The following is a 1,153,433-nucleotide window of genomic DNA, read 5'->3' as shown; positions in this document are numbered from 1 at the left end:
ATTCCTTTAATCTTTAACCTCACAGTCAATAATAAAAGGGTCTTGATATTTTAAATTTAAACCTTACTAGTAATTTAAAAGTGAGGAATCCTATGCCAACATTCAGCTATCCTAGGACAGAGAGAATTTACAACTTTTGGGAAACCCTTTTCCCATTAATTGTGTAAACTAAGTGTGGCAGTAATAAAAAGTATGGCAAGCTGAAACGTAGCATGTGTCCTTGCTGAGGAGTTGTACCCAGTACCCTGGACCTGGGTTCAGATCCTGATAGCAAATCATTGCCTAGGTGATCTTGAGCCCATCATTTATGGTTTTACTCTGTAAAATGAGGATTAAAATGATCCCATAGTGTGGTCATGAAAAGTAAAAGATCATGAATAAAGCAGAGCTTTTCCCCCCTAATACAAACATATCTTGTATCTTTCTTCTCTTTTGTTGGTATTTGAGCCTCTGTTCTGGCTTCTTATTCTGCTGCAAAATACGTATGTATAGGTGGGGGGTGGGGGGTGATGAAGCTGATCTTGACAACAGGCCAGAAGAGCTTTTATACACCTGGTCTTTTGGTTTATGGAGCTCTCTCTGTTATCTAAGCTGTAACTATCTGAACCAAAATAGTTGTGTCCTGATTCTTCCATTCCTGAATATGCCTAAGACCTGCTTTCCATAACACTGTACAACTGCTGCTTATACAAGTAGTGTTTGACAGAGAGACAGGACTGCTGAAAATAGGTTTTCCCCTCACTGGAACCTTCTCTCAGGCAGTTTAATTCTTAGTCATCACCTTACTTCATGTTGTAGTTTTCTTTTGTTATTATTTGTCTCTAATACCAGCTCTAAGTAAGGAGTTTCAATTTTCCTTGCCTTTTCCACAGCTAGAACTTGTTAGAACTTGTCAGTCAATAGGAAGATCCACTTTCCCTCATTGTCTTTTGTCAGTTGCCCCCCCCCCACTTCCATTATTAGTAGATTATATTCAAATGTGTTTCTCTTTGATGCTTTGGATCCAATAGCTGCCCCCCCCACATATTTTAAACACTGAATAAAAGGTAACTACAATTATCATTGTAATGGTGATGCTCATCACATTTACAAGTGTTAAGTTGCTAGAACAACTGACAAATAGCACCTCATTGGGCACCAGATTCTATTCTTTCTATTAACCTGATTTTGGGTAGGTATTTTTCTTCTTCAAACCATTTGTGTCTTACTTGAAATTTTTCATTCAAAGAAGGATTCACTAAAGAATTATCTATTTCTTCATAAAGGAGGACTTTCTTTGGACAAGAGTATATGAGTTAAGTCTTTTTTCTACTAAAACAGCCGAACAAGATTTTGCAGTCCCACAGTTGATCTATAACAATTAAACTTAAATTTTCTTGTTAGGCCACTAAACCTGAATGTAGTCTGTAACACTGATATGTTAGTAATAAGCATATAAATAAATTCTTATGTGTTTTATGTTCTTGATAAGAAAGATTAATAGTCAGCTATGGTATTTCTCCTTGAAAACATTTCTCATGTTCAAGAATGGTTTTATTATTGCCTTTTGAAACAAGTTGAATATTTGGATGAACAGGCAACTGGTAAAATGTCCTTGTCCTAGTGCTAATAAACTTTGAAGAAGAGTTTTCAGCTGCTTTGAAGGATATTTTTTCCTGCTGATAGCTTGTAAGTAATCCAAGTTGTAATTCCACTGTTGCTTTGCCCAAGTTATCACTTTAGCATGAAGGAGAAAAAAAAATGAAACAATTGATGAGTCATCAATCAGAATAACTAGATGCAACTGTTTAAAGGGGAAGCAGAAGAGAAGAAGTGAATTTGCTGTCAGTTATATTGTGTTTGATATGAAGTGAGTATATAGAGAAGAACTATGTTGGATGTTAGGATCTCCACTCTCTCAGACGTACATTGCCCCTGCCTTTCTAAGACTTTATTTGAACTTAACCCTACTGGTGAAAATTAGATATGATTTACCTTAGTAGTCACCATCTTTATTGAGTTGAGGAATGTGTTAGCTATGGTAGGAATTTAGGAAAGATGCTTCATGGTAGGCTTCACCTTGAACAATAGTATGTCAGAGTAAAAATAATAAAGAGAAGGATGTGATATTGCAGTCAGTCCTGAAGACAACCAGAATACCTTTGGTGGGGAGATATTTTGGTGTCACAAATTAGTTTCTGGACCAATTTATCAGTCTTTCTTAGCACACCATTACTTTGAAGTTAAATTGAACAAGCTCTGTATCAGGCACTTTAAAGAAGATTAAGCCTACTTGTTTTGTAAAAATCAGTGAATGAGGTGATACCGATTTGTTGATTCCCCTTCAGCCAACTGTGGGTCCAGGGAAAATGCCTTTCAGTGTAGGTTTTATGTCCTCTGATGGATCTAGTTTTCAGTGAATATGATTTTCAAGACTCTGTGGATTATCATTTCTATCCTGATGATAGGAATAGGACTGAATTTCAAGTTATCATCAGTACGAGATAAATGTAATGCAATACCAGCAGCATCATTCTGTGAAGAGTGGTCAGGCTCCTCATTACGTAGGTGCGATTTACCTCAGTTAGGGCTAGTGTCTCACAGGTCTATTGTTTTCCGATTCACTTCCATTCAGATGTAGGCAGGGGCTTATCTTTAATTGGCTTATTTCTTCTTACTACCTGTTTATGAAATCTTTGTGGAAGACTTAAAGTAATTTTGTATCCTTTGTAATGATGTTTCTCTGGTGCTCTGATGAGCATCTGTATTACAGTCAACTATTAGACAATTTGAGTAATAGTGTATAAGTACTTTCTTGAACTATAGTTTGAACTCTCAAATGATTGTGATGTCTAATGAAACTTAACATGAAAGAATGATCAAATGTACAAAGATTCCTTGCCTGTCCTGACTTAGGTTTCTGAGGAGGCTGCCTCATTAACTAAAAGAGAAGACAGTTTTCTTTCTATAGAAGTTAGCAAAATGGTGGCCTAAGTGCAACTTCTTGAGTCTTACTTCATGGGAAATTATAACATAACTTCAATAAGTTATAATAGCTTCCTGCAGCTGCTATAAAAAATACCACAAATTTGTGGTTTAAAACAACAGAAATATATTCCATCATTTTACTGGAGGCCAAAGTCTGAAATTAGTTTCATATGGTCAAATCAAGGCTGCACTTCCTCATGAAGCTCCAGGGGAAAGTCTATATCTTGTCTTTTCCAATATCTGGTAGCTGCTGGCATTCCTTGGTTTGTGGCTGCATCATTCCAGTGTCTGCTCTGTGGTACTACTGCCTTCTCTTCTGTCTGTGGTAAAATCTTCCTCTGCTTCTCCTTCATAAGAGGTCATGTAATTGCATTTATGATCCACCCTCATAATCCAAGATAATTTCCTCATCTCAGGCTCTTTAACTTGTTCACAGGTGCAGATCCCTTTTTGGTCATATAAGATAATACTCACAGATTATAGAGATTAAAGTGTAGATATCTTTTGGAAATCCATTATTCAGCCTGTCACTCAAGTGTTACCAGGATGTGTAATATTTAATAGATAAATAGCATGATCTAAATTACTAATAATATGCCTTTAAGGAATTAGCAATATTTTTCTCTAAGAATTTAGAGAATCTAAAGTGACAAAATTTGGAGACAGTTGGCTTTTGAACCAGAGAATTACAAAACACAATTTAGAATGAAATTGCAGAGTTTGTGTAGATTCAGGGTTTTGTAGGATTGCCTATTAGAGTTTTTGTAAGTTTTAGACTCAGTGTTTGTTACCATTGCTTGTCCATACCTTTGGATGTTTTCTAAAATCTAAAAGTCTTGTCTGTTAGTATTTTCTGGTCTCCAGGTATTACCGTAATGAGAATTTTAAAATGGAGTTTCTTTCTTATTCATACATAGAATTGATAAATATTTGCATATTTTGGAAGCTATGAAAGAACCGCACCAAGGGTTTTTTGCCCCCTCCGTATTAAGGGTCTTATCTTTCATCATCATATAAGACTTTAATAACATGGAACTGATCCCTTAGATCTTATATTGATCCCAAGCTCTCCTTTTCAGATCATCATACCCAGGATCTGAATCACAGTGGTAGTCACTGGCTCTCATCTAAAATCAAAACTTCTTCCCTGGCCCCAGCTGTTCTTTATTACATCTCTTCTCCATTACATATTCCCCAATTCTGACACCTCGTCTTATGATTTGATTATGAATTGCTGTCACCATTGCTTTGATGCTGACCAGAAGCCTAGAGACAGACTTCTTTAGTGTTCCTACAGATATTCCTGGGCAGTGATTCCTTTCTACCCTCTAACCACGCTGCTTGCCCCGGTTGTCTTGCAATATGGTCGTGTTTCCTCTTGACACCAAAGCACAATTATGGCATAGTAAAATATAATAATGTGAAGAAATCCAAGTACTATGGTCAGTACCTTGAAAAGGCTTATTTTCCTTAGCTGAATTATGAGAATGAATTGTTCAGGCTGCAGTGTTCTAGGTTATTGGCACACTAAAGATCGAATACAAGAAACTATGATCTTACTGACCTGTGTTTTGGAAAAGACTGGCCCACAAACATTGATTGGTTCATTTAATCAACAAGAATATTTTTATTTGCCAAGACCTTTGCTAGGTAACAGGGATAAAATGATAAAAACAGATTTGCTTTGTGTCTTCTTGGGGCTTTCATGATAGTGAGGGGAGTTACTAAATCAAATGGTCAGAATTGCAGTTACAATTATGAATGATAAAAGTCTTATTCTAGGAAAAGTCAGAGCATGTAACCTAGTTGAAGGGAGATGTTCAAAGAAGGTTTCTATGAATAAGCAATATCTTTATGGATATTTGAGGAATGAATGGGAAATTAGCAGGATGGGGTGGTGGGCATGAGGAGAGAACATTCTATGCAAAAGCACATGTGCAAATGTCCTGTGGTAAAAGGGAGTGTGGCATCTTGAAGAGATTTAAGTAAGGCCAATGAGGTTGAAACAGGAAGTCATTTTCAGTACTGTAATATTGGTAGAGTGGATAAGAATCAGATTATCTGCTTTTAGGCATTTTAGAGATTTAGCCTTGCTAGAAAAATTATAGGGAACTATTGGATACTCTAAGCAGAAGTACATGTGATCAGGTTTTGTTTTTAAAAAGATAATTTACTGTGTGGAGATGATTTTATAGGAAGAATGAATGTAAGTCTAGTTAGAAGACTTCTGTAAAGATGAAAATGGGTCATTCTGTTTTTCCATATTCTTTGATTTTTTTCCTTTTCTGGCTTTCAGCATTATGCTTGGATCACTATAATTTGTTTAAAGAACCATAAAAATTTATTAATGAATAGATCCAGCTATGGTTTGGTGTAGGAGAAGAACTTGAACCAACTATCGTATGTTTGTTGTTTGCTGTTTGTTGTTTGTCACCAATGTTTATACTCAATTTGAAAAACTTGAAAGTTCTATAGCATCATGAAAATACAGAGACCAAAATGTTCTAAATAGGGGCTCCTGGGTGGCTCAGTCAGTTAAATGTTCATGATCCTAGGGTCCTGGAATCAAGCCCCACTTCAGACTCTCTGCTGGGCAGGGAGCCTGCTTTTCCCTCCCCATCTGCCTGCCACTCCCCCTGGTTGTGCGCACTTGCACGCTCATTCTCTCTCTCTCTCTCTCTCCCTCTGTTAAATAAATAAATAAATAAATAAATAAATAAATAAAACCTTTACAAATTTTAAAAAAATGTTCTAAATATAGCAATTCACTCATTTGTGCATTAGGAAAAGAAGTTAGAGGAGTTCCAGGGATATAGGGCACACATCCCACATTTCAATCCTTGTGGGCCAGAAAGTTATTAAGCAAAATTAAAGGTCTGATTAAGACTGTAAAGAGTATAGAGATTCCTGAGGTTCTTGGTAATTATGCAATAGAAATTTAATCCAAATTGACAGGAAATTAGTCTTTGAAGGATAAGAAGATGATAACTAGGTCACTTAACAATATGGTGTGAATATTTTGTCTGAGCTTAAGAAGAGGTCATTCTAACTGCTTCATTAAGACTCAAATATTCTATTAAAATGAAGATATTCTGAATATGTCAGGCTTTAGAAAAAGAAATCCAGGAATTACAAAGAGATATTCTAAATTGCAAGTGCTTGATGTACATGTAAGAGTTGAATTAATTGCCGCAAAAATATGAAGTAAATATTTCTGTAGTAAATTCTCTCAAATGTACACCAAAAGTATTTAAAATATTATGAGATAAAATAAAGTTGAGGCTTTGAAAATGTTCTCAGTTGATTTTCTGAGTTAGGCTCATTGAGGTCTGGGTGCCTCAGTCAAAAGCCCTAGTGGGTCCTACTCAGTGAAGGGTACAGTTGCTGCAGCAGCACAGCAAGGACCTGCCCTAGTTGGCTTCTACAGGGAGATTAGTATTTTCCTTTTTTTTTTTTTTTTAATTTTCAGAGATTAGGTTCAGAGCCTGACAGGTTTATTTACCTGGAGAAATAGATTTTAGTTTCTAGAAGAAAAGATTAAAAACACAACCTGAAGTGAAAGGGTAATCCTTTGATGGTGGATAATGATGACATAAATTATCATTGATTAAAGAGCCCCCTTACCTTAGACCTGGGACAAATTCTGTGCTTCATGGTAGAATTCTTCTAGCCTTGTTGAGAAAGGAGGAAGCCTGAAAAATAATACCGAGGGCATTATTTCTAGGGTCTGGTTAACCAAGGATAGTCATTTATCTTACTAAAACCCATTTGTAGGACCCACAAAACAATAATGCAGTAGATCAATACAAGGGTTTAGAAGCCTACACATGTGGGTCAGATTCTGGCTTTACCAATTATTTGCCATGAGACCTTAGTCATAGTACTTAACTTTTCTAGGCCTTATTTTCTTATATCTACAAAGGGGATAATAATACTATTTACTTCATACAATTATTGAGAGGATTAAATTACTTCATAAATACAAAGAACTTAGTATAGTGAGTGGCAAAAAATAAACTAGGAAATTATAGTAACTACTCTTAGTTGGGAGGCTTTTCAGATCATTTATTATCTTTATTTAGTTTTCATCACAGAAAGAATAAAAAATTTTTGTAGTGAATTATGCAAGTTATGCAAATATATAATGAATATTCTACAAAACACAGATTCTCAGGCAATTTTAGGGAAAACATCTTGAAATTTACCACTGAGGCACAATTATAAACTTCAATAAAAAATCATTTACCCTGTTGAAAAATTTATAGTATTCTCCCACTATGAGAGCCATAGATGGAGAAGTGTTAATGGCAAATTGTATGAGTTTTTCTTGTATTCAGATATAGTTTATCCCTTAGAAAATATTAACTGTTTAGGCAAATTCAGCAAAAGTTAGTGACTAGAGGGAATTAAACTAATGCATACATTGAATAAAATATCCTAGTATTTTCTTGATTTGTTCAAATGGGAGAAATCATGTAATTTTTTTTGAGAAGTGCAGTTTATATGAAAATGTAATTTCTAGACATTCAGCAGCCCATTTACAAGGTAAAAAACTATTGTCATAAATCCAAAAATATGCAGTTTTACATTTTCATGACTATTTATCAAAATGAAATATTTTTCTGCAGCCACGATAGACTGCTTATTATTATACATTTGGAGTTTTTAAAGATTCATATTTTGTTTTAGAAACAGACTATTATTTCTGACTAACTGCTTTGGGTTTTAAAACCAATATTGTTGTTAGCAAAGAAGCATACCAAGTTACATAATCAAAAACAAAATCAAGCTATATTTGAACAGTACCTCAGAGGAAGTTTCTTAAGAAGTTATTTAGGTAACTCTACCCTTATGATCATCTGGTTTACTGCTTCTTTGCTAATTAATCCTAGAGGAATTCCTCTAAGAATTCAAACTTACTCTGTATTTAAGTATGCAGTATCTGCTGTTGATGGTATTTTGAAAGAACCATATTATAGATTATGGGGGGCATCTGCCTCACTCACAGTCTTTTTTTTTTTTTTTAAATCTTTCTCCTCTATGTGATTGAACATTTACAGCCATTTTTTAATCACATGATCCCCATCCTCTGAATCAAGGCTCAGCTATTAGGATTCTCTTTCCTATTGCTTGAATTCCTGAGACAGTAGCCAGTTGCAGTTTTCACTGGCTGAGTTTTTCATTTTGGGGAAGCACTGATCTATAATATCCTTAAAAAGAGGGAAACCTAGTTTTCAGAGAGAGAGAAAGAGTAGACAGATAATGCAGAGAGAAGCATCTTCAAGTTCATGAAATTCCCTATAAGTCAAAGAGAGTAATTTCTGTTTTCTAGCATTTTCCATTTGCTGGTTCCAGACACTCACAAGAACCACTTATCCATGATCTTCATAAGCTATTCCTGTGTCCTTACAACAAATTTCACTTTGTTGAAGTAGCTTGTGTAAGTTTCTGCTATTTTCAACCAAATAACCTCTGCTAAGGAGATGATTCAAATCTATGGCCTTGTGTAGAGAAAAAATGTGATAGTCATAGGATTGGAATCTTTTCCTATGAAATTATGCATATCTGAATTTATACACCTTGTAAAAGCATTGCAAGTCATTAGTAACAAAAGATAATGAAAAGCATGTATAATTTTAGGAAGTCCTATCCATTGACAAAAAAGAAAAACATGATTACTTCATAGGCCAGGAAAGCTTTTTCATCATCTTTGAGGAAGAACTTAAGGAAATAATTTATAAAGCACAATTAGAAAACTACACAAGGATTTCCAAGAGTAATTTTTACGATCAGGAATTTTTGCCTCTGATTTAGACTCTTTAGACTCCTTCCACTGTACATATTATCAGAAAGAATGTAATTCTCCTAAAGTCATGGTAGATATATGCCAGAACTGAGATAAATTCTAAGACACATATTCTCAGCTACTCTGCTGTTCTGCCTCCTGAAGTGATCCTAAAATTTGGAGGTTGCCAAGCTTAACCCCTCTAGGAAATACATTTTGCAACTAGTGATATATACAAAGGAAGGATATGAGGAAAGGAAGCTTCTGATATTTCTTATCTACATCCTTTACTCCTAAGTATTCATCTCTACCTAATTCTGCCTATTCCCAGGCCCAGGCCTACTAGAGAGTATAAAATGCTTGAATATTACCATTATTTAGTAACGTGCAGCTACAAATTACCCATGTTTACTGCTTCTTGCCTGGACTTTTCTTGTGATTTTGTGGGATTAGGAGTCATATTTGAGATCTTAGAAAGCAGCATATTGGCACTGAGAATTTTCCAAAGAAAAGAGGCTTCTACTATAAGATATTTGCTTCTTTATATACTATTTAGGTAATGGCTTTAAGTACTGCTGTGGGTGAATGACCAACTTTGTCAGCTATCACAATTTAAAGTTGGGCCCTAAAGACCTAATATTTCTTATTACTTTAAATAATGCTGATAGCGTCAAACAACTCCAGTATAATTTTATTTTAAGTGTATTTAGGTGGCTACCTATAGTTGACAGTGACAAATGAGTATAGCTTAAGGCTCTTTTCATATGCATTGATCCATGCTAAAAAGACCAATACTGTTCTTATTGCAATATGTTGTGAGTCTGAGAAACAATGGACAAATTTATGATGAGGTAGTTATCTAACTATAGTAAAATATGTTAGCCTTTTTTTTTGATGAATGTAAAAATAAACACGAAGGCTACTATAAAAAAATGACTAAAAACATCTCTGATAGAATTACTGTAATTTTCTTCACTTAGAGAAATTCCATGCCAGGTGATTGGGGGGGAGGGGTCATACTTATAATGCCAGAGATTGGTTTAGATGAAGAGATAACAAGCAAGTTGCTTAAGTTATTATTGCTTCCACAAGTCTAGCAGGAAAAAGAAACAACATTAGGACTAATTGATAGTGAGGGGATGAGGGAGATAAAAAGAGATGGACTGGGAAGAATTTAATGACTCTTTGTGGCTTTACATCTGTCACAGTTTTTGTGCTACATTAAAGTTTCATTATTTTCACATTTCATGTTTTCGTATTTTCCCATCCCCTTCTTTCTGCTAAATTTACCAAGTAATACAATGTAGATAATGGAGAACTATTTCTATAGATGTCATTGAATGTGTTACTGAAAATGGATAGAGTGTTTCACTGATGCATTTCCTTCAAAATACATTTTCAATTAGCAGAGGATTTGTGTACAAAACATAGTCCTTTAAAAATTACATAAAAAATAGACTATCGTATGACAAAAACGAAAGCCTAAGATCATGAGTATTTGTATCTATGTTCAATTTTAGTGGATCAAATGGTTGTATCATCCTGCTTTTACAAACTTTATTCTCATGATATTTGGTGTTTACGTAGAAATGTATACCTCTCAGTTCCTTGACTTTTTGTTTACCACAGAATACATTTTAATAGTAATTTCTGTTAATTTTACCAATGAGTTAAATATATCTTATGTGTAAACATCTGAGAGCAATGATTGAAATGATTTTCACAATCTTGTATTAGCATAATAATTGTTGAAAGTAATTCTTCATTCAGAGTGAAAACAGAAACCATGATTGTATTCTGTCTCCATGACTGAATCATCATACAACTTCTTGCAAGAACTTGTATTTTTGGTGCTTTAGCTGAGTAGAAGCAAAAAGATTTTAATACTTGCCCTAAGCATATGCCTTCCATGGATGTGTGGAGGAGGGCTGTAACTCCAGATGCCACTATTTCAATCAAACACTGAATTTCTGGATCAGTGCTGCAGAAAGACACAGTGAGGGCAAGGATAACATCTTCATTCACCATGTACGTCTTTCATCCCTGTTTTTCCCTGTATACAATCATGCTTAGCTTTGGAAATCATATAGGATTGAGTGTCGTCAGGTGAATATAGTCTGTCTTCATGCATCTTAATTCTCCCCTCCTGTCTGGCCTAGAGAATATGCCTGTCAATGCTTGTTAAATGTGTTTTTAAATACTACATTTTGGGGTGGGGATGCCTGAGTGGCTCAGTCAGTTAAGTGGCTGCCTTCAGCTCAGATCATGATCCCAGGGTTGTGGGATGCAGTCCCATATCGGGCTCCTTTGCTCAGGGCGGGGAGCCTGCTTCTCTTTCTCCTTCTCCCCTCCCCCCACCCATGCTTGCTCTCTTGCTCTCACTCTCTATCTCAAATAAAATCTTAAAAAAAAATTAAAAAAAGATTCTCTTTATTTGAGAGTGTGCATGTGTAAGCATGAGTTGGGGGAGGGGCAGAGGAGAGGGAGAAACACACTTTGTTTTGGAGCCCCTGGCATGGGGCTCCACATGGGGAGGGGCAGGTCCATGCAGGGGAGGGGGAAGGGAAGGGGATAGGTGGGTGGGTGTCCATGTGGGGCTCAATCCCAGGACCCTGAGAGCATGACCTGAGCCCAAGTCAGACGCCTAACTGACTGAGCCACTCAGACACCCCTGAGTACCATGTTTTAAATTCAACTCTGTTTGCTTGTCTTCATGAAGAAATAGTTAAACAGTGCCAACCATACAGTGTGAGTATTGTTGGTGCTAGTAAGTATAAGAATTCCCCGATTCCACCGCCATTCGTTTTACTGAACTAAATCAACATCTCTTCCTTACTTACCCATGTGTTGTAGAATGACAGATGGAGATACAGTCTTATGGAATTAAATGTTGGATAAAGCAGGGGAAGCGGCAGGCAGAGGGAGAAGCAGACACCCCGATAAGCAAGGAGCCAGTTGTGGGCTTGATCCCAGGACCCCAGGATCATGATGTGAACCCAAGGCAGACATGCTTAACTGATTGAGCCACTGAGGCATCCTAAAAGCTATGATATTCTGATTGGGAATTAAATTTGTCCTCATCAGAAAATATTGTTGAATTAACATCATTACTTATAGTATATTATACTCTTTTGGGGTAGCTTTTCATTTAGAGATAATTCATTTTTTGGACTGCCATTTGTTTTGTAATAAGCAATATTAATTGTTAGGACCCAGTCTGCCTCCTTTAGAAAATCTAAGTTGTATGTGATGCATTCATGGTTTATAGGTGGGCAAGTTAAAGAACAGTTCAGAATAGAAATACTTTCATTGACATCTGTTTCATTGACATCTATTCATTGACATCTATATGATGTGAGAAAGAGTATTATGTAATATGAAGACAGTTGCTGTGTTCATAAACTTTAGCTAATTCAGTTAAAATTTATTAGGGCATTTCTTTGTGCCACTTAAGTTATGCGTAAAATGATAAAACCATGGCTAGAGCTGACAAGGTTGAAGTGTACCCTGTGGCTTCCATCTTCACGTACAATGGTCACAGTCATCTGTACCTGTGCTTGAACTTCTAGGCAGCTCTTGTGAATGAGGAAGAGATGGAGGTTTGGAGCTGGAAAACCTGAGTTCAAATCCAGGCTTTGACTCTTTGTGGATTTCTGGTTTTGATTAATCCCATTTTCTCTTTTGAGCCTCAACTCTTATGTCAGAACAGACAAATTGTGTGAGATAATGCATTGAAAGCATTTGTAAACTCTAGAGAGTTTCCTAAATTTAAAATGTTGGAATTATTATAAAATGTGTAGGCAGGTATTATTATCGAACAAATGAAAAGCACTTTCAATGAAAATGTCATGCCAGCAGGGACTTTGCCAGAATATCTTACCATACCAGGGCTCCTTTGAAAGCTGGACTCAGATCCTTGATTGGCAGTAACATGCTTGGAGCACTACATGGCCCTGCTTCAGGGCTCCCACTGTGTTTTCACAAAGCTTGCTCATTGTTAATTAAACTGAGCCAAGAGTGTCAGTATTTATTAGGCTAGACTCTGGACAAGCATGGAACTGTGAAAGCAAAAAAGAATTTAAAAATTGAGAAAGGTTATTGAAAATATAGAGGCTTTGAGCTTTATATACCTTGTCTTCTTGTATAATTTAAAAATAGTCATCTGTATCCAAACAAGGAAAATGCAAAAGAAATGTCCAGCTTTGCTAATGCTGATGGACATGTGCATCTTTTGGTGCCATTGAAGCATTTAGATTTTTATCCCCAAGAGATCTGCAGTCTTCAATCAGCTGGAACAAGTGGAAAAGGATCTCAGAGATAACAATGTTATAGCTAGAATGTCTAGAGTCATTTTCATCTGGATGATGCATTTTACTTTCTACATCTTTAAAGTAGAAAGGAAAAAAAGAGCCTTCTTTTTTTTTTTTTTTTCCTGTATAGTGTAGCTCGCATCTTGGAAAGCTATTGACAGACTCCAATTTCTCTGATATATTTAACCAGAAGGAGCTCTTGATGATGAGTGATCATTTATAGGTACTTTTAAAGGCATGATTTAATGGAAGTGAGAATAAAGGGAGAAATTATTTCTATTCTTTACTGTGTCTTCCAGTTAAAAGATTTTTAGCCTTGTCTGAAGGAAACCTGCCTCATTCACCTGCCTGGTGATTATCGATGAATACTGACTTTTTACCATGCCAGCATTGAAGTCTCCTGTTTTTTCTTTATCTTTGAGAATACTTCCTTCTTTGAGTCATTAAAGTCAGATCTAAAAGGATTTTCCCTCACTTTACTTTAAATAAGAGCATAGTCAATTTTAAGGAGTGTGTGTAGAAATAAAATGCACTTTGGTGCTTCTCTAATAACCAAAAGAAAAAAAATGGGACAATGTTCTTGAAATTAAATAGGGATGTGCTCACATTTACCAGTATTTATATGGAACCAAATAATTTTCTTTTTTAAAGATTTTATTTATTTATTTGATAGGCAGAGATTACAAGTAGGCAGAGAGGCAGGCAGAGGTGGGGGGAGGGCAGGCTCCCCCACTCAGCAGAGAGCCCCAGGGCTCAATCCCAGGACTCTGAGATCATGACCTGAGCCAAAGGCAGAGGCTTAACCCACTGAGCCACCCAGGTGCCCCCCAAATGATTCTTAAACAGATTAATATTAGTCAGAGACACATAAACATATCCCAGTGTATCTGAAATTACAGCCAGGTACTCCTGTCTGTGTTACTGTGTGAAGGTATTAATATCAGCTACACATTTTTGCCTGTCAGCAGCTACAAATTTCCATTGTACAAATTTCCATGCTTATTTTTCAGAAGTTTGTTGAGTATATAAAGGGTATTTTTAAAAAATATTAGATTGCAGTTTGCTGTAAGTTAAAATTATAATGAATGAATTGGTACACATTAAATGACATTAAAAATAATCTCCTTTAAAAATAGAAACAAGGGCGCCTGGGTGGCTCAGTGGGTTGGGCCGCTGCCTTCGGCTCAGGTCATGGTCTCAGGGTCCTGGGATCGAGGCCCGAGTCAGGCTCTCTGCTCAGCGGGGAGCCTGCTTCCCTCTCTCTCTCTCTCTGCCTGCCTCTCCGTCTACTTGTGATCTCTCTCTGTCAAATAAATAAATAAAAAATCTTAAAAAAAATAAAAATAAAAATAAAAATAGAAACAAACACTACATAACTGTTTTACAATTTTTGCTTAGTTTTATCATTATAATTCTCTTACATTTGATTTCCTGCCTTACGTGGATCAGACAAGAGATCAGTTCTTTTCAATGTTTCTAATTTTCAAAGTGGTAAAAATTTCATATTTCATTGTAATAACTTTTAACTACTCAATCTATTTATAATAGTCAATGAGAGAAATGAAATGGATCTATGAAGAAGCATCTATTAATGAGAACGTATATGGGGATTAGAAAGGTCTGTCTGAATCACAAGGCAGAGATGGCATTTAGTATCCAAGTCTACTTCCAGACAAAATTAGCCAAGGCTGCAGTGAAGTTAAAGCCTGCTGGTTACAAAATTGGAAATTGGTTTCCTGGGGCTCTCTGTAAACTCTTCATTACTTTACTCAATCATGGTTCATTAGCAAGTTAACAGACAGAGGACCAGTGCACGTTAGGATATATGTCAAGCCAATCCTTCCATCTCCTTGAGCATCACTTAAAACCTGAATGTCACAGCAGATTAGACATTGCATCAAACTGCATTTTCATATAATGCTGTACATGGTCAGCCCACAGATCATATCCACTTAAACTCTAAACATTTTTAAGTGTTTTTGGTTTATCACGCATTTCATATGGCAGCAAAGGTTTTAATTCAAAGTGACTCTGATGGAACAAAAAAAAAATCTCAAAAGGCATTTGAAAAAGAAACAACTTGAAGAAACTCAGTTAAGAGATTGAACTAAAGTAGATTTAATGGTTCCTATTAACTTGGATCTAATTCACTGGAGGAGAAAAAAATCCATAGGGACATTAGGGCATTTAAATGTGCCTCTGAAAGTGGTTGGACAAACTGTCTCTTGGCTCATGAAGTAGTTTTGTTCAACCTAAGCAAATGGCTTTGACTCTTAGACCAAAACAATTCATTTATGCAGTTCATATTGGAAAAATATATTTTTGTGGTGTTGTGACTCTAGAAAAACACTTACTGGGGAATGTACATAACTCCCTAGGACCCACTAGAAGTTATGGTATATTTCTATTTTGGACTCTTAGGTATTTGTATTACTTAGAGGGTCTGTTATTAGTTGCTGTCTAGAGAATCCATTACTAAAATATTATGTGTATTTCATATTTGAGAGTATTTCATATTCAGGGAGAAGGCCTAATTATCAGATGAAATAAAGTGGGATGATTGTTCAGTTTTAGAAGTGCTGGGTTTATAAGACAAGAATGCCCACTCTCACCGCTTGCTATTCAACACAGTACTGGAAGTTCTAGGTAGAGCAGTTAGGCAAGAAGAAGAAATAAAAGACATCCAAATTGGAAAGGAAGAAGTAAAAATTTCTCTATTTGCAGATGACATGATTTATATCCAAAAAACCCGAAGGACTCTGCCAATACACTGTTTGAACTAATAAATTCAGTAAGGTTCACAAAACAAACTGAGGGTTGCTGGGGAGAGGGGAGGAATGGAGAGGGTGGTTAGGTTATGGACATTGGGGAGGGTATAGACAATGGTGAGTGGTATGAATTATTTAAGCCTGATGATTCACAGACCTGTACTCCTGGGGCAAATAATATATTATATGTTAATAAAAATAATTTTAAAAATTCAGTAAGGTTGCAGGATAAAAAATTAATATAGCAAAGGCAGTTACATTTCTATACACTAATAATGGAACAGCAAAAAGCAGAATTAAGAAAAAAATCCCATTTTTAAATACATCAAAAAAAAAAAAAAGTAAGGAATACATTTAACCAAGGAGATAAATGACCTATACACTGAAAATTGTAAGACATTGCCAAAAGAAATTGGAGGAGACTCAAAGAAATAGAAACATATCTCATACTCATGGATTGGAAGAATTAATGTTAAAATGTCCAAAGCAGTTTGCAGATTCAGTGCAGTCTCTTTCAAAATTCCAATGGCGTTTTTCACAGAAATAGAACAAATAATTCTAAAATTTGTATGGAACCACTAAAGACCCCAAGTAACAAAGCAATTTTGAGAAAAAACAAAGCTGGAGGCATCATGCTTCCTGATTTCAAACTATATTACAAAGCTATAGTAATCAAAACAGTATGGTATTGGCATAAAACCAGACATACAGATCACTAGAACAGAACAGAATAGAATGCCCATAAATAAACGTAAGCATATATGGTCAATTAATTTCAAAGAGCCATGCATATACAATGGGGAAGGGATAGTCTCTTTAATAAAGAATGTTGGAAAAACTGGACAACCACATGCAGAAGAATGAAACTGTACCACTATCTAACACAATATATAACACATAACTCTGAATAGATTAGATTTGAGCACAAGACCTGAAACCTTAAAACTCCTAGAAGAAAACATAAGTAGGAAGCTACTTGACATTGATCTTGATGATGATTTTTTAGAATGAATTTAAAAGCAAAAGCAATAAAAGCAAAAATAAAGAAATGGGACTATATCAAACTGAAATCCTGTGCAGCAAAGGAAACCATTGACAAAATGAAAAGGTAACCTAACTGAATAGGAGAAGATATTTCCAAATCATACATCTGATAAGGAGTTAATATCCAAAATATATAAAGAATTCCTGCAACTCAGTAGGGAAAAAAAAATCCAATTAAAATATGACAGAGGATCTGAATAGACATTTTTTCAAAGAAGTAATACAAATGGCCAACTAGTACATGAAATGGTATGCAATCTTACTGATCATCAGAGGGTAAAATAGAGGTTGGTAAAGGTGTACAAATATGCAGCTATAAAATGGAAGAGGCCTGAAGGTTTGATATAAAACATGGTTACTGTAGTATTTAATAACACTGTATTGTAGAATTGAAATTTGCTAAAAGAATACAACTTAAACTCTGTTTTCACACAAAAAAAGATAAATATGTAAGGTGTAGAGTATTAGTCAACTAGATGGTGGGAATTCTTTTCCATGTATCTATGTATCAGATCACCACAATGTACACTTTAAGTACAATTTTATTTGTAAAAAGAAAAAAAAAGATTGGATTTGATAGAAAAGAAATAGAAAACCTAAGGGTAACTTGTACACTTTTTAAAAAAGATCAGCCATAACTAACAAAGCAAAAATGGTATTTTATTTAACACTTACTTTATATAGGAGGTAAAAGAGGACACTGATTTATTCTGGTTTAAATTTTATCTTTTTTGATAGAAGAGTTTCCATTTTTTCCACTTTTTTTTCCAGTTCTAGGTTTCTTGCATTTATTTAACAATTTCTAGGTCAGCCTTCCCTCCATTATTTTCTTATTTGTTTTCATAGAAAAGTAGACTTTTTTGCAATGCAACCTGTATACTGATGGGTGAGGAGCCAGTTATCTGAGTGTCATACCTTAGTGCTGCCCGATAAATCCAAATGTATTGATTGGGATGAGAGGTTCACCATGATTTAAAAAATCTTAGTAAAGTTTAATTTAATAATAGGCAATTGAACTATATGTTTATTTATATTCAGGCCACAGAATTTCATTGCCCTTTATTCTTTTTTGACATTAAACCTTGTCATAAGGTAAAAATTGCTCTATCCCTGGCCTACAGAAAGTTAGGCTGATTTGGTTTAAATTACAGAGAAGAGATCTGGCCCAGAAGGAGTCCATATTTATGCGATAATTGGGAGTCTGAGAGTCTGTAAACCAGTTTAGGCTGTCAGGTCTCTTCTGGTTTATGCCTAGTGGGACACATGGGTATTTTATACTCGCCTCATATTAGCCTCAGTTCTGAGATAATGATACAGGTTCAGCAGGGACAGAGATTTGAACTGGCCTCCAACTAGCATTATTGGATGAATCTGCTTTATTTTGTTAGGCCTTAACTCTAAGAAAGATGCAACATCATGCGTTGGTTTCCTGTCCTATTCTTTTTTTTTGCAATCTTATCAGTGTATAACTTGTTATTCCCAAGTGTCCTCTACTTTCCTTTACTCTTTTTCCCTAAGGGAATTCAATAGCACTGTGTTATGATTTGAAAATGTTTCCAAATAGTAAAATAAACAAAACTATTACAAAAAATCTCTCCTATATAAATCAGACTGACTTTTTAAAGTTTATGCCTTTGGCACTATTGTTTTAGATCATAAACTCTTAGCAAGCAAGGGCTATATAAGGCTTGGTTAACTTTTGTCCAGTGCCATGTGATTAAACCTTAATATACATTGACTATTTTGGGGCGCCTGGGTGGCTCAGTGGGTTAAGCCGCTGCCTTCGGCTCAGGTCATGATCTCAGGGTCCTGGGATCGAGTCCCGCATCGGGCTCTCGCTCAGCGGGAAGCCTGCTTCCCTCTCTCTCTCTCTCTCTGCCTGCCTCTCTGTCTACTTGTGATCTCTCTCTGTAAGAAAAAAAAAAAGAAAAAAAATATACATTGACTATTTTTACCCATTAACATAATTTTGTTTACTCAAAGCATTATTTTCTTTTTTATTTACTTAATATATACAATAGGAAACTAGTAGGGATCAATAGGAAAGGAGGAGGAGTTAAAAGGAAAACATTTTTTCTTGCACTTATTTTTTGGAGAATTCTGATTGTATCAGCATTTGCCCTCTCTTTTTTCATTGTTAGGCAGAGACAAATATTTTTTCCAGTAGCAACAGTATTACTTCATTATTTTCAGTAGGATTCTCTCTCAGGTTACCGTTTAGTTATTAACTGCTTTATTTACAATCATCTCAAGAAATACCATTCCTCTCATTCAGAAATGTACAGTCCTTACCTTACAACTCAGTGCCTGAGAGAATTGAAGAATGTGAATGCCATTGCCCTGAAGTTTCTTAACATAATAATTTATCAGTGTATACATCTCCTGTTTGTGGGGCTGTGCGACACTTTGATGGAGTCTGACCTGATTTCTTCAGTGACAGCCAGTTTGCAGAGAAATATTTTTGTCTTCCCTTTCCCGACCCAGAACAGTTACCTAATGAAACAATTAATCACCTCTAAATCAAATGCAAAACTTTCAATTAACATGGCTGAAGAAATGGAAATTATAGGTGCTATATCCTGAGTAAGAAAGTGAGTGAGATAATAGAACTAGTCAAACTCCTTGTGTAGGCATTAGTGATGATAATCTCTTTCAAAGAGAAGAATCAAGTTGGCATTCAGAGTAAAGGCTGGACTTGAATCATCAGGGTGGAATGCAGAATAGGGGGAGAAATTCATCATATACTGCCTTCTTAGGGTGGGATGCAGAACGGAATGAGAAATTCTATATATATATAGCATCCTTTCTTTGTTTTAAAAAGATGCATATGGCCTCAAGATGCATATGGTCTAAAACACTAAGTTTTATTAAAATTCCTGAACGTTCTGAGTCCTATTAGTGATTTTTTTTCTCATTATTAGTAGAGGGCATCTGTTTATTGTTTCGGCTCCCAAATGACAGGAGAACACTCTCCAGTGTGTCTGTAGAGTTGTCTTAGAGGGTAGGGGGACGGAAGGCTAAGAGACAGAACCAGAATAGAGGGAGAGCAAGAACTGGCAAAGAAAGTGGCTTGAGGATGTAGTGAATTGAAGGTGGGAGTGGGTCACAAACAAAAGATCGGTTTCAGACACAAGAGTAGAACCAAGAATCATGGACTATGGACTTGGACTTGGACTAGGGTGAGCACTGAGGATTGCAGAAAGTGCACTGGACTGGAACTTACAGACAGTTCTGGGCTTGGTCTTGTGACAGATTATTTATATGACTTTAGATATATGCTTCAACATTACTGGTTCTCAGTTTCATCATTTGTAAAATGGATGGAAAGACCATATAGTTTCTAAGTTCCATCACAATTTTAAAATCTGTGATTCTATGGTATGTCTTATTTGGAGCCATCAGACTGTCAGAAGGAATGAGGCTACTTAGAGAACATTAGAATGAAGTTGAAAATGAGCACTCTAGATCAATTCTTTTGACACTGATGGTTAGTTAGCCAATTTAACAACCACAGTTAGCAAATGAATTCATGAAAAAGATAAAGAGAACATTCACCAAATATACTCTACTAAGAAACACTTTCTGTTTTATGTGATGATGGTAACAGTAGATTAGAAAAGTTACTTAAGGAAGTAACTTCTGTATTTATAAAATTTACTTAACAGGAGGAATGCACTGATTTTAGATTTCATTGACTTGTTATGAATAAAAAGCTATACTTGCACATAAATGAAAAAAAATACTTAGAACAAAAACACTAAAAACTTAAAATTTTTACTTTTATTACCTGCAAAAAAAATATGTTGAAATCACATTGAAATTCTATTGAATGTTAATACGGTACATGCATACTGTCTCTGAAGGCATGCATTGCATTGCAGACTTTATCTAGACACAAATCTCTTAGGTATTTTAACAAAATATGAATAGAGAGAAAACAGGAATTACTCAGAGGAAAAATTGAAAGCCAACTTGTACTATACAGCACCAAGATAGCAGAAACAGCTGCACAGCAGCTTAATCCTTGTGACAAGCCCAGAACTCTGCAATAACGGCTGGCACTGTCTGATGAAATTGCCAAGGAGTCAGGTGCCACAGCTGGGAACATTATCCTTGTGTTTCTGATGAAATGAAATTCTGATGAAATACAGCAAATGGTACTCCATTATTAACTCCTTGCTATCCATATAAGCTTTCTCAAAGAACTGAGATCTCTTATAAAGAGTCAGTTCCAAAGCTTAATGACAAGGACAATAATTCTATTAGAGAAAGAAGCTGAAGAAATACTGTAAATATTTTTGAAGAAGAATAAATAGAAAATAAAGAGTGATTTTTAAATGACAAGCTCTAGAAGATTAGAGGAGTTGTGACAGTGTCAGGTTGACAAATGTTCTAAAAATTACAGTCTTATTTACATTTTCTTTAACATAGGTAGTAGTATTTTTTGCAAAAGACAATGAGAAAAACAATAGGGGGAATATTTGACCTAAAAAGATGATGAAGAGTTTTTATGGTAACATGCCAAATAATATATAAATGTTAACATTTATAATGTGTTTGACCCTGTGTTAACAACTGCATGGACCTCAAGGAGTCCATTGTATAGCATAGTATAGTCTATGGTATAGTTTGTATATAATGTGTCATATTTTATAGTTTATGTACAAAGAACCAGACCCTGTGAATTACTGGATAGTTTGAGTCTATGGTGTATTCTTATCTATAAATCTTGTATATTTTACGTGACTGGCTAACAATTCCTATGTCCTCACCATATTTGAATTCTGAATCCTGGAACCTATGATGAATATATAACCTTACATTGCAAAAGAGGCTTTGCAGATGTGTGTGGAATTTGAGTGAGAAGTTATCCAGAACTGTTTGGGCAGGCCCAATATAATTACATTGTACTTAAAAGCAGACAACTTCTGTGATTAGATCAGAGAGGTAATATAAAAGGAGGGTTTGAAGCTTGAGAGAGATTCAACTCAGCATGGTTAGTTTGAAGTTGGAGTAAGGAGTCCATGAGTCAAAGAATGTAGGTGACTTCTAGAAGCAGAGAGAATGGGCTTCAGCTGAAAGATTGCAAGGATCTCAGTGTCACAACCATAAGGAATTGAATTCTGTCAACCAACTGAATGAACAAGAAAATGTGTTCTTTATACCTTCCATAAGGGAATGCAGCCCTGGTAACACTTTAATTTTTGCCTTATAAGACCTGTGTAATGAGGACTATAAAATAATAAATTTGTGTTGTTTTAAACTGCACAGTTTTGGCGATTCATAGACCTGTACCCCTGGGGCTAATAATACATTATATGTTTATAGAAAATAAAAAAATTAATAAAAAAATTAACTGTAGAGTTTAAAATAATTTGTTATTGGAACAATAAAAAAACAAATGTAATCCATAAGTTATTAAATGTATAAGTTAAAAATACAAGGGGAAAGTAGCTATATAAATAGCGATACATTGAAATGATCCAAGTCTGATTATCCCCTGAGTTAGTAATTAAAAAGAGCGCAACTTTTTTTGAGATCACCTAAGACTCAGTTGGACTGTGAAGTTTTTGTAAGAAACAGATTAAAACAGACTTGGAAGGATATGTAGACTTTGTTGAAAAGAAAATGAAGTCTCTGAACATTATATGTGGGAGACTGACAAGAGAAAACTTATTTGTAGGAAAAATAATGATTTTTTTTTTCTTTTTCGAAGAAATGGGTGAGAGCATTGGTTATTTATATATAAGAATCAGAACAGTAGGGAAAACAGGCTTTGGGAAAGATTGTAGAAATTGCTTGGACTTTCTTGTAGTGCCAAGAAACAGCTTGCTTATGGATGTATATATATGTATATGTATGTATTTATTTTCCAGTATCATCAATATACAGTGTTATATTAATTTCAGATATACAGTATAATAGTTCAACAGTTCTGTATACTGTTATTCAGTGCTCATCATAAGTGTACTCTTAATCCTCTGACCTATTTCACCCAGCCCTCTACGCACCTCTTCTCTGGCAACCACCAATTTGTTCTCCATAGTTAAGAGCCTGTTTTTTTGTCCCTTTTCTTCTCTGTTCATTGCTTTTGTTTCTTAAATTCCACGCATGGGTGAAGTCCTGTGGTATTTTTCTTTTTCCAACTGATTTATTTCACTTAGCATTATACCTTCTGGGTCCTTTCATGTCATTGCAAATGGCAAGATTTCATTCTTTTTTATGGCTGAGTAATATTCCATTATACGTATATACCACATCTTCTTTTCCACTCATCTGTTGATGGATGCTTGGATGGCTTTCATATTTTGGCTATTGTAAATAATGCTTCAATAAACACTTTTTCAATTCATGTTTTCATATTCTTTGTGTAAATACCCAGTAGTGGAATTGCTGGATCATGTGGTAGTTCTAGTCTTAATTTTTTTAAGAACTTCCATACTGTCTTCCATAGTGTCTGCACCAATTTACATTCCCACCAACAGTGCCAAAGGGTTCCTTTTTCTCCACATCGTCACCAACACCTCTTGTTTCTTGTGTTGTTGCTTATAGTCATTCTGACAGATGTAAGGTGAGATCTCATTGTAGTTTCGATTTGCAATTCCTGATGATGACTGAGGTTGAGCATCTCTTCATGTCTGTTGGCCATCTGTATGCCTTCTTAGGAGAAATTTCTGTTTATGTCTTCTGCCAATTTTTAGTTGGATTATTAGGGCTTTTTGGGTGTTGAGTTGTGTAAGTTTTTTGTATATTTTGAATACTAATCCCTTATTGGATATGTCATTTGCAAATATTTTCTCTCATTCATTAGGTTGTCTTTTTATTTTTTTGATTATTTCCTTTGCTGTGCAGAAGATTTTTATTTTGATGTAGTCCCAATGGCTTATTTTTGCTTTTGTTTCCTTTGCCTCTGAGGACCTACCTAGAAAAAAGTTGCTATAGCCAATGTCAGAGAAATTACTGTCTGTGCTCTCTTCTAGGATTTTATGGTTTCAGGTCTCACATTTATGTCTTTAGTCCATTTTGAATTTATTTTTGTGTATGGTATAAGAAAGTGGCCTGGTTTCATTCTTTTGCATGTAGCTCTCCAGTTTTCTCTCGTTAAAGAGACTCTTTTTCTTTTTTCCATTGCATATTCTTGCCTAATTTTTGAATATTAATCGACCATATGATCATGGGTTTATTTCTGGGCTCTTTATTATGGTCTCTTGGTCTGTGTGTCTCTTTTTATGCCAGTACCATACTCTTTTGATTACTATAGCTTTGTTGTATATCTTGAAACCTGGGACAGTGATAGCTCCAGTTTTATTCTTCTCTTTCAAGAATTGCTTTGGCTCTTCAGGGTCTTATGTGGTTCCATATGAATTTTAGGATCATTTACTCTAGAGGAAGATACAAAGATTTTCTGTATATAATCTGTACCCTCACATGTATAGTCTCTCTGTTAATCAACATCTTCCACCAGAGTGGTACATTTGTTACAATTGGTGAATCTATTTTGACACATTATAATCTCCCAAAGTCCATAGTTTACATTCGGGTTCATTATTGGTTTTTTGGTGTTGTATGTTCTATGGATTTAGGCAAATGTATAAGGACATGTAACCATCATTATAGTAGCATACAGAGTTTTTCCACAGGCCCTAAAAATTCACTGTATTGAGTGGAATCATAGAGTATTTAGCTTTTCTTTAAAAATTTTTATTTATTTTTTAAATTTCTTTTCAGTGTTCCAGAATTCATTGTTTATGCACCACACCCAGTTCTCCATGCAATACGTGCCCTCCATAAAACCCACCAACAGGCTCACCCAACCTCCCACCTCCTTCCCCTCCAAAATCCTCAGATTGTTTTTCAGAGTCCAGAGTCTCTCATGGTTTGTCTCCACCGCCACCCCGCCAGTTTCCCCCAACTCCCTTCTCCTCTCCATCTCCCCATGTCCTCCATGTTATTCCTTATGCTCCACAATTAGCAAAACCATATGATAATTGACTCTCTCTGCTTGACTTATTTCACTCAGCATAATCTCTTCCAGTCTCATCCATGTTGCTACAAAAGTTGGGTATTCATCCTTTCTGATGGAGGCTTAATACTCCATAGTATATAGGGACCACATCTTCCTTATCCATTCATCTGTTGAAGGGCATCTTGGTTCTTTCCACAATTTGGTGACCATGGCCATTGCTGCTATGAACATTGGGGTACAGATGGCCCTTCTTTTCACTACATCAGTATCTTTGGGATAAATACCCAGTAGTGCAATTGCAGGGTCATAGGGAAGCTCTGTTTTTAATTTCTTAAGGAATCTCCACACTGTTCTCCAAAGTGGCTGCACCAACTTGTATTCCCACCAACAGTGTAAGAGGGTTCCCCTTTCTCCACATCCTCTCCAACACTTGTTGTTCACTGTCTTGTTAATTTTGGCCATTCTAACTGGTGTAAGATGGTAGCTCAATGTGATTTTAATTTGAATCTCCCTGATGGCTAGTGATGATGAACATTTTTTCATGTGTCTGTTAGCCATTTGTATGTCTTCATTAGAGAAGTGTCTCTTCATGTCTTCTGGCCATTTTTTGACATGATTATCTGTTTTGTGTGTGTTGAGTTTGAGGAGTTCTTTATAGATCCTGGATATCAGCCCTTTGTGTTGTCATTTATGAATGACACGGAATCTTTTGTGAACCCACAGAATCTTCTCCCATTCCGTGGGTTGCCTCTTTGTTTCGTTGACTGTTTCCTTTGCTGTGCAGAAGCTTTTGATCTTGATGAAGTCCCAAAAGCTCATTTTCACTTTTGTTTCCTTTGCCTTTGGAGACATATCTTGAGAGAAGTTGCTATGGCCCATGTCGAGGAGGTTACTGCCTATGCTCTCCTCTAGGATTCTGATGGATTCCTTCTTCATGTTGAGGTCTTTTATCCTTTTCAAATTTATCTTTGTGTATGGTGTAAAAGAATGGTCAAGTTTCATTCTTCTATACATAGCTGTCCAATTTTCCCAGCACTGTTTATTGAAGAGACTGTCTCTTTTCCACTGTATATTTTTTCCTGCTTTGTCGAAGATTATTTGACCATGGAGTTGTGGGTCAATATCTGGGCTCTCTACTCTGTTCCACTGATCTATGTATCTGTTTTTATGCCAGTACCATGTTGTCTTATTTACCATTGTTAGATCTTCTTGGTGGATAGACCCTTTAAGAATGATGTAGTGTTCTTCTGTATCTCTGACTTCAGTCTTTAGTTTAAAATCTAATTTATCTGATATGAGAATCACTACCCCAGCCTTCTTTTGAGGCCCATTGGCATGAAAGGTGCTTCTTCATCCCTTCACTTTTAGTCTGGATGTATCCTTAGGTTCCAAATGGGTCTCTTGTAGACAACATATGGATGGGTCCTGTCATTTTATGCAGTCTGCAACCCTGTGCCATTTTTACGGGCACATTTAGGCCATTCATATTGAAAGTGATTATTGATAGATACATTTTTATTGATATCGTGTTACCTGTGAAGTTTTTGTTTCCATAGATTGTCTCCATAAATTTCTGTTCAATGATATTCTTGGCTTTTTTCCTCTTTTATAGAACCCTTCTTAGTATTTCTTGTAGTGCCGGCTTGGTGGACACATACTCTTTAAAACGTTACCTGTCTTGGAAGCTCTTTATCTCTCCATCTATTTTGAATGTCAGTCTTGCTGGATAAAGTATTCTTGGCTGCATGTTCTTTTCATCTAGTGCCCTGAATACATCTTGCCAGCCCTTTCTGGCTTGCCAGGTTTCTGTGGACCGGTCTGACGTTATTCTGATGGGCCTTCCTCTGTATGTAAGGAATCAATCTCTTCCCCCTAGCTTCTTTCAAGAGCTTTTGTCTAAAACTATGATTCATCATTTTCACAATTCGGTGTCTTGAAGTCTTTCTAGATTCTATGATCTTGGGGTGAGACCTTTCTGCCTCTAGGACACAAATGCTGGTTCCATTCCCCAGACTGGGAAAATTTTCACGGAGAATTTGTTCAACAATATCCTCTAGTCTTCTTCCTTTCTCCTCCCCCTCAGGGATTCCAATAATTCTGATGTTGGAACGTTTCATGGCATCATTTATTTCCCTAATTCTGTTTTCATGGCTTCTAAGCTGTTTGTTCTAGGCCTCCTCCTGATCCTTTTTCTCTATCAGTTTGTCGGGTAGATTACTAATTCTATCTTCTGCCTCAGTTACCCTAGCTGTTAGAGAATTTAGATTAGATTGGAACTCATTGATAGCATTATTAACATCTTCCTTGGTGGCTTTCACTTCTGCCCTAATCAATTCCATTTTGTCATTAATGGCTTTCTCCAACCTAGCCATTGCCTAGATAATTGTTAGCCTGAATTCCCTTTCTGACATATTATTTATGTCCATATCCAATAGCTCTGATGGAGAGGGCACAGTCTCTGAATTTTTCCTCTGTTGGGCATTCCTTCTCCCAGTCATTTTGGTGAGAAATGGCTGAGGGGATGTGTAGCTGAATGTATAAACTGTGGTCCAGGAAAGTTGCACTCTGGAATGCTTCTGAGCAACTGCGAGTCCCCAGCAAAAAGAAAGAAAAAAGAAAAAAAGAGCAAGAGAGAGAGACAGGAAACAAACAAACAAACAAACAAACAAACAAAAAAAAAGAAAGAAAGAAAGAAAAGAAAAGAAAAGAGAAGACCCAGCCTGAATAGGCCCCAAAGGTAAGTTTTATAAAGTATACAAACAAAAACAGACAAACAAAAAGACTGACAAAAGTAAATGACAAGAAAAAAAAAAAAAGAACCCAGCCAAAATGAACCCCGAATATAAGATTTATATACTACCAGAACAAAAACAAATATATGAAACGCTGACAGAAGAAAAAGATGGGAAGGTGGTTATAAATTCTCAGTGTGGGCAAGAAAGGTTATTTTGATTCTTCCTGGGTGTATCTTGATATCTTTGTTAAAGGACTCAACTTTCCCGAGATAAAGTGGGATTGAAACTGATTTATATATAGGGGTAGTATTGACTGGGGAAAGAGGGTTACCTTGAAGCTTATCTCTATATGAATATTAAAAAAATAGAAAAGCAAAAGAAAAACTTAGGTATATGTATCAAAAAAGTTCAAGTTAAAAGGTTATTATGGAATTTGTTGTACTGAATATCTCATTGTGATGGTAAATAGGTTAAAAAATTATTAAAAAAATTAAAAGAACGTGAATAGTGGGAACGAATTAAAAATAAAAATTGTATCTATGAAATAGTGGTGGCTGTCCTCTTTTTTTTTTTTTTTTTTTTTTTGGCTGGCTTTCTGGGGGAGAGGTCTGCCACGTGATTTTTCAGGCTGTCTTGATAGAATTGAGTCTTCCTGCCTCCTCTCAGGGGGCTGGACTCTGAGGAAACCGGTTTTTAAGGCTTTTGTTCTTTGGAGGGTTTTTTTGTTGCTGTTATTTGTTTGTTTGTTTGTTTTTCCTCCCCTTGGCGGCTTTTGGCAGTTCTTTGGAGATTTAGAGGAAAGCAAACTGCACCCAGACCTCCATCTCAGAGAGAAGCCTTAGTCTATTCCTCTCTGGGTTCTTCAGAGCACATAAACTCGCCCTCTGCCACGCATGTCCCCAGTCACAGTCTCAGGGGTCTCAGGAGCTCCTGCTTGTACCCTGGTGCAAAACCCACGAGAAGTATTAGTCCAGAGAACTGGCTTCCAGCGGCTGCCTCTGCAGTGGCTCTCTGGGCAGGTCCAGACTACTGGAGAGGTCCCAACCAGGGAGAGCACACTGAAATTTTCACACTGGCCCGGGCTGGGCGTGTTCAGACTCTCAACGGTCCTTGAGAGCACTGGCTGGCGCCTGCACAGACCTCTCTCAGGGGAGGGTGTGGAGTGCGATTCACACCTCTGTCGTGCAGTGTGCCCGCAGAGTGCAAAAGGCTGCGGTTCTAGGGAGTGCCGGCTGGTATCCACACCAGACTCACGCGTGCCGCCGCCCAAATGGTCTCCCGGGAGCTGGCGGCTCAGGGACCAACGCTTGACTTCTTCGCTGCACTCTCTCTGGCACAGCACCAGTGGTGGCCATCTTGGGTCCATAGGCTCAAGCCCGTGTCTCTAACCACCAGATTCCACCAATTTCCCCTTAAGATCTTTTGCTCTTTTTGAGTGCTTTCTGGCAGACTCCAAGTTAATGCTGGTCCCCAATCACAGGGTACTTTCATATTGGGGTATTACTTTCCAATGGGTCACTTCTGGTGGCTCCCTCCCCCCTTTTGTTTATCTTCACATATCAGCCCAATGTTCCCACTCAGCTTTACTGGTTCACTGGGGTCTTCTGCCCCTGTAGAAGATCCAGAAGTGTATAATTCTAATCTCAGGTTGATTTCAGGTTGATCAGAGTGCTTTGGTAGATTATTAGCTCACTTTAGGGGGCCAGTTGAAACAGAGCCTTCTACTTCTCTGCCATCTTGCCTCCCCCCAGTATTTAGCCTTTTCAGCAATTGCACTCCCTTATGTTTATCCAAAGGTGTTGAAAACTTATGTCCACATAAAAACCTGCACATGGACAGACATTTGTAGCAGTTTTACTCATGATTACTAAAACATGGAGGCAACCAAGATGTTCTTTGGTAGGTGAATGGATAAACTGTGGAACTTCAAGGTAATGGAATAGTATTTAGTGCTAAAAAGAAATGAGCTATCAAGCCATGAGAATACAAGGATGAATCTTAAATTCATATTAGTAAGTGAAAGAATCAAGTAGAGTTTTCAATTTTTCATTTTTTCTTATATCAAAGTAAAAATGGATACTATAAAAATAATTTTGAATCCAATGTAAGTTGTACTGAAATGTGACAGTCCTCCAACCTGCATAACTGCCTTGCAATTCTGTGCTCAGAAGGCACCTTTAAAACTATTTCTGCTTTTAGGTCCTTAGATTGTTGCCTTCGTATAGCTTAATAATGCACCTTTGAGTCCATGTATCAATCTTAGAATGTATTTACTGGTCATATACTATGAAAGATGCAAATTGTTAACTTCCCAATATGAAATCATTTGCTTACACTTCTATTTTCAGTTCCAATATACGTAGCCAAAAGTTCCATATCCTTTTAGAACTAAAGAAGAGTTCCCTCTACCTTCTCTCTTCACTTTCACCTTCCAGCGTGTTAGCTACACTTTTACTTTGTCAGTGAGCTCTCCTCTTTCTTTTAGAAATTGAAAAAATGTAATTGAGAGAAAACAATTCAGTTGAAGGGCTAGAAAATGAAGTTGAAAGAATTCTCCCAGGAGGTAGCACAAAAAGAAAGAGACAGGTAAAAGTGAAACAAAACAGATCACACAATGGCTAATCCAGGCAGTCTTTTATCTATCCAATTGGATTATAGAAAGTGATAATGTTGAAAATAAGTCAACTGTACTTTATTCATAGATTTACTTCTGAAAGCTGATAACCAATAAATAGTACTATTTTATGTAGACAGTAAATATTATTTACTGGAGAACATTTTCCCCCACCCTTTAAAGTGACTCAGTGTCCTAACTCTTTAATTTTATTGCTAGCATGGAGGTGAAATGAATCTTCATCATAGTCTCAAGGACTTTTATTGTATTTATTTGGATTTTACTGAGTAATAATTGATAATATAATTTTATGTATTTAAAGTATACAGTGTGAGGATTTGATACACATGTTTATTATAGAATGATTACTAACATCAAGATAATACATCTATCACCTCACATACTTAACATAGTTAACTCTGTGTGTGTGTATGTGTGTGTGTGTGTGTGTGTGTGCACGGTGAGAATGCTTAATATCTACTCAGCAAACTTTCAAGTACATGGTAATATGTTATTAACCCTAGTTCTTTTATTTTTTAACCATTTCAGTCATACTGGTCATTTAAAGTGTTCCCCTTTTGATTTCTGCTGACACACACCAAGACCTTTTATTTTCTTGCTCCAGTCTGTGTAGTTACTCAGCTCCTCTTGGCTTCTGTCATTCAGCACTTCCCCTTGTTGAGTTCACTCTTTCCTGAATTATCTTCCTGAATTAGCTCTCTTTCCTGAATTATCTACTGTTTTGTTTGTTTCTGTTTTTTTTTTTTTTTTTTAATTTACTCCTTCCCTGGATTCTAATGACTTCCCAAGTAATTTCCTAAGGAAGGATGAGAATGGGAGATTAGAACAAAAGGTTAATACTGTGGAATTTATGCACACTTGAAATGTTTTTATTTTTCATCTAATTTCATGGATATGCCTGTATATTGAATTTTAGTTTCCGTAAATTTTCTCTCAGAACTTGAAAATGATTGCTCCATTGTTTTCTGAGATGCAGCTTATTAAGATACAGTATGCTAAAATGATGCCCATTTCTTTGTAATACCTTCTCCCCACCTTCCTGAAAGCATTTAGGACTTTATCTTTGAAGTTCTAATTATTATAAGGACTAGATGTGTGTCTTTGGTCATTCATTGCTCTGGAGATTTTTGTCTAAAACTTGTATATAGCATTTCTTTAACTCTTTTTATCATCTCTTCCTTTAGTTGTTGCCTTTTTTCCTTTTATTCTGTTTACTATTTCTGGATATCTATTGATGAAAAGTTGAATGATCCCTAGAGAAAAACTCAAAACAGTAAAAAAAAAAAAAATTGTAAGATTAAAAGTAAAGACAGGCAAAGATTTTTTTTTAGGAAATCAAACAAAAATAAAGCAATTTTGACACTAACTTCAAATGAAATAGAGTTAGAATATAATATTTAGGAAGAGCATAATATATAATAAAGTTATGGAGCATGTATTTATATGTAAAGGAAAAAGATACATATGTCTAAAAATTCAAATTATTACATATAAAAAGAGAAATAACAATCATTGTGGAAAACAATACATAATTTTCTGAGCATATAACTATAGTCCAGGCTAAGAGTTTTATATATATTAATATTTAATCCTGTAACAATGCCGAGGTAAATACTATTTTTCTCATCTTATATGGAAGGAAACAGTGTTAGATATTTTAAGTAATGTACCAAGGGTTAAATAACTAGGGAGTATGTAGTAGAATTGGATTTCAAACATGGGTTTATCTGATTCTGGAGTCTGGATTTAATACTCTGCATTTTGCCTTCTTTCACTCCCTTCCATAGAGGAAGCAAACAAACCTCAATAACATAAGGGCTGTGAATGATGTTTGTTTGATTTGGAAGATAGATGTGTCAAACTTCGAGCTAATAGAGCTAGATTCTTTTGCCACAGTTATTCTTTGTTCTAGATTTGACATATGCACAATGTCATGTATCTGCCATTAGAGTACCATACAGAAGTTTACAGGCCCTAAAAAGTCCCCTGTGCTTCACGGTTAACTTCCCACCAACTCAAGCCCATGACAATCACTGATCTATTTTCTGTCTTCATATTTTTGTCTTTGTCAGAATTTCACAGGAATTCTGATATCATATACTAGAGTATATATCATTTTGAAACTTCCTGCTTTCTTTTAGACAATACTCATTTAAACGATTGCATATAGCAATTATCCATGTTGTTGCTTAGATTAACAACTTACTCGTTTTTCACTGAATAATATTTAATAATAAAATGTGCCATAGTATGTTTATTCATTTGCCCACTGAAGACCATCACGGTTGCTTCCAGTTTTGGGTGAATCCTGATTTTTAAAGGTTAATAGTGAATATTCACATTTATAGGTGTTAAGGGGAAGATATGGCAGGACTTGTCATAATACACTATCTATCACTGGTGTATTTAATTTTTTAAATTATAAATGAAAAATGACTCAGATAATTCAGTATGCATTTTAAGGATGCAATAAATCATGCTTTGTTACTAAACAAGGAAGTATGAAAATAAATGAGCTGAGCATTCAGGTAGAGAAATTAGAAATAGAGAAACACATAAGCCAATAGAAAGATGAAAGAAACAGATGATAAAAATAAACACAGACATTAATAAATTGGGAAATATAAAATAGAAATAATAAGTAACTTAAAGAGATTTTTTTGCTTGGAGCAAACCCTATAACATACGTAAAACTTTAGTATATTTGATCAAGAAAAAGGACAAAATTTTCAATGACATTATAGGAAAGTTTATATAATATTAGGATGAAAAAGATATATGCCATGTAAATGGTTTCAGAGTAAAAAAGTCTATAATTTAACCCAGATTCGTTTTATAAAGACAAAAGAATACTATTACCAATATCTGTTTTAGACCTTCCCCTAACTATAGAATAATCTATTTTTACAGGAAAACAAAAGCTTACTAACAAGTTAACATCAACTAGTTATTAAAAGAAATGGACACTACTCAGTATGTTCTGTTCCAGGAATGCAAGGGCAGTACTAAAGAAATACATTTCAATATGTTAAAGTAGAGAAAAATTATAATTTTAAAAGTTTCCCTGATGGTATTAATAATAATTACTAGCCTTATTAAGTTATAATAATTTCTAATTTTCATGAAAGGCTTAAATTGCGGGGCGCCTCGGTGGCTCAGTGGGTTAAGCCTCTGCCTTTGGCTTAGGTCATGATCTCAGGGTCCTGGGATGGAGTCCTGCATTGGGCTCTCTGCTCAGCGGGGGACCTGCTTCCTCCTCTCTCTCTCTCTCATTCTCTCTCTCTCTCTCTGCCTGACTCTCTGCCTACTTGTGATCTCTGTCAAATAAATAAAATCTTTTAAAAAAATAAAAAAATAAATAACTTAGTGCTGCACAACAAAGAAATAGCAAAGCAAGAACATGAACCCAGGAGATACGACTCTAGCACTATGCTCTTATCCACAGATTCGTAGAACTTATTTCTGATTTAAAACAACTATGAAAGCCATAAAACAACCACCATTAACAATAAATGTACCACCACTCACTACATACCACAACATAAAATTTGGAATAGAAATATAATAAAGAGGACCCATTTCAACCTAAAAGGGAACGTTATAGTAAACAATGAAACAGCACAAGGAGGGGGACAAGTATGCCCTCTACTCATATTATTTTGCACATTTCCAGAAATTCTAGGTAGTTGAATAAGAAATGAGGCAATTATAAAGAAGTGTATCTTTTGGAAAAGAAAACAATTATCATAATTTTCATATGATTTAATAATCTATCTAGGAAACCCAAGAAAATTATTGGGAAACCTACTTGAACTAATAAGACAGATCAGTACATTATCCATACCGGGAGGAATTGCAAAAAGGTCATTTTTTTTTTGTTATTTGATAATTTTAATGGAAAAAAAGCCATTCTGATAGCTAATAAATTATAAACTAAGAATAATATATAAGGCTGAAATAAATCCAGCTACATAACTCTGCTGAAATCCCAGAAAAAGAAGATATGAAATACATAATATTGGATGGAATGACTAAATGTAAATTCTTCCAGCGGTACACTGGTAAACTGGCTTTCTGTGAGGGCAGAGTAAGGGAACCATGATTTATAGCTTTTGCTGAATTCCATGGTGTAAAAACTCCCACCATGGCCGATTTCAAGATATTAAGAGTTTAAAATCACGTGGCAAAATTCCTGAATTATTTAATAATTAGCTTTTCCCAAGTTGATAAGAACTGGTTCTAGAACACAACTGAATTACTACTAATTTAATTTGTATGTTTTACATAATTACATTCTAAGCCTCATTATTATGTTTTTTGAAGCTAGACAAAAGTAATGAGCAGGCATGCAGTATTATATAGAAAAGTGTGTTATAAACTACAATATATAATGTGTTGTAGGCATAAAAATCAATAGATTCATGGCTCGCAATTGGCCAGGAATAGATTGTAGCATAGGCAAATAATCATTGTATGATAATACCTAGCTACTTTTAGTTGTAGAACTGTAAACTCATACAATGAGATGGCACTTTCATAACTCAAAAGAACAGTCTTAAGTGCTGATATTCAGTGTTAATAGATGATGTGATAAAATGAGCCCTTGTACATTCTGTACGATTATAAACTTTTTGCAACTTTCCTGAAAATCAATTTATTAATAAATGTCAGGAACTTTAAAGAATATATACCATTTAATATATAGTCCATCATCTTTTAAATATATATTTACATATATTTTCAGGTTAACAAAAAATTAGAAACAACTTAAATATCTCTTCTCATTTTGGGTCATTTTGCTTCATGCATCTGAAACCCTACTGTAGCTAGCTGAAGAAATGGGGGAAAGTGATTGTTACAGTCATTCACAGATATTTCATGGAACCTAAGAGTACAAGTACAGCTGGTTCCTTGAGAGCCCAAACAGAAAACTAAAAAAAAAAAAGCCACCAGTATCCAGGACAGCTGTGTTCTTTATATTGTTGTTTGATGTGTGACCATCTCTTGTCTATGCTTGGCTTTTGTGGGGCTGTAGAGGAAGTATTTTTTGTGTTTTTGTAGTTAGGGAATTTTTGAGCAAATTTTACTGAAACCTGGGATCTGGCTGAAAAAGTGGAAGGTAATTTAAAACTGAGAACTTCAGAGAGATTTACCTAATTCCAGAGATATGTATTTGGATTTCAGGATACAAGGTGAGATTTGGTATGTGGAGACATCCCCAGGTTGTAAAGCTGAAAACAATGGTTTTATCTTCCCTCTGAATAAATTCATTTGTATTCCAGAATGTTTAAATGGGAACTCAGGATCCTTCCCAAGAAGCAGCCTTTTTTCCTATTTGGAGGGAAAGTGGACAATGTGTATTTTAGCACTTGGATTCACTGTTCTGGCTTTCTTGCCTATGATATATACCTTATGTGTGTGTTGGATAATGTATAGCGTTCATCACATTGCCCTAAGAAATGAAGCACGGAGGAATCATGAGGTTTTCATAAAGTAAATAATAATTAAACCGCTTTACTCTAGAAACCTGTGTGTACATTTAGGATGGTATTAATAAAAATAAATATTAAAAACTTAAAAAACACCTTTTTTGATCCATTCTCCAGGTTCTCTCTGTACTTTTGCTCACCAGTATATAGAACTCTAAAACAGCTGCTCCATAGGCCCCTAAAGGGCATAGCTTCCAAGGTAAGTAATCTACTTTTCTTAATCTCTCAATTACGAATACCCTGCAGAGAGAACCAAATCAGGCTCTGTCTTACTACATAAGAATTAGTACATCAACTTCGGAGTGGAAAAGAAAAAATGAATACTTTAGGACAACCTCTAATAATAAGAAAAAGGATTAAGGTATATCTAATATCATGGATTATTTTGCAGTTACTAAAACTGAATTTTTAAAGAATATTTAATGATTTTGGAATGTGTTCATGATATATGTTTATGCTCTTGAGGGAGAGTTGTCTATTTTTTTCTTTTCTTATAATGTGTCTGGTTTTGGTATTGACAGTAATACTAGCCTCAGGAAAATGAGTGTTCCCTCCACTTCTAGTATTCTAGAAGAGAATGTATAGAATTGAAACCATTTCTTCCTTAAATATTTGATATAATTCACCAGTGAAACCATCTGGGCCCAGAGTTTTACTTGATAGAAGTTGTTTTTGTTTTTTATGAGAGTGTATAGGAGTGGTGGCAGGGGGAGGGAGAGAGGGAATTCTTAAGCAGGCTCTATGCTCAGTGTGGGGCCAGCGTGGGTTTTAATCTCACAACCCTGAGATCATGACCTGAGCTGAAATCAAGAGTCAGATGCTTATTGACTGAGCCACTCCAGCACCTGTTGTTAGAAGATTTTTGAACATATTTAATTTTTTAATAGATATATGACATTCATGTTATCTATTCTTAAGTGAGTTTTAATAGTTTTGTCTTTCAAGGACTTGATACTTTATGGATGTTTTTAAAGGGAAGCACTTTGGAATACAATTACGTGTCATTCTTACAAATCTTAACTTTTTCTTTAGAAGTTTAATACTTTAGTCAACAAAACATTTTTAGTAGAATTTTCTTTTGTAAATTCCTTCTAGACTTCCAAGATTCATTGTCAAGGTAGCTGATATTTTCTTCTCTCAACTATGGCAGTGGGATTTTCAGCTAAGGAATTGTTCTTGCAGTCACCTCGTCCTTAGTTTGTGAAAGTATTGTTTATTTCAGTTCTGTTCAACCAGTTGGGTCTCTAATGTCTTCTACATGAAAAAGAAAGAAAAGTGAATGGGAGAATGCACATTGGTTCTTTGAGCGTAAAAAAATTAATGCCACCACTACCACCAATGAAACTCTTTCTCTTGATTGTGACACAATTTTTTCACTTTATTCTTGGATGAAAAATCTCTTCTCTTGCTTTTCAGTTTAGGAGCTTGTTTAAATCAGTTATTATGCAGTTAGTTAACTGATAGGCCACGGAGACCAAGTTTGCCTTAGTAACAATTGACATTTATAACCTAGTTAAACTTTAGCTTGACAGGGATGATACCTCATAATCCAAAATAGAGCATTTAAGTTAAAACTTTTGAATTTAAAAAATCAAGTTTTAAAATATTTCATCACACTTACTATGAATTGAACTTTAATCTTAGTCATTTAAACAATTGGAACTTTAAGGAATTTGACGAATTCTTAATCAAATTTTTCTTGGACAATTTGCTTCTTTTATTTTGTAAGCCAGGTTTATTGAAGTATAATTTATATACTATAAAATTTATCCTTTTAGTAAACAATTCTATGGGGCACCTGGGTGGCTCAGTGGGTTAAAGCCTCTGCTTTCGGCTTGGGTCATGGGATCAAGCCCCGCATCTGGCTCTCTGCTCAACAGGGAGCCTGCTTCCTTTCTTCCCCTCTCTCTGCCTGCCTCTCTGTGATCTCTGTCTGTCAAATAGATAAATAAAATCTTTAAAAAAATAAAACAAAATAAAATAAACAATTCTATGGATTTTGACAGACATAATTGGCCTGTGGAGTTGTATTATTCCCATCCTTCCATCCTCCTATTTCCTCTCCTCTTACCATTCTCCTATTACCCTTCCCTACCCCACCCAACATTCTTGAGAATATTTGAAATAAATGGGTAGGTGCTTTTACAAATTTCATAACATTATACTCAATATGAAAAGAAAATGTTCTCTGGTAGCTATACAAAATGCTAGCTGCTTCCTTAAAACTTGATTATTAGTTGTGACTATGTGGGAGCCTTTTCTTTTGGATTTGTTGCAAACAGTAACATTTCTTCTGAATGTTTATACTGTAATCCCTGAAGCTATTGTATTTTCTGTAATAAGTGACTTATGAGCTTCAGTGTAGACATAGCTACCGCAGATGCATGTGATTCTTATATACTGTGAATCCTGTAATTTGTCAGTGGAGGATATGGGAAAGAATTTTTTTCTATTTTCTTATGATAGTGATATTTTCCTCTTTTCTTTGTGATCTTTTACTTTTCTTTACAAGACTTTCAGAATTTTCCCCCAGTAATTCTCTGAAGGCCTCTCTTAAATAGTCCTCTAAACTACTCTGTCCCTTGGTAAATTTGTTTTACAGTGATGTCATGTACATGACCCCCAAATGGAGAGAGCAGCAAAAGGAAAAAATATTTTGACATGTGCATTTAAAGGGGAAATTAAAAATGTGTCATATAGTGAATATTTTGTACATGCATTCCCCTTCTTATTAAGCTAAGCTTAAGCTTTATCAGCTAAACTCATGGACTTGCTGGATCGAAGAGTATTAAGGTTTTAATATGTAACCTCAAATTTGTACTCCTGAGAGACTTTGCTGTAGAATTCCCATCAGTATGTATGAGAAAAATATTTCTCAACTTTCTTGCATTTCTTTGCTTCATGTTTGAAACTTTCATGTTTATATAGCTCTGCTTTGCAATAGTTAAGGCTAAATGTTTGCTTAACCAAATTGAACTAAAAATATCTTTGCCAAAGACAAAGGTATGTAATTTAAGGTAGGGATGCTTCTGTTATTAAGTTAAAAGAATAGACAACTTTCAAGTGAAATGGAGATTATCTTCCAACTGGTTATTATGCCATACTATACAATAAAGAAATTTATTTAAAATGAAAATTTAGAATCTTGTACTATGCTGATAAAGAGAATATAATTTTAAATGAAATGATATCTATAAAATATTGAAATGATGATTCCTACAAAAGAATAAGAATCTGGCACCATTTTGCAGAAATAGTTCCTCAGACTCTAGCAGTCTACCTTTCTATATATTATCTCAAGTGTCAATTCTCATTCATTTCTCTATTATATGTGTTTTGGGAGATTTTTCTAACAATTGATACTATTGTATCATTCATTGCATTAGTATTACTCATAAATATGTAGTCTGTGAAAAAGATCTATCCTAGAAAGAAAATAAAAATCATAAGGACTGTTGAACATACTGAGAGTTTGCAGATTTTATGAGCAGTTGACTAAGGACAAATATGTTTGGTAATCTTTTGACAAGTTACTCATCTTTGGTGTAGGTAGAAGGAAGTAGCCTCTCCAGCTTAACCTTACCTGCTGATTATACCAACTGCATGGCTAGAACCTTATTTAATGAGATTTCTATTAAGAAAGAGTGGGAAGCAAATCCATAACCATAGAGATGGCTAAATTATCTCTGATAAAATGAGATAATTTTGTGCAATGAGGAAAATATTATAGATTTTAAAATTCAGCTATGATTCTGACTTCAGTTGCATAATTGCATACACCATTAATGTGAAAAGTTGATTTAAATATCCTGAAAATTGGGACCCCCCCAAATGCTTTGTTTAAATTACTGAGGTAAATTCATGTGAATACTGGTGTTTAGTGCCATTTTATTGAAAACTTGCTTCAGTGCCTACACTGTGTATGTATATACAGAAGACTGGAGTATTATAAAGTATAATGGCTTTATCTAAAGAATGGTTTACTAGGGAAAGAAATGACAAGGGGCTTTTATGGAAAGTCCAGTGTTTCAAAGAAAATCTGTGTGAAGTAACTAAGGTGAAACAGATTTTAAGCTTCTAAGGTCTATTTGCTTCAGTAGCTTTGGCCAAAAAAAAATAAAAACCTGAAGCATAAAGCAATGACTCCATCTTTAATGGTCAACCAATCTAAGTATGAGTCTCTGTTGAGCTTGATAATGGAAATCATCTTTGTTTTTGCCTGTGCCAGACACCTAGCAGGAATTTCCCTTTGGAATCCCCTAATCTTACTTCTGTGCATTCTCTTTTGTACATTACTTGTTTGGAACAGTTATCTTTCTTCTTTGCAACCAGGTAACTTCCCCTAGGTACTTTTATAAGCATAGCTATTATGTGAGTCTACCACAGTGACGACCTATCAGAAAAAAAGACTGATGTTAAACCAACACTGAACAGTTAAAAAAAAAAATCAAGAAGTCATGGGCCCCTTGAGACACAACCTCTTTACCTCAACTATGACTATTAAATCCATTTTATATTTTATTCAGATTCAAATGTCTAGGGGAGAAATAGCCACACTTGAAGAATGCTTTAAAAAATAAATTAATACACAAAAATTGGCTTGTGTGTTTGTTGCTCTTTTCAACAATGTAACAATTCTATAAATCACTTTTGTTACTAAGAAACATTGGCTCCACATAGCACATTTTACTGTCTTCATTATTTATATTAATTCTTTTATCTAAATTAAGAAGCACATGAACAAAAAAAATAGAACAAAAGGGTTGCTTATGAATATAGGTAATTTCTGAATGTACACACCCATTCCCACCCATTCCCATCTAGGCCTGCTCTCAGGGGTCAAAGACTCTAGTTTCCTCCATTCCCCATGTAGCTTATTTGTGCCACTCCTTTTCTTATCAGCTGTAGGCATTATTGTCAACTTCCTATAATAATACATCAGATTTAGCTCCAATCCCGCCAACTTTATCTACCTTGCTTAATATTGTTATATTAGGTCCTCAGTTGTTTAACCCTTGCAAACAATAATACACATAATATATACTTAACTTCAGTCTCTTGTTCCATTAACTGTTGGCTCCTCAGTTTGTTGGATGAATAAATTAGGGCCCCTACCTGTGCTTCTGCTTCTGCTTTCAGCCTCCTACTTCCTATTCCTCTTAATCTAGTTTTACTTTTAAATTGGGAAGTTTGAAAACATTTGCTGTTTTATAACTACAATTAATATTGTAGTTGGTTGATCATCAAAGTTGAAAGCTGGTAGTTGACATTTATATTATTACGACTATGGGAATATTCTTCATTTTAAAGCAAGTGGTGTGCTAGGATTCCTTTTCTTTCTTCATGGTTTCAGTATTGTGACTTCTATTTCACTCACAGATGATTGTTCAGATGGGTTCTTTTCCACATTTCATCCATCATTCCACATTAGAGTTTGCCCCATATTTGGACTGTGCCTGCCTTTATAGTCCCTTTTGCCCTGGAATTCCATGCTGGTTTATCCTGCTATTTTCTTATAAGGAAAAAAAAATCACAAGTCCTTTTCACCAATGCCTTCAATTTCTTGCTCATTCTGGCTCTTGCTTAAAATCCATTGTATTTTTATTCTTGACACTCATTGATCTTCTCTTAGAATTTGGATTAACTGCTGTTTCATATTTCAGATATAATTTTATTTTAGTATTTGGTTTTCTCATAATTGAGTTTTTCTCCCTTGCATTTTGTGGTTTTAAAAATACTCTTTGGTTTCCAGGTTATCATTCATACCTTCTAATGTAGGTTGTCCCCTTTTTGCACATCTTCCTCCAGAGTCTGTTGTCTTTATGCTCTTGTCTGGACCCGGTGCTGCCAGTTGTCATCTTGGTTCTGTCCTTTGCTATTCTAGTCTGCCTCCTCTTTTTTCTGAATCCCATAAATTTTCCTCTTATGCTTCACTTCCTTGTTTTGCTGGAGGATATTTTCAAGTAACTTCTTCAAGAGGAATTCTGAAGTCTTGTATATTTGAAAGTGTCATTAGGTTAAGCCTGAACTAAATTGATTCAGTAACTAATGGGATTCGAAAGTCAGCAGCATCTTCCCTCAAAATGTGGATAACATTTCTCCATTGTTCACCTGGTCCCACTTCTACCCCACCACTTACCTTCCACCATTTCTTTTCTCTGAATCTGGATCTTCCTTAAAGATATGCAGGTTAAGCTGGCTATACCCATCCCACAACCCACAATCTTATTTATCCTTTTCTCTCTGTGTTATAAATAGCCCGTGGTTTCCATCCCGCAGCTCCTTCTGTCAGTCTTCTTCTACTTACTTTCTATATTTAGGAACTTCAAATCTGCTGATGAATCCTTTCTCATTTTATTTGCTCTTGGGGGTTTTAGCCTTAAAAAATAATTTATGATTATTTTGGGGAGAAAAAGAGGAAATAAACATATATACTCAGTCATCTATCTTGAACCCAAAATCTGTACCAAGATTTTTTAAACAATTAAATTTGGGATTTTAATATTAATATTTAATGATCGATATATTGGTTTATATATTTGCCTTTAAGCCTCACAACAACTCTGAGATATTTTCCTCAGATATCAGATGTGGAAACTGGGGAATGGATAGGTTATTTAATTGCTCAGGCTTTTCTCTCTGGTAGCTGGGGGTGATATTTACAGATCTAGACATATCTGATTCTAAATACCATGCTCATTCATTCTGCCTAGCAGGTTCTTATGCTGTTTTTATTTTGGTAACTAAATTTGCCTCTGGGAACCCTTTAAGAAATGTATGTTGCATCAGCATAGATTTCAAAAAAATAGAAAAGAGAAAGAAAAGCAAAGAACAAAACAAAACCTCCAAACCAAAAAAAGTCCTCCATTCCTCAGGTAGATTAAAGGATAGTTAGAATCTAGTTGGATGCAGTGTTGCATCACTATCATTTAGGATTATTTTAGATTTGGTGATAACTGCTCAGATACCCTCAAAATGTAAATATTAGTGGAGATACTCTAATTAATCAGTATGTATTGATACCTCATATGGGTAAAACACTATACCAACTGCCGTACTAAGTACAAAGATGAGCAAGATATAATCTTTGTCATCTTTTAAAAGAAAGATAAATACAAAAATAGTTATAATGGAAAGCAAGATATAAGCAGTGTAAGAAAAACATAATATGCTGTGGAAATTAAGGAAGGAGAGGTAAGCAAAGAGGTAAGCTAAAGTAAAGGAGGAAGAATGCAAGAATATTTAAGTAAGGCTTCATGGAGAAGATTAAAATGAGCTTTGTTAGATGGATAAGTTTTTAACAGAATGGAGTGTGTTCCAATGTGAGGGAAAAATAAAAACTGTAACTATTAACATTAAACTATTAACATATTCAGGAAAGAGAAGACTATCCATGTTACTTGATCATTTGGATAACAAGTAACAGAAAAACCAGTGCCTTGCACAGAGTACACAATCATTCAGTAAGAAATTATTGAACCCCTACTGTGTGCAAGAACTGATAGATGTAACAGTGAACCAAGGTAACAAGATCACTGCTCTTATTGAATGCACCATCCCATGAAGTAGACCAAATAAAGGAGTAAACACACCAAATGAGTATACTTTGTACCGGATGCCATGAAGGAACAATGCTAATCCCGGAGGGTTGTGTGGATTACATGTGCTAATATATGTAAATTACCAACTGCCCTACCACTATTATTTTCATGATCATTTAAAAAATATTATAGAGAAGTAAGTAAACAAAGTTTATTATAAAAAAAAATCACAAGGACTATCAACTTTAAATACAGGAGGTAAGAAAAGTTTTTCTGCTAAAATGGTATTTATGAACTTGATGTAAGATAAGAAGCCAAGCCATGCAAATAGTGGGGGAAAAGAGTGATTCAACAGAAAGAATGGAGGAGTAAATGCCACAAGGCAGAACATTTTAAGGGAGGTTATAGGAAATGAATATTGGGCTGTTCGGCTGAAGCAGTTAAGTAAGGGAGAGATTCATGAGATACAGTTGGAGAAGCAGGCAGAAGTGTACTCTGCAAATCTATGTAGGGCGTCATAATATTTTATAAAGATTTGTTGAATGGATGAGGAAATGAAAGAATAAAGATCTATTGAACTGTGCCGTGGTTGTCATGTCTGGAAAAGCACATGGGAGCCACGTTGTGAAAGACCTTGAATGCTGGTCTAGAATGGGTATCATTGGATTAAATAGACAATGAAAATGTACTGGTCATTTTCCAAACAAGGGAGCACATGGTCCGGACTGTCTACATAATCCCCGTGGAGTCTGGTGAAAAATAAACATGTGTAACTCTTTGTTTATAAATTAAGAATTTCAAGAGAGTGATAGCAAAACATTAAAGCTTGGTCCTTCTTAGCATAGGGTCCTGTGTATAGGTCATATGCCCTTCCAGCCTTCTTTGGTTGTGGCTGATAATCTTTTAGAAGTTTTGTCTTTCAGGATATATTGTGGATACAGAGAGACTATCTAATGAACAGTTCAGATACTCTCCATACAGTGTATAGAGAGAAGCTGAATGGTGACAGTGAGAATAAAAAAAATTAAAAAAAAAAAATATAGTCTATTCCTGCCAGGAAAAACTGGCAGAAATAGACTATATAAATGGTGGTATTATTAGATAGAGGGAATGGAATTATAAAAGGAAAATTCTAAGATGATTCTAAAATTCTAAGGTGTTAAGCCATAGTGACCATGGGGAAAACAAACTACTGTTTGTTTAACTGTTTATTATATATCAGAATCTCCTAGATACATTACCAAAATTTAATGCTCAAACAACACATTTGTGACAGTTGTAATTATTATGATTTTAAAAATAAAGCAGTTTAAAGAGTCTCAATAAATTTTCTCCGGTATTTGTATCTGTATTTCACATTTAAGTCTACTTCTACAACTTGTGCTTTTTTTTTTTTTTTTTTTTTTTTTTTTTTTACATGGCCTCCTTTCAGAAAGAACATAAGCTATGGCGTTCTTAGTTTGAGATATAGCAATTTAAAAAGTGGGTATTCTCTGGATTTGAGTTCATTATATTTTATTTATTCAGCATATATTTAAAGAGTACTAACTATATGCCCAAGATCCATGCTCAGTGTTGGCGTTAAAAAGATGAAAGATATTATTTTCACAATTCTTATGTAATGAGAACTCAATAGTGGTGTCCCGCAAAAATGTAATTCATTCTAAAATATCTTCTCTTTAGTATGAGTCACCTCTGGACCATATTGCTGGTAGATATATATACTAATCCTAATATATTTTATTATTTAAATACATATATGTTTGTATACATACATATATATATGTATGGTGGCAGCATAATATAATAGTTACTATTATATAATCAAACTCTTTATACTTACTAGATACACAACTGTGGGAAAATTGGCTGGACTTTCCATACTTAAGTTTCCTCCCAAAATGGGGATAATAAAGATGCCTACCTTGAAGGACTGTTAAGAGGACTAGTGATAAAAAACACGCATTACCTTGAACAGTGCCTAACAAACAGTTAGTACTCAATAAAGTTAACTCTTACCATTACCTGTGGTATGGTCTTATTTAAGATACATCCTAGATTTCAAGTCAGTAAATTTTATGGCCAATATAAAAAAGAGTGTAGGTGGAAAGTCACAAGAGAAAACAAGTTTGTGATTTTTTAAAAATCCATTACTAGAGCTAATACAATGCAAGAAATTTTTAATGGAGATATGGTAAGAAAAGGCAAATTGTTATTTTTAGACTAGTAAATCCTAAATGACCAATGTCTAATTTGTTGGTAATTATTTTAGTAGACATTAGCATGCACTTATCAGTTAGTCAAATAATATTATACATATATTTTATATGTACTCATGCTTGTACATGTATCTATAAGTGTAGGCATATACTGGTTACTAAGTCAGCAGTGTAGTAAGTGATGATGATGATTATCTGCATAATATTCTTAAGAGTTTTTCACATAAAATAAAATTTGAGAAATAATAGTAATTAAGCCATAAACCTGTGCTTGTAACCTTTATTGGAGTCATATAATATGAACCTGGTAGTTTTATATTTCTTTTGTGTTATTTTTTTTCTTATCTGTCTAGTCAAAATGAGACTCATCGTACTGAGAGCGTTATATGGCGCCTAAAAGTAGTACAATAGTGTTTTCCATTTTAGGTCCCTTAAGTTGAAAAGGAATAGTTCCTTTGCATTATGAACTTCTTTCATTGATATTATCACAAAGAATAAAAATAATTGATTGCATCTTTTAAGAATATTGCTAGTGAGTCATTTAAAAAAAAGAATATTCATGGGCGCCTGGGTGGCTCAGTGGGTTAAGCCGCTGCCTTCGGCTCAGGTCATGATCCCAGGTCCTGGGTTCGAGCCCCACATCGGGCTTTCTGCTCAGCAGGGAGCCTGCTTCCTCCTCTCTCTCTGCCTGCCTCTCTGCTTACTTGTGATTTCTCTCTGTCAAATAAATAAATAAAATCTTTAAAAAAAAAAAAGAATATTCAGGCTCTGTGGAATATTTCTTGGCTAATTTTATTTTAGCTCTAATATTTTGTTTTTATCTCCAGTATTAATACATGAATAAAGCTACCATACTGAGCTTCCTCCCCCACTTTTCCTCTTACAGAGTTCCCTTTTCCTGGCAAATCTTGTCCTTCCATCTCTGTAACCTTTAACATTTCCTTAATTACTTTATCCTGAAATGATTTCTTCTTTTTCTGTGTTTCTCAGACACTTTCTTAGTATTTCTCTTGTAGCACTTATCACTTTATATCCTGTATACATTTTTGGTGGTAAAGGCCAAATTCTGTATTTATGTACTAGATGCTATCAATTTTGCCCAATTGAGGGTCTACTTTGAGGCTCATGGAAATTCTTTGCAGCCTGTAAAGCAAATCTAAGGCATGAATTGTTAGTATAAATGAGTCAGGGGACCTTTTTCTAACTTCTGTACCTTGGGGGATGAATAAAGGATAACAAAACATCAAATTTGTTTTCATATGACAAGTACTGAAACAAAGAAACCCCCAAAACAACCTAGTTTCAGTATAACAACTATGGATCCCCAAAATGCTTTCTTCCTATTATTAAAAAATTATCTCTCTTGGTAAGATGCTGATTGATCTAGTAAAAATTAGTGACCCACTTGAAATGAGAAATTAAATAAGCTGGTGGGAAGTAAGGATCTATTTCTGATGTCATAATCTTGTTGAGCCTTCAGCAATGAGGAGTAGGTGAAGTGTGCTTGAGATTGCCGTGGAGATTGCATGCAAGAGGAATGGGCCCTGACTGTGGGATTCTGAATGTGTCATACCCAGCTCCACCTCCTTGGTTCTGCCTTTTAAGCAAGCTCCTACAAGTTACGGCCCAAGAGGAGACAATTCTGTGTCAAGGGTCGTCTGAGCATACACATCATCAGCTCAAGTGAGAGAACACCCAGCAGTGGAGTTTAAGCCTGAAGTTTAGGGGAGGAACAATTAAGATTATTATTTTCCCTTTTGTTTATTACTCTCAGTTAGATAGAGGTTGCTTTATTCTCTGTTGAGAGCATGATGTACTAAGAGAGTTTATTAAGAGTAACTTTAATCCTCATGGATTAAATAACCTGTTTTACCCATTCTTTAAATCTTCTAACTCAGAGGACAAATTGAACAAGTAGGAGAAGAAGGGACAGAAGGTTATCGGGTAGGAAACATCTCTAGAAACTGAGGCAGAAAAGATATGCTGAAGAAACTGGTGTTTAATCTGGGTTTAGTGGGTGTTCTGATAACTTTTCAAATTATAAGCCCTTCATATAAAACATCTGTATATTTGTGTGTGTGTGTTAACCAAGTAAGCAGACCTAAGCCTAATGAAAATCCTTAAAGAGGAGGCAGATTTTAGCCCAGTGGAAGGGAATACCATCAATCAGCAGCCAACCAACAAACAAACATGAAGTTTTCCCATGAGAAAAATGTTGTTTCATGAAGTAATGAGTTCTGGGTCATTGGAGGTGTTCAAGCAGAGATTGAACGACGACTTTTAGGGAATAGTGCAGAAAAGAGCCCAACATCTGATAATGGTTGGGTTTAATGACCTGTAAGGCTCCCCTGAAATTTTAACTTTTTATGTTTCTAAGAACGTACAAGATTTTATGCCTTAGATATAAGGTTCAGGAAGTCATATTATTTCTAGGCAATTTCTCATGTTCCATTTAGTAAAAAATAAAGAAATAAACTAGTTTCTGAATGAGAAAGGAGTAGAACTGGGGTTTTATGTTTTTCTGGTTACAAGAGGACTTCAATATCTTTTGTTCTATGGAATCTAAGAAAACAATGCCCTAAATTTTAACACTTTCTCTTTTTAAAATTTACTTTTGTGGAAGCTAGTTTCATTTCTCACCTTGCAAAGAAGGAGTCAGCTCTGAGGTTTATCATCTTTTACAATTCCCTTTACCTCAGTGGAGCAAAATACCACTTAATTCAGACTAACCTGTGATACTTGTTTAAAGTTTGGGTTCTTAGTCCCACTCTGGCATGATGAATCAGAATCTTTAGGAACGTATCCTGTGAATCCTTATATTTAACAAGTACCTTTATGTGATGCCTATGCACATTAAAGTTCAAGAATGTATGCAGTAGATCTTCATGATTGATTTTAGTATATAAGTATGGTTTATTTTCATGCTATCAAATATCAAAGAACCTCTCCATCTTGTGCAATACCTGGAGCAAAAACCTTGACAAGAATAAATAGTTGTCTTCAAAATATCTTTTTATTTTTGAAAAAAAAATTTTTAGGTACAGTTGACACACAATGTTACATTAGTTTCAGGTGTAAACATAGTGATTCAAATTTCTATGCCTTATGCTATGCTTACAAGTGTAAGCTACCATCTGTCACCAGAGAATGCTATTGCAATACCAATGCTTCTATTCCCAGTGCTTTGCCTTTTATTCCTGTGACTTCTGCATTCCATAGCTGAAAGCCTGTGTCTCCCCTGACCCTTTGCCCATTTTGCCCATCCCCCCTTCCTCCTCTCCTCTGGCAACTATCAGTTTATTCTCTGTATTTATAGGTCTAATTCTGCTTATTGCTTATTCATTTGTTTTGTTTTTGTTTTTTTTTAGATTTATGTGTGACTGAAATATTATGGTATTTATCTTTTCCTGTCTGACATATTTCACTTACCATAATACCCTCTACATCTATCCATGTTGTTGCAAATAGCACAATCTCATCCTCTTTATGGCTGCATAATATTCCATCATAGAGAGAAAATATATATCTCTATATATACCTGTGATATATGTGTGTGTGTATGTGTGTATACCACATCTTCCTTATCCATCCATCTGTTGATGAACAGTTATGTGGTTTTCATATCTTGACTACTGTAAATAATGCTGCAATAAACATAGGGGTACATATATCCTTTTAAATTAGTGGTTTTGTTTTCTTTGGGTAAATACCCAATAATAAAATTACTGGATCATATATGGATTTTATTTTTGAGTTACCTCCATACTGTCTTCCACAGTGGCTATACCAATTGACATTCCTACCAACAACACATAAGGATTTCTTTTTCTCCACATCCTTATGGATAATTGCCAGTGACAGAAATGACAGTCAACTAGCTTAAGAAAACGAAGCTTCATGTACCTGGAAAGCACAGGAATGAACTCTAGTCATGTCTGGAACTGAGACTCAAATGACATCAGCAGAAGTTTGTCTTGAGCCATCATTTAGCTCTGATTTTATTTTATTTTTGGATTATCTTCATTCTGGTGTTTCCTATATAGTGGCAAAGGTGGCCATCATCAACTCTAAGTTTATATCATTCTTACATCTGGGGGTTTAAGGCAAAAGAAAGTGTATTTTTCTAAATCCCCCATGCAAAATTCTGAGGGATGACCCTCCTTGTTCCAGACTGAGTCACACATCTATTCCTGACTTAATCACAGTGGCCAATGGGATAAAGTACTTGAGTTCTCTGATTACCTGTTCCTGGGCCATATCACCCCTTGGTTTTCTTAAGAGTCTTGGCATGGTTTCCCCCAAAGGAGGAGATGCTGAGCAGAAGAAATTAGCTCATGTTCTCCATTGGAACTAGTTATTAAGTCCTTTCAGCAGATATTTATTGATCATAAAATATTGGAGATATAGAGTGAACCCCCATGCTGACTTCTACTCCTTAGGTGCAGTCCAATGGAGGGAATTAATGTTTAACATTTGCTATGTATGGTGGTAAGGACCATGGTGAGGTAACAATGAAGTTCTGAGGGAGCCAAGAGGAGTGTGCAACTAATTGGAATTTAGTAATTTAGAGTAGCAGCTGGATCTGGAGAATGAGTGGGGGCCATAAGGTAGATGCAGTGGGAAGAGCAGCCGAGGAAGAGGGAACTGCGGTTGCAAGAGACACATACTTTAAAATGGAAAGTAAAAGTATCATGTTACTTATATAATAGCTAGCATTTATATTATAATCAAAATAGACTTTCCAAGCAAGAGGGTTGAAAAAAAAAGTCCTGACTCAGGATAAAATTTGAGTTGTTTGTCCATTTTGGCTGGGAGCCAGTGCAACTTACCCTGGATAACTCCATTTCTGTTAAACTGAACGGTGTTTTCACTTGTAAGAAAACCCTATAGTGGAAGTAAAGATTTTTGTTAGGTCAAGTGGTTAAGATTAAATGTTAGAAAGCTCTTAATGGCAATTGCAGTGAAGTTTAACAATTTTACTTCTTACTGAAAGAAAAGAATAATATGGTAGCAATTTAGAAAAGGCATGCTTAAAATTCAGTGAAATGTAGAAGCAGTAGAAGTTAAAATTGAACTTTATTTTTATGGATTTCAGTTGTTTTTAAGGATGAAAAGGATATCTATTGATTCTGTTTGCCATTGATGATGATTCAAGTGTGGAATATTCTATATATAATATTGGTCCAAAAAATAAGGATAAAAGTGATTTTAAATATTTTGAGATGGGCTGGAGAGAAGAGGAACTAGGGAAGAGAATGTATGATAAGGTGGTACAATAAAAAAAATAGTGTTTATATCCAGCTTTTCACAGTGTCTCTGTAGACATTAGGTTCAATTATATAGTCTGCTTTAGAGAAACAAATTATATAATGATGATGCAGGTGATGAAAATAAAAGTGTTGTTTTAAACCCTGTATCTATATTCTTGAATTTAGTCCTTAAATGATCCTTTAATATAGGCTCAGTATTATCTCCATTTTAGAGATGAGAGAACAAGGCACAGAGAGGTTGAATAGCACGGCCAAGATTCAGGAGCTGGTTTTAGGCCCAGACTTATATAGAGGGATACTGTAGTCCAACTGTGGACAATAACAGGTAATGTTTATTTAGCATCTATGATGAGCCCCAAATAATATTTGCTTAATCTCTTCGTCACAGGTGTCCTATGAATAGATATTATTTTAAACCCATTTTACAGGTGAAGGAGAGCTTGAGACACTGAGAAAATTGGCCAAGTTAATAAATGTCCAAATCTGGACTTCAAAATAGGTCTTCTGGACTTCGTAGACTACATTCCATTCACTGCTCTGTATGATCTCTTTCTTAGGCTGGATGCAGTGATCATCATGAAAAAGGGAAATCCAGTTTTTCATTTTTTTTCATGAATCTATAGCAAGTGCCCATTTAATGACAAGGTGCTATTCTATGGCAACCTTAGTAATAAAGAATCACTAAAGAAATTAAATGTGGTCACAAAAATAAATAATTTTAAACTAACTTGAATCTGTGCTATAAAAACTATGTTCTGTAGTTTAGGATTTAAAATTTATTTCTGAAAAATTGTATAAAAATATGTTCCATACACCGATTCTTAATACTTTGAATTTTTTTCTTACTTTTAAAATACCTCTTTGAATTTTGATACTGATTTTAGTTACAAACTGTTACATTTCTAGTTAAGTATACTGGTATATTAAGAGGTTAGAAATTTTAGCCCAGGATTATGTTTCAATATGATAGGTTGAGCATATGATATCTTCTACTTTGCTCCAAAACTCATTGTAATAAGAATAAAAATGTAGAAATAGGAAGTGGAAGGAGAGTCAATGGTGTGTGAAAGTTTTATTAAATCTAATAAGACATAAAGAATGGATAAAAGAGTAGATACTGGTTCAGAAGGGTGGAAGAAACCATAACTTAGAAAATGCCCAGGGGTGCCTGGGTGGCTCAGTCATTAAGCATCTGCCTTTGGCTCGAGTCATAGTCCCAGGGTCCTGGAATCAAGCCCTGCATCAGGCTCACTACTCGGCGGGAAACCTGCTTCTCTCCCACTCCCCCTGCTTGTGTTCCCTCTCTCACTGTATCTCTCTCTGTCAAATAAATAAAATCTTAAAAAAGAAAAGAAAAGAAAATGCCAAGAGGGGTACCTTACAAACCCAAGGAGTTGTATACAACTTGTGATCTACAGATAGAATAGTCAAAAAATGAGTGTAATCTTAAAAACAAGGGGTTAATGGTGAAAGTAACTTAAAAAAAAAGTAAAAAACCTATAACTGGATAATACTTCTCACACATCTTCTTTTCCTTTGGACACAAACCTCAAAACCAAAAATTCCTCCAAAAAAAAGTAAAAAATAAAAATGGACACAGAAAATAGAAGAGTAGTTAACAGGGGCTTGAGAGATGGGGGAATGGAAACTTATTCTTAATGGGTACAGAGTTTTAGTTTTAGTATGGGATGGTGAAAAAGATTTGTAGATGGATAGTGGTGATGATTGCACAATAGGGTGAATGTACTTAATACACTGAACTATACAGTTAGAAATGGTTAAAATGGTAAGTTTTATTGGAGTGTGTATATTTACTACAATAGGTAAAAAGAAAAGCGACTTCTTATCTACAGGAGTGAAAAAGACTGGTAAAATTAGGATAGTTTCTGTAGAAATTAGCCTCTTAGAGTGAAGTCTTCAATGTTTCAGCCATTCATAGTGGCTGACTTGCTACAGGCTCCACATAAGATGAAACCTGCAAGTTGGCAGACTTGCTCATCAATACAAAGAACTCAGCTCGGTTTTCGATTGTCTTAACCTTATATTCAAACAGACAATGAAGGATGACCAGACAAATGAGGAATGTCAAAGAAAGAGCCAGGTTAATATTTGCCACAATGACCAGAGAGGGAATAGTTAATCCAGGGAATGGAAGAGGACTTTAAAATTGCCTCTGTTCCTAGTATCTTTAAGATACTTTAGAGAGATATTACATTTGTTAAGTGATAATAGTATGCTGTAAATGAAGGAACACATAATGTAACTGATGGAAAAATAAGAAGAATAAAGAAAAAAAATCATACATATCTCCTGGAAATAGAATAAAAAGAACAGAAAACAGGAAATGGAAGTAATGAAAATAAAAATTAAAGGTATAAGGATCAATGCAGGGTTTGTTGCCTAAATAGTAGAAGTTCCTAGAAGAGAAAACAGGGGACAGTGTATGATCAAAGAAATAATATAATCCTGTGCTAAAGGGTAAGTTTTCATGTTGGAAGGTTTTCCATGTACTCAGCAAAATGAAGAAAAGACATTTCTAGACATGTTCTTGTGAAAATTCAGAGTACCAGAGATAAAGAGAAGATGCTAAAGTTTTCAGAAAGAAGACAACAAAGTTAAAAAGCAGGTCACCTTACAATTCAATAATAAAAAGACAACCCAAATAAAAAATGGACAAAGGATTTTAACAAACCTCTCAAAAAGATAAACAAATGACCAAAAAGCACGTGAAAAGATGTTCAGCATCATTAGCCATCAGGGAATTCTAAATCAAAACCACAATGAAATACCAGTTAACACCCATTAGTGTGTCTTTGATTAAAAAGACAGATAATAACAAGTGTTGCTGAGACTATGGATGAATTGAAACCCTCATATATTCCTGATGGGAATGTAGAATGGTATACCATTTTGGAAAACAGTGTGATAGTTTCTCAAAAGGTTAAACAGAGTTACCAATATATGACCTAACATTTCCACTCCTTTTAAATTATATAACCAGGTCTGACCAGAATAGGCAAATCTATAGAGATAGAAAGTAGATTAGTGATTGCCTAAGGGTGTGAGTTTGGGGGAAAACAAAGAGTGTTTAGTAGGTACAGGAAGGATATGAAAATACAATTTTGTGGGGATGGTTGCATGGTTCTATGACTATGATTAAAGCCACTGAATTGTATACTTTAAGTGGGTGACTTGTATGTTGTGTGTACATTACATCCCAAAAAAGCTATTATTTTTTTAAAAAGTCACACTGTCATCAGGCCTCTTATCAGCCTTGGATTCTAGAAATCTGTGCAATGTAGAAGTAAACAAAGACCACTCAGATGAGAATAAGCAAAGGGTATTTATACAGAGATTTTTATAATAAGGGAATTAGCCACTATCACCTGGCAGAAACTCAAAGGCAGGCAAAGTAGTGGGAAAGCTCTATAGTGGAAAAAAAGAAAGGCTTCAGGTATGCCCTGATTGGAGGCTGTTGGCTTGGGGAAGGTGTAGGCAGGCTAAGTAGAAGCCAGGCATCTTATGCGAATGGTTGGGGGGTGGATATTTGGGTTTTTCTGTTTGGTACTAAACAAAGTGGGAATAAAAATTTAGAGAAGCTGTCAATTACTAATAAAGTTCTGGCTGTTCTGGGCCATTTTTTCCTGGGTTTATTGTTTGCTGGAGATCATGATCTGACTTCTTCCAAGTAGATTGGCTTCTTGGACCAATTACTGTAGACAGTGAGTTGATTTCCTACTCTGGTTGCTGCAGATTGTTGACCAGAGTTCTCTTTTTGTATATGGTGTGGCCATTGTCCATTTGTATATTCAGTCTCTCAGTAAAAATGCTTTCAAAATTATGAAGGAATGTAAAAATGCATACCCAAAGAATAAATAAAATCTGAGAGCTAATTGACTATATATATCATACATTCAAGGATTCATTAGCTTTACTTCCTAAGCCCCTTTTCTTAGGAAGTTAATTGAAGACATATTCCAAAAAATAAAGAAGAAAGGGAAACCAGAAAGAGGTGCTATAATCCAGAAGAGCATGGACCTGAAGTTCCAGGAAGAGCATGGTTTTGCACATCTAGAGAAGAGCCACTCAGGGTGGCATGCAAGGATTGAAGATGCCAACAGGGAATTGAATTCTGTGTTGGGAGGGGTGGGAGGGATTTCCTATAAAGGACAGTTTCACAGGAAACTAAGGATATGAAAGGGCATAGGGGGAAAAAAGGCAATTTAAAAAGGCATTAGTTACTCCAGGAAAAACAGTAATATAGTGTTTGCAGTTTTATCATTTTGAATTATTGTTCACAGCACAGCCTGTAATTACAAAGCACATAATAATACAAGAACTATTGTTTTTCAGTAAACACAAAATGTGAAATCATTGATTGTAGTTAAAAAACAGGACATAAATACTGTCATCCTTGATAAAGTAAAAGTATAGGTGACAGAAGTGGTGAGGTGGAAAGAGGGGGGAGAGGTGAAAGAAAGGTGGCACATACCATCATTGTAAGATAGAAAGCCAAGAGATATTGTCTATAGTTGATGGAACAAGAAATAAATGTGTTAGTTTATTACTGAGAGAAATAATGGTATTCATGTGCATTCACACACTAGCATAGGAATACAAATTATAATCTAAATTCTTCCTTATTCTTCCTTAATGATACAGACAATTCTCTATGGTGATAAATAAATGATTTATGTTATCATTTGTAACTGTTCTGTGGTATAAAAGTTATTATGCTGTACCTATATTGGTAGATTTTTGCATTGTTTCTAATTATTCACTGTGAGTAGTATTCCAAAAATGTCCTTGTTTATGCCTTTTATGCAATTTACCTATTTTTTCTTTTTCTTTTAAAAGTTTTACTTATTTATTTGACAGACAGAGATCACAAGTAGGCAGAGAGGGAGGCAGAAAGAGAGGGGGAAGCGGGCTCCCTGCTTGAGCAGAGAGCCCGACGCAGGGCTCGATCCCAGGACTCTGGGATCATGACCTGAGCCAAAGGCAGAGGCTTAACCCACTGAGCCATCCAGGCACCCCCTATTTTTTCTTCATAATAATTTTCTAAAAATGCAACTCTACATCTAAAGTTATCTATATTTGAAATTTTTGATTTGTGTCCAGAAATGTTTATTGATTTATACTTTCAACTCAATAGTATATGATAGTTCCTGTGTTCATATATCCTTACCAACAGCTACGACTATCACACTTTTTGATATTTGTCATCTGACTTCATTGGTACTTAAATTAACACTGTCAGATTACCAGTGGAGTTGTACATATGTTTATGTTTACTGCTATTTGTATTTCAGTCTTTTCTTGCCCTTGCACACATGGTGATATTTCTCATATTCATAATTAGGATTTATATATAAGAATTTTTGAACAAATTTTAAAGAATTGGTTATAAATTTTCTTGAATTATTTGGTTTGGATTTTAACCTTATTATTCATGCTAGTAAAAATTTTGAAATGGACAACTCATAAACATTTTTACTTAGGGTGTTTTAATTTAGGTTCATACATCTCAAGTCATTTTGACTTCAGAATTATAAAAATATGCACCTAAACATTATTATACTATTGCTTTTCTTTTTTCACATTTAATTATTTTGTTCATTTCATATTTTTTTTTATGTCAAATGAGACAATGTTTTCCAACCAACTTTTCTCCTGAATGGCTTGTCGGACCTTCAAGCCCTGCTTATATTTTTTTCACTGGTTGACCATCACTGAATTCAACCACATAAATGTGTTTTCCTAGTATTTGTTTTATCTTTTTGATCTATATGCATTAGTACAATGGTGTTTTGATTCTACATATTTTGTTTTTCCTTCCTGTATAGGGAAGACATCCTTTTTGGTTCTCTTTTTCATATTGTTTGTACCTGTTACTTCATAATTATCTTTCTAGATAAAATTGAAAATTCTTCAGTCAAAATTTTAAAATGACTTTATTAGGTTTTGATTAAAATTGCAAAAAAAAAAATTAACCCATGGGGTGGATCTGCTGCCATCGGAGGAACATTGCTTCAGAAAATTCATACACACAAACCTTAAATGGAAACTCTACAACATCCAGTAACCCTACCAGGTTGACTTTCTAACTATGAATTTCTGAAGAGCTAGTCATTTTCTTAAGATATGTGTTGATAAATTTTCAGAAATTCTGCTCATTATGAATTCCATTCTCTACATGTAACTTCTACCATGTACTGCTTATAATGTTATTAAGGATTATTTCTGTCACACTGTACACTTCTCAGTATGTTGTCTTCCCAGTGCATCTTGTGTGTTTTCTTAATTTAATTGAGACTATAAAAGAATTGTTGTCTAACATGTTCTTTTATAATAGAGGTAAATTTTAAAATGTGTATTCTTCGTTTTTCTTTTGCGTTATTTTTTTATGTTGGTGTTTTTGTATTGTTTTGTTTTCCTTTGATTTTTAAAAATTTATCAGTCTCTCTGGAGTTGTTTTCCTTTAATTACGGGAAGAATTTGCTCCAAAATGAAACAGAAGGGTTTTCCCTGTGTTGTTTATCTTCTTAGCACTATTCAGGGTGTTTCTTGGATCTAAAGAATGGGGCTTTATATTTTCAGTTAGGCAGGACCATTGCATATGGTTGAACAGCTTGTGCATTGCACGAGGATACCCACCTGAGGGTGTGAGTGGAGATGGACATTCCGCTCAATAGGTTGTATGCCTGAGTTCCAGGTTGTGTCTTGCTAAAGGACAAGGCTCCCTCATGTTCTTACAAAGACATAGTTCACCCACCCAGCCATGTGTCCACAGAGCAGTCTGCCTCCTGGGAGATACAAATAACCAGGAGAGGCCTTCTTAATCTCACAAACACCAACCCTCTATATTGTGTACATCTCTGTGTGTATATCTGCCTTCCCGCTGAGCCACCAGTATGCTGATCTCCTCAGTCCAGTTCTTCCAGTGGGTGCTGGAGCGTACTGCCAGATGGGGAAGAAATGAAGAAAAAAGGACTAAGAGATCATTATTGTCTTGTACTGCCCTCCAGGAGTATACTGCACTTTAAAAGGTCTTGTTCTTTTTTTTAGGATTCCAGTGTGCTCATTGTTGCTGACAGGGTACAGTTAAGGGGCTGGGGTTGGTAGGAGGGATTTACTTAAATTGTACTTGATCCTGCTGAAATTAATCTGCAGCTGACAATGAGAGAAGACAGAAACTCATGTGATGTTTCTCCTCAAACTCAGTATGGGTTTTGGATTTGTTTTGAGTACTTTTCTTTTCCTTTTTTTCCCCTTTATGATCTTTGGGACTTTAGGAATGTCCAATGAATTTGATGGGGTTTTGGAATATTGGTGAGATTTGGTGGGGTGAGGTCCAGAGCCGATGACCAAGAAAGAATTTTTGAGACATTTTTGGTGCAAAATGGTGGTTTTATTAAAGCACAAGGACAGGACTCATGAGCAGAAAGAGGTGCCGCACTGTAGTCCCCAGGAGTGGCTGATAATATATTCATGAGTTAGGGAGGTGAGGACAAAGGGCGTGTACAGAAAGACTGTGAAGACTCTCAAGATACTGGAGGCCTGGTTATTGTCAAGCCAAGACTGTTTTTCCCTCTAACGAGGCACTAACATGAAGGCAATTGGGAGTTTCCTGGAGGAATGTTACATTCCTCCTACACAGTCCTTGTCAATGGGCTGCAGGCTCAAAAGAAATTCAGTTTTGTTCACATTTCCTTTTGCCTCAGCCTCCCTCAATTTCATGTAGGGGAGGGTGATGTTAGGGCTCTAGGAAACTAAATGATAGGTCTCTGGAAGTTGAGCTATTAATGTTTCTTCCTTGTACATCATTAAGGCATTTGCAAACTGAGGGAGACTTCTGTCCTGCAAGACTGTGATCTCTATGACTTAATCATTTGTTCTTCCTTTAGGGCAGCCAGGAGTGCCTGAGAAATGTCACACATATCACATGGGGGGAGGGGTGTAGGGTGCCAGCTTTTGCTTTATCCTCAGCTAACTTGTTCCCTCATCAAACTCTCCACCATCAATATGACTCCACAAATTTGCTGGTAGTGGTGTGGTTATTTAATTTTTTGAATAGGGAAATATATTCTTTTGAATAAAACTAAATAACAAAAAAATAATAAATTTTACTGAATCAAAAAACTATGATGATTTTTGGACTTTCAAACATCTTTGAAACAGTGGCAGTGAGATTGAGCAATCCCCCCCCCCCCCATCTTCTGTATCATAATGTACCCTCACCTATAAGAACAGTCCCATGAGGGGCACCTGGGTGGCTCAGTGGGTTAAAGCCTCTGCCTTCAGCTCAGGTCATGATCCCAGGGTCCTGGGATCAAGCCCCACATCGTGCTCTCTGCTCAGCAGGGAGCCTGCTTCCTTCTCTCTCTGACTGCCTCTCTGCCTACTTGTAATCTCTGTCTGTCAAATAAATAAAATCTTTAAAAAAAAAAAAAAAACAGTCCCATGAGCATAATTTCTTATACCTAAATAAAGGCTCTCTTATCCCTACATGCTGCTCAATCTATTGTCCCATTTAGAGCAACAGTCCTCACTTGGCAGGACAAAATATTGGTCTTTCCTATCTCAGCTTGGAGGGCACCCTCATGTTCTCAGATTTCTGTTCCAGTTCACTTTCTCAGTAAGGCATTCCCTGACCACCTTCTTTTAAATTTCTGGTCTCCTTATTGGCACTCTATCTCCCTTCCCTAAATTAATTTTCTTCATAGCACTACAACCATCTATTGTAAATATTGCTTAGTTCCAACTCTTTTAAGTTGTAAACCTAGATCAAACTCTATATGTTGGCATTTTCTAGAACATGCCCCCCAAACCATTCTTTTAACCAGATTTAAAAGGGTGATTGTGAGATTATGATTTATAATAAATACATATTTGGTCTTCCACCTGTTCCTGGAAGAGAACTCCTAAAACCCTTATAATTTCCTGTGATAAGAGCAACAAAAGTGTCTTTCGTTGTGCTAGTGAGGTGACCTTTGAAAAGCCCTTAGGTAAGGGGGCTAGTTGCCAGAGGAGCCAACCTTGTGATTAGAGGGTTGGAACTTTATTTTTATTGTATTGTAGTGTATTGTATTTTTCAGTGTTCCAAAATTCATTGTTTATGCATTGCACCCAGTGCTCCATGCAATACGTGCCCTCCTTAATACCTACCACCAGGCTTGCCCATCCCCACACTCCCCTCCCCTCCAAAACCCTCAGTTTGTTTCTCATAGTCCACAGTCTCTCATGCTTTGTCTCCCCCGCTGATTTACCCCACTTCGCTTTTCCTTTCATCCTCCCAAAGTCTTCCATGTTACTCCTTATGCTCCACAAGTAAGTGAAACTATATGATAATTGACTTTCTCTCTTTGACTTATTTCACTCAGTATAATCTCCACCCCCATTTATGTTGATACAAAAGTTGGGTATTCGTCCTTTCTGATGGCTGTGAAATATTCCATTGTATAAATGGAACTTTATTTTTAAGTTTTTAAAGTAGGCTTGATGCCCAGTGTAGAGCCCAATGTGAGGCTTGAACTCAGACTCTAAGATCAAGACCTGAGCTGGGATCAAGAGTCAGGCACTCCGTCAACTGAGCCATCCAGGTGCCCAGAGGGTTGGAACTTTAAGTAACCTGCCACCTCCCCACCGAGGAAGAGGGGCTGAATTGATGCCAGTGGCCAGTGATTTAGTTAACCATTACTGTGTAACGAAGCCTCCTTAAAACCCCAAAAGGACAGGGTTCAGAGAACTCCAGGTTTGTGAACACAGGGATATTCTGGGAGATTGGCACAACTAGAGAGAGCATGGATGCTCTGGGCCTCTTTCTCATGTCTTTCCCTATGCATCTCTTCCTGAGTTGTCTTTTTATAGTAAACCAGCAATCTGTTAAGTAGACAGATTGCCTGAGTTCTGTGAGCTGCTCTAGCAAATGAATGGAACCCAGGGAAGGACTGTGGGAAGCTCCGATTTATAGCCTGTTGAACTTTGACTTAGGACTGGCATCCTGAATTGGAGGAGGTCTTTGGAACCTCTAGCCTGTATTCAGTTGGTAAAAGAAACAGCCTGGGCTTGTAACTGGCATCTGAAGTTGGGGTTGGAGGAAGACAGTCTTGTAGGACTAAGTTCTTAATCTGTGGAATCTGATGCTATCTCTTGATAGATAGTGTCAGAATTGAGCTGAATCCTTAGACATCCTGCTGGTATCTGAGAAATGCGTGGTGTCACATGGGAAGCACCCCACCCCCACTTCCCTCCCAACATACACATTAGAGTTAGGTCCAGGAACTTCATTTTGTTACCTTGTCATAGAGTTAAATTTGCTATTAAGGTAATGAAGTTTAAGCTTCAGGCCCTTTACTTGTACAGACCCATGAGAATACAGGAAGTTGCTGAGAGTTCTAAGTGTTCCAGTTGGGAGGAGAAAAAAGGTTACCACCGGGAACAAAGCATTTCTGGTATATTGCCTGCAGAGATATCAGAAGAAAAGAGCTATAAATCGCCACAAACTTTAAAGAGATTTCTGAATATATATGTATTCTATGTCATTAATTTTATATTTTATTTTGTATTATTTTCATAAAGATGGCTCCTAAATTATAAAAATTTCAGGCTCCACAGAACCTGTTATCAGCATTGCTTAATTAAATTAAGTTTGCTAAACATAGAACTAAAGAAAATGAAGCAGATTTCCTTGATGCAGAATTTTGGAGGTACTTGCCATGCAAATCTGCAATGTAAATCTCTTAGAGAAAGTTGAGATATGTGGTATTTCTAGAATGTGCACATCTACTTTTTCATAAAGCATCTTAAGCAATCAGTATCCTGTGGAAAATACTTTGGAAAGCTCTGCCTGGAAACTTGCCTTCTGTCTCTGCTTCCTATTTCATTTCCTTCAGAAAGGGCGAGCCCTTCTTTAACAACTTCACTAACCCACTTTAAGTGGCTGGAATGTCACTTAATGAATTTTATATGAAGGAAATATAAAGTAGATTCTTCCTGAGATTGATTGAGCCCTCTATGTTTAACATGACTCTGGATGAAATAAAAAGAAAAATGAAAACCTTGAATACAATCTAATCTGCCCATAATAGTCACCATTTTAACCCTTACCAATCTCCTGTTGATGAAGGAGATTGTAGTTCCTTTCCTGAAAAGAAGATTATTGGTGCCATGATCATATTTTCAGATTTAATCTGCATTTTCACATTTCACTGCCCCTCTGGAGGCTGGCAGAACCTAAAATGGTAATCTGAATGATACCTAAAAGGCATTTCAATGCACTTGCCAACTGAAAGCTATTGCAACCCTCCAAGAATAGTTTTTAAATAGTTTCAAAATGTTTTAAGTTGCTAAATATAAAATAGAACCATGACTTCTCATAATTGAATTAAACTAGATGAAACTGACTCTGAACTTTAGATAATAGATTAAACAGTTCAAAAATCTGTATTAGAAGAGAAAGTGTCTCAGGCAGTGGAAGTGAAATTGTACTGTATCCAAACCAGATGGCATTTTAAATAATATTTTCCATGGGAAACAGTGATAAATGTGTGTGTGTTTTGAGTGTGTGTGTCAATTTATTAGAATCATATCTGTGTTTGTATTTGGCTTTCTTAAGATGTACCACCTATTTTTGTAACTTTTGAATTTGATCACATTTATAGCATCTGCACTCACAAGATTACTCACTTCCCTAGCTCAAATTTCATGGCATTTAACAACTATAATTATACTTTTCAAGTGCTGTACCAATCTTCAGTATTACATTCACTGGCAGAGATATTAGCTTTCAAAAATGCTGAAAAGATCATAGACATTTCATTTGTAAAGATGGGCTGTACTTAATTTTGATGACGGTTACCTTGCTCATAACCACACTAAAAAGATCAGTCTCATTAAAAGTATATTACAGTTGGCAAATCTAAACGTGATGGGCTAAATTCTATCATCAAATTTGTAGAAATGGTCTTAGATGTGAGTTACCTGGCGTTTTAAGATGAGAGGTGATAAAAATAAAATTTTCTTACTTTCTGGGTAAATGTTGTTCCAGTTTCAAAGATAGGGTGAAAATATATCTTGGCATAACCCCAGTTTATTCTAGCTTACAACAACCCCAGTTGTTCTAGCTTAATTATTACTATCATCCTCTTTCACTCTCAAATGTCTTGGTATAGATGATAAATTGTATAGTCACCCTATTTATAGATGGTTTACTAAATCTTGGACAATTTGATTTAATTCATTCAGTTCTTTCCCCCCACCTTTCTCTGGTACCTACTGTGTTATAAAGTTTGGATGGATTTATAATGATAGTTTTTTTTAATATGTATACAGTAAGATATAAAAAGCCAATTTTCAGTTGTACTTAAGTGTGTATGTCCTTAAAATGGAGTAAAGTATATTGAGTCACGAGGCAGATAACTGCATTTTTTTTTACACACTGACTTACCTTCATATATCAGATAGAAGGTATATATATTATATCTTGCTTATTATACTACTGTGGATTTTAGGGTGTCAGTAAAGACAAAATTTCCTGTTGTCTAAGTTAAGAAGAACGTGTATAAAAAAGAAAACATAAAACTTGCTATAACTTTGGTTGCTGAAAATAGTAAGGACAGTTGATATTTAAATCATACAGCTGTATATATTTTTTTTTGTTTAGTTTTGTTGCAAATTCAATGTAATGATAAGGTATAGGTACTAAAGGAAATAGTATGATTAAAGACTAGTAAGTTGTTTATAATTTTTTTCCTTGCAAAATAACTTCCTTGATTATTGGTGATAGAATTTTTGAGACTGGGTGTCATAGTTTATTTTTCCTTTTTTTTTTTTAAAGATTTTTAATTTATTTATCAGAGAGAGAGGGAGAGAGAGCAAGCACAGGCAGACAGAATGGCAGGCAGAGGCAGAGGGAGAAGCAGGCTCCCCGCCGAGCAAGGAGCCCGATGTGGGACTCGATCCCAGGACGCTGGGATCATGACCTGAGCCGAAGGCAGCTGCTTAACCAACTGAGCCACCCAGGCGCCCCTATTTTTCCATTTTTAACACATAGAAATGTGAAACATAATATTTAAATTGTTCATATTCCCCCCAACCAGATAACTAATACTAATACACGTTAATATTTAAATACCCTCCCCCACATTAGAATTACATTTTTATACATGGTGTGTTTGTTATTATTGTAATATAACAAATTATTACATAACGTGGTAGCAGCTTAAAACACATGCCATTTTTGATTTCCTAGTTCTGGGGGTCAGGAATTCAGAAGTCACTTAGCTGGGTGCTTCTGGGCTCAGAGTATCTCATAAGGTTGCAGACAAGTTGTAGGCCAGCTATCATTATCTAAAGGCTTGGCAAGGGCTGTATGCTCCATTTCCAACATGGCTTACTTATATGGCTGTTGGCCAGAGGTCTGAATACCTTGTTTGCTGGCAATAGGCCTTTGTTCCTTGCCATAGACCTCTTCATAGGACTGCTAGAATGTCTTTAAGATATATAAGGGGGCTTCCCCAGAACAAGTGATACAAGAGATCCAAAAAGAAAACTACAAAGTGCCTTGTGTTACATAGTCTTAGGAGTTACATACCATCACTTCTGTCATATTCTGTTTATTAGAAAGAACTCACCAAATCTAGCCCACACTCAATGGAAGAGGACTTAATCTCAACCTCTTGAAGTGAGGAGTATCAAAGGGTTTGTGGACATATTTTAAAACCATCACATATGGTAAAAATGTAGGAAGCTACTACAAAGTGAAAACACTGGAAACCATGAAACATTGCTAAGAGAAATTAAAGAAGATCTAACCAAGTGGAAAATATATTCAGAGATTGGAGACTCAATACTATTACGATATTTATTTCAAATTGATTTATATATTCAATGTTATCACAATAAAAACCCAGTAGTCTTTCTTGTAGGAACTGACATGATGACTCCTAAATTATGAAGGAAATGTAAAGGGCCTGGCACATCAAAGTAATCCTGAAGAAAATTGGAAGACCTCTACTAATAATATATTTCAAGATTTAATATGAAGTTATAGTAACTAGGGCAAAAGTGTTTTCAGCATAAAGAGACAGAAATAATTCAATAAAACAATAAAAAGTCTAAAAAGAGACACATATAATGTCACTTGATTTTTAGCAAAAGTGCCAAGTAATTTAAATTTTGTTTCCTGAATCCTTAATATTATACATATTTTCCATGCTATTACTAATTATTTGAACATATTTTTATTTTGATGGTATAATATAATTCATGTGGTTGTTCTAAAATTTGTCAAATTCTTTTCTACCTGAAAATGTACGTGGTTTCGTCATCTGCTATTATGGATAATACTGTGCAAGCCACTTGGTTTATTAAGGTATGTGTGTATACATGTGCATATGTATATATTCTTTCCCCTATTTATTATATTGCCTTATGATAATTTCCATAAGTAACTGTTGGGTTAAAGAGACTTAGTTTTGTGATACTTAAAACATGGTGACAAATTGGTTTATAGGTTTTTCTGATTTTCACTGCCACGGACAGTGTAAGAGAATGAGTTTCTCTCATAACTCTCAGTTTTCATCATTCGTATTTGCATGGCTTAATAATGTTGCTTAAACATTTCTCCATATGTCAGTTATCAGGCTAATTTTAAGATTATGTATTCATGACTTTAAAAAACATGCAATACAATATTATTGATTACAGTCACCATGCTGAACATTGCATTATCCATGACCCATTCATTTTACGATTGGAAGTTTATACCTCTTGATCCCCCTCCTCCAGCCAATTTTGCCTACCCCTCATCACCCTCCCCTTTGGCAATCTCCAGTCTGCTCTTTATGTCAACAGATTGGGTTTTGTTTGCTTATTTTCTTTTTTAGATTCCACATATAAGTGAAATCATACAGTATTTATTTTTGTCTGATTTATTTCACTTATCATAATACCTTCAAGATCCATTCGTGTTGTCTCAAATGGCAAGATTTCATTCTTTTAATGGCTGAATGTAGATCACCTCTTTATCCATTCATCCATTTGTGGATTTAGACTGCTTCCATATCTTGATTATTGTAAATAGTGCTCCAGTGAGCATAAGCTTACATAATTCTTTTTGAATTAGTGTTTTTGTTTTCCTTGGATAGATACTTGAAAGTGGAATTGCTGGATTATATGGTATTTTTACATTTAATTTTTTAAAAATATTTTAATTTATTTGATAGAAAATGAGCACAAATGGGGTCGGCGGTGAGGGGCAGAGGGAGTGGGAGAAGCAGACTCTGCTGAGCAGCGAGCCCCATGCAGGGCTTGATCCCAGGGCCCTGGGATCATGACCTGAGCCAAAGACAAACACTTAACCAACTGAACCACCCAAGGGCCCCCTACCTTTAATTTTTTAGGAACCTCCATACTGTTATCCAGAGTGGCTGTAACAGTTTACATTTAGGCCAACAATGCATGAAGGTTCATTTTTTTCCACATGCTTGTCACTACTTGTTATTTCTTGTCTTACTGATAATAGCCATTCTGATAGGTGTGGGGGTAATATCTCATTATGGTGTTGATTTGCATTTCCTTGATTATTAGTGATGTTGAGCATCTTTTCATGTGCTTTTCTGCCATCTGTATGTCTTCTTTGGAAAACTGTCTATTCCAATCTTTTGTCATTTTTCTATTGGATTGTTTGGTTTTTTGCTCTAGAGTTGTATGAGTTTTTTATATAGTTTGACTATTAACCCCTTATTGGATATATGATTGGTAAATATCTTCTGTTATTTAGTAGATTGCCTTTTTATTTTGTCGGTTGTTTCCTTTGATGTGCAGAACTTTTTAGTTTTATGTAGTCCCATTTGTTTACTTTTGTTTTTATGGCCCTTGACTTTGGAATCATATCCATAAAATCATTGCAAAGACCAATCTCAAGGAGCTTACCACCAGTGTTTTCTTCTAAGAGTTTTATGGCAAATTCAAGTATTTAATCCCCTTTAAGTAAGTTTTGTGTATAGCGTCAGATAGTGTTCCAGTTTCATTCTTTTGCATGTGGCTGTTCAGTTTTTCTGTTAGTAGTTATTGAAGAGAGTGTACTTATGCCATTTTGTAGTCTTGATTCCTTTGTCACAAGTTAATACCATACATGTGTGGGTGTATTTCTGGGTTTTCTCTTCTGTTCCATTGATCTGTGTTTATTTTTATGCAATATGATAGTTTTGATTACTACAACTTTATAATAGAGCTTAAAATCAGGAAGCATAATGCCTCCTGCTTTGCTCTTTTTCAAGATTGCTTTGGCTATTCAGGATCTCATGGGTTTTCTGCAAATTTTAGGATTGTTTGGTCTCTTTCTGTGAAAAATGCCTTTGGGATTTTGTTTGGTGTTGTATTGAATCTGTAGATTGGTTTGGGTAACATGGACATTTTAACAATATTAATTCTTCCAATCAATTAACATGGAATATCTTTCCTTTTATTTTTTCCTTGTTCAGTTTCTTTCATCAGTGTCCTATAGTTTTCCATGTATAGGTCTTTCAACTCCTTTGTTAAATTTATTCCCAAGTATTTTATTCTTTTTGATGCAATTATAAATGGGATTATTTTCTTAATTTCTCTCTCTGATATGTAATTGTTGCTGTATAGAAAGGTAGCTGATTTTTGTATATTAATTTTGTACACTGCAACATTACTGAATTTGTTTATTAGTTCTAACAGATTTTTGGTCTAGTCTAGGATTTTCTTTATATAAAATGTCCACACAAGGTTGACAATTTTACATCTTCTTTTCAAATTTGGATATATTTTATCTCCTTTTTTTGTATAATTGCTGTGGCTAGGACTTCCAATATTGTGTTTAATAAAAATTGCAGGAGTGGGCATCCTTATTTTGTTTCTGATCTTTTTTTTTTTTTAAAGATTTTATTTATTTATTTGACAGAGAGAGATCACAAGTAGACGGAGAGGCAGGCAGAGAGAGAGAGGGAAGCAGGCTCCCTGCTGAGCAGAGAGCCCGACGCGGGACTCGATCCCAGGACCCTGAGATCATGACCTGAGCCGAAGGCAGCGGCTTAACCCACTGAGCCACCCAGGCGCCCCTCTGATCTTTTTTTAAAAAAGGTTTTATTTATTTATTTGAGAGAGAGAAAGAATATGAGCATGGGGAGGGGGCAGAAGGAGAGGGAGAAGCAGACTTCCCCACTAAGCAGGATGCCCAACTCGTGGCTTGATCCCAGAAGTCTGGGATCATGACCTGAGCTGAAGGCAGATGCTTAACCAACTGAGCAACCCAGGGGCACTCTTGTTTCTGATCATAGGGGACAATCTTACAGCTTTTTCACTGTTGAGTATGATGTTAGCTGTGGGTTTTCATATATGGCCTTTAATATGCTGAGGTATGTTTTGTCCATACCCACTTTTTTAAGAGTTTTATCATTAACAGAGGTTGATTTTATCAAATGCTTTTTCTGCATCTTTTGAAATGATCATATGGTATTTAACCTTCATTTTGTTTATGTGGAGTATTATGTTAATTGATTTGTGGATATTGAACCATCTTTGCATCCATAGAATAAATCCCACTTGATCATGGTGAATGATCCTTTTAAAGTATGGTTGAATTCAGTTTGATAATATTTTGTTGAGGATTCTCACATTTATGTTTATCAAGGATATTGGCCTGTAATTTAATTTAATTTACTTTAATCTTCTCTTCTCTTCTTTTTCCTTCCTTCCTTCCTTCCTTCCTTCCTTCCTTCCTTCCTTCCATCCTTCTTTCCTTTTTCTTTCCTTCCTTCCATAGTATCCTTGTCTGGTTTTGGTATCAGGGTAATGATGGCCTTATAAAATGAGTTTGGAAGTGTACCCTCCTCTTCAGTGTTTTGTGAGATTTTGAGGAGGATAGGAATTAAATCTCTTTTGAATGTTTGGTTGACTTCACCAGTGAAGTTGTCTGATCTCAGACTTTCCTTTGTTGGGCAGTGCCAATTCAGTCTTCTTACTAGGAATCAGTCTATTCAGATTTTCTGTTTTTCATGATTAAATCCTGGAAGATTATATGTTTCTAGGATTTTATCCATAACTTCATGGTTGTCCAGTTTGCATATAATTGTTCATAGTAGTCTCATGCTCTTTTGTATTTCTTTGGTGTAAGTTTTAACATCTCTTTAGGTTGATTTTATTTATTAGAGCCTTCTTTTTTTTATTTAATGAAGCTAAAGGTTTGTCAATGTTGTTTATGTTTTCAAAGAAATAGCTCTTAGTTTCATTGGTCTTTTAAATTGTCTTTTTAGTCTTTATTTCATTTATTTCTTCTTGGATCTTTATTATTTCTTTACTTTTATTAACATTGGGCTTCAAATGTTTTCTTTTTCTAGTGCCTTGAGGTGTAAAACTAAATTATTTATTTGAGATTTTTCTTGTTTCGTGTGGTAGGCCTGCATCTCTATGATCTTTCCTCTTAGAACTGCTTTTACTCTGCACTTTATGGATCTGGATGTCTGTTTCCTTCTGGAAAAACTTCATGGAAGTTTTTAACCATTATTATTATTATTATTTTTAAAAAGATTGTTTATTTATTTGACAGAGATCACAAGTAGGCAGAGAGGCAGGTGGGGCGGGGGGGGGCAGGCTCCCTGCTAAGCAGAGAGCCCCATGTGGGGCTTGATCCCAGAACTCTGGGATTATGACCTGAGCCAAAGGCAGAGGCTTAACCCACTGAGCCACCTAGGTGCCCCAACCATTATTTCTTGAAATAAGTTTGCTAACCCTTTTCTCTCTGTTCCTTCTGGAATTCCTATAATGTAAATGTTATTTTGTTGGATGTTACCTATTGGTCTCTTAAGTTATCTTTACTTTTTAAAAGTTCTTTTTTTCTTTTTGTTACTATTTTAGTGAGTTCCAGTATCCCATCTTCCAGTTCACTGATTCTTTCTTCTGCTTCATCCAGTCTGCTATTAACCCCTTTAAGTATATTTTTCAGTTTAGTTATTGTATTCTTCAGCTCTGTGACTTCTATTTGGTACTTTTAAAATTTTCTATATCTTTGTTGAAGTTCTCACTGTGTTCATCCATTCTTCCTCTGAGTTCAGTGAGCATCCATATGAACATTACTTTGAACTGTTTATCTGGTAAATTACTCATATCTGTTTCAGTCAGGTATATTTTTGTTGCTGTTATTTTACTTGGAAATATTTCTCTGCTTTCTCATTTTGATTTACTCTCTCTGTTTCTATTTATTAGGCAAAATAGCTATCTCCCCCTAGACCTGTGAGTGTTGCAGAGGTAGGGATCCCAGTTAGCACCTAGTTTCAGGCTGATTGGAAGATAGGCCCTCAGGCAGGTAGTTTTAAGGTATGCAAATATATATAGGCTTGTGCAGTTGCTGTTGTAAACACCATTGGTTTCCAGACCAGGTGAATTGGAGGTGTACCCTTGGTGACATTTGCAAAAGTTGCGTCTCCAGATGAGTATGTGAGGTTTTTTTCTGGGAGATATTGGAGAAAGTACAAAGTTAGGATTCCTAGCCTGTATTCACTGAGTGCACCTTCATTGCCCTTAGATGTGTGGTAAGCTTGTGACCTACCCTTCAGGCTGAAGCTCTGGAACAAGTATATCAGCTTTTTTTCACAGCATGAGTGGGAATGTGTTTGGTCTGCTATGTGTGTAGTGCCCTGTGATTGGTAGTTTGCCAAGAACTGTTTCTTATTGTTTCAGACCTGTGATACCCAGAAACAATCCTACCTGACTATCAGAGCCAGGTGCTCAAGTACCATCTCCTGTGTAGAATGCATGTATGGCTTTGGAGGGGGTTGGGGGAGCAGTGTGGGGGTTGGGAACTCAGCCCCAGGCTTTGGTAGGGCTACAAGAGTGGTTGTGGGGGTGGGCCATTTCTCCTGGCACTAGTAGGTTAGAGGTAGAGTACAAAAATGATACCCACACATACTTCAGTCCCTGGAGAGAGTTTTTTTCTGATGCCCCTTTAGCAGAACCTTCAAGAGAAGCAAATGAATCTCCTCACATGGTCTAGGTACTTTTCAAACTGCTTTTGCACTGGGTCCCAGGGCAAGTAAGTCTACATGTGAGCACTTTAAGAGTGGAATCTCTATTGCCTATAGCCCTATGGTTCTTTTAGATATGAGCCCCTTTGGTTTTCAGAGCTAGTTGTTTTATGGACTCATCTCTCTGCTACAGGTTTCATGGGTTGGTGTGCCAGATGTGGGGTACAGACCTTTTGTTGCTCAGGGAAGAGCTCTTGCTTTGTGAGATTTCCTCCTGATTGTGGGTTGTCATGTAGGGGATAGGGCTTTTTTGTGAGATTGTGTCTCTCCCTCTCCTACCCATCTAAATGCAGCTTTATATTCTTTGTTGTGGATTAGCTGTTGAGCTCGTTTTCAGGTCTCTTTCACAGGGAATTATTGCAAATTTAGCTGTAGCTTTGTTGTGTCCTTGGGAAGAAGTGAGTTTAGGATCTTCCTATGCTGCCATCTTGAACTTCTTCCTGAATTCATGACTTGAGCATTTATTTGAGGCTCTAGGGTTTCAAAAACATTTCTCATTATGTTCTATAAAGACCAGGTTCTAATGGATGCAGTCCATGGACCTTTAGCAGATTCACAGTCATGATACGGTGTGCCATTTTTTTATATAAGCATTTTGCTTTGTTTCTTTTTTGTTTGTTTGTTTTTAGTTGAGTTGTAGTAGCTTTCAATCAACTCTCAAAGTAGTTCATGAAAAAGGTTAAGAACCACTAATAAAAAAATATAGTACCCATTTGTATTATTTTCTGTAAATGTATTCTAAAAATATTTCACCTAATTTTTTTCTTTTCTTTTTAATTTCAACTTTGCTTATTTGGTTAGATTGTTTAAATGTAGTCATATCTTTCCATTTTTAAATGAATTTTCATTTCTTTTAAAATAAGAATGCCCTTGCTTGTCCAGATAGTTAATAAGTATTTATTTTTATGTTTTTCTAACTTAAAAATTCACTCTTACATGTAAGTTATTTGAACACCCATGGAAATTACAACAATAAGTTATGATGATTTGTTTTCCATTTCATTTTTGTGGAATAATTCATTAAATTATTTACCTTTTTAAAGTACTTACTTTATATTTAGGATCTAATGGGAGGATCTTGCATACTTTTTTTTCCAACTAAAATACTAGTGACTTTATTACCTAATAATCCTGTTGCATCAGTTGATACTTATGTTATCAATGTCATGTTCCTTTTACTCAATTTTTTTGCCAGGCAACATGAATAATACAATTTGATAGTCTCAGTTTAAGTAATGATATTTGTAAAATTATTATTGTGAACCTAAAGAAAATATTCCTTTCCTTGAATTTAAAAAAAAAATAATTCCTGTTAAAAGCATATGGTGGTTAAGGAAATACAGTATACTTAAGTAAGTAATGTGTAATTATTGTTTTTGGAGAATTCCTAATATTATGTTTTAGTATATAATACCCCTTTAGAATATAATATCCCTTCTCAATATCCCTGAGAAGGAGGTTTATTGGATTTATATGAAAACATTGTTTTTAGAATGTGCACTGTGGGTGAATGTGTATCATACTGTTAGGTCCCCCAATAATGGGTCCATGATTAAAGAAGTGAGACTGATATAAAGTGAAGGTCAAGCTAAGCTTTATTCCGCACCAAGCATCAAGAATCAAACTGACCGGCCAGGGCCGCGCCTCTTACAGAGAGTCTCTGTTTCACAGACTAGCATTTAAGGGCAAAGGCCATGTGGTTGGGCCACGCACAGGTGGCCAGTGAAATTGTAACACACAGAGAAAGCTCCACAGTCATGCTGGGTCACACATAAGTGACCAATTGAATTACAATTTACCCTATAGTAGACATTTGACCTAGCCTTACCTTGGTCAGAATTGGCACCCAAAAGGCTCCCAAAGGGTGGGCCCATACTCCTTAGTAACTAGGGAGACTATGTGACCCCCACTGACTGGATGTCTCCACCTGGCCTGACCCACCCTTGTATTTGGGCTTTGTTACCTGGGGAAAGGGGGGCAGGGACAGGTTAAGGGTTAAACAACAAGGTTATTGTTTAATGGATGGAAGCGTTCTGGCTGAATAGGTCCTTACAATACAAATATAGTAATATGTTTAGCATCACTTATAGATTATGAGGCCATGATTGGAAGTGAACTGCAGTGTAGCTCAGAATGGCAAAAACAAACATTTTGAAACAAATGGTAGACAGAATAAGTGATACCAATTTTGTACTTCAACTTTCAGCCACATTTTCATATCTGCTCAAATATTTTATTCAAATTACTGATACGTAATTTCTTGTTCTGACCTAGAGCAGAATCATAATTTCTTTTGTTAGTTTCCGAACTCCTGGAAAGCAGGGAATGGGCTTTTTGATCTTACTTGCCTCTTACCTACACCACCATTCAGTGGCATTCAAATGTTGATTTCCTAAGTAAGGTGATAGCCCAGATGGAGGCAGCAGACCTATAAGAAAAACTGCAGATCTCTGTATATAACTGAACACAGAGACTCTGAAATTAGCAATGAAAAGAGAATATCCACAATGCAATGGATAGCTAGGCTACTTCCCCTGACTCTTAGCATGGAGTTTCTTGCTAAATCTTCCACCATCCTGGCCTCTGGGGACAAGAGTCAGGGATTTGTTGGCCAGCTGTGCTTTTCCAGAGGGATAGTCTTATTTATCCAGGGTTGTTTTACTGAGTCAGCGGGTTTTCTTTTCATGAGTCTATTGTTTCTTTCCCATTACTGGATTCAACCTTGTTAAGGTTTTCCAACTTTGACCTTTAGAGTCTCTGCCTTCAAATTACAATTTTGTATCTTAACCTCACTTAACAGAGAAGAAAAAACTGAAACTTAGAGATTAAATGATTTGGCTAAGGTTAAAAAATGGGTCATCCTGAATGTGAGATAGAAACCAATACTTCTGATCATATTTCATGGGTTTCTGTCCATGTGACTATGCCATCTGTTCTCAGCTAATTCAATCTTGCTTTTCTTTTTGATATTGTCTGGCAGAATTGTTCAGTCAATCAGTTTTCAGTGAAAAGAAGGTCACTTGTTCTTACCTGTAATGCTGTATTTTACCTTAATAGATCTTTAGATATTTGCTATTTTTTTTGGCCACTGACTCCCATTTTGATTTTTACACTGCATTCTTATGTGAGTAGTTTCCTCCTAGTAGTATATCTCTTTTTAAACATTTATTTGGCCATATAATTGATTTTTCTTTAGCTTTTATTTACTTTTATTATAAAATTTGAACTTCCTTCAAAATGTCTTATTTGTCTTGTCCTTTTAAAAAAATCTCCATTAGTGCTTGTGTCACCATAGATGTCACAAAGTTCAGTCCATCCTGCACACCACCAGGTTAGTTTTTTGACACAAACATTTTATTATTTTACTCTTTTGTTCAAAAACCTGTAATTCAGCAAGATATATGATAAAATGTAAAATATTTTCAAACCTAGTTCTGCCTAGTTTCTGGAAGAAACAGTGAATAATAGAAAAGCTAAGGAGAGCCCCCCCCCACACAGAGAATTTAAAACCTCTGGCATGGAATATGATTCATGTAGATTAGAGAGGAGAGGGCAGACTAGAGTACAGATAGTTCTTATATTAACTAAATTAACTATATATCTGAAAAAGCAAATAGGAAAAAATACGGTGTTTCAGGAGAGATAATTAAATCTTGGCAAATTTTCTGAGATTCCAGAAATGTTCTTTTTAATTATCTGAAAAGGGATAAGTATCAGATTTCTCCTCTGTGATATTGTCAAAAGATAATGAAATAACTCCTACAGAACTTACCAAAGATATTATTGAGTACTTACAAGTGATAGATACTTTTCAGCATATTATTTTATTTCCTCCTTATGACTATGAGTATCCTCTAAGAGAGGATGATACCTTACCAAGTCACACAGTTCAAAGTGGCACAGTTGTTCACATGTGAAGTTATGTGTTGAATGTTCTTGGCATTGTCCTTGACTCCCTTCTTCTCTGGAACCACATATCCAGTATCTCAGGAAATCCTTTGCTTCTGCCTTCAAAAATATGTCTAGAATCCATCTCCTTGTCATCACCTCAACTGCTTCTTGTCTGGCCCAAATTATCATTACTTTTGCCGAAGTTACTTTGACTAAGATGACCTTAATGTTCCTCTCAGCTTGACTAAACTTTAGGTGAGATACTTTTTTATTTTAGGATTAATGAAATTCCCAACCTCTTGTTTCTTAGAACACTTACATTAGAAAACTTGTAGTTGGGGTGCCTGGGTGTCTCAGTGGGTTAAAGCCTCTGCCTTCAGCTCAGGTCATGATCGTCATGATCCCAGGATCCTGGGCTCGAGCCCCGCCTCAGGCTCTCTGCTCGGCAGGGAGTCTGCCTCCCCCTCTCTCTGTGCCTGCCTCTCTGCCTACTTGTGATTTCTGCCTGTCAAATAAATAAATAAAATCTTTAAAAAAAAATTAAACTATAGTTATTCCCACCAACAGTGTAGGAGGGTTCCCCTTTCTCTGCATCCTTGCCAATGTCTGTCATTTCCTGGCTTATTAATTTTAGCCATTCTGACTGATGTGAGTTGGTATCTGAGTGTGGTTTTGATTTGTATTTTCCTGATGCCTGATATTGAACACTTTTTCATGTTCCTGAGTTTTTTTCATTTTTTTTTCATGTGTTTCCTGGCCATTTGGATGTCTTCCTTGCAGAAATGTCTGCTCATGTCTTCTGCCCATTTCTTGATGAGTTTATTTGTTCTTTGGGTGTTGAGTTTGATAAGTTCTTTATAGATTTTGGATACTAGCCCATTATCTGATAAGTCATTTTCAAGTATCTTCTCCCATTCTGTTGTTTGTCTTTTGGTTTTGTTGACTGTTTCCTTTGCTGTACAAAAGCTTTATATCTTGATGAAGTCACAATAGTTCATTTTTGCCTTTTTTCCCTTGCCTTTGGTGATATGTCTAGCAAGAAGTTGCTGCAGCCAAGGTTGAAGAAGATGCTACCTGTGTTTTCCTCAAGGATTTTGATGGATTCCTGACTCACATTTAGGTCTTTCATTAATTTTGAGTCAATTTTTGTGTGTGGTGTAAGGAAATATTTCATTCTTCTGAATATGGCTATCCAATTTTCCCAACACCATTTGTTGAAGAGACTGTCTTTTTTCCACTGGACATTATTTCCTACTTTGTCGAAGATTAGTTGACCATAGAGTTGAGGGTCCACTTCTGGGTTCTCTATTCTGTTCCATTGATCTATGTGTCTGTTTTTATGCCAGTACCATACTGTCTGATGATTAATAGAGCTTGAAGTTCAGAATTGTGATGCCACCAGCTTTGGTTTTCTTTTTCAACATTCCTCTGGCTATTCAGGGTCTTTCCTGATGCCATACAAATGTTAGAATTACTTGTTCCAGTTCTGTGAAAAATGTAAATGGTATTTTGATAGGGATTGCATTGAATGTGTAGATGCTCTAGGTAGCGTAGATAGTTGGTGGGAATGCAAACTGGTGCAGCCACTCTGGAAAACAGTATGAAGTTTCCTCAAAAAGTTGAAAATAGAGCTACCCTATGACCCAGCAATTGTACTACTGGGTATTTACCCTAAAGATACGAATATAGTGGGAGAAGTAGCAGGCTGAGACTACTTCAGGTAGCAGGAGATCAGCTAGATAGCTTATCTAAGATTGCAAACACCTACAAATCCAACGGGAGATCGAAGAGAAGAAGAACAGCAATTCTAGAAACAGAAAATCAACCACTTTCTGAAAGGTAGGACTGGCGGAGAAGTGAATCCAAAGCGACAGGAAGATAGACCAGGGGGGAGGGGCCGGCTCCCGGCAAGCAGCAGAGCAACGGAGCACAAAATCAGGATTTTTAAAAGTCTGTTCTGGGGGCACCTGGGTGGCTCAGTGGGTTAAAGCCTCTGCCTTCGGCTCGGGTCATGATCCCAGGGTCCTGGGATTGAGTCCCACATTGGGATCTCTGCTCAGCAGGGAGCCTGCTTCCTCCTCTCTCTCTGCCAGCCTCTCTGCCTACTTGTGATCTCTGTCTGTCAAATAAATAAAATCTTTAGAAAAAAAAAAAAGTCTGTTCTGCTGAGGGACATCGCTCCAGAGGCTTAACCGGGGTGAAGCCCATGTGGGGTCAGTGTGGCCTCAGGTCCCGCAGGGTCACAGAAGGATCAGGGGTGTCTGAGTGTCGCAAAGCTTACAGGTATTAGAATGGGGAAGCCAGCTACAGAGACAGAGCCAAGGAGTGAGCTCTAAACTCGGTGTTACCTTGAACTGGTCACAGGCTCGGTCAGCATAGAGCGCGGCCAGAGGCCAGGGAGACGGGAGTAATTGGGCGCTATTCTCTGAGGGCGCACTGAGGAGTGGGGCCCCGGGATCTTGGCTCCTCCGGGGCTGAAGACTGGGAGGCCGCCATCTTCATTCCCGTCCTCCATAATTCTACGGAAAGCGCTCAGGGAACAAAAGCTCCCGAAAGCAAACCCGAGCAGATTACTCAACCCGGCCCCTGGTAAGGGCGGTGCAACTCCGCCTGGGGCAAAGACACTTGAGAATCACTACAACAGGCCCCTCCCCCAGAAGATCAACAAGAAATCCAGCCAGGACCAAGTTCACCTACAAAGGAGTGCAGTTTCAATACCAAGGAGAGCAACAGAATTCCAGAGGAGGAGAAAGCCAAGCACGGAACTCATGGCTTTCTCCCCATGATTCTTTAGCCTTGCAGTTAATTAAATTTTTTTTCTTTATCAATTTTTTTCTCTTCTTCTGCTAAAATTTTTTTAACTTTAACCCTTTTCTTTTTTAACGTTTTTTAACTAGTTTATCTAATATATATATATATTTTTTCCTTTTTATATTTTTTCTTTATTCGTTTTCTTCTTTTAATTGTTTCATTTTTTTTTTCTTTCTGAACCTCTTTTTATCCCCTTTCTCCCCCCTCACAATTTGGGATCTCTTCTGATTTGGTTAAAGCATATTTTCCTGGGGTTGTTGCCACCCTTTTAGTATTTTACTTGCTCCTTCATATACTCTTATCTGGACAAAATGACAAGGCGGAAAAATTCACCACAAAAAAAAAAAAAAAAGAACAAGAGGCAGTACCAAAGGCTAGGGACCTAATCAATACAGACATTGGTAATATGTCAGATCTAGAGTTCAGAATGATGATTCTCAAGGTTCTAGCTGGGCTCAAAAAAGGCATGGAAGATATTAGAGAAACCCTCTCCAGAGATATAAAAGCCCTTTCCAGAGGAATAAAAGAACTAAAATCTAACCAAGTTGAAATCAAAAAAGCTATTAATGAGGTGCAAACAAAAATGGAGGCTCTCACTGCTAGGATAAACGAGGCAGAAGAAAGAATTAGTGATATAGAAGACCAAATGACAGAGAATAAAGAAGCTGAGCAAAAGAGGGACAAACAGCTACTGGACCACGAGGGGAGAATTCGAGAGATAAGTGACACCATAAGACGAAACAACATTAGAATAATTGGGATTCCAGAAGAAGAAGAAAGAGAGAGGGGAGCAGAAGGTATATTGGAGAGAATTATTGGAGAGAATTTCCCTAAATTGGCAAAGGGAACAAGCATCAAAATCCAGGAGGTGCAGAGAACCCCCCTCAAAAACAATAAGAATAGGTCCATACCCGTCACCTAATAGTAAAATTTACAAGTCTAGTGACAAAGAGAAAATCCTGAAAGCAGCCCGGGAAAAGAAGTCTGTAACATACAATGGTAAAAATATTAGATTGGCAGCAGACTTATCCACAGAGACCTGGCAGGCCAGAAAGAGCTGGCATGATATATTCAGAGCACTAAACGAGAAAAACATGCAGCCAAGAATACTATATGCAGCTAGGCTATCATTGAAAATAGAAGGAGAGATTAAAAGCTTCCAGGACAAACAAAAATTGAAAGAATTTGCAAACACCAAACCACCTGCACAGGAAATTTTGAAAGGGGTCCTCTAAGCAAAGAGAGACCCTAAAAGTAGTAGATCAGAAAGGAACAGAGACAATATACAATAACAGTCACCTTACAGGCAATATAATGGCACTAAATTCATGTCTCTCAATAGTTACCCTGAATGTTAATGGGCTAAATGCCCCAATCAAAAGACACAGGATATCAGAATGGATAAAAAAATAAAACCCATCTATATGTTGCCTACAAGAAACTCATTTTAAACCCGAAGACACCTCCAGATTTAAAGTGAGGGGGTGGAAAAGAATTTACCATGCTAATGGACATCAGAAGAAAGCAGGAGTGGCAATCCTTATATCAGATCAATTAGATTTTAGGCCAAAGACTATAATAAGAGATGAGGAAGGACACTATATCATACTCAAAGGATCTGTCCAAAAAGAAGATCTAACAATTTTAAATATCTATGTCCCTAACGTGGGAGCAGCCAACTATATAAACCAATTAATAACAAAATCAAAGAAACACATCGACAAGAATACAATAATAGTAGGGGATTTTAACACTTCCCTCACTGAAATGGACAGATCATCCAAGCAAAAGATCAACAAAGGAAATAAAGGCCTTAAATGACACACTGGACCAGATGGACATCACAGATATATTCAGAACATTTCATCCCAAAGCAACAGAATACACATTCTGCTCTAGTGCACATGGAACATTCTCCAGAATAGATCACATCATCAGTCCTAAATCAGGTCTCAACCGGTATCAAAAGATTGGGATCATTCCCTGCATATCTTCAGACGACAATGCTCTGAAGCTAGAACTCAATCACAAGAGGAAATTTGGAAAGAACCCAAATACATGGAGACTAAACAGCATCCTTCTAAAGAATGAATGGGTCAACCAGGAAATTAAAGAAGAATTGAAAAAAATTCATGCAAACGAATGATAATCAAAATACAACAGTTCAAAATCTGTGGGACCCAACAAAGGCAGTCCTGAGAGGAAAATATATAGCGGTACAAGCCTTTCTCAAGTAATGAGAAAGGTCTCAGGTCCACAACCTAACCCTACACCTAAAGGAGCTGGAGAAAGAACAAGAAAGAAACCCTAAACCCAGAAGGAGAAGAGAAATCATAAAGATCAGAGCAGAAATCAATGAAATAGAAACCAAAAAAAAACAATAGAGCAAATCAACGAAACTAGGAGCTGGTTCTTTGAAAGAATTAATAAGATTGATAAACCCCTGGCAGACTTATAAAAAGAAAAGAGAGAGGACCCAAATAAATAAAATCATGAATGAAAGAGGAGAGATCACAACTAAACACCAAAGAAATAAAGACAATTATAAGAACATATTATGAGCAACTCTACGCCAACAAATTTGACAATCTGGAGGAAATGGATGCATTCCTAGAGACATATAAACTACCACAACTGAACCAGGAAGAAATAGAAAACCTGAACAGACCCATAACCAGTAAGGAGATTGAAACAGTCATCAAAATCTCCAAACAAACAAAAGCCCAGGGCCAGACGGCTTCCCGGGGGAATTCTACCAAACATTTAAAGAAGAACTAATTCCTATTCTCCTGAAACTGTTCCAAAAAATAGAAATGGAAGGAAACTTCCAAACTCATTTTATGAGGCCAGCATCCACCTTGATCCCCAAACCAGACAAGGATCCCATCAAAAAAGAGAACTACAGACCAATATCCTTGATGAACACAGATGCAAAAATTCTCACCAAAATACTAGCCAATAGGATTCAACAGTACATTAAAAGGATTATTCACCACGACCAAGTGGGATTTATTCCAGGGCTGCAAGATTGGTTCAACATTCGCAAATCAATCAATGTGATACAACACATTAATAAAAGAAAGAACAAGAACCATATGATACTCTCAATAGATGCTGAAAAAGCATTTGACAAAGTACAGCATCTCTTCCTGATCAAAACTCTTCAAAGTGTAGGGATAGACGGCACATACCTCAATATTATCAAAGCCATCTATCAAAAACCCACCGCAAATATCATTCTCAATGGAGAAAAACTGAAAGCTTTTCCGCTAAGGTCAGGAACACGGCAGGGATGTCCATTATCACCACTGCTATTCAACATAGTAGTAGAAGTCCTAGCCTCAGCAATCAGACAACAAAAGGAAATTAAAGGCATCCATATCGGCAAAGAAGAAGTCAAACTATCACTCTTCGCAGATGATATGATACTTTATGTGGAAAAACCCAAAAGACTCCACTCCAAAACTGCTTGAACTTGTACAGGAATTCAGTAAAGTGTCAGGATATAAAATCAATGCACAGAAATCAGTTGCATTTCTCTACGCCAACAACAAGACAGAAGAAAGAGAAATTAAGGAGTCAATCCCATTTACAGTTGCACCCAAAACTATAAGATACCTAGGAATAAACCTAACCAAAGAGGCTAAGAATCTATACTCAGAAAACTATAAAGTACTCATGAAAGAAATTGAGGAAGACACAAAGAAATGGAAAAATGTTCCATGCTCCTGGATTGGAAGAATAAATATTGTGAAAATGTCTATGCTACCTAAAGCAATCTACACATTTAATGCAATTCCTATAAAAACACCATCCATTTTTTTCAAAGAAATGGAACAAATAATCCTAAAATTTATATGGAACCAGAAAAGACCTCGAATAGCCAAAGGAATATTGAAAAAGTAAGCCAAAGTTGGTGGCATCACTATTCCGGACTTCAAGCTCTAGTACAAAGCTGTCATCATCAAGACAGCATGGTACTGGCACAAAAACAGACACATAGATCAATGGAACAGAATAGAGAGCCCAGAAATAGACCCTCAACTCTATGGTCAACTAATCTTCGACAGAGCAGGGAAGAATGTCCAATGGAAAAAAGACAGCCTCTTCAATAAATGGTGTTGGGAAAATTGGACAGCCACATGCAGAAAAATGAAATTGGACCATTTCCTTACACCACACACGAAAATAGACTCAAAATGGATGAAGGACCTCAATGTGAGAAAGGAATCCATCAAAATCCTTGAGGAGAACACAGGTAGCAACCTCTTCGACCAGAGCCGCAGCAACTTCTTCCTAGGAACATCACCAAAGGCAAGGGAAGCAAGGGCAAAAATGAACTATTGGGATTTTATCAAGATCAAAAGCTTTTGCACAGCAAAGGAAACAGTTAACCAAACCAAAAGACAACTGACAGAATGGGAGAAGATATTTGCAAATGACATATCAGATAAAGGGCTAGTGTCTAAAATCTATAAAGAACTTAGCAAACTCAACACCCAAAGAACAAAATAATCCAATCAAGAAATGGGCAGAGGACATGAACAGACGTTTCTGCAAAGAAGACATCCAGATGGCCAACAGACACATGAGAAAATGCTCCACATCACTCGGCATCAGGGAAATACAAATCAAAACCACAATGAGATATCACCTCACACCAGTCAGAATGGCTAAAATTAACCAGTCAGGAAATGACAGATGCTGGCCAGGATGCGGAGAAAGGGGAACCCTCCTACACTGTTGGTGGGAATGCAAGCTGGTGCAACCACTCTGGAAAACAGCATGGAGGTTCCTCAAAATGTTGAAAATAGAACTACCCTATGACCCAGCAATTGCACTACTGGGTATTTACCCTAAAGATACAAACGTAGTGATCCGAAGGGGCATGTGCACCGGAATGTTTATAGCAGCAATGTCTACAATAGCCAAACTATTGAAAGAACCTAGATTTCCATCAACAGATGAATGGATAAAGAAGATGTGGTATATATACACAATGGAATACCATGCAGCCATCCAAAGAAATGAAATCTTGCCATTTGCGATGACGTGGATGGAACTAGAGGGTATCATGCTTAGCGAAATAAGTCAAATGTAGAAAGACAATTATCATATGATCTCCCTGATATGAGGGAGAGGAGATGCAACATGGGGGGTTAAGGGGGTAGGAGAAGAATAAATGAAACAAGATGGGATCGGGAGGGAGACAAAGCATAAGTGACTCTTAATCTCACAAAACAAACTGAGGGTTGCTGGGCGGATGGGGTGGGGGAGGTGGGGTTATGGACATTGGGGAGGGTATGTGCTTTGGTGAGTGCTGTGAAATGTGTAAACTTGGCGATTCACAGACATGTACCCCTGGGGATAAAATATAGTATATGTTTAAAAAAATAAAATTAAAAAAAAAATAAGATACGAATATAGTGATTTGAAGGGACACCAGTACCCCAGTGTTTATAGCAGCAATGTGCGCAATAGCACAACTGTGGGAGGAGCCCAGATGTCTGTCAGCAGATGAATGGATAAAGAAGAAGTGGTACATATATGCAGCCATCAAAAATTGAAATCTTGTCATTTGCAATGATGTGCATGGAGCTAGAGTATTACGCTAACTGAAATAAGTCAATCAGAGAAAGACAATTACATGATCCCACTGATATGTGGAATTTAAGAAACAAGGTATAGGATCAGAGGGGAAGAGAGGAAAAAAATTGAAACAAAATGAAACCAGAGAGTGAGACAAATCGTTAGAGATTTTAATCTCAGGAAACAGACATAGAGGGGAGGGGTGTGGGGCATAGCCTGGGTACCCACCCATAGACATTAGGAGGTTATGGTTGTGAGTGCTGTGTATTATATAAGACTGTGTATCACAGACTTGTACCCCTGAAACAATAATACATTTTATGTTAATAATAAAAGAAAACTTGTAGTTATAAATCCTCTCTGCCTCTTTGAAATGTAAATCTTTTTAAAAGCCTGTTGCTAGTTTTGCCACCCAGCAATGTCTTTCTCAAGGACTTAGGAGCTGTCTCTGAGATGTAACCATCAAGCAGATAGCACCTCTAACTTCTACTCTTTGTGGTCAGGTAGGAACCTACCTTCTTAGTAGGGGTCTTGCTCCAAGTTATACAATTACCTCTTATCATGAAGATAAGGGAAAATATACTCTTCCTTTCAATGCAGTTAATCGGCAAACACAGATGGCCTTAAAGAGCTCTTAACAACTTTACTATTTTTTGTTTCAGTGGCATTGAACTGAGACTGATTTCTTATCTGTCTCATGTATTGCAGTAGTCTTGAACTCCATGTATTGCAGTAGTCTTGAACTCTTAAATCTGCGTGTTGGAATTTGGTACTGTTTTTGTTTTGACATTTCCTTTCAGGTCTCCCTGCTTCTATCACCTTTGCCTCATTGCATTCTATTCTCAGTTCAGCAGCCGGCGTGATAAGATCTGCCACTCCTCTAATCAAAACTTTCCAGTGGCTTCATTTCAAAGACAGAAAAACTAAAGTCTTATGAAAGTTACAAGACATGGATCAAAATAATTCTTTATTACCTTTCTAATGTCATGTCCTGCATCTCTCAAACTCACTTCGCTTCAACCACATGGGCCTTTCTCTGAGCATTTCTTGAATGTGTAGATGTGCTTCTACTACAGGACCTTTACTATAGCTGCCCCTCTGCCTAAAGATGCACTTGACCAACCCCATCTCCTCCTTTAAATTGTGGTGTGATTATTACTTCCTCAATGGTGCTTATCGTGACCTCTTTATTTAATGGATGTGGTAGGCTGAATAATGGCCCAAAGATAATCCATACTATGATTCTTGGAACCTGTGAGTATGTTACCTTACATGACAAAAGAGACTTTGCAGCTGTGATTAAATTATAGATTTTGAGATAGAGTGATATTCCTAGATTAATTGGGGGGTCCAATATCATTTCAAAGGTCCTTAAAAGAGGGGAATATAAGGGTCAGAGTGAGACATGTGACAGCAGAGATAGAGGTGAGTGAGACCCATGAGTCAAAGAATGTAGGCAGCTTCTAAAAGCTAACAGAGGAAACAGATTTTCCCCCTAGAGCCTCTAGAAGGAACATAGCCCTGCTCACACCTAGATTTTAGACTGGTGAAAATCATTTGAACTTCTAATCTCTGAACTGTAAAATAATAAATTTGTGTTGTTTTAAGATACTGAGTTTGTGGTAATTTTGTCATAACAACAGTAGGAAACTAAACAGCCTGTAACCTGCAGTCATAACATTCTCTGACTTTATTCTATGTTTTTCTCCTATGCAGTAATTGCCACCTTTAACATTTTGAATTATTGAATCATTTATACTATCTACGAGATATCTATCTATCATCTCTCTGTCATCTACCTATCATTTATTTTGCTTCTTCCTCAAGCATGTCTCTTGAAATTTGAGATCTTTTTGTATTACCCACTTTCACTTAGCACTTAGAACGTGGCATGACCTAATGTAAGCACTTAAAAGTATTTGTTGAATTAATTAAGAGAAAAAATCAATCTCATATATTTGAGGACCCATACAGTGAATTACCTTAGTTCCATATTGCATAGTTTTATTCAGGCACATTGAAACTGGCAAAAGAATACTGTCAAAGACCTTTTGACTCAACCCTTACTTGGTTTAATTCTGTGGTAGAGATAGTAAATGTGCAGTGAGTCATCCATGAGCTCCTCTGCTTCATTTCCCTTCCTTTCTTGTAGTTAAGTTTTCATCAGTGGGTTGTGAGTTGCAGTGACATGTGTCTCTTGAGCCAGGGTGCTCCCTCTTTTTCTTCTGCTCTGTTATGATCATGAGGCCACATGTTCCAGATGGCAGAGCTAAAGATGGAAAAGAACTGTCTGAACTGCACCAAGCTTTACAGTAATGAGATGTAAACCTTAATTGTGTTAAGCAACTAACATTCTGACGGCTTTCTAAAGTTACAGCAGTTAGCCTTAATTAGGGAAGCAAATTCTGGAATGCAGTTGGATCATAAGGTTTTTAGCTTCTACAAAATGGAAATAAATCTGTGCTTCGCATACCTCTTTTAGCTACTGTGCATTTGTTTCTCAGCACCAGAAAAGGTGTCTCTTGAGACATGTCTTTCAGTGCACAGTTCAGATAAATCTTGTATATCCATTGTTGGCCATTTAAAACAAAAGGACTGTCATTCTTTTACTGGTTTACTTAACTATGGCTAATTCACGTAACTTTGGCTAAGCAGTTGACACACCTGGGAAATTCTAGGAGTCTTTTTATTCTGCTTTATCTTTCTGCAAAATTTGAACTACATAGAGCAACATGATGACTATTTCCATTGCTAAAGAACTTAAGTAATGATTTTTTGTATCTTTGAAAATAATAAAAATAATACTGGATCAACTATTTTTATAATTGAAAGATTAATAAATCATCTGATGACAAATATATTTACTATCAAGTTCAGTACATACTCACATTTATCAGCCTTTTTATGTACTCTAATATAGTGCAGAGGTCAATACTTTTTTTTTTCTATAAAGAGCAAAGTAGTAAACATTTTCAGATTTTGGTGTCACATAGTTAATTTCACAACTGCTCAATTCTGCCATTGTAGCATGAAAGCAACCTTAGATAATACATAAAAGAACAGTTGTGTCTATGTTCCAATAAAACTTTATTTATAAAAATAAATGGCAGCTGCAGTTTGTCAAATCCTGTTCTAGAGGAATACAGGATACTCTTTGTTGTTATAGTACTTTATTCTTGCCAGTAATTTTCAACCAAGGGCCCCAGAATCTCCCAGGAGGATGGTGAGTGTGTTAGGGTTCTCTATGAGTAATAGAACTAATAGTATTTTATACACACACACACACACACACACACACACACACATACACACACAGTTGATTCTTATTATACACTGTAGTTATGTTCCGTAGAGTCTCTACAGACACTGAATCAGTGAATAACAAACCATTACTCCTAGGGGGAAATATAGGGTAATTCCAGCAAGCTTCTGGTCACAACATTTTTGTTAACCAATCAGTCCTTGTTTTATGCATATTTCTGTTAAAGACATATTTTTAAATATATTTTATGCATTAACACGAATTCAGGGCCAACAGCCTCATGCATGGCACTTCATGCCTGAACAAAGCTTATCTAAAACATACTTTCTTTGTAAGGCACACCAGAGCCTGCTTGTGCTTAGGAATACTAGTAAGCACTTCGGCACTACTTGGAGCCATTTTAAAAAGCAAAATCACCAACCACTTACACCAAAATGGAAAACAAAACAAACCTAAAACAGAAATATGGCACTAAATAGATTTTGAAAAGGATGTTTGTTTATGGTATGAGAGCTAAAACAAGAAGGGGAGATATTGCCTTATTTGATGTCAACTGATAACCTCTGTGTCTGCTGTCGCAAATTTTTTGCCATTCTCTGCATATCCAGGAATAACATGAAAGTGCCATGAGTGTTAATTTTGGGGTTACAAATGAAGTTTAACAGGTAAGAAAATTCACAAATACAGGATTAGTGAACAGCGAGGACCTACTCTACACACACACACACAAAAACACACAGCATTTATTTCAGGAATTTCGCTTACATGTTTGTGGGGTCTGGCAAGTCTCTAATTTGTAGGGCAGACTGAAAACTAGGGCAGAAGCTGCTGTTGCAATCTTGAGGCAGAATTTCTTCCTCAAAGAAACTTCAGTTTTGCTTTTAAGGCCTTTCAACTGATTGGATGAAATCCACCCATTTTATCAAAGTTTATCTCTTTTATTTGAATTTAATTGATTATAGCTATTAACCACATCTACAAAATACTTTCATAGTAACACCTAGATCAAAGTTTGAATAACTGGGAAATATAGCCTAGCCAAGTTGGTGGTATAAAACTAATCATTGCAGTAAATATAGTTTGGAAAAGCACAGAGACTACGGTGGGATAATGGTATTATGGTTATTATTTTTTTTTAAAGATGATGCCTTTTGAAGATACATAGTAAAGTATTTATCAATAAAAAGATAAAGACTAATCAACTAAACAAAATACTGTGTGATTATCTGGGTCCAATTTCCTCAGTGTTTTCTATACTTTTCTATATTTGCAAATTTACTACATTTCTTTTTTGTTTATTACATAATTGATTATAGTACTTTTTTATAGTACTAAATTTTCTCTTGCTACATAACAAATTACCATAAATTTAGCAACTTAAAACAAATTTATTATTCCAGAGTTTCCACAAGAGTCCTGGGACATATTATTAGTCCTCTACTCATAGTCTCACCAGACTAATATCAAGTTGTTGGCTAGGATTTGGGGTGTCTTCCAAGCTTACCGATTGGTGGCTGAATTCAATTTTTTGTATTCTAGTTTATATATCTATTTGTTGTAGGCTGTTGACTGTGAGTTGCTCTAAATCCCAAGGGGGAACCTTCAGATCCTAGCCTCTTATAACATGGTGCTTACTTTTTCAAAGCTAATAGAATTTCTCCCTAGTCAGTTAAGATGGAGTCTTACATAGCATTACCTTATCAATGGAGCAGCTATCCAGTCATATTCATAGTTCTGCCCAAACTCAAGAGTAGGGAGTTATAAAGTATGTGAACATTGGAGGAGCAAGAATTTTAGAAAGCATCCTAGGATTCTTCTGCTTCCTATATCATGTGATTGTAACTATAAAAACATGCATGGCCAAAACCTGGAATGAAGCAAAAAATGTTTACTGCTATTATTCTTTTGAGTTGACATTATAAAGAAAGGTGTATTTTTTGCTACAAATGTGTAGTTTAAAAATTGTTTTGTAGGGGCACCTGGGTGGCTCAGTGGGTTAAGCCTCTGCCTTCGGCTCAGGTCATGATCTCAGGGTCCTGGGATCGAGCCCCGCATCGGGCTCTCTGCTTAGCAGTGAGCCTGCTTCCTCCTCTCTCTGCCTGCCTCTCTGCCTACTTGTGATCTCAATCTCTCTCTGTCAAATAAATAAATAAAATTAAAAAAAATTGTTTTGTAATAAGCATGTTTTGTAATAAGCATGTTTTGTAATAAGCATTTATGTATATATTAAATTTTAATAAGATTTTTATAGAAATAATACTAGTTTATTGTTGAGGGGATCAAGTAGTAGGGAAGAAGCTTAACGATAAAAGTATAATTAAGCTCTATTCCTCCCTCTGAACTTCTCCCTGGATCCCTTCTATAGGGAAATAATTCTTAAAATTTTGGAGGTATCCTTTTATAAGTGTTCTTCAGCTTTCCCTTTCTACTAAACACTGTATTGGACATCTTGTATATGTCTTAACTTTGATAATTATATTTTCAGTTCTAGGAATTCCAGAATTTGTCTTCTCATGATTTTGATTCCTTGGCAAATATTTTCATCTCATTGTACATTTAAAGAAATCATATTCTGTGAGTTGATCACATTTAACAACAAAGTCCATGTTTGATAACTTCAATATGTAGATTAGCTATAAGGTTTTTACTTTTTTTCTCTTGGATTTGACTGTTTGATCTTGTCTCCTGGCATGCCTCATAATTTTTAACTAAATGCTATACATTTTGTGTGAAAAATGGCAGAGGCTCTGATGATCTCATACTCCAGAGAAAACTGACTTTTTCTAGCAGTCAGCATATGGGTAAAGCATTTGACTTCAAACAGAGATTAGAGGATTTGAGTTGACGATGAGTTTTAATCTTTGAAAGATTTCTAATTCTGGCTTCTAAAGTGTAGCCCATCAGGGATTAGAGTTGAAGGCTCCGTGTAAACCAGGGCTTTTTCTCCTTGGTGAGCCCTATAGTCTAATTTTTTGTCTCTCCAGTATGATGAGTCTGACAAACCTTCTGCTTGATGATTAGCTGCTTGGCTGTCACTTTCTGCTTGGCTCCCCCATCCTCTTGTCCTGTGCAAATTAGGAGTCAAAAAAATGTCTCTAGGAAAAGTTAGTTGGAAGGTTAGGTTTATTATTCTCATTTGGCTTTTCTCTGGGACCATAACCCCTCGTGTTCTAGATGCCTTGGTATCATTGATCTTCAGTTTTTTTGTCTCCCCAACCTGCTGAGATTGCTGACACTTGAGTCACCACTTTTACTTGGTCTGCTAGCCCCAAGCCATTTAGGAATTGGCAAATGTCTCCAGGGGAAAAGTAGTAGGGATATCAAGTTTACTTCAAGGTAGCCAGCCCCTCAACTCCATTACTCTCCAAGCAACTGTTTTGTGTTTTTTCCTCCAGATTTTCTTGTTACTCTTTCTTTTTTTTTAATTGAAATATATTTAATCAGAGACCTTTATAAGCCACTCTTTAATTTCCAGAAGCAGAAATCCTCTGCCTCTATTTTTATCTGCTAATTTAAGCAATATTACAGTAGTTCTCCCTTATCTATGGTCAGCTTTCCATGGTTTTAGTTACCGGCAGTTGAATGCTGTGCAGAAACAGATGATCCCTGATAAGGCAGAAGATCAGTGGTAGCCTAACGCTATGTCACAGTGCCTATACCATTCACCTCACTTTTTCTCATCACACAGGCATTTTATTCACATCATCACAAAGAAGGATGAGTTTGTACCATAAAATATTTTGAGAGAGAGAAATAGAACATTCACATGACTTGTATCACAGTATATTGTTCTGTTTTATTATTAATTATTATTGATCTCTTATAGTGTCTAATTTAGAAATTAAAATTTATCAGAAGTGTGTATGCATAAGAAACATATCTGGGATTTGGTTCTATCCACAGTTTTAGGCATCTCTGGGGGTCTCGGAACATGTCATCTGCAGGTAAGGGGAAGTTACTGTACTTATTTTTTTAATTGGTCACTGCTTAATTTTTATCCACATGCTTTCTTTGCTCGCCTTTCTTCTGAGATTGTTTTATTTCTTACTATAAGTACGTTGTTCAACATTGTTTAAATTTCGTTAGTGAGAGTCTGTTGGTTTTACGTTTTCCATTTTGTCGTGTCTGAAAATGTCATTATAAAAAACATAGCACCGTAATAAAAATTTAGTTAGTTGCAAAGTTCTTGGCTGACCATTAATTTGTCCCAACAGTTTGAAGATATTGTTAGAACACTGGCTTTCATTGTTCAAAGCCATGTTTCATAAACATTGGCTTTCAGTATTGCTGTGGAGAAATTAATGAACAGCCTAATTGTTCATTTTAAGTATTAGTCCTTTTCCTCTTGGTGCTTTTAGGAGCCTTTTTGTGACTTAAGTAATATGTTTCCAAATGTTTACTCTTTGTTTCATTAATGAGACAATTCAAATGCAAAATACAATAAAAGGGAAGCCAAGAATAAGGCTATCCTTATTCCCAGTCCCCTCTATAGCACAAAAATTAGCCTTTTGTCATTCTCCTTGTTTCTTTCTTTATTTGTATATAAGCAATATGAGATTTTTGGTTCTTTCTGAGTTTGTAGATTTATTTGTTTTTATTTGTTCTACACAATTCTCAGCTGTTATCTCTTTAAATAGTGTTTTTCTTCCACTTTATTCTCTCCATCTGAGATAGCTACTAGACAGTGAAATTTATTTCTTCCATGTTTCTTAAACTTTGGTTTACATTTTTAAATCTTTCTCTAATACAATCTGATTATGATTTAGCTTTATCTTGCAGATCTAATTCTCTCTTTGGCTGTGTCTAATCTGCAATTTAACTCACCATTGAGTTTTAACCTTTGATTATTATATTTTCAGCTTACTAGTCCTTTTTTTTTTTTTATTTAAAAAGTAGGCCAGTCAGTTGTTGATTATGTTTAATCCTTGCTTACAACATAATCGTTAGCACAGATTCTGCAGCCAAATTCCTTGGATTTGGATTCTAGCACCACAACTTATGCTATGTAAATTAGGGCAAGTTTCTTAACTTCTCTAAGCTCTGATTTCCTCGGCCATAAAATTAGTAGCACCAACTTTGGAATTGTTGAGGATTAAATGAGTAAATACATAGAGATAAAGCATTTACAACAATGCCTGTCACAAAATAAAGATTATAAAAGTACTTTTAAAATATTTGGCTTCCTCTTAATTACCTTCAATATTTTTAAAAGTTATTTTTGCAGTTTGATTTGATCATTTCAATAGCTGAAATCTTTGTGGTGATAATTCTGTTGATTTTATCTCTGCTAACTTTCACTGATGTCATTTTGTTCTTCTGTATATTTTGGAAACTACCTTTTTATACTCATTTCTGACTAATCTTTAAGAATTTTTTTTAGGGGCGCCTGGGTGGCTCAGTGGTTAAAGAAAGCCTCTGCCTTCGGCTCAGGTCATGATCCCAGGGTCCTGGGATCAAGCCTCACATCGGGCTCTCTGCTCAGCAGGGAGCCTGCCTCCTCCTCCTCTCTCTCTCTGCCTGCCTCTCTGCCTACTTGTGATCTGTCAAATAAATAAAAATCTTTAAGAAAAAAAAAAAGAATTTTTTTTAAAGATTTTATTTATTTGAGAGAGAGAGGATAAGAGATAGCGAGCACGCACAAGAGTGGGATGAGTCAGAGGTGCAGCAGACTCCCTCCTGAGCAGGGAGCCCAATGCAGAACTCCGTCCTGGGACTCAGGATCATGACCTCAGTCGAAGGCAGCTACTTACTTAACCAACTAAGCCACCCAAGCGCCCTGTTTCTGACTACTCTTAATGTCTGAGAGTACTAAAATCTGATTTTAAGGTCTGTTCCTACATTTGTTTTATATCTGTGTGATTCCCACAGTACTGTAGTCCCTGTGTCACTTTAAGTTATGGTTTTTGTTGGGGATCACATCCTGTCCAATTTGAAGGGAGAGATATGGTTATGAATTCTCTTTGGCTGTTATTACCTAAATGTATGAGACTAAAGCAGATACATTTACTCTTATATTCCCTTTGCTAGCTGGTTAAATCCTAGCTTATCCTTTTACTGAAAGAGCAGGCTTTGAGGGCCCTAGCTCTCTATAAAAGGGTCTAGGAGCCTAGTATCCTGCCTTGCATGGGCCCAAGGCTCCATCTTCTGTCCCTGACATGAACATTAGAACTCAGGTCCTAGGTTTCCTGGATTTAGAAATATCTAGGGTAGTCATGGCTCTGGAGCACTTTTAACTAGGTGGTTTTGGCTTCTTTTTGGGTTGGAAAGGGGGACACTGAGATGGTCTTTTACTTTTGTATGAACTTCGTTATGATTTAGAGTAAAACTTGTCAATTATTTTTGGCATCTATGAACATTTTATTGATTTTTTTTTTTCCAGAATGTCTATGCCACCATATTTTTGTAAGGGGAAGTCTCTCTTTGTTTTTGTTAAATATCTTTTGCCGTGTCATCAGTATTTTCTTTGGTGTTCTGTGTGTACATGTATCTGTATTTTCTCTTAATATATTTGGAATGTTTATAGGCTATTCTTATTCTTTAATAATGTAATTGAACTTTAACATTATCACTGGATTCCTCTTATGAAATTTAATAAAATCGTAAGTCTGTACATTTTTATCTCTTGCTTGTCTTTGTCTACTTATGAATTTTTGTCACTATTTTTTCATTATTAGGGTTATAACATTTTTATTATATTTAGCTGCTGTAATTCTCATAGTTTATCTTTCTTAGTTATGTACTTAAATATATTTAGTGTTCATTGTCAGTTCCTTATAACTCTCCAGTATCTGAATTCTTTGATTCTTTATTTGATCTTTTGATTAATTATATTTTTCTCATTGAGTGGACTTCTTTTTCTAAAAAAAGAATTCATGACTATTGTAATTTCTAAACTTTTGCTTATTTGAAAACAACTGCTACCTTTTAAGTGAATGACAAATTAAGTGTTAAAGGTAGATATTACAGTTATTGCTTTTTCTCAGACTCTGTAAATACTGATTTACTCTTTCCCATCTGTAAAATAAAATTCTTCGCAGAAATTTTAAGGCAGGCTAATTTTTGCTTATTATTGGTGATTAGTTTTTATTTCCTAGATATTCATAAGATCCATTTTTCCCCTAAAGTTTAGCAATGTCATCAGGTTATCTAGACATTGCTCATTCTTAGAGATTCTTTTATTGAAATATAATTGACATATAACATTATATTAGTATCAGGTGTACAATATAATGATTAAATATTTCTATACATTGTGAAATGATTATCATAAATCTAGTTACCTCCCATCAGTACTCACACAAAGTTACGAAAAAACCCTTTTTCTTGTGATGGGAAATTTCAAAGATCCACCCTCTTAGCTGCTTTGAAATATGCAATACAATATTATTGACTATAGTCTCATCGTGTACATTACACCTCCATGACTTATTTATTTTATAACTGGTAGTTTGTACTTCTTAATCTCCTTTGCCCATTTCATTCACTCCTACAACCCCTCCCTCCCCTGGCAACTACAATTCTATTCTCTGTATCTGTGGATTTTGTTTGTTTTGTTTTTTAGGTTTAATACATAGGTGAAATAATACAGTATTTTTCTTTGTATGACTTATTTACTTAGCATAATACACGCTAGGTCCATCCATGTTGTCACAAATGACAATATTTCATTCTATTTTATGGCTGAGTGTCTTTACATTATATATATATATACATATATGCACATACATACACCATATCTTCCTTGTTTGTTCATCCGTTAATAAGCATTTAGGTTGTTCCAATATCTTACCTATTGTAAATAATGCCACAGTGAATATAGGGATGCATAATTCACTTAGATTTAATGTTTTTGTTTTCGTTGGCTAAATATCCAGATGTGAATTTGCTGTATCATATAGCATTTCTATTTCTAAAGTTTTGAGGAATCTCCATAATGTTTTCCACAGAAGATGCACCAAGTTACATTTTAAACAACAGTGTAGGAGGTTTCCCTTTTCTTCACATCTTTATCAATACTTATTCCTTGTACTAATAGTCATTGTGACTGGTATGCGATGCTGTTATCTCATTATGGCTCTGATTTGCATTTCCCTGATAATGAGTGGTGTTGAGCATCTTTTCATGTACTGATTGCAATCTGTACGTCTTTTTTTTTTTTAAACATCTATTCAGGGTCTCTGCCCATTTTTTAATCAGATCATTTGTTTTAATAGTAATCATCATCTCCCATTCCATGAGCTGTCTTTATTTTGTTGGTTTACTACGCTGTGTAGAAGCTTTTTAGTTTAATGTTGTCCTATTGTTTATTTTTGCTATTATTACCCTTATCTGTGGAGTCAGATCCAAAAATATGCTACTGAGAATGATGTTAAGGAGCTTACCACTTTTTTTTTTTTCTTTAGTTTTATGGTTTCCGGACTTGCATTCAGGTCTTTAATCCATTTTGAATTAATTTATGGGTATAGTGTAAGATAGTGGTCCAGTTTCATTTTGCTGCCTGTGGCTGTTGAGTGTTCCCAGCACCATTTATTAAAGAGACTCTCTTTTCTGTATTGTGTATTCTTGCCTCCTTAGTAATAGATAATTGACCATATAAGCGTGGGTTTATTTCTGGGCTCTCTGTTCAATTCCATTGATTTGTATGTCGGTTATTATGCCCAAACCATACTGTTTTGATTACTATACCTATGTAGTATAGTCTGAGATCCAGAAGCATGATTCCTCCAGCTTTGTTCTTCTTTCTCAAATTTGCTTTGGCTATTTGGGATCTTGTATGGGCCCATATAGATTTTAGGATTGTTTTTGTTCTATTTCTGTGAAAAATGTCATCTGAATTTTGATAGGAATACCTTGAGTGTGTAGATTGCTTTGAGTATTGGACATTTTAACGATATTGATTCTTCAAATCCATGAGCACAGAATATTTTTCTATTTTTTTTGTATTTTCTCCAACTTCATTCATCACTCTTAAAGTGTTTAGTGTACAGGTCTTTCACTTCCTGGCTAAATTTATTCTTAGGAATTTTTTTTCTTTTAGATATACTTATAAATGTGATTATTTTCATAATTTCTGATAGCTTGTTGTTAATGTATAAAATGGAATGGATTTTTATTTTTTCTTTCTTTATATTTTTTAATTTTTTATTTTTTATAAACGTATTATATATATATATATATATATATATATATATTTTTTTTTTTTTAACGTATAATTTATTTTTATCCCCAGGGGTACAGGTCTGTGAATCGCCAGGTTTACACACTTCACAGCACTCACCATAGCACATACCCTCCCCAATGTCCATAACCCCACCCCGCTTCTCCCAACTCCCGTCCCCCCAGCAACCCTCAGTTTTTTGTGAGATTAAGAGTCACTTATGGTTTGTCTCCCTCCCAATCCCATCTTGTTCATTTATTCTTCTCCTACCCCCTTAACCCCCCATGTTGCATCTCCTCTCCCTCATATCAGGGAGATCATATGATAGTTGTCTTTCTCCGATTGACTTATTTCGTTAAGCATGATACCCTCTAGTTCCATTCATGTTGTTGCAAATGGCAAGATTTCATTTCTTTTGATGGCTGCATGGTATTCCATTGTGTATATATACCACCTCTTCTTTATCCATTCGTCTGTTGATGGACATCTAGGTTCTTTCTATAGTTTGGCTATTGTAGACATTGCTGCTATAAACATTCGGGTGCACGTGCCCCTTCAGATCACAATGTCTATATCTTTAGGGTAAATACTCAGTAGTGCAATTGCTGGGTCATAGGGTAGTTCTATTTTCAACATTTTGAGGAACCTCCATGCTGTTTCCAGAGTGGTTGCACCAGCTTGCATTCCCACCAACAGTGTAGGAGGGTTCCCCTTTCTCCGAATCCTGGCCGGCATCTGTCATTTCCTGACTTGTTAATTTTAGCCATTCTGACTGGTGTGAGGTGATATCTCATTGTGGTTTTGATTTGTATTTCCCTGATGCCGAGTGATGTGGAGCATTTTCTCATGTGTCTGTTGGCCATCTGGATGTCTTCTTTGCAGAAACGTCTGTTCATGTCCTCTGCCCATTTCTTGATTGGATTATTTGTTCTTTGGGTGTTGAGTTTGCTAAGTTCTTTATAGATTTTAGACACTAGCCCTTTATCTGATATGTCATTTGCAAATATCTTCTCCCATTCTGTCAGTTGTCTTTTGGTTTGGTTAACTGTTTCCTTTGCTGTGCAAAAGCTTTTGATCTTGATAAAATCCCAATAGTTCATTTTTGCCCTTGCTTCCCTTGCCTTTGGTGATGTTCCTAGGAAGAAGTTGCTGCGGCTGAGGTCGAAGAGGTTGCTACCTGTGTTCTCCTCAAGGATTTTGATGGATTCCTTTCTCACATTGAGGTCCTTCATCCATTTTGAGTCTATTTTCGTGTGTGGTGTAAGGAAATGGTCCAATTTCATTTTTCTGCATGTGGCTGTCCAATTTTCCCAACACCATTTATTGAAGAGGCTGTCTTTTTTCCATTGGACATTCTTCCCTGCTCTGTCGAAGATTAGTTGACCATAGAGTTGAGAGTCTATTTCTGGGCTCTCTATTCTGTTCCATTGATCTATGTGTCTGTTTTTGTGCCAGTACCATGCTGTCTTGATGATGACAGCTTTGTACTAGAGCTTGAAGTCCGGGATAGTGATGCCACCAACTTTGGCTTACTTTTTCAATATTCCTTTGGCTATTCGAGGTCTTTTCTGGTTCCATATAAATTTTAGGATTATTTGTTCCATTTCTTTGAAAAAAATGGATGGTGTTTTTATAGGAATTGCATTAAATGTGTAGATTGCTTTAGGTAGCATAGACATTTTCACAATATTTATTCTTCCAATCCAGGAGCATGGAACATTTTTCCATTTCTTTGTGTCTTCCTCAATTTCTTTCATGAGTACTTTATAGTTTTCTGTGTATAGACTCTTAGCCTCTTTGGTTAGGTTTATTCCTAGGTATCTTATAGTTTTGGGTGCAACTGTAAATGGGATTGACTCCTTAATTTCTCTTTCTTCTGTCTTGTTGTTGGCGTAGAGAAATGCAACTGATTTCTGTGCATTGATTTTATATCCTGACACTTTACTGAATTCCTGTACAAGTTCAAGCAGTATTGGAGTGGAGTCTTTTGGGTTTTCCACATAAAGTATCATATCATCTGCGAAGAGTGATAGTTTGACTTCTTCTTTGCCGATATGGATGCCTTTAATTTCCTTTTGTTGTCTGATTGCTGAGGCTAGGACTTCTAGTACTATGTTGAATAGCAGTGGTGATAATGGACATCCCTGCCGTGTTCCTGACCTTAGCGGAAAAGCTTTCAGTTTTTCTCCATTGAGAATGATATTTGCGGTGGGTTTTTGATAGATGGCTTTGATAATATTGAGGTATGTGCCGTCTATCCCTACACTTTGAAGAGTTTTGATCAGGAAGAGATGCTGTACTTTGTCAAATGCTTTTTCAGCATCTATTGAGAGTATCATATGGTTCTTGTTCTTTCTTTTATTAATGTGTTGTATCACATTGATTGATTTGCAGAAGTTGAACCAATCTTGCAGCCCTGGAATAAATCCCACTTGGTCGTGGTGAATAATCCTTTTAATGTACTGTTGAATCCTATTGGCTAGTATTTTGGTGAGAATTTTTGCATCTGTGTTCATCAAGGATATTGGTCTGTAGTTCTCTTTTTTGATGGGATCCTTGTCTGGTTTGGGGATCAAGGTGATGCTGGCCTCATAAAATGAGTTTGGAAGTTTTCCTTCCATTTCTATTTTTTTGGAACAGTTTCAGGAGAATAGGAATTAGTTCTTCTTTAAATGTTTGGTAGAATTCCCCCGGGAAGCCGTCTGGCCCTGGGCTTTTGTTTGTTTGGAGATTTTGATGACTGTTTCAATCTCCTTACTGGTTATGGGTCTGTTCAGGTTTTCTATTTTTTCCTGGTTCAGTTGGGGTAGTTTATATGTCTCTAGGAATACATCCATTTCTTCCAGATTGTCAAATTTGTTGGCGTAGAGTTGCTCATAGTATGTTCTTATAATTGTCTGTATTTCTTTGGTGTTCGTTGTGATCTCTCCTCTTTCATTCATGATTTATTTGGGTCCTTTCTCTCTTCTTTTTGATAAGTCTGCCAGGGGTTTATCAATCTTATTAATTCTTTCAAAGAACCAGCTCCTAGTTTCGTTGATTTGCTCTATTGTTTTTTTGGTTTCTATTTCATTGATTTCTGCTCTGATCTTTATGATTTCTCTTCTGCTGCTGGTTTAGGGTTTCTTTCTTGTTCTTTCTCCAGCTCCTTTAGGTGTAGGGTTAGGTTGTGTACCTGAGACCTTTCTTGTTTCTTGAGAAAGGCTTGTACTGCTATATATTTTCCTCTCAGGACTGCCTTTGTTGTGTCCCACAGATTTTGAACCATTGTGTTTTCATTATCATTTGTTTCCATGAATTTTTTCAATTCTTCTTTAATTTCCTGGTTGACCTATTCATTCTTTAGAAGGATGCTGTTTAGTCTCCATGTATTTGGGTTCTTTCCGAATTTCCTCTTGTGATTGAGTTCTAGCTTCAGAGCATTGTCGTCTGAAGATATGCAGGGAATGATCCCAATCTTTTGATACCGGTTGAGACCTGATTTAGGACCGAGGATGTGATCTATTCTGGAGAATGTTCCATGTGCACTAGAGCAGAATGTGTATTCTGTTGCTTTGGGATGAAATGTTCTGAGTATATCTGTGATGTCCATCTGGTCCAGTGTGTCATTTAAGGCCTTGATTTCCTTGTTGATCTTTTGCTTGGATGATCTGTCCATTTCAGTGAGGGGAGTGTTAAAATCCCCTACTATTATTGTATTCTTGTCGATGTGTTTCTTTGATTTTGTTATTAATTGGTTTATATAGTTGGCTGCTCCCACGTTAGGGGCATAGATATTTAAAATTGTTAGATCTTCTTGTTGGACAGTTCCTTTGAGTATGATATAGTGTCCTTCCTCATCTCTTATTATAGTCTTTGGCTTAAAATCTAATTGATCTGATATAAGGATTGCCACTCCTGCTTTCTTCTGATGTACATTAGCATGGTAAATTTTTTCCACCCCCCCCACTTTAAATCTGGAGGTGTCTTCGGGTTTAAAATGAGTTTCTTGTAGGCAACATATAGATGGGTTTTGTTTTTTTATCCATTCTGATATCCTGTGTCTTTTGATTGGGGCATTTAGCCCATTAACATTCAGGGTAACTATTGAGAGATATGAATTTAGTGCCATTGTATTGCCTGTAAGGTGACTGTTATTGTATATTGTTTCTGTTCCTTTCTGATCTACTACTTTTAGGGTCTCTCTTTGCTTAGAGGACCCCTTTCAATATTTCCTGTGCAGCTGGTTTGGTGTTTGCAAATTCTTTCAATTTTTGTTTGTCCTGGAAGCTTTTAATCTCTCCTTCTATTTTCAATGATAGCCTAGCTGCATATAGTATTCTTAGCTGCATGTTATTCTCATTTAGTGCTCTGAATATATCATGCCAGCTCTTTCTGGCCTGCCAGGTCTCTGTGGATAAGTCTGCTGCCAATCTAATATTTTTACCATTGTATGTTACAGACTTCTTTTCCCGGGCTGCTTTCAGGATTTTCTCTTTGTCACTAAGACTTGTAAATTTTACTATTAGGTGACGGGGTATGGACCTATTCTTATTGATTTTGAGGGGGGTTCTCTGCACCTCCTGGATTTTGATGCTTGTTCCCTTTGCCAATTTAGGGAAATTCTCTCCAATAATTCTCTCCAATATACCTTCTGCTCCCCTCTCTCTTTCTTCTTCTTCTGGAATCCCAATTATTCTAATGTTGTTTCGTCTTATGGTGTCACTTATCTCTTGAATTCTCCCCTCGTGGTCCAGTAGCTGTTTGTCCCTCTTTTGCTCAGCTTCTTTATTCTCTGTCATTTGGTCTTCTATATCACTAATTCTTTCTTCTGCCTCGTTTATCCTAGCAGTGAGAGCCTCCATTTTTGTTTGCACCTCATTAATAGCTTTTTTGATTTCAACTTGGTTAGATTTTAGTTCTTTTATTCCTCCGGAAAGGGCTTTTATATCTCTGGAGAGGGTTTCTCTAATATCTTCCATGCCTTTTTCGAGCCCAGCTAGAACCTTGAGAATTGTCATTCTGAACTCTAGATCTGACATATTACCAATGTCCTTATTGATTAGGTCCCTAGCCTTTGGTACTGCCTTTTGTTCTTTTTTTGTGGTGAATTTTTCCATCTTGTCATTTTGTCCAGATAAGAGTATATGAAGGAGCAAGTAAAATAGTAAAAGGGTGGCAAAGACCCCCAGGAAAATATGCTTTCAGAAAGTGGTTGATTTTCTGTTTCTAGAATTGCTGTTCTTCTTCTCTTCCATCTCCTGTTGGATTTGTAGGTGTTTGCAATCTTTAGATAAGCTATCTAGCTGATCTCCTGCTACCTGAAGTAGTCTCAGCCTGCTAATTCTCTGCCATCTTGACCTAAATCCGGTCAATATATAAAAATCCTAAATTTTTATATATTGACTTTCTATCATGCAGCTTTATTGAATTTATTGAATTTATTGAATTACAAATTCAATAAACATTCTTTTTTTTTAATTTTGTAGGAGTTTACTTATTTATCTGACAGACAGAGATCACAAGCAGGCAGAGAGGCAGGCAGAAAGAGAGGGGAAGCAGGCTCCCCGTTGAGCAGAGAGTCTGGTGCGGGGTCCATCCCAGGACCCTGAGATCATGACCTGAGCCGTAGGCAGAGGCTTAACCCAGTGAGCCACCTAGGTGCCCCAATAAACATTCTTTTATGTATGTTTTCATAAAACATAACAGTTATATGGTTGAGTCTTTTGGTTTTTTCAAATGCAAAATCATGTCATTTGCAAATAGTTACTTCTTCCCTTATAATTTGGATGCCTTTTATTTATTTTTTAAATTGCTCTGGCTCAGACTTATAATACTGTGCTAAATGAAAGTGGTGAGAGTTGTCATCCTTTTCTTCTTGATCCTAAAGGAAAACTTTTTAGCTTTTCACCATGGAGATGCTGATAACTGTGGGTTTGTCATCTTTTGCCTTTATTTTGTGGAGGTACATTTTGTTTACCTCACTTTGTTTACCCTTTTTAGAGTTTTCATTGTAAGTGGATGTTGGATTTTGTCAAATGGTTTTTGGCATCTATTGAGATGCCAAAACCATAGGATTTTTATCTTTTATTTTGCCAGTGTGGTATATGATGTTGATTGGTTTGCAGACTTTGAAAACATTCTTGTATCCCTGGAGTAGATCTCACTTGATCATGGTTGAGGATTCTTTTAATATATTGTTGAATTCATTTGCTAATATTTTGTTGAAGATTTTTACATCCCTGTTCCTCAAGGATATTAGCTTATAATTTTTTAAACATTTTTATTTTTTGTAATGTCCTTATCTGAATTTGGTATCAGGGTAAGTCCAGCTATGTAAAAAGAGTCTGAAAGCATTCCCATCTTTTAAATATTTTGGAAGCATTTGAGTATAGGTACTAAATGTTCTTTGAATGTTTGGTAGATAGAATTCACCAGTATCAAGCCATCTCATCCTGGACTCTTATTGGGAGGTTTTTGATTACTGATTCAATCTCTTTAATAGTCAGGCTATGAAGACTTTCTATTTCTTTATGATTAAGTTTTGGAAGATTGTATGTTTATAGGAGTTTATCCATTTTTCTGGGATGTCTACTTTGTTGCCATTTAATTCTTCATAGTAATCTCTCAAAAGCCTTTATATTTCTTTGCTATCCATTGTAATTCCTCTATAGATCTGATTTTATGTGAGCCTTTTCTGTTTTTTCCTTTCTGAGTCAAGCCAGGGATTTATCAATTTTGTTTTTATTTTCAAAGAACCATCTCTTCGTTTCATTGATCTTTACTTTTGTCTTTTGAAATGTCTTTTTCATTTATTTTTGCTTTGATCTTTAGTGTTTCCTTCCTTCTAACTTATTTGTTCTTTTTCTTAGTGCCTTTTAGATGTAAAGTTAGAGTGTTCTTTGAGATTTTTCTTGATTCTTGAGGTCAGCTTGTGATGGTATAATCTTCCTTTTTAGAACTGTTTTTGTTACATCTCTGATGTTGGTATGTTGTATTTCTATTTTCATGTGTCTCAAAGTATTTTATGACTTCTCATTTGATTTTGTTATTGACTTTGCTTGCTTAGTAGCATGTTGCTAATTTCCCTATATTTGTAATTTTTCCACTTTTTTTCTTGTAATTGATTTCTGTTTTCTTACCATTATGTTCAGAATAGAAACCGGACATGATTTCAGTCTTCCTGAATTATTACTTTTTAAATTTTATTTTTTTAAAAGGATTTTATTTATTTATTTGACAGAGAGAGAGATCAGAAGGAGGCAGAAAGGCAGTCAGAGAGAGAGCTGAAAGCAGGCTCCCTGCTAGCAGAAAGCCTGATGCGGGTCTCGTTCCCAAGACCATGAGACCATGACCCGAGCCGAAGGCAGAGGCTTTAACCACTGAGCCACCCAGGTGCCCCTTCTTGAATTATTTTAAGACTTGTTTGTGTCTTAACATATAATTTATCCTGGAGAATATTCCATGTGTACTTGAGAAGAACATGTATGCTGCTGTTTTTGAATGGATTGTTTCCTATCTCTTTGGTCTAGTGTGTGATTTAAGGATAGTGTTTTCAACTAGAAATCTATTTTCATATAGGTAAGCTATCCAGTGGGTACATAGGATATTAAAGTCCCTGTTATTCTCCCTTTAGGTCTATTAATATTTCCTTTGCATATTTATATATTTCTCTGTTGGGTGCACATGGATTTACAAATGTTATATCTTCATGGTAGATTGGCCCCTTTATCATTATGCAGTGCCTATCTTTGTCTTTTATTAGTCTTTGTTTTAAGATTTATGTTGTTTGATATAAGTGTAGCTTCCCCAGCTTTCTTTGGGTTTCCATTTGCATGAAATATCTTTTTCTATCCCCTCACTTTCAATCTGTGTGTCTCCTTACATCTGAAGTGGGTTTTTTGTAGGCAGCATACAGATGGATCTTTTTTCCCCTATTCATTTAGCTACTATGTTTTCTGATTATTTAGTCTACTGACATTTAAAATAATTATTGATAGGTATGTACTATTGCCATTTTGTTAATTGCTTTCTGTGTGTTTTATAGTTTGTCTTAATTGTTTTCTGCGTGTTTTATAGTATGTCTCTGTCCTTTTCACATCTTTTGCTTTCTTCTTTGATGACTTTCTACAGTGTAATACTTAAATTCCTTATTCATTATCTTTTGTGTATTTACTATAGGTTTTGTTTATGGCTACCATGAAGCTCAAATATAGAAGCATATACATGCAAATAGTCTATTTTAAATTGATAACAAGTTAAGTTTGAATTTATTCTTAAACTGAATTTTTAGCAAACCCCAAGTTCTGTGTTTTTGATGTCATATTATATATCTTTTTATTTTGTATAACCTTTAACTAATTACTACAGTTATATTTATTGTTACTACTGTTATTTTATTTTTTTAAAAGATTTTATTTATTTATTTATTTGACAGACAGAGATCACAAGTAGGCAGAGCAACAGGCAGAGAGAGAGGGGGAAGCAGGCTCCCTGCTGAGCAGAGAGCCCGATGTGGGGCTCGATCCCAGGACCCTGGGATCATGACCTGAGCTGAAGGCAGAGGCTTAACCCACTGAGCCACCCAGGCACCCCATGTTGCTACTTTTATTTTTAACCTCCCTAATAGCTTTATTAGTAATTAATGCACTACTTTTATTGTATGTTTACCAATAAGATTTTTGCTTTTGTATGTTTACTTTACTGATTAGTACCTTTTCTTTTCATCATGAAGAGGTCTCTTTAATATTTCTTGTAAGATTGCTTTAGTGGTGAAGAACTTATTTAGCTTTTTGCTTGTCTCAAAAGCTCTTCATTTCTCCTTCAGTTCTGAATGATAACTTTATCAGGTAGAGTATGCTTGACTGGAAATTTTTTCCATGTAGTACCTCAAATACATCATGCCACTTTCTTCTTGCCTGCAAAATTACTGCTGAGAAATCTACTGATGGTCTTATGTGTGTTCTCTTTTTGTAATAAGCTGTTTTACTCTTGCTTAAGATTTTCCCTTTAACTTTTGACATGTAATTATACAGCTGACCCTTGAACAACATGGTTTTGTACCGTGTATGTCCACATACATGCAGACTTTTTTGATAAGTACAGTACTATAAATGTATTTTTCTATAGTTATGATTTCCTTAATAACATTTCTTTCTTCTAGTTTACCTTATTATAAGACTATAATATGTAATATATATAACATATGAGATGTGTGTTAATTGACTTTTTATGTTATCTGTAAGGCTTCTGGTCAACAGTAAACTATTAGGAATTAAGTTACATGTGGATTTTTGACTACATGGGGTTTTGGAGTTACTAACCCTTGTGCTGTTCAGGAGTCCAATGTAATTTGTTTTGGTGCTGGTCTCTTTGAATTCATCTTGTTTGGATCTCTGGGTTTCCTGGATCTGAATGTCTGTTTCCTTCCCCCAGGTTAGAAAGTTTTCAGCCATTATTTCTTCATCTAATTTTTCTGAAACTTTCTCTATCCCTTCTCCTTCTGGAACCCCTATAATGCACATATTAGCATGCTTGATAGTGTTCTGCAGGTTTCTTATCTTCATCCATCTTTCTTTCTTTCTTTCTTTCTTTCTTTCTTTCTTTCTTTCTTTCTTTCTTTCTTGTCTTTCTGTCTTTCTTTCTTTCTTTTCTGCTCTGGGTGAGTTCCACTTCTTTATTTTCCAACCCACTTACTGGGTTTCTTTTTCATCTAGTCTTCTGTTGAGCACTACTTGTGTACTTTTTGGTTCAGTTTTTGTATTCTTCAACTCTGTGACTTCTGTTTGGTCCTTTATTATATTTTCCGTCTCTATGTTGAGGTTCTTACTGTGTTCATCCATGTCTTTTTCATAGTTCAGTGAGTAACTATATAAACACTACTTAGAACTCATTATCAAATGAATTACTTATCTTTGTTTCATAAAGATTTTCTTTTTCCCTGTGGTTTTATTTGTTCTTTCATTTGTACCATATTCCTCTGTTTCCTCACATTGCTTGACTCTGAATGTATGCCTAGGTATGAGGTGAAGTAGCTGTCTCTCCCAATCTTGAAGGAGTGGGCTTATGTAGGAAAGGAACCTTATTTAATTAAAATTTTTTTTTTCTTGGTTGTCTCTCACACTGTCTCTTTGATTGTTTCAGACCCATGAATCCCAGAAACATAATGCCCTCTGATCACCAGATTTAGGCACTCAAAGGGCATTCCCTGTAAGAACTCTACATACTCACTGATCTGGCACTCGTTGTGGAAGAAACTCAGTGGGGTGAGGTGCTAACAGGTCTGGCGGTGGTCATGGGAGCACACAGATTGTTGTGGCATTTACCCACCTGGTTAGATGGCAGCCATCTGAGCTGCATGGAGGGGCAGTATATTTTCTCACTGTTGCTAGCAGGTTAGAATGCAAAAATTGCATCAATCTGTGCTGGCACCAACCATGTGGAGGAAGGGAGCACTTTGGCCAGTACTAGCAAGGTAGAAGAAAAATGCCAAAGATGGCACATACCAGCTCCTCTGTCCTTGGAGAGAGTCACTTTAGGCTTTTGCCATCCCACAGAGGCCTTAATGTTAGCAAATGAATCTCCTTCATGTGTGATCTAGTGGCTTTTCAATTTAGTGCTTTTATATCAGGTTCCAGAGAAAATGATTCTGTACATGTAGGTATGGACTCTTCATTCCCTAGAAATTTATGTTTCTCCTTCATAAGGCCCATTGGTTTTCTTTGTTGTGTTTTTTTTTTGATTGATTGATTGATTTAATTTATTTTTTTATTTTCCCATCCCTTATTCTTTTTTAAAATTTATTTAAATTCAGTTAGCCAACATATAGCACATCATTAGTTTCAGATATAGAATTCAATAATTCAGCAATTGCCTGTAACACCCTGTGCTCATCACATTGTGTGCCCTCCTTAATGCCCATCACCCAATTACCCTATCCCCCTACTGACCTCCCCTCCAGCAACCCTCAGTTTCATTCCTATAGTTGAGAGTCTCTCATGGTTTTTCTCCTCCTCTGATGACGTCCCATTCAGTTTTCCCCTCTTCCTCTATGGTCCTCTGTACTGTTTCTTATATTCCACATATGAATGAAACCATATAATTGTCTTTCTCTGGTTGACTTATTTCATTCAGCATACTACCCTCCATTTCCAACCATGTCAATGTAAATGTTTAAGTATTAATTCTTTTTGATGGCTGAGTAATGTTCCACTGTATGTATATACTGCATTTTCCTTATCCATTCATCTGTTGATGGATATCTGGGCTCTTTCCATAGTTTGGCTCTTGTGGACATTGCTGTTATAAACATTGGGGTGCAGGTGCCCCTTCAGATGATTACATTTGTATCTTTGGGGTAAATACCTAGCAGTGTAGTTTCTGGGTCCTAGGGTAGCTCTATTTTTAAGTTCTTGAGGAACGTTCATACTGTTTTCCAGAGAGGCTATACAAACTTATATTCACACCAACAGTATAAGAGGGTTCCCCTTTCTCCACATCCTCACCAACATCTGTCATTTCCCGAGCGATTATATTTAGCCATTCTGACTGGTGTGAGGTGGTATTTCCATGATGCCAAGTGATATGGGACATTCTTCTGCCCATTTCTTGACTGGATTATTTGTTTTCTGAGTGTTGAGCTTGATACGTTCTTTTTTTTTTTTAAGATTTTATCTATTTATTTATTTATTTGACAGACAGAGATCACAAGTAGGCAGAGAGGCAAGCAGAGAGGGACAGAGAAGCAGGCTCCCTGCTGAGTAGAGAGCCTGGTGTGGGATTTGATCCCAGGACCCTGGGATCATGACCTGAGCCAAAGGCAGAGGCTTTAACCCACTGAGCCACCCAGGTGCCCCAAGCTTGATATGTTCTTTATAGATCTTGGGTACTAGCCCTTTAACTGCTATGTTATTTGGAAATATCTTCCCCTTTTTCATAGGCTGCCTTTTAGTTTTGTTGACTGTTTCTTTTGCTGTACAAAAGCTTTTGATCTTGATGAAGTCCCAATAGTTCATTTTTGTGTTTGTTTCCCTTGCCTTGGTGATGTGTTTAGAAAGAAGGTGCTGTGGCTTAGGTCAAAGAGGTTGTTGCCTATGTTCCCCTATAGAATTCTGATGAAGTCTTGTTTCACATTTAGGTCTTTCATCCATTTTGAGTCTATTTTTATGTGTGGTGTAAGGAATGGTCCATTTTCATTCTTCTACATGTGGCTGTCCAATTTCCCAACAGCATTTGTTGAAGAGACTGTCCTTTTTCCATTGGATGTTCTGCTTTGTTGAAGATTAGTTGACCATAGAGTTGAGGGTCCACTTCTGGGTTCTCTATTCTGTTCCATTGATTCATGTGTCTGTTTTTGTGCCAGTACCATACTGTCTTGGTGATTACAATGTTGTAATAGAGCTTGAAGTCCAGAATTGTGATGCCATCAGCTTTGGTTTTCTTTTTCAACATCCCTCTGGTTATTTGGGGTCTTTCCTGATGCCATACAAATTTTAGAATTATTTGTTCCAGTTCTGTGAAAAATGTAAATGGTATTTTCATAGGGATTGCATTGAATGTGTAGATTGCTCTAGGTAACATAGACATTTTAACAATATTTTTCCAATCCATGAACATGGGATATTTTTTCATTTCTTTGTGTCTTCCTCAGTTTCTTTTGTAACTGTTTGGTAGTTTTTGGAGTACAGATCCTTTATCTCTTTGATTAGGTTTATTCCTAGGTGTCTTATAGTTTTGGGTGCAATTGTAAATGGGATTGAATCTTTAATTTCTCTTTCTTCTGTCTCATTGTTGGTGTAGAGAAATACAACTGATTTCTATGCACTGATTTTATATCCTGCCACTTTACTGAATTCCTGTAAGAGTTCTAGCAATTTTTGGATAGAGTCTTCTGGTTTTCCCACATACAGTATCATGTCATCTGTAAAGAGTGAGAGTTTGACTTCTTCTTTGCCAAATCGGATGCCTTTTATTTCTTTTTGTTGTCAGATTGCTGAGGCTAAGACTTCTAGTACTATGTTGAACAGCAGTGGTCATAGTGGACATCCCTGTCATGTTCCTGACCTTAGGGGAAAAAGCTCTCAGTTTTTCCCCATTGAAAATGATATATGCTGTAGGTTTTTCACAGATGACTTTTATGATATTGAGGTGTGCGCCCTCTATCCATATGCGGTGGAGAGTTTTGATCAAGAAAAGATGCTGTACTTTGTCAAATGCTTTTTCTGCATCAATTAAGAGGATCATATGTTTCTTGTCTTTCTTTTATTAATGTGATATGTCACATTTTTTGATTTGTGAATGGTGAATCACCCTTGCAGCCCAGGAATAAATCCCACTTGGTTGTGGTGAATAATCCTTTTAATGTACTATTGGATCCTATTGGCTCGTATTTTGGTGAGAATTTTTGCATCCATGTTCATCAGGGATATTGGTCTGTCATTCTCCTTTTTGATGTGGTCTTTGTTTGGTTTTGGGATCAAGGTAATGCTGTCCTCATAGAACGATTTTGGAAGTTTTCCTTCCATTTCTATTTCTTTTTTTTTTAATTTTTTTAAAGATTTTATTTATTTATTTGTCAGAGAGAGAGGAGCGAGAGTGAGCACAGGCAGACAGAGTGGCAGGCAGAGGCAGAGGGAGAAGCAGGCTCCCTGCCAAGCAAGGAGCCCAATGTGGGACTCGATCCCAGGATACTGGGATCATGACCCGAGATGAAGGCAGCTGCTTAACCAACTGAGCCACCCAGGCGTCCCCCATTTCTATTTCTTGAAATAGACTCAGAAGGATAGGTATTAGTTCCTTTTTTTTAAAAAATACACATTCATTTATTTACTTTGACTAAATGGTAATATATATATAAAATCTTAAACTTTTTTAATGAACAAAATCACATGTACTTTCCATCATATGACTGAACCAGAAAAATGAAACTTGAATAATTTTTTCTAAGATATTAATGTTAAACCAAATCAAAATTATTTTATTAGTGAAAAAAGAGGCTTACCCATCCAAAGTATTTTACCAAAAATCATGTAAAATTATAATAACTTTTGCTCTAACTATGCTATCTCACTGCTACTTCTACCACTGGTACAACTTCCACTATTGTTGGTACTTTTTTCACTATTAAAATGAATACAGTTTATTCAATATTATCCTCTCTCCATTAAGTCCTTTCCCTATTCATTTTATACTTAAAATAACCCTATGGTGCTAATACTCACTCATTTTATTTTTATTTTATTTTGTTTTATTTTAAATATTTTACTCATTTACTTGAGAGAGAGAGAGAGAACAAGCAGGGGGAACAGCAGACATAGAGGGAGAAGAAGACTCCCTGCTGAGCAGGAAGCCCAGTGTGGGGCTTGATCCCAGGACCCCAGGATCATGACCTGAGTTGAAGGTAGACACTTAACTGACTGAGCCACTCATGCGCCCTGACTCCTCCTTTTAATAGATGATGAAATTAAGGATTTTCTTAGAATCTTTAAGTCTTACCCAGTCAGTAAATAGAGAACCAGGATTAAAAACCAGATTTGTCTTTTTCTAAAGAATAGAATATGATAGAAAGTACACAATAAATATGCACAGTGTATTAGTTTTTTAAATGGTTGGTAGAATTACCCTGGGAAGCCGTCTGGCCCTGGACTCTTTGTTGGGAGATTTTTTGATTACTGCTTCAGTTTCCTTGCTGGTTATGGGTCTGTTCAGGTTTTCTGTTTCTTCTTGTTTCAGTTTTGATAGTTTATATGTCTCTAGGAATGCATCCATTTCATCAAGATTGCTTAATTTGTTGGCATATAGTTGCTCATAATATGTTCTTAAAATTTTATTTCCTGGGAATTGTGATCACTTCTCTTTCATTCAAAATTTTATTGATTTGGGTCCTTTCTCTCTCTCTCTCTCTCTCTCTCTCCCCCTTTTTTTTTTTTTTTGAAAAGTCTTGCTAGGGGTTTATCAATCTTTTTAATCCTTTCAAAGAACCAGCTTCTAGTTTCATTTATCTGTTCTACCATTCTTTTGGTTTTTATTTCATTGATTTCTGCTTTAATCTTTATTAATAATTTCTCATCTCCTGCTTGGTTTAGGCTTTATTTGCTGTTCTTTCCCCAGCTCTTTTAGGTATAAGTTTAGCCTGTGTATTTGAGACTTTTCTAGTTTCTTTACAAAGGCTTCTATTGCTATGTACTTCCCTCTTAGGACCACCTTTGCTGCATCCCAAAGGTTTTGAACACCTTTTGATTTTCATTGTTTCTGTGAATTTTTAAAATTCCTCTTTAATTACTTTGTTGACCCATTCATTCCTTAGTAGGATGCTTTTTAACCTGTAAGTATTTGAGTTCCTTCCAAATGTCCTCTTTCGATTGAGTTCTAGTTTCAAAGCATTGTGGTCTGAAAATATGTAGAGAATAATCCCAATCTTTTCATACCAGTTGAGACCTATTTGTGACTCAATGTGGGATCTGCTCTGGAGAATGTTCCATGTGCACTGGAGAAGAATGTGTATTTTGTTGCTTTAAGATGGAATGCTCTATTTATCTGTGACATCCATTTTGCCCATTGTGTCATTTGCAGCCCTTATTTCCTTGTTGATCTTCTGCTTACATGATCTATTGCTGTGAGTAGGGTGTTAAAGTCCCCTACTATTATTGTATTATTATCAATGTGTTTCTTTGATTTTGTTGTTAATTGATTTATATAATTGGCTGTTTCAATGTTAGAAGCATAAATAATTATAATTGTTATGTTTTCTTGTTGAATAGACCCTTTAAGAATGACATAATGTAACTCTTCATCCCTTACTACAGTCTTTAGTTTAAAATCTAATTTTTCTGATATCAGGATTGCTAGTCCAGCTTTCTTTTGATGTCCATTAGCATGATAAATGGTTCTCCACCTTCACTTTTTGTGTGGAGGTTTCTTTGGGTCTAAAATGAGTTTCTTGTAGAAAGCATATCAGTGGGTCTTGCTTTTTTATCCAGTCTGATATCCTGTGTCTTTTGATTGGACCATTTAGCCTATTTACATTCAGAGTAACTATTGAAAGATATGAATTTAGTGCCATTGTATTACCTGTAAAATCACTGTTTCTGTCTATTGTCTCTGTTCCTTTCTGGTCTATGTTACTTTTGGGCACTCTCTTCACTTACAGGCTCCCCTTTAAAATTTCTTGCAAGACTGGTTTACTGAGCACAAATTCTTCTAATTAGTTTCTGTTTTTCCTAAAAGTTCTTTATCTCTCCTTTTCTGAGTGACAGCCTTACTGGATAAAGTATTTTTGTTGCATGTTTTTCTCATTTAGTACCCTGAATATATCATGCCAACCTTTTCTGGCCTGCCAGGTCTCTATGGACAGGTCTGCTGCCAGTCTAAATTCACTTGTAGATTAAGGATCTCTTATCTCAAGCTGCTTTTAGAATTTTCTCTTTATCTCTGAAATTTGCAAGTTTCACTATTATATATCAGGGTGTTGATCTATTTTTATTGATTTTAAGCGGGGGGGGGGGCATTCTCTGTGCCTCCTGCACTTGAATTCCTGTTTCCTTCCCCAGATTAGGGAAATTCTCAACTATAATTTGCTCAAATATATATTCTGCCCGTCTCTCTCTTTCCTCTCCCTTTGGGAGCCCAATAATTCTAATATTATTTTGCTCTTGGCATCACTGATCTTCAAATCCTCCCCTCATAGTCTGGTTATTGTTTCTCTTTTGTTCATTTTCTTTATTCTCTGTAATTTTATCTTCTATATCACTTATTCTCCCTTCTGCCTCATTTATCCCAGCAGTAAGAGCCTCCACTGTATTTCAGCAATACCCTTTTTTATTTCAACCTGTTTAGATCATAGTTCTTTTATTCAGAAAGGGATTCTCTAGTGTTCTGTGCTTTTTTTCAGGCCCAGCTAGTATCTTTATAATTATTGTTACAATTCTAGCTCTGACATTTTATGAATATCCATATTTATTTGAGAGAAAGAGAGAATGAGAGAGAGAGTAGGCAAATGAGTAGGAAAGAGGCAGTGGGAAGCAGAGAGAGAATCCTTAAGCAGACTTCCCACTGAGTAAGGATCCTGATGCAGGGCTCAATCCCAGGACCCTGAGATCATGATCTGGGCAGAAATCAAGAGTTGGCTGCCACTGAACTGAATGAGCCACCCAGGTGCCCCACCCCATTGTTTTTCAAAACTGCATATTTTGGAGGCTCATCTCTCCAGTGCTATTCCCAAGGGTTGAAGTGTGTAATGTGGTAATGTGGTGCACAGACCCTTCACTCCTCTGGAAAAAGTTTTGTGTTTATGAGATTTTTCCTGATGGCTGACTATGGGTCACCACTCCCAGGGTTAGATTGTTGATGAGAGTGCTTCTTTGCCTCTACTGCTTGCTTCAGTGTGGCCATTTAATTTGTGTGTGTGTGTGTGTGTGTGTGTGTGTGTGTGTGTGTGTAGGTTTCTGTTGGTTTTCAGGGTTTTTTTTTCTGGAGGGAATTGTTGTATATATAGCTATAGATCTGTTGTGTCTGTGGGAGGAGATAAGTTCAGGATACTCCTACACTGCCATCTTGAACCATCTCCCCTTACATAATTTTAAGTGAAATTTAGAATTTCTTTCTAATTAGCATATATGGGTTTTTTAAGAAAATTTTTTCTTTTAAAATATTTGAAATTCTGATTCCATTTGCTGAGATTTCTTCTTTCAAAACACCAATTATGGCTCTTTTTTTATTGCCCTTATTTGTCATGTTCTTTTATTTTCTTTTATATCTGTGTTCTTTTCTATTTCATTTTGTGTGCTTGTCTAACTTTATGGCTTATCCTATTTTTAGCAGCATTCAATTTATTTATTTCAACTTCTAATAAGTCCTTTATTTCTGTATGGTTTTATTGTCATCATCAATTTCTTTTCTGAGTTTTGCCAGGTAACTTTGTATCTAATTTGGTTGTTTTCCTTATATATTCTTTAATCACTTGTCTCCCTTAATTTGTTATATTTTTAAACATTCTAAATTATTTTTTCGAAGATTTCTTATTCTCTCATTGTTTATGCTTCATACGTCTTTATATATTATACTTTTCTCAACCCATTATGCTAGTGTAGGACTTGAGCAGAGGTGCAATGATGGATCCTCTGGAGTTTGCATGGGATTAGATGGTCACCTAGTAGAATAGAAAGAGGATTTGAATATTGACTTGTTTTCTGAGTGCCCTTCATTGCATTTCCACTCTAACATTCAGACACTCCATTAAAGAATTTTTAATAGGACCTCTCTGGACAACTAACTTAACTTTTAAAGGAACCTGTAGCTTCTCCAAGATTTAGCAGTTTTCGTGGTCTTTCCTAAATTTGGTTCTGATTTCATTATGTATTCTTTATGCTTTGTGATTTGGAGTTAAAGATGTTTCTTGGTTTTATTAAATACAGAGGTTATTTTTCTATTTCATTTTATTTAAGACACTATGACTCAGGGATATGAGTAAAGTCACTTTGCCATCTTTAGGTTTATAATAAAATTATTAAGTTTTATTTTTTAACTCCTCTCTACCTATGAAATCATATTCATTAGCTTTCAATTGGTGCTGTAAAAAAATTACTGCAAACATGACAACTTAAAACAACACAAATTTATTTTCTCATAGTTCTTTAGGCCAGGTGCATGGGTAGGTTTGCCTGGCTTATCTTTTTGGGTTTTACAGGACCAACCTCAAGATGTCAGCTAGTTTGGCTCTTAACTAGAGCTCTGGGGGAGAATCTGTTTCCAAGCTCATTCAAGCTATTGGCAGAAGTCAGTTCCTTGTGGTTTTAGGAGAGAAGCCTCTGTTTCTTTGTGGGCTGTCGGTTGGGAGCCTTTCTCAGCTCCTTAGGCTTAAGGTTGTCTACAATGTTTTTCATCACATTACCTCTTTATCTTCAAACCAGCAGTGGTGTATTGAGTCTTTTGCACTTTAAATGTCTTTGAGTTCCTTTTCTGCTGCATTTTTTCTGCTTCCAGCCAAGAAAGTTCCCTGCTTTAATGGGTCATGTGACTACATTGGGGCCATATAGGTAATCCGAGATAATCTATATTAAGGTTGTTAGCCTGAATTAAATCTATGATGTCTCTTCTTCCATGTAACAACATATTTACAGGTTCCAGAGATTAGAATACAGACCTCTTTTGGGGATGTTATTCAGACTACCGTATACATTAAAATTGTCTAATATATTCCAGTGCTAAGCCTTTTTTAATTACCAGATCCAGGTTTTAGTTTTCTTGACACATTACATTTATAATGGCCTCTTTGCCTTTTGGATTCTGTTTAAAATAGATTATTTCATTTTCTTGCTTAAAATACTGTAATAGGTTACTGTTGCACTTAGAATAATATTTAAATTCTTCCCCATGGCTCATGAACTGGGTCTTAATTACCCCTTTCTAATCTCAACCCATTATGCTCTCCCCATCACCATTTATGTTCAGCAACATTGCTCACCCTTTGGTTTTTCAAACAGTCTAAACTTAGTCCTGCTTCAGATCCTTTGGACTTGCTCTTACATCTGCATCAAATCTTCTTGCCATGATTTTGCTATTCCTCTGTCTTGTCCTGTAGGCTCAAATCAAATACTATCTCCTCAAAGATGCTTTCTCTTGCTATCGTATGAGTTGTTGTCTGTCTATCATTCTATTTGGTAATTATCAATTTAAGTGTTCTATGGTGCTTATCTTTGTATCTTTTTATAGGTAGATGATAGAAAATGATTGAAAGATTACTTCATTGCCGTGGCTGGCCTCACCAGTAAATGGAAATTCAAAAGTGAATTTGGTAGGTTTATTGTCACATGCCACCAAATGGCTTTAGAAAGGATTAGGTTCTTGACTAATTTACTTTGTGATGTTGGAGAGTTGTCCTCACTGAACTACAAGAGTAAGAACATCACTCAGTACAGTCAGTGATGCATTTCAGATTCTAGTACTGGCTGGTGATGAGAAAGTTTGTGTTCAACTCTCTTGACATTCCATTTCTTCTCATGTAAAAGAAGGAGTCTGGATGACTTAATCTCTATTCATTTTCTACTTGAAAGGTTAAGGATTCTGAATTCTGATGTCAGTTTGATATTAAGAAGTCCTAAAACTTCTTGTATTGTCTAAACCAGTGGTTTTCAAAATGTGGCGAACAGATCTCTGGAGGTCTTCAAGTCCTTTCAGAGGGTTTGCAAAGTCAAAAATACTTTTAAAAATATTAATATTTATTTGCCTTTTTCTTTATAGTGACATTTATACTGATGGTACAAAAGTAAAAACTACAAGTACATAGCACAAATCAAGGCAGTGGCACCAAAGTGTGCAAATAGTTATTGCATTCTTCAAGACATTAAGAAAAATGTACCCACATTTAAAAAGTCTTTTCATCTAAGAATGATCATGAAGCAGTAAACATTGTTAAATTTGTAAAATCTTGAGCATTGAGTGTCCTCTCTTTAATATTCTATGTGATAAAATGGGGAACAGGTATAAAACACTTCTGCAGCATGCCAAAGTACCAAAGTATGGTGGTTGTTTAGAGGAAAAGAACTTGAGTGATTGAGTTGCAAGCTGAACCAGCCACTCTTTCATAGAATACTGTTTTCTACATGAAAGAATGACAAAAAAACTAGGGTTATTCAGACTTGATTATTTGGAAAACATTGTCTCAAATTTGAGAAAAGTGAACCTGTCATTTCAGGGAGCACCCCTGACAGTATTTGTTGCTAATGATAAAATGAGCTTTCAAATGAAAATTAGAATTTTGTAAAATTTTTATCAACTTTCCAAATACTTTAAGACTTTTTTTTGATGAAGTTAGTGATGATATTAATAAATGTGGTTTTTTAAAAAGATTTTTTAAATTTATCTGACAGAGAGAGAGAGAACACAAGTAGGCAGAGAGACAGGCAGAGGGAGGGGGGGAAGCAGGCTCCCTGCTGAGCAGAGAGCCTGATATAGGGCTCCATCCCAGGACCCTGAGACCATGACCTGAGCCAAAGGGAGAGGCTTAACCCACTGAGCCACCCAGGCACCCCAATAATGTGGTTTTTAAATTTTGAAAAATGAAATGTGTCAACATTAGAAAGAGCTGAGTGATAACTCAGTGAACAACATTTTTTAAATGAAAAATGCATATTATGCAGGGATGGAAGATCTACTCAAAGCACAAAATAGGCCAATGGACTTAATGTAACAGCATAAAAAGTTTATTGGTATGGTTTCAGATTCTGCATTGCAACTAACATTTAGGTACTACTTCTTATTGAATTCGAGTATAATATCAAACAATATCCATACTTATCCTAAGTACTTTTAAATTCTCCTTTCCAAGTAGACATTTGTATGAGGTTGGATTTTCTTAATTCTTCAAGCATAGTAAAATATTCCAACTTGAATGTAGAAGATAGGGAGGTTCAACTGTCTCATTTTAGCTGGGTATTTAAAAAGATTTATAAAAATATAAAATGTTACCTAGTAAAGTACTTATATATTGAGAAATTTACTTAATTATCATAAAATGTGTTATATTTATATATAATGGGTTCATTATTATTTTAAATGAATTAATAAATATTTTAAATTTTCTCATTTTTTATGTTTAAGACCTGAACATCAACAGATAAAATCCATATCAACAAAAGTCCTGTGGGGTCCTTATTAATTTTTAGGAGTTTAAAAGAGTCCTTAGACCAAATAGTTTGATAACTATTGGTTTAAGCAGAACCAAAAGATGTTTCATTCAGTAGGATTGACTAAAGATTTATATAATTGTGGTAAAATACACATTACATGAAATTTATTATTTTAGTCATTCTAAAGTATACAGTTAAGGGATATTGAGTACTTTCACATTGTTGTACAACTGCTGTCATCATCTATTTCCAAAACTCTTTTCATCTTATAAATCAGAATTCTGTACCCATTCAACAGTAACTCCCCACTACGTTCTATCTTCGGCCTATGGCAATCACCATTTATATTTGTCAGGGTTCTTCAAACAAAGAGGACCAATAGAAAAAGAGATAGATTTTAAGGAGTTGATTCCCATGATTGTGGAGGCTGAGAAGTCCCAAGATCTGCAGTCAGCAAGCTGGAGACCAAGGAGAGACAATGGTATAATTCCAATGTGATCCAAAGGCCTGAGAAAAAGGAGAGCCAATGGTGTAAATTCCAGTCTGAGTTTGAGTCCAAAGGCAGGAAAAAACCAGTGTCCCAGCTTGAAGACAGTCCGGCACAGAGAAAATGAATTCTCCTTCATGCAGCCTTTTTATTCTATTCAGGCTTTCAATGGATTAAGCCCATCACATTGGAGAGGAGAATCTGCTTTACTTAGTCTATCAATTCAGAAGTTAATTTCATTCAAAATCACTCTCACAGACAAACCATGAATAATGTTTAACCAAATATCTGGGCACCTTGGGACCAGGTAAGTTTACACATAAAATTAACCATGATACCATATGTTTTCTGTGTCTATAAATTTGACTACTCTAGATTCCTCATTTAAGTGGAATCGTACAGTATTTATCTTTTTGTGACTGGCTTATTTCACTTAGCAAAATGTCCTCAAGATTCATCCATGTTGTAGCATGTTCAATTTTTTTTTTCTTTTTTAAAGCTGAGTAATATTGTATTATATATACACCACATTTAGTTTATTCACTCATCCATTGATTGACTCCTGAGTTGCTTCTACTTTTGGTTATTGTGAATATTGCTGCTCTGAATATGGATGTATAAATATCTGTTTTAGATCTTGCTTTCAGTTTTTTTCTGCATGTACTTAGATGTGAAATTGCAGGATCATATAACAATTCTATTTTTAATTTTTTTAAGAACTACCATTTTGTTTTCCATAATGGCTGAATCATTTTACATTCCTACCAACATTACACAAGGATTCCAGTTTCTTCACATCCTTGTCAATACTTGTTATTTTCTGGGTTCTTTTTTTTTTTTTTTTTTGATAGTAGCTATCCTAATAATGTAATATCTCACTGCTATTTTGATTTGCATTTCCTAAATGATGAGTGATGTTGAGCATCTTTTTATATGTTTTTTGCCTTCTATATATCTTCTTTGGAGAAATCTATGCAAGCCCTTTTCTCATTTTTAAATTGAGCTGCTTGCTTTTTTTGGTTTTTGAGTTGTAGAATTTCTTTATATATCATGGATATTAATCCCTAATCAGATATATGATTTTCATGTATTTTCTCCCATTCCATGGGTTGCATTTTCACTGTGTTGATTTATCCTTTGATGCATAGAAGTTTTAAATTTTGATGTAGCCCAATTTGTCTGTTTTTTTCTTTGGTTGCCTATACTTTTGGTTTCATATCAAAGAGATCATTGACAAACTCATGTCGTGAGCTTCCCTTATGTTTCCTGCTAAGAGTGTTATAGTTTTAACTTATGCTTAGGTCTTTCAACCATTTTGAGTTAGTTTTTGTCTTTGGGCAAGATAAGGATCCAGTTTCATACTTTTGAATGTAGGTATCCAATTTTCCCGACGCCATTTGTTCTGTCCTGCATTGAATGGTCTTGGCATCCTTGTCAAAAATCCTTTGACCAAAAACAAAAACAAAAACAAAAACAAAAACAAAAAAAACAACCCTTTGACCATACATGCGAGGGTTTATTTCTGGGATCACTATTCTTTTCCATTGGTATATGTCATTATTTATGCCAGTACCATACTATTCCAATTAATGTGCTTTTAAAATAAGTTTTATAATCAAGAAGTGTGAGATGGCCAACTTTGTCCCTTTTTTTCTTTTTCTTTCTTTTTTTTAAAAGATTTTATTTATTTATTTGACAGAGAGATCACAAGTAGGCAGAGAGGCAGGCAGAGAGGGAGCAGGGAGCAGGCTCCCTGCTGAGCAGAGAGCCCAATGCGGGGTTCGATCCCAGGACTCGAGATCATGACCTGAGCAGAAGGCAGAGGTTTTAACCCACTGAGCCACCCAGGTGCCCCACGCCCCTCTTCTTCAAGATTGTTTTGGCTATTCAGGATCCCTTGAGATTCCATATTAATTTTATGATAGGTTTTTCTATTTATGCAAAAAACATCATTGGGATTTTGATAGAAATTGCATTTGGTCAGTTGCTTTGGGTAGTATTGAATTAATAATAGTAATAATTGTAAGTCTTCTAATCCATGAACATGAGATGTCTTTCTATTTATTTGTGTCCTTAATTTATTTCAGCCATGTTTTATAGTTTTCACTATTCAAGTGTTTGGTCTACATGGGTGAGTTTATTCCTAAGTATTTTTTTTTTCCTTTTTGGTGTTTTACCATTATGCATTAAAAAACAGATTTATTGTATATAAGAACTATGTGAAATAGAATATCACATGGATCATATCCTCTATTAATTTATGTTACAGATGGGTCCAATATATTGTCATATGTACCATAAAGGTGTCTTTCACAGGGTGTTACTGGAGAATACAAGACTGTTGTTTTTATTCCAACTTGAGATATCAGACAGTATCATCTTGGCAGTTATATCTCAGTGAAATTTTGAAGGAAAAGTAAGCTTGAGGAAACATAAAGGAGGGAGGACTGGGAGGAAAGTTAAAAAGTAGAGATAAAAGCTCCTGAATGAGGAACTGGAAATGTGAAAGAGCAAGGTGTTTACAAAGAACTGATCTAATGGTTTGATATTGTCTGAGCATATAGTTCACTGAGAGGTGGTATAGGAGACTAGACTGGAAAAGCAGATAGGATCAAATCTTGACAGTTTTGGCCCCAACTGTTACTATTCTTAAAATTCATGTGTTACCAAGTCTAGGAATCATTTTCTTATACCTCTTCCTTTCTCCAAGTTGGATTAGGTCCCCATTGATGTTATGTTTATATTTGGAAGAAACAGCTCTTATTTAATGCACTTAAAAGTTGTATTATGGGGGTGCCTGGGTGGCTCAGTGGGTTAAAGCCCAGGGTCCTGGGATTGAGCCCTGCATCGGGCTCTCTGCTCAGCAGGGAGCCTGCTTCCTCCTCTTTCTGCCTGCCTCTTTCTACTTGTGATCTCTGTCTATCGAATAAATAAATAAAATCTTTAAAAAGAAGTTGTATTATGGTTTATTTATATGCTTGGTATAGTGCCTAGAATAAACCATTTTTTATTGAACATTTCTGAATTGGGTACATATTTTTGAATAGTTAAATTATAAAGTAACACTAATGCTTAAAGGAATTATTTTTTGTTGCTGTTTATCTGATGATAGGGGCTAATTTATATTGAAGGTAGGGAGAGCAACTGGAAAACTTTCAGAGAGAAACAGTGTTACTAGGATTTGTGTTAGCTTAGCAGCTTTGGAAATGGATGAAAACAGTCTAGAATGTGCTTCATTTTACTATTGTGAAAATGGGTGCTCCCAGTGAAGCATGGCAATAGGGTGGGACACTGAATAGTGGCATATGCAAGCTGAACTCTGAAGAAAGAGTAATACACACAAAGATTTTGGGTTGAACATAAAACAAATTTATTATTCCTTAGGTAAAATGCCATCAGAATTGAGGTAGGCAAGATAAAGTAAAAATAGCTGTATAAATTGTTGAGAGGTTTCAGAAGAATTGGAGGTTCTTAAAACCAAAAGTGGCCTCTCATGGAAAGATCCCTGCTTACCTCAAGGCAGCACTTGTTTCTTAGACATGAAGCCAAACTAACCATCTGTGTTTTCAGCCTCCCCTTGGAAATGCCTATCCTTTGCTGCTGAGGTCAAGCGCTCCTTTCTTATGTTTATCCATCTGCACCTACCATGCAGTGTGAAGATTTTAGTTTTTTCTTTGTTGCAACAAGGCAAGATCATTTTAGAAAATGGGTTTTCTCAGGGTGCCTGGGTGGCTCAGTGGTTAAGCCTCTGCCTTCAGCTCAGGTCATGATCTCAGGGTCCTGGGATCGAGCCCCACCTCGGGCTCTCTGCTCAGCGGGGAGCCTGCTTCCCCCTTTCTCTCTGCCTGCCTCTCTGCCTACTTGTGATCTCTCTCTGTGTCAAATAAATAAATAAAATATTAAAAAAAAAGAATTTCAGATTATAGTATTAATCTTCAGTAGCATAGTACAAAATAAAGTCACTGCCACTTTACATTTTTATTTTTTTTGAAGAAAGAGAAATGTGCAGAATTATTCAAGGTGACAGCAATTACCTTCAACTTTTTGTATGCCAGCAATGCAAATTTTTTATGGAGTGACCTTGAATCACAACAGTAAAAAGAATCAGGTATAATATATTAGGACTACTCTAAGACTGCCAGGAAAAAGGAAAGGTAAAAAGAACCTTTATAATGTAAAATTCTTGTAATCTACCATTTTAAAAATCAGATAGTACATGAGAGCATATTGTTCTGTCTTCTAGGGAGCATCCAACAATGAGATAGCAAATGTTCCTGTTTCAGCTAGGAATTCTAATCTTAGTTACTATGTGGAATATAGTGAAAGTAATATATACATTCAGTACATGGGTATATTTACTTTTGTGTTTTGTAATCATCAATTTTTTGCTGCTTCATCTTCTGAAAACCATGCCATTTATTACTCAGAGACCTAAGTTGAATAAAGAAGCAACATGTTAAGATTAAATTGGTGATTTAGTAGGATTTAAGTTTGTTATTTTAACTTGAGATATTCCTTTACTTTATTCAAGCTTTTTAAATAAAACACAATCTTTTGGATATATACTTAAAGTAATTAACTTTAATTTATTTTTGTTCCAAGTAGTAGAGCATGTCAAAAACTCAACTATTCAGCATATGGCCCAAGAACTAGAAAGGAGACAATTCAAAAATAGCCAAAATTAATTATAAATAACACTAAAGACAGATGCCTCTCCTCCAACACACACACACACAGAGAAACAGAGAGAGCAAAAGAGGGAGAGAAAGTACACTGACTGTTTGGGTCCTTTCATATAAGACAAAAGGAGCTTATAATTTTATATTTCCCAAGAGAACTAGTGCTTATAGCACAATATGGTCATTAATGCTTGCCATCATACCCTGAATCATCTGGAAAAGGTTAGGTAATATATAGTGATAAATGCATTTTGGGAAGATACAAAAATATTTTAACTCTGTCTTAAAGGAGGCCAGACTCTGTTCTATAACATGCTTTCCTGGGGCTCCTGGGTGGCTCAGTGGGTTAAGCCTCTGCCTTTGGCTCAGGTCATGATCTCAGGGTCCTGGGATTGAGCCCGTCATTGGGCTCTCGGCTCACCAGGGAGCCTGCTTTTTCCTCTCTCTCTGCCTCCCTCTCTGCCTACTTGTGATCTCTCTCTGTATCAAATAAATAAATAAAATCTTAAAAAAAAAATGCTTTCCTATGCAGACTTGATTCTTAATGATTCTGAATAACTGTGCCTTTACAGTAATTTGAGTTAAACCAGAGTTACTGTGGTGAACCAAGTTTTGCTGACACAACACATTCTTTTTTGTGCACCTGTAGTAGAAAATAAAAATATTATGCTTTCTCATTGGTCATCATATATTTTTATTGAGGAAGATGGCTAAGTAGGATCTCCTGGTTTGTAGACAAAAGTCAATTCACAAACTGAGTTCTATGTCAATATCATATGATTCACAATAATGTTATAAGAACTAGATTTCCATATGCCACACAGTCAATAGCAGAAATAAATCTCTGCCCTTAGCTCTTTATTAGCACTTTAACATTGTTTTATTATGTATCATTTCTTTTCACTGTGTTTAGTAAAGATGAAAAATGATTGTTTACATTTGTTTATATATTATCATTGTAAAAGTAGCATGTCTTGAAAAGCACAGTTGAATGGAATAAGGATACTTACACAGGGCAAATTATTGCTCCATTGAAGAGTTTAAAATAAAGTTAGAAAGACTTAAAATAAAGCAAAAAAGAAGAAAAAAACTAGTTTATTGAGTACCTCCTATGTATTAGGTTTTGTGCTCTATGTAAAAAATTTGATTCTCAAGTATTATAGATGAAGAACATGAAGTTTAGTCTTTAGTTAAACAACTGGTAATCAGCAAAACCAGAATTCTCCCTGAGAATTCTGTCTGGCTTTAGAATTAACACACATATCTAGGAGCAGGCATGGCTAGACTTAACACCTGGAGAAAATGCATGACGCAGGACGCCTGGGTGGCTCAGTGGGTTAAGCCTCTGCCTTCAGCTCGGGTCATGATCTCAGGGTCCTGGGATTGAGCCCCACATTGGGCTCTCTGCTCAGCGGGGAGCCTGCTTCCCCTCTTTCTCTGCCTGCCTCTCTGCCTGCTTGTGATCTCTGTCTGTCAAATAAATAAATAAAAATTAAAAAAAAAAAACGCATGACGCAAAACTAAGACCTTGAGAAAAAGGTGACATTGGGCTGCAGGGATGAGAAAAGGTATGGTTTAGGAAAGAAAAGTTTTTATGGACTTCACATAAAGAGCATCTTGGTAAAAGTAGTAAGAAAGGAAGTTTATCCAAATTTCAGTCACTGATTCCCATAAAAAACTTTATGATATCTTTATGAAATATTGATATCCTTAGTGTTAAGAAGATAGTTATATTGATAGAAAACTTTATTTTTATGGCATGTATATTCACTAGTCATACATTCATGGATTCTTCAAAATTTTGTAAATAAAAAATTTTCCCCAAAACTACTAAACACATTTGGTATTTTTCTAAAATGATGGAAATTGAATAACTTATCCATTGCAACTACATATGAATATATGTCTCTGCATATTGACCTTAAGTTAGTGTTAATGTCAATAGTAGTAGCTGATTTTTAGTGAACACTTTTTCTTTGTCAGCCACTGGCCTCAGCAAATTGCCGGTACCGTCTCATTTAATCCTCAAAATAGCAATGTGGAGTACTGTTGTAGTCACTGTGTAGACAAGTAAACTGGTTTAGAATATTTAAATAACCTAACCAAAGCAACGCATGTGTGTTGGATAGCTTCATTTGCTCTTCAGATTCCTCTGTATCTTTATGCATTCTTCCGGGTGTCCTGGGAACAGACTGGCTTCATGAACACATGACTTAGGCAGTTGTGCAGGGTCCCACACTCAGAAGGGCCCTTGACTTAATGCTCTGTTGTCACTGTCTTGAAATTCTTAACAGTGTTTTCAAAAAAGGGGCTCTGCATTTTCATTTTGTTTTAGACCCACAGATTATGTAGCCAGACTTGTCGGGGCAGTTAACCCATTTGCTCTGCATCCATGGTCTCCCTTCTCCATGGTTTCAGAGGTAAAGGGTGGGGAGAAAGTGAGGCTGGTGTATTAATTAGTCCAAAAAACTACAGCCCATGTGGTTTCTAAATAGTTGCTTTATTAAACTCTCCTCAAATTATCCAGTTTGAATGCGCCATCTGTTTCCTGCAGGGACCTCGACTGGTATAAGTTACTTAAAAAAAGAAACCTGCACAATAATTAGAAAAAATATATAGCTTGGAGTAGAAAAATCATGGCTTGCTGGAAAGACAAATTGTACTCCGTTGACTTGTATTCTACTCCTTATCTAATCCAGAGACACCACAGAAATCAGCTCAGGACAGTTGGACAGGAGCTTCCTGAGGGAAAACAGCACAAAAGGGACCCGAGGCAAGTAGCTGTAGGACCTCTCTGCCAATTTTCTCTCCACAAAGCTTGAATCCACTTATATGCCTACTAGCTATAAACTTGCATGACTATGTTATCACATCTTTACTTTTACTGAGTTTTATAATTTTCCCTAGTCCTGTCTCTGAACCTTAAAGGAAAAAGGGCCCAGAATTTGTTTGGAGTGATGCCTGACCCTGAGAGGGTGGGGTTGGGGAGCAGGGTGTTGGTAGAATCTATGCAACTGTTCTCTATAGCTGAATTTAAATTCCTAAGGCTATTAGTTCAGTTTCTGACAAATACCTACATAATTACTTTCTCAGGCAAGCTCTAGAGGTTTAGAATAAAGATCTTAGTTCTGTGAATTCTCTGACATTAAAAATGAATATGGGGAAAAATGCTTGTCAGGGAAAAAAGTAAGGTATTAGCATTTAGTCTACATTTCATTTTCAATTTGCATGTTTAAAGGCTCTGTGTTTTTTATATGAAGATGTTTAAATCACCATTATTTTTTCTCCTTTACTGGAAAATAAAAGGATATTCTTTAAAGTTCAATTTTATTATGTTTCAATTTCTTATTATGAGATTTTTCTTTACAGGCAGAGAGGGTCAACAGTTAAAAATACTTCCATTATTAAGAGCATCTATGAAATAGAAATCCAACTTTTGAAAACAGGCTTTTGGCATTTTCACTATTAGCACTATCAGAGTAGTACTAATAGATAAGCTTATTGATGTTGACTTAAAGTGTATATGAGAGCTTGAGTTTTCAATTGGGAGGTTATATGTTATTGAACTGTGAAGATTTTTATTCCAAAGGAAAATTAGAAATAATTACAGATAGAGCCCAGTCACTAAAACTCTTGTCTCATTCCATAAAACAAACCAAAGTAAAACACTGTCTTGCTTTAAATCTCTACCAGAAGAATGTAAGATGCTTACTGTAAATATAATGACAAAGTTCATTTTTTTTCTCTGTTCTCACTCCCTTCATGGCTTCACTTAGACTCATGGTTTTAAATGCCATCTATATGGTAACTCACAGATTTCTATCTTTAGCCCAGATCTTTCTTCAGAAAGATGTAGCCCAATTAAATGCCTCCTCTTGGATGTTAAATTTCACTCCTGAAACTGGGCTCCTGATCTACCCTCCAGAGCTGGTCTGCATGCATCCTTACCTATCTCAGTTACTGGCACTCCATCATTCCCACCTGATCAAACCAAACCCTAGAGCCATCCTCCCTCTTATGTTTTTCTCACATTCCATATCCAATTCACCAGGAAGTTCTATTGACATTACATCAAAATCCAAGTACCTATTACCACCTCTACCATTACCCTCTGATTTAAGCCACCATCACCTGTCTCCTGGACTCTTATCATTTATATCTTTTCTGCCTGCATTGCCTTTGCTTCCCCTCCATTGATTCAGCAACATGGGTGATTATTAGAAATGTAAGTAAGATTATCTCACTTTTTTGGTCAGAGCCCTGAATTGACTTCTTACTTCATGAAGAGTAAAAGCCAAAGGCTATGATGTCCTTATGCCATCTGACTGTCTCTGCGTCTTCTCTGACCTCCTTTTATACTGTCCCTCCTCCCACCACACCTTTACTGACTTGACCCAAGCACAGTGAATCATGCTTTCTTTCCTACCTCCCCTTCAAGTCCCAGCCCTCCTTACTTTGCTCTATTTTTATTTTCAGAGCATCTGTAATCTTTTAACACCTTATATAATTTATTTATTTATTGCATTATGTATTGTCTTTCACTGTTAGAATGTAAACCTCATGAAGATGGAGATCTTCCTCTTTGGTTTACTGATCTATCCCCTGTGCCTAAAATAGTACTTGACATTTAATAGCCAATCAGTATCTGTTAAATGACTGAAAGTTTTCTTTATATTATCTGTACCCCCATTTTATAAACTGCCTATTTGAAGGGCTGTGTAGGGAGGTTAATTTTATGTCCAGTCTATTTGCAAAGTGATAGAACAAGTTTAAGATTGGTACCAGATCTTTTTTTCATTATAGAAAGGTCTTGAGAATTATTATAAACCTTATCCAGAGTTAATATTTACTAGTAGAAACATAAAAGTGATTATTTCTCATTTTCATGATGAGCTATATTCATGTAAGAGGAAAGAAAATGAGCTTTAGGGTTAGACTTAAGGTTCACATACACCTCTGACATGAAGTGAGTGATCTTGCAGAAGACTTTGACCTCTGTGTTGTCCTCTGTGATATGGGTATGATAATGTTAGCTATCTCTTAGGGTTAAGGTCAGTGAGTTATTAGGTGTAAAATAGCTTGTTCATGCATGCCATGAAACCCAATGGAATTCCAGTGCATTTAATTCAGAGTGTGGTTGAATGAGCTTCTTTTCTACAAGGACAAAGATAAGCTTGATCTTTACTTCTGCTGCTCCTTGAGACATTTTCAAACACATTCTCTCCTCATGAGTAGCTAAAACAGAGATGAGACTGTCACAAAATAGGGGAGATTCATCATCAGACAGTGAAACTACTGGTGCACTGGGTGACTAGAGCTTAGGGAGTGTGGAGATCTGCAGGTACTGGATAGATCATTGAGTCAGCAATGTAGTGGTAAACTGAGAATACCAAGGTCATTGCTAAATTCTCAGTAATCCAAATCCAAGAATAGTTTTGTCTTTAAAAGCAATTTTATCCATGGAATGAGTTACTAAAGTAAAAAAAAAAAAAAAAAAGAATTAAAATGATGCCAGCAACAAGCACAGGGTTGTTTTTTTTTTTTTTTAAAGATTTTATTTACTTATTTGACAGAGATCACAAGTAGGCAGAGAGGCAGTCAGAGAGAGAGAGGAAGGGAAGCAGGCTCCCTGTGGAGCAGAGAGCCCAATGTGGGGCTCGATCCCAGGACTCTCGGATCATGACATGAGCCAAAGGCAGAGGCTTTAACCTGCTGAGCCACCCAGGCGCCCCACAGGGGTTTTTTATTTTCAGAATAGTTTTTGATTTATGTGTAAGTACTGGCTACTGATAATTTGGAAATTAGTATTATTCTGTTACTAATATATTCAAGTAAATTTATATGTACTATATATTTGAATAATACACTATTTTCAATTACTATCTTAAGATCATTTCCAGAATCAAGTATCTATTCGATCTCTTTGCTTACTACATAGAAATGATTTTTTTCCCACTTTACAAGTTAGAAATTTTACAAGAAAAAAGGTTAAGTGACTAATCTGTGATAGTCACTAAAGCAGTAATAAGACTGGAATTAAAACACAGGTATTTTGATTTTCGTAGCAGATCTGTGATAAACTCACCAAATGCTGTTGAAATGTTACATCTTTTAGGAAAATGCTTACATAGGGTAGATTAAGTGGAAGAAAAGTAGCAACATCTTTCAGCTGTGATAAACTGAATACGAATGGTCCTAATCTTCTACTAAACAACTAGGGGTAGCAGAAACAAGTGCCTTAACTCTCTGCTGAACTCACTGGGGAAAATTTTACCTTATTTCAGGATTTTAGAAGAAATGTTCACATTGGTTGAGTGTAGGAGAACTGCGAATAACAATATAACTCATCTGGGAAAATGCACAGATCTGTAAATTCTGCATTTCTCTGGACTGACTTACTTGGGTGATTTCATCTGAAGTTCAGCAAAGAGAAACAGTTGGCACCATAATGTGATGCGGTTGTCCTTTAGTTCTGTAACTGTGCAAACTTATTTTGTCTTGGTGCTGGACTCCAACATCAAAGCACAGTGCTTGGAATTTTCTTCACAAAGATGAGATTGAAGCAAAAGAACTGTAATCAATACATATTTACCACTACTTTCTGCCATATAAGTCATTGATTGGTAAAACAGTGGGTCAAATCACTGTCAACTTTATTGCCATAGGAGGCTTTTTCCCTTAACATATCAATTATTGCAGTATATCCTTTCATTAAATCTACTTTTGTATTTCTGCATTATGGAAAAGTCCATGCTTGAATTCCCTATAAAGTTGTATTAGGCTGCCTATTAACCACAGGGGCTTTCAGTTTGATGTTTGAGTACTTTAATTCTCACTGTAATTGATTTTACCTTTGACTTGACACGGTGATTTCTTTCTAATTTGTTGATGATTAATGACCATCCTCTGGTTATTGCTGCTCAGCTGGCCAGAAACAAAGCAATTGGTTTGTCTTGGCTCTTAACTTTTTAAAAAGACTTTAAAAATCAAGGGTGGCCTTGTAAAAATGTTCTATATCCTCTGTGGTTTAACCATCTTACGAAGAAAGGCTGGAGGTCAAAATTAAGTAAATGTGGGTTAATTTTATCTTTATGTTCTTAAGATACATTAATATTCAAAACTTTCTACTTCATAGCATTTTGGTCAATATATCAGTTTTAGAAAAGTAGATACTTTTGAGGATCAACAAAAAGTTTGGGTATTTGAATTACTACAAAAATTTCCAAATAAAAGTTCCTAAAGAAATGATACCATTATTACTAATGATATTATTATGATCTAAGAAATAAAAAATGTTCATTAGAAGCCCAGGGGGGGGAAAAAACGGGAAATGGCAGTAGGTGATTTACAGGGATCTCACCAAAGAAAGATTCTTCTGAAATGATCTGTAACTCAGAATTGTTTTTTAAAGATTTTATTTATTTATTTGACAGAGATCAGAAGTAAGCAGAGAGGCAGGCAGAGAGAGAGGAGAAAGCAGGCTCCCCACAGAGCAGAGAGCCCAATGTGGGGCTTGATCCCAGGACCCTGGGATCATGACCTGAGCTGAAGGCAGAGGCTTTAACCCACTGAGCCACCCAGGTGCCCTTGTAACTCAGAATTTTAAACACAATTACACAGGATGAAAATAGATTTGGTGATTATTGATTCATTAATGTAGTTAAGAAATGTGAGTGGTACCATGAAAAGGTATTTTGCCAAGTACTGAAGAGAAAAAGTTCATAGATATGACTTTTTGTTCATCTCCAACATACAATCACATAGATGATTTAATCTAGGAATAATTAAGAAGAGTTATAAAAGAAGTAGGGAAAATGTATAGCTCATACAAGATGATTAATATAAGAATTTGAATTATACAACTTTTAAAAAATGCATACACAAACTAAGATACATAAATATTTTAAATCTCTTAGGAAATGTTTTAGAAACTTCATTGACAAGATTATATAAATAGAATCTTTTGGTGTGAAATGTCATTAATGATGACAGAAAATAATCACTGAGAAATATGTCTAATAAAAAATTTGGTCTAATATATTTTTATTTTGAACATAATCACGGACTACTGAAATTTTGAAATATATCAAGCTAATGCACATATTCTAATATAATTGGTTTTAGAACAAAATTCTTCAGAAGAACAATTCTTTTTCATGACTATTTACATTTGTTTTATTATGTTGAATGTTATTACAACTTTGTAAATTTTTAAAAAATTGAATTGATAGACTATCTATGTTCATGCAAATAGATACATTTTTTGAATTGATGAAAGAAGCTAAAAATTTCTGAGTCTTTTTCTAATAAGAGGAAGAAATTTTTTTTATGTTGTTAGCTACTGTATAGTACATGATTAGTTTTTGATGTAGTGTTCAGTGATTCATTAGTTATGTATAACACCCAGTGCATATGACAACATGTGCCCTCCTTAATACCTACCGCCCTGTTACCCCCTCCCCCAACCTCCCTCCCTTCTGAACCCCTCAGTTCATTTTCTAGGGTCCGTAGTCTCTCATGGTTCATCTCTCCCTTCAGATTTCCCTCCTTTCCCATGTAGTCCTCCATGCTATTGCTTATGTTTCACATATGAGTGAAACCATATGATAATTGTTTTTCTGTGCTTGACTTACTTCACTTAGCATAATCCCCTCCAGTTCCATCCAGGTCGATGCAAATGGTGGGTATTCATCCTTTCTGATGGCTGAATAATATTCCATTGTATGTATGGACTATATCTTCTTTATCCATTGTGGCTCCTTCCACAGTTTGGCAATTGTGGACATTGCTGCTGAGAACATAAGAAAATTTTTTTTAAGTAAGTGGGAGAGCTGCTGCCTTAACCAGGGATTCTGATGCTGATATTCAAATATTTTCCAAGCTTCAGTCCAAGTTGAAGTTTGTTAATGGATTATATTTGAAAATATTTTTAAATTAAATAAAATGTTTAAAATGTTGGGTGTTTTTCAACTGATAAAATATTCTACATAATAGTTACATTTTTTAGGGCAAGACAATAAAATCTTTTAAACTCAATATCCCATACCTGATGATCTTCCCAATAGTATAAGACTTTAATCACTGTGTATAACAATGTTTCCCAAAAAATGCATTTAGATCTCCCTTGAGATAACAGGTACTTATCTTTTCTAATCTATACCTGCTAGAATCCAAGCTACTGAGGGTAACTTATGTGATTTGAGTCCCTGAGAAGGATGATATAGGGAAATGAAAGGTGGGAATTGGCTCTGTGTAACCTCTGGTTATATAAATCTTCCCGAATTTCTTTGCCATTACCTATCTCTCCATTGGAGAATTTTATTTATTCTTTTCCTCTCCATTGTACAGAACAGTTTTTGTAGCTTTGCTCTACCATTGCTTATGCTAGGCAATCAGAGAGTTCTTCTACAGTTTTGGGGGGATTCAGAGGTTGTTAACAGTTCAGAGTAGAGATTTTGGACTTAAGAGATTCATCTACTCTAAAACAACAGAATACTCATTCTTCTCGAGAACACATGGAACTTTCTCCAGAATAGACCACATACTGGGTCACAAATTAGGACTCAACCAACACCAAAAGATTAAGATTATTTTCTGCATGTTTTCAGACCACAATGATTTGAAACTGGAACTCAACCATAAGAAAGACTTCGGAAGGAATTCAAACACCTGGAAGCTAAAGACAACCCCTAAGAATGTTTGGATCAACCAGAAAAGCATAGAAGAACTTGAAAAATTCATGGAAACCAATGAGAATAAAGACACTTCGGACCAAAACCTATGGGATATAACAAAGGCGGTCCTAAGGGGGAAATACATAGCCATCCGAGCCTCCCTCAAAAAAATGGAAAAATCCAGAATATACCAGCTGTCTTTAAACCTTAAAGAACTGGAGAATCAACAACAAATTAAGCCAACTCCACACAGAAGAAGGGAAATAATCAAGATGAGAGCAGAGATCAATGAGATAGAAACCAGAGATACAGCAGATCACATCAACGAAACTAGAAGCTGTTTTTTTGAAAGAATCAATAACATCAATAAATCATTGGCCAAACTAATCCAAAAGAAAAGAGAGAGGACACAAATTAATAAAATTATGAATGAAAAGGGAGAGATCACAACTAACACCAAGGAAATAGAAACAATCATCAGAAATTATTATCAACAATTATATGCCAATAAGTTAAGCAACCTAGATGAAATGGATGCATTCCTAGAAACCTATAAACTTCTGAAACTGAATCAGGAAGAAATTAACAACCTGAATAGACCAATATCTAGTAATGAATTGAAGCAGTGATCAAAAACCTCAGAAAAAACTAGAGCCCAGGACCTGACGGATTCCCTGGGGAATTCCACCAAACTATCAGAGAAGAAATAATACCTATTCTCCTGAAGCTGTTTCAAAAAATTGAAGAAGAAGGAAAACTTCCAGACTCTTTTTTGAAGCCAGCATTACCCTGATCCCCAAACCAGGCAAAGACCCCACCAAAAAAGGAGAATTTCAGACCAATATCCCTGATGAATATGGATGCCAAGATTCTCAACAAGATCCTAGCTAATAAGATCCAACAGTACATTAAGAAGATTATCCACCATGACCAGGTGGGATTTATCCATGGGATTCAAGTGTGGTTCAACATTGCAAATTAATCAACATAATAGAACAAATCAATAAGAGAAGAGAGAAGAAACACATGCTCCTCTCAATTGATGCAGGAAAGACATTTGACAAGATACAGCATCTGTTCCTGATTAAAATGATTCAAAGTATAGGGATAGAGGGAACAATCCTCAACTTCATAAAATCTGTTTGTGAAAACCCCACAGCAAATATCATCCTCAATAGGGAAAAGCTGACACCCTTCCCTTTGAGGTCAGGAATACAACAAGGATGTCCACTCTTGCCACTGTTGTTCAACATAGTACTAGAAGTCTTAGCAACAGCAATCAGACAACAAAAAGAAATAAAAGGTATTCAAATTGACAATGAAGAAGTTAAACTCTCTCTCTTCACAGATGACATGATATTTTATATGGAAAACCCAAATGACTCCATCCTCAAACTACTAGAATTCATACAGCAATTCACTAATGTGGCAGGATACAAAATCAATGTACAGAAATAAGTTGCTTTCTTATACACTAACAATGAAAAAAGAAAAAGGGAAATTAGAGAATCGATTCCACTTACTATAGCACCAAGAACCATAAGATGCCTGGGAATAAACCTAACCAAAGAGGTAAAGGATCTGTCCTCGAGGAACTACAGAACACTCTTGAAAGAAATTGAAGAAGACACAAAAAGATGGAAGAGCATTCCATGTTCATCGATCAGAAGAATAAACGTTGTTGAAATGTCTATACTGCCTAGAGCAATCTACGCTTCAGTGCCATCCCAATCAAAATTCCACCGGCATTCTTCAAAGAGCTGGAACAAACAATCCTAAAATTTGTTTGGAACCAGAAAAGATTCCAAGTCACTAAGGAAATGTTGGAAAAGAAAAACAAAACTGGGGGCACCAAGTGATTTCAAGCATTACCACAAAGCTTGATCACCAAGACTGCATGGTACTGGCACAAAAACAGACACATAGAACAATGGAACAGAGTAGAGAGTCCGGATATGGACCCTCAACTCTATGGTCAACGAATCCTCGACAAAGCAGGAAAAAATGCCCAATGGAAAAAAGAGAGCCTCTTCAATAAATGGTGCTGGGGAAATTGGACAGCTATGTATAGAAGAATGAAACTCAACCATTCTCTCACACCATACACAAAGATAAACTCGAAATGGATAAAAGACCTCAACATGAGGCAGGAATCTATCAAAATCCTAGAGGAGAACATAGGCAGTAACCTCTTCGACATCGGCCACAGCAACTTCTTTCAAGACATGTCTCCAAAGGCAAAGGAAACAAAAGTGAAAATGAGCTTTTGGGACTTCATCAAGATCAAAAGCTTCTGCACAGCAAAGGAAATAGTCAGCAAAACAAAGAGGCAACCCACGGAATGGGAGAAGATATTTGCAAATAACACTACAAAGGGCTGATATCCAAGATCTATAAAGGATTCCTCAAACTCAACACCCAAAAATCAGATGCTCATGTCAAAAAAATGGCCAGAAGACATGAACAGACACTTCTCCAAGGAAGACATACAAATGGTTAACAGACACGTGAAAAAAATGTTCATCATCATTAGCCATCAGGGAGATTCAAATCAAAACTACATTGAGATACCACCTTACACCAGTTAGAATGGCCGAAATTAACAAGACAGTAAACAATGTGTGTTGGAGAGGATGTGGAGAAATGGGAACCCTTGTACACTGTTGGTGGGAATGCAAGTTGGTGCAGCCACTTTGGAAAACAGTGTGGAGATTCCTCAAAAAATTAAAAACAGAGCTACCCTATGACCCTGCAATTGCACTACTGGGTATTTACCCCAAAGATACAGATGTAGTGAAAAGAAGGGCCATCTGTACCCCAATGTTCATAGTAGCAATGGCCACAGTTGCCAAACTATGGAAAGAGCCAAGATGCCCTTCAACAGATGAATGGATAAAGAAGATACGGTCCATATCTACGATAGTCCTTCTGATGGAGTATTATGCCACCATCAAAAGGATGAATACCCAACTTTTGTATCAACATGGATGGGACTGGAAGAGATTATGCTGAGTGAAATAAGTCTAGCAGAGAGGGTCAATTATCGTATGGTTTCACTTACTTGTGGATCATAAGGAATAACATGGAGGACATTGGGAGATGGAGAGGAGAAGTGAGTTGAGGGAAAACAGAGGGGGAGATGAAGCATGAGAGACTGTGGACTCTCAGAAACAAACTGAGGGTTTTGGAGGGGTGGGGCTTGGGTGAGCCTGGTGATGGGTGTTATGGAAGGCACGTATTGCATGGAGCACTGGGTGTGGTACATAAACAATGAATCCTGGAACACTGAAAGAAAAATAAAATTAAGATTCTAAAAGATTTTTACCTATATTTATACCATAAAATTTATGGTTGAAAAGATAGATTCACATAACCAAGTCATTCCAACCCTACTTAAGGTTTTTCAATGATTGAATCAAGGGTCTTTCTTGATTTAATAAAAAATGTTTTATGTTTAATACTTTTTAAAAAAAGATTTACTTATTTATTTGACAGAGAAATCACAAGTAAGGAGAAGTAGGCAGAGAGGCAGGCAGATAGAGAGGGAGAAGCAGGCTCCCTGCTGGGCAGAGAGCCTGATGTGGGGCTCGATCCCAGGACCCTGGGATCATGACCTGAACTGAAGGCAGAGGCTTAACCCATTGAGCCACCCAGGTGCCCCTATGTTTAAGACTTTTATATCTCAATCAAATTAAGACGTTAGCTGAAGGCCACATTCTACACAGTGTATATTCAAACAGCTAAGCACAGGGCTCTTCTTACACCATTTCACACATAAGTTCCATACAGTTACATGTTAATGAAAGGAAGATATTAGTTGAAGGACCCATTCTACACAGTGATGTTTCAAGCAGTTAACCAACACAGCTACACCTGTATAATTACATAAGTACAAACCAGTTGCATCTTAATTAAAGCAAGAATTTTTTGGAACGATATATTCTACATAGGGTAGATTCAAGCAGTTAAGCACATGACTATACCCATATTGATTACACACATAGTAATTTTGCACATAGGTGCAAAACATTTACATCTTCAGGAATATTTATAAACATTAGTTGTAAGATGCATTCTACACAAAGAACGTTAAAGCAGTTGAGCACAGGACTATACTCATGTACTTCTACACTTATGGTTAAAAACACTTATCTTCATGAAACAAGATGCTACCTGAAGGACAGTTCATATATGGTTTCTGGAGATTTTCCGGGTTCCTTTCTGTCAGTTTTGGTCTTTCCTTACCACTCAAAGAGTCCCCTTCAATATTTCTTTCAGGGCTGGTTTAGTGGTCACAATCTCTTTTAGTTTTTTGTTTGGGAAACTCCTGATCTCTCCTTCTTGTCTGAATGATAGTCTTACTGGATAGAGTATTCTTGGCCACAGATTTTTCCCATTCAGCATGTTGAATATATCATGCCACTTGGCTTGCCAAGATTCTGTGGAGATATCTGCAGCTAGCCTTACGGGTTTCCCTTGTAAGTTAAGGACTTCTTTTGTCTTGCTGCTTTTCAGATTTTTTTCTTTATTGTCTGTGCCTCCTGGATTTGGATGTTTCCTTCTCCAGATTAGGAAAAGTTTTCAGCCATGATGTCCTCAAATAAACCTTCTGCCTCCTTTATTCTTTCTTCATCTTCTGGGACTCCTATAATACAAATGTTATTATATCTGATGGAGTCACTAAGTTCCCTAAGTCTATTCTTGTGTTCCATAATTCTTCGCTCTTTTGTTCAGTTTCATCATTTTCCATTATTTTATCATCCATATGACTTATTTGTTCCTCTGATTCTTTGATCCTTGTGTTTATTACATCCAGTCTGTTTTGAATCTCAGTTTTTGTAGTCTTCATTTCTGACTTATTCTTAACTCTTCTCTCTCTTCAGGAAGGGCCTCCCTGAATTCTTCCACTCTTTTCTCAAGGCCAGCAAGTATCCTTATGATTGCTGCTTTAAATTCTCCATCTGGCAAATTACTTCTATCTGTTTCAATTAGCTCTCTGGCTGTGACATGTTCTGGTGGTTTCATTTGGGATAAATTCCTCCATCTTGGTATTTTTTGTCTAAATCTTGGTCTTCTTCTGTGTGTTTAGAAAAGACTATCAGGTTTCCTCCTTCCTGGTTTGATGAAGAAGAGGCCATACAGTCTCCAGGGCCTGGTATATCAGGAAGGTGTATGCTGTGTACACTCTGCTGCTGTGTTTTGGCTTCTCTATCCCTTGGATCAGTCATTTGCAGAGGTTTTCCTTGCCTATAGTAGGCAATGTTTGGATGTTGGCCAGAGTGTGTTTAGTTTTAATAGATGTGCTTTTGTCTGTTTATTAAATGAGACCTGATTCTATTTCCAGTAGAACTGAAGATTTGTAGAACTCTCTGGTCAGGAGATTTGGTGAGAGTACGGGTTTTTGCTGGTCTGGGGAAGGGGCCCACAGCACTGGAACTGAGGCACTCTTGACTGAGAAGGTAAGTACCAGAAGACCACAAAGGGGTGGGACTTGTTTTGAGCAGGTTAGGTAGCCAATGCGGAGCACCTGCTGTGCTGTTTACTGTAGGTGGTTCTCTGTTTATGCTGAAAGGCAAGGGAGGAAAATGATACCCACCAGCTCTTTCATCCCCAGAGAAGTGTATCTATGAACCTCACCTCTCACAGATGTGCTGCAAGAAAAGAGAACAAGTTCACCCTTGTGAACCTTAAGCATTCCTCAGATCACACCAACTGCACCCAGGTTGCTTGCCTGCCTTATCTCCAGAGCAGGGCAGTGTCCTGAGAGCTCTATCCCAGCCGAGTCCACCAATGTTTAAAACTCCAGTTTGCAAGCACCAGAGGTTGCAAAAACTCACAAAAATCAGCCCCCCTTATTTTCCCAGCCAATGGCTATGGGAAAGTATTCTCTTTGTGCATTCCTGTGTGCTCCTCTCTCTTGCCTTTCTCCACAATCAAGGATCCCTTTCCTCCACAACACCTGCAGTCCATTTCTTCCCCAAATCATGTCTTTGATGGGGCCTCTTCTCTCCCTCTAACTATGGAGTTTGTTCTGTCAGTCATCAGGTCAACTTCTTGGGTATTCAGAATGCTTTGATATTTATGTAGTTGTGTCCGAGAGATGAGACAAGCCTAGGATCCTCCTATTGTGCCACTATCTTGGCTCCTCCTCAAATTAATCAAAATTTTAAAAACCTGAAAATTCAGTTCCTCAGTAGCACTAGGCACATTTCAGGTGCTCAACAGATATCTGCAGTGAATTGGACAGCAAAGTCTATACACTTATTTTCCATTATTGCCCTATTCTATCGAGGTATCAATGTTTACTATTCTCACAAAACTACGTAGTTTTACCACTTTTCTTGTCATTGAAATAATGTGCACAAGATTATTACCTATATCTTGAAAAATGTTACAAATTTCTCTAGATAGTCAGGGTTAGCGTCTTTGGTGAGGAGAGAAGTGTGAGAGAAAGAAGTTTTTAAATTTTACAAGCTAATTATTTATCCAAATTTTCTACTTTTTCATGAAACAATTGTCATTAACAATTGTGAATTTGCTTTGTTTTTTTTTTTTTAAACTTTTTTTTTAAATTCATTTATTTGACAGAGAGAGATCACAAGCAGGCAGAGAGGCAGGCAGAGAGAGAGGAGGAAGCAGGCTCCCTACTGAGCAGAGAGCCCGATGCGGGGCTCGATCCCAGGATTCTGAGATCATGACCCGAGCCGAAGGCAGCGGCTTAACCCACTGAGCCACCCAGGCGCCCCTGCTTTGTTTTGTTTCTTAAATTCCACATATGAATGAAATCATATGGTATTTGTCTTTCTGACTTATTTCTCCTAGCATTATACCTTTCAGGTCCATCCATGTGGTTCCAAATGACAAGATTTCATTCTTTTTTAATGCAGAATAATATGTGTCACATACACATACACACACACACACACAAACATACTACAGCTTCTTTTTTTCTTTTTTTTTTTTAAAGATTTTATTTATTTATTTGACAGGGAGAAATCACAAGTAGGCAGAGAGGAGGAAGCAGGCTCCCTGCTGAGCAGAAAGCCCGATGTGGGGCTCGAACCCAGGACCTGGGATCATGACCTGAGCCGAAGGCAGCGGCTTAACCCACTGAGCCACCCAGGCGCCCCCATACTACAGCTTCTTTATCCTTTCATCTACCAATGAACACTTAGGTTACTTCCACATATTGACTATTGTAAATAATGCTGCAACATTAACATAAACATATATACTTCTGGAATTAGTGTTTTCATTTTCTTTGGGTAAATACCCAGTAATGGAATTACTAAATCATATGGTATTTCTACTTTTAATTTTTTGAGGAAACTCCATAATGTTTTCCACAGTGGCTGTTCAATTTACATTCCCATCAACAGTGCACAAGAGTTCCTTTTTCTCCACATCTTTGCCAACACTTGTTGTTTATTGTCTTTTTTATTTCAGCCATTCTAATTGGTGTAAGTGATATCTCATTGTGGTTTTGATTTGCATTTTCTTGATGATTAGTGATGTTGAGCATTTTTAATGTGTTTGTTTGTCATTTGTATTTCTTTTTTGGAGAAATGTCTATTCAGGTTCTCTGCCCATTTTAATTGATTATTTGGGGGTATCAGTTGCATAAAATCTTTATATTTTAGATAGTAACCCCTTATCAGTTAGATCATCCAGTGGATTGCCTTTTGGTTTTGTTGATGATTTCCTTCACTGTGCAAAGATTTTCTATTTTGATATAGTCCTAATAGTTTAATTTTACTTTCATTTCCTTTATCTAAGGGGACAGATCTAGAAAAATGTTTCTATGGCCAATGTCTAATGCCTCTTCTGTCACAAATTACTTCACAATGTATGTGTGAATTTATTTCTCAGCTCTCTACTGATCTATGTGTCTATTTTTGTGCCAGTACCATACTCTTTTGACTACTATAGCTTTGTAAATCTTGAAATCAAAATTGTGATACTTCCAACTTGTTCATTCTCAAGATTCCTTTGCTTATGCAAAGTCTTCTGCAGTTTCTTTCAAATTTTGGTAGTATTTATTCTAGTTCTATGAAAAATGTTGGTATTTGGATAAGTACTGCATGAAATATGCAGATTACTTTGGCAAGTATGGACATTTTAACAATATTTTTTCTTCCAATCCATGAACATGGAATATCTTTCCATTTGTTTGTGTCATTGCCAATTGTGTTTTTTTTCATCAGTGTTCATTCATTTCACATACTGGTGAAAAACTAAAAGGTTTTCCTATAGGATCAGGGACAAAGATGCCCACTCTCATCACTTCTGTTCAACATAGAACTGGAACTCCAAGCCATAGCAATCAGCCAACAAAAAGAAATGAAAGGCATCCAGATTGGTAAGGAAGAAGTAGCCTTCACTATTTGCAGATGACATCATACTACATGGAGAAAACCTAAAAGACTACACCAAAAAAATTTACTAGAACTGATAAATTTAGTAAGGTCACAGGACACAAAATTAATATACAGAAATCTGCTGCATTACCTTACACTAATATTGAAGTAGCAGAAAGACAAATTTAGAAAATAATCCCACTTATGATTTCACCAAAAACAATAAAATACCTAGGAATAAGCTTAACCAAGGAGGTGAAAGAGCTGTACTCAAACTATAAAATATATTGATGAAAGGAATTGAAGATGAGCATCCTTCTTAAAATTTATATTTGCTTATAATACTTTTCTTACCAGTAGAATTTAAACATAGTTCTACATTTAACTTTTTACAATTTTTATTTTTTAACCAAAGCACTTAGTATTGTAATAAATAACATATTCATTTCATTTAATGTAACAACTGAACTTTTATTTTTCCATCTTAATGCTAATCATGTGATTAGCATTATTATATTCTTTATTTTTTCTTTTTTTAAAATATTTTATTTATTTATTTGACAGAGAGAGACCACAAATAGAGTAGCAGGCAGGGGCTGGGGGGGAAGTAAGCTCCCTGCTGAACAGAGGGCCCAATGTGGGGCTCGATCCCAGGACCCTGGGATCATGACCTGAGCTGAAGGCAGAGGCTTAACCCACTGAGCCGCCCAGGTTCCCCTTCTTTATTTCTTTTCCTTTTCCTTATTTTTGCTGGTGAGATCAGGGTACTTATTTTTTTCCATGTTAACTTAGAAGTTGTATTGCCCTTTTTGTTAGCCATTACCTTTCTTTTTCCAAATTGTGTGTGCGTGTGTTACTAAAAGATATTATTTCTGTCTCATTTCTAACTCAGATACTAAAATTAATACTCTATTAGTTTAACCTTTAATATTCAAGTCTTTAGCATTTCAGCATTTAATAGAATCTTTTACTTTGGCTCTCCATAAAAGCTCTGGACACATAATGCAGTATTTAATTTATTCCTCTTTACTTATCCCTTAAAACACTATTGTCTTATATTTCAAATTATCTTACTATTTACTGTTAACATTTCATGGTCTCTCATCACTCATTTACTACTAAAAAAAAAAAGAAGTTAAGAGTTTGCCTATAAGGATGAACAACCCTTAAATTGCTGAAATAGAATATATATTTTTATAGTATATTATTTAAACACATGGCAATATTTTATTTCTTTCAAAACAGAAATATATTTATCTCATATATGATCTATGATATTCTCCTATAAATAGAGAAAACTGATGTTTGTCGGAGGGGAGTGAGATCAGGGGATGGGCAAAGTGGGTGAAGGGAATGAGGAGATACATTTTCCTGTTATAGAATGAATACATTATGGGAAAAAAGGTACAACATAAAGTTTGAATACCAGAGGGGTCCAATTTCATGAATTCATTCAACCAGTGGCACTTAAAATTTAAAAAAAAGAAAAATCAGCAGGCATGCTTCTGGGAGTGTCAGTGGGCAAGAGGAAACTGAGTACAAGCTCTTAAAGGACGTCACAACAAATACTCCACACAGATATAACATAGAAGCACTTTGAAATGTGTCTGGGGTATACAGGAGAGAGTTATTTACTAATCTTAGAGCCTGCCCCAAAGGGACAGAATCCCTAGGGAATTCCCCTATGATCAAAGGAACAGGTAGGTTCCATTTACCTCCCTGTCCCCCAGAGTGAACACAAGAGAACCTGTAGGACCCACTCACTATCTAACTCACTAGCACTGTGGCCCCACACACCACACTGTGCTTCTGTGGTCTGCCTTCTCCAATAAACTCTTGACCAAAGCCCATATGGTGTGGTGCCACAGGCCTAGCAGTATGCAAGAAGCCCATGCAGTGGCCAGTGCCACTCCACAGTAACTCCTGTCTCAGAAAGAGGGAAAGATAACCACAAAGACAAGAGAGAGAGACCACAGCAGTGGGTAGGAAGTAGAAACTGGTCTGACTGCAGGCCCAGCCTACTAATGACAGCTTCTCAGGGGACAACACAGGAAAGGAACTTTGCAGTTTGGTGCTACTGCACCTCTGCAAAATGTTTGATGTGACTCAACTCAAGATCAAGGCATCCTCAGACTGGCCCACTAAACACAGGGACCAAACACTGCCCATAATATGCAAAGAGAACCTAATATCTAAAAAGAACTTAAAGTAATGATCATGAAGATACTCACAGGGCTTGAGAAAAGAGTGGAGAACATCAGTAAGCCCTTAACCATGAGACAAAAAAGAACTAGAGATGAAGAACACAATAAATGAAATTTAAAATAAATAAGATGAGGGGTGCCTGGGTGGCTCAGTCAGTTGAGCATCCAACTCTTGATTTTGGCTCAGGTGATCTCAGGGTTGTGATCAAGCCCTGCATTAGGCTCCATGCTCAGCAGGGAGTCTGCTTGAGACTGTCTCTTTCCCTTTGCCCCTCCCCTGTTGCTCATGTTTGCACACACTCTCTCTCTCAAATAAATAAATAAATACTTAAAAATAAATAAAATACACTAAATAGAATAAATAGTAGATTAAATGAAGCAAAAGAATGAACCAACGACCTGGATGAGAGAGTAATGGAATGTAATCAAAATGAGCAGGTGAAAGGAAAAAAAAAATTATGCAAGATGTGACTAGGCTTAGGAAACATAGTGACACCATCAGCACAGTAACATTCACATTATAGGGAGAATCCAAAAGGAGAAAAGAAAAGGGGGTAGCAAATTTATCTGAAATTTAATAGCTGAAAGATTCCTGAATCTGGGGAAGGAAACAGAAATGCAGATCCAGGAGGCAAAGACATGCCACACAACAAAATCTACCCACAGAGGTGCACAGCATGACATATAGTGATAAAGAGATAATTTTAGAAAGCAACAAGAGAAAAGGACACAGTTACATGCAAAGGGAACCACATAGGGCTATCAGCTGATTTTTTAGCAGAAACTTTGCAGCCCAGAGAGGGTGGCATAATATATTCAACTGCTGAAAGGACAAAATACAGCCAAGAATATTCTATCCACGAAGACTATCATTCAAAATAAACATAGAGATTAAGAGTTTCCCAGACAAACAAAAGTTAAAGGAATTCATGACTCCTAAGCCAGCCCTACAAGAAATGATAAAAGGCATACCTTGATTGGAAAGGAAAGACCATAAGGAAGGTAAGAAGCACAAAAGCAGTGAAAATAATATATCTGTAAAAATCAGTCAAGGAGGGTGCCTGGGTGGCTCAGTGGGTTAAGCCTCTGCTTTCAGCTCAGGTCATGATCTCAGGGTCCTGGGATCAAGTCCTGCATCAGGATCTCTGCTCAGCAGGGACCCTGCTTCCTCCTCTCTCTCTCTCTGCCTGCCTCTCTGTCTACTTCTGATCTCTCTCTGTCAAATAAATAAAACCTTTAAAAAAAATCAGTCAAGGGACTCAAAAAACAAAAGTTGGTAAAATATGATACCACACACTTAAAACATGAGGAGAAGCAAAGAATAAGTTCAAATTTAAGCAACCATCAACTTAATATAGACTGCTATATAGAGAAGATACATACAAACTGAATGATAACCACAAATCAAAAACCACTAATAGATATGCAAAAAATAACAGAAAGGAATCCAAGTATATCATTAAAGAAGCAAACTAATTGTGAGAGAAGAGAGCAAGAGAAGAAAGGAATGGAGAAAAAATACAAAAACAATAATAAAACAAGTAACAAAATGACAATAAATACATACCTATCAATAATTACTTTGACGTAATTTGACAAAATGCTCCAACCAAAAGATACAAGATGACAGACTAGATTAAAAAAAACAAAAAACAAACAAACAAACAAAAACCCCAAGATTAATCTATATGCTGACTAAAAGAGACTGATTTCAGATCTAAAGACACTTGCAGATTGAATGTGAAGCGATGGAAAAGCATTCACCATGCAAATGGAAGTGAAAAGAAAGTTGGGGTAGCAAATACTTATATAGGACAAAGTATACTTTAAAATAAAGGCTGTAACAAGAAACAAAGACAAACATTAGATAATAAATGGGGGGACAATCCAACAAGAAGATCTAACAATTGTCAGTAGTTATGCATGCAACATGGGAGCACCCAAATAGTTAAAGCAGTTAATAATGAACATAAAAAGTAATCAATAGTGATACAATACCAGTAGGGTATTGGGTTTGGCCAGCAAACTCTGAGATGGCTAATGAAAAGATTACTCTGGACACTTTAGTAGGAGAAAGGAGAAGACCTGGGAACCAGATGATCTACTGACGAAAGGCCCTGAGCTAAGCTCTGTCTCCACTTTCATTATGAGTTTTATCCATATACCAAGCACAAGAGCAAAACAAGAAGGAATGTGTAGCTTTAATGATCAAGACAATAGTACATGGGGCAGTGTGTGATAAGTGCTCATGACACGCATGTAAAGCAAGGAGTTTGTGAAGTATGTGACCACCACAGGTGCTGTTTTTTCTTCAAAATTTAAACATTTATTCCCTGGACAAGAACCTTGAGCTGCAATAAGAATCTGGCTGCTTTCAGCCAAGAGACTTCAAAGGAGGCCCAGAGTTCCCGGCACTCTTCCTCTGCTTTTCAATTAGTCTCATCCAGGGAGGCATATGCCAGTCAGATTTTATCTATCCAGGCACTGGGAATCCCCACAGTAGGGGACTTCAGCACCCTACTTACATCAATTGACACATCACCCAAACAGAAAATCAACAAGGAAACAAAAGATTTATATTCAACGTTCTACCCTAAAACAGCAGAGTTCACATTCTTTTCAAGTGCACATAGAACATTCTCCAGAATAGACCACAAATTAAGTCTCAACACATTCAAAAAGACCTAAGTCATTCTATGCATCTTCTCTGACTACAACACTATGAAACTAAATATCAACCACAAGAAAGAACACAAATAATGGAGGTTAAATAACACGTTACTGAACAATGAATGGGTCAACCAAGAAATCAATAAACTAAAATATAAAGAAAAAATTTAAAAATATATGCAGACAAATGAAAATGAAAACATAATGGTCTGAAATCCATGAAATGAGGAAAAGCTATTCTAAGGGGAAAGTTTATTTCAATTCAGGCCTAACTCAAGAAGCAAGAAAAACAACGAATTATACCATTTAATCATATACCTAAAGGAAATAGAAGAAAAAAAAAAAACAGAACAAAACCAAATACAAAGGATCATAAGAGAAAAATTCTATGCCAACAAACTAGATGATGTAGAAGAAATGGATAAATTCCTAGAAACATACAAACTCCCAAAATTCAATCAGGAAGAAATAGATCATTTTAACAGACCAATTATCAGTAATGAAATTAAATCAGTAATCAAAAAACCCCCCAAAACAAAAGTATAGTAGCAGATGGATTGATAGGTAAGTTCTACCAATCATCTAATGAAGAGTTAATGCCTATTCTGCTCAAACTATTCCAAAAAATAGAAGAGGAAGAAATGCTTCTGAGTTCATTCTATGAGACCAGGATTCCCCCAATAGCAAAACCAGAAAAAGATATTACAAAAAGAGAACTATAGACCATTATTTCTGATGAACATAGATGCAAAAATCCCCAACAGAATATTAGCTGACAAAATCCAACAATAAATTTTAAAAATCATTCATCACGCTCAAACAGGATTTATTCCCAGGATTCAAGGATAGTTTAGTATTTGGAAATCAATCACTGTGATACACCACATCAATAAGAGAAAGGATAAAACCATATGGTCATTTTAGTAGGTGCAGAAAAAGCATCTGACAAAGTACAACATCCATTCACAATAAAAACAGCCAATAAAGAATGTTTAGAGGGAACATACCTCAATATAATAAAGGCAACATATGAAAAACCCACAGAGAATACTCAATGGTGAAAAACTAAGAGCTTTCCCCTAAGATCAGGAATACGACAAAGATGTCCACTCTCACCACTTTTGTTCAACACAGTACTGGAAATCCTGGCCACAGCAGTCAAACAAGGAAATGGGATAGAAGGCATCCAAATTGGTAAAGAAGAACTCAAACAGTCACTATTTTCAGATGACATGATACTATACACAGGAAAGCTGAAAGATTCCACCAAAAACCACCAGAACTGATGAATGAATTCAGTAAGATTACAGGATATAAAATCACTGTACAGAAATCTATTACATTTCTATTCATTAATAATGATGCAATGGAAATAGAAAGAAAACAATCCTGTATACAGTTTCACCAAAAAAACAAAACAAAACAAAACAAAACAAAAACCAACAACCCTAAGAATAAACTTAATCAAGGAACTGAAAGACCCATACTCTGTAAACTATAAGACAGTGATGAAAGAAACTAGAGATGAAACAAACAAATAGAAAGATATTCCATGCTCATGGATTGGAAGAACAAATATTGTTAAAATGTCCATACTACCCAAAGCTATCTACAGATATAATGCAGTCCCTATCAAAATACCAAAAGCATTTTTCACAGACCTAGAACAAATAATCCTAAAATTTGTATAGGACCACAAAAGATCCCAAACAGGCAAAACAATCTTGAAGAACAAAGCTGGAGATACACAATTTTGGATTTCAATTTATATTACAAAGCTACAGTAATCAAAACAGTATGGTACTGTGGCACAAAAATAGACAGAGAAATGGAACAGGAAAGGAATTCCAGAGGCGAACCCATGATATGGTCAATACATCTTCAACAGAAGAAGCAAGAATATGCAATCAGAAAGAGACAGTCTCTTTTACAAACCATGTTGGGAAAACCAGACATCTACATTCAGAAGAATAAAACTAGACCACCTTATTTTACCATACAGAAAAATAAACTCAAAATGGACTAAAGACCTAAATGTGACACCTAAAAGCATAAAACTAGAAAAGAGCACAGGTATTAATTTCTCTGACATTGGCAATAGCAATGTCTTTCTAGGTATGTCGCCTGAGGTAGGGGAAACAAAAGCTAAAATTAACTACTGGAATTACAAAAAAGTAAAAAGCTTCCGCACAGTGAAGGAAACAATCATAAAACTAAAGGGCAACCCACTAATGACAGAAGATATTTATAAATCACATATCTGACAAAGGGTTAGTAACCCAAAGTATATAAAGAATTTATGCACCTTATCACCCTAAAAAAAAATAAATAAAAATGGGTAGAAGACATGTACAGACATTCTCCAAAGAAGACATACAGGTGGCCAACAGACACATGGAAAGATACTTAACATCATTCATTATTGGGGAAATACAAATCAAAAGTACAATGAGATATCACCTCACACTTGTCAGAATGTCTAAAATAAAAAACACAAGAAACAACAGGTATTGACAAGGATGTGGAGAAAGGGGAATCCTTTTGTACCATTGGTGGGAAAGCAAACAGGTGCAGCCACTCTGGAAAACAGTATGGAGCTTCCTACAAAAGTTAAAAATAGAACTAACCTATGATACAGGAATCCCACTACTGGGTATTTACCCAAAGAATACAAAAACACTAGTCCAAAAGAATATGTGCACCCATGTGTTCACTGAAGCAAATTTTTGAAGCAGCCCAGTGTCCATTGATAGATGAGTGGATAAAGAAGATGTAGCATATGTATGCAATGGAAGATTATTCAGCCATAAAGAAGAATGAAATCTTGCCATTTGCAACAACATGAACGGAGCTACAGAACACAATGCTATCTGAAATAGAGAATGACAAATACCATATGATTTTACCTGTATGTGGAATTTAAGAAAGAAAACAAATGAACCCAGGGGACAAAAACCAGACAAACCAAGAAACAGATTCTTAATTATAGGAAACAAACTGATGGTTAGCACGTAGGGGGATGGGTGAAATAGGTGATGGGGATAGAAGAGTACACATATCATGATGAGTACTGAATAATATATAGAATCATCGAATCACTATGTTGTACACCTGGAACTAATATAACATATAATGTTATAGTGTATGAAAACTATATTGGAATTAAAATATATAAAAAAGTTTTTTAATCATAAGAGAAAATTTAAATTTTTTAAGAATTTTAATAGACGGTACTATATAATTCATACTTTTAGAAAGCATACAATGTAAATGAATTTGAGAAATACTTATGAATATGAATCATTCAGGCTTGACTAAGATTGCTAAAAAAGACATAAGAAAAATATTTGATTCTTTACAGTAATTACCTCCAAATGGGGGGTGGGGGAAGGTAGTCCTCTTAATTTTTTTTAAGTGAAGGTTGAGAAGAAAGAAGAAATGAAGAATCAGCATTTTATAAAATAAGTTTGCAGCCAATGTCAAATACAGCTATTTTATACTTCTATCAAAAAACAGGTGTCTGGAAGATTTCTACATCTCACCACATTCTCATCCCGTACCACCACTCTGTTAGTCATGAGAACTCTTTTTTTTCCCTTTTTGCTATATTGAACTAAAGTTTTTTTGTTTGTTTGTTTGTTTGTTTTCCATTCTCAACAGGTATCACAGATTTCCTATCACCCTTTTCTAAATTATGGCATTTCTTATCTATCTATCTTCTAAGTAATTCTTAATCTGTCCATTTCTCTCAGGTACATCAACTACAGCCTTATTCAAGGTACCATTTCTCAGATGGACTGCCTCGATGGCCCCTAATGGGTCTGCCTAGAGCCACTAAATTCCCTTCCAATCTATTATCTTATGTTTCAGACAAAATGGTCTTTTCAAACTGGATATCTGATTATCAGACCGTATTACCCTAACTTTCCCAAATGATGTCTTGTCCCTTTCTAAGCTTCTCATTGCCCTTTAGATAAAGATAAAAATTCTTCAAATGGTTCATCAAACTTTGCAGGGACAAGTCTGTTTGTTTGTTGTTTTTTTAAACAGTTCCTTCCTCACTTAGAATGGCTTCTATTCCCTTTTCACCCAGGTGTTAACTCCTTCAGATATTAACTTAATCACCACTTTCTCAAAGAAACCTTTCCTGACCCATGACTAGTTCAAACTCCCCCATGGTGAGTCAATGCACAGTATGGGCCTTTACCTCACTGCACAGGTCACAGTAGTCAATTTACATGTGCTTGGAGATTACTTTACCTGTATCTGTAAACCTGTTACACTGTAAGCTTTATGAATAAATAGACTCTCTTTTTTTTTTTTTTTGGTAGGGGTAGGAGAGCTCATATTTTTGTGACTGGTGTCTAGTCCTTGAGGACTACACATAAATAGTGGTTGAATCAATGAGTGAACCTTAATTCTTGATTCTGAAATTATGCAGGAATTATCCATAAACCCAGATGTAGTCTATGGTGACAAGAGACTGCAACTGCAAAAAGAAAAGAGAAAAGAAATCCATCTTGATCAAAGTAGAGCTCAGTCTGGGTCTCATAATTAGAATTCCAAACCTTCTTTTCATTCCACCACCTATCATCATCAAAGAGATTCAATTCTTTTAGCTTCTGATCCAAAACCCAGTTACAGTTCTTATTTAAGAGCCCTTGGTAATTCAACAACCAATTATACTTATTTAACAACCCTTGATACATTTAAATTCCTTTTAAATGTATGTGAATAGTGCTTGAATTCTTAGTCTACACAATGAACAATCACCTACACCATTTAGTCTTTTACTTCATGCTTTAAGAGAATAAAATATAATTCTAGGTCTTACCTTACAATATTTTCTTCTCAAATCTGCATATTAAAGTTGCCATTTTAATGAGGAAACAAAAACCAGATGCTTTAAATAAACGACATAAACCCATTCAGCTGAGAGATGAGCCTTTTTTTTTCATTTTATTTTATTTTCAGTGTTTCAAGATTCATTGTTTATGCACCACACCCAGTGCTCCATGCAATACGTGCCTTCCATAACACCCATCACCAGGCTCACCCAAGCCCCACCCCTCCAAAACCCTCAGTTTGTTCCTGAGAGTCCACAGTCTCTCATGCTTCATCTCCCCCTTTGATTTCCCCTAACTCACTTCTCCTCTCCATCTGCCAATATCCTCCATGTTATTCCTTATGATCCACAAGTAAGTGAAACCATACGATAATTGACCCTCTCTGCTAGACTTATTTCACTCAACATAATCTCTTCCAGTCCCGTCCATGTTGATACAAAAGTTGGGTATTCATCCTTTCTGATGGTGGCATAATACTCCATCAGAAGGACTATCGTAGATATGGACCGTATCTTCTTTATCCATTCATCTGTTGAAGGGCATCTTGGCTCTTTCCATAGTTTGGCAACTGTGGCCATTGCTACTATGAACATTGGGGTACAGATGGCCCTTCTTTTCACTACATCTGTATCTTTGGGGTAAATACCCAGTAGTGCAATTGCAGGGTCATAGGGTAGCTCTGTTTTTAATTTTTTGAGGAATCTCCACACTGTTTTCCAAAGTGGCTGCACCAACTTGCATTCCCACCAACAGTGTACAAGGGTTCCCATTTCTCCACATCCTCTCCAACACACATTGTTTACTGTCTTGTTAATTTCGGCCATTCTAACTGGTGTAAGGTGGTATCTCAATGTAGTTTTGATTTGAATCTCCCTGATGGCTAATGATGATGAACATTTTTTTCACGTGTCTGTTAACCATTTGTATGTCTTCCTTGGAGAAGTGTCTGTTCATGTCTTCTGGCCATTTTTTTGACATGAGTATCTGATTTTTGGGTGTTGAGTTTGAGGAATCCTTTATAGATCTTGGATATCAGCCCTTTGTAGTGTTATTTGCAAATATCTTCTCCCATTCCGTGGGTTGCCTCTTTGTTTTGTTGACTATTTCCTTTGCTGTGCAGAAGCTTTTGATCTTGATGAAGTCCCAAAAGCTCATTTTCACTTTTGTTTCCTTTGCCTTTGGAGACATGTCTTGAAAGAAGTTGCTGTGGCCGATGTCGAAGAGGTTACTGCCTATGTTCTCCTCTAGGATTTTGATAGATTCCTGCCTCATGTTGAGGTCTTTTATCCATTTCGAGTTTATCTTTGTGTATGGTGTGAGAGAATGGTTGAGTTTCATTCTTCTATACATAGCTGTCCAATTTCCCCAGCACCATTTATTGAAGAGGCTCTCTTTTTTCCATTGGGCATTTTTTCCTGCTTTGTCGAGGATTCGTTGACCATAGAGTTGAGGGTCCATATCCGGACTCTCTACTCTGTTCCATTGTTCTATGTGTCTGTTTTTGTGCCAGTACCATGCAGTCTTGGTGATCAAGCTTTGTGGTAATGCTTGAAATCACTTGGTGCCCCCAGTTTTGTTTTTCTTTTCCAACATTTCCTTAGTGACTTGGAATCTTTTCTGGTTCCAAACAAATTTTAGGATTGTTTGTTCCAGCTCTTTGAAGAATGCCGGTGGAATTTTGATTGGGATGGCACTGAAGCGTAGATTGCTCTAGGCAGTATAGACATTTCAACAACGTTTATTCTTCTGATCGATGAACATGGAATGCTCTTCCATCTTTTTGTGTCTTCTTCAATTTCTTTCAAGAGTGTTCTGTAGTTCCTCGAGGACAGATCCTTTACCTCTTTGGTTAGGTTTATTCCCAGGCATCTTATGGTTCTTGGTGCTATAGTAAGTGGAATCGATTCTCTAATTTCCCTTTCTGTATTTTCATTGTTAGTAGATAAATATTTTTGATGAAATATTAACATCTGAATTGAGATAAACTCCAGTATAAAATACATATAGGTTTAGAAGACTTAGAAAAAGTAATGAAATATCTCATTAATTTTTAATTACTTATATGTTGAAAAATACTACATTTATATAACATTTTAGTTTATTGGGTTAAATATATTAATAATATGAATTTCACTTTTTTATTTATCTTAATCTAGTTACTAAAATATATGTGGCCCACATTATATCTTGTTGGGCAGCAGTGTTATAAACTGATCTCACTTATGGAAAAAGATGTGCAATACAATGTATGGATTCAGTGCTGTGTAATAAAGACAACATATTATTATTAATCATAGGAACTCAATAATGTTTTGATTATGCACAATTTGTCCATGCAATCTACTATACCCATAGATTAAAGTTTGGCCTAAGTATAGTCTTTATTTTTATTTTTCTGTCTGACTTTCCTTTTCCCCATATCACTTTTCTTCTTTCTTAGGTATCACATGTTAACAACCAGCTCTGTGGTGTTCAGTAATTTTCTCTATACCAATATGTACACTTGATTGACATTGTTATATTTTTGTTGTTGCTTTACAAAATTGAGATTATATTATATTCCTTTCTCTGCTTCTCACTTTTTTCATTTGTCATATCCTCATGGAAATCTTTCCAGGCAGCTATGGCAACTATTATTCTAATCATTACATAATATTCCATGGTGGAAATATATAAAATTTACATGAAAATTTATTCAACCTTTATTCTATTGGAAATTTAACTTCTTTCTACTTTTTGCCACTAGAATGATGTTTAACATGCTTGAACATAGAAAGTATATATGAGGTTGGGGAAATTTACAAATCAAAATGGCATTATGCATCAAAATTTATAATTCTAATAGGTGTTGCCAATTGGTTTCCAAAAGGACAGACAAATTTGCATTCTCACTATGAATAACCATGTACTATTCTATGCACCATCAATAATAGCATTAAGTAATAGAATTATATGTGGAATTCACTGGGGTGAATAATGAAGGCGTAGCTGATTCTGCACAGTGAAAGGGAAATATCAGAATTTTGTAAAAGAGGAAACCATAAGGCAACTTTGGAAAGAGAATTTTATATATTTATAAATCTCAACATATAAAGTGAAGGCACACATTTAGGACATAAAAAATGGCTTCTTCTATACAGAAGTTTTATACTTCTATACATTCCAGAAGATAAGTAACAATGATTTTTTTTCCAGAAAAGTCACCATCCTTATAACTAGTTTTCTAGAGCTCGTTCTTTCCTATTAATTTATAGGGCAAAGTTTCAAATATAAGACATAGCTTTTTTTCTAAGAATTATCTTTTCTGAGATTTTTATTATAAGTGAATTCATGTTTACTTTAAAAACATACCGTTATAAAAACATACCACACAAAATTCATAGAATTGTGTAAAGTAGAAACTGGAATGTATTACTCTTACTTTGTGAAACTATTTGTTGAACTAGCAATGTGACTTTTTTCCCTTTCCTCATAATTGCAATTTTTAAAAATTTCCCTGATACCTCTAGAAAAAGAGTTGTGGAGTTAATTCACTAAAGTTCACCAAAAAACTCTAATGGAATTTTAAATGGAATTACATTTAATTTATAGATTAAATTCTCGAGAATTGAGAGCTCCATAAAAATACTAAGTCTTTCCAGGAACATGGTATATCTTTCACTTATTAAATCATTCTTGGGCTTTTAAAACTCGTTTGAGTTTCTTTGGGAAGATGAGATGGGGAGTAGTAGAAGGTTTGGCTTAAGTGGAGTCAGATTCTCTTTTAAGTTGTGGAACTTCCTTTATAGTTCATGTCACATAGAGATAAGCTTATAAAATGATATAGTTTCTGTGTATGATAAGATCAGAGGGAACACTTACCATTTGAGAACATCCCTAAGTCAAGAAACACATTTGTTAAATTTAGTTACTGGTATTTTTAGGTTGACATTTCCTCTTCCTTGGATAAGTTTGAGAAAATGTTGAAAAAATGCATAAATTACTTGATTGCTGGTACTTTTAGTAAAAAATACACTGAGTATTGGTTAGGCTCCTCAATAATTTTAAGATGTCAATTCAATATTTATTTTGTTTATTGTTATTATTTTGTTTATTCAAGACTATCCTGGGTGCTTTTTTATTAAAATTTTATTAAACAAATAATGTCAGAAATTAAATGCTTGTTAATGTTCTTCCTCATGAAATTCCTTAAAGAGATTTTCCTCTATTTCAGACTGTTTATTTAACAATGATTTACTTTATGCCTAATATAAGAGTTTTGCTTTTATTTTTGTTTTGCTTTATTTAGAAATTTATAGAATTTTATATTGCCTAGGTGTCCAGAGAGTTATGGTTCAAATTTAGGCCTGAAGTTTATTTGGTTCTAACTGCTTCCCCCAAATTCTTGCTTTATTTTTCCCATTTTAAAAGTTCTCTCTGAATTGAGGTTAGATTACATCTTTCAGAGCTACTAAATGTTGAATTATTTTTTCACCCAGGCAATATATTAATTTTTAAATGAATTTTCTTTCTCTGCCCACACATTTGTGTTCTTTAAAAATCAGTTGGTTGAAAGGCCCAACTAAAGTCGTAAACTTTATTCTCACATGAGCCAATTTACTTTTCCCTACTCAGTGCCCTGAAACTATTTTTCATATTGGAAATATCACAAAGTGTGTGACCTGCATAAATTTGAATAACTGTAAGATAAAATTAGTTTTGGTTTAAGGGAAGATTTTTTACTCCTTTTTTCTTAATTTTATTTTTTTCAAGATCAATTTCCTTTAGCTCCTTTTATTTTAGTCATATGCTTGATTCTTTAAACAAATTTTAATCATTTTTGCTACTTTTCATCTTTTACGCTTTTTTACTTTGGCAAAAACTGCTTAGGGTACCCTATGCATGTAATTCTTCATGAATATTGGGGAAGATTTGTTTGCAAGTTTGTATTTTAGTATCCTTTTTCTATCCAATATCTAACATCCCATTAGGAAACAATAATGTCTATACAGCGAAGGATTAACTTTACCTAAACAGGCTACTGGGAGGTGATCTCCAGGTCTTTGGGACAACATATCTGATAAGTATCTTTGTTTCCTTGGGGGCTTTTGCTGTGGACATTGTAACAGTGTGATTTATAATGGGGTCTTTGGAACATTCCATACAGTTCTGACTTCTTAAGGGACTGGCAACTAAAGATATTATTAGCCAGAGTGTCCAGGTGGGGTTAGTGATAAACAGTCAGCCATTTTGGCGGTATGTGATCAATCCCCAAGAAAAACTCTGGACTCCAAAGGCTAAGGTGAGCTTCCTGGTTGGCACTACTCTGCACTTTATACACTAGTACCAGAGGATTTGACATCATCCAGGACTCCATAGGAGATGCTGACCAGATGCTTTATGTATGGATCCCTCCCAGATTCTGCCCTCATCTCTTTCCTTTCACTGATTCTAATTTGTATTCTTTCAGGATAATAAAACTGTAATTGTAAGTTTAGTGCTTTCTTGAGTTCTGTAAATTTGTAGCTTGCTAGTCTGAAATGAGCGTGGCCTTGGGGCTCCCCGAACTTGTAACTAGTGTCTGAAGTGAGGGTACTCTTGTGGAAACTGTTACCTCAAGTGTATAGTTTGTCTAACTCTTAATAATGTCCTAAAATTAATTAATGCTATATGTAACTACAGGGTAACATTTTATATATTATTACTTAGATACATCCATATTAAAAAGGTCTACTTTAAGAAACCCCATTAAGTGGCTAGTATGTGTCAAACACTGGAGAAGGGAAATATTTCAGCAATTCCTTTTTCTGCAAGCAGTATTACTTTTTAATTTATGTGTTGTTTCATCTTAAAACATACACTTACTCTAGGGATAATTAGAATATTATAGTATTTTAGGAAAAAGAAAGTCTGAAAGGAAACTTATATTTGTGAGCAATTTGAATGACTTGACCTTGGGATACCAATTAAATATAAAACTTGTTTAGATTAGCTATCATCTAAAATCTCTTCTGTTGTCATCAGATACTTTTTAGTTTGATAGTAATGGAATACTCATTTTATAATGATATCTTAAGGAAAGATGGGAAAGATCAATGAAACCACAAAATTTGGCAATTTAAATCTATTTTATTTGGGGGGAGTTAAATTCTGTAAATTTAATTTTGATTAAAAATGTTCTCATTGCTTTTTGTGACATTTAATGTGTCATTTGTTTATTTTTTATTGTTATGTAGTCATCATACAGCACTTCATTAGTTTTTGATGTAGTGTTCCATGATTCATTATTTGCACGTAACACCCAGTGCTCATTGCAATACATGCCCTCCTTAATACCCATCACTGGACTAATCCCTCCCTCTACCCCTCTCTCCTCTGAAACCCTCAGTTTGTTTCCTGGAGTCCATACTCTTCCGTGGTTCATCTCCCTTCTGATCCCCCTCCTTCATTTTTCCCTTCCTTCTCCTGATGTTCTCTATGCTATTCCTCATGTTCCACATATAAATGAAACTAAATGATAATTGTCTTTCTCTGCCTGACTTATTTCACTTAGCATAATCCCCTCCAGTTCCATCCATGTTGATGCAAATGGTTGGTATTCATCCTTTCTGATGGTTGAGTAGTATTTCATTGTATATATGACCACATCTTCTTTATCCATTCATCAATTGAAGGGCATCTTGGCTCCTTCCATAGTTTGGCTATTGCGGACATTGCTGCTATGAACGTTGGGGAACATGTGCCCCTTCTTTTCACAACATCTGTACCTTTGGGGTAAATATCCAGTAGTGCAATTGCTGGTAGCTCTATTTTCAACTTTTTGAGGAACCTCCATACTGTTTTCCAAAGTGGCTACACTAGCTTGCTTTCTCACCTACAACAGTGAAGAGGTTCCCTCTTTTCCACATCATCTCCAACATTTGTTGTTTCCTACCTTGTTAATTTTTGCCATTCTAATTGCAAAGTGGTATCTCAATGTGGTTTTGATTTGAATTTCCCTGGTGGCTAATGATGTTGAATATTTTTTCATGTGTGTGTTAGCCATGAAACTTCTCTATTTGAAGTTTTTCTTTTTTTTTTTTTAAGGATTTTCTTTTTTTTTTTTTTTAAGATTCTATTTATTTATCTGACAGAGAGATCACAAGCAGATGGAGAGGCAGGCAGAGAGAGAGAGAGAGGGAAGCAGGCTCCCCGCTGAGCAGAGAGCCCGATGCGGGACTCGATCCCAGGACCCTGAGATCATGATCCAAGCCGAAGGCAGAGGCTCAACCCACTGAGCCACCCAGGCGCCCCTTCTTTTCTTTTTTAAAAAAGATTTTATTTATTTATTTGACAGAGAGAGCTCATAAGTAGGCAGAGAGGCAGGTGGCGGGGCGGAGGGGGGCTGGGAGGGTGAGGAAGCAGGCTCCCCACTGAGCAGAGAGCCAGATGTGGGGCTCTATTCCAGGACCCTGAGATCATGACCTGAGCCGAAGGCAGAGGTTTTAATCCACTGAGCCACCCAGGCGCCCCTCTATTTGAAGTTTTTCTAAGTTTCATTGTGCTCAGATATTATTGGGATTAAGAACTATAAAAAAGGATTGAAAGACCACAGAGAATGCTAATAAGTAACCCTCTATCTAGTATGGAGGAAGTGGTTATTGTGAGTCAGACGACTGGCTTCCTAGAATGCTTTTATTAATGATCTGGGAGAGACTGAAAAAGCATTATAATGAAATTTCAGAGATGCTAAATGAAGGTCTTTCAAATACCACAAAATTGGTCAAATTATGGAGCTGGGAATTAGGAACCTGGGATGTAATTATTTCCGAGGATTGGAGAGTAACATTCAGGAAGAGGTAACAACAAGCATGAGAACATTTTCTGATTTCCCCTAAGAATGTTTGTCTGCTCTTATCTTACTAATTTATTATGTAGCTTATGTGTTGAGTGTTTGACTCTATTCTGATAATTTCCACAACTGCCAATGAGTCATCTCTGTCACATAGAATCAAATGTTATGGTTAATACTTTATTTGTATTTAAAAGTGACAGAATAGAAATTGACAGTTTTGGTTTAGAGCAAAATGTCGTTTGAAGGAATTAATTATCCAACTAGAACTATTTAATTATTCCACCCATAAAAATTTTTCATGTAGTTATTTTTACAATAGGATACATACATGTTTTGTTACACAGCTTACATAAAATCAGTATCTGCTCTTACAGTTAACAGAAACCCCAAGTGTTATAAATTTTTCATATTCTTTCTCCTTGATTTTGCAACCTTTGAAGGTTTATCATCCTTTAAGGCTTACCATCATGTTCCAAGAATAGTGTTGAGAATAATTCTAATCCATTTAGTAAATTGCTGCTTTTATATCTTCTGTTCAGTGGCTGCAGTTGAAGATATAGCTGAAAGAGTTAATATAGCTTTGACTGGTATCTATTTACAGAATGGCAAGCCCAGGGAGAATACGGCTAAGTGCATGTTTGTGGAGTCAGCTAGTAGCAGCAGGGGTTCAGAAAATGACTTAATGCCTTGGTCATGCGCTTTAAGTTCCAGGGGTTGGGGCTCTATTAGAGTGAAGACAATATTCACAGTGTCTTACACCTTCTGAGTGTTTGACATTATGTTATCCTTCCAACTGTGAAATGAATTCTGGGCTGTCCTTAAATCCCAGTAAGTAACTAAAACTGCTCTAATGTAAAGTAGGTAGCAGAGCAGTAATTACTGCATGCACTTAGAAACGCCACGCTCCTTTATCCTGTGTTTTTAAAGTGAAACATAGGGTGGCTAAACTGACATTAATTAGACTCATGGGTGATGCCATAGGACAGTACGGACAAGGACATGATTATTCCCATCACTGCTTGCTCCAAGTCAGTCTCCATAGTAGCTTAAAGACTGAGGGTAATGGGTGTGGCACTCTAGCCCCAATGTTTAGACGGGGATTCCAGGGATTTGTGTCTAGACAATCTAGAGTGCTTTGGAGCAGCCCTGTGGGTATACCATGCTGAGGAGATGTTGGCTGAGAGGTGAACCAGGGATTCTCAGACAGCATCTTCCCTTGAATGGGCTCAGGCATGTATTCTGCGTATGCTTAGGAAATCTCCAGACTTTCTTTAGACAAGCACACTTAAGACAGAAAAATAATTTTGTGCTGGCATTTGAAGAGGAAAGATACCTTGTGTTAATGACTTCAAGATATCCCAGAAAAGTCATCAGATTAAATAATATATTTTCTAGGGTCATAGCTGTTAGAGATAGAGGGGTCTTTGTAGACATCTGATGCAGAAGTCCTATTTCCTTGCAAGGATAGCTTTAAAAAGGCCCTTGAAGCTGAAATAATAGGCAAGATATTTTTGTGGGTACCTGTTTCTGGTTTGTATATTTATTGTTTTCATCAGATTCTCAAAGGGTTCTGTGACTTACAAATATTAAGAATCTAATCTAAATATCTTCACATACCCTTCTTTCCTTCCTTCTCCTCAGGGCCACAATTTTCTCCTTCTTAAGGTCAACCATTTTCATCTTCATCTCCTTCTTCTAATTCTACCCCTAGTCCATCACCACTCCCACCTCTCCTTTGCCCACAGCCAAGAGAGCTGATAGTAAAGGCAGTGCAGTCATCTTTGCCATGAACTCACCATTCTCTTAGTTTATAAAACAAACAAACAAACAAACAAACAAACAAAAAACCCCCAAACTTCAAATACAGTAATGGCTTGAAGGAGATTGGTTGTGTCAAGCCTCTTTCCCCCCAATTATTCTTCACTCTGCTAATTCTCTTTGGCATGTCATGGCTGCTCTGTCTTCCAGAGCCTGAAACTCAGAACCCTTTTCAGAGGTTACACAGCCAAACCTGGTTATAAAGTCTCATGAATTTAATTTATAAGCAGCTTGTCCTTTTTGCCATCTATACAACCCTTTCAGGAGTATTCTTCTTCCTTCCCTTTCAAGACAGATACAAAAAACCAAAAAGGTACTGGGTAAGGAAAACCTAAACTAGAGAACATGTATTCCTAGTTTCCCAGATTCTTACTTAAAACTCTAACTGAATGTGCATGTGCTTATCAAGTTTCTATAGGTCAGAAACCTCCATTTTCTATTGATTAATTAATTAATTTCTTCCTTTTAAAATTTCATTTAACAACCTTACATTATGCTAGGTCCTAATGACACAGTAGTAGATAAGGCAGACCATGCTTTTTTTCTCATACAGCTTTAGTTCAAAACCAAACTTCTGTTTAGCTTCTTTGAACCCCCATTTCAAAATCAGGTGATTAATGTATTCTGTGTTTCTAAAATGAGCAAAATAGTTTAGCTCTCCTCTGAACAGGGCCTTCATATCTGTGCACTATCTTGCTAAGTAGCTTCCAGCAAATTATTTCATATTTCAGATTTTTATTAACTGATAAGCATGTGTAATAGAGATAATAGTAATGCTATGTGATTTTAATGACCAGAAAGTGTCCTAAAAATACATAGTACTAAGCCAGTTTCAAGTAGTAGGGGGACCGCTTGAAATCTCATTTCCATCTGGCTGTTTATGCAAACGTTTAACTTGTGTTTTGTCCTCTTTATGTATATTTCCTTTGTTGGTTGCAGGCCTCCCTGATGCCATTATCTGCTGTTTTGCTTGAAAATTGAACTTGTCTCTTTGAAATATGTTACATACTGTAAAAAGTGTAAGCAAACTCTGACATTAAAATCAACTTAAGTAGAGACAAACAAATGAATATAGATGGGGTACTTTGCTGTTTTTTCCCCTGGCTCCCTCCCCCGGCTGCCCTTTGGCTGGGATGTGCATCTCTGACAGAGTCATAATTCAGTATGTGTTCAAAAGCTACAGATTCAGCAGTAAGCACTTAAATGGTACTGTAAGTGATATCTTAACAACTTCTGTTAGGCTTAAAAATGAATCCTTGTAGAGACTAATATATTGTACAATTTTTTAAAAAGATGAATGGAGAAAATAGCCTGACTTTAATAGAGTGCTCTTCCCATAATAGCTGAAATTTGTGATTCACCAGCATACCCACATAATGGTTTTTGCAGTAGTAGTACTGCAGTTTAAGGAAATCTCTTTTGTCTAGTCCTCAATTAATTAAAATATATGTTTAACTAACATAAAAATAGGATTCCAGTAGGAAAAATAATTCTTTAGTATTTCTTTAGTATTTAGTATTTCTTTAGTATTTCTTTAGTATTTCTTGAAGAGTCTTAAAATCTGTGGCAGATATGTTTCTGGGCATTGGTGATCTTATGATTTTTTTTTCCACTATGCCGAATATAGCCCTAAATACTGATTGCCACAGAGATAATGCCTGGGACAAATGCTTGCTCAAATGCTCATGAAGGTTGGCAAAGGAGGGCAAGTGTCCCAGGACAAATGGCTGGCTTTCCTTATCAAGTTAGGAAACCACCTGACAGACTACAATGGTTCTTGTCTACTCCAATAACCTTAATTGCATTTGGGAAACTTGAAATGAGGCCATGAAGAATACACAAGAACTTGGTGACTGTGGGCTCCTGAGAATAAGGTGTACCATTTCTCAGTGTTCCCAAGGATAATCTATAAAACCTGATCATATAGGCCTTTGTTCTCTAATGGAGGGTTGGAATCAGCTTTAGCTAAGTACACGTGCATGGGGAACAGCTAATAAAAGACCTCTTTTGATTGCCTTCATCTATCTCTTCAAGTTTTTCTTTTTCTTTTTTCTTTTTTTTTCTCTCCAAGAAACAAAAGCAATAGCTGTATTCTGTAGCCATGTTAGTGTCCACTTGCAGACTTGAGATCCAAACAGGTCTATGGAATTTTGTTCAAAGCATATCAGACCTATAAGCTTGGATAAAGGAAAAAGTCAGTTCTGAGACTTGTGTGCATTCCTGAGACAAAAGAGAAAATGTAGAAGTAGTGACACAGAGTAGATATGTGCAGAGGAGGCCACACCTGATGAACAATACCTAATCTCCCCACTTCAGGTGTGGAAAGGGACACAAAGTAAGTGACTAGAGCAAGGGGTGGATGAATAGATGAAAGTAAGAATTTTCTGAGCTCTCTCCTCCCTGAATGATATGAAAACTAGAAAGACTAAAACTAGGATTAGAAAATCTAGAGCACACAAAGAAAAGAAGGTCTCAGAAATATTACAAAAATAATTGATTGCTGTAAGCACTTTAATTCAGTGACTTCAAATTGGTGTCCTACTAATTGGTGCTAATTAGAGTTTAAATTCTGGGATTTTCTACAATAGGAAAATATATTTTACCTTCATATTTTAGACTTATGTTGGACTCACAGGGAATAATTTTTTTGTTCAGCTGACAAGTCAATAGCACTTATTGAGCATTCATTGTACACAGAACAACATATCGTTCATATAATTTTGTCTGGGAAACTGAATGTGAAGTTTTCTGAGAGGAGACACAGATTCAAGTTTAATAACATCAGGGACCTCATTAAGAAGCAACTTCACTGATTCTGTGGTTCAGCTACAAGGTTCCAAAGCTTGTGTCAGAATGAGGCTTCCTTATATTGCTTTGTTACTTGGGCTTCCTCTTCTTGAAGCTAAGTGGTAAATCCTATTCTACTGAAGCAGCTTCATTTTAGTATTGGTTTTTTCTTTTCAACAGAAGTTCAAATTCCACAGGAAATTTTCTTTAATATGGAGAAACTGTATCAAATTCGGATCATGCTTATAATCAGATTTTGGGATTCAGAGCAGAACTGTTTCTGCAAATAATCTTTGTTTGTCAGGATACGCGTGTGACCTTTTCTCAAAAGATTTAGTTGGCCAATTCAAATTTTCCCTCTTTCCCTGACCTGCCAGTGCTCCTTCTACCTCTCTGTTCCCATATTTATGTCCCAACTACTCCTTTGCTATAGGATAGAACACATAATCTCTGGGGATAGAGTGTTTATCACTTCTGATGGGTATCTGGCATCACCAGGAGAGTGGAGGGAAACAGTCACAAGAATGATAATATACAGTTTTCTAGCATGAAGGGGGAAAAAAGATCCATGCAATTTACTTGAGTCTTATACAACTCTGGCCATTTGATGTTCAAAAGCCCACAGCAGACCTGGCTTTAATCTCTACACATGTAGGTTTAGCTGCAGTTCTTAGCATAGCATGAGTTCAAAGGGGAGAAATACAATACCCAACAACAATAACAACAAAATCCAATACATGCTTAGCAGGTCTTAGCAGCCCAGAAGTTCTAAACAGATTGTTTTACATGGAGATACAGGCTGGGAGCTCCCCATTAAAGAGAGATCCAAGATAAGAACCATAGCATAGGCAGAAACATGCTGCTTCTGTATAGCAGGTTTACGGCTTGAAACATCATGGAATGAAACATTACCAAACATTACAGTCACCTTCACTGATTAACATGGCAAACCCACTGTGATTTGGCAAGAATAGACCCCATGTATATCTTCAGGTCTCAGCCGTTCTGAATTCCAGATGTAAACATTGTTGGTCATCATGAAGTGTGTGTGGTTTGTGTTTGCTTATATAATGGTGTAAGGTGCTTTCCCCCCTAATATCCTGGATTTTTAAATTGAGCTTTATCTCTATAATACTTTCCACATGTATTCCCAGCTTCCTATATCTCTCCTCTATTACAAATTGCCAGACCAGCAAGTTAGAAGTATTGGTTAATTGCAACAGCTGGTGCATTAATGGCCTTTGGGTTCATTTGTTTGGAAACAATTTATGGGGGAATGAGTTATTGTTCTCCATAATACATTTTCAAATATTCAAATAGCATTGTCAGAATAGCTGCATTAGTTACCTCCAGGAATTAAGAAATGATTTCTTTTTAGGTACCAGATTTCAGAGTGGGTTTGTTCTAGAGTAGCTTTAGATCATGAGGTTTACCACGCAATAAAAATTATGCCTTTGAAGACTGACTTATTCTCGGTATATGTTTAACTATAATGCTGTTTTAGAAGTAACACTAATGCAAAATTAGAATCTGAGGTGAGTTTTTTTTTATTTTAATTTTTAAATTTTTTTCAGATAATTTATAAACAGTTGGAGACCAGTTTTCAATAATTTTTTCCATTATTAAGTAACCACCATATAGGTTGGAAAATAAGTAGTCGTGTGTAGCTGCTGACTTGCCCTGGGCACAGCAAGTTATACCTAGGCACAGCGCATGTGGCCAAGGAGCCTCTGTATCTCTTTTCTTTCAGAGTTAGCCAAGAAAAGCACAGGGCATCCATTTCCTAGACCCATGGAAGGATAGAAGAAAAAAGCTGCCATTCAAACAATTATAAATAGGAGTATCTTACCTGGACAACTTAAGTGAATAAACAAAAAAAAAAAAAAAACAAAACAAAACCTCCTTCCTCCCCTCCCCCCCAGTTATTTAGCTTTTCAGCCTAATGAGTTTATTTTGGTGGTGACTTTCAGAAATTTTCCAAGTAATATATCAAGATAGCTCTAGTTTATGCAGAAATCCAGACTTCATATTCGGGAATTGGACTTGGGGACCAATTGCATCACTTGCCAGCCCTGGGGCCTTCAGCAAATCACTTCATCTTCTTTCTAAGCCTTAGTTTACTTACAGGCCAGAGGGAAACAGGAAACAAGACTTTGTTTCCCACAGCATCACTGTGAAAATTAAAAGCATGGTATAAATGAAAGGATTTTTGTTGTATCCTCCAGAGTTTGCTATTTCACATATAATGATCTAAAATAAAAGTTGATACAGTTATATAAATAATATTTTCTACTGATTGATCTCTTTCCAGTTTATATTTTAACCCATGGGTTAGGATTTTAGATTAGAGCTTTTATAATTTATTGCTATTGAACAAATGTAAGAGAAAAGACACAATCAGGAAATCAAAATAACATTCATTCACATATCAACTCATCCATTCACTGATATGTATTATGTTCCTACAATGTGGGAGGTACTTCAGTGTAGAGATGAATATGATGAATGTCTTGCCTTTAGGCAAAGACTGGCATCAATGTGAGTAGCTGTGATGTGATGAAACATGTATGTTTAAAGCAAAGTAGGGTCTTAAAGGAGAAAGACATCTCTGTCTGGATAGAGGAATGAGGCAGTGAGGATGGGGTTGTAACAGGCTTGAATAAGGTTTCTTATTTTCTAGTAGCCCATGCTCTCTCTGAAGGAGAAGCGAGTATACACTTAATTTTAACAAGAAAGGTGATCAGTAAAGATCTGTACAGAAAGATAAAGATATGAACATATGTACCAATATTCACTTGGAGAACATAGAACAGTGAATGACTGGGGAAGGTGGAAAAGGCTTCACTGTGGGTAAAATAGCTCCAAGAATGCTTTAGGGAGGTTCCAGTCTTTCCCAGCTTTGTACCAAATACTTTACATACACGAGCTTATTCCGTTATTATAGGCAGTATTGTCTGCTGGTTGAGAGTACACTTTTTGAAAACACTACAAATCCTGGTTTTTATCCTAGCTTTTCAGAACTTACCATTTGCATTACTTAAGATGCTTAGCCTCTAAACCTTTTCATCTGTACAATTAGGATCAACATACCACCTCTTTGAAAAATTGGCATTTGGATTAGTCAGAGTGTAGACATGTAGATAAAGCAATTAGTCCAGTGCCCAGCACATAGTAAACCCTTGATATATAGTGCATTATACAGTTGTTCTTGTTGGAGCAATAGTGTCAGTAATAGAACTAGTAGCAGTAGAAGGAGTGGTATTAGTGCAAATATATGAGGTCAGTATCATTAGTCCCTTTCTAAATACAGGGAAATCAAGTCTTGGCTCAGTTATGAAGCTTGCTCAATGCTAGTAGTGACCAAGCCATGATTAGAATCTTGGTTACCCCACTCCAAAGTTTAAGCTCTTAAATATTGGAGGAAGTTAATATCTGACTAGCTCCTGAAAGAATAGGAATATGTCAAAAGGAATGAAGATGACCACTGTTTGTAGGCTTGGAGTGCCATACTGTGTCAATTGGAGAAGAAAAATCCACATTTTAAGGATATTTATTCATAATATTGCAAACCAGATCCAAAATACGAACTTAAAAATTAGCAGTTTTATGTACACAAGGAACCTTTGTGTTAACTGAGCGAGTTTGTTAATTTCTTCCTTATTGTTGGGCACAAACCATATATGAATCAGCTCTGGCTGCTCTAACAAAATACCAGAGACTGGGTAGCTTAAGCAACAGAAATCTATTTCTCATCATTCTGGAGGCTGGCAAGTTTAAGATAAAGGAGCTGGCAAGGTAATTTCATTCTGGGGTCTCTTCTCTTGGCTTATAGGTAGCTGTCATCTTGCTTTGTGCTCTTATAACCTTTTCTTTGTTCACACATAGGAAGAGTGAACTCTCTGGTGTCTCTCCTTTAAGTGCATTGATCCTTCAAATCAGGGCCCCCACCCTTATGACTTTTTTTAAGTTTGATAGTTTCCTTAGGGTCCCTGTTTTCAAATACAGCCACATAGGGAGTTAGGGCTTCAAAATAGGAATTTGGTGGGGACACAATCATTGAATCTATACAGAGAATTTTGTCACACATTACTAGTCATAAACCCAGAAGTAGTCCTAAGCAGATGTAAAAAGTGGCTTCTTTGTATGTATATAAGCCTATCATTTTAGGCATGGTATGTGTCAGTCTGTTCCAGTGTAAATATTTGATATTAATGTTGGTGTCAGTCCCTACTTCCAGTTCAGTAAAACTCTGTTAAGAATAGTCGTCCTCCTCTTGCAGGCTTCCTTGCTCCACTACCTTGAGGCCTGGTCTTGCAGAGTAACGAAGTTCTCAGAGGATAGAAATACTGTGGGATGAGCTCAAGCTTGGTATCGATAGATGTTTGTTTAAATCCTGGATGACAAAGTGTCTTTTTCATGACCTCAGTTTTTTCATCTACAAAAAGAGAGATTATTTCCCTATTGGATTGATATAGTAACCAAAAATAAGTGGTGATTATTACCATCACCAATTGCGATAGTCAAAAATAGTATTCCCTTCTTTCATGGAGGAAGGGGTGAGGGATCTGGAGTTTACAAAATCTTGTTATTTGGGGGGTTTAAAAAAATGCTAGCTTGCTGAAATTTTGACCTCCTATCCCCTTCCCAAAAAAGACAGCTATCTGTCAAGTATGCCCTCACCCGGTGGCCAGTTTTAACCTGCCTTTACTTAGGAGGATCCTACAGCCTTTTGCCAGGGTTCAGCTTCTGCTTTTCACATCTTTTCCCCTGCTTGTAACTGATATACCCAATTAACAACGTACGGTACCTGGCACTGAATATCTTCTCTGACCGCATTCCCTTAGCTATGCCCCGGCTCTTTTTCTCTGACTCATCACTACTGACAGATGCTCATAGTCAGCCAGGAGTTGGGCTATCGTCCCTGAAACTTTGTGCTGTATTTTTCCTTCTTGCCCATGTTTGCTCCATATTTTGCTTGCTTCCTTCCACTGTATAGTCTCCATTTTATTCCCTTCATGCCACAAGGCCTGTTCCATGCTGTGAGGTACACTAAACCTCTCCTGGGAGCCAACGTGAGCTGCTGCTGTCATTGTTGTGAATGCATATGTTGGGAGAAAAAAACATCTATTTCACAGTGAAATACTTGAAAATCCATAGGAAAATGATAATGCATGTGTAAAAAAGTGGAAAATGGACTTCAGGACAGCAATTTTACTTTAAAATATATCTGCAGGAAGGTAAACTAAAAATAAATGTATTCTAATGGTTGATTTTATCTCAACAGCTCAAGTTGTTATGCAGCAAATATTGATACTGTTAGGAATACCTCAACGTCACCTTGGGCTGAGTTGGTTGATACAGCATACTCCAAGGTGCCAAAAAGGACATTGATCGCTTTGGGTGAGGAGGACCTTTCCCTATCTAACTGTATAGAGTTTGCATGTGTGATTGGCATATATGACCACCCAACCAGTCACTCAGGGACAGATGTGTTTGTTGAGTCCTATACAAGAAAATATCATACTGGCTGGGAAATGCAAAGATAAATAAGACATAGTAAATCCCTCTCAAGGATATTACATAGAATTTAGTCTGAGAGATATTTTGTTCTACACAGTATAGAAAGTGATGCTACAGGATTTTGCAGAAGAGTAGTTTGGATCATTTCCTTTTGAGAGTATTATTTCTAAACCTTGGGCAGTTAACAACAACAAAGTTTTAATCTGCAATTGGGGTAGGCCTCAAGAGGAGTGGCTTGTTTTCTGCTTCATGTAGTGCTGGCCCAGATTGCTTGACTGGGACTGGAGGATCCAAGACATCTTCATGTACATGGCTGGTACCTTAGCTGGGGTAGTCTGGATTGGCTTGCTTTTCTCCCTTATCCTTTGTAGTCTCTCCTCCTCCACAGCCTCTCCTCTCTTCTTGACCTCTTTCTTTACATGAAGATGTCTTTACAGGCATACGTGGACCTTTCAAGTATTTAATTTTGCTGGAAACACTGGCTTCCCATAATTACAGATAAAGTTTTTTTTTTTTTTAAGATTTATTTATTTATTTTAGAGAAAGAGTGTGTGTGCGTTTGCGGTAGCACATGAGCAGGGGGATAGGCAAAGGGATAGAGAGAATCCTCAAGCAGACTCCCTGCTGAGCACGGAGCCCATTTTGGGGCTCCATCCCAGAGTCCTGTGATCATGACCTGAGCTAAAACCAGAGTCGGCTGCTTAACTGACTAAACCACCCAGGTGCCCCCAGATAGTTTGCTTTTAAGCTCAAAATTTTTTCATAGTCCTTGGTTATGTAATATTACGATACTGGCCAAATGTTTACAAAATTTTCCAAACTTGAGACATTACCAAATTATGAATCCTGCGAGGATTTTTTTGTTTTAATTTATTTATTTTACAGACTGGTTTTGCCCACTGGAAACTTAAAACTAGTAAGAGAAATAAGATGTGTTCATGAATAACAGCTGTGGGGATCATAATTAAGGGCTTATCGAAAGGAATCACTGTCTTTCAGAAGCATATAAGGAGAAGCCTTCATGGAAGAGACTGTATTGGAAAGGGGTCTTAAGAAAGTGGTAGGATTTCCACAGGTGAAGGTAATTAGAGAGAAAAACACTACTTTTACTACACAGATGTAAAGACATAAGCAGAAGTGTGAAAACAGGAATCAGATAAAGCAATAATAATATTAATGCTAATATTTATTATTTGTTGAGTATTTGTGATGTGGTGCTAAATTAAGCCAAGGTGTTCTAACACTCTTTAATACTTATTACACCCTACAGGAGGAGAGGTATTATTATCCCTGTTTTACAGAAATACAAACACTGATGGGGTGCCCGGGTGGCTTGTTGTTAAACAGAAATACAAATACTAGCTCAGAGAGCTTTAATAATTTGGCTGAAGTCTAACAGGTACAGGGTGGAAATCCAGAAATTGTGTTCATATTTGCCTGACTCTAAAGCTTGTGATATTTATAGGATGTTTATGCTGCACAAGTCAAGCAAAGAAAGTTCCAAGAACAGGCAGTGGTCAGCCATGTTCACTGCTACTGAGAAGTTACATAAGAAAACTGAGAACTGACCTTTGGAAATGATAGCAGGGAGGTCACTGTTTGCTTTCAGAGGGTCAGTTTCAAAGTTTTGTTGAGGCTGAATTCTTGATACAATAGATTCCAGAGAAAATGGTCAGTGAGAAAGTGGAAACATGGATTACAGATAATTCCTTAGAAGAATTTAACTGCAGAGGGAAGCCGGGAAACAACACAGTACCCCTAGGCAGTGATTTGGGATGAAAGGAAGGATATTTGGCTTTACATTTTGTTTGTTGATGAGAATGAGCCAATAGAGAGGGAAGAAATGATGATATGGAAAAGGAGATGTTGGAGGATCAAAGACCTTGAGTTGATGGTGCTGGCTGGGATCCAGTACACCTGTGGAAGGGTCATCTGTAGACAGGAGCAGTGATAGCTTCTTATAACAGAAGAGAGGCAGAGGACCTGGGTACAGATGCAGGCTGATGTTTCGGTGCTGGGAAGATAAGGCCTTTTCCGACTTTTTATTTTTGGCGAAATAAGAAACAAGGTTATCATTTCAGAGGAGGGGCAAGGGGTCTAATTAGGAGTGTAGGATGGAATTGCACAGAATAAGTTGTATTCCCTGTCTTATTCTGAAGATCACAGTATGAAGTCTGGGCTGCTTGCCTTACGGAGGAAGCACAGCTGCAGTAGCAGAAAAAAAAAGGCTCAAATCAGCAATGCTGAAAGAAGAAAATCCTACCAAAGCCTGGAGATCATCTCTACAGACACAGGTCTGAGTAGCCCAAAGTGAAATGAAAAACAGATCTCAAACTATATAAATCATCATAGATCCTGACAGTTAAACATCCATAAGGCAGCAGGCAGGAGGAACCGAACCTGCTGTCTATGAGAGAGTAATAGCCGTGTGATTCTCAAACTTGTGTTTCCATACGTGAACCGTAGCTAATATAGTATTGGTTGAGTTAGGTGACAAGTTCTGTAGTAGCCTTGGAGAAGGGGTTGGAGAGGTGAAGCAGAGCAGCTAGGGGACTTCTAGCGATAAGAGAGATAATGTACATTTATCCTAAATGAAGAAATAAAACAAGGAAATTCAGAGCAAGTGTACCTATGAAATAGAGGTGAGATTTGATCAACTAGAAGATTAAACAAATTTTTAACACAAGTATGCATTTACAATCTGTTTTAGATAGTATTCTGAAAGTCTATACTCATCAGAAATTTATTTCTTTATTTTGACATTTAAAAATCACATTTAAAAATCATATAAATGGGTTACATAAAATTAGCTTACATGTAACAGTTGCTTACATAGTGCTTACAATGTGTCTGGTGCAAAGAGATTTACATACTATTGTATTCATTTACCAGGAACAACTCTGAATTACATATATTGTTACTATACCCATTTTACACTTGAGGAAACTTGAACATAGAAACCTGCCAGAATCACACAGTATGCAATGAGTAGAGAGCTAGGCTATAAACCCAGACTAGTTCTGCCATACTGCATGATCTACTAGTTAAGGATATTATGTGATAGGCATACTAAAATTAAAATCCTGGATGAAAAGATATAGAAAGTGGGGAAATAATTGTACCAAGAAACTAGTGCAAGGGCCACTAACCAGATCTTTGAGTTGCTTAATACTCAGGATGCAAACAGGACTAGGAGTTGCAAATCTGCAGATTGAGCATGACTGTTGCCTATGGGATCCATTATAATAGGAACCAGTTTGTAATGTCACATGATGCATGTTATGCTGTCTCGTGTCCTCTCAAAATTCATATGTTGAGGTTTTAATCCCTAGTACCTTTGAATTTGACAGTTTGGGGACCTAGGGCCTTTAAAGAGGTGATTAGGTTAAATGAGGCCCTTAGGGTAGGCGTAATCCAATCAGACTGGTGTCCTTGTAAGAAGAAGAAATTCGAGATACAGAGAGACACCATATATGTGCACACACAGAGGAGAGACCATGTGAGGAGACAGCAAGAAAAATGGCCTTCTGCAAGCCAAGGACTGAGGCCTCAGGAGAAACCAAACCTGCTGACATCTTGATCTTGGACTTTCTGTCTCCAGAAGTATGAGAAACAAATTTCTGTTTTTTAAGCCACCAGCCGGTGGTGTTTTGTTATGGCCTCTTGAGCAAACTGATACAATGGAGTTGTAATTTTGGAACAAAACTGTTTAGATGGACCGCAGGGCAAAAATATGGATTTTGACCAAGTTTGTTCATCAGTGGGCTGTGTAGGAAGAAAGCTTTAGGCCACATTATCACCTCTGTAGAACCAGACAACCCCAGCAGCTATCCAAGTATGACAGCTGAAATCCAATGGTGATTTCATGTTAACTAAAATTTATGTACTGGCAATTTTCCCCTGCACATTTCAAGGAAATGTGGGAAAAAAGCAGAAGACACTTTCACATTAACCGGGTGACCCTGCATTATATGATTTTCTTTGCCAAAAAAAAAAAAAAAAAAAAAAAAAAAATCAATGACTTTTTAAAATCTCTGCTTTTATTGTAGCTACACACTTTTGTAAAAGCAACTTGCAGAAATATGTTCTAAGAACTGACATTTTCAGGTAGCTCCAGCCACTGCATGGGGCACTGAAGCAACCCTCTAGGCACGTTGACCTCAGCCTTTCCCTGCACCAAGTTCCGATCGCAGCAGGAGATTTGAATTCATTATGAAAGGGAATTCAGCTTTCAGAACTGGGTACCATATGTCTTCCTTGGTGATAAGGTTGACATTTGCATCCATTGAAAATACATAAGTCAAGTCATTCTTGTGCTAATTCTCCCGGGGAAGAACCTGCAGCTGACTTAAATCCAAGCACTGACAGGTTGCAGCCCTGGGATCCTACAGGTTTTCACATCAGCACATCTTCCAGAAGGTGTAAGGCAGTCATCCCTTGGAATTTTGAAACAGACAATAGACAAAGAGGTAAAGGGAAGTTAAGGTTTTTGCTTTTTCTTCTTTGGCTCTCTTGGAGCACACTGCCCACATAGAGACTTTCCTTTCTATATAATTTTCATTTGTTTCTGTTTATTATTAAATTTCTCTATCACAAATTTTAAAAATCTGCTTGTGCTTTGTGTTATTTGAAAATGTGTATATTGCCTTATATCAGCACAGAATTGGCAAAAATGCATTTGCTGAGGTTTCTCATTGTTCACTACATTCTATCAGTGATCTATTATGACTTTGGAGTAATAATTTATGGAGGGACCTGAATAAAAAGTAAGTAAGTGACAGAAATAATTATTATTTTCTGACTAATATGACCTTGATAAATTTAAAGCATTCATATTCAATTACTGGGTATGAATAAGGACTATTAACATATACTTATTTTTAATTGATATTTTGTATCTTAAATGTACTCAAGTTCTTTCTTTGTTATTTATTTGACTTTGATCAAACCACCATACATCACCAATCACAGTTATTTAATACATACATAGTCCTGCAAACAGTAGAAATAATATTTTTAATTATTTAGTGATCAGTTATACATCTTGGATCTTTGGACAAGAATGTAATCACTTAACATTCTCCCTAGAGGACAGGTAGGGAGGTAGGCTTAATACAACTTCAGTTCATTACTTTAATGTTTATTGGATATTTGAATGTCTAAGACTTCTTTTTTTTTTTTTTTAAAGAAGATTATTTTATTTATTTGACAGAGAGAGAGAGAGAGATATCACAAGTAGGCAGAGAAGCAGGCAGAGAGACGGTGGGGGGGGGAGCAGGCTCCCTGCTGAGCAGAGAGGCCAATGCGGGACTTGATCTCAGGATCTTGAGATCATGACCTGAGCTGAAGGCAGAGGCCTAACCCCCTGAGCCACCCAGGTACCCCTGTCTAAGACTTCTTTAAACACTGAAGTTATAAGGAAAAAATTAGCCTTTATTTTGTCATTTTATTACAGTCTTTTCATGCAACTGTGCAGAAGATTTTGCATGTATAAAAATATATAAAAGTGTAGGGTAGTGGGAAAACCAAATGGGAAAAACAATGGGAAAAACTCAAGAGAGCCTGACTTTTCATCTTGTTTCTGCCGTTGATTTTCTGTGTGACCTTAAACAATAAACAAGACTTGTCTCATTTTCCTCATTTATAAACAGCAGTGATAAGACCTTTGCTATCTTCTGTTTCTTGTGATTTAAATTAGATAATACACAAGAAAGCATTTAGAAATGTTATGTAAGTATTTTTACTATTAGTGGAGGCTTGTGCATTGTTCAACCTGAATGGTGAGTTAGCCAAAGCATGAAAAGATTTTTTCATAAGTATTTTTATCTCAGTACAGAAACTGGACTCTGCCTGATTACTTTCTCTGTATTTTAATAACACTCTTATAAATTAAAAAACTATATTCAATGAGTCTCGTTTAATTTTGTGTACATCTTTTACTTAGCAGAATGCCTTGGTATGGTAGCTACTTGATAGAAGACTGGATGCATTTTAATTGAACGAATCATCCAATAAATGCAGATATTTCCAAGGTATTTGATTCTTTAAAAAGGGAAAGAAAATTAGATAATATTGTGAAATAGGTTTATGCCATATCATTTAAAATGAGCATTGAGGGGTGCCTGGGTGGCTCAGTGGGTTAAAGCCTCTGCCTTTGGCTCAGGTCATGATCCCAGGGTCCTGGGATCGAGCCCCGCATCAGGCTCTCTGCTCAGTGGGGAGCCTGCTCCCCCCTCTCTCTGCCTGCCTCTCTGCCTACTTGTGGTCTCTGTCTGTCAAATAAATAAATAAAATCTTTTTAAGAAATAAATAAATAAAACGAGCATTGAGGGGTGCATGGGTGGCTGTCAGTTGGGCACATGATTGATTTTGGCTCATGTCAAAATGTTAGGGTTGTGAAATTAAGCTCCTCTTTAGGCTGTGTGCTCAGCGTGGAGTCTGCTTATGATTCTCTCCCTCTCTCTCTGCTCCTGCTCACACTCTCTCATGCATGCTCTCTAAATAAATGAGTAATCTTTAAAAAATAATTAAATAAGCATTGATTCCCAGTAATAATATAAACTGTGAAGGAAAAAAACAACCTCTCCCCCCAAATTATTTTTCTTTATTATTTTAATTATATATTATTTTAATTTACATGTCATTTGACAAATTACCCATCATTGCTATTTCTCCTTGTCATACTCTTAAAAGAAAATGTGTTTAGGCTCCATCGTGAGACTCCTTGGATGTGCAGTTGGAGGACAATGGGCTGGAGGCAATAGTTAAGCGTGAAAGACTTTCTAAAAGTTGTAGTGGCATTTAGACAGCCAGGAAGGACATGGGATTGAATATGTAAGACAACAAACATCAACCTAAAACTGAATGGACCTGTCCTGATCAGGTTTAAAATCTGAAAATAGAGCTTTTCTTGATGTAATGGAAGATTCAGGAGATACTCCTTCCGTCTGTCTTCCTTTTCTCCCTCCTCCTTTAACTTTCCTTTCTTCTTTCCATACCTCTTTCCCTCCTTTCCTTATTCCTTACCTCTTTTTTCCTTTCCTTCCCTTCTTCCTCCTTTTTCCTCTCCCTCCTTTCCTTTCTCCCTCCACCCTTCACCCCCCTCCATTCTCTTCTTGTCCTCTTTCCTTCAGCTCTTTGACTTCTTTTTACCCCCTTTCTGGGTTTATAAATGATTATCCTTTTCTGATATTCCATAGCTATTACCTTTTGCTTTCAGAGAAGTAATTAATCTGCTTTAGTAGAAGAAACAATGGGGAATGGCCTTATCCATAATTTCCTTTGACCATTTTCTTGCCATTGATATTAAGGTATATCAACATTTCATAAGATATTACTTTTCACTCTTTTTTTCCCCTTATACTTAGGTCATTGACTAAGTATAATAGGTATCATCACCCAGAAAATATTGAATCGTGCCAGTAAAACATGAATTTAAATGGCTATTTATTGGGCACCTGGGTGGCTCATTGGGTTGAAGCCTCTGCCTTTGGCTTGGGTCGTGATCCCAGGATCCTGGGATCGAGCCCTGCATTGGGCTCTCTGCTCAGTGGGGAGCCTGCTTCCTCCTCTCTCTCTCTCTGCCTGCCTCTCTGACTACTTGTGAACTCTGTCTGTCAAATAAATAAATAAAATAAAATAAAATAGCTATTTATGTCACAAAAATTACTTATCTTTTTTTTCCCATGATAAGTTAGCCTGGAAGGTATATGTACCTAAGAGTACATTCTGCCTATGGCCTATATTTTATTTCAATGGAAACGATAACTGGAATTTTGAAAAGTTAAATACTTATTAGCTAAAAAGTATTACAGATAATACTGTGAAGCCCTAACATTTTGTGAGGAAACACATCAGAACTGATGTGGGAAACAAAGGCAAGAGAAAAATCAAATTTCCTTAGTACCTACAGCTCATTGGCAAGTCCTTGAAATAGGCAGAGCAGCGTTCCTCTAGGAACTCAGCTGCCTTGATGTTAATACTTTGCTAAGGGCACGAGACAATCTTAGCCGGACCCCACAGGATCCTATAAGTCTACTTTAACATATAAAAATTCCTTTGGAAACATCCTTTATCTCTCCCCCACTGGATACATGTTGGCAATCATCCTCCAAGCATATGGCCCACTGACAGACATCTGAAGAATCTCATGACTGAGTTTTAACTAAACAGTAGTAAATGACCTTTTTCCAATAATAGCTAGCCTCCTCAGGATCCTGGGAACCTTGTTTCCAAAATACCTTGGAAGCTTGAGCTGTGCCTAACCCCATCTCAACTTGAAAGTATGTAACAATCACTTATCACAACCCCAATGCATCTCTTTTTGCCCATGGGTCCTGTCCCATGCTTTTTTTTTTTTTTTTAAAGATTTTATTTATTTATTTGACAGAGAGAGAGAAATCACAAGTAGAGAGGTAGGCAGAAAGAAAGGGGGAAGCAGGCTCCCTGCTGAGAAGATAGCCCAATGTGGGCTTGACCCCAGGACCCTGAGACCATGACCTGAGCGGAAGGCAGAGGTTTAACCTACTGAGCCACCCATGTGCCCTGTCCCGTGCTTTAATAAAACCACTTTTTTGTACCAGAGATGTCTCAAGAATTGTTTCTTGGCCATTGGTTCCAAATCCCAACATTTTCCTACATCAAGAACCACATATGGGGCGTCTGAGTGGCTTAGTCATTAAGTGTCTGCCTTCAGCTCAGGTCATAATCCCAGGATTCTGGGATTAAGCCCCACATCGGGCTTCCTGCTCAGCGGGAAGCCTGCTGCTCCCTCTCCCACTCCCCCTGCTTGTGTTTCCTCTCTCTCTTTCTCTCTGCCAAATAAATAAATAAATAATCTTAAAAAAAATACATATGTTGGATGTTTCAGCCCTATTTTTTCACGATTCTATTCTATTTTCATAGTTTGGATGATACCTGTTCACACTGGGGAGAGCTATTTGCTTTACTCAGTCCACCAGTTCAAATGCTAATCTTTTCTAGAAACACCCTCACAACACATGGGTTACAATAATATGTAACAAGACATCTGGGCATCCTTTGGCCCAATATAATTGACACATAAAATTAACCATCATGGTTATGTAATCTGCATTTGAACTATCAGTGGTACAATGTTACCTTTACAAAAAATTTAATTATAAAACTTTATATAATATCTCTATAATGATATTTCATAATAATTGCATTTAAATTGAGTTTGTAACATTAATTTTTCTGTAGCTGAAAAATGTAATAAATATCTCATCCAAGACTGGCATTAGAATATTTTATACACATCAGATTTTATTATTTCAATGGTTTTTATTCTGGTTGCTCTATGCTACACTTGCTTATCTGAGTTTATTATCCATTTCTCTCTCAGTGTATGTATGAAACCGTTTCCTTGTCCATCAATATAACCTCAATGTAATGAAATTTTTAATTAGTCTCTCCTATCTGAAACCATGGTTTAATTTTCTACCGTAAGATGATTTCTTTCCCGCAAATATAGATGTTTCTGGGACTCAACTGTTTGAAATATGTGTGTCTTTTAAACCTAAAATACAGATTGTTTCCCAGCTATTGTGCGTGCACTTGTGCCATTGCATACAAATCAAGGACATAAATTTCTCAAATCATATGTAAACAGCTCATTAATATAAAGTATATAACTATATGCAAATTGACTTATTATAAGGGCTAATAGTTTGTACAGGTATTAAAATTAAAAAGTTTGAGCTAAATGTGTTTTTGGACCATCAAATACTGTGCATTACAAATTATCTTTTCTGTGAGACAGATTTACCTGACTTATTTTTACTTTCTCATCATGACTTTTTATTAATCAATAGTGAAATTTAGTTAATAAAAATAATAATTCACTGTATATTCTCACAGTCCAGTTTTTGACCATAGCATACACTGCATTTTTCCTCCTTGTATTTTAATTTTGGTTTGTTTTCTTTACTGAATTATAAATTCAGTCTAAAAGGACCAGGTCTTTTCCTTTGGTGCCCCTCATAACATTTCAATTAAATGCTTAATGACAAATTATTAAGTATGAAATTTTGAGGGGTCTTGTAAGCGAACAAGTTAAAACACAGCAGAAACATGAGACCTCTGGGTCAAAGAACAGAACTTCTACTCATAAAACATCTTGTCCTGTTCTGACGTCCTGGTCTATGCAGGCCGTGTGGTAAGAGCCAGATTTGCACCACAGAAGAATTCTGAAATATGAAACTTGGAGTTTATTTGGGGTGGCTGGCATGTCTGCCAATCCTCCCTTTTGGAAGGAGAAAGAAGACCTTTGCTCTAGAATGTAAACAAATCCTCTTTGAGAAGAGGGAAGAGAGGGTACCACTCTTCTACCCTGCAATGTAAGCAAATGGATCTGGGAAGATACATCTTCTTTCTGTCTTTAGGGTTGCTGTTCAATCATCTTTTAATCCAGGTGCTGGTGCCCTTTGCTCAGAAAGCAATAATCAAACAGAAACATGGCAATATTCATGCAATATTTTCTCTCAGAACTTATAAGGTGACATACAATGTATTGTCCAAGTTGGGACACTTTTGAGAGTGAAAAGAGTATCATTAATTAATTTATTTTTTTTTTTGCCAGAAAAATATCGTGAAAGACAAAGAAAGGCTGAGAAACAACTTCAGATACAAGAAGACAAGAGACCTGTCACCTAAATTTAGTGTGTGATCTGGATTAGATTCTTAATCTGAAAAATAAATAAAAAATATTTCATTATGGGGACATTATGGGGACAATAGGAAAAATTTTATTATGTACTAGATGAGATTATGTCAATGTTAAATTTTTTCAATTTGATAACCTTACTGAAGTCATATAAGAAAATGTTCTTGCTCTTAAGATATACATTCTGAAGAATTTGAAGTTGGATTGTCATGATGTCTATAACTTACCTTCAAATGGTTCATGAAAAGAAGGATGTATTTGTGAGTGTATGTGTGTGTATAGAATGTATATTTGTATATATATAGATAATAAGAGAAAGATGAGAGAAAATGAATGTGACTTAAGTTGTAGAACATTGGTGAAGGGTATATGGGTATTGAATGTAGTACTTATGCAACTTTTCTGACGACTTAAACTTCGTGTAAGGTTTTGCAGGTGAGATACACTGGACACCAGGCGAGATAGGCACAAGGTAAGGTTTATTAAAGGCGCCCTAGGGCGAGGTTCTGAGGCTCAGGAGAGGAGAGTCGGGGAAGCCGTGCCCAGGAAGGGGTTGAGTGAGCTTTTATTGGGCCAAGGCAGGGCGGGGGCTCATAACCGTATTTGGTAAGGTTAGAGCTTGGGGGGTTGGAAAGTCCCAAAGTGGCTGGTTTCTGTTTCTTGCATAGGTTTCGGTTCCTTCAAGGTGATGTGACAGATATCCTTCTGGTGGGAAAGTCCTGGGTAGGGGGAAGATAGCGGCCTGGCGGCCATTTTATTGTTCCTCCTGCATTCCCAGGGCCGCCGACCTAACACTTCGAAGTAAAAAAAATTGTCAGATGTTTGCATTGGGAAAATAAAAGTAAGCTGGGGCTATGCCAGGTGAGCCAGGAAATAAGATTATCTTGTTTATAAAGCATAATAATATGGGCCAACTACTATTCTAGGCTGTAGAGACACAAAGCTAAGGCATTTTCTTTTTCCTTTCCAGGATCTCATACACAGAGAGAAAAAAAATTAAGTCAATTAATGTGAAATTTCTTGTGGAGAAAATTTTGTGTAGAGAAAATATTTTGTGTGTCCCTATGCAATTGGAGGCATTCTAAACAAATTTTGCTTAAATTTAAGACCTGTGCTAAAAGATCAAGCTAAGAAAAGAAATTTACAACTGTAAAGATAGTGAGACTTCCAGAGAGATTAACCTAATTCCAGAGGTTTGCATTTGTATATCATTCAGGGAGGGGTGAGGACTGAAACCTTGGAGACATCTTTGTGTTGTAAAGCTGGAGACTCTGGGTTTATCTGAGTAGTGGAGAGATTGATTTACATACCAAAGGTTAGAGTTAGAATCCAGCATTCCTCTTCTTACTCCATTCTCCAGATTGTCTAAAGGAGAAAGGGCAGTATATCCATATAAACTAGAGGAAATTTATTTTTAACCATTTTTTATCTATAATACAGACTCCATTTGTACATATAAGATATTCGTTCTGGTTTTCATGGCATTGCCTCAGGGATAAGATTTGCACCAGTGCTATTTGCTGTGAGTGAAAAGAAATCTGTCTCTGATCCAGAAGATGTATTCAGGACAAATTAATGAAAATAAAATTTAAAAATCCAACAGAAATATATTAGAAGTTCTATAAAATAAAAGGTATGAGTATTCTATAAACACAGAAGAGAGCTACTACCATTCTTCAGAATTTGGTTGAATCTGGAAGACATACTTGTTTGACAGAGAAGGAGGATCCATAACGGTTCTCAGTTTTGTGTATGTTTCAGTTGGCACACATGGCAAGTTTCACTCTGTAAATTTATGAAGTGGTACCTGTTCATTTCTCCCCTCATTCTGAAGGATTATTTGAGAAGAACAACATAATAACGATGAACATTTTTTCATGTGTCTGTTAGCCATTTGTATGTCTTCTTTGGAGAAGTGTCTGTTCATGTCTTCTGGCCATTTTTTGATGTGATTATCTGTTTTGTGTGTGTTGAGTTTGAGGAGTTCTTTATAGATCTTGGATATCAGCTCTTTGTCTGTAGTGTTATTTGTGAATATCTTCTCCCATTCTGTGGGTTGACTCTTTGTTTTGTTGACTGTTTCCTTTGCTGTGCAGAAGCTTTTGATCTTGATGAAGTCCCAAAAGTTGATTTTCGCTTTTGGTTCCTTTGCCTTTGGGGACATGTCTTGAAAGAAGTTGCCCTGGCCAGTGTTGAAGAGGTCACTACCTATGTTCTCCTCTAGGATTTTGATAGATTCCTGCCTTATGTTGAGGTCTTTTATCCATTTCGAGTTTATCTTTGTGTATGGTGTGAGAGAATGGTTGAGTTTCATTCTTCTATACTTAACTGTCCAATTTTCCCAGCACCATTTATTGAAGAGACTATCTTTTTTCCATTGGGCATTTTTTCCTGCTTTGTCGAAGATTCGTTGACCATAGAGTTGAGGATCCATATCTAGGCTCTCTACTCTGTTCCACTGGTCTATGTGATGTGGGAGCAGGAGGCTGGCTGAGGACAAGTTGGCACCCTGCACCCCCTCTCCATCCACTCTCCTTGGTAATACCATAAATGAGAAACAAATAGTTAACTTGCAGAGATCACAATCCTGCAAGACAGGAATCTCCCAACTATCTTGATGTTAATGGCTTGCTAAAAGACAACATTGGTCTCCTGGCACCTTGTAGACCCTCTTTAGCATATGAAAACTCCGTTGAAACTTCCCTTTCCCTCACCTTCCCCCAACCGCAGGGTACATAACCTGCCATCCCTCACAATCCGGGGCAACAGCTCTTCCTGCCCACGGGTCCTGTCCCGGTGCTTTAATAAACCACCATTTTGCACCAAAGATGTCTCAAGAATTCTTTCTTGGTCATCGGCTCCGGACCTCAGCCCACCGAACCTCACCTAGGTTCTAGAACTTCATCATATGTGTCTGCTTTTGTGCTAGTACCTTGCTGTCTTGGTGATCACAGCTTTGTATTAAAGCTTGAAATTAGGCAACATGATGCTGCCAGCTTTGTTTTTTCTTTTTCAACATTTCCTTAGCAATTCCATACAAATTTTAGGATTGTTTGTTCCAGCTCTTTGAAAAATGCCAGTGGACTTTTGATTGGGATGGCACTGAAAGTATAGATTGCTCTGGGCAGTATAGACATTTTAACAATGGTTATTCTTCTGATCCATGAGCATGGAATGCTCTTCCATCTTTTTGTGCAGAGCCAATCAGACCAGAGTCTGAATCTCACCTGTGGGAGATGGGACTTGTTAATTAAAATCTGTCAGTTTCAGTGTCTTAAAAAGGGAATGTTCACGTTTAACTCAAAGAGTTGTTGGGAGAGGTAAATGAAATAATCCACGTTAAGTGCTTAATGTAGTGTTTAGAAATACCTGGCCTTAAATGGGTGTGTCTTCTCTTTCTTCTTTTTAGTGCTTTCTTCTACCACTTTGTAAAAGGCCATCACAATTATAAAATTGAATAATTGAAGTACATATTTACCTTCTTTGCAAATATTGCATTCTTGAATTGGGGCTTGGCACATGTTGATCTTATGTTGGGAATTGACATATAGTGACCATGTACAGAGTAAACTTGCTTAAGCAGGTGGCAGTAGACGAGGAATCTTAAGAGAACCACTGGACTTGGAAGCCTACTTTATCAGTTACCTATATTCAGGATTATAAATAATCTGAGTGTATCAGCCACATTCTAAACTCTTTAGCTCAAAACAAATTAATAGGAGAGACCATGCCGTTTTACTTCATTCACAAATGTGTACACTTTATTGAAATTATTTAAATATTGTAGTGAAAACTTTTCCCTTTGAAATTTCTATACATACACAATCTAAAAACATAAGATATACAGATTTCTCCAACTATTTGCTTTGTAAAGTATCTGTTTTCACTTCCAGAATGATCACTTTTTAGTGGTATAGTATTGTTTGAAACTGAGGCTAGCTACCGCAGAGCTGTGAAACCCAGACTTCAGGCACTCTTTATTTCTGAAGCTAAGAACTACTAGGCTTTCAGGGTGAATTTGAGTCATGTTTGGTTTATAATAATAGGAGCTGAAAGTCTTTCATTCATGATCTTCTGATTACATCGGCTGATCTTTGTTTCTTCTCCCACCATTGTTTATAGTGTAACACCCATGGACATAAGTATTCCCATGAATATAGAAGATAATCATGTACATATATTGATGGAGAATAGAAGGAAGACCACTAAGGGCAGTGTTCTCACTCTTCTAACTTTATGTAAGAGCAGGCAAAACAAAAATACATACTATTGGAAGTGGGCAAGAGTAGGCTTTATATCAACTTTATGCTTTTAATTCAGAGTTTTCTGTTGTAGTAAAGCAGTCTAGTTTTCCATAAATATATTGCATTAACTGAACAGCACTAATTCTATTTGAGATCATGGGCCAACCAAATGGAGTTTTATATGTGACATTTGTATTGCCTTGAATGTGGAAAATGTTTGAAGGAAGGCTCAGTCCATCTGCTGGAGCAGGAAAACAACAGGTTAATTTAACATTATGAATATAAGTAGTCAGTCATCATCAATCTAGTCACCTAAGTTATTTTGCTTCTCCTCTCTATTTCCTTGCTGTCTCTTTGTCAGAGACCTATCACTCAGTGTCAGGTTGGAGAAATTACATGAAGGGAGGAAAGCTAAGGCATTTCGATGATTAGTCTTTTCAGCAACTCTGGATCTTTTTACTATGACAGAGCCCAGAGATTTGTCTCTCCTTCTGTTATATCACTAAAATTAACAGGTGGTAAAATTATTCCATCATGTAAATTATTAAGCAGAAAGATTTTTAAATATCTGAAGACAGTAGTTTTCTAAAGTTAGGACTGGGATATATTCCATCTGCCTGATCTCTCCCCTAAAATATATATGCCTGAATTCTCTTCCTTGAATTAACTCCTAAATTTATCTTCCTTGATAATTACTTTGAAAGTTTTCCCATCGAAAGATTTTTTTTTTCTGTTTCAGTATATCAGGAAATTTTTATCTTTGTGGTGGTGGCCAGCACAGGTCTAGTTAATTAATTTGTTTTCATGTTTTGTTTTGTTTAATTTACTTGTTCTTCCAATAAATATTCATTGGAGACCTACTGTGTGGTTAGCGCAGTCTTTGCCCTCAAGAAACTTAACAGACTAGTGAAAGAGACAAAGAGGGGCACCTGGTGGCTCAGTAGGTTAAAGCCTCTGCCTTCAGCTCAGGTCATGATCCCAGGGTCCTGGGATCAAGCCCTGCATCCGGCTCTCCCCTCAGCAGGGAGCCTACTTCCTCCTCTCTCTCTCTCTGCCTGCCTCTCTGCCTACTTGTGATCTCTGTCTGTCAAATTAATAAATAAAATCTTAAAAAAAGAAAGAGACAAAGAAAGAAAGTCATGCTGTGCAATAAGAGGTATGATAGAGGTTAAGAGAGAATGTGGAATGGACATCTAATTCAATCTTTATGGGATCAGGGAAGACCTTCCGGAGGAGGTGATGTTTCAGTTGATATCTGAGGGATGAGGAAAGTTTATCTAGGAAGAAGAGGGAAGAGTATTTCAAGCAAAGGGAACAGAATATGATAGAGAACAAATCAAAACATGAGAAGGAAGGCACAGTAATCAGGGTGAGAAGAGTTTGGATGGTAGAGGAAGAAAAAGTTAAAAAAAAAAAAAGAAAAAAGGAATCTGGAGAAATCTGCTGGGTAGATGTGCCATGGATTTTTTACCTCATTTAATTTAGAAACTCTCTTTCTGGTACTGAGTTGTTACACATATCTTGATGAACTCCTTGAATGTCATAAAAAGTAGTTAAAACATCATAATATGGGCTAACTTGAGATAGTTAACTAAATGTTCTAGTTCTGGTTCTTAATTCTAGTTAATAAGAACTAAGATGAGCTAGTTACAGTTTTCATAAGGATTATCTTAGTAAGTTGTCTCATATTTGTATTACTAATTTATTACTCATCTCTGAGGATATAAATTTCAACTAATCATTTTACATTGTTAGACCTTTTTCATAATTTAAGTTTCAAAATGGTACAAAGGATGAACCAGCTTGGCTGTAATAGAATTCATTTTTTTAAAAAAATTGTTCTGGTATAAATTAACATAGTAGGCACTATATACCAGAACATACACAAAGTACATATGATAAGTAGGTTTCATCGTATGGATTTTCTTCCTAGAAAAACTACTTAGCTTTATTTTATAAACTGAAACCATTTGCTAAGGCTTTTGAATAGCTGGACAAGATTTTTCTACACTTAGTCTTGCTTGTGTGCACACTTAATCAGATTGTTCTCTAGTAGTTTACATGAATTTGCATAGGTAATCAGTGTATCATTGCTTGTACACCTTATATGTCTATAATTATAATGACTGCTCTGCCTATTACAACCATATTAAGAGTCCATATAATGAATTAAGTAAGGTCTCCTATTGTGCAATTCATTAGCAGTACTCCTGCTCCAGCCAAGTACAAGAAAAAACAGTTTAGAGAAAGGAACTGACTGATACATATGGATGTGGTCATTAGTTTTATAACAGGCCTAATCTTTAAAATGTTTTGTCAAAACAAATGTTTCCAGTCGGTAAATCCTGCTATTTCAAGGGCATTTTCTCGTACAGAAATGGCACATTTTGCCTCCACCAGTGGTACCACATTGAGAGGCCTGTCCTGTCTGCTCTTAAACCTGTTTATATGAACAAACAACTAAATGTATTTGAATAGTAGAAAAAGTAGAACATTCAAAGGTAAGCAACACTATAATCCCTGAGTTTGTTTTCCAAGGTCATATTTGTCTATCATAATTTTGCCTGGTGGATCAATATAATCTGAGTCATTTCTATGCAGTACTTGGTAGAAATTTTGTTTTTGTTACTTCAACCCCTTGATGTTCCCATCCAGCAGACCCTTGACTCTTAGACAATTCCCCTGAAGCTTTTTCCTTGCTCATATCTCTTCTCTGGTGGTCCCAAACTCTGGGGTATTTTCCTCCCAAGTTTGTACAGTGAAATTGGCATGTCCAAATTATAGTTAAAGGACTAATTTCTATGATGATCTCAGAATTCGTATATATTAGTAAGAACACAGACATTGTGGTAGAAAATCAGCAAAATAAAAAATGAGCAACTCAGAAAAATTATAATTTTATTAAAAGAGGCTCAATGTTATTTATAATTAAACAAATGCAAATTAGAACAACAGTGTACTTTTTTTTTTTAACCTATCAGAATGGCAAACACTCGAAAAAAGTATAATAATACCTGATACTGGTGAATATGTAAAAACAATGATTCTCATAAACTGTTGGTGAACATATACACTAATGTAACATTGTCTTTTATTTCTTGGGTTTTCCATCTTGTAAAACCCAAACTCCATAATAACAACTCTTTATGCCCCTTCCCCTAGTCCCTGGCAACCACCATTCTTCCTGTTTTTATGAATTTGACCAGTCCAGATTCTTCATATGAGTGGAATCATACCATAATTGCCCTTTTGTGACTGACTTTTTTCACTTAGAATAATGTCTTTAAGGTCCATCCATGTTGTAGCATGTGTCATTCCTTTTAAAAAGGCTAAATAAGGGGTGCCTTTGTGGCTCAGTGGGTTAAAGCCTCTGCCTTCAGCTCAGGTCATGATCCCAGAGTCCTGGGATCGAGCCCCACTTCGGGCTCTCTGCTCAGCGGGGAGCCTGCTTCCTCCTCTCTCTCTGCCTGCCTCTCTGCCAACTTGTGATCTCTGTCAAATAAATAAAATCTTTAAAAAAAAATTAAAAAGGCTAACTAATATTCCATTGCATATATGTACACTATATTTTGTTTATCCATTCATCTGTTAATGGACATTGAGTTGGTTCTTCTGTTTGGTTATTGTGAATAGTGCCTCTATGAACTTGGATGTACAAATACCTCTGTAAGACTCTGCTTTCAATTCTTTTGGATATATACCTGGAAATGGAATTATCGGATCATATGGTAATTTTATTTTTAATTTTATGAGTAACTGCCATATTGTTTTTCTTTCTTTTTTTTTTTTTTTGTAAAAATTTTATTTATTTATTTGACAGAGAGAGAGAGAGAGCATGCACAAGTAGGCAGAGCAGCAGGCAGAGAGAGAGGGAGAAGCAGGATCCCCGCTGAGCAAGGAGCCTGAAACGGGGCTCAATCCCAGGACCCTGGGATCATTACCTGAGCTAAAGACGGATGCTTAACTGATAGAGCCACCCAGGTGCCCCACCATATGTTTTTCACAGTGGCTACACCATCTCATGTTCCCATCAATAGTACACAATGGTTCCAATTTCTCTGCATCTTCACCAACACTTATTATTTTCGTGGGTTTTTTTTTTTTTATCTTAATGGGAGTATGGGGAATATTTCCCCATTTTTAAAAACTTTAAAACAATTGAAATATATTTCACATACAATGTTACATTAGTTCATGTGTGCAGCATATTCATTTGACAATTCTACACATTGCTTAGATCTCACCATGATAAATGTAGTCACTGTCTCTCACCAGACAACATTATTACAATATTATTGACTATATTCCCTATGCTGTACTTTTCATACTTGTGACTTATTTTGTAATTGAAAATTTGTACCTCTTAATCCCTTTTATCAATTTTGCCCATGCCCCTCCCCACCCTTTCCTCTGGCAACAACCAGATCTCTGTACTTAAGACTGTTTTTTGTTTGTTCATTTGCTTTCTTTTTTAGCTTGCACATGTAAGTGAAACCATGTGGTATTTGTCTTTCTCTGACTTATTTCATTTAGCATAATGCCATCTAGGGTTATTCATGTTATTGCAAATGACAAGATACCATTCTTTCTTTTTTGTTGTTTGGGAGTTGTAGGGATGGGGCAGAGGGAGAGGGAGAGAAAAAATCTTAAGCAGGCTCTACACCCAGCATGGAGCCCAATGTGGGGCTTAGTCTGAACACTGAGGTCACAATCTGACCCGAAATCAAGAGTTGGACATGACTCTGCCATGTCTAAGTCCTGACTAAGGACTTAGCCACCCAGGTGTCCCATACCCCCTTTTTTAATGGCTGAGTAATATTCTGACAGTATTACTGGTGTTGGAGAATTTCTTGGTGGTGTGAGAACTCTCATGCCCTACACACACATATTAGAATTGGGTACGGAATCGGGACGCCTGGGTGGCTCAGTTGGTTAAGCAGCTGCCTTCGGCTCAGGTCAGGATCCCAGTGTCCTGGGATCGAGTCCCACATCAGGCTCCTTGCTCAGCAGGGAGCCTGCTTCTCCCTCTGCCTCTGCCTGTGCTCATTCTCTCTGACAAATAAATAAATAAATAAATAAAATCTTAAAAAAAAAAAAAAGAATTGGGTATGGAATCTTACTTAGACTTAGAGAAGTGGGTTGGACCTTCCCTAAGAGTAGATGTAGACCAAATTCAGGCTCAGGAGATATCAAAGGATATGTATGGAGGAATCTGGAAGAGTTTCCACTCCTTGATAATGGATGAGATGAGGCTGAGAAGAAGGCCTCTCTTAGCTCCATAATGTATCCTGTTTCCTGCTTTAACTATCAGAGCAAGGATTTGATAGTTGGAGTTAGAGCTCCCTTCTTGTGACCACTAAGCCACTGAGCTGAGTACAAAAAACCAAGATGTGGAGGATGGCAAAACAGAAAGAATGTGGTCTCTGGAACCATGTTGAGCTGCTAAATTGGTCCTGGAGCACCTGTCTCCATACTGGTTCAGTAAACAATAAATATCCTTATGACTTATGCCACTATTAGTCATGTTTTTGGTTATTTACAATCAAAATCATTTTTCCTTGATAAAATATGGATAGTGTGATCACATTTATGTAAATGTGTGTATTTATAGTAGTACTTGTTAATTTATTAATTTACTGAGCGTTTTTTGAGTTCATCTGTCTAAGAGGCTATGTGATAGATACTATTGAAAAGCAGACATTGCTGTCCTCATGTAGATTGTAGTAGGAAAGAGTGACAATCACCAGACAAAATATTATAGAGATGCTGTAATGGAGTAGAGAAAGTATTATTCTTTAGGTTGTACTTGACCATGTACCTCGTTTCGGCCAATGGAATATTAACATATGTCACGAGCAGCAGTCTTAAGTTTACCTGTATAGTTTGACTTGCATTTTGCACCTTTTTTTTTTAAAAGATCTTTTATTTATTTATTTATTTATTTGAGAGAGAGAGAGAGAGAGAGAATGAAAAGGGAGAAATCAGAGGGAGAAGCAGACTCCCTGCTGAGCAGGGAGCCCAATGTGGGACTCGATTCCGGGATTCCAGGATCATGACCTGAGCTGAAGGCAGTTTCTTAACTAACTGAGCCACTCAGGTGTCCTGAATTTTGTGCTCTATTTTAAGAAGAGCATGGTTTGGGTGGCTACTGGTGTTAAGCAAATAAATAGCATGTGGAGTAGACCAGAGTCTAATCTGAAACCTGGAGCCCAGAACACAAAGTCCGGTCTTGTCCAATTCAAGCCAGCCCATAGATCTGTGAGGGAGAAATAAATACTTCTTGTTTTAAGCTACTGAGTTTTGCGGTTCTTTGTTACAGAGAATCATTGTGATGAGAGCGGACTGATAAATGAATAGTATTTTCGTGTATTCCTTAATGGACTTGTGTTGCTTTTGGTATTTCTAACAGACTTCTAATTCTACATATCAAACCTTAACTCTGTTACCTTTGATCAATTAACAATATTTGACAGTGAAAGTGGTAATTAGAGTGGGATTTTACATATTACTACTATTTACCGTCAGAGAAAATGGAGACCTCACTGTGGAGCCAAGCTGAGGAAGGGTGAAAGAAAATCTTTTTATCCCAAGAAGTAGGGTGAGCAGTCCATGGGTGGTAGCAGCAAGAGTCAGTGAAATGAACTGTGCCCTTAAAAGGTGAGACTGTGAGGGATTTAGAGGGCACTGCCACAGGCCAATTCCCATAGAATGAAGAACTCAAGGGAAGTATGATTGGATGTATATCTTAGTACATGAGGGGTACCTGCTAGAGAAAGGGTAAATTTAGTAATTCTAGCTTTCAGGGAAGGAAGCAGACCAAGATATGATTATGCTGAAAAGATCTAGTTCCTTTTTCAGTCAGTACCTTGAAATTGTTGAATATTATCTGGTCAGTGAGTATGTGTGTGTGTGTATGTGTGTGTGTAATTGATACTTCTGCTAATTTCGGGACCATTTAATTTTTACTTCTGTAGTGAAACGTAATGTCCTCATTTCAAAAATAAGATGAAGATATCTGGGAGGAATGAAAGTTCTGAACATACAGTCTACCCAAAAATACTTCTCTTTGTATACCTCCCGCAAACATCGACCTTGTTGGGAGATGTATTCAGTCATGGGGATTAAATATTTCAAGTCTTAAAGGGATCAAAAAATCAGAGTACAAAAATGATAAAATAACAAAAAATAATGTAATAAAATATAATTAAAAGCTATGCTTTTGTCAATGATTATGTAAGTAAATAAAATTATTATAAAAATAAAGGCAGTAGTAGAAGACCATATATTCTACTGCTACACACAACACTGTTTTCCAAACATGCCTGATTATATAATCATGTGGGGCTCTTATTAAGCACACAGAGATTTGGTTCCTGCCCAACTGAGTCCGATCCTCTAAAAAAGGGCAATTAATATGTTTAGAAGAGGTCTAGGTGAGTTATATGATTAGGTCAGTTTGGAAAATGCTGATTGATTAGGTTTTATTCCACAACAATTATTTTCAATGTGAGTTTCCCAGACCAGGAGCATTAGCATTAGAAATGTAAACCCTCTGCCCTATAAAAGAGTTTCTGCAAGAGAAACTCTGGGAGTGGGGCCCAGCGATTATTCTTGGTATAAGTTCACTAGGTGATTCTAATTAAGGCTGAAGTTTGAGAACCACCGTTCTAATGATTTCAGAATGGTGAAGAATAACATTTGGGTGTGCCTACAGCAAATGTAAAGTAAAAAGAGTCGATACTTGGGAGAAGTTAAACTCTGTGATATACAAGCAGCTTTTAAACATGGATCTTAACATTGCCTCTATAAATAATATATAACACACAAATTTTGGATTTTCTCCTTTGGGGAAGAGAATGTTGTTCTGCCAATCAATTGAATAGCTACCATGTGCCTAGTACTGATTAAACATTTTCCTACGTTGCAGTAATCATTGAACTCCATTTTCAGGCGAGCACTTCATGAAGGACTTGGCATTTAAGTGGGACCTTGAAAGGTAATGTTTCAACAGGTAGAAGTTGGGGGAAAAAATTAACTCAGGGCAGAGGAAAGAACATTAGTAAAAGCAAGGACAAAGAAAGAAAAGTGAATTTGGATAATAATGAATGGAGTAGAGCAGTGGGTCTTAAACCAGCTACATCTGAATCACCTGCAGAGTTTGTTTAAAGGCTGAGCTCCACTTCCAGAATTTCTGATTTAGTACATCTGGGGTGGGCCTGAGACTTTGAACTGCCAGTGCATTCCTCAGTTTTGCTGGTGTTGTTGATCTGAAGACTACATTTTGAGAATCACTGTTATAGTGTGTGTGACAGAGGATAACAGTGACCAAAACCACCATACCTAAAGATGGTGGTTTTTGAGGCCAGAGTACAGAGGACCTGAATTCATACCAAGAAGTAGTGGCTTATTTTATGTAGATATGTATTTTTTTCATTTATATTGGTTTTGTTTAAAGCAGAAACAGTGATATGGTCGGGGTCCCTCTGGACTACTCTGATGTAGTATGTTGGGTTGAGTCAAGGAAAGAGAAACAGGTGTGTTCCTAAATTACTTGGCTCTAGTCTCCCTACTTCACTGCTACTTCTCCTACCCTTTAGCTCCATGTCTCCATTAGAGAATGTATGGAATTCTTTCTGTTTTGAACAAAAGTGAACAGTTGAGATGACAGTGTGAATGACTAATAATTATTTAACACTTTTTTTAAATTTAACACTTCTAAATTATTTGCATTTGAAAGATGGTACATAATCATCTCAGTGAACCTCTGTTTTGGAACTTCAGCTACTATAAAGTGTTAAGAGAAAAATGTCAAGCAATGTGCATGAAAGGGAAAGGGAATACACCTTTTTGGGTGGTCAGGCTTTCTTTTTTTTTTTTTTTTTTTTTAAAGATTTTATTTATTTGACACAGAGAGAGATCAGAAGTAGGCAGAGAGGCAGGCAGAGAGAGAGGAGGAAGCAGGCTCCCTGCTGAGCAGATAGCCCGATGCGGGGCTCGATCCCAGGACTCCGAGATCATGACCTGAGCCGAAGGCAGCAGCTTAACCCACTGAGCCACCCAGGCGCCCCGGTCAGGCTTTCTTGTAGGTTGCTCCCAAGTTTAGTTCTCCCTGGCTGTGTCTGCTTTTAGATTACTTGCTTCCGTTTCTCAATCCATAGTTCTCAAATAATGCTGAGTTTCTTTGTGGTAGATTAGTTTCTGACTGCAGTTAAATTCTGATCCATTGCTAACCAGTCAGTTGTGCTAGCCATGTTTGGTAATCTGACTTTAGTAGGAATATGGGCTTTCAGAATCTATTTGGAGTTTTTAGGTTTCTCTAGATGGTGAAGATTAAGAATATGGCATACAGATTTTTGTTACTTTGTACATGAAAATATTCCCATATCTATATGGGTTTGGGTTTGTCTTTCATCCTTATTTTAAATATCCTGTACACATTCCACTTTTATTGTAAGGTTCATGAAATCATTTTGGAAGTTGGTGGGGGATATAAATAAATAAAATAGGGGAATATCATCATATTATTGTTGTCTTTTATGTGCTCCAGTTCCAGTTATCACTTCAAATCCATATTGAAGACATGTGAAAAACAGAAAGAGTTCACTATATAAGATAATGTTATTTTCTCAGGTGATGATAAAATAAATAAAAGCCTCTCACAAATTAACCTGTGGAGGTATCATTTGGTTCTCTAATGAATAGCTTCTCCTTGTCTGCAGCCACATTCCTCTGCCTGTTGCCCACTTCAAGGAAGCCAGAAACAGAGGGACATTGGAACTTTATCCATGAAAAAAATATTGTCACAGACTTTAATAATGATCAGTGAGAAGGGGTCAACAATTTGACAAAGAAATACATAAAATTACCAAGTGATAATAAGTATATGAAGATCAATATCTAATTGTTTGAAAGAGATGACTAGAACAAGGCAGAAATGTGAGGGAAAGTGGCCCAGAAATTAAAATAATATGTAGCCATTTGGAAAATAGATTTAAGAATGCCATAAGTGGGCAGTTTGTTTAAGTTACACACAATGGTGTTAAGACCAAAAAAAATTTTAGACTACCTTTCTTGGCTTGTGGTAATAAATACCCGCAAGCTTATTATTTTCTCTTCTAAACAAAGTCAGCTGAAAACTACTCAGAAATATATACATACAAGTATATACATGTAGTATTTTACATTATAGAGAAACATTGAAATGAATAGGATCTGTTCTTGAATGTCATGTACTTTTAGAATCAGAAAATGTCCTGATGATGGGTAGCTTCACTTCACTATATCTGAAAATGATAACATGGGCTTTCCAACAACACCATCAGGCTGATCATGGCAGTGATAAGTGGATGTGATTAAGATTTGAGTGTTTTAAATGATACTTTACCAGTACCATGCTTCTTGAAATAAAATACAGTTGGTGATACTTCTGTCCTTTCATCTCTCAGTATGGAACAAATAATAGTTGAGGCAAGGTCATTGTTCAAATCATGGTGTAAATCTCAGAGGATTTCATATCCAATATCAGTTTTTTTGCTGTTGACATCAGGGGAAAAGGTTAAGATATCTACTCTCAGCTTATAGGGAATGTGTTGTCTTTTATTTATGCTGAAAACTCAGAAGAGTGGCTCTTTCCCAGCAGATTAATGAAAAAATATTTTAATAGGTCATCAAAATTGCTACTGAACATTCAAATATATTAGTGTGTGTTTCTGTCTCCCTTTTTTAAAAATTAGGTGTAATTGACATATCACATAATATTAGTTTCAGGTGTACAACATAATGATTCAATTTTGTATACATTGTGAAATGATCACCACAGTAAGTCTAGTTAACATCTGTCACCAGACACAGTTTTAATTTTTTTCTTATGATGAGAACTTTTAAGATCTTTCTCTTAGCAGGTTTCAAATATGCAACACAATGTTATTAACTGTAGTCACCATGCTGCACATTAGGTCCCTTTGATTTATTATAGACCTGAACTTTTCTATCTTTTGAGTTTGTTCACCCCTTTTCTTCATCCCACACTCTCTGCCTTTGGCAACCACCAGTCCGTTCTTATGTATCTATGAGCTTGGTTTTTTGTGTTTCTGTTTTTAGATTCTACATGTGAGATCAAATGGTATTTGTCTTTCTCTGTCTGCCTTATGTCATTTAGCATAATGCTCTCAAGGTCCATCTTTGTTGTCACAAATGGCAAGATTTCATTCTTTTTTATGTGACTAATATTCCATTATATATATGTCACATCTTTTTACATGTCATATTACATATATAAAATGTGATATGATATATATATCACATCTTATTTATATAATATGTGATACATACATCACATCTTCTTTATCATGTATCTATATATTTATATCTCACATCTTCTTTATCCATTCATTCATTAATGGACACAGGTTCCATATTTTGGGTATTATAAATAACACTGCAGTGAATACAGGAGTACATATATCTTTTTGAACTGGTGTTTTCATTTTCTTCGGATAAATACCCAAAAACTATGGTATTTTATGAAGTTTTGAGGATCTCTATACTGTTTTCCACAGTGGCTGTACCAATTTACATTCCAAAAAAACTGTGCACAAGTGTTCTCTTTCTCCACATCCACGCCAACACTTAATGATTTCTTGGTTTTGTTTTGTTTTGTTTTTAATAATGGCCATTCTGACAGATGTGAAGTGATACCTCATTGTGGTTTTGATTTGCATTTCCTTGATGATTAGTGATGTTGAACATCATGTACTTTTTGCCCTTCTGTATGTCTTCTTTGGAAAAATGGCTATTCAGATCTTCTGCCCATTTAAAAAATAAAATCGCTTTTTATTTATTAAATTTTAGGAGTTCTCTATATACCTTTGGATATTAACCCCTTATCAGATATACGATTTGCAAATATTTTCTCTCATTCAATAGATTGCCTTTCCATTTTATTAATGGTTTCCTTTGCTGTGCAGTAGCATTTTAGTGTGGTATAGTGTCAGTTGTTTATTTTTGCTTTTGTTGCTTTTGCTTTCAATGTCAGATTCTCTGTCTTCTATTTTAAATGGTGAGCATATTGAGAATATAAACAGTATTGGGTTTTTTTCCCTGCCATTTTACCTGTAATGTGGTCGCCATTCAGTAAACATTTGATAATACTGAAACATAATACGAAGGAGAGAAAATGATGCCTACAAATATGAATAGATTCGGACATTATTAGAACTGAAAAAGTCAGTGATCATCTGCAGTGGTGTCACATCAATGCATGAGATTTGTATCATAGCAGACTAATTGTACCATTATGCTTCTGTCATTTATTGGCTTTGTGACTTTGGACTGAATCTCCATTTCCTTAGATAAAATAAAATGAAATTATTCAAATATACTGGCTTTAGGATGGGTTCCTTCAAAAGCAGAGCCTGAGTCAAGAATTTACATGCAGGTAGCATATATGAGACATGATCCAGGACATAGGAATAAAAATGTAGGGAAATGAGACTGAGAAGGAAGTTGAACCAAAAGTATTCATTATGGAGTTCGTTATTTCAGGTAAAAGGGTGTCGATTCCCATGGGCTTCTGAAAAGAATTCAGACTATCTTCTAGAAATGCTGCTCCAAAGGACAGGATATGGGCATTTGTCTCCAGTGATTGCACATAAAACTACAGAAATCAGAGATAAGTTAAAGCGATGTGGGACATCATAAGTATACGAAAGTGTTGAAATACCTAATATGATTATGTCATTAAGGTACTTGATGTTTTATAAGCACTTAGGAGATGTTTCTTTTTCCTTCATTTTATTAATGAGAGAACTTTGGAGGAAGTATTTTTCAGGTTTTTTAAAAATTTGAATTCAATTAGCCAACACATAGTACATCATTAGTTTCAGATGTATTGTTGTGTATAACAACAGTTGTGTATAACACCCATTGCTCATCACAACATATGCCCTTCGTAATGCCCATCACCCAGTTGCCCCATTCCCCCACCCATATTATTCAGGTTGTTTTTTTTTTTTAAAGATTTTATTTATTTATTTAACAGAGAGATACAGCGAGAGAGGGAACACAAGCAGGGAAAGCAGGAGAGGAAGAAGCAGGCTTCCTGCTGAGCAGGGAGCCCAGTTCGGGGCTCCATCCCAGGACCCTGGGATCATGACCTGAGCCGAAGGTAGACGCTTTAACAACTGAGCCACCCAGGCACCACCATATTATTCAGTTTTATACAACTATTTCACATCAGAATGGGCTGGGTCCCATGTCACCTGACTCCCATTTACTTCATTCCCCTTTTTGGCATACCATAAACTTGGTTTTAAGGTACAACATTGTATACTTACTATCTTAACTTTGATTAAGCTTAGAATAAATGCTAGACATTTTAATTATGATTTATAATGGAATGTAATTTCTACTTAACATCTTTCCAAAGGAAGTACATGAGGGTAGCATTACCATATGTTATACCTTATTAAAATATGATTAGCTTATCACATGGATGATATCCTGAAAGAAACTATTTTGAAGATAATTTTTGAAAACTCCTTTGTTATATTTTAGACATAGGTTAGCAGTTCTAGCCCCTTTCGCCACCCCCGCCACTCCCTTCTTCACTCCAAGAATAGGTGGCTTATCAAGACTGATTTCGTGGAGGAAAACTATGCTCTGTATGGAATCAGAAAAGACCCTAAATAGCTAAAAGAAAGTTGAAAAAGAAAACTAAAGCTGGTGGTATCATAATTCCAGACTTTAAACTCTGTTACAAAGCTGTAATCATCAAGAAAGTATGGTATTGGCACAAAAACAGACACATAAGTCAATGGAACAAAATAGAGAACCCAGAAACAGACCTTCAACTCTATGATTCACTAATCTCTGACAGAGCAGGAAAGAATGCCCAATAAAATAAAGACAGTCTCTTCAACAAATGGCGTTGGGGAAATTGTACAGCCAGATGCAGAAAAATGAAACTGGACCATTTCCTTACACATACACAAAAATATTCAAAATGAATGGAAGACCTAAATGTGAGCCCATCAAAATCCTAGAGGACAACACAGGCAGCAACCTCTTCGACCTCAGCCATAGCAACTTCTTGCAAGACATGTCTCCAGAGACATGGGAAACAAAAGCAAAAATGAACTATTGGGACTTCATCAAGATAAAAAGCTTCTATACAGCAAAGGAGATGGTTGACAAAACCAAAAGACAACCAATAGAATGGGAGAAGACATTTGCAAATGTTTTGTCAGATAAAGGATTAATATCCAAAATCTATATAGAACTTATCAAACTCAGCACCCAAAGAACAAATAATCCAGAAAAGAAATGGGCAGAAGACACAAACAGACATTTCTCCAGAGAAGACATACAAATGGCCAACAGACATATGAAAAAATGCTTAACATCACTTGGTATCAGGGAAATACAAATTAAAAACCACAATGAAATATCACCTCACACCACTCAGAATGCCTAAAATTAACTAGTTAGGAAACAACAAATGTTGGCGAGGATGTGGAGAAAGGGAAGCCTCTTACAGTGCTGGTAGGGGAATGCAAGCTTGTAAAGCCACCCCGGAAAACAGCATGGAGGTTCCTCAAAAAGTTAAAAAAAAAAAAAGAGCTACCCCTGACCCAGCAATTGTACTACTAGATATTTACCCCAAAGATAAAAATGTAGTGATCTGAAGGGGCACCTGCCCACCAATGTTTATAAAAGCAATGTCTATGATAGCTAAACTATGGAAAGAGCCAAGATGTCCATTTACAGATGAATGGGTAAAGGAGATGTGGTGTGTATATTGTGTGTGTGTATATACAGACACACACCATGGAATATTTATCAGACATTTAACAAGATGAATTCTTGCCATTTACAACAATGTGGCTGGAACTAGAGAGTATTATGCTAAGCTAAATAAGTCAATCAGAAAAAGATAATTATAATATGATTTCACTTAAATTCGGAATTTAAGAAGCAAAACAGAGGAGCATTGAGAAAGGGAGGGAAAAATAAAACAAGATGAAATCAGAGAGGGAGACAAACCAAAAGAGACCTTAACCATAGGACATAAACTGAGGGTTGCTGGAGGGCATGGGGTAACTGGGTGATGGACATTATGGAGGGCACATGATGTAATGAACAGTGGGTGTTATATCTAACTGATGAATCACGGAACTTTACCTCTGAAACTAATAATACACTATGTGTTAATTAATTGAATGTAAGTTAAATTTTAAAAAACTATACCCCTGGGCGCCTGGGTGGCTCAGTGGGTTAAGCCGCTGCCTTCGGCTCAGGTCATGATCTCAGGGTCCTGGGATCGAGGCCCGCATCGGGCTCTCTGCTCAGCAGGGAGCCTGCTTCCCTCTCTCTCTCTCTCTCTGCCTGCCTTTCCGTCTACTTGTGATCTCTCTCTGTCAAATAAATAAATAAAATCTTTAAAAAAAAATAAAAAACTATACCCCTTAGCAAGGAGAGACAGTTTTTTGTTGGTGGTTTTTATGTTTTAGAATGACTTGTAGCTTTGTTTTTCAGTTCTTTGTTTGCTTTTTTGAAGTTCCCTGCTTTTACATTCACTTGCTCACTGATCCTTTAAGCTATTCACATATTTTTCAAAAATGTATTGCAGTAGCTCTTTTCCATCCCACAGTGTGATCCACAGGCTGCCTATATACTCCTTCTTCCTACCTCGCCACCAACTTGCTTACCACCACTTGACAAATAACAACTTCCAACCTTTCTTTATTAGGATTCCATTTTTACTACCTGAGTTAAGTTATATGGCAGGCAGTTACCCCTTGGTTTCCACTTTATTCATACTAGCTTGCTCCCATTCTCTGAATTGACCTGAATGCAAATTCAGTGGTTGTATATAAAATGGGATATTGAAGGTGATCAGGGGAATAGCTTTAATATTGTGGTGCTAGCCTATCATTAAAGTGGTTTTTCTTCTCCCTGGGCAGAAAACTATGTTTCAGTTTCCCTTTCAGTTAGTTGTGTTGCCAGGGAAATGCCAATGCCTGAGGGAACTCAGGAAGCCTCTTTTCGATGTCAGAAACAGCAGCAACTGGGGTCACTGAATCACTGCAGCAGACTGTCTCCCCTCACCAACTGAACCCAGTCCAGTATGTTACATAAATGAGAAATCAGCTTGTACAATTTTAAGTCAATGAAAGCTTAGGGTTTATTTGTCATAGCAGTTGTCCAACTAATATAGAAATCTTACCTTATAGTTGAAAATACTTCACGAGATGTATTTACATACTCATGTGATAGAGTTTGTATGACATACTTTTATGCCTATTTCCCAATAAAGGAATTAAAGTATGTAGTGTTAGCAAGGGCTTAAGGTCAAGTTTGGGATAGATTTACAGGACTTGAAAGAATAGAAGTATAAGCTATTGTGACCAGCTGAGAGGTTGAGTGAAAACAGTAAAGTATGACATAGTACAGTATGTAAACTACAGTATATAAATATTCATTCAGGCAGGATACATAAAATATAAGGCTGATCCTGGGACAAGGATGGAGTATTTTCTCCTCTTCTCCTGTGTATTAGAAAAGTGAGGATTTTCAACAATTTGAGAATATATAGCTGAAGGGAATGAAGCATCCCCAGAGGTGCAGCTCATTCCAGCTTAAATTAGGTTAGAAGGCTAGGCCTTCTGGGAGATGCTTACAGTAACCAGAAACTATGCTCACACACTGCATTCCCAGCTACTAGACCTCACTCTCTGCTCTCCATAATTATTTCCTTTCTAAGTGCTTTTGAGGAATCCCTGTAAAGTCTGCCCTAATGTGATAATTCAGGTTCAAAAATTTTAACAGTATAAAATAAGGGATCATGTTATTGTAAGGATAATGACATCTGTGGGGGAGCCTGTTCAGCTTGCTGGTAGGGAGTTGGAGGTCTTGCTGTATGATCCAGAAGTGTCCTTTCCCAGGTACAGTTTGACATTTATGGTTGCTGTTACCCCTCCACTTCATTTCTTTGGAAGCAATATTGGGTCCTGTGGTTGGCTGGAGCCCCTACAACAGTGGGCAGTTCTGTTCAGCTAAGTGTCAGTGCAAGAATATCTTCATTATATGGTTTTTAATAATGTTCAAGTTAGACATCTGGTAAAATATGACTACCTACATATAAAATATGTTCTACCACAGAAATATCTTATTCTTCTTGGCATTTTGCATTTCTACATAAATTTTAGAATAGGGGTGCTCAGTGTGGAGTCTGCTTGAGATTCTTTCTCCCTCTCCCTCTGCCCCCCACTCTCAAATAAATAAAATCTTAAAAAAATTAAGAATAAACTTGTAATTGAATGGGATTGCATTGAATCAAGAGACATGTTTGAAAATAGTTTTCACATTTAAAATGAAGTTTTCCAATCCATGAATGTATAATAGTGCGCAATCTAGGTACATCTTTTCTAATTTCTCTCAATAGTGTATCATAGTTTTCTGTGTAGATCTTAGGGATTTTTAATAAACAATTTTACTAAGATAAATTTATATGCCATAAATTTCAATCCTTTAAAACAGAACTCAGGGGTTTTTAGTATATTGAGTATATTCATCTATTGCCATGTTTATTTTGTAATGTTTTCATCCCTCCAAAACCAAAACAAAACAACTCCATAAGAATAGTATTCACATTTCACAATCCCCTAAACACTGGCGATCACTACTCTACTTTCTGTCACTATGGGTTTACATATTCTGGACATTTCATATAAATGAAATATAATAGGGAGTCTTTTGTGATCAGTTTCTTTCACTTAACCGTGTTTTCAAGATTCGTCCCATGTTGTAGCATGTACCAGTATTTAATTTCTTTTTACAGCTGAATGATATTCCATCATATAGATAGATACTCTGCTTTTTGTTTATCCATTCATCTACTGATGGACATTTGAATTGTTTCTACTTTTTGGCTATTATGAATAATTCTTCTATGAACATTTGAGTACAAGTGTTTTTGTGAATATTTTCCAATTTTCTTGGATATATATGTAAGAGTTCACTTGCTGCATTATATAGTATATCTTTCTTTTTCTTTTTCTTTTTTTAACTTTTTGAGGAACTGCCAGACTGTTTTCCAAAGAGGCCGCACTATTTTGTATGTCCATCAGCAATATATGATGTTTCTGATTTCCCCATGTATCCTCTTTGGAGAAATATTTATTCAAATTTTTTGCCCATTTTTTAAATTGAGGTGTAATTGACATATAACATCCTATTTTCAGATGTACAACGTGGTTCAGTAATTATATATATTGCAAAATGATCACCACACTGCTCATTTTTAAGTTGGGTTATTTGCCTGTTTTTTATTTGTCAAACTACTCTCTATTTTATTTGTAAATATTTTCTCCAATTCTGTGTGCTGTCTTTGTACTTTCTTGGTAGTGTCCTTTGAAGCATAGAAGTTTTTAATTTTGATGAAGTCTAATTTATCTTTTTTTTTTTTTGCACTTTTACTTTTGGTATCATATTTTAAGAAGTATTACCTAATTCAAAGTCACAAAGATTTACTCTTATATTTTCTTTTAGGATTTCTTTTATAGTTTTTATTCCTTATATTTAGGTCTCTGGTCCATTTTGAGTTCATTTTTGTATGTGATTTGAGGTAGGAATCCAATTTCATTCTTTTGCATGGAGATATCCAGTTGTTACAGCACAGTTTGTTGAAAGACTCTTCTTTCTCTATTGGATTGGTTTGATAGCCTTGTCAGAAGTCAGTTTGCCATAAATGTGTAAGTTTATCTCTTAACTTCATATTCTGTTCCTTTGATCTACTTATCTATCTTTATATCCTTACCATACTGTCTTGATTACTGTAGCTTTAATGTTCATGACTAATGTATACAATTGCAGTGGGTTTTTTTGCATACCGATCCCAAAACCTTACTGAACTTGTTTATTAGTGCTAAAAATATTTTTGTATATTCTGTTAAAGTTTCTCTATTCAAGATGCGGTCATATAAAATAAATAAAATTTATTTTTTCCCTTCCAATCTTGGATATCTTCTATTGTTTTTTCTTGTCCAATTGCCCTAAATAGCATCTTTAGTACAATGTTGCATAGAGGTGGTACAAGTGAGACATCTTTGTCTTGTTCCTGATCTCAGGAAAAAAATATCCAGTCTTTCTCTAATAAGCATATTGATAGCTGTGGGTTTTTCACAAAAATGCCCTCTACCAGGTTGTGAAAGTGCCCTCTATTCCTATTTTGTAGAGTATTTTTTATCATAAAAGGTATGGATTTTATCCATTGTTTTCCTGCATCTGCTGATGGGTGATCATGTGGGTTTTTTTCCCCTTTATTTTGTTTATATGCTGTATTACATTGATTGATTTTAATATGTTCCTGATCTTGAATTGCTGATAAATTCCACTTGATCATCAAATACAATCCTTTTTCTTTGTTGCTGGATTTACTTTGCTATCATTTTGTTGATAAATAAGTCTTGTGGCTATATTCAAACAGAACATTGTTCTACAGTTTTCCTTTCTTGTGATGTCTTTCTGTGGTTTTGGTATTAGAGTAATACTACCAGCATCATAGAATGAGTTGGGAAATCTTCCCTTCCCATTTTTGAAAAGAGTTTGTGAAAGATAGATCTTAATTATTTTTAAATGTTTGGTAGAATTAACTAGTTAAGCTATCTAGGCCTGGCCTTTCCTTTATGGGAAGTGTTTTGATTACTAACTAAATCTGTTTACTTAATATAAATTTCCTCAGATTTCTCTCTCTCTCTTTTTTTTTTTTTTTGAGTCAGTTTTGGTAGTTTGTTTGTTTCCAGGAATATTCCCATTTTATCTGGTTTGTCTAATTCACTGGCATACAGTAGTGCATAGGATTACCTTTTAGTTCTTTTTATTTCTTTAAGTCCAGTAGTAATGTCTACTCTCTTATTCCTGATTTTAGTAATTTGAATCTTTTCTCCCTTTTTATTTGGTGAGTATAGTTAAAAACCTTTCAAATTGTAGATCTTTTTAAGAACTAGCTTTTAGTTTCATTGATTTTCTCTATTGAACTTTTATCCCCTATTCCCTTAATTTCTCCTCCAATCTTATGTCCTTTCTCTTTCCTTTAGGCTTATTTACAATGCCCCCTCCTTTTTTTTGGGGGGGGGGGTGTTTCATAAGATGTGAGTTTAGGCTGTTGATTAGATCTGACTTCTTCACCCCCCACCCCCACTAGCTTTACTAAGATATAATTGACACATATAATATCGTATATATTTAAGGCATACAGTGTACTTATTTGATAAACTATATACTGTGAAAAGATTGTCACAATAAGGTTAGTTATTAATACACGCATGGCCTCACACAGTTTCTAAATACATACATATGTATATGTGTGTATATATGTGTATATGAATATATATATTAATATATATATATTTTTTGGCAAAGAGAACTTGTAAGATCTACTTTCTTAGCAAATTCCAAATACACAATACAGCACTATTAAGTATAGTCATTATGCTGTACATTATATCATTACATCTTCAGAAGTTACACGTCTCATAACTAGAAGTTTATATCCTTTGATCATTTTCACCCTGTTGGGTCAGCAGTCCCAAATGACCGCTGGGGCCTCCATCTTCCAGTCCCCTCCACCCCTTCCTTAACCCTAGACTCTCCCGCCAAAAGGGTGTAAGCTCAGGTCATGTCTCCATAGGTAACCAGGAAGGTAAGCAGGAAACAGAGGAGTATCAGGAGCCCTCACCTCATACCTTCCGATCACCAAATATGGATGTGAGCCTATGCCCTACCTTGGCCCCATAAAAGACCCCCGCCAACTCCCTCCCAGTGCGACTTCTCGACTCCCCCATTCCGGAGTCGAGGAACCTCACCCAAGAGTGCCCACCTCCTCCCCGCGTGACTTTCCTGGCTCCCCTTCTCCCGAGCCCTGAAACTTCACTGGAGAGTGCCTTGAATAAATCTTGCCTGTCACCTACCTCGCCTCGTGTCATGTTTATCTCGCCTATAAAACCTTACACACCCATTTTCCCATCTACTCTTGCTCCCACTCCTGGCAACTACCAATCTGCACTCCACTCTGTTTTTAGGAGTTTTTTTGTTTGTTTGTTTCCTTTTTTTTTTTTAAGATTCTACATACTTGTGAGGTCAAACATTATTTGTGCTTTTTTGGTAGGACTTATTTCACTTAATGTAATGCCCTTTAGGTTCAACTGTGTTGTCATAAGGCCAAGATTTTCTATTTTATGGCTAAAAATGGATATTTATATACACAATGCATATATGTATTTATATTATATTATATTATATTATATTATATTATATTATATTATATCATATTACATATCATCAGTTAAAAGATACTTAGGCTGTTTCCAGGTTTTATTTTTATTTTTAATTTTTTGAGAAACCTCCATACTGTTTTCCATAGTGGCTGCACCAATTTACATTCCTACAAAAGTGTACTGGGGTTCTCTTTTCTCCACATCCTCACCAGCACCTGTTATCTCTTGTCTTTTTGATAATAGCTATTCTGACAGGTCTGAGGTGATACCTCATTGTGTTTTGATTTGCATTTCCCTGCTAACTAGTGCTGTTGAGCATCTTTTCATGGACTTATTGGCTATTTGTGTATCCTTTTTGCAAAAGTGTCTTTTCATGTCCTTTGCCTACTTTTAAATTGAGGGCCTTTTTGGTTTTTTGTTTGTTTGTTATTGAGTTGTATGGGTCCTTATATATTTTGGATAGTAACAACTTACCATATATGTGGTTTGTAAATATTTTCTGTAATTCTGTAGGTTCCCTTTACATTTTATTGGTTGTTTCTTTTTGAGGTGCTGAAGTTTTTTTAGTATGATGTGACCCAGTTGTTTATTTTGGCTTTTGTTCCTTGTGCTTTTGGTGTCTTATCCATGAAATTATTGCCAAGACCAATATCAATGACCTTTTACCCTGTTTTCTTCTAAAAGTTTTTATGATTTTGGGTGTTGTTATTTAATTCTTTAATCCATTTTGTGTTAACTTTTTGTGGGTGCTATGAGTAGGGGTCCCATTTCATTTTTTGGCATGTGTCCAGTTTATTCAACACCACTTATTGACGAGATTATCTTTTCCCCATTGAGAATTCTTGCCTCCCTTGTTAAATATTAGCTGACCATATATGCATGGGTTTATTTCTGGGCTCTCAAGTTTATTTCATTGTTTTATATATCTGTTTTCATGCCAGTACCTTAATGTTTTGATTAGTGTAGCTTTGTAATATATGTAGTCAGGAAGTGTGGCTAGTGTTAATGAGGAATTGAATTTTTAATTTAATTTTAATCCATATAAATTCAAATTTAAATTGGGACATGTGAGTATTAGCTACTATGTTGTATAGTACAACTCTATTGGCTTCAGTCTGTTTTCTTTCCATACTCAGTTTATATGATATATTTGATTGCACATTTCTTTGGTGGCAACATCTACTTTATCCTTGCTTAATTTTGATACGAGATTTCTTTTATGGTTCCAAAAATGATGCTTAGTGCCAGACAAACACATGGTTTGGAGGCTGTGCCACTTCTGGAATGCTGCATGAAGAATGAAATGCTATGGTTTCAAGGAACCCAGCCTTCTTCAGGGAGGTTAACTTCCAATCAGTTAACATTAATACCCTTACTCTTCTCTCATCCACAATACTTTCTGAATCCTCTATTTATAAAACAAACTCCTCTACTATAGGGCAGAGGACACTCTTATCTCTAAGACCCAAAGCCCTGACTCCTCATTTTCAAGGAAGGAAGATAGGCAAACCTCTCACATTATTTTTATTTTATTTTTTTCATGCTGAGATCACAATAGTGAAAACAAAGACACAGTTAATTTCTCCATCAAGCTGTCTTGCTACAAGTAGATCAATGTGACAAAAAAAAATAAGGAAATCAACAAATGAGGAAAGTCATTGTGTATTCTATATTATATGCTCCTATTTGTAAATGCTAGTAATGTTACTGCATTGCAAAGCACATGGTAAATGAGAAAAAAAAAATGCTTAGAAATATTCTTTGCAGGCACGAGTTTTGTATTTCTGGGAACTAATGCAAGGTAATAACTGTAATAATTTGTGAATTATTTTAGAAGGCTAACAACTTTCCTGTTTGAGTAAATTTGAAACATAGATTATAACATAAATGGTCATAAAGATTCAATGATGATGGTCTTAAAATGTCCTCATTTCCATGGCAATTCTGAAGTAATTATCTTATGTTCTAGTAAACATAAATTTGGGTTTAGTTACAGAATATCCTGATTATATGTGTGTGTCTTGTTATAAAAAAAACAACCTTTTTTTTTTAATGTTAGTGAAAACACTGTCATGTGACTATTACAGTTTACTTTGGACTCTTTACTAACCACCTTTTGCAAATTAGCCAAATAGAATTTATTTTAAATGTTATATATGACTTATGAATTATAATTGGAAATAAAAAATAAATATAAGCCACAGTAGTTTTTGCTAAAATTATGTGGCACTCATAATGTAAAAAATTTCTGTGGGGTAAGTAATATTATCATATTGGTCACAATTAACTGGTAAAAATAGGAAAATCACAAAATCAACTTGGCTGCAAACATAAAAAATAATATGGCTTCCTCTTTAGTAAACATCCAGAATGTAGATTAAGATGATGTGATTTCTTTGCTGTTATAGAGATGATGCCTCACTTAATATATATTAAAAGCATTACTACTTATTTTGAATTGAATATGATATAGTGCAAATAAATAACATATGAAATACTGGAAATAAGGTGTTTTAAAGGACTTGGAAATCATTATGTGTTAAAATGCAAGATTTTTTTTCCTATTCCATATTGGTCTTTATTATATGTAGATGCTTATTCTGATATATATTAAAATAGTAGAAATAGGGAAGAGCCAGAAACCCTAATTTCTAGTTCTGATGGTATAACTTGCCAGCCATGAGACAAGGAGAAAATCATTTTGATATTTCTCATTCATAGTTTATTTACTTATTAACTTTCAGTAATTTCCATTCTGCTCACCTTAATACCTGGTGGTAATGATCAGCTGATACTAATAGAATATAGAGAATCTGTGATGCATTTTGATTCAATAGAGAGCTACTGAATAGTCAAAGCACAACTGATTTCAAGGCAAAAGACAGGTATTCTTGTTCAAAGAGGCCTTGAGATAGTGATTACATACAATCAAGGTAAATTTATTACCTATCTATTGGGTTTAGAAAGGGTGTAGACTGCATAAATATGTATAAAAGTTTTAGTGTCTGCTTATTGGTATGTATATTCAAAAGCCATATTTCAGAACATAATTCCTTCTTAGAAATATTATGGATAATTCAACATGGTAAATATGAATATGGAGTAAGCAATATATTGGAGGATGCTATGGGATTGATCGGATTGAGGATGGGATATAAGAAGACTTAGGTATCAATTGAGATTCATTTGGCCTGCATATACGAGAAAGCCTAAAATAGTGGCTATACAAAATACAGGTTTATTTCTCTCTCATTAACAAGCAATACAGAAGCAGACAGTACTCAACTGCTTTGGCAGTTCCACTGTTTTTCAAGACCCAGGATTCTTCAATCTCTTACTTTACTATCCTTCATTAATGACTTCTCTCCCCAAGTTTGACACATTTTCCAAAATAGCCACAAGTCTTTGTTCCAAGGAAGTTGGGTGAAGGGTATTCGGAATATTTCGTACTAATTTTTTGCAATGTTTTGGAAACCTGAATTCAATTCAAAATGAAAAGTTAAAAAAAATACAAAAGGATGGAGAGGGTTCTTGAGGAGTGAGGAACATTATGATTTGACATATAGTATATAATAGCCAAAAGAATGTACTGCCTTAAAAAAATGAAGATTATTTAAAACAGTGGTTTTTAATCTTAATATAAGGGGAAGAATTAAATGTTTATCTGTGCATTTCATAATTTTGAGGGGAAAGAGTTCATTATTTTCTTTAAAATTTCAGTAGAGAGTAATTTAGAACAAATGGCTAAGTTTTGATTTTCATACTTAAACAATCTCTTCTTATTCAGTAATTCAGAAATTCTGTTCTCAAATATGGGTCAAAATAAAACCCATGAGTTCATATGACACAAAAAAGAGAAAAGCAGAAGCAATATAAATAAAACCACTAAATAAAACCCACTTCTCACTGGTCACAGGAGCTGACTAGAACACACTCCTTATTTTGAAAATTGGCAATTTAAAGGAAAACAATTAATTCTGTTTTTCTTGTATAACTTCTACTGTAGGATAACCAAGTAGTTTATATTGATAAGAGAACGTTATTCTTTATAGAAGATCCCATCATAAATAGAAGAAATGATAGATTTATAAAATTGTGATTTTGCATTTCTTAATAATAAATCCTTCATCATATAATACCCATCAAGTTGGTGGTTAAGTTTATAGTAGAGGGATTTGTTTCCTAACAGGTAGATAACAATTGAGTTTCAAGCAACACTTGTGAAGTATTTATATTAAAAATGTTTCCTTAATCCAACTAAGCCTTCATAAGTAACTTAGAGTTTATTAGGAATATGAAGAATAAAAACAAGTTAAAGAACACCACAAAATCATAATGTAGGATAATCTATAGGAACCTTGGTCCAGTTCTTTAATAAGTCAGTGACATTAAAAAGAGAGAGAGAGAGGACTTAAAAGATACAACTGTGGCAGAGATCTACCTCTTAGGTCCCTCTTAGGTCCCTCTTAAAGAAAGTGCTATTGTCTTGCTTTGAGCAGTGTGGCTAGCTGACAGCTTCCAGATATGAGTTCTTGTAGGACAGCCTCAGCTTTTCTCTGTGCTCTGGCTACTGAGTTGAACAAGAATGTGGTACAAGGGCTGGCCTTTTTTGCCAAGACAGGGTGCCTCTAAAGAGTAATATTTGCTCCCAAGCTTCCTGTTGGACTGACAGAAATTTTGTTACAGTTGCACCATGGCTGTATGCCTCTTCCTGTCTAATTCCACTTTCTCTCTTTTTCTAATTCTTAATAAATAATGGACTTTTAGTGTCTACTGGTTTATATTCTTTCATGAGATGTTCAGTCAGGTGTGACCACAAGAGGGGACACAGGAGAGGTGCAGGAAAAGTTTATCGTACACATAGTACTAAAGAGAGAGAGAGTCATCGCACACCACTAAGAGAGGGTTGCAAAGGGAGCAGGGGGAGCATGGAGGGAACAGGCTCAACCAAGCAGGTGGGGAGAAAAGAGAGAGGGAATGGGAAGAAGGTGAACTTGTGAGCAGATGCCTTTATTAGGAGTTGGGGTAGAATACATAGCAAAAAATAGGAGAGGATTTGGGGGCACCTGGGTGGCTCAGTCAGTTAAACGTCTGCCTTCAGCTCAGGTCATGATCCCAGGCTCATGGGATCGAGTACCGCATCAGGCTCCTTGCTCTTTGGGGAGTCTGCTTTTCCCTCTCCCTCTGCCTGCCACTCCCCCTGCTTATGCTCTCTCTCTCTCTCTCTCTCTTTCTGTCAAATAAATAAATAAAATCTTAAAAAAAAAAAAACAAAACAGGAGGGGATTTCATTGGTGCATTTGAAGTCGTTAGGTCACAGTCAGTAGAGGGAAAGAAGGGGAGTTCATGGCAGGGCCCAGTCTTATTACACTGGTGTTCTTGGTCACCTGAGCAGGGTGCTCATAGCCTATTTGTGGGGATTTGAGGTAGTAGGAAAAATAGGAAGTTTTAAAACTGACAATACACCAAATTAATCTTATTTTAATACCATCTTAGTTCTTCCTAGTGGTATAAACTGATATAATTTCTACTGGCAATGTGAGGACCTTATGTGAATTGGGAATCAAAATTAATGTGATAACCAAAATGTTGTATACTCTGAAAACTGTAAGATGTTGATGAAAGAACTAAAAAAAGACACAGATAAATGGAAAGATATTTCATGCTCATGGATTGTAACAATTAATATTGTTAAAATGTCCATATTACCCAAAATAGTCTATAGATTCAGTGCAATCTTTATCAAAATGCCAGTAGTATTTTTCATAGAGCTAGAACAAATCATTCTAAAATTTGTATGTAACCACAAAAGACCCCAAAAAGTCAAAACACCCTTAAGAAAGAACAAAACTTGAGGCATCATGCTCCCAGATTTCAAACTATAATACAAAGCTATATTAATCAAAACAATATGGTACTGGCCCCAAAAAAGCCACATAGATCAGTGGACAGAATAGAGGCACTGGAAATAAACTCACACTTATATGGTTAAGTAATCTACAACAAAGGAGGCAATAATCTACAACAAAGGAGGCAAGAATACACAATTGGGAAAATATATGTAATAAATGGTGTTGAGAAAACTGAACAGCCAAATGCAAAAGAATGAAACTACCATTTTCTCACTCCATACACAAACATAAATTCAAAATGGATTAGATACCTAAATGATTAAAGACCTGAAACAACAAAGCTTGTTAAAAAAATGTAGACAGTAATCTCTTAGACATCAGCCGGTAGGGCCATCTCTCCTCATGCAAAGGAAACAAAAGCAAAAATAAACTATTGGGACTACACCAAAATAAAAAGCTTTTGCACACAAAGGAAACCATCAACAAAATGAAAAAGCAGCCTACTGAATGTTGGAAAATATTTACAAATCGTATATCTGATAAGGGGTTAATATCCAAAATAAACAAAGAACTCATACAACTCTATGCCAGAAAACAAAAACAATCCAATTAAAAAATGGGCAGATGGGAAGAGAAACTGAATAGACATTTTTCTTTTTCCTTTTCCCCCTGGCTTTTAATTTTTTTTTTTTACCTTTTAAAAAAGGTTTTTAATCTTAGTTCTAGTGTAGTTGATTAACAGTATTGTATTAGTTTCAGTTGTAACACGGTGATTCAGCAATTCTATACATTACTCAGTGCTCATCATGGTAAGTGTCCTCTTTAATCCCCATCACCTATTTCACCTTCTCCCATCTTCCTTCTGGTAACTACCATTTTGCTCTCTGTAGTCCATTTCTTGGCTTCTCTCTCTCTCTTTCTCTCTTTTTTCCCATGCTCATTTTTGTTTGTTTGTTTCTTAAATTCACATATGAATGAAATCATATGGTATTTGTCTTTCTCTAACTGATATATTTTGCTTAGAATTATACCCTTTAGCTCTATCCATATTATTGTGAATGACAAGATTTTATGGCTGAGTAATATTCTGTTGTATATATATATATACCTCATCTTTCTTATTAGTCAGTAGACACTTGGGCTGCTTCCATAATTTGGCTGTTGTAAATAATACTTCAGTAAACATAAGGATACATATATCCTTTCAAATTAGTGTTTTCGTCTTCTTTCGGTAAATACCCAGTAGTGGAATTACTGGATCATATGCTGTTTCTATTTTTAAATTTTTGAGGACTCTCCATACTCTTTGTCACCATGACTATGCCAGTTTTCATTCTCATGAAGAGTGCATGAGGGTTTCTTTTCTTCCACATCCTTGCCAACACCTGTTGTTTCTTGTGTTTTTTATTTTAACCATTCTGACAAGTATGAGGTGATATCTTGTAGTTTTGGTTTGCATTTCCCTGATAATGAATGATGTTGAATATCTTTTCATGCATGTGTTAGCCATCTATATGTCTTTTTTGGAGAATGTCTGTACATGTCGTCTACCCATTTCTAAATGGGTTTTTAGAGTGATGAGTTGTATAAATTCTTTATATGTTGGATACTAACCCTTTATCAGATATGTAATTTGTAAATATCTTCTCTCAGTCAGTGGGTTGCCTTTTAGTTTTGTTGATTGTTTCTTTTGCTGTGCAGAAGATTTTTACTTTGATGTAGTCTCAATAGTTTATTTGGCTTTTGTTTCCCTTGCCTCAGGAGACCTGACTTTGAGTTTTGTATGTTTTTCTTTTTCTAGCTCCATTAGGTATAAGGTTAGGTGGTTTATGTTAGCTTTTTCTTTCTTTTTTTTTTTTTTTTTTTTGAGTTAGGCCTATATTGCTATAAACTTTCCTCTTAGAATGGCTTTTTCTGCATCCCCAAATTTTAGACTGTTATGTTTTCTTTTTCTTTTCTTATTTATGTATTTATTTTGGGTTTCCTTGTATTTGTTTTTATTTCCTCTCTGATTTCTTGGTTGACCTATACATTGTTCAATAACATGTTATTTGACCTCCCTGTATTTGTGCTCTTTCTTGTGGTTGATAGTGTTTCATAGTGTTGTGTTCAGAGAAGATGCATGGAATGAGTTAGAACTTTTTCAATTTGTTGAGATTTGTTTTATGGCCTAACCTGTGGTCAGTTCTGGAGAATGTTCCATGTGTACTTGAAAAGAATGTGTATCTGCTGTTTGAGAGTGGAATGTTCTAAATACATCTGTTTTAGTCTATCTGGTCCAGTGTATCATTCAAAGCCGTTGTTTCTTTATGATTTTCTGTTTGGATAATCTGTCCATTGATGTAACTGGGGGTACTAAAGTCCCCTACTCTTATTGTATTACTATTGATATCTTCCTTTATGTTTGCTATTAACTGCTTTAAGTATTTGTGTACTCTCATGTTCCATGCATAGGTATTTACAGTTGCTGTATCTTCTTGTTGGATTGTCCCCTGAATGATTATAAAGTTTCCTTCTTTGTTTCTTGTTACAGTCTTTGTTTTAAAGTCTATTTTGTGCAATATAAGTATTGCTACCCTTGTTTTCTTTTCACATCCATTTCTATGAAAAATGCTTCTCCATCCCTTCTTTCTCAATATGTACTGTCTTTAGGTCTGAAATGAGTCTCTTGTAGGCAGCATATACATTGTTTTTTATACATTCTGTCACCATATGTCTTGATTGGAGTGGTTAGACCATTAAATTCAAAGTAATTATTGATAGGTATGTATTTATTGCCATTTTGTTACTTGTTTTATGACTGTTTCTGTAGTATTTCTCTGTTCCTTTCTTCCCTTGCTCTCTTCTCTCACAATAACTTGGCTTACTTTAGTGATATACTTGGATTCCTTTCTCTTTAATTTTTACCTATTATTGGTTTTTGATTTGTGGTTATCATTGAGCTTGTATATAACATCTTCTGTATATATCAGTCTATATTAAATTCCTTCATTTTGAACCCATTCTTACTTCTCTCCTCCCCACTTTTTAAGCATATGGTATTATACTTACATCCCTTTGTTTTGTGAGTCCCTTGACTGATTTTTTCAGATATACTTATTTTTACTTCTTTTGTGCTTTCTATTTTCCTTTTTCTTTCTTATGGTATTTCTTTTCACTCAGAATGCCCTTTAACATTTCTTTTTGGGCTGGTTTAGTGGTCATGAATTCCTTTAACTTCTGTTTGTCTGGGAACTCTTTTTCTATTCTGAATGATAAACTTGTTTGTTAGGGTACTTTTTGTGCAGACGTTCCCCACCCACCCCCACCAGTTTGAGTATATCATGACACTCTTCTGGCCTGATGAAAAATTTTCTGATGAAAAATTAGCTGATAACCTTATTTGGTTTCATTTACATGTAACTGTCTTCTTTTCTCTTGCTGTTTTTAAAATTCTTTCTTTATCATGACTTTTTGTCATCTTAATTACTATGAGTCTTGGTTTTGACCACGGTGGGCTGATTTTGTTGTGAGCTCTCTGTGACTTCTGGATCTGAATTTCTGTTTCCTTTCCCAGATTCAGGAATATTTCAGCTTAATTTCTTCAAATACAGTTTCTGCACACTTTTCTTTCTCTCCTCTTTTTGGGATCCCTACAAAGTGAATGTTATTATACTTGATGGTGTCACTGAGTTCCCAAAATCTATTCTCATTTTGCATAATTATTTTTTTCCTCACCTGTTCAGCTTGATTACTTTTCATTGTTCCTTTGTCCAGGTTGCTGATTCATTCTTCTGTTTTGTCTCATCTAGTATTTATTCCATCTATTGTATTTTAAATTTCATTTATTGTGTTATTCATCTCCGGTTATTTTTTTATCACTCTGTTAAAAGTCTCACTGAGGTCCTCCACTCTTCACAATTCCAGTGAGTATCTTTATGATCATTACTTTGGATTCTCTATCAGGCATATTGCTTATGTCCATTTTGCTTTGGTCTCTTGCTGTGATTTTGTCCTGGTCTTTCCTCTGGGAACTATTCCTCTGTTTCCTCATTTTATCTAACTCTGTGTGTCTATTTCTATGTGTCTTTTGCACTTGAAAGTAATGGCCTTATGAAGAAGAGGTCCTATAGTGTCTCGCTGTGTAGTGTCCCATGTTCACCAGAACCTGGCTGTTTACGGTGTCACCTATGTGCTGTTTGTGCCCAGCTGTTGTGTGCCTTTTACTTTTTCTTTCAGTCCAGCCATCATGGCTGTTTTTGTTGTGGGCAATGCTAGGTCCCTGTTACATAGCAAACTAGTTGTGGAATGCCTTGGACTTGAGTTGAGTTAGACCAGGGGTTTGTCGAGATGCTGTACCATTAAACTGCAGGAGCTTTCCCTGTGCTGTTCTCTGAGAAGCTTTGACTGGTAGGTGTAGACTGCAGTCAGACCAGTTTCTGCCTCCAGCCTACTCCTGGGTCTCTATCAGACTTGTGTGTCTTGTTCATTCCTTCTTTCCAGGGCAAGAGTCACTTTGGAGTCTTGCTGGCCACTGTAGGGGCTGGCTGCTCAGTGCTAGGCCTGCAGCAGCACCCTGTATGGGCTCTGGACAAAAATGTATTGGAGAGGGCAAATCTTGAAGCACAATTAGGGGGCAGGGTCAGAGGTGCTAGCTGCCCTTCATGTTGCCCTTCCTCTGTGCAAGAAGCCCTGCAGTGCCAGGACTGAGGCAGGGTGTGGAGGATGGATTGGCAGAAGTATAGCACAGCTGAAAGGGGGCAAGGTGGCAGTGCTAACAAATTAGGTATCAAAACCTGCAAGTAGCTATGTGTTTGTGCTAGAGGGTGGGGCAGGGAAGGAAAATTGCACCTGCCAGTTCCATTCTTCCCAAGGGAGTACCCCAGTGATTCCTGTCCTTTAGGACATGCTCTAAGACTAGTAATTAACTTCCCCTTCTGTATGTCCCAGGCACCTTTCAAACTTGCTTCTATGCTGTATCTCTGCAGGCTCTTTGTTGTGCTGTGTCTTTAAGGGTGAGAGACTCAGTTTCCTCTTGCCTTCCTGGATTTCCCCCAAAGCAGAGCCTGCTGATTTTTTAAAAATCCAGATTTTAAAATCCCACTAGTTGTAAGAACTCATGAAATTCAACCTGTCTGGTTTTCAAAGGTAAATGTTATGGAGATGTGTCTTCCACATTTGTGTTGTCAGGCCTGAGGATCTGTTTCTCTCCCTTCTCTATGCCCATGGTATCTCTTCCTCCTGCCAGAATCCTGAGAATCTGTTTAGTTCCCAGTCACATTTCTGCCCTTCCACCCTCATTGTGTGGGCTCTTCACTGCATTTGGTTGTGGAGTTTATTCTGGCAGTCTTCAGCCCATTTTCTGTTTGTTTTTTTACACAGATGTGAGTGTTATCTAGTTGAATCTGTGGGGCCAGGTGAGCCTAGGGTCCTCCTACTCTGGCATCTTCCCCATGACACCCTGAACAGCCATTTTTTTAAAGAGGAATACAAATGGTTAACAGACACATGAAATGATGTTCAACATCGGTAATCAGGGAAATGCAAATCAAAACCACAATGAAATACCATCTCACAGAAGTCAGAATGGCTTGTATCAAAAAGAGAAGAAATAACAAGTTTTGGCAAGGATGTAGAAAAAAGGAAACCTTATGCACTGTTGATGGGAAAGTAAGTTAGTGCAGCCATTATGGAAATCGTATGGAGATTCCTGAAAAAATTAGAAATTGAGTTACCATGTGATCCCATTATTCTACTTCTGGATATTTATCTGAAGAATGTGAAAATATTAATTTGAAAAGATATGTGCACTCCTATGTTGATTGCAGCATTATTGACAATAACTGAGATCTGGAAGCCACCAAAATGTCCATTGATGGATTAATGAATACAAATTATGTGATATATATTATGGGGGAATAATACTCAGCTATAAAAAAGAATGAAAAATTCAAAAACATGGAAGGATCTTACCCTAAGTAAAATAAGGTAGATAAAGGCAAATACCATATGGTTTCACTTGTCCGTGGAGTCTAAAAAGCAAAAGAAATAAAAACAGAAACGGACCCATAAATACAGAGTACAAACTGGTGGTTGGGTGGCTGCCAGAGGGGAGGGTGATATGCGGATGGGTGAAATAGGTGAAGTGTTAAGGGATACAAAGTTCCACTTAGGAAATAAATGAGTTATGGGAATAAAAATTACAGCATAGGGAATCTAGTCAATAATGGAATAACTTTGTATGGTGACAGATGGTAAATACACTTATGGTAGTGAGCTTTTCATAATGTATAGAATTGTCAAATCATTATGTTTTACACCTGAAACTAATATAATATCATATGTCAATTATACTCCATTAAAAAATTATATCAGATGTGAAGCTCATTTTTTAGTCAAAGAAATTTGAATATGAGCTGAGTATTTTACTTTCCAAGGTATTATGTTAATTTTGTTATATATGATAATGGCATTACAGTTATATGAGAGAAGATTTATATTTTTTGGAAATGTGTACTAAAATGAGTAGTGAAATAATATGATATTTGGAATTCGGTTTAAAATATTTTTGCTAAGAATGAGGGGCAGACAAAAAAAATGAGAAATAATATTAATAATCTTGGTGATGAGATCATTGTATTATTTGTGGTATGGTGATTTTAAAACACTAGGACTACTTTTGGGGCATTGAATATGTGACCTTGGATGAACTGATGATGAAGAGATCAAGCAGGGATCAAGAGTACATGAAATGAAAAAACAAATGAGATGGGTAGTTTATAAAGACAGAAGAATGATAGGAGGCTGTTGGAAATAAGAACATAAGTATTCTTTTTCATTACACTTACAATTTGAAAATGAATTGTTATGAGGGAGAATACATATCCCTTCAAATGAAAGGACCTAGACTTTATTATTAGCTACAACACTGATAGATCATCTCTTAGAAGTCTAAAATTTGAATATTGCCATCACATAGTTTTAATTTATTATAATCTCAACGAGACAAAAATATGCACAGAATGTAAAAAAAGAAAGAAAGGAAATAAAACTACTTATAGTGATTGTCTTTAGAAGTTTTGGGTGGTTTTGTTTTCTTCATACCTTATTCCTTCATATTTATTTCATAGTTTATTATTTATTGCATTTTCTAGGTAGTTAGAATGAACATTATTTTGTTAATTAAGAGAGAAACTTTGGAGAAAAAAAGATCATGTTCCCTTAAATATAAAGGTACTACACATGATAATACAAAAAGTTCTTTTAAAAATATAAAGTATTAGGGGCGCCTGGGTGGCTCAGTGGGTTAAGCTGCTGCCTTCGGCTCAGGTCATGATCTCAGGGTCCTGGGATCGAGTCCCGCATTGGGCTCTCTGCTCAACAGGGAGCCTGCTTCCCTCTCTCTCTCTCTCTCTCTCTCTCTGCCTGCCTCTCTGTCTACTTGTGATCTCTCTCTGTCAAATAAATAAATAAAATCTTTAAAAAAAAAAGAAAAAAAGAAAAAAATATAAAGTATTATTCAATAATAATAGTTAACATTTTACACTTACTGTGTATAAGTGTTTTATATACATTATTTAATCTCTGCAAGAACACTGTGATTTTAAAATGATGCATGTAAGGGGTGACTGGGTGGCTCAGTGGGTTAAAGCCTCTGCCTTCAGCTCAGGTCATGATCTCAGGGTCCTGGGATCGAGCCCCGCATCGGGCTCTCTGCTCAGCAGGGAGCCTGCTTCCCTTCCTCTCTCTCTCCCTGCCTCTCTGCCTACTTGTCATCTCTCTCTGTCAAATAAATAAATAAAATCTTAAAAATAAATAAATAAAATGATGCATGTAAGACTGAGGCACAGAGAGGTGAAGCAGCCTGTTCAAATTTATCTGGCCAACAGCACAGTTAGAATTTGAACCCAAGCATTCTGGAGCCCAAACCTGTCCTTCTAACAATATAAATGTAGATGAGAATGACACCCTGTTATTAGGACAAAGGAATGTGATAGTGGAATGATATGTTTGTAATTGTAAAAAATCATTTTAGAAAATATATTGATAGTCTTTACCTTTTCTTGAAGCACAATCAGCAATGAAACTGTTTTTGAGCAGAAAAGAATAAATGTGAGCAAATGGAATTCCCCTGCTTTTCAAGACTACCAGAAACATCTCAGTTCATTGGCATGTGTCCAGGCCTTATACCTATTCATTTAGCCAAAAAACATACTTGAGGTAGCCCTATTCCCTGTAAACATGCTGGTAAACTATACTTTTCTACTTCTATGTAATCACAGTTATGTCCCATTCCATCCTCCTTACTTTCTTCTCACTGTGAGAAATGAACAGAGCTATTAAGAAGTCCTTGTTGGTTGATATATTTTTTAAAGATTTTATTTATTTATTTGACAGAGAGAGATCACAAGTAGGCAGAGAGGCAGGCGGCGGCGGACGGGAGGGTGGGGCGGGAAGTGGGCTCCCCGCCTAGCAGAGAGCCTGATGCGGGTCTCAATCCCAGGACCCTGAGATCATGACCTGAGCTGAAGGCAGAGACTTAACTCACTGAGCCACCCTGGTGCCCCCACAATTGGTTGATATTAATTCCATCTTTTTCTTTTGATGCTTACTCTCAGGAGTGAGAGCAAACAAGCACTGAAATGCAGAGGGAGAGACAGCAAGAAGGTGACCAGAGATGCAAACTCCATATCAGCTCCTCAGAACTTGAGAATTGAAGGAATTTTTTGAAAGCTTGATTACTTGAGTTATAGATGGCCAGTCATCTTCTATAATATATTTAATATCATTTATCACATTTTCCACCATCCTAACATGTATAAAGATAGAAACAATATCTAGATTGTCTGAAGTCATAAAATGAAATTGGAATATAATTCAGATATTTCTAACAATCATAATTGTATATGGAACATGAAGGTCATTACCGTGATCCTTTTTTATGCTGTATTATGTACATAAACTTTACTTCTTTTTTGAAAATGTTTATAAAGCATCTTAATATATCCCCTTATAGTATGGGTCAAGTCATATTCCTCCAATAATATGTATACCCAAGAATATATATGAATATATAATCTAAGAATATGCTTTTATTCATGTGCATAAAATTTAGAACAGAAAAATCATCGGACATGGTTATTCAAAAGCGTATTTTAGAACTTCACCATCAGAGATTCTGCTCTACTATATGTGAGGTATGGCCCAAGAATTGTTAGTCAGTTTAATTTCCATTATTTCCAAAAAGAAACCTTATTTCTATTAAACTGTCACTCTCCATTCTCCTCCTTCCTTTAGGCCCGGACAGTCACTAATCTACTATTGTCTATAAGAATTTGCCAATTTTGGACATTTCATATAAATGTCCACATTTATATGGACAATCCATTACTTCATTCCATTTTTGTGGCTGAATAATATTCCATACTGTGGATATAATAAAACTTTTTTAAAATCTGTTCATCAGTTGATAGACATTTGGTTTGTCTCTGAATTTTAGCGATTATGAACAATGGTGCTATGAGTATCAATGTACGAGTTTTTGTATGTGCATGTTCTCAGTTCTCTTGAGTAAATAACTAGAAGTGGAATTGCTGAGTCATATGGTAATTCTATATTTAACTTTTGAAGGACTGGCAAACTGTTTTTCATAGAGGTTGCCCCATATTACATTCTTACTTACAATGTATAAGGGTTCTAGTTTCTCTTCATCCTACCAACACTAGTTATTTTCCATCAAAAATAATTATATCCATTCCAGGAGATGTGAGGTGATTTCTCATTGTGGTTTTGGTTTTCCTAATAACCAATGTCATTGAGCATCTGTGAATATATTTTTTAGATATTTGCATATCTTCTCTGGAGAATTGTCTGCTCAAGTCTTTTGCCTCTTTTTATTAAAACTGGGTCATTTGTTCTTTTGTAGGTTCTGAATGTTTTTATATGCTGTGTATACTATACCCTTATCAGATATATGATTTGTAAATATTTTCCCCTGTTTTGTGGGTCATCTGTTTTTGTTGATACTGCCCTTTGATGCAAAATGTTTTAATTTTAATGAAGTCCAATTTATTTTTTGTTATTGTTGGTTGTGCTTTTATGTCATATTAAGAAATTATTGCTTGACCCAAGGTCACAAAGATTTAAACCTATAATTTCTTTAGAGAGTTTTATGTTGTTAACTCACACATTTAGATCTTTCATTGATTTTTTAGTTCATTTTTATATACATTTGAGGTGGAGGCCAGCTTTATTCTTTTGCATATAGACATCCTGTTGTCCCACCAACAGTTGCTGAAAAGACTATTAACTTTCCCCATTGAATGGTCTGTGCACCTTTGTTGAAATCAATTTGCTATAAACAGATGAGTCTTTTTTCTTGACTCTCAACTTTTATTGTTCTATCTTTATGCCAGTACCACACTGTTTTAATTACTGTCGATTTGTAGTAAGTTTTGAAATTGGGAAGGGTGAGTTCTCCAATTGGTATTTATTTTTAAGCCAGTTTTGGCATTTCATGGTCCTTGAAATTCCATATGAATTTTAGGACCAACTTGTCCACTTCTGAAAAAGAAGCAAGTAGGATTTTTATTGACTAATTTGAATTTGTAGATCAACTTAGGGAATATTGGAATCAGGGTAATACTGGTTTCAGAGAATGAGTTAGAAAGTGTTTCATACTATTTTATTTTTTGGAAGAGTTTATGAAATATTGGTATTAGTGATTCTTTATATTTTTGGTAGAATTCATCATCTAAGATATTTTGACTTGGCTTTTTTTTTTCTCAATCTCTTTACTTGGTGTAGGTCTATTCAGATAGTCTCTTCTTGAGTTGGTTTTGGTAGTTTTTATGTTTCTAGGGATTTGTCAGTTTTCTAAATTATTGAATTAGTTAGCATCTGATTGTTCATAATATTTCCTTATATTCTGTTTATTTCTGCAACACTAGTAGCATTGGTCTACTTTCATTCCTGATTTTAAGAGGCTGAATCTCCTCTCATTTTTCCTGGGTAGTTTATGAATTGGTAAGAGAAACTAATTCTAAAGAAACATTGCCAATACAGGCTTTGTAGTAACACATAGATTAGTGTTGTTGTTGATTAACACTAACAGTTTAGCCAAACTGACACACATGACTAACCATCACTGTCTAATTAAAAGTCTGTTGGTTTTGTTAATGCTTTCAAAGAATCTACTTTTGGTTTCAAGATTCTCTTTGTCATTGTCTTTTAAAAAACATTAATATTATTGTAATTTATTTAAATATGGAAATCTCAGTGAGTTCTGTTTCCTTTCATGTGTTTTAAAATACTATTCATTTGAGGGGTGCCTGGGTGGCTCAGTGGGTTAAGCCTCTGCCTTCGGCTCAGGTCATGATCTCAGGGTCCTGGGATTGAGCCCCGCATTGGGCTCTCTGATCAGCAGGGAGCCTGCTTCCCTCTCTCTCTGCCTACTGCTCTGCCTACTTGTGATTTCTCTCTCTGTCAAATAAATAAATAAAATTAAAAAAAATACTATTTATTTGAGTAATAGCTACCGTTAAAGAAAAATGAATAAAGTTTTTTGTTTTGTTTTGTTTTGCATGGTACTTAGAAAGGAGAGTAATCCAATTCAATTTTGAGTAATTACTGGCTAGCTCAGCTGGGGGAGTATGTGACTCTTGATCTCAGGGTAGTGGGTTCAATCCCCATGTTGGGTGTAGAGATTACTAAGAAATAAATAATTAAGTAAATGAAATAAATTGGGTAATTACTGATAGAAAAGACTTCTGCTACTTTTTCATTTGTTTTCTACATGCCTGACAGCTTTTTGGCCCCTCACTTCCTGCATACTGTCTTCCTTTGTGTATGGTTGATTTTTTACAATGAAATGCTTAAATTCCTTTCTCATTTCTTTTTTTGTATATCCTATAGGTATTTTCTTTTGGTTACCACAGGATTACATTTAACATTCTAAAGTTATAGGACTGTAATTTCAATTTATACCAACTTAACTTCAATAACATACAAAACCTCTACTCCTTTAACAGCTCTGAGCCCATCCTTTTTTATTGTTGATGACACAAAATTGTATCTTTATAGATGTGTGTCCAAAAAATAAACTAATAATTTCTTGATGCATTTGTCTTTAAAATTATGTAGGAAACAGAATGTGGAGTTCAAAACCATAGTTATAATAATGGTAGCTTTTAAACTATTTTATTTAAATATATTTGTCTGCTAAATTATATAGAAAACAAAAAGTATAGTTACACACTATTGTTACAATAGTATTTGTTTATATAATTGCCCATGCTTTAACCTTTACTAAGACCTTTATTTCTTCATATGGCTTTCAGTTATTGCCTAGTGTCCTTTCATTTCTTTCTGGGAAGGTCTAGTGGCGATGAATTCTTCATCCTTAATTTCTCCCTCACTTTTGAAAGACAAATATAGGATTCTTGGTTCATAGGTCTTTTCTTTTAGCATTTTGAATATAGCAGTACACTACCTACTGGCCTACAATTTCTGATGAGAAATCTGTGGGTAATCTTATTGAGGATCCTTTTTATGTGACTAGTTGTATTTCTCTTGTTGCTTACAAGATTCTGCCTTTGGACATTTTGACTATAATGTAATATATATATTATATATATATATATAATTTAGTGTAGGTTTCTTTGAATTCATCCTAATTGAGTTCATTAAGCTTCTTGGAAATTTATAGTCATGTCTTTCATCAAATTTAGGATGCACAAATAATAGAGACTGTAAGTGGGGAGCCCAACGCTGGGCTTGATCCCACAACCCCGAGGTCATGACCTGAGCCAAAATCAAGAGTTGGTGGCTTAACTGACTAAGCCACCCAGGCACCCCTATTTTCCACCATTTAAGTTTTAACCTATTTGTATCTTTATACTTAAGTGTGTCTCATGTATACAGCATATATTTGGTTCTTATTCTTTTGTTCTAGCAGACAAACTGCCTTTTAGTTATTTAGATTATTTATATTTAATGTGATCAGTATATGGGCTATATGTAAATCTACTATCTTGTTGTTGTCTATTTGTTCTATTTCTGTTGAATATATTTGTACCCCACTAAATGTTATTGAGCTTTTTCTAGAATGAAATTATTTGGAACCCATTTTATCATTTTGTCTTTTGTTTTTATGATTTCTTAGATGGGCGTTGTGTAGTTCTCTGTCTGGGCCTAGTTATTCCCCTCTTCTGAGTTTAGTTCCTTCTCTGTATTTTGCACAGCAATCCATGAGCTATGTAGTTTATTTCATCTAGCTATTGGAAACAAACACTATTCCTGGCCTTGCGTGAGCATCAGGCATTGTCACCTCTAATCATCTAGGATGTTTCTTTCCCTCACCTAATTTAGTTTTTTTTTATATTTTGGTGATAATTTACACTCAACTATTGCCCAAAAATGTTCAGAGCATGGCATATACAAATAATTTTCTGTAGGTTAATTTTTCTTTTGCATCATTCCACATCCCACAAATCTAGAAAAGCCAGCCTGCTAGACAATCTAGTGCTCTGCTTTCAAAGCAAAATATTAACTCATAAAATATGTTTTAATAACAACAATAACTGCATTTGCTGTGGCTTCAAAAGTAGCAGCGTGGTACCCTCTCTCCATAGGTTTCTGGGACTCTTCAAAGTCATTTACATTTATAGCTAAGGTTTATCAGTTTCTATTAAAGCAGCTTTTCTTAACTTGGTTTTCTGCTACTTTTTATTTGGCCAGTGCTAAAGGCATGTTAATAATCACAACAAACACTATTACTGGTTCTCTTTAATGTGTCATCTATTGTCTTAAGAATTTTATATACATGGTTTTATTTACTCCTCAGAAGTCCCATTTTAAAGTTGAGGAAACAGAGAGGATAAATGACTTTCCTAGGGTCACACAGAGTTGGTAAGAATTCAAACTTAGTTTATTTAATTCTAGAGTGCTTACATAGAGCAGTGGTAGAGTACTACCCTCACTGCGTCAAGAAATAATGATGACAGTTAACACTTGTGTGATTTTACTACATGTTAGAGTTGTTCTTAAATAAATCACAAATACTAAATTATTTAAAGGTGTTCTTACAACTACCTGATGGATATGGGATAGGTTCTATTATTATCCTTGTTTTATATATGATGAATGGAGGAACAGATAGGTCATATTCATAGGACGTGGCAGAGCTGGGATCTGAACTCCCACACTTTGTTTTAGGAGTTTATGATCTTAACCTTTAATCTGTGTTGATTAGATTATATGCTACCACATGATCTGCTGGTTTCCATTTTAGCTTTTATTTGTCTCTGTGGTTTTTGTGTGATTATCCTACAGTCAGTAACTGGCCAAGGCAACAAAGTTTTCATATTTTTCTATCCTTTTCATCGTATTTCCCATTTTATTGACTTGTTTGAGAAACAGCAGACAGCTGTAAGGTCATCTCAGTTAAGGTCACATTTGACCCACTTTAGCTTTGTGTTATTGGAGAAATCAGGCTGCCCCCTCCTTTGTATGCTGTGAGTTGTTTGTCTTCTGTTTCTGCTAAGAGATAGTGGGGTATGTTTTCCAAATGAAGTACACACACACCATATACATAGATACAAGTTCCACAACAAACCACAATGGAGTGTATTAATAAAGAGTATAAATTCGTGTGTGTGTGTGTGTGTGTGTGTGTGAAAAATATCACCTAAGAATGACAACACATCAGAAGGTGTTTTTGGAGAAACTAATTCTTTCAAAAGATTTATTATATTCCTCTTTAATCCAGTTTATCTTTCTTTCTGAAATGTATTTATTCCGTAGCAACTTTATGGAATCTTTCTAGACCTACTTCCTCCTGTCAGATGAGTATAATAAGTCTTCCTGTGATCCTTGCATTTATTTAGTCTTTCCTTGTTCCTCTTACTAGACTCTAAGCCTCTGAATGTGAGGAGCTTTTAAACTAGTGCAATAATAGAAGTTAAAAGCGATCTTCAATTCACTTAGTAAAGGCTGGGGAACTTTAGTGTTTGTGAGACTATGACTTTGATCTGTTTGCAAATAAATTTCTGACAACTCTTTCCCTCCCATACATCATCACCCTCCCCATCCTGCCACAATTCTTTCCCTTAAGTTTCCTCTCGGCCCACTGTTTATTTTCTCTTATTGATGTGTTTGGAGCTTGCAGGTTCTCTACTATTTGTAAGTTAGACATTCTACTTGTGTCATAAGACTTTTAACCTAAAAATGACATTGAAATCCAGAAATTATTTCAAAAATCAAGTTTAAAAAATAAATTCAATTTAGTGTGATTCAAAACCTTCACTATGGGGTCTCATTTAGTTCTCGGCCTTAAGACATGTATTTAGGATCATCCATCAATTTCTTTGTACCACAGAGATTGCACTTCTATTCTGTTAGCAAGAGAGAATTCAGGGAGAATAGGAGTTTTGAACTCTAGTGTTGGAAAAGAGTTGGAGACCTCTCAACTTTTACTTCTGGGGGGAAATAGTCCTAATCCTTATTGGACAGCTGGGTATATGTCCTATTTTTCAAGAGAAGGAAACTCAACTCTTGTAACTCATACTAACATTTGTTAAAAATTGTCCAGGCTTGAAAGTGGAGAAAGATGACAGGTATTACCACCATCATGTAATTTAGGTCAACATTAACAGTCATGTTGGTTACATATACCCTGGATGCATTGAAAATGGAATTTTACTTGTGTGACCTTCCTACTCCAAACCCATCACCCTACTCTAACCACAAGAAAAGCATCAGACAAACCCAAATCAAGAGACCTTCTACAGAATATATAAACAATTCTCCTTCAAACTGCCAAGGTCATCAAACACAAGGAAAGCCTGAGAAATAATCACAGCTAGGAGAGGCCTAAGGAGACATAACGACTAAGTGAGTGACAACTGAGTCATGACAACTCAGTGTCCTGAGTGGGATCCTGGAACAAAAAATGGTCATTAGGGAGAAAGTAATGACATCTAAATAAAGTCTAGATTTCAGCTAATAATAATGTATCAATGTTTGCTCATTAGCTGTGACAAATGTACCATATAATAGAAGATGTTAATAGTAGGGAAAACCAAAGACAGAGTATATGAGAACTCTATACTATCCTTGCAACTTTACTATAAAAACTGTTCTAAAATTAAAAATTTATTTAAATTTTTAAAAAAGCAACTATATGAAGGTACTTTTTCACTCAGGTTCAAGAATATTTTGAAGCAAGCAGAAGTACATGTTTGTCCTGTTTTACTATAATGAATAAAGCTGTTACAGAATTTTGGATTATGATAAATATTATTATTTGAGTCTGTTACTTTTCCAGACTTTTGAAAATCTAGAAGGTATTAATTAGCATCTTAGCCTTTTTAAACTAAATCAATTTTCCCTTAACTTTGAGCAATTTCTATGAAAGTAGGAGTCCAGTTACAGTAAAAAATTTCTTGTTCATGCTCAATTTGTTGTAGAGAGAGTTAACATCAATGGAATGGATAATTTCCTCTAAAAATTTTGGGAAACAATATTGATAAGTTCATTTAACATAGGTCAAGAGTCCTGACACTTCTTGAGGTGATGCCCTAAAAATAGCACACTACTTAATTTTTGTATAATCAGAGCAATGGTTATATTTTGTCTTACCATTCTAAACTCTTTTTTTAGGACGTGTGCCCTTGTACTTTAAAAGTTGTATATAAACACTTCTGTTTTGATCATATTTTATTCCTAGAATGTGTGTAGTTTATGCTAGTTTATTGAAGAGTGTACTTACAAAACCATCCTGACACATCATACTTACTCTGCACAAATAATATAAAGGATAGCAATTGTATATGTTATATATTAGGGCTCTGTGACTATTTTATTTAATTTTTAGGATTGCCCTTTAAATTTTATCTCTCTGACAAATGGAGTGGTAGCACTTTCAATATTTTGTATACAATTTTCTGCTACTTAGAAATACATAAATCCATTCATCTGACCTTCATAATGAGGCAGAGTTGATACCATAAGGTTAATGAGGCAATTATTCTTATAGAGAACATCAGTCATGAAAGCATAGTTTCTTCCTCCCTTTAATATGCACATTAATTAAAATAATTTTTTCTTTGCTGTTTGCATTGATAAGTGATCATCAATGCCGAGAGGGATAATTAAGATTCTAAGGATCTCCATTGTGATTTGGGGCCCTAAGTTTCATAGTATAAAACTTTTTCTGATAAAATATGTACTTTCATATTTACCCGCAGTAACTTGATATATACTTTTTTCCATTCACTACAGAGACAGAAGCAATGGATGTTGCTATGGCAGTCCGTCAGTTATGTGGGGAAGAACATACACTGAAAGTATTTTCAGAATCTGCCCTTGACTGTTACCTCAGATACAACTCACTTGGTTGGGCATGACATTTAATTATATGCTAATAGTTCAAAATTATTGGGTTTTCTTACAGATAGGAACCTATTTTAGGGCATAATAAACATTGTTTTCTATTAACATCAAAATATGCATTTATGGATATACTGATCAGAACACAGATCCTTAATAATTTTTGTACTAATACAAGATGATTCTATCAGCAATGAACGAGCCAAACCTGTGGGTATGTAAATTTATAAAAAAGTTTAATTAAATATTATTTGGTTTGTGTACAATAACTTGTTATAGTAAACCTAAACCAAATTTAATTATTACAGTTTAAATATACATATTTGTGTCAATAAATGTATTTAGAAATATATTTATACTCACGTTTTGAAGAGAGAATATAGATAATGTATTTGCATCTGTAATTTAGAGGAATAGAATAATTTTCCTCAAGTTGACATTTTTTTGCTTGGCAAAATGCTTAAATGAGGCATTTGCTTGAGAAAAATGGGGCTTAGACATACCTGGGAGGGCTGAGAAGAAAGGCAAGCAAACATTAAATTGCTCATCATAGTAAAATGAGACTTTTCAAATTTCCAACAGAAGGTGAAGAAACAGGAAGCAGGGGATGGAGAGGGTCACTGAGAGGAAAGTGGAGAACGTAGACCAACCACCCAAAGAAAGCCAGAATGCTCCGCAGTTGGATGGTAAATGAGCATAGCTGAAGGATGATTTATACACATGAATGTCTGGTTTCTCATAATAAGCTCTTGGTCACGTAAACTCTTGGTTGGCTCTTCCTTGCCCCTCTCTTTGTAACTTCTGAAACTTGAATGACGGTCTGAGCGGGGGCACACCACTTGGGGGATGGATACATAAGGGTGCTTATCAGGATTGGGAAAACTCAGAGAAAAGCAGCAGTCTTGGATAGAGAGAGGATCCAGCAGGGTAGAGTAGAACTGAGAGCTAGCAGCATTCAAAAGCCAGTGAATACATTTTCTCCTGTGGCTTGCACACATTTCATTTGAATGTTAAAGTACATTAAATACCTCCAGTGTATGCAGTACCTTAGCTGTGTCCAGGCTATATTTAGAATGTATTTAATACTCGTGTAGGTGACCTGTTAGACTTAGCTGACTAACAGCGTCACCACATTCCTAAAGAATATTATCTAAGAATTCATTAGTGAATATCCTGATCTCTATAAAGAAGTGAGTTCTGATTTTGAGAAAGAAAATACCCCACACAGTAAAACCCCAATCCATTATCTTCACATATGGTAACTGTGAGATTGAAGGGCCACATTTCTCTAAAGTCACTAGCAGAAATCTGGGAAGGAAGGTGTGTTAGTATTCATAGCCTCACAAACCGGATGGAGGGAAGTTGAGCTCAACTTTGATTTTTCCATTTAGGGACAATATCATAAGTAGTCTTAAGTTTTACTATTTCTTCTTTTAAGATACAGGATATAAGAAATTATTTAGGATCATCATTGAAAATTGATCTGTGTTAGAATCATGATTGTCCTTGCCACACATGGCTGGCAGTCAACCAAAGTCCTTGCCACTCAGGTTGGTTGCCAGTTGTTATCATTTGAAACTGATATATTTTCTTGTTTATATATTTTGAACAAAAAATAACTTTTGAGAAGCACAATATATAAGATATACTGTTGGTTGGGTAATTTTTCCCCCATCAGATTAGAAAAGAAGACTGCATTTGAAGTAAAATTTCAGTCTTGCCCATCAGATTAAAATTTCACAATTTAGAAACTCATTTAGTTAGTAACTGACTTCTTTTAAAATGGAAATTGGGGGGGCATTAGTCTTTCATACTTTAGTCTGGGTTGTTTATTAGATGACCTGTCTTCTAAAACGCAGGTAAAATTAGCCACAATGAATAGTTGAGGGTGTTAATAGAGCCCTGAAGAGAGAGAGGTTAATTTTTGAGTAAAGTCCATGACAATAGCATTCCTGATTGTGACCCTGTGTGAGAACCTATGGGGCAATGAAAAAGATGAAAGTGAAATAAGAACATACTAAGGTAAACTGTATTCTTTATAACTTGCTTATAGTAATCCATATACTAATAATACTCGGGTATTAAAATAGACATAGATTTAAGATAACCAGAGTGAATATAGGGGAAATGCATTCTTCTTTTCTAAAAAAAGGTAATGGAATAAGAATTTTAAAATCTATTTCTGTCCAACACTCCTACATTTAAAAAAAAATTGCACTATTTCTGTGTATCTCCCTTCTAGACACCTGCATCTTCCAACAGTAAATCATTAACAACCTTATGAAGTGCCACAGAGAATGGTCTTTGTGGTAGAAAGATGAACATAAAAAGGAGAAGCTGAGAGCAATCAAACATCCACTTAGGAAGCAGTTATACCTATGGGAATCTTCATTGGGTGCCTTTATTTCATTTTGATTACTGCCTTTACTGTTTCCTGGAGAACAAAGCCCTGATTTCTAGAAGTATGCTTTCTCTCCTGAGCACATAATTTCTGAGCCCAAGGGTATCTTATAGACATTAACTACACTGATTCAATGGACTCAGACAATTTTTGTATTTCTGAGTTTTTTTCTAGGTGGGTTCTAAAGACTTACGGTTGCTTTTTTCTTCACAAATATATAAAATAGTGTAAAAATAAATTTGCATCACTATGACTATCTTGTAGGATACCTTTCTTTCCAGAAGCTCAACAGAATTTTTGTTGTGAGTCACATTGAGGCCTTGATTACAGAGTAGATACAGTATATATACTGAATTTTATTCTGGTGCCCCTAAATGGTAACTAATATCCACAGGATTGTGGAAAGACTCATTGGGGGAAAAAAAGAATCATTTAAAAATGTTTATGAGATGAGACTTATAAAAATGTCGCAAACTATAAAGTACATCTAACTATCCATGCAATCTCTTCTCATCACTTGATAAAACACATTTTTCCTCACACTATAATACAGAATATACTAAGGTATGGGAAACACATCGGCATAAAAAGATGATAATGTACACATTGTGGTATATAAGGTGCTAACTATTTCTAACAGTAAATTAGATAACCCGACTAAACTACTAACTGTTAGGAATTAGATTTGAAGTCCTGGACTTGGGTGTAGGCTGTCATTTAAGTTTTCTGAATTTCAGTGTCCTTTTCTGCTGTACAAGGGCAGGAGTTTCTGCAGGAGCAATTAGAATAGATAACCTCTAGGATCCCTTCCAGTTCTGTTGTCTTATTATCTGAGGACTAACCTGTATTCTGTAAGAAGTAGTGAGCTGCCCAACTATAGTTAAGTTTGGGGAAATTTCCTTTGTTATTCTAAATATTTTGGCATTTCTATTAGGTAGTATGGTAAACTATTTTTAGTTTGAGAAATGTCTATTTATAGAAACTAAGTGAGTAATTTGCTCAAGGTTGTGCAGGATTGAATCACAGAAGAAATTCTTGTTTTTGAACCTTATCTTAATATCTTTACATTTCTATTGGGTCAGGATTCACTAGAGGGAACAGAAACCACCTTGGGAATTTTAAGTAGAGAGATAATTATGTGCTTAGGAAATCACTGAAAGGGCTGGAAGAAGCCGGAATTAGGCTGGGCCTTTAAAAGTGACTCCCAGGGGCGCCTGGGTGGCTCAGTGGGTTAAAGCCTCTGCCTTCAGCTCAGGTCATGATCTCAGGGTCCTGGGATGGAGCCCCGCATTGGGCTCTCTGCTCAGCGGGGAGCCTGCTTATCCCTCTCTCTCTGCCTGCCTCTCTGCCTACTTGTGATCTCTGTCTGTCAAATAAATAAATAAAATCTTTAAAAGTGACTCCCAAACACGTGGAACCCACCAGTCAGGGAGCTACCATTGCTGCCAAGTCAGAAGTTGAGGTGCCAGTGAGAATTGCAGTGCTGATGCTGTGTTCTAGGGAATAGGAAGCTGAAATGGGGCCACTTTGGGGGCTGTTGCTGCTGCCACTGCCACTCCAAAGGTCTCTCAGTACCCAGCTGCCACCTCTGCAGGAAGCTGGACACACGAATGTTACTGTAGAAAAACCCTCGTTCTCTTTACACCTGCTTGCTAGCAGAAAACAGCCAGAATGAACATGAAATAAGCTTCTGCCATTTGTTCATTCTCCAAATCCCAGGAGATGGCATCTAATTGATGGTACCTGAATCACATCCAGATCCTTAGCTGCTAGGGAATCTGGAAAACACAGTTTTTGCTTCCCAGTGTCTGCCGCACAATGAGACAGGGGTTGTCAAAGGGAGGTCCATAGAACGGTAGCATTAGCGTTCCCCTTGGAACTTACGAAAAGTGAAACAGTTTTGGCCCACCCTTTACTGGCTGAATCACAAACTCCAGGGATGTGGTCCAGCAGGCTGTGTTTTAACAAGCCTTCCAGATGATTTTCATGCACACTGAAGTTTGAGAACCACCATCATAAGGCAAACTAGTAACAACTGGAAAAGGATGCTGCTTGCCATTCAACCATATTCAAGAAATATGTCAAGAAACACATGCAATAACACACACATAGTCCAAAGAAGGGAAAAGGAACATTAATTAGGGTTGCTGAAAATTTAAATCATATTTCTGTTTATATTAGCTGATTGTATTAGAAGTATAGGGCCTTAAATTCTTACTTGTAAAGTGGGGTATCTATTTTTATAGGAGTCTACTGTGTTCAAGGAAAGTGATTTTTGTGTTCTGTTTTTGCTTTCCATTACATTAATACTTTCATTAATACACCATTACCTAGCATATGCTGACTTGAAGAAGTTAGCTTCCAAATCCCCAGCAGAAGAATCAACAAAGCTTATTAGCATTTTATTTTATTATTTTATTTTAATGTAATTTATTTTATTTTATTATTATTTTTTTATTTATCTGAGAGAGGGGAGGAGTAGGGGAGAGAGAGAGAGGTTGAGCACACGAGCGGGAGAAGAAGCAGAGGGAGAAGGAGAGAGAGAGATTCTGAAGTAGACTCCCTGCTGAGTGTAGAGCCCCAAACCACCCAGCTGCCCCAGCTTATTATCTTTTACATACTTTCTCTGGAAAAGAAAAATTTATTACAAGGATATTTGGATTTAATATTTCTTTTCAAGTCAAATCAATAAGCTTTCTTGAAAAGTGGACAGTTCTGTTCATACTAAGAAGGCATAATTTTGTTTGATGTAATACATTGTTTTTTCCCAAAGAAAACTAATTTTCATTGCTAGACACACACACACACACACACACACACACACACACACACACACACACACACACATTTAATTTCCAGGATTTCCAGAATGTGAAAATGAGCAAAAAAGTGAAAATCTCCTCATAATCTTACCTCTTAGAGACAAAATGAAGTTAATCCCTCTCCTTAATCCTTTTCTTCTAATCCTCTCAGAAGGAACTACTGATAACAAGACCAGAATTTTTGATGCTTTCATAGGTAGACACATTAAGACACCCGGATGGCTCAGGTCACAATCACAGGGTTGTGGGATCAAATCCTGGCTCCAGCTCCCAGCTAGGCAGGGAGCCTGCTTTTCCCTCTGCTTGCTGTGGCCCCTGCTTGTGCTTTCTCTTACAAATAAATACAATCTGAAAAATAATAATAATAATTGAACAGTTAGTGTATTCACTCATTTGAAGAAAAGTACTTATTTCTAAAAATTAATGTATTTTTTTTCAATTACCAATTCACTGGTGGACTTCTTAATGAACCAGTAATAATTTTGATGGCTGTATGATATTTTGATATAATTTTCATTTCCTTAATTAGATGTAAGGGTGAACAACTATTTAAAAGTCTACTGGTTATTATTTTGAATTTGTGAGTTATTTGTTCTTATCCATGACTCATTTTTTTTTTCTATTGCCCTATTTTTCTTTTCTTCTTTGTAAATGGGAGGGTTTTTTTTTTTTTTTTTTTTTTTTTTGGTATGTTTGGGACATTAACTACTTGTTACATGTATTGCAAATATTTTCTGTCAGTGCAATGCTTTAAATTTTTTTTATATTTTATTATATGTTAGCTTTAAATTTTGGAAAGTTAAATTTGTTAGAATATTTAATGGCTTCTGGGCATCATTCCTTGCTTAGGAACCTGTTCCCATCTCAGGAATAGTTTTTAAAACTATTTAATATTTAATTAATTGTAATTTTTTTATACTTTGATAGCTTTGTTTCATACAATATATCTTTAAACTGTCCATATTTTTTAGTGTACATTTGCTTGCATAAACTGTTAGACAAGATGATTTATTAAGTAAATAATTTGAAATGACATCTTAGGATATACTCAGTTCTCATATACTGTTGGTCCTATACCTTACTTTTCTAGTCTATTCTACTTACCTTGTGCTTATTCCTGTCAAACTTACTCTTTTAATGACTGTAGTACTTTTCAAATATTAAATTTTCTCCTCTTATGGTGATTCTTGAACTGTCAGACTAGTAAAACCAATCTCATTCCCCTTATCTTTCAACAATCTTTAAGAATTACATGTGTATGACAATTTCTAATGCATCTGAATTGTCATTTTATTTTTTTATTTTTTTTTTAAGATTTTATTTATTTATTTGACAGACAGAGATCACAAGTTGGCAGAGAGGCAGGCAGAGAGAGAGGAGGAAGCAGGCTCCCTGCTGAGCAGAGAGCCCGATGTGGGGCTTGATCCCAGGACCCTGAGATCATGACCTGAGCTGAAGGCAGAGGATTTAACCCACTGAGCCACCCAGGCGCCCCTGAATTGTCATTTTAAAAAAGTTATTTGATCACTGTTTTTGCAGGCTTCGCCATAAATATTAATTGACTTCAATCAGATATAGCAAAAAACCTTGTATAAATACTGGCTTGTAAATCCCTGGGAGTGCCTCTAGTATAATGTTTTCAATTTAACAGTGCTTATATATAAGGAATATTTTCAGCAATGTATCTTCTCAAGGAAAACCAAAAAAATCAATAACATTTCAACTACCTGACTAAGAAAATGGAGTTGTCCTTGTTAAATTCTAAGCTGTTATTTAGTAGTGTTCAGTCTTATTAAGAGCAAGTCAATAATACTAACTTCTAACAAATGTATATTGAGCACCCAAAGGATATGTGTACACTGCAAGAATTCTCTGGAGGACAAAGTAACTCTCTAAAGAATTCTCTGGCTTCCTAACTTTTCAATAAGATCATCACTTATTTCTGAAAAGCTCAGAGTAAAACTGTATTTGTCATAGATTTTTCAGGAGAGGAAATTCAAGGGGTAAGAGTGGGCAGTTTGAGGACGGGAAGTTTTTTCTTGAGATAGAGTCTTCTGCCTCACTGAAGTATGGGTTCTTCTTGGATCTGATCCAAACTGAAATTTACTTTAAAAAGTAGCATAAATCCTTCAATGAAATAACTAACATTTCATAACTTCCAATTCTGCAGCCATGCTCAGTATGTCAGTGCTTATGGGTTAGCAATTAATCTATTAGGTTGGAATCACCTTTTCAATTGATTTATATTAGAGGCTTCTAGTTTTCTAGCATTTACATGTTTAATGTTGCTGACTTTTGCATGATTATTTGTGGTTCATTATTTCTTCATAGTATTTTATGTATATAATTATTTAAATTGATAGTTTCATAATTAGAATGATGATACCATGGAAATATTAATATTGCCTTTTTGAAAAAGCCAGAAAATAAAATAAATTATTTCATTTAAAAATAAATGGGTAAACATAACTATCTCATTTTTAAGGAAGGTAGAGTAGTTTTTGTGTAACAGTATGCCTTAAAATGAAATCTTTAACTTTATATCTGGAAAAAGATCTAAATAAATTTAAATCATCAGATAAAAACAATTTTTGTTATTTGTTAATCAAATGCTTGATTTTATAAACACTAGTAAATGAACAAGTTAATTCCAGCCATGATTTATGCAGTATACATGCAATTTGCATGTCTGAATATGCTGGTACGAATCACAATATTTTTTAACTTCTATTTTTATTCAACTGGTGTTTTCAGTTACATAATCACACTGTCTTGCCTATTGTTTGTATATGTCTTCCTCTATACTTTTCACAAAGATACAACCTCATTAAAATGCTGTTTTACAAAATCAGATATAAATGCAGTTCAGATAATGTCTCCTAAAACATAAGTACATGCAGTGAAATCTTGATATAAGACAGCTTAAACAAATGGGTGTTTTTACTGTTCTTTGACAACATCATAAAGAGTTTCTGTGAATATTCATGTATAATCCAAGAGTGGGGAGACAGGATAGATGAATATTTTGTAAACAACAGAAGTTTCCTAAGAATCATTCCTTTCTTTGGTAAGTAGCTTCAGTAACCTTGGGTGAGATCAGGACTTGGAGCAGGTGGGAATATAAGGTTTGTTGCATTGAATTGTATTTATTGAGCATTTACTGTCTGCCCATCTCAGTATGCTGTTATGTTGGGGAAATTTCAACAGAGATTAAGAGAGAATACCTTCTCTCTTCCTACCCAAATCAATGATTTTTGCATACCTTGCTAGGTCATGATTCAGATATTGAAGAAAGAAATTATAACAGTGCTTCTCAAGCTTAAATGTGCCTAGTAATCACCTGGATATCTTGCTACAATGAACATTTTGATGCAATAAGCATGGGGCAGGCCTGAGATTGGAAGCATAGATGAATGCATAGATGAAAAACATTCATCTATGCTCTTTTCTACTCAAAATAATGAGCAATAATCCTATACTATATTGCCTTCAGTGGTGTCTCAGCCCTCTACTGGTAAAGTTACTATTTTGTTTAAAAAGTAAGTCTGGTGGACACTACCCCTCTTCACCCTGCTGTTTTAGTATGTGACGTTAGAGATCAAAGTTTTAGAAATGACCCGGTCACTTCTTCTAAAGGGCAAGATGAACTGATTCTGTCTTTATGACAAAGGTGGTAAAAGTGTAACAGGGAAATCCAACATTCCTCTTCTCCTTTGGGAAACTAGTGGATTGGCTTCCTGTATTTCCTAAAGGACATATTACAAATTAGAGGTCATGCATAATTTTTCAGGACACAGAAAAAGATACAAGATTTTTTTAGAATATGCCATACCTTCACTTCTTGTGTTGAAACTTAAAGTGAATGTTTTTGGAATTAAGCACTGAAGGCCTTGTGCTATCACACTGTAGCAATTTTAGTGGGAGTTTACCTCCCAGATGGAAGAGTGACCATGTGGCAAATGGCCACTGAATTGTCTTTGTCTACAAGTGCAGAATTTTCAAAGGTCTTCAGGATATATGGGAAATACAAAAACAAACAAAACAGAAGTAATCACTATTTTATGATATATTTATAATCTAGCTACTTTTTAAAAATCTTAGCTGTAGGATATATAAACTATTAGGGTCTGAGTTAAAGGACAGAGCATACCATACATCTGAATTCACAGAGAATTTGTCTAATGATTTCCAAAAGGAGACTTTAAATTACCTTATTTTTGTTCTTGCTTTGTGATTTGCCTGAAAATTGTCATTTTGTCAAATCTAGCAAAGGCTGAGATTTCCCAGTCATTTGGTGAAAAAAGAAGTGACATTTCCTAAATAGTATATTTATTACCTGTGGTCCTTTTTCTCATTGATCCTGACCCTTCTCTATTAATCACATAAATAAACTTCTTCTCGATGTCTCCTTTTCTGTGTCCTCATATTTAGCAATGGATTACCTTTGAATTTATCTTCATCATAATAACTATCCTCCTTTATATAGTAACCATCAGTCTTGTTTCCTTCCTTCTTACAATTATCCTGATCTGACCCCTCTCCTTTGTATCTCTCCTTTATTTCCAATTTTATTATTTTACCAGTCAAATGACTCCCAGGGCCTTATTTTTTTCTCAGATATTCAGAATTTTTCCCAGAAGTAACACAGCATTTTGCTTCATATGTATTTCTACGTGTAACTTTTTTTTTTTTAAGATTTTATTTATTTGTCAGAGAGAGAGGAGAGCGAGCGAGCACAGGCAGACAGAATGGCAGGCAGAGACAGAGGGAGAAGCAGGCTCCCCGCCAAGCAAGGAGCCCGATGTGGGACTCGATCCCAGGATGCTGGGATCATGACCTGAGCCGAAGGCAGCTGCTTAACCAACTGAGCCACCCAGGCGTCCCTACGTGTAACTTTTTAAATATCTTTTTACTTCTTAAATTATTTGTGGAGATTTCCTTTCATTCCTCTCATATCTCATTCTAGTGTAAAATGATTGTTGTGAACATTATCTTCTGATTTTTTAGTAATTGATTCATTGAGAAATCAGATACTGAGAGCTTTATCAGATTCATCGCAGATGCCATAAAAGAATATTCATTTTTTTAACTAGAGATTTTCTTCTCTACAGGTAACATTAAAGTAAAAAAAATGGGGTCACTTAAAAACAAACAAACAAACAAACAAACAAACAAACACCACCACAAATAAATGAACTTAGAGCAACTTCTCCCATCCAGATGAACAGAATTCTCCTCTTTGGTAAAGTCTCAATATACCATTCTTATTGCTGATAGGTTACAAAATTGACCTCCTTTATATAGGAAAGATTCTAGATTTTTCGGCCTTTCATATGTGAAATTGTCTTGAGAATCAGCATTTATATGTAATGTATAATTCATACCTCATTTTCTTCCTAACATAGTTTTGAGTCCATTTTTAATAAAAGGTACATCTAAATAAGATAATTAAAATCTGTAGTTAAAATTCAATGAAGAAACAAGTATAGAAAATATGGAGGGAAAAAAATCAAACTAATATTCCATTTATTTATTCATCAAACATTTTCTGGTAATACCCATTGTCTGCTAGTATTCATTAGGCACTGGATCAGAAAATAAAACGAAAGTAAAGGATATGTTATAGTTCCCAATTTTCAGAAGACCAAAATCTAGAAAAAAGAGAGACAAAATTAATTAAATGCCAATATGTTGACTGCTCTGTCAGATACATACGAATATTATAGTGCATGAGGTCAGAGAATATGATTTATCATAGCATGTTTCATTTAAAAAATAAGTCAACCTACTTCGATTATAATGCGGGTCAATGGCTGTTTTGGCTATATGTGCAGATGAGGCTCACTAAGATACTTTAATGATAAAAGGAAAAATACTTTCACTGCAGTTTATGAAAAAATACCCTTACTCATTTGTTTTGATCCTTTTATACCAGTATATGAATACATATGTACTATATATTTCAATTAAATGAAGGAAAAGCCAGGTTCAGGCTTCTAATGCTCTTAAAGACTGATGAAAATTGCTTTGAGTCATAGTCAGAAATAGTTTGTCATCACTGTACATCCTGAAGAAGTTAGTTGTTTTTGGACTTCTATCGGGTTTGAAGGAAGCTTGTGGTGACCCTTATTCTGCTACAGGATTATCCTGTGAGTAGGCTGTTGCCCTGTAAAGTCAGGTCTGGATTAAATTTAAGAACACACCACAATAATGTTGAGACAGAATTGCCAAATTGTTTATCTGAGAAAAGTAAGGGTTGAAGGATGTGGTTATGGACTATCAGGAGACACTGAATCGGATGGATTGTATTCTTATCTGTGGATGCCGCCTTTCTTGAATTCTAGGCATGGTCCATAGTACTGTTAGAGTTTTCTTTCTATCCAAGAACAAAACTTGTATGCATAGAATTGGTTAATTCGACTTCTCATTATTGCTCCTGGCATTTTTTTTTTTTTTTTTTTTTGCAAAAACTACCTAATGTGTTTTGATCCTTGCCTTTATTTTTTCCATTCTAATTCATACTTCCAAATGATGCCATTATGGTCTCTAAGGCCTCTCTAGACATTAGCTCCCTGTTTGCTTTCTGAAAGCCCAAACCGTCTAGCCAGTCCTTGATGACTCTTTATGTTCTGAAATTACCTTATCTTTCCAAATTTGACTTTGATAAGTACCCCTTATCACCCACTGGATATTCTGTCCCAAATGTACCTACTTAACATTTGCTATTGACACCTAGCATGTCCACATTTTCACATTTATGTTTTTGTTCCCATGATTCCCTCCGTACTTCTCTCTATATATCCAAATTGTACATCTCTTTCAAACTTTGGCCCAAACTTCAGCCTCTGTGTAGACTTTTGGTATTTAAAGTTAGAAACAAACATTTTATTCTTTAATCATTAATAGGCAAGAATAGAACTGCCTCTGTATCTCTTTACATATACCAACTGCTTTCTGGGTAACATGAAAATTGAGTATCTAAATCTTGTCTCCTTTAAGATTCTTTAGGAAAACAATCTGTGTCTTACTCATTACTGAAATGGTAATAATAATAGTTGACATTTATTGAGGGCTCACTGTGTTATTTTAATATGTTTAATACAAGTGGGCAGTAAAGATTACTGACTAGAGAGTCTACTTAAAATATACAACTAAAAGATGACTATAGTAACTGCTCTATTCAATGTGAGACATACATTATCAAATTTAGTGCTTACAATGGCCCTGTAAGACAAATATTACTATCCCATTTTAAATGAGAGGAACCCAAAGCTCACAGAGTTCAGAAACTTCCCCAGCATCACATGTATCTGACTTCAGATCCAAACCCTTGACCATTATTCTATACTGCTGCTTTTGCATTCTCATCTACATTTTTGTTCCCTTTTGCCTCTTGGGTTACATATGCACTCTCCCCCTCCCCGCAAGAAGTGCTCATTAAGATCCCTTGGGTAAACAGATGAGTGACTCAATTAAGAAAAATACATATTTAAGGATTATATGTTTATTTATATCCAGGCTGTAAGATAGAAAATTTCATTCTTTGTACATAGAAGATAATTGATACAAAAATTTCTCCCTGACATGTAAACTGTTAAGATTTATGCCAGAGTTCTGATTTGTGCTTTTTATTACATAAAATAGTGTTTTTTATTGTGCTTTTTATTACATAAAATAAAAAAATTTATTTCAAAATAAATTTACTTCTTGGAAATTTTTAAGAGCCTCAGGAAAAAAGGATGTGGAGACTTCATTCCTCAGAAGAAAGATACTAGACAAACCTAAATTTTTGTAAAAGATCTTTCATTTAGTGTTTGATCTAATCCTTGGCTTATTTGCCCTCAGATCACTTTCTTCTTTCTTCCTCTGTTTTAAGTCATGGTGCTGGTCTCTATAGACTATGTTTCCGGGGCTCTCCTGTCACTGGGTTCTAGCTGTGTTTGGGCAATGGGGGATACTTGAAGAAAGGACAAAAGAAGCTTGAGTGTTTCTTCCCTCTCGATCTCTCTGAAGTAGCATCTTCTATATTAGTTGCCTATACTCTTTGGCTCTAGTTTCTTCAGATAGGCCCATTAAGGTTTTAGCTTCTACCAGGTTGCCCTGGCCCCTGGACTCTGGTAACACCATCCATCCTTTGCACCTCCAATTTAGAGATGGTACCATCTTCCGGTAATTGCTAATCTCTGAGTTGTTTTACTCTCCCTGGTTCGCTTCTTAGCAATTCTATCACCTGTGTATCAATCCTGGTATGAAACCCCTTCTGCTTTAAATACTAATAGTGAGTCTTCTTTTTCTTTATTGGATCCTGATTGATAAAATATCCTATGAAATAATTGATAAATAATATTACTAAAGACAAAATTTAAGATTTAATACTGGGAAATTTTAAAAATAATTTAAGTATGTTCTCTTACATATGTGAAGATAAACTGTATAAATATAGGACATATTGTTTTTCTTCCTTTCTTTAAAAGAGAAATATTAAGTTGGATTTATTCTCACACTGCTACTTTGTCACCAATGGCATATGATGATCCTGGGAAAACTGGCCACTGTTGGTGATATAGTCTAAGATGAATGGAATGGCTTTATCTCGACTATATGGTAATCAAAGGTATTGCTTGGGAAGTCCACTGACAATGAATTTGAATCAACTTAACTAGTCAACTAATAATACACCCTGGTAGCACACATTTGACAATGAATGGTTTAGATCAACTTAAACAGTGGTTTAGGACAATGAATGGTTTAAGTCAACAATAATTACATATTTTGAATTACAGTTCAACATCTAATTCAGCTAGCAAAACTACCCATTGTTGTACTGATTATGACATGTACCATATTAGCTAACCTTTATTTTGCTACCTGTTGTCGTAATTGAACAAGACCTTCATCAAACAGACATACCAGAAGGAACTCAACTATCATTTTATTTCCTCTACAATGTATGCCTCAGATGTTGGGAAATCTTTATATGCATATGTTCTTAAACTTGCCACTGAATAACAAAAACAGTGAAAGGTCATAACTTTGGTTGAAAGAGAGAATATCTGAAATTGTTTCTTTCATATTTACATTTTAATTTTAAATGAGGGTACAGAACACTATAAGGTGCCAGAGGTCCATATTTGTGTACTATGTAAAATGGTTTTAATACAGCTGGGTGGGGAATATTAGCTAATGGATAGAAAAGACATTCATTAAGAAATACTGATTTTATGACTATTAAATTAGGAGTAGGCACCCAAATTCAAATTTTCAGAAAAAGTGGTGGAAAAAGTATTAGATTACAGTATTGGAAGACCTTGATTTGAGTCTTCATTCTGCTGCCTTACTAGCTGCGTGACTTTGGGCAAGTCCTTTCGTATATCTGAGTTCAGGTTTCTCATCAGTAAAACTGGGATAATACCAGTGCTACCAGGCCAATAGTAGTTTATTTTAGTAACCACATTCAGTGTCTCTAAGCAGATCTAAAGATTTGCTGAGTTTTCATGAAGTGCAATGTGGGTTATTTTACCTTATTTTCTTTGTAATATGTCTAAAAGTAGATGTGTTTGAGCCTTATAGCATTCTCTCTCATTTTCTTTTTTATTTTGAGGATTACTCTTTCTGAGAATGAATGGAATCCATGAACATTTCTGCTTTCATTACCTTGTCTATTTAGACTTTTTTTTTTTTTTTTAATAGTCATGAAGGTGACTTTGCAAGAAGAGCATACTGCATCTCACATTTGGGAGATAATCTACTGTCGTGAAGATATTATCCAAATCAGAAAAAGTGTTCACTTTCTTTCTAAATCTGAGAAATGTTAAGTGAGATTTCTCTTTTAATTATCTTCTGCTTGTTTTTATTCTTTAGCAAACATTTTGATGTTATATACCAAAATAGCCCATTTTTGTAATTTCTTAAGTACATTATTTTAGAAGCATCAGAGCTGAATTCAAACTTCTTTAATGACGTATATATTTAACTTCACAACTAATTCTAAAATGTTTCTTCTTCTAAACAAGAATATTATAAATCTGAAAATATGACTTACAGTTTTTTCAGATATACTTTTATTGAAATGCTAGATTTACAGCCTGATTATGGAGTATAGTTGAATATATTCATAAATTTTCATAAGCACTCTTTTATTTTTTTTATTTTTATTTTTTAAGATTTTATTTATTTATTTGACAGAGAGATCACAAGCAGGCAGAGAGGCAGGCAGAGAGAGGAGGAAGCAGGCTCCCCGCTGAGCAGAGAGCCCGATGCGGGGCTCGATCCCAGGACTCGGAGATCATGACCTGAGCCGAAGGCAGCGGCTTAACCCACTGAGCCACCCAGGCGCCCCCATAAGCACTCTTTTAAAAGGATTTTTTTTGTAACATTGATAATTTTATTAGTATTGCTTGCATATTGGTTTGTATTTTTCTTAAAACAGGCACAGTTGGAATTAAGTATTTATTTCGAAATACTAGTTATTTTTATAACAGCATTGCATGAACATTTTTAGAAAAGTCAAATAACACTAAAAAGTTTATAACCCAAACCATTTGAATCTGATTCACTTATCCTTGGGGGATGGGAATGGGTCCTTCCCAAGGTGTATGTGGGAGGGGGGGCTTTTAATATTCATATTTCTAAATAATATAGTAATGATCAATAATTCTAATAGCTCCATTTTACACATTGTTTGCTGTCCTTCAGTGTGGTATGTGAGGATATTGGTCCTTTGTACTGTAAACCTTTGCCTCCTTCCATAATACTTGAATTTTTTTTTTTAAGATTTTATTTATTTATTTGACAGAGAGAGTGATCACAAGTAGGCAGAGGCAGAGAGAGAGAGAGGGAGAAGCAGGCTCCCCACTGAGCAGGGAGCCCAATGTGGGGCTCGATCCCAGGACTCTGGGATCATGACCTGAGCAAAAGGCAGAGGCTTAACCCACTGAGCCACCCAGGTGCTCCAACACTTGAATTTTTAATTGAATTGTTTGCAGTTTACCAGACCTACATAAATATTGTTAATTGCTAAGCCAAACAGTGTATTTTTATTAAATTTTCCTTCTTTTATAAATTTTTTTCTGGGCATTTACCCTTTTTTTTTTTTTACATTCACTAATTTTTTATCCACTCAGTTTTTATTTTTTGCACACAATTCAGAAACTTCTTAAGTGTAATTTTTTTGTAGAGTTGAGTCCATCATATAGTCTACCAGGTAGAGTAGTTTATCAGATTCATTTTCTGGGAGGTCTTGCTCCTGGATTCTTCCCACATCATGGGCTAGTTTACACCAGTTATTCTCCATACAACTTTGCTTTTCTTTACATGTCCTGGGAATTCCTTTTACCTTTCTCTTCTATTGAGTCCCTAGTTTCCTAGATCTCATTGTTTTTCTTTCTTGGTTTTATACTTTAGATTTGAGGGTAGGTACTCTCCAGTAGCTTCCACAGAAAGGATGCATGAGAGGTAAATGTTTGGAGACATTTTATCTCTAAAAACATTTTTATTTTGCCCTCACACTTGATTCAATTCATCTGCATAAATTTGGACTAAATCTCAATTCCTGTCAGAGGTTTTGTTTCTGAAATTCCATAATATGCCCATAATATGCTCTGTTGTCATTGGACCCTCAATGAACCTTTTCAGTTTGGAAAAATTTTAGCACAGAGTAATTTCTCAGATGCCAATGGCTTGTCTCTTACTGGTGCAATTCATTCTTCAGGCACTTTCTTTTCAACTCCTTTGCTGTGCTATTGCAGTTGTGTCTTAGTTTTCCATCTTTTAAAAATTTTTTCTTGATGTTTCCTGTTCTCTCATCCGTGAGGATTTACATGCCATGGAACTCAGGGAGAGAAAGAGGGATAAGTTTGCCGCATTTAATGGAAAGTCTATTTTTACACTCATTATACTCCAGTCTTACATTTTAGAGTGCAAAAAAAAGGGAGATAAAGAATCTCCTCCAATGTATCAGTGTATTTTAAAATTGCATTTTTAGTTGTTCTAGTTCAGAAATATTTTAAACAAGGCATGTATGAACATTTTCATTTCAAAATATAACCTGCTAGTTTATCTTCAGGTATTGAAAAAAAGGACATAAGTCCAAACATAATAATGAATGTCTGTAACCAATGTCTATAGCTGTAGTTTGTAATTTAAAAAAATATGGATCAATAAGACATTGTTTACAAAAAAATAAGACAAACTGTTTCTCAGCAAAGATTGTGGATTTCTTCTTTAAAGGATAAAATATTTCGTGAACTTTAGTCTCCTGATGTCAAAATCAGTGCTAAATTGTGCCAAGTTAGTTCAGTAACAGGATTTAGTCTTGGATGATTTTATCTAACTCTCATGGAGAATTGACCTCATGAGCCTCTTGATTTTGTTTCTTTCAGTCTTATCACTTAGTTTAGAAAGTACAAAAACTTGTACAAAAACTTCATTCCAGTCTTGGAGTGTGAAAGAATGAGATAAAGATCAAATTACCTGTACAAGAAAGAGAAATGGATGACTTATCATGTTTTCACATTCCTAAGGTTTCTAGGTGAAATTTCCTACCATAAATGTCAGTTAAATACATGTCTGAAACAACATGACTTCCCTCTTCCTCCCTCCCTCCCTCCCTCCCTCCCTTTTCCTTCCTTCCTTCCTCTTTCTTTCTTTCTCTTTCTTTCTTTCCTTCTTTCTTTCTTTCTTTTTCTCTTTCTTTCTTTCTTTCACTAAGAATGGCATTAGAATTCATAGCAATTCTAATCCCACAGGCACTAAATTACAAAGTCCCAGAATTTGTTTTGTTATCACCTTTATACTTTTAGCAATAAGATTTATTTAATTAATTTGATTGTAAAAAGTTCATTTAAATAGTGAGGAAGTTACAATTAGTCTCTTACAAAAATTTTATTTGCAGAACCAATCATTTAATTCTGTTTCATGACTTTTCCCCTCTTCCATGAAGAAATAGCTTGTATAATTTTCTAGGAGAAGTTTTAAGGCAGCCTAAAACACACACACACACACACACACACACACACACACACACACACACAAAGGAGGTAACAGCTATTCACATATGATTGCCTCTCTGGCTACTTATTTTACAGCATATGAAGGCAGGTATATAATACCAGAAAAGAAATACACATATTAAAGGAAAAAACAAAGCCACACATTTAAATAATTTTAGGGGCGCCTGGGTGGCTCAGTTGTTAAGCGTCTGCCTTTGGCTCAGGTCATGATCCCAGGGTCCTAGGATCGAGCCCCACATCAGGCTTCCTGCCCTGTGGGAAGCCTGCTTCTCCCTCTTCCACTCCCCCTGCTTGTATTCCCTCTCTCACTGTCTCTGTCTCTGTCAAATAAATAAATAAAATCTTTAAAAAAATAAAATAATTTTAAAACCAAATCCTACATTTGTACTTCTAAAGGTGAGCTCTTAGGATATATATTTTGTACCTATAAAAATGTGTATCTCTGTCCACAAATTATTTTTGATTTCTATCTGAGTAGTGAATACTGCCAGTTGAATATAAGGAAAACATGTTTCGTGATTGAGACTTTGAATGTCTACCCTCATTCTTCAAATGCATTTGCATATGCACTCCTTACACCAGGAATGGGAGAAAACACATCAAGGTGGACCCCAGACCTTGTCCCACAGCATCCGAACTTTTTTGTCATGGAGTGATCTTGAGAGAAACACAGATGAATATGACACAGATGTTATATGTCTTCTGGAAGAACTGTTACTGGATCTCTCATTAATAACTCACAGTTCTTCCAGACTTATATGATGTAGTGTCCTTGATCTTAAACTACTTTTGGTAGTCTCAGGGTTTGTAAATCAGGGAATCTTCTAGTCAACCCTCTCTGACTGATACATTCAAATCTTGGCACAGTGGGCTCTGCTTTAGCAGGGTTTATTTGCATATTCAAACCAGTCATGAATAGCCAAAGCACTGACTTAACATGCCTAAGGCCTACAATAAATGAGAAGAGGCCCACAAAAGGGTGAGACAGCAAAACTAAAGAGGACCAGGCAGGGAGTCTGCAAAGAAGGGAAATAATACTCTACTTCTCCTTCATATTCTTGTGATTAGTTTTTTTATCCTGCTCTGGGGAGCAAATTCTGGAGTATATATGCAACAAGAAGATGCTTACTCTCTATAGACCGGCATTATGGGAGCAGTAGCTGGGGATTCTTACTTAATATGAATGGGAATAATACAAACTTTGTAAGTTTTATACAACTCTGTGAATCTGTAGAGTTTTTGAAAACTCTGTATGGTCTTATTACAGCAGGCATGCATCATTATGGCCTAGTAATTTTAGTTAGATTAAATAACCTCTAAAGCAAAGGTCAACATTTGAAATTTGTGGGGGTTTTTTTTCTCAACGTTCAAGAGGTAATCTAGCTGGTATTGTTTGAACCATTTCCTAAAAGTGTAATTTCCTTATTTAATTGGTTAATATAAACAAAGATGCAAAGATTTAGCTTTCCTAAAATTCCCAACAATTTCAATTTCACATCAAATTATACTAGTTTGGAATGAAAATAATGTATCTGCAGATGGTGCTGAATTGCATAAAATTAATTACTACATGTGCAAGTTTTCAGTAATTAATTCCAGTGAGGCCTGTAAAAATCTATTGTGAGCAGAACTGCATGCTTTTTAGCCTCTTCTTTTCCAGCCTGATGGCTGCTCTTTTCACTCTTGAGAACAAGTTAAAGTGATATGGAAGCATAAAGATCATTCAGGGAAAATTTGCACTGGGTTTCTTAGGGTATAAAAGAACCAAACACTTGGGTAATGGCTAGTTCCCATAGTTCCCATGTGCCTGTAGGTTTTCATTTAAAGAGTGATTATCTTTTGGTGATGGGATGGGGAAGTCAGTATTGGTAAGCATATGCTCTTGCTTTCCATATGTTTTCCACCATGTCTGGACACATACTGACAGTGGGATTTGTCCAGTGTTTTACTCCTTGGCCTTAGTACTGCTATGTAGTGTTATTTTCCCATCATTTTCTGTGGTCTTCATGAGTGACTCTGCAATACAAAAATTTAATTCATGTAATTGAATATTTTGAGTGAATATTAAGTGTACTTTGTCTATAACAAGTGTACTTTGTGTACTTTGTCTTTCAGTGATCTGGGATCACTGAAAAGGCTGCTAATATGGGATAATGAAGAAACAGGAGAATTTCAGACTAATGATTATTTAAAAGTGAGAGTTTTACTAGGCATTTAGATTTTTGTTTTGAATCATGTGCCTTCAAAGTCTTCATGAAGTTCTAACTACCTATTTCAGATATCAATAGAAATTTTTGAAATATTTGCTAGATGCTGTGAATAATAAAATATCATTGATTTAGGGTCTAATTAGCCACTGTATTAGTCTTTTTTGGCTACCATAACAAAACATAATAGACTGGTTGGCTTAAACAATAGAAATTTTATTTTCTCACAGTTCCAGAGACTGGAAGTTTAAGAGCATGGTGCCGGCAGAGTTGGTGTTTGGTGAGAGCTCTTGCTTTGGGTAGTAGATGGTTATCTTCTCATTGTGTGCTCACATAATTTCTTATTTGTGAATTCACAGATCTCTACCTCTTCCTGTTTTTATAAGACAACCAGTTCTATAGGATTAGGACCCTACCTTTATTACCTCATTTAATTTTAATTACCTCCTAAAGGCTCTTTCTCCAAATACAGTCCCACTGGGGAATTAAGGCTTCCATATATGAATTTTGAGGGACACAGTTCAGTCCACAGCAGCCATAAAACTCAAACATAGTATTTTTAACATAGTCCTATCTAATTATACTTTATGTATATAAGCATGACTTTAAGCATTATAGGATACTGAAGTACCTTCTGAAGTATAAGCAATTAATTAAATTATGTCCAATATATTTCTTGTGTTAAATTGCCTTTCAAACTGGTAATTCATACATAGAGCATATTGTAATATTTAATAACTATTAGATAATAAGTTGGCTACCCCATTTCACTTTTTATTACTTATGAGAAAATCAAAATCACCATGTTTTCACTTTGGGAATAGATCTAACTTATGAGCTATTTGAATGTGTTATAATGCAACCATTCATTTAAGCTAAAACTTTTCTAGTATGTAGAATAGCTAGTAAATAGGAAGCTACTTTATTTAGCCATGCTCAGAATCATAATCAATAAATTAAATATACCTAATTAGCATAATATTTTCAAACCATTATAATTATATGGTTTCGTTTCTTGTCTTTTGTAAATCACATTCCCCAGCACTCTACTGCCATTGCAGGCACAGTAATGGGGGAAAGCAAATGCTTTTTTGGAGGTGTTAGTCTATAGCTTGGAGCTACCACATACAGTTATACAGGTTGTATACTGCATAAGTATGTCACATTAAGCAAGGCTCCATTCACATAATAGATAACATAGTTTGCATATTTATTTTAACAAAAATCTCCCAGCAGATGGCAGTCAAATGTCTTATTCTGAGGAAATCAGCATAAAGCAACAATTTTCTGACAGATGGAAATAAAGTTTTTTGAGGAAAGACCACCTTTTTTCCGATTCACAAAAATGCATTCAACAAGCTAGCTAGTGGGGGATATACCTCATGAGGGAATTATAAAGATTAATTCAACCATAATAGTTCCTGGGTCATAGAAGTCTCTAATAAATGTTAGCTGCTACACTACACAATTACTGCTGTGTATACTGCTGTCATCATTTTCATTTTCTGAATGAAAGGACAAGCAAAGAGTTTTCACACATATAGGCAATATCATTTGGGAGAAGAGAGGTGGTATGGAAATCTGTCTTAACTAAAAAGACTGAATGTTCCATAAGATGGTATTTAAACAAGCCCAAATGAAGAGAGCAGGAAGGGAAATGTTTCCCTTCAGTGGTGTAGGACTGATACCCATGAAAGGAGAAACAGAAGGGAGGGGAATTGGATAGCAATAATTTCAGACTATAATGCATTTCAGAGAAAGCCTCAGCTAAAACAATGGAGAGTCTCCAAGCAAATGTTGCCCACTGAAGGAGTCCCATACTGGACAGGAGTAGCTTGGCTCTAGATCTCTCCATTCTCCATGTTCAGTTATTGGCTGGGAACAGCACATAGGAATTGTGTTCTCTGACTAAATACAATAGTGGATCCAAATGTACAGCAGCTGGGGCTGTCAGTCAGCTATGCTCTTTATTGGCAGGTTCTCTTGAGGGGACATCTGAGTGAGACACACACATGGCAGCCACAGAACCTGCTTCATGTGTTTAAAAGCATAAATACAGCCCCCTCTTTGAAAAAATACATAATAGTATGAGCAACCATTTACAGAATTGAAATGAGAAGTAGGCAGCTATGCAATAATAGTAGGAAACATGGTAACCCCATTTGCAATAGCAAGAACAATCAGACAGAAGATCAGTAAGTAAATGGAGAAATTGAACAAGCCTGTAGAACAATGGGACCTAACAGACATATCCAGAACACTCCATCCAACAACAGTAGAATATACATTTTTTTCAAATGTACATAGAACGTGTTCTAGGACAGATTGTGTATTAGATCACAAAATAAATCCTAATAAATTTTGAAAGATTAAAATCATACAAAGTGTATTTTCTGATCACAAAAGAATGAAACTAGAAATCAACAGAAGGAAAATTGGAAAATCCATACAGATGAGGACATTAAATTACATACTCTTAAACAACCAGTGGGTGAAAGAAAAATAGAAAAGGAAGTTAGAAAATACCTTGAGACAAATGAAATTGAAAAACAGCATAGCAAAATGTATGGGATGTAGCAAAAAATGGTGTTAGTAAGGAAGTTTATATTTATAGATGTCTACATTAAAAAAGAGATCTCAGATTGAGAACTTAATTTTACACCACAAGGGACCAGAAAAAGAGGGACAAACTAAACATAAAACTAGCAGGAGGAAGAAAATAATGAAGATTAGACTAGAGATAAGATGAAGAATAGGATGACTAGAGAAAATCAATGAAACCAAGAGTCGATTCTTTGAGAATTCAACAAAATGGACAGACTTCTAGCTGGATTGACAAAGAAAAAAGAAAACTCAAATAATTAAAATCAGAAATGAAAGAGTCTACATTAATACTAATATTATAGAAATTAAAAGGAATAGAGAGTAGTGAGAACAGTTGTACACCAACAAATCAGATAACCTAGATGAAAAGGATGAATTCTTAATACACACAACCTACCAAAACTGAATCATGCAGAATTAGAAAATCTGAACAGACCTATAACTAGTAAGAAGATTGAATCAGTAACCAAAAATCTGCCAACAAAGCAAAGCCCACAGCCAGACGCCTTTCCTAGTCTAAAGAACAAATAACACAGGGGTGCTTGGGTGGCTCAGTTGTTAAGCATCTGCCTTCAGCTCAGGTCATGATCCTAGGGTCCTGGGATGGAGCTCCGCATTGAGCCCTGCATCGAGCCCTGCATTGAGCTGCCTGCTCAGTGGGAAACCTGCTTCTCCCTCTTCCGCTCTCCCTGCGTGTGTTCCCCCTCACTGTGTCTCTCTTGCTGTCAAATAAACAAATCTTAAAGAAGAGGGAGAAGGAGAAGAAGAAGAAAGAAGAAATAGCACCAATTATGCTGAAACTATTTTGTAAAAGTGAAGAGAAGGCAATAGTTCCAAACTCATTTCATGAATCCAGTGTGCATCTGATACTAGAATCAAAAACAACTTCAGGACAAGTACAGACCAATATCCCTGATGAATATTGATGCAAAGATCCCAAACAAGATATTAGCAAATAGAATTCAACAGCATGTTGAAAGGATTATACACTATGACCATGTGGAATTTATTCCTCGAATGCAAGAATGGTTCAACTTTTGAAAATCAATTAATGTAATGCACTGCATTAATATAATGAAGGGGAAAAAACGATATGACCATCTCAGTTGATTCAGAAAAAGCATCTGACAAAATTCAACATCCTCTCATTATAAAAATTCTCAACAAACTAGGAATTAAGAGAAACTACCTCAACATAAGAAACACATTTATGAAAAACCCATAGCTAACATCATATGCAATAATGAAAGGCTGAAAGTTTTTTCTGTAAAATAAGGAGCAAGACAAGAATGCCCACTTTTGCTATTTCTATCAACATAGTCCTGGAATTAGGCAAGAAAAAGACAAGTTTTCCAAATTAAAAGGAAGAAGTAAAATGATCTCTTTTCAGACAACATGATCTTATATCTAGAAGGCCCTATAGATCCCCTCAAAAACTTAGAACTAATAAACAAATTTAGTAAAGTACTAGGATACAAAGTCCACATGCAAAAATTAGTTGCATTTCTGTACATTAACAATGAACAATCTGAAAAGGAAATTAATAACTCTATTTACAATAGCATCAGAAAGTATAAAATCCTTAGGCATAAACTTAGCCAAGAAGGCAAAAGACTTGTACAATGAAACTCACAGTATTTTTGAAAGAAATTAAAGTAGACAAAAATAACTGGAATGATATCCCATGTTTTTATGTTGGAAGATTTAATATGTTAAGATGTCAATACTACCCAAAGCAATCTACAGATTCAGTGCATTCTCTATCAAAGTCCCAACACTGTTTTACAGAAATAAAAAACATCCATCCTAAAATTCATACTAAATCTTAAGAGACTGTTTCAATCTTGAAAAACAGAAACAAATTGGGAGGTCTTACACTTCCTGGCTTCAAAACTTTTTTAAGAGCTACATTAATCGAAACAGTGTAGTGCTGGTATAAAGGAATAAATATAGATGAATGGAAAAGAATACACAATGCAGAAGTAAATCATCACATATATGGTCAAATGATTTTTGACAAGGGCACTAAGACCTTGGGAGTGGGGCAATCTTTCAATAATTGCTGTGGGGAAAACTGGGTATCTATACATGCAAAACAGTGAAGCTGGTCCTTACCTTACAGCATATACAAAAATTAACTCAAAAATTGATCAAAGACCTAAACATGAGAGCTAACACTATTAAACTCTTGGGAAAAAACATAGAGGAAAAGCTTTATGACATTGGATTTTGCAATGATTTCTTTGTTATATCAAAAGCATAGGCAACAAAAGGAAAAATAGGCAAATTGGACCACATCAAAATTAAAAACTTGGGTGCCTTAATGGCTCAGTCAGTTAAGTGTCTGCCTTCAGCCCAGGTCATGGTCTCCGGGTCCTGGGATTGAGTCCTGCTTTGGGCTCCTTGCTGAGCAGGGAGCCTGCTTGTCCCTTAACCTCTGTCTGCTGCTCCCTCTGCTTGTGCTCTCTCTGTTTCTCTCTTTCTGTGCAAATAAATAAATAAAATTTTTAAAAAATTAAAAACTGTTATGTATCAAAAAACAGTGTCAACAGAGTGATAACACAACCCATGGAATAGGAGAAAATATTTGCAAATTATATATATGATAAGGGGTAAATATCAAGATTGTATAAAGAACTCCTATTACCACAACCACCAAAAGCAAATTTCTTGATTAAAAAATGAGCAAAGAACTTGGGGCGCCTGGGTGGCTCAGTGGGTTAAGCCTCTGCCTTCGGCTCAGGTCATGATCTCAGAGTCCTGGGATCGAGCCCCGCATCGGGCTCTCTGCTCGGCAGGGAGCCTGCTTCCTCCTCTCTCTCTGCCTGCCTCTCTGCCTACTTGTGATCTCTCTGTCAAATAAATAAATAAAACCTTTAAAAAAAAAAAAGAAAGTGTAAATACGTTTCATAATGAGATACTACATCACATATTGCATTAGGATACTATTATCAAAAAAGGAGAAAATAACAAATTTTAGCAAGGATGTAGAAAAATCAGAACCTTTGTGCACTTGATGAGAATATAAAATGATGCAGCCATTAGGGAAAACAGCATGGTGGTTTCTCAAAAAATTAAAAATAGAATTACCATATGATCCAGTAATTCCATTTCTGGGTATGTATCGAAAAGATTTGAAAGCAGGGACTCTAACAGATATTTATACATGTTCATATCAGCATTATTCATAATAGCCAAAAGGTGAAAGCAACCTTTTTGTATCTCTGAATCTTTCTGTCTTCCTCTTTTTAATTTTCCTTCTTTCTCTTTCTTTCCTTTTTTTTCTTGCTCCCTCTTCCTTTCTTCTCCCTTCCTCCCTCCCTCCTTCCCTTCCTTCCTTCCTGTCTTTCTTTCCTCCTACTTTTCTATTTCTCCTCCTCCACCTCCTCCTCCTTGTTCTTCCTTCCTTTCCCTCCCCCCATTCATGATGACATTTCATTGATGTTCCCATCTCTGTCCTGCTCATTGGTGGATGAATGAATGAACAAAATGTGGTATATACACATAATGGAAAAATTATTCAGCCTTAAAAAAGAGAAGGAAGGTCTGACATGTGCTCTAACATGGATCAGCCTTGAAAACGTTACACTAAGTGAAATAAGCCAGCCACAAAAGGACAAATACTATATGAGTCCACTTATATGAGGCTCCTAGAGATTAGATAGAGATGATAAAAAGAAGAAAAGTGGTTACCAGGGGCTGGAAGGAGGGAAAAGTGTGGCATTATTGTTTAATGGTTATGGATTTTTGGTTCAAAAGCTGAAAAAAATTCTTGGGAGAAATGGTGGCCGTATTGCACAACATAAATGTACTTAATGCCATTGAGGTGTACACTTAAAAATGATGAAAGTGGTAAATTTTATGTTATATCTATTTTACCACACACATCTTAAAAAATGTTAAACCAAAAATATATTAAAATTCATAGAATAAACCAACTCACTTCAGAAAAATGCAAAATAGGTTAACAATATGAATCATGAGTAATTTAAGCAATGATAATTTGGTCAGTAGAGGTGGATTGGATTTTTAAAATATCACTTTAGACATTAAGTTGTCAGGTGAAAGAGAAGCCTAAACATTCCATTTCTTTAAGTCTTCTTGGATATATTTGTATTACAAAATGAGAAAAAAAAAAAAAAAGCCAAAAAACCCTCCAAACTTAATATAAGGAAATGTCACTTGGATGACTTAATCCCATATTCTCCAAGGAATTTTGGTGAAAGAATTGAAGTTGTAATGTTTGGCTATTTTCTGGACTAAAACTTTGTAACTATTTCAGAATACTTCCTTTCTATTACATAATAGTATCAAACTTTTGTGGCTAGGATTTATTCAAACACTTTAGCAAGCTGGGAAAAAATAGTACCAACATTAGGTGATTATTTATTCTACTCCTTGGTGAGAAATTTCCCTATATACCAGAATATTTGAAATCAATATGTGGCTAAAGGAAACATAAAATTATTGAAAAACCACTGACCCGCAAATTGTCATTATTTAGCAACCCGAAGAGTATCTGATATCATTTCTCATTGTTTAATTGTTTGTATTTTAAGGCAGTCTATTAAACATGATTATTTTTTACTAATCTGTAGTATTTTCAGAGCATTGGATAAATGATGAATATAGATACTTCTCTTACTTCCCCAAACTTTAACACTTATAAAGAAGAAATAATTTTCAAATTTCTTTTTTTTAAGTAATATTTTTTTTCTGATGAGAAGTCAGTAGAAAAATATATGTATAGACATACATGCACTACATACAAAAACAATATGTTAATACCTCTTTTAAAGGAAAATTATATAAACAATAATGACATTTTAAATAGTTTATATAATGGCAGTCAGAGACTGCTGAGTCCATCTGAATATGTTAGAGTCAAAATGAAATTTAGCTCTTGGGTCTCTAAACTGTGTATCCTCTACATCTTCTCCCCCAAAATTAAGATACATGTGTTGGGGAGGGGGATTAGCTAATGTGTGCTTAGGGCACATAGAATAGTTTCTGTCCCATGGAAAAGTCATTGTCGTCGTCATCATCATCATCATCATATCATCATCATCATCATCGTTTTTACCAGGGACTCTCAACCTGGGGTATTTTTTGCCTCCTAGGGGGCATTTGGTGATACCTGGAGACCATTTTTTTTGTCATGACTTAGGGGCAGCTACTGGCTTCTACTGGATTAGAGTGCAGGATTCTGCTAAAATTCCTACAATGCACAGGACAACCCCCACACAAAAAATTAGCAGACCCAAAATATCAATCGTGCTGAGGTTGAAAAACAATGATTTAAGTTATTCTGTTTTTGGAGATGAAGTTTAAAGGCCAGCAAACATTTACAAAATGTTGCAAATAATGCTGATTAATCCCAACATTAATTCTGTATTTTTTAAGCTTCTGTTAAGCAAATTGTGAGATATCAAGGATCAGAAATCTCTATGGATATGTAACTATGGGGTGGGAAAAGTTTGTAAGGGAGTAATAAGGTAACAAGGGTGCTCCTACAACACAGAGTAAGAAGTAAAACAGAAGACGCTGAAGAAAAACTAATGGGAGCAGGGGCTGAGCAGGTAGAGGGAATCTCAAGAACCTGATTTTAGGGCTTCTGTTTTACCACCCTCATTTTACCTCAGCATCTGATGTAGGTTTATAACTTTTTAGTTAATTTCAGACTTTGAATGAAGGAATGAAAAGAAACCTGATGACAACTCCCATCCCTTCACTCTCCTCTTAAGTTCTCACTGCCCTGACTATTCCCCAAAGCTCTATAGTGCTCTGTGTTTTCTCCTAATCATCAGCAAAATGAGGAGAGACCCAGTGTGCTCCCTAACTACTTTCCACTGAGGAGGAAAATTGGATTGAGAGGGGATTGGCAGGAATATATGACAGAAATGATGAGATCAAGTGGGACCAATTCCTACCCATATGTAAAGCTCCCTTCAGCCAGCACACAATTGTATTTATTCTATCTATTGAATTTACAGACTCCTTGACCTGATTTTGGTAGCTGTTATTGATCTATTTTTATGGAAATACTTCTTTTGCGATGTTTTAAACCAAATAACCATGATTCAAATCACAGATGGTGTGCAACTCCTGTGATTGGAAATCCCCATCATCCTGAGATTTTGATGTGATTTTGTGTGGGGGGGAAGTTCTTTTCTTAAAATAGTGCTATTTTAAGTGGCTTTACTAAACCATACAGTAAGGAACAAAATAAAAACATATAGTAATAACTAAAGGCGTTTTCTGTGTTAAGGGTGCTCACACTGTGACTCAGTGGCCATTACTGTGTTTGCTCAACCAAGATGTATGCTTTCTGGCTGCTTTTGTTAGCTTCGCACATCACATTTCACCGCATAAATCCCCAGTAAGTCATTATCTGGTTCCTAATCAAAAGACACGTACCGAGCCAAAAAGCAAAGCCAATTTACGCTTTTGTTATCCTATAGTTGTGCTTTTATTTCAACCAACCTGATACTGATTTGATTTTGAAGTTTCTTATGTTAATGAGATGGAAAATTGTGTTTTCCAGAAGTCTGCACCCTGTGAGAAAAGTGGTAAGAGCAGAAAACTATGCAGTGGGGTAGGTGATGGGCTTTGGGAAGGCAATGGATGGTAGAGACAGAAAGGAGGAGGAAGAGGAGAAGAGGGGAGGAAGAGAAAATAAGGGAGAGTGATAGAACTAGGGATGGTGAAAGAAAAGAGCAGAAAGACAGAGAGAGGAAAACAGAGAAAGACATTTAGTGAGACAGAGACAGAAAACAGACACATCAGAAACAGAGAAATTTGTTTAGCAGCTCTGAAGGATTAAAAAACCTCAGGAAAAGAGTGATAGCAATCAACGACAAGTAGAAAATGTGAAATGCTAGTTGCTCTGTAACTTCTCTTTCTCTGAGACTTTTCCGAATGTTTGGTTTCCCTAAAATTTCTGGAAATAATTGCTTTTGGAGTTGGAATTTTTTAAAATGTGGCAATGTTTGTAACTGGTCCCAGAAGTGGCAGAAAGAGCCAAGTTACATTTGAGTTATACTTACATAGCGTTAACTTAATGGTGTATAGAAAACTGGGAACAATTTTTAAAGACTTATAAAATAATATGCCCTCTAATGTTATTTTTACTTACTTGGCTCCATCCAATATTTTAAGATCACTTAAAATCGGTCTTACTATTTTGAAGGCCCATTACCATGTTCCATACAGTGCAATTTATACTCAAATGTCACCATTAACCTAACTTTATCCTAATAATTTTATGCTCTTTCTGCAAAGAGAAGTCACATTTAAAGAAAGAATTTCAGGCTTCTTCCCTTAAATTATCAATAAACAAATTTTTACAGATTTCCATAAGTACAGAACCAACAAGCAGCAAAAGCACAGTTGTTTTTACAGTGCAAATAAGGACCATCTACATAAGACGGAAGAAATTTAAATTAGAGTGTGAGAGCGAATTGTTTAGGAGCACAGATACTGGGGTCCCAGGCAGAGCTCTGCCTCAAATTAGTCAAGGGACCTTAGCCACCCCATTTATACTTCCTTGGTTTTTGTTTTCTTATCTCTTATATGAGAAATGTTATCAAGATGACTCTCTAAATTTTTAACCTTATGTGTATTCTGAGGGTTGGTCACTTGGAAAATCAGGAGTCAAAGAGTATAAGCCCAGCATGTGCAGTGAGAGGTGGTGTTTATGGTTTGCTGTAATTTTGATATTTAGCTATAAAGTAGCTAATATTCTATAGTATAACCTGTTCCATAAATTACTTTTAAAAGTAGTATGAATTATCACTTTCTACATGCACTATAAAATATACTTCCCATAATGTTTTCTAAAATTTTTTGTGTTCATGTAAGCTTAAGGGTTAATGGAAAGAGAGGAGACCCTTCCATATTTTTTTCCAATTACACTTTTTACTTAGAGATCATTGTAGATTCATATGCAGTTGTAAGAACTAGTACAGAGAGATCATATGTACCTTTTAACCAGTTTCTCCTGATGGTACTGTCTTCCAGCACTGTGGTACAACATCACAGCCAGGATTTTGCCAGTAATAAACTCAAGATAAAGGACATTTTCATCACCACCTGTTGCACAGTAATAAACACCCACATTCCCTTCCACCTTCACCTCTACCTCCACCTCAACCCTTGGCCACCCTGAATCTGGTCATTACTTTTCTATTTTTCATTTCAAGAATGTCATATAAATCAATATACAATATTTAACCTTTTGGGGTTGTAGTTTATCACTCAGCCTTATTTTCTGGTTTCATGCTGGTTCTTGCATATATCGGTAGTGCATTCCTTTTTATTGTTGAGTAGTATTCTATGCTACAGCTATGCCACAGTGCTTACCAGTACACCCACTGAAGGACATTGGGTTGTTGTCAGTTTTGACCTATTATGAATAAAGCCTATATAAATCTTTGTGTACAGGTTTTTTTGAGAACACAGATTTTCATTTCTCTGGGACAAATACTTAAGAGTTCCGCTGCTGGGTTGTATGATGGTAAATTTTTTTCATTTTTTAAGAAACTGTTAACTGTTTTTTTAGAGTGGCTATACCATATTACATTTACATCAGTAATGTATGAATGATCCAGTTTCTTTACAGCCTCTCCAGCATTTAGTATTGTCACTTTTTTTTATTAGTACACTTTTTTTTTTTTTTTTTTTTTTTTTGACAGAGAGATCACAAGCAGGCAGAGAGGCAGGCAGAGAGAGAGGAGGAAGCAGGCTCCCCGAGAGAGCAGAGAGCCCCATGCGGGGCTCGATCCCAGGACTCCGAGATCATGACCTGAGCCGAAGGCAGCGGCTTAACCCACTGAGCCACCCAGGCGCCCCTATTAGTACACTTTTTTTAAAAAACAGTTTTAGATTTATATAAAAATTGAGCAAGTAATGCAGAATGTTTCCATATGCTCCTCACACACATTTTTCCCTATTATTAACATTTTACATTTGTGTGCTACATTTGTTATAACTAGTAAACCAGTGTTGGTGCATTATTATTAACTAAAGTCAATAGTTTATTCAGATTTCATTAGTTTTTACCTACCAACCTTTTTCTTTTCATATTATATCTAGCTGCCACATCTCCTTTGGCTCCTCTTGGCTGTGATAGTTTTTCAGACTTTTCTTGTTTTTGATGGCCTTTATCTTGATGACCTGATGTTGTCATTTTACAATTCAAGTTAAGTGTAGAAATTTCTACTTGCACCTTATTACCCTTTTCTGTTTATAATATAATCATCCTAAATTTTTCCTCTACATACATTTGGAATCTTAAGATAATTCTCAAGAGGAGAAGGAAAGTCTGTTTCAGCTCTCTCTCTCTATATATATGTATATATATATATTAATTTATTTATTTGACAGACAGAGATCACAAGTAGACTGAGAGGCAGGCAGAGAGAGAGAGGAGAAAGCAGGCTCCCTGCTGAGCAGAGAAACCCATGTGGGGCTTGATCCCAGGGCCCTGGGATCATGACCTGAGGCTTTAACCCACTGAGCCACCCAGGTGCCCCAGCTATCTATATTTTTGCTTACTATGTTCTTTCTTCTTTCCTGATCCTCCAACACACCTTATTTTATTGTTTTCCTTTCTGTTTAAGATTTCTTTAGCGACTTTTTACAGGAAAGTATACAGATATCAGATCCTTTCAGTTTTCCTTTATCTGAGCATGTCTTGGTTTTCCCTTCATTCTTGAAGGGTATGGTGACTAGATATAGGATTTAAGGTTCACAATTATTTTCCTTTTCAGTCTTAAAAAATATTACTCCACAATTTCCTGACCTCCATGGTTTCTGATGAGAAATTCCCTGTCATTCAGATTGTTTTCTACTATAGGTATAAGGTGTTCTCTCGTTTTTAGATGTCTGTCTTTAGCTTTCGGAAGTTTGACTATGACTTTTCTTGGCATCAGTTTCTTTGAGTTTTTCATGTTTGGGGTTTGTTCTGCTTCCCTAGGTTTATGGGGTTTTGCCAAATTTGAAAGATTTCCACTATTACGCTTTCAATAATTTTCCTGCACTGTCATCTTTTTCCTCTCTTGCTAGGACTTTGATAACACAGGTCCCTGATGATGTACTCTTCCCCCCGCTCCTTTTTCCTTCAGTGTGTTTTCTCTTCATTCTCCAGATTGGCTGATTTCTCTGTCTTCAAGTTTACTGGTTCTTCCCTCTGTCCCGCCACACCCCATTCTGCTTCTGAGCCTGTCTCTGACAAATAAGTAAATAAATAAACAAAATCTTTAAAACAAACAAACAAACCTGAAAACTTTATCTAGGTATAGATGTGTGGAGGAAGGGGTGGGCTGAAAAGATGATTGGGCCAGCAAGTAGTACTTTTCAGCCAAGTGTATTTATTTTTTTCTTACCTGCAGTTGTTGCCATATTTTAGGGTTTTAAAAAATTCCATGGACATCCCTAGCTACATAGCTTGGACACCTAGTGCAAAAATAAAAATATAGGACCCTTATTTGAAAAACAGGAAAGGGGTCATTAAAGGTACTAAAATACAAAGCTTTAATTTTTTTCTGCTCTCTCTTTTGGATTGTCATGGTGATTTTTTTAAAGTATGCTAATAGTTATTCTAAGTAGAAAAAAAACTTACAAATCTTACCACTCATTTTTATATTCCTACCAGTTTTAATGCAGCTATATGAGTCTTTAACTCATATGTAGAATCTCTAAAAGTGCAAAATTTATATATGATATGGATTTTGTTCTTACCAGAACAATGGGAATGCTACACAAAACTAACTAACCTGTTTTTATTTTACTTCTTGGACACATGCATTCTATTGACAGCCTATCTTCAGCTTATTAGTGGGTGAGTAACAATTGAAAAGAAAGGAGACTATGGGTTGTTGTATCTTTCTCTATTCTTCTATGCCATCTTTTAGCATAATTAGTTGGATAATACAAGGAAGTAACATGCATAGGAAAGGATATGATTATGATTCTTAGTCATTTGTGTTCTTAGAACTCCATTGCTTGCTTTATGCATTTGAAGCAAGTTCTGGTTAAAATGGAATACCTGGTTGCTTAGAGCTGTCTGTGCCTCTGCTTATTCAGTTGAATATGTAACACACTTAATGTGTACTTGCTTTGAGTTTCACTGAGCTCTCATGCCTGGTGGGTCCACAAGTATTGTGTAGCCTGGTGGATAGGCTTAGTGCACATTAGTATATTCTCTATTCCCATGCATACTCCATTGCCTCACTGGAATTCACTTACTAAAGACGAGTTCAAAAATAAAATTATTGAGGGGACATCTGGGTGGTTCAGTCAGTTGAGTATCCAACTTTTGATTTCAGCTCAGGTCATAATCTCAGGGTCCTGAGACTGAGCCCTGCATTGGGCTCTGTGCTGAGCAAGGAGTCTGCTTAAGATTCTCTCTCCCTCTCTGCTCCTCTCCCACCACTCACATGCATGTTCTCTCTCTGTCCCTCAAACAAACAAACAAACAAACAAACAGATTTTCAAGACATTGTTAGAGAAGCATTTAATCAAGCATAGCTCTGAGCACAGAGCTGTATTTTTAGTGTCCTATACCTAAATTTTCTAATAGTCTTTTCTTTGCCCACCTAGTTTTCCTTTAAGTTATGAAATCTGGCCCTTCAAATTCCTATTACCTAAGGGTTTATTAGTTGAGCACTTTGCTTTTTTTTTTTTTTTTTTTTAGTATTTACTTATTTCCTACCTCTATCACATACATTGGCCCTTGTTATCTCTGTGAGTGCAGTTGTCTTTTTTTTTCTGTTTTTGTCTTTTTTCCCCCTGTTTTAAACTTTGTACTTCAATTCTGCTACATGTGGACTTCAGGCTTTCTGTTTTCAGGATCGTCTAGATTAACACTCATAATTCCTAGTTGTGCCTTAATTAACCTGTTTCTTTTTCCTTGATTTTTATTGTAATCTAGTAATGCCTGGGTTTGGTGCTGATGTTGTCTAGAGCAGTGTTTTTTTCAAACTGTGGCAACTCATATTCATGTAGATACTGCTTTTTAACACACACACACACACACACACACACACACACACACAAAATTGTATGTTGGTTCATAGGATTAAATGCATTTATTAATGTGGGCTATGGGTCATGGTCAAAATGTCTGAAATCTGGTCTACTATAAACACAGATTATTTTGACATTGGAAAAAAGTCCAAACCATTGCATAAATTGCAACATATTATAAATTAAATGCATAACATCTGCTGTACTAAAGGGATACTGCAGTGATGATTGTGTCATAAAGGGATGATCATCATGCCATAAGTTTCATCCATGATACTTCTTATTACTATAATCTTCAATGTGGACTACCAGCAGTATTGAAGAGAAGGAGATGGGGCTAATAGGGGGAGGAAAAACACATGTGAAGGATTGAGATGGGATGTACAGACTAGTTTGACTAAAGGATCCAGGGTTTTATGGAAGCAGAGAACAATGACATTTAGGTTCAGGAAATACAAGGACATTCTTTGTTAGACTATGATGTGTGCTTGGATTCTGAATTTGATACAGTCATTTCATTAGAAAGCTACTGGAGATTACTAAGTATAGGAATGATGCTATAAAAGTGGGGGTTTGGATGATTATCTTGATAGCAGTTTATATATCTTGGGTTAGAGAAGAGAAAGGCTAAACTTTAAGAGACCATCTTGAGCTGTGCTATCCAATATGGTGGCCACTGGCCAAACATAGTTCCTGAATAGTTGAAATATGTGCATGTAACTGAAGCCTCAATCTCTTTCTCATCTGTAAAAAGAGAATGATAATTTTACCCATGATATAGAGTTCTGTGAGGCTTAAATGACTCATCCATGTAAAGCCTTTAGAAAAGTACCAGATTAAAAAACCAAAAACAAAAAAACACAAAAAGAAGAAGAGCACCAGGTACGGAGTAAGTGTTTAATTAATATTGAATCTTATGTATATTATTCACATAAATACTATATATTTAAATGAGTGTCCAAATATGTTGTAGTCCCAGACGTATTTAGCATGAGCACTGCAGGTGAAGAAATTCTAACTATCCTTTAAAAAATATTTGTCTATTGCCATCAAACTATTTCTTTATCTTTTTGAGTTAGAATAATTACATAATTGAGTCAAATCTTAGGAGTCAGATTACATGAACTTGAAGTTTGATGAGAACTGACTGAAGGCAAATTACTTAACCTTAGCAAGTCTCTGTTATCTCATCTCTGCAATGAATGTAAACATACTTCCTCAGTCTGTGTGCCCATTGTTAGGAAATGATTCGTGGAAGAGAGTCAAGCATAGTGCCAGGCACAGGTTATTTTACTGTTACTCTTATTTCTTTTGGAAGAACCCTTTGCAATCCTGTAAATCTAGAACTTTTTATTTTAAGCTCATTATAAGAATATATTTTTGAACCATAGCCACAAAATCTGAAAGACAAACATTTCAATTTTTCTTTTTATTTTCTCCTTTATCACTTAAGGCTGCGTTTATTATGAAAAATATATTTCTATTGAGTCTTTTAACCTATTCACTGGCTTATAAAAATGTTAATTGGTTATGGAAAACAGGACAGCTAAATCTATTTTTCAGCTTAGCACCCCCATTTGAATCTTTGTTCTGCTGTGACATTTTTAGATTTATGTATCTTTAGCTTTTCTTCTCTAGATATATAGTTTGCTTAATTAACTCTTATTTCTGTTGACTTGGCTGTAATGACCTTGCATTTGGAGGTTTGAGGCAAAATACCTGAATGAGAGTCATTATTAATAAAAAATGATTTTAGGATTTGTTATTCCTTTGTGTAACAATATATATTTGCTTTTTAAAAGCATTCTTTATTAATTATTTGAGAGAGAGAGAACTCGAGCAGGGGAGAGGCAGAGAGAGAAGCAGACCCCTGCTGAGCATGGAGCTGGACATGGGACCTGATTCCAGGACCTGAGATCATGACCTGAGCTGAAGGCAGATGTTTAACCAACAGAACCACCCAGGCACCCCTAAAAATACATATTTGTTTTCTAATACAAGGTTAACACTCCAGGTAAAGGAAGTTTTTAAAGATTGCTTCTCAAATGAATAATTATTTTCTATGTGTAAACAAGAGGAGATACTTTGTAAGAAACACTTACTGTGTCATTGATTAAATAGCTATTCCTTTCTGCCCAGTTATAGCACAGAGCTCTAAAGGACATAGAACTCTAAAGGACATAAACACTATTCTCTCATTGATCAAATAGCTATTCTTCTCTTCCCAGTTACAGCATGGAGCTCTAAAGAAATCTGGTTTGCAAGTTCTCTTTACTAGCTTCCTCAGTTGCTGTCCAACACAAAGTTAAGGAGCTTGAAACATTACAGTGTTACTCTTGGTATAAGCATTATAGGGCCTTTCTCAAAATGGGTTGAATTATTTATCTAATGCCAGATTTTACCCTTATCTATTAAGTGATCTGCCCTAAATATTATCTAAATGGGATCACAAAATAATTCTAAGATATATTCATCTCTTCAGGGCTCTCCACAGGGTTTGCTTGATAGACCTGTTATTTGTTTACATGGATTCTGGCCTGAGAATGAGGTTTGGCTTATGGAACAGAGACCATATGCTGAATTTAATATGTTGTGAAATATGCCTTAACCAGAAATGGCTTTAAATATTTTTTATTTTAGTATAGTGTACATACAATATTAAATTAGTTGCAGATATATGGCATAGTGATTCAACTTCTCTATTGTGTTATGGTATGCTCCCCACAAGTGTAGCTGCCATCGGTTACTATTCATGGTATTACAGTATCATTGTCTATGTTCCCTTGCTCAGCCTTTTATTTATGTGACTTCATTTATTTCGGAACTGGAAGCCTGGATCTCCCACTTTCCTTCTCTCATCTTGCCCATTCCCCTACCTCTCTCCCTTCTGACAACCATCCATTTGGTCTCTGTATTTATAGGTCTGATTTTGCTTTTTGTTTGTTTATTCATTTGTTTTGTTTTTTAGACTCCATATATGAGTGAAATCATATGGTATTTATCTTTCTCTGTCTGACTTACTTCACTTAGCAGAATACCCTCTAGGTATATCCATGTTGTTGCAAATAGCATGTTCTCTTCTTTTTATGGCTACATAATAATTTATTGGACATATAGCTCCCATTCATTTATTGATGGATACTTAATTTGCTTCCATATTTTGGCTATTGAATAATACTTCAATACATGTGGGGGGCCGTGTATTTTTGGCAAATCTTTTAAATTTATGTGTCCCCTCATTTTAGAGGAAAAATATTATCATCCTTCCAATTGGAGTTAGCTTGAGAATTCTCTGTTGTGAGATTAAGTTGATGGTAGATCCTCAAGCATTATATTTTTATTATCCTAATAGAGCTTGGGAGGTAATAGAGCTGCCAGGAGAGAAGAGGTAAATTAAGAACCAGAAAATTTTATAAGGTTAGAAATAAAGTCATGTTCTAATTATAAGAGCAAGGCCAAAGATAAACATATAAAAGTGTGTATGAAAGGAAGAGGAACTGTTAAACTAGAAGGTCAGTTGGATGAAAAGCAAGAAGTTTCTTCACGTCTAAAATGGAGCTAGGAGGGCGCCTGGGTGGCTCAGTGGGTTAAGCCGCTGCCTTCGGCTCAGGTCATGATCTCAGGGTCCTGGGATCGAGGCCCGCATCGGGCTCTCTGCTCAGCAGGGAGCCTGCTTCCCTCTCTCTCTCTCTCTCTGCCTGCCTCTCTGCCTACTTGTGATCTCTCTCTGTCGAATAAATAAATAAAATCTTTAAAAAAAAATAAAATAAAATGGAGCTAGGAGCTAGTCATATCTTGCTGTTAGGTTTTTTAGTATATTTTTGTTAGTGCTCCTAATAGTGCCTGGCACCTATTAAATCCCCAATCAATAACAGGCATTATTATCTTCATTATTTTTATTTGAATTGAGGAATCTGACTCTGATAATATTTTCCAAATATGAAAACTTAGAAATGGGTTCTTATATCCCTTTCCAAACTTAAATTCATATCTGGTGTGTAGAATTCAATCCCAATGCCATTGGAGTTCATGTCACATGTGTTCCTTCTTTATTTTCATCACAGAGAGATGCAGCTCTCCTATCCTCATGATGAGTTTAGCGATTTAGAAATCAAGCCAGTAACTATATTACCTATTCAGCTGGTGAACTGTGACACAATGTTTCATTAGTCATACCAGGTTATTTTGGAAATATGTCCTATCAACCTATAAATTATGGAGCTGCTGTTATAAATTCATAACACAACTATATGGGAAGTTTTGGATTAAGTTCATATTCTCAGCTGAATTAAAATATGAATGAGCTACTTTGCATCCCAGACTTTGGTTCACTCTAAATATTAAGTTATCACTTATCACTTAAGTGATAAGTTATCACTTATCATAAGTTATCACTTATCATTAAATATCACTAAAAATATTAAGAAAAAAAACTGATGGAGCTCCTGGGTGGCTCAGTGGGTTAAGCCTCTGCCTTCGGCTCAGGTCATGATCCCAGGGTCCTGGGATCAAGCCCCGCATCGGGCTCTCTGCTTGGCGGGGAGCCTGCTTCCCCCTCTCTCTCTGCCTGCCTCTCTGCCTACTTGTGATCTCTCTGTCTGTCAAATAAATAAATAAAATCTTAAAAAAAAAAGAAAAGAAAAAAAAAGAAAAAAACTGAGAACACAGTATTATTTGAAGTCCATATTCAACCTGTCATTTTGACAGATGCATATTCTTGGCTTATTTTAATACTTAGATTGAAAAAAAAATTAAGAATTCTAGCTTGGGCTTCTATGGCTTTTCAAATACATAAAGATTTTCACTCCCATGGGGAAAAGGAGATTATGAGATTCTAAATAATAGGAGGGAATTTTATGTTTGATGATGATTTAAATTAATCCAGGATGTTGTTTATGGCTCTACTAGCTTATTGTGTTATTTTGCCCAGTTCCTAATTCAAACAAGTAACAAGAATATATTGAGTGTTAGGTTATATATTTACCATGCTTGACCCCCCCCCCCCGCAAGAGGATACAATATAACAGCACAGAACACAGATATATAAATAGATAACAATGGCAGAGGGTCTGTTGTGTTGTTAAACAAATGATACTGATAACAAGTGCTGTCAAACTTCAGAGACTGTCTTTTGCTCTAAAAATGTTTCAGAGATTTCATTCTTAGGCTAGAAGTAGCACTTCCTTATGACTCCAGCCCTGCCTCCAGCTGTGACTTCTTTACCACATTTATATCACTCAACTGTCATCACTTGTGGGGATAAATCAAAGTAGGATTTAATGAGGCTAGGAGAAGAATTATGTAGTAAGGTCACATATAGATTCTTTACATTATCTTAGATAGCCCTCCACTTATGGCCCCCCCAAAATTTGTTGTCAGATATCAGTTTCCCTGATTGTAGTGATAGTGCTTAACATTAGTGCTTGACACAAAGAAGAAACTTAACAGGTGTTTGTGTAATCAGTGGTTTCTACAGTTGTTCTAACCTATATTCAGATGTTATTGTTTATAAATTTAAAAATATATAATTTTTTGAATTGTATTTTCAGAGAATCTCAGTGATCACAACTCATATTTATAGAAGTTCACTAGTTATAAACAACTTTGTACACTATTCACAAACCTCACAGACTACTATGTCTCTGAGAAAGGACCTTTGCAAAAAAAATAATAAATTAAAAAAAGGGGGCCTTTGCATGCACTTTCTACACTTACCTATTCAGGTTTTCCTTCATACTACATTTATTGAGTAGGTACAATTCTAAGATTCTAGACACCAGGGAAACAGTAGTGAACAAGACATATGAAGCCTCTCTTCTTGCATTCTGTTGGAGAAATGGACAATATGCTAATATAGACATAAAATACCAGTAATCATAAGGGCTAAGAAGAAAAACAAACCAAAGTAAAAGGATGAAGAGGGATTGGTGGTAAGAAAGGAGCTGGTTAAAAGTAATTCTTTACAAAAAGATAATATTTGGGGACGCCTGGATGGCTCAGTTGGTTAAGCAGCTGCCTTCGGCTCAGGTCATGATCCCAGCGTCCTGGGATCGAGTCCCACATCGGGCTCCTTGTTTGGCGGGGAGCCTGCTTCTCCCTCTGCCTGCCATTCTGTCTGCCTGTGCTCGCTCGCTCTCCTCTCTCTCTGACAAATAAATAAAATCTTTAAAAAAAAAAAAAGATAATATTTGAATTGAGACCTGAAGGAAGTGAAGGAGTAAGGTAAGAGCGTTCAAGCAAAGAGAACAGCAAGTGTGTAGGTACTGAGGCTGGAGTATACCTGACATGCCTAGGAACACCAAGGGGCCCACAGGCCTGGATGAGATTATAGTGATATGACAGGAAGTTGCAAAGGCAGTAAGGACTTTATTGGAAAAGGACTTTTGTACTATCAGAAGGACTTTGGGATTTCTCTGCATGAAACAGGAAAGAGGAATGACAAGCTCTGACTTGCGCTGTGAAAGAAAATATCTGATGTATTGAGATTAGTACTTCAGAAGCCAGGTCAGAAGCAGGGAGAACATTTAGAAAATTCTAGAAATAGACCTGGTGGGATACAGTGATAGTTTGAGCCAGAGTGGTAGCTGTTATGTGGGAAAAATGATGAGGTCTCTCAATTTCAAAAGCAGGCCTGACAGGAATCATCAATGGATTGGATGTGGGTTGTGATCAAGAAGAACTCAAGATTCTCTTGAGTATTTCTAAGATTTTTATAAGCATGGAACTTATACTTACCGAACTAAGAAACACTCGGAGGAGGGCAGGTTTGGGGGGGTGGAAAACAAGTTTGGTTTTGGATGTGTTAATTTCTAGCGCTATCAGACATAAAAGTTGAGAGGTTGAGTTGGCAATTGAATATATGGGCTTAGAGATGGGAGTAGTGAGGGCTGAAAATATATCAGGAGTCTTCTGCATGTAAATGGCAGTTAAAGCATGGAGCTAGATGAGCTCACCTATAGATAAATGCTGATGGAGAAGGGAGTAGATGAGAGGACTAAGTCCTGAGGGCACTCCAAAATGTCAAGGTAGGGGAGCTGAGGAGAAATTAATTATGGTGCCAGAAGAAGCAGGTGAGGAAGGGAGAGTCTCTTCCTCAGGACATCATGAAAGGGAATATGTTTCAGGAGGAGGGAAGTTATGAAATGTATTAAATGCTGCTGAGAGAGTGAGTACAATGAGAACTGAGAATTAACCAAAAGACTTTAGAATAAGGAGAACATTGGTAACCCCTTTCCCTTTTCTTATCTTTACATACAGTTGGATAAACAGTTATCCAAAACAAAGCAAACAAAAACAGATTGAGAGAGGAGAGAGTTTGGGGAGAAGAGGGAGAAAATAAGAATAAGAAACTGATTGTTATATAAACATATGCAAATGTTAAAACAATGAAATGGGATGGGGAAGTTCTAGACAGAGGTCTAAGCTATATTATAGTATTGATGGATACTATTGTGTTGTGGGGGTGAGTCCTAGGCTACACATGTCTACTAACAAGCCATGTGAGAGAAGACATCACTGATATTTTGAGCTTGCTGATGATAGAACTTTAACACATAGAAGAATGTAAAAACAGAGCTTTGCTCTCTTTGCCTCATCACATAATCTGATGATAAATGAGAGTCAATCAATTTTCAAAAATCTTGTCTTCTCTGTATCAAGGAAACAGGCTATTGATTTCACTTTGTAAGATGTTATTTTATTTTGTTTACACAAATATGCTAGAAAAGAAAAACTTTCTGAAAGTGCAGTATAAAACCCTTTTGAATTAGGCAGTTTAATATTTGAGATATGGTGTTGCTTTTTTAAAGTAATTTTTAATAAGAAACCTAGTATGAATGAATGGAAAAGGAAGTAATTGGGGCCTTTCCAATAAAGGAGTAATAATGCAGAAGCTCACTAGATAGCTCTGTTTATTAAGTAATATTAAATAATATATAGTATTAAGTAATATAGTATTAGTATTATTATTATTAAGTATATAGTATTAAGTAATATTAAGTAATATATAATACATAGGAATGGCTCTGTAGTCTATCAAGATACTTAGAGAAATTAAATAATAGAATAAACTAAGCCATTTGACAATTGTTTTCTTAAGTCTTGTATGAGGAGAAAATAGAATTAAGATTTAAAAAAAAATTCTTTGAGTTAAACGTAGAACCAAAGGAAGAGAGATGCGTAAATAACATTTGGAACACAAATCCATAGTACAAGAAAAAACAGGACTAAAAGAACATGGGTAATCATTAAAAAAATAGCAATCCATTTTTAATTGTATTAATTTTTCACAGGATGTTATACTCTTATTGAGTGAGAAATGGGATTGTGTTGTTTCAGGAAGATATTTATTTTCTCTTATTAAAGCAACATAATGATTTCAGAGATTATATTATTGATGCAAGAGTTGATGCTACAAATTTATGAGTCTAGTTTAGTGCTTCTCAAACTTAAATGTGCACATAGATCACCAGGGGATCCTGCTACAGTCAGATTCTGGCTCAGTAAGTCTGGAATGGGATCTGAGACTTTGCATTTCTAACCAACTTTCAGGTAAAGTCAGTGTTGCTGATTAGAGCATGGCACTTTGAAAGGAAGGTACAGAGGAATTGTACTTCTTCAGTACCTAGGCTGACTTACAGACTGTACTTAATTCTTTGTCAGAGTGCATCTGTTTGGACCTGATTACACCTCTGATTAGCATCCTCTCAGTTTGTGTTGTTCTTCATAGATGAACATCACATTCTTGAATAATAACTGAGCATGCTTTCAATAGAAGTGATAGATTTGCAGTTATTTATTCTTGTTCATTACTTAGACTTCTTTATGACCAAGAGGGAACATTTTGAATGTTGGGAACGTTCTGTGGATAGGGGTAGAATGAAGCCAATAGTCCTTTGTAAAGATTGTGCCCATGGCCTTATTAGCCCTGTGTTCTAAATCCAGGTTTTATTCTAAATTCCAGTTTTGTTAATCAGTCAAATTTTTTGGCTAATGAGGCCAAGAGTGGGGCAATGCTCTTGATCCTGTTCCATGAATATGGACTACACCCCTAAACCAAACTATTCAGAAATATGGACCATTTTTGTTTGAAGAAGAGGTATATTTAAAGAAAAGTAGCACAAATACAAATACTGATCAAAGCAACCCAAAATGAGTTATCTGCATAGAGTAAAACTCTCTCTCTTCCTGCTATCTAGTCAATATAGTAGCTCTCAAAAACCCTGCCTTCCCATTAGTATCATTTGGGCAAGTCTAAAAAGTATTTCAACCTGGACCCACCACCCCTAAAAGTTCTGATTTAGTTGGTAGAGAGGGGTCTTGGGTATCAGCATTAGTTTTAAAGATCCCTCTTGTTCTAATATGTAGCTAAGATTAAGAGCCAGTGTTTAAAGATTAGAAAGGAGAATGTTTGCAGATTTCTCTTTTTTGGAGGAAAAATATAAGCCGCACAACAAATGGCTTACAAATAGTAGATGTTGGGGCACCTGGGTGGCTCAGTGGGTTAAAGCGTCTGCCTTTGGCTTGGGTCGTGATCCCAGGATCCTGGGATTGAGCCCTGAATCGGGCTCTGCTCAGCAGGGAGCCTGCTTTCCCCCCTCTCTCTTTCTGCATGACTCTCTGCCTACTTGTGATCTCTGTCAAATAAATAAATAAAATCTTAAAAAAAAAAGTAGATGTTAAATAAATATTTAAATAAATGATATTTAAAATTGAGGGTACCTCTGCTTAATTGATCTGTTCACTCCCCCAAAAGAGATGCAAAAAAAGAAAAAAAATTAATGACAGATCTAAAGTTCACAATGATTCCTTTTTTTCATCTCTAAACTAAAAAACAAATATCCGTTAATTTTTTAACAGTTTTCTCAGTACCTAATAATGTATTTACACCCCTGCTGAGGGTTGTTCAACCAAATGGAACTTGGATAAACCCGCATTCTCTTATAATATAAATGAACAGGGTATTAATTTTGAAATGTGTTTTGGTTTGAACTGCCTGGAGTAATACTTTCAAGAGTTTTCTCTCTGAGCAAGTTTATATCTACATATAACTACTACTTAAGAATTCTAGTCATCTTATATTTTCTCACTTTTTTGCCTTTGCTCAGTCTTAGGATTCCTACTTTTATCTCTCACATCCTCAAAAATATTAACTTGGGCTTTCCATTCATTTTCTAGGTTATATTGAAATGATACTTATTTCATGAAGCCTTTTTTCTTCCTTTGGTCAGAATAGTTCTCTCCTACATAAGATATTAATTAAGAATTATCTTTAATAGCCTATCGTGCATTTTCTAGTAGTTATTTATGTATGTTATTATTACCATCCCCTCAAAAATATAAGAAGCTTGAAAAGTGGGGCTATGGCTTATGAAAATTTTAAAGGATTGATTGATTGATTGATTGGTTGATTGATTTGAGGGAGAGAAAACGCACATGTGCATGCATGAGCTGCAGGAGAGGCAGAGGGAGAGGGAGAGAATCTCAGACGCCCCACTGAGCGTGGAGCCCGACGTGGAGCCTGATCTCACGACCTTTAGATCATGAACATAAAACCCTGACCTGAGCCAAAATCTAGAGTCAGATGCTTAAGCCATCCAGGGGACCCTGGCTTATAGAAATTTTATTTATCATTAACTCTTACCATATATATAGATACATAAATGCATTAACAAAAAATTATACTTTGAATTAAACAAATAATCATGGTTATTATGAAATTTTTAATCAATTTTCATTTCATAAGGTAAGTTTTCCTGACTTCATCATCAGATTCTTAGGCATTCTACTTTTTCTTTTATGTACCAACCACATTATTTAAATTAAAAAGCATTCTTTTCCATCAGAAAGAATATGACAGTCATGACATTTTAAAAAATAATCCTTTTATAAAGACGGATTTTGTTTTCAGCAAAGCTAGATGATCGGAATTCCTACAATCCTCAGAATACAGAGGGATTTAGCTAAAATTCAACACAGGGAACCTAGGCAAATAAAGAAGAATCAGTGAAACAGAGAAAATTTCACACAGACTCTAAATTACAGACAAGGAGGAAAAGCTATAAGAAATCACAGAGTGCTTTCTGAGACTCACACTTTAGTGAAGCAGCCTAAGTCCTGAAGAATCTCAAAAGTATTCAACAAATGTGCGTTTTTAGAATGATAGAGAAGAAACTGAAGAAGCTGTTTTATTGAGAACAGAACCTAAATTGAACAAATTGGAACCCTAGAGAAGAGAACAAGAGAGAAACACCTCGGGATATACCATAACCACAAAACATAATTTTTGAACATGAGAACGATGATGTGGAAGTCTAAAATTCTGGGCCTTTCAGAGGTAGCGTCGGGATATCTATCTCCCTCCCTCCCTCCTTCCCTTTTCCCTCCCTTCCTCTCCTCTCCTCCTGTCTCCCCTCCCTTCCTTCCTTCCTTCCTTCCTTCCTTCCTTCCTCCTTTCCTTCCTCTCTCTCTCTCTCTCTCTCTCTTTCTTTCTTGCCTAGATTCAGGGGAAATTATATCTATTTTATTATTGAGTATAGTTGACACACAATGTGACATTATATTTCAGGTGAACAACAGAGTGCTTCAGTGACTCTATAGGCTACACTGTGCTCTAGGTGTAGCTACCATCTGTCACTGTGCAAGAAGATTAGACAACTTTCTGAGTCAAGCCTAGCCTCCAGACACAGAAATGAAAACAAAAAGGAGCTATATTTCTTAATATATTCATACTAACAGCAGAAAAAGGAGCTCTTAAGGCATGAATTTGTGAAACTATGACTTTTCTCTGCTCCCTATGTAGGAACATTTTCCCAATTTAACTAATTAGTTAAAAACAAAAACAAAAACAAAAAAACCCAAAACAATTTCATTCAAACACAGAAAAAATAATTTATAATCCAAATTCATATAAATAAGTTGCAATTTATAAATGTTATAATAAATTCCAATGGATGAGAAGATGCCAGAAAAATGGAATCACAAACAAGATAAAATTTACTGTCAGATTTTTTTAATAGTCTAGAAAATTAAGACAATGATCAAAGGTTTGCAGGAAAAGCATAAATCTCTAATACAAAAGCCTTAATATGAGGTAGCACGACAATCACAGAATCTGAAAAGATAGCAAGAAATTGGTAATGCTCTAGAAAAATGTAAATGAAAAACATTTTAGAAACAGACATTAAAAAAGAAGAAATACAGAACATATAGTTTCACACACACAAAAAGAGTACTATAGAATATAGGATATAAAATTGAAAATCTAAGCCATTGGGGATGCCTGGGTTGCTCAGTTGGTTAAAGCATCTGCCTTCAGCTCCCATCATGATCCTGGGATCGAGTCCTGAGTTGGGCTCCTTACAAAACCCAGATGTCTTCACTTGAATTCTACCAACTGTTTAAGGAAGAAATAATATCAACTCTATACACAATATTACAAATATTTGAAAGGAGGAAATACTTCAGACTCATTCTATGAAGCCAACATTACTCAGATTCCAAAACCAAATACTATACAAGAAAACTGCAGACCAATATCTCTCATAAACATAGATGCAAAAATGCTGAACAAAATTTTAACAAGTTGAATTCAACAGTACAGGAAAAGGATCATACAACATGACCAAATGGGCTTTATCCCAGGAATAAAAAGTTGGTTTAATATTTGAAAATCAGTCAGTGCAATACACTATATTAACAAATGGTGGGGGGAAGCAGTTGGAGAAAAATCCTTTGTTAAATTCAGTGTCCATTCTTGATTTTTTTTTTAAGATTTTTATTTATTTATGACAGAGAGAGAGATCACAAGTAAGCAGAGAGGCAGGCAGAGAGAGAGGAGGAAGCAGACTCCCTGCTGAGCAGAGAGCCCGATGTGGGGCTCGATCCCAGGACCCTGGTGATCATGACCCGAGCCGAAGGCAGCGGCTTAATCCACTGAGCCACCCAGGTGCCCCTCCATTCTTGATTTTAAAAGAAACAAAAACACTCTCACCAAGTAGGTATAGAAGGTGTATTAGTTTCCTCTGACTGCTGTAACAAATAATCACAAATTGGTTGGCTTAAGCAACAAAAATTTATTATCACACAGTTCTGGAGGTCAGAAGTCTAAAATCGAGGTGCCAGCAAGGACTGCACTCCCTGTGGAGGCTCCAGGGGACAATCCTTCTGTGCCTTTCCCAGTTTCTGCGGGCTGTTGGCATTCCTTGCTTTTCTTGGTTTCTTGGTTCATCATTCCAACGACCTCTGTCTTTCACTTCACCTTCTCCTCTGTGTGTTTGTGTCTTCCCCTTTTCTCTTGTAAAACACTTATTGAATTTAGAGCCCACTTGGGTAATCCATAATGCTCTTGTCTCAAGATCCCTAACTTAATTATAGCTGCCAAGATTTTTTTTTTCTTTTCCAAATAGGATAACACTCACAGGTGCAAGGATTTGAACAGACACATATCTCTTAGGAGGCCATCATTCCATGCACTATGGAGGGGAATTTCCATATCCTGAAAAAGGGTGTCTATAGAAAGCTACAGCTAACATCATACTTAATGGTGAAAGACTGAATACTTTCCTGCTAAGAACTGGAATAAGACAAGGATGTGCACTCTTAAGACTTTATTCATGATTGTACTAAAGGTTCCAGTCAGTGCAATAAGGCAAGAAAAAGAAACAAAAAACAGCCAGTTTGGAAAGGAATATGAAAACTTTTCATTCCAAGACAAAATGATCATCTATATAAAAAGTATGGTGGAATCTACAAAAACATAAACAAAAACAAACTAATAGAACTAATATGTGAGTTTAGGATGATTGCAGAATGAAAGCTCTCTATGCAAAAACCACTTCCTTTTCTACAAACAACTGGAAACTAAAATTATATTAAAAAAAAATCCCTAACTTAATTATAGCTGCCAAGATTTTTTTTTTTTCAAATAGGATAACACTCACAGGTGCAAGGATTTGAACAGACACATATCTCTTAGGAGGCCATCATTCCACACACTATGGAGGGGAATTTCCATATCCTGAAAAAGGGTGTCTATAGAAAGCTACAGCTAACATCATACTTAATGGTGAAAGACTGAATACTTTCCTGCTAAGAACTGTAATAAGACAAGGATTCATGACCACAATTATTAGTATTAGTATTTGCTCTAAAGGACACTTTTTTTTTTAACAAGTGACAAAAGCGGAATAAGGTCAGTTGATTATATAATAATATTATATCAATATTGCTTTATTTTTAGGAACTATGCACTGAAATATTTAGTTGTTAAGGGACACTTCAAATAGTTCTAAAAAATAGTATGTATATGAGAGTAAGAGAAATGATAGTGCAAATGATAAAGGTGATAGGGAATTTGGACAAAGCCTATATAGGATCTCTTTGTACTATTCTTATATCAGTTCATGAGTAAGCCTGAAATTAATTCAAAGTAAAATACTGGAAAATAGAATTTTATGAAAGGAATTGAAAAATAGCGTGTATACATCATTCTTCTGAAGACTTTTGCTGCAAATGGATCCATAACTGATTGTCCAGATGAAGTCAAGAGATATAAAACTTTTTTATGACATTTGGCACAGCAATATGCTCTTGTGATGAGAGGCCATTAGCTCATCGAGACAATGCTCCGTGGAAGAAAGGTATGCCCAGGTCTCCATATTCTGATGTGGTGAGTAGAAAGGTTACCAACACTGTTCTCTTTCTCTTTTCCATTCTCTCTTCTCTCTGACTCACACAGTTGAATTTGTGTTGTGTCATCATTATCGATTTTATTGATCAGTTCTCATACCCAAGATTAGAATTTGCAGTGTGCATTCATTTAACTTAAAATGAAAAAAAAAAAAAGCAACAAATATTGTAAGAGAATACTTCAAAAATTTCTTACAAAATCTTCATAGTTTTCCAAACAGGACTGAGGCAAAGTCTATAGTTATCAGGATGTTTTGTAACACATCTAGAGAAAAAGAAGGAGAAAATGAAAATGTGTTTTTAGGGATGCCTGGGTGGCTCAGTTGGTTTAGCAACTGCCTTGGGCTCAGGTCATGATCCTGACGTCCTGGGACATGTCCTATATGGGCCTGCCTGCTCAGCGGGGAATCTGCTTCTCCCTCTGGCTTCTCCTCCCTCATGTTCTCTCTCAAATACATAAATAAAAATCTAAAAATATGCATTTTTATTTATTTTTTTTAAAGATTTTATTTATTTATTTGACAGAGAGAGATCACAAGTAGACAGAGAGGCAGGCAGAGAGAGAGAGAGAGAGGGAAGCAGGCTCCCTGCTGAGCAGAGAGCCCAATGCGGGACTCAATCCCAGGACCCTGAGATCATGACCTGAGCCGAAGGCAGCGGCTTAACCCACTGAGCCACCCAGGTGCCCCTAAAAATATGCATTTTTAAAACCAAATGACTGAATCCCTTTGAGGAAGCTTCTCCTATTTTACTGTCCTCCAAGGAAAGTAGGACAAATGAAAGCTCTGCTGATACTTCATGAGGTTGCAAGGTGCTGCTTTAATGCTCCCAGATCATTCTGGGGAATGTGGCCCAAAGAATCTTGCTTCTAGTGTCTTTTCCACTGCTGTGCAAGAAAGGTAATTAGAAAGATCAGGGAAGGGGCGCCTGGGTGGCTCAGTGGGTTAAGCCGCTGCCTTTGGCTCAGGTCATGATCTCAGGGTCCTGGGATCGAGTCCCACATCGGGCTCTCTGCTCAGCAAGAAGCCTGCTTCCCTCTCTCTCTCTCTCTCTGCCTTCCTCTCCGTCTACTTGTGATCTCTCTCTGTCAAATAAATAAATAAAATCTTTAAAAAAAAAAAAAAGAGGGGCGCCTGGGTGGCTCAGTGGGTTAAGCCGCTGCCTTCGGCTCGGGTCATGATCTCAGGGTCCTGGGATCGAGTCCCACATCGGGCTCTCTGCTCAGCAAGAAGCCTGCTTCCCTCTCTCTCTGCCTTCCTCTCCATCTACTTGTGATCTCTCTCTGTCAAATAAATAAATAAAATCTTTAAAAAAAAAAAAAAAGATCAGGGAAAGGGTAGTGAGAAGGCTTGTGCTCTGAATACCACAGTCATTATTTAAAGTAAAGTTATATACTCAGATAGAAAAATACTCATTATATGGCAGTTTTTCTAAAGTTAAGTCAGATTATCACCCTTCAGTAAACAACACACATTTATCTTTGACACCTTACGATATTACTTAGTAGGTGGCAGATTTTTCAAAACCGTCCTCTCTCTTAAGAAGATTTTCTTAGGGGCGCCTGGGTGGCTCAGTGGGTTAAGCCGCTGCCTTCAGCTCAGGTCATGAACTCAGGGTCCTGGGATCGAGTCCCGCATCGGGCTCTCTGCTTGGCAGGGAGCCTGCTTCCTCCTCTCTCTCTGCCTGCCTCTCTGCCTACTTGTGATCTCGCTCTGTCAAATAAATAAATAAAATCTTTAAAAAAAAAAAAAAAAAGAAGATTTTCTTAGAAACTGTGGTTCCATTAAGAACACATAAAAACCTTTCCTTATGGCATCCCCTCCCCCACCCCGCAGTGGGTGAGTCTTTTTCATTAGGGTGGTCTGTGTTTTGTTTTGTTTTCAATTTTAGAGGATGACTGAAGTCTAGAAATGCTTTGCCCCTTTATTTATAGTGCCTGGATTTCAAGTTTAGTCTCCCATAAATATTTAATGAATTATTAGAAGGCGAGTTACAGTGAAAAGAACATTTTATTTGTTTCTGGGAGAAAGAATGGCAGCATATCCATTCTTGAGGCTCAAAGAAGTCATGGAAGTCAATCACTGAGTTAAGATCCTAATTAACTGTAATAGATGTGAGAGTGTACCCATTAAAAAGTATTATATACATTTTTGATGTATTTATTACCAAAACAAACAAAAAAGAGAGGTAAGGCTTCTTCCTTTCTGTGAAGCGGGACTGGGCCCAGGGCGACGCCCCTGCCCGGGTTTCGGGTCCGTAGCTCCTCAGCTCCACTAGCCCGGCGCTCAGTCTAGGACCTGCCACCCTATGTACGGCGGGAGTCTGTTCAGTCTTCCTCGCTGGTGCGCGCGCTCCCCTGCTGGCTTTGGAGAACTGGAGACGCTGGAAGCCGCATGGGCCAGGCAGGCGCCATGCCAGGCACAGAGCGGGAGACAAAGCTGGCCAGCCAGTCCCCTAAATTAAAAAAAAGGGGGGGGGGGCAGGGGGCAGAATTTAGCAATAAAGAGCTTTGGGATTAGTGATACTTCTTTTGGGGTGTATTTCTGTTATTTGCAAACTGTTTATACCATAAAACTGGGGAAAGTTGTATACTTATGTGATGTTTACTGGCAAACGGTGATCTAAAAGACGTGCAGGACACAAAACACTAATGAATGTAAAACAAAAACTGTATAAGAGAAATCAAAATATAATTTTGGGAAGATCCTTTAAATAATCTCAATTTTTGGAAATTGTGTGTAGATGGAAAAGATGCAGATGATGTAATATACAACCATCATGATAGTAACTGAATTTTTGCATTCAAAATAAGAGGACAATACTATTTCCTATGCTTGTCTGGTTAGACCATTAGTAAATGGCAGTCTTCTGACTATCATAGTAACAGCCAGCAGCAAGGGAATTTGCAGAATTATCAAGCAAGAAAACTAGAAACAAGAAAGTTTGACTTCAGTAGAAACAACAAAAACAATGCAATTTATAAAGCCTGGCCGAATTGAAATGGTCCTAGACAAGAATCTGTAGGATATAAAGAAGGAAGAAAAATTGTTTAGAATGTAGTAATGGGATGCAATTAGGGAAAAGAAAATGTAGGTTGAATATCAGAAACAATTTCCTAACAGTCTATTAGACTGTACATTAGTTTCTCAGGGGAAGAAATGGAAGCCTCATTGCCTGAATCATTTAGAGCTAGACTGATTCCCAGAGGGTGTGGCAACTCAGAAGGAAATGAAAAATGTAGAGTCATGAAAGTCAGTCTAAGTTAATTTTGTAGCACAGTAAAATGCTGTTCTAGGTATTGGAACGGGTCTAAAACCACTGCAAGGGACATATTCTGTCACTTTGAAATGAATGGTTTACCTAGCCGTGTAGCATCATCAGTGTCAGATAGAGTCAGCTCTTCCATAAATCCCGTACTTTTTCTGGGCTGAGTGCTAGCACAGACAGCAGTAGATGCCATTAAAGTGCGGGGGAAAAAAACAGCACAATACGGCTGTAGCTAGTACCAATCCAAGAGGCAACAGAGCTGATTTAGATAATCCAGCTGCTTCAATAGACACTTATTCTCCCCTCTTTCCTCCAAGACCTCACTGAAGAGGATGGACTCTTAGAGGATAAACACCTCTAAGACTGAACTTCACACTTAGAAGTGCTTTGGAGACCAGCTTGTATTTTTTTTTTTTAAAGATTTTATTTATTTATTTGACAGACAGAGTTCACAAGTGGGCAGAGAAGCAGGCAGAGAGAGAGGATTTTTGCATTCCTCCCTGCTGAGCAGAGAGCCCGAAGTGGGGCTCCATCCCAGGACCCTGGGATCATGACCTGAGCCGAAGGCAGAGGCTTTAACTCACTGAGCTACCCAGGCGCCCCAGCTTGTGTTGTTACATTGAACTATATTAGTGACAGTGGTTTGTTATTTTAGTCACATATAATGTTTCTTTTCAATGTCTTTTAATCTTTTTAAATTTATTTACCTTTCTTCTTCTTACCACCAAAGTTAGATTCTGTATTTCTGATTAACGCTTACCTCCCCAAGATTTTCCAGACAGTTTAGGATCCAGCCAACATTAAAACAAAATAAGATGTAAGTTTGTTAATATAAGACACCAATTTGACTCACAAAGGAAGAAAAACACAAGCTTCCCATTAAACTGTGACAGTACTTTAGCTCTTAGAATTTTTATCTTACACTTATTGAAATAGCTTTTTAAAGATTACTTTGTTAAGGATGTTTTACCATAAATCATAATTGTGCATATTTTAAAATTGGTGAAATAAATTGCTTAACATGTTTTTAAAACAATTTCACATTTAGAGTAATTTTTCTCCATTCCTTTAAACCCAGAGTTGTTGGTATATATCTGTTTTGTCATAAGATATGGTCTTCTGTGCCATCAAGAGAGCATTACCAGTGCAGCATTTCTTTAAAGAGTGCACCACTATAACCCTGGGATTTCCTCATCAGCTACTGACACCTGTTCCACAAAATTTGTTGCTGGCACTTTCTTTTTTGGCATGTAATAGTCAATAGAAGAAAAAGATAACACATCTTTATCTTCTCATAGGGACTTTCTCCTTTAATGCCAACAAATACTTTGGGTTTTGATGTCCAAGAAAAGAAATAATAGAATTCATTGCTTTTAGGCAGAAATTTGCTTCTGGACTATTAAATATATGTCCTGCTGCGGGGCTTCTGTGTCTGAACACACAACTTTTCATTTCAGTGCAGAATCATAATGTAATTTTTAAAGACATTTTAAATGATAATTAAATGTACCACCTGTAGGACTAACATAACTCAATTAAAATGACAATATGAAAGCCATGACCATATTTACTTATGTGCAGGCAATGGCAACTGTGTCATTACTGCTGCCTGATCGAGAATGACAGGAAGATCTAAAACACTATGTTTCCCTGAAAAATCCCCTGGTCTTTTTTTTTTTTTCAGTTTTGTGTTATTTAAAATTTTATTATTATTGAAGTATAATTGACATACAATATTATGTTAGTATCAGGTGTACAACATATTGATTCAGTAATACTGTACCTAAGTCAGCACTAACCGTGGTAAGTGTAGTCGCTACTGTTACCATACAAGGTTGTTACAGTATTATTGACTATATTACTTTTTATCCCTCACTTATTTTGTAAGTGGAAATAAGTGACTCACTTACTTTACAACTGGAAGTTTGTACCTCTTGATTCCCTTGACCTGTCTCACCCATTCCCTAATCCTCCTACCCTTTGGTTAACCAGCTTGTTCTCTGTATTTAGGAATCTTTTTCTATTTGCTTGTTTGTTCATTTGTTTTGTTTTATAGATTCCACAATAAATGAAATCATATGATATTTGTCTTTGTCTGATTTATTTCTCTTAGCATAATATGTACACTCTGGGTCCATCCATGTTGCTATGGTCACAAATAGCAAGCTCTTCTCTTTTACGGCCAGGTAATAATCCATTATATGAGTGTATCCCATCTTCTTTATCCATTCATCTATCAGTAGACACTTAGGCTGCTTCCATATCTTAGCCATTGTAAATAATGCTTCAGTAAACATAAGGGTGCATTTATCTTTTGAATTAATGTTTTTGTGTTCTTTGGGTAAATATCCAGAAGTGGAATTACTGGCTTATATGGTATTTTTTTGGTATTTTATTTGGTATTTTATATGGTATTTTTTAGGGAACCTCGACACTGTTTTCCATTGTGGTTGCACCAACTTACATTCTTACCACCAGTGCACAAGTGTTCCCTTTTCTCTACATCCTCACCATCATTTGTTATTTCTTGCTTTTTTGACTAGTCATTCTGATCAACTTGAGGTGGTATCTCATTATAGTTTTGATTTGCATCTTCCTGATGTTTAGTGATGCTGAGCACCTTTTCATGTGTCTGTTGGCCATGTCTATGGCTTTGGGAGAATGTCTATTTAGGTCTTCTGCTCATTTTTTAATTTGATTGGGGTTTTTTGTTATTGTGGGGTTTTTTTGGTTGTTTTTTGTTTTTGTTTTGTTTGTTTTTTGCTGCTGAGTGGTATAAGTTCTTTATATATTTTGGATATTAACCCCTTCTCAGATATTGCTTGCAAAAATCTTCCCTCATTTAGTAGGTTACCTTTTCCTTTTGTTGGTGGTTTCCTTTCCTGTGCAAAAGCTTTTTATTTTGGTATAGTTATATTATTTTATTTTTGCTTTTGTTTCCCTTGCCTGAGGAGACATACCCATATATATGTTGCTAAGGCCAATGTCAAAGAAATTACTGTCTGTGTTTCCTTTTAGGAGTTTTATGGTTTTAGGTCTTGCATTTAGGTCTTTAATCCATTTTGGCTTTATGTTTGTGTATGGTGTGAGAAAGTGGTCCAGTTTCACTCTTTTGCATGTAGCTGTCTAGTTTTCCCAACTGAAGAGAAGAGACTGTCTCTTCCCCATTGTATATTCTTGCCTCCTTTGCCATAGACTAATTGACCATACAATTGTGAGCTTATTGCTGGGTGCTCTATTCTAGTCTATTGATCTGTGTGTCTATTTTTGTGTTGGGACCATACTGTTTTGATTACTATAGCTTTGTATTATATCTTGAAATCTGGGATTGTGGTACGTACAGCTTTGTGTTTTTTGCTCAAGATTACATTGGTTACCTGGGGTCTTTTGTGGTTCCATACAAATCTTAGGTTGAATCTCCTGTTCTTCTAGCACTTTTCCCAGGCTTTATTCATGCTAACTGGAAAATTCCACCTATCCCTGAGTTATAACTAGTTACTAGGAAGGAAGCCCACTGATGTCTTCTTTCTCAAGGGAAATTGTACAGCTCCTTTTTTCTTGTTCATGGGAACCATCTATTTGATGAAAACTCACATATTAGAGTGCTTGAAACTGATTGCCATTCTTAAAATTTTTGTTGTTTCTGGTCTGAGGGACTCTGTCCCCTGTATGATGGCTTTGAAGCAGTTCTTCAGTGGCTTTTCTTCTTACCATACTCAGCTAATAAGGACCAACCTTCCATTCCTTTAGATCTTGGTGATTTCAATAAGTATCATTAATTTTAAAATGATTTATTATTTTAGAGATGTTAAATTATGGGAAAATCTATATCTTAGAATTGATGCAATAAAGTATATGTCAGTACATAGATTTTCTTTCCTATTCATTTTACTCCAACTGAGTTAGGTACCACGTCTGTACTGGGATTCTATTGTCGTATAGTGAGTGTTAATTTGGATGTCACTTTCTTCCTATGGATAATCCCTACCTACTGCAGGATTAGGATTAGTGCAAACACAGTGTTTGTTTTGTTTTGTTTTTGCTTCTTTGTGACTAGGTACCATAATCTTTATTCTTCAAAGTATTTTGGAGAGTTACTAATATTGCTAGGGAGTATGTATGCTCACAGTCCTATAAATCCATGCTACCTGTTTCCAGTGAACAGACATTTATTAAGCACCTACAATGTACCATATTTAGTACTAGGCACTAGAGAGAATGATGAACAAGTTAAGTAGTTCCTGACCCCACACTGTCTACAGACTTGTTCTACACAAAGTCTCTTTGGAATGCTGAGGAGCTGTTGAGTGACCTGGACAGCTACAGTATCCCAAGACATGCTCCTTAAAAAAAAAAAAATCTTATTCATTTGAAAGAGAGAGAGAGAGTAAACACACATGTGAGTGGGTGGGGAGAGGGAAGCAGAGTGACAAGCAGACTCTGCACTGAGTGTAGAGCCCAACTCAGGGCTCTTTTCATGACCCTGAGATCATGACCTGAGCCAAAAAACTGACTGAGCCACCCAGGGACCCCACAAAGATATGTTCTTAAAATTATTAGGAAAGTGGACCTAACACAATACCAATAAAAATGTACGGGAATTGACTGCAGTCTGCATCACTGTAACTTTGGAATTGTGTGTGTGTGTGTGTGTGTGTGTGTGTGTGTGTGTGTGTGTGTGTGTGTTTTATTATATTAGAGGATAGAGAATACATCCAGAGTTTTGACTAAAGAGCAAAGGACCCAAACAAAGCCTTTGGAAAGAAAGCACTATTGATTGTATGTGAGCATCTCTTATAACCATGCAGAACCTCTTTTTGAAGTGAAGGAGCCAAACTTTGAGGTCAATAGAATAATTTTGCTGGCCTCTGTACACTTTAAAGAAATTAATAGAGAGGAAAAAATACCTAGTTAAATTTACCAGGGAAGTGCTTTTAAGAGACCCAAATAATCCCCTTCGAATCATTTTAAGTTTCAAAAGGATAAGTAAATTGTTAATTGAATGTTTAATTAACATTTATTGCTAGCATATTAGGTTTACATGAGTCACATTGAGTAATACAGTAGAGTTGTGTTCTTGTTACCATATGTGCACTTTATAGCATATTCAGTCCCCATATATAATCAACACATATGGTTCTTTTATACCCATTTTGTAACACTTGGAATATAATTTCCGTATTTTAAGTAATTATCAGGGTTTATAGTTCTATCACTACTTTCACCAAATTCAGTATGAATTTACTGAGGAAACTAAGTATAAAGTACTTTGCTAACAACATTGTGAGAAATATAAAGACTAAATAGGTGTAGTTCCTGATGCTGGTTAAAGCATTCGGCATCTAAAAAAAAAGGCCAGGTATAATTATGTGCCTCTCTGTGCCTCATACAATGCTAGGCACCAGAGATACAGAGAAGAGCAAGAGATGGTTTCTGCTTGTCAGCAGTTTAGCTTTATGGGCCATTAGAAAAATCAGAAAGTAATAGAAGGATGTTGAAAGGACAGAGTTAAAAGAGAGAGGCGTATTTGAAGAAATGGAAGTGGGTTCAATATCTATTAAAAATAGAATGCAAAAGGTGAGAGAAATGCCTGAAACTTAAGCCATGTAAGCAGGCAGGGGTCTGGCAGTCATAGTCTTCACATGGTAAGAAGTTTGTAAGAAAACTATGGATAGTCATTGATGGATTTTAAACCAGAGAATGGCAGGGGGACCTTTTAGTTTTAGGAGAATTATTCTAGTAGTGGCAGAAGAGACAGAGAGACTAGAGATTTGAGGGAGGTAGAGCCCCCCATCATTGAGCTAATGAGGGCAAGCGGTGGGAAGAACGCAGAGGTGAGGATTATGAAGTCTTCCTAATAGCTCCTCAATCTTGCCCCTTTTTTGGGCATTCTCTGTCTCCAGGCCTGATAATATCATCTCTGCTTTTGTATGTAGCTTATCTCCATTATTCCCTCATTAAAACAAGATTATCCTTTCCATATTCAATATTATGCAGTCCAAATCTTGGAGGAAGCTGGTCTGACTAAATTAACATCTTGATACAAGTTCTAGAGCCATATATCAAACTGTGTATTATTACCTGGAGATCCCAAAGGTTGACCTGTATTTAAAATGGCAACCTCCTATAAAAAACAGACATACAGATAATGGAACAGAATAGAGAGCTCAGAAATAAAACTACACATACAGAATCAATAATTTATAACAGAGGAGCCAAGAATATGTAGTAGGGAAAGGACAGTCTCTTCAATAAATAGTGTTGGAAAAACTGGATAGCAAAATGCTAAAGAATGAAACTGGATCACAATCTTACACCATACACAAAAATTAAGTCAAAATTGGACATGAGATTTTAATGTAAGACCTGAACCTATAAAACTCCTAGAAGAAAATGTAGGTGGTAAGCTCCTTGACATTGGTCTTGGCCAAATGATTTTTTTGGATTTGATACCAAAAGCATAGGCAAGGAAAGCAAAAATAAATAAGTAGGATTATATCAAATTAAGAAGCTACTACACAGCAAAGGAAACATCAACAAAAGGAAAAGACAACCTACTGAATGAGAGGAAATATTTGCAAATCATATATTTGATAAACAGTTAATATAAAAATATGTATAAAGAACTTATATACTCCAGGCACCTGGGTGGCTCAGTGGGTTAAGCCTCTGCCTTCGGCTCAGGTCATGATCTCAGGGTACTGGGATCGAGCCCCGCATCAGACTCTCTGCTCAAAAGGGAGCCTGCTTCCCCCTCTCTCTCTGCCTGCCTCTACCTACTTGTGATCTCTCTCTCGTCAAATAAATAAATAAAATCTTAAAAAAAAAAAAGAACTCATATACTCAATACCAAAAAACAATCTGATTAAAAAATGAGCAGAGGATATAAATATACATTTTTCCAGAGAAGACATACAGATGGCTAATATGTACATGAAAAGGTGTTCAACATCACTAATCATTAGGGAAATGCAAATTGAAACAACAATGAGATAGCACTTCATACCTATTAGGATGGCTGTTTCCAAAAAAAAAAAAAAAAAAAAAAAAAACCCAAAAACCAAGAAATAACCTGTATCGGTGAGGATGTGGGGGAAAGGGAACCCTGTGCACTGTCAGTGGGAAGGTGAATTAGTGCAGCCAATGTGGAAAACAGTATGGAGTTTCCTCAAAAAATTGAAAATGGAAATACCATATGATCCGTCAATTCCACTTCTAGGTATTTATCTGAAGAAAACGAAAACACAAACTTGAAAAGATATATGCCCCCTTGTTAATTGCAGCATTATTTATGACAGCCAAGCTAAGGAAATAACTTAAGTGTTCACTGATAGAAGAATGAATAAAGAAAACTATGTGTGTTTTCTTTACACACAGTGGAATATCATTCAGTCATAAAAAAAAGAGTGAAGTCCTGCCATTTGTGACAGCAAGGGTGGTCCTTGAAAGTATTATGCTAAGTGAAATAAGTCAGAGACACAGAAAGGCAAATACCACATGATCTTACTTATATGTGGAATAAAAACAAAAACTGCTACAATAACAATAAAGCAATCTCATAGATACAGAGAACAGATTTTTGATTGCCAGAGACAGGGACAGAGTGAGGGTGGGTTAAGCAGGTAAAGGGAGTCAAAAGGTACCAACCTCTAGTTACAAAATAAGTAAGTCATGGGGATGTAATGTACAGCATGACAACTATTGTTAATAATACTGTGTTGAGTATCTGAGAGTTGGTAGGAGTAAAACCTGAAGTACTCATCAGAAGAAAAAAACATTTTGTGACTAAGTATGGTGACCGATGTTAACTAGACTTCCAGTGTTGATCATTTTGCAATATATACAAATATTGAATCGTTATGTTGTATACAATATAATGATTATATTATGTAAGATATAATTTATATAGTATGTATATATGATTATAATACACAAGATAATGCAACAATATAATGTTTTATATCAATTATATCTCCATTTAAAAAAATGTTTTAAACGATAAAATGGCCAACTACCGATCCTTGTCTTTTGTGCATTTGCTAAATTCCAGGCAATGTGCTAAGCCTTTGATACTCCCTGTTTCATTTTGAAAAATCATGTTGAACGTGTTAAAGAACTAGGTGTAGTGAGACCCTGTAGTTCTCTCTTGGTTCCCGCAACTATGCTGCCCCAATTTCAGGTCTAATATATCATTATCATAAACCATAAACTTCTTTCTTTTAAGTTGGTGTGATAGTTTATGTGTCATTTTAGTAGCAATTTAATCCAACACGAATTTAAGTGTTGTTGTGAAGGTATTTCATAGGTGTGGTTAACATCTACAAACAGTTGCCTTTAAATGAATCAGATTACCTTTGGTAATGTGTGTCAGGCTCATCCAGTCAGCTGAAGTTCTTAAGAGCAAAAACGAGTTTTCTCGGAAAAGAAAGGGTTATGCCTCAAGACTGTAACAGAGATCCTGCCTCATTTCCAGCCTGCTGACCTGCCCTACAGATTTCGGACTAAGATAGCAGGAGTACTTGCCTGTGTTTCTAGACTGCTGGACTGCCCTACAGATTTTGAACTTGCCAGCTCCTACAATTACGTGAGCCAATTTCTTACGAGAAATCATACCTTCACCCTCTGGTTCTGTTTCGCTGGTGAACCCTGACCGATAAAATTGCCTTTTAGTTTTGCTTTATCTGTCTAGTCCCAGTGATTTTCTAAGTAGGAGGGTGAAGGGGTAAGATGGGAGGGCCACTCGACCTATTCCAAGCAAAGGGTGGCCATGGACCCAAAGATTGAAAAGGTTTGGAATTAATTTATCCTGACAGTAGTTCCTGTACTTCTTACTACCTGAATCTTCTTATTAGTTTTATCATGTGGTCTGTCTTCATATCTTCCCATTGGATATAACTCTTCATGGGAAATACAATCCATTTTCATATGCTAACTACATTATGTTTTCATGTTCTATTTGTAGCACTTGTCAAAGAATAACTTTAGTTATGCTTAGTTATAGAAACAAGTAACTTTTCACACCTTTTACATTCATATGCTGCTTATGTACATTGAGTTCTAAATGACAGGTATTCAATGTTCCAATATCCGTATGACTTTTTAAAATTTAATATTTTATTTTGTAAGGTAAAAGATTCACAACCATCCCTGAGTAAAAACCATGGAGGCTTTTCTTCCCCTATGACTTTCATCTCATTGCTACTTTCAGAAGCAGGCAAAATCTTTTATATTCACTGAAACACTGTGGGTAATGATCCTTAAAAATTTTAGTCATTCTCTCTAATTAGTGCCTCCCCAGGGAGGGAAGGGGGACGGTGAGGGAAAAATTGACTATATGGGTATTCTATTGATTAATGCTGCTGAAACAGGAACAGACAACAGGAAGATAATTTTTAAATTACTAAATTAGTTAAATGGAAACCAATCTGTTGACTCATATTCTATTCAAAGGCAGCATAACCACTACTCTGCATAAATGATTCAGAACGCCTGTATCATGACTGGTATAGTGATAGGTTTTTTATAGCCTGTTTCAGTGGCAAGAGACATAAAGGAAAGTGGAGTTTTGAGTTCTAGTCCTGACTCTTCCAAAAGCTTTGAGCTATGATTCCATGTGCATTTCAGAAACTCATGGTGATTGGCTTGTAAAGGTAAAACTACAATGATAGATATAATACTGAAAAGTAGAATTGAAGAAATAGAAAGCCTTAGAATTAGAAGATTATATGGTATAAGGTGCAACTCAAGCCTCATTCCTTGCCCCTACCATTTTCCAGAAATAATAATTCTTTCTGAGAACTTAAGTTACTCTGCATATAGTAGAGTAGACCAGAGCTTTTTAAAGTCACTTTAAAGGAAAAACAAATACGCTCAACTTAAGAACTCTAGTTAAGAAACTTTGACTGTAAATATTTAAAGGTGTGAAACTTTCTAAAATAAAAGTATTATCATCCAAAAAAGATCTAGATTTTTTTCTGTTTTGTTACTTGAACTGAACACTATAAAAAGAAAAGTTCCTGAAGTTAAAATGTCATCAAAGCTGGCTTCATGGGCATGTGACCTGTGCTGTTGGACCAGCTTGGTGCAGTGCTCAAAGAGCCCCACATTTGGTTTATTGATCTGCTGAGAGTATCTTGAGATTCTTAACTGTATCTCTGAACGTGTGTTCTGTAAGTGAAATCCAAGGGGATGATGGGGAACATGTGTCAGTAGAGGGCATATGTTTCTGGCAAAATGTGTGTTTGCCATTCCTTGTTGCTCCATTCAAAAAGTGTGTTTGGGGTGCCTGAGTGGCTCAGTGGGTTAAGCTGCTGCCTTCAGCTCAGGTCATGATCTCGGGGTCCTGGGATCGAGTCCTGCATCGGGCTCTCTGCTCAGCGGGGAGCCTGCTTCCCTCTCTCTCTCTCTCTCTCTGCCTGCCTCTCCGTCTACTTGTGATCTCTCTCTGTCAAATAAACAAATAAAAAATCTAAAAAAAAAAAAAAAGTGTGTTTGGGATGCTCCATGGACACAGAATTCTTGTGGTTTTAGTATCCACTGAAGTGCAGAGAGACTCTAAACAAAAACAAGGGAAGGGTGTTAAATCAATGACTGAGTAAGTGGGGGCACTGACAGTCTGGGGAAACCACCCTTTCTGTCTGATCCAGAGCTTGCTTCAAATGCAGAAAGAAGGCAATGGCATTCTAAGAAACATTAATAATAAAAAGCTACCATATCCCTTCATATTCTTGTTATATTTCCTAAATTAGTCAACCACCTACAATAAAAACCATATAGAGGAAAGGGAAAGAAAGAGCAACCCATAGTTCCTTTTCCTTTAAGTTTTTCCTCACCCACCAGCAAGCCTGAGGTAGACAGTGTTAGAATATATGCATATCAAGAATTGAAATAAAAAACTTGAGTTGCTTCTATGTTGTATATCCTTTGTCTGATAAGAGCAAAATTCATACACCTATAAGAACCAATACACAAGTTGTGAAATTTTGGTGATTCTGCATATGAGTTCAATGGTCTCATATTTGCATTTAAAACTGGCATTTCACAATCAAAGATGAGGTGTAAAACTCACACAAATAATGAAAATTTCTAGTTTTTCTTTACTTAGGATGACAGTAAAGAACAAATTTATTTATTTATTTAAATTTTTATTTATTTATTTGACAGAGAGAGAGAGAGAGAGAGAGATCACACGTAGGCAGAGAGGCAGGCGGTTGGGGCGGGGGTGTGGTGGGGAAGTAGGCTCCCTGCTGAGCAGAGAACCTGAAGCAGGACTCAGTCCCAGGACCCTGAGATCATGACCTGAGCTGAAGGCAGAGGCTTAACCCACTGAGCCACCAAGGCACCCCTAAAGAATAAATTTAAAAAGCAGTGAGATACCATGACAAATTGTGAGAGAGACCACAGAAGGGAAAAAAAAAAAACAAAAAACAAACAAACAAAAAAATCCAATCCCTTTTATGTCATTTTTTGGTCAATTTTTTCCTGCATTTTGAATAACAAGTCTCTCATTTCCGTTTTGCACTGGGTCATACAAATTATACAATCAACCCTGGATGTCATTAGCTTTTCTCATTCATCTTCACTCTTGGCTAATACAAAGCTTATAAGGAAAGCTCTTCTTGGCATTCATATCAATTGCTTTCCTATTGGTCTCGATCCAATCTCCCATTCTGATACCATGAGGTCCATTTTTTGCAGGTTGCTTTGTTTGATTTTTCTTTCTACCTAAGTATAGGATGATGCACTTAATTCTTTTAAATTTAATCATGTTACATTTCCCATTGGCAAAATTGATTTTCTATTAATAACTGCTAACAAAATAGAATTGAACTGTGAGCTAGGCCTTCTCATTTTGGCACTGGGTCTGTCTTCTCTTCAGAAAGATCTTTTCTTAAATGTAGTGTTTCCTCCTGCAAGAGTTATTTCTTTTTTTCTCTTGTATCTTTCTTTTCCCCCTAAGATTGACAAGAATTTTCTTCATAGCATTTTGGATTACTCCAGTGACACACATGGTGGCTATTACTTGTCTCATATTCAATCACCAACTAATTATATGCATGAAATATAATTCAGCAGTTTTCCAGCTGGGTACACCAGCCAGAGATGGTAATCTTTAAGGAGAACTAGTACAGTTTTTCCTGCTGCAGTCCACCTAATAAAAAACTCCAAAATTATTTCCAAATAATATTAATAAAATATATATGTGCCTTTACATTGTAACTGGGTGTTCAGTGCCGACTGCTTACATACATATTCTTCACCTCTCTTTTTCTGGTACATTCGTGAATTTTTATTTATTGAAAAAGTAAAAAATGCCCTCAGCTATGCAAATGTTATTTAGCAGTTTCTTAACAGTTAAGTAACTAGTGATGAAGCACCAAAGCTAGTTCTTTATCAAAGTAACCTTTGCTTAGCAGCCAGTGAAAGAATTCTAAACATACCTGTTGTGTAAGCTGGCATAAGCTGCTCAACTTTGGGCTCTGCTCTCCTCATTTGTAAAATAAAAGGAATAATAGAACCTAATTTAAACTTCTGTTAGAGGAATGCCTGTCACACTATAAGCGCAATAAACACCTTCTAGTGTGGCCACTCCTATTCTTGGTGCTCCTAACTGTTGTCGTTGTCACCGCCACCATGTGTAGTTAATAGCCACAAATCTCCCCCCACTTCCTGGCTAACAGAAGTTGGATTTGGAAACAAAGAGGCGATATTTTTTCACCTCAGGTTTTGGGCTGTGATTGTCTTAGGCAGTAATAATGATCCTATTTCTCACTCTTCCTTAATTTGCCTGTACTACTTGCAACTCATGCAGCCAAAGGACCTATGCGAGGCCAGTAAGCTCTAAGCAGGAGTTTTCTGATGAGGTTTCTGAGAAGGTATTTAATTACCATGTAAAAGGGGACAGATGTGACTGAATTAGACCCATTCGATGGCCTCTTACCTCTTGCTGCCTTCTATGAATATGGACCCGATGAAACAGCCTTCTTTCGACAAGGCTTTAGGAAAAAAGCCAACACACTCATCCAGGACCAGCAGAGAAATAGAAAAGGTTTGTGTGTTGAATTACATCATGGAGCAGTGAGGCACAGTCTGGATACATCCTGTGCCTGCTAAGAAACACAGAATGGCATCCTATTTAATACTTTGGCTACTTCTAATAGCTTATCATTCATGATTTTTCAGGTAAAAAATTTTGCTCTATTTTGCTCTCAGTGTATAATTCCAATCGCATATAGTGCCTGGGACGTAGAGTCTTAAAAATAATTTCAGGGGGAAATGAATTATATCTAGTCTATCTCCTTGATGAATTTAAGTAATTTTCCTGAAAAATTGGCTGAATACAAGCTTACAAAAAATTTCCAAATGGTCTCACTATTGTCTACCCATTGCTGGATCTGCAAATGTCATTTAATTTAAATAGTTAGATGTTCATTTTTAAAAAGCGGTCTTCAAACATGGAGCCGTGGTTCTCAACGGAGGGCAACTCTGCACTGGCAGGGTGGGGAGACATTTTCAGTTTATTATTCTGGACGGGGGCTACTAGCATGAAGTGTGTAGAGGTCAGGGACCCTGCCAAAGACAAACATCTCGTAATGTACGATACTGTACAGTACACAGGATTCTCCCTTCCCCCAACAAAAATTGTCCTGCCCAAATGCCAGTAGTAGCAAAGTATTTGCATAGGATTTAGCTTGTGTCCTTGGGACTGTTAAGGGACTGCATAAGAAATATTTTTCTTATTAATTATACTTAATAGCCAGATTCTACCTGTGGCAGTTCTAGTGCCAAATTTCAAATATCTTGACAGTTTTTTTTAACTGAAGGTATACAAATAAGTTTTGATTCCATGACTGTAGATGAGAGCAAATTATTGACCTGTAACTACACAGAATAAAAATCCAAGATAATATACATAGTGAGACCATCCTAATGTCATAATGACAGCTTTTTTTACTGACTAGTGAAGAACTAATGCCATTCTTTTTGCAACCTTATCCTTCGAAATCTCATACCCTTATGATTTGATAATATGTGTAAAGTTTAAAAAGTAAACTACCTATATCTTAAGTGTATCTATTGCCAAACATATTTTCTATTAAGTAAATGGTTAGTAAAAGCTTATTTTGCAGCGAAAATTAAAGAACCTACCATAATCTAATGCAACTCCAGAATTAGAACCCCAAGCTTGGAGACTCAAGTTTGCTAATTAATGTGTAGTTCTATCTGAGATATACAAATATTTTTCAAGATTAACTTTTTCAATGTATTTTGTCCATTTTTGTACTTTTGCCTGCTTCTGGAACAACAAAATAATTCTATTTTAGTTCTCCTAAAAAAGTGATGGTATCATACAAAGTATAAGTGCTCTTTAGTAAGGAGCTGGGCTACATTCACCATTCATTATTTTATGACCCCGGAGGCACTGTCTTAGAATTTTGTTTAATGGAAATTGCAGGAAGGATTAAATGAGATTTTGCAGGCAAAAAAATTGCTTCACCCCCTACCTGGCACGGAATGAGGTTCTCAAGAATGCTGTTACTTTTTCCTCTCTGCTTTTGGTATTTTTGCTCCAACAGAATTTTGGTATTTTTGCTTGTGATGATTCATGACTCGTGGTCGTGCCTTAAAACCTACCTTGTTTGAGCAGCATCTGTGTTTCAAAAGAGAGAATAGATCCCTGATGTTCTTTTTTTAATCTATCAATTTTTATGTTATTGATTTTGAATATTCTGCTCATTAGACACAGACAATTTACTTTTAATTGTCTGGACATGCTTTGGATTAAGTAATGGATTAAGACAGACAGACTTATTTTAAACAATACATTGGAATCCACAACTGGAATTAACATTGAAAACAAAGAGTGAGTGAAATCCTTTCTTCAACTCTGAAGGTCTTTTCTTCACCATCAATTTGAAGCATAACTGTTTTCCTGCCTTATGTTTGTGAGAATGAACTTTAGTACTACCAAGTGCATCGCAACGCGTTCAGAATGATTTCTTTTATCTTGTTGACTTCAGAGGTAATAACGGAGATGGAGTTAAATAGGCCACTTAGGAAAATGTCTCCCGTTTTAGATTGTAACATACCACTTTGCTTTCCCTTGAAAGTCAAGCAAAGCCTTATGTGGTAGGGTAAATTGAGAGAAGCCCAGCTAGTGTTAACCTGCTTCATGAAGATCTAATGACATACTCGCTTCTTTGCTGACGACACTTTTGTCAGCAAGAAAGTGCACGGTTGAGAGATATAGGTACTCAGTGTCTGTGTGACAGCTAATGTGAATCTTTCCTAGGTACATAGCAACAGACCTTTAAATAGAATTCAGCAGCTCTTAAATTAAGAACAAGAAGACTTATTTTACTTTTTCTATAGTCCCATTGTTTTGTGATTCAAACATTAACTCATCCTATCTTATATTGAAGCTATAGCCAATAAAGAGCAAAATTTTACCAGCATCCATAGGGCTTTGGAAGATTCTAGCCTCATTTCACAAATGAAGCTCCAGGCAGTTTACTCAACTACCTTCTTAGGACTAGAAGCTGTGTCCCCTCCATCCCCCTCCCCCCTTTAAAATGAACAGTTTTAAAGTCCTATGTGTGTATTTCAGTTGTGAACAGGCACACTCTCTGAACAAAACTAGGTTGGAAGCAAGCTTGGAGGTTTGTCTCGATTAAATTCAGATCTGCTTTTAGATTCAAAATGACCCCATACGTTCAATTTCAGAATCACCTTCTTTGTTTGCTGTGTTGTGGATTAGAGACTGCCTTCCCTGAGATTTTCGTTTTCCTTTTTGAGTATGCAAGTGACATTTTCCTGTTCACCCGAAGAATGAAGTAAACCCGATTAGATTTGTTCTCCATCTGGGAGCAGGAAATTAACTTTGAAAATGATTTAAATCTCTTGCCTGGGGAGGGACTTTTACTGCCCTGAGTTCAATAGTTCAATTTGACAGAAGCCTTTGCCAGATTTCTAATACATAGTTGTGTTTAAAAAAAGGATGAAAATGAGGCTGCTTTAAATTTCATTAACTGAATTCTTGTATCAGGCCAAATTTGGAGACCTGTCAGATTGAAAAATTTGACCCAACAAACCTTTTAAGTAGACATGTATTATAGTTTCAAAGGAGAAGAAATACAGGCTTTTGTAAACTGAGAGGACATTCTCAGGTCTGACAGTTATTCCTTGTAATTTTTTTTTTATTATGTTGTAGCCATAAGAACAGACAGTGCAAATCTGAAACTATGAAGACTGGAGTTTATTTTGGTAATCAAACAAAAGAACAAAATTATTCTGACATATTTTTAATGATATACATAATAAGTGTGCTGAATGGTATCTAGTCAAAGATGGCAAGATGTTCATAGAAATAACCTTATTTTGAATTTTTATATCCAAACAGATGCCAGTTTTGGATTTTTTTTCTTCTCATTTGTTTATTTGCACATATTCATAATTAACATTGCTGATCGCAATGTTATGACTATTTATCACACTCTCACATACACTTTTCTGTTTATATATACATCATTCTCTATAACTGGGTTTTCTTTGCTTGGGACCCTTTGTCCCACGTCCTGGGAGTAGGATTCCTGTTGTTGCCTCCATGCAATCACACTCACAGTGTTTTCCCCTCACACCAAGGCGTTCTTGTTCAGTATCTGTCAAGCCGATATAGTTAGTTTAGGCCACAGTAGGCTGTGGCAGCAAATGACCCTCAAGTTTCTATCTTTTTTAGAAAAAAAGCTTTGATTTTTGCTCCTATCATCTATAATTGGGAATTGACGGCAGTCCTACTGAATGCTATTTTCATTCCATGACCCAGGCGGATGGGTCAGTTTCTAATGAGATGTTATCAAATTTATGGCAGAGAAAAAGAGCAGAGGTAGAGTGATAAGATAACTTTTAAATCTTCTGCTTGGAAGATTAAACATCACTTCTAAGATTTAATTGACCGTATTAAGTCATGTAGCCAAAGGCAATGTCTGTGGGGCAGGAAATATAATTCTCCCGTAAGGAGTGGCTTAATAGGGAGGGATCTCAGATATCTGAAACAAATGTGACTAAATCACAAATAAAATATTTTTACATGACCCAGTATATACATGTACCTATAAGCCAGTGCAAGGAATATGATAGGTGCTCAACAAATATTTGTTGAATTGATAAATGAGTGAATATATTTATTGATAAAACATGAGTACATTATGATATACTCTGATGTTTCTATTCCATTGCATTCTTTTATATTGTATTTGATTTCATTTTGTGAATTGTTAATCATGACCCACTAAGTTGATTTCATGATCTACAGTTTAGAAACCCTAATTAGCAAATATCAGACTAAAAGCAATATTATTCCCAATCCTTACTTTCATTCTTAAACTTGCATAAGAAAATTCTTAATGGCATGAAAGTTTATGGTGAGTTTGAAGAAGGCCAAATAGTCTAAGAAAAACATAGTCAGAAATATGAGAAAGTTATGGCTCTTCATGACCAACTATTTTTTTTTTAAGATTTTATTATTTATTTGAGAGAGAAAGAGCACAGAGGGAGAGGGAGAAGGAGCAGAGTCCCCACTGAGCAGAGAGCCCGAGGTGGGGCTCAGTCCCAGAATCCTGAGATTATGACCCAACCTGAAGGCAGACACTTAACCAGCTGAGCCACCCAGGTGCCCTGACCAACTATTTTTTTGTCTACTAGATACATCAGGTCTGTAATTCTATCTTTTTTAAAAAGCTAGTGAAAAGAAAGCAGGAAAGTAGTGGAAATCAGAGTTTCATTTCATAAACAGATCAGATTAAAGGTTAACAAATTCCCTATCTCACATGTTTATTAGATGAACTTCCTATGCCTCCCAAGTATACTAGACTGATTTTTCCTCTTTTTCAAATTTTTCCCATTTGTGATTTGCCAGGTACCAGTCCTATAGCTGTAAAACAAACTGGCCTCAATTTCCTTATCTATATAAATAAATTCATAATACTCACCCTCTGTGTCCATTAGGAAATATATTTTGCAGCAGGCAACCAAAAAAAGGTATAATGTTTTCATCACATAAGAACTAATAGGATAAGCCAGAGCAGATAGAGTGTCCCAAGAATATTGAGGCCAAGATCCCCGTGTCCCTGTGGTATTTCCTCATGCTTGCAAGATAATTGGTAGACTTCAGTTAAAACATCCATAAAACATAAAACATCCAGGCAGGAGGCATGAGAGACAATGAAAAAGAGACAAGCCTACATCAGTAGTAGCCCACACTTTTCCAGAGATTCCCCAGCAGAGTTTGAATCACATTTCAGTGGCCATAGATCATATTCATATCATGTGGCCAGTTCTAGCTTCAAAGGAGGCTGGGAAATAAACTGTGCTACTGCTACCTTGAAGAAAACTAGAGTTTCAGATAATGAAGAAGGGGAGAATAATAGTTGCCAGCCACATCCTCTTATGTCTCAGGGTTGTTGAGGAAATCAAATGAGGTATAGGTGTGTAAGGACTTAAGAACTATCAAATAATCATGAGCAAGTAAAACAGAATTTAGAAAAAAGTAAGAAACATACAAAATTAAACTTAGCTAACTAGCTGTTCCTGACTTAAAAATTCTTAGAAATTCCATCAGGCTGGAGGAGATTATGCTGGGTGAATAAGTCAAGCAGAGAGTCAATTATCATATGGTTTGGTTTCACTTACTTGTGGAGCATAAGGAATAACACGGAGGACACTGAGAGAAAGAGAGGAAAAGGGTGTTGGGGGAAATCGGAGGGGGAGATGAACCACGAGAGACTGTGTACTCTGAGAAACAAACTGAGGGTTTTGGAAGGGAGGGGGCTGAGGTGTTGGGTGAGCCTGGTGGCGGGTATTAAGGAGGGCATGTATTGCATGGAGCACTGGATATCGTGCATAAACAACGAATCTTGGAACACTGAAAAAAAATATAAAAATACAAAATTAAGAAAAAAAAAGAAATTCCATCAGGCAACACACACACACACACAACCATTCATACACATATATGCTGCTGCATCAATGTATATGTAAGTGTTTAATCATCTGTGTGTATATGCCTACATATATTATTTATAGATCATTTATACTAGTTTCAAATGAAGTTTCACACATATATAAATGCACCTATAAATAATAATATATACACAATAAAACAACTGAAAAATCAAAGATACAATTTTTCCTTTTAATTTTATGTATGGAGGATTCAAAATCTTCCACAATGTGATACTGTGAATTTATTTCAGAACCTCCCACCAAAGTGCTTATCATTTATGTGGCAATTTTGTCTTTTTCAAGGAGAATTTCTTTTTTTTTTTTTTTTTTAGATTTTATTTATTTATTTGACAGGCAGAGATTACAAGTAGGCAGAGAGGCAGGCGGGGGTTGGGGGGGTGGGGAAGAAGGCTCCCTGCTGATGTGGGGTTCAATCCCAGGACCCTGGGATCATGACCGGAGCCAAAGGCAGAGGCTTTAACCCACTGAGCCACCCAGGCACCACTTTCAAGGAGAATTTCTCACTGAAAACTTGGAATGTACAGATTAACAAGTGGGGACAGGTATATACACATTCACCACAAAATTCATAGGCAATTTGTAAAACTCAAAGAGTTCTGAAAATTTGAGCATTGGCTCTCTTGGACAGAGAAACAACACTGAAGGAAGGTATGATAGCTCTCAGGTATATAAAGGTGTGTTATACAGTTAAATAGCAATTATTCTATTAGTTGATAAGGACAGAACATGGTATAATGGGTTGAAGATTTGTAAGGAGTGCTCTTTGAATAATAGGGGAAAAGGTAATGGAAGCTTCCAGAAAGGTATCTTATTCCACCCACTGAAGATACTTAAGGAACAACTTTATTGATATTTTGGAGTCTTTCTGACTTAGCAGAAGGGCTAGTATATTTATATCCCTTTTGTACTTCTGGACATTTGATTTCAGTTTCTTCATTATTGTTATTGTCTACTAGATCAATTGGCTGAAAACTTTATATTATTACACTATAATTATAGCAAGATAGTATGTGTGAAGACCCTTCATAAAACTACCAGATACTGATACAAAAATATAAACAAATACAGTGTAATATTATTATGATCGTACTGTAACACAAAATCCTGGACTGAGGTAGTAGTGTAAAGTAGTTATTTTCTAAGCGTAGCTGTGGATTCCTGGTGGTCCCCAGACTGTTTCAGTGGCTGGTTAAATGGTTTTCACAATAATATGAAGCTTTGTGCAGTGGTAGTATCATAGCCAATGAGGTTTATCCAAGACGCAATTATTGCTAATTGAAGATGAATTTGCAGTTTTTTACTATGTTGACATTTGTACTGATGGTGCAAACTAATAGTGGAGAAAACTGCTGGCACTTGAGCATGAATCAAGGAGGTGGCACCAAACTACTAGTAGTTGTATTTTCTGTCACCATGCACTTGGAGTTAAAGGACGCACATGTGTGTGCGTGCGCGCGCACACACACACACACACACACACACACATACACACACACACCTGTTTTACTTAGGGATATCCCTAAGTAAAGCAGTGGATATTATTAACTTTATTAAATACCACCCTTGAAAAAGCAGTGGTTATTATTAACTTTATTAAATACTGACCCCTGAGTTACATGTCTTTTTAATATTCTCTAAGATAAAACTGGGGGAGGGGGTTCTGATAGCACTTTCTTTACACACCCAGGTTCCTGGTCTGTCTTGAGGAAAGCACACTGTGCTGTGAACTGAACTAGCTTCATTTTTAACTGAACTCCTTCCTTTTCCAAAAGAAAAATGACAAACTATGGTATTGAGAGGTGGGGCAGACATTTTCTCAAAAATAAAGTGAGTCTATCACTTTAGGAAAATAAGTAGGTTTGTTAATGAATGTATTTGAACTTTAAAATGAAAATTAGAATTTTTAAAAATTTGCATTTGCCACCATTAATTTGACTACTTTCCAGTTTTTACTGACTTTTCTGATGAGATAAGGAGTGATATTAGTGCATGTGATTTTTTTTTTTGATATTGCATAATGAAAAGGCAGTATTTGGAAGCTCTGCATAACTCAGTGAAACAGTATTTTCCAACTGACCAAAGTAATTGGTAAAAGATCCATTTAACCTGTAAGATACGATGGATTTTTAATGTAACAGTACAAAAAGATCATTGTAAAAAACATGGTTTCTTAAAAGTTAGTTGCCTAGCTAGATCTGAGACTATCACTTGTCCTGTTTTGGTGAAGGGTCAAAGAAGAGTATCCACAATCATCTAAAAAGGTTACTAACGTACTTTTCTTTCTTCCAAACACTTATCAGTGTATGGCCAGACTTCTCTCATATAGCTCAAGCAAAACAATATATAGCAATATAGTGAATGCAGAAACAAATAGGAGGATCTAGCTGTCTCTATTAAGGTGGTCATTAAATTTATAAAAGTAATAAAACTCTTCTTATTATATTTGTTTTGGAAAACATAGTAATTGTTCATAAATGATATGTTTTAATGTGAAACTGTCATGGGTTTATTACTGTTATTTGTAAGTAGCTTAATATATAAAAAGTTATGAATATCTGTATTTTATTTATTTTTAAAAGACTTTATTTGAGAGTGAAAGAGCACAGCAGGGGGAGGGGTAAGGGGAAGACAGAAGGAGAGGGAGTGGGGAGAAGCAGGCTCCCCACTGAACAGGAAGCCCATGTGGGGACTTGATCCTAGGACCCTGGGATCATGACCTGAGCCAAAGGCAGGCACTTAATGGACTGAGCCACCCAGATAGCCCCACTAATTTCAAATATAGTATAAATCAGTTGATGTAATCACATTACTTTATAAGACTATCAAGGGCTTCCAAGACCAAATGTTTGTGAACCACTGTTACAAAGAAACCATCAAAACACATGGTTTAACTTTATACTGTTATTTAATACATTTTAGACTTTGATCCATTTGTCGCTTTTGTGTTCTTCCTGACATCACAAACTTTGGTTTCATTCTTTTGTTCTCCACTACTTATTTTCGCCATTCAGGTAAGAAGACTGACTCCTTTAGCTCCCTGTGCTTCTTAAATCATGATGATCCCCAAGGACTTTGCATTTCTCACTGTGTTTCACATTAGGTTTATAGTTCTTCTCTGACAGAATTGTGTGGTGAGCCAGAAGCCACGTGCCATGGTGTGCTTGTAAACCCACCCTGAGGGGGAAAAAAAGCCCTGATGTGAAGCGCTTGCTGATGCCTTTAAGCCAGCAAGCTAACGTCGCTCCCCACGGAGCAGGAGTTGGGAAGAGATGTGAACAGCGAGTGGCTCTCCTGAGTGGCAGGAACTGGCTCCAGCCTAGCCTCTGCCCACGGCATTACTAGTAGCAAGTGTTTCTATCTTTCATCTTTTAGAAGAGATAATTCCACATCTTCCTATTTTCATTTAGAACATACCTGTTCTGACATCTCTGTCAAAAAATAGAGTCTTTGGGTTTGTTGTGGTTTTTTTTAACGTCTCACTGTGGAGCAGCTGGCCATTTAGGCCCATAGTTGTGGTGTGGAGACACCTGGCATTACACAAAGCTGTAAAAGGTGGCAAATGTTCTCTGCTCTGAAGACCCAAACACACACAATGTACTTTGAATTTTAGATATTTTTTAGATTTTTTTTTTTTAAGAGTTTGTTTCTTTGTCAGAGAGAGAGAGAGAGAGAGAGAGAGAAATCACAAGCAGGGGGAGTGGCAGGCAGAGAGAGAATCAGGGTCCCGGCTGAGCAAGGAGCCCGATGTGGGGCTTGATCCCAGACCCTGGGATCATGACCTGAGCTGAAGGCAGCCGCCTAACCAACTGAGCCACCCAGGTGCCCCTGTACTTTGAATTTTAAACGTGGCTGTTACCTGCGTAACTTTATCCGTGAGAACTTTAAGGACGAATAGTCTGCCTTGCTACTCAAGGCGCAGTTCTTGGATTTCAACTTCCACATCCCATGGGAGCTTGTTGGAAATGGAGAACGTGGGGCGCTTGGGTGGTTCAGTTGTTAAGCATCTGCCTGTGGCTCAGGTCATGATCCCGGGTCCTGGGATCCAGCCCTGTACTGGGCTCTCTGCTCCACCAGGAGTGTGCTTTCTCCCTCTCTGCAGCTCTCCCTGCTTGTGCGCGCTCTCTGTCAAATAAATAAATAAAATCTTTTAAAAAATGCAGAATCTCAGGCCTTACCTGCATCCCTCAGCTTCATCCAAATCTGCATTTTAACAAGATCCCCAGGTGGTTCTTAGAGACATAAGGTTTCTGAGGGCTGCTTTAAGGTAATTTGAACCCTAGTGATCTCAGCTTGCCTCCTTATATTGGTAAATGATTACTACAAAAATACAAACCTCATAAAATGTGTTATGTTTCAGAATATTAACCAAGATATTTCATCCACCTCATTTCTTAGTTTATCCTTAATGTTATTTTTCCTCAGTTAGTTGAAGTTAAGTCTATGTATGCGTCTATGTCTTTTCATAATCTATTTTCTTTAAAACATAGGATTTCTATTCTCTTTGGAGCATCAGAATCATCACTTCAGTTTCAAAATATTGATGTATAAATTCTTTGCTTTGTAGCATGATCAGTCAGAGTTAATACGTACTTTTTCCTTCTCTCTTGATATGGAGATTCACTTTTAAGTGTTACTCAATTAGTAAGGTGTTCAAGAGCTGTGCCTCTGAATTCTGTGAATCATCCCCAACCCCTTGGCTATAAAAGTGAACATAATTTACTATCAAATAGTTCAAGAGCTTGACAGAGAAATGGACATTTTTTTTTTGGAAGAAGAATACATATAAAACTGACATATTTATAGGAGTTTAAGCAAGTCTCTGTAAGGCAACCGATCCCACTCTGGCTATGCTTTAGAATTATACAGAAAGCTTTTAGGAAACCTAGGACTGGGTTCCCTCCCCAGAGACTCTGGTTTAATTTGATCCAGTGTGGTTTTCATGTGTCAGTAGTTTTAAAAACTCTCCACATAGTGCAAATAAGGGATTGAGAGTCACTGCTCTACAGAGTGCCAAAGCCAAGAATAAATAGGCCTTGGCCAGGCACCCTGCTGACAGCATTCTCTTTCCTTAAGGGGCCTACTTATCCCATGCACTAATGTGGTGATTAAATTTGTCAGCTAGGTCCATCACATTTAATTACATATCTTTAGGAATTGTTGAAACGCTTATTTTTAACCTAGATTTATGAATACAGCAAAAAAAAACTGAACAAAGATCAGGAGGTTACACTATCATATAAAGTTTAATAAAAACAGCTAACATAAAGTGAAATCTGTATGCATCAAACAAAAAAGAATGTAAGGATGAATATGTATGGTAATACCTCAAACCTGTTCTCCGAGTAAAAGCAGACTATAAATACATAATTTCAGGTGAGCCTAAAGACATAAGCACAAATTAGCCTAGTACAATAACCTACAGTGATTTGAAATTTTATTTTTTCTTAAAGTTTTATGTCAGTTTTGCATTATATCTCATAAATATATTTCATCATATATATCAATATGTTGATATATATTTCATCAAATATGAAATATGTATTTCTAGTTATTAATATGTAATTCAAAAGATAATAGATATTTTAATATTAGTATATTTAAAATTTCATAAGAAAACTTCCATTAGAAAACTCTCCATCATCACCTTCCTCAAGGTAAGTCAGAGGGATAATAGATTAAACGTTCTGGTTCAATATACTATGTCATTATGTGTTTGGTAGAGTACAAATTTCTAGACACAGTGTATTAATCAGTTTGGGCTGTCATAATAAAATGCCACAGACTGGATGACTTAAATAACAGAAATCTATAATCTCACAGTTCTGGAGGCTGAAAGTCTGAGTTCAGGGTGGCAGCCTGGTGGGTTTCTGGTCAATTTCCTACTTGGGTTGCGGAAGGCTGCTGCCTTCTCTCTGTGCACCCATGTTGCATTTCCTTGGTGAGTTGTGCAGCAGAGAGTGAGCTCTCTGGTGTCTCTCTTATAAGGTCACTAATCCTATTAGATTAGAGCTCCACCTTATGACCTTATTTGATCATAATTACTTTTTTAGAAGCCGGGTCTCCAAATATGGCCACACGGGAGTTAGTAGTTCAACACACAAATTTGAGTAGGACGCCTCCAGTCCATAACAGACTTGACTCAGCACATACCACTTTTTTTCTCATACAATGTTTGTAATACACTAGAAATATCGTTTTTGAGTATGGTTTGATGTATATGTATGAAAATTAGCAATAAATTTTATACTGAACAGAAGGGAGACATGGGGATGGGGAGAGGGAGAGAGAGAGAGGCATTAACTAAAAACGATACATATTACTTATGAGTTGACATAATCCCCTGTATACCCTGCTCTCTCACCTTTCCCAATGACATGATATACTATGTTGAAAACCGATGTTGAAGCAGAGGCTCTGTAATATCAAGAATGAGGTTTAGGAAGCTCCTTCAAGAAAACTGACGAGAGTAAACCCACCCTGGGAAAGGATAAAGCAGCTGGGAATGATGGTCTAGCTCCTGGCTATCACTTTATAAGCTTGACTTACGTTTCTGCTGAAGAGCTAAAAACATTGAGCCAGCCATTGAACAGCTTTCACCTCAGATTTCTATGAGAAGCTCATTACTTAGCTTCTTATCTAATGGAGTGTCTAGGAAATCTTCTGGGGTGTCAATCATGCAACCATGCCTGGAGAGTCGAGAATCAGAAGAATATTTCAAGACCTTCACCCTATCATTTTCCCCTAAATAAACACTGGGGAGACGAATTAGCATTTTAAACAAGAGACTGTCTTGCTTAAAGTTTTTTTCTTTTTCTTTTTCTTTTTTTTAAGATTTATTTATTTATTTGACAGAGATCACAAGTAGGCAGAGAGGCAGACAGAGAGAGAGGGGAAGCAGGCTCCCTGCTGAGCAGAGAGCCCGATGTGGGGCTGGATCCCAGGACCCACAGATCATGACCTGGGCTGAAGGCAGAGACTTAACCCACTGAGCAACCCAGGCGCCCCTTCAACATTCTTCATTACTATTTTCACCTTGAGGCAACGTGATTTTTACTTGAAAAAACGGTAAATAATTAATAAAATTGGTAAATGATTAATGAAAGATTTTAAAATTCCAAAGCAATCCAACTTCTGCTTAGGAGATATACATAAGAATGATGAACATTCTGTGGAGTTAAGGTGCTAATTATAGGCACTATTGAAGTTACTGGTTGATTTAGTTAAAATGATGGTGTTGACTCAAGCGACCAGTCTGCCATTTTGCCTCCCAGAGATTTGGTCCTTGCTGTATGCACCTCTGCGTGTTGCCTCACCCCTTCCCCCAGCCCCTTAAATACCAAGCAACATGGGTAAAAACTCACTTCTCTGGCCAATAAAATACTCCCAATTATTTCATGGTCAAACAATTTACATAATGTCTTCACAGATATAATCATTATAAATCAAACAGAATGGCCAAGTTCACCACGTTTTAGACAACTATAAAGAAATCTTGAAATTGTTGACCTCATCTAGTATAAAATTCCCATAACATCATCTGATGTGGTTTATTCAGATAATTTTTCTTACACATGTGTAGAGTCAAAAAATGCAAAATTTAAATTTGTTTTTCCCTCAAATTTTCTAGTCAAATCTCCCGCTTGGGAGGATGTGTCAGGTTTATCCTGACTTCAAGCAAGATCAGGGACTACTTTAGACTGAGAAGCAAAAACAGGGAGAGAACTCAAACCCACCTCCTTTGCGTTTTGGTAGATCAGACAGGTACTTTTCACTAATAAAAGTGTTTTTCTTTCTCCTTTGTGAACTTACTTATGAGTTCTGCCTTTGTGAAGAGGATTTCTGGGTTGGGAGAAGGTTTGCTTTTAATTATGTTTCTGCAACACTGGGTCCTCAGAAAGCTTACTCCTGTGCTAGTTGATCAACTAGTGACCAGTTGATGGCACTGGTCACTTTCTTGTCAATAATAGCTATTCTTAGGTTCTGTGTGGAATTGCTCAAAAGACAGTCTTTTTTCTTTTTTTTAATTTTATTTATTTATTTATTTGACAGAGAGAGATATCACAAGTAGGCGGAGAGGCAGGCAGAGAGAGAGAGAGAGGAAGAAGCAGGCTCCCCGCTGAGCAGAGAGCCCCATGTGGGGCTCGATCCCAGGACCCTGGGATCATGACCTGAGCTGAAGGCAGAGGCTTTAACCCACTGAGCCACCCAGGCGCCCCTCAAAAGACAGTCTTAAAAGTTACCACTTTCTCAGCTGCATTTTATTGTTCTTTTCACATTGACTTTGTTGTTAAAAGACTGGTGCAGGGGCGCCTGGGTGGCTCAGTCTCTTGAGCCTCTGCCTTTGGCTCAGGTCATGGTCCCAGGGTCTTGGGATTTAGCCCACATCAGGCTCCCTGCTCAGTGGAGAGAGTTTGCTTCTCCCTCTCCCTCTGCTATTCCCCCTACTTGTTCTCTCTCTCTCTCTATCCCTCTCTCCCTCTCTCTCTGCCAAATAAATAAATAAATAAAATCTTAAAAAAAAAAAAAGCTGGTGCAGATATTTTCAGTGGGAATTTGTTTTGCAAATGCCATCTATGAAATCCCATCTTCCCTATGTTCCTCAACTAGAAGGTATTTTTTTAAACCTCCTTAATTTTAGGTAGAAAATGACTTCTAAAGTTCTCCTATTTCAATTTTAAGGGGTAAATGTTAATTGCTAATCTTGGATTGAATTTTAACTAAGATCGCTGACTTTTATTCTATTAATATTCACACTGATAGAATCAATTTAACTTACTAACAAATGGAAGGAAGGAACAGGCGTTTCAAGTAAGAGTCACGGTCAGTAAGAATATGGCTATAGGAATCAAGGGTAATCTAAGCTACAGTCCTTTTTACCTCCAAAATAGGCATCCTTCTAAACAGACTTGCAGTTGTACTTTTCAGACAAAATAGGTACAGAAAAAATGTCTATTAAAACAGATTCTAGGGGCGCCTGGGTGGCTCAGTGGGTTAAGCCGCTGCCTTAGGCTCGGGTCATGATCTCAGGGTCCTGGGATCGAGTCCCACATCGGGCTCTCTGCTCAGCAAGAAGCCTGCTTCCCTCTCTCTCTCTCTCTGCCTTCCTCTCCATCTACTTGTGATCTCTCTCTGTCAAATAAATAAATAAAATCTTAAAAAAAAAAAAAAAACAGATTCTAAAGCTATTATTACTGAGGCTCAGTCATAGAAAATACTTCACAGAGTGCCTGTTAGTGCCTAAGAGAGACTAGGATAGTTAACTTGAACTGAAGGAGCTCAGTGTAGCACGTGAAACCGCATTTTGAAGGTCATTTGCACATAAATGAAGAGCTTGCTTCTCCACTACTGCCTGTTAAACTTTGAAACTTGCAGCAGTAGAGGAATGGCAGTCTGATTATGCCCTTGGACAGTCCGTTAGAGCCTGCAGTCCATTTTATTTTCCATGTGGTGTTCATTAAAGTCAGGTCAAGTAAAAAGATTTTCTCTACCTCTGTGATTACTGCTATGAAATCATCAGCTTGGAGAAAACAAGTAGTTGTTTGTGTTAAATACCTTGGCCAAGCACAAAACCAATCTTTGTCAAAACCCTAAAAAGCGCTCATCAACACTTTCACGTGCCTAACTTTAATAAACATGACAATTCATTTAAATTCAGTTTAGTGGGCATTTTATTAAGTATGTACTGTGTCTTTTTGCCGAGTGCTCTGAAAACTATAAAGAACGTATCAGAGTTTCTGTCCTTAAGAAGAGTGCGGTATTCAAACAGAACTGGAATGAACTGAGCAGAAGTCCAGAAATAATTTTCCAACCTTTCTTGGTATACAAAGTAGTGATTTACATTATCTCCTCTGGGTGGGACCATCTTTAAATGGCTTACATTTGCATAATGGCTTCTCTTTTGTTCCTTCTGTTGTTCCAAGTAATTGCTTGCCTATAGCATTTTATGGCTCTCTAATGAGTACCTACCTCCTTTATGAAAAATATAAATGATCTGCTTTTTTCCAAAGCAGAGAGCTGGCATGGATACCTGAAAGTTGAGGATGGTATCACACCTCTGGGATACATGGGAGAGGAAAAGTGGCAAGACAAGATCAGCACATGTCCACCAGTATGTCTTTTGTTCTGTTTATTAAGGAAAAAGGAGGCTGTGGAGATGGAGATAAACCCAACAACTCTAGGAGATGACTCTATATAATGTTTTAACATTATAACATTTAACATATAACATTTAACATTAAAACAATGTTTTAACATTGAATAGGGGCTCTTTCCATGAACATGTCATTTTTCCTTTTTAAGTCAGGCCTATCTCCGGTGGATACCAGGTAGTCAAAACATACCCTGATTCTTTTTTTTTTTTTTTTTAAGATTTTATTTATTTATTTGACAGTTAAGAGAGACAGCCAGAGAGGGAACAGAAGCAGGGTGAGTGGGAGAGGAAGCAGCAGGCCTCCACCTGAGCAGGGAGCCTGATGTGGGGCTCTATCCCAGGACTCTGGGATCATGACCTGAGCCGAAGGCATAGGCTTAACGACTGAGCCACCCAGGCGCCCCAATATCCTCATTCTTTGAGCCAATCAAACTAGGTCTTTGGTAAATTACTTAGAGATCTAAGGAGCCACACCTGTGTTGGGGGGAGGGAATTCATTTATTTAGAGACTTCATTAAAAATGTGCTTAAGTTAGAATAATGGCAAATGTAAAAGAAAAATTGCACCTGATCAGTTAAATAAGAAAGGAAGACTTTATTCAAGACTATGGCAAAGAGGAGAGAAGCTGAACTCAATTTCTCTAAAACAAAAGATGGGAAGATTTTTAAGTGAGGGTAAGGTTTGTGGACGTGATTAGCCCCATCTGTGTTTGCTAATTGTTGCTTATTGAGGTTAATCTCCTCCCTTTCCACAGAGACCCGGAGACAGCAGCACTATCTCCTTCCCAGATTACATTTCAAAAAGAGGACTCCCAGGTTCTTGAGAAAGACAATTCTAGGTTGTAGAAGATTTACATCTCAAAGGGGGCAGAGAAGAATTAGAATTGCAAGTTTTCTAAAATAAATGCTCTAAGAAAAGGGAGGTCAGGGAATTAGAGTGAGGAAGAAGCCCCACTAAGTTTCAGTCAAGCTCAGGGGAATGGCCAGTCTCCCTTGGTTACAAAGGTAAATGGGGCTGAGACGAATGGCTAAGATTTTTTCCTCTCTTTCTTTCCCTCCCTTTCCCTTTTACTTTTTCTCTCCTTCCCTCACTCTTCCTTCTCTCTTCTGTCTCACTCATTATACACATATTCTCTCTCTCTTCCTTCTTTTCAGTCTGTGAAGCCACAGTAATGTACATCAGCCTTTATTTTTGAGCCTGATCTGATAGTGGACATTTAGACCAAGAACAAGTTATAATAATTAATCATGGATTTAGCAATTGTCAGAGTGTGATGAACTATAGCAATATTCAGTTCAAGTGTGATGAGATGTATTTATCACAATACAAAATTATTTTTGAACCTATCATTTATGAGATACCTGAAGTGTTTTACATACAATCACCATTAACTGTATAGTTTTTAAATGCCCTAAGCTAATTTTTGTTATCTTATAATGGTAATGATTTGGGATAGAATGTGCAAAATGATTTTTATTTTGGTAATACAGTTTGCGAAAGCTAATGATATGGAAATAGGCCTATTTTCCTAAATATTATATAGAATATTTGACATTTTCTTTGTTAGTGTTAATAGGCTAAAATATTTTTAAAGCATAAAAATGTGATTGAGATTCCAAAAGAAGATTTAATATTAAAGTAATACTTCTATAAATTATATTCCAAAGATATTCATTATATACCCTGACTTCAATTCATTTTATTGTTTGATGTGCTGATTCCAATCCAGGTTCACATTCTGAAAGAAGATGGCTTTTCCCTTTTAGAATAATTTCTGCTTCTGCTGATCATCATAATCAGAAAATGTGATACTCCATAGTCGGCCAAGACCTGGATGATTATTTAACCCACTCTAGTTTTCCAGAGTTGCCAAAGATAAGCTGATTGCCTATAGTTGTCTTTGTTTCTTAGGGGGCCAGCACTGTGTTACTTACTGCCTATTTAGTAATGTTTTAATCAGAAGGAATCCAAACAAAAAGTTGCTATGGTCAAAATACCATTGTCAAAAGCTGAGAAAAATAAGAAAGAATAAATCAACAGTTGCAGAAGGAAAAAAAAAAAAAAAAGGCCAAGGTTCTGGAGTGAGTAGAACTGCTGGTGTAATGAACACTGTGTTTGCAGGCCAGAATTCACTTCTATAATCCGTTAGCTGATAGAATGTGGCATGGCCTGTCCTCTGGATCTCAACCAATCCCTTCTTAAAATGGTCAGTGTCTTGGGCCAATATGAATAATGTCATATACCTTTCTTTTTTTAAAAATCACATCAGGGTAGGCTCTGATACTTTCACGTCCCGATTTTGCCTTTTGGTTGGATATTAGGGAGACGATATAATATGGTGTATATGAGCACAGGGTTTGGAGTCAGCCTTCCAAAGTCTGAATTTTTAGCCCTACTCCTACTCACTACCTTCATGACCTAGGCGAGTTACTTAAACTCAGTTTCCTGATCTCTCAAGATGGAGGTAAGGGTACCCAGAGGACAGAGTGTGTATGAAAACTAAATGAAACAATAACTGTGTTAAGAGGATGTCATTTTGGAAATCTCATCTTAGACACCAAGAGAGAAAAGAGATGCTAAAGTGATTTTGTAAGATAGAATGTTCTGTACAAATTTCGAAGTAGGTAAGACGATGACATCAGTGAAGAGAGTCAGATATTGAAGATTAGGATATATGTGAGCAGAATTTTCTTCCAGAGAACAGCTGCCATCCTTTATTTGCCTTCCAGCACCATGTCAACAGTGTGTAAGTATGGATGCTTCCACAACTCTCTCAGGTCAGGGGAGAGGGCTTCAATCGTAACATTCAGAGAGCTTCACATATGTGCTCTGATTTGGGGCATAGGAGCAGACTGGTATCTTATTCCTACCCTAGAAATCTGGTGAAGTTGGGTCTCAGAGTGGAGTCAAATTGAACTCCTTGGCTTTGCATTACTAACCCTTGTTCTAGAAAAAAATACATGAATGGTTCCTGTGGAACAGATGTGGAGTAGATGTGTGTTGAGAGATGTGTCCAAAGGGGACTCTTGGAGGACCATCAGGCCTCAACATGGTTGAGAAGCTGATTTCTAGGAGCTAATTAGACAGGAAATGATGTTAGGGAGTCCATTTTCCCGGAGGGAGCAGCTGCTAGCAGGTCTATGAGACAAGGGTCAGACAGGGTGGTCTGGTAGGCACAGAGAATAGGATGTCATTTTATGAGACCTCTGTTCATATAAGAATTTTCCTGCCCTCCTTACCACTCTTTGCTAGCTCCCTTCCCTATTAAGTTGGGAAATTTGATTATTACATGGAAAGCAGAATTTTAAAATTTACTAAACTGAGAACAGGTTTATGACATAAAGAGATAGCAGGGCTTTATATTGACAGTGACAGGAAACTCATAGGGTTTACTCAAGTTTTCTTCCAGAGGACATGAAGAAATTCCCCAACTGAGTACATTTTATTGGAGAGAGGAAACAAAAAGTAGAGCTGCATTCTGATTGTCTCCCAGGAGTCAAGCTTGTTCAATACACATGTAAATGTGTATGCTTTACAGATGTAAAGCAGTTAGAAACGTGACTGACCCATAAGAAGCATTCAATTAAGGTGAAGGCCTGTGTTTGTTAGTTTATTTTGTTATATGTTATTTTAATGATTCTACTTTCAGATTTCTACCTGGACCCCTAACACTCACCTGTCTGGGAATTTGTTTCAACTTTTGCATGCAAGGGTATAAAAGCTCCTTTGACAATTTCAAGTATTGCCCCCATTTTTAAAGATCTTTATCGTTGGTTTCCAGCCTTCTTTGCCTTGTCTTTTGGGGTTTTCTGTAAGTATCTTGGCCATTGATTATTTATTTGAAGTTCTGAAGTCTCATTCTGCCTAATTCTCTTGTATCATCATGGTTTCTGCCTGCCAAACTAATTTCTAATTCATGGTAGACTTTAATATCGAGTGTTGAGGTATTTCTGAGCTTTTTGTTGATTTACTCTCATCTTTCATCAATTTCAGCATGTGTGGGGGTTCTGGCCTCTGAACTAGATCCCACTGTAGTGGCCTTTCTTGTGCTCCCACAGTGTTGCAGCTGCTCCTGGCTGCAGCCCTTATGGGCAGGCACTTGAATCTTACAGTAGTGTGAAATTCTTCCTCCCTTCAGAACTGTTCACTTATTTAGTTAAATTTCATCTTTTGAGGCCCCTTTCCTGTTATAGTAACCCAGTCCTGGCACGGGTGAATAAAAAAGTATTGGGGTATACTTTTCTATATGTGAACATCTATATTGTTCTACATTGTGTTTGTGCTTATCTTTCCACAAATATAACCCCGAAACCAGGAAGTAAAGGAAAATCCCTTGTGTTAATAGAAATTCAGCTATAACTTCCTTTTTTTTTCCATCGTGGAGAATTTAATGTGCCAACAGGGAGGGAGAAGGGCACAAGATTTGGAGGCACAAAGCATATAAATTGTAGTCTTGACTTTCAATGGAAACATGGAGTATAATAAAACTCTTCTTCCATCAGAAAGAAGAGAAGATGGATGTTCCTTCCCCTTGTGTGAATTGCTATACAGTGATTGCCCTGGAAACAGAATTTAGAGCACACACACTGATAATCAAAGTGTACGTGTCTCTTGCTCAAAGAAACTGCTGTAATAAAACGAAACGGAGAAGCACAGAACTAAGGCTATGATAGAGGATGATGTAATTATTGCTGACTTGAGTCCTACATATTAATAATGTGACTGGTAGTGATCCCTTTGGGTCAGTTGGTTCCTGAGCCTGTTTATTTTATTCATGCTGACAGGAGCACTGCTGACAAACTACATGCGGATCATCAAAAATTTACTCATTATTGAATTGATATAACACCTTTCCTCCTAAGAGCTTACTGTGCTCCACATGAAACTTTTAAATTGTACAACTAACTTTCAGATAAATACCTATGTATGGAAACAGTGAATCACAATATGGAGCCTGGGGGAAAAGAGATGAGTAGTGGAAATCCAGGGCTAGTCCTTGATTATCTGTGACCTTGACCCAGCTGTGTTCTGAAAGAAATAATAAAAGGCATGTTTAGTCCAAATGTACAACCTAATTGGGTGAACAGGACCACTGCCCAGAATTCTGCTTAAATTACTCAAGAAATGGGTCTAGGCAATTAGAAGGATATCTTTCTTCCTTATTCTTCCCTCTTTCCCTTCCTCCTCCCAGTGCAGTCCCAAAGCAGGCTTTGGGAGCCACCTCTCAATTGTTTCTTCATTGGTTCCTCTTAACAGCTCAGATTTAAAGCTAGTGCCCAAATCTCCGGGTCCGATATATGCTTTCTTCATTCTCATCATAAAATTAGCATTTTGTATAGAGCGAGTGGAGAAAATAGAGCTTGGATAAAAGCTGTTGTAATTCTCCTTAAACTCCATAAACAAGCTAGTGCAGGCTCCACCCCCTAACAGCATGGGGAGACAGGCATACAAAATGTTATTTACTCTTTTATTTCTGTGTCCCAAGGAAATGGATGTTGTTCTCTGACTGATTTCTGTTCACTGGTGGCTCTTGGAGCCTCATCTTGTAGAAGGTGGTGGTCCGAGTCTAGATGGGTTCAGAAACCTTGCAGACTAACGGAGGAGGATAGCATAAAATATAGTGACGATATATTTTATGCACATGTAGCACATGTAGCAATATAAAAGAAACATCTCAACATAGGGACTTTGCTGAAACCTTCTTAGTTCCTAGTATAGTGTCTAGAATGTAAGAGGTATTTAATAAGTATTTGTGGAATGAAGGAATGAACACATAGCATATTTATACATACACAAATACTAAGTTCTTTTTGATTGTTTCTTCCATATGAGACTCAGTTCTACAAATGCTTTACATAGAACTTCTTATTTTATATAACAACCTGAACGTTATGGAAAGAAAATCCAGGACCCCATCTGGTTCTGATATCTGCCTTCACCAGAGTTTTGTGCTGAACATACTGGCTAGGTAGATTGCACCAGCATATTTTCCAGCACATCTTTTCTTTCTTTCTTTTTTTTTTTTTAAAGATTTATTTATTTATTTATTTGACAGAGAGAGTTCACAAGCAGGCAGAGAGGCAGGCAGACAGAGAGGAGGAAGCAGGCTCCCTGCTGAGCAGAGAGCCCGATGCGGGGCTCGATCCCAGGACCCTGAGATCATGACCTGAGCTGAAGGCAGCGGCTTAACCCACTGAGCCACCCAGGCGCCCCAGCACATCTTTTCTTTAACTGCATTTTGTCAAGATAGCTGTTGCAACAAAATAAGGATGTTTTGCCCTTAGCCTACAGATGTTAAATGGGATTTCTCCAATTCTAAGCCACCTAAATATGCAGTTTGGTCTTCAGAGGATCTATGGGAAGTCTGAACATTTGGTATTAGTGCTTCCATATCCTTTTAAAATTCAGATATCTTTACATTTTGGTCCAGCTGAAGAAGAGTGGCTCGCCATTGGCGGTAGGACAATGTTAACACAACTAAATCTGACAGTTTCTCCCCTCTCAACTCCTAGAAAATGTATCTTGATTATTTTTAAGAGCTTATTAAACAATAAGTGTTATAAGCTATATTTCATTGATGAATATGTGAATACTGTAGTAAGAAAAATTTTACTCACTTCTCATGTCTTCCTAAACACTATAAACAACTATTAATATTTGTAACTATTAAAATCTCACATCTGTGATTCCACATTATGGGACAAAAGGCTGAAAAAATTAAAAATATATGGGGGGGGGGGGTACCTGGGTGGCTCAGTCAGTTAAGCATCTGGCTCTTGATCCCAACTCAGGTCTTGATCTCAGCATGGTGAGTTCAAGCCCCATGTCTTAATTTGCTAGATGAATCAATACATCCTTCAATGTAAAGGAAAAAATAAATGCTTAAAGATGATCCCTGCAGGCATATAGGACTCTGGTAATGGGGAAGGCATTTCAGGAGATGTATGTAATAATATTAAAAAAAAAAAAAAAGAAAGAAAAGAAAAAGAAGTCTTCAGAAGCTAATAGTGGCTTAATGTACTTAGGAAAAAAATTTGACACCGGCTCTATAAATTTTACAGTTCTTTCACACATTCTCACTAAATTGGCCCTAGAACAAAAATCTCTTACCGTATTTCTGCCACTTTAACTGGCAGTTAAGCCACCAAGGTAAAAGACCTCACATTAGTACTTAGTGACATTTTGAGAATTAATTTCTATGTGACTCCTATATCTTTGATTACAAGTTTAAGGCAAGTTTATATGAATTCTCTGTCCATTTCTGAAGCATCTTCATAGATTGTTCTCTTTATTTCCAGTCATATTTGTAAACACCTGTGGTTACATTCATCTTAATACAACAAGAGAATTACTTTTCTTTGTGAAATAAAACAACTTTCTTTTTTCCAACATAATATGAGTTGGGCTAATGATTGCTTAAGTTGCATTTTATACTGGTCCATGGTTTTCCTTTAAAAAAAAAAAAAGAAGATTCTCTTATTTATTTAAGAGAGAGGGAGAGAAAGTGTGAGCACCAAGGGGAGGCGTAGAGGAAGAGGGAGAGAGAGAATCTCAAGAAGGCTCCCTGCCCAATGAGGAGCTCAACAGGGGTCTTGATTTCACAACCCTGAGATCGTGACCCAACCCAAAATCAAGAGTCAGACGCCTAACCAACTGAGCCACCCAGGTGCCCCTTCCTTTTTATCATTGTAATATTTATTAGTATTTAGGATGTTACATAATTTGGGAATGTACCAGATAAAATATTAATTGTATATAAACTAAAAAATTGCTCTCACATAGTTTAAATTTACTTTAAAAAGCCCAAAGTTTTCCAAAAACAATTCTTTAACATGTTTTTTGAACAATTAACACACACAAATTTTTAAAAAAATTCAGGTTTTAAGTAGCATACAGTCCTATCTCTTAGTAATCCACAGATTATCATCACAGCCATATTCTAAACATATATAGGGCCTGTATAATATGTGCAAATATATAAACACATATACACACATATGTATGTGCGGATACATATATCAGCAAAATTCAAAATTTGTTCATTATTGGCAAGTTGTTTTCCAAAGAGTTGTATCAGTCAGACTGCTGCAATGAATCAACAATATATAAAGATCCCTATTCCCTTAACATCCTCATCAACACAATCTAACAACACTATCAAACTATCTGCTTGTTATTGCTTTTTAGTCTTAATTAGTATTTTTCTCTTGTGAAGGAAATTGAGCACATTTTCATTTAATACACATATTTATTTCTTCTTTTTTGCACTAATCTGTTTACATATTTTTGCCTTTTTCTATTGTTTATTAATTTATAGTAGCTCTTTATACATTAAGCAAATTAACCATGATTGTGATATGGATTGCTCACATTTTTTTGAAACTTGGAATTTCTCTAATGTAGTTTGTGGCAAGTTTTTCTAAGGTCACTTTTTTATACTTGTATAATTTTTAAAAATGTGTTTTTTCCATAGCTCTTTTGAGGTATAATTGACATTCAATAAAGTGCACATATTACAGTACACAGTTTGATAAGTTTTAACATATGAATACACATGTGATACCATAACTTCAGACAAGCTAGTGAACATATTCATTGCCCCCAAAATTTCCTCATGTACCTTATAATTCCTCTAAGTACTTTTTTAGCAGCTTCACACGAAATTGGATTGGTTATATATTGATTTTCATTCAATTAAAATACTTTCTAACTTTACCTTTGAAGAAACTAAGACTTGCCTAGTTTGCTTCCCATTTCATAGGCATCATTTTTTGTTGAAAGTAGTGATTTGTGGCCTGATTCTAGTGTCCGAAAACTAATGTTTTGTATATCATGTCTAACTTTTTAGATTAAAAGGTGAATCTGGTCCCTGCTACTCTATCTTGGGTAGAATCCTATGCAATCAAGTTTAACAATATTTTTTCTTGTGGCATCTGATATTTGTATTCCATTTCAAATGGTCTCTGTCACTCAGGCTTCTTTTAAAACATCAGGGTTTTTTTAATATTTTTGTTTGTTTTTATAGAATGTATTTTGGAGTACAATATTGAGTGTAGAATCAGCGTTGCTACCATCACCAACCCCACACAAACACTCACAGCTCTCTAACTGTCCTAATATCATTTACTAGGCAGAAAGGTGCCTGTCATGTCCTAAATTGCAGCCTGCATTTGAGTTTATTTCTTGGCTCCCTATTATTCAATTGCTGTCTATTCATGAACCAGTTCCACACTGTTTTAATTTCTATGACCCATAAAATAATGTTGGATAGAATTAGTACTACTTTGTTTATAATTTTTCAAAAATTCTTTATTTAATTTAGCTTTTAATTTTCTATGTACAATTTAGAAACAGGTTGTTAATTACTAAAAAATAATAATCTGGTTAGAATCAAGTTAGATTCATAGATTATCTTTGGAAGAATTGATATCTGTAAATTGTACCATTCTGTGCAAACATAGTATCCAAACCTTTTCAGTTTGATCAAGAGTTCCTTTATGTTCTTTGGTAGTCCTTTATGTTTTTTTTATTTAGTTTTTGCATATTTGTTCTTAAGTTTATTCCTAGATGTTTATGGCTGCATTACTTCTGTAATGTGGCCTTTTCCTTCCCTTACTTCTTCTGATTAGTTTAAAGTAGTGATTTGATTTATTACTAGTGTAAACATTGCAGGCCTGTGCACACAGCACCAACTACTCCACCCAAACCACCTTCTTCTTTGCCTGCCTGCATGTTAAAAGTTGTACAAAGTAAGTACTTCAGGAGGAAGCGCTGGAGGAATAAACATTGATGCATAGTGGCCATCTTGTGTCCATGAAGGAAAAGCCTAGAGAATACCAGAGACATTAGCACACTATTGTGGAGTCACATCCAAAACCAGCAAACTGTATTCCCCTGCTCAATTCTAGACTTTTTTTTTTTTTAAAGATTTTATTTATTTATCTAACAGAGAGAGATCACAAGTAGGCAGAGAGGTAGGCAGAGAGAGAGGAGGAAGCAGGCTCCCTGCTGAGCAGAGAGCCCGATGCGGGGCTCGATCCCAGGACCCTGAGATCATGACCTGAGCCGAAGGCAGCGGCTTACCCCACTGAGCCACCCAGGCGCCCCTAGACTTTTGATTTTGAAGAAACATGAAAACAAAAGCTAAAAACTTCTTATAGGACTTTGGATTATATATGGGATTATATATGATTTATATATATATATAATGCATATATAAAATCATATATATATATGAACTCTTTTATATATATATATATATAAAACTCATATATATATATGAACTCTTGATCAAACTGAAAAGGTTTGGATACACTGTTTGCACAGAATATATATATGATTTGCACATATATATATATATGATTTTATATATATATATATGATTGATATGAACATTCTTTCCAGAAATCAGATAGAGACTTACTGTCTGAAGGTAAAACCATTTAACTAGACTATACTGATTAATAATACTAACATCAGAATTATACTAATAACCAAAATGTTCCTTATACAATATGTGTTTTTCATAGAATTAAGAATATAGAAATAGTATTTTTTTTTTAGATTTTACTTATTTATTTATTTGACAGAGCGAGAGAGAGAGTGCACACAAGCAGGGGGAAGGGCAAAGGGAGAGGGAGAAGCAGGCTCCCTATGTGGGACTTGATTCCAGGACCCTGGGATCATGACCTGAGCCAAGGGCAGACACTTAAATGACTGAACCACCAAGGTGCCCTAGGAATAGTATTCTTATAGTAAAATATCTTTTTTAATTAATTAACTTAATTAAACATTAATTATGGCTGCGAAAATAATAATTTTTGTTTGTTTAAATAATCTCAACATGACAAACATGGAAGTTAAAAAATCTTAGTTAGGGAATGAGGATATTTCCTTCATAATTTTTAATTCAATAATTATTTCACAAAAGTTAAACTTGACAGCAAAGTTAATAACTTCCAAAATAATAAGCAGACATTTGAGAACTACTTATAAAGTCCGTCTTCTTTACTAAAACTTCACTCTTAATATTTTACTGAACAACTCTATACTTCGACCTTTGAGTCATAAAGTCATAAGGGTAGAAGATACTGGACTCCTAGAAAAAAAAAGGCTGAACGTGACATGTCCTCAGTTGGGTTAAAGCAATGAGAACAGGGCGCCTGGGTGGCTCAGTTGGTTAAGCCTCTGCCTTCGGCTCAGGTCATGATCTCAGGGTCCTGGGATCGAGTCCCACATCAGGCTCTCTCCTCAGCAGGGAGACTGCTTCTCCCTCTCTCTGCCTGCCTCTCTGCCTACTTGTGATCCCTGTCTGTCGAATAAATAAATAAAATCTTAAAAAAAAAAAAAAAAAAGCAATGAGAACAGAGGAAGATGGTGGAGGTGGGGTCACAGGATCAGGTCACAGGGGAAAAGCAGTGTATCTTTTGAGTTCATTAATGGCACACTGCATCAACATTTTGTCAAGAGTATTTTAGTTGCTTATTTTCACCGAAGAATTCAGAGTGACCATTCTGGAAAACAGTACAGTGGTCAAAAATATGTGTGTGAGAGAGAATAGTGACAATTACATGTCATCATTGCATTTAGAATTGAGAAGACAGTGTGGCTGTAAAAGCTTTGACTTGTATGGAATGAGTTTTGGAAGTCTCTGGTTTATTAGGTCAGCTGCTTGTATCTCCAGAGGTGTAAAGCTTTCAGTCAGATAAAGCATTCCAGATACCATTGCCCCTGCATTCTACAGTTCATCTGAAAGTGCTTTTATTTGCCAATAAGAATTTGCCTTATAAAAACCAAATTGGATTCATCAAATGAGGAGTGTGGCTGCTCCATTGCATCTGTATTATAGTTGTAGTGATAAGATATTTTAATGTGATAAAATTATCTTTTTACAGATTTGTGGGTGGTGAAGTTATTACAGTCAGATGCTGGAACAATGACACTATCCTTACCAATTAAATAAAGGAGATTCCAGTTTATTGAAGGCAATGAGAAAAGGACTTGCTTTTTCTTTTCCTCTTTGTCCTCTTCAACATTTAGCTAGCACTTTCCATTTGCATCGAACACCTTGTACTTTTCGTGCGATTTACATGTTACTAGTAATTTCCTCTCTCAGCCCAGGAGGAAGGTCGGTAATGGTTTTATCCCTGTTTAAACACGCATGGAGTGTGACAGCACGCCACAAGATATTAACTCTAGTCAGTCCCTGAAGCAGGGAAAGAAGGCGGTGGGCTGCCTGTGCCAAATTTAAATGTAGAATAAGGACGAGTGTGGGAATGAGACTGGGCAAGAGCAGGCACAGGCTCTGCCCTGGCAGTGGTGGAGAGAACTGTTTCTGTCCTGACTGAGGACCTCAGTCCTTCACTTCCCCTTCTTCAGAACTTCCTCTTGGGCTCTTAAGTCTGTGTCCAGTTCGTGGAACTCTGACCACAGCTGATCCTCCTTGGTAGTGAAGGATGGACTCTTTGGACCCAATGTTTGGAAATGTTGGATCTTCTTCTTGGATGAGTTGTAAATGCTTCCACAAGACCCTTAGCAAGCATGTATTCTTAAAGTTAGAGATGGTGGGGAACCAAAGCAAACCTTTTCTTGGAAGGCAGCCACAGAAACACGAGTCTCAGCCTGAGACTCATACTGACCTCATGATCCCCATTGTCCACTCATTCCCAACTCAAACTCTCCACCTCAGGCAAGCTAGTAAGCATATACTTTCCAAATCGCGTGCTGTATTCTTCTCTCCATGTCTGTCCTTGTTCTGTGCCCTCAAAATGAGGTGTTTGCCTTCCTTCCTTCCTGTGGTTTGGGAGTTCAATTCTTCTATGAGAAACCTCAATATCACCTAACATTCTTCTTTTTAATTAATTATTCATTTATTTATCTAACAAGATTTTATTTAAATTCAAGTTAGTTAACTTGAAATCTCCTTTATTTAATTGGTTAGATAACATAGTTTCAGAATAGAATTTAATGATTCATCATTTACATATAACACATGGTGCTCATCACAAGTGCCCTCCTTAATTCCAATCACCCATTTAGCCCATCCCCCCACCTACCTCCTCTCCAGCGACCCTCAGTTTGTTTTCTGTAGTCAAGAGTCTCTTATGGTTTACCTCTCTCTGTTTTTGTCTTATTTTATTTTTCTTCCCTTCCCCTATGATCATCTATTTTGTTTCTTAAATTCCACATAGGAGTGAAATCGTATGGTGTTTGTCTTTCTCTAACTGACTCATTTTGCTTAGCATAATACACTCTAGTTCCACCCACGTCATTGCAAATGGCAAGATTTTGTTCTTTTAGATGGCTGAGTAATATTTCACTGTGTGTATATGTGTGTATCACATCTTTTAAATATATAAGTATATATATATTATATATTTATTTGAGACAGAGAGACAGAGTTGGGGGGAGAGCAGAGGGAGAGGGACAAGCAGACTCCCTGCTGAGTGGGGAGTCCAACATAGGGTTCAGTTTCATGACACTGAGAACACGACCTGAGCTGAAATCTGAAGTCCAGTGCTTAAACAACTGAGCCAGGCAGGCACCCCAATACACCACATCTTCATTATTCATTCATCAGTTGATGGACTTTTGTGCTCTTTCCATAATTTGGCTATTGTTGATAGTGCTGCTATAAACATTGGGGTGCATGTGTCCCTTTGAATCAGTATTTTTGTATCCTTTGGATAAATACCTAGTAGTGCAATTGTTGGGTCATAGGGTACTTCTATTTTTAACTTTTTGCAGAATCTCCACACTGTTTTCCAGAGTGGCTACACCAGCTTGCATTCCCACCAAATGTGTAAGAGGGTTCCCCTTTCTCTGCCTCCTTGCCAACATCTGTCATTTCCTGAGTGATTAATTTTAGCCATTCTGACTGGTGTGATGTGGTATCTCATTGTGGTTTTGATTTGTGTTTCCCTATGATGAGTGATGTTGAACATTTTATCTCTGTTAGCCATTTGTATGTCTTCTTGGGGAAATGTCTCCTCATGTCTTCTACCCATTTCTTAACTTGATTGTTTATTTTTTGGGTATGTATTGAATTTGATAAATTCTTTATAGATTTTGGGTACTAACACTTTATCCAATGTGTCACTTGCAGATACCTTCTCCCATTCTGTAGGTTGCCTTTTAGTTTTGTTGACTGTTTCCTTCACTGTGTAGAAGCTTTTGATCTTGATGAAGTCCCAATAGTTTATTTTTGCCATTGTTTTTCTGCCTTTGGAAACAGTGTCTAGCAAGTGTCTAGCAAGAAGTTGCTATGGCTGAGGTCACAGAGGTTGCTGCCTGTGTTGTCTTCTAGGATTTTGTTGGATTCCTGTCTCACATTGAGGTCTTTCATCCATTTTGAGTTTATTTTTGTGTGTGGTATAAGAAAGTCATCCAGTTTCATTCTTCTGCATGTGGCTGTCCAGTTTTCCCAACACCATTTGTTGAAGAGACTGCCTTTTTTCCATTGGACGCTCTTTCCTGCTTTGTCGAAGATTAGTTCACTATAGAGTTGAGGATCAATTTCTGGATTCTCTATTCTGTTTCATTGATCTATGTGTCTGTTTTTGTGCCAGTACCATACCGTCTTGCTGATTACAGCTTTGTAATAGAGCTTGAAGTCTGGAATTGTGATGCCACCAACTTTGGTTTTCTTTTCAACATTCCTTTAGCTATTCAAGGTCTTTTCTGGTTCCATAACAGACTTTCTTTATTGATTTATATCACTCAGCCTGGGTTTCTGATACCAGCAACTATAATTTAAAAATAATGTATATAGCCAAATATATAAAAGATAGTAGTAGTGGCAAAATTAATGTAAGGTTGGAATTAAAGGCCAAAAACATTTTGAAGGACAAGTAGTAAAGACATAAAACCTATGAAACTTAATGGATGATATAAAACAAAACAAAAAATATAAAGTGAACATAGAACTATAAGGAAAAATTAACAGAAGTATAATTGACCCGGGAAATCTGAAAACATCACTTTCTTTATATGGCAACCGAACTAAACCAAAATATATTGAAATGGAAAATCTGAATAACATTAAAGAGGTTATTTAAAGAGATATATGGAAAAGGTTTAAACACAAGAATCAAAGAGTATACATTATTTTAAAATGTCCATGGAACATCTTCAAAAACTTATCTTTTTAAAACTGAAAATGAAAGGAAATTAAAAATTGTAGTGGCCACATCTTCCAATTCAGAATCTAGACATGATTCAGAAAATGTCCTAAAACTTGGGGCACCTGGGTGGCTCAGTTGGTTAAGTGTCTGCCTTCAGCTCCGCTCATGATCCCAGGGTCCAGGGATTGAGTCCTGCATCTGGCTCCCTGCTCAGCAGGAGTCTGCTCCTCCCTCTTCCTCTAAGCCTTCTCCCTGTCCCACACCCCCATTCCGCACCCCACCATGTGCTCTCTCTTGCTCTCACTCTCCCTCTCTCAAATAAATAAATAAATTCTTAAAAATAAATAAATAAATACATTCTTTTAAAAAATTTTAAAAAAGAAAACATCTTAAAACTCACTAAAAAAATGGGATCTTGATTTTTTAAAAAAGATAATATACTTATTGTGATGAACACTGAGTAATGTATAGAATTGTTGAATCATGATATTGTATGACTAAAACTAATATAACACTGTATGTTAAATTAAAAAATATAATAATGCAACTTATAATCATACAAATAGAAACCACATTGAAGCATTTAATGAATCAGTGATAAATTCTTTACCTAAACAGTTTTACATTAAAAAAGAAAACATGAAAATAAGTGAGCTAGTTATTCAGCTTCAGTTAGACCAAAAAAAGTAAATGTAGGAACAGTATAGAGAAGGAAATAAGCATAAAAGCAGACAATAATGATTTCATATGGACAATGCAATAGGATGAACAAATCCAAGAGATTTTTAAAAATTTAATATAATTTAATTAAAAAAATAATACATGAAGAAAAGATCTGAAAGCTAATGCAGGAAAAGAAAGAAAAAAACAGTGATATACAAATAGATGCAGCAAATATTAAAAATAAATTATATACTTTTGGGAAAATATTAATGACCTAAATTTACTCAGAATGAAGTATGATGCTTAAATAGGCCATTAAGCACACAATTAACTAAAATAGTGTTCAAAGTACCAGTAATAAAATGATTCATAAAAGAGGTAGTTTAATAGGCAATTCCTTCAAACCTTAAAGAACAGAAATTCTGTATCATGTAAACTATTCTGGAACCTAGGAAAGGAGAGGAAACCTCTTCTCTTTTCCAACTTTGTAAGGCTAGTGTAATATTTACAATCTGATGAAGATAAATTCTTCATATTCCTTATGATAATTGATATACTTATGATAAACTCAGTATTTTATTGGGCTTTTTATTTTTTTAATTTTTAAATTTTTTCAATGGTTTTTATTCACTTATGTGTGTGTGTGAGAGAGAGAGAGAGAGAGACAGGGAGAGCACAAGGCTCTCTGCTGACTGTAGGACTCAATCCCAAGACCCTGGGCCACTCAGGTGTCCCTTACTGGTTTTTTTAGAAGCACCAAGGTACATTCAAAGTTCAAATATACATATGGCTATATATTTGTAATCATCTTTACTGGTCCTGTTTCTCTCTAGGCCACATTGTTCCACTTTAATTTATAATTTATTTTATGTATTCTTGCTATACCATTATAAGTTTGCACATATTCTTACTATAAGTCTTTCCAAATCCTTTGAGATGAAGATTGAATAAAATTAATTACTTTATTTAAAAAAACATTTTTGGGGCACCTGGGTGGCTCAGTGGGTTAAAGCCTCTGCCTCTCTCTCTCTCTGTCTGTCAAATAAATAAATAAAATCTTTAAAAAAAATTTTTTTTACTTAAATTTCAAGTCCACAGAAAAGTTGTGAGCATAGTAATATGAGCTTTTTATGTCCTTTATCTAGATTCACTCATTGTTAATATTTAGCCACATTTTATACTGTCTTACTCTTACTCTGGGAGCAGGTTGTATATCAAGAATCAGAAATTTTCCATTATCTCACAGAAGTCCTTCATCCCTTTTCCAGTGAGCCCCTATCCTTGGGAAGTAATCACTGATCTGATTTGTATCACTATTGAGTAATTTGACCTATTCTGGCACTTCATGAGGTTGAACAGAATGTACTTTGTGTCTGGCTTCTTTCACTCAGCAGATTATTTTTGAGATCCGTCTATGTTGTTGTATGTATAATTTATTCATTTCTTTTGTAGTGCGGGATAATATTCCATTGAATGACAACACTAATTACCCACTCTTCCTTTAGTAGACATTTAGACATTGCTACTTCTAGTTTTTGACTATTAGGAATTAAAACATGAATATTATGAATGAAATTAGATTTTTTTAAAAAAATGGATATGTTTGCTTCAGTATCATTTAAGAGATCTTCATTTGCCCTATTGAATTACTTTGACAGCATTGTTTAAAAATCATTTGGCCAGGTATGTGTAGTTCTTTCTCTGTTTTGTTCCACTGGCCTATTTCATCTATCCTTTTACCACACTTACTATTACTATGGGTTTACAGTAAGTCTAGATTCAGGTAGAATAAATCCTTCAATTTTGTTCTTCTTTATCTAATTGTTTTGGTTATTTGAATTCCTTTGTCTTTTAAAATAAAGTTTAAAATAAGCTTTTAATTTTCTAGAAAGAATCCTCAAAGTTTTTTGAGATTGTACTGAATATATGGATCAAATTAGGGAGAATTAATGTCTTAACAATATTAAGTCTTCCAATCCAGAAACATAGTGTATTTCTTTTTTTTTTAAATTTTATTTTTTTAAAGTAATCTCTACACCTAACATGGGGCTTGAACTCACAATCCAGGCATCAAGAGTAGCATGCTCCACTCTCAGAGCCAATATAGTGTATTTCTCATTTACTTAAAGCCCCTTTAACTCAGAAATGTTGTATACTTTTCAATGTAAATATATTATACATCTTTTATTAAATTTATGCATAATACTTAATGTTTTAAATGCTGTTGTACAGGGTACTTTTTTTTTTAAGATTTTATTTATTTATTTGACAGAGATCACAAGTAGGCAGAGAGGCAGGCAGAGAGAGAGAGGAAGGGAAGCAGGCGCCCCGCTGAGCAGAGAGCCCAATGCGGGGCTCGATCCCAGGACCCTGGGATCATGACCTGAGCCGAAGGCAGCGGCTTTAACCCACTGAGCCACCCAGGCGCCCCCCCCCTTTTTTTTTTTAAGATTTTATTTATTTATTTAACAGAGAGAAAGATCACAGGTAGGCAGGGAGAGAAGGGAAAGCAGGCTCCCCACTGAGCAGAGAGCCTGATGCGGGGCTGGATACCGGGACCCTGAGATCATGACCTGAACTGAAGGCAGAGCAACACCAGCACCCAATACAGGGTACTTTTAATTTCATCTTCAAATTTTTCATTGCATATATATATATAAAACTGATTTTTGTATATTGATTTTGTATCCTATGACATCGCTAAATTTACTTATTAATTCTGGTACCCTTCTAGTAGATTCCTTAGGACTTTCTAAATAACATGGTGATGTTGTCTGCATGACAAAGACAGATAATTTTACTGCATCTTTTCCAGTCCTTGTGTTTGTTATGATCTTTACTTGTTCAATTACACTAGCTAGTACTCTAGTATAATGTTGAATAGATGTGATGAGAAAAGACATCCTTGTGTTTTTACTAACTTAAGGGAGAAAGCATTCAATATTTCACTATTTTATATCATATTACCTCCAAATTTTTCATGGATGCCCTTTATAGTTTAACGAAGTTTTCTTCTATTACTAGTTTGCTGAGAGTTTTAAATATAAATGGGAATTTACTAAAAGTTTGCACTGAAATAATTGTTGACTTTTCTGTCTCAAACTGCTGATTCGATAAAGTATATTGACTAACATATGCTAAACTAAACTTGCGTTTGTGGGATCAACTCCATTTAGTATGAAGTTTATTATTTTTGTGTATTATTGGAATGATTTGCTAGCATTTGGTGAGGATTTTGCATCTATAATTTCAGTGATATTTGGGAGAGTGGGTGGCTAACAAACATGCTGTCTAAGTACATAAGACATTTATGATATTAGAATAAGAATATGAAATCAGTGTCAGTGTACACTTCTTGTTTGGCCATCTCAAGTAAAAGAAACTCTCCAGGCTTTTTTGATGACTCCTTGGGAAAGAAATGAAAATAGAGTACTGGGAAATTGTATTGGAGCCAGAGATCACAATAAACATTTGCTCTGAGTTGTGGTTTCTTTTTATGAAAACTTTAAAGCAAATTTTATAATTCTGCTGAAAATTTTCTCTTCATATTTACATTTATGTTTGGGATTTTTCCTCTGTAAATTTTTACTGAGATTATCAATTTTCTTTGAAACTATTCTTGCATTCTCTTGATTGGAAAATAAGTAATATAGAAATTATAATTCATAATTTCTATATTACTTATTCAAGTAACTAGCTATATAACTAGTGATTTTATGGAGCATACAAGGGTATTGCAGCAAAGCAACACGAAAGCAGTGTTAATCTACACATAACTAATCACTTTTACTTAAAAGTCATTGTGGATTTTTTCCTGGGACCAATTTTAATTCAGTGCATAAAAGAATGATTAAGAAAAAGTGGTCCATCAAAACTAGAGAAATCATCAGATAGAACCGTGGGTTTTAAAAAGGCTTCTAAAAATCATAAAACAGAGGAAAATGGTATTCTATCATTTATAAGCCTTCATCCAGTGATGAAAGCATTTTATAGTATTCACAAAATTCATATAATAATAATTCAGTAGTACTGGCTACCTTCATCATGATGAGAGGAAATGCAAGGAAACTGACTAAAATTATATTTCTAGTATACACTAACTGTAGCTTTGGAGAAGTCATTTGCCTTTCTGAATCTCTTCCCTGTTCTCTAAGATGAGAGGCTTAGAAAATATAATATGGTTTGCAAGATCTTTTTCAGACCTCATGTATGCTATCACACCTTAAAAATAATTAATAATCATGAGATTGACTCTGAAACATTATTAAATCTTGAAATGCTTTGAGTCCTCAAAGAAATTATGTTGAAATTTATTTTATAGACACTTGCTGCTTTTGTTCACCCAGCATCTATTCTTCTCGTGGGAACAGCACTCAAATTGCTGTGATATTTTTTTCTTCCCCAGATAGTTCATTGCTTCACGAATGATGCAAGTACTTCAAGCTTCAATGACTGGTATGATCCCATTCCCTTAATTTCAGTGGTTCTTTGGGTATGGTAAAAAAACAAAACAAACAAACAAACAAACAAACAAAAAAAACAAGAAAACCCCACAACTAATTGATTAAATCAGACTCCACCCTAAACCTCTTATTTAGGAATTACAGAAAGATTTATCTCTGTGCTTATCATGAGTGAAAACGCATGATGCCCTGGGAGCTCTCTGTAGCATCTCAGGACCACAGAGATGAAGCTTGTTGATAATGTAGCCAGTACTGAGAAAGAGCTGAGAAATGAATGAATCAAAGGCATAATCACTTTTAAGTTTTCAAATCAAGCCTGTCAGATAAACCAAAATCTTTGGGGTTTTTTTTTAGTGGTTTAAATTCCTTTATTCTCTAAGTTAATTTGGTTTGTGTGTTTTTTACCTGTAGTCAAAAACATCTTGCTCAGGGTGCCTGGGTGGCTCAGTGGGTTAAGCCTCTGCCATCCGTTGAGGTCTCAGGGTCCTGGGATCAAGTCCCGCATCGGGCTCTCTGCTTGGAGGGGAGCCTGCTTCCTCCTCTCCCTCTCTCTCTCTCTCTCTCTCTCTCTCTGCCTGCCTCTCTGCCTACTTGTGATCTCTCTTTGTCAAATAAATAAATAAAATCTTTAAAAAAATCTTGCTCATATTAATTGAGGAAATGCTGTGCTTTAAACAGCTAGACAGGCTACAAGGAGCATGTATCTCCCCATTGTGTATTTGTCCTAATATCAGTGCATTGTCCTGCTAGTAGTGATTTCTCTTCCTGCTCACTACCTTTTCCCATTCCCCTTCTTTATGAAACAGATCCATTTCCTTTGGGAAATCTTCCATGTTTTCTATGTGGACCAGCTCATACTTTCCTTAGGGAACTCCTTAACTCAGTCTATGTGGGTTCTGTAGTGCCTGTAATGACAATATCCAAGCCATTTGTGCTAGCTTGGACCCATCAAAGAATCCAACATTCTTGGCAGAGTAACTAGCTTAAGGCTGGACATGTGGCTTAATAAAAGAAGCAAAGTTTTCTCTTTATCAATCTGTGACATTTTGAAAGAAGAACCTTTTTCCAGCTTGGGTTTCTAGGCTGGGAGGACTTGGATTTGGGTTCCCAATAGCCATGTCCCCAGTCACTCGAAGGGAATGCATATGAGGTAAGAAAGAACGAGGCCAGCTTAGAAAAAAAGAAGAAATAGTGGGGGAGGGGGAGCCCAGAAAATAGCTTTCAAGACCAATATTCCTGACATGTCAAACTTGAACTTATCTTTTCTTTCAGTCAATAAATTCCTTTTTGAGATTAATGTAGCATAAGAAGGATTGCTGTACTTCTCAAGACCTAGCTTATAAAACACAAGAGAACCAGTTAAAACATCTGTGTACATAAAGATACCTCCTGATTTAATTTAGCTGCACACCTGCTCATTTCATTTTCTCCTTGCCATTTGTAGTCTCTTTTCTCAGCATTTGATGCTCTCCTGGTATTGGGGAAACTGATGGCACTCACTGCCAGCTCCCCACACTCTATGCTGCGCATGCCTGTTCCTGACAACAAGCCTCCTAGCGAGGAAGCAGCCACAGCTGCCTTTTTAAATCACTGCTTGGGGCCTTATATCAACTAGACTTAGCAGACATTTCTTTTGGAGTGGCCAAATCAAATATACTGGCATGCATGTGAATTGATTAACTGCAATCTCACCGTCATTTTGCTGACTGTGTGCCCTGTGATGGTCAACTGAAGCTAGCAACACTAAGAAGAGACAGCATTTTTTTTCTTTCTTTCTCTGCAGAGTGGTTCCTAGGGACAGAGCTGGCTACCAGAGAATATCCCCAGATCAGTGGAAACACTGATCATCATCTTGAATAGATCTAGTTTGATATTGCATTTTGTTCTTATTTTTGTTTTTTAATGGAAAATTTACATTTTTTTTCCTATTTAGATAATCAGAAATGATCTAAGGTTGGTATGGATGCCCCTATCTCCCTCAATCTGGGATCAGTTTAAGACAGTGCAATTACTTAGCTACAGTTGGGGCCAAATGGATGGCATATTTTATTTGACAGATTGTGGTTCTTTAACTGTGTCAAACAATGGGCTGGTTAATATCTCAAAATGTCATGGGTCACAGTACATATCTTTATGTGAAAACATCTCTGTTCTTTTCTCTCAGCGTCTCTCTCTTCCAACTACCCTTCCACTGCCCTGTGCACATAGTCTGTTAATATGACCAGTGTCTCCCTTCTTAGAGATGGGTATTACCATCTAGTTACATGTGCTTAGAAAACTAATTGTAGATAATGTCTTCATTCTTGCATTCAAATTTATACTTAAGAAACAGTATTTCAGACAATGGACTGCTTCATCCTTTGTCATCAATTTCTAGCTTATTTAATCTGCAGATACTTATCAGTTGCCTATTCGAGCCAGACACCATGGCAAACAAGAGAAAGCCGTACTCTGTTGTCATCAAGCTAGCTAATAAAGATGAGTTGGGGAGCTCTGACCTTCCATTCTTATTTAGTCAAGTGTCCACTAATTAGTGTTCTTATTGCATCATCCAATTATAACTCATATAACTATTATTTGTGCATGCTTGGTAAATTATACTAAATGCAAATATAAGTAATTATTAGTGTCAATAACTCTAAAAGTGACAGGAAGATAGCGGGCATGCATTGCCCCTGCTGCTGTTTGCTTTGTATCCTTTTCTCTCTTCTCCCTACATTCCCTTCTTGGAGGTGGCACAGATTTAGGAAAAACTAAAACTTTTTAAACAACTATTGTTTTGGTAACTGTGGTTATATGGCATTGCCTGGGGATGTAAGAGTGATCATTTATGGATCTGTGTGATTTAAATTGGAAATCTCTGTAATTATACCCAGATGTCATATTTTTAAAAAAAATAGATAATGAAATTTTACAGATAACCATACTTAATTTCATGATAATAGTTAAATGATTCAGATCATTCTAAGCCTGCACTTTTAGTTTCTCAAAGAGAATGTGAGTCATGAGGAGACAGCTCGCCTCTCTTGGAGTCACACCAAAAGACCCTACTGTAGTTGAGAATCAATGTGTCTTCCAGCATCTAGTTCTACTAATTTTCTCATCAATAATAACATTTTCTTTTCTCAGTTAGCAAGTTTTTTAGGATAATGCAACCCGAAAAACCCTCTTAACTGGCTGTATCACTCAAGTTTATGCAAAAGTGCCTTTTTAAATTTTTTGGATATAATTTAACAACAAGCTATAAGCTGAGTAGGAGTTAAGGAAACAAGGCCTCTCAGCCCCCAAGGTAGATGATGCGCTGACCTTGTGTCTTCCTCATAGTAGGTATTTAGTAGTGGAAGAGAAAAATTGTTTTACCCAAAAGGAAGGTTTGTACATGTTGGGAAATAATCTTTTTAGTTACGTTTTGCTTGGAGTTTTCTTTTCCCTACAGAGGACTATAAATAATCCCTCTCACATCCCTTACAGAGCTTATAGTCAGTCCCAACCATAAACAGTAGAAAGAGGCAACGATATGTTATCCTGTCAAATTCCCAAATGTTCAACTGTTCAAAAATAGCCCCACCATGGTAACAGAAAAACCTACCATGGAATGTGCCTCCTTCTGGATATGGGCAAGGTATTGTGTATCCAAGAAGCATGTGCTGAAACACAGAATAGCGACCACAATAGAGACAAATATTTGTTGAGTAAATCCAACAGTGTGACCTACTAATATTTTAAAAATCCACTTTTCAATGTTCCTGGATTATTCTCAACATCACAGGGCCTGGGAGACTAAGATTTTAAAAAATAAGTTGTGGTGGTGGGAAAAGATGGTGACTATTATAAGTATGGGGTGCTTATGCTATGCAGAATTTCTTAGTATAGAGTATACTCTAGACAGCTATGTCTACTAAAAACTCATTATTATCGTGGAGATGCCTCAGTATTATCTCTTGGACACATGACAGACCATGGTCTCCCAAGAGACAGGGTGACATTTCCCTTTGGTGCACCTTTCCCCAAAGTATTTCCCGAGGAGATAAGTTCTCTGAGATACGCTAAAATAAAATAATTTTGGAGTCAACTAAGTTTATCTCTACATCATATCCCATTATTAAAGACTCGAGCATGTTGCACTTAACACATTAAGAGATCTGAGAAGCTATATATTAAGTATACTTGCTTAACTTTGTTCCATGTAGTAGAACCTTGTTTCTTTGAAACAAGTTATATCGTGTAGGTTTTCTTTGGATAATAGGAACTTACGTGAATTTTCCTTCTGATGTTTTTTGATAATACAAATTTCTGTCTCTATGTCTAGCTACTCTCTTAGATAAGGAAGCTGAGATAACAAGATCTTGTGATGATTAAGTGGTGGAGCCAGAATTCAGGCTCAGATAGCTTGGTACCAAAATCTAGGCATTTGATCACTATACATCCATGGTTTGAACTTAAACTTTAATTTTTAGAAACTTGATTTTGCTTGCAAGTCCTGGAATGTTCTATCCTGTAGGGCAAGAGACACACTAGACAAAATCCAGACACTGATGTTTCAAACCAAAATGTCTACTTTATAATTTATAATAAGAAATTGCCACCATAAAGATTGGAGTATTCAAAGTACATCACTTATGCATTTTTCTCTTCTAGGAAGACCTATGTGGAAAACCAGGCCACATACAAAATGTTCCTGGATGAGAATGAAATCAGAATGAGGGGAGTTAATTAAATTGCTGTTTCTCATTCTGTGCTTCAGGGACTTAAAATTTAGGGGAAACATTTGCTAAAGTTCTTCATTATTGGTATAGTGAAGTTTACACTTTTCCACCAAAACTATCATTATAGGGAGACTGCACCAAAATGAAAGACTGAGAACTTGTGCCTACTCATCTTCCCTTCTAAAAGCCAAGGAAAAGAGAAGATTCATTTATTCAGTGAATGAACCCCTGAATATGGAGAAACTACACAGAATGTCATTAGACAATCAGGATTATCATAAGGTTCCTGAAAGATAAAAAACCAGGGTGAGTAGATAACTGGAGTACAACCATAAGAAAACAAAAACATAAATCATGATCTAAATATTCCTGAAGTAGTAGTGATAACTTCCTGATTAAGCCAGGCCCAATGCAATGAACACAAACTGTTGGGTGAAACCTGGGATGAGAGGTTGATCATTGCTGAGCTGTATCTTGTACACCTAGGGTAACTAATTTCCTCCTTCTCCTCTGTTTCACCAAGCAGTGGTCTGGGCATTATTTGCTTACAGGATAAAGCAGAAAGCCAGAACATAAGTGATTATAAAATCAAGGCAAGATGACAGGGAGCTGTTGGTTTTCAAGAAGGACAGGGTTGTCTCTATTCATTAGACTATTTAACTCACATCCCACATTTACCACAGCCCTTCCCTCTTTCTCTCCCATCGGAGGCAAAATGTGGTCATCAAAGTAGTCTAGAGGTGTCTAAGAAATACAATCAAATTGCTGAGAATCACCAAGTATCTAAAGGAAATTCACATTATGAAAGAGTGACTAAAAGAAACATTAAGTAAATAACACCTGACAAAATAGATTAAGAAATAGCAAAAATAGTAGAAAACCTGAGGATAAGCAAGATTATATTTGACGGGAGTTCCAGCAGAATATTATGGCCATGAAAAAGAATAATGAAGAGATTTGGGACATTCAAAGTTTGTTGAAATAAAAAAAAATAATAGAGGGACTGGATGTAAAATAGGCATAACTACAGAGCATATTTGTGAGCTAGGGGTTAACCTAGGAATTTCCCCCCAAATTTCAACAAAAATAAGGGATGGAACATATAGCACAATAAAATAAGTTCATAAAAATAAGAGAGAAATTAATTCAGATTAAAAAATAATGAAATGTAAAAGCCAAGAGGAAAACCAGCTGGTTTCTGAAAAAATAATGAAATAGGCAAGCCTCTGGAATAATTCATCAAGAAAAAGAGGGAATATGGAAATAGATTATATTAAACATGAGAAAGAGGACATGAATACAGATTCAGGGGAGATTAAAATGTGTGAGAAATTCTGTACAATTTTATGCTAATGAGTTTGAAAATATAGACAAAAATGGACAACTTTCCAGGAGAGTTAAAATTTGCTGAAAAGTTTTTCTTTTAATAATGATCTTGTGACATGGAAGACTTTCCTTAAATAATACACAAAATTCAGAATTTATAAAGTTTAGAGAGACAGCATTGACCTCATACAAATTAAAAAATGGTGATGATATGCCTCATAAACATGGTTTAAAAAAACTGACAGAGAAAAGATATCCTTAGTTCCTTTATTAGTAGGCAAATATTTATTATCATGATATGTCAAACACTACCAAAAGCTTATCAGAAGATAATCATCTTACCTGCCAAGTCCCCTTTCCTGTGTTATTTTTTTCCATAGTGCCTGACATACATATATATATATATATATATATATTACTCATTTATATTATAGTACCTCTCTTCTCTCTGTCAAAATGTAAATTCTGAGACTGCATTTTTTTTTTCTTATTGTAGTCAATTCTGTACTGACCAAAGGATATCATAAGAGCTCATGGGGAATTCATAGAACCAAAATACAAATCACCAATAATCATATGATGTCACTCTGCAAGAATTGGGGGACAGCAAATTAAAACAAGTTCCAAATTTTTTGTCAGTCACATTGGCAAATAAAGGAGAATAATTTTAATGTATTAGAAAGGATATGGAAAAGTAAGTTTTCTTTGTGCAATTTTAGATAAAAAGGCAAGTTTAGAAACCAATCTGAGATGAGTTATTAGCATTTAAAATGCATAACTTCTTTAACCACAAAATTTTTGCTTCTACAAAGAAGTTCTAAGAAGTACTTGAATACATGTACAAGCTATGTGAGCAAGCATGTGTTATTGCAGCATTGTTTATAATAGTAAAAGACTGGAAATAAATCTGTCAATCCATATGATGTAGGTGTATTTGAATTAATATAGAAAGGTCTAGAAGTTATACAGTTAAACTTTTTAAATAGTTATATAAATATATAATATCTCTTTTGTATAAATATAAAATTAAAAAGCCTATAACTATAGGAAGAGGACTGATAGGTTGGGTACACACCAAACTTTTATTAGTGGTTACCTCTGGGTAGGAGACAGAAGTTGAAAGAAGATTTAGCAACTCTTCTCTGTATATTTCCATATGCTAGAACAAGAATAATGCCATGCATTACTTGTATCGTTAAGTGTGTGTGTGAGCATACAATTTTCATGTCACAATTATATTTGATTTTAAATTCTTAAAAATTTTACATTATGTACTTGCTAAGGGCTTCATAATTATCGTTTGTAAAAGTTGCATGTTATTTCGTATCTTCTAAAACTAGCTAGTTGCTTGTTTTAGGCAGGTTTTGAAACTTGATCAGTGGAAGTAGAAAATAACTAATGAATTATTTGTTGAGTTTGCTTTGGCCCTTCTAGGCAAAAGACATGTAAATAACCCTTAAAAGTCAGAAGAAAGCTTGTGAAAGCAGTCAGTAACAGTGAGAATAGAGAAAATTTGCTTTAAATATGCTTTCTCAGAATATGTTTTAAGGAACACTAGACTTCCGAGGCATTCCATTTGAAAGATTTTGAAAAGAAATTTGGGATAAAACCAGCTACTATCTTTTCCCATTAGATTATTGCCAAGTATTCCACAAATGACATTAAAGTTCTAGAAAAAAAATTTATATATATATATATATATATATATATATATATATCGTGGCTTTAAAAAGTTTTTAAAAATATATTTAACAGTTTTATTAATTTTCAATTACTTTGTAACAAACAGTCCCAAAATTTAGCAGCTTAAATCAACAAAACTGTATTATCTCATAATTTCTCTAAGTCAGGAGCCTAGCTATATTGTTTCTGGTTCAGAGTCTCTCCTGAGTTTGCAGTCAAGATGTTGGCTGAGGATACAATCACCTGAAGGCTTAACTAGCCCCGGAGGATCTATTTTTAAGGTGGCTCACCCCCTTGCTGGTCACAGTCAGTCCCTCACAAAGTAGACCTCTCTGGAGGGCTGCTAAAATGTCTCCATAACATGGCAGCTGGCTTCTCCCAGAGCAAATGATCCAAGAGTGAGAGGGAACACAATGTGCTTCCTTCCTTTTTTTTCTTCCTAATGCCTTTTATGACATTGTTCCTTAAGTTATACATTGTTAAAACAAGTCAGGAATTATAACCCACACTCAAGGGGAAGGTACTTAAATTCTACCTTTTGAAGAGAAGAATATCAAAAAATTTGTGGGCATAATCTGAAACCACCACAATGTCAGGAGCTGTTCTTTTCCCTCCATAATACCTAGCAACATTGTAATGATCACAGTGGGAACACTCCGCAATAAGGCCTTCACACTGAAGGGGGCTCCTTGTGTTATCTCTTCGGTGGAGAGTAGTAGGAACTAATTCTGTATTCAGTATCTATATGGTAATTGCATTTTGCATCTCCTTAGGAACAACATATTTGAAATAATGGATAAATAAGTATATGATAAATAGATATGTGTTTAAGTGCAAATCAAAACCACAACATGTAAATCTTGTATAAAAATCAAGCAGCAGGGACAGGGCATGGGTTTTGTATCTTGAACTTCTCTCTCATATTTTCTCATTCTTACATCTACTCTTCCATTTGTCAACCCATCTTTTGACAGCTTAATGTTCATCAGAACTACACTATATACTGTATAGAAATTCTAGTGAACAGAAGAAGCCTCCACTTAACCTTTAAAAAAAAATCGGTTTAAAAAAAAAATTGGTCTTGTGAAAGGGAACACAGGAGGAACCAATTGTCCAAAAAAAGGCTAAAGTAAATATCCTCACAGACATGCAATCGAAGGTCTTAGAGCAAAGAGATGGGATAACTAATTATCCCTGGGAAAAATCTAGGACAAAACCTTACATTTTTCTCTCTATTGTTAGTTTCCTTTTAATTTGTTGTGAATCCTAGCATTGTAAACCTTTTTTAGAAGTAACAATTGGGTGTGCCTGGGTGGCTCAGTGGGTTAAAGCCTCTGCCTTCAGTTCAGGTCATGATCCCAGGGTCCTGGGATCGAGCCCCGCATCGGGCTCTCTGCTCAGCAAGGAGCCTGCTTCCTGCCTGCCTCTCTCCCTACTTGTGATCTCTGTCTGTCAAATAAATAAATAAATAAATCTTTTAAAAAAGAAGTAGCAATCGAGGGCATCTGGGTGGCTCAGTCCTTAAGCATCTGGCTTCAGCTTATGTCATGATCCCAGGGTTCTGGGATAGAGCCCAATGTCAGGCTCCTAGCTCCCCGGGATGTCTGCTTGTCTGGCTTTCTCTACCCCAGCCTTCATCCCTCCTTTTAGCCCACCATCTACCCCTCTTCCTCCTCATGCTCTCTCAGATCTCTTTGTTTCAAATAATAAAATCTTTAAAGAAAGAAAAGAAGTAGCAATTCAATGTGTGACTAGTCTGCATACATTGTGGAACTTTTTCAACCAGTGAATCCTAGACACACTCAATAGATTCTATTTTTTAAAGCATATTGGTACCATGCTTCATTTAGGAACAATTTACTACATCAACCATAAGGGAGAAAGCTAATAAAATCAGATCATAAATATGTGTGCGTATATAAATTAGATACATCAGTATATATAACATCTATCCTATTGGGGTCATATGTAAAAGTAAAGGTTAGGAAAAAAGCTAAAAAAAAATCTTAAAGATTTTCTACGTGTTTTGTTTTTCATAATTTGCTAGAGAGGAATACTTGGTATATGCTCACTCTCTATACAAAATCTCTCAGTTGCTCTCCTTATTAAGCTAATGAGGACACTTTTACCTAGACCCTCAGAATTGTACATTACTTTTTTTTTTTTGTACATTATTTCTTATTTTTTAGCACTGACCACAGGTCTTGTTGTAAGACTGGAGTTGAAAGAAGAGCATACAGACATACAGACTAAGTGATGGCTTTTGGGGAGGCTATGGAGTCCGTTAGGATAAATATGGGCTTTAGCATCATTTCCTAACCAGCTCAGTATTGCTGGGTGGTGTGGTCTAAGTTATTTAAACTCTGTAAATCTGTTTCCTCAGCTGTAAAATGGGCATAGTCACATTTATATCCAGCATTGTGGTGGGAGGATAAATGAAATAATGCCTTTACGTTCATGTCATAGTGCCTGGCACTAAAGAGTTACTCATTAGGGGCGCCTGGGTGGCTCAGTGGGTTAAACCTCTGCCTTCAGCTCAGGTCATGATCCGGGGGTCCTAGGATGGAGTGCCACCACCGCGTCAGGCTCTCTGCTCAGCGGGGAGCCTGCTTCCCCCTCTCTCCCTGCCTGCCTCTGCTTACTTGTGATCTCTCTCTCTGTCAAATAAATTAAATCTTTAAAAAAAAGAGTTAGTAAATAATCATATTATCTATTATTTATTGAGCACTTACCTTATAATGGGAATGTGTGAAGCACTTTATACACATTTTAAAAACCCTGTTAATTTATAGAAAAGGGAACTGAGACTGAGAAAAACTTAAGACCTTGCCCCAGGGTCATTGGCCAGTATTCAGACCCAGGTGTCTTTTCCAGTACTTTACTTTTTTTTTTTTTAAATTTTATTTATTTATTTGTCAGAGAGAGAGAGAGAGAGTGAGCACAGGCAGACAGAGTGGTAGAGGGAGAAGCAGGCTCCCTGCGGAGCAAGGAGCCTGACGCGGGACTCGATCCCAGGACCCTGGGATCATGACCTGAGCCAAAGGCAGCTGCTTAACCAACTGAGCCACCAAGGCGTCCCTCCAGTACTTTAGATGAGAGTGTCATACCCATTAAATGTACTTTCCCCCTCTGTTATATTGATAAAACATCTTGAAAAAATGACCAGTCTTTCAAAATTATCTTGGATGTACGAGTTTGTCAAATGGAGTCATATCCTTTTTAAAAAAATCATGTCTAGCTATGATAATCAGGAAAAATGGTTCATATTCCTGTTGTCAGCATCCCAGCCAAGCTCCAAGGAGAGTTCCAATTAACAGAGAAAGGAAAAGAGGATTTTTTTGCTCTGTTCCCTTACTAATCTCTTGGAGATCTTTTTATGGCTATCAACTACCAGAAGTCACTTATCTCTGCACTTTCTGATCCTAACACTGATGTTTCATGAACACTTTGAGGACACTGCAAAATAATATAGGACACAGCACAGTATCTGCTACAGATTGGGGCTCAGTGAGTGTCATTTGATTGAATAGGTGATCGGATGAATGGATGGATAAATGAATAAAGAAAGGATGGATGGGTTGGGACGCCTGGGTGGCTCAGTTGGTTAAGGGCTGCCTTCGGCTCAGGTCATGATCCCGGCGTCTTGGGATAGAGTCCCACATCAGGCTCCTTGCTCGGCAGGAAGCCTGCTTCTCCCTCTGCCTCTGCCTACCACTCTGTCTACCTGTGCTTGCTTTCTCCCTCTCTCTCTCTGACAAAAAAAAAAAAAAAACTATTACTATAAAAAAAAAAGAAAAGAAAGGATGGATGGGAAGAAGGGTAGGGGATGAGCATGAGGTTGAGAGATGATTGTGACACTAATCATGAGTTCTGTCTTTCCTAGAAATGTATTAATATCTCTCAGCTTACTTGTTATGAGCTCTTAGAGTGAGGAAATCACTCAATATCACTGTGGATTGCAAAGCAGGACCAGGAAGACCTGTGTACCAGCACAGTACTTCCAAATGGAAAAATCACATGCTCCTATCACCCTCCGGGGCTCAAGATTTCCCATCTTTTCTGTTTTTATGGACCTAAATATTACAGTTACCGCCACCACATTATCTCATTCTCATAGGTAAAGTAGTCTAAAGCAATCTAAGATGTAGGTTTTTGCCAGTTTGTTTCTTGTTTCTTTTTATGAGGTTGGGAACTTTAACTTACTGTGTTTTGCTTTATTGCCCTTCACAGAGAATGTCTTTTTTATAAATTGAGGGTTTGAGGTAACTTTGCATTGAACAAGGCTCCTGGTACCCTTTTTCCATTAGCTCACTTTGTGTCTCTGTGTTACATTTTAGAAATTCTTGCCATATTTCAAACTTTTTCATTATGTTACATTTGTTATGGTTATCTGTGATCAGTGATCACTCACTGAGAGCTCAGATGATGGTTAATATTTTTTTTTTTTTAAATAACACGAGCTTATTTGATTTTTTTTTTTTTTTTATTTGACAGAGAGATCACAAGCAGGCAGAGAGGCAGGCAGAGAGAGAGGAGGAAGCAGGCTCCCCGAGAGAGCAGAGAGCCCGATGCGGGGCTCCATCCCAGGACTCCGAGATCATGACCTGAGCCGAAGGCAGCGGCTTAACCCACTGAGCCACCCAGGCGCCCCGATGGTTAATATTTTTTAACAATGAAGTGTTTTTCAAATAAGTAGATACTTTTTTAAACATAATGCTGTTGTGCCCTTTATAGATTACAGTATAGGGTAAATATAACTTTTATGTGCTCTGGGAAACCAAAGAATTTATTTGTCTTGCTTTATTGTGATATTTGCCTTATTGTGGGATCTGGAATCATAACCATGAAACCTCCAAGGTATGCCTATATTTCCTGCTGTAACCAACTTTCCTAAAATAATGTCTGACACTTAGTAGGTGCTCAGCAAATGTTTTCTGGGTGCTTAAGTGAGTCCATGTTCATGTTTGATAACATTTAATTTTACAAGAGCTCTTTGTCAGCCCTTAACACAATCACAGGATGCTTGAGACTTTGGGACTCAACCTAGAGAGTTTATTTCCCTCACTTTTCAGATAAGGCAGCTGTGTTTCAGAGAGATTACATTAGTTGTGCAAAATCACATTCCAGTCATTACAGCACTTAGATCAGAAATCAGGTTTCACATCTGTCAGACTGATGCATTTCAGACTAATCCACATTTCTTCCTGTTTTTCTTATACCCACTCCTTACAATTATCTTTGTATAGTCACTATAATTTTGCTTTCTTTAGCTGTAAGAAACCCTCAATGTGTTTATTTTTAAATGTTTGTAACTCTAAATAAAGCTGTTCTTTGACTTTGGTCAGTATTAATTCTACTGGATAATGTAAATTAGTGTCACAAAGAACTAGAAGAAAGCTATTTCCATGAATACCAAATGAATGCCACCAGAAGGTGTTTGGCATTCCACAGAGACCCAAGGTATAAATATAAACTCTTCCCTTTAACTTGCAAACAAACAAGCAGACAGCAATATTTGGGCTTTTTCTACTCAAGCAATTTACCACATGATGTTTTGGGTCATCTTTTTATAGCCTAGATTAACTGGTCTATTTCATGGCTAATTCATCAACTTGACCAAAAATAATAAAGGGGATTTACACTCCAATTAGTTTGATTCAGAAGGATTTTAACCCAGAAACAGTGCTTGACACTTTAAGATCCATTATTTCATTCACTTCTTCAGTCATACTCTAGCCCCATTTTAGACCTGAGAGACTGAGGTTCCCAAATGATAACTTGCTTATAATCACATACTAAGAATAAAGTCAGGATTTGAAGCCACTTTTCTGTGTTTGTTTACTGAACATGTTGTGGCCTCTTTTTTGTAATCTGCCGTAATTGTGGGGGTGGTGAGTGGGAAGCAGACAGACAATAATAGTGACTATTGATTCTAGCGATAACATAAGTAACTGGGCTGACTCAGCTGTTAATTCACCTGACACGATGATTATCAGAATAGATCCACATCTGCTTTTTTCTCAATGTCCTTGCTAAGGATAATAATGCTTCTGAAGATTTCCTGGTCTGACAATCTCAATTCACTACAAGATTAAGGACCTTTATCTTTATTTCCTCTGATTAAATATAATGCTTTAATATGTGGGATGATAACAGTTTCATCTTTTCAGTGCCTTCCTGTTCAGTCTTTCAGGGTAGGACTTAAATTGTCTTGACCAATAAAGACGTTCTAGGTTACATACAGACAAAAGGAATGGTGAGATGGGGGAGATCACTTGGTCTGCCAACTTTTTCATTCTAGATAGAGGCATCATTTGTGAGCATCAGATTCCTTTATTGTCTTCAAAGAGTATAATGAAGTTCTTGTTTTGTTTTGTTTTAAAATCATGAACTCAGGATTTTTACCAGGGTTAAGAGTTTAGGCTCCAGAGCCAGCATGACCTTCGTTTGGATATTAGCTCTGTGACAGGCTAGCTCTGTGAACTTTGGCTTGGAAAAAACCCCAGTTTTCTCATCTTCAAAATTGGAATGACAACAACAACAATAATATGTTTCATATGCTTTATATCAGGATTAAATGAGTCACTGCAGATAACAGTTCCTAGCTCATAGTAATCTTTAAGTATATTATTATTTGATAAACTTAACCTAACCAGGACTCTGATGAGCCTTCTCCTTCGCTCATATTATTTGAGTTATTGTAGGTGAATGTCATTTACTATTTAAAAACATGAAAAATTAGAACTAAAAACAAATGAAGGAACACTACACCAAAAACTAATGATGTATTATATGGTGACTAACATAACACAATTAAAAAACAAAACAAAACCAAGCAACAGTGCTGCTTTCTCATCATAGTCTGTCCATTCCCATTTCTTTTTCTTTTTTTTTTAAAGATTTTTATTTATTTATTTGACAGACAGAGATCACAAGTAGGCAGAGAGGCAGGCAGAGAGAGAGAGGAAGGGAAGCAGGCTCCCTGCTTGAGCAGAGAGCCCGATGTGGGGCTCAATCCCAGGACTCTGAGATCATGACCCAAGCTGAAGGCAGAGGCTTTAACCCACTAAGCCACCCAGGCGCCCCTGTCCATTCCCACTTCTAAAGTCAAATACCCTCTTCTTTTTCTTTGGGAATCACTGAATCCCTGGATGTTATTGATAGATAATATTCTACACACATTAACTACCAAAGAAAGAAATCAGAGAAATAGTTGGAATCTGTTTAGATTTGTTGTTCCATTTTTTAAACAGTATCTATGTCAGTTGGACAACTTCAAAGTTAACCAATAAATAAAAGTCTATGAAAAGTACATAACAAGATTTTTCCAGATGTATTATAAAGAATAGCAGTATTTTTCCTCCAAATGTTACTTTTTATTTCTTGAGACAGAATCCAAGAGAGAGAGAGAGAGAGAGTCCTGAGTCATAGATTACATTTCTGTCTCAAAATGGCATTTTCTTCCTGAAAGAAGTTAACTATAGACAAGTGTTTATGTTCCTATGTTCTCTGAACCATCAGCAAAAACATTGAGCACCAATGGGTAGAGTGAGGGTGAGAGCTTTAGATGCAAAAAATGATGACTTGAAAATATGAGCCAGCTTACTGTTTGTTTTGAAATACACTAAAGCTTCCCCTGTTTGAATGCCTTTCTGGAAGACTAAGACACATTATATTTTAAAGCTACTGAAATATTTCATCTTGAACTCAATGGCTATGTGTGTGAGGTTGAGGGAAGGATTATTGGGGAGCAGTTAGCTAGAAGAATAGAATATGATGATCCTTTAGTAAGAATATTATAACATTTTAGTTACAAGATGATAGAATATATATGAAATATTATTGTATTCTAAACCATCCATAACCTAAACTATTTTTGTAATATTTGTAGTTGATCAAGTAACGTAATTAATTTGACTAATAAACTAGAAACGAGGGACACCTGGGTGGCTCAGTCGGTTAAGCGTCTGCCTTCAGCTCAGGTCATGATCCCAGGGTCCTGGGATCAAGTCCCATGTTGGGCTCATTACTCAGCGGGGAGTCTGCTTCTCCTTCTGCCTGCTGTACCCCCTGCTTGTACCTGCCCTCTCTGTCTGAAAAATAAATAAACAAAATCTTAAAAAAACAAACAAACAAACAACAAACAAACAAACAAAAAAACCCTAGAATGGATCCTTGGCATTTGCTAAGGCCAAATATGAATGATGAACTTCCATATATCAAACATGCACAATGTTACTTTATTTCCTTTTGTTTAATCCTAACGACCCTGCTGAAGGACATATTAATAAAGAAGATTGAAGTCTAAAGAATCAACAAAGTCTTACAGAGTCTGCTTAGCTAGCTTAGTTAGTACCAGGCACAGAATAGACCAACTACCTGTATTCTCCCTGACTTCTCAACTTAAGTGGAGAAACCTTTAAAACATTCAAGAAAAATCTCTTTTGTTAGGCTAGATCTGAAGTTACTAAAGCCATCAATGTTTCAATGACTATTTTAATTATCAGGGACAAGTTATTTTATTGAGAAGCTGTTTGTTTTTCTTATTTATGTATGCTGAAAAGAAGAAAGAGATTACAGCCAAAACTTAGCCTGGTTGAAGCCAATTTCAAAACAAGAGACATGAGAATTTAGATGCAGATGTGAAGCAATTAAATATTTTCACCAGAAATAATTGGACTTTTGGGATTCAAAAACGCATTTTAAAATATAGCTTATCTATTTAGATATATGTAATTGTTAAGTTCTGTCTTAAACTTAGAAACAGTAAAACTAATTTCATACCACATTTTAAACTTTAGTCTCCCTACAGGACTTTACACCTGGAATTTAAAGACTGGTGCATGAAAAATTGATTCATTTCAGCCTTCTCAGTGATCAGGGTGGCTGTCTGCATATATTCTGGGTATCGATTTTGAAGGATAGCTATGCTTTCATCCAGATTATCTATTTCATTGTCTCAACCATCATCTTATTTTGATGATCTTCTTTCTAAAATACTACCTATTATTAAAGTTATTACCTCTGAATATTTTCTTGCAGCAGTGCTTTATAGCATTCTGGTATCTTACAAACCACATTTACTTTGATATGTTAGGAAACTAGAGTATGTGATTAGAGTTAAATATTAAAAATACAAATTAAGAAGAATGTTAATTTATTTTGTTCTGAAAGCTTATTAACTGAAGAAAACTCTGATTTTCTATCTGTTTTGAGTATCTTGTGTCAGCAATATCATGTTCATACCACACCTCATTAAGTAAAGTAATTTAACAAAAACTGTATCCAAATGAATGCTAATAACTTACAAAAGCACAAATAAAATTGAATTTGTATGAAGAAGTGTTTGCCTATGTCTAGACACTAAGTAATCATTAATTTCCACATATTCCCTAGAAATAATTAGAAAATTTCATTGTTTTGCTCAACCTTTGGATTTTCAAGAATACCATATAAAATTAAAGGCCAAAAAATATGTAATAAATCTTAACTTTTCCCCCCAATTGTCATCTTTTCCAAGAAAATTTAACACTACCCTGAATCAACTTGCCATTTATTTCCTTATTCTTTCCATGATTTTCATAAAGTTTCATGTCAGATTATTCTCCACATCAGGACGGAATGAGTTCTTAAAATTAGGAAGGAATTTGAACCTGAGGAGAAACCTGAGGAGAACGTCATTATTAGTCATAATAACTAATGATATTCTTTTAGCAATTATAACATTTTGAAGGCACATATTTCCTATAGATGCTCCTGAATCAATCATTAACAAATATTGATTCTGTCATTGGTGAGATACTGTTTTTTTTTTTTTAAGATTTTATTCATTTATTTCATACGGAGAGATCACGAGTAGGCAGAGAGGCAGGCAGACAGAGAGGGAGAAGCAGGCTCCCCGCAGAGCAGAGAGCCCCCTGTGGATATGGGGCTCCCTCCCAGGACCCTGAGATCATGACCTGAGCCGAAGGCAGAGGCTCAACCCTCTGAATCACCCAGGTGCCCTGGTGAGATACTATTTTGAGCCCCATGGTACCAGGGGCTGTGCCTTTGGGAAGTAGTTTTCTCACATGGTGGTCTGCTAGTTACTTAGAAGTTTTAGAATTCAGTCTACCATTACACATGGGCTGTTCTTTGGGCCATATGTATAGCATGGGCAATTTTCAGGAAGAAGATGGTTTTTAAAAATTTTTTTAAATACTTTAATTTTCACATGACATTTTTCTGTTAGACAATGACTGGTCCTAAGGTGGATAAACTTCTTAGGCAGTACCTCAACCCTCAGGAAGTTGCAGTTGTTTCAGTGATCTTCTGCTGGCATCTATATCACTGATTCCAGTTCTTACACAAACAGCTTTTTCTTTAATGTCTTAAGTATTTGTTTATATGTCTGTTTGTTTATTTGTTGGTTTCTCTAAAATATAAGCTCCATAAGGGCAGAGGCTTTTGCCTGTTTTGTTTTACGCTGTTTCATTTTCAGCTGCACGTTAAACAAACATTTTCTCTGTCCTTAAGAAATTCAGTTATTTTCCTTTATAATGCTGAAGAGTAAGTGAGCTAAATTTTGTCAATTTGCAATTTTAAAAATATTGAAATTTTAATCAAAATCCGTCATTTTGAAGTAAGACTTATAGTCTCTTTAATATGAGTTTATTAGTATAGGTTTGGTTATAAAGATCAAAAATATAATGATTATGAATCTCTTAGAAAAATTATTGCCACAATCATTCCATTGCTGTTGGCTTCTCGCCACCCCCCCAAACTTTATGTGTAATGTAGTTTTTTGATTTGTGGGATTTATTTTGTTTTAAAAAACTGCTTAATTTAAAAAACTATACACTATCGTTATGTGTATCAAAAATCAAAACTGTATAAAAATTTGTACTTTGAGAAGTTTACTTCATTCCTTCTCACCTACTTTGGTAATTATTTTTTTTAATTTCTCACTTATTCTTTATATAAATAGGCTCGGAAGACCTAGTTCATTAGTAATATTAGTGATTATTTTCATTGAGATTTCATATATGTTATACATTTAAGACAATATCTCTTCTTTCCGAGTTTTTGTAATGAACCAGAGTGTTAGTCATTATAGTCTGTTATTGGAAAGGCAATGGCTCTGGAACCAGATGCTTTTGAATTATCATTCTAGTTCTGCTTTACAAGATGTGTGGTTCTGTAAATTCAGTCAGTGACTCTGAGCTAAATTTTATCATTACAAAGGAGAAATAATAACATTTACCTCTTAAAGATTAAAAGAAATGTGGTAGCCATGGATCTATGACCCTTAGATTTCTTTTAAAGAGAAACGGTCCCCTTTTTTTTCCTTCTTATTCTTCTTTTTCTTCTTCCTCTTCCTCTTCTCCTTGTCTCCTTCTTCTGTAATCTCTACACCCAGTATGAGACTTGAACTCATGACCCTGAGATCAGAGGTAGCATCCTTAACTGAGCCAGCCAGGTGTGCTGAAACTGTCCCTTTCTATTAAGGGAGAGCACATCTGGATCAGTAAAGACACTATAAGGGTCTCTCCCCTATAAGGCAACAGATGCTCCTTGAAGAGTAGCTTATCTCCTCTCCTGACTTCTAGACCAAAAATTCGGGTTAAATCTCAACATAATCTGAGTGGAGATGAGCTAAGCCTGATAATGGATGAAAGATTTTATATCCAAAGGAGCTGTAAAGATGGATCCAAAGAATGGGCTGGATTTTGAGGAAGCTTGATCAAGTGGCCAGAATGTAAGTCTAAATATGTAAGAATCCACTGACTTGGGCATCTTTCATAGAATTTTAGGATTTAACACTATAGCAAGGACCCTCAGAGATATGATGAAGTCAGTGTTAGAGTGGCTCTTAGAAGCCTGGAGAAAGTGAGAGCCCATGCCAGAGTGGATCTACCTGTTTCCCTGGTCATGGAGAAAGAAGTAAAAAAAAAAAAAAGCTCAGAGAAGTGAGCATTCCGAAATGAATGTATTATGTAAGACCAGGAAACCAAGCAGAGGCTAGAGGACACATCATTAAGACCAGCAAGAATGCGGGGTGCCTGGGTGGCTCAACCGGTTAAGCCACTGCCTTCCACTCAGGTCATGATCCTGGAGTCCCGGGATTGAGTCCTGCATTAGGCTCCCTACTCGGCGGGGAGTCTGCTTCTCCCTCTCACCTTTCTCCTAGCATGCTCTCTCTCTCTCAAATAAATAAAATCTTTAAAAAAAAAAAGAAAAGAAAAGAAAAGGCCGTCAAGAATGCATCAGTGGTGGGTGATTATGACATGTCAATATAGGTTCATCCTTGGTGATAAATGTCCTAGTCTGGTGAGGGATGTTGATAATGGGGGAGGATACGCATGTGAAGGGGCAGGGACTATTTGGAAAATCTCTGTGCCTTCCTCTCTTTTGTTGTGAACCTAAAACTGTTCTAAAAAACTAAAATCTTTACCATAAAAAAAAAAAAATTGTGCCCATGGTAGGAGTATCAGCATCACTAAGAACTTCAGTGCTGACTCTCCTCTTTAGGCCAGGGATGATGGTAGGAGAAGTACTCACAGAATGGGGCTCAGTAAGAGCTGAAGGAATAATGGGTCTTGAAGGAATAGAGCCTATTTGGAAGTGCTTGATTGCCTGAAGCTAGGTCTTCGCAATTTCTATAATGATGGGCAAGGATGACTGACAGCCACGGGACCTTGACTTACAAGGAGTTGTGGGAATGTTAGTGGGATCTTTAGGGACAGAATAGATGGACAATCAATATGGGAACTGCTTAGCATGTACACACAGTAGAAGGTAAAAATGAGGAATGATATCACAATGCAGCAAGTGTAGACTGTGAAGTTTCCTTCAGGCTTTGTGGCAGATCCCATGGAGTAGGACATGTCAATGGTGGATGATGATGCAGTGTGGGATTTATAAAAAGACCTAGTGGAAAAATTACAATATGGGCCCTTGGGGTTTTGGAGTAAGGCAATGCCATCTACAACAAAGCAACCTCCTGAGAAAGCACCCCTGCTATGTTACTGAGCCCTGGTAGAGACAGAACCCTTGTCCATGATGTAACAAGGGACCATGCATTCAGAACTATTCATTATAACTGGGCTCTATTGGACACACCAAGTCATAAAGTTAAGCAGGCCCATCAGTATTCCATCATAAGATGGAAATAGTACTTCCTGGTTGAGCCTGAGAATGATTAGAGGACATGAGTATAAGGCATAAGCTGGTATCCCAAACCACCATGTCACTCATCACAATTGTACCAGTGCACCTTCCCCAGTTTGCACCTGAGGCCTGATTTGTGGGGGATAGGGTGTGGGATTGGGATTCCATCTGATCACCTGAAAGAGGGAAAAAGTCCTGAGCTCAGCTTATGGACAGGTCAGTTTATATGTGGATGTAAGCTGAAAAGTGATGTTGGCTACATTATAGTAATATTCAGAGGTGGCTTAGAAATTCAGTGATGAGGATAATCTTTCCTCGTGGGTGGAAATGCAAGAAATTGACATGGTTTTCTAGTTCATAGGGAAAGAAGAGTGATCTGAGGTGAAAACATACACAGATTCTCGGGCAGTGGCAATGACCTAGGACTGGAAAATAAAAGGATTAGATTAGTCAAGATAAGGCAGTCTGGAGTAGAAATATGTGGAAAGTCATATGGAAGGAGATGAAGAATCTGGAGATTTTTGTATCCTAAGTCAATGCTAACAACAAATCATTTTCCACTGCAGAGGTACTGCATACCTAAGTACACAAAATTTTGGCTAACGACTTTAGCCAGCTTTGTCATCAACCCCCCCAGAACTGGTGTAATGGACGTATGAACAAAGTAGTCACAGTGGCAGAGATGGAGTCTACAAATTGGCCCTGTTGCATGGATTCCCACTTATACCAAGGCTGATCCAGCTACTGCCACATCTGGATGTCCAATTTTCCAGCAAAAGATACCAAGTGAATGCTTGTTAACAATTCAGTTATACTAGGGATGCTCTGTTCCTAAAGGCCCAGGAATTCACTCCCACAGGGATAGATATCTATTATGAATATGCATATACTTATGGGTTTGACTTTCCTTCCAATAAAGATTTAGACAGCACCATTATCTGGAGGTTTACTAAAAAAGTCTGATCCATAGGCATTGAATTCCTCACACCACCACCCAACAGAGAAACAACAATAAATGTGGTATAGGAATGGACAAATACCACAGGATCCACTGACTGAATCACATGCCACACCATCCAGAGGCAGCTCTTCTCACAGAATACTGGAATGGCCTTCTATTGGAGAGCCTGCATGATGGCAATACCGTGTGAAGAGGCACTGCCATACTTTAGGACACAGTAGATACTAAGTCAGAGGTCTAAATAGGAAGAATATATGGGCTCAAGTACCAAGAGGTAGGAAAGGAATGGTGCCATCTACTCCTAACTCCACTGTGGAACTTTCCATTAGTGGTTCGAGGCTGCAAAGGGACAAACTCTTGCCAAGGAATAAAGCAGAGGTACCATTAAACTAAAAGCTACAACTGCCACTTAGGCAGTTCAGACAATTTGTGTCCAGAAAATACCAGGTAAGGAGGGCAGTCACCATCTTTGCCACAATAACGAATCCACTTTCCAGAATTACGTAAGGCCACATTTTTCATGAGGGAGGCAATATGTGTGGATTCCAGGTGATTCACTTTGACAACCTGTGATATTCCCTTATTCAGTTTTAATAGTGAGCGGACAGGGGCGCCTGGCTGACTTAGTCAGTTAAGCCTCCAACTCTTGGTTTTCAGGTCAGGTCATGATCTCAAGATCCTGGGATGGATCCCTGGGTTGGGCTCTGCACTCAGTGGGGAGTCTGCTTCTCTGCCTCTCTCCCCCTCTCCGTCTGCCCTTCCCCCTGCTTATCCGCTCTCTCTCTTTCCTTAAAATAAAAAAATAAATCTTAAAAAAAAATAGTGGACATATGCAGCAATCCTAGTTTGAAAAAAGGTAGGATTGAGTAAGGCTCAGAATCATCAAGAATAAGCTTTTGGGTTATAACACCAGGGAAACCAGCAGGACCTACAATTATTGCTCAAAGACTAACCACAGAGACAGGTCTATGATTTGTCCTTCTAACATACTGCCATTAAAATTCCCCTCAGGAAGAGAGATCCACGGGAATGAATGGATACTTTCTGGAAATCTGTGAAGGAGAGATTTTATGAGACATACAATCTCATGATAGTATGTGGTGGTCATGGAAGTGTACCACTCAGATATCCCTTCTAGGAAATAGTTGACAAATGACCTCTAGTTGCTATACTTTTATTTTTTTTATAAAAATTTTTTTTTTATTTATTTGACAGAGATCACAAGCAGGCAGAGAGGAAAGCAGAGAGAGGTGGAGGGCTGTGGTTGGAAGGGAAGCAGACTCCCTGCTGAGCAGAGAGCCCGATTCAGGGCTCGATCGCAGGACCCTGGGATCATGAACTGAGCCGAACGCAGAGGCTTTAACCCACTGAGCCACCCAGGTGCCCATAGTTGCTATACTTTTAGTATCCATTGCAGCATTCTTGTAAAGCCCATGCTGTCCTGGGCTTCCCCCATCCCATAATGGAGGACAACAGAGGTACTATATAGAGCCAGGTAATTCTGGCCTGATCTAACACTCTGCTTATGTGGAATTTTTCCTTTGGCACTGCACTGCTCCACTACCCAACCTTTCTTCCTTCCTTCTCTTCTTTCATAGATGTCAGACCTGCACCAGCATCTGAAGACTTTTCTTGATCTTGCTTCTTCTTTTTATCTTCTGCAGGTATTTCTTCCAGCAAATCACTTGCACATCTAATTCTTGGCATCTACTTCTCATAGGAATAAAATTGAAACATTAGATAATGCTTCCTATATAAGTTCTAATCATTGTGATTCAAACTAAGCACTCAAAAATGTTGTTTTTAAGTCCTTATCTGTTAGTATATGTTTTTAATACATTATAGAAATTGCTTACATCTTGGGGTGCCTGGGTGGCTCGGCTGGTTAAAGCCTCTGCCTTGGGCTTAGGTCGTGATCCTAGGGTCCTGGGATCGAGCCCCACATAGGGCTCTCTGCTCGGCAGGGATCCTGCTTCCCCACCCCACCCCCACTCTTTCTCTGCCTGCCTCTCTGCCTACTTTTGATCTCTGTCTGTCAAATAAATAAATAAAATCTTAAAAAAAAAAAAAAAGAAATTGCTTACATCTTAAGCTATTTTCTGATACCTCCCAACCATGGAGCTATGAATATTTTGCCTACCTATAAGATCTGATTATATTAAAAAAAATATTATACTCTATTTGTTTATTTGAAATGACAAATACTCATTTATATTATTTGCCAAATCCATAATCTATTATAGAAGTATAAAGAAGCAATGTCCAAATACAGTGTATTTTATAATATAACTCTTTTCTGCTTATAGATATCTTATTTTTAAGTAAAGCGTGTTTTTCTGGAATCCGTTTCTGATCATTCAAAAGTTGAATAATAAATACTTAAAATAGAAAAAAATCTTTTACATAGATTTCACTTGTGTCACTGTCACTGAATAAAATAGAAAAGACAATGTTTTTCGTTTGGATACAATCATCCTCAAAGGCACATACATGTAGTTATTATTGCAGGTATAGGAAGTGGGTTGGTCAATCTACTACTTCTTAGCTGTTAGCGGCAGTAATCTGTGGCAGAGAGTTGAACTGAAAAGATGTCAAAAATAGAGTAATTACAGCTAAGTTTATTTTACTGGTAGCCAGCGCGCAAAATAAAAGGGCATTAATAATGCTGACCTCATCACTTTTGCATTTGTCTAACAAGAATGAAGTATTTTAAGTCACCACTATATCAATTTTGGATTTGTGTATTTTTTTAGATTACATTTTCTTCAGGGATTTGTTTTACATGCATATAAAAAGGTCAAGAAAGAAGGTGCAAGAACTTTTTCTATTCATGCTAATGTTCATGTCAGACTCAGGGTTGGTTTCTGATGTATGTTTGGGTTGCTTTTCCCATGCATATCTTTTTTTTTTTTTTTTTTTTTAATACAGAATATGGTTTTATTGTGATAACTGTCCTCTTAGTCATGTATCAAAGTCTAGAGAATTACGGAGCATAAATGTTATCCAAGCATACTTTCTCCACACCGTACACAAAGATCAATTCCAAATGGATCAAAGATGAATGAGGAAGACAAAACTATAAAGATTATAGAGACAATAGAGTAGAACATCAACTTGACTCAGGGGAAGGATTTCTAAAGCAGCAGCAGAAAGCACCGATCCTAAACAGAAAGATGAACATATTTTATCTGCTTAAAATTAAGAATTTCTGTCCTCAAAAAGCAGCAAGAGGAAGTAAGAGGCAACTACAGAGGGTATCCGCACATCATCAACAAAGGCCCCCTCTCCAGGACATACGCCGAACTCCCCCATGCATATCTTTTTGACAAGGACTGTAGACCTTGCTAAGTAGCTCTGAACCCTGAACTATATCATGTGAACTTTCTTTGTGGCCAAAGTCGCATCACTAGTCCTCTTTTCTCTTTCTAGTTTGCTTCCTAACTTCACCGGTCTGCTCGAGGTTCCACCTAAGAGAGCCTGGAGTTAACTTCAAATTCATTGTGTTCTGGAGTAAAGAATGTGGCTGGACTTTGTCCCGAGTTCTTCAGAGGAATCCTTTAACTCCTTGGATTGCCCAAGTGATAGGTGTGTCTTTGTTCTTCTGGTGGGCCTTTTGAGCTGCACCTGGGTTTATGCTAATAAGATAACCCCTGGAGTGCCTTTAGATAGTTTATGCCAACCCAGTGAGCCAGAATGGGGGCTGGCCACTCAGGAAAGACCAACCATGTAAGTAGAAGTTTCAGTCCTGTGACATCAGCCTGATCTCCGGGGAGGGGAAGGAGGTTCGAGATTAAGTTCAATTTTATAGCCAGTGATTCTGTCAGTCATGCCTCTGTAATGAAACGTCAATAAAAAATCATGTAAAATGATGCTCAGTTCAGCCTCCTGAGCTGCTGACACTCATTGATATCCTGAGAGGGTGATACATCTTGAGGACACAGAAGCTTTACGAGTGGGAAGCTCCCACATCTTCCTGCATGTTTCTTCGTAGAGCTCATTCTGATTTTTATCCTTTACATCTAGTGCTTTCCAGAATTCACTAGAATGATTTCTAATGAATTATCAAACCTGAAGGAATAGTGCACAGCTCCAAATTTGAGCCACCATGGATGGGTGGCCTGGGAACCCTAGAGCTTATGGCTGAAAGGAGAGCAGTCTTGTGGGGGACTGTGCCCTTAACCTTTGAAGTTTGACTGAATTTGGATTGTTAGCATCAGAACTGCATTGCACATTCTTTAAATCCTGAAGCACAATCTCCTTTAATAGCCAACCAATGTATGAATGCGGAACTTTCTGTTTCTTTTCCCACATTTTCCACATTTTCCACCATTCAGCCCAGTTTCTTCTTCCTTTGTGTCGTCTTTCAGAGGCATCTCCTTTAGTTCGTATTTTGCTGTCACAAGTGTATCCCTTTTTGCTTGGGCTAGTTCACTACAACTTAAGCTGGTCTATCCTTGTTCCATTCTTTTCTGTATTGTTAGTCGAATGTATCTCTCTTCCCCTCTCTTCAAGATCCAACACCTTTTTCAGAGATCATCTGTTTAGTGCCCGCTGCAAAACCCCTCACATGGCAGGCAATCATTTATTTGTTTAATAAATATCTCCTGCTGTTCAAACTCTATTGCTCCAAGGAACCCTACAACTTGGTTCCAACACATCTCTTCAGTTCTGTTTTTCTTACTTCCATAAATTAATCCCTTGTTCCAACCCAGTTGTTTGCTCCCAAATAATATGGGCCCATCTCCATTCCACTGAACCACCTGCCTGTCTGAAATGCTCCTTTCCCTTCACCACTTGTCTAAGCACCACCTCCAGGAGCCTTCATGGTCTCCATTCCTCAGGGATGGCTCTCACCTCTGAGTTCTCTTAGCACACCCTGTAGGCCTATTGTGTGTATTGTATGCAGTTCTCACTTAGCTCTTTGTCTGGACCACTTGGGATTTTACATTATTCCAGGTTCTTTTAAAAACCATACCATAGTCTTGGGGTGCCTGGGTGGCTCAGTCAGTCAAGCCGTTGCCTTAGGCTCAAGTAGTGATCCCAGGGTCCTGGGATGGAGCCCCACATCCGTTTCTTTGCTCAGCAGGGCGTCTGCTTCTCCTCTGCCTACCATTCCCCCTGCTTATGCTTGCTCTCTGGCTCTTGCTCACTCATTCTCTCTGTGTCAAATAAATAAATCTTTAAAAAATAAATAAATAAAATAAAAATAAAACCCATACCATGATCTTTTGAAAACAGGCAAATGTAATATAATTTTTTGTGATCTCGAGGACTAACACATGTAAAAGGTGCATCAGATTTCCAGTTTGTTGATAGACTTTTCTTTTATTCTGTCTAATTAGTGTAAGCAGTCAAGCCTGATTTATAAAAACAATGAAGATAGGGAAAATACCTTAGCTACTAATTCTGCAGCTATTCTAGTCAACCCAGTATTTTCATATCTGAAACTTTAGAGGTAGTATTGGTCCATACTTTCCTCCTTGTAGCCGGAATTATGGAGAATTTGTTTATTGTCCTTCAGTAGGGCACGTGTGATTTTTCACTTATTTGCTCTAATCTGAATTTTTCTCACCTGAATCTTCAAAGTCAACAAAGGCTCACATTTTCCACCATGGAATGAAGCAAAAAATGCACTTACAAGCATAATAGGGCAGCCCTCACAGGTTCCAAACAGGGAAGAAACTAAGCCCCAAACTGTATTTAAATAATATAGTCTTTTTAGGGAGTTTTGCAGTTCTTACTTTGGCATATCTTCTTCTTCTTTTTTTTTTTTTAAAGATTTTATTCATTTATTTGACAGAGAGAGCTCACAAGTAGATGGAGAGGCAGGCAGAGAGAGAGAGAGGGAAGCAGGCTCCCTGCTGAGCAGAGAGCCTGATGCGGGACTCGATCCCAGGACCCTGAGATCATGACCTGAGCCGAAGGCAGCAGCTTAACCCACTGAGCCACCCAGGCGCCCTGGCATATCTTCTTAAATCACCTGCATGCCCACATATAATTAAAGACTAAATATTGGCAATCTTTGTTATTTTGTGGCAATGTGAAGAAAAACAAGATTCAGTTCTCACTAATCAAGAAGGATGCACAATTCAGCATTCATTCAATAGAGACCTGCCTTAGGGAGAAATGGCCTTTTGTCAGCAAAACACAACTTTTTACAAAAAAAATCAAAACTGAAGTTGACTGCAGGGAGTTGACTAAGTTTACTTTTGGGCAAATGGGCCCTGGGGTCTGCATTTGTTTTATAGAGGTTTATATATTCTGAAACAGACAGATCAATAATAATATTGAAAAACTAGGGTGTTATAAAGCTGAATTTTAAAGTATAGCACATCTAATCTGTAAATAGAGATGAATGTGTTTGGAAATAAAGATAAAGGGAATAGGGAAAGCTTACTTCTCTGAAAAATGTTGATGTTAGATGTATTAGATCTAAATTTATTAGATAAATTTCAAATTTCCTTATAAGATTCCACATTATTTTTACTTACTGTCAGTAGAAGTACATTTTTACAGATCTTGCTTGGTCAAATATAATCTTGTAGTGATTCCATATTCCTACACCTGACTTAATGGTTTCTCTCAGATAGTTCTTTTAACAATTTACACATTAATGGTTCAGTACACATTTAAAAACACTCAGTGGGGAATTTGAAAATTAACTCCTATCAACTCAAAGGGATAGCAGAATTATGTACTGATATAATGGTCTTGTAGAGAGCAAGATGGAGTCACTCATGTCAACAGGTGCCTGTGTCATGTGATAATGTAGGTAGTTAAGGATACTGCAGCTACGAATTATCCCCAAGACCAGCCCCAGCTGATGACACCCCAGAACTAATAGCAAGCAGAAAGGCAGAGGAGGTTCGCAGGGGCCCAAGACTGATTAAATTCCCTTTAAAGGGGGAGGATTTTTATAGCAAACTGTCAGCCTCTTCAGACATGACATCTCTTTGTATGACCACTTTGAAAAGGCAGCTGCCACCAAAGGCTCTGCCCGACTGATCTCTGAATAGAACCGAGATCCTTCACTGCTTGAACATAATAAGCAGTAAGTGCCGAGAGCTGACCCAGACCGGAGTGAGGCCTTATTTCAACTGTGCGCCCAGTGAGCAGTGTTTGGTCTGTTAACCTCCTTCCCCCGTGTATCTTATTTGTTGTGTGACTTGTCCTGTGTTCTGCTCTGTGTGCCATGTAAGAAGCCCAAGTTAATCACATGGTGAAATGTCAATGAGTTTGGAATCCCGAACCTGCTTTGTAATTACGTTAACTTTGTCTTATGACTGAATGAAGCTGACATTGTGGAAATAACACAATTTGTGTGTGCCTTCATAGCGTGCTCATGACAGGTCTATGAAATGAGACAGTGACTGAAAATTGCAGTTGTTTTTACATTCTTACTCCTGCCTTTTGAATTCTTTATTAAGCATTATACTGAGCTGGTAAGAATTCAGACTAGTAGAAAGAAACAGGTATGTACATATTTTAGACACTTGTTTATTTTCAAATTTTACAGATGTACAATAGGGTCTGATAGCTGAAGATCATGCTTGTACCAAAGTTGATTTCAAGGATGAGAGGCAGAGCAAAACCATAGGTGAAAGACTGCTTCCTGGTGAGGGCCCAGAGCTCCAACTATTGAAGGTTCCAGTGTCTTCTGCAGTGAGCAGGACTCTCGAGGAAAGTACCTAGAACCAAACCAGAGGTATATAATTGAGGAAAGTTTTCTTGGGAAATTTGTCACATACAATAAAGGGTTGTATTATGGCAACAGTACAGCGTCTACTTACAGAGCAGAGTAAATTCTGGCAACAATACAGTGTCTACTTACAGAGCAGAGTAAATTCTGAACAGATGTCTGCAATGAAGAAGTGCAGAATGGGTACCAGTGGAGCGGGTTTTCTGTTTTAGGGGTCCTTGGACTTTGGGCAAGAGGAGAGTGGCCAGGAGGCAATGTCAACAGTGATGAGCAGGGAAAGATTACATCATATCACTAAAAGGAAAGACCTGGGCACATCTGGGTGGCTTAGTCAGTTAAGTGTCTGCCTTCAGTGCCGGTCATGATCCCAGGGTCTTGGGATCGAGCCCCACATCGGGCTTCCTGCTTAACAGGGAGCCTGCTTCTCCTTCTGCCTATCCCCCTCTGTTCTCTCTCTCTCTCTGACAAATAAATGAATAAAATCTTTAAATAAATAAATAAAAGGGAAGAGCAAGGCTCTATGTATGAGGGATAGAAACTGTTGCAAAGAATGGCATATTGGAGTTCAGTGCACATATCTAGGGCTGAGTTGAGTGTTAGAGGCTTATGTCAGGATTCTGCATATGTTATCTATTTGTCTTTTTTGGTTTGGTGACTTTTTAGACTCCAGTGATTTTTAGACCCCATTGCTTTAGAAACAAATTATTTTGAGTTGGAAGCTAAAGTTGTATCTCTCCCTTTCTTTGATGAACATTTCATTATTTCCAAAGAAGTTCAATTTGATCCAAGTTTAGAAGGTAAGAGAAAGACAAAGAAAGAGATAGAGATAAAGGCAGCATTTTACTTAGAAGAGACACATCAGTAAGTTTTTGGAATGAGAAATATAGTCCCTAACTTAGGAAATGTCTTTCTTTCTGTAATCATTTTTCAGCATTTCCTTCGGTAGGTATTAGAGTTATAAAGATGAATAGGACATGTTTCTGCCCATTAGAAACTTACATCCTAATGGGGGATACAGACATATAAGCAAAAAATGACCATACAGTATGTTCCATTTCCTGATGGATTTGATGGAAGTACTCTGAGAGGAGAGGTGTACCTAACCCACACCAGGGACAAAGGGGAAGGGTCAGAAAATATTTTCAAGACAGTAGTGGCTGAACTAAATCTAACCATCGAATATATGTGCTCAGGAATTTGTGTACAAGACTATCTACTGAGTTGTGACAATAAATATATCAGTGGCATTCAAATATGAGTTAGTATTAGACCTGAAATGCAAACTAGGGAATTTTTATTTGATAGAAATGGGAGATCATTTAAGTTTTTAAGTTGGGAGGAATGATATGGCGGAAATACTTCTCAAGCTTTCAGTCAGTAGGGCAATTAGGTGAAAGGGGATTGGAGGAAAAGAGGGAAGCAATGTCAACCACTTACATGTGAAACAGTGGAGATCTGAATCTCAGATGATGGTTGTGGGGAAAACACAAATTGTCAGCATGTGAGTCTGCATTCTGAGTGTATTTCAGATGTTTTTTCCTCAAGAATGGGCATTTGATTGAAACTGGAGGAGAGAAGAAAGCCATAAATCAATCAACAAGACAACCCAACTGATAACTGGTTTGAAGACTGAAACTCTCTGAAGATATAAATACAAAATTTGAAAGAGACATGGAAATAGATGAAATGGAGAAGGTCAAAGTTCGTTCCCAGATGCAGCTATCAATGTCCACTTATATGCCCATTTCTTTCTTTCACAGGGCTGCTGTTGTTTTCTTCAGCATGATGAAAATGTTCTGAAAGAAAATGGGAATGGCTAAGTGTGTGAAAAGATTTGCACCAAGCAACATGAGTTTAGCCAAAAGAAATTTGCGAGTTGAGATAAAGTTTAATATACTTGGTAATTGTTAACTATTATTTTAATACCAAACGATCTTTAGGGGAAAAAAAAATGTGTCATATGGTACTTGGAATGGTCCTACTATGAGAAGGAAGCCCACTCAAAATAATTTATCATGATAAATATCATGGAGAAATAGAGGAAGGAAATACTTAATGAGTGCTTGTGATATTCCAGATATTGTGCTAGGTGCTTTATTAGAACAAAATATTTCTCAAATTAGAATGTGTACATATTTCATTTTATCATTTTGGTTGGAAAGTTTGATGGAATGATATTAGTCCTCCTAAGAAGATTACAGCATAGACAATTTTGAAAAATAATTTGGATACAAAAAGTAAATGTTCAGATCCATTTAAAAACATTCAGGCAAATGATTGTGAATGGTATATTCTTGATTATATGTATTTTCTACCTCCGTTTATATGTAGCTATATTTGTTGGCACCTATGTTTTAGGGTCAGTCCCTATGAGGCTGGCAAACGCTGATCTCCCCATTGGTAGAAGTTACTTTCTGACAGGGCCATTGTCCTTCAGTATGGATTGCATCAAAATCATTACTGCCACTAAAAAATTTAAAAAGTGGGTATCTTACAGACCTCAGTTTGAAATAATCGTCTCCATATGTGAAGGAGTTTCACAAATTTATATTTGTGAAAATATAAATGAAAGCCAATATTCTCCTTCTTTAAACATTCTAATTTATCTGAGTTATCTTTTTTGAAGTATTCATGATTTGAGGTAAAAAAAAATTGTACTGAATAAAAGCCTACTTAGAACAAAATAGATTACCCTTTGATATTGAGTGTAGCAACCTAGTATTTGAGAAAAACAGAACTTCACAAAAGCTTAATATATTCAGAATTTGACAAAGCGTGACCCATTTACTGAAGCAGAAAAGGCACCACAGGTTTTTCCGTGTTTCTTTTTTTTTTTTTTTCAAGAGCAGATAAACCATATTTATCAGTGAAATAAAAGAACTGCTTCTAGACTTACTTATTTGGGAGAAAATTGGGAAAGAAATAGAGGGAGAAAAAAACAAGAATTTTGACTCAGAAGATACTCCCCAAATAAAATATGGTAGGTTTTAAAGATTTCATAGGAATTTCAAAATGGGGAGATAGTTAATGAATTTATGTAAAAAGATACTAATAGTTATTGCAGCTTCCTTGAAGCCCTGCAGATTCTGTGAGGATACTGAACTGTTTACAGAAGCCACATGTTCATGTTACCATTTTTCATAGGAAATTTCTGAGATTTTTGTCAGGATTTTAAATATACTGGAAAAAGGATACAAAACCTTACTATGACTTATTTAGTCTCCTAAATATTCTTCTTAGTGATAGCAGTTTTTACATTTTCTGTATTACTAGTTTAATTGTCTTTCCTCTGCAAACACCAGTTTAATTGTTGATTCCTTGAAAATGGGGAGTTTCGTCTTACACACCCTCACATAGCCTGTCCCTGTACTGCATTTAACACAAAGCAGCTGAATCAACAAATGTTTGTCAACTGTAAGATCGAGGAAATAAAAATGAGAGTCCATGGACATTTCTTCATAAAAAAGAGTAAATATGAACATGTAGATTGAGATATTTTTGTATTAAACAAGCATTTAAAATAGACAAATACAACCACTGATTATGTTTAAATGTTTTCTTCTTCCAAAAAGAACTTAACATAAAAGAAAACTCATTTCATTTATCTCATTTAACAATTTTATGAAATACTGAAAAAGCATGTAATTCTAATTAATATTCCTTTAACAATCCAAAGTAATGAGTGTTATGTTGATAAGCTAGGGGACTGACAGAGATTTCACTTCTCAGCCTTATTTTTAGACTTTTGGACCATTTAGATTTTTTTTTTTTTTTCAGATTGATACTTTAAGCCAAAGTCAGAAGTGGGACTACAAGTGAATTTTCTTTTTTCTTTTAATTAAAAGAAAAAAAAGTTTTTTTAAAATTTATTTGACAGAGACACAGAGAGAAAGGAAACACAAGCAGGCGGAGCAGGGGAGGGAGAAACAGCTTCCTGCCCAGCAGGGAGCCTGATGCAGGGCTCAATCCCAGGGTTCTGGGATCGTGATCTGAGCCAAAGGCTGTGGCTTAATGACTGAGCCACTCAGGTGCCCCTACAACTGAGTTTTCTAACAGTGTGGGTAAATAAATTTTAAAAGATACAGAAGGATTAAAAAAGTCTTTTGGTGTGTTGGGAGGGAGTCTTTTATTTTAAATGCAGTTCCTTTATTCATTACAATTTCTCCCAATGGCCTGATGGAACAGACCAGATGTGGCTGGAATGAGTTGAGTCCACAGTGCTGCAGATGAAATTAAAAAAAAAAAAAAATTGGAAATCCCTTTTGGGACCCTTGAAAACCATTTCTAGTCTAAAGCTACAGGGCAGAAATGATCAATAATGGTGGCCATTTGGCTCATTCATTTCTTTTTTTTTTTTTTTTAAAGATTTTATTTATTTATTTGACAGAGAGAGATCACAAGTAGACAGAGAGGCAGGCAGAGAGAGAGACAGAGGGAAGCAGGCTCCCTGCTGAGCAGAGAGCCCGATGCGGGACTCGATCCCAGGACCCTGAGATCATGACCTGAGCCGAAGGCAGCGGCTTAACCCACTGAGCCACCCAGGCGCCCCTCATTCATTTCTTTTAATGAACACACTCACAACTCACTAAAAGCATTCTTACAGGACTGGGATGGATTTCAATTCTCTGGTGACTGACAGAAATAGAGCCTTTGATAAAAACCTAGAGGGAGTAGCACTGCGCCCCACCATTCTTTCCTTCCCCTCGTTTTTACAACGCAGTCCTGTTTCACTCAGAAAAATATGTCATCTTGGTACAGACTGACAAGCAGTTCATCAGCAGCTATTAGCAAAATTCTCCCCATGATTCTTTTTTTTTTTTTAAGATTTTATTTATTTATTTGACAGAGAGATCACAAGCAGGCAGAGAGAGAGGAGGAAGCAGGCTCCCCGCTGAGCAGAGAGCTCAATGCAGGGCTCGATCCCAGGACCCTGAGATCATGACCTGAGCCGAAGGCAGCGGCTTAACCCACTGAGCCACCCAGGCGCCCCTCTCCCCATGATTCTTAATGCAGTTTATTTTAGGAAAGAATCCCAAAACTGTGGGTGCATTTCAAATAGGTAAAGTCTAGTAAATGCAGGAATAAAGGCCTCAAGAAAAAATGGGCACTGAGCTGGTTTAATCATTTTATTAATATTCAGTAGGATCATTTCCATTTCTGTAGTCGTTGCCCCAGTTCAAGTAAGCATTAATTTGTATCTAATAAAGTGCCATTAATACTGAGGATCCTTATAAATTGCTTTTGATAAATGAACAACATCTGGATTATTGCATCAGTCTCTTGACTTGTCTCACTTATTCAAGTTTCTTCCAATTATCACCTACTTTATATCTAACTGCCAGGAAGAAAAACTCTCTCTTGAATTTCCACCAATATTTAATTCCCTGCTTATTATGAAACTAGAGTTTGCTTATTCAAAACTCTTGTGCTTGAGATTGATTTTTTTTTCCACTGATTTCCCAAGATCTTCCTTTCCTCCTATCAGTTAATCTCTTAGGACTTCAGTGCATTCATATTCTTCAAAAAAGTGCATTTTAATTTTCTGGTGTCATAATTTCTAATATGTAAGTTTAAGAATTTCTAAAATAAAAATACTAGCCTGTTGGCAAACAAAGACTAGAAAGTCTCTGTGATTTCAGAAAATGCCCCTTTCTTGGATCTAAGTCAGAGGTGACTTGGTCAAGGATGGAAAGAGCTGTGGGGGTGAGGGGGGAGTGATGATTTTCTGGGCCTTTCTCTTTGTTGCTTCCTTGTCTCCCTGTTTGTAATACCATATTGTGTGTACATGAGAGGTTTTGATATTCAAAGATGTAGTAACTATTTTCAGAGCAAATGAGCAGTTCAGTATGAATCAGGAGTAAGTTTACAAAGTACTTATTTTAACACTTTAGATGAGGTTTTCCGAAGTTCAAGTACAACAGTTGCATATCACAGAGAATTGAATTATGTCTTGTCTTCACAAATCTTGTCCTCATATTTTATGTTTCATGAAGATAAATTTAGATCAAAACTCTCTAAAGGCATGAGAAAAATGAGGAGACTTTCAAAAGTCTGGTTGAATGGTGCAGACCTTAATGTGCATAAATATTAATTTTAGCAGACAAACTTCTGTGCCAGGCCTTGGAATTTTAATTGAATACTTTTTATCAGCAAGATTATTTAAATGCTTGGATTCATAGTTTCTATGTCACTGGGGAGTTATTTTTGAGAATAATGTCATCTTTGCCTTTATAACTCTGCATCATCAGTTAGAACTTTCCACTTCAAGGAATCCCAGAGAATCTGGGCATATCTGCCAATCAGCTTTGTCATGAAGTGTCAACTCTGTTATGAGAAAACAATTTCAACTACAATTTGCAAGATCAAATGTAGAAGCAAGCTATTGAATTTACTTCTTCACTTGTTTTTCCTCTCATCCTGTGTTGGGAAATACATCTCCCACAAATACATTCTCCAATTTCTGCCGAATTATGTCCTTAACTGAGTCCCACACCTAAAATGGACTTTCTCACTTGCCCAGATCATTCTGCCCAGAACTGCCATTTTAACATTTCCAAATGATGCTTTATTCATTTCACTTGTATTTCCATTGGCATCCCTACAAAATGAAAAACAATCTTTTATACAATCAAGGACCTCCGTGATATGATTGCTTTTTAAACTTGCTCAGTTTTTCTCTATTAACTACCTTCTGAACACTGAATGCTACACATGACTCTGGAACATAATTTATGCTTATTCGCTTGGCTTCCCATCTCCAGTTTGGCCACTATCTCACTATCTTCTCCACTTCTGAAATACTCTTCTCAGCCTACTTCTACCAGCCCCCCTACCCTCTGTGGACTTTCCTTGATCTCCCCAACCACGAGTTCTCTTCATTTACAAAATGCACTTTTCATCTACTACAGTGGTTAAAAACTACAGGTGATTTTTCACTCAGTCTATAGATATGGGCAATGTCTGGAGATATTTTTGGTTGTCACTAGTGAGAAGGTGCTATTGCCATCTCCTGGCTAGAAGTCAGGGATGGTACTAAACATCCCATAATATACAAGACAGCTGCCCACCACTAAAAATGATCTGATCCAAAACGTCGATAGTGCTGCGGTTTAAAAAAAAAAAAACCTAATTTAATACCTCTATCTCAATCCTTCCCATAATTTTACTTGAATATGTTTATCTTTAGTCATCGGTATTAGGATATAAGCCTCTAGAATAGTGGGACCGCACTTTATGCAGAATTATATTTCCACAAAAGTCTAGCACAAACTCTGGTATATACGGGCACTCAAAAACATTTTAAAATCTATGTAAAATGGATACCTGGAATAAGCATGCAAGAAGAAAACACTTACCAATCAAGCTACATTAAGTTCAATATACACTTTCTTTGAAGGCTTTGAAAATTCATCTATCATTTGAAGATCTCTTAATGATGAAAATCAACTGGCATTGAACGTGTGGGTCAGTATGTATCTATTTTGATAAGAGACATATTACAAACTTCACTTTATTTTCATTGTAGATGAAAAATGAGGCTGAGGTTTTCAGGGTTGGTATACCTATCCTTAATAGATATCTTCTATTTCTCCTATAGTAGATTTGTTGAGTTGTTGTTTTTATTGTCATATACTATGCCACAAACAATTAATCCTTGCTTCATGAAGGTTTCTCAGCTGCTGGGTAGTATGTGCTGGTTAAATCAGCTTCAATTTGTTTGTATTCCTCTAAGTGGAGCATCTAGCTGTTGGGCAAAATAAAACATTAAATTACCTTGCCAACTTGCTATGAATATTTGAAAATGATTGGTATTGGAATACATAAGCAGTTTTTTAAGCTTCCTTATGAAATGAGCTGATGCATTTTGCTTACTAATGGAATATCTATGTTTACATCATGCCCAACAGTCTCTGATATATGAAAAAATGAATGGAGGTGATGGTTCCTTGCTTTAAAGAACAAGTTTAAGCAATATGCCTGCCATTCAAGGTCTTTCCAGATCTGCCCCCTACTTACCTGTGTTTCTTTCAGAAATGTCTTGCTTCAGCTGAATCATTTCATTTATAATCTCTTGAATGTATCTCTTACTTCCTTTACCTCTAAGGTTTGTTCTTCTTCTTTTTTTTTTTTCACCCTCAAGTTTCTCAATCATAGGATGCAGTTCTCTTATGCCTCTGAATTGCTGGCTGTTCTAAACCATCCATGTCACATGTCAGCTTCCCTAAAAAGAATCCCTTTATCTTCTAAATCATGCCTTTGCCTTTTAAACATAGCATCTTCTACAACTCAGTTAACTTCTACTGACATGTTGTTGTCATTATATTTATGCATTATTATTTTTCATTTTCATTCAGATTGTAAAGTCCTAGCATTAGGGACAATGATTTACAGACAACTTTGAATATACTCAGCACTAGTATACTGTCCTGTACATAGTAATTGTTTATTATACAATAGTTGAATAGATGTTGAATGAATTACAGTTTTGCTTTAGGAGTAGAAAATAATGTGGCAACCTGGCTATAAAATACAAAATGAAATTGGTTTTTCCAATAAATAAACATCAAGAGTAAATGAAGGGAGGACTGTTATGGACATAATATCCAAAAGAGATGTGTGAATTTTGTTTGAAAATTGATTTGAACATACTAACTATAAAGGAACATCTTTGACATAATTGGAGAAATATGTAGATAAAATGGGTAATGGATGATATTAAGGATTTGTGGTATGACAGGAGTATGTTCATTATGTCAGAAATAGTTTTTTACAAGTTAGAAATACTTACTGAATTATTTACAAACAACATGTTTGATATTTGATTTAAAATATTCCAATAAAAAAGTACTAAGTATAATTTTTTTTAAAGATTTTATTTATTTGTCAGAAAGAGAGGGAGAGAGAGTGAGCACAGGCAGACAGAATGGCAGGCAGAGGCAGAGGGAGAAGCAGGCTCCCTGCTGAGCAAGGAGCCGGATGCGGGACCCGATCCCAGGATGCCGGGATCACGACCTGAGCCGAAGGCAGCTGCCCAACCAACTGAGCCACCCAGGCGTCCCGAAAAAAAAGTACTAAGTATAATTTTAAAAACTTGGAAACAATTGGCAAAATATTGATAATCACTGAAGCAGAGTTACACAGTGTTCATTATACTGTTTCACTCGAGCTCAGTTCAAGTTTAAATATTTCCCCTGAAAGTTCAGGTAGATACATAAATTGTTTTGGAAGAATCACCTTTCAGTCATCCTCATGGTAAGAGAGTAATCTTTCAGTCATTTTACATATTTATTCTATGGGACTACAGTGCCTTGGATAAAATTTCATTATAAATGTTTAGCCTAACACTTAGGAGCCAACTTACCATGTGAGAACACTGCATTAGTTGTATAATGCCCTACTCTTCTGTATGGTACAGAAGACTACTGGGTGCTTAGCGAGTCAGTCTGGCTTTTTGCTCTTCTCTAAGGGCCTCTTTTTATTATTCATAACTGTCTGGCTTGAAGGAGATTAGTGTCAACCTAGTAGCCAGTCACTGACCCCAAATGACTTACTCTCTTATCCCAAGAATGACCAACAGCTCTGTAAAAAGCAAAGAATAATTTTTTATCTTTGCTAGCTGAACTGCATCCACTCATCATTAATGCCATGGAAGAGAAATGATATGAAGAAAACTTTAATAGACACATCAGGGATCAGATAAGTTGATACAGAAGCTGTGGACATTACCAAGCAGTAAATGCTAAAGAAAGATGGCGAAGAGAGAACACAGATGAATTTGTGACTTCAATAGTAGACTTGGTATTGTCAAGTCTTACCCTCATACTTATTACTGTCTTTCCATCTTTGTTGCCACTTTCCTAGACAAGTTCCTCTGTACAGCTCCTCAAGTGAAGATCCAAAAGCTGTCAACCTTGGTTATCTCCAAAAGCATGCCCCAAACCACCCCCAAAGCATAAAATCTAAGTTATAGTCTTGTGCTTGATAAAGAAACACGACTTCCAAAAGAGCCCTTTACCCTCCAAGCTTTTACTCACTGTTATGCCCACCTGTCTGTCCATCTCTCTCTTCCTTCTTTCTGCCTTCCTTCCTTCTTTTCTTTCTTTTTAATTTTTTTAAATTATTTTTTAAATTATTTTTATTAACATATAATGTATTATTTGCCCCAGGGGTACAGGTCTGGGAATCGTCAGGCTTACACATTTCACAGCACTCACCATAGCACATATCCTCCCCAATGTCCATAACTCAACAACTCTCTCCCTACCCACCCCACCCGGCAGCAACCCTTAGTTTGTTTTGTGAGATTAAGAGTCTTTTATGAGAGAGAGAGTGAGCAAAAGAGAGACCACATGAGCAGGGGCAGAGGGGGAGGGAGAAGCAGAATCCCCACTGAGCAGGGACCATGATGTGGGACTTGGTCCCAGGACCCTGGGATTATGACCTGAGCTGAAGGCAGATGCTTAATGTACTGAACCTCCCAGATGCCCCTATGTCCTTCTCTCTCTTGACAGCAGTGTTCCTCCCTTTCCCTGTGGGTTACTTCAGCATCTTTCCTGGTGGTCCTTTTGCTCTAAATCTTTTCCTCCTCAACACACACTATTGGATAGTTCCAGATTAAGCTTCCTAAAATATGGCACTTACCATACGAATCCCATGTTCAAAAACTTGCAGTGACTTACCATTGTCTATTACATAAAAGCCCATTTTTGTTCACTCGGCATTCCAGGCTTCACCAATCTGTCTAGTTTACATTCTCAGTGTAACTTCTTTTAAGCACTTGAACCTGTAAATCAACAGAACTAATTGTACTTCCCTGAAAATACACTGTTGGGTCTCCATTCTTTGGCTTATTAATGTTCTAATTACTTACAGCCTCTCTTTCCATACATATCTACTTGAGACCTTCCAATTCTTCTTTCATCATCGTGTAGCACTGAAGTCTTTCCTGTCTCTGTCAGAATCCACCACTTTCTCCCTAAGATTCTCCAGCTCTTCATGTATATCTTACATGGACCATTTCCTCTTACTGGTATTATAACCTGGTATAAGCTTCAGTTCTCCAATCACAAGCTTTTGAGAACACAACTTACTCATTTCACCTATGTATCCCTAATCTCTAGCACAGTGGTCTGTGTTTAGGATATGTGTAGTAAATATTGGTTAAAAAGCTGGTAGTAGGAATACTAAAAATTCTGTGCAAAAGTAGAAGTCAAGGCAAAACAGTGTTTTCACACATTTAAACATTATGGTGTTTAAATTCTAATTATGAAATAAATTATCACCATTTACTTGAGGCTATCTCAGGCTAAGTGCATCTTCGCATTGTCACATTTAATCCTCTCAGTTTAATAACTGTCTAGATGAGAAAATTGAGACTTGGAGAGATTGGGTAACTTCTCTGTACATAGTCTATCTGATTCAAAACCAGGTCTGCTTGCAATGAGACCTAGTCATTTTTCTATTATCATGCCTGGGAAGCCCTGGGGTTTAGCAGATATAACTCAAAAAACACCTCAAGAGATTGAAAAAAAAAAAGACTCAAACAGAAGATAATTCCCTCTACCCATCCTTTACTTCAATAACAGAAGCTTTTCTTTGTTGTTTTTTTTTTTTTAGTGAACTTTTTAATTTTCTATTTTTGTCTGTAAGGTGGGACACTCATTTATTTTCATTATTTCCTTTATTACCTGTTGTCTTATATACCCAAGGATTTCATATTTTTAATTTGTTTGAAGGCATTTAAATGTATAGCCTCTCACATAATGTAACGAGTTGCCTTTACTTCCCCGGAGCAGGCATGTCATCAGCCCGTGCGACTATTTAAACAATACTATCATATTCTAACATATATGTTCTAATCTACTTTTGCAGTTGTTCTCAGAACCAATTTCTAAGTCTTGCAAGCAAATCAATCTCATTAATTGATAGTCTCAATTTCAATTTGTTCCGAATAGTTTTGATTCTTTCTAGAAATTCTTCAATTCTGAAAGGATGAGAATTTCATGTGGATACTTATGTAGTTCTTTTTGTTTTTTTTTTTAATTTTAAAAAATTTATTCATTTGAGAGGAAAGAAAGCAACACAAGCAGTGGGGAGGGTCAGAGAGAGGAAGCAGACTCCCTGGTGAGCGGGGAGTTTGATGTGGGGTTTGATCCTGGGATCCCGGGACCCCAGGATCATGATCTGAGCCAAAGGCAGATGCTTAACTGACTGAGCCACCCAGGTGTCCCTTTAGATGTAGTTCTTAAAAGCCAACTCCCAAAAGGAATTTAAAGAATTATTTGGGTGATGCATAGCTCCCCATGGGGGCCACTTAAAAGAGAGCTCATTTAAATGTGTAAAATCTGGTGTGTGTATGTGTGTGTTCTGATCTGCATACATACAGACATATATATATGTGTGTGTGTGTATATATAGTTATAAAAAATTCCCTAGTTAGAGAGTATATCATAAATGTCAACTAATTACTACTGTATATCAGAAATTTCAATATTTTAAAAAGGAAATTTATTCTTGGGATGAGGGAGACAGGGAAGAATTCTGGAAGGAAATGTATTCGAGTAGTCCATGGGGCTTTGGTCTAGGAGATGGATAGCCTTAGGATATAGCACAGCATTTCCTCAAATGCAATTGTATGTGGAAAGCAGCTGAGGTGGGTTGAGTGGTCAAATGTGTTGAGAAAATATTTGTCAGGGAAAAAAAAAAAGATGTTTACTTTACATTTCCAACTCATTTGATAATGGCTCACCCCTATTTTCTCTATATAACCTCTGATAATACTCCCATTTCCCATGTAAATAAAACTGCTATTTAGGCTGATGATTATGATGACGGTAGCATCCCTCATATTTTTGTATGTGTGTGCTTTGAACAGTTTCTTGTTTTTTACTCAGTTTCACATCTACAAGTTGTATGATTATGGAAAGTTATTTAAAATCTCGGAGCCTCAATCTCCTTTTTTGTAAAACAGAGATAGCATAAAGCCTCTGCTTAAGGTTTCGGAGAGGATTAAACGAGTCAGCCCCTGCAAAGTGCTTGGAACCATGCTCAGTTGCTCAGTAATGGCATGATTTTGGCAATTCCCTAGGCCCATGAGAAAGTATTGGTATTTCCAACAGCGGCAACCTTTCCTTTTGGAAGTTTCCAGTTACAGGAATATGAAAGAGCACACAGTACTGTACACAGAGGTATGTTTTTCTATGATGAACACTAAATAAAGTCTCAGAACACCACGTGCATTATAGTAGCTTGTGTTTAGGGCGCCAGGGGGGCTCAGTCGGTGGAGGTTCTGACTCTTGGTTTCAGCTCAGGTTGTGATCTCAGGGTCCTGGTCTTGGGATGGTCATGTGTGGGGCTCCATGATCAGTGGCAAGTCTGCTTGACATTCTTTCCCTCTTCCCCTGCCCTCACACATGTTCTCTCATTTGTTCTCTCAAATCAATAAATGTTTTAAAAAATTGGCTGCAAAATTAACTTTAAAAAAACCCAACCAAATGAAAAACCCAATAGTTTGTGTTTAGAGAGCCCTTCTAGATTTAAAAAAGTAGGCAGGGTTAAAAAAAAAAATACACAATATATGTCTGTCCCCCAGAGGACAACTACCTTTTTGCTTCTGTGTTGTTTTTCATGTGTTAAAAAAAAAATTACACAAACTCCTCATCTCTGGAGGACCACTTATTATATAGGAAAAAAATTTATATGGGCATTATTCTTGGTATGCAAATGTAACACACTTGGGAATTATAAAAAGATGCCTCAAAACATATTATTGATCTGTGCATTATTAAGAAGATAGTTATTCTGGTTTCTTGAACTTACAAAGTTGTGAAGAATATGGTCTTTGTAATTTCGCTTTTGCATATGTTCAGAAAATTCCCTGAAGTTTCTTGGCAAGCATAGTCCTCACCTTCCAAAAAAACACACTTCATCACCTACGCAAACAGAAAGATTTGTTAGGTATTGGGACTCTTTTTTTTTTTTTTTTTTTTTTTTTTTTTTTAGATTTTATTTATTTATTTGACAGAGAGAGATCACAAGTAGATGGAGAGGCAGGCAGAGAGAGAGAGAGAGGGAAGCAGGCTTCTCGCTGAGCAGAGAGCCCGATGTGGGACTCGATCCGAGGACCCTGAGATCATGACCCGAGCCGAAGGCAGCGGCTTAACCCACTGAGCCACCCAGGCGCCCGGTATTGGGACTCTTTTGTACCCAACTTTTATCAGGAAAAAACAAATAGAAAATGTATATATATATATGGTACGTATTCAAATGTACAACTCTATCATCTGTAGAACCTCTACTGTTATAGATCTGGAGATAAAATAAGATCACGGAGAAATGATTGTGAAAGCATTCTATTAATGCTGAAACATGAAAATATGTTTGCTAGTAGAAATGATAATAAATTGGTGTGTGGGATATTCATACTGAGGTCTATAATTTTACTTATTTTATGTCTCCAAGGAGGGACCAATCCCAGTCAATATTTTCACCAACAGATACCAATAAGTCAATAAAACATAATGTTTATGTAAGTTAATATGTGATTATCTATAGTTACATATAATCATAGATAATTACATAACTTAAATACGGAATTCTAAAACATTTGCTATTTCTCCCTGACATAGAAATTAATTCAGTTCAGTTTAGTTGTGACACACAGGGTTTTTAAAAAACATTTATAGGGTGCCTGGGTGGCTCAGTGGGTTAAGCCTCTGCCTTCGGCTCAGGTCATGATCTCAGGGTTCTGGAATCGAGGACCGCATTGGGCTCTCTGCTCAGCAGGGAGCCTGCTTCCCCCTCTCTTTCTGCCTCCCTCTCTGCCTACTTGTGATTTCTCTCTCTGTGAAATAAATAAATAAAATCTTTAAAAAAATAAATTAAATTTAAAAACATTTATAAGCCACAGTTTTTAAATTTGGAAATTAGTGTACTTCTTATAATCAATATCCAAAAAATTGCTGGTTAGTTATCTTTTATACTGAAAAACTTTCATTAATTATGTCTTACAACTAATTCTGTTTCATAGTTAAGGAAGTAGAATATATTGTACTTCCATGCGTCTAGAGACTTTTTGTGGATATAAATGCCTATTACTTAATTAGCCTCCATCATCACCTATACATTTATTTATTTTTTGCTGTGAAGTATTTATGAATGCTTATTCTACCTTAGTCATTAAGTGCCATGCTGTAGAGGTCATAGACTTCTCTAATACTACATTTTGTTTTCAAAAGCCAAATTGTGAATGATGAACATGTGTCTTAGTAAAAAAATATATGGAAGCTATGGTTTAATGCATCCATAGCATTCTTGGACCAGCCTTGCTCCTCTGAATGAGAATCAGAAGATACAGCACTGAAATCACAAAAAGGAGTTCCAATTAAGAATAGAAAATTGTCTCAGATATGACTCATATTTAGATCTAACACAAATTGACCTAACATGCCCTTTTCCCCCTTTATTTTAAATTTCATATAAAGAAGCAAAACCAAATTAGTATAATAATATTTTAAAGTATACTTTAAAAAGATCCTCAGTATTATGCCATCTTGAGTTTTTATGAAATTAGCTGCCTAACTATTTGAAATATTTTCATTTATTCCATTATCTCCACCTATAGAGATACACACATATACATATGCATTTAGAGGTGCAACACATGTGAGCCCAGTGTCCCAGCGTCTTTAGGTAGGTAAGAGTGGAATCTGACTTCATAATGAGAAAGAGGAGTGGCCAGTAATACCATGCTCATGAAACAAAAGATGCCCCAAGTATTCCCTAACCACCTGAAACTCTCTGCCACCACACTATCAGCTCTAGCTTTTCCTATATCCATTCTAGTACAGACTGTGCAATTCATTCATTTGTTGAGAAATAAGAATATCCTTATTTTGCACTTTCCATCCTTGATGTGGTAAATCCCTGGAATTTAGAGGTGAACCATGTTCTGCCTCAAGGTCAGCCTCATGGGGAGACGGACAAATAATAACAAATAATATGTGGGATAGCAATAACAGAAAAACCATCGGAGCAGAGAAGAGGGCGGTCATTCTAACACAGCTTGGCCTAATTGGGAAGAGACAGGGTTTTGTCTTAAAAGAGCTAGTGTCTGGCCTGAGCGATAGCATATGAATAGGAATTAACCAAGTAGTTATGTTTGCATGTTTTTCCTGTTTGCTAGATCTCACATTCTGATATTTCAGATTTAGTCCTAGGCCTTCCTGCCTTATTTCTGTAGACTCTTCTGGAAGTAGTGTCATTGCCTCTTGGGGCCTTAGGGCCATGTCTGTGTTAATTATTTCCAGGTAGACTTCTGAGCTTAGTAGGGGAGGTTCAAGATATGACCACAAGGTGGCAGTAGCACACACAAACTTTATTGGGCGCTGATAGGTTCGGGAAAGTCCCACCCAATAGGAGGCTGTCCACAGACAAGGGTCCAGGGCTGCTGCTCGGAAGGGGAGGAGGACAAAGGATCTCTTGCGAGGCTGGGGCCGGGCTGGGACCGGGCTGGGGCCGGGCTGGGTGTTGGCGAGAAGCTTCTGTGTGGGCAGTGTCACTGTGGCGGCTTGGCGACTCCACAGTCTTGGGGTCAGAGAGCTCAGAAGGGAGGCCTGGGTTTGGAGTCTCCATGGCCCCAGGGCTTATCTAGTGCTAGGCCTAGATAGGGCTAGGATTGGGGTGGGATTTTGATGGAAAGAAGCAGGCTCTAACTGGCTTAAAAATCTGCTTGTTTGGCCTATTTTAAAGATAAATGGATGTGTAAAAATTTGATTTTGTCTCTGGCAGGCTTTTGAGAGAATGGTATCAGCCTGCAGTGAGAAAAGAAATGACCTAGGGGCCATCATTGGCTCATTTATATGACAGCTTCACATCAATATAATCAAATGCTTATTTAACATCTACATTGGGGTGTCACGTAAGTATCATAAAATTGACCCGGTCAAGACAGAACTCCTAGTACTTCCACAGTTTTCAGTAAATGGATCTATCATCCAGATTTGAGGCCAAAAGTTAAGAGTCATACATGGTTCCTCTGTTTCCAATCTGATTAATCAAATTTTGTCATTTCTGCTTCCTAAGCATCTCTCATAATTAGTTCTCTACATCTCCATTGCCGACTCTCCAGTCTCAGCTGGATTACTCTAGTAATAAATTACTCTAGTAATTACTCTAATAAATATTTACTCTAGTAGAGTAAGTAAGCACTCGACTCTAGAGTGCTTGGATTCCTGTAACACTCTGCTAGGTTATCTTCTTATTTTACTGATGTCCCCTTTCCATGAATTCTCCACACAGCAACCAGGGCTATCTTTGGAAACATAGATCCTGTTTACACTAACTCTTTGTTTATATATCTTTTAGCAGTGTCCGGTTCACACCGAGAACATCCCAGTCTCAAAACCCTGCGTGACCTCACCTTCCTAGCTCTTCTCACATCATGCCCTCCCGTTCCTCACCAGTGTCCACTTATAGACCCAGTGACTTGTGCATATTTGTTTTCACACCACAACCTCTGTACTGCTGTTCTTTCTGCAGGAAATGTGCTCCTCTCCCAGCAATTTGAATGGCTCTTTCCTTTTCTTCTTTTAGGTGTTGCTTAAATGATACTTCCTCAGCTAGGCCTTCTGTAGCTGTCACCCTGCCCTCCACCCACCCTCACTATCCTATCTCAAGCTCTCCATTTGTTTCTGGGGCTACAATGATCTCAATTATAAATTGAGATAGTATGTATTTTGTTTATTGCTTCAAACCCTCTCTAGATTCTAGGGTTTTTTCCCCCCATTTTTAAAATTTAAATTCAACTAATTAACATAGAATGTATTATTGGTTTCAGAAGTAGAGGTCAGTGATTCATCAGTCTTATGTAATACTCAGTGCTCATTACATCACGAGCCTTCCTTAATGTCTATCACCCAGTAGACTCTAGACTTCATGAAAATTTTGTTCACTGCTCCTTTTTGTTTTTTTTTTAATTGAGTTTCTAATATAGTGCCTAGAACATAATAGAAACTAAATAAATATTTGTTAAATGAAATACATTTCATACTTTCATAAAGAACAAATATGCAGGGAAAGGTGCAGTCAAGCGGAGAAGGATTTTTGTTCCTCTTTTTAAAAGAACTAAAGGTGTTAGTGTTAATTATTTATGTTACATAGTTCAGCATGGAAATTTTAATTCCTTTCTTGATGAGGTAAATGAATTCAAACAACTATGGGGGATATAAATAGACTTTAAATGAACAAGTTTGAAATCATTGAAGTAAATCACTTGTGATTCCTTAGCAAGGCTGGGGTGTTTTGTTTTGTTTTTGTTTTGCTTTGGCTGAAGGTTATTAAAAAGTAGATTGTGATCAGCTCATCTCCAAATTTTTAGATCAGGAAAGGTAAAATAAGAGTAATCTTCATTATTTGGTATGTACAAGGTATATGAAGGAACACTTTCTACCAGGAGTAAGAATGAAAGGAAAACTGCTCAAGAGGACATAACAAAATCTTAGAATTCTCACTCTCTACCATGCCATTTTATGTTTCCAATGCATCTATGGCTATACTCCCTTCCATCCTAAGGGATACTTATATATATGTACATATTCCCTTTTTCCCCCTTGCTCTGTCTTAGTGAGAATTTATCCATTCTGCAATAGAAGTACACCTGCCTTAATTTGGAATTGGTCACAAAAATAGTAATACAAAGAATATGATTAGTGAGCATTTACTGAGTGTTTACTATGTGCCAGGCATTATTCTAAGGGCTTTACATGTTCTATTTTCTTCAATCCAGTAAGAAGCCCTGTGAGTTAGGTATTAGTATTGTCTCCATTTTAAGAAAGAAAGCAAGGTTGCCAACCTGCCTGTGATCTCACCGTTAGGAAACAGTGGATGGGGGACTTGCAGTCAGGTGGTCTGCCTCACCGTCCTTGTCATCAGCTTTCATACTCTGTTGCTTGGCTGTAATGCTGTCCTGCTCTTTCTTTTTAGTGGGTGTACCTGCTATGGATGTATCCTAATGATATTAGGATTGTGCTCATAGAAAAGAAACAGAAGGTTGCAGCAATAAATATAGGAATGTCCAATTCTTTTTTTTTTTTTTTTTTTGGCTACACTATTTGGAAATTGTTAACTTTTTGCTGAAATGTTTGTAGTTTTTATTAGTGGGTAGCATCAACAATAGTGAACAGAAAATACTTTCTCGTCTTCTTCTATCTTCCCTCCAGATAAAAACAAACTGAGAAGTCTGGGACCCTCCTTCTGGGAGGAGACATTATAAGTCTCATGGAACTTTGGAGTAGAGAAAAGAACATTGACTTCTTCACTTTTCTATGCATCTGTTTCTCTCCCCATTTCACTTTTTGGTCAGTACAACTTAAGATCTGATGTGATGAAGTTGGAAAGAATTCTCTCCTCTCATAGCTTCATTCATTCATGTGTTATTTATTCAACAAATATTTCTGAGTATGTACTCTGTGCCAGACTCTGTATTAGGTTTGGGCATTAAGTGGTGAAGCAAGTCATGGTGAAGGAAATCTGTGGAGGTTTTATGAAAACATAAAACACACATATACGTACACTCACACATATGGTTTTTTTGGGTATATATTACTTATACATATACATGCATATACTTTATATCTACTATATATTTTACATATTTGTATGCATTTAACTTGTTCACTTACTTTATGTGCTTATTCTACATATATTGTACATATGTATACGTATAAATTATCCTAAGTGCTATGACAGAAACAAACAGGTTCAGTGACAGAGAATCACTTATCGACGGTGCTACTACAAGGGCCACAGTGGGTCTCTGGGGGGAGGTAGCTTAAGGATAGTCCTGGCTCTAAAGGAAAGTGGTAGAGGGGTCTTGAAGTCCCTGTGCTGCCAGCCTCATACATAGACTCTTTGATCTAGAATAATGGGAGAGCTCAGAGCTGTGTTCTGTGTGGATGACCAAATGCCCATGGCGGCTACCACAGAGGGAATACACCAACATGGTCATTTGACAGGGAACTAAAAAGATTAGCACAGATATTGGTGAAGTGTAGAAGACATTTAATTCACAAGCCCATGTTATGACCATGCTGTGAGGAGATAGAAAAGTACCTCTGACCACAAAGATCTGAGTCTAATTGGGTAGAATAAACAGATTCATGAGGAATGACACTGGAGGCAATGGACCAAAATGTGCAAGCAGATCCATTATAAATGGAATAAACAGAGCATGGCTGAGCTCATCCTTTTCAAAGGAAATGAGTTAGAGCCATGGCATTTACTGAATTGGTGGTGAAGGCAGTGGGAATATATTTAGATGGACACTGAAAATAAGAGCTTAGATTTGGGAACCCAAACACAGAAGATGCAACTTCTACTGAAGGATGATAAACAAGGCAGAGATTTGAGAAGCTTTGTTCTAAACTCGTTATGTTCCTCTTGTGTGCCCATTTCCCTCTTTATCAATGTTGCTTAATAAAAATTGGTACTGGGGCGCCTGGGTGGCTCAGTGGGTTAAAGCCTCTGCCTTCAGCTCGGGTCATGATCCCAGGGTCCTGGGATCGAGCCCCACATCAGGTTCTCTGCTCAGCAGGGAGCTTGCTTCTCCTCTCTCTCTGCCTGCTTCTCTGCCTACTTGTTATCTCTGTCAAATAAATAAATAAATAATCTTTAAAAAAAATTGGTACTTCTATATGTGGGTCACAAGCATTTTGTGAAATGGCAAGTGTCTCTTATGTGTTTGTTACTAAAATATCTCTCATACAAAACAAAACATGTCATTCTATGATCATTTCATGATCTGAAAATTAATTTTCGTCCAGCATGAGAGGCCTTAGACCTTTCAGGGTGTTCAGCCACAGTTTAACAAATATTTTTGGAATAATCCCTCAGTGCCAAGCATGTCACGGAGCAGCAGGACTACAAAAGTAAATGTAGTTCTGTCATTTCGGAGCTTATAGGCTAAGTCAAGACAGAGAGAGACATGCATCTATTTCACAGAATGCAGTATGGGGACACAAATGGGGGACAGGCGGCATCACCCGACAACGAGTGGGGAAGTGTAGAGAACACTCCTGGAAAGATGGTTATTCGATTGAGAATTGATGGAAAAAGGGCCATTTCGGGAAGGGGGAGCAGCGTGAGCAATGGTATAGGATGAGGTATAGGAGAAAATGTGAAAAACCCTCCTAGGATACTCTTTTTAAAAACTCGGCATAAAGGTGTGTTTTTTTGTTTTTTTGTTTTTAAGATTTTTTTTTTAATTTATTCATTTGACAGAGAGAGAGAGAGATCACAAGTAGGCAGAGAGGCAGGCAGAGAGAGGAGGAAGCAGGCTCACTGCTGAGCAGAGAGCCCGATGTGGGGCTCGATCCCAGGACCCCGAGATCATGACCTGAGCTGAAGGCAGAGGCTCAACCCACTGAGCCACCCAGGCGCCCCATAAAGGTGTGTTTTAATGTCAGAGTCCAAACTAAGTTTGAAAAATACATGGGACGTACAACCCTAGTTTTATACTTCAGGGTTGAGATGATGTTCACAGAACTAATTTAAACTCCCTAAAACCATTTTAAGATATGGAATTGTTTGGGGCCCAATCTTCCTTTCATGAAAAGAAAGCAGAGGGACAGAATTTTAGAAGGGCAACAGCTCACTTCTTGCATTCCATGTCATTCATATGCATGGAAATAATCTGGGAATTCTGGCGTCCTTTGCAACTTGCTAGGAAGGGTATTAACATTTGTGAGAATCACCACCTGGAGGTGAATTTGAAGGGTGTGGTCTGAAGAAGGGGTCAGACGAGGCTGAGCAGTGTAATACAGTCTTGTGACACTAAGCTTAGCAGAAACGAAGAAGAACACTTTTTCTCTGCCTCCTGCTCAGGATTTGGCGCAGCTCAGACGTGAGACAGACTTAACCTTTAACGAAAGGAGAAGAGCTGCAAACGGTACAGTGACTGCAGGAGTTCACGCTCCGGAGAACCTGTGAGATCTTTACGATGAGCGCAGTGTTTCTTGCCTAAGAATTCAGTGGAGCAGGTGGCCTATGTCAGATCTTAGGTGAGTCAGGGTCCAGTCGAGACAAACGGGATTCACTTTGAATATTTGTTAAACGGAAGATTCAAATGCAGGAAATTGATTAAAGCACAAAACAGGTGATGAAAGCCAACCAGAGAAAAGTGAGGTGACAGGAGACTTAGCGACAGGAGCAAGGCATAACCCACCCTGGCTGGAGGGACACAGGATGAAAAGAGGGTACCAAAACCTAGGAGCCATGTGTTACCAGGTAAGAACTGGAACGTGGCAGGCTTTAGCAGTGGGAGGTGGGCACGGAAGAGACAGCTTCTGCCTGAGAAGGTGCAGGAGGCAAACAGTGTTGAGAAGAGTGCCCTGACTGCTCCCTTCTTCCCCATCTCTTGTCACCTCCCAATGTCCCCACTCCCAAGTTCCAGTGGCAGAAGCCAGCAACAGTTCCCCTGAGACAGCGCTCTAGGAAAGGAAGCCTCAGGGATCAGAATTTCCTGTCCCCTAGTCAGCCAGAGGGAGGGCAAGGAATGGATCCAAGGGCAATCAAGCCCATGACCCCATCAAGAGAGTTATGTTATAGAAATCCCAGGACTAGCTGGCTGACGAAAGGAAGCCTGCACTCCAAAAACTGGGTTCTTAGAAGGTTTGAGTAGAAGAAAACCTATCTTTAAGTCATGTTTCCTTTCTCTGCTTTGCTTGGCTAGAAGGTCAACGTAAAATCAGAACATCTGCATGCACAGTCCCAAAATACATTCTAATTTGGCTAGAAACTCTCATCAGTAAAGAAACCTGATTTTTTTTCTCTAAAAGAAATTGCATTTTAATGTCCTATTTTGTAAAACTTAGCCTACATGTAGGATTTTCTGTTTGTTGTGCTAGTATATTTGACAAATCAGAAGATCCTTGAATTATCAAACAAAGGCTTATTTGCCTAAATTACCATGCTGGCCCGACACTGAGATGTGGGGTTTGTTTTGAGTCTTTGCACATTTAGTGACCTGCGGTATTTTGATAAATGCCATTGCCTACAACTATTCAGTAGGAGGTTTGGGCACCATCTGTGTTTGTTTCTGTAGGAGCCATAAATGCCTAGAGAAAAATCTGATGCTCATTTCAAAGATGCAGTATAAACAAAATTCAAGATGATGCCTTTAACATAATTATTCCACCTTTCATTTACATAGTACTTTATGCATTTCAAAGTGATTTGATATGCTTTCATTTAATGGATCTTCACAGAACTTGTGAAGTTAGGTATGGGCTTCTAAAAGATAGGAAAGCGCAACAAGGAGTCTTTTAGGAGTAGTTGGATCTCCTGCTGATAGTAATAGAATACACTTATCGAGCACCTTCCCTGTGCCAGGCACCTTGAAAGCGTATCACATGTATTAACTCATTTAATCATCAGGACAATTCTACGATGTAGGTATTATTATATTTTTATTTTCAGGAGAGAGGAGCTAAGAGAGGCAGCGTGGCTAATTGGCATAATAAGAGAAATGAGCCCTAGCAGGCTAACAAAATACTATCCATCTTAAGCAGTATCTTCTTTAAATATGTTCTTAACAAGCAGTGTTCTTAATTACAGACATGTATTTATATTAGGTTTCTTCTTCTTCCAAAATGTGCATGTAACTCGGTCATGTGCTGGTAAACTGGCTCACTTCCTTTCTGCAAAAGAGAGAGCAAGAAAAAGAAAAAAACAAAACTCTAATTTATAGCATGCTGTGGTCTGAATGGTCTGCCTCTCTCCCAGGAGAATTCATGTTGGCATCCTCATGCCCAGGTGATGGTGTTAGAAGGTGGGGCCGTTGGGAGATAATTAGGTCATGAAGGTGGAGCCCTCATGAGTGGGATTAGTGATCTTATAAACAAGATTCCTCTGAGCTCCTTAGATAGAAGGAGAAGGCTGTAAGCCCTCACAGGACTGTCCCGTCCCCCCATCTCACACTCCCACCCTACGGAACTGTGAGGAGTTAATTTCTGTTGTTTAGAAGCTACCCGCTCTGTGGTATTTTTTTTAAAATAACAGCCTGGATGGACTGGACAAAGACAAAACCCTTGACAATTTCCGTGGTCTGAGTAGCCCCTGCAGGGTCTACTTCAAGATACCAAAGTGAACTCACTGAATGCTTAGTTGAGAAGAGATGTGGATATTTGGATCTCATTCGCTTACGGCTCTAGCACACCAGTGGCTGATTAAAATTACTGTTGTACTCCAGATGACACGTATGCCATGGATGTGATGATCTACTCTTGAAATAGTCTTAAAACACAAGTTCATTTTTATTTTCAGATGTTTTATGCAACTCAATATGAATTAAACTGTAGATATGTTCAGTGTTCAGTCACTACTTAGAATGAATTTTGTAATCATGTTTATGTTGAAATGTTTTTCGCTGATGATAATCAAGCTTGTCTGGGTTGAGGAGCTGCTGGAGCATCTGGAGAGAGGAGAGGGGAGGCGGGGAAAAGTGTAGCTATTCATGATGATCGGTAGATACAAACCTTGAGCCGGGTGCCAGCCTTTTCTCAAACCAGAGTTCCTTGGGTTATTTTGTAGCCAATGAGGTTACTAAGATTCCAATTAGCAATCTGGAAGTCTTGCATTTGGGTCCACCTAAGAATTCCATGTGTGTGTTACAGAGTATAGTCATGTGAGGAGTTCACCCAATAGTCCCCTAAGGAAGAGTGGACATTTGTTTAAACCCCTCTAGCCCAGAGCCACATCAATTGAACCAGAAACAATGGGGATGGGCAGTCCGGACTTCCTTGAGTGCCACTGAGGCTGAGCTGATAGGTGTCCTGTTCTGTGACAGTTGCTTCTGCCCAAGCTCCCTCTTCTGGATCCTACCTGACCCTTCTCTAATGCCAAAAATAAAAAAGTATCTGCTTTTATTGTCACCGCTGTCGCACGTTAAAAATGTTTTACAAACACATGTCCACAACTAAACACCATGTGATGCCTTCTACTTTCCCTTTTATTCTCCAAAACACATATATAAATTATAAATTCAGAGCTTTCTATCATCATGTTATCATATTCTTTTCTCATCTGTCTCTGATTTTCTGTTTATTCTTTGTTCTTCCTATTATTTTTCTTGTCAATGAAACTGTTCCCAAAAGTATTATAAAATTTTACGGGGGAAATATGAATATCTCCTGACTTTTTTTTTTTTTTTTTACAACAACCACAACCACAACCACAAAATGCTAAGGAAGCTTGGCTTGTTTGGTGCTGGGAAGATGTAATGCAGCAACATAAAGATTCTCAGTGATCTTTCTGACAGTCACGCCTTCAAAACTGTTAACAACCCAAACCAAAACAATGGCAAAACAAGCCTGTTCTTAAAAAAAAAAAAAAAGCAGATCTGCAGAAAGCTTGGGAAAGCTTATTTATAAAGGCTTTCTCCTTCCCACTGACAGATTTGGTGATGTCGCCCTCCACAGAGAGACTGGTCTAAGAAGAGGGGTTTACCAGCTGTTCTGGACACAAACATGGATGGGAAATGCCCTTCCTTGAAGCTTGCAGCTTGCACCTCTTTTGCCTTTTCCATCTTCTTATTGGGAAAGAAAAAGTCTAAAAGCTTACTCTTAAAAAGTAACAATTGTTGAAAATCTTTGCTAGATTATTGGTTCTGGGTCAAGAAACAAATTAATTAAACAAAACCTTCATAGATCAAATACTTGATCCTTCAGGCAGAGACCATTGGAAACTTCCCTACACAGAAGGTGGGATGGGATAAATCTAAATGTTTCATTCATTCAACAAGCAAATATATGTCAGGCACATTTTGGGTGCCAATCCCTATGATAAAGATTTAAAAATTCAAATTTGAATAAAATATAGATTTTTGTCCTTGGCAGTTTGTAGTCTAAACTGCATCTACTAATTATGACAAACATTCTTTATTATAAGTAGTAAAATCTATAATCTCTATCTACCTATATATCCACATATAGATATATCTTCCCCCATATATATAATCAATATATAATCCATAATAACATATAAGCTTTCAAGCAATAATACACAAGCTTTCAAGTAAGACTTTAAAACTGAGTTTCATATTAGAAGAGAATGGAACATTTCCAAGTGTTTATTGTTATAAATTCTATCATCCCGTTAACATAATAGGAATCTGAAATGCAGGCAAAAAACTTTAAAGGCAAGATTTTGTTTGGCACTAAAGAGAGTAAAAGAAAAAAAAAAAAAGAAACTTTCACCTACCTTCTGTCCATATCTGACTTTTCATCCAAATCTCACCTCTTCTGGGAAGCCTTCTTTTAAAATCCCAGCCCATATTAACCACTTCTTTTTAAAGCCGCATAATTAACATATTAATATGGTCCACATATATTTTAATCAGTGGTTGTTATTCATAGTCACTTCAGAATCACCTGTGGAGTTTAGAAAATACACATTTCCAGGCTCTAAGCTCAGACACTTATTAAGTCAATGCAAATACGGTCCTCACATTTGTATTTTTAAAGCACACCACACATATTGCATTCCCAGTTAAGAACCACTGTTCACATTGCACTACAGGATTTGGCATTTTATAATACCTTATAATCCATATTCGTACATTTATATTCTTCTATCCCCAAGTAAACCTTAAGCATCTTTTGGGTATAGGCACAGACTTTTATTTACTTTGTTCTCTGCAGCACACAGAACCTACTCTGCACTGGTAAGAATTTCTACACTTCTTTTTTGAAAAAGGAATTTCTTCTCAACAACCTCTATGGAATACTATCATCTCTGCTTTTCTATCTATATTTCTTACACAGTGGTGGAACAAAATTGATTATAAGCAAATGTCATTTATTCATCTTTATTTAATATTGTTTTCAGATAGGTTCCTGAATTAGGGCAATCTGTAGAGAGTTTCTGAGAAAGATGCTAATTCTAGCATAGTGGAGTTAAACTTACATTGGTTCAAATCCAAATGATCTTCTTATCTGGCCTATGGTGAGGAGAAAAATGAAAGAAAAAAGTATAAAAAGTACAGGCCCGTAGTAAGCATTTATAATAGCTAACATATATTATATATATATATATATATATATGTATATGTATATGCATATATATAATAAACATATATCATAATAAAGAATATAAGAATTTTCATATATATTTATATTTCCATAACATAAGAATTTTCCTCAGTGTCCAGATTTCATGCCTTATATCCTGATAACCAGTTACTCCCAGAGACATCTGTCTAGGCAGAGAATGTCAGAGCTGGGAGACCTGCTGAAATGAAATGGTCCTCGATCTTCCTTTTAACCTTTGAGGCAATTTAGGCCTAGTAGCTAAAGCAATCTGTACACATTCGTGGAATTGGAATGTTCTGCCCCACAGACCTATTTTAAGAGTCGGAAGAACAGGGACGCCTGGGTGGCTCAGTTGGTTGAGCGGCTGCCTTCGGCTCAGGTCATGATCCCAGCATCCTGGGATCGAGTCCCACATTGGGCTCCTTGCTCGGCAGGGAGCCTGCTTCTCCCTCTGCCTCTGCCTGCCACTCTGTCTGCTTATGCTCTCCCTCTCTCTCTCTCTCTCTGACAAATAAATAAATAAAAACTTAAAAAAAAAAAAAAGGGTCGGAAGAACACAGGGAAAGCCCTATGTAGAAAAACTAGTCACTTAATAAATCATTGTTATTATCATTAGTATAGTAATAGTGATATCCTGAACCACAACCTAGCTCAGTTAGTGCTCTTTTCTTGCATCTTAAAATGTATGTTCCTTTATAATAATATAGTCTTATAATAGCTAATAAGAATAACAAATTAAAACTATTGATAATCTTTGAATATGTTCAGTAAAATCCTGCTACTCATTTCAGCCAGCAAATAGGAAGATCGTGTACCATCTTCCGACCTATGCTGTTAAGGAGTCAGACCTTAGTCTGGTTTCAGTTTGCCCACTATGAGACGAGGCCGTGCTAGTCAATCTCTCCATCTCTGTTTCTTCAATTGTAAAACAAGGGAAATAAAGTATCTCCCTCATCGGGTTACGAAGAATTCATTATGCAGGAAAGTATTTCAAAGTCTCAGGTGAATAGCAAGCTTCCAAAAAAAGGTTATTTTATTATTATTAACATTTTATTATTATTTATAGACAAGGTTACCATAATTTGTCATCCATACTGGGACATGTCTGAGAGTGAAAGTCGGGACTCTCAGTAATTACACTAGGACAACAGGCATAAACCAGGACGCACAGCCACCTTATCTACAATGTATACTCTAGCTAAAAACAAATCCCTAAGGGAATGTTAGACTGTGCAGAAAAATTTCCATGGAACTCTTTGGAAAGATGATATGTATAGGTCAGATTCAAGATCCTCTGAGACAAAATAGGAGGCATGATGTTTTTATAGTATTTGTAACTTAGCTGAAGGTTAAAGTCCCTGAAGTCTCTCTGACTAGGTCCTAGAAAGTGCACTTTAATTAAAAAAAATTATTTTAATTACCTGCAAGAGAAACTTTTCTGAAATCCCTTATCCAATTTCATGTCTCATTAAAACAAATATATACATTGCAATTTATACTCTTGAAACAGATTATTTTTTATTTTTGTATCTTTTAAGTTTATATTTATGTCAATAATCTCTACACCCAACATGGATGGGGCTTGAACTCACAATCCTGAGATCAAGAGTTGCATGCTCTTCCAACAGAGTCAACCAGGAGCCCCACAATTTTTTTTTTTTTTAATAAAAGCGTGCATGAAGAAGAAAACAAGCTTCTATTTTGAAGCAAATATATCACTGCCCACCCACCCATCCATTTCTCCTTTTGTTTTAAAACAAAGTAGAATTTTAGGAGGGAACAAATTATCATGTCCCCAGTCTATCGTGTTCTGTCCCACTCTGCCCCATTCCACCTTCCACCCCATTTCATTCGACAGACATTTACTGGACGCCCACTATATAGTGTCCTTCCTGCCCGCTACACTGAACTTTCCCTCTGAGACAAAAAGGTGACATCGAGAAGGCTGTCAAAGATAACTCTTGAGACACAAGCTCCATAAAGATGTCTCATATGTAGTGGATGACCTTTCCTCTCCTCAGGAACTTTCTGTCCCCCATCTGCCTTTTAATAAAAATCAAGTGAATATCATCACAATCCCTCAACAAAATATATTTCCTTATTAGTTGATTTTTGTTTTGATTGTATTATGTAATACAGAAATTCATAACCTCAAGTTCCGCAGGTGCAAGACATAGGAAAATCGTGCACATAGAGAATCAGCGCATAACTGCTGTGCTGCTGTGATGAGGAATAAAACTAAAAGTCTCTCACTAGTTTGACATTCACTGAGGGTCCCACTTAGCCTCTATCAGATGAAAGATCTGCTTGATCCATTTAAGCATTTGTTTTTGGGCCATAATGAAGTGTTCTGCACCTGTCTTGTAAGCAGAGTACATTAAGGAAATCAAATAGATGATTGGGCTCACCTCCATCGTTTCAAACGCTGAACCTCCAGTCAGTGTCAGATATATTCCATCTTCTGGCTTCTCCATCATACATCTTCACCTATAGTCCCAGATGAGTGGAACAATTTAGAGCATTGTGCAATCACACCTATAGGCCCCTCTAAGGCATTCCCATATGGTGTATCAATTCAGTTCATGGCAAATTTAACAATAGTAGTGGCTGTCACACATACTCAAAACAAAATAAATTATCCATCCAACCTCTTGTACTTAAGTGCTTTTTATATTCTGTGTTTTAGAAAAACAGTTTAACTTTAAGCAGCATTCTAGCTATGATCAGTCTCTCCTGAGGAAGTATTTTATGAGATTGAATGAAGATAATGACAACCATTTGTCATTGCCATTAGCATAAAGCATGAGGCACTCTACAATATTTATAAGCAGGTAAGTCATGACAGTAAAAATATGACTTCCTAGAACTTGGGCAGGTGTCTGACTACGGCTGACTGCTATTCGGTAAAGTGAAACGGGTCTAAGTCTGGTAGTACTATATTTAATGGCATGTTCATCGTAAGACCTAATTGTTTTCCACCACAGGGTATGGACCTTTATGTCCTCCATCAACCAAAAACCAACAGTCATACTGCTTAATGGCTGTTCAATTAATGTTTATGTGCTACTTTTACACCCTGAATTATTTGATGAATAAACTCTAAGAAGCTATTTGAGAACTAAGTTTAATGGAACCTTAACTATTATAAAAAAAGTTCCCAGGATTCTTACGGTAACTCCAACTATCAGCTAGGGAATAGAGCACATACATTGATATTCAGAAACCTTTTCCCTTCCTGTAAGAATGACAGAAAAATCAAAGTTCTAGAAGGAAATGGTCTATGTATCTTGAGCCTTACTGCCTTCAAACTGAAGATCAAAATAGGGTTAGAATTACAAGTGACCAGGTCAGACTAAGGCAAATGTGAGACTTGGTTTATGATACTTAAAAAGGCTCTGCTTTTGTGTTTCAAGTACTTTCTTAACTTGTAACTCTTTACCTGCTAATATTTCTACTTTCCTGATACAAAGACTTTGCTGAAAGCACTAGTTGATTAAAAATGTGTTAATTCAACACCTTCTTTAGCTAGAAGTTTTGTGAAATTGCTAAAAGTGTATTTTCACTGAAAGATTGCCACTTTTGAATTTGTGAGAAAAAAATGTTTTGTGACTTTTGTCATAAAAATATTTGTCACAAAAAATATTTTTACTATATTTGGATAAAGTAGTGTTTTTTTTCATTCACCGTTTTTTCTTTCTGATAAGAGTCCTGATGTCTCCACCACTAGGTCAATTAATGATATTTCTTACTGTTCCAAATTAGTTGGGCACCATTAGATACAGGAAAAAGAAAGAAAGAAAGAAAGAAAGAAAGAAAGAAAGAAAGAAAGAAAGAAAGAAAGAAAGAAGAACTGAGGAAATGAGAGATACTGCATATTTCCTTTGGAAATTACACATGGTAACACTACACATGGTATTTGCAAATGCTGATGTGTGTATTTTAACAGAATGGTGGCTGTCCTCTTCTTCTTGTCTTGTGGTTTAATGTATCAACAAGAGGTTCATGAACAAGGACAAATGAGATAGCAAGTTGAAGAGATGTCAAATGTTCTTGACAACTTCCCACTAAGGGCACAACTGAGAAATGAATTGATCACCTAGTTGGTTGACGTTTAAATCTCAATAAATTGATTATAAAGCAATGAACCTTTGATTTTCTAGTTCATTTTGGGTTTCCTAAACAGTGTTTCATGAAACATATGTAATTGAATTGATTTGAATTTGATTAGTTTAGCACTATAGTTTCATTATTTGTTATAAATAAAGGTGGCTGTGTGGTGTTACAGTACATTAAGAAACATTTTAGTAGAGCGATTGACTTTCATTATGATTTTTAAATGTATCATTACTTGATATTAAAACCAATCATTACAACTTAACTGGATATACCTTTTCCAATTCTATGTTTTGTTAGATACTAATTAATCTTCAAATTCAATGATTTTTAAATGTATTATTACTTGATATTAAAACCAATCTTTACAACTTAACTGGATATACCTTTTCCAATTCTATGTTTTGTTAGATACTAATTAATCTTCAAATTCATTTCTAGTAGATATTGAAGCTACTGAGCAAGTAACATGTAACAAAAATTTGAATGTGCTGCATAGGCATTTGATGGAATAACTGATTAGGAATGAGACAATAAAACCTCAATATTTTAATAAAAATCTATATAATATGTTTCCCTAGTTATTTTTTTTTAAAGATTTCATTTATTTATTTGACACAGAGAGAGAGAGAGAGCATAAGTAAGGGGAGTGGCAGAAAGACTGAGAGGCAGGCTCCCCGCAGAGCAGGGAAAGCCTGATGTGGGACTTGATCCCAGGACCCTGGGAACATGATCTGAGCCAAAGGCTTAACCAGCTGAGCCACCCAGGTGCTCCTGGAGCTATAAGATATCTTATAGCTGATTTTTATATGTCAAAATTAGAGTAGAGGAAACTAAGGGAAATAGAATATTGGGAATAAACCATGTATGTCATTCTGCTAAAATAATACATAAATCATTGGTGTTAAAATAATCAGGCTAATGGATGATACTTCAGTGTTTTATGTTGTACACTTTTTTTTCTGTTGAGTCCATTATAAGGGCATATTTTGAAATGTGAAAGGAATTACATCACTTATAAGTAATGCTTAGATTCTCCACAAATGCAAAGTGGAACAAGTAGTTGGCAGTTTGTTGGGTAATTTTGGCAAGTGTCCTATTTAATTTAATAAATAATACTTATTTCTAAACTTCACGTTTTAAAATAGAAAGAAAATAAACTTTCAAAACTGCCTAATCAGTACAATTAGATGCTGGGAAATATATGACATAGAAAATAGAATACTAAACAAATTCCATTACTGTTTGAAATAAGAATCTTATTCATTTACTTAAGTTCTGGCAAAGTCGGAATATCTTCTGAAGGAACTAGTATACCTAGAATTAAAGACTGTGAAATTGATATTCTATACAAATAAGCAAGACTTTGTTTTGTTTTTATATATATATATATATATATATATATATATGGTTTTTTTTAAAGATTTTATTTATTTATTTGACAGAGAGAGAGATCACAAGCAGGAAGAGGCAGGTAGAGAGAGAGGAGGAAGCAGGCTCCCTGCTGAGCAGAGAGCCCGATGCGGGGCTCAATCCCAGGACCCTGAGATCATGACCTGAGCCAAAGGCAGCGGCTTAACCCACTGAGCCACCCAGGCGCCCCATGTTTTTATATTTTTAATCATAAGGATCATTCATAGATTAGTTCGTGCTCCAGTGATTTGATTTTGAAATTTAATTCCATCATAATACATAGTCATTTACAAATTAACAGACTATGACTTGTCCTAAAATTTCTGTTGCCAAATCCTGTTTTCTTTTCTTTTCTTTTTTTTTTTTTAAGATTTCTTTATTTAATTTAGAGAGAGGGAGAAAGAGGGAACAAGGGCAAAGGGTGAAGGAGAGAGAGAATCTCAAGCAGACTCACCACTAAGCATGGAGCCTGAGGCAGGGCTCGATCCCACAACCCTGAGATCATGACCTGAGCCAAATCAAGACTTAGCCAACTGAGCCACCCAGGCCCCCTACTAAATTTTTTTTTAAATCTGTTTTTACATTAAACATAACCAAAGATAAATAAAACAACTACCATATTTATGAATCAATAGTCTGATAAGATAAATAATTATATTTTGATGTCTATGGCCCTTTTAAGAATAAAAATATTAGTTATTATTAATTAAATATGTAAATTATTTGAGAAGTTTGGTATGCGTCCTCTCTATAAAATTGACTGAATGCAACTGCAATATATTAATGTTAACAGCCAAGTTTATTTGGGGAAACAGGTATAATTCTATTGCAATAATAATGAATTCTAATTAGAAAATCAATGAAATAAAGCCTATATAGTATATTTTAACATTGCTAAAAACAAATCCAGCCTAAGAAGGGTAGAAATGTACATTTAGATATTTACCAAATATCATAATCAAATAATTTCTCTTTACAGATAAATGCTTTCTCTAGAAATACTCTGTAGCATGTCAGTATCTTACTTTGTGTATGGACATCATAGGTATAGTTAAAATCTACACTTTATATTACATTCCTAGGCCCTTCCATCTCCTACACTGGGGAAGGGAGGCGGCAAGGATCATCTCATCATCCAATACATGTATTTATTTTACTATTTGCAACTTAAGGAGCTGTTATCTTATTTATATAATAAGCTCTAATATTTTAATTAGTCACATATGTTTAATAAAAAGTGCATTTATCAATCTCAGCAGTTAACTAGAAATCTGTGAGGTTTTGAGCACACCAGCACCTGAAGTGTTCTAGTACAGTTCAGCTCTCTCACCACATGAACAGGAATTCAGGAACTCATGTCAAATTCAGGGATGAGGTTTGGGTTGGAACTGAATAAGCCTAAGACTCTTTTAAGTATGCTTTATATATTTTCTGTACAGTGTCAACAGCAGCTTAATTGTAAAGCAGTAAATTCTGTTCATCTGATGTACTCATTCAACAGTGGGTTCGCACAAATAGGTATTCCTAGGTGCTTGTGATGTACTTTAGCAACAAAGCTGGACAGAGATAAATTGGACCAAATAGCAGAATCCTTTCAGAGGACTAGCCCAAATTTTTGCACTGCTAAATGAAATTGTTTAGTAAATTAAATCAAGATCAACTGATAATCTGTATAATTTAGACTCAAACCTTCCAGCATCTTTTTCTCAAAAACAGGGTGCTTGGTTTAAAATTAGGAAATTGCAGTGACTTTTTTTGGCCTTTGCAAATTGAGCCAAGATTAGATTTTGAAACTCACAGGACATTTAAGATCTCAATTATCCAATAGTCATATAGTCCTTTTTTTTTTTTTTAAAGATGGAAGGACTAATGTAAGTAATAGTGAAAGGATGGCCAAAGTTATGTTAATTGTTGTCTAGTGGTAGAATGACAACCCATTTTGTTTTCTTTTGAAGTTCTTTTAATCATAGATGTGAAAGAAATGGGAGTTGCAGTTTTGATATGTTATAAATCAAGTTAGAATGTTTCCATTAATTTCTTAATTAGTGTTTCACACTTAATTAATTTCAATTCCATTCTGTCCTAACTAAATTCAGAAAGTTATTAATTTAGATTTTACAAAAATCTGTACAAAATTTTACAAAAATTGTGTAGTTCTATAATCATTAGCCTCTTGATTTTGAGTAATTTCATATGCATCTGACACCAATAGGCTATTTTTTTAAAAGTCTTCAATATTATGCCATGGGTTAAGGAAACATTTAAGTATTAATTATTAAAGTTATGCATAAATGTTTAGATATAGGTAAAAGTAAGTCTCAATACTTTGGGAATGTGTTTTATTGTAAGATGTTTAATAACTGAACAGTGTTTAATAAATGAAGAGTGTTCTTTCCCATACAGCCTTGATTGTTCTTTCTTCCACTGCTGGCCACTATCATTTACAAAACCAAGATGGTTATTGTGGAGAGGTTAATGTCTCAGCCCAACTCCCACCATATAGACTTCATGTAATTTTGGACAAACCTCTTAACGCTGTGAAATTTTGCTTTCTTATCAAAAAAATTTGACCTGCTTTCATCTTGGAGCTGTTGTGATAATCATAATATAATTGTAAATGTTTTCAAAAGTATCAAGGCATAATAAATAGGTATGTTTAAAAATACATATGTGTGAACTTATAATGTCATATACAGTATTAACATTTTACATATAAAAATAATTTACATAATCCTAGTAGCACATATGAAATATAAGATCAGAAGTGGATGAAAGCTGGGGCACCTGGGTGGCTCAGTGGGTTAAGCCTCTGCCTTCGGCTCAGGTCATGATCCCAGGGTCCTGGGATCGAGCCCCACATCGGGCTCTCTGCTCAGCGGGGGGCCTGCTTCCTCCTCTCTCTCTGCCTGCCTCTCTGCCTACTTGTGATCTCTGTCTGTCAAATAAATAAATAAAATCCTTAAAAAAAAAAAGAAGTAGATGAAAGCTAATTGATAGATATTTATTCATTTCATTATATTTAATAGATGTCTCCCATCAGTCTGGTCTAGTATACTAGCTAAGTTAAAAAAAAAAAAACCCATGATGCCTTTTTCCAAGGGGGCTCAGATTTTTGCCATGAGAAAGGTAAAGCCTAGGTATTCTTTTCCAAAATATATCTTGAGTATCTTCAAACGAAGTTGCTGTGCTTGATGAAATTTTTTCTTCTGTGACATCTACCAATGTATTTAGCTCAGCCGACTGTTTGCATCCCCTGAATACTTTTTAGCTGCACGTTGTCATAAGACTGCTTTCTTTTAAACCTATTTCATTTAATCACAGGCTATTATTTCTAGTTAAAGTGCTTCCTTGAGTGATATAGTGAATAATAGAATAAGTGATGGAAAACTATGTGGATTCAGTAAGTCACTTGATTGTTATTTCAAAAGAACATAAACACCTTAGAGATAAATCCTGAGAGAATTAATTACTACACTTATAAAATCCCACATTAGACATCTTCTTAATAATCTAAATAGAACAAATAATAAATGCTTTTTGAGAACATTTATGGAGTTAATTCTTCTAACATGGTCTATTTTTTACTCACAATATATAGTATATGAAACTATAAAACTTTTAATAGATTGGAGGACAGTCTCTCTCAAACATCAGTATTACAAAGCAGTGTAATAAATATTACTTTGGCATATCCTTGGAATTCATAGATTTAGTGTTCTTGTTTTATAACATCTCTGAATGATTCTGAAGTTAAATGATGTGTAGTAATTCGTAACTTTCTAAAAGCACAAATTTGAATTAACATACACTGTAAGAGTCTGGTGCAAATGTTTGTTCCTTACTCAACATTGGACACATAGAAATTTTCCAGAGTGGTAAAAAAAATTTGCTGGTGAAAGTGAGGGGCAAGGGCAATGGCTTATGCAAATCAGATACAGAAGATAACAGAAATTCCAGGTACATTCAGTTGAGGGGTGTTCTGTGTTCTAAAGGGAAGGCATATTTTTACTTTTTGAAGTTACTGATTTATGTGATAAGTTGCACATGTTGGTGATTTTTGAATATTTTTAGATCCCAGGACATTACATTCCCTGAAGGACATAAAGGGTCGTCTATCTCCTTTTTCGTTTTGCTACCTGTTTCATCTCAGCACTTCTAATGGCTCTCTATCAGCCTTCTAGCTGCCCTCACGTTCTTTCCGAATCTTTTTTTCCTTGCTCTCATGTTCACCTTCATCTGGTGTCCTATCGTTAAGTATAATAAAATATAAAATACATTTCAATAGTGTTTGTCACTGATCTCTAAACAAAGGAAAACTCCATTTTATTTTTGCAATTGTACAGATTGGGGCAAATCAATACAACAGAACATGCCATTAGTAAACAAATAAGTAATCATTACTATTTTTCTAGAAATATATTTTTCCAGTTTATTTTCACTTTCCATTGAAGTTTTATTTTATTTAGGCTATCTCAACCTCACATGAAGGCTAACTTCTATACTTAAAGACACATGGTTTCTATTTAAGTAAGATGGGCAAATGAATATGGTCAGGGACAACATATATGGATTTTAGGGTTATTATGCATGACCCATTTTCTAGATAATCCAGGGAAAAGAGCTATTCCAAATATTTTGGTTTATGTATATAGAAGTGTTTAGAAATTTATCATCAGACTTTAATCTTGGCAACATCCATAATAAAAGAATCTCTCCTCTAATTCCTTTTTACCGGCTTGGAGAATCAATTATACATTTGCATTTTGGTTTCCTCTCAAACTTAGTTCACTACAAAATTTGTCAATCAAAATCAGAGGGGACAGTCACGTGCAGGGGTTAAGGAAGAGGTTTCTGATTGTGACTGCTTCGGTTTAGAGTCCACTCCACTGCCCAGTGATGTCACCTTGGGGAAGTCATTCTATCTCAGGCCTGAATTGCTCATTTAGAGAATGGGGATACCCTAGAACTTGCATCATAGGGTTATTGAGAAAATAGATGAAATAATTCCTAAAAATAGTTAAGACTGTGCTTGATATGTCTTATGCATGCCATTAGTGCCAAGATCTCTTTCTTCATATTATTGTCATTATTGAAACAACGTACCAAATTATCACTAGTCTTACTTTCATTTTTACCTCTATTTCAGTGTAAGCTATAGATGTGCAACATTACTATAAGATTCTTGTGTATAAACGTATCTTATATTACCTGTTAAGAAGATACCCAGGATATGTTTGCTTATGAATATAAATGGTGAGCATTTTTACATCTGTAGTCTAAGGCCTACATTAGCTGAGTATTTTGGTAAAGATTATTTAAAAACATCTAAGCTACAAATTGATTTGGATAATGAAATGTTTTTTTATTAAATTAGCTTTTATTTACACATTTTATACACAGCATGAAGGTGTCTCAAAGTTAAAATTTTTAGTTAAGGAAAAATAATTTGGGGAGAATATTAACTAAATTTGGGGATGATATACTCACACCTGTATATCTCACAATTTTATGAACAGGTGGTATTATTATCCCCCTCTTACCTATAAGAAAACTGAAGCTTCACAAGTTCAAGTAATTTTGCTTACAATGTAGAGCATCTATTGTGGGTTAAAGTTTCATAGTATAAATAATGCAACTTTAATCCTCCACATACAAATCAACCTTATGGGAATAGGTATTAGCTTGCTTTTTCACAAAGAAACAAATTCAGCTCACTGCTGAAAATTAAAATTGCATGTAGGTATACAACAGAATCCCATTTCAAATGAATAAATAAGTAACGAGCAGCTGAAGAATGGAGGAAGAACGAAAGGAAGAGAAAGAAAATCAGAAGGAATACCAACCAAGCTATTAACAGAGCTGTCTCTGAGGATTAGGATTATGGATTTGGGATAATTACATTACATATTTGTATTGTACATTATAATCTTCCCTGTTTAAAGATGTTTATAACTAGTGTTATTCCAGGGGCACTTGGGTGGCTCAGTTTGTTAAATGTCTGCCTTTGGCTCAGGTCATGACTCCAGGGTCCTAGGATTAAGACTTTCAGCAGACTCCCTGTTCAGTGGGGTGTCTGCTTCTCTCTCTCTTTTTTGCCCCTCCCCCTCCTCTTTTGCCCCTCCCCCTGCTCATGCTTTCTCTCAGATAAATAAAATTTTAAAAATAAATAAATAAATTAATTAAAATCAGTTTACTCCAGCACAGATGTTATACATTGATCTTGGTGAATTCCGTAAGTATGTTTATTAAAGTTTATCTTTTATTTTCAAAGTTTATTAAACTTTATTTTATTAAAGTTTATATTTTGAAATAGAGTGCTTAGACTAATTAAAGACATTTTCTCACCTATTGCATCCCTTTATAGCTAAGAATTCAAGATTTGGTGAATAGGAGGTTGTATATAAATGTTAATTTATATATAACGATATATATATATTTTATTTGTCTGTTATATATAATGATATATATATATCGTTATTTGTCTGTTTTAATTGAATGTGATTTTTTCTTTTCTTGGCATACTTTTTGGTTTACAGTGGGCATGTACTGGTTTCAAAGTGGAGACAATAAACATTTCTTAACATGGCACTCTGTTGAATGCTTGGACAGTGCTATTTCCCCAGTAATAATCAGTTGCCCTTCTTTTGGCTTCTCAGATACCTGTGTGCAGTTGGGAAAATGACAGAAGGCATTGGGAAGGGAGGGGCAAGGTGGTATCAGAGAAGTTGAAAAATGTCCTAATGTCAAAAAAGGCAGGCTAAGAGGCTAGAATATGGGAAATATGCTATGTGTGTGTTAGGGCAGAATGAGACAAAGGGGAAGGAACATTTTCCTACTGATAGAAGTCACCCTGAGAGGCATCAAGGTGACAGGAAACCTATGTCCCCAGTTCTGACATTTGCTTGCAGAGGCTCTACCAAGATTATCTAAGAGTCTCCAAATTTCTCTTATAAGTAGATCATTCACTGTATTCTACTGTGAAGTATGAAACGTGATAGAACAGAAATTTGAACTAAATTAGTGTTTAGAAGCTCACTACCAATTTTTAAGATGGCTCACTCTGCACTTTTTTTTTTAAATAAAAGCAGATAAGCTGCCTGTTGTTAAGGTATCCGGTGGTATATGAATCAGACAGTTTCCTCTCCTGGTTTCTCAATTTGTCTGACAATAAAGTATAAGACACTGAGATGTGAAACAGCATATCAAGTAGAGTGACCTTTTTCTCCCACTGTAAATGATCTTTCTAGTACCAATTAATAAATTCCATGTAAAGAGACTAGGAAATTCATCTTTGTGCTAAATATGGAAGACTGGGGCCTGATTGTCAACAAGAACTGTGATTTTACTGTTAACTCAGATATTTTAGTAGGAAACTAGAATGTCCAGATAAATGCTACACATAATAGGAAATAATTCTTTTTTTTTTTTTAAAGATTTTATTTATTTATTTGACAGAGAGGTCACAAGCAGGCAGAGAGGCAGGCAGAGAGAGAGGAGGAAGCAGGCTCCCTGCTGAGCAGAGAGCCCGATGCGGGGCTCGATCCCAGGACTCTGAGATCATGATCTGAGCCGAAGGCAGCAGCTTAACCCACTGAGCCACCCAGGCGCCCCGGAAATAATTCTTTTTAAAATAGTTAACATTGAGTGATACCTTCACCTGTGTTCTTAACACATGACTGTGTAGTGAAGAACTACAAAAAGGTATTTCTGATTTGAAATTGACTCTCAGTGTTTAAAGCTGAGTTCTGATTTACAGATTGAAGAAAAAAAGCCTGAAATTGCTTTCTTGCTTATTTAATCATGTGAATGTTTTTTTTTTAATGTCAAAATGGAATTTAGATTATCAGTGAATTCATTTGTTCTACAAAAGACAATAGTCATGCTTTACAACAAATGTGGGATACTTTTCATCTGCATTTTTCTATGATGGAATCAGAACTTTTGGAAGAATGACAAATTTGAGCAAAGATCAAAATAAAGATGTAATTCAAGTTAAAATATTTTATCATAATCTTTTTTAGTCAATATTCATTATATTGCTAAAACCCAGAAATTATATTAAAGCTATCTGAGATTTTAGAATCTCTTTTCAGTTAAATTCATTCAAAGTTGGGGATCACCATAACATTTTGGAAAATGTGTGGGTTATCAAACTTTGTTTTAAATATTGGCTTTCCTATGTATTAGTAGTGTGACCTTAGTAAAACCTCTGAGCTTCAACCTCCTGTTCTATAAAATAGGGTTAGGCATTACAGATGTTTCATGTAAGTTTTTTTTTTTAATGTGACAATAACAGTACCTTGCCTGGAAGGTATGCTCAGAAAATACATGACCCAATATTATCATTGTTACTGTTAATACTCTAGCCTCACACTAAACATGAATAAATTTTATAAATTATACAATTGGATATTTTCAATTGTGTACTACAGAACATTTCGGAGTAAAAAATTAAACCTTCCTATGGAACCCGCAAGAGTGGCGAGTGGATGGGAGTTTTCCGTTAACAGGTGGTCTCTTGCTACTGAAACTGGTACTTGATACTCAGCCAACTCAGATTACTGATCACTATTCTTTATTCCCTTAAAAAAATAAACAGATCCAAAAACTTCTATATGATGTTAACCAAGAGATGTAGAAATAACGGGAGAGAAGTCTGTATGGATAAAGGGTTACATTTTTAAGGGACATTTGTGGTTTTCGGAATACCAGACTATTTATTTTTAAGTGAAGAAATAAAGGCACATGATTAATGTCTTAATGATACAGCTTGGGAAAAAACTATTTCCCTTAGAAGAATTCATGGGAACCTTTAATATGTTATTTTGTGTTATATTTACTTAAAAACTATCAGTGCTTCAATTGTTACTAAGTTAAATGGCTTCAATTCCATTAATATACTGAAAGTGAAAAGATCTAAATGTTACAAATAACACCTAAAAGCACTATTTGGTCTCTTAGGTGGCATCAGATTGATTCTAATTTAATCATACTTGAGTGTAGTAAAACTTTTTATTGGACAAATAGCAGGCACAAAGACTTTCTTACATATTAATGTTATTAGTACTATTTAAAATACTTTGTTTATGTCCAGACCAGCAGCCTTTTGTATTTTGGTGAACAGCAGTTCCCAGTTGTCACAGAATCATCAGTGTACCAAGAATTACAGCATTATCTGAATAAATGCATAGAACATACACAGGAATAACTTCAAGCTGCAGTTGCATGGAATGCGCTGTACTTTATGAACCTTAATTTGCCATGCAAGTTTGTATGACTTGCAGAGGTGAATGTCCCACTTGAGGATGTTTGCAGATCAGTGGATCTAGCCTCCTGGCTGCCATCTTTGGGACTTTAGGACTAGTGAGAGCAGACATGATGTCACAAAGCGAGGATGTTGGGACCCAGCGTCATTGTCTGATATCGACAAGAGAAGAAGGCACCCTTTGACTGGGCGAATGAATGTCTGTTAGCTAGGGCCGCTCTGAACAGTCTGCATTTTATCAAAGGTTTCTGCTGAAAGGCCAGTAACTTAGGGAAACTCTCATTCCCCATTGCCAGAGAAATCTACTGTATTCACTTCTGACTATCTTGAGAGTCAAACAAAGTTATGCAATAAACGACTGCAGTGTATGTTTAATTATATTTTTCTATACCTCAGCTTCATTTCAATCTTATGTCTCCAGACTGCCAGTTGGAGAAAAACAATCTCAGCTGAATATGAATTAATTTTGGTCAGGAGTTGCTTTATCAACTCAGAGATCGATTTTTGCCACATCTCTTTTTCCCGGGGTTGGATCTAAGTTTTGGAGTTTGTGGGGGGTGGGGGTGCAGCTGATCCTGTCACCTTTCCCATCGTATCTACACTACATGCACATCTGGCTCAGTGCTGGTCCGTGCTGATGCCACTGCACCCTCCCATTCTTCCTGCTGAGGCAGTGGTGTGTGTGGCTGTCCCTGCCACACCTGCCTCACTCTTGCCAGCATGGAGAAACATTCTGTAGAAACATTCTTCTGCAGACTAGCACCTGGTATACACTGGTGTGGGGGAACTCTGTGAAGCCGGATGCCTCCCTAGGCTCTACTTTAGATAACCGTCCCCTCTGTGTTCCAAACTTACGTGAGGCTTTTGTTGGACAATTGATACAATATACAGAATCCATTTTCTAGGCCATACGAATATCTTAAACTAATATCTTAGATATTGCTGCCTTTTGAGCTTTCTTCTCAACTTGGACAGTATTTATCTTGTAGAATATATATGGAAGAAGGTGGATGAGTCATTGACTGGTTGATTGTTTGGAGACTTTTAAATCTACTGTTAACACATAAGTTTATGTTCTGGTTAAAGCCTACTTAAAATCCAAGCTTCGAAACTCAAAATCCCCTTTCTCATAAGCCAATATTTTTGAGCTTAAAAACCCTTAACTTTTTATCTCAGTAGCCAAGAATGTTCTGTTCTCTTGCTCAGCACTGGTGTTTTTGCTGTGATAGCCCCGCCCTGAGTTAATGCGTTCAAAGGTGTAGTCTGAATGGTGAGAAAGCCACAGGTGATAAAACAACAGCAACAATAAAATAAAATCGTTTCAGTGGACACAAAAACATACTGATTAATATATCAAAATAGTAACAAACAGTGATTGGTTTCTCTTTCATTGCTTTACAAGATCAAGCCTATTGTTTGAAAAAGTCTCAAAGAAGAATAATATACAGGACATCTGGGTTAGAGATTCTTTCTCCCCTTGGTTTATAAAAATAGTAACATTTTTTAAAGAGTCAAATCACATGTGCAATGTTACTGGTAAATAAAATTCCGAACCGTATTCTCTGTAACTTTTGACTCTGATTCTGTGGCTTCACAAAGGGACTTGATGAGTTGAAGCCCATACAGCTTTAGATAGTTATTTTAACAGTTTGAATTTTAGAAAAGTTCTCCCAGATGAAGTTCGTAATTATAAGATTGACTACATGTGTGGATTGCCATGGTTCTCTGGAATACTTGCCTTAGCTCTGTTTATTACTTCAAAACTAGAGTGCCTTCCTTTTATTTTTCACATAAAGTCTGAACAATTTAACATAGCACTCAAGGACAACCACTTGACTTGACCATTCCTCTCTAGGCTTTGCTTTCACTCTGTGCCTTCAGGAAGCGGGACCACAGGGCCCATTGATCTGCTTTCCTCTGAAATACTTCCGGAACTTTTTGGACTCCGTGAAGTGACACAACCTATTCCCTTCGCTAGGTGGCCCTCTCTTCCTCATCTGGTGCTAGGACCCCTCCAGGCTCTCTCATACTGTTCTTAGAGGGCTAGTTGAAGGCTACTCGGTATTACAGATAATTGCGTAGTAAAAAGAAAAAGGACCATGTCCAGAAGAAGAAATTTGGGGTTTCAGCCGTATTTCAAATGTCATGGCACAGCCACTGAAATTCTCTGAGCTTCAGGTCAGTCTGTGGACTTTGTAACTGCCCTTGCTTTGTTTTCAGTCTGAAGTGTACCAGCTCGAGTTTTCTACTCCTTGTGTACAGAAATCAAGTCTCAATTTTCAGTAGTGCTTTGTATTCAGTAAATATTTGCTGAATCAAATAGAATGGCAGATGAGAAACAAGAAATTTATCACTAAGTCCAGTGGCATAACCGGGGAAAATAATGGTAAGTTTAGTTATTTTTTTATTGACTAAATAAATGTTAATGTTAATAAACCCTCATTGACAAAGGGTAGGTGAGCAGTTAGCTATGGGCTTCCCTTTTCCCCTTCCTCCATCTCTGCCAACAATTGTGATTTCTTTCCCTAAAACTGCAGAGTAAAAGTTTGAATACTCTTCTTTTGTACTACTAGGGAAAGGTAATATATAGTAATCCGTAGCAAAGAAAAAAGGCTGAAGATTAACTAGTAATTCACGTTTCATTTGATAAGCTTCTGAATAAGCTCAGAAAGCCCCACCAGATAAACACCAAGTTCGTCACTTTATTTCAAAGAAGATTAAAAAATGCCTCCGGTTCCTTGACAACAGTCTAAACCTTTGCAGTATTTCAATAAGCGGCATTTGGTGTTTTAGCGCACTGCCACAGCTGTATGTGGGTAAACAGATTATCTTTCTTGGAGGGGATAAAAAATAAGCTTACCTCTATCCTTGTTAGCCCACCACATCTGCTATTCACTTATGTGCTCTTTGCTTGTGGATACCTGAAATAGTGAGAAAGAATAAAAAAAGAAAATTAAATATAACTCGACAGCATTTTTGCAAGGCAGACATTTACAATTTTAATTGAGGACAGACACACACTTCATAAAACTATTAGCATGCAACTCCAGCTGCAAAAACTGAACAGCAGTATGCCTAAGCTGGTTAGCAGCAAAAAAGTAAACCAATCACATCAACAAAAGCCACCATAAACAAAAAAACTGTATTTAAAAGATTAACAGTTTTGGCATTCATCCCTACCATCAAGTCTTTCGCTCTCTTTTTCCATCAAAATTTAGCTTACGTTTGATGTTAGCAAGAGTTGCATTACTATTATTGTTAATTTTAGTTCTGTTTATTGCCTTGAGGGTTATATATTGTAAAATAATTTTGGTGCCTCTAGTTAATGTTAATTAGTTGTTTTAATAACCTATAGACCTATTTGTTATGTTTTTGTAGGTTTACTTTTTTAACTATCAGGAACTTAATAACTGAGAATATTTAACATTACTGTTGCATAGGCAAAATTACAGAGTCACTATTAGTGTTACCTGTTTAACGTTTAGTCATCCTTTGAGTCCTGCGACATATTTCCTTAATAATCATCAGCCATCAAGTCTGATAGTCTCAAAAGAAATATCAGCGCTCTAAACTGCCTTCAAGGGCGGTGATATTTAGCACTGAAAATTACAAATAAAGTTTTTGAGGTTGAAGAGCAACAACTGGCCAGTGACACTGATGATTTGTTTGTCAAAACAAATTGTTATAAACTACGCAAATGAAGTCCACGCACTCCTTTGAGTGAAAACAATAAAGTGAATCTACGCAATGCTTACATGTTGGATGGGATATTTAATGTGCGGGGAAACTCAAAGGTTGAAGAACTAGGCATTTAGACAGTGGTAAGTGGTAATCTTACCTCTTTATACTCCATTACTCTTTCTCACGAGAGACATGCTAATGCAAACAAGTCAATCAGAATTTGTGTTTAGCAAGATAAAGCTTAGAGGATAGTTTAAAATCCATTTATTATTCTAAATCCATTTTTTTCCATTAACATGTTATACATTAGTGTTTACTAACCATGATTCATGTAACAGTTTAGTTTGTTAACTTTTAAATTATTTAACAACCATAAGTTATTAATACATTTTTAAGTATTACACAAATATCTTAAAACAAGCTTGGGTTCATTTTTGTAATTTTTAAATAGAAAACATTTTAGGCATCTCTTGAAGAAGAAATAAAGCAGGCATTTAAAGCTAGAAAACAAGTAATTCCAAATTTAGTTTTTACAAAAGTTTTCAGCTTTATTGACAAATTATGGCAAACATATTTGACAAATTGTGGTTTCCTATTTAGAGTAGCTTACACATGGAACTTTATGTGTGTTTTTTTTTTCTTTTTTAACAAATACAGGTTAAAACACTGAACAAATTCAGTTAGCTACATACATACAGTAGCTGCTTGTTTTCAACTCCATTAAAACAGCATTTAAAATTAAATTTACAAACTTAATATCGAACATCTTCATCTAACTAACAGATATTAAAAGACAGGTTAAAACATCTTATCTACAACTTTATTATCAGCTAGTTCAAAAATCATATTACAGTCTTTTAGCAACCCTAAACAAAGTTTTTGCTAGATGATTGAGACTCAAAATCTGTTAACAGATTCATGCTCTTTCTTAAAAAAAAAAAAAAAAAGAAAGAAAAAGAAAAAAAAAGAAAAAAGAAGTTTACACACAACAATGAAAAACAACTAAGAGAATATCATCCTACTGAATGGTTTATAGACAATGCTTGCCAATGTCTTTTTTAGTCCATTTTGTAAAATAATACTAGTGTCAATGTCACACCAACAGTATAGGGGGAAATACAAGAAATATATGGGAGAAATCATGAGCAGTTATCCCTAGAATAGAAAAAAAAAAAGGACTATTACTTGTCTTGTTGCTGTTTATGTGGAGACCACAGGCTATGAATTGTCTTTGAGGTGAGGTCACGGGTGAGAAGGACCTTCAATATCTACCATAGGGGTGCTCCCTGTATCCCCCTCTGGCTGACCTTGGTGGTGGTGCCTTCAGGCTGGAGCGGGTTGTGGCCCATTCTTCTGGTGCTATGAACAAGAGAAAGACAGTAACATTCACGTGGCTTCACAGTTACCAGAAACAGTCATTTAAGACGTAAGAGTTGACCAAGGAAAATAGAATAAAAGATCTCAACACTGAGGGCTAAAGCCTTACTACCTTTTCCACATGGTGAGATCATCAAAAAAGTATATATTTTGAAATGCAGCCACGTGGAATTAAACTTGTGGGGCATTCTTCAAAGGAGAGAAAGTTGAAGTCCCTGGAGTCTACATTTATTATGTGTAAAATTTTGTGCCACAGAAGAGAAAGAGGGTATCAGTGTAAACCGCTCCTCATTTTATCCTTTATACAGAGTTCTAAAATAATCCAGTGGTTCCTAGTCTTTGAGTAACTTGAGAATCGCCTGGAAATCTTAAAATAATACAAAAACAAAACCAAAAATGACTAATGCCTGTTCTCTGTCTCCCAAACCAAATGATTAGAAAAGAGACCTGGGGCTTGCTATTTTCCAGTGCTCCCCTCGTTGGTTTGTAAGTGGGACAGGGTGAGGTCCTTATGCTAAATTATCTTAGACAAAGTTAGTAAGAGATAGGATATGGAACAGAGTAAATTTACGCAGTAAAATCAACAAAAGAGTATGCTCACATCAGTTTTTACAAATACCTTGAAAATAAAGGGGTATTTGTACATTAAGAAAACTCATTCACCTGTTAATCAGATTTCCAGTAACCTGAATGTTCTAAAACCTAGCCAAAAACAAAACAACAACAACAAAAAAAACCCAAACCAAACCAAACAAACAAACAAAAAAACATACACAAGAAACAAGCCAACAAGCTTTTGAGTGTTGTGGAAAATAGCCTTTATTAAGTTTATGACCCCAGAAAAGGAATGTAGTCCTCCTTGAAAGGGCCAGGGACTTAATATGCGGTTTATGGTGGTTTCTTATGTAATTCCTGAAGCTAAGTTATTTGGGTCTTCCAATCCAAATTCAGTTTTCATTTGAGAGCAGATTTCATTCATGGAACTATGGTGAGAGGAAGTATGGACATAGAAAAAGAGATTGATAGAAAGAAACGCACTGACACTGACAGCCAATATAAAGGATAGTGATAGTAATGGACATAAAACTGGAAAGAAACTGCAGACTGAGACCAATTGATGTAGATAGGGCATGTGTCCCCGAAGAGTTCAAGTGCCCCTAAGAATATTTTGTACACAGTTCAGGGAGATTAAGGAAAAACAATAATTAAAATTTATGCTGCACTCACTATGCTATACATAAGGCCAAGCATAGTGATGTGCAATATAGAAAAATAATAAAAGTCCATCAAATAGGAAAAAATTGCATTAAAATGTTTTTGGGGGGATATTCTTCATCAGAACTTCTTTATTATTATTATCTGATAATAAGTGAAAAATTTTTCTCTGCTATTTAAGGTACATGCTTAAGTTTATTTCAGTATTTGATAGGACATAAAATAGAAATGAAAACTTAAATAAAAATAGGAAATACTGCCTTTTCTCAGAATACTGATCGACTTAGATCAGGGGCTGGCAAACTATGGCCAGTGAGCCACACTGGCAAGCTATCTGTTTTTTAAAATAAAGTTTTAGGAAATGTAGGTATGCTTATTTATCTGCATATTGTCTATGGATGTTTTCACTCTATAAAGGCAAAGTTGAGTAACTGTGACAGAGACCATACTGTCTGCAAAGCCTACAATATATAGTCTGGGCTTTTACAGAAAAGATTTACAGACCCCTGCTCTAGATCTTGCTGTCTTTTTGGCTGGAGATTGTGGATGTTGGTCTTTGTGATGTGATCTCTTAAGGATGGGAATTTACCCCTAAGCTGTTAGACTTTCTTAGCAGACAGATCGTGGAAAAGAATTCTTTGTATTTACTTAATTGGAATTAAATAAAACTTTAAAAAAAAAATGTACTGGAAGGGAAAATGGATTCTGCTTGCAAAACTAGCAAATGCCTTCTCAGCCTTATATAATACGAATTTTACACTTTGCCTATGAATGATCAAGAATATGCCAATGTCCTTGTCTTCTGGTGGTAAAATCTACCCCATTTTATTCATGTTTTTAACAAAAGGAATGTAATACTTTTTGCTTTATTCTGTTCTAGAGTATTAGAGATACCCGGTTGTAGTCTATGGGATTTAGAAACTGGGATAATAGAAGTTTCAAGTTTTCCCAGGGAATGGAAGTCTTGGATCCTTTCTCAGAAGCGTAATGTTCTTGGTGGTTTCTGTAAAATAGTGCAACGACATGAACCAGAATGACAGCAGGAGCTGCCACAGCTACCCCAGTTTCATCAGAATTTTTAAACTGGGGGGGTACCTGAGTGGCTCAGTTGGTTAAGTGGGTGCCTTTGGCTCGTGTCGTGATTGTGGGGTCCTGAGACGGGCCCCATGTCAGGCTCCCTCCTCAGTGGGGAGTCTGGTTCTCCCTCTCCCTCTGCGTGCTCTTTCTTTCTCAAATAAATAAATAAATCTTAAATCAATCAATCAATCAGTCAGTCTTAGAAAGGGGGGACAAGACACTTAAAAAAAAAGAATTTTTAAAATGGCATAATCTTGGGGACTTGCCCCAGAACACATTGTTTGATAAGAAACCACTGATTTAGCATTACTGGCTTTATCTAAAGCTCTAGGGCAGCTAATTTATGGGCTAAAACCTTTCATTTCCTAACTTTTGGCTAGCATTAAAATGGTGACAGTCACTATTTTCTGCTGTATTCTCAGTGCCTGGAAAAAATGCAGTGCCTAGAAAAGGTTGAACACAAAGTATGCATGAATAAAGGATGAAGGAAGGAAGGAAAGATGGACAGAAGGAATTGTGAGATAGAAAGAGCTTTCAATGACAACCTTAAAAACAGTAATATTTGAGCTGAAGACATTTGACATTAATTTTAGAAGCTTTATAACTAGAAATATTATGTATTTTAAAGTCAGACTTCTTACTCAAGAGGTTAGTTAGCTAAATAACAAAAGTATTTCTCAACTGGATTTCATAAAACAATCATAGTGGAATCCAATTACAAAAAAGTGCAAAAGCAAGTCTTATTGCACAAAAATGTGCTCTTATAATTCTCTGTATGTAAATTCATACTGTGTTCTTTCTTCCTTGCTGAAGGCTAGAAATGGGAAATACTGTTTGTCTATAACTGTAACCAGAAAGGCAGCCAAAATGAATTCCTACCCAGGTGAAAATTGTAGATTTTTCTAAGATTCCTTACCATTAACAGAGGAAACAAGAATTTATTTCACTTAATTCATATTCTCAATAATAATAGCAAATTGAGATCAGGAAAGGTATTAATTTCTTTTTGTGCCAAATTTCCTTGGTCTATATTTTTTCTAATATCTGAATGTTTATAAATAGTCACATGTTTACAATTACCACATGATAATACAAGCCAGTTTCTTTCAGTGAAGTTATTTTCTTTGGATCTAGACTGGAGAGTACTGACTCAATGGAAGTTTTTCCTTCATCATCTTCTAGTGTCATTGAGCCTTACTTATATGGTCAGCCAGTCCCCTCAGTGCCTAACATAGGATTTCTCCACCATGGTATTAGAGATAGAAGTGATTCTTAGAAATCCAAAGAAGTCCTAATGTAAGTCCATCATAGAACCTAGCACATGGGAACAGCTTAAGCATAGGAAGAGACAAGACATTATCAGGTCCTTATGATGGGAATCCCTAAAATTTGAAGTATAAATCCCCCAGAATAGACTAGGAAATTGCCTGTCTTCTTTGAGCTCTACTATTCAGCAGATAAGATGAATTTAACATATTTTAGGGAGAGGCACCTCACACAGTTAAGCAACTGACTCTCAATTTTGGCTCAGGTCATGGTCTCTAGATTGTGAGATCGAGCCCTGCACTGTGCTTCACACTGGGTGTGGAGCCTGCTTGATTCTCTTTTTCCCTCTCCTTTTGTACCCCCAACTTACTCTCTCTCTCTAAAATGATAAAATAAAATAAAATTAGATAACATAAAATAGAATAATATATTTTAGGGATTCATACAAATTTTGGAGTCCCTGACAGTGGTTTCTATTCCCATGGTATGGGATAGGATGTCACTTTAAAAATCATTACAGACAATGAAATTTAGAAGTAATCTTTCTTCGTCTTCTTGAAAAATAATAAAGGAGGTGAGATGCTTTCAATATTAGGACCATTGTCATATGAGAAGCACCAGCCAGACTATGGATGTGAAATAGCAAATTAGATAACCAATTATCCCACAGAGAATGTGCAAAATAATTGCCAAGTTGAAATTACTGGAATGGTTTACAAAATTGGGGATCCGGAAATAGAAAATGAGGATATGAGAAATAGCTTCAGTGACTTGATCAAATTCCCACCATTTCTAGGTTTCCCAATTCAGATTTTAATGTACCATTTGGTATAGAAACAAGGAGGGAAGAAGGAAAATAAAGCATTCATTAAATTTTTTTTTTCCTTTACTAAAGATCTCCTATATGCTAGTCATTGTACTAAGCCCTGAGTATGAGGATACTAAGGGATTTTTAGAGATCACAGGACAAAACTACTATGAAATTGCATAGATTAAACACATTTACAATTGATATTTGAAGAAAATGCTGGGGAAAGCCTAGAGGAGGGAAGTACTAATTTCTATCATTCAACAGAACTTGGATTGAGCTCTAATATCTAATCATCTCAAGGAAGTAATTTTCTGAGCAAATATACAGTGTAACTAAAAATTCAGGTACTGCTTAACCTATTTAAGAGAACTCACTTTCTTTGAAGACTTTCTTATGTTAATTATTTTGTATCACCCAGGCTTGTTAAAATGGATTCCAAGATCTATAAGAAGAGAGCCCTTTGGTGACAGACACATAGGAAGAACACCTCAAATATTTGTAAGCTACATTTAAATGATGATGTTACTAACTAAAAGGAATCTTGAAATCAGTTCTGAGAAATAAGTACAACAGAATTCTTATTCAGAAACACATTGTTTGCAATTAGATTATAGTGTTTCATGCATTTGAAATATATTAATATTTCTTTTAAAAACATGACTCCACCTTTAGTTTTTTTTTTTTTACTTAGACTGATTTTGTTCCCAGTTCAGTCAAGTTTACAGAATTCCATAGAGTGTAACTCCATTATATGCTAATTGGTGTCACTGTGGAACATCTTACTTTGATGAAGGCTTGTAAATTCCAAGTAACTCTTGTGCATTGGATGTTACTCTAGTGACTTCAAAAGCTTCTGTATCTCAAGTACTCTGCTTTCAGGGCAATCAGAAATATTAAGTGGTGTGCATTTTTCAGTGTGCTCCCCCTCCTGCCCTGGAACCAGCTACTTTGTGGAGGAGGCATTCAGAGTGGGGAAGAAAAATCTGGATGATATTTTAAGTTGTAAAACTGTGTTCTCTGATTCTTCCAGAGATACTATAAACATTAGGGTTCTTGGTGGGGAAATTGAAAAATAGGAACAAGGCACAAATTTGGGACACATCAGCATTATTTAAATACATGCAAAGTAAACTTTCAGTGTTTTATCTTTCCAGAAGTAGGTTTAGAATGCCACCTTCAGAGTACATTCATTTTAGCAATCAGTTCAGAAAGGATATAGGATGTCATGGAGATTATTGAGGTCACAGCTCTTATGTCCAATTTGCGAGACCTACACAGCTAGTTGTTTATATATCTGAGATCTGAAAAAGAATCTAAAAAATTGTTTTTTAATTTACCACAACAAAAAGGGAGAACTCATGCTATTTATTTTTGGTATACTGTAAGCCAATATGCAGAAAGCACAACTAAAGCCGGAAGCCTAAGTTAAGCTCTATTATTACAAACAAGTAGTGTCTCATATAAGAGCATTTACAAGGTTGATTAGAATTCACCTGACTCTCATCCTCTCTGTTTGCTGGTCTCAGTTAAATTTCTGATCTGTCTCTAAGGAATAGCATTCTATTTAAAAACACCTTTCAATACTTCTATGTTGTTTTATTGTTATTTATTCCCAAAGAGAATGGGTTCGGTTAGATGTTCTGTTGTTGTAACTCACTATGACAATGTCTGTTTTCTTTATTTAATTTTAAAATACCTATCCTATTAAGAAAATAAGATTCTCATCTTACATGAGAATCTTATATGAGAACCATCTTTTCTGAGAATCAATATTCTTATCAATCTTCCAAGCGTCAAACACAATGCTATGTTATTAGCAAATACTTAAAATTTTCCTGCAAGATAAGTGCCAATGTCATCTTCCTTTTAAAGATAAGACAATTATAGCTCAGAATTGGAAGACTGAGAATTTAAAAAAAAATTTATTTATTTCTTTTAGAAGGTGAGGAGGGGCAGAAAGGGAGAATTTCAAGCAGACTCCCCACTGAGCACAGAGCCCTATGCGGGGCTCTGTCTCACAACCTTGAGATCATGACCTGAGCCAAAATCAAGAGTCTTTTCTCAACCAACTGAGCCACCCAGGTGCCCCAGAAGACCCGAAATTTTTATCTGTAATTGTCTTACCATTTTCCATCACTCCCTTCATCTGAAAGAAGATCCTGACTCCCACTCTCTTTTTTCTTTTCTTGCCTGGAAAATAAGACTTCATTTATTCTAATTCCCTTGAATTATATAATAACTGGTGATTCCAACAACAGTTAATTAGCTAAATGAGTGAGAATGTAGCTTTAATTTTGTTAACAAGAGTGTGGGCTGCTTGAACTGAATTTGTTAAGGTGCAAATATAAGTGTTCATTCATCTAAGGTAGAAAGAAAGATCGTCTGCTCTGTTCTGAACATTTTAAAATATTAATGGGATATCGGAACCTAATGGTTCAACAATTTTATCTACACAGTTTGTATTGCCACTATGTTGTAATTGCAGAGTTTATTGTTTTAAGATACAGAGGGTAAAACATTATAGTACTGAAGGGGAAATATGGATGACCAGCATCTGTTTCCACAGATGAACCTAGTGAATTCTGTTCCAAGAAGAGTTAACTTTGAGTTCACCACAGTTATGCTTTCAGGAAATTCAGTCACCTTCTGGAAAGCACTTACAGCTTTTATCACTGCTTCAAATTTTTAATTAGATATTCCCTGTTAGAAAAAAGTAACACTTGGAATAATCCATCTAGAGAATAACAGAGGACTAGGCCTTTCTAAGCACGCTTTTCTCAACTCTAGAATTTTGTGATGCACATGGCAGAACTTGGTAATTATTTATTGAATGCATTAATTCTATGTAAATATTTTACATCTTCATTTTGTACCCATGAAAGAAGCCACAGCCTTCCCTCGGATCTCTTCATTTCGAATAGGACTCCCAGGGGTCTTGTGGCTAGGCCTGCATTTGAATTCTTGTTCTTCCTCTTTTTTACTGAAAGACTTCTTTGGCAAGTGGCAAGTTTCTTAATCTACATGCTGATGGCAAATTTTAATTGTCACAGACCATTCTCAGCTTCTGACGTGCATATCTAGCTGCCTGTGGGGCATCTCCTCAGGTGTTTCAAAGTTAACTTTTTCCAAAACTAAACTCATCTTTTTCTCCATACTACTTAATGCTCTTCCCAAGTTTCCTATTGCAGAGACTAAAGCTACTACATAGAAATTGCCTGGTTACTCATCTAAAACCCTTGGCATCCTCTCACCTTTGCCCAGTCACTCTAACCAGTCATTAAGCTTTGCTTTTTCTTCCTTAATTTGTATTTAACTCATGCATTTCTTTCCATCCATTACCAACCCTATTCCATGGCAAGCCATTCTCATCTTTGCCCAGACTACGCAGCTCTTTTTTGTGTGTGTGTGACTTCCCATGATTGTATATCAAATATTTATATATGTATATATATAAATATAAATATTTATATATGTAAATATATACAGCATATATACATATATATGCTGTAATATGTGTTATATACATTATAAAATATATGTATCTGTGTGTATATACATATACATGTATATAAACATGTATGTATTCCCTAGTTTTTGTGTGTGTGTGTGTTTGTGTATAGTACTCTACTCCAGCTTCTAGCCAGAGGGACTTTTCTAAATATGATTGATTAGGTCTGTTCAGTTACTCTTGTAGCACACTCAAGCTCAAGTCCAAATTCCTTAGTAAGAAATTTCACCCAGAGCCCAACATGATCTGACCCCTACCTTCATTTTAGAATTGATGACTTTGGTGATCATCTGAAGCACAGGTATTCTACAATACTCGTTGAAAAAAATTTCTTAGGTCTTGAAATAGGAGGAGTGTTAGTATAGTTAAGATTTTAAAGTCTTTTTCTCAAAAGGAAGGTCCTCTGTTTTTGCATGGAAATGGACCAGTTAGCAGAAGAAATCAGTAGAACAAACCACTTAAAGGTTTCAAGTACAAAAGACCCAAACTTTAGATACCTGTTATATTTTGGCAAGTGAATGATTTCATTTTGCTTGATATTTTGAAGAAAAGCTTACATTTTCCTTAACTAGCTAATGTTTATGGATTAGTTTTTTGGATCATTTATTTTGATTCATCTTAAGAAAGATAATGATGACTTCTGGTAGTGATCCCCAAAACCAGAGATGGGCTGGGTCTTTTGGGACTTCTTAAGAGCTTCTCTTGGCTCCTGGGGAACTTGTCCTAAATACCAACATCTTCCTCAAAACCAGTGAGATTCATTTTAGTCTTTGAAGAAGTTCTTAGGTTAAGTCCCAAAGAGGTTTTCAAAAGTAGGTGTTTCCCATTGGCTGCCTGGACCATGAAACAGATAAATAACAACTGACTCCAAAGTGCATTTGTTGACATAAGAAACAAATACGAATGTTTAAAATGTGTTCCATATTGAAAATATTCATGGGTAAATTCAGGAAGACAATTCAATAAATATACAAGTCATCTATAATGAGGAAAGCTGTAGAAACTTTTGAGGGTAAAATTCTGAAGTACATCTGTGGCTTAACTAGTTGGTACTTGACATCTCTCCATTAACTTTAATTCACCTTCATAAAATGTGTGTCTATGGTCATGGCTGGGTTTTATAACCTGAGAATTAAATCATCTTCCAGTTCCTATTTTTCAGTCTAGGTATGGAAATTCTAGGGCCATTTTTCTTAACCTTTCTTCATTCTTATACATACTCCTGTTTAGTATCTCCAAATTTACATCATGTATATACCTAATTTCCAAATCATTACATGATTTCACAATTTTATCTTGTGTGGCTAAGCTTAAGTTATTGGAATTACTGCTATTTCTATTGTGAGCTCCAGGAAAATTTTTTAAAAAATGACCAACAAACTTGACGCTGTGCCAAGAATTGCATACCGAATAGTTTAGTTTGCAATGAGTGATTTTTACTAGCTTCTGTATTCCAAGATGCAGCCTGCATGATTGTCAATGTGAGGAAGAATCACTGTAATTCAAACATGCTGTGATTAGTATATTATCCATACCTTGCAGGTGGTACTATTTTTATATTGTCTACTCTGTTTTAGCCCCTACCTTATACACTTTACACATGATCATATTTAATAATGACTCTGTACCATTTCATTTCTAGTTATCATCTATTATACACATAACTAAAATTTAACCTTATATTTTATTCTTGACTCTACTGAGTAATATCTTGCACCTATAAAATAATAAAGGCCAGTGGTTCTCAATATTTTAAAATAAATGTATTTCTATCTTCTTACTTTAGAGTTAAGATCTTGTCTAAGTAAAAAGGAGATAAAGAATCCAGTTAGAGAAAGGATTTCCAAAATGAAAGGTATAGGAAAAAAATGGTGAATGATAACTGAACACAATATAAGAGGTTTTCCAACTTGAATTGAAAAAATTCTTCTACAATTGTCAAATAAAATCTGAAGTCAATCAAAAACCTGCAGAATTCAGCTATAGACTTTTTAAAATATACATATGGACTTTATGAGAAAAATGGAAAAATAAGAATGATGATATAAAATGATATCTTATAATTCTCTTCTCTAAGAATTCTAATAATGCCTTCAACTCAGTGAAGGAGGTAGGCATGGTGACGTAGCTTCATAGACGAATAGACTGAATTTGTAGCAATTTGATTGCCTTACTCCACCCCACACCTGTCATTTCTGGACTTGAGACCAGAAATGAGCCCAGAGTGTATTCTTAGACCAACACCAAGTTACAGAAGTTACAGAAAACCAGGTTTTAAGTGTAGCAAAATGTTAACCTGGCTGTTTGACTGGCTCTGACTCTGTGCTTTTTGCCTCAACATGTCTCTGCCGGCTTTCCTGAGTTGGCACTCTTATCTCACCCTCTGTGTAATAAAAATTTGGGCTACCCTTTGTCCCCAGTTACTGTGAAGTAACCTCTAAACTCCAGGAATTTCCTGGAGTAATGGGAAAGTCTTGTTATTCATGATGGGCTCTTCTGACCACACCTGGTAGTTCATGCCAATGAGACAACTCAGGATGGGGCCTGGTCATGCCTGAGAGGCCAACCAGGAGATTAGAGGGTTTGGGCATTAACCACATGATACCAGCCCAATCTGGAGAAGAGAGAAAGGAGTCTGGAGATGGAAATGATTCAGTCGTTCATGCTGAATAAAGAAGCTTTAATAAAAACTCTGGGCACTGAGGTTTGCATGAGCTTGGCAACACCTTGTATGTGGTTATACATCAGTACGCCAGGAGGATAGTGCCACCCTGAAGATTTTGAGAGCTTCATGTTTGGGGCTCTCCCAGACCTTGCTCTATGTATCTGTCTCTCTCTGCCTAATTCTGCATTCTTTCCTTTTGCTCTAATAATTAATCATAAGTTAGAGCCATTTCCTTAGTTATGTGAGTCATTCTGGCAAGTTATTAAACCAGATGGGGTAGTGGGAACCCCAAAGTTGTAGCAAGCTGGTCAGAAGAAAGGGTGGCCTAGAGTCTTCCAAATTTGTGACTGGAGTGTGAAGTGAGGGCAGTTTTGTGGAGAGTTGTACCCCTGACTTGCAACATTTAAGTGAACTCTGGGCACTCACCCTAGTCTGTTCACTCTCCCATTCTTCTTATCAGCCTCAATTTAGCTCTTTGCCCATGACTGGACCTATCCCTGGTAGAATTTCCAAATGCCAACAGCCTCCAGGGGAGCTGTCGCCTACTGCTGCACTCTACTGATCATGAGGGGACATCTCCTGAAACCTTCCCGCACAGTTGCCAGGCTCCAGAGAGACTGACCTAAGTATTCTAGATCCATCCTCCCCCTCCCCCAGCTTATCTTGTTACCAGCAGAGCTAGGTAATTTATAAAAAGACACTGATATTAGTCATCAGTAATCATAATTACATTTTCAACTGACATTTTTTCCAGCAATCCATATATATCAGTTCCCATTGGATCATTCAATAAATTATGACATATTTGATAAATATGTGTTGCACATTTATTTCAGGACAATGTATCTTTGTCTTTTAAAAATTCATGCTCTCTATTAATAGAAATAAAAATCTACCCAAACTGTGGAAATTTTATAAAGACCCCTTAAGGTGGTATGCCTTCAGGATATATTTTTTCTTACCTAGTCTATTTCCAGGTAGCCAAGAAAATGTTTTTCCAGCTTTATATTTTATATTCTGTACTTTGTGTTTTAAAAACAGCTCATTTTTGTATATTCTAAATATAAATCATTATACTGAATTTACTTTTTTTTGTACATGATATGTACACCCCAAGATTCTGAGAGTAAATCACTCAACTCTTCCCTCCCCATCAGTTAAAATGATTGCACCATTAACTCAGCAGAAAAGAAAGTGATAAAAGAACTTTCCTATGGCTTGTTTTATGGCCTACACAAGAGAAATGATAGGTGCATGTGAGCTGTAATTTTTTGTGAACTCTCTGTTGGGTGAATTTTAGAGATTTAAATGTTCAGCACACAATTGTTCAAAAAGGGGAGAAATCCTATTTTCCTTTATGTAAACTTACAGCTTTTTAAAAAGTGAATTTAAAATGCCAGGTCCTAGAACACAATATTTGCTTATAAAGTACCCAGTGTTCCAAAAGATAGCCTCTGCAGGACTCTGTGTGGTGCCTTTAAGAATGCAGGTGCCTGGCACAGTTTTGATCATTCATATTAAAATTACAGGCTACTTTTCATCACCTCCCAGATATGTATCTAAAACTTGTTCTCAACTTTAGCTTACAGAACAACCACCCAGAAAACTATTCAACTGATGCCCCCAGTTCTCATCTCCAAAGACTGTGATGAAGCTGATCTTGGGTGGTAACAGGACATTAATATTTTTTTCAAGATTAACCAAGTGGTTCTAAAATGTGTCATTAAGGTTAACAATCTCTGATCTGATATATTGTAAAGCAAGTTCCAGTTTTGCCTAAAACTGAATGGAAACTGTAATACATCTGTTACACTGGAAGAGATAGAGTAGCAAGACACTGATCTTTTGATTGTCTGTCTGGGCAACATAATCTACATTTATTATCCAGACTAGTTGAATTAGATATCCATCTCATTGCAACCTCTGAATTAGGAAAGACCAAAAAATTAACTATGCCTTAAGTTAATTTTACAAGTGAGTTTTAGTGGCACCTGGGTGGCTCGGTTGGTTAAGCATCTGCCTTCAGTTCAGGTCCTGATCTCTGGGTCCTGAAATCAAGTCCTGAATCAGGCTCCCTCCTCAGCAGGGAGTCTGCTTCTCTCTCTCTCTCTCCCCCTCACTTGTGCTCTCTCCCTCTCAAAAAAATAAATAAAATCTTTATTAAAAAAGTGAATTTTAAAATACTTTAGAAGCACCATTTCATTAGCCCTTTTAAATAAAGGACTAATAAAGTCTAATAATTGAAATCTAATAACCTTAAAAATAAAGTTTAAAAATCTATATTAAAAGTTAAATAGAATAAATTATAGTGATATTTTTCTCAGTAGCCTATCATGTAACAGCTTCAATATTAATAAGTCCTAGGAAAAATAAAAATAAGTCCTAGGATACATGAGTTTTTTAAATGTCTGGTAAATTCTTGCCCATGTTAAGAAGATTATCTTCATTTATAAAATCAATTTCCTCAAATTGATATTTCTACTTACTATTAAAAATGGACAGAATTTGTTCTTGAATCACATGGATGGCATGATTGTCAGTTAGCTTCATTTTCTTTTGCTGTTTTCACAGATTAATCAATGCAGGGCTTATTTTCATACTAGGATAATAATCATTCCTGCCTCTGAAAACAAAATGAGCTTTGTGTTCTACAATCGTCTTGAAGTGAAGCACTCAAATGCCCTAGAATATGGGACAAAATTCTTTTGCTTTCATTCATTTCAAGACAGTGTATTAATATTATCCTCCTTGCTTCCACACAGCTGTCATCTTAAATGCCACTAAAGAATGATGAGTAATTAGCTCTTTAGTTCATACATCAAATACATTTTAATAAACAGTTCTTTTCTCTAAGAAGAGAATATTGCCGTCCATTCTTAGCTGTCAGTCTGAGAGAGAATTCAGAGGGTGTTTCCTATGTGAAGTATTGCTTAGCCAAGCTGATCTATGCACTATATTTAAAATGCACCCTTATTGAATTATGAGCTATTTAGATTTACCCAAAACAATTATAATGACTCTGATAAATTAAGAAATATTTTTAAAATGAAGAAACTGATTTGGATTTCTGTGAGTCCAATATTTGTGTTCCAAAAATAAATTCAAGTTATCAGAAACATAAAATTTAAATCTTAACTTAATAAAATTAAAGATCAATGAAGTATTTAATAAATATTAATACATTAAGTATTGAACATAAATTATTTATGTTGTATTTTAGTACTAGCATCTATATAAAGGATTTAATGTTTAAAATTTTATATTTATAATGCTTCAAGAAAGAACAGTTTAATCTTTAATGTCAAATTGTATGGAAATATCTTGAATAATCCAATTGTGATGACAACCAAAAGGATGCATGATTTTCTTTGAGGTCAACATTATCTGTCACTTCAACATGACTTATGGGCCTGAAAGAGACAAATACAATTTTAATCTAGTGATATACAAAACACAATGTGTGAAGATTCAGAGTGAGGAATCACACTGAATGATTGGATTTTTACTTCTGGTAGTTTATTTCAAACCATTTCTAAAGGAATCCTAAAAGAGAGAGTCCATCCATGAGTCTTTCAAATGCGAGACCCGATTATCCTGAAGAGTACTCCTTCTTCCTTTTCCCAATACCTGCCCCACAGTTCTTTCCACCAACCCGAGCAGGAGAGGCAACTTATTGTAACACTCTTCACCTACTGTCCAAATCTGGGTTGTGGCCAGGAAACTGAGGATTGGGGCTATTTGTTTTATAAAAATAATACAGTCAACCCACTGAGATTTAGTATCTGTGCCCAGGATACAACCAAAATGTAAGAGAGGAATTATTGATTTAGAATGGAAATGAATGAATAAGTGGAGGTGCGAGGTTTAAATGTTACTGATTTGAAAGGTTGTACACGGTTCTTTAAAGGTAAGCTATAAATGGATGCTAGTTAATACATTAGCTACTATGTGAGGTATGGAAAATTAATGAAAAAAATCCATCTGTATTTTAGATGAGTAAGTCCCCAAATAACTGCTCCACATGCATATTTAAATTTCATCATCTGTCCTTTTGCATAGGATAGGATGAGCAACCTATCAGCACGAAGCCTGTACTTCAAGCTGCCTCCACATAATAACCTGATACCAATATCTGAGTGTATACAACGCATATTAATTTGTTAATTAGATGTCAAGATGATGATGCTGAGCACTCACTGTTTCTCAGCTTTTGACTTGGCCCTTTTTCTATTGTCTGTAGAAGATATGAGAGGAAGAGAATTCTCAAAATTTAAATCTCAGTACTATGTGGATTGACTGCAAGTATTGTTGTTACTTCTTGGTTATACAAAAGGAGTATTCCTTTTCAACTGATCATATTAGTGGTTAATTCTGATAGCACATGTGAAAAATATATTAAATTCTGCATTTGTCAAGGTATAATTGTAATGATTAAGAGCTGAAAAAGAAAACCTTTACTTAGTGATAGGAAAATCTTAAAGGAATTTTTATAAAGCAGTCTACATTGTGTTCTCTTTTTAAATAAAACGTGTATCATGATGGATTAAAAAATTGGCAAAATATATAAAAGTAAAGAATGAATACATATAGTAGCGTAATTCAGGATGATTTAAATTCCTTCTTTTGCAAAACAAATTTTCTATAGTAGATGTGTACTATTTTTAGCATAAGAAAAAATATATTTTTTTTAGGTGAATCAGAACTACGTATCTACTTTGATTTTGAAACACTGTGGCAAAAAATATCCTAAAAACTATTTCACATATGCATCATTCAAAACATAGTTGCCTTTGTTCAGAGTCTCTGGTCCCTATTTTATGGTCAAAATGTGTACCACAGATGGTTCATAGTGAGCTGAGAGGGCTATGGGGCAGTGGGGTGGACCTTGGGCTATTGAAATCCTGCCTCATGTGCAGCTTCTTCCTCAACCCACTGTGCTGCACACATATCATTTCCTTTGAGATCTACACCATGAAAAAAGGTTACAACACATTAGTTAGATTTCCTTGCTTCAGCCCCTGGAATATCATTCTGACCCCAACAGAATGACTTAATAAGCTCTGTCCTGAACAATTATCCTTCTGACAGGAAAATCAAGAAGGGCTTCCTAAATTAGAACGTATAGAGTGTTGACATATCAACATTTTCAAATAAAGAATAAAAACATCTTGAATGTGAAGCGTATTCTTGAATTGATGCTTGCTCAATAATGTCAGAAAGTGGCAACAGATCCGAATGGCCAAAGAAAAGATCATGGCCCTAAAGACCAATCTATTTTTAGCCACGTACATGTATCTAATCTTTCCACAATAAGAATATGGCCAATTTGGCTGACATTTTAGTTAGTAAAATAGGTAAAATAAAAAAAGTTGTTATTTAAAAATTCCCACTTAATATCTTTTTTACTCTGACCAGACATTTTCCTCATTACTTATTAAAAATAATTTGTCAACTTTTTCTGGATGTTGAGAAGTACTTATTGGTAAATTGTAATTTGACCCAGAAGGAAATCTTGTGCTTATGGGCAGGTGTAGCTTTTAAAATAAAAGGGGTTTTTGTTTGTCTCTAGACTTTGCTGCAGGAGAAGAATCAAAGAAACAAGATAGAATCATGTAAGACCCATAGATCAGAGAGGTGGACACCACCCTCCTGACCATGGTCCCTGGATGTCTGTTAAAAGATCCGAAAAGATAATAGTTTATATTCACACACTTTTCCCTATTACCTTACATGGCAATTACATTTAAAAAAAAAATACTTAGAAAACTCATCTCTTATTATGAGCTACACTGTCAGATATCATCCATTGATTTTAGTACATGTAATTCCATAAAGTAAAGCTCATGGCGGTGATTTTTCCTCAAATTGTGGCAAGTGTAAAAAGCAATGACCATATTTTGCAAATGAAAATCCCAGTTTTTAAAAAGTGATTTATAAATAGTAATGGGAGTTTCAAGAGGTTGTTCACCACAGTATCTCCAGGATTGAGTACAATGGCTTGCACATATTAGCCATTAAATAAATATTTGTTACATGAGGAATGTTCTCTGACCTTCTCTTATATCACATGGCTTATAATCTGGCACAGGTTTTTTTTTTAATATGTAGCCATAGGTTTCTCAACAACAGACAGTAGGAACCAGGGAGGGAACATGTCTATTATGTATGCCATCATATTCCAATTACCTGTAAATACTTATATGCACACAGTTGAATGAATTAAAGAAAGGCCCATGGTGTGTCTTATTTACCTATCATCCTAAGTAATCATACAAGGCATGTGGCTTCATTCCTATTTCTTTTTTTTTTTAATTGCATTTATTTATTTGAGAGAGAGAGAACAGGGGGAGGGGCAGAGGGAGAAGCAGGCTTCCCGCTGAGCCGGGAACCCAAGTCAGGGCTCCATCCCACGACCCTGAGATCATGACCTGAGCGGAAGTCAGATGCTTAACCTACTGAGCCACCCAGGCACCCCTTGATTCCTATTTGATTAAGAATATCCTTGCAACAGATTTACTTATTGTGCCATTGGACTAAGAGAATGCTGCATCAACTAAGGCAGACCTGTGCGAACTTGTCCATCATTTATTTTTTCTGTGAAATAACTTCTGGAAATATGTTTCTGTTATTTTGGAGAATATCCCCATCTCTCACAGCAGGGAAATTATGTTCATTTGATTGGTGCTGGAGAAGCTGGAATCTGAGAGAGAGTGAGCCTAGTGATCATTTTGGGTTAATTCTTTATTTTTTCCTGTAAAATACTCTCGAAGACCTTCATCCCCTTAGATTAGTGGGAGAGTAGCTGGCAGGATTTAGAGAAATCTCACAAAGCTCAACATCCTTCCTTTAAAATAAACTTAGGTTTAAAGTACCAGATCCTGTTCTTTCTTGCTAGGTCCACTGAACTCTGCCCCCACTCCCAACAACGAAACCAGACACGCTTGAATTCACATTCTTGCTGTCATTTGTGAATTGTTTAACTCAGGCAGGTTACTTCAGCTCTGAGCCTCAGCTCCTTATTTGTGAAGCTTCGATGACAATACGAGCGCGTACCCTGTATCATTCTGGTGGGGATTCGATTATGTAGATATACACAGAGTGCTTAATGAGGATTATGTCCATCATCGCTAATCCTCATTATAAATTGCTTAGTATGGAGCCCTAATAGGTAGGTGCTTCGTGTGTGGTAGCAGCAACTAATCGCATTCCAAACACCGATGAGACTCTAAAAACAGAAGCTGCTTCCCACAGCTGTACCCTCATATTGACTTAACCGCTGTTGTTTAGTTTCCTCATTAGAAAACGGAGTTAAAACACTTAATAGTCCAATTTATCATAAAAGATAAATGAGAAGATATATGTAAGTAAGCAGCTTATGGATGGCAGTCACCGTGGGAACGGGTTATTTGTCTACTCCTGTTTCTGAGGTTGGCCTCGTGATACTCCACCCGGAGAAGCGGAGAAGCGAGTCGGTTAGGTAACTAGTTTCAAGGAGGGTGCACTTCTTCCTTTCCTCCCGAGGTAGCATTCGTGATGTCTTCTACTGCTCCCCATAAAGAGGAACGGAGTGGCTTTGGTATTACTTCAATAAAAACTGGGGCCCCAAAATACTTAAATCAGTGTCCTTTTTCAAGGTGGACAAGCAGTGACATTGCATATGTATTTTAAGGAATGAGAGACTACCTTTCAAAAGTGATATGCTATATGGATATGTCATGGATACTCAATACATCTTATTGAATTGAATTAAAATTAATATTAAGTAGTATTTTAACTAAAGAGTGTTTTCGAAATTAATTTTATAGACTGACATGCTATTTGACTATTCTTTCTTTAATTTTTTTTTATTTTTATAAGCATATAATGTATTATTAGCCCCAGGGATACAGGTCTGTGAATTGCCAGGTTTACACACTTCACAGCACTCACCATAGCACATACCTTCCCCAATGTCATAACCCCACCACCCTCTCCCTACCCCTCTCCCCCCCGCCACCCTCAGTTTGTTTTGTGACATTAAGAGTCACTTATGGTTTTTGACTATTAATTCTTATGCCAAGCGTTATATGGCACTTCTAAGAGCTACAAGAAAATAACTTGAAGCCACAGTTTCGGCCCTTAAATGTTTGAAATATTTTTACTGTGTATTACTCCTCCATGATCTTTGTGACAGCAGGAAAGACACAGCATTGTTGTCAAATCAATGAGTCAGACAATGGACATAGTGGAACATATAAGACACTGTTCAAAATGCTCACTGTTGTTGAAAATGATCTATGATTTTGATTCATTGCTTTGAAATTTTGATCAAAATTGATCTGTCCAGGTTTCTGGTACTGGCTCTTGTATGTCAGACCTCACCCTGGAATTACATAAATCAGTTTAGCCTGGACTTCTGTAAAAACCGGGGGTAGAAAGAAATAATTTCTGAGTTGTCAGTGACTGATGGATGTTCTGATTTCACAGATTTAGTAAAGAAAAGGTCTTACCGTAGCTGTCATAGGCATCCTCACTTACTCCATGACCGTAGTCATAGTATTCAGGGACACTGCAACAGATTTAGACAGCAATCAATGCTACTGTAATCAGGAGGAATCAACCCAGAAACTCATATGGAATTTGAAAGCAAAATGTGTGCTAAAGTAATATCCTGAGAACCTTCTAGGCATCAAACACAATCCTTAAAAAAAAAAAAAAATTCAGGAAGAAAAATACAGGTTATTGACAAAGAGTGCTATGATTTTCTCATGGCACCTCAGAACTTCTTTATCTCTAACCTCCAATTTTATAAATCAAATTTTGCTTAAAACACAAGTATAATACTTCAAAATTTGTCAAGAGGGAAGTTATAAAGATCTATTTCCAAGAAAAAGTGCTATAGAAGATGACAATTTGCCCAATTGTGTATGGCTCTTAACCCTGTTACCCTAAGAAATATGTATCCCCTTCATCTTCACTTCCTAACACTGAAATTATATTTATACGCCCCTCTAGCCCTTCCATAGCCTGTCCATGCCCTTCTCAAATAGATAAGTGATTTATTTTTAATATTTTATTAGATGCTTCCCCGTTTCAATAACTGACAAGAAGGTGTCCTTCCTCCATTTCTTACTCAAGTTACTTCAAGTCTTCCCTCACTACGGATCTCATCACTCTGTCCTGCACCATTTTCCCCTAAAGGCACCATTCTCATTAGCATTCATGCATTTCATCCCCGAAAAGTCCTCTCTCACCCTCACTTCCCCACACAGGGATATGACTACCCCTCTCTCTGACCCTTTCTGGTAAAATTTCTTGAAAAGAGGCAAGTGTTCATTCTTTTCACTGCCTCTCCTTTTATACATATGTTTTTGAAGATAGTCCAATCAAGCTGTTGTCTCCAATGACATAGCTCTTGTCAGTACCTTGACATTTCAAATCTAGTGGTGGAGAGGTAGTCCTCAGTTTACATTAGCACCATTTAACACCGTTGACCACTTCCTGCTCCTGCGACCATTCCACTTGCTTCTGAGATGTCCTCAGAATAAACAGTAGCTACTTTTATTAATATGCTCACATTGATAATTTATGAGACCCTGTATTTTTCCTGCAAATAAGCTCCTTCATTTTACGTCCTCAGCTTGAATCTTAATTTCTGATTTATATATTATATATATAATAAATTTGTAAGTTATGTCAAGATTATTAATTTCTCTTAATTATATAAAGTGTGGTGAGAAAAATGGCTTAATATCAAATACTAAATTGTATAAGAACTGAGGGTGGGCCACAGATACCAAAGGGTTAGGTTGAAAGACACAGAAGCCTAAAATTCTGTGGTTGTCATTATCCCTCAGGGAAAGCCCATAGGTCTCATTATATTAAACACTTCAGATTTCACTGACAGTAAGGAAAAAGAAGCAAAAAAGATAATACAGGTCTATGTATTAGAGGTGAAAAAGAGAAAGAGAGAGAAGTTTGGCCCTCTTTATCTTTCTGGGAGGCAACTGATAATGCATTAATTCAATTTTTAGTGTAAAATAGTCAGAAAAAATAAAAGAAGGCTACTGAACCTAAACTTCATTGTCCAGAATGTTTATACACAAAAAGGAAAAAAGCATGGCAATATGTTTTTCTTCCCATCTCTGGGACTATATAAGTCTAAGGCCATTGACTGTCGGCTGGATTTTTATCCCTTCTTACGCATCCTTCGCTTAATAGAAGTGATATAACCTATTTGAGAACCCTCATTAATATGTAGTAAATTCCTGAGAGTTGTTACATTGATTCCCAGGTGATCAAGAAATGGCAGTCATGAGAATGTGATTTAATAAGCAGCATTCCCATTTAGAGGGATAAAGAGAAAATGAAGACATCGACAGCAGCTTCTCTCTCCCTTCGTCCCAATCAATAATTTTTCCCTGAAAAAGCCTGCTTATGTTTCCCAACATGCTGTATGAAGACCACTAGCCCCACTATCTAGTGGCATAACTATGTGTCACACTGTATTTCAATTTTAATTTTAATTGATGAAGATAAGCGACAGGAAGAAGAAAATAGAGACCATGAGAAAGGAACTCCAATTATTATGGGTCATCAATGGTACATACACACCAAGAAGGAGTTTTAACTTTCAGCTACTCTGAAAAGGAGAAAGTAGGACATATAAGACATTTATAAAATAATGGATGATGCAAAATAATAGATGATAATCATAGTGGACTCTGCCAGAGTCCATACCTTTGCTCATCCAAATATGACTTCTCGTTTCTTCTATAGGAAAACATGTTTCGTGGACAAAAAGCTGAACGGTGAATGAATACATTCCTCAGCTATGCTTACAACTAGATGTGCCCTGTGACTAAGCCAGGAAACATGGGAGGTGCACAGATGTGAGGGTTACTTCCAGTTTTATGACAACCTCTTCATCTTGGACTTGTGCATTCTCACCTGCTCAGTTGGTAGCATGCAGTCCAAGTGATGATCTAGCAGCTACCACGCTAAGAAAGACTGCCTTAGGAAGTGGTGGACTGCGACATGGGAGGAGCTTTTGTCTCTAAATGTTCCTGTTGGAGTAGATTTACTGTAAATCACTGCCGATCTCAGGGATTGTTAGGAGAAATTTTTTTTTTTATCTTGTTTGAGCCATTGAACTTTGAATCTTTCTGTTACAACAGTTGAGTCTAAAAAAGAAAGGAGTACATAGAAGTATAGAAATGCCATTAAAATCCCCCAATATTGGGCATAATCTTAGAAGTAGGGTGGAGAGTGCAAGGAAGAAAATACAGCCAGGTAGAAAGCAAATAAGCTCTGTTACGCCATTGCCTGTGAAAACTTGGAGCAGTAGCCTATAGGTCTGCGTATATTTTGACACTACAGGAAAAAAGCTGAACAAAGCTCAGTTGTTCAGAATCCTGCTGCCTTTAGAAAGGTTTACAAAAGTCATGAACTTAAAGAAGAATGGGCCATTTTTCCAGAAGAAACAAAAATGAATAGAACTTTCGCTAAGAGAAATTATCTCTGCCTGATTTATGTGTCAGTTCTGTAATTTAAAATGAGAGAATGTTCAGAAATTTGGGGCTTAACAGGATTAGAGAAGTCAGCTGTTCCTGTATTCCAATAGGAGGAGATAATGAGTGCTGCTCAAAAATGCCCTCATCTCGTCCCATTAGATTTTGCTCTCATATATGATCCCTAAAACAATCCTCAGGTCCCTGAACATGTACAATCAGGAAGCATGCCCATAAAATTTGAACTCCCTAAAAAGGGCATGCTATATTTGGCTCAATTCAGGTGTGGCTATGGATAAGACCTTTTATCAATTAGGATAAAGAAGAACCTTCTAGGAAATCTGGTATAACCTCCATAAAAGAAAACCAAGGTTGCCAGATGCACTAACCAAAATATTATTTCAATGTTGTTGTTTAGGTGTCTTAGCTTGTCAAGATTTTATCATTTTTATTGTCTATGGGCCCTTCAGTGTTTCCCAACAGAAGTTTCTATTGTGATGATTCTGTTCCTTTACCGCCACTTTATATTGGGTATTATGGGGAAGAAAGTTGAGAGCAGGAACATTAATCTCTTTGTCATTTACAGGTTGCCAGACTTCAAAGAATCAGGACCTAATATATAAGTCTGTATATTTCCCAGAGATCCTGGATTTTCAGCGGTTGCAGTAATTGGAATTGAACTTGGATTTCCTCTATTGGGTAGAAAGTAGGCATCTTTGTTTTAGTGAGAAGAAGGGTATTCACTCGTATTTGTATGACTAGAGGGCTGGACATAGAAGACTTCTAGTTGTTCCCCTCCAAAATCCATTTGTCTTTTCTTCCATAAGAGAGACTGACCACTTCAGGACTACATTTCCTAGTTTCCCTTATAAGTCTCCCTTATATTTGAAGGTAGCCAGGTACAGAATGATATGTAAAAATTTTTTAATGATTTAAATAAAAGTAAAATCCTTTGTCCTCTACTTCTTTTCAACTTTTATGTAACTGACTGGAAGTATGAATGATTGGAGCCAGTGATGGTGTGGTGAACTAAATCTTTTTGTCTCCCCAAATTTATATATTGAAATCTTAACCCCCATATTACTGTATTAGGAGGTGGGGACTTTAGGAAGTAATTAGATCATGAGTGTGGAGCCCTTATGAATAAGATTAGTGCCCTTAAAAAGGGGACCCCTGAGAGCTCTCTTGTTCTCTTACTACCATGTAGAGATACAAGAGGATGGAGGTCTGCAATCCATAAGAGACTTCTCACCAGAATCCAACCATGCTGGTACTCTGACCTAGGACTTCCAGCCTCCAGGATTGCAGGAAATAAGTCTTTGTTTTATAAGCCACACCATGTATGATATTCTGTGACAGCAGTCTAAACTAAGATAGCATTCCACTAGCCTGGATCCCTAAATGGTATCATGGCGCAGAACCCACCTACTTACCCATGTTTATTATGTGTGAGGGAGATAAACTTTTCTCTTATTTGGGCCACTGAATTGTGGATCTCCTTACTAATGAAGCTATAACCAATAATATAGTTGGCAATTAAAGCAACCCTTAAAAATGAACAGACATTCAGTAAATATTTGTTGAATGAATAAGTGATTGAGCAAAAGAATTCAAGAAGACATGATTGTGTTTGAACATGAATAATTTCGAACATTTTGCTATAAATATCTTTATAAAACTTTGTATATGCTTCAGAAGGGATGTCTATTTATATTCACAGCAATGGGAGCAGTGAAAAATGAAACACTTTTGTTTTCTGATATGAATGAAATTCAGATTAAAAGTTTAAAAGTGGTGTAACTGACCAGTTCATCTGTGATTTTTATATATTATTACATTATTTTTCAACTTTAAAAACATAAATGATTTGGCTAGAGAAAGTAGACTGTAGTGTTGGCTCTAAGCTTTTCATGCCATTATTTCAGAAAGCTACTGTTTCATTACATTAGTTTCATTTTTCTGTTGTTTAATACTGTGAGTAAAAGCAGACAAATGAATTCAGTATAAACACAACCTGGTTATTTAATTTTTGGTTCACTGTTATTCTTATATTTATATTTAGAAAATATATAGCTATCAAGGTATCTAAATTCATTGTGACAATTGTGGAAGTGTTAATTAAAATGACAATTATTGGTGATTTGGAACTTAATTACTCTGGTGGTTATAGCAGATGAGATTTTCCTAAGAACTGGCACATATATAAAATCATGTTAGCTGCAATGACTCATTAAACAATATCTAGTTGTTCGTAAAATTCTCCACAAATTTTGGCTTTTTGATATCAAGACCATAGGCATTAATAAATATTTGGGAAAAATAACATATACACAAGCGGAGTAAAAGGAGGCAGGGAAATATCTGATTGATTTATTAATGGTCATTTGTAAAACTAGAAAAAAATCAGAGATGGAAAATTCCAGTTCTTCTTTGATGGATAGAAGAGTATTTTATCCCAAACAGACCGATAGCAATTCCCTCAGACAACTAATGAAACGGCAGTGAACACAATAGAAAAAGTTAGGATGAAAAGTGGAGTCCAGGAAACCAAATAATATTGTCACCATAATCAAGCTGTTTTCCCAGCACCTGTGACGTAACAACCCTTAGTTTCTCTAGGGTTTCACGATCTAGCAGTTGGTGTTCATGGCCCTGTGGCAGGAGAAGCCGCACAGATGGTGGAGCAGCCTAGCTGGGACTCACTGAGACTAACCAAGCTTGTCAAGGAAATACTTTGGACCTTCAGTTGTTACAGAGAGAGATACTGGCTGTAATATAAATGAGAACACTGCTGTATAAGAGTTGTTCACGTAACCAAACCAGACTGGTATAAGTGAGGGAAAAATAGAGGATGCACTTAATAAAAGATCCACACTTTGCTTAATTTTTGCCTGATCTTTTGGTAGGACATAAAAATCACCAGAGAGGGGTGCCTGGGTGGCGCCTGGGTGGGTTAAAGCCTCTGCCTTCAGCTCAGGTCATGATTCCAGGGTCCCGAGATTGAGCCCCACCTCCGGGTGCTCTGCTCAGCAGGGAATCTGTTTCCCGACTCCCCCACCCCCCGCGCCTGCCTCTCTGTCTACTTGTAATCTCTGTCAAATAAATAAATAGAATCTTTAAAAAAAATCACCAGAGATAATTAAACACTTTAAGAATACACCACGGCTTGTTGTGGTCATCCGAAGATGAAAGCGCCCTCATTCGTTAAGTTCTGGCTGCACTTAGTTTATGCTGTGTGGTCTTTCATCTCAACCTCTCTTTGACTCTTGAGTAGACTGAAGGTTTGTGTCTATGAATCTGGACAACTAGATGAGGATGAATTTTAACTAAAGCTTCATTCATTATTTTCTCAATTGAAGAAAAGTTAAAACTACAAAATAATATTTTAGAAGAAGGGATAAAGGACTTGATTAATGTATTAATAGGAATTATTATTTATAACTACCAATTTTTTTAGGATAAGCGTGTGAGCAGGGGTGCAAAGGGCAGAGGGATAGAGAGAATCTTAAGCAGTCTCCATACCCAGCGTAGAGCCGGACATGGGGCTGGATCTCATGACCCTGAGATCATGACCTGAGCATGCTCCCCCAACTATTTTTAGCATGCAAGTAAACTCTCTTTAAATTTGCTCTCCTAAGCATTTACGCTGAAACAGGTTATGGTGTGCATTTATGCTGTAGTTCCAGAAATATTTGTCAAGTAAAGGTAAGTTTTCAGCCCAGCTCCCATCCTCAAATTGCAAATTGGTAGTTCCTTATTTTTATATCCACTTACATGGTGATCAAAGCCTTCTGTTAAATTTCATAAAGTTCCATGAAAGTGCTACTTATAAAGCTGTAAACCTAGCATGTAGATTATGATCGCAGCATACTGGTACATTTTGAAAAGCAACCAAATGTGCCTGAATTTTATTACTAAATTGCACAAATGACTGGTGGTCTCTGAATCCACTGTCATTTAATACTACAGTAGTTAGAAATGAAGACTCCTAATATTAACTGGGCTGCTACCAATTAATTTCAAGGGTTTAGAAATGAAATACTCTGAATTATTAGAATAGGTAAATATAAAACACAATTATGATATATCAAATCATAAGGAAAAAACATAGGAAAGAAAATGTATACTATAACTGCTAATTATGAGTGAATCCTTCTATGCATAGTTTAAAATTCTTAATTTCATGCTTGGAGATTAAAATCACAAATAGCAATAACATTGGGATTAATAGACTTAAATATGAAAAATGTATAGCTTACATTACTTAAGCACCATTATGTGTTCATATCTTATACATTTCATTTTCCATTCAAGAATTTTTCCATTTAGAAATTGGGCTTTATTCTGAAGGAAATTGGAGAATTAAAACATACAAGCTAATCTTTCTGATACTAGAAATTAGTGCTCACATATACGATCATTTGCTTTTTAGGGAATTCACTATCATTGCATTCATTAGTAAATAAAAACTTGTGTAAAAAGAAACCATATGAGACAAACTTATACATTACTAATACAAAAATAATCAAAACAAATATTAAGAAATAAATTCTCTTAAAAATATATGTCATAATATATATTTTAAATTTTTTTTAATTAAAAAATTTTTTTAAGATTTTTTATTTATTTGACAGACAGAGATCACAAGCAGGCAGAGAGGCAGGAAGAGAGGGGAAAGCAGGCTCCCTGCTGAGCAGAGAGCCTGATGCGGGGCTCGATCCCAGAACCCTGGGATCAAGACCTGAGCCGAAGGCAGAGGCTTCAACCCACTGAGTCACTCAGGTACCCCATAAATATATATTTTAAACTAAGCTCCATGTTCAGCATGGAGCCCAACACAGGGCTTGAACTGATGATCCTGAGATCAAGACCTGAGCTGGGATCAAGAGTCAGATGCTTAACCAACTAAGCCACCCAGGTGACCCTAAAATATTTTAAAATTTGAAATATGTCGATCATTTTGTGTGTGTGTGTGTGTGTGTGTGTGTGTATGCTCAAAAATATTACATGAAATACATTCCTTTTTATGTGTACCTGTCCAATTAAAATGCAAATACCCTTTTCCCTGCTCTAATATCAACAGTTTTCAGAGTTCTAAAAGATCAATGCTTTAGATACATGTATATTTTTACATATATATTTTTAAAGTATCTTTGGAATTCCATCAAGATTGGATGAATAGTTTTAAAATATTTTAGAAATTCATTCATTCATTTCATCATTCATTCATTCTGTTCAGCCAATAGCATTGTGTTATAGAGCAGCTGTTTTGTGTATAAACAGAATATATAGTATAGTGTAAATATATACTATAGTATAAATAGAATATAAATTTGTGTCTTCCAAAATTAACTAGTAAACTACATTAAACATGGATGGATGGATAGATGGATGGATGGAGAGAGAGATAACATAATAACCATCTGCAGTTATCTTGGCCAATTTGTTTTGAGAAGTAAAAGATATAAGTCTCACTCAAAGGTAGCTCATTATGAGTCAGAAAAAGTTCACAGTCCATTCCCTAATCCATTTGGAGGAAAACAGGGATTTCTTCTAAAAATGATAACACAGAATATAGAAAGAGAAGTATTTGAACTTAACATTGAAAACTGCTATTTCCATTTTCATAGAGTGTGTCATCTTGGACAAATCATTTAATCTTTCTGAACTTCAATTTCTTCACCTTTAATATGGAAATAATAATATTTACCTCAATTATTAATGAGAAAACCTGTGACAGCCCCATGATAATTGCCTAGTACATAGCAGGCACTTGTTAAATATTAATAATGGGTAATTGTCCAATCAATAAAGTCATAGACATAAAACTTATCTTTTTCATATTCATAAGGGTTGCAATGCTGAAGGAGATTCCATCTTCTTGAAATACACTGAAACAGGAAATAACCATACATGCCCTCTTAAGTTTCATTTGATGGAATTTAATGTCCGCAGGATGAAAAACAGGCTGATATTCTTGAGGGGAGTGACATATTTGTTCTGCTTATAGGTTAATGATCAAGGTAGATGATCTATATAAGACATGTAGTATAGAATTATGATCAGCTTTGCAATGATCTACTGTATAGAAAATAGGTGTTTTAGGAGTACAACCTTATGCTTCAAATAAGAGAGAAATACATTAAGTATATTTTTGCTGATCTGGATTCAACACTGCACATACATTCCTGAAAATGGCCTCTTTTTATAGACACTCTTTAATTATTTGTTTCCAATTCGGCTTGTATTTTTTGCTTACTTTGACCCTTTATTACATAAGTGAAGGGTGAGCAATTTTATAACAAAAACATTAATCTTCTGTTTTATTCATGGAATTATCATTAGGACATAGCAATTATTTTCTATAAATAAGACCTTCAACTGACTGATTAATTAGGCTCAGTGATACATGACATTATTAAATGAACTGTTACATGCTCTTGGTACAAGTACACAGAAGCTACTGAACCCTAGTTTGAAATGGACATAATTCCAACTGTATACACATTATCTTTTTGGCTGTATCATAATTTATGAGTATCAGTAAGATTTCAGTGCTGTAAACATCAGCATAATTTCTAATTATTTCAATACTCTAATCTAGTTGACTTTGAGACTGAATTCATTGGTGCAAGCTGCACTACGGCTATGTGTTAATGCTGATTATGTTCCTCCCACTCAAACATAAATGGAATCTCACCTCTGTTGTATAATGTTCCAGAAGCAGGTTTTGCTTATTAAAGGATTGTTTTCATGCACCAGACTCTGGAAATTTAAATAAATAAAACAAAGTCTGGGTAAGAATATATGAATTAATAACAGTGATTCTGTTTTGATAATTTTTTTTTCTTTATGTGAGGAAACAAAGCCACATTTCTTCCAAAAACTCTCAAATATAACTTAAATCAGGTGAGGCTGTGTCTCTGTATACCACCATAGTGGCATGCTATGAACTGAATTGTAATTGTATATTTTCATGTTTCTCTTTTCTCTAATCCTGACTGTGAATGCTAATTCCTTAGTATGCCCTTTTCTATCTACATTGTAATTACCAAACCCCACACTCCAACATACATGGAGTGTATACAATTCATGACTCCATGAAGTGGAATCTTCCATTTCATGTCTCCATTCATGGTCCCATGCCTCCAACCATGGCATCCTTCTGTTTAAACAGACTTCCTCTACTTCTTCATCTAAGAAGGTATCCACTGTCCTTTTGGGATCCAGCTCAGCGGTTGGCTTCTTATTAAAGTGTTACCAGGTAAGATGTTACCTGTTCCCACTTGCCCTCTGTAAGACCTTGTGGACATTTTCATGTAGGATCAGCTGTGACTGTTCCAGAACGTCTTTAAAATCTGTCTCTTCCTTTAGCATGGTGGCTCTCAGTAGCTAATGTGCATATGATCAGATGGATACTGTACCAAACATACAGATTCCTGAGCCCCCACTCTTCAGATTCTGAATCAGCTGTCCTCAGCAGGGGCCCCAAGATCTATTTCATTTGCAGGTGATTCTTATACAGAAGTCCAGGATTATGTTTTGTAAAAAAAAAAACAAAACAAAACCCCAAAACAAAACAAAACAACAACAACAAACACACACACACACACACACACACACCACACGAAACTGCACTAATTGTGAATAAATAGACATCCAGGCTCTGCCTTATTTGCTTTGAATATGTAGGTGCAGAATAGTGACATTCAATGAATGCTTGTTGAGTAAGTGAATGAGTAGTTTTAAAATACTACATAATTTCTTTGTGAATAGTTTCTAAGCTGCCTGACAGTTCTGCCAAGTAGATTTGTGGCTGTTTATAACTATTCTCACAGAATTTAATTAGTGGTCAATGTCAATTTAAAGGTTGCTACTGAGCTATGTCCTTGGTACTCTGTTTTTAAAAAAAATTTTTTTTGAAAGGTACTTGATAAAGAAATACAAGATATGCTAAGATGTATAGCTGCTATTCTGATTTTAAGAATTAGTATTCAAAAAAGTAGTTCCAAATCAACAAAAGGCCTAAACAACAAGGTGAAATGTCACAGAGATAAATGTACATGTCTGCATTTAGGTTAAAAAAATCAATTGCAACGATGCAGGATGGTGTTAGAACTGGTTTGACAGAAGTTCATTTAGGGAGAACCTAGGTTTCCAGTAGAAAACAAATTCAATAAAACCCAATAATGTGACATAGCCACTTAATAAAACCACATGGTATGGGCTCCTGGGTGCTTCAGTCAGTTAAGCCTCTGCCTTCGGCTAAGGTCATGATCCCAGGGTCCTTGATGGAACCCTGCACCACCGGGCTCCCCATTCAGCAGGGAGTCTGCTTCCCCTGTTCCTCCCTATTCATGTTCTCTCTCACTATCTCTGTCTCTCCCTCTCTCTCAAATAAATAAATCAAATCTTAAAAAAAAAAAAAAAGAAAATCACATGGTAGGATGATGTAGAAGTAAAGTAAGAAGCATTATTACAAATGATATAATAATGCTGTATCTTTGCACCGGTCAAATCTCATCTGATATAATGTGCCTCAAGATCATTGTGCCACACTTCAGATGGGTGCTTGGACAACTGGAGTGGTTTTTATGAGAAACAACTAGAGTAAATAGTGAAATGGGAATCATGATGAACCAAGAACAGTTGAGGAAAACCTGTTTATGTGGGCCCTGATCCTGGACACTGGCTTGTTACTGGTACAATAATGTTGCTTAACAAACAATCGCAAAATATTATTATCATACAATATGAGACAATTCACGTGTTTGTGTTAGGCTAGAGGTTTGCTAATCTAGGCTCACTGGGGCTCTGTTCCAAGCTTGGGTGGAATTGGGAATGGCCTTGAGGTTTGGACTGCCCATCTGTTTATTACGGAACTCCGACTAAGGGCGCAATAGCTAAAAAGAGAAGCTCTTCTCATGGCAATAGGAAGAGAGCAAATGGGAAATGCTAGTCCTCTTAATGTATAGGCTTAAGATGTGACATTATTGTATTAGTCAAAGCAAGATATGGAATAGTGAGGAGTCAGGAAAACAATCTACGTCTTTTGTGAGGATACTGAACAATCACACATGGGGGCGGGGGATGAAGAATTGTAGCCAAGAACGCATGGAGCACTGGGTGTTACACGTAAACAATGAAGCGTGGAACACTACATCAAAGAGTAATGATGTACTGTGTGCTGACTAACATAACACAATAATAAAAAAAAATGCACTCTATCACATTGTGGATATTGATAGAGTGACATTATCTTTATAAAGAAAAGCTGATAGGTATATCAAAATTAGATTTACTATGTGTAGCTTCACAAGCTGCTTACTGATCAATGTATATAAATGGAGATTACAGGGAAGAAGATATTACTTCAGCTTGAGAATTTCCTAATAAGCTGAGGTGTTAAAAAACAAAATGAAGTGTTTGGGAAGCAATATGGTATTAGTACAAAGTGCTCAGTCTTTAGAATTGGACAGGAATCAGTTCAAACCTTGTCTAGTCCTGGGCAAAGTAAACATTCTAAACCTAGTTTCTTTTACTTGTAATAAGGATAAACTGTCTACCTCATATGATCATGTTATAAAGTGCCTAATATAGCAGCTGCTCTGTGTTGTGGTTATTATTTTTATTAGAAACTTACTTCCTTGGTCAAGAAATGGTCAAGTGTTCCCTGACTAGTCCTTCCGACTCCTCTCTTCGCTTCTTTCACACATCTTCTATAATTCAGTCTTACTGAATTTTATAATATACAAATCCACAATTATTATACTTGAATTCTAAATTCAAAAACTCTGAAATCAAATTTTTTTCTTAAATTGGGTGTCTGAAATTATTAGGCAACAAAATTCTTACCCAAAGTGATAAATGATGTATAGCTATTTATGTCCTGCCTACTATAGTTACTCATTTATTTCAATGCAATAACATTAATATATATTTGTGGCACAGATGCATAATAATATATGCATTGTACTGCCCTTATAGAATATAAACAATTCTGAATATGAATATCTGGCCCACAATATTATAACTATAGAATTGTGATCCTGTGCTTAAATATATCATAGAGTTCATTATTCTCATTCTACCACCTAGAAAATAGAAGGTCCTTAATAACCTTAATGAAACAGTAAAATAGGATGTTGAGATTATTATTAAGAGAATCTAGTCATGGAGACTTACTAATATCTATATCTTATTTTGGCTCTATGCCATACGCATCTGAAATAAATTCTGTTCCCTTTTCTGAGGTACCCCCAGGAGTTAAAGTGTCATGTTTGTTTTTGTTTTTGTTTTTTTTCCCACTCTATAATTTAAAGATCAGAAGTCCATATTTTCCATCTCGACCACAGGTGTTTCAAGAAAAATACCTCCCTTCTCTCATTACTAGTGTTAACTACAAAAAAGTAAGACCTGGAGGTTTTGTTTTGTTTTGTTTTTGTTTTTGTTTTAAGTGCAAATTGATTTAAAAACCAAAGAAAGCAATGGAAGTGCAGACAGAGCATTCAGAAAAGGATGGAATAACAACTAATAGAGAACTTGCTGAGCTCAAATGAGCAAATCAGGCTGATGCAAAAAAAAAAAAAAAAAAAAAGGATGATCGTAATTTTCACCAAGACAAATTCAGCTTTACCAACTTCTAGATATGATGACAACCTCAAACTCTACCCCAAAATCATTCTTTCTTACACTGGAGCCCTATAATCCAGCCTTCCTGTTCCTTGCGTATCATTTCAGGTAATAACTGCTCTACCACTCCTAAGTTATCTTATAATTTGATTCACCTGAAGGACATGTAGTTCTTTAGTAATGACATCATATTCTCATTTCTTTGTCTTTGTATATTAACTTTGCCTGGCTAAGTTTTTTTTTTTTTTTAACCCAGTTAAATCACAGCTATGCATCAGCTCTGTTTCAGAAAGCTTCTGGTACTTTCTCATCACCATCACTACTAGATGGCCTCCTATGTTCTCTCATAACCTCTGGCACATCCTTCTAGCACAGTGCTCATTGCATGTTACGTGTTTATTTGCATGTCTGTCTTCTTCTCTAATTGTCTCCAAACAGTCCACTCGTGGTTTTCAGGACATCCTTAACAGACCATAGAGTGCCCTCAAATAGCCATTTGGAAGGACTCCTTAATTCCATGTCCTTGGACACATTTTCTGGATACTGACTTCTTGCTTATGTATAGAACAGAATTTAGAAAACAGTGGCTGTGGCTACCTACAGATATTTGGTTTAACCTACAGAGGGTTTAACTTTCAAAAATTAGTTGCTAATGTGCACTGAAAAACTGATGTGGCTAGTTATAGTTTCCCAAAACAGCCACAGTACAATTTTCCATGCTTGAACCATGCCAGTTCCCCAGAGAGGGTGAGGTCTAATACCCTTTCTCTTGAATCTGGCTGGACTTGTAACTTGCTTGTAACTAACAGACTGAGCCCAAGTTGTGAAAGGCAATACAGTTTCTCTTTTGTTCTTTGGGATACTCATATGTGGCTCTCTCAGCTGCCATGCTGTGAGGAAGCCTAAGCAACATCAAGTACTACATGAGCATCCCAAGCAGAAGCCCCAGTTTAGGTATCAGCTGACATCTAGCATCACCTGCCAGATATATGAGAGAAGAATCTCCAGATGATTCCACACCCCAGCCACTGAGTCATCCCTACCATTTGAGCCTTCTTGCTGAGGCTCCAGACAAAGGAAAGAAGAAACAAACCACCCCTGCTGTCCTTTGTTAGAATTCCTGATATACAAAATCCTCAAATATGAAAGAGCATTATAAAGATGGTAATTTAAAAAAAAAATAAATGTTGTTTTATTCATTTGACAGAGAGAGAGACAGCGAGAGAGGGAACACAAGCAGGGGGAGTGGGAGAAGGAGAAGCAGGCTTCCCGCTCAGCAGGAAACCCAATGAGGGACTTGATCGCAGGATCCTGAGATCATGCCCTGAGCTGAAGGCAGATGCTTAACTGATTGAGCCAGCAAGGTGTGCCAAAGATGGTTATTTTATACCACTTGGTTTGGAGATGGTTTGTTTTGCAGCAATAGTAACTAGAAAACATGAACTATATGGCCATAGTATCCTAAACTTGAACAGATGATAGTTGCTTTCAACAGAGCACACACTTTCCAGTTTGCCACAGTCTCCCCTACTCCTTGTCGTTATACCTCAACAGTTATATACTCTTGTGAACATTTATGATCCCTAAATATGTTGATAACTATCTGTTACATATGGTTTTTCTTTTAGTGGAGCTAAGTATCTTTAGCAACCATTGAAGCCAGAATTTCACCTTGGGCTCTTTGACTGGCTTTAATACTAGGCTTTTTGCAACACATCATGTTCTTCAAGAGTCTAAGATGATCTAACAGTTCCCATTTCTGAAGCTCTGATTGCATATGGTTTGCTCAGTACTTTCCTTTCCTTTTGAGGGGTGTCTCTAGTTCTAAAGTAATCTGCTGAGAAGAAATGACTGACTACTGACATATCCTGATCTCAGTAAATGATTAAACAGGTTTCAGTTACTAACTAGGACACTTCCTTACGTTTTCTTGGGAGACTTGTCATTCAAGTGACTAGGGAAAACGTTTTTCTACTAGCTTTTCTTATTGGAGTCTTATAAAAGATATTTTTGCATATTTTAAATACAAATTCACTACTTAGGTAAGTAGTTTGGTTATCAAAATTAACCCTCGGTAATAAAAAAAATAAAAAAAAATACAATAAATATGTAATGAATAATTTGAGAAAACACATTGTTCCTTTCCTAAAATCAACAGCAAGTATTCTAGATGCCTAAAATAAGTATTCCAGATGAGGACAAAAAAACTGTATCAAGAGCTGGAATCTCTCTTTGTTGAAGTAAATCTAGGCAATACCCAATCCACTGTTCATGTATGCAGAGGTCTCTAGATGGTATGAAAAACAACTAACTTGTAGAATAACTGTGGGAAAATATCTCAAATCCAAAAACCTTCTGTAAATTCAATCTCATCACTGACTATAGTTTGAAACATAAGAGAATTGAATTACAAAATGAGGGTGAGTCATTTTATACTGAATAGTACCACTTAAATGAATAGAACAAACTGTTATATACTTAATATGATAACTTTTATTAAATTACTGGATAACTGCAGTGACTTATACTTAAGTTTTCATTAGAAGGGTTTCTGTAGATTCTTAGTATCAAATATAAGGACTTGCATTACATTTATAGCTTAAAAACAATAGTTAATAGATAAATTGCATTTTTTTCCTTTGGTCCAAACTTTTCGAAAAGTGTGCAAATAAATTACTAGATTTTTATTATATTAAGTACATATTCTCTGTGGCTTGTTCAAATAATAGCAGAAATCTGTTAACTCAATGAGTCGATTTAGATTTTCAGACACTACTTATTAGTTTCTATGTCTAAGGCCTGTGGAGTTAGCAGATATGATTTGGAAGTCAACATTTACTACTTGAATGAACTTGGGAAAATCACTTGACATTTTTAAGTTTCAGTTTTTTCTGCCTCAAATGTTACTGCAAGGATTGAATGAGACAAAGTGGCCTCAACAATTAGCACAGCAGCCAGCATAAAACTAATTTTAGTTAGCATGAATCATTAGTTTCATGTTTCAAGCCTCTGAACAACAGACCAGTGGTTCCCATTGTGTGGGCTCTGACCCTTGAGGAGCTAAGAAGTTGTGCATGAGTCCAAGAACGCATTTGTTCACCAAATGTGTATTGTATGCTCACTGTGTATTCTGACTTTTCTTCTTTAGTTCCTAGATGCTTTCTCATTAATAAAATACAAATTCATTTAAAGGCATTACTGTTTCCATGACAATTCAATAAATTCATTATTTATATCTATAAGCAACTGACACTAATATATACAATTACTAGTTGTCGGGGAGTCTGATACAATTTTTGGATGCTGTGCTGCCTCTCTTTCATTTGCCTTCCCACTTCCACTCTTCCCTCCAGCCTGTTCTGGGGATGACTAACAGCAACACCATCTAGTAGGTTTCTTGTCTTCTGCCTCTTAATGGGTTCAGCCAATGGGAGCAAAGGTGGGAAACTGGAAAGAGGGAGGAGAGTGAGGTCAGGGCTTTAACTCCCTGAACTTTCTCTGAAAGTTCTGAATCAAAAGTCTCAGCTCCTTTCAATCCTAATTTTGGTGACAAACACCTTGCCCCAGGGATCCTAGGGCTAGAATACTGCACTGTCCCTTGTTGTTTCCCTTGAATTCTACCACTGAAGATAGTTCCTGTATTAAATTCTCCTCAAATTATCCTAATTTAAGGGTGTTATTTATTTTTTTTCCTACTGTGTAGACCTTGACTGTTAAAGATAATTCAAAAACTGATCTTCATTCTAGAAAACGTTGGGAACTTACATATCAGAAAGAGAAGTACATTCGCTCTCCTAGCTCATTCCTTTGTGATTTACAGAAGATTCTTTTCCGGGGTGGGTATCTCAGTGGGTTAAAGCTTCTGCCTTCGGCTCAGGTCATGATCCTGGCATCCTGAGATTGAGCCCCGCATCGGGCTCTGTTCAGTGGGGAGCCTGCTTCCCTTCCTCTCTCTCTGCCTGCCTCTCTGCCTAACTGTAATCTCTGTCTGTCAAATAAATAAATTAAAAAAAAAGATTCTTTTCCTAGTGAATTCCTCACCTGATTCATGATTTAAGGAAAGCAAAGTCTTCCATTTTGATATTTTGCTTATTATACCAATCTGCAGTTAAAATTTTATACTGAAAATTTATAGTTTCTTAACATTTCACATCCAAATTAAATTGTCATTAGAATCAATGATCAAAATCCCTCTTTTGATTTTCATTTGCAGTATCACTTTCAGTCTAGGTAAATGTCAATAACTTTTTTTTTACATCTATGGCTTTGGTTTGGTATAGGTTCTTGCTGAAAATTTGGGCATTGGGAAAAATCAATTCATTGGTAAAATGATGTGACATATGTAAATATGTAAAATATGTTTTCTTATTGAAGTATTACAAAAGCTATTTTATTGCATATTTTAAAATATGAACTGACTACTTAGACAAGTAAGTCAAAATTAACCCTCAGTAATAGAAAAAATCAACAAATACATGTGTAAAACATATGTGAATTTACACACTTTCAGAAGATTGATCTCTGAAAATGTTAATGACTTTGAGGAGTACATAAAAAATTGGGTATCAGAACATGGACAGAATTTAATATTTAGTCCAATTAAAGTTGTTAATCACCAGATGTAACTTGTCTTAAGCCAAAGACTTCAAATAATTGAGTTCCCCTGGAAACTGCAATGCTAGTCCTGCAATTTGAAGCTTTCATAATAAGCTCATCAATCCATTTTTTTTCCACTTTTTATCCTCATTGACACAGAGCAAGAGAAAAAAGATGGTCTGAGACCCCTCATATCATCATCATCTTTACCAGTCCTTAATGTCATTACATTGAGCTGCCTCCTAAGGAATCTTTAGAGAAGTCCCTTTTCAGATCCATCTGAAAATTTCCAGAACTAATGACACCTTACAAGACAACTGGGGATTAATTAAAGTTGTTAGAGCTTCTGAACTCCAGGTGAACCTTCTTAGGGTTGTTACCTTGTGAACCTCCCTTAGACTCTTTATTGAAGATTATATAATTATTCCATTTAGGTGTCTGCCAGATTCTACTTTATAATTTCCACAAATTCTGTCCTCACCTATGCTAACTAACTAGTCATTTAAAGACCATTTTCTCTGAAGATTTTTATTTTTCTCTATCAGTTCTGCTAAGTCACACATAATTTACTGTTTTACCTTCAGCTTCTAAATTGGAATTTCTTCTGATTATGACCATGACAGTGCCAAAATAATATTCATATTGTTTGCAAATGATGGAGATGTTTTCTGCTCATACATTTGTCTTTATTCCACTTTAGAAACTTTCTCCATTTTCCTCCATAAATCCAAATCATATTTTAAAAAACCCAATTGAAGAGGTACCAATTGATTAAAAAAAAACAAAACAGTTCTATACTGATTCTTGTAAAAAATGAACTTTCTCTCACTTCTAACTTCTAATACTTGGTCACTCTATAGTTGTTTCACTTATATTTATTTAAATATATATGCAGCTTGCAAATGATTCCTCAAACAAATTGTTAGGGGCAAATACTAAAATATATTTTTAAATTTTTTAAAAAAATATTGTCACTGTATGGTGAGTATGCTCTCTGACACATATAATCATTTAATAAGTGCTTATTTAACTAAATTGTTAATATTACCTTCTCCTGGCATAGTTGGATCAAGAGAAATAATCAAAATAGGAATTTAATACATATGTCACAAATTTTCTCAGTGTTTATCTATTTCTATTACAAACTGGTACTATATTTAAAAATTCTTCCTCATACTTTTCTGAAATACTATTGTTAATTTCATTCATTCATTAATGCATTCATTTTTCTTTTGTTCATTTATTCAACAAATCTTTACTGAGAACCTCTAGTGTGCCAGAAACTCTATGAGTATTAAGGCCATGTTTTGACCAAAATAGGTATTTTATAATTACTGCAAAAGAGAACATTAGTATCACTTTTTGAGAATATTAGTATCATTTTAATTAATTTCATGACCTGATTTCTTTATCTATCTGGTTTAGCACTAAAGTATCTGAGAAACACATAAATATTTTGTCAATGAATATAATACATAGAATTCTGCATATTGTATTCTTCTTGAGGGAAGAGGCTCTTATTTTATAGCTTCATAGTGTAGGTACACATTAAGTCTGACATTCATGTATTCAACAATCATTATTCAGTACATACCCTATAAAAGACTCAACACTGGATACTGTGAGGGACATGAGGGTATCAGACAAGGATCCTAGGAAGGTAGTAAGAGTGATATGTTGTACACAATTGATCCCATGTAGGACAGAAAGAGAAAGAGCCCTAGAGAAATAAAGATGTGGTGCTATTGAAATTCAGAGCAAAACCAGGTTATTCCCAAATAATTAAGGAAAAACTTTTTGGAAGAGTTGGCTTTGAGCTGGGCCTGGAGGATGGGATGAATTTAGCCATAGAAAATGGAATAGATAGGAAAGGAAAAAGAGAAGTTAGCAGAAGTGCACAGAAAGTATCTTTTTACATATTAAATTATGCTTCATTAAAACAAGACCAATTTTTTCTGAAATTATTCTATTACTTTTTATGCATAATTATGTTCAATTATTGTATATACACCTTTGAAATATTCAAAAATAAATTATCCTAATCTCCCACTTTTTTCTTCTTCCTTGTCTCTTAGGGTTAGTTAAGCCCATTTAAGTGTTACCAGAAGAAAGATGCTGAAAGTCACTCACTTTCAGAAAATTATTCCAAAATCTCTATCAGCTGAATGTAGCTCTACAAAGCTAAATCAAGAAATTGTTTTACTCTCTCCTAGTTGTGTTTTTAGTGTGTGGTAATTTTTTTTTCTACAAAATAGTTTCTGAAACAAGATGTAGTACTTTATTATCACCATTTTTATGCACTAATATACAAAGATTAAATTACAATTTGTTTGAAAATATTGGCAGATGCTTTAAATATGTAGCCAATCACATACAATATTCAGTGTCTGTGACATGATGCAAAACTTTCCGCCATCCTAAATAATTGTGCTGTCTTGATATGTAACTGGGATTATTAAGATATCACCTACAGTATAAATTCTTAGCTCATGATGGCTTTTCTATTTAACATACTACAAATAAAGCAATTACTCAAAGTTGAAGGTGGTCATTTTCCTAATGATATGTTATGCTTAGCTTTAAAAGTATCAGTTCACACTCATCTTTTTCCTAATTGCCTACAGTATTCTCTCTAAGTAGAATTTCCCTTCACTTCTTTCACTAGGCTGTCCTTCTGGTCATGCAACATGCATATTTATGCATTACATGTTTTCCTCCACTCCATAATGACCTTAAAGTTGTTTCTTTCTTTGTCACCCTCCCAGATATTACTTAATGAAGCATCCAGATCTCTTTGGGTCTCATTGGTCAATAAATGGTCAATGCTATAATGATTTTGTGACAATTAGTTCTACTGGTTTCTGTCAATCACATATAGGGGAGAATCACTTAACTATCATAAAAACTCTTCCTACTTTCCCACGAAGATTGTAACTTTTTTCAGAAAAAAATATTTGGGAGATAGATTTTTCTAAGAATGCATTTGTTTAATGACAATTTTATTCATAATTGTAAAAAAAAAAAAAAAGAAACAACGTATTTGTCCTTCAACTGGTGAATGTAGTAACTATGGCACATCCTTACAATGAAACACTGCATAGTAATAAAAAGGAAGAAAACATTGATACACATAATGATATGAATAAATAAATATCAAATATATCATGATATGTAAAGAAGCCAGACTTAAAAGGTTACATATCATATCATTTCTACTTATATGGCATGCTAGAAAAGTCAAAATTGTAATGGCAAAAAACTGATTGCTGTTTCCAAGCCCTGGGAGGGAGAAAAGTTGTCCATATAGGGCCATACGGAAACATTTTGGGTTGACTAAACTGCCCTAAAACTTAATTTTGATGGTGGGCACATGATTGTTTGCATTTGTCAAACTCACACAAACTCTGTACCTTAAATGGGCAAAAGTTACTATATATAAATACTACCTCAAAAAATGTGACTTTAAAAAAGTAAAAATAAATGGATATCTCAAAATGTGATCAATCTGAAAAGATATGGTCAATAATCATTTAGAGATCCATCAAGAACAGAAAGGAATTATTCATTCCATAGGCTGTTTTATAAAATTTCCTTTTCAGAAGGAGTACAAATAACATTCATGTATCTTTTTTTTATAAATAAAAATTACATTTTGGGAGGAAAACTTCATTGAACAAATGCCTTGTGTTTCACTGTTGTGTTAATTATGAATTTACTAAAATAATCTCCAAAAGTAACAGTATTTTATTAAATACAAGCTTACTTAATGAGTTTATTAGTTATGATAATTATCTAGTTTTAAAATATGCACTGCTATTATTAACAATTTAAGATTATTATCTTTTATCTCTCAGTCTAGTAAACAACTTAATAATTCGGGAAGACAATGGAGAAAAACCACTGCTAGAAACTCTCACATAACAGAACAGGAACTCAGATACAAGAGACAAAATAGCAGAATTAGAAATAATCCTGAGAAGGATGCTTTAGACAGCAAATGCCTTACCTTTGCGTTTGGGTGGCATAGCTGTTATCGTAAGTCTCATAGGTCTGGTCATCATATTCACCCCCGTAGCCTCATCATACCCCTAAGTACAGGCAGAAAATGGTAGAAAGACCTATTAGCAATCAACTTGATTAACTTAGGTCTGGTTTGGCTTAATGAGATTTTAAATGATGTGACCTTAATTTAGTTTTTATGTTTGGTTAGTTACTCTGCATCAGATTTTACTAGACTAATAATTTCTTCATAACCTTGACTAATATTTCATGGACCAGATATTAATGCTTAATAATTAAACTCAGCATGTCATTAAAATAGCAATATCTACCCTATAATTTATCTGGAATTTTAATCAATATTAAAGAAGACTATATAAGAAGTTAAAAATAAATTTTCTTTCTTCTTTGAAAATACTGTGGTTAGATAGTGTGCTAATATCATGGTGGTGTTAACATACTGGTTACCAGCCCCACTGGTTTTTTTTTTTTTTCCTTCCCCCGATAATAATCACAATTATGATTGAAACTATAAAATTCAAGATCCTTAAATTGTTACCAACTTTCAGTAAAAAAGATACAGTCATCATTGCAAAACAAAAAAGAAAGGAGAAAAAAGAAAAAGGGAAAGAAGAATAGGAGGGAAGGAAGGAAGGAAAGATGAGAAGCGAAAGGGAAGGTGGAGGGAAGGACTGGGGGAGGATAGGAGGCAGGAAGGAAGGAAGAGGAAAAAAGAAACCCCACAAAGAGCCTTTATTTTGTTGTCCATTCTACAGTTTTAAAATCTCATAAATAAGATAATGTTGGTGGTGAGTTTGATTACCTAACTAAATTAATGCTACCAAAACTAATGCAGATTTGTCATTGCAGACTGTGAAAGCAAACTAGCAGTGTACAATCCAGTTATCAATCACTGTGTGAGAAATTTACCTTATTTCCCTTTGTAGTCACTGACTGTACTCTAAACCCCTAGCCATCCACCTCAACTATTCCCTACCTCTGAAAAAAGCTTTTGATTTTTCTGCCTCGGGCCTTTGCTGGTGTGTCTCTTTCCCTGGAATGCACTTCCATCCCATCCCACCAATTCATAACTTCATTTCGGTCTGGAGGCTTATAAATCTCTCTATTATGTTCAAGAATTTAAACAAAAAAATATGTAGACATGAAAGTTTCCATATCAGTTTTGACTAAGATCTTGAGTTCATTTAATCTGAAAACTAATATTTTTTTTCATCAACCTAAGAACGTTTTTAAAATATTATTTATGACTTCTCCATCTGGCTTACCACTTATATAATGCTATTATTTATATATGAGGTTTGCTGAGTCTGACTTTAATTTCTTTTATTCTACTTATGGCTTTCCTCATATTTTTGCTCTGCACTAAGGGATTGTTTCTCTATTTGATCTTTGACTATTCTAATTCAGTTCCTGTTGAATTAAAAAATTAATATTCTAAAGTTAATTTTAACACATAAGATTATTTTTTAAAATAGTACTAAAGGATTTATGCACAAAAAACAGCACTTTCTTTCTTTGTCCCTATATAAACCTCAGTTCTCTTTAAGCCTTTTCATCTATTATTCTAGTATTAATCTTTTGTATTAAGTAATATGGTTAATGTTGCTGATTTATGAATTTTGATTATTTTCTATTGACTAGCCATTCAGGTTACTAAGGATTGTTTTTTTTAGAGTCTTCTCTACATTTTTCCATGCACTTTAATATAGTTTCATCATTATTTTTGTTAAATAGTCAATATCTACACTGTCATTCAATATAAATATTATTCACTAAGAATCCAAATAAGTAAATACAATTCTTTTTTAATTTTCATATACTTTTTGTTTCTCCTAAAGTTAATAATTGCTCAATCATTTTATTATTTTCTTGGCTTCCTATATATTTTGAATTATTTCTTTGTAATTATCCCCCTGCGTTGGGCTCCATACCCAGGGTTCTCTCTCTCTCGTTACCCCTCCCCTTCTCCCCTCCACTCATGTACTCGTTCTTTCTCAAAAGAGTATAGTTAACATACAATGTAATATTAGTTTCAGGTGTATAATATACTGCATCAGCACTTCCATACAACACCCAGTGTCCATTACAGCAAGTGCCCCCTTAATCCCCATCACCTGTTTTACCCACACACTACTGCTCTGGTAGCTCTCACTTTTGCTCTCTCTGTAGTTAACACAATGTTTCTTGGTTTGCCTCCCTCTTTTTTTCCCTTTGCTTATTTGTTTTGTTTCTCAAATTGACATGAGTGAAATCAGATGGTATTTGTCTTTCTCTGACTTATTTCATTTAGCATAATACTTTCTAGCTCCATCCAGTCATTGCAAATGGCAGGATTTCACTCATTTTTATGGCTGAGTAATATTCCATCATATATACACACACACACACACACACACACATATATATACATATGTGTGTGTGTGTGTGTATATGTATACACACACACACACCCCTTTTTATCTATTCATCAGTCATTGGGTACTTGGCTGTTTCCACAATTTGGCTATTGTACACAGTGCTACTATAAACATCATGTCTATGTATCCCTTTAAATTAGTATTTTTGTATCCTTTGGGTAAATACCTAGTAGTGTGATTTATGGATTATATAGCGTAGTTCTATTTTTAACTTTTTGAGGAAACTCCATACTGTTTTCTAGGGTGCTGCACCAGTTTCTATTCCCACCAACAGTGTAGGAGGGTTCCCCTTTCTCCACATCCTCGCCAACACCTGCTGTTTTCCTGTGTTGTTAATTTTAGCCAGACTGACAAGTATAAGGTGATATCTCATTGTGGTATTTCCCTGATGATGAGTGATGTTGAGCATTTTTTTATGTGTCTGTTAGCCGTCTGGATGTCTTTTTGGAAAAATGTCTATTCATGTCTTCTGCCCATTTTTAAACTGGATTATTTGTTTTTTAGGTGTTGAGTTTTATAAGTTCTTTATATATTTTGGATACTAACCCTTTATTGAATGTGAAATTTGCAAATATCTCCTCCCATTCTATAGGTTGCCTCTTAGTTTTGTTGAGTGTTTCCTTCACTGTGCAGAAGCTTTTTATTTTGACATAGTCCCAATAGATTGTTTTTATTGCTATGTCCAATGTCAAAGAGGTTACTGCCTGTGTTCCCCATGAGGATTTTAAACTAAATTTCTAAATACTCTAGGATTTTAACTTTCCCACTTAGGTCTTTCATCCATTTTGAATCTATGTTTGTGTATGGTGTAAGAATGTGTTCCGGTTTCATTCTTTTACATGTGGCTGCCCAGTTTTCCCAACACCATTTGTTGAAGAGACTGTCTTTTTCCCATTGGATATTCTTTCCTGCTTTGTCAAAGATTAATTGACCATATGCTTGTGGTTTATTTCTTGGTTTATTATATTGTCTTGATCTATGTGTCTGTGTCTATCTTTGCGCCAGTGCCATACTGTTTTGATCACTACAGCTTTGTAATATAACTTGATTGTGATGCCTCCAGCCTTGCTTTTCTTTTCAATATTGCTTTGGCTATTTGGGGTTCTTTTATGGTCCATAAAACTTAAGGATTGTTTGTCCTAGCACTGTGAAAAGTGCTATAATTTGCGGATAGAAGACCAATGTATAGAAATCTATTGCATTTCTGCACAAAAATAATGAAGCAACAGAAAGAGAAACTAAGGAATCAATCCCCATTTACAATTACACCAAAAACAATAAGATACCTATGAATAAATGTAACCAAAGAGATAAAAGACCTGTACTCTGAAAAGAATAAAACAGTGATGAAAGAAACTGAAGATGACACAAAAGAAATGGAAAGGACAGACATTCCATGCTTATGGGTTGAAAGAACAAATAATATTAAAATGTCTATATTACCCAAAGCAATCTACACATTTAATGCAATCCCTATCAAATCCTCCAGGCTTTTATTGGTTCTATAACTCTGCTTTTTTGAGTACTCTAGACCAGTTGTTTTGTTGACTTTCCTATATTCTGAATTGATTATTCCTCATTATTATTTTGTTTCAATGTTTTTGAAAAGGATACTGCACCTGTGATACTGTGTTGAAATATTACCTGATTGCAAATTTTTAAAATTCTAACTCCACACTAGATTGATCAACTGAGTATAGAAGTTTAGGCTGAAAAATGGTTTTTGATCAGAATTTTTGAGGGCTTTGATTGAATGTTTTCATTACTACATATTGGTGCTGAGAATTCCTGCTACTTGTATGTGACCTAGTTTATTTATTTCATTTCACTTTTTTCTTTCTGGATGCTTTTACAAATTTTACCTTTGGTTTTCTGAAATTTTATAATGCTCTGCCTGTGTGTGTGTGGTGTGTGTGTGTGTCTTTTCATTCAGAACGCTGGGTTACTCAGGGAGCTCTTTCAACTGTGGGAGCTTGTGTTCTCCAGTTCTGGCAAATGTCATTGTACTTTTCTTTTCTCTTTCTAGTACCTCTTATTAATGGGATATTGGATCTTCTGCATTGCTGCATTAATCTTATCTTTATGTCTTATGTGATATCTCTTATTCTTTTGTTTTACTTAATGGGAGAATTCTAAGAAATCAACCTTTCAGCTATAGTATAAGATATATAACTTTATTTGCCCACCTGTACCCCTCCAACACACACATTAACAACCATTAGAGGGTGTACGGTAGGCTCCTATGTTCTCAGGTGAAATTTAGGCTTCCTTATTCTCAACTCAAGGCTTCATCTCCCCTCTGGTAGAGCAACAGTTAACACTACAGCTGGAATTTCCCATAGCTGAACAAGATAGGCAGTCTAGTTCTCTATCTTGGGGATCACTGGGTCAGTAACTAGGGCATTAATTGTATTTGCCACAGGTGTCTCAGGGGCTGCACACATCTTTTCTAGCATCCATACTATTGTTCTCCAACCAAATTCTAAAAATATGGCTTCATTGACCCCCAGTTGTTACTCTGGACTCAAAACTCTAGCTTCTAACAGGAAGCAAGCCAAGGTTTTGCTTTGTTTTGTTTTTGTGTTCATGGGCCCACACTAGAAGAGCCAAGATGGGACTCAGGTACATATTTTCAGAGCCTTCAAATCCCTAAATTTCCTATGTTTTCCCCTGTTTTTATCTGTTGAAATGCTATTGATATCTAAAGGTTATTTTATATTACACAATCTCAGGAAAATTTTCCTGCTTCTTTCAAGTTTATGGTAACCCTTGTCTTCTGATTCTAATAGACTGTTGTTTTTATCACCAGTACTTAGAACAGTACCAAATATGTACTGTATTTTTTTTTTTTTTACAATTTTTCACTTTTTTAAAATTGAAGCTCCTGAGAAGCATGGACTATGTCATAGGTTAATCACCTTTTTATTTTTAGATGCCTATGGTGTTTAGTATAGTTTATTCCATAGAGCATTTTTTCAATAAATATGTATCAAATTGTTAAATTAGCATAAAGGAGAGTATTCTCACCCAGAGCAGATATGGATTGACTCAAATCAGTCACACTGAAAGAGAAATATTTCAAATGATGATTTTATCAAGTAGTAGTATTATCTCCATTTATGAGAATAGCTTTACCATTTAGCTTGTGGAAGGCTATTACATCTTGCCTCCTCACTTACACTTTTACTTTTAATTTTTAAGTCTTACACAGAAAATCCATAAAACATATAGAAATATTTCCTGGCAATGCACAGTTTCATAAGGAATAGTGCAGTGGTCCCAAATAATTGTCCTTACTATAAAGGGAAAGTAAATGTGGATACTTATACATAATTTATTTTGCTTTCTTACATTTGACACAAGTTTATATAGTTTTCTTAGGACAAGTAAAATTATGAATCATGCTGGTAATGTTCTAACATAAATCAGTAAAATAGAAATGCTCCCTACAAAGCCAGTCAGTATCTGTATGAGATTCAACTTAGATATGAATGTTCAACTAAGAAATGAATGTTCAACTAAGAAATCAAAACATATTCTTTCCATTTTTGCTCCATTGTTTCTGCTGTTCCCTTTGAAGAAATTACTTTTTTTAAAGCAATTTCTATGCCCAAGGAGGGGCTCGAACTCACCCCTTGAGATTAAGAATCACATGCTCTTCTGATTGAGCCAGCCAGGTGCCCCTGAAGAATTACTATCTATATCTCTGCCTATTCACACAATTGTACTAAAAATTATGACTTTTTTTTTTACAATAGAAAGATTTTATTAATGACCCCAGGTGTATTTCTTAGATACAGGGATTTTGAACTCAAATTTGGAAGAAAACAAGTTAAGATTGCTTTGTCCTGCAACTCATTACCAGTAACATACTGCAAGGTGCAACAGCTTGGAAAAGGGGGAAGAAGGCAAAGGGAATGAGGGAAGATAAAAGGAATTAAGTCGAGCAAGTGGAATCTCTTTTTTTTCCTTTTTTTTTAAATTCTTGAGAACTATTATGTCCTTGCCAGTACAGTTCATTTCTCCAGATATTTCCCAAACATGGTACAAAATGGAACCAAATGGAGAACCCCTTAAGAACCTGAAGCTGCGCCATATGAAAGCTATGATTAGCCAGTAGCCTTCTGTTGCCAGTCGCCTCCTCCTCCTGCTCCCAATTCTAGCGGTATGAAAATGGTCTTCCCTGTGACTGTTTTCAGTTCTTTTTTCTCAGTGTCTGGTGTGCACAGTTCAGCACCTCGAGGAAGTTGCTGGTTTTGCCCACATCATTTGTGAATCTAGGCCTTAGAGCACTGCGGTGGTAGTGAAGGTGGTCCCAGGACGTGTGGATCGGGTTGTTGGTGTTTTCTCGAGCCCTGGCTTCGGTGTGGTGAGGGGAACGAAGGTCATAGAGCCAGTGTTGTCACCCGCTGCAGCATCTGTGCTCTTTCAGCTCCAGAGGAGGTTCCCGGTGGCTAAGGGGGGACCTGTGGGACTGTGGGGCTGGCTCTGTGTACTTGTTTGAAGTCTTGCATGGACACTTTCCAATCACTAACATCACATTATCCTTAAACACTGTGCTAAAGACTACTGCGACTCTATCCTTTTAGACTGAACATACACGGTCTCACCATCCCTCTAACAGATAACTGCCCCCGTTCTCTCCTTCTTTGCCCTCTTCTTGGGATTAGAGGCATTTCTCAAAGACAGAGGCAAAACAATTTAATGTCAACATGCCAGCCTGATGCACAATGGAATCCTTGGATGCTGGCAGATTATCAAGGTCATGTAGCAAAGAGACATTGTCTTGGTTTGGGATTTACCAAGAAAACCCTGTACACCCTCTTTATTAACTCATCAGTATCACGTGCCTGAACTTCCTTGTAGAATTTCAAAGAAACACTGACCATCACTTTTGTTTTTTTTTTTCCATTGGGATTTGAAATATGATAGAGGACTCCCAACAAAATCTGCAAGTGTTACTTCTACTGCTTCTGGTTTGTTACCAGTGGCCACATTTTTTAACTTAAGTGTGACCGTCTCCTCAATGATGTCATTGTTCACCTCCAGCAGGATTATGGCAGCAGCTGGCCCCCAAGCCTGAACCCGGCCTGCCCAGCCACAGCTCATGGTCCAAGACCGTTTTAGATGCTAATTAAATTATCAGGGTCTCAGAGTAGAATTTTCTATATCCGATGTCCCAGTGAAAGAGAAAAACACCTTCTGCAATTAAAAGTTTTAATGTTATTTCCTTCCAGCTGAAGCCAGATGATTTGGCATCTTTCACAAAAAAACAAAGTACCCAAGGAGGAAAGATTCATTGTTTCTGGAACATGGTTATGAAGAACATCTCTTCTATCTTGAATTCCTTCATATTTGTGAAGTTATAAATTCTTTAGTTTTCTATTCTTTGAACCAAATAAAAGATCCTTACAAGATCCTTAAGGAATGCAGTCTTGGCTATTTTCCAGATCTTCACCAAGTCCTCTACAATTTGCTTAAGTTATAATTTGAAGTGGAGTCTGATGTGAAGGCCTGAGTAGTGTGAACGAAGAGAATGATTTCTTTGTAGTTCCCTATGAATTCTATATAGGTCACTTTATATATACTTTATGAATATTGGGCAAGGCAGCATACAGGGTAGATGTGCATTACTATAAATACATAATTATACAAAGCCAGCTCTTTTCAAATCTGCTTTGGAAAATATATTTCTCTGCCTTAATATGCCTACTAATTTTTCAATTTAATTTAAGCACTCCTTCTTGAACTATGATTTCTGCACCAATTTTGGGTTTCAAATCTAAGTAATATTGGCTCTCTCTATATGTAGACTTAAAATAATAGTAATTTCACCAGACTGTATATTAATCACTGAATTTATTATACAAGCAACAGAGATAAAAGAAGAACAAGACCTAATTCCTGTCTTTGAGAGGTTCTCAGCTTGTGCGATCTGATAACTGGTTTAACAATGCCTCTTCAAAAAAGTATGTGCATGTGTGTGGGTGTGTATGTATATATAGTTTCCTATAAATTTCACTGACATAACCACACAATTTACAAATAAAAATCAAACTTATAATATATATAAATTTAATTTATACTTATAATAAAATTGTATATTTAATTTATATTAAAATTTATAGCACACAACTTACAGATAAAATATCTAATTATTTTGTTTTATACACATACAATTTCATTGTGACTTGCTACCTCTTGTAAAATCAGTTTTTATAATTCTGATATTACAATGATACCATAATAAATCACAAACAGATAAAACATGGCTATCATCTTTTTTAAAGGCACTTTATGAATTTTAATTAGCATAATACAAAGAAAATACACCTAGGAATATCCCAATGAAACTGCTGAAAATCAAAATTTAACGGCATCCAGGAAAAATTGGTACATTATCTTCAAAGTGAACAAAAAGAAACAAAGCCAAATTTTCAACAGAAATGATGGAAGCAAGAAGACAATGGAATACCGTCTCCTGTGTGATGGCTATCTTATTCAGCAAATAAGACAGCCTTGTATTGATGGACATTCTAAATCTGACACGAATGCCATTTGCAATTTTCATTCATGTTGGGTTGGCAAGTAAAATGAAAGGAAAATCTTAAATACATATGTCAGTTTTATTCATTTCTCAGTTATGTGAGCAACTTTGTTCTGAGTTGGGACAATGGCTTTCACATACTAGGAGAATGGTCTCTAAATTTTGGGTTCTGTTCACACTGTAACAGGCTATAGGATGATACCATTTCAAGTTAAATCTGCATTATTAATATCTTCTCCATAGTGTTCTTAAATTTACATAATCAATAACAAAAGATCAAGTCCTAGCTTTTGGCATTTGCTGGTATCTGTGGTGTAAATATTCTTATCACGGCTGATTTCAGGATATCAACAAGGAAAAGCAACAAATTTGGGAAGAGATAAACAGTAGCACACTATTATAAATTATTTCCACCATACAAAAGCAACAGACATAAATAACCTAGGGCATAGATTGTAATAAAATAATCAGATATGATGAACTTGAAAATATTATCTCTTTCATATCATTTATTTAATTTTAATTTAATTTTTAATAATAGCTGGGTTAAATAGCCAATCACAAAATTTCTGAACATTTTACAAGGGGCCTTGTGAGCCAGCAAACATCAGTTGTAGCACACCCCTGCTCTCAGCTTATTATATACATGAGACCAATAGATGTCTGAGAAACTGAATACCTATGGAAAGCATTTAATAGAGTATGTAATAGGTGATATGAGTACAAGAATTTCTTAGGAAAGGTCTTATTTGAGATGGTTATTTGTGGATAAATCTCTATTTCTAGATGGACCAGCAGGTTGTGTGGGAGCATTCCACTTTCCAAGAACATCAAGTGTGAATGCCGGGCAACATCAAAGGAAAGTCCTGTGTTAGGGAACTAAACTTAACTAAACCTGTGTTAGGGAAATAAACTTAACGAAACTTAACTAAAGCACAAAATGTCTATGAAAGGGTAGGCAGTCAGGCTCAAGAAACAGATAAAAGGAAGTTTTGAAGTTCTTCCTGTGACATGGTAAAGAGTTTATCTGTATGTATCCTGTAGGCAAAGGAGCCATGGAAAACTTTCAAGCACTGGAATGATGAAATATACATCTGCATTTTGTAACTGTCTTTGATTCTTAAAAATTCCAAGTCTTTTGGGACGAGGCTCCATTTTCCCCCTCTACTTTCTTGAATATGTTAATCATAGTTATTGTAAAACCCCTGGATGATAACTCTAACATCTGAGTCATCAGTGCCTTCATTTTTTTCCTCTTGCTTTTGGTTGAATTGATATTGATCTTAACATGCCTTATAATTTTTCAGTGAACCCTCTCCTCAGTGTTGTGTATGGAAATTTGTGAAAACTTTGGCCGATGGCATTTTCTTCCAAAGACGATTAAATATTCTCCTGATAGGCAGTTGGGAAAGCAGCAGATGACCTTAATGTCCTGGAGCGTTAGTCTGAGGTGACTGGACACAGGGGTTTGAGGCTTAGATAGTCTGGGCTACAAATAGAGCTCTGGAAGTCATCAGCACATCGATGACAGTTGAAATAACAACCATTGTTCAGACTGTCTACGGAGAAGAGAAGCTTAGGCTGTATCAGGCTCTATGGGAACACAGTGTTAGAAGTCCCACTCCCCTCTTTAATTGATCTTTATCTCACTAGGAAATGGAAGGTACAAGCATCCACTATAATAAACAGAATCATGTTTTCTGTAAGAAGAACTCACTCCAGAAAGAAAATCAGTCTTGAATTCATAAAGAAGATGTTATTTCTTGGAAAGCCTATTGTAAAAGTCCCCATGCTAATGTATTTCTTAACATTGACCTGTACTGTGAGAATCTTTGGCTGTCTCTCTGTGCTCTCTACCGCCCACAGACACCAACCAAAACATCTTGGCAAAAATGGAAACATAAATAGATTAGGTATTAAATTTCCTCAGTATATAGAGGTTTTCTAATCAGTGCTCATTTATGGAATTTCGGAAGATTTCTTATAACTCAAAAAGGGAGTTATCACTCGTAATAGTTTAGAACATCTCTGACTCCAATTTAGACATGCATACATATGTTTTCAAAATACTAAATTATGTTATTGACAGTTTGTTAATGATTGCTGTAATGAATTTACCTATTTAAAAAGTTGAGTTGGATCGTATGACATTGCCATATTGTCAATTTTCTATAGTCCAACCTAATACTAGTATTAGAAGCTATAATAACTAACATGTTTTATCGACTAAAGATAAGTAAAAATGTGTTATGATGCTAGTAAATTATTGTGGCTTCCAGAAGAAAATCATTTGGAAATTTAAATGATATGAAACATCATCCTCACTCTGGTATATACCTATACTTTCATCGAAGACTCTTAAACTTAACAGGCACATTTAGCATTTGGTCATTATTCTCATTTCAGGTTTTATTTTCTGTAAAAGGTCAGTGGGTATTAAAAGAAAGTAAAAATAAAAGGAAATAACATGGAATTTTCTAACATAATCGAGAGAAGAAGAAAATAAAGACAAGCATGCAATCAAGAACCATTAAACATTCTGGAATTAAGTAATTTAATTATGAGGGTCAAGATCATAAATTTGTCACTAAACACTAAAATATTGGGCACAGAAGCAATTTGCAAATGCTGCCCTTTAATGGTATTGAATATAATTAACAGGTCAAATAGAACTTGACATTTAACTTTCTTTATGAAGTGTGGTTAATTCTTATAACATATGTTCCCTCCTTAACTTAATGAGTTATATCATAAAATGCATAAAATCCACTTCATATATGATCTCTTGTTATTATAATAATACTTCCTGGTAATAATACAAATTAAAAAACATAAAATATTATTAAAACAAAAAACTAAACACAGAATGCCTATGTTTTAATAGTCAGTATTCCCATAAGATGTAAGGATTAATGCTTATGACAAATATCTCCTAAATTATGGATTTATGCTTTCCCATGTTTCTTTTCTTAAAAGTTTTATTTTGATGTGAATATTTCTCTATTTTTTTTTTAATCATGCATTCCCTATTTGGTGCTGTAAAGATGCATTTCTTACAATACAGAGGAGATGTTAATAGTAACTTCCATTTCTTTTTTTTCCATTGCAAGTAGGGCTGCCTATTACAGATTGCTGGTAGGTTGGAGCTGCATGGCTATGGACACCCCCCAATGTGTAGCTTTTGCTACTGATGCAGGAGGTCAGTTCACTCACTCGCTGCGGGAAGTCATTATCTCTTCAAAACCATCCTACAACAGAAGGGTCCACGTAATTGGTGGGGATTCACTGCACCTAACAGCCTAACTCTGCAACGAGACAAAAGTTGAATTTTCAGAAAGTTTTTATGGAAATCAGTGAATAAGTCCCCAATAAGGGTATTCTATACTACCTTCATCTTCTGTATAGATTGTAGCTATTAATCAGCTTTTCCATACATATATGTATACTCTACATGAAGGGTAAAGAAATGGCATCTTTCTGAGACCTAATTTCTTTGGAAATTAAAAGCTTCAAAGGAACTGTAAGACCTTCTCTATCGAGTATTATTCATGAAATGGTTTTTTAATTTTCTGTTAAAAAACTATAATAAAAACAAAGTATATCACAAACCCAGATTAATAAAAATAATACAACTTGGTGCTTGGTGAAGACAGAGGGAAGTAGTAGCTATTTACAAAATGTTTCCATGGTGTAACCTAAGTTGGATATCCTGTAATATTTTAGTTATTTTCCCTTAACATGCCATGAAAGTTTGTTAACTTTGTGTTTCTTGAGAAGATTCTTTTGTCAGTAGGGTTTCCCTACCCCATTTTTATAAATGCCTTTTAACACTTTACAGATCGGGCAGCACTATGTTCAATCTAATTAATGAACAGCACTATGACTAACGAAACTGGAAGTTCACAGTTATGTACTAATGAATGTTTGCTAAGGGATCCATTTTAAATGGATGCTTTATGCACTTTGCATCGTAAGCATCAATCCTGCTTCAGAATAGAACCAAAGCAGATGCTTTAAAATCAGTGTTATAAGTCTCTAAGACCTTCTAACTCACTAAACAGAAAAAAAAGATAAAATTGGTAAACACTTCATGACTAAGAACAGGATCAAGTTTTAGAAGACAATTCATGTTTTTCATTCGTAAGTACCAAAAGGTTAAAGATGAATAGCAGAGCACTGTCATAGCTTAATATATTTCTAATCATAGGTATCCAGTGGGCTGGCCACACAAGGGGAGAGTTTTTTTTTTTTTTTTTTTTAATGTCTTTTTACCTCCAATAATCTACATAGTGCCTTGAGGTTGATGCTGTTTTAGGGTCTAAGAAATGGAGGCCTAAAAAGTTGTTAACGTCATTGGAGCTGATCTGATTCAAATTATCTGATTCAACCTGTGGATGGCAGGGGATAAATTAGAAAACAAAACAAAACAAAACAAAATCTAAAATTTTAACATCCCGTAATGACTCTTGCCACACTTCTTGGCAATATGATTTTGGTTGTGGAGCAGGGATTTTATTAGCTTGCAGAACGAGAGTATGATGGCATGATGTATCTGTTTAATATTTTTCAGTATATCTTCCCCAAAACTGTTTGAGCTCTGATCTTTAGTAACATTTTTTTTCCAATTAAAAAACAATTTAAGAATCTATCATTTACATTCATAAGTAAAGCAATTTTGGTATTTAGTTTTATACAATTATAACTTTCTAATAAATTATTCATCAGGCAAATGCATATCAAAATGAAATAATGATTTCATATAAGCCAGTTAAGTAATTTTCATTTTTGTGGTGATTTTTTTCTGTTATATGGCACTATATATAACAAAAATCCTTTTATTATCCAAAGACGAAAGCATTTCTAATCTTTACAGATTACTATGGTTAGAAATATAGCAAGATGTAACAATGCCTTTCTTTTCATCCTTAACCTTCTGATACTTCTAGTATAAAACACGAGTTGTCTTCTAAACTTTGTCCTGTTCTTAGTCATGACAGCATTTACCAATTTTATTTTCCTGGATTTTTTTTTCTCTTTCAGCTGTACTTATTTTCATGAGAAGATATAAACATTCACATTAACTAAGTTAATAATAAAATATTTACTTTGACATAGAGTAGGGAGGGGTCTCACTTCTGAATTAGCTTTAGTTCTGAGCTTTACTAGTCTACTTTTTAAACCACTCTCACCTACTGTGGTCAGAATTTGCTTTTTTTTTTTTTTTTTTTTTTTTTCTTAAAGACAGCTCAGGCTTTCCTTGGGACTCATGACTCAAGGTATGTTGGAAACCTGCAGCATGCCAAACTGTCTGACCAGGCAGGGACCCTGCAGCTTCACTGTAACCAGATTAGCTGTGTTTTAAGTTTTACATGAGATTTCTTTAATCTAAAAGGTTTCATAAACCATGGTAGAGAGCATTCTGCTTTACTGAACATTTCATGTGTTCTATTTCAACTCCTAAATGTTAGCTATTAGGGTTAAAAATATCAGTTTGCCATATACACATTTATATCAAAGGATCATCAAATACACAAATTTCTATAAAAGGATAATTCAGATTGCTGTATTATTCTATTAACTATTTATTTACTCTGTGGTAATTCATTTCTTTACAAATTTAACATTGCATTGGCTTATAAAGTTAAAATTCCTATTGTATTTCATACTTGGAGACTTTACGTATCCTAGTGCAGGGCTTTCCAATAGATCTTTCTGTGATAATGGAAATTTTCTGTGCTTGTGCTGTCCAATATGGTAGTCATAGTAAGATGTCACTGTTGAGTATATAAATGTGGCTGGTGTGACTGAAGAACTGAATTTTTAATTTTATTTAATTTTAATTTTAAAATTAAGTGGCCATATGTGCCTACTGGGTGCCATACTGAACATGAAGCACTTAGTGAATAAATATATATGAAATACTAAGCTGCCAGAAATTTTTTAATGTCTGCTTTCCTTTTCAGTTCAAACTTAACCAAAGAAGGAGAAAAAAAAACCCCAAAGGATTTAGGCTTTATAAGTGATTTCATTTTGATAGCAAAAATGATGTATTTTTGAATCTGCCATCCACTCTGCCTTCATCTCTTCTATCTCATTGTATAAATTATCCTTGATTTTCTCTTGATTTTGAGTGATTTTGCTTTCTAATGAATGAAATGGACTGAGAACTTGGAGGTCATGTTCAAAAAACTGACTTTTTAGGGAGCATTCACAACTAAAATGAAGATACCATTAGTGGGTGCCTGGGTGGCTCAGTGGGTTAAGCCGCACCCTTTGGCTCAGGTCATGATCTCAGGGTCCTGGGATCAAGTCCCACATTGGGCTCTCTGCTCAGCAGGGGGCCTGCTTCCCTTTCTCTCTCTCTGCCTGCCTCTCTGCCTACTTGTGATCTCTGTCTGTCAAGTAAATAAATAAAATCTTTAAAAAAAAAAAGATACCATTAGTGATATAATAATATTTGATAGTTCTGAGAAAATTTCCATATGCAAATATCCAAACAATAACAAAGAGCAATGAGGTTAGGGGAAATGTAAAACACTTTCTGAGTCTGCACTTATCCTTCTTATAATCATTTTTTAAAAGGTTTATTTATTTATTTGAGAGGAAGAGCGAGAGCATGCGAGCAGGGAGAGGGGCAGAGAAACAGAGAGAATCCCAAGCAGATTCCCTGCTGAGTGCTGAGCCCAATTTCACAATCCTGAGATCATGACCTGAGCCAAAATCAAGATTTGGATGCCTAACCGACTGGGTCACCCAGGCACGCCCTTCTTATAGTCATTTTAAGGAATTAACCAAAGAGGAGACAAAAAGACCCAAGCAGCTCTTCTGTTGTCAGTTCTGCTACATTCCTTACTGTTTATAAACTAATAGAATGACCTCTGAATTTTATGCTTGAGGAGGCTTTCAACATTCATGAAATTGATAATGAAGAGCTTTTTTTCAAAATGAACTTCATTATTTTTTTTGTAGTTTCATGTTTTACTTAGATTCCAGTTAGTTAATGTTAGTGAAGAGTTATTTTAAGAATAAATAAGATTACTGTTTGGAAAAGGATAGAAGTCACCAGAAACGTGTTATGTGTGATAGTATCCATTTTTTTATAAGAACAAGAACAAGATAACAACACTCTTGCCACAAGGAGAATATACACACAGGCAGAAGAAAGTCAGGATTGATTAGAGCGTCATAAAAGATGAAAGGCCAGGAAGGAGTCAAGATGGCGGAGAAGTAGCAGGCTGAGACTACTTCAGGTAGCGGGAGATCAGCTAGATAGCTTATCTAAAGATTACAAACACCTACAAATCCAACGGGAGATCGAAGAGAAGAAGAACAGCAACTCTAGAAATAGAAAATCAACCACTTTCTGCAAGGTAGGACTGGCGGAGAAGTGAATCCAAAGCGACGGGAAGATGGACCACGGGGGGAGGGGCTGGCTCGCGGCGAGCGGCTGAGCAACAGAGCACAAAATCGGGACTTTTAAAAGTCTGTTCCGCTGAGGGACATCGCTCCAGAGGCTTAACTGGGGTGAAGCCCACGCGGGGTCAGCGTGGCCTCAGGTCCCGCATGGTCACAGAGGATCGGGGGTGTCTGAGTGTCGCAGAGCTCACAGGTATTAGAACGGGGAAGCCGGCTATAGAGACAGAGCTGAGGAGTGATTCTCAGCTCGGGGTTACCTTGAACCGGCCGCAGGCTCGGTCAGCTCGGAGCGCGGCCGGAGGCCAGGGTGGCGGGAGTCATTAGGCGCTGTTCTCTGGGGGCGCACTGAGGAGTGGGGCCCCGGGCTCTCGGCTCCTCCGGGCCGGAGACCGGGAGGCCGCCATCTTCATTCCCGCCCTCCAGAACCTCTACGGAAAGCGCTCAGGGAACAAAAGCTCCCGAAAGCAAACCCGAGCGGATTACTCAGCCCGGCCCCGGGTAAGGGCGGTGCAACTCTGCCTGGGCAAAGACGCTTGAGAATCACTACAACAGGCCCACTCCCCCAGAAGATCACAAGAAACCCAGCCAGGACCAAGTTCACCTACCAAGGAGTGTAGTTTCAATACCAAGGAGAGCAACGGAATTCCAGAGGAAGAGAAAGCAAAGCACGGAACTCATGGCTTTCTCCCCATGATTCTTTAGCCTTGCAGTTAAATTAATTTTTTTTTCTTTTCTTTCTCATTTTTGTTTTTCTTCTTCTGCTAAATTTTTTTAACTTTTACCCTTTTCTTTTTTAACATTTTTAACTAGTTTATCTAATATATATATATATATTTTTTTTCCTTTTTATACTTTTTCTTTATTGGTTTTCCTTTTTTAATTTTTTTTCTTTCTTTCTGAACCTCTTTTTATCCCCTTTCTCCCCCCCCCCCCCCCACGATTTGGGATCTCTTCTGATTTGGCTAAAGCATATTTTCCTGGGGTTGTTGCCACCCTTTTAGTATTTTACATGCTCCTTCATATACTCTTATCTGGACAAAATGACAAGGCGAAAAAATTCACCACAAAAAAAAGAACAAGAGGCAGTACCAAAGGCTAGGGACCTAATCAATACAGACATTGGTAATATGTCAGATCCAGAGTTCAGAATGACGATTCTCAAGGTTCTAGCCAGGCTCGAAAAAGGCATGGAAGATATTAGAGAAACCCTCTCGGGAGATATAAAAGCCCTTTCTGGAGAAATAAAAGAACTAAAATCTAACCAAGTTGAAATCAAAAAAGCTATTAATGAGGTGCAAACAAAAATGGAGGCTCTGATGGCTAGGATAAATGAGGCAGAAGAAAGAATTAGTGATATAGAAGACCAAATGACAGAGAATAAAGAAGCTGAGCAAAAGAGGGACAAACAGCTACTGGATCACGAGGGGAGGAATTCGAGAGATAAGTGACACCATAAGACGAACAACATTAGAATAATTGGGATTCCAGAAGAAGAGGAAACAGAGAGGGGAGCAGAAGAAGATATATTGGAGAGAATTATTGGAGAGAATTTCCCCAATATGGCAAAGAGAACAAGCATCAAAATCCAGGAGGTTCAGAGAACCCCCCTCAAAATCAATAAGAATAGGTCCACACCCCGTCACCTAATAGTAAAATTTACAAGTCTTAGTGACAAAGAGAAAATCCTGAAAGCAGCCAGGGTAAAGAAGTCTGTAACATACAATGGTAAAAATATTAGATTGGCAGCAGACTTATCCACAGAGACCTGGCAGGCCAGAAAGAGCTGGCATGATATATTCAGAGCACTAAACGAGAAAAACATGCAGCCAAGAATACTATATCCAGCTAGGCTATCATTGAAAATAGAAGGAGAGATTAAAGCTTCCAGGACAAACAAAAACTGAAAGAATTTGCAAACACCAAACCAGCTCTACAGGAAATATTGAAAGGGGTCCTCTAAGCAAAGAGAGACCCTAAAGAAGTGGATCAGAAAGAAACAGAGACAATATACAATAACAGTCACCCTTACAGGCAATACAGTGGCACTAAATTCATATCTCTCAGTACTTACCCCTGAATGTTAATGGGCTAAATGCCCCAATCAAAAGACACAGGGTATCAGAATGGATAAAAACCAAAACCATCTATATGTTGCCTACAAGAAACTCATCTTAAACCCGAAGACACCTCCAGATTTAAAGTGAGGGGGTGGAAAAGAATTTACCATGCTAATGGACATCAGAAGAAAGCAGGAGTGGCAATCCTTATATCAGATCAATTAGATTTTAAGCCAAAGACTACAATAAGAGATGAGGAAGGACACTATATCATACTCAAAGGAACTATCCAACAAGAAGAACTAACAATTTTAAATATCTATGCCCCTAACGTGGGAGCAGCCAACTATATAAACCAATTAATAACAAAATCAAAGAAACATATCGACAATAATACAATAATAGTAGGGGACTTTAACACTCCCCTCACTGAAATGGACAGATCATCCAAGCAAAAGATCCACAAGGAAATAAAGGCCTTAAATGACACACTGGACCAGATGGACATCACAGATATATTCAGAATTTTTCATCCCAAAGTAACAGAATACACATTCTTCTCTAGTGCACATGGAACATTCTCCAGAATAGATCACATCCTTGGTCCTAAATCAGGTCTCAACCGGTATCAAAAGATTGGGATCATTCCCTGCATATCTTCAGACGACAATGTTCGGAAGCTAGAACTCAATCACAAGAGGAAATTTGGAAAGAACCCAAATACATGGAGACTAAACAGCATCCTTCTAAAGAATGAATGGGTCAACCAGGAAATTAAAGAAGAATTGAAAAAACTCATGGAAACAAATGATAATGAAAACACAACAGTTCAAAATCTGTGCAACACAACAAAGGCAATCCTGAGAGGAAAATATATAGCGGTACAAGCCTTTCTCAAGAAACAAGAAAGGTCTCAGGTACACAACCTAACCCTACACCTAAAGGAGCTGGAGAAAGAACAAGAAAGAAACCCTAAACCCAGCAGGAGAAGAGAAATCATAAAGATCAGAGCAGAAATCAATGAAATAGAAACCAAAAAACAATAGAACAAATCAACGAAACTGGGAGCTGGTTCTTTGAAAGAATTAATAAGATTGATAAACCCTGGCCAGACTTATCAAAAAGAAAAGAGAGAGGACCCAAATAAATAAAATCATGAATGAAAGAGGAGAGATCACAACGAACACTAAAGAAATACAGACAATTATAAGAACATACTATGAGCAACTCTACGCCAACAAATTTGACAATCTGGAAGAAATGGATGCATTCCTAGAGACATATAAACTACCACAACTGAACCAGGAAGAAATAGAAAGCCTCAAAAGACCCATAAGCAGTAAGGAGATTGAAACAGTCATCAAAAATCTCCAAACAAACAAAAGCCCAGGGCCAGATGGCTTTCCGGGGGGAATTCTACCAAACATTTAAAGAAGAACTAATTCCTATTCTCCTGAAACTGTTCCAAAAAATAGAAATGGAAGGAAAACTTCCAAACTCATTTTATGAGGCCAGCATGACCTTGATCCCAAAACCACACAAGGATCCCATCAAAAAAGAGAACTACAGACCAATATCCTTGATGAACACAGATGCAAAAATTCTCGCCAAAATACTAGCCAATAGGATTCAACAGTACATTAAAGGATTATTCACCACGACCAAGTGGGATTTATTCCAGGGCTGAAAGGCTGGTTCAAACATCCGCAAATCAATCAATGTGATACAACACATTAATAAAGAAAGAACAAGAACCATATGATACTCTCCATAGATGCTGAAAAAGCATTTGACAAAGTATAGCATCCCTTCCTGGTCAAAACTCTTCAAAGTGTAGGGATAGAGGGCACATACCTCAATATTATCAAAGCCATCTATGAAAAACCCACCGCAAATATCATTCTCAATAGAAAAAAACTGAAAGCTTTTCCTCTAAGGTCAGGAACACGGCAGGGATGTCCGTTATCACCACTGCTATTCAACATAGTACTAGAAGTCCTAGCCTCAGCAATCAGACAACAAAAGGAAATTAAAGGCATCCAAATCGGCAAAGAAGAAGTCAAACTATCACTCTTCGCAGATGATATGATACTATATGTGGAAAACCCAAAAGACTCCACTCCAAAACTGCTAGAACTTGTACAGGAATTCAGTAAAGTGTCAGGATATAAATCAATGCACAGAAATCAGTTGCATTTCTCTACACCAACAACAAGACAGAAGAAAGAGAAATTAAGGAGCCCATCCCATTTACAATTGCACCCAAAACTATAAGATACCTAGGAATAAACCTAACCAAAGAGGCTAAGAATCTATACACAGAAAACTATAAAGTACTCATGAAAGAAATTGAGGAAGACACAAAGAAATGGAAAAATGTTCCATGCTCCTGGATTGGAAGAATAAATATTGTGAAAATGTCTATGCTACCTAAAGCAATCTACACATTTAATGCAATTCCTATCAAAGTACCATCCATTTTTTTCAAAGAAATGGAACAAATAATCCTAAAATTTATATGGAACCAGAAAAGACCTCGAATAGCCACAGGAATATTGAAAAAGAAAGCCAAAGTTGGTGGCATCACAATTCCGGACTTCAAGCTCTATTACAAAGCTGTCATCATCAAGACAGCATGGTACTGGCATAAAAACAGACACATAGATCAATGGAACAGAATAGAGAGCCCAGAAATAGACCCTCAACTCTATGGTCAACTCATCTTCGACAAAGCAGGAAAGAATGTCCAATGGAAAAATGACAGCCTCTTCAATAAATGCTGTTGGGAAAATTGGACAGCCACATGCAGAAAAATGAAATTGGATCATTTCCTTACAGCACACACAAAAATAGACTCAAAATGGATGAAGGACTTCAATGTGAGAAAGGAATCCATCAAAATCCTTGAGGAGAACACACACAACAACCTCTTCGACCTCAGCCGCAGCAACATCTTCCTAGGAACATTGCCAAAGGCAAGGGAAGCAAGGGCAAAAATGAACTATTGGGATTTTATCAAGATCAAAAGCTTTTGCACAGCAAAGGAAACAGTTAACAAAACCAAAAGACAACTGACAGAATGGGAGAAGATATTTGCAAATGACATATCAGATAAAGGGCTAGTGTCCAAATCTATAAAGAACTTAGCAAACTCAACACCCAAAGAACAAATAATCCAATCAAGAAATGGGCAGAGGACATGAACAGACATTCTGCAAAGAAGACATCCAGATGGCCAACAGACACATGAAAAGTGCTCCACATCACTCGGCATTAGGGAAATACAAATCAAAACACAATGAGATATCACCTCACACCAGTCAGAATGGCTAAAATTAACAAGTCAGGAAATGACAGATGCTGGCGAGGATGCGGAGAAAGGGGAACCCTCCTACACTGTTGGTGGGAATGCAAGCTGGTGCAACACTCTGGAAAACAGCATGGAGGTTCCTCAAAATGTTGAAAATAGAACTACCCTATGACCAGCAATTGCACTGCTGGGTATTTACCCTAAAGATACGAACGTAGTGATCCGAAGGGGCACGTGCACCCGAATGTTTATAGCAGCAATGTCTACAATAGCCAAACTATGGAAAGAACCTAGATGTCCATCAACAGATGAATGGATAAAGAAGATGTGGTATATATACACAATGGAATACTATGCAGCCATCAAAAGAAATGAAATCTTGCCATTTGCGATGACGTGGATGGAACTAGAGGGTGTCATGCTTAGCGAAATAAGTCAATCGGAGAAAGACAACTATCATATGATCTCCCTGATATGAGGGAGAGGAGATGCAACATGGGGGGTTAAGAGGGTAGGAGAAGAGTAAATGAAACAAGATGGGATTGGGAGGGAGACAAACCATAAGTGACTCTTAATCTCACAAAACAAACTGAGGGTTGATGGGGGGAGGGGGGTTGGGAGGGGGGGTGGGATTATGGACACTGGGGATGGTATGTGCTATGGTGAGTGCTGTGAAGTGTGTAAACCTGGTGATTCACAGACCTGTACCCCTGGGGATAAAAATATATTATATGTTTATAAAAAATAATATTAATAAAAAAAAAAAAAGATGAAAGGCCAGTTTTTAAAAATCTATGTCATGCCTTAAATCTGAGACCAGTGAATAAAGGCTACTTTTGTTTGAGTAAATGGTAATAGAAATGAAAGAAGCAGAATCATGGTAGTGAGGCTTGTAAAAAATTGGTAAATATAGAGAACAACAAAGGGAACAAGCCAGACCAGTCTACTGCCTAGATTTCTGTTAAATCTCCTTGATTAAGGCTTTTCCAAAAAAAAGAAAGAAAGAAAGAAAGACTCCTCTAGCCACGAAGCACATTGTGGGCTTTTCTGAACTTCTACTGTTCTTTTCATGCGACGGTGATGGCTAGGTACAGGCTCTGTTGGTTATTCCCATTCACCTTGCTAATCCACCAGGATGCTCTGCTCACCAGCTCTGGTCCATTTCTTTGGAAAGCAATCAAGTATTCCCAGACAAATCCATCTTCTGATTCTATGCCTCTATATTTCCTTTCTAAGCTTTTAACATTTCTTTATTTCTCTCTATTACCAGGGAGTAACTGCCTCTCTCTTCTCAGAGGAACAAGGAAAAAAAAAAAAAAAAGAAGAAGAACTAGGAAACAGTAAATCATCCAAGGGATAGTCAAATTTGACAAATTTTATAGTTCTTTCCAAGGTCAAATTCCCATGTTTCTGCTTTTATCTTGAGTAGCCTTGCATATAAATGGTGCTATGTCTGTAGTAAAAACAAGGTAAACTATGGTAGTGATTGTAATGTTATTGCTATTATAACATAGCAAACAGAAATATACAAACATAAAATTTGATGTTATACTATGTCATAGTACAGTAAAGAATTTTGAGTGACATATTTTGGGATCTGTGGTAAACACTTTACATAGATCACTCTGTTTACTGTTAGGAGGCTACTACTTTTATGCATACTCATTTTATAACTGAGGATATCCTTATATAATTTCTAAAGTAAAGCACTAAGTGGGAGTGCCTGGGTGGCTCAGTCATTAAGCCTCTGCCTTGGGCTCAGGTCATGATCTCAGGGTCCTGGGATCGAGCCCCATATTGGGCTCCCTGCTCAGCTAGGAGTCTGCTTCTCTCTCTCTCCCTCTTTCTTCTCCACTTCCCTGCTTGTGCTCGTTAAAGTGGGTGCTCTCTCAAATAAATAAATAAAATCTTTAAAAAAAAAAAAGTACTAGTTACCAAAAGGACCAGTGACTCAACTTCTGAAGTTCTTGAATAACCCTGCTTTTTCAAAATTTATACCCAATTTCCAAACTCCTGCCACTATTATAGTTTCTATATATTGATTTCTACATCAGGGATAATATATGTGTCCTATTGCAAGAGCCCAAATTTGACACAAAGGTGGGAAAGATGCTCAGAGAAAAGGGGACAGACCCATCAGCTAAATAACACACAGCTAAACTGTCCCTGATGCAATCCATCACATTTTTGCTAAATAAACTTAACACCTAAATGGTGAGTGGTGCTGGATTTCACCTAGAAAGAGGAGTAAGGAGCTGTTAATTCAATTCTAGGGGTTAACCAAATTGGCACACTCTGATGGAAGGGCCGGCTGGCAGAAAAATACTTGAGCGAAGGGTATTAGTTAGCTAGAGCTGCTCTAACAAAATACCACTGACTGGGTGGTTTAACAGAAACTAGTTTTCTCATAGCTCTGGAGGCTAGAGGCCCAAGATCAGGGTGTCAGAGGTTTAGTTTTTTCTGAAGTCTTTCCCCTTAGCTCACACATGGCTGCCTTCCCCTGTGTCTTCATGCTGGCCTTTCCTACGTGTGTGCATTCCTGGGTCTTTCTGTGTCTCAATCTCCTTCCTCATAAGGGCACAAGATATATTGAATTAGAGCCCACACTAACAATCCCGTCTTAACTTAATTACCTCTTTCAAACCCCTTTCTCCAGATATAGTTAGTTACATTCTTAGGTACTGGGTGTTAGGGCCTCAACATATGAATTTGAGGTGGGTGAGACACAATACAGGCCATAACAGGCAGGCGGGAAGGTCCTGAGACATCGCAGGTCTGCGACTGGCATGTAGGCCCAGTCTCCTCAGTTTGCCCCAGCTGCGAGATAAGGATTACTTTTCCCATTTTGCAGCTGAGAAGAGTAAGTAACTTGCTCAAGACCTCACAGATCAGTAGATAGCAATCAAGACTCGACCTACCTTTAGCTGATTCTAAATCCTAATCTTTTTCCATTAAATCAGTGTGCTAAATCTGCTTTTCTACAAGTCAAATATCCAACACAATTGTAACTGAAATACAAGAAGATAAGTTACTCAATTGCCTTATTTTTAAACTTTCATTCCATTAGCTTTCTCCAATATTTGTCTCTAATAATACAGACTTTAACAATCTGAGAACCCAATTATTTCACTTGACAAGTGTATTTGGAGTGTCTGTAAGGTGCCAGGCACAATTTCAGTGATTGTGATACACAAGTAAATAAAACAAAAAAATCCCTCCATAAATTGAGATGATATTCTAGTTGCTGGTTTATAGTGGAGAGAAAGAATAAACAAAGTAATTAAACTGAGTATATATTATGCTATATGGAGATAGATAGCTGGAAAAAAAAATAGATCCAAGTTTTTGGGACAGGTGCAAGGTGGGGAAATTTTAATAGGGTAAAGGCAGGCTTTCCTGAGACAGATTTATCATACTGTTTGAATAAGATGTGTTTTGGACTGCAAAAATAGTAATAACAGTAACTTAAAAAGAATACTTGCAGAATTCACTGGAACTTAAGCTCTTAGTTCCCTTTCATTAGCTATTTTATTCATGGCTGTGTATGTGTCTAAAAACCAACTAGAACTATATTGAATTCAGTAGTTCACAGACTGGAAGGAAAGGCAGTTCTAGCAACGCTCCTCACTCCCTCCCCTCTTTCCCTCTCTCTCCTAGTCTTTCAGTTTCTATCTCTCCTTCTTTTGGGCATCTCTACTTGACAGGGAACATAGGCACTCGCTGCTCTGTAGTCATATTTTTTAGCAGCTAAAATGCTAAATGCTGACCTGTCCCATTATTCATGAGTGGGGCAAGAGAGCATCTCAGCTTCACGAGCTCACCAAGTAGGAGTCCTATGTGTGCTGCGGACTTCATGTTCCCTACGTGAGCAGGTGAGCCTGTGATTACTTCTCAGAACTCATCTCTCTCTAAACTGAGGTACAAGTTGGAGAATCAGGAGTTATAAACCCAGACTGTGTTTAGAGACACACAAGGGCAGGATTTTAGGAACTCATAGAAGTAACCGTCCTTCAGGTATGGACTATGTCTTAGACTTCTTTGCTCCTTTGATTCTTCCCACTTGAAACAGGATCTTACATAGGACCTTGCTCATGGTTTTTATAAATTTTTGTAATTGATTATTGGGAGAAAATGCTGCATCAGCTGTGGAAATGATTTTTTTTTAAGATTTTATTTATTTATTTGACAGACAGAGATCACTAGTATGCTGAGAGGCAGGCAGAGAGAGAGAGAGAGAGAGAGAGAGAGAGGAGGAAGCAGGCTCCCTGCTGAGCAGAGAGCCCAGTGAGGGACTCGATCCCAGGACCCTGGGATCATGACCTGAGCTGAAGGCAGAGGCTTTAACCCACTGAGCCACCCAGGTGCCCTGTGGAAATGTTTCTTAAACTGTAACTTTGAAAGCCAGTGTAAAGTATGTAAGGATAGCAGTGTTTTTCAACCCACAGAGTTAATGGATGGTACATTTTCTTTCTTTCTTTTTTTTTAAAGATTTTATTTATTTATTTATTTGAGAGAGAGACAGTGAGAGAGAGCATGAGCAAGGAGAAGGTCAGAGAGAAAAGCAGACTCCCCGTGGAGCTGGGAGCCCGATGCGGGACTCGATCCCGGGATCCAGGATCATGACCTGAGCCGAAGGCAGTCGTCCAACCAACTGAGCCACCCAGGCGTCCCGGATGGTACATTTTCAATGTGAAGTTTTTCCTCCAGATATTTCCATTACAATTTTGACTTTAATACCGAGTTTATAGTAGAATTTAGTATAACAATATCTCTTTGAGCCCAAATGATATTTTACATCTAACAAGTTAATATTTCATGGAATTTTTCCAGGCACTCTCTTCTCTGAAGTTGTTTGACATGTATAGATTTATGTTATCCTATGTATAAGAGATTATTTTTACGTTTAACAATGTATGAAAATAGAACACCAAAAGGGATTTGGTATAATGTGCTTTCTAAAGAAATGCTTTAGAAGTTAGATATCAAAATAAATTAATAAAATCTCTTGGTTCTTTTCCTGGGCCCCATCCTGAGATTCTAATTTAATTAGTCTGTACTAGGGGCCTGAGCATTGGGAAATTCTTAAGGTTCTCCAGATTACAGTAATGAACAGAGAGATTTGAGAACCACTGTTTTGGAGTCTTATTAGCCCTAGACTATGGATGAAAGTCCCTATTGAGGCTGACAGTTAATCAAAACTAGTCTACAGAAAAGCGTTCACACAAACAAATAAAAAAGCAGAACAAACAAACAAAAAAAAAATCCCCCAAACCAGAGCCTATAAGAAAATATCTGCCATGGGAACCTAGACAGTGCCCAAGGCCATCGACTTGAACTCATGCATAAAAATCAATAGATTCCTTTTAAACATTTACTTTAATGCATAATTAATAGCATTAATCAGCAAATAATTCAGATCTGGGAATGCTGATCAGGAAATAGACAGCAATCCATTTTATCGAAATGTGAGACCCTAAAAAAATAGCTCTTAAATAATTATCCCTCCTCCTTCCTGTCACTTCTAGATCTTGTCATCTGAATAGCTTTAATAGCTTTATTCAGCTGTAAGTAACACAGGGTACACCCTACAAAACATTTTCCAGGTATACAATTTGACACAAGGAGGTATGATCAAGATGATAAGCCCTGTCCCCAGGCAACCCCAGTCTGGTTTTTGTTCCTATAGACTAGTTTACATTTTCTAGAATTTTATATAAATGGATTCATTCGGTATGCACTCTTTTTCATTTACCTTTCACTTAGCATAATTATTTGGAGATCCATTCATGCTTTGGCTTTCATCAAAGTTCATTCTTTTTTATGCCTAAGTAGTAGTCTATGGGACTACTATGGGACAACTACTATTTTTGTTTTCAATATGTCCCATTTGTTCTTCCCATTTAAACTCTTTTCTGACATCTCTTGAATTAACTCAGTATTTTAATCATCCAATTTAATTTCCTTTGTTACCTTATTACTATTGTTATTTTGGTTGTGTCTATATATAGTATATAATTTAAATTATCACAGTCTACTTTCATGTGATATTTACTTCATTATTGTATAAGAATCTTCTATTAGTCTACTTCCATTTCTCCCCTATGCTGTTATGCTATTGTCATACAATTTATTTTCATATATCTCAGTCAATTTTGTTTTTAAGCAATATAAATATTGAGAAACATCTCATATATTTGCTCATCTTGTGTATTTATACTTACCTAGTGCTCTTCATTCCATACGTAGATCCAGATTTCCATCCACTATAACCATTTTCCTTCTGCCTAATGAACTATCTTAATAGCGTTTCGTGGTTTGAGTGTATTGTTGGTGAATTATTTCAGCTTTTGTATGTCTGAAAAAGTGTTTATTTCACCTTCATTTTTGAAAGACTTTTTTTTTCTGGGTATAGAATTCTAAGTTGACAGATTTTCCCCCCCTTTTTCCCCCAATACTTTAAAAATTGCTCCACTGTCTTTTCACATGACTATTCCTTAAAGAATAGTCATTCCTTAGAGAAATCTGCTCTTTCCCTGATCTTTGTACCTCTGTGCATAATGTGTCAGTGGCTGTGTTTTCAATTTTCTCTTTAGTACTGTTGGTCAGTTTGATTAGGATGTGCTTAAAATAGTTTTCTCTACATTTTTTGTGCTTAAGGGTGCATTGTGCTTCCTAGAGGTATGGGCTTACATAGTTTTCATGAAAATGGAGAAGTTTCAGCTAAAGTCTTTTTCAAAGAATTTTTTATCCATTTCTTTTTTCTACTTCTTTGTCCTTGGCTTCTTGAAATTACTCCATAATCCACTGTGCTCTTTTTATTTTTTTGTTCTCTGTGCTTCCTTGTGAATAGTTGCTGTAATATTACCAGTCCTCAAGTTCATTAATCTTTTCTTCAGTGTCTTGTCTTTTTTTCTTCAATGTCTTATCTGTTATTAATCCCACTCAGTTTCTTTTCCATCTCATAATGAGAAGTTTGACCTGTATCTTTTTAAAATACTTTCCATGTCTCTACTTACCATTTTGAACAACGGTATATACTTATAACAACTGTTTTAGTGTCGTAGTTTACTAATTATAACATCTGTGCCAAATTCTGGGTAAGTTTGTTGTTGTTGTTGTTGTTATTGTTTTTTTTTTAGATTTTTATTTATTTATTTGACACAGAGAGAGAGAGAGAGAGAGAGAGGTATCACAAGAAGGCAGAGAGGCAGGCAGAGAAAGAGGGGGAAGCAGGGTCCCTGCTGAGCAGAGAGCCTGATGTGGGGCTCAAACCCAGGACTCTCAGATCATGACCTGAGCCGAAGGCAGAGGCTTAACCCACTGAACCACACAGGTGTCCCCCTGTGTAAGTTTTTATTGGCTCTACTCTTTGTGATGTGTTGTGGTTTTCCTACTTCTTTTCATACCTGATATTTTCTACTTAGTGCCATGCCTTATGAGTTTTACCTTTTCAGTGCTGGATATTTTGTTTCATATAAATATTCTAGAGCTTCATTCTGGGATGCAGTTTAATTATGGAAACCAATTTTTCTTTTCAGCTTTGCTTCTAATATTTGTTAGGTGGACTAAAACAGTGCTCAGTTTAGGGCTTATTATTTCCCACTACTGAGACTTTTGTATGTCCTCTACTCAATGTCCCATTCATAATAAATAGTAGGAAAATTGGGAACAAACAGGTACTATTCCTAGTCCTGTATAAGTGCTGGGCACTGTTACTGTTGATTCTTTTAAGTAGTAATCTTTTTCCCAAACTCATATCTATTCACATATATGTGCTAATCAATATTCTGCAGATTCTAGATTTCACTGTGCATTTCTGTCCTGTCCAGTACTCTCAGAATCTCTCTCTGCCTTGGCTTCCCTGGACTCTCAGCTCAATTCAGGGAGTTTGCTGAGCTCCGCCTGAGACCCTCCTCCCTATATCACAGCCTAGAAACTCTTGCAAGGCTGTAAGCTTCGTTTTATAATTGTATCAAATATGGTCCACAAGGATTAAATATCTTTCCCCAAACTAGTTAGAGTCCAATATAAAATTCAGTTCTGTTAGAAGATGTTAAACAAATTACTTAATCAACTTGTGGTGGATGAGTTCCAGCTGTTTATAAAATGTATATAGTAATACTGGCTCTAAATAAATGATTGTAATGTGGCTGAAATGAAAGCTCAGTTTGTGTGTAGTCAACAGTATTCTGTCAGCAGCTACCTAAAATATTAATGAAAACAGTGATTTTGCATATAGCTAGTTTAATGTTCAAAGGACTCCACTGTTTTCAAAGAATTCAGTGGAAAAAAGCCCAAGAGAATAGTCACTATGTTTCTATTCAAAAGAGAAAGCAAAACCTTCTTAACTAGGCATCTGCTCATATATACAGGTTAGCAATGCTGGTAACTATGATGGATACTAACCCATCCCTTATTGAACACTGCCACACCAAAAGAACTGAGCTCCCACACTGCTGTATTCATTTTTCTGCATGACTCTGTTCTTCATGTGTTTCTTAAAAACACAAAAGTTAAAATGGTCGGTCCATTCCTCTCATATAGCACTTCTCTAAATGTATCACAAAAAGCAGTTTTAATAGTAATTCTGAACCTCCTTGCATGTCATAATTTAAAATATTATGAAAATATTAAAATGGATTATCATTCTTAATTTTCTTTTTCTTGTATTTTTTTTTTTACATTTAAGAACTGTGTTTTATCTTCTAGGTTTTAGGTTTACACTAAAAGTTAAACAGCTCTCCTTCTAAGTACAGATGAAGTCAAGCTCACTAAGGCACTTGCTCCTGGTAGATAATTCATGCCTTGGCATTTGTAAAACGCCAAACTATTTTGGAAAATATAAGCCCTCTTTCATTTCCCTTGGTAGCACATTTCAGCCTCTACTTAGGGTGAACAGGCAGTCTAAGCTGCCTGATACAACTGATGGCCATCATAATGGTAGGATATGGCTAATCAGCAAAAATTAAATGAACACTAGCAGCCTAAAGGAACCAGAATGTGTGCAAAGGATTGTCGTTTCAGCTTTGATTCACTTTTGTCTTCTCCCAGAACATGCTGTCTTTTAAGCCTGGCCAGACTTTTTTAAAGGTCTGAGCCTGTGGGCAGGTACTAAATGGCAAACTCAGTTTATGGGAGAAGACTTCAGTTAGCTTATACTTATTTACTTATTCATAAAATGACTTGAAAAAATAACATACACTTAAATTTTTTTAAAAAAGTGGTGATGTTGAACTACATCAAAAAAGATGAGCTATTGAAAATGAATGTTGTACTGTTCTTAATTGGAAAATTCAATTATACATGGTCTGCCTAAATATTCTGAAGTTATTATAGGTGAGAGAAATTCAATAGATTTCTAATTGTTTTTCTAAAAGCATTTATATTGTTCTCTTACAGAAGGTTTTGCAAGCAAGTGTGGAAATGACAAAAAAACAAGGCTCCAACTGTCCTTGGTACTAGTAGGCCAATAGCACCCTGGAGAGGATGATTTTCTTTCTTTCTTTTTTTTTTTTTTGTTTCATTTTATTTCTTTTCAGTGTGAGGAAGATTTTTAAAAGAAAAACCATTACCAACACAATAGAAAATGATACATTTTTGAATATTTTGTGACACTCCTTGTTTTAACTTATTTGAAATGGAAATAAGGAATCATGGAAAACTTATAGAAAGCCAATACTTTGGTAGAGCGCCTTCAAATTAAATATAAAATCTAAATATGTTGACAGATACAACACAAATAGACAGTAAGTGACACTCTGGGAAATGCCATGGAGAAATGCTTGAGTAGTTTTGAAAATTTCTTCAATAATTGAGTGGCAAAGATTTTTTTATATTATGTATTGTTTGTTATTAATATTAATATATTTTTAGTTGTAAGATTCAGGCAAATAGTCAAGATTGAAAGATGCTGGAAATGAAATCTGTAGCATCATTGCTTTCAAAATATTCTCCCTAACTGTATTTTTAGTGGACCAGTTTCACATGCTATAAGGAATAGCTATTTCTGTTGCCTTTTAGGCAAGGCTTTCCAGAGAAACTGTTTTAAGCTTTAAAATGTGTGGTCAGTGAAGAGATGTAATGCTTGTATGATGCAAATAAGGATGCAGATTAGAGAAAGATGTTGTCAATCACAGTTGTTGGCCTCCTTTGGAATTAATCAAGGTGGCTGGGTTTAAATTTAACTGACACTTTTGACTGTTACATATTTTAGAAGACAAATACATGTCTGCTTAGCAATTCCTATAAACACCTATTTGATTTTGTGCCAGTGACACAGTCTTTAAGTTTTTTATTATAATAATAATATGCTGGTGTATCAATTTATAAAATTCTAATGGTTCATTTTAATTTGGAAGATTTTGTACACACCAACTAATATTTCTCTGAATATTTATAAAACAGAATCGCAAATCATTACATTAAGGTATTTGGTACTATTTATCTGGACTTTATATCAAACAAAGATCACCCAGCACAGATTCTTTAAAGCCTGCTAATGGAAATTCTATAAAATAAATACATATATATTAAATGGAATGATCATTACATATGCAGGTTATAAAAAGTTTGGGAGATTAGTATGATGGAGTAGAAAATTATGAAATTTGAAATCAGATTAACTGTTAATTTGAATCGTGGCTTTAACGCATCTCCATTTTGTAAAATGGTAATACTAATATATACATTGTATTTGGGAGTTGGAAGATTTGATTTAATCTGCACAAATAAACCTGGGTACCCTGGTACCATAAAGTTAGACAAGACCTAATTTGTCCTACATTTGGTTTGTTCCATTAGACTTAAAAAAAAAAAAAACTTCTGTGATACCTGTCATTACTAACAAAAATAAGAGATCAGTTATAATATCAAATGATGTAAATATAATATCAAAGATAAAGTCTAAGTGGGGGGAAACAAGAAGGAGAACTCTTGGTACTTTTCACTGCAAACGAGTAACTTGTAGATGTCAATAGAAAATGATTGGGAAAGGGTTAATTTTCACTGGTTATGTTTCGTACACTTCAGTGACTAGCCTAGCATATATCAAGGACATAATCCATAAGAATAATAGGAGTTGAGCAATTTGGGGAAATGCCTTAGAAAAATGAAATCCTATGCAATCTCTCCATAATGATTTCTCAGGTTTTTCTGTGGAGAAACTGGTCACTTTTACTCCGCATTTTTTTTTTCTCTGTCTTGGAAAGAATTCTTTCTGGGCTCCTGTATCCCAGCAAAATAGGGCAGCCTCTTAGTGAGTCTCAGTGTTGTGTCAACAGAGAAAGAAGCTCAAATCCAGTGCCAACGGTCCTAAAAACAATTGACATTTAAGGCCTCTAAAACAGGTAGCAATAACACAGAGAGGGCTATAACAGAAAAGGGTCCTTCCAAATCTTACTTACCTGCCTGTCTTCTCAAAGCCCTCTCATAGTAAGCCAGCCTGACATTTCTTCCTGTTCCAAACTCCTTAAACATTCCACCTGGATGCGGGGGTGAGGTCTGGGGCAAGGCAGTCCTTCTGCCTCTCCTTCCTTGGTTTTTGTAAATCTTACCTCCTCATTCCATGTCCTGTTTTGGGGTCTATTCTATCTCCTCTTTCACTAAGGTTCCAAGTTCTTTCTAAATATATATTAGCCTAAACTCCTCTCAATGTCCCTCCTCACCTGTGGACTCAGTCAGAAGAAGAGCAAGCCCCGAGTTGAGCAGAGAAATCAAAGGGACGGCCTAGAAGCAGGGAGCGGAAATTGAGAAAGGAGGCCCTCAACAGCAGGGGTGCTAATTTTGCTCACTCGTGTCTTCTTCCACACCTGGCACACTGAAAGGGCTTGATAAATATTGGTTGGATAAAGAAATATATGAATAAATGAATATTTAAACCTTAATATGTTGATTCCTAATCCTCTTGTAACTCTAAATGCTAGACTATGGAGGCATTCTACGTAGGTCTCTTGGATTATTGTGGAGAATTTGGAACAGTGTCTGAACAGAGTTGGAAGAGGGGAGTATAACGGAAAAGCCAAGAGTCCCTGGAAGATTTGTTCTGGACATGCATTTCTGACCAGCTTCAGGTATGAGATCATTAAGGAGTCCCTTCATACTTGAAAATGGAGCAGTTTCTAAAACGAAAACTATAGGGAAATATTTTTCTTGCACAATGAAAACACATAGGATTCATACAGTATTGAAATAAAACCAGTAACAATAGAGTATCACAACTTTTAAAATGCATATGGGGAACCTTACTCACCACATTTTAGACTTACGTGGAAACCATACATCATTTTATGATTATCCTTGCAAGAAAAGTGCAGATTGTGAATTTCTATGCACAATTTGGGTGGATAGGGACTATCTTTTAGTTCATATGTCTACTTCACATTCCACGTTCTTGATTTACTTCAACTAAAAATTTCAAAAACTTAAAACTTAGATTAAATTTTTAAAAAACTAGATTAATACTAGATTAATAAAATAGAACTACTGGAGGTGATTAAGTTACAAAAGCTGTTTCTCAGCTGTCAATGAGAGTACAGAGAACTTAAAATGGTGAACTCACTGATTTTAAAATTTGATTCAATTTACAGAGAAATTTGGAAGCAACCTATTTCTTTACTTTTTAATTCAAAGTGTACCTGTATCATTTTCCTCTGAAAGCGAAAGAATCATTGTTGACTGTCTCTGACTTCTAGCCTTTCTTCAGTGTCTTTCATGATTTTTTATATCAAAAATGCATGTTCCTATTAAAGGCATGCTGTATGTGACCATTTTTACAGCTTGATATGTTGCATTTTAGGCTGATGTTAAGTAGAGGTCACCTGAAAATATTTATGGTTTAAAAATGTTCTGGATTTGATAAAATATAAATTTGTGATTTTCTATTTAGAAGAGGACCTGAATAAAGAAGGAAAAAGTGCATTTTGCCATGCTGTGCTATTAACCCATTGACAAGGAGTTACAGTAGAAGCTGTTTCCAATACAGGAAAAGAGTAATGATGTTATTTTGCTTCTCATTTGCAAATAAACACTGAAGCAGAGAATGCTGAGAAACCATGGCAAACCAATGAAAAAATTCATTCTATTACTTACTCATTTGGGAAAGAACAGAATGGAATTATACAGTGACACACAATGAAAGCGTCCAGAGATCAGTGTGGAGAGGGGAAAAAATTACCTAGGATGTCTATGTTCTCTGGTGATAGAAACCTCAAAGGAAATACCCTCTTTAATTTGGAAAAGAACATAACAACATATGTTTGGTATCCTTCCAGAATTTCAGCACTCATATTAAGGGTATGAAATAGAGCAAGACCTAGTTGTAAGAAGAATGACTCTAAGATTTTAATTTTATATCATTCATCATATAGTTTAATAAAAAAATATTTACCACAGTATGTCTTTGAGACAATGAACAACTACTAAAATATATTAATACCAGCTCTAAAAGTCAGAATTTCAAGGATTTATTAAATTCCATGCATGGACACACTATTTGGCAATAAGGCATTTGAATCGAGTTGACATTGCCTATTATGCCCAAAATGTGCAAGGTTCTTTCTCATCCTCAACCCCATGTGTAAACCCACTATCACAATTCAATGAAACAAGTATTTCTTCCCTCAAATTACAGCTGAAGAAATTTAAAGAGGTGATGATAAATTACCTTAGACCACACAGCTGGTTAATCTGACAGCAAATTCAAGCACCATGTGCCTCTCCAAACAGAGGGCATAATAAACATGACTTACAGAGGAGAATACTATAAAATAAAATGGCAGTTAATTTAAAAGATAAAAATACAGATTCTGTGGATAGAGGTGTCACAGCATAAAGGACACTTTTCTAAAGACCGCGCAGATGACCACCTGCTGTTTGCCAGGATCTGGTGCCACCAGCCACAGTTGCTTTTTTGTGTGTGTCTTCTTTCATTCCTTCACTCCACTGTCAATCCTAAATGACATACCCCACCCCCTAATGTCAAGAGGCATTAGATTTTATTTTTGATCTCTTTGTTCCGTCAGTTTAAAGGACAAGATGTCAGAAAGAATAGACTATTGACTGAAAGCCAAACCCTTCTGCCTTGATTTCAGACCCTTAGCAATTTGGTTCCACTTACTTCTGCAGCCTTATTTCTCAGTGCTTTGCTCACAATCTACCACTCATTTCCTGCCCAATCACTGTTGTTTGTTGTGTGTCAGACTCTTTCCACACTAATATTTCCTTCCCCTCTAGTGAGCTTATTACCCAATGTGGGCAGTTGCTAATTGTTTTCAGGAGGGGAAATTAATTAACTAGACAATTTGGGATATTAGGAGACATTTTCTCAATCATAACCCCAGCTTCTAAAATAAGTATCTTCCTATCTTGCCACCCATCAACAATAGTAGAACAATTTTTCTCTTTAATAACACTAATTTAAATATGTAAACGTAACATAAGAATGTTTATTTTAGTAATACCCAAAACATTTATATAATTTTTCTTGGGTTCACTTCTTAGAGATCTACTAATACCTGAAATACACCATCTCAGAACTCTTCTCCCATGGGAACCATAAGAAATACAGCTCTTAGAGTTGCTATGGTATGGGATAATATGATAGTAAAAGTAGATGTTTATCTTAATAAAGATAGCAATAATATAAGGATGTAGACTGCATGGGAACAGTGGAATTCAAAAAAACATTGATTTCTAGATCAGTGTATGTAGCATCACAAGAAGAAGAAAAGTGGGATAATCTGTAGGGGATAGTGGCAAATAATATACTTCTCTCAAGTGGATCATAATGGAAAATGAAAGAGTAATTGAGACTTTTTGACCAGATAGTATGTAATATGCTGTATTTCTTAAACCACCCAATGGGAAAACAGCCCAGTTTAAAAACATAACAACAAAATGATAAGCAAGTTAGACTTAATATTTATATGAATACCAATAACAGCTAACATTCAATGGATATGATATTCTAGGCACATTTTTTAAAAAAGATTTTTATTTATTTATTTGACAGAGAGAGATCACAAGCAGGCAGAGAGGCAGGCAGAGAGAGGAAGGGAAGCAGGCTCCCTGCTGAGCGGAGAGCCTGATGCGGGGCTCGATGCCAGGACCCCGGGATCATGACCAGAGCCGAAGGCAGAGGCTTAACCCACTGAGTCACCCAGGTGCCCCTCTAGGCACATTTTTTATATTAAGTGTCATATTTGTTCTGCTATACTCCCAAGAGGTGTGTACATTTCATCCCCATTTTACCCCTCATAAAACTAAGGCATAAAGTCCAAAATCACACAGCTTAGAATGTGTCCAGGCTGGGAATGAAACCCACATCTGTCTGACATTAAAGCTGATTGCTGAGCATTCGTAGACAGAAACCAATCATAAAAGTAGAAGAAACTCACCAAATTCGAGGACTTTATTTCCTTCCTGGGTGGCCTTTCAGTAGACTAACCCTGTGCATCTTATAAAAACACAGTAGAAGTGTTTTTAAACACATGATGTATCCTCAGCACATTTTAATCCATGAAATAAAGAGCAACTTTATTTAATCAATGGTTGGAATAGTGGTCTGAGTACTTTAATTTAGTTAAACTTAAGACACATTTTTTTCAGAACAAAATTGGGAAAAATATATTTCTTGAGTACCAAATACAAAACAGCTGTTGGCTTTGGGAAATATGTAACATTATAGTTTACCACAAGTGATTAATACTTCTCGAGTTTACTGAATCTATTCAGGATCATTTTCATCCCCTGCAAAAAAATCCAGCTTTTTATTCTAGTAATTTCCTTTTAACAAACAACATTCATTTAAACCTAAATATGGATATTCTTTCTGAAATTTGTAATTTAGCTGTTTGGGAAAGGAATAAGCTGTTTATAATAAATATATACCTGTCACTACCCACTGTTGCCTATATGAGAAGCCAAATGTCTACAGTCAGAATATCTGCCCTTCTGAGTTTCACTTGAGGGCTCCTGTGTGAAACCATTTTGTATTCTCTCAGTGGCATCTTCCTGCGTATGAGGCATCTATGCCTCTCCCTGTACCTCAGACTCATTTATTACAGAAAACCATGGCCTTTGTTTTGAGGCACATGGTAAAGTTCCTAAAGTGACCATCGTGTGAGCCATCGCCAGTATTTATAATATACCATCCCAAAGATATGGCCCATATTTGAGGAAATATGCCCAATTATTTTTATATGATATAATGACACAAAGGCAGGAATTTAATTTTATTTATGTAAATCACCTAACTTCCCTTTTATTCTATCTGTAGACAGTGGAATGACATTAAGCATTTTAAGACAGATGTGTGTACAGTTTATTCCTATAGTAACTCTCAAGTCCATGTTTACATAGAATGATTTTGCAAACAAATAAAGTAAAAACTGATGCAGTGTGGATAAGATTCCCAATATAAACTGAATCTCCCCTTTAGTAAAATCAATCTTAAGAAATCTAAGCTTCTAAACTCAGGCTAGAAATTTTTGTAGAAATCTTTTTCTACTTATTTCTTTTTCACAAAATAGCACTAAGTGTAGACACCTCAATGCCATCAATAAGTCCTATCCTTCAAAACAGGCAAATAAGTAAAAAATAAATAAAATGAGCAAAACTAGCAACTTCCAGATTAGATATTTCCAAGCTCCTTACTTTTCTCAAGCCTTTAAAAATGGAGAGCAGATGCTGCTGTTGACGTTCCAGGGAGAGAGAAGAAACCTTGTTATGAGCCGCTTTAAATCCTCTTTAGAGCCACTCTGAAAACTTTTGCACAACAGGAAGAGAAGTGAATTTTATCCAGGGAATATAAACATGCTACTGAGCACTGATGATTCCTGCATGCCAAATTAAGAATCTTGAATAAATGTTGGGCGGGAGCGTATAAAAGTATACGTCTCCAGGAAGGGAAATTGAGAAGTGTTTTTTGGTTGGTTGGCTTGTTTTGTTTATTTATTTATTTATTTAGGTTTTGTTTTGTCCGTTTTATTTTTTAGAATTGAAAATCCAGAGGTTTTTTTTTTTTTTTTGAAGATTTTATTTATTTATTTGAGCGAGAAAGAGCATGAGCAGGGGGGAGGGGCAGAGACAGAAGCAGGCTCCCCACTGAGCAGGGAGCCTGACACAGGACTCCATCCCAGGACCCCTGGATCATGACATGAGCCAAAGGCAATGCTTAACCAGCTGAGCCACCCAGGTGCCTGGGAAATCCAGTTTCTATCACATACTAGAAGATCAAAGTCTCTGGCTACTACTGATTGTGCTGTGTTTGGCTGGCAGGATCTGGGCCACTTTAGGTTAGCTGTTGTGTGGACAATGAGCGATACGTGTTTGTTTTTTCAAGGACGTGATCTTCCTCTATAAACAATGCATCTGTCATTTTATTCATTATATCTGCAGGATTTAGTTTTGTACCCCAGTGAGCAGATTGGGTGGCCATGCCAGGATTTGCCACCCCATGAGTTGAAGATCAATAAATTGGATTTAGTTGCTAGTGTTATTCTCCTATTATAGACCATAAAAGGCCATTTCTGAAGGGCCCAAATACAGATAGTCCTTTCTGTGCTAGATTTTGGTTTGTTTTTCAGTTCCAGGGGAACTGTGGGAGGATTTATTTATTTTTATTTTTTGTCTTTTAAAGACTTTATTTATTGGAGAGAGAAAGAGAGAGAGTGAGAGCAAGAGCACGAGCACAAGCAGGAGGGAGGAGCAGAGGCAGAGGGAGAAGCTAACTCCCCACTGAGCAGGGAGCATGAGGCAGGGCTCCATCCCAGGACTCTGGGATCATGGCCTGAGCCAAAGGCAGACACTTAACTTACTGAGCCACCCAGATGCCCGTGTGAGGGTTTAATGATTTTTAAAAATTTGGATTAATTTAATTCTCAGAAAGCTATAGCCGATAAAGTTATGTCTTTCAATTCAGAAAATTTGCATTGACCACCATGTTGGCAGCATTTATGCTCAAAATTGTGTATTCGCTAGCTATTACTGCATAACCACTACCACAAAATTTCAATAGCAGACGAAAATGAGCACATATTTTTCGCTCATGTGTCTATGAGTTGTCTGTAGTTGGGGTGATCTAGGCTTGGCATGGTGAACTTACCCATGCTGAGGGCTGCATCCACATGTCTCTCATCCTTCTTGGGGTAGAGGGATACTCAGGCTATATCCTTCTGAAGTAGTGGCAGAAGCAAAAGAGGACTCAAGCACATTTTATGCCTTTTTTTTTTTTTTTACTCTGTTTTCACTGTATCACGTTGGCCAAAGCAAATCACATGGGCAGTCTCTGTCCATGGTCAGACTTGCCATTACATGGATGTGTAATGCTACTACACGGGAGTGATAATTGAGCACAATACTTAAAAGCACCATGGCATGGGAGAGAAAATATAATTTTTACAAAATGAAATCACTTTGTTGGAAAGAATAAAGGCCCTTGGCCTAAAGTATCACACAATTTATTTGTAATCAGCTTCTTCCTATCACTCATTTCCTTTTCATTCCTACAACTGGCTCCTTCTCCTGGAATGTCTTCCTTCTCTTTCTTAACCTGATCCGTATTTATTCACCCTTTAAGCTCAGCACATACACCACCCTTTACAGAAAGTAAATTCTGACCTTCGTCGTTTAAGGCAGAAACACTTGCAGTCCCTCTAGACCAGCATTTTTCATGTTGCATTGTAATGATCTACATGTCAGTCTCTCCAGAAGGAGGAGAGCGCCTTTGAAACTTTTGTTCCTAACACTGCATGTAGCCAGTGCTCATTTATATTTATTGAAGGAAGACAATAAATGAAACAGAAGAAGACAAAAAGACACAGTTTCTGCCTTCAAAACTCAAGTCCTATGCTCTAAAAGTACATATTTTCCTAATAATTTTATATGAGTGAATTTAAATTATAAAATCATATTTCCTTACCGAAGTCACATAAGTAGATTATTCACTAAAAAAATTAGTACTCTGTTATCTTCTTTAAAAAAAAATGTATCATGTATTTATGCCTAAAACTAATTGCATTTTTATTTTTGTAGAATTATGTGTAGGAGATTAATAAGTGTATCATTACCTATACAAGCTGGAGCTTGGTTATTAATCATATGTAAACTACTGAACTGCTATATTAGGAGGAAAATAAAACATTTAATTATTATGAATGGTTGTTAAGAATTACTTGATAATATCAGGCATCACACTTTTAGATTATAAAATGTGAATCATAGAAGCAATTAAATCACAGTACTCAAATCTCATTAAAGAGTATGAAAAAAAAGAGTATGAAAACAAATCTTATAATGGCTCTATCAAGTATGTTTCTTCTATTCAGTTAAAAGAAAAGAAACCTGAAATTAAATCTAGCAATGGGTATAGACTTCCCAGCTAGTAATGAGTTTTAAAAATACTTATCAAAACCAGAACTACCTTAATATTTAGTCTTAGATATTTATTTAATTATAAATTACTCAAATTGAAAACACACAGATATCCCTAAATATTTTTAGTGTTTCAGCAATCTTAGCCTCATGTTCTGGGTACAGCTTCTCATTAAGAATCTGAAAAGTGGAGGAGGAGTCAAGATGGCGGAGAAGTAGCAGGCTGAGACTACTTCAGATAGCAGGAGAACAGCTAGATAGCTTATCTAAAGATTGCAAACACCTACAAATCCAACAGGAGATCAAAGAGAAGAAGAACAGCAATTCTAGAAACAGAAAATCAACCACTTTCTGCAAGGTAGGACTGGCGGAGAAGTGAATCCAAAGCGATGGGAAGATAGACTGCGGGGGTAGGGGCCGGCTCCCGGCAAGTGGCGGAGCAACGGAGCACAAAATCAGGACTTTTAAAAGTCTGTTCCGCTGAGGGACATCGCTCCAGAGGCTTAACTGGGGTGAAGCCCACACGGGGTCAGCGTGGCCTCAGGTCCCGCAGGGTCACAGAAGGATCGGGGTGTCTGAGTGTCGCAGAGCTTACAGGTATTAGAAGGGGAAGCCGGCTACAGAGACAGAGCCAAGGAGTGAGCTCTAAACTCGGGGTTACCTTGAACCGGCCGCAGGCTCGGTCAGCTCGGAGCGCGGCCAGAGGCCAGGGTGACGGGCGTAATTGGGCACTGTTCTCTGAGGGCACACTGAGGAGTGGGGTTCTCGGCTCCTCCGGGCCGGAGACTGGGAGGCCGCCATCTTCATTCCCATCCTCCAGAACTCTACGGAAAGCGCTCAGAGAACAAAAGCTCCCAAAAGCAAACCCGAGCGGATTACTCAGCCCGGCCCCTAGTAAGGGCGGTGCAACTCCACGTGGGGCAAAGACACTTGAGAATCACTACAACAGGCACCTCCCCCAGAAGATCAACAAGAAACCCAGCCAGGACCAATTTCACCTACCAAGGAGTGCAGTTTCAATACCAAGGAGAGCAGCGGAATTCCAGAGGAGGAGAAACCAAAGCACGGAACTCATGGCTTTCTCCCCATGATTCTTTAGCCTTGCAGATAATTTAATTTTTTTTTCTTTTACAATTTTTTTTCTCTTCTTCTGCTAAATTTTTTTAACATTTACCCTTTTCTTTTTTAACGTTTTTTAACTAGTTTATCTAATATATATATATATATATATATATATATATATATATATATATTTCCTTTTTATATTTTTTCTTTATTGGTTTTCTTTTTTTAATTGTTTCTTTTTTTTTCCCCTTTCTGAACCTCTTTTTATCCCCTTTCTCCCCCCTTACGATTTGGGATCTCTTCTGATTTGGCTAAAGCATATTTTCCTGGGGTTGTCGCCACCCTTTTAGTATTTTACTTGCTCTTTCATATACTCTTATCTGGACAAAATGACAAGGCAGAAAAATTCACCACAAAAAAAAGAACAAGAGGCAGTACCAAAGGTTAGGGACCTAATCAATACAGACATTGGTAATATGTCAGATCTAGAGTTCAGAATGACGATTCTCAAGGTTCTAGCCAGGCTCGAAAAAGGCATGGAAGATATTAGAGAAACCCTCTCAGGAGATATAAAAGCCCTTTCTGGAGAAATAAAAGAACTAAAATCTAACCAAGTTGAAATAAAAAAAGCTATTAATGAGGTGCAATCAAATATGGAGGCGCTCACTGCTAGGATAAATAAGGCAGAAGAAAGAATTAGCAATATAGAAGACCAAATGACAGAGACTAAAGAAGCTGAGCAAAAGAGGGACAAACAGCTACTAGACCACGAGGGGAGAATTCGAGAGTTAAGTGACACCATAAGACGAAACGACATTAGAATAATTGGGATTCCAGAAGAAGAAGAAAGAGAGAGGGAACAGAAGGTATATTGGAGAGAATTATTGGAGAGAATTTCCCCAATATCGCAAAGGGAACAAGCATCAAATTCCAGGAGGTGCAGAGAACGCCCCTCAAAATCAATAAGAATAGGTCCACTCCCCGTCACCAAATAGTAAAATTTACAAGTCTTAGTGACAAAGAGAAAATCCTGAAAGCAGCCTGGGAAAAGAAGTCTGTAACATACAATGGTAAAAATATTAGATTGGCAGCAGACTTATCCACAGAGACCTGGCAGGCCAGAAAGAGCTGGCATGATATATTCAGAGTACTAAACGAGAAAAACATGCAGCCAAGAATACTATATCCAGCTAGGCTATCATTGAAAATAGAAGGAGAGATTAAAAGCTTCCAGGACAAACAAAAACTGAAAGAATTTGCAAATACCAAACCAGCTGCACAGGAAATATTGAAAGGGGTCCTCTAAGAAAAGAGAGACCCTAAAAGTAGTAGATCAGAAAGGAACAGAAACAATATACAATAACAGTCACCTTACAGGCAATACAATGGCACTAAATTCATATCTCTCAATAGTTACCCTGAATGTTAATGGGCTAAATGCCCCAATCAAAAGACACAGGATATCAGAATGGATAAAAAGCAAAACCCATCTATATGTTGCCTACAAGAAACTCATTTTAAACCCGAAGACACCTCCAGATTTAAAGTGAGGGTGTGGAAAAGAATTTACCATGCTAATGGACATCAGAAGAAAGCAGGAGTGGCAATCCTTATATCAGATCAATTAGATTTTAAGCCAAAGACTATAATAAGAGATGAGGAAGGACACTATATCATACTCAAAGGATCTGTCCAACAAAGAAGATCTAACAATTTTAAATATCTATGCCCCTAACGTGGGAGCAGCCAACTATATAAACCAATTAATAACAAAATCAAAGAAACACATCAACAATAATACAATAATAGTAGGGGACTTTAACACTCCCCTCACTGAAATAGACAGATCATCCAAGCAAAAGATCAACAAGAAATAAAGGCCTTAAATGACACACTGGACCAGATGGACATCACAGATATATTCAGAACATTTCATCCCAAAGCAACAGAATACACATTCTTCTCTAGTGCACATGGAACATTCTCCAGAATAGATCACATCCTTGGTCCTAAATCAGGTCTCAACCGGTATCAAAAGATTGGGATCATTCCCTGCATATCTTCAGATGACAATGTTCTGAAGCTAGAACTCAATCACAAGAGGAAATTTGGAGAACCCAAATACATGGAGACTAAACAGCATCCTTCTAAAGAATGAATGGGTCAACCAGGAAATTAAAGAAGAATTGAAAAATTCATGGAAACAAATAATGAAAACACAACAGTTCAAAATCTGTGCGACACAACAAAGGCAGTCCTGAGAGGAAAATATATAGCAGTACAAGCCTTTCTCAAGAAACAAGAAAGGTCTCAGGTACATAACCTAACCCTACACCTAAAGGAGCTGGAGAAAGAACAGGAAAGAAACCCTAAACCCAGCAGGAGAAGAGAAATCATAAAGATCAGAGCAGAAATCAATGAAATAGAAACCAAAAAAACAATAGAACAAATCAACGAAACTAGGAGCTGGTTCTTTGAAAGAATTAATAAGATTGATAAACCCCTGGCCAGACTTATCAAAAAGAAAAGAGAGAGGACCCAAATAAATAAAATCATGAATGAAAGAGGAGAGATCACAACTAACACTAAAGAAATACAGACAATTATAAGAACATACTATGAGCAACTCTACACCAACAAATTTGACAATCTGGAAGAAATGGATGTATTCCTAGAGACATATAAACTACCACAACTGAACCAGGAAGAAATAGAAAGCCTGAACAGAACCATAACCAATAAGGAGATTGAAACAGTCATCAAAAATCTCCAAACAAACAAAAGCCCAGGGCCAGACTGCTTTCCGGGGGAATTCTACCAAACATTTAAAGAAGAACTAACTCTTATTCTCCTTAAACTGTTCCAAAAAATAGAAATGGAAGGAAAACTTCCAAACTCATTTTATGAGGCCAGCATGACCTTGATCCCCAAACCAGACAAGGATCCCATCAAAAAAGAGAACTACAGACCAATATCCTTGATGAACACAGATGCAAAAATTCTCACCAAAATACTAGCCAATAGGATTCAACAGTACATTAAAAGGATTATTCACCACGACCAAGTGGGATTCATTCCAGGGCTGCAAGGTTGGTTCAACATCTGCAAATCAATCAATGTGATACAACACATTAATAAAAGAAAGAACAAGAATCATATGATACTCTCCATAGATGCTGAAAAAGCATTTGACAAAGTACAGCATCCCTTCCTGATCAAAACTCTTCAAAGTGTAGGGATAGAGGGCATATACCTCAATATCATCAAAGCCAACTATGCAGAATCCACTGTAAATATCATTCTCAATGGAGAAAAACTGAAAGCTTTTCCGCTAAGATCAGGAACACGGCAGGGATGTCCGTTATCACCACTGCTATTCAACATAGTACTAGAAGTCCTAGCCTCAGCAATCAGACAACAAAAGGAAATTAAAGGCATCCAAATCGGCAAAGAAGAAGTCAAACTATCACTCTTCACAGATATGATACTATATGTGGAAAACCCAAAAGACTCCACTCCAAAACTGCTAGAACTTGTATAGGAATTCAGTAAAGTGTCAGGATATAAAATCAATGCACAGAAATCAGTTGCATTTCTCTACACCAACAACAAGACAGAAGAAAGAGATATTAAGGAGTCCATCCCATTTACAATTGCACCCAAAAGTATAAGATACCTAGGAATAAACCTAACCAAACAGGCTAAGAATCTATACTCAGAAAACTATAAAGTACTCATGAAAGAAATTGAGGAAGACACAAAGAAATGGAAAAATGTTCCATGCTCCTCAATTGGAAGAACAAATATTGTGAAAATGTCTATGCTACCTAAAGGAATCTACACATTTAATGCAATTCCTATCAAAGTACCAGCCATTTTTTTCAAAGAAATGGAACAAATAATCCTAAAATTTATATGGAACCAGAAAAGACCTCGAATAGCCAAAGGAATATTGAAAAAGAAAGCCAAAGTTGGTGGCATCACAATTCCGGACTTCAAGCTCTATTACAAAGCTGTCATCATCAAGACAGCATGGTACTGGCACAAAAACAGACACATAGATCAATGGAACAGAATAGAGAGCCCAGAAATGGACCCTCAACTCTATGGTCAACTCATCTTCGACAAAGCAGGAAAGAATGTCCAATGGAAAAAAGACAGCCTCTTTAATAAATGGTGTTGGGAAAATTGGACAGCCACATGCAGAAAAATGAAATTGGATCATTTCCTTACACCACACACAAAAATAGACTCAAAATGGATGAAGGACTTCAATGTGAGAAAGGAATCCATCAAAATCCTTGAGGAGAACACAAGCAGCAACCTCTTCGACCTCAGCCGCAGCAACATCTTCCTAGGAACATCGCCAAAGGCAAGGGAAGCAAGGGCAAAAATGAACTATTGGGATTTTATCAAGATCAAAAGCTTTTGCACAGCAAAGGAAACAGTTAACAAAACCAAAAGACAACTGACAGAATGGGAGAAGATATTTGCAAATGACATATCAGATAAAGGGCTAGTGTCCAAAATCTATAAAGAACTTAGCAAACTCAACACCCAAAGAACAAATAATCCAATCAAGAAATGGGCAGAGGACATGAACAGACATTTCTGCAAAGAAGACATCCAGATGGCCAACAGACACATGAAAAAGTGCTCCACATCACTCGGCATTAGGGAAATACAAATCAAAACCACAATGAGATATCACCTCACACCAGTCAGAATGGCTAAAATTAACAAGTCAGGAAATGACAGATGCTGGCCAGGATGCGGAGAAAGGGGAACCCTCCTACACTGTTGGTGGGAATGCAAGCTGGTGCAACCACTCTGGAAAACAGCATGGAGGTTCCTCAAAATGTTGAAAATAGAACTACGCTATGTCCCAGCAATTGCACTGCTGGGTATTTACCCTAAAGATACGAACGTAGTGATCCGAAGGGGCACGTGCACCCGAATGTTTATAGCAGCAATGTCTACAATAGCCAAACTATGGAAAGAACCTAGATGTCCATCAACAGACGAATGGATAAAGAAGATGTGGTATATATACACAATGGAATACTATGCAGCCATCAAAAGAAATGAAATCTTGCCATTTGCGATGACGTGGATGGAACTAGAGGGTGTCATGCTTAGCGAAATAAGTCAATCGGAGAAAGACAACTATCATATGATCTCCCTGATATGAGGGAGAGGAGATGCAACATGGGGGGTTAAGGGGGTAGGAGAAGAGTAAATGAGACAAGATGGGATTGGGAGGGAGACAAACCATAAGTGACTCTTAATCTCACAAAACAAACTCAGGTTTGATGGGGGGAGGGGCGTTGGGGGGGGTAGGGTTATGGACATTGGGGAGGGTATGTGCTATGGTGAGTGCTCTGAAGTGTGTAAACCTGACAATTCACAGACCTGTATCCCTGGGGATAAAAATATATTATTTGTTTATAAAAAATAAAATTAAAAAAAAAAATACCAAAAACCTGAATCGTGGGGCACCTGCGTGGCTCAGTGGGTTAAAGCCTCTCTTCGGCTCAGGTAATGATCACAGGTTCCTGGGATTGAGCCCCACATCGGTCTCTTGCTCAGCAGGGAGACTGCTTCCCCCTCTCTCTCTGCCTGCTTCTTTGCCTACTTGTGATCTCTGTCTGTCAAATAAATAAATAAAATCTTAAAAAAAAACCTGGAAAGTATTTATTACTTTAATCATTACAGTAATCAACTGATAACATTTTAAAATAATTTACTTCATTTAATGACTTTTGTCAAGAAATGGACTTTGTCATTCAGTAAGTAGTTCTATAGATTCATTTTAATCATTTTGAAATAGTAAAATCAAAAATCTATACTAGGAATATAGTTTGTGTGAGAAATTGCTCAAGCTGTGAGTAAGAGTGCTTCTTTTTCCCCAGAATATGATTCAACACATACCAATTTTGTGTTATAAATCAATTTAGTCTAGAAATTAGCCTGGCATTTGGCACATTCTCCAAGTAAAACATGTGTGTATTTAATATAATTAAATGCATAAATATGAACTATTAGGTGATTTATTAGGTTGAATCATGAAGTTGACAATATCTGTTGATTTTTTGTTTTTACCTACGAAAATGGTAACCTCACATGGTTTAATCTAATAAAAATGTTTATTAACAGAATACTACACATGCATATGTGTCCATACAGTAATGTTAGTTATTCATTTTAATTATTACCAATATTAGGATTTTTAAGTTAGCATAAATTTTTTAAGTTTTTAAAAATAGGCATTAACAGGCAGTGAAATAAAAAAAAATAGAATGTAAGACATGCTACGCAGAATCTAATGCTCAAAGACAAATTTTTAAAAATGAGAAGCTATTTTTTTCATCTCTCACCTCAACAAAAATTGCAAATAGCTATTATTATTCACGATGCAGGAAAAGTAATATTCCTTGTTGTTTGATTGTGGCAGTTCAAATTTGTATAAGCATGTTGAAGAGTAATTGGATAGCACTTATAAAAATTTAATGTTGTATATACTCTAGAATCTAGCAATATATGTATCAAACTTTATCCCACAAATACAGAAGGGTGAAAGTGCAACTGGACCCTTTTTGAGAAAATGAAATGTAGGTATATGGATAAACATACAAAAATCATAAAGACTTATAAACTATAAAAATAATTTTCTATGGGATTGGTACAGGGAGGAGGTTTTCTTTTTCAAATTATATTTTCCAACTACAAGATAAAGCAAGCATTAGGATCATTTAGCTTCTTACTTTTGTGAATGTTTAAAAAACATTGTCTACATTAAAATTGCTTTAGAACACAAAAAAAGAAATGTTACCCTTCCCCCACCTCCACAGTCAAAGAAGGAAAAAAAATGCACACATTTTGTGACTATATAGTAATAGTATTCACGAATGAGCCTCTATTGTCCAATGTGGTGAACCTCTTTTTCTCTTTCTCCTCTCAGTTTTATTCAGTTGAACTTACTCAGCCACTAATTACTTGTATCTGTTCTCCTGTTCACTAGATCTTTGGCTAAAGTCAGACCGAGCCACACGTATATACATACAGGCAGGACTCTGTCTCTCTCTCTCTTTCACACACACACACACACACACACACACACACACACACACACACAGCCCCCTGATCTCTCCTGTAGTAGGTAGCAAGCACTCTACTTTTTAAAAAAGATTTATTTATTTATTTAAGGGAGAGTGAGTGCACGTGTGCAGGTGTGTGGGAGGGCCAGAGGGAGAGGGAAAGGGGCAAGCTTTCAAGCAGATTCCCCACTGACCGCAGGGCCTGACAGGGGCTCAATCTCACAACCTTGTAATCCTGACCTGATCTAAAATCAAGAGTCGGATGATTAAGTGACTGAGTCACCCACACATCCCCAAGTACTCCTTTAAGACAGTCTGAAAAGTATTAACACTGCTAGGCTTTAAATTAATTCATGTATTTAATTCTTGTAATCAAAATGATGAAAAGGAGGAGGAAAGGAAGAGTGAAATGGAAGAAAGGAAGAAAATAAAATGGATGTGGAGAGGAAAAATTTGCTGTAAAGTCAATTAGGACACATGTTCACTGGAGAAATTTCCAAATTATTTTGAAAATAAAATCATTCATGATTATATAAAAAGACTGCTAGAAAAATGACGATCAAGTAACCTGATGGGTCAAGCAAAGCTAAATTTATGAGTGCTTTTAAATGGGAATTAGAAAAGACTATGTATAGTCTTCACATACAGGCTGAGGGATTTTGAGGTTGGTCTTGCAAGTAAAGGAATTATTTGGGATCAGGCAGAATTTATGACATAACTCCAGATTGGTGAGTGGGAATAACAAAGCAGAGTTTCCGAATTCTGTCTTTATGCTTAAGCAATTAGTTTTGGTAGATTGGTTCAGTCTTTTTTTTTTTTTTTTTTTTTTAAGCTTACACAGTGTTTTATTCAAGGTAACTATGTAGCTGCAGAGCTATTTTCCACAAAGTCTAGTCCACAGATTTTATAGAATAAGGGGTGGAGAGGAAGGGGGACTGCAGTGACCTGGAAGGGTTGGCATACACCCAAGTGATGGCTAGATTTTAATTAGACCTCATGGAGTTGCTACGCATCAGGAAGGGAAAACTATGCTATCTCTAACAGATTCCTGGGAGGCCAAGCCTCCCCCATCCCCACCTTCACGGCCATTTCTGAGGCATGTGTATTAATCTCCCAGGGACCCAGAACAAATAGTCCTGACAGAAGTCATTGTGCGAACAGGAACCAGATGGAGGCGCAAAGATGCAGTCAGTATTGTCAGCTCCTCCACATCACTTCTTTTGTCCAAAAACAGGATTGCCCTTTTTTTTTTCACTCTTGCATTTTGAGAGGTTTTTTTTTGAACATTCTAGATATGTGTGTTTTGTAGTATATGTGGTTTGTAAATATTTTCTCTCAGTCGTTAGCTTGCCTTTTTATCCTCATTTAAAAAATTTTTTATTTATTATTTTTTTATAAACATATAATGTATTAGGTTGGTTCAGTCTTAATTTCTAGGAGTAGGAACAGTAGCTTAGATATTTTCACTTGTTCTCTGTATTGCTTAGAAAATACAGACACGCACCCACACCCCCTCACATACATGCGTGTGCACACACACATACACACCCACACCACCCCATTCCCCAAGACAGAATTTGTCACAGAATTGTTTGGTACAGGAATAGGAAATTATTTTGGCTTTCTCTTAACAAAGTAACCCAAAAATAATCCCAATACAAAATGTTACATAAATTTCATGACTCACATTTCCTTTACATAAATCCGTATATATTTTTATATAATTACCAATAATAAATATGTATATAATACTTATTATATATAAGTATATTTATACATAACATTATATAAAATAAGCTATTTTCCTTATTTTTAAATATTCCTGAAAGAATACTATTTTGGTACACAAAATTATGGTGTAGTTAGGAATGTACAATGATTTATTTTACCAGCTCCCTGTTATTAGACTTCGAGTTTGCTTTCAACATTTGGCTATTATAAATACTGCCATAATGAACATCTGTGCATATAAATCTTTGACCTCCTCTCTCATTATCTCCTTAGGACAGATTTCTAGAAATAAAATTAATTGCCAAAGAGTGTCCATCTCTATTTAGTATAAAATTGTGAGTGAAATGATTTATGACTTTACCACGATCATAGTTTCTATCTTCCTGTAACTTTTGAGAATATTATATGACAGATGCCATTATAGACAGCAAGTAATTTACACATTTGAACTCTTATGGCTGTTCATTACAGATGAAAACCATGGAGTTATTTTCTTTAGAAAGTGAAGACTCTGCTTTATCAATGACTCTCATTTTAAAAAGATGTCAAAGTTATCACACTAAGTACTTCATCCTTCCTCTTACTAAGATTTTTGTTTACTGTTTGTTTTATTTACTTAGTAAATTGGCCTGACCTATTATCAATCCAAAGTTCTGGTATTTTTCACTAATATTAAGGCCAGAAACTGTCTTCTGACCCAGTGACAATTGGAATCATTGTATATTTCTGGATTTTTTACAGTCAGATTCATTTAGGAAAGTTATTCTCTTCTTCCTTGGAAATGGCAATGTAATGTTGCTTTTACTTTTGTAAAACTGTGTTTTTAAAAGCAGACTGGATCTTAACCACTAAAGGTTTACCATAATCTCAACTCAGCTCAGGAATCCTGCAGTCAGTCTTCTCCCTAAACCTGCACACCTTTAAAAAAGTTGCCTTATGCAGAGCTCTGGGTAACAGCACACTGGTGTCCACAATGCATCAAGATATATATCATTGTTAGAGACACTCTATTGTCTAAATGCTGTACTTTAGTGAACTTGCATTAATACTTCTGTTGGAGATAAATTTTTCTACTTGTGTTCTAATTCAGTGTTCAATAATTTGGGTAGTTTCTTTTTACAGATACAGGCAAAATAGTGATTGCATAACAAAGTCCTCAGTTAGATATCGTTGGGAAAGAAAATCCTATGCAGCCACTTTTATGCTCTGAAATATTGGTTGTTTTTAATTCTGGCCTATGTTATCTGTGGTCAAAGAAAGAAGTATGGGGGAACACAAATTACTGAAAAATCCCATTATTTATAGCTATTAGTTGAGATTTGAGTGGTTATTATTTCTAGACTTATTGTCAGTTCAAACAAGTCATTTGTAATGAGAGTGGAAGAACAGTTTTTCCCCCATGTAGAATTCAAATGTTGCTTTATCGTGTAAAATATCAGTGTGAGAACAATTTGTTGTTATACATTTGACATCTAATTGTGATATAGTGTTTCTAACCTCAAAATTCTTGGGCTCAAATCACAGATTCTCCACCTACACAGGCAAGTTTTTAACTTCTGTATGGCTGTTTTCTCATCTGCAAAGTGGTTGTGATAAGAGTAGTTATCTTGTAATTTATGTAAGCCCAGCAGTGCTGGCATCTAATCGTCCTCAATAAATACTAACATCATGTTAGTAGTAATTATTTTTACAAGTTACATATTCAGTCATTAGCATTTACTGAAAATGCAGTGGATGCAGAGTATGTGTAGATACTAGCAATTTGTGGAGGTAAATTGAAAAGGCAAATCTTGAGGATTTAAGATTGAAAAAGGCATAGGAGAAAAACGTGGACATAGCAAGAAGTCCACAGAGTTACTGGGGTAACTGGCAGGGAAAGCAAAAGTCAAAATTACATAAACAGGTTTATTATTAAGTATGAAAGAATAAAGAAACACATTTAAAAAGTGAAATCGCTAAGCACACAAACACAGAAAGAAGGAAAATGTAGCATTAGTATTTGGAAAGGAACTGTCTGTACAGCGGGCAGGTAACACATGTTTTAAAGATGGCTTTACGCTGATTAGCCGAAAGGGAACTCCAAAGAATCAAATAAATTAGGGACTGCTGTAAATTATGTTTCTAAAATTTTATTTTAATGCACAAAGTCCAGGCTTTGGGGCTGCTCTTATAATAATGGTGCCGGTTTGCCATAATTTCTTTACTACTATATGTCTTATGACCAGGAGAATAATTTTCAAGATAATTTTTTAGGGTTAGAATTTCATAATTTAGTTAGTAAATAGAGTACCTTTGATGGATGCATGATCACATTTACACTGGTAACCAGTGAAAACCTGCCTAAGAACATTCATGTCACAACTATCTAATAAAGGTGCTATTATGCTTACTTTATTGTTAAAAATCAATCTTATTTTCTCCATGTGCCCAAAGCCCTATAGCTCATAAGTGCCGAAGAAAGAAAGAGAAAGAAAGAAAAAATCTGAATTCCTGTTCTCTGGAAATCACACTGGTCTTTTTTTTTTAAGATTTTATTTATTTATTTGATAGAGATCATAAGTAGGCAGAGAGGCAGGCAGAGAGAGAGGAGGAAGCAGGCTCTCCACTGAGCAGAGAACCCGATGTGGGGCTCGATCCCAGGACCCTGGGATCATGACCTGAGCCGAAGGCAGAGGCTTAACCCACTGAGCCACCCAGGCACCTTCACACTGTTTTGATAAAACTCAAAGAGAGACATTAGATAGGACAGAAATCATAGAGGATTCAAAAGTAATGAGAAAGGGAAAACACTGAAGATCTTAAAAACACAGTTCCTTTGAAACAAAAGCAAAATAAAGAAAGCAGGTGATGGAGGTCCATTTGTTTTCAGACTCTGAAGAGGGGGCTCAAACAAACAAGGTAGCCAACAGAGCACTTTAATAATCACCTGCTTTCATGAAACAAAAGGGTAAGTCCCATTGTTAATTAGGAATTGTACCCTTCCATGAGATTATTATTATACACTTTCTTGAAATTCTTCCAAAATGATATTTTAGAAAGAGGAAGTATAATTATCTATTATTTGTGTTGGTTTGGGTATGGCTGTGTTGATTTAAACATATAACGCCTTGTAAAATCAATGGCATTTTATATCCAGAACTAGACTAGAGATTGTACTGACCAAAATGAGTAATGCACTTTCCATATTAAGGGTGCTTGTCAAAAGATGTTTTTATTAGAAATAAAATAGAGATCCTTGTAAAAGTAAAATACTACCAGGATTTCCTCATTAGGTACTCTTCTACCTTTCCCTCCTATTTTGAAGTATTTTCCCTTCAGTTTCATCAAGATTTCTAATCCATTAGACTTGAAAGATGCACAAATGAGTGCAATATAAAGCAGGAATTGCTAAAGAAATTAATCAAGGCTCTCACAATACACCTTACTTGCGATTTTTTTCTTTTAAATAAAAGCAGAGGCAGACCACAGCAGCCTGAACGAGCAAGAATAATTCTTTAACAGCAGTTCAGCTCAGGGCAGGGGGGACACAACCCCCCCTCCCGAAACAAAACAAAAACCCCTCCTCCCCTGCACTGTTCCACCTGGTCCTCAAAATAAATCAATCATTTGAATTTTTTCTTTTAATCCATTCTTCTAATGAGTTCATTCATTGATTTTTAAATTAAACTTTCTTGTGTTTTGGGATAAACCTAATTTTCCCATGGTATATTTTCTTTTGTCAAATTATCATGATGATTGCTGGATACAGTTTACTAATATTTTGTTTAGATTTTTTGCATCTGTGTTCATTATGAAACAATTTTATCATGTTATATTTTTTCTGGGAATTTGTAAATTTAATCCAAAATTTCCCATTTATTACTATAAAGTTATTTATAGTATACTTTTGTTATTTGACTGCCCATAGTTGGGTCTCCACTGTGAATTTTGGTAATTTGTGAATTATCTCCTTTTTCGATTATTTAAATCAGAGGTTTGCCAAATTTATTTTTTCCTTCTTAAAACGAAGAATCAGAGCGCCTGGGTGGCTCAATTGGTTAAGCATCTGCATCTCGATACTGGCTCAGGTTATGATCTCCGGGTCGTGAGGTTGACCCACACATAGGGCTCCCCTCTCAGTGGGGAGTTTGCTTGTCCCTCTCCTTCTGCTTCTTCCCCAAAATAAATAGATAAATAAATCTTTTTTAAAAAATCAACTTCTGACTTTTTTTTTAACCTCGCTTGTAAATATTTTTATTTGGTCAACTTTTGTTATTCTTACACTTTTTTCTTTGGAACTGTTTTACTTTTCTTTCTCTTTGTTTTTGTTTCTTAAAATGCTTGCTTGGTTCATTAAATTTAAGCCTGTATACTTTACTAATGTGTATTTAAGGCTCTTAATTTATTTCTAAATACTGCTTTAATTACATTCCCAAGTTTTAATTTGTAGCCTTTTTATTAATATTATTATTGAATTAAAATATATTCTAATATCCATTAGGATATTTTCCTCAAGGCACTGGTTTTATAAAATGTTTCTTATTGCTTTAAATACATTGATGTCAGAGAAAAATCTCTGTATGCTCTGAGTTCTTTGAAATAGGATAGATTTGCTTTGGAGTCTTTTTATGATAAATCTTCCTAAATCATCTTATATGCCTGAAAAGAATGTGCTTCTTACGTTCTTGAGTGCACCGCAAGCAATTTAAAATCATTACAAGTTACGGATATATATGAAGCTTTTAGCATTACAAAGTTACCCTCTTCCCAGCATTTTTTTTTCTACCTATCATTCTGCTTACATATTAACATAACTAAATGTTTTTTTTTCTTTTTAACAATTACATATGTATTTCCATCCTTTTACTTTATAATATTTATCTTTTTTGACTTAGTACATTTAGAAGTGTTGTAATTACTGGTACGTCTGGATTTAATTCCTACCATTCTATCTTATTTCTTGATTTGTCCTTCATATGTTCTTTTTTCCTTCTATCTTATCTGTTGAATTTTTTTTTCCTTATTTCATGTTTTGCTGTCTGCTAGTTTGGAAGTTGAACCCTCGGTTTCTATTCTTGATTTGTCTCCCTAACTTATTGAAGTCTTTATTTTGCCATATTTAGCATACTTAACTTATCAAGGTACAGTCTAAGATTAATATCTGTGTGAACACCTTAAAAAATAAGACATTAAGAACACTTTAATCTCATCCACTGCCCCCTGCCCTGATGCATATGCTACTCATTTATAAATAAATTTGTTTTAGATATTTAAGCTCTATATTATTGTAATCATATGTCATTATTTTATCTTAATAATATTTGTCCACTTTTAAAAACATATTTTAAAATTGTTATTCATTCTTGAAATTTATAATTTCCATCCGGAATCATTTTTTTTCTGTATCATTTCAAAATTTTTTTTAATGAGGATCTGTTGGTGGACTGGCAATTTTTTAGTTTTGGCACTTTGAAAATATCATTCCTGTCACTTTACTTCCATTGTTGCTCATGAAAAGTCAGAATGACAAGTTATTACAAAATATAATAAGATTTTTAAAATACTCTCCCCAAATGAATAAGTTACCTAGAAGTATGAATTTAGTATCAAATATTCTGAATGGAGAAGTATATTGTGTTCCTGAATAGAAAGACTCCATATCATATTGAGCCTTCCCTAAAGTAATCTACAAATACAAATGTGGCTTCCAAAAAAAATCCTAAAATGTTTATGCATATGTGTGTACATCCTGAAATTCATATGGAAGTAAAAGCAGCCAATAATAGCCAAGGCAAGTTTGAAGATTAAGAAGAGTAGTGTGGGGTTTTCTCTACTTAATTTCAAGACTTACTACAAAGCTTTGGTGACTGGCACCTTTGCATTTATATAGGGATAAAAACAAAAGCTGAGAGAAAGCTGAGAAATAGATCATGCATATATGTAAACTTGGTACATGACAATGTAGACATTATAAATCAGTAATGAAATGGTGATGAATCTACGTCACCACATTTTCAAAATAGGTTTCAGATAAAGATCTAAATCAAAAAGTGAAATGTAAAAAATAGAAATAAATATGGGATAATATATGTATGTTGTGTATGGTCAGAGTTTTTTAAAGTAATTTATAATTATTGAATAATTTTTAAAAAATTGATTCAGAGATACCAACTTGCTTTGCAAATTACAATAGCTGTCACAAACCAAATCAAACAATTATTTTTTAATCATTATATGCATATAATATATGTGTTCCTAGTGCACTCTGATTTTCCCAGCTATTACCTTGTAAAAAGATGAAAATCATCAATAACTGTAGCATTACCTTTGATTTATCCAGGTGTTAATATCATATGTTATCTTAAGAACAGTTCACATGGCAGGGGGCAATGACAATTGATGACAATTGACCTAAGTGATGATTACACACTGCATAGTAGTATATACTATGCTCCAGTTTGTTTATTGCTCTGCCTTACTTCAATCATCTTTTTACAGTTGACCTGAGTACCTTTTTTTCTGAAATAGTGAAGGTTATTATCATTGTACTATCATAGAATCCCTGAATGCTGGACTGTTGCATGGAAGTGAAGGAAGTGAACAAATAATATAGACTAGTGGTTAAGAGCCTGGGATCTGGAATAAGGTGGAATGAGTGTTAGTCTCAACTTTGTCATTTTTAGCTAAGATGATTTTGTTTCCTCATTCTGAAAATGAGAATATTAATAAGGTTGCTCTTTCCACTTTCTAGGGCATTGAATATACTAGTATTTTATATCTCCACGTAATGACTGAGCTCTTCATAGTTGGGCTCTTATTATTTGAGAAGTGATGTAAGACAGATAAGTAAGCTTAAAACATGTTATTCAACTCTTTTCCATTAGTACAGAGAGTTGGCTTTTTTGGAAATGGAATGCCTGAAGAATTTTCAAATTATGTAATTTTTGATAGGTAATCCATAATATTCAACATATATCTTTCAGGTTTTCCTTTACTCAACAAATATTAACTGAATGCCTATTATCAGCCAAGAATTCAAATGATGAGGGTTTGGTATTAAACAAAGCAAGCAGCAATTTATACTCACAAAACTTACTTTTGAATCTATTCCTCTTATAGGTTGCATTAAAACCTACCAGCAAATGATTTTATATAAATAAATATAATGGTTATATAATTGAAAAAAATATTATAGTAGAGAATGGCAAAAGAACCACATAAATGCTTAAGGAATTTGAAAAATATTTAATACCTAGCATGGCTACCATAATTTGGGTTAGGTATAAGATTCCCTTCATACTTAAAAAGTGTAATGGTTATATTTAAAAGGGACCATTTACTTAATTTTCACAGACTTTAAAAGGATGTAATTTAACACCATATATTGTATGCTATAGCAACTGTTATAAGAACAGATGGTTTCAGTTTTCAGCTGAAGTCATGGTGGATGACAACTGTCCATTACTTAATGAGAATTCTTTATTACTCTATAAAATGCTGATAATGAACTTGAGTTTCCAAAGTAACCGTATCTTATAGTCATATAGATATATAAGCAAAACAAAATGTGCAGAACGAATATCACCACTGTTTTCTAAATTATGTAAGTGATAATAGAGAATAAAAGGAAGAAGTCTTTTATGAGAAGAAGATTCTGCTTTAATAGAACATCTCTGGGGGCGCCTAGGGGGCTCAGTCTGTTAACCCTCCCACTGTTGATTTCAGCTAAGGTTCATGAGATCAAGCCCCGTGTCAGGCTCTGAGATGGGCATGGCACCTGCTTAAGATTCCCTCTCCCTCTCCCTCTGCTCCCTGCTCCCACCCTGCTCATGTGCTCTCTTCCTTAAAAAACAACAACAACAACAACAACAACAACAAAACCCAAAAAACTCTGGATGTGTTTTTAAGCAATTTCTTTGTAAATTAACAGAATTAAAAAAAACCAACAATAATAACAACTAAATAGCACTGAAGATACCCAGCTGAACATACATTTTTTTACCAAAAAGAGGAGGAATGATGAGAGTTCTGTTTCATGTTGCAGTTAGGGGAAGTAAGAAATTGAGTGAAGAGGAAAATGTCTGTCCACCATGAGATGACACACTATTGCCAAACACAGGGCTACATGGTTTCCCATCCATGTGTAATAGCATCCTAATACCTCATTAGTTGCATCTGAGATATATTTCATTAATTTTTCATCACAACCCAGTTAGATAGGTATTAATCTCTCCATCTTTATCAAAAGGACAAATAGGATCAGAGTCTTAAACTTGGAATAGATGAGAGAAACATGAGCATGACTTGCTACAAAGAAAAATAGTAACCAATCTTTAAGACTTCATCGTGTTCATTCCACAAATATCTTTGTAAGCACTTAGCAACCACTGGGCACTCTCCCAAATATATTAGTGTGTTTTCTTTTCCACTGCCAACCTCTGGGCTATCAGGTCCTTTCTTGGAAATGCCAGGTTCTACTCTCACTGGTTATATCTCACATGCATTATCACAGTGTCCCGTTATAATAGTCTCCTAAGAACGAACAACTCACTGATCTCACAAAATAGCTTGATAATAGCATGTCAATATTTTATACGTGGAAGCACGTGTGCACGCGCGCGCACACACACACACACACACACACACACACACTTCAGGCAAAAATGCATGCATTGGTAGAAACAATCTCAGTCTTTTGACTGAAAAATTATTTCTTGATTTGGTTAGTGACACTATCTCCAGGCAGAGTGGTCGTTTATTTGAAAATTGAAATATAATTGACATATAACATTGTGTAGCTTTAATGTGTACAATGTATTTTTTTATACATTTGTACATTGTAATATGATTATCACTTTAGCCTTAGCTTACACCCCATATCTTCATATAATTATCATTTCCTTTTTGTTGTAGGAACAATTACTATCTAGTCTCTTAGCAACCTTGAAGTTTATAGCATAGTTTTGTTGAGTATAAGCACAATGCTGTGTGTGTATTGGCTCTCCAGGACTTATTTACTAGTTCCCAATTTGTACTCTTAAACAACACATCCCCAATTCTCTCCCAGCCCCTGCCAGTCCCTGGTTAAAAACAAAACAAAACAAAACAAAACAAAACACCTAACCTAAACTAAATAACCACCATCCTACTCTCTGTTTATAAGCTTTTACATTTTTTTTGTTCTAGATTTTACATTTAAGTAATTATCAGACAGTATGTCTTTCTCTAACTTGTATCACATAACAGAATGCCATCAAGATCCTTATGTGTTGTTGCAAATAGCAGGAGTTCCTTCTTTCTATAGATGAACGATACTCCATTGTGTTTATGTACCACAAATTTTTAATCTACTTAAAAGTCCATGGATGGACACTTAAGTTGTTTCTGTATCTTAACCATTGTGGATAATGCTGCAATAAACAAGGGAGTGTATACATATCTTCATACTCCTGTTTTTATTTCCTTTAGATATATAGTTAGAAGTGGAACTGCTGGATAATGTGACAGTTCTATTTTTAATTTTTTAAGGAGTCTCCATGTTGTTTTCCACAGTGGTTGAACCAATTTACATTCCAACCAACAGTGTACAGGAGTTCTTTTTTCTCCACATTCTAGCCTACACTTGCTATCTCTTCTTGATGATCCGCATTCTAACTGGTGTGAGGTGATATGCCATTGTGGTTTTGATTTGCATTTCCCTGATGATTAGTGATGTTGAGCATCTTTTCTTGTACTTGTTGGCCATTTGGATGTCTTAGGAAAAATATCTTTTTAATTCCTCTGCCAATTTTAAAAATTAGATTGTTGCTGTTGTATATTGTATGAATTCTTGATATAATTTGTATCTTATCTGACAGGTATATATTTAGCAAATATTTTGTCCCATTCTGTAAGTTGTCTTTTCATTTTGTTGGTTGTGTCTTTTGCTACACATAATCTTTTTAGTTTGATGTATTCCTATTTTTGCTTTTGTTGCTTGTGGCTTTTGGGGTCATATCCACAAAATCATTGCCCAATTCAGTGTCAAGAATTTTCTTCCCCATGTTTTCTTGTAGGAGTTTAAAGGTATCAGGCCTTATGTTTAAATCTCGAGTCCATTTGTGTTAATTTTTGTGAGTGGTGTAACATAGGAGCCCAATTTCACTTTCCTGCATGTGGTTGACTAGTTTTCCCAACACCATTTGTTGTAGAGACTATCTTTGCCCATTGAGTGTTCTTTCTTCCCTTGTCTAGTATTAGTCGACTATATATGTGGGGATTTAATTCTGGGCTCTCTATTCTGTTCCATTGGTCTATGGGTCTATTTTTATCCAGGACCATATTGTTTTAATTATTGTAACTTGTAATATAATTTGTAATCGGGAAGTGTGATGTTTCTGGCCTTGTTCTTTCTCAGGATTGCTTGCTCTTTTCAGGGTCTTTTGTGTTTCCACAGTTTCGGATTGTGTTTTCTATATCTGTGAAAAATGCCATTATAGGGGTGCCTGGGCGGCTCAGTGGGTTAAAGCCTCTGTCTTCGGCTCAGCTCATGATCCCAAGGTCCTGGGATCCAGCCCTGCATGAGGCTCTCTGCTCACAGGGAGTCTGCTTCCCCTTCTCTCTCTGCCTGCCTCTCTGCCCACCTGTGATTTCTATCTGTCAAATAAATAAATAAAATCTTTTTAAAAATGCCATTGTAATTTTGAAAAGGATTACATTGATCAAACAATGGCTTTGGGTAGTGTGGACATGTTTAACAATATTCATTCTTATGATTCATGAACACTGTATCTTTCCATTTGTGTCTTTTTAAAATTATTTTTTTCCTTTGCAAGTACTTATTCAAGTTCCAGTTAGTTAACATACAACATAATATTAGTTTCAGTTGTAGAATTTAGTGATTCATCGCTTCCATGCAATGGGGGCTCATCAAAAGTGCCTTCCTTAATCCTCATCACTTATTTCACCCATCCCCCACCAGGATTTCACCCCTCCCCTCCAGTAACCCTCAGTTTGTTCTTTATGAGTCTGTTTCTTGGTTTGCATCTCTCTCCCTCACACCCCATGTTCATTTTTTTCCCCCTGAAATTCAAATTATTTCATCAAGGTCTTAGAGTTTTCATTGTATTGATTTTTTACTTCATTGGTTAAATTTATTCTGAAGTTATTTTATTGTTTGTGATGCTACTGTCAGTGAGATACTTTTCTTTTTCAGGTGTTTCCTTGCTAGGGTATAGAAACAGCACTGATTTCTATATATTAATCTTATACCCAGCAACTTTATTGAATTTGTTGATTATTTACAAGTCTTTGGTTGAGTCTTAGTATTTTCTATGTGTAAGATCATATCATCTGCAAATAATGACAATTTTACTTTTTTTTTTTTCAATTTGGATTTTTTTTTCTTACTAATTGCTCTAGCTAGGACTTCCTATACCATGTTGAGTAGGAGTGGTGAAAGTGGATACTCTTGTCTTGTTCCCGATCTTAGAGAAAAAGTTTTTAATTTTTCACTACTGAGTGTGATATTAGTTATGAGTGTGTCATATATGACATTTATTATGTTGAGGTATGATCCTTCTACACAGTTTGTTGAGGCTCTTAATCATAAAAGCATGCCGTTTTGGTCAAATGTTTTTTCTTCATCTGTTGAGATGATCATATGATTTTCATCCTTCATTTTGTTAATGTGGTTTATCACACTGATTGATTTGCACATACCAAACCACCCTTATATCCCAGGGATAAATCCCACGTGATTTATCATGATGTATAATCCTTTTAATGTGTTGTTGAATTTGGTCTGCTAATATTTTCTTGAGCATTTTTGCATTTATATTCATCAGAGATATTGGTCTATAGTTTCCTTATCTGCCTTTGGTATTTAGTCTTAATGAGTTTGGAAACATTTGTTTCTCCTCAATTTTTTAGTAGGAGTTGAGAAGGACTGGCATTAATTCTTCTTTAAGTGTTTGCTAGAATTCATTTATGCCCTCTGGGTTTGGGCTTTTCTGTGTTGGGAGGTTTTTGATTACTGATTCAATCTCTTCACTTGTTACTGGCTTATTCCAATTTTGTTTCTTACTGATTCAGTCTTGGTGGATTGTATATTTCTAGGAATATACTCATATCTTCTAGGTTATCTGGTTTGTTGCCATATAAATTTTCATAATAGTCTCTTATGATCCTATGTATTTCTATACATAGGCAGTTGTAATGCCTCCTCTTTCATTTGTGACTTGAGTCTTTCTTAGTTTAGCTAAAGGTTTGTCAATTTTGTTTATCTCTTCAAACAACTAGATCCTAATTGACTTTTCTTTTTTTTTCCCTGCTCTATCTAATTTATTTCTACTCTGATCTTTGTTATTTCCTTTCTCCTGCTAATTTTGGGCTTATTTTGTTCTTTTTCTATTTTCTGGAAGTGTAAAGTAAGGTGGTTTATTTAAGATTTTTCTATTTTCTAACATGCATTTGTCAGTATAAACTGCCTTCTCAAAACTGCTTTTGCAGCATCTATGGATTTTGGTATATTGTGCTTCCATTTTCATTTGTTTTGAAATATTTTTTTTTGTTTTCCTTTTCATTTTTTCTTTGATCCCCTGGCTTTCCAGGAAACCAGTTTAATGTTTAATTTCCACGTTTGCAGATTTTGCAGCTTTCCTCTTGTTTACTTTTAGCTTCATACCACTGTGACTGGAGAACACACCTGGTATGAATTCAGTCTCCTTAAATTTGGTAAGACTTGATTTTGTCCTTCATATGGTCTAACTGGAGAATGTTGCATATGCACCAGAGAAAAATCTACATTCTACTTCTGTTGGATAGTGTTCTAAAAATGTCTTCTGGATTAATTTGGTCCAAAGTATGGTTCAAGTCCATCATTTCCATGTTGATTTTTGGTCTGGAAAATGACCTAACCATTGCTCTCAGTGGGATACTTAATTCCTCTACTATTATTGAATTGTTTTTTTCTCTCTTCAAATCTGTAAGTAGATGCTTAATATATTTAGGTGCTCCAGTGTCCGGTGCATGTATATTTTTGATTGTTGCATTTTTTCGATGGATTGACCTTCTTATCAATATAATTACTTTCTTTTGTTATCATTTTTGGTTTAAAGTTTATTTTGTCTGATATAAATATAGTTATCCCTTTATATATATATTATATATATATATATATAGTTATAACTATATCCCTATAGTTATAGTTATTCTTTTGGTTTCCACTTATATGAAATATCTTTTTCAATCCATTCTCTTTGAGCCAATGTGTGTCTTTAAAGCTGAAGTGAGTCTTATAGACAGCGTATAGTTGGATGTTGTTTTTTTATCCATCTAGCTGCTCTGTGCATTTTGATTGGTAAACTCAGTCCATTTTCATTTAGAGTTATTGATATGTAAAGACTTACCAATGCCATCTTCTTAATTGTTTTGTATTTCCATTGTTTCCTTTTTCTTTTGTTTTTGCTTGCCTTTGTAAATTGGTGATTTTATGTGATGGTATGTTCTATTTCCCCTTTCTTTATCTTCTGTGCTAGCTTTTTGCTTTGTGGTTACCATGAGGCTTACATAAGGCATCTCATAGATAAAACGGTCCATTTTAAGCTGATCCTCTATAAAAGCTTCACCCTTTTACTCCTACCCTTTCGTATTTTTGAGTCGTTATTAACCTCTTTTGTGTATTTGTTAACACATCATAGTAGCTATAAATGCTTGGTACTCTTTTCCTTGTGATATTTATACTATAGTTTAGTTAACTCACCATCCTATTACAGATTTAGAATTTTCCAAGACGGACTATATAATTACTTTTCCTAGTGTGCTATAAACTTTCTTAAGTTTTCATTCACTGGTTAGTGTCTTTTGATTTCAGCTTGAAGAACTCCTCTTAAAATTTCTTGAATGTAGGTCTCCTGGTGATGAGCTCACTCAGCTTTTGTCTAGGAAAGTCTTTATTTCCCCTTCATATCTGAAAGATAACTTTGCTGATTAGAGAATTCTTGGCTGGCATTTTTTTTTTCTTTGCATAATCTGAGTATGTCATTCTACTCTCTCTGATGAGAAATCCATTGATAGACTAATGGGGTTTCCTTTGAAGGTTATAGTCTCCCCCCCCAACTCTGCCCTGCTGCTTTAAGAATTTTTGGTGGGGGATCCTGGGTGGTTCAGTGGGTTGAGCCTCTGCCGTTGGCTTAGGTCATGATCCCAGGGTCCTGGGATCGAGCCCCGCATCGGGCTCTCTGCTGGGCAGGGAGTCTGCTTCCTCCTCTCTCTCTGCCTGCCTCTTTGCCTACCTGTGATTTCTGTCAAATAAATAAATAAAATCTTTAAAAAGAAAAGAATTATTTTTTACCTATCCTTGATCTTTGACAGTTTCATTATAATGTGTCTTGGATAGGTCTTTTTGCATTGAGATAATAGTAATGGTGATTTCTTAGCTTTGTAAACTTAGATGTCTAATTTTCTCCCCAGGTTTGGAAATTTCTCAGCTATGATTCAAATAAATTTTCTTGTCTCTTCTTCCTTTCTTCTCCTTCTGGAATCCCAATTATCCCAATATTTGTTCTTTTGACAAAATCCTATAGGTCATGTACGTTTTATTCAACCCTTTTTATTGTTTTTCCTTTGTTCTCTTCCAACCAGTTTATTTCAAAATTCTTATCGTCTAACTGACTTATTCTATCTTCCATTTGCTCTTCTGTGCTGCAGATGCTGTTTTACTACATCTTTTCCCTTTTATTTTAGTGAGGTCTTTAGCTCCAGAATCTCTGGTCCTTTTTTTATGATTTCTATCTCTTCAGAAAAAAAGAATTCTCATTTTCATCATATTTTCTTTCAAGATTTCTTTGAACCATTGGAGTTTTCTTGCAGCTCACTGAATTTCTCCAAAATAGCTCATTTGCATCTTGATGGCCTGTTGCCTTGATTTTCCATATTCTTTTAGTTTTGTGCTGCTGTTTTCACACTTGAAGTTGAAAGATACCCCTTAAGTCTTTTTTAATTGCCTTCTGATTGGGAATTCTGTTTGACGATGTTTTTATTATATGGGCTTTTATCTGTCTCTGTGTGCACCTACCTGTTCCACTGTACTTGCTCCCTCTTGTGGCAGCATTTTGTGTCTTCTCTGGTTCTTGCAAGTCACCGGGCTGGCTACTGGAAACCTCTCTTTTGTTCTAGAAGATGACACTATCGCTCAAATCTGAGGTTTCTTCCTTACTCAGAAGACCCTGGCCTATTTTCCGAGTGTATATCTTTTTAAGAGCTCTCTTGCCACAGCACTCAGGAGCGCACAAAAAGAACCAGCCACAGAGTGGGGGAGGTGTGACATTAGTCCCTCGGGAAGGTGCCTGCAGACCTCTGGACCCAGTACAGAGTTCCCAAGGTATGTTACTCCCAGAGGCTAGTGGGTCGACTTTGTATTGAGTAGTGTGCAAAATTCAAGTCTCTTATCTCTTTCCTGATCTCCTCTCTCCCTTCGAGTCCTGAAGGTCCCACCTCAGCACTCTGGGTATTGCTGGAGAGAAATGAGTTTCTATGTCCATGTCCCACATAACTGAGATGACCAGGTAATCAACACCCCCACCCCCAGCCCCACCACACACAGAGAAGAGGTCACTGCTACTGAATAGAGCAGCCCCATGCAATGTTTTCTTGGTGGGGAGGGTGGCATTAGGAACATTTCTTGTATAGCTGCCTCCTCTGTGACCAAACTTATATATATACGTAAGTATGTATCCCCCCCCACCCCTTCAGTTCTGTGCTGGAATCTCTCCTAGGGAATGCTAGGCTTCAGAAAATTCTCTCCTGTGTGTGGGTATGTGCCCAGGTCAACACTCTCCAGGTTTTTTTCCCAACAGGGGCAGGAGAGATCTGACATGTTGACTGTCCCCTTTGGTTCTACAGACCAATGTCTGTCTGCCTATTATAATTGCATAGGTGGGTGAGACTCATCCTAGGACCTTTGGTGTCTGGTGCTAGATCCCACAACACCCACAAAAGCACTTTTGTTTGTGGATGGGTATCTGTTTCATTTTCATTTTGATGCATCCATCACGTTATTATCAGACTACGTGCATAGCTCATTCTGCATATGAGTAGAAACACTCAAATGGAGAAACAAAAAGCCCTCTGCAACGTCAATTATTTCATCTTAATGTTCTTGGGCATGAAGATGCCCAATCTGTGCTTTTACTGCCAAAGCAGGAAAGAAAATGCAAGATAACATTTTATACCAGTGAAATTTGTTTAAAGCCATGAAACATCATTAGAAAAGAGTGATTAGTTATGGTTAGTTTGGTTAAAGAATACTATAGTTAGTTCATAAATATAAAACATAAATGGTTTTTAGTATAAATGCTTTTTATACTATCTGCTAAGGTAATCTAAGAAACTATAGAATTTTATGATATTAGAATGACTTCTAAATTGTAAATTTTATGGTTATTCTGCTTGGCCACAACAATCATCATAAAAGCAAATAATTATCTTTTCTTTCTTATTATGTTAATGCCTTGGGTAATGAGGTATTTTAACTTATTTAATATTTAAAACATGAAATTGGACCTATGCTTTTTATATTTTTCAGTTGTTATTCTGCAGTTCTCTCTTAAACAAACAAAAAACCCTATACATTTTTATAGTAGTATATGTCTGTGGTGTATATAGATAGACATATGCTAATGTTGCATAAGAGGAAAAAAAGTTCCATTTATTTAATTCTTTAAGTAAGTAATTATATAGTTACAAAGTTAAAGTTGTTAAATTTCACTAAAAATAAAAAGGAAATTAAAGAATTGATGAAGACTGGTACCCTTCGTTTTTGTGGCATATTTAGCAGCCGTCAAATACAGAGTCAAAGGACCAAGTGAAAAACTATTCTGCACTTGATACTTCTATGAGGCCACATATTCTTTCACTCAGCTTTGCAGCATCAGTCATGAATTACAGTACAGTAAGTTTTAAATGCTGCAGCGTTTTGTCCCCAAGGTATCTGTTCCAAGACATTATACATTTTTTTAAAAATATTAAATAGGTGGTCAGAGATATATAAGCAGTCAGAGACATAAGCTATATAAGTGTCCTTTCCCCACCTTTCATTTCTTCATTTTGAACATCTCGAGGGCTTTTCACTGCAAGTCCTACTGCTCTAACCTAAAAAAGGAAAAGTACTCTTATTTCTAAGCTTACTAGGTCTTTCTTTTACATAGTTCATGGTTTTGTGAATAATGTATATGTTCAATAAGATAATCAAGAGATATTGCCAGCATCATGACACCTTATTGAAACAAAGTAATGACTTAGAATTTCTACTTTGAAATAAAAAAAAAATAATAAAGCACAGAACTCACAAAACTTCTTTTGGTAGATTATTTTTAGTTAGTTCCCTTCCAATTAAGAGTTTCTCAAAAAAATCCTCCTGACATATAAAACTAAAACCTTCATCAACACTACCATGACTCTGAATTTCTCCACTGTATTCTATCCACTGAGGCATGGAATGTACTAATATAATATTTAGAAGAAACAAAATAGGTGAATGGGCAGTAAGAAGTTTGAGGTCTAATCTTTACTTTGTGTGTCCCTCTACATCAACCTCCTTCTATTTTCAACACTTCATAATTCCACAGCGGTTCAGTAGCACTATGAAAATGTTATTTATGAGTACTGGTTATTGCATGTGAAAGTTATAAAGTAGTAAGTTATGTGTAATAAAGAGAACATATCAGTATCTAAGTTACATGCATGCTAGTGTAAATGCACACACATCCCTAAGTGATAAGATTTTCTCTATAATATGCCTAAAAGGATGACTGAGAAAGGCATTGTTTTTACATCCTAACTTCAAGTTTAGAATTGCAGTGATGCTGCTTGGACTTGTGCTAGTGTCTGTAGGTTCTTTATCCTTTGAGATAAAATCAGAGTTCTTGGTCCCTGGTTAATCTTGGCACAAAACTTTTACAAAGAAAATTATTAAGAAGCTAATTTCCTGTTTTTGTGATTCAAATCCTATACAGATGAATTATATGTTGCTACATATTATATTTTCAGAATAGAGAGTCAGGTGGTTCTGTCTAAAAAATATGTTTTAAACATAGATTCTGTCACCATGAACATAAGGAGTTTTAGGGGATCACAACTGTTCCTTTTTCCTATGCCTTGGCTCCCTTAGTTCCTTCCCCAAGAGCAGCAAAGCAAATGCTACTTGTGTCTCAGAATTGCTATAATCAAATAATCTGTTTCCACACTGGAGGGTAGTTGCATAGCAATGTGGTCAGTAGTACATTACCTAATTTAACACAAAATCACTGGAAAAAAAGTCTTACTCTGATGTGCTGTTTTTCAGCATCCTCCCAGTTCTGGACCTTTCTCAACTTAATGGCTGTATCTATTTCCTCAGAGTGAGGACCATCCTTGTTTCTGTAGGTAGCAACCCTTGTTTCTGACCCAGGCATCTCCATCTCATACCTTGGTATGGAAATTCATTTTTTTGGCTCATCTTTGCCAGAGTTCCTTTTTTAGTTTCTACCTATAATGTCTACTTCTTTAGAAATGGGATACCATCTTGTTCTTGTCAGTCCTTCATACTTGGATAGTACTCTTGCTTCTAAATACCTGACTGTGACCCTACTTCCTAAAAGACTGCTTTTGTGGGTATCAAAATATCAGCTCCTAGATTCTGGGTTGCTGTAGCCCACTCACCTGCCTATTAGGACATCGTGGGTGGATATGCTGGATATCCTTCATGTCAACTACCTGTTTTATGAGTGCATCTATGTAAATAAAACCAGTAACAGCAGTTATTCCCATTTCTAACATAATTCTAATTCTTTTACATATTCTGTATATTACACTAAATCAATTATTTTTTCCTGGCTTTCATTTTGGATAGCATGTAGTAGGAGAGCAATCTTTCCTCAAATTTCCATTGGTTATTTTTTTTTATTTAATAGATAATTTGTTTTTGTGCTAGGACATTTCCTGAAGATGATAGGCATTATTTTTTTTTTATCCCTAAAGAGTCCAAATACTACTTGGAGAAAAGAATATGATAAAAGCAGATGATTTCAAAAGAGTATAAAAAGAGAAGACAGATGATTCTAATTAAGCTTGGATGGAAGATAGAAGGAAATGACATTAGTCAGAGCTTTCCAGAGGAGGTGACAGTAGTCATGCTGACCATCAGTGATTCAGTATTATTTAAGATGGTGTCTAATGGAATTATATCTGTTTCTACATTTCTTTTCTTAAATTGATAATTCATAGGCATATCTGATAAAGAAAGAAGACCAATGAGCAACTCTCTGTAGGCCCAATTCAGTTTAGCTGCATTTAGCCAAAACTGATGCGTCACTGTGTGCGCTCCTCACCCTTCTGCAGATGATGATAACCTTATAGCAAGAGTGGTGATGATGATGATAATAAACACCACTTGAGTGTTTATATATTCTAGGAAATTTGCTAAAATGGATTTACACCTTTATATGCTTGATCCCGTTTGATCCTTTATAATAGGTAGAATTTTAAGATGGCCCCTTAGATTCCTGGCTGCTGGTATACACACAATTTCTCCTGGTATTCAATGAAATGCTAACCTAAATACTGCTCTGAAGAGATTTTACAGATGTCATTAAAGTCTTGAATCAGTGGATCTTAAGATGGGGCATTATCCTGGTGAGCCTGAATTAATCATATGAGTCCTTTAAGTCTGGTCATAGATTGAGGTCAGAGATAGAGGGAGTCAAGAGACCCAAAGCACATCCAAAGCATGAGAAGGATTCATTGTATCACCCTGGCTTTGAAGAAGCCACATGGCAAGGAAGTAGGTGGCCTCCAGGATCTGAGAGTGAGTCCTGACTGATAAGCAGAATCTACTCAGCTGAGAAAATTTATTCTTCCATGACTACATGAGCTTGAAAGAGGACTCCAAGCTCCAGATGAGGTCAGAGCCAGGCTGACACCATGGTTTTAAACTTGTGAGACCCCAAACAGAAAACCCAGTTGAGCCCACCAAGAATTCTGACCTACAGAACTGTGAAATAATAAACGAGTATTGTTTTGATCTACTAAGTATGCCATGCAAAAATAGGACATTGATAGAATTCTCCTAGCCAATAAACTGGTCACTTCATTATACCCATTTCAAAGCGAGGGAAGTGAAGTGTAAGGACTTTTGCTCATCTTTTCTGTGTATCACAACAGTTGATAATATGAAACAGAACTTCTTCAATATTGTGCAAATAACACTTTCATATTACACTAATTTAATTTTTGATGCTATGACTAAGGACTTCTTGCCGACTAAGTTTGTGCACAAGAAATTACAATATTTTCACCCTACGTCTAATTCCAAACATGGACAAAGAAGTCTGAACTTCAAAGAACTCTTAAATCCCTAAGAGCCAAAAGCAATATTTAGAAAATGCTTCAAATTTTATATGAGGTGAGGTAGGGAGTTATAATTGTCCTTTCTTCAGTGTTTTATCTCTAATTTATACATTTTCTCTGGGTACAATTTGTAGCCATGGGCTTCAGAAAAGCCTTTTTCTCACCTATTCATTGGCAGATCTTTCTCTTCAGTTAAAGCCTGGATGGGTCATGGAGGAGAAGCCTAAAGACAGCTACATCCATGCCTCTACCCTCCCTATCTTGGAATGGTGGAAGGATGGCAGGGTAAAGCAAGTGTGTGTGGGGGAGGGGGAAGAGAGAGGAAGAGAACAGAGATAAGGTAAAGAGACAGAAAGTTATGGATCTCTACATCCTGATAAAGAACAGATGTAAAAACTGAAAGCAATTATCTCAAAAGCTTATGGGGATAAAAGAAAGGAAATTAGAGAAGTTCCTTGGTGTGAGCATATTTGACTATAAAACTGACTTAATTTAAATCTTGACTTTGTTTTCCCAGATTCAAAATGTATTTTCTGAATCATAGACTCAATCATGCTGCCCTCCTCCTCATAATCAATTCTTTCGTTGCTAGATGTGAGTGGGAATTGGAAACAAGACAATTTGCCAATTGTTTTCAGACACAAAGACAGAATTCTAGGCAGCCCTGTTGCCTATGGAAACAATGCTTATTAAGAAGTATAAAAATCAAGGTCTTTCCCAGCACCTCTTCTGGAGAGGGACTGAATGCACAGGGGCATCTTTGCAAAGAAAAATATTAAAAGCCTACTGACTGTTGAACTGTAGTGTTGACTTAGACACACCACTTGTTATCAATCCCACACACTCATATAAGTTCCCATACTTTCAATCTTATTTAGACAAATACAACTGAATAATGATCATAGCAGACACTTAATCATACTTACTACATGTCAGGCATGCTCATGGCATTTTACACATATTATCGCATTTAATCTTTGTGATAACACTTTAGGGCAGGCACAACCATTGTCCCTATTTTAGGGATAAGAACATTGAGGCAGACAAGAAACCACACGTGTATGGTCACACAGGTAGGTGGGGGTGGAGTTGGGACATGACCCAAAGCAGTCAGACTTCAGACACTATGTCTAGCCACCGATTCTATAACAGAATTTATTTTCCAAAGCCACATACAACAATATTTCTTTTTTTTTAAAAAAAGATTTTATTCATTTATTTGACAGAGAGAGAGATCACAAGTAGGCAGAGAGGCAGGCAGAGAGAGAAGGGGAAGCAGGCTCCCTGCTGAGCAGAGTGCCTGCTGCGGGACTCGATCCCAGGCTCCTGAGATCATGACCTGAGCTGAAGGCAGAGGCTTAACCCACTGAGCCACCCAGGCACCCTAAAAATGTGTTTTAATTATAAGTTTCCATTTTGGTATATGCCCTGGTTTCCCAAGTAGAAATTTTCTTACTATGGTGACACTGTTTAAATCTCAAAAGTTGGCTTCATCCAGTTACCAGTTTTTTTCTGTCTTCTATTATTTCAAAGGATGGGTTAATTTCTATAGAAATTAGAGTAACTAGATTCTACTTCTTAAATTACTGTGATTTGCTTACTGTCTTTTCAATGTGAAATAATTTCTTTAGGATGAAAGTACTCTACCTTCCTGCAAAATATCCTATTTTGGTGAAACATTTTTGATTTGTGAATAAGATACCACACATCACCGTTAATAATCCAGCCAGAAGACCCCTACTGGATAACAATATTAAATCAACTGTCATGTGGGGGGGGGGGTTGAAGAACAAATTAAATTCCCATTCAGGCATTCAAATAAAGCAACTGCTTGAATGCTCACTCAGTGGGCGTCATCTCATCACTCAGTCGGCATCTTATTTGAGGAGGAATATTCCCACTGGCAAGCTTATTTACTTCATGATTTTAAATATATATACGTCAAGGAAAATGTGAGAGCATTAGCTCAACTACCATTAGTAGTTTAAATCTATAAAATTGATTCATCTTAAATATTTATGGGTAGAATTATTTCCAGAGAACAATCACATTAAGAAGCTACTTTCTGTGTGTGTCTGCTAAAAGGATACAGAAATTAATCCATTATGTAGGAACTTGAGCATTCAAATGGGGACTAAAAAATATAAAACTAAGATTCAACATGATGTGAGGTTATAAACATGAAACTATATCCAGAATTCTAGTTCTAGTTCCATTAAACAAATTTTTTACTAGAAGTCAGTGTAATTACAATGAAACTGAGCTTCAGCATTAGATTTCTGAAGAAGTATTGACCAAAGGGCAAATGTGATTTCTCCCAGTGACATGATCTATTTTCGTCTAAATATAACTCTGTAAAATGGCACCGAAGGAGTCATTAGCGGAGTCATATCTTTAGAGTGTGTACTCATTAAAGATAAAACACTGAAAGCAGATAAATGAGAAGTGCATTCTTTGCAGGATTTCTTGGATTAGATATGACTTATAGTCCAAATTTCTGGATTTCAATTGCTGTAATTGTAACTAAAGGAAAAATAAGACATTCTGGGATTTGAAATGAGGGAAGACATTGTAAGTTTGTGAAAGAATATTCAGATTGCCATTTCATATATTTGTATCTGTTTTTCTAAATTAAATCCTGATTTTCTTTTTTCCCATTCTTCTGGTGATACCTATATATTTGAAGCAATATACAAATTCCTCTCCTCTGAAAGGAATGAAGGGAGAAAAAAGTAGAAAAATTAAATGAAATTTAATTCAATTTGTCATAAAATATGTTTAAAGCAATTTGTTAAATGTAACATCCATTTCTTTAAACTTCAGGATTGAGATTAAAATAATCTGTAATGATTTCCTGAGCACAAGTTTCTTATCTCAGGTGTAGCCAGTGGCTACACTGGAAAAAAGGTAAACTACCAAACAATGGTGTCACTTTTAAGTACTAGTCTCCTTTTACTATATTCGCAGAAGTTAGAATGTACCACTATGAAACTAATGTTTTGTAGTCTCTCCATGTAGATGGTGGCAGAGCAGGCATAATAAATCAATAGAACAAATTGTCAGACCAGTAATGTGGCTTCTGTTGTTCTGCTTCTCATTAAATGCAGTGGCAATTGAAGAAAAGCTATTACTGCATCCGGAATTCTTAATGAGGTTTGCTACCAATTAGTTTACTGCCCAAGTATATGCTTTGACATTTGGTTAGCTAAAAACTTGGGCAACTTTTCATGTAAAAGGATATTACTACACATAAGCCTGAAATACTTAGCTCTTCTAATGCTGAGCCAGTTAATAGAATAGGCACCTGCAAAATATCTCAAGAAAACATCGACCTTCAAATTCCTGCTTTTTTCTCAGTTGATATCAGATCAATAAAGAAACCTAAAGCCAATGTTTTATTGATATCTGAACTAATGTGGTTTGCAAAAATTTTTTATTAAACTTTGCAAACCAATGTCAGGTTAAACTATTTGCCCAGAAAATGTCAGCCTCAAAAAATTGTCTGACAAATGTGATGGAGCTTCTTTGACACATTCTCATCAAGACCCTACTCTGGTACCCTCTTCCTTTCAATCACTTCAAGGCTATGAATAAATACTGCAGCAATTTTTATTCTGTAACTAGGATTTTCATGGGGGAAATCCTGGTGCATCAGTGAGTGAAGATTTTTAGTTGTATCATTGTAAAGAAAGATTTGTGATGTAAAGGAAATTTTATAATATATCCCAGGAGAAATAAAATCTATGGCTTATGTCACAAGATATCAAGAAAATTCATGTTAAAAAGAATGCCAATATTAATATACAGAAGAGATTTTTGGATAGATTATTAAATAGATACCATTTTTTAAAAGAACATAAAGATACAACAGAAATACTGACTCAGCACCAAAACCTTTTAAAATATTTAGAGAGTTTCTGAGAATTAATGCAATAAGCTACTTCTTATAAGTCAGAATAGAGTAAAACAATGCAGTATGACCTAAAGAGCACAGAATGACAGCTCTTTGTAGACTCAGGGGGAAGGACATCTAGAACCAACATACTTCCTGATACCTCAGTTTCATTACGGTTTGCTCAAGCTGGTTCTTCTTCCCTTGGATGATTTATTCATTCCCAGGCTTAAATCCACTGGCCATTTTTCTCACTGCTTTTTATATTTCTATCAGTTCCAGGTACCAAAAGGTCACAAAACTCCAACTTTCACTTCTTTGAGAATGATATTCAGCTCATGATCAAAGGTGAAGTTTCTTCATGTACAACTTTGGTCACATTTTCATTTTCCAGTTCCAATATCATTGAATCAACAGTCTTCTAGTTCCTGTTAAAATGCGTTTATCATAGCCTTTATGTCTTTACATAGGGAAAAAAGTTGTCTCCTTTAAAGCATTGTTCTGAAGTCCATAAAATTTGTAACTTTGTGTCTTAGAGTATGGAAAAAAAAAATCTTTGCATTGTTCATGATTCTGTATGAATTAGCTTCTCATTCTCCTTTGTACTGCTGGGTATCATGATAATGCTAAAGACTTTACTTTCTTTTTTAAATATTTATTTATTTATTTTATTATTATTTAAAAATTTTTTTTCAGTGTTCCAAGATTCATTGTTTATTCACCACACCAGCGTTCCATGCAATATGTGTGCTCCTTAATACCCACCACCAGGATCACCCAATCCCCACCCCCTCCCCTCCAAGACCCTCAGTTTGTTTCTCAGAGTCCAAAGTCTCTCATGGTTCATCTCCCTTATAACCACAGTGACAAATTTCTCTTGCCTAACTTTAAACACATTTTTATGCCCAATTTAATTAAATTTCATTAAATTTTCTACTTCTGGCTTCCTTTCTTCCTTTCAGAGGAGAGGAATTTGTATGTTGCTTCAGTCCAAATACATATCACTAAGAGAGGGAAAAAATGGAATGTAATTTAAAAAAAAAATAGCTTAAAATGTATGAAATGTCATTCTGAATATTTTTCACATTCCTGTAATCTCTTACCTCATTTCAAATCCTAAAATGTCTTATATTTCTTAGTTACAGTTACTGTAACTGAAGTACAGAAATTTAGACTGCAATTCAAATTCAACTTAAAAATTCTGCAAAGAAGGCATTTGATCTCTTACATCTTTCCAACCATGAAGATACATCAGCCTAAAATAATCCATGGGAATTTGTGTGCTCCAGATTGTTAGTCCACGAATTGTTCATTAATAGTGTCCTATCTACTTTGCCTTCCCAGTACCGTATACTGTGCTTGTTACATGGTAGGACCTTGAAAATGTGTGATAAATACATACCCCAAAGACAGCACTTGCTAAATGCCAGACCCTTTATGGGAGCTTTACATTCAGTCAGCTGATTTAATCTTGTAATTTAAGAGAAAACAAAAGCCAATGGGGTGCCTGGGTGGCTCAGTGGGTTAAAGCCTCTGCCTTCGGCTCAGGTTATGATCCCAGGGTCCTGGGATTGAGCCCTGCATTGGGCTCTCTGCATAGCAGGAAGCCTGCTTCCTCCTCTCTCTCTCTCTCATTGCCTGCCTCTCTGCCTACTTGTGATCTCTGTTTGTCAAATAAATAAATAAAATCTTAAAAAAAAAGCCAATAAACCAAATAAGTCATCCAAAGTCAACAGTTAGTGGCAGAATTAGTATAAATGTATTAAAGTAATGCAAAATAATGCCCATCAGCTAGTTTATAATTTAATGGCTAATGTACTTGGATATTTTTTACTAAGGGCACTGTTAACATCACAAAGATCCATAACAGATTTCAATAGTCAACCTAATCAATGAAAAGATAAAATACAAGACAAATCACTACTTTGGAAAGCAGAATAAATACACATGTAATGTAAAAATCTCCTTACAAAGAAACAACAGTTTAAAAAATATGGGGAGGGATCGGTGGCTGGGTGATGGACATTGGGGAGGGTATATGCTATGGTGAGTGCTGTGAATTGTATAAGACTGATGATTCACAGACCTGTACCCCTGAAATAAATAATACACTGTATGTTACTAAAAGAAGATTAAAAAGTATATTGTTACAAAACCTTAGTTTTACTGTTGAGATACAAGCATTTATGTTTTTCTAATTTAGTCCCCCTTGACAATAGCATATGTTCACATGTTTATACATATATTCTTGTATATTTTTCACATGTATGTTATAATCATCATAGTCTGTTACCAGTCATCTACTATTTGATTTTGAGAACCCCTCAAAATCTAACCTAGTTTGGAATCAATAGGATTTATGTCCCCAGTGAAAAATTTTTAGCTTACCATCAAATATCATGTGTTCATATAAATGTATTTAGGTGAATTCTGTTTAAAATCAAAATTTAATGGATAAGGAAATGAGAAGGAAATACAAGTTTCAAGAAAATAAAATCTAAGACCAACTACAGAAGTTAGAATGGAAAAAGCTTTGTGGTATTTTGAGAAAAGAAGGGATGATCCAAGATGAAAAGTTAGTTAAGTTAATGAGTCAGATACTACTCAGATGGAAGACAGGATAATATTGCATTAAGAATTATTCTTGCTATTACATCATTAAATCCAACTGACCACCAGGAACCCAATTACAGACAAAATTGTTTTTTGTTTGTTTGTTTGTTTGTTGTTGTAAGAACACCACATAACTAGGCATACATTGGACTGGCAGGGATTGTCAGAATTTGTAAACTAAGGAATTGCTGGAACCACATGAGTCTGTGAGGAGTTACTGTTTGCTGTAGGTTTTGGATATGATTGTGAGGTCTGAATGAACTAACACTAAAAGAGTTTGAGATTAGTATTTGTCTTACACATCATTATTTGGCACAGATTATCTGTTTTGTAAATCTTAGTACACTCTTGCAAGGTGTGGTTTCTATTTGAATGCTCAGTTCCCTGCTCATCATCTAGCTACTAGCAGAATTGCTTTTATTTCATCAATATCAATGCAGTCAAATCCTAGAAGGGTTAAATGGAATTAATTCATGTTCTGGACTGAACTAAACTATAATTAATTATAACAACGAAAGATTTCTTTTCTTCTTGGTGTCCTCCCAGATCACAGAGGTAGTTCTATCACACTCACTTGGCACAATCCCACCATTATTGCTTGCTTTTCCTTACCTCCCACTGCTGTCCAGAACCTGCTAGACTGCCCTACCCCACTCCTACCCCATGCTGAATAAACGGTTCCATCTTGGGTTTAGTCTAGTTGAACTCTAGCAAAATTAATGAAAGAGAGCATTGAATTTATTTATTCATTTTTGGAGATGTGCCTAAAAATTTACACTAGCTGACCTTCGAGCTCCATTCAGTTGAGAGTTTCTGTGATTCTTTGAAGTGGCAAAAATATGTCAGATGGATTCTTCAAGGCAAAACAGTTGTTTACCTAGTCAACAAAAATCAGAGTTTTGAGCTACTGTTGCCTTCTATAATAATATAATGTAACAATCCACCATAACTGAAATTAAAATCAATGACTACAATCTAGTTCGTGGGCTAAAGTAAATAAGTACTATTAAAAACTGCGTGCATGATGCTAATACATTTTAGTTTTACCTAAAATTTGGAATCATAAACATTTGTTTGTGTTTAAGAGAATATGGTAGGGAATGAACATAAATGACATGATGAAAATAATAATGTTATCTTCCTCCAAATGCCATTACTCACCCATAAGTAACTAAGTGTATATTTTAACTTGAGGTTTCAGTAAAGGTTATGTGTTCTTGCCCATCTATTCATACATTTAAAGTGACCTGGACATACTCTACATTTGCAAGATGTTGGCTGGGATAATCCTTAGGGTTAATGGCCATAGACTTGAGAGAAAATAACTTTCCCCAGGGTTTTCAATTCCATGACCTTGGTGTCATTAGAAACCTGGTACAGACTTGATCTCCATGGACATTTCTATCCCTGAGGTAATTATTAATGGGAAAATTTTTTTGCCCTTGCTTTTAGTGAAAAATGTGTAATTAATTTGCTCAACCAAGCAAATGAGTTCTGGACTCCACTTTCATTTTGGAGGACTTCTGCCTTCCAGCCTAGGTTACATAAACTCTAGGCTTTGTATAACTTGTCCCTGGAAACCCACCATAAAACCCTATGTGGATAATAACTAATACATTAAAAACTTTGCTGAATGTATCATTAAATATGTTCTACTAGAATATTTGTTAATAATAGAGCAGAATCAATAAACAAAGCAGATTTTATTATAAGAAAGGATTTTTCAGCTAAGCTCCTTAACTAAAAAGAGCTCTCACAAATATCAAAACTTCCTTAGTGAACCAGACCTCACCTTCACCACCTCCCACAAAATCTAAGATGATGGAATAACGCACTTCTCAAACTTACCACCTGCCAAAATAATAAATGAATTTGAATTAAATAATTATGCACAATTCTTCTGATTGAGAAAGTACTTCCAGTTACAGCCTGAACTGGGTTCTTCAAAATATATATTGAGATCCTAACCCCTATAACCTGTAAATGTGATCTTATATGGAGATTTCCGGCCATCACCACTGATGGAGAAGTAAGAAGGATTCTACCTAGCTTCTCAAAGTGAGCACAGCCCTACTGCCCCTTTCATTTCAGACTTCTAGCTTCCAGAACTATGAAATTTCTATTGTTTTAAACCACCCAGTTGGTGGTACTTTGTGACCACAGCCCTAGGAAATGAGTATAACATTGTTAGCTACTTTTACAATTAGATTTGCCAAAGAAAGATTAGTTTACTATTAAAGACTAAATCTATTAAAATGTAGAATGCCAAGATGTTATGTAATGAAACCAAATTAACTCACCATATTCATATGGGGTGGCATTTAGAATCCTCCTACATGAATTTTCTTTAAACTAATATTTTTACGTGCAAAATATTCCTCTTAAACCTTAAAAGGAATTCCTCTTAAACTCCTATGGGAGTTGTCCTAGTTTAAACCATATATTTTCTACAACTGATATCACGGCTAGAAGTTAAGTAGATTTCAATTTTGGTGTTTCTAATTAAGACAGTTTACCTGATGATACTTCTGTTATGGTCTCCAGAAACAAGGAGGTGGTTGCCCAAACACTAGGCAGCAGCACAAAGGTATGAAATCAGTATTTATTCCCACACAGCTTTTCTGAAAGTTTTTCCTAAACACAACCTGAGTTCTCTTGTTTCTCTACAGTGAATATAGATGCTGCCCCCTAAATAATGACTCTGTTGCAAAGTGATGATGACATTTCTTGAGAATTATGTTTAACAGTAATGAGAATAGCATTACTGATGATGGTGTTCAACTTCTTTTTTAAAAAGGCTCTTATTTTGGAAAATCAGATCACTGCTTTATGATTTTCTTGTGCATGTGTAGAAGTTCAAAACTATCCCAATACATATTGCCTTTCTTTCTGTTTTATCGTCTGTCACTTGCGTCCAAATATCACATTAAATGCATTGCTGTGCTATGGAAGAATGACAATTATAGAAATGCTAAGCAGTAGATTAAAAAAGTCACAGTGCTAAATCTCTACTGGTACATAGACTTCCTCTCTCTCTCTCTCTTTGCTGTAGGAAATTCTAAACGTCTCTCCTGGAAGCAAAACAAAATACATTAGATTTGAAAAAGAATGCTATGTTTTTAGACAATCTGTTTAATAATATATATTTGGTTTGGGGGAAATTTCAATTCCTAAAATCTCTCTCTGTTTTTACCAGCAACTGTGGCTTTCAATATGTATTAGTTATTAGCCAGATTAGTACCAAGTCAAAGCTGTGGCTTTGTATACAATGCCCCAAAAGCTCACCCTACTAACCTTTCCATAGACTTACAAGTCACTGGTGCATAATAAGTATAGCTTCCACTTAATGAAGCTAGATCTTTATATTTTTTAACACTCATTTAGAAAACCAATTAACTCTGGCTCTATTGAACAAATTGAACAGGAAATAAATCAAGTGTTAAAACATTGGTGACGAGCCAGAGTTTCTATAATTAGGGTGCTGATATGCTCAGGGCTGTCTACGTGTAGTTCTCTACTTTGAAAACTTCCACATATTAATGGCATTATTATTATTATTATTATTATTATTTTAAACATATTTGCTTCTATCCCCCTTCTCAAAACCCAGAGACCTCAATCACAGGGAGAATTCCCAAGAACACCACACAATTGACAATGGCAATTTCACCTGCTATTTCATGTTCATCTTGCCAAGACACTATCTACTGTGATAAATAACACGCATGCAGCTCTATACTTCTTCACATCATTTCCAATTCAGAAAGGACATTTTTAAAAAGGTTTTTAAAAAAGACCTCCCCATTGTTAAAATTAGGATATTGGGCTGGGGAGGCATGATGAAGTAAAAGAAAGGAACAGCAGGCATCAGGGAGGAGGAAAGGATGAAAGAAACAAGGATGTTAGGGACACTTAAGAGGTTATTAAAATTGTTGCAATAGTATAAACTGATGAAAAGAGGGAGTGACTAGAAAGAGAAGTGGAAGCTCCAACAGTACGAAGGTGGGAATGTGAAGCTGTGTGCGGTTCCTGAAAGACCAAGGAACCAGGACCTAGTGGATAGAAGACCCACTCAGGATTTGATTTGGGCTGGAGAGATTTTATATGTTTTGGGGGGGTCTAGATGAAATATACCTTATCTGCTTTACTTTGCTGTTGTTCCATGATCACCAGACAGTTTTGGATAATGGACAATGGAAATGGTACAAAGTTCATTGGAAATGTGTGCCTCCTTTTGTAAATTGCTAAATTGATGGTTCGTATTATACTCATCTATTTCTTGTGGGTTTGGTTAGTACACCAATCTTCCAGAACATGCTAAGTGTAGAAAGACATTAAAATTAAGTATCTAGACCCACAAAGTGAAAAAAAGCAAAAAGATTACACCACCCAGACTTGTGTCCCTCCAACAATTTGTTATTAATGCAATTGTTGTCTAGGATAATGTCCCAGTAGGAAAATGCACAAACTTATATATGTTACGGTGAATTGCTTTACTGATTTGGGAAAATCTATAATATCCTCAATAGTAACTTTAGTACATAATTGAATTAACTACATCCTCTAACTTTCTTCTCAATTTTCTCCACATCTTTTTCTTTTAAACATGTTAATTTTAGGTGTAGTATTTTAACATTTGAGAAAACTTTAGCCCTTTTTTAAGCAGGCAGTATTTAATTTGGAAAATATAAAATAATCATTTCATCATACAAATGCTCTTAGGGCAACAAATGTGACCAATGCGTCCAAAAGAGCATGAAGTAATGAGGGATTGAGGGCAGAGTATTTTCCCACCGGTTTTAATGGATAATTTAAATTTAAAATTTTATTAATTTCATCAAAATATTTTGTAACTTAAGGAAATAAAACAAAATTCTGTAGCTCACTTTGCCCTGCTGTGATTTCCCACCCTCCCTCTTCTTTCTGAGAGATATAACCCAAATACTGGGCTTCATATGTTTTTCTCTGCCCATGTTTTTATGCTAGATACAGAGATATCTATAAATAATAGCTGCATTGTGTTTTCGACATTTTGTTTCTTGTTTTATTGATTAGTAACTGAAGGCACTGCTTTTCCTGAGATTAAATGAGATACAAACATTCTTCTGTCTTCCAAATAGGACTTTACAATAAATTTGATTCCTGCTTATAGATAGTGCTTTTGGTATTAGGGAAAGCAAGTATCCACTCCTCTAGAACTTAGGTGAAGAAATACAGGAAAATTAAAAAAAAAAAAAGAACCTGAGAAAATTGACCACTTTCTGAAAGGTAAGACATGTGGAAAAGTGAATCCGAAGCAGTGGGAAGATATACTGTGGGGAAAGGGGCCAGCTCCTGGCAAGTGGAAGAGCAGTGGAGCACAAAATCAGAACTTTTGGAAGTCTGCTCCCCTGAGGAACATTACTCTAGAGGCTAAGTGGGGGTGGAGCCCTCGTGGGGACAGTGTGGCCTCAGGTCCCATGGGATCACAGAAAAAAATTGGGGGTGTCTGAATGTGGCAGAGCTGCCAGGTATTGGAGCGGAAAAGCCAACTACAGAGAACTGAGGAGTGAGCTTTCACATCAGGGTTACCTTAAACCATGATCCAAGGCACAGTCAGACCAGTGCTCTTTGAGCAGGAACCCCACAAGTGGCAGATCCGGGGAGATTCACCTTCCTCTTCTGAGAGGAGTAGCACGGCAGGGATCTGCTGGGTGACCAGGGAGACAGGAGTGATTGACCCCTTTTCTCTGAGGGCATACTGAGGTGTGGGGCTCCTGAGCTCTTGGCTCCTCCAGGCTGGAGATTGGGAAGCTGCCATTTTCATTCCCATCCTCCAAAGTGGTAAAGAAAGTGTTCAGAGAGCAAAACTTCTGAGAGCAAACCTGAGCAGGTTACTTAGCCTGTTCATTGGCAAGGGTGGTAGAGTTTGACCTTGTGCAAACACATGAGAGAATCACAGCAACAGGCCCCTCCCACAGATCACCCAAGAATATCAAGCCAAGACCAAACTCACACCAATCAAGGAGAACAGCGGAACTCAAGACCTAGGGGAAAGCAATGCACAGAATTCATGGCTTTTCCTCCATGATCCTTTAGTCTTGCAAAGTTGATTTTTTTTTCATTTTATTGTTTTCTTATTCTATTTTTTTAACTTTCCTCTTTCCTATGTTAATGTTCTTTAACTAGTTTATTTTAACAATACCTTTCTAAAAAACATATTTTTAAACCTTCATTGTTATAGTCATATTTTATCCCTTCATTGTATTTAAAGTTATATTTTGTATACATATAGGGTTTTGTTTTTTCCTGAAAGATTTTGGGATACAATTTCTTCTAATACATCAAAATATACCCTAATCTAGCACATAGCTTTGTTCTAGTCTCCAGCCTAAGCACATTCCCTCCTTTTTTTTTCTTTTTCCAACCAACTTATCTTCTTTTTTTTTTTTGAAGATTTTATTTATTTATTTGACAGACAGAGATTACAAGTAGAGAGGCAGGCAGAGAGAGGAAGGGAAGCAGGCTCCCTGCTGAGCAGAGAGCCCAATGCAGGGCTCAATCCCAAGACCCTGGGATCATGACCTGAGCTGAAGGCAGAGGCTTTAACCCACTGAGCCACCCAGGCGATCCTATCAATTCCTTTTTTAGAATTTTTTAAAATTTTTCATCATTACAATCATATTATATCCCTTCATTGTGTTTTCCCTTATTTTTGTATATATATAAGTTTTTCTCTCTGTAAAATTTTGAGAGGTAGTTTCTTCTAAGAGACCAAAATATACCCCAAATCAAGTGGGTGGCTCTATTCTATTCACCAGTCTAATATATATAATATTTTATTTTATATTTTTTATTTCTTTTTTCCCCCTTTCTTCTCCCCCTGGTTTTGGATCTCTTCTGATTTGGTTAGCTTACATTTTTCTGGGGTCTTTGCCACCCTTTTAGTATTTTATTCTCTTGTTCATATATTCATATCTGGATAAAATGACAAGGCAGAAAAACTCACCACAAAAAAAGAACAAGAGGCAATATGGACGACCAGGAACCTAATCAATACGGACATTGGTAATAAGTCAGATCTAGAGTTCAGAACGACAATTCTCAGGGTGCTAGCTGGGCTCGAAGAAGGCATGGAAAATATTAGAGAAAGCCTTTCTAGAGAAATAAACTCCCTTTCTGGAGAAATAAAATAATTAAAATCTAACCAAGTTGAAATTTTTAAAAGCTATTAATGAGGTGCAATAAAAAATGGAGGCTCTTACTGCTAGGATAAGTGAGGCAGGAGAGAGAATTAGTGATATAGAAGACCAAATGACAGAGAATAAAGAAGCTGAGCAAAAGAGAGACAAACAACTACTGGACCATGAGGGTAGAATTCAAGAGATAAGTGATAACATAAGACAAAACAGTATTAGAATAATTGGGATTCCAGAAGAAGAAGAAAGAGAGGGGGGCAGAAGGTATATTGGAGTGAATTATAGTAGAGAATTTCCCTAATATGGCAAAGGGGGCAAGCATCAAAATCCAGGAGGCACAGAGAAACCCCCTCAAAATCAGTAAAAATAGGTCCACACCCCATCATCTAATAGTAAAACTGACAAGTCTCAGAGACAAAGAGAAAATTCAGAAAGTACCTCAGGACAAGTCTGTAACATACAATGGTAGAAATATTAGATTGGCAGCAGACGTATCCACAGAGACCTGGCAGGCCAGAAAGAACTTGGCATGATTTATTCAGAGCACTAAATAAGAAAAATATGCAGCCAAGAATACCATATCCAGCTAGGTTATCATTGAAAATAGAAGGAGAGATAAAAAGCTTCCAGGACAAACAAAAACTGAAAGAATTTGCAAACACCAAACCAGCCCTATAGGAAATATTGAAAGGGGTCCTCTAAGCAAAGAGAGAGCTTAAAAGTAGTAAACCAGAAAGGAACAGAGACAATATACATTACAGTCACCTTACGGGCAATACAATGGCACTAAATTCATATCTCTCAATAGTTACCCTGAATGTAAATGGGCTAAATGCCCCAATCAAAAGACACAGGGTATCGGCATGGATAAAAAAACAAAACCCATCAATATGCTGCCTACAAGAAACTCATTTTAGACCCAAAGACACCTCCAGATTTAAAGTAAGTGGGTGGAAAACAATTTACCATGTTAATGGACATCAAAAGAAAGCTGGGATGGCAATCTTTATATCAGATAAATTAGATTTTAAGCCAAAGTCCATAATAAGAGATGAGGAAGGACACTATATCATACTTAAAGGGTCTGTCCAACAGCAAGATCTAACAATTTTAAATATCATGCTCCTAACACGGGAGCAGTCAACTATATAAGCCAATTGATAACAAAATCAAAGAAACACATTGACAATAATACAATAAAGTAGAGGACTTTAACACTCCCTCACTGAAATGGACAGATCATCCAAGCAAAAGATCCACAAGGAAATAAAGGCCTTAAATGATACACTGGACCAGATGAACATCACAGATATATTCAGAACATTCCATCCCAAAGCAACAGAATACACATTCTTCTCTAGTGCACATGGAACATTCTCCAGAATAGATCACATCTTGGGTCGCAAGTCAGGTCTCACCTGGTACCAAAAGATTGGATCATTACTTGCCTATTTTCAGACCACAAGGCTCTGAAGCTAGAACTCAATCACAAGAGGAAAGTTGGAAAGAACTCAAATACATGGAGGCTAAAGTGCATCCTACTAAAGAATGAATAAGTCAACCAGTAAATTAAAGAATAATTGAAAAAATTCATGGAAACAAATGAAAATGAAAACAAACTGTTCAAAATCTTTGGGACACAGCAAAGGCAGTCCTGAGAAGAAAGTATATAGCGATACAAGACTTTCTCAAGAGACAAGAAAGGTCTCAAATACACAACCTAACTCGACACCTAGAGGAGCTAGAGAAAGAACAGCAAAGAAAGCCTAAGTTGAGCAGGAGAAGAGAAATAATAAAGATCAGAGCAGAAATCAATGAAGTAGAAACAACAACAACAACAACAACAACAACAAAAAAAAAAAAATATATATATATATATATATATATATATATATATATATATATAATAGAACCACAAAACTAGGAGCTCATTCTTTGAAAGAATTATTAGCAAGATTGATAAACCCCTGGTCGGACTTATAAAAAAGAACAGGACCCAAATAAATAAAATCATGAATTAAAAAGGAGAGATCACAACCAACACCAAAGAAACACAATTATAAGAACATATTATGAGTTACTATATGCCAGCAAATTTGACAATCTGGGAGAAATGGATGCATTCCTAGAGACATATAAACTACCAAAAATGAACCAGGAAGAAATAGAAAAACTGAACAGACCTATAACCAGTAATGAGATTAAAGCAGTCATCAAAAATCTCCCAACAAACAAGTACCCAGGGCCAGACGGCTCCCCAGAGGAATTCTACCAAACATTTAAAGAAGAATTAATTCCTATTCCCCTGAAACTGTTCCAAAAATTAGAAATGGAAGGAAAACTCCCAAACTCATTGTATGAGGCCAGCATTACTTTGATCCTAAAACCTGACAAAGACCCCACCAAAAAGGAGAATTACAGACCAATATCCTTGATGATCACAGATGTGAAAAGTCTCATCAAAATACTAGCCAATAGGATCCAACAGTACATCAAAAGGATTATTCACCATGACCAAGTGGGATTTATTCCTGGGCTGCAAGTTTGGTTTAATATCTGCAAATCAATCAATGTGATACAATACATTAATAAAAGAAAGAACAAGAACCATATGATACTCTTAATAGGTGCTGAAAAAGCTTTTGACAAAGAACAGCATCCTTTCTTGATCAAAACTCTTCAAAGTGTAGGGATAGAGAGTACATACCTCAATATCATCAAAGCCATCTATGAACAACCCACAGCCAATATCATTCTTAATGGGGAAAAACTGAGAGCTTTTCCCCTAAGGTCAGGAACACAGCAGGGATGTGCACTATCACGACGGCTATTCAACATAGTACTAAAAGTCCTAGCCTCAGCTATCAGACAACAAGAAGAAATTAAAGGCATCCAAATCAGCAAAGAAGAAGTCAAACTCTCAATCTTTGCAGATATGATACTTTATGTGGAAAACCCAAAAGACTCCACTCCAAAACTGCTAAAACTCCTACAGGAATTCAGTTAAGTGTCAGGATATAAAATCAATGCACAGAAACCAGTTGCATTTCTATACACCAACAGCAAGACAGAAGAAAGAGAAATTAAGGAGTCAATCCCATTTACAATTGCACCCAAAACCATAAGATACCTCGGAATAAACCTAACCAAAGAGGCAAAGAATCTGTACTCAGAAAACTATAAAGTACTCATGAAAGAAATTGCAGAAGACACAAAGAAATGGAAAAACGTTCCATGCTCATGGATTGGAAGAACAAATATTGTGAAAATGTCTATGCTACCTAAAGCAATCCACACATTTAATGCAATTCTTATCAAAATCCCATCCATTTTTTTCAAGGAAATGGAATAAATAATCCTAAAATTTATATGGAACCAGATAAGACCTTGAATAGCCAGAGGAATTTTGAAAAAGAAAGCCAAAGTTGGTGGCATCACAATTCCAGACTTCAAGCTCTATTACAAAGCTGTCATCATCAAGACAGCATGGTACTGGCACAAAAATAGACACATATATCAATGAAACAGATTATAGAGCCCAGAAATAGACCCTTAACTCTATAGCAAACTAATCTTCGACAGAGCAGGAAAGAATGTCCAATAGATAAAAGACAGTCTCTTCAACAAATGGTGTTGGGAAAATTGGACAGCAACATGCAGAAGAATGAAACTGAACCATTTCCTTACACCACACTTAAAAATAGACTCAAAATCAATGAAAGACCTCAATGTGAGACAGCAATCTATCAAAATCCTTAAGGAGAACATAGGCAGCAACCTCTTCGACCTCAGCCACAGCAACTTCTTCCTAGAACCATCACCAAAGGCAAGGGAAGCAAGGGCAAAAATGAACTACTGGGACTTCATCAAGATCAAAAGCTTTTGCACAGCAAAGGAAGCAGTCAACAAAACCAAAAGACAACTGACAGAATGGGAGAAGATATTTGCAAACAACATATCAGTTAAAAGGCTAGTATCTAAAATCTATAAAGAACTTACCAAACTCAACACCAAAGAACAAAGAATCCAATCAAGAAATGGGCAGAGGACAGGAACAGATATTTCAGCAAAGAAGACATTCAGATGGCCAACAGACACATGAAAAAGTGCTCCACATCACTTGGCATCAGGGAAATACAAATCAAAACCACAATGAGTTACTACCTCACACCAGTCAGAATGGCTAAAATTAACAAATCAGGAAATGACAGATGTTGGAGAGAATGCGGAGAAAAGAGAACCCTCCTACACTGTTGGTGGGAAAGCAAGCTGGTGCAGCCACTCTGAAAAACAGCATGAGGTTCCTCAAAAAGTTGAAAATAAAGCTACCTTATCAATCACACTACTGGGGTATTTACCCTAAATACACAAATGTAGTGGTCCGAAGGGTCACGGTGCGCACCTGAATGTTTATAGCAGCAATGTCCACAATAGCCAAACTACGGAAAGAACGTAGATGTCCGTTAATAGATGAATGGATAAAGAAGAGGTGGTATATACACACAATGGAATACTATGCAGCATCAAAAGAAATGAAATCTTGCATTTGTGATGACATGGATGGAACTAGAGGGTATTATGCTGAGCGAAATAAGTCAGTCAGAGAAAGACAATTATTATATGATCTCCCTGATATGAGCAATTTGAGAGGTAGAGTGGGGGTTTTGGGGGGTAGGGAAGGAAAAAACAAAACAAGATGGGATCAGGAGGGACACAAAACATAAGAGACTCTTAATCTCAGAAAACAAACTGAGAGTTGCTGGGGGGTGAGGGAAGTATGGAGAGGGTGGTTGGGTTATGGACACTGGGGAGGGTATATGCTATGGTGATTTCTGTGAAGTGTGTAAACATGATGATTCACATACCTGTACCCCTGGGTCAAATAATACATTATATGTTAAAAAAAATAATAATAAACTTTTAAAAAATGAACATGAAAATCATATGAAGTTAGGAGATATGAGGGAAGATATCTTAAGGACCTATCTTTCAATAGCCCAACTAGTGAGGAGGAGATGGCTAAACTAAGACCTGGGATTTAGCAATCCTGCTTAAGGAAACAGCAGGTAGCAAAGTCCTGAAGAATGAACTAATGTAAGAATTTCAGCAAACATAAATCATCTCCAAACTCTCTCTTAAGTACATTCCATTTTATCATTTATTTTCAGGTGAAGCACAGGAAAGTACACTAACTTGTCCCAGCTAGAAAGCAGTAAAGCTTAGATGCAAACCTAGATAATCTGTTTCCAAAAATTTGTTCTCAACACACACACAGCTAACTGGCTGAACAAACATGACAATTAATGAAGGTGTGCTAGGAAAAGCAGCAAGAGGCCTTGGTTTCCTGTGAAAAGTACTTGCATTGGTTCACTTGTTTGTCAAGTGACAATGGTTTGAAGAGCTGTGAGCAGTTGAGTGCCATTCGATTTATACTTGAGAATTCCTGCTGCTGGGGGAAGAATGGGTTATCCACAAATGACTGGAGGAGGTTAGGAGTGTAAGCCATTAGAGACTTTCATTCTCCTAATGATTCTAGGCAAGAGATGATGAAGGCTCAGCTCAGGCCATACTGCGGATGGGAGGTTCAGGATGTGTTTTTAAGTATAATCAACAGAACTTTCTGAGAGATTTGATATGGAAAGTGAAAAAAAAATGGGAAATATGGATGACTCTACATTTTTTGCTTGAGCAATGGGTGAATGGAGGTACTGTCAGGAAGATGAAGAATGCTGGATACAGGATGGGTTTGACAGGGTCTGAGGTAATAGAACAGAAACTCTGTTTTAGAACTATTTTAAGCAGGAAGTTAGATTAACATATCTCTATCTTGGGGAGTTTGATTCTGGAAAATCAATTTAGGTTTGTTGAAACATGAAGTATTTGGAGAGTAAAATGAATCCATGCTTCCTGTCTGGAATAATTTTGTCCTTAGGACTCTCTGGCAGTTACATCCATATCAGTAACTGTTCTGATGGAAATTTGTATATTACAAACTTTTACAACCCACTTTTGCAGAAGTGATCTCATTTCTTATGGCCTCTTCTGTGTATGTGCAACACATTTAATAACAGTGTTTACTGGGGCTGTGGTTTTTCATAACAGTATTTGGAGACAAGTTAAATGGCATTAAACACTCCGTAGCTGGCAGGAAGCAAAGCCTGCACCTGCGCCGCCATGTTTATCTGCTGTCCTTCTTCTCAAGTTTGCAATATATCCCTTGATGGGGCCAAAGAGATTCCTTGTGATTGTGTAAGGAGAATTTGAGTAAGGGTTGGGATATCTATATACACTGACTACTTGAGCTGACTAAATCTGGGTTAAACCTGGTAATATTATTTCTTTTTCCCTTGGTTTCCTAAGATTAAGCACTATCAGAGACCTCTATATTTCCTTATCAGTTAAACAAGTTCACCCCTCAGGAACTCAAATCATTTCTGTCTTACAATATTTGGCTTTCAGTTCTCCCTGACTTCAGAGTTTTTGAAAATGTCTTTTGTGGACCACCTTTGTCATAATGTACTGAGACACTATTTAAACAGCATAAAAATCTGGGATCCATCTGGAAACTTATCAGTGCTAACAGGCAGGCATCCATGAACTAAAATACTGAAAGCAGTACAAAAGGTAAGATGACAATTCTAAGATCGCTTATCTGTGTTGAATGTGAAAGTTTTATTCACAGCTTCCTCTTTTCATCTTTCCTTGTTATATGTTCCTTCTATACTTCTACAGGTTGCTATGATGATGAGAGGTAGAAGCTCATTTTACTACTGCAGTGTGTTTATTTTCCCACTTAAAAGCTTTACAAAATAAATTCCTTTTAGTGAGATGTTGGGTGTCCTATAGACTGCTTCCTTTGCTAGCAGATATCATATTACTGTTTTTTTCTCTTTCTATCAGGGCACTCTCTTCATCTTTGTATAACTCTAGAACCATACTGTGCCACTCCTAGTGACCAAGAAAGGGGATTTCTGGTACAGTAAGGATTCAATAAAGTCCAGAATTGACAGGTATCTAGAGCAGTCTAAGGTTTGAACCTGCTAGGACGCTCACCCCAGATAAAACTTCCTTCATTTATATAGCTAGAAGACACAGTTGGTCCACTGTGTGAAACTTCTCAAAAGAATTTTCAGGAATTCCCTTTAATGTTTTTATTATTTGAGGTGCTTTCTTATTTTCTCTTTTCTTAAAATATCCTCAAACCTAAATAAAATGACTTTATTAAGTTAAAGGACTTCAGTAACTATTTCTATGGATAAATTCTAATTGTATGATCCCAAACCAGATTTTTCTGATGAACTTTGGACTTGTATTCCCCACTGCCCATTAGTTACCTTTTTTTGGCTGACTCACCGGCTCCTCCAAGTCAGTCTACCTAAAACTGAGTTCTTCTTCCGCCATATTTGTTCTTCATCCTGTCAAGCCTATGTCAATAAATGATACCAATGTTTATCCAGTTTCCAAAGTCAGAAAGCTTGGCATCATCCTTGAACCATCTATCCTCCTCCTTTCCCATATCTGGTTGACTGTTGAATTCTGTCAAATTTATCCTCTAAATGTCTCTTGAATGTCTCCACTTATCTTCATCCCCAGTACCAATTGCCTTATAGTAGATCAGCATTTTCTCTCACTTTGATCAGTATGTCAGGCTCTTAATGTGGTCCTCTCCCTCCCCCACACCCATCTTCTCTTCCTTTCACTAATTCTCCTTACAAAAATCAGAAGTCTCTCCAAAATATTTACAACCCTTTAATGGTTTTACATTTCTCTCAGGATAGATGTCTAACTTCCTAAAATACCCTAAAAATTTATTATTTACATAGCATCAGATTAACTCTCTAGGCTAACCTATTTCTGCTCCATACTCTTGCTTTTCTGTTCAACTCTGTGAGTGTACCAGGTCAGCAATGTGGTCTCACAGAGGAGCGCTCTCCTCTCAGACTCTAATCTTCCTTCTCCAAGCTGTTACTTGGGCTTGAATCCCAACCAACAATATCCTGTGTTTCCCATCCCTTTAAAGAGAAACCTGTTTTTCTTTTCTCTGGTATCCATGATAGCCTGTATTATTTCCAATGGAATCCCAAAAACAGTCTACTATAATTAGCTGCTTTTAAAACTGTGTTCCACCAGTTGGTTAGCTCCTCGAGCAGAGATGCCATTCCTATGTATGTATATATGTATGTATGTATTTTTCACTGTTGAATCTCTAGTACCTTACACAATGCCTAGATTAACATATAAATGCTAAATAATGAATGATGTGGTAATTCTGATGGATGTTGTCTGCCCAGTTTACTAAGTTGAGGTAGAGTCCAAGCCCCTAAGGACACAATAAGAAAAGAACCACAAGGATGGATTAGCCATGTCTGCTACAGTGAAGAAGTGCCATACACTCTACTGTTGCTATACCACAGCTCTTCCTAAGGGTTCTCTCCAGCTCTTTAGGGAGAAGAAATTAGGAATGAATATTGGAATCTTTCATTAGAGTCTATATAATTTTCCTTATTAAGTTAAAATATTTTAAATATGTTCTGTCCTGATAAAGCATGTGAGTTCAGTCTTTCACAACACATCACTGCTATTCTTCCTAAAATTCTCATTTAAAGAAGCCCTTTCTAGATGTGGAGATAGGATGGAACTTATAGAAGATAGCCCAGTGCCCCAAGTGAGCAAATTCAGAAACAAAATATCTTCCACAAAGTCATCCTGACATAGGTTATTTCTCTCAGAATGTGATCACATTGCAAGCAGACTAGTTTAATGGTTTCAATGGTATAACAACATCAAAGTGGTTTCCTATTATTTATTTTCCTCACTATCAGGAGGTACCTAGAAATAGTTACTTCCTTATAGCATAGTTTGCCTTTGGAGTATTTATATGTGTTTTGGATGACTTTGTGTTGGAAGTAAAGGCTGCTCAAATTTATGGTTTTCAAAAATGTGTGGCTTCCACAAAATCTGGGGATAGAAAAATAAAAACTGGGAAACTAGGGACCACTAAAACATGTATATGGGTTTCTTAATGAAGAAATAGTGCCTGAAATAACACACTCCAAAATATTGGATCTTTAATCCATGTAAATCATGTAAAAATGTTGACTATTACTGACCCTTTCTTAATTTGGTGATAAGAAAATGCATTTAGTTTTATCTTCAGTATATCCCTAGAAGACAGTTTTTCCCCCTTGTTTTGATAATACAAGAGATACATGACTTTAAAAATTCAAAGAGTATTTGAGAGCATTAAGCACCTGTGTTTATGGCCAAGAAAGCTCTGAGCTGAATAAAACTTGTGCTCCTATTTCATACGCCTTGTCTAGTCAACATCTACTGAAAGCACAAACTCTACTTTGTACAAGGATCTGAGCACAGGAAGACACACATTTTAGAACTGCCACTTTCAAATACATCAGGAAAATTAAGGTACCCTGAAAATTCATACAACACACATAACTAGGAGTTTAACTTTCAATAAGACATCAACTCATTTGCTTGTTTTAGGTGATACTATGATGTGGTCTGGGTTCAGTTGTTAGATTGTCTGCAAATGACTGCCAGACCTTTACTGGAAAACTCAGCTCCCTAAAAATAAAATTTACTATATATTTTCCAAATGAGAGTAATGCATAATTATAGTCCTGTCATCCAAACGGCCGACTGTCCACTTTACCAGTATTAAAACTAGGTAGATTTATTGTGCTGGGGTGTTTAAATTCTATAATTTCACAGCTCTTCTCTGGAAAATTTTCACAGAGACTCATCTTTTTATTACAAATTTAATTCAGTATTCACTTTAATATTCATTTTATTTTAGTTGAAATCAGGGGATAAATTATTTCATTACCCAAAAGCATTTGGAAAAGGATATAATTTACGTTCTGAAAATGGAATTCATTTATGTGAAAAGGCTATTTTTATAAAAGTTATTGAGGTCTTTAAAAACTATATTTGTCAAAGAATTATCATTTGACAGTTTGTGCATTTTCTTTCTTAGGAAAGTAAGTGAATTATCAACTTAAAATAGTGTTTCCATCCTGGGAAACACACTCGGAGTCTTTGGGATTGACAATATACATGCTAGATTTGGTTACATTAATGGCTGCCATAATTCTGCCTCTAATCTCACTTAATCCTCTAAATCTTTGGCTCTGATAAATAGCACCCCGGTCTGTGGACACTTACACCCAAATTATCTCGAAGGGTGTTTGCAGTAGCTTTGACTGTGAGTAGAAAATGCATTTTCTCTAAAGGTCTTCCGAACAAGTTAAGATAGTTGAGTGGGTTGTGAGAATTCACGGGCAAAAAAATCACCACTTCTGATCTGTTGACGTGGTCACCATTTACAATTTATCTCTACTGGGAATGTGGTCATGCAACAAGTCCCCCACAAAAGACTAGAAGCTCTGAGGATGGACATTGAGCCCAAGAGCATCAGTTCAGATGTGTGAACTAGGGGGCAAACCACTTCACTTTCTTTGCTTTTGGTTCCTCACACACTGAATGAGGATGAAGAGAATAGAGTCTACTTCATATCACTGTGTGAGGATAAAATTAAATTAGTATTTGCTGAAATTTTTAAAGCCGCACCTGCCACACAGTAAGCACTATAAAACCAATTATTAAGTAACATTTTAAAGAAACACTGCTAAATTAGGATGTCACCACTTGAAAGATTTCTCTCCCTTCCAAAAATAAGAGATGGGGCATCCTTACCCTGACAAAACAGATGTAAGAAGACCTGTGGGTTGCAAATGATGGAAGGGGCTTTTCCAAATGTTCTCCTTTTCCCCTAACTTAGGTTCAGATGTGTCCCTGATCTTCAGAGAGAGGACTGAGGCATTTTTAGGAGTTCTGATGGTTATTTTCTGTTTGCTTTCCTATACCTATTATTTTGCCTCACCTACTCTGCTCTGTGCCTTGGAGGCTAACCTCTACAGATTGTGTCACATAAAGTCTCTGCCACCTCCCAGCATTTTCTTTAATTAGGCCAATGGAAGGCACTGCAAGAAATTGGAGGAGAGAAAGAGAAAGGGATGAGTTTCATCCGCCACGACCATGTCTGCTCTCCTCTGCTTTGACAGTGACTTCTGTGGGACACCCCCTTCCCCACTGCGTGGCTGCTTTATTCTATAGTAGTGGAACATTGTCCCTAGTACTAGATACATAGTCCATAGTACTGCCTTGTGCTTGTGCCCTCAGGGCAGAGTTTTAAAGGCTTCCTGCTGTCACTAAGCTCTGGTGGCTTTACCATTCCTACGTGAAACAGTCCCTTCATTGACTCTCTTGAATTACATGTGAGAGTGTTCCATCTGGTCAACGCTGGCAACCTGGCCCATACAGGTAGGATTCATTAATTAATTATAAATTTGTTCTTTCTAGCCTCTCAAGAAACTCATGTTGAATTTTCAAAATAATAGGGCAATTCATTGTTTCCTAGCTGCCTTGAAAATGCTTATTTGCTAAAGAATCCGTGGTTCTCTGGAGAGATATTGCTGCTTTTTTTGAAAAGCCTGTGTTCTTTCCTTCAATGACCCTAAATCTGTAAGAACATAATTTTAGCAAGGAAGTAGTTTGGACTACATAAAAGTAAGCCAACTGTTTACTTCATTAGAAAATAGAGTACAGTCAGTTCAACAAGGAATCAAATAATCGAGTACTAGAAGGAGAATATACTTCTTGGGGCTTCAGAGAAGCATATTTAGAACAAACAATTTTAAGTCATAATTTTATACCGCAGTTAATCAGCATCATTAATTTACTCATTCTTTTAATAGCTAGGTGCTAAGCAGTGTGCAAAGTGCTAGATAAACAGTGGTGAACAAAATAGGCAGAGCCCCTGTCCTCAAGTTCCCACGTGGCACAGAGGTGTTACAGCACCCTGCCTGTGATCCCTTCACCCCCTTTGTGGAAGTGGGAGTATGGGTGTTGCTCTGGAGGAAAAAAGAAGACAGAAAACCCAATTTGTTTTCTCGATCTACCAGATCGAGTAAGACACATCACACTTGCTAGGAGGATGGGATCTTTCTCTATTGAAAGAGCTAGGTAGGATGACCCTGGTTAAAAAATTCCATATATGGTCAATAAATCCAGAATCTATGGATTTATGAGGCATAGTTCCCTGGAGAATGCACATAACTTAGACAGCTCTCTTGGGTATTGTGCTCATCTGCTCAGGGTGCCATAACAAAACACCATTAACTGGGTGGCTTACACAACAGAAACGTATTTTCTCACAGTTCTGGAGGCTGCGGGTTCAAGATCAGGGCACCAGCACGATATGAGTTCCCCGAGGATGGCGCCTTCTCACTGTGTCCTCACACAGCAGAGACAAAGAGGGCAGGCTCTCTGGTTTCTCCACTTAGAAGGCACTAATCCTGTCACAAGGAGCCCACACTTAGGACTTCATCTAAACCTAATTAACTCCCAAAGACCCCATCTCTAAATACCATCACACTCAGGGCGAGGGCTTCAATAAATGAATCTTGAGGGGACACAATTCAGTTCATAGCAGATATAAAATGGAGATACTGCCTAATATAAATGCTCCCTATTCTGTAAGGTAATCCTGAGGACCCACCTAGAGACATCACTGATTATTCTGGGACAAGTCTGATTTGTGAAGAAGGACCTGGAAGAAGTTTCTGATGGCAGAACTCTGTCCTTTGTCAGAGCATCGGGAGTGCCTGGATCCTTAAGGCTGGATATAATCTTCGATCCAGGGATCCAACTTGGCCATCTGACCCTGCATCTAATGAGGAAGCAGGGCACAGATAAACACACAGACAGCATATAATTACAAATTTGGATAAAGGCTGTAAAGAAAAAGTGTGGGGTATCTTAAGAGACTATACAGAGAGCACCGGATCTAGATCTGTGTGTCAACTACAGTTTCTGTGAGGAGGTGACTTCAGGGTTAACACCTGAATGTTATGTTCAGATTAGCAAAAGGGGTTACAGGCTGAGTGGGGGGGGGGATTTGTAAATGCCTTTTAATTATTCTTTGTATGGTTAATTGTTATCTATTTTCTTCCATTTCAATGTTAACCTAGCATTTGATAAAATATCAAGAGCTCATCATAATATGATTAAGTCACTACAAGTATTATTCATCCTCCATCTTAGCTCAAAGGTCCTCTCTTCTGTGCATCTTGTCTGTATGCCCCAGGCAGCTGGGAGGTAACTATTTCCACATTTTCATGTGTCTCTCCATTCTGCTCTGTTCCTCACCTGCACTTCCTTGTAGCTCTGTTACAGTATTTATCGCACTGATCATCCTTGCCCACCTATGAGAGACCCTTGAGATCAGCTGCAATTTTTTATTTATCTCTGTATGTTTTTCCTATCCTTCATTTGTCCTTACGTTTTTAATTTGTATTTGTATACCACTGTATATCTGGCATGTAAGTGACACTCCATGAATGTCTTCCAAATAAATGAATGAACCTCGGGTTGTACCTGAAAGCATTTGAAAACATATTTGTTAGTATGCAATGGGCTAGGATTATTAATATATATCCTGGAAACCATTAACTGCAAGTAAACTGTTGAAAAATTAAGTCTTTGACTCCAGACTGGTCTATAGGGCCATTCTCTATTCCCTTTTAAATTAACACTCATATAACATTGAGAGAAGAGAGAGAATGCTATTGAGATCATGTGTGTGTGTGTATGTGTATGTGTAGCTGAGACTGAGGATCCTAAGTAGTTCTCTTTTTTATTGACTTTACATAAGTAAAAGTAAATAAAATGTGTCAGGGAAAGATAAACCAAGTAGCTTAGAAATCAAAAGGATCTAATAAAAGAATATAGTAATATGTATTAAAATGTATCTATAGATCTATTAAGCATAGTGGGAAACATAGTTTCATTGTAAGCAAGGCCAGAAGTAAAGTACAAAATAATCTCTATAAACTCATGTACTGAATCATTGTCATGAGAGTCAACAACAATGCATCAATTTAAAATGGGAGTCATGGGACGCCTGGGTGGCTCAGTTGGTTAAGCAGCTGCCTTCGGCTCAGGTCATGATCCCAGCGTCCTGGGATGGAGTTCCACATCGGGCTCCTTGCTTGGCGGGGAGCCTGCTTCTCCCTCTGCCTCTGCCTGCCATTCTGTCTGCCTGTGCTCGCTCGCTCTCCTCTCTCTCTGACAAATAAATAAAATTAAAAAAAAAAGTGTAAAATGGGAGTCATACATGATATTCAATCTTGAGTGCAGGAAGGGCAAAGATTGGACCCACCATCTGGGACTTTAGAGAGTTCAGCTAGATTGAGAGAACAGAGGTGCATGACTAGATGAGCCCAACTGGGATCTTACTATTCTGAATCTATTTTGAAAGAAGTTGAAAAAAATAGACAAGTTTTTGCTGTACATATAACATCTTGAGAAGCTTGAAAGAAAAGAAATATGGGTTTTTTGCAATGTGAATCCACACTTTCCATGTCCTCTCTAATTAAATTTATGAAGTAGATAATATAAGAAGGTCAAGGGCATACTGATGGGGGTAGAGTCAATGTGGATTCATCTCAGCTTAGTCAACAGGTTAGTGTTGTCTTTTCCAGTTCAGGGCAAGTCCAGAGGGAAGTGCAGGAATGATGCATTGAGAGCTGTAAATTCAAGAGTTATTGTTACAGATCTTCTCTAATACCTATATAAGCCTCCTCCAAATTTATCCTTTCCAAAGTCACTGTCTATGAAAAGAAATTGGAAGGGATAACTGGTGAGAGATAGAAAATTTTGGCAGCCTATCTGCAATTTTCCCTAAAGTGACGGAGAGAGATGGATGTTGAAATCTCCATTTATTCTTGAATTCTGCATTTCTACATCCTGTACAGAATTTATCTTTTGAAGCTTTTGATTCCTCTTCCTTTCTTTTCTCATTGACAAAGAAGCTGGCAGTCCAACCTCTTTTTATTAGTCTGTCTGCTTTAACTTGGCAGCTGTATCCCTGGCTTCCCAGTGTAGGTTTAATGTCATGGCCTAGGTTCCAATTAAAGCTAGCCCTCCATTCTACCTCTGAGCCAAAGGTAGAGGAGAAGTTGAAATAAATATATGCATGCTTATGGGTAGTAATACACTCTAAGGGCTTACTACTAGTCATGATAATACAATTTCAAAAATATGAGAGATGTGTATAAGTTGGAGATTTGATAACACTTTATTTCATCAAATCTAAGATGGTTATAAGATAGGCCATCATTTCATATACCACTAAGGAAGGATAAAATGCTCCCAACTAAATTCTTGACTCTAAGATGTACCTCTTTTTCAGGGATGTTTGAATTTGGAAAATTTACATCTGACAATTTGAGAAACGATGTAGTTAGATCAGATACTTTTTTTTCTTGCCATACTTAAAAGTGCACTGAATACAATGACAGGTCAGAGGCTCAGTGATTTCCTTCTTTATAAATCTGGTAAATCTCTGTTATTAGCGTTAAGGCTCCTTAGGCCTTCGTATGACTTGTTCAGTAGTTTCTATACCAAAGGAATTCTTAGCCTAAAGAACCTCTAGCATTATCTTTTTGCTGTTTAAATTCTGGAAGATTATCAAATGGCTCACTTGTTATTAATATCCTATTACGTTATACTATAAAAAAACTCAAATAATAAAAAAGTAACATATCTATTTACACTTAATGTATCACCAACTGCACAATTTCTGAAGACAAAAGGACAAGTGTATGTGTGTGTTTGTGTACACTAGGATTTATAAAGTGCCCTTTGATTGATTGATTGATTGACTTTTGTGGTAACTTCAATTTATTCAATCATTTCTCTGTTATATAGTGAAAAGAAGGGCCATATGCACCCCAACGCTCATAGCAACAATACCCTTAGTTTTAATTTATAAAATATTATAGGTTTCTACCAAATATTCCTACCATTTGTTTCCTTCCTGTATACTATGATTAAAAGGAACTTTTGAAGGATGTCTTGAGATCATAGTTAATATTTATAATATTTTTTTCCAGAGAAGAATTCCAAGCAACTGATTAAGATAAGAAACCTTATGGTATAACTCAAAGGTTGGAAGTGTCCTGTATTTTTTTGGGGGTAGGGTGGCGGAGGGAAGCTTCCAGTATTTTTAGGAACATAATTTATATGTTCAGTGTACATTAAATGCACATAATATGGTCAATAGATTTATCTGAAATTTCTCAAATATCTTAAATCTTATAGAGATAACATATTTTTTAAAAATTCCTTATTGGTAAACACAGATGAAATTATCTAGCTATTCAAAATATGCCAGTAAAGAATAACTTAAGAAATAACTTGATTACACAATAATTTTCCATAACAATTTCCAAGGGCAATCTTAATCATAATAAACATACTCTAAGCATAATTAGGGATAATAAGTCATTATATGAAGTGAATATATTTGTATACAAATAAAATGGAAAAGTAGTAAATGTTCTAAGTTATTTCTAAATATTATAATGAATGGATAAAAAAATATAATGAATGGATATTTCACTCAAGCCTGGCCTTAGAAAAAAGGCCACTTAAATTATGAATTATGATTTGGAGTATGGCTTGCATACCTTCTAATTTAAAAGTCTCTTCCCGGGGCGCCTGGGTGGCTCAGTGGGTTAAGCCGCTGCCTTCGGCTCAGGTCATGATCTCAGGGTCCTGGGATCGAGCTCCGAGTCGGGCTCTCTGCTCAGCAGGGAGCCTGCTTCCCTCTCTCTCTCTGCCTGCCTCTCTGCCTACTTGTGATTTCTGTCAGATAAATAAATAAAATCTTAAAAAAAAAATAAATAAAAGTCTCTTCCCTCTTTTGTGTGTGTGTGTGTGTGTGTGTACGTGTCAAATCCTCAACTAGCTTCAAAAGTGTTAGTAATATAATAAAGTAAATAAAGGCTGCAAACTGACAGCAAGAAAACTGAATTCTGCTGCCATTTTTGCCTTGGGAAAGCCCTGGTTTTGTTTTCCTCAAACCAGATTATTAGAATACTTCTCTCAAAGGATTGCTAGGAGAAGCACATGAGGAAATGTTTGTTAAGAGCCTGTTTTAAGCCATTAAGTATCATGTTCAGCAACTAGCACATTGTAAGGGATTAGGGCAGCTGATAATAACCAAACTACTTAAGAATGGTCCAGAAGGACAAAGATAGATGATGGTATCCAGTCATGATCTGGCTGCTGCTGACGCTTGGGTGTATTTGGAATCTAAAAGACCTGTGGGATGGGAGTCTCAAAGCCCTTTGTGTCTAAATGGGTTTGTATGATTGAATCAGATCTATTTTTGTTTTAAGTCATAGCAAAGAATGTAATTCCTAAACGTTGCTGAAGATCAATCAGACTTAGGTTTCATATTTTTATGTTTAAAATAGTAAATTGAAATTAACACTAATTTAATCTTAGCAAATAATAAGCTGAAAGTAAATTTTCTAAATATCTTAATAAATTATAACTAGAGTAGACTGATACACACGAGTTATAATTTGACAACTTCTTTTGGTTACAACTTTCCTAAAAAGCACCATCTCTTTTTAATTATTTCAAGGGTTTCCCAGAATAGAACTTAAAAGACAAAATAGGCAGGCTGTTTAGATATCTCAGTATCTATGAAATTACAGTTTGTGGAGCTATTATTGACATTGGTATGAATGATTTCTATAGCACAGAATCACAATTTATTAGCAATGCTTTCTTGCCAGAGTGACATTTTTCACATTACCTACGTTCTTTGTCCTGGAGTGTTTTCAAATCTTTGCTGTTGATTAAATTCTAGGTCGGGCAATTGTTAACATCTCTAAAATATAATATTTTTGAAATAGCTTTGAAAATGCTATTTCATTCACACATTCTGGAAGAGTTTCTTTTCCTTTATAAAACCATATGTTCAGCTCCTATCATATATTCCCAATTCAAAAAACCTTCTGTCTTATGATGCGTCACATCAATCAACAAGGTGTTTATTTGGAAGACATTTGGTCGTGAGCTATAACATTCCTTCCAGATACAAATTAAATGAAACCCCAGCATATAGTTCTCCATCATTCATCATTCGAGGTAGTTGGACAAGACAGGCTTTAATGACTTGAAAAGCTCTTCCAAGGGCAAGTGCTTCTCCAGACATTTTGGTGTGAAAAATACTATGGTTACACTGAACTTGTGCCCAGTTTCTCTCCAGCAAAATATATTTCTGGGACTTTTTGAGAAAACCTATTGAAAGAACATAATATCCCTGAGCAACTCTCAATTTCTTTAAAATTAAGAAAGAAAAAAGAAAAACTCTCTCTCTCCTTCCTATCTCTCTTTTCCTCCCTTCCTCCTTTCCTCTGGCCATTTTTCTGTCTCTCCCACCTCCCTGTTGCCCTCTACCCTTCATTTGAACCTTTTTAAAATGACTGTTACAACCAGAGATTGGCTGAAGTCTACATATAGACATAACGTAGAAATGGACAAACATCTGATAAATAGTGATGACTTGATTTATATAGATGGGTAGATTTTCTAAATGGAAAATCATTTTATTTTCATTTTCCATGCAAACAAGACTTCACCTGTATTTCCATTAGCCTCAGGAGTATTTCTATTTTACTTTTATTTAACCATTCATACCATTTCTGAACATATTACTAAACATTAATAGCATAAAAAAGAAGAAGAGCTCTTAAGACAGAGTGAATCATATAATGAGAACCATTTTGTGTGGCCAAGTGTATTTTCTTCATTTTTGGAATGCAAAAGTTTTCTCAGTATTGTTATTTAAAAACAAAAATATGTGTTTAATCAGCATATGAAATATAAGACACAATGAAACTTCATAATGAAGTGAACATGTAAATGTAATCACTTAGCATCATAAAACTAATTAACAGCAGAGAGGATGAGTTTTTTCACCTTTGGTAGTTCTGATTCTGTTTTAATTTTCTTTATCATAATTACAGTAAAGAATATTCTCAAAAGTTAATTCCTTTTGGTTTAAGGGCATCTATTGTAGTTACATTTTTTATGTGTGTTACTCTAGAAGCAAATGCAAAGATGTCACTGTGCCATCATGTTTAGCAGCTGAGAATCATAAGGTAGAGAGACTTGCTTGCCTTCTCATTGTTGGTAGAGTTTACCATCCAATTCTCATTAGGAAGAGTATATAGACAATAAGTCACGTTGGTTAAATCTTAATGCATAGGTGTCTTTTATGTTTAAAAGGATAATTCAATAGGAAAATACAATTCTATTTTATGTTTAGTTATAAATTGGAGTCCTATTTACCATAAGATTTATTAAAACTTGCCATTGTAAATTTTTAAAATAATAAATACATGAATTGTTGATAAGAATGCTATTTAATTCATTTTCTCCTCCTTTCCCCCTTCCTTCCTTCATCTCTTTCTCTTTCTTCCTTACTTTTTCCAAACATTAAGCACCCACACTGAGCAAAGCAAAGGGATGAGAAGTACATTTATCGGTGTTTCCCTGGAATTCTTCCCTGCCAGAATGATGCCTTCCCTATCACAGATTTTACTCTTGTCAGATTTTTTTTTTAATTTACCAATTTGATTAGGAAAGTGAGAAGAGCTGAGGTTCATCATTTGAATTTTGGAGCTTTTAAGTCTGTAGAGACGCAGCCAACATCTACCACTGACGTTTTGACTCACGCGGATGGAGGTGACAATTGCAGACTCTATCCCTTGCAGAAAGTTCCTTAAAAAAACTCTTCTTATGCTTCCACAGTCATTCTCTTCAATATTTCTTATTAATGTGTTTTAATTGCAGTAGCAGTGAGGTGTAAGAAAAATCACTGAGTCAGTGTCAAGGGTCCTTTACTAATCAGTTGTGTGTGAACCTCAGACACAGCTCATTAATCATAGTGTTGCATTTCTCTCTCCCGTGGCACAGAGATAGTGCCACCAGCTAGACCCATCTTGCACTGCCACTGCCAGGATCTACTGAGATAATGAATATGAAAAAGCTTTGAACAGAACAGGGTACTGAAGAAAGACAAGGACTTACTATTTTTTTTTTTTTTTTTTTTTTTGACAGAGAGATCACAAGCAGGCAGAGAGGCAGGCAGAGAGAGAGGAGGAAGCAGGCTCCCCGAGAGAGCAGAGAGCCCGATGCGGGGCTCGATCCCAGGACTCCGAGATCATGACCTGAGCTGAAGGCAGCGGCTTAACCCACTGAGCCACCCAGGCGCCCCAGGACTTACTATTTTTAACATAGAATGTATGTGATGTTTTCCCAAACCCTTGAAAAAATTTTTGCTTTACTTTCCTACAATAAAAGCATAAGGTATTGACATCATTTCTGGATTCCAAAAATACAGACATAAATGTACTGCATCGTCACTGCATGTAACACATGCAACACTTCTAAGACAAACTCCACTCGGAACAGTTAAGATACTAAGAAAATGAAGACTATCCTGCAGCATTATGAATGAATCCACTTTGAAATCTAATGACCATTATTTATTTCCTCAGCCTTCCACGCATATATTGAGAATGTGTTATTATTTTTAAACTTGGGAAAGTTTCCCAGGAATGACAAACACTGTGAGCAATTAAATAAACTATCTACATTAAACTGCACTCCTTAGATTTTAAGTCATAATCCTGAGGTTCATGAAGGTTTAAGTATTACACACAAGTCACCCAACTCAGGAGGACTGGAGCTAAAATAGTAATAATGTCTTCTGATTGTCAGTCTAGGTTTCCTTTTTACTATCTATCTACCACATGGAACAAAAACTGTGTAGGGCATTTATGTGTCTGATCAATAATATCAACTAGCATGATCTCTTCTTTGCCACCATTTTGTTTGACACAAAGTGGTTATTCAAGCTACTCTGGGACCCTCTTCTCCCTGCGTGGCAGTTTTGGTAGTGAATGCAAAAATCTTATTCGTGTATCCCATATATTCTAGATTTCCCTTATACACAGACTCCACATAAGGCAAGTTTCATAATTTTTCCATATAAAAGACACATGCATCATTGGATGAATCTGAAAAGCTGACAAATGACAGGAAGATCAAGCAGTCTGCCTTTTTTTTTCTAACTTTATGAAATTTTTCATGTTTTATTATCTATCTACTCAGATAAAATTAGGTGGGACACATTTTTAATGCTTCCAATAAATAAGAAAAATGTGCCTGCAGCATGAAAAATCCTGTGACTGCCTTGTGTTATTTGCAACAGATGAATCTAATTTGTATTCAGACATCAGTGCTATAACTAACTAGAAAAATAAAATGGATGTCTATGACCTCTCTTCAATTATTTAGTAAGGATGAAGTGTCAAGTGGCTAAAAGTAATGATGCTGTGGCTATATATAGTGTTACACTTATTAGATAGTGTTACACCTATGGTGTTAGACCTATTAGATAGAAATTCAAGATGGAATATACACATATACAGGCATACAGACAATAGACTAATAGCAGTGAAGGTTAAGCAACCTATAATCACCATGACTCTTGGGACACTCAAGTATTTACACTTTAATTAGTTGGTGTTGACAAGAGACTTAAAATCCTTTTTTCTCCCCATTAATATGCAGATAGAATGCTATTTTTAAAAACATTTATATATTAGAAAACAAGTTATTTGAAGTTCAAGAATTTATCTATTGAGCAGTAGAGCAGAATTCATTCATCCATGACGCAGTCCTTCTAGATCAGGGATATAAGGACTTTTTTTAAAAAGATCTTAAATGTTGTAGACATTGCTGCTATAAACATTCGGGTGCACGTGCCCCTTCGGATCACCACGTTTGTATCTTTAGGGTAAATACCCAGCAGTGCAATTGCTGGTCATAGGGTAGTTCTATTTTCAACATTTTGAGGAACCTCCATGCTGTTTTCCAGAGTGGTTGCACCATCTTGCATTCCCACCAACAGTGTAGGAGGGTTCCCCTTTCTCCGCATCCTCGCCAGCATCTGTCATTTCCTGACTTGTTCATTTTAGCCATTCTGACTGGTGTGAGGTGATATCTCATTGTGGTTTTGATTTGTATTTCCCTGATGCCAAGTGATATGGAGCACTTGTTCATGTGTCTGCTGGCCATCTGGATGTCTTCTTTGCAGAAATGTCTGTTCATGTCCTCTGCCCATTTCTTGATTGGATTATTTGTTCTTTGGGTGTTGAGTTCCTAGATGTCCATCAACAGACGAATGGATAAAGAAGATGTGGTATATATACACAATGGAATACTATGCAGCCATCAAAAGAAATGAAATCTTGCCATTTGCGACGACGTGGATGGAACTAGAGGGTATCATGCTTAGCGAAATAAGTCAATCGGAGAAAGACAACTATCATATGATCTCCCTGATATGAGGGAGAGGAGATGCAACATGGGGGGTTAAGGGGGTAGGAGAAGAATAAATGAAACAAGATGGGATTGGGAGGGAGAGAAACCATAAGTGACTCTTAATCTCACAAAACAAACTGAGGGTTGATGGGGGGAGGGGGGCTGGGAGAGGGTGGGATGGGGTTATGGATATTGGGGAGGGTATGTGCTATGGTGAGTGCTGTGAAGTGTGTAAACCTGGCGATTCGCAGACCTGTACCCCTGGGGATAAAAATATATGTTTATAAAATAAAAATAAAATAAAATAAAATAAATACAAAAAAAAACCACCCAAAACTAGAAAAAAAAAAAAAAAGATCTTAAATGTGTAATAAGGTACAGTACATAAACTAAATGTAGAGTGCATTCTGGATTAACCTTAAATGCAGGAAGCTTTGTTCATGTATTCTGTACACATCCTCAGATTTCCCTTGTGCACAGACTCCACATAAGGCAAATTTCCTATTTTTAAAACTTGCATACCCAAGTAGATATGCTAATGCTAACTATAACTTTTTAAAAAGCAACAAGAAAATATAATTCACAAATCAGCACGTGGTTTGTCCTATCACACTCTCAAGACAAAGCATTTGAGTGTCACAATCAAAGTGTACGTTATTGTTCCACATTTTAGAAACTACTGAAATAATGGGGATATGTGGGATATAATTTTAACACAGGATCCTGCATGCTTTTCTGCAACTGTCATATACCAAACATTTTACTCTGGAGATAATCCCTTCCTTAGGCACCAACGGCTGGACATGAGACACTGACTATTTTGGCAGAGGTCACAATCAAACAATGGATTCATGACAATGATATAAAAAAGCAGACAGCTCTTGAGTAAGTCAGGAACATTCAGACATTTAATTTAGAATGAATATTCCTGTCCTCTTTTTCCTTCTCTTCAATGTAAGGATTATGATTGGTGGGAAGAGATAAGAAAAGATTACATCAGTAAGGATGGCTCCTGATTCAAAACTTACAAGGTTCAAAAGACCAACTGCCATTTTATGGCAGCAGGAGGATATGGAAACAACCCACTTGTGGGTTGTTGTGTCTTTTTTTTTGTTTTTGTTTTTTTTTGTTTTTGTTTTTAATTTATTTGACAGTGCGAGACACAGTGAGAGAGGGAACACAAGCAGGGGGAGTGGGAAAGGGAGAAGCAAGCTTCTGGCTGAGCAAGGAGCCTGATGTGGGACTTGATCCCAGGATCCTGGGATCATAACCTGAGCTGAAGGCAGACGCTTAACGACTGAGCCACCCAGGTGTCCCTTGTTTTTTTGTTTGTTTGTTTTTTGTTTGTTTGTTTTGTTTTATTTTGTCTTGTTTTTCTAGGAGGAATAGCTAATTAACACCTTGCAACAGACCACTGACTAGTGTATAGGAACATTCTTCCTCACCAATTTCTGTGATCAACCCTCACTCGGCAACTCAGGAAACTAGAGCATTGGAACCAGAAATGGAGGTGAAGAACTTGGACATCTGCAGGAGTAGTATGAAGAGCTGCTCCTTCAGCTGGCCACGGAGGGAAATACATATCTGAGTCCTAGATAATGAAAAAAAAGATCCTCTTCCGGTACAAGTATGAGTCAGAGAGAATTTAAACACAACACACTTTTTTTTTTTTTTTTTTTTTTTTAAGATCTAAGGAAAGGAAGGACCGGTTTGGGAAAGGCACGAAAGAAGCCCACTGATCAGATTCTTTCTGCCCACATGTTGATTTTTCCAAAGGAATTAATGACGATGGTATCAGTTCAGCGTTGACACAGAATACTTCCCCCATATAGGTTACAACCGTTGTGATGTAAAAATTTGGAAATACATGACTAACTTTGTTTTAAGACACTTATGTTGTCAAACTTATTATGTAAGTCTTAATTTCTGAGATGTCCAAACTAAAACAGTTCTTTTTTTTTTTTTTTTTAATTTTTTTTTTTTTAAGATTTTTTTTATTTATTTATTTGACAGAGAGAAATCACAAGTAGGCAGAGAGGCAGGCAGAGAGAGAGGAGGAAGCAGGCTCCCTGCTGAGCAGAAAGCCCGATGTGGGGCCCGAACCCAGGACCTGGGATCATGACCTGAGCCGAAGGCAGCGGCCCAACCCACTGAGCCACCCAGGCGCCCCACTAAAACAGTTCTTAAGTTACATATATATTTGAGTAATGATTAAATCAAAAAATAAAAAAATTAAGGAAAGGATATCATACCACTAACCTTCTGATAAACGAAGAACATTATTCTCAATATTATTTCATATATCTTATAAATATTTCTATTTTTAATTTACCTCAAAATAATTACATACACCCTTGTCATAATACATTAATGAAAGAATCTTACTGTCTCTTCTAAAAAAACAAAACTCCTTAATTTCTATTTCCTTCTTCAACTTGTATGCAGTATAAAATCCAGGAAAGATATAAAGGAGACACTAAACCCCAGGAAGATTTGTGGGGCGCCTGAGTGGCTCAGTCTGTTGGGTGTCTGACTCTCGATTTCAGACTCTCAATTTTGGCTCAGGTCATGATCTCAGGGTTATGAGATGGAGCCATGAGTTGGGATCCAAGCTTAGTGGGGAGTCTGCTTGAGATTCTGTCTGCCCCTCCCCCCTCCTTTATTTCAGGTGCACTTTCTTTCTCTCTTGCAAATAAATAAATAAAAACTTAAAAAAAAAAAATAAAGCCCAGAATGATCTGTGATTTATCCAGGCTCTGGAATTGTTTGTAAATAGAAATATACCTGAGCCCATCTACATTTCTCAGTCCCCATCATCACCACAGCAAGCCAAGACAGTATCATCTTTCACTTGAGACTAAATAATGGATTAATAACTGGTTCCTATTTCTTCACTTCTTTATTTCACTTCCTATGCTGAAGTTGGGTGATCTTTAAAAAAAAAATCCAAATATGTACATATATTCTCTTGTTTAAAAGTTTGAAGATTTCTTATTGCAAAAGGTTAAAAAAATATTCAACATAAGTAAAAGTTGTGACTCATCTAGCCATGCCTCCCTCTCCAGAGTCCTTTCTCACCACCCTCCTACAGTGTTCCAGTAACTCTAGATTTCCTTAATAGGCCAACCCTTTGCTCACCTGAGGGATTTTCTGATGCCTTTCCTTCGGCTGGAACATTATTCCCTTTGCTATGACTGACTTATTATTCACATCCTCCAGATCTCATAGTAAAGCCTTTTCCACAGTAAAAACAAAGGTTCTCTGAGCCTCCAGTCTAAAGTAGTCACTTATACTGTCTCAAGGCAATATCTACTTTTCTTACTCCAATTAGATTATAATTTGTAGTTACGAACTTTTTACTATCTAATTTCTCTATCACCCTACCCTACTTCATGACTGTTTCTAGTTGTTTTGCATTGAATATCCTGCACCTAGCAAGGGCATAGCTAGTAGAAAACCACTAAATAATAAACATTTGTGAAAGACTGACTAAATGATTGAGGAGATGGATAGGTGGGTGAATGGGTAGCAGACAAGGCTAATCTCCAAGAGGTGAAAGTGCTTAACAGTCAAGTGTATAGGGTCCATTGTGGCTAGGTTAAAATCCCAGGTTGGTTACTTATTTTCTCTGTGAGATTGGATAAGTCAATAAACTTTCTAAGACTTTTTAAAAGTTTTATGGTTTTGGTCTTCCTAGAATAGTAAAATTGAAATGACTTGTAGAATAAGAAAGTTCGCAAAAATGTAAAAATGAAGAACTGCTGTGTTAATAAGTTATTGAAAGTTGGTGAAAGGTCAAGAACACAGGTGTTTGGACACTTAGATTAGAAAGAAACAAAAAGGCTGCCTGAAAGGAGGAGCACGAATAGCATATGGGTGTAGAAAGAAGGAAGTAAGAACAGGTGATAAAGAAAGATGGAGGAGAAAAGGAGTGTAGAAGTTCATGACCAATGCGTTTCTTCTCCCGTTGGAGCAAATATTTTGTAATGAAAATATCCACATAATGTCTGTGCCTTAATTTTAAGCAAAATGTTTTTCAGTGAAATTATCTAGTCTTTTTTCTTACCTTTATATAACAATATTTGTTCTCAATTACTATGAGGGCAAGAAAACAAAAACGAAAAATTGTGTGAGTGAAAAGGAAGGGCCATTTCCCAAGAACTTTCAAATGACTTTTACAATGTTTTCAATTTAAACGGGTAGAAACTTGAACAAAAAAAACCCAGGATTTACATTAAAAATGATATTAAAGTTGCATATATTTAAAAATATATGTTTGCCCATGTCCTAGCAAGGGATCTTTTTTTTTTACATCATCAAAAATAATGACTTTTGACATAAAAGTAGATAACCTAAATATAATTTTGTTTGGCCGCCTGCAACATCTCAATCCATATATTCCAATGGTAACACATAACCCAGTACTTTTAATAATAGCATATTTTCTTAATAACTGATGTAACACATAAAAGTTAAAGCTACGTTCAGTTCTTTGGACCGGGGCTTGCTAAAAACAAACAAAAAACAAAAAAAAAGGAAAGAGGAACAATTTGAAGGTTACAATTCTCTGCAACAAGAAGAAGAGATGATAATAGATCACACTAACTGCTTCTAACTAGCTAATGCTAAGCTGGCTTTCTCGTAGGAGTTTGGGCAATGAAAGAGATAAAAATAGCTATGGATGCCCTCTGAGAAAGGGGGAGAAGTCCCCTGCTTATCCAAACCGACATGTGACGGCACACGGTGATGCTGGGCCCACTCGGTGACTTCTGTGCTGGCTGTATTCTGTAGCAAGTCCTCCCATGTCGGCATCCCGATTGAACTCATTAAGCTGAGGTTTGAATGGAGGAGAACTGTAATTCTCATCCTGCTGCTCTATGGGAGGAGAAAGTAGCTCCCTAACTCCAACCTCACCACCTTTCATCCCCTGATAACACAGTAAAGGATCCTTATGAACTCACTTGAAGAAACGGGAGCCCAAACAACAGGCCTCAGCGACCGCTGGGGGCCACCTGTTTCACATGCGTTTATTAAATCCTGGAAATAAACATGACAGCTAAAATTTTTAATCAAAATAAATCCGAATTTGTAGCCTTATAGTAGCCCTTAAAACAACTTACGGTCCTAAAAATCTCAGGGCATTTGAGCTCTGCCTGTACTAATCAAAAGAAAAGGTAGTTTCCGGGTGCCTGGGTGGCTCAGTGGGTTAAAGCCTCTGCCTTTGGCTCCGTCATGATCCCAGGGTTCTGGGATCAAGCCCCGCAAGGGGCTCTCTGATCAGCAGGGAGTCTGCTTCCTCCTCCTCTCTCTCTCTCTGCCTGCCTCTCCCCCTACTTGAGATATCTGTCAAATAAATAAAATCTTAAAAAAAAAAAAAAAAGAAAAGTTAGTTTCCTTAGTTTTAAGGAAAAGCAAGGATCTAATAAACTCTAGCTGGAACTTACCAGTCTCCATTTAAGCTTTCTTTACAGCTTACCCTCCCTTACTACCATTTAAGTCCTCTGAAAATAGGTAATAAAATATAGTACTAGGCATGATTTTGCATGGTTACTAGACTGTCAGCCCTTCTAAGGGCTGGCTCCATGTCTTTAAATTTTCCTCCTCTCCTACAAAGGTGCTTTACAGGTGGAGAACATTCAGCAAATACTTCCTGATGATATTTGCAATATTACAGAATTCAGTCTCTTAAAATTTCATCATTACATTTAAAATAAAGCAGCAAAATAGATACAGAAAGTAAACAAGATCCAGAAGATTAATTTGGTTTTACAAAGATTAATAGCACTCTCTAATTTTATAAGCAACCTCATTAATAAATATTTATTGGGTCCTTCCTGGTGACAGGGCCCTGGTCTTGGTAGTATGGGTTAAACACTCATTATTTCCATGCACTCTGCCGAGAAAGGACTCACTGCGTCTTCCCAAATGAGCCCCACACTTTTTCTCTTCCTGGGAACAGTATGAATCATTTACAAGAGTTAGCATTGAAAAGCACAGTTGATGGGGTAGCATTTATTATAAAACATACTCATTTGAAGCAGTAATTGTTCTGCTACCAGGGCACAACCCTTTATAACATCCCTTAAACAGTTTTTTATGAAGATGGAACTTTAATTTTTTCAGCAGCTACCAAGTGCAATGCTCGAGTACCTTTCCTCATTTGTTTTTCATCATGTATCACTACCCAGAGGCCATCATTAGCTAATTTGCTGATTTATGGTTGCAGTTTATGAGCTTTAAACAATGCTAACCCATTTTTGTTCCTTCCTCCTTGCACTGGCAGATGAAGAATGTCTGTCCTTTATATCCTGAGCTGTGTAAAGAAAATGCACCTCGCTCCATGTGTTCTTGGCTTCTGTGACATCGGAAATTGCTGCCTTCTTGCTTTCCCGCTGGATCTTAACCGAAAGCCATGTTTACCTAGCCACCCAATCTGAAAGCTGCTAAGGTTCTTCGCGCTGCCACCTCTGACAAAACAAGGTCAGAGCGCCGGTTTAGCATGTGAATCTAATAGCTATTATTTATGCAATATTAGAGTGACATACATACTGAAGAGCAAATTTGGTTACCGCTGTGTAGGCTGACAGGGCCTAGCATCCTGGCTGTGCGAGACGTGTTTTCATTATTCGATGAGACGCACACATTCACATTCAAAACTTGTTGTGAATCATGACAGTCTATATTCCCTTTGCGTGTGTGACCCAAATTTCACTCACAGTGAAGAGGGGAGAGATTCTGCCTGCTTCCTAGTCCTGACTGAGTAGCTTGTCCCATGTGTCAAAAAAGTGGAGAAGGCGCCAGTGAGCCACGGCATAAGAGGGCTTCTACATCCGCTGACAAACACACACATCAGATGGACGATAATAAGTGCTGGCGAGAGGACGGAGTAACTGGAACCCTCGCGCTTTGCTGGCGGGAATAGAAAGTGGTGCGGTGGCTTTGGAAAACTGGCAGCTCCACAAAGAGTTAAACACAGCTATTGTATGACCCGGCAACTCCACTCCTGGGTATATACCCAGAGAATTGAAAATATACCCACCCAAAAGCTTGTGCCCAAGTGTTCAATGCAGCACTATTCATAACAGCCAAAAAGTGAAAACCACCCAAACTGCCATCAACTGATGAACGGATAAACAAAATGTAGCATACTCACAAGACGGAATATTGTTCAGCCCTAAAAAGGAGCGAAGTACTCACACGTGCAGCAACATAGATGAACTTTGATATATTAGGCTAAGTGAAAGAAGCCAGACACGAAAGGCCACAGGTAGGACTCCATTTTTAGGAGCTATCCAGAATAAGCAAATCCACAGAGACTGAAAGGAGACCAGCACTGGCCAGGGTCTGGAGGGAGAATAGAATGGGCTGTGAGCGACCAATAATGGGCACTGTTTCTTTTTGGAATGATAAAAATGTTCTAGAGTTAGTTTTTGGTGTTGGCTGCATAACTATCAATATACTAAAAAATCACTGAATTTACACTTTTAAAAGGTTTAGGTTATGGTACGTGAACTATATCTTTAAAAATACACATTATTATTGATGCCTTCATGAAGTGATAAGCATCTTCCTATTAGACATTGTTAGGCCATTATTTTTCCATATGCTCATAGAAAGCTTATTTGGACTAATTTCTTTTGAGAAGTATTTCAAGTATAAATATTTCAACTACATTTTTATTTAAAAATCCCAGGATTCCGTTTAAAAATATAATTTTTAAAAAGATTTATTTATTTCAGAGACAGCACTCGAGAGCTGGGGTGGGGCAAATCTGCAGATTCTCTCAAGCAGATTCCATGCTGAGAACGGAGCTCTATCTGCCAACCAACCTAGATCCCGCAGACTACTGAGCTACCCAGGCGCCCCTTAAAAATATAATTGTTAATGCCCCCAATTATCATTTATTATTTTTTACCACTCTTTTTATTGAATGAACCCTTAATTCTCTTTGTTTGAATTTCTTTAATGTGCTTAATATGGCAATCTTTTCTGTTTAAGATAATGAGAATTAAACCATCGCTAACATTCACACTTGTTTAAAAATCTAAGCTGGTTTTTTTTGTTGTTTTTTTGCGGGGGGATTTCTTCTATTGCCTTTGGGTAGGAGAAGAAGGAATGGGATCACGCTATTTTTACGTGTTGATTCTGTTCCTGGAAGTCCAATGAAGATAGAGTTCTATCTTTCAGACAAGAATAACTTCATTTTAAAGCCTCAATACCATATTTCTCAAAATCTATTCCATGATTTCAGATACTTTATTACCTTTCACTGGGACTGTAAAAATGATCTCTTAACCGGTGTGGGTCCTTTTCGCCCCACCTCTTTGACTTCCCCACACACTGAATCTTCAAAGCACATTCTGTTACAGTGTTCCTCTCTTCAAAAACCTTCACTACCACTTTCTTTTTGATCTTGGTATAACTTCCAAGATGGCATTTTGACTTTTCTTCCTACCACACATTCCACTAATTCCTGTATGTGCTTTATAGTGCAGGCGCCGGATCTGTTCCTTCCTCTTTCCTATTTTCTTGCACATTCTTGTCATGATCCTTGGGATCTCCTGCCGCCTACATTCATTTCACGCCGCCCGCACCCGTTGATACTCCATCCTTTTCCCAGGGCTCGCATCCATCATAGGTAACACGGAAATCTCATGAAAGCAAAAGCTTTGTCTTGTTCCCTGCTGTAACCCCAGTGACTAGAAGAGTGCCTGACACGAAGGAGAAATTCAAACACAAAAGAAGTAAATAAGTCATAGATAAAACTAATCTATGGTTAAATGAAGGAACTTACAGCTTCTGTATATCCTTCCTGATATTCCAATTCTCTCTCCTCCTCAACTCACGTAAAACTACAGTTTCATTGTACTAAATACTCTGCTATATGTTTTCCTGGAGTATTTACCTTCCTTGTCTCCCATTCATGTCTTATTTCCAGCATTTTATTTCACCCTGCCTTGAACGTGGTCTCTGTTCAGTCAATTTTTGTTCATTAAATTAATCAACACAGCTCAATATCCCTACTTTAGAAATTGTATCTACTTTGCATTTGTTTCCCCTACAGGCTGGTTTACATAAATATTACATGCTTAGAGAGAGAAAATGTGCTGAACAGAGAACAAGGTAAACCCTACGAATTTTAATTATTTAGTGTTTATTTAGTATGATATATGTCATGATATACTTCCTTTGGGAATTTTGAATTTTACAGAATCTCTGTTTAAAATAAGTATGATTGACACGAGCCCACACAAATAAAAATCATTAAAAAAAAAACCTCGTGGCTTTTGATGCAAACATGTATATTAGGGCATTTTCCTATTTTCCAGTAGTATGTGATGGCACAGGATGTATCACTTCCCAGTTATGACTCACCTTTGGGATCAGAGTTGATGCCAATGGAATTTTAGAATATGCTTCACTAACTGCTATTGGTTGTGGATGTGAGGAAACTAAGTCTAAGATCTCAATCTCTTTCCACCATTCTTTCAAAGGAACACTAGTAGAGTTTCATAGAAGCTGTACCTCCTTCATTTATTTAATATTACTGTAATAACCATTGCTAGGCAAGGTAACATAGACCAAGTTCTAGACTACTGATCAAATTATATTTTGCATGGATAATACCTTATATGTAAACTTATAAGTGAATTTTTCATGTAACAGGGAACCTAAGCCACAGTTGCTACCCTTATTTACCCCAACCAAAGTGACTACAATTCCCATATAATGAATCGTATTGCCGTGTCCCATACGTGTTGCTGCCTTCTTGCCGGGTTACACAGTGCCCAGTTGGTGTCTACCTGTTGCCAATGAGGTGAAAAAGTCTGCCTGAGCTGAGTTTTGCTCTATTTTGAATAGTTCCCCCATTTAAATATGTTTCCATCTCAGAAACTGGAGTTAGCACTTAAAAATACTACTTGCAAATACAGTTTTCTCTGTCTACTAAGAAGTCCTGCAGTAATTACAGAGATTTATAATTCAATTCTCAAAACTAGAAGACACTCTTTATAAGCCTTAAACACCTGTATAAGGCAAGAACTCCAAAAATAAACACCACAAAAACTGGTGGTTCTAAAACTGTAAGATAAAGACCTTGCAAAAGAAATATACCTGATAAACACAGGCCATTATCGAGTAATTTGTAGTGAGAAAAGAGCAAAACATTGAAAAAATTACATTTACAATAATTTTTCCTTCAGTGTCTTTTAAAAATAGAATAAAAGTGTTATTTTGTTCCAGTGAAATGACAGTTATGGCAATTCATATATGATGGTTTTTAGTGCAGTAGAGACAGAGAGTAAATAAATTATAACGAACAAAGTTTTCCTGAGAAAGGACCTTCATTTCAACATTTACTGAGTGAAAATTTCATTTTATATCAAGTGTATTATGGTCATTTAATACAAACCATAGGAACTCACCTAGATGAAGAAAGTGGTTCTACCTTTTCTTTTGTCTTATAAGGTCACACAGTGTTTCTCCCAGTGTTGACCTTCTAAGGTGTTAAGGACAAACACAAATTAAAAATAAGAGGTAGCTTCTTCCTGGTGAAAATAAGGGATTTTCTTCCCCTCTTTTTCTCAGGGTATTTACTGTGAAAACTTGTGATTCTAAATACTTCCTCCTCTCTTTGAAATGTGTATAAATCCTTCTGAAGATCCCATGGGCTTTTGTCAGCCTTCTGACCCAGGGATGTCTTTCTCAAAGACCCAGTGGCCATCTCCGTGAAATGTAAACATCAAGAGAGAGAACACCCCCGTGTCCCAGTTTCTGTGGGAAGGCAGGATTGTAACTTTGGTGGGTGTCTTGCTCCAAGTTGCAAAACTACCTACACTCATACTTATGAGTGTTTTGTTTTATCCTCATGAGAAGTTTGTTTTTCCTCTGGATAAAGCCAATTAGGCAACAGGGATGGTCACCCCGGTAAGCCAGATAAAATTCGGATAAACTATGAGTGACAAACGGTGCTGCCAATTCCTCTCACTCCATGACTAGGTATTGTTTATCTTGGAAACATATGTGGGAAGGGTTGTATCTATTTGGCTATATAAAAAGGGGAGATTTCTTTCTGGTTTTGCATTCTTATAGTGGATTGCCTGTGGTGTGCAGCACATTCTGGTATAATGCTTGTTCAATAATAGACCTGGCTTGTTTTTTCTGCACTATGTTTGTGGAAAGGATTTCTGTATTGGGAGAAGATTTTGCTTTTAATTATATTTCCCCCCAACAATTTGGAAGTTATTAATAGAGAGACGTGTGCTATTTGGAGCAATAAATGTAATTGTTTAATTGTATTCCACAGGTTAGAAAACATTTGCTTCTGCTTAATGTTATGAACTGATTTTATTGTTGTTACACTGAGAAATCACTGCCCTCTCACAATGGGGATTTGTTCAATACTTTTGCTTCCTCTTCTCCTTGGTTTACTGGCACACTTTTGGTAATCTCTAACCCCTCATCTCTAGCCAACCATCTGTTACCGCACTAGCTGCTCAAGTTCGGTTTAGTAAGCAACTGCTTGAGTAGCATCATGTGCTGGGCTATCCACAGGAGTTACAGGTGCAAGACATGGCAAGGTATTCATGGGCAAGTGCTTTCAGGAACCAGCTTTTTCAACAAGTCTCCTAATTCTGATGCATGTGGTCTGCAGCCCACATTTTATGAAACTCCATTTATGAAACATACTGTTCTATTTCCTTCTACATCCAAACTCCTAAAGCTTAACAAATCTACAGAAAACTGCTTAACATACATCCAAGAGAACGAGCAGGTGGCAAGGTTGTATGCACCGTGCTAATAGGTAGAAAATTCTCCATCTACAAATAAAGGCAGAAGGAAATGCTCCAGAAACTGTATGTTAAGAGAGATGGAGATCTATTTTCTCTTTATTGGATTCCAGGAGTTGATATATTGTATCTGTTCTTCAATGCATGATAGCTCATGTCATCCCTTTAAGGAATTTCCCCAATCACTGAAACCTGACATGCCTGGCCCACCTCAGAATCTGGCCGTCACTCATTCATATCTCTTTTACTGTGTTTATCAAAATGTATCCCAAGATGTCTGTATCTCCCTTTCACGCCGTGAACTACTTGAAGATAGGATAAATTTCTTATTTATACTTTCAACCTACGTTGAGTTGAAAAGCAGACACACGATGTATAATTTTAAATAGTCAAATAAATGTATCTCCACATACATTTGAATTTATGCACCTCATTGCCAGAAAAATTATTCAAAACTTTGAAGAAAAGCAAAAAGATGAACAGCACACTCTTCAAATATCACACAGAAGCAACAGCTACCCAAGGACTATCCAGGGATGAATTTGGCTCAGCTCACTGTTTACTCTTCATTAAAGGTCCTAGATTTTGCTTGCTAACTTGTGGATTTTCTCTAGTAGAGATGCAAATAATTTCTGTCTGGTGGAACAGATAGCCATAAAGATTGATGGCCTGTTAGATACTAACCAGTTCGTATCTAATTAACCAGTTTCTATGCTGCCTTGACATTTCTTTGTTAAACTGCCTATAAATACATTTACTTCTCAAATGCTCCCTGAACTGATCACAGTATTACTGCTCCCCCCTCATTAATTTATGAGTTAAGTAGAATCTTTGGCACAGATTCCCATAATATTTGGCTGGCAGTAATAATTTCGCCTCTTTGAAAATTAAACTTTAATAGTAATACGTTGCTTTATTAAAAGAATTATTTCTGTTTTCAAACATCACTTAGAAATTGCTTACATGTTAATAAAAGGTATGCTACTTTGAAACATTTCCCTTATAAAAGAAATAACTTACGAAGTACAAAACCTTAAGGTTTATTCAACTAAAAAATCTCCTTAATCAGCTCTAAAGTAGAGAAATTAGCATCTTTTGGGGGATTATTAATAATAGGCTGGCTTTAACCATTAACCTGCTAAGTCTAAGAAAATGTAACTGTCCTTAGCACTGACTTTGGATTTCAATGGCCTGATAAGTAATGCCCCTCAGAGAAAAGAGGTGTTTTTTTTTTAAACTAAATCTTTCCCAATGACACAGAAGGAGCTTTCAATGAGATTCATAAAATGCTATTAATACGAATCACAGACCACAATTAAGCTCCTTTACAATTTTATAGCAGATAAAGATCTTTTAAGATCTCCCTTGTGCTTAAAGGTTTGCTAGAACCAATCTTCACCTTATGGGGGAAACCGAGAATTGCATGCTGCCCAGCTGGCACTGTGGGAAGATCCCTGGCTCACTGACTGGGATGGAAATGGACCAATAACCATGGACCATCTTAATGTCTGTGAGAACACTAATATCAATACCGAGTCCAAAATCTCGTACCCACAAGTCAGACTTCCAATAGAGCTCAGCTTTAATAAACTCCCTTGGCAGCTGCTTTTGAACCACCATATCACTACTCTTACATGCTTAACTAAGTGTGAATACTTAATATTTTAGGAAAAGAATTGTCATCTTTTTTACACTATTGGGAAATATATTGGTATTTCTGAAAAATTCATCTATTCCAGTTTGGAGACTTCTGTAAATATTTGCAGTTTTCTCTAGCCACGTGGATGCTGATTTACTTATCTAAGTATGGTTTGCTTGTAACCTATACTAATCACACTTCCACGAAGGATTTTAGGCACCTGCACTTTGAAAAGTTCAGAGTCGATCATCAGGGTCATTTGGCCTAAAATTTATTTAAAATACACAAAAGTGTTTTCTATTAAAGTTGAATTATAATAATTTCAGGCCCTAGTCTAATTTCAAATATTGAATTGCTCCTCTCAGTTTAGCGCAGACAGTTGCTGAGGGGAGGCGAAGGCAATGTTTCTGAAGGGAGTGGTAGTGGGTCTCTTAGATCCACTCCCCAGGGGTGGGTCTAAGAGAACCCAGGGCAACAAGGATGCTTTAGAACACTGACCTCCCTTCTCCCACCTACATCACTGTTGTCACAAGCCATTACCAAAGGGATTTTATTATATGCTTTAGGCCTGTTCTTGTTGAAGAAGGTTGTAAATAATTTTTTTAAATTTATTTATTTGACAGACAGAGATCACAAGTAGGCAGAGAGGCAGGCAGAGAGAGAGAGAGGTGGGGGAAGCAGGCTTCCTGCTGAGCAGAGAGCCTGATGCGGGGCTTGATCCCAGGACCCTGGGATCATGACCTGAGCCGAAGGCAGAGGCTTTAACCCACTGAGCTACCCAGGCACCCCGAAGGCTGTAAATAATTTGTCTGAGAAAGAGAAAATGCCTCTTGAATGGTCCTTTTAACCAGTACTCTGGCCACAACACAGTTGAGGACCTCAGGTCTTCCATCCTCGGCTGTTCTGCAGCCTTCCTGCTGGTCACTCATTTCCATTTTTTCTCTAATCACGTCTACCCTCTGTAGTGTTGTTAGGATTAACAAACCCCAAACAAATATGACTATTTTATTTCCTTATCTAAAAATGTCTCCTGGAAAACTGAGCAAAAAAATATACCCTATTTGCTTTAATACAGTGTAAATCCTGCCTTTGATTAAGAAAAATTTATAAAGAGATATAACAAAAACATAAAATGGAATGTGGGCCAGCAATTCTAGTTCTCTTAAGTGATTTATGGAAGTAGTCTATAAATTGAGTGTATGTGTGTGTGTGTGTGTGTGTGCAGCATTGTGTTTACTTTTGTTATTTATAATAGAAAATTAAAAACCTCCTACAACTATGACCATGGTTTATTAAGATCACTTTAATTAACTCTGCCACCACCCCAAATTAAATAGGAACAACCTACTGAAATGTCAAGGCCCCGTTCTCTTTACCGTTGTACACACACACACACACACACACACACACACACACTTTTGGGTACTGTGCTGTTAGGATGTTGCCCTTGACCAGTGAGCTCTCAGCTGTGACCAGACTGTCTGTCCTGCCTTTGGCATTTACAGAGCTGGTATTGGGTATCTTTACTTTCCTTAGTCTTGGATTCGGCCCTTTTCTATGGACTCAGTAGAGCTTTTCTCTGTTCCTTGGGCCTTACATTATTTCAGTGAGTTTTTGCCTAAATTACAGCTTTTTAGTGCCTACTTCCAAATCTAATCATTGAGTTGTTTTCTAACAAAGCTATTCTTAGTTTATAACCATTAAATGTATTTGTCATAAACTTTAACAACTTGCAGCTATTAAAATTATGTATTAACACTACGTAATATTGAAGAAAAGTAACAAATTGCATAAACATAATTATATTTATGCCACCAAAAGCCTAGACACTGGAAGAAGGACTAGAAGGAAATGAGCTAAAATATTAACAAAGTCCTTTGTCTCTTCTCTTCTTTCATCCTGCTGACTTTCTGGAATCTACTGAATGGAGAAATGTAATGAAAAGCAAAAGTTAGGGGTGCCTGGGTGGCTCAGTCAGTTAAGCGTCTACCTTCAGCTCAGGTCATGATCCTGGTGTCCTAGGATCAAGCCCCACATCGGGCTTCCTGCTCAGCGGGAAACCTGCTCTCCCCCACCCCCGGGTCAAGCTGTCTCTTATTATCTCTGTCGCTATCTCTGTCTCTCAAATAAATAAATACAATCTTTAAATTAAAAAAAAAAAGCAAAGGTTACTTAAACAATTTGATAAACATTGAATATATGTCAAAAATACATCAAATGTATACCAATATATACATCATATATATATCAAGTGTATATATACTAATATATACAGCAAATGTATATATCAAATATACAAGTTTATGGATCTATCTGTATATAAAATTGCTAACTGATACATATCTGCAGGAAGAAAAGCAGTATTTTATGTTTGCTGAATTTTATCTCTGTATCCAGTAGGATGCGGGTCAGGAAACATAAACCCCCAAATAGAGTTAGTTTAACCAAGATGAAATTTCATTGCTTTTTGCCAAAAATCAAGGTGGATGGTTTAGGATCGATGTGGTTTTCTAAATGTCAGCTCCTTCTATTACTGTTGCTCTATCCTGCACAACTTTGACCTCAAGGTCGATGTGGTAGCATCTTCTTTTCTGACAACTGGCTGAATGAATGGAGAATCGAGAAAGAGGATCTTTTACACTGTCTTTAGAATTATTTTTAGAAACTTCCATAGAACATTTTACATTGGCCAGAACCCATTCACATGTCTCCACCCAGCTAGGGAAAGCAAGATTGAACAAGCTAGTCTCTATGCAGAATTTCCATGGCATAGATATAGAGAAGAATTATTAAAGATAAAAAAACTCACCATTTCGGTCACAGTGTCAAGAAATCTGCAAATTTCAAAATGCAGTTGTCAAAGTCAAACTGTGAAATATTGTTCTCTCCTTGGCACTTTTACAGTATACTCTAAATTTTTCTTCTGCCTCCTTATTCTATCAACATCTCCTTTGGCTTATATCATCTTGATTTGAATTTCCTAATCCTTTTAGAATTTTATTCATTTTGTTCTCCCCTAATTTTCACTGCTAGTGAGGTAGACAATAGGTAACGGATTCGTCTGAAACCTGCTGGCTACTGTATTTTCCTGCTAATAACAGAAACAAAGCCTCCTTCATTTTTATTTCTTTGTAACAGTCACTTACTTATTTTTACTCAGTACAGATGATGGAGTTTGAAGGAAGCTCCCCAAATCTTTATAAACCCACTTAAATTTCATGGTTTTAAATCATCTGAAAAAAAGAATAATATTGTTGGGTATGATGAAAAGCTTATATTAGAGTTGCTTTCTTTTGAAAGATTATTTCTTTAGTGGGAAGCGTTACTTGGAGAATTTCTTGTGCTTCTTAGGTTTTTGGAAGAAAACAGATTTAGAAGGTTTCTTCCCAGGTTACTTAAGTTGGTATGGTGTCATGTTTACATAAATTGAGTAAAAAGAACTTTAAGATCTAACTTTCACTATATATGTTACAAGAAATGATTAAACCTTTCTCTTAAATTTCCATGACTTTTTATGGTATTTTTTCTGTACAGCCATCAACATAATTATACCTGTAGCTTAAAAATTGTCACAAATACTCAATAGCATTCATGGTAAAGAACAGGCAAGTATTGTGAAGAAATAAAAAATTAAAAAAAAAACAACAAGGCTGGCATTACACCTTATTTTCTTTCCATGTCTCTTCAAAATAATCTTCTCTGGGCTCTGAAAGAATCTATAATCAATCTTTCCATGGATAATGAAAGATATAACTATTTATTACATATTTAAAAAAACGACCATTGGAATTGTCACAACATTTTTAAGGAACAGTAAGATACAGGTATTGTTGCCAGAGTGAACCCCGCCGACTTATATACACAGGGCTTCCCTTGAAGTTTTTGGAATTGATGGAACAGTATGATCAGTATGATCTCATAAACCTCAAACAGGGTAATGGCGATGTGATTATAAATCATTTTTTGCAATTCCTGCTCTCCATAATCCTTTGAAATTCTTTGTGTCCAATAATCTTTCTTTCATTAAAGAATAAAATACGACATTATGTGGATTTTTCATTGATGGTATACTTCTGAGTATATGACAAATCTATTCAACTTATTATATTATAATACATCTCATATTATATCATATCATTTATCATGTTATGTTATGTTATAATCGTATAACCCCTGAAAAAGGCCAGAGCCAACAAATACTCAAAAGTCAAGTAACAGGGACTCACCATGAAGAATTAAATGCATTCAAGATTGGCATAATGGCATGAGTTTAAATTAGCCATACTGTTAAATAACCAGACCTATTGGGTTGGTTTTTCTATTTCTGACACAGCATAATGAGGATTTCAGAAGTATGTATTCCTACTCTCTATTCTACAATCCTTTTAAAACCCATTTGTATCTGACAGGCTTAATACTGTATTCCAAAGAACCTTTCCTGCAATTAATATGACAACAAAAAACAACATAATGTAATCCAACATTTTGTTTCTTTATGATCTGAAAGGGCTAAACTTACTCATAAAGGTATATATTACTCAATATTGAATTTTTAAATTTAATTTTCTATTTTTATCAGCCAAGCAATTTAGAATCTGACATAATATAGTTATTTTAAATATTAGTTTTTTTCTATATTCTGTCTTCACACCTACCCCATAACTTTGAATTTTAGCAAATTTTGACTCTTGACCCTTATAAAAATGTAACCACTTGAAATTTCATGGAAAATATGCACTTACAACGTTTAACTTATTGAGCTACATTATATCAAGACTGTCTCTTACCTTACAAACACCTATAGCTTCCTGGGGAAAAAAATGTTTGCAAACTAGAACTGTTTGGGGGTTAATACCCAAAATATATAAAGAACTCATACAACTCACGGCAATAACAGTAATAATATTAATAATATAACAATAATAATATTATCATAACAATATTAGTAATGTAATATTAATAATATAATAATCATAATAATATAATCAATAATAAAAGCAATAATAACAATCCAATTAAAAATAGGCAAAGGGGAGTGCCTGGGTGGTTCAGTTGGTTGAGCAACTGCCTTGGGCTCAGGTCAGAATCCTGGAGTCCTGGGATCAAGTCCCACATCGGGCTCCCTGCTTGGTGGGGAGTCTGCTTCTCCCTCTGACCCTCCCCCTTCTCATGTTCTCTCTCTCATTCTCTATCTCTCAAATAAATAAATAAAATCTTTAAAAAATGAAAATAAAGTTATAAATAAATAAATAAAAATAGGCAAAGGACCTGAATAGACATTTTCTAAATAAGGTACACAAAAGGCAAACAGATACATAAAAAGATGCTTAACATCATTAGTCTTAGGGAAAAGCAAATTGAAGCCAAAACGGGATATCACCTTACACCTGTTGGAATAGCCAACATCCCAAAGGTAAGAGATAACAAATGCTGGCATGTATGTGGAGAACGGGTAACCCTTGTGCATTACTGATGGGATTATAAATTGGTACAGCCACAATGGAAAACAGTGTGGAAGATCCTTAAAAAATTAAAAATAAAACCTACCATGTGATCCAGCAATTCCACTTCCAATATATCCAAAGGAAATGAAAACACCAACTTGAAAAAAATATCTGCATCCCTGTGTTCACAGTAGGATTATTTACAATTAGCCAAGACATAGAAACAACTACGTGTCAACTGATGGATGAGTGGATAAAGTAGTTGATATCTAGATACAGATATATAATGGAATATTATTCAGCATAAAAAATGAGGAAGTCCTATCATTTGTGACAACATGGATGGATCTTAAAGGCATTATGTTAAGTGAAATGTCAGATATAGAAAGAAATATATTGTATGAACTCATTTGTATCTTCTTTAAATTACTAACTGTATAATGTAATATATAATAGCAGTTTCTACATAAGAGTTGTATATTTGCCACATTCTGTAGAACCCATACAACTTATATCATCTATATGGTGAATATTCAACTTACTGTATAGTTGCATAGATACTGTAAGTTGTAAGTTTAAAATTATGTCTACAGGTGGATAAAGATTTATAAAGAAAATGGAAAAAAATAAAAGTTATTTCCAGAAAGACCATGGGTGAGAAATTCAGTGAAAGCTTTTTAGACCTCAGCGAGAAGGACAAAATATATTTTAAAATATATATCTATATACTTAATTTTATAGATGCACAGGTATAAAATAAAGGAATTCTTAGGATCCTCAAATGATTCAAAAGTGTGATTCCAGAAAAGTTAAAAAACTATGAGACCAAACTTTTCCTTAGAATATCTCCTTACATGCATGCTGCCTAATGTTTGATTTTTGATAGGCTGTATACATGTCTGGGACAGGAGATGTGGATGAGAAGAAATTTTTGAAATTACAAACTTTCTAGAACTGATGAAAAATGCTAACCCACAAGTTTAGGAAATCTTAAAAATTCAGAGTAGAATAAAGAAAAATAAATCTATAATTAGACATTTCATAGTAAGGAAACATGTAGAATAATTATATTAATAATTTTTAAAAAGTGCATCATGTATTAAAGCAATAAAGAAATATAAGACATCTAAACCTAAAAGATATGGAAGACTTACAGAGAAAAGCAGGAGAGGCACCTGGATGGCATGGTCAGTTAAGCATCAAATTCTTGGTTTTGGCTCAGGTCATGATCTCATGGGTCATGAGACTGAGCCCTTTGTTGGGCTGTGCACTCAGTGTGGAGTCTGCTTGAGACTCTCTCCCTCTCTCTCCGCCCCTATGCCTTGTGCTCTCTCTCTCTAAAATGAACAAATAAATCTTTAAAAAAAAACAAGAGAGAGAAAAGGATGAAACTTTTTGAAAATAATTAAGGAGGAATTAAATAGAAAGATATGCCATCTACAGGATATGGTACTCAATCTCATAAAGATTTTAATTCCGTCCCACATAATATATCAATACAATTCTTATGAAGAAGAAGAGGACCAAAGGAATCTAAGATGGTCGTGAGGAGGAAGAAGAAACAGAGGTCTTTGATGCATACACATCAGTATTTAATTTAAAAGCAATGAAAACTAAGCTGGTATTATATAGGCTTGCAAAAAGAAAAACTGGAAACCAGAGCTTGAAAATTTATTTACACACACATAAAAGCCTGATATGTAAAAGAACTGGTACCACACATTTGTGGACAGGACTAGGCTCCTCAATACATTGCACTGATTTAATGGGTGATCCATGAAGGGGGGAAAAACAAAACAAAACAAAACCTAATCTCTTCACTTATCATACATAAAGTCTGTTCCTGGCCAAGTGATGTGGAAGGAAAAGCAATGCCTTTTTAGGGGCGCCTGGGTGGCTCAGTGGGTTGTGTCTGCCTTCAGCTCAGTTCATGATCCCAGAGTCCTGGATGGAGCCCCTCATTGGGCTTCCTGCTTAGTGGGGAGTCTGCTTCTCCCTCTGCCCATCACCCCACTCTTGTGCGCTCTCTCTCTCAAATAAATAAACTCTTTTAAAAGGAAAACTTATGGAAATATTATTTTTTTAAGAGTTTTTTTGAACATTTTATTTGTTTATTTGACAGGGAGAGAGAGAGAGGAAGAGAGCACAAGGAACGGAGTTGGGGAGTCTGCTTCTCCCTCTGCCCATCACCCCACTCTTGTGCGCTCTCTCTCTCAAATAAATAAACTCTTTTAAAAGGAAAACTTATGGAAATATTATTTTTTAAGAGTTTTTTTGAACATTTTATTTGTTTATTTGACAGGGAGAGAGAGAGAGGAAGAGAGCACAAGGAACGGAGTTGGGGGGAGAGGTAAGGGGCAGAGTGAGAGGGAGAAGCAGGCTTCCCATCCGGCAGAGAGCTGGATGTGGGGCTAGATCTCAGGACCCCACGATGATGACTTGAGCTGAAGGCAGACAGACGCTTAAGTGACTGAGCCACCCAGGCACCTTATGGGAAGATTCTTATTATCTCAGAATAGGAAAGGATTTCTTAGTTAAAAACACAAAAATCACATTCTATAAAAGGAAAACTGATACATTCTGCCACATTCAAAGAATCACCTATATTCACTAGACATCAAAAAAGAATGAAAGATGACCCACAAGCCCGGGGATGATTTAAGAAACAAATAGCAGTGACAAAGGGTTGGTATTTAGAATATATAAAGAACCCTTACAAATAAATGCAAAAGACAACCCAGTAGAAAAACAGGAATAAGTCAAGCACGCATTTCCCAAAAGAGAGAAGAGCAACAGGCGATAAATATATGAAAATATAAGAAATCTCATTAGCAATCATAAAAATGCAAATCAAAACCACAATAAAATCTGATTTCATATTTGGTTATTTGGTAAGAATGTGGAGTAATAAGGACTATAATAACATACTAGATAATTTATGTGGTTTCTGCCTAGAATGGCAATTTATCTAAAAAAAAACTGAACATTCTCATTCCCTGTGGCCCAGCACCAGTAAGCAGGAACAAGAATGTTCATGGCAGTATTGTTCACAAAAGCAAAACAAAAGAGAGAGAGAGAGAGAGTACCCAAATGTTCATACACAATAAAATGGATTTTTAAAAAAATTCTGGTTTATATATTAGTGAAAATGCACAAGCTACAGGTACTTATATGTATATGAATAAACCTTAAAATTAAGATTATGCATAGTCTGAATCCTTTTTATAAAGTTTAAAAGAAACAAAACTAAACAATACATATATAAGTGTTTTTGAGCTACATTTTTAAGTGGCAAAGCAAGGGGATGATTATTATTCAGCTCAGGATATTATATCTGAGAGGCTTTGTGGGCATATGATTGAAAAAAGATACATGGGAGGCTTAGGACAGGTAACACTTTAGTTTTTAATCTGTGTGTTTTATGTATATTTATTTTATGAATATTATTATTTAAACTGTACACATTAATGATATAAAATCTCATATGCATGCAACTTTTCATGGCAATAAAGAATAATGAACGAAACTATTAGGATAATGGGATTATTGAATTTTTAATTTTTGAAAATTGCTTTTGATTATATAATACTGTTTCTAGGTTAAATAGTAGAGGAATTGATTCATTTGTAGGGCAATTTTCACATAAGAAATAGTAACCAACATTCATTACACACATGGATAAAAATAACTTTAGTAATAAATGTCTTCATCAAAAATAAATACTGAGAAGTAATTTTTTCCTAAGAAATCTAATCATTGACACCTTTTTTTCACAAAATGCCTCATTTAGAATATTTGTCAATATTGTGTAAGGATTCATATGGATGAAAGAAAATAGCTGGCAGAACAAGTACAAACGTAATCTCCCAATTTAGATTAAGAATTGATGTCATTGAGCCCCCTCCTACCTGAATGTGTGTACTGTCCCCCCACCACCACTTCTCCACCAAAACTGGTAATTACTGCTAAGTAAATACTTTATTTACCTAATCAGTAACTAGTCAATATTTGCTGAGATGCCTTTTTTTAATGTCTTCACCACAACGCTGGCCCTGGTAGAGAAAGCTGTGTGTTACACGAGTATACAACTCAACACAGGTGACAAGAAGAGCACCTCATCTAAATCCGTCTGAAAGATCTCAACCATGAGAGTCAAACAGATCTGAACGAGAACATGTGAACAAACGAGGAAGTTAGGCGGAGGTTAGCCTCGATGAATATGGCACAGCCTTCCCCATCCTACCCCCATCGTGTATTAGTCTGGGAGTCTAATCAGAACCCATGCCACGATTTAAAAGCCTCCTGGGGGGGGGGGGGCGCCTGGGTGGCTCAGCGGGTTAAAGCCTCTGCCTTCGGCTCAGGTCATGATCCCAGGGTCCTGGGATCGAGGCCCGCATCGGACTCTCTGCTCAGCGGAGAGCCTGCTTCCCTTCCTCTCTCTCTGCCTGCCCCTTTGCCTAGTTGTGATCTGTGTCTGTCAAATAAATAAATAAAATATTTAAAAGCCTCCCGGGACTTCTTATATCTTTCCTTCCCCTGGCAGGGGTTCCACATCGCTTTTCAGCTCTCTGGCTAGACTGATAAAAGTCATTCCTTTAATTGATTTTTTATGGACCACTTCTGTTTGCAAAATAATGTAGGAAATAAACAAGAATACAACTGCCCTCAGGAGGGCATACAATCTAGGGGAAGAGGCAGCAAGTATGTAATTAACTACATTAAAGGTGGACTGAACAAAACATCACTTTTTAAGGATCTGAAAGGAACGGTGGTATGGATTCGAGGTTGGGGACCTGAAAGTTTAGGTACACCCATCAAATGTAAGTGTGTGTGTGTGTGTGTGTGTGTGTGTGTGTGTGTGTGTGTGTGTGTGTGTTTGAAAAGTTGAAAGAATTACGTATAGAGTAAAACTGGGAAGGTGAGAAAATGGATATAATGTTCTAGCATAGTAAATAGGTCAGGCTGAAGGTAGGGTTTATAAAATCAGGATATGCGGGAAAATAAAGCAGGAAGTCGAGCTTGTCCATAAAAATCAAGTTCCAGGGTAAACAAGAACACTTCATAATATATGCATGTCGTAGGTGCTAATAAATGAAAGTCTTTCCAATCTCTTTTACTCAGTTTCCACTCTTGCCTAAAGGTGGGACTCTTCATAACGTGTACAATTCAGACTTCGTTAGGACTGATGCAGGTGTGACTCTGGAAAATGGATTGCAATTATCTCTCCGGAGCTACCTGTCCTTCACAGACCAGAGGGAGCCTTGACCAGGAAACTTTCCACATTTCCATGCAAGAATACATCTATCCTTCCACTGAATTGTGTCATGACTGTAACGTATGTGATTAAAATCAAGCTGCTAACAGGTATCAAGGACAAATATGACTTTTCACCTTCTCTTGTCAACTTGATGCTTTAAGCTCCATGTCCGTAATGGTTAATTTTATATTCCTTTATTTCTGAAGTCAAACTAGCATATTGGCTATGACTCCTCGAATTTAAAATGAACTGTCATCACCTGTACTTATTTATTAGATTATTACATTCTTTTTTTCTTTTTGTCACTGGCTGCATGGTTTTGATTTTTTCTGCTGATTCTCTCTCATGTTGGGGCAATCTGAAAAGACTCAGGTTTGCTCCCCTGGGATTTAAGAAAAATGCCAGCAAGCAAGCATTATTTATTTATTTGTTTGTATAGGTGGAGTATCCTAGAGCTAGAGTAGTTGACAAATAAATGACCAACTTGAAAGATGGGGTTTTGTAACCTGTTCCAATTTCTCACTTTATGGCCTCCGAACCATTACCTTGAAATTCAGTTGTTCCCTCTCTGCCTTACTGATTGCTGAAGTCTCTAAGTGGCCTTAATGTCAAATCTAAGGTGCTAAATTTTATAACAAGATCAATTTTCACAACATTTTTACTGCCAAATACATTTTTTAAAGGATGCATTAAATTTGAGTCTGTCCAAAGCACGATGGCTAAAGGTTCTTTCAGGAGAAAACAAGTGGTGTAGTTGTGTGAATATTTATCTGACAGCAGTTTACAATACTAGATTATTACAAATGGCAGGGACATAGCACGACCAGTGAGGTGACACAGGAGAATTTATCATCAGAAGTAGGTAGCTTTATAGAATATTGGTATTACTGTACCTACATTCTTCTAAAAATTATGAGGAGCCAAGCTCATTTATCATTTAGTAAGACATGTCCCTGCACAGTGCCTCCATCACCCAGCCTTCGGAAGCTCCTCTGAAAATGAGATTTTTTTTTTTCTTTAATGGTATTCAGCTGTTTTAGTAAGCAATCTGGCAGTGTGCTGCATCACATATGTATCTTTAAATGAAAAGGGCGGGAGGGGCTCGGAATGGAAATAATTCTATGCAAACTTCCATCTCTGACGGGGACTGATGGAGTGAATTTGATATGGTTTTAGGGGATGTTTTATCCCTCCTCTTTAACATTCAGCTCCTGTGAGAAAAGGAGACGCCTCAGGTAATTCACAGAAGCTCAGATTCCAGGGTCTTCTTTCTGCGGTCATTGCACAAATATGTTCCTTATAAATTTGATTCTGATGTCCGTCATGAGATAAATACAAAATACAGTGGAGGCTAGAGGTTGGCTAATTAAATACAAAATACAGTAGACTAGGGATTGGCTAAATACAATATACAGTAGACTAATTAAGCTAATTAAGGCTAATTAAGGCCCATGGACCAATGGTGGTAGTTTCACAGAAACGCTGTGGCTCCCACTCACCTGCATGCCGTGTAGAGTGCTTTTGTGCTAAAATGGCGAAGTTGAGTAGTTGTGACACAGACTGTATTCCCCACAAAGCCAAAAATGTTTACTTTCAGGCTCTCTACAGGAAAGGTTTGCTGACCCCTGCGCTGGACCAGTAGCGCCGTGGACTCTCTAGATATCTTGATTCTGGTTTGTGTGAAGAACCCAAAGGAACAGGACAACATTTCCAGAGAGTTGGAAATGACCAGAAAATATAATGGGGTAATGACAGTTCCACAATTCCTATAGAACAACTTCTAAATACTCCCCTAGGAGTGCAAGTAGAAAATTCAATGGAGGCTATATGGAAGAGGAAAAGAATCTTTCCAGCAATTGGAAAGCTCTAGTTTTTCTTCCCTCTGCCTCACCTGCAATGCTTTTGGGCTTTGTGCTTCCCTCTTTGACGCAGCCTGGTTAGCTCCCTTGGGGCTTCCAGCTCACCCAGCCCTACACCATTCCCCTGAGGGGCTGCAGAGGTCCTGCCAACAGAGAACCAACTTCTGAGATAATATATAAAACTACCAGGCAAAACAAAATAAAACATTTGTTCCTCACTATTATGTAACTGGGGCAAGGGCTAAAATTGCCTTTGACAGATGGATGTTTCTAAAAAAAATAGTGTAAAAACCACTGCGTTATGATATTATGCTTAAAACATTTCTTTAGAAAGTGGTTCAGAGCATTTGGCTGAAAAAAATCCGTAGTCATGATATGACTATATTATATTATCTTACTTAGAGTTTAAAAAAAATCATTTTTCTCTTCTAGATATTTTTATTTTTTTTATTTTTTAGAGGTTTTCTTTTTATTTTTTTTAAAGATTTTATTTATTTATTTGAGAGAGAATGAGTGAGAGAGAGCATGAGAGAGGAGAAGGTCAGAGGGAGAAGTAGACTCCCCAAGGAGCTGGGAGCCCGATGCGGGACTTGATCCTGGAAGTCCAGGATCATGACCTGAGCCAAAGGCAGTCGCTCAACCAACTGAGCCACCCAGGCGCCCTCTTCTAGATATTTTTAAAATCTGATTAAAAATTGTGGTTTTCATAAACAATCGTCAAAGATGTTTCCTAACTGAAGCTTTTATCACAATATAGATAAACTGGAAAAGGAAAAGAGGTGTGATTTAAAAACTAATATTGAGATGGTAGGGGAAATGGGAAGATGTTGGTCAAAGGGGACAAACTCCTACCTATAAGATAAATAAGATCTGGGGATCCAATGTACAGCATTTTTTACTATAATCGATAATACTTATTATATACAGAGTAGATCTTCAATGTTACCCCCACACACACAAAAGTAGTTACGTGTTAACTCACGTTATTGTAACAGTTCTGTAATATATACATGTATGTAACCATGACATTGTATACTTTGTGCTTATGTGTGTTATATGTCACAAATATGTTATATGTGTTATACGATATAACTCAGTAAAGATGGAAAAAGAAGCTAATTGCCATATTTTTAAACAGGACAAGTATTTTCTGGAATAAATGACTTTTAAGCCCCAAAGTAAATAATATTGAATAAAATTCTATGTTTAGATTACCTAAATTCCTTTGAACAATGACGAGAATTCTGGAGTTAGTTTGGTCTAATTAATTTACTCTATTGTCCATAATGTCTCCCATTGTTTTCTCATCTATCGCACTTCTACTGAGATTATTACATAGGCTCTCAATGGTGATTCTTGTCTTTGGCAGCTACTTGCCACAGTTCCTGCTGATAAGCACAGCTACATTGATCCTGAGATGCCTCAGTAACATTCAGCCAGTCCTAAGAACATACGATTAAATTCTCTTCCAGTAATTTTTTCCCACAACTCATTTTATTACTTTGCCCCAACTCATCTTTCATGTCTCCCCACACCCCTGCAAAGTTCTTGTTTTTATTGGTTTTCTATAGACCAGGAAGATTTACCAGATGGTTCCTATAAATATCCTGCTCATTTCTTTTCTATTGGTATCATCTGTAACTAACCATCCAAACGATATTTTTGCTAAGCTTCCCCACAGACAGCAGAGCAGTGTGGGCTGGAGCCAGGCTGTTTGGTGTGAAATCCCAGCCCTGCCGCTCCTTACCTGGATCATGTGGGCTTAGCTACTGCACACCTCCCGACACGTAATTTTTCCTATAAGAAAGTAATCGTGCTTAGCTCACAGAACTGTGGGGAAGGTAACTTGAGTGTACGTGTGTGAAGCAATTCCGCAAGCACCTGCCATGTGTTAACTACCATACTGTGAAAGCTTGGAGACTAAGGGCACTATCCTTGGAATCTTATTTATATATACCAGCCCTGCCACTTCCTGGCTAGCTCACTGTGGGCATACTACTTAACCTCTTTAAAGTTCAGTTTCTTCAATTGTAAAGTGGGAATAATACTAACATAATAACGCTGTGGTAAATATTAAATGCTAAAGGTAAATAACTTTGCAAAGTGTCTCTGTATAATAACTATATAGACTCACAGGGAGTTCTTAATTATAGTAATTGTTTCCATTATCATTAATAATAATTATTATCCTTGTTGGGTTTTCTGGCTACTTTTAATATTCTAGATTTCCGAAGAATTTTAGTATGCATATAACTGCTCCAGTCTTTTCTATCCTGACTACTATAAAGTTGAAGATTATTGGTTGCTTTTCCCCTAAATGCCTGTATTTGCACTGTATCAAATAGCATTAGAACTGATTAGTTCTTTGACCTGAGTGGAAGCAAAGCAAATAAAAAAATATTACAGATACATTTAGTTTAATGGGATTTCCAGCAGGTGTCATAACTACTTTATACTGAGTTTGTGAGGTAGGTCAGGAAAATACCAGTATGTATCTAACAATGAAGTCTTGAGTCCTCTCACAAATTGCATTCTGCCCTGCACCTGTAAGCTTTGATTTTGGTCCAAGTGTGTTACCTGTCGTCCTTTTAAAGCCAGGAGCTTTGCCATTACATCTGTATATCCAACATGGTATTAGTTTTGAAGATAGACCTGCCTGGCTCTGCTATCAACCTATCAATCTATGACAGATTTACCTAATCTTTGAACCCAAACCTCGTTAACAGAAAAACAGGGATTATACTGCCTGCTTTTCATCATTGTTGTGAGATTATGCATGTAAAATCCCTAACATACAATAGACACCCCCTTAAAGTGACCACCTTTTTAATCCCTCATCCCTTATCTTGTGCAAATTAACATCTTATAGAATGGGCATTCAATAAACATTAGGTTGAATTGAATCAAATAGCACAATACATTTTGATATTTTAAATATATATATGAATTTAATATATCAAGAATTATACAATTAAGAATAAACGGCAGAGTATATTTTAATATATTAAGAATATATTTGATATATATCAAAGTTGCTGCTAACTTACCGCTATATAAATTTAACATTTTTCTCTCTTGCTTTCTGATTTTTGTTTTTATTCTTGGTCAAAATCTCATTTGGAAATGAAACACAGTTAACACAGCAAGCCTGAGAGGTCACTTACTTTATATCCTCGTAATATTATGTATGTAAAGTTAAGAACTTGGAATTTTGTATTTTAGGCAATAGGAAGAGTTTGATGTTTCTTAACAAAGGAGTGACAAGATAAAGTTAGAATTTTAGGAAAACTCATCTGAGTCTAGCATTTGAAACAAAAACAAAGAAAGAATCGAAAAAGGACTTTTATGTTTTGGGGGTTCAACTAAACAGAAGTAGACAATTGGGGAGGAATCCTAACTTGGGAGATGTTGCAGAATGGTTTAGATGCATGGGTGTAGGAAGAGAGGTACAGTTAGAATGGAAATAACTGGAGACTCTCGAACATATAGGTCAATAGGGAGAATCAAGGTTTAAGACAGCTTTAGAAATGAAAGCTGAAAATGTGGTGTTAGGAGAAAATATGGTGTTATAAGCCCTGTAAGGAGCTTACAATAGAAAAAAAAGGAGAATACATCTGGATGAAACCTGTTTGTTTGGGAAGAAATTTTAACGGAGATTGTTTTCTGAATGAAGAGGATTTGGTAGATTTATTTGGGCTCATTATTTGCCACTAAGAAAATGATCATCTATCCCGTATCAAATTGTAAGACTGTATTTTCTTATGTAAAAGAAAATCTTAAATGTGATCTAGGTATGAAATGAAATATATGTTTTGTTTCCTTATAGTTAATGCTTTATGTGTGTAATTCCATTCTGTAGTTTATTGCTCACTTTTGGCAGCTAAAACAGAACAGACATGTTTGGTAAAAATCTGGTTTCAAGCAGGAGTCAATTTTGGCTTAATGAGTAAGCACTTTTTAACCTACTAACTCCACAGAGATATCTCCTCAAACCTTTTCCTACCTCCTGGGTATGTTTTCTATGTGACAGTAAACTAGACTCCTGCCTCCACAACTATTAACTCTGTAGTGCTGGGGAGGGTTTTGGAAGGAAGGAAGAGAGATCATGAGAAATGGATACTCTTACATGGTTTCGAGAAACACTGTTTCCAAGATGGAGCTACTTTGATAAATAAAGGAAGACTAGAGCCTCCCGCTTTTGTTTATATTTTCTCTTGGATTCTTTGGGAGTGACAAGTAGCTAACAAAAGTAATAATAAAATACAGAGGCTATGTACCCATGTGTGCTTGCCCATATGTGTATGTGTATGCGTCTGTGTTATGTGTGTGACTTCTAGAAGGTTTTCAGGTTTCTGATGAGGGAAGACACAATGACGTTGGACCCTCTAAACCTCACTGGTAGATTTACTTAGGGTGAGGGCTCAAACATCCCCCCCTTTTTATTTATTTGACACAGAGAGAGACAGAGATCACAAGTAGGCAGGCAGGCAGGCAGAGAGAGAGAGGGAAGCAGGCTCCCGGCTCAGCATAGATCGGGGCTTGATCCCAGGACCCTGAGATCATGACCTGAGCCGAAGGCAGTGGCTTAACCCACTGAGCCACCCAGGTGACCCTCAAACATTTTTCTGTCATCTTCTTGATGTATTCCTTGCAAATTTTAGAAAAGTTTGAACCTCAGCATGGGGCTGAAGGATGAGTCTAGTTAATTGGAAGATACATGAGAGAGTGCATTTGTGATTTTTCTGCTCTTTTGGTAACATCTATTAGAAAAAGTATTGTAAGAAAAGTCAGGAAACCAGGGGTGTGACTTTAGTTCAGTCATCCCTTTTCTGAACCTTAATTTCTTCAACATAAAATAAAGTAGTGGACTAGATAAGACCCTTTGTAACATCCAAAAGTGTATGATGGTCTTTTGCATTCAGGAGACCCTACATAAATGAAGTGAGGTAGGTGAGGTATATCAGATCATATCTCATTCTCTCTACAGATGTGGGACACTCTGACCAGGAAAGAAACCGAGATGAATTTCAGCAGGATGACAGGCAGAGCACTGGGAATTCTGCAGTCACAAGGGCCATCAGCTGCAGCTGTGGTCAGAAGAGGTCGTGGTGCGGTTCAGCCATCTGGCTCAGACAAATGGCCCGATGGTTTGGCTAAGGAATCCTCCTGATTTCTAAGCTTAGTTGAGTTAATTTGTCTATTTGCGAAAGTCTGTTATGTTATATTTCTACTAGAATTTCACCAGTGTGGAAGTCATACAACATTTAACAGCCAGAATGAACACCAGCTGGTGCTCTGTACTTGTATGGAGCAGATGAACATACCAGTGGTGGGTACCAGTTACTATTCTGGCGAGTTATTTATTATTTTGCAAAGGTATAAATTTCACCCACATTATTTAATAAAAAATATTGTCATGTAACAGAAATTACAATATGGGCTGACATTACAGCAAAAGACATTGGCTTTTCTTTTCAAGTAGTTACATCTAGTACTGCTAGGAGGGGAAGAACAACAAGAATATTAAAAGCAAAATCTCTTTCCTTCCCTATGACACACATCCTCATGACTCACATCAAATGAGCTTGTTAATTTAATTTTTTTTTACATCAAGAATAGAAAAAAAAAACAGGGGTGGTGGATTTTGGACTTATTTGTGGAGGTTGAGAAGTAGAAAGAAAAGATCACCTGAGAGAACAAATTGCTCATTCTCTGCCTTCCAAACCTTCTCTCTAGCCTTCACACCAGCTGCCCTCAATGGTCTCTAGCTCTGTTAGTACTATGGCTGTGGAAAATAGGGAACAGATCACTTTACATGGATGTTTATAGGTCATAGGTGAATATAATGAATATAATACATTAAGGGATATTAAAAAAAAAAAAAAGCCCACTAGTAGCATACTCTCTACTTTGTTTCTAAGAAACATAAGGCAGAATTCATCCACAACATGGTTTCATATAAAGGGAAAGTACAGGGGCGCCTGGGTGGCTCAGTGGGTTAAAGCCTCTGCCTTCAGCTCGGGTCATGATCTCAGGGTCCTGGGATTGAGCCCCTCATTGGGCTCTCTGCTCAGCAGAGAGCCTGCTTCCCTCTCTCTCTCTCTCTCTGCCTGCCTCTCTGCCTACTTGTGATCTCTGTCAAATAAATAAATAAAATTTAAAAAAAAGGGAAAGTACAGTTTCCTATCTCCAATAATGAAGAGAAATTGTCTTAATTCAAATGTTGAGATTATTAAAAGTTATTGCGAAGAACATTTGCAGCTTCCCCAGCAGTGCCTTTAACTCATAAGATACTACAGAAAATAATCACAAAGATCCGTGATGGATGGGAAGATTCAGCAGCTACTATTTTCAAGTTACAGGGGGGATCCATAAGGAAAGAGGGCCAAAATATGGATAGGGACTCAATCCTATGCGGCCACCCCTATTTGGTTTTTCTGCAAAAGCCCCTGGCAATCTAACTAGCTAGGCAAGTTATATTTAACTAAGTTCTGTTTGCCACAAAACCTTAAGGGTGGTGTTGACAAAACACATAGAACATTGCTTTTTGGCCAGCAAAAGAAAAATGATTTTAGGATTCTTATGTCTGATGGTCACCCTGTATAAGTCTTAATTTTTGGGGGTGGGGGGTGGGGACATAATCATCAAAATCATAATCAACTCAGAAGAAAAAAAAGGATATAAAAATGATCAATTTGTACTCAACACAGCCTCTTAACATATCTATAGAAAGAAATTAAGGTTCAATTCACCTTTGTTATGAATCCTTGGGCCATGTGCATGAAGCAAAGATAGAAAATAAGATGACCTAAAATATATTAATAATATAAAAAAAAAAAAAAGGGCAGTAGAGCTTGTGAAAGGCTGAAGAGGCAGTTTTGGGGACATTTTTGCCATGGCTCTCCTCCTTATGTCTATAGTAGACCCTGCAAAAAGATCGTAGGAGCAGAGCTGAGAGGAAACTTTAAAATACTTTATAATATTTTCCATCAGCTAACAGTTGACTGAAAAAGGCACATGGAGGAAACTTATTTTCATCTTTGTAAGTGTTACAAAAGCCATTAGTCATCATGGTAATTATAAGGTACAGGTTTGGATACAATTGGATACAATCCTAAGTGGCCGATAGGAGAAACTGCATCTGTTCTAAAATGACTTAAAATCTAAAACATAATGCTAGAAGAAGGTTTGTTCAAGTTTCAACTTCAGAAGGAAAATGCACACAATTTCAGAGGATGTTGCCTTATATTAATGGGAAATAATTGAGTATTTTATTAGTCCTTAAATACCTCTACCTTTCTCTGGAGGTTTAAACCACAGCAGCATTATGTCCGTCCTATCATTTAAAAAAATATTTCATTACCTTCACATGTTTTGGTTAGTTTGAATATTAGTTACATTTCAAAAAAAAAAATCCTACACTGTATTCCAGCAAATTAGTCTCTACTAAGAGGAGACTAGAGCATGAAACTCAAACAAGAATGTTTAATGGAATACAAATATCTAATCTAGAAACTCTAATAAAAATCTCCTTTCATTGGATGAAGGCTCTTGGCTTTTATACAGAAAACCACCACACGTGGTTCCCTCAAAATGCATTATAGATCAGGCTCATAATCTTTCCTTCCACAAAAATGGCACAAGAATTGATTTCAATTATCATTTAACACTTATTTCCCTCTCCTGTCAAAAAATGTTCCATACACATGAAATTGGAGGTTGGCAGCCTGAACTCATTTATGGAAATTTTAAGGACTATTGATTTACCAGTGAATTTTCTAGTTCTCTCATTGTTCCTGGAAGGATGCCTCAGAGTTGTATCAGATGATAGGATGGGCTTTGCATGCTGATAGGCTTAGTTAAGACTGATGGAAAGAAAAGCTTTTCAAAAGTCTGTCAAAATGAATTTTATAAATTAGGTTAACATGATTGATTATACACAGCCAAATTTCTCATGTAGCACTGAACTGACATTTCTTCTTGCTTTGTTGTATCCCCATACACCATTTTGGTATCTGGGTATTAAATGTTGGAAAAAATTTAAGGTAATTTAAAAATTAACTGGACTTGCATCTTTGGAAACAGGGAACTATTTTGTGTACCTGAGGGTTTTGTTTTTGGTCTTTATGCTACACCAACACAGAGGCTACAAAAGAGTGTTTATTTAAGCAAATATTTGTGTTGTCAGTATATTTTTATAGGGAGTGATGGTCTGATGGACACTTCTGGAAATTGTGTGCATTTATCTGCACATTTAATTCTCCTATGAAATCTTTGTTAAAAGGAGAGCATCTCAGGGCACCTGGGTGGCTCAGTTGTTAAGCATCTGCCTTCGGCTCAGGTCATGATCCCGGGGTCCTGGGATTTAGTCCCACATCGGGCTCCCTGCTCAGAGGGAAGCCTGTTTATCCCTCTTCCACTCCGCCTGCTTGTGTTCCCCTCTCCTGCTGTCTCCCTCTCTGTCAAATAGATGAATAAAATCTTAAAAAAATAATAATAATAAAGGAGAGCATTTCCACAAGGAGAACATCCTTTTCAACACTACCAACACAGCCACAGCTAAGTGCAGCCGAAAAGACTTTCAATACTGGAAAGAAACTAAGGTTACACAGTCCCGTTTTTTTCTTTAAACAATACCCCACCCCACCCCTCCAGCCCTACATTTATCATCCACTTTCCTAATAAATGTTGCCATTATTTTCTTCTATGGGGACCAGACCAAGAGTTTGTGGGTCCTGAAGATATACAATGTTGCATTCTTTTAAAAAAGGTTACAAAATTATGAATATGTATTCGGCATAAAAGTGAATATTTATTTTGAATGACAAAAGCAATCACAACTAATTAGAAGATTTTAAAAACTGAAAATACAAACATCACAAAATCCAGAAAATGGTACAGTATTTTTATTAACTAGTTGCCTAATAATACCCCTAGATTATTTTTCCTATTTTTTGAAGGCATAATATTTGATCACCTTTACTACGACAATGACTTTATCATATTTTCTGTAGAGAGGAGAGGAAATTCCGTTTATTTCCTCTAGCATGGTTGACAAAACCTTTGTTATAGTCGATAGTTTTGAAAGTTTCTTTCAGTTTCACAACTCATTAGTGGTTACATTCTAGACTATGAGGATTACTGTCAAGTTAGGGGAAGCCTCTATCAAGTTTCCCTCAGATCTGTCATCATGATATGGAAGAGTTTTTGACAGAATATTTCTGGGCCCATACAATTCGATCCCTGTTTCTCCACCACTAACCACGTATTTTCAGTACCAGTGTCTGAGTCCCCAGTTTAAATAACAGTGAGAACTGTGTCCATGAAGACTTGTATCATGACACCAGGGGAGACGGGAAGAGTATTCCTGGAATCATTTCTGTAACCGAGCACTAGCCATACCTAATCACACAAATAAAATATCCGACTACACTGAAGGTAAAGGAACTCCACTTAGCATGATTTCACAAATGGCCTTATCTGCTAACATCACCTGAACCAAAGGCAAGTGTGACAGGTCAGGAAGTGATCTCAACTTACAGCAGGTGAAAGAATTTATTTCTGGAACTCAGAGACGTGACCCTGTGAGCACCTGGGTAAGCCTTGGAAAGGAGTTTCTTCAACTTCAAAGTCCATTCTTCACTGCCTGGCCCCTCCCCACTCCAGCCCTCCCTCCTGTCCCACTCTCATCCCTTCTACAGCAAACCTTGGTGTGAGCCTTGCCTGGTCCTTCCTATTCCTTTCATAACCTCTTGTCTTAAACCCTACTGTTTCCATTTTCAGTATCTGGCCTGGATGCTTTCAATCCCGTTCCTATGCTTACATAAGTCAAGGTCACATCTCATTAAGCTTCATTGCTGTTGATTGCCTAAATATCTCCTCTTTCTTAACTGTTCTCCAACCCACCATAATGATTGAGAATTAGAAAACTGAGAATTAGGAACAATTGAGAATTATAAAATTCCCCCAAATCTTTATCTTCTGCTCATAAATCTTTAGGTAGCCTTTAATTCCAGTGGGTAATGCTAGACCCTCAGCCTTTGAGGTCAGCCTATATTATGTCCATGGCTATCTTAAATGAATTCTATTTCCCCAAACCATTCTCTCGGATTCTTCAGTCTTCCTTTGAAAGGTCCCTCTTCTTGCCTTCCCCCTTATCATTCCTTTCTGCTGGGAGCTTCCTACCTCTTCTCTCTACTTGTCAAAGCTATACTTGCTCATCTCGGTCTGCTATTGCCATCTTCCTTGCTGTGTTAGAAGTTTTCTAAAACATCCAATGCCATGGTGATAACTCCCTTTACTGGAAGCAGGTGTGGTCTCTCTTTGACACTTAATATACGCTATTCATTTAATATTTATATAAAACATGTATATGTACATAAGTGTGCACAGCTATAACATCTTTCCAACAATATTATAACAAGGTTCAATTCAATTGCTATCACTAAACACTTTACTATTAGAACTGAAAACATAAAATAAATTTAAGAAATACTTTCTTCCTTTAGGATGTTTAATTAAATCTTGTAAAAGAGCAAAAATTACTTGCAGTACAAGCTAAAGTTAGAGTCCTATATAGCAATCACCTATGACATGTTAATAGTTAGACTAACTCTTTCTCTCCCACTAGATGGCATGCTTTTCAGAGCAGAGGTCTTTTTAACCACAGATTTTATATTTACAGCACCTAGTTTCTGAAGATACTGAGTTTTCCATAGTCAGAGATATTCCTGTAGGGATGGGAGATGTCCTAAATACGGCTGAGGGGATTCAAACACTGACTAGGGGTCTGGATGGGAGGTATGAAGCACAAATGGTTTGTATTCATGCATGTGAGTTCTCTGTGAGGCAAGCTTATGATGACAGAGATCCAGAGATCTGGAGACCGGAAATTGCATGCAAGTCTCAATTTCAAACTTTACTTTCCTCACCTACTAAAATAGCTCATGAACAACTGGTCATCATTTATTAAGAGATTAAGTGAACTAATATAGTGCCCGGGACCTGGTAGGTACTCAAAAATTCATGTTTCGGTTTACCCTTTCTTAACATATTATCCACTGACAGAGCTGATCAGCTTCATATTTTGTCAGGTAGGAGATTTTCTGAACTCTACTCTTCAATTCCCGAAATCTACTTTAATCACAATGATGGATCTGTAAAATTTAAATGTACCTCTTAGTAGGAAGTCAGTGAAAAGAAACTTTAAAATATTTAAAGTCTGGATTAGGATGTGTAACCATGAGACACAAATTCACATTTTTTAAGACTCCACTAACACTAATGGCGGCTTTAAACAGCAATCTCCTTTGCTGTGAGCTGTTGCTTGTCAGGCAAGCTGCAAGGAGTGGATTTGATTACATATATACATTCTGTGTGGTCAGAAATTTAATGCTGGGACCCAGCAGGGGAGAAAGAAAAGTCTGAAAAGTGAATTGGCTCCAGTGTTATTTATAATAAAGGGAACCTTTTCTAAGAAATTTTATCTGAAAGTTAAGAACTCCTTTGAGATTTTTACCATCAACTCAGCATGGTGCTATTATTTTGTTACTGAGACACTTAAACTTTTGTTTTTCTTACCCCTTACAGAGGAATCAATAGTTTAAAATTAGAGCAGAGAGGAGCAGCTCTTGAGTGTTAATCTGAGCTTGGCACTGAGACCTTAAAGATTGCTGTCAGCAGCTTATCAGCCATGCATTAAACTCTGTTCATACTCACTGTTTATAGGGGAAAAATTAAAATATGACATATGACAGTTTTTTTTTAAAGATTTTATTTATTTATTTGTCAGAGAGAGAGAGGGAGAGCACAAGCAGGCAGAGAGGCAGGCAGAGGCAGAGAGAGAAGCAGGCTCCCCACTGAGCAAGGAGCCCAATGCGGGACTCGATCCCAGGACCCTGGGATCATGACCTGAGCCGAAGGCAACGGCTTAACCAACCGAGCCACCCAGGCGCCCGACATATGACAGTTTTTAAGGAAACATGGCATAAAGGGGTTTTTGAAGAAAAGTTATCTACCTTCTCCTATTACCAAGACTAAGATATTAGAGATATATTTCAGGATATCTGACAAGTTCATAATATTTTCTCTTTCTCTGGAAACTAGAGAAGGAATCTCCTCATATTCTCCCTGGAGTTGGGCTCCCAGTAAGCATGCTTATATTGTGTGAACTTAACCTTTACCCTATTCTTGCCACTGGTGGCTGGGAAGTAGTAGATCCCAGACTTAATTTCCAGAAACTGTTCTCTAGTCAGAGCTGACTGACTAGTGTTGGACACTTGACAAGCCTGGGTGAACATGATTCCCTCGCTGGGGATCTAGACTAGGACTGAGAGACAGACAAACCAGTCAGTATCTGTAGGTGACAAGGACTGGTCATGAATATGGCAGCCCTAGGGTGGACAAACATTGATCAGAGATGGCAATAAAATCCAGTATGTAGATCAAGTGAATAAAAACATATGCACGTGATGTGACAAGCACTGGGTGTTACACACAACTGATCAATCATTGAACACTAATGATGTAGTATATGTTGGCTAATTGAATTTAAATTAAAAAAAGAAACATATGCAGAGAACAGACATGAGATATAAGGATTCTCGGCAATTTTCTGGTTCTTTGTTCTAGACCTTTCTTCAGGCCTGATGGCATTGCTATTACTGGATTTCATGACTCTCTATTCATATGATTCCCCCCCACACACACACACACCATCTCTGTTGTGGATTTTTAATTTATTCATTCAATAGGTACTTATGTCATACCTACTAGATTTCAGGAAAGAGTGGCAGAAGACTAGGCTCTGGGTTTCCTGACCTGAGGGTTGTTTATGGGGGAGAGTATATTTGTTTCTTGTTTCGCAATTTTAAGATTGTCTAAAGATTTTAAATACTGATACCTGATACTGTATAAAAGATACGTTAGATGAACACATTTCCCCTTTCCGGTAGAAAGGGAAATCCAAGCCTCCAAGTATTTACAAATGACAGAGCAAGTGACGTGGTGAGAATGCAAACCTCGGGATGCAGCTATGTGTTTCTCAAGTCAGGTTCCTTCCCTCCAGCAACGCAACTGACTTTCCCTCAGGCTAGATTTTCCCCTTCCCTCTCTGGCACTCCTCATTTCAATAAAGGACCCCTCGATTTAACCCACTTGTTCAGTTCAAGGTTCAGTGAAACCTGCACTTCATAGAAACTTCACAAAGATTTCATTTCGTTTCTTTTTTCGCAAGTTTTACATCTAACCCATCATCAAATCCTAACAGATCATTTTCCCAGTGCTCTCAGACTCTGATCTCTTCTCATCCCCTCCAAGCCATTATTCTGTCCGTGGGGAATGACTGCAAAAAGTCACTTGCCCGTCTCTGTTTCTACTCTGTGCCCACCCCATATTCTGTTCTCCAGATGTCAGCAGAATAAACCTCTTAAAACATAAATCTGATCATGTCACTCTCCTGCCCAAAAGTTCTGTCCATCCCCTGACCTTATCTCATCTACCACCTCTGCCTCACACATCCTGTTCCAGCTGTAATATCCTCCTTGCTGTTCCCCAAATATTCCAAGCAGGTTCCATTACAGGGTATCTGTACTCCTTGTTTCCTTTACCAGTGATGCCTTTTATGGAGGCAGCCCCTGAGCCTGGACCTTTGCTTCATGATGCATTTGTTCAAGTCTTGCCAGCACAGAGACCTTCCCCGACAGCCCATGGTACAGCAGCAGCCTCTCACTAACCCCAGAGCATTTATGTCTACCTTGCATTACTTGGTTCACTCAGTGATATGTGCTTGCTCTCCTCCCACTAAAATGTGAACTTTAAGGAAGCAGCTGTTTGGTCTGTTTTGTTCACAGCTACATCTCCAGGACTTTCAGAACAGTGCCTACAATAAGAGCGAGGCTCAGTAAATGATTGGGTGAATGAATAAAAGGGACTAGATACTTTTCAAATATCTAAGTAAAAAATTCAGATTATATGACTTTACATAGTTTCCTTTACTTACTCTAAGAACTACCCTCCTCCTAGATTTCCACTTCTCAACTTTCTCACTCATGTTGCTAGAGACTCTATGCTTTTGTAGCTTACTCTTACTGGGTCTGCATTCCAGTGATTTATCTGACTATAAATTGGAATGCACATGGAAGGCTACAGTGTTTTCTTAGCTATACCAAAGCTACAATGTTTTGCCAATCTTATTCTCTTTCACAGTGCTCTGTAAATTTCACATGCCATATACATTTTCTGGTTAATAACAGTGTTGACCACAATTAACTGAAAAAGTTTTCTCTCTTAGTTTTTGAAATAAGATCTGACTATTTAAACTTCTATTTGGAAGATACAAACACACCAGAGTAGCAATGTACATAAAGATGGCAGAGGTAGAAGGTTTCTTGGAGACTTAAAAAAAAAACAAACAAAAAAGAAACCCCAAAAACCTCATCATCCCTGTTGTGGATTTTTAACAAAAATTCATATTTCATACATTATATATCTCAGGAAAGAGATGGCAGAATCAAGACTAGGCTCTGTGCTTCCTGTCTTGTAGTCTTGTTCACAGGGTAGAATACATTTTGTTTCCAATTTTGCAACTTTAAGATTGTCGAAAGATTTTAAACATTGATACCTGATACCGTATAAAAGACTTTTTTTGGCATAAAACATACTTTAGATGAATGTATTTCTTCTTTTCCAGTAGAAATGGATTTCTAAACTTAATTTTTCTTCACTCTTGCAAATATAATCAATGTTCCATATTAAGCAGTAACGTTATTTTTTTTAAATTTTTAAAAAATTTTATTTTTTATAAACATATAATATATTGTTATCCCCAGGGGTACAGGTCTGTGAATCGCCAGGTTTACACACTTCACAGCACTCACCATAGCACATACCCTCCCCAATGTCCATAACCCCACCCCCCCCTCCCAACCCCCGTCCCCCCATCAACCCTCAGTTTGTTTTGTGAGATTAAGAGTCACTTATGGTTTGTCTCCCTCCCAATCCCATCTTGTTTCATTTACTCTGTAATGTTATTTCTAAATACTAACATACTCCAGGCACAAATACATTTTTTAGTGACACCTATCGATAATGTTCACTTTGTTTTAGAATATATTTTACTTTGTTATTAACCGGTTCATTAAACATTTATATGTTTTGAGTGTCTAGCATGTGATGGTAACGATCCTTGAAGAGTTTATGTTGTTGTTTTTTTATTATTTTTTAAGAGTTTATGTTTAATAAGTAACCACTCACAGAGGACATTTAAGAAGACAGTGTGTCTGTGCTTGGTTCAATGAAATAAACACCCAGACCAGGGATGAGCTTGCTCAAAAGTTTAAAGGTAAAATGTATCTATTTCATAAGATGACGACTGGCTTGCATCAATTAACTTTAACATTTACAGTAGATTTACTATGGTTACACAAATGATTAAGAACCTGTCCCTTTTTATAATTTTCACAATATTCTAGTCACCCGGACTAGAATACATGTGATTAGTGGAATATTAACAACCTGGATGAAAGGTCAAAGGGTGTATATCGTGACCCAGTGGTTGGGAAGGGAGGACAATGCTTCTAGACACATCATTGCTTCTGCTCATTCTATATTTTTTGAATTCTTCACATCTGCCAATCCCGTATATTTCATATGGTGAAAGAGAGAGCAAGGATATTTAAATGAAAGACGAGTCACGTGATCTTACATTCTTACCAAAGTTTATAATGCAATTTTATTATATCTGTCAAATGCTTCTGAGTGATTTTTATGCTCATCTTTAACATGTCCTAGAAGAAACTTCTGAGTATATGACAATTTACATTATATTCATAATTATATCCATTTTGAAATTGATCTTCTAAAGAATAAGAAAACCTCAGGATAGTTTGACTCTTAAAACGCAAACTGTTTAACTGGCACCAACAATCATGGCACCTGGAAAATAAAAGTTTTCTCAAAATGCTCTCCTTTAAATGTGCTGCTTAAATTTTGTTGCAAATGACCTTTGTTTCCTGTGACAAACGTCATCTGCTACATTCATGGTATTGAGTGTCTCTGAGGGTTAACCTATTACCCAACCAGCTGAACTCTTCCCAACCACTCATTTCTCAAGGGTACTTACATATTCTTCATAAGCTTCATGGGCTAGAGGAGGGGGTGCCCTATATCCTGGCACTGTTGGTGCCCCCCGGGCTCGTGGGGTTGGGACACCTCTTGCTACAGGGGGCACTGGAAGAGCTCCACGAGTCACAGTAGTCCCTCGAGGGGTGAGTACACCTCGTCCAGGTGGTGGTGGGGGAGGAATGGCACCCCCACGGCCCCTAGGAGAAACAGGTCATGTACAGATGAGAAATCAGGGATGAGAGAAAGAGACTAAAACATAGCATTCCCATCTTATCGCCATATGAGAGGAAGAAAACCAAACTTATCTGTATGCATGAGTGCTCCCGGGTGTGTGTGCGTGTGTGTGTGTGTGTGTGTGTGTGTGTGTGTAATTGAGTTTCTTTAGGGTATAAAGTATTTTGACCTCTATGGTAGAATACATTTTGTAAATGTTGGCTATAACTTCTCATAATGAAACTCATGCAAAATGCTTTAATATAAAATGGAAAAAAAATGAACACAAACCAACCCACTCTCATTTTATTCCAGTTTTTCCAAGCAGACCCAAATCAGAGCTTCAGCTAAGACACAAAGTATTTCCTGCTTTTTAAAAGTTCACCTTATGCCAACTTTGCTTTTACAAAAGACGTACATGGGCACCTGTTTTCGCTAACTGAAAGAAATCAGAAGACGATTTCCACTTTTATGAAAAAAGGTGAAAAGCAAAAATAGTGTTGAGCATTTTTTTTTGTAGCAAGTCAGTATAGGGGTAGCATGTACCTTGAGCAGCCAGAGTGTCCCCACCAAGCTCCTTCCCCAAGAACTACACTTAGCACCTCCATACCAAGCCCTCAGAGCTTTGAACTGTGTGAACATCTGTGCTTTATCTTCATTTATTTTGTGCATCCATTACCAGGATGTGTCCTAAGGTACCAGAAAAGCCTGAGAGGTTATTTTTCAGGGGTCTGGGAACACTCAAAAAAATTTCCATATAAATTAATGGTAATTGCTTCTTTGCTTTATGCCATTTCAGCTTATGAAAGGTCTCACAGGCATGCTGGATAGCAGGGGAAACCTGGATGACCCGCCGGACCACCCATGAAACTGAACTGCTGAATGTCAATGTCTCCTCTGCGCTGGAGGTAACTGACAGTGAGGTGCAATGTTGTATTTACAAAGGAAAAAAAAAAATCTGTCTGCACTTTCACACTTTAATAAAATGTGGAACTTGAAGCATGGTGATATCATTCTGCTTATTCTAGTAGCTGAAGCTTGAGGTCATTGAAATCACAACTCACTGTCACTGATTTGTCATCAGGCATACGACCCCCTGAACTGGTACAGTCACTAATATAATTTGTTTGCCTATGGTAACTACGGTGTTAGTGAAATACATCAGGTTTCTGCGATAAAAGAGTAGACTGAATGCTCTGTACTACGGTGCTTGACACAAAAGTAACTTGTATTAAAAGCCTAAGATCAAATGGTTGCAGCCAACTTTTATGGTTTTCCAAGGCCTTTGGAAAGGTTGAGTGTTTGAAGTCTTTGGGCAAAAGCGTGGTTATTTCACTTTTTATTATGTCTGAAAAGCTGGCCTCCAGAAAGCACTGCTTTCAGCAGGAACACTAAAGCTTTGGGGAAAATGATGATCGTGGGGATGTCAACAATCACACTGTTTGGCCGTGCCCACGGATGGGGGATGGAGGTTATGCATTCAGCTATGAATAGCAGTCAGCTGGCTCTTTCTTGCTTGTGGAAAATGAGCTTTTGTGAGCGGACGGTAAGAATGCTGGTAGAGTTCTTAAAAGTTTTAAATAGATTATAGAGCTGATGAATAGAGAAATTATCAGATAATTTATTGTAAGTCTAATGTACAGAGAATGTTCTCCTGGATTGGGGAAGGTGAACTACAAAAGACCCAGAAGGCCCAGTGCCCATTTCAAATACAATAATAGCTGAGAATACACTATACTATATTACCATAATAATATAAAACACATCTATGAAAAAGGATGTAAAGATCAATTTTACCTTCACTGGGCCTCCAAGCTTCTCTCTGTTTCCTCCTAAGTAGGGTGAGCATATGTCTGGGTTTGCCTAGAACAGTTCTGATTTACAACTGTTGTCCTAGCTTCCTGTTTAGTTCAGCATTTTAACACTCTCAGAAGTGCCCAGGTGTGGGTAGTAAATTATATCTACACTACATTCACAAGTGCTGTCTATCCCACTGAATAATCAGAGGTAAGTAAGTAGTATAACTAACTCCCTAGGCTTAAGGTGGATTTTTTTTTTTCCTAATGGGTAAAATCGAATCTCTGAATCTGTAACAATTCTTCCTGCTTCAAAATTATATGATGCTCAGGGCCCCTGGGTGGCTCAGTCAGTTGAGCGTAGACTCATAATTTTGGCTCAGATCATGATCTCAGGGTCATAAGATTGAGTCCCACGTGGGGCTTTGTGCTCAGCAGGGGGTGTTCTTGAGATTCTCTCTCTCTCCCTCTCCTTCTGCCCCTCTCCCCACTCAAACTCTCGTTCTAAAAAAATAAATAAATAAAAATAAAAGTAAAATTTAAAAAATGATGTTCACATCAAACGTAATTTCTCACCCTATTCCTCCCTCAGTTATGTCCCAGACACAGCCCTAGAAACCTGTCTCCTGAATCTGACTCAACACCTCTTATAGGCTGTGTCCTTTCCTTGGAATTTTAATCTCATATCTCTCTTCTCCGATTCAGCTGAAGTCTCACATCACCTATTTTAGGATACCATTACTAGATGAATCTACACTACAGTATCCTTCATTTTTCTGATTTCTTGAAAGTCTTTGAATACAATCTAGTTATTGCCTACCCACTTTGTTGAAAATTATCTTGACTGAGATTACCAGTAACCTACCAGTTTCCAAACCCAAACAGTCCCCATTCCACTGCACTTATTACATGTGTAACTGTGGATTGATAACTAGCTGGAAAACACCTTCTTTGGACTCTTGCATTCTCTAACACTAATGATGACTATTACCTGTTTGCTTCCTAACATGTGCCATATCCTGGATTATATGCCTCATATCGGAGGTTCCTTCACCTGTCTGTCTATTAGAATCTCCTGAAGACTTTGAAAAACTCTAAATTCCAGACCACACCCCAGGCCAATTAAATCATAATCTCAAATGGCAGGAATCTCTCAGGGATTTGTGTGAAGATCAATTTGGGAACCACTGCCTTATATGTATTATCTAATTTAAAAACCTTGATGATGTTGTTATGTAGCTACTCCTGAGATACTTTAAAGGTTGAGTACCAAGTTACACAGAAGGTACAAGTCACCTGCTAAGGTCACATGAGCAATCCACAGACCTTGAATTAATTATAGGAATAATTTTATTCTTTGTTTAACTTGGTTCTCCACCTAATCTTAGTGGATGATGTCATTCATCCCTAACTAGGTTAGACATCAGAGAGTTATCCTTGTCGTGGGCCAAATATTTTTTCTTCTCCGACATCTAATTGGGCACTGATTCCTATAAATTCTAATCTCTAACCTAGTCCTATATCTCCACGGTCCAGGGAGTGTTCATTTCTGTCTTGATAATGGACGCGTCTTCTTACTGGCTTCCCTGCCATAAGTCAGTGTCTCTCTGTTTGTCCCTCTTTGAGTGCTTTAATTCTTCTCTCTCACTTACAGTGAAGACTGAATAGTCTTCCTTAGAAACAAGTATGACTACTCCCTTCTTTCACAAACTCCATTAGTGCTATGTATTAATTCTCATCATAGTAAACAAAGCCTCCAAAATCTGCTTCTAATGTTTCATTTTCCTCAGTTTGCTCTCAATCAATATATAGTGATGATGTGTGTCAGAGATGTCAAATATCTTAATTCTTCAATTATGTACTATAAATTATTATAATATATAGACATAATGCTTTGTTCTGTGGTATGCACAATTACTGGAAAATTAGTTTTTATACCTATATTTATTGAAATGAAAATTGCTTTAATTAAATACATTTCCAATAAATTATTATAGAAGTTTTCAAATATCCCAGACACCATTCTTTTTTAATATAAGTGTAATTGAATGACTTAATAAAGTCATAATTTCCTAAGTATATACAAATTAGCTTCCATTAACTCATGTTTTCAAGAGCTTCCTAATCAATATGATCTTCTGTTTTGTAAAGCTGTTTCCTTATTCTTTTTTAATTGTAGATACTTTCCATCATGTGGTTTGAAATAGAAGACAGCAGAATTCTGGTCCATTTACTTTCATTAACATTAATACATTGATGATATCAATATAGCATTGAAGTGAGGTTTAAATTTCAACATTAGGTAGCATCAGATTTGTATGATATATGTGTTCTTAAAAAGCAAAACTTTCAAACAATTTTTTTCTAGCACACTTAAAAAACTAGATCACAATGGACTATTTTTTATTAAACCATAAATATTAATATTTTAGAATGAAACTGTACTGAAGTTGAATCTTATATGGTATGCTGAAATTCTGAAATATAATGATACATTAAGGAGCATCAATAACAAAATAAAATATATTAATACAAATTTATAATCTCAAAAGTAAGTTAATGCATTTTATTTAAATGGTCCTAATTTCAAGGAATATAGAATAGAAAAAACTTGTTCCACCTCTGTAGACTTTCTAAATATATATTAGGTTACACTATATAAAACTCAATATATACTAGGTTACACCATATAAAATTTGGCATTTGGGGAATTACAAAAGTGACAGTTTCATTATTTAAGGCACGTGATTTAATCAATTTAAGATTACCTGTAATGATATCATTTCACAACCCATCATGATGAGCTTAGAAATGTATAAGACTTTATAAAAGACTGATTCCATAAAAGTATGTCCATAAAAAAAGTTATGTCACATTAATTTTTAGCAATAATTAGCTAATTAGCATTAGAGAGCACTTATTTTCATCTTTCGGGATAAAATGTAATAATCTCTGGAAGATTTTAAAAGTTTTCATTTAGTCAAATGTAATTTTCAGAATCATACATTTTATTTTAAATAGCCATTGCCTTGGTATTTTACTTGGATATTTATCATTTTTTATTTTTTTTCCGATTAACTGCAAAATGGAGGTGTTTATGATTTAAATGTTAAAATTGATTTTTGACACTGGTGGTTGACAATATTTGGGGCATAATTTATTAAATAAATTGAATCAGCAAAGTATCCTAAAATCTCTAACAATGATTTCTATGCAGTGTATGAAATAATATTCTAGATCTATATCCTTTAGAGATTTGAAGGCCAACTCTAACAGGGTAGAGAGAATGACTGAATTACACAGTCTGTGTGTGAAGGCTATGAGTATTTTTTGCTTTACTTCTTCACAAACCAGTGCTTTCTATTGAAAGCTGGACTAATTCAGAATCATACAAAACAAATTCTGATGCAGAAAGATCCCAATTTTGTGTGTGTGTGTGAAGTGAATAATATCAAATAAAATCCTCTCTGCTGACCAAAGGCATTCCAAAGTCAAATGTACCTGAACTTTGAATACTCTTACCATCAGCCATATAAGAAGTATGCCTTTCTGGCTTTCTGGACTAGTGGTGCATATATTTTCTCCCTATCTATCTAAACATCTATCTACCTAGCTCCTCATCCCTGTCTCTCTACCTATCCAGAAAGACTATCAATTCAAGGGCCACTTAAGGCACAGACACATTTTTAACTTTCTCTTCATGCAAGATCATCCTGGTTCAAAAAAGGCAAATAATTGTATCATCTGCATGCTCTAATCCTGAGGACAGAACCACAAAGAAGAAAGTCTCAGGTTTATGCCTCTTATTTTCTTAAGATAGTTGTTAAGAGCTCTACCTGTGAATTCTAGAGTCAGACCGCTTATGAAACTTCGGGCAAATTCTCAACACCTTTCTGTACCTCAATCTGTCACCTGTGAATGATACTTAAGCCTGGTATGGAAGGCTTGGTGAGTTAATTTATGAAAGTGCTTATGCATTATATAAGCATCCACTGTCATGGTTTTTATCGTGGTGGCCACTGTTGTTGTTTATTCCTACCTGTGACCATGGCACAGGGCAGATCGGCAAAGGCTTGCCATCCATGTTTGCTGTTAATTTATTTCAAGTAAGAGCTAATGTACCTTGAAGGGGTTGTGGGAGCTATTCTGATCCCTCTGCCTCTAATGCCTCTGCCACGACCAGAGTCCTCTGAGCCATTTAAGTAAGATAATTCACGTAGCTGTTCCTGACGAATCTCATCATTGTAGTCCTAGAGAAACAAAAACAAAAAAACAGGACCTGATGAGTTAAAATGGGGCATGGGGGGTTCTTAGAGCTGAACAAAAACAATACAAAAGGACATTTTTCATCCATTTTCTGGAGTCTTGTATATGAAAATCTAAAGTGATGTAGAAAGTGTATATACTTTAAATTCCTATTTTTATATAGAGAAATTGAAGTTGCTTCTTTTATCGAGGAAGTACTCAGCAGGAAATCAGATGAAATGTGCTGGGATATCACTTGATGTGTTAGCCAGAAAAGGAAAGACAGCAATACAGAACAAAATCGTGGAATATACCAAAGTGGTGATTAGCATAAGGAATACTGAAAAACAGCTCTCCTGGGATGGTATGCGTAAACTGCAATGGCTGCATGATTCTCAAACACTCCTGATGCATAAACCAAAAAGGGATGGTCTCAAGGCCTGAAGCAGACCCTGTGTTAAAATCATAAAGAAGGACAAACCACAGACCAAAGTTTCATACACCTGAGAAGCTGCATGATCCAACCAAACAACTTGAAGGACAATACTTAAAAATAAGGGATTTTTGGCGTTCTAGCATTGGGATGATGGAAAGATTGCCACAGCGAAAGGCAAATTTCACAGCAATAACCAGAGATTCAGTCAAAGTCAAAGGGACTTTCTTTATCTTTCATCAGTGTGGAAATATGTCCATCATTTTAATGGGCCCTAAGAAATGATTGGAGTCACTAACAACGAATACTCTTTAAAAAACAAGTATCAGTCTTACCTGTCTCTCCTTTTATTAACACACACCCCCACACCCCCATACACACCCCTGCTTGAATAGTACAAAATTGAATAATTGGTTATTTTTACCAAATGGCCACTGATTAAATTCTTTTTCAGTAAATATATGTTTAAGTGAAATCATGGTAGTGGATTTGCTAGTGCTAGAAAAGGGCCTAGAAGTGGACACTAGAAATATCTGTAAAGGGAAGGCTGAAAGAAATGATGTTTGAAGCCCAGTTGTGTGCCCCTAAACACAAGTATATCCTCTTACCAATGTTGTCGGTTTAGCTATGCATGTATGTGTTACAGTAGCATTAACTAAATACTTTGAATCCTTACCCACCCACCTCTGTTCAGAAAAAGGCAGGGATGCATTCAGCCTACAAGGATTTCTAATGCACAGCTTTACGTCATGCTCCAAAAATTGCCTGGATTACAAGCAGAAGTACTAGTCACTCCAAAGTATTTATCTTCTTATTTTTAACATGTTGCTTTCATGCTCATCCTCTTCAGCATCTCGTAATGGGCTCAGCACACTTGGCTGACAGAGAGCTATACAGTAGAAAATTACAGTTTCCACTGTAATATATATATTCCACTTCTACTTAATTTTCACATTCAAGCAACCACCAAACTGAAGAATAAACATGTCTATTATTTCCTTAGGATCAGGGAATGGGACGAATTGCTACTTCTTAGTGAACTGACCAGCCACCATTAAAATGAAATACTAATTCTGTAATTTCCTGATGTAATATTCCTAATTGGTAAGGGGAATCATTTTGTTTTCTTATCTGAAGAAAATCCATGAACTCTCAGGGTCCTTATTAACTGTAAAACAAGATAGATTTTCATTGTTGGCAACCCTGAAATTGAAAAACTAAGAAATTGGAGATGAATTCAATATATGTAAATTCTACTTTTATGCTAGAATCAGAAAATGTAATAATGTGGATGTAGTCTTGTGTATCATATACTCATAAAGAAGAGGGGGAGGAGGAGGCTGGGGAGGAAATAGGGGACAGGGAGGACAAACATATTAATCAGACAATATGAAAGAATAATTCCCAATTTGATCAGGCCTCCCTGCATCCATACCTTAGAGAGATCCCATTACACTGACTCTGGAATTATCCATGTGATTTGTCTTAGCCAAATTGGACAAGAAGAAAGGTGACAAAAGCAAAGACTTGAAAGGTGCTTCCATACTCTGGAACTTGCCCTTTCTTGTCACTGAGACCTATGCCTCCAGGTAAAGAAGCCCATGCTGGCTTTCTGGATAATGAGAGACCATGTGGAGAGAGGCTCCAGTCACCCCTTCCCTCTTACCATCCCATCTGAGTTCCCAAACATGAGAGTGAGGCCATCCTAGACCATCCAACATGAGTCAAGTGGATGAAGACTGAAAAAAAATTCACCTTCTTACTCCCAGAATGGGAATAATAAAGGGGTGCATTAAGTCAGCATTCTGGTGGTTTGTTTTATGTAAAAACTAACAAATCTAGAGGGGGCTGACCATCATGGAACACGAGAGACCAGTCAGAGAGGCTTACTTCAGCAGCCTTTCTCCTTTCCTGTCCAAAGGAGGGTGTATAGGCCCAGATGTGATCTACATGTTTCTTGGGGTAGGTATAGCCCTTGTGTGGAGATAAATATAGCTAATGTCATACCTTAGTGTCATTAAAGTTTGAAATGTCTACTTAAAATACTTTATTCAGTGTCGGTGCTCACTGATCCATCTGCAGATTGGAATTCAGTGTCTAGACAGAAACCTGCTGACAGGGAGAAAATCTTCATCTTACTAACATGAATATCTGACACTGTGGGTTAATCCTTAGTGTAAGCAAAACAGCTATTGTTGATATACAATCAAGTTTTCTATGAGCCTAGCTACATATTCTGTTTAAAGAAATAACCATCTTCCAGGGTTGTGGTGGTCAAACATATTCTGTTTAAAGAAATAACCATCTTCCAGGGTTGTGGTGGTCATCTACATGTTGATGTATTACATCTACCTACAGATGTAATTGACTAGGAATCCCAGTTGCTCTGTTCTGAAATCTTCTTGCTCTCAAGGCCATGCTCCCTAAGAGCAACTCCTAGTCAATGACCAGATATGGTTAAAATGTTAAAAGAGGGCTATTCCGGGGAGTCACGGGATGCCTCATCATGTGCCTCAAGGATTCTCTGACTGCCTTACTGAACTGGCTGTGTTTTTTTTCTTTTTTTAAAATTAATTAATTAATTTATTTATTTTAGATGGGGGAGGAAAGAAACTGGAGGAGGGGAGAGAATCTCAAGCAGACTCCCCACCAAGCATGGAGCCTGATGCAGGGCTCAACCTCACAACCCCAAGATCATGACCTGAGTGGAAACCAAGAGTTGGACACTCAACTGAATGAGTCACCCAGGCTCCCCTGAACTTGCTTTTAATGTCATTGCACCAGAACAGACTAGGCCTTTCCACTTCTCTTTCCTTTAGGTCAGATATTGTGATGTGAGGGCTTCCCAGTATTCCTTTGCTCTATTTATTTATTTATTTATTTACTTTTCTTACAAGAACATTTTCCCTATCAAAATCCTTATGTGTATCATCCCAATTTGGCATCAATGAATATACAAAGTGTTGACAAAACCAAGTTCTTAAGATTACAAAGCTGAGAGCTTTGATAAATGTATTAACGTTAATGCTGGTGGAGCTTATTTTGTTCAACAGAACATATAATCTGATTAAATTGTAGTACTTGCTGTTCTCTTACTTAAAAATGGTTAGATACGGATTAAACATGAAACCGATTATTGATTACCAAAAAGGGTAGTAATTGATATTTTTTAAGAAAATGATAATATTTAAGAAAATATTGCCAATGATTGGCAATGAATGGCATTTTTTTTGACAGTTCACTTAATAGGACAATATGAAAGAGTCATGGAGTGGACAGACACAAGCCATATCTTGGGCAGGAGACCAGAACAATGTGGTTGGCTCAGATAAACTGCAGCAACAATGAAAATCTGTGTGTGCAGGAGTGTGGTGGGTTAAGAGAGAGAGAATATGGGCAACCACAAAAAAAGTTAGGAGTCTTCTACTGGTAAGTGAATGATATGATTGGGAAAGGTAGGGACAAAAGACATTTTTAACTGTAGAGATGACTAGAAGTAGAACATTAACCAGATAAAAGAAGAAATTAGGGGGAAAAAAGGCTTAGAGGTAGAGAATTTGTATTTGGTCTTTTAAAAAAAGATTTTATTTATTTGAGAGAGAGAGCATGCTCAGTGTGGGGAAGTGGCAGGGGGAGAGGTAATTCAGACTTGAGCCAGATGCGGGACTCCATCCCAGGACCCCGGGATCATGACCTGAGCTGAAGGTAGACACTTAACCAGCTGAGCCACCCAGGCACCCCTTGTAGTTGATTTCAATTACCTTAGGTTTAAAATGTCAAAGTGACATTAAGAGTTATCTTAGAAATTCAGATCTGGGTTGGGAGAGTAAATCTGAATGTCATCCGCACATATTTGTGATAATAGAATATTAGCACAAAGATTGCATAAGAGATTAGTAAAATAATACAGTGATAAAAATTTTCTAATCATACTATTAATGTAAATTTGTATCATTGAAGATGTCAGTTAACTTATTAACTACAGTATGTGGATTATTAAATATTAAAAGCCAAGGTCATTTAAAAAACTCAGGTTTTTCTAATTAGATACTCAAAATATATACACCACTGCATTTATAGTAATGAAACATCTACATGTTGCAAATAAATATGGAAGAGAACATTTTTAATGCCCACAGGTAAGGATAGTTGATACTAAATATTTTCTAGGCTGAATATATTCTGTGGATTATTTTTATAACATAAATATAATTTTCTAAACCCTAAATCTGTAATTTTGTATTATAGTGCTTTTTCCAGTCTTTATTAAGCACAGATCTAATTTTGAATTAATCTTTCATAACTAGAACATGAGTCTACTTGAAGATAGTCTACCTGAAGATATCCAGTTGAACATTTAATTATGGCATGTGTTGTTGATGCTTCAGTTATATAAAATCATTTTTTTCAGTTATTTAGAACCTTAAAGATACAAGTAAAAAAAATTCCAAATTTACCTTATAAATGTTATCTTATTAAAAAAACATATCACCACATAGTTCATTTGAGTGGTACTGAGTTCTAAGGTTCTGCAGTCATAAAATAATTATACTATGAATGGGTGGTTGTAGTCTTATGGCATTTTTAATTTTAGCACTCAATTAGCTAGCACACACATTCACTGAAAAGTAAAAATATAAGTTTATAAGTAGTAATTATGATAATTTGCATTTTATATTATTTTAGTATTTTTTACTTCCTATTTGATATTAAAAGACCTTTGAGAGAGAAAGAGATAGAGATAGAAAAATAATTCCCTAAGCATGTGAAAAAGTTCATAAGGGACCAAGAAAGGTTAGGTTATGACAATTCAGGATGAACAAAAATGGAAAAAATAATTTCCAGTCATTTGAGATAAATAAATAATAAAATAAATATTTTAACAAATAAATATGATATAAACATTATTTATAATAAATAAAATAATAATAAAATAATAAATATAAAAAATAAAATCTTATGTATTTAACTGGTATGTGAAACAGGAATATTACAAAATTTTTTAAATAAAACTTACCCATATTTTAAAGAAAGAAGAAAATAAATGTCTAGAAGAAAATGAGTTATACTTACAGATGAACCTTAATATTATTTTAGATAAGATTAGAAATTACTGGGATTTTACACTTCAAATAAGAGAATGCTTTACTACTTTGGGTATATCAGCAATAAATAAATCATACACACATTAAAAATAAATCATATACACATTAAAAATACCCTTTGCCTTGAAGATGAATTATAAGGCGCTTTACAAATGCTGATGGGTTTGATCTGCAGCTTTGGTTTCAGATAGAAGGGATTGAAACATTGAACTTTTAAATGAATCTATCAAGGCTTAAATAACACACACGTATACAAAAACATTTTTAGGATTGATTCAAATTTTAATTTTATTTTTCCTATAATGTCCAAAAATATTGCTTGTTTGCTACCAAAATGTAAAAATCGCCCCCTTGAAATAATAACAAAGATATTCACAATACTTGTTACATGTTTCTTTTGCTCAGGATGAGGCAAATTAGCCCTATGAAATAATTTCCCTGAAATTCATGCATGCTCCTTTTAGCCTCTCCGACAAGGCCCTCCCACTGTGACGGCATATGGTGTAAACAGTATACACAAAAGCTCAGAGCAGACAGATGTTTGGATGTTCCTAGAAAGGACTCATGCTCATAGTCTGCATATTTAATGTATATGCATAATTTCCCAGTTACATACACTCATGTCCATCTGTTATGATGGCATTATGCCCACATACAAATTGGGAAGATTATTTCACTTGCCTATAGATGCCAGGTGATGACAGGTGTAGATAGGCTACCTGGGGGCACAGTGAGGAACAATTTTCCTGCCAAATTCCCTCCTCTGAGACCCTGATGGGCACTGGTGCTGCACATTTAAAACTGTGATTATAACCATTGGTAACATGTGAACGTATATTCAGCTCTACCAAGGCCAAGACTGTCAGACGACATCAGGGGAGAACGAAATGCAGACTGTAACATGGCTGGGCCATGACAAAGAGACCTGGGATTTCCTCAGCCCCTACAAACAATTAGGTTAGGGCACTTTCACCAGAGTAATAAACAAGAAAGTCTGGGAGGTAATGGGTCCTGTGCCAATATCAAATCTGTAGCTGAATTAGACTGGGTAGGAAGCTCTTTCGGAAAACAACTAGTGCTGTGCTGGATATTATTTAGCAAGACATCTTAGGCTATTGGATAATAGCGCTTAGCCAACACGGGGTGAGTTTTAATCAGCCCAGGCGTGGTACCAGGAAACCTCATTAACAAAATGGGGTCAAAGAACAGTCGATTCAGATTTATTAAGAATCTGTTTGGTGCATGACTCTGCATAAGGTCTAGATAAAGGCTTTATAAAGCTTGTTCGCCAAAGGACGTCGAATATCACAAAGTAAAAACGTGCACTTTGTATCTTGAACTGCTAGTGAAGACAATTCTGTCACTCAAGAAAGCGTTCTCATTTTTTCCCATTACCAACTCATATTGTGCACTACATAAAAATCATCAACTAAGACAATATCTATATAGATTTCAGGCAGATATTTTGCAGGACGGTTGACTTATTTTCTATCTTATTTTATTAAACCTTTGCAAACACTGGTGACTGATATATGAGCTCTAGGAGCCAAGACCTTTTGATTGAACACCGAAGGATTCATGTATTTCAGTGTATTTGACTCGTGTATTTGGTGTTATAACTTCACCCATCCTGGCTTATAAAATCAGCCACTACCTCAAGTTAGATTTAGGGTAGGAGATAAATATTTAAATAATGGCAAATGAAAGATTTGGATTGTTATTCTAAAAATACCAAGTTCCATTTGTTTAAATAGAGCCAAAATAACCCTATTTTCTTCAGCAAAATTCCTTGGCAACTTTATTGCACACATGAGACAGGAGCTCTTTCTGAATTTTAAGTTGAAATAGGCATTGATTCAATACTTTGGCATATTTTATCTACCTTAATTTATGAAGACAAAAAACAAACAAAGTCTAGGCTAACACAGAACTAATGTTCTGTTTGGAACCATTGATCCAATGGATCCAAACTCTTTTTAACAGAGAAATCATCATGATAAGGATACATTTAGAGAAGAGTGCAAATTCTGTGCATGAAAAACATTATTCTGTGCATAGTTGATAGACTATGGCACATGTGGGTGATTTTTATTAATAACCTTGTAATTCTGGGCCTTCCCCCAGACATAGAAAATTTACATATTAAGATAGTAATGCACCTAACCAACTAGATTTTTTTAAGTGCTTAATGGAGTTTTGCTAAATAAATCATTTTTGGGGCACCTGGGTGGCTCAGTGGGTTAAAGCCTCTGTCTTCGGCTCAGGTCATATTCTCAGGGTCCTGGAATCGAGCCCCACATCGGGCTCTCTGCTCAGCAGGGAGCCTGCTTCCCTCCCCCTCTCTGCCTGCCCTTCTGCCTACTTGTGATCTGTCTGTCAAATAAATAAAATCTTAAAAAAAAAATCATCATTTTATTTATTCAGTGTATTTCTGAGCAGCATGCAAGTTCCAGACATCGATGTCGGTGTTGGAGACACAGTGGAAAAATGTCCCTGAACCATAGGATTCAAATCCCTCCAGATGACTAGATCTCTGCACCTGTTCATGAAACGTTCTTTCTAGGCAACGAGAGAAGCCTCCTTGATAAGCTCTGAATCAGTGTATGCTCAATTCATTTTTCTTTTTGTTGATTTAAATAATAATTTACTCCTGATATTATAAAGATGTTTTTAGTAGCTGCCACCTTTTTATGTAGAATGTCGAATTCTACATTTCTGTTTTATTTACTTATTTATTTTTAAGATTTTATTTATTTATTTGACAGAGAGATCACAAGTAGGCAGAGCATCAGACAGAGAGGGAGGGAATGTCCAGCAGACTCTGCACCGAGCACAGAGTCCGACAGGGGGCTCCATCCCATGACCCTGAGATCCTAACCTGAGCCGAAATTGAGAGTCAAATGCTTAACTGACTGAGCCACCCAGGTGCCCTTACATTTCTGCTTTAGATAGAAAAATATTAACTAAGAAGACTATATAGGTGGCTCATGAGAAAAATCTCTCCTAGAAGTATTTTTTTGTTTTTTCCCAAATGAAAATACTGTAATGATTCCTTCTGTGTTTTTTAACCAGGAAAACAACATCCTACTCAGCCATGGCAACTTTTTTGAAGCTCTTGGAAAAAAAGTATAAAATATGCTGTACATGCCTTTTTTTTTGTTTGTTTCAAGTTATCCTTTTGTTTGGCTTGCAGCTACCAGTTCCTTCCAAATTTAATCCTTTAAAAAATCCTTGCCATGGTATCCTTCCCGAATATGTAATCGTATTACAATAGAGTAGTCCTTACAAATAATTAAAGTGCTGCTTTTCCAATTGCCGTATTGGAAGTGAGCAGAATCATTTGCCAAGTGGGAAAGGTGAATGCAGCACGGAAGTGAGCACAGGCGAGCAGGAGAGTATCCAGTGAGTGTGAAGGATGCTAAGAGCTCCACTACCGAGTACTCGGGAGAGGAAGCCAACAAACACCTGATGAAAGACTTTAGCTCCCTGGTCAGTAGCTGAAGAACTGACTGGTGATATATGAGTGCAATACAATGAAGGAGTATTAGAAGATGCATCAAAATACGATGTGAAAGTTCTCACATATCTTCATGAAATAAATTAGAATCGCAAGGTGTAAAAGAACACAGGTTTAGAGTTAGAGGAGCGAGGTGCACGGCCTTCCTTCCTTTCCTTGCTTCCACTGCTTCTGCATCAATAGGAAACCTCTGTTGAATTGTTTGGCTGGATTTCTCTTCCTCAACTGACTAAGGCTCTTTATTGGACTCTCAGTTGTATTCACTAATCTGTGGGTGGGTTTGTTCTGCTTCTGAATGGGTCTTGAGTTGCATCCTCTCCGTGTTGGGCAGATTGTTGAGCGATAATGACTTGGGTTCTCTGCTGCCATGGGACCGTGCAAAGCAGCCAGCATGCTGGCTTCTCCTCTGAAGGGGGATAGCACACCTCTCTGTTCTCAGATTTCTCCCAAGATTCCCTAATCCCACCTGCCATCTACATGGTGCTCCTCAGGAGCACTGGAATCCGCTAAGTCAGGCAGCTCCCTCTCCTTATCCACACAATGAATATACACTGCAGGTTGTCAGAACCAATCTTTCTGTAGAAAGGATTCGCTGCAGGAAGCCACCAGATCCTCTCAACAAACATGGGACTGATGGGCTGTTTCCAGGGCTCCATTCAGGAGGATCTCTTGGATTTCTTCCATCTCTAACCCTGCATCTCAAAGAGTAAAGGTAATGCCTGTTTTCTTGGAATCACGTCCAATATCAGGTACTTCAAGACCATTCGGTTTCCCTACCAAATTACTCGTGTCTGTCAAGCCCTTTCATCAAAACCAAGGGTGTAGTAGTATTAAGAATTAGCATTCATGGGGAGCCTGGGTGGTTCCATCGGTTAGGTGTATGCCTTGGGCTCAGGTTGTGATCCCAGGGGGCAGGGATCCTTCATCCCTTTCTCACTCTCTTTTAAGATTTATTCTGCAAACTTTGATTGAAAGAAGGCAACCATTTAATTGTTCTATAAAGAACATGCTCTGGGATTCAACAACATTATTTCTATGTTCTGTGATGAAGGTTATACTTTGGTTTGTTTTCATCCCAATGGGAGAATTTATAGGCTCTCAAGAGGTGGAGACCGGCCAAAGGAACTTCAGTTTTGCTTTATTTCCTATGAATTGCAGCATCAAACAACATCCTCATACTATCTACAATGCTTCTGTCCTTTGCCTGAGGTTACCAGCAGCACAGGCTCATACCACTCACAGGTAGGGACAGAAAGCAGGATTTCTACTGAACTTGTACAAACCTATAAGGCCAGGAGCCAGGAAGGGAGCATCTGGGACTATTTCATTCTTTGGTGAAAAAGTATATTATAATTAAATATAGTAACACTACATATATTAATATAGAAAATACGCTTGTTTGTTTATATATTTGTTCTAAGTGCTGCGAATATAGTGAACAAAATGGCCCTCCTTGAACTTACCTTCTAAAATGGAGAAACAGACCACAAAAAAACGAACCAGGAAAATGTGAGCTCATTTCAGATGATAATATGCTGTGACAAAAAGGAAGAGGGCAACATGACTGAGGCGCTGCTTGGAAAGGTTGGTTTAGATGGGATGTCAGGCACAGCATTCCTGAAGAGATAACCTACGAACTGAGACCTGAGTGTAAAGAAGCCTTACAGAGAAGGATCTAGATCACTAGTCTCTCAGGTGGCTGGAAAGCAAAGGCCATGAGCCAGGAAGAAGCTGAGTCTCCTTAAGGAACAGACAGAATTCTAGCACACATATGTCAAGAATTTAGTGAGCATGAGAGAGGTCTGGTAAGTAGGCGGAGGGCAGACCATGCTGGCTCTTCTTGGCTTTATTCTAAGTATAATAGATGGCCTAGGTAGTATTTAAATGGAAGTGAAATAACCGGTAGTTTGTCTTTTTTAAAAGATTTATTAAAGAGAGAGAGATAGCATGGGAAAGATAGTGGATGTGTTTCCCTCATCTCTCTCTATTCTTAAAAAAGGAAAGCAAATGTTATTTGTAAACAAGGAGACTTTTTATTTTTATTTATTCGTTTACTTATTATTATTTAAAGATTTTATTTATTTATTTGACAGGCAGAGATCACAAGTAGGCATAGAGGGAGGCAGAGAGAGATAGGAGGAAGCAGGCTCCCTGCTGAGCAGACAGCCTGATGCAGGGCTCGATCCCAGGACCGTGGGATCATGACCTGAGCTGAAAGCAGAGGCTTTAACCCACTAAACCACCCAGGCGCCCCAAGAAGCCTTCCTAAATTGGGATTTTTTAAAGTGTGATGTGATTCTATCCCATATGGATAGCTTGTCTTTAAGAACCCTGCTTACTAAATAAATAAATAAATAAATAAATAAATGCAAAAGACATAGTCTGTTCCTCATAAGAGGGAACATAAATGCCCTTACATGAAGTCATTTAGGGATCAGAAAGAAAGGTGGAAATTTGGTAGAGATGAAAAAGAACGATCCAGGAAGATTTGAACGTATGAAGTCATGACAGAAAAACGATGGGGTAGAATAGTCAATAAAGCAATTTCCCTAAAGCACCATGTCTGAGGTAGACAGTAGAAGGGTGTGTGGAGAATGCAGGTTGGAAGAGTGGAGATTTGTGTTCTCAGGATAATGAGTACTCACAGAATGGCATCCCCATGGACAGATTTTGGAAGGATCACTCAGGAATGTGGATGAGGGATTGAAGTCAGAGGAATGTCATTCACTTCTTCTACAGAAATTCAATTACTGGAGGGGACTTTTAGAGCCATCTGGACCTGAGACAATGAAGGCTGGAATGAGGGCAGAATTCAAGTTTTGCTCTTAAACTAGATTTGGGCCTTTGAACAAGTCATTTCTGGCTCTATTTCTGTAGAAAATGAAAAAGTGGTCAAAGTAATTCAGTTAAATAATGCCCGAGCTAGCTCCACAAGACTTCCTCATGAAGAAGTCTGCCATGGATATCAGAAAGAGGACAGACTACTGAATTTTTGCTTTCCTACTGCAGGATCGAAATACAGATGATTCAGGTGCTGTGTGCACATGGAAATGTGGCTGTATTTTTGTCTCTTTATGTAATAATTTCTTCACAAAACACATACTCAAATGATACTTTGCTTTGCAAACCTTCTCATTTCATGTACTTCTTTACTGCAAAGTCACTGAAACAAAAAGAAATTAAAAAATAGTACCAACAAATCCTCTGGAAGAGAAAGAAAATGCTTTAAGAAGAGATTTACACTCTGGTTTGTTGTACCAGCTTTAATGCTGGTCTAGAATATGAATTGCTCCTGGAGTCTTAGGACTCTAGTGGCAGTAAAGGGCTTTTGTGGTTATTAAACACCTCAACTTTACTCAGGCATTTAGCAGACCACAAAAGCCATTAATTGGCTGTCTTCTGCACTATCACGGATATTGCTTCCAAAGCATCAGTAAGTACAGAGCAGATCTACGGTTCTCTTTCCTTTACCACCCTCCAGACAATTTATAGATTAGAAATACATAACCAAATCTTGATTTTATAACGAACAAAAACATTCTTTTAAGAGGTCTGATTTTCGTGGGTTTCTAAAATACACTTAATTCTCAACTTAATTAGTCTGATCCTTGCAAGTCAGCCATATTGAGGCTTAGACTTTGATATGAGGGATTCTCATAGAGTCTTCTTCTAAAAAGCTTAAACAATACTTGTATAACTTTATTATTTTAAAGACCTTTATTGTTCTAAATTATTGATGTGTTTGTATAAGTGAAGGTGTGCGTGTGAAAGCAGTGCATTCAATTCTCACCAAATTGCTTTTGCTATTTCTCTAAATTATTTGCAACACAACTGAAGTTCTGGGACTCCAGCAAACTTCCTAGCTATCTCATCTTCTGTTTTATCCTATTTAGAATGTAATTACATTTACATATACAAATAAATACTGGAAGAATTGCCAACTCCTGCTTAACTAAGCTTTACAAAGAAAGTTTCGTTTTGTTTTTTTTTTTAAAGATTTTATTTATTTATTTGAGAGGGAGAAAGAGAGAGTGGTGGAAGAGCAGAGGGAAAAGGGCAAGCAGATGCCTTCTCTTCAAAGATCCCGAGATCATGACCTGAGCTGAAATCAAGAGGAGAACGCTTAACTGACTGAGCCACCCAGGTGCCCCTACAAAGAAGTTTTATGCTCAGAATCAAATGCAAATACTGATTTGAAAGCTAATAAATAATTTGAAATAATTTGAAAAATAATGCAGGGTAAATCAATCAGGATTTTGAGACAATGAGAAAACAAGTCAGGTTGGGAAAAAATATTTGCAAAAGCACATCTGATAAAGGACTGTTATCCAAAATACACAATGGGTCCTCAAAACTCAATCATAAGAGAATAAGCAACTTGATTAAAAAATGAACAAAAAAATGAAGAGACGATACAGATTAGAAACAAGCATATGAAAGTAGGGTCAGCATCATATACCATTAGGTAATTCTTAGTTTAAACAATTTTTGGCTATGTACCTATTAAAACAACAAAAATTCAAAACACAGATAACACTAAATTCTGACAAGGATGTGGAGCAATAAGAACCTTTATTTATTGCTGGGGGGAATGCGTAATGGTATAGCTGCTTTGGAAGACAGTTTGGAAATTTCTTATGAAAGCAAATACACATTTACCATACCATCCAGCCATCCTGTTCCTTGGTATTTACAAAAGGATTTGAAAACTTAGGTCAGCCCAAAAGCCTGCACACATATACTTGTAGCAGCTTTAGACTACATACTATCTGATTCCAACTATATGACATTCTGGAAAAGGCAAAACTATGGAGATAATAAAAGGATCAGTAGTTCCCAGGGGTAGAGAGGGGAGGATGGGGTGACTGGATGGAGCATAGAGGATTTTTTTTTTTAAGATTTAAGATTTTATTTATTTATTTGATTTAAGATTTTATTTATTTATTTGAGAGAGAGAGAGAGTAAGAGAGCATGAGAGGAGAGGTCAGAGGGAGAAGTAGACTCCCCATGGAGCTAGGAGCCTGATGTGGGATCAATCCCCGTACTCCAAATGTGGGACTCGATCCCAGGACTCCAGGATCATGACATGAGCCAAAGACAGTTGCTTAAGCAACTGAGCCACCCAGGGAACACTAACAGAGAGGATTTTTAAAGCAGTCAGACTATTTTGTAGAATAGTGCAATGGTCAGATGGCTCTATGTCTGCTCAGGCTGCTATAATAAATACCCATAGGACTGGGCAGTTTATAAAGAACAGAAATTTATTTCTCATGGTTCAAGAGACTGGGATCTAAAAAAAGAACGGGGTGCCGGCAGATTAAGTGTCTGGTGAGGGCCTACCTTTTCTAGTTTACAGACCATCTTTTTTCCTTGGAGTCTCTTCTACAAAGACACTAATCCCATTCACGTGGGTTCCACCACCATAATCTAATCACCTCCCAAAGGTCCCACCTCCCAACACCATCATCTTGGGGTTAGGTTTTCAATATATGAATTTGGGGTGGGGAGGGCAAACATTCCATGTATAGCAATACAAGCTGTTATACACGTATCAGAAGCCATAGAATGTACACCACCAAGTGTGAACCCTAATGTAAACTATAGACTTTAGGGGACAATAATATGTCGATGTTCATTCATCAATTGTGACAAATATGCTACTCCAATAATGGAGGTGGACAGTGGGGGAAGATATGCATACATGAGGCCAGGGGATAAAAGAGAAATCTTTGTACTTTCTGCTCGATTTTGTTGTGAACCTAAAACTGCTCTCAGAATCAAGTTTATTAAAAAATCAATCAGGGTATTATCTTGATAGCATGATGCTAGGATATAAAGACAATATTCATCAAGGTGAAACAATTTATGCAAGCTTCAAAAATCATGGTGCTACCCAATTATTCTTTGCTCATCACAAGAGGTAGGAGGCTACTGAAAGCTCCTCTGTTATGCACTGCCGATCTGTCAGGAGCCATAAGTGCCTCAGGAGCAGATCAAATTCGTCTTTATGGCACCTCGGTGAATGATGGAGGGTTGGAGGATTATTACCCCCATTTGCAGACTCAGAGGTTAAATGATGAATGTGAGGCAAATCACAACCAGGATTTCATGGTAAAAACATTTTAAATGCCTTACATCCCTCATCTTTATCCCAGTTAAATTATTCCTTTTTTAGTTTCTTCCAGTTCTGAGAACCCATCAGCCTGGACCTGTTCTAGAAATTAAGCATGTTGCAGTCAAAAGACCATAGATTTCTGAATCAGAGCTCCAAGTCCTTTGACCTCCACATTATCATGGGGTGTATGGGGGCCGTCCTTCCCAATCATTGTGGGGTTTTTTTTTTTTTAAGATTTTATTTAGTTATTCGAGAGAGAGAGAGAGAGAGGATGAGCAGCGAGAGGGGCAGAGTGGAGAGAAGCAGACTCCCCACTGAGCAAAGAGCTTGACGTGGGGTTCAATCCCACCACCCTGGGATTATGACCTGAGTGGAAGCCAGACGCTTAATTGATTGAGGCATCCCAGGAAACCCCTGTGTTATTTCTGAAAACAGAAAAGGAAATCCAAGGACGTCACATTGCCCTTGTTGCCAAGCCAGTATTATTGCTGCTGCTGGTGGTGGTGTTACTGGTGGTGGTGGAGGACGTGTGTGCTTGACACTTCTATAAAATGTGTACGGCAGCTGTTTGACTAATAAATTGCTACTAGCTAGCAGGTGATATAAATAAATGTATAAACTGAATAGGATACTTTCTGGGCCCGGAAATAGGAATTCTGAGCTCTAGTTTGGCTAAGTCACCTTTCTTCTCTCAACTATCTATTTTCTTATCTCCAAATGGACTTAAAACCTGACTCCATTTCTGCAGATGTGAAGACAACTCAACCGACATTGGGAGTGTCTAGGTAACCACATGTTATTCTTACACATGTTCATTTACATGCTTGTGTATCTGGACAGTATGCATTATGTGTACATGACTGTATTCACTTACAAAGACAATGAAAACTGAGGGCAAGGACCAGTAAATAGAAAAGCAGAACACATAGCAGCCCGAGGTTTACATAAAATATGTGATTGTGCAAAAATGTTTAGAAATACAAAAGATATCTAAAGAAGTCAGGACAGGGTTAGCAAGAGCAGCAGAAGTGTGACTCAGGGCATGGAGAAATGGGGTTGAGTAGCTTGCATTATAACAATATGGGCAGTAAATGACAGCATAGTCATTTGTTGTTACGTTGGAAATTGCTTGATGAGATCTAAATTCACAGTGTGATTAGATGAAACTGTTATGTCAGAATTATTCATGTAAACCAGCCAATTCATAAGACCCCCCAGACACACACTTTTTTCCCTAGCTCTGATGTACTGGCTAGTTTTTGCATAACGTCCATTTGAAGAAATATGACTACGATGTGATCTTTCATTTAGTCTTCTCTTCCAAAAGGTTGTTTTTTTGGTCTAATTTCCTTGTTATGAATGATTTCTGGTCCTGTTCACTGTGGCTTAAGATCTAAAATGATCCAAAGATCCAAATTTTGAAAACTATGGACTGCCTAAGAAATAAGAAAAGACTTTCCCTCTCTCCAGGGGCTATAAGACTGGTATTTTCCGTGTGGATCCCATCACTGTGTGTTTCAGAGGGTTGTATGGGTGAAATATCACTTCAGTACCTTTCTCTTCCCTTTCACAATTCTAACAGTGGTGTGAAAAAATCTATTTTTATGTATTTTGAGTTGGAACAAAAATCAATTTCTACTTAAAAAAAAAATGATACAAGACCCAAAGAGCTTAAAGGAGACAAAAACATGATTGTAGCATTACTGTACAGTGGTAGCATTTAGTTGTTTGATTTCATGATATTTTTAGGTGCCATGCCAATATTTAGAAGAATTAAGTTTTAAAACTATGAGCAAAAATTAAAATGGTCTTTATTGGACTCTGGAGAGACAACATCATGTAGCAATTATGGATGTGACTGGGTGGTCCTACTGCCTGGGTCAGATTCAGGCATTAACATTTATTATCTGTGTGGCTAAATGTAAATGCTAAGCCTTTCGGGGCCTAAATGTTCTAATCTATAAAATGAGATTAATAACAGTAATAAACAAAATAGTATGGCTGTTGGGAGGGTTAAATAAATAAACATATGTAAATTGCTTAAGATGGTGTCTAGCACACACTGAGCATGTGATAAATGTTAGCTATTATTTTTCCCATGCAGGTTACAGGATCCCCTATTCTGATGTACCACGTATTTGAAATGATAAGGCAAGTCTGTTATATCATTTTATTTCTCAGAAGAATTTTAGGTAAAAAGAAATCCTCAGGTGTTGATTGTATGCGAATACATTTTATCCTTTATTTTTCTAAAGTGGTAGAGAATCTTAGGACTACAGTAAATTATGAAATCCAATAAATCTGGTTTTGGCTATATTTATCTTTGGAAGGTTAAGGCCTTGGGTGAGAACGTGTAGGCAAACCCTGATTTGACAAATTCAGGAAGATTCATAGCGGTGAGTCAGTTTCAGGCTGCTTCTTTTTAAGTACATTTAGCCAACAACCAAGTCTGCAGCTTATTCTTAACTGAGTATCTGGAAAAGCTCCAATCCTTAAAGAGTCCGCAGCCAGAGTTAGTTTATTTAGACTTGGTGAACATGATATGATCAGCATGAAATCGAGTCTAAGGAAGACCAATAAAATAACAACAAAAAGTGACTTTTAAAAGGTTTTGCAGGGGCCCCTGCGTGGTGCAGTCGGTTAAGCATCTGACTTGGTTTCCATTCAAGTCATGATCTCAAGGTCATGTAATCCAGCCCTGTATCGGGGCTCTGTGCTCAGTGCAGAATCTGCCTGAGCTTCTCTCTCCCTTTCCCTGCCATTTCCACTTATGCTGACGCTCTCTCTCTCTCTAAAATAACCAAATCTTTTTTAAAAAGTTTTTGTATAAATGAAGCTGGAAGAAAAGTAAAACGAAACACTTAAAACGAAAGAGGATACTCATGCAAATTATTCCATAAAAGGAAAAATTAGTAAAATGTCAACATAAACCCAAATGGTTTTTTTTTTTTTTTCTTTTTTTGGTGGGGGGTGAGAGGTGTGGGGGTGGAGAGGGATGGCAGTGGCATTACCTATTTCCAAGCCAGATATATGAAAAAAAAAAAAGCTAAAATAACAAAGAAATTTTAAAAGAAATAAATTTTCAAGACAAAATTTTAAATTTGATTCATTTAGGAAAGATGAATAAACAAGAAAGATATAAAATACCAGATTATTAGTTCCAATCACTAGTCTCATCTTAAATTGCATGGCAACATCCTTGGGCAATGAGCAACACAGGCCAAAGCTATGGGATATGTTAAAGTACTACCAAATATCCCTTTCATTTCCAGGCCTTGTTTTTATAATAAATGTTAAATGGTACCTCTCAGTGAGTGGTCTTATATCATTCATTTAACGAGGTAACTTCTCTTGTGATCTTAGACAAATAGAATATTTCTGTTAAATTCTTGCATTCCATTACATACACATTAAAGTGGCCTTCTTTATTGATTTTCTTTCAATTGTATCTATGTATTTCAGCAATTATATTGGACAGTGGTTGGTAACATTCTTGGGATTTTTAAATTGTTATTTTTATTTTTTAAAGGAATATTTAGTGTAGCAAGTAATATGATAAAAATATTAATAATTTCTTTACAAAGTTAATAAACTTTCCATGACACCTCTTCAACACATCCTCCTGAAGTCAAAATAAATAGGATAGGGTTTATCCTTTCACTTATATTTCTATGGTTCTTTAATTTTTTTCTATTTAAAAATATTATTATTATTATTATTATTATATTATTATTATTCATATTGCTTGGCAAGTTTCTCTTTTTACTGAACATAGCCATTTCTCAGGGCCAATGAAATAGAACTCAATGTTTGTAGAGTAGCTAATTAGTTTTCCATAAGTTTTCATAGCATACATGTGATTTATTAATACATTTGATCATTCTCCTATTTATGGATGTTTAAGTTTTTCCACTGTTTTGTCACTACGATGCTATGATTATCATTTTATTACATGGTTTCTTTTCATCCCAAGTTTAAATTCTCTGAAAAGGAATTATTGTGTCAAATGAGGTGTTATTTTTAAGAAAATTTTAATGAATACAGCCAGGCTTTTCAAAATGGCTTGTATTATTCACACAACTATCTATCAATAGGATATTAAATGCTTATTTTCTGCAACTTTACTAATAATATTAAGTCACCATCTTTTTTTTTTTTTGCCACCTATATGGGTAAAAAATTGTATCTCACAGTGAATATTTATATGAACACCTCTTTTCTGAACAGCCTATTTATTATTCTATTGTTTATAATTTTTAAGAATCTATTTGTAGAAACTTCTGATTCAGACCAAGATGGGGTAACTGGAAACAGAATTACCTCCCCATCTGAAAACAAAGCAAAACAACACAAAAGTAGAAATAGATAGATAGATAGATAGATAGATATAAAAAACCCAACAGTTTCAAAACACTGGACTTCAGGTAATTTAGAATAGTGATCCCTGAGTGATGAGAAAGAAATGGGGTAAGCTCTAGAGTATATTGTCTTGAGAAAGTCTCCATGCCAAGGCACAGAGAGAAGTAAATAATCCAAGCAAAGTCCAGAAACTCCCTGAGTTATAAAGACACTATTAATAATTCAGGGAGACCAAGGAGTTTAGAGTTCCCAGGAAAGAGTAATGAAGAGCTACAAAAATAGACACTCTGAAAATCTGAGGAGAATCCCTTTTGGGTATTCAACAGAGTTCTTTACAGTGCCTGTGTGAATGGAAACTATCTGGGTCCAAGAAAACAACCACAAGAAAGACTACTGGGAACAGTCTGTATTGCTCATATGGTACCAGGAGTGGAGGCTGACAAACCGCACTAAAAAACTCAGTTTACAGGATATTGGGTAGGGAGCTCAAAAGGGTTTTGTGTCAGTAGTGGGGAATAATTAGCCCTAGATTAAATAGTGTTTTGGTCTACCCTAATAAACCTTCAAAAGCAGGACACAGCAGGATCAGTTTACAAGTAACTTAAAAGCATCCCAGAATAAAGTTCAAGAATATTTACAGTAATTAAAAATATCCAGCATTTATTATGATGAGATTCATAATGTCTAACAATCAATTAAGAATTACCAGTCAAGCAAAGGAGCAGTAAAATATGATCAATAATCAGGAAAAAAAAAACAACAATGACTTGAAACTGATGCAGAATTTATGTAAATGTTACAAAAGTATTAAGATAGTTGCTATGAACTATACTCCATTTAATGAAATAGTTAAGTAGACACGAAGGAAATAAAAGACTGAAAATTGAATTTCTAGAGATGAAAATTACAATTTGTGAAATGGAAAATGTACTAAATAGGACAGATTAGACACCACAGAAGAAAAGATGGACAAACTTGAAGACATAGCAACAGAAACTATCCAAAATGAACAGAAATAACTAAGAATTAGAAAAATAAAATGAAGAGAAAAAGAGAAGACATGAGTTACTAATACTAGAATCAAAAGAAGTAAGATCACTGTAGCTTCTATAGATGTTGAAAGTTTAATAAAATATATTATAGCCAACTCTATGCCAACAAAGCCAACAACTTGTATGAAGTGGACAGATTCTTTCAAAGACAAAAGCTACCAAAGTTCCATGGAGACTATATATTTAATAGCTCAAATATCATTTTATCTATTAAAGACATTGAATTTATAGATTAAAAACCTTCTCAAAAAGAAAAATTCAAGCTCAGATGTCTTCACTGATGAAATTTACCAATTACAAAGAAATACTCCCCACAAACTCTTTCAGAACTATGAAGCATATGGGAAACTTTTCTGACCAATAAAATAAGATAGAATAAGATAAAATAAAACAAAACAAAAAATTCAGCAAAACAGGAATAGAAGCAAACTTGCTTAACATAATAAAAATTATCTATGAAAAACCTCAACTAATTTCATATTAATGATTAAAACTGAATTAATTACTCTCCTTAAGATCAGGGAAAAGGCAAGTCTGTTTACACCACTTCTATGCAATGTTATACTGTAGACTCTGGCTAATGGAATAGGGCAAAGAGAAGAAAAGGCATTCAAATTGGAATGAAAAAAGTTAAAGAGCTTTTGTTTGAAGATGACATATTTGTCTATGTAAGGATTGTAATGTAATTTACTAAAAAGTTAAAGAAGCCATTAATGAGTAAAGTTAGCAATGCTGTAAGATATAAAATACATATAAAAATTGCATTTTGTGTATTAAATGAGCAATTAGAAATTGAAAATATAAAAATATATCCTTTACAACAGAACAAAATATGTGAAAGAAATAATCTTTCAAAAGATATGAAAGACCTATACGCTGAAATTTACAAAACTTTGTTGAGAGAAATTAAAGAAAACCTAAATAAATAGAGAGATATGCTAAGATATGGGTTGGAAGACTCAATATTGATAAGTAGGCAATTCTCCTCAAATTGGTTTATTTATTTAATTCAATCTAATCTATAATGTGATCCCTGGTAAGTGAGCTATGGGAGGAAGGGATTTTTACAAAAGGCCATAAGAAAATTTTTGTGGGTGTTGAAGGTATTCTGTTTTGAGTTAGTGACTGTTTCACAGATGTAGACATATGCTAAAATATCAAATTGTCTACTTTAAATAGGTTCAAGTTTTTATCACATAATAAATCTAATAAAAATTTTAGATAACCCTTTTCATTGTTCACCCTTAAACTGTGATAAGCATTATAATTTTATTTTTTTAATTTAAATGCTGATATCCAAGATCTATAAAGAACTCCTCAAACTCAACACTCAAAAACAGTCACGTCAGAAAATGGGCAGAAGACATGAACAGACACTTCTCCAAAGAAGACATATACATGGCTTACAGACACATGAAAAAATGTTCATCATCATTAGCCATCAGGGAGATTCAAATCAAAACCACATTGAAACACCAGTTAGAATGACCAAAATTAACAACACAGTAAACAAGTGTTGGAGAGGATGTGGAGAAAGGGGAACCCTCTTCCACCATTGGTAGAAATGCAAGTTGGTGCAGCCACTTTGGAAAACAGTGTGGAGATTCCTTGAGAAATTAAAAATAGAGCTACCCTATGACCCAGTAGTAGCAATTGCACTACTGGATATTTAACCCAAAGATACAGATGTAGTGAAAAGAAGAGGGCAGCATGGATGGGACTGGAAGAGATTATGCTGAGTGAAGTAAGTTAAGCAGAAAGTCAATCATCATATGGTTTCACTTACTTGTGGAGCATAAGGAATAACACGGAGGACATTGGGAGAAGGAGAGGAGAAGAGTGTTGGGGGATATCAGAGGGGGAGACAAACCATGAGAGACTGTGGACTCTGAGAAACAAACAGGATTTTGGAGGGGAGGGAGGTGAGAGGTTGGGTGAGCCTGGTGGTGAGTATTAAGGAGGGCACCTATTGCATGGAGCACTAGGTGTGGTGCATAAACAGTGAATCTTGGAACACTGAAAAAATTAAATTAAATTAAAACAAAATTATCCCTGCATTTTCTTTATTGATTGATCATTCACCAGTATATACTGACTCCCTGTAACATTATCAGCACAGGAGTTCTGAAGTGAACTAAATTGACAAAAATCCTTGCCTGAAGTGAGCTAAAATTTTTGTGGTGGAATAGCGATAGACAAAAAAGTAAAGTAAGTAATGTGTGATGACATGTACAATATTAAATATTAAGGATGTGATATGTGTGCTATGTTTAAAAATGTAACAGGGAAGGGAAATAGATAATTCTGAAGAAGGTCGTAGTGCATTCAATTTTTAAATAGGCTCAACTCAGGAAATGCCTCATGAGGCCACATATGAGCTAAGATTCAAGGTGGCAAACGAAGAGATCTGGGTGAAGAGCTTTATGAGAGCAGAAACACGGAGACAGAGGCCTGGCAGTGGGAATAGGCCTGTGATGTTTATGCAACATCATGGAGTATGGCTGGAGCAGCTTTTGGCCTTACCCCCAGTGCACTAGGAATCACTGGAAAGTTTTAAATGGAAGAGAAATGCGATATGACATAAGCTTTAAAAGGATCACAGAGAGTAGGCCGTGTGGAGGATGGAGACCATGGCAGAAGTAGGAGAGCGGTTATGAGGCAATAACCTGTTTATTGTAGCTTAGCAACACTAGTATCCAGATGGACAGATCAAGCTCAAAAATAAAGGGGGAGAAGAACCCTTTCTATGTATTTAATAACCACTCATTGTTTTTCTGTCGCTGAAATTAGACCACACTCCGTAACTCCATATGGGTAATGGGAGTAAAGTGGTCAACCATTAATAGAATTGATTAATTACAATGTGATACAACACATTAATAAAAGAAAGAACAAGAACCATATGATACTCTCTATAGATGCTGAAAAAGCATTTGACAAAGTACAGCATCCCTTCCTGATCAAAACTCTTCAAAGTGTAGGGATAGACGGCACATACCTCAATATTATCAAAGCCATCTATGAAAAACCCACCGCAAATATCATTCTCAATGGAGAAAACTGAAAGCTTTTCCGCTAAGGTCAGGAACACGGCAGGGATGTCCGTTATCACCACTGCTATTCAACATAGTACTAGAAGTCCTAGCCTCAGCAATCAGACAACAAAAGGAAATTAAAGGCATCCAAATCGGCAAAGAAGAAGTCAAACTATCACTCTTCACAGATGATATGATACTATATGTGGAAAACCCAAAAGACTCCACTCCAAAACTGCTAGAACTTTTACAGGAATTCAGTAAAGTGTCAGGATATAAAATCAATGCACAGAAATCAGTTGCATTTCTCTACACCAACACAAGACAGAAGAAAGAGAAATTAAGGAGTCCATCCCATTTACAATTACACCCAAAACTATAAGATACCTAGGAATAAACCTAACCAAAGAGACTAAGAATCTATACACAGAAAACTATAAAGTACTCATGAAAGAAATTGAGGAAGACACAAAGAAATGGAAAAATGTTCCATGCTCCTGGATTGGAAGAATAAATATTGTGAAAATGTCTATGCTACCTAAAGCAATCTACACATTTAATGCAATTCCTATCAAAGTTCCATCCATTTTTTTCAAAGAAATGGAACAAATAATCCTAAAATTTATATGGAACCAGAAAAGACCTCGAATAGCCAAAGGAATATTGAAAAAGAAAGCCAAAGTTGGTGGCATCACAATTCCGGACTTCAAGCTCTATTACAAAGCTGTCATCATCAAGACAGCATGGTACTGGCACAAAAAAAACAGACACATAGATCAATGGAACAGAATAGAGAGCCCAGAAATAGACCCTCAACTCTATGGTCAACTCATCTTCGACAAAGCAGGAAAGAATGTCCAATGGAAAAAAGACAGCCTCTTTAATAAATGGTGTTGGGAAAATTGGACAGCCACATGCAGAAAAATGAAATTGGATCATTTCCTTACACCACACACGAAAATAGACTCAAAATGGATGAAGGATCTCAATGTGAGAAAGGAATCCATCAAAATCCTTGAGGAGAACACAGGCAGCAACCTCTTTGACGTCAGCCGCAGCAACATTTTCCTAGGAACATCACCAAAGGCAAGGGAAGCAAGGGCAAAAATGAACTTTTGGGATTTTATCAAGATCAAAAGCTTTTGCACAGCAAAGGAAACAGTGAACAAAACCAAAAGACAACTGACAGAATGGGAGAAGATATTTGCAAATGACATATCAGATAAAGGGCTAGTGTCCAAAATCTATAAAGAACTTAGCAAACTCAACACCCAAAGAACAAATAATCCAATCAAGAAATGGGCAGAGGACATGAACAGACATTTCTGCAAAGAAGACATCCACATGGCCAACAGACACATGAAAAAGTGCTCCATATCACTCGGCATCAGGGAAATACAAATCAAAACCACCATGAGATATCACCTCACACCCGTCAGAATGGCTAAAATTAACAAGTCAGGAAATGACAGATGCTGGCGAGGATGCGGAGAAAGGGGAACCCTCCTACACTGTTGGTGGGAATGCAAGCTGGTGCAACCACTCTGGAAAACAGCATGGAGGTTCCTCAAAATGTTGAAAATAGAACTACCCTATGACCCAGCAATTGCACTGCTGGGTATTTACCCTAAAGATACAAACGTAGTGATCCGAAGGGGCACGTGCACCCGAATGTTTATAGCAGCAATGTGTACAATAGCCAAACTATGGAAAGAACCTAGATGTCCATCAACAGACGAATGGATAAAGAAGATGTGGTATATATACACAATGGAATACTATGCAGCCATCAAAAGAAATGAAATCTTGCCATTTGCGACGACGTGGATGGAACTAGAGGGTATCATGCTTAGCGAAATAAGTCAATCGGAGAAAGACAACTATCATATGATCTCCCTGATATGAGGGAGAGGAGATGCAACATGGGGGGTTGAGGGGGTAGGGGAAGAGTAAATGAAACAAGATGGGATTGGGAGGGAGACAAACCATAAGTGACTCTTAATCTCACAAAACAAACTGAGGGTTGATGGGGGGAGGGGGTTTGGGAGAGGGGGGTGGGGTTATGGATATTGGGGAGGGTATGTGCTATGGTGAGTGCTGTGAAGTGTGTAAACCTGGCGATTCACAGACCTGTACCCCTGGGGATAAAAATATATGTTTATAAAATTAAAAAAAAATAGAATTGATTAATTAAACCAAAGGCAATACTGCAGGATTGGGTTTAAAACTGCTATTAGTAATGTTAGGCTATTTAATTCTTTCACTTAAATGAGCATCTTTTTTTGTAATGTGGTGACTCTAACAACATGTAGGCTTTTAATTGAATTGGTTGTATTAGTACTTGCAAAATTAGCTTGCTAGAAGAGTAATCACTAAGATTTCTAACAAAAGGCAGAATAGTTGAGTGGATGCTATTTTATAGGTTTACGTCATATGCAGTGGGGTCCAAAGTGTTTGAAATCAGTGCTTAGTAATTATATCATCCAATTTACTATTGAGATTTGTATAATCCAAACTTTCTAAAAAAAAAAAAGAAAACAACACCAGGTTTAAAATGAGTGACATAGAAACATTAAGGAATAATAATTCAATAATTTGTAAGAATGTACTGAGTACATACTACATGCCAGGATGAAGAGATCTCTTGCAGTTACAAAGATAAATATTCTTTTCTCCAAGAAAGTTATAGTTTTGTGTAGTAATAATTTTTTTTTAAATTTTATTTATTTGACAGAGAGATCACAAGTAGGCGGAGAGGCAGACAGAGAGAGAGGGGGAAAGCAGGCTCCCCGCTGAGCAGAGAGCCCAATGCGGGGCTAGATCCCGGGACCCCGAGATCATGACCTGAACCAAAGGCAAAGGCTTAACCCACTGAGCCACCCAGATGCCCCTGGAGTAATAAAATTTGTAATAGAGGTAAGCACATTATGTTACTTGGAACATTCACTGAGCACTTACTGTGTACTAGACTTTTGTTTTGCATGTATTACATCTCCAATCTTCACAAATCTATAAAGTAGGTAATAATATTATTGACATTTTAATAATGAGAAAACTGATACTAGATTAAATGATATGTCTATAATTACTTAAGAATTATTAATAATTATTAAAATGTAGCTATTTATGTAAAAATGATTGTGAAAAGTGTTTGGGTGTTACATAAAAGTACAACGGGTTTATAGGGTGAGGTCCAAGGGTATGCAGGAATTATAGCTGAGGAAGAAAGTGACATGTGGGCTGGATTCTATGTGACTGAAAAGAGGCAAAGAGCATCATGAAACTGCCTGTCCAAAGGCACAGTGTATTTTGGTTTTTTAAAGAACTGTGTAAGAAGTACTAATCATTGCTGGATGGTGGTGTGGGAGTGGGTGGGCTTAGATGGAGCAAGGAATGAGCTTGGTAAACTAGTCCGGAAAACAGATTGTGAAATTGTCCTTCTTAGGAATATAAAGTTAATCCTGTAGGCAAAAGAGACCCTGAGGATTTTTTTTTGTTTGTTCACTCATTTTTTGTTTTGTACTGTTTTTAAGTAGAGTACAAGTTCTATATAAGACAATGTACTAAGAAGGTGTAGAATCCCATCCTGATGTACTAACTGTATACATGCTGGGCGACGAGACGGACAGCATGCAAGTGGAAGTTCAGAGTACAGATTTGGACACTAACCCAGAAAAGAGTGGTGCTTCCTGTGCTCAAATCCAAGTCATTGCGGTTGAGGAGCTGCAGCAAACCAGAGAGCGACCTGGGTCTTCAAGGGAGAGTGTCTCATGAGGCAGCAGGGACCTGGCATCATTGATCAGGGAAGTTCTTGGTATCAGGTAGGATGGGAACTAAGTCAGGAGAGAATCTGAAGCAGGACTTTTTGGGGTTGTCAGCAAGTAGGTGGGGGGTCAAAGCTAAGAACATGAAGCATGTCATCTAGAAACAAAAGCTTGGGAGAAACACAAATGGGCCACAGGCTAAACACCATTTTCCTGGATTCTTAAATATATACATATTTTAATGATATCCCATTTCCACAGAAATGAATATTGTGATAAAGGGTTTCAAATAAGTCTCTGGATTTCTGACTTCATTCACTATCACCATCACGCTTAGCACTCATCCACCATCTAGTTCTTTGGGCAGGAGCAGTGTCTGCTCAACACAGTATAGCTCCAGTATAGGAAAATACTGCCTAAAATTTGGGATAGGGTAGAGTTTTGTTTGTTTGATTGTTTTTTTTGTGGGTTTTTTTTGTTTGTTTTATTTGTTTTTGTTTTTGTTTTGTTTTGCTGAGAGAGAGAGAGAGAGAGCGTGAGCAACGGCGGAGGGGAGGCAGAGGGAGAGGGAGAGCGACAGTTGCAAGCAGACTCTGCCCTAAATGTGGAGTCATCGTGGAGCTCAATTTCAGGACCCCAAGATCACAATCTGTGCTCAGATCAAGAGTTGGCTGCTTCACAGACTGAGCCACCCAGGCGCCCCTTAGGACAGACTTTTTAGATTACTGACTTTGTCAATGAACAGCTGAGTGAAAAAAACGTTTAAATTTTCAGAGACAATAATAACAATAAAAATAACAATAATAAAAATAGTAAAAATATTGTTTACCTTATTGATGGGATGACTGATAATAAATGTAGAGAGGTAGGCTGGCATATGATAGATTTGTAGACTTATTTTACAATTAGAATAACTACTGTATGTTAAATCAGGGTTATTATTACGAGCAAGTCACCATTTTTACCCATAAGAGACGTAACAATCTCCATTATAAGCTGCCCTACAAAACATAAAGGAACTCATATCTGTGTTATTCATTAAAATTTGAGAACTCTCTCTTTGAGGTACTGACAACTTCAAAAGAGTGGTGCTTATTACTCGGAGCATTACAGAGAAGAGAAAACATCTTCCATTAGGTCTCCAAGTCAACCCTCTGCGACTATCACATCTTTTCATTTTTATTTTTTTTTATTTTTATTTTTTTTTAAAGATTTTATTTATTCATTTGACAGAGAGAGATCACAAGTAGGCAGAGAGGCAGGCAGAGAGAGAGGAAGAAGCAGGCTTCTGAGCAGAGAGCCAGATGCGGGGCTCGATCCCAGGACCCTGAGATCATGACCTGAGCCGAAGGCAGCGGCTTAACCCGCTGAGCCACCCAGGCGCCCCACATCTTTTTAAATAAAAGTAAAAAATTCCTTAAATGCTGAAGGTAAAGAATTGATTGTCCAAACTCCCAATCTCCCTTGAACACCCAAACAATTTGGTGGCCCAAATTCATAATGTATGACTACATTCATAATCTATCACTTTTAAAATGCTGGTTGATTCAATTCACAATAAACAGTTAAAAATATGCTGCAATGCATAATACTGTATAATGTACATCTGTTGTACAGAAATGGGAAAAACACAAGGGTAAGATACTTATTTTAAATCTTACAGCTGTTTTTCAATCAGCTACAAAATTGTAACGTGTGATAGTTCTGTATCTACAAATAAAGTAGGCTATGAGAGCAGATAATTATTGGGATTTACTTCACAGATGAAGAGACTGACACTGTTGACTGTTGTTGGTGAGTGCTGCCCAATCTTGGATACTCCCTACACTTGGAGTGTTTTCTGGTGTCAGAGGAAATACTGGCTAAGTGCTACTCCCCGCTTGATTGGTGAGCAAACCATGTTCTTGTGTTTACCTCATTATGTAACTGTTAAGATTGCCACAGAAAAATGGAAATTTCCTATAGAAAACAATGTGATTGTTATCAATTCCCATCTTGATTGCCTATTCAGATTCAGTGTATAATACAACAATTCTTTCCAGCTTCTACATTCAAATTTATACGTCTTTAGTAATTGTAGTCCCTGGAACTTATTTAGTATGAAGTGCTAAGCAAACCTGAATGAGTTCTAGAGGAAATCATTGCTTTTTCCTCCTCCTTATTTACAACTCTCAAATCTCCAGAGAAAAACACTGTTTTCATGATAAAATTATAAAATGTGCAAACAGGTTAGTGAAGAGGAAATATGAGTCTGCTATTTGTACAATGCCCATTCTGTTGAGGCAAAAGTATTTTAAGTTCTAAATTATTCATACTGTTATTCACAATGATCAAATATCTCAAGCAATTACTTCATTCATTTTATTTAAGCTTTCTCAATATGCTTTCCAGTGTTTTTTTAAGATCATGTAAACATAACACATGCTCATTTTACAGGGGTGCACTATATGACATGGATTTAAAAGAGGACTATATGCAGGTCATTATATTTTTGGGCTATAAGAAGAGCAATTATTCATATGTGTCATCTATGTTTTCCTAGGTCTTATCATGCCTGGTATTTTTACCTATATACCCTTTTCCACCTATATTTTTAAGACAAAATTAATTAATGATCTATACCACATTTATAGCTGAAAAACAGATTTCAGGATGCTTTGGAAAGATTACAAAACTAGGTGTTAGGCCTTAAGATTTACTTTTGTCTGATTCTCTTTTCCATTGTTGCCACTATTTTTAAAGACTAGTAGTGGCTCTTTGGTAGTGAAATTCGAAAGTAAATATTACTACTGATTATAAAATATGCTTTAATTTACATATTTACGTATAAAATTACATAAAAATTTCAAGACTGCTATAAGCAAATTTTCTTCTTCTAAAGGAGGCCAAAAAAGAATCCAAATTGAGCAAGGAAGGGTAATATAGGTCTCTAGGAACACTGACTACAGTGCAGTTATACTCCTTGTGGTTGTCCAGCTGCCATAAAATAGAGTGGAAATAAGTGCTAATGTGGGAAGCCATAAAGAAAATAGTCTTGGAGGATCCGAAATTAGAATTCAGAAATTTGTCATATTTTTTAAGGTTTAAAAATTTTTTTTTTTTTTAGCAATCTCTCCACCCATGTGGGGCTCTAATTTACAACCCCAAGATCAAGAGTCTCATGCTCTACTGACTGAGCCAGCCAGGCGCCACCAGGAGTTTATCATTTTATTAGAATAACACGTGCCCTTTCTATGCTGGAGTGTGTAACAGCTATCCCCCTCTTTCATCAAATTATACCTTAGTGAAATGTAATGTCTTTTTATACAATGTTGTAGTAGTTCTGCTTAAATACTCAATCCGAAAGGACTGGCCAACATTTTTCATTGGTTCAGTTATTTCGAGAAGGTATTTATTTTTAAAATATTCTAGAATAATAGTATTTTGGCCATCTTGGCAAAAATCAGACTTCCGAAAAGTGATGCAAATTCTAAGTACCAGTGACATTTTGTTTCCATTTCTGTATAGATCATTTTTCAATACCGAATTTTGTTTGGTATTTTTTAAAAGTGTTAAAACTAAGTTTTCAAAGCAATCATACATGTGAAAAGAAATGTACCCAATTGATGTCATATTCTATCTGAATCAGATGATTGTAAGTCTTTTTCTTTTAGGTAATTATCAGAAAAACAACTTTGGAAGAAGATTCTAATTTTACTGATAGTTATACCTTAAAAGCAAATTCTTCACATTGATTCATCATAGCTGTCTTTAACATGTGTGGGTATAGGCCCGAATCAAAAGCTGCCTTCAGTTGTTTTTGTTTTTGTTTTTTCTTTTTAACCTGCATGAATTTGACTTAGGGAACATTTTTACAGTATCTCATTTCCATCACTTAGTCATCTTAATAGCAATATAATATGAGTCTGCCCAAAGACCATTTTCTACCATCTGAATACCTATAGATTATTACGACATTTTCAATCATTCACACTCAACTTACTCAGAAGTGGGGAAAAAAATCCAGACACAGAGAAGATTTAAGCAACTTGGAATGTATCACAGGGAGAGATAAAACTGCTTACTCAAAATGGATTAATTTAGCTGGACTCCTTGATGTTATTAAGTTCTTGAACATTATCATGAAATATGATGAAACTGTACTATAGATACAAATTTGATAAGCAGAAAACTAATAAGCTAAAAGGATATAACTATCCTTTAACAAATGTTTGCACAGAGGAAAGTTACTCTAAATATATTTACTATAAATATATAATATCTTCAAAATTGCTGGATGAAGCTTGTTTGTATTCACTTTTTGCATGAACTTAAACATGTCCTCTCTCTGGGTTTACTTGTTTTTCTCATCCAGTAAATAAAAGATCAGGATTATTCGATTACTTAATCCTCTCCTTCCCATGGCTTGCCATGTCTATTTATAAGACAGTTAAAACAGAAGTGTTGAGAAATGGCTAAGCTTTTAGAACCGGCAGTTCTCACAGAAAATGCTCAAGGAGACTAACTTGCACCATTGTGTGCCCATGGTAGACTTTGTAAATGAATTGGCAGGTGACAATGGACTCCATAAATCTCCTAAAGACGGAAGGGTAGTGACTATAAATTTAATGAGAATATTCACATTAAAGGAAAGAGAATCATAATTAAAGCAAGTAAAGGGGGAGCTAACTCCAGCAAGTTAGTTTGAGTTGTCTGGAGGAAGCTAAGTACCAGACTTCAGTAGAGTTTTATTTCATTTCAATGTCCAAACCTAGCAACACACTCTGTACTAAAAGGAAGATCATTCAAAATTAACACATGCAATGTTTCCACTCAGGTGAGTAGAAATAATTTGTTTTTGTTTCAAACGAACAACTTTTTTGTATATTTGAAATAAACATTCCCAATTTTACATAATAATAGGAATCACCAAACAATTCAATCAGTCTACACACAATAAAATATTTTCTATACATCTGTCTAATGGGCAAAAATGAATTTTAATAGAAATAGGAAAAAGTTATGCCTATAATACCACTCATATGAATCTTTAATGAAAATCACTACAAGAAAATATGGTCTGATTCCTTTGTATATTGTCATATAATAAAGGGTAAAGAAAGTTGATTATGAGTGTATGATCATGGATCTGTAAACCTCTGATGGTCAAATACTTGCTGAAACCTTCAAGTAACTGAGCCTTTTATAAAAGTTTGGAAGTTTATAAAAGCTAAAAGAATAATATTAACAAAAGAGAAACAAAAAATCTGAATATTGGACTTAAAAATTTTTATTTGAAATTTTAAGTATATATATATATAGATAGATAGACACACACACACGTATATATATATATGTATATATATATTATATATATTTATCTAAAATCAAAGAAGTTATTTTAAGAAGCTTTATATGTTTGCTACTTTTGGTAATCATTTTAAATATTATAATTTTATACTTCTGAGAAAGCATTGCAGACTGAGCAATTCTTGCATCATAAAGTACACACCGGTCACTATTTCCTCTGTAGAACATAGAGAAACATGTCCAATAAGTACCATCTAATTAAAGAGGCAGCTTCTCTTTTTTCTACAAATCATGCAATCCTGTGTAGCTTCTATTTACTGAAATTTACCTTTGACTTTAAAAGGTCAGTTTTCTTAGCAGAAAACTGATTGAGAATGCCAGAATTTATTGTCTTAGAAACTGAAAGAAATCTAAGAACATTGCCAAAGGTTGTATTACTATTTTTTTTTGAATGGGAAAGTGCAATCAGAATTCCAAATTGCGATAGAAACTTGGAATTCAAGAATTCTCTCAGATTTACTTGAGCAGAGACTCAAAAGATACAGAAATGGATAAAAGATTTAGTAAACTCATGGGCATATCATATTCTTTTCTTGTTCCCTAAGACTTTAGTATTTCATTAAAGGAATTCAGGTAGACCTTGAGGATTGGGCTTGAGGAACAGATCTCTACAGAGAGGGCACGAGACACTAAATGTAGTCTGAGAGTTATGATCCCTGGAATTTAGCAGAAGTTAGTGGATTTTTTTTTAAAAGATTTTATTTATTTGACTGACAGAGATCACAAGCAGGCAGAGAGGCGGGGAGAGAAACAGGCTCCCTGCTGAGCAGAGAGCCTGATGCGATGCGGGGCTCCATCCCAGGACCCTGGGATCCTGACCTGAGCTGAAGGCAGAGGCTTTAACCCACTGAGCCACCCAGGCGCCCCAAAGTCAGTGGATTTTGAATGAAAAATGTGTATAAAGTTTACTTATCCTTCTTTTTCCCTTTGCCATTGCCAGTGTCACCCCCGTCCATTCTGTCCTTGACTAGCAATAGGACAGGTAGAAAGGGAGATGATAGGTGTGAAGCAGCAAAACGATGACTCCGTGGGGATCAGGCAAAGAGAAGAGGTAAATGCAAGTGCAGGGGCAACTGGAGAAAGGGAGATTATGTATGTGTCCAAGCAGGGAGTTCTTCAGAGGTCATTCCTGCACAACACATTGTGTTGGAGACTGTCAGAATAGATATGAATACTTAACAGTTTATCACCTAGAAAATTACAGTCATAGAGTATATTATGAGGTTTTATACTATAAAAGAAATTACGCACACTGTTCTGCAAAAGGGGAGCAAATTCCCCTGAGTGAAATTGTTTGGCTCAAAGATGCTAAATTCTCAATATTATTCACATCCTGCACAATGTATTAAGATTGAATGACAGAGGGGTATCTGGGTGGCTCAGTCAGTTAAGCATCTGACTTGATTTCGGCTCAGGTCATGATCTCAGGGTTCTGAGATCAAAGCCTGCATTGCACTCCACACTGCGTGTGGAGCCTGCTTGAGATTTTTCTCTCCCTCTTCCTCTACCCCTCCCTCAAAAAAAAAAAAAATTGAATGAGACAATTTAGTGCAACTCACTCATTTTAAAATTAATGAAATTTGAGGGCCAGTAAGGTAAAACAAACAAACAAACAAACAAACAAAAAAACCATTTACTTGATGCCAAAGATAGAGCAAGATTGCATGACTGCTCACCCCATCTTTATTTTTAGAAACAAAATTTAACCACAGGGAATTTCAGAGAATGATATTCTGAATATTTAACTACAGAGAACTTTGGAAAATAACAATCTTATCATATGGATGTCAACATAGGTTATACATTAATAATATTAAAGTGAACATATCCAATTTCCCAATTCCATTTTATGGCTTCTAGTTGTTTGGTGTGTATTCTTTCCAATTTGTGGTGTTAAATTTTTAATCTTTCCCTATTCTATCATCTGTCTATGGACTCATAAACAAAAAGTGATATATACTCTGCTAATCTTGTGGCAACTTGTTTCCAGTCAATATTGTTTTTAAATATCTATGTATATGGGCACATATAGTGTGCACACATATTATATTTATTCTTTGCTTTTATTTCTTGTTCTGTTATTGTTGCTTCCCACCCTCCCCATTTCTTGCCTTCTAATAGTTTGATCATGTTTCTATTTCCTCTAGAAATATTTCCTCTAGTTTTCAGTAATCTGAAAACGAGATGTTCTATTATACACTTTAAATATGTAAAATGACTTCAGAATGTTCCAATACAGTGTAACATTCGTCAAAACCAGTAGCCCACCCCACAGACACTCCTCCATAGTTCTCCTTCCTCATGAAAATGTTTGTACTTGAGTGTGAACTGCCACCTCATTTTCAGTTTTCGTTTTAATGTTAGCCTATATTTTAGTCTATGTTATTTTAACATAGACTAAATGTTAACCTATGGGGGACATAACCATCCCCATTCCCCCATATATTCTTCTAATTATCTTTTCAAGTCAATAATTATCTAGACTTGAGCATTATACTTCTTGATATTGGACTCATCTTTGTGTCTTGCATTCCATTATTTTCTTTTATGTCAGTTTTCCTTTGGGCTGAAGTATATCTTTTGTAGTTCTTTCAGTGAAGGTCTGCAGCTGGTAAACTTGTTTATCTGTCTGAAAAATATCATTATTGTCTTCTGACTTGAATGACAATGTAGCCTCTAATTGAACTGAAAATTGATCATAATTATTTTCTGTCAGTGGTTGGAAAATATTATTCTTTTATGCTCTGTATCTAGTTTTGGTGATGAAGTTTCCTAAAAAACTTTATTTTTTAGAAATTTTTATTTAATACATTATAGATGACAAATATGTCTAACATCATTTCCAGGACTTTTGCTTATATTTTTCAGAATTAATTTCGTTTTCAGTTTTGAAAAATTCTCAGAATGTTTGAAACTGTGTTTCAAACAGTGTATCTGATCCATTCTCTTGATCCACTCTGAACTTTGACTAAACATGGTAGGAACTTCTTATTCCTTCCTGCATGATTTTCTTTTCATCTCATGACGTTGCCTTCTGAATAATCACCTCAAATCCACCTTTATATACACTCAGATTCTTTTCAGTTGTATTTGGTCCACCCTATTTACCCATCCCATTGAGTTTTTCTTAATTTTAATCTGTTTATTTTATTGTCTAGAATTTATACTTGGGTATTTTGCAAAGCATTCTCTTTTTAATTAATTAGTTTATTTGTCAGGGAGAGAGAAAGAGAGAGAGCACAAGCAGTGGGAGCAGTAGGCAGAGGGAGAAGCAGGTACTCCGCTGAGCAAGGAGCCCAACACGGGACTCCATCCCAGGACCCTGGGATCATGATGTGAAAAGACAGATGCTCAACCGACTGAGCCACCCAGGCATCCCACATCCTCTCTATTTTATCATGTCTTCTCTTGCTTTGTGAATCATATTTCTTACTTTGTTCATTGACCATTTGAAAGTTCTTAAAGTATCTTTCAGATTCCTTTTATCAATGGCTCCTTAGCCATTATTACTCTGACTGCTGCATGATGTCATGGAACATATTTCACATGTTTTGAAATGTTTTGTTATTGACTTATTTTGGGATCTCATGTGCTCTATGTTTCTTGAACCTATTGGGTAGTTTCACTATTTTCTTCTTTGAGAATTTCTGCTGTATATGTGTAAGGCAAGAGTTGAGACCACACACCTATTTCTGTCATAAGGCTAGAAATCACAGGTTTTCCATTTGAATTTGGACTTAACAGCCTCAGCCAAGAGACTGAGGTTTTCTACTGAGATTTCCTTTGCTTGGTAACTATATTTGTAAAGGAAGCTCTGGTTCAGTAACTTTTAGATCCATAAGGCCTACTGCCTTTATTCTGAGCTCTAAACAGAATTAAACTCCATCCTTTAAGTCTTCTATAACCACAGCTTAATCCCCATGAGCTACAAGGACACACTCCTACATAGTCCTGAAAATCTCCTCTTAACTTCTGGCACCTGAATTTTTTTTTTTTTTTTACTTTTAATTTTAATTAATTTTTCAAGGCACTGTTTGCGTATGAGTAGGGTAGTAGATGTTTTCCATGTCAGCTTCTTCCACCATCTTGGCCAGAAACTCTCAGTGCACATTCCATGACTCCAAACTAACTATTCAAATCACTAATACATTTTGAATATGTTCTATGTTTAGAAATATTTTCTATTTTCTCTTACACATATTTTTTATGTCTGCACAAATGTGAATGTAAGTTTTATTATTTCTTTCTGAAAAGTTTATAATCTAATGCTGAATTAAATAATATAAAATATTTAAACTTTAACAAAATTAAAAGAAAAAAAATGCACTGACATAAGATCAGTGTTCATTAAAGAGGGCCTGCATCACTTTGAGTAAATGACATGTAAAGATTTCATGGAAGAGTTAAATTTCAACTTGCTATAAAAACAGGTAAATCCAGAAGACATAAATAAAATAAAAACACAACTTACCAAATTTGGGGGATATGGCAAAGCAGTGCTTCGAGAGGAAGTTATAGCACTTAATGTAAGTATTAGAAAAGTAGAAAGAAAAGTAAATATTAGAAAAGTAGAAAAACTCAATCATCTAAGTTTCCACATTATCAAATTAGTAAAGAAGAGCAAATTAAATCTAAGGTAAACAGAAACAAAGAAAAATTGAAAAGTAGTGCAGAAATCATGAAATTGAAAATATGAAATCAACAGATAAAATTAATGAAACCAAAAGTTGGTTCTTTGAAAGGATTAATAAAACAGATAAGCCTCTAGCCAAACTATCTAAAAAAAATAAATAAATAAGAAAGAATATAAGTTATAATATCAGAAATTAAAGAGGGGACTGATGCCATGGACATTAAAGGGATTATAAAGAAATATTGTGAACAACTCTATGCCCCCAAACTTGATTATCTAGATGAAATGGACAAATTCCTTGAAAGACACAATCTGCCAAAACTCACACAAGAGGAAACAGACACTCTTGGAGGAGTCAAGATGGCAGAGAAGTAGCAGGCTGAGACTACTTCAGGTAGCAGGAGATCAGCTAAATAGCTTATCTAAAGATTGCAAACACCTACAAATCCAATGGGAGACTGAAGAGAAGAAGAACAGCAATTCTAGAAACAGAAAATCAACCACTTTCTGAAAGGTAGGACTGGCGGAGAAGTGAATCCAAAGCGACGGGAAGATAGACCGCGGGGGGAGGGGCCGGCTCCCGGCGAGCGGCGGAGCAATGGAGCACAAAATCAGGACTTTTAAAAGTCTGTTCCGCTGAGGGACATCGCTCCAGAGGCTTAACTGGGGTGAAGCCCAGGCAGGGTCAGCGCGGCCTCAGGTCCCACAGCGTCACAGAAGGATCAGGGGTGTCTGAGTGTCACAGAGCTTACCGGTATTAGAACGGGGAAGCCGGCTGCAGAGACAGAGCCGAGGAGTGAGCTCTAAGCTCGGGGTTACCTTGAACCAGTCGCAGGCTCGGTCAGCTCGGAGCGCGGCCGGAGGCCAGGGTGGCGGGAGTCATTGGGCGCTGTTCTCTGAGGGCGCACTGAGGAGTGGGGCCCTGGGCTCTCGGCTCCTCCGGGCCAGAGACTGGGAGGCCGCCATCTTCATTCCCGCCCTCCAGAACTCTACGGAAAGCGCTCAGGGAACAAAAGCTCCCGAAAGCGAACCCAGCAAACCCGAGCCGGATTACTCAGCCCGGCCCCGGGTAAGGGCGCTGCAACACCGCCTGGGACAAAGACGCTTGAGAATCACTACAACAGGCCCCTCCCCCAGAAGATCAGCAAGAAACCCAGCCAAGACCAAGTTCACCTACCAAGGAGTGCAGTTTCAATACCAAGGAGAGTGGTGGAATTCCAGAGGAGAAGAAAGCAAAGCACGGAACTCATGGCTTTCTCTCCATGATTCTTTAGCTTTGCAGTTAATATAATTTTTTTTCTTTTTCAATTTTTGTTTTTCTCTACTTCTGCTAATTTTTTTTAACTTTTACCGTTTTCTTTTTTAATGCTTTTTTAAATAGTTTATCTAATATATATATATATTTTTTTCCTTTTAATATTTTTTCTTTATCGGCTTTCTTATTTTAATAGTCTCTTTCTTTCTTTCTTTTTTTTCGTTCTGAACCCCTCTTTATCCCCTTTCTCCCCCCTCACGATTTGGGATCTCTTCTGATTTGGCTAAAGCATATTTTCCTGGGGTTGTTGCCACCCTTTTAGTATTTTACTTGCTCCTTCATATACTCTTATCTGGACAAAATGACAAGGCAGAAAAACTCACCACAAAAAAAAGAACAAGAGGCAGTACCAAAGGCTAGGGACCTAATCAATACAGACATTGGTAACATGTCTGATATAGAGTTCAGAATGACGATTCTCAAGGTTCTAGCTGGGCTTGAAAAAGGCATGGAAGATATTAAAGCAACCCTCTCGGGAGATATAAAAGCTCTTTCTGGAGAAATAAAAGAACTAAAATCTAACCAAGTTGAAATCAAAAAAGGTATTAATGAGGTGCAATCAAATATGGAGGCTCTTACTGCTAGGATAAATGAGGCAGAAGAAAGAATTAGCGATATAGAAGACCAAATGACAGAGAATAAAGAAGCTGAGCAAAAGAGGGACAAACAGCTACTAGACCACGAGGGGAGAATTCGAGAGATAAGTGACACCATAAGACGAAACAACATTAGAATAATTGGGATTCCAGAAGAAGAAGAAAGAGAGAGGGGAGCAGAAGGTATATTGGAGAGAATTATTGGAGAGAATTTCCCCCAATATGGCAAAGGGAACAAGCATCAAAATCCAGGAGGTGCAGAGAACGCCCCTCAAAATCAATAAGAATAGGTCCACTCCCCGTCACCTAATAGTAAAATTTACAAGTCTTAGTGACAAAGAGAAAATCCTGAAAGCAGCCTGGGAAAAGAAGTCTGTAACATACAATGGTAAAAATATTAGATTGGCAGCAGACTTATCCACAGAGACCTGGCAGGCCAGAAAGAGCTGGCATGATATATTCAGAGTACTAAACGAGAAAAACATGCAGCCAAGAATACTATATCCAGCTAGGCTATCATTGAAAATAGAAGGAGAGATTAAAAGCTTCCAGGACAAACAAAAACTGAAAGAATTTGCAAACACCAAACCAGCTCCACAGGAAAAATTGAAAGGGGTCCTCTAAGCAAAGAGAGACCCTAAAAGTAGTAGATCAGAAAGGAGCAGAGACAATATACAATAACAGTCACCTTACAGGCAATACAATGGCACTAAATTCATATCTCTCAATACTTACCCTGAATGTTAATGGGCTAAATGCCCCAATCAAAAGACACAGGGTATCAGAATGGATAAAAAACCAAAACCCATCCATATGTTGCCTACAAGAAACTCATCTTAAACCCGAAGACACCTCCAGGTTTAAAGTGAGGGGGTGGAAAAGAATTTACTATGCTAATGGACATCAGAAGAAAGCAGGAGTGGCAATCCTTATAGCAGATCAATTAGATTTTAAGCCAAAGACTATAATAAGAGACGAGGAAGGACACTCTATCATACACAAAGGAACTGTCCAACAAGAAGATCTAACAATTTTAAATATCTATGCCCCTAACGTGGGAGCAGCCAACTATATAAACCAATTAATAACAAAATCAAAGAAACACATCGACAAGAATACAATAATAGTAGGGGATTTTAACACTCCCCTCACTGAAATGGACAGATCATCCAAGCCAAAGATCAACAAGGAAATCAAGGCCTTAAATGACACACTGGACCAGATGGACATCACAGATATATTCAGAACATTTCATCCCAAAGCAACAGAATACACATTCTTCTCTAGTGCACATGGAACATTCTCCAGAATAGATCACATTCTTGGTCCTAAATCAGGTCTCAACGGGTATCAAAAGATTGGGATCATTCCCTGCATATTTTCAGACCACAATGCTCTGAAGCTAGAACTCAATCACAAGAGGAAATTTGGAAAGAACCCAAATACATGGAGACTAAACAGCATCCTTCTAAAGAATGAATGGGTCAACCAGGAAATTAAAGAAGAATTGAAAAAATTTATGGAAACAAATGATAATGAAAACACAACGGTTCAGAATTTGTGGGACACAAAAAAGGCAGTCCTGAGAGGAAAATATATAGTGATACAAGCCTTTCTCAAGAAACAAGAAAGGTCTCAGGTACACAACCTAACCCTACACCTAAAGGAGCTGGAGAAAGAACAAGGAAGAAACCCTAAACACAGCAGGAGAAGAGAAATCATGAAGATCAGAGCAGAAATCAATGAAATAAAAACCAAAAAAACAATAGAACAAATCAACGAAACTAGGAGCTGGTTCTTTGAAAGAATTAATAAGATTGATAAACCACTGGCCAGAATTATCAAAAAGAAAAGAGAAAGGACCCAAATAAATAAAATCATGAATGAAAGAGGAGAGATCACAACGAACACCAAAGAAATACAGACAATTATAAGAACATACTATGAGCAACTCTACGCCAACAAATTTGACAATCTGGAAGAAATGGATGCATTCCTAGAGACATATAAACTACCACAACCGAACCAGGAAGAAATAGAAAGCCTGAACAGACCCATAACCAGTAAGGAGATTGAAACAGTCATCAAAAATCTCCAAACAAACAAAAGCCCAGGGCCAGATGGCTTCCCAGGGGAATTCTACCAAACATTTAAAGAAGAACTAATTCCTATTCTCCTGAAACTGTTCCAAAAAATAGAAATAGAAGGAAAACTTCCAAACTCATTTTATGAGGCCAGCATCACCTTGATCCCAAACCCAGACAAGGATCCCATCAAAAAAGAGAACTACAGACCAATATCCTTGATGAACACCAGATGCAAAAATTCTCACCAAAATACTAGCCAATAGGATTCAACAGTATATTAAAAGGATTATTCACCACGACCAAGTGGGATTTATTCCAGGGCTGCAAGGTTGGTTCAACATCTGCAAATCAATCAATGTGATACAACACATTAATAAAAGAAAGAACAAGAACCATATGATACTCTCCATAGATGCTGAAAAAGCATTTGACAAGTACAGCATCCCTTCCTGATCAAAACTCTTCAAAGTGTAGGGATAGACGGCACATACCTCAATATTATCAAAGCCATCTATGAAAAACCCACCGCAAATATCATTCTCAATGGAGAAAAACTGAAAGCTTTTCCTCTAAGGTCAGGAACACGGCAGGGATGTCCATTATCACCACTGCTATTCAACATAGTACTAGAAGTCCTAGCCTCAGCAATCAGACAACAAAAGGAAATTAAAGGCATCCAAATCGGCAAAGAAGAAGTCAAACTATCACTCTTCGCAGATGATATGATACTATATGTGGAAAACCCAAAAGACTCCACTCCAAAACTGCTAGAACTTGTACAGGAATTCAGTAAAGTGTCAGGATATAAAATCAATGCACAGAAATCAGTTGCATTTCTCTACACCAACAACAAGACAGAAGAAAGAGAAATTAAGGAGTCCATCCCATTTACAATTGCACCCAAAACTATAAAATACCTAGGAATAAACCTAACCAAAGAGACTAAGAATCTATACACAGAAAACTATAAAGTACTCATGAAAGAATTTGAGGAAGACACAAAAAATGGAAAAATGTTCCATGCTCCTGGATTGGAAGAATAAATATTGTGAAAATGTCTATGCTACCTAAAGCAATCTACACGTTTAATGCAATTCCTATCAAAGTACCATCCATTTTTTTTCAAAGAAATGGAACAAATAATCCTAAAATTTATATGGAACCAGAAAAGACCTGGAATAGCCAAAGGAATACTGAAAAAGAAAGCCAAAGTTGGTGGCATCACAATTCCGGACTTCAAGCTCTATTACAAAGCTGTCATCATCAAGACAGCATGGTACTGGCACAAAAACAGACACATAGATCAATGGGACAAAATAGAGAGCCCAGAAATAGACCCTCAACTCTATGGTCAACTCATCTTCGACAAAGCAGGAAAGAATGTCCAATGGAAAAAAGACAGCCTCTTCAATAAATGGTGTTGGGAAAATTGGACAGCCACATGCAGAAAAATGAAATTGGATCATTTCCTTACACCACACACGAAAATAGACTCAAAATGGATGAAGGATCTCAATGTGAGAAAGGAATCCATCAAAATCCTTGAGGAGAACACAGGCAGCAACCTCTTTGACGTCAGCCGCAGCAACATTTTCCTAGGAACATCACCAAAGGCAAGGGAAGCAAGGGCAAAATGAACTATTGGGATTTTATCAAGATCAAAAGCTTTTGCACAGCAAAGGAAACAGTGAACAAAACCAAAAGACAACTGACAGAATGGGAGAAGATATTTGCAAATGACATCAGATAAAGGGCTAGTGTCCAAAATCTATAAAGAACTTAGCAAACTCAACACCCAAAGAACAAATAATCCAATCAAGAAATGGGCAGAGGACATGAACAGACATTTCTGCAAAGAAGACATCCACATGGCCAACAGACACATGAAAAAGTGCTCCATATCACTCGGCATCAGGGAAATACAAATCAAAACCACAATGAGATATCACCTCACACCCGTCAGAATGGCTAAAATTAACAAGTCAGGAAATGACAGATGCTGGCGAAGATGCAGAGAAAGGGGAACCCTCCTACACTGTTGGTGGGAATGCAAGCTGGTGCAACCACTCTGGAAAACAGCATGGAGGTTCCTCAAAATGTTGAAAATAGAACTACCCTATGTCCCAGCAATTGCACTGCTGGGTATTTACCCTAAAGTTACAAACGTAGTGATCCGAAGGGGCACGTGCACCCAAATGTTTATAGCAGCAATGTCTACAATAGCCAAACTATGGAAAGAACCTAGATGTCCATCAACAGACGAATGGATAAAGAAGATGTGGTATATATACACAATGGAATACTATGCAGCCATCAAAAGAAATGAAATCTTGCCATTTGCGACGACGTGGATGGAACTAGAGGGTATCATGCTTAGCGAAATAAGTCAATCGGAGAAAGACAACTATCATATGATCTCCCTGATATGAGGGAGAGGAGATGCAACATGGGGGGTTAAGGGGGTAGGAGAAGAGTAAATGAAACAAGATGGGATTGGGAGGGAGACAAACCATAAGTGACTCTTAATCTCACAAAACAAACTGAGGGTTGATGGGGGGAGGGTGTTTGGGAGAGGGGGGTGGGGTTATGGATATTGGGGAGGGTATGTGCTATGGTGAGTGCTGTGAAGTGTGTAAACCTGGCGATTTGCAGACCTGTACCCCTGGGGATAAAAATATATGTTTATAAAAAATAAAAACAAAACAAAACAAAAAAAACAACAACAAAAAAAGAGGAAACAGACACTCTTAATAGGCTTATATCTACTAAAGAAATTGAATCAATAATTAATAACTTTCCAAAACAGAAAGCACCAGGGCTTTATGGGTTCACTGATGAATTCTACCAAACATTTAAGGAGCAAACTATACCAATTCTCTACAGCCTTTTTTAGAAGATAGAAGCAGAGGAAATACTTCCTAACTCATTCTATAGAGCCAAGTGATCCTGATACCAAACCACAAAAAAAATTACAAAAAAAAAGAAAACTGCAGATCATAATTTTTCATGCAAAAATCCTTGATAAAATATAGACAAATTGAATCCAACAATATATAAAAAGAATTATGTAGCACCACCAACTGGGATTTATGCAAGGCTGATTGATCATTTGAAAATCAATTAATTAATGTAACATGTCACATAAACAGATGATTTTTAAAAATCACATGATCCCATTAATAGATTAAGAAAAAGCAATTTATAAAATCTGACAGCCATTCATAATTAAAAAACAAACAAACAAAAAAGCAAAACAAAACACCATAAGAAACTAAGAGAGGGGGAATATGCTGAACTTGGTAAAGACTATCTTTACAAAACCCTACAGCTAACATCATACTTAACGGTGAGATACAGCTTTTCCACTAAAATCAGGTACAAGGCAAACATGAGTTTTCTAATCACTTCTTTTCAACATTGTACTTGATACATGTACTTACCGCAATAAGGAAACAAAAGATACACAAATTGGGAAAGAAAAAATAAAATTCTATTTATTCACAGATGACATGTTCATCTATGTAAAATATCCAAAAAAACTGACAAAAAATTTCCTAGAAGCAATTATAACAAAATTGCAGGATGCAAGATTAATACACAAAAGTCAAGGGTGCCTGGGGGGCTCAGTCGGTTAAGTGTCTGCCTTCAGCTCAGGTCATGATCCTGAGTCCTGGGATGGAGTCCGCATCAGGCCCCCTGCTCAGCAAGGAAGTCTGTTTCTAACTCTCCCCTTGCTCCTCCCACCACTCATGCTCTCTCTCTTTCTGTTAAATAAATAAAATCTTTTAAAAAAATATACAAAAGTCAGTGCTTTCCTGTATATAAGCAATGAACAAGTGGAATTTGAAATTAAAAACACAGTAGTATTTATATTAGAATCCCCTAAAGTTAAAATTCTTACTGTATAAATATAACAACATATTGTACAAGAGTTATATGAAGAAAATACAAAATTGATGAAAGAAGTCAATGAATCATTAAATAAATGCAGATAGTCCATCTCATGGATAGGAAGACTCAATATTGTCAAGAGGTCAGTTCTTCCCATTTGATTTATAAGTTTAATGCAACCTCAATTAAAATTACAGTAAGGGAACAAAGACAGTCTTTTCAACAAATGGTGTTGGAACAATCTGACATCCTCATGCAAGCAAACAAAAACAAAGAAACCCACAAACAACTAAATCTAGATACAGACGTTAATCATTTGCAAAAATGAGCTCAAAATGGATCAGAGATGAAATGTAAAATGTGAAACAATTGAACTCCTAGAAGAGAACCCTGGAGAAAACTTACATGACCTTGGGTATGATGTTGCCTTTTTAGATTCAACACTAGATATGAGCCATGAAAGAAGTAATTAAAACTGGACTTCAATAAAATAATAAAAAGAAAACTTTTGCTTTGCAAAAGACAAATTTAAGAGAATAATAGATAAGCCACAGACTAGGAAAAAACATTTGCAAAAGACAAATCTGATAAAAGACTCTCATGTGAAATACAGAAAAAAACTTAAAACTCAACAATAACAAAGCAATCTGATTAAAAACTGGGCCAGTGATCTTAACAGATACCTCAAAAAACGATGGACAGATGGCAAATAAGCATATGAAAAGATGCTCCACATCACAATTCATCAGGGAAACTCAAATTAAAACAAGAGATATACTTCACACCTTTTAGGTGAAAATCTGGAACACTGGCAGACTATGATATGAAGCAATAGGAACTCTTACGCATTACTAATGGGAATGTAAAATGGTACAAACACTTTGGGAGAGAGTTGGCAGTTTCTTGCCTAACTAAACGAAACTAAACATACACTTACCATACAATCCAGCAATCACACTTCTTGCTATTTACCCAAAGGAGATGAAAGCTTAGTCCATGCAAAAAGTGCACACACATGTTTATAGGAGCTCTATTCATAACTGCCAAAACATGGAAACAACCAAGTTGTCCTTCAATAGATGAATAAATAAATATCTACTGATAGGGGCGCCTGGGTGGCTCAGTGCGTTAAAGCCTCTGCCTTTGGGTCAGGTCATGATCCCAGGGTCCTGGGATCAAGCCCCGCATTGGGCTCTCTGCTCAGCAGGGAGCCTGCTTCCTTTCCTCTCTCTGCCGGCTTCTCTGCCTACTTGTGATCTCTGTCTGTCAAATAAATAAATAAAATATTTTTAAAAAAATAAAAATAAAAAAATTAAATATCTACTGATAAATAAATACCTATAGGATAAATACTGTGGTACATTCAGACAATGGAATATGATTTAACACTAAAAAGAAATGAGCGATCAAGCCACGGGAAGACATGGAGGAATCTTAAATGCATATTATTAAGTGAAGAAACCAATCTGAAAAGGCTACCTACTATATGATTCCAACTGTATGACATTCTGGAAAAGGCAAAACTGTGGAGACAGTAAAAAAGTTCTGTATTTGGGAAATACAAATCAAAACCACAATGAGATACCACCTCACACCAGTCAGAATGGCTAAAATTAACAAGTCAGGAAATGACAGATGCTGGCAAGGATGCGGAGAAAGGGGAACCCTCCTACACTCTTGGTGGGAATGCAAGCTGGTGCAGCCACTCTGGAAAACAGCATGGAGGTTCCTCAAAAAGTTGAAAATAGAACTACCCTATGACCCAGCAATTGCACTGCTGGGTATTTACCCTAAAGATACAAACGTAGTGATCCGAAGGGGCACGTGCACCCAAATGTTTATAGCAGCAATGTCCACAATAGCCAAACTATGGAAAGAACCTACATGTCCATCAACAGATGAATGAACAGATGAATGGATAAAGAAGATGTGGTATATAATGGAATATTATGCAGCCATCAAAAGAAATGAAATCTTGCCATTTGCGATGATGTGGATGGAGCTAGAGGGTATTATGCTTAGTGAAATAAGTCAATCGGAGAAAGACAACTATCATATGATCTCCCTGATATGAGGAAGTGGAGATGCAACGTGGGGGGTTTGAGGGGTAGGAAAAGAATAAATGAGGGGCGCCTGGGTGGCTCAGTGGGTTAAGGCCTCTGCCTTCAGCTCAGGTCATGATCCCAGGTCCTGGGATCGAGCCCCGCATCGGGCTCTCTGCTCAGCAGGGAGCCTGCTTCCTCCCCTCTCTCTCTCTGCCTGCCTCTCTGCCTACTTGTGATCTCTCTCTCTCTCTCTCTGTCAAATAAATAAAATCTTTTAAAAAAAAAAGAATAAATGAAACAAGATGGGATCGGGAGGGAGACAAACCATAAGAGACTCTTAATGTCACAAAACAAACTGAGGGTGGCCGGGGGGAGAGGGCTAGGGAGAGGGTGGTGGGGTTATGGACATTGGGGAGGGTATGTGCTATGGTGAGTGCTGTGAAGTGTGTAAACCTGGCGATTCACAGACCTGTACCCCTGGGGCTAATAATACATTATATGTTTATAAAAAAATAAAAAATAAAAATTAAAAAAAAAGATCTGTAGTTGTTAGAGGTGTGAGTGAAGGGATGAATAAGCACAGCACCTGGGATCTTCAGTACAGTGAAAATATTCTCTATGATATTAAATGATCGATATGTCATCAGACATTTGTCCAAAGCCATAGGAGATACAATATCAAGAATGAACCCTAAGGTAAACTACAGATTTTGGTTGATTATGATGTGTCAATGGTAATGATGTACCATTCTGGTGAATGATACTTGATATTGAGGGTAGGGGTGAGGTTATGCATGTGTGTGGGTGTGGAGTGTATGAGAATTCTTTGTATCTTTTTTCAATTTTGTGGTGAGCCTAAAACTGTTCTAAATAAATAACATAAAAAACCACAAGTTTAGGAAATCTAAAAAGTTAGGGGAAGTATTCCTAGTCAAAAGCAATAGGATATGCTATGGAGGTGAGGATGTGCAAAGTATATTGTGAGGTAATAATTATTGCTGCCTCCCTTTGAGCAGACTAATTAGATGAGAGATCAGAAGACCTAGGACAGATTTTGAGAGTTTAAATTTTCTTTACTGAAGATATTTTAAGTTAGAATGTTCTGTTTGAAACTTTTGCTCTGAGAAGGTTAATCTGTCAGTGTTGTATATCAGGGCATGGGAGAACAGAGGCAGGAAGGCAGTGCGATAATTCCATTGTAAAAGGATAAAAGCTCAGACTAGTAGATTGGTAAGGGAAGTGGAAAGAAAAGGGAAAACTGACAAAGGCAATTTAATGTATTTACACCCACTATTTTCTACAAAGGATTTAGTGTCTCTTTGAGAAAATACAAAAAGATGAACTAGAAATATAAGGGAGGATGTTATAAAAACTTTTAAAAGGCAAAATCGTTGCTCTATGGCACTGGTTTCTGGCCGACAGTGCATATATGGAAATGTTGTGGGAAGTGTGCTTCTCAAGAGAGGCAGAAGTTTTTTTCTAAATACAACTTCTAGAAAAAGCTAAAAAGCAAAAAACCTCTTATTCGTGTTTTCTAGTGGTTTTCATTTGGGTATTATTTTGCTCCCTAAAAGACATCTGTCATGGTCTGGAGACATTTTTGACGGTCATATTGAGTGAGGAGGAGGGTGTGCTACTGCCATCTAGTGGATACAGGTGAAGGACGCTGCTAACTAGCTTCCAACACACAGGCTGGCCCCCTGCAACAAAGAATTCTCTGGTTCAAAATGTCAGTGGTGCTGAGATTTTAAAACTCAGTAGGATTAAGCTGGTCATTTTTGTGTAGACACATTCAAGTATCCAGTGAATTTGAAATGTTAAACATAGTTCTATCATATGCAGTCCACTACAACCTGCTCTACTTTCCATTGTATTTACCAAAATCAAAATCGCTTGCTTTCCTGTGGAATTCAAAATTACTTATTTCATATTTATCACCTACTTAACCTCCAGCACTTGCTTGAACATAAGCTCCATCCGTTTAGGAATCTTTGCAAGTTTTGTACAAGTGACATTTCCATCACCAGTGCTTGGTACAGAGTAGAACCTTAATAATCACCTTTTTCATGAATGATTGAATGAAGCTGGTTAAAAATACACAGATTTCTAGTGGTTTAATCAATGCTATTGAAATTTAAAGATTGAAATACTCAGAAGAAAGGAGAGTAGGTATGACCATAAGTTATCTTCCCCACATCCTATTTGGTTCTTTATACTTTTAAATGAATCTAGATTTTAGACTCCAAGAGCCTCCTTTCTTTGAAGAACCAATGTGATGGACAGAATTCCTTCATGCTGATTGTAAGACACTGGGAAGAAACCAGTGGACATACTGGTTCATTAAATAGTGAAAGAAAGACAAAGGCTGTCACAGACTACGTAGAGGATATTCTATCCATGTGGAAGCATTCTAGTACTTTCCTAGGAAAAATGTGATAGCAAAATGTTTTGTTCCCCTGACATTCAACTGAGTCAAGTCCATATCTTTCTTCCCTTGGCACCTTCTCTCAATATCTATCTATCAATCTATCTATCTATCTATCTATCTATCTATATTTTTTTAAGTAAGCTCTACCCTCAACATGGAGCTTGAACTCACGAGGCGGAGAGCAAGAGTCACAAACTCTATTGACTAGCTCCTAGCTAGCCAGGAGCTCCTGAACCATTCTTAATCATAAGTGATACTATTCATAATGATATTACGTAAAAAAAAAAAAAAAAGGAGAAAAATTCATAGCATTTGCCAACATTATTGGCAAAAATCTCTATTCTTATTTTAATTTATAAGTCTTAAGGTAAATAATATTAACTCCATTGTTCATCAGAAGTAAAGATAACAAATACCAATGAAAATGGTTGATGTATCAATAAAAATGTTTGATATTATAAATATAAAAATGTAATAGGAAGGTCTTCGAGAATAGTGTACTGGCAAGTGAATGTTCCCAAAAAATGAATGTAGTAACCATATTAAACAACCTACATGGAACAATATAGATCCTAGAAATACACATAAGAAGACTTGTCTTGGGGCACCTGGGTGGCTCAGTGAGTTAAGCCACTGCCTTCAGCTTAGGTCATGATCTCAGGGTCTTGGGATGGAGCCGCATCAGGCTTTCTGCTCAGCAGGGAGCCTGCTTCCCCCCTCTCTCTCTTCCTGCCTCTCTGCTTACTTGTGATCTCTGTCTGTCAAATAAATAAATAAAATCTTAAAAAAAAAAAGAAGAAGACTTGTCTTGCTAAAATTCATTTTATTAAAAATTAATATTTTGTTAATTATAAAAAACTATCACTAAACATCTCAATACTCTAAAACCATATTTTTAAGATGAGTAAATTTTATGAAAATAAAACAGGATTGTCTTATTTTTGGAAGATAAAATATTATAATAAAGGAATTATTACAGTAAGGAAATATATTACAATAAGGAAATATAGTAAAATTATTACAATAAGGAAATAATAATGCTTAATTATTTATTGTGCTAAAAAAATGTGTTTGCACAACCAGAAGGCACAATGTATTACCACTTCTTTTTTTCTTTCAGCTTCTCCATTCCTGCAACCTTGTTTTTGGTAGCAAGATACAAAAGAACAACTTGAATCACATCTTTATTTTTGCCTGAATTTGATACCCAAGTGCACACAGAGATATCTACATGTAAAGTTTTATTTATTTAGAAACATTTTTTGGGGGGACGCCTGGGTGGCTTGGTGGTTAAAGCCTCTGCCTTCGGCTCAGGTCATGATCCCAGGGTCCTGGGATTGAGTCCCGCATCGGGCTCTCTGCTCAGCAGGGAGCCTGCCTCCTCCTCCTCTCTCTCTCTCTGCCTGCCTCTCTGCCTACTTGTGATCTGTCAAATAAATAAAAAAAAATCTTAAAAAAAAAAAGAAACATTTTTTTGGTAACGTGTTACTATCTGTTTCCTGCAGCCTGAATTTTTGTGGATTTAATTTTAAATGTCCTTCCTTTATTTTAATCTTCTTTCTATTACTTCCACATGAAATTAAGTCAAATAACACCATTCAAAATAAATAGAAATGAATTAGGTGTAAATAAAAAGAATTGATACTACCAAGCAAAAACATGAAAGAAACATTATAAAACAGGATTTGTGAACAGTTACATGGATACATGAAATCGATTTATGGTCCGTAATAGTAATTAGTTACTCATACTGAAATGACTTTTCACTTAGGCAAGGACTAAGATCGCACACAGAATGCCACGATCCAAGTAAATAAAGAACTGGTAAATCTGCCATTATAAATCACATTAATGTTCTATCAGTGCATGTGTGTGTGTCTGTGTGTGCATATGCACATGCATACTCACACACCCAGGCATTCTGTGTGTACTCTGTAACTCAAATGGCACCATTTCCATTTATGCTAACATTGTAATTTTATTCATGTTTATATTTACAGGCACGATAGACCGTTTTGTATATTTATATGAAATTATTGAGACTAAATTTTAAAAGAATAACCCATACCCAATAATTTATTTATATTCTCAGATACAAATATTTTCCAGATTTAAAAATATCTTCCTAAAGGCAAAAACACCTACAGCTTGTTTTATCTACCATTCTATTGTCTCATGTTGTAAATTTGAAATAGAAAGATATAATTTTATCTATAGCTAGTTTAACTGTTAAAAAATGAAATGTTTTTCTTTAGTTGGCAGAAAGTTTATCAGCACAATATTCAAAACCAAAATATGGTGTTTTATTACAGTTGAAAGTTCTGAAAGGAATGAAATACACTGGCTGCTGTGAAAGCTGTCATTTCTCTCTCTCTCTCTCTCTCAAAAGAAAGAAAGGAAGAAAGAAAGAAAGAAAGAAAGAAAGAAAGAAAGAAAGAAAGAAAGAAGGAAAGAAAGAAAAAAAGGAAGGCCTAATAACAGAATCAACAGGAAGGTGGGTGGCTGAAAATTCCTGTATCTTACAAACATCTGTCTTTGGCAAGCTTACTGGATGACAGCTGATATACTATTGGAATAGCTTCTCAGTGTGAAAATTGTATTTGGTTGTGTCTTAATGCTCTTCCCTTGGATACAGTACAGCTCCAAGAGTTGAATGGCTTGCTATTTAACAGTAAGTGCTGATGTTGAAAATTCAATATATTACTCTGGTGTAAATGAGCTTATAGTAATCACTACTGATATCACCAACTTCCTTCTGAAACAGATGCTAGGAAATGAATTTCCTGAATTAAGATAGTAGAGTGTTGAAATGCTCACTAAAAGTTAACATTCCAGATGTTGCACGACTCTCTTAATCCTAGATTTTTTTTTTCTTCATATAGATAGGTCTACCGTCTGTTTCCCCATCAATCAATGATGTTGAGGTGATTCTGGATTTTTGTGTTAATATAGGCTACACTGAGTCTTAGGAAAGTGTATTTTCTATGAAATTCTCTTAACTTACTTATTTCAACTATGCTAGCTTTTGGTTTATTGCCCTCCCTGGAGTAGGATTATTTGTCTTTACAAGACTTAAAATGTGTAAGACATGATATCCCTTGAGGGTTTTAAGTGATATTTGCTTTAAGTTGATCTTGCTTGAGGTAAGGCTAAATGTCAAACTTCCCCTCGGAGAAGGGAAGGATTTTGAGTTCCACTACCATTTTTTTCATGTGGTTGTGTGTGTGTGTGTGGGGGGGGGTGTGTATTTATTGTTGTTAATGAGTATGTAACAAGCTTAACTATGCTATGTATTCACATTAATTCTAGTGATGTTTATATTGATGAAATCTCACTAATATTATTTTCCTGATTATTGAATATTTACCAGGCCCAAATGTGGGGTGACTGAACTAAATACTATCACAGGCATATACAAAAGCTGAGAGGTAAGCTTTCCATAACTTCTGGAATTTTCCCCTAGAGAAGCATGAGGCATAGCGTGTCATGGAGACTGATGGCAAATTCATGCTATTTTCTGCTCTGTTCAATGGTTCTTTCATCTGAAGCTTCAAAACAGTAATCATCATTCAAAAATGGACAAGAATAAGAGAAAAACTTTGATATCAATGAATCTGTATTAGAGGCAGGTTTTTCAAAGACAATTGCTGTAGACAAAGTGTCTTTGCTGTTCTAAAAACTGTAGCCTTGAAAATGACAAACAGCTCCACGTGAAAATAGGGAGTAAACTCCTTTAGAGAACAAGGCTTTGGAGTGGCTTTCAAAAATATTGGGGGGAGGGAGTGGCTGCATAATCTATAGTTATCAATCTACTAATTACTTTTTCTACCAACTGTTTTTAAGACATGCAAAACAGCACATTTTAGTTTTTAAAAATCAACTTTTTTTTTTTTTCTGTACTAGCACCGTACCAGAAATAGTCTAGTATTGCCCCTACTTTTCTCCCCCACAAGCCTTTCTTAAGAAGAGGCTTGAAAACTTGCCTTCCAACATAATGGTCAAGAATATAGGGCACTTGTACAACATCCTGCCATGCTAATACGTCTTGATTGCTCACTCATCCAGTTCCTTTAAATGTATTAGCCTGACAGTGAGGTACTTTAAGACATTCAAAGGCAGGATTAGAAAATCAGCATACAGTGTAAATTAGTGAATACTTTTATAGGATGCACCAGTCTTGGGTTAGTGGCCATAAAGTGACCTTGACAGAGCTATTTACAGCCATGTTTAAAATGCACAATTTAACCTGAAGTGAATAAAAGGTATTTATCACATCAGTGTCTGCATAAGTAACCCCTCATTCTCTTGTTGAGGATTTTTTTGGGGGGGGGGCATACTGTCAGAGAAGTTCAGAAAGCACATTAGAAAGGTTCTATAATTATAGTTTTTGCAATTCAAATAGCCTTGCTAAAGTGAAGTAAAACATTATTTGTACAATCAAAGGAAATCACTCCTCAGACCAATTCTGTTTACGAGATTTCTATAATTATACCCAAAACACTGTATTGGAGAATAATGATGTAATTGCCATCGATGATCCTGCATGTTTTTGATGGTCATGCAAGCAACATTCATAAGGTTCCATAAACATTTTCTAGTTCATTTTCATTAACAACTGATCATAACACATAGCAGAGAACTTTGCTCCATTTTTTCACTTTGACTGATAACTTTAATTATCTTTAAAGTACTGACTGGGAGAGCTTTTCAGTTACAAACTTTATATGGAGAAGACAAACTTGAAGATACATAAGCAAGAAGCACAATAAGGGTGACCTGACTAGGGCCACTGGCTTGGGTGCCCACACACTGAAGACTGGAATCACAAACCATTTCTGGATCTTCCACCTGATCTTTTTGCCATCATCTTGCCATAATATTTTTAATTCTTCAGTTTGGACTTTTAAGACTATTCACTGAGTGCACTGAACATAAATTCACACAATGAACAATGACCCTTTAAACGTGTTTTTTAATAAATTCATAGATTATCCCATGACTCACATCTGTTTCTCTTCCTCTACACACAATATCCTCAAAACAAGTATGGTCATTCTTTCCTATCAGTATACTTCAAACAGAACTGGAGAGTATAGAATGCTTACCGTAGCCTGCTGTGTCAAGTGCATTACACATGTTCCTAAAGTGTTGCCATGACTTGCAACTGTCATTAATAAAATGAAATAAAACAAATACATCAAACAGCTTAGTCTCCCTACTAATCATTTTGCCCCATTTCAATTCACATCACCTGTGTGGAAGTCCCTTCTCCATGCCCCTACTGCCCCGGGGCCTGCGTTGTAGCCATGTGGTTATCGTGTCTACTCTGGAATGTATACTTTAGAGGTGATTTTTTTTTTTCTGTTATATTTGTAAAAACTGTGAATAACGACACTGACTCAAAGTTTTTTGAACAAACTGTTTATATCTGGTTCAACTTAGGAAACTCCCAAAATGTGTTATATAGTTCATTAAATGTGAAATCTTACAATTTAGCTAGGATTTTCAAAACACTTTCACATATATTAGGTACCTGGAGACTCACAATGGCCTAGCGAAAGGCAGGGAAGCTGCTATTATTTATTTTAAGGATGAGGGAATCATGGCTTAAGTGATACCATTCAGACTCCATACACTCTGACTCTGACCAATCCAGCATGATGTTTCAAACAGTGCTGTGCATTTTGAAAACCATATAAGTCCTTAGTATACATATTGATAAGCATTAGAAAAATAAAGATTGGAACATCAAGTATTTTTTTAAAGATTTTATTCATTTATTTGAGTGAGAGAGAGAGAGAGTGTGTGCCCAGTGAGCACGAGTGGTGGGGAGGGGGAATGGAGGAGGGACAAGCAGACTCCCCACTAAGGGCAAAGCCCCAGTCGGGGCTGGATAGCAAGACCCTGAGATCATCACCTGAGCCACAGTCAGAAGCTTAACTGACTGAGCCACCCAGGCGCCCCAGAGCCACAAGTATTTTTGCAATTGTCCCCATCCCTCCTCCATATAGGCATTAACATATGCCGAATTACAACCACTTAAAGAAAGGTAAATTGGAATCTGGGAACATCATTACAATTCCTAAAGCGCTCTGAGGAAAATTCTTGTTACGCCAACTCAGCTTTGACAAAAAGGGCAGAACTTCACTTAATACTGCTGGCATTATGACACCGCTGCTCTCTTGTCTGCAACAATGATGCCCTTCAGCCACCAACTAAAGAAGCAAGCTACTGGAACGATTAAGTACTGCTCTCAGCCATAAAATTGTAAAAAATGAAGCTCTCTCGTCATGTTCATGAAATCCATTCTTCTACAGGAAAGCAAAAAGTGTGTGACCCACCCATGCTCACGAAATCGAAACAATTTGCTGATACCGTTGGAGAGATAGAGCGCCCCGACCTCTCTGCCTTCTCCAAAGATACAAGGGCAGCTTGAGACGAACAAATTTAGATGCTGACTCAGAAAGACTGAGTGGAAGGGCAGGGGCCACAAGCAAATAAAACACAAGCAAGATACCACGGTTAACTCTGCAGCTAGCAAAGATGAAAGAACACTGTGAGCAACTCACTTAAAGAAGACCTACGACAAGTTTCTAAACTGGGGGAAAAAAAAAAAAGGGAAAAGGAAAATGGGCCAGGAAAGGAAACAGATGGCAATGGAAACACCATAGTGAATAAACAGGCATCAGGACAAAGTTGCCACAGAATCAAGGACTGTCATAGTACCAGAGAAATTCTGGCAGAGGGACGCTCCACAGGCGTCGCCAAGTGCCACCAGGCACAGCACTGAGAATCACGCTTCAGTGGTATGTCGTTTTCGGAAGCACCTGCCACATTCTAGCACAGTCTTCAGCACCTACTCTTTCTTAGTCCTGAACGGAGTCCATAGAGTCCTGTGTGTATGTGCATGTGCGTATAGATTAGATTAGACAGATGATTGATAGGTAGATGATAGATAGATAAAGACATACTCATGTAAATAATAATCGTCAGTATTTACTGAGTACTTTTAAGTGCCAATCACTAAATCTGGGTATCTAAATACCCAGGAAGATCCTAGGAGAACGGAAATATAATTATCCTCAATTTACCGATGATGTTGCTGTGCGCAGAGCAAACTCTGCCCATAGTCATTGCTTTGAACAAAGGAGCGAGGCTTTGAACGCAGGCAGTCTGGCTCTAGAGTTCATGCTCCGAACACATCTCTTATTATAGATTCGAAGCATAATATACCGATATATGTAATTTTTCCATTACATGTAATTCTCATTCTCATAAATCTATGTTAATGACTTTTGCCATGTAGTATCAACCAGTGCACTGAGAGGCCATCACAGGATATTGTGAAAATTAATAAAGGGAAACCTCACTAGAGTCTGTAATTGGCTCTCCTTCCTGTAATTGATGTTGAGTGGTAGGCTCCCCTTCCCAGACTCCCTATGCTATGTTAGTAAGGTTTCCGTTTATTAATTTTCACAGTGTAAACTGCTGAACGTCCTATGGTTCACCAATGAAAGTGGACTGTCTCTTCTGTCTCCTTGATTTCCTGGGTCACCGTCACGGCATTCTTCCTTCGACATCTCAAACACTTTCCAACAGTGTATCGTCTGCTGCTTCTCCAGGCTGCTAACCACCACAGCCACCACACCGGAGCCACAGGCAGCACTCTGGGAACAGATCTCAGAACTCCACCAATCCCCTCCCACCTTCTTCACACAGAGAAAAGAGAGAAAAGTCCAGGGGTTACTAAGGCTAGTGATTTTTTTTTTTTAAAGGACCAAGAAAATTCACCATTCTCCACACATCCCTATACCTTGATTGCAGATAAAGGTACACTCCACCAATCTTCCCGGCTTCTTCACATTTCAGCTGTGTGCCAGAAGTCTCTAGAACTCTCTGTGCCTCAGTTCAAAGCAATAGTACATGATCTGATTAATCTGAAGTTTGAGGTGAGTCAATTAAAACAGCGCCTTACAAATGCAAGCACTCAACAGTCATCAGCTGTTGATGTCATCATCATGACTATAATCTACCTTTATCCCCTCACTCTCATTCATAAATGTTCTCATGGTTCTAGGCCCTGATCCAACCTCTGACCTCTCTAGTCATACCTAAACCATTTAATTCTGTTTTCTGTTTCAACTTTTGTGATATAACAAAAGACACAACAGAACACAATACCTTATATATTTTCCATCTCTAGGTGGACAGAGTCCACATTTTCTTAACTAGAGCCTGGCTCTCCTTTCTCTGCAATTCAGTTAGCATATGCTGTTTCTGTCCCTCGCGCATATGTCCAGGTCACAAAGAGAAGTGCGTTTCTTCCATCTTCATCAGTGTTGCTTCCACTGATTAAATTCCTATTTGGCAGGTAAAAAAAAAAAAACCTGTGCTCTTGAAGTGAAGGCGTGTGGCCACCCTTCACATACTGCTGTCTGTAAGCCATCTACATATACCCTTATTCATTTGTGACCTTAAAATCTATGCTTTTTTTTTTTTCTAACAAACCATTCATTAATATAAAGATTTCACATAGCCATATAGAGACCCACCCATTTTCCTAGCTCTTGCCATAGTGGTATTTACTTCTATTCCACTTTAATGACTTGTTTTTTTGTTTTTTTGTTTTTTTTAAGATTTTATTTATTTATTTGACAGAGAGAGAGAGACAGTGAGAGCAGGAACAAGAGCAGGGGGACTGAGAGAGGGAGAAGCAGGCTTCCGGCTGAGCAGGGAGCCCCGCTGAGCTCAATTCCAGGACCCTGAGATCATGACCCAAGCCAAAGGCAGACGCTTAACGACTGAGCCACCCAGGCACCCCCAGTGACCTGTTCTAATGGTCATACTCTTCAGTTTGCACTACTTGGAATTGCTTAATCTCTTGGATTTTCCAGTTAAGCACCACCATCCATATTTACAACTTTGTTCCTATTCTATTTTAGGTGTTCTTATTTCTATAACACTTTAAAAAAAAATAATAATACAGTAGTCTAATTTCTTTTCTTTACTATAGTCTTGTCTTTACTCCCTCCTCTGTTTAGCTTTAACCCCATGATCTATAATTCAAACTAATGCCCTTGACAATGCCTTTAATTTTCTCAACTCTTGCCACTACATCAAACCCACATCACCCAAACCCAACTGTGGGTCAATCGAAATCTCTATCTCTTGGTATCCATCCACGTGCACGTTACTGTGGACAGCTGAGGGACAGACAATTTTGCAGAAAAATGCACTCCAACATCAATGGCACTATTATAACCTCAACTGATCCACTTCAACAGCATCTGGTTCTTCAAACATTTTAGACTTTGCCTAATCTCTCTTATTGTCCACAACAATTTAGTATATGTGCTGCTGAAGCGAGCACTGTCCACAACAATTTAAAAGTTTTTTACATCTCCTTAGCCTTGGACCCAGCATCTCCGTCCTGACATTTAGCAGATAACACTGCCTCCTACTTCACACAAAGTTGTTGGCTGAGGTTTTTAAGAATGGAAATATTGATTTGGGTTAAAAATATAAGGGCATACTCTTAGTTACCACATCAACAGTCAATGTTTTCAACTACCTGCATTAAAGGAATGCCTACTGAAAAGAATATTTAAAGCTCTATTTAAAGCTATCAGTAGTTCCTTTAAAGATTTAATCTTAGATGTCGTGAAATTTCAGTTAATGCAAATGGGAAACACTGACTTGCGAAACTTCTTGAATTTTAATTTTATGGATACATCAGACACCAGTAAATCAAGTCTGGTAGCTCTTAATAAAGTCAGAGAATAAATTAAATGGAAAAGCACACACGTTTCCACCAGATTTCTTTTGGCATTAACAGACAGTAAAATGATCCACCACACACTGCCAAGCTGCAGAGTTTTGTAGACCAATTCTGAAATGTAGTGTGTAGTTTGTAGCAACCATCTGCTGAAATCTCTTTACTTCCTGTCATTTGACTCACATGAAATTAAAATATCGATAGAAACAATTTCTGCAGGGAAACTGGAAAAGTTAATAGAAAAGTCAATTAAGGGTTTCATGAGATTATACGGTCTGGTTTCTTGATGCTTCCACTATTCTTAATTATATAACAGGACTAAAAATAAAATATAAAATGTAACAGAAAGTAGACTCTGCCAAGTGTAAGCAAAAATATGAAGACAGTTATGGGTTAGGTAAGATGAAATACAGTTTTAGATTTGCCACAGAAGTCAAGTGTGCATTCAATGGCAGCCATATTAGCAGACAAATTCTAATAAGGTAAACATTAGCTTTATAATAAAATATTAAATATGCTTAAATGCCACCGTCGTTATTTCTTGACTCCCTGCCTCTGTGCTCCTAGATACCAGCTACATATACGTTTTTCCTTTTCAATTGGCTCAAAACTTGATTCTGATTTCATTAAAAAAAATAATGATCCTTTGACTTGGAAAACACTGACATAATCAAGACTGGAGGACGAAATCTAAACTATAATCAGTCTTAATTTACTTAGCTTTGTTGCTAAATGTTTCTCTGGAATCTTTAGGCACCTAGCTTTGGTTTCACAGCTCTCTGTGGTGATTCCCAGGGCTCAGGAGGTGTCCCCCTTTAGGTCTCCTATTTATTTTTTTCCTAGAGCTGATCTCCTGTATACTGAAGTCTGTTTCCCTGCCTGGGTTTAGAGAACCTATTCGCTTTCACTTAGTCTAACAATCTTCCCAATCTGGCCCTTAACTCTCTAAACCCCGGACAACTTCCAGGTCCTCTGTCCCTGGTCTCTTTAGACTCATATCCTTCTACTGATAGGAGACAGCTAACAAGAGCTTCGCAGTCCTTCCAAATACTTTTTTTATAGTCCAAAACAATCAGGAGATACAACTTAAGGGTAAAATAAAACAATCTGTAACTTAGAATCACACTTTTTGTTCATGTAGAAGGTTAGCTTAATCCATTTCTTTGTATTAAGTCATTGAAGTTCCAGAATACTAAAAATATATTTTACTTCCTCTTTTAATCACACAGATAGAATCTAGATTCAATCAACATTTTCACATATTTTGAATTGCAATCCACACAGAGCTTAAGGCAAATGATACATATATTCACATAAATGTTATTAATAGTAAGTGATTCTATTAACTTGCTAATTGTTATTTCATGCTGTTAAAATTTATGGAAGAAGAATATGCTAATATGCACATTGGATATATAATATTGGACAGCATTCCTGGAGATTATTTTCATAATTTCTGGGGGGGAGGGAAGGGCAGAGGGCGAGGAAGAGAGAGAGAATCTTATGAAGGTCCACACCCAGCATGTAAGCCCAACATGGTGAGGCTCAATTTCACAACCCTGAGATCATGGCTTGAGCCAAAATCGAGAGTCAGATGTTTAAATGACTGAGCCACCCAGGCGCCCCTTATCTTCATAATTTTGAAAGTATTTTAATTTTTATATAAGTCAAATTCAGAGTTAAAATAATGTGCATAAACTCCCACTGAATATGTAGTTTTAAAAACAAGTATTTAATTTAGATTTACACTTGCTAAAAAACCTTGAGATCTTTATGAGCCAATGTTTCTTGAAAAATCAAACTGAAGCAATATGATAATTTTATGTCCTGAGAGAGAACTGTACAAAAAGAAAAGTAGATCTCTGGAAGTTGGCTGTGGTTCAGTATTATAAAAATATTAAAGCATAGATGTTTAAAGGATATTAAAAAGCTCATAAGTATTGATCCTCTTCTACCATTTTTTTAGAACATTTACAAATAAGAAAATAAAAATGCTATCCTAATTTATATCTGTGAAGTGACACGGAGGAAAAAAAAAATACACTCAAGCAGGGAGTTTTTGTACTCGACTAACTGATTGTTAATAATCACAATTATGTGTGGTTTGATGTTTTCCACAATACTGTGGTCAAATAAAGTGGGATAATTCAGAAGCAATAGACACACTGAACCTCAGATCAATAAAGACATGAGTAGCTTACGCAGATGGGTTTTATAAAATAAGTAAGAAAAGTCAAGTTTGCAACACGTCAACAAGAAGCAGTATGTTTCCATTAAAATAAATGAAATTCAGCTACAGCTAAACTCTTCTAAGCACTTCAAAGAAATGTGTCCTCTGAAAATAACCAATGTTCTTTCCTCCACACAAATTTGTTTTTGAAAGGAATTATAAACATTTGTGAGTAAATTTTGAGACCAGAGCCTTAATCTTAATGAGGTAAAGAGTCGAAGTCACACTGGAAAAGATTCTGGAGAAATTCTGAAGAAAAGCAGAAGAAATTGAAGAGACTCCAGCTCAGGGAAAGATGTAATAAGCACCCGCCATACTGTTCTCCCAGTGAATGGATGAAGTCATTATTTGAGGACTCTAAAACATATCATGCAGATAGGGGAAGAAAACAATAATTTGAAACAACATTGAACCTAGTGGGGAGTTCATTGCTTTTTCTCCTCTGGACTCACGTCAGTCCATAACTTGGAAGTGGGCATTGTCATGGATAAAGAGAAACCTGAGAGAAATTCTCCCCGAATTGACAATCAGGTGAGCGTTACATTATGCTGGGACAACAACCTACAATAAACTTTCATTCACTGATTCAACCAACAATAATTTACTGAGCACTTACTGTGAGCCAAGCATTTTTCTTAGTTCTGGTGATACTCAATAAATAAACCAGATAGAGATCACTGGATCTTACATTGTACCAGAAAGAGACAGACAGCAAACAAGAGACTTAATAATTAAGCAAATTACATGGTGGTTTAGAACGTGATGAGCACTATCTAAAAAGATAAGCCAATAAATACAGCAGGGTAAGGGAAATCAGGAGTGTTATCAGGGAAGCAAGAGGAAGTTTCAAGGGCTTTGGGTTTTGGGAAGGACTCATTGGAAAAAAATGACATATGAACAAAGATTTGCAAAAGGTGAGGAAGTCTTCAATGCTGAATCAAGGGGAGTGGGTTTTGGGAAGGACTCATTGGAAAAAAATGACATATGAACAAAGATTTGCAAAAGGTGAGGAAGTCTTCAATGCTGAATCAAGGGGAGTGGGTTTCATACAGAGGAAAAGCCTGTTCAAAGGCCCTAAAGTAGGAACAAGCCTGACTTGCTTAAGATGAGATGAGAAGGTTAGAGTGGCTGGAGCAGAAGCAGCAGAGGGGACTCACAGATTGTGAGGTTGAAGAGAAACTGTGGGGTGAGCAACTCATGTAGGATCTTAAAGGCCATCATAAATTCTTTAAGTTTTAGTCAGCATGAAGCAGAGAGCCTCAGAGCCAAAGGGCTTTGAGTACAGGAATAATATTACCTGGTTTAGTTTAAAATGGATTATTCTGGCTGCCATGTTGTAAAAAGACTATGTGAAGGCCGTGGAATAAATACAATAGCACATTTTATAGGGCTATCTTATAAAATGTTAGGGGGCACCAGGGTGGCTCAGTGGGTTAAAGCCTCAGCTCGGGTCATGATCCCAGGGTCCTGGGATCAAGCTCCACATCGGGCTCTCTGCTCAGCGGGGAGCCTGCTTCCTCCTCTCTCTCTCTCTCTGCCTGCCTCTCTGCCTACTTGTGATCTCTATCTGTCAAATAAATTAATAAAATCTTTTTTAAAAAAATAAAATGTTAGTCTATAGGGCACTGCGATCAAGCAGAAATGTGTGTGTGTGTGTGCGTGTGTGTGTGTGTTTTCTTTGCCAGAACCCTCTAGGACCTCTGATCCATGGAAAATACTCTAGGAAATGTAATTCATGAATTTATTTATGATCTGAAGGCAAGCATATCTTACAGGCAATCTTCAATAAACATTATGTCTCACAACCAAGATTTGAAAGGAAATGGGCAGCTGAGCATTTGAGTTTGTAATCTCTGGCAGGATCTGAAGGGCAGGTCTCTTGTGTTACCAATCAAATGTATAACCCTATGCTTTGAAAGTGTGTGGTTAAGTTCAAAAGAGCTAGTCTTTGGACTGACTGACACAGAGATAGTTTTGGTTATGGCCGATTTACAAAAGAATGGGTAGGAATGATAAATGGCAATAAAAATCAATAAAGGGTCTCTCTAGGATCCCTGTCTTGGTAGGAGGAAACATTACCATCAGCTTGAGATGAGGCAGTAACGGTGGGCATATCCAAGACTATTCTCAGGAAACTAGTATTCTAACATAGATAAAATAATATGTGTGGCCCCCAATTCTGTGCTCCATTGCAGTGGTTCCCAATCCAGGGGCTGCCAATGTTAGGGGGTCATTTGTGGGGGGCAGTGTTAAGGTTTCACAAAATTGTCTATTTATCTGCTTTTGCATGTGAGTATTACCTTTCATTAATATAAAAAGTATAGCTACAATGTTGTGGAAGATTCATTAAACTTCCTAACACTGAACGTGCTTATAATTTGTTTATATCTTTTTCTAGTTAGAGGACAATCAGTAAATTATGAAAATACATTTGGAGGACATATGCCCAAAATGATGGTTTTCATCAATTGTAATCTTTTTTTTTTCTTTTTTGCTTTAAGATCTCCCTTTAATTAAAAAGTGATTCCTTTCTTACAAGGGTGACTCATTTTTTTTTTAATTGAGATAAATTTGGTATAAAACATCATCTAAGTTTCAGGTGGGGATGCCTGGGTGGCTCAGTGGGTTAAGCGGCTGTCTTTGGCTCAGGTCTTGATCCCAGGGTCCTGGGATCGAGTCCTGCACCGGGCTCCTTGCTCAGCCGAGAGCCTGCTTCTTCCTCTGTCTGCTTCTTCCTCTGCCTGCTGCACTGCCCCTCCTGCTTGCACTCTTTCTCCCTGACAAATAAGTAAAATCTTTAACGAAAAGATTTCAGATGTACAACATTATAATTCAACAACTATATGCACTACAAAGTGATCACCAATAAAAGTCTAGTTACCATCCATCACTATACAACTGCTTTGTGGCAATTAGATAGCAACCCCAATTACCTCAGCCAGGTAACTCTTAGGTTGTGATAATAGAATAATATGCCCATTTTATACAAATCAGGCATGCAACCTATATCCCACCTACTCTCTATTTAGAATACTGACTCTGGGGGCACATGGGTGGCTCAGTGGGTTAAGCCTCTGCCTTTGGCTCAGGTTATAACCTCAGGGTCCTGGGATCAAGCCCCACATCGGGCTCTCTGCTCAGTAGGGGGTCTATGTCCCCCTCTTTCTCTGCCTGCCTCTCTGCCTACTTGTGATCTCTCTCTCTCTGTCAAATAAATAAATAAAATCTTAAAAAAAAAAAAAAGAATACTGACTCTGAAGGCCAAATTTTCAGCTTATCAAAAGGGAAACTAATTTACTATCAAAAGGGAAACTAATTTACATTTTTAATGTGATATCACATATGTGAATTTAAGTCTGCTCTTCTGGAGCCAGATATGATTAAAGAGAAATGACTCAAGTTAAGCATGTTAATCATTCTGTTCTTATTTCTCACATAGGTAACAGCAGATTTGTTAGTTATCAAGTATCCCTTGAGTTGGTTATTATTTATTAGTGAAATAAAAAATGTCCATAAACATGCTTGGACGGGGCATTGGTGCTGTCAAATACATGCAAAAGCAGAGAAAATTCCATGGCAATCTGGTTACCTATGTCTGGAGCATGAGGTGAAGCCACAGTTTCAGGTAATTATAAATTATGGCATTTAGATTTATGCATTAGGTTATGAAAAAATGAACAATAGCATTTTAGTAATCTAAGAGAACACCTGAGAATATAGAAAATTTAGGATGAGGTAAAGGCCATGTTTTAAAAAGATTTCATTTATTTACTTGAGAGACAGAACAAGAGGGAACATGAGTGGGGGTAGGGGCAGAGAGGAAGGAAGAGGAAAAGAATCCCAAGCAGTCTCCACAATGAGCACAAAGCCTGATGTGGGGCTTCATCTCAGGACCCTGAGATCATGACCTGAGTCGAAATCAAGAGTCTGATGCTTAACTGACTGAGCCACCCAGGCACCCCCTAAATGACACTGCTCTCAGTTGGTTCAACTTCTTTACTTCAGACCACTCAGAGCCTTTAAAATGGTAATTTGGACTATGAATCTCTGAAAAGGAAATACAGACAGCAGCATTTTCTAAATTTACTTGACCACAGGGACCCTCTAACTTCTTCTTTTCCCACAGAACACTGTGTAGAATGAATGTTCCACAGAATATTTTGGGAAATGATGTTCTAACTGGGTCTAAATTAAGAAAGTTCCCTAATTCAGTCTGCTTGAGGCGCACAGCCTGCGGAATCTTACAGGTCCTCTCTTCCACCTCCACACCCTGAGGTGAAAGCCTGTGTATGGGCCCTGATAAATCCAAGACAAAGGTCTTTTCTTGATAACCACTGCTGGGATTTATATTGGAATGATAATCTTAGCAAGATCCTAAAAAGTAAGCCTGCAGAAATTCTGTTTCTTCCTTTATCCCTAACTATATAGGCTTTTCCATAAATTAATACACCTTTTACGAATCTCCTACTGTGCCCCGTGGATGGCCAATTTTAATTCTGTTTTCCAGTTGTCTTTAAGAAATGTAATGATATCACAAGATAGGTTATAGGTACATAAATGCACTACTTCCGTCTGTAGATACTGCAATACCAAGTATCGGACCCCCTTGGCCAGCAGCCCGTTACCATATGGATTCACTCAGAGAAAAAAATCAAGAATGAGGCTAAAGGTCTATCATTTATGGTTCATTGTATCAAATTTGGTGCTATAGAGGGATAACATTATTCTTTAGAAACCCACACATATCGGGGTACCTGGGTGGCTCAGTGGGTTAAGCCTCTGCCTTCAGCTCAGGTCATGATCTCGGGGTCCTGGGATCGAGCCCCACATCAGGCTCTCTGCTCAGTGGGGAGCCTGCTTATCCCTCTCTCTCTGCCTGCCTCTCTGCCTACTTGTGATCTCTGTCGGTCAAATAAATAAATAAAATCTTAAAAAAAAAAAAGCCCACACATATATCATATACACTTATTATTGTAGAAGAATATCTGGCAAATGTAAAAATTCAGTTTAACATTTTTAACCTTGTCACACTGTAAGAGGCTACTTCCACTCATCAATGTTTATTGAGGCCAACAGTGTATGTAGTCAGATCAGGCAGCATACGCCTATAACGTATAATCCAGCTCTGATTTCCGACTTCAGAGAGCTGGGTTTCAAGGAGAAAAGTGGATAGATACATGTGCAAACAGCACCTTCACTGTCAATTCACCCTCCTCTCCAGCATATTAGCACTGCACTAGCAATCTGATCAATCAAATTACAATTTCTGAAAACAGAGGGACTCTTTCTGAAAGCTAAACTTTTTTTTCCCTTCCTGAAATTAACCGCCTATTATTACAAGTCGTGACTGGATTTTTGAATTTTTTAAAAATAGCCTCTGAGGAATTTAATTAGCCAATGTGGTTTTAGGACTTTGAGTTATCTAAAAAAATTAATTAAGCAATCATTGTCTTGGTCTAGCTTTCAAGTGATTCTGACATTCGAGTTGTAACATAAATAACAGATGAATGAGCCAAACAGCGGTGGCAGAAATGTGCTTCAAAAGAAAACCACTTAAGCAGATTTCCACACAGGTGTTTAGGCAAAAACAGAGTCTGTCAACAGGATTAAAAAATCCTTAGTCAAATATGTGTACATTTTGTTCTGTACATGGGTAAACATCTGGATACCCAGAAATATTTATATATTTTGTATATTGAATTAAATGTATGATTTATGAATATCAATGTATAAATATATATTTTTAAATATTTTATTTATTTATTTAACAGAGAGAGAGAGACAGCAGAAGCAAGGGGAGAGGCAGAGGGAGAAACAGGTTCCCCGCTGAGCATGGAACCTGACGCAGGCCTCAATCCCAGCACCCTGGGATCATGACCTGAGCCGAAGGCAGATGCTTAACCGAGCCACCCAGATGTCCCTCAATGTATATTTTGGAGAATTTATTAATCTTAGGCACTTGGATGAAGAGGAGGGTTAGTTAAATTTTGATGCTGTTTGGAAAAGGGTTCTGATGTTGACTTTCTAAAATTGAGATGAAAATATAAAGGAGAAATGTTAAGATAAAATGACAGGGGCTCATGGGGTTTTTCCATACTCTCCTGTGAGGGCTTAGGGTTTGCCATGTGCCAGTGGCCAATCTCAGGGTGCTTGAAACATCTGCCCCCAAAACCAATCGTAGCCCTTACGGGTGTGAAAGCTTGAAGGCCTTGCAAGAGGCAAGAGGGCCCAGATTCTGAACTGCTTCAGGCATGGCCAAGCTCCAGACCTAGGAGGAAGAAAGGACATTAGGCTTCCCGCCCTTTCTCGATCTCTGATTATTTAAATTCACATAATAAAAGTCAAGGGGGATCTGAGGAGATGCTTGGTTTTCAGGTTAACATTATTTCCTTCAGGTATTTTCCTCCCTATAACCCCGGGTCCAGTGTATGCAAATTGAGAGCACAAAGTGAAGGAGGATTGATATTTTCCAGACTGGTTGGATGTGGGGGAGTGGGAAAGCTGATATCCTAAAAACAATCACCTGGGTCACCAATACAAGGCAACACTTCTTCCATTATAATATTATACAATTATTTTTATCCCCCCCCATCAGAAATGAATAATAGGTACAATTTACAGATATAGATATTCTGGACTGTGGGAAAGCTTTTCTAGATTAGAGAATATTAAGGGATTTTCTTGTAAGGGAGAGTAGAGAGCCATGGGACTACTGATACTCCAATGGATAATGTTTAGAGAATCACTGCAACTGGAAGTGGCAGTTTGAGTGACGGCAATAAATTAATCTAAAATGTAATAAATAACCTATAGTCAAGTTTCTTCACCACTTTGTCTATTTTTTTTATAATGAGCTACATTTCCTGATTTTGTTATTTAAATAAGAAGTTTAGGGTCAATTGGCAATAGACAGTAGAACCTCATATTTATTCAGTGTATACAGAATCCTATTCCTGCTCAATCAGACAAAATCTTTTGATTGATATTAGGGGGAAGAAACCTCTGGATGAAATATATTCTAATGCACTGTAAATGATATGACATTCGTATTCTGCTTAAAATGAAATTTGGAAGGGAGAAAGGTGGTGAATTACAGTTTGGTGATGAAATTACCTCATTGTAAGATAAAATATTCATTCATTTAAGAAGATAACTATAAGAAAAACTGCTTTTCTATTATAATTATCTTCAGGTAGTTTGAGGCAATTTTGACCTGTGTTTTTCAATATAGATGACTTAATTTTCTAATATTAATAAGCTTAGCATTTTAATACAGTTTTAGTCATGCATTTTTATATTTTCTTCTCCTATAGTAAGAGTCCGACAGTTTCTAGTGTGAGCCCCTTAATCTTGGATCCGTGAACATGAATCCCCCAGAGTTTTGTGTAAAATATTAATGTGCCTGTGCATTTTTCTGGGCGAAGTACCTGGAGGTTTCATCTGATTTTAAAGTCATCACAGAGTGATCAGGGATCTATCTGGCTTGAGAAAATAAGAATGACACAGTATCCTAAGAAGCCAAAGTCCATTTGATGTCACATGATGTGACAGTCCAATTCTATTTTTTTGTCTTATAAATAACATACAGTTTATGTTTTTCAGCTTTTTTGAGGTATACTTGACAAAACTGTAAGATATTTAGTCAATTATGTGATATGTACACATTGTGAAAGGATCCCCCCAAACAAATTAACACATCCATCATCTCACGTATTTATCTTTTTCCCCTCCAAATTCTCAATACTGTCCCCAACTGCATGAGCACTGCATAACCATTCCAACCCTGATGTCATCTGTTGGAAGGTGGACTTCAAGATTTCCGAGAGTACCTAAAACCACTGGAATAAGGCGGGTGTTCCTGGTTCAGACATTTCATTTTTTTCTTGCCTTTCCCTATCCTGTATGTAAAGAAAACATCTCCTTAAATAGTAGCATTATCAGACATATATTCATGAATATGTTTCTAATTTCTAAATATCAAGCTAATTTAAGCAACATTAAGAATTTATGAGGGCTATTTATCAAACAATTCCTAATATGTATTTTTTAAATGGATGGGATGGTGTTAGGAACTAAGATCTATAAAAATTATGTACTTTAATTGGAATACATTTTACTTTATTTTATTTTATTTTTTTAAAGATTTTATTTATTTATTTGACAGAGAGAGAGATCACAAGCAGGCAGGGAGGCAGGCAGAGAGAGAAGGAAGCAGGCTCTCCACAGAGCAGAGAGCCCGATGCGGGGCTCAATCCCAGGACGCTGGGATCATGACCTGAGCCGAAGGCAGAGGCTTTAACCCACTGAGCCACCCAGGCGCCCCTGGAATACATTTTAAAGGAAAAGAGGATTCATGCTATTTTCTTTTAAAATTTAAAAAATTTTAGTTAAAGTCATACAAATGTAGCAATACGTCTGAAGTTACAATTATAATATCGTGCTATGTTTGAATTATTAGACTAGAGTAGGATTTCTTTCCCTATGTGTACAAAAAATAGACAAATGCCTCCACTGAAATTTAAGGAAGATAAGAAAAGAAAACAAAGGAAGAAAGGAATGAAGGAGGGAAGGAAAAAAGTGAAGAAATTATATAAATTATAAATTTTAAAAATATAAAAATATTTATTAAAATATAAAATATATTTATAAAATATAAAATGTATTTATAAAATATAAAATATATTTATAAAATATAAAATTTAAAAATTATAAAAATATAACATTGCATCAATGAAATTTGGGGCAGAGAATTACATTTATTTGAAAGTGTTCTGATATTTAAGTCAATTTTCCAGGCTGTTCACCTTGAATCTGTAATCACAGATTGATACAAGAAGGAGAACAAAAGGTAGCCCTGGGAGCTATGGCCCAAAGGAGAGATCTAAAGGGCCAAGAGCAAGACGGATTGAAGCTCTGATGGCAAAACAAAGTTCGAAGGAGTCACAAGGCACAACTGAGTAGAAGTTGTGATGTACAGGAAGATGAGGAGAGTGGCAGTTGGGAAGACGTTAACAACAGACACACAGAGATGTGTGTGTATAACTATTTAACATAATAATTATTATAATACAATATAAATATTAAAAATATATATGATATTTTATTATGACACCCCTTCCCTCCACTTATGTTTATATATAAAATCTCATCTGAGTAAATCACTTTTCACTTTAACCAGAAGGGTCTAACTAAAGTAGAACCATTCTCTCCACAGTGTATGGAATATTAGTTAAACCTATAACCTCGTTACCCAAGCAAGAGGACCCTGAAGTTCCAAGGGGTAATTTCAAATGGTATTTTGCTTTTATTCCTGAGAATAACCAATACCATATATTCATTATTGTGTCAGTCCTTTTTTTTTCCTTTTGCAGTGTACTTTCTAAATATATCTTAATATGTTGCATTATTAACCATTACTACTAACTGTGAGAATGACCACATTATAATGTAAGGAGGCATCAGCTTACTCTTAGATGAAAGAATATTTCTTAGAATGTCTGGCAATGTATAATTTCAAAATATGTTATTTTAATGTTTCTAGTCCTACCATAAAAGCTCTGTCACAATTCTTTACGTATGTTTAAAAACAACAGCAAATTCTTTCACTATGGCATTTGTGCCATAAAAATAAGAAAGTGAAAGCAAGGAGGAGGTTCCCAAGTAGAATAGACTTTTGAAGATACTATCGAATTAATGAGTATCTAAGAATGAGAAGGGAAAACCGTGCCTGCCATGCCATTAAAAATAATGTTGGTAAATGCTTACTGAAAGGTAGCAAGTTCAGAGTTCACTACATGGAGAAGCCTAATGTTAACTACACAACCATAATCATCTGTACATGACTTATTTCATCCTCTTCAACAGAACATCAGAGATCTTTAGCAGTTGGGCCTTCTTATTTTGATAATTTTCCTGAAAAGGAGGCATCTGACCCATTCATCTTTTCCTGCCTGACCTTGGATAGCTCAGGTAATCATGTTGGTCTTTGGTATTCTCATCAGTAAAATGAGAGTTGGATTACACCAGTAATTTTCAAACTACCCTCTTTGGAATCCCACAGCTTTGAAAATGCTTTAGGGAATTTGCAAAAATGAAGTATTTTCAATTATTTTCTTCCTAACCATCAAAATTTAAATTGCCTTGGAAACTTATTAATTGCCCTGAGATTAAAAATTCCTTACAGATCTACAATTTAAAAAATTTGCCTATATAGGCATGGGGATAAAAGCTTTAACACAGAAAATGTTTCCTGTGACAAAGTGGGTTGGGTTTAATTCCAGGGTAACAAGGTTGAATTTTTGGAAAAAAAGATTATCTTTGCTCATCGAACTTCAGGCTGATTCTTTGACTTAATATTGACATCATCATTCGTATGGGTATGACCTGTGTTTTGCTGTATTATTGTTAGGGCATCTAAGTTCTAAAGGGTTGCTCTCCTTGTATCAGAAACTTGTGCAATTACTAGCTTAGTGTTAATTCTAATAATTCAGTATACTTCTCTAAGTGAAGAATATTTCTTACACATGGTCTTTTACTTATTTCTTACACAGTAGGTATGTTTCAAAATTAAAAATGTGTTTGGCAGTATGGAGATTCCTCAAAAAGTTAAATGTGTTTTTGAGTTGTTCCATGGGAGGCTGGTAATATTATATTCCTTAAAAATAACTACCAAAAAAAAAAAAAAAAAAAAAAAAAAAAAGAAAGAAAGAAAAACAAAGGAAAGTAGGTAAGATAAAATGTTAGAAGTTTTAAATCTGGATAATAGGAATATAGGTGCTTGTTTTACTATTTGTGTTTTTCTGCAGCTCTAGAAATGTTAAAAAAAAAAAAAAAGTAAAATACAAATATCCAGACATGGTTTTAAAAAAAGAGTTAGAAATGGAACTACCTTATGATCTAAGAATTGTACTACGAGGTATTTACCCCAAAAATAAAAAAAATACTAATTTGAAGGAATATATACACCCCAATGTTTATAGCAGCATTAAAAACAATAGTCAAGGGGCACCCGGGTGGCTCAGTCGGCTAAGTGTCTGTCTTTAGTTCAGGTCATGATCCCAAGGTCTTGGGATGAAGCCCTGCATCGGGCTCCCTGCTCAGTGGGGAGACTACTTCTCCCTCTCCTTCTGCCTGTCGCTCTCCCTGCTTGTGCTCTCTCCCCCTCTCTCTCTCTCAAATAAATAAATAAAATCTTTAAAAAATAGTCAAATTATGGAAAGAGACCAAGGATCCAACTGATGAATGGATGTAGAAGTGGTCTACACGATGCAATAATACTCAGCATTAAAAAGAATGAAATTTTGCCATTTGCAATGACATGGATGGGACTAGAGAGTATTATGCTAAGTGAAATAAGTCAGTCAGAGAAAGACAAATATTGTATGATTTCATTCTTATATGGAATTTAAGAAACAAAACAATGATCCTAGGGGAAAAAAAGAGAAGAAAACCAAGAAACAGACCCTTAACTATATAGAACAAATTGATGGGTGACTGGGGGAGGGGAGTGAGTGGGGGATGGATTAGGTAATGGGGATTAACGAGGGCACTTGCTGTGATGAGCTCTGCATATTGTATGGAATGGTTGAACTACTATATTGTATACCTGAAACTAATATTACACTGTATGTTATCTAACTGGAATTTAAATTAAGAAATACATTTAAAAAAATAAAAATGTGTTTGGGATAAGATGATGTCTGTACCTTGCGTGAGGACTAATTTTAGCTGAAACCTCATCTTGCCTGTAGCTTGTTTCTTTATGGGTTTAAGGAGAGTAGTTATCTACCTTCTAATTGTAGGAGGTCCTTTTTTCACTTTTAGAAGAATGTCACTCTGATTCTGATATCTACCCTTGCTTATAATATGTCTTTCTAAAGCTTTTCAACTTTCTCAACTTTCTCTACTTACTAACGTAGATTAGTACGAGGAAGGGAAGAGAAGAGAAGATAAAATGTAACTCATCTCGCAGAAGAGTGCTAATGCCAGGTGGTGGTTGGTATCACCTTCAATGTGCCCCAACCAAAAGGACCAGTAAGGTTGGATAAAATTATTACAAGAATCTCTGTGCTCAAAATTTATTTTGACCTAAACAAAGATAAATACTGGTTGGAGAATGTGGACTCCTGGATCAAAGATGGAGTTTAAACAACAGCATCTCCTAAAATTCTAAGAGTCTATCATTCTTGTTCTAATAGAGTAACGGAAAGTTCCATATTATAGCAGCCAAGCCCTAAAACTGTAAACTTCAGAAGAAAGTGAAGAAACAAAGGGCATCAGGAACATGCCGGCAATCTAAGAGTAAACGGGTTTTCAGGAACCTCAAAAGAAGTTTGCCCTGAAAAGGAACAAATTTCCACAGTCACTTACTACTGGTAACAACTGACTGGTTCTATACATAGAAACACCATAAGGGATTATTTTATGCACTTATATACATACACACATACAGAATTAGAATCCCAAAACATCCGATGGTAAAAACCAAATGGAGCTATGCAAAGGTGATATTTTCTATGTTTTATTCATATCTAGTTTGTCACTTATCAACAGTTTTGTAACTTAATACAGATGTCTGACTGGATCCAATCTTAGACATTCCACTCTTTTATTGTCTAATGTGGAAAATGATGTGCTGTTGTGAGAAAACTAGGGCTTCAAAGTCAGGAAGGGTTCGCTATGCCAGGCTACTCATGCTATTTATGTAGCTACGCCATCCTGCCCAACCTCAACCTCCTCATCTATATAATAAGCATTACACATCCACTGGCTTGTTAGGGGGATAACAAAAGATGATGTCGATAAGCTACTCACGAGAATGCCTATCAGGTCGTAGAATTTAAATAAATGTCACTATCTCTTCCTTACAGAAAAATCTCAGGCAAAAGTTATACAAAAAGAGTAGAAATAAGCTACTAGCATTTTAGTGTTTGTATTGAAAAACACAGTAAAATTAATATTACACTCATGATTGGCTATTAATGGCACATAGCAATTGTTACTGGCACATTTATCACTTACATGAATGCTCTTGAATTCCCAGCTAGGTTTACCTAATATTTCTGCCACTAAGGCAAGGCCTTCACTGGTATTTTGTGCATATTAACTCAACAACATCTGTATAAAACATGGAAACTACTGTGTATCTAGTTTTCAGAGGGGTACATGTGCATGGAATATTATGTTTTTATCTCTTGTGAAATATTTAATTTTATTGTATTTTAAATACATAATTTCTGATTTATTACAGAATAAAATACTCATCTTTGAAGTGTCGCATGATATACAGAGTTCAAACTTAAAATCTCTGGCACCTATAAAGTTACTTTAGATGCTTTCTTCCATATGTTGAACATAAAGAGAACTCATTAAACGAATTGTGGAAGACCTTAGTAATCCTAGGAAGGTAGTGACCTTAATACAGCTTTCTTCTTCTTTATCAGCTGTAGCACAGTAGCGCAGGTTGGCTGAAATAAAGACTGAGACGCTCAGAAGTTCATGTGAGAACTAACTGGTATAGGCCTTTACTGTGTGTGGGTTGAGAGAGTACATGAAATCCAGGGCAGGAAAACCCCAGCAGGGCAATGGTAGAGTGAATATTTGAGAAAGAGTATGGGTTGCAAAGATCTGTACTTTATCCAAGTGTGAAGTTGCCAGAGACTCACCTGAAGAGGCCAATTCTCCCTAGTCAGCAAGAAGGTAAGGAAAACCTTAGAATGACTCAGAATGAGTGAGCCCTCAAATCTGGGAAGGTGAAAGGAGTTGGGAGAACAGGAAGGTGTTTCTGGCCTGCATAGTTCTACATTTTTGGTCCGTGTGGGGAAGACTGATTTACTTTCTGACACTTTAGAGTACTGGTGCTATTACCTAATCAAGATAGAAAGAAAGAGAAAAAAAAATGGAAAGAACATCTGGAGAGAGCAAGAGCAGTCAGAAAACCTGCCCAGTGAAATAAAGCTGTTAGAGAGGATAGAAATAAACCTAAACAGAAAAGCAGAAGAAATACCTAAGACAATACAGTTCCAGTATTTTCTGAAGATGGAAAACAAAACAAAAAAGTAAGCACAATACCAACATGATTCCGTCTAAACAATTCAAGGGACTGCAAGATAGCATCGTCACTGCTAAATTTTGCATTTGTAGCTTAGATGACCATAGAGGAGGTATCCCCTGGGACACAGGAGCAAAATGGTGAGAGGATGCAAATTGCTAGAAAAAGACAATTGAAGAAAAAAAATTCAGGAGACTTGCCATATGCTATAGGAGTTTCAAACGAAGAGAAAGAAAAATACAGAGAAAAGAAAATATATAAATAACAGGGAGATCATTTCCCTGAAAGGAAGACCTAATGCCACGGCCAACTGAAAGAGCTTACTGATTTCCAGATAGGGTTGATAAGAAAAGGGCCCAACCTCCGCATGTTTTGGTACAATTCTTCAACTCCAAGACAAGGTAAAATAATCCTTCCAGCTCTCAGAGAGAAAGGAGAAATGAGGTACACAGGACAAAGCCCACCTGAAGCCCTGGAAGCAAGAAGATGGTAGAATACCATCAAGACACCACGGAGAGAAAGGACTGCACGTGAAAACACTGAGCTCCTCCCAGACATTACTCGGGCAAAAGGAAGAAGGCAAGTTATTTGAGGAACAGCAGGAATTTCTCTAGTCTGTTATGCATAAATCCCATCTGAGGAAAATAACTAAAATAGTTTCAAATTAACCAGATTACCACAGGACCAGTTTTATAACCCACGTTTCTCTAATTTCTTATCACCTCCTACCTCACCTGCCAAAACCATTCACAAAGCTCTGGGAGAGCTAGAAGCTGGAATATGGAAAAAGTGGGAGGAGACAGATGAGCAGACCATGTCTCCCTCTCCACTGCTACTCCCCAAACTGTAAATTTGAAATTGAAATCATAAATTGGAACTAACTGGACTTAAAACCTGAATTATGTAAATTAAGATTCTAATAGGAGAATGAGTGGAAAGCTATGTGATTTGCTCAAGCTGTTGGTAATGAATAGAAAGGGAGAACAACACTAATTACAGAAAAATAAAACCAATTCCTACTTGTACCATATCCAGTACAGGCCATCCAGTAAACCACTTCTATTTGTATTTTAAGGAATTATACAGGTGACCCTTGAACAACATGGGTTTGAACCCACTTATGTATGCATTTTTCGACACATGTGTTGTAAATTTCTTTTCTTCTTTATGATTTTCTTAACAATTTTTAATCTTCTTATGATTCTTAACTTTTTCTCTTCTCTAGCTTACTTTATTGTAAATGTAGTATATAATATATAAAACATACAAAATATGTGTTAATTGACTATGTCATGAAATGGCTTCTTTTCAATAGTAGTAGGCTGTTAGTAATTGAGTTTGGGGGGAGTTATAAGGTACACACAGAATTTCAACTACGCAGGGTGGGGTTGACGTCCATACTCTTACATTGTACAAGGGTCACCTGTATATGCATCCTTACACATGCTTTGTGGAGAGGCTGGGTGCAACAGAGAAAGGGACCAGGAAAAAAAAAAAAGATTAGAGATGAGATAGAAGATATATTTCTTAGAAGAGTAGGGCCTTCCAAGTTCCCTGGATATCTGGTTTGAATACTGTCAATATATTTCCCATTGCAGCTTGCTGAAAGTAAAATGAGATCAGTTAATCAAAGAAGAGCAATTCAAAATAAGTTTACATTGTATCTTACGTAGCTGCAAAATAAGCTGTTTCAAAAGTAAAAACTAATTGCTAGAACAGAAGTTGAAGATATATTTCAGGAATACATAATTTTACAAAAATAACCAGTTTTAGAATATGCCATTCCCTACATTTTTCTTGTATTTCTTAAAAGATAATCGTTATGAAGTAGACTCTTTAACTGGGGGTTATCAACACCTTCAAGAAACTAATCAAAACACACTCTCTTTTACTCCACAGCCCCTTCACCTTGATCGCCTGTTCTACCTTTATCTTTCGAACTTTCTCCATCTGGCTGCATAACTGACTCTTATCTGTACGGTGGTGGTGTCAGCAATTGATTTTTCCTTTTTTTTTTCTTTTTAAATTGAGATAAAATTGACATATAACATTGTGTAAGTTTCAGGTATATAACACTGTAATTTGACATCTGTATATGTTACAAAGTGATCACCACCAAAGGTGTAATTACCACCCATCACCATACAACTGACCTCTTTCCCTCACACGTCTTGCCCACCTCACAACATCCTTTCACTCTGGTAACAATCAATCTGTTCTACCTGTGAGTTTTCGCATTATTTTATTTGTTCATTTGTTTTGTTTTCTAGATTTCACACATGAGTGAAATCATATGGTATTTGTCTTTCTCCATCTGCCTTACTTCACTTAGCATTATACCCTTTAGGTCTATCCACGTTTTTGCAAAAGGCAAGATTTTATTCTTCTTTATGGTTGAATAATATTCCATTATATATACATATAACACATTCTCTTTATCCATTCACCCTTGGATGAATACTTAAGTTACTTCCATGCCTTGGCTATTGTGAATAATGTTGCAATAAACATAGGGGTGCATATATCTTTTCAATTAGTATTTTCATATTCTTTAGATAAACACTCAGAAGTGGAGTAACTGGATCATATGGTAGATCTATTCTTAATATTTTGATACGTCTCCATACTGTTTTCCATAGGGGCTGTACCAATTTACATTCCCAATAACAGTGTATAAGGGTTCGCTGTTCTCCACATCCTCTCCAACATTTGTTATTGCTTGTCTGTTTCATAATAGTCTTTTTAACAGGTGTGAGCATATATCTCAATATGGTTTTGATTTGAAATTTCCTAAGAATTATTGATGTTGGACATCTTTTAATGTGCCAACTGGCCATCAGTGTGTCTTCTTTGGAAAAAAGTTTGTTCAGGTCATCTGTTTTTTAATAGGGTTGTTTGGGGTTTTGTTGTTGTTGTATGAGTTCCTTTTATACTTTGGAGATTAGCTCCTTATCAGATGTATGGTTTGCAAATATCTAGTAGGTTTTTTATTTTGACAATGGTTTCCTTTTCTGCGGGTAAGTTTTTTTTTAGTTTGAAGCGGTGCCATTCATTTACTTTTATATCTGTTTGCCTTGCCTTTGGAATCAAATCCACATTGCATAGACTGATGTTAAGAAGCTTATCACTATTTTTTCTTCTAGGAATTTTAGGTATGCAGGTCTTATATTCAAGTCTTTAATCCATTGGGTTAATTTTTGCATATGGTGTAAGACAGTGACCTAGTTTCATTCTTTTGCATGTGACTATCCAGTCTTCCCAACACCACTTGTTGAAGAGATCATCTTTTCACCATTAGATGTTCTTGGCTCTTTTGTTATAAATTAATTGCCCATATATTTGTGGGTTTTCTTCAGGGCTCTTAATTCTATTTCACTAATCTATCCATTTTTATGCCAATACCATATTGCTTTGATTACTTTAGCTTTGTAGTCTAGAGAGTATGACACCTTTTGTAGTATCAAGGAGTCTGTGATACCTCTAGCTTTGTTCTTTTTTCTAAAGATTGCATTAGGTATTGGAATCTTCTGTGGTTCCATACAAATTTTAGAATTCTTCTTTCTACATCTGTGAAAAATGCATCTGGAATTTTGACAGAGATTGCACTGAATTTGTATATTGCTTTAGGTAGAATGGACATTTTAACAGTATTAATTCTTCTAATCCATGAACACAGATTAACTTTCCATTTATTGTGTCTTCATTTTATTTCATCTTTGTCTTATAGTCTTTCACCTTCTTGTTTAAATTTATCCCAAGATTTATTCTTTATAATGCAACTGTTAGTGGGATTGCTTTCTTATTTTCTCTTTCTGATAGTTTGTTACAGGTGTATAGAGCCACCATATTTCTGTATATTTAATTTGTATCCCACAATTTTACTGAATTCACTTATTCTAACACCTTTTTTTGGTGAAGACTTTAGGGTATTCTATATATAGTACCATGTCATTTGCAAATAGTAACAGTTTTACCTTTCCTTTCTGTCTTGAATAGCTCTTATTTCACTTTTTGTCTTATTACTCTGGGTACAGCTTCCAATACTATGTTGAATAAAAATGGTAAGAGTGGGTATGCTTGTCTTGTTCCTGATATTAGAGGAAAATCTTTCGGTTTTTCAACTATTGAGTATGATGTTAGCTGTGGGTTTGTCATATATGGCCTATATTATATGTTTAGGTACTTTTCCTCCATACCCACTTTGTTAAGAGTTTTTATTGTAAATGGAGGTTAGATTTTATAAATGTGCGTTCTGCATTTATTGAATTGTCTTTTTATTTTTATCTTTCTTGTTGTTGTCGTTAATGTGATGTATCATGTGGATTGATTTACAGATGTTGAAACATCCTTGCATCCCTAGAATAAATACCATTTGATCATGGTGTATGATGCCTTTAATGTATTACTGAATTTGGTTTGCTAATATTTTGTTGAGGATTTTCACATCTATGTTCATCAGGGATACTGGCCTATAATTTTCTTTTTTTTTTTTTTTTTTTTGCTGTGCCCTTGTCTAGTTTTGGTATCAACGTGATGATATGAGTGGTAATTTTCCTCTTTCACTTCTGATTTTATTTACTTGAGTCCTCTCTATTTTATCTAGTGACTTAGTGAGTCTAACTAAAAGTTTGCCAATTTTGTTTATATTTCAAAGTACCATGTCTCCTAGCACTAACAGGCTAGAGGAAATTTCCAAAATAGTGTTTGACAGTGCTAGTATTAGCAAGTCAGAATGAGATCACAAAAATGGCAAATGTTAGTGTCTCTGTCCCAGAGAGAATCCCAACAAGTTCCTGCTTCTCCAGCAGACACCCCCAAATTAGTAAGTGGTTCTCCTTCACACATGGTCCAAGTGCTTATCCAACTGGTGTTTTTAAGCTAAGTTGTGGGATGAGTTAGTTTATGTGTAAGCCCTTTAAGAGTGGGTCCTCCCATTTCCTACAGTCCTATGGTTTTCTTGGATATAATTCCTGGTGATTTTCAAAGCCAGGCTTCTTGGGGGCTCATCTGTCCTGATCAGAATCTAGGGTTGGGTACCTGATATAGAGCACAGACCCCTCCCTTCTCAGGGAAAAGAGTTGCATTTTTGAGATCCCAACTGTGGATTGGGGGAAAGGCAGGGGGAAGAGGGTTTTCCTGGGAAGACCATGGTTTGCTAATATTTTGTTGAGGATTGCCTCTGCCTCTTCTATCTATTTTGACACAGTCTTTTTCTTCTTTGCTGTGAAGGCTCAGTCATCCAGGTTTTAGATTTTTTTCCCTGAGGAAATTATTCCACATGTGGTGGTAGATTTTTTTGTGTCCATAGGAGGTTGTGAGCTCAGGATCTTCCTACACTGCCACTTTGAACCCCTCTTAGGAAACAAGATTTTGCTGACTCTAGAATTAACACTTTCCGTTTGATCAAAATTGCCTGGTCCATCATACTACTGTCCATATTGTCCTTACTATCTAGTCTGGTCTCTCATTTCCCATTCTCTCTTAAATCTGTCTCCATCATATTTATTTTTTAAATCTTGAAGATAGTTCTCTGGTTATTAAATACACAGGCAGTGACATGTAACACAAATTCCTAGAATCATACCTAGCATATATTTGATGTTTAGAAATATTTGTTGAATTGAATATAAACAAATCTTTTGCCTTGCATTATTTAGACCATTGATACTACTTACTTAAATTATTGACTCGGTTAAAATTATACATTTATTTAACAGATTGTGATCATTGAGTTATTTTTCCGCTATGATTCATTTTTTTTGTACCAAATTCTTTTTTTGTACCAAATCATTTTGTACCAAATCATGAATCTTCTTAAGTTGCATCCAGCTATAGAAGTATTTTCAGGTCAGTATTGGCATATGTTTGTTATGTACCTGTGTACAAGTGCAGGATCAGCATTCAGTAAATGTTCTGAATACGATATAAAATTTCTATTTGATCCTCTATGAATTCCATTATACTTGAATCAGAAGACGTTAAGAGGTGAAGATTTTTTTAAAGCTATTTTTATTTTTTAAGTAATCTCTACCCTCAACATGGAGCTTGAAAGCACAACCCTGAGATCTAGAACTGCACACTCCACTAAGCCAGCCAGGTGCTCCAAGAGGTGAAGATTTTTGCCTGGAAGATCAAACCTGTATCCTTAAGAACCACAGATCTTTAAAGACACAGATAACCTTAGGAATGATGATAAACCTTCATGTTAATGACTACATTTGGTATTGCAAAAGCAGTTCTTGTGATTTAATGCCAGTTAATGGGGAAGAAGTAAATCATCAAGATGAAATCCAGACGGTGAAAGAAACAGGACAAAGATACTGGGTAACTAAAAAGCCATAAAACTCCTGAAAAGAGTGGCCTTGAAGAACTGAGATCCCTGGGACGCCTGGGTGGCTCAGTTGGTTGAGCAGCTGCCTTCGGCTCAGGTCATGATCCCAGCGTCCTGGGATCGAGTCCCGCATCGGGCTCCTTGCTCGGCGGGGAGCCTGCTTCTCCCTCTGCCTCTGCCTGCCATTCTGTCTGCCTGTGCTCGCTCGCTCTCCTCTCTCTCTGACAAATAAATAAAATCTTAAAAAAAAAAAAAAAGAATTGAGATCCCTGACATCAAATGAGCCCAGAAATCATTAGGGATAATTTGTTTCTTAAAACAGAAAGGAGATGATCACATCCTGGCCCTAGATTCATAAAGTGAACATTTGATACAAAATCAAACTCAAATAGTTATCCATTTCTTCTTTTTATCTGCTTTCCAGGTTAAGCCAGTCACTAAGGCCATTAAAGTGGCTTTATCTCAACAACAATAATAAAAATTATATTATTACAGTGGTATTCTAATTATATATTATTATAATTAATATTACTCTAATTATGATCATCATTATTATTAGTTATTTTCTAAGAATAAGTAATAATTGTAATTATTTCCTAAGTCATAGGTCTGTATTACCTATTACAACTTATCAGATAAGAACAAATACTCAATGTGAGTTGATTACTAATGTCTCCAAATACGATCAGAATATTATCCTAGTACTATAGCAATTCAGGAAGCATTTCTGAGCAAGTAATAATTACATAAATACATGTGGCTTTTTGCTTAGTGCTATTAGTTACCACACCATTAGAATATGGTTAATTATGAGAAAGAAAAGAGAATCAATTGTTTTGAAGGAAGCAATCTGAGGAAACTCTTGGCAACATTTTAACAACAACCACAGCAGTGAGGGAATGATATCCAGGTTATGGATTCTGTTTCCCTCTCTACATTGAACTTTATTTTTTTATGCTATTGCTGATCATTACCTTGCTTATAAGATGTTGTTGCCATACATGCTGAACTCCTGCCACCTGCTCCCCAGAATGTATCTGCATTCTCCACCTTGTCTATAGGTCTTGCCAATTATCATTACTTTTGCTGGCTGGTGGGTTTTTTATTTAATACATTGTTTTCCCTACATATTCACTTGCAAAAAATACTCTGACCAAATTTTTACTTCTTATCAAATTATAACATGAATTTCAGGGATATGTTCTTATATTTATAATCTTTCAAAACTTTATAAAAATTTTTTCAGTGCATGAAAGTCTAGATATTCCATCTCCTAGACTGAAAATACTCTGCTTTTCTTTTCTATTTTCCTTGAATCTACTCCCCTGTGTGATTGCTAATAATGATCAGTGTCATTTTCCCATTTCAGAGTTAGGATTACAGTCTTTGAGGAGAGAAGGCAAGAATGTCCTCTCTTTGCTTTTACTCTAAAGAGGAAAAGCATTTACTTTTCTTCCATAGCACACTCCTGAGAGGTTTCCTACACAGGTTTCTAATCTCAAACCTGAAATGATATAATATGCCCTAATTGTCCCATTTCAAGTATCACTGCTGTTGCCAAGACACACATCCAATCTGATGTAGGAAAGAAATAACATAGAATGATGCATTTTTTTCTGTGTTGAATTGTGTTAATATATTGTATTCTCTTACTAATGTACAATATACTATATTCTATGTTGAATATTACATATATGTATATATATAAAATGCCTTTTCTTTAAGTGATAAAACCTCTAGCAATGATCATTAGAGACCTATCCCGGTATGACAAACACTTTTCAGATTCTGTCAACTCTGATAATATTCTAGTTCTGTGTAGCATACTGTGCTAAGATTCTGGGGCCATGACAGGGCTTGGTAGAAATGAGTATTGTAATCTTTTAATTCTGTCAACAACTAACTCTTGAGCCAGTAACAAAGTAATCTTTTTGTTCTCTGTGACCTAACCCTAATTTCCTGGTTGGTATGGAAACCCATCCTTTCATCTTTTCTATGAAAGAATTAATAAACTCACATTCAATGAGCAGAATTTTGCTAGACCCTCATAAATTCTGAGACAACGTATTATGCTTCAATCATGAGCTAATTATTAAGCATTCATATACCTTACTAGCTCAACCTAATTGAAAGTGAGAGTTAGCCCGTAGAAATATGAAATACAGTGTCATTATTTTAAAGTATTCTGCTGACAAGGGTTTGGAAAAAGGGAAGTTGTACTCAGGGATCCCAGGGGGTCTCATTCATAAACTACAACGTAAATGTTGTTCCCTAGCATTGTGTAAGAGGCGATCTGCACAACCATATATGGCATGCTTAGTGCCTGAACTATAAGAGAAAGGAGTATTATAAAATATAATAATGATAACAATGACATTTGTTTACCCCTTTACAGATGATAAAGAAAAGAGAAAGCCTTTACCATTATCTAAACATATATTATTTTAGGATTTTAAATCCTTTTTGTCACTATTTGTCAAATGATTTAACAGGCTTAATCTGTATTTGTAAGACAAATTAGCAATAAATGAAAACTTTAATAGAGAATCTGCTCTAAGTGTGAGAGATTAAAAATTAGGAGAATTCAAGTATTGATGTTTTATTGACATGCCACCCTACTTGTTTTGATAAGACTGTAGTAACTGGATGGAGAGACCAGCAAGTTAGAAATTTTCTCCCTAGGTAATAATAATTATTTTGCCCTTAACAATTCACTCAAAGTACTAAAACAGTGTTGCTTTCCAACAGCTTACAGCATTCAGCCATTTCATGACATGTTGTATGTTCCCAAGTTAGCAGTCTTAAACAACTACAACCTCCAGACATAGGGCACATTTGATACATGCTGGATAAAAACTGTGACCATGGAAAGACACTGTTTTGTAGAGGAATTAGATGGTAGTTCTATTCTGCATTAGCTTTCTATGTTGTTCTAGCATACCTCTTACTGGCTATAATTCTTCACCTATCATATTTGTAAATTTTAATGTCCTGGTATATTAGCGTTTCTGTAGACTTTAATATTGAATGTCAAAAGAAACTTGGATCACCAAGTAATTTTTCATAATAAAAAAAGAACTGGCAGTTCATGTTTGCTCCCTGTGGTTCTAGTGAAAGATGAAGTAGATAGTTGCCATCCTTTGCTTGGTGCTGAGGCAAATAAGGGAAATGGGAAAAATTTATCAAGTAGGACTTCTACCGATTGTATAATTAGCTAATACAACATTGAGAGATATTAGAATATTTATTTAGTTATCTATTTACTGATTTATTGAGAGTGAAAGCATGATTTGGGGGGTGGGCCATGGGTGGGGAGGGCCAGAAGGAGAGGGAGAGAGAATCTTAAGCAGATTCCACACCTAGCCCAACATGGGGCTTGATCTCACAATGCTGAGATCACAACATGAGCTGAAACTAAGAGTTGGAGGCTTAACTGACTGTGCCACCCAGGTGCCCCTATTTATTTTTTTAAAAAGCTTATTTGGGGGGGCGCCTGGGTGGCTCAGTGGTTAAGCCGCTGCCTTCGGCTCAGGTCATGATCTCAGGGTCCTGGGATCGAGCCCCGCATCGGGCTCTCTGCTCTGCGGGGAGCCTGCTTCCTCCTCTCTCTCTGCCTGCCTCTCTGCCTGCTTGTGATCTCTCTCTCTCTGTCAAATAAATAAATAAAATCTTTAAAAAAAAAAAAGCTTATTTGGGGGGGAGGAGTCAAGATGGCAGAGAAGTAGCAGGCTGAGACTATGTCAGGTAGTAGGATATGTGCTAGATAGCTTATCTAAAGATGGCAAACACCTACAAATCCAACGGGAGATCGAAGAGAAGAAGAACATCAATTCTAGAAACAGAAACTCAACCACATTCTGAAAGGTAGGACTGGCAGAGAAGTGAAACCAAAGTGACGGGAAGATAGACCGCGGGGGGAGCGGCAGGCTCCCGGCAAGCAGCAGAGCAACAGAGCACAAAATCAGGACTTTTAAAAGTCTGTTCCGCTGAGGGACATCATTCCAGATGCTAAACCGGAGTGAAGCCCACACGGGGTCAGCGTGGCCCCAGGTCCTGCAGGTCACAGAAGGATTGGGGATGTCTGAGTGTCACAGAGCTCGCAGGTATTAGAATGGGGAAGCTGACTACAGAGACAGAGCCGAGGAGTGAGCTCTCAGCTCGGGATTCCTTGAATTGGTCGCAGGCTGGGTGAGCTCGGAGCGTGGCCGGAGGCCAGGGAGACGGGAGTAATTGGGCGCTATTCTCTGAGGGCGCACTGAGGAGTGAGGCCCTGAGCTCTCGGCACCTCCCGGCCGGAGACTGGGAGGACGCCATCTTCAATCCTGTCCTCCGGAACTCTGCAGAAAATGTTCAGGGAACAAAAGCTCCTGAAAGCAAACCCGAGCAGATTACTCAGCCCAGCCCTTGGTAAGGGCGGTGCAATTCCGCCTGGGACAAAGACACTTGAGAATCACAACAACATGCCCCTCCCCCAGAAGATCAACAAGAAATCCAGCCAGGACCAAGTTCACCTACCAAGGAGTGCAGGTTCAATACCAAGGAGAGCAGCAGAATTCCAGAGGAGGAGAAAACAAAGACAGAACTCATGGCTTTCTCCCCATGAATCTTTTTTTTTTTTTTAAAGATTTTTTTTTTTTTTATTTATTTGACAGAGAGAGATCACAAGTAGATGGAGAGGCAGGCAGAGAGAGAGAGAGAGAGGGAAGCAGGCTCCCTGCTGAGCAGAGAGCCCGATGCGGGACTCAATCCCAGGACCCTGAGATCATGACCTGAGCCGAAGGCAGCGGCTTAACCCACTGAGCCACCCAGGCGCCCCTCTCCCCATGATTCTTTAGTCTTGCAGTTAATTTAATTTTTTTTCAATTTTTTTTTCTTCTCCTGCTAAATTTTTTTTAAACTTTTACCGTTTTCTTTTTTGATGTTTTTAAACTACTTTATCTAATATATATATATATATTTCTTTTTTATATTTTTTTTCTTTATTCGTTTTCTTTTTTTAATTGTTTCTTTATTTTTTTCTGAACCTCTTTTTATCCCCTTCCTCCCCCCTCCGCCAATTTAGGATCTCTACTGATTGGGTTAAAGCATATTTTCCTGGGGTCTTTGCCACCCTTTTAGTATTTTACTTGCTCCATCATATACTCTGATCTGGACAAAATGACAAGGCGGAAAAATTCACCACAAAAAAAAGAACAAGAGGCAGTACCGAAGGCTAGGGACCTAATCAATACAGACATTGGTAATATGTCAGACCTAGAGTTCAAAATGACGACTCTCAAGGTTCTAGCCAGGCTCGAAAAAGGCATGGAAGATATTAGAGAAACCCTCTTGAGAGATATAAAAACCCTTTCTGGAGAAATAAAAGAGCTAAAATCTAACCACGTTGAAATAAAAAAAAGCTATTAATGAGGTGCAATAAAAAATGGAGGCTCTCACTGCTAGGATAAATGAGGCAGAAGAAAGAATTAGTGATATAAAAGACCAAATGACAGAGAATAAAGAAGCTGAGCAAAAGAGGGACAAACAGCTACTGGACAATGAGGGGAGAATTCGAGAGATAAGTGACACCATAAGACAAAAGAACATTAGAATAATTGGGATTCCAGAAGAAGAAGAAAGAGAGAGGGGAGCAGAAGGTATATTGGAGAGAATTACTGGAAAATTTTCCCTAATATGGCAAAGGTAACGAGCATCAAAATCCAGGAGGTGTAGAGAACCCCCCTCAAAATCAACAAGAATAGGTCCACACCCCATCACCTAATAGTAAAATTTACAAGTATTAGGAACAAAGAGAAAATCCTGAAAGCAGCCCGGGAAAAGAAGTCTGTAACATACAATGCTAAAAATATTAGATTGGCAGCAGACTTATCCATAGAGACCTGGAAGGCCAGGAAGAACTGGCATGATATATTCAGAGCACTAAACAAGAAAAACATGCAGGCAAGAATACTATATCCAGCTAGGCTATCATTGAAAATAGAAGAGAGATAAAAAGCTTCCAGAACAAACAAAAACTGAAAGAATTTGCAAACACCAAACCAGCTCCACAGGAAAAATTGAAAGGGGTCCTCTAAGCAAAGAGAGAGCCTAAAAGTAGTAGATCAGAAAGGCACAGAGACAATATACAGTAACAGTCACCTTACGGGCAATACAATGGCACTAAATTCATATCTCTCAATACTTACCCTGAATGTTAATGGGCAAAATGCCCCAATCAAAAGACACAGGATATCAGAATGGATAAAAAAAACAAAACCCATCTATATGTTGCCTACAAGAAACTCATTTTAGACCCAAAGATACCTCCAGGTTTAAAGTGAGGGGGTGGAAAAGAATTTACCATGCTAATGGACATCAGAAGAAAGCAGGAGTGGCAATCCTTATATCAGATCAATTAGATTTTAAGCCAAAAACTATAATAAGAGATGAGGAAGGACACTATATCATACTCAAAGGATCAGTCCAAAATGAAGATCTAACAATTTTAAATATCTATGCCCCTAATGTGGGAGCAGCCAACTATATAAACCAATTAATAACAAAATCAAAGAAACACATCGACAATAATACAATAATCTTAGGGGATTTTAACACTCCCCTCACTGAAATGGACAGATCATCCAAGCTAAAGATCAACAAGGAAATAAAGGCCTTAAATGATACACTGGACCAGATGGACATCACAGATATATTCAGAACATTTTATCCCAAAGCAACAGAATACACATTCTTCGCTAGTGCACATGGAACATTCTCCAGAATAGATCACATCCTCGGTCCTAAATCAGGTCTCAACTGGTATCAAAAGATTGGGATCATTCCCTGCATATCTTCAGAAGACAACGCTCTGAAGCTAGAACTCAATCACCAGAGGAAATTTGGAAAGAACCCAAATACATGGAGACTAAACAGCGTCGTTCTAAAGAATGAATGGGTAAACCAGGAAATTAAAGAAGAATTGAAAAAATTCATGGAAACAAATGATAATGAAAACACAACGGTTCAAAATCTGTGGGACACAACAAAGGCAGTCCTGAGAGGAAAATATATAGCAGTACAAGCGTTTCTCAAAAAACAAGAAAGGTCTCAGGTACACAACCTAACCCTACACCTAAAGGAGCTGGAGAAAGAACAAGAAAGAAACCCTAAATCCAGCAGGAGAAGAGAAATCATAAAGATCAGAGCAGAAATCAATGAAATAGAAACCAAAAAACAATAGAACAAATCAACGAAACTAGGAGCTGGTTCTTTGAAAGAATTAATAAGATTGATAAACCCCTGGCCAGACTAATCAAAAAGAAAAGAGAAAGGACCCAAATAAATAAAATCATGAATGAAAGAGGAGAGATCACAATGAACACCAAAGAAATACAGACGATTATAAGAACATACTATGAGCAACACTACGCCAACAAATTTGACAATCTGGAAGAAATGGATGCATTCCTAGAGACATATAAACTACCACAACTGAACCAGGAAGAAATAGAAAACCTGAACAGACCCATATCCAGTAAGGAGATTGAAACAGTCATCAAAAATCTCCAAACAGACAAAAGCCCAGGGCCAGACAGCTTCCCAGGGGAATTCTACCAAACATTTAAAGAAGAACTAATTCCTATTCTCCTGAAACTGTTCCAAAAAATAGAAATGGAAGGAAAACTTCCAAACTCATTTTATGAGGCCAGCATCACCTTGATCCCAAAACCAGACAAGGATCCCATCAAAAAAGAGAACTACAGACCAATATCCTTGATGAACACAGATGCAAAAATTCTCGCAAAAATACTAGCCAATAGGATTCAACAGTACATTAAAAGGATTATTCACCACAACCAAGTGGGATTTATTCCAGGGCTGCAAGGTTGGTTCAACATCCGCAAATCAATCAATGTGAAACAACACATTAATAAAAGAAAGAACAAGAACTATATGATTCTCTCCACAGATGCTGAAAAAGCATTTGACAAAGTACACCATCCCTTCCTGATCAGAACTCTTCAAAGTGTAGCGATAGAGGGCACATACCTCAATATCATCAAAGCCATCTATGAAAAACCCACCGCAAATATCATTCTCAATGGAGAAAAACTGAAAGCTTTTCCGCTAAGGTCAGGAACACGGCTGGGATGTCCGTTATCACCACTGCTATTCAACATAGTACTAGAAGTCCTAGCCTCAGCAATCAGACAACAAAAGGAAATTAAAGGCATCCAAATCGGCAAAGAAGAAGTCAAACTATCACTCTTCGCAGATGATATGATACTATATGTGGAAAACCCAAAAGGCTCCACTCCAAAACTGCTAGAACTTGTACAGGAATTCAGTAAAGTGTCAGGATATGAAATCAATGCGCAGAAATCAGTTGCATTTCTCTACACCAACAACAAGACAGAAGAAAGAGAAATTAAGGAGTCTATCCCATTTACAATTGCACCCAAAACTATAAGATACCTAGGAATAAACCTAACCAAAGAGGCTAAGAATCTATACTCAGAAAACTATAAAGTACTCATGAAAGAAATTGAGGAAGACACAAAGAAATGGAAAAAATTCCATGCTCCTGGATTGGAAGAACAAATATTGTGAAAATGTCTATGCTACCTAAAGCAATCTACACATTTAATGCAATCCCTATCAAAATACCATCCATTTTTTTCAAAGAAATGGAACAAATAATCCTAAAATTTATATGGAACCAGAAAACACCTCAAATAGCCAGAGGAATGTTGAAAAAGCCAAAGTTGGTGGCATCACAATTCCAGACTTCAAGCTCTATTACAAAGCTGTCATCACCAAGACAGCATGGTACTGGCACAAAAACAGACACATCGATCAATGGAACAGAATAGAGAGCCCAGAAATAGACCGCCAACTCTATGGTCAACTAATCTTTGACAAAGCAGGAAAAAATGTCCAATGGAAAAAAGACAGCCTCTTCAATAAATGGTGTTGGGAAAATTGTACAGCCACATGCAGAAAAATGAAATTGGTCCATTTCCTTACACCACACATGAAAATAGACTCAAAATGGATGAAGGACCTCAATGTGAGAAAGGAATCCATCAAAATCCTTGAGGAGAGCTCAGGCAGCAACCTCTTCGACCTCAGCCACAGCAACAGCTTAGGAACATCGCCAAAGGCAAGGGAAGCAAGGGCAAAAATGAACTATTGGGATTTCATCAAGATCAAAAGCTTTTGCACAGCAAAGGAAACAGTTAACAAAACCAAAAGAGAACTGACAGAATGGGAGGAGGTATTTGCAAACGACATATCAGATAAAGGGCTAGTGTCCAAAATCTTTAAAGAACTTAGCAAACTAAGTTCTAAAGAACAAAAGAACTAAAGAACAAAGAATCCAATCAAGAAATGGGCAGAAGACATGAACAGACATTTCTGCAAAGAAGACATCCAGATGGCCAACAGACACATGAAAAAGTGCTCCACATCACTCAGCATCAGGGAAATACAAATCAAAACCATAATGAGATACTACCTCACACCAGTCAGAATGGCTAAAATTAACAAGTCAGGAAATGACAGATGCTGGCAAGGATGCGGAGAAAGGGGAGCCCTCCTACACTGTTGGTGGGAATGCAAGCTGGTGCAACCATTCTGGAAAACAGCATGGAGCTTCCTCAAAATGTTGAAAATAAAACTACCCTATGACCCCTATGACCCAGCAATTGCACTACTGGGTATTTTCCCTAAAGATACAGACGTAGTGATCCGAAGGGGCACGTGCACCCAAATGTTTATAGCAGCAATGTGTACGATAGCCAAACTATGGAAAGAAGATAGATGTCCATCAACAGATGAATGGATGAAGATGTGGTATATATACACAATGGAATACTATGCAGCCATCACAAAATAAAATCTTGCCATTTGTGATGATGTGGATGGAACTAGAGAGTATCATGCTTAGCGAAATTAGTCAATCGGAGAATTACGACTATCATATGATCTCCCTGATATGAGGGAGAGGAGATGCAACATGGGGGCGTAAGGAAGTAGGAGAAGAATAAATGAAACAAGACGGGATTGGGAGGGAGACAAACCATAAGTGACTCTTAATTTCACAAAACAAACTGAGGGTTGCTGGGGGGAGGGGGATTGGGAGAGGATGGTGGGGTTATGGACATTGGGGAGGGTATGTGCTATGGTGAGTGCTGTCAAGTGTGTAAACCTGGCGATTCACAGACCTGTACCCCTGGGGATAAAAATACATTATATGTTTATATAAAATTAAAAAAATAAATTAATAAAAAAAGAAAAAAAATTGGTTGAAATGGAAAAAAAAAAGCTTATTCAGGGGCTTCTGTGTGGTTAAGTCAGTCTGACTCTCTATTCTGGTTCAGGTTGAGATCTCAGGGTTGTGAGATCAAGATCCGCCTTGGGCTCTAGGCTCAGTGGGAAGACTTCTTCTCTCTTTCCCCCTTTTTCCCTGCCCCTCTCCACACTGGTATGCTTCCTCTCTCACCAAAATAAATAAATCTTTAAAAAATTTTTAAAAGAGAACAAAAACTTATTCATTTAATTATTTATTCACCCATACAAAAAATATTTATTACATGTTCCCATGTGTCTGGCATAGTTCCAAATAGGGAATCAAGCAGTAAAACTAGACAATAATGCCCACCCTCATCACATTATATTTTAGCAGGAAAACCAACAATAAATGAATAAGTAATATATATACGTATGTGTGTAGATATAGAACAAGTTATAAAAGCTATGAGGAAAATTAAGTAAGTGAAGAGGGCCAAAGCATGAGAAGACCGTAAACTGCAGTTAATTAAGGGGCCAGTGATATTGTGCGCAAAATATAATCGGCTTGTACAAATGTAGGGAGGTGACTTTAGACGGTGTGGTCAGGGAGGAATTTCCTGCATTGCTAACATGAGCGGCAACCTAAATGACAGCTGTGTCAGTATTTTGGCGAAGAATCTTTAAAGATCCTCAGTGAGAAGTGAGCCTGGAGAGTCTGGAGTGCGGGATGAGCAGAAAGGCCGCATGTCTGGAGCACAGAGAGGGAGCAGTTGGTCAGGCAGAGAGAAAAATCCCAGAGGTGGGCAGGAACAGGTTGTATGGGTCAATGTGCGATTTTCGTTTCTCATCCAGATGGGTATATACAAAGCATTTTAATTTTGGGATACTATGCTTTCAACTTGACCCAAGTAGGTGTGTTACATTTCTGCAACACTCTCGGTGACTATTAATCTGCCATTCCATCAGTCAGACTCCCAAACAAATAATTATTGTGCCACACATGATGCTAAATGATGAGAATACAAGAGACACTGCCGGCCCTGCCTTCATGGGGTCTATATTTTTCGTGAAGAAGTTATACACAAAATGATTATACGTATCAAAATGTCTAGAAATAGGAGAGATGTATCACCAGCATTTATAATAAAACCGGGTTAACCTAGCCCACAACTTAGATCCAATATATATGTAGCAATTATATAGTGTTTCATCTTACATATTTAACCTCAAGAAGTCATTCCAAGTTTCTATCTACTATAACAATAAAATAGATTAAAAGCATCCATTTAAGTGTTGCTTGATAATTTTCTATGTCCTTTCATACACATTATGGTATTTAATATTTACAATAACTGTGACAGCGGTCAATCAGTTATAATTATCTTCTTTTTAAAGAAGCTGAAGCTCTGAGAATTTAAATTATTTGTCTACAGGCATGAAATGAGTTAGTAATGTAGGTAGTCCTAGGCTTTCTCTACACCACCTATATCACTGGAGACCTGATCTAAGTAGAGTAAAACTGCTTCCCCAACAGCAGTAGGCATTTAGTTTGGAGGCAAAAGGAAGAGAGAACATAACATCCTCATGCTTATGAAATATTAGATCTATTTAGGAAGGTGTTCTGATAAGCACCAAAAAATAAATTGTGCAGAAATTCCGTGTGCATATAAAGTTAGGGAATAATCAGTGTGGTATGGGATGGCTCTATAACCTTGTCTTGACAGATATTTTTAAGCTGGGCATAAAAATACATTATGTGGCTAGATTTTGATGCTTTTATGTTCTGAAATTCTGTTTTTTTTTTCCTTTTCCCATTCTCAAAATCACTGCCAATCAATGAATCTTACCCACCATTTCCTCTGAGTTTATTGCTTACTTTAGAAATCTACAGTGTTTCTTCACTGAACAGATTAATCTTAGCTACTCTCTTGCTCCTCTGCCAAAGACTTCTGCCCAGGCACTCCAGAAAACTTGACTCAGGATTCTCTTCCAATTATCTTATTCCCAGCTCTAAGCCCCAGCTCCAATTCTGTTTGAATGACCTCTTCCTAGAATGCTAAATTGTCAACTTTTATAAAAACTTCATTCATTTAACCTTCCTCTATTTCTTAGAAAATCAGTAGAGAATTCTACCCAATATGCAGCACTGAATTTGCTGCCTTACTAAATGAACAATCTCTGTTGCTCTCACAGAGTGCAAAGAGTTTATTTTTCCAATTTTTGTTTGATGTCAACAAATGTCTGGCTCTACTGATTATTTTACATTATGTTTTATAATGAGCCTGCACCTGGCATAATGTCACATAACAGTACATTTGATATTTTCAAGTAACATCATTGTCTTGTTGCAAATATTACATATCTAATCTCTTTCCCCCTCCCATTATACCTGCAAATGCTTTTTCTATTAATGAAAATTATCAAGAATACATGTCAACTACCAAGTGATTCAGACACAAAAGAAAAGCACACTACTTCAATTACATATTTGTGTTTACGCGTCAATGGTCGTTTTCTTCCTGACTGTGAACTAGTGATGTACGGAGGACACTGTCAAACCTTGGGTATGTGGCAACATGCCAGGTCCTGTGCTAATCGTTTGATGTAACCTATTTTATTTTACCTTCTTATCAACTCCACAAATAATCAGTTTGCCACATGACTCTCCATCTAAAAAGTCAGTGAAGATCAAAGGCACACTTACAAAAAAAGTTATGAGAAACATCTTTGTGAAAAATGAAAGATACTTACGGGAACCAGGAATTTTTTAATCTCTTCCAATGCATGACTCATTCGTGAATAAGCTTCCCCAGGTGGAGCAAACACTTCAATTAATACATGAAGTTCATCACTCAAGTGGGCATATTTGGCTTCCCCACTCTTCCTTAATTCTTCTTCCTGTGAAAGAGGTTATTTTTAGAAATACAAATCCACCCATTTTGCATTGACTTAACATTTACTGAGAATGTGACAAAGGGCATAATCTAAGCAAATTTTCCATAAGTAGAAAACCTTTGAGAAATAAAAATCTGGTACAAGCCATTTAAAGATTGTAAAATCATTTTTGAGTGTTTGAATGATTTTTCTAAAAAGCTGGCATAATTATCATCTACAATGGATTTTAATCAGCTAAATGAAGATGCTAAACCCCTGAAAAGAAGTAACAGAAATGTCTTAAAGTTTGAGTGTACACTACTATATTGAGGAAGAAAAGGATTGTTTTTGTGTCTGATGAGTAATATTTTGCAGATAATAAACGAAAGATTATCACTGTTCTTTAAGAAAACAAGAACTTTTGGGGCACCTGGGTGGTTCAGTCTGTTAAGCATCTGCCTTTGGCTCAGGTCATGATCCCAGGGTTCTGGGATGGAGTTCCGCACTGGGCTTCCTGCTCGGTGGGGAGCCTACTTCTCTCTCTTTCTCTGTCCCTTTCCCCCAGCTTGTGCATGCTTTCTCTCTCTAGCTCTCTCTCAAATAAATAAAATCTTAAAAATAGTAACATAATGTTAATTATGTTTTACTCTTCCTGACTCCCCTCCCCAGTAAACTTGTAGTTGTTCCACTAAATTTCAAAGGATAAAAATTGAATGACAAAGTAATTTTTAGTTTTATTTGGGGACTGACTAGAAAAGTAACATGAATAGACCTTAATAGATAAATAAAAGCAAATTTGCCATTTATCTCTTGTAAGTTAACTATATGAACCATATTAGTGTGCTTAACTGATAGAAATGTCCATCATTTCAATACATGAAGGATCCATGAAAGAGATGGGAAGGTGTGCCTACTTTTCTGTCCATCCCCCATCAAATCAAATGTCTCCAACAGCAACACCTTTCAGCATGGTAGTCCACTCTCTACATTCCTAAGCATACTTTCCATCTCTACCTAGGAGTTTTTACTTAAAAGGGTTTTCTTAATGCCCATTTCTCAGTTTAGGGAGAAGCAGCACTTGCCTCAACGACTATGCACTTACAGAGTGTAGTAAACATTTCTTTCCTCTTGGGATTCTGCTGCAAGGCAAGCTGGTCCTTATCTCTGGGGTCAGCTTCATTTCCACCTAAGTGTTCAGGTGGTTAAATCAGGATTCTTCACACTGCCTCCTTCTCCATACTTCCTGAGCTGATTTCCCGCTGGTATAAAACTTGCTAACCAAATTTTATAGTGTCTGCATGCTATGAAGTATGGCATTCAAATATGAATAATAATACTCATTTTAAAGGTTTTCAAATAAAATGAGCCTGACTAGATACTCTGTAGTTGGGCCACTAGGCTGATTTTCATGAATAAAATGCAGCTTGCTATTTAAAAACACATTTGCCTTTCCCCTCCCCCATCATCTTTATAGAAGCAGATGAGGAAACTGAGGTCTTTGGATATTAAGAAACTTCCTGGAGGTCACATGTAAGTCAGGATTTCAGCCAGGACCCAGTAAAGTAGGTGTTAGCAGTGATAAAGATTTTAAAGGAGAAAAGTTAACACAGCAGAAGCAATCGTGAGCTACTACTGGTTATTCTCAAAACTAAACTGCGTATCTTCAAAGGTGTGTTATATTGGAACTCATATATTGGCATAACTTTTGACAGAGCAAAAGTTCCCAGGCCTTCGCTTCTTCCTGTGAAACTTCGATAATAATAGTGAGGTCCCAGGATTTTGTGGATTTTGAGAAAAGTGAAGAACATTTTGTAATCTAAAAATGCCACACATATTTCTTACAGTAATAAATATTATTTCTTACATTCTCAAGTAGTATTTTAAAATATTGCCGGGTTGTTTCAAGAGAGAACAAAATAAATGTGTCTCAAATGCGAAGAGTTTTCTTTCTGAGGTAGACGTCTAAGCGGTGAGTAACTGGAAAAGCAGGTGGTTCTTGTCTGCGGTCTTATCCAGGAATCCTGGCTCCCCATCTCTTAACTCTAGCAGCCCCGAGAACATCATTCTCATGTTTGTTGACGAAGGAGGCTGTCTACCATCACTTCTAAATTCTGCTCCAGGGGCCAGGGAAAGAAAATGTAGCAGCAAAAAGCTTATGTCAAGGACACATACCAGAGGTTTCATACATCACCTCTGCTCTCATCTCTTTGGTAAAAGTGTAGTCACATGGTGGCCCGATGCAATGGAAGCTATAAATGTGGTTTCAGACCGAGCAGCCATGAGACTGCACATTCATTTATGACAGAAACAAGTGAGAATGGAGACTGGATGACAACAAGCCATCTTTGCCCCCAGTCTTCATTTAGGGCTAGTTAAAATCATACCTATTCATTAAATCTAATTTTGTGAATAGCTAGCCATTGTCTGCCAGAACGTCCAGATTTTATCTTCAAAAAAAAAGACTACAAGGGCACCTGGGTGGCTCAGTGGGTTAAAGCCTCTGCTTTCAGCTCAGGTCATGGTCCCAGGGTCCTGGGATCGAGCCCTGCATCGGGCTCTCTGCTCAGCGGGGAGCCTGCTTCCTCCTCTCTTTCTGCCTGCCTCTCTGCCTACTTGTGATCTCTGTCTGTCAAATAAATAAATAAAATCTTTAAAAACAAAAAAGAAAAAAAAAAAAACAAGACTACACCCCCAGCTGGATTAGTAACATGAAGCTCCAAGTTTCATTTGAATCTGGGCAGACACCACAGCCATCCCAAATCGCACCAGTGTCCAGAAACCAGTAAGTACATTTATAGTAATTTAATAAAATCTCATGAGGTATTTCTTAAATAAGAGTTCCAATGTATTTTGAGGAAAAAAAACCTTAATTTTTGCAGTAAATTCATTATTTGATAAGCTGATTATGAATGGGGCAGTAAGTAGTGTTTTCATGTTTCTGCTCAATTATCTTTTTGTGTGTTTTATAACAAAGATCATAGTATCGTGGCAGGTTACACTAGATAGAAAGGAGAACGTAACAGCAAGAAAAGTAAAGAAAAAGATTAAGAAATTAGAAATGGTAGGGGCACCAGCGTGGCTCAGTGAGTTAAGTCTCTTTCTTCGGCTCAGGTCATGATCTCAGGGTCCTGGGATGGAGCCCCAAAGCATGGGGCTCTCTGCTGAGCGGGGAGCCTGCTTCTCGCCCCCCACCTGCCCCTTCTGCCTGCTTCTCTGCTTACTTGTGATCCCTGTCTGTCAAATAAATAAATAAAATCTTAAAAAAAAAAAGGAATTAGAAATGGTAGCGAAAAATCTTGGGTATAAATTGACATAAACTGGTCCGAAGTTACCAGTGCAGAAGACTGGTTCTCCATCTAATGAAAGCACAGAAAAGGGCACAGGGACTAAATCAAAAGAATGTAAGATGCACACATTAGAAGGTGAATCAGCTTGACGTGACTTAGAATTCTGCTTAAAAGACTGCACATTCAGTTGATATTATTTAATCTTCCATGAAAAAGGTACATTTATTCCACTGAGGATATTTACTTTAACCGCTGACCTTCAGAACATGATTTATGGTGTTCAGCTATTACAAAGGAATCACGAGCTAATTATTTCAAGTGCAATTATTAGCTGCTAAACATGAGAAATTCAAAACAAAGTCATTACAAATATCGAATCTAGTTTTACATATCCCCAAACATTCTACACCCGTGTTGTACCCTAAGGTAAAATATAAGTAAAACATATCAGTTTCTTACCGGTTGTTTTACAGAGAATAGCATCGCAGGAAATAGAGTCTAATTTGAATTGCATTCATGTGTTTAATCGTTAAAAGGATTTTAAAGAAAACTTTCTCTTAGGAATTATCACTTGTGTTTTAGCTTCCACAAAAGAATGCTTCCGATTTGGAAATAATTTGACAATTAGAAAAGTTTCCTCTTAATTCAAAATAGCATGTTTATTGAAGAAAACTTGAAAAAAATCCCCCAAACTACAAATATCTTAAAAAATATCAACAACCACACACTTTAAGACACACTATTAGCATTTTCAGTGTATCTTCTTCAAGTATCTTTTTACAGTAATAGTAATGGAATTGAAATCATAATTTTAATATTGCTTCTTAGGTCATGGGTATGCAAAGTACTTTCCATAGGCTATCTAATTTTGTATGTACAACTATACTTTATGCTACATAATGTTACTTCCTTCATTCTACTGATGAGGGGACTGGTACACAGAGAGAAAATTGTCCAGGATTACAGAGACTATAAATCATGGAGTTGGGTTAGAACCCAGGTAATCTCACACCAGGTCTAGTGGTTAATCACACTGGTATGTACTGATATAGGTATGATAAATGTAAATAAACATTTTCTAGGTCCAGATTTCCCCATGGATGTATCTGTTTAGTTTATGGAATATCACAGCCAGTGGTCTCTCAGCAATTCCTGGTATTCAGTCCCATGTAGCCCTGGGCTATCCAGGGTATCCTACAGCAGATAACAGGTCCTTATGCACTTAGCCCATTTGATATGAATTTCTTCTCCCCTCTCCCAAAAGGTTCTGATTCCTTGGAAGCTGTATGCTCATCAGTGCTTGGTGAAACTATTATTTTCAAGGTTCTCACTACTCATCTCCTATTTTATGAAGGACTTTACCTAAAAATGCTAGTGATCTCACGTCACATTGTTTATGCCCAACCCTCTGTTTGGACCATCCGTTCCAAACAAGGCATTTATCCAAAGTTTTTAAGGTGGAGCTCAGATTAGTTTGCACAATTTCTCATGGATACTCATGCTGTATTCCTCAAACAAACGTACTTCATGAAGGGTCATTCTCTATTTTCCTGCATAGTTTGTCCAACAGAGGGGCAGGGTCTTTGGGACCCTCTGTACCCTCATTCCATTCTGGAGTAAAGACTTAAGTCATCTTAGTTCAGATGACTCAAGGCAAATTCCCCCAAAGAGGACACAGGATTAGATGTTCCCTTATGTTGTGACCCCGAGTCCAGCCTTTTGCTCCCTGGATTTGCCAACTTTTAGTTGTAATGTAAAACTCAAAATGTCTTAAAATACCTTAGAATATCCACAGTTAAAATCATTTATGGGTGACAGAGACTTCATTTAAAATATCAGAGGGGCACAAAGCAAAGAGGTCACATTGATAACCTCATTACAGCAACTCAAAAAATTTTCATCCTCTTGTCACAAGTTCTTCCCTGCTTCATTACACAATTTAATTTTTTTTTCTTTCCTTTGTCTAATGTTTATATTACTCTTTCCTCCCACGTGGAATTTCCTAGGAAATTTCAAATTATTTTTACCTCTATTAGAGAGTAATTTAGTTATTGAGGGCTAATTCCCAAGCTTACAAGTCCAACTTACTGGAGCTCAGTGAAATAAAGGGCATACCAGTTAATCGACCCTACTATCCTTAAAAGTCACAGTGGTGATCATCATTTGCTACTTGGAATGATCCTTTGGAATCTGTCTCCGTCTCTGTCCACTTCTCTTTTGCCCTCTCACACACACATGCAAATAGAATGCTCTTTAAAGTGGGACTCTAGTTAAAGAAAATGTTTCCATTTTGTTAAGAAGAGTGTTCACTTGCTTTGGGCAATTTTCTAAAAAAAAAAAAATGTTATAAATTGCTCACAATATGATGTAAATCATGTATTCCTCCTTTGTGCTACTCCAGATTTTGGGTTATTTTGTCTCTCCAGTGTCTCCTGAAAAGCACACATTACCAGCAGAGAGAACATCTGAGTAACTCTATTGATGTCCCAGCCATCATTTTTTAAACACCTATGTATTCACCTAGATGTATATATGTGATATCATATATGTGTTCCATTTTCTTCTCTTAAATATTTAATTACAGAAGTAGTCTTTACTCTTAACCACTTAACCAACTCACCACATTTGCCAAATATTTATTCCCCCATAACATAGTTAACCGAATGTCCATGATAATCTGATTGTTTAAGATCCTACTGCCTAAACTTTATAAACCATGAGTCAGTGGTATTTGTTCCCAAACTTGTTTATTCCTATTGTATTTTTTATTGTTATTGTTATTGTATTTTATTATGTTTTTATAATTCCCCTTTCAACTTTTTAAAAATTATCAAAAAACTTTCAAACCAAAAACATGTAGGTTAAGGGAGATTTTACTGTTTCAAAATTGCTTCTGTAATTACATTAACTTAATTATGATTTTTGCACAATATTTTGTTCCTAGATTACAGTATCATTATTCTATTTTATAATTTATCTTTACACACATCTGTTTCATCATTTTCTTATCTCCAAAATTATTCTTCATATATAAGTGTATCTGATAGAATATGAGGAAGATATTCAATAAATTCTTGTTGAATTAATTACTTAGGGGTAAAAATCATGCTGCATTTTTCTTCTATCATCAAACGATATCTTTATTGCTCATGCTAAGGTTTTCTTTTTTTTTTAAGCTTTTATTTATTTATTTGACAGAGAGAGAGGGAGAGAGAGACAGTGAGAGAGGGAACAGAAGCCAGGAGTGTGGGAGAAGGAGAAGCAGGTTTCCCAGAGAGCAGGGAGCCCAATGCAGGGCTCAATCCCAGGACCTTGGGAAGAAGACTGAACAGAAGGCAGGCACTTAACAACTGAGCCACCCAAGTACCCCTCAGGCTAAGGTTTTCTTTAAATGCTCAACCATTTATTGTCCTGAAACCTTGGAATGGAGTGATCTATATTTACTAATATGACTTTACTTTTAGCTTAGGAAAAATATGTCCAAATTATTATTATATTTAGTATGTCTCTGATTAAACGAATAACAATGTATAGGTCTTATATATGTATAATCAATGATATTTTATTTTGTAAGCAAAAAATTACGCAATTGCAGTTTACACCACATCAAATATTTGTTCTGTTATTACAAGCATATAGTCTGTGTAAGTGAGTAAAACAATAGAAGGTTGTAACTCAAGAGAGTATTGTGGTGTTACTCATAAACAAGTTAGAATAAGCAAATTTTTTACAACAGCCCCTCCTCTCTAGACCTTCCTTGGCTTGATACCTTATTGCATCATGGGATTGGCAGCTGGTAATCTCTACACCCAACACGGGGCTCGAACTCACAACCTCGAGATCAAGAGTCACATCTCTTCCTGAGCCAGCCAGGTGCCCCAGGGATTGGCAGATGGATTAGTTCTTACTAGACCATTCCGATTTCAGGAGAATCAATTTCTATATAAGTACAGTGCTTACTCTTTGCTCCCAGAAATCCATCTCAGCAACCTTTAGCATCTAGAAAGTTCCCAATGATGCAAAATTTACAGTAATACTTTATAGACAACTGTTATAATCTTAGAGACTGAAATAATTTTTGTATTATTTTCTATGTATAGGAACAAATATTTCAAAAATCTTACAAATACCAACCACCGCTTCTCTTTTTTTCTTTTTTCTTTTCTTTCCTTTTCTTTCTTTTTTTTCTTTCTTTCTTCCTTCCTTCCTTCCTTCCTTCCTTCCTTCCTTCCTTCCTTCCTTTCCTTTCTTTTTAGAAGGGAAGAAAGAGAGAGAGAGAGAAAGAGAGAATCTTAAGCAGGATCCATGCTTCACTCACAAGCCCAGGTCGGGGCTTGATCTCACAACCCTGAAATCATGACCTGAGCCAGAAATCAAGAGTCAGATGGTTCACCAACAGAACCAACCAGCCGCCCCCAAAAGACTGCTTTTCTGTAGACACTTTTATGTAGCTCTGAGTCCAGGAAAGTGCATTGGAGCAGGACATAGAAAGCACCAAGTGTAATATCTCTTCTTGCCGTAGCTCCTCTACTAACTGCAAATTTTATCAGATATTTTGCTGTTGTGGCCTTCTTCATATGTAAAAAAAGAGAAAGTTACTAGAGAGGTAATTTTCAAATTGTGCTTTGTGGAGCCCTGAGGGTTCCAGAAAGGTGTGTCTCATGGACCACATGGATACAAAATGAGGATTCTTTTCCATCCCACTCAACCATATCAACTCAATTTAAACCTATTTATATATAACAGTTGGGGGTAAGAGGATATTGTTCCACAAGCTCACTAAACAAAAAATAATAGACAATGTTAGATATGATGATATTTAAGCTTTCTCACATCTTTAACATTTCATGACTCACCATATGACTTTACTTCACAGTAACTGTCATCCTGCTACTGAGGACTTTAGTAGTAGAATATGCCACTTTCCGAGCAGAGTATCTACTAGGATATATTACTTGGAAAATTCAAAATTAAAAATAGAAACTATTCATGTTACTCTTTAAGCACCTACAATGAGGCTGCTACTGTGTATTTTACACACATTATGTCATTTAATTTCATAGAACCCTTAGGGGAGTATTGGAAGAAGCTGAGGGTAATGAAAAGTGGAAAAAAAAAAAGATTTTGGAGTCAGAAATACCTCAATTTGAATTAATAGCCATGATACTTATTATCTATAATGTAGAAGAAAGGTACTATATTTTTTTGAGATTGGGTTTCTTCATCTACTAAATAAGGAAACTCTAAGTCTCTCATGTAAAGATGAAATGAGATGATGGACGTAAATCTCAAGTACAGTGTCTGGCACATTATAAACCCTCAGAAAAAGTTAAAGGTTTTTTCTCAGAGAAGCTAAGTAACTTGGTTGCAATTATTCAGTGAATAAGAGATTTGAATTTAGCAGGCCTAACACTAAAGTGCACTCTTATGTTAATGGGTGTTCTTAATGAACATTAAATTCACTTGAAAAAATATAATTATAAAAGTTTCAAATTAACTCTTGGTTCGATGTAAGCAAGAGTATATCAGTTGAATGCTGGTTTACCTATTAAGTTAATTTAAATGTATAACTTTAAGAGATTGTATATTTGAAAATTACTCTAAACCAAAGAGCTCACATGTCTTAGAAAGATAAGGAAAAATTAACAACACCCCATGTACTTCCTTGAATTTTAACTTTCAAATGACTCACAAATTTATTGTCTACAGTATGTCACATGGATCATATACCACTGAAAGACCGTATATCATGATAGGTAACAGACCAGGTTCTGCTCATGTCAGGTCTTCATTTTGGAAGAGCTCTTCCTAATTGGAAGAGCTTATCCCAGCTCTTCCAATTAATGGCATAAAACGTGGGCAAGTGACCTTACTATTTCAGCTTTTGAATTCCTCCTTATAAAATGAAGATAGTAATAAAATAATAAGCACTAATCAAATATGACTATCACTAAATATCATTATGCTAAATATCCAGAATTCAAAACAATATTCAAAATTCTATATAAATTGAAAGAGTTAACATATTGGAAAATCCCAATTATTCTCCCAGGAGTAGTTCTTTCAGTGACAGGAATTAAAAAAAAAAAAAATGTTGAAAACATGATATAGAGTACACGCAAGTTTTATGCTGTGGTTTTTACTTTAGCAATTATTTTTGTCATATTTTATCCTCAGAGTTATAATTTACTAGAGTGCTTTTTGCAGGCTTTTTCTTCTTAATACCCCAGGGAATTTTCTTTTAACATAAATCTTCTTTAGAAATAAATAAGTCTATTGTCTGCACAGCTTTCTCCATCAAGAAGTTCAAATAAACACACATTTATTATTTATACCTTGGCTTGAATAGGATTTGTCTGAATTGTCAATTTAAAAGCATTTTTAAATACACATATGTGGAAATTCTTTTATGCCAGTACAAATTAGTGGTCCAAAAATTTATCCACCCAAAGCGTTTTTATACAAATGGATGCACATAAATACACGGTAGAGAAGCAATGGCTTGATCCTGAAGAGCACCTCAGGTTTTTGTCAGTTTGTCACTTGCAAATGCCTGCCCCCTCGAATTCAAAGTGGCAAGAGCTCTTCCAGGTTATAGCTCTCCCTAATAAGCTATGGGGACGGAATCTTTTCTCACCACACCCATTCTAACAACACCTCGTTTCATGAACGGTGAAGTACCAGAAATAGTGGAACCAAAGATGGTATTTTCTAAAGTAGGTCAGGATTTTAAAACCATAGAAGTGGATAGTGCCAGAATATTCCTTATGGTTGAGTTTGGTAGTTGAGTGTTTACTAGAGGTATGAACCTCAATTCAAGACAATCAAATCATAAATTCTACATTACATCAAGAATGGTCTAACTTCTCAAATTAGAAGGTGTGTTGTTTGAAACAGTGAGTGGAGTGTCTAGATACAAATAAAAGGGCTCTTTCACTATTCAAGAAAAAGAAAGTCATTGGTCTTGACCAAATGGTCACGGTCTTTGTCCTGAATTAACATAAGAAAGACTTGTATCCCCTCATTTTATTTAAAAGTCACTTGCTTAGGGGAGCCTGGGTGGCTCAGTGGGTTAAAGCCTCTGCCTTTGGCTCATCTCAGGTCATGATCTCAGGGTCCTGGGATTGAGCCCCACATGGGGCTCTCTGCTCAGCAGGGAGCCTGCTTCCTCCTCTCTCTCAGCCTGCCTCTCTGCCTACTTGTAATCTCTGTCTGTCAAATAAATAAATAAAATCTTTAAAAATTTTTAAAAAAAGTCACTTGCTTAGTAATTAAGATCCTCACAAACATTTGTGGGAATAGAACAATTTGGGAACACAATTTTCTAAATATGCTTCTCTAGCCTCTTCTTTTCCATATCCAGCTGGATGTAAATGCGCTCCATTCAGGTTCAGTAGAGGGAATTGAGAAGGGGAAGTGAATGCACTTGGAAAACAGTGTTGGAGCCCGGTGGAGAGAAACAGATAAAGAGAGTGGATCCTGGGAAGAGTCTGTCCTCAGAGATCTGTGCTCTTCGTGGGGGAAGGACATGGGAGTGTCATGGTTCTCCCTGACCTCAGGAGCTGAGAAGCAACCAAAAAGCCTGCCTTGCCTTTGAGGCTAGGAGAAATCAAGAAAACTGGGATCAGAGGCCCACTAGGGTGGGAATCCCTGTGTCTTCCACTCACTACTTAAAGAATGTCAGCAGTAATTGATTTCAACAACCACATCTAAGTTGACAAATAAAAATAGCATACAGTACTAGCAGCCATAGACAAGAAAATCAGGCAGAACATCTCAACATATGCCATTTGAACACATGCCAATTGAATGGCAGAAGGAGAAAGATGAACACTTGAATAAACACATTTTAGGAAGCAGTGAAGGAGATAAAATGCAGACACGAAAATTTTATGGTTTTAAAAGATATGACTTCTAAGATAAGAACAAATGCAAATTAAAAATAAAAGGCTTTTTGGGCTTCCTGGCTGGCTCAGTGGGTTGAGCCTCCATCTCTGGCTTGGGTCATGGTCTCAGAGTCCTAATGATGAAGTTTTAGAATGTAAGTAGGTTTGGTGGGGTAGAGTCCAGAGCCAATGACCAAGAAAGAATTCTTGAGACATCTTTGGTGCAAATGGTGGACTCGTGGGCAGAAAGAGCTGCTGCCCCTTCGTTGTGAGGGGTGGCAGGTTTTATAAGATGGGGTTGGGGAGGTAAGGAAAAGGGAGGTTTCAATAGAACTTTCATATGCTAAAGAGGACCTACAAGAATCTGGATAGCAGAGGCCTTGCCATTGTCAAGGTCATTTTTTCCCTTTTTAGCAAGCTATTAACATTAAGATAGTTCAGAGATTCCCAAAGAATGTCACAATGTCCCACCCAGGAGTGTGTGGGGGAGGGAAGGTTGCAGGGTGTCAGCTTTTGCCTTGTCCTCAGCCAGTCTTCTGTTCCCTCATCACTAGGATTGGGCCTAGCATCAGGCTCTCTGCTCTCCTACCCCGCCCCCCATCTCTGCCGGTCTCTCAGCCTACTTGTGATCTCTCTCTTTCTGTCAAATAAATAAATAAAATCTTTTAAAAAAAAACTTTTTAAAAAAAGGCTTTTAAGAGGCTGACTTCTCCCTGTTGAAAATAAGAGATTTCCTTCCCTCCTTTTTCTCACAGCACTTTAGAAAACTTGTGATTGTAAGTCCTCTCCTCTTTGAAATGGACATAAATCCTTTCAAAGACCGGATAGGCCTATTGTTAACTTTATTACTTAGAAGTTGATTTCTCAAGGACTTGGAGCCATTTCTTTGAAATGTAAGCATCAGGATAGATAACACCATCCTCTCCCAGTTTCTGTGGGACTTAGAAGCCTAACTTCCATGGGTGCCTTGCTCCAAGGTGCAAAATCACCTCCCATCATGAAGACGTAGTAAGTTTATTTTTCCCTGGGATGAAGCCGACTGGCTAACACTAATCACCCCAAGAACCACATAAAGTTAGGATGAACTCTATGACGAAGGGTCCTTTCAAGACTTCTTACTTGAGGAGGAGTTATTGTTTATGTTGAGAACAAGTATATAATGGTTTGTATCTCCTGGGATACATGAAAGAGTGAGATTTCTTTCTGTCTTTGCAGTCTCTCAGTGGATTGCCTGTGATGTCCACTGCATTATGGCTTAATGCTTATTCAATAATGAAAGTACTTTCTTTACTGCTATGTGGAAAGGATTTCTGGGCTGGGAAAAGATTTTGCTTTAATTATATTTCCCCATCACCCACTGAAATAGTAACCGATGCTGTCGCTACTCTGCCCATATCCTCCTGTTACCTTCCCGCATCCAGTATTTATTCATCTTTTTGCCAGAGGGCTTGCTCTGGACAGGAGGGATAGCCCCCACCTATGTATTTAGCAGGGAGGAAATGTCAGGGAATTAACCCCCTCTAGGAGCAGCTCTCAACTAGTGACTAGGAGAGTTGGCTTCTAAAGAATCAAGCTTGTTTTATCCTTAGACAAGGTAATCTGTATGTTCTCTTAGAGTACCTCAATAGAATAAGCTCACAGGCTGAACTTGTTTGAGAATGCACGTTATACAGGTTTCTTCCATTATCTTATTTTACTTCCTCACTCTTCTGTGAGGATTCCCAGAGACATCTCTTTCCAAATAAATATCGGGTAACTAATTCTTGACACACTATCTTTTCTAAGGGAACTCAAACCCAAATAACAGTTCAGCACATTCCATGAAGGAGAGAGAGGGTGACTGAACTCAGGATTTGGGTCCAAAAAGGTTAAATGCCAAAAAAGTACATGAATAGATAAAGATCATGAAGGAAAAAGAGAAATGGAGGACAGATCCAGGAAAGCTACTGTAAGGGCCTATTTAGCCAGAGCGATGCCATCCGGTTAAACAGTGATTTTGTTGTTTATGCAGTAAAACTTAAACTGTCCCTGGCCCCTCTCCCCGCAGGGGACTTACTTAAAAACAAGTCCCGGAAACCAGTCCCAAGTAACAAAGCCCAAATACAAGGGTGAGTCAGGCCAGGTGGAGACATCCAATCAGTGGGGGCGCATACTGTCTCCCTAGCTACCAGGGAGTATGGGCCCCGCCCTTTGGGTGCCTTTTGGGTGCCAATTCTGACCAAGGTGATAGGCTAGTTTAAATGTCTACTAGGGTAAATTGTAATTCAATTGGCCACCCGTATGTGACCTAGCATGACTGTGCAGCTTTCTCTGTGTGTTACAATCTCATTGGCCACCTGTGCATGGCCAGGCCCAACCACATGGCCTTTGCCCTTAAAAGCTAGTCTGTAAGGCAGAGAGTGGTCACCTCTTTGTAAGAGACGACCCTGGCCGGTCAGTTTGATTCTCAATGCTTGGCACGAAATAAAGCTTTGCTTGACCTTCGCTTTGTATCAGTCTCGTTCCTTTGACCTTGGACCCAACACTACTACGTTAATTAGCAGGAATTCCACAAGGAGAAAGCAGAACACAAGGAAGGGCAAAAGCAAACAAATAAATAATAGAAGTAAATTTTCATAGTTTAAAGATGATGAAGCCTCACCTAATTCTATCCTGGATTGAAAAGAAAAAGACCTACATCGAAGGAGTACATTGAAGTAAAACCCCTGAACTTTAATGAAAACAAAAGTAAGCAAACAAACAAAAACTCTTAAAGCCTTTAGAACTAGTTTTACAAAGGGGAAAAATATGATTGGCAGTAGATTTCTCATTTATAAAATTTTGATTTTAGAAATAAGGACATGTTTATCCATAACTCAAGGTTATATGGTAACCTTGCCCTGTGTTAAGTGTTTCATATACATAATTTTATTTACTAATTCAGAAATGAGAGTGTTCAATAACCCTTCTCCAACACTGAGAGCAGATATGACTGCAGAGTTCCCAGGGCCATGGATGCTCATGATTTAATAAGGTGATAATTATTATTTTAAAGATTTTGCTATAAATTATGGCACTTCTTATGCTTTTCCAAAAAATACAATGTTTAGACTATCTGGAATTAAGTCCACTGAAAGATTATCATTAATGCAAAAAGGCAAGGCTTATTTTCAAGAGGACTCATTAGTCTAGAATTGGACTTAAAAAGTTCCAAATATGGGGCGCCTGGGTGGTTCAGTGGGTTAAGCCTCTGCCTTCAACTCAGGTCGTGGTCTCAGGGTACTAGGATCCAGCCCTGCGTCGGGCTCTCTGCTCAGTGGGGATCCTGTTTCCCCCTTTCTCTCTGCCTGCCTCTCTGCCTACTTGTGCTCTCTCTCTTTCTGTCAAATACATAAATAAAATATTAAAAAAAAAACAAATATATAAATGAAAGTTCTGAATATATGCCAATTAAAGCAATAAGCAAGGGGTGCCTGGATGGTTAAGTTTCTGCCTTTGGCTCAGGTCATGATCCTGGGGTCCTGGGATCAAGCCCCATATTGGGCTCTCTGCTCAGTGAGGAGTCTGCTTCTGCCCTTCCCTCTGTCCCCCCCCCCACCTCCCTGCTTATGTTCTCTGCTCTCTCTTGTTCTCTCTCTCTTTCTCAAATAAATAAAATATATTTTTTAAAAAGAACAATAAGTGAAACAAAAGTTGTTTGGCAAGAACATGGGTAAAGATGGAGAATATTTCATAAATCACGTTATTTAGCATGCTGACTCTCAGTGTACCTATATTCTGTTTTCCATTTCAAGAAGAGGCATTCTTAAAGATAAAAAGGCTTACTGAAGCCCAAGACTGGCATCATTTGAATTTGGAATGGGGCCCAGGAGGAAAGGTGTGCTGAAAAGAAGCCCATGAACCAATGAAGAAGTGAAGACAACTAGTGAGTTAGGCAAGGGACTCAGCAAAGCCATCTTTACCCAGCAAGATATTACCAGAGTTGCTTCCAAGCCTCATGACCCTGAAAGGACAAGTCGTCACTGCCAACCAGTAATGGAGAACCAAATACTAGGGTAGCTTAGTTGGCAGGGAGCAACAGGCCAACTGCTTGGTTCTGAAAGAAAATTTTGAGATGGAATATCAGTTTTGGGGAAGACATCTTGTGCAACCAGATGTGTCTGTAGAGCGTACGACAAAGAGATACCAAAACAGTTTTGACCTAGGATGCTGGAGTGACTACAGCCAGAGAAGAGAAAACAAGAATGACAACAAAAAGGCCATAAAAGTTGCTGAAGAAGTTCCCGTGGAGTTGTGCAGACGTTGCCCACTGGAAATGCAATGGCAGCAGACGGATCAATTTGGCCTTTGAAGATATGCTATGGAAGGCTTTACTTTGAACAAATGCATTATGCTGTTCATCAAGCGACCAGAATGAGAAGCAAATACCATTAGGACCTATAAAGTGGCTAACCACTGACTAGAATATACCTGGTTTCAGTGTGAAAGGGCATCCAAATTTACAGCATAGATTCAAGGTCCATAAATGCCACAACAGAAGAATATTTATTGTTGCCACTTTTAGCTTTCTGAAGAAAGGGTTTCCAGATCATATTAGTTCCTGCTTACAACCTTCTGCTGATACCCTAGTTACCTAAAATTCAACAATTGCAACAAGGCACTGCAGACCTTTCTCATCTGGCACTGGCTTAGCTCATCAGTTTCATCTTCGGGCATCCTTTTTGCAGATATTATTTTCCAATCACTAAAAACCCTCCTCACCTTTCTCTGAAATCATCATCCTCTTTCAAAGCCCTGTGGACCTGTGTTTTTCTTGCAAGGTTCAGGTCAGACTCCACACAACCAGCAATGCAGAAACGATTCAATGCTCCACAGATTCTCAACAGTAACATCTCAATAATATTATATTGTAAATATTTGGTATTATATTACTAATATTGACTGGATCCCCCATCAGAATATTTTGATCCGTGGATCTTTTAAACATGGAGTATGTTTTTCTGTAGGCATCTGTGTGTGTGTGTGTGTGTGTGAGAGAGAGAGAGAGAGAAAGACAGAGAGAGAGAGACAGAGTGAGATAGGAGGGGCATGGGTAGATGAGGGCAGCATATACTTAAGTGATGCTTCTTAGATCCTATCTAAATGTTAATAAGATATATAATCTCTATATAATTTTGTATTAATTGTTGTAATCAAATGAACACTTAAGCTTTCTGTTGTACAGATAAATACTTCCCAGGGGGAATGGGGGACAGGAATTTGATCTTCTGGATATTGTAATATCTTATCACATGATCATTTTCCTGTTCTGTCCTTCACTCTGTCTTAGAAAAATATAATTTGGTAATGTCTCAGAGGAAAGTGGTAGTGAGTGAATGCTAATTTTATAAACATTTTTTTCTTAAGAGTTCATCTCTGCTTTGTTTTACAGATTGACGGAATGTTCTATCAGTGCTGGAAAATACAAATCCAGTGCCAGAGACACCCAAAACATGTAAGGGTTAGAGCAAACAGGAGGAAGGGTGTCCTCGCACCCTTCTGTAACTAACTTTCAAGCATGATTGTTTACCAAGAATCTGAACTCAGACGTGTGATACTGTTGCGGAAAATCCGAGGTGACTGAGGAAACCCAAATGGCACATGGAGAGATGGGAGAATACAGCTTTATTAATGCCAACAGGCTCAGTGGGATCGTTCTCAAAGACTGAGCACTGGACAGGGGTAGGAGTGAGTTTTTATGGTTACAGGCAATGGGGGATGGTAATAGGGTGTTTTTGAGGTCTCTCAAGGACCAGATGCTTTCCCAGTCTCTCAAGGCCAAAAGGCCCTTTCACTTGGAAGTATAATCTATGTGAAGGTACATCAGGAGAGTGCTAAATCACCTAGGGGGCTGTTTCTCTTTCCTTTCTTTTCAAACAGGACTGGGCTTCTGGTCTTTTTCTTCTGTCTCAGCAGGAGCAATGACTTGTTGTCTTATCTTAGTCAAATGGGATGGCTATTTGGTCTTTCCTTGGCCTTAGCTGGAGCAAAGGGGAGCCAGGGATGGAAAGGGGCTGGAGGTGGGGCTATCCGCTTCAATACCAAAGCCACTACAAAATTTCTCTTGTGTGTGCAAATCCCTACTGCAATTTTTTTTTTCTTAAAATTTGTGAAATCACTTTTTTTTGGAGAAAATGTATGAAAGGAAGAGCTATGGATCTGGAGTGGGCTCCTCATAACACTTTTAATTTGCTGGTGCATCTCTTGTCTCATTTCACCCAGAAAAGATCTTTTCCAGGAGAGGAACTCCTCTGTTATTAATACTTATGATTGTTATTTTCACGTCATTATCGAAAATCTTTCATCACCACCTACCTATGTTTAAATGAGGTTTAGATTCACTCTTTTTTCACCCCATGGCAGCAAACATCTTTGGATGCTGCATAAACAGAAGGGAAAAGTGGAATCATAGTAGTTCAAAGAATGAGGGTTTGTCCTGTAACACTGATAAGATAATATATAGAAAAATATTAAGAGAATTTGTGAAGTTTTAATCCAGTCTCTTCTTAGTGATGTGGGAAACAGAGGCAGAAGAAAAATTACTGAATTTCCTTACCCACTGACAAGCCCTTGAGAAGGGCGGGGTGACATTCCTCTAGGGACTCAACTACCTCCACCTGGAGGCTTTGCTAAGGACAAAGGGCAATCCTAGCCTGACCAACCCCTAATCCCAACCAGGGTCCTGTAAGTCTACTTTAACAATTCCTATGGAAACTTTATGTCTAAACGCTCCAAGATAAATGTTGACAAACATTCCCAAGCATATGGCCCACTGATACACATCTAAAGGGTCCCACACAAGGTTTTATTACCATTAATGAATAACCTTTTTCCCAACAATAGCTAGCTCCTCAAGGTCCTGGAAATCTTCCTTCCCAAATTCCTTAGAGACTTACACCATCCCTGACCCCCTCCCAACTTACAAGCATATAATGGACCACTCCTCACAGCGCCTGGGCAGCAGCTCTTTCTGCCCCGGGTCCTGTCTCTGTGGTTTAATAAACCACCGTTTTACACCAAAGATGTCTCAAGAATTCTTTCTTGGTCATCAGCTCTGGACCTCACCCCACAGAACCTCACTTATATTCTAAGACTTCATCATTAGCATGGCCCTCCTCCTGCCATTGCTACTCCAATAGCACATGTGTCCCTGGTGGTGGCACTCAGCAATGATAGATACGTCTGGAGAACACAGGTCAAAGATGGGAGGTCTATAATTGCCCTCCAGTCCTCCAACCACAAAAAACCACATGCATCATTTTCTGAAGGGAGGATATATATTCAACTGTCTTGCTGCCCTGGTGCAAACATTGCTACTTAGACTCTGCGGAGGTTGGGGGGGGGGGGCGGGTAAGGGTGGGGTAGGAGGGGAGAGGAGAACATACTTTGACTATCCACAATGTGCTAGAAGTATACTAGGGATTCATTCACCTAAGATCTATTTAAACCTCACAATGGGTTAACATTATCTGCATTTTGACTTTTAAGGAAACAAAGGATTCTTTGAATACTTTGAATAAGCCAGACAAAGTCTAAGGGAATGAACTGACTCAAACATTTGGCTCAATGGTAACTGTTAAGCCCACACTGATAATCCTATTTTATCCTATATCACAACAAGAAGTAAGGCAAGCCCAAGGCTGGATTCTGAGCTGCGGGATATTTTGCTGTTTACCTCACAGCCTGTTACTGGAGGAACAAGCTAGTGGGAAGGCAATGGCTTTCAGGAAACAAGAAACTTCATGGCGTGCTGAAGGAAAATTACCAGGTAAGTTACAAGTTCCCACTCTGAGCGTTCACAAGAATATTAATAAGACCTTCTAATAAGGAATTCTAATGAGGCCTTAATTTTCAAGAATTCTTAATTCTGCAAAGAGGAGTTTCCAAGGCTATAGCCACCCCTGTCTTAAAGATCCTGTTCAGGGGGCGCCTGGGTGGCTCAGTGGGTTAAGCCGCTGCCTTCGGCTCAGGTCATGATCTCAGGGTCCTGGGATCGAGCCCTGCATCGGGCTCTCTGCTCAGCAGGGAGCCTGCTTCCTCCTCTCTCTCTGCCTGCCTCTCTGCCTGCTTGTGCTCTCTCTCTGTCAAATAAATAAATAAAAAAATCTTAAAAAAAAAAAAAAAGAAACAATTTAAAAAAAGAAAAAAAGATCCTGTTCAGGATTTTATGACAAGGGATTGACAGTGAATTACTTTTATTCTAGAGGCTGCTTTTGGTAAAAGGAAATCTAATCATTCTTCTCTTGAAACAAACTGATTTTTTTCTGAAAAATAAGTATTTGGGAAAATTGCACTGATGGTTGTGCTCTAAATAATTACTACATATATGTAAATTTACCTATTAACCATTTAAAATGCATCTTCATGAGAAGACACTGCTAAATGAGTTTTCTGGGTAGACTCTGACCTTAGAAAGCTCATTATTTACATGGACAGATAAAGCATCTCTACAAAATAATTCTGGTAAGTGATAGAAGTCAGAAGAAAAGTTATGTGACTTTATTCCTGGGCATATGTATGCATTCAGCAATATTTCCTGAGCCTCTCTGCTGTAGGAGCACAGTTCCACTATACAGACTCAGCAGGAACCAAGGCCTGTCTGCTCATTGAGCTTACATTTTAGTGGAAGAAGTCAAATAACAAAAGGATGTAAGAATTACATATATATACACATAGACACAGACAGAGACACATGCATACACACACATATATACACATACACATACATATGTTGTATATACTGTTACATTATATATTATACACACATATATAATTACTGCAATATATATTACATTATAAGTGCAATAAAGGAAAACAAAAGACAAGGGTGGGAGAACCAGGATGGGCAGAGTATTATTTGGATAGGGTGGGGTCAAGGGGCTTCTCTGAACTTAGTGCTGAATAATGATAAGGTGCTTGCCTGTACAGAGCTGAAGAGAGAGTAAGGCAGTATTGTGGGCAAAGTCAAGAATTAAAGAAAATGCCTTCAGGCAGGAAAAATTTGGCATGTGTGAGGAGCAGAAAGCAAGCCAGTGTTGCTTAAACATAGAGAATAAAGTGCAAAGTGGAGGCAAATGAAATGTGAAGTGGAAGACACAGACAAACAATATAGGTCTTTTTAGAGTACCGTAAAGACTGAAAGCATGAGAGAGATTTTTGAAGTGCACAGGGACATGTTGTCTCTTTGGGGGAAGAGAGGCTTTGTCCTTGAATTTTGTGAAAGTAGTCAGATATAATGCAAAAGGTACGATTAATTGAGAAGGAAGATTAGAATGGTGGTCATTGTTCAGTTTTCAAAGGATAAAATTGCTACTATCTCAAAATATTAGAAAACGAGTAATTCAAACTTGAAGTGACTATTTTTGCTTTACTTTTCAATACATTTAATGTCTACTTTCATAATCTACAGAGTATTATGAAGCAGTGTTGGATCAGCTGGGCTTTAAGGATGGCTGGGATTTGCAAATGCCAGGGAGTAGGTGGAGAAGAAGCACTACCACGACAGCAATCTCATTTCCCTGTTTGCCCTGGGAGAGTCCAGGTTTGCACTATTGCCTTTGCCTAATAGCTAATAGTAACTACTTTTTTTTTTTTTTAGATTTTATTTATTTATTTGATAGACAGAGATCACAAGTAGGCAGAGAGGCAGGCAGAGAGAGAGGAAGAAGCAGGCTCCCTGCCGAGCAGAGAGCCTGATGTGGGGCTCGATTCCAAGACCCCGGGATCATGACCTGAGCTGAAGGCAGAGGCTTTAGCCCACGGAGCCACCCAGGTGCCCCATTTTTTTTTTTTTTTTTTTTTTAAGAAAGAGAGATCACAAGCAGGAAGAGGGGGAGGGGGGAAGCAGGCTCCCCGCTGAGAAGAGAAGGGGATGCGGGGCTTGACTCCAGGACCCTGAGACCATGACCTGGGCAGAAGGCAGAGGCTTAACCCACTGAGCCACCCAGGCGCCCCTAGTAAGTACTTTCATGTCAAAAGTGTTCGGATTTGGACAGTAACTTAGATGGCCAGCCTTAATCACCACCAGCATGGGTACGGAGGCAGGAAAGTGTGTATTTCTGTCAGGAACGGCAAAAACTCCTACCAGGCAGGTTTGGTCCCAGGCGGGTGTGCGAAGATGATCTCTGGTGGAAGAGGTAGGCGGAATCTGAGTGTAGAGGCCCTGTAGGAATCACTGGGGAATTGGACTGTAATTCTCTAACCTAGGGAGGGAGACCTGTGAGAGCATGAGGAGGGTAATGCTAATTAGCACCATGGCGTGGAGGAAAGAAATCAGCAGGCAATTTACAAAATTCTGTATCTGTCTCATGTTAAATTGACTCATTGCCACTTTCCCTATCAGTTTTCTGTTAATAGAGAGATGCCTTAAACCTGTGTCTTTCAAACTCTCCTACTTGGGGCTTTAGCAATTGCTTCATTTGAAACAAAACCCCCCCCCTGCTGTTTGTGAAAGGTACATTAGTCTGTAAAGACTTCAATCAATGCATACCAGCTTAAGATACTTAGAGGCTGCCTAATAATATTGGTTAAAAAAGAAAGGAGACAAAGGAATTGAGCACAAGTGTAATTATTTCTGGGGATATGACACCTCAATTGGCTATGTAAACACTTTTTTAAAGATCACTTTCAAAAGCAATGCTATCATGTTTAATCTGCTTACAGGACAGATGTTAAAAATGTTTTAATGCCTTATAAAATGGTATCTGTGATTTGGGATGAAATTTTTAATTAGAGGTTCAGAAAGTGCTGTGTCACAAGTAATTTACATGAGAATGAAAATGAGGTGCTAGGGAAAGCTTTAGATGACCCCCAAATTGGCTAGTGAAGATACAGATGTCAGGACTCTGATAAAGACACTATTTATATAAAATGAGTAGGAAAAAAATCACTATTTAAATATCTCTATATCCAATTTAGTTCTCTGCTATAAGTGGATATTTGGCTGTCGTATCTATTTTCCTAAATGTCTTTATAATCAAGTTTGCTAAAAATCTCCATACCCCAGCACCCGTCACTTCTTATTAGAAAACTATTCTCTTTATATTTTGAATTGTAGTATATCAAAGAATGGTTGGTAGACCACAAAATGGAAATGTTTTCCCTTTGAAAAAGTAACTTTTTCCAATCCAAGGAACCTCTATTTCTTATAGAGTTCTCTAAATTGAGTTGAAATCTAGAAATTAAACTTTCATCCACTACTTACTTTTACTCTCTTGAGTCACATAGAACCTTAGTATCTCTTCAGGGCACCTGAGTCCGTTAAGCAACTGAATTTTTATTTCAGCTCAGGTCATGATTTCAGGGTGGTGAGATCAAGCCCCACATCAGGCTGAGGCTGGGCATGGAGCCTGCTTAAGATTCTTTCTCCTTCCCTGTCTGCCCACCTCTCCCTGCACCCTGCCATCTGCTCTCTGCACGGAGCTGAATGTGGGACTCAATCTCACCACCCTGAGATCATGAGCAGAGCAGGAATCAAGAGTCAGATGCTTAACCGACGGAGCCACTCAGGCGCCTCAGCACACACATATTTTTAACCTAAAACATTTCCATCATTTGTTTTCTAAGTTGAACCATGCTTTTACACCTGTTGCTATCCTGGATTCATTCTGATGAATTCTAGTTTGCTAATATTCCTTTTAAAATGTAGCTTTTAAAATTCTCTGCTTTTTTCTTTCTTTCTTTTTTTTTTTTTTTTAAAATCACAGTAGAAAGAAACTAATTATCATCCTATTGGTCCTGGGTGAAAAGATCATAAATACTGGCCAACATAGGCCGACCCACCCTTAACCCCTCTTGAACCGGTAGTTGACACACATCCCACACGTACTGCCGAATGTTCAGACGTAACATCACTGACATTTTGAAATTAGTTGTTCAAAATATTTGATTGAAAGAATCAGTCAAATGCAGTACCTCATTCAAGTGTATCTATATCTGTTTGTCCCAAACATTTCATCCAAGCTCTCTTTCTTGCAGATTTTGCGAGCGCAATATTGACATTCCCATCTAAATCCAGTGGTAAAATTATCTTGCCTCAATTTAGGACCTTCCTCCAATTTAACACCAATCTGTTAAAGTAGCACTCTGAGGGTTCAACTGGCTGTGAATCCTCCTAATCTTCAGTCAAGCTCTTAAGGGTATAATTAGACACAACATCTATCACTGAGTCTGTAGGATGTTCCCTCAGGGCCTTCTCCCAGCTAACTCCCAACCCAGGTTATATGTTTTTTTCTTAAGCTCTAATGACATTCAGTTGCCATGCTTCAAAGATGAAGAGTACTTTTCCACAAGACATGCATAGTATTAGAGAGCAGACAAATGACCAGAGCACATTCAGGAGGCATTAGGTGTTCTTGAAAATTCCTGTGAAAAATGCTTTGGACACAGAAGTTGGAGCCTCAGATCAATTAGAATCAATATGTTTGGTTTACTAATGTTTGACAAAGTAACTCAAATCGTTTGAAGCTATAATAATCATAATTAATTTTAAAACTGAATTATAGGTGTAGATTAACATCAGTGTAATTAATGTGGTTGCAGTGGCACTATTGAAATGAAGTATATATTTTTTTCAATATATTAAATTCAAAACCTGAATGAAGGAGACCCATTGAAGTTTAAAGCATTCTAAAAGACTGTGATTGAAGTAAAAATTCATTAAAGCAGTTTCACTGAGGCAATTTTAATGAGTGAAAAGCAATTGGATTAATTCAGCAAATGAGTATTTCAAACAACTATTTTGTAATCATATTTCATTGACAAAATTTTACCCATAATATATTTGTTGCTGTTCCTTATGCTCCTGAAAGAGTCTAGTCAAAAGTTTCTGGAATGCACCCAATTCCCTCAAGCAAAAATATATTTTTGTTTTAAATAATACTTAATTTCCTCCATATTTTATGAACAAAACCAAGTGGGCCACACATGCCAATCTGACAAGAGGCTTCTTTCCCGGAATGGAAATTTAATTTCTTTGATGACTTTTATTTCTTGAGGTCATTGTATTAAACCAAATTACATTTATAGAAGTTCCAGAAAACATTGTTTTGCTCATCTTTACTGGCATATTGTTAAATACATTTGGCTTGTGTGTCTTATCTTTTGTCTTGTGCTTTCCAAATTCATGCCAAGAACTAAACAGGCCACCTTGGTTCTAAAGGAAATAAAAACTTTGGTGCCCTTTGAAATTAATCTGTAGACTACAGGGTAAATCGGCATCCTTTTCCTCCTCTTGACATCTCCTACCCCAAAAACTCCCCTCAAAATCATACCAATTGCTGTTTATTCATGTAAGTATAATTTTTTCCTATCTTTAGATATAAACATGTATGTATATACTTATTTTTTAACTATATCTAACCAGCTTTAGACTTAGTCATATTTCCAAAAGCCATGTTTCTTTTTTCTTTTCTTTTTCTTTTTTTTTTTTAAGATTTTATTTATTTATTTGACAGAAAGAGCACAAACAGGGGGAGCAGCAGCAGAGGGAGAGTGAAAAGCAGACTCCCTGCTGAGCAAGGCTGATGTGGGGCTGGATCCCAGGATCCTGGGATCATGACTTGAGCCTAAGACAGAAGCTTAACTGATTGGGCCACCCAGGCATCCCAAAATCTACGTTTCTTTGACTACATCTCATTTATTTTCTTTCTGAACTTCTTACATTTATGCATCTGTACTGACTAAAATTCTTTCTTGCACTAAGACAAATTATAGATCAATTTGAAAGTATTGATTAATTTTAAAAAAACACACTAAACTTAAAATACACCTAGAACATGACTGGACTCATTCACATTAGGGTAAGTGACCAAGCATTAGTATTACAAGCAAAAATGTTGACATAACTTAAAAATATTTTCCCCATACCCCTTTCCTGTTCTTTAGGCACATGTTGTATTTATCTGCCCCAAAGAATGACCCCCCCTTAAATCTCACAATGAGTTTCTAAAGTGCTTAAATTACAGTTTGTTTTGTTTTGTTTTGTTTTTTTTATTCCGCATGTTGCATTGATTTCAGGCAACTAACTCAAATAAGAAAATAAATCTTGGGGTGCCTGGGTGGCTCAGTGGGTTAAGCCTCTGCTTTCAGCTCAGATCATGAATTTAGGGCCCTAGGATCCAGCCCCGCATCGAATCGGGCTCTCTGCTCAGCAGGGAGCCTGCTTCTCCCTCTTTCTGTCTGCCTCTCTGCCTACTTGTGATCTCTCTCTGTCAAATAAATAAATAAAATCTTAAAAAAAAAAAAAAAGAAATCTTTAGCCCAAGAGGGTTTTGGTAATACTAAAACAAACTGAATTTTAAAGCCACTTAAAGACAATCTGCCTATTAAATCATGTAAAGTTATGGTGGTTTTTTTTAGTTTTTTTCTGCCCTTTAAACTTGTTATGGTGTCTAGCTGACAAAATCTTTATATTAATAAAATAGAAAACATTATATTTTTATTATTAAAAGAAAAAACAAAATTAAAGATTAAATGCTCTTTATACTATGGTGGAAATCAAAGGACATTAAACAAATTATTTTCTCATTAATGACAAAGACAGAAACAAGATAAGCATTGATAAAACTATAGCTGAGCCCAAATAGCTGATGTAAGTTGTAGTACAGGCAAAATACAAACTAAGATTAGAAAGAATTAAAATATCTAGAAAGGAAGTAGTTTTTAACTCTCACTAAAAATATATGATCTATGATTCTAAGGGTTATAATAATTTTGTTCGGTACTACCAAGTCATTGGGTAGCATGGTTTCTGTGCAAATGAATACTTTAAGCTATCTTTTAATAAGTAAATGCATCATTTGGACCTAATGATTTGATTTATAATAATTTGCATTTATAGTAGATATGCTTTGAAAGTGAGATATGCAATTTTGAAAGTCCAGTTTTATAAGCAGAAATACTGAATGCCAAGAATTAAACATTGGAAAAATGGTGCTATTTTTTTTAAAAGTGGTAGAACTTATGGATTTGTAATAAAGAACTTAGGATATATAATAAATCTTTAGATTCTCTAGGATTTGTCACAAAAGTGAAAATAAGAAAATAAATGTGGGCCAGTGTTTTTAAAGTGCAGGTCTTTGGTCATTGGCTTGTCAAACTGCAGGTCGAGACCCATTACAGGTAAGTGACATTATTTTATTGGGTTTCAACTGACACTTTAAAAAGTGAAATAGAATAAATACAATAGAATACGAATATCAAAGAACATGTCCTATATTAATGTTTGATAAGGAGGTACACGCAGACACACACACACTTAGTAAGTATCATCCAGTAAAACTTTTGTTTCAATTATACATTATTGTATTAGTTTCCTATTATTGCTCTAACATATTACCACAAATTTACTGGCTTAAAACAATATAAATTTATTCTCTTATAGTTGTTGAGCTCATAAGTCTAAAGTAGCGTGTCAGCAGGGCTATATTCCTTCTGGACACTTCAGTGGAGGAATGGTTTTTTTTTTGCTTTTCCAGTTTCTAAAGGATGCTTGCATTCCTTGACTTGTGGCTCCTCCTTCCTCCTTTAAAGCTGATCTCCAACCTCTGATTCTATCTTAACATCTCCTCATTCCATCTTTACCTTCACTTTTTCTAACTCTGATTCCCCTATCTACTTCTTAGAAAGATACTTGTGATTAGATTGGGCCCCACGGGTATGCAACATATTCTTTCTCTCTTAAGATCCTTAACTTAATTACACCTGCAAAATCTCCTTTACCACATCAGTAAGGTAACATCCCTGCAGGTTCTAGGATTTAGATAGGGACATCTTCAGAAGTGTGTGTGTGTGTGGTTGCATGCATGTGCATGTGCGCTGAGTCATGATGTAAAACATACTCCTTACTGTGAGTTCTAGCTTAAGAACATCAGAAAAACTCCTTTAGATCCAGTGAAAGCACACATGTAGCAAAAATGTTACCATCTTCCCAGTTACAGAGCGCAGTAAACATCACTCATTGATCTTAGATTTTTTTTCTTCTAAGCTCAAATGCAACCTCAGAATCCTTCTCAACACTGATTCCAACAAAATACCAGTTGGTTAGATTTGGAATATAAGTGCAAACCTTTTAACCATCCCTCATAATCACACTGTTGTTAAAAGAATGAGCAACAGCAGATGCTCGAATTAAACTGGAAGAGTACTTAATACAAACCTGGTATGGAATGAGAGGACAGGAACGAGAGATAAAAGTATCAAATCAAGCATCATACAGATTTGTGAGATTTAATCAGTGTCTTTGTAAATGATCAATTACTGACTTAATTTTCAAATGATTCAAAATTGGGAAAGCATGGTGCTTCAATGGCAAAAATAAAAATGAGTTTGGCGACTACAAAAAACTGTTACATTGTCTTAAGCTCTGCAGAAACATGTTCAATTGACATACAGAGAAATACAACTTAAACAAATTGTCACCAGGAATACTGGTTGGAAAAGTAACAACATTTATGTATGAAGAATGATGTATGGTGTTTTGAGAATTTGAGAAGCAGGCCTTCTTTTTTGCATTAGTCATAGTATTATTGGAGTAGCTTATTGTGTTTTGGTCACCTTACTTGAGAAGGACAATTTAAATGGTTAGTGAAATGTAAAAGCAGATGAGCAACTCAAGGGCAAAGTCCTTAAAGAACATGCAAATTAAGTTTCAGCCTAATTAGTGGAGTTAATGGGTGAGTAGTCTCTGGTTTAAAGTTTAAACACCATCAAGTATACCCAGAGTATTATCAAATAGGTTACCCACTATTTTCCGGGAATGGAGGATCACTAAGGAAATCTATTTCTTAAGTTGATGGTAAAAATTGAAAGTCTCACAATCATTTGTTTTTTGTTTTGTTTTGTTTTACATATTGAGGCTCTACTTACTATGCTGCTCTGGTTAGAAACACTGAATATATTGGAAAAATTAAAATATTTTGCAAAATAGCATTCCTTTTGAAAAAGTAGTAAAAAATGCAAACTTGAAATTGCCCAGGTTGGAAAAAAAAAATTACAGAAAGCCAAGATTTACAACAACAGCAAAAAAGCAAGCTTCAGAGGTGGTAGAATGGATCACAGTCTTAATAAGATTAAATTTTTGACAGTTGGTAAACACACTGACTTCTGAATGTTAATGCAAGTCATTCATAGATTTTGTCTGCATTACTTATTCAGTGTGTTGAATATCAGGGGAATAATTTGGCCTTTGGACAAGAAACGACCAAGACAATCTGTACAAACATGAATGACATACACAGAAGATGAACTAAAATGACACCGGGGTGAACAAATCTCAGGGGTGAAAAGTTATTGGATTTTGTTTCAAACATCTTTGTACTTACTACTGACACATCTATTTCATACTGAGTTTGAAGAGAGGTGGATTATCAGGCAAGGCTTTTACTGAAAGAAGGTTATTTGAGAAATTATTTGAAAGAAGCTAGTGAACTTGCAAAGCAGATCAAAGAGAAAATTAAATTTGAGCACGTTATGGCACTATAGTCACTTTAGATGAAGCACAGGAGATGTAATGCTCCCTGATCTCTCTGTAAGGCGTTTACCGAATAGTTGGAGCATTTTCCCTTTTCAGGCAGGGAAGGCTATTGAAACCATTCCATTTTGCTATTAAGTTTCCCTTATGGGCTTTACGAACCAGCAGTTTTTTCTTTTAATTCAAATGAAGGTGTTTGATATTTTTCCTCATGAGTCTCTAAAATTTTCTATTATTAAAGATGGATCATGTGTGAAAGGCAATAGGATTATATGGGATGTGAGTGTTTTTCTTGGTACATTGCTATTGCTAAAAATTAGGGATAAAGTAAGAGCTAAGCTTTTTTTTTTTTAACATCTATTATTCACTTGGTGTTGGGGGACTTTTCTGATGTCTCTTAAAATCTACTAATGAAATATCATAATACTAATCTTTTCTACCATTTCTATCTAGAATAATTATATTAATAATATAAAATCAAATCATACTTTTCTCTTTTATAAAAGCATCTTTCTGGTTTAAGCTATTATATACTACATTTATTATTTTGTTGTAAAATAAATTATCTGAAAATTTAAATTGTAATATATAATTCATCAATATAAAAGTCAATGAAATTTTAAAATTCATTGATTCAATAAAATTACAAAGAATGTAATAGAAACAGCTATCATAAAAGACCCATTTAATTTATGTTCTTTTTTCTATAATTATACTTTAGTCACAAATGTCATAACAGAGAGGAGATACAGTAAAGGTAAAATTTCTTAACAATTTAATTTTCTATTAATTTTATATTCTACATATTAAATTGAAACATGAGATTCTATAACGTAATTTTAAGATAATAACTCTTACACAAGTTGGAAAACTAAGACAACTAAGATTTCACAATTCCTGCACTTTACAAAATCATTTTGAGAAGTATATTTACTAGTAGTATATTATTACTATATATACTGCTACTAGTATATTTACTAGTAGTATATTTACTACATCCCACCATCTGCTTACATGCAGAAATTTTCATAGATAAACCTAATATATATAAAATATTATCCCTTTACTTTTTGGCTAAATTACACATATTTTTCAACTGATTTTCCAACTTCTTTTCCTTTGCATGTATTCATTATTCAAATTAAGGCAAGAGTCCTTGTCTGTCCTAAAAATACTATCTCCAAGTGGTAGCTTCCTTTAAATATTTGTGAAATATTTTTTAAAAATTTATCAAATAGATCTAAATATAAAGACAATAACAATAAAACAAAATTACATTTAAAAAGAAATTACCCAATAGTTTTTTTTTCGGGGGGGAGTAGCAGAGGGACAAGGAGAGAGAAAATCTTAAGCAGGCTCCACACTCAGTGTAAAGCCCGACATGGGGCTTGATCTCATGACCCTAACATCACAACCTGAGCTAAAATCAAGAGTCGGCTGCTTAAGCAGCTGAGTCACCCAGGTTCCCCAGAAATTACCCAGTAATTTTACTAGGTGACTAATCTTATCCAACATATTATCATTTCAAATAATATTTGGAGGTTAGAAATCTACTAACTTCTATGAAATGAAGAGTAACATATTAATTTAAGCTAAAATTCCACCCTAGAGAGAATAATTTCATCCAGATGTGGCCAGGGAATAAAATAATAAGCATTCTGGAAGTTTCACCAAGCTAGCATTTATATTTATTAGTATTGATTATATAATACAACATTCATGGTACTAGCCCTATTCTCCTCTGACTTAACCTTTTTTATTAAAAAAATATGTAAATTAGTTTTTCATGTAACTATGGCAATAAACATAATGGAGAACATTGATTTAAAACCTTGTTTTATTATGCCTCACTGATACTCTGGTTTTTTTTTTTTTTGTTTTTTGTTTTTTAACAAATTGAAGGTCTGTGGTAACTCTGCATTCAGAAAGCCTATTGGGGCCATTTTTCCAAGATCTTTAGTTCATTCTGTGTTTCTGTGTTACATTTTGATTACATTTTTTATGGTGATCTGTGATCAGTGATCTTTGGTGTTACTATTGTAGTTGTTTTGGGGCACCATGAACCATGTCCATATCGAGATGGCAGATTTGATCAATAAATGCTGTATGTGTTCTGACTGCTCCACTGCCCAGCCAATCCAGGCTTTTCCCCTCTCCTTGGGGCTCCTTATTCTCTGAAACACAGCAATGTTAAATTTAGGTCAGTTAAAGTGGCCTCTAAGTGTTCAAGCGAAAGGAAGTAAGTGCAGATGGGGTGGAAGCAGCTGGAGAACCAGAACTAGAAGTGGAGCCTGACGATGTGCCCGAGATGCTGCAATCTCATGATCAAACCTGAATGGAAGAGGAGTTGCTTCTTAAGAATGAGCAAAGAAAGTGGTTTCTTGAGATGGAATGTACTTCTGGTGAAGATGCTGTGAAGATTGTTAGCAACAAAGTATTTAGACTATCACATAAACTTCGTTGGTAAAGCACCAGAACAGTTTGAGAGAAGTGACTCCAGTTTTGAAGGAAGTTCTGCTGTGGGCAAATGCTGTCAAAAACCATCACATGCTACAGAGAACTGTTCATGAAAGGATGAATCAATTGATATGGCAAATTTCATTATTGTCTTATTTTAGGAAATTGCCACCTCCACCCCAGCCTTCAGCACACACCACCCTGACTGGTAAGTAACCGTGAACATAAAGACAAGATGCTCCACCAGCAAAAACATCGTGACTCTCCAAAAGTTCAGGTGGTAGTTAGCACTTTTTATCAATAAAGTATTTTTAAATAAGATATGTGCATTATTTTTTGGACATAATGCTGTTGCACACTATAGACTACACTATAGTGTAAACAGAACTTGTATATGCACTGGGGAACTGAAAAATTCATGTCACTTTACTGTGATATTTGCCTTATTGCAGTAGTCTAGAACCGAACTGACAATATCTCTGAGGTATGCCTATATATGCACTGTGGAAGGAATAGTTTTCAAGAAATAATGTTAGGAAAACTTGACAGCCTCATGCAAAAGTGGGAAACTAGAACACTATTTTAAACCATGCACAAAAACGAACTCAGAATGGATTAAGGATTTGAACATAGGACCCGAAACCATAAAGTTCCTAGAAGGAACAAGCAGTAAGCTACTTAACATTGGTTTTGATGATGATTTTTTGAAAGGACTCCAAAAGGAGAGGTAATAAGTGCCAAAATAAACAAGTTGAACTACATCAAACTCAAAAGCTTCTGCACAGCAAACCATCAACGAAATGAAAAGGCAACATACTGTATCAGAGAAAATATCTGTAAGACATATATAAAACAATGGATTAATATCCAAAAACATGAAGTACTCATACAACTCAGTGACAAAAACCTATTTATCCAATTGTTAAATGGGCAGAGGATCTCAACAGACATTTTTGCTAAAGACATACAGGTGACCAATACATGAAAAGATGCTCAACATCACTAATCTTTAAGGAAATGGAAATCACTACCAAATGAGAGATCACAACGTTAGAAAAGCTACTATTAAAAAGTATGTGATGGTTTTTGACAGCATTTGCCCACAGCAGAACTTCCTTCAAAACTGGAGTCCGTTCTCTCAAACTGTGCTGGGGCTTTACCAACTAAGTTTATGTGATAGTCTAAATACTTTGTTGCTAACAATCTTCACAGCATCTTCACAGAAGTACATTCCATCTCAAATAACAAGTGAGGATGTGGAGAAAAAAAAGAACCCCATGCACTGTTGGTGAGATTGTAATTGGTGCAGACTCTATGGAAAGCAGTATAGAGCTTCCTTAAAAAATTAAAAATAGATCTACCATATGATCCAGCAATTCTGATTCTGAATTTTGATCTGAAGAAAGTGAAAACACTAAGTTGAAAAGATATATGTACCCCATGTTCACTGCAGCATTATTTACAATAGCCAAGATACGGAAACAGCCTAAGTGTCCATCAATTGACGAATGGATAAAGAAAGTGTGATACATGTATATAATAGAATATTTTTCAAGCATTAAAAAAGGAATGAAATCTTGTCATTTGTGACAATATGGGTGGACCCTGAGGACATTATGGCAAATGAAATAAGTCAGAAAGAGAAAAACAAATACCATATGATCTCATCCATATGTGGAATCTGAAACAATAGAAACAGCAACAACAAAAACCAAGCTCATGAAAACAGAACAGAGGTGGTTTTCAGAGAACAGACTGGGACAGTAGTTGAACCTAATGGATGAAGGGCGTCAAAAGCTACAAACTACCAGTTATAAAATAAGTCATTAGGATGTAAGGTACAGCATAGTGACTCTAGTTAATAATACTGTATTTCGTATTTGAAAGTTGGCAAGAAAGTAGATCTTAGGGGTGTCTCGGTGGCTCAGTGGTTAAAGCCTCTGCCTTTGGCTTAGGTCATGATCCCAGGGTCCTGGGATCGAGCCCCGAATTGGGCTCTCTGCTCAGCGGGGAGCCTGCTTCCTCCTCTCTCTCTTTCTCTCTCTCTCTCTGCCTCCCTCTCTGCCTACTTGTGATCTCTGTCAAATAAATAAATTTAAAAATCTTTAAAAAAAAAAAAGTAGATCTTAGTTTCCATCACAGGAAAAAACAACTCTGTGCAACTATATATGCTGACAATGTTAATGAGATTCATTGTGGTGATCATTTTGTAATAATATACAAATATAGCATCATTATGTTGTACCCCTGAAACTAATGCAATATCATATGTTAGTCATATGTCAATTTTAAAAAATGAAAAACAGCTTAAGAGATAATGAGACACTGGAGGAATTATACCAAATATAACACATAGATACAAGGAGATGAAAAATTTGAGAACAAGATTAAGAGAAATATAGAATGAGACAGCCTCGCTTGTGTCCAACTGCAGGGTCCACAGCAGAAAATAATGAGGAAGAAGAAATATTCTAAAGGTTGAGAATCTCCAGGAAATGATACGAATCACATGTGGGATAAATAAAAGAAGTCCATCCTGAATATATAGTAGTGAAATTGGAAAAGAGCAAAAAAAGAAAAAAAGAGAGAGAAATAAAAAGAAAAAAAGAACCTGAAAAAGCAGCCAGAGTGGAATGAAAGATAACCACTTCTGTACGAAGGACAGTGAGACTGACACAGACTTCCTCAAGGTAACAGGGGAATCCAGAAAGGTGTTCAATGATGACTCTGAGATTCTGAGAGTGGAAAATTGTCCATCTAAAATTATATCTGCAAAAAATTACCTTGCATGAAGAAACACAGGATAAACATTTTCAGGTTACTGAAAACTAAGTGTTCAATATTTTTTCCAAAGAAATTGCTAAAAATATACTTTGAGGAGGAAATGAAGGCTAGAAATGAAGGCTAGAAATGCAAAGAGAAATGAGCAGTGAAAGAAGTAAGCATACTGGCAAATCTATCAGACACAGACTATATAAAAATAACAACAGCAACAGTAATAATGCCTAAATCATGGCTTAGAATACAGCATGTGTGCACATACAAACACATGCACACATGCAGACAACTAAAATATAGATTCAGGAGGCAATATTGAGGTGTTCTTAATTCCTTTTATGCTTATAGGTGGAGTTAAAATAGTAACTTTATCCTGTAAATGAGTATGGTAAATATTTCAAAGGTAACAAAGCTTGATATAGAATATATAATTTTCAAACATATTTTTGGAATTTTTGGAAAAACTGAATAAAAAAATTCTAATTGAGGGGCATCTGGGTGGCTCAGTGGGTTAAAGCCTCTGCCTTCGGCTCAGGTCATGATCCCAGCCCAATGTGGATTGGGCTCTGCTCAGCAGGGAGCCTGCTTCCCTTCCTCTCTCTGCCTGCCTCTCTGCCTACTGTGATCTCTGTCTGTCAAATAAATAAATAAAATCTTTTTAAAAAAATTCTAATTGAAATTTGAAGGAAAACAAAGAAATGGAGTAAAACAAAACAAATCAAGATAACTAGTAAAAATCTATCAATAAATATAATATAAAATCCTAAATTACAAGGCAGAAATTGTCAGATTGAGTTTAAAAAAAATCCAGCTTTGTGATATGAAAAGAATCTGTTTAAAGCTCCCTCCCCAGCCAAGCTTTCAGATAAAACTCACAGGTGTCAGTGTTTGGCCCTAACTCTTAGTTTTCCTGGGTCACGGTGCCCTACTTTCTCAAAAAGTAGATTCCCAACTACAAAACATATTCTTCTCTAGCCTGACCCCAACCCACATCCCCAACAAGTCTCAGAGTCCCCCCAAAAAACCTGCCACCTCCTGCTCTCCCAGCCAGAGTAGACCTCTCCCCTCCCCATGCACACAGGTGCAACCCTCCCATGTCCTTCAAAATCCCTTAAAAGGTCCAGCTTAACAGACATCTCTCTTGATGCCTCCCTTGGAGAGTGAATAAACTCTGTCCTGCTAGTTCTATTCTTTGTGCAATTCTTTGCCACCCACATCATTGGCTACCCTAACATGACCCTTACAAGAAACCCAACCAAAACACAAGGATATGACAACATTGAAAGAAAAAGAAATGGAAAAAGTGATGACAGGCAATATTAACCACAATAAAATTTATATAAGTAAAAAAAAAAAAAATGAGGTTGCTTCCTTGACATGATAGTGTAGTTTTCTGCCACCATTCCCTTTAGCCATGGGAGCTAGGACCCCTTCTCAATAAGAGAGCTACTAACTCAACAGTTCTTTTCCCTTATGGTTGCAAATTTTGAGAATTAATTATCTTGCAGCTTCTCCTTATTTTTACAAAGCTCCCAGTGCCTTTAAATCATTTCTTTTTTATTATTTTGTCCAGATTTTATAATTATACCTGTGGGACAGTCTTCATGACCACTCAACTCTGCCACCATTCTTCAACATGCCAGAGGAAAACTTGTTGTTCAAAGCTCTTTTACATTTTTCTGGGGTTTTTAAATTTATTTTTGTTTTGTTTTTTGTCATGTGCATCCTTTATCTGTTTTTTAAAATTTATGCATGAACTTACTTCTCTGCTCAATTCATCAGATGTATGATAATTGATGCCACAGACCACATTTTATTTATGCTTATATTCTCATGCAATTTTAATTTGTTGAATTAATTATTACCTATCAAAAATAGAAAGTGAAACATAGAATGTAATTAACATTCTGAATAAAACCATTAAAACATAGAGCTATGTTAACAAGGAACAAACTCACACCACATCTTTCACTCTTTTCTTTAAGTCAAACCTTCAATCATATGTTTAAAAAACAAAACAAAACAAAACCCAGAAAACTGCTGTCTTCATACATTTGTCATACTTTTAAAGGCATTTTTGACTTTAGAGAAAAAACAAAATTAGAATATACATGTGCTAGCTCCACTGTTTAATGGTAAAGTTGAGTAAACAAGATCTGCAAAAGTAAAGAAAACTTCAGAGAGGAATGAATTCCTAATTTTCTATGTTAAAAAATGTCAAGCACTGATCACATATAGATATGGAAATCCTCAAATAAAAGTTGAAAAAGTAACATGTTTTGATTGAAATATCACAGAATTTTACTATTTGCTTCATCATAAAAGTTCTCATTTAGGACAAAATATCACTTTCATTCAGGGTCACCAAAAGCAAATAAGTAAACATTTTTAGCTGGGTGTAACCTGTCTCAGCATTGTATAATAAAAAGTATCACATGCTTCAGGTTTTTTATCACCTAAGAGCAATTGTTTTAAGCCTAAATCATCTAAAGACACGTGCATAGAATTGACCACAGTGTTCAACAGTTAACTATTATGGTTACTATCCTTATTACAAGTCTATAAATTTTAATTAAATCAATACAGAGAATTCCACATCTACGTAGTGTACAGTGTCTGATTTAGGAGATGATTAACATCAAATGTTAACCCTCTAAAGCCAAAACTGATAAAAATTAGCCTACATTTGAAGGAGTGTTTTGCTAAAAATTTTTGTTTTCCCTCAAATTCAATTTCAGAATGCATGAAAAGCAATATTGAAAACCACACTAATGAAACATAAAGTTTCTTTAGGATAATAGTGCATCGGAGAAACTTCATTTGAAAAATTAAAATTTCCCAGTTTAAAGTAATAAATAACGATTTTTGTACCAAGGGCTCTTCTAATGGCATGATAGCAGATGAAGAACACAAGCTCTGCTGAGGGGAACACATCTGATATTAAGTCCCACATCTGCCATCTGGTAGTTATGACTTGACATTTGACAAACTGTTCAGTGTTTCACGAGCCTCAAATTCTTCTTCTGTACAATAGGGTGAAGATTCCTCCTTCAGAGCCTTCTCCTAAGATGTAAAGGCCATGGCCTATTCAGTTACTTAAGTACAATCATTACTGTTGTCATCATAATTACTCTCAACCTCAGAAAACAGATAAAGATGGCAGGCCTCTGAATAAAACTGCGGAGTCAACATTCTCTCACTAGCAACCCCCTACCCTATGACACCAAGCCTGTAGAAGGGGATTTCTCTCTCTTCCTACATAGATGAAATACAGCTTTTTGTTTTGGATGAATTGCTATATTTAAAGTATAACTTCAGTCATCTGGAAGCTTATAGCTTTACCTTAAAAATCCCAAAGAATAATTGAGTGGCAAAATAAAATTGTAACATGGAAACTATGTGACAATGTCTGTAAGTGAACAAAATGTATAGAAGCTAAAAATCAGGACAGGAACCATGTTGGACCAGGCTTAATGGAGACATTAGAAACTGCAGTAGTTTAAGAATGTTATACAGTGGCACAGAACAGGAGGGCACAAAGATCAAGAGGCATCAGTTCATAAACTCTCACTTGAAAACCTGTCATTTTGGACACTTCTGCCTTTACATAATTTTTTTTCTCAAAAGTAGTTCAGATAAACTGTATCAATCACTGTGCATTAAAATAAAAGTCATGACTTCACATAATAAGAAAGTAGAGGTTTTTAATTTTCTGTGCAGTGAACTTTATATAAATTAAGCAATTTCTGGACCTCTTACAAGAGATCTACTTATAAAGTAGTCAAAAATCATCTTTCTTTAAAGTTAAAACAACATTTCTAATACAGCTGATTCTTGAGCTTATATGTGAAACGTTTTATGGAAAAAATTACAACAAAAATGTATAATTAAAATTTGATTGCTAATTGTAGAATTACAATAGGTAAATACAAATACATATATACAAATATATATACAAATACTACACAAATCCTGTGTTTTGTTGAAAACACAGGAAAATGTGACAAAGGACAAAGATGATTTTAGTTTTCATTGATGTATTGGTAAATGGATCTTTGTTTAACTGTTAAGTACACAGTTCAAGTCCAAAATGTTTGCTTTTTTAAAATTCACCTTCTTAAAAATCAGGAAAAAAAATCTGCAGCAAAGAACATTAAGACCTCCATACCTCATCTCTGGTTTTCCAAAAACAAACACATCTGTCTCTCTTAGTACAGATATCACTTTAAAGTGCTATACTTTTTTTCCTTTACCCACACAGGTCTTCACTTTGTGGTTTCTAATCAAGAGCTCATTATTAAGTAATGAGCAGCCATATAAGGACAGTAACATTTTGATAACTTATGCTTCTCCCTAAAAATGTACAACCAGGCTAGTATGAAGGAAATTATTAAAAGTGAACTTTACAGGATTTTGCTATCTGTTTAGAATCACAAATGCCAAACTCACAGAGCACCTAGAATGCAGAATGAATCAGGTAGAAATGGTTTCCATAATTCTTCCTGTAATGCTGAAAAAACCATCATGAAAAATAAAATGATACTATTTACAAACATGAACACTGTATTAGAATCAACATCACAAAGCAATAACAATGCATATGAAAATAAAAACACACAAAGCAAATAATTATGCAGCTTAGTGACATTCAACCAATAACAAACATCTCATGATAGAGAGAATGCATTTTAACTAATGATTTTTGAGATGCAAAGTGAACTTATTTCTATTCATATTAAAACGGAGTGTCTAATAAATAATATCTTAAAAAATTAAAATGAATTTCTCAGCCAAATTCAAAAATTCTTGCTATTCCTCATATATCTTGCTATATTTAAAAGTTGGTAAAATAGGGGGAGGAGTCAGGATGGTGAAGGAGTAGCAGGCTGAGATGATATCAGGTAGCAGGAAATCAGCTAGAGAATTTACCAAACCACTCCAAACATGTACAAATCCAAAAGGAGATCACAGAGAAGAGCAGCAATTCTAGAAACAGAAAATCAATCACTTTCTGAAAGGTAGGACCTGTGGAGAAGTGAATCCAAAGCAACGGGAAGATAGACCACAGGGGCAGGGGCTGGCTCCCAGCAAGCAGCGGAGCAACAGAGCACAAAATCAGAACTTTTATAAGTCTGCTCCACTGCGGGAATCACTATAGAGGCTAAGCGGGGGTGGAGCCCTCACAGGGACAGCGTGGTCTCAGATCCCCCAGGGTCAGGGAAGGATTGGGGGTGTCTGAGTATAGCAGAGCTCTCAGGTATCAGAGCAGGGAAGCTGCCTACAGAGACGGAGCAGATGAGTGAGCTCTCAGCTCAGGGATATCTAAACTGTGATCCGTGGCACAGGCCACTGCTCCTTGAGCAGGGACCCCACAAGTGGCAGATCCAGGGAAACCCTCCTGGAAGAGTTGAAGGAATCTGCTGGGTTTGGAGATCCAAACAGGGCTGTGTGCCAGAAACAGAAATGCTTTGTCACAGGCCCAGTGAGCTCAGAGTGTGGCGGGAGACCAGGGAGATGGGAGTGATTGAGCGCTTTTCTCTGAGGGCACACTGAGGAGGGGGCCCCAAGCTCTCAGCTCCTCCAGGATGGAGATTGGGAGGCTGCCATTTTCATTCCCATCCTCCAGAGCTCCCAAAAAGCGTTTAGGGAACAAAAGCTCCTGAGAGCAAACTGGAGCAGATTACTGAGCCTGGCCCCTGACAAGGGTGGTGCAATTCCACCTCCTGCAAAGACACTGGAGAAACACTAACAACAGGCCCCTCCACCGGAAGATCAGCAAGAACATCCAGCCAAGATCAAGCTCACTGGTCAAGGAGAACAGTGGAGTTCCAGAGAAGGGGAAAGCAAAGTATGGAATTCATGGCTTTCTCCGCATGGTTCTTTAGTCTTGCAAAGTTAATTAAATTAAAAAATTTTTTTTTCTTATTCTAATTTTTTTAACTTTTATTCTTTCCTCTTTTAACGTTTTTTAACTAGTTTATCTTCACAATAACTTAATTAAAACAAATCTTATTGAGCCTTTATTATTATAGTCATATTTTATCCTTCATTGTATCTAACTTTATCTTGTATACACATATGACTTTTTCTTCTAAAAATTTTTGGGATACAACCACTTCTAATAAATCAAAATATACCCTAATTTTAGCACAGGGTTTGTTCTAGTCTCCAGCCTGAGCAAATTCCCTCCACTTTATTTTTCTTTCTTTTCCCAACCAACTTATCTTATCAACTCCTTTTTTAGAATTTTTTAAAATTTCACCTTTACAGTTATATTCCATCCTTCCATCGTGTTTACCCTTATTTTTTTGCATGTGTGTATGTATATGTTTCTCTTTCTTTAAAATTTTGGGAGGTAGTTTCTTCTAAGAGACCAAAATACTCCCAAAATCAAGTGGTTAGCACTGTTCTATTCACCACTCAAATATATATATTTTCTTTTTTCCTTTTAAAAAAATTTTTTTTTACCCTTCCCTTCTCCCCACGATTTGGGGTCCCTTCTGTTCTGCTTAACACACATTTTTCTGGGGTCTTTGCCAACCTTTTAGCATTTTATTCTCTCATTCATATATTCTTATCTGGATAAAATGACAAGATGGAAAAAGTCACCACAAAAAACAAACAAACAAAAAAAACGAGTCAGTACAGAAGGCTAGGGACCTAATCAATATGGACATTGGTAATGTCAGATCTAGAATTCAAAATGACGATTCTCAAGGTGCTAGCTGGGCTCGAAAAAGGCATGGAAGATATTAGAGAAACCCTCTCGGGAGATATAAAAGCCCTTTCTGGAGAAAATAAAAGAACTAATATCTAACCAAGCTGAAATCTAAAAAGCTATTAATGAGGTGCAATAAAAAATGGAGGCTCTCACTGCTAGGATAAATGAGGCAGAAGAAAGAATTAGCAATATAGAAGACAAAATGACAGAGAATAAAGAAGCTGAGCAAAAGAGGGACAAACAGCTACTGGACCACGAGGGGAGAATTCGAGAGATAAGTGACACCATAAGACGAAACAATATTAGAATAATTGGGATTCCAGAAGAAGAGGAAACAGAGAGGGGAGCAGAAGGTATATTGGAGAGAATTATTGGAGAGAATATCCCCAATATGGCAAAGGGAACAAGCATCAAAATCCAGGAGGTTCAGAGAACCCCCCTCAAAATCAATAAGAATAGGTCCACACCCCATCACCTAATAGTAAAATTTACAAGTCTTAGTGACAAAGAGAAAATCCTGAAAGCAGCCGGGGAAAAGAAGTCTTTAACATACAATGGTAAAATATTAGATTGACAGCAGACTTATCCACAGAGACCTGGCAGGCCAGAAAGAACTTGCATGATATATTCAGAGCACTAAACAAGAAAAACATGCAGCCAAGAATACTATATCCATCTAGGCTATCATTGAATATAGAAGGAGAGATTAAAAACTTCCAGGTCAAACAAAAACTAAAAGAATTTGTACACACCAAACCAGCTCTACAGGAATTATTGAAAGAGGTCCTCTAAGCAAAGAGAGAGCTTAAAAGTAGTAGACAAGAAAGGAACAGAGACAATATACAGTAACAGTCACCTCACAGGAAATACAATGGTACTAAATTCATATCTCTCAATAGTTACCTTGAATGTAAATGGGCTAAATTCCCCAGTCAAAATACACAGGGTATCAGAATGGATTAAAAAAAAACAAAACCCATCAATATGTTGTCTACAAGAAACTCATTTTAAACCCAAAGACACCTCCAGATTTAAAGTGAGGGGGTGGAAAACAATTTACCATGCTAATGGACATCAAAAGAAAGCTGGGGTGGCAATCCTTATATCAGATCAATTAGACTTTAAGACAAAGACTATAATAAGAGATGAGGAAGGACACTATATCATACTCAAAGGATCTGTCCAACAAGAAGATCTAACAATTTTAAATATCTATGCCCTCAACATGAGAGCAGCCAACTATATAAACCAATTGATAACAAAATCAAAGAAACACATCGACAATAATATAATAAGGGTAGGAGACTTTAACACACCTCTCACTGAAATGGATAGATTATCCAAGCTAAAGATCAAAAAGGAAATAAAGGCCTTAAATGACACACTGGACCAGACGGACATCACAGATATATTCAGAATATTCCATCCCAAAGGGACAGAATACACATTCTTCTATAGTACTCATGGAACATTCTCCAGAATAGATCACATCCTGGGTCCTAAATCAGGTCTCAACCGGTACCAGAAGATTGGGATCATTCACTGCATATTTTCAGGGAGGAAATTTGGAAACAACCCAAATATATGGAGACTAAACAGCATCCTTCTAAGGAATGAATGGGTCAACCAGGAAATTAAAGAAGAATTGAAAAAATTCATGGAAACAAATGATAATGAAAACACAACGGTTCAAAATCTGTGGGACACAGCAAAGGCAGTCCTGAGAGGAAAATATATAGCAACAAGCCTTTCTCAAGAAACAAGAAAGGTCTCAAGTACACAACCTAACCCTACACCTAAAGGAGCTGGAGAAAGAACAAGAAAGAAAGACTAAACCCAGCAGGAGAAGAGAAATCATAAAGATCAGAGCAGAAATCAATGAAATAGAAGCCAAAAAAACAATAGAACAAATCAACGAAATTAGAAGCTGGTTCTTTGAAAGAGTTAATAAGATTGATAAACCCCTCGCCAGACTTATAAAAAGAAAAGAGAAAGCACACAAATTAATAAAATCATGAATGAAAGAGGAGAGATCACAACCAACACCAAAGAAATACAAACAATTACAAGAACGTATTATGAGCAACTATAGAGCAGCAAATTTGACAATCTGGAAGAAATTGATAAATTCCTGGAGACATATAAATGACCACCTGAACCAGGAAGAAATAGAAAACCTGAACAGACCCATAACCAGTAAGGAGATTGAATCAGTCATCAAAAATCTCCCAACAAACAAGAGCCCAGGGCCAGATGGCTTCCCAGGGGAATTCAACCAAGCATTTAAAGAAGAATTAATTCCTATTCTCCTGAAACTGTTCCAAAAAATAGAAATGGAAGGAAAACTTCCAAACTCAATTTATGAGGCCAGCATTACCTTGATCCCAAAACCAGACAAAGATCCCATCAAAAAAGAGAACTACAGACCAATATGCATGATGAACACAGATGTGAAAATTCTCACCAAAATACTAGCCAATAGGATTCAACAGTACATTAGAAGGATTATTCAATACCGTGGTGGTATTATTCACCACGACCAAGTGGGATTTATTCCAGGGCTGCAAGGTTGGTTCAACATCTGCAAATCAATCAATGTGATACAACACATTAATAAAAGAAAGAACAAGAACCATATGATACTCTCCATAGATGCTGAAAAAGCATTTGACAAAGTACAGCATCCTTTCCTGATCAAAACTCTTCAAACTGTAGGGATAGAGGGTATATACCTCAATATCATCAAAGCCATCTATGAACAATCCACAGCAAATATCATTCTCAATGGAGAAAAACTGAGAGCTTTTCCTCTAAGGTCAGGAACACAGCAGGGATGTCCATTATCACCACTTCTATTCAACAAAGTACTAGAAGTCATAGCCTCAGCAATCAGACAACAAAAAGAAATTAAAAGCATCTGAATTGGCAAAGAAGTCAAACTATCACTCTTTGCAGATGATATGATACTATATGTGGAAAACCCAAAAGACTCCACTCCAAATTTGCTAGAACTTGTACAGGAATTCAGTAAAGTGTCAGCATATAAAATCAATGCACAGAAATCAGTTGCATTTCTAGACATTAACAACAAGACAGAAGAAAGAGAAATTAAGGAGTCAATCCCATTTACAATTGCACCCAAAACCATAAGATACCTAGGAATAATCCTAACCAAAGAGGCAAGGAATCTTGCCTCTCAGAAAACTATAAAGTACTCATGAAAGAAATTGAGGAAGACAGACAGAAATGGAAAAATGTTCCATTCTCATGGAGTGGAAGAACAGATATTGGACAAATATTGTGAAAATGTCTATGCTATCTAAAGTAATCTACACGTTTAATGCAATCCCTATCAAAATACCATCAATTTTTTCAAGGAAATGGAAAAAATAATCCTAAAATTTATATGGAACCAGAAAACACCTCAAATAGCCAGAGGAATGTTGAAAAAGCCAAAGTTGGTGGCATCACAATTCCAGACTTCAAGCTCTATTACAAAGCTGTCATCATCAAGACAGCATGGTACTGGCACAAAAACAGACACATAGATCAATGGAACAGAACAGACAGCCCAGAAATAGACCCTCAACTCTATGGTCAACTCATCTTCGATAAAGCAGGAAAAAATGTCCAATGGCAAAAAGGCAGTCCCTTTAACAAATGGTATTGGGAAAATTGGACAGCCACATGCAGAAAAATGAAACTGGACCATTCCTTTACACCACACATGAAATAGACTCAAATGGATGACGGACCTCAATGTGAGAAAGGAATCCATCGAAATCCTTGAGGAGAACAAAGGCAGCAACCTCTTCGACCTCAGCCACAGCAACTTCTTCCTAGGAACCTCACCAAAGGCAAGGGAAGCAAGGGCAAAAATGAACTATTGGGATTTCATCAAGATCAAAAGCTTTTGCACAGCAAAGGAAACAGTTAACAAAACCAAAGGACAACTGAGGGAATGGGAGAAGATATTTGCAAATGACATATCAGATAAAGGGCTAGTGTCCAAAATCTATAAGAGCTTAGCAAACTCACACCAAGAACAAAGAATCCAATCAAGAAATGGGCAGAGGGCATGAACAGACATTTCTGCAAAGAAGACATCCAGGTTGCCAACAGACACATGAAAAAGTGCTCCATGTCACTCGGCATTAGGGAAATACAAATCCAAACCACAATGAGATAACCACCTCACACTAGTCAGAATGGCTAAAATTAACAAGTCAGGAAATGACAGATGCAGGCAAGGATGCAGAGAAAGGGGAATCCTCCTACACTGTTGGTGGGAATGCAAGCTGGTGCAGCCATTCTGCAAAACAGCATGGAGGTTCCTCAAAAAGTTGAAAACAGAGCTACCCTATGACCCAGCAATCGCAATACTGGGTATTTACCCTAAAGATACAAATGTAGTGATCCGAAGGGGTGCGTGCACCCAAATGTTTATAGTAGCAATGTCCACAATAGCCAAACTATGGCAGGAACCTAGATGTCCATCAGCAAATTAATGGATAAAGAAGAATTGGTATATATATACAATGAAGTACTATGCAGCCGTCAAAAGAAATGAAATCTTGCCATTTGTGATGCCGTGGATACAACTAGAGGGTATTATGCTGAGCTAAATAAGTCAATCAGAGAAAGATAATTATCATATGATTTCCCTGATATGAGGAAGTTGAGAGGCAATGTGGGAAGGCTGGGTGGTAGGAAAGGAATAAATGAAACAAGATGGGATCAAGAGGGAGACAAACCATAAGAGACTCTTAATCTCACAAAACAAACTGAGGGTTGCCGGCGGGGAGAGAGGTAGGGGGGTGGTTGGGTTATGGACATTGGGGAAGGTATGTGCTATGGTGAGTGCTGTGAACTGTGTAAACCTGGCGAATCACAGACCTGTACCCCTTGGGCTATTAATACATTATATGTTAATAAAAAAATTAAAAAATAAAAAAAGTTCGTAAAATAATTAACAGCTTTTTACTTTAACACTGAAGTATATCCAATCATGTTAAAAGAGACAGTGATAGTGAGGAAAAACATGCTAATTATTTAATAGTTAATAATTTGCTGTATAGAAATAGACAGTATTTATTGACTTAATGATGAGCAAGCCATAAGGCTAAGTCTAATTAATCCAATGATACATATGACGTAGTCCTTGCTTCTTCAGTGTAAGAAATAAACAAGGAAACAAGGAAATGGTACAATCAGGTACTTACATGCAATGTAAGAGTACTATCTATTTTAAGACTGACCTGTATTTAATGCACAACACGAAAAAGAAAAAATGCTCAATTTAACTTTAAAACACTGCTTTCTTCCTTATAATTTTTATTTTATATTATTGAAAGAACTCTTTTTGCAAATGCAAACAATTAAAATATTAGCAAAATAAACTGGTTCAGTTATTCCTAAAACTTTTTCAAACTCAGAGCATGAATTTTCTGTCATTTTTCAACTCAAAATCATTGATGGCTGTTTTCTTCTATAAGTATCAGTTTTTTCTGAGTAACAAACTGCTCAAAACTCAATGGCATAAAGCAATAAACATTAATTTAGTTCACATATCTGAAGTCGGCTGGGTGTTGGATTTGCTGATATTGATTAAATTTACTTAGTTGTCTGAAGGTTAGCTGGCTGGCTATTGGCTGGGTGGTGGAGGTTGGTTTTAGCCACACATGTTCCATCTTCCAGCAGGCTGACTCTAAGAAAGTTCTCATGTTTTTGACATACATACAAGAGAACAAGCTCCTTTTCAGCCTCTGTTTACACCATGTAAACTAATTCATCTTTGGTCAAAATGAGGATCCAGTGCCAAAGTATGAAGCAGGCTGACACACTCCCAACATGGGTGGCGCTATGAAGTTACATTGTAAAGAAATTAATATAAAGAAGGGTGAATAACTAGGATCATCAATGCAGTCTATCACACAACACGATATGATCTTTGTGCCATCAGGAATATTTGATGAATTAGCATTTCTTTCTTTCTTTCTTTCTTTTTTTTAAGATTTTATTTATTTATCAGAGAGAGAGAGAGTATGCAAGCAGGGGGAACAGCAGACAGAGGGAGAAGCAGGCTTCCTGTTGAACAAGGAGCCCTGGGATCAGATATGAGCAGAAGGCAGATGCTAATCTACTGAACGACCGAGGTGTCCCGATGAATCAGCATTTCTTTTTTTTTTTTTTTTTTAAAGATTTTAATTATTTATGTGACAGACAGATATCACAAGTAGGCAGAGAGGCAGACAGAGAGAGAGAGGGGAAAGCAGGCTCCCGGCTGAGCAGAGACCCCGATATGGGGCTCGATCCCAGGACCCTGAGATCATGACCCAAGCCGAAGGCAGAGGCCTAACCCACTGAGCCACCCAGGCGCCCCTGAATCAGCATTTCTTAACAGAATGGCTCATCATTGTCCCCAAGGTTTTCTTCCAAACAGTCTGCAAGTTTTGAAGCCCATAAACAATGATAACTGTATGCAACTGCTTCTTGTTTTTTCATAATCGTAATATTCACCCCAATTTCAGACATGTGGAAATATTAAAATATGTGTGCTAAAGTCAATGAAATATGGCAAAATAATACTCAAGTAATACTCCATGGGGGATAACTATTGTAGAGTACTAGGAAAATACTTACCTCCCTTGCAGAACTAGTATGTTTTCTCCTTTGCAACCACAAGAATTATGCTAAATATACTATAGGACACTTAGTTTCTCATGGGGCTCAATGACAGTGATACTATTAATACTCTTGGCTGGAACATTTGCTCCTTCATGGTCTTGATTTCCCATTTTTTATTAGAAATTACTTTTTAGGGCTGTTGCAACTATTATTTTTGATAACAGAGCACTCTAAGCACATGTAGCAATGCCTGACACATAGACACATACTAAGTGCTCAATAAATGTGAGCTATGTATCATTATTACTATTTGTTTTAGTTTATTATTTGCATTCCCTTTATTATAAACTTTCTCAAATCTACCATGAAAAAATGAGTTCAGCAAATACAGAGTTGCTAAAACTGTTTCTAAGAGAAGTACAGATTTTTAATGACCTAGAAACAGATTTAGGGCAATATTTACATAAACAAAAAAGAAGTGGCAGGAGGTGTTCATATAAAATAAGCAATAAGAAAATGGCATCTAAGATGTTCCCCGACCTGAACCAAGGAATTACCTTCTCCCTAGATCTTTTAAACTCACATAACAACTCTCTTCTTCTTTTTTTTTTTTTTTTAAAGATTTTTATTTATTTGACAGAGAGAAATCACAAGTAAGCCGAGAGGCAGGCAGAGAGAGAGGAGGAAGCAGGCTCCCTGCTGAGCAGAAAGCCCAATGCGGGGCTCGAACCCAGGACCTGGGATCATGACCTGAGCCGAAGGCAGCGGCTTAACCCACTGAGCCACCCAGGTGCCCCAACAACTCTCTTCTTGACATGGGCATGTTAATGTCTGCAAGGCACCTACAACTCATCATGAGTACAGCGCTACTGACGACAGTTACTTATATTACCCCAAGAGTCCATGAATTATTTTTGGTATTCAGTCTTCTTCACTACATCATTTGTAAATAATTAGCCCTGCGGATTCTGTTCTTAAAACATACTCAAAGGCCACGAACTTCCCTCTCTCCTGGTCTCTCATTCCATCTCGCTACTATGTACACTGTCTGGCCATGGCAGTACTGTTTCTAACTAGCAATCCTTTTACCACTCTTGTTCACTAAACAGAGTTTTTGAATACAAATCAGATTCATTTCAACTTCTTCCTATTTCACTTAGTGTAAAACTCAAACTGTTCTTTCTGGCTTAAACATCTTACTTGATCTCAATCCTTGCTAATGTCCTTGACCCTGTGACATTTCTTCCTTACCCACCAGGTTCCAGCCAAATTTCTTTAAGTCTCAAACACAAGTAAATACCTTCCTTCTGGTCTTTGCATTTGCTTTTCCTTCTGTAATATTTTTCCTCCGACCCTGGCTGGCTCTTCATAGTCAGCTTATTATCTCAACTTCAATGTCACTCTCTCTCAGAGAGGTCTTTCTTGACGATTCAATCTAGAGAGTCAACCAAGCATTCTGATCACATCACTCTATTTCAGTTACCTACACAGCATTTACCACAACCTGACAGGCTTTCTCGTCTATGTGCTTGCTTGTCTGCTTTCTTTCATTTCTACTACACCCCAATATAGAATTAAATGAAATTAACCTATTAAATGAAAGTAGAGAAAATATTTACCTTGTTTAGGTGATAGCTCTTGTGTCTAGACTACTAGTGGAATATGGTTAAAGTCCTCAATAAGTATTGGCTGAAGAAATGAATTGATGATATTACGGAAGGACAGGGAACTGAGAGGATTCCAAAAGGGAGGATCACATCAAGAACTGTGCTCCTAGCAGTTTAATAGCTTCTTCATTCTAGAAAATTCTGGTTGCAGAACCAAAATTCTTTGGAATTCGAAGGAGAGCCTTATGGAACAAATCTAACTGATAAAGTTTCTAAGGCAAAGCTTCTAAGGCCTTTTCATTGGGGGGAAGGTTATAAGCATTTTATTCAGACCACAAGGCAGCCAATAGGGAAAGCTAGGAGGCACAAATAAACTTAGCAAATATGATCTCTACCTAGTAGTAAATTACAGAATGAGTACTTCTCATTTTGTAAATGATAATCTGGTTAAATTATTTCAAATATATTAGACCCTAAATGCATTATTCATAATTTATTGGTATAGTTTGACCAAACTGTAGCGGAAAGAAAAAAATATTTAAGGATTTTGTTTATTTATTTGAGAGAGAGAAAGGGAGAACATGAGCTGGAGGGAGGGAGGTGGGGAGAGAGAATATGAAGCAGACTCCCTGCAGAGCACAGAGCCTAACGCAGGGCTCGATCCCAGACCCTGAGATCACAACCTGAGCTGAAACCAAGAGTCGGCTGCTTAATGAACTGAACCACCCAGACACCCCAACAAAATTTTATTTTATACTCTCTACACTTTAACCTATTTATTAAATAACAATTTAAAAAACAGAAAAGAGTAAAATTTTATCACAATTATTGTCATTATATTATCCCAAAGTGATATACTTAGTATCATTTAAAATCCTAGCAAAGTTTATCTATCTGTATTATTATTATTACTATAAAAATGAAACAGTATAGGACAGAAGTTCTAAAGCATACTGCTCAGGTTCCCATACTTGTTTTACCATTTACTAGTTGGTGGCCCTGGTTAACTTTCTTCAACTTTCTAAGGCTCAGTTTTCACATGTATAGAATAAGAACTTTTGGTATAAGGTTGTGAGGGCTAAAGTAGATTACACACACAAATTTATTAGCACAGTACCTGACAAATAACAACCATGTAATACATGTTAGTTACTATTATTATTGCATTACTTAAAGAATAGTTTTTTAATTAACATAAAAACTAGTTTTTAAAAAAATAGAACATTTTTTTGGCTTTTTAAGTTTTTTTTTTTTTTTTAGATTTTTTAATTTATTTGACAGAGAGAGAGGTCACAAGTAGGCAGAGAGGCAGGCAGAGAGAGAGAGGGGAAGCAGGCTCCCCGCTGAGCAGAGAGCCCGATGCAGACCTTGATCCCAGGATGCTTGAGCCGAAGCCAGAGGCTTAACCCACTGAGCCACCCAGGCACCCTAGGTTTTTTTTTTTTTTTTTTAATTCCAATTAGTTAACACACAGTGTTATATTAGTTTCATATGTATAATATAGTGATTCAGTATTTCCATACTTCACCCAGTGGTCAAAAAATATTAATATAATTTTAGAAGGAACTGATTAAAAGGCACAAATGAAACACTGGATGAATATTAATGGACTAAAGCAAAATATAAGATTTGCATAGATGTAGAGAGAACCAAAGCAGAGTGTAGTAATGGTGGAATAGGAATGAGGTTTAGGATTGGGGGGACAGTTTGGAAATATATTAAGGAAGCAATGAGAGAAAGCAAAATTGGAGGCCAAAGAAAACTATATCTTAAAAATGAATTACTTTTATTTCAAGATAACATTAGTTAACAAATCTAAATAATGATTTGAAGAATCTAGATAATTTGGACTAAAAACATTCATTTCATAATATAACTATTTAAAGCAGAAATAAAAACATGTTCTAAACATTCAGCCACTGAAATTCTTTTTCTTTTTCTTTTTTAAAGAGTTTTTATTTATTTATTTGACAAAGACAGACACAGCTAGAGAAGGAACACAAGTAGGGGGAGTGAGAGAGGGAGAAGCAGGCTTCCTACTGAGTAGGGAACCTGATGCAGGGCTCATCTCAGGACCCTGGGATCATGGCCTGAGCTGAAGGCAGATGCTTAACGACTGAGCCACCCAGGTGCCCCTGAAATTATTTTTCTTAACATATCATATTGCTTGTTTGGGGGCAGGATTTCGGCTTTAAATTTAATTAAAAACCTATAGCCACATACAATAAATATTAATATTAAATTAAGTTAAGTAAAACCCTAATAGAATCAGGTGTCAATTTTGGTTGAAAATTACTTTTATCACACAAGTATCTTAATTTTAAATTGTCAACACAGCCATATCTGTACCTATACAGAAAAGAGACAGAGAGAGAGAACAAATTTCACCAGACTTCATTATCAGAGTTTCAGGTGGTGTAGTGACAAGGGTATTCACAAACAGTTGTTAGGTAAAGCTGTGGCTCTCTAAAATGTCCAAAGAACCAGAGAGGAGCCCACGGAGAGAAATAACGCCCCGGCTGCACCGCAGGACTATTCTGGTGAAACTGCCATCGCAGTCCACCGTTTAGCCTTGACCACACTCACAAAGGGTTGCCAAAAGCCCCTCCACAGCCAATCTCTGAAATAAGACCTGTCACCACCACTCTTGCCAGAACACGCAGCCTCCATGCCTACAGCCATCTGGACTCCGAGCTTCTGAGATGTATGCATGGAAGAGGCAGGCTCACAGGCTGTAAGGGAGCCAGCAGGAAGCAGGTTAGCTCTTCAGCCTCCAGCAGAGGGGATTGAAATGGGTGTAGAGCGAGACAATATAAATATACGCTCTTAGCCATGTTTCCCCAACCTGTGTTTTTGAAAAATCTTAATATTCACTGCAAGAAGACAAAATCTCTGCTTTGCTCACAGTTAACACCTACATGATACCTTGGTCCCCTCAAGTAAAATATTTTCGTTCCTCACCAAAATATTTCTGAGAGAGTCAAGAGACACATCGCATTTCTAACACATCTTTCTCTCCATTCAAAGTTGCCAATCAAGCTGCCTCTTGAGGTCATTTTTACCTCATCCCAGATGATGCCGCCTTGTGTGATTTCCTGTGTCCAAACTTGTCAACAGTAATGACATAACTTTTAACACGAACTGACCCTCACACAAACACTGTTCCATGTACTTTTACAAATTTCATCCTGTCAACACCTTATAATGATTCAGTGAAGCTGGTACTATCTGCTGTATCTGCTGGGGTGCATTGCCCAACACAGGCACCATTCGCATGGTACCACTATGCTATTAATGCTTCCATCTTTATGAGCACAAACATACTAAGACTTCACCCAAACGCACTGAAACAGCAAGTGGCAGAGCGAGGAGCTCCCAGAGGAGCAGCCTGGGTTAGATAGCTAGTGCTAGGGACCATGAAAAAGAGGGAAGTAGTATTTCCCACTCCTGGTTCTGCAGGATGTTTGTGGCTAGGTATCAAAGCCATGTATATACTACTGAGTTTTGATTGAAAATCTGAAAAACACAGTGGGTTGTTGCAATGAGATATGAATAACACTAATGATTAAAATTTCTAAGAAAATATTATTAAAGCATAGTATTAAATGTATGGTGTCTGTACTAATTATACACATATTTAAATAATTTAAATAAAAGGCATATTACTTATTTCCCCATGTAAATCTTAGGTTGTATCATTATTCTTAATGAGTTCTACACATTTTTTTCAGTCTATAAAATATTAGTTCCAAATATGTTGGGTAAGAATCAATTGTACTTGCATTTCTTTCTTATAGTTCCTCCATAAGTAAAGTATAAATGTACTAGGAGATCTTGCTTCCTGTCTTCCTAGGGACAGAAAGGCTTGCGGGGGGTGGGGAAGAGGGTTGTTTTCTTTTTCCTTTTTGTATATGTGTGTTTGTTTGTTTCTCCTAGCCTGTTTTTTGTTTTGGGGTTTGTTGTTTTTTTTTTTTTTTGTATTCAGTCTTTTAATTAAAATTTTAGTTTTATCAAGAGAGTCCAGGGGTGCCTGCGTGGCTCAGTGAGTTAAGCCTCTGCCTTCCGCTCAGGTCATGATCTCAGGGTCCTGGGATCACATCCCGCATCGGGCTCTCTGCTCAGGGGCGAGCCTGCTTCCCTCTCTCTCTCTCTGCCCACCTCTCTGCCGACCTGTGACCTCTCTCTCTGTCAAATAAATAAATAAAATCTTTTTAAAAAAAAGAGTCCAACAATTTGTCAAAATGCAAGCTCCAAATTGTTCTGTGAATATCTAAATAACAGTTAAGTTACCTGGCAGTCTAGACATAAAAATTGTATCTAATTCCTTTAGAACATTTTATAATATTATTGGCTACACAGAGTATGAGTGACAGAAAGGAAAAGGGAAAAAAAGATAATGTAATTCATATGGTAATGCAAGACCTAAAATTGTAATTTAAGCAGTAAGAGATCTAACTGCCTTTACTAGAGTAACAAAGAGTAACTGAATAATCTCTCATTCTTAACGAATATTCAACACTTAATTTGGATTCTAAAATTACTTCTTTCCTGAACTGAGAAATCTTAGATTTTACTTCTGTCTAGTCATGCAACACATGAAATATTTTTATTTGCATGTAATTTTTTTTGATAGCTGGTCATAAAACTGTCATATATTTAATGAATTGTATAAATCACATTCTATAAGAAAATAATAAGAATCTAATTTCATTTAGGATGATTCTTAGTTCACAAAGATAAATTTAATCTCCTTCAGTTTCCCAGCCTTGGTTTTCTTACTGTGAGTTTTTCATTTTGGCAAAACACACCTAGCATGTGTTCAAGGAAGACTTGAAACATTTATGATGACAAATCATAATCATGAAATGTGTTCAGGGTTGGACATGCATGACACTAGCACAACCAGGGGCACATCTAAAAGTGATTCTTTCCTGTTTTTTGCATCTCTCAAACTTACATAATTAAATAATAGTTATACTGTTAGTACAATGGTATTTAGAGCTGCTAAAATTATATATTAATATACAAATAGAATGCATATGACAACATTATAGAGTTAGAAGAATCTACTATCTATGCAATTTGACTTTTATAGATAACGACACTGAGGCTTAGTGGTGTGAAAACCTTCTGTGGAAGGTCACCTAGTTGAAACAGCAAGAGCCCAGATTCAGTCCCATGTCCTGGCCCACTCAGCTTTGCAAGATGTAGTAAAAGTTGGGGAGACAGCGGTGCATGAATTGTGTCTACTGTAGTATTTTCACACTCTGCCATGATTCATCTTAGTCAGTAGTACTACAGTCTACCTTCTTCTAATAGAAACACCTTGTCAGAATCATCTTGTCATGATCAGTCTTTCATTCAAAAGTCCTGTGATCCTCCTGTGTAGTGACAATTTCCAGAGCTCCAGACAAAACTGTGAAGTGCTTTGTGTACCCACTCACCACCTCCACTGCCAGCTTCATGGTCAGGTACGAGAAATAGACAGAAGAGCCCACACTGATGGCAAAAATAGCAGTTCATTCTAAGTTTAAAATGTTTCAAAAACACAGAGAAAGCCTCTATATTTTCCAGTCCTACTAATAACAGCCAGAACTGTTATCCCGAGATCAGAAAATTATGTAAATTTAATGCCATTTCTAAATTTCTCATAGGGTAGGTACAATTAGCATCCCCTCTTGAATCACAAAGGCTAAATTGTTTGAGGATTTTTCTCCTTGCTCTGATGATTTCAGTAATTTCACTCCACTGTCAAGGAAGATAGATGGGGCCATTTGTGCTGAGTAATTAGTCTTCTTTCTGAACTCCCTCAAACTGGTTTTCCTTTACCCAGGTTTAGACTTTCCAATATGTTTTTAAATTCATCATTAATTTAAATAGCCAGACCCAGACAGTGGGAAAAAAAAAGAATATATATACACACACACACACACACACACACACACACACACACACGTATATATATTTTCCAGGGATCCTATCAGCTTATACTTGGGAATTTCAACTTTTAACCCAAGAATATATTTAATGGTAGAATGAGGCAGGATGATAAAATTCAAGTATTCTAAAAAGCTTCATCACATCAGTAATTTCTGCAAATAACTTGAGAGGCTCTGTCATTTGCATCCATCCAGTGTAGAAAATTGAGTTCCAGTCATATTGGGAGAAATACAAAAGCACTGAACATTTTGTTGTCTTTACATGTATTCAGAAAAATACTTCATACCTAATATATAAAGAACTTGCACAACTCAACACCAAATCAAACCAAATAAAAACACAAATAATCTGATTAAAAATGGGCAGAAGGCCTGAACAGACATTATTCTAAAGAAGACATATAGATGGCCAACAGACACATTAAAAGATGCTCACTAATCATTAGGGAAATGTACATCAAAACCATAAAGAAGACATATAGATGGCCAACAGACACATTAAAAGATGCTCACTAATCATTAGGGAAATGTACATCAAAACCATAATGAGATTATCACATTATACTTGTCCAAATGGCTAATATAAAAAAGATAAGAAATAACAAGTGTTAATGAATATGTGGAGAAAAGGGAACACTTGTGCACTGTTGGTGCAGTCAACTGTGGAAAACATATGGAGATGCCTCAAAAAATTAAAAATAGAACCATCATACCATATAACCCAGTAATTCCACTATTGGATATTTACTCAAATAAAATGAAAACACTAATTTGAAAACATATATACACCCATATGTTTAATACTGCAGATTATTTACAACAGCCAATTTACAACAACAACCTAAATGTCTACTGATACATGAATGGATAGCAAAGCCATGGTGTATGTGTAATGGAATATTACTCAGCCATAAAAAAGGATCTTGCCATTTGTGACACAGATGGGCCTAGAAGGTAGGCTGAGTAAAATAAATCAGCAAGAGAAGGAAAATACCATGAGATTTCATTTATATACAGAATCTAAGAAACAAAACAAACAAAAAACAAATAAAATAATAAATACAGAGAACAAACTGGTGGCTGCCAGAAGGGATGGCTTGGGGGACTCTGCAAAATAGGTGAAGGAGATAAATAGGTACAAACTTCCAGTTACAAAAATAAAAAAGTCATGGAATGAAAACTATATAGCATGGGGAATATAGACAATAATACTGTAATAATATATGGTAGCAAATTGCAATTACACTTATTGTGGTGAATATAGTTTACTGTATAAATTGTCAAATCATTATGTTGTACACCTGAAACTAATATAACATTGTATGCTAATTATGTATCAATTTAAAAAAAGGAAAATACTTGATAACTGATAGCTTTGGCAAAAATCTAATAAGTACTCAGGTAAGAAGGATATATACATATATATGTATATATATATATACATATATATGTATATTCTTCAACCCTGAGCAGTCCAAGTAGATGCTGGCCAGAGACAGTGGGCATAACTGTGTTTCTCATTTAATTTTGCCTTAGTATAATGTTACCACTTGTAAGGCAGGGTGTCCCACTCTAACATTATATGAAATCAGAATAAGCCATAGTTCCTCACACTCAAATTTTACTATTTGAAAGAATTAAGTCCCAATAAGAGATACCGAACAAATCAAACAAAACAATCAAGTGAAAACAACTATATATTGGTGGAACCAATTTATCTGTTATTTTTTCTATCAAATAATTTTCATTCTTTTAACTATAAGAAGTTGTGCTGAAATTAACATGAGAAGGTGATTTTCAGTAGCATCTTGGAATCCTTAAAGGAAGGTAAGATCTGCTTTAGATAGAAACTGATTAAATGACAAAGTAGAATAATCACACTTGCCCACCAAAACATTACAAAATGATACAAAAAAGAATCACAAAAAGCACACGTGTCATAAAATTTTAACTCAGAACACAAAATTTCATAAATGAAATGTAAATCAGAAATGAAAAATGTTTAATCTTTTTCATCAATACTGAGAATTCAAACAAATAATACTTGTATGTGAGGGGGAAAATACCAGTTTACTGTCTCTGAGCTACCTCTTCAAAACTATGAAATAGAAACTTATCTTATGAAAGGAAATCTCATACAAAAATATTATAAAATAACATAAACACAAACATATAAATATTTATAATATATAAATATATGTATAGATATTTTCTATAAACTTAGTTTAGAAGAGTAATTTGGATAGCAACTCATATTATAGCCTTTTTCCTTCTACAAGATATCTGTCAAAATAGCAAACATTTCCCAAGTTTAAGCATGTTCAGAACATTAATGTGATTTGAGCTATATAATAATAGAGGGCAAACTCATAGCTATTTTTTTAATACATCAGTTTGCTTCTTGTAAATGTGATATAAAAACTTCACTCCCCACTGCAAATTATAAAAAGTGTGATTTTATTCTAGCACTTATTAATCCTAAAAATAAATCTATCTAAAATTCTAGTGCTCAGTTCCACTAGGAACGTCATTATAAAAACTGAAAATTAATGCCATTATGGATCAGCATCTACCATGACCAAATGTGATTTACATTGAAATGGGTTATTTGCTACTGCCTATTTAACATAAATTAGCTTATTGTGTATTTGGACTTAATGTTCAGTAGTGTCAGAGATAAAATTCTTTTCAATTTTAGGAAAAAACATATATAACTGACATTAGAAAAATAATTTACATGTGTCAAAAAAATTATAATTCAGTAGTCTTACAAACTATATTATTAAAATAATTAATAGAGCATAGCAATTTAAGTTAATATTAACATATATATTTCAACCTGTACTATTGAATAAGTAAATTAGTGAATAATGTGAAAATATTTTTATAAAAGAGAAAGACTTTATATAATCTCAAATTAAGTTAATAACTGATTTTCTCCTGTCTGACTAATTGTGTCCATTAAGTATCTTGGTACCATGGAGAATATGGCTTCTTTTTTCTTGAATACAAAAATAACAGTAATTATAATATAGTAATAAAAAGATAATAGCTAATATTTATATAAAGGTTACCACTTGTCAACTACTTTTCCAAATGCTTTACACACATTAACTCATTTTATATGTCCATTAACTCTATTAGGTTAGTTCTATTATTATTATTATTATCATCATCATCATCACTCTCATCATTATTATTTTTAAGTAGGCTTCACACCTAGCATGAAGCCCAACCAGGGGTTTGAACAACACCCTGAGATCAAGAGTCAGAGGCTCAACTGTTTGAGCCACCCAGGTGCCTCAGATTAGTCCTATCATTTATTACCCTTTTAAAGATTTTATTTATTTATTTTAGAGAGAGAGAGAGGGAGTGTGGGCAGGGGAGAAACAGAGGAGAAGGGTGAGGGTAGGGGAAAGAATCTCAAGCAGACTCCATGCTAAACATGAAGCTGGACACAGGGCTCAATCCCATGACCCTGAGATCATGACTGCGGCTGAAACCAAAAGTTGGAGGCTGAACTGACTGAGCCATCCAGGCACCTCAGAATAGTTCTATTTCTAAAACCATTTTACAAATGGGGAAACTGATGCCCTGTAAGTTTTGGTGACTAGCCTCGCTAACAATACCTGTCAGTGAGTGATCTGGAATAGCTTAATTCTAGAGTGTATGCTAATATAGTGCTATAGTGATCCAGTTCTGCTAATTTGCTGTGTCTTAAAAATTAAGTCTAAAACTCAGGGTTGGGAGAGAGTCCAAGATGACAAAGGAGTAGGAGATCTTAGTTTCATCTGGTCCCAGAAATTCAGCTAGATAGCTATCAAATCTTCCTGAACACCTGTGAACTCAACCATAATTCTAAGAAAAAAATAGCTGCAACTCTACAAATAGAAAAGTGACCATTTGGAAGTACATGGGTGGCTCAGTTGATTGAATGGCTGCCTTCAACTCAGGTCTTAATACCAGGGTCCTGGGCTCCCTGCTCAATAGGGAGCCTACTTCTGCCTCTACCCCTTCTCATTCATACTCTCTCTCTTTCTCTGTCCTAAATAAATAAAATCTTAGAAAGAAAAGAGAAAGAAAGAAAGAAAGAAAGAAAGAAAGAAAGAAAGAAAGAAAGAAAGAAAAGTGACCACTTTCTGTAAGAATGACTGGATGGAAAAACACATATCTAAAAGAAGAAAAAGAAGCAGTACTGATTGCCAGGTACGTAATCAGTATGGAAGTTAAGTAAGATGTCAGAACTAGGATTCAGAATAATGATTATAAATACACAGACTGGGCTTGAAGAAAGCATAGAAGACACTAGGGAATCCCTTTCTGGAGAAACAAAAGAACCAATATCTAATCAAGTTGAAATTTAAAAAGGCTATTTGTGAGATGATATAAAAAAAAATGGAGGCTCAAACTGCTAGGATACATGAGGCAGAAGAGAGAATGAGTGATATAGAAGACAAAATGATGGAGAATAAAGAAGCTGAGGAAAGGAGAGATAAACAACTACTGGATCATGAAGGGAGAATTTGAGAGAATGAATGAAATGAAACAATATTAAAATAATTTGGATCCCAGAAGAAGAGGAAACAGAGAGGGAGAGAGGAGCAGAAGGTATATTGGAGCAAATTATAGTGGAGCTCTTCCCTAATCTGGGCGAGGAAACAGGTATCCAAGTCCAGGAGCTACAAGGAACCCCCATCAAAATCAACAAAAAGAGGTCAACACCCTGACATATAATTGTGAAACTTGCAAATTTCAGACACAAAGAGAAAATCCTGAAAGCAGCTTGGGGCAAGAGGCCCATAACTGACAAGGGTAGAAACATTTGACTGGCAGGTCACAGACCCAGCAGGCCAGAAAGGACTGATATGATATATTCAGTGTGCTAAATGAGAAAAATATGCCATAAAGGACTGGCATGATATATTCAGTGTGCTAAATGAGAAAAATATGTTTTCCAGCTGGAATGTCATTCAAAATAGGAGAGATAAAAAGCTTCCAGGACAAAAAGAAACGGAAAGAATCTGTGATCACAGAACGGCCCCTACAAGAAATATTATAAGGGATCTTTGGAGCAAAGAGAGAGCCCAAAAGTAACACAGACCAGAAAAGGACAGAGACAATATACAGAAACAGTGACTTTAGAGGTAATACAATGGCACTAAATTCATATCTTTTAATAGCTACTCTGAACATAAATGGGCTACATGTCCCAGTCAAAAGACACAGGGTATAAGATTGGATAAAGAAGAAAAACCCATTGATATGCTGTCTGCAAGAGACACATTTTAGAATCAAAGAACCTCCAGATTGAAACTAAGGGGAATGGAAATCCATTGATCATGCTGATGGACATCAAAAGAAAGCTGGAGTGCCAATCCTTATATCAGACAAACTAGATGTTAAGTCAAAGACTGTAATAAGAGTGAGGAAGGGCACTATATCATAATCAAAAGGTCTGTCCAAAAAGAAGATCTAACAATTGCAAATATTTATGCCCCTAACAAGGGAACAGCTAATTATATAAACCAGTTAATAACAAAATTAAAGAAACACAATAATAATACAATAGTAGGACTTTAACCCCACCCACTGCAATGAACAGATCATTGAAGCAGAAGATTAACAAGGCAACAAGAGCTTTGAATGACACTGGACTAGAAGGAATTAACAAATACATGCAGAGTATTCCATCCTAAAGCAACAGAATATCTATTCTTCCTGAGTGCACATGGAACATATTCCAGAACAGATCACAACCAGGGTCACAAATCAGGTCTCAACTGGTATAAAAAGACTGTAATCATTCCCTACATATTTTCAGACCAAGATGATTTGAAACAGGAACTCAATCACAAGAGAAAATTTAGAAAGAACTCAAATATATGGAGGCCAAAGAGCATCCTACTAAAGAATGAATGGGTCAACCAGGAAATTAAAGATTTTTTTAAAAATCCATGAAAACAAATGAAAATGAAAATAACTTCAAAACCTTTGGGATGCAGCCAAGGCAGTCCTAGGGTAGTATATAGCAATACAAGCCTTTCTCAAGAAACAAGAAAGATCTCAAATACACAACCTAACCTTATACCTAAAGAAGTTGGAGAAAGAACAACAAATAAAGCCTAAATCCAACAGGAGAAGAGAAATAATAAATATTAGATTAGAAATTAATGAAATAGAAATCAAAAGAACAGTTGGACAGATCAACAAAACTAGGAGCTGTTTCTTTGAAAGAATAAAAAGATTGATAAAAGCTTAGCCAGACATATCAAAAAGAAAAGAGAAAGGACCCAAGTAAATAAAATCATGAATGAAAGTGATCACAACCATCACTGTAGAAATCTAAATAATTCTAAGATTATATTATAAGCAACAAGGTGCCAATAAATTAGGCAATCTGGAAGATATGGATGTATTCCTAGAGACATATAAATAACCAAAAATGAAACAGGAAGAACTAGAAAACTTGAAGATACCCATAACCAGCAAGGAAATTGAAGCCTTAATCAAAATCACCCAAAAACAAGAGTCCAGGGCCAGATGGCTTCCCAGGGGAATTCTAGCAAACATTTCAAGAAGAATGAATATCGACTCTTCTGAAGCTGTTTCAAAAAATAGAAATGGAAGGAAAACGTCCAAACTCTTTCTATGAGGCCAGCATTACCTACATCCCCAAGCCAGACAAAGGCCCCATCAAAAAGGAGAATTACAGATCAAAATCCCTGATGAACATGAATGTAAAAATTCTCACTGAAATACTAGCCAATAGAGTCAACAGTACATTAAAAGGATTATTCACCAAGACCAAGTGAGATTTATTCCTGGACTACAAGGGTGGTTCAAGATCCACAAATCAATCAATGTGATACAATAAATAAATAAAAGAAAGGGAAGGATGCCTGGGTGACCCAGTCAGTGAAGTGTCTGGCTTTGGCTTGTGTCATGATCCCAGGGCCCTGGGATTGAGTCCCACACCAGGCTCCTAGCTCAGTGGGGATCCTGGTTCTCCCTCTGCCTGATACTCTCCCTGTTTGTGCTTTCCCTCACTCTCTCTCTCTCTCTCTCTGATAAATAAATAAAATCTTAAAAAGAAATGAAAAGAAAGGACAAGAAAAACATGATCCTTTCAATAGATGCAGAAAAAGCATTTGACTAAGTACATATTCTTTCTTGATCAAAACTCTTCACAGCATAGAGATAGAGGGAACATACCTTAACATAAAAGCCATCTATGAAAAGCCCACAGTGAATATCATTCTCAATGGGAAAAAACTGAGAACTTTTCTTGTAAGTTCAGGAACATGGCAGGGATGTCCACTATCACCAATGTTGTTCACATAGTAGATATCCTACCCTCAGCAATTCAATAATAACAAAAAGAAATAAAAGGCACCCAAACCAGCAAAGTAGAAGTCAAACTCTCCCTCTTTGTAGATGACATGATACTCTATGTGGAAAGACTAAAAGACTCCACCCCAAAATTGCTAAAACTCATCCAGAAATTCATCAAAGTGGCAGAATATAAAATCAATGCACAGAAATAAGTTCCGTTTCTATACACTAACAATAGGACAGAAGAAATAAAAATTAAGGAGCTGATCTCATTTACAATTGTCCTCAAAACCATAAGATACCTAGGAAACAAACCTAACCAAAGAGGCAAAGGATCCATACTCAGAAAACTATAGAACACTCATGAAAGAAATTGAGGAAGATACAAAGAAATGGAAAAACATTCCATGCTCATGGATTGGAAGAACAAATATTGTGAAAAAGTATGCTACCTAGAGCAATCAGTGCAATCCCTATCAAAATATCATCGACTATACTCACAGAGCTGGAACAAATCCTAACATTTGTATGAAACAATAAAAGACCCCAAATATCAAAAACAATGTTGAAAAAAGAAACCAAAACTGGTGGCATCACAATTCCGGACTTCAAGCTCTATTACAAATTCTGTAATCATCAAGATAGTATGGTACTGGAACAAAAACAGACACATATATCAGTGGATCAGAATAGAGAACCCAGAAATGGACCCTCAACTCTACAATCAACTAATCTTTGATAGACTGGGAAAGAATATCTGATGGAAAAATGATAGTCTCTCCAACAAATGGTGTTGGGAAAATTGGACAGCCAGATGTAGAAGAATGAAACTGGACTATTTTCTTACACCATACACAAAGATAAACTCTAAGTGGATGAAAGACCTCAATGTGAGACAGGAATCCATCAAGATTCTAGAGGAGAACACAGGCAGCAACCTCTTTGACTTTGGCCATAGCAACTTCTTGCTAGATACATCTCCAAAGGCAAAGGAAACAAAAGCTAAAATGAATTATTGGGCCTTCATCAAGATCAAAAGCTTTTGCACAGCAAGGGAAACAGTCAGCAAAACCAAAAGGCAACCTGTGGAATGGGAGAAGATATTTGTAAATGATGTATCCCATAAAAGGCTAGTATCCAAGACCTATAAACAACAAACTCAACACCCAAAACACAAAGAATCCAGTCAAGAAATGGGCAGAAGACATGAACAGACATTTCTGCAAAGACCTACAAATGGCCAACAGACACATGAAAAAATGCTCTACATCACTTGGCATCACAGAAATTCAAATCAAAACCACAATGAGATACCACCTCACAGCAGTCAGAATGGCTAAAATTAACAAGTCATGAAATGACAGATGTTGGTGAAGATGCAGAGAAACAGGAACCCTCTTACACAGTTAGTGGAAATGTAAGCTCATATACCCACTCTGGAACACAGTATGGAGGTTCCTCAAAAAGTTGAAAAATAGTGCTACCCTACGACCCAGCAATTGCACTACTGGTCTTTACCCGAAGATACAAATGTAGTGGTCTGAAGGGGCACTTGTACCCCAATGTTTATAGCGGCAACGTCCACAACAGCCAAACTATGGAAAGAGTCCAGATGTCCATTGACAGATTAATGTATAAAGAACATGCGGTATATATACACAATGGAATACTACTCCGCCATCAAAAAAATGAAATCTTGCCATTTGCAATGATATGGATGGAACTAGAGGGTATTACGTTAAGCAAAATAAATCAGAGAAAGACAATTATCACATTATCCATTGATATGTGAATTTAAGAAACAAAACAGATCATAAAGGAAGAGAAGAGAAAATTAAACAAGACAAAACCAGGGAGGGAGAAAAAAACTTAAGAGACTATTAATTATAGGAAACAAACTGAGAATTGCTGGAGGGGAGAGTGTCAGGGGGATTGGATAACTGGGTGATGGACATTATGGGGGGCACATGATGTAATAAGCACTGGGTATTTTATAAGTGATGAATCACGGACCTCTACCTCTGAAACCAATAATACACCATATGTTAATTAATTGAATTTAAATAAAAATAAACTAAAATTCAGGGTTGGGCCTTCTTGACATTGCATAGTAAATATGATCTATTTGTCAAATCTCGACACCCAAACCACATTGTCTTTATTACTGTAATTTATATGTTTTGGAATCACATAGTATTTACCCCTCTATTCTATTTTTTTTCTAAATATGTTTTGCCTGTTTTAGGTTCTTTGCATTTCCATATGAATTTCAGAATCAGTTTACCATTGAAAAATTCTGGGATTTTGGGATAGTGTTGAAAATGTAGATTGGGGACATTGACCTCATAACGAATCTGTCTACCCACAGCCATGGCATATTTCTTGATATATTTATGTTTTCCTTAATTTCATCAATGTAATTTTTTTCATCAATATAATTTTTAATATGTAGCTCTTTCAAATTTTTAATTATACATAATCCTAAATATTTCTCATTTATTCTGGTAGTGTAAATAGTATGGTTTCCTAATTTAAATTTCTGAATTGTTTTTTGCAAGAATTTGGAAAATGACTTTTGTATGTTGATTGTGTATCTTGCAATTTTTAAAAAAGATTTCACTTATTTATTTCACAGAGAGAGAAAAAAAGAGAGCAGAAGCAGGAGGAGCGGCAGGCAAAAGCAGAGGGAGAAGCAGGCTTCTCTCTGAGCAAGAAGCTTGACATGGGGCTAGATTCCAGGACTCTGGGATCATCACCTGAGCTGAAGACGGATGCTTAACAGACTGAGCTACCCAGGCACCCATGTATCTTGCAATCTCACTATCTCACTTATTAGCTTTAGATTTTTGATTTTCTTTGTTTTTTTCTTCTTTTAACATTCCAATAGATTTTCTCAATAGCCAATCATGTTATCTGTGGCTAAGGGCAGTTTTACTACTTTCCAATCTGGAGGCCTTAAATAGTACTGCCCTACTGCATTGGCTAGAAATTTCTGTAAAATGTTGAATGGAAATGGTAGCAGCAGACATGGTATCTTGTTCTTAAACCTGGGAGAAAGGATACAGTCTTTCAGGATTAAGTATAATGTTACCTGTTACCACCAGGCTTTTTACTGATGCACTTTGCATGATTGAAAAAGTCTGTTTCTATTCCACGTTTACTGTATTTTTTTAAAAGACTTTATTTATGTATTTGACAGAGAGAGAGAAAGCACAAGCAGGGGGAGCCCCAGAGGGAGAGTGAGAAGCAGACTCCTTGCTGAGCAGAGAGCCTGATGTGGGGCTCCATCCCAGGACCCTGGGATCATGACCTGAGCCAAAGGCAGATGCTTAACCAACTGAGCCACCTAGGTGCCCCCAAGTTTACTATATTTTTATTAGAAATGGTGTTAAGATATTCACAAATTGCTTTAATGCCATCTACTGAGATTATCATATGGGTTTTCATTCTTATTCTGTGTCTTGTTAATGTCTTTTCTTATTATTTTTTAAATTTATTTATTTGACAGACAGAGATCACAAGTAGGCAGAGAGGCAGGCAGAGAGAGAAAGGAGGAAGCAGGCTCCCCGCTAAACAGAGAACCTGATGTGGGGCTCAATCCCAGGACCCTAGGATCATGACCCGAGCAGAAGGCAGAGGCTTTAACCCACTGAGCCACCCAGACGCCCCCATTGTCTTTTCTTATTTTGATATCAGGGCAATGCTGGCCTCATTGAATGACTTGGAAAATAGTTCCTCCTCCTCAATATTTAGTTTGATTTTATGCAGAATTGTTATTATACTTTCCTTATTTGATTGATAGGATTTACCCATGAAGCAGCTTGGGCATAGAGTTTTTAGGGAAGGCCTTTAAGAACAAAGTCAATTGTTAGTTGATAAAGGGCTATCAGGCTACCTATCTATTTTTTAATGAACCTTAATAAACTTTGGCAGCTTTTATCTTTCAAAGAATATTTCTTTTTTACTGAAGTTGTAGAGCTTATTGACATAAAGTTGCTTTAACATTTTCTATATTTTCCTTTTAATATCTGTGGGTCCATAGTATTGTCTCACTGTTGATACTAATAATTTGATTCTTCTCTCTCTTTTCCTTGAGCAGTCTGGCTAGAGGTTTCTCAATTATATTGATTTTTCTAAAAGAACACATTTTTTAAAAATTCTCCCTTATTGTTCTAATTTATGTTTCATTGATGTTTTTCCTTATCTTTATTATCTTTTTTTGTTTGTTTGTTTAATTTGCTTTATTTTTCTAGCTTTTGAGGTGGAAGCAAAGATTATTGATTTAACCTTTCTTCTTTTCTAATATGTTTTTAACGCTATAAATTCCTACCTAACTACTGATTTATTGGCATCCCTTCCATTCTGATATGTTTTGTGCACTTGAGAGAAGAATGTATAATCTATTTATGAGGAGAAAATGTATTCATTAAGTCACTTATTTAATGTTTTTCTTCTCTTCCATATTCTTTCTAATTATCTGCATATTCTATAAATTAGTGAGAGAGGTATTTCTCAATCATAACTATGGATTTGTTTGTTTCTCATTGCACTACCAATAGCTTTTGTTTTATGTATTCCAAAGCTGTGTTATTATGTACATAAATTTTAGACTGTTAGGTCTCCTTGATGAACTGACCCCTTTCATTATTAACTCCCCATCACTAAAAACTGACCACCTTTATTCTTGACAATATTCTTTTATCCAATATCTAAATTATCTGATATTTTTATAGTCCCTCCAACTTCGTTTTGATTAATTTTAGCATATCTTTCCCTATTCTTTTAAATTTAATTATTTGTGCCTTATATTTAAAGTGTGCTTCTTATAAGCATCATATAGTTGAGCCTTGTGTTTTTATCCAATTTGACAGTCTCTTTAATTGGGGTCTTTAGACCATTTATATTTAGTGTGAATATTCATATGGTTAGGTTTAAGTCTTATCCTATTAACTGTTTTCATTTTTAAAAATATATTGTTTTCTATTTGTCCCATCTGTTACTTTTTCCTCTTTTCCCTCTTGTTATTTCCTACATTTAGATTAACTGAATATTTGTTTTTAATCTTATATTATTGGACCTAGTCTATTTTGTTATTTTTGTGGTTGCTTAAGGGTATATGGTATATATCTTTAACTATACACATTTAATTTATTAACGCCTACTCTCAAGCTCAGCATGTCACTTAAATAGATCCTACTATCTATAATGCTGTTTGTTAAATAATATCATATATGATTTCAATGAAAACTATTTGAAAACTGTCTAAAATTTTCACCTAATCCTTGGATTTTGTTATCCACCCTGAAGTAGATTGAAGCTGAGTAAGTGTATACAATCAGAAGATGAATTCCTAAAAGACAAAATACCAATATAAAATTGATGTTGTGGTATATAAATGATCACAGGATTATATTTTGCCTTGCAAATCTTTTTTCATTACTTTGGTTCACTGGAATAAAAAGTTTACTGAAGGATACTCTCTCTCTCTCTGTATACATATATATTCTCTTTTTTAGTTATGGTCTTACTATTATATATAAATATATAAGTGTACTGTCAATTCAAATAAATGTAGAACTGTTCATTTACATAGGAGCTGATGACTGAAAGTGTAGGATATAATCCAAAGATCTGGATATTTTAAATATGAAGATAAATTGATTTTTGTTTAAATCAATTTCATGACTATTCACTGCACAAGCCTAAGTGGTCACATATATCCTTGCACTTTCATAAATCCTCTTCATACATTTAAAAGTTATTTCAGTTAAACTGCCATCAGCTATGTCCAGGTGACTTAATAGAATTTACTTTTTCTCTTTCCTGGAAGGTAATGAAGCCCTTGGGTCAAAGCTTATTTAATGTTTAATTTAGAACACTGTTTATAGTCATCAAGATAACCATTTGCTTATGTTGTCTTCTGGACACTTTTAATCACATTCTTAAAATTAAATTTATCCCTTCCAATTTGCCCAGGAAATACAAAGATATTTTGATGGTGTAGACAAATTTAGATTTATGATTAAAGTCATGTGAATATTAAAGGATTATCTTTCATTTTTGCAAACTCCCTCTTTATAAAAGAAAACCTTTATATTGTATATTTTCCACTGACTTCTGAGACTAATTAATCTGTAAAGAAATTTAATTCTTTCTCAAAACTGAAAAAGTATATAAACATTAAGGAGAACAAGGATACTAAAAATACAACTCACCTCAATATTACCAAGTACTTTAAAAGAGCCTAATTTGGAATGTAATAATGCACCCTACTAACACCTGAATAGGAAGAACTATGTAGTACAGTTTGTATAAATCATAATTTAGCTATAAAAAATAATACCCTGAACCTTATAAGAAAATAAAATGCAGCACTGAAGAATTTATGATTTGCACTGAATATGTAGAGGGAGTAAGGTTTCCAATCTATTGAAATAGCATGTCTGTGACAGGATAATGAGTCATGACCAATAGCAGTCATCTACTTGCCAACCAAATGCACATTTATACTTCTTAATGTCACCAAAATGATGTCACCCCAAATGTATTAATATACTACATTTTCATCTTGAAGGTTAAAATGTAGGTGTAAGAAGTGAAATTCTAAAATGGATTAACATAGTACATCATATAATCCCTTCAAGTGTAATTTTAGTCCTATTCATAGTACAGAAACAAAATGTGAGTCTGTGGAAGGGAAAGGAAACTTTTGTAATGAACAAAATGGAAATAACAACAAAATCTGAAAGAGAATGGGCCCTTGAAGGAAACAGCTAAATGATATTTGGGAAAAGAGTTAGTATGCACTGTATGATGAAAGGAGAATTTATTCATGTGCTAGATCAAATATTAGAAAAACTCTTAATCAGTTGTTAGGATTTCACCTTGGAAAGGGATTACCTATAAGGTTGGAAAATAAATTTCTCTTCATGAAGTGAAAATGTTTAATTAGCCAACTTCAGTAGGAATTTATCATATTCTAAACATCCTCAGGTTTGCTAAGACTATAGGACTGTTTGAGTGAACCAATCTATCTGTATCAAAACAGTAAATCTAGAAAATGTGTATACCATTATGTTTCAATTCCTAGGTAACCACACATTAAACATATCATATTGGTCATCTTGCTAGAAAGATAAAATTCTGGGCAAATTGTTTTGTGCTATATATTAAAAAAACAAAATGATAGGAACAATTATAATTTATATATTGCTGTCTTTACTATCAGTTGTAATTTTTCATTCGATTTTTTTCCATTTCCTATTTCATTTTGACTAAACTTATTGATTTCTTTGGATTATTACCTCAGCTTTGAGGCAACAATCAATAACAGAAAGTCCACTTAAATTTCTGGATTCTCATTTCATCAACATAATCTTCCTACAGTGTATGCATGGTATACAGATTTTTCTATCAGATAATATTTGTTTTATTCAGAATCCAACTTCTTTATTTTTGTTCTTTTTCTGCAATAATTTGTCATGTCATATTGTAGCAAAAAAATTATATGTTAGCTCTCAGAATGTTGGCAGCAGCTTTTGCAATGAAGTAGCATAAAGCCATCATTACAATTAATTTCCAAGAAAGACATTTTAAAAACCTGGTCAAGAGGGTAGGCTTCTATGGTCTTAGAAATATTGGGGGATGCTCTACTTGGGATATGGGAAACAATAAATATGCAGTATCATCAGTACCTTCAAAACAACGTGTTGCATTTCATCTTAAACAGGAGATCTGAGGAGGATTGGGAGAACGTATTTTTAAAAATTACTCACTAGTGTGTGTGTAAGAAAGATTCATAAAAACTGAGTACGTTGAAATGTGTGTCAGGTTGTCAAACAATATTAATTTGCCAGGCAACTTTTGTCTACTTCAGGAAATAATGTGGGCATGTATTTATATATCTTTGTGGAATTGGTACAAAATAACGAATCTGATGGTAAGAACACTTATAGCAGATTCGTGTCAAATGGTCTTCAGTTAATGTTGGCTTTGGAACAGATGTTCTTTATAAAATCTTAATTGATCACAAAGACCTCTTTGCTTCCCAGTATTTGTTTTTCATTATTAATTGACATTATCCACACTTTTGTTTCTTGTTTAGCTGTAAAAATGTGCCTTAAACAGCACTTTATTTGAAAAAAATTTACTCAAAAATTATTAATTTTGTGACTATTATTTTTGAAATGATTAAATAGGTAAAGATATGATAATTTTAGATATTAAGGAAAAATTATGTTTACTATCATACATTTACCGCTGAAGTAAGGTAACAAAAACCATCAAAGGAAATAAATTTATGGTTTCCACAACATTTTGCACCATTATGTAAAATAAATTTTCAGTCAGCAATATATTTATAATATGAATGAAATTAGAGTAAGACTATAAACATAATAAATTTGAGAATATTTTATATAATCAATAGTATTCTTTGCATATCTAAGTAAATCTTAAAATTACATATGAATGCAAAGAATTCATGCTGTAAAATGTCAATATTGCTACAAAAACCAAAGACCAATTTTTTTTAAAGATTTTTATTTACTTATTTGACAGAGAGAGAGAGATCACAAGTAGGCAGAGAGGCAGGCAGAGAGAGAAGGGGAAGCAGGCTCCCTGCCAAGCAGAGAGTCGAATGTGGGGCTCCATCCCAGGACCCTGAGATCATGACCTGAGCGGAAAGCAGAGGCTTAACCCACAGAGCCATTCAGGTGCCCCAAAGACCAATATTTTTTAACCTTATATTCCGTTGTTCTTTAAAATTACACCATTACGTTTTTAGAATCTATTTAGTTATTTGCAACTTCAAGGCACTCGATTATTATTTGAGTTTATTGACTATATACTTCTACCAAAATAATTTGTTGAACATGCACATCTTATATTAAAAAAAAACACATAGGGGCACACATCAGGCTCTCTGCTCAACAGGGAGCCTGCTTCCCCCCCCTCTCCCGCCTGCCACTCTGCCTGCTTGTGATCTCTGACAAATAAATAAATAAAATCTTTAGAAAATAAAAAAATAAAATAAATAAAAAACACATAGATGAGGTATATGTATGTAATTCAACTAACATATTATTGTAGTAATATTAATATCATTCTAAAAAGTTTTTAAAAAGCTTTATAATATTTACTTTCCACTCCACCCATTGATCATCTTGTGGAACTCTCTATTTTTTTTCTTAAGTAGGCTCCATACCCAGTATGGAGCCCAACATGGGGCTTGAATTCATCCCCGAGATCAAGACCTGAGCTCAGATCAAGAGTCAGACACTTTACCAACTGAGTTATCCAGGCAACCCAATCTTGTGTAACTCTTAAGGTCTGTATACCTACATGCAAGGAAGCTGAAGCACAGACTGTGAAAATTCCTTTAAATAATTTTTTTAAGGAAACCATAAATTACTGAAGTTTTGCCATATCTAAACCTATTTAAAGTCATAACTTCAAAATTGAAATGACTTCACACAGATACATTTTGAAGGCAAAATATATTACTGTAGCAATTTATCAAGGTAAAATAATTTATAGGCATCCATCTTTCTAAATGAGAGATCATTAATCTTTACTAGTTATATTACAAACATAATCATTTTTTTTCATTATTTAAACTATGTTTGTCATATTTTTTGAATTGATTATCAAGGAATCTAATTTCTCTGAACTTTGAGCTTTTATTTTTTCATCATTCTATTTAATTGTAGCCCTGTAATGTAATTTAATGTCAATGCTCTCTCTATTGTGGAATTGCAAAATTTCCTATAACAGTAACCCATTAGAGTATATTAAAAGTATTTATCATGATCCTCACAAATACCAATAACACTCAAATATAAACCTGGGATACATAATCCGTATAAACAATTAAAAAAAAAAAAACCTCTCTCCATTTGTCTATATGTAAAAAAGCCAGAATAACAATTAAACTACAGAATAAAATAAAAATTTATTTTATAAAAATCAATAAAATAGTAAAAATTAATCATTTTCATATCTAAAAATCAAAATAAAATTGAGGGGCAAATTTCTCTAAATTTGCCAATATTGTCAAATTCATGTACTAAATAAAACTAAAATTTAATTTTGAAATTTAATTTTGTCCCTATGCAGTTTCATACTCTAGAGATAGTCTGGCAGTGGTATACAATTCTTCTAAAATTCTATGCTAATGATGATTTAAATTTTATTGTTTCAGACATCATTTTTAAATTGGCATGTTTCCCTCAATCATTTATCTCAACTTTACTACTACAATTGCTTACAAGTTTCCTCTTTCTAACTTTTAATACTACATGAAAGAACCTTTAAAGATATTGGTGTCTTTCCATCTATGGGAAGAGTATTTTATAATTACCACTTTTTAACTTCAGAAAAGCATTTTATAATCTTATTTTTGGATTAAAAAAACTGTTCTTCCACATATCTACATTTATTCTCCCAAAAAGTGTATCTCTATCTCAGTATGCATTTCTAAAAGATGGAGACTTTAAAAAAAATAAATAACTACAATACCATCATCACCTGTAAAAATCAACAATAAAACTTTAATTTCAATAGTATCAATTTAGTGTTCACTCATTCAATTGTAATTTTTTTACATTTTTGTTTCTTATTTTGAGAATTGAAATTAGGTACACACATTGTGATCAGACACAATGTTTCCTAAGTTTTGTTTTTTCTTTAAATATATTTCTATGTTGTCTCTCAAACTGTCTCACTTCCTCACGTCTTTTTCTTTAGAAGATACTAAGACCCTTTCCCCTGGTACTGTTGGGACAGATGAGCCTTTGCTTATTATATTAACATTATGTTTCTTAACATGTTCCTCCCTCTCCTATGCTTTATATAAATTTTTAATTAGATCTAACAGCTTGATAAAAATCAAGTATTTTTTTTTAAAGATTTTATTTATTTATTTGACAGACAGAGATCGAAGTAGGCAGAGAGGCAGGCTGAGAGAGGGGTGGAGGCAGGCTGCCTGCCAAGCAGAGAGCCCGATGCGGGGCTCGATCCCAGGACCCTGGGATCATGACCTGAGCTGAAGGCAGAAGCTTTAACCCACTGAGCCACCCAGGCGCCCCAATCAAGTATAATTCATAGGTGGAATTGTATGCTTCTATCACGAAATGAAAGATATATTGTCCTTATTGATGTTCAAATTGTCCTGTCTTTAACAGAGGGAGCCATTTTGAGTTGGCTTCTAAGACTCTCTGTATCTAAACCTGAAATAAACAGATATCCTAGTTTCTATTATGACAAGATGTTTCAAATTTGAAGTTTATATTTACCTACTTATGTTTATGTTTCCCATTTCTTACATAAATAATAGAATTGTATATATAATTTTCTTGGCTGTGCTTTGGTCACTTACCAATATATCATTAAGGATAACCCAGTAAACCCATTACATTTGTTCTCTACAGTAAATTACTCAGAAAGGACTTATGGCAACAATATTTCATTAGTTGTTGTACATTACTAAAAATCAAGCATTTTACGTATAAAATGTTAGTATGGCTGAATAAAAATTCCTGGTTCACGTTATCTTTCCTTAAGCATCTGATATATGTTAGTTGATTATCTGTGGCAGAAACCATTGTTGAGATAGTCTAATTTTTTCCCACCTCTTATAAGTGACTTAGTATTTTTGCTTTCATGAACAAAGACTTTTTTTTTTTTTTAAGTCTAATTGTTTTTATTAGGCTGTATCTAATACCTCATGGCCAGTTTTCCGAAGTACATGGTGAAGATTTTCTGTATGTAGTTACAAGTCTTACTTTTAGTTACAGGAAAATTTCATTCTATTATGGCTTTTTTTCTGTTCCTTTGCTTAGCTTTTCTTTTCTGAGAACTCCTACTGTACATACGGCAGAATTCTTCACTTGTATTCTATATACATCACCCCTCAAATTCTGATCAGCTCCTTCTCTACTTACATTCGAATTTAAGAAATTATTAGTTGCTCTTTTGTTACTCTTTTTAAAATTTTTAGAAGTGTAGTTGACATAAAATGTTATATTAGTTTCAGGTGGACAGCACAGTGATTTAATAATCATACTGATGATTCTATTATTTTGTTTCTTTTAATTTCTGAAATTTGTTTTACTTTTATTAAAATAATTTCTTTAGTCCTGTCATCTCTCTTTATGAAACTCTCTTTTCCCCAATTAAATAATTCTGGTATTATTCAACACTTCTCTCTCTCTCTCTCTTTTTTTTTTTCAGTTTGCTATTAAATATGTGATTACATGTTTTACTTATTTTGTGTGCATGTCTGTTTTCATTTTCATTTTGAGGCTTCATCATCTATTTCTTAAAATAGCTCCCTATGAAATGTAGCCAAAATCCTTTTCTGATGCTCATTTTTAAGTGAAGAGAGATTTTCTTTACTGTTTAGTATGTGGAGTAAACACTACCACCCCCTCTTTTGTTCCTTTTCCAAATGGATAAAAATTACAGACTCTTGCTTTCTGAAATCTACCTTCTCTGCACAACGATCCATTTAATTTAAATATTCCATTTATTTTGCTCTTCTTTTCTTCCTTGCTCTGTCTGGGGCTATTCTTGCAGCTTCTCATTGTGTGGCTCTGTCTTAGAATTTCAAGAGTTCATAGAACCTAGATTATTCCAGTATCTTCAGATCTTCAAGTAGACTCACCCATGACTTCACCCATGAATCCAGGTATAAAAACACCTCTCGAGGTTCAGCTTCTAATCTTAGATTCACCTGACAAAATACTGTTACTTGAGGATATTCCTTATTTTGTGCCATTAGATACCACATTGTTTTTTTCTGCTTTTCCCCCACAAAGGCTGATATCACAAGGCTCTTGTAGCTTTCATTACTTTATCTCTACCCACCTGCATTTTGGGGTTTGTGAAGGATAACTGTCACTTAGTTTTGGTAAAGATGCTGATTTATTTGTGAGTATTTTGGTTTTTGTATCTTATTTATATTGTTTTTATTTATTTTCTCTCTTCATATAACACTTACATTATATTTATCATATATCTTTTATATTTATCATCATCTTTTGTCAGAGCTTCCAGTGATATATATTTTTTTTTAATTTTATTTTTTATAAACATATATTTTTATCCCCAGGGGTACAGGTCTGCGAATCGCCAGGTTTACACACTTCACAGCACACACCATAGCACATACCCTCTCCAATATCCATAACCCCATCCCCCTTCACCCAACCCCCCTCCCCCCATCAACCCTCAGTTTGTTTTGTGAGATTAAGAGTCACTTATGGTTTCTCTCCCTCCCAATCCCATCTTGTTTCATTTAATCTTCTCCTACTTCCTTAACCCCCATGTTGCATCTCCTCTCCCTCATATCAGGGAGATCATATGATAGTTGTCTTTCTCCGATTGACTTATTTCGCTAAGCATGATACCCTCTAGTTCCATCCACGTCGTCGCAAATGGCAAGATTTCATTTCTTTTGATGGCTGCATAGTATTCCATTGTGTATATATACCACTTCTTCTTTATCCATTTGTCTGTTGATGGACATCTAGGTTCTTTCCATAGTTTCGCTATTGTAGACATTGCTGCTATAAACATTCGGGTGCACGTGCCCCTTCGGATCACTACGTTTGTATCTTTAGGGAAAATACCCAGCAGTGCAATTGCAGGGTCATAGGGTAGTTCTATTTTCAACATTTTGAGGAACCTCCATGCTGTTTTCCAGAGTGGTTGCACCAGCTTGCATTCCCACCAACAGTGTAGGAGGGTTCCCCTTTCTCCGCATCTTCGCCAGCATCTGTCATTTCCTGACTTGTTAATTTAAGCCATTCTGACTGGTGTGAGGTGATATCTCATGGTGGTGTTGATTTGTATTTCCCTAATGCCGAGTGATATGGAGCACTTTTTCATGTGTCTGTTGGCCATGTGGATGTCTTCTTTGCAGAAATGTCTGTTCATGTCCTCTGCCCATTTCTTGATTGGATTATTTGTTCTTTGGGTGTTGAGTTTGCTAAGTTCTTTATAGATTTTGGACACTAGCCCTTTATCTGATATGTCATTTGCAAATATCTTCTCCCAATCTGTCAGTTGTCTTTTGGTTTTGTTCACTGTTTCCTTTGCTGTGCAAAAGCTTTTGATCTTGATAAAATCCCAATAGTTCATTTTTGCCCTTGCTTCCCTTGCCTTTGGCGATGTTCCTAGGAAGATGTTGCTGCGGCTGAGGTCGAAGAGGTTGCTGCCTGTGTTCTCCTCGAGGATTTTGATGGATTCCTTTCTCACATTGAGATCCTTCATCCATTTTGGGTCTATTTTCGTGTGTGGTGTAAGGAAATGATCCAATTTCATTTTTCTGCATGTGGCTGTCCAATTTTCCCAACACCATTTATTGAAGAGGCTGTCTTTTTTCCATTGGACATTCTTTCCTGCTTTGTTGAAGATGAGTTGACCATAGAGTTGAGGGTCTATTTCTGGGCTCTCTATTCTGTTCCATTGATCTATGTGTCTGTTTTTGTGCCAGTACCATGCTGTCTTGATGATGACAGCTTTGTAATAGAGCTTGAAGTCCGGAATTGTGATGCCACCAACTTTGGCTTTCTTTTTCAGTATTCCTTTGGCTATTCGAGGTCTTTTCTGGTTCCATATAAATTTTAGGATTATTTGTTCCATTTCTTTGAAAAAAATGGATGGTACTTTGACAGGAATTGCATTAAATGTGTAGATTGCTTTAGGTAGCATAGACATTTTCACAATATTTATTCTTCCAATCCAGGAGCATGGAACATTTTTCCATTTCTTTGTGTCTGCCTCAATTTCTTTCTTGAGTACTTTATAGTTTTCTGTGTATAGATTCTTAGTCTCTTTGGTTAGGTTTATTCCTAGGTATCTTATAGTTTTGGGTGCAATTGTAAAAGGGATTGACTCCTTAATTTCTCTTTCTTCTGTCTTGTTGTTGGTGTATAGAAATGCAACTGATTTCTGTGCATTGATTTTATATCCTGACACTTTACTGAATTCCTCTATGAGTTCTAGCAGTTTTGGAGTGGAGTCTTTTGGGTTTTCCACATATAGTATCATATCATCTGTGAAGAGTGATAGTTTGACTTCTTCTTTGCTGATTTGGATGCCTTTAATTTCCTTTTGTTGTCTGATTGCTGAGGCTAGGACTTCTAGTACTATGTTGAATAGCAGTGGTGATAACAGACATCCCTGCCGTGTTCCTGACCTTAGCGGAAAAGCTTTCAGTTTTTCTCCATTGAGAATGATATTTGTGGTGGGTTTTTCATACATGGCTTTGATAATATTGAGGTATGTGCCGTCTATCCCTACACTTTGAAGAGTTTTGATCAGGAAGGGATGCTGTACTTTGTCAAATGCTTTTTCAGCATCTATGGAGAGTATCATATGGTTCTTGTTCTTTCTTTTATTAATGTGTTGTATCACATTGATTGATTTGCGAATGTTGAACCAACCTTGCAGCCCTGGAATATCCCACTTGGTCGTGGTGAATAATCCTTTTAAGGTACTGTTGAATCCTATTGGCTAGTATTTTGGTGAGAATTTTTGCATCTGTGTTCATCAAGGATATTGGTCTGTAGTTCTCTTTTTTGATGGGATCCTTGTCTGGTTTTGGGATCAAGGTGATGCTGGCCTCATAAAATGAGTTTGGAAGTTTTCCTTCTATTGCTATTTTTTGGAACAGTTTCAGGAGAATAGGAATTAGTTCTTCTTTAAATGTTTGGTAGAATTCCCCCGGGAAGCCATCTGGCCCTGGGCTTTTGTTTGTTTGGAGATTTTTGATGACTGTTTCAATCTCCTTACTGGTTATGGGTATGTTCAGGCTTTCCATTTCTTCCTGGTTCAGTTGTGGTAGTTTATATGTCTCTAGGAATGCATCCATTTCTTCCAGATTGTCAAATTTGTTGGCGTAGAGTTGCTCATAGTATGTTCTTATAATTGTGTGTATTTCTTTGGTGTTCGTTGTGATCTCTCCTCTTTCATTCATGATTTTATTTATTTGGTTCCTCTCTCTTTTCTTTTTGATAAGTCTGGCCAGGGGTTTATCAATCTTATTAATTCTTTCAAAGAACCAGCTCCTCGTTTCGTTGATTTGTTCTATTGTTTTTTTGGTTTCTATTTCATTGATTTCTGCTCCGATCTTTATGATTTCTCTTCTCCTGCTGGATTTAGGGTTTCTTTCTTGTTCTTTCTCCAGCTCCTTTAGGTGTAGGTTTAGGTTGTGTACCTGAGACCTTTCTTGTTTCTTGAGAAAGGCTTGTACCGCTATATATTTTCCTCTCAGGACTGCCTTTGTTGTGTCCCACAGATTCTGAACCGTTGTGTTTTCATTATCATTGTTTCCATAAATTTTTTCAATTCTTCTTTAATTTCCTGGTTGACCCATTCATTCTTTAGAAGGATGCTGTTTAGTCTCCATGTATTTGGGTTCTTTCCAAATTTCCTCTTGTGATTGAGTTCTAGCTTCAGAGCATTGTTTTCTGAAAATATGCAGGGAATGATCCCAATCTTTTGATACCCGTTGAGACCTGATTTAGGACCAAGAATGTGATCTATTCTGGAGAATGTTCCATGTGCACTAGAGAAGAATGTGTATTCTGTTGCTTTGGGATGAAATGTTCTGAATATATCTGTGATGTCCATCTGGTCCAGTGTGTCATTTAAGGCCTTGATTTCCTTGTTGATCTTTTGCTTGGATGATCTGTCCATTTCAGTGAGGGGAGTGTTAAAATCCCCTACTATTATTGTATTATTGTCGATGTGTTTCTTTGATTTTGTTATTAATTGGTTTATATAGTTGGCTGCTCCCACGTTAGGGGAATAGATATTTAAAATTGTTAGATCTTCTTGTTGGACAGTTCCTTTGAGTATGATATAGTGTCCTTCCTCATCTCTTATTATAGTCTTTGACTTAAAATCTAATTGATCTGCTATAAGGATTGCCACTCCTGCTTTCTTCTGATGTCCATTAGCATGGTAAATTCTTTTCCACCCCCTCACTTTAAACCTGGAGGTGTCTTCGGGTTTAAGATGAGTTTCTTGTAGGCAACTTATAGATGGGTTTTGTTTTTTTATCCATTCTGATACCCTGTGTCTTTTGATTGGGGCATTTAGCCCATTAACATTCAGGGTAAGTATTGAGAGATATGAATTTAGTGCCATTGTATTGCCTGTAAGGTGACTGTTATTGTATATTGTCTCTGTTTCTTTCTGATCTACTACTTTTAGGGTCTCTCTTTGCTTAGAGGGCCCCTTTCAATATATCCTGTAGAGCTGGTTTGGTGTTTGCAAATTCTTTCAGTTTTTGTTTGTCCTGGAAGCTTTTAATCTCTCCTTCTATTTTCAATGATAGCCTAGCTGGATATAGTATTCTTGGCTGTATGTTTTTCTCGTTTAGTACTCTGAATATATCATGCCAGCTTTTTGGCCTGCCAGGTCTCTGTGGATAAGTCTGCTGCCAATCTAATATTTTTACCATTGTACGTTACAGACTTCTTTTCCCGGGCTGCTTTCAGGATCTTTTCTTTGTCACTAAGACTTGTCAATTTTACTATTAGGTGACGGGGTGTGGACCTATTCTTATTGATTTTGAGGGGGGGTTCTCTGAACCTCCTGGATTTTGATGCTTGTTCCCTTTGCCATATTGGGGAAATTCTCTCCAATAATTCTCTCCAATATACCTTCTGCTCACCTCTCCATTTCCTCTTCTTCTGGAATCCCAATTATTCTAATGTTGTTTCATCTTATGGTGTCACTTATCTCTCGAACTCTCCCCTCGTGGTCCAGTAGCTGTTTGTCCCTCTTTTGCTCAGCTTCTTTATTCTCTGTCATTTGGTCTTCTATATCGCTAATTCTTTCTTTTGCCTCATTTATCCTAGCAGTGAGAGCCTCCATTTTTGATTGCACCTCATTAATAGCTTTTTTGATTTCACCTTGGTTAGATTTTAGTTCTTTTATTTCTCCAGAAAGGGCTTTTATATCTCCTGAGAGGGTTTCTCTAATATCTTCCATGCCTTTTTCGAGCCCGGCTAGAACCTTGAGAGTCATCATTCTGAACTCTATATCTGACATATTACCAATGTCTGTATTGATTAGGTCCCTAGCCTTTGGCACTGCTTCTTGTTCTTTTTTTTGTTGTGAATTTTTCCGCCTTGTCATTTTGTCCAGATAAGAGTATATGAAGGAGCAAGTAAAATACTAAAAGGGTGGCAACAACCCCAGGAAAATATGCTTTAGCCAAATCAGAAGAGATCCCAAATCGTGAGGGGGGGAAGGGGGATAAAAAGGGGTTCAGAAAGAAAAAAAAAAAAAAGAAACTATTAAAAAAAGAAAGCCGATAAAAAATATAAAAAGGAAAAAATATATATATATATTAGATAAACTATTTAAAAAACGTTAAAAAAGAAAACAGTAAAAGTTAAAAAATTTAGCAGAAGAAGAGAAAAAAAATTGAAAAAGAAAAAGAAAAAAAAATTAAATTAACTGCAAGGCTAAAGAATCATGGGGAGAAAGCCATAAGTTCAATCCTATGCTTCTTCTCCTCTGGAATTCCGCCGCTCTCCTTGGTATTGAAACTGCACTCCTTGGTAGGTGAACTTGGTCCTGGCTGGGTTTCTCCTTGATCTTCTGGGGGAGGGGCCTGTTGTAGTGATTCTCAAGCGTCTTTGCCCCAGGCAGAGTTGCACCGCCCTTACCCGGGGCCGGGCTGAGTAATCCGCTCGGGTTTGCTGGGTTTGCTTTCAGGTGCTTCTGTTCCCTGAGTGCTTTCTGTAGAGTTCTGGAAGACGGGAATGAAGATGGCGGCCTCCCGGTCTCCGGCCCGGAGGAGCCGAGAGCCCGGGGCCCCACTCCTCAGTGCGCCTTCAGAGAACAGCACCCAATGACTCCCGTCACCCTGGCCTCCGGCCGCGCTCCAAGCGGACCGAGCCTGCAACCGGTTCAAGGTAACCCGGAGCTTAGAGCTCACTCCTCGGCTCTGTCTCTGTAGCTGGCTTCCCTGTTCTAATACCGGTAAGCTCTGCGACACTCAGACACCCCGGATCCTTCTGTGACCCTGTGGGACCTGAGGCTGCGCTCACCCCGCCTGGGCTTCACCCCAGTTAAGCCTCTGGAGCGATGTCCCTCAGTGGAACAGACTTTTAAAAGTCCTGATTTTGTGCTCCATTGCTCCACCGCTCGCCGGGAGCCGGCCCCTCCCCCCGCGGTCTATCTTCCAGTCGCTTTGGATTCACTTCTCTGCCAGTCCTACCTTTCAGATAGTGGTTGATTTTCTGTTTCTAGAATTGCTGTTCTTCTTCTCTTCAATCTCCCGTTGGATTTGTAGGTGTTTGCAATCTTTAATAAGCTATTTAGCTGATCTCCCGCTACCTGAAGTAGTCTCAGCCTGCTACTTCTCCGCCATCTTGACTCCTCCAACCGATATATTTTTATTGTACTTTTTAAAGTATCAGGACATGTGTGCTTACATATGGGTATGTATGTGCAACATCAAACTAGTAATGCTTACTGGAAACTTATCTTTTTTTTTAATACTTTTTTTTTAAAGATTTTATTTATTTATTTGACAGACAGAGATCACAAGTAGGCTGAGAGGCAGGCAGAGAGAGAGAAGGGGAAGCAGGGTCCCCACTGAGCAGAGAGCCTGATGCGGGGCTCAATCCCAGGACCCTGAGATCCTGACCTGAGCTGAAGGCAGAGGCTTTAACCCACTGAGCCACCCAGATGCCCCTGGAAACTTGTTTCCTTAAAGATATTAGTAAATAACCTTCCTAAATAAATTAATATTCAACTGAGGGTTGCTAAAGGGGAAATGGGGGCATGATGGGCTAAATGGATGATGGGTATTAAGGAGGGCATTTGTTGTGATGAGCACTGGATATTATATTGTAAGTGATGAACCCCAAAATGTACTTCTAAACTAATATTACACTGTACATTAACTAGAATTTAAAAACTCAAAACTAAAAAAAAGTAAAAAAATAAATAAAATAAATAAGTGTTCAACTCTCAACTAATCACTTTGGCAGAATAGGAAAATTTGTTTGTCAATACATGGGAAAATTCACAAGACCCTCTGCTTTTAGGTAGTAACACATATCTTCAAGATAACCAAGACTGAGAAGTAAGAATTTTAATTTTTCTCTTGTGTCTTGTTGTTACTTGCTCCAGTCTACATCTAGAATTCTATCAAATTATTTGGACAAACAATAAAAATGGTAACACATTATACACAGGTGGATTTTGGGAAACTATATCCTAAAACTAAATAGTTAACAACCCTCAATAAGTTAGCCGTGGTCATGAACTATAGTATAATTCCACTAAGTATGGGTAATAATTCCTTGTAGTTTAGAAATTTCATATAATAATTATCCAAATCTTATTTTTGATAGTACATACTTTAATAATGTTAATATGTAAAAAAAAAAAAAACCTCATAACTAAGTTTTAGTTAGCAGGTACAATAAAATATTTGGGATAGCAATAATAGTTTTTGTCAACATTAATATGTTGACATATTAATGTCAACCCATTGGCATTTATTACTTCACATTTGGGAAAGAAGAGTTTTTGTTTTGTTTTTGTTTTTAATATGGATGATGTATAGCCCTGAAGAAAACCTTCAAATAATTTACAAAACATGCCTGATTTAACTAACATCCTTCTTATTAAACTATTTCACAGAATGAATCAACATTTTCTGAGTAAACTATACTTATCATCTACTATAATATCTAAAAAAATTATGAATATCTAACATTATGAGAAAACATAACTAGTTTTAGAAATTAATTTGTAACTCCCATGCAATAGGCCATGAGAGACAAACATTCTCCAGATTAATTATCTAAGTATGTCTATCTTCTATAACATAAAATAGCAGGGTGGTTCATCTGCATTCAGTACCATCAATGCAGCAAAGAAGAAAAAGATCAGAAATCTAAGCAGCAAAGATGAAACAGGAAGATGGCATCTTAATGGCATCTTATGAAAATCTTATGGATTTTCATAATAAGTCAATCTCTAAGATTTCCCCTGGTAAAGCAATTATATGAGATATGATGTGAAGCTCATGGATTATACCATCTATATTTATAGATATTTACTATAATGATAGATAAAATTCTATCATTTTTATATATAGATTTTGCACATTTATTTACTTTTAAGTGAAAATGCATATGTAGATGTAAAATTCTATACTAAAAAATTAAATTCTTTGAGTGAGAGAAAAACAGATATTATCTTTTGAAATAAACCCTCCATCTTCCCTTAGAGGAAAAGACTCCTTAGAGTACCAACAAAAAGATATACATTGAACTTAATGACTAGAGTTTAATTTTACAGTAGAGGAGAAAAGAAGAGAAAGCAGAATTTTTTTGGACAAGCCACAAGAGATTCACCACTAAACTGTCAGAGTTGAGAAATGGGAAATCTGTTTTAACATCAGATGCGAGGGAGGAGATGAAGACTTTTAATATCACCACTCTGGTGCATCAGCAATAAAACAGGGTTCTTGCAGCATCTGTTCAAAATCTGATGTAATTCTTTGGTGAGTATTCCCTTAGAACAATATAATTTCCTAAAGTATCAACCCTAGAGTGTGCAATTCTTCAGAGAAGGTTAAATTTTCCTCTCAGTTATAGAGATTTGAAAATGCCACTGCTAATTACATGGAAATATTAGACACTTCATGAATCAATTTGGTAGAACTATTTAAATTGATGCAGATGGCTTCATTTATCTAACAAATCTCATCTCTCTGACTAGGGAATCAGAATCTCCAGTTTGCATCTGAACTCTGGTATCCTAATTTAGGGTACTGCTGGGAAAAAAAAATTCTCTAAACCTTAATTTAGAAATGATTATTTGCAGAATGAAAAATGAATAACTAATAAAACAGTCTTTCAGAGAACTAATAGATGTTACAAATATCAAGTAAACCATACCAAAAATTGGAGAGTAAATATACAACCAAGACTTTTGGATATTTCTTTCTGACTTTCTTAAAAATATATAGTCCTGTGACAAATATATTAATGAAAAAGATTATGTAAATGTCCTAGTGCTTTAACTTTCAATGAATAATTCCCAGATTCTCTATTGTGAAATCATATCTCCATACAAAGATATATATGAATCTTCAGAGCAGCCTTAGTCATAATAATCTATCTAAATTACCATACAATAAATGGATAAATAAGTTTTGGTGTAGCCACAAATGGAAAATGTCTCAGTGATGTAAAAAAACAAACTACTGATACATTCAACAACATGGATTATGCTCAAAAGCATTATGTTAAGTGAAACAACTCAGAAGCAAGCCTATATGCTGTATAAATCAATTTATGAAATTCTAGGAAAAAGTGAAGGATGATAACAGAGAGCATATCAGTGGTCTTCAGGGACCAGGGTATGAAATGAGGCCCAGAGTAAAGTTTTGGTGTGACAGACATATTCTTTATCTTGATGGTAATGATACAAACATGACTATACACATTTGTACACTTAAAAATGGTAGATTTTCACATATGTAAATTATACCCAAATAAAAGCAAGGCAAAAAAATATGATCCAGGCCTGGTGATTTAAAAAGCAAAATAAAACAATGGTTAGAGGAAAAATACCTGCACTAAAACAACATGTTTGGCTTATAACTGTAACAAGAACCATAGCAATGTGGAAGAAGGTATTACACGTGCAGCTAAATATATTGTCATCAATTTCTTGACTTATAAAACTATAGAGGGATGAAGGAGTGAGAAAAACTCTTTCCTCCTAAAAAGGAAACTGGGCTCTTAAGACAGGAAGATTTCCCAAAAGAGCCCATGCTGCTTCTACTCTTCCCCCAAGGATGGGACTAGACTTGCAAAGTGATTACCTCACTTCTATGCATGAGTTCTCACCAAATGTGGACAGCTGTTAAACCCCAACATAAAGGCTGCTAACTCAGGCATGCTGAGCAAAGGGTGCTCCTTTCCCTTTTTTCATCCATCCAGGGTACACACTGCATGTATATAAATAGTACAGAAGATAGATAAAAACTTTTTCATGAATCAGTTGTATCTAAACTACTGTTTTATAGAGGCTAGATCATGATGAAGAATCATGGTCAACTCAATCTTATATCCTGTAGGTAATTTTGTGTTATTTAAAGTAATTTGGGTCTGTTCTCTTCTTATCTTGGATGTAATAGTTTAAGAAACGGTAAGAGAAAACTTCGTAAGTTCTATTCTTTTCAGTGTTATGGTTCCTTGAAATTAATCTGCTAGTTAAGCAAGATACTTAAGAAAGATACTTTCATGAAAACCGGCCCTCATCTTTATGTTTTCCTTTTTACCTCTAATAATTAAATATTTCCTAGTAATTTCCCAGGAATCTCAAGCAAATTACTGTCTCTTGGGGAACAATATATTTTGGTTATAAAAATTAATGAGTTAAACTAGCATCTTTACTTTCTCTGCCAACTCTAAGATTATATAAGCCAATATATATATGCATGGGTACATGTATGATATAAAAGCACAAATACTACACCTCCAATCAGTTCAGTGAAAATTAAGACAACCCTACAGTCACCTTAATAAATTAAGGATTACTCAAGTTTAATTTCTATGTTCCAGCAAATTATTATGCCAAAGATACAGAGCTGCTAATAAACATAGTTTTGCCTTATCTGGGGACTTCCAGAACGATGCTGTGCTCCCCCACCCCAGATACATGTTACTTTTGAACCGTGAGCCATGACCATATGGCCTTAGGCAAGTTGAGGGGTCAGCCCTCAAAAAGTATTTTCCTCTTCTAGAGAGACTTTTCAGTTGTAAAAGTCTCTTCATTTAGTCACTAATAAGACAATAAATAGTGTTTTTATAGGCCTTCAAAAACTTTTTTTTTTTTTTTTCAAAAAAAGTCCATATTATGAAATCTTCCTTAAGACAAGTGATAATCAAGGTGCCTGAGCCTTCAGCTCAGGTCATGATCCCAGAGTCTTGGGATTGAGTCCCACAATGGGCTCTCTACTCAGCAGAAAATCTGCTTCTCTGCCCCTCTCCTGGCTCATGTGCTCTCTCTCTTTCTCACTGTCTCTCAAATAAATAAAATCTTTAAAAAAGACCAATGATGGCCAATTGAACATAATAAAAAAAGAAAAGAAAAAAATGGGAAAAAAAAGACATATGATAATCAAAATAAAAGTTTCTGTATGCTTTAAGATTATTAGTTATTATTATTTTTAAAATGTGGATATCACTTTTAATTTAAAATGGTATAGAATTGAGATCCTGGAAATATTAACTCAGCACAAGGTAGACTATGTTTGTTCAGTTGATGGTCTTACTATTTTATTTTTTATTGTTTATGCTCCTGGTTTGGTAGTAGTGACTGTTGACTTGGTTTGATTTAAGTAAATATTGGTGGTGCTGCTGAGGAAATAAATAACTCTCACACCTTCCGAAATGAGAGCTACTCCACATTCAAACACTGGAAAATTTTTTCTGACTTTAAATTATTTTAGGTTTAAAAATTTTTTTTTAAGGTAGACAGGTGAAAGGAAGAAAATTAAGAATGACAGAGGAAAACATTTCCTAAAAATGCCAAATAATTGAAATTTAAAAATTTGTCAAAACATACAAAAGGAAGAGAAAACAGCCTACTATTGAGAAAGAGGAAACAGCAAACACAGTGTATAGTAAGCTTAGAAATGTGAACATGAAAGCTTGTGGAGACACTCCAAATTCTCTAAATGAATCGCTATATTTTGTTTGCCTTTTTTTTTTTAACCCCATAGTGATGCTAGAATTGTAGATGTTAGCACTTATATACCTACCTATACATTAGGCATGGCTTATCTGGGATAAACCACATGCAGAATACTGGCAGATGTTTACAGTTTATCTCAAAACCCTGACCTCAAAAAGCAAAAAAATTTAGATGTTAATATTATCAAAACTAAAACAAATGCCGTTTGCACAAAAAATATACAAAACAATATATATATTTGCAGATAACATTTTAAAACTAAATATATTTATAAGAAGTTGAGGTGATTTCTGGTATTTAGGTAGTTAAGAAAAACACACATGGAAGTGTTTCCTATACAGACAGTTGGTGTGCTTACTCTGGTAACTAGCTTTGGTGCTGGTCACAAACAGTATCAGACAATTAGAGGCGCAGTTCACAGAGAATGCCTTGTGAATGGCATCCCTGGAAGTATACAAAACTTTGTCCCAGCTATTATAAGTCAACTGGTGCAACTGATTGTGTTCATAGAAAAATATATAAAATTTCCTTTGTGTCCTGGGTTTTTCATTTTTCCTCAGTCTTTTTGATTTTACTTTTGGTGAACCAGTACACACAGAAAGCAAACGTGAACTCAGTAACATAATCCATTAGAAAGGAGTTTGCCTACTTTGTCCTTCTTTGGGCTCTGTGCAGCATCATGAACTGTAACCAGAAAATACAGCTCTCTACTTTTTATCAAGGGATGTTAAGAGCTCAAACAAATTTTCGAGTATTCACAACACTATTGAACTAAGAATGACTCAGATATTTATGGCTGATAAAACTAGAGTACTATTCAACTTCTTTTTTTTTAACTATTCAACTTCTGAATGAATTATGAAATTAAAAGAAAAACAATAAAGAGAAAACAGAATACAAAGTCAAAAACATTACCGCAACTAAAGAAATTCAGAATCTGAATTAGTGCTGATAGTGCACTTGAGTTAAGTGAGGGATTTTTCACTGTAACATTCCCACTCTGGGCCCATTATCCTCTTAATTGTATCTCTGAATTCCCCACACTCTGCTAGAACAAGTAGTCCAAGCTTCTCTTCAGAGAACATGACTTATATTGGGGTCAAATTCTTTTTTTTTTTTTTAAAGATTTTATTTATTTATTGACAGAGAGAGAGAGAGAGAGAGGAGGAAGCAGGCTCACTGCTGAGCAGAGAGCCCGATGCGGGGCTCGATCTGAGGACCCTGAGATCATGACCTGAGCCAAAGGCAAAGGCTTAACCCACTGAGCCACCCAGGCGCCCCAGGGTCAAATTCTAACAATTTAAAACAAACATTTAACACACCATCTTTCTAAAAATGTATAAATAATACCCTTTTTTATTAAAGGCTTTTTTAAGAGTATAAATATCATCATTTAAAAAAATTTTTTAGATAGCCATTCTTACTTGGTTTGGCATTAAAATTATCCATAAAACTAAAAATGCATTATTTTTTACAATGAGCAAAATAAAGTTATTTAGGAATTTTTCTTTCTAATATTCAATTCTGTGAAAGCAATGGTATATTCATATGGATCTATTGGACCCAAGTATTTATTTGGCCTATTATATAGACCCAAAATATTCATTGTCTATTCATATGGGTCTATTGCTTTGGTTATTCATGCGTCTACTAGAATTTGCAATGTGTACGCAAAGCAAAGACTGGGTCCAATTTAAAAACACAAAGCAGCATTAATACTTAAAAAAAAAAGATATATATATATATATATATAGAGAGAGAGAGAGAGAGAGATAGAGAGAGAGAGAGAGGGAGGGAGATAGGTCAACTAAGCATATATGTAGCACTAATACAAAATACATTCATAATGTATGAATGTATTTACACATAATGTAAATGTGTATCAGTAAATGGAATCACCTTAGCATTCTTCTTAGAAATTTTTCCCTAACATAGGAAACTGGTAAAGAAAGAAAAGAATGTCAATGGGTCCATATATAGACTGCAGGTAATATTGATGGTGGTATATTTTATAACTTGATCCCTTATGTATTTTCCACCATCTATAAGAAATGTAAGAAAAGAACGATGAAGCAACAAGCTCATTTAATGTTCTCAGAACAAAAATGCTGTATGGTCCTCCTTTTCTTGGCTAAGACAAATCTTGAGCCATCTGACTTGGCCAAAAAGAGAGACTAAGAAAGAAAACTGTCCCAATCTTGGTTTGGGGCAATACTTGCTATATGGTGCATTTCTCTCTCCTTCTAGGATCTATCTAACATCCCCGATAAAATGCTGGAGCGCTCGCTTTGTCAGGTTGTAATAAAGTTAAGAAGCTTTACAGAGAAATTAGAATTACTTGCCCAATTAACCTTGAGTCTCATGTTATTAAAGCAGACATTCGAAGGTACCAAGGACTTCTAAGTCCAGGCTTCCGACTAGCCTAATACTTTTTAAGTCAAACGTTCTGGAAATCTTTGAATTGTCTTTCTTGGAAGGCTCTTCCCTTACTGGCAACTTGGAGACAGAACTTTGGCATATGCTTCAAAATAAGGTGTAAGTAAACAACAAAAATATCAAAACACCAAATACAAAAATCCCCACAAAACCGCAGAATTCTTAAAGGTCTTTAGTAATTGCCATGAGAGGGCAGTAGAAACACAAGAAAAGAACAAATCCAGTATTTGGAAAATGGTTCACAATGTTGAGAATCTTTGCATTTTACAAATAAAATTGAAGAAATGTGTTCCAGTTGTCCAACGTTAGATAAATAACCATGCCAAATTTAGTTGCCTAAAATAACAACCATGTTGTTATTATGACGATGTGCATGGATTCTGTAGGTGAGACATTTAGACAGAGTACAATGGGGATAATTTGTTTTGCTCGCAGAGCCTGGGGCTGCAGATAGGAAGATTCAAACAACCTGTGATCATTCAGATGGCTAGAGGCTGGTATCATCTGGAGAATTCTTTCCTTTCAGGTGTAACGCCTAGCCTGGGATAACTCAAAGGCGGGATCCACTGGGATTTCCCACTGGTACCTATCCAGGGCCTCCCTCTCCATAACACTCTGGCTTCCTCACAGTGGGAGGTAGGGGGCAGTCTTAAGATTGTCAGAATCCTTATAAGGCAATTCAGAGTTCCCCAAAAAGACAGTGTTCTTGTAAATGAGGCAGAAGGTGCACTGTGTTTTCCCACCTATCCTCAGAAATCCTGAAGTGACCCCCTCCTCGTAATCTTTCTGTTACTACCAAGCCACTCAAACTATCCAGATTCAAGAGGAAGAGAATTAGACCCTACTCATCTTTCTCTAAAAGAAATGTCAAAGAATTTGCAGCCATGTTTAAAACTACCACAGAATGTTATTTAAAATATTTCTAAGACATCCTCAGTCCCTTTCTATACTGGAGATACCCCATTTGAATTTTGGTTGCAGTATTTTGAGGTGGACAGTACATCTTAGAACAAAAAGGGACAGGCTTTCTCAGTGGCAGAAAAGAAATACACTATTACAATTCTGACTTATAAAATGTAAAATGTCTAGAAATGTCCCTTCCTACATTCTATTTAACAGCTTAATAAATAAAAATTTCCCGCACTGTGGTGTGAGAGATCTTGATTCTGCGATTCCCTCATTTCACTTCTTATCGGAAACAAGGGTGCAGGCCAAATAATGAGTGACAAGTGGCAATGAAGGAAAGACTATTATACTAGTAACTTTAAAAGATATATTTTTTGTACAGTATCCTTGGTTTATAGCCAAGACATTAGGTCATTGAAAGTTTTCTAACAGCAGGCTTCAATGACAAGAATCAAAATAAATTTGTGTAATTGTAAATAAAATCAAACTAGAGGAAAGTAATGATTTAAGGTGACACGTAACTTTGATTCACAACATATGAAACATTGCCACCTCACGCTTTGTCATTGAAGTTTATGAAGAACTGAGCCCAGACAGGTTTGTGGCATTTTTTCCTTTTTCATTCTTTGTCATCCACTACAATGAATGACAAACTGTACATAAGAGGGTTGAAGATGTTAATGTAAGAGATTATTTCGCACTAGTATCATGATATATTTCACTCTTCAACTCAAACCTATTTTCATTGTTTGGTCCCCTAGAGCTGAAATAGATCATAGGTTGAAACACCCTTGTGTTGGTCTATCATTGAAACTAGTTTCCTTGTTTTCTCACAAAACACGTATTTGCAGTGCATTGTTCCCATATTGCATGTGCTACTGCGCTATCCTTCAGGTGGGACCGCTCAGTCTGTTACTCTGATTTCTCAACATGCAGATCCAAGAAACAGAAGAATGCAGTGAATAAATCAAAAATAAATTCCCACCTATCTATAATTTCTCATCTACTCTTTTTGTCCTTCACAAACCCAAGTGATATTTAAACAAAAATAACATTTATTCCGGGGTGCCTGGGTGGCTCAGTTGGTTAAGCATCTGCCTTCAGCTCAGGTCAAGCATGATCCCAGGGTTCTGGGGTGGAGCCCCGCATCGGTCTCCCTGCTCGGCGAGGAGCCTGCTTCTCCCTCTCCCTCTGCTGCTCCCTCTACTTCTCTCTCTCTCTCTGTGAAACAAATAAATAAAATCTTTAAAAAAAAAAAAAGCTTATTCCTTTCTCTCTGGTTGGAAGTAACAATGGGCTAGGCACTCTCTCCTGCAGAGCAAAACGGAGAAGCAAACGTTGATCTCTGGTGCAGTGTCTTAGGGGCACAGCTAAAATTAAAATCAGAGTATCTGGACTCTTGATTTTGTGGGATTACAGATTGCTTTGTTGTTGGGGATATTAAAAAGTTGAAACAGGAGTCCACCTAACCGATCCCAGCCTGACTGACAAGCAGTGAGCATGGCCTCGCTCCTTCAGGATTTGAGAGACTAACCATGCCATTTGATGAGGCATAGCCCAGAAGCCAAATGAGAGAAGGATGATTGGTACAGGGTTCACATCCACCAGGCAGCAGCATCACTTTGAAGGTTTTCAGTTGATTTTATTGTTGATGAAAATCAAATTGCCATGAAATCAGAAAGGATTTACTGAAGTAGCCATCACCAAATACAGAAGATAGGTTATAAAATAGAAACTGCACATGATATTAGCACATCAAAGAGAGAGAGGCTAGCCTAGAGAATTATCACACATTTTCAAATAAAACTCCACCAAACAGCACTTTATTTTTAATATATAGTCACCAGCATGTTCTAAGACTGCGTTCCATACTTTCAACCAAGCTTATTAATAGAAATGCCAGAATACCTGTCATTACAACATAATTGATTTGCAACATGTCTATTTGTGATTTCCATTTAAGGACAATGAAGGTAGGCAAGAAATTTGCTTTAAACCTTTCCTGCTGTTTCCTCTTTCTTATCTGGGTGTGCTCAGCTTTTGTCTGATCTTCTCTAACCTCTCAAACCCTTTTTCTTGAAGATAATATGTTTGTTTCTCGCTCTTTTCAAAGATAAGCCTGTAGACCACTGCTTCCTCTGTTCTCCCTCACTAATCTCTGCCATCAGCATCACTAAAAATAGCAACACTCTATCTGAAGCTACAGTAAGTTACCCCTGAAGATTGCTCAGAAGCAAATGCTAGTGGGGGAAGCAACTGCTAGAGAAGCAGGCAGCTGTGTGGTTATTTAGAACTGGCTGGCCATATGGTATATGAGGGACTCAGACTTTAAAGAAATTTCTGAACTGCCAGTTAATTTCCTGAGATATTTTGAAATATTGCAAACATACTGTATATATTACTTTCTAATTTTCTCTGTGAATATCTTTATCATCATTATGTAAAAGTTAGCTTCTGTTCAAGCATTCCTGGATTGTTCTAAGTAAAATGTGAGTTCACATACTCAGTGATCTGACCAGTATGGGACTAAAATATTGAATATAAGGTAGGATTTTGCTACTGGTATTCCCTTGAATATCACCACATCTCATTTTGTTTTGGTTTTTGTTTTCTCTCTCTGCTCACAGAGTTATTGCCTAGGTGTAGCTAAAAGAAAAGGAAGGTTTCCCCCAAACCCACCAAAACCAAAATAAGACAAATAAAAACATTGAACTTGTTAGAATCTTCTTAATACACCAAACCACTATAACTATTTTCTGTATTATGTAATTTTATAATGATCTTACAACAAATCCTAAAACTTCATGCTTTTCTAAGGTTGAAAAAGTCTTATTAGATTTGTAAAACTAAAATTCAATGAGAATGTCACTCTTAACTCTTCTTTTTAAAGAAAGCATTAAACAGATCAGGATGTCTAATTAAATTATAAGTTTTGTGAGGGATCGATCATGTCTAATACTTATTTTCTATATAGCATAATATGTAATCTACAGTTGAGCACATAGCAGATGTGTAAGAAAGGCTTTTGCATAGTTATTTCATCCTGATTTAGATAACTATCCAAATGTCTCCTATTTATCATGAAACAAAGATTGTAATAGCAGAGCCAACACAGAAGAACAATCTGTATTATTTTAATACATAAAAATTATTAAAATGTGTTTATTCACTTATTTATTTTCTGTCTTTCCCATTGGGTTATAAACTCTAGGAGAAGAAAAATTTTTGTCATATTCATTACCATAAACTAGAACTACAGGTGACACAGTGTAACATAGCAATAAATACTCTTGCAATTAATGCATGAATATATTCCTGTGTGGCTGTACAAATATGTATGTGCTGTCACTGAAGAATCAGATAAGTTTTATTTGTTAGAAGAACAAAATCACATATAAAATCTTCCTTCCTGATCAGATCATGCAGAAGAGGTGAAATAGGAGCCCAGTGATCAATATTTTACCAAGGATTTATTTTTATTTTAATCAAATGTTTCCTAAGGTAGACTTTTGCATATTCATGTCTGTGGCTTTATTTCAGCTGTGTGCCCACCACCCTTGGCAGGTAAGGTCTTATTTAGATACTATAAAATGTAGTTTATAGTACAATACATTATTATGATGATGATGATGATGATGTTTTCATTTTCTTTCATTTTGTAAAGGAACAATGAAAATGCTTGAAGCAAAGACAAACTGATTGATCGCCCAAAAAGTAATCAGTGAGAAACTTGAGTTTAAGTAACAGCTGATATCACTAAATTAAACCTAATGGAAACTTAATAGAACTAAATTTGTTTCCAACCAGATTTTTAAATACTTATGCTGGTTCCTAACATGCTCACAAGGAAAAAGAAACCCAATGTAAAGTTCTGTGAACAGAAAAAAAAAAAATTCCAAATATATGGGAACAAACAATAAACACCCATTTGCTTTGGAAGATATGGGGGTGCCTGTACAGATGCTCTGGGTGTGTGAAACTCACTACTTTATTTCTCTGGCTGGTAGGAGTGTACAGTTTAATGAGAGAAACAGAAAATTTCAACAAACTATGTTAAGTGATGGGAGGATTAACCTATCACAGGAGTTTCAGAAAAGCCCCATTGGGGAGATGATGCCTGATATAAATCTTAAAAAGGTGTGTAGAATAAAAAAAAAAAAATATAGTATGAAGTGCACAGTGTAATACTATGAGATATCTGTTCAGTGACATTTCCCACTGTAATTTTCTTCAAGATTTCACATTAAAAGTTAAAAGAGAGAATATCTAAATAATTTCCTATGTGATTCCCATAGTCAGAAATAAATGTTTGAATATTTTATTTTCTGTGGTAACATATTGAATGAAAAAAGCATGGCCTGGTCAAATAGGACCACCTTGATACATCCACCCTTTCTCAATGAATTTTAAAAGTCCTTTATGAATACATCTTTAAAAATGGTTGTTATTTTCCAAAACAATGAATTCTAACACAGAGAAAATTGCTATCACTTTATAAAATGTGAAAATGATGTAGTTCAGATGTGAAATAAATCATTTCAAACATCAAACTTCATATATTTCTTAGCTTATTTGTTCTTTTGAGGTCAGGTGAATGGTTAAACATCACTGAAACATTTCAGAAAATAAGTGGAATTCTCTTAGATTTGCAGATAAGTATTTGAAATTGTTTTCGGTAGGAAGATCAGAGTGAAATGGAGCATAGAGATAAAAAGAGAGAATGATACAATGGATGTGATTAGGTGACATAGTTGAAGAGAGAAAAGGAATGCAGACAAGGAATTAAAGAAAATGAGCATAGATATATAGATATATCCTACAGAGGACACAGAAAAAGTAAGGAGAGTTGGCAACAACCTACACAAAGGACTAAAGAGAATAAAGATACAAAATTACATGTTCTAGGGTGGAAAAAAAAAAAAGAAGAAGGGTAATTGATTTTTATGAAAATAGAGGAATTGACTGAGAGTGCAACAAGGTGGCCCCAGAAGGGGAAAATCGTGGGAAACAATGGGAGAACAGTGCAGATGTGCTTGTAAATTTGGCTCTGACTATTACAGGTAATCTCCTATATGTGTTAAAACTCAAAATCAAAGTTCAGTACCTTTGCTTTATCTCTCATTGATCCTTTGCCCAGGATAGACATTTTAGCACCTGTTTCTTCCTGTAGTCTCTTCAAGGAGTTTCCTCTTGGTCCCAGCAATTTCCCCACAAAATTGAACTAGGAAACAAAATCAATAGAGTATTGTTTTAGAGTGGGAAAAAGTAATAATTTGCACCCAAAATAAATGATGGGTAATGGGTTTTTCAAACCTTACCATGCAGAAGAGAGTTATGCCATTCACATAACAGACACAAGCATGAAACTATTTCAGACCTCTAATCTAGGATCCATTTTAAAAAGGAGGCCTCTTCCTAGAGGATTGCCAAGATCAATAATATGTTGAACATGTCATATATGTTACTTACATAATCAAATAAATAAATCACTACTAAGAGAGAAATCAGGGAGAATAATGGTTTACAAAATTGCTAAAAGCTTTTTCTCTCCAGATTACTGAAAACACACACACACACACACACACCAATTATGTTAGACTACGCACCTCCAAAATTGCAAAGGTTAATTTTAAATAGATTTTTAAGATTTCATTTATTTATTTTTGCAAGAGAGAGTGAGTGAGAGACAGAAGCAGACTCCCCAGTGAGCAGGCAGCCCGATGTGGGGCTCGATCCCAGGATTCTAGGATCATGACCTGAGCCAAAGGAGACACTTAACCGACTGAGCCACCCAGGTGTCCCTTAAATAGATTTTTAAAATAAAAGTTAATATTTATTTTTATTAAGTATTATCAGTGCCCGTAACATTCTATCCCAAGTTTCATGATTAGGCATAATGCGATTCAATTATTCTTCAATCTTACATTCTCTATGTAAAAGAGTTGTTCTAAGGATGAGCAAATAAAAGATATGATCGCATATACAACAAAAGATGTGATCACATATACAGAAAACTTCAAAACACCACTGATACCACGTAATACAAAACAGCTTCTCTAAATGGGAAATTCCGGGAGGTTTTTCAGTTTGCTCATTCATCCTGAAACATGGTTAAAAACAGGTGAAATAAGAGCAGTTATGAAAGTATGTTGTCAGCTACTGAATGGAACATTACCACAACAAACAACTTGGATAATCATTCACTGATTAATTTTAAAAATACAAAGGGCTTATAGAATGCACCAAAAGCTGTGTTGGGTAAATGAAAAACAAAGATAAATAAAATTAAGTTGCTGTCTCTAAATCAGAGGTTTTCTATATACATATTTTAAATCTATAGTCCTGTAGTAAGAAATACACCATACTGAATGGTTGAAGACTAATTGCTTTTCCTCTAAATCTAGGATAAATTCAAGGATGTCTGCTGTCACGACATTTATTTAATTTTGTACTGAAGTGTAGATTGCTGTACCTATAGGCAAATAGATAAATGGAATATTATAAAGGTGATAAAGACTATACACTGAGAAGGTAAATTGATTTTCAACAAATTGCATAAGCAATAAAATCTGAAATGCAAATCTTTTTAGTAAATGAATCTAGAACAATTGGATATTTATATGCAACAAACAAAAGCCCAAAACAAAACAAACACTAAAAAACCTTTTTTGTCCTATCTCACACTTAGGCAAACTTTATCTTGAGATCTATCCAAGATCTGAACATAAAAACAAAATGTTAAGAATGCTAGTTAGAAAGCAAAGAAGGATGCCTTTGCAAATTTTAAACTGAGGAAAATTTACTTAATAGTAAGCAAACAGCATTCACTAAAACTTTTGCTGATCCAAAAACCATTAAGAAATTAAATAGATAAGCCACAGACTGGGAGAATATACTCCCCATGCATACATCTGAAAAATGATTAGTATCTTAAATATAACACTGTATGTTAACTAACCGGAATTAAAAAAAAAATTTAATGATTAGTATCTAGATCTATAAAAAACTCTATCAAGTCAATATTAAACATACACATATCAGAATTACTAAAACAAAACCAAAAAAAGACCAAATGATGAGGATGTGGAACTAATACAGCAGCCACTATTAGCAGTTTAAAATAATATAACTGTCTTGGAAAGATTGACAGTTATTTATAAAGTTAAACATTGAGTTCCACTATGACCCAGAAATGCTATTTGGGTATTTAACTAAGGGATATAAAAGCATATGTTCACAAAATACTTGTACAAGAATGTCTTTACTCACAATAACCATTAAACTAGAAATAAACCAATGCTCATCCAAGGGGAAAAAATCAATACGTTTATACATAAATTGAAAGAATTAGTCATTGTTTAACATAACATCATGGATGTATCTCACAATTATGTTGAGTGAAAGATGCCAGATACAAAAAAAAATGTATCATGTTAGATTCCACTGTTATAAAATTCTAGAGGCCAAAATAATATATGCTGTTAGAATTCCTAAGAGTGGCCGCCTGTGGAAAATAGAAGGCCAGGACTGACTGGCTGGAAAGTGGCATGAAGGAATCAACTGGGATGTTAGAAATGTTCTCTATTTTGCTGAAAGTATAGGTAAATTTTTGTCAAAACTCATCAAATCATGGACTAAAACCTGTACATTTCACAGTATGTAAATTGCACTTCAATTAAAAATGGAGGGGAAATCAGAAGGATGACAACATATAAATATTTTAAAAATAATATCATAATGAAATGTCCTACAAGAAAATACTAATCCCAGGTAGTCGCTCCAATCTAGGCAGATGTTGGAGCAGTCATCGAGAAGATGTGATTGCCCATTGACCCCATCACCTAGATTTCGGCAACCAGAGGCTCTTTACCCCCTCGCTTGTCCTTGGAATTTATGTTCTGCCCACTGATCCCACAGTAGGATCCACTTCAATGACACAGCCTTGAGAAAGAGTGATGTGTTATGGAACCGTCTGGACTGTGTACATGACTGAACCTCATTAAGGTCCTTATATAATCTCTTAAGGTACTGGTGGGCAGGTCCTGAGATATATTCATTTTGCAGCTGCCCAAGACAAGACTCATCTATAAGTTCCCTTGCTTATTAAGCCTTTCAGCTACCAATCTGGAGTGGCCTGCCTCTTTCTTCAGTTTGTTCTTGCCCTCTGTTTATGGGGGCTAGGTCTGAAATTCACCCAGGAAATTCCTGAGGTTGTGAGCTAATAGCAGACTATTCAGAGAAAGATATGGGGAAATAGCCCTCTACTCAGTTAGCAGGCTAATATAACCTTCATAGTAAAAGCAAACCAGAAAAGAGAATTTAAAGAGCAAATCCACTCATGAAACAAAACCCACTTAACAAAATAGTAGCACAACCAAGGCCTGCTGTATGCACAAAAAATATATAATGACTGAGTCATGTTTATCACAGATACATGGGTAGGTTAAGATTTATAACCCCTAATTGTAACTAACCTACTAACAATGGAGAAAATAAGGTGAACATTTTATTTGGACAGAAAAAAGGCTAACATTTTATTTCAAAAGAAAAATAATTTTATGAAGTTCAATTTCAATCATTATAAAACTCACATCATCTGAAGAATGAAGGAAACTTTCGTTTCCAATAGAAGCTTTCTATTAAAACCCAAAAAGAATTGTATCTTTCATATTAAAGTAATAACAAAAAAAAAGGTGGGTGCCTGGGTGGCTCAGTGGTTTAAGCCTCTGCCTTCGGCTCAGGTCATGATCTCAGGGTCCTGGGATCGAGTCCCACATCGGGCTCTCTGCTCAGCAGGGAGCCTGCTTCCTCCTCTCTCTCTCTACCTGCCTCTCTGCCTACTGTGATCTCTGTCTGTCAAATAAAAAAAAAAAAGGTAAAGGTGCACATTCTTGTTTTATTCCCTATTGAAGATTTAAGTCACCTAATAAGATAAATAAGTGTCAGAAAGTAAGAAACAAAATACCAGTCAAGGTTTATATAATTTATATACATTAAAAAGCTCAAAGTAATTTCAGAAAAGTCATTAGAATCAGTGAAAGAGCTTAGCAAGGTGTTTTATACAAAATCAATATAAAAAATCAATTGTGGGGCGCCTGGGTGGCTCAGTGGGTTAAGCCGCTGCCTTCGGCTCAGGTCATGATCTCAGGGTCCTGGGATCGAGTCCCGCATCGGGTTCTCTGCTCGGCGGAGATCCTGCTTCCCCCTCACTCTCTCTCTGCCTGCCTCTCCATCTACTTGTGATCTCTCTCTGTCAAATAAATAAATAAAATCTTTAAAAAAAAAATCAATTGTGTTTTTGTACATCAGCAACATATAATTAGTAATTTAAAAAAGAGAGAGAGGGACGCCTGGGTGGCTCAGTTGGTTAAGCGGCTGCCTTCGGCTCAGGTCATGATCCCGGTGTCCTGGGCTCGAGTCCCACATCAGGCTCCTTGCTCGGCAGGAAGCCTGCTTCTCCCTCTGCCTCTGCCTACCACTCTGTCTACCTGTGCTTGCTTTCTCCCTCTCTCTCTCTGACCAAAAAAAAAAAAAAAAAAAAAACTATAAAAAAGAGAGAGAGACCATTTATGGCATCATTTAAAATAAATAAGATTTTCTAAGAATATATTTAATTTTTTGTAATTAAAATCTTTAGAGAATGTATAAAAATATTCATAAAGCCATCAAATGGATATAAGTAGATTGAGAGACAGATTATATTCATGGACAGGAAGTCTCAATTTCTAGTATTTTCAATATCTATAGGTTCTATACGGTTCTAATAAAAATCACAATAGGATTTGGATTAACTTACCAATTAGTTCTACAGTTTGTATGAAAATGTCAAAGTCCAAAAACAGCCAAAACATTCAGATGCAGAAGAGCAAGTTAAGGACTATGTCTATCACATACAAGGAGTCTTTTTAAAGAATCACTATCATTAATTATGTTAGTATGATTATGTATAGTCCTGGAACACAGATAGAAAATAGAGCAATGGAATCCAGAATCCAGAAACAGACTCTAATTTATGTTAAATGATATATGACACAGGGGCAGTACAGATCACTAACGTCCCCCTTACAGATGCCCATGCCCTAATACCCAGGATCTGTAAATACGTTCTCCTACAAGAGGGACTTTGCAACTGTGACAAAATTAGGAATCTTGAGATGAAGAGATTATCCTGGATTATCCAGGTGTGCCCAATGTCCTTATAAATTAAAAAAGAAGGCAACAAAGTCAGAGGTTGGAGTGATGCAAGTGCTGGCTTTGAAGATGGAAGGGAGCGTGAACCAAAGATTAAGGGTAGCTTCTCCAGGCTGTAGGAGTCAAGGAATAGATTCTCCCTCAAAGCCTCCAGAAGGAATGCAGCCTTAGTGACACCTGAAATTCAGCCCATGAGAACCATTTTAGACTTCTGACCTTCAGAACTGTAAAATAACAAATCTGTTTTAAGCCACTGAGTTGTTGTGCTAACTATTAAAGAAATAATAGGAATCTAATATACTAAGCCAAGAAGGGATGATCTAATACAGAGCATCATTGGCTATTCATAGTTAAGAATAATGAAATTGCTTCCTACACCATAATAAAAAAAATAAAGAAATATAGATGGATTATAGATTGAGAGTGACAGGCAAAATTTTAGAATTTCTAACAGAAAAATATAGGGAAATAATGCCTAAGAGTTCTAAAACAAGACATAAAAATATGCTAACTATAAAATAAAAGTTTGATTAAAATTAAAAATATGTGCTTATTAAAATATACCACAAAGCAGAGGAAAACATAAGTCACAAATTTGATAACTATTTACAGTACATGTTACCAATAAAGTATTAGGTTACAAAAAAAAGTATAAGCAGTAAGGAAAAGACAGACACCTTAATAGATAAAAGATAAAATCATGAATGTTATTGAAGAAAGAATTGTAAAAGAAAAATACATGAAAATTTCAACCTCATTAGAACTTAAACAAAATTAAGATGACAATGAGACATCATTTTATACACACTGTGATGGTAGAAATGAAGAAGTCAGAAACCAAACATGGGTCAGAATATGGAACCACAAAGACTCATATAAGAATGTAAAAGATACAACCATTTTGGCATTGTCTTATACATCTGTAAATGTATTTAACCGGTGTCTCAGCAATTCCATTCCTACTATATTCTGTAGAGAAGTCTTAGCATTTGTACAAGAATGTTAAGTCTCAAAGCTTGTAAGAGTAAAAATAATTGGGGAAAAGCCATCAGTTCAAGAATGGTATGCTTGATATGGGGTGAACTTAACCCCATACCAATACTTCACGTCTGTGTTTCCTAGATCCCCTCCCACATAGGCTTCCTTTTGTGGATTTTGTCAATAACAGGAATTTGGATGAGATACAGAAGGTTAACATGAATTGGAATCCATTATTCTTGGCAAATCATGGTGCTCAGCATCGCAGTTTTACTGACCTCTACATGAGCTCCCACTGTGTGGAGACAGGAGCCCCACAGATCTCTCTAAGCTTCCGGTTCTAAGTTCTGGCAAGCTTCAGGCTCAAGTCTTCACTGCCTATAGGTGGCAATTTTCCTAAGGTCCCATCCCTCATCTCTTCCAACATCATGCTAGTTCTAAATTATACATTCTAATATTATATAGAGAGTAGATCTTATTTTCCTCCCAGAACCATGATGGTACAAATCATTAAGTAAACTGTGACATATTGATAGTGGAATATTTACAGCAGTGAACATAAATTGCCCATAACTACATGAAATTCTATTATTAAATCCTAGAAATAAAATGTTAGTGAAAAATTCAAGCTCTAAACATATGACACTATTTTTATAAAACCCAATAAGCAAAATTAATAATGTTTTTATTTATGGATAAATGCTTAAGTAGTTAATCTAGTCCTCAAATAACAGGTGTAATAATACACACAAAAATTCAAGGTCTTGGTAACCTCTGGGAATGGATAGGAGAGAAAGATGAAAGGGAAACATACAAATGCTATCAAAGTAGACAGGTAATATTTGAGACTTTAACTTAGGAGTTCATGAGTACCCATTTATTTTGTTTTATGCTCTACTTGATAATTATAGTCTTCGAATGTATTAATATTATATAACTTACAAAAATCAGATCAATTACAGTTAAATAAATTTTTTTAAAGATTTTATTTATTTATTTGATAGACAGATCACTAGTAGACAGAGAGGAAGGCTGAGAGAGAGAGAGAAGAAGCAGGCTCCCCACTGAGCAGAGAGCTTGATGCAGGGCTCGATCCCAGAACCCTGGGACCATGACCTGGGCGGAAGGCAGAGGCTTTAACCCACTGAGCCATCTAGGTGCCCCCAATTAAATAAATTTTGACTAAACTCTTCAATACTCTGTTACAGAACCTTCTTGCCCCTTTACTGGTAGTAGTAAAACATCAAATGGAAAAATACAAAGCACTCAAAGTGATGTCTCCATTGGGAATGCTTATGACTGAAAGGAAGAGATAACATTTCATGCCTTCTTGGCAGAGGACAGGTTATTGACAAAATACATGGGCCATACTCTTGAGGAGTTTCTGTTCTTGCCTTGATTATTATGACACATTTCCCAACACTTCTATTTCAGTACAGTAGCTTCATTTCTGACCAATGACCAATTTGAAGCCAATTCTGAAACTGCAAGGGAGACATCCCTTTTAATTCTTTCACAAACTCTACCTTTCAAAGTAGAACACATACATCCAACAGAATGAAGGTGTTGTATAATCAGAGATTTAGCTTAAAGTGATAGAAAGTATATTTTATGAGTAACATTAATTATATGGCATTTTAAGCATGAAGTCCTAATGTTTTCCTAAAATTTCTAAATATACAATCACCATTTGCTTTTGCAAATAAGTATTTATTTATCATACTTTGAGTTTGCTTATATTATTTTATCACTTTCCTAATATCTGCATTTGGAACAAAGTACGAGGAATGGCTCAGAAAACTTTTTTTTTCCCCGATTATTATTTGGATAAGTAAAATGCCTCAACATCAGTTAATAAGTAGAGCATAGTGCTTAAGAGCATGGCTCTGAAGCCAGATTATATGGGCTTGGAAATTCACTAGCTATGTAAATTTGGCTAAATTACTTAACTGTTCCTTAGCTTCTTATCTGTAAATGGGGAGAATAAAGATAGTAATACATGACAATAGTGCTCAATAAATGTGGGCTGTTCAAAGAAAGCAAAAACAACAATTTGAAAGATATTATTTATAATGGCGAAGATATGGAAGCAAGCCAAGTGTGACTGGGTTGCAAGAAAACAAATTAACAGACTCTTAAATACAGAGAGCAGACTGGTGGCTGCCAGAAAGGAGGTGAGGAAGGACAGGGGAAATGAATGGGCTTAAGAAGTACAAACTCCCAGTTGTAAAAAAAAAAAAAAAAAAAAAGACATAAAGATGAAAAGTACCGCTTAAGGAATATCGTCAATAATATTGTCATAACTTTCTCAAGTGACAGATGGTGACTACCTTCATCACGATGAACACTGAGTAATGTATGGAATTGTTTAATCATTATGTTGTAAAACTGTAACTAATATAACACTGTATGTTAATTATACTTCAGTTTTATAAAGTGTGTTGCTATTATTAAATGATTATTATTTTTTTCAGCAAATTGTAATAGTTTCTGACACCTATACTGAAATAATGAGTAACCCTCATTCTTTTATTTCTATATTAATACTTTTATTTTTATATTTATTATATATACTATGATTTTTATGATTATTGGCTGCGATTACTTGTTACAATTAACATTTTTCAAAGGCTCACTGTGTGCTGGGCACCAAGTCCTCTACATGGATGATGTCACAGTAAGTGTGGTGGAGAGAAGAAATGTTTACAAACCCTTGCTCACATGGCCACCTCCACTGTAAAGGCAGGTACTTCCATCCAAAGAGTGGAGAGCATTTCTGTTTGAGATTTTAAAACATAAGATGTAATAATGAAGCTGGTACATATTTTTTATATTGTGCTTAGTTTTCGGAAATGTATTTTAACATAAATTCTGAAAATAGCCAATACAAAAGTTGTTCTACTAAGACATTTTTTCCCTCTCTACTTTCATCCAATATTCAGTCCACCTTCAAACAAAGTCAAGTGACATAATCATGACAGGTGAATTATCAGTTCATTGAAAACAGTTAGTTCTAACCTTTTCCTTAAACAAAATCTCTTTTAAACACAGAAAATAACTCAAATACTATACAACAGTGTCTTTAAAATAACTTAGTAACTTGGGAACCTCTTAGATTCTTAAGGCTTAACAGAGTGAATACAGCTGTGTCTTCAGTATATTAAATATCATCAAATGGTTTGTAGGTATTTTATCCACATGTGTTTTATCAATGGGATAACTGTGTTTTAAGAAAATTATATTTGTGTATGTCAAATTCATTTATGCTAAGTTGCTGAACAGTTGTTTTGCAATAACTTTTAAACTCAACCTTTTGAGCAATTTTAATCAGATTTTTAATTTTTTTCTAAAAGGAAATGTTAAAATTATGTCAAGTAATATCAACTAACAGAAAATATTTCAATGGATTTGGATTTGTAAACTTACAAAATATAATTTGTGGCAAAGCAAGTGCTTTTCATAAAACTGGGGACATTTTAAGAAAAATATTTTAGGGACTTTTTTAAAAAAGATTTTATTTACTTATTTATTTGAGAGAGACAGAGATGGTGGGAGAGAGAGAGCACAAGCGGAGAGTAGAGGGAGAAACAGGCTCCCTGCTCACCAGGGAGCCCAACATGGGGCTGGATCCCAGGACCCCGGATCATGACCTGAGCCAAAGGCAGACTCTTAACCGACTGAGCCATCCAGGTTTCCCAGGGACATTTTTAACAGAGTAAACCCAAGAACAGTTTAAAATTAGGTGAAAATAAACTTCAATAATATTGGGCATATTTATTTCAAAGTTTACCAATTCATCCTCTAAGTATAGAATACCCCAGAAGCTACAGTCTTCCTTTATATCTTTTCCTCTCGATTAATGTGTTTCTTCATGATTAATAATACTTCATCACTACTTACATGAAATAAATCTTGTTTAAAAAAAAAAAAACAAACGTTATTTTTCTAATGAAATGTTTGTAAACTAATTCCAGCAGCTCTGTTTCTTAAATAGAGTGGGCAATTCATCTAGCCTTAGTTCTCTTTTTGTGGGCACTAAGATTACATCTTCTTTGTGACGATGAAAGGGGAGGGCCGATCACTAGGGCCACTTGTGAGGAATCTCTGAACGACTAGTCCCTGCTGCTGGCCTCACATATTCTTCTACTTTCATATGCCACAACTGGGTCTGAACTCCCTCGTTTCTTGATCCTCAAATTACTCTTGTCCTCACATCTCTTTATGTTTACATTTGAGTACTATTTTCATCTCCATCCTATTCCTGACTTGAGTACGAATCCCCTTCTTAATCAGTAGGAATTCATAGAGCTGCTTGCTGTTCTGCGTTTGGGAATTCAGTATTAAGTCATTCTTTAGTATTCTACTCTTGTGTTTGTCGCCATTAAAATAAAGTTAAACAAATTTGGGCAGATTGCACAGAGAGAGACCACAGTTGCAGATCAAAAAATATTCTTCCTGTATAAACAGACAGGAAAAGACAACACTTCAGGTACTCATCTCAGCAATCATCAAAGGACAGTGGTGAGCAAGGGAACAGGGCTTTATTCAACCATAAAAATATCAAGCTATGTCTGTAGAATTAAATAACACCATTTGGAATTTACAGAGAACTCTATCAAAGAAGACCACTTTCAATTTAACAAAACAGACAATGATGAGTATTCAAGAAAATGGTGGGGAGAGAGTGTTTTAGAATTAACCATTAACTGTAATATCAATGTGTTGTCATAAACTAAATGCCATTCAAAAACATATTTATGTAAAATCAAGGATGAAATCAATTCATTTACTTACTAAACACATTGTTAGCACATAGAACTTGTGAAATGTATGGGGGATACAAAGCGAACCCCAGATATAAGTACTTCCTTCAGGAAACTTATATGGGGAAAAAGGAATGTACATAAACTGTTATACTTTTTATTTTTTAATATATATATATATATTTAAAGATTTTATTTATTTATTTGTCAGAGAGAGAGACTGCACAAGCAGGCAGAGTGACAGGCAGAGGCAGAGAGAGAAGCAGGCTCCTTGCTGAGCAAGGAGCCCGATGCGGGACTCAATCCCAGGATCCTAGGGTCATGACTGGAGCCAAAGTCAGCAGCTTAAACCACTGAGCCACTCAGGCCTCCCAACTGTTAAACTTTTTAAAAGAAACTGGCAAATGCCATAACAGAAGTATATTAAGTGTTACAAGAATTCAAAGGAAGAAGAAACTGTTTCCATATTGGGAAATTCAGGAAGTTTGATGTTTTTGCTGAATCTTGAACAGGGAGGCAGAAGCTGGGCATGGAAAGAAGACAGGGACGTAAAAAAGCTCAACAGGGGAGATTGGGAAAGATGTAGTGGAGTGGGGAAAAACTAAAGATGGAGGAGCCCATTGGAAGTTGGTGTAACCTTGATAAATGATAATGGAACATAAAGTAAAATGGTGGTCACCAAAAATAGAAGAGGAGAGGAAGTGAAAGAGAGACTGGGTGGTATCCACATTAAGACCTGGCAAATTATTCAGCTGGGGGGAATATGAAGAAAGGAACGTGAATTAGTAATCAAAATATAGTCTACATCCAGAGGGTTGAAAATATATTGTATCATTAATAAAACTGTGGAAGACAGAAGCAAAGGGAAATTTGTGGTATATTCTATTTCAGATGCCCTCCAAAGGGAGAACTCTAGTAGCCACGCATATATAGACACTGAGAGACAAATATGAAAATACAGGTCTAGCAATTTTCTACATAGAAGTGCTACTTAGAGTCAAGAAATTACTAAGGGAGAGGGTTAAGAAAAAAAAAAAAAAAGCCCAGGAGAGAAGTCTGAGGAGCACTTATATTTAGAAGAGAAAATAAGGAAGAGGGACAAAGGACTAATTTCTGGAAAACAAAAGAAAGCTAGATTTTTTAAAAATACATCGCTTAATCCCCAAATACATATGAAGTGACAATTATACACCAAGAATTGTGCTAGGAGAAGTTTAGGATTCCATGGAAATGTGAAACTGGAGTCATTAGAAAACTCTTCCTGGGCTCTAGCATTGAAACAGAGATGGGATGTATGGGGAGCTGGGGCAGGGGTGGAAGGTGAGAGAGTTCTGATGGAGACTTTGCAGGCAGAAAGAATGACATATGAGACAACCCCAAGAGCATGACAAGTTTGATAAATTGCAAGAAATTCCCTTCGGAGGTGTAAGAAATGTGGCTGGAAGGGAGACAGACGCAGAAAAAATATTTAGGTACTTAATGATGCTGTAAAAGCATGAAAGTATGCTGAGGTAAAAGCATGAAAAGCATTTTGAAGCATCTAAACTTGCAATGGGTGGAGGATGGGGGAAGTGAACCATGGCATGACCCGCTTTTACTCTCAAGGCATCTTGCTGACTGAGATGTGAGGAACGGAAGGAGTAAGTCAAGAGATGGAGAAATGAGGAAGCAATAATTTTAGCAGAGGTTACAGACGGAGGTAGACCAGACTTTGAGAAACACAAACCATTCGTTGGATTGGGCGATTAGGAAGAATTTTGATTCTGTGTTAAAATACCAATCATTACCAGTAGCTTTTATCTCAGAATTTATAGATTTCAAAATACAATAGTAAATGTCCACACATACATGAACTAGAACAGTTTAAATAAAAAGGCTTACCACAAATGTAAGGAGCAATTACTTTTGCTTGCCACAAGATCCCAAAATCCCACTGGGGATTGCTTTCTTTAGAGGGAAGTATATGAATTTGAAGGAAGTATACATAGTTAGAGAATATTTATAACAAGTAGAAAAATGTGAGTCCCTTAAAATGTGGTGATTTGGTATACCTTGTGCTTAATCAATATTTGTCTCTGAAGTTTCCAAATAACATGGTCAAGGTTAAAAATCACCCAACATTTTACCATTTTACAGGATAGTCCGTGTTTATAGACACAGGAAAGAAACTTGAGAATATGCTGATAAAAATGATTAGATGTGAATTTTAGTAACATAAATAATTTAACAATTTTAAATTTTAATAATTTTAGTAATGTAAATAATTTAATAATTTTAAACACATATACAATTCATGTCCCATTTGTTCTGCTATAAATAATTCTTTACTATGTTTCAGCATTTATGTGTGTAAATCATACTCTCCTTTCACAGACAACTAAAGAGCCTTTGGTCGTGTTTTAAATGTTTTTCATCCTGTGTGTACCATCCTTAAATGTTTCCTGATCCATGTCTTTGTCATATTTATACAACTCTAGGGCCACCTTCCCCAAATTCAAGTTATTTTGATTTGGAAAGATACATTTAAATCACCATCATTAAGTGAAAAGTATCATTACCAAACAGCCCTAATTTGAATTATATCCAGAGTTCAAACCCAAACATTAACTTGTCCAGCATGTATGACTGTCTGAATTAAAGTTTCTAGAGTACTACAGGATGAGATCATACAGTCATTTGTAAAGGTAGATGATTGTTTACTCAGTACAGTGACATGTAGGAAGATAACTTTTTTTTTTTTTTTAATCTGCCGCTGGGCTTTTTTACTTAAAAGATAGTTTTTTGGCTTTTTTGAATAATCATGAAACTAAGACTTTAAGTCAGCTATATTCTTATACTTTAGAATTTTAAAAATCTTTAAATAAACTACAATGGTGCTATCACATAGAATCCTGAATTTCTAAAGCAAATCTTTTATTTAAATGTCATGTAAATCTCTTGTAAGCTGTGTTTATATGTCTAAATTACAGATGTTTGTTCTTTATAGGACTTGTTCCTCTCTATACCATGTCATGAAATCAGTATATGAGCTTATGCTTGATAAGGACATAATCATTCGAGAAGTGCTTATAGAGTATTTTCTATGTGCCAGCCACTGTTCGAGACACTGGGGATAGCGAAGCACATGAAACAAAGTTCTTTGACCCCCGTGAGTCTACATTCTCAATACACATTTAGGGGCACCTGGCTACCTCACTTGGTAGAACATGTGCATCTTGACCTCTGGGTTGTAAATTCAAGCCCCATGTTGGGTGTGGAGATTACTTAAAAATAAAATCTTTAGGGACGCCTGGGTGGCTCAGTTGGTTGGACGACTGCCTTAGGCTCAGGTCATGATCCCGGAATCCCGGGATCGAGTCCCACATCAGGCTCCCAGCTCCATGGGGAGTCTGCTTCTCCCTCTGACCTTCTCCTAGCTCATGCTCTCTCTCACTGTCTCTCTCTCAAATAAATAAATAAAATCTTTAAAAAAATAAAATAAAATCTTTAAAACAAACAAACAAACAAACAAACAGGCATACATTTATTTCCAGCTTAAAACAGCTAATTGCTTTTCTGCTTCCTAGATGTTATCTAGTTTTCTCAAGGCTCCAGCTGCTTAAAAATCAACTATCAGGGGCACCTGGGTAGAGTCGTTAAGTGTCTGCCTTCAGCTCAGATCATGATCCCAAGGTCCTGGAATTGAGCCCCCCATCGGGCTCCCTGCCTGCTTCTCCGTCTCCCACCCAACCTGCTTGTGTTCCCTCTCTCATTGTGTTTCTGTCAAATAAATAAATAAAATCTTTAAAAAAAAAATCAACTGTTGTATTGTTTAGTATTTTCCTGTATATAATATGGAAAGTCCTAATCATTCTAGAAGGATATGTCTTAATTCCCTAAGGGTAGATATTAATTCAGTAGTAGACTAAGAAGAAAGTTAATTTGATTAGCTCACTTAAATAGCATTAATTTGATGAACATACGTTAAAAGATTGGGTCCTTTAAGCAGACTCCTCAGGTTACTTTTTAACTGACTATAGATAGTATTCCTGCCTGCTTTTCTGAAATCCTCAACTGTGAAACAGACATGGATCTGTTAGAAAAGAAAACAGGAAATTCAAATTTCAAGTCCTTCTTCATACCCACTTAGTTGTATTAGAAAATGTAAAAGGTACTATATATTTGAAAGGAAACTTCTGATACCAGACGCAGAACACAATATATTAAACTCAATGATTCTTCTGCTTGGACTTGATTCTTTTAAGCCCATGGACTCTGTCCAAGCTAAAGGTTCTTTTTTTTTTTTTTTTTAATGTTTAAATTTACCTCTTTGAGAGAGAGAAAGCAAGAGAGATCACACAGGGAGAGGGAGAAGCAGATTCACCACTGACTGAGAGGAGAGCCCGATGCGGGGCTTGATCCCAGGACCCTGAGATTATGACCTGAGAGGAAGACGGCTGCTTAACGACTGAGCCACCCAGGTGCCTCTCCATACTTATTTTAAATTATTATTTTGATTACATATTTTCTTCCTGTAATTATTATAAAATGAGCTTGTGTGTGTAAGAGAGAAAAAAATGGCAGGGAGAGAGACACTGAAAGAAAGTGAGAGTCAGACATTTTTATGCTATACTATACAAATATTTATAAATATTTACATTTTATGATTATGTTAATGGCTTATGGTTCATGTACCATATGAATATATATTTAGATCTCAACTTTTTTAGCACAGGATTGGGTTTTCAATTTCATATAGGTGGATTTTCCTCCACCCTAACTCCTGTAAGGATTAAAATCTTCCCTGCCTGAATGGCATGATTTTTCTGATCTCACCTTCCTAGCTGGTAACTCTTCTTGTTCCAGGCTTTATGCAATGAACACAATTCCAGATCGGCCTATGGGCATATTAAGAAAGACTTGATTAAGGTAATCTATTGCCCTTCTGTAGGTAATAGAGCCCCTGCATTCAGTTTTCAGACCCAGAAGACTATACACATGCTCTGATTTACACATAACACCATCCCAGTGGCCTGGCAATAGCTAATTTCCCTCTTTTCCAAGCAATGAGGGATTTTTCTTTATCTTTGATCAGTTTTGTATGTGGACTTTTTTGTTGTTATTGTTATACTTTTATTCTCATTTCTGTGTGTATGTAGTCCATGTATGCATGGTTCCTGTCCAACATCTCAATATGTTTTATTAATTAAATTAATTTAGAACATCTATGTTCCTCTAAACCCCCTAATATTTGTTAGTCCTCATGTACTGCAAACTAACTTTTCAGTTAAATGAGTGTTCTTTATCTGCTAAAAAACTAGACTGAATTAAATTACACTGATATATATTGTGTTCTTAGTATACACACAGCACTGACAAACATGCTATAACAAGATTCCAAAAGGCAGAACTAGTCTAATCTCAACAGATCTAGGATTCTATACAATAATAAGATGAAGGTATAATTAATACCACACACATTATGATAAGGAATAACAACAGTTGCGTGAAGATGAAGAGATGTTACCAGATGGTGAGGTTGGGAGTTAAGGAGATGTTCATGAAAGGTTCTAGGAAGTCAAGGCACATGAAACGAATCACTAATTTGTGTTAAAAGATCAATAGGTTGTGTTGGTTGTGGTGAAGTGTGGGGAAGGGTTTTATGCCAGGTGTTCACTTAGAAGTCCTTTCGGTAGAGAATTAGTTTGGGGTCATACAATTAAGAGATTCAAATGCTTTAGATTAAAGGATCTTAACGTAATTCTGTAAATAACAGAAACTTAACGGTGTATATCCAGACAGCAAGTCTATTATGTTCAGTAGCATCTCCAGGGCCTGACAAGGTGACTAAAATAGAGCAGGTGTTTAATAGTACTTGCTGAGTGAACAAATAAATAAATAAGCAAGTGAAAATTTACTTCAAGGTCTTGTGAGACATCTTTTTTTTTTTTTAAGATTTTATCTATTTGTTTGACAGAGAGATCACAAGTAGGCAGAGAGGCAGACAGAAAGAGAGGGAAGCAGGCTCCCTGTTGAGCAGAGAGCCCGATGTGGGACTCTATCCCAGGACCCTGAGATCACGACCTGAGCCACCCAGGCGCCCTGTGAGACATCTTATATCAGTTATAGAATTTATTACCAAAGAATGTATTTTTGGTTTTGAAAAAAAAAGTGTTATATTTGACAAAATTTAATTTTCTGAAGGCAAGTATGTCCTTTTATTCTTATTAGTGCACATCACGTAGCAAAAAGTCTAGCTCCAGGTCAAAATCTTATGTATGATCTTTGAGGCCTGACCATGGGCAAGTACAAGTCTTCTCCTGGCAGGATTCATGTGGAGAGGCTGCCATTCCCACACCAGAGCTGGTGTACAGCTACTGAATTGCAGTTTATTGGAAGAAGTTGCAGTCAAGGACTAAGGCCCACCAGGCCAGTCATGCTCTTCCACACACACCTGCATTTCTAGTCCCAGGCATCTCGACAAAGAACTACTTTTCTGGGGTCTTGAATGAGTATTTTCCCAGTTCTGATTTAGTAGTTTCCACTTCTGGCCTTTCTCCATCTTCCTTACTCCCTAACCAGGCCTCCACATCCACAAAAAGTCAGGAGTCTTTGTTGGGGCTCCTTCATGTGAATACAACAACATCATCTGTGTTGCATCCACTTAATCTTCCCACAGTGTCATTCTGTGGAGAAAAGTGGCTGGGACCATTTTTGGCCCCTTGATTGCACTGTCATAATAAGTGAATAAAAATATAAATGTTACCTTCTGACTTACTGTCCTAATTAACGACCTTGACACATGGCAGCTCAACACAGAGTAGGTGCTCTATTAATTAACTAATAGAAGGAATGCATTAACGAATGAATAAGTGACAGTCTAGTAAGAGAAAGGTCATAAAGCCATATGAGCTTGGCGCACAAATCGAATACATAACAAATGTACATCAACAGGCACAGTGTCTCCCTCATTAAAAAAATTAAGAATTATGACATTTATCTTTCTAGATGTCTGAAACATGAGGAAAAATACAACTTACACACATTTGAAGATACCTATATAACATAATTACAATGCCATTTTTGGTTGTCTTTAGCAAAGTGACTTCATAAATGCTGCTAAGAATTTTTGCAAAATCACCTAAAGTAGTCTTCAGCAGTTTTGTAATTCATTATGACCACATAACACCTTGGCATATTTTATGAACATAATACAGCTGTAATGGGAATTCCAAGTGATAGATTTAGAATCCTATGACCAATATCATAAAGTAACATATAAGTAATGAACAATAGTATAAAATAAACTTATTTGGGGAGTAAAATATAAATAAATATTTATATTTATAAAAGCTTATATTTTATGGAGGTTCTTAACATATTTATCAGAGGCACACAGATTTATCAGAGAATTAAAACATACTTATGTTATTATGTAAAGCAGTTTTGATTATTTAAATTATCAAGCTTTAAAACCATCAAATATGACTTCATCTCTGGTACCGACAGAAGTTTTAACACTTTTCCCCAAAATAAAGATGAAATCACTGATGATCTGACTTTTAAAAGCAAATAATTTTAATTTATAATTTACTCTTTATCAGAATAAGGGAAATAGGACAACTTCTTTGTGATTATTTATACCATAGAAGTCATGACAGGCATTGAAAGAAAAATTTACTAAATTCATGAAAGTGTGCATGAAATGTAATAATTATTCTATACCTAAGATCTAATATTCTGAAGAAAATTACCACAGAAAGTACACTTAATGTACTCTAGTTTCTACTTCCGTGGTGTTAAAAGGTTTTAAAGTGCTTTGAAGCAAAATGGCAAATGACATGCTTTAGAGAAAATCAATATTTTTTGCATTTGCTACTAAAAGGGAACATTTTTGTATGTCATTGTTGGGAGACTTGCTCATAGAGAAGAAGTCAGCTATATTTTTAACTGATGTCTTCTCAAAATCTTTACCATTAATATCTTACTTCTTCATAGGCAAACTTCATTCCCCACTAACTTGAAAAAGGATGATAATCATTGTGGCAAAGTCTACCCTTAAATTCTGTGCAGCATATTTAAAAACAATTGCTTTACACCATGAACTAAGCAGAAACAATTATTCACCATGATCCATAAGTGTCTGTCCACTGTGAATAAAGTAGGTCTTGGATTTCTCTGTATGAGGATATACATTTCACCATGATTTTTAGTATGCTATGGCTTTTTTAATATCATATTTTATTTTTTTTTATTCTTTTTTTTTTTTTTTTGACAGAGAGAGAGAGATCACAAGTAGGCAGAGAGACAGGCAGAGAGAGGAGGAAGCAGGCTCACTGCTGAGCAGAAAGCCCGATGCAGGGCTCGATCCCAGAACCCTGAGATCATGACCTGAGCCGAAGGCAGAGGCTTAACCCACTGAGCCACCCAGGTGCCCCTTAATATCATATTTTAAATAAAAAATGATTTTTCTATGAATTTGATATCCTGTGCTATTAACCATTCTTGTAAGATATGATCATTTAAAAAGGATGCTTTATTTTAACTAACAATCACCAGAATACAAGTTAGAAATCCTGTGGGCAGCTACTACATATCTAGTCTTATCATACAGCCTGGACTCATGTATTAACATTTATCAAGAATTCAAAAATTTTAAATTGTCTCTTATATTTGTCACTGCAGAAAGTTCTAAGAAAAATCTAATGTTGCATGCATAAATTTAGAAAAATAGCTACAATAGTTGAGGATCTTTTCAATTTGGTAAGGATTAATTGTATTCCTAATGCTTATACTAAGATGGATGGAAGCAAGATAGACATCTTCCGAAGTCTGCACATAACTAAAACCTGAGTCTCAGGAAGGTATATTCATTGATATATTTAAAACTCCTTTAATTTTACAAAGGGAACTTTTACAAATAAAATCATACAATAAAATGCTGTATGAAACACTACAAATTAGCTTAAAAATTGGTGCCTATAGATGTGCCAACCACAGAGACACCAAAAGTTTTCTGATCTAGCATATTCGACAATGAGCTTTCTTGTGGCCAAAGCTAATTGAAAGATGATGTTGAAATTTGTAATATTCCTAATATGAAAAAAGCATATATTTACAAATAAATAGATTTACAAGTACTATAAAATACATAAAAACATGTGAAATTAACTTTTTATGGCACTACACAGAGAGATTCTCAACTCCATGCAGCAATACCTTCAGAGGCATGTTTTATAATGCAGTTGACTGTAGCATTCCTCAAGGAAAGACAAAAACATGTTAATCAATACTTAATGAATATTCGTGATGTGCCAATAACCATGCTAAATGTCTTATATCCATTATCTTATTTCATTCTTAAGCCAAACCTATGATATACCCTTTGATGGAATCAAAGTTTTGATGCAATAACATCAAAGAACATTATCAAGGGCAGTTATTATATTAGGCACAAGGATTGAAGAAAATGGTTTCTATAACCATGAGGATTAATGAAGAGAAACCTATAGATTTTTACAGATGTTTAAATGAATCAAATAGGTAGCATCAGAGATACTGTTTTCCTCAAACAAATATGTGATGAAACTCAAGCAGTGACCTCATGTTTGTGGTTATATTTTATGATAACAAACTGGACTGAAATGTTGTATATTAACTATTGTTCTGGATAGTCTCCATTTGTCCATTCAGATATCCTAGAAATTTTTCTTTGTCCTGGTCTGTGCCCTGAGCTTCTCTGTGTAAGTCTGGAACCTGATGTCTCCGTGCTCTTTCCCTTCGGCTTCTGATTGGATTTGGCCAATGAGAGACAACTGAAATAATTGGAGAACAGGACAGAGAAACCAGAGCGCATATTTTCTGGGCTCCCTCCTAGCTGCACATTCGTTTGGCACTATGTTCCTCTATCATAGGACACAGCTCTTGTCTGGCAACCATCTTCCACAACTGAAAGTCTCTCTCTCTCTTCCCTTGGCCTTTTGGGCTCAGGAGTAGTAAGGCTCCTCATTATTACTGTCCCTGGACATCTCATTGTTCCTTGTTAGTTTCCTTTAACACTGACCATACTGTGTAAATGTCCTCTTCATTGAACATCTGTTAATCATTACCTTTTTTTTTTTTAAATTTATTCATTTGACAGATAGAGATCACAAGTAGGTAGAGAGACAGGCAGAGAGGGAGGAGGAAGCAGGCTCCCCGCTGAGCAGAGAGAGAGCCCGATGCGGGGCTCGATCCCAGGACCCTGGGATCATGACCTGAGCCGAAGGCAGAGGCTTTAACCCACTGAGCCACCCAGGCGCCCCTAATCATTACCTTTGATTGTGCTCTTTTTTCCTTTTGAGACACTGACCAAATACAGTCATGAAGACCAAATGTTAAGGTGATGTATTTTTTAAATTTATGCCTAATAGCTAATTTTTACCTAATAGCTAGCCATGTCACATTTACCCAGAGGTGTACTGAGGAATGTATAATTATGAAAAAGGGATGTAAAAATAGAGTTCCCTGGTGTTATAGAAGAACTTAGTTGGAAAATCTTCTAGAGAAAAGTTAGGCTTCATCTTTGAAGAATAAAGAGGATTAAAATATTTTCTTAATATAAAATGGGCAAGAGATTTTTCTTGTGTGTTGAAATTGTATCTAAACAGTGAATTTGAAAAGGTTGAAAAATATGCTATAAAAGAGAGACATTTGGGGGAACAATAATTTACCAAAGTGTCTTAAATGGAACTGTGTAAAACTAAAACTGAATAACACAGAAGAATGAAATAAAGTGCTCTGTTAAAGCAGATGAAGGAAGGGAGGGACCTTCCCAAATCAGTTAAACATATATAATGGTAAAGCTTTTCAACAAGTTATTCAATTTTGAGTTATCTTTACATAAATATCTTTATTTATCTTTAAGTATCTTCATTACTAATAATGTAAAACTATACAATTAAATTGTTCCTTTGTTTCTTCATTTCTCTCTTCTTCTTTTTTTTTTTTCCATTTCTCTCTTCTTATTTGTAGCTAGTATCAGGGTTTTTTTATTGCCAAATTCAGATATTTATAACTTTTTACACACTTTTTTTTTTTTTAAGATTTTTTTTTTCATTTATTTATTTGACAGAGAGAGATCACAAGTAGATGGAGAGGAAGGCAGAGAGAGAGAGAGAGAGAGGGAAGCAGGCTTCTTGCTGAGCAGAGAGCCCGATGTGGGACTCGATCCCAGGACCCTGTGATCATGACCTGAGCCGAAGGCAGCGGCTTAACCCACTGAGCCACCCAGGCGCCCCAACTTTTCACACACTTTTGAGGGAAAAATTTTAAAAATTATATGCATTTAAAGTTACTTTTCCTCTCTTTTATCAATATAGAATTAGATTTAAATATCTAATATAAGCAAAATATTAAGGGTAAATAGAAATTTTATTGCTATTATTGGAAATAATTCAAAAAATTAAATCCCAAAACTGTAATAAATCAAGAACTGAGGATATTCATCTGGTGATTTAAAATGAAAAAAAAAATTGTTTTCCAGCCATTGGGAACTGATAATTTACCATTCAAACAGCTACTTTAGGAGGTAACTGAGTCAAAGTTGGACTCATCCCTTAAGAGGGAGCTAATGGAATTCCAGAACCGGAGCTAGATTATGGTCCAATCAACAAATCACTAAAGATTATTAAAAGCAGTCTTCTGACAAGGAAAAGGGCCAAAAACAACCCTTCATTTATTGAAGAAGCTAAGACACAATACTACTGTGTATTATAGAAACATTATTGGGGAGATTTTGCATATTTATTAATTTAAGGCATGTTTTGTCTTGGTCTGGGTTGAGAAAAAGGTAATTTAAAGGATAAACATTAAGAATGTCCAGTGAAGGGACGCCTGGGTGGCTCAGTTGGTTAAGCAGCTGCCTTCGGCTCAGGTCATGATCCCAGCGTCCTGGGATCGAGTCCCACATCGGGCTCCTTGCTCATCAGGGAGCCTGCTTCTCCCTCTGCCTCTGCCTGCCATTCTGTCTGCCTGTGCTTGCTCTCTCTCCCTCTCTCTCTGACAAATAAAAAAAAAAAAAAAAAAAAAAAAAGAATGTCCAGTGAATATATTCTGTGTTGGACTTTTCCATTTAGGGGAACTATTTCATATTTTCTCATTACCACATCTACCTTTGCATATTTAACTTGTATAGGGATAGACACATGACCTAGCCCACGTAAGTCATTTCTCTTCTTGGCAATTTTTAGAAAATCGGACAAGACTGTATATCCTCTGGAATAAACTCTAAATAGGAAACTCAGAGCTCAGAGCACCCTTTATTCCAGCCATGTGTATGAAGTAGGTGTATATAGGAGAGAATAGAGGTAAAACTTAGAGAAAAATAGAGAGGAGATAAACAGAGTTCTTATGCTGTGTGAGTCTTGTCTACTAGTTGTGCTGAGCCCAGCTTGATCCCTTCATGTCCCAAAACTTGAATGTTCAATCCTTCCTTCAAGCATATGGGATACTCTTTAAATCCTCCTTTTAAATCTCTCTCTAAGCTAGCACAGATTGAATTTCTGTCACTTGTAATCAAAAGAATCCTGAAAAATGTAGATTCAGTGGTAAATTATATAGAGAGGCTTCTATTTTATAGGCTAGTGATAGGCTACACAAAAGTACCTAACCACATCAGTTGTTTGTCAAATTTAATATTAGCTTATGGAAACAATTAAGGAGATAAAAATGAATATCATCAAGAAAGATGTGGAAATACTACATGTAACCATGGACCAAATTCCATTGTAAACAGAACATATTTCTAATTTTCATACATCAGAAAATGTTATAAACCAAATATTTTGTCTTTCCTTTCTTGTACTCCTTCTATTAGTATAGATTTCTTTGTATTCATATAGTCCTATCAGGTGCAACTCTAAAGAGATAAAAGAAAATGGAAATTGCAAAGGCTTTTATTTACCTCTGGTATCTATCTGCATAATGTCCAGCTGAAGGGGATGATTTGAGGTCTGCCCCTGCTCACCTTCATGGATTGGCTTTTAGCTTCTGAAGAACAAGAGACCACTACAAAAGCCAAAGAGATATTTGGGGATTCCACATTATCCAATGATGCTGGAGAGCTCTGGTGATAAGGGCCCAGTTAATGCAGACGTTTTTCCCATTTCTTGGTGAAATAAAGTAGAGCTCCCATGCAGGGGTCAGTAAAGAGAAAAGGCCATGATACTTTGTTATATGTACCAAGGAGTAAGAACTCTGTGGAGATCAGCATTTTCCCAGAAGAACAATGGGTAGCCAGGAGAATATAAAGATATGAACTCAGAATCCACTTCTGAAAATATAGAAGATGTTTATGTAGATATCTCCAAGGCATGATTAAATGACAAGAAGTAGAAGCAATAATATTCTCCTAAAGGTTTCTCTGGAATCAACACAATTATTCTGAACTAATAACAAAGATTAAAGAAAAAATACATGAAATTATTCATGTTGCATCATTAAAGATGAAAAATGTGTTTTCTGTAAATAGTCTTAATGAAGCATTATGTGGATTTATAATAATGGTTTCTCACATTTCTCAAAATATGCTTTAGCTGAGAAAAGCTCTCCCATTAAATAGTTCATTAAACTTATTTCACCCATTACAGAAACATGATTTTCATGACAAATTAAATTACAACTATTTTCTTTTTCCTTCAGGAAAGATACATGATTTGCTATATTCCAAATTCTTACATCACATGTAAATTAATGTGTCTATAAAAATCATTAGAACAAAAAATTTAAAGTACATACAAGTGAAGCTCAAACATCTGACAACGAAACAGCATCATAAAATTATCTGCATATTAAGTTTCTAGAAATTAACATATAGATGCTACTCTATACTTAAGAATTCCAAAGAAATACTCTTCAGTACCTACTCATTTTGATATGAAGGACCTATTATATTTGATATATTAGAATATGAAGGTGCTGAAGAAATAATCATATTATTTAATTGAAATACAAAGGTTACGAGGCTTGCTAGGTAAAACAGTGTTAGCCAGATAAGATGAAGTTCCAAATTAAGGCAATGAAGAATGTAGGTGGAAAAGAAGGCAAAATTCAATGCATGAAAGAGGAAGACTCTGTAAAATAAATAAAATAAATAAAAACCCCTGTAAAGACAGCTGAGGATCAGCATAAGTATGGGATTGGGGATAAAAATGGAAGAGAGATAGCATCAAAGGGAATTTAAAAAGACTGTGGAAGGGCCGGGTGGCTCAGTAGGTTAAGTGGCTATCTTTGGCTCAGCTCATAATCCTGGGGTCCTGGGATTGAGCCCCACATTGGGTTCCCTGCTCCACAGGTAGTCTGCTTCTTCCCCTCCGCATCCACCTCCCACCTCCTGTGTGCGCTCTCTCAATTAAATAAATAAAATCTTTTAAAAAAAAAAAAGAATGAAGAAGATTACTGCTAAGGAAGCAAAGAAAGTTTCAAAAAAAAAAAAAAAGAATAATTAATGGAAAAACGTGCTACAGAAAATCCCTGCTCCTTTTTATTTAATACACAATTAAAGTATTGAATATACAGGAGCAAAGAATTGAATGTGATCAGTGAAATAAACCCTTGTATTAAATACAAACAAAGCGTTGTGAAGGAACCAAGTCCATAGAACTTAGTTCTTAGGAAACTAAGGGAGATGCTAGGGAATGTATTTTCAGCAGAATGATGAGAGATTAAGGCCTTATGACAATGTGTTGAGAAGCAAACAGAAAATGAGGGGTAGGGTTACAGCTAGGGTTAGGGTTAGGGTTAATTTCAGGGTTGCATGGTCAAGGAATGTTATTATACATTGAAAATGTGTGCACGGGGGTACTGAAAAGGAAGGATGGCAAGGAAATTTTAAAAAGAATTAGCGTGAATAAAGGTGTCAGAAATAAGAAAAAGAGATTGTATGATAGAGTCTATTTTCCTTCAGAATTTGTGAAAAATATGATCTGTTAATAGCAGAGAGGGGAGGCTAGAGGGCTTCTGAAGACTGATGGTGATTTAGATTGCTACGAAAAATCTGAGTAAGTGCGAAGTAAAGATAAAAAAAGAATTGCCAATGCACATTAAAAACTTAGTCCTTAACATTTGAAAGAGCTTGGAAATTATGTGTCTAATTGTGTCTATCAACTCTCAATTTTGGGTGATGCTTGATATATATGTAACATATATATGAATAAATATATACATATAAAAATTTAAGAAGCATTAAAGTCAGCTTAAAATACAAAAAGGGTATTGACAGGAATTGTTTAGGAAAAACAAGAAACTAGGGAAATGACAGCACTATTGATTATTTCAAAGTGATTGATTAATCCTAGGATTCTGACTGCATAGGAAAGGATTCAGAAACATGAGCAATAGAGAAGAGTGGAAGGACTTGAAGGTTTGGTGTATGTTTAATGGACTCAAACAGTTATAGAGAATGTGCAAAAGAAAACTGAGAAATTTGGGTTTCTGATATAACACATGGAACAGAGAATTTTTGGAAGGTAGAGGGAGTGGTGGTAGCATTGAAATCTTGAATGTTCTGACAAATACAAACTGGGCAACTAGATAGCAAATCCAAAACCACTAGGAAAGACTCATAACAAAACTAGGTCACAAGGATTCTCCAAGAACCACAAAACATAATGTTGGCGGCCTGCATCTGTGTCAGCACATTGTTCACATGAAGAGGAGAAAAGCAATGGGGTATGTGACAAACCTGAAAATAGGAGAACCCCAAAACATTTAAATGGTATTCACTGGAAAACATGACAGGCCAATTTGAGATCAGCAGTTGAAAATGAGAGTATTCAGCCACCAAAAAAAAAAAAAAAAAAAAAGAAGAAGAAAAGAAAAAGAAAGAAAGAAAGAAAGAAAAGAAAAGAGAAAAAAGAAATCTTGCCATTTGCAATGACGTGAATGGAACTAGACGGTGTTATTATGCTAAGCGAAATAAGTCAATCAGGAAAGACAATTCTCATATGATCTCACTCATATGTGGAATTTAAGAAACAAAACAGAGGATCATAGGGGAAGAGTGGAAAGAATAAAATAAGACCAAACCAGAGAGGGAGACAAAGCATAATAGACTCTTAATCACAGGAAACAAACAGGGTTGCTGGAGGGGATGGGGGTAGACAGTTAGGGTAACTGGGTGATGGACATTATGGGGGGCCCGTGATGTAATGAGTATTGGGTATTATATAAATAAGATGAATCAGTGACTTCTACCTCTGAAACTAATAATAATTGTATGTTAATTAATTGAATTTAAATTTAAAAAATAATTTAAAAAAAATAAAATGAGAGTATCTTTCTAATCTAGTAGCTGGTGGGTACAGAACATTCACTGTAAATTCTGAAGAGCAGTGCTCTCTCAAAATTGACCAAAAATTCTTTTCAGAGCAGCCTGTCACACCAAGGAAAAATTACCAAAAGTAGAATCAAAATTAGAACAGAAAAGTGACAATATAAACAAAGAGAGAAAAGTAAAAATAAGAGTGAGAGAAGGTTTGAAAGCCAAGAAATAACAAAAGTAATATACCAAATACTTTACCTAATTAAAAAAAAAGAAATAGAGAACTATGTGAATTTAAAAACCCCATATGAACCATGCCTCCTTCTCAGTTTGGAAAGCATGAATTTTATGAATGAGCACCAGAAAAGGATCAAAGTCAAATTTTATGAGGTCATTATAACTCAAAAACTGAATATAGACCATGTAAGATTCCTTCAAACATAAAAGCATGCCAGAAATATATGGCCACAAAACATATTAAAATTGTATTTTACTATTTCAAATAACCTTAAAGACGTTAACAAAATTATATTAGGGCTAAAGATAAATCAAAATTAGGGAATTCAAAAATAATTTTTTTAACTGAAGAAAAAATTAGAAATAAAAGAAAAAGAAAACCATTTAATAAACAGACTAATTTGGAAAGAAAAAAGGTAAATTAATATAATAGATAATGATAAGAAAAATAGAAGAAAGATGTTTAAAGTAGGTCAGAAATAAATGAAAAAATGAGATGATATAAAGTTTAATAGAAAGTGAGTACTGCTGGAACACTGAAAAGAAATAAAATAAAAAAAAAATAAAATGAAAAAAAAAATAAAATAAAAAAAAAAGAAAGTGAGTACTGAAGATATATAAAGAAGATCAAATGGAAAAACAGGGTTCCCTGAAAAAGAAAGCAAAAGCAACATAACAGAATAAATATTAAAAGCCATAATTCTAGAAAAATTTTCTGAAATTGAAAAGAAGCTACTACATATTGAAAGTACATACCATGTACAGGAAAATACTGACACCAATCAACATTAAAAATATGTCTATTAAAATTACAAGACTTCAAATTAAAAGAAAAAGTTCTTTGACATCTATACAAAAGTGATTCATAAGGGAAAAAAATGAGATTACCACGAGGCTTTTCAACAGCAACACTTTATAACAGAAAAACAAAATGCAGTAACATCCTCAAGATACTCAAGAAAGCCTGAGACAGGGATTTCTTCTCCACCAGGTTTTTGAAGCATAAAAAGGCCATAATCAAACTCATCTCAACACGTAAGAACTCAACATGTGAGCACCTGCCGAAGAATCCCACAGAGAAGTAGTTTGGGATAACCCAAGTAAGTAATGAGTCCTTGAAATCGGAATTGGTAGTGAGGATTAAACAGTAATGTGCAGACCTGGAGCTTATAAGAGTTGAAGGTAAAAAAGTATACTGTAGAAACAGCTGTGTGCTCTGATAATGTACATGCGGTATGGTTATTAAAGATAATGTGTGGAAAAGGGAAGGACATGGGATATTTATTTATTTATTTACCTACTTACTGTTTGCAATGATCACACTGGTGGGTAGCATTAGAATTGATATTCTAAGACTACTGCTTATGTAAATGGCATAAAGCCAGTCAGTAAGTATGGGGATGTTATTTGTTTTCTATTGTTGCATAACCAATTAGTGCGAAAGTACTGGGGCTTAAAAGAGCACACATTATCTCAGCTTCTACAGATCAGAAGTCCAGGCATGAGTCCAGGGTTTTGTTTTATGAGTGTAGGGTTGCAGTTAAGAGGTTGGCCATAGCTGGATTCTGATTTTGAAGGCTTGACCAGGGAAAGATCCTCTTACACAGTAATGGCCGTCAGCGGCGTTCAGTTCTTCACAGCTATATAAAACCAGTGACTTCAGGTTTTGTGGCTGAGAGGCCACACTCAGCATCTAGAGATTGCCTGCAGTTCCTAGAAGCCATCAGAAGTTCCTTGCCCTGTGCCTTCCTCAATATGGTCACTTATTTAATCAAACCAGTAAGAATCTCTACAGTAAGTCTTTCCACAAGACAGTACTTTATGTTCCATAATATAATCACAGAAGTGATATCTCATCACCTTCGCCATATTCTGTCGATTAGAAACAAGTCTTGTGGTTAAGAAAAAAGGATTATCAGAGGATGAATAACAGAAGTGGGGTCACTGGGGGTCATGTTAAATCCCTTCTACCATAAGGGATACACCTGGAGAACCAGCATTTGTGGTATGGATATTATATAGATATACTATTTAAAAAGGTAAGTAAAAAAACCACGTAGTCCTTCACTGAGAGTATCAGTGAGAACTCGTATGATGCTTACACCTCAGTATTCTGTGCCCTTTCTTATGCCCAGTGCTTGTCTCCTGAAAAGTCCCAGAAACAATGACCAACATATGTGTACTCCTAGCACAGAGACTGCAGTTTTGTGTACAGCCTTCCACTACTATAAATCAGAGTTTATTGGACGAAAAGCATACTGAAGGTGGAACAATCAACAAGGTAACTGGAATTGTGGTCATAGCAGATAATGAAAAAATTACCAAAGATTACTATACTGAAATGATGTTAAAAGAACTCAGAAATCAACTTAAAACTGAACAAAATTCCCACTGGCCCAAAATGGAATAATTTGAGCTCCAAAAGGGGTGAAAACTATAATACACTGAAGCTCCTCAAATATAATGTAATCCCAGTTCATAAAGACGTTTTAAAGAAAATGGATTTGCCAACTTTGAAAAATGATAGGGAGTCAATTTATTACCTTGAAAACAGGTATGTAAAGTAAAAGAATCAAGCACTTATTCTGCCAAATAGTAGATGAGTACAAGCATTTATCTTTAAAAAAAAAAAAAAAAGAGGGGCGCCTGGGTGGCTCAGTGGGTTAAGCCACTGCCTTCGGCTCAGGTCATGATCTCAGGGTCCTGGGATCGAGCCCCGCATCGGGCTCTCTGCTCAGCAGGGAGCCTGCTTCCTCCTCTCTCTCTGCCTGCCTCTCTGCCTGCTTGTGATCTCTGTCTGTCAAATAAATAAATAAAATCTTTAAAAAAAAAAAAAAAGAAAAGAAAAGAAATAGCTCCTTAACTATACCCAAAAAATTAATCCTTGAAAGAGTCTAGAATTTTTCATAGGCTCTTCTCACAGTTTTAAGTCCCCAGGAGTGGTTGGCTCCAAAGATAGATATTATTCATTTATATCAAGAAAGCAAAAGAAATTAACAATCACTGTCAATGATATGTAGTAGTCAACAGTTCTGTGCTCAGCACTCTAAGTTCCATATATTGGCAGACAAAGCCAGTTCCCTTCTGGGGCATAAATTGTATAATGGAGCAGTGCTGTATCTGCCAATAACCCCCAGAGGATACAGAAAGGGTTCTGTTTAACATTTACTGAGCACCAGTCATGCATGATGATCCAAAGAGACCTAAATATGTTTATGTGCCAGGGAGAACAGAGATACCATTTCTATTATCCAACAGTCTGATTTTAAAATAAATAGAAGTTACTAAGATGAAAATGCACACTACAAATGCTAGCCTACATTTAAGTGGAAAATTTCTCCAAGGAACTCAGAATTCTATGTTCCTGATGTCAATTTTATTTCAAACTAGGTAAATCAAAGGTGGAAACATCACTGATTGAGGTATATTTAGGTACATAATTTTAGCAAGTGTCACAAAGAATACTGACCAATATGCACCTTAAATACCACTCGGTAGGGTTAGAATGGCAGGTGCTTCTATGAGAAACAGAGTTGCCACCAGCATAATGCTATTCCCACAACGTATGGGTGACACGGTAACTGGGAATGGCAGAATGTGTCACATCCTTCGCTGCAACCCAGTGGCGGCTCCGACATGGGGAACACAGCTGCAGTACTATCTGGGTGCCTGTTTGAACGACTAAAAGCACAGCACTCTTCTAAAAGGACAGCATTGCCATGCCCTGATATCACTGAACAGTACATCTAAGTTATACTCCAGGATGAGGACCTGATGAGCACATTCATAAAACCTTAGAGCTAGAATCGGTCCTAAGGGTCACTGACATCATACACATAAGCTAATAATGTAATTGTATCAGTATACTCAACATTTTTTCTAGTTAGGTTGTATAACATACATAAAGAATGATAATTTTCTAATAATTTTAGCATGAAATATCAGTATTTATTTATTTATTTATTTTTTAAAGATTTTATTTACTTATTTGACAGACAGAGATCACAAGCAGGCAGAGAAGCAGGCAGAGAGAGAGGAGGAAGCAGGCTCCCTGCTGAGCAGAGAGCCCGATTCGGGGCTCGATCCCAGGACCCTGAGATCATGACCTGAGCCGAAGGCAGTGGCTTAACCCACTGAGCCACCCAGGCGCCCCGAAATATCAGTATTTAATTACCTTGGTGCTACTCATGAGGAAAATAAAAGTAATAGTCATCTGAAACTGTAATTCCATTGGCATTTAATATAAAGTTAGGAAATTAATTCACTTAAGTACATTACTCATTCCACACTAATGAAAGTTGTTGACATTTTACATTTTCTTTCCAGGAAATTGTGTTTTTCTGTAATTACATTGATAGCCCATGTGCTTGCCATTCATGGTTGCAAGTGTGTTGTCAGAATTCCCAATTAATAATAATAATAGATACTAATTTTTCACCAGAAAAAGTACCACTTCCACATCATCACATGATCATCAGGAAGTCAAGCACAGAGTTAAAAATTACAGATGCTGGAGCCAGCTGACTTTGGCCCTGTTCTTGCTCTGCTTCTTGAGTCCTTGAAAAAAATTACTGAACATTCCTATACCACCATTTCTCTACCTATAAAGTGAGGTTGATAATAATGCTATGGTTTGTTCTAAGGATTACATATAAGACATCAAGACTAGTGCTTACCAAAGCTCACTATATGTTAATTATCAATTATAACTATTAACCAGGTTCTGGATTAAGTGAAACCTCAGTAGATCAAGGAGCCTCTAGGTGGATGCACAGGGTGGGGCTATTACAGGGAGCAAACTGCAAAGACAGTAGAGTATTACCCTACTTGACAACTAGGCCTTGTCATATCCAATTATACATCTCTTAAAGTCCTGCTTCATGTGTTCTCCAGGGGTTTTACTTTTGCTCCCTCTGCCATTCTGTTCCCAATGGTCTTTTATAGGCCCCAGCCATCCAGGACCCCGTATTCATTCCCCACAGTCAGATTCTGTGGATTTGGAGTTTGGCCCCTGACATCTCACTGCATAAGTCATCCACATGGCATTTACTGAGCTGCGATAATCACAAAGAGGCCAATAAAATCACATTCTTGAGAATGATTTAATGAACACAACCTGGAAATAGGTAATAACTTTATGGAAATAAACATTTCCAAATAGGTGATCAGTTTCAAATGTTTTCTCTCAGCTCCCATTGACATCAGAAAGTATTGGCACCCCTGAGTCAAACATTACACAGAGCAACTTTACTAGACTCTTAAAAAGTTTCCTCTAGGGGCGCCTGGGTGGCTCAGTGGGTTAAGCCGCTGCCTTCGGCTCAGGTCATGATCTCAGAGTCCTGGGATCAAGCCCCACATCGGGCTCTCTGTTCAGCAGGGAGCCTGCTTCCTCCTCTCTCTCTCTCTGCCTGCCTCTCTGCCTGCTTGTGATCTCTCTGTCAAATAAATAAATAAATAAATAAATAAATCTTTAAAAAAAAAAAAGTTTCCTCTAAAGCTGGAATGGTTAAGAACTAATGTATGTTATTCTATTCCCCTCTCGCCTCTGCCTATGGGAAAAACAGATATTTCATACTAATCAAAATCACCTTCCTAATGAGGGTATACAAGAACTGTCTACTTTCTGCTCAATTTTGCTGTGACTCAAAAAAATAAAGTTTATTAATTAAAAAAATTACCCACCTGATCAAAGGTAATATAATATTTCATTATATTTCTGCCTCTCCTGTTACATGTTTTCCTAAAACCTTCTTTCTCTGGAATAGAGATGAATTTATAAATGACCTTTATATTAATCACTCTTCTCTGACTCTAATTTATAGGTAAAAGTGAAAAATGCATTGGAACAATGAAAAGGCAAGGTAATCATTTAATTTTTGTTGCAGAAAAAGGAATTATACTTTTATGATCAATTATCAGTTAATTTGTAAGGCATATGAATGTTAGAAAAGTATAAAATAGGAAATGTCTACTGTCTAGCCTCTAGCTTCCATTCAGGGGTTGATTTAGATAAAACCACTATGGAGTACCAGACAGGTTAATTCTGAAAGGGCTGATGGCAAGATTTGGAGAGTTTTATACTATTGGTTTATTTAATATTGAGAAATCAATGGAAGGGTAAGCCTTTTTACAGCATTTATCTTTTGCATAAGGAGATGTTTAAATATTTGTATTTCATATTCAGCTATGAACAACTGATGGATTAAGGTCCTCCATCTTTTATTCAGTAAATTAGGCACAAACCAGTCAAAAACACATAAGGCAACTTTCAATATATATTATAAAATAGAATAAGGAATAAGGAAGTGGAGAAACTGCTCTGACCTTAGGTAAAGTAAGATAAAGTCAAAAGAAAGAGTAGCATGCAAAACACAAGTCTCGGGTGGCTTCTGCCAGTCCAAGGGTAAAATTCAGAGTTTCTACATGAATGAACAAGCTTTAGGAAATTCTCTGTAGATGTCATTTCCCCCAACTAAGCTTTTTATAGGTATTAAAAACCAGTAAGTTTGAGGTTATATCTGACAAATGCCTAGAATTCAGATAGTCTAGGTTGCTGATCAAGGTAAGATTGACATTTTTTAAACAGAGTTAATGGCTGAGAATAAGATTGACATTCTCCTATTAAAGAAAAAAAAATACTCTAATAAGGACCCAAGTCTGCAGAGATGACCATATACTTCTGTATAAAAATAGACGGAGGAAGGAATTATTCAAGCATATTGCGAAGATTCTAAATCCATTTCAAAACAGAGTGACTGATAGTCTTAAATTCTAGGCCAAAGAGCTCTGGTTTTCTAGAAGGTCCAACAGCTACCTCTATGGATGAAAAGGAGACATAAAAGAAACAATTGTTATTTCCAGGACTCTTTCTGCCAGGAGAGAATTGGACCAATTATACAGTTATCTATCAAAGCACCTATTAAATTTATATCAACAAAATAACAAAGGTATAATATGAATACAAGAAAACACATATGAATCTGCTATCTATAATGAATGTGGGTAATGGGAGGGATATAGGGTACTCATTCAGATCAGAAACTAGGGTCAACTCATTAAGATTCAAATTCAAAAGGAGATATGTTAAAGCACACTTTTGTTTTGCCACTTTGAAAGTTATAATTTTATGTGTACCACTCCTTCCCCACACCAAAGCAAAACAATACCAAATTGCTCATACAGACCATTGCCACTTGAAGAGAATTATTTAAGATTCTAAAAAAGCAGGTGCTTATATCAAGTTTATACATCTTAGTCCAACACTAATTCCTATTCATAAAAAACAAAAGTCTAAGATTTTATTTATTTGAAAGAGAGAGAGAGAGATCACAAGTAGGCAGAGAGGTAGGCAGAGAGAGAGGGGAGGAAGCAGGCTCCCTGCAGAGCAGAGAGCCCTATGCGGGGCTCGATCCCAGGACCCCGAGACCATGACCTGAGCCGAAGGCAGAGGCTTTAACCCACTGAGCCACCCAGGCGCCCCAAGAGTATGTTTTTCTTAAAAGATTCTCTCTTTGGGGTTATCATGAGAATGACACTGGTCAATAACAGAACAAACATGCCCAGTGCCTGCCTGTTCCTCACAAAGGATATTTTCTTGAAAGGTCAGATTTACAAACAACTGAGAGAAAATTTTACACTCTTAAAATGGAATATAAATTATTATAACAAGACCCTAAATTGAAAGAAGGGCAGTTTAGAGAGTTTTTCTACTTAAAATAGGATACACTATAGTATGGACACTCTTTTTTCACTCAGTGATATGTTATTTCATCTATGCCCTTGGTTGAATGACTGTCTATGTGCCAATGACGTCACATTCAGATCTTTAGAAGAGGCATCTATTCTAAACTCCACATATGGACTTCCAGTTGTCAATGGCCATCTCCAAGTTTCATCTCTGAGTTTAAACTCAACATCCCGAAGTTAGAACTCACAATCAGGTGAACAGGATTCTTTACCAACATTCCCTAATGTAGTAAAAGGTCTTACACTCCACACTCTATATAGTTGTGAAAGTTCAAACCTACAAGTCTTCACTGATACAGTGCTATGTTTTGCAGCACTATTCAAACCTGCTGCTTTTATCTCTTGATATTTCTAGCCTTCTTTTACTTTTCTCCATCTCCATTGTCACCACTCTAACCCAAGAACCACCATCTTTTGGCTGGCACACTGGATTGTCCTCCTAATGAGTTTTATCACATTCATTCTTCACCTTTTTAAATCTGCAATACACATGGCTTTCAGTGTGACCACTTATTAAATGATAAATATTACTCCCATAGTAAAAGTCTTCAAGAGTATGATTAGAATGAAGACGTAAATCCTTGATACAATCTATTAGGTATTCAGTCTCCATCTTCTATCTGTTTCCAACCTCTTCTTGCATCACACCCTTCATTGTTCTTTATTCTCCAGACACTCCAACATTTATCCAGCTTCTATACATCTTCCGGCTTCAACCTTCCCTGACAAATCTATCCATCTACCTCAACCTTCTTAGACTTTGCAAATTTATATTCTTTGCACATTTCAGACCTCAGTTCAAATCTTACTTCCTCGGGGAAGTTATATGTGACTTTCTAGATGAGACTGAGTCCCTGTGATAAAAGCCATCAAAACTACCATAACTAAACATTTCCATAACTATTTAGCTACGGTCATTATCACGTGCAAGAATGTAAACTATCTGGGAGCAGGACTTTCATTTATTTTGTTCAGCCAGCCTCAAGTTCAGAGCCTATTGGGTAAGAGTCACAAAGTAAGTATCTTTAGACTAAAGAAAGAGATGAAAGCTATTGTGTCACAGTTGCAGATTTTTATAAAGACTAATAAATTCAGGTAGTTGATCAGGTAGTTCATTTTTTATTTATAATGTGGGGCAAATAAAACACATGCAAGGTATGAAAACAGGCTTCAACAACCAAAAAAAAGTTAAAATTTTACCAAAGATAACCCTGTTCTAAAAGATACCATTTTATCTAGATGCAGCAGCCAATCTCAAGTTATACCAAAAAAGTCAACAAGCATATTTTTGATGCAATTGATTCAGGAGGGGAGAGTGGGTAAAACAGACTTTCCAGGCAACTGCAGGGTCGGGTTTTTATGGAGTGAAACAGGTACCTCCACAGGTTTTGAGCAGAGGAAAGTAACAGTCCACTTTAATAAAAAGATCACTTGGACGGCTTTGTTGTGAATAGATGTAGGCATGCATACAAAGCAAGAAGTAAGGAAATGAGGTAGAAGGTCATTGCAATGGTCCTGGCAAGAAATAACAGAGGCTCAGACAAAGCAGCGATAGCGAAAAACATTCTTGATATATACTAAAAGTGGAGTTCGTAGACTTCTTGACTGATGAATATGGGGTCTGGGACAAAGAGTAATCAAAGTTGTTTTGTTCTGAGCAAACAGAAGAATTAAAAGTAAAGGAAATTTGTGGGGTGGGTAGATAATCAGGAATTCAGTTTTGGACATACTGACTGAGAGGATGTTCATTTTGATATATGAAAGTTCATCACCATGGACTTGAAATTCAATGCAAGCCCATTTAACTTTTCTTCTTTTTCTTTTCTGTATTATTTTTTTTCCACAAATCTTCAGAAACTCAAAGAAACCATTAAATTAACATAAGATGATCTTACACTCTTCAAGAGGCACACGCAAGCATTACAACTCTATTATGAAGTTTACACATATTAATAGAACTTTTTCCTGGAGTCTGTAAGACTTGAAATGTAAGCAAATATATTAGTTATATCATTGTTTCAGGTACTCAGCAAAATTCTTTAATTAGAATAACTAAATCAAAATTTTTGCCTATGTTTATTTTAAGAGTTATAAATAATGATAAAACACTATATTCTACAGTAATTATTTAGTAGGTTCTAAAATGCAGGAAACTTTAACCTTATTAATTAAGAAATCCACAAACTTTTTTTTTTTTTTTTTTTATTTGACAGAGAGAGAGATCACAAGCAGGCAGAGAGGCAGGCAGAGAGAGAGGAGGAAGCAGGTTCTCCGCTGAGCAGAGAGCCCGATGCGGGGCTCGATCCCAGGACCCTGAGATCATGACCTGAGCCGAAGGCAGCGGCTTAATCTGCTGAGCCACCCAGGCGCCCCAAGAAATCCACAAACTTTGAACATAATTTGAGGGATTCTCAAAAACAGACTGCAATTATTTAAATGTTTATAACAGAGTGGCTAATATATATGTTCCTATTTAATTTTTAGAAATTATATCATTAAAAATAGATAATTTTCAACATTTTGAGGAAACTCCATGCTGTTTTCCAAAAATAAATGTAAATTGTTTTGATACAAAATTTTCCCCAAATAATCAGCAACCACTAGAATAATGCTTGAAACAAATAATAATCTAAGGATGTTAGTTAACAGAATAACAACCAAACACAAAAGCAGGGATAAGGGACGCCTGGGTGGCTCGGTTGGTTGGGCATCTGCCTTCAGCTCGGGTCATGATCCCAGGGTCCTGGGATTGAGTTCTGCATCGGGCTCCTTGCTTAGCAGAGAGGCTGCTTTCCCCTCTGTTTGCCTCTCTCCCTGTGTTTGTGTTCTCTCTCTGTCTCTCTCTAACAAATAAATAAATAGAATCTTAAAAAAAAAAAAAAAAGGGCAGGGATAACACAAGTGCAAAAAAATACCTGCCCATTTGCACTAAAATTATTCAGTCAATACTTTTAGCTTTTTCCAGTATAATTCTTATTTATTTATTTATTTGAGAGATAGTGTGCAAGCAGGGGGGTGGAGGGGCAGAAGGAAAGAATCTCAAGCAGACTCAGCGATGAACACAGAGCCTGCCATGGGGTTCAATATCATGACCCTGAGATGATGACCTGGGACAACCAAAACCAAGATTCAGATGCTTAACTGACTGAGTCACCCAGGTGTCCCATAACTTTTTCTAATATAATTTAATGAGGTTGTGTACAGAGATAGACTAACAATAATATTTTCTACTTTTCTACAAGTAAAAATGAAACTTCTCCCTGCCTATAGTTGGAAGAAATGTAATTTTGAGATATCCCATTGAGCGTATGTTGAGATACACCATTGGGCAAATACTGAGCTGTTGCATAAGGTATACCAAAAATAGTTATGCAAATAAAACATGAAAATGATATACATTTTTAGTACCTCAAAATACAGGTTTTCTTACATCCTGAAAAAAATTATGTAAGACCCCAGTGAAAAACCAGAAGACAGGTAGCTTTTCAAGTTATAGGCGAGACAGAGAAACCAGGATTGGATTTACCAAAAATAAATCAGGGGGGGAAATATATACATATGTATATACATATATGTACATATTATTATATACATACATATATGTGTATATAAATATATGAATGGGGCAAAGGCAACTCTTTTCAAGATAGTGCTTATCAGGTACATACTGCTTATCAAATAATGAAGGAAGGCTCCCTGAGAAATAGAAAACAAATGAGGTGAAGCCTAAGTGTATCCCAGTTTACTGCTTGACAGTTTCCAGGGAGTGAGATAAGGAGGGAAATCCTTGGCAGATGCATTACATTCCCTGAATTTAAGAGGCAAGGCTAAGAGTCCAGAGAGACCAAGGCAGCTGGAGTTCACATGAGAGTACCTGTGATAGCCACGGTTCTCCTCAAGTATTCAGCATAACACTGATTAGTAGATGAATGTGACGAAATTATCTGAGGCCAAGAAAACAGTCACCGAGAAAGATACTATACTGGATATAGTACCAATATTATATGGAAGACTGTGCCTTAGTAATGGAGGATAATTAGCTCTAGGCTGAATACTGCTCCAAGACTGCCTAGCATTCCATTAAAGCAAGACCTAAAAGAATCAAACTATCTCCAAATAACTCAACTGCAGTTCAGACAAAAACATAAAAACAAAACAAAACAAAACAAAACAAAACTCATAATCACAGAAATATTTGTAAGGATGCAAAAGTATCCAACACCCAACAATGTTAAATTTATAATTTGGCATCCAACCAAAAATTGCCAAACATGTAAAAAAGCAATAAGTATGAGCCATTATTTAGAGAATTATCAGTCAGATGAAATGGATAATACAGATAATAAACTAATACAGAAGATAAAGTTAACAGACAAAGACATGAAAACAGTTATCATACTGTGTTCCATATATTCAAAAAGTTAGAGATAGAGATTTTTAGAAGACCCAGCTAAGTCAAGAGATGAAAGCTAAAATACCTTGGATAAAAAATAGACTACATAGGGTAAGTAAGAGACTAAACATTGCCAAGCAAGGAATTAGTGAACTCAAAGACATAGCTAGAGTGTATAGGTAGAAATATAGATAGAAACTATCTAAAATGAAACACAATAAGAAAAAATTTTTAAATAGATTAAAAGAGTATCCGTGAACCATGGGACAACTTCAAGAGCCTAAATATTCATGTAATTGAAGTACTCACAGTGGACAAAAAGTTTTTTTATAAGATTTTATTTATTTATTTGACAGAGAGAGATCACAAGTAGGCAGAGAGGCAGGCAGAGAGAGAGGGGGAAGCAGGCCCTCTGCTGAGCAGACAGCCCATTGCTGGGCTTGATCCCAGGACCCTGAGATCATGACCTGAGCCGAAGGCAGAGGCTTAACCCACTGAGCCACCCAGGCGCCCCCAAAAATTTTTTTGAAGATTTTTTCCCAATCTGTTAAAACCATAAACCCCAAATGCATGAAGGCATCATTTACCAAACACCAGAAACATGAACAGTACACCAAAGCACAACATAACTGAATTGCTGAAACCAGTGATGAAGAGAAAACTTGAAGAGCAGCCAGAGAATAAAGATATGTTGAGACAAACAATAGCGATACAGCACATTTTTCATCAGAAATAATTCAAATGAGAAGAAAGTGAAGCAAGACTTTCAAAAGTATTGAAAGAAACAAAAACTCAATTCTGAATCCTATACAAGGTAAAATATCTCTTAAAAATGTAGGTGGAGGGCCAGGGAGCCTGCTTCCTCCTTTCTCTGCCTACCTCTCTGCCTACATGTGATCTCTATCTGTCAAAGAAATAAATAAAATCTTTTAAAAAAATGTAGGTGGAATAAAGTAATTGCAGACAAACTAAAAATATTCATCAACAGTAGATCTTTATTACCAGAAATATATAAGATGCTCTTCAGGCAAAAGAAAAATGACACCATGGGGAAATATGAAACTATATAAAGAACAAAGAGCACTGGAAATAGTAAGCATATAGGAAAATATATAAGCTATTCATTTTTAAAATCACTTTGAAAGGCAAATTTATTGTTTAAACAAAAATACTAACAAGGCAGACAATCAGTGAGGTAATAGAAGGCTTTAACAGGACTACCAACCATTTCGAGGTAACTGAAGGTTCAGAACACTTTACCCAGCAATAGCCCATATACATTCTTTCCAAGTGTACACATAGTATTTGCCAAAATAGAGCACACTCTGACCATTTTTTTCAAATCAGATTAAACTCATTCAAATATGTTCTGTAACCACGATGGAATTAAACTGTATATTAGTAACAGAAAGACACCTTAATTATCTCCAAATATTTTGAAAGTAAATAATTCACTTCTTAATAGCATAGGGGTCAAAATATAACCCAAAGAGAAATAAGAAAGTACACCAAACTGAATGAAAATAAAAACTCAACAAATCAATACCTGCACAGTCTCACCAAAAGACTCCTTAAGGGAAACTGATGTCAATATGTTTCTATATTAAGAGGAAAAGGTCTCAAAATATATAACCCCAGGTTCAAACTTAAGTAACTGGTAAAAGAAGAATAAATTAAATCCAAACTAAGAAGAGGGAAAAAAAAACCTTGAGTGAAGGGGCGCCTGGGTGGCTCAGTGGTTAAAGCCTCTGCCTTTGGCTCAGTCATGGTCCCAGGGTCTTGGGATCCAGCACCACATTGGGTTTTCTGCTCAGTGGGGAGCCTGCTTCCTTCTCTCTCTCTGCCTGCCTCTCTGCCAATTGTGATCTCTGTCTGTCAAATAAGTAAATAAAATCTTCAAAACAAACAAACAAACAAAAAACTAAAGTGAAAATAAATGAAGTAGAAAACAAAAAGTCATAATAAAGAAAAATCAATGAAACATATGGGCGGTTCTTGCTGAAGATAAATAAAAGTGATAAATATGCAGACAAACTGGTTGTGAAAAAAGAGGAAAAAATACAAAATACCAATGACAGGAATAAAAGAAGTGACTTCATTACAGAATCTAGAGATATTTAAAAAATAAAGAAACATAAATAATGATATGCTTATAAATTTGGCAACATAGAAGAAATAGACAAATTACTTGAAAACACACTACCATGTCTCATCAAAAAAGTGATAAATTGTATAGCTCTATATGAATTTTGAAAATGTATTTTTTAGTTAAACTTCTTCTACAAATAAAAGTCAAGATGGCTTCACTGATGAATTCTATCAAACACTTATGGGAGACATAATATTAATTATATATAAAGTCTTCCAAAAAATTACAGAGGGGCAAATAATTCCAAACCTTTTCAATCAGGCCAGCATTACCCCAACACTATAAACAAAAAATATATAAGGAAAGTACAGATCAATATCCCTCAAGAATATAAATTCAAAAATTATTAAAAATATTTTAGTTAATAGAAATGAATGATATATAAAAAGGATTACCAAGGACTGTTTTCTAAAAATGCAAGGTTATCTTAAACATTTGAAAATTAATCAATACATCCATCACCTTAATAAGCTGAAAAAGAGAAATATAATCACTCCATCATCTCTGGATAATGAAAAAAAATATTTGAGAAAATCCCAACATCCATTCCTATTAAAAAATGTTCACCAAATTTGAAGAGGAGGAAAATTTCTCAGTTGTATAAAGGGCATCTTCTAAAATCCTACAGCTAACTATACTGGAAGAAAAAATATTGTACAAGGATGTTTAGTTTCATCACTTCTATTCACTTACACTATAAGTTTAGCTGATGGGATGAGGAAAGAAAAAGAAAACACAGGCATCCAGAATTGAAAGTAGAAGTAAAACTCTATTCAGAGTTAATGTGACTAATGACATAGAAAATCCAATGCAATCTACAAAATAGCTACTAATAGGTGAGATCAGCAAGGTAACAGGATATTAAGATCAATATACAAAAGAAATTGTATTTGTATAGTGGTGATGAATATTATAAAACTGACATTTAAAGTAACCATTTAAAATACCAGAAATATAAAGTACTTAGATGTTAATTTGACAAAATATGTAGAAAACTACAAAATATTCCTAAGGAAATTAAACAGTGTTTAAGTAAATGAAATGATATACTGTGCTCAAGAATCAGAAAACAGTATTTTTAAGATGTCAATTTTTCCCAAATCTACATCATCTACATTCATTTACTGATTCAATGTAATCCCAATCAAAATCCCAGCAGGCTTTTTTTTAAATAGAAATTAACAACTGGATTCTAAAATTCATATAGAAATTCAAAGGAACTAGATTCAAAGGAACCAGAATATCCAAAACAACTTTAAAGAAGAAGAACAAAGTTGAAGAAGTAAAACTACTTATCTGGGTCTTATTATAAAGACAGATAAGTCAATAGAACAAAAAGGAGCCCAGGAATAAATCTACACATATATGGACAACTGATTTTATGACAAAGGGTTTAAAGTCAGCTTAGTGGAGAAAACACTTGATAACTACATGCAAAAAAAAAAAAAAAAGGGGGAGAAGGAGGACAAGTAGAAGAGGAGGAGAAGGTGAGGGGAGGAGAAAAAGAAAGGAAGGAAGGAAAGGAGGGAGGATAAGAAAGAAAAGAACAATTTCTATCTAAATTTTACATTGCATATAGAAATTTACTAAAAATGGATTATATGCCTTAATATAAAACCTAATACTTTAAAACTTTTGGAAGAAAACATATGAAAAAACTTTATGACCTTGGGTTAGAAAAAGATTTCTTAGATATGAAACCAAAAACAAGTTTCATAAAAGGGGTGATACACTGATAAACTGGATAATTCTGCTCTTTAGAAGACACTAGTGTAAGAGAATAAAAAGAAAAGTGCCAGATTGGAAGAAAATATTTTCAAGATATATATGTAATCAAGGATTTGTATCCAGAATACATAAAGAAAATTCAAAATTCAATAATAAAAAAGCAATTCAATTTAAAAAAAAACAGGCAAAAAAGATCTGGACAGTCATCAAAAAGATGTATAGATGGCAAATAAGCATATGAAAAGATGTTCTATATCATTAGGCATTAGGGGATCTCAAATTAAAGCTACAGTGTGCCACTATTACCTACTGAGTAGAATGGCTAAACTTAAAAAGACTGACCACATCAAGTACTGGTGATGATGTGGAAGATGGTGATGATTTTATGGAAACATAAAATGATACAACCACTTTGAAAAACAATTTGACAGTTTCTTAAAATGCCAACACACACTTAACATATAATCCTGCCATTCAAATCTTCTAATTATTCAGGATGAAAGAAACCAAAAACAAGCCCTTGCCCTCAAAAGAAGCCCCACATACTGTAAGGTTCCATTTATATAAATTTCAATGGTATGCAAACTAATCTATAGTAACTGAAGGCAGAACAGAAGTTGCCTATGAATAAAATGAATTAGTAAGGCTAAGAGTGAGGGACTACGATGGAATCTCTTGGGACAAGAAAATCGGGGCCATGAAGGTCATTATTTTGATTTAATAATGGTTTCTCTGGTGTACATATATATAAAAACATATATATACATATATGTAAAAATTTATTGTATATGTTATATATGCACAGTTTATTGCATGTATATCAATTTTAACTCAAAAAACCTGTTAAAAATAACAGAAAAAATGTAAAGTGCATTTTGACTGCCTATCCAGCTAATATATTTGTGTGTTAAAATTTAGAACTTGCTTCTAAGTATAATGGATCTTTGTAATAATGCCATTAAATATATAAAGTGACTATTTTATTCTTCTGTGATAGCTAAAGAACTACAGCAAATGCTTACAACTTGTGACAGCACATTCAATACTAGATCAGTTGTTGCAAATCAATTCTACTATATTTTCATGCAATATACTTTAGATATTTTATGATTCTTTTGGAAGTTAATGTATCCACATATGTACTTAGAATTCACAGCTAGATCTATGTTTATTACCATTGTAGGAAAAAAAAAATGTGTGATGTATTAAGACTTCCCTGAAATATAAATAATGGCATTCAAATATGCTGCATATTGGGTCATTTTTTTCAAATTCTAAAACTGGTATACTATTATAGAGCCTAAATGAACTAGGTTTACACAGAATTCATTTATTCATTCAACAAATATTTCTGAATGCCCATTCTATGTGTTGCCTCCGTCACAGCATACCTTATATAAAATTATTTGATGGTGAAGTCCCGTAAGTATTTTGTGAAAATGGACAGTATGTTTAGGAAATTTGTATGCTTCAGCTATCATACTTAATTTCCTGTGGTAAGTTAAATGATTTATTACAGCAGTTCTCAAACTGTAGCTGTATCTGATTCAACTGGAGAGAGTGTTAAGTAATAGATTGCTGAATGCCAACCACAGAGTTTCTGACTCAGGAGGTCTGAGCTTGTACAGGATATTTGTAGTTCTAGTAAGTTTCCAAATGAAGCTGATACTGCTGGCCCAGGAATCATTCTTTGTGAATCACTGATTTATTAGAAATAACTGTATAATTGTGACTAATTAAAAAATAGAGTTTAAATCTGGGGAGTAATAAAGGTAAGGTACCTCAATAAAAAAAAAATAGGAAACACCTTTTATTCACTTTAAATCTCACTTCACATATTATATCATGATTACAAATGTGAAAGTCTGTAGTTAAACTGAACCAGCACTCCTGTGTGTGGCATTTACACTTGCAGTATTTCTTAACAGAATTGGGGAAAAATTCTGTGAACCCCAAATCTGACCAACTTCTTCAGTTAATGGGAGAGACATACTATAGCAACTTTGATAGGGCAAATGATTACTGCATATTTGAGCATTCTTTTGGCTCAAGTTATCTATCTCTCTACCCTGAGAATATTAAAATATCACAGTGGAGCAATAAAACCAGAAGAAATCTTTTGGGCACAAAAGATTTAGGCAACACTGAATAAATAGGGCATCTCCACTGGGATTTATACACCAGCAAATCTGTTCACTGAGTTCTCATGAGAAGAGTGAAACAGAAGACTGGAACTTAAATAGAAAACGGTAATAAAATCAACCCCATATCTTATACAATAATCCTTTCCAAAAATGAAAAGTGTTATATAATGAAGGGCGGTAGCAAAACCTAATAAAGATGCTAAATTACTGTGTAAGCTTCCTGTGTATTTTTATCACACTTATATAAACTACTGTGTGGTGACAAACCAGAATGACTATTCACCAAAAAGCTCAACAGAAACCATGCCTTCTGTGAAGAGGGCATTACAAACATTCTTGGAATAACAGGGCAGCCAATGCATCAAAATCACCTTTAACCAGATATTTTCCCTGGAATTTTCATGTAAGTGGAAATATTTCACAGAAAAACTAAAACATGCACCAAAATTGTGATGCCTATCTCTATACCCATCCATTCATCCATTCATCCACCACCCAACCACCCAACCACCCACGTTTCTATGTAATTAGCTATCATTCCTTCTAAATACCATTTATTTTTAATCAATGGCATCCAAAATGTGTTGACACTATTTGGTTAAACCAATGAAGCTGTCCAGGGGATGTACTGACTCGAATATCTCATTTAATGGGAAATAATGTAAGGGAACTATAACATTACAGGAATGGTATATTACATATTAAAACCTAGAAAAATCAACAAATTGAGAGTTAATATTCTTTTTTTTTAAGATTTTATTTATTTATTTGAGAGAGAGAGACAGTGAGAGAGAGCATGAGCGAGGATAGGGTCAGAGGGAGAAGCAGACTCCCAGTGGAGCTGGGAGCCTGATGCGGAACTCCATCCGGAGTCTCCAGGATCATGACCTGAGGCGAAGGCAGTCATCTAACCAACTGAGCCACCCAGATGTCCCGAGGGCTAATGTTCTTTATGCATGCATTATGTCACAAGACTCACGCTCTGTCTGAACAAAAGTTTCATGGGACATACTGACTGCTATATAAGCTCATGGTACGCAAAACCTAAAATTAAGAAAAAAAAGAGCAAACAGTGTTATAGTCCAGGTTTGAATTGCTGGTGACAGATGAGAATATAATATTTCAGGTGCTGAAAATATATTTTTTCACTGAGACAATATGAATGATAAGATGTTAATTTGGAAAAATGGTTTTAGAAATGTACCTTTAGGTTTAGTATTAAATATAGAAAAATATAATAAAAATATTGCTTTATTTTGGTCTAACCTCTTTCAGAGAATTATGGCAAGTCATTTTTATATAGAGATAACAAACCTTATCATCCTTTCATGTTTCTCCAAATGCTATTTTTAAAAAATTATACAGCTTCTATGCTCATAACAATAGTATTATGGACATTCAACTCTCCCTAGAGACTTTTTAAAATGTGTGAAATACCTTAGATATTTGGCACTTATCAGTTGAGGAGGGCTATCTGATAAATTAGCAAGAAGAATCAGAGATTTGACAAAATATATTCACTAACAGAGAATTTGCAAATCCCAAACCTTAACATAATCACAGTTTATACAATTAGTAAAGACTCTCAGGAGCTAGCAAGATGGCAATATTCACATTCTGTGGATCTTAATGGCTGAAAAAGACATCTCTCATCATATTTCCCCCTTAACAACAATCCATCCATGGACAAAGGTGCCTTTGGGAGTTGTGTGATCCAGTGCCACATGCCAAGGAACCAAGGGGTCTTGCCCACCCATGTATACGCAAAAACCTCAGTTCCAGCTGTGAATTCTGAAGGAGGCTGTGAGCTGACTCCTACCCATTTGAGCCATGGTCCAGGATCCTCTGAAAAATGTTGTCTTAGACAATAACCCATGGATGAATGAGCCTTTGTGGAAGTCCAGGTTTTTCAGCAGAGAAGTTCCAATATATCATTGAAGAAAAAAATACACAATTTTGTTGCACTGGAGAGGGTAGAAGAAACTGATTTTACCTGCATTACTCCTCCAAGGCAGCACAGCTCAGCACCAAGAGAGAACTACCCATGATTTCTCCCATGGGGGAAAAATGACAGCATGTGAATGAGCATCCACTATTCCAGATATGCAGGATGCTGCCAAAAGCCATTTCTCCCCTGCCATATTCAGAGTATTGCATAATACTCCCAATAATTGCTCCCAATAACTGGGGGCAAGAAGAGACTATGGATAGGACTTTAGGAGGGCATTAAAGGGACATGAATACTACTGAATGTGTCATGGACTCCATCAAGAGACAGCCCAGAGGGGAACCTGGGTGGCTCAGTGGGTTAAGCCTTTGCCTTCAGCTCAGGTCATGATCTCAGGGTCCTAGGATTGAGCCCCGCATTGGGCTCTCTACTCAGCAGAGAGCTCATCCTGCTTCCTGCTTTCTCTGCCTGTCTAGTTGTGATCTCTCTCTCTCCGTCAAATGAATAAATAAAAGAGAGAGAGAGAGAGAGACAGCTCACAAACTGCTGGGGATGCCTTGTTTGCATACTCCACTTTCACCACCTCCCCCTCTGCAGGACTTACACACATCCCTCACCCATGACTAGCTCTCTATACCCACTCCCTATGGTGGTGGTGAGAGAGTTTTGGCTGACAGCTAGTAAACATGTACAGAAAGCTGGCCTGAATCTGCAGGCCAAGGAGAGACCACAAACTTGAACTTTAGTCCCACTTGTGGGAAAACAAAAAGGAAGCTGTCAGTATCTGGTCTGGCATGTTGCAGGATGAAGAGAAGGCAAACAAGCTAAAGAATTTTGCCACAAAAGGGAGAAAGAAGAGCAAAACAAATGTATCTAATAGGAGAACTAGCAGGATTTATGGATGATATTTCTCTTCCAAAGGTAGTTAATAAAGACTAGAGGAGGTGACTGCTATTTTAAATGCAAAGCCAGCAATACAAAACTTGAAAGAAGATGAAAAGTTAAGGAAACATGACACCATCAAAAAACCAAAACAGTTTCCCAGTAACTGATCTGAAAGACTTAAGATCTGCAATATACCTGGTAAAAAATTCAAAATAGTTATTCACAGAAACTCAAAGAACTAGCACAAAGCATAGAAAGAAAATTGATGAAATCTGGAAAATAATACACAAACAAAATGGAAATTTTAACAGAAATCATAAAAAAAAGAAAGCAAACAAATTCTAGAGCTAAAGAATACAATGAATGAAATTTTTAAAATTCAATGGAAAGCACCAACATCAGAATGGATCAAATGGAAGAAAGAATCTGTGACTTAGAATGCAGGCACTTTGAAATTATACAGTCAGAGCAGAATAAAGGAATAATACTGAAAGACAGTGAAGAAAGCCTACATGAATTATAACATACCAACAACTTATGAATTGTTAGACTTCCAGAAGGAGGAGAGAGGGAGAGGGAGGCAGAACAAATATTCAAAGAAATAATGACTGAGAATTTCCCAAATCTGGAAAGAGATTCAGATATCCAAGTTCATGAAGCTTGTATGTCACCAAATAAATTCAACTTAAAGAGATCCTCTTAAGAAACATTAAAACAAAACTATCAAAAATCAGAGATGGAGAGAGATTCTGAAAAAAGCAACAAGAGAAAAGAATATAGCAGACAAAGAAACCTACATAAAGCTATCAGTGAATTTTCCAGCAGAAACCTTACAGACCAGGAGAATGTGGGGATAATATATTTAAAGTGCTGAAAGAAAAAAAACTGACAATCAAGAATACTCTAACTAGCAAAGTTATCCTTCAGAAATATAGGAGAGATAAATACTACCCCAAGAAAAGAGAAGCTGAGAAAATTCAGCACCCCTAAGATGTGCACTACAAAAAGTGCTGAAATAGGTTTCTAAGACGAAAAGAAATGACTGTAATTTGCAAGTAAAACATAGGAAACAGGAAAATAAAGACCACACTAATAAAGGTAAGTAAGAAGTTAAATTCAGAATACTCTATACCATGATATGGTGGTATTAACCACCTAAATTTAGTATAAAGGTTACAGTAAAAAAGTATTAAAAATAAATATAGCTATAAAAATCAGTTAATGAGGGGCGCCTGGGTGGCTCAGTGGGTTAAGCCGCTGCCTTCAGCTCAGGTCATGATCCCAGGTCCTGGGTTCAAGCCCCACATCGGGCTTTCTGCTCAGCAGGGAGCCTGCTTCCTCCTCTCTCTGCCTGCCTCTCTGCCTACTTGTGATTTCTCTCTGTCAAATAAATAAATAAAATCTTTAAAAAAAAATCAGCTAATGAATACACAATATTAAAAAAAGATAAATTGTGACATAAAAACCATAACAGGAGAGAATAAAAGAGTAGAGTTTTTGTATGCCTTCTAATTTGTTACCAGTATTAAAATAGACTTGTATCTATAAGATGTTTTATGGTAACTACAAGCAAAAATCTACAGTAGATACACAATAATAAAAAGAAGGTAATCCAAACATACCACTACAAATACTATCAATTCACAAAGAAAGGCAGCAAGAGAGGAAGGACCAAAAGAACCTACAAAATAACCCGGGGTGTGGCGGGGGCGGGGGAGATGGCATTCCCAAGTCTTTACACATCAATAATTACTCTGAATGTAAATGGATTGAATTCTCTAATCAAAGGGCATGGAGTGGATGGATGGATGAAATTAAAAAATGAAAACAAGACACAACTATATGCTCCTTATAAGACACTCATTTCATTTTTTAAAGAAAACTTTGGTTTTTTATACTTTCTTAAATTTGATTTTATTATTTTTTCGTCATGGTAAGTGTACTCTTTAATCCATATCATCTATTTCACCCATGCTCTCATCCACCTCCCCTCTAGCAACCATCAGTTTGTTCTCTATAGTTAAGAGTCTATTTCCTGGCTTTTTTTTTTCATTGTTCATTTGTTTTGTTTCTTAAATTCCATATATGAGTGAAATCATATGCTATTTGTCTCTCTCTGACTTATTTTGCTTAGCTTTATACACTACAACTCCATTCATGTTGTTGCAAATGGCAAGATTTCATTCTTTTTACGGCAGAATAATATTCCAGGGTGTGTGTGTGTGTGTGTGTGTGTGTGTGTGTGTATACCACTTCTTCATCCATTCATCTGTCGATGGACACCTGGGGTGCTTCCATGACTCCACACTTTAGCTCTTGTAAATAATGCTGCAATAAACACAGGAGTGCATGTATCCCTTTGAATTGTTTTTGTATTTTTAGGTAAATGCCAAGAAGTGGAATCCTGGATTGTAGGGTAGTTCTATTTTTTAATGCTTTGAGGAAACTCCATACTGTTTTCCACAATAGTTGCACCAATTTGTATTCCCACCAACAGTGCAAGAGAGTTCCCATTTCTCCACATTCTCACCCACACTTGCGTCTCATGTTTTTGATTTTAGTCATTCTGACAGATGTGAGGTGATTTTTCATTGTGGTTTTGATTTGCATCTCCCTGATGATGAGTGATGTTGAGCATCTCTTCCTATCTATTGATCAGCTGTATGTCTTCTTTGGAGAAATGTCTGTTCATGTCTTCTCCCATTTTTAATTGAATTATCAGAATCTTGGGGGTATTTTTTTAATAAGTTCTTTATGTATTTTGGATACTAACCCTTTATTAGATATGTAATTTGCAAATATCTTCTCCCATTCAGTAGGTTGCCTTTTAATTTTGATTGTTTCCTTCACTGTGCAGAAACTTTTTATTTTTATGCAGTCCCAATAGGTTATTTTTGCTTTTATTTCCCTTGCCTGAGGAGGCATATATAGAAGAATGTTGCTAAAGCTAGTATCAGAGATTACTCTCTGAGCCCTTTTCAAGAATTTTTATGGTTTCAGGTCTCATATTTAGGTCTTTAATTCATTTTGTATATGATGAAAGGAAGTGGTCCAATTTCATTATTTTGCATGTGGCTGTCCAGTTTTCCCAACACTATTTCTTGAAAAAAACTGTGTTTTTCTGATTGTATATTCATTTTTTCTTTGTCAAGGATTAACTGACCATAGAATTGTGGGTTTCTGGGTCTTCTATTCTAGTTCATTGATCTATATGTCCTCTTTTTATGTCAGTATTGTACAGTTTTAATTATTATAACTTGAAATCTGGAATTGTGATACTGCTAGTTTTGTTTTTATTTTTCAAGATTATTTTGGTTATTTGAAGTCTTTTGTGGTTCCATTCAAATTTTAGGATTATTTTTTCTAGCTTTGCAAAAAATGCTATTGGTATTTTGATAGGATTGCTTTAAATCTATATACTTCTTTGAGTGGTATAGATATCTTAACAATACTTGTCCTTCCAACCCATAAGCATGGAATAGTCTTTCCATTTCTTTGTGTTGTGTTGAATTTCTTTTATTAGTGTTATACTTTTCAGAGTACAGAGTATTTTTCACCACCTTGATTAAGTTTATTCCTAGATATTTTATTGTTTTTAATGCAACTGTAAGTGAAATTATTTTCTTAATTTCACTTTCTGCTGCTTCGTTATTACTGTATAGGCATGCAACAGATTTCTATACATTGATTTTGTATCCTGTGACTTTACTGAATTCATTTATCAGCTCTAGTAGTTTTTTGGTGGAGTATTTAGGGTTTTCTATATATAGTATCCTGCAATCTGCATATAGTAAGACTTGTACTTCTTCCTTACTGATTTGGGTGCCTTTGACTTCTTTAGGTTACCTAATTGCAGTGGCTAGGTCTTGCAGTACTATGCTGAATAAAAGTGTTGAGAGTGGACATCCCTGTCTTGTTCCTGATTTTCTGTTACTTGTTTTGTGGTTGCTTCTACAGGTGTTCTCTAACCTTTTTTTCCCTTTTCTTTTGCTTTCTTTTATTGCTTATTGGCTTTCTTTAATGATATTCTTTGCATATCTATTACTGTTTTTTTTGTTTTGTTTTGTTTTATCATTACCATTAAGTTTGTATATAACATCTTTTGCATACAGCAGTCTATATTAAGTTGATGGCTGCTTAGGTTTCAGCCCATTCTTTACTTCTCTCCCTCCCCATATTTTAGGTAGATGATGTCATATTTTATGTGCTTTCATCAATCCCTTGACTAATTTTTACAGAAATATTTATTTTTACTCCTTTTGTGTGTCTGTGTGTGTGTTTAAATTTTTAGACTCTTACCAATCATCTTCCTTTACACTCAAAGTGTCCCCTCTAATGTTTCTTCCAAAGCTGGTTTAGTGATCATGAACTCCTTTAGTTTTTGTTTGTCTGGGAAACTCTTTTATCTCTCCTATTCTGAATGACAGACTTGATGGATACAGTATGCTTAGCTGCAGATTTTTTCCTTTCAGCACTTTGTATTATGCCACTTTCTTCTAGCCTGCAAAGTTTCTGCTTAAAAATCTGCTGATAGCCTTATGAATTATTCCTTGTATGTAATGGTCTTTTCTCTTGCTGCTTTAAATTTTTCTTTACCACTACTTTTTGCCATTTTAATTACTATGTGTCTTATATACTCCGCCTTAGGTTGAATTTTTGGGCGGATCTCTGTGCCTCCTGGATCAGGATATCTATTTCCTTCCCCAGATAAGAAAGTTTTCAACTATTATTTCTTCAAATAAATTTTCTGTGCTCTCATCTCTCTCTTCTTCTGGGATTCCTATAGTGCAAATGTTATGCTTGATGGAATCACTGAGTCCTCTGAGACTATTCTCAATTTGCATTATTTTCTTTTTGTGGTGCCTGTAGTGTCTTGTAGTGCAGTGTGGCCTATTCCCTGGGTCTGGCACTCTACATAGTGTCTCCTATGTGTGTTGCATGTCCTTTGCTATTGGGTCTTGGCCTCTTTTTCCTTCAGTCCTGTTGTCTGCAGATGTTCTCTTTGCCTGTTGTGGGCAGCAAGGTGTGTGGTGGTCTGCCTATGAAATGAGACCTGCTCTTGTCATCACTAGAACTAAGGTCCCACAAAATACGTGGGTCAGGAAATACGTTGTCAAAAGGATTTGCACTGGTCTTCTGGTGGAGGTACCTGATGCACCTGGACTGAGGCCAGCCCAACTGGGAAGGGTGGATTCCCCCAAAGCATGGGGGCAGGGCTTGGTGAAAGGAAGTTAGATAAGGAGTGCTGGTGCTAGGCTGTCTCTGACAGGTGGCTGTTGTTTACTCTGGGGACAGGGGACAAAAATGGTACCTGCTAGCTCCTTTGATCTTCATGGGGTCTCCCAGTCCCTGTGAATCTTTCTCTCCAGGTTGATTCTGAGTTAAGGAAATCACTCTCCCTTGCATCTGCCACAGGTGTTTTTCGAACAGCTTGTTCTAAGCTGTTTGTACTGGTGTCTCTTTAAGGGCAGGGACTCTGTTTCTTTTTTTTTTTTTTTTAAGATTTTATTTATTTATTTGACAGAGAGAGATCACAAGTAGACAGAGAGGCAGGCAGAGAGAGAGAGGGAAGCAGGCTCCCCGCTGAGCAGAGATCCCGATGTGGGACTCGATCCCAGGACCCTGAGATCATGACCTGAGCCGAAGGCAGCGGCGGCCTAACCCACTGAGCCACCCAGGCGCCCCAGGGACTCTGTTTCTTAATGCCATTCATGCTTTCCCAAAGGCAAGCCCACTGACTTTTAAAAGTCCAGGTTTTAAGACCTACTGGTCTTAAGAACTCATGAAATGCAGCCCCTCTCAATTTCAAAGGCAAATATTATGGAGATTCTTCCTTTCTGTTCATGGGCTCCCCAGTGTGAAAGTCTGTTTTCCACTCTTTGTACCACAGGCTCCCTCCCCACAGTGGACAGCCACAGTCCACATCTCTCATGTGCTCCCAGGCCACATCTTTGCCTTCCTACCTTCATCTATTTTCTTACCTGCCTCTAGTTGTGGAGTTTATTCTGCCAGTCCTTTAGTCATTTCCTGGGCTATTTATGGTGATATGGGTGTATCTAGTTGTGTCCCTAGGAGGAGGCAAGCTTAAGGTCCTCCTACTCCACCATCTTCTCAGCTGACCTAGAGGCATCCATTCTGAGACTCACTTCAATTTTAAGGAAGTGACATAAGATCAAAGTGAAGGGATGGTAAAAGATGTCCTATGCAAATAGAAAGAAAAAGAGAGAGTACCTACTATTACATCATACAAAATAGACTTTAAGCCAAAAACAGTAACAAAAAACAAAGGTCATTATATAGTGAAAATGGGTTCAATCATCAAGAAGCTATGACAACCATGAATATAATGCACCCAACATGGATGTATTTAAACATATTAATCAAATACTAACAGATCTGAGGGAGAAAGAGACAATATAATAATAGTAGAGGACTTCATATCCCACTTTGAAAAATGCATAGATTATCCAGACAAAAACAATAAAGAAACAGTGGATTTGAACCATATTTTACTAAATGGACCTAAGAGACATATACAGAACATTCCATTCAACAGTAGCAAAATACACATTCTTTGCAAATACACCTGGAACATTCTCCAAGTTAAATCATGTGAGAGAGCACAAAATAAGTCTTAACAAATTTAAGAAGACTGAAATCATACCAAGTATTTTTTTTTTACCACAATGGTATAAACTAGAAATCATAGCAGAAGTAAAGCTAGCAAATTCACAAAAGTGAAAAGTAACAACACACAGGGTGCCTGGGTGGCTCAGTCAGTCAAGTGTCCGACTCTTGATATCGTCTCAGATCTTGATCTCAGAGTCATGACTTCAAGCCCTATGTTGGGTGTGGAGACTACTTTAAAAAAAAAAAGTAATAACACACAACATACTCCTGAAAAACCAATGACTAAAAGAAAAAATTAAAAGGAAAATTAAAAATACCTTGAAACAAATGACAATGAAAAACACAACATATCAAACGTATAGGATGTAGCAAAAGCAGTTCAAAGAGGAAAGTTTAAAAAAATAGGAATAAACCCTTACATTAAAAAAAGATTAAAAAATCCTAAATTTATAACTCAAGAAACTAGAAAAAGAACAAAAAAGATGCCCAAATTCAGCAAAAGAAATAGCAAAGGTCAGAGCAGAAATTTTAAAAAATAGAGATAAAAAAATAATAGAAAAGAGCAATGAAATCAAGAGCTGTATTTTGAAAAGGTAAACAAAATTGACAAAATTTTAGCTGGTCTAGGAAAAAGAGAGAAGACAGAAATAAACAAAAACAGATATGAAAGAAGAAATATTACAATTTATAACACATAAATACAGTGGCTATAAACACATAAACACAGTAGCCATAAAAGGCTATTATGAAGAGTGATACACCAACAAAAGGGGTAACCTAGAAGAAATAAAAAAATTCCTAGAAACAAACTATCAAAATTGAATCATGAAAAAATAGAAATCTGAACAGACAAATTACTAATATGGAGATTGAATCAGTAATGAAAAACCTCCTAATAGATGGTTTATCTGAAAACGTCACTATGCAATTTAAAAAGAACTAAGACCAATCCTAATCCAATTCTTTGAAAAGTTTGAAGAAGAGGGTACACTTCCAAACTTATTTCATAAAGCCAACATTCCCTGATACCAAAGATAGATAAAGACATTGTAGGAAAAGAAAACTATAGAAAAGAAAACTGATAAATATAAATTCAAAAATTCTCAGTATTAGCAAACTGAGTTCACCACTACATTAAAAAGATCACACACCATGATCAAGCAGGATTTATTCCTATTATACAAAGGTGGTTCAACATACATGGATCAATCCATGCTATACAACATAGCAACAAAATAAAAGATAAAAACCATATAATTATCTCAAAAGATAAAGATAAAATCATTTGGAAAAAAAACCAACATCCATTCATGATAAAAACTCTCAACAAAATTGGTAAAGAGGGAACATACCTCAACATAATAAAAGGGATATATGACAAGTACACAGCTAACATCATATTCAGCAATGAAAGGTTGAAAGCTTTTCCTCTAAGATCAGGAACAAGACAAGGTTTCCTAATCTCACTACTTTTAGTCAACAAAGTCCTTGACACGTAGACAAAGCAATTAGGCAAGAAAATGAATGCATCTATGTTGGAAAGGAAAAAATTCAAACTGTCTACATGGGGCACCTGGGTGGCTCAGTTGTGTCTGCCTTCACAGCTTGGGTCATGATCCTAGGGGCCTGGGATTGAGCCCTGAGTTGGACTCCCTACTCAGTGGGGAGTCTGCTTCTCCATCTCCCTCTAACCCTCCCCACTGCTCATGCTCTCACTTACTCTCTCAAATGAATAAATAGAAAATCTTTAAAAACAAAAATAAAGAAATCTGTCTTCATTTGCAGCTAATATGATCATATATATCAGAAAATCCTGAAGACTCAACCAAAAAAAAGAAGTAATCAACAAATTCAGCAAAGTTGCAAAAAACAAAATTAACAGACAGATTAGTTGAGTTTTTACATGCTAACAATAAAATATTTGAAAAAGAAATAAATCCATTTATAATAATTCAAAAATAATAAATGCAGAGGAATAAATTTAACCCAGAAGGTAAAAGATTTTTATACCAAAGTCTGTAAGACTTTCATGAAAGAAATTGATGAAAATGCAAATAAGTGGAAATATACCCTCTCTTTATGGATCAGAATTAATACTGTTAAAATGTCCATACTACATACTGAGTAATCAATGTAATCCTACTCAAAATTTGATGGCATTTTTCATAGAAATGGAAAAACAATCCTAAAATTTATCCAGAACCACAAAATACCCTCAAATACCAAGACAGTCCTGACAAAGAAAAACAAATTTGGAAGCATCACAACCCATATCTCAAGCAATACTATAATGCTATAGTAATGAAAATATGGTACTGGTATAAATGTACACACACAGACCAATGGAACAGAATCAAAAGCCCAGAAATAAAGCCTTGCATATAATATAAAATAATATTTGACAAGGAAGCCAAAAATACTCAATGGGGCAAGGATGGTCTTTTCAAATAAAAGGTGCTGGGAAAACTGTATAAACACATGTAGAAGAATAAAATTGGATCTCCACCTTATACTACTCAAAAAATTAACTCAAAATTGAAGGCTCAAACATAAGCTCTAAAACCATAAGCTCCTAAAAGAAAATATATGGGATAAGCAGCTCGATTTTGGTCTTGATAATGAGATTTTGGATTCGGCAACAAAAGCAAAGGAAACAAAAGCAAAAATTAACAAAGTTGGACTATATCAAACTAAAAAGCTTCCATACAGCCAAAGAAATAATGAACAAGACAAAAAGGAAACTTACAGAATGGGAAAAAATCATATATCTGATATGAGGTTAATATCCAAAATATATAAAGAACTCATACAACTTAATAGGTAACAGAACAAACAACCCAATTAATAAAATTGGCAAAGGATCCAAATAAAAATTATTTTCCAAGGAAAACATACAAATGGCCAGCAAGTACATGAAAAAATGCTCAACATCACTAATCATCAGCAAAATGCAAATAAAAACCACAATGGAATATCATCTCATGCCTGTGAAAATGGCTATCACGAAAAAGGAGATAATAAATGTTGATGAACATGTGGAGAAAAGGCAATACCTGTGCACTGCTGATGGGATATAAATTGGTTCATCCACTAAGGAAAACAGTATAAAAGTTCCTCAAAAAACTAAAAATGGCCTACCATATAATTCAGAAATCTCATTCTGGTTATATATCCAAAGGAAATAAAAATAGGATATTGAAGAGACATTTGAACTCCCATAATCATTGCAGCATTATTCACAATAGCAAAGATATAGAAACAATTTGTACTGGATATAGAAGGTATGAGATAGACATACATCTATAAATAGGTATACAGATAAACATACATACACAGTTACATATATATGTCATACATATCGTCAAATATTATTCAGCCATGGGAAAGAAGAAACTCCTGCCATTATGTGACAATGTGAATAGACCTTGAGGGCATTATGCTAATTGAAAGAAGTGATACAGAGAAAGACAATGAATGACTATATGTTATCACTTATGTGTGGAATCTAAAAAAGCTAAACATATTAAAAAAAAGAGAACAGCAGAATGGTGGTTGCCAGGGACTAGGGAACTGGGAAAATGGGGAGATGCCTGTCAAAAGACACGAACTTCCACTTATAAGACTAACGAGCTCTAGAGATTTAATGTACATCATGGGGATTATAGTTAACAGTAATGTATTACATACTTCACAGTTGCTGAGAGTGTAGATTTTAAATGTTCTCACCACAAAATGAAATTACGTGGGGTGATGGAAGTGTTAACTAACACTACTGTAGTAATCACTTCACAAAATATAAGTCTATCGAGTCAAAACATTGTACATCTTAAATTTCTACAATGACATGTCAATTATTTGTCAATAAAGCTGGAAGAACCAAATGCAACAAAAAATAAAAATTAATGATTCCTACTCTGTGAAATTAATGAGAGCCAATAAAAAGTTTCAGTGACCAAATCAAATGTCACTTGCAAGAAACATTTGCTTTCAATAAATGAAAATAAATAACAATAGTAGGGCTCTTCTCTTCAATTGTGAGTTGACAAAAGGGAAAAGCAGCATGTTTTAGTGACTTAATTCTGCAATAGAATAGTTTTGAAATATTGAACAGGTGACTAGTCCTTTCTGAGCCTTTTTCCTTATTTGAGAAATAGGATGGCAGTAATATCAGCCACAAAAAGTACTAAATTAAATACAATGTAGAAGATTTAAAAACCTACAACTCTGGGCACCTGGGTGACTCAGTTGGTTAAGTGTCTGCCTTCGGCTCGGATCATGATCCCAGGGTCCTGTGATCCAGTCCCACGCTGGGCTCCCTGCTCAGGAGGGAGTTGCTTCTCACTTTCCCTCTGCCCTCCCCCTGCTCCTTCTCTCTCTTTCACTCTCTCTCGCTCTCTCAGATAAATAAATAAATAAATAGATAGATAGATAGATAAAATATGTTTTAAAAAGCCTATGACTCTGTGTAAGTATTATTCATCACCTAATTATATTATGATCTAAGTGACAGAAACTGTATTATCAACAACGACAGCTTACATTTAATATACATTATCATATACCAAGTATCGTTGTAGCATTTTATCTATAGTAACTCATTAAAAGTCTTACTATGCCCATTTTACAAAGAATCAGGGGAATTGAAGGGGAATCTAGCACACATTGGTTCCAGAGTCTAAATTCTCAACTTAATCCTAATCAAACAAACAAAACCCACAGTAAGTGTATGTTGATTGCAATATACAATTACGTTAAATTTTTTTTAAAAAATGTCAAAACTTGAAAAGTCCAAATATTAAAGAAACATCACATTCAATATCTAATAATGCCAGGTCTATGAATTCTTTTACTGGCAAAAATATTTAATGGAAGGAATTCACATCTGCCCTTTGAAAGTATTTCTCACTTGCCCTTTCATTTGCAATTATTTAATTTAGGAGTGGTTCAGTTGGTTCTGATTCTGTATGATGAAATGATTCTGAATTTCTCTCTTCTTTTAAAAATATCCACAAATAGATGTAAATTCTCCACTCTCAAAATTACTGTTCTTATTGTGATTTATTTCAAAAGTCTATTTTACTCCCAAAAGAATGAGTTTGAGTATAAACCACAACTAACTTTTTTTAATTATACAATTAATTTTTATATTAAGTTTATGCAGAACATGAGGTCTTGGAGAAGACAGTCAAAGGGTGACATGTTTACAGTCTGCAGGACATGTTATACACTAAGGGTCCAGCTCACCCCAGGATTACTGCTCCTGAAGTCAGAATTAGAATGTGTTGCTGGATGGAGTTGCTACCATTATCTCATTATTCAGTACTTTACAGATAAAGATTTATCAAACCTTTGAGAAGGCAAGTAACTTTTCAAAGGGAAGAAAGACAAATGGCAAAGGTAAGATGAAAGCCGAACTCCCAAGTCTTAAGCTTCTGGATGAACTTGGGCTTACGGTGGTGAGATGATCTTTCACTAAAAATAGAATGACAGAATCAATTGGAGGAAAATAATATGGTTATGCGTGTGTTAATGGCTTGCTTCATGTAAGCAGTTGATAAAGGTATACCAACTTCCAAAACTCCAGAAAAAATTTTTTTCTAATGAGCAAATTTCTTATTTTGTGAGGCTATTTCCATGCTTTAATGATACACAGTCAATCTGTCCTCTCTGCATTCTCTTAAACACGAGTGTCCACTACAGGTGAATGGCAAGACCATTTACACAAGGTCAGCTTCATCAGCATCATCAAATTACTTGAGGATAAACTCCAATCATATTTTTTTAAAGTTTTCTAAAACATGTTACAAATTTATCTTGAACCCTTAAATTCTGCCTTCTGTTTTTCAAACAACATAGCCAAATCTCCAAAGCCTTAGAATTATTAATGCTATAATTTTTATATATTTTGTAAAGATTTTATTTACTTATTTGAGAAAGAGAAAGCACAAGTTGGGTCGGGGGAGAGGCAGAGGGAAAGGGAGAAGCAGCCTTCCCGATGAGCAGGGAGCCCTATGTGGGGCTCGATCCCAGGACCCTGGGATCATGACCTGACCCAAAGGCAGGTGCTTAACTGACTGAGCCACCCAGAGGCCCCATCCATAACTTTTATATTGCATAATAAATTACATTTGTTCAAAGTTGAATTTAATTTTTTAAGAAGCATTAGGTCACAAAAGAGAATGTTTAAACCTTATCATTGGTAACACCTTGCAATGTGATGTATTCTGTATGCTTGTGTTCAGGTGTACAAATCCTATAATGCTATTTGACAACATCAGGTAGATGTAGTCTCAATCCTGTGGACACTTATGAACACTGGTCCTTCTGTTATTGTTGTTTTGTTTGGGGCAGATTCGCATTTATCATTTAAAATACAAACTGGGACGCCTGGGTGGCTCAGTTGGTTAAGCAGCTGCCTTCGGCTCAGGTCATGATCCCAGCGTCCTGGGATCGAGTCCCACATCGGGCTCCTTGTTCTGTGGGGAGCCTGCTTCTCCCTCTGCCTCTGCCTGCCACTCTGTCTGCCTGTGCTCGCTCTCTCTCTCTCTGACAAATAAATAAAAAAAAAATAAAATAAAATACAAACAAATGTCATATGTCCTTTGTAAAACTGTCCTTTGAGCCTTGATAAGATGTGAGTAGATAAAACAATATCACATTGATTATTTTCCCCCCGTATGTGTCCTTCTCAGTGTGTGTTTAAACTGCTTTGGCAAAGTTATGAGTATTTCCAAGCTGCGAAATTTGATGGACACTTTTCTGTTCTCATTTTACTTATCTGTTGTTTGGAGTTGAAGGTTCTAAATATTGGCATCCCCAAGGATCTGAGCATGGCCTTCTGCTCTTGGCCCAAGAGCCCTTTTCACCTCTTTGGCTTCAGGGGTCATAAAGTAAATGTTTAATTGGAAAGTCAATCCTGAGCACCAACCTCAAGCAATTTTCAACTTCTAACTTCCTCTATGATAGATGTTGTCCCTGACAACATCTAAAATAAAGGCCAAGGTTTCCTCACCTCACCTTGCCTCACCCCACCTTGCCTTTCCTTGAATACATGGCTCTTGAGTGACTTGGTGGTCATCCACACTCTCTCAAGTGCTCCACTCAACTTATGCCACTCTGAACTTTGTGCTGTGGGCCACAAAACCCTTCAGGGTTTCTTATTCACAAACCTGTCTCATGCCCTATTTACATATTTTCTCTCTCCTTTTTCCTGGAATCTCCTCCTTAATTCAATGGAAATTTGCTGAATTTCAGAATCAGTTCTATTATCACATCTTTCCTGAACCCTCCTCCTCACCACACTCTCCTGTGTGACCCTGCAGCCATTATCTTGGATTGCATATGGAAGTTTCCGTGGGGACCCCGTGTTTTAAAGCTAGCAACTCTCTAAGTTCAAGAACTGGATGTTTTGTTCATCAGATCATGTAGTTCAGTATTACATGTAGATGTTTAGTAATTCAAAAAATAATTTCCACTGTGGCTAATTTGAGCACTGATAATTGAGTCTTGTAAACAGCGATACCCACACAAGTTATATTAGCCATAAAGAATTTGGTTTGGTTAAAAATGGCTTTGTGTAAGTCTTGCCTGCTATAAATGCCATTTGTCTTTATGGCTTCTTTTGCATTCCTCCTCTTCTCTGACTCATGAATTTTATATTCATAGTTTCTTAACAACAATCATGCAAGGTACCTTAATGAACCAATCCTTATTTGTAGACCTCTGGCATATCCTCCCTCCTTCCTAAGAAGACACTTACTTGACTAAGCTACCCAGGGACTGTCTGGTATCCCTTATCTTCTTGATGATAGCCATTCTAATAGGTATGAGATTGTATCTTACTGTGGTTTTTATTTGTTTCTCTGATGATTAGTGAGTTGAACATCTTTTCATGTATCTGTTGGCCATTTGTATGTCTTCTTTGGAAAGATGTCTATTCAGATCCTCTGACCAGTTTTTTTTTTTTTCATTTTTCATTTTTCATTTTTTTTTCTATTTTTATCCTGCTATGTAGGTTTTTAGTTTAATGTAGTCCCACTTGTTTATTTCTGCCTTTGTTGCCTATGCTTTGGGTGTCAAATCCCAAAAAGTCATTGCCAAGACAGATGTCAAGTTGTTTACAACTTAGTTTTCCTCTAGGAGTTTTATGGTTTCAGGTCTTATAGTCACACCTTTAATCTATTTAAGTCGATCTTATGTATGGTGTGAGATGGGGTCTAGTTTCATTCTTTTGCATGTGATTACCTAGTTTTCCCAACATCATTTATTGAAGGGACTGTCCTTTCCCCATTATAAATTCTTGGTCTCTTTGTCATAAATTAATTGGTCTTATATTCACAGGTTTATTTCTGGGATCTTTATTCTGTTCCACTGAACTGTGTGTCTGTTTTTATGACAATACTATATTATTTTGACTATTAGAGCTTTGTAATATAACTTTAAATGAGGAAGGGTGTTGCCTCTAGCTATTTTCTTTCTCAAGATTGTTTTGGTTATGCAGGATCTTGTACATTCTGAGAGTTTGGACAAATATATAATGAAATGCATACATTTTTATAATATCATTTGGAGTATTTTCACTGTCCTAAAAATCAGTGCTCCACATGTTCATCCCTCTCTCCTCCACAGCCCTTAGCAACCATTGATTTTCTTTTGTCTCCATAGTTTTGTCTTTTTAGAATGTCATATAATTGGAATTATAGGGATTTTGGATTGGCTTCCTTTACGTAGTAATATGTATTTAAGTTTCCTCCATGTTTTTTTCATGGTTTGATAGCTCATTTCTTTTTTTTTTTTTTTTAAGATTTTATTTATTTACTTGACAGAGATCACAAGGAGGCAGAGAGAGGGGGAAGCAGGCTCCCCGCTGAGCAGAGAGCCCAATGCGGGGCCCAATCCCAGGACCCTGAAATCATGACCCGAGCCGAAGGCAGAGGCTTCAACCCACTGAGCCACCCAGGTGCCTCAGCTCATTTCTTTTTAATGCTGAGAAATATCGTCTAGAAGTATCACAGTTTATTTATCCATTTATATTCATAGTTTCTGAAGGGCGTCTTGGTTGCTTCCAAGTTTTGGTAATTATGAATAAAGCTATTATAAACATCTGTATGTAGGCTTTTGTGTGGATATAAATTTTTAACCCCTGTAGGTAAGTACTAAAATGTATGATTGCTGGATTATATGATAAGAATTTGTTTAGTTTCATAACAAATTGCCAAACTGCCTTCGAAAGTGATGGGAATTCTCTAATATTATTAAACTCCCTCTTACATATAAAAATAATTAAGCTTTTGAGAGACAAATGCAGCACTTAAACTGGCCAACTTTATCACTGATTTGGTCAAATAAAAAAGTCTTACTCTAGATAAATACCATATGATTTTACTTATATGTGGAATCTAAAATACAAATCAAATGAACAGACTCTCAAACAGAGTAGATAAACTGGTGGTTGCCAGAGGGATGTGGGTGGGGCGATGGGTGAAACCAAGGGGATTAAGCGGTACAAACTTTCATTTATAAAATAAATAAGCCACAGAGATGAAAAGTATAGTATAGGGAATATAGTTAATAATACTGTAATAGTGTTGTATGGTGACAGATGACACTATGGTGAGCATTAAGGAAAGTACAGAACTATCGAAATCAATATGTTGTACACCTGAAATTAATATAACATTGTATGTTAATTATACTTTAACAATTAAGAAAATAGGAGATCAATGTTTTAAAAAATTCTTACTGTAACAATTAGTAATATATTAATAGGTTACAAACTAATATATGCTACTTGAAATGGACTGAAGTTTTTATTATACTAAGTATTTTATTATATTAAGGTATTTCACTTTTATGAAATAAATTTCATACATTTCATAAATTAAGATACAAATGGGAACAACTTTTAGATAATTCTTTCTTACTTCATGTCAAAATTTACTATGCTTAAATTTCTACTAATTTTCCCTACTTTTGCCCTATGGAGCCATTAGGACGAATATAGATACTCTTCAATATCTGAAATTTTTTTTTTTAATATCTGAAAAATTTTTACTAATACAGAGGCTATCTTTACCATTCAAGCCTAATATTTCTAGTTTCCTTACAATATTTCAAGACCCCTTGAAAACTCTGATTATGATTTTCTGTACAGTTTCTCATTCACTGAATGATCCATTCACTGACTGTTTGATTAATTCACTTATTCAACCACGCAATTATTTCATGCCTAGAGTTTGCCAGGCACTAAGGGTTGTGCTGAGAAGCCACTGAAAATACACATTAAAAAAAAGTTTCTGTCTTATATCTTTCTCCCCTTTTATAGAAGTAACATTTCCTTCTCTTCTTTTATATGAGCTTACATGAGTCTACCTACAACCAGTAACTTTCCTGCATTTAAAAGCTTATAAACCTATGTCCTCCTATTAGTCTATAGTTTCCCCCAGGGCAGGGAGAGTTAAGTATTTACACAGAATTGTTAGGAGCCCACACTCAGGAGCCAGACTAGGCTCTGCCCCTTACTCTCTGTAAGACCTTGGGCAAATTACTTGGTGCTCCTATTTCCCCAGCTGGCAATTGGGGATATTATCAGTAGCTACTTCATAGGGTTGAGATGATTCTCATTACCGAATTTTTCAGTCTACTTCCTTTGGTTTTATAGTTGGTGAATAGATCTCTGTAATTCTGGATATAGGTGAATTGTGAATTCAAATATTCACTGTGTAAGATTTTCTCTTTAAGGATGTATTTTAATAATATTTTAGTGGAAATGTAGGAGAGATGATTTTTAGGATAAACGTTATTTAAATGAAAGACTCCAAATTTCTCTTAAATATTATCTGTTATAAAGAAATTGAAAGTATCACAGTCTTTTAAAATAATAACTGCCTTTCAAATCTGTCCGATGAATGAACTCATTAACTATTTTCTTTTTTTTTAAAAAGATTTTATTTATTTATTTGACAGACAAAGATCACAAGTAGGCAGAGAGACAGGCAGAGAGAGAGGGGGAAGCAGGCTCCCTGCCCAGCAGAGAGCCCGATGTGGGGCTTGATCCCAGGACCCTGGGATCATGACCTGAGCTGAAGGCAGAGGCTTTAACCCGCTGAGCCACCCAGGCGCCCCTCATTAACTATTTTCATTCAGCTTGATAAATTTAAGATTTATACCTTTCTAAATATATTTTAATGTAGATATTCATAAGCATGACAGAATTAATAACTTCCTCGAGATGAAAACTGTTATAAGAACACATTAAGAATGTCGACATTTTAAAACCACATCCCAGCCAATATACAGATTAATATAAAATTAAAAACAAATTCAAAGTAGTTATATTCTGCTTATATACTTAACATGATTATAATTATATTACATAATTACTATGTAGTAACAGAAGAGAGTTTCAGGAAATAACTTATTCCCTTACAGACATGATAAATATGATGTGTATGACTATCACTGCATGATAAATAGGACCTTTTTTATTCATGAGGTTGGATGTCAGATTCAACTGAAAAATGTGTATCATATTCAATGTATTTATTCCAAGGCTTGTTAAAATCACTCTATTTTGCTGCAGATGGATAAAATAACAACCACTTTTCTATGTTTTTATGGATTAAAATAGTGTGAAATGATGGCTTTAAATTTCTTATGTTTACAACTTTATTAAAATCCCACAACAAGTTATATACTTGATTAAAGATTTATGGAAGACACACTGAATTGCATTCTTATAGGTAACTGTCATGATTTCATGGGGGACTGTTCAAATATTGGAGTACTCTGACAACCTCCATCACAACTACAGAAAATAAAGTTCCAAAGTGCAAAAAATGCATTCATAAAACATATAACACAGGGACAAAAAAAAGAATAAGTCATTAGACATAGAATACACAAACCAACTATATATTTTTGATACACTGGGTTAAATTTAAATAGCAATAGAAATAGAACCATTGATGAAAAAGATCTAAATCTTCTTAATGACTTAAATATCTTAGCCGCTTCCAAGTTAAAAAAAAAATAGATTTAAATTTGTTTTAAATATGTCAACTAAAGAGTCAGTGACCGAAGAGTGCTGTTTAATGTGCTTTCTAGAACTGTGTTCTTTAATATGATGGCCACTAGTCACGTATGACTATTTTAATTTAAATTAATTGAAATTGAGTAGCATTAAAAATTCAGTTTCTCATGGAGAAGAGTAAATGAAACAAGATGGGAATGGGAGGGAGACAAACCATAAGTGACTCTTAATCTCACAAAACAAACTGAGGGTTGATGGGGGGAGGGGGTTGGGGGGTGGGGTTATGGACATTGGGGAGGGTATGTGCTAAGGTGAGTGCTGTGAAGTGTGTAAACCTGGCGATTCACAGACCTGTACCCCTGGGGATAAAAATGTATTGTATGTTTATAAAAAAATTAAATTAAATTAAATTAAAAACAAAAAACAAAACAAAACAAAAAATTCAGTTTCTCAGTCACACTAGCCATATTTCAAGTATTCAAAAGCCACATGTGGCTAGTTAGTAATACATTAGACAATGCAGAGAGAAAATGTCTATCATCACAGAAAGTTCTGTTAAAGAACAGTATTCTAGAGTGTTAAGAAAACACTACTCTTCAGACTCGGGGATACGGAATGAAGTTGTTATTATCACCTAAGGCCAATGTTCTAGATGTTATACACAATATTTCAAAACAGAAAAATGAGACAAGATTCTTTGTACATGATCCGCTGAAATAACATCCATGCATTTTAAGACTGGGCGTGTTATCTGTATGTAACTACTAAACCCAGATATTTAAAAAGTAGCTTCATTGCTTATAACCATTTAAAAAAAATTCCAGGGGTGCCTGGGTGGCTCAGTGGGTTAAGACTCTGCCTTCAGACAGGTTATGATCTCAGGGTCCTGGTATGTAGCCCCACATCAGTCTGTCTGCTCAGCAGGGAGCCTGCTTCCCCTCCTCTTTCTGCTGGCTGCGCTGCCTACTTGTGATCTCTCTCCCTCTGTCAAATAAATAAACAAAATCTTAAAAATAAATAAATAAATAAATAAATTCCAAAATCCTTAGTAGAGATATAATTCTGTCTAATGAAATTAACAAAGAAAAACAAAGCAGATGGTATTATTGCTTTCATAGCCCTTGGCATAAGGAAGTAAATTAGAGATACTAGGATTATAATAATGATAGACTCATTCACTTGGAATAATAACTAAAGACATGTAATAAGGTGAGAAAATTGAGAGGCCGTAAAGTTGGGGACCTACTGGTAGTTTGCAGCAATTCACTAAAAATGGCCCAAAGGGGGAGCCTTGGTGGTTCCATCCGTTAAGCATCTGCCTTTGGCTCAGGTCATGATCCAAGGGTCCTGGAATGGAGCCTGGTGTCAGGGGTCTCTGCTCTTCAGGGAGTCTGCTTCTCCTTTTCCTCTGTCCCTCTCCCCTGCTTGTGCTCTGTCTCAAATGAATAAATAAAATCTTAAAAAAAAATAATGGCCAAAAGTCTACTATATAGTGGGGTATACAAGAGCATGGGCTGGTAATCAGATACCTGAGCCACTGCTCTGAGGTATATAACCTTAGGCAAGTTTCTTAAATTCTGTATTCATCAGTTTCTTCATCTATAAAAAGGCAAGAATAGCATATTTTTCCTTACGATTTTTTAAAGATATTACCTAATAGGGAACATAAGAAATGTTAATTAATGGTAGTATTCGTAAAGGTAATAAGATTGCTATTAACATTATTATGTCCAGGAAAAACTGTGTTTCTAAAATGCGGCCTTCTAAAATGAATCATATTTACCAAAATTCACAATTTTTGTTGATGGAGCTTACTAATAAATATGTATCACATACTCTCCAAGAAATTGTTTTATGTACCAACATTTAAGAAAATTTGGTAGCAGAAACACTGTATACTTGAGCATTGGGATTGAGTTTGAATAGAGACACTTCTTGGAGCCTTAGCTTCCTCATCTGTAAATGGCAGAATAATATTTATTTCAGAAGTTCATTGTAAGGGTGTTATTATTAGTTAGGATCCCAACAAGAGCCACTAAAATTGCAATAATTCAGAGGGCTTTACTATAAAAGGTATATTTAGACAGGTAAAAGTAGTATCTAAGGGTCACCCAAGTGAGTCTCCATGTGGAGCTTGTACCTTCATCAGGTCTGAAGAGAGGAAGGAGCAGAGGTTAGCAGAGAAGTGCCACAGAGCAGGTTCCATGAGAGGAACAATGATCAGATGAAACATAGCCATCTTGAGAAATATCAGAGAAGAACCAGGGGAATAAATATCCTCACCTCATTCTTCATTTTCTTCCTAATTTCCTGCTGGGGTCCTAACTGATAAAACCCAATGGGAAGCCAGAGTCTCTACTAAGCCTATTGATGTAGAGCATGTATATCATGACTATAGCAGAAAATAGGGAGGACAGCAGTAAGGAGCTTGAAATGGAGAAGTAAATGGGAGATGCATGTCATATACATTAGGTGTCTAGTACTTCTCATTTTCAATGAATGGTTTGTTATCTTTATGGTGGACTGTGTTCCAAATGACTACATAAAAATTTTTAATGATGCAAATCACAAGTGTGCATTAACAAGACATTGAGAATAAGGTGAAGTAGATAGTTATGAATAGATATCAGCAAAACGATCTAGTTTATTTTAAAGAATGACATTGCTAGGAACTAGTTAATAGTCTTGAAATGTTTATAAATGTCTTACATTTTAACAGTAATTTTCAGATTGTCAAGCAGTCAATAATACTATAAAATCATCTATAAGATAGGTAGAAATTAAAATTCATCTGCAGTATTTAATACAAGAAAACTGAGATTTTTTTTTCAAAGATTTTATTTATTTATTTGACAGACAGAGATCACAAGTAAGCAGAAAGGCAGGCAGAGAGAGAGAGAGGGAGAAGCAGGCTCCCTGCTGAGCAGAGAGCCCAATGTGGGGCTTGATCCCAGGACCCCGAGATCATGACCTGAGCTGAAGGCAGAGGCTTTAACCTACTGAGCCAAGCAGGTGCCCCGAAAATTGAGATTTTAATTGGCTGATGAATACAAGAAAGAGCCAGTCTCAGATCCAGGTCTTTACTATTGCTTTAAAGTTTCTGTCCTTTGCTTAAATTATTAATCTATAGTAGCCTCATCTGTGGCTTTGCTTTCCATGGTTTCAGTTACACATGGTCAACCACAGTCTGGAAACAGATAATCCTCCTTTTGAGTTATCATCGGAAGGTCAGTAGTGGCCTAATGCTATGTCACAATGTCTAAGGCATTCACCTCACTTCATCTTGTCACATAGGCATTTTATTATCTCACATAATCACAAGAAGAAGAATGAGTACAGTACAATGAGATATTTTGAGAGAGAGACCATATTCATGTCTTTTATTACTATATATTGTTACAATTGTTATATTTAAAAAAAAATTTTAAGATTTTATTTATTTGACAGACAGAGATCACAAGTAGGCAGAGAGGCAGGCAGAGAGAGAGGAGGAAGCAGGCTCCCTGCTGAGCAGAGAGCCCGATGTGGGGCTCGATCCCAGGATCCCGGGATCATGACCTGAGCCGAAGGCAGAGGCTTTAACCCACTGAGCCACCCAGGCGCCCCACAATTATTATATTTTATTATTGTTGTTAATCTCTTACTGTGTCTAATTTATAAATTAAGTTTTATCAAAGGTATGTATGTATGTATAGGAAAAAAACATGGTATACATGATTCAGTACTATCTGGGGCTTCAGGCATCCAAGGGCGGTCTTGAAATGTATGCCCCTGCAGATAAAGGGAAACTACTGAGTCACCTAATATCGTCCTTAAAATGTACAGGCGAGTATGTCATGTAGGATATTCCTTGTTTTCTTATCACTGAATGAACACCTTAATGTGATTTTCGAAGTGTGGTCACTTGACCAAGCTGCTGAATCAGTACCATCTGGAAACTTGTTAGAAATACAAATTATTGCCCCTCCCTCAGCCCCATTGAGTCACAAATATTAAAGTGGAGCCCAGGAATCTGTGTCTATACAAGCCCTTCCTGTGATCCTGAGGCAACTATAGTTTGACAACCACTCCTTTAATGGATTATCTGTAATCCACTGCAGGCAGCCAATATAGCTGAAACCAGAGTATCTGGAAGGAACCGAAATGTACTGATGGAAACTTTTCTACAGTTTTAGCCCGATTTAAAATGATGAATTTGTCACCATGTTAACCTTCTGATCATTATGATAACTGTAGAAAAATACCTGGTAGAAACATATAATATGCTAATACGATGTTCATTACACCACCAACTGTAATGTGTTTAAAAAGGATCAGGTCTCTTTCTTTCTTTCCTTCTCATGGATTTTAGAAAATTCCCATGAATTCCAGCACCAAGACCAGAAATCATGCATCTTAACACAAGTTGCAGATAGTTTTGAACCAGATTAGCAGGGCCTACTTTGGTCTGATTTATTCATAAAAATTAGTTGAATATCTAAGGCATGAGATTAGATAGTAAATATTTTGGAGATTTCAGATCATATGTTCTCTCGGAACTACTCAGCTATGACATAAAACAAATTAGCTATAGATAATACATAATCAAATGAGTCTAAAAAAAACTTTACCAAAATGTGTCAAGGATTCGATCCATAGGCCATCATTTTGTCAACTCTTGTGAACTAAGGAATCTGAGCACAACAACTTTAGACATGAAAAAAGGAACTAAGAAAGATGGATTTTTTTCCCCCCAAATAATATATAGCTTAGTAAGAGGCAGTTTCAGTAAATGATTCCAATCAGGAGACATACTCCTTTAAATACGAGGAACTCGTTAAAACTAAAGATTCAGCAGCATTCCATTATTATATAAATGTTTTTATGCATTATAGTTTATTCAAGATTATCTTAATTTTGTATGACTATCACAAATAGAATAGTGTTTGCTTTTACTTAGATGATAGATTTGGTTTCTTGAAATTATATTTTATGATGTTAAGGCATTGAGTTTTCTTCCTCCCTTATGAAAAAAACATTAGAAAACCAATAACAATGTAAGACTATCACTAATGTTAAATTGTCAGTGTGAGTTGTTAGTTCGGCCTCTCTACCACAGCGAACAGTCACAATCGTAGGAGATATCTGGCTTCTGCCTGCCAAATGCTCACCAAGCACTTTAAAAGCACAGCAATGTAGAAACACAGTCTTTTCTTCTATTCTCTGAGGCAAAGCACATAGTTCTTCAGTGACATATGTAAGAATTCACAAACTGCACCTGCAAAGTTGGCCTGGTCTCTTCCCCATCCCCTATTCTTTGGTCTGAGCCCCTAGATGCCAAATCTCATTTGAGTGGTTTCTAGCTCTTTCTTAAATCTGTGTAATTCTCAGATTCTGAGAATGCTTATTTCATCTTCTAGATTTCTCGATGCTAAAGTAGACAGTCTCCTGGGCATAACCCATATTAGGTATATAATTTCAAAATCAGTTTGATGAGAGCAGAATTACAATCTCAAAGTCTTCAGAGGCAATTCAGGTTAAAAATAATGAGAGTAAATTCCAGATATAAATTAAAAAGCACTGCAAGACTTATATTAAGTTACAACTGATAATTGTCTTCTGTGCCAGTGAACAATAGGGCGAAGTGGAGGCTTGAGCACACTAAAGGGGGTTATAACCTACCAGAAGGAAAGACTCACTACTTCTCACCACCTGATTAATTACTTTAGGCTATAAAACCCAGTATTGCCCTCTTTTCCACATTTGTTTGAGCAATATTTTGAAACAGATTCTCTATGTAAAATACTCCGGTGTTAAATGCTGTCCATTAATTACTGTTCCTTAAATACTGTGAAGATTGAACGCACTTCATAGGCTCCTACTTTAGAAAATCTGACTTAAGTTTTTAATTAATTTTTTAAAAGATTGTTTATTTATTTATTTATTTATTTGACAGACAGAGATCACAAGTAGGCAGAGAGGCAGGCAGAGAGAGTGGGGGAAGCAGGCTCCCTGCTGAGCAGAGAACCCGATTCGGGGCTCGATCCCATGACCCTGGGATCATGACCTGAGCCGAAGGCAGGTCATTTAACCCACTGAGCCACCCATGTGCCCGTAAGTTTTCAATTACTTTAAATTATTTAAAATCTTTTGAGTTCATGTCTTGATGTTCCCAAAGTTAAATGAACGACATTTCGTCCTAGTGGTTTAATTATTGTTCAGTGAGATCTATTTAGTTGGGATCTTCAAATTACATGAAAAAGTTCACAACGTGCAACCTTTTGATGGCTGCAGCTCTGTACGTTTGTTCTGCTGCTGCATTCACGTGCACATTTACTATTCCCTCATTGCCTGGGCCTACCGTCGACAGATGTTAAACTTGTGGGCTAACTCTTCTCTGGTCTAGGAACACAACCATGATTGATCACTATATTCTGAGTAAGACTTGGAGTCAATGCAATAGCATGCAAAGGCACTCAACCTTTGACTAGAAGACTAACCTTCTGTCTTCTTGATTCCAAATATTGTATGCAGAAAGATTGTCATATGCTCCTCTTCGGGCATCTAGGTGATCTTGACAAGTTTCAATTATTCTTTAATTGCACTTGTTTTTCAACAGTTGTGCCCTTGGAATTTGCACTTGTGACTAATCAGATCACTTGAAGATGCAGTGCCACTTCTGCAATAAAACCAATATTGCTAAGAGTCGTTTTGTATTTTAAAGGATCCATATTTCAGGATAATATTATACTATCAATTGTGATTTATGTGAAATTCTTGTTATTTGTAAAGCAAGTAGGCCTCTAAATTTCTACTTATACAAAACCTAACCAAAAATGTTATCTCTTACTACTGTGACCAATTCAGAGGCTAATAAAAAAGTGATTCTACAATGAGTTGCTCATATAGCATTTTCACTTAATCCTAAAATAGTAGTCTGTTGCCAAACAAAGGGAATAACAAATAACTGAAGCTTGTCAAGACCATCGAGGAGGTGGATTAAACCTAGAAATGGTTTGTGTGAAATTGACTGTGAACTAGAATTTCCAGACCCATTATATTTTGCAGATATGGCTTAAACAGATTACTCCCTCAAGAAAGATTTAAGGAAAATAGAGAAATATCACCAAAAACTATATGTGTTGCCATTATAACTAAGTGTAAAGTTAAATATAAACAAACCTGCCTCTTTAATGTTTTATCTTATCAAACTCCCAGCATGTTTTTACAGGAAGAGTGTAAAATTGGATATTTTAAATTATTCCTAGGCGGTGCATAAAATGGCCTCTGGGAAGTCATAAGTAATTTTTTCCTATGCACTTTTCTCTTAGCAAATACAATGCTTCCCTTTTTATCCTGTAATGGGCAGTGCTGAAAACAACTGATTTTTTTTTTAAGATGAAAAACAATCTGAAAATATAGTATTTTGGAACCTTTGGTTTAAGATTTTATTACTTTTTGAAGAGCAAAAATTGTCAGGGGGGGGCAAGTCTCAGTAGATGCCAATGGAAAGGCAAAAGTGGAAATATATATTATTTTATTAGAATGACTTTTTTAGTTTGAGTTAAAAAATCCTTGAAAATCACTGATATATAATGATAAATCTAGAAGAACATGAAAATATATTAAGACAAGCATTTATTACCCCATTTTTAGATATTGATTCAACCCACATAGTTCTCATTATACAGACCCTTTATCAATATACCATACACTTAATCAGAGCTACTTGATTCTGATGAGAATAATGGGAAGGTCACTGACTTTTAAACCATTAAAGTAACATGACATAAGTCAAATCATTCACTAAATGACAATCAACCATAAGGGCTGCTAGTTAATCAACCCAGCTTCTCTGCCGACGGTTTATGCTCTGCTACTGCCCCCTAATACCACTTTCACTTTTCAAATTTGCCATGTGAGATTTCATGTTCCCAGCTGTTTTCCTTCTACCCTGGCCCATCTTGTTTACTTTCAAATATCCATGTAGAATATTTAAAATGTCTGGATATGAATAAAAAATAACCCGAACCCTATGGTCTACTAATCTCATTCCATAATTTCAAAGATACAAACTTTCCAGGAAACCTTTTCCTTCATAATTACTTTTCTTCCATAATTCCTCTTAAGTTCCTAGCTTTTTGTAGTTTCCATAAAGAGTTCCAAATATCTTAGCAAGACTTTAACAAGACACAACTTTTTGAGACACACAAGGCAAAATAATCAATATAGTTTCTGGCCCATAACATGCACACCATGAAAAGTACTTACGTGCAGGAGATAACAAGAGATATGGCAGGAGAGACAGGTAGTGTACAAAGAATGGGAAGCATCCTACATGATATATAAACAAACCAACAGACAGATTTCCATTTTAGACACTTCTGGCAGCTGAATGGAAGATGCATTTGTTGGGGGCAAGACTAGAGGCTGGAACAGTTGGGAGACTTCTGTAATAAACATGGAAATAAATAATTTAAACTTTGGGGTTATCAATACATAGTTAATGATAGTTGATGATCAAAAGTTTAAATCAAAAGTCCACTAATGGGCTTCAGAGAATTCCTAAGCCCTCTGAAATATAGATATAATGTCTTGTGCTTGTGATATGCATGTTACCACCACTCATCCCCCTTTAAAAGACCATAGCTGTCAATAGACTTTTAGAGAGAAAAAAACAAAAGCACTAAGGATCACTCGTGTAGTGTTACATGCAATGAATGAAACTCTGAGAAACATTGATAATTAAGGGACCAAGAGAGGGGGAAAAAGGCAAAGAGGATAACTAGAGAAGTAGAAGGAGAAAGTGGAAAATGCACTGCTTTACAATCAAAGGAAATATAAAGCTTTAAAAAGGAGAACAAGATTAACTGTGTTACAATTTAGTATGGAAGTCTTGCATAGAAAGAAATTCTATGGTGATTACAACTAGAATACCACTAAAGTGCTTAAAGAGGACAGTTTTGAAAGAACAGTGATTTACAATCAGTGAAGATACCATTACACCTGGAGCGGGGGCATTTGAAGATATATGAAGGTTTTCTGATTGTCACAACTACTGAAATTTAATTCACAGGATTGGAGGATGCTAAACATTTTTTAAAATGAGTAATAGCTTTGAATAAGGAAGAAATAAGCATGAAAGCCAGAACAGGGTGAACTTGGAATTTAACAGCAGTGTAGACATGACCACAGTGAGAACAGAATTATTTTTTAAAGCTAAAATTAAAGAGGGAAAAGATATTAGATAGCAGCTATATATATATACTTCCTATTCTGAAGGAAGAGGTTTAGATATTTACTTTGACTAAGAAGAAAAAGCCTGTAGAATGGTGATGTTGGCAAACAATATTAATAAAACAAAGCTCTAGAGAAGATTGTGAGAAGATGATGTGAGAATTGACAAACAAAAAGAAAAAAAGAAAAAGAAAAGTGACTTGAAATTAAGCATACAGAGGATACTTCATCCTATGTGACAGATGAAGGAGCAGTCCTTAGGTTTTAGAGATAGGGCAGACTAAAGAGATCATGCCTGTTGGCCTCAATTTTCTCAACAAAATAAAGTTTAAATTCAGTGCAGTAGATGCTTTTCTCATTTTTCTTCTGTTTATAGTAACAAATCTTTTTTTCAAAATATCTCTTTCCTGTGCATAATGAATATAATGCTTAGTTTTTAAATGAGATGAAATTTTTTTGTTTTTTTTTTTAAGGATTACATCATAGGCTCCATAATAATAATATTTTTATATAGCCAGTCTTGATATATGTATGGAATATATGAAGTTTTATTTACTTATTTATTTGTTTTTCTGAGTACTTACTCTATGCCACATGTTACTCTGGCACATACTAACATATAAAGTAGGCAGATTTCCTCTTGTACCTTTCTTTTACATGATTGCTAAAATAACTGTACCCTTAGATTTTAAGTTAGAAAAGAAGCTGATCTACAGAACTTTTAATTAAATGTATTGTATCTAAAGTATATTTTCTATTGTGATTTCCCTGGGCTAAAAATTTTACCTTTGCTAATATGCTTTGTCAAACAATATATGGAGTAGGAAATATCCCTGAGTGGTTTTAAATATTCCATACATCTTAACTCACCAAAAGTAGAGAAAGACTACACTGTATTATGTTAAGCAAAGTGGGTCAGTCAGAGAAAGACAAATACCATATGATTTCACTCATATGTGGAATGTAAGAAATAAAACAGAAGAACATAGGGGAAAGGGGAGAGAGGGAAACAAACCATAAGAGACTCTTAATAACAGAAAACAAACTGGGGGCTGATGGAGAAAGGTGGGTGGGAGATAGGCTAGATGGGTGATGAGTATTAAGGAGGGCACTTGTTGTGATAAGCACTGGGTAATACATGTAAGGGATGAATCACTAAATTCTACTCCTGAAACTAATACTACACTGTATTTTAACTAACTAAAATATAAAGAAAAACTTGAAACATTCAAAAAATATTAAAAATAAAAATTTAAAAAATGAGAAGTGAGAAAGAAAAATGACAATCAACAGTCCTAGGACTCTTTGTATCTACTACTGCTTCCTCGGGTGAATTTCTACTCTTTTCGACTGGTTATACTCAATTTGTGGGAATTACAGGAAGAAGATACTCATGAGGGCAGGTAAGTGAGATCAGTCTATCAAGATAATGGTAAAATAGCAGTGGTTAAACTCTAGCCAGTTTTTTGGAGGTCAAAGACCAAAGTCCACACAAGGATACAAAATAGGAATGGGATGAAAAACCACTGCCTTCTTCCTGTCCAATTGTTGTTATTGCTTTAGGTTTCTATTTCTATTTTGATGGGTAGAAATGTGTCTTGTACCCTGAAAGATTGCTGCCTAATATTCCCTCAGTGTACAATTCTCCAACCTTATATCTCTGGGTACATTAACATGGATGTCAATGAGAACACCCGGAAGGGTCAATGAGCAGTTATCTTGGGTTGGATTGCTCTACCTTCAGACTGAGACAAAGGCTTTAGTGTGACTAGTTTATTTGGGAGGGGATTCTAGGGAGCACTGGGGAAGGGAGTAAGTGAGAAAAAGAATGAAAGAAAGCCTACTAATCATCAGGTTATTGCTAAGAGCAGCTGTGGCTCAGTGTCACTGGGGACCTCTGTGGACAGCAGAGAACTCCCTCAGGTTATCCACCTAAGAAGTAAAGAAACCCCAACTGTCATCTGTCATTGGCCAAGGGCTGTGCCCAAAGTAACTAATTCCTTAGTACATCTGACACGATCTGTGTTTGGACTGAGAAAAAGCCCTCAACTAGCCACTTGAAGGTACTTCAAGTAGGACACTTGACACATTCTGGACAGAGTACAATTAGTGCCTCCTGTAGCTGGTTTCGATGAGCTGCTGTTTTACTCATGCACACTTGGATGGTCATATATCCAAAAGATTTGGTGTCGTACATTAGCTATGATGATCTGATTCTTACACTTTGCTATTCTATTTATACTCAGGTCACTTTTGGTAGTCAAAAGCTGAAGCTATAGTTTATTTGGTGCAGCTTTCCATACAGATGAGATTTTTTTTTTAACTATAAATATTATGTAGATTCAGTTTTCAAAGCATGAAAATATATTCCTCCTGGGAACAAAGACAGTGTAGACTCACACCTTTGCAGAGTGGGTAGTGATCCTATTTTATTATTTATCCATTATTATTTATCCATTATTACTATTGTATGGAGTAAGCTAAGTTTTGCTTGAAACATAAATTTCAAAATGTAGACCTTGTCATTCCCCAGATTACAAAGGCAATTCCATTTGTATTTTAAAACATCCAAAGAAAGTATGTCTCTGAACATATCTGTTCCTATTGATCTGAAATTATGATTTGATTTAGGTTCTAATAAACTAAACTGACACCCAGAGACTATATATGCACTACAAGAACCCAGATTATTTTTAAAGAACACAGATCTCAGGATGTAGGCTCATTCCAAAGAAATATTTAGTAAACTGAACTCTTTAAGACTATTGTCCTTAAACATGAGTACCTCTTCTAAGTACCTAAGCACCATGTTTGTTTTATATGTAACTATAGGTTTATTTTCCATCTAAAAATGTAATCAATGTAATTATTCTTAAGTAAACATCAGTAACACTGTAAACTTAAGTAAACATCTAGAATACCACAGTGGAATAAGCAACATGAATATTAGAGGAAATTCCATGTCAACAAGGACTACCCTTAGGACTACCCTAAGTCAAGATATATTATGTGTATAAATTTAAGAAGGAACAGACAAATGTTAAAGCTTATATAAGCTATACATTTATGTTTTTTTTAAAGAATTGTATTCTTAAGTCCTGTAATTAAATATCTACATATTAGAAAGAAGCAGGTGGTGAAATATATCCAGGAAAACATTTACACATTATACATTATAACTAGACAGAGATCAATTTATTTATATATATGTATACACACACACACACACACACACAAATATATTTATACACACATATACATATATGCAAGGTATATATACAATTGATTTTCCTTCCTCAACATCTAAATTAACAGGGTTTTAGATTTTTTGGAAAACACAGATATTAACTTTGTATTAATTACTGAGTTTTAAAATCACCTATTTTAGCATCTACAAAACCTTAAGTTCAAAAATAGGTTTACCTTAAAGCTAATTGTCACATAAATGACGCATTCTGGCTTGAAAACTTGGAGAAAATGTATCCCAAGCCTTTAGCAAAGTTTCTGTATCAACTTGATGTTTCATTCACCTTATAATAAGATTTGTGTGATACTACTGTAATACAAATTTATTGTAATTAAGCTAATGGGTGTAATTTCTAACTCACTGTACACTTCCCACAAAAGCTTTCCTTTTCTGAAAAACTACTCACAGTTTTTTATTATGCTAAACTCATGTATACATATAGCCTGCTGTTTCTATAAGACATAAGCTATTTTAACATTGATAAAGTTATTTTAATGTATATATTAAACAGTTTAAAGACAGTAGTCAATATCATTGACATTATTTGTATTGGGCTGAAATGCCTCTCTGTGTTTAACACCCATTTGTTCCATGTTCAGGTATCAACCACAAATGTTTAAAGACTGCTACATTTTTTTCCCTGCAATCCTCTCTTTCACATGGTAAATTTCCAGTTCTATGTACTCTTCTCCATAATAGGTGATTTTGAGCAACTCTGGATCATATAATGGTAATTCCTTTTGGTAAGTCCCAGGGTAGTTTTTCTCCCAGTATTTTAGAGTGTCAGGTTTAGAGCAGAATGTAATATACTAAAAGCCTGAGTAATACAGAATGGGATTACTGATTCACTTATTCTGAATAGCATGCTGCTCTTAGAACTGTGGTACACTATGGATTTATATAGATAAGAATTATGACACGTTCGGGGAAAAAATACATGTTCTTGTATTTATCTCTTTTGAAATCTATCCCTTTTAAAGATACAAAACATATCTTAATTCAGTTATTCAATATAACAGCCATTCTTTGCAGTTTAAAACAACAAAGTGATAAGCCTACTCTTGGCACCTCATTTAAACTAGTCATAAAAGTAGTGAAGGTATCTCATAGCACTCAAATAAACATGTCTTTGAAAACTGACAATTAAAACCAGGCACTAGTCTCCTCAATTACTTTTACCTGTACCCCGTATTTCTTTATTATATCATGAAGGAATTAATCAAATGCCTTAATAAGGACAAGATTGTTAAGTCTACTATATTTTATTGCCAAAAAAGCTAGTTTGGTATAATCTACATTTAGAGACCCATGCTAGTTATTTCTAATCACACATTTTTTTTCCTGTTTTAAATGTTAAGTATTTACATATATATATTTTTAAATAAAGTCTTTGAAGATAGCATTCAGGATTGATAGCAAGTCAACCAGTCAGTGATTCATAAATTCTATCCTCTATGCTTTATAAAAATTAGCAGGCATTTCCCCAAACTGGGTCTCTCAGAGCTCCTCTGAATACATGTTTCTATTCATCAGAAAACTCTGACAGTGGCTCAATGATCTTATCTGTAAGATCCCTTTTTACCTGGATATGGAAATTTCTATGTTCTAGGGGACCCAAGTTCATGTGAAATAGCTACATGCCCTTCACAATTTTACTCAATTATTTGGATCTCACTTTCATCTTACAGGTCAACATTTATTGTCATTTATGGATGACAGCACTACCTACTATAGTTTGAAGGATGTAAAAAAGGCTCCTTTGCAAAAATAACATTAACCTAGTATCTCAGGGAGAAGCATTTTTGGGGTAGATCAGTAGAGTGAAAAGAATATCCCAGAAAGAAGATGCAAGGTAATGTAAAGGCTGAGATAAGATTGCATGTGACAGAATGCATGAAGGAGAATCATGTATATGGAAGACAGTAGCATGTCCATGAAGTTAGGGAGGGAAACCATGTGATAGACCTTGTCAAACATTAAGGATATTTCTTTAGTGCATTGGGAAGCTATCAAATTGTTTCAAGCAGTATTCATGATTGGATTCATCTTTCTTAAATGATTACCTGCCTGCTGTCTGAAAACTGTATGAGAATGAAGGACAAGACTAGAAGCTGGGAGCCCAGCTGCTACTTCTCAAAATAGGTGGAGAGAAATGGACAAACTCAACTACATTGAGGGATTATAATTACTGTGAGGCTCAAGAAAGAAGAAGGTGTCAAGAATAAAATCCAAATACTACAGCAAGCAACTGAAATGACACAAGTGCCATAATTAGAAATAAGAATAAATCTAGAGGAAGAATATTTGCATAGTCCTGTGTTGTATACATTATGTCGGAGATGACTGAGAAATAGACCAAAAAAGATGAGAAGCAAACGACGGAATCAATTTTTCTTGTGTCCGTAGTCTATAGAAGTGGTATTTTTGGCCATCATAATAAACTTAATATGACACATTGGAGGGCGCCTGGGTGGCTCAGTGGTTTAAGCCGCTGCCTTCGGCTCAGGTCATGATCTCAGGGTCCTGGGATCGAGGCCCGCATCGGGCTCTCTGCTCAGTGGGGAGCCTGCTTCCCTCTCTCTCTCTCTCTCTGCCTGCCTCTCAGTCTACTTGTGATCTCTCTCCGTCATATAAATAAATAAAATCTTTAAAAAAAAAAATATGAGGGGCACCTGGGTGGCTCAGCAGGTTAAAGCCTCTGCCTTCGGCTCCGGTCATGATCCCAGGATCCTGGGATCGAGCCCCGCGTCGGGCTCTCTGCTCGGCGGGGAGCCTGCTTCCTCCTCTCTCTCTGCCTGCCTCTCTGCCTACTTGTGATCTCTGTCTGTCAAATAAATAAATAAAATCTTAAAAAAAAAAAATATGACACGTTGGAGAGAGCATGCATGGACTGAAAAGTTGATATGCAGGGAATTTAATAGGGGTGTTTGATTACACTGAATGATTTACTATAATTATAGTAAATGTATATTAATTACATCATTAATTATAATATTTTAATGATATATTAATGCTAAATATTAAAACACATAATTATAAAATAACAAAATAAAAATCAGTATTTCTTTGGTGCCTACTGTTATAGTCTAAAACCATGGTGTAGTCAGCTGAGTGCTTACAAATATTCCATGTGAGGGGCGACTGGGTGGCTCAGTGGGTTAAAGCCTCTGCCTTTGGCTCAGGTCATGATCCCAGGGTCCTGGGATCCAGCCCTGCATCAGGTTCTCTGCTCAGCAGGGAGCCTGCTTCCTCCTTTCTCTCTGCCTACCTCTCTGCCTACGTGTAATCTCTGTCAAATAAATAAATAAATCTTTAAAAAAAAAAATTCCATGTGAGCTATTATGCAACTTCCTGTTAATAGTTAAAATACATCTTTCTCTGTCAATAAATACAGACCTACAGTTTTATTTCATTTATTTATTTTTTTAGATTTTATTTATTTATTTTAGAGAGCAAAAGAGAAAGAGAGAGAGAGAGCAAGCAGGGGGGGGAGAGGGATCAGAAGGCTTCCCGCTGGGTAGGGAGTCTGATGTGGTCCTCAATCCCAGAACCTTGGGATCATGACCTGAGCCAAAGACAGATACTTAATTGACTAAGCCACCTAGGTGCCCCTTTCATTATAATTTTAATGCAAAAATTCTCAAATCATTTTTTTCATTATGAGATCTGACCTTAAGATTCTTTGAAAGACCTTCACTTTATCAAAATTTTCAATCTAGAACTATAAAATATATATTAAAATTTTCAATACTCTGAGTTACATTGGGATAAACTATGAGACAAAGTAATTTTACTGCAGTGGCATCATTTATTGAGTAAAATATCTCTTACAAATGATCTGACATGCCCAATTTTTACATCATAAATTTTCACACATACTTGGACCTATTTCTCCACTTTTTAGACTGAGCCATCAATATGTGAAAAAAGCATCATAGGTTTTGGAGGTTTTTAAAACTATTTTTAGAGCAGTATTAGGTTTATAATAAAACTGAGAAGATACAGAGATTTCCCATATACACCCCCACTTACACATGCATAGTTTCCCCCATTATCAATATCACTTACCAGAATAGTACTTTTTTTTTTTTCTTACCAAGGATGAACCTACATGGATCACCAAAAGTTCATAGTAACCTTTGAGTTCATTACTGGTATTGTACATCCTATGGGTTTGGACAGATGTATAATGATATATTTCCATCATTACAATATCATGCAAAATGTTTTCAGGGTCACAAAATTTGGCCACATGGTTCTACCTAATAAATGGGGGAGTAATAAAAGTAGCGTGACCAAGGAAAAAACAAAATAATATTAGTAAGCACATATGAGTGTCTCTGTCACATAGCTACTGAAACACACTTAGGACATTACGAAAAATGATACAACTTGTTTATATATGAATATAAACAAGTTGTATCATTTTTCGTGTATATGAACACATCTATAAGATAATTTCCCACAGATATTTAAAATTCTGAGAGATATTTCCAAATAAACTTCATTTCCTCTCTTTAAATACGCTGTGGTTTTCAGAGAAGTTTTAGGTTCAAAGCAAAATTAAGAGAAGGATACAGAGATTTCCCATATGCCCTCTCCCCCCACACACGTAGCCTCTCCCATTACCAGCATCCCCCACCAAAGTGGTAACTGGCAATTATGAGTAAAGCTGCTATAAACATTTTTGTGCAGGTTCATGTGTGGACATGTTTTCAACTCCTTTGGGTAAATATCAAGGAGAACAATTAGTGGATCATATCGCAAGACTATATTTAGTTTTGCAAGAAACCACCAAACTGTGTTCCAAAGTGGATGTATCATTTTGTGTTCTCAGCAAGGTGTGAGAATTCTTGCTGCTCCACATTATCTCCAGCATTGGTTGTTCTTAGTGTTACTATGACTGATTGGGCCATTCAAATAGGTATGTAGTAGTATCTCATTGTTTTAATTTGTATTTCCCTGATGAAACATGATGGGGAGCATCTTTTTATATATTTATTTGCCATCTATAGATTTTCTCTGGTGGGGTATCTGTTAAGATTTTGGACCATATATTAATTGGCTTATGTGTTTTCTTATTATTGAGGGTTTTTTTTCTAAGGTTTTATTTATCTATTTGACAGAGTGGAAGAGGAAGAGAGCATAAGCAGGGGGAGCAGCAGGCAGAGGGAGAAGCAGGCTCCCTCCTGAGCAAGGAGCCTGATGCAGGACTTGATCCCAGAGCCCTGGGATCATGACCTTAGCAGAAGGCAGATGCCTAACTGACTGAGCCATCCAGGTGCCCTTATTGTTGACTTTTGAATGTTTTTTGTTTGTTTTTTTTTGTTTTTTTTTTTTTTTTGTTTTTTGTATTTTGGTTAAAGGTCCATTATCAGATGTGTCCTTTACAATATTTTCTCCCACTCTGTGGCTTGTCTTCTAATTCCATGCAGAGCAGAAGTTTTAAGAGTCCAGCTTATCAATTATTTCTTCCGTGAATCATGCCTTTGGTGTCCTTTCTAGAAAGTCATAACCATACCCAATATCATCTAGGTTTTCTTCTATGTTATCTTTTAAGTATTTTATAATTCTGTATTTTACATTTAGGCCTATAATCCATTTTGAGTTAACTTTTATGAAGAGTGTACAGTCTACATCTAAATTCATTTTCTAAAATGTGGATGTCCAGTTGTCCCAGCACCATTTGTTGAAGAGAATATCTTCACTCCAGTGTATTGCCTTTGCTCCTTTGTCAAAGGTCACTTGACTCTATTTATGGGGATCTATTTTGGGTCCTCTCTTCTGTTCCATTGGTTTATTTGTCTATTCTTTTGTGTGCACCCAACTGTCCTGATTATTGTAGTTTTGTAGTAAGTTTTGAAGTTGGGTAGTATCAGTCCTCCAATTTTGCTCTTCTTCTTCAGTATTATGTTGGCAATTCTGAATCTTTCGCCTCTTGGAACAAACTTTAGAAAATGTTTGTTGATATTCATAAAATGACTTGCTGGGATTTTGACTGAGGTCACGTCAGATCTACAGATCAAGTTGGAAAGAACTGACATCTTGACAATATTGATTCTTCCTATCCATGAATATAAAGTATCTCTCAGTTTACTTAGTTCATCTTTGATTTCATTCATCAGAGTTTTGTAGTCTTCCTCATAGAGATCTTGTATGTGTTTTGTTAAATTTATACCTAAGTATTTCATTTTGGCGTTGTAATCTAAATGCTAATACATTTTTAATTTAATTTTTATTTTTTTAAAAGATTTTATTTATTTATTTGACAGAGACAGCTCACAAGTAGTCAGAGAGGCAGGCAGAGGGGAGGGGAAGTAGGCTCTCCACTGGGCAGAGAGCCTGATGTGGGGGCTCGATCCCAGGACCCTGAGCAGGACCCTGAGATCATGACCTGAGCCGAAGGCAAAGGCTTAACCCACTGAGCCACCCAGGTGCCCCCAATCTGTATGACTTCTATTCCCTTCCTTGACTTACTGTATTAACACGGACTTCCAGCACAGTGTTAAAAAAGGAGTGGTAAGAGGAGACATTCTTACATTCTTGCCTTGTACCTGATCTCAGTAGGAAAGCTTTGAATTTCCCACCATTAGGTATAATATTAGCTGTGGAGTTTTTGTAGATTTTTTTAAATCAAATTAAGGCAGTTTCCCTCTCTATCTAGTTTACCGAGAATTTTCTAATGAATGGTTATTGAATGTCAAATACTTTTTTTACATCTATTGATATGATCATGTGATTTTGTTGTTGTTGTTTTTAGCCTATTAATGCAATGTATTACATTAATTGCTTTTCCAAATGCTGAACCAGCCTTGCATGGCTAGAATAATTACACTTGGTGGTAGTGTGTATCTAATTCCTTTCATGGTATTTTGGATTTGATTTGCTAATAATTTGTTGAGAATTTTGCATCTATGCTAAAGAGAGGTAATGGGTCTGCAGTTTTCTTGCAGTGTCTTTGTCTGGTTTTGGTATTAAGTAAGGTGGCCTCATAGAATGAGTTAGGAAGTATTCTCTTTGATCCTCTGAAAGAAATTATAATCTTGGTTATACTTATTATAATTTTTTCAACTAGGTTTGAGGTATATTTACATACCATCCATTTTATATGTACAATTCAGTAATTTCTAGCACATTGAAAGATGTGTGCAAACATTACCATCCTCCTTCCTTTTTTTATCCCAGCACTCCACTCCACATTCTCAAATGCAATTGCTTTGTGACAGACAGATGTATTTGTTAGGGCTTCCATAACAAACTACCATAGACTGAGTGGCTTAAACAACAGAAACGTATTTCCTCACAGTTCTGGATGCTAGAAGTCCAAGACCAAGGGGTTGTCAGGACTGGTTTCTTCCGACACCTCCCTTCTTTGCTTGCAAATGGCCACCCTCTTGCTCAATCCAAATTTTCTCTTATAAAAACACCAGATTGGATTAGGGACCACCCTAATGGCCTCATTTTAATTTAATCACTTCTTTAAGGGCCTTGTCAAATCTGAGGTAATGAGGGTTAGAGTTTCAACATACCAATTTGGGGGAGGATGCAATTCAGGCCATAGGAAGGGATCTTATTTTCTTTGAGTGAAAAACCTCCTATTTACCAGGCAGGCTTTTGTGGTGTAGTGTTATCTTTTTCCCCTTCCTAACTTAGTCTTTTCTTTGTCCAGACTCTCACATCTGGGCATGAAACTTCCTCCCACTGTACTGCTTTTGATTCTTGGATTCTGTTTTGCATTCTTTCTTTTATTCTACTCAGAAACTCATCTTCCCTTCAGCTTCCAAACTTGGAAGTAGGCAAAGGATTCTCAAATGGGGTTTGGTCTATTGTGTTGATGAAATAATGAAACCACTGGCTGTTTTTTCTAGGTCTCTGCCAACTCTCTGTTCTCAGATTCATATGGATATTTCTCTACTTGAGAATTATCATGTAATTTCTCCTTTATTCTACTCATAAGGCAAAACTGACCACTACTACACTCAGAATATCATTGATTATTATGAATTGTTAATAAATTATTATGATTTACTACCTCAGAAACAGAAAAAATGTCCCCTAAAGTTTTAAAATTTTCCTTACTATCTCCCTGTTTCCATAATCTCTCCCTACTGACTGTATGTTGGATGACCAGTGTCTCAAATCACCTAAACAAAAGAAAATATTTTAAGAAATCACTCACTGCTATCCCTTTTCTCAGCTATCTTTGACCTCACTGTCCTGCTTTTCAGTAACTACTTTATAGATGGATTTTAAAAGAAGAAAATTAAAAGGTTTAAAAGTTCTTTCCATACATTTCACCTTGGAAGTATGGTCTTTACAAGAGTCTCTACAGATTTGACCCCCATTCCTATACAATATATTCTCTACTCCAAGGCTTTCCCTTTACTGCCAACATCTCTTAGCCACAGAGCAATGAATTATTTTCCCTAAAAGAAAAATAAAAGGAGCACATGCACAAAAACTCTATTTATGTGCCAACATGTATAAAGTGACCAAAAGAAAGCTGTCTCCTAAATCCTAATTATACCTTTCATAAGTATTTTTAAATTGATTACAATTATGTATAGGCCTAATCCCAGCACTAAGCCCCAACAGCAAAGATGATCTATCTCTTCTGCATCAGACCCAATTCAAGTGTTAAGAAATGTATACATGTATACATCAATGAAAATGCTAACTTTTGAAACATTGGCAGAAATAGTTATTTGCAGATACAAAAATATCTGCACAGGCTCCTCCACTGGTAAAAGGGCTCTAACCTTTTGACCTGGTGAAATCTTGGGATGAGCAGTTCCCGCTGTTAAAGACTGTACTTTTATGCCCAAGTCTCACCCCAACAGTATTTACACTCAGTTATTTAGCTTTCTTACTGTTAAAAATGCTCACAACAGAAGAGCTACAAAAGGACATTCACATGATCACACAAACGCACAGTTATTAGCCCTCAGACTGGTTCCTCTTCAGAAATTACATTTTGGGGGTCCAGTTATTCTTGCTTATGGAGTTGACTAATCCCTTGAGGAAAGAAGTTTGCCTTATGTTGCTTCAATTGTCCTAGGGCAATCAATCTTAGGAATTCAAAGACTTTGGAAGTGGCCCAAACTGAAGTAAGCAAGTTTTTTTCCCTACCTCTTCCCAGAAACACTCTACTAAGCAGAAGATTTTCCTTAAATCTGTCAAATAACAGCAATATGTTTAGTAAGCTAGGATTCTCTGATTTTACAAATTACATTATCAATATGTCTTTTATAGAGAGAAAGAAAGAGAAAATAGCGTATTTCCCATAAGTCACTGGTCATTGGACACCGCTTAATTTCACCTTGTTCGGTTCCATCATGGATTTTCTTTTCTTTTTTCCAAAATCAAGTTAGGCTGCAGCTGCCCCTGTGACTCTTCTAGAATGCATGCATGCACACACGAAAGAAAAAGAAAAAGCTGCTATTCAAAGAACTTTTACAGAAATAATATGTGAGAAGAAGGATGTGTAATAACAAAGAACTCAAATTAAACCCTGGGAATTGCCAATATTTCTGAGAGGTTTCCTTGGGGTAATATGGAAAGCTTAGAGGCTGGAGGGGATGATAAATGTAATCATTAAACCACTTACAGTGTCTTGTTAAGAAAGGGTGTGTATGTCCATGATAATGCTGATAACATCTCTTTTCTTTACACCAAAGGTTCTTTGCTTTTCCCTAAACCCATGGCCTGAGGAGGTCAAATAGCCAGGGACTAAATAATTTATTTCAGCACCAAAAGTCTGCATATGAAAGGATAACACAAAGCTCTTACAAATGTTATCCATTTCAGAGCCAGGAGCAAATAAAAAAAGGACGCAAACGCTCCGCAGGATATAGTAAAAATTTTAAAGGCTCTGAAACAGGCAAACTGGAATCATCAGTACTACTCATGGCTGATGGGTTAGCATACATTTTTATCTGAACATTTCCTGAATGGACTGACTTTAAGAATTTGAAAATTAATAAAAAGTTGTCTGTAACTGGATTATCCTTGGTCATACTTTTTAAACCAATTATAGCCAAAATACAAATAAAAGCAAAGTCCTGGTATCCTTTTTTAAACAGTCTATTTTCTTAACCATAGACTAAAACCTCTAGTACTTACTCTTTACAATTATAAAGAACAAGGTCCATAATACGGGCATAAGTTAGTTAATCTACCAAGGCATTTACTGACAGCCGTTTACAAGCAGGGTGCTGAGCTTGGCACCAAGAACAAGGAGATAAAAGGCAGCCCTTAGCTCCAGGAAGCCCACAGTCTTGGAGACAAGATTCAGTACATTAACAGAGACTTGCAATGTGATAAGCATGATGATGTAAGTAAGCACAAGGTCCATGATAAGAACTAAAACAAGCGAGAAAAAAAAGTGAGCACCCAAAATTATCTTATTTGCACTCAAAGTTACTTAAAACAATGCAGCAAAAACAGAAAGGGTTTTGGGTATTCACTTTAAATACCTAGAAGAATCTTATCCCTTCATCACTGCCCTTTTCCTTCCCTCTTTATATGTGTAATTCCTCAATGTCTTAAATCACCTTTCAGATCCTCTGAGGAGCCTTTCCTTATTCTGGAGTTTTGGGTAGTGGCATGCTTCCAAACCACTGTGCAGTTTACCCCACAGGGTCTATGCACACGGCACTTGCTTGTCTTCTTCCCAAGCTAAAAGGTCTTTTAAGGAAAAGTGAGCATTTAAAAAACAAGTACTACTACAGGTGTTTTTAGTTCTGCTGCTTAGCATAGTGCATGAAAAGAGTAATTTGCTCAACAAATATTTATTAAATAAGTTAACTTACAGAGCCTGTAGATGATGATTAACTGATATAATACAAATAAAGCACTTTCTAAGAATTCAACAAAAAGCCAAGTATAATATGGTTCAGCATGTAAGAACTTACTGAATTAGTCACATAAAGAAAGTTTTTCAGGAAATAACCCGTTAAAGGTATTCATGGTTATAGAAGGATACCTATCAAAAATCTTTTCATCCATATAGACCTATGTAGTTGAACAAAGCTGTGTTCTAACCTTTTCCATCTAACATGTACTAGCACTGATTGGTAAGTGATCTATCTAACCCAACTGAACTCAATTTTTCTTTTTCTCATGTGAAGTTATACTGTCCACATCATAAATTGTTAAAAAGGATTAAATGAAATAACAGATGTGAAGCATTTAGCTCTGTGGCTGGCATGTAGTACATCTTGAATTCATAATAATCTTCCTTTCTTCACTTTAAATCCATGGCAAACCAGATCAGCACTAGGAGCAGGGGGTCTTCTTAGAAAGTCACGCAGCCAAAAGGAAACACTACATTTAACCCAGCTATGTTGCGCTGGTTCCTTTATTACCACATTCCAATCTCATGATTTGGGGGAATAAATGTCCACCTCTTCAATAATGGCCCTGATAATATTTTTGCTGCCACCATATGGTTGGTGGGAGTCGAGACAGGGATCATTCTTGAGAGTTTATTAAAAAAAAAAATTATATATATATATGTATATATATATATATGTATATAAAATATTTATTTTAAACTCTAGCATACATTGGAAGCTTGCTTGCCATGGTTTGGAAGTTGTGTTGGGTATCTGATATGCATTATCTCAATTTAATTCTTTAAAAAGAAAGAAAAGAAAACCTTGTGGGGTTGGTACTATATGTATCCCTGTGCTAGAGATGGCCACAGATCACGGATATGGGAAAGAGAGTCCCTTGGTTGCACCCATTGCTAGTAATAAGTAGTACAGTAGTATTTCTGATCAAGAGCAGTCCCATTTTTTTGTGCCTAAACACCAAACCATAATGTTCCCCTTTTTTTCTAAAAGGTGTTCCACTACAGATTGAAAATGAATTATTTTAAAAAAATATTTGATCCAAACAAACATTTTTCAAAGCACCCACATAAAAAATGTTGGTTCCTCTGTCTTCACCTATTTAGATATTTTGCTTCAATGTAAAAGCCATTTCCCCACAAGGAGTCTGTTGATCCTTTAGGGTCTAGGGCTGTGCCACAGAAATCTTTATACTCCCAGAACACAGTGAATATTTATAAGGAAGACATCAAATCAATGTGTTAATGATTTTAATTTATAGTTCTGTAAGCAACTGACAGCTCTTATCTTGTTCTTACATGGGTTCAAAAGCCAAAGATAATCCTTCTTTATAATTCATGCTTGATCTTAATTTAATCTCAATTCTCCCTGGACAAACTTCCTTTCAGCTTCACTTTGTCACCTTCATCCCCCACCCTCCCAAGAGATTTTACCTGCATCTTTTGTTACAGGGCAGCAGTAGGGAGACAGGGAGCATATGTGGACTCGGGGCTCACACCATCAAATCCTGCCTTGGCGACACACTATTGATGTAATACTGAGGTATTTAATTAATTTCTGTTAGCCTAGGTTTCCTCATCTCTAAACTGGATATAAGAACTTACTGTATCAGAACTTCCCCCTTATTCTCCCTTCATTCCCCCTTATTCCCCCCTAGTAATAGATATTACTCTCCCTTCCTTCTAGCTCAAAAAACAGATTGGGTTCACATACTGTCACATAAAACCCATCTTTTTCTACACTTCACAATCACACTCCCAGAATTAATCTTCTCTCTGGGAGTATTCCTGAAATGCTGCTTTCTTGAAAATTAAACAATAGGATTGCTTTTAGATTTAAGATCCCCTTCAGTGAGGAATAGAGCTTTCCTTAATCTTAACCAAGAAAAAGATATCTAAGAGTATAGGAAGAAAAAAATGCAGTTTAGTCTTCTCCAGGCTTGTATAATCTAAGATGGACCATGACACATATCTTGGAGGCGCAAATTAACTAAACACTGAAGGAAGTGGCAGCTAGATATTTAAGCTTTTGGGTGGTGAACTAAAGTCTCTATAAGCATAAGAAAAAGAAAGGTTATTCATGCAGGTATGTGTACATGCACACACACACACACACACACACACACACACACACACACAGACATATACACACTTTCCAATATTACTGCGTAAATAAGAAATGTCAGCAGGCTAGCCTAACTAAGATCCAGCACTGGCGTTAATCTCGAATAAAGATGGCACATAACATATGGAACAAAAATGCTGTATCTGCAGAAAGAGATATATATATTAATCACATGGGCAAAATTTTTAAAAAGAAGGGAAAAACAGATATGCCAGAATAGTGCAGTGAATATTAAGTATGTCATCTGGAGCCAACTGCCTGGGTTGAGTCTTAAATATCCATATATGGATAGGCATGTGACTAGGCAATATACTTTTCTTCTCTATAAGTTAATGTCTTCATCTGCTAAAAGGAAATAATAATGATATTTAGCACATGGGCTTATGTGAGGCTTAACTGAGATAATACAAGTAAAAAACACAGTGCCTGCCACTCAATAAGAATTCATTAACTGTTTATCCTTATGCATATTAAGACAAATTGGGTTGAGTCATTTGCTTTAGAAAAGGCATTACTTTATTTACTTAATAATCCATTGACTCTTGAGAAAATACATGATTGACATGAAGGACTCTTAGAGTGGGGTACTAGCACTCATTTAATCAAGTTATTAAAAATTTGAAAATGCAGACTTTTCGTAGGACACTGTCCAAAATGTCTTGAAGATGATGATGGAAAATCTATATTCAAATCTTGACCTGGCTAAATTCCTCTTTGTGGTTCATTTATGGCTTTACCATCTGCTTGCTCCGAGGAGACGGCTGGCATACACTGGAACAGTGTGCTCTGCGGCTGTCATTCACATACATACATCACTCCTAAGGAATGACTCAGAAGTAACTTGTGCATGACAAGTAACCTCAGGGAATAGAACTCAGATCTGAAACAAACAAACTAATATCTTCAGCCTGTTACAAGCTTTCTAAATTGCATATTTAGAGACCAAGAACACAGCAGGATAAAGCTATGGAGCTGTGGATCCACCTGATAGCATCGGAGCTGGGCCCACGTGAGGAACAGTGGTGATTATGTATGTGAATGAAGGGCTTGGAGGGGAAACCCTGGATTGTGAAACAGTATTTCACAGTTTGTAGCTTGCTCAATGGGATAAACATTAAACTTCACATTTTAAGGTCATATCTCAAGGATTAGTTTCACTCTCTTCCAAGACTTAAATTCATTACCATAAACTATGAATGAATTGAGCGTTAGGGAATAACTTGTTTAGTGTTTTAAGCAGTACATGCTGCAAAAATTCCAAATCCAAATTTGCTTGTACAATTCTAAGGCTGAGCAAATGATGAAGGTCCTGAAGGCTTATTTATTCCAAAGTAAAACCTGGTTATTAATAAAGAAAAACAAAGATGAGTACTGAGTCAAATTTTCAGAATCCATTAATATTTCATCTCAAATAGCACAGAAACACTTTCTTTTACAGGGAGCTCTGACTGGTGTTATGACAAAAAGCGTAATGCATGGCCCCCAAGATAAGAGGGAAAAAAAAAAGGAAAGAAAAGATAAGAGATGTCAGTCTTTATACTGTTTTTAAAAAAGCACAGAATAATAACTAAGCACAATGGTTTAAAAGGTTTCCCTTTTTAAGTGTGCATTTAAAGTTAAATGATATAAATATTCATTCCAATATTTATTTTTGTAAAACATGGAGAGAAAACAATAAAATATGATCAGTGTTTTCCAAGGCCATGGTTACATCTTGATGTATGGGCAAAATGGCAGAATAGCTACTGTCAAATTCACTCAACCCTCTTTCATGCCAAATTTTTCTTGTTCACTAAAAACCTAATGAAGAATATTCTTTTGCTTTTTAGAAAATGTCTGGCATAATTATACTCCGTTCTCTTGAATCATAAGTATAAGCTAAGGGAGATTCTTTTGCAACCACCAGAAGTCTTCCACCCAGACTTTGCCTAAAGTGCTGATAGTATGACTTTCAAAGGTAAGAATCTCAAACGTCTTTTCCTAGACATCCTACTTAATCATTGCACACCCGCCTCCCCTGAAGTCATGAAACAGATCTTTCTCAAGGAGTTGGGGGTACTAGAATCCTGGGCATTTGCTTTCTTTTTTTCACTAGCAGAAGCTCTTTTATCACTGGATTATCATCTTTGTACTAAAATGACCACAATACCTCCTGGACAAGACAAAATGGAGGAAGCCAAGCAAGGTACTGATGGAGCATAATGAGAGGCTGCATCAGAGAAGGCTTTGGCATGATCAAGTGCTGGTTCAGAAAATGTAGGCACAGAGGCAGAACAAATATGCTTGGGCTCCTGGGACACACCACCCAGGTGTCACTGGGCTTCTGTTCATGTTCTCTCTTGAGATCTCCCTCTTACATTTCTAGTTTCCTCTGCCTTATTTCATCTGTTGCATGACTTTCTAACCTAGATTCGAATAGAAGAAAAAAGGAATGAAAAGCTCTGAAATTATTTCACTATTTAGTGACTTTATGGGACTTCTAGCCAGATACTTCACAAATATATCAAATTTTAATTAAGAAATAGCAAATAATATAAGCCCTGCTATTTAAGCTATATATGGAAGAAAGAAGCAGGGTTCCAACGTATATGCTCTCTCAAACTCTGCTAACGTCTCTTTGTGGAAGGATTCATTTCTTAGCATTGCTTTCGTTTTTTCTATCCATCTTAAGAAGGGGAGAGAAGTCACTGCCCAAGTGGCTCAGTTGGTTGAGTGTCTGACCCTTGATTTTGGCTCAGGTCATGATCTCAGGGTTGTGAGATTGAGCCCCATGTCAGGCTCCACACTGGGCATGGAACCTGCTGAAGATTCTCTCTCTCAGTCCCTCTCCGTTTGCCCCTCCCCCTCCCTCTCGAAAAGAAAAAGTGGGAATAAAAATTAAGAGTCAATAAAGTGGTAAAAAAAAAAAAAGATCATGTAAACAAAAAAGATAAAACTGAAAAAGTAGCACAAATGATGCTGAAGAGAAGAATGTCAAGTGAAGGGTCACTGTTTTAAGAATACAAGGCCACATGCCTTTATTTAATTTAGATTTGAGTTTATAACCACACAGAGCTTTGAATTTTGAGGATCAGTCATGCACAAATATACCAAAAGACCGAAGCAATTGATGACGGGATTCAAGGAACAGTGAAACCATTCAAATCAGACAAGAAGTATCATGAAGATTGGATTCAGGCAGTGGGGAAACACTAAGGGGTTTTATGCAGAACAACATGTACAACTACTTACTCAAGATCCTTTATGAAGAATACATCAGAAGGAGGAATTCTGAATTCTGCAAAACATGTCAGCAGGCTACTGCAAAAATACATGTCAAGAATGTTGGTAGCCTAGAGGAGGAGGGGTGGGAGTGGTGCTAGAGAAATATGAATGGATTTGAACTGTGCTTAGAAGGTAAGAATGTACAGGCTCTGGCAATTATAAAGTCAAATTAAGAGTCAAAAATGATACCCAAATTTCTCTCTTCAACAAAGATGATGATGTGCCATTCACTGAAATAGGAGAAGAATAAGAACAAATTCTACTGAAAAGGGAAGTAATTTGGTTTTGATCTTGCTGAGTTTGAGCGGCCTTGGGGACATTCAGGTGAGGATGTCAACTAAGTTACTGAATAAATCTGGAAGTCAAAAAAAGATATCAGCTAAAGATTTGGACTTTAAAAGTCATTAACAAATACATTGCTCTGAGGATCATAGCAGGAGATGGAATTGCCAGGGACTGGTATAGAGCAAACATAAGGGACCTGGCCCAAGACCATAATGCATGTACCTTCTGCCTCATATGCAGACTTTAAGGCTAGTAGGTTTGGCTCTCCTCTCAACAATGGCCAGAGTAGCAAAATGCACATGCATTCATTTTATTCAACTTTATTTCTAGGCTATAATTTTTTTTTCTTTAATGTAAAATTACTATTCATATAATCTAAAACAATTTTCCTCCTATATGGTTGTTTTTAGAATGCACAGAGTAAGCTATTCCCAGATCTGTCTTCTGCAGTTTACAAAAATACAAGAGTTCACATAAGTCATTTGCAAGAAGAATGGAAATAGGGGGAAAGTGATAGTTTCTGCATAATCTTTCCATTTTTGTGAAAATTGGAGTGTTCTATCCCACTGGTGTGTCTTGGGGGAAAAAATCGCATCATAATTTCGGAGTACATAATGGGCTCACTCCTTTATCACACGTGTGAAATGCAGTTGTAGCAATTTCTCTGTCTAGTTAGACAACATATTGTCTGGCAGCAGAATTGTGTATGTTAACTTAATGCATTTCCCCCACACAGTTTCCAGTGTGTAGTCAGAAACAATTCTATCCATACCAGAAATATAAAAGGTTCTTAGTAATGCAATCAATCCAATTATATCTGATAGCTTAGGTACAGAATCACTGTGTGTAAAGAAGCTTTTAATAATTTCAAACCATCTGTGATGCAAACATAAAAATGATAAACATGTGAAAAATGTTCCCCAAGTTCCACAAAACTATGTACATTTTTGTGTGTCTTGTACCATTTACTTTTTATCAACTGAGAAGTTACATTTTAACAGTCAATTTCATAGAGAATTTTTGAGGACTACATTAAGTCTTACAATAAAATATTTCTTTGACTAATTCATTAGATTTAGATTGACCTAAAGCAAAATGGAGTAATAGGTTGATTACATGATCAAATGTTGGTAACAAAGTCAACTGCATAGTTAGTATGAAACTATAAAATCAAAAATTATGTGAAGACTTTGAAACTAGATCCCAGCAGATAACCAAACTATCAAAAGTGCTCATTAACTTGCGTTTTTTCTTAATTTGATGAAAATTCAGAAGGGCATTGACCATTTCAGAAATTTAATTTTCCTCATTACAACTTTACCTTAACATTTAAATTCTATTTTGGACCTAACATTAGTATTCTACCTGAATTACAACAAATAAGAGTACAGAAAAGAAAATACTCTCCTCAGCTTTTTGCTAGATTCTACTGCTCAAATTATAAAACAAAAAAAGTATGTCATTAGGTTTTTCTGGCAATGAGAGTTATGCCTCTAAAAAGTTAATTCTGTAGCTTTTTATGACACCATAAAATTAATAATTTTTCCATTACGTTAAGTATAATGCCTTACTCTAAAAGAAGAAAATAAAAGTGACGCAAGCTAAGCCCATGGGTTATGATTTCTAATTTCACATTACACGGGCTTTCATATAAATGAAGCAGTTATTCTTGGCACAAGTGATAACGAAAAGTTCTGTGAAACTTCAATATTTGTTGGTTAACAGATATCCAAGTAAGTGAAACACAAAACATTTCACTCTCACTTAGTTAGTACACATAGTTAAAAATAAACTAGCAGCAGCATCAGTTTCTACCTCTAAGAGATGTGTCTTCCGATGGGAACATAGGAAGTAAACAAAATACACTGTCAAGAGTTTGTACTCATATTTTAACACAAACTGGTGTACACAATGAGTCACAGATTTAATTTGTAAAACTTCAATTATAGCAACATAGTTACATAAACTTCATTTCATAATTTAATGTCATATGCCAAATATTCATTTTTAATGAATGAATGTCAATCTATAACAGTTCACAAATTTAAATCTCAAATTCTAAACATTTGAACAAGGAGGTGGAGACAATATGTGAGCAATGCTTTACAGTTCTATTTAAATAAATAAGGATAAAATTTAGTTTGTAAATGAACATTGTAGATTTTCAAGACAACATTTATGCACAAGTTTTCTTCTCTTCTTCAATCTGATTAAGTGTCTATGTGACTTTTAAACAGTTTAATTATCTCTGCATCAAATTTTTTAAGATTTTATTTATTCATTTGACAGAGAAAGGAGGGAGAGAGCAAGAGAGCACAACCAGGGGGAGCTGCACAGGAGAAGCAGATCCCCCAGGGAGCAGTTAGTCTGATGCGGGGCTCAATCCCAGGACCCTGAGATCATGACTGAGCTGAAGGCAGACGCTTAATCGACTGAGCCACCCACGCGCCCATGTGCCTTAATTTCTTTCTCTGTATAGTACATATTCCACAGAGACACTAAGTGGATTAAATCAGGTAGTACTATAAAATCACAGATAAAATTGCTTGATACACAGTAGTCAACAAATAAAGCTTTTATTACCCTCAATTTAATCATTATCCCCTTTCATTCACTTTCTCCCTATTTTTATGAATGTCTTAATGCCTCCCTTTCAGAAATGGTATTACAGAATTCTCAGGGAAAAATTCCAATTATCTGTGTCACACACATACAGAGCCTGTTACAGAGTAGATGCTCCCCCACCAAAAAGATTGTTACTGAGTGGAAAAAAAGAGAAGAAACTAATTTTTACTTAGTGATGATACTTGTGCAAGCTTACACCATGTACTGATACAAGCCAAATATATAGATATATTCTCAAGCATCCTGGGTGAAACTTCATGGCATATCATTATAGTCATGTTGCAGCTGAAAAACACTGAGGACGAAGGTGTTTATGGAACTTTCCACTGCCATAGCTGAATGAAGGTGGAGCTGTGACTCACACTTAGTTAGGTCTATCTGGTCCAAATTCTATTATTTTCCCAGTACATTATACTGCCTCTTCACAGCTCTCTTTAGCCTCTCAAAAATGCTACATCTTAATATATTCTTACAGATTTCTTTCCAGAAACAAAGAGGGCAGACCTAAAAATTACCAGGTTGCAAAAACCTCCATATAAAGTAAAGCTTCTCTATTGAGAGGACTTGACAGTAAAATAAACATTCCTCTGATCTTTGCTCCTCTCAACCCTACATTCCAAGTAATACCCTATCCCTCCTTCTCTTACCTGCTATGTTTGTTTGTTTGTTTTCAAATAAGGCCTATTTTCTCATATCTCTGTCTCCTTTTCATTCTGTATCAGTCTCTTAAGTTTAAAGGGAAACTTTTAAAGACAATCTGACCTCAGGTTTATATTTAAACTAATAAAGTCCCCAAGCTTTAGGATCTATCCCAGTACAAAGCCAGATTGGGACAATTGTTTAAAACTACTACAAGACATCCTGAGATCCATGAAGGCATCTTTTTAATTTTCACATTTACAAGTAAAATTCCAAGTGACCGCCATACAGATTCAATAAATATCTCCTGAATGAATGAATGAATGAACTGAAATTAATATTCAGAATTATGATATGGAAGCCTCGTAGGCTCTTTTGAAAAAAGTCAAATGATGTTCAATATACTGCACTTACTAAAAATGGATAAATAATAAAACTGTAACATGATATTCAGAAATGACTTGAAATTAGTTTCTGAGTTAACCTTTAACTTCATTTTAACTAGAAAACTTGGTTAAGTAAAATAACCAATTATCTAGGCATTAGACTTGAGTAAAATTTTCACTCTTATTGCCTTCTTCTTGTACTTGGGTTCTCTCTGGCAAGATTAGAACAGCACTGGGGCTTCAATGAAGACAGCAATACTGGGGTCTCCTTGAGAGAAACTGTGATGTCACTCCTACAAGTGTGATAGGTCCCCTGAAAATTCTGTAAGAAGAGGCAAGAGGGGAGAATAGGGAGATCCTTGTTCTGGGTCAGTTGTATTTCCTCCAGAGAGAGTGTCCTAGAAAAGAGGCTATGGAGTTATACTACATTCATTCAGCAATTATTTATAAACCACCTAATTATGTGCTAGGCATTATTCTATGTGATAGGGATACATGATTGATCGAGAAAGACAAGGAGACTTGGCATTTTTTTGTTTACATACAAATGTGGAGAAACCATAAAAATATCAAGTAAATTACAAAGTCCATTAGAAGGTGATACCTGCTATAGAAAAAAGAAAAACTAGAGAAGGATAAAGGGATTATGAGTACTTGCATTGGGATAGATGAAGGAACTAGTAGACACATAGAGGCTGAAACCATCAGAGTAATCCAGGTAAAAGAAAATGATGACTTGTGCTAGGGAAGTAATGGTGGAAGTGGTGAGAGCTATTTGATTCTTTATGTATTCTGAAGATAAGACTCCCAGATTTTCCTGACAGGTTGGATAGGATGTGTGGGAGCAAGAAAGGCATCAAGGAGGGTCCATGGCTTCTGTTCTGACCAAATAAAAGGATGGTACTGCCAACCAGTGAGACACGTGGGGTCAGAAGAATATCATTTGAATATGAGATGTCTAGACATCTACATGGTGATGTCAAGTAGATGGCTCCATGTATCTAAGTCTTGAGCACAGGTCTTGGCTGGATCATCAGTTTATAGGGTATGTAAAGCCATGTCATAGGTGAGATGACCAAGGGAGTATGAATGTACATAGAGAAGAGGACCATGGTGAATTCCTGGGAAACTTCCACATTAAGTTGTGGAAGAGGAGAAAGAGCAGGCGGCTGAGAAATGAAACCAGTTTTATAACAGGAGATAAAAATAAATCTGGTGTCCAGAAGCCAAAAAAGACAGTCTATCAGTGATACTTCAATTAAGACCGTGATTCAAGTGTTTTAAGTGAGATTTTTTTTATGATGCAGAAGGCAGAACCAGGACTAATGGCAACTTACAAGGATAAAAATCATATTTCAATGAGGAAAAAAAATTTGAACAGCAACATCTATTCATTATTAGATCCAGCTGTTTTATAATATATTGAACTTTCTTTTTAATCACTAGAGGTATTCACAGACAGGCTGATGAGTATCACAGATATTCTAGAAATGATTCCTAATTGGGTAGATTAGACCATACGACCTATGAGATACACTCCAACTAATGAGTCTATTATTTCTGCCTCACTTAACACCAGAGGAGAAATACATCTGCTTTTCCATCTGTGGGCCTTTGCAATCTGAGCAGTCTGTGTCCAGAGTTATCTCAATGCCTCTTCGTATTATAAAAAAGTGAATTATAACAATGGTTTAATGCAAAGAAGAGAAGCTTCAGTACAAACACACATGAATTTCAATGTTAATACTATCACTAATACATTGCGTGGCTTTATGAAAGTTCCTTAAATATTTTTAAACTTGGTTTCTTCTTCAGAACTTTTATAGTATTCTTGAAGGAATAAAATAGCTCACAGTGTTTGATATGCACTGGATTCTTAAAAAAAAAAATCTTAATTCTCTAAGTGGGAGGTCCCAGATTTAAAGACTATTTTCATGTTTTAAAGTTAGCTGCTCCTGCAAACTTGAGTTCTAGAACACAAACTTGAGTTCATTTAAGCAACATACTTACTGATAAACCAGAAAAAGAAATATATGATTTTTTCATCAAGACAAAATTTTTATTTGGTTTTGAAGATCATAATAAATTTTGAGGAGTCATGTTTGGAGTCAAATTTTCTACTGTACGTTTCAAGATGTCATTCGCTTACATTATAATAATTGAAACATATTCTTTAAAGAATTTTTTGTATCACTACCTATTCATTTGACAGAGAGAGAGTGAGAGAGTGCAAGCACAAGCAGGGGGAGTGGCAGGCAGAGGGAGAGGGAGAAGCAGGCTATCCAGGGAGCAGGGAGCACGATGCGGGTCCAACCCAGGACTCTGGGATCATGACCTGAGCTAAAGGCAGACACTTAACCAACTGAGCCACCCAGGCGCCACTAATTGAAATATACTCTAATTTCACAAGAAGTTGTGAAATTAGAGGAGCTGGATATAAATCCTGAATTGGTCATTTCCTAGTAATGTGATTTTGGCAAATAAGTTCCTCTAAGTCTCAGTTTCCTTGTCTATAAGATGGGAAGGAATGAATTATTAAAATTTTTACAATGAGTTAACATATGTAAAAACTACAAAATAAAGTGTTTGATTTATTAAAAAAAAGTCAATAATCCTTGTTTTTTATTATTTGTTCCTCTGTTCTAGGAAAAAATTCTAAACAGAATTGTTTCTATTTTAATATGTTGTCATTAGCTCAAACTATTTTTAAAATATCTTTATTAAGAAAATAACATATTAACACTAATTCAAACAGCACAACCAGACTGCAGTAAAAAAGGGCCTCCTTCCTTTTACTTATAATCTAGCATCATATATATATATATATATATATACATACACACAAATATAAATGTAAATATATTCCTTTTATACTCGAGGAATAAATTATCATCTTTTGTACTTTCACTTAACAGTATATATGTTTACAAATATATAATTTTTTTTAAAGATTATTTATTTGACAGACAGAAATCACAAGTAGGCAGAGAGGCAGACAGAGAGAGAGGAGGAAGCAGGCTCCCTGCCAAGCAGAGAGCCCGATGTGGGACTTGATCCCAGGACCCTGGGATCATGACCTGAGCCAAAGGCAGAGGCTCAACCCCCTGAGCCCCCCAGGTGCCCCCAAATATATAATTCTTAAATAAATTGCTAGATATCCAACTGCTTCTGAAAGTCTGTGCCTTTGTGATTTTCACTGATTTTGCAAAACTGCTTCTCCAAATGGCTGAATCTCAATGTTCTGAACAACAGGTTATTGAGTATTTTTTTCCCCATACCCTAACATCATTTTTGGTTATAATCAAACTTATCAGTCTGATAGAAAACAGAATCATTTCAATGAAACAGTACGTGTGTGATAGCTATCTGTTGGTATCATCAACTTCTTGTGCAATTAGAAAAACTGAGTCCCTTACATATGAAGGAAAATGAACATTCTGTCATTTTTTTTTTCAAATATTTCTCAAATAGTTATACCAGTTTGGCATTTTAATTGTGATCTTTAATTTTGGTAATCATCATTATCATTTTTGCTTGTACAGAAGTTTAATGTCATAAAATATTTTAATTGTTGACTTATGGCTTTAATATTTTTCCATCTGTCTTAGAAACCCATTAAATAAATTTCCCATAATATTCTGGGTTTTTTCTTTGCATTTAATCTTAGACCAGTTGAGATTGATGTTGGTAGAAAAGATGAGCTAGAGATTTAGTCTTTCTTTTCTTTTGCCTCTAAATGCTTCACTAGTTATTTTTCCAATATTTATTGAATAAAGGATTTTTTCACTCTGATTACAAATATATACGTACTATAGAATATATGTCCACATTTCATGAGGGATGAGAAATCTGTTTTATCAATTTTGATCCTATCAAGTTTGATCCTATTATAAAATTTTATCATGTTTGATCCTATTTTAAAATTCATTAAATTTTTAAAAGTATGTTTAAATACTCAACCACTCTTACATCCCTGAAATAAAATACACTTGGGTGTAATTTATTCTGCTTGTAATGTGCATTTAAATACATTTGCTGGTATTTTTGTGACATTATTTTTTATTATGATACATTTATATAACATAAAATTTACTATTTTAACTATTTTTTAAAAAAGATTTTATTTATTTATTTGACAGAGATCACAAATAGGCAGAGAGGCAGGCAGAGAGAGAGGGGAGGAAGCAGGCTCCCTGCTGAGCAGAGAGCCTGATGCAGGGCTCAATCCCAGGACCCTGGGACCATGACCTGAGCCGAAGGCAGAGGCTTTAACCCACTGAGCCACCCAGGCTCCCCTATTTTAACTATTTTTAAATGTGCAATTCAGTGGCATTAAGTACATTCACAGTGTTGTGCAACCATCACCACATCCATTTCCAGAACTTTTTCATCATCCCAAAGACAAATTTTGTATCCATTAAACAGTAACTCTTCATTTTCCCCCTCCACCGCCCCTGGTAACACCTATTCCACTTTCCACGTGTATTAATTTGCTAGTTCTAAGTACCTCATATAAGTGGAATCATATAGTATTTATTCTGTGTCTGGATTATTTTACTTAGCATGTTTTCAGTGTTCATCCAAGTTATAACAGGTATCTGAATTTCATTGCTCTTTAAAGTTGGATAATATTCTGTTGTACACACACACACACACACACACCACATTTTGTTTATCCATTTAGCTTCTGAGGATATTTGGATTGTTTCTGCTTCTCGGCTATCGTAAATAACGAGGCTATGAACACTGGCACACAACATTTGGTAATGTCTTAAAGCTCCTGCATTGATATTCAAACTCAATTCTTACAATGTTTTATTTTTTGTGATATCCTTGTGAAATCCATATATATTTAAGGAAATTACTTATAAAATGACAGAAATCTAAATTGTGTTACATAATTTTTTAAAGATTTTATTTACTTATTTGACACAGAGAGAGAGAGAGATCACAAGTAGGCAGAGAGGGGGTGGGGGAAGCAGGTTCCCTGCTGAGCAGAGAGCTTGATGTAGGGCTTGATCCCAGGACCCAGAGATCATGACCTGAGCCGAAGGCAGAGGCTTATAACCCACTGAGCCACCCAGGAGCCCCATGTGCTACACAAATTAAACAATCACTTAAATTTGAGAAAGCAAATAAAAGTCGCAATTTTTCTGCATGGATCTAAATTTCTTTCAAAAAGTGTTTACAGTCAGGTTCTAACTTCGTACTACACAAGTTAACAGTAATCCCTTATCTAGCTGTTTGGTGGTGGGCAGGATGCATTCATGTTTACTTTCTGTATCCTTTCCAGAGAAAGTTTGTTTTTCTGTGAATTTCAACATATAGAGTGTTTGATTTCACATCAAATTCACTTGCTTCCATATGTCAATAACTCCTTCAAAACCAATAATAATATGGGAATCCATTAGACTGCTAATGTAGTACCTCTTGATTTTAAGTGATCTTTTTCTCTAGTCCTTTAAAGATCTATCTATATGAGAAGCCACTTCTACTGCGACAATGAAAGAAATGACAGAAGAGTCATCTGTGTTCTATGGGTGCAGAGAAACTCACTGAAGGCTCGCTGAATTAAACAAATGAACAAGGAAGCGAATGAAGAATGGTAAGATTATAGAGAGGGTCGTGAGGTGGAAGATCTTTTCATTCTCCAGGAGCCCTTGAGTCAGGATATAGGTTTACACATATTTCAAAAGGCACTTGCATTTTAATGATCCTTCTGAAGTAGTTTTTAGTTTTCCAGTTGAGGGTAAATGTGAAATAACCTGGCAGAAAGGAAAAAACAGACGAAAACAGACTAATGATCCTCTAAGAAATCTAGACATAGAAAGGAGAGATTATTTCAAGAAATATGAGGACATATTTTGTGAGGCTGTGCTGAACCCATTAAAAAGGATGTGGAGAGAAGAACATGATTCAGGATTAGGAACACACGGATCAGTGTAACACAGAGATGAAAAAAACTTTAAGTACCAAATGGAAAATAATATTGAAATACATGGGATGTACATTAGTTAAAAGAAAGAGTTATTGGAAAAGACGAGGACTAGACATAATATCACTGCAAATTTCTAAATTTTTCAAAAAACAGAGTTATTTCAGGTGCCATTCTACTAGAGAGAATGCAGTCCATAGCATTTTGGAACGTTTTTCTTTTTCATAGAAAATGTGAATCTGAGTGTCATGTTATTTTCCAATTGAGATTTACATTCACAGGTGAGAGACTAGGCAACTGATATGAATGAAATTGAAATCACGAAGCCCGCATCAAATCCTCTCTTCCATTTCCTTTAGAAAAGTAAAAAAGCAATGCGATGCAATAGTCTGTCTAATAAAGATAAAACAGGTTTAAGATGTAAGCTACGGAGTGGCTTTTGGAAAACCACATTGCTTAGAAAAATACAGAGGTGTTTCCCAGATTGTAGGAGGTGATATTGGCTTTGATATTCATAGTTTCCACAGCTAGTAACGCTGGGTTACCTCTTCTTAAAGTTATCTGATAATTACTTATTAAGTTAGAAAAAATAACACTCATCAAGAATTGGGATTTGGGTTTCATCTTTTGGAGCACAAAGAAAGAAACAAGCTCTGTGAGAAGACATGCCAGGTTTCAGAGACTGGTTCCAGTCAGGCACAAAGGCAGCCCCTCTCTCTGGGACTGAGCAGGGTAACCAAAATATAGGGCAAGTGTGGTGCTTTTGAACATCTTTTGGAACTTTAATTTTCTGCATTAATCTACATAAGGAATTGATTTGAAAAGCAGCACTCAGTAATGTAGCTGCGTTTGATCTTAAAAGGGGCCAAATTTGGGGCCGATTTACACTCCTGGCGATCTACTGCTTTAAAAAGTTGGCAGCAACTCAAGTTGGGAAATAAAAAGTGGGCCTCGAGGCAAAATTAATTGAAGGAAAGGTCTGATGCATTTCAGAGGATTCTGAAGGCAACATCAAAAGATATTTTTAAAAGGCGTTGAGAGGTTCGATTGCCCAGGTGGCCAAATAGGTATAGTTGCAAGCAACCAGCATATCCCATCCACTCATGGCCCACGCTTGTGAGACGCTGTCCTTTTGCATGTCTAGCAGTAATAAAAGAGAATACAGCCTTAGCCACTTACATGTATCTTTGTTTCTTAGGTCCTATAAGGCACTTGTTGGTGGAGGACCATGAAATCATGTTATTTTTCTTACTTCCAAGGATAAATATTGTCTTCATACCAAATTTGTACCCTAGCTACAGTTCTATTCTTTTCTTGGATATGTCATATAGCTCTGCATGTCAACACTAAATCGTAACGCAATCTTTGGAGACATTTTAAATAGTGATGAAACTCAATCTGTGTTTTTCCAATACAATAAACAACTGGATGCAAGAAGGCATGGCCAAGCTTACTTGGACCGAGTTTATAGACAACTTGTTATGAGTTATGACCACTGCTTGCCCGACAGGGACTATAAAATGATTCAAATATGCACACCAGTTGGAAATGGTAAAATTTTTAAAAAATAAGTGTGTATTAGACTATGGAATATAGTATGTATGGATTTAGGGAGAAAGAATTCACATTAACGACAGTGAGTTTTCTGCCTAAATCTCTCCAGGATCTTCTATGTGAGTCTCTTAGGATTACAGAGGGACATACTGCCACATGTTGTCTCCTTGGAGACTTGACTATCAAGAAATAATTGCACCGATTCTGAAACATCTGCGAATGTTAACAATAGATGTGTATAGTCTATTTCTTGACTAATCCTGTTGCAAACAAAAATATTAAAAACAAATAAGAAAAGCTGTTTATTATAATAATTTGATATGACATATTTTTCCCCAAATTGAGTGATTAAACGTAAAGCAGGAGAGCTAGATAAATCATTCTTAAAGTGTTTGACAGTGTTTTTATATTTTCTGTAATTCAAAATCTTTTTTTTTTTTTAAAGATTTTATTTTTTATTTATTTGTCAGAGAGAGAGAGGGAGAGAGAGCAAGCACAGGCAGACAGAATGGCAGGCAGAGGCAGAGGGAGAAGCAGGCTCCCTGATGAGCAAGGAGCCCAATGTGGGACTCGATCCCAGGACGCCGGGATCATGACCTGAGCTGAAGGCAGCTGCTTAACCAACTGAGCCACCCAGGCGTCCCTGTAATTCAAAATCTTAAATGTCTTTCAATTCCTTGTGTTACTCAATTAAGTCAGCAAATTAACTTGATATTGGAGACTAACTGAAGTCCAATCTATCCAAAAAGGTCATGTAGTAAAGTCAGGATAAGGTCATTTCCTCAAGAAGTCCCATAGTTATTTATTGCCCTTTGTTGGAGGGGACTGTGTCATTCCCACACTAATTACCAGATCAAACAGACAGCAGGCATCAAGGGGAGAGAGGGCTCTGAGAGAAGTTGTGAAAAGTGGGTCTTTCTCCAATGTACCCCCCTGAGGGATAAATCACTTTTTATTATAAAAGATTAAACTTTAAATCCATAAATACTGTTGTGCTCTGCTCAACAGTTCACAGCATCACACCACACCACATACTTTACAGCTCCCAAAAGTCCATCCAATACGGCTCAAGCACAGTGACTGTAATCTTAACCCCACCGCTATTTTTGTGAGAGGTGGGCAATAATTACTCAGCAGGAGGGAATCACCAGTTTTGAAATAAAATACGGTTTTCAGAATGTTGGTTTTAATTTGCTATACTCTAAAAGCAAACGAAAACAAATGTAGGTCAGCTTGATAGATGATTCCGTTCCGTTCCGTTTCTCAGTACCTTTTTCTGTAAAAGGGCTCTAAGACTTCTCTCACTATGATAACTGGATGTATGAAATGCACATCCCTTTAGAAATAATTTAAAGTGATTTAGCATTCTTTTCATCAATTAAAAATGGCAAATTTTCTAAGGCATAAATTGTTACTTGATAATATTCCATAAAAGTCCTAATCATTAGGAACTCTCATTCCTCACATTCTTCCATATTTTACATGAATAAGTAATAAAAAATGTGAGCATTACCGGTCAAGTTAAAAATGTAGTGGGTCCCCCAAAAGTGAAGAATCTACACTAACAGCAACCTCGCTATTTCCATCTGCAATGAAGATATGTCTTTGAGTAATTCTTGATTTCCCAGTTACCTCATTTGGAAAATAGAAGTTTTATATATTCTGTGATTTCGAAAATTAGTCCCAGCTTAAACATTCTGCGATTCTAAATATTCAAGCAGGTACAATAACTTGCTAGTGAGATATGGTCTGTTTTAATACAAATAGGCAGTTTTGTTATTTGATCATCTTCCCATAAATTGTGAAATTAAATCTCACACAAAAATTAGACACTATACAGTGTTCTTGTTTCAATATTCATCATTACGCATCAAATACAGACTACGGCAATCTTCACTATAAAATTACTCATGCTGGGGCGCCTGGGTGGCTCAGTGGGTTAAAGCCTCTGCCTTCGGCTTAGGTCATGATCCTAGGGTCCTGGGATCGAGCCCCACATGGGGCTCTCTGCTCAGCAGGAATCCTGCTTTCTCCTCTCTCTCTCTGCCTGCCTCTCTGCCTACTTGTGATCTCTGTCAAATAAACAAATAAAATCTTTAAAAAAAAAAAAAATCACTCATGCTGTCACTTGAAGAGCCACCAGGACTTGAAATGCCTTTCACACCTGGCCAACCTGAGTTGGTCAGAGATACAGAGCTGCATTTTATTGAAAAAGAGATATTGAGTCTGTCATTGGTTTTCCCATATCCAGAGAATAGACAACTGTTCTTCTGAGAAACAGTATCAAGCTATATAAATATTTAAATAGATGACTTAGCGAGAGAATCTTGTACTTCATAATGGATTAATCAAATTCCTTTAAAAAGACATTTTTCTTCATACCTGCATTTCTCCCACATTTCATTACTAAGTAAACATTTTCATGTACATTTCTTTGCCTAATTTAATATTCATAAACACATGCTTATGAAATAAATTAAAAAATTTAATTGTAAAATATAAATCTACTGAATGCACCTTTCTTGCAATAGAGTAAATCTAGCTTAAAAAAAAAAAAAAAACCCACGAAAAACGAAACAGTTGCATGCCCAAAAACCTCATCTGAAAGTTAAATTTTATGGTTTGGTGGGCTGTAACAATTTATTCCTATTTGAAATAATTATAAACACCACATTCTACTTAATAATATTTACTAAAATTTATCATATTAGAAGACAATTGGTAAACTACAGCATTTATTTCTGTAATTTTTATTATTAGGATAATTACATGGTCCTTGTTTCAAATTCATTCTTCAGAAAGTAAATTACCAGCTTAAATCTGAGTTTCCATTGTTAGCATACTTAATTTATTTAAAAAAGGAACTCCGTTTACCCATTGGAATCTGTGAGTATAAGTGATGAAACCTTGCCACTGAATGCTATGTCTTGATTCTGGTGATAGAAATCTTGTAGGAAAAGCAAATGCCTAGTGAAAAAGTACTCTCAAGAGAACAGTATGATAATTATTTTTATAAATCAACCCGGACTACAGAAGACTAGAGGTTATAATCTAAGGATCTAGTACAGACTAGATTACTTTCCTGGTTATAATAATTTCCTGTGGATTGGCTAATGCTGTATATTTGGTATCATTACTTCTATTCTTTTTTATAGTAGGAATATATATTGTAACATGAACCAAAACATAATCAAGTGAGTATGTATATTTGGACAAACTGTTGAACAATTTACATGTTAAATAATAATTAAATATCTATTTATGCTTCCCATATTCATGGAATAAAAGTGCTACGGTCTTTAGGTGAAAACAGTTCATATCGGTGTACTTTCAAAGACTTCTCTTTCCTCTGTATCAGTATCATATATTTGTGTATACTAATATAATGAAATTTTAAATATTTACTTCATGAAAGACAATAAATAAAACATCAGGTCATATGTTTATCATTTTTTTTCTTAATTCCATGAGAACAGAGCATATATTGCAGTACCTTTGGATATTGCTTGACAGGAATCAATACTCTTTCTGAGAGCTTTATGTTTTTGTTGCTGATGACATCAAGATATTTCTTTTCTTCATCTTCCTTTTTTCCATCAGAACCTTGAAATTTTTCAATTTCTGAAAAAAAAACCACAAGAAAAAACAGTAAGCAAAAGGAGAAGTCATCATAAATATGAGTATTCTTATTACTTGCCTTCTTAAAAAGAGACTTTGAAGACTCTTGATAGACTTGAAACATCTGTTAACAGCTATGGACATGCTGCTACCATACATTAAGATGACCTCTGTTGGGACACCTGGGTGGCTCAGTCCTTAAGTGTCTGCCTTTGGCTCAGGTTAGGATCCCAGTGTCCTGGGATCTGGTCCCACATCCAGCTCCTTGCTCAGCGGGGAGCCTGCTTCTCCTCTGCCCCTTCTCCCTCTGCCTGCCACTCCCCCTGCTTGTGCACTTTCTGACAGGTAAATAAATATAATCTTAAAAAGAGGAGGGGGTCGCCTGGGTCGCTCAGTCGTTGGGTGTCTGCCTACAGCTCAGGTCATGATCCCAGGGTCCTGGGATCAAGCCCCGCATCGGGCTCCCTGCTCCGCAGTGTGTTGTTGTGGGGGGGGTGGGGACTGCTTCTCCCTTTCCCACTTCCTCAGCTGTGTTCCTTCTCTAGCTGTGTCTCTCTCTGTCAAATAAATAAAAAAATTCTTTAAAAACAAAGTCCTCTGTCAACTCAAACTAAAAAGTTACCACTGAAGATGCGACTGTCTTCCATGAAGAAGTTAATTTTTAGCATCTTCAAACAAAACACAAGGAAAAATATATGCCCTTTAACAATAAAAAATATCTAAATGAACATAACTTTCCTAGGGACAATAAATAGAACAAAATATATTTTAAGGTTACAGGTTTCATTTTTACTCTGGATTATTCCTACAAAAAAAATTGGAAAATAGTAATCATCCATTATCAAATTGGATAGTAAAGATAAATAGCATGTTATTTTATATTCTAACAAAACTTAAAGGCAATTAAAAAGCGGGTCACAGCAAAGTCGTTTAAAGGATTAAATCTGTAAATGCTATCATTCATGTTCATCATTATGAAATTATCTGTCCATATGTTTAAAATGAATCACTACTGTTGCCTTATGAGAGTATTCCCAAAATGGATATTTTTTGAGCAAATGTAAAATATTTATCTACTCTCTCTTTTTAAAATTAGTTTATGCCACAAAGATTCTTAAACCTCTACTGTGGGTATCACAGACAAAATAGAAAACAAAAAAGTCTCTGTTTTCATGGAACCTATATTCTGATGCGAAAAATGAGAAATTAGAAAATGAATACACACATATATATATATAAACATACACATGCATATTTATGTGTGGGGATAAAGAATAAATAAAGCGGGGCGCCTGGGTGGCTCAGTGGGTTGAGCCGCTGCCTTCGGCTCAGGTCATGATCCCAGGTCCTGGGTTCGAGCCCCACATCGGGCTTTCTGCTCAGCAGGGAGCCTGCTTCCTCCTCTCTCTCTGCCTGCCTCTCTGCTTACTTGTGATTTCTCTCTGTCAAATAAATAAATAAAATCTTAAAAAAAAAAAGAATAAATAAAGCTATTAAGACAGGTTTTTTTTTTGCTTTTTTTTTTTTTAGTTTTATTACATATAGGGCAAGAGCATTCTGTTTCTTTAATTTTGGAGTAAAGGAAAGGTGATGATACCCATTAAGTATGGAAATTCTCAATTCATGCTAATTTATATTGCATTTTGAACAATTATTTTTTACAGATCTGACTACTTCTGGAGGTAAAAGGAATTCTGTATTGCATCTAACAGCTTTGTTCTTTGCTATTTTATTTGTAATTAGCATCTTTTCCAAAATGATTTCACATACCTTACATAAAACCCCTCTAACATTCCGGATGGAAATCTTTTAGCATACTATTTATTTGGCTCATGTGGAATTGTTAAAAATCTTTTTGAAGTAAGATTACATTGCTTCCTCAGATTGGCGGAATGAATGCTACACTGCATTGTTTGCACAAAGTCATTTACAATCACTTTTTTCAGGTATATGCTGTAATTTCACTAAAGACAATTATCTTAAAATAAACTGTTCTGCTTGAAAAGAAGCTATATGCAGTACGTCTATAATTTCTACTAAGAACAAAGGCATCAGATTCTTACTTTTCCATTCCAGATTATTAACAAGCCACTTTAACTGACTGTCTTTTTCAAACAAGCAGCATTCTCTATTCAAGCTTTTCAATCCCTTATATAATAATTACACACAGAACTCTGACAACTGCAAAGAAAGAATATTCATTCTGTCTTCTGATACTGACAGTGAACTTCTGATCACTGCCCTCGGGGTACATGATCCTATCTCATACTATACTTCCTAGTTTTGCTGAGGCGATTGTAATGTGAGACACATGGAGGAAACCAACTCAATCCCCACTCTACTAAATGTATGGTTTCCCCTTGTCACTCTGCCATAAAATAAACTGAATTTGTTTGTCATTATTTGTTCTCTACAAAACTACTACCCTTGGCATTTTCAGATGTTTGTAATTTTATCAATCAGTAATTAATTCCAATAAATTTTCCATCAAGAAATGGTGCTGAATAAAATACCATTTTGATGTTTTTTCTGCTCATTTCTACACTTTCCTTTTAGAAATGTTGATACATCTTTTGCCCTCCTGATACTTTCAGGGAGTTATCTTGTCTTTCTTGACATATCTACATGACTAATAGCTCAGTAATTGTATTTGTCAAATGCATAGTCACAGAATGGTATAAGCCAAATTTGCCTGATTTTAAAACCAGAGAAAACAATGTATACAACACCTTTCTTTTCTAAATTTTAGTTTAAAATAATTCTTTATTTCATCATTAATGCACATTTTTTGTGGGACGTTTAGACAATACAGGTATCCATAAAAATTTAAAGGCACCCATTATCATCTAGCAATAACTAAACAGTTTTGTGCAGAGGAGTTGAACAATTGTTTTATACTTGTTTATATGGTCTCTCTTTAAATTTAGCTTCATATTATTGGGAAAACATATTCTACATTAGGGTAAGCTTATGTCAAATGTCAAACTACACAGATTTTAGTATTTTCTGTTCTCCTATCATGTTTTATCTGTTAATGTCCATATTCATTCAAGAATTTTTTTAAAGCATTCATTGTCTTATTTTTAGTGGCTCTCTCCATAGTACTGAAAGTATGACATTACAACAGAGTTAACTTTTGGTCATGGGTGTATTCACCTTGCATCCACTAGCATTTTAGTCAGCTAGAAGCTATAGGGAGAAAATATTTTTTTATTGTCATAAAAAACACATAACAGGACTTACCATTTTAATCATTTTAGGAGTACAGTTTAATAGTGATAAGTTTATAATGTTGTTATGCAACATTATCTTTGGAATGTTTTCATCTTGCAAAACTGAACTTCTAGGGGTGCTTGGGTGGCTCAGTGGGTTAAGGCCTCTGCCTTTGGCTCGGGTGGTGATCCCAGGGTCCTGGGATCAAGCCCCGCGTCGGGCTCTCTGCTCAGCGGGGAGCCTGCTTCCTCCTCTCTCTCTGCCTGCCTCTCTGCCTACTTGTGATTTCTGTCTGTCAAATAAATAAATAAAATCTTTAAAAAAAAAACAAAACTGAAATTCTAGACTCATTGAACTCTCATTTTCCATACCCTTCCCACAGGCCTTGGAAACCAGCTTTTCACTATCTGTTTCTATGCTTGACCACATTAGATACTTCATATGAGTAGAATAGCACAGTATTTGCTCTTTAACGACTGACTTATTTCAATTAGCATAATATCCTCAAGGTTTATCCATGTTGTAGCATGTGTCAGGATTTCCACCTTCTTAAAGTCTGTATAACATTCCATTGTAGATATATAATACATTTTCTTTATCCATTCATCCATCAATAGACAGCTGAGATGCTCCCTCTTTTTAGCTACTGTGTATAATGCTTTGATGAACATGGGCATGAAAGTATCTCTTTGAGCTCTTTCTTTGAATTATTTTGGATATATATGCAGAAGTGGGACTGTTGGATCACATAGCAATCCCAATTTAATGTTTTGAGAAACCGCCATACTATTTTCCATGATTGCACCATTTTGTATTCAGAAAAAAAGTGCACAAGAGTTCCAATTTCTCTGCATTCTTGCCAATACTTGATATTTTCTGTTCTTTTGATAACGGCTATATCCAAGAAATCACTGACAAATCTAATGTCCTAAAGCTTTCCCCCTATGTTTTCTTCTAGGAGTTTTATAGTTTTAGGTCTTACTTTTAGGTCTTTAATCCATTTCGGTTTAAGTTCTATGTATGGTGTTAAGAAAAGACTCCAACTTGATTCTTTTGCATGTGGAGATCCAGTTTTCCCAACACTATTTGTTGAAAAGACTGTCCTTCCCTCATTTTATGTTCTTGGCACCCTTCTTGAAGAACATTAGACCATATACACAAGGGTTTATTTCCGGGCCCTATATTTTGTTCCAATGGTCTATATTTCTGTCTTTATGTCAGTATCACACTGTCATCATTAGTGTTACATCATATAATACACACACACACACACATACATACATACATATATATTGTTTCAGTTTTGGGTTTTTTTTTTTTAAGTTTTTATTTCAATTCCAGTTAGTTAACGTACAGTGCAGTATTAGATTCAGGTGTCAATATAGTGACTCAATACTTCCTTACAATATCCAGTGCTCATCAGAAGCACACTCCTTAATCCTCATCATCTAATTAACCCATGCCTAAACCCACATCCCCTCTGATACCCATCAGTTTATTCTCTATGGCTAAGAGTCTGTTTCTTGATTTGACTCTCTCTCTCTCTCTCTCTCTTCCCCCCATCCCTTACACTGTTGGTGGGGATACAAACTGGTGCAACCACTCTGGAAAACTGTATGGAGGTTCTGCAAAAGGTTGAAAACAGAAGTACCCTATAATCCAGCAGTTGCACTACTAGGTATTTACCCAAAGAATACAAAAATACTATTTTGAAGGGATACATGCACCCTGATATTTACAGCAGCATTACTTACAATAGCTAAATTATGAAAACAGCCAAAATGTCCACGGACTGATGAATAAAGATGTGGTGTGTGTGTGTGTGTGTGTGTGTGTGTGTGTAATGTATTACATATAATATACAATTTTTTTTTTACAATGTCTCATATTTTGAAAACAGGATGTGTGACACTTGAAATTTGTCTTTTCCTTTCAAAATTATTTTGGTTATTTGGAGTCTCTTGAGATCCCATACATGTTTTAGAATTTTTTTCTATTTCTGCAAAAAATAAATAAATAAATAATTGAGATGAAATAGGGATTGCACTGAATCTGTAGGTTTCTTAGGGTATTATGGACATCTTATCAATATTAAGTCTTCCAGTTCACAAACACAGGATTCCTTCTTCTTATTTGTATCTTCCTTCATACTGGTTAGTGATTTTTGTAGATTTCAGGTAAGAAGATATTTTAAAGGGAATTTTTAGTTCTGCTTTGTTTCACTTTTCCCTCATTTTCTTTGGGCATATAATTTCTTAATTGCTTCTTCTTGGTCTATTTTATTTTATAAAACTTTTTAATTTGCATATTAATTCATTTTCTTTTTTATATTTTTATTGGTTGATGTATTTAATGCTATGAATTTTCTTTAGAAAACTTCTTCAGCTATACCTGTCTATTCTGATTAGCTGTTTTTCAATTATAATATCTTTGCAGAATTTCGGCAATTTCATTTTGTTACTCTCAAAATGTTGTTTAGTGTTTAATATCACTTTTAAAAATGTCCAGATGCACACCATGACAGACTGTGGACTCTGAGGAACAAACTGAGGGTTTTGGAGGGGAGGGAGGTGGGAGGCTGGCTGAGCCTGGTGGTGAGTATTATGGAGAGCATGTATTGCATGAAGCACTGGGTGTGGTGCATAAACAGTGAATTCTGGAACACTGAAAAGAAATAAAATAAAATAAAATAAAATAAAATAAGAAAAATGTCCAAATGGCAGAGCCAGTCTTACTTTGATATTAATTTCTTTTTTTTTAATACTTTATTATTTGGCAGAGAGAGAGAGACAGAGAGCACAAGCAAGGGGAGTGGCAGAAGCAAAGGGAGAAGCAGGCTCTGTGCTGAGCAAGGAGCCCAATGTGGGACTCGATCCCAGGACCCTGGGATTATGATCTAAGCCGAAGGCAAATGCTTAACTTACTGAGCCACCCAGGCATCCCTAATTTCTTTCTTTTTTTTTTTTTTTTAAGATTTTATTTATTTATTTGACAGACAGATCACAAGCAGGCAGAGAGCCAGGCAGAGAGAGAAGAGGAAGCAGGCTCCCTGCTGAGCAGAGAGCCAGATGTGGGACTCGATCCCAGGATCCTGGGATCGTGAGCTGAGCCGAAGGCAGAGGCTTTAACCCACTGAGCCACCCAGGCACCCCTATATTTTAGATTTCAATGAAGGAATTCTTAGTAGGTAAATTTTTGGTCAGGACTTATAAACATTACCAGGAATGGGTATATATTCTCTGTTTTGGGGTTAAAAGTTAGCTGTAAATCAATGTGATCTTTTTCCTACACTGGGCTCAACTTCGAATGAAAGAAGTGTGCAAGAATTTCTTTGTAATACGTGTATAAGTGGAATTTTGGTTCCTAAATTATGCACATACTTAATTTGACCAAACCCTACTGTTTTGTTCCATAAAATATGGTAGGAACATTCCCACAAACAGAAAAGATGTATTTCCATGACTTCCATTTCCCTCCAATGACTTAGATATTTTATTTTATTTTATTTTATTTTATTTTATTTTATTTTATTTTATTTTATTTTATTTTATTTGACTGAGAGAGAGAGTAAAAGTGTACATGCAGGGGAAGAGGCAGAGAGAGAAAGAGAAGCAGGCTTCCCACTGAGCAGGGAGCCCAACGCAGGGCTTGATTCCAGGACCCCAAGATCATGACCTGAGCTAAATGTAGATATTTAACCAACTGAGCCACCCAACTGCTCCTATATTTTTTTAAATATTTATTCATTTCTTTTTTTTTTTTAAGAGAGAGTGAGACAGTGCATGGGTAGGAAAGAGGAAGAGGGAGAGAGAGACTCTCAAGCAGATATCCCCACAGAGTGCCGAGCCCCATGAAAGGCTAGATCTCACAACCCTGAGAAGATGAACTGAGCTGAAATCAAAAGTTGGATGCTCAACGAACTAAGCCACCTAGGCACCCCCAATGGCTTAGATTTTTAACCTCACCTAATTCTCCTATAAAAATAAGACAAATGCCTAGGATAAAAAAAAGAAAAAAAAAAAACTTAAACTTTGAAAACATCCCCATAATCCAGACGATCTATAAGAACCCTATCAAAAAGTGGAATTCTGAAAACACTGAAAATAGTAGGAACTCTACTAGGTCCTGTATAAGGTAGAGTGTGAAAAAAATTAAAATTTAGATGGCTCCAAGAGTCCTGGAACACAGAAATTTCAAGCAAGTACTTATCCTCAAAAGAAGAGATGACCTGTAATGTAGAATTCTCTGTGATCTGAAAAGAAAGAAAGAAAAACAAAAAACTGGGACAAGACCACACAAGCTCCAAATGATGAGTGATTGTGAAGTAAACAATGGAGACCATATATCTCATGAGGAAAACCTAAACAATGGAGACTATACAATGCTTGAGGAAAAAGCTGGCAGTACTATAGTAGCACAAGCACTTCAGGATCTCAGAAAACAAAAATGTCTTTCTTTAAGAATAAGTCCCTGGTGTGCCTGGGTGGCTCAGTGGGTTAAAGCCTCTGCCTTCGGCTCGGGTCATGATCCCCGGGTCCTGGGATCGAGCCCCGCATCGGGCTCTCTGCTCAGTGGGGAGCCTGCTTCCTCCTCTCTCTCTGCCTGCCTCTCTGCCTGCTTGTGATCTCTGTCTGTCAAATAAATAAAATCTTTAAAAAAAAAAAAAAAAAAAAAGAATAAGTCTCTTCCCGAGAGGGAAAAACTGCTTCAAGCAAAGTCCTCAAGGAGCGTAAGGCAAGGACGACACCCCAGCTGAAGTGTCTATTCCAAGAGAAACCTCCTAAAAACACAGGCAAAACTTTCTCATTAAACATTAAAAAGAGAAACAGTTTGTGTTGAACCTCATACAAGTATATTACATAAAAAAACAAAAAAGGAAAATGAACTAAATAATATATTGACAGAAAGTGAAAGCAGGAGAGAAACATAACAAAGCAGAAAATATAATTAAATGAGGGGAAGATACGGGATGTACAAAAGTAATAAAAGAGGGGTATGTATCAGAAATAGAAATGTGTTATGTAAGAACCAATAAATTAGAGGAACATGTAAAAAAAGCTATCAAAGCTCAGGAATGAATGAGAAAGAGTTTAATTCATAAGTGAAAAATAAACTAGAAATTTAAAAAAGACTAAATGGACAAAAGAAGAGAAATAAAATCAGAGGAAAGAATTAAGCACCACTATCAAATCAGAAAGTTAAAAAGATGTGAGAGAAAATGAAAGATGTAAAAGGCAGGTAATGACCAAGGTGTATATACCTGGAGCTCTGAGAAGTTGAAAACTAAAGCAATAAAACTGAAGAAACACTAAAAACTACAATTCAAGAAACTGTTTCATAAAAGAACTATATGATAATGTCACATGAATGGAGGGCTGTGACTAGCTCAATGTTCTGATCCGAGGGAGAGGGATAGGCAGAAAGAGGAAGAGAGGTAGAGGGAAAAGGGGTGGAAAAGAGAAGGAGAGAGAGATTGATTTTGAGGCTGACAGGTATAAACAATAATGCAAAATTTAACGGACTAGAAGTAATTGCTACAAAATTAGTTTCAGACAGTGGTTAAAACTCAGGCTTAAAAGAACAAACACGGGGGGCGCCTGGGTGGCTCAGTTGGTTAAGCAACTGCCTTCGGCTCAGGTCATGATCCCGGAGTCCTGGGATCGAGTCCCATATCGGGCTCCCAGCTTCATGGGGAGTCTGCTTCTCCCTCTGACCTCCCCTCTCATGCTCTTTCTCTGTCTCTCAAATAAATAAATTAAAAAAAAAAAAAACAAAAACAAACACGGTGCCTGGGTGGCTCAGTGGGTTAAGCCTCTGCCATCAACTCAGGTCATGATCTCAGTGTCCTGGGATCAAGACCACCTCCCCACACCCCCACACCCCCTCCCCACATCAGGCTCTCCGCTCAGCGGGGAGCCTACTTCCCCCTCTCTATCTGCCTGTCTCTCTGCCTGCTTGTGATCTCTCTCTGTCTCTATCCAATAAATAAATAAAATCTTTAAAAAAACAAACACACACACAGAAAGCAAGAAGACAAAAAACTGTTTTAAAATATAAGCAGTGTATGTCTGCCTCAGTTTGACACCTGGAAATTAGGAAAGAATTTTTGGTGTATTGTAAGGATTAACTAAATTAATATGAGCAAGGTGCTTAGGTAAGTGTCTGTCAAAAGCATTGTTGTTTTTACTATTATTCTCATTATTATATACTAAATTTAAAAGGACCAAAGGAATGTTTGCACTACAGCCATAGGCAAAATTTCACTGAAGAGGGATCCAGAAACTGATTTCCAGATTAAGAAAACATTATAGAGAAACAGGGAAAGCAACTTGCTGGACTGAAGAATTATATTGTATAATTCTTACATATCAAGAAAGGCTTTTCATTTTGCTAATATTTAAAAAATATTTTTAGTATCTGCCTTATGTTTGTAGTTTATTATATTCTATAGCCCCAAGCATAAACAATGTCAAATCGTTTAAAGTTTAGATTAAACTCATCCTGAAAATATGAATAAAATTTCAATGAAGGGGATTCTATCCGAATTTATACCTCCACATTCTAGTCACTTTCTTAATATATGTTTTTTTTTTCTGAAGTCATAATTCACACTTTCTTTTTAAAAAAAAATTATGTATCCACTTTGAGGGAGACCATGTGGGTGCGCGTGTGCATGCGCGCACACATACACACACACACACCAACAGTGGGAGGCGCTAAGGGAGGGAATCCCTCAGCAGACTCCCCATTGAGCATGGAGCCCAGGCTGGACTGGATTTTACCATCCATGAGATCATGACCTGAGCCAAAACCAAGAGTCCATCACTCAACCAACTGAGCTACCCAGGCGTGCCCATAACTTATACTTTCTAAACTGGGTGTGTTGAGTATTTAACAGTGGTCTCCCATACACTTCTACATAGCATTTTTCTGACCTCCAGAATACAGCTGGCTTAAGATTTTAGAAACATCAGTAGCCATAAAATTGATGTGTTAGGCTGTGTCTGTATAGCAATGCTTTCTACAAGTTATTTTATTGTGGTTAAATTTATTTTTGTAACGGGCACATTATAGAGATTCATATTTTTTAAATATAAATGACATATAATTACACAATAACAGGGAAATCACAATTATCTTGTTTCATGGAAAATCAGTTATTTAACATAAATGAGCTTTTCTCTTAAAACCAAATTTAAAATTGGGCAGTTGCATATTTTAAGTGATCTTTCTAAAATAAATTCTTTACTTCCCAGTCATTTCAAAGAATATGCTTTGCATGATCCAGGGACTTTATGATGAATGTGAGTGATTCTATCAAAGCTAATCAATGTGAGCAATGAATTTAGTCTTTCATTAATTGAATAAATACTCCCGAATTATAGTCTACCTCACAAAGTATATAGAGGATTAAGTAGAGAAGAAAAAGAGTAAAATCCAGTAAATAATGAGGGAGACTTAGCATACATGATTGAGGTTGAAGAGCCACTAGCGATGAGACTTGGGATAAATCCTGAAAGTAAGATATCTTCTCCTAACTATAGGTAAGAAGTGAAGGGGGAGGGAGGGAAAAATAAATGACAGTCCCTAGATAAGTGATCCTAGCAACAACATTGATCGTGTGTGCGAGTTGTGCACACACGTGCTGATTTTTTTCACCAAGAAATCATATAACCAATCTTGTTAGAACTATATACTAAATAATAATAAATGTTCTTAGTCAAACAAATTACAAAGAGCATGGTTATACTTAACTTTTTTTTGTGCCTAAATTTTTTTTTTAAAGATTTTATTTATTTATTTGACAGACAGATCGCAAGTAGGCAGAGAGGTAGGCAGAGAGAAAGGAAGGGAAGCAGGCTCCCCACTGAGCAGAGAGCCCGATGTGGGCCTCGATCCCAGGACCCTGGGATCATGACCTGAGCCCAAGGCAGCGGCTTTAACCCACTGAGCCACCCAGGCGCCCCGTGCCTAAATTTTTTCATGGAGTGAAATACATGCTCTTCCAAGTACTTAAGAGTTCTAAAATTCAAATAACTTCTAGTTCTAGTGAAATTTTAAAGAATTAAGATACATTTATTTTCCAGTTAGGCTTTGAAAATAATTTTTAATGCAATATGAGAGAAAAGAACATTTACATGCAAGGTATAATTGTATAATATATTGAAGCAAAGAACATGGAATTAGTCTGGGAAGAAAACAAGTTATTGCCAATAAAATAAATATAAATGACCTTTAAATATAACAATGGGGAATGATGCCAGTATTGGGTTGTTTTGAAATTTATGCTTTGTCTAAAACCAAAAGTCAATAAGAGGTTGTAAAAAATTCTTTTATTTATGGGTATTTTCCAAAAAGACTTTATAATACAAATAATGTTCAACTGCCTAGTGATTAGAAGTCCTTATTATAAATGAGGCATGAACAACTTACACTTACATTATAAAACTGAGCAAAGGTTATCCTACTTATTTCACCTTCAAATTATACCCTTTAAGTTGCTAAGTAGAAATGTTTTCTGCTGATTGTATTTGAATACAGAACCAAGCTTTTATCAATTAATGTAATAGAATAAAAGAGTGAAATATAGAGTAATTTTCATCTTCCTTTTAGAATCCCCATGTAAGGGGCGCCTGGGTGGCTCAGTGGGTTAAGCCTCTGCCTTCAGCTCAGGTCATGATCTCAGGGTCCTGGGATCGAGTCCCACATCGGGCTCTCTGCTCAGCAGGGAGCCTGCTTCCTCTCTCTCTCTCTGCCTGCATCTCTGCCTACTCATGATCTCTGTCAAATAAATAAAATCTTTAAAAAAAAAATAGAATCCCCACAAAACAAACTGAGGGTTGATGGGGGGAGGGGGTTGGGAGAGGGGGGTGGGGTTATGGATATTGGGGAGGGTATGTGCTATGGTGAGTGCTGTGAAGTGTGTAAACCTGGCGATTCGCAGACCTGTACCCCTGGGGATAAAAATATATGTTTATAGATTAAAAAAAAAAAAAGTAAAAAAAAAAAAATAGAATCCCCATGTAAAATCTCAGACATCAGCATTCTATAATGCAAGAGGATTCCAGCATTTTAAAATTCTAAAAATCTAAGTCTAGAATGAATGGCCGCATAGACCATAAACAACAACTGTTTGTTGTAAAACATAAACTTAACATTAATTGTAAAAGAATCTGAGGAAATGATTTGGCACAAAATTTGCTTTGTTGATATTGATCAGAAAGATATATATACTTTCAAATCTCAGTCTCAAAGAAAGGGTGAGGAAATATCAATGCCACTTTGACATATGTAATTTTTTTAGCAGCATAACTCCATGGGGTAACAATTATCTCCCTTTTCAAATAAATAAACAGGAGTTCAAAGAGCTAATGTAATATATACTATAAATACAAGAAGGAAAACAATAGGAAAAGGGGGGATTTAAAAATTCAAGAAGAGGGGCGCCTGGGTGGCTCAGTGGGTTAAAGCCTCTGCCTTCGGCTCAGGTCATGATCTCAGGGTCCTGGGATGGAGCCCCGCTTTGGGCTCTCTGCTCAGCAGAGAGCCTGCTTGCCTTCCTCTCTACCTTCCTCTCTCTGCCTGCCTCTCGGCCTACTTGTGATCTCTGTCTGTCAAATGAATAAATAAAATCTTTTAAAAAAATTTAAAAATAAAAAATAAATAAAAATTCAAGAAGAGCAGTTCTCAATGTAGCCTTATATTTAATAATGCAAACAAAAATGATTTAAAAAAAAAAAAAAACGAGCCAGACTTTGCCTAGAAGTATCATTTATCATGGCGTACCTTGGTGGCTCAGTTGGTTAAGCATCCAACTCTTGGTTTTGGCTCAGGTCATGATCTCGGGGTCATGAGATGGAGCCCTACATTGGCCTTGAAATTCTGTCTGTCTCTCTCCCTCTACCCCTTCTGCTCGTGCTTTCTCTCTCTCTCTCTCCAAAATAAATAAATAAATCTTTTAAAAAATACCATTTAGCAACTTGTTCTTATATAAAATATCTTCTGGGGAGTGGGTAACTAAGGTTCATGTCTTGTCTCATGTGCTTCTAGAAAGCTCAGAGCTGAGCTGTCTTTAAAGAAAATTTACCTTCTTCTAACTAGCCTAGGATAAGGATTTCTTGTGTAATTCTTTTTCCTTTTCACCCTCTTTACAACTTTTTGATTGTTTAATTTGTGATAGCATTTTTACCCTTATTTTGTACATGCTTTATTATAAGCTGCCTCAAATCCACCTCAGAAATAAGTGACAAGTACCATTTTATTTTAAAATTAATATTCAGTAGTAAAACTTAATCATTAAGCCAACAATCTCTACCGATGCAAAATTTCTCTAAGCTCTCTTTTTGGTCTTCGGAGTTAACTCTGAATGCTAAAAGCAGGTCTGTCACCTGCTAACTACAAAATCTTAAGCAAATTGGCCTTAGTTCCTTTTTTTTTTAAGGAAAGCAAATCTATCAAATGATAACATTATGGGAATTGGGCAATAATTATGATGTTTTTTGATATTATAATGGTTCATATCTGTTTTCCCCCTATATTTTAATGTCTGAGCAGATTTATTTTACTCGTTTTCACAATCTGTGAACTTAGCCCAATGACTGACTAGATAAAAGAAGAAATTATGCCCTAATTATGTGTTTCCCACCAAGGTAAAATGTAATGGGTAATTTCTTACAAAACAACGCTTAAATAATAAGAAGGGAACTTTATGTGTGAATAATGATGCTAGCAAAAGAGATGTTGCAAATAATGGATCTCTCAGAATGAAGGTCAACAGGGGTAGTAAATAGTAGTCCAATTCCAAAAGGTCTTAAGGGATGGGAGGATGTTCCAAAACATGGCATAATATTTTCCTTTTTATTGAAGGCATGAACAATTATTTCAGATTTACTAATGATAAATCAGTAGTAAAGTTCTGCAAATAATTTAAGTACCTACAAAAGTAATTTGATAATTGAAACAGAAACAGAAACTGTAAAACTTTATTTAAAAACAACCCAGGGGTGCCTGGGTGACTCAGTCAATTAAGTCAATTAAGTGTCTCAGCTCAGGTCTTGGTTTCAGGGTCCTGCGTTCAAGTCCTGTGTTGGGCTCCATGCCCAGGGTGGAGCCTACTTATAAATAAATAAATAAATAAATAAATAAATAAATAAATGACGCAACTACTTGTTTTCAACAAGATTAACCATAAGACTATGAACTATTTTAACTACTAATTCATTTTAATACCCTGAACTCACTAAAATTGTGAAACTACTGATACTTAAGTGCCGCTCTCTCCTGGCTGCTTTTCTAAATTCCAACCACTGTTAAGTCTCAGCTCGCAGGTCCTCTTCCCCATGGAGTACAGAGTAACTTACAGGGATTTCTCTTTTTGTGAACTCCTACGATTCAAATCGTGTACTACATGTTCAACCAGAACTACCTTTCAGTCATAACACAATGCCACACCCTAACTCTATGGCTTTGGACAAGACATGTAAAAGCATTCTGGGCTTCATCTGTTCCCTCCTACCCACCCTCCAACCTACCTTAAATGAGAAACAAATCTTAGGAAGCGCATTCTAGTATATTCTCAAGATCATAACTTTGTAATATAGTATTGTATCTGTTACTTATTTGTTGTAGAACACTTGGCATCAAGAGTGATGATACCTATTCCTTTCTAAGAATTTTCTATGTGCTAGGCAATGATCCTATACATGGACTAGTTGAGTACACTGTTTACTTAGAAATTTTGTGCCACACTGTTTGCTTGTAAAATGGTATGATATCTTTATAAAACTGTTGTAAGGATTAAATGAGTCAAAGAAGTTTATCCAAAATAATTTGGTATAATACCTGATACATAATAAGAGCTATTATTATTAGCTCATAATTTTATTACTTGTCTTTGATGGCTGGACATGAGGTTTCACTGAACTCTTTTCTTTTCCATCGTTAAAAGATCATGATAGGGGTGCCTGGGTGGCTCAGTCAGCTAACTGTCCAAGTCTTGGTTTCAGTCCAGGTCACGTGAGACTGAACCCCGGTCAGGCTCCACGTTCAGTGCAGAGTCTGCTTATTCCTCTCTCTCCTTTCCTGCCCACCCCCCCCCACTTGTAATCTCTCTCTCTCTCTCTCTCTCTCTCTCTAAAATAAATAAATAAAATCTTTATTAAAAAAAGATCATGGAGTGCCTGGGTGGTTCAGTGGGTTAAGCCTCTGCCTCCGGCTCACGGTCTCAGGGTCCTGGGATCGAGCCCAGCATTAGGCTCTCTGCACAACGGGGAGCCTACTTCCCCCTCTCTCTCTGCCTGCCTCTCTGCCTACTTGTGATCTCTCTCTCTGTCAAATAAATAAATAAAATCTTAAAAAAAAAAAAGATCATGACAAACAATACTGCCATATGATTATACCTAGTCTTTAGGCAGATTATTAATTATTGAGGGCACATCCACGATTTACATTTGTTTCCTTTACCAGACTAGTACCATTATGTACATGTTTAAAATGTCATAGGCATTGATTTAAATGAGAAATAGGACAAAATGACAAAGAATGATAAACATAATCCCACAGTGATAGTAAGAACAGGTATAGAATTAATTTGTTGAGACCTCATCAAAAATATGTTTTTGGGATAGTATTGTCACCTAACACTAAACAGTGGTACTTCACAAAAGACAAGAGGTCAAGTTTTTATTTTTCAACCTAGTTAACTGCCAGACACAAAGTCTTAAGGTTTAAAATTAATGCCTTTTAAAAGGAATAGAATATTTTATCGCTACTCATTCCAAATATACCCATGCACAATCTTGGGTTTGCCCTTCTTTGAATGCATTCAATGTTTTTTATTTTAGTTCTTGCTGGGTTACACACACACCAAGTTGCACTCAACAAAACAAATGCAGAAGAATATATATTTATGCTTGCTGGTGCTTAGCCATGAAATCAATCATTCATCTTCTCACCCATTAGCCCTTTCATTCAATAAATATTTACTGAGAGCCTATTGTGCAGCAGGCCCGATTCTAGGAATGAGAAAAACTAGGGTACTGCAGACAGACAGAATCCCTGCCCTCTTGAATCTTATAGACAATTGAAGTAGAAAGTAAGTGAATAAGTAAATTATGACAGAATCTGGGTGAGCATAAATGTTTCAAAGAAACATAATGACAGAAAATGGTGGGAGGGGTGTGATATTTAGATAGGGATGATTAGGAAATGTGTCTTGAATATGCTAATACTTGATCAGAGATGTGAATTAAATGAGTGGCTAAATTCATCAACATCTAGGAAGAGTTTTCTAGGCAGAGGGAACAGCAAGTCCAAAGCATCTAAGACTGCAAAGAATTTGGCGTTCTTGACAACTATCACAAGGATCGTGTAGATAAGGTGAGAGAGGTAAAAGGAGTAATATCATGAAGGACTTGTAGTCTGTGTGTGGATGGAGTAACACAATTTTAATGAATAAAATATGGCAGAAGTGATGGTGTATGACTTTGGAGACTACATCATGAAAAACTCTATGGTTTCCTCCTTGTTTCTTAGATCATGTGTCTAGAGGAAGTAACTGCACTGTCATGGGGATACTCAACTAGCGCTAGGTAGAATTCCATGTTCTAGATGCCTGCAGCTAATAGTAATACACAAGAAACATCTTGGAAGCAGACACTCTGTCCCTAGGAAAACTTTCAGATGAGTGCAATTTCTTCTGAGACCCTAATCCAGAACCACTCATCTAAGCTTCTCACAAATTCTTTACCTATAGAAACTGTGAGATAATTAATGTTAGTCATTTTAAGCTGTTATGTTTTGAGGTCATTTATTATGAAACAACAGATGATATACCATGATACAGAATTTTTATTTTAAGTGTGATGCAAAGAGTTAGAAGAATTTTACCATGGCTTTGATCTGATTTGTGTTTTTAAAAGACTATTCTGCAGTCTTATGTAGAACAGCCAGAGAGGAGGCAGGGAGCCCAGTTGTGAGACAGAGACCAGGTGGGATATGATGAAGGCTAAGGTATTAGAGGCAGAGGTCTAAAAACTAGATTATTTTTAAGGTAGAAGTTTGTTTAGTAATCAAGTGATATTTTAAGCATGTTGCAACCAAATATGAGTTATTGTTACTTATATATTGCTATTTAGCTGTAATTTGGGTTCTATTTTAGAAAATTGGTTAAAGCTTTTGAGTTGATATGTTATGCATTATAATATTCTTATGTAAAATATGGGAAAGTAAGGTGTCAGCATTTTTTATTCAATTTATTTTATTTTTTTAAATGTATTACTAGTGTTAAGTGGACACAGCCTGCAGTCATTACTGTTATTTCTGGTTTTCTCATATTCATATTCAACTATTTTTATTCCTAGAGCATGAGTAGAACATATATATACGTGTTTGTTGGGAAAAAAATGAGACTTTACTTTTGCCAAAGATAAACTTTTGCCTGGAGATATACTATCTTAATAAAAAAACAAAATTTGAATCAGCATTGGTTCAGTTCAAATTAAAAGACCTTTTCCTGAGTCTACTTTTACTGTGATAATTATCTAAATCAGCACTTACCATTTAGACTAATTTTACAGAAATACTACACCCAGATGTGCTTGAATTTGTATTAATTTATTTTTAAGATGTTCAAAAGTCTAATTACATTAGGTATTCCTTGTGTTTGAAAATCAATTTTCCTGAATTGAATAAAAGTGAGCTATTATTCACTGGAGTTAAAAATTCCTAATATGCCAAAGCAGAAGGTATTTAAATAGAACTGAATATGACCTGCTTCACATTCATCATGTTCCAGGGCACAATTACTTCGTCCAATACTTTTGTTCACTCAGCAAACGTTACAGAGAATGTCTTATTATGTGTAAGTTATTGGGAAGAAGAAAAAGCAGAACATCCTCTTTTCAAATGGTAATTATCTAGTCACCAATAATTGCAAGTATCACAGTGAAACAATATTTTATTCTTGTTCAGATCATGCCTAATTTCTTATTTGTATATTTCAGTAAGTCAAACTATCAAAGGCAAATTGAATTTGTTAAATTTATATGCAGTATATACAAATGACATAAATATAAATTGGAAGTCCTCTTCCTTAGCATCAATGTTACTGCTGAATATGATATATGCAGTTATCCAATTATGACATAAGTATATAGAAGCAATTAAGAGATTCCAAATAAATATGTCTGTGTATATTCATACATACACATATATACATATGTGTTTATATTATATAACATATAATATATAACATATGATATATATATATATTATATATATATATATATATATATATACATACATATATATATATATCCCTACTTTGTGGGCTGTTTTAAAAATTAGACAGGATATCATTTATGGACTTGGTATTTGTGGTGATTTCTATTTCTATTCTCTATTCTCTTACCAAACTTTTCCCTTTACCCCAATCATCTTTAACCAATTCTAAAGAAAGAAATTCCTCTGCTAAATCAAAGTCAAACAATGAGAGGCCATATTACAAAGAAAGTTTCTATAGTGCTTAAGATGATCTACTTTCCATTTGTTCTTCCTATTCTTCTTTTTAGTTATTCCCACGCAAATGATATGATAAAATAGACTGGTCTCATCTTATGAATGGGCCTCTTAACACCATGGTGTGGTCCTGAACAAAATACACCCTCAGCGTCTGTCTTTGGTTGCTCTCCTTTAGATATAGTGAGAAATGCTTTATTTTCTTTGAGTCTGCCTTCCTCTGCTTCTCCTCACCAATGAAGCAGTAAATCCTTGAGAAATGAATTCTCTGTTGCTGAGGAAAAGGTGCCAGCGTCTGGTCGGCGCACAGTCTGAATTTAATTGCCATAGATTCCATAGGTCTCACAAATGCCACAGGTTACCATATGATAAAGCAGAAGGTGTTCTATGGCAACGTCCCAGAAAACAATCTCTTTTCATTGGTCATTCAGGAACATGCAGTGGGAACAGGTGGCTGACTGTACACTTAGAAACTGGGATCTTGAGATCTCTCTCCTTAACAGACACAATTGTACCAGCTACTCAGAAGGAACCCAAGGTGTAACTGTCTGCTGTTTTCCTTCTACTTTGTCACTGTATTGCACTCCCCCTGTCACACTGTCAGAGAGACATTTTCGCTTTCAAATATATGAAGACATAAATAGCAGTTGAAAAACTTCTAATTTCTCTTTGTCACACATTATCATTTGACAATGTCCTAGAACATAAAGTCCATATTTCATTACTATTCCCATGCCAAACATAAGTATCTAAAATATACCCATTTTATCACACTCATATGACTAGAAACTTGGAATTACCACCACTATTATTACTAACATGTACCATTACTCCATTACTTGGCCTTGGGCAAGTCCATTTACACTTTTAGTTCCAAGTGTCATTATCAGCAAATGATATTTTTTTTTTCCTTAACAAATCTGAAGGGCTCTTCTAATTCTGCTACGTGTTGAGTCTAACTTTATCATGCAAAAATAGAATGTGATGTCTGCAGGGTAGACAGGTTCAACATAATTATTTGGTCCTTGATTAAAAAAGCTTGAGGTTAACTTGATTTGAGATATTTTCTCTTTTTGTAACTTCATCTCTTCTTCATTTTTACTGCAATTTCACTATCGCTCACATCCTATATTATAATGGTTAAGAGTAACCTAAGAAACAGGGCTCTATTTTCCTCATCTATCAAATGGAGATAACAATATTCTTACTTCACACTGTTGTCTTGGTGTTAATGGTGATAACAACTAAATTGCTTAGAATATTACATGATATACTTTTATTGCTGTTTTTATAATTCTTGATGTCCATGAATCTACCTGTAGGAAAAAGCACCATGCTTACATTATGGTCTCAAACTGGAGACTCCTCAGAAGTATAGCTAAAGGAAGGAAAAGTCAACAAGATAAGGGAGAGCCTAAGACACTCTGTTTTACACAGCATGTATTTGTTATTTATTCACAGATTTAACCTGTTTAGCTAGCTGACCACAGTATCTTCATCTGGAAATCTCAGCTGTGGTAAAAGAGGAAGTATTCCTGTGTCAAAAATATTTTACAGATGAAAGTTGTTTTGTTTCTTCAAAACGAATTAGGTGAGTTAGATAGGATTCTGTGAATTACCTTTCTGGCAGGAGGTATATCTAGATATAGATGTAGATATAGATATTAGCTAGACAGACATTAGATGAATAAATATTAGATATATAGAGAAATCTATATATTTTTTAAAGATTTTTTATTTATTGAGTTGACAAAGAGAGAGAGACAGCGAGAGAGGGAACACAAGCAGGGAGAGTGGGAAAGGAAGAAGCAGACTTCCTGCCAATCAGGGAGCCCAATACGGGGCTCGATTCTAGGACCCTGGGATCATGACCTGAGCAGACAGACGCTTAACAACTAAGCCACCCAGGCGCCAACAGAGAGATCTATATATTCATAAATCTATATCTGTATCTCTCCATTTAAAAGCTTCAGATAGAGTTCACACACCATAAAACTGACCCTTTTAAAGTTATAATTCAGTGGGGTTTTTTAAATATATTGACAGCGCTGTGAAACAATAACCACTATCAAATTTTGAAACAATTCATTCACCAAATAAATAAATAAATAAATAAAACCCCATGCCCATTAGCAGTCACTATTTATTTTCCTCTGACGGCAGCTGCTGGCAACCACTAATCTATGTTCTATCTCTATGGATTTGTCTATTCTAAGCTTTGCATAAAAATGGACTCATGCAATATGTACTCTGTTAGGCCTGGCTTCTTTCACTTACTATGTTTTCAAGATCATTTTGTAGCATGTATCAGTCCTTTCATAGGCCAAACAATATTAAATTGTATGGATATACCTCATTTTGTTTACCCATTCATCAAGTGAAGGGCATCTGGGTTGTTTCTACTGGTTTGATAAAATAATGTTGTTTTGAGCATCTGTGTACAAGTTTTTGTGGGGATATATGGGCTCAGTTCTCTTGGATAGATTCCTACAATTATTCAGTCGTCCAGTAGCTATTTGCTTAACATTTGAGGACCCACAGAACTGTTTTCCAAAGTTACCGTATCATTTTAAAATCCCACCAGCAATGCATGAGGGTTCCAATTTCTCCACATCTTCATTAACACTTGTTATTGTCTATCTTTATTTTAGCCATCCTACTGTGTGTGAAGTTGTATCTCATTATGAATTTCACTTGCTTTTTAATAACTAATTATGTTGAGCATCTTTTAATATGATCACTTGTAATTTGCATATATTCTATGAAGGAATGTCTAAAATCCTTTGCACATTTTTAATTGGATTGTCTTTTTATTATTGAGTTGTAAATGTTCTTTACGTTCTTGGATACAAGTTCCTTAACAGACAAGTAATTTTCTCCTAATCTCTATATTTTCTCTTTACTTTCTTGATGGCATCATTTCCACCCAAGTTTTAATTTTGATGTAGTCCAATACATCCTTTTTTTTTTTTTGGTCATCTAAGTTCTGTATCATATGTAAGAATCCAGTGCCTAATTCATGGTCACAAAAATTACTCCCATAAGAATTTTATAATTTCAGTCCTTAAATTTAGGTCTTTGTCCCATGTTGAATTCATTTTTATTTTATTTTTATTTTTTGGTATGGTGTGAAGTAGAAGTCCAACTTTATTCTTTTGCAAGTGGATATCCAGATGTCCCAACACCATTTTTTAACAAGATTATTTGTCCCACACTGAATGTTCTTGACACCCTTGTCAAAAATCAATTGACTATAATGTGAAGACATATTTCTGGACTTTCAAATCTATTCCGCTGATCTTTCAATGTATTCTTATGTCAATACCACACTGTCTTCATTACTGTAGCTTTGTAGATAAGTTTTGAAATCAGGAAGTATGAATTCTCCAAATCTGTTCCTCTTTTCCATGATTGGTTTGACTATTTGGATCCCTTGGATTTTCATGTGAATTTCTGGATTAGCTTGCCTGTTTATACAAGCACGAAAGCAGCTAGAATTTTGATAGGGATTGCATTAAGTTTATAGGTCAATAAGGCAACTTTGTCATCTTAATAAAATTTCTCTTTCAAATCATGAATGTGGGATGCATTTCCATTTATTTAGGTCTTTAATGTCTTTCAACAATGTTTTGTAATTTTCAGCATGCAATCCTCACATTTTGTTAAATTCATTCTTAAGTATTTTATTTCCTTTTATGTACTGTAAATGGAGTTATTCTCTTAACTCATTTTTTGATCCTTCACCTTTGATATTGAAATAAGTTTATTTTTGGATAATCTTGTATCTTGCAACCTTTGTATATTTTTTATTTATTAGTTCTAATATTTTTTTGTGTAAATCTCTCAGGGTTTTCTATGTCAATTACATTTTGGCATTTACATTCTCTTAACAAACTATCTACCATCCCCCCCCATAAGTTCTTTGAAAGAGAGAGTATTCCTACATTATTCTTCCAAATCAGCAAAGTTCTTAATAAAATAAGTTTGAGGAAAACAATGACTGAATGAGAAATTTCTTAGTCATTAAACAAACTTCCTCCCCTAGAAAAATAAACAACATTTTTATAAAGCACAGCTTTTTTTTTTTTTTCTGGTAAAACTGAAATGAAATTGATGCTGTGAAATAATGACAGCATTCTGAGAATCTTTTCTAAGCTAAGGAATGAAAAAAGTCCTTGGATGTTAGACACTCAATAAATCTTCATAGAATGAATGAGAAAATGAATGGTGTGTATAAAAATACATAAATTGTGCACAGTCTAACTAAGAATAATCAGTAAATTCTCATTCCCAGAGGAAACTCTCCATGCAGAGAAGATGGCTCCAGCACTGAGTCTTGGCTTAGGCTGGACAATAGGGACACTGAGCCCTATTTCAACTGAACAAATGGAGGGAAAAAAGAACATGATTAAATCTTAAAAATTATTTTTTAAATTTAAATTAAAGAAATAATTGGGAGCACTGCTTCGTAAGTTGTTAAGATGCCCATGTCTAAACATATTAAAACAGAGGCACAGTAAAACATGATCTTACAAAGTGATTTTCTAATCTTGGGGAGGGAGTGGACCAAAGGACCTCAAAGTTCCCTGTGGAATCTACAATTCTATAAATAAAAAGAACTCGAAGCTTTAATAAAAAGTGAATCTTGTATTTAGAAAATAGAATTTGGAACCACTGTTTAGACCAACTCCTATCACTTGTAGGGCCTGGGGTAGCAATACAAAAAGAAGGTCCTATATCATAAATCTAAATATTTGAAAGTTATAAATCAAGTTAACAAACTTTCAATAAAATAAGTTCTATTCTTTTAATATGACAAATTCTACTCAATGCTGTACTGGTATACACTACTCTCTGATAAATATGCTTCCAGTTAGGTTAACTGCCTGATTAGATTTAGATGTCCAGAACTTTTCCAAGTTCTCTGCTCAAACAGAATGGTATAGGAAGAGCTAGATTCACTCTCAGCTCTAACTAGTACTGAAAAAGGCCATGCCCACATCTGTGTGGACATCCATCCCACCACCAAACTCCATCTTTGCAGAGAACCATGTCTTGGAATTCTTAGGCCCTGGGTGGACACATCTGTGTGTGGTCTATCCTTGGAAAGATGGATATCCAGCCCACACCACATATTCCACCCATACATCACCCACACACATTCTTTAGAAGCAGCTCAGGGTATGCATACCTGTGATGTGGTCTATCCACAGGAAGATGGGACACTCAGCCTATACCTCCAAGCTTCAGTCACACATCCCCTGTATATAGTCAACTCCTTGGAAACCTTCAGGCTAGATATTCATACACTAGCAATGAGGTCTGCCGTCAGAAAGACGGACTTGAGGAATAAACTTAAATAGGTTTGAGAAGTGGGTTTAGGTCAAGTGGGCGGGATTTGAGGATTTCAGACCTATGTTCTAGAGAATGGGGATAGGGGCTGTGACTCTACATGGGCACAACAAAATTTCCCCTAAAAAAAAAAAAAACACATTTGTTATAAAGCACAGCTTATTTTGTTGTTGTTGTAGTACAACTGACTTGAATACTGTGAAATAATAATAGCATCCTGTCATTGGTTATTGGACACTCAAAAAATTTTCATTGAATGAATGCAGAAATGAATGGAGTCTAATTTTCTAGCAGAGAAATTTTGCTTGGTCCTATTGGACTCCTTTCTCATGGGAAAGGCACAGCCAGAGGAGAACAATTGGAGTTTCTATAAAGCAAATTGTTCAGAGCACGGACCCAGGTCTGGTGAGGCTGGTGCCATGCGGGTCACTCTATAATCTACTTTGTCCTCTTGCATTTTATGAAATAAGATAAAAAATTCCGGGACACCTGGGTAGCTCAGTTGGTTATGTGTCTGCTTCAGCTCAGGTCATGATCCCAGGGTCTTGAGATGGAGTCCTACATCAGGCTCCCTACTCAGCGGGAAGCTGCTTCTCCCTCTGCCTGCTGTCCCCCTGCATATGCGCGCTCTCTCTAACAAATAAATAAATAAAATCTTTAAGATAAAAATCCCAAGGACAAAAATAATTTGTATGATACTTAGAGCAACTACATAAGCTTTTAATCTTGTGGAAAAAAATTAGAATAAGGATTCAGAACATGAAATTTTCCCTCAAAAAATGGAGTATAGATTATAATAAATAAATCTATCATGTATAGGTAATTTCAAAGCCCCTTGGATATGCAAGCAGATTTAACAGTCTTAACATTTTCCCTAAAATTTCATCACAACCAGAGAAAAATGTGATAAAGATATGTACCATAACATCAAGTTAAAACTTGCAAACTCAATTGTAAACATAGATCAAACAGTATTTGTGAAAACCTGTATTTTACTGAGGGAAAGCTGTGGTACAATCAAATCAGCATGAATTCTAACTGGCATCATATGTAATACATCACCAATCATTTACAGAAACTGTTCCTTAAGATTACTCTAAGAACACTGCTTCTAAGAATAATGGGTCCTGAAGGAGTTTACTCTTCTAGTAAGACACATACTTGCCAATTCAAGTATTTATCACACTAAGCATTAAAAATGAGCTTTCTTGAGCCCAGTCTTTCAGACTAATAAACACAAAAGCCCTCTAGAGTGTCTGGTAAAGACAAAGTCCATGAATTTATAAATACAGATTTTAGAGTAGGGATAAGAATTTTAATGCTTATATAAACAGATGAAAGACGCTTATATAAAAATAGAACAGAAAATGTGTAATTAAAATGTGGTAAATGTGGCAGACATTTGAAAGACATTTTGAAAGTTGTCAGAAAGGGTTGTGAATCTTTAAAGATGCTTGGAACAATAGTGTGCAGTTCATATTAAAATGTCCAAGATCGTTTAAAACCTCACATAAATGACATCTAGCTGGTATAAAATATAGAAGACAGGGACATGGGTAAATACATGCATCTAACAAAACTAAATTAATTTGTGAAGCAAACTTCCACTTTTGCTTTGGACAAATAGATGAGAAGAATAAAATATTCTGTCCTATGACCTTAAAACATTAGTCACTACTGTAAGTCATTTGTGCATAATGACTTAAACTAGTAGGGAGGAGACTCTTTCTATAAAAGATAGCTAATGTTCAGTAATGTCAATGTTTACACATTTCAAAGTTGTGCACTTTCAAAAATTAAATTTCAAATATAAATATTTTCGAGATGTGTTTTTTATCTCCTTGATTTCAGAAATATTTTTTCTTGTGGCTATCTAAAAAGTTTAAATAACCCTTAGGGTCAAAAACTCTACATAGTTAAATGCACATGCAATAAATATTTGTTTTTTTAAGATGTAGTTTCCAAGCAGTATGTGAAAATAACCTCACTTAAAAAGAAATCAACACTAAGTATAAAGCTTGTATTTATTCTGGTTATACACTTCTAACTAGTATACACATTCTATTGTAGTTAGAAATAGTATTTTATAATAAAGTTATACCATTTCCCCAATTTTATAATCAGTGAACAGGAATTTTGCTGTTAAATGTTCAGAAACTGTGTTCTTCAGACTCTCACACCAACTTTGACTAATAACTGACCTCCCGGGGCACCTGGGTGGCTCAGTGGGTTAAGCCGCTGCCTTCGGCTCAGGTCATGATCTCAGAGTCCTGGGATCGAGCCCCGCATCGGGCTCTCTGCTCAGCAGGGAGCCTGCTTCCTCCTCTCTCTCTGCTTGCCTCTCTGCCTGCTTGTGATCTCTCTGTCAAATAAATAAATAAAATCTTAAAAAAAAAAAAATAACTGACCTCCCAACTCAACATTGTTATCTGTCAGTACCTCAAAAACACAGAAGCCTGGCAACTCCCCTGGCCTCTTCTATCTATCCTACTATACTGAAAACATTACTCAAATCTTTCCAGTTTCCTTTTTAAATGCTTTTGGGATACAAATACATATATACATGCATACTTACATTATATATCCATATTCAAGTACAAATTAAGAAGTTACGCTATATACGAAATAAGTCAATTGGAGAAAGACAACTATCATATGATCTCCCTGATAAAAGGAAGTGGAGATGCAACGTGGGAGGGTTGGGGGGTAGGAAAAGAATAAATAAAACAAGATGGGATTGGAAGGGAGACAAACCATAAGAGACTCCTAATCTCACAAAACAAACTGAGGGTTGCCGGGGGTAGGGGGCTAGGGAGAGGGTGGTGGGGTTATGGACAGTGGGGAAGGTATATGCTATGGTGAGTGCTGTGAAGTGTGTAAACCTGGCAATTCACAGATCTGTAACCCCCTGGGGCTAATAATACATTATATGTTAATAAAAAACTTTAAAAAAGAAGTTATGCTATATAATACATACAAAGTTATAGAAAAGGTAGACGATTGATAAATGCACACCTAGATAGAGACAGAGATGGATGCATGGGTAAGTGGTTGAAAGTGATTTTCTCCCTACTGACTTTTTGAGTGTTCTCATTTCATGTGTAGACACATTGCTATTGATCTGTCTTCTCCATGTTCAGTCACCAAAGCAATGCTGAGGCAGTATGCATCATTTAACAATGAAGTCTAAAACTATCAACTAACAATATTTATTTTTCTATCTACCTACCCACCCACACATACATAAAACACTTATAGACGTAATAAAAATGTTATTGGCAGAAAAAGAATAACATATGAAAAAGCAAAGAGCAGAACAGAAAAGTTTAAATAATCCCACAGTTACTACTGTTAAACTTGGATCTATGCATCCATATTTCAGAAACTGTGTGGATTCAACAAACTATTGTCTATTATGTGGCAGGCATTGTTCAAGATGATTGGGACACATCAGTAAACAAAAATATTTTTAACTCTGAAAACCATAATATAAAAATTGAAGTATCACATATGTACACGTATAAAGGAATACATTAATAACATCAAATCTAATCATTTTAAATGGGATAATTTGTTACTCAGAGATGTATTCCAATATGTGTTATAAATGTCTGTTTTAGCCACAAACTCCAGGGCCAATTTGGTTTAGATAATTAGTAAGACTGCTGCTCCTATCTACCAGCTTAATCTCAGACACTGAAAGAAACTGGAACCATTATCTTTATATTACAAAACCTCATACCTTTTTAACCAGGAAGATGAGTGGATAACAACTAGACCAATTTATCTCCCAAACTGCCTGAAGCCAAAATGAAAATCCATGGGAAAGTGGATCTTATTTTTATTTATTTATTTATTTATTTATTTATTTATTTATTTGACAGACAGGGATCACAAGTAGTCAGAGAGGCAGGCAGAGAGAGAGAGGAGGAAGCAGTCTCCCCACTGAGCAAGAGTCCGACGCAGGGCTCGATCCCAGGACCCTGGGAGCATGACCCGAGCCAAAGGCAGAGGCCCCAACCCACTGAGCCACCCAGGTGCCCCGGGAAAGTGGATTTTAAATTTGAAGGATGCTTTGCAACAACAGCAAAAAAAAGATGTAAAAAAAAAAAAACAAACCAACTAAAGAAATTTAAAAGGAATCCACAAAACTCTTCATTGTTATCTAAACATTATTATATGAAAGTAAGCTGTCTTTGACATCTGTCGCCCCAATTGATTATCATATAGCTAACCAGAATGTCATCTCTACATTTCTGGGAGCATTCACGCAAAATTATTTTAAAGGGACTGGATTTCTGAAAGGAGTTAGTAGTAGATGATTCCTTAGAAAAGAATGATATAAAAAGCAAAAGGCACTTCTCAAAATCTCCTACCGTTCTTCTTTCTGGTATGTAAGAAATGTAAGTCAAAGTGGAAGGAGATTTGAAGAGAGGAAATCAAAGACAGAGTAAGATAGAGGCAGATCATATTATTTTGTGAGAATGGATAAGCTTCATTCTTGGTGCTTTACAGACTATTCCTCAAAGTACATATTGTATAAAGTCTTACATACCCCACGTACATAAAAATGTGTACCCATGCACAGCACGTGAACACATGTGCACATAGACACACACTCTCTAACCATACTACTGTTAGATATTGAGAAGACTACATAAAGTTTAGGACTCATATCACACAGGCAAGAAATTTCGCAAATAGTTTGCTTTCTATTTATTGGTTAAGAACAATTATCATCAAAGAATCGCAGATCAGATCATCTACTTTTACTGGACAGAATGGTAGAAAGTAGAAATGGTGTTCTTAAGAATTCTCTGGTTAAATAATAAATTCCTGATGAACACTAAGCACATGCTAGCCACAATAGAAAAATAAAAAGCAATTATTTTAGTATTCTTAAAGTCATCAGCAAATAGATTACCTTTTTAGAGAAGTCATATTTCTTCATGTGTTTCCAATTAAGAGTTATTGACAAATTACTTTATTAGAGAAACCTGAACATGAATGGTTCAATTAACACTGATTCAATTAACAATAAAAATCACTGATTTTATTTCAGTGGACTTTAAAGATGAAGTTAAGAACCTATCTGAGTTATTCTCTAAAATAAAGATAGAAGATGGGGCGCCTGGGTGGCTCAGTGGGTTAAAGCCTCTGCCTTCGGCTCAGGTCATGATCCCAGGGTCCTGGGATCGAGCCCCGCATCGGGCTCTCTGCTCAGCAGGGAGCCTGCTTCCTCCTCTCTCTCTGCCCGCTTCTCTGCTTACTTGTGATCTCTGTCTGTCAAATAAATAAATAAAATCTTTAAAATAAATAAATAAATAAAGATAGAAGAGAAAACCCCACATACAAAAGGCTTATACCCAGGATCTATAAAGAACTTCTCAAACTCAACACACACAAAACAGATAATCATGTCAAAAAATGGGCAGAAGACATGAACAGACACTTCTCCAATGAAGACATACAAATGGCTATCAGACACGTGAAAAAATGTTCATCATCACTAGCCATTAGGGAGATTCAAATCAAAACCAAAACATTAAGATACCACCTTAAACCAGTTAGAATGGCCAAAATTAACAAAACAGGAAACAACGTGTGTTGGAGAGGATGTGGAGAAAGGAGAACCCTCTCACACTGTTGGTGGGAATGCAAGTTGGTGCAGCCACTTTGGAGAACAGTGTGGAGATTCCTTAAGAAATTATAATAGAGCTTCCCTATGTCCCTGCAATTACACTACTGGGTATTTACCCCAAAGATACAGATGTAGTGAAAAGAAGGGCCACCTGTACCCCAATGTTCATAGCAGCAATGGCCACGGTCACCAAACTGTGAAAAGAACCAAGATGCCCTTCAACAGACGAATAGATAAGGAAGATGTGGTCCATATACACTATGGAGTATTATGCCTCCATCAGAAAGAATGAATACCCAACTTTTGTATCTACATGGACGGGACTGGAAGAGCTTATGCTGAGTGAAATAAGTCGAGCAGAGAGAGTCAATTAGCATATGGTCTCACTTATCTGTGGAGCATAAGAAATAACATGGAGGACATTGGGAGATGGAGAGGAGAAGGGAGTTGAGGGAAATTGGAGGGGGAGATGAACCATGAGAGACTATGGACTCTGAAAAACAATCTGAGGGTTCTGAAGAGGCGGTGGGTGGGAAGTTGGGTGAGCCTGGTGGTAGGTATTATGGAGGGCACGTATTGCATGGAGCACTGGGTGTTGTGCATAAACAATAAATTCTGGGACACTGAAAAGAAATCAAAAAAATAAAAAAAAAACTTAAAAAGAAAAAGAAAAAAAAAGATAGAAGAGAAAACTCCACATATAGATCACCAGGCCAAAAACTTTTCTTAGTAACACTCTAATATATTAAAAAGTTTCATCTCTAATGAATATTCAAACTAATAAATACAGCTTTGCAAACACCACCTAATTCTTTCTCTTTTTGTTTCTCTAAATATACATATCTTCAGACACACACACACACACAGTTTGAAAAGTTCCCCTCTTTTATCTCTTATACTGGGATATCTCTGAAAAACAAACATGTCATAGATTAAGCATCTGAGTTCTTGTAAAGATCAGCTAGTCTTTGCCAAAAGAGATAATGTGTAGTCCTTATCAAGTAACATCATCCTGGAACTTTAAATTTGTTTAAAGAAAATACTATATAAATAAAATTATCGGGCGCCTGGGTGGCTCAGTTGGTTAAGCGACTGCCTTCGGCTCAGGTCAAGATCCTGGAGTCCCGGGATCGAGTCCCGCATCAGGCTCCCAGCTCCACGGGGAGTCTGCTTCTCCCTCTGACCTTCTCCTCGCTCATGCTCTCTCTCACTGTCTCTCTCTCTCTCTCTCAAATAAATAAATAAAATGTTTAAAAAAAATAAATAAATAAAATAAAATTATCAAGGCAATTGGCCCTCCATAGAAAGATTTTGTAAACTCAAAGGGGGAAAATAAAGAGTCAGATTGTGGTTATAAGATTTCAGAGATAAAACAAGTCTGGGAAATAATATCCAGCTTTGTAATGGAAAAAAAGAATAACTTAAACTTCTAATTCTAATATATATGTGTTTGTTTTCTCAAATAGGTTTTATGCCAAGAGATGAACAAGATGATAAAACACACTGGCATTTAATATAAGTAAAAATGTATTTAGAAAATAACAAATTCCAAGATTTTGTCCATGGCAAATTGGACAGCCTTGTCTTCTATCCCTTGCAGACCTTTATCTCTGTATGCTCAAATCCTGTTTTATACCTTTTGATCCTTCACTTGTTTACTTTTGAGATTTTGATTTATATTGTAGAAAATGCATCCATGGCAAAATTTTCTTGTGCAAAATAAATTACTGGTGTAACTGCTGATACCTTTTAGTTTTTTGAACTCCACTATACACACTTTATACCATTCCACCATATGTAGGAAAGGATTATATATCATATTAGAACCACTGTTCATGGTTATATAAATGCAGGGATGAAATACTGATATATTATGAACTTCTTTTAGTGCTAAACAGAACTGTAACCCTGGAAAGCTGTAATAATATGAAATTTATAAAATAAAATTCCCCAGAAATAATAACTTAGATGAACTATAAACCCATTTAGAAGTTAACTGGTGGTATTGGTTGAGTAATATCTTGCCAGACTAATTCTCCCTCAGATAACGAAAACTAAATCCTGGACATAAAGAAGAAAAACAGCTAACTGAAGTCATTGAAAAAGGAATAGAAGCATGCCTAGAAATCAATGACATCCTTTTCACTCATGCCCTTGATCAAAACTCATTCACACAACTACAGCTTATCTGAAAGGTAGTTTTTCTTCTTCTTCTTCTTCTTTATTCTGAGTACCTGGAAAGAGAAAATTGGCTCAGCAGCATCTGGCAAGCCTCTGCTACATAAAATTTTACCCATAGTAGCAGAATTTAGCTGTACAATAAGTACTTCCCACATATATTCTCTCCCCGTCCTTAACAGATCACAATAATCAATTTCCTCTTATTTCCACTCAGTTCCATTCCTCCCAAACTTGGCTGAAAGCTTTAATCACATTCATCAACGCCCCCCAAAATATATTTTTTCTTCATTTGTTACTGACAATATTTATTCATTCAGTCAGTTAAAGGAAAGAGATACACATGCACATCAAGACATAAGTGAAAGATGGGGCGCCTGGGTGGCTCAGTGGGTTAAAGCCTCTGCCTTCAGCTCAGGTCATGATCTCAGGATCCTGGGATCGAGCCCCGCATCGGACTCTCTGCTCAGCTGGGAGCCTGCTTCCTCCTCTCTCTCTCTAACTACTTGTGATCTCTGTCTGTCAAATAAATAAATAAAATCTTTAAAAAAAAAAAAGACATAAGTGAAAGAAAATAAACTTAAAATATATAAAAATGTGAACAAGTTCACTGATCTTGTCATTGTTCTCCTGGAAAGCAAACAGGATTCTAATAGCATCCTTTTTCCCTAGGGAAATTCAGAACCAGTTGAGAAATAAAAGTAAGGAACTACAAAGACCAAAATACCATGTTATTACTGATAAAGTAGAAATTCAAAAATATAACTTAGTTACACAAGCAAGTTAATTTTCTATTTCTGATTCCTATAATCGACATATCTTCTCTCCTCACCTAATCACCTGCAATGCTATCTCATCTCACTAGAGTAGGGAATGCTGCCCATTAAATTCTAGGGCACAGAGGAACAGAGAAAAACACACATTTCCTATGGGAAGGAAACTTTTTGTACAAGGAAGGAGACAGAGGCTGGGTTATGATCACTCAGTACTTTCTTCAACCATGTTAAACCACTCCTCCTCCTCCTAGACAGAAGAGACTGAGGAAATAGAGAGCAGTCTGGTGTGCTAAATCACTGGAGATTCTTACACATGAAAAGAAATACTAGGTCCTGGGAAGATGTCATCCCCAAACACAGTAAGAAGAAAATATCCTTTCAAAAATAATATATATAGTATTTACATTAGAAAATAAAGTCTTCTTAGTAATTTAAGTCATTCTGAGTTCACAGATTTCAGCATAATCTCCCTAACCTACCGGAATAAACGTATGACATTTTTATAGTTTGGGTTCATCTTCTTTAAATTGGGATCTTCTCCAAACCACATATAATATCTAAACAATGTATATTACTCAGGCTTATTGCCCTGTAAATTAATATGACATTTGAAGACATATTTTCAGTTTTATGGTCTTTCATAAACCATGAACTGTATCTTCACAAGTTTTTTTTTTTAATCTCATTTAGAAATAACACTAAAACAATTTCACATTGTATCTTTTTTAAACACTGTGGACATATTAGTATTTTTATCTATGTTGAGCTGATCACATGTTGACTGGACTCAACGTTTTAATTTTTGTTTAGTCATAAATTATAGGAGTTGTACATCAATTATAGAAATTTTTATTTAAGACTCCTTTTGGATTTTACTTTTAAATCTCCAGAACACTCAATAAAACTGACTTTCAAGTACTAGAATCACCATACATTAACACTTCACACTGCTACAAAAAATGTCCAATGACAACCTGGAATCATTTGACAAAATGTTGACTACTATGATTAAGAATAAGGTTGAGTGATAATTCTAAATAAAACTGGTGACACAATGATTTATTCTGTGGACCTTTAAAATCTCTCAGCAGAGCATATCTAATCTGTTTTAGACCTGGAATCTGCAAATTCTTATGAAATATACAGAGGTGTTTATATACCATAAAAACAATAAACTATTTAAAGGTTAGGGGTCTAAATGGACTGAGTAAGACACCCTCAGCATTTAAAATACATTTATTCTAAAGGCCTCTGAGAGACTGGTGTTCTATAGGATTCATTATAATGTTGCATGGCAATGGTGGTGGGCTTGGAAGCAAAGCAAAAAAGTTGTATAACTAAGGTTAGCTCCACTTTCTTCAAGTAATTTGAACATACTTCTTTTTCTTCATTCTTCCGTTTCCTTATTCAGTGTTTGTAGTTCTTCTCCCAATGTTAGAAGAGCAAGTTTCAGAACAGAACAGCAGAAGAGAAGAGGAAAGGCCTGGATCCCTAAATCTTGGCTGGATATCAGGAGCCTGAAGTTTGCACATGGACAAACTTTTCCAGACATGTTTAATTTTCATTCTCTGGAGAACCAAGCACTATTACTGAAATGAACCCAAGACCTGTTAACAGTGGTTTTAGGGGTTGGTAGCAAGAGGAGGTGAACTAACAGACAATAGAAATTGTGTGGCTGAAATAGCTCTCAAAAGAAGATGATCTAATTAAAAAAATAAAGTGTCAAAGAACAAAATTTGAGACTATGTTCTTGTTATCATCGACATCTCTACTACATTTTTATTCTGAACACTATATCAATTCAAAGAGAATAATACATGTTCTTAAATAATGCAGGAGAAACCTCTCTATGCTTTTTTCAAAAAGAAGTTGAGTCTCTCACAAACCTAAAATCACACACTAAAGTCAGAATGAGATTATTCCTGATCAATCAACACTATTTTCCTAAATAAATAAATAAATAAAGCTGAAAATACAAACAGAGCCTTTAACAACTGGTTTGTGGTTTTGTATTCAAGGGGTATATTTCAATGCCACTTCATTGACTATGCTCAATTAACAATTCTGAGTAGCAAAAGTTTTTAATTCGTTTTAGCATTTACTGTGGACTCACTAAATTCCAGATGCTGTGGTAGGCACTGTGGATATAAACATTAATGATACTCAATCCTTATTATTGAAGAGCTGTTTCTAAATGTGTGATTGGTAATACAGTGTGGTCAATGTGATAAGAATTAGTAAAGTACCAAGGGAGTGCAGAATGGAAAATTAGCTAGAATACTGGAGATTGGCTCATAAGTAAAAGGACATTTAAACTACATTTAAAAAAATTTATTTATTTATTTTAGAGAGGGAAACAGAGGATGCACACCTTTGGGGTGGGGTCAGAGAGAGAGAAGCAGACTCCCTGCTGATCACAGAGCTGGCAGTGGGGCTCCATCTCACCACCTGGAAATTAGGACCTAAGCACAAACCAAGAGTCAGATGCTTAACAGGCAGAAGTCACCCACGGGTCCTATGCTATATTTTCTAGAAGAGTGACCAACTGGTATCTTGATTAGAACAGTTTGATCCTAAGAAAATGTGCCAAATTGTCTTAAATACATAACATGGAAATATAATTTGCTTTTTATACTAATGGGGGCTAGTTTTTAAAAGCCAAAGGAAAAATTATGGTAACATAAAACCATAAAACACCAAAATATAGAATCTTGAAAGTTCAAGTAAAAGAAGTGTTAAAATTAATTACTGTTGACAGTGTACACAAATTCCGGTCTGATTATGTCAGCATAAAATAGCAAAAATTAAAGATAAAGAGAATATATGATAACTAGTCAGTGGAAAGAAGACGAGAGGAGCATGAGGCTGACAGAAAAGTTCTCAGTAACAGCAATGCAAGCCTGAAGACAAGAGAATAGCCTTCAAATAGAAAGTAACTGGCAACCTAGAATTCTATACCAAATAAAGGTATTTTAAAAAAGAGAAATAAATGCCAATCAGCCAAAACCAAGGTGACAGAATTTGCTACCAACAAGCTTAAGCAAATGAAATATTAAGAGGGTTCCTCAATAGAAGAATGCTATCAGATGAAAGCACAAACACACAAAGGGAAAGCAGAACAATGGAAATACTATCTACATGGGGAAATCTAAATGGCTTATCGCCTTTATAAATTTTAATGATAACAGGATTTTACTGGGCAATATATATATATGCAACATATATAAACACACAATATATATACACACTTAAATACACAGGTACACATATTAAGTATACATATTTGTATATAACTATACGTATACACATGTGCACACATATATGTGAATAAATCATATATTAAGGATATCAGGAGTAAGGGAAATTAAAGTGTTCTAAGGAGAAGAGTGGAATTAGCAATTACCATTAGACTATCATCACTCACATTAGCTATTATATAATTTCTAGGGCAATAGATGAATGAATGGCGTAAGAATACATAATTTCATAATACAGTAAAAATGGAATAATAAAATAATAAAAAAATGCAAGAAAAAGTATAGTGACATCAAACAAGACATATAGAAAGCACTTAGACTATGTTTTTTTTAAACATTTTATTTATTTATTTGACAGAGAGAGATCCCAAGTAGGCAGAGAGGCAAGCAGAGAGAGAGGAGGAAGCAGGCTCTCCATGGAGCAGAGAGCCCGATGCCGGGCTCGATCCCAGGACCCTGGGATCATGACCTGAGCTGAAGGCAGAGGCTTTAACCCACTGAGCCACCCAGGCGCCCAGTCTATGACAGATTTAAAAGCAAACATATCGGTGATTATTTTGAATGGAAATGAAATTAAAGCTCCAACTTAAAGAAAAAGATTGTTTTATTAGAGATACTTAATAATTTGTTGTTTATAAAAAAACTATATATTAAGGAAATAGAACTGTGGAAATAAAATAAAATACAAAGATACAGTATGTATATACTAAAAGAAAAGAAGGCTGGAATGGTCATATTAGTATCAAAAAGGCACACACAAAAAACTAGATTAAAAGAGTCGCTTCATTGTGATGAAAGGTTTAATTTATCAGGAAGATATAAAACCTCTAAATTAATAAACAATTGCATGGTTTCAATGTATACAAAGCAAAAACTGATAGTGCTATATATAAAAGAAAATTTAAAAATCCACCATCACAGTTAGAATTAAACTTGATCCTTTCAAAAATTGATAGATTGATCAGAAAAAAGGGGAATCAGTATTTTGAGCAAAATAATCAGAAACCTAAATTTATGAATAGGTAGACAACTAATTTTTATTGATGTTGTTAGCAAAATAGTCTTTTCAAGCACACCTGAAAGTTCACAAATTTACCAAATTGACCTTTCACTGGGCCAAAAACTAATTTTTACGAATTTTAACAAACTGAAATAATACAGAGCCTGTGGTTTATTACCATAATAAAATTTAGTTAGAAACAAATTTAAAAATGGTAAAATAATTAGAAATCCCTGCACACCTGGAAATCAAGAAATATACTTCATAAACCATTGAAGAAAGATATCACAATGGAAATTAGAAAATGTTTTAAACTGAGTAATAAAACAAAGGAAAATTTGAAATTGTGTAAGAGGCAGTAGAAATGGATTGGGTGTGCTTCTCTCAGCATTAGTATTTTGCAAATCTCCATGGGATGCAGTGTGTATACGTGTGTGCTCATTCTCGTGTGTAACACATGCACATGTGTGTATGTGTGTATGTGAGAGAGAGAGAAGGGTGTGGGTACACACGTGACCATGACTCCCTAAACATAACCCTTTCATCTGGTATTCAGATGAATAAATGGCTAAACTTTCATAACATTTTTGGAAACACTAGTTATTCAGGACTTACTAACAGGCTGAATATCATTTTTCAACCTGGCACCATCCTATAGATTTCAATAATTACTTTGACAAACACAATTTTCTCCTTATGTGCTGAGTTTAGAATTTATGTATATGTAATATTTAAACAGGTGTCAGTCCAATCCATCTTCGAAATTTTATATGAAGTGTTTAAGAGTGCAGTGTTTAGGAATGGAAGCATGATTTAAATTTCCACCATTACTGTCTAGAAATTAGTTAAGTAAAAATCTTTTGTGACTTTCTGAGTTACACTGCCATCAAATAAAAGGATTAAATGACTCACAGTCCAAATATAAAAAGAAAAGTTGCATGCTCAAAGATACCTATATCTGATATGTCAACATAAAACAAACAAACAAACAAAAACAACAAAACACATTTCCCAGTGTCTTGTCTTCTCTTCAAATTGGGTTTTTCTTGGTTTCAATCTTCCCTCTAATACTGGCTAATTTGTTAATTCTCAATTGAGTGTGATTTTTTTTTTACCCCAAGGGGACATCTGATACTATGTGGAATTTTTTTTTTTTTTTTAATTTATAACTGAAGGAGGTGTTACCAGAATCTGGCAGGTAGAAGTCTGTGAACCAGTCAAACAGCCTACAATATGCAAAACAGTCCTTCACAAGAGTAAATTACCTAGGCCAAAATGTCAATAGTGCCATGTTGCGAAACCCTCGTCTAATCTGATCAATCGGGGAGGGTTTTCTTATCCCTCTGATCTTCGTGTGATAGTAATTTTGTGTTGTTTTCTTTCATGTTTTCTAGATTGGACAGAAAGCACCCTTAGAATAAGGAATTAAAAAATTAATATTAGAAAAACTCTAAGCTGTAAAGAATAGGATATACTTAATGTCATCTTCTATAAACTCAATATAATTTTAGTGAACTATTCACACCTTCATGAAAGAGCCTTTTAATCATATATTTAACAAGTGGAAGAGAGGATTACTGTACCAACTTGGGGTGTGTCCATTTAAATAAAAATTTAAGTGTTTAAATTATTTCCTATTTTTATACGCTGGCATGAGAAACACAATGATCTTCATGAAATCTGGAGATCCCCTCTATGTATATCTAAAGACCACGATTCTGAAATTGGTGTGTTGGTGGAAGACAAACTCATTGTTTGCTGAAAATCCAAATGTATTATGTCCTCCCATACGCAATATGCAGACCTGGAAAAGGCCAGTTTGCCTTATCTGCATATTTTACATTTTTTCAACACCCTTTTGTTTATTTTCTGCAAGTTCATAAATTAGTAAAGCAAAAAAAAAAAAAAATGTTACATTAAAATGGCACAAAACAGTTTCTGTTTAGTTTGGGAGTAAATTTAGCAGGAAATTAAATGACAAACACAATGACAGAAGAAGCCCCAAAATGAAATCTCTGCAGTACTTACATCATTAAGTGACTCACAGACTCTAAATTGATAAGAAGCTGTTAGAATTAGAATCTATGTAAACTATTAGTAAAACTCTAAGATTCAGCTGGAATTCCAAGTTTGTAATAGGACAATAATCTTTTCCCTTAGAAAGACTGTTCTGTGCAGACCATAGCAATATAATACAGTGGTAGCTATCACCGAATTTAGAGCCACATGCTAGTGATCAACTCCTAGCCCTGCAACAACACAACAAGTTAAGAGAATTTCACATGTGGAAAGTAATTAAAATAGTTCCTAGCACTTAGAAGAAATTCTTAATCATTATATTATAATTGTTTAAATGTTATTACATATTTACCCAATTCATAAGCGCTTCTTGGTCTTTTGGCTAACGTCAAGTGTATTTACCCAATTCACTACCTTCCAAAAGCTTTTGAAAGTAAGGAGAAAGAAAAATCAATCCCGAATTCGGAGGTCAGTGAAAAACCCAAACTATAATGTTTCAGCTTGACTAAATCAGACGATATTGCTATCATCAAGAATTTAACAACTACATGTGTTAAGAATCTGACTGGTTTGATTATTTTGCTCTTTCTGAATAGTTCAGGACCCAAATCAATCACTTTATGATCAGCAGCTCCTATAAATACATAATGACTGTAACTGACTGGGACATGTGTCAAAGCAAATGCAAAATGCTATTCTGGGTCATACAAGAGTCCACGCCTCATATGGTCATGCCTCATAATCCAATCAGTTTGAGAGGTCCAAATGTAAGTACAAATATAAAATTTCCCCAGCAAAATCACACATGCCAAGAATATTCAACAGTATGGAAAATAAAATCACCAACAGTACTCATCAAGCCTAATAAATTATGCATATCTAGGGGCAGCTGAGAACTAATTGGCAAAAATTATAAAATATTGTTTGTAGTACACCTTAATTTCCAAAGAACATTTTTATTATCTTTCATTTTTCCTTTGTTTTTGCTTTCTGACGAATGTGCTTTCTCTGGAGGCATTTACTCCCAGTGTTTGAGATAAGGTGCAATACATGGTCTACCTAGTTATGATGGACGCTCAAGACACCAATCTGTCTTGATTGCCTCCTGATGGATTCTTATGATGTTTCTTATAGATATTAATTTATCATATCGTACAGTAATGAACTGATACAGAGTTTCCTAGATTACTATGTTTTTAAATAATCTGCCTTTCTTTTTTTTTTTTTAAGATTTTATTTATTTATTTGACAGAGAGAAATCACAAGTAAGCAGAGAGGCAGGCAGAGAGAGAGGAGGAAGCAGGCTCCCTGCTGAGCAGAAAGCCCGATGTGGGGCTCGAACCCAGGACCTGGGATCATGACCTGAGCCGAAGGCAGCGGCTTAACCCACTGAGCCACCCAGGCGCCCCATAATCTGCCTTTCTAATGTGTTCATGTTCTGTATTTCCATGAGGGCAGTTACACTATTGAATCTAGGTTACACTATCATTTTTAGTTATGAAAAAAAAGAATTTGTTATTAGGACAAATAATTATTCTTTTTTTTTTTAAAGATTTATTTATTTATTTATTTATTTGACAGAGAGAGATCACAAGTAGACAGAGAGGCAGGCAGAGAGAGAGAGAGAGAGAGAGAGAGAGGGAAGCAGGCTCCCTGCTGAGCAGAGAGCCCTATGCGGGACTCGATCCCAGGACCCTGAGATCATGACCTGAGCCGAAGGCAGCGGCTTAACCCACTGAGCCACCCAGGCGCCCACAAATAATTATTCTTAGAAGGGAGAGAACATTTTAATATTTTCACAAATTTCAGATTGACCTGAACTGTACAGATACTGTAACACTGTAGTATCAGAGAATTGACTTCTTGACTACGAATCCATGAAGAAAAAAACTATCTGTTTTGCTTAAGACCTGTATTTCCAGTGCTCAAAATAGTACATGGTAAATATTGCCACTTTATAAATACCTGCTGAACAAATAAATTAAGTCTTTTTTGCAAGTGAGAATGATTTTCATCCTATCCAATCCCAGTATGTATCAAATGAAATTCTGTTCTTTTGACCAAGCCATTGACCTCAGAGTAAAATTACTCTGAGGAAAGCAATTCCAAAACAGGAAAAGTACCAGTTACTTTCCCAAAGAAACAAAACACACACTTGAAATAAATACATGCACGCATGAATCTAAAACCTGCTAACACTTATTTGAAACACACCCACATACCTGAAACACACACACCTGAAACTTACTGACTGTACTGTGTTTAAGACTTTATTTAAAAATAGATTCCTATCTTCTTTTGGCCATTATTTTCTATTCTGAAACTTTTTTCTCTCAAAATGTCTTACAAGAATTCACTAGGTTGGTTTTAGAATAATAAAACGGGTTTTAATAAAAAAATTGATTACTTGACATATTAAACAGCCTAAAATTAAAGCAAACCAACAAGAGAACTAGAGCCCACCAGCGAAGTAAAACGAGGTCACAAAGAACCTGATTTCCCCTGCTCTGTCACCCCACCAAAGAGAAGCACTTAAGAATTATGGTTCTTAAAAAAAAGAAAAAAAAAAAGAATCATGGTTCCTTATCACATTTTACATGAAGAAAAAGAAACCCTTCTTGGAACGATGACCATAGTCATTCCTTTTCGTTTTACTGGACTACATTAGGTTGCCCACAGTTGCTAAAAAAAATGTCATATGATGATTGATCTAATTGGGCCCACCCTCAACACCAGTGAGAAGGATAGCTTCCTTAGCACAGAGCTGGGTGAAGGAGATTCAGACCCCAGAGCAAAATCTGGCTTCTATTGGAAAGGAAGAAAGCATAATGGATAAGTGGGCATTATACACATCCAACAGTCTCCTTCTCAGTGCCTCCATTCCATTACTATCTCAGTGTTTCTAGCCTCGTGCAAGTATGAAATGGAAATTCAATAGTTTCCTCCAAAAGCTATCGACATCACAAAACTGAATATTCAATTTTTCGTAGCCTACCAATACAGTTAATTCTTGAGCTTAAACATTTAAAAGAATCTTTTTTTTTTTTTAAGTATGTTCCACACCCAGTATGGAGCCCAACGAGGGGCTCAAACTCATAACCCTGAGACTGAGACCAGAGCTGAAATCAAGAGTTGGACATTTAACCAACTGAGCCACCCAGTAGCCCCTCACATTGAAAAGAAATTTAAATATATGGTATCTTTAAGAATAGCATAGTTTTCAAAGGTCTAGTCAATAAAAGTGAGACATGATCAGAAAACTAGGTTTCATGTTGTTAACTGCCTACCATAACCATGAAATCAAGTCCTGTTAGGATCTCTATGGGAGCCTCAAAAAATAGCACCTTTCTCCCATGCTCAGTTAAGATCAAAATGAGAACTAAAATAAATACTGTAAATGAGGGTCAAATATTGCTGTTATTGCCGATAGGGGCCAGGCTGGAGAATGTAGGTTAAGTCTGTAAACTAAATGTGTTCATTAATCTACATGGAGCCTCACAAAGATCTGCCCTCTGGGGAAAGAGATCGAGCTGTGTGCTCTCTCCTAATGCTCTTGCTCTTGTCTCGCAGAATGAAGCAGGTGGGGTTGAAGTGAGCATTCACAAAATTATTAATCAGCCATATCAGTCCATTTCTGGGGCAGAACCCACAGGAGGACCAGGGTTATAGCAACAGTTTATCATGACAGGAAGCAAACTACAAGAGTGGGGGGGAAATTGTTCTCTACTGTCAGTACATACCATTATGCAAAAATCTCAGGATAAAAAGTGAAGTTGGAGTAAATGTCTTATAGATAAGACTCTAAATAGAGGATTTTATCATAACTCACCATATACATGTAAGCACTGTGGAATACTTGAACATGGGTTTTGTGTTGTAGAATTATGTAATTTTAGAGGTAGTTTTTTTTTTTAGAAATTATGCATGTATTCTAAATTTCTAAATTTATGAATATGAAATAACGCACAAAATGCAGTTAAGTTAAATGCATAGCTCAAAATAGTTTGACTGATAATAAGCAACATTAACACTAGAGCTCCAACCACCAATCTCCTAAACTAGCACCTGTAGTTTGGAGAAAAAGAGTACCAGATACAAACTGCATTTGAGTCTCAGTTTGCTACTATGAGTAGGCAACCTTAGATAAATCATCTAAGCTCCCACAAGCCCTCTCTCTCTGTGAAATGGGGTTTTATTACTAACCACAATACACTTTTGCTGTGAAGATTTTGTAACTTGCATATGGAAGGGCCAATGCAATACAGTCAGCTAATTTATTCATTCAGTCAAAAAATATTTACTGAGTACTTTTTATATTCCAGGTCCTGGGGATACAAAGAAAAAGACAAGAATCATTACATTATATCCTATGTTCCTCTCATATCTCAATCTGAAACTTAAAAAATAAAATACTGTTGGGGTGCCAGGGTGGCTCAGTTGATTAAGTAAGTGTCTGACTGTTGGTTTCAACTCAGGTCATTATCTTGTGGTGGTGAGATCAAGCCCCGCTACAGGCTCCACGCTCAGTGCAGAGTCTGCCTCAGATGCTCTCTCTCTCTTCATCTACTCCCCTGACCCCGACTTGCATTACATGCTCCCTCTCTCTCTCTCTCTCGCTCTCTCTCAAACAAATAAATAAATAAATAAAATCTTGAAAAATACATAAAATAAAATACTGTTTTAAAGTGGAAAGTGCGAGTTTGGAAAGTCTAACTCAATAACCACAAAGTAGTGAGAACAAGTTTATTAGAAAGAATAGTCATTAATGTCATCAGAATCCTTCATGTTCTTTTGTTGCCAACTGCCCCATTCTCTGACTTGGGCAATGAGTGGCGACCAGTTCACAGAATTGCTTGAAAATAAATCCTCCAGCCCCATCGCAAAATCATTATTTATCATATATCTAGTCATCTCTAATGGTCAAGACAGATTTGACAAAGATTAAAGCTGAGCTCCTGGGTCAGGGTACAGTCTCATTTCCCTTCTGCACCAAAACCCAACTAAAACAAAAATTTCAACTATAAAATGGTTATTTTAAAAACATTAGAATACTTCATTTGTAAATGGTTTGGTTGGTAATGATGAACACTTAATAAAAGATTTAACGCAGATTATAGAATGCTTATTATGTTACAAACTGAGGATGTTTCCACTTACTTTAGTTTTGAGGTTTTTTTGTTTTGTTTTGTTTTTTCTTTTTTTTTTTTAAGCCAGTTCAAAACAACAAACCATTGGACTAACTGCTTACATGATCTATCTTAAGCTCCTAATTAAGAGATGATCATATACTTAATATTTTGGTGATAAATTATTAAAGCAATGTTACCCATGCTGCTCTTTTTCTACCTTCCAATTCACACTTCCCTTTTATCTCTGTTTTAGGTTTCTCTCTCATTGCTTCCTGATATTCTTAAACTGTTTGGATCATAATGTTCAGTCAACTAGTATCACAACCTGCCATCCACCCCAACTCACCTATTTACCAGCCTACATTCTGCCTCTATTTTACCAACCTTGAAACTGGAAGTCACATTATCTTTTCATATCTTTCTGAGGACAATTATCACAGAGAATTTCATTTATTTTTAAATTTTATCTTTTTGTCCCAGAATTGCATTTATTTCCTCTGGGATCAGATATTATGTGTACTCTTATTGTGTTTTCTCACTGAAGAGTCCAAATGACTTTCCCAGGAAGCCACTGGAATGCAAAATTTCCCCCTGAGAATTTGATTGAATAATACAACATTTTAAGGGACACTTGTTTAAAAGATTATAATAGAAAACCATTCTCATCCCATTTAAAAATTATCCAAAAAAATGGCAAGATCAGTGAAGTATTTCTCTCCCTCACCACTAACTACTTCCCCAAAACAAACAAACAACATATCAAGACTTTTCTATGGGGTATCTCAGAGATTTATAAAATGTGAAACCTGTTAATTACTTTGAATCTAATTTTGTGAACCTACAGAAATGACAGATCAACATTCTGATTTTCCTTGGATTTTTTTAAACTAATATTATAATCTTGACTAAGTCACATGACCTATTTAGACTACCATTTTTTATTTCAGAGGAAGAATATTAGATCACTTTTAAGGGCTTTCCATCATTCCTTTTTGTTTGTAGAACTGGCTTAATGTCAGTAATCATCAAAATTGTTCACTGTCTTGGCATAGGCAACTAACTCATTTTCAAAAGAATTCTCTATTACTAATTATTTTTTGACATACCATAACAAATATGTGTGTGTGTGAGAGAGAGAGAGAGAATTCTGTAGAAATTATTTATTATAATAAGTAATTTCCTTGCTAAAGGGGAAGATCATTAAAATAATTCACTCATAATATACACAAGGTGATAAAAGGGAGTAAAAAACTTATACCAATTGTTGTCACTAATAGGAAAGATTCCATCATTGCTCCATCTAATTACAATGGAAGTGTTAGTGCAGTATCTTGGTAAGATCTAAATCAGACCTTCACAAAAAACAAAAATCATTAAATAGGAATGATATTAAAAAGGTAAAAACTTGGAGGTTTTATTAGCCATAAAAATCTATGAGAAAGTGAAGAAAACAGTGGAAGTAGAATATGAAGAAAAATATTTAAATGCTCCTTAACTATTAAGAAGCTTAATATTATCTGAGTTTAGAAAATAATTAGAGACAAGAGTATTTAAATTTTGGCTTAAATTTTACAATACCAATCTACTTAATTTGCTAAACACTCTTTGTTTTTTTTTTTTCCTGAAACAAAATAGGTTTTACTTATGGTACTTGAGAAAAATCAATTGATTAATTGATCCAACGGTAGATAGATAGAGATCTAAAACAGTTGATACTTTCCACTATCACACCTGAGACTTTAGGCTAATGAATATATCTTTATGTAAATATATGTTTATGTTTGAACATATCTTTACACTCACATTTTAGAGACCCCATATCTTTAAGATATCATAGAGAACTAAGTCACAGCCTAACCTAATGTAAGAGTAGTCATGGGCATCAAGATAAGTTAGCTTTATCTTTGTCCTAACAATACCCAACTGCATGGCCTTGGACAAATCATTAAAACTCTCTGAACCTCAGTTTTATCATGATAAAAATTTAAGAGTATGATTAAAGGATCTAATGTTCTTGTCAAAAAAAATCAGTAAAAAGAGCTTTAAAATCATGCATTTCCAACAAAATAACCTTGAGGACACACTTTTCAGAAGGGAAAGACACAAAGGAGAGTCACAGATCATATCTTCAGTTCAATCAAAGCTGTCTTACAAAGTATATTATGAACAAATAGCCAATGTATTTGATTTTGGACTTGTCATATAGATACTAAAAAGAAAGTCACTTGTCACTACTGACAAATATTTATGTAGTTTCAAAGTGCTTGGGATTTCTACAATGCAAAAAATATAGACCTTATTACATTTCCCAGGGATATATAAATACATAAAAAGTTTCATATATATATATATATATATATATATACACACATATATATGCGTGTGTTTACATTTTGAAATAGCATATAATCTAAGTAGTGAGTTCTACTATATTAGAGAAAAAGTTTTCCTTTGTTAAAAAAAAACATAGTTAAGTTCTTCAACTAGACTATTCTATTAACTTACTGGTGCAGTCAACCCTTGCATGTATTAAATAGAACTCACATTACTTTAAAGTACTCATAACCCTAAGTACTCATTGTTCCAACATGGTTTGAAGACATATCATAGGCTGACCTCTTCAAGGAAGTGACAAAGTTTTTTTTTAGTAAAGTAAAAAAAAAAAAAAAAATCTGAAGTACCAAGTTTACACTCAAAACTTAGCAAATACTGTATACCAATCATAAATGAGCAAAAGCATTGGTAATTATGCATTTTATATGCATTCACCATTAATAATTAAATTTAGGGGGAAAAAAAGACTCTAGATACAATGAGTAGGACAAAAAGCTAGCATATAAGGTGAAAATGTCATTAAGAACTATCTGAATTTTTAAAATGTGAGTTCCATACACCAATCTGTATAGAGTAATTTGCATGCCAGTAATGCTGGTATACATCATGTTGCAATACCCATGAATGAAGAAAAATAAGCCTCTTTATGCTCCAGGATCTCACTCAGTACTGCTAGGCATTCATTCTATAAGAGGCCTTAGGTACACAGACAGACCCAATTCACACCTCATATATCAGTTTATGCTAGATTAATGTTCATCATACTGTTTAAATTTGTGTTAGTTTGGCTATTGTTGTCCCCATCCCACCCACTGAGGGGACATTTAAACTTGCATTTACGATTAACTGCCACTGTTCTTTTATGCCATAATCCCAAAAGTAAATCTGTCTTTAGAAATAAGACAAAAATGAAAAGATGAAGTGCAGCAAATGAAAATATCTTCAGGCTGAAATTGTTTGTGTATGCGGTTAGTGAAGGTAAGAAAGTGTAACCAAAACAAGCATTACGATTTCCCATGAAGGTATACATTTAAATCAAATCTGACTGTTTTCATGTAACTCACCTCCTTCTTCTACCTCTGTCTAACATGGCATCTAAAAGCACCAATTTTAGGTAGAAATGTTAAAATTGCCTATTGTCAGAATGGTATCTCTTTCTCTCATTTTGTTTTATCTTTTTAGGAGCATTTCTCACTTTTAAAAAGTTACAGGTATGGGGAGCCTGGGTGCCTCAGTCAGTTAAATGTCCCGCTGAGGCTCTGGGCTCTGGGCATTGAACTCTGTGCTCAGGGTGGAGTCTGCTTGTCCCTCTCCCTCTGCTCCTCACCCAGCTTGCTTTCCCTCTTCTCTCTCTCAAATAAATAAGTAAATAAAATATTTTTAAAAAATTAAATAAGGGGCACCTGGGTGGCTCAGTGGGTTAAAGCCTTTGTCTTTGGCTCAGGACATGATCCCAGGGTCCTGGGATCCAGCCCCACATCGGGCTCTCTGCTAAGCAGGGAGCCTGCTTCCTCCCCTCTCTCTCTCTGCCTGTCTCTCTGCCTACTTGTGATCTGTCTGTCAAATAAATAAAATCTTTAAAAAATAAATAAATAAAAATAAAAATTAAGGGCGCCTGGGTGGCTCAGTGGGTTAAGCCTCTGCCTTCAGCTCAGGTCATGATCTCAGGGTCCTGGGATCGAGCCCCGCATCAGGCTCTCTGCTCAGCAGGGAGCCTGCTTCTCCCTCTCTCTCTCTGCCTGTCTCTCTGCCTACTTGTGATCTCTCTCTGTCAAATAAATAAATAAAATCTTTAAAAAATAAATAAATAAATAAATAAATAAATAAAAATTAAATAAAATTGGGGAGGGTATGTGCTATGATTAGTGCTGTGAAGAGTGTAAACCTGGCAATTCACAGACCTGTACACCTGGGGCTAATAGTACATTATGGCTCAGTGGGTTTCTTTTCTTTTCTTTTTTTTTTTTTTTTAAAGATTTTATTTATTTATTTGATAGAGAGAGATCACAAGTAGATGGAGAGGGCTCAGTGGGTTAAAGCCTCTGCCTTCGGCTCAGGTCATGATCTCAGGGTCCTGGGATCCAGCCCTGCATCAGGTTCTCTGCTCAGCAGGGAGCCTGCTTCCTCCTCTCTCTCTCTGCCTGCTTCTCTGCCTACTTGTGATCCCTGTGTCTCTGTCAAATAAATAAATAACATCTTAAAAAATTTTTTTTTAATTTTAAAAAAATTAAATAAAAAATAAAGTAAAAAGTTATAGGTTTTTGAAAAAAGAGAACAAAGCTTTTTTCGGTTATAAGTCCCAAGTGAATATGTCAGTAGAATTATTTTCAACCTACTCCAAAAAAAGTAAGTTATTTATTCTGCCTTAATTTCAGTTCTTACACATTTTCTCAGAAAATATGGGTTTCCTTTTATAAAAAGAAAAGCATTTTATTAAACATAATATTTTTAGGTCATCATCTAGAAAGGAACAAAATGAATAAGGTGATTACATCAAACACCCCCCAAAAATATCTTATCTGGAGTCTGTTAGTTTCTTCTAGAGTTAAAAATATAGTTACTACACTACACAGTCATCAGACTCTAGAGAACTTAGCCAAGTGAAGTGACACAAATATGTAAAATAAACACCTAGACTAGATTTACTCATAATTGCCAAAAAAAAAAAAAAAACAATCTAGATGAATGAATAAACAAGCTGTGGTACATCCCTATCATGGAATACAACTCAGCAATAAAAAGGAACGATCTATCTGTTCATGCAAAACATGGGTGGAACTTCAAACACATTTTTCTAAGTGAAAGAAACCAGAACCCAAAAGCTACTATTATATGACTCAATTTAGATGACATTCTGGAAAATACAGAACTAAAGGACTGTGTTTTACGTGGTTCAAATAAATTAAAAAATAAAAGTTCTAAAATCATTTATAAAGAGGAATATGCCTTATGTGTATCAAATTAATAACATAACTATAACCACACACATACAATAAATCAAGCTACTTTAGAGTATTTTTATCACACAACTTTATTAAATATTCCATAGGAATAAAAAGAACTGACAAGCAATCTCAACTTTAATTAGTAGAGCTTTTTAAATTTGCAGATAGTGTTATCAGTGTGGAAATTCTGCAACTAATTCATATATACCTAAGTACAGAGCAAATGAGTAAAAACACCAATATTTGGGGAACCGGAATTTTCACTATGGAAGAAGGCAGATAGAGATATGAAATGGGGGAAGGTGGGGAAGAACTCTGAATTGCTAGATTTGAATTACAAGTATGAAAATGACCTGATTATTTAAACACACACACACACATACACACACACAACCACACACGCATGCTTACATAGATACGTGAATGCATGCATACACACACACATAGATTAATTTTGGTCTAGTGTCCTTTATTTCATGATCCCATCCAGGATAATAAAATCCCATTTACTTGTCAATCCCCTTAGGCTTTTCTTGGCTATGATATTTTCTCAGATTTCTTTGTTCTTAATGACCTTGACAGTTTTGAGGAGTACTGATCAAGTATTTTGTGGGATATCCCTCAATGGGCATTTGCCCGATATTTTTCTCACGATTAGATTGGGGTAATGTGTTTTGGGGACAAATATCACGCAGTTAAAATGACATTCTTGCTACATTATAACAAGAATACATATTATGAATGTGACCTCACAACTGATGTTTACCTGGATTGCCTAACTGAGTGAGGTAGCATCTCTCAGGGAGCCTCACTGTAAAGTTACTTTCCTCCCTTTCCATACTATATTCTTCGGGAGAAAGTTACTATGAACAGCCCTTACTTCAGAAAAGAGGAGTTATGCTTCAACTCCTTCCTTCTTGAGGACAAAGTATCTGCATAAATTTTTGGAATTCTCTTGCACAGGATTTGGTTGTGGTTTTTCCCATTTATTTATCTATAAATTATTTATTTATTGCAGCGTGGAATCATGGATATCTATCTCAAATTTGGGGTTAACATCCAAGACGGGTTTGTTTATTTTTTTTTTTTAACTCAAACTGTTCCATAGTTGCCACTGGGAGTTCTTTCAGTGGTTCTTGTGTCCTTCTGACCTATTTCCATTATTGTGGGCTTTTTAAAAAAAGAATTCCCCTTGCTTTCTAGCACTACAAGACGCTCAGGCTCATCTTGTATATATCCTGCCCCCGTCCTATAATCAATGATTTCCCAAAGACCCTGGTTTCTTTTACAATAGGTCGAAGCTTACTGAAAAGCAAGATCTGACTGCTGGGTATGCTTATTGCTCGTGGATGGTCATCGCTGTAGGCTCTCTCAGAACACAGAGCAAGGAAATAGATGTGTGTATATTAATCATGAATATATAATATATAATGTCTCTAGCCGGTACATAACACACGTTATGATAACCATGAGTTCATACAGATGTCTTTAACCTAAATTCATTACTACAAGGATCTTTCTAGTCTTCTCTCCTTGCTTGTATGCAGCCACTCATTCCAGCAATGAGAAATGGGGCACCTCCCATCCACTGTACATTCACCTCCTTGTTCAACTCCAGTACACATATATATAGTAGTTTCAGAACTACTGACTGTTACCTCCTTGGGACACAACTTTATCTGCAGAATACAGTGCTTATGTGCAATGCCTTTTGCCTTTGATCATACAGACTGTGCTCATTCCCAAAGTTACTAAGATCAACGTCTTTTTCATCCTGCATGGGTGTTTTTCTTGCTGTATCTTTTCTACATATTTGAAGTATTTCAAAATGAAAAAAAAAAAACTGTTGAAAAAATAAGGTAAAATCATCATCTTTTGGCAAATTTATAACATCATAAAAAACCACGAGAAGACATTGCTAGGAGCCTTTCGACTGCCTTTGAAGAGAACATATAAAAGAGAGACCCTGAAGCTTAAGCTTGATTAACTTTTTGGTATCTTCATGGTCATCTTATGAGGAAATACTAAAGATTATGAGGCTAGATATCATATAAGGATGCAGAGGAAGGTGCTCATCAAGAATTAATAGAAAACCCTGGACTATCTTTTTTCTCCTTTTTTTTTCCCATAACAAAAGGATATAAAATAAGGTCATATAATTGAGGTAAGAAGCTCTGAATAAGCTTTAGGAAAGTGCTGAAGGTGCTGAATAGTTTATTTGAAAATACAAGGAAATAACAGATGAATTACCAGTAAACTAGCTGAGGTTGGAAAATACATTCACACCTGTACTAGGCCATGAGCTCTGGGTGATTGTTTTTCTAACAGTGTTCAGTTATCCTGCAGAAGAATGCTGAAGACAGGTATTTGCAATGAACCAGAGAGGCAGCAGGCCACCGTGGGAACCACATGGTTTGAATCTCAGTTCCACCATTAATACAAATGTCACTTTAGATAAACTACTGAAATACTGTATGCTTAATTTTTATTTGCAAATGGGGATGAAAAAATACTGATAGAGTGCCTGATACACAGTTATGGCTCAAAAAATGTTAGCAATCGTTATCATGACTATGCAGAATATCAGACTGTGACCCAATTATAGTAGAAGAACAAATGGGTGTTTATGCATATATATAATAAACTGAAAATACTGCTCTGCTAGATTGGTCTTCTATTCTCTAAGAGAGTAGTTATTTTGTTGGGAGAGTTTCAAGGATCTCCCAAATGTCAGTGTGTAGTATTTCAACATCAGGGAGTTTAGATGATCCTAACTTACAGACTTGGACACGACAACTGAAAACTTCTACTTTATAACCCCGTTGTGACAAGCAAAAAGTCTCCAGGCATTGCCAATGTGCCCAAGGGAGACTGCCATCCTGGTCAAGAGCCAAAACTTAAGGGGAATGGTATTTACTAAATGTAAATAAGAGAACTTTTGACAGTACAGCAAAATCAAGGCTTAGTTTAAAAAAGCTTTTTTCTTTCCCCCAGGAGTTAACGGACTCAAATTTTATTCCAAAACAAGTCAAACTTGATAGCACTGAAAAAAGAAAAAAAAAGGAAAGACACACGTCTCTTTTATAAATTACGTCCTCACAAGTAGAGAACTGAACAATGTATTCTCTCTCAGAACCAATGCTTTTCTTGTTTCTTTAAAGACATCTGCCCTTATGGCACTGACACGATTTAAAATCCAATCCAAAGCTGGCCTTCATGTTACACCTGCAGGACATGCCTCTTTGCTTTTGTACACTTTGTCAGGTGCTACAACCATAACCCTCACAGAATGACAAAAGGTATGGGAGAAGCAGTGTATGTACCGAGATCATTTTTTCAGAAACACCTTTCCATCCTGTGAGCTTTGCATCAGTTTAGCCTCTGAGTCTGAAATTAAAGGGACACAGGGTCCAACATACAAGACGCAATGCTCCCTGTTTGGGCACAACGTTAAGTTACTTTAGAAATACCTGTGGATACACACCTTAATAGGTAACTTGTTTTAAAAATTCTAGTGTTTTCTGAGGCAGGAAACACTCAGTTTCTTCTTGTTGTAGTTCTTCTTCTTCTTTTTTGAGATTTTAAGATTTTATTTTATTTATTTATTTATTTATTTTAGAGAGAGAGAAAGAGAGAAAGAAAGAGCATGCAGCAGGAATGGCAAAGGGAAGAGAAGAGAGAAACTTAAGCTCAGTACAGAATCCAGTGCAGGGCGCGATCTCACAACCCTGAGATCACAATCTGAGCTGAGACCAAGAGCCAGTGGCTCAAAGGACCACACCACCCAGGTGGCCCAGAAACACTCAGTTTCTAATGTCTTCTACAATGGTCAGGGAATCTCTTCATAAAGATTGGCATGATGTAGTTATTTGCTCTTGTGGATCAATTTGAAATTTATAATATAAACAGTACTATAGGATAGCACATACACTAAGGTTCAGTGGCCTCAACATACAAACCTAAAATGAAAACAATCACACTGCTGGTCAGGTTGGTAAACAAAGTGAAGACATGTAAAGGGACTGATTATATTGAGATGTCTGCCCTCCAGGGTGGTTTTCTTGCATTTTACTTTTACTTTCAAATATAAATAAAAAGTAACGTGTTCAGAAGACTTCAAAATAAGACAAGAGGTGCCTGACTCAGATGGTAGAGCACATGACTCTTAATCATGGGGTGGTGAGTTCAAGACCCACACTGGGCATGGAGTTCACTTAAAAAAAAAAAAAAAAGATATAATAACTACCTGAAAAATAGAAGGAAAAAGAAATCTCATTCGAATGGAATAGGAAAAAATCTACAAGGAAACAGATGTGCTATACAAGGGGCTAATGGAAAAGTATGGACTTTGGAATCAGACTTGGTGGGTTCAAACCTACATCTCATAATCTTTTGTATCTTTGTATATAAATATATCATTGGTGAGGTGCCTGGGTGGCTCAGTCAGTTAAGCATCCAACTCTTGGTTTCAGCTCAGGTCATGATCTCAGGCTTCTGAGATGGAGCACTGGGTTGGGCTCAGCTCTGAGCAGCAGAGTCTGCTTGAGATTCTCTCCCTCCACCCCTTTGAATCACATGTGCACATTCTCTCTCTCTCTCTCCATTTCTCTCAAATAAATAAACAAAAGCTATCATTTCTTACCTTGCCTATCTCCTGAAAGGATGGGTTAAAAAGTATATAAAATGGCAAGCCAAGAGCTGGACACCATAGACATTCACTAAATGGTAGACGTGAATCTTTAACAGCTAAAGGAAGTGTCCTACAGACAGTGTATTAAGAATCTAATAGAGTATTTTAAAAGCTTTTTTCCATAATTTTCAAGAGCATCTTACATCTTCTTTTCCCTTTTTATCAATTACTGTGATAAATTATATGAATCACATTTTCAATTATTGAATCATCCTGTCATTCCTGGAACAAAACAAAACATTACTTGTTCCTGTCATCTGCTACTTTTAAAAAGACCGCTCAGTTTCCTAACGACGTATTTAGGGTTTTTCCATCTAAATGTATGCATGTAATTATTCTCTTTTTGCTTTGTTTGCTTTATCAGTGCCTCATGTTGGGTTTTGCTGACTATCAAAAACACAGGTTGGAATATTTCCATATTTTTCTATGTGAGGGAAGTCTTTATATATCATAAAGAGCTTGAGGTCAAGGAAAGCTGAATAGGATTTGCCTAGTTCTAAATAGCTCCTTCCACTGTTAGGCAAATGTTATTTTAAAAAAAGAATGTAAAGGAAGTTGAAATCCATCTGCCTATAATATCTATGGTCTCAAGTTACCTTAAAAAACAAAAAAGGTGGAGGGGGCACCTGGGTGGCTCAGTGGGTTAAAGCCTCTGCCTTCGGCTCAGGTCATGGTCCCAGTGTCCTGGGATCGAGCCCCACATCAGGCTCTGTGCTCTGCAGGGAGCCTGCTTCCTCCTCTCTCTCTATCTGTCTGCCTCTCTGCCTACTTGTGATCTCTGTCTGTCAAATAAATAAATAAAATCTTTAAAAAAAAAAAAGGTGGAGAAAGAGAAGTGTGCCAAATACAGACATTATGAAGTAAACAAAGGAAGCACATAGGCATTGTCAAGTGGCAATTAAAAGACTATTTTGAGAATAAATTAAAGACAATGGGCTGGACCTCAGGGGAAGCATAAAGCTCAGATATAAGAAAGAAATAGGTTTTTTTCTGATATCCAACATTCTTATCGATGCAGATAAATGAATGGCGTCACTATGGCATTAATCCAGAGTCCAGCTGTAAACTGATAAGTAGAAACAGATTAAACAATGCATCTGTTTCTAAAGATCTCCATTACAGATCTCTGAACTATGCCTATTTGCATCCAAATCTCATGTCTTTAGAATGTAATCTCTACTGAACACAGCAGTTTGCGTTTGCCTTGCCACGTTTCAGCACTTGTTTCTGCAGCCTCCGGTGATTATGAAGTGGAATATTGGGCAAAGCCAGCCAGGTAAGTATCTGCACCCCACGACCTCAGGGCTATGGTCATCCCAGCAACACAGCCACAAGCTCAACCCTTGCTTACACCAAGAAAGGTCACTTTCTGCCTGGGAGAAGAGGGGAATTATGGCATTTTATGAGTTCTACGGCTTATTCCCAAGATCCTCATACACCAGAACACTAAAAATATAGCCAACATATTCATCCATCTGGAAGGGTTTTGAAGACTGATACTAAATATCTGAACACAAGGTGGAAAGTGCAATTCAGAAATGTTCTTCATCCTGTTAATGCTTAAGAAGGTATGCTGCATTCTCTTTGTTCTTGGTATTCTTTGTTACTTTTAGACACATATTTTCTGGTTGCTTTTCTAGCATTTTAATCTCAATATCATCTCTGTAGCCCAGCTATCTGAAAAAGGAAATTCTAATTGAATGTTTCAAACCTGTGCAGACTACACAAAGAAAATCTTACCTTCACTATTCTAAATGAAACTTTCCTGAATATTGTTTTAATTGCAGTTCCTCTAAATTGAAAAGAGTGGCTAAAATCTTTTGAAAATTAAAATCAAATAATTACATTTTATTTTATGTCTGTTACTACTTTAAGCACTTCCAGTTGAAAGCAAAGCTCTGACCTAAATGTATGTGATTATTGAAATAACTACAGGCAAGAATCAGCTCAAACAAGTCTGTCTGCATCTCTAAAAGAATCTGTATTTTAAATACAAAATAGAAATGATGTGCCAATATCAGTCTATTGAGAATTTCTAAAATTTGACAGTCACGACTTTCACACACACCTATACATACATATGTGGACCTGTGCCAAATAATGTGTTCTAAATGGAGAATTTATAAATCTTAATGTAATTATTTGGTACATAAAAATCAGTTAAAATTATCCCCCCATAAGCTAGTATTAATCTTGTTCAATGTACGGAAGAATTTCATCGAAGTGGAGGAATGTATATTAAAGTAAGGGGTTTTTGTTATAGGGACCTGTCTCCAAAAGTATATAAGGGAGGATTAACAGCCAGAGAACCAGGATAAAGAATCAACCAGGCTCAGGAGTTCCAAGAAATGAACAAGAAAGATCTTTTTTGATTATTCAGCAAGTTATATTAGTTAGCTGGAGTTACATAATTTTGCACCTTAGAAAACATATTTTCCCCCTCTCTCTCTGCCTATCTATCTACTTGTGATCTCTGTCTGTCAAATAAATTAAAAAAAAAAAAATCTTAATGGGGCGCCTGGGTGGCCCAGTGGGTTAAAGCCTCTGCCTTCCGCTCAGGTCATGATCCCAGCCTCCTGGGATCAGATTGCTCTGCATCACCAGGCATCAGGTTCTCTGCTCAGCAGGGAGCCTGCTTCTCGCCCCCCTCCGCCCCCCGCCTATCTATCTACTTGTGATCTCTGTCTGTCAAATAAATTTAAAAAAAAAAAAAAATCTTAAAAAAAAAAGAAAGAAAACATATTTCCTCAACTGAGATAAACCTGAGATAACTTTGTAAAAAAAAAACTTCCACTCCCCTCTCTTGTCTACTGCTAACAGTTCCTTTTTCAAGTGAGGTTTTCCAGATTTTCTTATCAGTGGTACTGGAAGGATATATAACAGGAATTCTTGTTTTTTGCAATCTACAGCATACAACTTTAAATATCCTGCTTTACAAAATAAAAGAAGTAAGAAATTTTCAGTGCATAGTATAGAGGGCATTTAATCAAAGTCAGCTTTCAGAAGAAAAATATAGAGCCATTTTCAAATGCTGACAAAGTAGGAAAAGAAAAATGAACCCTCATGTATCTTTAATGAAGCTTTCAGGGAAATATATCTATACATACCTTAGTGATTTCTGATTTTTAAAATATTTTCCCTAATTTGGTAAAGCAAAATATTATACTGCCATGCCCCTTTCAATTGAGTTCAATTTCAAACAAATATATGAATCAAATAGAAAGCATTATTGTAATAAAAGAAACTGAATTTATCAGTCAAAACATGAAAAGTGGCAAGACTGAATAATTACCTGACAGTGAATTATTTTAAGTTTTTCTGAGGAAATTTGTAGACCACTGAGTCCTAGGCCAAAAGATTTGGATGAAATAATTTTATCAACAATACCTTATAAAGATGAAGGCTGTCTGATCAATTCTAAACACATTCATTATACACAAACTGTCTCCTGAGAGAGAAGGGAGAGAAACTTCCTCTAAAAGCTTAAGAAAACAGCAACCCTCTCTGTCCTAACTCTTCTGGTAAACAGCACTATTGTGGTTGACATTTCTGGTACATTTTTAAATCTAGCCACTAGGGCCACAACTCCACTATTAAGTTTACATTCTATTTCTATGGCTACTATAGTATAGGTTACACCAAAAGAACATATGCTTACATTGGAAGTCATTTAACACTAATGAGGAATTTCTAGCTTTATAAGAAAAGGAGATTTTGTAGAATTCTTTTATTTTGCATAAAATAATATGCACTATCATAATTTAAGAAGTCAGCTGCATTATTTGCAAACCTCATGCATAACAAAGGCTTTTGGGGTCTGGCCAACCTGGATTCTAGACCTTGCTATTCCACTCACTAACTCTTTTATCTTAGGTTCTCTAAACCTCAGAGTGTTCATTGGTAAGAGAAAATAGAGATAATTCCTACTTCACAGACCAATCCCCATTATGAAAAGAGACAAAAGGTTTAAGTGACTTGCATAGTAATAGAACAAAAAGTGCTTTAAAAATTGCAGCTACTAGTACTACTAAATAATTGTAGTCAATTAGAATACCATCATTTCCCTGTCAATAATAAGGCTGTAGGTAGGTATTAATTTCTTGTTTGAAGGTCTCTATGGAAAATAGCTCCATTTTTCAAACCCAATGAAGTTTCACTGGGGATGAAGAAGAGTTTTAGAAAATGGTCTTCCTTAATGTTCATTATCATTAGCCATCAGGTAGATTCAAATCAAAACCACATTGAGATACCACCTTTACACCAGTTAGAATGGCCAAAATCAACAAAACAGTAAACAAGTGTTGGAGAGGATGTGGAGAACGGGGAACCCTCTTACACTGTTGGTGGGAATGCAAGTTGGTGCAGCCACTTTGGAAAACTGTGGAGATTCCTCAAAAATTTAAAAATAGAACTACCCTATGACCCTGCAATTGCACTACTGGGTATTTACCCCCAAGATACAGATGTAGTGAAAAGAAGGGCCATCTGTACCCCAATGTTCATGGCAGCAATGGCCACAGTCACCAAACTGTGGAAAGAACCAAGATGCCCTTCAACAGATGAATGGTTAAAGAAGATATGGTCCATATATACAATGGAGTATTATGCCTCCATCAGAAAGGATGAATACCCAACTTTTGTATCAACATGGATGGGACTGGAGGAGATTATGCTGAGTGAAATAAGTCAAGCAGAGAGAGTCAATTATCATATGGTTTCACTTACTTGTGGAGCATAAGGAATAACACAGAGGACATTGGGAGAAGGAGAGGAGAAGAGTATTGGGGGAAATTGAAAGGGGATAGAACCATGAGAGACTGTGGCCTCAGAAACAAACAGGGTTTTGGAGGGGAGCGGGGTGGGGGAATGGGTGAGCCTGATGGGTGGGTATTTAGGAGGGCATGTATCATATAGACCACTGGGGGTGATCCATAAACAATGAATCTTGGAACATTGAAAAAATAAAGTTAAAAAAAAAAAAAGTCTTCCTTTACGCTTTAATGTAATGCTATCCTGAAACAAAGATACCATTGCAAATCTCAGTCTCTAAATTATTTTCAGATAGATGCTAACTGGGAAATAAGTTACACATAAATTAATTATTCTAGTGTAGTTATTGGCCTACACTAGATCTGTTAACTCTATAGTAGTTTGTAGTCACATGATGAATTTAATCAAATTACCATAAATCATGGTTATGCCTACGCTAGCTTTCATTATTTCTAGGATTCACAAAATAAAACAAAAATAAAAAAGAGGTAATTACTTAAATAAGAGCATGAGTAATTAACAGAATTAGATAAAATTATCAATACAAAGAAGGGATTCTTTTTTTTTTAACCTGGACCCATCAGGATGTTTGATCCAGTCTCATTTTTATTGATGGCATTATGTCTTCAACTTCAAAAGACTGATGCAGAGCTCAACTAAATTGCTTGATTTTAGAGGAAAACCCCAAAAGGCAAAAGACATTAGAAAATAACTGAAAAATAAGCATGTTGTACTAGTGCAACTGCAAACAGGGGAAGACACAATGGGGGAATTAAAGACTACTAAAATGGATGCATAAAGACTATATTCAAAAGAGAATGAGGACATCTACAGACTTCAGATAGAAAGAAAAGACAAATCAAGACTAATTTAAATGCTATCATTCTTTATAAATGTAACATTTTGAATAAATAATCCTTTAGATTTTGACCTTGTACATTTAGCAAAAATGTCTGCAGAAAAGAGTCTCATCAACTTTTATAACTTTGTGTTGAATAAAAGGTTTTAAAAGATGGTTTAAACATGTTCATTCAGCCATTTCTATAAAAATTTTCTAAAGTAACTGATAGGCTAAATGTGTAAAATTTCTCAGGGAAAGTATTCCACTATTGCTTAACTGCCACAATTATTTATATATGTATGTGACATTACACATTTATTTATAGTCCCAATGATCAAAAATACAGAAAAATCCATGTATCATTAAGGAAGATCTCAACCTATGTCTTCTTTGGTAGATTCTGCATACCAGAAAGCACATTTTGAAAAGTATAGAGCGCTTACCTTAATCTGAAACTTAGTTTTAAACATCAATTTCTAAGGTAGTATATTAAACATTACAAGATATTTGTCATGAATCAAATATATTAGTGGACTAAAATCTCATTTGGATAGTTATATGGTTAACACCTACTCTAACTTCTCAAACAAAGCCAAGCAATAATGGAGCAACATCAATATGTCTAATTTTCTCTTCCCTCAACTTATCAATATTTTATAGAATAAAGAGTATATGACAACTACTAATATGGGAAATATATTCTAAAATAAACTAAATTAAGACCAAAAAAAATTTAATTTTCATTTCACCACCATTATAGTTTATGAAATACAAGCTTCCATTTAACCCAAATGGAAAACTGCCATCTTGCTGCCCTGTGCAATCCAATATATTATGTTACATTACATAGGTTCAATTTCTCTATCAAGGGCATATTTTCCATGTAGAATAATTCAGAAAAGTGGCCTTCATGTTTATGAAAAGAACATGACCTTCCACTCTCTAATGACTAAGTCCATGCTGCACAGTTCCATAAAAAAGTCTTGCCTCAGATAACTAATATGATAAATTTATTTAATTGAAGTTGACATTTAAAAAGGCAGCATCCTCGTATGTTCAGAAGTTCCACTGAGGCACCAATTTTACCCACATGTTGTCTCTTAATTATCTTTTTATTAACTGTAGTGCTCTGTTCTTGCACTCAAGACTAGATTTAAATTAGAAGAAAACACTTTTATTATCACTTAAATGGAAATGGAAATAGTTCCCCAGGCAATAGTCAGTCTGCTACCCAGAAAACCTTCAAAAGTCTATCCCAGGGAATACAGAAGCACACTGACTCTCCTGTCAGATGAATAAAGACTTAGTTACGAGAGTAAACAAACTGTTTCCTCTAGATCAGACATTGTTGATGGAACACTATAATTATAAAGCATGCTTAGACTTGTTTATACATGTGCATAATATCCTTTCTTGATATTCCCTGTAAATAATACCATAAGATACAAGTCTGAGCATACAACTAGTTTTGATTTATGTAAGGGTAATTAGACAGTGTCTTACAATTGTGTTTAAATAGGTAACTTCTTTTTATTTATTTATTTATCTATTTATTTATTTATTTATTTGACAGACAGAGATCATAGGTAGGCAGAGGCAGGCAGAGAGAGAGAGGGGGAAGCAGGCTCCCCACTGAGCAGAGAGCCCGATGTGGGGCTCGATCCCAGGACCCTGGGATCATGACCTGAGCCGAAGGCAGAGGCTTTAACCCACTGAGCCACCCAGGCGCCCCTAAATAGATAACTTCTAATGAGAAATTTCTATTACCTAATTTAGGAAATGTATATAGATTTTTATTTCAAAGGTGGAAAAATAGAGCTCATATAGAAAGGAAGGAAGAAAAGGAGGGAGGGAGGAAAGAGGGAAATAAGGAAAGAAAAAAGAGCAGTCTAGTTTTCAGAGGAATACTGAAAGCTGTCTGGTAAATGTGGAGAGAGTGCCAGAGTTGGAAAATATCATTGTTTTAATCATAATAGTACAGATCGTATCAGGCATGAATTATCCATAGATGCTAAATCTAGAGGGATCTTGGAGTGTCTCACCACAGATTGCTTACTGGTTGCAAAGGAGAGAAAATTTAGATGATAAATAATAGAGGTTGCATTTTAAAAGGGGGGGAGATTGTGATACTGTATGTATCAAAAATGTCATTAAAGATAAAGACAGGCTATGAAAATGTTCTAGATCCAACAGGCTAAAGAGACATAACTCTTCAGCAGAATATCTGATCCTAAGCTGAATCCCACACCGGAGAAGGAAATGTTGAGGACATTATTGTGTCAGCAGATACAAGTGTATTAGGAATCATAGATTACATAAAAGCATTGCATCAAAGTTACTGAGGTTGACAACTGAACAGTAATTATGGAACAGAGTATTCCTAATCTTAGATAATGTCCCCACTAAAACACTTAGGGGTAAAGAGACATGATGTATGTTTAAAAACGTGTGAATCTGGATAAAGGGTATACTGGTGGTTCTTTGTTCTTTGTACTATTTTCATTTTTACAACTTCCCTGTAAGTTTGAAATTATTTTAAAATAAAATGTTAAAAAATGTGTGGCAGGTGGACTGGCACTTTTAGCACCTTTGAATTTCTTTTTTTTTTTAACAAACCTCAAAGCATGTCCCATGTGATGTATGAATAACTTTATCACCACTCATTTAATTCTTAAGAAGCACCTTTGAGATGTGCACCTTCTTCTTCACAACTAAGGAAACAAAGGCAAAGAGGTTTACAAGTGGTCCCAAATCACATATTTCATAATTGACAGAGCCAAGATTCAAACCCAGACAGTCTTAAGTCCAAAGTGCCTCTTATGACAATTTTTCAAAGTTCACTAAATAAACAGAATATCTATCAAGTTGGTGGAAATAGCCAAGGAGGCTCAGGGATTTTAATAAATGAAGATGACAATGAGGTAGTACAGTTAGCCTCACAAATGGGTTAGAGGATGTCAACTTAACAAATCCAATACTAAAACTCTACATACACACTTAACACTCTACTTTCTGTGTAGTTACACACTGTGGAAATAATTTTCAAAAACAACAAAAAATAGATGATGTTTCTTGCACCCACAAATGTTATCATCTTTTTACTTCAAATTCACAATTATTAAAAAAGAGAGCAGTAAATATAGTTTTAAAGAGAATAAATAATATTTAAATTTGTAAGAATAATAAGGATTGTATGAAAGACTAAATGCTCAAAGTAATTTAAAATCCAGTTCCATTACCATTTGTAATGTCTCAAAGTGGGACATTTGTGAACACAAATGAGTAGCCTACCTATTACCAAGGAGGTGAGCATTCTTGGTATAACACTTCACATAATAATATTTATTGACTGAATTTATAAGAGAAGTATAATAAATGTCTTAGAAATGTGTTCTTTCCCTCAGGTTTTTATATTTTTAATAGGCTTTGACAAACAATAACGATAATATTCATTGCTTGATGACAGCACTCAGTATTATGAGTGCTACATTTACTCTAGGAAACATTTGATGGTTGGTGGCTTTACAGCAAAGCTTCCTACCTGTAAAGGCCTCTATGGTTTCATTCCACCATCCTGCCAGCAAGAATTTACATGACTGCTCTTCTCTATTGATCCCTTAGAAACAATTTTATCTCACCTATTTGTCTAAAACTTTTCCTGACTATTTCAGATTCAAATGTTTTCATTCATTTAGCCATAAATACCAACTTCTGGTATGCCTTCTCATTACTTTGAACACTTACTCAAATCTTATTATAGAAACTGGATTTTTGTTTGTTTACCAGTTCTTTCATTTCTAATCGAACTGATTATAATCTCCTTGAGACAAGGGACTGTGTAAAATATCTTTATATTAATCACAATGCTTAATGGCCTCTGGATGAAGCAATTCAATATTTACTACTGATTTTATTTTTAATTTTTCCTGAAGTTTCATACAGTTAAAATGTCTTTAAATCTTGTTTGACATTACTTGTGATTACTTAAAGGAAAACAAATAGCATGAATGCTCCTTCTCTTCTCTCTAGTTGAAATATTCAATTTCTTAAAAATCCAATTCAAAGGAAGACTTCAAAAAATTTTCAACTTGTCCCTTGCCTTCGCCTGGTTGCCTTCGCCTCACAGTTTGAATCTGAATCACAAATTTGTACTTAAAATGTTAAATAATCACAACAACCCAGAAAGCATATATAAAATATCATCATGACTTTGAAAAACCAAATTATAATATAAAACAACGTGAATGGCGTATATAAACATATTATCAGTAATAGCCTCAGAGTGGAATGCTGGGTGGTTTTCCCCTTGTTTAAATTCTACCATGGCTTCCTCCTCCTCCCTAAAATATGCCTATATATCCCATAAAGGGCATATAAAACATCATTCTGCCTTTAAAATTATTGTTTGTTTTATGTATCCCAAATTTCATTATGAGATTTTTGACACCAGTGAGTATTTTCTACTTTTATTTCCCTGATGCCATTTCTAGCATGGTGTTTGACTCACAGTACTGCTTTCGAGTATCAAGATAGTCTTCACATTTTAATCAGGTGAGGTTTCTTTGCCTTATGTATATTGACACATGAATTATACATAATTTATGCACACTCACACTATGGATACCCATAGGATATTAACCTTGTTCTCTTGCCCCTCCCTCAGAAAAGATTTAGCTTAACCAAAGTTGGGTCTATGAGACCCTTCTCTGGGATTTTTTAGTCCTGAGGATCAGAAAAGTCATTAAGGCAATCTCTTTCTCTTTCCCCCCTCTCCCTCTCACCTCCTCTCTCTCTTGCCATTTCTTTCTTTCTTTCTTTTTCTTTTTCTTTTTTTTTTTAGGATTTTATTTCTTTTTTTGAGAGAAAGAGGGTGAGTGAGAGAGAAAGCATGAGCAGGGGGAGTGGCAGAGGGAGAAGCAGAGTCCCTGCTGAGCAGGGAGCCCAACAGGGACAGGGCTGGATCCCAGGACTCCAGGATCATGACCAGAGCTGAAGGCAGATGCTTAGCCAACTGAGCCACTTAGATGCCCCTCTTTTTCTCTAATAAAACTGCAAGGTGTACAATTTGGAAGCTATTTAACATTCAGGTTCCATTTCCTCTAAAAAATTATCTGTAAGAAATAAATAAAAATAAATTAATAATTATCTATAATATGAATAAAGCTGACACACAGAAGAAGGACAAGGAAGAGGTTGAAGAAGAAGAGAAATATAATCCTATTATCACTGTAATGTATTTGTAGTGATTCTTATAAAAATATTTTATAATAATTTATAATCACTGTAATAATTGTTACAGTAAGTTTGTGTAACTAGACTCCATATTTTCACCCAATCCCGACACACAAATGCCCTCCTCCTTTTCCTTACAAGATCCGAAATGACTTGAATGTTGGACTTATAAACTACTGCAATTAGCATTATTTTTCTGAAATAAAACTTTTCTATTTCTGGTATAACTGTGAGGGAACTTTTTCCTCCTCCACAGACATAACCCAAGGGACCATATGCCAGAGTTCTTCTTTCATGTGGGGAATTCGCCTATTAGTCAGCAGCCATGCAGACTGGCACAGGAAAGGGTTCCAACTTTTAACAGAGACTGATATGACTGACCCAGAACATCAACTTTGACAGAAATTCATACACATGGGAAGTAAAAGTGCAATAGGAAGCATTTCTTCCTTGCAAAAAGGTTGACAAAATAAAACAAATGTCAAAAAACTATTACATCATAACATTTGTGGTTTTGCTCCATTGATGCTCATGCATTTTATATGTCCCCATGCCTTAGAGAGAGAGCAATAGGCTTGTATTCAAATAAACTGAATCCTGTCACCTCACTAGCTCCAAGATGACAGACACATTTCGTAACCTTTCTTAACTGCATCCATTCATTCAACAAATATTTGAATGCTTAATATATGCCAAGTACTTTTCTAGGTATAGAGAATCAGAGAGACAAAAGATTCTGCACTTATGGAATGTAAAATGTGTAAAGGAGATAAGGATACACGTAAGTTAACAAATTTAAGTTTATGACAAATGTTTTCAATAAAAGAAAAGATGATAATGGGACCGAGAAGGGTGAGGAAAGAGACCATTTGATTTAAACTGGCCAGGGAAGGCCACTTAGGGCTGTGGCAAGAACAATGAAATGGAATCAGCCATGCAAAATTCTGGGGGTGAAACTTTCCCAGAAAAGTAAATGGTACAAGGGACCTAATGCAGGAAATGACCAATGGTCAAGAAAGAAAGAGGAAACCAGTGCTGTTGGAACAAAGTGAACAATAGAATGTAAGTGGTGTGAAATTAGATGAGAAAGGTAGACAAGGCTAGAGAAGGGGGAACTGAGTAGGCCATGATTTAGACACCATAATTCATTCTAACTGCAACGGGCAGTTTGGGTTAGAGAAGTTTGACAGCAGGCTCTAACACTCCTGAAAGCAGTTGAAGGAATAGATTATGGAGGGTTTCTAAAAAGATAATAATAGTTTATAGCAGCATCATCATCAATTGCCAAATTATGGAAAGAGCCCAATATCCACTCACTGATGAATGGATAAAGATGTGCTATGTGTGTGTGTGTGTATATACACACACACACATACATACATACACACACACTATATATAGTGTGTGTGTAATGATATATAATGCAATATTACTCAGCCATAAAAAAGAATGAAATCTTGCCATTTGCAATGATGTGGATGGAGCTGGAGTATATTATGCTAAGTGAAATCAGTCAGAAAGACAAATACTGTATGATTTCATTCATGGGGAATTTAAAAAACAAAACAGATGAACATAGAAGGAAAAAAAGAGGGAGGCAAATCGTAAGAGACTCTTTTTTTTAATTTTTTTTTCAAAGATTTTATTCATTTATTTGACGGAGAGAGAGATCACAAGCAGGCAGAGAGGCAGGCAGAGAGAGAGAGGGAGAAGCAGGCTCCCCGCTGAGCAGAGGGCCCGATGCGGGGCTCGATCCCAGGATGCTGAGATCATGACCTGAGCCGAAGGCAGAGGCTTAACCCACTGAGCCACCCAGGCGCCCCAAGAGACTCTTAACTACAGAGAACAAACTGAAGGTTGATGGAGGGGAGGTGGGTAGGGGATGGGCTAAATGGGTGATGGTTATTAAGGAAGCCACTTGCCGTCATGAGCATTTGGTATTATATTTAAGTGATGATCACTCAATTCTACTCCTGAAACTATTATCACACTATCTTTTAACTAACTGGAATTTAAATAAAAACTCGAAAACAAAACAAAACAAAAGCTACTGGAACAAAAATATGAAAAAGTAATAAAAGGATAATAATAATAATACTATAATAATGTTATTTGCTAAAAAAGTTAAAAAGGAAAGTTATTTGTAAATTGCAGTGTATATATAATGTAGTGCTAACAAAATACATGGCATATTATAAGTCTTAAATGAGTGTTAGTGATAAAAAATTTACTGTTGTTTTTTTCCCACGGATCCTGAAATCTGGATAGTGAGTTATAACCTAATCGTAACCTAATCCTGAGACTCCAGCTAAGGTGAACTCCACTCAAGGCGATGCAACTGTAATCACTGCATATGGTGGCAGTTTATAAAGTGAGAAAAATAAACAGGCAGTTTCCAGTTTATAAATGGGTCTTCCTGAAGTTCTTTCATGTCTCCATAACTGGAAATCTAAAGCACGTGCTTCTCAGAAAAAAAAATGTCCACTATTTTTTTCCCAGCGAGTTCTACGTAATCTATAATGTGTTAATAATACTAATTCTACAGTTTGAGTTTGACAAACAGGGGTCCATATGGTACATAAGAGGAAAATAGACAACTGCTACCGTTGACTGGATGCTAAACCAGTACCAGCATAATGCTAAGCCCATTGCAACATCAGGAAGTACATAGTATGGGTGTCTCCATGGTGTGGATGAAACACAAAGAACCTCAGGTTAACTAGCTCCTGCCGTCAGTAGTTTACAGAGCAGGGAGTCAAATCCAGGCAGTTCAAACCAAGCTTGCTTTCTCTTAAGCCCTCTTAACAACCAAGTAAACTGTATTTACTCTTACTCCTCTATGCTTAAAAAAGAAAGAAAGAAATCTCGTAGAAATAGTAACGTGAATCCTGTGATTTTGCCTATGAATCTTGATCAAGCTCTTTCGGAACTTATTGGTACATGATGCTCTGCCTCCTAATACAGGGTATCCTAATATAATACCCGGGTAAAACCAACCTACTCACTTTTACAGGACATGGTAAGTTGAGCAACTGAATCTTTAGTAAAATTCTGCATTGACACAAACTGAAAAACCAACCCAAAAACCTCCTTCCACTCAGGACTAAGGAAGAAGTTTGGACTTCAAGCAGCAGCTACCGGGGCACCTGTCCAGATACCCGACTCCTGTAATCCCAGGAAAGCTTGTCACCTGTTACTGTTTGGCCCAGTTTCTCACTTGCAACTACTTTTGAAGAATTTAAGTTATTTTTTTCTCAAGAACAGCCAGAGGGGCAACAATGATAAAGTAGTAGGTAGGGTCAGGAAACCGAAGCAGTCATTTCTGTGCATTCAGGATGCAAAAGAGAATCTTGAATTCATTCATATAAACAGTGTGATTTGGGGTCAGTTATTTATGCTTTTTGATCCTCAGTTTCCCCAAATGGGGCTTAAAAAGTATCACCCTCACAAAATGTTGTGCAGATAAATGATAATAAGGTAATAGGGCAGGAGAAGCAGCAATGATTTCACTAAGCCTATCCTGTATGTCATGAACTTTATCAGTGAGTCGTATGGATTTACCCTCAAAGCTACTGTGTTAGGTCAATACTGTGTTTTTTTACAGAAAAGAAAAGGAGGTGTACAGAATGATAAGAACTCTTCCCAAGACAACATAGAGTGCAAGTGTTGTCACTGGGAGTCTAGGTCTTTGGTCTCAACCTCAATCACAAAGTTTAGCATTCTCCTGGACACAATGTAAACAATAAAATGCCACTGTTGGGGCACCTGGGTGGCTCAATGGGTTAAAGCCTCTGCCTCTGGCTCAGGTCATGATCCCAGGATGCTGGGATCAAGCCCCACATCGGGCTCTCTGCTCAGCGGGGAGCCTGCTTCCCCTCCTTCTCTCTCTGCCTGCTTGTGATCTCTGTCAAATAAATAAATAAAAATCTTTAAAAAAATAAAAATTTTAAAAATAAATAAATAAATAAATAAATAAAATGCCACTGTTACAATTACTATTGCCATCTCTATCATCAACCCTATTATTGAGTTGTTAGATGGATTTAAGATGGAAAGCACCAGAACATTGACTAGCATATAACCAATGCTTCATAACGAATACTAATTTCCTTCTCTGTTGCACAAGTGGTGTATTATCTGTTTGCATTTATTAAAACTATCAAAGATGAGGATATACGAAAGTAGATTAATTTCACAGTACTGTGAGGCAATTAACCCTCCTATAAGAGACAACTGACTTACTACTAATTCTTATTTGTCTTTAATAACCCATTATTAAGTTAGTGTCAAAAAATCCTCAGGCAGATTATCTTCCTGTATCCTTGGCTTATTTCCTCCGCTGAGTAAAAGCAAGTCCATATTTTGCTTGCTTATTAGATGAATAGGTAAATTTAGCCATTTACTCTCATTTCCCTCTCCTCCTGACCTACTTCAAGAGTTTATAAACCTCTCACTCACCTGGTCTCTAACAAGTTTGTGGTATTTTTGGTTTCTTGTTTTGAAACACAAAAATTAGAGAGCAAGCACCCTGGTTTTTTCCCAGAAAGATAAACTCACATCCATCTCTTAATATTCCCCTAATTACAAGAAACATTTTTGCTCTGTAATCCCTGGGATGACCCAGTGTGGCCTCAAGCCTGAAGAAGGTTTAGCTAGTTAACAATTCATGGAAATGAATGTTGTTCCTACTGGGGTGCCTTGGCAGGGGGGCTCCAGTTCTGCCCATGGCAACATCAGGATGACCTCTCAGATAAGAGAGCATTCTGAAGAATGCCCTGTGTTAGTGGAGAAATGAATCTCAGGTATTAGGTGCAGTGACTCCTTTTTGCTGAGGAGAAAATGAGAAATGAGGCAATGGACCCCTTCTCAAGCTCCCAGTTTGCTGAAGGAGAGAAACCAAACTTATGCTCTAACAGATGAAGAAAGGAAAATGGATGCATTTCAATAGACAAAGAATTATGCCTACTAAAAACTTCAACCCAAAACATAATAGTTTTCTTTTAGGAATATTTTTCTGATTCTAAAAGAAATAAATGTCATTGTAGAAAAGCTTGGGATTACTAAAAACACAATGAAGACAATCATAGATAATTCCAGAATTACAATATTTATGTCAGGATCGTATTGTGCACAAAGTCCCAGTTTTCAAGGTAGCTCTAAGCAGTCAACATTATACAGAGCGTAATTTGTTACTTGTCAGTGTGAGTACGTGATTAGGCTACTCAGCACCCATCCAAAAGTCCTCACGGTGCTGCACATGGAACTCAGGCTTTGCTGTCAGTAAGTTTGGGGTTCAAGCCCAGCTTGGCATGGCTCCTCTCTGGCTGCATGCACCTCGGCTCTCTTATCAGTAAGATGCAAATACAGTGTATCCTTATAGCCTCTGTTTGAGGCTCCAATGAAGTAACATGAACCTTAATCCTATAAAAATTCAGACTTAACATACATTGTGCTTCTAGATAAAAGCAAGGAATGGACTTCTCATCAAATACAATTTTGGTTCCATTAAAATCTGATTATCACAGAAGTCTGAGTTAAACTATGTGTCTTTGATTGAATGGAACACAGTGGCAGCCATCTTTGACTCCTCCTAAACCGTACTACTATTACGTGTGTGTCACCCCTCAGAGCTTCAAAGAAAGTAACAATTTGACACTATTCTCAAGCAGTTACCCATACAGTCCTTGATCTCTACTTCTCTTCTCCTGTCCAAAGAAAAGCCATCTGGCCTTTTTACCTGAAATGCCCAGTGACCTCTTTTAAGACTGATACTTGTAGATAAATGTATCAACCTTTGAAGCTATATTCTACGGGAAAATCACTTTCAGAACAGTTTCAATCCCTTTGTGGCCGGTTTAAGGAAAGTTTTCCTCAAGTGTCAGGTCTAACCATTTCCATTTCTATTGCTTTATCACTTTTTTTCTAATTATAATGAGCAAACATAATACTTAAGTAATTTTTTAAGAACCAGACAAAATTAAGAAATATTTTTTAAAAGATTTTATTTATCTATTTGAGAGAGAGAGCGCACAGGAGCAGGGGGAGGAGGAGGAGGACAAGCAGGCTCTTCACTGAGCAGGGAGCCCAAAATGGGGCTGGATCCCAGGACTCTGAGATCATGACCTGAGGGGACACCTAACCAACTGAACCACTAAGGCACCCCTAGAAATATTTTTTCTTTTAAAAAAAAAGGAATTAATAACAATTCACAACAGCTAGTGTAGCCTTTGTTTTCCAGTGTCCTGTTTCAAGGAATTTATTTTCTTTTCTCACATCCAGAATTTTCTCCTCCAGAAACATAGTCACCAGCAATATATCTAATTCTAGGCTACTAAACAGATTTACTTGCTTTTATTAATCCATAATGATAGCTTTATGAAAAATAGAAGAGATTCTAAACGAATGTGCTGATTGTTTAAGTAATAGTGTTTAAGTAGATTTAAGCCACTATAATAATTTCACTCTTAAGATCTATAATTTCTTTTTACCAAAAGAATAAATATTCAACTCATTAGGGCTTAACTTTCTTCATGAATTTGTCCTTGTAAATTTTTCTAGTCTCAACTGTTTCATGTGTGCCTACATGCTTTATTTAGTTCCATGGAACTACTTACCAGTTCTGAGCTAGATCTGAATAAGCAAAAGGATCATCAGTGTTTTTCATACTGGCAAAAGTGTACCACTATCAGTGAGTTGCAACTAATTTGGTGACTCCCATTTTATAAGAAATGTATTACTACTTGCTAAAATTATGTCCAAAATCATTATACACAATGACTTAAAACTAAAGAGATGTATGTATGTTCTTACAGTCCTCTTAATATAATGTAAGAGACCTCTGAATAGAAGACAAATAAACCATTTTCCAATAGTGGCAGAGTTAGCCAGCAAGTGTTCTTAAAGCAGAAAACAAGCAATATCTTTCCTTACCATCCAAAGTAAGTCATACAGTAAGAAAGAACTTTTAAAATCATGCATTATTGGGGTGCCTGGGTGGCTTAGTTGGTTAAGGGAGCAACTCTTGGTTTTGGCTCAGGTCATGATCTCAGGGTCAGGGAGATAGCCCAGGTTCAGTTCAGAGTCTGAGAGTCTCTCCCTCTGCCCCTCCCCACCCCCATGCACAGACTTTCTTTCTCAAATAAACAATAAATAAAAATCTTTAAAATCATATATTATCCATCTGGTCCACAGGTAATAGACTAAAAATATATTAATTTTTGGAATTTATTCATTTTAATCCAACAAACATTAATTCTAAACTCATGACCACTATCTTTATTTTATATTTGGTGGCACTAAATAGCCCATGAATTGGAGGATAATCTGAAAACAGGTAACAATGAGATTTTTCTCTATCCCAAGTCCCCATAAATAGCTAATCAAAGACATGGGCACGTACTAGTGTTTTTCACTGAAGCTTTGATATAATTATTTAAAAACTGAAAAAAAATTAAACTCCCCTCATTTATTTTGTTAATTCTATCAAGAAGTGGCAGGAGGTGTACTCAGTATTTAGATATGAATATCTGGATAGCTCTGGAAATACAGTACTCTTCTAGTACAAGACATCAGAAGTGAAGACTCAGGACTCCACTGTGCATTTCTATCACTTACATCAATTAAATCTTAAAAGTAATTCCCATTTTGTTATAACCAGACACATGAACTTCCAGTGAAATTACATTAAAACACATCTATCAGCCATACCATCTGAGGTTCTGTCACTGGCTAACCTATCACTATCAGCAAAATCAAGCATTTTATATTAATTTACATATTTAAACAATAAAAGTAGAAATAAAGTTAAAAATTAAATTCTTGAAATACAGCTTTTAATAAAATGTACAGAACTTCATGAAACCTCAATTGGAATCTAATCCAACACCATATGTGAAATTCTGAAATTCTAATTTCATGGGGTTTGAAGAGTTTATTTTTAGCCAGGATTGTTTTATCACCTTGGTGTATTAAAATCTAGCCCAGTGCTTACATCATAGTTACGCTTGATAAATATCTGCTAAGTGAGATTATTAGCATATATTTAATATACAAAAGCACCTATATGTATATGTAATATGCAAAAGTAACTATAAGTAAATGAATGAACCTCAGTAGAAAAATAAGCCACAATATATAAAAAAATAGATTAAGAATTTTCTCTAGAGAGAAAATGTTCTCTCAAATCAAATATACAGGGGCGCCTGGGTGGCTCAGTGGGTTAAAGCCTCTGCCTTCAGCTCAGGTCATGGTCCCAGGGTCCTGGGATCGAGCCCCGAGTCGGGCTCTCTGCTCAGCAGGGAGCCTGCTTCCCTCTCTCTCTCTCTCTGCCTGCCTCTCTGCCTACTTGTGATCTCTCTCTCTGTGTCAAATAAATAAAATATAAAAAAAAAATCAAATATACATAAAACTGGTGCCTTAGTCTGCTTTACCTGTGTCACACTGACATTTCATCATGCCTACCTTTAAAACTTGCAGGCAAGCAAACAAAAGGCAAGAGATCAAAGTTTAAGTGCAAACATAAAACTTGTATGAAACAAACCTGATATTCACACACTGCCACTCACTGAATTTTCCAAGAAAGTTTTCATTAGTAACTTAGAATTTTATATTTGCATTTTCTACATCAGTTGTAGTAAGTATATTTTGTTCAACCTAATTTTCAAAAGCACATTCAGTGGTATAAAATTTCCATAATAAAACTATCACATTTACTTTCTGGAAAAATTTCATAAATTATTTTTATAAATGTATAATTCAGCATAAGATGTGGAATGTTTTTCATAATTAAAGACCCAGCTTCTTTTTTAGGTACTTTGAGGATCCAGCAGGATCCTCTGTTGTAATATCAACTCATTTTTTTCCATTACACAAATTATCAACTATACTATTTTTAAATATTTTTAAAAATATGAGTTGCTGCATATTGTTGCGACCAAATATTATCCACACATGATTCAGGTCCACTGCAGTGAAAACAATACATTATTTTTGCCTAACAGGGTGGTAATATCTTAATTCCACCTGGAATAAAATAATATCAATATAATATCAATAATATCAATTATTTTCATATTTTGATAATTGATAATATCAATTGTTTTCATATTTTACCACTCTAAAATATTACTGCATCACTAAGACCACTGCAAACCTACACATATTTTTCCCAACTACATTCTATAACACAAAAATTTGAGAATCTTTTTACAAGCTATGTAGCGAACATTTCTTCTACTTATGAAATCGGGCATCTTTAAATAATAACATCTATCTCCTAGATTCTCTTAGTTACTGCTTTATATTCAATACTTTACAAAAATGTGCACCAAGCCTTAGGTTTAAACGACCTCTCTAGTCATTGTTCTTATATCTGTGCCCACAGAGTAGTATTTACAATTAATTCATGCACTAAGACAAGTTGTTCACAATTGTGCAAGTCAGAAATTGCTTTAATTTCAGAGATAAAATCTGAGCCCTCAGGATGAAAACCATAGGACATCACTGTCCTATTAGCAAATAAAAGAATGAAGGGAAGCTTTTTTTCTCAAAAAGTATGATCAAATACACAGCTACATACATAATGCAATAAAAAAAAAAAAAAAACCAACAATGTATTATTTCTCATTTAAAGGAAATCTGAGGGACACCTGGGTGGCTCAGTCGGTTAAGCAAACAACTCTTGATTTTGGCTCAGGCCATGATCTCAGGGTCCTAGGATCTAGCCCAGCGTCAGGCTCTGTGCTCAGCAGGGAAACTGCTTCAGGATTCTTTGTCTCCCTTTGCCCTTCTCCCTAATCACTCTTTCTCTCTCACTCTCTCTCTCTAAAATAAATAAATAAATCTTTTAAAAAAATAAATTAAGTCTGACTTAATATGACAACTTAAGTAGGCATCTAGCCAAATAAATGAAAGGATATTAACAATATATACTCTTCATAATCAGCTAAAGTCAGGTAGTTAAAAAAAAAAGAATTATATATAAGAAGTGATTGAGTCATATCGCTTGCTGAAAAAATATTAGCTGGAAACTTTACTATGCTTCCTTTACGTGCCAGATTTTAATGCCAGTTTTTAAAAAATAATAATAAACAGTTTTTCAGGGACCTGCTCTCTTGGTAGGGACATGTCATACCAAAAAATCCTCATTACCCATTCCCGTCATCAAATACTCTAAGATCCAAAGACATATATCAGTATTTCTTGACTATGCACTATATTATAGTCGTTATATTCATTTCAGAAGAAAGACAGTTTATGTGTTCACACAGTGATTCACACATTTAACTTGTTGGCTTCTTTAAGCTACACTTAAGGTTCTGACACTACAAAAGATCACAGGTAGGCTATTCTCTTCCTTTACTGTAGTCTCCAGCCTTACATATTCCTACAGACCTTTTTGCAAGAACCCACACAGAACTATTCACAGCTTTCAAGTTATCTTATTCTCACTGTGAAATGTGATAGTGGACTGGCTTTGTAATTACTGAGATAATTATAGTAGAAGTTTATAACCACATAATTCTAACTTTACTGATTGGTCACCTTGCCTTTTCCTCTTTCTTTAATCTACATTTTTAGTTCATTATTTCCTTTATCATCTAATTTACTGAGCCTATCTTTTTTCCTGTTCCTTATTAGAAAAACTGAATCTGAGTTGAAAAGGAACTCAAAGGTTAAGTGTCATCCAAGGTTGTACTGTCTTTCCAGAGATCCCACAAATATAATTTCTCATGACAAAGAACTGAATAGCAAGTGTTTCAAGGTCCCTACTCCTACTCACTAATCAGACCAACAATTTCAACTACTTAATATGAAAATAAACTCTAAACACAATAGATCCAATGGAATAATAACAGGAAGTTTGTACTTTGGCCTGTATTGGTAAAAAGAAGGATATTTTTTAATGAGCTGGGGTTCACAAACTACCAGAGAAGCAATAAGCTAAAAGTTTTACCTGAAACACTGTTAAGTAAACCAAGAGAGATAACAGGCGTCCTTGAAAGTATTTGTGGTACAATATACACTAAAACAGTATTTAGACAGAAAATGAACTTAATTGATCTTGCCCATACGGTAAGCCATCAAAATGATACAAGGTAAGGGTAAAACAAACCACTGAAAAAGTTGTCCCCTGCATACCACCCTGGCCGAACAGGCAGCTGTCTCCTCCCAGCTACAAGCCAACTTATGCTTCCACCTGGATAGGAATAAACACCAGCACTACTGTAACAGGTGTGTGCATGTGTGTTCATATCCCTCCCCTAATGCCATCTGTGTGTATACAAATGTGTTTATGTGTGCCTTTTTCGAGACATATCATTAGCAGTTAATTTAGATAGACTCCTCTAGATTTAACACATAAAAAAGGATGAACAAGTATGGGATTTTTTTCTAATAAGAAAATTAATTGAGGAGGGATTAAGAAAATGAATTATAGTTAAATGTTATATTTTCAACTGCACTTAGTTTAACCAAACTGAGAGTCTATAAATATTACAATAGTCAAATGAGAGATCTTGTGACTGTTTCACAAAAATTCTTTTCTTATTTTCTTTCTCAGTTAGGAGTATCTTCTATTCACCTGCTCATGGCAGGCTTTCGACTCCCAGCAGCAAATGGAAAGGCAAAGTGTGGCAATGGGCCTTTTGAAACCAAAAGAAAAGACTGTCACTACCAAACTTGCAGCTTTTCCCTTTTGAATACAAACATACTATTTAAAGTAATTCATTTAGCTTTTTCTACAGGCACCTTGTGTAACTTGCAAGTGGTGATTTGTAATGTGGCAGGCGGTTATCAGGCAGCTAAAATATTTTGCCTCAGTTCAATAAAGAGCAGCATTATTCTAAAGTTCATTCATATAGAAACATTTCAGAGGAGGTACTCTCCAAACCTCATTCGTGTTTATCAATTTGTTGTTTTTTGGGGGGGGAGGCTGGGTAGACAAACCTTCTTCCTCCTTATTTAGCCAACTCTTTTCTAACTCACAAGGGATTCTTGCATGTTTTGTCTGTCTTAAACTGATAAAAAATGGATTAAATAACAATCCATTGCATTATAGCAACCGAAGCATGGTAGTGTCTGTGCTTGCCTAATTTCCCTCATCCTTTCAATATCAAGGCACACCTGCTGAACTTCCAACAGCAAGGGTCTATATATTTCCTGCCTAAGGGCTAGCACTGGCTGTTAAGGGCCCGCTTTTGGCCCCCAAGTGACAAGCATGATACATCAAGAAATAATGCTCCCTAGGAGCTACTTTCAACCAATAACTAGTAGGATTCGGTGTGAAATCAAATTTGGATAAAGGAGCTCTAGCTCCTTCATCCCTCAGTGCGGATATAGTTTACGCTGGCTTCCAAAATTTCCTGGTGTGATTAAGCATCAGTTGCCTCAACTAATAATTTGCTTTAAAAAGACAAACCTTTTTTTTTTTTTTTTGGCTGCTTCCTTCATGTGTCTAACTTCTCCATTTCTTGAGAGCAGCTCCAAAATAAATTCCTTGAACTCTAATATTTTTTCAAGGTCTTTTTCTGGAGAAAATTGTAAGACATTATGCACACAACTATTGGTAAATAAGTTTGGACCTAACTTCACCCAAAAAGGAATACAGGACAAATCCGAAATACATATTTATTCTAACATACCATTAACAATGAAGATGTCAACAGAGAATAGGACAAACTAATAACTGTGTTCTTTGTTTTTTATTTCCATTTCTTAGGATTAATAGGTTTTTTAAAAGAAACATTTTAAATAATAGTGTATATTATATAGGCATTTTAACTCACATAAAATTATAATTAGACTCGCCAGCATTCAAACAACCAAGGAAAAATCCTAACTCTTTAGAGACTAAAAAAGTTGCTCTGGCATTTTAATTCATTTCAATGCTGACAATTATCTAGTAAAAGTAAGTTCCTACGTTCAAATTCTCATCTCAGGGTCTGCTTTTATGGGAATCCAAACTAAAATATCCCAAGAGATCGCTATTATCCTCGGACCAGTTCTATTTTCCCTTAGTCCAAGTTATTTTAGTTGCAATTGGAGCTATCTTAAATAATTATCAGAAAAGTGTGTATCTTGGACAAATTCTGGAGTTTCTCAAGGAAACAAGGACAGCTGGGCCCCTTGACATTCTCAGAAAGGAAATTCAGGAACTTATCTCTCATATTGGCCTCACTTTGTACATCTGTTTTGCTCTGTCTGAAGATTAGACCTACAATTCCAGAGTTTACATTTCCTCTGTACTAAGAACCAGTCCAAACTTGTTGGCTTTTTCCCAGTTTTAATGCCAATTTCTTACCAGAAAGAGTTAGGTAGCCACTCTTACCCATTTGGTTGCAGCCAGGTGAACAAGGGTCTGTAACACAGAGCACTAAGAAAGGGACTGGAGTTTTAAGAGAACAGGGGTCAAAACAAATTTAGAGAAGATTCCAAAACATCAATATAATATTTGGTATTAGGGACTAGGAAGCAAATTACATCTAAGAAAGTTGTACTTGTTTTTTCATTTCTAATTGGGAGTGGTCAAAATGAGCTACTAATGCTAAACATTAGATGCATCAGAGACTTTATTCTCTCCTATTCACTCACTGTGAATCTTAAACTGACTAATGTTGTAAAAGTTTGATACATATATAAAAAGACAGTTTATATCTCTTTGTTAATATACTGCTTATACACTGTTAATAAGTTTTTATACTATTAACATAAATCATACACTCTAACATACTGTTAAGATAAATTTCAAAAACCATTTTCCTTTACGGTAACATAAGGAATTATTGTCTAACATGATGAAATTTTTAAAATATAAGATAAAATGAATATTCATGGGTCATCTAATCAAAATCTCCATTTCCAAGGACATATCAATCTATATCCTTTGAGGAAAACAATATAGTTATTTTTTTTTCCTTTTCTCATAACTTTCCTTTTTTTAAAAAAGGATTTTATTTATTTATTTGACAGAGAGAGATCACAAATTGGCAGAGAGGCAGGCAGAGAGAGGGGGAAGCAGGCTCCCTGCTGAGCAGAGAGCCTGATGTGGGGCTCAATCCCAAACCCTGAGATCATGACCCAAGCGCTGAGGCAGAGGCTTAACCCACTGAGCCCCCCAGGAGCCCCATTTTTCTCACAACTTTCTATAGGAGGTTCTAAATACCCCCATGGGAACACATTTTGGTACTTCACAATGCTATATCACTTGATAGAATCTAAATCCATTTTTATTCCTGTCCAAATGCAAACAGAAATTGTCCACTGCATCTCTAAACCCCACAACGTTATCATTTTCCTTCAGGGAGTTGCTTTCTTGCCCATATAAACACACTCCCCCAAGAATTACCTTGTCAGATGCCAGCACTGTTCTAGTCTGTCAGTCTGGATCATTGTTAAATCTTCCTTTTGGTTATTAGTGTTGACATGGTGAATACCTATGTGTTTACGAAATGATAGTGGTTTGGTACCTATGCTTTAGGGATTAATGTAAAGTCACCAGGCACTTACGCCCTTGGGCAATTTCAAAAACTTTATGTCCACATTTCAGGGTGATAGCAATGCTGGCAGTTACTATGCCATTGAAAATCAAGAGATAATAAATGGGCTATCACTGTGGATGTAGATGTAGGTCTCCATTGTTCGTCTACCAGTATAGCTTTCTCACCCAGGGTAAGGTTGTCAATTCTGTACATATATTGTTTCAGTACAATATGCTTTTTTCTTGAAAAAATAGGAAAGGCATATAACCTATTACCTAAAATTATAAGGTCTTTTTAAATGAAATATTTAATGTGTACACTAGACCCTACTGTTTTGTGATACTAGAACCTACGCTGCAACTCAAGACAGTGCAACTGTTCAAGTTTTAATAGCTATCACTACTGCTCATAAGCAGCAAATACCTTCCATCTTTATTGGCAAAACACTATACTTGTCAGATTCAGTAAACACCAAGGCCTCTAAGATGGCTGGCTAGTCGTCTTCTCAATAATAATAAGAAAGGCATATTTGTATTTCTTCAAGGATCATGTTCTAAATTATGAGGAAAAGGCAAACATTTCATAAAGTTACACATAATTTTATTTTATTTTAAAAAAGATTTTATTTATTTATTTATTTATTTGACACAGAGAGAGAGGTCACCAGTAGGCAGAGAGGCAGGCAGAGAGAGAGGGGGAAGCAGGCTCCCCACCAAGCAGAGAGCCTGATGCGGGACTCAATCCCAGGACCTGAGATCATGACCTGGGCTGAAGACAGAGGCTTAACCCATTGAGCCACCGAGGCACACAAGTTACACATAATTTAAAAGCACAGTATAAACCCATGTCATGCTTAATAATTCTAAGGTAGTCATTTCTTTTTGGGAGAGCCAATATTGTAAGGCAGTTCACATACTTAAACACTATGATCTTTTCCTATATTTCATGCATTTAAGCACTATACAGTCATCCTATTTGCACTCTATCTTCCAACATTTAAACACAATAATGAGCAAAGGAAAAGCTTTTCAGCAAATGATACTAAAACAACTGGGTATCCAAAGCTTAAAAGAAAAGGAAGCACTGTGACCCTACTTGACATGATATAGAAAAATCACTTCTATTTCTACTTACAGGTTAAAACCATAAAACTTCTAGAAGAAAATATTGAGATCTTTGGTACCTTGAGGTAGGCTAAGGTTTCTTTGAGGGAATACAAACAACAGTAAGCATAAAGAAAAAAATAATAAATTGGACTTCAGGAAAAATTAATAACTTCTTCCTTTCCAAAGACACTTCATAAAATTAAAAGCTAAACCACATACTGGGAGAAAATATTTGCAGTACATACATTTAACAAAGGATGAAAATCCAGAACATATCAATAACTCCCACAACAATAAAAAGATCAATAATCCAAATAAAATTTGTCAACATTCCAACGAATTGTTTCAAATAAGAGAATACATACAAATGGTCAAAAAGTATATGAAAATATGCTCAGCATCATCAATCATCAAGGAAATGCAAACAAAAACCAAGGTTAAGTTAGCACTTGAAACCACTAGAATAACTGTTGTTAAAAAGACTGAGAACTTCAAATGTTGGCCAGGAAGTGGAACAACTAGAGTTTTCATACATCACTGATGGATGGTGAAATATTTCAATTGATTTAAAGCAATATTTGGCAATACCGTATAATATAAGGCTAACTACACATAGACATTCTAAGACCCTGCAATCCCACTCCAAGTAAAGAGAACATTTGTTCAGCAAAATAGTGCACAGGAACATTCCTAGCAGCTTATTCATAATACAGTAAGACCGAAAACAGCCCAACTGTCCATCCACAAGGGATTGGATAAACAAATTATGACATACTTATACATACTTATACATTCCAACACTACTCAGCAAGAAAAAAAAAATTATTGATAAGTGCAAAAACATGGATGACTTCAAAAATAACACTGATCTTAAGAAGGAAGTGTACGTAGTCTATTATTCCATTTACATAAAGTTGAAGAAGAGTCAAAGTAATCTAAAACAGTAGAAAACACGATAGTGGTCGGCAAAGGAAATGAAAATTAATGGGAAGGGGTGGTAAGGAAAGTCTCTGGGCTGAGGGAAAGAAATGTTCTCCATCATGCCAAGAGTATTGCTTACACAAGATTATACAATTATCAAAAGTCATCAAATTGTAAAACTAAAACTGTATTTCACCTAAAAACTAAAAACTGTACCTAAAAACTGTATTTCACTGTTTATAAAATTTGCCTCAATTTCTTTAAAGTAAGCAAACCAGGCAAAGTGGAGTAAAGATAAGAATCTTTACTGATTACTGACATCGGATATGTACTACATGTACCCTTGCATAGGATTCATGAGATGATTGGTTGAGCTATGATATAGCCAATAATAGCCTGCCTGTTTGATAGATTAGGAAATACAGGTTCAAGAGATTTAGAAATTTGCTCACAGTCACAAAGCAAGGAGATAGCAGATCTGGGACTCAAACACTAGTATTTTGACTTCACTTGATGTGTTCTTTCTGCTGTAATAGTACTCAAACCTGTTTTACCATATTCCAGACTAAGAAATAATCATACACACACACACACACACACACAATAAATGTTTCAAAAGGAATGTTTAACCTTGAAATGTATAATTAAAATTTTGCATAAGCACGTTTTCTTTCAGGACCAACATAGTATTTCCTCCGGTCCTGAAATGAACTCGTGTATCTTTTCACATTATAATGTTACTCAGTGTGGAAAAATGCTCATAGTACAAGTTTTAAGGATCTAAGAGTACCGTAGATTTGGCACCCATCTTGTGCTCACAGTGCATCAGAGCTTCACTGATTAGAACAAAAGTGGTAAGTTCCCATATTGATGGTAGAATCACATATTCAAGGGGGAAAGTATATCTAGAAAGGGGCAATGGTCAACGAAGTTGTATATGCCAGCAAGTCAATAAGAACAGTCAAACGAAACAACAGGTGCATGCAATGGATTTGGGATAAGGAAAGACTCAAGTTCAAAGACAGTCTGGGAAAAAGAGTAGGGATTAAACTGGCAATTTTTTGATATAAGATGTAGTTTTGTATTAGGATGGTCCATGTAATGCTAAGAAAAGGAGCAAGGTGGAAGCAGAGGGAATGGGAAACAGATGATGGAGCAGTCTAGGAATCACATTGTAATTTAAAGTGAGCAAAAGAAACAATAATGCTTGGCTGTCATTGTCTTGTTAGCCTAAAACTATTCATGTATTTTACACATGAGGAAAAGAGGCATATAGAGATGAAAGTAACTCACCCAAAATAATACAGAGCTTTAATTATAAGAATAAAATTGGAACCTGGGGAGTCTAGTTACAGCACCTATGCTGTTAACCACTAGCCTTAAATGCCTCTCTCCCCCGCATATGTTAAACCGTACAAAATTGCTGTTTTTAGGTGAAAATATTTAAATATTTTTTATTTCTTATAGTTTGACAAATTACTCCTAGCTCTTGTCCTCTATGAAGCTGAAGTTCCTCAAAGAGTTTTCCAACCTCATTCTCTCATAGCCTTACTATTCACTCCTCAGGTTGAAGAAATTTGAGATTTTCTTCATCATCTCTCTTGATTTGTTCTTTTTTGCCAAATCCATTAGAAGAAATGCATATAGCAGCAATGCCCACAATAGCCAAAATATGGAAAGAGCCCAGATAGCCATCACCAGATGAATGGATAAGGAAGATGTGGTGTGTATATATTTCTGCCTTTCAAAAGACACTTAAGAAAATTAAAATTATATATATAATATGTAAAATAAAATTTACATATATGAATATATAAAATAAAATATATAATATATAAAAGTATATAAAATAAGTAATGCAGTGGAATATTATTCAGCTACCAAAAATGCAATTTTGTGATTTGCAATGACATGGATGGAACTAGAGTGTATTACTGCTAAGCAAAATAGGCCAGTCAGAGAAGAAAAATACCATATGATTTTACTCAAATGGGGAATTTAAGAAACAAAACAGATGAACATAGGGGAAGGGAAGGAAAATAAAATAAGATAAAAACAGAGGGGGAAGTAAACCATAAGAGACTTGTAACTATGGGGAACAAGCTGAGGGCTGCTGGAGGGGAGGGGGATGGGGGATGGGGTAACTAGGTGACAGGCATTAAGAAGGGCATGTGATGTTATGAGCACTGGGTGTTATATGCACCTGACAAATCACTAAATTCTACCCCTGAAACTAATAATGCACTATATATTAATTAACTTAAATTAAATATGAAAAAAAGAAATATATAATCTTTGTTTTAATTGGCCTATCTGCAGCACTTGAAAATATTAACCAAATCCTTCATCATCCCGATACTCTATCTGACACTGAACTTACTTGATCTTTCCTGTTGATTCCATTCTCCAACACTGCAGCCATGCTATGCTTTAAATGAAACTCTGATGTCATATCTGCCCTTTTAAAAACCTTTAAATGACTTACTATTGCTTTTCGCATAAATCCAAACTTAACACAGTAGTTTACAGAATATGTGTACTAAGCCACTACCATTCTCATTACACCACTTTTTTTTTAATATTTTTTTCCCAAAGATTTTATTTATTTGGCAGAAATCACAAGTAGGCAGAGAGGCAGGCAGAGAGAGAGTGGCAGGGGGTGGTGGTGGCAGGGGGAAGCAGGCTCCCTGCTGAGCAGAGAGCCCAATGCGGGGCTCGATCCCAGGACCCTGAGATCATGACCTGAGCTGAAAGCAGAGGCTTAACCCACCGAGCCACCCAGGCGCCCCTACACCCACTTTTCTTGACGCTTTCTCTTTTACTGTATTTTCCAAACATACTTAATCTTTTGGATCTCTTGACCCAATTCCAAAGTTGGGGGGTAGGGTGGGTGCAGGAGTTCCCTCCCACACAGCACAAGCAATTCTGATACTATAACCAGAGATAATATTAGATACCATAGGTTAGGGGTTTAATCCTACAAAACGGTCCCTTCTCCACTTCAAACACCAACTGCAGGCCCAGGTTGTTACTTGTACTTCTGACTGACCAGTTATAGGCTGGGGATTCCAATCCTCCCTTCCTTGGACTGAAGATGCCAGTTGCAAATCTAGGTCGCTACCTGCACTTCTAACAAACTGGCTGTCAGCAGAATTCTCATAGCCTCCTTGAGTTCGATTAATGTGCTAGAGCAGCTCACAGAACTCACAAAAACATCATAGTTGTTAGATTACCAGTTTATTACAAAGGAGATAACTCAGGTAGAGCCAAACAGAAGAGATGCACAGGGTAACGTACTGGGGAAAGGTTGAGGAGCTTCCATGCTCTCTCTGAGCTCAGTGCTCTCCCAAATTTCCATGAGTTCACCAACCAGAAAGCTCTTTGACCTAGTCCTTCAGAGTTTTTACAGAGACTGAATTACATGCTTAAATCAATGGCTACTGGCAATGGATTCCACGCCCCACTTTCCCTTCTGGAAGGTCAGTGGGAGTGGAAGAGAAAGTTATAGCCATCTAATCACAGGGTTAGTTCTCCTGACAACCAGCTCCCATCCTTAGGTAAATTTGAAAAATCACTTCATTAACATAACAAAAGACCTTAATGGCTGTACTCGGGAAATTCCAAAAGTTTTAGGAGCTCTGACAGGAACACAGAAGAAAAACTGAGTATGTATTTCTTATTATAAATCACAATATCCCATTAACTTATACTTATTCAAATAAATGTTCTTTTTTCAGGCTTTGGAGGTGTTGTTTGCTGTAGCCCTGTATACTTCTAGATCCTTCTTCCCCGAATCTTGGCCACATACTACTTATTTGTTAGATCTCAACTAACATGCCCCTTCCTACTGAAGACAACCATGACTTCCGTATGTTGGGTCCCCCAAAATTGGGTACCCCAATAATGGGTCCGTGATTAAAGGAGCAAGACTGATACAAAGCAAAAGTCAAGCAAAGCTTTATTTCACGCCAAGCATCAAGAATCAGACCGATCGTCAAACAGACCGGTCAGGCCGCCCCTACAGAGAGGACGATCCCTCCCTGGTTTCCAGACTAACTTTTATAGAGCAAAAGCCGTGTGGTTGGGCCTGGCCACACACAGGTGGTCAATGAGATTGTAACACACACAGGAAACTCCACAGTGATGCTAGGGGACCAATTGAATTACAATTTACCCTAGTAGACATTTGAACCAGCCTATCACCTAGTTCAGAATTGGCACCCAAAAGGTGCCCAAAGGGCGGGGCCCATGCTCCTTGGTAGCTAAGAGACAGTATGCCCCCCCACTGATTGAATACCTCCACCTGGCCTGACCCACCCTTGTATTTGGACTTTGTTACCTGGTACTGGTTTCTGGGACTTGTTTTTAAGTAAGTTCCCCTTGGGGGGGGAGGGGTGGGCAAAGTCAATTTAAGTTTTACAACAAAATGGCAGTTCAACCCGGGTGGGGCCGCTCCGGCTGAATAGGCCCTTACGCATAGACTCCTTTAGGTGCCCTAGCCAGCACTCCTAAAGCATCATCTATTTACTTTATGATTACATTTTGCAGATGCTATGGGAATTATTTAATTGCCTATAACTCTTTCTTTTTTTTTCTATTATTTATTCATGAGAGACAGAGAGGGAGGCAGAGGCAGAGGGAGAAGGAAGTTTCCAGCGGAGCAGAGAGCCCATTGCAGAGCTCAATCCCAGATCCGAGCCAAAGGCAGATGTTTAACAGACTGAGCCACCTAGGTGCCCTTATTTAATTGCCTAAAACTCTTGTTACCTCTCCAATCTAAAGTTAAGTCTCCGATGGCAATATAGAGCACAGATAATAAAAAAACAGTGAACCAAGTCTGCACTGTTTTTCATTCATTACCTATGTCCAGTATATGCTTAACACACACACACACACACACACACACACACACACACACACTTATTCTACTCAAAGAAAACCATTTGGCTTACTGCAACTTATTTCAAACACTTAACACTTCCATCTAATTCCATTAAGTGGCCTTTAATTATCATAATGCTTTATTCTACTAGATTTTCCTTATGTGGATATGATATAATTTCCAATCTTTCACCAATTTCAGAATACTAGCTTAAAGCACAGCCATCTATCATCCCAGTCCATTCCAAAACAAAATCATATAATAAAATGCCATCTGCCTCAGCACACCAAATGTTCTTTCATCTTCACACAATTCCTTAAGGGCCTCCTCTTCCACCAGCTCTTGGAGGGATAAAAAGGCAGCTTCTAGTTTTGGTTTTTTTGTTTTGTTTTGTTTTTGGTTGTTTTTTTTTTCCCTCCCAGAAAGAAAAACTTAGACTATCTGGAGACATGAATGGTACCTAATTCAACTTAACACTCATTTAAATTTCCCACTTAAGTAATATTTACAAGCCTAAAAACATATAAGAAATGTATTCTATTATGTATTCATTCATCTACTGTTTGCATTTTATAGTGTTCTTTCACACAATGAGTGTATTGCTGCATGTGTATCAAATTCCTTAAATTTGCTGGAGAAAATTATTTTAAAAGAAGCAATAAATTCTGTAGTTACAGGTATTTAACTCCTCTAAAACTTATCCAAGCCATGTTCTTGGTATTCCCCTAAACCAGTAATACTCAATATTGTTTAATGTTTCAATGTTTGATGGTTGCTTTTTGACAGTCTTTTATATTATAATTGAACATCTATATAACCTCTGACTTACTGCTTAAAAAAACCAAATTGAGTATGCTACTCTAATCTGCCTCTTTATCTTCCCCCATATATAGGTGAAGCATTACCTGCCTTTGGGATATAATGCAAGGACCTGAGCCAGGGTGTAGTAAGTTCAATAAAAGAAGCTATTACTTTAGTCATCCCTCTATTCTCAAATTAACAAATTTCTTCTCCTTCAGCCCCTTTACTGAGTTTCTGTCACAGAGGCTCCTTCTTCTGAGTTGTAGCCAGGGCCCATCATTTTCTGACACACAATTCTATAAGCCTGCTAAAAATATCTACACTCTAGAGAAAACACATTCATTCTGCTTTTCTATTAGAAGAGTAAAATCTAATCTTTAATATTTTAAAGGAAATAGGCATCAATTGTGCCATTTCTGATAACAGTGTAATAATACCAACCAATCTGTTTCAAAGTTATTAAATCCTAAAACCGCAGAACCTATAGATAACATTTTAATCAAGCCATGTTGCTGAGCTATCTGCTTCTGACCACATGTGAAATTTGCCCACTTCCAAATTTTAAGCAAAACCAACACCGCCTCAAGACACAAAAAGAGGACCTATAGCTGTCCTTCCCTAGAAAAATTCGGCAAATATAAGTAATTTTCTAATAAACACAGAAAGAAAAATGCCTCAGCAAATCACACAAAGTTCTCCAATCACGTTTTGGGATTCAAAAAGAAAAAAAAAAAAAGTGGAAAATGTTCTCTTGTTCCTTGCCACCTCATCACCAAACTCCCTCAGAAACCACTGTCAATAGAGGACATTCGGAAAATTTTGGCTATCTGAATAATCTTTAACCCAATTCTGTACTTAGGAAAATTCCCCCACTTATAAATTCACCAACCTTTTATATACTATAATTATCTAACAATATTGTGAAGTAATTTCATCCAATACTTGCATTCAGGAACCTATTTCAGAAGTTAATGGCAACAACCATGCTGATCTCCTAGGCATACTTTGCATATTAATATTGGCCCTTCTTTTAAAGCCTCACTAAAACTGTGTCTCTTTCACAAGAGACAGTACCCTGCAATGGTTACATGTGATCTCTGGGTAAGACAGCCTGGGGTTTAGATTTACAATTTATTTGTTGTGTGACTTGAGATAAATTGACTTCCCTACTTTTTCATTTTTCCCATTTGTAAAACAAGGATGATGGTAATAACTATCACACAGGATTGATGGATGAGTTAATTGTGGTAATGCATGCAAAACCTCTAGAACGGCATCTGACAAAGGAGTAATCTCCCAATAAATGTTGACAGCAATGACAACAATGAAGAAGAATCTATGGAAACCATGACCAACAAGAATCTTGAATCCCCATGATATCATTGGTCTGTAAAACCTAGCAGATCTTCCCACGCACTGCTATTTGCAGCTTATGTATATACTGAATCTCCCACAGATTATTCAGAAAACAATACACTAAACATCTACTACCTCTTCAAATACCAACAGTACATGTTGCAGACAAATGGTACCAACACACATTAAAGTGCATGTGTGATTACATAGTTAAATGTAGTAGAATCCTAATCTGATCCCAAAGTGTAGCTAAACTATAAGGATATCTATAGTAAACAGCCTAAAAATTTGTCATTCTGGTGTTCTCAAATGTTCATTACCTCTCTATGCAAAATCTGCTTGGAAATAGTGTGCAAGAGACAAAAGAGGATATGCTACAAATGACTTATTTCCCAAAGTAGTTAATAATAATTGAGCAACAGGATGCTTGGCTATGCCTTCTCAAGTTTTTAACAAATAAAAGATGCAATAATGTTCATTAACAAAACATAAAATATTGAGAAAATGAAGATGTCATATAGCATAGGTATTTGCTAACAATTTGGCAAATCGGTTATCAACTAGTATGCCATTATTTTTAATAAATCTATTTCCATATCACACTTATTTTATTGAAATTAACCATTTTTGTGAGAAAAAGAATCATATTTCAATCTCTGAATTTATTAAATCTTTCACTGTTTACAGCTTTAAAAAATAAACTGTTATCAGAATATAATTCCAATTAAGACACATTTCTTACATATTCAGACAAAAAAAAAAGATCAAATCAGGTGTCAAACAAATGAGGGTATAAGAAAAGTGGGCAATACTATAGAATTATTTCCAAGGGTTTCTAAAAACTACATCTAAAACTTCTTTCCCTTCACCTGCTATGGAAACAAAGAGCTTCATTCTAGATTGTATACTTAAACAGAAAAACTAAGAATAATGACCAGACATCACTTCAATCTCAGTTTCAGAAACTGTCTCAAAGCGTCTTTGAAATAAGATATTGTGCCCATTATCCAGATGGGTTTATCCTGGTCATTCTCATTCATATATAACCAGTTAATGAAATATGAATGTACAATGCCTAACATGCATTTACAAGAAAAAAAAAAAATTTAAGATTTATTAATTTATTTAAGAGAGAGAGAGTTAGAGAGAGAAAGAGCACGCTCCAGAGCCAGGGAAGGAAAGGGAGGGGCAGAGGGGGAGAGAGTATTAAGCCAACTTTGCACTAAGCACAGAGCCCACTCCAGGCTTGATCTCATCAACCTGAGCTGAAACCAAGAGTCCAACGCACTTAATTATGCTACCCAAGTGCCTCTCACAGGAAAATTTTATAAAGAAATAAATTACAGGGGCTCCTGGGTGGCTCAGTGGGTTAAGCCTCTGCCTTCAGCTCAAGTCATGATCTCAGGGTCCTGGAATCAAGCCCCACATCGGGCTCTCTGTCAGCAGGGAGCCTGCTTCCCCCTCTCTCTCTGCCTGCCTTTCTGCCTGCTTGTGATCTCTCTCTCCTCTCTCTCTCTCTCTCTCTCTGTTAAATAAATAAAATCTTAAAAAAAAAAAGAAAGAAATTACAATACACAAATAAGTAGGGACTGAATATTACATATGAAATAAACATAGAAGACATTGTGAAGTCTGGGCTCCCACTTCTTTATTCATGTCAACCCACTCTAGGCTTTTCCTCCATTATAACCTCACACGATGCACATAGGCACATTCCTCCACAGCCATGCAAGAATTATCAACCTTGTTCTTTGTTATTTTTTTCCAATACTACCTGCAAGAACCAGGGAAGGAAGCTACTTGGTACCACCTGTTCTGCAGACACGAATATAATGCACCAGGGCCCTAGAATGGAGCCTGGATGTCCAAAACAGCACACAATCTCAAAAATTTTGAGCCTCTCCTTGTAAATAAGTTTCAAGGCCCATCCAGTACCCGCCCCAACTCCCACATACCTTGCTAGCTCCATAGTCCTTAGACTCAACAAAGACAAGGCAGATTTCTAACCAAATCCCTGCCTTCTCCTTGGGCTGCTCTTTTGAGAATAAACCTTTACTGCTTTAAACCTGGTGACTTAGAGATTGCCTTACTGTGCATCAGACACACAGATCTGACTTCTGGGTTCAGTAACAAAAGGAAGAAAGAAGTAGGCTGGCTGGCGAGGTATCACAAGACCCAGGAATGAGATGGGAGTAGTTTCCTTAATTTTTCTTGAGCTGCAGATGCATCAAAGTGGGTATGAGAAAAGCTGGCAAACCAGAAAAGTCAACAGAAGCAGACAGAAAGGAAAAAAAAAGTCTCAAGAGAAGCCTGCTAGCCAAAGGACTAGAAAGAGAGCAACCTAGCAAGATAGAAAACTTTTAGACAGACATCCTTCTCTAGCCAAATAATACAGAAAGAAAGAAGAAAACAAAACAAAACAAAACAGCATCTCATGCTCACCTCTGTCAAAAAAGGTTAAGTAGAGGAGCCTAGACTTCCAATCTCACCCAAATGTAAAGAGATATATTTTTCCTCTCTGGCTGGAATCAGAAAAGACTAGATGAGGAACAGGGACTTCATTTCCACCGGCAGTAAGTATGTGTCCTGAAGTGGAGGCCATGGAGAAACCTTGGACTTCCATCTTATGAAGAGTAACAAGACACCCTTCTCCCTCCAAGCCAGGGTGGTATCGGAGGTCTCATTCTGCTGGAATTTTCATCATGCTCCAACAGGAGTAAGGCCTCCCCAACCCTACTGGTGTCCCTGGAGTCCCAAGTAGGAAGCAGGAACACAGTGCTCCTCCCCCTTTCTGGCTGGAATGGTGTCAATGGGTCCCTAGTGGGGAACATGGACTTTCACCTCCACCTGCAGGTGTTAAGGTAATGTCCCCTCTCCTGCTGCTGGCATGGTGTTAGAGGAGGCTTGCCCAAAGAGAATATTATTAAAAAGTGTGACACAGTCAAACTTTGATGTTGAGTGAATTACTCTGGCAAGCATAGCTGGGGAGGGGAGAAGACAGATAAAGGATGGTGAGGACAAGAAACAGAGAAGAGTAAATCAGGAATATGATAGTGCCTGGAAGCCAAGGGGAAAGCCAAGAAACTGGAAAAAGGCCAACAGTGGAAACTGCAGCCAAGAGACCTGATGAGAGGTCAGAAAGATATTATTGGATTTGGCAATTCGGAGATGACTCTGTCTCCTGGTCACTAGTTTTACAACAATGAAGAGGACAGAAGCCAGAATGAAGAGCTTTGAAGAGGTTAACTGAGAAAGGCAGCTAAGTAAAGACTAATATTACTGGAAACTTGAAGGAAACAAGGAGTATGGAGAGAGAAAATTTGGGTTACTTTTGGCAAGTGAAAAAAATATTTTTTTAAGTTATTCAGATTGGATCAATTACAGGCTACTACTATAAAAGAGTGGAGAGGGAATTGGAGATACTGTGGAAGAGACAGAACTATGGAATGAGTCTGGAGGACACGATAAGCATTAGGATCTAGGATACTGGTGCACAAGTCAGCCTAGAACAAAAAAGAAACATATCACCTTCTGGTAATGAAGGAGAATAAGAAGGACTATGCAGGTCTTTAGATGATGGGAGGTTGAAAAATGTCAGAAGAGATATATTCATTTCCTACTAAAACAGAGGATGAAGTCAGCTGCCAAGAGTGAAGGATGTGTGGGTTTATGAGGAGGCCTGAGGAGGTTTGGAATTACCCTGGAAAGACATGGGACAAGGGCTAATTAAGCTCAAGTAAAACACTGAAAGTGAGCACTGGGAACATAACGGAACACGATGTTTTAAAAACCCTGATTGGAATAATTTTTCACAAGACAATTTATTTCATAATTTGGTCTGTAAGTTCAAAATTTACTCAGCAGTGATCCAAAGAGTAAAGACAGTGCTCATTTTCTTACAAAGCCAAGCTTCAAGTTGACGTCAAGTCCACAAGACCATTAAAATGTTAAAGAAAATCTTAAAAGCATCATTTTATATTTGTGTAATTTGTTTATGTTGTATTTGTATAAAAGATCTATACATGTTTGTATAAAATACTGCTTATATTATCACAAACAGAATTTTTTAAACTTAACATAACCATGGGTGGTAGATACAACTTTTTCTGTTTTACAGATGAAGAAACAGAATCAGAGAGGAGATAAATGACATATCCCATATTTCATGGTAGACAGAAGTGTCAACACTCTGTCCCAAGTGTTATTTGCTAAAGCAAAGTTTCTGCACTGTATCATAATTATGTCTCAATTGAAAATCAAAAATACCTTGAAATTTATTTTTTCACTAATCTTTATTTTTTATTTAAGAAACAAACCAGATTATCCCAAATGTACAGGGAGAAAAAATGGGTTACACTGATCAAAAGGAAAGTCATGCGAATACTATTTTTTTTATCAGATGCTAGTTTTAGACATTATTCCAATGCCTTTCTTTAATTTAAGAACTCTCTTTGCTTTGTGGGAAAAATTTTGAGGAATACAACCTAATTAAATAATGATCCTTACTGAGAATCTACATGTAGTTAAGTCACCGCAAGTCAGCATTTGTGATAAATATTTCCTGTTTCTCTCATAGCTTAAAAAAAAATTTTTTTTAAGATTTTATTTATTCATTTGACAGACAGAGATCACAAGTAGGCAGAGAGGCAGGCAGAGAGAGAGGGAGAAGCAGGCTCCCCACTGAGCAGAGAGACCGATGCAGGGGCTTGATCCCAGGACCTTGAGATCATGACCTAAGCCGAAGGCAGTGGTTTAACCCACTGAGCCACCCAGGCTCCCCTCTCTCATAGCTTTAAAAGTTTTTCTATACCTACAAACACGAAAGCCAATCCTAGATGGAAGGCCATGCTCTTCACCGGAATTTTAAAATAGCACCTAATGTTAAAACAAAAAAACAAATTAACTATTGGGATATTTGGCAATATTTGACTTCCTTATTTGATCAGTCAACCAAAACAATGATGAATCTACCAATTTTTTTTTAATGTTTATTTATTTATTTGACAAGGAGGCAGAGAGGCAGGCAGAGAGAGAGAGGAGGAAGCAGGCTCCCTGCCGAGAAGAGAGCCTGATGTGGGGCTTGATCCCAGGACCTTGGGATCATGACCTGAGCTGAAGGCAGAGGCTTAACCCACTGAGCCACCCAGGTGCCCCTGAATCTACCAATTTTTGTGAAGAAGTCAGGTTAGGAAATCTTGCAGACTGGAGAACTTTATAATTCTAATTAAGTCTGGGACTACAAAGAAACCCAAACATCATTTAGTCCAACTCCTTAATTTCAGAGACACGGCTTAGGGCCTGGGGAAAGGGAAGTTTATCAACATTCTGTTTAGGCAAAAGTGGAATTAAAATCCAGGTATCTGGATTCAGTTTAGTGCACTTCCCAGAAGCAGCATAGATATAAATAACCTCATCTAATTTCATCTGGCAAGCAAATTCAGAGGCTGAGTGGAACTTTAAGGATCATGCTGAGTTTGCTGTTTTATCATATCCAAGAGCACCTTCCATAACAAATGGATAATTAAACAATATTATAATCACAGGAGGAAAATTATTTTAATTAATCAAACATATTATAAGCACTCTTCAAACCATATTATTCAAGATCTTTTCTAAGCAACAATCAAATACATAAAATGTATGGGTTCTCCCATTAGCTTTCACAGAATCATACCTACTGAAAACACATAGCAGAAACAAGTGAAATAAAACAAATTACAATAAAAATAACAAAATAATCAAGAAACTAGTATGTTTAACCCCATGGCCTTACGAAGTAGTTGCAATTGAGCACTGACTTGCATTTATCGCCAATCAAAAATGCAAAATAAATCACTGTGAAAGCTCATTGCTTTACATCACTGACCTTACATGTGTGTATATATATATATTAGCTTCCAGAAAATCATTCTGAAGAACTGAATCATCTGGATCATTTTTATTGCTCACTCAGTCTTGAGACTGTCTGCACAGTACTGACTGAAATGTACTTCAGTGTGCACCTTCTCTCCAAATGAATATCTATGTCAGGTTTATTTATAGCCACTGCCTTCAATCAGTGCATTTCCAGGTAAGAGAAATAAAATCATCTCAACATATTCTCCTATGGAGATCTGAAACAAAATCTGGAAATCTTGGCAAATGGCCTTTGAAAAAACAATGAAAGATCTATTAACGTAAAATGTACGTTAAGATTCATTAGAGATTCCAAAGGACACTCACCTTATACTCTTTAATAAGTACATATAAAGAACTTAAGGTAAAAATAAAGAATTAGTGTAAAACTTATGCATTTTTTGCATACGTTTTTATATACTCCAAGATTATAATCATCACCTCCTCCATTCTCTTTTCCTCATTATGATTTCTCTGAAATTTGAACACCTCTCTTTGTTTCTCACTTAGATGTTTTTCTATTTAGGAGCTTTTGCCTCCTAATTCTTTACAAAAGCAGGACATGCTTCCCCCTACTGGGAAAAAATTAAATTACAAGGTACATTCAAACATGTTCCTAAGTATCAAAAAATCAAGTTTCTGGGAATGATAGAATGTTAAAGAATCAAAGGCACAGCCTTTTCTGACTGTTTCATCCGCCACAGAAATACTTATGCACTCTGCTAAGAGTTTCTCATATGCATTTCTTTAGTGTGGTAGTTTTGAAACATATACCAACTCCACTAACTTCTCATCAATGACTGATGAATTAATCATTGAGCCTGCTGTCCCAAAGAGAACTCCAATTAGCAGGTCAGAAAAAAAATGATCAATTCGTAACTTTTTTTTTTCATTTTAAAGACATTATCAGCGTAATAAAGATGCTTCTGTAAGATATATTGAAATAAAAGATTTCAGAAAGCTTATTTGCATTTTAAATCATTTTGAACAATCTTAAGCATTTATTAACTCATTAATTGTCAATATTCCTATTACTTTTATGCATTTATCCTTATTTTCAATAAAGTAGAGGGAGAACTTCAATTTTAAATTGACTTTACTTTTCAACTTAATTTCTATTATTTTCATTCAATAACCAAGATAGTAGTCGGCATAATTGCTTTTCACCTTACCAGATCCTCTGGAAAACCAACCTACTCCTTGCAGCAGCTTAGCCGTTTCACATGTTCAAGATTTTGATTATAAATCTTAATTGTTTAGTATGCAAAAAGAAAAAAAATAACTTGGACTTCATTGTGCTATAAATACCCTATAAATGAAAATTTTAAACAAACCAAGTGGTTATTTGAATTCTACATGGAGGATCACAATTTTTCCTTCCATGTACAACTAGGTCTCAAAAAAGAAAACATTTCTTTTAATGCAGAAGGGCCAAGGAAGAGGAAGTTGTCACTTTTAGTTTTGATATAGGTAAGTCCATAACAACCTAAGCTACAAAACTGCATTGTAGTCAATTTGATGATAAAGCAATTCATTATTAATGAAAGATTCATCAAAAAAAATCTGGAGTTGTTTTTAAAAAGGCATGTGTAGATAACTACACATATTGTATCTTTACCAGATAGATGGCATTATTTCAAGATGAATAGAGTAACTGGGCTAATATTTCTGTCATACCGAAGTTTGTGTGCGTGTGTTTAAACAATCTTTCAAAGCAACGCAAAAGATAAGATATACATGTTCCTCTGGGAATGAAATCTCCTTTAACATTACAGGTACACAAAAGAAAATGCACACTTGGTAAAACAGTTGATCACTTGTGAAGTGTTCTCAGGGGCCAGTATCAGAGTACCCAATCATCACACTTCAAATAAATTGATAAGTACTTTAGCCTTTGCCACATTCACAAACATATACGAACATGCATAGTATTAATCTAGGTTAATTCTAAGACTTTCCAAAGGAACGGCTGTAATTAGATAAAGGGTATCAAAATCACTTCCGAAATGCAGCAAAAAGAAAAAAAAAAGAAATAAAGAAAAAGAAATAAAGAAAGAAAAAATATGCTGATTAGTAGCTAAGAAGCTCTTAGAAAACCACACGGATCACCATTTACTCCCAAACTGATTTCCCTTTCCTCTGCAAAGTGAAAATATCCCTGTTGACCGCGCCACACTTTATGGTTTCTCCATCAATGATCCTAACAGGTCACATCACTACTGCCATTACGTCTCGTAGCTTTGGTCTTCCCCAAATTAAGACGTAGAGAAGGAGCACTGCTGCCCGCCCCAAGAACGGGCTCGGTCCGCCCGAGCTCTGAAGCGAGCATCTTCAGGGGGACAGTGTCTGCGAAGGAGACAGGCGTCCCTCCCCAACTTCACTCCCCTAACCAAGCCACGGGTGAGAAGAGCGGCCAGGGGTTTGCGCCCATCTGTGAGGGCAAGTCAAGTCCTACCTTCCGCCAAAAGGCGCGATGCATGCACAAAAGATGGATCCAGGCTATCTTTCTCTGCCATCAGCTCAGGCAAATATTTCTCCTCTTCCATAGCGCGGACTTCGGACCGTCCCCTGCCGAAGCGCAAGGTTCCGCTCACTCGGACGCAGGGTCGCCGGACAGCGCCTTGCTTTGGCGCTGCTCCGCCTCCGTCGCGGCGAGGGGATCTCCGCGCGTCCTCACTGGCCCATGCACCGAGCGACTGCGACTCCCGCCGTCGGGCTGCTCGGCCCCGCGCCCACACCTGCCGGTCTCTTCCGTCGTCCCTCTCTCGCGCCGAGCCCCGGCTCACAGAGGCGGCCTTAACTGGAGAGGCGGGAACAGGACGCGTCCCACCTCCGCCAACCATTCATTGGTGGTGGCGCCCGGAGAGGCCGGGCCCCCGCGAAGGCTGCGGACTCTCATTGGGCCTCGCTGCACGTCGGATCGCCTGACTGGCAGGAGGCAGCTGCAGAGGGGAGGGCCGCTCCGAAGGTGCAAGCGCTTTCTTCTTGCAACCCGAGCTTTCCCTGGTTATTAGGCATGCCCAGTTGTGTGAAGCACTCTGTCTTCGGCTGAGGTGCGGAGAAAGGAGAGAGCGCGAAAAGCACCGTGTAGCAGAGGAGCTTGGGTCCAAGACAGCAGGGGAGATGGAGATGAAGAGTGAGAGGCTGAGGGAAGGAATGAGGAAGCGCCAGGAAAAGTACCAGGAAGGTAGACCGGACTTCACCTGCGTCCCTAAGGTACAGGTGTCCCCTCTCCATCACGCAGCTCAGATGCACTCCAGTGTGCAAGAATCAGCAGCGCACCCGGTCTGGAAATATCATGAAGACTGCATGCGATCGGCGGCTGATATTTTCCAATGAGCCTGACCTACATCTCGGGGACGCAGTAGGATGTTCATTGATAAACAAAGCGGCTCTGGGGCGATATTGTACAGCAACATGCTTCCAGTGTACAATCATTATGGTATTGACTTAGTTCTGGTTTTCCTCCTGTCCATCTCCTGCTCCCCCAATCCCTATCGATAGGAGAGGTTCTGGTAGGGGGCTGAATTTTAAAACTAAAGAGCAGTGTGATCAGTTAGCTACAGTTTGTGAAGGAATTGGGAAGACAAGTGGAAGAAGGAAGAGACTAGAAAATAGGTATCCACGGTTGCTCTAATTTCACCCTTTTTCTTTATTTTAGATGTGACAGTGTGTTTCACCTGGTGCTGTCCTGAGCTACTTTGTATCTGTCCCACCTCTATTTAAAGGAGAGTTAAATCCTCCAGGTATCACCAATACTGGAAGCAGTGCCCATCCTTCTCTTAGTAATGGGGCCTGAAAATGCAGCTTGTATGCTTTAAGTGTTATAAAACAATCTTCCCACCGTCTCTTTTCATGAACAATCATTTTCCAATCTGCCTCTCCACTACCGTTTTCATTGTAGAAGAATGGGGACTAATTTTCCTACAATTCGTGCTAAAACTTTTCCAAGTTCTCTTCTTGTATTCAAATCTTGTTCTTATTATTTTTCAAGATGAGGTTGGAGAAGTGTCTTTTACTTATATAATTTTTTTTATTTATTTTATTTTATTTTTTGTTTTTGGAAACTTCAGCTTTTATTTTTATTTTTCCCCCCAGAATCTTCATTTTGTACTTAGCATGATACAATTTTTTATTATATAATTTTGAAAATGTCAATGTGTCTTCACATCCGTTACCTCAACTTGACTTCACAGAAGCACTCTGAAAAACATGGCATGGGTATTGCTTTCTCTGTTTCATAGGTATGGAAATGAAGGCAAAGATAGAGAAGTTCAGTGATCCAGAACTAACAAATATGATCTCTTTTGGCATCAGCCATGTTCACCCCACCCAAAAGCTGAGTGTATACTACATGGGGGTCAATGATGAGGGGATATGTGGCTAACAAATGTGATAGGACTGCTAAAATGAAATAAGCTATGAGAAACATGACTTTTTGATAATTTGGGGTTTTGACAATAGGAAAAAAATGTCACATTTCTTTAGGATTTTTTTTTTTTTTTAAATCAAGAGCTTTCCTATGTAAAAACCTAACACCTTGGGGGGCCTGGGTGTCTCAGTTGGTTATGCGTCTGCCTTTGGCTGTGGTCACGATCCCAGGGTCCTGGGATCACCCTCATGGGGCTCCCTGCTCAGCAGGGAGTCTGCTTCTCCCTCTCCCTCTGTCTACCACTCTGCCTCCTGGTGGTCTCTCTCCGTCAAATAAATAATGAAAATCTTTGAAAACAAAACAAAACAAAAACGTAACACCTTAAAATAATCTGTGCTCCCAATAATGTTGTTTCTCTAGGCTTATAAAAGTATCTTGTGATAGAGGGATGGGCAAATGCATGAAGGTTGTCAAAAGGTAAAAACTTTATTAAAAAGTATTTTTTATTATAAAGGTACAAACTTTATTATAAAATAAATAATATAAAATAAATAAGTCCTGGGATGTGATATATAGTAGAGTGACTACAGTTAATGATACAGTTGGTAAAGGATAGATCTTAAAAAAAATAAAAATTTTATTTATTTATTTGAGAGAGAGAGAAAGTGAGAGCGAGCAGGAGAGGGGAGAGGATCTGAGGGAGAAGCACACTCCCTGCTGAGTGGGAAGTCTGATGCAGGACTTGATCCTGAGACTCAGGCATCATGACCTGAGCTAAAGGCAGCCGCATAACTGACTGAGTCACCCAGGCACCCCTGCGAGAAAAAAAATTTAAGTCTTGTAGCTAGTTAGTAATAAAGTTGAGATTAAAATTCAAGTGAATTTAGCACCATTTAGCTCAAGATTGTACTGCTTTAGCCTACCTTTTTGTATGTTAAATATTTAATTTATTTATGTATGTCTGCATTCAATAAACGTTTATTGAATATCAAAAAGAACCTAGCCTGTCATCATAAAGATTGTTTTCTAATGAAGAAAGACCAATAAAACTGAGTACACAAGAGAACTGGTATTTGCTGCCTGCAAAAAAGCCCAAGAGAGGACCAAACAAGGAGTTAAGAAAGGTAATGCAGGGGCGCCTGGGTGGCTCAGTGGGTTAAGCCACTGCCTTCAGCTCAGGTCATGATCCCAGGGTCCTGGGATTGAGTCCTGCATCGGGCTCTCTGCTCAGCAGGGAGCCTGCTTCTCTGCCTGCCTCTCTGCCTACTTGTGATCTCTGTCTGTCAAATAAATAAATAAAATCTTAAAAAAAAAAAAAGAAAGAAAGGTAATGCAAAGAAAAGAACTTTTTTTTTTTTTTCCCCAAAGTGAACTTGAAGTCTTGCTAGGGAGTTGACTTTTAAAGAAAAACCTAATGGAAAAGAAGAATCTATCTGTGTAAGGTGAAGAGAAAAGCATTCTGGGCAGGTGAATTTGCCCATGCAAAAGCCATGTGACCAGAAAGAGCTTGCCTATTCCCAGAACTGACTGGAGTCAATGTGACTGCAATGGTGTGGAAGACAAAAGACAAATATGAAAGGTGAAGGATGGTGGTTGGAAAATAATTCAGATTTCATTATGTGTGTTAGGAGAACCACAAAGGATTGTTTTCATGCTGTTTGCACTTGCTTCTCAAATGATTTCTTTTGGTTCTTATTTTCAAAGAAGTTATGATGTAAAATGGAGGATATTTATAGAGAGTACTTGCCATTTTAGGTGAATGTGGGTAGGATGCTTAGCAGTTGAAGGGTTGTACATTCTGCACCTGACTTGCTACAGAGATATGAAGGGAAAATGTGCCATCAGTCTTCAGAGAGGTGGCCAGGAATGCAATAGCAATGGAGAGTAGGTAAGATGACAACCACAGCTAATAAATTGTAAACATTTTGGAATGAGTATAAATTAGAAAAATTATTGTGCAATAATTACAATTGCATTTTGCTTTGTAGCATGCCAAGAGATTAAAAGCATATGGCATTGATGGGGACATGCATAGACCCAGTTTCATGAGTCAAAAAGATGCACTAACTCTTGTTATGTTCAGCAACAGCAATTACATTATCTATTCACAGGTTTCTTACTATGATTAAAGGTGCAGTAAGAAGGTACCATGGAGAGCTGTCCAAGGGCTGATTTTATTATACAGTATCTCTGGATATTCAGGTCATTATAAATATGATAAACTAGCTAACTTTTACTTTTCCTAGTTATTATCAAACATGATTTATAATTTTATTTTCCCAAGTAAACTCTCAGCAAATGCCTAAAATGCATTCTAACAGAAATAAAATGTATTAATGTACCTTTAAAAATTTTTTTAATGATGGGACGCCTGGGTGGCTCAATTGGTTAAGCAGCTGCCTTCGGCTCAGGTCATGATCCCAGCGTCCTAGGATCGAGTCCCACATCGGGCTCCTTGCTTGGCGGGGAGCCTGCTTCTCCCTCTGCCTCTGCCTGCCATTCTGTCCGCCTGTGCTCGCTCTCTCTCCCTCTCTCTCTGACAAATAAATAAAAAAAAAATTTTCTTTAAAAAAAAAATTGGGGGGGGGGCACCTGGGTGGCTCAGTGGGTTAAAGCCTCTGCCTTCAGCTCAGGTCGTGATCCCGGGGTCTTGGGATCGAGCCCCGCATCGGGTTCTCTGCTCGGCAGGGAACCTGCTTCCTCCTCTCTCTCTGCCTGCCTCTCCGCCTACTTGTGATCTCTGTCTGTCAAATGAATAAATAAAAAATCTTTAAAAAAAATTTTTTTTTAATGAATGCTAACCTAATCTTTAAGATGATAACACAAATGTGTTAGCACATGATGGACATCATAAAATAAAAACATACACATTGTATTGACTCTTAAAAATTGGCATGCTTCAGAACTGACTTGTAAAATATTGTCTGTTTCCAAATAGGATATGGCTGAATAAAGGCAAACTCTTCAAGTACCCTTTGCATAAGTTTATCCAGCATGAGATATATGTGTTTTATTTTATTTTTTTTAAAGATTTTATTTATTTATTTGACAGAGAGAGATCACAAGCAGGCAGAGAGGCAGGCAGAGAGAGAGGAGGAAGCAGACTCCCTGCTGAGCAGAGGGCCCGATGCGGGGCTCGATCCCAGGACCCTGAGATCATGACCTGAGCCAAAGGCAGTGGCTTAACCCACTGAGCCACCCAGGCGCCCCGATATATGTGTTTTAAATAGATGACTCTGTCACTGTGTTCTCCATTTATTTCACATATTAATATTTTATAGATACCACAATTATTTAGTGGATAACCTTAATAATGTAAACATTTAGTAAACATAGATGTTTAGCCTTCTATAGGTGATTGTTGTATAGAGTATTATGTGCCTATACATGAACAAATTACATCTACTGGTAAGCCCACCTCTTCTTCTAATGGTGTAAATAACCAAAATTACCACTGAATTGATTTGTATATCTTAGATATTTATCTCATTTTAAATATGAGTTCTAGTCCTGAAATATTGTTTTAATGGTATTTCATTTCCTGCACTATTATTTTTACAATAGGATATTATGGAAAATTTTGCACTAACTAAATTTGGTTTGGAAGGATGAATAAGGTATGTGCTATAGAATGTGTCCTGCAGTTAATGCACAGACTGTGTATTCAACACTTTCACAAACCCTTATAAGAAAGGCCAAGCTAAAGGGCATTTAATCAGGCTTATTTCTGCAGACTAATAAAAAGTGCCCAACCAGTATTATTAAATAAAACACACAGTTTCTATTTCAGAGTTCTCATCAACTTTAGGGATACTTCACTAGCCTAATTCCTTCGAGGATTTAATAGAAGCTACTCACAATGAGAATCATAGGTTAGTAAAATTACAGCAATCCAATAATTTATGTGATGATAATAGAGACTTAAGGTTATAATATTTCTAAGCTTCCTAATGCTTTGGTACCTTGGACAGAGTATAGTAAAAAACTGACATATTTTCATCTAGTGAAGACTCCAGCAGAGCTCATTACATAAAAGGTGCTGGTTTAATATTTCTACTTGTTTTAATTTCACTAACTAGACAACTGAAAGTAGTTCCAGTTTTCTTTCTCACTTTCATGATATATTTTAGGGTTTCAAGAAAGGAAGAAGGGAATGGAGACTTGTCTGTGTAAGAACCAATAGCAGTAGTAGCATGAGCAGTAAGAAATCTTCCGTATGTAATTTTTCCAGAGCCAGAATGCATACTGTATGATAATATGTCACAGCACAAAATGAAAATTCAGCACTCAAAGCTGGCCTATCTATATACGGTGTGTGGCGGAGGGGGTGGTGGTAGGTGGGGGGTGTTTTCTGATTGAGAAGCTTTCAAATTAGCATATTGGATTTAAGCTGACACAAGTGTATAATTAAAGGACAGTAGAAGAGAAACAGAGAGAAGGGAAGTGATATATGTAGAGAGCCTACCCTTGTGTTTGAATACTGCTCTTCTGAATCCTCACAAATATAAGGAGGGAAGGCCAAGATATGCAAAAGACCCCAAATATCCAAACCAATATTGAAAAAGAAGAATAGAGTTGGAGGACTCATATTTCTTGATTTCAAAACTTGCTACGAAGCTATAGTAATCAAGAAAGGGTGTAGTTGGTTAAGTATAGACATATAGATAGTAGGATAAAATTGAGAGTCCAAAGGAAAGCAAGCTATCTAAGGCAAATTGATTTTCAAAGAAGATGACAAGACCATTCAAAAGGGAAAGGATAATCTCTACAAAAAATGGTGCTGGGACAACTGGATATAAAAATGCAAAAGAATGAAGTTGGACCCCCTTCTCATACTATATATAAAAATTACCCCAAAATGGAACAACGGCTTAAGTATAAGATCTAAAGCTATGAAACTCTTAGAAGAAAATATAGGGGTAAATCTTCATGACCTTGACTTGGCAATGGATTCTTAGATATGACACCAAAAGCACATGTAACAACAACAACAAAATAAACAAATTGGCTTCATTCAAGTTAAAAACTTTTGTGCATAAAAGTACATTTTGGTTATCCAAAAATGAAAAGACAACTTATAGAATGGGAGGAGATATTTACAAATCAACTATCTAATAAAGGCCTGTATCCAGAATGTATAAAGAACTCTCAGAATTCAACAACAAAAAGACAACCCAATTTAGAATACTAGCAAAGAACTTGAATAAACATTTCTCCAAAGCAGATACATAAATGGCCAACAAGCATATGAAAAGATGCTCAACTTCATTAATCATCAGAAAAATGAAAAGCAAAATTACAATGAGGTACAACTTCATACCCACTACAATGGCCACTATTTAAAAAAAAAAAAGAAAGAAAGAAAAAGAAAAAAGAAAAAAAAAGTTTTGGCAATGATGTGGAGAAACTGGAATTTTCATACATTGTTAATGGTGTAGAGGTTTGATGGTTTCTCAAAAAGTAAGCATAAAATTACCATATGATCTGAGTATATATGTAAAGGAATAGAAAACTGGTATTCTAGCAAATGCATATACTCATGTATTTATTGCAGCACTATTCACAATAGTCAAAAGCCCAAATTCTGTCAGTCATTGGATGGATAAACAAAATGTGATACAGTCATAGAATGGAATATTATCCAGCCACAAAAGGAATAAGGTACTGATGCATGTTACAATGCAGAGAAACTGAAACCGACATACTACATAAAGACAAATGCAAAAATTCATATATTGTATGAATCCATTTACTTGAAATAGCCACAACAAATAAATCCATAGAGACATAACGCAGACTGAGAGAGATGCCAGGATTTGAGGGGAGGTGGAAATGGGGAGTGACTGCTTAATGAGAATGGGTTTACTTCTGGAATGAGAAAAATGTCTTGTAACTGGATGGAAGTGGTGGCTACAAAACACTGTGAATCTACTAAATGTCACTGAATTTGTTCACTTTAAGGTGACTAATTTTATGTTATGTGAACTTCACCTAAATAAAATAAAAATTTTTAAAAGCAAGTTTAGAAGCAGAAAATGCTGCTGTAGGACCTCAAGCTTGGAAATATGTAGAATGCATCTTTATTTCACTTATTGAAAGGGATTCCAGGGCTAACAAGTCCCTCGTATACTCATTTTTTATTGGGTTAAGTCGCTGTTCTCTAACTTTCATTTAATTCTTTTCTCAGAGTCACTACATAATGATATAGCAGAATGTGAGTTTTACTTAGTTGAAAGAGATTTATGCTTGTGTGTGTACATGTGTGCATGTCAGGCGTGTGCATGCACACACACACTCACGCAGGGAATAAAGGACTTAACTTTACCCATTCATGACATTAAGTTACGCCTGCTGAGAGGGCTTGGAAATTTTCAGGTATTTCTTAAATTATATAATAGAAAAGCAAATAGGATGGCAGCATAATCTGGTTAAACCGCCCAGGGAGTTGGAATCTTAAAGGAATGACATCAATCTTGTGTTCACTGGGGACTAAATAACTTGAGACTTTCAGGAGCAGCATTATGTAAGTGAAAAATAAGTAAAATAAAGGCTATCAGTACTTTCAAATTTAATCCTAATTTGCTCAAAATTTAGAATACACAAATAATTTGGGCCCATAGTATTTATTAAATACTAGTTCCTTAGAAACCTAACTAATCAAGTTACTTACTCAGCAAATCAACAATGAAGAATTTTTCAAATAGATTTCGCCACAATTAGACATTCTATAATTTTTGGTTGGACCTGAACTTGTTTTCCTATTTAATTAACAGATTCTCAAATTCTTTTGCCCTGAGTACCAATTAAGTAATCCAATTCGCCACAAAATGTTGAATCTTTAATACACTCACTCACTATATACACATACACACATGCACTCACACACATACTTTACCCTTCTCACTTGTTAATTGTGAGTTTCTGCATGCAGCTTTCTGTTGGCCTCATCTGTCCACTTTCTGGAAAGTTAAACCTAAACTCTAACTCTGCAGGCAGAGGTCAGGGACTGGAAATGTGATCCTGACACTTCTAAGAAGTGAACAGAGCCCTAAGGAAATACTAGAGACACTAATAAGCCTGCGTGAGCAAGAAGGCTCACCATTCTAGAGTAACTAGATTTGACTATTCATTGCTCCTGATTGTTGGAATTCCCTTAGGGATGGGTAGATGAGATAAGACACATATTCATTTGCCCTCAAGAGAAGAACATCAATGCCAGTCATTCATATATAATTCTTACTATATGCCAGGCTTCTATCAATTTTTATATTAGTTATCTACTGTGCAACAAATCAAGAATTTAGCAGCTTATAAGAATAAACATTGATTATAATTACACAGTTTCTGATGTTCAGGAATCTGGGTTTAATTTAGCTGGGTAGTTCTGGCTTAAGATCTCTATGAGGTTGTAGTCAAAAATTTTGCTTAATGCTGTAGTCATATAAAGGCTTGGCTAAGATATATAGGACTCATCCAACATAGCTGCTGGCCAAATGTCTCAGATTACCACAGTTTCAGTGGCTTACTACAACAAAAAGTTGTTTCCTTACAGTTTTATAGGTCAGAAGTTTCACATGGGTCTCATTGGGTTAAAATCTATATGTGTTGTCAAGGTTGTCTTTGTCCTGCTTTATAGAAGGTCTGTCTTTTCCAGCTTCTTCAGGCTCCTTGAATTAGCTCATGGACCCAGATCCCTTTCTTCAAAGACAGCAATAGCAGATTGTATCCTTCTCACATTGCATCACGCTGACCTACTCTTCAGGTTCCCTCTCTACTTTCAAGGTCCCTTATCATTTCATTGAGCCTACTTATATAATCCAGAATCATCTCCCTAGTTTAAGGTCATCTGATTAGCAATCTTCATTCCACCTGCAGTTGTGGTAGGCTGAATCATGCCTCCTCCCAAATGTCCATCCACATCCTCATTCCCAGGACTTGTGATTCTGTTACCTTACATAGCAAAGGAGACTTTACAGATGCAAATAAGTGGAGGAGCCCAGAAAGGGAAGCTTGTTCTGATTTGCCCAGGTGGGGACCCAGTGTCATCACAGGGGTCCTTAAAAAATGGAGGCAAGGGTTTGAGGGTCTGAGAGAAAAAGAGAGAGGGAGAGATAGAGACAGAGAGATAGACACAGAGAAAGAGAAGGAGAAGAGGGAAAGAAATAAACAGAAAGGGAGATAAAGGAAGGAAGAAAAAGAAAGGAGAGAGAGAAAATGAGTGAGAGAGAAAGAAATTTGTAACTGTTATTCTGAAGATGGAGGAAGGAACCCCGAGCCAAAAAAGATAAGGAAATGATTTTGCCTTAGAGCCTTCAAAGAAATGCAGCCCTGTGGACTCATTTTACACCTCTGACCTCCAGAACTATAAAATAATAAAACTGTATTGTTTTGAGCTACTAAGTTTGTGGTATTTTGTTGCAACAGCCATAGAAAACTAATACAATACAATCCTAACATATTCACAGGATTGTGAGATTAGGATGTAAACATTTATGGGGGCCATTATTCTGCCTACTATAGCATCTATATTTTTAGGCACATGAATTACTAAGTATGCATTCTCGTAATTATATTAGTGAATGAAGAATTGTCTTCTATTTAAATGAAAATAACTTTCATGTATGATGATGTCCCTTACTTCAAAATGTATTGGTGGCAGGGTAATGGTTTTCAAAGGCTTTTTCCTTTCTTAAAATTCTCTGATAAATCCCCCATAAAAAGAAAAATTATTTCTATAAAGCAGGCAAATGGAAATGTGACTGAGTTCAAAATATATAATATTCTCCCATGAATACTAATACATCCTTTCATTAAAAATAAAATACAGCTCAGCTAAAAGTATTGGCAGTGCACTGTTTCACCAATGTTTATGAAGTGTTCTTTGGCATAAGTTAAAAAAAATGTTCTACAGTCTCAAAGATGGCTTGTAGAAAGTAAAATGAGAGGAAATTTTAATTTCCTACAAGGCAAACCAAAAGAACAGTAAAACCAGATCAATGATGAAAAAAATAGAGAAAATCCAAATGGTACACCAAAATCATATGACAGAAAAATCTTTAAATAAAACTAATCAAAGTACAGACTAGAATAGCTAAGAGCTCTGAGAATAACCTAATGTTATTCAAGATAAACATTGATTTCAATTAGTTTTCTATATTCATTACTGAAGGTAAAAGTGTCATTCAGGGAAAGGCAAAATAAGACATTACTATTGACAATTAAACACAAAGCAAGTTTAAGAGACATGTTTAGGATTGACAAACTTTCATAAGGTATTCAGGGACACTCAATCCAATTGGATTGATTTTGAGGGAAAATATGTGATTTTATATTCAGTAGAACACTTTCATACACATCACCATACAGGCAAAAGGCCTTTTAATGTATTTTTACTTCCTTACAAACAATTACAGCAGCAGATAGGGCACTTTGTAAGGTACAAGGAGTTTAATCCTCGTATTTTTGTGTCTGGACTTGCAGAGAGAGGTCTGCAAGTCTTTATCCATAAACATGACTCCAAAACTATTCAGATTCTTTTCTTAGGAGACAATGTCTAAACATGAAGGAAAATTTTTGGATTCAATTTGGTTTCATTTTCACCTGGAGAGCTGAATCTGGAAAATCAGCATTATTTCAAAGCAGAACACTTTAAAAACAACTCTGATTGTTTTCATATTTAAGATAAATGTGAACTTAATGGATATTTGTTGAATTAAATGTACTTTTTTGGGAACTGTAATTGAGACAAGAAAAATGGAAGAAATGACTAATACGAAGATTAAAGCCAAACCACCAATCATTTTATAAAGGTATTAGCATCTCCGGGTTTTCAAAAGAATTTATATTTCCTATCTTCTTTCCTTAATCTTTCCCTTGTTTCTTTCCTTTTCCTTTTTTTCCCCCTCATTTTCATTGAGTATCTAGGCATTGCACACTGAAAAAAAAGAAATACGGTCCTCACCTTCATAGGCTTTTTAGAGTGGTGGATAAAGTAAACAGGTAGAAATCAAACAAGAAAAAAAAAAAACAGATAAATGTCATTGGCAATTAGTGTTATGAAGGAAATAATGGAGTCCTCCAAGAGAAAAAAAAAATGGGTTGATGGAAGGAGGCAATTTTGATTGGAGTATCAGGGAAGATGTATCCAAAGAAGTGATATTAAAGGAAAACCTGGGGCACCTGCGTGGCTCAGTGGGTTAAAGCCTCTGCCTTCAGCTCAGGTCATCCCAGGGTCCTGGGATCAAGCCCCGCATCAGGCTCTCTGCTCAGCAGGGAGCCTGCTTCCGTCTGTCTCACTGCCTGCCTCTCTGCCTACTTGTGATCTCTGTCTGTCAAATAAATAAATAAAATCTTAAAAAAAAAAAAAGTAAAACCTGAAGGATAAGGAGTTATCCTAAAACCTCAAAGATAAGGAGCTATCCAGGGGAGGAATGGAGTTAGAACCCTTTAGGCAGAGAACATAGTTCAGGCTAAGACCATGCAGTGGTGAAAATTTAGTATATACTTACATAAATGAAGGCATACTAGGAGTTCACTGCAATGTTACATGGAAAGGCATACAAGAACCAGATAAAAACTGAATCCCAAATTTTAACTGGTCATTTTGACTTAAAGATATTTTACAGAATCCTTTATAACTAGTGGGCCATGGAATTCATTTCTGGCCAAAGTTATGCAAACTGATGTGTCATGTGCACTTTTTTCTCCTTTCTTTAAAGAAAGGAAATACATCCTTCTGCACTCTTTTCTCCATACTGCTGGTTGTGATGGCTGGAGCTCTTGTAGTCATCATGGACCATGAGTTTGAGAATCACACCAAATGGTGAGCAGGAAGGACTCTGGTTCTCCAACAGCTTCATAGAACCAACATGCCAACTCTGGATTACTTAACTCTATGTTTCTTTTATTTTAGGAAGGAAACAACAAACTTTTAAAAGCAATGGTTACTTTGGGGGTTTCTATTATTGCAGCCAATACCTAATACAGGATGCTGATGTAATAGATCAAATGAGAGGCAGCATAGAGAGATAGTGGCTATGGAGAGAAAAAGACACATTCTAGCTTTATTTTAAAGGAAGAGACCATGGACTTAACAATAGATTGGACATGGCAGGGTGAGGGAAATAGAAATGTCAAAAATTAATCCAAGATAAGTGGCTTGAACAATCATTTGGTAGGTGTCTTCATTACTGAATTAGGGATAAACTGAAGAGGCAAGATTTGAGGAAAAATAAAGACTTCACTTTGGATGCATCTCAGAAATACTAAATCCCTCTATCATATTTGTTTTAAATCTGTGCTAAATCTATCAAGCAATGGATATATACTTTCAGAAATGACTGTAATTGCTAAGTTCATTATAAAATTCATAGTTAATTAGAATTTCATCAGAAGATCTATAACCCTATAGTGGGTTTAGGAATTCTCTTTGAACCTGAGTTGTTTCTTTTTTTCTTTTCCCCTTTATGTTACTCATAAGTAGATGAAGCTGCTGTGCAAACATGCCATTTTCTTGTGGTTGTTATGTATTCTAGAGGAAAAAAGCACCCAAACAGGACCTCTATTTAAACCATTAGCTTCACTCTTTTTCTCTAAGGGGAATACTAATGTTTTTGAAGGCTAGTGATTTACAATGTTATCTAATTCAAACTTCAGTTGTAGGGCTTGTCATCATCGTTTTCCAGATGGGTAACTTAGAGAAGTTAAAAAATGTCACCAGGGTTACAAGCTAGAATAAAGCAGAACAAGAATTTGAAGCTAATCTACCACATCCCGAGGTCTGTGTTCTTACTGTTAAAAATTGCTTCTTTCTTGTATGTTCATCCTATAAATAAAGCCAAACAAATTCCAAGATACTGTCTTTTTTTTTTTTAGATTTTATTTATTTTATTTGACAGATAGAGATCACAAGTAGGCAGAGAGGCAGACAGAGAGAGAGAGAAGAGGAAGCAGGCTCCCTGCCGAGCAGAGAGCCCGATGCGGGGCTCGATCCCAGGACCCTGGGATCATGACCTGAGCCGAAGGCAGAGGCTTTAACCCACTGAGCCACCCAGGCGCCCCCCCAAGATACTGTCTTAATGCTAATTAATTATAATGATGAGAATTACTTTTGCAAATATATTTACATAGTTGTCCACACATAGTTATTATATAGACTCTGAAATTTTTCCAATACAGCACAATATATAAAGAGTTCAATGAGAGTAGAACTTTTCATGAGAAACCCTATATCTCTTGGTCGCCTCTGGCATTGATTAAATTGAAGTTAAAAAAAATTATAATTTAGTTCCATCTTCAGATAGTCCATTATCAAAGCATAATGCCTTTTAAATGAGTTGAAAGAAAAGCCCATAGGCAGTAAAAAGTAGTAAAATCAAGAATGATAGTCTAGTGCGTGATATTTAAATGAGAAGTAAGAGGAGTAAATAAAAGGGCACTGCCAATTCTAGCCAGGAGAAATTACAATGTATCCACTGGGGAAAAGACTGGAATATATTTTTATGGAAAAAATAATAACTTAGCGATATGAATAGTTCTTTCCCCTAGATTCCTTCTTTTTATACTACCCTGCTTTTCTTTAGTATAACAATTATTCAGTGTCCTGGAGTTCAGTGATTTTACTATCTACATAGTATAAACCATCATGCAAATTGCTTGTACTAAATACTAGAATCAAATGTAAGGAGGTTATATAAAAACAAACTATATCATGTTTACAGTCATCATGAACTCATTATATGAAAGGATATGCATTAAGTGATAATAGATACAAAAGAGAAATTAGTGATTTCTTACCTCAAGGAGTTCACCTCCCCATGAAAGCAATATACACACACAAGTGTGTAAATGTGTGTGTGTGTGCACGCACATATAACCATATTTAAGTAAAGGCTCTCATTATGCGTATGCTAAATTTCTAAGTCAATAAGACAAGCTTCACTGCTCATGAACTTACATTACTGCTAATGGTTTGTGAGAGGAATAAACATAATTTAATATACAGATACACAAATAAATGTATCTTTATAAGTGATCTTCAGTTTTCACTCAGTTGGCGTATTTGAACACTACCCAATCAGTTTTAACTTTAAATGAAGACTTTCCAGCTGACTGTTGAACAATTAGAATAACACTTTACTCCTCCTCCTCCTCATTCAGTAGTTTTCCTTCTCGGTGATGTTTCCTAACTTATTTTGGGCTCCCATCAGGCCACCCTCCTCCTAGTCTATCCTCTCTGTTAAATCAGGAAACTATATACACTTTCAGTGACAGAAAGACACTTTTCATCTGCAGTCCTCTGTGCTGTGTCCAAATCACTTCGTGAGTTCCTGTCTTGGCTCCCTCTGGTGTTAAATAAGGCAGGTCAATGGCTTCCCACCTTGGGTTGCCACATTTCCAGAAGTTAGCATCCCCAGCCCTCTCCCAAGTTTAACCCCTGGTTTGTCCAGTCTTGCCCCCAAACTTTCAGGTAGAGATTTTCTTTTGGTATATTTGAAGTTACATTACTGTTTGATGAAATTTTACATTACAAAATATAGTCCTCATTATATCTTTTTCTTAATATAGACCTTTCTCCAACTTTTCCACTTTTTCTACTAATTTATCTTACTAATACCTTTTTTTTTTTCCCCAACAGCAAGCATTTGTTTCTCAGTTCTAGAGGCTGGAAGTCGAAGATGAAGGTGCCGACAGATCTGATACCTGATGAATCAGGTACTTTTTTCTTAAAAAAATATATCTTACAGGAACCCGTTACGATCAAAACAGAAATTACAATACTTTTTCAAGTAAATAGAGCCACTGCTATTTTTAGTGTATTTTAATGTTTTGGGAAAAGAAAGAAATTTTAAAAGACTTCTGTAAAAATGAAATTAGTGTACATGAGCATTTCTTTTAAGTATGATGGCAATTTAAGGTTAACAGATGTTTTCAACATTTTTTGTAATTGTCTGACATTTGAATATATTTTCCTTCTAGTGCTAAGAAATGTCTAATTGTAAATATAGAAATAAAAATTCAAAAAACTCATTTCAAAAACTCAATAAAAAGCAACTTTTAATTTAAAACTAAATTTGTTTCACATATACAGTTTTAAAGTTAAAATTTTAATACAGTAAACTGATAGTAATATTTCTTTATGTGTTAATAAAGAACACAAAAAACAGATATTCTGGAAGGCTTCTGTGTATAAACTAATTATTTTTACTCCATGAAGGCAAATGGAAGCTTTCTTAAAGCAGAACATGCTAGTCTCACTCTGGATACATTTAAATAAGCAAATGTCAATTACAAGTCAGATAAAAATTATCTTTTTTTAAAAGAAAAGTTTCTATATTATTGACAAACAAATTCTACTTTTTCTAGTTAAAAGAGTATAGGTTTAGAATAATTCTATGGGAAAATATATTTTACCAAATGTGGCATAAGAAAATTTTACAGTCTGAATAGATTATGATCAGGTAAGACAATGAAATGATTGAAAGAATTACCTCTTGAAATCTCCAATCTGAGAGTGTCATATAGTTGAGTTCAATTCAAATTTATTGGTGCAGACTTAGTCTATACCGTATGTTTCAGAGTAAGAAAGTAGTTATTGCTATCATTTTAAGAAGCTAATATAAGTGAACCAAAACTTTATTTTTTAACATTCCAATTCCAATTATAGATAAAAATGTAAAAATCATAAGTTAAATATAAGCAAATATGCTCACCAGTATATTAAAATAGTTTTTAGTCATAGGTGAAATTAGTTCTCAGGAATGCGAGGTAATTTAATAAAAGAGAATATAAATCTATGTTTAAGGGAAGATTTGAAGACTAACTCAGCCACTTACTGAACATTTAATTCTGTCAAGTTGTTGAACTTGACATGACTCCCTTTCTTTATTCATAATATAGGGCTAGTGTTATGTATCTCAAACAAGTATTGTGAAGATTTAGGTTGATTAATGCTGTAAAACACTTAAGATAGGGTCTGGAAGATTGCAAGAGTTCACTCTTTTGCTCAGGCCCCTGGGGCCGGCAGGATGGGCAAGTGTCGCAGTCTCTGTACTTTCAGGAAGCTCCGCAGCCACCAACGAGATCAGAAGTGGCATGATAAACAGCACAAGAAAGCCCATGTGGGCACAGCCCTGAAGGCCAACCCTTCACTTTTTTTGCACTTCCCAGGCAAAAGGAATTGTGCTGGAAAAAGTAGGGGTTGAAGCCAAGCAGCCGAATTCTGCCATCAGGAAGTGTGTCAGGGTCCAGCTGATCAAGAATGGCAAAAAAAATCACAGCCTTTGTACCCAAGGATGGTTGTTTGATTTTTATTGAGGAAAATGATGAGGTTCTGGTTGCTGGATTTGGTCACAAAGGTCATGCTGTCGGTGACATTCCTGGAGTTTGCTTTAAGGTTGTCAAAAGTAGCCAATGTTCTCTCTTTTGGCCTTATACAAAGGCAAGAAGGAAAGACCAAGATCATAAATTTTGATAGCAAAAATGTGATAATAATAAATTTTCATAAGCCAGAGTAAAAAAAAAAAAGAAAATTGCAAGAGTTCAATATTTTCTAGCTAGTAGGAAGAGGAGGAGGAGTATTATTAGTATTAATTGTTAATATATTTATCAGAAAAAGTATTAATAATTCAACACAATATATCATTTTCTAATAAACATAAGGATAAGCTGAAAAGAAATTCCATAAAATTCAATACCCATTACTGAAAACTTAAAAAACAATAGGAAGATGATTAATTAACATAAGCTGTGAGAGAATATAGAGCTTAAACTAATGATTTATAAAATATAATTAGTATAATATTATACTCATTCTTATTGATTCCAATACCCTCATTCATCTACCTCCTCTGCTCATTGGGCACTACATTTTAAATACCTATGTATAGATAGAAGAATAGAGGATTTTGAGGGAGAATTGAGAAATCAGACACATCACTTCTACCCACATTCTTTTGACCCACAGAACTTAGTCACCTGGTCCCCCCTAAAAATAGGCAGAATGATAAATGCAGTGTAACAAAGAGAAAAATAAAATAATATTGGTGAGCCCATATGAGTGTCTCTGCCACACATCTACTAATGCAGATGTTGAGATGTTTTCAATATCTTAATAATATAAACAGGGTAAGTTATGTCATTTTTCTTGTATATGAACATATCTCTAAGATTTTTTTATAAGCAGAACATAGATATTTAATATATTAAAAGGTATTTCCAAATTAGCCTTCATTCCTTTTTTTTCTAAGTAAAGATTTTTGTAAGAGAAGTTTTAGGTTCATAGCAAAATTAAGATGACAGTATAGAGATTTCCCATATGCCCCCTGATCCCACACATACATGGCCTGTCCCTTTAGCATCAACCCACCAGAGTGGTACATTAATTACAATGGATGAACATACATTGACACATCATTATCACCCAAAGCACATAGTTTACATTATGGGTTCAGTCTTGGTGTTGCATATTCCATGGGTTTGGACAAATGTTTAAGGGCATGTACCCATCATTGTGCTATCATACAGAGTGTGTTCACTGCCCTAAAAATCCTCTGTACTCTACTTACTCATCTCCTCCACCCACCTCTTAGCAACCACTGATCTTTTTATAGTCTCCACAGTTTTGCCTTTTCCAGAATGCTATATAGTTGGAATAATATTATTATGAAACCTTTACAGATTGGCTTCTTTCACTTAATAATATGCATTTACGTTTCCTTCATGTCTTTTCATAGCCTGATTGTTCATTTCTTTTTAGTGATGAATAATATTTCATCATGTAGATGTACCACAGTTTATCCATTCACCTACTGAAAGACATCTTGGTTGCTTGTAAGTTTCAGCAATTATGAACAAAGCTGTTACAAACATCTGTGTGCAGGTTTTTGTATGGTTGTGCTTTCAACCCCTCTGGGTAAATACCAAGGAACATGATTGCTGGATCATATGTAAGAGTGTTTAGTTTTCTCAGAAACCACTAAACCATCTTCTAAAGTAGCTGTACCATTTTAAATTCCCACCAGCAATGAGTGAGAATTCCTGTTACTCCACATTCTCACCAGCATTTGGTGTTGTCAGTGTTCTATATTTGTGTCCTCATTTTGTTCTGGTAAGTGCCCTCTATTCCTTTTTTACTGATTTATGCTCCCATCAGTAATGTTATCAAGTCCCCATTTCTTCATATTTTCATAAAGATAGTGTGCTGTCAGACTTTTGGATTTTTTGTTAATTTGATCATAGATGAAACATATTAGCAGTGTTGTTTAAATTTGCATTTATTTTATTATGAAAGAGATTGAGCATTTCATATCTTATGAAACATTATTATTTCCTTCTTTATGAACTCTGCTCAGTCATTGGTGATGATAAGATACTCAACATCACTAATCATCAGGACAATGTAAATGAAAACCACAATGAGCTATCACTTCATACTTATTAGAATGGCTATTATCACACAAACAAGAAATAACAAGCACGGGTGAGGATGTGGAGAAAAGAGAACACTCATGCAGTGATGATGGGAATGTAAATTTGTACTGCTACAATGGAAAACAATATGAATTTCCCTTCAAAATTAAAAGTGGAATACCATATGATCCAGCAATCCTACTTCTAGGTATTTTTTCAAAGGCAGTAACATCTCTACATTGAAAAGATATCAGATTCCCATATCCACTGCATTACATTAGCCATCCTGGATGCTAGACACTGTTCTCTTTAATACTTCCAGATAGTTCTTTCCTCAGGTCCTGGGTATCCTCACACCCATAAGCTAATCAATTTGTTTTTATTGAACACTTGAGAGAGACCCTCTGTAGGAAACTCGCTGGAGTTCTTTTTGTCTACAGCTGTCTCCTCTTTGGTACTCTGTCCTGTGAACACAAGTTGCCTTAAATCTCTCGGCACTGTCACCTATACCTCCAGCTGGGTGCTCTCCCTGTACCTTAGCTTGGAATCTCTCTCTCAGAGTCAAAGCGATGGAGTAAGCATAGAGCTCTCCTTTTTTGTTTTCAATTTCTTGGAGATCATTGTCCATTATTACCTGATGTCTACCATTTTTTATTTTTTCAAGTGAACAAATCTAGTCCCTGTTTCTCTATCTCGGTGCAAAGCAAAATTCTACAATTACAATTTTTTTTAAAGATTTTATTTATTTATTTGACAGACAGATCACAAGTAGGCAGAGAGACAGGCAGAGAGAGAGGGGGAAGCAGGCTCCCGCCTAGCAGAGAGCCCGATGTGGGACTCAATCCCAGGACCCTGGGATCAAGACCTGAGCAAAGGCAGAGGCTTTAACCCACTGAGCCACCCAGGCACCCCTACAATTACAATTTTAAAATAGAAGCCAGATCATACTCATTTCAGTCTGGATCCCAAACAGAAGTGCATGGCAAACAAATTAGTAAAATTTAAAGAATGCTTATATTCAGAGGGGTTATTCGTGGAGATTTGGTTGCACACTGAGAAGCCACAAAAAACAGTATAACCATCCTAGGCTAATAGCAGCAGAGCTGTTAGTAACCCTGGTCCCTTTGAGCCTAGGACATAAGATGTTTACTAGAACTCAGAAGGAGATCAAGTTAAGAAGCCTTCCTTGAAAAAAATGCGTGACCTGGGGTGCCTGGGTGGCTTAGTCATTAAGCGCCTGCCTTCGGCTCAGGTCATGATCCCAGAATCCTGGGATCGAGTCCTCTGCTTGGTGGAAAGCTTGCTTCTCCCTCTCCCACTCCCCCTGCTTGTGTTCCCTGTCTCACTGTCTCTCTCTTGTCAAGTGAATAAATACAATCTTTAGAAAAAAGAAAATGTGAGACCTAAGGTAAAACCGAAGGGAGGAGCCAGAGAAATATACTGACATCACTCTCTTCTATTGTCCTTTCTTTTTCCCATGGACTTAATCTAAATTAGAAGCCAAAGAATAGAATAGAACAGAAGAGAAGAGAAGAGACTAGCTTGCGTAAGTCAGCCTCTCAGAGCAGAGCAAGTTGTATTTGCAAAGGAAATGCAAGATACCTAGCCCGAGATACTTTTTGGCATGCCTCTCTGCATGCAGTTGCGTAAACCCTGGTAATCATGTTTGATTCTTTCATGTCCCTTACCTCCCCATTCCAACTGGCCACAGATTCTGTAGATCCTACTTTTCAATCAGTTACAAATTTATTGCTTCCTCCCCAACTTCCTACAGTCACTACTATTTTAATGAATGTTATCACTATGTTCCAATGCACTTTGCCATAACCTCTGAAATACTTTCCTGGTCTCCCAGTTTTAGTCCCCCTCTTTAGTCCATCTACTCTTTAGAAACAATGGGATTGATTTTCTTTCTTTTTAATTCAGGCCTGATCACATCATTTCACAACTTTATATTTTCCCATGGTTCATACATTTCAGTGGGGATTTCAAGATGACCCATTTTCTGGATTCTACCATTGTCACCATCTTAAGCAAGAGGAAGACATAATAAAATACAAAATGTAAAGCTGGTTGTTTTTCATAAATTTCTCTTGAAAACTCCTATTCTTCTAATCCTTCAAATGTCATCAATCTCTCATTATAGTTATGACTAGGTTACCTTTTTCCCACAGTGCTGAACTAGCTTCTTATCTCAACCAACTGATGCCTCTTTAGCACTCATTAAACTAAGAATTACTTCTATTAATCTTTACATTATTTCTCTTAGTAAAAGACTGATTTTTATGTAAGACATACCTTGTATCAACTTCAGATGTGAATTAGTTTCTCATTCTTAAAGTATTCAGGATCAATATTTAATTCACTTTATTGCTAAGTGAACTATCAATTAATTCAGTTTCTAATCCAATTTTTATTTTATGTGCTCAATGAAACAGTTTATATAGTATCTTAACATTTTAAAATCTTGGTTGCAGAGAATATACTTAAGCCATTTTTTTCATCTCAAATAAATACACAGAAATATTGTTCAAATGACACTTCATTTATCTAAATCAGTCTACAACCATAGAAGTTGTTTGCTGTGCTTAGAAGGGAACATATAACTTGGTGAACAATAATGATAAAATTTGATGTGCACTTACAAGGCCTAGCTCCTAGCTCCTAGCTTTTCATTATAGTTCCTTCCTCACTAAAATTTAATTCTTTACGACATTACTTATCTTTATATTACATTCCCTCAAAAGTTTAATCATTTCTGAAATGTCTGAGTCTTATCTGATTCTTCCACTTACTAGCTTGTGGCCTTGGACATGTTTCTCTTGGGATCTGTTTCCTCATCTGTGAAATGTGAATAATAACTTCTACTTTAGGGCAATTTTGTGAGGAATAACTGAGTTAATACATTAAAATGCTTAGAACAATGTTTGGAATATAGGAACAATCTACAAGTGTTATTATTATTATGAAATCAGGTATAAATGCTTATTCTGTCTCCTCCTCTATAAGGACAACAGTAAACCTGATTTGCACTATTGCTCCCCATCAATTTACATCTCATCAAAGACCTCATACTCTCAATTATCTTATTTTTCCTGCACCTTCCATTTCTCCCTTGTCACTTGCTCTTTCTTACCAGCATTTAGATATCTTCAAATATTTGTTTGACTGTAAACATAAACATGCCACTCAAACATGTTCCATGAGGATAAGTTCTTGTGTTCATTTTCTTTTTTATCACAGTATCTCAGTGTCTAATATATATGTAGGTACTCAATAAATATTAATTGAATTAAGGAATGGAAAAATCATAAATTAATCATTTGAGGGCCTGAATGCTTTAGCTCTTAACCTATTTCCTGCCAATGCTTCACAGACCAACATCTACATCTATTTTCATTTCCCATTCATTTCTCATTCCTCAGCAAACTGATCTCTACTTCCTCCATTTCACTTAAGTGGTTGTTATCAATTAAGTTAAAATATATGTTGCATCAAGGGCGCCTGGCTGACTCAGTCAGTAGAATATGTGACTCTTGATCTCAAGATAGTAGGGAGTTTGAGTCCCATATTGGGCATGTAGAGATTACTTTAAAAAAAATATATATATATGTGTGTGTGTGTGTGTGTGTGTGTGTATATACTATATATATAGTTGTATTTAACTTATGGCCTGGAAACAATACATAACCAATTCAAATTCAATATAAAGCAAGTTCATCCCTCTTAGAAAGTTAAGTTTTTAAATGATAAAGCTTTCACTGTAAGGCAGACATAGAAAATCTTTAAGTAACGTATTACAGAGATTCAGAGAAAAAGGGTCTGATACTTAGACACTGTAAGTAGGATGATAATGTGAGAAGAACAGAACAATGGAAAAAGAAGAGATCAAGACAAGCTTTTTGCATTTACTGGAAACAAATGTTGCTAATAGCATCAGTGAGTCTAGCAATAGGCAATAGATAGTATGCCTTGTTCCATAACTAGTGTGGGGGGAACCTTCCCCCCATCCTTGGGAGGAATGGAGTAAATGAGCAAGAGACCTCAGAAAAAATGGGTAACACTTCCATTTATAGCTATGGTGGGTTAGATGGCATTGAAAGCCTCCATGCTAAAGTAATATTCAAGCTATATTTTACAAATGTACAACAACAATTTCAGGGAGTTATCCAGTAACCAATGAAAAGTTCTGATCCTAAAAGCAAGGAAAAACACAAGTTTAACAGATTTCCTTGTAAGGATTTTTTGCACACTCCAGCTAAGGAAAACAGAACCCAATTAAACAGTAACTTTCTCTGGAGGGAAAAAAAAGAGATTGTGGTTCAGGGATGCCAAGAAAGTTGGGGGCAGGAATCAGAGGCCCCAGAATGTTAACCCTAATAATCTCTGTAAAATTTTTTCAGAGTTTTTGCTTTTAGATGGCATTTAATCTGTGAGTACATGGTTGGATCTCTGGAAAACCTAGGAGAGAATAGCTACCAAGGACTAGAGAACAGAGAAGAAATTCTTAGTCTGAACAATAGTGAAGAGATACGGACGGGATTTTGGTCTTTCTGGAACAGAGACACCTTATGAACACTTTAGGCTTTCAGTAGAAACTGAGGAAAAACCATATCATACAAATAAGGACTATGCCATAAAAGTAAGGATTGTGCTCTGAGAGTATGGGCAAACCAGAACTGTCCTCTCTAATAAATCTTTAGAGCAATCATTGATCAAATTAGTGTGATCCAATGGTAATGTAAGTAGACCCCAGAACAAAACTCAATACTATTTAGAGGATATTAAAATAACCCAAGAACTCTTCAAAGTATTTTCTAAAATATCCAGCATATAATAAAAATAACTAGGTATATAAGGAAGCAGGAAAACACTATTCAATTGTGAAGAGATACAATACACCCAAAGACATTCTAGACACTGGATTTAGCAAACAACATTTTCAAAGTAAATATGTGTGTTATAATTAGACAAAATAAAGGAACAATTAAAGAAAATATGGATCAAATATATGAGGGGGGAAATTTCATCAGAGTTGAATAATGAAAAGAAAATAGAAATTCTAGAACTAAGATACAATGTCAGAACTTAAAAAAATCATACGGTGGGATAAACTGTAGACTTTATAGAGCAGAAGACAAGATTAATGAACATGAAGATAGAGCAACAGAAAAACACCAAAAGAAAAAAAGAAAAAAAATGAAGTATAAGAAACATATGGGACATGGTCATAAAAGACACAAAACAAAATATAAAAGACACACAGGACATGATCACAGCATCTAGGATATATATAACTGGAATCCCAAAGGGAAAAAGTGAAAAGAAATAGGATGGAAGCCTTTTTTTTTTTTTTTTTTTTTTTGAGAGATAGAGAGAGTGAGAGCACGGGTGAAAGGCAGAGGGAGAGGACTCTTAAGCATGTTCCATGCCCAGTTCAGAGCCCCATGCAGGGCTTGATCTCCTGGCCATGAGATCATGACTTGAGCTGAAATCAAGAATAGGGTGCTTAACTGACTGAGCCATCCAAGTGCCTTGGGATGAAAGCTATATCTGAAGAAATAATTACAAAAATGTCCAAATCTACAGGAAGAAAAGTATCAACTCACAGATTCAAGTATTCCACAAATCTATATGAGGTTAAAAAACACACATCCACATACCCCCTTAGGCACATCATGTTCACATTGCTGAAAATGTGAACACGCAGCTAGGTGAAAAATACTCATTACTCCAAATAAGCGACAAAAGAAATTATGGATGCCAAAAGTCATGAGATGACATCTTCAAAGTGGTAGAGGAAGAAAAAAAATAATTTGAATCCAGAATTTTATTATTTAGCAAAAACAGCATAAATGAAGGTAAATTTCAGACATTTTTAGATGAAAACAGATAAGAAGCAAAAAAAAAGTGTAAACATTGTATCACTAGCAGACCTAAAGATTGTGAAGATTGTAGAGAATTATAGGTACAATAGGAAGTCAATAAAAACATAACAGACAGCTTTTATTTTACGTTTGTTTTTTAAATTTTTTTAAACTTGAGTATAGCTGACATGCCACTATGCAGCACTATTACAATATCATTGACTATATTTCCTATGCTGTACTTTTTCCCCCATGACCTATTTATTCCATGACTAGAGGCAACAGACAGCTTTTAATTAAATAATTCTCATCATATAACATAAGAGTAAGTGTCATAACTGGGTTCTATTTGTAGGCAAAATAATTTGGCAAAACTAGATGATAAATACTTTAAAAGAAATTTTAGGAGAATATGAGTAGACAGACAGTTTCCTTAGTTATGACATAAAGTAATAGAAAATTGCTATTTAAATAATGAACTTTTCTTGGAGACTAAAAAGTCTTCAGAGCCCCATGTCTTCATGGGGCTATTTCTACATGAAATAGAAGGTAGGCAAACGAGGCCAAGAAAAGTTTTGTGTTTATTTCCTCTTTCTATTAGGTTTCTGGATGTGTTTTCTATTAACAATAATAAAATATTTGAAAATAATTTTTCTGTATTTGGAAGAAATAGCAAAATATGGGACCTGTGATAAATAAGTTTCTTAATATAACAAACTTTATAAATATGCTCTTACTCTTTTTCTTTTTTCAATATCTTTAAAGACAGTAAGATTATATAAGGTAATCATTAAAACTATGCATGGATTTTGAAACACATATAAAACATTTGTATAAAAGGAATAACATAAAATGGTTGAGAAGAATTAGAATTATAGGAGTAAAGTTTCTATATGTTTCTACACCCAAGTATGAGTCTGAAAAACATCTGATAAGTTGAGATGTATATTGTGAGCCCTAGAGCAACCAGTAAGAAAAATAATTCAAAAATATAATGAAAAAGCCACAAAAGGAATTAAAATATTCCACTAAAAAACACCCACTTAACACAAAAGAAGGCAAAACAGGAGGCTCAGAGGAACTAAATTCATGAGACGCATAACATGTCACATGTTTTATGACATGTTTTGTGTTTTGTGACATGTCACATGTTTTGTGACATGTTTTGTTACATAAATGTAACACAAAACAGCAGATGTAAATCCGAACATATCTATAATAACATTAAAAATGAATAGATTTAACATTCTGACCAAAAGCAGAGAGTATCGATTATCAACTACATGCTTTCTACAAGTAATATGCTTCATGTTCAAAGAAATAGTTTAAAATTAAAAGGATAGAAAAGGATATACCAGCAAATCAGACTTGGAGAGATAGCCCTAAAAAACTGCAGGATTATTAGATATTTCTGGAGGAGTTTTGGAAAAGTGCTGGGGATCTGACCCCATGTGGATATGGAGAGAGCAAGACGATGATGTCAGGTGGTCAAGGATAAATATCTAGAATGAAGTTTCCTTTTTTTTTTTTTAAGATTTTACTTATTTTTTTTGAGAGAGAGAGAGGATGAACAGGAGGAAGAGGCAGAGGGACAAGCAGACTCCCCGTGGAGCAGGGAGCTGGACCTGGGGCTCATTTCCAGGACCCTGAGATCTTGACCTGAGCCAAAGTCACACTCTTAGCCAACTGAGCCACCCAGGCACACCTGGAATAAGGATTCCAATAAGGACTACCTTATTACATTGTGTACATTGTGTAAGCGCATTGAGGCCAACCAGCGGTGGGGTTATGTAATGAATGGATTGTGGAACCTCAGTTATAAATTTAGAACTGTCAAAATTCTGGTACTTGGGTTGAGAAGGAAACAGAGCAAGCACATTTATAACATAAAGGCAAATATTAGGCCCCGCAAAAGCTGGGAGATAGTTTCTCCTATTTGTTCCTCAAGGCAGGGGATCCTATATATCTTTGTCTCATGAGGGCTTAGTTCAGTGCTTATCATATGGCACATACCAGCAGATATGACTGAAGGATTGAAAAAAGTAATAAAAGTCAAAGAATGAGTCACAAGCAATAAGACAGATTTAGCTAATTTAGGCCCAAAATCAGAGTAGGATTAATATAGGGCAGACTTAAGACTGATTTACTGAGCACTTCTTAATTTGTGTACTTAAAAAGAGAATGGTATAAAGCAGTGCTATACCTGATTAGAGCCATGATAAAGAATAGGACAAGGACTGAGAGCCTGGAAGTTCATTTCAAACATAAATGACCTTTTATAAATGATATAGTATAAGGATCTTATTTGTTTGATAGTGCAGAGAAGTGCTCAATGGTACCTTCTCATTAGTGTTCATTATATGCATTATATGCATTGTGAGTGTTATTTAGGAAAATGATATAACCACATAATATAGAAAAATATATGCATTATATGCATTGTGAGTGTTATTTAGGAAAATGATATAACCACATAATATAGAAAAATAGTTTTATGAAAGGAAAGTACATACAAATATTAGATGTTAAGTTGAAAGAGAGAAAGACTTTAGAATAAGAAAATGAACAAGGTCCACTTTCAGGTGGAAATTCTCATCATTAAAAAATAAGATACCTTTTTAGGGGTGCCTGGGTAACTCTGTTGGTTAAACGTCTACTTTTGGCTCAGGTTATGATCCCAAGGTCCTGGGGTCGAGCCCTGAGTTGGCCTCCTTCCCTCTCCCTGCTCGTCCCTTCTCTGTCTCTCTCTCTCAAATAAATAAAATCTTTTTTTAAAAAAGATAACTTTTAATTCTAGAAAAGTTTAATTCTAGAAAAGCCTGAATTATCTTCCTAGTCATATATCATTTTCATTATGAAGAGTTGCATTCACATAATGTTTTTAGAAAAGGTGTCATTTTATTACTTTATCCTCCCATCTGTAATTTGTCATTTAATATGCATATGTATATGCATATCTTATGTTTAATTAAAATACATAATTTAATTATATTATATATTTAATTAATATATCTATAAATATATACACCTGTCTTCTATAAAATATATTTCATAGAATTAATATATACATAGTACCACAACTGGCTCTATGTAACACACACATACACAAAATGCAGACTCATTTAAAATTTACATTCCAAATTAACTGTCTCTATACAATTTTTATAGTGTTACATCATAACTTAATGTTTCTTAATTGTTTCAATATCTCAACATTATGGATTAAAGTAAAATCATGCTCACTGGGTTTGCTAGAATTTTCCATACCTTCCTTTAGTTCTTATTGCTGCAGATGAATACTTTCATCCATTTTTGTTGGGTTCTTTTCTCCTTCCCCACAGGATATGATATGATAAACTTGTTCCTTTCTCTTTTAGTCATCAACTTGCTCTTTCTTCCTTAACCCCAGAAGATGGTGGTTTTGTTGGCAATTTATTTATAAAATTGAGCCATCCAGTGTCAATCTCATGTATTTAATTTTTCCCTCAAAATATCTTGGTCCCACACTCTTTGTATTGTGACAAAACAACCTGGTAGCTTTACCCATTAATTCAACATTTGCTCCAGTCTACAATTACATTGCCTCAAACTCTACCATGACAGGACTGCATTCCTGATCTATCTCTTCCCACTTTGGAGTACATATACGACTTATGACTTCATCCCCCTTTAAATGTTTCCATTTCCCGAGCCCCTGATGTTCTTCACCTCTGCTCAGTTATTTCCCACATCAAACACCTTTCCTTTACCCGTCTGTCAGCTCAGTGTGATTCAGTGTACAATTAGTTAGGTAATTAATAAATCAATGTGTAAAATAAAAATGGAAATGAATAGTGAGGCCAAGGTCCAATGCCAGGGGAATTTATTCTCAAATAAATTGAATAGTTTCCACGCAAGTGCATGAAAGGAAGTTAAGGGTTTTTAGTGATGTACAGACATCACTAAAAATAGAAGCCCAGCAGACATAATACCCCCTACAAGATTATCTCAAAAACATATTCATCATCAAGACTTTATTTCCAAATCTCTCTGAAGACCAAGTAGGAAATCAAAAGGATGGCAACTAAGGCAGAAGGAACTTTGGGCACTGATCTATAATATCAGAAAAATTACAGAGATTGCACAGGAACTGTTATGCAGGAAAAATAGAAAGTAAGGAGGAGAAAACTGTAGATTATGGCCAAACCATAAAAGTTCTGGAGTTGCAGAGAGAAACGTTTCACCAGTCTCGGTAGATATGGACAGCCATTGAAGGTTTTATGAGAGGCTGACATAAATGGAGTTTCACACTATCACAAAACTTTTCTGACACCAATGTTTAGGATAAATCAGTGTTAAGATCAAGTGTGTTGGAGGACAAGATTCAGGCAGGAGTCTGTTTAAATTGTGCTTTAGAAAGCCACACATCTCCATGGAAGCCAGATGAGCACATGTGGAACATTTTAGGCTGTGGGGCTAGGCTGTAGCTCTACTCCTGACTCCATTGTTTATCAGTTTGGTGACTTTAGGCAAATAATTAAATCTCTCTGGGGATCATTATCTCCATCCAGAAAACAGAAACTACAAGTAGTTCCTTCTTTTTAGATTTGTTGCGGATTGCATAAGGTAAATTGTGAAAGGTCCTGGTGCTCTGGTGACACCTAATAAGGAACCATTTACCAAATAATCACAGCTACTGTCATCGTCAATGGTGTTAAATAAAAGGAGGTAGTAGAAGTGAAAATAGAAAGTAGCATCCGGAAGTAAAAGGCGCTTTGGAGGTAACTGAGGATTTTTCAACTTATCAAGTAGGTATAAGAAAGAGTCAGAGATGTCTCTGAGGTTTCATTCTGGGTAAGTCGGAGACTGCGTGTGCCATTAATCAAAACATACAGGTCACCAGGAGTTGCTGCTTTTGGAGACGGAGTAATAAATTTGGGATTGTTCATGCTGATTTCAAGGTACAAGTAGGTCATACAGGTAGAGCAGTTATTATGCAGCTGAAAATGTATCTTACAAATCAAGTATAGAAATATAAATCCTGTAATTGCACAGACAGGCCTGAAATCTTAAGAAGAGAATCCCTAACAGAATAAATGATAGCTTCAGGAATGAAAGCATCACCACACCTCAACCATTCCCTAAGGCTTGCTTCCAAATGTGCTTCTCACACAGGTTTCATAAACTAATCCCCTCGGTTTCCCTGTGGTGGTGCCACCACTGTCTGCCACATCTGCTTTAGTTTGCTCACTCATAACTCATCTTTCTCTTAATGCCAAAACACCCAGCCACCTGCATCATCTGGGTGACTGTTTGCACAATGCAACTGAAGGAACTGAGGACACCTTTCCTCTTTGCAACTGATGTCTCTGTCTATGAAACGACTCTAAGGATTTCCTTGCCTTCACCCTGACGCTCAGACCAAATTCTAAGGAGTTAGACCGAATAATAATTCCCTTAACAGTCAGTCTGCTACAATCAGACTTTTTTTTATGACAAATATTTTCCCAGGGGATTCTATAATCTATACTATAATTTTTAATCTATCAATTCAAATAGACCCAATTCAAATGAGCCCAGTTGAATTTTCCAATTTTTTTTCCCCTGTTTCCTGTGTCCCATTTCCCATTGTTTCTACGAATGAGCTCCCAGGTCCCTTCCACACTCTCTGAAAAAGAATGTATTTCTACCTTTTTATCTGCCCAGATCTAAGGATTGTTCTTTTTCTCTTCCTGAAGCTGTTTCCTCAGGACTTCAGGCTATCCGGCAGTGTCTTGTCCCTTCCACCTGTCCAGTTGACTACCCTGGAAGCAGCCTCTGAAATACACATAGTCTCTTGAATGTTGAAGACTATTCTACAAGTTATATTTGGAACACTTTATAATTGACGAATGGCAACATGAAGACCGGCTGTGAACTATCTTAGTAACTTGGGTGAGAAGCAAAAGCAGCACTGGGAGGCTGAAAACATTAAAACAAAACAAAACAGAAAACCACACATGAAAATTAAGACTATTTTGAGATCTTGCATTTCTAAGATCTTTATAAGTTATTTTTAAATCAAATTCAGTGAAAATGGAGATTTTATAAGTCCCATTGGTATCTGCTTGAGATACTATAACAGTCATGGTGAAGAATTTTCCTTACATTTAATACATTTGTTCCTTTTGTTCTGTACAATTCCAGCAAGCATTTGTATGATACGGAGATGTAGGTGTATTGAGAATCATAACTTTCTTTTTCTCTTTCCAAATATCAACTTGATTCCTTTCTAGCCCTAAAGTAAGTTATCTAATCAAAGGGTTGCATGAGGTCAAATCTTGAGTTGGACATTGTTGATATGCCTGAGGTAAGGGTCATCACCAATGTAATGACTCCTTATAGATTTACGAAGAGCCTAAAGCTCCAGTCCAGCTTCAACCACAGAATAAAAACACAAAAGGAGAGTATTTTGCTTAGTTCACTTTGAAAAAGTGAAACTCTGTGCCCCAGTATCAGTTTTTCCTGGTGCACACTGTTGGCTTGTCTTGAGATTTGACGGGAAGGAAAAAAAAATTAAAAGAACAAGAGAGAAGTATTTCCAGATTCTGATCTGATTCCAGACTCTAAAGAATGCCCCAAGAGTAACAGAGTCAATCACAGCATACCACTGGGTATAAATGCAGATATTGTCCAAGAATCCAAAAACAGTTAATTTGGGTCTTTTAAAATTTCTTCTGAGCCAGTTCTGTTCAAAGTGTGTAATAGAAAAATAATCTGTTTACATTATGCTTAGCAAATGCCAAAACACCTGCTCAAATAAGACTTTTAAGGAATTTGTATGCTTTTTTAATCATTGTGAAATATTTCTTTTGTTTTGTCTCCAAATGCATAATTCAATTTTCTACACAGAATGATGGCTCAATAAATGTTATCATGTAGTGATTTACACTTGAGAAATACTATTGCAGCAGATGATATGAACTGCAAGATTATCTGTACTAATATTTTTATAATTTTGATATTCTATAAAAATTTGTTGAGTGCCTATTAGTACCAAATGTATACAAGGCCCTGAGTATACAATAATAACAAAACAAATATCAGTCCCTGACTTGTTGGAATTTTCATAGTCTAAAATGTAATTCATATGTGCTTTTATTCTATAGAGTGATCTGTGGAATAAAGTCAATTTTGCTAATAGGAGAGTAGCCCAGAGAAGCGTCCTGACCTGCACTCACAGATCAGTCATGGTTCTCAGTATTAAGAAACACACTGCCCGCTGCGGGAAAAAGTACATATTAAAAGTTAAATGAAATCTAGCTTTTCAGTAGGATTTTACATTTACAAGGTGATTTTCAAATTATGACTTTAAAGGAAAGGAAAAGTTGCACTGCTATATAGCTATATATGGCTGACCACTAATGATTACTTATTCTCTGATTTTGTTTCCGGATTTGTTTTTAGCTGAAATACTGTAATGTTTGTGATCTACAGTTATACCTCAAATCTCTTGAATTCAACTTACTAAACGTTTATTTTTATGTGCAAGTCATGTGTTCAGTGCTGAGACTATAAATCTATCAAAGATAAGCATTCCCCTTTTAAGGAATTCATCTAATATCTACATGGCCTTCTATATGTCTCTTGGTTCTAAATGTTCTTGGTTGCAGGGATGCCTGGGTGGCTCATTCAAAAAGGTCATGATCCCAGGGTGCTGGGATTGAGGCCTGCCCTGCGATGGGTTTCTCTGCTCAGCGGGAAGTCTGTTTCTCCCTCTCCGTCTGCCCCTCCCCCTGCTCTCCCTCTCAAATAAATAAATAAAATCTTTAAAAATATATATAAATGTTCTTGGTTCCAGTAACAAATATTTAGCCAATCCTAAATATAATGCTAAAAGAAGATTTTAATTTATAACATCTAATGACCCAGTGAAAATAGTAAATTCATATTGTTTGTCACCATTAGATTTGTAGGCAAACAAAAAAAGACCTATGGTGGTATATTATGGAAATTTAATTAATTTAGTTTACTTCTTTCAATAACAGATGTGGAATTTACTATAACATCTATAGATGTCACCTCCTTATTGATTATAAGCTAATCATTAATGAAACTTAGAGTTGAATGCTGAAAGTTTTGCTTATTTAAATTGTGAAAGAGCAACAAAGGTTAAAAAAACACAGACACACTAATTAACTAATTACTTGAAGATTACCTTATGAAGCTCTTCTTAAACTTCAATATATCATTGACAGTTCTGTAATCTCAATCAGACTTATTGAGATTAGATCCAAAATCTAATGCTGGATTTTGGCATTAGAACTCTGTTCTAGTGGTTTAAAGATAACTGTATCGGTGGGCTTTAAAAAATTAAACAAGGCATTAGGGAATTCCACTGGCTTGATAAGATTCTGGTTATTTATTTTGCATCTGTGAGAGTTGCCCTAGGGCACTCTTCCTTAGGTTATTGCCTGAATAATATGCTGAGATACGAAAACAGAAAGTGCTAGTTGTAGTGAGGGTATGAGGTTCTTGCTAGCCCATGATGGATAGAGCCCACATCTCCCTCCATTCCTGGGCTATCTGCTACAGGAAACGGCTGTGGTTATGATGGGCAAACACTGGATGTGTACTCAATACATTCTTGCTTATTTACCTAGTAAACTTTGACATAAGTATTATCCTGACTTGCAAAAATATTAAAAAATGTAATAGCTATTTTTCTTAGAATACAGGCTCCTGTGAAGATTAAATGAGTTCAGTTACATGATTGCATATGGTAATCTATCAAAGGTAATACAGATACAAGACATTATTACTATTATTTCTTTTCTCATGGAAACCTTACCTTTGCTTTGTAGCTAATGTTGATTAATATTACGTCCAACCATAGTCTCATCCACCACAAAAATTAATGCAGATCTGTTACTAACAAAAGCTAACAGAGCATTGATTTCCACTCCTAATACTATGTATCATATACGTTGATAATAGGAATCTGGCAGTGCAGCAACATCTGTCAATATGCTGAGCCTTCTTTACATCTAAGATGGACGCCATAATCTCCAGGACTGACATACAGAGGTAAGAAATGTACCTTTAAAAAGCCCTACTGCCGTTGCGGTGCCTGGGTGGCTTAGTACGTTAAGTATCCCACTCTTGATTTTGGCTCCGGTCATGATCTCAGGGTCCTGACATCTAACTCCATGCTCAGCAGGGAGTCTGCTTCCTTCCCTCTCCCTATGCGCCTCTCCCTTCTCAAGCACCTGTGTGAGTGCACTCTCTTTCTCTCTATAAAGTAAATAAATCTTTAAAAAGCCCTACCGCCTTTGCCATCACCCCCTCCGAAGGGCCAGCTGCTGTGGAAATGACTGTGATGATTTGATGGTTTGCCTTTGGTCCCTTTTATTCTCTTGGTATGACCAATTATCAATCCACAAATATATGATTAAAGCAAGTCCACTCCAGGTATGCCTTTGTATCAATCTCTCTTGTAAGATAATTTTTTCTTGTTAGTCTAGTTAGGTCCCATAATATTATTTAATTTACCCATATGTCCGTCTTTCTGAACCCTTTAGATCCTGTTGAGTTACCTTTCTCTCTCTTAACCTGGAAAAAAGAAGGGCTCTCCCACATTCCTTCTCCTATCATCTACTAGGCAGTTTCTCTTCAATAGCTGTGTTCTCCTGTCCTCCCCAAGTTGAGCAGGGTCAGTGCTCATCACCTAGTTCTCTCTCTCTCTCTCTCTCCTTTCTTTTCTTTAGTCCATTTCTCCCTCTGAATAAAAGTTTATGGGATATCTTCAAACCTTTATTCTCCCTATTGGCAAGCAACATTGAAGGAACCTAACAGATTTTACTTAAGAGATGAGGTTGCTTCTGATAATTTCATGGCAAAAGGGGATGGAAACATTTCACACTTGTCTAAACACTACTCTTCCCCAAAGTACAAGAGAAAAGCATCCCAAAATTAAACTCCATGTAGACATCCAATTTCCTGTTTTCCCTACCTGATTCTCAAAGTGCAACTCTCTAGCACTTTCTTTTTCTGATCCCTTTGGGAGGAAGTGTCATCTGTTATCAATGGGGTGAGCTCACTGTGAAATCCATCCCTCCTTCTCACTATGTGTATTAGTCAGCTTGGGCTGCCGTCACAAAATATCATAGATTGGATGGCTTAAACAACAGAAACTTATTTTCTCACAGTTCTGGAGACTAGAATAAGAAAGAGATCAAGGCACAGGATAGCTGGGCTCTGGTGAGAGCTCTCTGCCTGGTTTACAGATGTCTGCCTTCTCACTGGGTCCTCACATGACCTTCTCTCAGAGTGTGCACTCAAAAAGACATTTTTCTCTCTGACTTCTTATAAGGACACTGATCCCATCAGATTAGAACCACACCTTTAAGACCTCATTTAACTTTAGGTACCTTTTAAAAGCCTTATTTCCAAATATAGTCACATTACAGTGAGGATTTCAACATACAAATTTGAGGGGACATGATTTAATCCATCACAGTTTATTTCTCCTTATGTGTCTTTCTCAGTTTTAATGAGTCCCAATCTCCTAGAAATTCTAGGGAGAGCAGGCACTCTGTATCTGGACCATCATGAGGTCTCTGTATCAGTGAAAGCTACAGCTAATGACTGCACAGATTTCTCTGGATTTTTCTGCTTAGTCCCTGCCTTCTGACGTTGTCTTACTTTCTTTGTCACTCTGTCTCTTTCTGTCTCTCTTTCTTTGTCTGCTTCTCTCTTTATCTCTCTCAAACTCTCTCTCTCTCTCCACCTATCTCTCTTTCTCTATGTCTCTCTTGAACCTGCACACACAGACACACACATACAAACTCACATCTCTCAAGAACAAGTATTAATCTCCAGAGACAGCACAGTCGAAACCAGAGGCTAAAATTCAAATGCTACCAGAGCCAGCTCGGTAATGTCAATACAGAGTAGAAGAGATGACATGTAAAATTGGGGATATGGAGAACTGGAGAAAGTCTGCTTATCTAAATACATCATATTCAAATGCACTGTGCACAGAAAACGTAATGTCACCAAGCTGAATTCAATCTGTGCATTAGTGTTTTGTGTCCCTTGGTGTAAAAACAATTTTAAAAAGAGAAATGCCTTCCTAACTAACAGGCGATCAGGCTACCTATTTGTAGCGGATTTGCACCTACCACCGCAATGGATAGCAGTGTTCTTTCTCTTTCTTCACCTCCCCGCTAGAATCCTTTCAAATATGCCCCCTCAGAACTGTGGAAATAATACGCAAGTTCCTGCTTCACTGGGTTCATCCTGACACCCTCAAAGTGGCAATGAACATTTACATGTGTTCTGTGATATTCGCAACCAAGGATATTTACCCAGTCTCCATCTGGGTAGGGGTTGGGTTGATTTTCTTACTCCCCTAGGAATCCTTATCTCTTATAAAGACACAAAGTCAGCCACAGTCCTGCTCCATTGAGAGCTGTTTCAGAAGGCAAGGATGAGAGGTCACTGTGGAGTCCCTCATTTTGGCCAACAGCAAACACCCTCCTGACTGCACCCTGACTCGCAGCTAGAAGTACCATCATAAGGGCTCTAAACTTTGGACTGGGGAGCAAGTTAATTCTTTCTTCCTCTCTGCAGAGAGGAACATCCACCATACAACAGAGTAATTTCCCAGACTGTATGCATAATACGTTAACCTCTAGTCCTCATGTACAGTGTTTTATAAATAGGATTTCAGTTCCCTAACCTACTACCCACCATCCCCCATGCCTCTACTGCAACTCCTGCACAATCACATCCACAGATACAAGCCTATCCCCAACACTAAGGATCTGAAACAAGACAACAAAGGAGGCCATACACTGTATGTCTAAATATGCATTTATAAATTATATTAACAATATCAAGTAGATGTATCCTATCCGACTTCCATACCAACCTGGAAGTCCATGCTCAAATTTAAAATTCTTGGACATTTCAGAATTTACTGTGGAATGGGGAACATAGTCCCCTCTACACTATATCCTAGTTCATGTTCTTGCCACTTCCCAGCTCTGTCCCCCAAGTGAAAGGCCCCCCATACAGGCGTGTAGCCACTTTGATAGGTAACAGTGCATTTGAGCCTCAGTTTCTCCAGTATAATACTGGACCTATAATACCTAAAGGATAAGATTGTTCAGAGGCTTAAAGTATATAGCATTCTTTAAGTATTAGTTCTTGTATATAATAGGCTCTCGATAAATTGTTCCTTTCTTCAATTCCCCCTTTCTTACAAATAACCTATTCACTATTTCTAATAAAATTGTGGTTATATAATTTGCACTTCTCATTCATTATTATTCCATGTCACAATGGACAACATGGAAACAAGGATGATGAGTGGGTTTCAGCCCATATAGGTACAATGTTTGTGTTAGGCTATAATGAAAATGCTCTATGTCCAAGTAAAAGGGGCCTTTTTACATTAATTAACATCTGGAAGTACAGACCTGTAGGGGAAACTGGACCCTTTTTCCCAATTCTGCAGACACTAAACTCTTTTCCCACAAAAAGCAGAAATAAACAAAGAAAAGAAGCAATTGAAAGGAAAGCAGGGATGGTGAGAACCAGGTCACAAGGTGTGTATGTGCAGAACCTAAGTAACAAGAAGGAAACAGCCATGTTCAGCCTGAGGTATGGGACCCATCTTTACCATTCATTTTTCTAGGAAAGCTGAGGTTTGGTATTGCCAACAGAGAAAAGTTGCATATCACGGAGAAGGCTGTGAAGGTAAATTCCAACCGTTCTTCAGGACCTGCTGGTAATCCCAGCGGTCAAGCAAGCAGCCGCTGACGTGAGATTCAGTGAGAAGGGAAGGGAATCCCAGGTTCACTTCCAGAGGGCCTGTTGGACTTTCTGACCTCTGGCCTTCCGTCCCCCAACATCTGCAATTCATGTCACTCTAATTCAGCTATGTGGCTTTCTTTCTGTTCTTTCCCAAAGACTTTTTAATTAAAAAAATATATATATAGCTTTGTTAAGATATAATTCACATACCACATAATTCACCCTTTAAAGTACACAACTCCATGATTTTAAATATTTTCACAAATACATTTTTATAGTTGATTTTAAATATTTTTATCACCTCACAGAAACTCTATACCCTTTAGCTCTCATTCCACTGTCCTCTTGTCCTATATCCCTTGCCCTCAGCAACTGCTAATCTACTTTTTATATCTCTTTATTTTCTTATTCTGGATTCCCATATGAATGTCATCATATGTTGTCATTTGTGACTGGCTTCTTTCACCGTAATGGTTCCAAATTTCATCTATGTTGTACATTTATCAATTATTCATTCCTTTCTATGGTCAAATAATATTCTATTTTATAGATGCAGATATTTCGTTTATGCATTTGTCAGTTAATGGATATTTGGGTTGTCTCTACATTTCAACTATTATGAATAATGTTGCTATGAACATTTGTGTGTAAGTTTTTGTGTAGACAAATATTTCCATTTCCCTTGGGTATATAGCTAGGAGTGGAATTGCTGGGTCCTATAGTAACTGTATGTTTAATTGTTTGAGAAACTGTCAATCCATTTTCCAAAGTGGCTGCATCATTTTGCATTCCTATAAGCAGTGTGTGACTTCTAGTCTCTCCATATCCTTACTAACAATTGTTATTATCTTATTAATTTATTTTTATTATAGCCATCCTACTGGATAAGAAGTGGCATCTCATTATGGTTTCGATTTACATTTCTTTAATGATCAATGATGTCAAGCATCTTTGCATATGCTTACGTACCTGTTGCATATTGTCTCCGAAGAAATGCCTGTTCAGGGGCACCTGGGTGGCTCAGTTGATTAAGCATCTGCCTTCATCTCAGGTCCTGGTTCTGGGATCGAGACCGGCATTGGGTTCCCTGATGGGGAGGGGACTCTGCTTCTTCCTCTCCCCCTGCCCAGTCCCTTGCTCTTGTTCTCTTTCCCTCTCTCTCTCTCTTAAATAAATAAAATCTTAAGAAAAAGAAAAAGAAATTCCTGTTCAGACCATCTGTCCATTTTTAATTATTTTGTCTTCTAATTGGTGAGTTTTAAAGTTCTTCACATATCCTATACACAAGTCCTTTATGAGACATATGATTTGCAAATATTTTCTCCCATTCTGTATGTTGTATTTTGAAAGTCTTAATGGTGCCCTTTGAAAAAAACTTTAATTTTGATGATGTCCAGTTTATCTATTTCTCTTCATGTGTTGCTTATATGTATGATGTTATGTTTAGGAATCCTTTCCCAAGTCCAAGATCATGCAGATTTATGCCTATGCTTTCTTTTAAGGGTTTTACAGTTTTAGCTTTTAATTCTTATTTCCTCTGCCTGGGACCCTCTCACTTGGCTTTTAGAATGGTTAGCTCTTTTATTGTTTAGGTCTTGTCTCAAAAGTCATGTCTTCAGGGTGCCTGGCTGGCTCAGTTGGTTGAGGGACTCACTGCCTTCAGCTCAGGTCAATTATCCTGGGGTCCCGAGATTGAGTCCTGCATTGGTGGGGAGTCTGTTTCTCCCTCTTACCCTCTCCCCTCTCATGATCTTTTACTCATTCTCTCTCTCTCAAATAAATAAATAAAATCTTTAAAAAAAAAGTGATGTCTTCAGAAAGGTCTTTGCTAACCACTTTATCTAACATTGGCTATCCTCTCTACATATTTCTATATCATAAAACCATATTTTTTTCTTCATAATAACTTTTATAATCAGAAATTTCATCATTCATTTATTCATTCATTAATTTGCTTACCTACTCACTTACTTACTTATTGTCAATTTCTACCCACTAGAATATAATCTCCTAAAGTGTTATGTTGCTGCTGGGTTAATATTGCAAGCAGGTTTTTTTGTTTGTTTGTTTATTTGTTTTTATTGAGAGTAGTTTTTAGGTGCTCAATAAATAACACGTTAGTGAATGGCAAGCAACAAAAAAGGAAAATTTCTACAGGGTTCCAGGTTAGAAATAGTAGAAAAATCCTGGTGAGTGTAATATGAGTGAGTCTATGTTAATATATTCATCTATTAATCAGATATGTAAAAGTTGGATTCCACTTCTATTCACGGGTCAAGGTAAGACATTGTGGTTAGTATCAAAATCCAAGTTCAAGACAAAAAATATGTAAATAGCAGAAAGAAAGATACAACATGTTGTATTTATTTCCTTAGATTCATTTTCTAATAGTTAAAAAAATTAAGTTGATTGGAAAGCTAAAAATTGATATTCAAAAAGTGAGGCTGATATTTAAAGATCACCTTGAGACTATTGATCTAGTCACAAAAGGTCAACTATTTGAATACACAAGTGATTTATACAAATTAAGTGCATTTAAATGCAACACAACTTGAAATAATTTCCACATTTTAATGTGTATGTCCCTAGAATTTTAATTTAAAAAATAAACTACTATGAAATTATCTTTGAATACCATTGTATTTTCTGAGAATTTGAGGAATTTTCTAACATTCAAGACTAAGTATAAGTACTATTTTTTGATCCTCTCCCACAAAAACATACAATTCCATAAAGACTATCAGTCTCCTAGTCCATCATCCTCAAACTTTTGCAATTATTTTTTATTGTATTTTATTGCATCCTGCCTGTACATCTTTCCATCCAGTATCAATTTAGGTATTTGGTTTTCCTGATGTTTCCACAACAATATATTCTGCTTCTTTTTTAGCTTTACTTCAGCAATTACCAGCCTAAACTACAATATCAGTTAGATTACTATATATTTCAGCCAGTATTTCTGCCTCGAGATTTTTACCACCGTGGCCTCTTCACTCTCACTTGAAGCATATTTAAGAAACACCATTTCATTTCTTTACCTCTTAGAGGTAAAGACTTAGCATATTTCTTCCAGGTGTTTGAATTTAACCCATCCCATTGGATAAAATCTGAAGCTCTCTTATGAACTAAGCCAATTTCTGTCTCTCTGCTAATGAAGGTTAATGACTTTATTATTTGTTGGACCTGCCAGGATCAGTTCTCCTCTGCCCATTCTATCTCCTCAATCTAAAATTGCCCTCTTCTGGGGTGCCTGGCTGGTTCAGTCTGTAGAGCATGAGACTCTCTCTCTCTCTTTTTTTTAAAGATTTTATTATTTGACAGAGAGAGATCACAAGTAGGCAGAAAGGCAGGCAGAGAAAGAGAGAGGAGGAAGCAGGCTCCCTGCTGAGCAGAAAGCCCGATGCAGGGCTCGATCCCAGGACCCTGGGATCATGACCTGAGCCGAAGGCAGAGGCTTAACCCACTGAGCCACCCAGGCGCCCTGAGCATGAGACTCTTGATCTTATGAGTTCAACCCCACGTTGTGCATAAAACTTACTTAAAAATAAAATGACCCTCTCCTTTCCTCTATTAACCTCACCTCCACTTTGTTTTTATGGCCTTTGCCATTTCAGGCCTTCTCCAGCCTCAGGCCTTATGAGTTCCACAAAGATGAGACCATAGATGTCTTAACCTAAAGTTTCCTCAAAAAATTAAAAGTAAAACTACCATAAAATCAGTAATTCCATTTCTCTGTATTTATCGGGGAAAAACAAAAATACGAATTCAAAAAGATGTATATGTCCCTATGTTCACTGAAGCATTATTTATAATAGCCAAGATATGGAAGAAACCTAAGTGTTCACCAATAAGTGAATGGGAAATATATCAATGAAATATTATTCAGCTATGGAAAAAAAAGCTTTGCCAATTGCCACAACATGGGTGGAACTAGAGGAGACCTTGCTAAGTGAAATAAGTCAGAGAAAGATGAATACCATATGCTTTTACTTATATGAGGAATCTAAAAACAAAACAAATGAACAAAGAAAACAAAACATGAACAGGTTCATAGATAAAAAGAAAAACTGGTAGTTGCCAGAAGGGAAGGAAGTAGGGAATAAATGAAGGGGATTAAGAAGGGCAAACTTCTAGTTATAAAATAAGTAAGTCATGGGGGTATAAAGTACAGCATGGGAAATACAGTCAATAACATTTTAATAACTTTGCATGGTGACAGATGGTAACTAGACTATTATGGTGATCATTTTGTAATGTATAAAAATATTGACTCACTATGTTGTACACCTGAAACTTATATATTATTATGTCGATTATAATTCAATAAAAAAGAGTCTCCTGTTTATCACCAATCCAATCCTACAAAGAGTCAAAAAGTTTTTTAACGTAATATCATCAATTTCAAAGAAATGCACAAATTAAAACTGAGAAGATAATGTGTGTCAGGCCCAAATGAAAAATATTGTCAGAGTGGTACTAGCTTCTGAAAGGTTCCTCGACTTGGGTATGTCACATCGTTTATAGAGATAGACAAACCTGTATTTTGCTCTTATATTGACTCTGTGGTCTTAGACAAGCCAGACCCCTGTGCGAGCCTGTGTCCTCATCTGTTGTTTGGGTCTTTGTGAACTTTGAGTGAATAAATGTATGTGAAGTACTTAGCACAATATTTGGCACATGGTAGGTAAACAATAGATTTCTCTATTATTATCAATCAATGATCTGAAATGCTGACAAGTCTGAAATATTTGCAATTATTCTGATGAGATCTGTAGGAATCCAGAAATGTAGTTAAAATGTAAAATTAAATGTAATTAAATTTAAATGTAATTAAATGTAATTATTGAGGAAGAAAATTCCCACTTGACAAGAGAGTGAGAAATAAGAAAAATACATGTTTCTTTTTAAACTTTTGCAGTAATGTTTAAAAGTGACTCAAGACTCTTCTTTCTAATGTTCATTTCCTGGTAAATAAATGTGTAAAACCCTTTCACTTATAGTTTTATTTGTTAGAGGAATGTTTGTGAAATTCAGAGAAAATATTTTGTGAAATTCTAAATTTCCTCAATTAAAGAAATGTATGCAGGATATATTTGTGGCTAATGGCTCATGGACAAAATGTCAAGCCAAGAAAAAGATGTTATTTTTAAAGCGGATGGTTTTGAAATTTTATCATATTGAGGTACTGTGGTTCAAGAGACCATGGGAATTACCAACAGTAATATCAGGAAAATAAAATTAATGGTTTACTTCTCAGGGAGTGGAACACTACACATTGACAAGTAAGTTCTGGGAATTATCCAAATGCTAAAAGTAGTGTGCTAGGGCTCAAAATTAGCTAAGGCTGCAGTAACATGCATCAATTTGTTCAAAAGGAATGGAATAAACAGATGTATCTGACAGGAGAATGCTGTAGGTGACAGAAGAGAGAGACTCTGCAGTCAGAAGCCTCAATAATGAAGCCATACTCTAGGCTGAAATAATGAATCCTCAAATGTTTAGGAGAAAATGGCCTCATTTTTTTTTTCATACTTGAAAAATATCTGTCTCCAGCCATTCAATGTCTATCCCGGCCCTGAAAGTCTACCAAAGCTAATAAGGAAATGGTCACGTTTGCTTGTGAGATTGTTAATGACAGAGGTTTTCTACTGACAGTGAGCATGACTTTATGGAGCACGATCGATCAGAAAAGCTAGGAGCACGTGTGTACATCTCTTCATAACCTGTCCCCCTGCCTCCTGCTCCAGCCACTGCACTAGCTGCCAGCTTCCCTGGGCTTGCCAGTTTCTTGAAGGCCATTAACAAACCCCCCTCACCTGAGCCTGCATGGGGCCTCTCACTATTTGTACCAGTCTCTTAGAAAACCATGTGGCACTCAGGGGGTGATTACCCTACACCAACGGGCGGTCTAAGTCAATCCTGAGCACATCTTAGGAGACTTTTCAGAAGGTCCTGTGGGACTGAGCACCCAACACTCTCAGGGTAGATCTCAGTAGACACAGATCTTGTATTTTAACTGCTCTATTTATTCACCTGTCCCTCACTTTTACATCCTAAAATTACATTCTTCCATTAACTGCCTCAGGCTTTGCTCTGGGGGAACCGACACTGAGAGAGAGCAGTTGTTCTTGCCTTTGATGCACTAGTTCTTCTTTGTAATTCCTTTTCTTTCTTGGAAAATGATCAAAGTTCCTTTACCCAGGTGCTTGTACAGTTCTACATGTTTTATGTCATTGGTTTATTTGTTTGCTTGCCTAAAGATGCAAATGATAGGAAATAAATTTAAAGTAAATGCACTTTAGGAAGAAAAAGACACCAAAACTTGCACCAATGTCTTCCTTTATGGACACAAATTTAACTCTCAGACCATGTTAGCTTTATGTGTCATCTTGATATAGTATCCCATTATATAGTTGAGTACACTCTAGTTATCACTGTGAAGCTATTTTGTAAATGTGGTTACCATCTACAATCAGCTAACTCAAGTCAAGGAGATTGTTCTTGATAATTTGGGTGAGCCTCATCCAATAGAAATGCTTTAAAAGCAATAACTAAAGTTTCCCAAAGATGAAATTCTGCCTCAGCCTTACAGCATCAACATCTACCCAAGAGCTTCCAGCTTATTGGCCTTTCTTATTTTGGATTTCCCAGCCCCCATAACCAGATGAGCCAATTCCTTGAATTAACTCTCTCTCTCTCACAATGTACATGTACATGCACGTTGCACAGATATTCGTATACATATACATGTATGTATATGTATTTCCTATTGGTCTGTTTCTCTCAAGAACCCTGACTGATACATCATGTAATATTCTAAAGTTAATATATTGAATAATACATTACCTAAAGAAAAAATTTCGCAATCAAAAAAATATTTACATTGGATAATAAATAAGGAAGAAAACATAAATCTTTCTTATAAAGGAATTCAAAATCATGCACATAAATATACTCCCTTCATGAAGGTGGGCTGAACTTGCTTTCAAAGAGTTGAGTAGGGAAAGGGAAAAGCAGTAGCTTTAGAGTGGAGAAACCTCGCAAATACTACCTCATCAAGCTTAGCATTATCAGTGATATTATGTGGATAGCACGCACCCTCAGTGTTTTATGACAAGAAAAACATTTCACCTCTCCGGCATTCTTTCCCCAAAGCCTGTAACTCCATATAAACATAAGAAAAAATATCAGACAAACTCAGATTGGGGGAAATTCCACAGGACACATGGATGGGATTCCTCAAAACTGCTGAAGACTTGAAAAGCAAGATAAGACTGAGAAAACATCAGAGACCAGAAGAGAGTAGGGAAACCTAACAGTTAAATGCACTGGGGTGCCTTGAATTGAATCTTGGAAAAGAGAGGGGACATTAAGGGAAAAATGGTACATTCCAAACAAGTCCGGAGTTTATTTAATAATAATATACCAATATTTTTTCTTAGTTCTGACAAATGTACCACAGTAGTGTAACATGTTAAAATGAAGGATACTGAATGTGAGGTATATGAGAACTATTTTTACTATCTTTGCAAATTTCTGTAAGTCTAAAATTATCTGAAAATTTAAAAATCTGCTTTAAAAAGAGAAAATATTTACCTACATACACTATTAACTTAGTCATCACAGTATATGATACATTGGAGAAGCATTTCTGATACAATTTTTAAAAAAATTTCAATGGTCAAAATATTTTTATTTACTAAGAAAAACAGTAGTAATTTAATAATCATAGAAGTTACATTATACAGAGAGAAAACCCTTCACATAAAAGCAAAATTTTACAGTAACTGAGTCAGTATTCCTCAAAATTTAAGAGAAAAATTTTAAAGACATTAAAATCAAAGAGAAGAATATCATATAACATATATTATGACTTTTCCCCTCTTATTTCATCTCAGTTCACCCTGGAAAATAAGTTCTGAATTGAAATTTTATGGATGATCATGTAAACTCTGTTATAATATTCATAATATTTCTAAGATGATCTATTAACAAACCTGATATTTTTGACATATCTGTGCTAATTTTGGGTTACAAAATATTGGAAATAAATATTTAATATCAAAAGCAGTTTACTTAAAGTAAGAAAAACTAAAATTTAATACAATAATATCTATTACATTATTGAAGGTACAATTACAAGTAGCTGTCCCTCCAAGCTTAAGCTTGTTCTATGCAGTCTTCTCCGAAATTCCAGATAATATATCTAGTTACAGCTCTTTGGTTGGGGCTTAATCACATGGTCACATTTAACTGTAATGGAAATTGGGAAGCCTTTTGATTCGGTAACAATGTACTCAGTAAAAACAAAACAAAAAAAAAATGAAAATTTTGTCACTCAAGAAAGAAGGAAGCATAAAATTTGAATTAGACAACTACTGATTTCTGGTGCATGATTCACAAACTGTATATTTGATGTAACACAAGCAATACATGTAAATACCTATAAATTTGTGTTCTTCCTTAAGGAATAAAATTATTTTTAATATCATTTTGATTATGGAAATATTTTTTTTATTTTTAATAACATGTAATGTATTATTTGCCCAAGGAGTACAGGTCTGTGAATCATCAGTCTTACACATTTCACAGCACTCACCATAGCAAATACCCTCCCCAATGTCCATAACCCAACCACCCTCTTCCTACCCCACTCCCCGGCAGCAACCCTCTGTTTTGTGAGATTAAGAGTCTCTTCTGTTTTGTCTCCCTCCCAATCCCATCTTATTATATTATTTCCGTCCCCACTCCCACAACCCCCCACCCTACCTCTCAAATTCCTCATATCAGGGAGATCATATGATAATTGTCTTTCTCTGATGGACTTATTTCACTTAGCATAATACCCTCTAGTTCCATCCATGCCATTGCAAATGGAAAGATTTCAAGAAATAAAATATTTGAATACTGGACAGATGGTTTTAAAAATGAATTAGATGAAGGTATCCAAGAAAAATAAAAATGTTAAAGATGTCAAAATAAACTCATACATAAACTATCTTGGCATTATTCATTAAAGCCAAAACTTGAAACAATTCAAATGTCTGTGTGTTGAAGCATAGATGTTTTTAAAATATGGTAAGTCCACACACTAGAATACTATTCATCAATGAAAAGGAATGTATCACTGATACACACATACTATAACATGGATAGATCTCAAATCATTATGCTTGATGAAAGAGGCCAGACAAAAAAGACCACAGAGTGAATGACTGAAGTGTCTAGAAAAGACAAACATAAAGAGACAGAAAGTAAACAGTAGACTGCAAAAGGGCATAAGGAAACTTTTTGGGCTAATAGACATATCTGAAAGTTGAACTGTGGTAATGATTACATGATTCATTAAATTTACTAAAAATTATTGAATTGTATTCTTACAATGAATGCATTTTACTGTACATAAATTTTTACCTCAACAAAACTATTAAAATAAATAAGTTAGGTGAGCTTCCAGGGAAGATGTGTCAAGGAGCTTCCCTAGCAAAAGTAGAGCTTTGGGAAAGGAAGTGATTTGTAGTAGTCTTACTCAGTGATTCTTAAGTGTGTACTGAAGATGCTACATTGTATTATATAATGAAGCTAGTCACAGGTGTTCTTGCACTCCACCCTGGCATCCTAGGTAGGAGCCAGATAATTTTTATTTTAATAAGTTCTTCAAGTGATTATTTTTCACACTAACATTTGAGAGCCCCTGGTCAAAAAGATACGTAATTCAGATTAATGCTATATATAGTGCATTAAGGCTTTGGGTTAGGGGTAAATAGAGAGTGGGATGTTTTTAATCTCCACTAGAATTTTCTTTTTATAGCATGATGCGATGATTTGTTCAAACATTTAAAGAAAATCATACACTAGTTCATAATAATAGAAATAGATTTCTTTCCAGTTGTAACACCAAAATACCTTAGGAAACAAAGACCTACAGAATAAAGTAAAAGCCTCACACATAACCATTTTTTTAATTGAGAAAGATTGAGAAAAGGGAGGAATTTGGACTGGAACCAGCTGAGGTTTAATCATAACGAATCAAAAGAAAATTGTTTAAATTGTTGATATAGTTCTCTAAGTGTCAGAACTAGAATTCAAAGTTTCTGAAGGGAGAAAAACAAAAACAATACAAATCCATACTAATTTTGTCTAAGCTCAAGGGAAAAATATGATATGGGGTAGATTCAGAATAGAACATTAGTTTAATCAAGGTTAAGAAGTCACAGTATAGATGTTGTCTTAGAATTAGTTATATCATCTCCTTCAAAAAGCAGAAGAAGTGCATCCATTTCTTGAGAGAAACTTGCCAGCTCAAAGACACAGAAAAGAGAACAGATTTGAAACTATAATAACCATCATCTAATCCGAATGACTGAATGGATAATTATAATTTAAAAAATGACAAAAGGTAGGGTAGAGAGTTAAAGAGGTTGAGGAGCCAAAATAATTATTTCTCAAAGAAAATCAGTAACAAATGGGGTCCCAAGATTTTCCACAGGAAATTCCACATCATCCTGGAGAACAGAGAAAATGACAAGCCACAACTTAGAAATGAAAACTTGTCACTTAAAAAGTTCTTTGCTTAAAAACATAATTAATGAAAGGTTAATTGCCACCTCAAAATGATACAGAGAAACTTCAAGTGTTAGTGAAGGCACCTAAGATTATCTGGATTCCAATAACAATACAACAGTATGAACTCGGACAAAGTTAATTTCTTTGTTTTATAAAATGGGGCTGATAACACCATCTACTTCAAAGGATTTTGTGAGGATAAAGTTGGATGACAGAAGCAAAATACTTGGCACAATATCTGGGACATAAGCCTTTAAGAAATTTTATTATATATTATATGTAATTATGTGTTGTAATTATATAGCATATACATATTATTATGTATACACACATAATATATAGGTATTATTATAGAGACATAATATATATTATTATATATTATGTATAATATAAACTTATCTATAATATCTAATTATATATTATATGATATATGTCATTATCATTATATCTATTATGACTGTTGTCCTAAAAGGTCAGAATTTTTTTTTTTAAAGATGTACAACACAAAAGATAAAGCAACCATGTTTTTATTGACCAAATTCTAAGGCCTTAGAAATACTGGTCATTCCTTTTGTGCCTGTTTGAGAATGGTTTATCTTTTAGCAACCATGAACTGTCAGCAGTTTCCAGTTCTACTGATTCATGCTTCTCTCTGCTTTAACTCACACTTTCTCCTCTGCTTGGAATTTCCATTTCTTTTTCCGTCTTCCTTCTCTTCTAATTGCATAACTTTTCCTCAAGTTTTCTAATAGTCTTCAATTTTTCCTGAAAGCCAATGTTAGCCGTACTAGCACAGGTTAGAAGCTTCTCTTCAGGGCTCCTCTAATACTTATGTAAAATTACCACTGGCTGTTGCATCATGCTCTTTTATAACAGTGTTTATGTTAGCCAATCATCTTAAAATAAAGTCTGTTGGTATGCCTTTGAATAACATTGCTCAGAATAGATGCTAGTTTATCATAGGCATTTGGTAAATATTATATGGATTTTATTGGCTTGAGTCAGTATGTAGAATCTGTTAAAGCTGCAATACAAGTTGAAAATATTAATAGATTCAATGAGTATCTGAAAAATACATAGATGAATGACATAATGGCTTATAAAAAATTGAATAAATTAACACAGATGCATTTAAATATTTTCATCAAGAACAGTGCCCTCCAGGCAAATGTCCCTGCCATCAGGTGTGTCTGAAACCAACACACATAGTTTAATTGGGTAAACTATGGGTGTTTTCTCATTCTGGTATTTATTAAGTCTGGTGTATACTTGTGCTCCTTTATTTTCTCTCTATTAATTTCTCATTCATTAGCAAGAACCAGTAATAATCAAACAGAAGTACCTAGGGTTAAATAACCCCACTGATTCTTTATATAAAACAAACATTAGCTTTGATAATAATCTATCGTATCAGAAATTATTCTTACTCTTACAACTTTCCATCCCTCCATAATTTGAAATATAAATTGTGTTTGACAAAACATGAAACTTAAAGTGACTTACGACTCAAAGGATTTTCACTATTAGTATGAATTTGCATAGCAAACCTCAGGTCTCTTTCTTATTTATAAAAATTCTTTCTGAAACATCTTCCATTTAATTGGTGTTGAAAACAATTCAATTTATATCACCTTCAATCCAATTAGTATATATTTATTGATTAAGGCAAAAACAACCACGATGTGATTCTGCCTCTATCTAATGTTCAACCTAGAGGAAAAGACATTTATTTACTGACATAATCTTTTTACTCCTAAAAAAAGGATCTTTAAAAAGATTTATTTATTTTAGAGAGAGTATATGCACCAGCAGGGGGAGGGGCAGAGGAAGAAGGAGAAAGAGAAAATCCTCAACTAGACTCCCCGCTGAATGGGGCTAGATCCCATTACCCTGAGATCATGACCTGAACCTAAATCAAGTCAGAGGCCCAACCAACTGAACCACTGGGGTGCCCCTAAAAAAAGATTTGAAGTACATCATCCCTTCATGATAAAAAAAAAAACCTCAAAAAACAAAACAAAACAAAAACCTCAACAAAGTAGGTTTAAAGGGAACATACCTCAACATAATAAAGGCCACATATGAAAAACGCACACCATGGGGTCTCTGGGTGGCTCAGTCCCTAGGGCGGCTGCCTTTGGCTCCGGTCATGATCCCAGGGTCCTGGGATGGAGTCCAGCTACTGGCTCCCAGCTCGGCGGAGGGCCTGGTTCTCCCTCTCCCTCTGCTGTTCCCTCTGCTTGTTCTCTCTCTCTCTCTCTCTCTCAGTCAAAAAATAAATGGATAAATCGTAAAGAAAGAAAGAAAGAAAAAAAGTACAGCAAATATCATCCTCAAATGGGAAAAACTGAGTTTTCCTCTATGGTCAGGAAGAAGACAGGGATGTCTATTCTCACTACTGTTTTTTAACATAGTACTAGAAGTCCTAGCCTCAGTCATCAGACAACAAAAATTAAAAGATAAATAAATAAAATAAAATTAAAAGATAAATAAATAAAATTTGCATCCAAATTGGCAAGGAAGAAGTAAAACTTCCACTGTTTTACAGATGACATGATACTCCATATAGAAAACCTAAAAGACTTTACCAAAAAAAACCTCTTAAAATTGATAAATTTGTGGTGCCTGGGTGGTTAGAGAATTTAAGGAATCAATCCCATTTACAATTGCACCAAAAACAATAAGATACCTCGGGCAAAAACCTAACCAATGAGGTGAAAGGCCTATACCCTGAAAACTATGAAATTCTGATGAAAGAAACTAAAGAAAGCACAAACAAATGGAAAGATATTCCATGCTCATGGATTGGAAGAACAAGTATTGTTAAAATGTTTATACCACCCACAGCAATCTATACATTTAATACAATCCTTATCAAAATACCAACAGCACTTTTCACAGAGCTAAAACAAATAATCCTAAAAGTTGTGTGGAACCAGAAAAGATCCAGAATAACCAAAGTAATCTTGAAAAAGAAAAGCAAAGCTGGAGGCATCACAATTTTAGACTTCAAGTTAAAATACAAAGCTGTAGTGATAAAAACAGTACAGTGCTGGCACAAAAATAGACACAGAGATCAATAGAACAAAAAAGCAAACCAAGAAATGAACCCACAACTCTATGGTCAATTAATCTTTGACAAAGCAGGAAAGAATATCCAACAGGAAAAAGACAGTCTCTTCAACAAATGCTGTCGGGAAAACTGGACAGCCACATGCAAAAGAATGAAACTGGGCCATTTTCTTATATCAAACAGAAAAATAAATTCAAAATGGATTAAAGACCTAAATGTGAGAACTGAAACCATAAAAAGTCATATAGGAAAACATAGGCAGTAACTTCTTTGACATCTGCTATAGCAACTTCTTTCTAGATATATCTCCAGAGATAAGGGTAATAACAAAACCAAAAATTAACAATTGGAATGTCATCAAAATAAAAATCTTCTGCACAGAGAAGGAAACAATCAACAAAACTAAAAGGCAGCTCCAGAATGGAAGAAGATATTCATAAAGGACATATCTGATAAAGGGCTAGTATTAAAAATCTATAATGAACTTACCAAACTCAACATCCAAAACCAAATAATCCAGTGAAGAAATGAACAGAAGACATAAATAGACATTTTCCCAAAGAAAACATACAATGGCTAACAAGCATGAAAAGATGCTCAACATCACTGATCATCAGGGAAATATAAATCAAAACTACAATGAGATATCACTTCACATGTCAGAATGGCTAAAACAACACAGAAAACAACAGGTGTTGGTGAGGATGTTGAGAAAGAGGAACCCTCTTGCACTGTTGGCAGGAATGCAAACTGGCACAGCCATTCTGGAAAACATTATGGAAAGCTGAAAATAGAACTACCCTATAATCCAGGAGTTGCACTACTAGGTATATACCTAAGGAATACAAAGATACTGATTCATTAAGGGATACATGCACCCCAAGGTTTATAGCTGCAGTATCTATAATAGCCAAATTATGGAAACAGCCCAAGTGTCCATCAACGGATGAATGGATGCAGAAGTTTCATATATATATATATATATAACTCAGCCATAAGGAGAATGAAATCTAGCCATTTGCAATGTTATGGATGGAGCTACAGAGTACTGTGCTAAGTGAAATAAGTCAGACAGAGAAAGACAAATACCATATGATTTTATTCATTTTCGGAATTTAAGAAACAAAACAAATGAACATGGGGGAATAAAAAAAGAGAGAAGCAAACCAAGAAACACACTTCACTACAGATAACAAACTGATGGCTACCAGAGAGGAAGTGGGTGGGGAAATGGGTGAAATAGGTGATGGAGAATTAAGGAGGGCACTTTTTGTGAAGAGCACTGGGTATTGTGTGGAAGTGCTGAATCATTATATTGTACATCTAAAACTAATATTACACTGTATGTTAGCTAACTGGAATTTAAATAAAAACAAAACAAAAAAAAAAGGATTTGAGAGAAGGGCAAGGGAGGTGAGAAGGAGGGAGGAATGGGGGCCCCCACTGTCTGAAGAGGGTCAGGGGTGTACCAATGGCTGGCTTGGCCGGAGGGGAGTTCCCCGAAGAAGGCTGCTCCAGCCTAAGTCCCCATCCGCAGTCTTCCCCAATCTAGCGGATTCAGTGCCCAGAAGTTGTTATGGATGACATTTTCACCCAGTGGTGGGAGGGCAACGTGGTGGCCATTCACCTGTGGCTGGACAACACGGAAAACAGCCTCAACCAGGAGATGATCATGGCTTCTTCCCCTTGCCCTGGGCCTGCCAAGAGGGCTATTGTGCTGTGGTTGAGATGCTGATCATGTGGGGAACATGAATCAATGTGATGAACCATGGTGATGACACCCCCTAGCACCTGGCAGCCAGTCACAGACACCGTGATATTGTGCAGAAGCTGCAGCAGTATAAAGCTGACATCAATGCAATGAATGAACATGGAAATGTGCCCCTGCATTATGCCCGTTTTTGGGCCAACATCGGGTTTGCAGAGGACCTGGTGGCTAATGGGGCCCTTGTCAGCATTTATAACAAGTATGGAGAGATGTCCAAGGACAAAGCCAAGGACCTCTGAAGGATCTCCTCTGAGAGCAGGCAGAGAAGATGGGCCACACTTTAACCATATTCCATACAAGGACACATTTTGGAAGAGAACCACCCGCACTTGGCCCCAAAATGGGACTCTGCACAAACATGCTGGCACTGACTTCAAACAGCTCAACTTTCTGGCAAAATTCAATGACTATCACTCTGGAGAGCTATGCAAGGGCTGTTGACAGGTCAATGACATTGTCATGAAGATGCTAAAGGTTTGAAACTGGAGTACAAGGAAGAGCAGGGACTTCAATGAGGAATGTCCCCATCTCAGGATTTTCTCGCATCTAAATGTTCTCCCTGTGCTAGGTGCCTGTCAGTCTCCACCTTCTCCTCACCACAGCCTCACACACAGGATCCCTGTACAATGTATTACATGAAGGCAGCAATTCTCTTGTGGACCAGAGCCAGGCTGTAGAGTTTACATTGGACATGGCAAGGGGCATGGCCTTCCTACACACATTAGAGCCCCTCATCCCACAACATGCACTCAATAGCCATAGTGTAATGACTGATGAGGACATGACTGACCTAATCAACATGGCCAATGTCAAGTTCTCCTTGCAATTTTCTGGGTGCATGTATGCACCTGCCTAGATGGCCTCTGAGTTCTGCAGAATCCTGAAGATACAAACAGATGCTCGGCAGGCATGTGGAGTTTTGCAGTGCTTCTGTGGGAAATGGTGACATGGGAGGTACCCTTGGCTGACCTCTCCAACATGGAGATTCAAATGCAGGTGGCATTGGAGGACCTTCGGCCTACCATCCCACTAGGCATTCCTCGCATGTATGTAAGCTTGTGAAGATCTGCATAAATGAAGACCCACTAAGTAGTCCAAGTTTGACATGATTGTGCCTATCCTGGAGAAGATGCAGGACAAGTAGAGCTGGAAAGCTCTCACCTAAAGTCCAGAGGCATAAGGATGCAGTTAGAAGAGTATGTCTCCCCAAAGCAGCAGGCTTCTGTCATGGTACTAGTCCAGGCATGGGGCCCATCTCCTTCCCCCATCGCTACCACTGCAGCCCCCAAAGGGGCTAGGTTCAGATCTTTGTCACTTGCCACACGGTATCTCCCAGCATGGGAGGGACCAGCTTGCCTGTCATAATAAAGATTATTATGGAAAAAAAAGAAAAAGGGATTTGAAGTGGTCCTCAGTGAAAGACATCTGTACAGAAAAAAGAAATAAGAATTAAAAGTTTCAAGGCAAATGGGAGACCAAAAAAAGGGTGATTAAATATGATGCAAAAGGAGAATGAAATAATACCATAACATACTAGGTGCTGTTGAAACACAGAACAGGGAACATTTCCTTCAAGATAAGAAAAGATGGGCGCCTGGGTGGCTCAGTGGGTTAAGCCGCTGCCTTCGGCTCAGGTCATGATCTCGGGGTCCTGGGATCGAGTCCCACATCGGGCTCTCTGCTCAGCAGGGAGCCTGCTTCTCTCTCTCTCTCTCTCTCTCTGCCTGCCTCTCCGTCTACTTGTGATCTCTCTCTGTCAAATAAATAAATAAAATCTTTAAAAAAAAAAAAAGAAAAGATGAGGGAAGATTTCTTAGAATAGGTGGGATTTGAATTTGAATTTGATGGACAAGAAATGAATATAAATTAATAAAGACATATCAGGTCAAGGGAAAAGCTACAAAATCACAAAATTTTTGCAGAATGAGTATTTTTGTGATGTTAGTGTATGTGGGAGGGATGTTGGTAAAGACAAAGCTAAGAGAGACAGAATGGAATCACATATTGGAAAATCTTGGGCTACATGTTAAGCAATTTAGGGAAAAGGAGAAATGGGAAAATTTTGAGAAGGGTATGACATGAGAATTTAGGCAGCTTTAAAGCAAAAGGAACTGGATGAGGAAAGAACAATTACATAATTACTGTAACAATACAGGTAAGAAAAGATGGCAATCAGAACTAGGTCAGCGGCGATATTCTTTAAGAATAGGAGCTGCTTTTTTAATATATATATTTCCTAGACCTAACAAACAACCTTGCATAAAATTACTGCTTAAAGATGATTTATTGATAGAAAGGATATAATTGTAAGGAATTCATTCCTATCCCAGTGCATGATAGAACTCACCTCATGATGTTATGAATTAACTTTTAATCTCTTCATATTTTTAGGAATAAGGATTGATTCTTGGAAAATATGAATATGTTAACTTGTATACATTAAAAGAATTGGGTTACCAGTAAGAATTTGAATAAAAAATTTAGATTGTTGGGCGCCTGGGTGGCTCAGTGGGTTAAAGCCTCTGCCTTCGGTTCAGGTCATGATCCCAGGGTCCTGGGATCAAGGCCCGCATTGGGCTCTCTGCTCCGCGGGGAGCCTGCTTCCTCCCCTCTCTCTCTGCCTGACTCTCTGCCTACCTGTGATCTCTGTCTGTTAAATAAATAAATAAAATCTTTAAAAAAAAATTTAGATTGTTAACTCAAAAAGCTAAAAGTATCATAGAGAAGTAATTTAGTCTAGTTACTTGACTTTTAGAAAGACAAATTATCCAAAGGAATAATGTCGATAATAAAAAATATTTCAATAAATGAAGATTATTGGCCTCATTTCTTGCTTAATAAAAGAAATGTAGGAATCACATTATTGAATAATTGACTGTAAAAAATTTTTTCTGAGTAAATCGTATAATCCTATTTCCTTTTCTAGTTTCCTTTTATCAATTTTTCCCTATTCTATATATTATTAAACAAACAAACTTTGTGGTCCAGAGTACCCACGTATTTATTTTGAGCTCCATTCTCAAGGCTGAATTATCTCACTGTTAGATGTTTGAATTGCAAGATTATCCTTTGGAATTCCAAAACCTACCTTGGAGAAGCCATCCAGACCTTGCCTCATGGATTGGATGATTTCTTTTATCTGCCTCCTTACAGCCAATATCTCCCATTTGTCCATTGTAGATAACAGCAAGTGGGATTTTAGTTTGGATATTGGTGAATAGGAGCTGTCACAAAGAATTTAAACAGTTCAGCACTCCTGAAATGTAGTATTTCTCTCTCTTCCTATTCTTATTATCTGTACTTCCCAATTCACACACTGGCAAATGGAGCCCAAATGTGAAGTAGGTTGTCTCTGTTTCCTATGAGGCATAGAAACTGCAGGAATATCATGTACAATCCTTCTATCGCTCTCAGCATAATCTCTTCAACAAGAACTCCCAAGAGCTTATTGTTTAAGAAAACTATGTAACTCTATGTTTATTTATTTTCATCTTTTTATTATCTCTCCTAATTTCATTTTTCTTTCTGATTTTTCTCAAGGCTGTGGCTTTAAATTATTAAGCTTCTGCTACAAGAAGCTCTTTAGAATAAAGATCAAAGGCAAATATGAAGAAGCCTAACACTGAACTGTCTCTTCAGTAGGGAACACAATGTGTTGTAACAGTAACATCATATATATGGAAATAATTAATTACATTTAAAATGAGAAGTGGAAATCCCTTGTCTATGAAAAACTGAACTTGCATATTAAGTTCCTAGGAGGCTCATGGAGATTATTAATCAAAGCAATGTGTTTCCATCATTCTTTAAAAAATAAACAGAACTCTTAAGCTGAAGTATTCTTCTAAAAAAATAAGGCTCAATTGCTTTGTCATCATTATCTGAAAGCCACCATTAATATCTAGGTTTGTTTGGAATAAAAGATGAATGTTGCATTTTTTTGAGAAACATAGTTTCTCAATGAAAGGTCCTTTGGAACTCCAGAAGTTAAGGCTGACTCTAGTAGTTCTGCAACAGATCTGTTTGTCCTAAAGAAAGCTGTAGCCACAGAGAGAGGCGGACATCCCTCTCATTTTTAAACTCCAGCACCACTGGGTGCCTGGGTGGCTCAGTGGGTTAAGCCTCTGCCTTCAGTTTAGGCCATGATCTTGGGGTCCTGGGATTGAGTTCTGCTTTGGGCTCTCTGCTCAGTGGGGAGCCTGTTTCCCCCTGTCTTTCTGCCTGCCTCTCTGCCCGCTTGTGACCTGTCAAATATATAAATAAAATCTTAAAAAAAAATTAAAAAAATTAACTCCAACATTATGAAATTATAAAAGACCAAAAGTAATTTTACATTCAAGAACTTGATATAAAGACATACTCAAGAATACATGTAGTATATTTTATTTTGAACTATAATTATAAAAGGATAAAGAGTTCATATACTGGGTATGTCAGTGTTACCTATTTTCTCCTGGTTTCTTTCAAGGGATTCATAAACAAGAACAAGACCAAGTGGTCTCTCAAAATGGAGATTTTATATTCATCTATGGAGAATTGAAAGCAACAGGAATTTTAATCCAGGAAATAGCTTAATATTATGGCAAGTGTTGCCAAATGCAAGGGATAATGCTACCAAGTTCCTCATTGTCTGGTTTTCTCCCTTATCTAATTAAATACCAGTCAGATTTTGGGAAAAATAATTCTCAAAATACAGTGGCCCTCTGTCTTGCTACATTTCCTTTTTGGATTGAATTTTCCTCTGTATTTAATTACAAATAGGACTGTTTAAATTATTACATCTCAGGGAAAAACTAATAAGATGTGTTTGTTCAATTGGACTGAAAATTACTTTGAAATGTTCAGGAAATAGAACAATAAAATCCGTTTTCAATCTAATCAAAGTAAAATAAACATCACCTAATATAGACTATAGAAAAACGTATTTATTCAAAGATTGCAAAAAAGAAACATTTATTTAAAATTACTTTGCCATGATTATTTGAGAGCCACTATTAATGTTTAAGTTTATTTTGGATAAAAGATAAATGCTACATAATTTCTGGAAAGTGCATTTTCCAAAAGACCTTTTTGGGACACTTTCATGATAGATTTTTATTGACTTTATTTTTATTTGCTTATAGATGTGTATATATATATGTATTTGGAGATTTATATGTATATATGTATATTTGTATACATATATATATACATATATATGTACATATATAGGTATATTTTTTATTTGCTTATATGCATATATGTGTGTATATATGACTCATATATGAAAGAAATAAAGCCCATTTGTGCTCACAAAGATTACAAAAATGTTCTGATAGGTATAGATGAATATATTTACTGATAAAAGGAATTTCATTAAAATCTATGATTTATCTATGATTTATGACAAATGCATAATAGATTAACAGATAACAAACTCAATGCTCTTAATATTTATAGTTTGGTGTTTTAAAAATTTCACCAGAGGAAGAATTTCATATACATCAGTTTAAGTTAATTGGCATTCTCCTCTGTGTTACTACAGTGTCCTTACGTTCAAATTTTGCTTTTAATTTCACTTAAGTCCCCATTTGCAATACTTCAAATGTTTTCTCCTAACTTTCTGTTATCTTTTCCATGAAAGCTATGGATATTACTAAGTAATATTGACATTTGTGGACTTTGTTAGACTATTTGTTTATATTCATATTTATATGTTTAGATACCTTTCAAATAATTTTCACATTGGTTGTTTTAGAGTTTCCCAAATGCCAAACCTAATCTCGTGGAATAGAACATATTTTAGTTTGGCCTTCTGTCCTTAGCCCATTTCTATTTTCCTCAAAATTACAGTGATACCAGTATTTTAATCCTTCTTGACTTCTGAAGGATGTTCTAGCTCTCATACTTTCTCATTCACCCACTGCCTCTCCTGGCCTTTCTTCTGCCTTTAAAATTGCACAAATCTCGATTCAGATTAAAAATGCCTTTGATTTAAAGATAGTTTCTGCTGTGTTTTTCTCTTTTCTTAGTATCTCCAACTTCTAGGAAGAATAATCTACAAACTGAGATATCCTTTACTTATACCATTCCCTCTAATGTTAATCTCTAATGTTAATTTTGTGCATATAACTGTGTCCAAATTGCTTTTCTCACCAATTTTAGAGTTTTTGTCTCAATTTTCACTTTTTTAAGTTCTCTGACTTAGGCAACAATATGCTCTCATGGTTCTCTTCCAATTCCTGTGAAGAGAAACTTCTACTTTGTTTTTCTTACTTTCTCCAATATTAAATGTAAACTGATATTTGATACTCTACAAAGGTTAATCTTTAGACCTATACCTTTTATAAATTTTCTGCTTTAGATAATTCAATCATTATCATGGAATTAATATGTATTTTTAGCTCTCAAATTTCTTTTGCAATGTGGCCAGTGTTTCATCTGCCAAAATTATCATCGTTTGTGATATATTTCTTTATTTAGGAAATCCAAGATTATTAAGTTAAGAAATCCATGTAAAACAAAGAGAAAATTCGGTGAGATGCGTACTAACAAGAATGATGGGTCATTTACAATAGTGACAACAGACTTTTCAGAAAAAAAAATACAAAGCTAAATGTCATCTTCACTTCTATATCAAAATAAATTCCAGATAGATAAAGGATTTGAATGTAAAAATGAATCCAAGATTTCTAAAAGCAAAAGCTGGATAAGTTTATTTGTGATTTTAGTAAACAAACTCAGAAGAATGACAAGATATATGGTAAATAAAGCACCATTTGTCTTATAAAAAGCATACAAGGAGATATGAAAATCAGTGTTTTACAGGTAATAAGAAAATCAAAAGGAACCAAGCATATGTATAGTCAGTATACCGGAAGAGAAATAGCAACACAAATGATAAATGAATACATATGAAAAAATGTTCAACTCACAACTAAATAAATGAGATACTATTTTTTTTAAATCAATCATAAGTAATACCTAGTCCTGACAAAGTTGTGTATGTGCTATGGAGGGAGAAATCTGGGAGAGTAATTTAAAGGTACCTGTAAAAATTTTAAATGTGCATCATATTGATACAATAGTTGCACTATTAGGTGCTTAACTATAAATATATATACAAACATATATCAAGATAATCTATAAAGGTTGAAATAGCAAAAAGATGCATAAATTTTCACCAAAAGAGCATCAGTGAAAGTATCTGTTACATATGTATGATAATATTTAATGTAAATAAAGTGCATTTTCTAATATAAAAAGTACTCAAATATATTATTAGATTAACAAACAAGATATAGAATCACATGTATTAGTTTGAGTCATAAAATTGCTGGTCAATATTTAGCACTTTTATATGGCTCAAATTAATATATACTTCTATGTGTAATAAAATGTAAGATAACAAAAAATTCTTAAAATGGTTATCGTTGGAAGAGAAAATATGTGCAGGTTTGGGATGGGGGGTTTTACTTATTTTTTAATTTTCTAATTTTATGGATTTTTTACTTTCATTTTAACAAATCTGTATGGATTGCCTGAGTTATGAGTTTATGAGTAATTTTGTTGTTCTCCTTTATAACTTTCTTTGTATATATGTTTGTAGTATTAAGTATTATTTTAAAAATAATTTTTGCTACTAGAAAACTATCATGGCCACTGGAATTACAAACCATGTATTCTGTAGAATATTCATGTCGAATACCGACTCTTCTACAAAAAGATTTGTTAGCAAGCTTTACTAGTGCATTTAAATATCATTTTATTGTCATTAAACATATTTAAAAGAAATTCATGTACAAATGGAATGCCCATTAAAATAAGTATTTTCTAGCTTGTTTAATATATATATATTTTTTTTTATTTGACAGATCACAAGTAGGCAGAAAGGCAGGCAGAGAGAGAGAGGAGGAAGCAGGCTCCCCTCTGAGCAGAGAGCCCGATGTGGGGCTCGATCCCAAGACCCTGAGATCATGACCTGGGCCGAAGGCAGAGGCTTTAACCCACTGAGCCACCCAGGTGCCCCTAGCTTGTTTATTTTTAAACCCTTTAATTATCTGGTTTATTGGGAAAGAAATAGCTTTATTAAAAAGTAAATATTAAAATATCTATTAAAATTACAGATGAATTTGAATTGATGTATTAATACAAAAGAATTTTCTACTACATGATAGTTTTAAAAAGGATATGGGATATGGAGAGAATGCATTATTCATATCAGGGAAGTATAACTCCATATCATCTGTTTAGCTAAACACTCAATTATAAATACTTGAAAATTAACTACCACTATCCCTACTTAACACATAATTACTATACAAATGTATAAAATCTATTAATGCTATTATCAATATATCAGAATTGATACAAATCAATAATTTTGTATGTTTTGGCTAAAGATGAATTAAGGCATGGTGACAATCTGCCTAAAGCAACAGAATATATATTTTTTTAAATTAGTTTCTCACTCCAGCGCCAAATCATTTCTTTGCAATTAAACAGGTACATGGTTCGTTTTTTTTTTTTTTTTAAGTCATTTTTTTGGAAAGAATTTATTTATTTATTTGACAGACAGACATCACAAGTAGACGGAGAGGCAGGCAGAGAGAGAGGGGGAAGCAGGCTCCCTGCTGAGCAGAGATCCCAATGCGGGGCTCGATCCCAGGACCCTGAGATCATGACCTGAGCCGAAAGCAGAGGCTTTAAGCCACTGAGCCACCCAGGCGCCCCGCAACCGAATATTTTTATAAATACATCTTAATTGGTAGCCTTTCTATCCAGAGTTTTACTTAACAAGTCATATAGAAGAGAGCTGATTGGGATGCCTGGGTGGCTCAGTTGGTTAAATGTCTGCCTTCAGCTCAGGTTGTGATCACAGTGTTCTGGGATTGAGTCCTGCATTGGGCTCTTTGCTCAGTGGGGAGCCTGTTTCTCCCTCTGCCTGCTGCTCCCCTTCCTTGTGTTCTCTCTTGCTCTCTTAAACAAACAAACAAACAAACAAACAAACAAATAGAAAAGAGCTGGTGAATTATAAAAACTTCTCATTTTTGGTCAGAAAGAGGTTCTATATTAGTTGGATCACATCTGTTAGGGTCTGAATTATGTCTTCCAAAATTCAAATGTAGAAATCCTAACTGCGAATATGAGAAGCACACTCAGACACAATAGCAAACACTCCAAGTGATGGATACACTGAAGTATGACTTTTATCTTGGTAATTTTATTTACCATTTTTAAGTTAATGAAGTAACTGGTCCTTTTAAAGTTAAGCAGACACTATGTCCTTAAAGGTATACATAACATTCTCTAACCCCTTTTATAACCAACTGTAATTATACAAAATATAGGAAATTCTTATAAGATTCTCAGAAGTAATAACCATAGTCTCCTTCATGTGGATTCAGCATTTTTTCCTGAGCTCTTCTGTCGTTGTGTTGGAGTATTAAGATATGTATACATGCACTTGGGGGAAAAAAAGGACTGTTATATGCAAAGACAGAAAATTGAATATACTCTAATTATCTTCCTATTCCTTTCCAAGAACACTATATCTGATGGTTCATCGCTTCTGAGACACCCAAGGGTAAAAGCACCAGATACTTTAAAAGAGCTGTGGTATATTCTCCAGGCACCAAAAGGATTTATTACATGCAAATTTCCATTAGTGCTAATGGAGTTATTATAGGTGATTCATACTTTAAAGATAAAAAGCAGAAAGATGGTTTCATTTTGTCCACTTTGAGTAAATCTCTCCTTTTGTCTTGCAAAATTCATGGGAAAAGATAAGAAATAAACATCAACAACCCAAATATAAAAAAAAATACTATATGTTAAATGGTGCTCTTTATGGTTGATCAATTTCAAATGCTAATGTTTAGATTCTCAACATATGCCACTGGCACTCCTTTCTCATTTATCCCAGTGTGTAATTAGGCAATGAAGACCAATTTTAATGAGGTTGGTATGTTGCCATTACTAGTCATAAATATATGACAAAGCCATATAAAAAGGAGTTTTTCATTGTTACTTTAATTTCAAGTATAATTAAAAGCAGATTATTAACTAGCAATCATATTTTTTGCAATCATATTTACTGGAAACATTCAACATACTAAACTAGATTGAGATAAGAGCTTTCATCTCTTTGAGAAACATGTGATAAGGTAGAAAAACAATGTAAGTAGACATGAATGTAGCTGTTCTTACCTTCCCCCGCCCCGTATTGCCTGCTATCCAATGGCCCTCCCCTTTAAGTCAGGTAAGATCTCTTAAGCTTCACCTTAATGCTGAAATTCTGTGGCTTTATAATGAAATAACCCTGAAGATTGAGTCTGAAATGCTAGAAAATCTATTGCACATAGATTTTTTTCATTTTATTTTATTTTATTTTATTTCTTTTCAGTGTTCCAGAATTCATTGTTTATGCACCACACCCAGTGCTCCATGCAATACATGCCCTCCTTAATACCCACTGGCAGGCTCACCCAACCCCCCACCATCCTCCCCTCCAAAACCTTCAGTTTGTTTCTCAGAGTCCACAGTCTCTCATGCTTTGTCTCCCCCTCCAATTTCCCCCATCTCACTTTTCATTTCCTTCTCTGCATGTCCTCTGTGTTATTCCTTATGCTCCACAAGTAAGTGAAACCATATGATACTTGACTCTCTCTGCTTGACTTATTTCACTCAATGTAATCTCCTCCAGTCCCATCCATGTTGATACAAAAGTTCAGTATTCACCCTTTCTGATAGAGGCACAATACTCCATTGTATATTCAACGGACGAATGGATAAAGAAGATACGGTCCACCATATCTTGAAAGAAGTTGCTGTAGCCAATGTCAAAGAGGTTACTGCCTATGTTCTCCTCTAGGATTTTGATAGATTCCTGCCTCACGTTGAGGTCTTTTATCCATTTCGAGTTTATCTTTGTGTATGGTGTAAGAGAACGGTCAAGTTTCATTCTTCTACACATAGCTGTCCAATTTCCCAGCACCATTTATTGAAGAGACTGTCTTTTTTTTCCCACTGTATATTTTTTTCCTGCTTTGTTGAAGATTATTTGACCATAGAGTTGAGGGTCTGTATCTGGGCTCTCTACTCTGTTCCACTGGTCTATGTGTCTGTTTTTGTGTCAGTACAATGCTGTCTTAGTGATCACAGCTCTGTAGTAAAGCTTGAAATCAGGCAGCGTGATGCTCCCAGATTTGTTTTTCTTTTTCAACATTTCCTTAGCAGTTCGGCGTCTTTTCTCATTCCATACAAATTTTAGGATTGTTTGTTCCAGCACTTTGAAAAATGCTGATGGAATTTTGATTGGGATGGTACTGAAAGCATAGATGGCTCTAAGCAGTATAGACATTTTAACAATGTTTATTCTTCCAATCCATGAGCATGGAATGGTCTTCCATCTTTTTGTGTCTTCTTCAGTTTCTTTCACAAGTGTTCTGTAGTTCTTTGAGTTCAGATCCTTTATCTCTTTGGTTAGGCTTATTCCCAGGTATCTTATGATTCTTGGGGCTATAGTAAATGGAATCTATTCTTTATTTTCCCTTTCTATATTTTCAATGTTAGTGTATAAGAGGGCAACTGATTTCTGTACATAGATTTACTTTTAATCAGTTTAAACATGTATCCTCTGGATTACGCTTACGGATTCTGATGACTCATCCCATTCTAGTTTGTTTTTTTTTTTAATTTTTTCTCACACATACTAGGCTACATTCTCTATTATTTTATTATGTGATCTCACAGAATGGAACTCATTCCCATTTATGTTGTTTCAGTGAATATTTCAATCTCAGGAATAAACAAATCTCTGGGATTTTTGCTCATATAATGGCATAATGCCAGGTTTACAGTTTTGCTGAGGAGCTTACACATGGCCTTTGTCTTTGTGCAAATGAGCAGAGAAGCTTTTCAGAAAACCAATCATTTTCACAGACTGCAACTTCCAATATTTCATAACAAATCTTAAGTAATGGTTCAAAATGCATGCATATTGATCATTCAGCATATTTATGAATTATTTGTAGAGATTCAAGAATTTTGCAATTGATGCATATTTTCTCTTGGACAAACTGAACTAAAGTAATTCATTCATTATATCTTAATGGGAATATTAAAAATCTTTCTAACTAGTCTTCCTCTTTTTGTTCTCATGCATCCTATCAATCTTCTCCATTCGCAGCAGCCAGAGACCATTCCACTTTGAAATGCTATGATGATCATATCACTGCCTATTTAAAGTCTATTAACAGAGTCCCAATTTACACAGTAAAATCTAATCTGCCTGGGAGAAGCCTAATATCCCCTGAGTGATCTGACTCCTGACTCGGTGTCCAGCTTCTTCTCAGGCCACTCTTTTTCTGTTTAACCACACTTCAGCACCTGGAGCTCTATTTGAATCAAGAAAAGAAAAAATGCTTTCTCTTTAGGGTCCTTGTATTATTCTTTCTGCTAGAAATTTTCTTTTCCTGGTTCTTCACTCAGCTGGCCCCTTTTAATCTAAAATATAACTCCCTTCAGCAGTCATTGCCTAAACTTGTATCTGTGAAAAACTGTCTCTATTATTCTCTATCATAGCAATTTATTCTTTTCCTTTCTAATTTTACTTCCTTCTAGATTTCTTTTCTTTGTGCATTAAGTGATGCCCCCCTTATTGTCTACTGAACTCCCTAGAGTATAAATTTCATAAGGAAAAGGATCTGTCTAGTTCAACATTGCATCACCCCTGGGCTTAGCACAGGGTAAGTGCCCTCTGGATATTTGTTATTCTATAAAATAAAAACAATAATATGAGGCTTGGGCAATAAAAATAAATGGAAATGGATTATCTAATAGAAAAAAATAATGGAATCTGGAATATATCATATCAAACCAATATGTTCAATATCAAGATAAAAATTCCTAGCAGATTATTAAATGAATGATTTGTTAAAGAATACAAAAGTAATACTGAACCACCATCCCCACAAAAAGGAATCATGTAAAAATTAAATTGACTTACTCTATCATGATTGGGTCTTTATACTAATAGATGAATTTGACTGCTCTATAAACAGTATGTTGTTATTTTAATTTACATTCAGCAAAATTCTCAATGTATTGTGGATAAGGTGGAGTAATAGACACCAGATTATAAGCATATGACTAATGGTTATTTGAGTAATTGTCTCAAAAAAAATGAGTATTTATTAATTTAAATGTTGTCAACCTGGAGAAACTGCTCTAAGGTTATGCCATAGGATTCCATATTAGCTTTATTCTACTTAACTTTTTAAAAAGTCAAGGTAGGGGGCGCCTGGGTGGCTCAGTGGGTTGGGCCGCTGCCTTCGGCTCAGGTCATGATCTCAGGGTCCTGGGATCGAGGCCCGCATCGGGCTCTCTGCTCAGCGGGGAGCCTGCTTCCCTCTCTCTCTCTCTCTCTGCCTGCTTCTCCGTCTACTTGTGATCTCTCTCTGTCAAATAAATAAATAAAATCTTAAAAAAAAAAAAAAGTCAAGGTAGGGGTGCCTGGGTGGCTCAGTGGTTTAAGCCGCTGCCTTCGGCTTGGGTCATGATCTCAGGGTCCTGGGATCGAGTCCCACATCGGGCTCTCTGCTCAGCAGGGAGCCTGCTTCCCTCCCTCTCTCTGCCTGCCTCCCTGTCTACTTGTGATCTCTCTCTGTCATAAATAAATAAAATCTTTAAAAAAAATAAAAAAAAATAAAAAGTCAAGATATTTCTAAAGATATATAAAGCATTCAGTCAATGTTACAAAGCAGGAGGGATTGTTAAAATATCTGACGACAGGATCAGAATAAAAGTATGTGAAATTAGGCTAGAATATTAAGCTAAAACAAGGCAGATAAGGTTTATTAAGAATAAATATAGGGGCTTCTGGGTGGCTGAGTAGGTTAGGCATCTAGCTTCAGAACCCTGCATCAGGTTGTCTGCTCAGTGGGGAGCCTTTTTCTCCCTCTTCCTCTGCTTGCTGCCCTGCCTCTTTATGTGCACATGTGCTCTCTCTCTCTCTGTCAAATGAATAAATAAAATCTTTTCAAGAAAAATATAAAATTTTGTATTTACATTTTCAATTTAAAAACAAAGGTATTAGTTTTTTAGGAGTGACAGTAGGACCCTTCAGTGGAACTCAAGCTTAACCAAAAGTCACCCTCATGTGTGTGTGTGTGTGTGTGTGTTTAACATTTATTTATTTATTTTAGGGGGCAGGGGCAGAGGGTAAGAATCTTCAAGCAGACTCCCCATTGAGCATGGAGGCTGAGGTTGGGTTTGAGCCTGACACTGGGCTGGACCCCATGACCCATGAGATCATGACCTGAGCTAAAACCAAGAGCCCCACCCTTAACCAACTGAGGCACCCAGGTGCCCCACCTTCTTGTGGTTTAAGGATGAAAGTAGAATTTGGAAAAAAAAGTTCTAGTAATAGGAACATATTATCCAGACAGAGAAAAAGATTAGTTCCATTCTAATATTCACTGGTCCAATACTTAAGGTATAGTAAATCTAATTCTGGGGCCCACGTTTTGAATATGAAATTAAGAAACAAATGCTTACCTAGTAAAAATGCCTGGAAACTGTTATTTAAGCAAAAGTTACATAAAACTATAAAGAGTAAGCAGGCATGTAATATAAAGATTGGAGGATTGATAATTTTTGAGTTTGTTTCTAATAGTTAATTTTCCTGATTTTATTCTAGCTAAAAAGTACTTTTTAAAATTTAAGCAAAGAAATAATATAAACAATAGTTCCACAGGGAACGGGAGTCTTGTAATGATAAAAGCTGTCAATTTTAAGCACTTAGGTGCTATGCCCTATAAAAGGTGGCTTACGTGTATTATCTTAGATCACTTACATAGACTATCTTGGGAAAATGGATTTATTGTCCTTATGTAATTAGCAAATTAAGGTACAAAAAATTAAATAATTTTTCCAAAAGTTCATATTAAGAAAGTAGAAGTATTGGAATTTGAGCTCAAATCTATTGAACCCACTAGTCCTACTCTTTCCAATATAACAGGTTATCTTTATCTGTTTATTTACATTTTTTTGTATTTTATGTCCATTATAATGATTATGAATTACTCTCATGTGGAATGTGTTTAAGCTAAAACAATAAAAATTCTGAATGCATTGAGTTATGTCGAGAACCTAGAAGTAAAAGTAGAAAATGGCTGGCTTGTAACAAGGAAATTTTTTTTTTTAAAGATTTTATTTATTTATCTGACAGAGAGAGATCACAGGTAGGCAGAGAGGCAGGCAGAGAGAGTGGAAGGGAAGCAGGCTCCCTGCTGAGCAGAGAGCCCGATGTGGGGCTCGATCCCAGGACCCTGGGATCATGACCTGAGCCGAAAGCAGAGGCTTTAACCCACTGAGCCACCCAGGCGCCCCACAAAGGAAAATTTTTGAGGAAGAAAAGTATTTTTCTCATAAAATGCTTATATTTATTCACCTCAATTTCATACATTGACTTTAGTGATAGGAGAATATTTTCTGTCTCTAAAGTAAAACAAATATGGTTTTATGTAATTGTCAGAAAACAGTTTCAACTTTAGAATACGTGACATCCTCAGAAATCCATGAAATAGTCCTCTACAACTGCTAAGTTAACAATTCACATTTGTGTTATTTTACAGATTAAAATTTTTATCATAATTTTCTCCCATTTGAAAAAAAAGAGAGAGAGAGAGAGAGAGACAGAGACAAACCAAGAAACAGACTCTTAACTATTGAGAACACACTGACCATTGTGTGTGTGTTGGGGGGGTTTGTGAAATAGGCCATGGGGATTAAAGTGCACTTGTCCTGATGAACACCAGGTGATTAAAATAAAAACTTAAAAATTTTTTTTCTCCCATTTCATTCTCACAAAATGCCTCTTCATTTTCCAGATAGCAGAGAATGAGAAAACTGGAGTGACATATTTGAGGCCACAGAGAAAGCAAGTGGTAAAATGAGAACACAGTCCAGTAGGCCCAAAATAGAAGAAGCAGGGAAGCACATGTAAAATAATACAAAATAATATCCATTATAAAAGCAGCATCATTGACAGGAATTCATCAACAGCAAGAGTATTAATGCTGAGATTCTGAGTCTAGGAGACAGTGCTCTTGTCTAATTGAATATTCTCAAAATCCTATGTGATCATGAAGTCAGAATCTGTATCATTTTTAAGACTACCTTTATTTTACTTAACTTTTTATTTTGCTTGCAGTTATAATCTAGGAGAAGAAATAGAACCTTACCATGTTTCTACCAGGAGTAAATTCTGTAACTGTCTTTTTATACATTTGGGGATTGGTTTTGTTATAGCAAAATTGAGCTAATTTATTACCAAGGTCATGGTGAAGATGCATGTTTTATAGAAGCATGGTTTAAAACTTTAAATGAGTGAATATGATTTTACATAACAAATATCCTAACAAATGCTGTTCCTTATGACAGCCTCTGGAATTAAAATCAATCAATAATACTTGACAATATACGTACCATTTTTTTTTTCAAAATTCCAGGAAAACCCTTTGCCCTGATTAACAAATGGGCTTACACAGAAATTCAAATTTATGATGCTATTATGCAAAATACATTTAAATTTAACTTAAATTTTAAGGTAACATATAAATATTTGCTAACTTCTTTCTTAACAGTTCTTCAACAGAATAAATGTCCACCTTATGGATTGTCCTCTCAAATTATCTATATCCAAAATCTATCATTCTTTTAGGGTTTTTATTAACCAATAATGAAGTTATACTACCTAGTCATGACCAAATTAAAGGACACAGAGACTATAATTTTGTCTCTCTACATCTAAAACTAACCTTGTAAATTTAATTCTAAGATATTTCTGGGATGTAACTGAGCATGAATTGGAGATAGATGTATTTGATAATAGATAAATGTCTTATCAGATCATTTTTAAGGCTTTAATATGAATGTATATGTGAAAGTATGTGAATATATAACTTCGTATAATATTTAATTATTCTATCCAGACCAATCATACCATTGTTTAGTCTGAATTGATTTCCCCTGTGTCCTCCCTGTTTTTCTCTCTATTCTCTACCAATTCTCTAAGAGTATCTTGTAAAAAAGTTAATTTTGAATAGAAAAAATATCATAAAAAATAAATGATGATTCAAAAAATCAAAATAAATTTCTCCCCTTTCGATTCTGTACTTCTCTTTAAAAGGAACTTATTTTAATGAGTGTTTAATAATTGTTATTCAGTAATGTTAATAACTATAATGAGTCTGAAGTTCATCTAAGTGGAAACCACATCATAGCATGAGAGCATAAAACCTGTTACTGGAGATGAAAAAATAAAAATTGATTATTGAATTTTACCATTTTGGCAAAATATTAAACAGCATGATATTCAGGAAATAGAGAACAAAATAAAGAATGCCAGCATGTTCCCAGAAAGCCTAGCTAACAAAATATGACACCAGTGGAGCAAAATGCTCCTAGCCAAGCTAATAGCCCATAGAATAGTGGTAGTATGCAATTTGAAATTTGACTGTGAGACCTAGATTTTCACAGATGCTGCTAAATGTCAGTACTTCCACCATGTCACAATGAACAAAAGGGTAAGCCCTTAGATAAAACCAACAGCTGTGTCACCACTGAAACTCATCTTAGGTAAATAATATGTCAGATTCATGAGGGTATTAAAGCACATGCAGGGACAATGCCATTTGTTCAACAACCATGAGCAGTAGGGATATTACAAGTCTAGGGTCGGCCATTAAAAAGGCAAGCCCCCATAAATCCTGAGCCAACCAAATCTTTGAGACATTCAATTCGGCTGCAGTCAAATAAAATCAGTGTAGAAATGGATTACAAAAAATGGATTACTGTTCTATGCAAAACTGAGAACAACCAAAATCACAGTAGAAAGATGAAATTCTATGAGGACATGCCTAAGCATAATTTCAAGCAACAGGGCATAGCCAATGACTGCTAGGAAACCATAGCAACAGGCAGACCAAGCTGGCATGTTAGTAATATGAGATGGGATGGTTCTTGTAAACGGAGGAAGCTAAGCTATAAGCAGGATCAAGCTTGTAAACATAAAGAAGTATACTTTCTCTCTTACAAAAAGAGATGTAGACTTATTAGTAACAATATTCTAATAGATGTCAGCAACAATAGCACGGCCATTAAACAAGAATCACAATGGAGCATCCTATACCTTTAGAATTCATGTATCAAAAATAGAGATAATTTTGGTAATTTCATAATTTCTCTCTCTTGGATGTCATTTGAGAAAAATATATTTAAATCTAAGCAATAATAAAGCAGACTAAAACAAATCCCTAACATATACCATCTAAATTTAGTGACAAAGAATTTTATTTGGTAGTCTACATTTAGAAATTGATATTGTACAAAAAATGCTATAAATGATAGCTTTTTCAGATGGAACATGAAAATTTAAAATATTTAAATAGTCTTGTGTGTCAAAAATGAACATATTTTCCTAATATAAATCCTGACAACACAAAGAACATATAAATCTATGGAAATAGAAGCCCTAGGATTCATTTTATATTTCTGCAAAGGAAAATACTTTCATTTTTTCCATGTCTACTGTAAGGTATTTAATCTATAGCATAATGTAAAAAGAACTACTGACGACTAATAAGATATAAGGTAATCTCTATATTTCTTTCCATTATTACTGTCCTGATTATTTATAAAGCTGGACTACACATTTTTCTGCATGCATTAGCTATAAATCTCAAGTCATATTTTAGCCAAGTAAATACATCTTTAAGGAAAGACCTCTGAAGAAGAAAAAAATGGGATTCTGAAACCAAATTTTAAGTACAACATCCTAGACAGTATTTTATTTGAGACACTTTGCTGTGCTCTCAGTATGATAGAAAATCACATTGAAGATGAGCATTTTTATGAATTGAGATTGAAAGCAGTTGAGTCCAGCTATTTCCAACAGGACAAAAGAAATTTTGTAGAAGCCTAAGTATTGTATGTGTGGTTTTTAAACACACTGGTTTAAGAAAATCAATACTATAAAAATGGTTCTTAATAACTTAATAGAGATGTTCTTAATAACTTAATAAAAGTATTTCTTTACTTTCACTGATTCCTATCAATTAAAATAAAGTGAACAGATCCTGGATTTTGCCCAAGATGGTGGAGGAGTGGGGGACTCCGTTTCAACTAGTCCTCTGAATTTAGCTAGAAATCTACCAAACCACAGACATGAAATCAGTCTGAGATGTAAGATTATACACATCTGGATCTCTACAGGGGCAGAGGATCATCAGTCAAGAGGGTGCACCTTGCCTGAATTGTGGTTGATATTTTCAGCTGTACATCCCCTCAAACACAACTCAGCAGAATAACTAGGAGGAGCAACTCCCAACAAAGAAAAGACCCAGAGACAATGACCTCTCTCACAGAGCTAATGAATATGGATATCAGCAAGATGTCAGAAATAGACTTCAGGGTAGCAGTTATGAACACAATAGTCAGGCAGGAGAAAACTATTAATGGTGACATAAATTCTCTAAGGGCAGAAATGAGAGCTGATCTGGCAGAACTTAAAAATGCTATCAATGAGAGCCAATCTAATCTGGATACTCCAACAGCTAGGGTAAATGAGAAAGAAGAATAAATCAGTGATCTAGAAGAAAAATAAATAGAAAGAAGGAACAGGAGGAGGAACAAAGGGCTTAAATCCATGAAAACAGAATTAGAGAAATAAATGATGCCATGAAATGTCCCAATGTCAGAATTATTGGGATCCCTGAGTGGGTGGAAAGAGAGACGACTAGAAGATATATATGAGCAAATAGTAGCTGAGAACTTCCCTAATCTGGGGGACGAAACAAGAATTCATGTCCTAGAGGCAGGGAGGACTTCTCCCAAGATCAAGGAGACAAGATCAATGCCCCAGCACGTAATAGTAAAACTCACAAATCTTAGAACCAAGGAAACCATTTTAAGGGCAACTGGGGGAAGATATTCCATATGTACAGTGGGAGGAACACTGAATAACATCAGACCTGTCCACAGAGACCTGTCAAGCCAGAAAGGGCTGGCAAGACATAGTCAGGGTACTAAATGAGAACAGCAAGCAGCCAAGAGTTCTTTATCTGGCAAGGCTGTCATTCAGAATTGATGGAGAGATAAGGAGCTTCCAGGACTGGCAGAGATTAAAAGAACATGTGACAATGAAGCTGGACCTGCAAGAAATATTAAGGGAGAGTTCTATAAAAGGAGAAAGACCCCAAGAATGATATAGAACAGAAATATTCAGAGACAATCTATAGAAACAAGGACTTCACAGGCAAGATGATGACAATAAAACCTTATCTTTCAATAATCACTCTCAACATGAATGGCCTAAATACTTCCATAAAATGGCAAAGGGTTGCAGATTGGATGAAAAGACAGGACTCATCCACATGTTGTCTACAAGAGACTCATTTTGAATCTAAAGATACATCCAGACTGAAAGTGAAGGAAAGGAGAACCATCTTTCGTGCCAACAGACTTCAAAAGAAAACTGGGGTAGCAATTCTCATAACAGACCAATTAGATTTTAAGCTAAAGAGTATAGTTAGAGATACAGAAGGAAACTATATCATTCTTACAGGGTCTATCCAAAAAGAGGATCTAACCATTATCAATACCTACACCCCCAACATGGGAGCAGCCAACTACATAAGCCAACTGTTAACCAAAATAAAGAGACATATTGATAATAATACATTGATAGTAGGAGACCTCAACATTCCACTCTCAGTAACAGACAGATCATCTAAGCAGAAAATCAACAAAGAAACAAGAATTTTGAATAGCACACTGGACCAGATGGACCTCATAGATAATATACAGAACATTCCTCCCTAAAACAACAGAATACTCATTCTTCTCAAGCATGTATGCAACTTTCTCCAGAATAGACCACATACTGGGTCACAAACCAGGTCTCAACCAATACCAAAAAACTGAGATAATTTCCTGCATATTCTCAGACCACAATGTTTTGAAACTAGAAATCAATCACAAGAAAAAGTTTGGAAGAAATTCAAACACTTGGAAGCTAAAAACCATCCTGCTCAAAAATGTTTGGGTCAACCAGGAAATCAAAGAACTTGAACAACTCCTGGAAACCAATGAGAACGATGACACATTTGTCCAGAACCTATGGGATATGGCAAAGTTGGTCCTATGGGGGAAATATATAGCCATCCAAGCCTCATTCAAAAAAATATAAAAATCCCAAAGACACAAACTACTTTACACCTTAAAGATCTGGAGAATCAACAACAAATTAAACCTAACCCATGCAGGAGAGGGGAAATAATTTCTTAGAGCAGAGATCAATGAATTAGAAACCAGAAATACAGTAGAACACATGAATGAAAGTAGAAGCTGGTTCTTTGAAAGAATTAATAAGATCAATAAACCACTGGCCAGACTTATAAAAAAAAAAAGTAAAAGGACCCAAATTAATAAAATTATGAATGAAAAGGGAGAGATCACTGCTAACACCAAGGAAATAAAAATAATTATCAGAAATTGTTGTCAACAGCTATATGCCAATAAATTAAGCAACCTGGAAGAAATGGATGCGTTCCTGTAAACCTATAAACTACCAAGACTGAAACAGGAAGTTATTGACATCCCAAATAGACCAATAACCAGTAACGAGATTGAAGCAGTGATCAAAAACCTCCCGAAAAACAGGAGTGCAGGGTCTGATGATTTCCCTGGGAATTCTACCAAACATCCAAAGAAGAAATAATACCTATTCTCTTGAAGCTGTTTCAAAAAATATAAAAAGAAGGAAAACTTCCAGACTCTTTCTATAAGGCCAGCATTGCCTTGATCCCAAAACCATGCAAAGACCCCATCAAAAAGAATTTAAGACCAATATCCCTGATGAATATGGATGACAAGATTCTCAACAAGATCCTAGCTAATAGGATCCAACAGTACATTAAAAGAATTATGCAGCACGACCAGGTGGGAATTATCCCCAGGATTCAAGGGTGGTTCAACATACGCAAATCAATCAATTAAAAGGAGATAGAATGCACAAATAAGAGAAGAGAGAAGAACCACATGGTCCTCTCAACTGATGCAGAAAAAGCATTTGACAAAATACAACATCCTTTTCTGATTAAAACTCTTCTGAGTATAGGAATAGAGGGATCATTCTTCAATTTCACAAAATCCATCTATGGAAAATCCAAATGATTATCATTCGAAGATCAGGAACACAAGCATGCTCACTCTCATCACTGTCGTTCAACATAGCACCAGAAGTCCTAGCAACAGCAATCATAAAACAAAAAGAAATAAAAAGTATTCAAATTGCCAAAGAAAAAGTTGAACTCTCTCTCTTCGCAGATGACATGATACTTTATTTGGAAAACCCAAAAGATTCCACCCCCAAATTACTAGAACTCACAGAGCAATTCAATAACGTGACAGGATACAAAAATCAATGCATAGAAATCAGTTGCATTCTTATACACTAACAATGAAACTGTAGAAAGAGAAATTAGAGAATCAATTCCATTTTCAATAGCACCAAAAACCATAAGATACCTTAGAATAAACCTAACCAAAGAGGTAAAGGATCTATACTCTAGGAACTACAGAACACTCATGAAAGAAATTGAAGAAGACACATAAAGATGAAAAAACATGCCATGCTCATGGATTGGAAGAATAAACATTGTTAAAATGTTTATGGTGCCCAGAGCAATCTTTCAGTGCCATCCTGATCAAAACACTAATGGCATTTTTCAAATTGCTGAAACAAACAATCCTAAAATTTGTGGGGAACCAGAAAAGACCGTGAATTAATGAGGAAACGTTGAAAAAGAAAAACAAAGCTGAGGGCATCACGTTGCCTGATTTCAAGCTATATTACAAAGCTGCGATCACCAAGGCAGCATGTTACTGGCACAAAAACAGATACATAGACCAATGGAACATAATAGAGAGCCCAGATAGGGACTTTCAATTCTAAGGTAAATAATCTTCGGAAAGGCAGGAAAAATAACCAATGGAAAACAGACAGTCTCTTCAATAAATGGTGCTGGGAAAATCGGACAGCTATATATAGAAGAATGAAACTTGATTATTCCCTTACACCATACACAAAGATAAAGTCAAAATGGATGAAAGACCTCAATGCGAGACAGAAATCTATCGAAAACCTAGAGGAGAACATAGGCAATAACCCCTTCAACACCGGCCACAGCAACTTCTTTCAAGACATGTCTCCAAAGAAAGGCAAGGGAAACAAAAGTGAAAATGACGAAGACATGTCTCCAAAGAAAGGCAAGGGAAACAAAAGTGAAAATGAACTTTTGGGACTTCATCAAGATAAAAAGTTTCTGCATGCAAAGGAAATAGTCAACAAAACAAAGAGGCAACCCACAGAATGGGAGAAGATATATGCAAATGACACTACAGATAAAGGGCTGGTATCCAAGATCTATAAAGAACTCCTCAAACTCAACACCTAAAATCATGTCAAAAAATGGGCAGAACGCGGTCTTCAAACTGTGGAAAGAACCAAGATGCCCTTCAACAGACGAATGGATAAGGAAGATGTGGTCCATATACACTATGGAGTATTATGCCTCCATCAGAAAGGATGAATACCCAACTTTTGTAGCAACATGGACGGGACTGGAAGAGATTATGCTGAGCGAAATAAGTCAAGCAGAGAGAGTCAATTATCATATGGTTTCACTTATTTGTGGAGCATAACAAATAACATGGAGGACATAGGGAGATGGAAAGGAGATGGGAGTTGAGGGAAATTGGAAGGGGAGGTGAACCATGAGAGACTATGGACTCTGAAAAACAATCTGAAGATTTTGAAGGGGCAGGGGGTGGGAGGTTGGGGGAGCCAGGTGGAGGGTATTAAGGAGGGCACGTATTGCATGGAGCACTGGATGTGGTGCAAAAACAATGAATTCTGTTATGCTGAAAAGAAATAAAAAACCAAATGGGCAGAAGACATGAACAGACACTTTTCAAAGTAAGACATACAAATGGCTAACAGACACATGAAAATTTTTTCATCATCACTAATGATCAGGGAAATTCAAATAAAACCCATGTTCAGATACCACCTTACACAAGTTAGAATGGCAAAAATTGACAAGGCAAGAAACAACAAGTGTTGGAGAGGTTGTGGAGAAAGGGGGAACCCTCTTATACTATTGGTGGGAATGCAAGTTGGCACAGGCACTTTGGAAAAGAGTGTGGATCTTCCTCAAAAAATTAAAAATAGAGCTACCCTATGATCCAGCAATTGCACTACTGGGTATTTGCCACAAAGACACAGATGTAGTGAAGAGAAGGGCCATATGCACCCCAATGATCAAAGCAGCAATGTCCACAATAGCCAAACTGTGGACAGAGCCAAGATGCCCTTCAATAGATAAATGGATGAAGATTTGGCCCATCTATACAATAGAATATCACCCAGCCATCAGAAAGGATGAATACACAACTTTTGTATCAACATGGGTGAAACTAGTGAAGATTATGCTAAGTGAAATAAGTCAAGTAGAAAAAGTCAATTACCACATGGTTTCACTTACTTGTGGAGCATAAGGAATAGCATGGAGGACATTAAGAGAAGGAAGGGGAAAATGAAGGTGGGGGGAAATGGAGGAGGAGACAAACCATGAGAGACTATGGACTCTGGGAAACAAACTGACGATTTTAGAAGGGAGAGGGTTGGGGAGACGGGTGAGTCTGGTGATGGGTATTAAGGAGGGTATGGATTGCATGGAGTGCTGGGTGTTATATGCAAACAATGAACCATGGAACACTATATCAAAAACTAACAATATACTGTATGGTGACTAACATAACATAATAAAACATTTTTAAAAAGTAAAATAAAATAAAGGGAACAAAATATAGACAAAGATACCCTGTTGATAGTTCATAGCTTCTGTTTTACCAGTCTTCCTGGTGTTAATACGCTGCTTTGATTTTTATACTTCTCTTCCCCAATTAGTCAATCTAATGCCCCAGAAGTTGATTCCATTTTCACTTTTGGGACTGATACTAGTCATAATCAATCATGCTAATACTTTCTTCCTTGCCAGGAAGAGGATTCCAATGTTAAGCAAATCAGTACTTGACATTTTCCTGATTAATGATATTGGTACAGAGGTGGACACATGACAAAATTTGGTCTTATCCTACAAAAAACAAACAACAACAACAACAACAAAAAAACCCAAAACAGACCTATTTTTCCAGATTTTCAAAGAAATTTATCTTTACGGGATCTATCTTGTGTATGTTGGTTAGACAGTTGAATAAAGGAGTCTTTTTTAATATCAAGATTAAATATATTAACTTGAGAATCAACTTCTTATAGGCAACTGTTATGTTGAATAAGAAGAGTTTATAAAATGGATTTGTAAGAGAAACTTTGTTTTATTTCTCCGTATCTCTTTACTTATATACTGTGACTTTTCTAATCAATGTTAGGCAATAGAAAAGCCTATAGTTATTTAAGACTCAACACAGTCTTGAAGAAATTACTGAAAATATACAGTCTCAATGATAACCAAAACTCTGATTTAGATTTAATGATAAATTTGCTCCTTTCTTCTGGTTGGCCTCTTGATGTGGGATAGAACAGCCTCATCCTACTTCTCTCTCTATAAGCCTCCTAAATATGGTTTCTCAAGGTCCAATCATGAAAAGGGAATTGAGTTTGGTGGGAAAGAATGTTCTCACACAGATTTATAAATTTCTTAGATAAATCTGTTTGTCTGGGTCTGGTGTATATTTAAAAACTATTTTTTTTTCTCCCATAGGTATTTTCCAAAGATACTTCAGGGACCCCCGCTGGTGATATTTGATTGCATAATAAGGTCAGGGGATGTGCCTTTTCCTTGGATCCTTATTTTTAATAATTTCAATCAATTCTTTTTTAGCCTCCCATTCCTCTTCTGGTAACTTTCTTAGAGAATTTGAACTGGCCTCAGGTTGGTTGTCTTTCCTTTGCATCACTCACCTCTGATCCATGGAAAATGCTCACATATTTTGTATGGACAAATTCCAAAAGTCAGGCCAATTCCAATGAAGCAACAATTCTTCTTTCCTCACTTATTCAAGTAGTCAACCAAATCATCTTATCCTTATAATCAGTCCCTGGATGAGAATAAAGTATGAGTACACTTGGCCTTACCAATTTTACCAAACATATAAAACTGCTAAACAGAACTAATGAAAAGTACTTCTCAGATTCAGGAAACCCAACAAATATCAATCAGTAAAAATAAAAGGAAATACATATCTAGATACCTCACAGTGAAACTGTTATCTCTTTCATGTTTGTCTCCTTTGTTTCAATATCCTATCCTCTATATAATTTCTTCAAATGTAACTTGGAAATGACTAATTCTCTTTCAATGGTGTTTAATGAATAAAGTGTTTAAAGAATAAAGTAAGAATGAAAGGTCCTCTTCTGGGTCCAGAAGGGCCGAGTTAAATACTAAATTTTCTATTTGCTAATCATACTATCTTGGGGTAAATACTCAATTTTTCTGGTTTTAACCTTTCCTGTTGTTTCTGGTGTTAGAAATATATTCCTTCTTTTTCTGCCAGCTCACCTTTGCATAAATAGGTAGGATACATTGATTGATTGATTGATTGATTGATTGAAAGACAGAATTGGAAATTGATATTTAACTTTAGCAGTGGGAAGACCTAAAGATATATAAGCAAATGAATAATATGATTAGAATCACATAGAAGAAACAATCTGCAAGCAACACGTTGGCTGTATTAGTAAGTTGGACAGTACAGCTAGTGATCTCAATGAGAATTTAGTCTATGCTTAGGAATACTTAAAAATACAGACAAGAGGTATTAGAAACTTACTGCTGATTAGGAAGGATGGGATTGGAAATGGGATGAATCATTTACAGAATGTTGTATAAATAATTGCACATCAGGTGTGAGGGATCAAATATTACCATTTGGAACAAAAGAACCTAAGAAAGAAATGTGCTTACTTGTTCAGACTATGCTTGATGTCCTAAGATGATGCCCAGGATGGTGTATCCAGCATGGCATTATTTATGTAGATTTGTAGCTCAGAATTAGATAATATACACATAGAAATGATAGCTAACTCTGCTAAGAGAGTGTCGAGAGAGAAAAGTAGTGGACAAATAGTACCCACATGTCAAAAAAAGTTAATTAGGTAGAAGCTAGATAAAAGCGGTGGAAGGAATGCACAGAGGAACCTTCATACCTTGACCTGAAAGATTTTAGAGTCACAAGTCCTTGAGAGGGGAATGATAGAGTAGGAAGTTAGTTAGACAGGGACTGGAGGTGAAAAGGGTGATATATAGGTTACACATTAGAAGCCTGAGGGCACAACATTTTGATCTTGTGGCTCCATAGGCACTGGGGCTAACAAACCAAGAGCCACAAGCTAAGCTCTCTTCCACTTCTGCCCCAGCATAACCCCTCTACTCATTTGCATTACAATGCTACCACCACCCCATGGAGGAAGGCTACCATAATAAACCTTGTAGGGTTTTGTCCCAACCTGGAGGAGGAGTCCCCCAAATGATTGGAAGCAGCCTCCATTAGAAACTACACTATGCATGATGCAAGCACCCCCCCCCCCCCACCTCACATAAAAAGAATGAACTCCCCTCCTCCATAGCCTCAGGGCAGTTGTGACCTCTGAGACTGCCTGGTCTCCCACGTTGAGACTGTACTGTCCTTAATAAAACTGTTTTCTGCTTTCACTTTGGGCACTGGTCTCTTGTTTATTGCATTGGTGCCAAGAGCGGTTTTCATGCAGAAAATGATACTTATAATGTAACTGGGCCCATCACTTGTATGTGCCCCTTCCAAGGCCATGGGAGGGTCTCTAGGAATAGCTTCATATGGTCACATGGTTTTGTAAAATTTGTGAAACTAATTTTTTTTTTAAAATTTGTTCACCATTATTTTATTTTTGTGCTTCAAGACACATGTTTATCGGAGACACAACTCTGTCACAAGGATGATAGGAACTGTACCAAAAATAGCAATGTCAACAAGGCCCTTGAAGGGGCTAGCAGGGTACAGTGCCCCCTCACCCTCACCCACTGTACAAAAATAAACTCACACCTATGGACCAGCAAAGACCAGCAGAATGGCCCCTCAATAGGTACTCTATCCTCTGCCAGACCTGAGACCCCTTTCTTTGATCCTCATCCCTGCCACTTTTTAAAAAAATATATGTCGGGGCACCTGGGTGGCTCAGTGAGTTAAAGCCTCTGCCTTTGGCTCGGGTCATGATCCCAGGTCCTGGAATCGAGCCCTGCATCAGGCTCTCTGCTCAGCAGGAAGCCTGCTTCCTCCTCTCTCTCTGCCTGCCTCTCTGTCTACTTGTGATCTCTGTCTGTCAAGTAAATAAATAAAATCTTTTAAAAAAATAAATAAAAAATAAAAAATATATGTCATGTATCTTTTTTTAAAAAATTCAATTAGCCAACATATAGTACATACTTAATTTTAGATGTAATGTTCAGTGATTTATCAGAAACTAACATTTTTCTTTTTTTTTTTTTTAAGAGACCCCTTCCCCATAAAATATTTACCTGCTTACTTAGTTTTCATTCTTTTGAAAGCAGAACCTGAAACGAAGACAAAGTCAGGTCATTTATTTGGAAGAGGACCCCAGGAAGCAGGAGAGAAGGAACAGGCAAAGTTGGACAGAGAGGAGGGAAAAGCCTAAATATAAAGATGTATCATTAAGGTCGCTGCTGTAAATAACTGGGCTCGGTGCCACCATGACTTGCAAGAAGCATAAAAATTATCTCCTAGAATTATTCACCTAAAAGCAAGAGGCCAGAGCATTTAGCCACCATTTCCCATAACCCACTGGTAAATGAGTGCCCACAGAGATTAATTCTTGCTGCATTTCTGGGTGGCTCCCTGTTAAATAGCCAGTTCAGAGAATGCCCTGGGGCAGAATGCTGAAAGACATTATGCCCTTGAAGTGGAACCCTGATAGCCAAGATGATTCTGAGGTTGCTCTGAACTGTCTATCAGAATGCACATTTGAGTCAGAGTTGTGCCGAGGGCAATGGATGATTTTATGAAAAAGACATCTGCTTCAGTCCTATGGGTCAAAGCACAAACTTTGGAATGCCCTTATTCAGGGTGCTCAAAGAGAAAGAGAGTAATAATAAAATGGGAAAGCTTACATAGTATGAAGATAAGAAAACAACCAAATCAAAGCAATATAAGAGAAGCAAAGAAAGGAAAGAATGTTAGAAAGAAGTCTGGCCAAACATTACGTTTTACAGGATGCTCAAGAATGATATGCTTAAAACCTGCTATTGAACTGGGTTAATGAGAGAAGATAATTGACTTTACAGAAGAATTTCACTGAAAAAGTGGGTCAGAAAATCACATTAAAATCCATAATTACTTTCTTTTCCTGCATTTGTGATATAGCTGATTCTTTTCCTGAAAATCTTCTCACCTAAATACCTTTATGTTTCTGTAAGGGTTAAATGAGTTAATATATGTAAAGTGCTTAGGACTATGTCTGGCACATTGTGGGCACTATGGAACTGCTTTCTATGATTATTTTTATTATTTAGAAGATTGCAAAGATATTGTGAATAATGTAATAAGAAGTCAAGTAGAGATCAATTTAAAGATTGTTAAGAAAATAGTAGGTTCTTTTCAAGTCAGGGAAGATTACTTCATAGTGATCTCAAGAGGGCTTGGAAGCTCAAGATCAAAGCAAAAAAGAGATGACAGTGGGGGAAAACCAGGTTTAGGGACATGAGAAATCAAGAAGGTCCAGAACAGGTTCAGAATTAGAACCACAGGGATAAGTAAAGTCTGGTTATAGTTGGTTGAAGTACAAATAGAGAAGTAGTTAAGAAGTGGAGCTGTGGAGATTGTTTTCAGAGAAGAATTGTAGAAATGGACATATTAAAAGTACAACAATTCTAATGTCCACAGGCACAGGAGTAGCTAGACCTGATGACAACCAAGTAGAGTGAACATTTCAGAATTAATATAATAATAACATAAAGTTATACTTTATAGCTTACAGAACCCTCACTCTTCTTATAAAAATGCATACACACACAGACACATGCATATGTATGTATATATACATACGCATTATATATATGTATATACACAAAATGAAGTATATATATGAGGCTATTCATCATCCTAAACTAGAAGGAAGCTAAAAGTTTGGAAAAATAAGAAGACAGATTCTTAGCTTATTATTCCACTAGAATTTCACTAATGATTGCTCCTTCAATCCTTTATTCTAATTAATAAAATATGGCAGTGATTTACAGATATTTTTCGTATCACTAATCCCTATTACTAGTTCCTATTACTATTACCATTACTTATTCTTGTTACTGAAATATTTTTCATATCCTCTTATAAAATAAAAAAATACAAAGCATCTCAATGCCTATGACTAATAGATTTTAATCAACACATATTTTTATATTAGCTTGTTAACTTTCTGCTCATTCTGTTCACATGTATTGAAGACTTCATTTTTATAGTTTTAAATTTTCAAAGAGACCTCTTTCAGGTTTCTGTTTCATATACACACATTGGCTTTGTTTGTACTTTCAAATAATGAGTTCCGATTTGTCACAACCTACCTCTTTTTGATCTTTACAGCAGTCATTTCCATACATTCTAGCTGGGTCTGCTTAAGAAATATATGCTCCTTTTTTTTTCCCATCAGTAGACAAATATCGGAATATTTAAGATGTCCCTAATTTTGCTATACAAAATATTTTTGAGGCTGTAAGCATAGGTCACTTCTTTCATAAGCACAGGACATTACACTGAAAGATACAGTCACCTCAATGCCTTCTAGTTTTCTCAAAAGATTATTTCAAAGTGTAATTGTTTTATACGAAAGAGTGAACACTCATATGTTACCATGGTATTGACTGCTGCAAATCAATATGAATACACTCTTACTATCCAAGCAGGAATATAGAGAAAAAGCACATTATGGTCCCATGTGGGTAACAATTCCACGATGAATCTTTACTGTGGAAGATTAATTTAATATGAGGAGCAGCCTTTTTTGAATTAGTATATGAATCAACTAGTTACTATGTTCTACTAATGCAGAATATTTTATGGAAATACTTCTTCCATGAACTTTGAGCATAAATGATCAAAATGAAGGGTAGAAAGACATATATTTTATTTCACTAGAAAAAGAAGAAAATGAATCTTTCTTATCATTTAGGGAAATTTTTAACAAAATGTTGTAAAGTCCTTTTTTGAAAATTTATGGAACTTACTCTATTTGTTTTATCAAATTAGTAGCAAAATAAGAAACTGCACTGATAAGAAAATACCCTTCAACTTTAAGATGCAATGAGATGACAATTGTTTAATGGCTTTGTAAGTAGGGAACTCAACATTCACTATTTAATAAGGTTGTAATTTGAATTCAGTGAAATTACTATTGGTAAAGGTCCTCATCTAATTAAACACAAACAAATGTATCTTAATTCATGTTCCCAAAGAAGTAATCCCTTTATATTTTAGCCAAGTTCAGTGCTTCCAAAAGATTTAAATAACTGAGAAAGGTGCTTAATCAAAAATAGCTACTTATTTCAATTAACTTTCTGTTAAACATGAATGATGCTTCATTTCCCATGTTCTGTGCTATAAATGGTGACAACTACTTTATTCATTCGTTTGTGGTCAGCCAATAAATATTGGATAACTACTACATGAATAGAACTATTCAAAACTTTGGAAGTTAAAAAAACTCTCCAATAATAAAAGAACATAAAATCTAATAGGAAATACAGTCATATACATATAGGTAAGTAACTAAAATAGAACATGGTAAATTTTAAATTGATGATTCCACTCCAAAATAAAAAAAATATTATAACATATGCCTTTCTTTTCTCCATCATCTCTGTATTACATTTTAATGGAACTTTAATTTTTGAAATTTTATTTTATCTGTTCTTGATAATATCTACTCCTAATGATGATGTGATGGTGGTGGTGATGGGTGATGATGGAGAGGATATTAGCTAACAGTTATGGGACATTTTGTGCCAGTCACTGACCTAAGTAACCAATACTTATTTTCTCAGTAAATCCTCATGACGTCCTTATCAGTTAGATGCTATTATTGTGTTCACCATTCATAGAGAGGAAACCTGAAGGACACAGTGGTTAAGTAATGTGCCTAAGTTTACATAACTAGTATGGGCAGAGATAGGAAGCAAAATTAGACTATCTGGTTCTAGAGCTTAGATTGTCAACCATCACACAAGACTGTATCTTAAATCATCATTATATATACCATAAAATATCACAGTATATTTTCTGTAATAGAGAAATATTAACTCTACATAAAATTATAAAAAATATTCTCTAGGGGTGCCTAGTGGGTTAAAGCCTCTGCCTTTGGCTCAGGTCATGATCGCAGGGTCCTGGGGTTGAGCCCCACACTGAGCTCTCTGCTCAGCGGGGAGCCTACTTCCCTCTCTCTCTGTCTGCCTCTCTGCCTACTTGTGATCTTGGTCAAATAAAAAAAAATCTTAAAAAAAAAATTATTCTCTCACATCTTCAACTGGTTCCATGTAATTATTCCTAGTCCCCTCTAAATTCTTGAGTAATTGCTTCTGCTCTACGTACTGTGTGACCTTAGAAAAATTAAGATTTAAAGAATTTAGGAACTTTCCCAATCTGTAAAATGGAGCTACCAAAATAATTGTCCTACCTAAGTTCAAATGTCCTACCAAAGAAACTACCTACATAAATTTCTAGAACCTCCTTTATCAGATCAACAGTTTCCCTTAAATTTTGTTCCTCTCCAGGACTGGACAGCTGATGCTAGTTTTGGGGGCTTGCCAGCCTGTGGTGCAAAGTAGGGGGAAGTGCTCTGATCCTATCTCAGTCTGAAGCAGATGGTGTGTCCATGTGTCTTCATGGCGGGATTTTGTTTTTGAAGTTTATTTATTTATTTATTTGTTTATTTACTTACTTACTTACTTAGAGTGCATGAGTGGAGGTAGGGACACAGGGAGAGGGGGAGAATCAAGCTCAAGCAGACTCCACACTGAGCATGGAACCCCATGTGGGGCATGATCTCACAACCCTAAGATGATAACCTGAGTCAAAATCAAGAGAGGATGCTTAACTGACTGAGCGACCCAGGTCCTCCCATGATGAGACTTTGAAATAATTTTGTCCATCCTCCAGATGAAGAAAATTTTGAATGATCTAAGCTCAGGACTATTTACTGTCCCTTTCTCAAGGATAGAGGGATTTTTCATATTCCTTCCTTAAGTCACAATGGGTCTTCACTTGTGTTTTAGGATCAATATAGAGTTTGCTTCCCTTCCCCAAAAGACAATGGCTTTTGTTCTGTAGGAAATAAGCAACCAAGTGAGGTTTCCTCATTTTTCCAAGGTGGTGAACGCTCTCTTCCTCCAAATCTGCAAAACTGAGGCAGTTTATTGGGTCAAAACCCCTACTTTCACTTTGTTCATGAGTATTCAGTGAAGTTCTTTGTAGAAATGCCAATGAATGAATGCAAACATCCTTTGTGTCTGCAGTTCTTAAGGCTTCTAAACTCTCAGATTAGCCCGACAAAACCTTCAGCATTCATTAAAAGTTTTAGCTGAATTATTTTTCCCACTTGTATGAAAACTTCATTTTCCTCCTGTGGTTTGCCCTATAGAAGTCAGCACTCACACCACACTCCTACTTGAAAGTGCTGCCTGTCCTTGGATTATAGACTGGTTAGTTTCTCTATGACCTATCTCTGATGGTTTGAAAAGTTATACTTTTGTAGATTATCTGTTGTCTAGATGCTCAGCAGAAACCAGAAGTCTTATGTTTTCATATAGATTGTTATTTGTTATTTAACCTTTATTAAAGCATTGAATCTTGTGTGTTACTATCATCTCTATTTTGTATATAAGTAAATCGAGTTGCAGAGAATTTAAATCCTTACCCAATATTATTTAACTATTAAATGACAAAAACCAGTTCTCTTGGCTTCGAGATCAATTTGTTGTATACAGTTGATTATGCCATAGGTCAGAAATGTTACAAAAATGAAAAAAAATTCAATAGTATTCTGCTACAATCCAGGGTGTTACCTGGGTGCTTTATAACTCAAAGGAATTTCAAAAAGTGAGTATGTCAGTATTCCTCCCACATTGTGCTAAGGACAATGAAAATTATGCTGAGCAAAAAAAGCCAGGCACAAATGGGTATATACTGTATAACTGCATTTACATAAAGTTCTAGAATAGGGAAACTAAGCTCTGGTGATAAAAATAAGAATGTTAGTAGCTTCTGAAAAGGGGGAGGTGGGTGGAGATTGTCCAAAAATTGGCACAATTAAACTTTGTTCTGTAATAATTTCCTTTATGTTGATTTTGGTGGTGGTTAAATTGTATACATTTTAAAAACTCATACTATACATTTAAAATCTGTTTATTTTATTATATCTAAATTATGCTTCAATAAATTTCAGCTATAACTAAATAAGGAAGCTGAAGTTAAATTCATTAATTTAGAAATTTTGTGAGTTCAATGGGAAGTTTTACTTTTATAAGTGATACTTGTATTTTAAAATATTTTAATGTACATTATTTCATTTAATCGTTACTATACTGGGAAATGTGTATTATTATTATGTCCCTTTTATACTTGGGTCTGCCTGCAAGTTTGGATCTGTTGAAAGAGTTGGCTACATCATGAGTTAGAAATGTTAAAAATAAAATAAATGCAATAATATCTTTCTGTAACTCGCAGAATCATATGTGTCATCTTGCAACTCTACATGGGGGGAAAAGGGAATATAGCCACTTTTTTTTTCCGTATTACAAAGGCGACAATGAAGCTCCCACCTCTTCATCATGAAACCCTCCACACCCTAAATAAAAATGGAAATGTTATTCTAAAGTAAATGTCTTCAATCATAATATATCATTATCATTTCCCTTTTTAAGTCAATTGATGAGAACGTTTTTGGCCAAACTGACTGATGTTTCAGGACATGTCCAGATAATGGGCCCATCCTGTTACTAGGTTAACTAAAAATAGTTAGTTGATTGTTATTGTCTTTGTTTGCATATCACATGTTGCCAGCATGTCTGGAATATTTTGATAGGACTATATTCACAAAAATTATAATGAGAAAAATGGAACACATAATTATCCAAATAAAATACAGCATAATAAAATAGGAACCATTATAAAATAAATATGGCTATCACACAGGTCAGGCAAAGCTTCACAAAAATTGATTCTGTGTATACCATAATAACAGTATATAATATGGGTTAGTCCTCAACCTCCATGAAGACAGGTTGTTATTGTTTATTATGTTCCCTTTGATTCAGTGTTCACATGAAGCCCTAAGCCTTACAAATGAACTTAAGTTCAAATATGGTAATGGCAGTCCATTTGTAATTTCAAAGGTACCGGACCACATCCAAATAGCTACTTATCAACTGGCACACAGATTTAATAATCCAACAAGAGTCACTATCAGTAAGTATTTTACAAGCCTTACACTCTTCCCTGTCTACTCAGTGGCATCTCTGCAAAGAGATGCTGCTTAATGATGGAAATGACTGACATAATTTGAGCTTCAAAGGTTGACTCATAATATGCCTCAGGGATGGTCAGATAATTTAGATCAAATTGAGCTTTCTCATCTCCAGTTGCTACACACACTAGTTCTGGCTCCCTACTGTTGCTATTTTCCTAGTTATCATTTGCTCAAAAATGTATTTTCTTTTGCCTTTTGCTCTTGTCTCTGCCTGCAGGGCTTGTGATTGGCTCCAAGATGGCAAAGCCAAGTGGATGGGAGCATTTGTTTAGTGTCAGAATATTGACTACCTCCCAGGACATCATTATTTCAGGATTTCCCTAGCATTTGGTGCTGATTATAGTGTCTGGAGCCACTAGTGAATTATTTTCAGAAGGACCGTATGGCTTCATTGTCAAAGTAAGGTTTTATACTATAATTGGAAGTTACATTTAAAAAAATTGCAGGGCTGAAAAAAATGGCTAAGTAGTTGCCAATTTTCTCTCTGATGAGATTTCTTATATCTTATTGACTTAAAAAAAATCTGTCTTCTCTTCTGACCATTCAGTATAATGAGGGAGAGCGGAAATAAGGGTGGTTGTGACTTGTGAGATCACAAAGTTGGTACTTACTCTCCTTGGTCAGACAGCAGAGAGCCAGTGCTCACTGAAACCTCAAAGCCACTCACTTTTGGTTTAGTATTTGGTAATAGCACCCTAAACCAGAATCATCTTCCTTTGTCTTGAGTTTCTTGACTCCTATTTTTGCCTTCTCATTAATCCGTGCGGTGCTACAAGTAGCAATGAGTTAGTAAATCAAATGATTACATCCCTTTCTGATTTGCCAGCTTACACTGCTACTTCTAAAAGACTATGGTTTGGAGTTCTACATATAACTTGAATTACTTATTAAATTAAACAGAAAAAATTCTGAAGTCTCTATGAGCAGAATGTATTTTTCTTGATTTTTTTTGAGATACTATAAGTAGATACTAAAATGCCAGAAGTCACAAAACAGACATAGAGTTGACAAAACAGAAATAGAGTTGTCCTAAAAGAGACAACCACCCATGCAAATGACACGTGACTTTAGACTGTGTTTAAGTCTTAGGTCCTGCTCTATGCAATACATAATGAATGTATCTAGCATCCATTCTGCCTTTGCTTTTGATGAGGAGTACTTCATATAGGTGCCTCCATAATGAGACCAACACATATTTTTAAATCTTTTTTGAAAACATTTGTTCAAAAGTCAATATATTATGTTTTCCAAATCTGATTCCTGGATCTGTGTTTGACTGAAACTTTGAGAAGTATGTGTTCTTAGCATTTCACCCCTTGTCCCTTCCATGCTGCAAAGACAATTGTGGCATATAAGAAAAGGTATTGATCTTGAAGTGGACTTAATTTCAAGTTCCATGCCGGAGAGTTCCTAGTATGTGATCTGAAATAAGGTGAATAACAATTTGTGTGTCTTAGTTTCTTCTTTGCAAAATGGGGAACCATTCACCTAACAGGTTTATTTGGGAGTTAGAATGCTACAAGACAATGTGCTCTATCATTAATTATATATCAAGCAAAGATAAGGTCCTCTATAATAGAATTCAACTTATAAATAAAATACTCTCATCACAATGTAGCTTTAGGTACCTATTCTTTCCAACTGTAGGAATGTGATTGAAAATAATATAGCGTATATTATGATTATAGATTTTCCTAACAAACATAAATCTGCCTTAATGCTCAAATCTCTGTCCTTATTGTCTTTTTTCATGCACACTGATAATCAGAGTACTGAAAATTCCCAGAATGCTGAGTGTTGACAAAGATCCCATGCAGTCATCATGAGAGAATTTCATCTCCAGCTTTGCCTTTCTCAGCAGTAAGCCATCAGTTCAGGGAGTAGAGCTGACAGTAATTTAAGATGGTGTCACATCTCTGGTGCCACTTTTTGGAAAATTATAGGCTGTTGTGTTCCATTTGTGTCAAATTTGGTGCTAAGAGATGGCAGAAATGCTAGTGTTGCTACCAGAAAACCACTTTTCTGCTCTGTGACAATAAGAAAACCAGCCATGTTCCTTAGAGGGATAGGTGTGGTGATGACAATCTGTCAATCTGAGAAGTTCAGAAAGTAAGTCAAAACTGAAAATGCTGTTTTCCTTCATTCTGATTTAAACTTCTGAATACTTTTCCTTTGCTTAATTGCTGATGTGATTTATTCAAGAGTTACAGTAGATGAAATAAACTTTTTAATTTACTATACCTAAGTATATCTAATTGGATGGTTACAACTACTAAAATATTCACATGGAGAGCAATCATTTTAAGAGCCATCACAGGAAGCAATTGTAAGATGCCTATATTTTGTGTAATTATAGAGTTCATTCTTTGTCTTTCTCGAGAGAATTTTGTATGAGATAATAACTTCAGAAAATGATATTAATACATCTGATACTAGAGCTATTACCAATCCTAATTTGCACCTTTCATGCTACTTTGAATATTTTATTTATGCCGAAATGTCAACTATGCAACGAAAATGGCCTAAAAGGAACATTAGTCATCCATCTCTTTGGGTAGAATGTACCCATATCATCCCTGACAATATAAAATGCTCTAAGATACAGGTTTGCATACATTTTGTGTTTATAGATGATTGCAGAAGATCAAAAAACCCATAGATAACTTACCCTATTTTCATAAATCTCTATCACAGAGATATACTTACAAAAGTGGTTGTGAGGTACTGATTAAGATCTATATTTTTAGGTGGATGCAGGAGTGTGGCTAATGCAAATAATGCTGTCATTAAAGCGTAGTTACAGAAAAGTTGCTAACTGCTCCAGAGTCAGAAGAATACCTGGATCTTCATATAAAATTCTCATGCTCCCTGGTATTAGAAGAAGGTCAGACTCTTTTAGTGAACTAATCAAGAGATACAATAAGTAGACCAGGAGTGAGAAAGTATGCTCTTTACATGAATGAAGTTATGCAGCAACAACCAATCCATCTCTTTTCTTTCCAATTTCTTCACCAGAAAGTGCCTAAAACATGTTTTTCTTAAGTTCTAATAAATGATGCCCTCTTATCAGAAAATTGCTGAGTCACTAAAACAGCTCAGTTTCTGCTGCTATGAGAGCACAAAAGGGGCAGAAGAGAGGGGGCAGAGCTGAAATGAGAGCCTGGATTTTCTTCACTTAACATAGCAATGGTTAGGGCCTTCCCATGGGTCCATGAGATACTTTGGATGGTTGCAGCATCTTAAGTATTCTTGCCAATGCCTCCAAGAAGGCCACTCTCTGGGAGAGGACTCTAACTATACAAGGCTATGAGGTAGTTGGCCATGGCATGGCTTGGAGTTGGGGAGAAAAGGAGAAGGTTGCACTTCAAGTGGCTCTCCCATGCCCAGAGATCATGTGTGAGTAAGATCTAGAACTTTAAGGAACCAGCAAATGCATCACTAGGAAATGGCTTTAAAACACACAAAATACAGAAAGAACTGGGCTGCCAGTTGGTATTGGACAGAGAAACAATAATGACTAGCAGTACTACCACACCCTCCATCCTTGATAGATGAAGCATGGGATTACTCACATTATCCTGTCCAATAAGAACAAGCACTGAAAGAAATGCCTTTACCCTCTGTCTTCCTTGTCCCAAGATGAGGGGAAGAGCACCAGGATGACCATGGTATAAAAGGGCAGCCCACAATTCTCTCTACCTCCACAGTGGAACTCAGCCTAATGTTGCTAGAAATAAAGACAAGGGATAGTTTGACTCCTTTTCAAAATTTTTCAATGCAATTCAATTTATTAGTTTTAGAACTTATAATTTCAAAGGCTTTACAATGTAGCATATTCTAAGTTGTTTGTTGGTATAATAGCTTTATTAGTTCAAATCAAGAGAGAAATCATATGTTCTAACCCATCATGATGATGCAAGATATTTAGCTCTCCTTTGGCAGTAGAACTCAGCAATTTGTTTCCATCAACATCTGCTGGGTATTTCCTAAATATGACAATATTTGCCACAAATCTCTGTGTTTACTTGTTAATTTGTAAGATACCTTGGTTTTTTGATCTCTCACAGCTACGTTCCAGTCATCTGTGAGAGATTCTTCTGGATTCCAGTCCTTCTTGTTTGGCCACATACATTCCCTTCCAAGCCTGCTGTAGTCCCTTCATTCCAAGCTGTTTGTCCCTTCACCTTATAAACCATACGGATGCTCTCACAATCACCATGCTTTAACTTGTACTTACTTCTGGTGGGTTTTGCATCAAATGTGAAATTGAAGCATTTAAAGGAAAAAGATCAAATTTTAATTACTGAAATGAGACTCTCAATAACTGAAATAACTAAAATTTTATGGATTCAGACTAAAATATCATTAAAGGACATGCCAACCACAAGAAAGGGGTAGTTATAGAGAGCTCAGTAAGAGCAGTTCACAGAAGAATAAAACACAATTTTTTTCATTGAGACAAGATTCCTAATTTAAACTGGTAATATATTTTTAATATTTCCATTTGGAATTTTCAAAGATTTTACAAAGGCAAAATAATTAGTGTGTCTTTATGCATAAACTTAGAAAAAAAATTTTTTTGCAAATTTCTTTAACATTTGTTTCTTCACCAGACATTTTCAGAAAGCCTAGTTTATATAAAAATTCATAGTAGTCATTGTGAGATATAATAAAATTGGTATTTTATGCCATGAGGTTTAGGGGTAATTTATAATGCAGCAATATTTTGTAATAATATTTTTGCTCATTTTATTTTCCAACAAACACTAGCCCTTTCCTCTGTCAAGTAGTTAGGGTAACAGCTGGTTCTTCCTCAATTCAAACTGAGCTGCAGTTGGAGTGGGTTCACATGTGCTCAAGCCCAAACTTCCACCATCTTATCAGGATATGGTATTGGTCTTACTAGTAGTACAGCTGGATTGTGTTGGGGTAGCTGTTTGAGATGTTTTCTGTTTACCTTATGCTTCCACTCTGTCAGAGCCCTCCATGAGATTATGTGGAACTATGCAATTACTCTGTTATCTAACCCCTCTTCCATGGTACTTTCTTGGTTAAATCTGAGTGTGTGTCTTAAGAGAAAAATTGGTCATTTGATTTGCTTCTGCATTGGGGGGTCTTCCTGACTTTCTCCCCATTCTAGCTACCCTTACCTCATCTAATGATCAACTGGTTTCTCTTTGTCCCTGCAATTATTCTCTATGTTAGGGCCACTCTTCAATTGACCTGTCCCAGCTTGCTCTAGGTATGGAAGTTGTAGCCCTGTTACTTATGTGAGAAAGGCTGTTTTTCTCTGGAATATAATTCTTCAAGGTTTTCTTGTGTCTACTGCTCTTTGATAGCCACATAAAATACTACAGTAACTATTTGCTCATATTTTTCTTGTTATCATGAAACAAATGTCCTTCACATTCTTCTAGATCCTAACTGGAAGAAATCTAAGCATTTGTAGTTAGGGCTGTTATTAGCTATTTCATGTCATGATTCCCCTTACTAAAATAACCACTTTTGCATTATAACTTCCAATTGAATGATAATTTTATACCTTCTTTAATTCAAAAAGTTAAATCTTTAACTCAATTTTATGCCTATTGCATTAGATAGAATTTCTAAAATGGAACAAACAAAACACCTTCAAGTAAAATCTGGGCTGGCAGTGGTAGCACCAGCAAAATTTCACCACAAAATATGAAGTTAGCTATTAGTTTATGTCAGAAAACTTTCACCATAAAGAAATATCTTGCCATTATTAATTTTGAGTCCATTACTAGGAATATTTGTTAAATTTATACCATCATTTGAGATATTTTTTTTGGATCTATTAATGTGATAAATTATATTAATAGATCTCCCAAGATATTATTATTCTTTGACTGCTGGGGTGAACACATCTTACTCATAGTAACTGACTACTATCTACTATAATGTTGAAATTGATTCTGATGATGCTATATGGGAATTTCTATCTATGTTATTTCAAAATGGTTTTTATAGCAAGAATGGAAAATGCTTGTCATCTGTAGAACCACATGTGTTCATGGCAGATATCATTATTGGTGAAAGCAAATGAGGCTAATGATTCATTATTTACATAATACTTGTCAGCAGCTACTACTAATGAGTCAGAGTTGGAATGAGACCTGAAACTGCTGTCATTAATCAATGTTTTTCATTTTTTATGTTCTCATTGTCAGTTTTAGCACTAAGTTGTATAACATTCCCTCTTTTTATGTTTTACCATGGGTATCGTAACATGTAAGTTTCCTCTTTCTAGATAGTTTAAAATAATTCAAGCTTAAAAATGTTTATCCCAGAGCCATTTTAGGAGGTGATTCCTTAATAACTTTTTAATGTCTCCTATGGTTGTGGATTTTTCTAGACCTTTACAAATTCCTAGTTGGTTTATTCTTAGTAAGCTAAGCATTCTCAGAATATAGTTTAAGTAATATTTTCCACTCTTGATATAGAGACAATCAACAGGAGGTACTAATTTTCTAATGTCATAAAAATGGGATTATAGTTCTATATGTTCTTACAGTTATATACTTTTACATTTCAATTCTGCCTAAATATTGATTTTTTTTTAAAGATTTTATTTATTTATTTGACAGAGAGAGATCACAAGTAGGCAGAGAGGCAGGCAGAGAGAGAGGAAGGGAAGCGGGCTTCCCGCTGAGCAGCGAGCCCGATGTGGGACTCGATCCCAGGACCCTGGGATCATGACCTGAGCCGAAGGCAGCAGCTTAACCCACTGAGCCACCCAGGCGCCCCCCTAAATATTGATTTTTAAACTTATTTTGAATAATCATATTTCATATTTACTTTTAAGATTTCTTTTCTTAATGTTTTATATGTTCTTGAGAACACTATAATGTCACATTCTTCAGTGGAATTTTACATATGCCTATTAGATAAAGCTTATGTTGTATAATTTTTCTAAACTCTTACTAAATTTTGTCCACTTAATCTGTCATTTAAGGCAGTATATCATTATCATTGTCTTAGTTAATTATTTGATTTGGCAACAAACATTAATCCTTCTTACTCATATCACAGTATTTCCACCTGGAATTATTTTCTTTCTAGCTAATGTGCTCATTTAAAATTTCTTTTACTGAGATTCTGTTACATACTGTTAGGGTCCGTGATCAAAGGAGCAAGCTTGATACAAAGGGAAGGCCAAGCAAAGCTTTATCTTGCGCCAAGCATTGAGAATCAAACCGACCGGTTGGGGCCGCCTCTCACAGAGAGAGTGATCCCTCCCAGCCTCACAGACTAACTTTTATAGAGCAAAGGCCATGTGGTTAAGCCTGGCCACAGACAGGTGGCCAATGAAATTGTAACACACAGAGAAAGTTGCACAGTCATGCTAGGTCACACACGGGTGGCCAATTGAATTACAATTCACCCTATAGTAGCTATATGAACTAGCCTATCACCTTGGTCAGAAATGGTGCCCAAAAGGTGCCCAAGAGGCGGGGGCCCATATTCTTTAGGGAGATAGTGATTGGATATCTCCACCTGGCCTGGTTCATCCTTGCATTCAGGCTCTGTTATCTCCACCTGACCTGACCCACCCTTGTATTTGGGCTCTGTTATCAGGGACCAGTTGACCATATTATACTGGTTTCCGGACTTGCTGCTAAGTAAGTTCCTCGGGGCAGGGGGAGAGGGGTCAATTTAAATTTTACTGCATAAACAACAAAATCACTGTTTAACCGAGATGGAATCACTTTGGCTAAATAGGCCCTTATAATATTCTCTCAGTTTTTGTTTTTGTGAAAGTAACTTTATTTAACCTCATTAAAAAAAAATAATGGTGGCACTTTGTTAATTATAGGTGGACAACTCTTTTCCTGATATCATATTGAATATTTTGTTATGGTCTCAAAAATGGTCACCCAGTGGGTGATGCCTTTTAGTATTTATTATTCTTTTTTTTTAAATTTTTTATTTTTTTTCAGCATAACAATATTCATTATTTTTGCACCACACCCAGTGCTCCATGCAATCCGTGCCCTCTACAATACCCACCACCCGGTGCCCCCAACATCCCACCGCCCACCCCTTCAAAATTCTCAGATCGTTTTTCAGAGTCCATAGTCTCTCATGGTTCACCTCACCTTCCAATTTCCCTCAACTCCCTTCTCCTCTCCATCTCCCCTTGTCCTCCATGCTATTTGTTATGCTCCACAAATAAGTGAAACCATATGATAATTGACTCTCTCTGCTTGACTTATTTCACTCAGCATAATCTCTTCCAGTCCCGTCCATGTTGCTACAAAACTTGGGTATTCATCCTTTCTTTTTTTTTTTACAGCTTTATAAACATATATTTTTATCCCCAGGGGTACAGGTCTGCGAATCGCCAGGTTTACACACTTCACAACACTCACCATAGCACATACCCTCCCCGATATCCATAACCCCACCCCCTCTCCCAACCCCCTCCCATCAACCCTCAGTTTGTTTTGTGAGATTAAGAGTCACTTATGGTTAGTCTCCCTCCCAATCCCATCTTGTTTCATTTACTCTTCTCCTACCCCCTCGACCCCCATGTTGAATCTCCTCTCCCTCATATCAGGGAGATCATATGATAGTTGTCTTTCTCCGATTGACTTATTTCGCTAAGCATGATACCCTCTAGTTCCATCCTCGTCATCGCAAATGGCAAGATTTCATTTCTTTTGATGGCTGCATAGTATTCCATTGTGTATATATACCACATCTTCTTTATCCATTCGTCTGTAGATGGACATCTAGGTTCTTTCCATAGTTTAGCTATTGTAGACATTGCTGCTATAAACATTCGGGTGCACGTGCCCCTTCGGATCACTACGTTTGTATCTTTAGGGTAAATACCCAGCAGTGCAATTGCTGGGTCCTAGGGTAGTTCTATTTTCAACATTTTGAGGAACCTCCATGCTGTTTTCCAGAGTGGTTGCACCAGCTTGCATTCCCACCAACAGTGTAGGAGGGTTCCCCTTTCTCCGCATCCTCGCCAGCATCTGTCATTTCCTGACTTGTTCATTTTAGCCATTCTGACTGGTGTGAGGTGATATCTCATGGTGGTTTTGATTTGTATTTCCCTGATGCCGAGTGATATGGAGCACTTTTTCATGTGTCTGTTGGCCATCTGGATGTCTTCTTTGCAGAAATGTCTGTTCATGTCCTCTGCCCATTTCTTGATTGGATTATTTGTTCTTTGGGTGTTGAGTTTGCTAAGTTCTTTATAGATTTTGGACACTAGCCCTTTATCTGATATGTCATTTGCAAATATCTTCTCCCATTCTGTCAGTTGTCTTTTGGTTTTGTTCACTGTTTCCTTTGCTGTGCAAAAGCTTTTGATCTTCATAAAATCCCAAAAGTTCACTTTTGCCCTTGCTTCCCTTGCCCTTGGTGATGTTCCGAGGAAGATGTTGCTGCGGCTGAGGTCGAAGAGGTTGCTGCCTGTGTTCTCCTCGAGGATTTTGATGGATTCCTTTCTCACATTGAGATCCTTCATCCATTTTGAGTCTATTTTCGTGTGTGGTGTAAGGAAATGATCCAATTTCATTTTTCTGCATGTGGCTGTCCAATTTTCCCAACACCATTTATTAAAGAGGCTGTCTTTTTTCCATTGGACATTCTTTCCTGCTTTGTCAAAGATGAGTTGACCATAGAGTTGAGGGTCCATTTCTGGGCTCTCTATTCTGTTCCATTGATCTATGTGTCTGTTTTTGTGCCAGTACCATGCTGTCTTGATGATGACAGCTTTGTAATAGAGCTTGAAGTCCGGAATTGTGATGCCACCAACTTTGGTTTTCTTTTTCAATATTCCTCTGGCTATTCGAGGTCTTTTCTGGTTCCATATAAATTTTAGGATTATTTGTTCCATTTCTTTGAAAAAATTGGATGGTACTTTGATAGGAATTGCATTAAATGTGTAGATTGCTTTAGGTAGCATAGACATTTTCACATATTTATTCTTCCAATCCAGGAGCATGGAACATTTTTCCATTTCTTTGTGTCTTCCTCAATTTCTTTCATGAGTACTTTATAGTTTTCTGAGTATAGATTCTTAGTCTCTATGGTTAGGTTTCTTCCTAGGTATCTTATAGTTTTGGGTGCAATTGTAAATGGGATGGACTCCTTAATTTCTCTTTCTTCTGTCTTGTTGTTGGTGTAGAGAAATGCAACTGATTTCTGTGCATTGATTTTATATCCTGACACTTTACTGAATTCCTGTACAAGTTCTAGCAGTTTTGGAGTGGAGTCTTTTGGGTTTTCCACATAGAGTATCATATCATCTGCGAAGAGTGATAGTTTGACTTCTTCTTTGCCGATTTGGATGCCTTTAATTTCCTTTTGTTGTCTGATTGCTGAGGCTAGGACTTCTAGTACTATGTTGAATAGCAGTGGTGATAACGGACATCCCTGCCGTGTTCCTGACCTTAGCGGAAAAGCTTTCAGTTTTTCTCCATTGAGAATGACATTTGCGGTGGGTTTTTCATAGATGGCTTTGATAATATTGAGGTATGTGCCGTCTATCCCTACACTTTGAAGAGTTTTGATCAGGAAGGGATTCTGTACTTTGTCAAATGCTTTTTCAGCATCTATGGAGAGTATCATATGGTTCTTGTTCTTTCTTTTATTAATGTGTTGTATCACATTGATTGATTTGCGGATGTTGAACCAGCCTTGCAGCCCTGGAATAAATCCCACTTGGTCGTGGTGAATAATCCTTTTAATGTACTGTTGAATCCTATTGGCTAGTATTTTGGCGAGAATTTTTGCATCTGTGTTCATCAAGGATATTGGTCTGTAGTTCTCTTTTTTGTTGGGATCCTTGTCTGGTTTTGGGATCAAGGTGATGCTGGCCTCATAAAATGAGTTTGGAAGTTTTCCTTCCATTTCTATTTTTTGGAACAGTTTAAGGAGAATAGGAATTAGTTCTTCTTTAAATGTTTGGTAGAATTCCCCCGGGAAGCCGTCTGGCCCTGGGCTTTTGTTTGTTTGGAGATTTTTGATGACTGTTTCAATCTCCTTACTGGTTATGGGTCTGTTCAGGCTTTCTATTTCTTCCTGGTTCAGTTGTGGTAGTTTATATGTCTCTAGGAATGCATCCATTTCTTCCAGATTGTCAAATTTGTTGGCGTAGAGTTGCTCATAGTATGTTCTTATAATTGTCTGTAGTTCTTTGGTGTTTGTTGTGATCTCTCCTCTTTCACTCATGATTTTATTTATTTGGGTCCTTTCTCTTTTCTTTTTGATAAGTCTGGCCAGGGGTTTATCAATCTTATTAATTCTTTCAAAGAACCAGCTCCTAGTTTCGTTGATTTGTTCTATTATTTTTTTGGTTTCTATTTCATTGATTTCTGCTCTGATCTTTATGATTTCTCTTCTCCTGCTGGGTTTAGGGTTTCTTTCTTGTTCTTTCTCCAGCTCCTTTAGGTGTAGGGTTAGGTTGTGTACCTGAGACCTTTCTTGTTTCTTGAGAAAGGCTTGTACCGCTATATATTTTCCTCTCAGGACTGCCTTTGTTGTGTCCCACAGATTCTGAACCGTTGTGTTTTCATTATCATTTGTTTCCATAATTTTTTTTCAATTCTTCTTTAATTTCCTGGTTGACCCATTCATTCTTTAGAAGGATGCTGTTTAGTCTCCATGTATTTGGGTTCTTTCCAAATTTCCTCTTGTGATTGAGTTCTAGCTTTAGAGCATTGTGGTCTGAAAATATGCAGGGAATGATCCCAATCTTTTGATACCGGTTGAGACTTGATTTAGGACCAAGAATGTGATCTATTCTGGAGAATGTTCCATGTGCACTAGAGAAGAATGTGTATTCTGTTGCTTTGGGATGAAATGTTCTGAATATATCTGTGATGTCCATCTGGTCCAGTGTGTCATTTAAGGCCTTGATTTCCTTGTTGATCTTTTGCTTGGATGATCTGTCCATTTCAGTGAGGGGAGTGTTAAAATCCCCTATGATTATTGTATTATTGTCGATGTGTTTCTTTGATTTTGTTATTAATTGGTTTATATAGTTGGCTGCTCCCACGTTAGGGGCATAGATATTTAAAATTGTTAGATCTTCTTGTTGGACAGTTCCTTTGAGTATGATAGAGTGTCCTTCCTCATCTCTTATTATAGTCTTTGGCTTAAAATCTAATTGATCTGCTATAAGGATTGCCACTCCTGCTTTCTTCTGATGTCCATTAGCATGGTAAATTCTTTTCCACCCCCTCACTTTAAACCTGGAGGTGTCTTCGGGTTTAAGATGAGTTTCTTGTAGGCAACATATAGATGGGTTTTGTTTTTTTATCCATTCTGATACCCTGTGTCTTTTGATTGGGGCATTTAGTCCATTAACATTCAGGGTAAGTATTGAGAGATATGAATTTAGTGCCATTGTATTGCCTGTAAGGTGACTGTTATTGTATATTGTCTCTGTTTCTTTCTGATCTACTCCTTTTAGGGTCTCTCTTTGCTTAGAGGACCCCTTACAATATTTCCTGTAGAGCTGGTTTGGTGTTTGCAAATTCTTTCAGTTTTTGTTTGTCCTGGAAGCTTTTAATCTCTCCTTCTATTTTCAATGATAGTCTAGCTGGATATAGTACTCTTGGCTGCATGTTTTTCTCTTTAAGTACTCTGAATATATCATGCCACCTTTTTCTGGCCTGCCAGGTCTCTGTGGAGAAGTCTGCTGCCAATCTAATATTTTTACCATTGTTAGTTACAGACTTCTTTTCCCAGGCTGCTTTCAGGATCTTTTCTTTGTCACTATGACTTGTAAATTTTACTATTAGGTGACGGGGTGTGGACCTATTCTTATTGATTTTGAGGGAGGTTCTCTGAACCTCCTGAATTTTGGTGCTTGTTCCCTTTGCCATATTGGGGAAATTCTCTCCAATAATTCTCTCCAACATACCTTCTGCTCCCCTCTCTGTTTCCTCTTCTTCTGGAATCCCAATTATTCTAATGTTGTTTCGTCTTATGGTGTCACTTATCTCTCGAATTCTCCCCTCGTGGTCCAGTAGCTGTTTGTCCCTCTTTTGCTCAGCTTCTTTATTCTCTGTCATTTGGTCTTCTATATCGCTAATTCTTTCTTCTTCCTCATTAATCCTAGCAGTGAGAGCCTCCATTTTTGATTGCACCTCATTAATAGCTTTTTTTATTTCAACTTGGTTAGATTTTAGTTCTTTTATTTCTCCAGAAAGGGCTTTTATATCTCCCGAGAGGGTTGCTTTAATATCTTCCATGCCTTTTTTAAGCCCGGCTAGAACCTTGAGAATCGTCATTCTGAACTCTATATCTGACATATTACCAACGTCTGTATTGATTAGGTCCCTAGCCTTTGGTACTGCCTCTTGTTCTTTTTTTTGTTGTGAATTTTTCTGCCTTGTCATTTTGTCCAGATAAGAGTTTATGAAGTAGCAAGTAAAATACTAAAAGGGTGGCAACAACCCCAGGAAAATATGCTTTAGCCAAATCAGAAGAGATCCCGAATTGTGAGGGGGGAGAAAGGGGATAAAAAGGGGTTCAGAAAGAAAGAAAAAAGAAAGAAACTATTAAAAAAAAGAAAGCCGATAAAGAAAAAATATAAAAAGAGGAAAAAAATATATATATTAGATAAACTATTTAAAAAACGTTAAAAAAAGAAAACGGTAAAAGTTAAAAAAAATTTAGCAGAAGAAGAGAAAAGGAAAAAAAAAATTGAAAAAGAAAAAAAAGTTAAATTAACTGCAAGGCTAAAAAATCATGGGGAGAAAGTCATGAGTTCCGTGCTTTGCTTTCTTCTCCTCTGGAATTCCGCCGCTCTCCTTGGTAGGTGAACTTGGTCCTGGCTGGGTTTCCCGTTGATCTTCTGGGGGAGGGGCCTCTTGTAGTGATTCTCAAGCGTCTTTGCCCCAGGCGGAGTTGCACCGCCCTTACCCGGGGCCGCGCTGAGTCATCCGCTCGGGTTTGCTTTCGGGAGCTTTTGTTCCCTGAGCGCTTTCCGTAGAGTTCTGGGGGACGGGAATGAAGATGGCGGCCTCCCAGTCTCCGGCCCGGAGGAGCCGAGAGCCCGGGGCCCCACTCCTCAGTGCGCCCTCAGAGAACAGCGCCCTTGACTCCCGCCACCCTGGCCTCCAGCCGCGCTCCGAGCTGACCGAGCCTGCGACCGGTTCAAGGCAACCCCGAGCTGAGAGTCACTCCTCGTCTCTGTCTCTGTAGCCGGCTTCCCCGTTCTAATACCGGTAAGCTCTGCGACACTCAGACACCCCCGATCCTTCTGCGACCCTGCGGGAGCTGAGGCCGCGCTGACCCCGCCTGGGCTTCACCCCAGTTAAGCCTCTGGAGCGATGTCCCTCAGCGGAACAGACTTTTAAAAGTCCTGATTTTGCTCCGTTGCTCCGCCGCTCGCCGGGAGCCGGCCCCTCCCCCCGCGTCTATCTTCCCGTCGCTTTGGATTCACTTCTCCGCCAGTCCTACCTTGCAGAAAGTGGTTGATTTTCTGTTTCTGGAATTGCTGTTCTTCTTCTCTTCAATCTCCCGTTGGATTTGTAGGTGTTTGCAATCTTTAGATAAGCTATTTAGCTGATCTCCCGCTACCCGAAGTAGTCTCAGCTTGCTACTTCTCCGCCATCTTGACTCCTCCTAGTATTATTATTCTTATGTAGATGACCCCCTTTTAAACTAGGATCAGCAACAGGAGTAAATTTTTACCCAGAAAATGAAGAAGAACTGATGCTTTGTGACTCAAAAGATTATGTCAAAAGAAGCCTTTCTGCTTTCCTATGGTCTTAGAATAGCTTAGCTCAGAGGGATGTCTGACCATTGTAAGAAGTCTGACTACGCTGAGCCCACCATGCTGTGGGCAAGCTTAAACTAGCTTTATGAGGAGAGAGAGAGATTCCAAGCTGAGCTCAATCCATGTACAAAACTGAAAGACAGTATGATCTGGTTTATTATGTAGCAATAGATAACTAGTAATAAAATTAGATTACTCCTTTTGGCGTTTGTTTTGTTTTTGAAAAGTTTTTTTTTTTTTTACCAAATTGATATTATTTTATAGATAAAAGAGAGCTCAGGGGTGCAAGAGTTAGCCAACTATGAAGTTGGAGAGTACAGATCATATAAGACCATCGTCAATTTCAGGTTTGGGAGGATTCTCAAAATCACCCTCAATTTTGATAATCTGTTAGAAGAACTCACAGAACTCACTGAAAGATGTAATCTTTATGGTCACAGTGCTTTACAGGGAAAGGATACAGATTAAAATCACTTGAAGCAAGAAAGGCATAAGGCACAGTCCAGGAGGGTTCCAAACATGCAGCTTCCAAATGTCCTTTCTCCATGGAGTCACAGACAGTTGTAATGCCTCTTAGAAATTATGTGTAACGATACACATGGAGTACTTCCAACCAAAGAAACTCACCAAAGTCTTGATGTCTGGAGTTTTTATTGGGGTTCTATCACATAAGCCTCATTTACTCTTTCAAGTGGCTTAGCTCAGTCTCCAGCCTTTTAGAAGGCTGAGCTGACACCTCCTGCAGAACCCAAAACCACCACCCTACATTACCTTGTTGAAGTGGCCCTAAATTACACTATTACCATCTGGGGGCCCAAAGCCCCCAGGCAAACAAAGATACTCTTACAAAGCAAGACATTTCAAAGGCTTAGAGATTATCTTCCTGGAGCCAATAACAAAAGACAGATGTCTTTTTGGGCAAGGTTAAACTCTTTACAAAACAAACATAGCATTTTAGCAGATTTCCAGCACATTCCATTAAACTACTACCTCAAAGAAAAACAAACTATATCTGCATGACTCTAACCCTAACCATCAATTCACTTCTTTCCCTTCTCCTACCTAATAATAAGACTCAATAATTTCTAAATATTCTGAAAGCCATGGGACAACTTCTCATATACTGTAATTTTGGCATCATTAAGAGTATTTTGGTGCCTGATGCTCATACTTTTAACTGGGAAAGGCACTCAAAGGGGAGTAAAACATCTAGTATGTAGCTATTTATTATAATCCACTCTAAAAGAATGTTTGGCAATTAAAAATACAAGATTTCCATTTAAAATTGAAGGTTAGATAAATGACCAATAATTTTTATAACTATGTCCCAAATATTACATACATACTTATCTTAAAAACTTAACCATTGTTCATCCAAAAATGAAATTTAGATGAGTTTCTTGTATTTTATCTAGAAACCCTACCTTCAAAAATTCTTTCAACCAGTGATCATGTGCTAAGAAAATACCTGACTACTGGCTTTAGCTTGAAAAAAATAATTCTTGAAGATATATAAAAATGCTAAATTAAATATATCCTTCTGCAGAGTGTTATCATTTATTATAGCAAATGTGAAGAATAAACTACAGAGTTGGTTATTCCTTCAAAGAATCAGATCAACTATGCAATAAGGCTAATTTCAACACTGATTCATGGTTTTCTGGTGTGATTTCTTAATACATGGGTAAATAAGAAAATTTCAACAGGGGATGAGATCAGAAGTTGCCTATATTTTGAACACCTCACAAGTGTTCTTAATTTTCTTGTATTTTCCTAAAAGTACTCATACAAATGAAACTTCAGAAATTTACCCGATGATTTAGTTTTTGAATGCTTGATATTCATGCCTATGCTTGTGAGCTAAACTCTAGCTACTGTGTTTGATTTAAAATAGTGCATAATTAGCCTTAGTTTACTTAATAACATTATGCTGTGTTTTGACAACCAAATAGTGAAATCCACTGTGCTCAACCTCTTTTTTATTGAAATCAACAGATAGAAACCAAAAATAATTGTTACAAGCCCTCTGATAGTAACAATTAGTTAACATCATAAAGAAATAGCTGTAAACAAGAACAGTGTTCCAGCCTGAGTTATGAATTATAAATTTACAAATTGATTTTTCTTATACTTCTCCATTGACTTGAACCTTAAAAACATGTAATTGATTAAGCAGGTCCTATATTATGTATGATGATGAGAAAAAAACCTGAAAAGACTGAGACAACAAAAAACATAGCAATGCATTTATCTTAACAAGAACTATTGATAGGGGAATCTATTTATTCACCATTTTCCTAACCAATCCTATTATTGGAACTCTTCCTTCAGACTAAGCCATAATATATGGTATGTTCCAAGAGATTTTGTGAAGGCAGGAAAAATCTTAAGAGGTGAGAATGAACCACAAAATAGTCTGTTTTTGTCTCTGCAAAACTTAGAGACACGTGAGATGTTTAAAAATTCTCTTCCTAAATATTTCCTGTGAGAAATGTGCCTTTCCATTATTTTCTCCCTTTATACTCCTGTCATTTATTCATTTATTCATTATTTCAAATATGGATTGAGTTCTTAGTACAATATCACACAAAATGCTATGTGTTGACTATCCCAAGATGAATAAGTAACAATAGCCCCTTTCAATGAACTTATAAACTAGTGAAGAGAAATAGATGAGAAAATCAGTTATTGCAACAAAATGTAAAAAGTGCTAAGAGCAGAGACCTGTGTAGTGAAACAGAAGAGGATAATTTTTCTCAGATTTTGTGTTGCTGAAAAGAAAGTACATTTGAAAACATTTTTTTGTTTGTTTGTTTTCCAGGTTTTTTTTAAATTTTATTTTTTATAAACATATAATATATTTTTATCCCCAGGGGTACAGGTCTGTGAATTGCCAGGTTTACACACTTCACAGCACTCACCATAGCACATACCCTCCCCAATGTCCATAACCCCACCCCCCACCCCCCCTCCCCCCATCAACCCTCAGTTTGTTTTGTGAGATTCACTTATGGTTTGTCTCCCTCCCAATCCCATCTTGTTTCATTTACTCTTCTCATACCCCCTTAACCCCCCATGTTGCATCTCCTCTCCCTCATATCAGGGAGATCATATGATAGTTGTCTTTCTCCGATTAACTTATTTCGCTAAGCATGATACCCTCTAGTTCCATCCTCGTCATCGCAAATGGCAAGATTTCATTTCTTTTGATGGCTGCATAGTATTCCATTGTGTATATATACCACATCTTCTTTATCCATTCGTCTGTTGATGGACATCTAGGTTCTTTCCATAGTTTGGCTATTGTATTCATTGCTGCTATAAACATTCGGGTGCACGTGCCCCTTCGGATCACTACGTTTGTATCTTTAGGGTAAATACCCAGCAGTGCAATTGCTGGGTCCTAGGGTAGTTCTATTTTCAACATTTTGAGGAACCTCCATGCTGTTTTCCAGAGTGGTTGCACCAGCTTGCATTCCCACCAACAGTGTAGGAGGGTTCCCCTTTCTCCGCATCCTCGCCAGCATCTGTCATTTCCTGACTTGTTCATTTTAGCCATTCTGACTGGTGTGAGGTGATATCTCATGGTGGTTTTGATTTGTATTTCCCTGATGCCGAGTGATATGGAGCACTTTTTCATGTGTCTGTTGGCCATCTGGATGTCTTCTTTGCAGAAATGTCTGTTCATGTCCTCTGCCCATTTCTTGATTGGATTATTTGTTCTTTGGGTGTTGAGTTTGCTAAGTTCTTTATAGATTTTGGACACTAGCCCTTTATCTGATATGTCATTTGCAAATATCTTCTCCCATTCTGTCAGTTGTCTTTTGGTTTTGTTCACTGTTACCTTTGCTGTGCAAAAGCTTTTGATCTTCATAAAATCCCAATAGTTCATTTTTGCCCTCACTTCCCTTGCCTTTGGTGATGTTCCTAGGAAGATGTTGCTGCGGCTGACGTCGAAGAGATTGCTGCCTGTGTTCTCCTCAAGGATTTTGATGGATTCCTTTCTCACATTGAGGTCCTTCATCCATTTTGAGTCTATTTTCGTGTGTGGTGTAAGGAAATGATCCAATTTCATTTTTCTGCATGTGGCTGTCCAATTTTCCCAACACCATTTATTGAAGAGGCTGTCTTTTTTCCATTGGACATTCTTTCCTGCTTTGTCGAAGATGAGTTGACCATAGAGTTGAGGGTCTATTTCTGGGCTCTCTATTCTGTTCCATTGATCTATGTGTCTGTTTTTGTGCCAGTACCATGCTGTCTCGATGGTGACAGCTTTGTAATAGAGCTTGAAGTCCAGGATTGTGATGCCACCAACTTTGGCTTTCTTTTTCAATATTCCTCTGGCTATTCGAGGTCTTTTCTGGCTCCATATAAATTTTAAGATTATTTGTTCCATTTCTTTGAAAAAAATGGATGGTACTTTGATAGGAATTGCATTAAATGTGTAGATTGCTTTAGGTAGCATAGACATTTTCACATATTTATTCTTCCAATCCAGGAGAAAATATTTATTCTTCCAATCCAGGAGCATGGAACATTTTTCCATTTCTTTGTGTCTTCCTCAATTTCTTTCATGAGTACTTTATAGTTTTCTGAGTATAGATTCTTAGTCTCTATGGTTAGGTTTCTTCCTAGGTATCTTATAGTTTTGGGTGCAATTGTAAATGGGATGGACTCCTTAATTTCTCTTTCTTCTGTCTTGTTGTTGGTGTAGAGAAATGCAACTGATTTCTGTGCATTGATTTTATATCCTGACACTTTACTGAATTCCTGTACAAGTTCTAGCAGTTTTGGAGTGGAGTCTTTTGGGTTTTCCACATAGAGTATCATATCATCTGCGAAGAGTGATAGTTTGACTTCTTCTTTGCCGATTTGGATGCCTTTAATTTCCTTTTGTTGTCTGATTGCTGAGGCTAGGACTTCTAGTACTATGTTGAATAGCAGTGGTGATAACGGACATCCCTGCCGTGTTCCTGACCTTAGCAGAAAAGCTTTCAGTTTTTCTCCATTGAGAATGACATTTGCGGTGGGTTTTTCATAGATGGCTTTGATAATATTGAGGTATGTGCCGTCTATCCCTACACTTTGAAGAGTTTTGATCAGGAAGGGATGCTGTACTTTGTCAAATGCTTTTTCAGCATCTATGGAGAGTATCATATGGTTCTTGTTCTTTCTTTTATTAATGTGTTGTATCACATTGATTGATTTGAGGATGTTGAACCAACCTTGCAGTCCTGGAATAAATCCCACTAGGTCGTGGTGAAAAATCCTTTTAATGTACTGTTGAATCCTATTGGCTAGTATTTTGGCGAGAATTTTTGCATCTGTGTTCATCAAGGATATTGGTCTGTAGTTCTCTTTTTTGATGGGATCCTTGTCTGGTTTTGGGATCAAGGTGATGCTGGCCTCATAAAATGAGTTTGGAAGATTTCCTTCCATTTCTATTTTTTGGAACAGTTTCAGGAGAATGGGAATTAGTTCTTCTTTAAATGTTTGGTAGAATTCCCCCGGGAAGCCATCTGGCCCTGGGCTTTTGTTTGTTTGGAGATTTTTGATGACTGTTTCAATCTCCTTACATGTTATGGGTCTGTTCAGGCTTTCTATTTCTTCCTGGTTCAGTTGTGGCAGTTTATATGTCTCTAGGAATGCATCCATTTCTTCCAGATTGTCAAATTTGTTGGCGTAGAGTTGCTCATAGTATGTTCTTATAATTGTCTGTAGTTCTTTGGTGTTTGTTGTGATCTCTCCTCTTTCACTCATGATTTTATTTATTTGGGTCCTTTCTCTTTTCTTTTTGATAAGTCTGGCCAGGGGTTTATCAATCTTATTAATTCTTTCAAAGAACCAGCTCCTAGTTTCGTTGATTTGTTCTATTGTTTTTTTGGTTTCTATTTCATTGATTTCTCCTCTGATCTTTGTGACTTCTCTTCTCCTTCTGGTTTTAGGGTTTCTTTCTTGTTCTTTCTCCAGCTCCTTTAGGTGTAGGGTTAGGTTGTGTACCTGAGACCTTTCTTGTTTCTTGAGAAAGGCTTGTACCGCTATATATTTTCCTCTCAGGACTGCCTTCGTTGTGTCACACAGATTTTGAACAGTTGTGTTTTCATTATCATTTGTTTCCATGAATTTTTTCAATTCTTCTTTAATTTCCTGGTTGACCCATTCATTCTTTAGAAGGATGCTGTTTAGTCTCCATGTATTTGGGTTCTTTCCAAATTTCCTCTTGTGATTGAGTTCTAGCTCCAGAGCATTGTGGTCTGAAAATATGCAGGGAATGATCCCAATCTTTTGATACTGGTTGAGACTTGATTTAGGACCGAGAATGTGATCTATTCTGGAGAATGTTCCATGTGCACTAGAGAAGAATGTGTATTCTGTTGCTTTGGGATGAAATGTTCTGAATATATCTGTGATGTCCATCTGGTCCAGTGTGTCATTTAAGGTCTTTATTTCCTTTGTTGATCTTTTGCTTGGATGATCTGTCCATTTCAGTGAGGGGAGTGTTAAAGTCCCCTACTATTATTGTAATATTGTTGATGTGTTTCTTTGATTTTGTTATTAATTGGTTTATATAGTTGGCTGCTCCCATGTTAGGGGCATAGATATTTAAAATTGTTAGATCTTCTTGTTGGACAGATCCTTTGAGTATGATAGAGTGTCCTTCCTCATCTCTTATTATAGTCTTTGGCTTAAAATCTAATTGATCTGCTATAAGGATTGCCACTCCTGCTTTCTTCTGATGTCCATTAGCATGGTAAATTCTTTTCCACCCCCTCAGTTTAAACCTGGAGGTGTCTTCGGGTTTAAAATGAGATTCTTGTAGGCAACATATAGATGTGTTTTGTTTTTTTATCCATTCTGATACCCTGCGTATTGTGATTGGGGCATTTAGCCCATTAACATTCAGGGTAAGTATTGAGAGATATGAATTTAGTGCCATTGTATTGCCTGTAAGGTGACTCTATTGTATATTGTTTCTGTTCCTTTCTGATCTACTACTTTTAGGGTCTCTCTTTGCTTAGAGGACCCCTTTCAATATTTCCTGTAGAGCTGGTTTGGTGTTTGCAAATTCTTTCAGTTTTTGTTTGTCCTGGAAGCTTTTAATCTCTCCTTCTATTTTCAATGATAACCTAGCTGGATATAGTATTCTTGGCTGCATGTTTTTCTCGTTTAGTACTCTGAATATATCATGCCAGCTCTTTTTGGCCTGCCAGGTCTCTGTGGAGATGTCTGCTGCCAATCTAATATTTTTACCATTGTATGTTACAGACTTCTTTTCCCGGGCTGCTTTCAGGATTTTCTCTTTGTCACTAAGACTTGTACATTTTACTATTAGGTGACGGGGTGTGGACCTATTCTTATTGATTTTGAGGGGGGTTCTCTGAACCTCCTGGATTTTGATGCTTGTTCCCTTTGCCATATTGGGGAAGTTCTCTCCAATAATTCTCCCCAATATACCTTCTGCTCCCCTCTCTGTTTCCTCTTCTTCTGGAATCCCAATTATTCTAATGTTGTTTCGTCTTATGGTGTCACTTATCTCTCGAATTCTCCCCTCGTGGTCCAGTAGCTCTTTGTCCCTCTTTTGCTCAGCTTCTTTATTCTCTGTCATTTGGTCTTCTATATCACTAATTCTTTCTTCTGCCTCATTTATCCTAGCAGTGAGAGCCTCCATTTTTTATTGCATCTCATTAATAGCTTTTTTGATTTTAACTTGGTTAGATTTTAGTTCTTTTATTTCTCCAGAAAGGGCTTTTATATCTCCCAAGACGGTTTTTCTAATATCTTCCATGCCTTTTTCGAGCCCGGCTAGAACCTTGAGAATCGTCATTCTCACCTCTAGATCTGACATATTACCAATGTCTGTATTGATTAGGTCCCTAGCCTTTGGTACTGCCTCTTGTTCTTTTTTTTGTGGTGAATATTTCCGCCTTGTCATTTTGTCCAGATAAGAGTATATGAAGGAGCAAGTAAAATACTAAAAGGGTGGCAAAAACCCCAGGAAAATATGCTTTAGCCAAATCAGAAGAGATCCCAAATCTTGAAGGGGGGAGAAAGGGGATAAAAAGGTTCAGAAAGAAAAAAAATAAAAACGAAAAGAAATAATTAAAAATAGAAAACCAATAAAGAAAAAATATAAAAAGGAAAAAAATATATATATATATTAGATAAACTAGTTAAAAAACGTTAAAAAAGAAAAGGGTAAAAGTTAAAAAAATTTAGCAGTAGAAGAGAAAAAAAATTGAAAAAGTAAAAAAAATAAATTAACTGCAAGTATAAAGAATCATGGGGAGAAAGCCATGAGTTCCATGCTTTGCTTTCTCCTCCTCTGGAATTCTGATGCTCTCTTTGGAATTGAAACTGCACTCCTTGGTAGGTGAACTTGGTCCTGGCTGGGTTTCTTGTTGATCTTCTGGGGGAGGGCCTGTTGTAGTGATTCTCAAGTGTCTTTGCCCCAGGCGGAGTTGCACCACCCTTACCAGGGGCCGGTCTGAGTAATCCGCTCGGGTTTGCTTTCGGGAGCTTTTGTTCCCTGAGTGCTTTCCGTAGAGTTCCGGAGGATAGGAATGAAGATGGTGGCCTCCCAGTCTCCGGCCCGGAGGAGCCGAGAGCCCGGGGCCCCACTCCTCAGTGCGCCCTCAGAGAACAGCGCCCAATTACTCCCATCACCTTGGCCTCTGGCCACACTCCGAGCTGACTGAGCCTGCGACCAGTTCAAGGTAACCCCGAGCTTAGAGCTCACTTCTCAGCTCTGTCTCTGTAGCCAGCTTCCCCGTTCTAATACCTGTAATCTCTGCGACACTCAGACACCCCTGATCCTTCTGTGACCCTGCAGGACCTGACGCCACGCTGACCCCGCGTGGGCTTCACCCCGGTTAAGCCTCTGGAGCGATGTCCCTCAGCGGAACAGGCTTTTAAAAGTCCTGATTTTGTGCTCCGTTGCTCCGCCGCTTGCCAGGAGCTGGCCCCTCCCCCCACGGTCTATCTTCCCATCGCTTTGGATTCACTTCTCCGCCAGTCCTACCTTTCAGAAAGTGGTTGATTTTCTGTTTCTAGAATTGCTGTTCTTCTTCTCTTCGATCTCCCGTTGGATTTGTAAGTGTTTGCAATCTTTAGATAAGCTATCTAGCTGATCTCCCGCTACCTGAAATAGCCTCAGCCTGCTACTTCTCCGCCATCTTGACTCCTCCTCCATTTGAAAACATTTCAACAAGGACATCCATAAACGAAGAAATTACCCTACATTCTTATTAAAAACTATTTTCCTTAATGTCTTCCATGGAAGAGAATATTGGTGTGTAGAGCCCAAGCATGGGATGGGATAAAGGTGAGGAAAAGGAAAAAAAAACATACATGGCCCTTAGAAATTCCAGCCTAAGTTCCAACATACATCATGGGGGATGGGAGATTAAAAGTAAGCTAAAATGTAGGTCACCAGTAAAACAAACAAAGCTATAGTTTGCATATGTGTTCTCCTACTCAATCCAGAGATAAAAATATTTAAAATTCATACTTTTTAAATTCTTCTTTCATTGGATTACATCAAGTAGTATTTTCTCATTTATTCATTTAAAACTTCAAATCAAAGCAAATAAAACATTTTGTCCCTAAAAGTATCCATATCTCTTTTAACTATTAATTCTGATTCTTGCAAACTCTTGTCCTTCAGATTAGTTTAAAATATGATCTTGACTAATATATTCAATATACAGGCAATTCTACTTCAAAGATCCATTGAGTGTATTCACCGTGTAATTTCAGAGTTCTGCTTTGTCATCTTTATCTTATACCATTAATAAATTCCAAGTCCAGCCTTTCCAATCCAATATTATGTATGAGGAACAGATAGATATTAAACATGTTTATCCCTTTCTTAATCTCTGCCTCGGTTTTTTACTATTTGAAGAGGGACAAAGATTGTGAGGAGACGACTGGCCTCTTTTGAAGATAGAATATTGACAAGTATGGTTGTAGGTCAAGACATAGAAATTAATATGGATTCAGTCTGAATGATCTTATGCAAACTATATTTAAACAGCAATGTGCAGTTAGAACAGCAAGGGTGAGAGATCAGATCATTTGATGTTCCTTCTTCTTTTGAAATTATGTTCATTTATTTGAGTTCAGTTTTGTAAGTTCTAAAAAGAATAATATCACAAGCCAACAGTAGCCTTAATTTTTCTTTCAAGTATCTAGCTATTTCTATACAAAATATTTTATCTTAAATATTCCAAAAAAATGTGTTTTTATTAAATACCCTTCAAAACTGAACATATCATTATAGCCAACAGCTGCGTATAAAAATTTAACTTTGTTTATTTGAGGTTCATTGCAATTCCTCATTATGGTAAGTTCCCAGGGTTCAAAAATAAAATGTTCTAACTCCAGAACCCAGGTTCTAAACTATTATGCAATAGGGCCTTCTTTTTTAGCTGCCAGTTTCCAGGACCTTATGCCTAGCAAAAGAAAGGAAAAATTCTTTGCACAGATAAACATTTTGAGAAAGATTAATAAAAGATTTGTAAAAGCTTCTTTTTCTTGTTTTTGTCTCTCTGTGCTTCTCATTGTGTTTTTTGTTTCTCTATTTTATTGCACTCATATCTTTTCATGTGTGTATCTTTTCCTTCCTTCCTTACATTCCTCTTCCCCTTCTCTTACTCTTCTCTTACTCCTCCCCACACTTGCCCTTTCTTCTCCTTCTTACTCCTCTTCTTTGTCTTTTCTTCCTTCTCCTCCTCTTTCATCTTTTGTTTTCTTCTTCTTTTCTTCTTCTTCTTCTTCCTCTTCTTCTTTTTTAAAGTTTCATTTATTAGGCAAACTCTACACCCAAGGTAGGGCTCAAACTGATGACCCTGAGATCAAGAGTCACATGCTCCCCTGACTGAACCAGCCAGTTGCCCCTAGTTGTTGTTGTTCTTCTTCTTTTTCCTTTTCCTTTTACTTATCTCTCTCTCTCTCTCTCTCTCTCTCTCTCTCACACACACACACACACACACACACACCTGTGATGTTTGGATCATGCAGCTGGGTATATAACAGGATCACATAAAGGAAACTAAATGAAAGAAAAATGTGTCATTCAATCCTCTAGGTTTTCTAATTCAACACATCGTGGAGATGGATGATGGCAAAGTCTGTTTAATCATATGTCTTTCCTTCCATGTCAAAAGAATTTTAGATGATATCACCATGAGCTACAGTCAACTTAAAATACAAAAGAATAGTAAAATTTTAAGATCAGATTAATTCATTTCCAGTACATCTTCAAATAAATATAATTTCTATTTAAGTTAATTTATTACTTATTTGGAATCTGCATGTCTCTGATAACTATAAGTTTGATTAAAATGATAGTAAATAATCTATATATAAAAAGGGTTTTACAACTTCATAGCCCTTTGGAAGAAAATAAATCTCAAACATTGTTATTAGGGATCATTCCAAAGTTAAAATATAGCAAAATAAAATTCATTTTGAGAATGAGTACATATATTCATATGTATGTAAATATTTATATATATTATTCATAAAAATATATGGTGAATCATTTATTGGTTGTTTCATCTGAATTAAAGGGTTTTAAATATGTTCTAAGTAAGTTCAAAGAAATAACGGTTTTACCACTATGGGGATGCACAGTATGAATTCTGGTATCAGAAATAACACTGCTTTAAGTAACTTCTAGTAAGAAGAGTTTTGCCAACCAGATCCCATCTCCATTTTCTTCTCCTATTTACATGGAGAATTGGATATTCTAGAAAAGGTAAGGTGGTTGCTTTGAACAGAACTACAATGTAACTTTTCAATAAGGATTTTTAGTAAATCAAAGTTCTGCTTAGTTCTTTCTTATTACAAAATATTCAGAACATGTCAGAATGTGTAATTTTGATTTGCTACTACATGTAATTATATATTACAAGAGCAGATTAAAAGGCATTTGGAGTAGGTAATTACTTAATACAGAAAAATATTTATTGAAATAAAAATTTAGACACCTCCCAAAAAGGATGAAAAAAAAAAAATAGATCGCTTAAATAAAGCAGTTTAAATGTTCATTTATTTTTTATCTTTGTTAAAAATAAGACAACAAGCTCAAAAGGGAGTCAGGTAAGGTAAGCCCCATTTCACCCAATTTGGACTTAATTACAGTTTTGGCTCCCCCAGTGATGGAACCTTAAACCACTCAACCAGGAATTCTCTGATTAGCACTATTTAGGTAATTTACCTGATAGGTCCCTTTTATCCCCTCAAGGAAAATGGTCTTGCCATAACCAATCTGCTTTTTTTGTCTACTGTAACCTCTTTGTTTCCTGCTCCCTTCTGCTTACAAAAAGTTTTTCATTTAAACAGCTCCTCGTAGCTCTTTCCTATATGCTAAATTGGATGTTGCTCACTTCATGAAGCACTGAATAAAGTTAATAAGATCTTTAAAACTTACTCAGTTCAATTTGTTTTTTAACATCTTGCTAAACAATTTATAAAACAGTTTATGAAAATATTTTCAAATGTAAAAAGTTCAATTTCAAAAACTTATATAAATCAAAACACATAATAATGATGAGTAGTGTCTATTTCAGGAGGTTTAAAACCAGAATGAGGATAACTACATGTATGTTCCCCAAAGCTATTCTATTATACTGAATATTCATTCTTTTTGGTAGTGAAAATACGACCCTGGAAGGAGAAATAAAATTGTAGTAATTTATGGACGTTGTTTTTATTTTTTCATTGAAGAAACAGTTGTGGATATAGTGATAAGGAGAGAGTTGAGCTTGTTTTCCCTGCCTGAACATAAAGTTTGCAATTATTTACATGTTTTTTCAACTGGCAAAGAGTTTACAACTAAACAAAATTTAAGTTAAATTAATAAATGAAATTAATAAAAAGGAACTCTAAGTACTTGCTGATATGATGAACTATAGAATTTGTGCCATATATGTATGTAGGGTCAGAATGAAAAGCACAGAGACCATCTATAGAAACAAGGACTTCACAGGCAACATGATGTCAATAAAAACTTATCTTTCAATAATCACTCTCAACATGAATGGCCTAAATGCTCCCATAAAATGGCACAGGGCTGCAGACTGGATAAAACGATAGGACCAGTCCATATGCTGTCTACAAGAGACTCATTTGGAACCTAAAGATACATCCAGACTGAAAGTGAAGGGATGGAGAACCATCTTTCAGGCCAACGAGCCTCAAAAGAAAGCTGGGGTAGAGATTCTCATATCAGATAAATTAGATTTAAAGCTAAAGACTGTAGTTAGAAATACAGAAATACACTACATCATTCTTAAAGGGTCTATCCACCAAGAAGAGCTAACAATTGTAAATATTTATGCCCCCAATATGGGAGCAGCCAATTACATAAGAAAACTATTAATCAAAATAAAGAGTCAGATTGATATGAATACATTAATTATAGTGGATCTTAACACATCACTCTCGGTATAGATCATCGAAGCAGAAAATCAATAAAGAAACAAGAGCTTTGAATGACACATTGGACCAATTGGACCTCATAGATATATACAGAACACTCCACCCTAAAACAACGGAATACTAATTTTTCTTGAGTGTACATGGAACTTTCTCCAGAATAGACCACACACTGGGTCACAAATCAGGGCTCAACAGATACCAAAAAACTGAGATCATTCCCTGCATATTCTCAGACTACAATGCTTTGAAACTGGAACTCAACCACAAGAAAAAGTTTGGAAAGAACTCAAACTTGGATGCTAAAGACCATCCTGCTCAAGAATGTTTAGATCAACCAGGAAATCAAAGAAGAACTTAAACAATTCATGGAAACCAATGAGAATGAAGGCACATCAGTCCAAAACCTATAGGATACAGCAAAGGCAGTCCAAAGGGGGAAATACATAGCCATCTAAGCCTCACTCAAAAAAACTGGAAAATCCCAAATACACCAACCCTCTTTACACCTTAAAGAACTGGAAAATCAACAGCAAATTAAGCCAACCTCATGCACAAGAAGGGAAATAATCAAGATTACAGCAGAGATCAATGAGTTAGAAACTAGAGATACAGGTAGAACCCAACAAAACTAGAAGCTGTTTCTTTGAAAGAATCAATAAGATCAATAAACCACTGGCTAAACTAATCCAAAAGAAAGAGAGAGGACCTTAATTAATAAAATTATGAATGGAAGGGGAGAGATCATGACTAATACCAAGGAAATAGAAACAATCATCAAAAATTATTATCAACAGTTATATGCCAATAAGTTAAGCAACCTAGATGAAATGGATGCATTCCTGGAAATCTATAAACTTCCAAGGCTGAAACAGGAAGAAATTGACAACCTGGATAGACTAATATCCAGTAAAGAGATTGAAGTAGTGATCAAAAACCTCCCAAAAAACAAGAGCCCAGGACCCGACAGATTCCCTGGGGAATTCTACCAAACGCTCAAAGAAGAAATAATACCCATTCTCCTGAAGCTGTTTAAAAAAATATAAACAGAAGGAAAACTTCCAGACTCTTTCTATGAAGCCAGCATTACCCTAATCCCCAAACCAGGCAAACATCCTACCAAAAAGAATTTAAGACCAAGATCCCTGATGAATATGGATGACAAGATTCTCAACAAGATCCTAGCTAATAGGATCCAACAGTACATTAGAAAGATTATCCACCATGACCAGGTGGGATTTATCCCTGGGATGCAAGGGTGGTTAAACATTCGCAAATCACTCAATGTGATTGAACAATTCAATAAGAGAAGAGAGAAGAACCACATTGTCCTCTCAATTGATGCATAAAAAAGCATATGACAAGATACAGCATCCGTTCCTGATTAAAACTCTCAGGGACGCTTGGGTGGCTCAGTTTGTTGAGTGGCTGCCTTTAGCTCGGGTTGTGATCCCAGGGTCCTGGGATTGAGTCCCACATCTGGCTCCTGGCTCGGTGGGGAGCCTGCTTCTCCCTCCCACTCTGCCTGCTGCTCTCCCTTCTTGTATTCTCCCTCTCTGTTAAGTGAATAAACAAAACCTTAAAAAAAATTCTTTAAAACTCTTCAAAGTATAGATATAGAGGGAACATTTCTCAACTTCATAAAATCTATCTATGAAAAATCCAGAGCAAATTTCATTCTCAATGGGGAAAAGCTGACAGCCTTCCCTTTGAGATCAGGAACATGACAAGGATGCCCACTCTCGCCACTGTTGTTCAACATAATACTACAAGTCCTAGCAACAGCAATCAGAAAACAAAAAGAAATAAAAAGTATTCAAATTGCCAAAGAAGAAGTCAAACTCTCTTCACAGATGATGTGATACTTTATATGGAAAATCTGAAAGATTCCACCCCCAAAATAGTAGGAACTCATACAGCAATTCAGTAATGTGGCAGGATACATAATCAATGTACAGAAATCAGCTGTTTTCTTATACACTAACAATGAAAATATAGAAAGGAAAATTAGAGAATCGATTCCATTTACTCTAGCACCAAGAACTATGAGATACCAGGGAATAAACCTAGCCAAAGAGGTAAAGGATCTGTACTCGAAGAACTACAGAACACTCATGAAAGAAATTGAAGAAGACACAAAAATATGGAAGACCATTCCATGCTTATGGATTAGAAGAATAAACTTTGTTAAAATGTCCATACTGCCCAGAGCAATCTATGCTTTCAGTGCCATCCCGATCAAAATTCCACTGGCATTTTTCAAAGTGCTGGAACAAACAGTCCTAAAATTTGTATGAAACCAGAAAAGACCCTGAACTGCTAAGGAAATGTTGAAAAAGAAAAAACAAATCTGGGAGTATCATGTTGCCTGATTTCAGGCTTTATTATAAAGCAGTGATCACCAAGACAGCATGGTACTGGCACAAAAACAGACACATAGACCAGTGGAACACATTAGAGAGCCCAGATATGGACCCTCAACTCTATGGTCAAATAATCCTCGACAAAGCAGGAAAAATATACAGCGGAAAAAAAGACAGTCTCTTCAATAAATGGTGCTGGGAAAATTGGACAGCTATGTGTAGAAGAATGAAACTTGAACATTCTCTTACACCATACACAAAGATAAACTCGAAATGGATAAAAGACCTCAACGTGAGGCAGGAATCCATCAGAATCCTAGAGGAGAACATGGGTAGTAATCTCTTCGACATTGGCCACAGCAACTTCTTTCAAGATATGTCTCCAAAGACTCATATCTGGTAACCTAAGTCCAAAAGACATCTTTTCCAATGCATAAGATATGTATTGTTTGACTACCTGTCTCAATGACCCAAATTTCTCCTGCTGGAGAATCAATTTATCTCTACACAATACCCCCCCACACCCCCCCCACACACAAACACAATTATATAGAGCTTTCTTCTTCATATACTTTATGGCACCTTTCTGGCTAAAAGAGTCTCTCTCACCTTCCTGTCATGAACTGCGTCCCGTTAAATGTCACCTTACTGCCAGAAGCGAATTGTACCCCTTTCATTGTTATTTTAGAGTCCTAGGTTGTAGTCTAGATTCTGGTACTAATTATTTATGTGAGTTTATAAGTTGGTTATAATTTCTGGTCCTCAGTGAAGAATAAAAATGTTGAAGACATTTTTGCTCTGAACTTTTGTCAAATACATGTATTAAGCAACATTATTTGTTCAGTTTTGTTCTCATCATATCATGAGAGGCCCAGTTTAAAAGTGACTGAAATAACTCATATCTTTAGTTTTACTAGAAGAGAAAAGTCAAGAACTCCAGAGGGTGGACACACAGAGTTACTTAGAGAGCTGAAGGAATCAAAGTTTACAATCTTCGTTCATCTCCATTTGGTTCTATTAAATTGAAACCACACCCTAAATTCCACTTCTGCCAAGCAGTTACTTGATGAATCTAGTATTTTGAGATGAGAGTTCTCGGACTTGAGTCAATAAAGCTCTTAAGCCTACTTTCCAAGCCTTCAAACTTATCAGTTTTGATGACACTTTTCCTGTAACTTTGAAATAAACTTCTTATGAATTTATTTTTGCCATCAAATTCATCATAGGAAAAATGGCTTTTGTCCCTCTTATCCTGTCACTTGTAGACTTACCTGTTACTTGTAGACAGTGGTATCTGTAAGTACCTGTTTTCCTCCCTTTAGGATGAAGAAATATCTTTCTTACCTAGCATGGCTCAGTCTTCCTGCCTGCTTATCTGCCTGCCTTCTTCCTTCCTTCCTTCTTCCCTTCCTTCCTTCCTTCCTTCCCTACCACCTTCCCTTCTTTCCCTTAATCCACTTAGTCAATAAACATTACATGGCTCAACTTTTCAGATATATTAATTGGGCACATAACACTCTAACCTCCTAAACATTTCAGTATTTGAAAAATGCATCACACACTTCATATTTGCTTTCTTTGACACAAACTGTTCCTTTTGCTTCTTAATAATCTTCCTTTTTCTACCCTGAAAATGCATGACATTTTAAAAAAGTAAATCCGTAACTCCTGCTCTACGAAACTACTTATAGCTCCTCTCTGAAAAGCTAGGCACTCTTTTTTTAGTAGACATCTGTCTGTACCTTATTCAAAAGACCAATTATGTAGTACTTTATATGATTTTTATTGTTTAGACTAGTTCATTGAGACTTTTTTCAAAATGTGGTAACTATAGTTATCAGTCTAAAATTTTAAAACAGTACTTTTTGTGTCACTCTCTTTAAAACTGGCAACTTTACCTTTTATTTAATTATGAAGAAAATCTCCTCCAATAATGAATAGGGGAAGTGCATAAAACCTTAAAGACTGCAACAACCAAATGTTTGTGAAATTAAGAGCATGTGTAATGAAGATTTCACATCTGGGAATAATGATATTTTCATACAGCTGAAACTAGCAAAGTATCAAGGGATTAGTAGTATGTATGGATTTTTGTCTTCTTAAGCAGTATAGGCAGAGGAATAACAGAAATGGGAAATACAGTCATACCATTGATTCATATCCATATACATCCAAGACAATCTAATATTAGTGACACATTTCTAAGATAAAAGCTAACTTAGAGGGGCGCCTGGGTGGCTCAGTGGGTTAAAGCCTCTGCCTTCAGCTTGGGTCATGCTCTCAGGGTCTTGGGATCGAGCCCCGCATCGGGCTCTCTGCCTAGCGGGGAGCCTGCTTCCTCCTCTCTCTCTCTCTGCCTGCCTCTCTGCCTACTTGTGATCTCTGTCTGCCAAATAAATAAAAAATAAATAAAATCTTAAAAAAAAAAACTAACTTAGATAAACTACCTAATGATCCAGAACTGATTTCTATTTGACAGTTTGAAACAGATGAAAGTAGGAATTTTCTGAAAGTGTGGACCCTAAAATTAATGATTACATAAGAGAACGGTAGTTAAAGAGTAAAATTAATCACATCAAATGTAAATTGTTGAAATTTTAGTGCAAAGAGCAAAAGAAGCATATTATAAATAGCATATTTTAAAAAATGGATAGAAGTCTTATGAATAAAAATGTAAATTTTGGCTTGACATTTAGGAGAGTTTTTTTAATGTGAACAGATGACTTTCATTAAAAAATGTCAAAATAATAGTAGCAGTAGTACTTACTAATAAGAACAATAACCATTATTTTTTTGAGTGTTTACTGATAAGCACTTTAGACATTTTATGAATATTTTCCTAACATTCACAGTAACATCATTTATTTTTTTTTAAGGATTTTTTTTTAATTTATTTATTTGACGGATAGAGATCACAAGTAGGCAGAAGTAGGCAGAGAGTCAGACAAAGAGAGAGGAAGAAGCAGGCTCCCTGCTGAGCAGAGAGCCTGATGCGGGACTCGATCCCAGGACCCTGGGATCATGACCTGGGCCGAAGGCAGAGGCTTAACCCACTGAGCCACCCAGGTGCCCAGTAACATCATTTAAAGTATATGTTTTTATTTTATAAAAAGCAGTCTCATTAAAGTTAAACATGTATCTCAAGATTACAAAACTAGTCACAAAAATAAAATCAAAGTACAAGTCTAAATTTTGTTATTTTCAATGTACCTGCTAATTATAACAACCCTTCCTCTATACCCAGATCCCAAATCCCCCACCCCCACCGGCCCTGCCCCCCAAAAAAACAGCTAATATATATAAGGTATCTTCTTTTTGTTAGGTTCTTTGCATCTGTTATCTCCCAGATTTAAATCATAATCTAAAGCCATTTTGCCTTCATTTTATGAATGACAATAATACTACACATCAGAGTTACACAATTTTATCACATTAGAAAGTTAAGAAGATAGAGCTAGCATTCTAACTTGGTTTTGTTTGAAAAGCGTATACACCTCTCTCATCAACATACTTCCCTTACTACTATATCTTTCCTGCTAGAGTAAAATTATTTACATAGAAGGGTAGAAAACTCATAGCTGTAAAGAAAAATGACCTGAGATAATCACCCCCCAACACATAGACACTCACATTTGCATGTGCATTTTAGGAATTTATATTAAATTTGCTAATTTCGATATCTCTTTCCTGTGCTTAGTTTTTGCTATTTTATATACTGTTGATATTATTATTATTGCAAAATCAAAACCCATTTGCTGATTTTCACCTTTCTATATTCAGAATATCATAATCATATTGAGTATTCATTCCTTAATTCATTTAAATATTTTTATATATTTAAATCACATTTTTAATATTTCTTCAAATAACCTTCAGATACTCTTTCATAAATCTCATGAGAGCTGTATTCTATATGATTAATATATTAAGATATTTGGCAGAAAGGTGGATAACATAAATTAATATGTGGGAAACCATAAAAAGGGAAATGAAAATACTAGATAACTGTTTATTTGTGATGTGCTTACATTTCTAGTTATTTTGGAAACTACTGAGGTAAGAAACAGAATAGAGCAACAAAACTGATAAACATTATCTTTTTCTTTTTTATGACTTTTTAATTTTTTTATTAACATATAATGTATTATTAGTCCCAGGGGGTTAAACATTTTCTTAAGCAGGCTCCACACCCAGTGCAGAGCCTGACTCAGGGCTCCATCTCCCAACGGAGATCATGACCTGAGCAGAAATCAAGAGTCAGACGCTTAACAACTGAGCCACCCAGATGCCCTGAGATCTCTGCCAATGCTAAAAATGGCTCACTGATAGCTCACCTTTGAGCAAATATCTTCTTTAAGCAAATTCCCTCTCCTTCTGCTTCTTCCCCCACTTCCCTCCCTAAAAAACAAACAAAACATTCGTAGACATCTAAATGATCTCCGGAAAACTGAGCTGTTAAGACCCCAGCTAGAACTAGAAGGAATGACTGAGGAGGCACTTGACACTGACACAGAATTTGGGGTGGTGACAAAAAACATAGTAATCAAGGTACGTTTAATACAGTATTTTAAAAAATCAAAAAGCAAAATTAATGCCAAAAAAAAATCCCTGGTGGAAAAATGCCATTACTTTAAATAAGATAGGATCCAAACCTCAACTTGCCTCCCTTGACCACACTCGCTTTCACTCAACTCACTGTGCTTCCTGCCTTGGATAAATCTAAATGTAACTGTCCTCTTCCCTAAAAGTTGGTTTAATTTCCAAAGAGAACAGCACTTCATTTTCCCTTCTAAGTTAACAGACTGCAGATGAGAGTGTTATAGAAAAGGATGTTACACAGGCGGAGTGAAATTTTCTATTTAAAATTTTCAAAACAGTACTCTGTTTTCAACCCAATTTCTCATTATTATTTTTAGTTATTTTTTCATGGTCTGGAGCCTATATGGAATTTTGTCAGGTAAAATGATTATTCATTAGGTTAAAGCTAAGCTGTTTTAAAAGGGGTGCCTGGGTGGCTCGTCGTTGGGCATCTGCCTTTGGCTCCAGTCGTAACCCCGGGGTCCTGGGATGGAGCCCCATGTTGGGCTCCCTCCTCGGCGGGAAGCCTGCTCCTCCCTCTCCCACCCCCTCTGCTGTGTTGTCTCTCTTTCTGTGTCTCTCTCTGTCAAATAAATAAATAAAATCTTTTTTAAAATGCTCCAAAATACAATCATTTAAATAAACAGAAGTTAATTTCTTTCTAACATAAAAGACCGGAAGTTTGTGGGTAATTCTTGGCAGATAGATGACTACACTCCATGACATTATCCATAGACCCCCAGCTTGTAGACTGGCTGTGGCCATTTATTTTCCTGTCAATCTAAAAGGGAAAGAGGGAAAAAAAAAAAAAAAGCTCCACAATCATCTTTCTTTTTAAGATTTTGACCCAGAAGTTTTGCACATCAAATTCTGCTCACATCTCATTGGTTTGCATTTAGTCACATGGTTGTAGTTATAAGGAAAACAAAGGTATAAAATCTCTATCTGAGCCATATTGTTAAGAAGGGAGGTTGGATGTCAGTGTTCTTTAATTATCAAAAAGGAAGAAAAGCAGAATGGATGTTGGGGAAAATTAGCAGCCTTTACCATGAATTTTCCCTTCCTTTGATGTATCACGCTTTGCATGTTGTTCTATGTAAGATTTCTTTCCTTCTGTTTCGCCAGTCAACACTCCTCCATCACCTTTTCTTTTTCCAGAAATGTGACAGAAATCTCATCCAACAATATATCTCTCATTCACTTTTGTTATCAGTTTGTATCTTTTTGTTTGTTTGTTTATACCATTTAAAATTATACTTTTCTGTCATTATATTGAATTCTCATTATCGAGAAGAAATAAACATATGTTCCCAGTGTTTAAGCCTGAACTGGTAACTATCATTTTTAACAGTATCTGTAATTCTTTCTTAAAATTCACTTTTTAAGGGAGTTTGAGTGGCTCAGACAGTTAAACGTCTGCCTTTGGCTCAGGTCATGATCTCAGGGTCCTGGGATCGAGCCCAGCATCAGGATCCCTGCTCAGTGAGGAGCCTGTTTGTCCCTCTCCCTCTGTCTCTCGGCCAATACTTTTGCTCTCATTCTCTATCCCAAGCAAATAAATAAAATCTTTAAAAAAAATACATTTTATGAGAAAAATATTTCGTATGTACTGTTCAACTGATGTTCTAATATAGAAACAATAGAACTAAAAGCATTGCATTAAATAGTGACACTTTCATAAGTTCATTATAGTAAAATGGAACACTGTATGTATTTACCTCTGTATATGTGCCTTGGTGTGTATAAATGGGAAGAGTTGGGGAGGGCTGGGGGGAACTAGAAAATTCAGGAAGGAGATTTTAACCAAATAATATGGTATTGTTGAAATTATCCCATGTCCAAAAATTATCCTATTTACACTGAATCTAAATTCTGGAACAGAGGAAGTAGAAAATTAAAACATTTTAGCACTTGAAATTTTGTACAGTAAAGGTACTGTTATATAATGGTTCTAAGTGACAATCTTTTTTTTTTTTTTTCCTCTGTTGAACTAAGATGAGCCATTAGGGAGTTTTGTTTATAGGATTCTTCTAAAGAACTGTAAATTTCTACTAGTTCTTTTATATGCCCTCTCATAACAATCAGAAGTATTAATCATTGTACTTAACATTAATATGCTTCATTATGCTAACAAAATGTTTTGTATAGATCAATTCATTATTCTTACCAAATAAATTACAAGATAGTTTAATGCTATTATTGCTTAATTTTTTGAAGAGATAGGAAATGGGTACAGAGATGTGAAATTATATAACAGATGATTACAAAGGCCAGCATAAGGAAATATACCAAGGTTTTCCCATTAGGGAGTGTTTACTCAAGCAGAGAAATGGTAAATTCACTTCTTAGATAGAATAAAACCTTAAATTTCATCCATCAATCCATCCATCCATCCATGCACGTCTCACTGACTGTGGACCATGTATGCAACTGCTTGTTTTATATAAGTTTTAGCTGATAAATTTTTCATTTAAATTATTATACTTTCAGCTCTATAATTTCCAATTTGTTTTCATTTTAGTTCCAGTTCTCTATGGTTATTTCTTATTTGAATCTTTTTTTTTTAAAGGTGATTTTATTTATTTACTTGATAGACAGAGATCACAAGTAGGCAGAGAGGCAGGCAGAGAGAGGAGGAAGCAGGCTCCCTGCTGAGCAGAGAGCCTGATGCGGGGCTCGATCCCAGGACCCTGAGATCACGACCCGAGCCGAAGGCAGAGGCTTCAACCCACTGAGCCACCCAGGCGCCCCTCTTATTTGAATCTTATTAGCATACTGCTTAATTCTTTGAACACATTTATAAGGTTACTTTGATGGTTTTGTGACTAACATCAACACTGGAGCCCAGAGACAACTTCTATTGAATGTTTTTAGTTTTCCTGAATTTTGACTATTTCTTTTCATTTTTAGTAATTTTTGGTCGAAAACTACATATTGCAAATGATATATATCAGTGTCTCTACATTTCATGCTATTATTCTTCTAAGGGATTTTATTTTTAATTGAGTTGCCTGGACTTAACTGTAGAACTCTCTCCTTTACTGGGGTGCCTGTGTGGCTCAGTGGAGCCCAGCATCAGGCTCTCTGCTCAGCGGGAAACCTGCTTCTCCCTCTCCCACCCCTCCTACTTGTATTCCCTATATCACTATCTCTGTCAAATAAATAAATAAGTAAAATCTTAAAAAAAACCACCTCTCTCCTTTACTGTAATAAATAAATAAATAAATAAAGCAACCAAACAAATGTGATAAAGGTAAAAAGACCCATCAGCTTCTGAATCTTGAGTTGTGAGATCTATTCCAATAAAAAATTTGGGTAGATGTCTATTTGTTACTCTCTTTCAGCCCCTCTGATATCTGAACTTGACAGATTCTGTTAGTATACAGTCTTCTAACTTTCCTCCTTTCCTGTCATCTTTATATAACCAATCAATACAAAAACTTCAGGAAAAAAAACTCCCAAGAAAACACCAAGGGTGAATACGGAAAGTATAAAGTGTTGACTGTACATTGTTTTCTGGGAGGAGTAACATCTTTATAAGCAAAGAAAGGCTGAGTAAAAAATGAATAAATGTGCATATATTTTTACAATGAACTTCAAACATACGGAAATTTAGAGAGAACAGTATAGTGAACCTCAAAGTACCACTACCCAACTCTGACAATTCATGCAGGCTAATTTTGTTTTATCTATACTCCCTCTCTTTTCCCTCACCCCAGAACACTTTGCAGGAAATTTGAGATGATATATCATTTTATCTGATAATGTGTCCGAATCTTCTCTAAGTATATTTTCAATACTATTATCACACCTAAAATAGTAAAATACTTTCTAAGTATTACCTGTGTTCACATTTCTTGACTTGTTACATAATTTGTTAGTTTGTCAAGCAAACTAACAAAGAAACAAAAGTTTCTAAAATGTGATTGTTGATATGTTATTATGCCTCTTACCTTTTTAATCTATAGCTTTATCTATAGTTACAAAATCTATAATCTCTAATTACTTTCTTGTTTAATTGCTTTGGCTAAGATCCTCCATTGAATGTTAACTAGTAGAATAGAGAATTGGTATGTTTATCTTTTTTTTGAATTTAGTAGGAAGATCTCTCTTACTTTGCCACTAAGTAACATGCTAGCAATTGCACTGAATTATGTATATTTTATCATGTTAAGGGGGTATCCATAAATTCCTATTTTATACATGATTTAATATAAATCAGTGTTGAATTTTGTCAAATGCATTTTCTGGTATTTATGAAGGTAATAATCGTATGATTTGGTCTGCCTCAATTGTTCTATAAAATTCAAAACAATCCCAATCAAAGCACAAAGATTATTGTGGAACTTGACAAATAATAGAAATTTAATCTAAAAAAATAACTTATGAAAAGGGCCATTTAGATGCTGGAAAAGAATAATAATCAAGTGGGCCAATTAAGCTCTAGAAAATGTTGAAATACATTCAAAAACAGGATAATTCAAGAGATTTCTTACTACTAGGTCTAGATAGCTTGATGGAACTGAATGGGAAAGTGCAAAATCAAATTTAAGTCAATTTCAGAATTTACCATACAGTAAAGTTAGCATTTTATCAGTTGACAAAACATGATTTAAAAAAAGAAATTTGGTGTTGAAGCAACTGATTAAATCTTTTGAAATGAGTATAATTACCAGGTTGTACATATTTAATATTTTTATACTGATTGTTATTAATATTTTGCACACATCAATTTTTATAAATTAATCAGTTGAAAATAATGTAATATTTTAGTAAATTCAGGGAATGGTTGGGGAAAATCTAACAACATGAAGAATTGGCACAAAAAATGCTTAAATTTTTTTAGAGCATGAGAGAGTGATGACAGACAAGTTAAAACAAAACAAAAAAAAGTCTGACATGATATTCAAGTTAACATGAAACTACACATATACCTTAAGAATGTCCAAGTGATTAGGCCTTGTTCCTCATGAGATTAACAATATAATGAGGAAAATAATGGGTTGAGAATCACTCAGAGGAAGAAATGAGCGGGAGGCAGAATTGGGGTGGTTTTGGTTGCTCAGTGAACTAGCTATAAATTAGGTGATGGAGAAATGTAGTTGAGGTCTAAACTAAAGCCTGCAATGAGTATGAAGACTTTAGGACTTAATGGTTAAGGCAGACCTATTTTATTGTTCTGTGATTTAGCTGGAGTCAATGTAAATAAGCTAAGCATTCATATATCCATATTTCCTCTCTTGCTCTGTTTAGGACTGAGGATAGCTAGAAATAGAATCATCTGTGTGTGTCACAGTTATGCCTTTGCAATTTAACGAACCAATCCAAAAACTTAGTTGCTTAAAACACTAACCATGCATTTGGATAATGATTTTGTGGGTTGGCAATTTGGAATGGACTCACCTGGACAGTTTCTCTGCTGATTTCAGCTGAGGTCATTTATACTTATGTGTTAAGCGATAGTCTGTTATGCTTACAAAAGCCATTTTTGAGAGAATATGAGGAGAAATGCCTACCGGTCTGTCAGGTCATTATCAGTGTCTCCTCCTTTTCCTTCTACTTCAATTTCCTTCCTGTAGAGACTTTCAGTTTTGTTGGTTTAGGTTGGTTAATTTTGGTTTTCCACTCATTCATTCATTCACTTGGAAAAAGAATGTGCTTATTCAGTGTATTATACTTAAGATGCGCATGAAAAAGTAAAATTTGATTGGGTTTCTGTAATATTCTAGAAACATGGGATAAATATTATTTTAAGAAGACATTTAGCTTCTGATATTGGACTTCAGTTATTTTTTAAATACTCAAATTTATGGCATTCTATCATTGCAAATGTTGAGACTATTTAGTGAGAAGAGGATAGGACTTTAAAGATTATATTAAGTAGATGAGAGAGTCAGACGATGGTAAGGGAGTATGGAAATAAGATTGGTATGAGGGTACCATTTCTCTTTATTCTATACAACAATGCCTTAAAAAAATTAAGTGACTTTATAAATTATGAGGGCACTATTTTCCCAAAGTGTAGCTTATCATGTGGAGAGAATTCTAATGGTAGCACCTTGGTATTTTCAGAAATGTCAGGAAATTACTTCTTCTTATTATGTCATCACTACCCAATCAAATATCACGGACTTATTCTGATTACTCATGTTCTATTTTAATATGTGTGTGTGTGTTCTAACATAATTCCTCCCAAAAGTCACATGGTGACATGGAAATTTTAATAAATGGCTGCATTTGTGATCATATAATAAGGGAAAATAATGTTAGTTGGGGGTTTGTGTCATAGGACAGGATGGGATGGAACACCAAAGAGATCTCTGAAGGCTAGAAGTTTGCATCAGGTATAACAGAGGCACTGTGAAAATGTAGGAAGTATATATAAAAGTTCACAAAAGGAGCTGAAAATATGCCATAGACACTTGGTCCACTTTAAAATTATGCTCTGGGTCTTAAAGGTAACCAGCATTTGGTGGTATTGTTGAGAATTATCATGTGTACTAGCTTTGGAATAATTATCATTAATCAATATCTACTGTAATGCAACAGAAAATTTGGGGCGCCTGGGTGGCTCAGTGGGTTAAGCCGCTGCCTTCGGCTCAGGTCATGATCTCAGAGTCCTGGGATCGAGCCCCACATCGGGCTCTCTGCTCAGCAGGGAGCCTGCTTAAAAAAAAAAATGCAACAGAAAATTTGAGTTAAGGTGTATATGAAGGTAAACTTCTTCATCAATACATACACAAAATGATATAGTGGTAGACTCCCACTGCCACATCAGCTGTGCAATCCTGGACACATGAAATCATTAAATTGGCAAAAGTCAAACAGTTCATCACCAGAAGTCGAGACTCAATTAGCAATGCAGTTGCTATGAAAGGAAGATTACCCACTCAACTCTGTGGCTTAAATGTTTTCTTCCATTTTATAAATTTAGTTGGTTAGAGTCTGCTAGACTGTTGAGTGAAGAAATTATTAGGAGATAGATCTGTGGTGGAAAAGAAAAGAAATAGCTAAAATAAGTGCATTTATTTAAGCTCAGGTTGTTTTTAAAAGCAGAAATTCAGTTTATTTTATTGTAAGATTCCTGTTAAATATCAGTTGAAATTTCTTCATCTGACTCTGTCCTCAAAGAAATAAACAAAATCAAAATTAGGCATTCTAGACCAATAGAGTATTTTGGATTTAAAGATGCACAACAAAATCTTTGTACCTCCTTTAATTAAAATGATCAAATGTAACTTAAGTTAGATGTGGTTTCACCTAAAGTTCATCACATGCTTGTGTAATATTTGGGAGGAACATGAACACATTAGCACTTAGTATACTTTTTATTTTTAAAATTTTTAAAAGTTAAAATTAGTAAGATTCAGTATTTTAAATATTACTCTTACCTATATCAGATAATCAAAATTATTAAACTTGCACTAGATTTATATACCATTCCAGCCACTGGAATGCTTCCCGGCATAAAATTGCTCCATGATTCTCCCAATTCTTATTATAATGAATTGATTTGGTACATGCGTGTTTGAATGTGTGTTTGAAAATGCATATATCTGAATCCCTTGCAGGAGAAATCTACACATCACTGCTATACATGGAATTAAAAAACTAATCCTGTACAATATGGGATTGCATTATTGAAAGATTAGAGAAATGACTAGAAAAGTCTGCTGTTGAAAAAAGATTGCAAACATTGTTATAGTCAATTTTGCTTTATCAAGTGTTTGTTTTGTTTTGTTTTTATGAAGAGAGCCACTAAACTTTTTCTTTTTCTTTTTTTCTTTTTTCACATATTTTTATCCAAATTGTACGCAATCACACTCAAAATCCAAAATATTTGGAGGAAAATTTTTTTTTGTCTTCTGCAAGAGCTTTATTTATTTATTTATTTGTTTATTTATTTATTATTTCTTTTCAGCGTAACAGAACTCATGTTTCTGTACCACACCCAGTGCTCCATGCAATATGTGCCCTCCATAATACCCACGACATGGCTTCCCCAACCTCCCACCCCCCGCCCCTTCAAAACCCTCAGGTTATTTTTTAGAGTCCATAGTCTCTCATGGTTCATCTCCCTTTCCAATTTCCCTCAACTCCCTTCATCTCCACCTCCCCATGTCCTTCATGTTATTTGTTATGCTCCAGAAATAAGTGAAACCATATGATAACTGACTCTCTCTGCTTGACTTATTTCGCTTAGCATAATCTCTTCCAGTACCGTCCATGTTGATACAAAAGTAGGGTATTCATCCTTTCTGATGGAGGCATAATACTCCATAGTGTATATGGACCACATCTTCCTTATCCATTCGTCTGTTGAAGGGCATCTAGCTTCTTTCCACAGTTTGGCGACTGTGGCCATTGGTGCTATAAACATTGGGGTACAGATAGCCCTTCTTTTCACTACATCTGTATCTTTGGGGTAAGTACCCAGTAGTGCAATTGCAGGGTCATAGGGAAGCTCTATTTTTAATTTCTTGAGGAATCTCCACACTGTTGTCCAAAGTGGCTGCACCAACTTGCATTCCCACCAACAATGTAAGAGGGTTCCCCTTTCTCCACATCCTCTCCAACACATGTTGTTTCCTGTCTTGCTAATTTTGGCCATTCTAAGTGGTGTAAGGTGGTATCTCAATGTGGTTTTAATTTGAATCTCCCTGATGGCTAGTGATGATGAACATTTTTTCATGTGTCTGATAGCCATTTGTATGTCTTCATTGGAGAAATGTCTGTTCATGTCTTCTGCCCATTTTTTGACATGATTATCTGTTTTGTGTGTGTTGAGTTTGAGAAGTTCTTTATAGATCCTGGATATCAACCTTTTGTCTGTACTGTCATTTGCAAATATCTTCTCCCATTCCGTGGGTTGCCTCTCTGTTTTGTTGACTGTTTTCTTTGCTGTGCAGAAGCTTTTGATCTTGATGAAGTCCCAAAAGTTCATTAAACTTTTTCTATAAAGGGCCAGACAGTAACTATTTTTGGCTTTAAGGGCCACACATGTTACAACTACTCAACTTCGTATGGTACCATGAAAGCAGCCATAGAAAATACCCAAACAAATGGGTGTGGCTATTATCCAATAAAACTTTATTTATGGACACTGAAATTTTATTTTCATGTAATTTTTACATGCCATAAAATATTCTTCCTTTGATTACTTTGTAACCTTTTAAAAAATGTGAAAACCATTCTAGACTCATGGGCAATGCAGAAACAGGTGGCAAGCAGGATTGGGCTCCCAGGGAATATACTGCTTAACCTTGCTTAATACTAATTTTCCTATCTCTTACAGCTTTTAGGTAAAGTCACTACAAATGTATAGCTAATTAATAAGACAGGTATTAATAGACAGTAGTAAATTATCTATAATATATCCTTAGATACATATACTTACATACTCATTCAAGATATACTTATTAATTACTTTCCATGTGCAAAGCAGGTGTTGAATTCAACAGATGATACAAAGAGAGTATGACACAGCTTCTATCTTCAAAAGGTTTAAAAATCTATTACAAATTTTGAGTGATCTACTTTACACAGAGGCCACTTGGCATAACTGCCCAAGTTGAGAGGTGCATAAGTACTTAGAAGTTTCCAATGTGAGATGATTGCTGACATCTTAGCGAATGTTTTCATGATAAAGAGTATCTTTTTCCTAAGACTCAATGGATGACAGTATATTTACAAGCATTTGGTAAAGACACAAGAAGATGAGATAAAGTCTAGGTGCGGCAAGGCAGAATTATCAGCCAATATCTTACAGATAAGTAATTTCACAGATAGGTAACTTTTTTTTTTCTTTTTGAGAATAAAAATGGTAAGACTAGGCAATTTACAGAGGAGAAATTCTCTAGTTCAGAAAGAAATACTATTTATTTTAAGGTAAAATTAACCAAATAAAAATTTTGTATCTACTATGTACCTCTCACCGGGTCCATCTCTAGGTTACAAAAATTAATAACACAAGTACTTTCTGTCCAAGTGTTTTACAATGTAACAGAAGGCTGTAAACTGTAAAACATTAGTTGTATCCTAGCACAAGGAGTAGAATATAATGTCTATAAAATGATGAGGGAACATTGTGTTGCAGGATTTCTTCTCCTCTCAGTGCTCATGGTTCTTGATCATGCCACTTGGAAGAATGAGGAGGTAGAGTAGACAAAGAGTGGAGGGCAGCAAAAGCAAAGTTAATTGAGCCACAGTAAAATGATAGCACAAAGCTCCCAAAGCAGGAGGGGACCTGAGAGGGTTGCCACCAGAGTTTCTAAGTCTGGGGTTTTTAGGGGCTTGTTGGCAGGCTGATTTAATCTGATTACAACCCTCCATGTACTTGATATCTAACCAGGTGTTTGTCATCTATCACATGGGAAATGGTAGAGGGCTCTTTCTGAGTGGTGTAGAATCCTTAAGGGTGGTTTTCTCCTAGTGCGGGGAGCAGGGGGCCTCTTGTCCCTGCTTGCCTCTCTTCCAATGATCCTTCATCAATTGCAGATATTGATATCTGATTAATTCTAATGGGGGAGTGGAGAGGTGAAGACTTTTTTTTTTAATTAGTAATACTAGGAATTTTCAAAGAGAAAGGGTAAAAAGAGAATAGGGTACCAAAGGACAAATACAAACTTACAGAGATATAAAGAAACAAATCGTTTTCCAGGGTATAGAGGTGCAAAAGAAGAGAAGCGAAGAGCATGTTTACAGGAAATGAAATTAGAAATTCATCCCAAAACTTATAATTAATTAGGGAATATTAATTTTTCAGGGCATATGCTGAAAGTAAATGTGTTAAAAGGCAAAATTATTTTGTTCATTTTATTATTTTCTTGTAAAGCGAACCCAGGCTTCTGAAGCATATTAAGTGTGCAGCTAACTCTGGAGATTTTTTCAGAAAAGTAAATGAACATACTGCTTTAGTTCATATTTAAAATGATCAATATTTTCTTTTTTTTTTTTGTCTTTTAAGCTTTTATTTAAGGGCAATGATCTATGATGTAGTTTTTTTAGATCTTATTAAAAGCAGCCACGTCCATGGACTGCACATAGTCCTCAAACGCAGTGATCCGCTCCTCCAGCATATCTGTTCCAACTTTATCATCTTCCACTACACACTGTATCTGAAGTTTTTTAATTCCATATCCCACTGGAACTAGTTTAGAAGAGCCCCAGACCAAGCCATCTGCCTGAATGCTTCGGACGCACTCCTCTAGTTTTGCCATATCCGTCTCATCGTCCCAGGGTTTCACATCTAGTAGTATGGAAGACTTGGCAACAAGTGCAGGTTTTTTGGCTTTCTTTGACTCATACTGTGCAAGGCGTTCCTCTCTTAGCCTCTTTGCTTCCTCGCTTTCCTCCTCATCATCAGATCCAAAGAGATCAATGTCATCATCATCTTTACTATCTGTAGCTCCACTTCCTGTGGTGTCTTCCACATTGGCAGGGCCATACTTGCCCAAAGCTTTCTTCACTCCTGGAAGGCTGGCCTTTTCCTTTTCGTAAGACTTGATGTGATTATACCAACGGAGGGCATGATACAAGTCGGCAGGTGGGGGGCCGGAGACTGCTTCGAATACTGCCACGTCTGCTTGTGACGGCACATACCCCTCGATGTAGCTCTTGTCCGCTAGGTAGTCGTTGAGCACCTGGAGGCCGGCGGGGCTTTTCAGGTCTCCAAAACCCATGGCGTCGGCTGATCCTAGGAACCGGGCGGCAGGGAAGGAAAAGAGAAGAGGAGGGAGCCGCGGACTAGCGCTAAGAGGGAAAAAAAAAAAAAAAAAAAAAAAAAAAAAAGGCTGATCAATATTTTCTATTCACATATGTAAGAAGATAGGTGGGAGCTCAAATAAATGAAGGACATAAGATATTATCAGAAGATTCTTCTACCTCAAAAGGACAATAAACCATTTCAGGCTAGATTGATACCAATTTTATTGGTTTCCAGATTTGGGGAAAACTATTTTCCCTAATGAAGGATCTTGAATTTTACTGCCCATTAAAAATGGAAGAGAATGACAATGACTAGTTTTTTATCTCAAAATACTTTTTTAAAAGATTTATTTATTTATTTATTTGAAAGAGAGAGAGAGAGAGATCACAAGTAGGCAGAGAGCCAGGCAGAGAGAGAGGGGGAAGCAGGCTCCCCACTGAGCAGAGAGCCTAAAGTGGGGCTCGATCCCAGGACCCTGAGATCATGACTTGAGCTGAAGGTAGAGGCTTAACCCACTGAGCCACCGAGGCACCCCTCAAAATATTTTTAATCATAGACATAAACAGAAAAATGTAATGTTTGTCTACTGGCAGTTTACATCATTTGAATTAGTCTTTTCCAGTTGTCTTAAGAATTAAAATAGAGTGAGACTCAGAATTTAATGCAGATCAGGTTGAAACGAACAAAAAATGGGGTCCAGAAGAATGAGCCCCGTTCTTTCAAGAGTTTTGTTCTTCAGAGCAAAGAAAGGCTCTGTGGAGCTGCTTTTCAGTGAGGAAAGGTGCTAGGTTCTCTAAGGAGTTTTACTAGTTAAAACAATTTACCAACTTTGTCCAATTTTTGAATATTCATGTGTTTCAGAGTGTTTATTTTATAAGTTCTATTTGATTAATTATCCTAAATATATATTTTCTCCTATGAGAATTTACCTTTTTAACTTATCTTTTTCTCTCTTAATAGATGATCTTAATATAAGGTTTTTAACTGGAAAGTGAAAACATTGATCAAACAAAGACATAAAGCCTCAGGTTATGCAATCTGCTCATGGTCATTAAGCTGATAAGGAGATGAAATTTAATTCAAACCCCAATTTTTCTTACCCCAAAATCACCACATTGTATTACCACTGAGTATTACTCTGTGTAAAACCCTGTATACTAAATGCAATGAGATACAAGAAACCAAGGGAAGGTAAGGCATCATGATCATATTGTTTTCTATTCTCTAAAAGCGTCTCCTTTTTTTTTTTTTTTTTTTTTTTTTTTTTGGAGGGGCAGAGGGAGAGAGAAAGAATCTTAATCAGGCTTCCAAGCCCAGCCCAGTGTGGAATTTGATCTCATTATCCTGAGATCAGGACCTGAGCCAAAATCAAGAATCAGGTGCTTAACCAACTGAGCCACTAGGAGTCCCTAAACATGTCTCCTTTAAAGGCCTTTGCTAAGCACTTATTGTTCTTCACCTTGTCAAGTCCACTTCTGCCCCTAGGCTTTGCAGTTGCTGTATCCTCTCTTCAGATCACTCCTTCCTCAGAGAGTAGCATGGCTTGCCCCTCTCCTTTCAGCACTCACATATCTGCTCACTTCTGTCATCTCCACAGAGGCCATCTACATTGCTCATTGTCATTCTTTATTCTTTTAACCTGCTTTATATTTTGCATATGATGTATCTCCTGCAATTATGTACATATTTATGTGCTTCCATTTATTTATTACTATCTGCTTAAACTACAGTCTAGTAAACTCCATGAGGGCAGGGATTTGTCTTGTTCACTATTTTACTTTCAGGGCCTATAGCAATTCTGAGCTCATAGTAGGTATTTATCAAATACTTGTGTAATGAATGAATAGATAATTAATTATCTGAGAGAAACACATCAGGAAATATCGGGCCTATTTAATAAAACAGAGAAATATATACCATATTATAATTAGATCTGTAAACAAAACTTCATGGGATTCCAAAGAAGGAAGCAATTATATCCAATTTAAGATTTATGGAAGGCATAACAAATGAGCCAAAACTTGAGCTATCTTGGAAAAGGGGCATTTTAGAATAAGAGGGCATGATGAATATAGGCACAGGCAGAAACAAATTCTGGCAGTACCTGTTATTTAAGATTCTTATGGAAAATGAGACTGGAAATACAGGTTTGCCTCAAGTTTCATGGAAAACTGATTGGATGCCTGCAAGCAGTGGGAAGCCAAGTTTTACCGAAGATGAATGCCTGTGTCACCAACTGGTTCTATCAGTCTACAATGGGCAACCTGTAATTCTCAGACACAAATGAACAAAATTAGGATCTTAATGACTGATTTCTTGACTTTGGTGAAAATACTGATTCTTGGTCTTAGCTGAAATATGTTAAATTAATTTGAAGCTAACCAATTCTACTTAGTTGGTGTATAGTGATATACTTGTAATTTACATACTGTTGAGATATGAGCTGATTGAACATAAAGATTTTGGCAAGTTCAAGACTTTATCACAAGGAAGAAGATGATAAAAATATTTCTTTTCTCAGGAGATATGAATTTCAGTATAATATCTATTTACAACTTAATATATGAAGTAAATTCTGTGCCTTGATCTCATTTTTTTATTTACAGTGAAAATAGTACTACTACCCTATACTTCTAATCCTAACAAAAGGAATAAGGTATCTTTTTTGTGTTCTTGGATTAACTCCACCATGAGGGGACTTTCCCCATCCTGCCCCACAACACCAAGCAATTTTCAGATACCAGTAGGAGTTCAAGAATAAATAAATAAATGCCAGGTCAAGTGCTTTTCTTAATGTTCACTAAGAAATAGTTCAAGTTCAACTTAATTCTAAAACAATCTACTAAGAGATAATGTCCAATGCCACAGGTTAAGGGTTCAGTCCTACAAGAGTGCCTTCATTCCCCAACTTCAAATGTCAGTTGCAATTTCAGGTTGTTACCTGTACTACTTCTGACTGATTTGTTATAAATCAGAGGTTCCCAAGATCCTCTCTTTGATTTCAAATAATTTGCTATAGCAGCTTACGAATTCAAGAGACCTGCTTACCCATGAGATCATTGGTTTATTTTGAAAAAGTATCACTCAGGAATCACTGGAGAGAAGAGATGTATAGTGCAAGGCAAGAGGAAAAGGCTCTGAGCTTCCATGTCTTCTCCAGCTGCAGCACTCTCCCAGCATCTTCACATGTTCACACCCAAGAGCTCCCCAAATCCAATCCTTTTGAAAATTTATGCAGGCTTCATTCCATAGTCCACATTGATTAAATCATTGACCATTGGTAATTAATTCAGTTTAGGGCCCTCTCCCCATTTTGGAGGTCAGGGAGGTAAGAATGAAAGTTCCAGCCCTTTAATCACATTGTTGGTTCCTCTGAGAACTAGCCCCCATCCTTAAGCTACCCAGAAGCATTCCCAAACTCTCATTAACATCACAAAAGACACCTCTATCACTATCATCACTTAAGAAATTCCAAGGGTTTTAGGAGCTCTGTGCCAGAAATGGGGACAAAGAGCAAATACATATATTTCTAATTAATCACAATATCCCAAGGTATTTCATATAAAGTATTACTCTAGTGGAAATATCAGAATGAATAAAGACAATAAAATACACATATGCCAGGTCAAGTGCTTTTCTTAATGTTTACTAAGAAATACATTTTATTCTCCTGTTTTTGAATGATCATTATTCATATTTGTTTTTAAAGAAACAAAGTAGACACTGTAACTATGAAGATAAATAAAATAGCACCTGGTCCTCAACAAACTCACCTCTAAGTATAAAAAATGCATTTAGTTGGTAGGCTGAACTTTAAAATTCAAACATGTCTAATAAAACATGTCAGGGAGAAAGAATTTACTCTGTCCTTCAAGGTTCTTCTAGCTGGACTAAGAATTAAATGACAGGAGACAGATAAACTGAAGTTTAGTTTTATACACACACAGGTAATCCACACAGAAATTCCAAAGATAAGGCAGTCAAAATGAGGTATATAGAAACTAAGGAGAAGAGAGTAGGAGTTTGGGACTTCGAAGGGAAGGAATGCAGTTCCCAGGAAGATGAAAAAGATCTGAGAGTTTTGAAGGGGCGGGGGTGGGAGGTTGGGGGATCCACGTGGTGGTTATCGTAGAGGGCACGGATTGCATGAGCACTGGGTGTGGTGCAAAAATAATGAATACTGTTACACTAAAAAAAAAAAAAGAAAAGAAAAAAGAAAAAAAGAAAAAAAAGAAAAAGATGCTTGGTAAACAAATGTTTGCTGGCACTCAGAAACAATGGAACATAGAAGATTTTGATTAAACAGACCTTGCTAGGTTCCTTGCTGTTTACCATAACTAGTTCCTTGCTGTTTACCATAACTAGGTAGATATCTATGGTAATAACTTTCTTTCTGGATCATGCTCCCTGTCTAAATTCTTTTTAGGAGTAGATGTGGAGGTAAAGAGCTTTACCTGAATCTGTTGAGTTCTGATTGCCTTAACTCAAAATAATAATATTCATGCCAAAATGGCCCATCTTGGGGCAGCCTGACCTTGAAGCCTATACATATAGAAAAGGATTTTTTTTCCCAAAAACTTATCATTGATATTTTGAATTGATATATAAACTCAAAAACATATCTTAAAAGAGAAAATTAATCAAAGTTCAACTCTAGCTTGGCCTATATTCTTAGTGAATAGAAATTAAGAAATGTTATGTAAAGGATATATATATAAATACTCAAGCCACAATGTTAAAAGAAAGTAACTACATTGTAAAGTGCTGATGGTAAGATGGTAAAATGGAAACTAATTTTTTTTTAAAGATGTTATTTATTTGACAGAGAGAGAGAGATCACAAGTAGGCAGAGAGACAGGCAGAGAGAGAGGGGATGCAGGCTCCCTGCTGAGCAGAGAGCCTGATGTGGGGCTCCATCCCAGGAACCTGAGATCATGACCTGAGCTGAAGTCAGAGGCTTAACTCACTGAGCCACCCAGGTACCCCTGGAAACTAACTTTTATTAACTAAAACATTGACTTTATTTCAATAGTTCCTAGACCTTCTGAATGTAACACATGAACAGAGAGTCAGAAGCATAAATGTATTAGCAAATAAAACTGTGCATGGTTTAAGTGATTTGGGGCATTTCTTTACTGATAGTGGCCCAGATGTTCCAAAGACACATCAGCCTTATTGTTTTAATCACTACAAAATATCTACACAGAATAAGGACTCAAACTTGAATGGATACTTGCAGCACTCTAGTGGCCATTCTTTATAAGTGCAAAGACACTGCAGCAAAATAAATCACGATGGATGACACAGATGTTTTTGAAAAGACAGTCTATACCCATAAACCAGCATTGAAATTAAATCTGTTATTCTTACTCTGTACATAATTAAATTTAAATTAGCAAATTTATCCTGCTAATTTTCTTCTTTTCTCAACACTGCACATTTTGGAGGATAACACTTGAGGGCTGTGGAAGCACAAAGTGATAAAGGAGGTAAGGAAATATAAAGGCTCGGGAGCTCACTCAAGTCAAAGACCATAAAGGGATTAGTCTGGCAAGATTTTGTTAAGAATCATATTAATTAGAGTTGCAAATGAAGGTAGATTAATAACTTCACACTCAGAGTATAAATCAATTTTGTGTCTGTAATAAATAATTTTGTTTGGCTAAGGTAGAGTCTTCAAACTTATATAAGAAAAAAAGTTAATTGGATGAAATACCACCTAGGGAACACTTCAAAGTGTTTACCAGTGTTTATTGGGCAATATGGGGATCATTATAAGAATGGGGAAGGACTAGATTATAAGAATGGGGAAAGACCAGCAGAGGTTTGGAGGAATAGTATAAATTGTGCAAAGAACTGATTAGGGAGAAATTATATTGTACATGATAATGAATTAAACAGAATTTAGACTTAGAGATGTGAATGTAAGTCCAGCTACAAAATAAATAAACATAAATCTATGAAATCATGTATTTATCTATCCAAAGGATGATTTTGGTTAACTTGTAATTATTTTCTTTCCTTTTATCAATGACTGACTTTACAATTCCTGAAAGATAATAATTTTAGAAAAATATGCTTTAAATAATTCATCATCTGGGTGTTAAAATGCCACTCTCACCATTTGATAAAAATTTGGTAATAAAATGTAAGCTGACAGTTGGGTAAATGAAATACTGTTTAGATAAGCTTATCTGTTCTTCAGCAGAAATATATGCATAAAGTTGTCTTTACTTCATAAATGATATACACATCTCCTAAAAACTCACTTTGCTGCAAAAGAGCTTAATAGATGTCAGAAAAAATAAGGTAGCATTTTATTTTAAAAAGCTTTGTTTTTAGTCCATTAATTCGAATTTTTAAAAACAATGTTTAAAAGATCATTTTGACCTTAAATATTCCCTTTATTAGGATCTACATATATATTCATGCACAAGTCAAATATTAATACGATGACCTAATGCCAGGACATTTCTTTTAAAGATTTAATTTATTTATTTGACAGAGATCACAAATAGGCAGAGAGGCAGGCAGAGAAAGAGAGAGAGGAGGAAGCAGGCTCCCCGCTGAGCAGAGAGCCTGATGCAGGACTCCATCCCAGGACTCTGGGATCATGACCTGAGCTGAAGGCAGAGGCTTTAAACCACAGAGCCATCCAGGCGCCCCTGCCAAGGCATTTTTAAAAATTAAATCAAAGGTCTTCATCAGGGCAGCTGGGTAACTCAAGTTTCTGCCTTCTTCTCAGGTCCCGATCCGAGGATCTTGGGATCGAGTCTCACATAGGGATCCTTGCTCAGCAGGGAGTCTGCTTCTCTCTCTACCCCTCCCCCCTGCTCATGATCTCTTTCTCACTCTTTCTCTTCTCAAATAAATAAATAATATCTTTAAAAAAGGGATCTTCATCAGACATATGCAAACACAGTTCAAATGAGATAATACTGAAAGGATCCCATACCTAAACAGTTTCTGAGATGTTTTTTCATACAATAAGAGAAAAATACATAATATTAAAATCTTTCCATGTGGTTGCCAATATATAAATAAGTGGTTAAGGGAATAAAATGTCAAAATAAATGTGACTATATTCAAGCTCAGTAATATATTCATTATTTTTAACATTTATGTAAGCCTTGTCTGTATATGATCAGATAAATGGAGCAGTAATCATGACATGTCTTAAAAAAAAATAACTTCTCAATTTTGTTTCAACACTGAGATACAGGGAATTGGTTAGATTTGGTGGTTCACACTTTATTTGTCACAAATTATTGAATGCAGATTAAATATGTACACACAAATCATACATGATGTGTTTCAAAGTCATTTATATTAGGTATTTACTTTCTGTTAAACTAATTTTTAGAGTAATAGAAAATATTCTATTTAAAACAAAGGAAAATATTTTTTTTTAATTTTTTTTAATTTTATTTTTTATAAACATATATTTTTATCCTCAGGGGTCTGTGAATCGCCAGGTTTACACACTTCACAGCACTCACTATAGCACATACCCTCCCCAATATCCATAACCCCATCCCCCCCTATGGATCATGTTCCCTGTCTAAATTCTTTTTAGGAGTAGATGTGGAGGTAAAGAGCTTTATCTGAATCTGTTGAGTTCTGATTGCCTTAACTCAAAATAATAATATTCATGCCAAAATGGCCCATCTTGGGGCAGCCTGACCTTGGAGCCTATACAACCTCCCTCCCCCTCCCCCCATCAACCCTCAGTTTGTTTTGTGAGATTAAGAGTCACTTATGGTTTGTCTCCCTCCCAATCCCATCTTGTTACATTTATTCTTCTCCTACCCCCTTAACCCCCCATGTTGCATCTCCTCTCCCTCATATCAGGGAGATCATATGATAGTTGTCTTTCTCCGATTGACTTATTTCGATAAGCATGATACCCTCTAGTTCCATCCACGTCGTCGCAAATGGCAAGATTTCATTTCTTTTGATGGCTGCATAGTATTCCATTGTGTATATATACCACATCTTCTTTATCCATTCGTCTGTAGATGGACATCTAGGTTCTTTCCATAGTTTGGCTGTTGTAGACATTGCTGCTATAAACATTCGGGTGCACGTGCCCCTTCGGATCACTACGTTTGTATCTTTAGGGTAAATACCCAGCAGTGCAATTGCTGGGTCCTAGGGTAGTTCTATTTTCAACATTTTGAGGAACCTCCATGCTGTTTTCCAGAGTGGTTGCACCAGCTTGCATTCCCACCAACAGTGTAGGAGGGTTCCCCTTTCTCCGCATCCTCGCCAGCATCTGTCATTTCCTGACTTGTTCATTTTAGCCATTCTGACTGGTGTGAGGTGATATCTCATGGTGGTTTTGATTTGTATTTCCCTGATGCCGAGTGATATGGAGCACTTTTTCATGTGTCTGTTGGCCATCTGGATGTCTTCTTTGCAGAAATGTCTGTTCATGTCCTCTGCCCATTTCTTGATTGGATTATTTGTTCTTTGGGTATTGAGTCTGCTAAGTTCTTTATAGATTTTGGACACTAGCCCTTTATCTGATATGTCATTTGCAAATATCTTCTCCCATTCTGTCAGTTGTCTTTTGGTTTTGTTCACTGTTTCCTTTGCTGTGCAAAAGCTTTTGATCTTGATAAAATCCCAAAAGTTCATTTTTGCCCTTGCTTCCCTTGCCTTTGGTGATGTTCTTAGGAAGATGTTGCTGTGGCTGACGTCAAAGAGGTTGCTGCCTGTGTTCTCCTCGAGGATTTTGATGGATTCCTTTCTCACATTGAGATCCTTCATCCATTTTGAGTCTATTTTCGTGTGTGGTGTAAGGAAATGATCCAATTTCATTTTTCTGCATGTGGCTGTCCAATTTTCCCAACACCATTTATTAAAGAGGCTGTCTTTTTTCCATTGGACATTCTTTCCTGCTTAGTCGAAGATGAGTTGACCATAGAGACGAGGGTCTATTTCTGGGCTCTCTATTCTGTTCCATTGATCTATGTGTCTGTTTTTGTGCCAGTACCATGCTGTCTTGATGATGACAGCTTTGTAATAGAGCTTGAAGTCCGGAATTGTGATGCCACCAACTTTGGTTTTCTTTTTCAATATTCCTCTGGCTATTCGAGGTCTTTTCTGGTTCCATATAAATTTTAGGATTACTTGTTCCATTTCTTTGAAAAAAATGGATGGTACTTTGATAGGAATTGCATTAAATGTGTAGATTGCTTTAGGTAGCATAGACATTTTCACAATATTTATTCTTCCAATCCAGGAGCATGGAACATTTTTCCATTTCTTTGTGTCTTCCTCAATTTCTTTCATGAGTACTTTATAGTTTTCTGAGTATAGATTCTTAGTCTCTTTGGTTAGGTTTATTCCTAGGTATCTTATAGTTTTGAGTGCAATTGTAAATGGGATGGACTCCTTAATATCTCTTTCTTCTGTCTTGTTGTTGGTGTAGAGAAATGCAACTGATTTCTGTGCATTGATTTTATATCCTGACACTTTACTGAATTCCTGTACAAGTTCTAGCAGTTTTGGAGTGGAGTCTTTTGGGTTTTCCACATATAGTATCATATCATCTGCGAAGAGTGATAGTTTGACTTCTTCTTTGCCGATTTGGATGCCTTTAATTTCCTTTTGTTGTCTGATTGCTGAGGCTAGGACTTCTAGTACTATGTTGAATAGCAGAGGTGATAATGGACATCCCTGCTGTGTTCCTGACCTTAGCGGAAAAGCTTTCAGTTTTTCTCCATTGAGAATGATATTTGCGGTGGGTTTTTCATAGATGGCTTTGATAATATTGAGGTATGTGCCGTCTATCCCTACACTTTGAAGAGTTTTGATCAGGAAGGGATTCTGTACTTTGTCAAATGCTTTTTCAGCATCTATGGAGAGTATCATATGATTCTTGTTCTTTCTTTTATTAATGTGTTGTATCACATTGATTGATTTGCGGATGTTGAACCAACCTTGCAGCCCTGGAATAAATCCCACTTGGTCGTGGTGAATAATCCTTTTAATGTACTGTTGAATCCTATTGGCTAGTATTTTGGCGAGAATTTTTGCATCTGTGTTCATCAAGGATATTGGTCTGTAGTTCTCTTTTTTGATGGGATCCTTGTCTGGTTTTGGGATCAAGGTGATGCTGGCCTCATAAAATGAGTTTGGAAGTTTTCCTTCCATTTCTATTTTTTGGAACAGTTTCAGGAGAATAGGAATTAGTTCTTCTTTAAATGTTTGGTAGAATTCCCCTGGGAAGCCATCTGGCCCTGGGCTTTTGTTTGTTTGGAGATTTTTGATGACTGTTTCAATCTCCTTACTGGTTATGGGTCTGTTCAGGCTTTCCATTTCTTCCTGGTTCAGTTGTGGTAATTTATATGTCTCTAGGAAAGCATCCATTTCTTCCAGATTGTCAAATTTGTTGGCGTAGAGTTGCTCATAGTATGTTCTTATAATTGTCTGTATTTCTTTGGTGTTCGTTGTGATCTCTCCTCTTTCATTCATGATTTTATTTATTTGGGTCCTTTCTCTTTTCTTTTTGATAAGTCTGGCCAGGGGTTTATCAATCTTATTAATTCTTTCAAAGAACCAGCTCCTAGTTTCATTGATTTGTTCTATTGTTTTTTTTTGGTTTCTATTTCATTGATTTCTGCTCTGATCTTTATGATTTCTCTTCTCCTGCTGGGTTTAGGGTTTCTTTCTTGTTCTTTCTCCAGCTCCTTTAGGTGTAGGGTTAGGTTGTGTACCTGAGACCTTTCTTGTTTCTTGAGAAAGGCTTGTACCGCTATATATTTTCCTCTCAGGACTGCCTTTGTTGTGTCCCACAGATTCTGAACCGTTGTGTTTTCATTATCATTTGTTTCCATAAATTTTTTCAATTCTTCTTTAATTTCCTGATTGACCCATTCATTCTTTAGAAGGATGCTGTTTAGTCTCCATGTATTTGGGTTCTTTCCAAATTTCCTCTTGTGATTGAGTTCTAGCTTTAGAGCATTGTGGTCTGAAAATATGCAGGGAATGATCCCAATCTTTTGATACTGTTTGAGACTTGATTTAGGACCAAGAATGTGATCTATTCTGGAGAATGTTCCATGTGCACTAGAGAAGAATGTGTATTCTGTTGCTTTGGGATGAAATGTTCTGAATATATCTGTGATGTCCATCTGGTCCAGTGTGTCATTTAAGGCCTTGATTTCCTTGTTGATCTTTTGCTTGGATGATCTGTCCATTTCAGTGAGGGGAGTGTTAAAATCCCCTACTATTATTGTATTCTTGTTGATGTGTTTCTTTGATTTTGTTATTAATTGGTTTATATAATTGGCTGCTCCCACGTTAGGGGCATAGATATTTAAAATTGTTAGATCTTCTTGTTGGACAGTTCCTTTGAGTATGATAGAGTGTCCTTCCTCATCTCTTATTATAGTCTTTGGCTTAAAATCTAATTGATCTGCTATAAGGATTGCCACTCCTGCTTTCTTCTGATGTCCATTAGCATGGTAAATTCTTTTCCACCCCCTGACTTTAAACCTGGAGGTGTCTTCGGGTTTAAGATGAGTTTCTTGTAGGCAACATATAGATTGGTTTTGTTTTTTTATCCATTCTGATACCCTGTGTCTTTTCATTGGGGCATTTAGCCCATTAAGGAAAATATTTTATAATCTTAAATATCATGATTTGATTTATTAGATTCTCTTCATTTTCAAGGGAGAGAGTGGAAAAGAAGCAGTGGGTGGAAGAGTTGCCAAAAGGCAACTGCTCACGTTAAAGAAAAAATTATTCTGACACTTAGTAAAATGGCAAGAAAGACTTCATTCACAGCTAATATAATAGGTGTCAAGAATATAGCAACAAAGAAGAGAGATAGGGCTCAATTCTAAACACAGCAAAGTCGGCTGGGGATTTAAAGCCAAAGAGCAGAGTAAGAGGGTGAGTAGATTAAAAAAAAAAAAATCATTAAGGGGAGACCAAAGGTAGAGGAATTCTTGATAAACCAACTTCACAGAACTCTTACTGAAGGCAGGCCAGGGTGATCTGCTAACAAGAGTGGGGAATTCTCAATCAACTAGCTTAGCAGGGTTCTTGATACCCTGAGCTAGGCAGGCTGAAGACAGGGCTCAATGATGAGGAAGAACAAATGAACTTGGGAACACTTTGGCTACCATGGGGAAGAAAACTGTCCTACTTATCTCAGAATGCAGTATTCCTGAACTGGTAATGTCACTTTACCTCAGCCATCCAAATTTCTTAAGATATGAGAAGAAGATCCTAAGAGCATGCAGAGAGTAGTCTTAGAATTCAAGAAAATGCCAATAGATATTTTACCATTCAAGACAACAGAAGAGAGATTAGGGGAAAAACAACAACAACAACAAAAAATTATTTTAAAAAAGATTTTATTTATTTATTTGACAGAGAGAGAGATACGTACACAGCGAGAGAGGGAACACAAGTGGGGGGAGTGGGAGAGGGAGAACCAGGCCTCATGCTAAGCAGAGAGCCTGATGTGGGGCTCGATCCCAGGACCCTGCAATCATGACCTGAGCTGAAGGCAGATGCTGAATGACACCCAGGCGCCCCTAAAAATAAAATTTGAAATAGAAGACAAGCATAGTTTCTATAAGCCTTAATAAGATAAGAAATCCATTTCAGGTATTATGTCGTTTGTGATCTCTGCCAAATTCAAGAAAACATGGATTGCATGAAGAATGCAGTGAAAGATAGAATGATGAAATCTTTTACCTAGATAAAATGTCATTTAAAAAGAAAGCTAAGTCAGATAGGAAAAATTGTAAGTAATTGTAAGTAATGTAAGGAATGTACAGCAAAAGAAAGAGAAACTAATCAGTTTGAAAATACCATGTTAGGATGGGTAAAATAGGCGATGAGAATTAAGGAGTGCACTTGTCATAATAAGCACTAAGTGATGTATGGAATTGCTGTATTGTATATCTGAAACTGATATAATACTGTATGTTAACTTACTGGAATTTGAAATAAAATAAAATAAAATATAATTACCAAATTATGTAAGCACAAACTGAAAACAATTTTATTTCACATCCCAAACTATTTTTGCAAAAATGCTTATTTCAATTTTATCATAATAAAAAAGAAAAACAAATGAAATATTCCATTTATAATATTGGTTAATTACTCTTATCAATATATTTAATAAAATGTGAATATAGTCATAACATGTGTCTAATGACAAAGGCAGGTTACAATAGAGTATACTGAAATTATATCACTCTCAAGTAAAAGACAAACTTTATACAGAATCCATAACTATACTGTCATAGATAAATCAGGGAAAAATTTACAATTGATAAATATGATTTTCTTGAAGATCTATAAACAACTATTAAGTTTTCCCCAGATGAGTTAAAAAGATAATGGTGAAAAACATATGTGCAAGTATATGTAGCTAAAGTCGGAAAGTGAATATGTTTTTTCGTTGCACATCAATATTTGAATTTTCCCTTTAGACTGGAGTTAACTACTGTTGATGAATAACTAATATTATTGTTAATATTTACAAGATTATACCAGAATTCTATTGTAATGATCAGTAAGGAATATTATAAATCCATCAATGGGCTAATTAGCTCACCTATAAATATTTTTAACCAATTAAGGATTTTAAGAAAAAATATGCATTAGCTCTAACAGTTGCTGTTTGCTGTTATATGCATATTATATTAGGGGAAAAGATTACTCTTCTAAATGAATAAATATTTAACCTCAAATTTCACCTTTCTACACTTAAATTTGTATTTTTAGGCCTGCAGCAAATTTCTTTATTGGTGACGACCTTCCAGTTTGTTTATTTTTGTTTTTTTAAGCCATGAAAATTGATTTCTACAGAGAAATACTAACATGCCTTTCTTCCAAAGGAAACATAACACTTAAATAGAAAGGCTACAAATGTGAAGCAATATCTACTACAATCATAAAGACAGATGTTTTACCATCATATAATCTTCAATTTTCTTTTAGCTATACCTATGCTCTAAGTATGTCATGTTGAAGTGAAAGTAAGTGAAGTGGAGTACTTTTATTCATTTCATGTAAGCTTAATAGTGTCATAATTGCTTCACCTTTTTTGATCCACATCATTTTAGTTTTGATGATGTTAGCGTTCTACTGAACAAAAAAACTTCTTTTGTTTATACAACAGGTTCTCCAAGAAGAACGAAAACTGATGATGATGCGGTTTGTTAGCTCCCTCTGCTTTCATGGGGCCTTCATTGTGAGTTGTATGTCTCTACCTATGCAAACCAAATTAAATGATAATTCTCAATAAAATGTCAAAAATTTCACTTAGCAAGAGAGATGGGGAAGGTGTTGGGACTCTCCACAATGCTAACTACTAGACACTTAACTGCTAGGCTCACCTCAGTCTTTCCTTGGTCCTATTTCTCTTGGTTTGCAATTAACTAACTTGTGTGATTATGTCATAAACATCTACCCTCACCACCGTACTTTGAGCATGATGAGAACAAAGGCCACATCTGTTTTCATCACCATATTACCCACAGCGCATAGGGTAGGGTTTGACTGAAGAGAATACAGAAAACAGAGCTGCTACAGGAAAATACAGGCTGCTGCATGAATGAGATGGTTTTTTTAGGGCCTTGTTGCTGTGGACAAATAAGTTCTAACTAACCTGTGTTTTCATGTCCTTTGACTTAGATTAAATTTAATCTTTAGATTAAAATGCCCAGAAAAGAGACTCAAATGATTCTAGTCTGGGTCCTTTGTCTATTTCTTTTCAAAATGAACACAGTGCACCTTGATTGACAGCCACTGAAGTTGTGTAGCATGGAAGAGTAGAAATTCCCCCTGGAACATTTAGGTGATATTACCAGACCACAGTAAAGATATATCCAATGAAAGCAAAACCAGAAGTTTTCAGTATAGGGAATAAAGAGATGGTCTATATTTCTGACAGTTTGTTATCATAGAAATGCCAGAATCTGCAAAGGAGTTACTTAATTCCTTTTAATGTCAGTCTTGCCTTCGAATAACCAACAGCAAATTAATTAATCTTCTATTAAGATTTATTTTGCCAGCAAATATCTCGGAAGAATTATCTTGGACTATATATCAAGAAGGCACATACCTATAAGTTTTTCTTCATTTTTTAGTTTTTTTTTTGAAGATTTATTTATTTATTTGAGAGAGAGAGAGAGAGAGTAGGGGGAGGGGCAGAAGGAGAGGAAGAGAAGCAGACTCCCCGCTGAGTGTGGACTTCAGCGGTGGACTGGATCCCAAAATCTGAGATCATGACCTGAGCCGAAATCAAAAGTCACCAACGGAGTCACCAAGGTGCCCCTATTTTTTTTCAAACACTAATTGTGAACTGTTTGTTTTCCTTTAGATTGCTACTCCAAGAAAGCAGAAACCATGTCGGTTGTCCACTTCCGTATTCCTAGCATATGCCAGAGCCTGATACAAAATAGATACTCCAAAACTACTGAACAATAAGCCAAGAAAGGACTCTAACAGGTTTCTAATGGTGTAGACCTTTCTAATTTCTTTCCCTTATGAGAACTAAAAGCAAAGCAGAAATTATTTAAAGAAGTGTTTATATACAGGGGCACCTGGGTGGCTCAGTTGGTTAAGGGTCTGCCTTTAGCTCAGGTCATGACCTCAGGGTCCTGGGATCGAGTCCCACATCTGACTCCCTGCTCAGCAAGTAGTCTGCTTGTCCCTCCCCTACTTCTCTCTCCCCACTGTGCCCCACTTATTCTCTCTCTCTCTCTCAAATAAATAAAATCTTTTAAAAAAGAAGTGTTTATATACAAATACGGAATCCAAGAAAGCCAATTGTAGAGTTTCAAAAAGAAAGTATCTTTATCACTTTTGGATTAGGTTCAATTTAGGACTCTCAACAAAACATTTTAAAAACATAGAAAATGACGTAAGTTGATCTTGTGCTACTTTACTCATGCCCTAAAGCAGAAAAAAGGAAACTCTGTGGATGGGTTTGAGGGCTTTAATTCCTACAAAATAATTCTAAATATATGAGGGCTAGATCTTGACACTAATTCATCCAGCACAGTATTATTTTCCTGAAATAAGCCTCTGTGGCAACTTGTCACGAGAATCTATCAGATGGACATATATCCTCATCTATTAAATCTCTCCTGCTGACATCTCTATTAAGTGATATTATTCATTCTCTTCAAAAACGTAATTCCATCTTGGTTGTCCTCTCTATCGAGGGCTGAGATATTCATACTGACTCTCACTCACA

The 1,153,433-nt window shown here is 36.2% G+C and overlaps 2 protein-coding genes, 1 long non-coding RNA gene and 4 pseudogenes across 7 annotated transcripts; 4 read left to right on the top strand and 3 right to left on the bottom strand.

The window, feature by feature from the left end:
* The first annotated feature begins 300,630 nt into the window (after positions 1 to 300,630).
* LOC125103351 (uncharacterized) lies at positions 300,631 to 300,787 on the top strand (annotated as a pseudogene).
* Positions 300,788 to 382,722: 81,935 nt separating this feature from the next.
* Positions 382,723 to 1,001,651, bottom strand: KHDRBS2 (KH RNA binding domain containing, signal transduction associated 2). 5 transcript variants are annotated; one of them, XR_007128209.1, is made up of 14 exons: positions 1,001,327 to 1,001,651; positions 904,416 to 904,543; positions 793,797 to 793,913; positions 698,353 to 698,499; positions 603,097 to 603,224; positions 596,964 to 597,162; positions 447,536 to 447,617; positions 406,079 to 406,252; positions 404,073 to 404,133; positions 388,830 to 388,908; positions 386,297 to 386,330; positions 385,592 to 385,761; positions 383,869 to 383,980; positions 382,723 to 383,031 (listed from the first exon to the last, which is right to left on the bottom strand). XR_007128209.1 is itself a non-coding variant. In XM_047734410.1 (9 exons), exons 1-9 carry the CDS (start codon positions 1,001,415 to 1,001,417, stop codon positions 406,033 to 406,035), a joined length of 960 nt encoding a protein of 319 aa, XP_047590366.1. In that variant the 5' UTR covers positions 1,001,418 to 1,001,651; the 3' UTR covers positions 405,179 to 406,032. The 5 variants fall into 5 exon arrangements, 2 of the variants coding, with proteins under 2 accessions (XP_047590366.1, XP_047590365.1); XR_007128210.1 differs by lacking the exon at positions 383,869 to 383,980; XR_007128211.1 differs by lacking the exons at positions 382,723 to 383,031; positions 383,869 to 383,980; positions 385,592 to 385,761; ... (1 more) ...; positions 388,830 to 388,908; positions 404,073 to 404,133 and adding exons at positions 405,179 to 406,048; positions 425,302 to 425,360 and having other exon boundaries at positions 406,201 to 406,252.
* Positions 454,076 to 454,870, bottom strand: LOC125102539 (actin-related protein 2/3 complex subunit 2-like; annotated as a pseudogene).
* Positions 1,001,652 to 1,018,240: 16,589 nt separating the features above from the next.
* LOC125102836 (40S ribosomal protein S23-like) lies at positions 1,018,241 to 1,018,750 on the top strand (annotated as a pseudogene).
* Positions 1,018,751 to 1,054,341: 35,591 nt separating this feature from the next.
* LOC125102833 (integrin-linked protein kinase-like) lies at positions 1,054,342 to 1,056,123 on the top strand (annotated as a pseudogene).
* Positions 1,056,124 to 1,057,821: 1,698 nt separating this feature from the next.
* On the top strand, positions 1,057,822 to 1,149,418 carry LOC125102837 (uncharacterized). Its single transcript, XR_007128212.1, has 3 exons — positions 1,057,822 to 1,057,932; positions 1,070,630 to 1,070,632; positions 1,149,366 to 1,149,418. It is a non-coding gene; the product is annotated as an uncharacterized LOC125102837 (long non-coding RNA).
* On the bottom strand, positions 1,136,434 to 1,137,267 carry LOC125102835 (elongation factor 1-beta). The gene has a single exon (XM_047734412.1). The coding sequence runs from the start codon at positions 1,137,168 to 1,137,170 to the stop codon at positions 1,136,493 to 1,136,495; it is 678 nt and encodes a 225-aa protein (XP_047590368.1). The 5' UTR covers positions 1,137,171 to 1,137,267; the 3' UTR covers positions 1,136,434 to 1,136,492.
* Positions 1,149,419 to 1,153,433: the final 4,015 nt, after the last annotated feature.

Source organism: Lutra lutra, chromosome 6 (genome assembly GCF_902655055.1).
Source record: "Lutra lutra chromosome 6, mLutLut1.2, whole genome shotgun sequence".
Lineage (NCBI taxonomy): Eukaryota > Metazoa > Chordata > Mammalia > Carnivora > Mustelidae > Lutra > Lutra lutra.
This window is presented reverse-complemented; position numbering and strand designations above follow the sequence as displayed.

Excerpts from the sequence above, each read along its gene's own strand:
- KHDRBS2 (XM_047734409.1), bottom strand. The coding sequence starts at position 1,001,417 with ATGGAAGAGGAGAAATATTTGCCTGAGCTGATGGCAGAGAAAGATAGC. Across the intron at positions 793,914-904,415 it reads CTGTCAAGCAATATCCAAAG|TTCAATTTTGTGGGGAAATT; the intron begins GTACTGCAATAT and ends TTTGTTTCCTAG. Across the intron at positions 447,618-596,963 it reads ATGAAGCTTATGAAGAATAT|GGGTATGATGAGGCTACGGG; the intron begins GTAAGTACCCTT and ends GCCTGTACTTAG.
- LOC125102835 (XM_047734412.1), bottom strand. The coding sequence starts at position 1,137,170 with ATGGGTTTTGGAGACCTGAAAAGCCCCGCCGGCCTCCAGGTGCTCAAC.